Source organism: Pristiophorus japonicus, chromosome 1 (assembly GCF_044704955.1).
Source record: "Pristiophorus japonicus isolate sPriJap1 chromosome 1, sPriJap1.hap1, whole genome shotgun sequence".
NCBI classification, from domain to species: Eukaryota; Metazoa; Chordata; class Chondrichthyes; family Pristiophoridae; genus Pristiophorus; species Pristiophorus japonicus.
In genome coordinates this window covers 422723258-423876690 of record NC_091977.1, presented here as the reverse complement: position 1 = coordinate 423876690, position 1153433 = coordinate 422723258, and the positions used below count along the sequence as shown (strand labels likewise).

General features: G+C 45.1%; 1 protein-coding gene and 1 long non-coding RNA gene across 2 annotated transcripts; one reads left to right on the top strand and one right to left on the bottom strand.

The window, feature by feature from the left end:
* Window positions 1-168717: 168717 nt before the first annotated feature.
* LOC139259908 (uncharacterized) lies at window positions 168718-200259 on the top strand. The gene is made up of 3 exons (XR_011592679.1): window positions 168718-168823; window positions 175684-175842; window positions 200181-200259. It is a non-coding gene; the product is annotated as an uncharacterized lncRNA (long non-coding RNA).
* Window positions 200260-337392: 137133 nt separating this feature from the next.
* On the bottom strand, window positions 337393-1151210 carry LOC139275249 (peroxidasin homolog). The gene is made up of 23 exons (XM_070892453.1): window positions 1150709-1151210; window positions 863311-863382; window positions 675145-675216; window positions 670779-670850; window positions 653508-653579; window positions 650410-650481; window positions 638941-639110; window positions 588570-588687; window positions 554916-555085; window positions 552101-552373; window positions 484017-484133; window positions 479370-479528; window positions 462847-462959; window positions 458308-458464; window positions 457670-457778; window positions 443972-444129; window positions 436757-438260; window positions 425642-425776; window positions 388262-388470; window positions 367822-367951; window positions 364673-364796; window positions 341902-342015; window positions 337393-338210 (listed from the first exon to the last, which is right to left on the bottom strand). The coding sequence occupies exons 1-23, from the start codon at window positions 1150864-1150866 to the stop codon at window positions 338097-338099; spliced, it is 4392 nt and encodes a 1463-aa protein (XP_070748554.1). The 5' UTR covers window positions 1150867-1151210; the 3' UTR covers window positions 337393-338096.
* Between the last annotated feature and the right edge of the window lie 2223 nt (window positions 1151211-1153433).

The window sequence follows — 1153433 nt, the reverse complement described above, 5'->3', positions numbered from 1 at the left end:
ACTCCCGGGTATTACCCGGCCTGTGCCTCTTTTAATAGTTGCACAGATAGATTCTTTTCCTTACCCCAGTAACTATCACTATCATTACATAGACAAATTTTACACTACTCTAAATTACTCACTAGACATTCTTAAATTCATATTGTACTGTAAATGTACATCTGCCACCCATCGCCGGGTGGCCAGGTTAATTCCTGCCTTTCTCCTTCCATCTCTGGGCTTTGGGTGTCCAGCGGGGCTGATAGTAGATCGTCCTGTACCGCAGGACCTAGAGTGTCCTGACCGGAGGTGGGTCTGAGTCCTACACTGTTGGGGGAACGTCCACTCTGATGCTGCAGCATAGCGCTCCTTTGGGGGTGGCTGCCCGGTTCGTTTCGTCTCCTGGGGATTCTGCCTGGTCGAGGGCTGCGGGCTGGGGACTCCCACTTGGTGGATGGTCCACTGCTATCTCTTTTGGGGGTCCATCGTTGCCCGAGGCTACCGGCTGGGTGTCCCTGCTCGCGGGCTGGTCTCTGACCTTAGGTTCCCTTTCGCGGCTGGTCCTTTCCCGGGACTGGACTACTTAAATTGGGGCTCTGGTGACACCGGTGTCCTTGACCGTGGTGTGCGGGGAGTCCTTCTTAAGGCTCTGGCTACTGGGGGTGCGTCCAAGTCCCAGATGATTGGGGGAACAGATCCTCCAGTAATACAGTCCACCACCCCTCTAGGTGCAGTCTGTGAGTCTGCCACGTTCCCTGTGGAAATTCCACAATTGGGGGCTGCTGGCTGGGAGTCTCTGTCTTTAGCACGGTTCACCGTTTTTGGCTGTCCTTTAGGTTTAGCTGCTGACCTTGCATTGAAAAGTTTGCACTGATTTATGTGAAACCACTTTTTACGGCGGGACAATTTTATGGCATAGACCATGGGGCTTGCCTTGTCGACAATGTGGTAAGGTCGCATGTACAGTGCCTCAAAGACCCCTATTCTAGCATAGTTCCTCACCATGACCTGGTCATCTATCTCCCATTCGTGGTGTTTGCGGGGTTCTAGCAGCAGTTGGTTGCTCCGATGCTGTTTTCCCATGTTGTTCACAGCCTGCCAGTGAATCTGTTTAAGATGTTCACACAGATTCCTGACAAAGCTGTCCCGGTTTGCTTCCCTAAGTTGACCTTCCGTGAGTACCGGGGCTAACACAGGTGGGGGTTCACATGGCTCTGAGCTCGTACGGGGAGTACCCCGTGCTCTTTGACTGGCTGGCCCAGATCCCCATGAGGACCAGTGGTAGGACCTCTACCTACCTCCTGGGTGTGTCCCCTGTCTCTTTGCGTTGTACGGATCCCAGAGCTTGCCCGTGTGGGCACCTTGCTTGGCCAAAACGTCAGCCTGCTGGTTTCCCTCGCTACGGAGTTCAGTGGTGCAATGTGCCTTCACCTTATGTATATAGATATTCCCTTCCTCCCCTATGGCTTTCATGATCTTTTCCAGTAGGGGCTTAACTGCCAGTGGTCTCCCGTCTGCGGATGTGTACCCGCGACGGGACCAGATAGCCAGGTACTCTGTACACGAATTGCATGTGAACATATTGTCTGAGCAATTCGTGTATGGGGTAAGAAATTCTTCGGGGTGTGTGACTATGTACACCACCACAGACAGTTCAGCGTGCTGGGCGCTCATTGTACTGGGGAGTTTAATCGCCAGGGCAATGCCTGCCTCGGGGTCATAAACTCCGCAGCCTATGAGTCGTTAACCCGCAGATACCGTGTTTGAACCGTCCACGTAAATCTCTCAGCCTGTGTGGTGTAACCCAGCCCGAAAGCCTATGTTAATCTCCCATACCCCTTCTACGGAACGCAGTGGGCTGACCCTGGATAGATCATGTTGGCTGCGAGTCTTGGATCGCAGAGACCCTTTACCCTTAGGTCCATTTGAGAGAGGAGCAGGGTCCAGCGAGCAATGCAGGCACTGCTCACTGTCCCATCCTTGATTCTCCTATCCAGGAGCATTTGGGTGGGCGTATAGTGGGTAAGGAGTGCGGTAGGGGACCCCCCTGTGAAGATCAGTGATCTTTTCACAGCCCAGTGAGTGGCTTGGAGGTGCCACTCACAGTTGGAGTACTCCTTCTCCACGTTCATGAGTATCCTGGAGGAGTAGACCACTGGCCTCAGCCGACCATGTCGCTCTTGGAGCAGTACTGCACTCAGGCTGTCCCCACTGGCTGCTACCTCCAGGAAAAACTCTTTACCCCCATCGATGGCCCCTAAAGCTGGCGCGGCCTGCAGGTCTTTCTTGAGTTGGATAAATGCTGCCTCACAAAATTTGTCCCATTCCCACTTCACTCCCTTGTGTAGGAGTCGGAGCAGAGGGTCTGCGGTGGCTGCATAATCCTCAATGAAATCTCTGCAGTACCTGGTTAGCCCTAGAAAGGATCTTACTCCTGTTACTGTGTTGGGGACTGGTAACTTCTACACTGCTTCCCTTCTAGCTTTGTCAATGGTCCTTTCCCCAGCGCGCACAGCCAGTCCCAGGAATTTTACTTCCTTCAAGCCGATCTGTGCCTTCTTGGGGTTTACTTTAAATCCTTCTTCTTTCAGCAGCTCCAGTAGCTCAGTCAGCAGTGGGCCATGCTCCTCCCCCTCATCGGTGAACAGGAGCAGGTCATCCACATAATGTACTAGCCGCTGGGGTCTGCTGAAGCTCTTTAAATAGTTGGCCATACACTGGTGGAAAATACTGGGGCTGTTGTGGAAGCCCTGAGGGAGACAATTCCAAGTGTATTGCTGTCCCTTCTAGGTAAACGCAAACTTGTACTGATCTTCCCTTCTCAAAGGTATAGACCAGAACACGTTGGAACTATCCAGCACTGTGAAGGTGGTCGCGGAGGCTGGGATACTTCCAATGAGGTCGGCGACAGCAGCAACGGTGGGTGCACAGGTGGGGATGTTACGGTTGAGTACTCGATAGCCCACCGTGGCTCTCCAGGAGTTGTCTGGTTTCTTAATTGGCCACAATGGAGAGTTCACATGGGTAGCTATTGGTCTCAATACCCCCGGTTTAACCAGAGAACCCAAGGCTACTTCCATGTCTGCCTCCGCCTCCCTGGGGAAGTTGCACTGTTTCTGTGGTCGGGTCATGGGGTCCCCATCTATGTTAACCTCGACCCTGTTTATTCCGTCGTGTTTGTGAATGGTAAAAGCTGCAAGGTTTTTCCTCACATATTCTTGGTATTCTATCAAATTGTTACCGACCAATGATTCAAGGTCTTAACCCTCCTTTGGCTTCATGGTGCACACCGTCCCTTTTCTCCGTTTTCCTGGGATAACCATCACCTCACTCTCCTGTCCCGTACAGACTGACCCCCAAAGACAGTGGTTTCTTAAATCCACTAGGATCCCGTGGCCTAGGGTGAACTCAGCCCCCAGGATCCCTCTCCCTTCCTGTTCCCACTTCATCAGGACACAAGTCCACTTAGTGTGGAGTGTACCTAAATGAATGGAGAGCGGAACGGAGAATGAGCCAATCTGTTCAGTGCCTGTGAAACCCACGGGGACCCCGTTAGACAGAGGTGAGGCGGCGGGGTTAGCTGCATAGACAAGGGTTCTTGAGGCACCGGTATCCAGCAGGTAACTCCCTTTAACCTTTTCCACTTCCATCTGAACGGTCGGTCTCCCCCACGCATCATACTCGAGGGCACACAGGTGGACAGGCTGCGCCTGTCCTACTCACAGTTTTGGTTGGGATGGGGCTGATGGGATTTTGGTACCGGTGGCAGTGGCTACCCTCCCAGGGCTATCTAACATGGTTCGGAGTGCGGTTAGGAAGGTATCGAACGAGTGGGTAGGGACTGGCTTATCGGTCTTGGCCCTTTTGGCCGGGGCTGGAGAACTCCTTCCTGCGCTACTCTTCCAAGGATTTCTACAATCCTTTCTCCAGTGCCACTTTTTCCGCACCTGAAGCAGGTACGTTTTGTATCAGAGGGGTTGCCCCCTCGTTGCGCCATTCCCTCTTATCCTGGCTAGGTCGGATTACGTGGACCCTCCCATTTTGTAGGTGCTGTTCCGTCCCTCTGCTGTTCCGGTAAGCTAGGGTCAGTTGCCTAAGCACTCCCTGTTTGGTGGCTTGGTGATCTCTTGGGTCGAACCAGGCCTCAGCCTTGGTTCTTATTCTAGGTAGACTGTTAGCTACTAGGCTTTGGAGCCAGTGGGCTAACTCGTCCGGGCTTAAGTGATTTCAGTTGAGGTCCCCTGCACAGGCGCTCTGGTATACAAGCCACAGTCAGTCTGCGAAAGCCTGTGGGGAAAGCTGGTGAGCTGCACCGTTTTCTCTATTCTGGAGAAGGGACTTCCATCATTGCAGCCCATGGCTTCTAAAATGTCTTCCTGGATGGCGGCAAATGTTCTCCGTCTCCTTTTGCTCTCAGTAGAGAAGGACTGTTACAGCTTGCTGTCCAGGGATAGGAGGAGCATCTTTGCTATTTCTGCATCATCGCACCCATTAATATCCCCTGCCTGTTCCACCTCCATAAAGTGAACCAAGGTGTCTCCCTTTGGAGTTAGCTTTCCCAGGTGGCTTATCATAGCTCTAAGCTGTTGGGGAGCGTGGAGGACCACAAACTGACTTTTCAGGGGCCCTGGATCCCCGGCACTGGTGGGCGGACCAAACTTCTGTTGCCAGACCGGGCACATTGGCCCTGGTTCTGGCTCTCCTTGTTCTTGCTCACCTATCCCTACTCCCTGTTGCCAGACCGAGCTGAAACTCAGCGCCACAGAGGGTGGTGGTTTGCTATCCCTGTCTGCCTCGCAACTCGTTCGCCCCTCCTGCTGCTGCACCAGTGTAGTCACCGGTGCCACAGGTGGTGGTCGAACAGTTTCTTCCTTCTCTTCCAGGTTTTCCTGGGGCATACCCAGGCTTATTAGGCATACCATGCCTTTTGCCTTGGACAGAGCAAGGTTTAAACTTTTGATTTGTTGCTGGCAGGGACCGTGGTCTCCCGTTTCAAACCCATTAGTGTTAGCTACTTTATTTGCTGCCTGCACATAGAAACATAGAAACATAGAAAATAGGTGCAGGATTAGGCCATTCGGCCCTTCGAGCCTGCACCGCCATTCAATGAGTTCATGGCTGAACATGCAACTTGTTCCTTACCTCCACCCAAACTGTTTCAACACCCTAATCATTTGAGCCAATATCATTTCTTATTATTGCAGTGATTCCATCCTTTATCAATAGAGCTACCCCACCTCCTTTTCCTTTCTGTCTGTCCTTCCGGATTGTCATTTAATTTAATCTTTTAATTTTTACTGGAGCTCTTTTACTTGTAGGGTGAGGCGAGTGCTTTCCTCCCACAGTAACTTTTCATTATTTTTGGGCTCGGTAACCTGACATTGAAAATAGTCCTGACTGTTTTTAAACCTTTCCATTAGCTGGGTCTTTCCCTGTTTTAGCTTACGGAGTTCTCCCCATAACCTCTCTTCTGCCATAGCCCTTTCTTGGTGGGCCTCTGCGCATTCCCATAGTTCTGCTTGTAGTGACTCAATGGTTTTGTCTAGGAGTTGGACCTGTCGCTGTCGACAGACCAACCAAATTGACTTCTCGACTGCTTCTTTGTGATCTTTGCTTGCTGTCCACTGGGCTGCAGCATCCGCTGGACACTCAGCGCGCAATAGACCAAGGACGCATTCCTTAGTGACATTCAATTTCTTGTACATATAGGAGGAAATCTTCTTTTCCATCTTGGTTCTTTCTCCCAAACCAGCACTCTCCGCATCATACCCCTTGTTCCAGAGTCCTGCCGCGGTCACCACTTTGTAAGGGGATTTGAGTATAGGAGCAGGGAGGTCTTACTGCAGTTGTACAGGGCCTTGGTGAGGCCTCACCTGGAATAGTGTTCAGTTTTCTTCTCCTAATCAGAGGAAGGACATTCTTGCTATTGAGGGAGTGCAGCAAAGGTTCACCAGACTGATTCCCGGGATGGCGGGACTGACATATAAGGAGAGACTGGATCAACTGAGCCTTTATACACTGGAGCTTAGAAGTATGAGAGGGGATCTCATAGAAACATATAAGATTCAGACGGGACTGGACAGCTTAGATGCGGGAAGAATGGTCGTGATGATGGGGAAGTCCAGAACCAGGGGACACAGTCTTACGATAAGGGGTCGGTCATTTAGGACTGAGATGAGGAGAAACTTATTCACTCAGAGAGTTGTTAACCTGTGGAATTCCCTACCACAGAGAGTTGATGATGCCAGTTCATTGGATATATTCAAGAGGGAGTTAGATATGGCCCTTACAGCTAAAGTGATCAAGGGGTATGCAGATAAAGCAGGAAAGGGGTACTGAGAGAATGATCAGCCATGATCTTATTGAATGGTGGTGCAGGGTCGAAGGGCCGAATGGCCTACTCCTGCACCTATTTTCTGTGTTTCTGTGGGTGGTGCCGGGGGTCAGGTTCACCTCTGACCTACTTGAGCGGTTTGAATCGCTCTCACTCCCTTGGGTTCTAGACTCTGGATTTATTTGAGGGGGGTGATCAAGTGCAAAGGACAACTGGTTTGATGCAAAAGAACTTTGATTTTATTACAGACAAGAAAGTACACTGTCAAACTTATAATTACTCGAATAAAGAGCAATACATTACACATTCAAAGGGGGTTACAGTAAAAATTACACCTCCCACCTCCCAATACCTAATCCTAGCTAGGTTAGACTCCAGGGCAGGCAGGGACTATACTTACCAATCCTTTCTGGTCAGTTAGCGGTAGTTCGCGATTTCGGGGTTCGTTGAATTCTGTAGGTTCTGCTTGCCATACCCCGAATGTCGGAGGAAACTTCTTACTGCGCAATCTTCAGTTGGGTTGAGTTCGCTGATGCGATAAGGCGCGTTTTGGATTTGTGGGGTAAGTACCCGTTTTCTTTCATTAGACGTGGGTTTTTACAGTTCTTTAGGTAATGTTTTACCCGTTGGTAGCTCAGGAACAGCTTGTAGAGTGGAAACTTTCGATTCTTTGGTTTCTTTCTGTTGGAGTTTTGTTTCGAGTTTGGTTGATCGCGATGGTTTTGGTGGTGCCATGTTGGCTGTGGTCGGGTGCTGCCACGATGGTGACATTCTTCCTTCCTTTTGGACTTCAGGACTTCGAGGCTGGAGAAGTTGGTTTTCAACTGTCGCGTTGGTTCCTCTCCCTTCTTGATTGCATAGTCACAGTATGGCATACCCTTTGTTAAAACAGGGGGCCAGTTATACTGTTTGAGTTGTGCTAATCTTCGCACCAAATCAGTCCAGAATTATTTGATAAAAATTGGCGGGCTTGACATTTCCTTGTAATATTTTGGTGGGCTCGTTAAAAGTTAATATGTCTTGGGTGGATTGCTCTTCTAAATCTGTTTCCTGATGGAAATATTAGGTTGGTAATCGCAATGTCCTTTTATGCTTGTTTTTTGCATATAGGTTGTAATGGGCCCTTTGTTCTTATTCATGCTGAAGATGGCTTTTCTCGGTTCAGTTTGATGGCTTGCCATCTCTGAATTATTGTTGTAATGTTAATGTCTCTTGTGGAGAAGGGTTTTCCAATATCCATTTCTCCAGACAATTTACTTTAGTCCCAACACCCAGACAGTTCAAATAATCAAGTTGGCTCCTTAAGTTCCACGGACTTGAATTTGTATTGTAAAAGTCCAAAATTCAATTAAAGTTCGTAGTTTCTTCCATACGCAGTTTAGGATTTCAAACTTTCTGGTAGATAGTCCCAAATTAAATTTCCTTTACAATGAGCCCAAACACTGTTCGGGGGTGGGGGCGGTTCCCGTGAATTTTTACCTTTCATAATATAGATCATAAATAGTTGGGGTCCCAGCACTGATCCCTGCGGCACCCCACTAGTTACTGATGGCTAAGCAGAGAATGAACCCTTTATACCGACCCATCCAGGTGATCAAAACTAATCCAGAAGATCACTCTGGCCGTATTCGATTCCTTGAAGTACTTACCATCGTATCGGTGCCAGCCAACAAGAGGTTATCCAGTCTAGTCCCACTTCGCAGCTCTAGGTCCATAATCCTGCAGGTTATGACACTTCAAGTGCCCATCAAATACCTTTTAAATGTGGTGAAGATTTCTGCCTCTACAACCCTTCCAGGCTGTGAGTTACAGACTCCCACAACCCTTTGCATGAAGAAGCCTCTCCAAATCCCATCTGAACCTTCCACTAACCACTTTAAAACTATGACCCCTCCTAATTGAACCCTCCACCAAGGGAAATAGGCCCTTGCTATACACTATATAAAGGCCCCTCAAAATTTTGAACATCTCAATGAGGTCTCCTCTCAACCTCCACTGTTCTAAAGAGAATAAACCCAGCCTATCCAATCTGTTCTCATAGCTAAGATTCTCCATTCTAGGCAGCATCCTAGTAAATCTCCTCTGCACTCTCTAATGCAATTAAATACTTCCTATAATACAGCGACCAGAACTGCACGCAGTACTCCATCTGTGGCCCAACCAGAGTATTAGACAATTTAAGAATAACCTCCCTGCTCTTGTATTCTATGCCTTAGCCAATAAAGGCAAGCATTCCGTATGCCTTCTTAACCACCTTATCCACCTGGCCTACTACTTTCAATAATCTGTGGACAAGCACTCCAAGATCCTTTTTTTCATCTACCTTTCTAAGTGGCCTACCATTTAATGGGTATACCCTTTCCTTATTAGCCCTCCCCAAATGCATTACCTCACACTTCTCTGAATTAAATTCCATTTGCCACTGCTCTTCCCACCTGACCAGTGGACTGATAGCCTCCTGCAGTCTATGACTTTCCTCTCATTATCACCCACACGGCTAATTTTAGTGTCATCTGCAAACTTCTTAATCATACCCCCTGTATTCAAATCTAGATCATTGATGTATACCACAAAAAGCTAGGGACCCAGTACTGAGCTCTGCGGAATCCCTCTAGAAACATCCTTCCAGTCATAAAACACCCATCAATCATTACCCTTTGCTTCCTACCTCTAAGACAATTTTGGGTGCAACTTGCCACTTTGCCCTGGATCTCATGGGCTTTTACTAGAGGAACAAGGGTCTACAGAGAAGGAGGAACTAAAGGAAATCCTTATTAGTCAGCAAATTGTGTTCGGGAAATTGATGGGATTGAAGGTTGATAAATCCCCAGAACCTGATAGTCTGCATCCCAAAGTACTTAAGGAAGTGGCCCTAGAAATAGTGGATGCATTGGTGGTCATTTTCCAACATTCTATAGACTCTGGATTAGTTCCTATAGACTGGAGGGTAGCTAATGTAACCCCACTTTATAAAAAAGGAGGGAGAGAGAAAACAGGGAATTATAGACCAGTCAGCCTGACATCGGTGGTGGGAAAAAAGTTGGACTCAATTAATAAAGATGTAATAGCAGCACATTTGGAAAGCAGTGACAGGATCGGTCCAAGTCAGCATGGATTTATGAAAGGGAAATCATGTTTGACAAATCTTCTAGAATTTTTTGAGGACAAACCTAGTAGAATGGACAAGGGGGAGCCATTGGATGTGGTGTATTTGGACTTTCAAAAGGCTTTTGACAAGGTCCCACACAAGAGAGTAGTGTGCAAAATTAAAGCACATGGTATTGGGTGTAATGTATTGACGTGGATAGAGAACTGTTGGCAGACAGGAAGCAGAGAGTAGGAATAACCGGGTCCTTTTCAGAATGGCAGGTAGTGACTAATGGGGTACCGCAAGGTTCAGTGCTGGACCCTCAACTATTTACAATAGACATTAATAATTTAGACAAAGGAATTGAATATAATATCTCCAAGTTTGCAGATGGCACTAAGCTGGGTGGCAGTGTGAGCTATGAGGAGGATGCTAAGAGGCTGCAGGGTGACTTGGACAGGTTAGGTGAGTGGGCAAATACAAGGCAGATGTGGTATAATGTGGATAAATGTGAGGTTATCCACTTTGGTGGTAAAAACAGGAAGGCTGATTATTATCTGAATGGTGACAGATTGGTAAATGGGGAGGTGCAACAAGTCCTGGGTGTCATGGTACATCAGTCATTGAAGGTTGGCATACAGTTGCAGCAGGCTGTGAAGAAGGCAAATGGCATGTTGGCCTTCATAGCGAGAGGATTTGGACTATAGGAGCAGGGAGGTCTTACTACAGTTGTACAGGGCCTTGGTAAGGCCACACCTTGAATATTGTGTACAGTTTTGGTCTCCTAATCTGAGGAAGGACATTCTTTTTATTGAGGGAGTGCAGTGAAGGTTAACCAAACTGATTCCCGGGATGACAGGACTGATATATGAAGAAAGACTGGATCGACTCGGCTTGTATTCAATGGAATTTAGAAGAATGAGAGGGGATCTCATAGAAACATATAAAATTCTGATGGGATTGGACAGATTAGATGCAGGAAGAATGTTCCCGATATTGGGGAAGTCCAGAACCAGGGGTCACAGTCTAAGAAATAGGGGATAATCCATTTAGGCCCGAGATGAGGAGTAACTTCTTCACTCAGAGAGTTGTGTGCATGTGGAATTCTCTACCGCAGAAAGTTGTTGGGGCCAGTTCATTAGATATATTCAAGAGGGAGTTAGATGTGGCCCTCATGGCTAAAGCGATCAAGGGTTATGGAGAGAAAGCAGGAATGGGGTATTGAAATGCATGATCAGCCATGATCATATTGATTGGTGGTGCAGGCTCGAAGGGCCGAATGGTCTACTTCTGCATCTATTTTCTATCTTTCTATGTTTTACCTTCTTGACCAGTCTGCCATGTGGGAACTTATCAAAAGCTTTGTTAAAGTCTATATACACCATGTCATATGCACAACTCTCATCGACCCTCCTGGTTACCTCCTCGAAAAATTCAATCAGGTTAGTCAAACACGATCTTCCCTTAACAAATCTATGCTGACTGTCCATGATTAATCCTTGCCTTTCTAAATGTAGATTTATCCTGTCCTTCAGGAATTTTTCCTATAATTTTCGCACCACTGACGTTAGGCTGACAGGCCTGTAATTACTCGGTCTATCCCTTTCTCCCTTCTTATACAAGGGTCATCATCATCATCATAGGTAGTCCCTCGGAATCGAGGAAGACTTGCTTCCACTCCTAAAGTGAGTTCTTTGGTGGCTGAACAGACCAATACGAGAGCCACAGACTCTGTCACAGGTGGGACAGATAGTCATTGAGGGAAGGGGTGGGCGAGACTGGTTTGCCGCACACTCTTTCCGCTGTCTGTGCTTGATTTCTGTATGCTCTCGGTGTTGAGACTCGAGGTGCTCAGCGCCCTCTCAGATGCACTTCCTCTACTTAGGACGGTCTTGGACCAGGGACTCCCAGGTGTCAGTGGGGATGTTGCACTTTATCAGGGAGGCTTTGAGGGTGACCTTGTAGCATTTCCACTGCCCACCTTTGGCTCGTTTGCCATGAAGGAGCTCCGAGCAGAGCACTTGCTTTGGGAATCTCGTGTCTGGCATGTGGATTATGTGGCCTGCCCAGCGGAGCTGATCGAATGTGGTCAGTGTTTCAATGCTGGGGAATGTTACACCTCAAGTTGCTGGAGAAATATCACCAACGATGTCTCTGCAAGATCCTACAAATCCTCTGGGAGGACAGGCGCACCAACATCAGCATCCTCACTTAGGCTATACAAGGGTACCACATTAGCAGTCCTCTAGTCCTCAGGCACAATGCCTGTTTCCAAAGAGCACTGGAAGATGATGGACAAGGCCTCTGCTATTTTCTCTTTTGCTTCACTCAACAGCCTGGGATGCATTTCATCCGGGCCTGGGGACTTATCCACTTTCAAAGCCATTAAACCCTTTAATACCTCCTCTCTCGCTATGTTTATTTTATCCAGAATATCACACTCCTCCTCAATAGCAGTATCTGCATTGCCCCTTTCCTTTATGAAAACAGACGCAAAGTATTCATTAAGAACCATACCAACATCTTCCGCCTCCACACACAGATTACCCTCATGGTCTCTAATAGGCTCTACCCTTTTTTTAGTTATCCTCTTGCTCTTAATATATTTATAGAACATCTTTGGGTTTTCCTTGATTTTACTTGCCAAGTTTTTGTCACACTCTCTCTTAGTATTCCTAATATCCTTTTTCATTTTGCCTCTGAACTTTCTATATTCCTCCAGAGATTCTACAATATTTAGCCATCGGTATATGACATAAGCTTCCCTTTTTATCTTTATCCTCCTCTGTAAGTCCCGAGACATCCAGGCAGCTCTAGAATTGCTATCCCCACCCATTTTATTTACGGGGACATATTTGGCCTAAGTCCTCCGGATCTCCTCCTTGAATGCCTCGCACTGTTCCGACACTGATTTACCTTCAAGTAGCTGTTTCCAGCCCAGTGTGGCCAAATCAGTATTCAACTTAGCAAAGTTATTTTTTCCACAATTTGGGACTTTTATTCCTGGTCTAGCCTTGTCGTTATCCATAACAACCTTGAATTTGACTGAATTATGGTCACTGGCACCCAAGTGCTCTCCCACTAATACCCCTTCCACCTACCCAGCTTCATTCCCCAAAACTAAATCCAGAACTGCCCCCTCCCATGTTGGGCTTGTTACATACTGACTAAAAAAGTTCACTTGAATGCATTTTAGGAATTCCGCACCCTCTATATGCTTCACACTATATTTGTCCCAATCAATATTAGGGTAGCTGAAATCCCCTACAATTATTGCCCTATGGTTTTTGGACTTCAAAGAAATTTGCCTGCATATTTGCTCTTCCATTCCTCCCGCTGTTTGGCGATCTATAATACATGCCCTGCAGTGTGAACGCTCCTTTTTTATTCAGTTTGACCCATATGGCCTCATTTGATGATCCCTCTAACATATCAACCCTCCTTACAGCTGTAATAATTTCTTTAATCAATACTGCGACCCCACCCACCCATTTTAACCCCCCCTTTCTGTCCTGTCTAAATATTCTGTAACCAGGGATATTGAGCTGCCAAACCTGCCCCTCTTTATGCCATGTCTCTGTAATGGCTATAATGTCATACTCCTCTAAGTGTCTACCTGTGCACTGAGCTCATCCACCTTATTCACTATACTTGCATTGAAGTATATACCATTTAGCACAGGAAGACCTCCTTAATTATTACTTACTAACCCTTGTTTCCTCTGTCTTACAGATTCACTTTTGACATTCTTGCTTTCCTATTTCAGCTTTACTTCCTTTCCTATTGAATTTGTTCTCGGTTCCCATTTATGTTAGCCTGTATCAAACAGAATAAATTCTCACAATAGATATTGGTATTGACTTATGTATTGTTAAACTATTTTTTTTCATTTCATAATTCTGCTGATTCACTCCTGATGTACTCTGCAGTTTCTACACTTTCTCCTTTAATAAAGCCCTCTAATCTAATGATCCCATGGTGCCCTTTATCTATGTCAAGCTGTTAAGCTATTATATTATACACTATTCTGCAGGTTTGGGTAGAGGAGTGAAAGATGATAGCCACACACTGCAGTGGATCTAGACTCAGAAGAAGCAGCCATACTACTGCAACATTGGTGTGACATAAGTACAGTAAATCCATAAAATGTAGAGGAGAAATGAAGGGGAGTACAGACGGAAAATGAGTAGTGGAGAAGAGTGGGAATGGGGAAGCGAGGGAGGAGGGAAAAGAGAGGGAGGAGATAGAAGACAGAAGAGGGAGATGCGGCATATGATGAAAGGGAAGACAAGGGAAGGGAGGAGGGTGAGGAAAGGGTGAAGGGGTGGGAGAAGAGAGAAAGGGAAGGGAAGAGCAAAAAAAATGAAAAAAGACAGAAAAGGGAGGAGAAAGGAGTAGGAGGATAAGATGGAAAGGAAAGAAAAGTGTAGGAGGGAGACAGTGGGATTCGAGGGGAAAAGGGCAGTCAACATGATGGACAGGGACTTGGCATGGGGAGAAGATAAAAGGGGAAGAGGGGATGGAGAGGAATTAATTTTGAAAAGAATAAAATAACTGCATCTCCCAGATTGCCGAAAAATGCTGTGATCATTAGGCAGCAATTCCGAGCCCGATGTGTGGGCCTGAGAGTGGCTCCCACGGAGGCACAGTGGGATGACCCAATAACTGAGAAACATTATACAGCCCAGAGGGCTGAAAAGTTACAATTTAATTTCACAACAAACCAAATCAGTGGTAGCATGATGACAGGTCAGTGATGAGGCTGAAAATGAAACGTTTGATGAAAATAAAATGTTTATAATGAATCTTCCCAAGGCAAGCAGGCACAAAAATTGTAAACGTATTTATGTTTCCGTGTTCCCAATAAGCAGCTGTAGAATGGTGAAAGGCTTGCAAGCAGGACAGTAATGCGGGAGGCAGAGGCACTGTATAATTACATTTTGAAATAACAATTCTACAACACAAACCCAAATAGGAAATTTTGAGGAAAGGGAGAAAGATAGCCCAAGGGACAAACAATCAATTTTTAAAATGTCATATCTTACAATAGAAACTTAAAAGAGAGGCCATGGGGAGGGGAGTAGAATAGTGTGAGGACTTCAAAACTAGCTAACCAGTTAATTTAAAATTAAGCAAATTCTAGTTAGAAAATTAATATATATATACATATATAATGTTGTACGTGTATGTGCACGGAGTTTATGTCTGCACAACTTGATCTGTTGCTAATATGGACACAAGCATTCTCTAAAAGTTTTCGACTGACATTTTTTCTCTGAAAGTTAATTTTCTATTATCCAAAATAAGGGGTAAAACAAAATAAAAAGTGTTGAAAAAATTACATATTATACAATACCTTCATTAAATTTATCCACTGGATTGTCTTTTCTATATTTTAATGCCTTGATTCAAATTTTAACTTGAAGGACTCAACTTGGATTGGGCTTGATATTTCTGCCTGTGAATTTGTGAGCAGAATTTTGACTGCAGTCTCAGCATGTGCAGTATGCCTATTTTCTCAGCTGCATCACTGCTGATCAATCAGCCACACTGTTGGTATATTTTTCTTTCATTTCTATCAGTTTTGATTCGAAATACTTTCAATATTATTTGAATAAAAACTATAGAACAAATTTCTAGATGTCCAGATTTATTGTTAAGTGAGTGTGATAGAGAGTGTAGATGCAATTTATGACATAATGATCGATATGGGCAAACTGCCTCTGATGCCATTTGATCTCCGTGTCATGCCTCTGACCCTTTTTTTCTGCAGCATGAAAGCCTTCAATAGATTACTTCAAAGAGAAACACAATATTTATAGAAAAATTACCATTTAAGAAATGGCAATGAGCCTTTACGAATTTCCACCTAAATCTTCAGAAAATGAATGGCTGCATAGCAATTCTCCCATTTACATGGATTATGAGTTCTAAATGCTTCCAAACATTGCCAATGGGAGGAAATGTTCATGTTACCAGTGAAGATTTGGATACTTAATAAGTCATAATTTTTCAGTCACCATTCTTGTGGAACCATTTATGCCAAGTGGAACTTCTACCCTTAAAAAATGTGCAATATTGTGAGGATATATATAACCAAAATGATCTGCATATTAAACCTGGATAACTATGCTAATACTGCTTACCATCATTTTGTAAAGTCATTCCAAGCAACTTATTACAAGCCTAGAGCTAAATATCACTTGGTACTGGAAATAAAGGGTACTATTAATCTTCAAAACTGAATTGCCAATGTGAAGATGAGAAAAAGCAGAATATTAAGTGACTGGACATATAATACAAACACCAGAAGGCAATGAAAGCCAACTTTTAATGTCATTTAAAACAAAGTGTTCTGATAAATATAATTCAGCTTCAGGGAGTTAAGTTTATTTTGATGCAATGCATATATTGTTCTTTCACACAAACACATACACATCAGTAAACAGTCAACATTTTTCATTGCAATTGGGACACCATAACCTGTTAATATCAGAAATCTGGTTAGTTCCATTTCCCATTTTATTTTCTGTACTGGGTTCTTTCAAGTGTAGCATATGGCGACCGATAAAACTGATTCTCCAGCTAGCTTTAACACTACACCAAGAAATATGGCTAAAGGTCAGAGCTTCAGAATCCAAATCCTTTAATAAATGCAGCATGAAACTGTTGATAAAGAATAAAACCAGATCTACAATTCTTGTAATACAAAGGTGACAATCGAATAAAAACAGCAATAAAGATAAGTTACTTACCTCTTACTGTACATCAAAGATAAAATACAATCCTTCCAGAATGATTGGATGATTGCATAAGGAGAAGTTAGTTATATAACTGTACTTCAAGAAAAGTTTGCTACTACAGAAGATACGTTTCTGATTAACAAAAGTTACAGATAGTTCTAGCTCAAATGGAGGCAGACCATGCTTTCTCTCTCTCTCTCTCTCTCACTGTCTTTCTGCCTGTCTGTGTCCAGTCAGAAAATGCCACCCAGTGGCAGGAAACCATCATGACAATTATGGTGGCCACAATCAGTCAAGAAGCTCCAAACATTATACTTTCTAACAACAGCAGGACATTGAAATACTGCTCCATTACTGGGTATGATTGACAAAATTAAATTATTTTGATAGCAGCTGGTGGCTCAGGTGTACCAAATGTGATCTCTGGAGGTCTGGAACGACTCTTACACATATATTTTCATATTATAGAAAATAATGCACTTCATGAATGTACAATATTTACAAGTTGGCAAAAGTACCATTTCAATACAGATAAGTGAAAAATGTAACACAAAAAAGGGGACAGGGATACTTACTTAATAAATGATGTTGAGCTAGCTAGAGTACAGGTTGAAAAAGATTTAAATGTAACGAAGGCCCAACACTGATAATGTCCAGTTATTATGGAGTAGCAATCAATAAAATAAATGGCATGCTGAGATATGTCGCCATCACTAGAATTGAAGTCTGTCCGGGGGCGCTAACAGGACGCAAATGCCTTACTGCCCGGGCATGACGCTGGCAACGACCCCGCCATATTGGGCAGGAGTTTAGTGGCGGTGCTATGGCTTTGCGCCTTGATCTCCTGCACCCAGAAATCATGATGTCATCACCACACGCATCATCCCATTAGCGCCGCAGCCCCAAAATTCACTTTTGCCCCCTGCAGCAGCGCCGGATGAAAACACTGACAGCTTCAGGAAGCGCAGCTTGGGCCGCTACTGGGGCAAAAATAAAGAAGAGTTGGCCGATGGAAATTAGAAACAAATGTACCTTGGTTTTCCCGCTGGTGCTTTGTTTTCTTCGCCGGGTCATAAGAACATAAGAACATAAGAATTAGGAACAGGAGTAGTCCATCTAGCCCCTCGAGCCTGCTCCGCCATTCAACAAGATCATGGCTGATCTGGCCGTGGACTCAGCTCCACTTACCCGCCCTCTCCCCTAAACCCTTAATTCCCTTATTGGTTAAAAATCTATCTATCTGTGACTTGAATACATTCAATGAGCTAGCCTCAACTTCTTCCTTGGGCAGAGAATTCCACAGATTCACAACCCTCTGGGAGAAGAAATTCCTTCTCAACTCGGTTTTAAATTGGCTCCCCCGTATTTTGAGGCTGTGCCCCCTAGTTCTAGTCTCCCCTACCAGTGGAAATAACCTCTCTGCCTCTATCTTGTCTATCCCTTTCAATATTTTAAATGTTTCTATAAGATCACCCCTCATCCTTCTGAACTCCAACGAGTAAAGACCCAGTCTACTCAATCTATCATCATAAGGTAACCCCCTCATCTCCGGAATCAGCCTAGTGAATCGTCTCCGTATCCCCTCCAAAGCCAGTATATCCTTCCTTAAGTAAGGTGACCAAAACTGCACTCGGTACTCCAGGTGCGGCCTTACCAATACCTTATACAGTTGCAGCAGGACCTCCCTGCTTTTGTACTCCATCCCTCTCACAATGAAGGCCAACATTCCATTCGCCTTCCTGATTACCTGCAAACTAACTTTTTGGAATTCATGCACAAGGACCCCCAGGTCCCTCTGCACCTCAGCATGTTGTAATTTCTCCTCATTCAAATACTATTCCCTTTTACTGTTTTTTTTCCCATGGTGGATGATCTCACACTTTCAGACATTGTATTCCATCTGCCAAACCTTAGCCCATTCGCTTAACATATCCAAATCTTTTTGCAGCCTCTCTGTGTCCTCGACACAACCTGCTTTCCCACTAATCTTAGTGTCATCTGCAAATTTTGTTACACTACACTCTGTCCCCTCTTCCATGTCATCTATGTATATTGTAAACAGTTGTGGTCCCAGCACCGATCCCTGTGGCACACCACTAACCACCGATTTCCAACCCGAAAAGGAGCCATTTATCCAGACTCTCTGCTTTCTGTTCACCAGCCAATTCTCGATCCATGCTAATACATTTCCTCTGATTCCGCATACCTCTATCTTCTGCAGTAACCTTTTGTGTGGCACCTTATCGAATGCCTTTTGGAAATCTAAATACACCACATCCATCGGTACACCTCTATCCACCATGCTCATTATATCCTCAAAGAATTCTAGTAAATTAGTTAAACATGATTTCCCCTTCATGAATCCATGCTGCGTCTGCCTGATTGCACTATTCCTATCTAGATGCCCCGCTATTTCTTCCTTAATGATAGTTTCAAGCATTTTCCCCACTACAGATGTTAAACTAACTGGCCTATAGTTACCTGCCTTTTGTCTGCCCCTTTTTTTAAACAGAGGCGTTACATTAGCTGCTTTCCAATCCGCTGGTACCTCCCCAGAGTACAGAGACTTTTGGTCGATTATAACGATTGCATCTGCTATAACTTCCGCCATCTCTTTTAATACCCTGGGATGCATTTCATCAGGACCAGGGGACTTGTCTACCTTGAGTCCCATTAGCCTGTCCAGCACTACCCCCCTAGTGATAGTGATTGTCTCAAGGTCCTCCCTTCCCACATTCCTGTGACCAGCAATTTTTGGCATGGTTTTTGTGTCTTCCACTGTGAAGACCGAAGCAAAATAATGGTTTAAGGTCTCAGCCATTTCCAAATTTACCATTATTAAATCCCCCTTCTCATCTTCTAAGGGACCAACATTTCCTTTAGTCACTCTTTTCCGTTTTATGTATCTATAAAAGCTTTTACTATCTGTTTTTATGTTTTGCGCAAGTTTACCTTTGAAATTTATCTTTCCTTTCTTTATTGCTTTTTTAGTCATTCTTTGCTGTTGTTTAAAATTTTCCCAATCCTCCAGCTTCCCACTAACCTTGGCCACCTTATACGCATTGGTCTTTGATTTGATACTCTCCTTTATTTCCTTGGTTATCCACGGCTGGTTATCCCTTCTCTTACCGCCTTTCTTTTTCACTGGAATATATTTTTGTTGCGCACTATGAAAGAGCTCCTTAAAAGTCCTCCACTGTTCCTCAATTGTGCCACCGTTTAGTCTGTGTTTCCAGTCTACTTTAGTCAACTCTGCCCTCATCCCACTGTAGTCCCCTTTGTTTAAGCACAGTACGCTAGTTTCTGACACAACTTCCTCACCCTCAATCTGTATTACAAATTCAACCATACTGTGATCACTCATTCCGAGAGGATCTTTTACTTGGAGATCGTTTATTTTTCCTGTCTCATTACACAGGACCAGATCTAAGATAGCTTGCTCCCATGTAGGTTCTGTTACATACTGTTCTAAGAAACAATCCCGTATGCATTCTATGAATTCCTCCTCCAGGCTACCCCATGCGATTTGAGTTGACCAATCGATATGTAGGTTAAAATCCCCCATGACTACTGCCATTCCTTTTTCACATGCCTCCATTATTCCCTTGGATATTGCCTGCCCTACATGAAGTTATTATTTGGGGGCCTATAAACTACGCCCACCAGTGACTTTTTCCCCTTACTATCTCTAATCTCCACCCACAATGATTCAACATTTTATTCATTAGAGCCAATATTGTCTCTCACAACTGCCCTGATATTATCCTTTATTAACAGAGCTACCCCAGCTCCTTTCCCTTCTTGTCTATCTTTTCGAATTGTCAGATACCCCTGTATGTTTAATTCCCAGTCTTGGCCACCCTGCAACCATGTTTCTGTAATGGCCACCAAATCATACCCATTTGTAATGATTTGTGCTGTCAACTCATTTACTTTATTTTGAATGCTGCATGCATTTAGGTAGTGTTTTAATCCTAGTTTTTAAACCATGATTTTTAATTTTGACCCCTCCTGCAGCCCCTTTATATTCAGTGGACCTTTTTGTTTTTTGCCTTGGGTTTCTCTGCCCTCCACTTTTACTCATCTCCTTTCTGTCATTTGCTTTTGTCTCCTTTTTGTTTCCCTCTGTCTCCCTGCATTGGTTCCCATCCCCCTGCCATATTAGTTTAACTCCTCCCCAACAGCACTAGCAAACACTCCCCCTAGGACATTGGTTCCGGTCCTGCCCAGCTGCAGACCGTCCGGTTTGTACTGGTCCCACCTCCCCTAGAACCTGTTCCAATGCCCCAGGAATTTGAATCCCTCCCTGCTGCACCACTGCTCAAGCCACGTATTCATCTGCGCTATCCTGTGATTCCTACTCTGACTAGCATGTGGCACTGGTAGCAATCCCGAGATTACTACTTTTGAGGTCCTACTTTTTAAATTAGCTCCTAGCTCCTTAAATTCGTCTCGTAGGACCTCATCCCTTTTTTTTACCTATGTCGTTGGTACCAATGTGCACCACGACAACTGGCTGTTCTCCCTCCCTTTTTAGAATGTCCTGCACCCGCTCCGAGACATCCTTGACCCTTGCATCAGGGAGGCAACATACCATCCTGGAGTCTCGGTTGCGGCCGCAGATATGCCTATCTATTCCCCTTACAATTGAATCTCCTATCACTATCGCTTTCCCACTCTTTTTCCTGCCCTCCTGTGCAACAGAGCCAGCCACGGTGCCATGCACTTGGCTGCTGCTGCCCTCCCCTGATGAGTCATCCCCCTCAACAGTACTCAAAGTAGTGTATCTATTTTGCAGGGGGATGACCGCAGGGGACCCCTGCACTACCTTCCTTGCACTGCTCTTCCATTGCCTAGCTGGCTGTGGACCCTTCACCTGCGGTAAGATCAACTCGCTACACGTGCTACTCACGTCATTCTCAGCATCATGGATGCTCCAGAGTGAATCCACCCTCAGCTCCAATTCCGTAACGCGGTCCGTCAGGAGCTGGAGGCGGATACACTTTCCGCACACTTAGTCGTCAGGGACACTGGAAGTGTCCCTGAGTTCCCACATGGTACAGGAGGGGCATATCACATGACCGAGCTCCACTGCCATGACTTAACCCTTAGATACCCTTAAATTGGCAACAATAATGTTAAACGGTTACTTACTGATATAAAAAAGAAAAAGAAAAGCTACTCACCAATCACCAGCCAATCACTTACCCCCTTGGCTGTGACGTCACCTTTTGATTTCTTTCTACTTCTTTTTTGCCTTCTCTCCCCGCTGCAGCTGCACAAATACGCCTCTCAGACTGCCACCGCCTCTCGCTGCCGCTGGGCCTTTTATAGGCCTCACCAACCACGCACTCCCGCCTCTCGGACTGCCGCTGCCTCTCGCTGCCACTGGGCCTTTTATAGGCCTCACCAACCACGCACTCCCGCCTCTCGGACTGCCGCTGCCTCTCGCTGCCACTGGGCCTTTTATAGGCCTCACCAACCATGCACTCCCGCACTCTGCTTAAGTGCCGGGCAGATCGCACGGCACCCTCGCTCCATGGTGGTCCAGGTAGGCCCATTTTAGATTCGCAGAATATGCAGCATGAGCCCTTCCCTTTAAGTGACGGAAGAGCCCCTCGGACGCGGCAGTGCTGCACAGCCCAGTGTGCAACGCTGCTGAGGAGTCCGCCCCGTTAGCGCTCCAAGAAGGAAGTGGAGCGCTTGACTTAGCGTCTGGCACCAAGTCTCATGTCTCTCGTCTGTTACCGCCCCCAAAGAGGACAATAATGAGTTTCACCCCATAGTTGTTCTAATCAGGCTGTACCTTGAATAATGTGTTCAGTATTGCTCACTGAGGCACAATGGAAGCACCTGAGCCTTGGAGTCAGTGCAGAGAAAGGCAGCATTGTTAAGCATTTGGTGGTGAAATTGGGCACCTGTGCGTTGCTGTTAGCGTCTCCATGGGGCGCAAATGTATTTTTGGCGGGGGGGGCGGAGGCGGGTGTTTAGGCCCAACGGCTCCTGTGAAATTGCGCGGGAGTTAGCGGAGGTGCAATATCGGCAGTGCCCCGCTCCCACTGGTAGCGCCCCGGCTGCTGATGATGATGTCATCGCCATGCGCAGTGATCCCTTTTCGTCCTGCAGCCCCTTTTCGCCCTATGGCAGAAATTAGGCAGCGCCCAGTGAGGCTGCCAGGGCCGATGTCAGCACCAGCCTCGCGGGTTGTGGACCAGGCCGCACTCCGCTTGTGGGTTGAAAATGAAAAGGGAGGTGTGCAGTGCCATTTTTATCTTCCAGCGACTTAACCAGTCCGGCCTTTCCTGCTGTATTTCGCGGGGTCAGTGCCGAGATGGTGCAGCCCACCACTCCACTGCTGTGCCGGGATGCGGCCATGGCACCCCTCATTCCCGGTGGCATAGTGGAGGCCCCTCACCCCACTGCAGAGCACGCAGCATGCCCTCCCCTTTAATAGAACAGGAGTGCCCTGTGTTTGTGCCAGCACTATGTGGAGAGGCCGGGTAGCACTGCAATATTTGTGCGCATACCATCGAGGTCCTGCCCCCAAGAGGAAGTGAAGCTCCAGTCATTATGCCCCAATTCCTCTCGGGGGCAGTAACCCCAATTTCGCGGCCAGGGCAGGAAGTCCCGCCTCACCTCGGTTACCGCCCCCAAACGGAATTTTGACCCAATTGTGTCAGAAAATTGAGTTATGAGGAAATGTTAGAAACCCACACCATAAAAAAGAAAATGAGAGGCAACCTTAAATTGATGCATAAGATACTAAGTGTAATAGAAAAGGATAATCGTGAGCATTATTCAAATCAAGCCACAAATACTGGGCAATGAAATGTTAAGTAGTTCAGGACTGATGTCGCTCGGCACTTCCTCACAAAAAGAATGATTAATACTTTTGTTGGTATTCAGGCTAGGGTTATACACACCTTGAATTTCCTCAGGGCTTCTCCTGTTTAGCTGCTGTAATTTCAGTGAAAATGCCCTGATACACCAGGTAAACAGGGTTTGTATCTGATCCTTCACCAAAGTAACAGCAGCTAGCTGCTCGGGAGAACCGCTGAGGAAATTCCCGGTAGTAGTTATTCAAGAGGAGTTCGGCACATTATAAATAGGAGGGTGTTGCCATGAGGTCTTGTACTTGTCTCTCTGATGGAACAAGGTGTTGGTTATGACAAGGCCATGCTCTAAGCATTTCGTCAGGAGGTGGGTACCGTTGGAGTTGGTTTTTCCTACCCCCTCTCTGACCATTTTCCATACCTCGGGAGCCTCATCATCATAGGCAGTCCCTCAAAATCGAGAAAGACTTGCTTCCACTCCAAGAGTGAGTTCTCACATGACTGAACAATCCAAGTCGGGAATTACGGTCTCTGTGTCGCAGGTGGGACAGACAGTCATTGGAGGAAAGGATGGGTGGGGAGTTGGGTTTGCTGCACGCTCCTTCCGCTGCCTGCGCTTGTTTTCTGCATGCTCTTGGTGATGAGACTCGAGGTGGAGCCTACTGTCAACAAGGGAAGACGTTGATGACAAAGTTCAACACCGCCTTCAGTGTGCCAGTGCAGCCTTCGGTCATCTGAGGAAGAAAGTGTTGTAAGGGGTGGTTTTCAGGGGGTCAGCTTTCCCTTCTAACCTTATATGAGCGGTTTCAAATTGCTCCCACACCCTTGATTCTAGACACTGGAATTATGAAGGGACTGTGACAGACTTGGACAGACAATCAGTTTCAAGGTAGGAAGCAGGTATGGCTTTATTGTGTTTAAAAAGAAGTAAAAGGCACACCTTTAATAACACACACAGAATAGTGATACCAATACACACTGAGGGATACAACACATTGAATAAAATGTCAAAATACAGCCTGTGGGGAAAAGAATACAGCTTAAACTCTAAATGTGGTAAAGAGGAGAATGCAGATACATTTACACAACTTATCCCAGCCTCCCCCTCCCAATTCCCCTAACGAACTAAGTTATAGCTCTGGGGGTTCAGGGGCTATGCTCACCAATCCCTTTTGACAGTTGTCGGTGAATCGGGTTTCGGGGTTCACTGTACTTTGCTTTCTAGACGAGCCATACTCCAGACGTAGGAAAGGACTTCGGACTGCATAGTCTTCAGTTGGGGTGAGTCCGCTGATGCAGTAAGTCGCGTTTTGGATGTATGGGGTAAGTACCCACTTTCTTTGGTTAGGAGTAGTTTTAGTTCATCCTTTTAGGTAATTTCTCCCCCATTGGTCATTCAGAAATAGATTGTAGAGTGGAAATAAATGTCGATTCTTCGGTTTTTGCTGAGTTGGTTTCGGTTGGTCGTTTCACTGGTTGTGGTGGCCCGGGATGTCAATTTGGTTTCTGACAACCTTCCGTTTCGTGGGCCTCTTGCTGTCTACGTGCTCAGTCGGTCCTTGATGGTTTCTTGTAGTTTTTTCCACTACTCCATTTCTTCACTCCCCACCTCCGGCTGCTTGAGTTCTTTTCCTTGTAAAACTGGGAATAGATATACCCCAAAAAGGCTTCCTTATCCCCCTCAAATCTGGCCCAGCTCTTTGTTTCAAGGGAGCTGCTCATTAGTTTTGAGCTCTCTTCTTTGTCAGAATTTGTCGGGCTCGTTCAGCAGTAATTTGATTATGATGTGCAAATGTGGAAAATCACCAGTTGGCATTATTGAAGCAGTGTTTAAACTCTTGGGCCGCTTGGCTGGGCCCATGATTTCTATAGGTCTATTTGCACATGCATACCAATAATGATCTCCGGTGATTAGCCTGATAGCTCTTGATGCATTTATGTCCTAGGGAGCCAATTTTTATGCCTCACAGTTCTTGTTAGTTATCGATTGACTCATTCTCCCAGAAAAATTGAATTAGCTCCAATACCCAATTCCTGAGTGAAGTCCCACCCTCTGTTCTGGCAGTTTCTTCCAACATGCTCCTTTAGAGATCTTAAACTTGTAAAGCTCTTAGGTATCTTCCTCAGAGTTTTTCCTAGGATACCAAAATGTTCATCGCGTTCCAAATTAAATTCCCTTTCCTATGAGTCCAAACACTGGGGGGGGGGGGTCTGCATGAATGCATCCCCTTTTATCCCCTGCAGGTCTCGTTTGCCCTTTAAACTCATTTTAAAAGTCCAAAAAGGGATTCTTCTCCTCTGCAGGGGAAAGGTACAAGGAATCTTTGCAAAATATTGGTAAATCCTACAGTGTTTGAAGACAAGGATCTCAAACCCGGCACCAAGCTCATGGTCTACAGAGCAGTAGTGATATCCGCCCTCCTATATGCTTCAGAGACATGAACCATGTACAGCAGGTACCTCAAAGCACTGGAGGAGTACTACCAACGCTGCCTCCGCAAATCCAATGGCAGGATAGGCCCACCAATGTCAGTGTTCTCACTCAGGCCAACATCCCCAGCATCAAAGCATTGACCACGCTCGATCAGTTCCGATGAATGGGCCACATCATCCTCATGCCCAGTACTACACTCCAAAGCAAGCGCTCTACTTGGAGCTCCAACATGGCAAGCGAGTCCCAGATGGGCAGAGGAAACACTTCAAGGACAGCCTCAAAGCCTCCTTGGAAAAAGTGCAACATCCCCACCGACACCTGGGAATCCCTGGCCCAAGACCGCTCAAAGTGGAGGAGAAGCATCTGGGAAGGCGTCGAACACCTCGAGTCTCTTCACCGGGAGCATGCAGAAGCCAAACGCAAATAGTGGAAGGAGCACACGACAACCCAAGCACCCCACCCACCCGTCCCTTTAACCAATGTCTGCCCCACCTGTGACAGAGAAGATAGGTCCCGCTTTGGACTCATCAGTCACCTGAGAACTCATATTAGTGTGGAAGCAAGTCATCCTCGACTCCGAGGGAACGCCCAAGAAGAGAAGACATAGGAGGAAATTAAACGTTTTTATGGAAGAATAACCTAGGTTAAGCAAACAAACAAAATTATTCCAAGAAATCCTGATGAGTGTTTATAGTGTCAGTGATTTTTTTCTGAATAAGTAATTTTTCAATTAACTGTTTAGTGTTCAGGATTAGAGTATGTTTTAATGACATTAGGGTAGGTTTTCTGCAATGACACTAGCAGACATTAAATATGGCCACTTTCACCAGAATATTAACTACTCTGAATTATATTACCTTTATTTTAGCGAAAATGGAAGATTTTCTAAATATAAAGTTATTTTCATGCCTAGGAAAGCAGGCTTCCTCAACAGTTGCAGCAGTAGAGACATAATTGCCAGCGCAGGCTCGACGGGCCAAATAGCCTCCTTCTGTCCTGTAGCCATTCTATGATTCTATGATTCTATAATCAGCCTGAGCAGCCCTGGTTTATGGAGGGGAAAGTCAGCCATTATTCCCATTCCTACTTGTTAACCAGCAATTCTTCCCATTAGTACACGTGTGTTCATATTGGGTGAGGAGAGAATTGGATTCTGCTATGATGTTTCTTGCCACTGTATAGCTTGCCAACATCCCTTCCTAGGCTCACACATGGACACTTGGGGAAGGTACCAGAAAACGTCCAGCACCTGTGGAACTTTACTGCAGCAGCCAACCTCAGGAAAAGAGGAGGGAAGGGATCAGTGCAAAATGTGTTATTAATTAATTAATTAATTTTAACCATGGTACAATTCTTTAATAGGCTCACTGTATACCACAATTTAATATGGCTTCATCACTTGATAGATTTCGACTTTGTGCAATAATGTTCAACAGGTGATAATGAATTGGCAGCCTGTTTTACAGCTTTCCCAATTTTTATACCTGTTGACTTCTATTCTACTTTAAAAAGCTTTCTTGGTCTTTAGGTTTGTATTGACATTATTCACGACAGATTCTCAAATTTGGATCTTAGGTTTCTGCATCATTTATGAATATATTCATACTTTTTTCATATAGTAATGTTCTCCTTTAAATAAGAAAATTAAGAAAACAATCAATGTAGCAGAAGCTTCGAGGTAATATTATCTGTATTGAAAATGGGTACTGAGGTGAATGATCAGCCATGATCTTATTGAATGGTGGTGCAGGCTCGAAGGGCCGAATGGCCTACTCTTGCACCTATTTTCTATGTTTCTATGTTTCTATGTTGATAACCTGAAAGTAAAGCATAACATTAATAACATTTTTATGCAATTGCAAACAAGAATATACAACCTTTCATCATATTTGTCTCTTTTATGTTACAGTACAGTCTTGCTATCCAACTAAACAGAATACAAAACCAAAATCACTTTAAAACTAACAATGATAATGAAGACAAAAGCAAAATACTGCGGATGCTGGAATCTGGAATAAAAACAGAAAATGCTGCAAATCTCAATGGTTAAGACAGCATCTGTGGAGAGAAAGCAGAGTTAATGTTTCAGATCGATGACCCTTCGTCAGAACAGGAAAGTGTATGGAACGAACACATTCTTAACAAGCACTGAAAGGGGGAGGGGAAGAAAGAACAAAAGGGAAGGTCTGTGGTAGGGTGGAAGGCAGGAGAGATTAGAGAGACAAAAGGGATGATGGGCCGAATGGAAATGAATGGAAAAGGGATGATGGGCCAAAATAAAACATGTAATGAGAATGAAGAAGTATGCTTGACTTGCCTGGAGATGAAGTAGCCAGGACCTGCAATGGTTTCACTCCCTCTGCTATCCAATTCAGATAAGCTTGTTCCAGAATGACACCTGTTACTCTTGGTCTTTGTCATAGCTGATATGTCAAAATATCTAAAGCACTTTGAAATAACTGTTCTTCAAAGGATATTGCTGGTTTATCACCTAGGTGGCAAATAAAACATTTTAAAGCAAGATATACATATAAGCAGAAAATGCTGGAAATCTCAGCAGGTCAGGCAGCATCTGAGGAGAGAAACAGCGTTAACGTTTCAGGTCGATGACCCTTTGTCAGAACTCTGATGAAGGGTCATCGACCTGAAACGTTAACTTTGTTTCCCTCCACAGATGCTGCCTGACCCGCTGAGATTTCCAGCATTTTCTGTTTTTATTTCAGATTACAGCATCTGCAGTATTTTGCTTTTATATATACATGCAGGTTGAGCATCCAAAATCCGGAGTTCTGGAATTCGGAATGTTCCAGAATCTGGACACCGGGCCGATCCATGGCGGGGTTGTCTAGAATCTGGAAAACATTCCGAAATCTGGACCTGCCGCTGCCCCCCCCCCTGCTCCACCGCCGGACCTCTTTCGCTCGGCGGGCCCGACTGACTCCCGCTCGGCCGCCGGAACCCCCCTTACCTCGCACCCCCCCCCCCCTCTTTACCTTAGCCCAGACGTTTCCAGATTCGGGATGTCGAAAAGATGTTCTGAAATCTGGAAATACCCGAAATCCGGAACGGTCTCAGTACCGAGGTTTCTGGATTTCGGACGCTCTACCTGTATAAGCATTGTGGTAAATTTTCCAATTTAAATCACGAAATATAAGCCTAGAAATTGCTTTTGGACATAGAGAGCTTTATTGGTATGATTCCTAAAGAATATGTCATTAAATTCTTTTGAATTGGCAGTGTGCTATGGCACATGAATTTTGCATTAGGCTATATGAAAATTCAACAATATGAAATGGGTATTGGAGCTCAGGCAGACTTTCATCCTCCAGGAATCAGGAGGCAACACAGGAGATCAATCAGCTGGATCAATCAATTTGTCCAATCAGAATGTTCACAGCAATGGGGATTCCAGTGCGTACTCCCCGTCTCTAGATCTAGTGGAGCAGGATGAGCACGAGCAGATGAGGGCAGCTGGAGATGCCAGGTACCACCAGAAGCAAACTGTCTGTGCCTGTCTGTGCCAGACTACTGCGGGAGTCATCGGCCATGCTCGCCAATTTGTTACAACATCAAGGACAGCTGCAATATCATAGGATATAATTCTATAAAATTGCTAGATTTCTAAGAGTCCATTGGGTTATCATCTGTATCCATGTTGCCTCTTGGACCCTAACACAATGCTATGCCCTATGTGACCTGAAAGAGATTTTTTTTGATTTAAGGTCCAACCAATCTTTTAGTCATTAAAATTAATAACTGGAAATTGGAAGATCTGTGAATCAGGGACACTGAATTCCATACCTGATTTCTTGATTTGTCCAACCATCAAGCAAGTTTCCATGCTAAGCGTACTAACTTGTAAAATTTTCCTGGTGTACACCCACCAGCATGGAATCAAGGAGAGCAATGTCTCCTTTCTTGAAGCTTTCATGATGACTTTATTTTAAGACAGTTATATATGCCACCCTTACATGAAGGGGAATGAAGAGTGGAAGAAGGACAAGAGGGAAGAAAAGGCTATGCTATGGACCCATGGCTTATTACACCCATGTGCTAACCACAAAATGAACCATAGCTCAGGTTCAACAAAGCTCATATTGCAACCAGAAATATCACAGAATCATAGAAAGTTACAGCACAGAAGGAGGCATTTGGTCCATCATGTTCGTGCCGGCCGACAAAGAGCTATCCAGCCTAATCCCACTTTCCAGCTCTTGGTCCGTAGCCTTGCATATCCAAGTACTTTTTAAATGCTATGAGAGTCTCTGCATTTACCACCCTTTCAGGCAGTGAGTTACAGACCTCCACCACTCTCTGGGCGGAAACAATTCTCCTCAAATCCCCTCTAAACCTCCTATCACTTAATTTAAATCTATGCCCCCTGGTTATTGACCCCTCTGCTAAGGGGAATAGATACTTCCAATCCACTCTATCTCGGCCCCTCATAATTTTATACACCTCAATTAGGTCTCCCCTCAGCCTCCTCTGTTCCAAAGAAAACAACCCCAGCCTAACGAATCTTTAATATCAAACATATTAATGTTATCTTTAAGTAGCGTTTCAAATATCTAAACAAGTCAAGACAGCTTTACAGTAAAAACCTCACCCTGCCCCACTTTCCAGGTTTTCCAGAATATTTATTGTCTGTTCCATGCTTCAAAACATCAACCTGAACATGTTTCAGCATGTAGGAAAAGAAAAAACAGCATTACCAATACTCACAATTTTGAAATCTATTGATTGATTTTGTACTATTGGTTTTGCGTGCAAGATGTATTGGGATGAGAGCAAGAGAGAAGGATAATTTCTCTCTGCTGTAAGCCAGTGAATCACATGTATTAAACAATAATGCAAAACCAATAAATAATAAAAATTAGTGCTTCCAATGATCACAAGATTGCACAAAGGATGCCTGAAAGACTGATTTTTTATAATATATGTTTGAAGTTGATTGGGGGAGGGAGGTGTGAGATTGTTATCCATTTATTTATCAACTTTTTTCCCTCCAATAGTCATTCTGTACTATACACCTTCTCTATCAAATAGATCATGCTAGAAACTTGACTCCAAAGACCTTGGGCTGGATTTGGGGCTTTTTGGATTTTGGGGTGCTAATCGTGGTGGGGAATTAAAATTAGCGCCTGAAAATAGTTTGTGCCTCCGACTGCAAGTTTTGTTGAAAATGTAAGTTGGCGGAGCATTGGCGTTAAGACAGGCATTACACAATGGACTTTGTTCGCCCAAGTCGAAACTTGCAGCGGTAAAGAAGTTTCATTGTTGTTTAGTGCCCTGCAACATAACGTTGTATACTGTATGGTTTTATTTTAGTGGGGGTGTTTTTGTGACTTTGTTGCAGTAAAAATTATGACTCATCATTTGCTATTGGGGTCTTGTGCATCATTCCAATGTTCACCGGAGAAGTTCCTTTATGGGTCACGTAGCATGTCCAGTATTAGCTCCATCTCTCAGTTTCCTCCATTTAGGAGAGCCAGTCCATTATGAGCTGGCGGCATGCGAATGTTGGTCTGACAACATCATCATGCTGCCTCCCCCGTGGATGGGTGGCTATCCAATGGGGGCCTCGCTAGGCTCCTCTTCATCGTCCTGCTCCTGAGATGGACCTGCAATCCCCACTAGCAATGCCTCGTCCCTCATGATGGCCAAGCTGTGCAACATGCAGCACACCACAATGAATTCGGAAACCTGTTGAGGGGAGTATTAAAGGCTATCTCCAGAGCAGTGCAGGCATGGATCTGCCTGTAGGAGTTGGCATATCTCTGTCAGCACTTCCTTTCGAAAGTGCAACCTTCTCACACACTGCTCCTCAGAGAGCTGGCGGTCTGAGCATTGGTGCCTGTAAACCCGGGGTTAGCCTTCCTCCCCGGATGTCTTCAGCCTCTCATCATCCATGGGCCAACATGACCAAAAGTCCTTCCTCCAGCTTGATACTGTCTAGCAATAGCATGGAGCATGATACGCTGGTGAACTAGTAATGCCCCTATTAAATTCTCTCACTGAAGTTGTAAGGGCACTCTAATGGCAGATAAAAGTGAAGTTTGCAAGTTGGAGCTTCACACAGTATTATGTGTGCAACCGTTGTAGTCAATATGACCTGCGATGTAGGATCCTCATCCCTCCACTTAAATATGCTTCCAATACCGTCTGCCGGACCGTGGGACTACCTGGGTTTTTCAGGTGTTTCCTGGGGTGGGCGTTAAATGAGGCATTAAGGCTGAATGTTCCATCCGGAGCAGCATTGCACGACAATTGTCGTCACCATCACACTAAAAACGGAGGGCGGGCAGTAAGTTTTTGCGCTGACACAAATTAATTGCCGAATCTTCCGCCCGGGTGGTAAATCCTGGACGCCCGGCATAATGCCCAAAAACAGCATTTAACACCCCGCCGGGTACTAACCAAGGCGCAAATGAGCCAAAAATCCAGCCCTTTATCTTAGCTACTGCCTTTGGCCTTCCAGCAACAAGTGGCTCCATAGGTTTCCATGTCACATAGTCACTTTTTTGGTCCATGATCTGAATAAGGAGCCATTAAAGATTGTAAACTTTGGTACAGAGCTAATACGGAATATTCCAGACTAGATGCTTTGAACAGGGATTGGACACAAGAGTGATAAGCATGCGGTGTTGAAATTTGTGAAGCCAATTTCTACGAGGAGCTCATAGCTGAGGTACAGCTCTATGGAGGAAGGGTTTTGACCATCTCCTTCGCAATTTTTGAACTCTATGTTGAGTCCAGACAGCTGTAAAGTGCCTAAACTAAAGATGAGGTGCTGTTCCTCGAGCTTGTGTTGAGCTTCGTTGGAACAGTGTAGGAGACCGAGGACAGAGAGGTCTGCTTTGCGGAGCACCTCTGTTCAGTCTGCAAGTGTGACCCTGAGCTTCCAGTCGACTGTCTCTTTAATTTTCCACTGCATTCCCACTCTGACCTTGCTGTCCTCGGTCATCGCATTCCCACCCTGACCTGCTGAGATTTCCAGCATTTTCTGTTTTTATTCCAGATTCCAGCATCTGCAGCATTTTTCTTTTGCAAAAAATATCACCATCATTATCAATGCTTTTTGGCAATGGAAAACGGCCTCTAGTCTGTTTTTTACATTAATTTCAACATTCACGTTTAAACCACAAACTGCTATAAAATACTTATCTGGCATATTTTTACTTATGGATTGAAAGCAATAAAAGCCATACATCTTCCATTGGAATAAAACTCAAAACTAAAAGCACATCGACTGAGATTGGTCTAATCACCATGCAGGGAAAAGACCATCGACAGCAATGCTTTTCAATCAAAGTGAATATCCTTAACATTATACAAGCAGATTTCTTCCTGCACTGAGACATCAATAAAACTCTCTGGAGACAGAACACGCATTTCTTACAAGAACAAACATCATAAAATAATTATGCTATGCTGCAGCTATCGCTCATTGTTCTCAACAACTGAGCTCTATAATCTGGGTCAGCAAGAGTAAAATAACTTTATTATCATTGCTACATCAACAACTGATTTATCAAGGTGACAGACAGCATAAATTATAGAAACTTTTTCATTTTGTCTGTAATATATGTATCGGTTTATAATTTTTTTCTATGACTCCATATTATGTTGAGGTTATCAGTCAATTTGTTACATATTAAACACCAAGGCAACCACAGAAAACAAAGTCTATATCAAATAAAAACCCTTTAAAAAATTAAAACCCAATTAAATCACCGATGCTTGTGAAAATCTCAGTTGACTACAGTGGGGCCGAAATTCAGGGTCTGGATAAGGGCCATTACCACCGTTTTGCGGCAGACATGCGGCGGAATCGAGTGGCCGCCGCATTGCCGTCCATTGGCTGCCACGACCCATCTTCAGCGTGGGAGCTTTTGTGGCGCTGTCCACTTTCGCTTCTGTGCTGTGGTATGAGGCTTGCGGCCGTAATGACATCATTAAAGTGCGCACCACGCCACCTATTTTAACTATAAATAACTTTTTTTCTGACCGCGCCCCCGCCAGCACTTTGCCGGGCTGCTCGAGAGTGCCAGAGGAGGAGAATGGTGTGATCGGGTTTATTTTATGCAATCTTTTTCGGATTTCTCTGTAGGGATTTGCTAAACCTGCAGCGGACTTTGGATAACTTTTTGAGCGTTGAGAACACTTTTTCACTCTCACTGATTAGTTGTGGCCTGTGGGCCTGATTCTCTGCTCCACAGAGGCCTGCTTGTGAGGGTCGAGCCTGTAGACAGAATGGGCTCAGTGTTAGCAGGGCAACGCTTTGTGCACATTGCGAGAGGCAGGGTGGCATGCAGGAGAAGGTGGCTCCGTCAGCAATGGGGACAGAGACAATGGGCAAGGGAGCCAGCAGCCATAGCTGGGCAACATGGAGAAGGGCCTGCAGAATGCCACAGACCTCCATGTAGAAAGGGTGGCCAGAAGGGAGATGGTATGACGAGGAGGGTCAGGTATGCTGACCCACCGCACCACATACTGGACCAGGAGCCTTGTCAGCAGCAGCCTACAAAGACTGAGAAACATTAGCAGGAACAGGGAGAAGATGATCAGGCAGCTGACATCGGAAGGGCCCAGCACAGACCTGGGGGAAGGAGGCCCTACCGTCAAAGGGTGTACCAAGGTCAGTTTTCATTCCTGGAGCTCAGTGACAAGCAATGTCTGCAAAGGCTCAGATTTAGAAAGGACATCCTGAGGAAGCAGGCAAATCTGCAGCCTCAGACAAGACTGAGGACAGCTCTCACCACTGAGACCAAGGTCACCATAGCTCTCAACGTTTACACGATGGGCTCGTTCCTGTCTGCCACTGCAGACATATCCAACATATCCCAATTCTCTGCCCATCGTGCTATCCAGCTCTGTATAAGAGAAGAGTCCAATATATCTCCTTCCCGATGACCAGGGAGAAGTAGGTGGAGCAGCAGGCTGGATTTGTCCAGATTGCAGGGGTCCTCACCCTTCTCTCATAAGCCGCAACATTGATGGGCTCGTCTGATTCCTCTTCAGCAGAACTCTGGTGCGGATTTGATGCCCGGAGAGATGGCACCTGAGGTTGCCTAGCTTCACCACCATGTTGCAGCCCTCTACGTCCCAGTGCAACACCCAGTGCAGACCCCTCTACTATCTGCATGAGATCAGACTGCCCAGTATATGGACTGGTGCGTATGGCATGACGCGGTGTCCTCCTCTTCCTCTTGCTCATCACTGAGGTCCCCAAAAGGTGATGTGCGCTCCAGGGTATCAACAAGGCTGGAGCCCTCAATATCTTTAATGCTGTCATTAGGCATTTTGTTACTGCTGTCCTCAAGGGTCTCATCGAGGCCTGGCACTGGTCTGGCAGGTGGTGCCTCTCTGTCTCCTGCGCTGCCACTCAGTTCCAGGGTTGTCTCCAGGCCTTGCGCTGCTCTCACAGGTGGTGCTTTTCTGTGTCCTGTGCTGCCACTTGGCCTCTCATCTGCAAGCATAAATGGGAGAAAGGCTGCCGTGAGGTGAAGGTAGGGGATTGAAGCATGGAGGCTGCAATGAGCACACTTTTAGAAGGAAAAGCACATTAGGTGCTGGCGCATTCAAGGAGAGAGAGCATTAAAGAAGGGATTCACTACCAATGCTACCCAAATTGGCATCGCCAGGTACCGGAGGCCACAGGGGGCATCTCATCTGCAAGCATAAATAGGAGAAAGGCTGCCATGAGGGGGAGGTAAGCCTTCACTTACCCACATCGGCATCGGCAGTATATGGTGGTCACAAGGAAGGCACCATGTCTGCCGACGAGTGCCTCGACCCTCTCCTCCAAGGGTGTGAGGATTTGGAACTCGGCCTCGCCACCTTCAGTCCTCCTTTGCTCAACCTGTTCAACCTGCTGTGTGCAATTTTGGTCTGCCACACATAGAATGGTTAGTGAGTACCACTGTGATGACACATCAGAAATGAGTGCAGAAATGTGTCCCTGGCATGCAGCTGTGAGATGAGAGGGAGCCTCCATTGCACAAACCCACACACACACACACACATATATATATAGAGAGAGAGAGAGAGTGAGAGAGAGGCCTCAACAATGAAATGCTGCTTCAGTGACTATACAGTGAAGGTTGCAAATAAGAGTAGGATGAAGGAAAAGCTCCCAGATGCAAGGTCAGGAGTTGGTGGAACAGGTACTCACTTTCATCAGACGGACGATATCGTTTAGCCATTTTCTGCACTGCGTGGCAGTGCGGTTATGAATGTAAGTTCCAGAGGCCTGCACAGCAATCTCCCTCCAGGCATTGGTAAACATCTCGCGAGTGGGTCTCCCGGTGTCTGGGTAAAAGACTCGCCACCTTCCCTCGACACCCTGCATCAGGTACTCCAGCTCGGCGTCGGAAAATCGCATTGCCCTTCTTGGTCCAGCAGTACCAGCCGTCCTTGAGCACAACTCCTTCCCTCTTCAGGGCCTAGCTGCAAACCCCGGCCTTTAAGAAGGCCAGGGAGCAGCTGGCTCATTAGCTTCAAATGACCCTAAGGGTGAATTTCCCCATGGTTATGCCACCACAATCAACTCACTCACACTGCTGCAAACTCCCAATTCCCGCCGGTCATTACCACCAGATGCCATTTTTAATAAAAATCGCTGAAAATCGATCGACTGCCTGCCACAAAAATAGCGGCGGTAATCATGCAAAATAGACGGTAGGTGCGCCAGGTTTGTGGCGGGCCTGAAATTCGGCTCCAGTACCTCTTAAGCGTCCAGCTAGAATGCTTGAAATTCTCGACTAAAAATGGCAAATTATATCGCAACTAATGGAAGAGTAATATTCATTGGCTTGCAGTACCAAATAGGACTAGAGCACTAATTGAGAACTAATAACAACAACTGGCATTTATATAGCACGCTTAACATAGAAAAATGTCACAAAGCATAGAGGTGTAATCAAATATGAAGCCCGAGCCATTTCATGGGGGCAATTAAAATAACTGTCTCTTAGCCCCTCTGATCCCGCTGCCTTCCCACCATGTCTCAAACTTAACCTGCTGTTTTGAGCAGGCGAGTGGAAGGAAGTGGGGTCCTTTTTTAAGTATGTCGTTCAGGACGAATGATGCCATCAGGACGCAATCTGCAATTGGAGACGTGAACGGCGAGTGACAGCTTCCCCGTCAGGCCAACCTGTCTGGAGCTGGGTCGTGGGCCAGAAGAGGCCCAGCAGGTAAATTTGACAAATTTAATTTTAAGTTTCTTTGTGTGCCAAGAGGAGCAGGAAGTGTTCTCCCCGCAGCAATCCCCCCCCCCACCCCCGCCTCCGCCTCCGCCGTTCTTTGATCGCAGCCAGAGCCTCACCTGAATTATCAGTATTGAACAATAAAGGTGTTCCACAAGGCAACATGTTAAGGGGCCGAAATTGCGTCTTTCTTTAAGAGCCATTTACGGGTCGGTAAGTGCACTCCGCCTAGTCGGCGCGGAGTCCAGCAACATTTAATAAATTGCCCTACCTGATTTCCCAGTGTTGATCCTCACCACGCCGCCCGTGTTCCTGCCCTCATCAACCGGCAACGACCCCCTTTCCACCCCTACACCCCTTGCGGGAAATTGCCCCGTGGGAAATTGCCCCGCGGGAGCGGTGTGTCCGCCGGTCGGTGCCACTGACAGCTTTCCCCTGTGGGAAGCTGTGTGTGCCTGGGCGGCACGTCCATCCTCAAAGGGGAGGGCGTGCTAGCGGCACCTCCATTTTATTTTATTTATCGGCTGACACCAAGGCCGACCTGACAATGGTGGCCACGGGTTCAGCCGAGCAGCCAACAGGCAGCCCAGTACGCCCTCTTGGGTGCCAGGTCGTTGGCCCATCCCAAAAAATCCCTGGTGGCCCAGTGGGCCTAGCTACATGCAGAACTCGCAGTGACCCCCCTCCCCCCCACCTTTAACTGATGCGTCAGTGCAACATGGCACTGATGACTCGAAGCAACATCCGCTCTGCTGCAACGGCACTTCCGTACCACACCCACCACAAACATCGCACCGACCAGAACAAAAAGACCTGAAAATTCGTCGCCTATCCGCCCCATGGATTGGGACAGAAAAAAAAGAAAAAATACAATAGTTGCGTCACTTTTTAGTCAGGGGACAATTTCAGCCCCTAAGATTTTGCTACATGTTTGCACACTTACCTTGGCAACCTTGTGCAGCTCTGTAAATCTCTTCCTCACCTGCTCCTATTTATATATTGTCACCTAGAATCCTGCTGCTCTTCCACTGCTCTTTAATTTAGAGTGGTCCTTGCCTCTAAATAAAACCTCTGTCCCCAAAGGACCTTTAAAGGACTATTGCCATATTTATCCATTTACATATTACTTCCAGCAGAGCAGCTTCAAGTGTGGCCGCAGTGCCTTTAGGAGCTGTTGGTGCTGAAAATCCCATCTGACCGACAGATGTGCCTAGCTTGTCTTGCACTGGGAATGTCGAAAACATTCAAAAAAGCTGAACTCATTTCTTGTCCCACACGTGCACGCAGCATTGAATTAACAGAACTGTGACCACAGTAACGGTCCCATAATGCAAGCGTATGAAATTCCTTCATCCATTATTTTAACTGTGTCTGGTGTGGCTCAATGGGTAGCACACTGGCCTTTGTGATCAGCAAGTTCAAGCCCCACTCCAGGCACCTAAGCACATAAATCTAGGTTGATGTTCCAGTGGAGTGCTGCACAGTTGAAGGTGCTGTCTTTCAGATGTGATGTTAAACCATGCCACTGTCTGTTCTCTTAGGTAGATGTAAAAGATCCCATGGCACTATTTTGAAGAGAGCAGGGAGTTATCGCTGGTGTCTTGGCTATTATTTATCCCTCAATCAACATAACAAAAATAGATTATCTGGTCATTTTCACATGACTGTTTGTGGGAGCTTGCTGTGCACAAATTGGCTGCCGCGTTTCTCAAATTACAACAGTGACTACACTCCAAAAGTACTTCATTGGCTGTAAAGTGCTTTGAGATGTCCCATGGTTGTGAAAGGCGCTATATAAATGCAAATCTTTCATTCTTTAACAAAAGTGCTTAGCAATTCATTTAATTTTAATGTCTTATTGCTTTTCATGAAATAATGGGCCTGAAATTTCGATCGAGGTCTTCGACTGAAAAAGTTAAAAAAGATGCGCACCTACTTGTTTCTGCCGCGCCCGCTTCATCTTCCGATCCTGAGGCCTTCACTCGCTACACATCGGAGCGCGTGCATGTTGGGACGTCTGTATGCTGAAGCTGGAGTCACATGGCTCTGGGCAGCCAATCAAGCTACAGTATTTTCTCATTCACAATAATGGGAACTCCGTAAGTTGGAGTTCCCATTATTATGAATGTGAAACCCCCACCAAACACACAAAACATTAATAAAAAATAGAAAAATACACTACATATTTAAGATTCATTTAAATAAAAGTTATTTTAATTATGCCTTAAAATAAACTTACCATTGTGGGGAGGGTTTTTAACAATAAAATGCATTTTTATAACATTATTTTAAAAATGTTTTTGTGTATTTTTAAACACTTGTGCCTGAAAAAGTAGGCTATATGCCTGCTTTTTTAGGCGCAAGAGTTTTGAGGACATTTGTTGGGCAAGATATGCGTAAATATCGGAAGTCATGCCCTGCAAGTGTCCTCGCTCCCGTTATGCGCGAGATCTGTCAAGCCAGAAACTTGACAGATCGGAAAAGCTGGTTTTCAGAGCATGCGCATTTGCGCGCTGAAAACCGGCTTTTCCGATGCCTTCCCGGGTCCGTACGAAGTTTCTATGGACCCGGGAAATTGGAATTTCGGCACCATTGTATAGAAGAATGTCAAAGAATTGTGAGTGGGACTAGCTGAAGTGCTCTTTCAGAGAGCCGGAACGGGCTCGACGGGCCGAATGGCCTCCTAGTGTGCTGTAGCCATTCTATGATTCTATTCTATGAGTACAGGCAAATGCCACCCATGAGTCAGGTGCAGTAAAAAATAGCTCCATAACTTGCTATCGAATGCTAGCTCAAAATAGATTCTAAGACATAAAAAAACTGAACGAGACATGGGCCAAAAAAATTACATGTTGCCCTGATGACTGGTCCCATTACTGCAGGTGCAGTTTGGGGACATGGCTGGATCACAAACAGCATCACAAAAACCCCCCAAAAAGATACAAAATGAGAATAGATTTATCGGAATTAAAAAAAAAGGAAAACAGATGCAATCTTTTAATCAGCAATTTCCAGAACCATTTATTTGATATTTTAAGAATGAGTCTGTGACCTCCCAAAAATTGAGTACTTTGAAATGGAACGGCACTAGAGTCCCTCCTGAGAACAGCAGATGCAAGCTGATAGTACAGATTCCTGAAAGATTCCATTAGATTGCAAGAAATGTTTTTTGGGGCTCTGAAATCATAGAATTATACAGCACAGAAGGCACCCATTCGGCCCATCAAGCATGTGCCAGCTCTTTGGTAGAGCTAATCAATTTATCCCACTTCCCTGCTCTTTCCCCACAGCCCTGTCATTTTTTTCCCTTCCAGTATTTATCCATTTCCCTTATAAATTTTACTGTTGAATCTGCTTCCACCACCCTTTCAGGCAGTGTATTCCAGATCACAACAGCTCACCGTGTCAAAAAATATTTCCTCATGTTGCCTCTGGTTATTTAGCCAATCACCTTAAATCTGTGTCCTCTTGTTGCTGACCCTTCTACCACTGGAAAGAGTTTCTCCTTATTTACTCTATCAAAACCATTTATGATTTTGAACAACTCTATCAAATATCTTCTTAACCCTCTTTGCTCTAAGAAAAACAAACCCAGCTTATCCAGTCTATCCACATAACTGAATTACCTCGTCCCTGGTATCATTCTAGTACATCTCTTCTGTACCCTCTCTAAGGCCTTGATGTCCTTCCTCAAGTGAAGTGCCCAGAATTGAACATAATGCACCAACTGAGGACTGACCAGTGTTTTAAAAGGGTTTAGCATAACTTCCTTGCTTTTGTACTCTATTCCTCTATCAATAAAACCAAGGATCTCATATGCTTTTTTAACAGCCTTCGCAACTTGCGTTACCACCTTCAAAGATTTACGTACATACACCACCAGGTCTCTCTGTTCCTGCACCCCTTTAAAATTTTAGCATTTAGAACACATTACCTCACCTCATTCTTCCCACCAAAATATATTACTTCACACTTCTCTGCATTAAATTTCATTTGCTATGTGTCTGCTCATTTCGTCAATCTGTCTATGTCCTGCTGAAGTCTGTTATTATCCTCCATATTGTTTACTACATTTTTGAGTTTTGTCTCATTTGCACACTTTGAAATTACTTCATCAAAGAACTCGATCAAGTTAGTCAAACATGATTTGCCTTTAAGAAATCCATGCTGATTTTCATTTATTAGCCCATACTATTGTGTTCCTAACACAGATGAGGCTGCACACAGGGAGGTTAAAGTAACAGTGACCTCAGTTTTTAATAAGACACTCCAGAGTGAAGAACAGGCCTTAGGGGCCGGTTTATATACAGTGCTCCCAAGGGATGCTGGGATCCCTTGGGACTTCAGGGGAAGGGCTCCCTGGTGGCAGAACATGGGAGTGCATGCTTTACAGATACAGAACATCACTCCCCCGCCCCGCCCCCCCCCAAAGTCAAAGTGAAAACTATTTACAAGGTGAGGCGGTCGGGAGCCTTTCTTTCCCTGGTGGACTGCCTTGGTACAAATGTCTGTTCTGGTGTGTTGGCTGTGCCCTCGCTGGGCTGGCGTGTTGTTGGCCCTGCAGGGCTGCTGGGTGAGCCTGGCCTTGCTGGGCTGTTGAGCGTGATGGGTTCAATTTCCTGGTCTGGAGCGGTGTCGTTGATCCTTTGGGTGTGTGTTGTGGGCTCGAAAAAGGTGGTGTCTGCTGTGGGTTGTGCAGGGCAGTCTGTGAACCGCAGCCTCGTTTGGTCCAGGTGCTTTCTGCAAATTTGTCCATTGTCTAGTTTGACTACAAACGCCCTACTCCCTTCTTTAGCTATCACCGTGCCCGCGATCCACTTGGGACCAAGTCCATAGTTTAGCACATACACAGGGTCATTCAGATCAATTTCCCGTGACACAGTGGCGCGACCATCGTTTACATTTTGTTGCTGCCGCCTGCTATTTCCCTGATCATGCAGGTTGGGGTGAACCAGCGAGAGTCTGGTTTTAAGTGTCCTTTTCATGAGTAGCTCAGCCGGGGGCACCCCTGTGAGCGAGTGAGGTCGCATGTGGTAGCTGAGCAGTACTCGGGACAGGCGGGTTTGGAGTGAGCCTTCTGTGACTCGTTTAAGGCTCTGTTTGATGGTTTGTACTGCCCGCTCTGCCTGCCCATTGGAGGCTGATTTAAACGGGGCTGAAGTGACATGTTTGCTCCCATTGCAGGTCATGAATTCGGCACTGGTGAAACATGGCCCGTTGTCACTGGCCAGTATGTCAGGCAGGCCATGGGTGGCAAACATGGCCCTCAGGCTTTCAATAGTGGCAGTGGCAGTGCTTCCCGACATTATTTCACATTCAATCCATTTTGAAAAAGCATCCACCACCACCAGGAACATTTTACCGAGAAACGGGCCCGCATAGTCGACATGGATCCTCGACCATGGTCTGGATGGCCAGGACCACAAACTTAGTGGTGCCTCTCTGGGCGCGTTGATCAACTGAGCACACATGCTACATTGCCGTACACAGGACTCTAAGTCAGAGTCGATACCGGGCCACCACACATGGGATCTGGCTATCGCTTTCATCATTACTATACCTGGGTGTGTGCTATGGAGATCCGAGATGAACGTCTCCCTGCCCTTTTTTGGTAGCACTACGCGGTTACCCCACAACAGGCAGTTTGCCTGAATGGACAGCTCGTCCTTTCGCCGCTGGAACAGCTTGATTGGCTCTTGCATTTCAACGGGAATGCTGGCCCAGCTCCCATGCAGTAAACAGTTTTTTACTAGGGACAGCAGAGGATCTTGGCTGGTCCAAGTTCTAATCTGACGGGCCGTGACAGGTGATTTATCATTTTCAAAGGCTTCCATGACCATCAACAAGTCTGCGGGCTGCGCCATTTCCATCCCCATGGTGGGCAACTGAGAGCATCTGCACAGTTCTCAGTGCCTGGCCTTGGCGGATGGTATAGTTATACGCTGATAGCGCAAGTGCCCACCTTTGTATGCGGGCTGAGCCATTAGTATTTATCCCCTTGTTTTCAGCGAACAGGGATATGAGGGGCTTGTGATCGGTTTCCAGCTCAAATTTGGGGCCAAACAGGTACTGATGCATTTTCTTTACCTCGAACACACACGCTAATGCCTCTTTCTCAATCATGCTCTAGGCCCTCTCGGCCTCAGACAAGCTCCTGGAAGCATAGGCGACAGGTTGCAACTTCCCCGCAATGTTAGTTTGTTGTAATACACACCCGACTCCGTACGATGACGCGTCACATGCTAGCACAAGTCTTTTACACAGGTTATACAATACAAGCAGCTTGTTGGAGCATAAAATGTTTCTGGCTTTCTCAAAAGCATTTACTTGGTTTTTTTCCCCATAACCAGTTCTCACCTTTGCGCAATAACACATATAGGAGCTCGAAAAGGGTGCTTAATGCCGATAGGAAGTTACCAAAATAGTTGAGGAGTCCCAGTAACGACCGCAGCTCTGTGACGTTCTGTGGCCTGGGCGCATTCCTGATAGCCTCTGTCTTGGCGTCTGTAGGCCGAGTGCCATCCGCCATGAGCTTTCTCCCTAAAAACTCCACTTCTGTAGCCATGAAGACGCATTTTGACCTCTTCAGCCGCAGCCCTACGCGATCCAGTCGCTGGAGGACCTCCTCCAGGTTTTGTAGGTACTCGGTGGTGTCCCGACCCATGACCAATATGTTGTCCTGAACGACCACCGTGTGTTGTACTGACTTGAGTAGGCTCTCCATGTTTCTCTTGAAGATCACTGCAGCCGACCGAATTCCAAACGGGCATCTGTTGTAGATGAACAGTCCCTTATGCGTGTTGATGCAGGTGAGGCCCTTCGAAGACTCCTCCAGCTCCTGCGTCATTTACGCCGAAGTCAGGGCGAGCTTGGTGAACATCTTGCCTCCTGCCAGCGTTGCAAATAGGTCATCTGCCTTAGGTAGCGGGTATTGGTCCTGTAGCAAGAAACGATTACAGTTACTTTATAATCGCCGCAAATCCTGACCGTGCCATCACTTTTGAATACTGGAACAATCGGGCTGGCCCACTCGCTGAATTCCACTGGGGAGATGATGCCCTCACGTTGCAGCCTGTCCAGCTTGATTTCCGTCATCATGTGAGGTACCGCTCGCGCCTTCTGGTGAATGGGTCGTGCCTCTGGGACCAAGTGGATCCGCACTTTCACCCCGGAAAAGTTTCCAATGCCTGGCTCAAAAAGGAAGGACATTTGTTAAGAACCTGGGTACATGAGGCCTCATCGACATATGATAGCGCTCGGATGTTATCCAAGTTCCAGCAGATTTTGCCCAGCCAGCTCCTTCCAAGCAGTGTGGGGCCATCGCCTGGGACAATCCAGAGTGGCAGTTCGTGCACTGTGCCCTCATAGGTGACCTTGACCATGGCGCTGCCCAGGACAGTGATAAGCTCTTTGGTGTAATTTCTCAGTTTCGTGTGGATGGGGCTCAGGGCTGGTCTGAATGCCTTGTTGCACCACAATCTCTCAAACATCATTTTACTCATGATGGATTGGCTAGCGCCAGTGTACAATTCTATGGCTATGGGTAAGCCATTCAATTTTACGTTTATCATTATAGGTGGACATTTCATCAAAAATATGTGCACCCCGTGTACTTCAGCATCTGCCTCCTCTCTCTGAGGCTCGAAATTGCTTTGATCCATCATGGACCGATCTTCCTCTGCCACGTGGTGGTTAGCAGGATTTGTCGAGCTTGCAGCTCATTTGCAAGCTCGTTGGAGGTGCCCCATTGTTCCACAGCTCTTGCAAACATACCCTTTGAAGCGGCATGAATAGGCTGAATGGAAGCCTCCACAAAGCCAACAAGGTGTGAATTGCCTTGCATTCATCCTTTGTTGCAGACACTGAGTCCTCTGGGTCACTTGAGGCCTGCTGGCAGTTACAGACTCGTGGGTTCTGCCCTGTACATTTACATAGAAAATAGGTGCAGGAGTAGGCCATTCGGCCCTTCTAGCCTGCACCGCCATTCAATGAGTTCATGGCTGAACATTCAACTTCAGTACCCCATTCCTGCTTTCTCGCCATACCCCTTGATCCCCCTAGTAGTAAGGACCTCATCTAACTCCTTTTTGAATATATTTAGTGAATTGGCCTCAACAACTTTCTGTGGTAGAGAATTCCACAGGTTCACCACTCTCTGGGTGAAGAAGTTCCTCCGCATCTCGGTCCTAAATGGCTTACCCCTTATCCTTAGACTGTGACCTCTGGTTCTGGACTTCCCCAACATTGGGAACATTCTTCCTGCATCTAACCTGTCTAACCCCGTCAGAATTTTAAATGTTTCTATGAGGTCCCCTCTCATTCTTCTGAACTCCAGTGAATACAAGCCCAGTTGATCCAGTCTTTCTTGATAGGTCAGTCCCGCCATCCCGGGAATCAGTCTGGTGAACCTTCGCTGCACTCCCTCAATAGCAAGAATGTCCTTCCTCAGGTTAGGAGACCAAAACTGTACACAATACTCCAGGTGTGGCCTCACCAATGTCCTGTACAACTGTAGCAACACCTCCCTGCCCCTGTACTCAAATCCCCTTGCTATGAAGGCCAACATGCCATTTGCTTTCTTAACCGCCTGCTGCACCTGCATGCCAACCTTCAATGACTGATGTACCATGACACCCAGGTCTCTTTGCACCTCCCCTTTTCCTAATCTGTCACCATTCAGGTAATAGTCTGTCTCTCTGTTTTTACCACCAAAGTGGATAACCTCACATTTATCCACATTATACTTCATCTGCCATGCATTTGCCCACTCACCTAACCTATCCAAGTCGCTCTGCAGCCTCACAGCATCCTCCTCGCAGCTCACACTGCCACCCAACTTAGTGTCATCCGCAAATTTGGAGATACTACATTTAATCCCCTCATCTAAATCATTAATGTACAGTGTAAACAGCTGGGGCCTCAGCACAGAACCTTGCGGTACCCCACTAGTCACTGCCTGCCATTCTGAAAAGTCCCCATTTACTCCTACTCTTTGCTTCCTGTCTGACAACCAGTTCTCAATCCATGTCAGCACACTACCCCTAATCCCATGTGCTCTAACTTTGCACATCAATCTCTTGTGTGGGACCTTGTCGAACGCCTTCTGAAAGTCTAAATATACCACATCAACTGGTTCTCCCTTGTCCACTCTACTGGAAACATCCTCAAAAAATTCCAGAAGATTTGTCAAGCATGATCTGCTCGCAAACACAGTTCCAGTTAATTTATGAACATTGCTAGCACTTGTGTGCTGAGAGATTTGTTTGGTGTTATCACTGGTGGATATAAACGCCTGTGCTATCGCAATGGCCTTATTGAGGGTCAGTGTCTCTACAGTCAAAAGTTTTCGTAGGATGGTCTCGTGGCCAATGCCCAGTACAAAAACGTCTCTGAGCATTTGCTCCAGGTAGCCATCAAACTCACATTGTCCTGCAAGTCGCCTTAACTCAGCGACGTAGCTCGCCACTTCCTGACCTTCAGATCGCTGGCACGTGTAGAACCGATACCTCATACCTCGCCATCAGCACGCTCTCCCTCGGGTTAAGATGCTCCCGAACCAGTGTACACAGCTCCTCATACGACTTATCTGTGGGTTTCACCGGAGCCAGAAGGTTCTTCATGAGGTTGTCGGTCGGTGCCCCGCAGCCTGTAAGGAGGACCGCTCTCCTTTTTGCAGCGCTTCCTTCTCCGTCCAGCTCTTTGGCTACAAAGTACTGGTCTAGCCATTCGACATAGGCTTCCCAGTCCTCACCCTCCGAGAACTTCTCCAGGATGCCCACAGTTTGCTGCATCTTTGATTTGGATTCGTATTCTCACAGCCTCACTCTTTAATAAGACACTCCAGAGTGAGGAACAGGCCTTAGGGGCTGGCTTATCTACAGTGCTCCCAAGGGATGCTGGGATCCCTTGGGACTTCAGGGGAAGAGCTCCCTGGTGGCGGAACATGGGAGTGCATGCTTTACAGATACACAGCACATACTTTTCCAAATGCCAATTAATTTTGTCCCAAATTATTGTCTCTAACAGTTTCCCCACCATTGACATTGGGCTGACTGGCTTGTAGTTGCCGGATTTATCCCTCTCACCTTTTTTAAACAGGGGTGTAACAATTGCAATCCTACAATCCTCTGGCACCACCTCTATATCCAAGGAGAATTGGAAGATTGTAGCCAGAGCCTCTGCAATTTCCACCCTTACTTCCCTTAGTAACCTAGGATGCATCCCATCTGGATTGGGTGATGTTTCTGCACATAATCATGCAAGCTTCAAATTCATGCTCCCATTTCAGATTACCAGTGCTGTGATTTCAAATATTTCATTGCAATTAACAGAAATTTAACTAAAACACTTACAAGGCTTTACTGAATCAATTATGTACATGCACATTCTGGCAATGTCCTTACCAAGGAATTCCTTGTAAATGACACCATTCCAGAACAATGTGAAGGAGTGTCTCTGGCTATGTACTAATTTAAAGGGCAAATTGACAATTGAGATTAGCTACTTTACCAATTTCACATTAATATTATGCAATGTGATGGAGCAGGTACATACTTTCTTCCAACTACCTCTGGATTAGTGATGGTGTTTTAAAGTGCTTGTATTGTCGTATTTGGTTGATATATGCCTTGGCTCAGTGTTAACACTCTTGCCTCTGAATCTGTAAAGCTGTGGGTTCAAGTCCCACTCCGAAGATGTGAGTATGAAATCTGGGTTGACACTCCAGTGCAGCACTGCGGGACTGCTGCACTGTTGGAGGTGTTATCTTTCAGATGTCATTAAATTGAGGCCCCATCTACCTTTTTGGGTAAATGTAAAAGATCCCCTGGCACTATTTCCAAGAAGAGCAATGGAATTCTCCACAGTATCCTGGCCAACATTTATCCATCAACCAACACCTAAAACAGATTATCACTTTCCTGTTTGTGGGACCTTGCTATGAGTAAATTGTCTGCCAGGTTTCTTACATTACAACAGTGACTAAAAGTACTTCATGTAAAGCAATTTTGCAATGTCCTGAGGTCGAGAAAGGTATTTCTCAGTCTTTTCTCTAGAAACTATAATAATGTTAATTCTTGCCTGACTAAATCAACCACGTTTGGATTTATTTGATTTCTGGTCGAATTCTGTGCTTCGAACAATTAGTCAATGCATTTAATCATTTTAGTCAGAATTGATGAGAACCTACCAAGAATAACCTTCAGGGATGGATGAAGCCTTCTCCATGAGTTTCCAAACATGGTAGTTGCAATTGGCTTTCCCAACCACTCAGAAAACAAAACGTGGTGGTAAACAAATGGTGAGAGTGCTGCTTCTTCAGTCAGTAGGACAATTACTTTCTTCACTGTTGCAATCTTAGGATGAGTGATAGGCAGGAATTCTTTCTTGGATTCACGTAGTTGCTCATTAAATAAAACCTGGAAAGTAAAACATATTGGTAAATTAGGAATGCTGTGTTTGGATGGTGAGGATATACAAACATGTGACACTATCATACCGAGATAGATTCTACAACATAGATCAATGTTTAAATATTTGGAGGTCGAAATTGCCCCCCTCCTTAAGAGTGGATAGACCTTACCGACGTGGGACAGATGGATGGGCCGAATCTTCCTATATTGCCCCCGGACGGGAGCGGTGGGAATAGGTTTCCACGCCGCCCGTGCTGCTGCCCATCGGGCACCGCCGACCTTACACCGACCAGCAGTGACCCCCTTTCTGCCCCGCGTGGGAAATTGCCCCGCAGGAGCAGAACGGCCGCCGGTCAGTGCCACTGACAGGTTTCCCCTGCAGGAAGTTGTGTGTGCCTGGGCGGTGCATCAGCCCTTAAAGGGGAGGGTGCGCTGCCGGTGCCTCCATTTTATTTTAATTGTCGGCTGTTTCCGAGGTCACCCAACAATGATAGCCGCAGGTTAGGCCGTGCCGCCAACAGACAGCCTGGCACCCACTCTTGTGTGCCAGGCCGCTGGACTGGCCAAAACAATCCCTGGTGGCCCAGTGGGCCTAACTAAACACCATGCAGAGATCGCAGCGGCCCTCTCCTTTAACTGAAGGGGAGGGACGTTGTGACGTGGCAACGCGATGTGGCATGTCCACGTCGCGCTGGCGTCATCAGCATAGCACTGATGACTCGGAGCGATGGCCGACCCACTCCACCAGCACATCCACCCCGCTGATGACCTGACATCTGCCCCGACTGGAAAAAAATACCAAGGGCCGAATATCGGTCGATCCTCCGCCCCATGAATTCGGGCGGAGAAAAATCTTCAAGAACGGTAGGCGCACCTACTCTTAGTCGGTATGAAATTCCGGCCCCTTGGAGTGTTTGATTTTGCCAGCTTGAAAATGTGGCCATTCATTAAGCTAAACCAAACCTGTTTCAATCACTTGGGGGGAGATTTTGGGGGGATCGGTCAGCGGGCATGTTTGGTGGCAGGTCCGATGGGGAAAAAATGTTTTTGACAATGGGTCGGGAACCCGCTGTCAACCTGCCACCACGTACCTTTCCCAGATATCAGGTCTGTCAGTGTTGAACAGTCCCAACACACAGTGGTAGGGGAGGCAATTCAGGTCATTATGACATTGTTAACAGCCCATTAAGAAGTATTTTGAGCTCCTTTACATTTACATTTTATGAGGTCACCCATGGGGTCCATGCTGCTCAGGGATCACGTCAGGTAAGGAGGTCGGGAGTTGATTGACCATGGAATCATCTCATTACTTGACAGCTGCAAATGTGCTATAAAAGCTCCTTTCTTGCAACTATTCACTTTCCAAGCTCAGAAGCTGTTGCTTGCTGCATTTGGAAGACAGATTGAGCTTTATGCAGGTTGCAAGTGTTTGGAGTAAACTCTCTATCCAGTGTCACCTCTTTGAAACAACCTCTCTCACCATTGACAGATTGCTTCTGTCATCTCAAGTTCACCTGCCATTTATTACATCAGCATCATTGCCCTTGAAACTATCTCACCTTGGTCCTCAGATTCACTCCACGATCAGCCCCAACACCAGCAATACCAGGCACACCAGCAGCTCCAACAACAACACCAACCTTCTCCGCCATCACCTGATGCTGCACAGGACACAGGGCATCAGCACCCGACCATATTGCTGCCCGTGAAATACAACAATGACCAATGGGCAGATACAGCAGGATCATCGAGGCCGGGGCGAAGGAGCGGCAAGAGTTCGTAGAGGGATGTGATCAGGGCCCAGGAGAGGCGCGAGTTCGGGGCCCAGAAGAGGCGAGGGCCCAGGGACAGCATGGGCCAGCTCACACTGCGATATGTGTGTGCGCTAGGTCCGTGCAGCAGAGCAGGTCTCCAGTCGTCTTGATCAATCCTTGCCACTGGACCAAGACCTAGCTCTGTCAAGCCCATGTGGTGGCTGGTGTGCAACGGCCAACACACGTTAAAAAAAATCCACGCACAGGCATCTTCCACCCTTCATGATGTAGTTCGGCACCTGGAATTTTAGGTCTTTCATTGAAACACCTGTGAACTTCTTGACGTGGAAGCAAGTCACCCTCGACTCGAGGGACTGCCTATGATGATGATGATGACATTGCTGCCTGGGATGCCAGGGATGGCCTCACCAAGGCCAGATTTATTTCACTTGACTCTGTACACCCTGGCTGCCACATGATGCGCTAGGTTGGCACTACCCCACACCAACACCATAAAGTATCCCTACAATGACCAAGCCATTCCTTTCACATTCATCACCATTATGTCTCACCATTCACTGCAACTCACTAAGCCACTTCCAAAGGTGCACACAGATTTGTCCAAGTGTTGAAAATAAAGGTTTCAATGTTTGACACCACATTAACTGAAACTTTACATAAACATTGCATAAAACACCCAAGTCCCTCCTCTTGTGTATTGTTAGTTGGTATGATTGAATTAGGATGAGGGTGAGTGTGAGGTGTGGCTAGTGAAATGGGGAAGTGATAATATAGATAGAATGTCAGCCAGTAGCTCAGTGAGTAGCACACTTGCTTTTGATGTAAGAAGGTTGTGGGTTCAAGTCCCACTCCAGGAACCTAAACACATAAATCTAACTGACACTTGAGGGAGTGCTACACTGTTAGTGGTGCTGTCTTTTGGATGAGAGGTCTGCTCTCTCAGCTGGAGATAAAAAATCCCATTGCATTATTTTGAAGAATTGCAGGGGAGTTATCCCTGATGTCCTGGCCCATATTTTTCCCACAATCAACATCACTAAAACCGATTACTTTTTCATTTTATCACATTGCTGTTTGTGGGAGCTTGCTGTACGCACATTGGCTGCCCAGTTTCCCACATTACAACAGTGACTACACTCCAAATAATATTTCACTGGCTGTAAAGTGCTTTGAGACATCCGGTGGTCATGAAAGGCACTATATAAATACAAGTCTTTCAAGTCTTTCATTCTTTATAGAGAGGGATGGATGGAGGTGCAAGATAAGTTGGTGTGAGTACAGATGTGCCAGAGTAGGGTAGGGAAGGCAGAGTGATGGGGATGTGAAAAATGGCATAGCAGGATGAGGTTGAGGGTGGCTTTGCAGTAACGTTTCGTGATCTACTGAGATCATTGAAAGGTTTGCACTACTGCAGCCTGATCCTCCTGACTACATCCCTCCTCTGCAATATGCAACCAGGCTGCGTTGGTCTCCTGGGGAGGTCTCTTCCTCCCATTGGAAGGGAAGAGAACCTCCCTGCGTGCTGTGACTTGGTGCAGCCATGCACCTCTGTGCAGTGCTTATCAGTGTTTGCAGCACCTAAATGCTGTAGAACACTAACAGCACAACTGTTAAACTAAATTTGCATATGGTCCCTTTAAGGAAACCGGCTGATGATACGTCGTCAAATTACATCATCAGACACGCTTCCTTTAAGTGGCTGGCAAATGCACTGGGTGGGTTTAACAAGTCCAATCAATGTAAAATCATTCTACACAGTGGGCTGGAGCCGGCAGCAGGGTTGGGACATGTTACCGATGTCGCTCGTTACTTTTATTTTTAATGTTCTCCACCAGGTTTAACATCTATAGGTGGTAGTAAAAAAAAACAGCTGAGTAATTGGCCCCAAGTCAAAGCTCAAGGTCATTGCATATTACGATAAGGATACACAGTGCTGGAGAAAGGTTAAAATAACATATGCTCTTGGATCAATCTACTGTGAACAAATTTACTGTGAACAGACACAAGTACATGATGCATTCTGACATTCTCAAATACAAGATCCCTCTGAAAATGGCTGTTTGGAATAATACATCACATGTACAGTACTGTGATATTTGTGATGTGGTCATTTTGGCCTTAAGGCATGCTGCAACCCCAGCAGATTTATCAGGAGAGAAGCTCAATCAAACTCCATACAAAGAGCTGCCCTGCAATACAATCAACAAAGAGTGAATGCGACAGAGTGCACTACAAACAATTTAGTGCAGACACCATAGCCTGGAAATTACTGTCGGCAATGCAGGTGGATGAATCTTTAACTCATCTGTATGACATTCCTCCATCGGTTATTTTAATGCCTCCATTATAATAGCAAAGGAATGTTGTAGAGACATATTAAGCATTCCTATGCTAAATCAACTGCAGTAATGCCTAAACTCAGGCTTTAACTTTGCAGCCTTGAGACTATAATATAAAATTAGACTCCGGAAATATTTACAGTCCTGAACAATTGAAAAATCAATAAAAGTACCAGCAATGTAAAAAAGGAAACCCTACATAGATTACACCAAAACTAGGCGTAACATTCGTAGAGATCATAGAATGGAACCGAGAGATTGATTGGTCCATCTGTTTATGAATCATTAGCACTGCAGTTAATTATTAAAGTTAATACATCAATAGAGACGACTTTGCCATATTAACAAAGTGATTAATTTGAATGTTTTCTGCTTTAGAAACACTCCCAACAATAGAAAAAAATGGAACAATGCAGCCACCTGCTGCACTGAAAGAAGTACAATTGTCTTTGCCTTCTTTATTTAATTTCCCTTTTAATTAATTGATTTTTTCCAAGTTTCTACTTCACTTTTTTTAACTATCATTGTATTCTTTGTAATATGTTTGTTCCCTTTAGTATTGCTTTTGTTTAAATATTTTGACCAGAGTAGTAATATTAATTTTGCCTAGCTCTTGATTCTATGGAATAAATACAGTTAGATTGAAGAGCAGATGCGTTGTGAAGGTCATGACCTACAGGCTGCAACAAAATTCACGGAGCTAGTGGAAACTAAAAGGGAGTGTTTAAATAAATCCTTTCTGTGGATTTTTATCTGCTATCTGTCTGGTGTTATTTTAAAAAGACAGTTTTTAATAGAATTTGGGAGTTCACAAGATATTCTTGGGGAAGCAATTTTAATATGGCATCCAGATAAATCAAGGAAGCTGATCTACCTGTTAGAGATTTTAGGATTATGGGCTAGAAATTGCATTGGCTTACCGACCAGTTTCTGGGTGGTATTGGCCATTGTGGGTGATAACCAGGTGGGTGAGAAATTGTCCAACTGAGTTACGCCGGCAGTTTCGAGGTACCACTGGGGAGCGGGCCACCGGCGTGCATCGTCCTCAAATCGCCATGGCGCGATATTTGGCTCAGCAGTGACCCGTAGGTAAGTATAAAAAAAACGCCCACGAGAATCAGCGGAGCTGGGCGGTAGGTGAGTAGCTCTGCAAGAGAAAGGTTAGTTTCTTACTCATTATTTTAAAATTCTGTTGTGGTGATTTAGGTTAAAAGGTTCTTGAGAATATTTTTATAATTTTTTATGTTCTGTTTTTAGTGTTTTTCTCCTCCTAGACCCAACCCATAGCCTCGAGGTAAATTTTTAGCAATCTTTTAATTTATCATCCATTTTCTTTCGGAACTGCCAATCGACCCTAAATTCTACATTTTTGCCAAGAATCGTGGTGCAATGCCCACTTTTTTCGTTGGGCAGATTTTTTCCTGTTTTTTGGGGATGTTTTCGCTGATGATAATCTTGGGAATCTTAGCGGTCTTTTGGGCGGCAATCGGGTCCTGGCAGGTTGTTAGGAAATTCTAGCCCATTGTGTCTGTGTGAGGAATAACCTTCCATATGATGGTAGGTATGTAGGTGGGGCAGGGCCCCAACTTTGATTGGAAGGGAGGTAAAAGGAATCTACATGGTCTACGTCTCTGAGCCATATAGGAGGGCGGGTATCACTACTGCTCTGTAGACCGTAAGCTTGGTGCCAGATTTGAGGTCCTGGTCTTCAAACACTCTCTTCCTCATGCGACTGAGGCTGCACTGGAGACGGTGTTAGACCTCGTCATTATTGTCTGCCCTTGCTGATAGTAGGCTCCCGAGGTATGGAAAATGGACCACGTTGTCCAAGGCCCGCTGTGGATTTTGATAACCAGGGGGCAGTGGTGTGTGTGGCGGGGTCAAAGAAGGCCATGTACAAGGGTTGGTGCTGTTCCCTGCATTTCTCTTGTAGATCATGTGAAGATCATGTCCGCTGTATCTCTTCGTGGATGGAATCCACATTGTGACTCTGGGAGGAGCTGTTCAGCCACAGGAAGAAGATGGTTGAGAAGGATTCTAGCGATGATTTTCCCAGTGGCCAACAGCAGGGAGAGTCCCCTGTAGTTGCCGCAGTCGGACTTGTCCCCTTTTTTAAAGATGATCATGATTACGGAATTTCTGAGATCTCCTGTCATGCTCTCCTCCTTCCAGATAAGAGAGATGAGGTCATGCATTCGTGCCAATATTGCTTCTCTGCCATACTTTAGTGCCTCAGCAGGGGGATTCTATCTGCTTCTATGTCTTGTTCTTGAGCTAATGAATGGCCTTTTCAACCTCGTGCAGGGCTGAGATTTTGCTGTGATGGTAGCGGTTAGCACTCTGCGGGATGGAGTGGAGAACATTCGTGTCAAAGGCAGAGTGTCGATTAAGGAGATCTTCGAAGTGCTCCTTCCAGCAGGCCCTCCTGACTGCCTCGGTGTCTTTGATGAGTGTCTTCCCATTTTTGGCCAGTAGTGGGGTGGTGCCTTGGGTGCTTGAGCCATAGGTGGACTTAACTGCGGTGAAGAATCCTCGCACATCATGGCTGTCGGCCAGCTGCTGGATCTGCTGAGCTGGGAGTGTTTGCCAGTGCTGTTGGGGAGGAGTTAAACTAACATGGCAGAGGGATGGGAACCGATGCAGGGAGACAGAGGGAAATAAAATGGAGGCAGAAGCAAAAGATGGAAAGGAGAAGAGTAAAAGTGGAGGGCAGAGAAACCCAAGGCAAAAAACAAAAAGGGCCACATTACAGCAAAATTCTAAAGGGGCAAAATATGTGAAAAAGACAAGCTTGAAGGCTCTGTGCCTCAATGCGAGGAGTATTCGGAATAAGGTGGACGAATTAACTGCGCAGATAGCAGTTAACGGATATGATGTAATTGGCATCACGGAGACATGGCTCCAGGGTGACCAAAGTTGGGAACTCAACATCCAGGGGTATTCAACATTTAGGAAGGATAGACAGAGGAAAAGGAGGCGGGGTGGCGTTGCTGGTTAAAGAGGAAATTAATGCAATAGTAAGGAGGGACATTAGCCTGGATGATCTGGAATCGGTATGGGTGGAGTTACGGAATGCCAAAGGGCAGAAAACGCGAGTGGGAGTTGTGTACAGACCACCAAACAGTAGTAGTGAGGTTGGGGACAGCATCAAACAAGAAATAAGGGATGTGTGCAATAAAGGTACAGCAGTTATCATGGGCGACTTTAATCTACATATTGATTGGGCTAACCAAACTGGTATCAATGCGGTGGAGGAGGATTTCCTGGAGTGTATTAGGGATGGTTTTCTAGACCAATATTTCGAGGCACCAACGAGAGAGCTGGCCATCCTAGATTGGGTGATGTGTAATGAGAAGGGACTAATTAGCAATCTTGATGTGCGAGGCCTCTTGGGGAAGAGTGACCATAATATGGTAGAATTCTTTATTAAGATGGAGAGTGACACAGTTAATTCGGAAACTAGGGCCCTGAACTTAAGGAAAGGTAACTTCGACGGTATGAGGCGTGAATTGGCTAGAATAGACTGGCAAAGGATACTTAAAGGTTGACGGTGGATAAGCAATGGCAAACATTTAAAGATCACATGGATGAACTTCAGCAATTGTACATTCCTGTCTGGAGTAAAAATAAAACGGAGACGGTGGCTCAACCGTGGCTAACAAGGGAAATTAAGGATAGTGTTAAAACCAAAGAAGAGGCCTATAAATTGGCTAGAAAAAGCAACAAACCTGAGGACTGGGAGAAATTTAGACTTCAACAGAGGAGGACTAAGGGTTTAATTAAGAGGGGGGAAATAGAATACGAGAGGAAGCTTGCAGGGAACATAAAAACTGACTGCAAAAGCTTCTATAAATATGTGAAGAGAAAAAGATTAGTGAAGAGAAAAAGATTAGTGAAGACAACCGTTCGGTCCCTTGCAGTCGGATTCAGGTGAATTTATGATGGGGAACAAAGAAATGGCAGACCAATTGAACAAATACTTCGGTTCTGTCTTCACAAAGGAAGACACAAATAACCTTCCGAATGTACTAGGGGACAGTGGGTCTAGTGAGACGGAGGAGCTAAAGGAAATCCTTATTAGGTGGGAAATTGTGTTGGGGAAATTGATGGGATTGAAGGCTGATACATCCCTGGGGCCTGATAGTCTGCATCCCAGAGTACTTAAGGAAGTGGCCCTAGAAATATAGTGGATGCATTGGTGATCATTCTCCAACAGTCTATCGACTCTGGATCAGTTCCTATGGACTGGAGGGTAGCTAATGTAACCCCACTTTTTAAAAAAGGAGGCAGAGAGAAAGAGTAATTATAGACCGGTTAGCCTGACATCAGCAGTGGGGAAAATGTTGGAATCAATCATTAAGGATGAAATAGCAGCGCATTTGGAAAGCAATGACAGGATCGGTCCAAGTCAGCATGGATTTATGACAGGGAATCATGCTTGACAAATCTTCTGGTATTTTTTGAGGATGTAACTAGTAGAGTGGACAAGGGAGGACCAGTGGATGTGGTGTATTTGGACTTTCAAAAGACTTTTGACAAGGTCCCGCACAAGAGATTGGTGTGCAAAATCAAAGCACGTGGTATTGGGGGTAACGTACTGACGTGGATAGAGAACTGATTGGCAGACAGGAAGCAGAGAGTCGGGATAAATGGGTCCTTTTCAGAATGGCAGGCAGTGACTAATGGAGTGCTGCAGGGCTAAGTTGCTGGGACCCCAGCTCTTTACAATATACATCAATGATTTAGATGAAGGAATTGAGTGTAATATCTCCAAGTTTGCAGATGACACTAAACTGGGTGGCGGTGTGAGCTGTGAAGAGGACACTAAGAGGCTGTAGGGTGATTTGGACAGGTTAGGTGAGTGGGCAAATGCATGGCAGATGCAGTATAATGTGGATAAATGTGAGGTTATCCATTTTGGGGGCAAAAACACGAAGGCAGAATATTATCTGAATGGTGGCAGATTCGGAAAAGGGGAGGTGCAACGAGACTTGGGTGTCATGATTCATCAGTCATTGAAAGTTGGCATGCAGGTACAACAGGCGGTGAAGAAGACAAATGGTATGTTGGCCTTCATAGCTAGGGGATTTGAGTATAGGAGCAGGGAGGTCTTACTGCAGTTGTACAGGGCTTTGGTGAGGCCTCACCTGGAATATTGTGTTCAGTTTAGGTCTCCTAATCTGAGGAAGGATGTTCTTGCTATTGAGGGAGTGCAACGAAGGTTCACCAGACTGATTCCAGGGATGGCTGGACTGGCTTCTGAGAAGAGACTGGATCAACTGGGCCTATAGTCACTGGAGTTTAGAAGGATGAGAGGGGATCCCATAGAAACGTATAAGATTCTGATGGGACTGGGCAGGTTAGATGCGGGAAGAATGTTCCCGATGTTGGGGAAGTCCAGAACCAGGGGACAGAGTCTTAGGATAAGGGGTAGGCCATTTAGGACTGAGATGAGGAGAAACTTCTTCACTCAGAGAGTTGTTAACCTGTGGAATTCCCTGCTGCAGAGAGTTGTTGATGCCAGTTCATTGGATATATTCAAGAGGGAGTTAGATATGGCCCTTACGGCTAAGGGAATCAAGGGGTATGGAGAAAAAACAGGAAAGGGGTACTGAGGGAATGATCAGCCATGATCTTATTGAATGGCGGTGCAGGCTCGAAGGGCCGAATGGCCTACTCCTGCATCTATTTTCTATGTTTCTATGTTTTTAATCCTGAGGAATTTGTTCATCTCGCTCATGTAATTCTCGGTAAAATAATTCTATCAATGGAGGAGAAAGGTCTTTTTCAAGAAAAAGGCCTGATAAAGTAATTGGATGTCCAGAGAAAGGTTTTGCATTTCATCAAGTCCTCTCTTCTTGTTCAGATAGCACCACCACAGAATGATAAGGAGACAGCTGGATTAATGAGAATATTTATGAATATGTTTTCTGTATTTGCTTCTGAGACCATTAATATCCTAATTCCTCGGTTTTACTGATGCTAACATTCCTCCATATAAAATCCCAAAATATTTTGCTGAAGGTAATTTTTGGCATTAATGTTAACATTGGAGATCTGGCCAATCCTGAGTTTGGACACAATCGGATGTTTTTCTACATTGAAGACATTATATAAAATGCAAGTTAAGTCAACTGTAGAGAGCGCAATTCTAACACTACAATGTCTTAGCCACACAAGAATAGTTCGCCTCACAGACAGGTCTCTGTCTGAATTTGTAGATGATGCCCTGACAAGGAGAGAAGTTTTTTTTTGGTTCAGTGGGAGTTAACAGCTCCAGAACAAGGTGCCAGTGCTTGGCAGGAGGTTGGACACTGTGTCCCTGAACCCCTGGTCCAGGGATGAGGTCAGAAGAAATTGAACAAAATTCACAAAAGTACAAAGGTAAGTCGACACTGCATTAATGTCCTTTAATTTGATTTCACGACTTCAATGCAAATATGATACGGCACTGGAATTAATGTGCAAGTGTGCTACAAATCGTACAGATGCCGACATTTGGGGAAAGTTGAACTTGACTGTTGTAAACTCGTATTTGTAAGGAAAGCATGGGCTATCCAATAAAGGCAGACGACTTGCAGGAAATGGTGTAAGGCATTAAATAAACAAAGAATATGGACATCCTTTGTCATTTGTGTTTTGTGTTGGAAATGCTATGAGTAAATTGGTGTACCTATGCATGATTTGATACAGCAGGGCATGAATGTCAAATGCTTTCAGATTCAAAAATGCTACACAAGTCACCTATGTAGATAAAACAGCTTTAAGAACAGTATTTGGTAAAATAGTGTATTTTTGCTTTTTCTAAACCAATGCAATATTAGCTTATAAGGGACAGTTTTATGGGGCCGAAATTCACCATCCCCGAAGGAACGGCTTCTGTGGAGTTTGGGCGGTCGACTGAAAAAATCAATCAGCCGCCACGGATGGGTACTTTTCCCTCCTTGATCCATATTCAGCTCGGGGTAAATTTCAGCGGTGTTCACTTCCGCTGGAAATGGTGCGTGAAGTCGCAATAAAGGAGAGTTTCTAGCGGTGAGCTCTGCAGCATGCAGACCACTGGAAAGGGACTAGCATAACAAAATTCACCGAGGAAAAGGTAGGACTTTTCCCGACAGTGCCCCCGCGACACCACTGGGCCCTTTGGTAGGTAAAAATATTATTAATTATTATTGTTTTTACTTCATTTTTCAGCATGCATCCACTGTATTTATCTTTTGATATAGTCTTATTAATTATTAGTGTTTTTGTTTCGTTTTCCATGGTCTGCAGTGTTTATCTCTTGATATAGTTTTATTCATTGTTTTGGCTCCATTAAACTTGCTGAGCACTACTCAGAGGTTTGCGCATACCCCTGTACTTTTGTACAACTTTCAGGTCTGACTCTTTAGTGGGCTGCAGAGACCTGCTTGGCAGAGTTCATACTGAGGATGGGAGGAGTGTTGAGAGGGTGACACCTGGTACACCTGGTCAGAAGCAGGGCGGCACGCAGGAGAAGGCGTCGCCATCAGCACCGTGCAGACAGGCAGAGGGCAAGGGAGGCAGCAGCCATGATTCGTTCATTCTGTGCCAGACTAGTGTGCCTGTCGTCTTCACTGGCCCGAATCAGGATTGCAGTTGACTGCTTCCGGGCAAGGGATATCCCCTGTGGCTGCATACACCTCTGGGGAACCCCAGGACAACGCCAGAGCATATGGTGCACAATGACGCTCATTGTGCCACCAGGTGCATCATCGAGCAGTGCATAGACATCCTTAAGCAGAGATTCCAGTGCCTGGACCACTCTGGTGGCACCTTACAGTAATTTTCTCAATGGGTCTCCATCATCGTCATGGTCTGTTGCCTGCTGCACAACCTGACCATCATGAGGGGACAGCCACTGAAAGTCAAGCCAGTAGTATCACCTGAGTAGGAGGAGGAAGCGCAGGAAGAGGAGGAGGATCCCTGCTGTTCCAGAGCTAGGAGACGTCGATCTCTTTCCATCCTGGAAGGGCCAGGTGCAGACTGGCCAGCACCCTCTTGTGAGGGTGCATCCTCACATATATGGAGGTGCTTGACACCTCCCCTGCAATATCCCTCCATGCATTATGTACTGCCTGTCTGCCAGGTCTCCCCACGTCAGGAAACAGTATTCTTCTTCTGTCCTCCACACCGTCCATCAGTGTCTACAGCTCTATATCAGTGAAACTGTTGGCTCTCCTTGCACCTCTTACACCAGCCATCCTTCCAAACTCCTTCCCCCATCAAGGCCTTGCTGCAAACCCTGGCCACAAGCTGGCTCATTAGAAACTGCATGATGAATTTCTCATGATGATAATGCTCAAATTAAGACAGCCACCCCACTGAAGAATCCACTTTGGAGGGGTCCGTTAATGCTGGAACCCATTTGTTCACTTTTGGAGCTGAATATAGGGTGTTCCAGCCATGAAAACATTTCAGCGCTAATGGCCATAAAAAAGTGGGGGGAGCACCAGCTTTCCAGCAGTACTGAATTTCAGGCCCTATTATGAGTCTACACTGCTCGCAGGGACATATAATATCACCCCATAGATAGCAGAGCCAGAAGTGGCATTTGGAGAGAGAACAGTTCAGCATAAAGACTTCTCTTGTCCTTGGAAATCCACACATTGGAGTTTATTGACCACATCTTATTTCTAGGACTGTATTCCCCTGAGGTGGGGATGCGCATAGCCATTTAGAGGCCATGTGCTGAGCATAGAATATCTTTGAGAAGTATCATAGTACACAAGCCGTAAAGAAAAACATTCCCACAGCATTAACTACTGTGACTACTGAGTACTGTTAATAACACTTTCCATTAACCCATATGCTGTCATTACAGGTGAGGGTTAATAAGCAATTGATAACACCTCCCATGAGCAAGAGGAGGAGCAGCAGAGAAGTGTTTCCCTTCCGTACTTTTTAGCAGCACCACAGCCATCTAATTCACAGGAGAGAGAGGTACTGCATAGTTAATCTAGTGAAGGTAATACACAACTGGTGAGGGGCTACCACCAGAGGAGTCCTTGGAAAGGCCCAGAGGTGCTGAGTGGATATCTAGCCACTCAATCTCTCAACAAGTCCCTTTAAGCAGAGAATACCATCCATAAGCACAGTGTTAGCACTTCACACGGATCATCACACTGCAACTATGAGGGGCTTGGGTAACAAAATGCAGGAAGCTGTGAGACTCAGCATTGAACTTATTAAGAGCAACAAAGCAGTCCACCTTGCTAGAGGGATGGCAGCAGCACGTATGGGTACGTCATCCTGTTCTCCAGCAGACTAGTGCCCCTTGTGAGGATGTGTCACTCAGTTTCATTTTGTTGCACTTCGTTACACCTTTTCACACATGACAGTTCTGTAAATACTCTCTATTAAAGACTCATAGACACAAGGCACACATAGAGACCTGCACAGTAACGCACATTACAAATAAATATTGCAACTAATTAAAACTTCTGCCTGTTCTGTAAACATGTGCACATGTTGATCAAATACTGGCAGGATCGAAGGCAACAGGGGCCAGGCATTAGCAGCCAAGTAAATAAGTCCGACATAATTTCAACCAACACTAGATAAAATGTCCCAGTGCAGTGGCTTAAGGAAAAAGCTGTTCATCAATTACTGTCACTGATCTCTACCAATGGTTTTTCTTCTTCCTAAGACAGATGATGTTGCCCCCTTCTGGCCTGCTGACTGCTCATCCATGCTTATGCTTCTTTCAATGGCAATGTATTTGTAGCATCCCACACTATTTTTGCCATCTTATCAGGGCATGCAAGAGACAGCCTTCAGAGCAATGACATTGCATTAATGCATGGCATGGAAATTATGGGTTCTCGTGGAGAAGCAGGCATTAACTCACAAAATAACACCCATTCTAATTTATGAATGCCCGATACAGCTGGATTGAGCCCAAGTAGCAAATAGATATTAACCTCTGCATCCTATGAAACCACAAGATTGGTAGAAGGCCTGCTATATTTAGGATTGGAAGTGTTAAAGCCAACAGTATCTCTGTACACCAAATAGTGGCTCACTTCTATAATCTCCCTTTGTGGGTCCTGGAAGCTACCTGTGACACAAACATTGATAGTTGCTATTAATTTGACTGTCAGAGAAAGGGCAGTGCTGAATGAAAAGTGTTCCTACAGCTAATCATTCAGGAGGCGGTACAAGTTGATAAGCATATCCCTGGACAGACTCAGTCATGTACCGTTCATCCACTAGGGTCACATAACTGCTTCTTGATCTATATACATAGTCCTGAGAATAATTGATGCAGATGGCTTGGAGTTTGCTCCCATTTTCTATGTCTTCTGCGGCAATGCAGGTCAATAAATAATACAGGTGTAGGGCGAAAAATTCAACAGCCCCCCCTAAAAGCCCACGCAAACTTCGTGCTGCCTGCTAATTTAAATGATAGTGGTGTGGAACCCAGCACTAAACGTGTTGCTGAGTGGCTGCATGCTTAGCACATGGCCCAAGTTCACACAAAGCTAGCACCAATTAAAGCTAGCTTGCACTTCTTAAAGTCAGTCTGCACCTCAAAGGAGAGTTTGATGAGAATAGGTACTGGAAGTTGTAGAGAAGTGTTTGACCTACAGGAAGAGTGAAGATAGCGCAACATTGTAGAGAGAGGGCTCTCAGATTTTCTGATGCGGCCCTGGTGCAGGAGGTGGACTGGAGGAGAGGTGTCCTCTATAGTCAGGGGGCCAGGAGGCCCTTCTGAAAGATGCTTGTAGGGAATGGGAGCACACAGCCGTTGCTGTCAATGCAGGAATTGTAGCCCTGAGGAGCTGGGTGCAGTGCAGGAAGAAGTCGAATGACCTCACATGAATGGTCAAGGTCAGAGAACTCATCTCCAAATGCCATATCCCTCAAACTTCACCACAAGCCTCACACACTGCTCAATTCACTACACCCCCATTACTCACCTACCAACAGTCTCTATCAATCTTGACGCATGCCTTACATTCATATGCTCCATTTCACCCTCACACTCTTACCACTGCTGCAAGCCTCACACCCACATCTCACTGCTGGCACACACTGCCAGCTATTCGACCATGACAGCCACATCAGTAAACACAGTGAACTACACTGACTGACACATTTCCCTCTCTTTTGCAGGACTAGGTAGCACACAACCGTAGGCAGTGACAGCTAACCGGAGGTAGACAGGCATGCGTCCATATCCTGACCCTGCTCAAGGAAACTGCTCACTATAATTAGAATGGCTGTGACTGAGGCTGTTGTCAGTGGTGGCGCTGAAACCATTGAACATGAGGTATGCTCATATCTGATCCTCCTTCTCACATCCCACATACCTCTCTTTTGAAATACAAGCTGCGCATGGTGTAAACTTGTATTCCAAGCTTACACCATGTGCTTCCCAAAATTCCATGCCTTCCATCATCACAACCCTACTGTTGAGCCTTTGTCATTTCACTGACCCAAGAAATCGAACCTGGCCAGGCAATGGTGCAAGAGGAAGAGGAATAGGAGAGTGGTGATGAAGAAGCAACACTGGGGTCGAAATTCACTGTCCCCGAAGGGATGGTTACCGCAGAGTTTGGGCGGTCAATCGAAAAAATCGATCGGCCGCCGCAATCGGATACTTTTCCCTCCCGGAGACATATTCAAAAGGTAACTTTCCAGTGGTAAGCTCGGCAGCGTGCGGGCCACTGAAAAGCAGCAAAGACAGGGATTCTCAGCTATAAAAAGCAGTGCCCCCATACAAACATAGACATAGAAACATAGAAAATAGATGCAGGAGTAGGCCATTCGGCCCCTCGAGCCTGCACCACCATTCAATAAGATCATGGCTGATCCCTCCCTCAGTACCCCTTTCCTGCTTTCTCTCCATACCCCTTGATCCCTTTAGCCATAAGGGCCATATCTAACTCCCTCTTGAATATATCCAATGAACTGGCATCAACAACTCTCTGCGGCAGGGAATTCCACAGGTTAACAACTCTCTGAGTGAAGAAGTTTCTCCTCATCTCAGTCCTAAATGGCTTGCTCCTTATCCTAAGATTGTGTCCCCTGGTTCTGGACTTCCCCAACAGCGGGAACATTCTTCCCGCATCTAACCTGTCCAGTCCCGTCAGAATCTTATATGTTTCTATGAGATCCCCTCTCATCCTTCTAAACTCCAATGTATAAAGGCCCAGTTGATCCAGTCTCTTCTCATATGTCAGTCCAGCCATCCCTGGAATCAGTCTGGTGAACCTTCGCTGCACTCCCTCAATAGCAAGAACATCCTTCCTCAGATTAGGAGACCAAAACTGAACACAATATTCCAGGTGAGGCCTCACCAAGGCCATGTACAACTGCAGTAAGACTTCCCTGCTCCTATACTCAAATCCCCTAGCTATGAAGGGCAACAAACCATTTGCCTTCTTCACCACCTGCTGTACCTGCATGCCAACTTTCAATGACTGATGAACCATGACACCCAAGTCTCGTTGCACCTCCCCTTTTCCTAATCTGCTGCCATTCAGATAATATTCTGCCTTCATGTTTTTGCCCCCAAAGTGGATAACCTCAGATTTATCCACATTATACTGCATCTGCCGTGTATTTGCCCACTCACCTAACCTGTCCAAGTCACCCTGCAGCCTCTTAGCATCCTCCTCACAGCTCACACCGCCACCCAGCTTAGTGTCATCTGCAAACTTGGAGATATTACTTTAAATTATTTTGTCTACATCATTAATGTATGTTGTAAATAGGTGGGGTCCCAGCACTGAACCTTGCGGTACCCCTCTAATCACTGCCTGCCATTCTGAAAAGGATCCGTTTATCCCGACTCTCTGCTTTCTGTCTGCCAACCAGTTCTCTATCCACATCAGTACATTACCCGCTTTGATTTTGCACACCAATCTCTTGTGTGGGACATTGTCAAAAACCTTTTGAAAGTCCAAATACACCACATTCACTGGTTCTCCCTTGTCCACTCTATGAGTTACATCCTCAAAAAATTCCAGAAGATTTGTCAAGCATGATTTCCCTTTCATTAATCCATGCTGACTTGGAGCAATCCTGTCACTGCTTTCCAAATGCGCTGTTATTTCATCCTTAATGATTGATTCCAACATTTTCCCCACCATTGATGTCAGGCTAACTGGTCTATAATTACCCGTTTTCTCCCTCCCTCCTTTTTTAAAAAATGGTGTTATATTAGCAACTCTCCAGTCCATAGGAACTGATCCAGAGTTGATAGACTGTAGGAAAATGATCACCAATGCATCCACTAATTCTAGGGCCACTTCCTTGAGTACTCTGGGATGTCAACTATCAGGCCCTGGGGATTATCGGCCTTCAATCCCATCAATTTCCCTAACATAATTTCCCGCCTAATAAGGATATCTTTCAGTTCCTCCTTCTCACTAGACCCTCAGTCCCCAATACATCTGGAAGGTTACTTGTGTCTTCCATCGTGAACCAAAGTATTTGTTCAATTGGTCTGCCATTTCTTTGTTCCCCATTATAAGTTCACCCGAATCCGACTGCAAGGGACCTAGGTTTGTCTTCACCAATCCTTTTCTCTTCACATAGCTATCGAAGCTTTTGCAGTCAGTTTTTATGTTCCCGGCAAGCTTCCTCTCGTACTCTATTTTCCCCCTCTTAATAAAACTCTTTGTCCTCCTCTGCTGAATTCTAAATTTCTCCCAGTCCTCGGGTTTGCTGCTTTTTCTGGCTAATTTATATGCCCCTTCCTTGGATTTAACACTATCCTTAATTTCCCTTGTCAGCCACAGTGGAGCCACCTTCCCGTTTCCTTTTATTCCAGACAGGGATGTACGATTGTTGAAGTTCATCCATATGATCTTTAAAGGTTTGCCATTGTCTATCCACTGTCAACCCTTTAAGCATCATTTGCCAGTCTAATCTAGCCAATTCGCGCCTCATACCGTCAAAGTTACCTTTCCTTAAGTTCAGGTCCCGAGATTCTGAATTAACTGTGTCACTCTCCATCTTAATAAAGAATTCTATCATATTATGGTCACTCTTCCCCAAGGGGCCTCGCACAATAAGATTGCTAATTAGTCCCTTCTCATTACATATCATCCAGTCTAGAATGGCCAGCTCTCTGGTTGGTTCCTCGACATATTGGTCTAGAAAACCATCCCTAATACACTCCAGGAAATCCTCCTCCACCGCATTGCTACCAGTTAGGTTAGCACAATCAATATGTACATTAATGTCGCCCATGATTACTGCTGTACCTTTATTGCACACATCCCTTATTTCTTGTTTGATGCTGTCCCCAACCTCACTGCTACTATTTGGTGACCTGTACACAACTCCCACTAGCGTTTTCTGCCCTTTGGTATTCCGTAGCTCCACCCATACCGATTCTAGATCATCCAAGCTAATGTCCTTCCTTACAATTGCATTAATTTCCTCTTTAACCAGCAACATCACCCCGCCTCCTTTTCCTTTCTGTCTGTCCTTCCTAAATGCTGAATACCCTTGGATGTTGAGTTCCTAGCCTTGGTCACCCTGGATTCATGTCTCTGTGATGCCAATCACATCGTATCCGTTAACTGCTATCTGCGCAGTTAATTCGTCCACCTTGTTACGAATACTCCTCACATTGAGGCACAGATTCTTCAGGCTTGTCTTAACACAGTTTGCCCCTTTAGAATTTTGCTGTAATGTGGCCCTTTTTGTTTTTTGCCTTGGGTTTCTCTGCCCTCCACTTTTACTATTCTCCTTTCTATCTTTTGCTTCTGACTCCATTTTATTTCCCTCTGTCTCCCTGCATAGGTTCCCATCCCCCTCCCATATTAGTTTAACTCCTCCCCAACAGCACTAGCAAACACTGCCCCGAGGACATTGGTTCCGGTCCTGCCCAGGTGCAGACCGTCCGGTTTGTACTGGTCTGAGCCTCCCCAGAATCGGTTCCAATGCCCCAGGAATTTGAATCCCTCCCTTCTGCACCACTGATCAAGCCACGTATTCATCTGAGCTATCCTGCGATTCCTACTCTGACTAGCACGTGGCACTGGTAGCAATCCTGAGATGACTACTTTTGAGGTCCTACTTTTTAATTTAACTCCTAGCTCCCTAAATTCATCTCGTAGGACCTCATCCCGTTTTTTACCTATGTCGTTGGTACCTATATGCACCATGACAACCGGCTGTTCACCTTCCCTTTTTAGAATGTCCTGCACCTGCTCCGAGACATCCTTGACCCTTGCACCAGGGAGGCAACGTACCATCCTGGAGTCTCGGTTGCAGCCGCAGAAACGCCTATCTATTCCCCTTACAATCGAATCTGCTTTCACTATAGCTCTCCCACTCTTTTTCCTGCCCTCCTGTGCAGCAGAGCTGCCCATGGTGCCATGAGCTTGGCTGCTGCTGCCCTCCCCTGATGAGTCACCCCCCTCAACAGTACCCAAAGCGGTGTATCTGTTTTGCAGAGGGATGACTGCAGGGGACCCCTGCACTATCTTCCTTGCACTGCTCTTCCTGTTGGTCTTTCATTCCCTATCTGGCTGTGTAACCTTCACCTGCGATAAGACCAACTTGCTATATGTGCTATTCACGTCATTCTCAGCCTTGTGGATGCTCCAGAGTGAATCCATCCGCAGCTCCTGTGCCACAATGTGGTCCGTCAGGAGCTGGAGACAGATTCATTTACCACACACGTAGTCGTCAGGGACACCGGAAGCGTCCCTGAGTTCCCACATAGTACAGGAGGAGCATAACACGTGTCTGACCTTTCCTGCCATGACTTATCCCTTAGGTAAACTTAAATTGGCAACAACAATGCTAAAGTTTACTTACTGATATAGAAAAGAAAAAAGAAAACAGAAAAACTGCTCACCAATCACCAGCCAATCACCTACCCCCTTGGCTGTGACATCACCTTTCGATTTCTTTCTACTTCTTTTTTGCCTTCTCTCCCAGCTGCACCAGTAGGCCTCTCCGACGACCCCAGACGCGCGCTGCTCTGAGCTCCCGCCTCCTCGACTGACTGCTCGAACTGCTTGACTCCCGCTGGCCTTTATAGGCCTCTCCGACGACCCGGGACTCGCACTGCTCCGAGCTCCCGCCTCCTCTACTGACTGCTCGAACTGCTTGACTCTCACTGGGCTTTATAGGCCTCTCCGACGAACCCGGACTCGCGCTGCTCCAAGCTCCCGCCTCCTCGGCTGACTGCCATGAGGTATTTGATGCGGTGCTCAAATGGGACACTGCTGGAGTATTGCCGCGATCGGGGCCCTTTGGTAGGGAAATAGGTTTATTAATTTTAATGTTTTTATTTCAGATTCCAGCATCCACTGTATTTATCTTTTCATAGTTTTATTAATTATTAGTGTTTTTATTTCAGATTACATCAACCACTGTATTTATCCTTTCATAGTTTTATTAATTATTAGTGTTTTAATTTCAGATTCCAGCATCCACTGTATTTATCTTTTCATGTAGTTTTATTAATTGTTTTGGCTCCATTCAACTTGCTGAGTGCTGCTCAGAGGTTTTCACATACTTTTGTACAACTTTCAGGTCTGTCTCTTTAGTGGAGTCCTGTGGGCTGCAGAGACTTGCTTGGCAGGGTTCACCCTGAGGAGTGTTGGGAGGGCGACTCCTGATACACCCACTCAGAAGCAAGGCAGCATGCAGGAGAAGGCATTGCCATCAGCACCGTGCGGAGAGGCAGCAGGTAAGGGAGGCAGCAGCCTCTGCACCAGCATTCTGCACCAGACCAGTGTGCCCGCCATCTTGACCGGCCCGAATCAGGATTGCGGTTGGCTGCTTGAAGACAAGGGATCTCCCTTGTCCACTTGGCTGCTCACTCCACTGCAAAACCCCAGGACAGTGCCAGAGCATGCATTCAATGACGCTCATTGTGCCACCAGGTGCATCATCGAGCAGTGCATAGGATTCATTAAGCAGTGGTTCCGGTGCCTGGACCACTCTGGTGACACCGTACAGTACTCTCTTCAGTGGGTCTCCATCATCATCATGGTCTGCTGCTTGCTGCACAACCTGGCCATCATGAGGAGACAGCCGCTGGAGATCAAGCCAGCAGCACCACCTGAGGAGGAAGAGGTGCAGGAGGAGGAGAATCCCCGTCACCCCAGAGCTAGGAGGCATCGACCCATCGCCACCCTGGAAGGGTCGGGTGCAGACTGGCCAGCACCTTTCTGGGAGGGTGCGTCCTCACATATATGGAGGTGCCTGACACCTCCCCTGCAATCTCCCTCCATGCATTATATACTAGTGGTCTGCCAGGTCTCCCCACGTCAGGAACCAGTATTCTTCTTCTGTCTCCCACACCATCCATCAGTATCTCCAGCCCCATATCACTGAACCTGTTGGCTCTCCTTGCACCTCTTACACCAGCCATTCTTCCAAACTCCTTCCCCCCTCAGGGCCTTGCTGCAAACCCTGGTCTTTAAAAAGGCCAGGGAGCAGCTGGCTCACGAGAAACCCTTACCTGCATGCTGAATTTCTCAGTGGTGATAATGCTCAAATTAAGACAGCCACACCGCTGAAAAATCCAATTTGGAGGGGTTCATTAGCGCTGGAACCCATTTGTTCACTTTTGGAGCTGAATATGGGGTGGCCCAGCCACGAAAAAATTTCAGCGCTAATGGTCACAAAAAGGTGGGGGGCACACCAGCTTTCCAGCGGTACTGAATTTCAGGCTCACTGTCACTCGATCTGAGTGTTGCAGTCACCAGCTCAGATACTGGCACTGTGTGGATTTTAGAGGGTAGCTTAGAGGCGGGGCCGGCACGTGGTGAGTCACCAGATATGAGTGGGCTGCTGCCAGTGCAGATGGAAAGGCTAGCATAGGTGCCAACTTGCTGGAGGGCAAGGTCGCACACGAGTTCTGCTTGCTGCATTGTCAGGCAGGCCTGCCAGAAAACTGGAATCCAATGTCAAGGAACATGGAGGAGTCCAGCTCCAATCTTGCACTGGGCTTTGCACAGAGCTTGGGGCCCATCCCCTTATCCCCTTCAGTGTGGAACAGGAGGGCAGATCCATTAGCGCACTTGTGGACCCAACCATCATGCAGCATCTGATGACCGATGTCTCAGATACTATTGCAGAATAAGCAGAAGCCATCCAATGTCTGATTGCTGCAATGGAAGCTCTGACTGAAGTAATGTAAACTCAGCTTGCTGCCTTGCAAGCATAGACTGCTGCAAACATGGCTGGGTGTCGCAGCAGTCCAGCAATCTGTCTTCCAGCTGATTACTAGGATTGCTGAGGCACTGCCCCAGTGGAGTGGCAGTGGCTCCATGGAAGACGAACCTGCTGTCCTCTCAAGATGACAGCATTTGTTCTCCCACCACTGGCATTCCGCCAGTGCCCTTGCTGTTGCTTTTCAGCCAGCCAGCACAGATGGCTGATGCCCATCTTGAGGTGGTGCAGTGCGAAGCCTGGCCTACTAAGCTCAGAGCTACTCAAGATCTTCCTGCAAAGCCATCTGCAGTCTCTCCCATGGAAAGTCAACAGTCTTCCACCAACTATGCTGCAGGGATAGCACTGTTTCGGAGCACAAGGACAGAGAAAGAAAACAGGTACTAAGCGAATGCACAAGGGGGATTAGTTGACTTTTGAATTAAATATTGTAATGGTTTGATTCATAAAATTGGTTTGGAATGTTTGCTTTATGGTGTGGCCAAAAGGATACTGTGCTGCTCAGTAACAGAGGAAAGGTAAAGTGTGGAACTATTGTTGAATGTGGAATTGGTGTTGCATTACAGCAGTCGGATGAGTCAATCACGGACAGCCGGGCAGAACGGGGCTGTCTGGTTTACATCCTCCCTTCCACTTCCCCCTCTTTCACTTCCTCCTCCTCCTCCTCTTTCTCCTTCTCTTCTACCTTCTCTTTCACTTCCACCTGCTCATCCTCTTCCCTCTCCTCATCCTCTTCCTCCTCATGAGCTGGTCGCCATATGCCTGGTGGGACGGGCTATGCCCTCATGATAGCGAGGGTGTGGAGCATGCAGAAGAGCACAACAAACCTTGAGACGCACTCTGGTGAGTACTACAGGGCACCTCCAAGTGGGCCAGGCAGTGGAAGCATTGTCTACAGAGAGCAATGGCCTGGTCTGTCAGATTACTTGTGGCAACATGGCTTTCGATATATTCATGCTGCTCATGGGCGCGCGGTTTGTGCAACGGAGTCATAAGCCGGATAGTCCTTTTAATCCTGTACCCACCCTTTGGGTTGTCATGGTGGCTCAAAGACTGATAGTACAGCAGACTGCCACAGAATGAAGGCATCATGACTGCAGTCAATGACACGCTCTGCTATGGGGAAGTCTACTCTCCTGGCGAAGTGGTGTGCTCGCACCACCTGCTTCGCACTGGCAAAAGCGAATGAAATGTGTTCAACTCTTTACATTCAGAGCCTCATTCACCGTCCTTATACAGGAGTGGATGGTGAACTGGGAGATGTTACAGATATCGCCTGCTCAAGCCTAGCACCCCTAATGTTAAATAATTCAAATTTGGTCTGTGGTCAGGGACAGGAGGGTGTGACTACGAGCGAGGCAGGTATGGGGACCCAGAATGTAATGATGGAAGAGCCTCAGCCCTTGCCCTTGTCCAACAGGTATGAGGTTCTTGCTCCCTGTGTGGACAAGGGCAGGGACTGCAGGGAGGATGAGCAAACTGACCACAGCACCATGGTACAGGGGGCCATTCAAGTTGGGGGAGTAAAGCGAAATGTGGTAGTGGTAGGGGACAGTTTAGTTAGGGGGATAGATACTATTCTCTGCAACCGAGAGTGTGAGTCTAGAAGACTGACAGGGTTAAAGACATCTCCTCTGGGCTGGAGAGGAACTTGGAGTGGGAGGGTGAAGATCCAGTAGCCTTGGTCTACGTGAGTACCAATGACAAAGGTAGGACAAAGAAAGAGGTTCTGCTGAGGAAATATGAGCTGTTAGGGGCTAAATTAAAAAGCAGAATCACATAGGTAATAATCTCTGGATTACTACCTGAGCCACGAGCAAATTTGCATATGGTGAATAAGATCAGAGAGATGAACGCGTGACTCACAGATTGATGTGGGAGAAATAGGTTTTGATTCATGGGCCACTGGCACCAGTAAAGAGATAAGAGGAAGTTGTTCCGTCGGGATGGGCTTTACTTGAACCAGGCTGGGGCCAGTGTCCTGGCGAATCGAATAACTAGGGCTGTACATCGGGCTTCAAATTAAATAGTGCGGGAAGGGAAGGGTTTAGGTGAGCGGAAATTTAAAAAGTCAAAGAGAAATGAGAGGCAATAGTGAAGGGTAGTGATAGGGGTAATGATAACCAGAGTGTGACAAGAAGGGACAAAAATAAGACTGCATCAGAAAGTGGGGTCAGAGCAGGGAAAATTTGTAAAGAGACAAATTTAAAAGCTCTTTATCTGAATGCATACATTATTTGCAACAAGATAGATGAGTTGATGGCACAAATAGAAACAAATGAGGATGGGTGCGAACAGTGGGAGTCCAGGGATGTCGGAGCGGCCTATAAAGGCCCAGCAGCGTCGGAGAGGCGGGAGTGCGAGCAGCGGGAGTCTGGGGACATCGAAGTGGCCTATAAAAGGCAGCGTCAGAGAGGTGAGAATGTGAGCAGTGGGAGTCCGGGGATGTCGGAGCGGCCTATAAAAGGCCCAGCAGTGTCGGAGAGGCCCGACTGCGAGCAGCGGGAGTTCGGGGACGTCGGAGCGGCCTATAAAGGCCCAGCCGGTGCAGCTGCAGCAGGGAGAGAAGGCAAAAAAGAAGTAGAAAGAAATCAAAAGGTGACGTCACAGCCAAGGGGATAAGGGATTGGCTGGTGATTGGTGAGTAGTTTTTCTTTTCCTTTATCAGTAAGTAACCTTTAGCATTGTTTTTGCCAAATTAAGTTAATCTAAGGGTTAAGTCATGGCAGGAAAGCTTGGACACGTGTTATGCTCCTCCTGTACTATGTGGGAAGTCACGGACCGCATTGCGGCACTGGAGCTGTGGCTGGATTTACTCTGGAGCATCCACGTGATATCGTGAATAGCACGTTTAGTGAGTTGGTCAGAATGCAGGTAGAGTTTACACAGGCAGAAAGGGGATGGGTGACCAACAGGAAGAGTAGTGGAAGGAGGGGAGTGCAGGGGTCCCCTGCGGTCATTCTCCTGCAAAACAGATACACTGCTTTGGGTACTGTTGAGAGGGATGACTCATGAGGGGAGAGCAGCAGCAGGAAGGCAGGAAAAAGAGTGGGAGAGCTATCGTGATAGGGGATTCTATTGTAAGGCGAATAGATAGACGTTTATGTGGCCGCAATCGAGACTCCAGGATGGTATGTTGCCTCCCTGTTCCAAGGGTCAAGGATGTCTCAGAGCGGGTGCAGGACATATTGAAATGGTGAACAGCCAGTTGTCGTGGTGCACATAGGTACCAACGATATAGGTAAAAAATGGGATGAGGTCCTACAAGACGTATTTAGGGAGCTAGGAGCTAAATTAAGAAGTAGGACCTCAAAAGTAGTAATCTCAGGATTGCTACCAGTGCCATGTGTTAGTCAGAGTAGGAATCGCAGGACAGCTCAGATGAATACGTGGCTTGAGGAGTGATGCAGAAGGGAGGGATTCAAATTCCTGGGAGATTAGAACTGGTTCTGGGGGAGGTGGGACCAGTACAAACCGGATGGTCTGCACCTGGGCAGGACCAGAACCAATGTCCTCAGGGGAGTGTTTGCTAGTGCTGTTGGGGAGGGTTTAAACTAATATGGCAGGGGGATGGGAACCTATGCAGGGAGACAGAGGGAAGTAGAATGGGGCAGAAGCAAAAGATAGAAAGAAGAAAATAAAAGTGGAGGCAGAGAACCCCAAGGCAAAAAGCAAAAAGGGCCATATTACAGCAAAATTCTAAAGGGGCAAAGTGTGTTAAAAAGACAAGCCTGAAGGCTCTGTGCCTCAATGTGAGGAGTATTCGTAATAAGGTGGACGAATTAACTGCGCAGATAGCAGTTAACGGATATGAGGTAATTGGCATCACGGAGACATGGCTCCAGGGTAACCAAAGCTGGGAACTCTACATCCAGGGGTATTCAACTTTTAGGAAGGATAGACAGAAAAGAAAAGGAGGTGGGGTGGTGTTGCTGGTTAAAGAAGAAATTAATGCAATAGTAAGGAAGGACATTAGCTTGGATGATGTAGAATTGGTATGGGTGGAGCTACAGAATACCAAAGGGCAGAAAACGCTGGTGTGAGTTGTGTACAGTCCACCAAACAGTAGTAGTGAGGTTGGGGACAGCATCAAACAAGAAATTAGGGATGCGTGCAATAAAGGTACAGCAGTTATCATGGGCGACTTTAATCTACAATTGATTGGGCAAACCAAACTGGTAGCAATGCAGTGGAGGATGATTTCCTGGAGTGTATTAGGGATGGTTTTCTGGACCAATATGTTGAGGAACCAACTAGAGAGCTGGCCATCCTAGATTGGGTGATGTGTAATGAGAAAGGACTAATTAGCAATCCTGTTGTGCGAGGCCCCTGGGGAGAGTAACCATAATATGGTAGAATTCCTTATTAAGATGGAGAGTGAAATAGATAATTCAGAGACATGGGTCCTGAACTTAAGGAAAGGTAACTTCGATGGTATGAGGCGTGGATTGGCTAGAATAGATTGGCGAGTGATACTTAAAGGGTTGACGGTGGATAGGCAATGGCAAACATTCAAAGATTACATGAATGAACTTTAACAATTGTACATCCCTGTCTGGGGTAAAAATAAAATGGGGAAGGTGGCTCAACCGTGGCTAACAAGGGAAATTAAGGATAGTGTTAAATCCAAAGAAGAGGCATATAAATTAGTCAGTAAAAGCAGCAAACCTGATATGTGAAGAGAAAAGGATTAGTGAAAACAAATGTAGATCCCTTACAGTCAGATTCAGGTGAATTTATAATGGGGAACAAAGAAATGCAGGCCAGTTAAACAAATACTTTGGTTCTGTCTTGACGAAGCAAGACCACAAATAACCTTCCAGACATACTAGGGGACTGAGGGTCTAGTGAGAAGGAGGAACTGAAGGAAATCCTTATTAGATGGGAAATTGTGTCAGGGAAATTGATGGGATTGATGGCCAATAAATCCCGATGCCTGATAGTCTGTATCCCAGAGTACTTAAGGAAGTAGCCCTAGAAATAGTGGATGCATTGGTGATCATTTTCCAACAGTCTATCGATGCTGGATCAGTTCCTATGGACTGGAGGGTAGCTGATGTAACACCACTTTTTAAGAAAGGAGGGAGAGAGAAAAAGGGTAATGGTTAGCCTGACATCAGTAGTGGGGAAATTGTTGGAATCAATTATTAAAGATGAAATAGCAGCGCATTTGGAAAGCAGTTACGGGATCGGTCCAAGTCAACATGGATTTATGAAAGGGAAATTTTTGAGGATGTAACTGGTAGAATGGACAAGGGAGAATCAGTGGATGTGGTGTTTTTGGACTTTCAAAAGGCTTTTGTCAAGGTCCCACACAAGAGGTTGGTGTGCAAAATTAAAGTACATGGTATTGGGGGTAATGTGCTGAAGTGGATAGAGAACTGGTTAGCAGACAGGAAGCAGAGAGTCGGGATCAACGGGTCCTTTTCAGAATGGCAGAGAGTGACTAGTGGAGTGCCGCAGGGCTCAGTGCTGGGACCCCAGCTATTTACAATATACATTAATGATTTAGATGAAGGAATTGAGTGTAATATCTCCAAGTTTGCAGATGACACCAAGCTGGGTGGCGGTGTGAGTTGTGAGGAGAACGCTAAGAGGTTGCAGGGTGACTTGAGCAGATTAGGTGAGTGGACAAATGCATCGCAGATTCTGTATAATGTGGATAAATGTGAGGTTTCCACTTTGGTGGCAAAAACACGAAGGCAGAAAATTATCTGAATGGCGGCAGATTAGGAAAAGGGGAGGTGCAACGAGACCTGGGTGTCATGGTTCATCAGTCATTGAAAGTTGGCATGCAGGTACAGCAGGCGGTGGAGAAGGCAAATGGTATGTTGGCCGTCATAGCTAGAGGATTTGAGTATAGGAGCAGGGAGATATTACTGCAGTTATACAGGGCCTTAGTGAGGCCTCACCTGGAATATTGTGTTCAGTTTTGGTCTCCTAACCTTAGGGAGGATGTTCTTGCTATTGAGGGAGTGCAGCGAAGGTTCAGCAGACTGATTCCCGGGATGGCAGGACTGACATATGAGGAGAGACTGGATCGACTGGGCCTGTATTCATTGGAGTTTAGAAGGGTGAGAGGGGATCTCATAGAAAGATATAAAATTCTCACGGGACTGGACAGGTTAGATGCAGGAAGAATGTTCCCCATGTTGGGGAAGTCTCGAACCAGGGGACATAGTCTAAGGATAAGGAGTAAGTCATTTAGAACTGAAATGAGAAGAAACTTCTTCACTCAGAGAGTTGTTAACCTGTGGGATTCCCTACCACAGAGAGTTGTTGATGCCAGTTCATTGAATATATTCAAGAGAGAGTTAGATATGGCCCTTACGACTAAAGGAATCATGGGGTATGGATAGAAAGCAGGAAAGGGGTACTGAGGTGAATGATCAGCCATGATCTTATTGAATGGTGGTGCAGGCTCGAAGGGCCGAATGGCCTACTCCTACGCCTATTTTCTATGTTTCTATGTTTCTATCTGATAGCCATTACAGAGACGTGGTTGCAAGGTGACCAAGGCTGGGAACTGAATATTCAGGGGTATTTGACATTTCGGAAGAAGAGGCAGAAAGGAAAAGGAGGTGGCGTAGGTCTGTTAATAAAGGGTGAAATTAATGCAGTGGTGAGAAATGATATTGGCTTAGAAGATCAAGATGTATAATTCATTTCGGTGGAGATAAGAAATAAAAAGGGGAAGAAGTCACTGATGGGAGTAGTCTATCGGCCCCTTAACTGTAGCTACACTGTAGGACAGAGTATACATCAAGAAATTGTGGAGACTTGGAAGAAAGGCATGGCAATAATCATGTGCGATTTTAATCTTCATATTTATTGGACGAATCAAATTGGCAAAGAAAAAAAGTTCATAGAGAGTATTCGGGATGGTTTCTTAGAACAATATGTTGTGGAACCAACTAGGAAGCTGACTATTTTTGTTCTGTATGTAAACATTGTAACAGAGTAAGACTTGCCAAGAGAGGGCGCAACTGTTGGAGGCCCAAGTGTCACATGCACATCTCGTGCAAGGGAGTATAAAAGGTTGTCTGCCATGCTGCTTAGGCACTCTGGAGTTGTATTAAAGAGACTAAGGTCAAATCAGTTTTAACTCACAGTACTCAGTCTTGTGGAGTTCTTCCATACGTAACAATTGATGACGAGTAACAGATTATGAACTTTCAAGTGGTCATGGCTGCCGTTGGTATTTTAGAGAGATTTGTAGTGGATGATGATTGGGAAGCCTTCCATGAGTGTCTCGACCAGTACTTCATGGCCAATGAGCTGGATGTGGACGATACAGCGATCAAGCGTAGGGCGATTCGCCTCACCGTGTGTGAGTCCACAATATATGGCTGCATCAAGAATCTGCTAGCACCAGAGAAATCAACGGGGAAGACCTATACAGAGTTGTGTACACTGGTTCGGGAACACCTCAAGCCGAAGGAGAGCGTCTTAATGGCCAGATATTGATTCTGCACGCACCACCGCTCTCCGAGGGCCAGGATGTGACGAGTTATGTCGCCGACCTGAGACGCCTTGCGGGAACTTGCAAATTTGCTGGATTTTGGGGGGAAATGCTGCGGGACTTTTTTGTGCTTGGCATCGGCCACGAGGTCATTCTTTTCAAGCTGCTGTCCGCTGAATCCCTAGACCTGAGCAAGGCCATCACGATAGCCCAGGTATTCACATTCACAAGCGATAATATCAGACAGATATCTTCCCAGCAACGAAGCTCACCGGCAAGTACTGTGCATAAAATAACATCGCTAGCAGGCAGAACTGCATATGGCAGGGCCTACACGTCTGCAGCTGCAAGACCAAGGACGATTCAGAGTCCGTCATTGGGCGTGAATGCAAATCCATTAGCACCATGTTGGCGCTGCAAGGGTAATCATCGAGCCCATCAATGTTGATTCAAGCACTACGTGTACAAAGGCTGTGAAACAATGGGACACCTTCAGCGAATGTGCAAGAGTGCTGCAACTCACCACGTGGCAGAGTCGGCAGAGGATGATCGATCCGGCGCAGAACAGAACAAACAAGAGAGACAATTCAACCCAAGGAAGAAGTGTATGGGGTACACATCTTCACCACCAAGAGCCCTTCTATTATGCTGAACGTCAAATTGAACAGTATTCTGGTATCAATGGAAATGGACACGGGGGCGAGTCAGTCAATTATGAGCCAGAAGGCTTTTGAGAAACTGTGGGGCAACAAGGCACAAAGGCTCAAACTGAGCCCGATTCAGACAAAGCTGCGCATCTACACCAAAGAGCTCATACCAGTCATTGGCAGTGCGGCAGTTAAGGTATCGTACGATGGAGCTATGCATGATTTATCACTGTGGAATGTACCAGGCGATGGCCCAATGCTATTCGGCAAAAGCTGGCTAGGAAAGATTCGATGGAACTGGGACGATCTCAAGGCACTATCTTCAGTGGATGATGTCTCGTGCGCCCAAGTATTGAGCAAGTTTCCATTGCTATTTGAACCAGGCATCGGCAACTTCACAGGCGCCAAAGGTGCAGATCCATCTACTCCCCGATGCAGGGCCCATTCATCACAAGGCTCGAGCGATTCCATATATGATGAGGGAGAAATTTGAGATCGAACTGGACAGACTTCAATGAAAGGGAATCATATCACCAGTCGAGTTCAACGAGTGGGCCAGTCCGATTGTTCCGGTGTTGAAAAGCGATGACACGGTCAGAATCTGTGGAGACTACAACGTAACGATTAACTGAGTCTCACTACAGGACCAGTACCCGCTACCCAAGGAAGATGACCTGTTCGCAACGTTAGTAGCGGGGAAGTTGTTCACCAAGTTGGACCTAACCTTTGCCTACATGACACAGGAGCTGGCTGAAGCTTCGAAAAGATTGATGTGCATTGACTGTTTATATACCACAGGTGCCCTTTTGGGATTCGCTCGGCTGCTGCCATCTTCCAGAGGAACATGGAGAGTCTGCTGAAATCGGTTCCGCTCACTGTTTGTTTCAAGACGACGTCCTGATCACCGGTCGTGACACCACCAAACACCTGCACAACCTGGAAGAGGTTCTAAGTCGACTAGGCAGTGGGACTCACGCTGAAACGCTATCAGAGGGTCATGAATCTTTGGAATTCTCTGCCCCAGAGAGCTGTGGAGGCTGGATCATTGAATATATTTAAGATGGAGATAGACAGATTTTTGAATGATAAGGGAGCCAAGGGTTATGAGGAGTGGGCAGGGAAGTGGAGTTGAGGCGACGATCAGATCAGCCATGATCTTATTGAATGGCAGAATAGGCTCAATGAGCCAAATGGCCTACTCGCCTCCTTAGTCATTGTGGAGACAAAGTCCTGTCTTCACACTGAAAACACCCTCCATTGTGTTGTGTGGCTTTACCACTGTGCTAAATGGGATAGATTCAGAACAGAACAGAACAGAACAAAACTGGGCATCCATGAGGTGCTGTAGGCCTTCAGCAGCAGCAGAACTGTATTCCACCACAATCTGTAACCTCATGGCCCGGCATATCCCTCACTCTACCATTAGCATCAAGCTAGGGGACCAACCCTGGTTCAATGAAGAGTGCAGAAGAGCATGCCAGCAACAGCACCAGGCATACAAAAAAATCAGGAACCAACTTGGGGAAGCTGCATCACAGGACTACATGCATGCTAAACAGCAGAAGCAGCATGCTATAAACAGAGTTAAGCAATCCCACAATCAACTGATCAGATCAAGGCTCTGCATTCCTGCCACTTCCAGTCATGAATGATAATGGACAATTAAACTAATGGGGAAGGAGGCTCCATGAATAATCCACATCCTTAATGATGGCAGAGTCCAGCACATGAGTGCAAAAGAAAAGGCTGAAATGTTTGCAACCATCTTCAGCTAGCAGTCCCGAGTGGATGATCCATATCGGCCTCCTCCTGAGGTCCCCACCATCACAGAAGCCAGTCTTCAGCCAATTCGATCATTCCATGTGAAATCAAGAAGTGGCTGAGTGCATTGGATACAGCAAAGACTATGGGCCCCGACAACATCCCGGCTGTCGTGCTGAAGACTTGTGCTCCAGAACTAGCCATACCTCTAGCCAAGCTGTTCTAGTATAACTACAACACTGGCATCTACCCAACAATGTGGAAAACTGCCCAGGTATGTCCTGTCCACAAAAAGCAGGACAATTCCAATCGGGCCAATTACTGCCCCATCAGTCTGCTCTCAATCATCAGCAAAGTGATGGAAGGTGTCGTCAACAGTGCTATCAAGCAGCATTTGCTTACCAATAGCCTGCTCACCGATGGGCAGTTTGAGTTCCGTCAGGTCCACTCGGCTCCATACCTCATTACAGGCTTGGTCTAAACATGGACAAAACAGCTGAATTCCAGAGGTGAGGTGAGAATCAAGGCAACATTAACATCAAGGCAGCATTTGACCGATTGTGGCATCAAGGAGCCCTAGTAAAGCTAAAATCAATGGGAATCAGGGGGCAAACACTCCACTGACTGGAGTCATACCTAACAGAAAGGAGGATGGTTGTGGTTGTTGGAGGCCAATCATCTCATGCCCAGGACATCGTTGCAGGAGTTCCTCAGGGCAGTGTCTTAGGCCCAACCATCGTTAGCTGCTTCATTCATCATAAGGTCAGAAGTGCGAATGTTCACTGATGATTGCACAGTGTTGCACAGACCAGAACAGCGGCGGCAATGAATAGGGAGAGGATAAATTGAGTTTGAAGCCCAGAAAGAGCACAGACCGGAGCAGCGGAAGCAGTGAGCAGGCAGCGGTAAATTGAATGGGAGGCCCAGAGAGAGCGCAGATCGGATCAACAGCAGCAGCAACTAGGCAGAGAGCCGAGAGCAACTCAACGCAGGAGTGATGTTGGAAACCAAAAGTGACATTGGCACAAGGGAAGATGATTGGTGATTAGTTGGTGAGTGTTTTTATTTGTTTTAAGTTTATTTCTGCTGGGTTAGTTCTTAGTCTATGAAATAGAGGGAAAGACCTGATTGGTGTGTAGCTGGTGAGTGTTTTTTGTTAAGTTTGAAGTTTATTTCTGCTGGGTTAGTCTATTAAATAAGGGCATGGCAGGACAGCTCAGTCCTGTGCCATGTGGGAAGTCCTGAATGCTTTGCGTAGCCTGGTCGACCACATCTGCAGGAAGTGCTCTCAGCTACAGCAACTCGCGCTCCGGGTTTCAGAGCTTGAGCGGTGGCTGGAGTCACTGCGGTGCATCCGTGAGGCAGAGAACTTTGTGGATAGCACATTTCTAGAGGTGGTCACCCCGCAGGTTAAAAGTGCGCAGGCAGAGACGAAGTGGGTGACTGCCAGGCAGAAGAGGAGGACCAGGCAGGTAGTGCAGGAGTCTTCTGAGTGCATCTCGCTCTCCAACTGATAGAGTATTCAAACAGGCTCATTTAGACAGACTGTGAAAATTCACAGACCCCCAAGTCAAGGCTGCTACATGCAGTTCGGCATGTTGCATTAACTCATCAATCAACTTGACATTTTCGGACCTTGGGTAGTGAGCCAATAAGGTCAAAGAAGGCGAGTTCTTTTCTGTAAATTGAACCCGGTATAAAATACAGCCATTTTGACAAAGAAACTGGCAATCAGCCAGCAGCTTGTTACTCTCTGCCAAGATTAAAAAGTTAAAACTACCATCGGAGTTCGTATTTCATTGGAAATTAAGAGATCTAACAATTTTGGCGCTGCGAGCAGGGTCGCTGAGGAAAGAAACTGAATTTTGGACATCGGACCTACATATTGAGGTAAGGACTCCTCTTTTTAAAAAAAGTCCTCGGTCAAAAGTCTAAATTCGCCTCTCCTTCTACGCGATTCCGAAAGCCTCCGGTTTGTGAACCCTCCGGTTGGTAGTCGGCTCGAGGTCCCATAGATGTCTAAACTTCAGTGGTGTGTTAGTTAATTAATCACCGACCTATTGATTGGCTAGCAAGCCTACGACTCGAGACCCCAGTCAAGAACTCAGTATAATGGCAGCAGGAGATAAGAACAAAGAATTGCCTACAACTGTTAAAAGTGGGCAGGCACCACCTGAAGTTTCGCTAGATTTAATTCTCGAACAGTTGAAAGAATACATAGAGCAACAATTCAACTTATCTAAAACCTGTATTAAAATCGAACAAAAGTACGGAACCTCCAAAGGACAATGGTCCTTGGACGAGATTAAAAGGGTCTGGGGAAAAACGACCCGTATGAAAAATAAAGAGCGAACTAGATGGTCCCTAGTGGTTATGGGCCAGATTCAAAACCGGAATGAAATTATAATACGTTCCCAACATGATCGAGAACTGACCAGTACAAAGGATCAATTACAAGCTGTTTGTGCACAGCTGCGACAGAAAAAGCTTGAACTTGAAAAGCTGGAAGCAGAAGTTAAAGATCTTAAAGGTGAAATTAAAAAATCATTAGGTCAAGAGACAGTAATAGGAAAAGGAAAATGTATTGATCAATTCCCAGGGTACCCATGTTTGGATAAATTAAAAGCATAAACCCGAAGACACGACCGAGGAATAGATACGGTTTCTGAATCCTCCGACAATACAGTGTCGGAGGATGATGAAGAATTAGGGGTGCGCTTTGCCCCGTTCAAAAAAAGACGAGTTGTAATCAAATCAGAAGAAACTGCGAATGAGGGCGGAACCATAAAAACAAAGAGAAGGGTGTATGCAGAATACTTAGTTCATGATCCGGCAGACCCAGAGAAAATTGATAAATGGTCCAAGGAATTGCCCAATCCAAAGAAAGGGGGAGTAAAAACGTGGGACCAATTGGACTGCTTAAGAAATATATATCAACTTCATCCCTGGGATGGAGTGCAAATTTTGACCATAATGGTGCCAAAAACACAGGGAAGAAAATTGCACGACAAGGTAGATGAAGCTTTGGGGCAGAATGAGCAAGAATTAGACGCAGGATGGGAGGCGATTAAACACTGGCTGCAAGCCTTCAGTCCAGCTAAGACAGACTGGGGAAAAATTGCAGCCTGCCAACAGAAAGGAACAGAGGAGGTCCTGGAGTATGACGAGCGGTTTAGATGCATGTGGCTAGAACATTCGGGTATGAATAATACGGATGAGGAAATGGATGAACAAGCATTTGGACCCCTGAAAGCAGCTTTCGTGGCAGGTCTAAAGCCAGAACTGTCCAAAATGCTTAAGGTAGTGTTACCGGACTGGGAAGGTAGAGGAACTACCTTTGCAGCATTGGTGGATCGATGTAACCAATTAGATCGGGATATGGGAGCTAAAGTCCGAGCTGTACAGGCTATGGGATGGAAATCCCAGGATTCCGATAAACAGTCATTAGGAAAATTACCTGGAAAATGTCATTATTGTGGGAAAGAAGGTCACTGGGCCAAGACGTGCAGGGCAAAACAGCAAGGTCATGGCTGGGGAAGAGGACGCAGCCAGGGATACAACTCAGCCATCAAGCCAGGCTTGTCATAAGATAACGACCTCATAGAAGCATTTAAGCGACTGACAATACAATAACAGAAGGAGTTACTTGGGATAGCAAAAAACGATCAGAGCCCACCCTGGCCCCCCTCCTCGCACTAATACAACAGAGGGGAGATGGGCTATATATAACTGTGAGGGTGGGCGATAAGGATGTGGACTGTCTTTTAGACCCAGGGGCGGAATTAACATGCTTATCCCTACAATATGGAGACTTTTTGCCATTCGATGGTAGGGCACGTACAGCCTATGGAGTTGGGGGCCATAAAATGGAAATTAAAAGGACAACACCGGTACTTATAGGGCTGGGTCCACATGAACTAACCACGCCGGTCTGGATAGGCCCAGTAGATCAACCCCTTTTGGGAATGGACGTTCTAATCCAAATAGATTCATCGTTGCATTTCGAGGATGGTCGGGTGACATGGTCAATTAGAACTTTGAAGAAAGAAGAATTGAAGGAACACCCGATATGGGCTAAAGATAAGAACGATTGTGGCCAACTCCAGATGGAGCCTGCATCATTTACAGGGACCAAGCCTCCATGCACTAAACAGTATCCCATCAGTCCAACTGCCATCGCGGGAATCTTACCGGTTATTCAGCAATTGGAGAAACAAGGGGTGCTTATTAAAACGCATATCTCCTCCAATAGCCCCGTGTGGCCGGTACAGAAATCTAATGAGACTTGGCGTTTGACTGTCGATTATAGGAAAGCTAACCAGTGTATTGATCAAAAAGCTCCTTTGGTCGCAGATCCCTCCACCATTTTTAATGCCCTCAAACCGGAACATAAATATTTCTCGGTTATAGATATGGCCAACGGATTTTGGTCGGTGCCTCTGGCACCGGAGGTTCAACAGTGGTTTGATTTCACGGTCCAAGGACAACAGTATACTTGGACCCATTTACCGCAGGGTTTCCACAACAGCCCTACGGTATTCCACATGGCTTTACAAAGCCATTTGCGAGAATTATCTCCCCTGTCATCCATAGTCATCCAATATGTAGACGATAGCCTGCTAGCTTCAAACACGGAAGAACAGCATGAACAAGATTTACGAGCTTTGCTGGACCACCTTCGGCTGAAAGGACATAAAGCCAGCATCGACAAAGCACAAATATCCCAAGAAGAGGTTGTATACCTGGGATAAAAGATTTCACAAGGAAAGAGAGAACTTTCCCAGGATAGAACTGCAGCCATTCGGGCTGCTAAAAAACCCACCACTATTCAGGAACTAAGGTCTCTTTTGGGATTGTGTAACTTTAACAGAAATTGGATTGACTCCTTCACACAGCTTGCTCAGCCACTGAATGATATTTTAAAGGGGAAACGTGCCTCTAAAGAAGCCATCACCCTCACTAAAGAACAGCAAGAGGCCTTCCTGAGTTTGAAAAAGGCTTTGTGTTCAGCACCGGCTCTGGGAATCCCCGACAGTGGTAAGCCATTTACCCTGTTTGTTCATGAGAAAGAAGGATATATGACAGCTATACTGACACAAGAACATGGGGATCAGCAAAGACCTATTGGCTATTATTCGGCAAAACTGGATGCGGTAGCCCTCGGATGGGGAAGTTGCCTAAGGGCCATGGAAGCTACATGTCGAGCGGTAATGATCACTGCGGGTCTAGTCCTCGACCAAAAGCTGATTGTCAAGTGTCCCCACACCATACACGCTTTACTGTCTATGAATAGAATGTCTCAGGTGACAGCAGCAAGATGGGCCCGCTGGACAGCAGTTTTGGAAGCTCCTAATCTCCATATCGTCCGGGCCAGCCCGGTTAATCCCGCAACTATGCTCCCGATGTCAGAATCAAGGGAGCAAGAGGGGGGAGAATGTGAAGAGCATGACTGCGTGGAGATTTTCAAAGAAACAGAAGAAGCAGCCTTAGCAGCAGAGGAGCCTCTGCACAACCCAGACCTCATCCTTCTAACAGATGGTTCCTCCTTTGTTGAAAATGGTACCAGAAAAGCAGGATGGGCAGTTACAACCTTATATGAGGTAATGGCAAAAGGATGTTTACCCTCAGGAACGTCAGCACAACAGGCCGAGTTATGGGCCCTGTCAGAAGCATGTCGAATAGCAGAAGGACAGACAGCTAATGTCTACACAGATTTGCGTTATGCTTTTGGAGTCGCTCACGACTTTGGTATGTTATGGCGGAAAAGAGGATTCTTCACTGCTGCTGGTACACCTATCCAAAATGGAAAAGAAGTCCGAGACTTACTGGAGGCCATACAATTACCTCAGGAAGTGTCCATCCTGAAGTGTAAGGCCCATACCAAGGAAAATACCTCAGAAGCACAGGGAAATGCTCGAGCCGACCAGGCAGCTAAAGATGCCGCCTCACAGGGCGTTCCTCCAGAAGAACCAACACAGATGTGCAGATTGAAAGCACTCAGGACTCTGACACGAGACCTTCAAACAATGCAAGGCGAGTGCTCCCGAGAGGAAAAATGGACATGGATTGAGGCAGGAATTAAGCTATGCGAAGATGGTGTCTGGAGACAAAGAGTTACCGACAAGCCAGTCGCGCCACAAGCGCTTATGCCTTTTTTAGCCCAACAGATCCACTCGTGGGGACACTTGGCCTCACAACAGATGACGGCACGGTTCCAGAAAAGCTGGTGGGGTCGGGGATTTAAAAAACATGCTCAGCTGGTAACAGACCGCTGTGTGATCTGCCAGAAAAATAATTCTGGACCCATCACGGTAATGCCCCAACTGAGGCCCCCTGCCCTTGTCGGACCATTCCAGCATCTGCAGGTTGATTATATATCTCTTCCTTCATGCCAAGGATACTCTAACATTCTTGTCATGGTTGACAGATTCTCTAGATGGGTAGAAGCTGTCCCAACTAAAAGAGCCACAGCCAATCACACTGCAAAGGTCTTGTGTAAGGATTACATTCCCTGATGGGGAGTCCCGAGTAGCATTGACTCAGATCAGGGAACAAACTTCACAGGTGCTGTCTGCCAAGAAGTCTGTAGGTTACTGAACATTACGTGGGATTTACACTGTCCTTATCATCCACAATCATCAGGACAAGTAGAACGAATGAATCGAACTTTGAAACAACGACTTGCCAAATATCACCAAGAAGGAACACCATGGCCCCAGGCACTACCAATAGTGCTATGTAGCATTAGGGCAACCCCGAACCGAACTACAGGTCTAAGCCCATTTGAAATTATAACAGGAAGACCCATGTCGCTGCCAGGAACTATCGATTTACGGAAAGCTGATGTTCACTTAATGAGTGACACTTTGTTATCATACTGTCAGAACTTAACCAATGCTATTAGTTCTGTTTCCCGACAGGTATCTGCAGCTTGGGGTAATCCACCCGAAGGAGGACACGACATCATCCCGGGAGTCTGGGTGTATGTGAAAAAGTTGCATAAAGAACCTTTGGGTGCCAAGTGGGAGGGACCTTATCAAGTGTTATTGACCACCCAGGCAGCTGTAAAAGTCCAAGGAAAGAAAGCCTAGATCCACACTTCACACGTTAAACGAGCACCCATAACTGAAGCTGAAATCTAATAAGGACAATTACTTTTTGCGAAAATGTATAAATTTACTGTAGTATTGATTGTAGGTATTCTAGGCATAGGCCTACTTCTTACTAGCCGACCCTCTGCACCAAAGGGAAATAGTAGGGTAGCAAGGGAATTACATGTAAATACCTTTTACTTTTATATTGTTTGTTTATGTTGATTAAATGTTGTTGCGACCAGGCGGCTGTAGCTGCTGTCCCGCAGGTGAGACACCTTGCAGGTCCCAGCAGACCGTCTGTACGTGGCACAGGGGTATGTTACACTTAAGGAAAGGTTGTTTACTGGTTGAATTAAGATATTGATTTGGATTAAATTGGAATAAGGTTCATTAACCTACTAAAACCAGACTTCCATTGTGGCCACGATGGAACTCGGGTTAGTGTAAATTTGTGTGGAAGCTACTAGTCCGGACATATGGCGAAACACATCAACAAATTTTAGAAGGAAACTCTATTAACATGTATGAAATTATTTTGTAGAATGTTTAACCAGTGATACGTGAAGTTTTATGATTCAGTTTGTGAAAGAATCAAAGGGGGGATTGATAGAGTATTCAAACAGACTCATTTAGACAGACTGTGAAAATTCACAGACCCCCAAGTCAAGGCTGCTACATGCAGTTCAGCATGTTGCATTAACTCATCAATCAACTTGACATTTTCGGACCTTAGGTAGTGAGCCAATAAGGTCAAAGAAGGCGAGTTCTTTTCTGTAAATTGAACCCGGTATAAAATACAGCCATTTTGACCATGTGTCTCAGTAAGACAAAGAAACTGGCAATCAGCCAGCAGCTTGTTGCTCTCTGCCAAGATTAAAAAGTTAAAACTACCATCGGAGTTCGTATTTCATTGGAAATTAAGAGATCTAACACCAACCAATATTTTGTTCTGAGTACTGATGTTCCTCTGGGGAGTGCACCAGAGCCAATCCACAGTACCATGGGTGGCTCAGTTGCATAGGGGGGAGGAAGAAGAGTGGAAGAGCTATAGTGGTATTGGATTCAATAGGTTGGGGAGCAGACAGGTGTTTCTATAGCCGCAGAGGTGACTCGAGGATGGTATGTTGCCTCCCTGGTGCCAGGGTCAAAGGTGTCACTGAGTGGCTGCAGGGCATTCTGGGGGGAGAGGGTGAGCAGCCAGAGGTCGTGGTCCATATGACATAGGTAGAAAGAGGGATGAGTTCATGCAAGTAGATGTTAGGGAGCTAGGAGAGAGATTAAAAAGCAGAACTTCAAAGGTAGTAATTTCTGGATTACTCCTGGTGTCATGTGCTAGTGAGTACAGAAATAGAAGGATAGGACTGATGACTGCATGGCCGGAGGATGGTGCAGGAGAGAGGGCTTTAGATTCCTGAGGCATTAGGACTGCTACTGTAGGAGATGGGACCTGTACAAGCCGGATGGGTTGCATCTCAACAGAGCCGGGACCAATATCCTCATTGATAGGTCCTTACTGTACAGTATAAATGCACACGAGGCCCATGCTTGAGAGAAGGTCAGACTGTGACCTGTCCTTTATTCCTTCACACTCTAAGTGATGAAGGTGAGTGGAGCGTCCTCTTTTGTACCTAAAGGTCCAGGTTAGGAGTGTCTCCCACCTAGTGGTCATTGTTCTCACAGTGTACAACTTAGGTCAGATTATACATGGGTTACAATGCTGGTTGAATACATGACATCACCTCCCCCCGAAAGTCTTATTGGGATCACAGGTTGAGTCACTCTGGTGGTTTACGCTCTCGTGTAGAGCGCCTGAGTTGGGGCTCCGGTTGTTGGACGCTGGCCTGAGTGTCTGCTGTTTGCGGTGCCTCAGGCCTATCCAGACTGCCCACAGTGATTGGGCTCTCCTCCACTTGGTTCCGGTGTTCGGTCACCTGTGGTGGAGTGAACTCTATATCGTGTTCTTCCTCTGCTTCTTCTATGGGGTTGCCTCCATTTTGTTTGATCCACGTGTTTGCGGCAGATTTGTCCATTGGTAAGTTTAACTACCAGAATCCTATTTCCCTCTTTGGCAATCACAGTGCCTGCGAGCCATTTGGGCCCTGCAGTGTAATTATGGACAAAAACAGGGTCATTTACATCAATAAATCGCGCCCTCACATTCCTGTCATGGTAGTCATAATGTGGCTTGCGCCTGCTCTCGACAATTTCTTTCATGGTGGGGTGTATAAGGGATAACCGGGTTTTGAGCATCCTTTTCATTAGCAGCTCTGCGGGAGGAACCCTTGTGAGCGAGTGTGGTCGGGATCTATAGGCCAACAGGAGGCGTGATAAGCGTCTTTGTAGGGAACCCCCTTGGATTCTGAGCATCCCCTGTTTGATTATCTGCACTGCTCGTTCTGACTGGCCGTTTGAGGCCGGCTTGAACGGTGCCGTTCTGACATGGTTAATTCCATTGCCTGCCATGAAGTCTTGGAATTCAGTGCTTGTGAAGCACGGGCCATTGTCGCTGACCAAGATGTCCGGTAGACCATGGGCGGCGAACATTGCCTGTCGACTTTCTACCGTGGCAGAGGATGTGCTTGAATTTAAAATGTCACACTCGATCCATTTGGAGTAGGCGTCTACTACAACCAAAAACATTTTTCCCATGAAAGGACCTGCATAGCCCACATGGATGCGTGACCAAGGCTTGGTGGGCCATGGCCAGGGGCTAAGGGGGGCTTCCCTGGGCACATTGCCCAGCAGGGCACACGTGTTGCACCTGCAAACACAAAGTTCCAGATCTGCGTCTATCCCTGGCCACCAAACGTATGACCTGGCAATTGCCTTCATCATGACAATGCCCGGGTGCTCATTGTGGAGTTCTCTGATGAACACCTCTCTGCCCATCTGGGGCATGACTACGCGGTTTCCCCACAGTAGGCAATCAGCCTGAATCGAAAGTTCATCCCTGCGCCTGTGAAATGGTTTAAATTCCTCAGGGCATGCCCTGTACGTGGCTGCCCTGTCCCCATTCAGGACACATTTCTTGACTAAAGACAATAGCGGGTCTCTATTTGTCCAGACTTTAATCTGACAGGCTGTCACAGGTGAGCCTTCGCATCTGAAAGCTTCAACAGCCATGACCATCTTGGCAGCATGCTCGGTAGCCCCTTCAGTGGTGGCTAGTGGGAGCCTGCTGAGTGCATCGGCGCAGTTTTTGGTGCCCGGTCTGTGCCGAATTGTATATTCATAGGCGGCTAACATGAGTGCCCACCTCTGTATGCGGGCCGAAGCGTTTGCATTTATGGCCTTGTTGTCGGCCAAAAGGGACGTTAGGGGTTTGTGATCTGTCTCCAGCTCAAATTTCCTGCCAAACAGGTACTGGTGCATTTTCTTTACAGCATATACACTTGCAAGCGCCTCCTTTTCTACCATCCTGTAACCCCTTTCTGCCTGGGACAGACTCCTGGAGGCATAAGCTACTGGCTGTAACTGACCCTTGACATTGACATGCTGCAACACACACCCGACACCATAGGATGACGTATCGCACGTTAACACAAGTTTCTTACATGGGTCGTATAGTGTTAACAGAGTGTTGGAACATAACAAATTGCGTGCTTTATTAAAAGCCCTTTCCTGGCTGTCCCCACAGACCCATTCGCGACCTTTGGGTAGGAGCACGTGCAGTGGCTCTAGCAGCATGCTCAATTTGGGAAGAAAGTTACCAAAATAGTTCAGGAGCCCCAGGAACGAACGCAGCTCCGTCGTGTTACGGGGTCTGGGTGCTCTCTGGATCGCTTCCATCTTGGATGCAGTAGGCCTGATCCCATCTGCTGCTACCCTCATCTCCAGGAATTCTACCTCTGGAGCTAGGAAGACGCACTTCGCCTTTTTCAATCGCAGCCCTACCCGGTCTAGTCTGCGTAGCACCTCCTCCAGATTGTGGATTTGTTCTTCAGTATCGTAACCCGTGATGAGGATGTCGTTCTGAAAAACCACCGTCCCTGGAATCGACTTGAGGAGGCTTTCCATATTTCGTTGGAAGATCGCGGCGGTCGAGCGAATCCCGAACGGACATCTGTTGTATTCAAACAACCTCTTGTGCGTCGTGATGGTGGTCAGCTTCTTCGACTCACTCGCCAGCTCCTGGGTCATGTAAGCTGAGGTCACGTCCAATTTTGAAAAAGGTTTGCCACCGGATAGCGTCGCAAAGAGGTCCTCCGCTCTCGGTAGCGGGTACTGGTCTTGGAGTGACACCCGATTGATGGTGGCCTTGTAATCACCACATATCCTGACCGACCCATCCGCCTTGAGCACCAGCACAATCGGGCTCGCCCAGTCACTGAATTCGACTGACGAGATTATGCCTTCCCTCAGCAGGCGGTCCAATTCGCCTTCTACCTTTTCCCGCATCATGTACGGCACCGCTCTGGACTTGTGGTGTACTGGCCTGGCGTCCGGGTTTATGTGAATCACTACCTTGGCCCCCATGGAAGTGCCGATGCCGGGTGGAAATAGTGAGTTAAATTTGTCCAGGATCTGTGAGCATGATACTCGCTCCACAGTGGAAATTGCATTGACATCGCCCCATTTTCAGTTCATGACAGCAAGCCAACTCCTCCCCAGTAGTGCAGGACCATCCCCTGGGACAATCCAGAGTGGCAACCTGTTCTCCGAATCTTTGTGGGTCACGACTACTGTGGCGCTGCCTAGCACCGGAATGATCTGCTTTGTGTAAACCCGTAGCTTTGCGTCAATCGGCGCTAATTTTGGCCTCCTGGCCTTGGACGCCCACAACTTTACAAACTGTTTGATACCCATCAGAGACTGGCTGGCCCCCGTGTCTAGATCCATTGATACTGGGATGCCATTGAGGAGCACTTTCATCATTATCGGTGGCGTCCTGGTGTATGAACTATATACGTGCTCCACATGAACTCGCTGAACTTCAGCTTCCAGCGATTTCCCCCAGCATTCATTTCTGCAATTTCTGCAGGTATTTTGCTCATCTCTGCAAACTCCGGCTGAGTGTGTGCCTCCACACCTCCAACATGAGCTGTTGTTGGAAACAAAAGGTCCCTTGCCAGTCGATCGTCCCTGACTGCCCCTGTTATTGTCCTTGAGTGCGCCATTAACAGGTGTTGATGGCCCCATTACTGCCCGCATTGTCCCTTGCAATGGCGTGAATCGCCGTTCAGCTAGCCATTGTCTCTGTCGAACTCCCCCTCTGGGTTCGACTACATGTTGGGGCATGCCCGATTGACCTTGTCTGCCTGGAGAACTGTGTGCTGCTTTAACAATGTTGAATCTCTGTCCCAACCATTCCTTAACACAGTACCTCTCGTCTGTTCTGCTCGTGGCCATGCTCGCATGGTTTAAATCCCAGTTTCTCGTCGCCATTGATAGGTCCTTACTATACAGTATAAATGCACACGAGGCCCATGCTTGAGAGAAGGTCAGTCTGTGACCTGTCCTTTATTCCTTCGCACTCCAAGTGATGAAGGTGGGTGGAGCTTCCCCTTTTGTACCTGAAGGCCCAGGTTAGGAGCGTCTCCCACCTAGTGGTCATTGTTCTCACAGTGTACAACTTAGGTCAGATTATACATGGGTTACAATGCTAGTTGAATGCATGACACTCATGAGGGGTGGTTTGCTAATGCTGTTGGGGAGGGTTTAACCTAGCTTGGCAGGCGGATGGGAACCTGAGAATAGATTCAGTCGAGAGAGAAGCAAAGCTGGAATTGGAAAGTCAAAAAGTAGAAAGTGAATTTGGAAGACAGAGGAAACAAGGGCTAGAAAATTGCCAATAAGGAAGTTTGGAAATGCTGAATGTTATATACTTCAATGCAAGGAGTATAGGGAATACAGATGAGCTGAGAGCACAGAAAGACAGTTGGCATTATGATATTATAGCTATTACTGAGACATGGCTGAAAGAAGGGCTGGTATGGCAGCTCAAAATTCCTGGTTACAGGGTTTTCAAATTGGATAGAGAATGGAATAGAGCAGAGCAGGTCTCCAGTCCTCCTGGGTAACCCTTGCCACTGGATAAAGGCCCAGCTCTGTCAAGCCCGTGTGGTGACTGATGTGCAACGGCTACCACACGTTAAAAAATCCATGCATAGGCATCTTCCACCCCTTCAATTGGAGTTCAGGACTGGAATTTCGGTCCTTCTTTGAAACATCTGTGAACTCATCCCTTTTGGTGTGGAAGCAAGTCATCCTCGTTCGAGGGACCGCCTATGATGATGATGGAGAGAGGTGATAAAAAAGGAGGGAGAGGATCACAGTATTGGTTAAAGAAACAATTACAGTTGTGAGGAGGGATGATATAAAAAAGAAAGACTTTGATTTATATAGCGCCTTTCATGACCACTGTATGTCTCAAAGCACTTTACAGCCAATGAAGTGAGTGTAGTCACTGTTTGCACATGTTGGAAGGATGAGCCATATGGGTCGAATTGAAGAACAAAAAAGGGGTGATCACACTCCTGAGAGTGTACTATAGACCCCCAAATAGATCAGAGGGAGATAGAAGAGCAAATATGTTGGCAAATTTATAAGAAGTGCAAAAATTACAGGGCAATAATAGCAGGGTATTTCAACTACCCTAATATTAACTGGCATAAAATTAGTGTGTAAGGTACAGAGGGTGCGGAATTCCAAAATTGATGCATTCAGGGTAACTTTTTTAGCCAGTATGTCACAAGCCCAACAAAGGAGGGGGCAGTTCTGGACTTGGTTCCCGGGAATGAAGCTGGGCAGGTGAAAGGGATATCAGTGGGAGAGCATTTTGATACTAGTGATCATAATTCAGTTAGATTTAGGGTAGTTATGGAAAAGGACAAAGATGGACCAGGAATCAAAGTTTTCAATTGGGGAAAAGCCAATTTTGCTAAGCTGAGAGGTGATTTAGCCATAGCAGACTAGAAACAGCTACTTGAAGGTAAATCAGTATCAGAGCAGTGGGAGCTATTCAAGGAGGAGATTGTGAGGGTTCCGAGCAAGTATGTTCCATTAAAGAAAAAGGGTAGGACTTGCAAATCTAGAGCCCCCTGGATGTCTAGGGACATACACGGTAGGATAAAGAAAAAAAGGAAGCGTTATGACAGATACAGAGGGTTAAATACCGCAGAAACCCTAGAGGAGTACAAAAAGTGCAGGGGTGACATTGAAAAAAAAAATTAGGAAAGCAAAGAAAGAGCACAAAAACATTTTGGCAAGTAAAATCACAAAAAAACCAAAGATGTTTTATCAATACATTAAGAGCAAGAGGATAACTAAAGAAAGATTAGGGCCTATTAGAGACCATAAAGGTAATCTGTGTTTGCAGGCTGGAAGATATGGATATGGTTCTTAATGAATATTGTGCGTCTTTGTTCACAAAAGTGAAGGGTGATGCAGACATTGCAATCAAAGAGGAGTGTGATATATTAGATGAAATAAATATAGTGAGAGAGAAAGTATGAAAGGGTTTAGCTGCTTTGAAAGTGGATAAATCCCCAGGCCCAGATTAAACGTATCCCAGGCTGTTAAGAGAATCAAAGGAGAGAACAGCAGAGGCTCCGACCATTATTTTCCAATCCTCTCTTGTTGCAGATGTAGTGCTGGAGGACTGGAGGTCTGCTAATGTGGTACCTTTGTTTAAAAAGTGAGTAATTACAGGCTAGTCAACCTAACTTCGGTGGTGGGAAAATTATTGGAAAAAATTCTGAGGCACAGGATAAATCTTCAGCGTGGATTTGTCAAGGGAAATTCGTGTCTGACTAACTTGAGTGAATTTTTCGAGGAGGTAACACGGAGGGTCGATGAGGGTAGTGCATTTGATGTAATATATATGGATTTTAGCAAGGCTTTTGGTATAGTCCCACATGGTAGACTGGTCACAAAATTAAAATCCCATGGGATACAGGGCAAAGTGGCAAGTTGGATCCAAATTGGCTCAGAGGCAGGAAGCAAAGGGTAATGTTTGATGGGTGATTTTGTGACTGGAAGGCTGTTTCCACTGGGGTTCTGTGGGGCTCAGTACTAGATCCCTTGCTTTTTGTGGTATATAAATCAACAATTTAGACTTGAATGTAGGGGGTATGAATAAGAAGTTTGCAGATGATACTAAAATCGGCTGTGTGGTTGATAATGAAGAAGAAAGCTATAGACTGCAGGAAGTTATCAATGAACTGGTCAGGTGGGCAGAACAGTGGCAAATGGAATTCAATCCGGAGAAGTGTGAGGTAATGCATTTGGGGAGGTCTAACAAGGCAAGGAAATACACATTAAATGGTAAGACACTGAAAAGTGTAGAGGAACAAAGGGGGCCTTGGAGTGCATGTCCACAGATCCGTGAAGGTAGCAGGCCAGGTAGATAAGGTGGTCAGGAAGGCATACAGAATATTTGCCTTTATTAGCCGAGGCATTGAATACAAGGGCAGGGAGGTTATGCTTGAAATATATGAAACACTAGGGTCAAGACTTTCTGAGAGCCCTTCAACGCCTGATTGCTGCCTAGAAAAACTGCTAACATTCTGCAACTAATGCTGGCGAAAATTTCCATAACTAAGATAAAAAATATCACCCGGCGAGAAAATGAATCTTGCTCCAATATTCTCGGTGGTTTCTTGGCAGATAAAGGCGAAACTTGGTGAAACGCGTGTTCTTTAAAAATTTACTCCATGGCTGCCGTTGGGCCGAGAGAAGGGGGAACATTTTTATTTTTAATTTCAATTAAAAAAAGTTAAAAAAACATTCCCAAGATCGTTTTACAGTTAATCGCCATTTTACAATATAAAAAAATAAAGAAACTTTAACTTACCTTTCTTTGCAGAGTACTCACCAACCGCCCTGTTTCAGGCTGTTTCCCGTGGGCAGTTTCCTCGACGATGTGGACGGGCTTCCGTTGAGGCCAAACTTACGCCCTGGCGATTCTCTCGGTGGTGCACGTCGGCAGTTTTTTCCTGGCGGTCGTTTCGAGATGTGGGCGGTTTCATTTAAAAAGTAAGGGGGAAACTTTCGCCGGGCGGTTTCTCTCACAAAAACAACTGTACCGCTGAGAAAACTGCCGAAAATGAAGGCGAATGTCTCCCCCGAGTTTGGCACAGTTGGAGTACTGCGTGCAGTTGTGGTCACTGCATTACAGGAAAGATATGATTGCACTAGAGGGAGTGCATAGGAGATTTACGAGGATGTTGCCTGGATTGGAGAACATTAGCTATGAGGAAAGATTAGATAGGTTGTGTTTTGTTTTCATTGGAACAGAGGAGGCTGAGGGGTGTATAAAATTATGATGGTCCTAGATAGAGTGGATAGGAAGAACCTATTTCCCTTAGCAGAGGGATCAACAACCAGGGGGCATAGATTTAATGTAATTGTTAGAAGGTTTTCAGGGGATTTGAGGGGACATTTCTTCATCCAGAGGATGGTGGGGGTCTGGAACTCACTGCCTGAAAGGGTGGTAGAGGCAGAAACCCTCACAACATTAAAAAAGTACTTGGATGTGCACTTGAAGTCCCGTAACCTACAGGGCTACGGACCAAGAGCTGGAAAGTGGGATTAGGCTGGATTGCTTTTTGTTGGCTGGCACGGACACGATGGATCGAAATGGCCTCCTTCCGTGCAGTAAATTTCGATGATTTCACAGTGTTCAGTTCCATTCACAAATCCTCAGGAAATGAAGCAGTTCATGTCCACATACAACAAGATTTGGACAATATTCAGGCTTGGGCTGATAAGTGGCAAGTAACATTCTTGCCACACAAGTGCCAGGCAATGGCCATCTACAACAAACGAGAGTCTAACCACCTCCCCTTGATAATCAATGGTGTTATATATGTATACTTGTATTTACTCTGTACAGCCACCAGAGGGCTCATCCCCTGGAGTCCCAAGAGATCCCATAATTCCTTGGGAGCACAGGTATTTAAGGAGGCTTCACAGGTTGGAGAGGCACTCTGGAGACCTGCAATAAAACACTAAGGTCACGCTTTACTTCGAGCTCACAGTGTTCAGTTTGACTCTTTCTCCATACAGTACAACTAGCGAACCCAAAGATGCAGAGACCAGTGGGCATCCTGGAAAAATTCTCAGAGGGAGATGATTGGGAAACTTTTGTGGAGCGACTTGACCAATACTTCGTGGCCAACGAGCTAGATGGGGAAGAGAGCGCTGCCAAACGAAGGGCGATCCTCCTCACTGTCTGTGGGGCACCAACGTATGGCCTCATGAAGAATCTGCTCACTCCAGTGAAACCCATGGAGAAATCGTACAATGATTTGTGCACACTGGTCCGAGAGCATTTGAACCCGAAGGAAAGTGTTCTGATGGCGAGCTATCGGTTCTACACCTACAAAAGGTCTGAAGGCCAGGAAGTGGTGAGTTATGTCGCTGAGCTAAGATGCCTTGCAGGACATTGCGAATTTGAAGGACATTTTGAGCACATGCTCAGAGACTTTTTCATACTTGGCATTGGCCAAGAAACCATACTTCGCAAACTTTTGACTGTAGAGACCCCAACCTTGAGTAAGGCCATAGCGATAGCACAGGCGTTCATTGCCACCAATAACAATACGAAGCAAAGCTCTCTGCACACAACTGCTGCTACAAGTACTGTGACCAAAGTGATGTTGTTTTTGAATCATAACGTACAGGGCAGGTCACACATACGTGCAGCTGCACGTCCACAGATGTCTCAGAGTCCACCATCAAGGGTGATGAATGCCACGCCATTAACACCTTGTTGGCGCTGCGGGGGTGATCATCGTTTCCATTCATACCGATTCAAAGAGTACGGTTGCAAGGGCTGTGGAACAATGGAAAACCTCCAACGAGTGTGCAGGCAAGCTGCAAAGTCTGGTGAACCTGCAAATCATCATGTTGCAGAGGAGGAAGGATCCACAGAGGATCACGACGAACCAGAGCCTCAGACTGAGGAGGCAGAGGTACATGGGGTGCACACATTCACCACAAATTGTCCCCCGATAATGCTGAATGTTGAACTAAATGGACTCCCGGTGTCAATGGAGCTGGACACAGGCGCGAGCCAGTCGATCATGGGCAAAAAGACTTTCGAAAGTTTGTGTTGCAACAAGGCCTCAAGGCCAGTCTTAACTCCACTTTTTGGTCTCCTAACCTGAGGAAGGACATTCTTGCTATTGAGGGAGTGCAGCGAAGGTTCACCAGACTGATTCCCGGGATGGCGGGACTGACCTATCAAGAAAGACTGAATCAACTGGGCTTGTATTCACTGGAGTTCAGAAGAATGAGAGGGGACCTCATAGAAACGTTTAAAATTCTGACGGGGTTAGACAAGTTAGATGCAGGAAGAATGTTCCCAATGTTGGGGAAGTCCAGAACCAGGGGACACAGCCTAAGGATAAGGGGGAAGCCATTTAGGACCGAGATGAGGAGGAATTTCTTCACCCAGAGAGTGGTGAACCTGTGGAATTCTCTACCACAGAAAGTTATTGAGGCCAATTCACTAAATATATTCAAAAAGGAGTTAGATGAAGTCCTTACTACTAGGGGAATCAAGGGGTATGGTGAGAAAGCAGGAATGGGGTACTGAAGTTGCATGTTCAGCCATGAACTCATTGAATGGCGGTGCAGGCTAGAAGGGCCGAATGGCCTACTCCTGCACCTATTTTCTATGTTTCTATGTTTCTATGTTTCCACTTCGCACGAAACTAAGAACTTACACGAAAGAACTGATTCCTGTAATCGGCAGTGCTACCATAAGGGTCTCCTACAATGGAGCGCTGCACAAGCTACCACTCTGGGTGGTACCGGGCGATGGTCCCACGGTGCTCGGCAGGAGTTGGCTGGGAAAGATACGCTGGAACTGGGACGACGTCCGAGCGCTATTGCCCGCTGACTTCGTGTGCCCAGGTCTTAAACAAATTTCTTTCACTGTTCGAACCAGGCATCGGGAAATTCCAATGAGCAAAAGTGCAGATCCACCTAATTCCGGGGGCGCGACCCATCCATCACAAGGTGAGAGCAGTACTGTATATGATGAGAGAAAGGGTAAAGATCGAGCTAGACCGGCTGCAAAGAGAGGGCATAATTTCCCCGATCGAGTTCAATGAGTGGGCCAGCCCTATCGTCCCAGTCCTCAAGGCAGCCGGCACCGTCAGAATCTGCGGCGATTACAAAGTAACTATCAATTGTTTCTTCCTGCAGAACCAATACCCACGACCAAAGGCCGATGACTTCTTTGCAACGCTGGCGGGAGCAAAGATGTTCATGAAGCTGGATCTGACTTCAGCCTACATGAAGCAGGAACTGGAGAAATCATCGAAGGCCCTCACCTGCATCAACACACACAAGGGTCTGTTAGTTTATAACAAATGCCTGTTTGGAATCTGATCGGCAGCGGCGATATTCCAGAGAAACATGGAAAGCTTACTGAAGTCGGTCCCGCACACCGTGGACTTCCAGGATGACATCTTGGTCACAGGTCGGACAACAGTCGAGCATCTGCAGAACCTGGAGGAGGTTCTTAGTTGGCTCAATCATGTGGGGCTCAGGCTAAAACGCTCGAAGTGCATTTTCCTGGCTCCTGAAGTGGAGTTCCTGGGAAGGAGGATTGCGGCGGACGGCATCAGGCCCACCAACGCGATGACGGAGGCAATCGACAATGCACCGAGGCCACAGAATGTGATGGAGCGGTGGTCATTTCTGGGACTCTTGGACTACTTTGGTAACTTCTTACCGGGTCTCAGCACACTGTTAGAACCACTGCATGTCTTACTACAAAAAGGGGATGAATGCGTTTGGGGCAAAAGCCAAGAAAATACCTTTCTAAAAGCGAGAAAATTGTTATTCTCAAACAAATTGCTTGTGTTGTATGATCCATGTAAGCGTTTGGGACTAGCATGTGATGTGTCGTCATATGGCGTCGGGTGTGTATTGTAACAAGCTAATGATTTCAGGAAACTGCAACCGGTTGCTTATGCATCCAGGATTCTGTCTAAGGCTGAGAGAGCCTACAGCATGATTGAGAAAGAGGCATTAGCGTGTGTCTATGGGGTAAAGAAAATACATCAATACGTGTTTGGGCTAAAATTCGAATTGGAAACTGACCATAAGACATTTATATCCCTGTTCTCCGAGAGTAAAGGGATAAATACCAATAAATAAACATCGGCCCACATCCAGAGATGGGCGCTCACTTTGTCCGTATACAACTACGCCATCCGCCACAGGCCAGGCACAAAGAACTGCACCAATGCTCTCAATAGGCTGCCATTATCCACCACGGGGATGGAAATGGTGCAGTCTGCAGATCCAGCCGTGGTTATGGAAGTATTTGAGAGTGAACAATCACCCGTCACTGCCCGGTAGATCAAAACCTGGACAAGCCAGGGCCCCTTATTATCTCTAGTCAAAAGTTGTGTGCTTCACGGGAGCTGGTCCAGTGTCCCAGTGGAAATGCAGGAAGAGATAAAGCCATTCCAGTGGTGCAAAGATGAAATGTCTATACAGGCAGACTGCCTTCTTTGGGACAATCGAGTAGTGATCCCCAAGAAGGGCAGAGGCACCTTCATCAATGACCACCACAGTACCCACCCAGGCATCGTAATGATGAAAGCGATAGCCAGATCCCACGAGTGGTGGCCCGGTATCGATGCGGACTTTGAGTCTTGCGTTCACAGATGTAATACATGCTCGCAGTTAAGCAATGTACCCAGGGAGGCGCCGCTAAGTTTATGTTCTTGGCCCTCCAAACCGTGGTCTGGGGTATATGTCGACTATGCAGGCCCGTTCTTGGGTAAAATGTTCCTTGTCGTTGTCGACGCGTACTCCAAGTGGATTGAATGTGAGATAATGTCGGCTAGCACGTCTACTGCCACTACTGAAAGCCTGCGGGCCATGTTTGCCACACACGGCCTACCCGATGTCCAAGTGAGCGACAACAGGCCATGTTTTACCAGTGCTGATATCAAAGAATTCATGACCTGTAACGGGATCAAATGTCACATCTGCCCCATTTCAACCAGCGTCCAATGGTCAGGCAGAGAGAGCAGTGCAAACCATCAAGCAAGGCTTGAAGAGGGTAACTGAAGGCTCACTGCAGACTCGCCTATCCCGAGTCCTGCTTAGTTACCACACGAGACACCACTCACTCACTGGGATCCCACCTGCTGAACTGCTCATGAAAAGAGTACTTAAGACAAGGCTCTCGTTAGTTCATCCTGATCTGCATGAACAGGTAGAGAGCCGACGGCTTCAACAAAGTGCATACCATGATAGCGCAAATGTGTCACGTGAGATTGAAGTCAATGATCCTGTATTTGTTTTAAATTATGAACAAGGTCCCAAGTGGCTTCCCGGCACTGTCGTAGCCAAAGAGGGGAGCAGGGTGTTTCGGGTCAAACTTTCAAATGGACTCATTCACCAGAAACACTTGTTCCAAATCAAACTCAGATTCACGGACTATCCTGAGCAACCCACCTTGGATCCTACCTTTTTTGATCTCCCAACATACACATCAGTGGCAACCAGCACCACGGTTGACCACGAAGCAGAACCCATTATCCACAGCAGTCCAGCAGGGCCCAACACACCAGGCAGCCCAGCAAGGCCAGCTGAACAGCAGCCTAGCGAGGGCCCAACAAATGATTCAACGACGCCAGTTTTCACACCGAAACGATTAACCAGGGCAAGAAGGGCCCCAGATCGACTCACATTGTAAATAGTTACACTATTGACTTTGTGGGGGAGTGTTGTTATATGTGTATACTTGTATTTACTCTGTACAGCTACCAAAGGGCTCATCCCCTGGAGTCCCAAGGGATCCCGTAATCCCTTGGGAGCACAAGTATTTAAGGAGGCTTCACAGGTTGGAGAGGCACTCTGGAGACCTGCAATAAAAGACTAAGGTCACACTTTACTTTGAGCTCACAGTGTTCAGTCTGACTCTTTCTCCATACACTACAAATGGCAATACCATCGCCATAACCCCTACTGTCAACATCCTGGGGGTCACCATTGACCAGAAATTCAACTAGGCCAGCCACATAAATACTGTGGCAACAAGAGCGGGTCAGAGGCGGGTATTCTGCATCGAGTATCTGATCTCCTGATTCCCCAAAACCTTCCCACCATCTACAAGGCACAAGTGGTGGAATACTCTCCACTTGCCTGGATGAGTGCAGCTCCAACAACACTCAAGAATCTCAAAACATCCAGGACAAAGCAGCCCGCTTGATTGGCACCCCATCCTCCACCTTCAGCATTCACTCCCTCCACCATTGGCGCACTGTGGCTGCAATGTGTATCATCTACAAGAAGCACTACAGCAACATGCCACGGCTTCTTCGGCAGCACCTCCCAAACCCGTGACCTCTACCACCTAGAAGGACAAGGGCAGCAGGCACATGGGAACACCATCACCTGCATGCTCCCCTCCAACTTACACACCATCCTGACTTAGAAATATATCACCGTTCCTTCATTGTCACTGGGTCAAAATCCTGGAACTCCCTCCCTATCAGCACTGTGGGAGTACCTTCACCACAAGGATTGCAGCATTTCAAGAAGGTGGCTTGCCACCACTTTCCCAGGGGAAATTAGGGATGGGCACTTAGGTGATGCCAGCAATGCTCACATCCCAGAACAAATACAAAAAAATGCTGCAGGCCACGGGGAATACAAACTGCTGCACCCATGCCTGGGAGCAACTGATCTGAGCAGACTCCTTGCAAGTGAGTACCAAGTCTTTGAGCATGCGCCACACCAGTCCTTGTAGAGTTTAAGACACTTTAAAGAAGTCTAGAAAGCACCAAACACTTCTACTAAATCAGCAATAGCTGGTAGAAATCAATCAGCAACTAACCTACAAGAAGGTGATGATGCTTTTAAATAACACTGGTGGCCCGTTGTCGCCCGTGGTGGTCCTTCCTGCTGCTGAACGCATGTTCAGGTGTGGGAAGCTGAAATGTCAGTGTTGGCATCAAATCAGTGTTATATGCTGAATGACGTCATGATCTGCGTACTCTGCATACTTACAGTGCATGCTCCCGGTGCCGATGCGATCGCCCACACCAAATGGCGTCTGGCGCGGCCCGCATCAGAAATATACACGCACTGCTCAGAGGCTATTTTCAAGCCAAATCGCACCCGCAGTGCCCAAAAAATTTGTAGCTCGTAATTTTCACCTATCCAGGAAACATTGTGACCCAGATTTTCCGGGGCCTGAGCGCCAGTAAGGGCCCCACAAGTTCCGGGTTTTCACACATGCAAGAAAACCCGGAACTTGTGATCTGTCAAGAATCTTCTTGACAGATCTTCCGCATCCCTAGGAAAAGGGCATTCGTGGGCGGAGATTTGGGCTACTTGCCTATAATGCCTGCTTTTACCAGCGTAATAGTTTAAATTAACATTAAAAATGTTTTTAACTTATTTGAACATAAAAAAACCTGTAAAATAAGTTCAGGTTATTTTTAGCCCCTTTAAAACGTTCACATTTATTTTTCAGAAACTAAATATTTGTTTTAAATATTTAATTAAATTGTACTTTCATTTATTTTAAATATGTATTTTTTTTAAGTAATTTGGTCTGTAAATGTGTTTTTTATGTGATCTCATTAATGCTTATGGGCATTCCATTTGAAAATGGGATTGCCATAAGCATGAATGCGGATCCCCTTCTTTTATTGGTTGGGCTGGCCCATGTGGTCCCAGGGGTGTTTGTGAACTGCGCCCCTGACATATGTGGGCCTGTATGCATGTCTATGCATAGAGGCCCAGGAGTGCGAGTCTCCGTCGATCTCGATGCAGAAGGTAAACACAGACTTTATTTGTGGATCGGAGGCATTTCCCCGCCGCAAGCCTCCAACAGCAAATTCAGATCTTTAGGGCCCAACATTGTCCAACCCCTTTTTTCGGCGCACTGACCTGAAGCGCGTCGACTTTGCGCACTGGAACGGGCGCCAGAAAAAAGGGGCCCCCTCCTGGCCGCTCTTCGGCGTCCCCGGAGTCGTGGCGTGGCGCAGAGGCTGAAGGGGGGTGCGGAGCAACAGGCCAGCACACAAAGCACTGCCGGCACCTGCGCGCATGCTCAGTGAGAGCTGCGCGCATGCTCCTGCCCTCCTAGCGCGTCTTGTGGGCTGTGAGAAGGACCCGATGCTCGCAGCCCCTATCCCAGGCCAAAGGGACGCCCGATCTCGCTGCAACCTATCCCCGGCCGAATGGACTCCCGCACCGGCCGGCCGGCCCGCTGAGTTCCCGGGCAGTTAAGGACTTTGCTTTTATTTTTTTATTTAGTGGCTGTGCTTGTGTGGCTGTACTTGAAACTTTTGATTGGGGGGGTGGAGGAGGAGAGTTTTGAGGGGGGGAGGAGGAGAGTTTTGGGTGGGGAGAAGGAGAGTTTTTTTGGGGGGAGAAGGAGAGTTTTTTGGGGGGGGAGGAGGAGGGTTTTGTGGGGGGGGTGGGAGGAGGAGAGTTTTGAGAAGGGAGAGGAGGAGAGTTTTGTGAAGGGAGGAGAGATGCGACTTCCAAACCCATGAGCTGTGATTCCTCTGGTCACTCGGCAGCCCCCCGTGAGATGCCCCGGCCGAGCAGCTGTGACTTCTCCGGTGCACATCTTCCCTTCCCTATCCCAGGCCGAATGGCCTCACGCACAGGCCGGCCCACTGCCTTTCCCGGGCAGACTTTAAAGATAAGGTAGGATTTACTTCTTTTTTTATTGTATTTTAATGGTTTGAGCTTTTCCTTAATGTTTGCTGCTTGGTTGTTGAGGTCCTCTCCAGTTCCCTTCCCTCCCCTATCCCTGCCCTAATGTCTGCCGAATGTGCGCTGCTTTTTCTTAACTGCCCGCAAGGTTTTTCAGAACTGGCCACATACGCTGACCTAAGTGGATTAGGAGTAAGTTTTTGCTGGCCAAAGTGGCATAAATGGCCAAAACTGTTGTAAGTGTCTGGGAACGCCCCTTTTTGAAAAAAAAAACTGACCTAAAAAAAATCGTACTTAACTGACTTACTCTGGAGCAAATTTTGGGGGGAAAATGGCATTTTCTAACTTAAGCCAGAAAAAACAACTTACTCCAAAAAAATTGATGCAAGTCATGGCTAATGTTGGGCCCAATAATTCCAACTTAGATCTGGAGCAATGGGGAACAGTGAACAGTTTATTGTACGAAATGAAAAAGGCACTAATCGCATTAATGGCCATTAATAACTGTGCTCTCTGTGTACAGATGTATTGCAGCACTTTACATGGTGACAGACAGTGACTGGATGCTGAGCAGGTGCGAGAAAGGATTAGGCTAGGGCAGTTCAAGAGAAGGGTCTTTATGAAGCATGGAGAGAAATCATCAGCAGCAAGTGCGTGAATTTCCAAAATGAGCTACTAGTTGGCAATACTCATCGTTGGAAGTACAAGCTTGGAACATTATCCTTATCATCTGCATTATTCTTTGTAAAAAATTTGAGCTCTATGTACAAACTGGATGATATATTCTCTGGAGACTACATATTCGCGGCGTAGGTGCGGTGGTGTGATGTTTGCAAGCACTGGCAGCCAAAGTGTTGTTGTCGATAAAAGCGACTGGTGATCATTTTCATTGTAGAATTCAGCTGGACATCAGTGGATTTGACATGTGGACTTGATAGCCATGCCAGAGATCAGTACTCCACTGTAGAGTACACCAGGGCAAGTGCTGCCACCCGTAGGAAGGGTTTGAGTGAATGCTCTCCATGTTGATCGGCGAGCTTCTGGATCAAGTTGACCCTACCCTTTAGTTTCTTCACAAGGTTCTGGAAATGTCTATATGACAGGATGCAATCAAGCGTGACTGCTAAATCGGAGCGTTTTTTGGCGTGGTTTACCTCTGCGCCGCAAAAGGAGACTTTAAACCTTGGTTTGCTTGATGGGTGTTGAGGTGGAATGTCGAGGTGACAGTCTTTTGGGGGTTTGGCCAGCGTTGCCATTGGTGGAAGTAGGCCTCCATCCTCTGTAAATCACTGGTCAGAATCTCTTTGGTGATGGAGAGATTCATGTTTTACCCACTTGCAGGACTCTGTTTCAGGCAAATCACTGGTGTAAACTTTGAATAACATGGGTGCCAAGACAGAACACTGTGTGTGTCAATGTCCTCTGGGGAACAGGCAGGAAAGTGGAGATGGGGCCAAGATCAGATCAGCCATGATCTTATTGAATGGCGGAGCAGGCTCGAGGGCCAAATGCCCTGCTCCTGCTTCTATTTCTTATGTACTTATGTTATATCTACTCTTCTGAGTGCCAGAGTACACACGGAAGCATTGGTTGTTAAGCATGGAGTTGAGAAGATGAATCGTTGTTCTGCAGGGTAAAATGGTGGAGTGCTTGAAAAGCATTCAATGCTTCTATACTGTGTCATACATCGCTGACAGGTCCATGAGTGTTATGGCAATCTTGAGCTGGCGCCAGAAACCTGCTTTGATGTGCATTGTTAAAGATACCACTTGGCCCCAGCTGTTACAGCCACTCCGGAAGCCTGCTGTTACCTTACGAATGGTTGGCTCGATGATGGTGGCTAATCTGTGGAGTAATAGTCACTCCAGCACGTTATAACAGTGCAAAGTAAGGAGATTGGGCAACAGCAATCTTCCCCTCCTTCAAGAGGACAATTATTTTAGTTTCCCTCTAAATTAGAATTTTACCAGTTGTCAGCACCTCAGAGAAGATGAAGGTCAACCATCTCTTCGCTTTGGGTCCCAGTGAATTTAAGAATCCTTGGTAAACGCTATCTGGGCCAGCAGCTTTTCCAGATTTGGTTGTCGACAGGGTTGCATTTAGTTTATCCAAGGTGAATGGATCAGACATCATTGACGATTTTGGTGTTGCCATCAAGTTTGTCGAAAGGTGCCGCTTCATCTGCCGTCGAAATTCTTTGTCCACCTGAGCCTTTGATGTTTGTATCAAGTGGGATGCAATGGCATCAGTCTGATGGTTGTCCTCTGTTTATAGGAGGGGTTTGCCCCGCCAAGTTGAAGGAGCAGGGCCCATGCTTTACTGCTGGAGTGAGTGAAGTTAGACTTCTCCATAAGGCTCCTCCACCTTTCAGGTCTCGCCGAGTTCAAAGACTCCAGCATTGTTCAGCGAGTACTCCTGGTTAAGAGCGTGGTTTTCTTCTGTCCAACAAGGAATATATGTCTTTTGAACGCCCGAGGTATACTGCGTTTTGCGGCAGCATTATTAATTCCTATAATTCTGTTGAAGGCATTGGTGGTTGGTGGAATCCACCTGATGTTTATGTCAACTGACCAGTTGGAAGGTTTCCCTGTTACACTCATAATAAATGGTCAGACTGAGTACTGTGTGTAATGAGAAAGTTGTGATCTTAGCTCCTTTATTAAGGTTCCAGAGCGCAGGTACCTCGTGGGTGACCTGCTTATATACTGTGCTCCCAAGGGATGCTGGGATCCCTTGGGACTCCAACAGGTAGGCTTTCTAGTGGACAGTTGTGATGCAGGTTACAAGGGGTTAAATACATAACATCACTCACCCGTGAAGTCAACAGTGCACTTATTTACAAGGTGAGACAATCTGGGGCTTTGCGATCCCTTGTCGATCGTCTTGGTACAAATCCTGGTGTGGATGGGTTGATCAGTTCTTCACTGGGCTGTTGGCAGCCGGCCTTGCCGGGCTGCTGGGGATGATGCGTTCAGTTTCGTGGTCAACTATGATGGTCAGTTGCCACTTGTGTGTGTGTGTTGGAAGGTCAGAATTGGTGGTGTCCTCTTCAGGTTGTTCATAGCTGTTGGTGAACCGCAATTTGATTTGGTCCCAGTGTTTTCTGTGCGTTTGTCCATTGGTCAGTTTGACCTGAAATACCATACACCCCTCTTTGGCTGTGACCATGTCAGCGAGCCATTTGGGACCATGTCCATAATTGAGCACAAACACAGGATTATTGATCTCAATATTGCGTGACAAATTTGCGCGGTCATGATACACATTTTGTTGATGCCGCTTGTCCTCCACATGATCATGTAGATCAGGGTGGACAAGAAAGAGCCTTGTTTTAAACGCCCTTTTCATGGGCAGCTCAGCTGGGAGAATCCCGGTATGTGTGTGGGGTCTGATGCGGTAGCTGAGCAGTACGCGGGACAACCGGGTCTGCAGGGAACCTTCCGACACGCATTTCAAGCTATGGTTGATGGTCTGAACTGCCCGTTCTGCCTGGCTGTTGGATGCAGGCTTGAACGGAGCAGATATGACATGTTTGACCCCGTTGCGGGTCATGAATTCTTTGAATTCAGCACTGGTGAAGCACGGCCCATTGTCGCTGACTAGGACATCAGGCAAGCCGTGCGTGGCAAACATGGCTTGTAGGCTTTCAATGGTGGCCGTGGATGTGCTTACAGACATTATTGCACATTCAATCTATTTTGAATAAGCATCCACGACAAACAAAAACATTTTGCCTAGGAATGGGCCCACATAGTCCACATGGATCCTCGACCATAGTTTGGATGGCCATGACCACAAACTTAGCGGTGCCTCTCTGGATGTATTGCTCAACTGAAAGCAAATGTTGCACTGGCGCATGCATGACTCTAAATCTGAGTCGATTCCAGGCCACCACATGTGGGATCTGACTGTGGCTTTCATCATTACGATGCCTTGGTGGGTGTTGTGCAGTTCGCAAATAAATGTGTCTCTGTCTTTCTTGGGCAAGACTTCGCGATTGCACCATAAAAGACAGTCCAGCTGCAGGGACAGCTCATCTTTGCGTCGGTGGAACGGCGTAATCACTTCCTGCATCTCCACTATGATACGGGACCAGCTCCTATGGAGGACACAGTGTTTTACCAAGGACAGTAAAGGATCCTGGCTGGTCCAGGTCCTGAACTGGCGGGCCGTAACGGGGGATTTCTCTTTCTCAAATTCTCCATGACCATGAGCAAGTCCGCTGGCTGTGCCATTTCCACCCCGGTGGTGGGCAATGGCAGCTGACTGAGAGCATCTGCGCAGTTCGCTGTGGCCGGTCTGTGGCAGATTACATAGTTGTACGCCGACAGTGTGAGCACCCAACTTTGGATCTGGGCAGAGGCATTGATATTAATCCCTTTGCTCTCTGAGAACAGCGATATGAGCGGCTTGTGGTCAGTTTCAAGCTCGAACTTAAGACCAAATAAGTACTGGTGCATTTTTTTTACCCCGTAAACGCACGCCAGAGGCAATTTTTCAACCATGCTGTAGGCCCTTTCGGCCTCGAACAAACTCCTGGATGCATACGCAACTGGTTGCAAAATTCCCGATTCATTAGCCTGTTGTAACACACAGCCGACCCCGCATGACGATACATTGCAAGCTAACATCAATCGTTTACATGGGTTATACAGGACAAGCAGTTTGTTAGAACACAATACGTTTCTGGCTTTCTGAAAGGCAGCCTCTTGTGAATTTCCCCATACCCAGTCGTCTTCCTTGTGCAGTAGCGCATGTAGGGATTCTAGCAGGGTGCTTAACCCAGGTTGGAAATTACCGAAGTAGTTAAGGAGTCCCAGAAATGACCGCAGCTCTGTCACGTTCTGTGGTCGTGGCGCTTTCTTGATAGCCTCTGTCTTGGCGTCGGTGGGTCTGATGCCGTCTGCTGCAATTCTCCTTCCAAAGAATTAGACGTCCTGTGCCAGGAAAACACACTTCGAGCGTTTCAACTTGAGCCCCACATGATCCAACCGACTAAGAACCTCCTCCAGATTCTTCAAGTGCTCCCAGGTCACCCGACCTGTAACCAATAATTAGTCCTGGAAGACCACTGTGCAAGGAACCGACTTTAGCAGGCTCTCCATGTTCCACTGGAAGATCGCTGCGGCCGACCGAATCCCGAACGGGCACTGGTTGTAGATAAACAGACCTTTATGCGTGTTGATGCAGGTGAGGCCTTTCGAAGATTCCTCCAGCTCCTGTGTCATGTAGGCTGAGGTCAGGTCCAGCTTGGTGAATGTCTTCCGTCCAGCCAGGGTCGCAAATAGGTCATCTGCCTTGAGTAGCGGGTACTGGTCCTGCAGCGAAAAACGGTTAATCGTTACTTTATATTCCCCGCAAATTCTAACCGTACCATCCTCCTTGAGTACCGGAATAATTGGACTGGCCCAGTCGTTGAATTCCACTGGCACGATGATGCCTTCATGTTGCAGCCTGTCCAGCTCGATTTCCACTTTTTCACGCATCATGTACGGTACCGCCCGAGCCTCGTGGTGGATGGGTCACGTACCGGGAACCAAATGGATCTGCACTTTCGCCCCCGAAAAACTTCCAATGCCTGGCTTGAATAACTAAGTGAACTTGCTTAGAACCTGGGTACATGTGGTGTCGTCGACAGATGAAAGCGCTCGGATGTCATCGCAGTTCCAGCAGATTTTCCTCAGCCAGATTCTGCCAAATAACATGAGGCCATCTCCTGGCACAATCCACAGTGGGAGTTGGTGTACTGCTCCATCATAGGAGACTTTGACTTGAGCACTGCCAATTACAGGGATTAGTTCCTTGGTGTAAATTCTTAGTTTGGTGTGAATGGGGCTGAGCTTGGGCCTGTGTGCCTTTTTCCCCCACAGCCTGTTGAAGGCCGTTTTACTCATTATGGACAGACTTGCCCCTGTGTCCAGCTCCATAGACACTGGAATACCGTTCAGTTCAACTTTCAACATTATTGGTGGGCATTTCGTCATGAACGTGTGTACCCCGTACACCTCTGCCTCCACAGTACGAGTTTCCAACTGAGTCTGATCCACTGTGGATCGATCTTCCTCTGCAACATGGTGATTTGCAGGGTTTGCAACTCGTCTGCACATTCGTTGGAGGTGTCCCATTGTTCGGCAGCCATTACACACATAGTGCTTAAAGTGGCATTAATGGGGCCGATGATCACCCCTGCAGCGCCAACAGGGTGGTAACTGCCTCGCGTTAACAGATAATGGCGGACTCTGGGTCAATTAAGGTTGGGCCACAGCAGCCAGCGTGTACGTTCTGCCGTGTACATTTCTGCTCAAAACCGACGTTACTTTATGCACAGCACTGGCCGAAACTTATTTGTTCAGCAAAATCTGCTTGGTGTTTTCGCTGGTGGACATAAATGCCTGGAATATCGTTATGGCTTTACTCAGATTCGGAGTTTCTCGAGTCAATAGTTTGCGAAGGATTTTCACATGTCTGATGCCCAGTACAAAAAAGTCTCTGAGCATTTGTTCTAGGAATCCCTCAAACTCACAATATCCTTCAAGGCGCCTTAGTTCAGCGACGCAGCTCGTCACTTCCTGGCCCTCACATCATTGATACGTGTAGAGCCGATATCTCGCCATCAAAATGCTTTCCTTCGAATTTAGGTGCTCCCAGACCAGCGTACACAGTTCTTCGTAGGATTTCTCTGTTGGTTTAGCCGGGGCCAGGGGATTCTTCATGAGGCCATAGGTTGTTGTCCCACAGACAGTTAGGAGGATCTCCCTTCGTTTGGTCACGTTCTCATCCCCTTCCAGCTCATTGGCCACGAAGTATTGGTCGAGTCTCTCCACGAAGGCCTCCCAACCGTCCCCCACTTCTCCAGGATGCCGACTGTTCTTTGCATTTTAGCGTGGTTGTTCATTACCTCATCGCCAATTTTTACGCTCGTAATAAATGGTCAGTCTGAATACTGTGTGTAATGAGCACGTGTGACCTTAGCTCCTTTATTAAGATGCCAGAGTGCAGGTGCCTCGTGGGTGGCCTGCTTATATACTGTGCTCCCAAGGGGTGTGCTGGGATCCATTGGGACTCCAACAGGTATTCCCTCTGGTGGACAGGTGTGATGCAGGTTACAAAGGGTTAAATACATAAAATTCCCCATCTGCATTTTTTTACAACCGCTACATCAGCAAAGACATGTCAATCCAGGCCGAATTGAACAACCTAGCACCAACCCGTCTCAAATCTAGAAGGCCATTTTGGACTGTCGCCAAAGCCCTGCAGTGATCTCTCCTCAGACTTGATGACCGATGGCAAAATGCTTAAAGGAACTGCGACATATGGAATAAATTCCTTGTAGACGACCACACAGTACAACCTGAAGAACCAAATCTTCCTTGCAAACCAATAAGGGAATTAAGGGTTATGGGGAGCGGGCGGGTAAGTGGAGCTGAGTCCATGGCCAGATCAGCCATGATCTTGTTGAATGGCGGAGCAGGCTCGAGGGGCTAGATGGCCGACTCCTGTTCCTAATTCTTATGTTCTTATGTTCTTATAAACAGTGTACAATCATCAACCGCCTCAGAACTGGTCATGGTAGATGCTGCCACCTTCTCCATCGGTGGAAGATTAATGCAACCCCATCAGGCAACTGTGGAGCTCCGAATCAGACCCTGGAGCACATCATTGAGCACTGCCCTCAGTGGAAATTTGCAGTTGGCCTACAAGATATCCACGCTGTTACACCGGAAGCTTTCGTCTGGATATCCAACTTAGATATTGATATTTGATTTGCTTTGATACGACCATACGAACTGGATGTTGTGTTCACACATGAGGGAAAACGGAGAGAAAAAATATTCTTTCTCATGAAACCATTCTGCCACAAATCTTCCTCCATTCTGTAATATGTAAATATGGCTTTGCTCGGAACCACATACCTAGTTCTTTGACTAGAGGAGGCAAGAATGAAACTTTAAGAATAAAAGTAAGTGGAAAGTAATTTGCAGCATTACACAAACCCACAGAATCAAATAGTTCTGGCTTACGCTGCTCACTGAATGCCGGAAATTTTGAACCCCTCTCAAATGCTGATTCATTAACTGGAGGCACTTTTGGTTGTTGTGTTATATCTTGCCGTGAGACAAGATAGATGGAATCTTGAAGAGGTAAGTCAATCCTGAGAGACAGGAGTCTCCGGGCGAGACATTTGCATAGTTGGGGGGCACTAATGGGTCCCAAACGATTTTTTGCCTGGGAGTGGGGGAGAGGGGCGGTGAGGTGCTACTGCTTAACTTGAATTTGCGTGGGAATTAGCAGAGGTGCAAACTAGCAGCGCCTCGCTCTTGCCGGTAGCACTCCAGGTGGAGTGCCCGACATTGCGCTCCACTTCCTCTCGGGGGTGGTAACCCCAATTTTGCGGCCGCCCCAAATGGAGCGTTACTGAATTTCGGCCGCGCGGTTTCCACAGACAGTAGGGGGTTAAAAGAATATTCATTGTTTTTCCTGACCACGTGGAATAATAGACTTTGCATTCCAGATCCATAGACATTTGACGACAAATGCTCTGCTCCTCTCGATTCTGCATCAAAATCTTCGGAACCTGTTCTCTGAAAGATCACATGAGGTTTCCACAGTCAAAGAGTTAAGCATTCTGAGTGCTGTCAAGAAGCACTGAACCAAATACAAAATACAAAGGCTGTTCAAGCATTGACTAATGCCAAAGAAGCTTTTGTGAGTCACAGGAACATTGCATCTTTTCCTACCAAGTGCAAAATGGCATTGAGTGTTGTTTGGAAACTTTCATGAGCATTCCTCAGTATACATACCTCAGAACATAAAAAAATAGAAGCAGGAATAGGCCATTTGCCCCTTGAGCCTGCTCCACCATTTAATAAGATCACGGCTGATCTGATCTTGGGCTCAGTTCTACTTCCCTAACTGCACCCCATAACCCTTCACTCCCTTATCGTTCAAAAATCTGTCCATCTCCGCCTTAACTCTATTCAATGACACAGCCTCTACAGCTCTCTGGGCAGAGAATTCCAAAGATTTACGACCCTCACAGAGAAGAAATTCCTCCTTATCTCAGTTCTAAATGGGCGACCACTTATTCTGAAACTATGCCCCCTAGTTCTAGATTTCCCCATCCTCTCTGCATCTATCTTGTCGAATCCCCTCAGAATATTATACATTTAATAAGATCACCTCTTATTCTGCTAAACTCCAATGAGTATAGGCCTAACCTGCCAACATTTCTTCATAAAACAACTTCTTCATTGCAGGAATCAACCGAGTGAACCTTCTCTGAACTGCCTCCAGTGCAAGTATATCCCTCCTACATTTCTTGTTGCTCCCCCCATTTGAATGGCCCCCTGTACCACAGTGCTGTGGTCAGTTTGCTCACCCTCCCTGCAGTCCCTGTCCTCGTCCAAACAGGGAGTAAGAGCCTCGATCCTGTTAGACAAGAGCAAGGGCTGAGGCTCTTCCATCGCTACCTCCTGGATACCCATACCTACTTCACTCATAGTCACACCTTCCTGTTCCTGACTACAGAACAAATTGGAATTAGAAACATAGAAACATAGAAAATACGTGCAGGAGTAGGTCATTCGGCCCTTAAAAGCCTGCACCACCATTCAATATGATCATGGCTGATCATGCAACTTCAGTATCCCATTCCTACTTTCTCTCCATACGCCTTGATCCCTTTAGCTGTAAGGGCCACATCTAACTCCCTTTTGAATATATCCAACGAACTGGCTTCAACAACTTTCTGTGGTAGAGAATTCCACAGGTTCACAATTCTCTGAGTGAAGAAGTTTCTCCTCATCTCAGTCCTAAATGGCTTACCACTTATCCTTAGACTGTGACTCCTGGTTCTGGACTTCCCCAACATCGGGAACATTCTTCCTGCATCTAACCTGTCCAATCTAACCTGGTGCAGGCTCGAAGGGCTAAATGGCCAACTCCTGCACCTATTTTCTATGTTTTCTATGTTTCTATGTTTCAATCACGTCAGAATTTTTTATGTTTCTATGAGATCCCCTCTCATTCTTCTAAATTCCAGTGAATATAAACCTAGTCGATCCAGTCTTTCTTCATATGTCAGTCCTGCCATCCCAGGAATCAGTCAATTGAACCTTTGCTGTACTCCCTCAATAGCAAGAAAAACCTTCCTCGGATTACGAGACCAAAACTGTACACAATATTCAAGGTGTGGCCTCACCAAGGCCCTGTACAACTGCAGTAAGACCTCCCTGCTCCTGTACTCAAATCCTCTCGCTATGAAAGCCAACATGCCATTTGCCTTCTTCACTGCCTGCTGTACCTCCATGCCAACTTTCAGCTGATGTACCATGACACCCAGGTCTCGTTGCACCTCCCCTTTTACTAATCTGTCACCATTCAGATAATATTCTGCCTTCCTGTTTTTGCCACCAAAATGGATAACCTCACATTTATCTACATTAATCTGCATCTGCCATGCATTTGCCCACTCAACTAACCTGTCCAAGTCACCCTGAAGCCTCTTAGCATTCTCCTCACAGCTCACACTGCCACCCAGCTTATTGTCATCTGCAAACTTGGAGCTATTACATTCAATTCCTTCGTCTAAATCATTAATGTATATTGTAAATAGCTGGGGTCCCAGCACTGAACCTTGCGGTACCCCACTAGTCACTGCCTGCTATTCTGAAAAGGACCAGTGTATTCCTACTCTTTGCTTCCTGTCTGCGAACCAGTTCTATATCCACGTCAATACATTACCCTCTATACCATGTGATTTAATTTTGCACACGAATCTCTTATGTGGGACCTTGTCAAAAGCCTTTTGAAAGTCTAAATACACCACATCCACTGGTTCTCCCTTGTCCATTCTACTAGTTACATCTTCAAAGAATTCTAGAAGATTTGTCAAGCATGATTTCCCTTTCATAAATCCATGCTGACTTGGACCGATTCTGTCACTTCTTTCCAAATGCGCTGCTATTACATCTTTAATAATTGATTCCAACATTTTCCCCATTACCAATGTCAGGCTAACCGGTCTATAATTCCCTGTTTACTCTCTCCCTCCTTTTTTAAAAAGTGGGGTAATTAATCTAACGGATGTGACTGCCTCCTGGAACACAGCATCCAGGTAACACTCCCCCTCCCTGATGTGTCGCAGTGTCTGAAACATAGAAACATAGAAACATAGAAAAGAGGTGCAGGAGTAGGCCATTCGGCCCTTCGAACCTGCACCGCCATTCAATAAGATCATGGCTGATCATTCCCTCAGTACCCCTCTCCTGCTTTCTCTCCATTCTCCTTGATCCCTTTAACCGTAAGGGCCATATCTAACTCCCTCTTGAATATATCCAATGAACTGGCATCAACAACTCTCTGTGGCACGGAATTCCATAGGTTAACAACTCTCTGAGTGAAGAAGTTTCTCCTCATCTCAATCCTAAATGGCCTACCACTTATCCTATGACTATGTCCCCTGGTTCTGGACTTCCCCAACATCGGGTACATTCTTCCCGCATCTCACCTGTCCAGTCTCGTCAGAATCTTATACGTTTCTGGGAGATCCCCTCTCATCCTTCTAAACTCCAGTGAATAAAGGCCCAGTTGATCCAGTCTCTCCTCATATGACAGTCCAGCCATCCCTGGAATCAGTCTGGTGAAGCTTCGCTGCACTCCCTCAATAGCAAGAACGTCCTTCCTCAGATTAGGAGACCAAAACTGTACACAATATTCCAGGTGAGGCCTCACCAAGGCCCTGTACAACTGCAGTAAGACCTCCCTGCTCCTATACTCAAATCCCCATGCTGTGAAGGGCAACATACCATTTTCCTTCTTCACCACCTGCTGTATCTGCATGCCAACTTTCAATGACTGATGAACCATGACACCCAGGCCTTGTTGCACCTCCCCTTTCCCTAATCTGCCGTCATCCAGATAATATTCTGCCTTTGTTTTTTTGCCCCCAAAATGGATAACCTCACATTTATCCACATTATACTGCATCTGCCATGCATTTGCCCACTCACTTAACCTGTCCAAGTCACCCTGCAGCCTCTTAGCGTCCTCCTCACAGCTTACACCGCCACCCAGTTTAGTGTCATCCACAAACTTGGAGATATTACACTAAATCGTTAATGTATTTTGTAAAGAGCTGAAGTTCCTCGAGCTATCGACACTTCCTGCAGATGTGATCACCGTGGTCCTCAATGGGGTCAATCAGGTCCCATATACAGCAGCAGTACCACATCGCCTGCCCTGCCATCTCTAATGTATTTAATTAATTACATTTAGAAGTTTTCAATATTTAGTTTTTAATCGCAGCTCTTAATTTAAACCAATGCCCAAGAAACGAGAGAAAAACTGACCAACCAAACACTGCCCTGCTTTCCTGTGACGTCGCACTTTGAATCTTTTGACTTCTTATCCTCCCAGGTCAGTCGGACTGGTTCTTTTAAGTTGTGCCGCACCTCCCAATCTCATGATCTTTTAAGCTGTGCCGATCCTCCCGATCTTGCGCTCTTTTAGTACTTCTAGCTTATTTTACTTCCTCGTCTGGCATGGAATTAGAAATGTGCTGGAAGTATCCTTTTTGGCAGAACCTGAACCTGAGATTTTTCCATGTTACAAAATGTAGCATGGACATCTAGTAGGTTGCATAACCGTCCAGTAAACCACGTGGTCATGTTGAGCCTGTTTACTGAATTTGGAGCCGGTCTCACATCCTATTAGTCAAGCAATGTCAAGAAACTGCAAGAGCAAGTAGCACAGGGATTAAATATTGGAAAAGATCCATGACACTCAACAAATTTTAAAGCTGGGAGTAGCATCAATGTAAGGGCAAGGTTGACATAGGCTTTAGTGGACCAGTCGTGTGACATGAGTTTTGGGCAAGAAAAGGGTGTTATTCACTAAGTGCAAATAAATCTTCCAGAATCTTTTGAAATATTGTTTGGAAAAAGACAGTTACAGAACTATTTACTACTAAAATAGATTGAGCTCCAGTGCAAAAAACATGACAAAGGCAGGAAAGCACTATTTTTTCTAGTGTGTTGACAGTATGATTAGAAACATAGTAACATAGAAAATAGGTGCAGGAGTAGGGCATTCAGCCCTTCGAGCCTGCACCACCATTCAATAAGATCATGCCTAATCATTCATCTCAGTACCCCTTTCCTGCTTTCTCTGCATACCCTTTGATCCCTTTAGCCATAAGGGCCATATCTAACTCCCTCGTCAATATATCTAATGAACTGGCATCAACAACTCTCTGCGGTAGAGAATTCCACAGGTTCACAACTCTCTGAGTGAATAAGTTTCTCCTCATCTCGGTCCTAAATGGCTTACCCCTTATCCTTAGACTGTGACCCCTGGTTCTGGACTTCCCCAACATCGGGAACATTCTTCCTGCATCTAACCTGTCCAGTGCCGTCAGAATTTTACATGTTTCTATGACATCCCCGCTCATTCTTCCACATTCCAGTGAATACAGGCCCAGTCGATCCAGTTTCTCCTTATATGTCAGTCCTGCCATCCCGGGAATCAGTCTGGTGAACCTTCACTGCACTCCCTCAATAGCAAGAATGTCCTTCCTCAGATTAGGAGACCAAAACTGATCACAAAATTCCAGGTCAGGCCTCACTAAGGCCCTGTACAACTGCAGTAATACCTCCCTGCTCCTAAACACAAACCCTCTAGCTATGAAGGCCAACATGCCATTTGCCTTCTTCACCGCCTGCTGTACCTGCATGTCAACTTTCAATGACTGATGTACCATGACACCCAGGTCTCGTTGCACCTCCCCTTTTCCTAATCTGCCACCATTCAGATAATATTCTGCCTTCAAGTTTTTGCCACCAAAGAGGATAACCTCACATTTATCGCAATATACTGCATCACCCTGCAGCCTCTTAGCATCCTCCTCACAGCTCACACCGCCACCCAATTTAGTGTCATCTGCAAACTTGGAGATATTACCCTCAATTCCTTCATCTAAATTGTTGATGTATGTTGTAAATAGCTGGGGTCCCAGCACTGAGCCCTGTGGCACTCCACTAGTCACAGCTTGCCACTCTGAAAAGGACCCGTTTATCCCGCCTCTCTGCAGCGAAGGTTCACCAGACTGATTCCAGGGATGGCTAGACTGACATATAAGGAGAGACTTGATTAACTGGGCCTTTATACACCGGAATTTAGAAGGATGAGAGGGGATCTCATAGAAACGTGTAAGATTTTGATGGGACTGGACAGCTTAGATGCGGGAAGAATGTTCCCGATGTTGGGGAAGTCCAGAAGCAGGGGACACAGTCTTAGGATAAGGGGCAGGCCATTTAGGACTGAGATGAGGAGAAACTTCTTCACTCAGAGAGTTGTTAACCTGTGGAATTCCCTGCCGCAGAGAGTTGTTGATGCCAGTTCATTGGATATATTCAAGAGGGAGTTAGATATGGCCCTTACGGCTAAAGGGATCAAGGGGTATGGAGAAAAAGCAGGAAAGGGTTACTGAGGGAATGATCAGCCATGATCTTATTTAATGGTTTTGCAAGCTCGAAGGGCCGAATGGCCTACTCCTGCACCTATTTTCTATGTTTCAATGTTTTTCTGTATGCCAACCAGTTCTCTATCCATGTCAATACATTACCCCCAATACCATGTGCTTTAATTTTGCACACACCATCTCTTGTGTGCGACCTTGTCAAATGCTTTTTGAAAGTCCAAATACACTACATCCCTTGTCTATGGTACCAGTTACATCCTCAAAAAATTCCAGAAGCTTTGTCAAGTATGATTTCCCTTTCATACATCCACGCTGACTTGGACCAATCCTGTCACTGCTTTCCAAATGCGCTGCTATTTCACCTTTAATAATTGATTCTAACATTTTCCCCACTACCGATGTCAGGCTAACCGGTCTATAATTCCCCGTTTTCTCTCTCCCTCCTTTTTTAAAAAGTGGTGTTACATTAGCTACCCTCCAGTCCATAGGAACTGAATCAGAGTCGATAGACTGTTGGAAATTGATCACTAATGCATCCACTATTTCTAGGGCCACTTTCTTAAGTACTCTGGGATGCAGACTATCAGGCCTTGGGGATTCAATCCCATCAATTTCCCTAACACAATTTCCTGACTAATAAGGATTTCCTTCAGTTCCTCCCATGAAGGCAGAAAGACGGTATTGCTAACAGTCAATGTTTGTCAGCTTGCCGTATGCAAATTTGCTGCTGCATCTCCTACATTATAACAGTGAATACAATTCAAATGCTATAATTGCTAGAAAACACTTTGAGATGTCGTGAGGTTCTGAAAGTCATTTTATAAATGCATATATTTCTTTCTTGGTTAGTTTTATACAGCACAGGTTGGGGAAAACCAACTGTCAAAAAATCCTTGCTAAGAAATGAATTACTTAAGTGAGAGTGTCCCCGTGTAATTTCTTCCCCTATAGAATGTTGGCAACATTCTATTTTTGTATGAAGGCTGAATCAATATCCAAAAGACTTTGATATATCCCAGTGTACACAATTCAGTCAAAATGAATTATGTCCCAAAGACTTTTCATTTATATAAGCCTATATTTTCCGCTCTTCGCAACTTCAGTAAAAACAATTTGCATGTAAAGCTGAGAGCATCATTTTATTCTCACATCAATTTTTCTTGCTAAAAATAGCAAATGTTGGAAAATATACTCTATGGTTTTTTTGCAGGGCGAGTGTGGTCAGATTTTTATAGCAGCATATAATTGTATTGGTTGTACACAAACATGCTTAAAGAGATTAGATTGACTGAGGTCTGGGCAATTTATTTTAAACTTAAATTAAGAATAAATGTATAGATTAATTAAAATAGGATGTACTTATTAGAAAGAAAAATGAAAGTAAAGTTAAAAAATGAAAATAGGAGAAAAGGTAGAAACATTGTTTTTAAAAGTTTATTGTTGTAATATTAGAAGAATGCTGCAGCAGCATTGCTACTCTTGACATCTCAGAAGCTTTATTACTATATTAAAATTTGTTCTCGCTTCAGTGAGTAAATGCTATTTTTAAGAATGGCCAAAACAAAGAGATTAAAATTTCCCAGATCTGTCAGCAGTTTTGGGTTCCCAGATTCATGGAGATATACTTGGATCTTGTCATTAATGTATAAAGACTCTAAAGTCTGAACACATCTTGAAGAGATTATTAATATAGAAATCAAATAGTAATAACCATACGAAAGAACTCTGATGGACACAATCAGGGATTTGAAGCAAAGATCTGTTGATATTGAATTATTAGGTAACATTACTAGTGTTGTTCAAATGCCAACTCGACAGGTAATCACCATGGCCGTGAAATTAGTTAAGGCAGATTTGTTGAAAAAATCGTGGTCGTCTCGCCCCTGCCCGCTGCCAGTGTAGAACATTGAGGCTGAAATTTTGGAGAGGTCGTTCGCGATGCCATTGCCTGTGCTCGCCTCTCCATGTAAATATGCAGATTGTGATGTCAATTGGCGTGCAATGCTGGAATTGACGCATAACTGCAATTTTGGACGCCACCGCTCTCTATACCGCCCTCTGCTAACTACGCATGGAACAACGTGCGTGCAACAGTTCTACAGAGACGCTGTCGGCGTTTCTTAAAGGGCTAAAGAGATACACCCATCTTTCAGGTAAGTTTCGATTTCAGCTTTTGGAGTGTTTTTTTTAATTATATTGGAGTAGCGACTTTGTGCAATACATTTAAAAAGTTGTTAAAGTGTGCAGGCAGTGCAGGGATTCTTGCAATTGGATACTTGCAAGGCTTTGGATGTTAAAAGCAGGCCTCTGAGAATAACACTTGCTCACCGTCCTGGGCACTCAACTTGCAGCCCTTCTTGGGCTACAGCATTGCATGGAGATGAAGCAGAGATAGCAAAGTGGACAAGCTGTTCAAAGAGGGAAGAGGAGGAAGCAGAAGAGAAAGCAGAAGAGGAGGAAGCAATCCAGACAGCCCCTTTCTGGCAGGGTTATCTGGAATCGAATCGTCCCCTTTCAATATTTGTCACACACCTTACCTTCCCCCTATTACTGACTTTAAAAAGGGAGAAAGGGATAGACTGAGTAATTACAGGCCAGTCAGCCGAACCTCGATGGTGGGCAAATTACTGGGAAAAATCCTGAGGGATAGGATAAATCTTCATTTGGAAAGACATGGATTAATCAAGGACAGTCAGCATGCATTTGTTAAGGGAAGGTCATGTCTGACTAACTTGATTGCATTTTTAGAGGAGGTAACCAGGAGGGCCGATGAGGGCAGTGCATATGATGTAATGTATATGGATTTTAGCAAAGCTTTTGATAAGGTTCCACATGGCAGACTGGTCACGAAAGTAATAGCCCATGGGATCCAGGGCAAAGTGGCAAGTTGGATCCAAAATTGTTCAGAGCAGGAAGCAAAGGGTAATGGATGATGGGTGTTTCTGTGACTGGAAGGCTACATCCAGTGGGGTTCTGCAGGACTCAGTGCTGGGTCCCTTGCTTTTTGTGGTATATATCAATGACTTGGACAAATGTTGGGGGTATGATTAAGATGTTTTCAGATGACACTAAAATAGGCTGTGTGATTGATAATGAAGAAGAAAGCCATGGACTACAGGAAGATATCAGTGTACTGGTCAGGTGGGCAGAACAGTGGCAATGGAATTCAATCCAAATAAGTATGAGGTAATGCATCTGGGGAGGTCTAACAAGGCAAGGAAATGCACATTAAATGGTACCACACTGAAAAGTATAGAGGAACAATGGGACCTTGGAGTGCAGGTCCACAGATTCTTGAAGGTAGCAGGCCAGGTAGATAAGGTGGTTAAGAAGGCATATGGAATACTTGCCTTTATTAGTCGTGCAATGGCATACAAGAGCAAGGACGTTATGTTTGAACTGTATAAAACACTAGTTAGGCCGCAGTTGGAGAAGTGTGTGCAGTTCTGGTCACCACATTATAGGAAAGATGTGATTGCACTGGAAAGGGTGCAGAGGAGATTTACAATAATGTTGCCTAGACTGGAGAATTTTGGCTATGAGGAAAGATTGGAGGTGCTGGGTCTTTTTTCTTTGGAACAGAGGAGGCTAAGGGGAGACCTTATTAACGTGTATAAATTTACGAGGGGCCTGGATAGAGTGGATAGGAAGGACCTGTTACCCTTGGCAGAGGGGTCAACAACCAAGGGGCATAGATTTAAAGTAATTGGGGGGAGGTTTCTTCACCAGAGGGTGGTGGGGGTCTGGAACTCACTGCCTGAAAAGGTGATAGAGGCAGAAACCCTCACCATATTTAACAAATACTTGGATGTGCACTTAAAGTGCCGTAATTTACAGGGCTGCGGACCAAGAGCTGGAAAGTGGGATTAGGCTGGATAGCTCTTGGTTGGCCGGCGCAGAGACGATGGGCCAAAATATCCTCCTTCCGTGCTGTAAATTTCTATGATTCTATAATCACAGCATCCACTTGGCCACAATGCTGAAATAAAAACTACCACAAAGCAAACTATCCAATCTAATTTTATCCATAAAGCATCCAATATTACATCAAAGAATCAACTAATCGTCCTTGTGCATTCCCTTAGTGATTGCCTTTTGTGTGCCTTTGCCTATCCTAGTGATGTTACACAATGATACCCCAGTGGCTGCAACATGGCTGGTGGAAGGCTGTTGACTTTCAATGGGGGACTCTGCGGATGGCCTTGCAGGAAGACATTGAGGAGCTGGTGGCTGGGAGTATGAAATTGAGTGATGGTGTTTCTTCTTCTTTTTCTTCACTCTCCTTTCAATCTTCTTCGTTAACCACTGGCTAGGCAGGCTGCATTTCTTGGATGTCTGAGATGAGCAAGACACAAGGGTAGGGTTGTGGTGAGGGGAGGGATGTAAAGCAAGAGCTGCATGCTTACACCATGTGCAGCTTGTACATCAGAAGAGATTGTGGGATGTGAGAAGGAGATTAACATATGAGGATACTAACATCTTGTATTCTTTCAGCCCCGCTGCTGGCCACAGGCTCAGACATGCCCTTGCCCAGAATGACCAGCATCAGCTCCTCCAAGGTGGTGAGGTGAAACTAGGAATGTGAGCTGTGCCTCATGTTTGATACAGATTGTTGGTGGTGAGTGATGGGAAGAATGTTGTACAGTGAGCAGTATGTGAGGCTAGTGGTGCAGTTGGTAGGAGATGGCTTTTGAGAATGTATTAACTGACCTTGACCATTCATCTGAGGTCATGAAACTTCTTGGGGGACTGAAACCAGGTCCTGAAGTGACACTGCTGGCAGTGATGGCCTCGCCAATCTGGTCCCACATCTTTTTTTCTGGAGGGCCCCCTTGCAATAAAGGACCTCTCTTCCAGTGTAGGCCTTTTGCACAAATCTGACATTCTACGTCTGAGACCCTGAGTGCCCTTGCCCTGGCCTATTGAGCCATTTGTGTTAGTGCTGAAACACTTTTACCATTTTTTACATGCAGAAAGCAGTTCAGCTTTAAGAGCTACAGACTCCTAGTTTGGAAAGATGTTTACATTTTTTTCAGAAGGCAGTTCAGCTGTAAGGGCTGAAGACTGCTTTCAAAACTGACAGCCTTGCTTTAAGAAAATGCAGGACACGAGATTGGGCCTCCTGCTGTGCGCACAGCCTGAAGCAACACGAGTCGCTGGGATGTGTGCCAAAATCATTGAAATTAGCAGGCAGCAACAAATTAACATGCCGCCTGCACTTACTAAACGGGTGCAAGCAAATCTCGTCCCACGGTGCCCCTGCCTATTTTCGGGCCTTATCGAATTTCACCCCCCATGTGTGTTACTTTGTAGTGGGGCTAGATTTATTGCCAAATCAGTCACTGGGCAAAATCTAGCTATACTTTAAATAGGATTTCTGCTCCAGAATTTATCCTTAATATTTTATATTGATAACTGCAGCGGTTGAAGAAAACGGATCACCACCACCTTCTCAAGGGGACACTCGAGATGGGTAATAATTGCTGGCCTTGCCAGAGATGCTCAAATTCCTAGAATGAATAACAAAAAAAGCTGTATGATTGAGAAAGGCTCCAAAAATGTAACTTTCATCCAGGCTCTGTTTCTACAGAAGTCTGCCTGGACAATATATTAACTCTGTTAAGTATTGAATAACTCCACAAGGCTAAGTATGGTGAGTTAGTTCAGGCATGTCCTTACTCCAGTTTATTTATTCTCAAAGTGAGGATTCAACATGGCTGCCAACATTATATACACGGCTTGCACGTGTCTGCCAGCGATCATTAGGACTCTGACAGTCGCACCGGTGGCAGGTAAAACCCAGTTAACTTACATAATATCATTCCCCCCGCAAAGTCCTTGGTACAGGTTGTATTTACAAGTTGAGACAGTCCGGGGTTTTCCGCTCTCTGGTTGATCTTTTCAGTTCGAACTCAAGCTTGGGTGAGTTAGTAGGACTATTGCTGTATTGCAGAGCAGTCGGTCTGACAGGGCTGTTGGGGATGGTAGGTTCATCTTCGTGAATGACACAAGGGTCAACTGATGGCTGGATATGTGTTGGTTGGTCGATGATGAGGTCACCTTCAATTTGTTCTGGGTTGTCTGTGAATCACAGTTTGGTTTGGTCGATGTGCCCTTTGCACATTTGGCCATTTAACAGTTTGACTACAAACACCCTGTACCCTCCTTGGCCAAAACCGTGCCAGCAACCCACTTTGGACCATGACCACAATTCAGGACAAACACAGGGTCATGAACAGCAATGTCATGTGATACGGCCGCGCGATCGTGGTACCATTGCTTCCGTTGCCTTCTGGTTTCGACATGATCATTGAGATCCAGGTGTACAAGGGAGAGTCTGGTTTTGAGGCCTCTCTTCATTAACAGCTCAGCAGGAGGCACCCTGGTGAGTGAGGTGGGTTCTCATCTGATAACTGAGCAGAATGCGGGACAAGCGGGTCTGTAGGGAGCCGTGAGTCACGCGTTTTAGGCTCTGCTTAATGGTTTGGACAGCCCACTCCGCTTGACCGTTAGACGTGGGTTTGAAAGGGACAGACCTGACATACTTGATGCCATTACGGGTCATAAACTCGTGGAACTCCGAACTGGTGAAACACAGTCCGTTGTCGCTGACAAGGACGTCGGGCAGGCCATGGGTGGTGAACATGGCCTGGAGACTTTCAATAGTGGCTGTGGACGTGCTGGATGACATGATTACGCATTCAATCCATTTGGAGTAAACGTCCACGACCACTAAAAACATTTTGCCGAGAAAGCGGCCGGCAAAGTCTATGTGGATCCTTGACCACGGTTTGGATGGCCATGATCACAGAATCAGCGGAGCCTCAACAGGTGCGTTACTCAGTTGCATGCAAGTGTTGCACTGATGCACGCATGACTCCAAGTCTGAATCAATGCCAGGCCACCAAACATGAGACCTGACAATAGCCTTCATCATGACAATGCCTGGGTGGATACTGTGAAAATCTCGCACAAAAGTTTCCCTGCCTTTTTTTGGCATAACAACATGTTTATCCCATAACAGACAATCAGACTGAATAGACAATTCATCTTTGTGGCGGATATAAGACTTAATTTCATCCTGTATTTCCCTGGGAATGGCAGACCAATTTCCATTCAAGACACAGCTTTTTGCGCTTGACAGTACAGGATCCTGGCTGGTCCAGGTCCTAATTTGGCGAGCCGTAACCGGTGACTCCTCGCTCTCGAAGGCATCCATGATGAGCAGCAAGTCTGCGGGCTGCGGCATTTCCATCCCGGTTGTGGGCAATGGTGGCTGGCTAAGCGCATCAGCACAGTTTTCAGTGCCTGGTCTGTGGCGGATGACATAATCATAAGCGAATAATGTCAGTGCCCATCTTTGGATGTGGGACGAGGCATTGGTGTTTATACCTTTGCTCTCAGAAAACAATGAAATGAGCGGCTTGTGGTCTGTTTCAAACTCAAACCGAAGCCCAAACAGGTATTGGTGCATTTTCCTAACCCCATATATGCATGCTAAAGCTTCTTTCTCGACCATACTATAGGCTCTTTCAGCTTTAGACAGACTTCTGGATGCGTATGAAACTGGTTGGAGTTTGCCTGATACATTGGCTTGCTGGAGCACACAACCGACCCCATACAGAAATATAGAACATAGAAAATAGGTGCAGGAGTAGGCCACTCAGCCCTTCGAGCCTGCACTGTCATTCAATGAGTTCATGGCTGAACATGTAACTTCAGTACCCCATTCCTGCTTTCTCGCCATACCCCTTGATCCCCCTCGTAGTAAGGACTACATCTAACTCCTTTTTGAATATATTTAATGAATTGGCCTCAACAACTTTCTGTGGTAGAGAATTCCACAGGTTCACCACTCTCTGGGTGAAGAAGTTTCTCCTCATCTCGGTCCTAAATGGCTTAGCCCTTATCCTTAGATTGTGACCCCTGGTTCTGGACTTCCCCAACATTGGGAACATTCTTCCTGCATCTAACCTGTCTAAACCCATCAGAATTTTAAACATTTCAAGGAGATCCCCTCTCATTCTTCTGAACTCCAGTGAATACAAGCCCAGTTGATCCAGTCTTTCTTGATATGTCAGTCCCGCCATCCCGGGAATCAGTCTGGTGAACCTTTGCTGCACTCCCTCAATAGCAAGAATGTCCTTCCTCAAGTTAGGAGACCAAAACTGTACACAATATTCCAGGTGCGGCCTCACCAAGGCCCTGTACAACTGTAGTCACACCTCCCTGCCCCTGTACTCAAATCCACTCGCTATGAAGGCCAACATGCCATTTGCTTTCTTAACCGCCTGCTGTACCTGCATGCCAACCTTCAATGACTGATGTACCATGACACCCAGGTATCGTTGCACCTCCAATTTTCCTAATCTGTCATCATTTAGATAATAGTCTGTCTCTGTTTTTACCACCAAAGTGGATAACCTCACATTTATCCACATTATATTTCATCTGCCATGCATTTGCCCACTCACCTAATCTATCCAAGTCACTCTGCAGCCTCATAACATCCTCCTCGCAGCTCACACTGCCATCCAACTTAGTGTCATCCGCAAATTTGGAGATACTACATTTAATCCCCTCGTCTAAATCATTAATGTACAATGTAAACAGCTGGGGCCCCAGCACAGAACCTTGCAGTACCCCACGAGTCACTGCCTGCCATTCTGAAAAGTACCCATTTACTCCTACTCTTTGCTTCCTGTCTGACAACCAGTTCTCAATCCACGTCAGCACACTACTCCCAATCCCATGTGCTTTAACTTTGCACCTTAATCTCTTGTGTGGGACCTTGTCGAAAGCCTTCTGAAAGTCCAAATACAGCACATCAACTGGTTCTCCCTTGTCCACTCTACTGGAAACATCTTCAAAAAATTCCAGAAGATTTGTCAAGCATGATTTCCCTTTCACAAATCCACGCTGACTTGGACCAATCATGTCACCTCTTTCCAAATGTGCTGCTATGACATCCTTAATAATTGATTCCATCATTTTACCCACTACCGATGTCAGGCTGACCAGTCTATAATTCACTGTTTTCTCTCTCCCTCCTTTTTTAAAAGTGGGGTGACATTGGCTACCCTCCACTCCATAGGAACTGATCCACAAGGTGATAGGAAGGGACAATATGTATGAATATAAAGGGGCTGCAGGAGGGGTCAAAACTAAAAATCATGGTTTAAAAACTAGTATTAAAACACTTTACCTCAACGCATGCAGCATTCGAAACAAAGTAAATGAGTTGACGGCACAAATCATTACAAATGGGTATGATTTGGTGGCCATTACAGAAACGTGGTTGCAGGGTGGCCAAGACTGGGAATTAAACATACAGGAATATCTGACAATTTGGAAAGACAGACAAGAAGGGAAAGGAGGTGGGGTAGCTCTGTTAATAAAGGATGATATCAGGGCAGTTGTGAGAGACGATATTGGCTTTAATGAACAAAATGTTGAAGCTTTGTGGGTGGAGATTAGAGATAGTAAGGGGGAAAAGTCACTGGTGGGCGTAGTTTATAGGCCCCCAAATAATAACTTCACGGTGGGGGCGGACAAAAATCAAGGGAATAATGGAAGCATGTGAAAAAGGAACGACAGTAATCATGGGGGATTTTAACCTACATATCGATTGGTCAAATTAAATCACACGGGGTAGCCTTGAGGAGGAATTCATAGAATGCATACGGGATTGTTTCTTAGAACAGTATGTTACAGAACCTACATTGGAGCAAGCTATCTTAGATCTGGTCCTGTGTAATGAGACAGGAATAATAAATGATCTCCTAGTAAAAGATCCTTTCGGAATGAGTGATCACAGTATGGTTGAATTTGTAATACAGATTGAGGGTGAGGAAGTAGTGTCTCAAACGAGCGTACTGTGCTTAAACAAAGGGGACTACAGTGGGATGAGGGCAAAGTTGGCTAAAGTAGACTGGGAACACAGACTAAACAGTGGCACAATTGAGGAACAGTGGAGGACTTTTAAGGAGCTCTTTCATAGTGCGCAACAAAAATATATTCCAGTGAAAAAGAAGGGTGGTAAGAGAAGGGATAACCAGCCGTGGATAACCAAGGAAATAAAGGAGAGTATCAAATTAAAAACCAAATCGTATAAGGTGGCCAAGGTTAGTGGGAAACTAGAAGATTAGGAATATTTTAAATGACAACAAAGAATGACAAAGAAAGCAATAAAGAAAGGAAAGATATATTACGAAAGTAAACTTGCGCAAAACATAAAAACAGATAGTAAAAGCTTTTACCGATATATAAAACGGAAGAGTGACTAAAGGAAATGTTGGTCCCTTAGAAGATGAGAAGGGGGATTTAATAATGGGAAATGTGGAAATGGCTGAGACCTTAAACAATTATTTTGCTTTGGTCTTCACAGTGGAAGACACAAAAACCATGCCAAAAATTGCTGGTCACGGGAATGTGGGAAGGGAGGACCTTGAGACAATCACTATCACTAGGGAGATAGTGCTGGACAGGCTAATGGGACTCAAGGTAGACAAGTCCCCTGGTCCTGATGAAATGCATCATAGAAACATAGAAACATAGAAAATAGGTGCAGGAGTAGGCCATTCGGCCCTTCTAGCCTGCACCGCCATTCAATGAGTTCATGGCTGAACATTCAACTTCAGTACCCCATTCCTGCTTTCTCGCCATACCCCTTGATCCCCCTAGTAGTAAGGACCTCATCTAACTCCTTTTTGAATATATTTAGTGAATTGGCCTCAACAACTTTCTGTGGTAGAGAATTCCACAGGTTCACCACTCTCTGGGTGAAGAAGTTCCTCCGCATCTCGGTCCTAAATGGCTTACCCCTTATCCTTAGACTGTGACCTCTGGTTCTGGACTTCCCCAACATTGGGAACATTCTTCCTGCATCTAACCTGTCTAACCAGCGTATTAAAAGAGATGGCAGAAGTTATAGCAGATGCATTCGTTATAATCTACCAAAATTCTCTGGACTCTGGGGAGGTACCATCGGATTGGAAAGTAGCTAATGTAACGCCTCTATTTAAAAAAGGGGGCAGACAAAAGGCAGGTAACTGTAGGCTGGTTAGTTTAACATCTGTAGTGGGGAAAATGCTTGAAGCTATCATTAAGGAAGAAATAACGGGACATCGAGATAGGAATAGTGCAATCAAGCAGACGCAACATGGATTCATGAAGGGGAAATCATGTTCAACTAAATTACTGGAATTTTTTGAGGATATAACGAGCATGGTGGATAGAGGTGTACCGATGGATGTGGTGTATTTAGATTTCCAAAAGGCATTCGATAAGGTGCCACACAAAAGGTTACTACAGAAGATAAAGGTACGCGGAGTAAGAGGAAATGTATTAGCATGGATAGAGAATTGGCGAACTAACAGAAAGCAGAGAGTCGAGATAAATGGGTCCTTTTCAGGTTGGAAATCGGTGGTTAGTGGTGTGCCACAGGGATCGGTGCTGGGACCACAACTGTTTACAATATACATAGATGACCTGGAAGAGGGGACAGAGTGTAGTGTAACAAAATTTGCAGATGAGACAAAGATTAGTGGGAAAGCGGGTTGTGTAGAGGACACAGCGAGGCTGCAAAGAGATTTAGATAGATTAAGCGAATGGGCTACGGTTTGGCAGATGGAATACAATGTCGGAAAATGTGAGGTCATCCACCTTGGGAAAAAAAACAGTAAAAGGGAATATTATTTGAATGGGGAGAAATTACAACATGCTGAGGTGCAGAGGGACCTGGGGGTCCTTGTGCATGCATCCCAAAAAGTTAGTTTGCAGGTGCAGCAGGTAATCAGGAAGGCGAATGGAATGTTGGCCTTCATTGCGAGAGGGATGGAGTACAAAAGCCGGGAGGTCCTGTTGCAACTGTACAGGGTATTGGTGAGGCCGCACCTGGAGTACTGCGTGCAGTTTTGGTCACCTTACTTAAGGAAGGATATACTAGCTTTGGAGACGATTCACTAGGCTGATTCCGGAGATGAGGGGGTGAGCTTATGATGATAGATTGAGTAGACTGGGTCTTTACTCGTTGGAGTTCAGAAGGATGAGGGGTGATCTTATAGAACATTGAAAGGGATAGACAAGATAGAGGCAGAGAGGTTGTTTCCACTGGTCGGGGAGACTAGAACTAGGGGGCACAGCCTCAAAATACGGGGGAGCCAATTTAATACCGAGTTGAGAAGGAATTTCTTCTCCCAGAGGGTTGTGAATCTGTGGAATTCTCTGCCCAAGGAAGCAGTTGGGGGTAGCTCATTGAATGTATTCAAGTCACAGATAGATAGATTTTTAACCAATAAGGGAATTAAGGGTTATGGGGAGCGGGCGGGTAAGTGGAGCTGAGTCCACGGCGAGATCAGCCATGATCTTGTTGAATGGCGGAGCAGGCTCGAGGGGCTAGATGGCCTACTCCTGTTTCTAATTCTTATGTTCTTATGTTCTTATGTTCTATGGAATATTGGAAAATGACTGTCAATGCATCCGCTATTTCCAAGGCCACCTCCTTAATTACTCTGGGATGCAGACCATCAGGCCCTGGGGATTTATCGGCCTTCAATCCCATCAATTTCCCCAACACAATTTCCCGACTAATAAGGATTTCCCTCAGTTCCTCCTTCTTTCTAGACCCTCTGACCCCTTTTATATCTGGAAGTGTGTTTGTGTCCTTCTTAGTGAATACCGAGCCAAAGTACTTGTTCAATTGGTCTGCCATTTCTTTGTTCCCCGTTATGACTTCCCCTGATTCTGACTGCAGGGGACCTATGTTTGACTTTACTCACCTTTTTCTCTTTACATATCTATAGAAGCTTTTGCAATCCATCTTAATGTTCGCTGCAAGCTTCCTCTCGTACTCTATTTTCCCTGTCCTCATCAAACCCTTTGTCCTCCTCTGCTGAGTTCTAAATTTCTCCCAGTCCCCGGGTTCGCTGCTATTTCTGGCCAATTTGTATGCTACTTCCTTGGCTTTAATACTTTCCCTGACTTCCCTTGATAGCCACGGTTGAGCAACCTTCCTTTTTTTATTTTTATGCCAGACAGGGATGTACAATTGTTTTAGTTCATCCATGCGGTCTCTAAATGTCTGCAATTGCTCATTCACTGTCAACTCCTTTAGTATCATTCGCCAATCTATCCTAGCCAATTCACGCCTCATACCTTCAAAGTTACCCTTCTTTAAGTTCTGGACCATGGTCTCTGAATTAACTGTTTCCTTCTCCATCCTAATGCAGAATTCCACCATATTATGGTCACTCTTCCCCAAGGGGCCTCGCACAATGAGATTGCTAATTAATCCTCTCTCATTACACAACACCCAGTCTAAGATGGCCTCCCCTCGTTGGTTCCTCGACATATTGGTCTAGAAAACCATCCCTTATGTACTCCAGGAAATCCTCCTCCACCATATTGCTTCCAATTTGGTTAGCCCAATCTACATGCATATTAAAGTCACCCATGATAACTGCTGCACCTTTATTTCATGCACCCCTAATTTCCTGTTTGATGCCCTCCCCAATATCACCATACTGTTTGGAGGTCTGTACACAACTCCCACTAACGTTTTTTGCCCTTTGGTTTTCTGCAGCTCTACCCATATAGATTCCACATCATCCAAGCTAATGTCCTTCCTAACTATTGCCTTAATCTCCTCTTTAACCAGCAATGCTACCTCACCTCCTTTTCCTTTTATTCTATCCTTCCTAAATGTTGAATACCCTTGGATGTTGAGTTCCCAGCCCTGATCATCCTGGAGCCACGTCTCTGTAATAACATCATATCTGTTAACTTCTATTTGCTGGATTTCTTTGAGGATGTAACGAGCAGAGTGGATAAGGGGGAACCAGCGGATGTGGTGTATTTGGATTTCCAGAGGCATTCGATATAGTGCCACATAAAAGGATACAGCACTAGATAAAAGTTCATGCGATTGGGGGTAATATATTAGCAAGGATGGAGGATTGGCTAATTAACAGAAAACAGAGAGTCGGGATAAATGGGTAATTTTCCGATTGGCAAACAGTAACTAGTGGGGTGCCACAGGAATTGGAGCTGGGGCCTCAACTATTTACAATCTATATTAATTGATGAAGGAACCGAGTGTAATGTAGCCACGTTTGCTGATGATACAAAGATGGGTGGGAAAGCAAGTTGTGAGGAGGACACAAAGAATCTGCAAAAGGATATAAATAGGCTGAGTGAGTGGACAAAAATTTGTCAGATGGAGTATAATGTAGCAAAATGTGAGGTTATCCACTTTGGCAGGAAAAAAAAGCAAATTATTATTTAAATGGAGAAAAATTACAAAATGCTGCAGTACAGAGGGACCTGGGGGCCTTTGTGCATGAAACACAAAAAGTTAGTGTTATATATGTGGACTTGTATTTACTCATACAGCCACCAGAGGGCTCATCCTCTGGAGTCCCAGGGGATCCCATAATCCCTTGGAAGCACAGGTATTTAAGGAGGCTTCACAGGTTGGAGAGGCACTCTAGAGACCTGCAATAAAAGACGGAGCTCACATTTTACTTTGAGCTCACAGTGTTCAGTCTGACTGTTTTTCCATACACAACAACTGGCGACGAGATACAGATAGCAAACTCAAAGATGCAGAGAACAGTGGGAATCCTGGAGAAATTTTCAGAGGGAGATGATTGGGAAACTTTTGTGGAGCGACTCATCCAATACTTTGTGGCCAATGAGCTAGATGGAGAAGAGAGTGCTGCCAAACGAAGGCCGTTCCTCCTCACTGTCTGTTGGAACCAACGTATGGCCTCATGAAGAATCTGCTCATTCCAGCGAAACCCACAGAGAAATCGTATGACGATTTGTGCACACTGGTCTGAGAGCATTTGAACCTGAAGGAAAGCGTTCTGATGGTGAGGTAGTGGTTCTACGCCTACAAAAGGTCTGAAGGCCAGGAAGTGGAGAGTTATGTCACCGAGCTAAGACGCCTTGCAGGACATTGCGAATTTGAAGGACATTTGGAGCACATGCTCAGAGACTTTTTCGTATTTGGCATTGGCTACGAAACCATACTTCACAAACTTTTGACTGTAGAGACCCCAAACTTGAGTAAGGCCATAGCGATAGCACAGGCGTTCATTGCCACCAGTGACAATACGAAGCAAATCTCTCAGCACACAAGTGCTGTTACAAATACTCTGAACAAAGTGATGTTGTTTTCAAATCATAACGTACAGGGCAGCTCACACATACGGCAGCTGCACGTCCGCAGATGTCTCAGAGTCCACCATCAAGGGTGATGAATGCAAGGCCACTAACACCTTGTTGGTGCTGCGGGGGTGATCATCATTTCCATTCATGCCGATTCAAAGCGTACATTTGCATGGGCTGTGGCACAATGGGACACCTCCAATGAGTGTGCAGGCGAGCGGCTATGCCTGTTAAACCTGAAAACCATCACATTGCAGAGGAGGTCAAATCCATGGAGGATCATGACGAATGAGAGCCTCAGATAGAGGAGGCAGAGGTACATGGGGTGCACACATTCACCACGAATTGTCCCCCGATAATGCTGAATGTTGAACTAAATGGACTCCCGGCATTAACGGAGCTGGGCACGAGCACGAGCCAGTCCATCATTGGCAAAAAGACTTTCGGAAGGATGTGGTGCAACAAGGCCTCAAGGCCAGTCTTAACTCCAGTTCGCACAAAATTAAGAACTTGCACGAAAGAACTGATTCCTGTAATTGGCAGTGCGACCGTAAAGGTCTCCTACGATGGAGCAGTGCACAAGCTATCACTCTGGGTGGTACCGGGTGATGGTCCCATACTGCTCGGCAGGAGCTGGCTGGGAAAGATACCCTGGAACTGGAACAACGTCCGAGCGCTATCGCCCACTGATGACACGTGTGTGCCCAGGTCTTAAACAAATTTCCTTTGCTGTTTGAACCAGGCATCAGGAAATTCCAATGAGCAAAAGCGCAGATCCGGGGGCGCATCCCATCCATCACAAGGCGAGAGCAGTACCGTACATGATGAGAGAAAGGGTAGAGATCGAGCTAGACTGGCTGCAACGAGAGGGCATCATTTCACCAATCGAGTTCAATGAATGGGCCAGTCCTATTGTCCCAGTCATCAAGGGAGACGACACTGTCAAAATCTGTGGCGATTACAAAGTAACTATCAATTATTTCTCCCTGCAGGACCAATACCCACTACCAAAGGCTGATGACATCTTTGCAACGCTGGCGGGAGGAAAGACATACACGAAGCTGGATCTGACTTCAGCCTACATGACGCAGGAACTGGAGGAATCATCGAAGGCCCTCACCTGCATCAACACGAACAAGGGTCTTTTTTGTTTATAACAGATGCCCGTTTAGAATCCGATCAGCGGCGGCGATATTCCAGAGAAACATGGAAAGTTTACTGAAGTCGGTCCCGCACACCGTGGACTTGCAGGACGACATCTTGGTCATAGGTCGGAACACAGTCGAGCACCTGCAGAACCTGGAGGAGGTTCTTAGTCGACTCAACCGCGTGGGGCTCAGGTTAAAATGCTCGAAGTGCGTTTTCCTGGCGCCTGAAGTAGAGTTCTTGGGAAGGAGGATTGCGGCAGACGGCGGTTGACCAACACGAAGATAGAGGCAATCAAGAGTGCACCGAGGCCACGGAATGTGATGGAGCTGCGGTCGTTTCTGGGACACTTGAACTACTTTGGTAACTTCTTACCGGGAATCAGCACATTGTTAGAACCACTGCATGTCTTACTACGAAAAGGGGGCAAATTGGTTTGGGCCAAAAGCCAAGAAAATGCCTTTGTAAAAGCGAGAAAATTGTTATGCTCAAACAAATTGATTGTGTTGTATGGTCCATGTAAGCGTTTGGTACTAGCATGTGATGCGTTGTCATATGGCGTCGGGTGTGTATTGCAACGTGCTAATGATTTTGGGAAATTGCAACTGGTTGCTTATGCATCCAGGAGTCTGTCTAAGGCTGAGAGAGCCTACAGCATGATTGAAAAATAAGCGTTAGCGTGTGTCTATGGGGTAAAGAAAATGCATCAATACCTGTTTGGGCTAAATTTCGAATTGGAAACTGACCATAAGCCAGTTATATCCCTGTTTTCCGAGAGTAAAGGGATAAATACCAACACATCGGCCCGCATCCAGAGATGGGCGCTCACATTGTCCGCATACAACTACGCCGTCCGCCACAGGCCAGGCAAAGAAAACTGCGCTGATGCTCTCAGTAGGCTGCCATTGCCCACCATGGGGGTGGAAATGGCACAGCCCACAGATCTAGCCATGGTTATGGAAGCATTTGAGAGTGAGGAATCACCCGTCACTGCCCGGCAGATCAAAATCTGGACAAGCCAGGACCCCTTATTATCTCCAGTCAAAAGCTGTGTGCTTCACGGGAGCTGGTCCAGTGTCCCAGGGAAATGCAGGACGAGATAAAGCCGTTCCAATTGCGCAAAGATGAAATGTCTATACAGGCAGACTGCCTTCTGTGGGGCAATCAATTTGTGGTCCCCAAGAAGGGCAGAGACACCTTCCTCAATGACCTCCACAGTACCCATGCAGGCATTGTAATGATGAAAGCAATAGACAGATCCCACGTGTGGTGGCCCGGTGTTGATGCAGACTTAGAGTCCTGCATTCACAGATGTAATACATGCTCGCAGTTAAGCAATGTACCCAGGGAGGTGCCGCTAAGTTTATGGTCTTGGCCCTCCAAACCATAGTCTAGGGTACACATTGACTATGCAGGCCCGTTCTTGGGCAAAAGATTCCTTGTGGTTGTAGACGCGTTCTCCAAGTGGATTGAATGTGAGATAATGTCGGCTAGCACGTCCGCTGCCACTACTGAAAGCCTGCGGGCCATTTTTGCCACACACGGCTTACCCGATGTCCTGTTGAGCGACAATGGGCCATGTTTTACCAGTGCTGAGTTCAAAGAATTCATGACCCGTAACGGGATCAAACATGTCACATCTGCCCCTTTTAAACCAGCGTCCAATAGTCAGGCAGAGAGAGCAGTGCAAACCATCAAGCAAGGCTTGAAGAGGGTAACTGAAGGCTCACTGCAGACTCGCCTATCCCGAGTCCAGCTTAGCTACTGCACGAGACCCCACTCACTCACTGGGATCCCACCTGCTAAACTACTCATAAGAGCACTTAAGACAAGGCTCTCGTTAGTTCACCCTGATCTACATGAACAGATAGAGAGCAGGCAGCTTCAACAAAGTGCATACCATGATAGTGCAAATGTGTCACGTGAAATTGAAACCAATGATGCTGTATTTGTTTTAAATTATGGACAAGGTCCCAAGTGGCTTCCCGGCACTGTCGTGGCCAAAGAGGGAAGCAGGGTGTTTCGGGTCAAACTTTCAAATGGACTCATTCACCGGAAGCATTTGGACCAAATCAAACTCAGATTCACAGACTATCCTGAGCAACCCACCTTGTACCCTAACTTTTTTGATCCCCCAACATACACACCAGTGGCAACTGGCACCATGGTTGACCACAAAGCAGAACCTATCATCCACAGCAGCCCTGCAGGACCCAACACACCAGGCAGTCCAGCAAGGGTCCAACAAATGAATCAACAATACCAGCTTTCACACTGAGACGATCAACCAGGGCAAGAAGGGCCCCAGATCGACTCACATTGTAAATAGTTACACTATTGACTTTGGGGGGAGTGTTGTTATTTGTGTAGACTTGTATTTATTCTGTACAGCCACCAGAGGGCTCATCCTCTGTAGTCCCAAGGGATCCCATAATCCCTTGGGAGCACAGGTACTTAAGGAGACTTCACAGGTTGGAGAGGCACTCTGGAGACCTGCAATAAAAGACTGAGGTCACACTTTACTTTGAGCTCGCAGTGTTCAGTCTGACTCTTTCTCCATACACAACAGATACATCAAGTAATCAGGAAGGCAAATGGAATGTTGACCTTTATTGCAAGGAGGGTAGACTATAAAAGCAGAGAAGTCCTGCTAGAACTGAACAGGGTATTGGTGAGGCCACACTTAGAGTACTGCTTTGATCTCCTTATTTAAGGACGGATATACTTGCATTGGATGCAGTTCTAAGGTTCACTAGCTTGATTCCTGAGATGAAGGGGTTGACTTATGAAGAAAGTTTGAGTAGGTTGGGCCTAGACTCATTGGAGTTCAGAAGAATGTGAGGTGATTTTATTGAAACATGTAACATAATGAGGGGGCTCGACAAGGTAGATGCAGAGGGGATGTTTCCACTCATGGGGGAATCTAGAACTAGGGGTCATTGTTTCAGAATGAGGGGCCGCCCATTTAAAACTGAGATGAGGAGGAATTTCTTCTCTCAGAGGGTTGTAAATCTGTGGAATTCTCTGCCCCATAGAGCTGTGGAGGCTGGGTCATTGAATAGATTTAAGGTGGAGATAGACAGATTTTTGAGCGATAAGTGCGTAAAGGGTTATGGGGAGTGGGCGGGGAAGTGGAGCTGAGCCCCTGATCAGCCATGATCTTATTGAATGGCGGAGCAGGCTCGACGGGCCAAATGGCCTACTTCTGTTCCTATTTCTTATGTTCCTATATTCTTATGTTCTTACCGGCTTGGTGGTTCTGCGTTCGCCACTCAGATTTGTCATTTCGAGTTATGGGGGATACTTTTCGATGGTTCATTCAGGTGCTAAAGAGCTTTTGATGTGGCAAAGGTGTGGTCTTGAGCTGAAATGCTGGTTTAGCCCATGTTTAGCACAAGATACCATCTTGGTAAAGGAGTTGAAGCGTGCACTGGGAATGGCCACCTGGTGCGTTGTTAAGCAGCTGATTGCCACTTAAATTTCCTGCTAGCACTCATGAGGGAGGTTGCACGGCATTTTGGTGGCTGGGGCTTGCCGTCATGCCCTCTCCTAATGGTGACCAACTGAATGGGAGTAAACTAGTTACTGCAGAGGAGTTTGAGCGCTATTTAAATGTATAACATCTTTTACAGTTCACTTGCAGCTAGAGATTTGAAGAGGACTTTTGAAACACATTGGGAGACTTTGTGGGCACTTAGTCAAGTTTTCACCAACATTCTAGCAACATTTATTCTGAAAATTCTCTGAGGACTTCACCTAAAAAGAGAGAGTGCTGTGCTATTTTACCTTATTGGATATCTTATAGGAGTCATTAGGAGAAAGGATGAATTTAAATATGAGCCAAATTATTATATTTTAAAATGTCTCTCAGATGTGACAGTGCTACCCATGATTCAAATTGAGATCATCATGAGGAAGACCACAAACTAGATGGCACCATCGAAATGCTGGAACTGCAGAGTGATATAGAAGTGGAAGAAGGGAGCGAGAGAAGATAAGACCAGAGTAAATTAAGAGCTGCTTGTAAGATCTCATTCTAGCTTCCAATAACGAGATGCTAAGTCAAGTATTCATAATAGCTTTGCATTTATTCCCCTTTACTAGGTCCTAGTAAACTACACATTCTTAATGTCTAATCGTGTTTCTCTACAGTTTGTTTCTTCCATCTCATGGTCTTGAAGGGTTTCAGTAACAGCAGCTCAACTCAGCAATCAATTTATTTAAGCATGATACAGATGTGCAATTCCTCCAGTAAATTTCCATCCTCCAGTCTCTCCCTGAGCGATGCACAAGCTTGAGCCCGGAGGAAAAGTGGTTTAACTGCTGCCAGCCTTCCATAATGGCATTCCGAGACAGCTATCAGTCGATGCATGACACTTCCCTGGGCACAACTCATCCTCTGACTTTCTTTACCCTGTGAAGAAGTGCTGGCCTTCTGTTAAGTACCTTGTTATGGTAGGACAACTAAGGTTAGGAACTCAATCACACAGGAGACTGAACCAGCATTTTTCATTCCAATAGTACTGTGTGCTGATGCTACTTTGCACTGTGCCATTACGGCACCCATAGCACAGCTATTTATTAAAAATAAAAACAAGTTACTACAGGGCCCAAGTTTCCCCAGGAGTTGCTCCTATTTTTTTGGAGCAACTAGACTTTTTTGGATGATCTTAAAAATCACAATTCTCCCCATTTAATTTGCTCCAGTTTAAGTGAGTTAGTTCAGTTTTTTTTAGTTCCGTTTTTTTTTTCAAAAGGGGGTGTTACCAGCCACTTATGCCTGTTTTGGCCATTTAAGCAAGTTTGGCCAGCGAAAAGTTACTCCAAACTAACTTAGGCCAGCATATGTGGCCACTTTTGTATGCTCAGAAACACCTTGTGGCGACTTAAGAAATCAGCGCAGGTAGCCAGAGATGGCGGCCGGGGGGGGGGACGGGTGGGGGGACGGTGGTGGAGAAGGGAAGTGAGAGGATTTGGCAAAGCACTAAACACCTTCACAACAACATTAAAGAAGCATAAAAACCATCATCAATAATAAATTAAAAATAAATCAATTAATAAAAAATAAAAAGTCCTACCTCACTGACTGCAGCATGCAGCGGCAAGCCCGTCGGCCAGAGCTACGGGCGGGATCCACACAAGAAGCACCAGGACATGCAGCAGTGGCAAACTGTTCGGCAAGGGCTAGGGGCGGCGGAAGGGTACCTTTAAAAATGGCTGATTGCCAATGTTAGTGAGCCATTGCGCATTCACGCACTCTCCAACGTCCATGAGCAACGCTGCCGGCACTCAGAAACACACTTGGCCCTAGCTCCGCTCCCCTGCCGGCTGTGTTGACCCAGCATGGCCCTAGCTCCACCCCCCCACTGGTTCAGCTGCACTACGCCAAGGGCTGCATCGTTCCAAATGTGGGGAGAATACCACGGTAACTTTTAGGCGCAATTTTTGTTCTAAAAAGTCGGCGCACCGCACCTCTAAGCTTGGGAGCAAACTTGGGCCCAATATATGCATCATAAAAAATGAATTGGAAGAAATTTACAATGGTGGATGTGGTCTCTCAATGACTTAGGCCTGGTGTGCCAACGTTTGTGGTGTGCATTGCTGTCCAAAGAGCAATAGTCATTATGTGGCCTATGCACAGTGCAAATTTGGCCAGTCATGTGAAATTACTGTTATATTCAGCTGCACATCCTCAAGGTAAATTTAAAGAAGAACACAAGTGCTATCAGAATGGTTCTGTGTAATTGAAAATTTCACAATTCCTACCTATAGGCCTTTCTTTTGTAGTTCTTTTCTTAGCATGTGCACCAGATGTATATCAACAGGGTCATAAATCAAGTATACAGTGTCTGACTGAAAGTGAACTGTCCGTGCTCAAATATGCCAGCTCTCCTAGAGATGGATAATTGATTTTAAACAAAATGTATTTTAAAGTGCTATCACATAGTCATACACAGAATAATGTTCACAAGTGAAATGACAGTGGACTTACCATAAAATAGAGATAAAAAGAAAAAGAATGCAAATGCCAAAAACAAGAACTGAGGTATAATAATACATAACAGGTCTGTCTGCATCAGAAAAGACAATAGCATTTTTGGTAAAGACTCTTTTGGAGCTTTATTCTAAAAGATCAAGGAATGCTACACAAAAGATTACTTCAATCTTTTCGCTCCACAGAATTCAAATACCACTATTCATTACACTGTCACCATCAATTCCTTTATTATTAGAAAAGATAGGGAAGGGAAAAAGTGCAGGGGATGTGACAGTATTAATGAAATAAACTATTATAGCACTAGAGAGGGATGATATATGTGAAGTGCCAAAGGCTGGAGCTATTACACTACTAGGAGTATACTATAGGCCACCAAATAGTGGAAAGGAGCTAGCGAAGCAAATTTGCAGGCATATTACAGCAAGTTGCAAGAACTACAGAGTAGTAATAATGGGGGACTACAATTATTCTAATATAAACTGGGATAGTACGTGTAAAGGGCACAGAGGTGGATAAATTCCTGAAATGTGTACGAGAACTTTCTTGGTCAGTGCATTTTCAGCCGAATGAGGAAGGAAGCAGTTTTGATCTAGTTTTGGGGAATGATGTAGGGAAAGTGGAGCATGTTTCAGTGGAGAAGCATTTGGAGAATAGTTATGGAAAAGGACAGGGACAATCAAGCGTAAAAATACTTAACTGGAGAAGGACTAACATCAGTGAGTTAAAACGGTGCATTGGAATCAAAAATTGGTACGCTAAACAGTAATTCATCAATGGGAGGCCTTCAAAGAGGAGATGGCTCAGGTAAAGAATGGATACATTCCCGCAAGGGGAAAAGGAAGGGTATCAAAATCTAGAGCACCCTGGATGACAAAAGATATCGGCCGGAATTTTCTGTATCTGGGTGGATCTGGTGCGGGTGGCTGCCGTGGCAGGTCACACCCATTGCTGGCTCCACTGAATGATTTACCGATAATGGGGCCTATTAAGCCCGGCCTCACATTACCCGGCCCAATTATATGGTGCGGGTCTGGTGATGTAATCGATGACCCGTTTTCAGCCGGGATATTTAAAAGCGCCATGGCCACATTGCATTGCATCTAGGTGTGTGCAGGCAGCATCCTGGAGGATTTCATTGCTCCAAGCAGTTGAACAAGTGGCTGTACAGAGCCAGAGTGCTGCACCCAGGTTCTCCCATGACTCCCTCTAGATGCTTATGGCGGGAATAAGAGCACATAGGGAGGTCCTCTTCCCTGTTGATGGGAGGAAGAGACCTCCTCAGCAGACAAAAGGAACCTGGCTACAAATAGCAGAGGAGATGAATAGCAGGGATGTCATCAGGAGGACCTAGGCGCAGTGCCGCAAATGCTTCAACAATCTCATTAGATCAGGAACAGTGAGTATAAAGACACACTTACCTTCATCCTGTTTTGCTCTCATCACATTCCCATCACTCTGCCTTCCCTACTCTATTCTTGCACATCCTTACTCACACTAACATACCTACCCATCCCTTTCTCTCTATCTACATTATCACATCCCCACCTTACTAGCCAACCCTCACACTTACCCTCATCCTAATGCAATCATGCCAACTAACAACACACAAGGCAGCCACTTGGAATTGCTACATCATAGTCACCCTCTACAGATGTAACCCATCCAATCCTTATACTGATTACATCACTCTCACTCAACCTTCTCTTCTTTCCCTCCTTGCAGGAAAAGATAGCCCATAATAAGTGGGAGAGGGAGAGAATTGGCAGTGGATCCCCATGAATGGGCACCCTGACTACAGCAGAGGAGGCTGCGTTAGAGCTAGCGGGAGTCGCTGAGTACCTGGAGGTGGGAGATGGGGAGAGGGGGACATCGCAGCAACCTGGAGACAGAATTACAAATCATACAGATACATGGCATACAGCAGTTACTCATATGGGGGCTGACGTCAGCAGCCATTGAATGGTCATTATGTGCATAATGGTTTCTGTAACCAATCTACATATGACATATCTAACTCATCTCTTTACTCTCCCACAAGTCCATCAAGAGTCCCCACCACTGTCCAGGTACAAGAGGAAGATGACTCCACAGCAGAGCCTCCAGCCTCTGAGGGCGCACTGTCACCAGACAGAAGCGCACCCAGCACCAACGCAGATACTCACACCTCAGTGGGTCCTTCACGAGATAGAGTAGTGTTGTCACCTGGTGTGTCACAAACCACAAGCAAGCAACAGCAGATGGTGGAGCTAGTGACAGCAGTGAAGACTCCTCGTCAGTGGGCACAGGACTCTCCGAGCTTTGCTCAGCTGCATGCAGAGGCTGAGCCTTGGGGGACATCCAGAAAGAGGGCAATCCTGGAGCGTCAGGAAAAAGTGCAGGAGGCTTTGACTGGTTTTGCAAGTATCATGATTGTCAGCGTTCAAAGAATGGAGGAGTCCATCTCCAACTTGAGCACCACCGTGGCGCAGGCAATAGTGACTGTAGGCTCTTCTATGGATAGGATGGCCACCTGTAGGGAGCAGCTAATGTGCCACTCAGAGGAGCACATGCAGAATAGATGACTGTCGATGGAAGATAGATGGCTATTTATGGAGAATGGAGCCTCATAGAGGTCCTCTCCAGGAGGGATGCCAGTGTAGATGTGGGTCCTCATGGCCCCACTGATGTGCAGCAAGGTGCTCTCCAGCTCCTTGTAGCAGGAAAGTGCAGTTGGCCATGAGAGGGATGCTGGTGAGAGGGGACATGGAAGTGGGGGCTTTTCTCAAAGCACTCACACTTCTCCCCCGTTGCCACCAGTCAGAGCCCTAGATGCCTCTCTGGACAGCGATGGCTGAGTCTTCCTCTGCACGGTTGCAGGAGGAGTAGACTTTGGCAGGGCCATCACAAGTTCCAAAATCCAGAGGACGATCAGCAAAAGTGTCTAAGCAGTCACAGCAGGGAAGTGAAGAGGCTACCTCGACCTCTGCTGAAGTCATAGGGAGCACCAAATAGAAGCACGCATAAGAGAAAGATGCCACACAAGTAGATTCATCAGGGTAGCTACTTGGATGTTTCATTCAATGTTGATGTGATGTTTCAGTTTATTTAACGTGAACCATAAATGTATTTATTTACAAAACTTTCTGATCTTGGACAAATTTGTGTGCACCATTAGAAGTAGCTTCGTTAGTGAGTGAAGGGTCAGACATAACTTTACCTGCAGCAATGGTGGTGATTGTGAAAGGAATGGATTGGTCATTGTAGGGATGCTTAATGGTGTGGCTGTGGGGTGTTTCCAACCTGGCGAAGCATGTGGCAGCCATATGGGTGGACTATGTAAAGTTAAGTAAATCTGGTCATGTTGAGGCCTTCCCTGGTCTCCCAGGCAGCAATGTACTTGAGTGTTGGTGTCATCTGCACCGCAAATTCCTCCAGCTCCTGTTCCTCCTCTGAAGAGGCTGTGAACTCAGTGGCTTGCTCCTCATGCAGTGCTAATCCTCACTGCTGTGCTATGTTGTGCAGGGCACAGCAGATCACACTGATTTTGGTGACCCTGGCTGGTACGCACTGAAGTTTCCTTCAGGTTTGTCAGGGCATCTGAATCGCATTTTCAGCATGCCTATTGTCTGCTCTATGACACATGTGGTGGAGATGTGGCTTTCATTATATCTCTCCTCGGCCTCAGTACTTGGCCTCCTCAAGGGTGCCATAAGCCACACCTTCAGTGGATAGCCCTTGTCGCCAAGGAGCCAACTGGAAGGTATGTCTGGAGGTGCGAAAGCTGAGGGAGGGCGGACTGGCGCAGGACAAAAGAGTCATGGTAGCTGCCAGGGAATTTGGCATACACATGCATGATGCTCTTTCTACCATTGCAGATGAGCTGCACATTGAGGGAGTGGAAGCTCTTGGGGTCGACCAAGACTCCTGGGTGATGATACAGTGCCCTGATGGTCACATGTGTGCAGTCGATGATGCTCTGCACCCGCCAGCCAGAGTAGCAAAACCGAGTGCCCGCTCAGTAACACAGGCTTCATCAGTGGCAAAGTTGATATAATTGGCTGACTTGTCAAAGAGGGCATTGGCGACCTGTGTGATGCACCAGTGGGTGGCCGACTGCGAGATGCCGTAAATGTCTACTGCAGATCCCTTGAAGGAGACTGAGGCAAAAAAGTTAAGGGTGCTGGTGACTTTGACAGCCACTGGTAAGGCATGTCCACTACTGCAGCAATCTGCAAATGTCTGCAATGATCTGATGTGATAACCTGAACTTCCTTTGGCATTGCTGCTCAGTCATATTGAGGAAGCTCATCCACTGCCTGTGTTGGGGGTAACGCCACCGGCACAGTGCAGCCCTGCACTGCTGCTCTCTGTCCTGTGGAGCATCAGGGTGTTGAGGAGAAGGTTGGTGGTGGTGTTGTTGGTGCTACTTGTCTTGGGGCTCAGCGTGGTCAGATTCTGAGGACCAAAGTGAGACAGTATAAATGGCACCCATGCTGATGGAAGAGATGGTTTACAAAAGCAATCTGTCAATGGTGAGAGAAGTTCTTCCAATGAGGTGAGACTGGATGGAGACTTTGCTGGAAAGACTTGCATCCTGCAAAAAGCTCAATCTGTGCTGGGAATGTCGTCAGCAACAGCTTCTGCCTGTGGAATGTGACCACCTGACAGATGGGAACTTTTACTGAACATTTGATGCTGTCAACTAATCAGCTGGAGCAATGGCCACGCAAGCCCCCGCCTCAGATTTAGAGACGTGGTTCCCGAGCTGTGTGAACCCCGTGGTCATGCAGGGAAGTTTAAAGTGAAGAGGGAAAGAGTCTCAGAAGTACCTACAAACTACCTGATAATTATTTCAATTAGGTCGCCCACCTCTGCTACACCTGTGGGCCTGTGGGGAAGGTGCATGGGGGTGGGACGACGACGGGTTCCCAACCCACTTCCAATTTCCCACCTGACCCACCTCAATTCCCACCCGCTACCACCCTGGAGAATTCTGGCCATAGAGATTAAGATGAGACAGTAAAAAGGAATGAGGAGCAAAGAGAGAGTATGAGAGTAGATTGGTGGCTAACATAAAAGGGACTCCAAAAATCTTTTCTAAACATACAAATAGTAAAAGGATAGTCAAAGGAAAGGTGGAGCTGATTAAGGACTAAAGAGGAGATATTCTTGTGGAAGCAGAGGACATGGCTGAGGTATTAAATTGTAACTTTGCAGTCGTCTTCACTAGAGAAGAGAATGCTGCCAATGTAGCAATAAAAGAGGAGGTTGTATTGGCATGCTCCAGCTCTTTATACACCCGACCTGCAGCGGTGTTCTCTTGCAGGTTGGAGTGGCTCATGATGTTGCAAGGGCCCATGCTGCAGCTCTTTATACACCCGACCTGTGTTGTTATGGATGCCGTTTGGAGCATGGACAGGAACTTCAGCGGGGCCCAGGTACAGCAGAGAAACGGGAAGATTGGGGCAGATATGTAGTGTCTCTGCACCTTGTTACAAATTCACATGAGGCATGGATATATCAGACAGGGTCACTCTGTGACCTTCACTTTATATCCAGAGCTGAAGAGTGCTGATCCTGGGTGTGACCTTCCCCTTTATACCTGGAAGCCCAGGTGAAGAGCTCACTCCCTGTGGTCAGGGTGTGCATTACAAGGGTACAGGTACAGTAGGCATGAGTTACAGTTACCTACTTATAGTCATTGCAAGATGGTGAAATACATGACATCACCTCCCCCCTTAGGTCTTTTAGTTTCAGAGGTTAAATCTATCGGGTGGTCAGCGCTCTCTAATGGAGCGCCGCAGTTGTGGCTCTGGTGGCTGAGCCTCAGCACGCGTCTCGATCACTTGAGGTGATTCCGGCCTGTCCGGGCTGGCCGCAGGGACTATGCATGCTGAGGGCTGTCTTTGTTGCTCGTGCGCTGGCAGTGGTGTTGGTGCTATCTCATCATGCTCTTCTTCAGTTCCTTCGTGTCTGCACTAAACCTTGTCTTTACTTGGTCCAAGTGTTTACGGCATATTTGCCCATTGTTTAGTCTGACCACCATGATTCTGTTTCCTTCTTTGCCAATTACGGTGCCCTCAAGCCATTTGGGTCCCAAAGCATGGTTAAGAACAAATACCGGGTCATCTATTTCTATACATCTCCCCCTTGAGCCTCGATCATGAAGCTCGGTTTGGGACTGGCGCTTGCATTCAACAATATCTGCCAGGTCTGGGTGAATGAGGGACAGCCGCGTCTTGAGCGTGCGTTTCATGAGGAGTTCCGCTGGCAGTGCGGCCGGGACCTGTAGGCCAGCAGGAGGCATGATAGGCGGTACTGAAGGGAGGGTCCTTGGATGCATAGCATGCCTTGCTTTATGACTTGGACCGCCCGTTCCGCCTGGCCATTGGAGACCGGCTTGAACGTCGCTGTCCGGACGTGCTTGATCCCATTGCCCGACATAAAATCCTGGAATTCATGGCTGGTAAAACACAGGCCATTATCGCTGACCAGGATATCCGGCAAGCCGTGTGTTGCAAAAACCGTACGCAGACTCTCCACAGTGATGGATGTCACGCACGAGTTCAATATGATGCACTCGATCCACTTCGCGTATGCATCAACAATGATCAGGAACATTTTTCCCATGAACGGGCCCTCATAGTCCACGTGAATACGTGACCATAGCCTGGTCGGCCAGGGCCACGGGCTGAATGGGGTCTCCCTGGGGCATTGCCCAGCTGGGCACACGTAGTGCACCTGCGAACCCAGTGTTCCAGATCTGAATCAATCCCCGGCCATCACACGTATGACCGAGCAATGGCCTTCATTAACACGATGCCAGGGTGCTCGCTGTGGAGTTCCCTGATGAACGCTTCCCTTCCTTTCTGGGGCATGACTACCCGGCTGCCCCATAACAGGCAGTCGGCTTGGACGGAGAGTTCATCCATCCGTCTCTGAAACGGCCTGACTTCCCCGGGGCACGCCCTGTGTGCGGGCACCCAGTCCCCAGTCAGGACACATTTCTTTATCATGGATAGGAGGGGGTCCCTGTTGATCCAGAGTTTGATCTGGCGGGCTGTGATGGGGGAGCCCGCAGTGTCAAAAGCCTCAACGGCCATGACCATCTCGGTGTTCTGCTCCGAAGCCCGCTCAGTGGTGACCAGTGGGACCCTGCTGAGCGCGTCAGCGCAATTTTTGTTGTCTGGCCGGTGCCGTATAGTGTAGTCATACGCAGCCAGCGTGAGGGCCCATCACTGTATGCGAGCTGACGCATTAGCATTGACAGCCTTGCTGTCGAACAACAGGGATGTTAACGGCTTGTGGTCCATCTCTAGCTCGAACCGTCTACCGAAAAGGTACTGGTGCATCTTTTTCACACCGTACACACACACATGAGTGCCTCCTTCTCGACCATGCCGTATCCACGCTCTGCCTGGGAGAGCGACCTGGAGGCGTAAGCCACCGGTTGGAGTCGGCCGTCATCGTTACCCTGCGGCAAAACACACCCAACCCCGTAGGATGACGCATCGCATGTTAAAACTAGTTTTTACAGGGGTCATACAAAGTCAACAGTTTGTTGGAACACAGCAGGTTCCTCGCCTTATTGAAAGCCCGTTCTTGACAATCCCCCCAAGGCCATTCACAACCTTTATGGAGGAGCATGTGTAACGGCTCCAACAATGTGCTTAAGTTCGGCAGGAAGTTCCCAAAATAGTTCAAGAGTCCCAGGAATGATCGCAACTCCGTCGTGTTGCCGGGCCTGGGCGCCCGGCGAATCGCCTCAGTTTTTGATTCAGTGGGCCGGATCCTGTCTGCGGCAACCCTCCTGCCCAGGAACTTGGCCTTTTTCAGCCGCAGGCCTACCCGTTCCAATCGGCGTTGCAACTCCTCCAGGTTGCGGAGGTGTTCCTCAGTGTCTTGACCCGTTATAAGGAAGTCGTCTTGGAACACAATCATTCTAGGGATGGACTTGAGCAAGCTTTCCATGTTTCACTGAAAGATAGCCGCTGCCGAATGAATGGCGAACGGGCACCTATTGTAAACAAATAATCCTTTATGTGTCGTGATGGTGGTCAGAAACTTGGATTCTTCAGCCAGTTCCTGAGTCACGTAGGTTGAAGTGAGGTCCATCCTTGTGAACAGCTTACCACCTGCCAGCGTGGCAAAAAGATCCTCCACTCTTGGGAGCAGGTATTGGTCTTGCAGCGACACTCGGTTGATAGTGGGTTTGTAGTCGCCACAAATCCTAACCGAGCCATCTGCTTTGAGGACGGGAACAATGGGACTTGCCCAGGCGCTGAATTCAACAGGAAAAATTATGCCCTCTCTGAGCAGCCTGTCCAGTTCACTTTCAATTTTTTCACGCATCACATACGGCACCACTCTGGCTTTGTGGTGCACTGGTCTGGCGTCCGGAGTGATGTGTATCACTACTCTGGTGCCCTTGAACGTTCCGACACTGGGTTGAAGGAGTGACTCAAATTTTTGCAATACCTGCGAGCATGAACTTCGCTCCACGGATGAAATGGCGTGCACATCCCCCCATTTCCAATTCATCTTAGCTCGCCAACTCCTCCCCAAGAGCGCCGGGCCATTTCCCGGAACAATCCAGAGTGGCAGCCGGTTCTGTGATCCATTATGCGTTACCACCAAGTTTGCACTGCCCAACACTGGGATGATCTCTTTGGTGTACATATGTAGCTGCGTCTCAATGCGTTCCAATTTGGGCCTGCTAGCTCTGTGTGGCCATAGTCTCTCAAATTGTTGGGCGCTCATGAGGGACTGGCTAGCTCCGGTATCCAGCTCCATGTGCACCGGGATGCCATTCGGTAAGACTTTCATCATCATGGGTGGCGTTTTGGCGTATGAGCTGTGGACGTCGGCCACATGAACTCTCTGAACTTCAGCATCCATGGTTGTTCCTCAGGCCTCATCCTGCATTTCAGACCCCTCGTCTGATTCGTCTATCTCGCAGACTAGACTCGCTACTGCCTTTTTGCACATCCTGACCAGGTGTCCCTTGGCATTACAAATCCTACAGGTGTAAAGTTGGAACCTGCAGATTTTTGCAGTATGTCTGCCCCCACATCTCCAACATGAGCTGAGATTGCTGTTAACAAAAGGACTATTCCCAGGCATTCCTCTCTGATGGCTCATTTGGCTGTTTCTAATCACTCCTTGTCCAATCACAGGATGCATTGTTCCTCGTGATGGCATGAATTGCTGATCCCTTTTCCATTGTCCCCGTTGCAGGCCCACCCTGGAGCTAGTTGCTGCCTGGGCAGGGTCGAATTGCCCTTGCCTGCCATCCTGGACGGTGTCGAATTGCCCTTGCCTGCCTGTGGGGTTCTGTGTCCTTTTTACATTAACTCCTTAGTTCATCGCAACATTGAAACCAGGGCTGTGTGCGTAAATTAGCTTGGTCTCCTCTTCCCCTGCCATGAAGGTCTGAGCTATCAACGCTGCCCCTTCTAAAGTCAAATCCTTAGTCTTTATAAGCTTCCTAAAAATGCCGACATGATTAATACCCTCGATGAAAAAGTCCCTTAACATCTCCCTCCTGCAGGCATCAGAGAACTTACAGAGACTGGCCAAACGCCGCAGTTCCGCCACGAAGTCTGAGATGTTTTGACCCTCTCGACGCCGGTGAGAGTAGAACCGGTGCCGGGCCATGTGTATGCTACTTGTCGGCTTGAGATGCTCACTGAACAGCTGGCTGAGCTCTTCGAAGGACTTGTCCGCTGGCTTTTAGGATGAGAGCAGGTCTTTCAGCAGTGCATACGTCTGTGGACCACAGCTGGTCAGCAGATGCGCCCTCTGCTTGTCAGCCACTGCCTCTTCCAGCCAGTCCTTTGTGACAAAGCTCTGCTGGAGTCTTTCCACAAAGTTGTCCCAGTCCTCACCCACACAGTAGCATTCCTCTGTGCTACCGGTGGCCATCCTTGTGGTCCGGTGATTCCCGATTCTCGTTGCCAGATGTAGTGTCTCTGCACCTTGTTACAAACTCACATGAGGCATAGATTGGATATATCAGACATGGTCACTCTGTGACCTTCACTTTATTTCCAGGACTGAAAAGTGCTGATCCTGGGTGGGACCTCCCCTTTTATACCTGGAAGCCCAGGTGAGGAGCTCACTCCCTGTGGTCAGGGTGTGCATTACAAGGATACAGGTACAGTATGCATGAGTTACAGTTACATACTTATAGTCATTGCAAGATGGTGAAATACATGACAAGATGAATGGCGAGAGACCGTGGTGGAGGTGTGACGAATGATTGAGGCGGAGAAGTGGCAAGAGATTGAGGCAGAAATGCAGCAGATGATCGGGGCAGAGGAGCGGTGAAGGATCATGGCTGAGATTCGGCGAGTGATCGCAGCGGAGGTGCGGCAAATGTTTGATGCGGAGGTGCGGTGAGAGATTATGGCAGAGGTGCAGCGAATGTTTTGTGGTGGTGGAGCAGTGAGAAATCGTGGCGGAGGAGCGATGAGAGATTGGGTGGAGGTGCGGCGAATATTTGTGGTGGAGAAGTGGCGAGAGATCGTGGTGGAGGTGCGGCAAATGGGATACGGGGCCCAGAAGAGCCGAGGACCCAGGGGCAGCACGGGCCAGCCCACACTGCGATATGTGTGCATACTAGGTCCGTGCAGAAGAGCAGATCTTCAGTCGTCCTGGTTAACCCTTGCCACTGGATAAAGGCCCAGCTTTGTGAAGCACGTGTAGTGGCGGATGTGCAATGGTCACCACACGTTAAAAAAAATCCATGCACAGGCATCTTCCACCCCTCGGCTAACCAAACTGGAACCAATACGATGGAGGAGGATTTCCTGGAGTGCATAAGGGATGGTTTTCTGGACCAAATGGTGGGAGGCCATCTTAGACTGGGTGTTGTGCAATGAGAGAGGATTAATTAGCAATCTCGTTGTGCGAGGCCCCTTGGGGAAGAGTGACCATAATATGGTGGAATTCTGCATTAGATGGGGAATGAAACAGTTAATTCCGAGACCATGGTCCAGAACTTAAAGAAGGGTAACTTTGAAGGTATGAGGCGTGAATTGGCAAGGATAGATTGGCGAATGATACTTAAGGGGTTGACAGTGGATGGGCAATGGCAGACATTTAGAGACCGCATGGATGTACAATTGTACATCCCTGTCTGGCGTAAAAATTAAAAAGGGAAGGTGGCTCAACTGTGGCTATCAAGGGAAATCAGGGGTAATATTAAAGCCAAGGAAGTGGCATACAAATTGGCCAGAAATAGCAGTGAACCCAGGGACTGGGAGAAATTTAGAACTCAGCAGGGGAGAGTTTGATTAGGGCAGGCAAAATAGAGTACAAGAGGAAGCTTGCAGGGAACATTAAAACGGACTGCAAAAGCTTCAATAGATATGTAAAGAGAAAAAGGTTAGTAAAGTCAAATGTAGGTCCCCTGCAGTCAGAATCAGGGGAAGTCATAATGGGGAACAAAGATTTGGCACACCATTTGAACAAGTACTTTGGTTCGGTATTCATTAAGGAGGACACAAACAACCTTCCGGATATAAAAGGGGTCAGAGGGTCTAGTAAGAAGGAGGAACTGAGGGAAATCCTTATTAGTCGGGAAATTGTGTTGGGGAAATTGATGGGATTGAAGGCCGATAAATCCCCAGGGCCTGAAGGTCTGCATCCCAGAGTACTTAAGGAGGTGGCCTTGGAAATAGCGGATGCATTGACAGTCATTTTCCAACATTCCATTGACTCTGGATCAGTTCCTATGGAGTGGAGGGTAGCCAATGTAACCCCACTTTTTAAAAAAGGAGGGAGAGAGAAAACAGGGAATTATAGACCGGTCAGCTTGACATCGGTAGTGGGTAAAATGATGGAATCAATTATTAAGGATGTCATAGCAGTGCATTTGGAAAGAGGTGACATGATAGGTCCAAGTCAGCATGGATATGTGAAAGGGAAATCATGCTTGACAAATCTTCTGGAATTTTCTGAGGATGTTTCCAGTAGAGTGGACAAGGGAGAACCAGTTGATATTGTGTATTTAGACTTTCAGAAGGCTTTCGACAAGGTCCCACTCAAGAGATTAATGTGCAAAGTTAAAGCACATGGGATTGGGGGTAGTGTGCTGATGTGGATTGAGAACTGGTTGGCAGACAGGAAGCAAAGAGTAGGAGTAAATGGATACTTTTCAGAATGGCAGGGAGTGACTAGTGTGGTACCGAAAGGTTCTGTGCTGGGGCCCCAGCTGTTTACATTATACATTAATGATTTAGACGAGGGGATTAAATGTAGTATCTCCAAATTTGCGGATGACACTAAGTTGGGTGGCAGTGTGAGCTGCGAGGAGGATGCTATGAGGCTGCAGAGTGACTTGGATAGGTTAAGTGAGTGGGCAAATGCATGGCAGATGAAGTATAATGTGGATAAATGTGAGGTTATCCACTTTGGTGGTAAAAACAGAGATACAGACTATTATCTGAATGGTGACAGATTAGGAAAAGGGGAGGTGCAAAGAGACCTGGGTGTCATGGTACATCAGTCATTGTAGGTTGGCATGCAGGTACAGCAGGCAGTTAAGAAAGCAAATGGCATGTTGGCCTTCATAGCAAGGGGATTTGAGTACAGGGGCAGAGAGGTGTTGCTACAGTTGTACAGGGCCTTGGTGATGCCACACCTGGAGTATTGTGTACAGTTTTGGTCTCCTAACATGAGGAATGACATTCTTGCTATTGAGGGAGTGCAGCGAAGGTTTACCAGACTGATTCCTTGGATAGCGGGACTGACATATCTTGAAAGATTGGATCAACTGGGCTTGTATTCACTGGAGTTCAGAAGAATGAGAGGGGATATCATAGAAACGTTTAAAATTCTAACGGGTTTAGACAGGCTAGATGCAGGAAGAATGTTGGGGAAGTCCAGCACCAGGGGACACAGTCTAAGGATAAGGGGTAAGCCATTTAGGACCGAGATGAGGAGAAACTTCTTCACCCAGAGAGTGGTGAACCTGTGGAATTCTCTACCACAGAAAGTTGTTGCGGCCAATTCACTAAATATATTCAAAAAGGAGTTAGATGTAGTCTTTACTACTAGGGGGATCAAGGGGTATGGCAAGAAAGCAGGAATGGGGTACTGAACTTGCATGTTCAGCCATGAACTCATTGAATAGCGGTGAAGGCTCGAAGGGCCGAATGGCCTACTCCTGCACCTATTTTCTATGTATCTATGTTTCTATGTAGATGTACCCTCAGAGTTAAGGGATGGCAATACTCAGGATAAATTGGGTTCTCCATTATTGCCCAGTGGCAACATCTAATCCCAGGTGAGATGTAGCACAGGTCCAATAGAATGCAAACATTTACTTAGCAATGTGCCTAAATTTCAACCTTAGAAAAGGCAGCTACGGTGCTTAGTGTAATAATATCATTTTTTAGACTTCATATACATGTGGTTTCCTGTCACCAAATTAAAAACTGCTGTGCAAAATAGTAAGGCAGTTTTTTTTTGCTGTGGTTCACAATTTACTGAAAACTGCATTGAAATGGCAAAATGTCTTTTCCAAGGAAAATAAAACTTAAACAGTAGATTTGCATCAATTTAGGTAAATTACCCAAGGGCATGTGTTTTTGTTTTGTTTTCATTTCTTTACTAAGTTTCAAGTAACCATCCAGTGCTCATCATCAATGGAGAGAAAGCAGGGGTTCTGAAGGAATGATCAGCCATGATCTTATTGAATGGCGGTGCAGGCTCGAAGGGCCGAATGGCCTACTCCTGCATCTATTTTCTATGTTTCTATGTTTCTATGCATCAGACATTGTACAAAAGCTAAAATTTTGGGGCCCATTTTCATCCGCCCGCCCAAGTGCCGCCCAAAGTGCCGCCGATGGCCACCAAAGTACTGGACAGTACTTCGGGCAGGATATTCATCGCCAAGGTCCCTCGAAGGTTGATGGGCGGCAAATGGTTGACGTATGCCACCAATCTGGGCAGCAGCGGGCAGGAGGTCTCATTCTTGGCGGCAGAGGCACTTGCCGCCCAAGTGCCGCCGAGGATGGAGTCAGGCCCACGAAGGGTCGAAGACCTGAAAAAAAAAACATCAAGAAAAAATGTTAAAACTATCGGAGGACCTTCAGGGGACCCCATCCAGGTAAGTCGCTGTGGAAAATTTAAAAGCAAATGTTTACTAACCTTTTTTTCAGGTTTTTCATACTTACCGTCGGAGACAGACCAGCCTCCTCACAGCGGTCCACCCCTGTTCTGTCGCCAAGTCCCACCCGCATCAATGTGGGAGTTCGGCGGGCGGGAGGTCTGTTGCGCCACTCGGCCGCCCGTTGATATCAGCGGGCGGTTCCCGGCGGCTCTCCCCTCCTGCCCGCCCCAGGCCACGTCGAAAGTGGCACTGGGCGGATCTGCAAGAGCAATGTCGGCGGCAGTGGGCGGCGAGTTGTTGAATTTCGGCCCTTATATGTGGCTTCATAATCCCAAATGTTGCTTTTTTTGATGTGTGGCCATAAATGAAATGAACAAGAGGCAAAGAAAAGAGAAGTACAAAAAGATACAGGAATACAGGAGAAGAGTTAACACAAATTTATTGGCCAAGAATTTGCTGCAATGGCAATATTGGCAACAAATGCCTTGAGTTAGGGTGTTGTGCTCCCGGATCCTTCAGTGGCAAATTTACACCACAAATTTCTGTGTAACTAATTAGAATATGCTGCCGCAAGCATACTGCCAATTCATTTTAATTTATTTTAAGTGTACATGTATTTTTGAGGGTATTCCCATTCATACTTATGGGGGTTCTGTATATAAGTATGAATGGAGGTCTCCTTTCATTGGTTGGGCGTACTGCACATACAGAGGCTGAACTCCAGGACATAGTCAACGTATTTACTGAGTCGTACGAAAGCATGGGCCTTACGCTAAACATCCATGAGACAAAGATCCTCCACCAGCCTGTCCTCACCGCACAGCACTGCCCCCCCAGTCATCCAGCTCCTCAGCGCGGCCCTGGACACTGTGGACAAGTTCCCATATCTCAGGAGCCTCCTATCAACAAGAGCAGGCATCGACAACGAGATCCAACACTGCCTCGAGTGCACCAGTACAGCCTTCGGCCACCTGAGGAAAAGAGTGTTTGAAGACCAAGCCCTCCAAACTGTCACCAAGCTCATGGTCTACAGGGCTGTAGTAATACCCTCCTGTATGGCTCAGAGACATGGACCATGTACAGTAGATGCCTCAAGGCGCTGGAGAAATATCACCAACGATGTCTCTGCAAGATCCTACAAATCCCCTGGGAGGAGAGGTGCACCAATATCAGCATTCTCGTCCAGGCTAACATCCCCAGCATTGAAACACTGACCACACTCGATCAGCTCCACTGGGCAGGTCACATAGTTCGCATGCCAGACACGAGACTCTCAAAGCAAGTGTTCTACTCGGAGCTCCTTCACGGCAAACGAACCAAAGGTGGCAGCAGAAACGTTACAAGGACACCCTCAAAGTCTCCCTGATAAAGTGCGACATCCCCACTGACACCTGGGAGTCCCTGGCCCAAGACCGCTCTAAGTGGAGGAAGTGCATCCGAGAGGACGCTGAGCACCTCGAGTCTCAACGCCGAGAGAATGCAAAAGTCAAGTGCAGACAGCGGAAAGAGCGTGCGGCAATCCAGTCCCACCCATCCCTTCCCTCAACGAATATCTATCCCACCTGTGACAGAGTCTGTGGCTCTCGTATTGGACTGTTCAGCAACCAAAGAACTCACTTCAGGAGTGGAAGCAAGTCTTCCTCGATTCCGAGGGACTGCCTATGATGATGAGAGTTGGGCAAACTGCATGCTCCCCTGGGATACCTGGGCCTCTACACAGGCCTACACATTGAGGCCCAGGAGCGCAAGTGTCTGAACCTCCGGGACTATCAGGTAGGTTCATAGATTTTTTTTAGGTGGGAAGATACTGCTCGCGGGCAAAATCAGGCCCATTCTGTTTTTCTATTCTTCTTGCCAAAGTGAATAATCTCACATTTCCCCACATTATAATCCATCTGCCACCTCATTGCCCATTCACTTAACCTGTCTATATCCTTTTGCAGATTCTTTGTATCCTCTTCACAGCTTATTTTCCCACCTAGCTTTGTAGTGTCAGCAAACTTCGATACATTGCACTCGGTCCCTTCATCTAAGACATTAATATAGATTGTAAATAGCTAAGGCCCAAGTACTGATTTTTGCAGCACTCCACTAGTTACAGCCTGCCAACCGGAAAATGACCCGTATATCCCTACTCTCTTTTTTCAGTCCGTTAACCAATCCTCTAGCAATGCTAATATATTACCCCAATCCCATGAGCCCTTATTTTGCATAGCAACCTTTTATGTGACACCTTATCGAATGCCTTTTGGAAATCCAAATATACTACATCCACTGATTCCCCTTTATTTACCCAGCTAATTATATCCTCAAAAAACTCTAATATATTTGTTGCACAAGATTTCTCTTTCATAAAACCATGTTGACTCTGTCAAATCATATTGGCCCTCATATTCCGGTCGCAAGCTTCCCGCGGGCAATTGCCTCCGACCGGAGAATTTTTACGAATCTACCTCGTGGTCTCAGAGGCGCCCTGGATTCCACTGCGGAGGCCTTTTCTTCCCATGCTACGAAGCGCGCTTCCATCCCGAGGGTTCCCACGCAGAAGGTGCAGTCACGTATTCCACAGCTTTCTCATTAATAGCAATGAAAGCTCTGTATGTACGAGTTCTCATTGTTATTAATGGTGAAAAAAACACACACTAATAAAAAATAAAAATCAGACCTCACATAATTAAAATTAATTGAAATTAAAGTTAATAAATGTCTTAGAAAAAAACAATATTTTTCCAATTTTTTTTTAAGTTTTGTAATTCGGGTTAAAAATAAACTTACATTAATGGGCAGAGTTTTTAACAATAAAATGTGCTTATTTAATTTAATTTTATTATGTTTATGTATGTTTTTAAACACTTGCGCCTGTAAAAGTAGGCTATGCGCCTGCTTTTCCAGGTGCAAGATTTTTGAGGACATTTGCTGGACAAGATATGGGTAAATCCCGCAATCTTGCCCAAGCAAATGTCCTCGCTCCCGAGATGCAGATCATCTGTTAAGCTCCAGCTTGACAGATCGGAAAAGCCAGTTTTCAGCGCATGCACATTGTGTGCTAAAAAACGGCTTTTTCGATGTCTTTCCGGGTCAGTAGAAACTTAGTACGGACCCGGGGAGGCCGGGATTTCCAGGCCATTATGATTTTCTAAGTGCCCTGTTACCACTTCCTTAACAATGGATTCCAGCATTTTCCAGATGACTGATGTCAGGCTAACTGGCCTGTATTTGCCTGTTTTCTCTCTTCCTCCTTTCCTGAATAGTGGGGTTACATTTCCTAACTTTCAATCTGCTGGCATTGTTCTAGAATACAGAACAGTTTGGAAGATCACAACCAATGCATCCACTTTCTGTTCAGCCACCTCTAATAGAACCCAAGGATGTAGTCTGTCGAGTACAGGGTATTTGTCAGAAATATAGAAACACAGAAAATAGGTGCAGGAGTAGGCCATTCGGCCCTTCGAGCCTGCACCGCCATTCAATATGATCATGGCTGATCATGCAACTTTAGTACCCCATTCCTGCTTTCTCTCCATGCCCCTTGATACCTTTAGCTGTAAGGGCCACATCTAACTCCCTTTTGATTATATCTAAGGAACTTTCTGTGGTAGAAAATTCCACAAGTTCACAATTCTCTGAGTGAAGAAGTTTCTCCTCATCTCGGTCCTAAATGGCTTACCCCTCCCTGATCTGGACTTCCCCAGCATCGGGAACATTCTTCCTGCATCTAACCTCCAATCCCGTCAGAATTTTATATGTTTCTATGAGATCCCCTCTTATTCTTCTAAATTCCAGTGAATATAAGCCTAGTCGATCCAGTCTTTCTTCATATGTCATTGCTGCCATCCCGGGAATCAGTCTGGTGAACCTTCGCTGCACTCCCTCAATAGCAAGAATGTCCTTCCTCAGATTTGGAGACCAAAACTGTACACAATATTCAAGGTGTAGCCTCACCAAGGCCCTGCACAACTGCAGAAAGACCTCCCTGCTCTTATACTCAAATCCTCTCACTATGAAGGCCAACATGCCATTTGCCTTCTTCACCGCCTGCATGCCTACTTTCAATGACTGATGTACCATGATATCCAGATCTCTTTGCACCTCCTCTTTTCCTAATCTGTCACCATTCAGATAATATTCTGCCTTCCTGTTTTTGCCACCAAAGCGTTTAGTCCCATTGGTGGCACATGTACTTTTTCTCTATTGATATTAATTACTTTAAGTTCTTCACGCTCATTAGCTCCTTGGTTCCCCACTATTTTTGGTATGTTTTTTGTGCCTTCTGCTGTGAAGACAGATAAAAATATGTGTTTAAATTCTCTGCCGTTTCCTTATTCCCCATTATCATTTCTCCTGTCTCAGCTTCTAAAGGACCAAGGCTTACTTTTGTGACTCTCTTCTTTTTTACTTATTTGTAGAAGCTTTGACAATCTGTTTTTATATTTCTTGCTAGTTTATTCGCCTATTCTAATTTCTCCTTTATAATCAATTTTTTTGGTCATCCTTTGCTGGTTTTTAAACCTCGTCCAATCCTCAGACTTACTATTGTTTTTCACAACATTATAAGCCTTTTCTTTTAAACTAACATTATCCATAACTTCTTTATTTAGCCACGGATGGCGTGGAGTTTTTATTTCTCAATGGATTGTATATTCGTTGAGAATTTGGGGATATTTCATGAAATGTTTGCCACTATTTATCTACCATCATCCCTTTTAATCTAATTTCCCAATCTACCTTAGCCAACTCGTCACTCATACCTATGTAAGTGGCTTTATTTAAGTCTAATGCTTAATGCCCACTTAACGTCCATTTTACCTCTGAGATGACGTATAACACCCAGATATCGCCCATTTAGCCACAAAATGGAAACTGAAGACCATTTTTCGGACACTTATCGCCGAGGGTTACTTTCCCCATATGCATAACGCCGGGAAAAATAATACCGCTCGCCCACTTTTTTGGGGCGGAATCATCAAAATGGGAGAAATCAACTCCCATAATATCGCCCAGCGTTAGTTTGCACATGTAATTAATCCCGAGATTCAATAATACCGCCCGCCCACTTTTTTTTGTCGTAAAGATGACATTTGCTGAAACTAATGCCCAGGACATCGCCCAGCGTCACTTTTACCACCTCGCACATATCTCCCCCACAATATTGCTCGCCCAAAACACCGCTCAGAAAAAATGGAACTGTTCCGAATGAATCACAGTGGTGTGGGTGTCATTTTTAAAATCGCAAGTTGCTTCATTCAAAAGGCTGCTTCAACTTCTGGGGAGATTGGATTGACTCTGGAGTTCTTCACAGCTGAAGTGACCATCTCAACAGACATATTTTTAGACTCTGGACTATTTGGGGTTTACTGTAGGTGTATTTTAATGAGCAAATTATTGCTTCTGATCAATCGCTATTTTAATTTCATTGCAATGGGGCCAGCCATTTCTCAGCCTGCATCAATTAATACGCAGATGCCGCAGAGTGCAAATGGTTCAATGTGTAATGCACATCATTATGCGCCCAATTTAAGATGTGCAAGAATGCGGAGGGCCAGAGCATACACACCCTGCACTTAGAGGGAAAAGAGGTCTTACCTCGATGTGTCCAAGCACACCTGCCTTTGGAGACTGCGCTTCCACAAGGTGGTGATCAATGCTATATGTGAGCTCATCAGGCCACATATGCAGCCTGTCATCAGGACATCAGTGTCGGTTGAGGTCAAAGTCCGGTTCCTTTTGGGCCTCCGCGGTCGAGATTTCCCCTCTGTCTCACCATGCCACCCATCACTGCATTAGACAGGTCACGGAGGCCCTGCACGCGTGAAGGATGGACTTTATCAGCTTCCCCATGACCAGGGAGGCTCAGACTAACAAGGCTGGACCATTCTACCCCATTGCTAAGTTCCCCAGGGTGCAGGGAGCAATACAGTGCACTCACATTGCCATGCGGGCACCTTCTCAGGTCCCAGAGCTTTTTCGTAACAGAAAAGGATTTCACTCCTTGAAGGTCCAACTAGTTGTCGACCACAACCAGATCATAATGGCAGTGAATGCCAAATGTCTGGGTAGCTTCAATGAGGCTCACATTCTGTGTGAGATCGCTGTCTCTGACATGTTTAAGAGTTAGCCACAAGGACAATGCTGGATGCTTGGTGATAACCGATATGGCCTAGCCACCTGGCTGATGACCCCCCTGCATGACACCCACACCGAGGCCGAGAAGCGATACAACCAGAGCGACAGAGACACACGCAATGTGGTCCAGAAAACAACAACTATACTTAAGCAGCGCTTCAGATGCCTGGACCACTCAGGAGGGGAGCTACAATACAACCCTGAGAAAATAGCTAAATTTATGGTCGTGTGCTCCATGCTGCACAACCTGGCTATCAGGAGGGGACAAGCATTGCCAGAAGGGACTGATGCTCCATCTCAGGAGAGAGAGGAAGATGAGGATGAGAGGCTGGATGCTGACCTAGGGCCAGACAATCAGGCTGGCTATGCAACCATGCCCACGACCCTCTCCAGACCTCAGGAAAGGGCCCATGGTGGCTACATAGCTGCAAGACTCTTACATGAGGTGCTGATATCTGAACAATTTGCCTGAAAGAATATTGCTGTGAGTGACAACGTTGACACACTGCTGTGTGTGTCAGCACAGACATCAATGGTGGCCATCAGTTGGTGCCGGTTAAAGTTTACTTTGAATGAAGCTAAGTTTTATCTAACCCTTTCAAGTTAAGGAATCACCAGTGTGTAATGGTCGAGCTATCTGCGCAACAAGCATATGTTCAATAAAAAATGTTTTATACCAACAGTGATCTGAAATCATAAGTATCATGGACAAAAATACCCTATCACCGCCACACCTCACTTTTTCCACCATTGGCATCAATCAAATGGTCAACATGTCCAGCAACACAGAATACAAATGCAAAGCAGGAGGGTGGTCCTCTCCCCCCATACATTACAACGAATTGCATATACCCAGATGGAGACATAACACAGCCATCACCTACAGACATGCACCTAACTTTCCTTCCCCCCTCCCCTTCTTCTCCCCACCTCTACCCCTTCCACTCCTCGCTCTATGCTGCCTGGTCGAAGAGCTCCTGAGGTGGTGCTTCATTGCGGGGGATGAAGGCAGATGCGGTAGTTGGACGGGTACAGGAGCAGGGGGTGCTGAGGGGGGAACATTCTCTGATCCAGAAGCAGGATCTTGGTCCTACCCCTCATCTGTCATTCGCAGTGGTTGTGCGGAACCTAGGGGTGGAGTGCCATGCTCCGGGACCACTGGGAGGTCTGTGCCAGCACTGTTCCTGGCGATCACCTCCAGGGCCTCCACCACCCGTGGAACGTATTCAGTCATGGTGGCCAGCTATTGGGATATGCCCCCCAATGCATCGAGGAGCTGGTCACCAATGTCTACAGTCCTCCTAGACAACAGTACCATCTCTCCGCCCTTATGTCGTGGACCAGACCTGCTGCATTCATGAGACCTCCGTGGGGTCGGCACTGTCCTGGGGACAAATGCAGTGCCCTGTGGCGAGGTGCTTGGGGCCGGTACCTCAAGAGTGGAGGCGGGAATGACCGGAGGAGATCCAGATGGCCTTGGGGTGGAATGGCTTCTGGAGCGTGGCGATGCCGGTTCCTTGAAGTCCACACTCTCATCCATAGAGAATAGACCCAGCGGATTGACGGGCGAGAATCGGACCCTCTCAGCAGATGTAAGATCGTCCGGTGAGTCCAGCCCCGCACACCCACCTTCTGGCCTCTGTGGTCTTGCCTGGGGCCGTGCTGCTGGCTGAGCTGCAAAACAAAAATGTGGTTATTAGAGGAGAAGGGGGTGCTAGGATCACAAGGTGATCCCAGCGCTACACACAGCATATGCACGACAAAAGCACCACCGTTCTCAAAATCATCACAGACATCACATTTCATAACCATCAACACATTGTGCATTGCAATGATTTTCATTAGGCCAGCATTATTTCGAGGAAAATTTTAGAAATCATCTATCATATATGATTGTTCGGATATGAGTGGGTGTGGCATCTATTGAGTTTACATCACGCAGTGGTGTAAAGTTTACTCACATTGCATCACTTCAGAGTCTGCAGATGCTTGCGTGGCTGTCCGGGTGTGCTTTCCCATGAGTGTGAGCACCCGCTCCTCCATCTCAGTGATGTCACTGGGGACTGGTGGTCCCCCCACCATTCGCCTTTGCACAGACCTCATTGTTGATAGCTTCTTCTGTAAAAGGTAACAGGATGACATGGCATGAGATCATTCCATGATATCTTTGCTAGGTACTGTCAAAGAGACTGATATAACACATAAACGACAGAAGTAATCATGATTATTATGATAATTATCATTCTTTACCTAAAGACGTGCACCGTGACCGCAGGATTTGAGTACAACATTCCCGGTAAAAGTTAAAGACCTCACATCTGCTGATAGTCATTCATGACTGTTAGAAATCAAATTATATAAATACATAAATACATGCAAATAAATGTAATACTTACTCTTGCGGATCTCACAAGGTCGTTCCATCGTTTGCGGCATTGGTTGCCCTCATGCACCTCGTTGGTCGCCAACGAGAACACCTCGACTAACTCGGCCCATATCTTCTGGTAGGCCTTTGGGGTGGGCTTCCCACACCCTCCCTGGGACAAATCACCACAGCGTGATTCGAACTCCTGCAGGAGGAAGGCATTTGCCTCGTCCGAGTCCCTCTTCACTCTTATGCACCCTCCAATGTGCTCCCCTCCCAGCTCACTGCTCTCTCCAGCATCAGTCTCCACAGCATCTTGTGATGTCTCCTCCTCTCCCTCCATTATAGGCCAAATTCGGGCAAATATCTGGCTGGTAACAGCTAATTTTTGTTTCCCTATTTGTTCAAAAGCTCTAAACTCTCCCTCCTTCCTCCCAAAGCAGCCACACCACACCCACAAATGCATTCAGTCCCTCTCAGCACTTTCTTTCTCTGACTCCTCTTCTGCGCATGTCATGATGACCCTTGACCTCCTGAATCGCATGAATCGAGCATTGCCATGCCATTGCTAAGGACAGCGACACTTTATGGCAGAAGGTCAAAGAGATTTAATGCTAATGCCCATTTCATATCGCTCGAGGTAACGCTCAATTTCAAAAATGGAGACTAGGGGCTTTGAGAATGGGCTTCAAGCCAGCAATCTGAAAACCAATTTTTACCGCCCACGCCAGAAATAACGTCCATTTTTGGGCGATCTACACAAAAGTGCAAAATCTAGCCCCAAGACTCTTGTTTCAGAGCCAATGTGAAATAGAAACATAGAAATTAGGTACAGGAGTAGGCCATTCGGCCCTTTGAGCCTGCATCACCGTTCAATAAGATCATGGCTGATCATTCAACCTCAGTACCCCTTTCCTGCTTATCTCTCCATACCCCTTGATCCATTTAGCCGCAAGGGCCATATTTAACTCCATTTTGAATATATCTAACAAACTGGCCTCAACAACTTTCTGCGGTAAAGAATTCCACAGGTTAACAACTCTCTGAGTCAAGAAGTTTCTCCTCATCTCGGTCCCAAATGGCTTACCCCTTATCCTTAGACTATGACCCCTGGTTCTGGACTTCCCCAGCATCGGGAACATTCTTCCTGCCTCCAACCTGTCCAATCCCGTCAAAATTTGATATGTTTCTATGAGATCCCCTCTAATTCTTCCAAACTCCAGTGAATACAAGCCCAGATGATCCAGTCTCTCCTCATATGTCAGTCCTGCCATCCCGGGAATCAGTCTGGTGAACCTTCGCTGCACTCCCTCAACAGCAAGAATGTCCTTCCTCAGATTAGGAGACCAAAACTGAACACAGTATTCCAGGTGTGCCCTCACCAAGGCCCTGTACAATTGCAGTAAGACCTCACTGCTCATTTATTCAAATCCTCCAGCTATGAAGGCCAACATGCCATTTGCCTTCTTCACCGCCTGCTGTACCTGCTTGCCAACTTTCAATGACTGATGTACCATGACACCCAGGTCTTGTTGCACCTCCCCTTTCACTAATCTGTCACCATTCAGATAATATTCTGCCTTTGTGCTTTTGCCACCAAAGTGGATAACCTCACATTTATCCACATTATACTGCATCTGCCATGCATGTGCCCACTCACCTAACCTGTCAAATCACCCTGCAGCCTCTTAGCATCCTCCTCACAGCTCACACTGCCACCCAGCTTAGTATCATCTGCAAACTTGGAGATATTACACTCAATTCCTTCATCTAAATCATTGATGTATATTGTAAATAGCTGGATTCCCAGCACTGAACCCTGCGGCACCCCACTGGTCACTGGCTGCCATTCTGAAAAGGACCCATTTATTCTGACTCTCAAAAGCCTTCTGAAAGTCCAAATACACCACATCCACTGATTCTCCCTTGTCCACTCTACTAGTTATATCCTCAAAAAATTCTAGAAGATTTGTCAAGCATGAATTCCCTTTCATAAATCCATGGACCGATCCTGTCACTGCTTTCCAAATGCGCTGCTATTTCATCTTTAATGATTGATTCCAACATTTTCCCCACTATTGATGTCAGGCTACCCGGTCCATAATTCCCTGTTTCCTCTCTCCCTCCTTTTTTAAAAAGTGGTGTTACATTAGCTACCCTCCAGTCCATAGGAACTGATCCAGAGTCGATAGACTGTTGGAAAATGATCACCAATGCATCCACTATTTCTAGGGCCACTTCCTTAAGTACTCTGGTGTGCAGACTATCAGGCCCTGGGGATTTATCGGCCTTCAAATCCTTTAAGTATCATTTGCCAGTCTCTCCTAGCCAATTCACATCTCATACCATCAAAGTTACCTTTCCTTAAGTTCAGGACCCTAGTCTCTGAATTAACTGTGTCACTCTCCATCTTAATAAAGAATTCTATCATATTATGGTCACTCTTCCCCAAGGGGCCCGCACAACAAGATTGCTAATTAATCCTCTCTCATTACACAACACTCAGTCTAGGATGGCCAGCTCTCTAGTTGCTTCCTCAACATATTAGTCTAGAAAACCATCCCTAGTACACTCCAGGAAATCCTCCTTCACTGTATTGCTACCAGTTTGGTTAGCACAATCTATGTTGATTAATGTCGCCCATGAAAACTACTGTACCTTTATTGCACGCATCCTTAATTTCTTGTTTGATGCCATCCCCAACCTCACTATTACTGTTTGGTAATCTGTACGCAACTCCCACTAACATTTTCTGCTCTTTGGTTTTCCGCAGCTCTACCCATACAGATTCCATATCATCCAAGCTAATGTCCTTCCTTACTACTGCGTTATTATCCTCTTTAACCAGCAACGTTACCCCACCTCCTTTTCCTTTCTGTTTATCCTTCCTGAATGTTGAATACCCTTGGATGTTGAGTTCCCAGCCTTGGTCACCCTGGAGCCATGTCTCCGTAATGCCAATTATATCATATTCGTTAATAGTTGCCTGCGCAGTTAATTCGTCCACCTTAGTATGAATACTCCTTGCATTTAGATACAGAGCCTTCAGGCTTGACTTTGTAACATTCTTATTCACACTCTTTGTCCCTTTAGAATTATGCTGTAAAGTGGCCCTTTTTGATTTTTGCCTTGGATTTTTCTGCCCTCCACTTTTACTTTTCTCCTTTCCTTCTTTTGCTTCTGCCCCCATTTTACTTCCCTCTGTCTCCCTGCATAGATCCCCATCCCCCTGCCATATTAGTTTAACCCCTCCCAACAGCACTAGCAAACACTCCCCCAAGGACATTTGTTCCGGTCCTGCCCAGGTGTAGACCCTCCGGTTTGTACTCGTCCCACTTCCCCAGAACTGGTTCCAATGTCCCAGAATTTGAATCCCTCTCTCTTGCACCATTCCTCAAGCCACATATTCTTCTTAACTATCCTGCTATTTTTACTCTGACTAGCACGTGGCACTGGTAGCAATCCTAAGATTACTACCTTTGAGGTCCTACTTTTTAATTTGACTCCTAGCTCCCTAAATTCAGTTTGTAGGACCTCATCCCATTTTTTACCTATGTTGTTGGTACCTATATGCACCACGACAACTGGCTGTTTGCCCTCCCCCTCCAGAATGCCCTGCAGCCGCCATGAGACATCCTTGATCCTTGCACCAGGGAGGCAACATACCATCCTGGAGTCTCGGTTGCGACTGCAGAAACGCCTATCTATTCCCCTTAAATTAGAATCCCCTAACACTATAGCTCTCCAACTCTTTTTCCTGCCCTCCTGTGCAGCAGAGCCACCCACAGTGCCATGAGCTTGGCTTCTGCTGCCTTCCCCTGATGAGCCATCTCCCCCAACAGTATCCAAAGCGGTATATCTATCATATTATAATACTATCACATTATGATCACTCTTCCGCAGAGGATCCTGTACGATGAGATTACTAATTAACATGTCTCCGTGCACAATACAAGATCTACAACTATACGAGCTCAGTGTTCAGCTCGAATAAAATAGCCAATTAAAATACTCGGTTGCATTAGCAGAGGGTAAGTGTAAAATAAAGCAAGGTTCTGTCAGCAAGCAAGCATTCCTCAGCCGAATGTAAACAACTGTGCAACTAAATATGACCATCATTGCATATACCAGCAAGTATTGTGAAACCTATATTATAGCATGTACTTTGTAACAATCCATGTCCTGACAAAGTGTGTAGACGTCTGTACAGAACAAAATTATAAACAAAATATAAAGGGAAAGAAGTTGCATTACAGTTATATAAACAGCCCAACTGGCAATTTCTCTTTTGTGGCCCTGGACAGTAAGTCCAGAATTTTTACCTGGAGACCCGCTGGAAGCGGGGGACACCTAGTAGCATGTGGGAAACCCATAAGTCCGGGTTTCCCTGCACGCTGTGGATTTTTAACTCCACAGTGTGCGTGTGATAGTCCCAGCCCAGAACTCAGCCTGATTGATAGATTGGCTTCCAGTCGGGCGGGGAATGCTGGACAAGTGGTCTTAACCCCAGGTAGGTGCAATCCTGGGGGCGTCCGATCCCTAACCCCGGGGGGCCTGATCTCGGTGGGGGCGGGGGGGGCACAGGGGGCATCTAATCTCTGACTTCGGGGATGATCCGATCCCGGGGGAATACGATCCCCGATCCCGGAAGGGGGTTCCGATCCCGGGGAACGAGATCTGTATAGGGGGGTCTGACTGTGGGGGAGCTTGCGGGGCCAGGAGGAAGCACTCCTGCTTCTCCTGACCCACAAGGATTTCTCCCCAAAGCTGTCCTCGCCTCGCTGCAGCTGCTGACATTCCCAAGGCCCAGGACCTCGAGCCGGCCACAGTTACACCAAAGTAGGTCTTATCTGAGACTTTCAGACTCATTATCATATTTAAAGTGCCAAACTGCTTCCTGGGACTGAGATAACTGCCCACCCCCCATTCCACCTCCACTAAAACAGGAAGTGGGCGGATTAAGGGCCGGATTCAGATTTTTAACACTTTAACCTCTCATCAGACCCCACCCATCTGTTTTTGAGATAAGGAGCCCCCCCCACCCCTCCACCCTAAGTGACACCAAGCTATTCAAAATTGCATGTTTCTTACACTGTATTCTAGCAGATCACCCATGACATTGTTATAGTTGTCAGAGGAGTTGTAAGAAGAGCTGTAATGTCAAGTGATATTATTAGGAATATTTACTTACCAGCATTGGCAACATCTGAAAGCATTAAAATGAGGGTTTTAAGTCTCACCATTTTCAGATGGGGTCTCATGGTCTAGCAATATTTTGAGAAGCCTGTCCCGGGGTTTCACGAACACTGGAGAAGGTGGTTCTGGGAACGATGGAACAAGTTCTGAGATTGAGGATCACTCAGAGAAAGGCTATGGGATCTGGAAGCATTAGGGAAGAATATCTGGGAGCATTGAGTGTGATTCTAGAACTGGGGAATGCTGAGAATGTAGTCTAGGGATTGTAAGCCCTGAGAAGGAGTCCCAGCATCTAAGCTTTGTGAGTTCCCACAGAAAACCTCCGCAAGGAAGAGCTTCCACTCCTTAAACATACAGATTGTGTGTGATAGCAGGCAAAGGAGCCTACACATCAACGCAAGATATATTGAACTTTGTCTCAAAGCATTCATCCTTCGAGATTCAAACTTCCTGAGCTCTTCAGGGAAGAAAATCATGTCAACAGATTGTGTGTAACTGCAGTCAAACATCAAACTGTTTTCCAGAAAGTAATTGCAATGTTTTGCATAATTTCACGGACCTCAGTGTGTCTCTGTGGGAGGTTAAGTTTAGGAAAAATGTAGAATCAATCGGGCAACATTTAAAAATCTGAGATAAATAATAAAATTCATGCAAATCTACAAGCCAGTTACAGATTCGTATTTACTTGTTGTAAGATTTTTAACCTCAGTCATCTCACACTCCTGCAGGATCTAATCTCAATCATAAATCTTCATAGAGGTCAACTCATCCAATCTAATTTAAATCTCAATACATTTAGATTTTGAAAATAATTCATTAAAGTCATAAAGCTGTATTTTATTCAGATACCATTATTGCTCAGTGAGTAAACTCTGAAGCTACAATAATGAAATAAACCACACTTGAAACACTCTCTCATATCTGCAAAGATTGCATTTCTATTTAATTTCTGTGGACTGATTTTTGGCTCCATTATGCCCCCAAAATATGCATATTTGCATTGAAACAAAGGGATAAATTAGGTGGGAACCATTTTTTAAAATTGGTCTTAGGATGTAGGCAACACTGTCAAGGCAATATTTATTGTCCATCCCAGGTTGCCCTGATGACATTGAGTCAACCATATACTTCAGGACTGAAGCCACAGTGACAAATAAGGCCTGTTTTAAGTCACAGAGATTTCTACTCATGCATCACACTTAGCAAGCCTTTTAGAACTCAATGAGAAGAAGCTTATTTGATACTGCAAATGATCATTCAGAATCCTATAGATTGTGAGAAACTTTTATGAAAAGAATAGAAAATCTTGTGACTTCATAATCAAATGAGCATAAATTAATGTTTAAACTGAGTAATAACTGCAAGGTTTATTCACTGGAACTGACATTCACAGTGTACTAATGGTTCCAAGCACTCAAAATATTAAATGAGTTAATAATGTTAAATAATAGAAGCTTGACTATCTAAACTAATCATGCAGAGGTTCTTAAGAACATAAGAACATAAGAAATAGGAGCAGGAGTAGGCTGCTCCACCATTTAATAAGATCATGGCTGATCTGATCATGGAATCAGCTCCACTTCCCCACCCGCTCCCCATAACCCCTTATCCCTTTATCGTTTAAGAAATTGTCTATTTCTGTCTTAAATTTAATCAATGTCACAGCTTCCACAGCTCTCTGAGGCCGCGAATTTCACAGATTAACAACCCTCTGAGAGAAGAAATTTCTCCTCATCTCTATTTTAAATGGGCGGCCCCTTATTCTATCATGCTCTCTAGTTCTAGTCTCCCCCATCAGTGGAAACATCCTCTCTGCACCCACCTTGTCAAGCCCCCTCATAATCTTAGACTTTGCGATAAGATCACCTCTCATTCTCTGAATTCCAATGAGTAGAGGCCCAACCTACTCAACCTTTCCTCATAAGTCAATCTCCTCATCCCCAGAATCAACCTAGTGAACCTTCTCTGAACTGCCTCCAAAGCAAGTATAATTTTTCAGAAATATGCACGCAGTATTCCACATGTGGCCTCACCAATACCTTGTATAGCTCTAGCAAGATTCCTTGCTTTTATACTCCATCCCCTTTGCAATAAAGGCCAAGATACCATTGGCCTTCCTGATCACTTGCTGTACCTGCATACTATCATTTTGTGTTTCATGCACAAGTACCCCCAGGGCCCACTTTACTGCAGCACTTTGCAATCTTTCTCCATTTAAATAATAACTTGCTCTTTGATTTTTTTCTGCCAAAGTTCATGACCTCACACTTTCCAACATTATACTCCATCTGCCAATTTTTTTCCCCACGCAATTAGCCTGTCTATGTCCTTTTGCAGATTTTTTGTGTCCTCCTCACACATTGCTTTTCCTCCCATTTTTGTATCATCAGCAAACTTGGCTATGTTATACTCAGTCCCTTCTTCCAAGTCATTTATATGGATTGTAAATAGTTGGGGTCCTAGCACTGATCCCTGCGGCACCCCATTAGTTACTGGTTGCCAACCAGAGAATGGACCAATTATCCCAACTCTCTGTTTTCTGTTAGTTGGCAATCCTCTATCCATGTTAATATATTACCCCCAACCCCGTGAACTTTTATCTTGTGCAGTAACCTTTTATGTGGCACCTTGTCAAATGCCTTCTGGATGTCCAAAAACACTACATCCACTGGTTCCCCTTTATCTACCCTGTCCGTTACATCTTCAAAGAACTCCAGCAAATTTGTCAAACATGACTTCCCCTTCATAAATCCATGCTGACTCTGACTGACCGAATTTTGCTTTTCCAAATGTCCTGCTACTGCTTCTTTAATAATGGACACCAACATTTTCTCAACCACAGATGTTAGGCTAACTGGTCTATAGGTTCCTGCTTTTTGTCAGCCTCCTTTTTTTAAATAGGGGCATTACATTTGCAGTTTTCCAATCTGCTGGGACCTCCCCAGAATCCAGGGAATTTTGGTAAATTACAACCAATGCATCCACAGTCCTTGCTGGTACTTCTCTTAAGACCCTAGGATGCAAGCCATCAGTTCCAGGGGATTTATCTGCCTTATCTTATTGTGATAGAGCCCACAGGATAAAAATAAGGACACTTCACTGACGGAGATTCTAACCAAGTTAAATCAGCACTACAGTCCTCAACCCCTGCAAATTACAAATTACATTACAAATCAGTGAGTACATTTAGCTTTAAAAAAGCTATCCATTCACTGTAAGTTCGGAAACTTTCAAGACCGAGCATTGCATAACCACTTTGTTTGTGGGAAGAAAAATGAAGAAATCAGAAGAAAGTTGTTGACAACCCTAACTTGACTTTTGATTTAGATTGTCAGACAGCTATGTCGATGGATATGGCCAACCAATATTTTCGAGAATTTCGCACCATTTCCATTCATCAGACAACCGAGGTGAATCGCCTGCAATTTAGAAGTAAAAGGCAGTTGGGCTCCAAGGCCTCAGCAACTGGACAAGGTAACAATGCATTGAGATCATGCTATCAGTGCCTGGGACAACACATTGCTCAAAGCTGTCCATATGTGAAGTGCAGAGTGTTTCTTCTGCAAGAAAACTGGGCATCTTGCGAAGACATGCCGAGTGAAGAGTGAACCGATGTTCAAATGCTATAAGTAGAAATCAGCAGAGACTGCATAGCATTGATGCGAAGCAACATGTCGAGGAGGTACACATCATCAGGACCACGAAGGTATCTAATAACAATTAGCGGTGTATCATCATCCAAATAGACATTGAAGGAACCAGGATACCCATGCAAATTGACATTGGTGCATCTGTGAACATGGTACGGAATTGCTATATCTCGACAAGTTGAGTGATTTTTCCTGTGGTAGGACATATCACTGTACTGGTGAAATACAAAGATCAGTTTCAGAGCTTGCCTCTCTTAGTAGTGGCAGGAGCCAAGCCTGCCTCAACAGGTAGAAGGTGGTTGGGATCACTGAAGCTAGATTGGAATGAGATTATTTGTGTTGAAACGAGATTTGCATTGAAGGATGATGTCATCAAGCAGTATCCAAAGGTGATCTGTGAAACAGACAGTCCAATCCAAGGCTGCAAGGCGAATGTCAGAGTACAGAGGCTTACTGCAAGCCACGTCCTGTACCATACGGACTCAAGGAGAAAGTTGAGCAAGAACTCAAAAGACTAGTGACTGAGAACATTATCTCTAAGGTAGATCTAAGTAATTGGGCTACACCCATTGTTGTTGTACCTAAGTCAGATGGTAATGCTGATGCTATCTCCAGGTTGCCATCCCCATCACAAGTTACAAGCAATAGGGAAGAAGTGTTCTATTTTACATACATTAAGTCACAGCTGAAGAGATTGGTAGAGCAACCAAACATGACCCACTTATGTCAACGGTGTATGATTATATAGCAAATGACTGGCCAAACCAAGTATCAGAAGAAGATATTCATCCATACTTCCTTTGTAGGAATGAATTGTCAGTAGATAAAGATTGTATCATTTGGGGTGCAAGAGTAGTTGTTCCAAATAAGTTAGGTCCAAATTGTTAGGAGATCTTCATCACCAGCACCTGGGAATGTGCTTGACCAAGAGTTTTACATGCAGATACTTAAGGTAGCCAGCACTAGATAAAGATATAGAGTACTTTGTTAGTCAATGTACAACATGTTAATCAGTAAACAAGAAACCACCACCAGTACCATTACAGCCATAGAAATGGCCTCCCAGGGTGTGGCAAAGGTTACATGTAAATTTTGCTGAACTAGAAGGACAGCAATTGTTAATTGTGATTGATAGCCATTCGAAGTGGGTAGAGGTGTTTCCAATGCAGAAAATAACAACAAATAAATCACTAGACAATTTACGAAGATTGCTTTCTTCATATGGCCACCCAGAAGAAATTGTTCTGATAATGGACCGCATTTTTGTTCAGATGAATTTGCATAGTTCATGAGCAGAAATGGTGTGCAACACACCAAAGTTCCACCATATCACCCAGCATCAAATGGTGCAGCAGAGCGCACAGTGCACATTGTAATATATGCCCTCATCAAACAAATGTTGGATCCAAATCCAAAGAAACGATAGTTGTTGTTGGACCACAATTGCCAAATTTTCTAATTACTTATTCTAATACTCCTCATACAACGACTGGTAGAACACCAGCAGAGTTGTTTCTCAAATGACAGCCACGAGCCAGGTTCTCATTGTTAAAGCCAAACTTGGCACAGTCAGTAGAAGAGAAACAATTAAGACAGAAATAGAATCATGATAGAGGCAGAGTAAGAGAAAGAAGTGTGAAATTGAATCAGAAGGTTAGAGTGAAGAACCATCACTATAAATGGTTACCAGGAAGATATGTGGTCCTCGCACATATTTGGTCAAGATGTTTGATCAAGGAAAGGTTAGGTTCGTTCCCATTGATCATATTTTACCGACAGATGTGGAAGGAGTTGGAAGTTGGAATAATTAGATTATTTCTGATGAGTCAGATAGTCTTGTTACAAGAAGAGTACCAGTAGCAAATCCTACATCAGATCTGTTAGAAACCAGTGCAAGAGAAAGTCAGAATCGAAGTCTGAGTCCGATTCAGACAGACAACAGTCTGAAGTTCTAGAGATTGAAAATGTAGATCAGGGGCACCCTTGGAGAAAAACTCTCCTCAGGCTCAGACTAATTTCGACACCATGTTTGGAAAGTTCTGTTCAAGAGCAAATATATCCTCTTCGAAACAGAAAACAAGTGGTTAAGTTTGATTTGTAAATATGGAAAAATAAATCTGTATCTTTTGTTGTGTATAACCTTGCAAGTTATGTATAATGATTACTTCTTCATTGAGGAGGGAGAAGTATAAGATAGAGCTCCACCTAGTGGACTACTGTGGTAATGCAACTACTGCTGTAAATACAATAAAAGGATACTGTAACAAGACACATGATGACAAGTTCCTGTTGGAGACATCTTATAGTCTGTGTGTTTGCAATGTCGTAAAGAATATATCACATACGCCACCAGATTGGGAAGCAACTCAGCGAGCAGGTCGGAAGGGGGCAAACACCGACAGTTAGCACGAACGCCGGCAGTAGCATGTAGAGGCCTTTTTAAACTGTTTTAATGAAGCATTTAAAACCTGCTTTTCTGCAGCATGTTGCATTGCAGAATAAATGGTTATTGTTTAATTTTCAGTGAGCTTTTGCACAATCATCAGAACTATGTTTCAGCAGCAGAGAGCAAGTAAAGGAACTTAACATTCAAATTCCCTCCCTGGCCCCTAATGACAAATGAGGAGAAGAAAGAAAGATCTTCAACAATAGGAAGATCATATGGAACCTTTGCTCAAGGATGGTGAGTAACTGCTACCCATGACTGATGATTACTGAGTTATAACAGTAAGTGAAAAATAAAATTACATTGACCATGTAGTGACATCAGTACATAAACTTAAACAGGTGTAATTGTCAGTACCAGCAAAAGCATGTCTACAGAGTTAAAAGTTAAAAAAAATGTGGCTGCAGCGTTTGCTGCTGCTTTCATGTCAGTGTTCAGTCTTTGTTCCTCCACAGCACTGCATGACATAAAAACCTGCACCATTGCAAGTGAATAGAAACATAGAAAATAGGTGCAGGAGTAGGCCATTCGGCCCTTTGAGCCTGCACCGCCATTCAATAAGATCATGGCTGATCATTCCCTCAGTACTCCTTTCCTGTTTTCTCTCCATACCCCTTGACCCCCTTAGCCGTAAGGGCTATATCTAACTCCCTCTTGAATATATCCAATGAACTGGCATCAACAACTCTCTGTGGCAGGGAATTCCATAGGTTAGCAACTCTCAGAGTGAAGATGTTTCTCCTAATCTCAGTCCTAAATGGCCTACCCCTTATCCTAAGACTATGTCCCCTGGATCTGGACTTCCCCAACATCGGGAACATTCTTTCTGCATCTAACCTGTCCAGTCCCGTAAGAATCTTATATGTTTCTATGAGATCCCCTCTCATCCTTCTAAACTCCAGTGAATAAAGGCCCAGTTGATCCAGTCTCTCCTCATATGACAGCCCAGCCATCCCTGGAATCAGCCTGGTGAACCTTCGCTGCACTCCCTCAATAGCAAGAACGTCCTTCCTCAGATTAGGAGACCAAAACTGAACACAATATTCCAGGTGAAGCCTCACCAAGGCCCTGTACAACTGCAGTAAGATCTCCCTGCTCCTATACTCAAATCCCCTAGCTATAAAGGCCAACATACCATTTGCCGCCTTCACCGCCTGCTGTACCTGCATGCTCACTTTCAGTGACTGATGAACCATGACACCCAGGTCTCGTTGCACCTCCCCTTTTCCTAATCTGCCGCCATCCAGATAATATTCTGCCTTCGTGTTTTTGCCCCCAAAATGGATAACCTCTCATTTATCCACATTATACTGTATCTGCCATGAATTTGCCCACGCACCTAACCTGTCCAAGTCACCCTGCAGCCTCTTAGCCTCCTCCTCACAGCTCACACCTCCACCTAGTTTAGTGTCAACCGCAAACTTGGAGATATTAAACTCAATTCCTTCATCTAAATCATTAATGTATATTGTAAAGAGCTGAGGCCCCAGCACTGAGCCCTGCGGCACTCCACTAGTCACTGCCTGTCATTCTCATAAGGACCCGCTTATCCCGACTCTCTGCTTCCTGTCTGCCAACCTGTTTTCTATCCACATCAGTACATTACCCCCAATACCATGTGCTTTGATTTTGCATACCAATCTCTTGTGCGGGACCTTGTCAAAAGCCTTTTGAAAGTCCAAATACACCACATCCACTGGTTCTCCCTTGCCCACTCTGCTAGTTATATTCTCAAAAAATTCCAGAATATTCGTCAAGCATGATTTGCCTTTCATAAATCCATGCTGACTTGGTCCAATCCTGTCACTGCTTTCCAAATGCGCTGCTATTTCATCCTTAATGATTGATTCCAACATTTTCCCCACTACGGATGTCAGGCTAATTACCCGTTTTCTCTCTCCCTCCTTTTTTAAAAAGTGGTGTTACATTAGCTACCCTCCAGTCCATAGGAACTGATCCAGAGTCAATAGACTGTTGGAAAATGATCACCAATGCATCCACTATTTCTGGGGCCACTTCCTTGAGCACTCTGGGATGCAGACTATCAGGCCCTGGGGATTTATCGGCCTTCAATCCCATCAAATTCCCCAAGGGGCCTCGCACAACTAGATTGCTAATTAGTCCCTTCTCATTACACATCACCCAGTCTAGGATGGCCAGCTCTCTAGTTGGTTCCTCAACATATTGGTTGAGAAAACCATCCCTAATACACTCCAGGAAATCCTCCTCCACCTCATTGCTACCAGTTTGGTTAGCCCAATCAATATGTAGATTAAAGTTGCCCATGATATCTGCTGCACTTTTATTGCACACATCCCTTATTTCTTGTTTGATGCTGTCCCCAACCTCACTACTACTGTTTGGTGGTCTGTACACAACTCCCACTAGCGTTTTCTGCCCTTTGGAATTCCGCAGCTCCACCCATACCGATTCCACATCATCCAGGCTAATGTCCCTCCTTACTATTGCATTAATTTCCTCTTTAACCAGCAATGCCACCCCACCTCCTTTCCCTTTCTGTCTATCCTTCCTAAATGCTGAATATCCTTGGATGTTGAGTTCCCAGCCTTGGTCACCCTGGAGCCATGTCTCCGTGATACCAATTACATCATACCCGTTAACTGCTATCTGCGCAGTTAATTCGTCCACCTTATTCCGAATACTCCTCGCATTAAGGCACAGAGCCTTCAGGCTTGTCTTTTTAACACACTTTGCTCCTTTAGAATTTTGCTGTAATGTGGTCCTTTTTGTTTTTTGCCTTAGGATTCTCTGCCCTCCACTTTTACTCTTCTCCTTTCTATCTTTTGCTTCTGACTCCATTTTATTTCCCTCTGTCTCTCTGCATAGGTTCCCATCCCCCTGCCACATTAGTTTAACTCCTCCCCAACAGCACTAGCAAACACTGCCCCGAGGACATTGGTTCCGGTCCTGCCCAGGTGCAGACCGTCCGGTTTGTACTAGTCCCACCTCCCCCAGAACCGCTTCCAATGTCCCAGGAATTTGAATCCTTCCCTTCTGCACCACTGCTCAAGCCACGTATTCATCTGAGCTATCCTGTGATTCCTACTCTGACTAGTACGTGGCACTGGTAGCAATCCTGAGATTACTACTTTTGAGGTCCTACTTTTTAATTTAACTCCTAGCTCTCTAAATTCGTCTCGTAGGACCTCATCCCGTTTTTTACCTATATCGTTGGTACCTATATGCACTACGACAACTGGCTGTACACCCTCCCTTTTCAGAATGTCCTGCACCTGCTCCAAGACATCCTTGACCCTTGCACCAGGGAGGCAACATACCATCCTGGAGTCTCGGTTGCAGCCGCAAAAATGCCTATCTATTCCCCTTACAATCGAATCACCTATCACTATCACTCTCCCACTCTTTTTCCTGTCCTCCTGTGCAGCAGAGCCAGCCATGGTGCCATGAACTTGGCTGCTGCTGCTCCCCTCTGATGAGTCATCCCCCCCAACAGTACTCAAAGCGGTGTATCTGTTTTGCAGGGGGATGACCGCTGGGGACCCCTGCACTACCTTCCTTGCACTATTCTTCCTGTTGGTCTTCCATTCCCTATCTGGCTGTGGACCCTTTACCTGCGGTAAAACCAACTCACTAAATGTGCTATTCACGTCATTCTCAGCATCCTGCATGCTCCAGAGTGAATCCATCCGCAGCTCCAGTTCCGCAACACGGTCCATCAGGTAAGCATTCCATCACAATCCTGGCTTGAGCCTTGTAGATGGTGAAGAGGATTTCAGGGATCAGGATGTAAGCCATTCATTGCAGAATAGTTAGTTGCGTTTCTGCTCTTGTAGCCATGCTATTGATAGGCCACAATTACAGTACTGTGTGCAGTTTTCTGTGCCCCATTATCGAAAGAGTATTAAAGCCTATGTAAGAAAAACTGGTATTCGAGATTCTTATATATATGCAATCTATAGTCATTGACCAAACTAAACTTACCCAGGATTCTCTGTGGACATGGGAATGTACACAAAAAGCAGTTTTGACTCGGCTCAGATAACAAGCAGCCACAGGCTGCTGGTGAAGTTCAAATTGTTAAATAACATGCAAAGTAGAATCATAGAATCATAGAAATTAGAGTTCATTTACAAAATTAATTAAAATATATTTAAACTATAGCTAGTATAAAGAAGCATAAAGTAAGGCAAGTCATTGGAGTTAAGGTACCCATCTGATGGAGTAAAGTGAGATTGTTTGGGCACTATCCAAGACTCGAGAGACAGTTTGAAATGAGCCCTCGTTACCAGACCGGGTACTGCTTGTTAAGAGTAAAAGAGATAAGGTGAATTCCAGTGAGATAAAAGATTGTATAACATGGACAAAGTAAGGTTAATGGAAAATTACTGGAGGCAGGAGTGGCCAAGATATGACCTTGGGTCTGAGTGACAGTGGTATTTTGACCACTAGAACCAATTAAAAAAGGTGATTTTGTTAAAGACCATGGGGCCGAAATTGGTGAAGGGCAAGGGCCGCCCAAGTGCTGCCCAAAGGACCGCCGATGGCCGCCAAGATACCTGACGGTATTCTGGGCGGGGTTTTCAGCAAAAAGATCCTTGAAAGGGCTGCCAGCGGCAAAAAAGGGACTTACACCGTCAATCTGGGCGGCAGCGGGCGGGATCTCATTCTCAGCGGCAAAGGCACTTGTCGCCCAAGTGTCACCGAAGATGGAGTCGAGCCTATGGAGGGTCGAAGAGCTGCAAATAAAAAGCATTTAAAAATAAATATCGGAAGACCTTTAGGGGACCCCATCAAGGTAAGTCGCTGTAAAGAAAATTTTAAAAAATTGTTTAATAACCTTTTTTTTCAGCTCTTCATACTCATCGTTGGGGACTGACCAGCCACCTCTCAGCGGTCCACCCCTGTTCTGGCGCTGACTTCCACCGACTCCCATTCGCACCAATCTGGCATCTCGGTGGGCGGGAGGGCAGTTGTGCCACTCGGCCGCCCGCTGACGTCAGCGGGCGGTTCCCAGCGGTTCTCCCCTCCTGCCCGCTCCACACCAAATTGAAACTTGCACTGGGCGCAACTCGAGGAGGAACATCGGCGGCAGTGGGCGGTAAGGCCCCCATATATGGCCAAACGAACCTTTGATAAGAAATTGGTTAAAAGATCGACACTTAAAGAATGCCTTCACACTGAAACTGCTGAGATAGCAACGAACAGATTGAAGACAGCATCACCTGTGTGCGGAAGTTTCCAGAGAACGAAGGCTGCGAGCTTTCGTTCAATTATCGCCTTTTGTTAAGTATACTACTGCTTTAAACTGAATAAATTTTGATCTATTGCACAAAACATACTGACTGCTACCTATTAGTGTCTTGTCCAAGAACTCTTGAAAAGTTCTATACCTAAGAGAATTTATGGGCTGAAAATGGGATAGTCCCTGAAAATGGGTACCAGAATCACGGTGCACGATTAACCCGCACCTGTTCAAAGTAATACAGGCATCATACAAACTGCATTCTGCCTGATATTTATAATGATAGTGGCATGCAGCCCAGCGCTAAATGCATTGCTGAGTGGTTTCATGCTCAGCAGGGGCCCAAGGTCATGTGAGGCAAGTGCCAATTAAGCTAGCATGTAGTTCTTAAAGAAAGCTTCTTTCAGGGGAGGTGCATTCTGGCTGCAGAAGGTACTGAAAGTTGTTGTAGAGGAGTGTGTGACCTACAGGAATAATGAAGATGGTGCAACATGGCAGAGAAGTGATCCCAGATTTTCCAATCTAGCACTTGAGGCCCTTGTAGAGGAGATGGACAGTAGGTGAGATTTCTTGTATCCACAGGAGGCCCTCTAGACAGACACTGAGAAGCGAATGGGAGCAGATAGCCATCTCTGTCAATGCAAGAAGGGTAGCCCTGAGGACCTGGATGCAGTGCAAGAAGAAAGTTAATGACCTCACATGAGTGGTAAAGGTCAGTGAATTCATCTTCAAATGCCTTATCTCTCAAACTGCACCACTAGCCTCACACACTGTTCAATTCACCTCATCCCCATTACTCATCTATCAACAATCTCTATCAATCATGACTCATACCTCATATTCATATGCTCCATCTCACCCTCACACACTTACAATGCTGCAAACCTCACACACACATCTCACAGCTTGCATACACTGCCAGCTATTCAACCATGACAGCCACAACAGACAAACATAGTGAACCACACTCACTGACACACTTCCCTCTCTCTTGCACGACAAGTTGGCGCACAACCGTTGGGAGGGGCAGCTAACTGGAGAGGGAGAGGCATGCTTCTGTATCCTTATCCTGCTCAAGGAGACGGTGCTCGGCATAATTGGAGTGCTTGTGACTGTGGCCGTGGCCAGCGGTGGAGCTGAAACAATTGACTATGATACTATGCTGATAGCTAATCCACCATCTCACATCCCACTTCCCCCTCATCCCACAATTTCTTCCGAATTACAAGCTGTAAATGGTGTAAGCATGTACCTCTGGCTTTCCCCACCCTAAGGCCCCCTTACCACAACACTACCCTAGAACCTTTCTCATATCAGAGATCCAACCTGGCCAAGCATTGGTGCAAGAGGAAAAGAAAGAGGAGAGTAATGATGAAGACGAAGCACCGTCACTCGATTTCACATTCCCAGCTAGCAGCTCAGATACTGGCACTCCACGTGCTTTAGAGGATAGGTTAGAGGCAGGATCTGCATGAGGTGAATCACCGGTCATGAGTGGGCAGCAGCCAGGGCAAGACGAATGGGTAGTGGAGATGCCAACACCCCAGAGCATGAGATCGCATACGAGTTCTGCTCTATAGGACTCAGATGAGGGCTTCAATGGGGCGGCCTACAGAACAAAGCTGATGGTTATGCACAATGAAATGCTTGGTATGTTGGCTGGCCTGCCAGAAAGCCTGAATCCAATGTAAAGGAGTATGGAGGAGTCCAGCTCCAATCTTGCACTGGGCTTTGCACAGAGGTTGGAGCCCATCATGTCCAGGGTAGAAGAGGTGGGCAGATCCATTAGCATACATGTGGACCCAACCATCTGATGGCCAATGTTTCAGATTCCATTGCAGCACAAGCAGAAGCCACCCAACGTCTAAGTGCTGCAATGGAAGCGCAGACTGAAGTCATAAGTCATACAAGCTCAGACTGCTACCATCATGGTTAGGTTTACCAATGTTGAAAGGGGCTTGCAGGTTGTCACAGCTCCAGCAAGCTATCCTCCAGCAGTTTACTAGGATTGCTGAGGCACCACCCGGGAAAGTGGCAGTGGCTCCATGGAGAACGAACCAGCTGCCCTCTCTCAGGATGACAGCATGCATCCTCCCACCAGTGCCACTCTGCCAGTGACCTTGCCTGTCTGTGAGCCAGCCCAGACTGCGGCAGCCCTTCCTGAGGTGGTGCATTTGAACCAGGCCTACTAGGCCCAGAGCTGCTTGAAATCGTCCTCCAAGGCCATCTACAGTTTCCCCCACTGACAGTCAGTAGCATAGGAGCACTAATATAGGAAAAGGCACATTGAAGACAGACATTAAGGGAATGCATAAGGGTGATTAGCCCATCCTGAATTGCCCTTGAGAAGGTGGTGGTGAGCTGTGTTTTTTGAACCACTGCAGTCCGTGTGGTGAAGGTACTCTCACAGTGCAGTTTGGTAGGGAGTCCCATGATTTTGACCCAGCGACAATGATGGAACGACGATATATTTAGTATGGTGGTGTGACTTGAAGGGGAACTTGGATTTGGTGGTGTTCCCATGTGCCTGCCGCCTTTGTCCTTCTAGGTGGTAGACGTCACGGATTTGGATCTGCTGCAGATGAAGCCTTGGCAAGTTGCTGCAGTGAATCTTGTAGATGGTATACACTGCAGTTATGGTGCACCGGTAGTGCAGGGTAATAATGTTTAAGGTGGTGGATGGGTGCCAATCAAGCGAGTTGCTTCATCCTGGTGTTGAGCTTCTTGAGTGCCGTTGGAGCTGCACTTATAAAAGCAACTGGAGAGTATTCTACCACACTCCTGACTTGTGCCTTGTACATGGTAAGCAGGCTTTAGGGAATCAAGTAGTGAGTCACTCGTTGCAGAATACCCAGCCTCTGCCACTGCCCTGAGGAACTCCTGCAGCGATGTCCAACAACCACAAACATCTTTTGTGCTATATATGACTACAACCAGTGGAGTGCTTTCATCCTGATTCCTACTGACTTCAGAGATAGGAGAAATTATAATGTGGAATAAGGAAATGGCAGAGATGTTAAACAAATATTTGGCTGGAAATTGCCCTCTGCCTTGTTTGGGGTGTATAATTTGAATTAACTGGAGAAGTGCCATCAGGATAGATGGGGCAGAGAATGGAGCGAAACTCGGCACTTTTGTGTAATTAAATGAACGGGGCGGTGTTGGGGGCAGAAATGGCCTTCGCAGAGTGCTGTAGGGACGGCATCAATGACTGAGGACCCAAGTTCACCTGACTCTCATTCATTCATAATGAGGCCTTCTTAAAGGGCAGGTCTTTCAGGTAGGCACTGCTCATTCTCATCAGTTGCACCGTTGCATTTGTTGTGTGTTATGTGTTGTGTGTTGTGTGCAAAAATGGCAAGTCCGAGAGGCAGCATGAGGGCAACCAGATTCAGCGATGTCCAAATTGAGAAGCTGCTGAAAACTGTGGCGGGCAGCAGGTGCCTCCTATTTCCAGAGTCTGGCAGGCCCTCTTGGTAGGTCTTCCACAATGCTTGGGCAGAGGTGGCTGTAGAGGTGTCGGACACCTCACCATCATAGGCGGTCCCTCGAAATGAGGATGACTTGCTTCCACGCCAAAAAAAGGACGAGTTCACAGGTGTTTCAATGAAGGACCCGAACTACATCCTGAAGGGTGGAAGATGCCTGTGCATGCATTTTTTTAACGTGGGGTGGCCGTTGTACACCAGCCACCACACGGGCTTGACAGAGCTAGGTCTTGGTCCAGTGTCAAGGATTACCCAAGACAACTGGAGACCAGCTCTGCTGCACGGACCTAGTGCACACACATAGCACAGTGTGGGCTGGCCTGTGCTGCCCCTGAGCCCCTGGCCCCGAACTTGCACCTCCCCTGGGCCCCAATCACGTCCCTCCACAGTCTCTTGTCGCTCCTTCGCCCCGACCTCACTGCTCCTGCTGTATCTGCCCACGCTCCAATCACCGACCTGGACCTTGATGACGTCACTCTTCGCTGTCTTCGCCCTCCTGCACCAGTTCGCCGCTCCTTTTATGACCTCCACCTGCCGCTGATGTTTCCTCGCAGATCGGGGCCTCCACACATCAATAGTGGACCGAAGGCAACACAGTGCCAAAAGAGGTAAAACGACATCACTCAAGTGATGAAAGTGAGTACATCCTACCCCTACTACTGACCTTTGGCCTCTGAGCCTCACCTTCCCCAACTCTTACTTACCTATATCTGTTTTGTAGTCAGAAAGCCACCGTTTCACTGATGAGTCAACCATATGTCGTGTGTCATTACTCACAGTTGATGGCCCCTTTCATTTGTTGCTCAGAGTTGCAGCACATGAAAATGTACATGCATTAGTTCCACATGCCTAACTGAACTGCTGCTCACCAACCTTTATTTGCTTTGTAGGCCAAGATTGCACATAACTGTCGGGAGCAACAGAGAACGGGAGGTGGAGAGTGTCATGTATGTACTTTGGGTACACTAGCCACTAGATGGCGTCACTGTTGGAGACCATTGGGCTGCATGCACGTGTGTGCAGCCCAAGTATAAAAGGCCAGCCATTTTGTATATTAGGCACTTTGGGCCTTAATAAAGCAGAGCCAAGATCATACCTCTTGGAGTTAAACAGTACTCAGTCTAACAGTTATTGCATACACAACATTTGGCGACGAGGCAACAAGAACCTTTACATGCAAAAATGAGCACAATTGGATTGTTGGAGCGATTTATGGAAAGAGAAGATTGGGCAGACTTTGTGAGCCATTTGAGCCAGTTCTTCGTGGCCAACAAAATGGAGGAGGTCGGCGACACAGATCAGCGGCGGGCGGTGCTCCTGACGGTTTGTGGTCCAAAAATTTATGGCCTGATAAAGAATCTACTCCTGCCTGTGAGTCCAACAGAGAAGACATATGAAGAATTGTGTACATTGGTACAGGACCACCTTAAGCCTGACGAAAGCATCATCATCTCGAGATACAAATTTTACATGCATATTCGCTCAGAGGGCCAGTATGCGGTGGAATTCGTTGCCGACCTGAGACGTCTAGCGGGACTGTGTACGTTCGGGGCTGTGTTGACAGACATGCTGCAGGACTTCTTTGTAATCGGCATCAACCACGAGGTGATCCTGCATAAACTACTGGTGATGGAGACGTTGGACTTGAACAGGGCCAGCAAGATCGCTCAGACGATGGATAGAAGTCTATAGCAGATATCAGTGAAACTCGGCAAGTACTGTAAATACGATTGATTCGGCGTTCAGCAGAGCGGCACATGGCAGGGCCTACTCGACTGCGTAAGCGAAACCTGTGGCTGCCCAAAGTCCGCCAGCGGAAATGCATCCAATTTCTCCGTGTTGGCGTTGTGGGGGATATCACCGGCACCAGCAGTGCCGATTTAAGCAATATAGTTGCAAAGGCTGTCTGAGCGCAAGTGTCCGCAGATGAGCAAGCATGTTGCGACACACCATGTGGAGGATGATGGTCAGACTAGCATGGATCAGTGTACGCAATCCGAGATACCAGAGAAGGAAGCACTTGTTCCTAACTAAGAGCAAACCGATAATGATCAACGTGAAATTTAATGGGGTGCCGGTATCGATGGAACTGGACACGGGGGCGAGTCAATCGTTAATAAGCCAAGGGCATTCGACAAGCTGTGATATACTAAGGCAGTGAGGCCCAGGCTGAGTCCAGTCCATGCCAAGTTGTGCATGTACACCAAAGTACTCATAACGGTGATTGGCAGAGCCACAATTAAAGTGTCGTATGATGGTGCGGTTCACGAGTTACCACCATGGATTGTCCCAGGCAATGACCCAACGTTGTTCGGCAGGTACTGGTTTGAAAAAATCAGATGCGATTGGAACGACATCAAAGCGTTGTCATCAGAGAAAGATACATGTGCCCAAGTACTGAGCAAGTTCCCCTCGCTGTTAGAACCAGGCATCGGCAACTTCACGGGAGCCAAATTACAGATCCACGTGGATTCAGATGCAAGACCCGTCCATCATAAAGCTCGGGCAGTTCTGTATATGATGAAGGAAAAGGTCAAAATCGAACTGGACAGACTCCAACTTGAAGGGATAATATCACTGGTTGAATTTGATGAATAGGCCAGCCCCATTGTTCCTGTGCTGAAAAGTGATGGCACAGTCAGAATCTGTGGCGACTACAAGGCTACGATCAACAGGGTTTCGAAACAGGATCAGAACCCATTACCGAAGGCTGATGACTTGTTTGCAACACTAGCCGGGGGGATGTCATTCACCAACCTGGACTTGACGTCGGCCTATATGACACAGGAGCTGGTCGAGATGTTGAAGAGACTTACGTGCATTAACAAGGACTGTTTACTTATCACAGACGCCCTTTGGAATTCGCTTGGCTGCAGCAATATTTCAGAGGAACATGGAGAGTCTACTGAAGTCCGTTCCCAGAACCGTCGTGTTCCAAGATGATATCCTGATCACAGGTCGTGACTCCGAAGAACATGTGAACAACCTGGAAGAGGTTCTACATCGTCTGGACAAAGTGGAACTCAGACTGAAACGTTCGAAGTGCGTCTTCATGGCACCAGAGGTCAAATTCCTGGGGAGGAAAATTGCTGCTGACGGCATCAGGCCCACAGACGTGAAAACCAAGGCCATCAAGAATGCACCCAAGCCACAGAATGTGATGGAACTGCATTCGTTCCTGGGACTACTCAACTACTTCACTAACTTCCTACCTAAATTGAACACCTTATTAGAACCACTGCACATGCTGCTAAGAAAAGGCGACAACTGGATGTGGGATGCATCTCAAGATAGAGCTTTTGAGAAAGCCACTAATCTGCTTTGCTCTAACAAGCTTCTGGTACATTATGACCCATGTAAACGTTTAGTATTGGCCTGTGATGCTTTGTCATATGGAATTGGTTGCATACTCCAACAAGCTAATGAGTCGGGTAAACTTCAACCAGTCGCGTATGCTTCAAAAAGTTTGTCTAAAGTGGAAAGAGCCCACAGCATGGTCGAGAAAGAAGCACTAGCCTGTGTGTATGGAGTTAAAAAGATGCATCAGTACCTGTTTGGTCTTCGGTTTGAACTGGAGACAGATCACAAGCTGCTCATCTCACTGTTCTCTGAAAACAAAGGTATCAATACCAATGCTTCATCCCGCATCCAGAGGTAGGCGCTGATATTATCCGCTTATGATTATGTCATTCCCCATAGACTTGGAGCCAATGCTTTGAGCTGTCTGCCGTTGCCCATACCGGAGGTGGAAACGCCACAACCGGCGGACCTATTCTTAGTTATGGATGCTTTTGAGAGTGAAGGAACCCCTGTCATGGCTCAACAATTCAAGACCTGGACCAGCCAGGGCCCCATTTTTTACGGTGGTGAAGAGTTGCATCCTCAAAGGTGATTGGTCTGCCATACCCAAGCAAATGTGTGAGGAGACCAAACCTTACATTTGTCGCAAAGACGTACTGTCGATTCAGTCAGATTGCATACTGTGGGGCAATCGTGTTGTTATGCCCAAGAAAGGGAGAGAGAAATTTGTACATGAGCTACATAGCACACATCCCAGCATTGTAATGATGAAAGCCATCGCCAGGTCTCATGTATGGTGGCCGGGAATTGACTCTGAGCTGGAATCATGTGTGCATCAGTGCAACACTTGCATGCAGTTCAGCAAAGCACCAGTGGAATCGTCGCTGAGGAAGATGATTTTAGTTGAGGTGGATGCATATTCGAAGTGGATAGAGTGTATAATCTTGTCATCCAGCACATCCACAGCTACCATTGAAAATCTCAAGGTCATGTTCGTGACACATGGTCTGCCTGACATCGTTGTTAGCGACAACGGATCGAGCTTCACCAGTCAGGAGTTTCAAGAGTTCATGAAACTCAATGGTATCAAACATGTAAGGTCAGCACCGTTCAAACCTGCATCAAATGGGCAAGAGGAACGTGCTGTCCAAATCATAACGCAGAGTATGAAGTGAGTAACGCAAGGGTCACTGCAGACCCGCCTGTCATGCATACTGCTGAGTTACAGGACAAGACCACACATGCTTACTGGGGTCTCGCCTGCTGAACTAATGACGAAGAGAGGTCTTAAGACCAAGCTATCGCTTGTATATCCTGACTTAAAAAATTATGTTGAATATAGAAGACAAAGTCAGTAAGGGTATCACAATCACGCAGCTGTGGCACGCAATATTTTTGTAAATGATCCTGTATATGTTCTGTATTATGGTCAGGGTCACAAGTGGATCGCTGGTACTGTCATGGCCAAGGAGGGCAACAGAATATTTATTGTCAAGCTCAAAAATGGGCAAACATGCAGGAAACATATGAATCAGACAAAGCTGCGGCACACAGACGAACCGGAACAGTCGGAGGAAGAGATAATCTACGACCAACCAACCTACCCCCAGTCATCAGAGGACTCAGTGATCATCAGTGAATCAGGACTTTCAATCACTGACACGTTCAATGAAAATGGACTTTCAATCCCTGACATGGCCATTGCCACTTCCACCAGGTCAGCCACCCAGCCACCAGTCACAACAGACTCTGAACACTCACCCAAGGCTGGAGTTGAACTGAGACGGTCAACCCGGGAGCGTAAAACACCAGACCGTCTCAATTTGTAAAAGACTGTGTTAAAATCTCAGAGGGGATATTGTCATGTATGTACTTTTGGGATCACTAGCCACTAGATGGCGTCACTTTTAGAGGCCATTGGGCTGCACGCACATGTGCGCAGCCCAAGTATGAAAGGCCAGCCATTTTGTATATTAGTCATTTTGGCTCTTAATAAAGCAGAGCCAAATCATACCTCTTGGAGTTAAACAGTACTCAGTCTAGCAGTTACTGCATAGACAACAGAGAGGCACAACTGCGGCAGCTCAGCGATGTGGAGGAAAGCATTCTGTGGCTAATGGGGCCACAGGTTGCCTGCCGAGTGGTCGTTGGCACCGTCGATCCTGCTGGGGGCAGTGAAAGTGAAAGCCTTCCTTTGATGCCATCTGGGCGGCATTCGACAAACGCCTATCAGTAACGTGGTCAGCAATGTGTGCACCTTGGTTGCTGCATGGTGGACCCACCTCCCCCATCTTTATGCCACTTTTGTGCCAATTATGTTTGCAGATGATGCCCCGGAGGCGGTGCAACCTATGCCAGAGCACCCAGAGCCAAGTGAGGCGAGCAAGCAAATGTGGGAGGAGGAGGATGCCGAGGAAGAGACAGATCCAAGCACCAGGTCTCTGCTTCTCAACCTCGCACACACCAGCTCAGATACTGGGAGTATGCATTCTAAGCAGCTTAGCTGAGGAAAGGGGTCTGCACTGGGTGATGCACCGGGGCCTAGCGGGCTGCAGCATGTTCAAGGTCTAAGGGAATCTTGGTAGCCCGTTTCCCGGAGGGCGAGTTCTGCTGAACAGGACACAGATGAGTACCTCGATGTGGAGGCCTTCGCACAAAGGGTGCTGGCCATGCACTCGGACATGCTAGGGACAATGGCAAGGGTGCATGAGAGCCTGTCACAAGTGCAGCATGGAGGAGTTCGCCTCCCGCATTGCAGACAGCTCTGTGCACAGCATGGAGCCCATCATTACCAGTATGCATACGATAGTGGACTCCCAGAGAGACCGTGCGGATCCAGTCTTCATGATGTGTGTCATGTGCGATGTGACAGCTGCCATTACAGGACATTCAGAACATAAGAAATAAGAGCAGGAGTAGGCCATACGGCCCCTCGAGCCTGCTCCGCCATTTAATACGATCAGGTCCACCCTGCCTGCTCCCCATAACCCCTTATTCCCTTATCGTTTAAGAAACTGTCTATCTCTGTCTTAAATTTATTTAATGTCCCAGCTTCCACAGCTCTCTGAGGCAGCGAATTCCACAGATTTACAACCCTCAGAGAGAAGAAATTCCTCCTCATCTCAGTTTTAAATGGGCGGCCCCTCATTCTAAGATTATGCCCCCTAGTTCTAATGTCCCCTATCATTGGAAACATCCTCTCTTGCATCCATCTAGTCAAGTGCTCTCATAATCTTATACGTTTTGCTAAGATCACCTCTCATTCTTCTGAATTCCAATGAGTAGAGGCCCAACGTCTCAGTGCTGCAATGGCGAGGATGGCTGGTGTCTAGGAAGCTCAGAATGCTCTCACACAGTCTCAGCAAGATGCCACGGAGCGTCTTACTGCTGTCATCCACTCAGTGGCTGTTGGCATCGAGCCTGTGACTGCTCTCATGCCGTCTCAGTTGGATGCCACACGAGTTCTGATGCTGCCATTGCCACTGGGTCCACCACAGTTCACGGGGGATCTCACGGTGTCGCAGCAGCTCACCCAATTGTGCTGCAGCAGATTGGTGGGGATGCTGAGGTTCTGCCCAGGGAGCTGGTGGTGCCGGGTCATTGGAGCAGGAATCTGCTGTGCTCTCTCAGGATGACAGCATTCCTGATTCCAGCCGTGCCACTCCGTCATTGCAACCAGCCATAGCTTGCACCCAGCCAATCCAGATTGCTGGCGGCGAGGCTCAGGCGGTCCAGTCTGCAGCCGGCCCTTCCAGAGTCAGAGCTGGTCGAGGGCGACCTACAAGGCCATCTGTAACATCTGCAGGTGAAAGAGAGCAGCCTTCCCACAGCCATGCTGCAGCCACAGGGAAGACACTGCAGCTTTGTTCTAGAGTAGATCAGCGTAAAAGGGGCTATAAGGAAAGGCACAAATGTGAAGGAAAACATTTATGTTGTTGATGCATGTTGTTATTCTATAAATGTTGATTGGAAACTTTATTAGCTGTTGCTGTATCTCATTTCAGTGTGCGGAAGGATGTGTGGAAGAGCTCATTGGTGTGGGCATGAGGATGTTCAGAGGAAGCTGGAAGTGGTGACCAACTTAATGGAAACAAGCAGCAATAAAACGGTCCAGGACATCCCTTGCAGAATCAGGATGGCGAGGCCGCCTCCTGCGTGGCGCGGTACCTCCTCCGGCTCCTCCTCTTCTTCCTCCTGCACCTCCTCCTGCTCTGCTTCCTGCGCCTCCTCCTCCTCCTGCTCCTCCTCCTCCTGCACCTCCTCCTCCTCACATGCTACAGTGACGTCATCGGAAATGGCTGTGCCCTCATGATTGTCAGGTTCTGAATCATGTAGCAGATGACGACGAATAGGGACACCTGGTCAGGCGAGTACTGTCGCGCTCCTCCTGAGCGATGAAGGCAGCGGAACCGTCGTTTCATGATTCCAATGGTCTGCTCAATGATGCTCCGAGTCATGGCATGGCTCTCATTGTACGAGTGCTGGGCAGGAGTCGAGGGGTTGCCGAGGGGAGTCATGAGCCAGGTGGATAGCAGATAGCCCTTGTCTCCGAGCAGCCAGCTGCAGCCTTCATTTGTGGACTGAAACAGACCTGGCACACCAGTCTGCCGCAGGATGAAGGCATCGTAGCTGCTGCCAGGATAGCGGGCATTAACAGCCATGATTTGCCATTTGTGCTCGCACACTAACTGCACATTGAGAGAGTGGTATCCCTTCTGTTTTTGGAAGATCTCCGGATTGTTCAGCGGCGCCCTCAATGAGATGTGGGTGCCGTCTATGGCGCTGTTAACCCTAGGGAACCCCCCTACCATGAAGAAGCCAGTTTACCACTCCAACTGCTTCTCTCTGATCATTGGAAATGAGATGTAGTCCCTCCTCCTCTTGTACAGAGCGTCTGTGACCCAACGGATGGAGCAATGCGCAGCAAACTGGGATATGTTGGAGATGTCTGCTATGGCTCCTTGGAAAGATCCACTGGCGTAGAAATTCAGTGTGATGGTGACCTCGGATGCCATTGATAGAGCCGTCCTCACCCTTGTTTGAGGCTCCAGGTCTGGCTGCAGGAGATGGCACAGCTCCGTCATCATGCCTTTCCTGAATCATAGTCTCCGCCAACACTGGTCATCACAGTGGACTGTTGTCGGAAGTCCCATTGCAGCATAGGGCCTTCTGCTACCACATCTGTGTCTGCGTCTTGCTCAGCCACCTTCCTCATCCTCTTCTGCCTCCTGGTCATGCTGATCCTTACCCCCTGCATCTTGTTGCTGCTGCTGTTACCTTCTCCTCTCCATGTCCCTCTTCCTCTGCCTCTGCATCTGTATTTACTGGCGCTGCTTTTTTCTGCGAACCATTCTGCTGAACACAATATGGAGGAGGCGGTCCACTGCCAGGACTGTGCCCATTACTCGCAGGCAGTGGGCTACTCTGCTAATGCTATCAATTGGAGCAAGGTTAAGTATTGCAGGCTTCGCAAACTGAGACCCAGTAATCACTGAAGGCAGAATCAGATGCAATAAGTAGAAGGCCTCATCCCAGAAGTAAATTTCGGCCAACTACAACGGTGGCAGCCACTTGTCGCTGGCACCAACAAGTGGTCGGTAGATGATTCCGGGGCAATGTCTCTTCTGGGGCGATGACCAGGCGATCCATATGGTACATAAGAAGGTAAGAACATAAGAAATAGGAGCAGGAATAGGCCATATGGCCCCTCGAGTCTGCTCCGCCATTTAATAAGATCATGGCTGATCTGATCATGCACTCAGCTCCACTTCCCTGCCCGCTCCCCATAATCCCTTATCCCTTTATCGTTTACGAAACTGTCTATTTCTGTCTTAAATTTATTCAATGTCCCAGCTTCCACAGCTCTCTGAGGCAGTGAATTCCACAGATTTATAACCCTCTGAAAGAAGAAATTTCTCTTCATCAGTTTTAGATGGGCGGCCCCTTATTCTAAGATCATGCCCTCTAGTTCGAGCCTCCCCCATCAGCAAAAACATCCTCTCTGCATCCACCTTGTCAAGCCCCCTCATAATCTTATACATTTCGATAAGATCACCTCTCATTCTTCTAAATTTCAATGAGTAGAGGCCCAACCTACTCAACCTTTCCTCATATATCAACCCCCTTATCTCCGGAATCAACCTAGAGAACCTTCTCTGAATTTCCTCCAAAGCAAGTGTATCCTTTCATAAATATGGAAATCAAAACTGCATGCAGTATTCCAGGTGTGACCTCACCAATTCCCTGTATAGCTGTAGCAAGACTTCCATTGACCTTCCTGATCACTTGCTGTACCTGCATACTAACCTTTTGTGTTTCAAGCACAAGTACCCCCAAGTCCCGCTATACTGCAGCACTTTGCAATTTTTCTCCATTTCAATAATAACTTGCTCTTTGATTTTTTTCTGCCAAATTGCATGATCTCACATGGTGATGACGTCTTTATCGGCATGCACAGACGAGCGGGGTTGATGAGTGGGATGGTAATCTTTCGTGCCTGCAGAAATTAGAAGGGCAATGTCTCAATCGTTGTTGAGGCCGTCCCGACCGGATGAAAAGGCCTGACTGCCCCGTTCCTGCCTCTTCGATGTGGTAACAGCCCTTAAAAAAGGGGGCAATTTTAGTCTCATTGTGTCTGTCTCACAGTAGAAGACACAAATTGGGCTCGAAAGTGTGTAGCACCCTATTTGGGGCGATACCTTTTGTGGAAGTGTAAAAGTATTGGCGCTACCGAATTCCAACGGACATGAACTACTGGTTTAGTACTCCAGAACGGAAGTGGAGCAGTAAATCCAGCGCTGCCACTTCCCTTGGAGCGCTAAACAAGGCAAGAAGGGCATTAGCGGAAAACAACTGCACAATGTCCCATTGCCAGAATCACAGGCTCCAATCCTCCCTTAAAGGGAAGGGCCGTTGCTGAGGGCATTGCAAGGTAATAAGAACATAAGAAATAGGAGCCGGAGTAGGCCATAAGGCCCCTCAAGCCTGCTCCGTCATTCAATAAGATCATGGCTGATCTGATCATGGGCTCAGCTCCACTTCCCCGTCCGCTCCCCATAACCCATTATCCCCTTATCGTTTAAGAAACTGTCTATTTCTGTCTTAAATTTATTTAATGTCCCAGCTTCTGCAGCTCTCTGAGGCAGCGAATTCCACAGATTCACAACCCTCTGAGAGAAGAAATTTCTGCTCATCTCAGTTTTAAATGGACGGCCCCTTATCCTAAGATCATGCCCTCGAGTTCTCGTCTCCCCCACCAGTGGAAACACCCTCTCTGGATCCACCCTGACAAGCCCCCTCATAATCTTATACATTTCTATAAGATCATCTCTCATTCTTCTGAATTCCAATGAGTAGAGGCCCAACCTACTCAACCTTTTTTCATAAGTCAACCCCCTCATCCCCAGGATCAACCTAGTGAACCTTCTCTGAACTGCCTCCACAGCAAGTACATCCTTTCGTAAATATAGAAAGCAAAACTGCACGCAGTGTTCCAGGTATGGCCTCACCAATACCCTGTACAGCTGTAACAAGATTTCCCCGCTTTTATACTCCATCCCCTTTGCAATAAAGGCCAAGATTCCATTGGCCTTCCTGATCACTTGCTCTACCTGCATACTATCCTTTTGTGTTTCATGCACAAGTACCCCCAGGTCCCGCTGTACTGCAGCACTTTGCAATCTTTCTCCATTTAAATAATAACTTGCTCTTTGATTTTTCTGCCAAAGTGCATGACCTCACATTTTCCAACATTATACTCCATCTGCCAAATTCTTGCCCACTCACTTAGCCTGTCTATGTCCTCCTGCAGCCTCTTTACGTCCTCCTCACACATTACTCTTCCTCCCATCTGTGTATCGTCAGCAAACTTGGCTACGTTACACTCAGTCCCCTCTTCCAAGACATTAATATAGATTGTAAATAGTTGGGGTCCCAGTACTGAAACCTGCGGCACCCCACTCGTTACTGATTGTGAACCAGAGAATGAACCATTTATCCCGACTCTCTGTTTTCTGTTTGACAGCCAATCTTCTATCCATGCTAATATATTACCCCCAACCCCGTGAACTTTTATCTTGTGCAGTAACTTTTTGTGTGGCACCTTGTCAAATGCCTTCTGAAAGTCCAAATACACCACATCCACTGGTTCCCCTTTATCCACCCTGTTCGTTACATCCTCAAAGAATTCCAGCAAATTTGTCAAACATGACTTCCCCTTCATAAATCCATGCTGACTTTGCCTGACCAAATTTTGCTTTTCCAAATGTCCTGTTACTGCTTCCTTAATAATGGACTCCAACATTTTCCCAACCACAGCTGTTAGGCTAATGATTCAACTGGTAGGAGATGGCATCAACGATCTGCGATGATCAGCCCTAAGCACTCTAAGAGAGTGCAGGGCTGAACAATTGCCGTATTGGAAACAGTCAAAAACAATCAAAGAGGGGTGAAATTTTTTTTTTCTGTACCTGACCACCAATGCCTTTAATTACCGCTCCCCAAGTGGCCAGCTGACTTCACAACACCTCCTCCAGCTGCCCTTGTTGACACCTTGTGATGCTGCAGGGGGCCGAAGCAATATTCGGATCTGGGGCGGTCACGGGGTGCTGCGCACCAGATGACATCACAATCTCCGGGCGCAGGAGATAGTGGCATTAAGGTTTACCGCCAGCGCTAACCTGTAAGGGAAGTTCACAGGTATTGGTACTTTCACTGCGCCCGGTCAGAAAGCCATTAGCACCCTGTTATTGCCCCCCCGGAGGCGCTAACGGGAGGTGGAAAGGAGGACAATATCTCCCCCAAAGATCATCTCGGAATGTGCAGGAAAGGGTCTAATGAGAGTAAGGAACTTAAAGTAATTAATACTACTGAAGAATAAGTACTGGAGAAATTAATGGGACTAAAAGCTGACAAATCACCTGGACCTGAAGGCTTACATCCTCGGCTTTTAAAAGATGTGGCTGCAGAGATAGATTTGGCTTCCAGAATTTCTAAAATTCTATGGTCCCTATGGATTTCAAGGTGGCTATTCAAGAAAGGAGAGAGAGAGAAAACAAGGACCTTTGGACCAGTTAGCCTGACATTTGTAGTAGGGAAAATGCGATAATCTATTATTATGGACGTGGTAACGGCAAGTGGAAAATAATAATATGATTAGGCAGAGACAACACAGTGTTATTAAAGAAAAATTGTGTTTGACAAATTTATTAAGAGTGTTTTGAGAGTGTGACTATCAGGGTTGATAAGGGAGAATCAGTGGATGTAGTATTTCTGGATTTTTAGAAAGCATTCAATAAGGTGCCACACAATAGGTTGTTACGCATGATTAGGGCTCATGGGATTGAGCGTAATATATTAGCATGGATTGAGGATTGGTTATCGGACAGAAACCAAGGAGTAAACGGGTCATTTTCAGGACGGCAGGGTGAAACTAGTAGAGCGCCACAAAGGATCAATATTTGGGCCTCAGCTATTTACAATCTATATCAATGATTTAGATGAAGGGACCAAGTGTAATATATCCATGCTTGCTGATGAAACAAAGCTAGGTGGGAACGTAAGCTGTGAGGAGGACGTAGGCAGAGGCTACAAAGGGTTATAGACTGGTTAAGTGAGTGGGCAAGAAGGTGGCAGATGGAGTATAATGTGGGCAAGTGTGAAATTATCCACTTTGGTAGGAAGAATAGAAATGCAGAATATATTTTAAAAGGTGAGAGACTAGTAAATGTTGGGATTCAGAGGGATTTAGTGTCCTTGTACACAAATCACAGAAAATTAACTTGCTGGTGCAACAAGTAATTAGGAAAACAAATGCGATGTTAGTCTTTAGTGCAAGGGGGTTAGAGTAAGGAACTCTTGTTGCACTTATACAGGGTTTTGGTGAGACCAAACTTGGAGTAGACTGTACAGTTTTTGTATCCTTCCCTAAGGAAGGATACATTTGTGTGTTATGTGCATTGAAGGTTCACTAGATTGATTCCTGGGATGAGAGTGCTTTCCTGTGAGGAGTAGAATGGGCCTATACTCTCTGGAGTTTAGAAAAATGAGAGGTGATGTCATCGAAATGTATAAAATTCTAAGAGGGCTTGACAGGGTAGATGCAGAGAGGCTATTTCCCCTGGCTGGAGGGTCTAGAACTAGGAGGGTCATCGTCACAGGATAAGGGGTGGCCATTTAGGAATGAGATGAGGAGAAATTCCTTCAGTCAGAGGGTTATGAATCTTTCGAATTCTCTTTCCCAGAGGGCTGTGCATGCTCAGTTATTGAGTATATTCAAGACTGAGATCGATAGATTTTAGGATATTAAGGTACTCAAGGGATATGGGGTTAGGATGGGAAAGTGGAGTTGCTGTAAAAGTTCAACCATGATCTTATTGAATGGTGAAGCAGGCTCGAGGGGCCGTATCACCCGCTCCTGCTCCTATTTCTTATGTTCTAAGAGAGGTGAGGAGAGAGGTGAAGAGACATCTCTTTTTATAGATTGTTGATGGATCATGGAATTGTTTGCCATAGGGCGCAGTTGAGGTATAGAAAATTGGATTATAATTTGAAGCAGAAAAAGGTGCAGAGATTTGGGGAGAGAGCAGGGCTATAAGGTTCGTTTTAGACTGCACTAGCATAGAGCTGGCACACTCATGATGGGCTGAATGGCATCCTTCTGTTTCATAAACATCTATGGTTCTATGGCCTAGAAATTGGACATTGACATTGAGTGAAGGCATCCAACATGAAATTCCCGTCCAGGAGCAGCATTGCAGCTTCTTACAGCCTCTGGGAGCAAGGCTGTGGAGTTCGCAAGGAATTGTGGCCAATTAAAATGGCTATGAATTAAAGGGGCAATACATTCAGAAAAATTAAAATTAAAATGCAATTTTCAGCCCTTATTGCCTTTCAACAAAAAATTACCATTAAAAAGAAATTCAAAATGGAAGTTTTCAGCACTTAAAGCTGAATTCCCTTTCAAACCTCAAAAAATGGGAAAAGTGCTTCAGCACTAACACAAATGGTTCAACAAGCCAGGGAAGGGTCTGCAAGGGTCTCACGTGCAACACTCCAGCTTTGTGCAGGAGGTCAACACTGCAAGAGAAGTCCTCTACCTACAGTGAGCAGGAGGCCTCCAAAAAGAAGGATGTGGGACCACATCACCGAGGCCGTCACTACCAGCAGTGTCGCCCTACCATCTGGCTCCAGTGCCCAAAGAAGCTTCATGACCTCAGACCACAGGTCAAAGTCAGTGAATGCATCTTCAAAAGCCATCTGCTACCAACTGCATCATTAGCCTCACACATTGCTCAGTGCATGACTCCCTCGCCCCCAATCACTTACCTACAAATAATCTGCGCTAATCAGGAGTCAAATCTCAGGGGCATGGCGGAGCTCTTGACCAGTGGCGTGGCTGAAAAGTTACAAGAGTATCCTCATATGTAATCCTCCTTCTGGTATGCACCTCTTGCTTTCCCACCCTCCTCTCACCAAAAATTCACCCTTGTGCATTCCTCATTTCACACACCCAAGAAATGCAGCCTGCCCAGCAAGTAGTTGGCCAAGAAAAGGGAGAAGAGAGTGAATAAGATGAAGAAACACCGTCATTCGATTTGACACTCCCAGCCACCACTTCCTCAAGGTCGAGCATCAAGGCCATTTGCAGTGTCCCCCACTGAAAGTCAGCAGCCTTTCACCAGTCACGCTACAGCCACTGGGGTACCACTGCGAGGATAGACAAAGGCACACACAAGACACTTACTAAGAGAATGCATAAGGGTGATGAGTTGATTTCTTGATGTCATATTGAATGGATAGATGTATAACATTAGATTGGAAAGTTTTCTTTGTGGTGGCTTTCATTTCAGCATTATGGCCAAGAGGACAATGTAGTGGTCTGTAACAGAGGGAAGGTAAGGTGTGGGACAAATGTTTAAAGGGGGAATTGGGGTTGTAGTCACTGGCACCGCAGGAGGATGATTCCATCCCTGATATTCTGGCCAGAAAGGGGCTGTCTGGGTTGAATCCTTCCTTCTGCTTCCTCCTCTTCTGCTGACTCCTCTGTGACTTTTTCCTCTTCTGTCTCTTCCTATTCTGTGTCTTCCTCTTCCCTCTGCTAGTGGATGCTGTAAATCTGAAATGACAGCATACAATGGTGGAATACTGTGCAGATCAGGCAGCATCTTGACCGGAGATGTGAAATCTGTTTCTCTCTCCATGGAGATTACCTGACCGGCTGAGTATTTACAGCATTTTCTGTCTTCTCAGCAGCCTTCCTTTACCACCCGAGGCCTTGCAAGTGTCCAGCAGCACATCCTTTATACTTAAAAATTGTTTAACATCTATTGTAGCAAGCCACTACTTCAATAAAATCAAAAACACCCAGTCCAAAAGTTTAAATGCATAACTGAAAGACATGTGTGTCCCTTTAAGAGGTGCTGACAGCGCTTCTGTCAATCTGCTTGCATGCTGGGTTTACTTGGCATGCTTAGGACCCAGTGCTGAACTCAGCGCTGGGGTCAAAGTTCGACGTGGTGATGTTAAGTCAGCGTGCACGTAACCACTTCTCTTTTTTTTTGCAGGCGGAGCTAACGAGACTTTGAAAATGAAAGATGCCGCGGGACCCTCCACCACCTGGCAGAAGAGTGGCCGTCGCCTCTTTCTTGACATTATGCCGTGTTAGGTCATTTCTCCTCCATTATGCCTGGTCCAGTTAAGCTTCTGGTTAATGGTAATCCTAAGATGTTTCTGGTGGGGGAATTGACAATGCTTGTGGCATTGAGGGTCAGTAGGAGATACGTTAGGCTTTTGGAGATGATGACTACCTGGCACTTACATGGCATGAATATCATGTGCCACTCTTAAGCTCAAGCCTGGATGTTGTTCAAGTCCTGTTGTCGGCCATAATAGGCTGCTTAATTTCAGAGGCGCTGTGAATTTTTTGTTTTTTAATATGGTGTTAGACTGTGATTTTTACACAATCTATAAATAGTGCTAAACTGTAATAGTTTAAATGGTATGATATTCAGAGCAAGGTTTCTACAGTCTTTGCCTGCTGTGGAAATCAATCCATTAAGGATAATTTTTTGCTTCTGTTACAGCAAATACATGGGTGGAAACCAGGCATAATGGAGCAAAAAAATGGGCAGTTCCATTTTGAGACTATTTCTGGCTAGAAAGTATTAAGGGCAGGGAATGCCCACTTAACCGGAAGCTTCATTTTAATGTTGACATATGGTTGGGGATGTCCTGCACACAATTTCACGACTTTTGTGCATGCAGGATACTCAGTGGCCAAAATTGCCCCTTCAAAAAGGTCCATTATCGCCTCTAAGAGGCAGGAATGGAGCGGAGAGGCCTTACCGACCAGGGGCAGATGGATGGGCTCACATGTCCGAAATTGCCCCTAGGCCAGAAGCTGCAGGAACGGGTTTCCACATCACCCATTTTCCCGCCCCGTCGGGCACACGCTGACCCCACACCGACTGGCAGTGACCCCCTTTCCGACCTCCATGGCAAATTGCCCCAGCGGGAAGCTGTGTGTGGCTGGATGGCACGTCCGCCCTTAAAGGGGAGGGTGCGTTGCCAGCACCTCCATTTTATGCCAGCTTCCAGGTCGCCCCGATAATGCTGTCTACGGCTTCAGACAGGCCACCAACAGGTGGCACAATGGACGAAACTAAAATATCAGCAGAGTTTGCAGCGGCCCTCGCCTTTAACTGAAGGGGAGGGACGTTGTGACTCATTGGGGCGACCGACCCAAGCGAACGGCATTTCTGCCACTGTCCCGCTCCAAAACAAATTCAATTTGCTGAAAATCGATCAAGTCTCTACCCTTTTTAAAGTGCCTATGCAGTGCATGCATATCCTTTTCCTTCATTTTGATTTGTCACTTGTCCTCTCCCCTTCACCCTTAGCAACGACTGACAATTGATTGCGATGCCATTCCAAGGGCTGTAAGAATTATTGTCCCCTATTCTGCCAGTTTCCTTTAATTGTTTGCTTCTTTTAAATTTCACAATAATCCTCTTCCACCATGAGTGCACCACCTGCAAATGTCCAAATCTGCCACTTGTGCAATGAATAATTATGCAAATAGGATGATCCACAAAAATTAAATGCCATTAACAAATTACCGATATGGCAGGATATGCACCTTTCAGAAGTGAATTACATCAGGATATGAAAATATTTTTTAAGGTAGCTGCATTATGCGGATTCTATTTGAATGCACTGTAAATTGTAGCTTCATTTACAGATAAATGTTCAATCTGGTTTTATATTTCATTAAATCAAAAACCTTTTAGAACAGAAATTAATGGCTGAATAAGACAGGTGACTATATAAGCACAATAGACTCCAGTGAATCCGGTAATGTACTGCAACTATTTTTATTAGGTCAGTACAGTCATTTAAATGCATAGCACAGTATTATATTAATAAAAAATACTTGATTTAGTTTCTCTTTCAAAAGTTAAAATGCTAATGTCTCAGTGTTGCTGAATAAAAGCAATGTTACAAATACATGTACATTATTTTGAAGTATTTTTTCCACAGAAATGGAACTCTGGCTTCTGAGTGCTCTTAATTCTAGCAATATCTTTGTGAATAAAAATGTATACACACAGAGTTTCTTTTTGTTCTACTTACAGGTAGTTGCCGCTCTTTTTCTAGAACAACCAGGACTTAACGCAAGATCTTCCTCCTCACTGTCTGATTGTCAATACCTATAAGATACAGCAAATTAGTATTTTAAATAAACTGCATTGAACTATATAGACCCAAAATTATAAAATTCCACTCCCAATGTGGCATCTCTCTTGATGGGAGCACAGACCAGAGATGTAGAGGCTTGAGACCAGCTTGCCAGACTCATGGCATCCCCAATTTTCTAGCCGTTAAAATCAACGAACGGAAAATTGAAAGCACCACAAATCGAATGTGTAGATCTCTGTAATATATTTTCTATGACATCACAACACAGTGATCCTTTATTGTATTTACAGCAGCAGTTAAATTACCACTGTAGTTCTATAGGTGGAGCAGTAGTCCATAAATGGAGCACTAAATTACACTTCTCCCTCCTTAATGAAGAAGTAATCAAAACAAAATAATCATCATACATGACGTGCATGGTTATACATAACAAAAGATGTGGATTATTTTGCCATTTGTACAAATCAAACTTAACCACTGATTTTCTGTCTTAAAGAGGATACCTTTGCACTCGAACAGAACATTCCAAATTTGGTGTCAAAAGTAGACTCATTCTAGGCTGAGCCTAAGGAGAGTTTTTCTCCAAGGGCAACCCCTACTTTACATTTGGACTCTCTACAACTTCAGACTGTTTGTCTTCCTGACTCAGACTCAGACTTAAATTCTGACTTTCTCTTGGACTTGCTTCTAGTACATCTGATGTAGGATTTGCTGCTGGTGCTCTACTAATAACAAGATTATCTGATTCATCAGAAATAATTGAATCATTCCAACTTCCAACTCCTTCCACATCTGTAGGTAAAATATGATCAATGTGAACGAACCTAACCTTTCCTTGATCAAACATCTTGACCAAATATGTGCGAGGACCACATATCTTCCTGGTAACCATTTATAGTAATGGTTCATCACTCTAACCTTCTGATTCAATTTCACACTTCTCTCTTACTCTACCTCTATCATAATTCTCTTTCTGTCTTAATTATTTCTCTTCAACTGACTGTGCAAAGTTTGGCTTTAACAATGAGAACCTGGTTTATGGCTGCCATTTGAGAAACAACTCTGCTGGTGTTCTACAAGTAGTTGTATGAGGAGTATTACGATAAATAATTAGAAAAGTTGCCAAAATTGTGCTCCAACGACAACTGCCATTTCTTTGGATTTGGATCCAACATTGCTTGATGAGGGCACATTTTACAATTTGTACTATGCCCTCTGCTGCACCATGGGAAGCAGGGTGGTACAGTGGAATTTTGGTATGTTTTACACCATTTCTGCTCATGAATTCTTCAGAACAAAATTGCAGCCCATTATCAGACACAATTTCTTCTGTGAGACCATATGAAGAAAACAATCTTCGCAATTTGTCTAGTATTTTACTTGTTGTTATTTTCAGCATCGGAAACACCTCTACCCACTTCAACTGACTATCAATCACAATGAACTGTTGTTAGCCTAGCTCGGCAAAATCTATGTGTAACCTTTTCCACACCATGGAAGGCCATTTCTATGGCTGTAATGGTACTGATGGTGGTTTCTTGCTTACCGGTTGACATGTTGTACACTAATGATGTTCTCTAAACCATGGCCACCATAAGTAACTATGTGTAAAACTCTTGGTCAAGCACATTCCCAGGTGCTGGTCATGAAGATCTCCGAATAATTTGGACCTGAACTTATTTGGGATAACTACTCTTGCATCCCACATGATACAATCTTTATCCACTGATAATTCCTATGAATGAATTATGAATGAATATCTTTCTTTGATACTTGGTAAGGTCACCCATTTGCTTTGTAATCATATAGCTTTGATATAATTGGGTCGAATTTCGTTGCTCTACCAATCTCTTCAGTTGTAACTGGCAGTTCATAAATCTATGAAAAAAGAACATTTCTTCCTTATTGGGTGTAACTTGTGATGAGGATGGCAACCTGGATATAGCATCAGCATTACCATCTGACTTAGGTACAACAACAATGGGTGTAGCCCAGTTACTTAGATCTACCTTTGAGATAATGGCCTTGAAATCCCGTCCTGAGTATGTATGGATCCGGGAAGGCACTGCAACGTGTATGCGTTGAAAATGGGTTTTTCCGATCTCTGCTTGACAGATTCTCCACACCGCGGCAGCCAGGACATTCCCACAGCAGAGAATGTGGTATTTGCCCTGCGACTGTCCTTAAAACTCATGCATGTGGTAAAAGCAGGCGCATAGTCTTCTTTTACCAGTGTAAGAGTTTTAAAACATACAAAAACATATAAAAATGACATTTTAAAACACATTTTAATGTTAAAAACCCTGCCCACTGAGGTAAATTTATTTTAAACCATAATTAAAACATTTTTTTCAAAATCGCAAATAATTTTTATTTTCAAAAACATTTATATCAACTAATTTCTATAATGTATTTATGTGAGGTGTTTTTTTCTAATGTTTTATGTGGTGTTTGGGTCTTTGGAGGTGTTTTTCATTCATAGTAATAGGAGCTTCAGACTTACAAAACTTCTATTACTATGAATGAGAAAATACTTTACCGTGATTGGGTGTCCAGGCCCACGTGACTCCTATGGATGTCCCAACATGAAAACGCTCCATTGCACAAGAAGAGGAGGCCTCAGGACCAGGATCTCTGGTGGGCGCAGCAGGAAAAGGTAGGAGTGGATCTTTTAGCCATTTTCTGGCGAGCGCCTGCAGGAAGCAGAGGACTGGGATTTCAGGGCCTGATGGTCTGCATCCCAGAGTACTTAAGGAAGTGGCCCTAGAAATAGTGGAAGCATTGGTGATCATGCTCCAGCAGTCTATCGACTCTGGATCAGTTCCTATGGACTGGAGGGTAGCTAATGTAACAGCACTTTTTAAAAAAAGAGGGAGAAAGAAAACAGGAAATTATAGACCGGTTAGCCTGACATCAGCAGTGGGGAAAATGTTGGAATCAATTATTAAAGATGAAATAGCGACGCATTTGGAAAGCAGTGACAGGATCGGTTCAAGTCAGCATGGATTTATGAAAGGGAAATCATGCTTGACAAATCTTCTAGAATTTTTTGAGGATGTAACTAGTAGAGTGGACAAGGAAGAACCAGTGGATGTGGTGTATTTGGACTTTCAAAAGGCTTTTGACAAGGTCCCACACAAGAGATTGGTGTGCAAAATTAAAGCAAATGGTATTGGGGCTAATGTATTGACATGGATAGAGAACTGGTTGGCAGACAGGAAGCAGAGAGTCAGGATAAATGGGTCCTTTTCAGAATGGCAGGTAGTGACTAGTAGAGTGCCGCAGGGCTCAGTGCTGGGACCCCAGCTATTTACAATATACATCAATGATTTAGATGAAGGAATTGAGTGTAAATCTCCAAGTTTGCAGATGACACTAAGCTGGGTGGCAGTGTGAGCTGTGAGGAGGATGCTTAGAGGCTGCAGGGTGACTTGGACAGGTTAGGTGAGTGGGCAAATGCATGAAAGATGCAGTATAATGTGGATAAATGTGAGGTTATCCACTTTGGTGGCAAAAACATGAAGGCAGAATATTATTTGAATGGTGGCAGATTAGGAAAAGGGGAGGTGCAATGGGACCTGGGTGTCATGGTACATCAGTCATTGAAAGTTAGCATGCAGGTACAGCAGGTGTGAAGAAGGCAAATGGCATGTTGGCCTTCATAGCTAGGGGATTTAAGTTTAGGAGCAGGAAGGTCCTACTGCAGTTGTACAGGGCCTTGGTGAGGCCTCACCTGGAATATTGTGTTCAGTTTTGGTCATCTAATCTGAGGAAGGACGTTCTTGCTATTGAAGGAGTGCAGCAAAGGTTCACCAGACTGATTCCTGGGATGGCAGGACTGACATATGAGGAGAGACTGGATTGACTGGGCCTGTATTCACTGGAGTTTAGAAGGATGAGTGGGGATCTCACAGAAACATATAAAATTCTGACGGGACTGGACAGGTTGGATGCAGGTAAAATGTTCCCGTTGTTGGGGAAGTCCAGAACCAGGGGACACAGTCTAAGGATAAGGGGTAAGCCATTTAGGACCGAGATCAGGAGAAACTTCTTCACTGAAAGAGTTGTTAACCTGTGGAATTCTCTACCGCAGAGAGTTGTTGATGCCAGTTCATTGGATATATTCAAGAGGGTTAGATATGGCCCTTACGGCTAAAAGGATCAAGGGATATGGAGAGAAAGCAGGAAAGGAGTACTGAGATGAATGATCAGCCATGATCTTATTGAATAGTGGTGCAGGCTCGAAGGGTCAAATGGCCTACTCCTGCACCGATTTTCCATGTTTCTATGTTTCTCAGTTTCTACTAGTCTTTTGAGTTCTTGCTCAACTTTCTCCTTGAGTGCATATAGTACGGGTCGTGGCTTGCAGTAAACTGGTCTAGCGTCCTTCCATATCCTGACACTTACCTTGAAGCCTTGGATCGGACTGCTTGTTTCACGGAACACCTTCGGATACTGCTTGATGACATAACCCTTCAATGCAAATCTCTTTTCAACACGAAAAATCTCATTTCAATCCACCTTTAGTGCCCCGAACCAATTTTTACCTACTAAGGCAGGCTTGTCTCCTGCCACTAGTAAGAGAGGCAAGTAGTGAAACTGATCTTTGTATTTCACCGATGTGATGATACGTCCTACTACAGGAATTTACTCACCTGGGTAGCCTTGCAGCTCTATCTTCCACTTCTCCAGTGGAAAATCACTAAACTTGTTGAGACATAGCGATTCTGGTACTATGCTCATGGATGCACCAGTGTCAATTTCCATGGTTACCCTGGTTCTTGCAACGTCTACTTGGATGATGATATATCGCGAATCGCTGTTAGATACCCTTGTGCTCCTGATGACGTGTATCTCCAGAACCCCCTCGTCCTGTTGCTTCCCTTCAATGCTATGTAGTCTCTGGTAATTTCTACTTATAGCATTGAACATCGATTTACTCTTCAGTCGGCATGCCTTTGCAAAGTGCCCTGTTTTCTTACAGAAGAAACGCTCTGCCTTCACTATTGGACAACTTTAAGCAATGAGTTGACCCAGATACCAATAGCACGACTTCAATGCTCTGTTACCTTGGTGAGTTGCTGAGGCCTTGGGGCCCAACTGCCCTTTACTTTTAAGCTGCAGGAGATTAACTTCAGTTGTGTGACGACTGGAAATGGTGCGAAATTCTCAAGAGTGTTGGTCAGCCATATCCATCGACATAGCTGTCTGACAAGCTAAATCAAAAGTCAAGTAAAGGGTTGGCAACAATTTTCTTCTGATTTCTTTATTTTTCATCCCACAAAGTGATCATGCAATGCTCGGTCCTGAAATTTTCCAAAATTACACTGAATTGATAGCTTTTTTAAAGCTACAATGTACTCACTGATACTCTCATCATGTAATTGATCTCGTATTCCAAAATAATAACTTTCAACAATTTTCAGGGGCTCACGACTGTAGTGCTGTCTCCTTCAGTGGCATGTCCTTTGGCTTGACATATACAACCAATTTTTTCAGGGTTTCATACACCTCGGGGCCTGCTTCAGTCAAGAATATAGTCTGTCATGCATACAATTGTAACCCTCATGTAACCACTACATACTGTACATACTTACTAGAGATGCACACCTTGACCACAGGGGGTGTACTTGTGGGAGACACTGCTTACCTGGAGATTCAGGTATATAAGGGGAGGTCCCTCGCAGGGCCAGCACTCCTTGGTCCCGGTAATAAAGGTGAAGGTCACGGAGTGACTGTGTCTGCAGTATATGCCTCATGTGATTATGTTTAAGAGTTAAGGACTCAACACCTGGCGACAGGAAACGGGAATTACTGAACCCAGAGGATGACCACCGGTAGCTCAGAGGAACGTTACTGTGTGGATGAAGACTGGGATGATTTTGTGGAGAGACTCCAGCAGACCTTTGTCACGAAGGACTAGCTGGGAGAGGATGTGGCTGACAAGCGGAGGGCGCATCTACTAACAAGCTGCGGGACAAAAACATACGCGCTGATGAAGGACCTGCTCGCACCCCACAAACCAGCCGACAAGTCTTTTGAAGAGCTCAGCCAGCTGATCAGCGAACAGTTAAAACCAGTGAGCAGCATACACATGGCCCGGCTCCGGTTCTACACACACCAACGGCGGGAAGGGCAAAATATCTCAGACTTCGTTGCAGACCTGCGGTGCTTGGCCAGCCTCTGTAAGTTCTCAGACGCCTGCAGGGGGGAGATGTTAAGGGATTTTTTCATTGAGGGCATTAGCCATGTCGGGATCTTCAGGAAGCTCATAGAGACCAAGGACTTAACTCTAGAAGGGGCAGCATTGAGAGCTCAAACTTTCATAGCGGGGGAAGAAGAGACCAAGCTAATTTACGCGAGTAGTCCTGGGTCCAACGTGGCGACAGACCAAGGAATTAATGTGATAAACACGGCTCAAGATCTCACAGTCAGGCAAAGGCATTTTGAAACTGCAGCAGTCAGAAAAGGCATTTTGTAACTGCCCAAGCTGAAACCGACTCTAAGGTGGGCCCCCGACAGGGACAATGGAGAGGGGAGCGGCAATTCACACCATCAAGGGAACCATTAACACCCACCATCAGAGTGTTTAGAATGAACCAAGGGAACAATCAGAGAGGAATGCCTGCTCACAGTCCTTTTGTGAACAACGATCTCAGCCAATGCTGAAGATGCGGGGGCATACATTATGCGAAAAGCTGCAAATTACAGCAGTTCGTCTGTAGGAATTGTAATGCCAGAGGACATTTGGCTAGGGTTTGCAAACAGCCAGTAGCGAGGCTAATCTATGAAACAGAGGAATCATGTGAGGGGCTTGCAGTGCATGACAATACCTGGGATAAAGCCATGGATGCTGAAGTTCAGCGGGTTCATGTGGCTGACGTCCACAGCTCATACACCAAAACGCCACTCATGATGATGCAAGTTTTATTGAATGGCATTCTGGTGCGCATGGAGCTGGACACGGGAGCTAGCCAGTCCCTCATGAGTGCACAACAATTTGAGAAACTATGGCCACACAGAGCTAGCAGGCCCAAACTGGAATGAATTAATACACAGCTACGGACGTACACCCAAGAGATCATTCCAGTGCTAGGCAGTGCAAACGTGGTGGTAACACACAATGGGTCACAGAACCAGCTGCCACTCTGGATTATTCCGGGAAATGGCCCCGCGCTTTTGGGAAGGAGCTAGCTAGCTGAGATGAACTGGAAATGGGGGGATGTGCACGCCATTTCATCTGTGGAGCGAAGCTCATGCTCACAGGTACTACAAAAATTCGGGTCACTGTTTCAACCCAGTATCAGAATGTTCAAGGGCACAAAAGTAGTTATACGCATCACCCCAGAAGCAAGACCAGTGCATCACAAAGCCAGAGCGGTGCCATACGTGATGTGTGAGAAAATAGAGAGTGAACTGGACAGGCTGTTCAGAGAGGGCATAATTTCACCCGTTGAATTCAGTTGAATTCAGACTGGGCAAGTCTCATTGTTCCTGTCCTTAAAGCGGACGGCTCGGTTAGGATCTGCGATGACTACAAAGCCACCATCAACCGGGTGTCCCTGCAGGACCAATACCCGCTCCTGAGGGTGGAGGACCTTTTTGCCACGTTAGCAGGTGGCAAGCTGTTCACCAAATTGGACCTCACTTCGGCCTACATGACTCAGGAACTGGCTGAAGAATCCAAGCTTCTGACCACCATCACGGCGCACAAGGGTTTATTCATCTACAACAGGTGTCCTTTTGGCATCCGTTCGGCAGCCGCTATCTTTCAGAGAAACATGGAAAGCTTGCTGAAATCCATTCCCGGCACAATCGTATTCCAGGACGACATCCTAATAACGGGTCGAGACACCAAGGAACACCTCCACAACCTGGAGGAGGTGCTACGCCGACTGGACTAGGTAGGCCTGCGGCTGAAGAAGGCCAAGTATGTGTTTTTGGCCCCAGAGATCGAGTTTTTGGGCAACAGGGTTGCCACTGACGGGATCCGGCCTACCGAATCCAAAACAGAGGCGATCCGTCATGCGCCCCAGCCCGGCAACACATCGGAATTGCGATCGTTCCTGGGGCTTTTGAACTATTTCGGGAACTTCCTGCCGAACTTAAGCATATTGTTGGAGCCGTTACACGTGCTCCTGCATAAGGGTTGTGAATGGTTTTGGGGGGACTTTCAAGAACGGGCTTTCAACCTGCTTTGTTCGAACAAACTTTTAACGTTGTATGACCCCTGTAAAAAACTAGTTTTAACATGTGATGCATCATCATACGGGGTTGGGTGTGTATTGCAGCAGGGTAATGGAGACGGACAACTCCAACCGGTGGCTTATGCCTCCAGGTCACTCTCCCAGGCAGAGCGTGGGTATGGCATGGTCGAAAAGGAAGCACTCGTTTGCGTTTATGGTGTGAAAATAATGCACCAATACCTTTTCGGCAGACCTTTCGAGTTAGAAACAGACTACAAGCCGTTAACTTCTCTGTTGTCCGACAGCAAGGCAGTCCATGCAAATGCGTCAGCTCGCATACAGCGATGGGCTCTCATGCTGGCTGCATATGACTAGACCATACGGCACCGGCCAAGAACCGAAAACTGCGCTGATGCGCTCAGCAGGCTTTCCCTGGCCACCACCGAGGGGGCGGTGGAGCAAAGCGCTGACATGGTCATGGCCGTTGAGGCTTTTGACACCGCAAGCTCCCCCATCACAGCCCGCCAGATCAAACTCTGGACCAACAGGGACCCCCTCCTATCCATGATAAAGAAATGTGTCCTGACGGGGGATTGAGCGCCCATGCACGGGGCGTGCCCCGAAGAGGTCAGACCGTTTCAGAGAAGGATGGATGAGTTCTCCATCCAAGCCGACTGCCTGCTATGGGGCAGCCGAGTGGTCATGCCCCAGAAGTGCTTTGCTCCACCGCCCCCTCGGTGGTGGCCAGGGGAAGCCTGCTGAGCGCATCAGCGCCGTTTTCAGTTCCTGGCCGATGCCGTATGGTCTAGTCATACACAGCCAGCGTGAGAGCCCATCGCTGTATGCGAGCTGACGCATTTGCATTGACCGCCTTGCTGTCGGACAACAGAGAAGTTAACAGCTTGTGGTCTGTTTCTAACTCGAAAGGTCTGCCGAAAAGATATTTTCAGCAAGCATTCATCAGGGAACTCCACAGCGAGCACCCTGGCATCATGTTACTGAAGGCCATTGCCCGGTCACATGTATGGTAGCTGGGGATCGACTCAGACCTGGAACACTGGGTTCGCAGGAGCACGATGTATGCCCAGCTGGGCAATGTCCCCAGGGAGGCCCCGCTCAGCCCGTGGCCCTGGCCCACCAAGTTATGGTCACGCATTCACGTGGACTATGCGGGCCCGTTCATGGGAAAAATGTGCTTGATAATTGTCGATGCATGCTCGAAATGGATCGAGTGCATCATATTAAACTCGTGCACGACATCCATCACCATCGAGAGCCTGCGCACGGTTTTCGTGACCCACGGCTTACCAGACATTCTGGTCAGCGACAATAGCTCGTGTTTCACCAGCCATGAATTCCAGGAATTTATGTCGGGTAATGGCATCAAACATGTCCGGACGGCGCCGTTCAAGCCGGCATCTAATGGCCAGGCAGAACGTGCGGTCCAAGTCATAAAGCAAGGCATGCTCCACATCCGAGGACCCTCTCTGCAGTACTACCTATCGCGCCTCCTGCTGGCCTATAGGTCCCGGCCGCACTCGCTCACGGGAGCGGAACTCCTCATGAAACGTATGCTCAAAAAGCAGCTGTCCCTCATCCACCCAATCTTGGCAGACATTGTTGAGGGCAAGCGCCAGTCCCAAACCGAGTGCCACGATCGTAACTCAAGGGAGGGAGAGGTGTATAGAAATGGATGTTCCGGTATTTGTACTTAACCATGCATTGGGACTCAAGTGGCTGGAGGGTACCGTAATTGGTAAAGAGGGAAACAGGGTCACAGTGGTCAGACTCAATAATGGGCAGATATGCCGCAAACACTTGGACCAAGTAAAGAAAAGGTTCAGCATAGACACCGATGAACATGAAGAAGAGCATGAGATGTCAACCACACCACTGCCAGTGGACGAGCAACAAGGACAATCATCAGCATGCACAGTCCCTGCGGCCAGCCCGGACAGGCCGGAATCACCTCAGGTGACAGAAATGCATGCCAAGGCTCAGTCACCAGAGCCTCAACTGCGGCGCTCCAAGAAAGAGTGTCGACCACCTGATAGACTTAACCTTTGAGTCAAAAAGACGTGAGGGGGGAGGTGATGTCATGTATGTAACCAGCATACTACTGTAACCCTTATACAATTGTAACCCTCATATAACCACTACATACTGTACATACTTACTAGAAATGCACACCTTGACCACAGGGGCTGTACTTGTGGGAGACACTCCTTACCTGGAGATTCAGGTATATAAGGGGAGGTCCCTCGCAGGGCCAGCACTCCTTTGTCCCGGTAATAAAGGTGAAGGTCACAGAGTGACTATGTCTGCAGTACATGCCTCGTGTGATTATGTTTAAGAGTTAAGGACTCAACATAGTCCGGTTTCTTTCTAACACCACCCGGTTATGGTTTTCCTCATCGTGGTCTTCGACGATACTATTTGCAGTAAAAAAATACATTTCTAGCTGTTCCACATATGCTCCGAAAGTTCCTCGGTTGCGATGAAACTCACCCAAGCACTCTATTATTCACATATCTGGACTCTTCAGTTCAGCCAAGTGTGCTTGTAATTTACCTTGGATATTTAGCTGTTCTGTAAACAAAGAACCTCTCAAAGTCTCTCTGTTGGTTGGCTGAATCATCCACCAACAAAACTTTCAGCTAGGGAATCCAATTATCCTATCCTACGTCGCCAATGTAATATATTCTCTACGACATCACAACACACTCAAACTACAAGGTGGCTCCAACACATCATGTGATCTTTTATTGTATTTATAGCAGCAGTTGCATTACTATGGTAGTCCACTAGGTGGAGCAGTAGTTCAACAATTTCAACACTGAGAAGAGTGCTTCAGGATTATCTGATTTGTTCTGTTATATCAGCTTTGTGAAGGAAAGAAATTTGCAGGTCTATGGGAAAAGGGCGGGGATTGGAACTTGCTGAAGTGCTCTTGCAGAGAGCCGGCACAGGCTCAACAGGCCAAATGGCCTCCTTTTGTGTTGTAACCATTCTATGATTTGATTTATTATTGTACAGCTCTATGCTGGGTGATGCTATATTACAACATGATACATGAGTTAATAAACTTAACAAAAGCGAGCATTACTCTTTTTAGCCTCTGGAACCAAGTGTTTCCTTCCCATTAGCCAACTTGTTTGTCACAATTTTTTTATTACTTTGTTTCTTTTTAGTGGAAGAAGCAGACAGAGGGTCTGAAAACAGGCAATGCCATCGCAGGGCGAGATTTACTTGCAAATGTAAAAAAAAAATTGCATGCAGCATGTTACTTTGGTGCTGCCTGCTAATTTGAATGACTTTAGTGTCTTGAGCTCTTAAAGAGGACCTGCCTTCTGAAAAAAAAATCACTCAAAAATATGCAATCTCTAGCCCTTAGAGCTCAACTACTTTCTGCAAAAAAAAGCATTAAAAATCATTCCAAACTAGGCAGTTTGCAGCTCTTAAAGCTGAATTGCCTTCTGCACGTAAGAAATACAGCACTATCACAAATGGCTCAACAGACAGGGAAAGGGCACCCAGGGTCTCTCACAGAAATCCTGGATATAATTTTATCAATAGGCAACTCCATAGAGGAGGGGGGTCAGTTATATTTGTGGATTACGATCCAGGGCCAGCTTGTGCTGAACGATTGTTTCTGACTTCAGGAACTGGTGTAGAGGCATAAAAACAAGGTCATCATGTTTTCTGAATCTTTGGCAATTAGGGTGCCGTTTTACTCATTCACATGGTTTTACTTTATTTTACTTACTTTTTCTAGCGTGCAGCACTGAGAGAGTGCAGTATTGTTAAAGACAACATCTTTCAGACAAGACAGTGAATCAAGTTCTCGTCAGTGAAGTGGGCACAGAATGATCCCATGGTCATATTTGAAGAAGAGCAGCAAGTTTTTCCAATGTCCTGGCCGATATTCATCCTCAACCAACTTCACCGAAAACAGACCAGCTGCTCTTTCATCTTATTTGCTGTTTGTGGAACATTTCCATACATAACATGGTTGGTGTGTTTGGGTCCCTGTCAACAGTGTATATATTTCAAAAATAGCCCATTTGTTGTGGAGTAGTTTTGGATGTCCTGAGTATATAATAAAGTGCTACATTAATTCAAGTTAATTCAATGATTCTTAATTTTCAACATTTTTGCTCCTTTTTATTTTCGATAAACTACAAATAATGATTGTCCATATAGTGGCTTTAAGAAACATCTATATTGAAGTACCTGTGAAAGAATGGCGTAATCCCGATTGCTCAATGGTTGAGCATGGAAATTAAAGGCTAACTCCCGAAAACAGATTTGGGGATCGCAGTACGTGAGTAACCCACGTTCGTTCATTGCGATGCAGACAGCACCTTAAATTTATGCTGCCTGCTGTTCAAATGATTGCTACTTGAAGCCAGCATTCTCCGCACTGTTCATTGGCTGCTGAATCAGCAGGGGGCCCAATATCACCAGTGAGAACAGTAAAGAACTGGAGGAGGACAAACATGCCTGCATGTTTTAACCCCCATGGAGGAGACAGTGTAGGCCATCATGGGAAGGAGCATCACTGAGGCTGTGGTCACTGGCAGGGCTGGAGGAATCGATGATTAGGGTATCTGCAGACCTAATCTTTCTGCTGCAAAAGCTTCTATAAATATGTGAAGAGAAAAAGATTAGTAAAGACAAATGTAGGTCCCTTACAGTTGGATTCGGGTAAAATTATAATGGGGAACAAAGAAATGGCAGATCAATTGAACCAATACTTCGGTCCTGTCTTCAAGAAGGTACCTTCCGAAGGTACTAAGGGGCAGTGGGTCTAGTGAGAAGGAGGAATTGAAGGATATCCTTATTAGGCGGGAAATTGTGTTGGGGAAATTGATGGGATTGAAGGCCGATAAATCCCCGGGGCTTGATAGTCTGCATCCCAGAGTGCTCAAGGAAGTGGCCCTAGAAATAGTGGATGCATTGGTGATCATTTTCCAACAGTCTATCGACTCTGGATCAGTTCCAATGGACTGGAGGGTAGCTAATGTAACACCACTTTTAAAAAAGGAGGGAGAGAGAAAATGGGTAATTATAGACCAGTTAGCTTGACATCGGTGGTGGGGAAGGTGTTGGAATCGATCATGAAGGACGAAATAGCAGTGCATTTGGAAAGCAGTGACAGGATCAGATCAAGTCAGCATGGATTTATGAAAGGGAAATCATGCTTGATGAATCTTCTGGCATTTTTTGAGGATGTAACGAGCAGAGTGGACAAGGGAGAACCAGTGGATGTGGTGTATTTGGACTTTCAGAAGGCTTTTGACAAGGTGCCGTACAAGAGATTGTTGTGCAAAGTCAAAGCACATGGTATTGGGGGTAATGTACTGACGTGGATAGGGAACTGGTTGGCAGACAGGAAGCAGAGAGTCGGGATAAACGGGTTCTTTTCAGAATGGCAGGCAGTGACCAGTGGAGTGCCACAGGGCTCAGTGCTGGGACCCCAGCTCTTTACAATATATATTAACGATTTGGATGAAGGAATAGAGTGTAATATCTCCAAATTTGCAGATGACACTAAACTGGGTGGCAGTGTGAGCTGTGAGGAGGACGCTAAGAGGCTGCAGGGTGACTTGGACAGGTTAGGTGAGTGGGCAAATGCATGGCAGATGCAGTATAATGTGGATAAATGTGAGGTTATCCATTTTGGTAGCAAAAACACGAAGGCAGAATATTATCAGAATGGCGGCAGACTAGGAAAAGGAGAGATGCAATGAGACCTGGGTGTCATGGTTCATCAGTCACTGAGAGTGGGCATACAGTTGAAGAAGGCAAATGGTATGTTGGCCTTCATAGCTAGGGGATTTGAATATAGAAGCAGAGTGATCTTACTGCAGTTGTATAGGGCCTTAGTGAGGCCTCACCTGGAATATTGTGTTCAGTTTTGGTTTCCTAGTCTGAGGAAGGACATTCTTGCTATTGAGGGAGTGCAGCGAAGGTTTACCAGACTGATTCCAGGGATGGCTGGGCTGTCATATGAGGAGAGACTGGATCAACTGGGCCTTTATTCACTGGTTTTTAGAAGGATGAGAGGGGATCTCATGGAAACATATAAGATTCTGACGGGACTGGACAGGTTAGATGCGGGAAGAATGTTCCCGATGTTGGGGAAGTCCAAAACCAGGGGACATAGTCTTAGGATAAGGGGTAGACCATTTAGGACTGAGATGAAGAGAAACTTCTTCACTCAGAGAGTTGTGAACCTGTGTAATTCCCTGCCGCAGAGAGTTGTTGATGCCAGTTCACTGGATATATTCAAGAGGGAGGCTCCTACGGTGAAGGGGATCAAGGGATTTGGAGAGAAAGCAGGAAAGGGATACTGAAGGAATGATCAGCCATGATCTTATTCAATGGCGGTGCAGGCTCGAAGGGCCGAATGGCCTACTCCTGCACCTATTTTTCTATGTTTCTATGTTTCTTCTTTCTTCCCACTGCTCCCTCATCCCACAATTTCACCTGAATCACAAGCTGCAGATGGTGTAAGCATGCACCTCTTACTTTTTCCTCTCCCCTCACCACAACCCAACTCTTGACCCTTTGTCATTTCAGATACCCAAGAAGTGGAATCTTTCCAATTACTGGAGGAAGAGGAAGAAGACAGTGGAGATGAAGAGACACCATTACTCGGATCTTAAACTCGCAGCCACTAGCTCAGAAATGACACTGCGCATATTTTCGAGGCTAGGATAGAGGAGGGATCTGCATGCGATGAGACACCAGGCACAAGTTTGCAGAAGCTAGGGAGGGGGAGTATAGCACAGGTGCCAACTCACCAGATGAAGACGTCTACTGCAGAGAACTCAAATGAGGACTTCAGTGGGCCAGCCTACAGGAGAAGGCTGATGAGTGTACATAAGCAAATGCTTGATGCACTGGAAAGCCTGCCAGAAATCATGTGCTCAATGTCAAGGAACAGGAAGGAATGCAGCACCAACTTGGCACAGGGTTCTGCGCAGAGCTTGGAACTGGTGGTCACCTCCATCATCTGCTGTCCTCCCTCAGGAATACTGCATTCGTGCTCCTACACATGCAACTCTGCCTGTGCCCTTGCTGTTGCCCAGAATGCTGCAGCCCAGTCTGAGTAGCTGCAGTCTAAGGCTGGGCCTTCTAGGCCCAGAGCTCCTCGAGGCCACTCTCCAAGGCCATCTGCAGTCACCTCAATTGCAGGTCAGTAGCCTTCCACCACCCATGCAGCAGTCACTGGGGAAGTACCTCACAGGAGCACTGAATAGGCAAAGGCACACAGAAGACAGACACTAAGGGAATGTACAAGGGTAATTAGTTTATTTTTGTATATATTATTTCATGTCTGAATTTATGAAGTTGGATTAGAATGTGCATTTTCCAGTTGTTTTTATTTTCATGTTGGAAAGAAGATGGTGTGACTGTCAGTGATAGAGGAAAGGTAAGGAGTGTGGGACTGTTGGTGAATGGAGAGATGCGGTTGTGGTCTTGCTCATGAATTATTTGATCACGTACAGCCTGGGCAGAAAGTGGCTGTCTCTGCTATTAGCTCTGCGTTTTTGTTTATTTGTTCATGGGATGTGAGCATCGCTGGCAAGGCCAGCATTTATTGCCCATCCCTAACTACCTTTGAGAAGGTGGTGGTGAGCCGCCTTCTTGAACCGCTGCAGTCCTTGTGGTGAAGGTACTCCCACAGTGTTGTGACGGAGGGAGTTCCAGGATTTTGGATTTTGACCCAGCGACGATGCAGGACCAGCGATATATTTCAGGATGGTGTGTAACTTGGAGGCGAACTTGCAGGTGATGATGTTCCTTGCGCCTGCTGCCCTTGTCCTTCTCGGTGGTAGAGGTCGCGGATTTGGGAGGTGCTGCCGAAGAAGCCTTGGTGAGTTGCTGCAGTGCATCTTGTAGATGGTACACACTGCAGCCACGGTGTGCTGGTGGTGGAAGGAGTGAATGTTTAAGATGGTGGATGGGGTGCTTTGTCCTGGATGGTGTCGAGCTTCTTGATTCTCGAGAATGTTCCTTGTGGCAGCATGGTTCTCATTGTAGACTTGCTTGTACGTGAGCATCACCTTTGTCACCCAATAGCCAAGCTATGTCTTGCCATGTTGGGTCAAATACAGCTGGCAAGAGGACTGCCACAGAATGAAGGAATCATGACTGCTGCCAGGATAACGGGCATTGGCCTGCATGATATGCTGTCTGTGATCGCACACCAACTGCACATTGAGTGGAATCTCTTTCGGTTCAGGAAAACGGCAGAGTTCACATGAGGCACATGCAAGGCAATGTGCGTGCAGTCAATGGCACTCTGACCATGTGGAAACCTTTAATCCCTGGAGACCCTCATTCCTGCTTGTTCTACCTGTTTATCTCTGTGTACAAAGCCTCAGTAGCCTCCCTTATGTAGCAGTGTATGCAAACTGCAAAATGTTGCTTATATCTCCAGCAGCAGCCTTTAAGGCACCAGATGCTTAAAAGTTAAGAGCCACGGTCACCTTCACAATCACAGGCAATGCGGTCCTTGCCCTGCTCTGAGGTTACAGTTGTGGCTGCAGCAGTTGGCAGATTTCAGTCACAACCTCTTTTGATCAGTGAAGATATCTCATGCATTGATCCTTGCTGAAGTTGAGGTAAGATAATTCCTCCCTAAAGAACTTTGGTGGATAGAGCCTCCTGCTGAGAGTCTTTCTTCCCCTTCCTCCTCCCTGTTCTAGCAGCTTGTCCTGCCCTGCGTGGACTATTTTCAGTCTCCCAGGCATGCTCTATTCCCAGAGGAGGCCTTACCAAGCCATCCATGTCTGGAAGCAACTTGTTTCAGCACAAGCTTTTAAATCAACAAAAAAGTACTTTAGCGACCATCAGACCACTTCCTGCAGACTATTCAAACTTTAGCCAAGTATTGGAGAGCTCCAAAAACATGTACAATTGCACCAGCAGACAGAAGAAATAATCCAGCAACTAAACTTAAATAGTTAATGATCCCTTTAAATAGCGCAGGTGGGTCCTTCATTTAGTTTAACACGTTTTCAGCTGTGTAAGGTTAAGATTTAAGGGCGTAGGTTGGAGCATGGCGGGGGGAAATGGCAGCGCTGGCATCAAATCAGCTTTGCACACTGACATCATAATCGTTCTGCTCTGCATGCTACTCATGGATGTTAGATGCGCAGATTATAACATTTCCGAAAATTTCTGATTTGGTTACATCATGCATATAAAACACTGCTTTGGCCACCTATTTCCGAGGAGCTTCTCCAACGGTGTTACTGCACCAGAAGTGTGGTGGAAATCCCATTTGCACACATAGATCGGTGTCCACCACACTTCTGCCAAAGTGGGAGCAGCTCTGAGGAATATCAGGTCTTTGTTTCTGCATATTGCTATCAGGTGATATTTCAATGCAAATGTTCGTTACAGTGCCACCTGGTGGCAAGTACAATGTACTACAGCAATTTTATTAAAGTTATTGCCAGACTGATTTTCAAAAGCAGGATTTTATGCTGGTTCTAATCAAAACGTCCAGGAAGTCTGAGCAGCCATGTTTTGTTAGACAAGTCACCACATGAGAGATAAGTTAAAAATGAGGAAATTAGAAACAAGTGAATTCAAACTGAACATTTTTAAAGGAAATAGAAGTGTACAATAAGTTACCAAAAGGTCCATAAGACAAAGATCCTCCACCAGCCTGTCCTCGCCGCACAGCACTGTCTCCCAGTCATCAAGATGCACGACGCGGCCTTGGACAACGTGGACCATTTCCCATACCTCGGGAGCTTCTTATCAACAAGGGCAGACATTGACGACGAGATTCAACACCGCCTCCAGTGCGCCAGTGCAGCCTTCGGCCGCCTGAGGAAAAGAGTGTTCGAAGACCAGGCCCTCAAATTTGCCACCAAGCTCCTGATCTACAGGGCTGTAGTAATACCCACCCTTGTGTATGGCTCAGAGACGTGGATCATGTACAGTAGACACCTCAAGTCGCTGGAGAAATACCACCAACAATGTCTCCACAAAATTCTACAAATCCCCTGGGAGGACAGATGCACCAACATTAGTGTCCTCAACCAGGCCAACATCCCCAGCATTGAAGCACTGACCACACTTGATCAGCTCTGCTGGGCAGGCCACATAGTCCACATGCCAGACACGAGACTCCCAAAACAAGCGCTCTACTCGGAACTCCTTCACGGCAAACGAGCCAAAGATGGGCAGCGGAAATTAAACAAGGACACCCTCAAAGCCTCCCTGATAAAGTGCAACATCCCCACTGACACCTGGGAGTCCCTGGCCAAAGACCGCCTTAAGTGGAGGAAGTGCATCCGGGAGGGCGCTGAGCACCTCAAGTCTCATTACAGAGAGCGTGCAGAAATCAAGCGCAGGCAGCAGAAAGAGCGTGCGGCAAACCAGTCCCACCCACCCTTACCCTCAACAACTATCTGTCCCACCTGTGACTGTGGTTCTCGTATTGGACTGTTCAGCCACCTAAGAGCTCATTTTAAGAGTGGAAGCAAGTCTTCCTCGATTCCGAGCGACTGCCTATGATGATGATCAGAAAAGCTGGTATTCTGTGTTTTACAGGAAAGAAGCAATGGTGAAAAGGTAGGTGAGTGATGTTGATCACAAAAATAAGACAGCCTTATCTGTCTTAAAATTCAATGCTGCCACGGCATTTCTCAAGGGTGCACAAATATTCAATAAGGTGGACAGGATCACTCACTACACGTTGGTTTGTGCTGCCTGCCATATTGTTAAAAGCAGAAAAGAGGGGTTAAGCCTGAAACAGACATTAGGAACTTTGCATATGCAAATAGGGGCATAATGCATGCAAAATTGGGCTGCCCTGCATGATGCCTGATCAGCTGCATTCAGGAAAGCTTGGTCTGCATGCGGCCTAACAAGGGGTATTTAAAGACACTGCTGGAGACCGCCACCAACAAAATAAGTTAAACAAATCATACTTACCTGAATGTGGAGCCAGCAGGAGCAGGAGTGCTCCTCTGGGGTCCACTGCACTGCCGAAGACCACTTTCAGATCCCGATTGGCCCCCTCCCAATCACCAGTCTTCTTGCCCAAGTGCTTACCCCCTTTCCTGATTGACCCCGCTCCTGTTCGCTTTGTGCCCTGACCTAGCTGAGGCTGAAACTGAAGTCCTCTTCACTGGCTTGGGGGCACCCAGCAGGCATCTGCTGCTTGCCAGTCTCATTTAAATGAGGTCTGAGGTCTAATGCTGGGTGGATCTCAGGCCTACCCATTCCAGCACAAGGAGCATTCACTACACCCAGTTCATGGCATTTTCTAGGATATTATCTTAGCTGTTTAAAGATTCCATTTCTTTTTAGATTGCAATGGATAGCATTTGCATAATAGAACCGGTAAAATATCTGTCAATATACCAGTTCCATTAAACAATTTTTAAATTTTGGTAGTAGATAGTGCTTTAAAACTAAGGAGGGGGGGATGTGGGTGTTGGGAGAATTCAGGAAAGGGTAAATTCAAAAGCAGCAAGAGAAATGTCAAGGTTTTAGAGCAGAGCAGAGATTTGGGTAAAAATAAGCAGAGTGATTCAGGAAGGGACAGAGAGCTTAAGAGAAGTAATAGGGCATCAGTGACTAAGGTGACATCAGGGAAAAATAGAAAAAAGTTAAAGCTAATGGCACTATATTTGAATGTGCGAAGCATTCACAACAGCATCGAAGAACTAATAGAAATAAATGGGTTTGATGTAATAACCATTGCAGAGACATGGTTGCAGAATGACCAAGGTTGGAAACAAAGTATTCCAAGATACTTGACTTTTAGAAGAGGGAGGCAGAATGGAAAAAGGGGAGGGGAAAGGGGGTAGGCTGGATAAAAAAGGATGGGATAAAGACAGCAGAGTGAAAGGATCTTGGCTCAGAACAACAAGATGTAGAATCACTTTTGGTGGAGCTAAGGAACCAAAAGAGGCAGGAAACAGTGGTGTTTATAGGCCCCCTAACAGTAGTTGTAGTGTTGGGCATAATATAAATCAGGAAATTAGAGGGTATATAACAAGGGTAACACAGTAATCACGGGGGACTTTAATTTTCATATAGACTGGGCAAACTAATTGACAAATGCATCTCAGAAAACATCCACAATGAGATTTTTCATTTTTGTTCCTTTTTCTTGGCAATTTTCTCTCCTTCCCTCCTTGCTGAGATATGGTTCCATATATTGCAGGCACCCTCTGGTACCTCACCCAAGAGGCTATTGTTTACATGTGAGGTTTGACAATGAAGATCATTAGTCTATGCGATTCTATGTGGAATGAGAACAACCTGACGCTATCCTTGGCTGGCAACCCATGCACGCTTCCAGCAGATGTCACTGGATTGCAATCAGATGCAAGAACCGGCTAATTTTTCCCTCTCTAACCCAGCAGTGCTAAGGCTACATGACGGTGCCAGCTAATGTCAGCTAGCTCAGCACAGAGCAGGAATTGTTGCTGAGACCACCTTGGTTTATATAGTTATGTTACTCACTGCCTTAACCAGCTGAGCCATAGTAGAAGCCATTAAAGACTAAAGACAGAACGGTTATTCATCGTGATTTTTCTTTTAAAAGAGGAGTAAGTGAATTCCAGGACTTACTTGGAATATTTTTCAAAGTATTATATAATCAATGACTCACCATTTAATTGCTCAGCATTCAGTCTGTTGGCCAATCTCTCTCACAAAGTGAACAATATTAAATGACTTACTATATATAATTATTTTTCATTTTCAGGTTTCTCATGACATAGGAAACTAAATAGACATCTCCCCTGAACATGTTTGGACAGCCACGACAATACCATAAAGAAACCAGTTACTATAGCAATGAAAAATAATCCTTAGCAAGCAAGCATCAGTTGTTCACTTCTATGGAAGCTAATGCTTACTGACAAAGGTATTTAATCCCCTGATTTTTGAACATATCTAGAAACAGAATAACCTTACAAGAATTATTTCTGTAATATAACTACACCAATGAAAAGTGGTAGAGAAGAAAATAGAACAGTGTTCCAACAGATGAGTTCTTAATTATCATAACTTTCAATTGTAATTTCAGCTTTTACTGAATTCCAACAGAAAAAAAATGTATTTTAGCAACAATTCCTAATGATTAAGAAGTTGAAGGAATAGTTTAAATAAAACTGCCTGAAGTATATTGCTTAATTGTATAGAAATATTCTACTAAATATTTCATATACCATGAGTATTGGATTGAAATTATACCATTTTGCAATTTACCGTATCAGTACTATTTGAAATTACTTTTTGCAATGAGGTACTTATTTGACCTCAAATATCTTTTCAGCATTTTTTTCAATTCAATGAAAATCCTCTCCTTTAATCATTGAGGAAAGAGCAACATTTTGATCAAACAGCACATGACCAGCTTTGAAATGAAATTATTATCTGACCTTTTATTCCTGGCTCAATTAATAGATCATCATGATAGAGAGGGATAGATGATCAAAAGCTGGGTGGAAATATTGTCAAGGAGATGATAATTACCATGTGAGCAGAAAAATATTGTTATCCTAGTTATGTGGAAAACACTAATAATCAAGAAAATAAATTTACAGAAAAGTAAAATTTAAGGTGCTGAACAAAAATGATCTTTAAAAAATCTAAGTTATTTACGTGGCATTTCCAGATAGAGTCATCTGCTTTAAAATACTGTGGGCTAGATTTTACACTTTTCTGCAGATCGCCCAAAAATTCCCGAGATTCAAGAGGTCAAGGGTCATCATGACATGCGCAGAAGAGAAGACAGCTAGAGAGGGAGCTGAGAGGGAGTGAAGGTGTGTGTGGGTGTGGTGTAGCTGCTTTGGGAGGAAGGAGGGAGAGTTTAGAGATTTAGAGCAAATAGGGAAACAAAAATTAGCTGTTACCAGCCAGATATTTGCCCGAATTTGGTACCTATAATGGAGGGAGAGGAGGAGGCGACACAGCACGCTGTGGAGACTGACGCTGGCGAGAGCAGTGAACTGGGAGAGGAGCACATAGGAGGGCACAAAAGAGTGAGGAGGTTCTCGGATGAGGCAAATGCCTTCCTCCTGCAGGAGATCGAGTTACGCTGGGGTGATTTGACACAGGGAGGGCGTGGTAAGCCCACCCTAAAGGCCGACCAGAAGATATGGGCCGAGATAGCAGAGGTGGTCTCGTCGGCGACTAACGAGGTGCATGAGGGCAACCAATGTCGCAAATGATAGAACAACCGTGTCAGATCCGTAAGAGTAAGTATTACATTTATTTACATGTACTTATGTATTTACATAATTTGATTTGTAAGAGTCATGAGTGACTATCATCAGGTGTGAGGTCTTTCACTTTTACCAGGAATGTTGTACTCAAAGCCTGCGGTCACAGTGTATGTCTTTAGGTAAAGAATGATCATTATCATAATAATCATGATTACATCTGTCGATTATGTGTTGTATCAGTCTCTGTGACAGTATCTAGCAATGATATCACGCAATATCTCATGCCAAGTCGTCTTGTTACCTTTTACAGAACAAGCTATCGACGATGAGGTCCGTGCAGAAGCAAACGGGTGGGGGGCCACCAGTCCCCAGCGACATCACTGAGATGGAGGAGCGGGTGCTCACACTCGTGGGGAAGCACCCTCGGACGGCCACACAAGCATCTGCAGACCCTGAAGCGATGCGACGTGAGTAAAGATTACACCATTGCGTGATGTAAAGTCAATAGATGCCACATCCACTAATATCCGAACAATCAAATATGATAGATGATTTCTAAAATTGTCCTATAATTAATGCTGGCCTAATGAAAATCATTGCAATGCAGAATGTGTTGATGGTCATTAAAAGTGATGTCTGTGATGATTTTGATCGCGGTGGTGCTTTTGTCGTGCATATGTTGTGTGTAGCGCTGGAATCACCTTGTGACCCTAGCAGCCCCTTCTCCTCTAATAACCTCATTTGTGTTTTGCAGCTCAGCCAGCAGTATGGCCCCAGGCAAGGCTACAGAGGCCAGAAAGTGAGGGCTTGGGGCCGGACTCGCCAGACGATCCTACATCTGATGCTGAGGAGCTCCGATTCTCGCCCGTCAATCCGCTGGGTCTGTTCTTTACGGATGAGAGTGCGGACTTCGAGGAACCTGCATCGCAGGCTCCAGAAGCCATTCCATCCCAAGGCCATCTAGTGCTCCTCTGGCCATTCCCGCCTCCACTCTGGAGGTACAGGGCCCAAGCACCTCACCACAGGGCACCCCATTTGTTCCCAGGACGGCACTGACCCCGCGGATATTTCGTGGACGCGGCAGGTCTGTTCCACGAGTGCCACATGAGAGTGGAGAGATGGTACAGTTGCCTAGGAGTACTTTAGACATTGGTGACCAGATCCTTGATGCATTGGGGGGCATATCCCGACAGCTGGCCACCATGACCCACCATGTTCCACGGGTAGCGGAGGCCCTGGAGGCAATAGCCAGGAACACTGCTGGCACAGGCCTCCCAGTGATCCTGGAGCGTGGCACTCCACCCCTAGGTTCCGCACCACCACTGCCAATGACAGATGAGAGGCAGGACCAAGATCCTGCATCAGGATCAGAGAATGTTCCCACCTCGGCAACCCCCGCTCCCGTATCCGTCAAACCATCTACCCACCACCTCTGCCTTCAACCCCCCCCAATGAGGCACCACCAGAGGAGCTCTTCGGCCAGGCAGCGTGGAGCGAGGAGTGGAAGGGGTAGAGGTGGGGAGAAGAAGGGGAGGTGCATGTCCGCAGGTGATGGCTGTGTTATATCTCCATCTGGGTGTATGTAATTTGTTGTAATGTATGGGGGGAGGGGGCCACCCTCCTGCTTTGCATTTGTGTTTTGTTTGCTGGACATGTTGACCATTTGATTAATGTCAATGCTCGAAAAAGTGGGGTGGGGGTGAGGTGTTTTTGCCCGTGATACTTATGATCTCAGACCAATGGTTGTATAAAATGTTTTCTTTTCAACATAACCTTGTTGCGCATTGTCTCAGATAGCTGGACCATTATACACTGTGATTCCTTAACATGAATAGGGTTAAATAAAACTTAACTTGAATCACCTTAAACTTTAACTGGCACCAAGGTTATGCCCATCATTGATGTCTGAGCTGGACACACACAGCAGTGTGTCAACATTGTCAATCACAGCAATGTTCTTTCAGGAAAATCGTTCAGTTATGAGCTCCTGATGTAAGAGTTTTGCAGCTATGTAGCCACCACGGGCCTTATCCTGTGGTCTGGAGGGGGGGGTGGGCATAGTTGCATAGTCAGCATCCAGCCCCTCTTCCTCTCTCTCCTGAGGTGGACCATCAGTCCCTTCTGGCAATTCTTGTCCCCTCCTGATAGGCAGGTTGTGCAGCATGGAGCAGACGATCACAAATTGATCTACTTGCTCAGGGTTGTATTGTAGCTCCCCTCCTGAGTGCTCCAGGCATCTAAAGCGCTGCTTAAGCACAGTTATTGTTTTCTGGACCACATTGCATGTGTCTCTGTGGCTCTGATTATATCGCTTCTCAGCCTCGGTGTGGATGTCACGCTGTGGGGTCATCAGCCAGGTGGCTAGGCCATATCAGTTGTCACCATACATCCAGCATTGTCCTTGTGGCTGAAACGTAAACATGTCAGAGACAGCGCTCCCACGCAGGATGTGAGCCTCATCAAAGCTTACCGGACATTTGGCATTCACTACCATTATGATCTGGTTGTGGTCGACAACTAGTTGGACCTTCAAGGAGTGAAATCCTTTTCTGTTACAAAAAAGCTCTGGGTCCTGAGAAGGTGCCCGCATGGCGATGTGAGTGCAGTTTATTGCTCCCTGCACCCTGGGGAACTTAGCAATGCAGTAGAATGTTCCAGCCCTGTCAGTCTGAGCCTCCGTGGTCATGGGGAAGCTGATAAAGTCCATCCTATGCACGTACAGGGCCTCCGTGACCTGTCTAATGCAGCGATGTGTGGCATGGTGAGACAGAGGGCAAATCTCGACCGCGGAGGCCCGAAAGGAACCGGACGCATAGAAACACAGTGCCGTGGTGACCGTGATCTCGACCGACACTGATGTCCTGATGGCAGGCTGCATACCTGACTTGATGAGCTCGCATATTTCAGTGATCACCACCTTGTGGAAGCGCAGTATCCGAAGGCAGGTATACTTGGACACGTCGAGGTAAGACCTCGTCTCCCTGAAAGTGCGGGATGTGTATGGTCTGGACCTCCTCCTCATTCTGGCACGTCTTAAATTGGGCACATAATGATGTGCACCAGACATTGAGCCATTTGCACTCTGCAGCATCTGCGTATTAATTGATGCAGGCTGAGAAATGGCTGGCATCATTGCAATGAAAGTATAATAGCGATTGTTCAGAACCAATAATTTCCACACTAAAATACACCTACATTAAACCCCAATTGTCTAGAGTTTGAAAAAATGTCTGTTGAGATGGTCATATCACCTGAGAAGAATTCCAGAGTCAATCCAAACTCCCCCAAAGTTGAAGCAGTCTTTTGAATGAAGCGACCTGCGATTTTAAAAATTACGCCCACACCGCTGTGATTCATTCAGAACAGTTCCACTTTTTCTGAGCGGTGTTTTGGGCGAGCAATATTGTGGGCGAGATGTGTGAAAAGTGGTGAAAGTGACACTGGGCGATCTCCTGGGCGTTAGTTTCGGTAAATGTGATCTTTATAACAAAATAAAGTGGGCGGTCAGTATTATTAAATCTCGGCGTTAATTACGTGCGGAAAGTAACACTGGGCGATATTACAGGCGTTGGTTTCACCCATTCTGATGATTAAGCCCAAAAAAAGTGGGCGCGTGGTATTATTTTTTCCCAGCATTACGTACATGTGGAAAGTAACGCTCGCCGATAAGTGTCCGAAAAATGAGTGTCAATTTCCATTATGTGGCTAAATGGGTGATATATGGGCGTTATACCTCATTTCAGCAGTAAAATGGACATTAAGTGGGCATTATGCATGCAAAAAAAGTGTAAATTCTAGCCCTGTATAACTAAAAAGGACCCTGCAAAGCAGTTGGTCCATTTTATTTCTATGTACAATGGAAGTCAATTCTACATAGTAATCTGTATTTTTTTTTAACATTTTTAACAAAATTACTATTTTTGATGTTCTGTTTATATGCAACATTTTATACTATTACAACTATGACTTATAGCATACAGGGAATAACAAGATTGCAACATACTTGAGAGCTTCAGGTGATATCATGAACCATTACAGTAAAGACATGAGGCAGGCTTTTCCTCCTTTCGTGCTTCAGCGGGGCTGTAAATGGTGATTCTGGGCATCAAATGGGGCGTGCAGGATTTGGCTCCCGGCCGGAAGTTTTGGTAATGGTTTTGCGACAGTGTAATAACTTACCGCCCCGCCCTCCGTTTTGACCGTCATGATGACGTCAATCGTTGTGCAATGCTACGGTAGCGTCCCAGGTGGAACTTTCGGCCCCAACGCCTGATTTAGCAACCACCCCAGGACCTGACCGAAAAAAACAGGCGATCCCAGGGTGCAGCATATTTAAAGGGAGGCTGGAGGATCTAATATCGCAGTTGTCAGTGTCTGCCATGGTTGCGCGGAGAACGCTGTGTGAGTCTACAGTTTAAAGCGGCACTTTTAAGTGATTTAACCCTTTGTTTTCAAGGTCAGTAAGAGAGTTCAATGGGGGCAATGCTTGTTCACCAGAAAATCATCCTGGTTGCTATTGGCAGGCGGCTTCAAGCTGGAAAAAAGCTTCTTGTCCATGGTGGGCAACGGAATTGAAGAGGTCGCAGACGTTTGGGGAGGAGGTTTACAGGGAACATCGCTCATACCTTCACATTTCTGATGCGCCTGGCAATTCAATGCGATACTGAGGGAAAGCTGCATTCTCAGAGATTTAGGGGTAGAAATTGAACCACCCGTTTTACGTGTGTAAAATGGTGCAACGAAACCCAATTTTGGGGACTAAAGTCTTGTGCCACAATGATGCCTGGAAAACATCCAAGCCAAAATTGGACCAGGTCATTTTTTTAGGGCTCTGGGAATGACCACCTAAAACAAGCATTAGGACCCTTTCATATAATAAAAAGCGACTTAAATCCTTGAATAACTTTGAGATGCTTAGTCACCTCCATCCATGTTGCTTTGGTGTCCCTCACCTCTGAATAAGGTTACACCTTGGTGAGGAATCTCCTGCAGCACGATCTCCAATGTTTGATTGCTGAATTGGGCCAATCTGCCCCCAGCCATTTTTTGTCCCAAGCACAACCGCTATCTTAAGAACAACCAGCGGCCCATGTAAAAGTTGTTGGCATAAGAAATCCTGCCCCTGCCTAGCCTTGGTATGTTATTAAACTATGTAAATGAACTGGCCATGCATTGTTGTCTGAAATCAGCCCGTTGATCCATCCATCCCTATAAAGCTTATATACAATTGAGATTTGTATCCACGTGCAAATATGTTTGCATATAAGTTGGCTCGACTGTAAGTTATACTTAGCAATTTCACCCGACATGCTCTACATTATATATTCTATTTGAGAAAGCGCATGAAATAAGATGAACATCACTCATGCAATTTTGCATGCATATCTAGAATGAAATGAAGCAAGTTAATGCTAAGCATAACAAGTCAGCTTGAGGAGCTGCAGAAATTATTCTACACATCTTTACTTGCTTATGAATATTTTTGCATTCATCTACACAAGATAGAAAGAAATGATTCATTTATTGTACTTGTTATGTACTTAATCTTTTTTAACTTGCATTACACGTGACCACCAGAGGGCCCACCTGTTGGAGTCCCAAGGGATCCCCGCATCCCTTGGGAGCATGGTATATAAGCAGGCCACCCATGAGGTACGTGCACTCTGAAACCTTAATAAAGGAGCTAAGGTCACACTTGCTCATTACACAGAGTACTCAGTCTCAAAATTTATTGTGAGTGCAACAATTGGCGATGAGGTAACGGACAAGCATGCAAAAATGCAAAGAACAGTCGGCATCCTGGAGAAGTTCTCAGAAGGGGACGATTGGGAGGCCTTCGTGGAGAGACTCGACCAATACTTTGTGGCCAATGAGCTGGAAGGGAATGAGAACGCCACCAAACGAAGGGCGATCCTCCTAACTGTCTGTGGGGCAACAATCTATGGCCTCATGAAGAATCTCCTGGCCCCGGCAAAACCAACAGAGAAATTCTATGAAGAATTGTGTACGTTGGTCCGGGAGCATCTAAATCCTAAGGAAAGCATTTTGATGGCAAGATATCGGTTCGACATGTGTCAACGATTTGAGGGCCAGGAAGTGGCGAGCTACGTCGCCGAACTAAGGCGCCTCGCAGGACATTGTGAGTTTGAGGGATTCCTAGAACAAATGCTCAGAGACTTTTTTGTACTGGGCATCGGACATGAGACAATCCTTCGCAAACTGTTGACTGTAGAAACTCTGAATCTGAGTAAAGCCATAACGATAGCCCAGGCATTTATGTCCACCAGCGACAACACCAAGCAGATTTTGCAGAACAAAGCAGTTTTGGCCAGTATTGTGCATTAAGTAACGTCGGTTTTGAGCAGAAATGTACATGGCAGAACGTACACGCCGGCAGCTGTAGCCCAACCTCAATTGACCCAGAGTCCGCCATCATCTGTTAATGCGAGGCAGTTAACACCCTGTTGGCGCTGCGGAGGTGAACATCGGCCCCATCAATGCCGCTTAAAGCACTATGCGTGCAATGGTTGCAGAACAATGGGACACCTCCAACGATTGTGCAGGTGAGCTACAAACCCTGCAAACCCTGCAAACCACCATGTTGCAGAGGAAGATCGATCCACAGTGGATCAGACTGAGTTGGAAACTCGTAAGGAGGAGGCAGAAGTGTACGGGATACACACGTTCACGACGAAATGCCCACCAATAATGTTGAAAGTTGAACTGAACGGCATTCCAGTATCTATGGAGCTAGACACGGGGGCAAGTCAGTCCATTATCAGTAAAAAGGCCTTCGACAGGCTGTGGGGAAAGAAGGCACACAGGACCAAGCTCAGCTCCATTCACACTTAACTAAGGACTTACACCAAGGAACTAATTCCTGTAATTGGCAGTGCAGAAGTCAAAGTCTCCTATGATGGAGCACTACATGAATTCCCGCTGTGGATTGTGCTAGAGGATGGCCCCACATTGTTTGGCAGAAGCTGGCTGTGGAAAATCCGCTGGAACTGGGATGACATCTGAGCGCTTTCGTCCGTCGACGATGCCTCATGTGCCCAGGTTCTAAGCAAGTTCCCATTGCTATTCGAGCCAGGCATTGAAAGTTTCTCGGGGCGAAAGTGCAGATCGATTTGATTCCCGGTACGTGACCCATCCACCACAAGGCTCGGGCGGAACCATACATGATGCGTGAAAAGTGAAAATTGAGCTGGACAGGCTGCAACATGAAGGCATCATCGCGCCAGTGGAATTCAACGACTGGGCCAGTCCGATTGTCCCAGTATTCAAGGAGGACGGTACGGTTAGAATTTGCGGGGACTATAAAGTAACGATTAACCGTTTTTCACTTCAGGACCAGTACCCGCTAACCAAGGCAGACGACCCATTTGCGACCCTGGCTGGAGGGAAGACGTTCACTAAGCTGGACTTGACCTCGGCCTACATGACGCAGGAGCTGGAGGAGTCTTCGAAAGGCCTCACCTGCATCAACACGCACAAAGGTCTACTTATTTACAACCGGTGCCCGTTTGGGATTCGGTCGGCCGCGGAGATCTTCCAGCGGAACATGGAGAGCTTGCTAAAGTCGGTTCGTGCACAGTGGTCTTCCAGGACAAAATATTGGTTACAGGTCAGGATACCATGGAGCACTTGAAGAATCTGGAGGACGTTCTTAGTCGGTTGGATCGCGTGGGGCTCAGGTTGAAATGCTCGAAGTGTGTTTTCCTGGTACAGGACGTCGAATTCTTCGGAAGGAGAATCGTAGCAGACAGCATCAGACTCACTAATGGCAAGATGGAGGCTATCAAGAATGCGCAGCGATCACAAAATGTGATGGAGCTGCAGTCGTTCCTGAGACTCCTTAACTATTTTGGTAATTTCCTACCTGGGTTAAGCACCTTGCTAGAACCCCTACATGCGCTACTGCGCAAGGGAGATGACTGGGCATGGTGGAATTCACAAGAGGCTGTCTTTAAGAGAGCCAGAAATTTATTGTGTTCCAACAAACTGCTTGTCCTGTATAATCCATGTAAACAATTAGTGTTAGCTTGTTATGTGTCGTCATACGGGGTCAGGTGTGTGTTACTACAGGCTAATGATTCGGGGATTTTGCAACCGGTTGCGTATGCATCCAGGAGTTTGTCCAAGGCCGAAAGTGCCAACAGCATGTATTGTATTCCTAACACAGATGAGACTGCACACAGGGAGGTTAAAGTAACAGTGACCTCAGTCTTTATTAAGACACTCCAGAGTGAGGAACAGGCCTTAGGGGCCGGCTTATATACAGGGATGCTGGGATCCCTTGGGACTTCAGGGGATGCGCTCCCTGGTGGCGGAACATGGGAGTGCATGCTTTACAGATACACAACATCACTCCCCCGCCAAAGTCAAAGTGAAAACTATTTACAAGGTGAGGCGGTCGGGAGCCTTTCTTTCCCTGGTGGACCGCCTCGGTACAAATGTCTGTTCTGGTGTGTTGGCTGTGCCCTCGCTGGGCTGGCATGTTGTTGGCCCTGCAGGGCTGCTGGGTGAGCCTGGTCTTGCTGGGCTGTTGGGCATGATGGGTTCAATTTCCTGGTCCGGCGTGGTGTCGTTGATCCTTTGGGTGTGTGTTGTGGGCTCGGAAAAGGTGGTGCCTGCTGTGGGTTGTTCAGGGCAGTCTGTGAACCGCAGCCTCGTTTGGTCCAGGTGCTTTCTGCAAATTTGTCCATAGTCTAGTTTGACTACAAATGCCCTACTCCTTTCTTTAGCTATCACCGTGCCCGCGATCCACTTGGGACCATGTCCATAGTTTAGCACGTACACAGGGTCATTCAGATTAATTTCCCGTGACACAGTGGCGCGACCATCGTTTACATTTTGTTGCTGCCGCCTGCTCTCTACCTGATCATGCAGGTTGGGGTGAACCAGCAAGACTCTGGTTTTAAGTGTCCTTTTCATGAGTAGCTCAGCCGGGGGCACCCCTGTGAGCGAGTGGGGTCTCGTGCGGTAGCTGAGCAGTACTCGGGACAGGCGGGTTTGGAGTGAGCCTTCTGTGACTCTTTTGAGGCTCTATTTGATTGTTTGTACTGCCCACTCTGCCTGCCCATTGGAGGTTGATTTAAACGGGGCCGAGGTGACATGTTTGATCCCATTGCGGGTCATGAATTCTTTCAATTCGGCACTGGTGAAACATGGCCCGTTGTCACTGATCAGTATGTCAGGCAGGCCATGGGTGGCAAACATGGCCCTCAAGCTTTCAAGGGTGGCAGTGGTGGTGCTTCCCGACATTATTTCACGTTCAATCCATTTTGAAAAAGCATCCACCACCACCAGGAACATTTTACCGAGAAACGGGCCCGCATAGTCGACATGGATCCTCGACCATGGTCTGGACCACAAACTTAATGGTGTCTCTCTGGGCGCGTTGCTCAACTGAGCACACACGCTGCATTGCCGTACACAGGACTCTAAGTCAGAGTCGATACCGAGCCACCACATGTGGGATATGGCTATCGCTTTCATCATTACAGTACCCAGGTGTGTGCTGTGGAGATCCGAGATGAACGTCTCCCTGCCCTTTTTTGGTAGCACTATGTGGTTACTCCACAACAGGCAGTCTGCCTGAAAGGACAGCTCGTCCTTTCGCCACTGGAACAGCTTGATTAGCTCTTCCATTTTAACAGGGATGCTGGCCCAGTTCCCATGCAGTACACACTTTTTTACTAGGGACAGCAGAGGATCTTGGCTGGTCCAAGTCCTGATCTGGCGGACCGTGACAGGTGATTTATCATTTCCAAACGCTTCCATGACCATCAACAAGTCTGCGGGCTGTGCGACCATCAACAAGTTTGCAGGCTGCGCCATTTCCACCCCCGTGGTGGGCAATGGTAGCCGACTGAGAGCATCCGCACAATTCTCGGTGCCTGGCCTGTGGTGGATGGTATAGTTATACACTGATAACGCGAGTGCCCACCTTTGTATGCAAGCTGAGGCATTAGTATTTATCCCCTTGTTTTGAGCGAACAGGGATATGAGGGGCTTGTGATCGGTTTCCAGCTCAAATTTGAGGCCAAACAGGTACTGATGCATTTTCTTTACCCCTCTTTCTCAATCATGCTGTAGGCCCTCTCGGCCTTAGACAAGCTCCTGGAGGCATAGGCGACAGGTTGCAACTTCCCCGCAATGTTAGCTTGTTGTAATACATACCCGACTCTGTACGACGACGCATCACATGCTAGCACAAGTCTTTTACATGGGTTATACAATACAAGCAGCTTGTTGGAGCATAAAATGTTTCTGGCTTTCTCAAAAGCAATTACTTGTTTTTTTCCCCATACCCAGTTCTCACCAGTGAAAAGCTTCAGTTGTGTGATTTTGGTTTAAAGTGCTGATCTATTTTACTGCTTTAGCTTAGATTCTCAGTGAAACTGAGGGCTCAATTTTGCCCAAGCCCGTTTTCTGGCATATTGCCAGAGTTACGCCCGTTTTTCTAGGCCAGAAATGTGCTCGAAATATTTTGTCAAAGTTTCCCCAATGTAAAATTGAAATTTGGCGCCGCACAGCGGGTGTCCGCAGCAAAAAAACGGTGCTGCAGCTTCTGCGTAGGCGCGACAAAAAAAGTGATGTTTTTGATGTTATTTCAAGGAACGCCATGCGCAGTACAGCTCCGGGTTGGCAATCGACCATTTTTAAAGAGCCAGTTGTGTGAGAAGGAGTGCTGTGTGAGAGCATTGGAAAAATCGGATCTGCAGCAATGCAAGATGCAACGCAGTGCAAGGACCAAGAATTTCTTACAGGATGAAATGGAGGCACTAGTTATTGTGATTGAGATCAGATGGCAGGAGCTGGACACCAGCAGAGGTCATATAAAAGTTCCACCCAAAGAAATGAAGAAACGCTGGAACCAAGTTGCAGAAGATTACTGCGCAGTGGTGACCAGCACGAGATCTGGAGGCCAGTGTAAAAATAAGTGACAGGAGCCTGGTGAAGTAGTTAGTGTAAGTAATATTTTCATTTATTCAATGGAATTGCAATTGTAAATGTGACCAGCTGTTTATGTCCCACCCGGCAGAAAGACACCCTCTCTAAAAAGTTGCATTTTCATCTTTGCAGAGAAAAGTGGCACATAATAAAAGGGAAAGAATTCAAACAGGAATGGGCCCGGCAAATTTGCACCCACTGATACCATTGGAAGAGAGGGTCGCTGCTTTAATGGGCCCTGTCTGGAGAAAAGCAATCACCACTGCACAAGCTGGGCCCACACTCGAGGGAGAGGGTAAGTCCTGCAAATTCCACAGGCTAGTTTTGCTAAGTGTTAAGTACTGCGCGGGCTAGCCATGCTTTGGTTCCTGGGCATGTCTCCATCAGCTACGCTTTGGCTGATGCAATGTGCTATCATTCATCGTTGCCCTTCAAATCAGCCTGCTGCCTGCGCTGTGTGAGTCTACTCATGCCATCCACCCTGCCCCCTCCTCTGCTACTAACCATTTGTCTCTGTTCTGTTATATGTGGCAGGACATGAGGCTGACCCTGATGATGCAGAAGAAGATTCAGAATAGGGTGAGCCTGAAGAGGAGAACATCTTCCAATCCCACCCTCCAGACCAAGAGCATGGGGGTGAGTGGGAGGGTGAGGAGATGGAGATGGATGAAGCCCCCACTGTTTTATTGACTTTGGTGAAGGTGCAGGTGCCACCCATAGAGGTGCCAGCCCCTTCCGTGGCTAGTGGTTTGAGTGTTGGTGGGACATTCCATGGTTTCCTAATGTCCGGGCTGTGGGTCCCAGTGGTGGGGTGCGAGCCACACCCGTGGGGAGGAGGGGAAGGAGAGCTCGACCACACTCTCCTGAGGTGCAGGATCTATCAGATGTGGTTCAGATGATGGCAATGAGTGGGGAGAACATTGACCTTACGTGATCACACCTGGACACCATCAGTGTCATGGGTGATGATGTATCGGGACTGTCGGGAGAAGTAACAGCAATCTCACGAGAAATGGGAACAATGTCCAGGACCATGAGTGAGGGAATATCTCTGTCAGCTGAAACCATGTCAGTGACCATGAGGGAGGGAATGTCACAGGTAGCTGATGCACTGTCAGTGAACATCAGGGAGGGAATGTCAAAGATGGTGCAAACACTATCATTGAACATGACGGAGGGAATGTTACAAGTAGTTGAGACGGTTTTGCTCAACATGAGGGAGGAATGTTACAGGTCGTTGAGACACTGTCAGGGCGCATGAGGGAAGGCATGTTGGAGTTAGCTGCTGCAATAAGGGAACACGCCCAGACCCCGCACCCATTGACAGAATCAATTGCCACTCCCACTCCAATCCCCACACCAGCCTCTGAAGAGCCCCAAGCCGGGCCCTCCACATTGCCGCCTGGGCCCTCCACATAGCCGCCTGCCCCTATCTCCCACCTACACCAGCCCCACCCATCCCCCGACAACAGGTGCACACTACCCAAGATATTAGAAAGAATAAACTTGGTACCAACCCCAGAAATACTATGCCATCGCCTGCCAGCAGGAGTGGTGGAGTCACGAAGAACAAATGCGGCGGTGGTCTTAGAATAAGGTGGAGGAGAGATGGCTGTAGCCTTTCTTTGCTGCTGCTGTTGTTGTTGTTGTTGTTGCTGTTGTAACTGTTCTCAAATTAAAAGATTTTTATAAGTTATGTAAATTTACAAATTTAAAAGTTAGTAAGTGATCTTAAAGTTTTTATGTGATCTTAAAGTTTTTACATGATCTTAACTGAAAACTTTAAAGTTTGATACAGAATAATTTTATTAAAGTTAAGTTAAGTAGAAAGAACTGTTTGTTAAACTTCTAAATAAAATATATTTTACATTACATCTGAATCATTTTCATTACTTGTTCGATTATTAACACAACTTTTGAAATAAACAAGAATAATTTCCATCATTTGTTCCATTAACACAACACAACACTACAGAACAGCTCCAAACAGTAAACATGGTCCATGTGGAATAGTTGTTGCTGAGCCCTCAGGCAGCAAAGTGATGAGCTGCTGGCGCAAGGCTCGAGCAATCGTTAAAGGGGCACGATGGCCCGCCCTCCTCCGCCGTCGTACTTCGGGTTCAGGTACTTGCATGGCTTCCTCGTCCCCGTCGTCGTCCTCCTGTTCGTCATCTGCATCTTCCTCATCATTATCATCAACCACTCTCACTGCAGATGGGTGTTCTCCTACCAGCTGGTGCTGCCTCATGATGGCTAAGTTATGCAGCATGCACAGTGAACTGACCGACAATCTCAGGGGAGCATAGCAAGTAGCCTCCGGAATGGTCCCGGCATCAGAAACGCTATTTCAAGATACCAATGGTCCGCACTATGATGCTGCGCGTCTCAATGTGCGACATGTTATATTCCCGGTCAGCTTACGTCTGGGTTATGCGTAGAGGCATCATGAGCCAGGTGACGAGGCCGTACCCTTTGCCTCCCAATAGCTAGCTCTGCCCTTCTGGCTGCTGCTGAAACATGGCAGTTATAATGCTCTAGTGTAGGATGAATGCATCATGGGTGCTCCCAGAGTATCTTGCATTGACTATCATGATGCGATGCATCTCATCACTCATGAGCTGTACATTAATGGAACGGAAGCTTTTTCTGTTCCTGTACATATCGGAATCCTCCAAAGGTGCTCGCAAGGCGATGTGGGTACAATCAATGCAGCCCTGTACATTTGGGAAGCCAACAATCCTGGAGAAGCCCATAGCCCTGTCACACATTGCCTGGGCAGTCATGGGGAACTTTATGCAGTCATTCCTCCGTGCATATACTGCAGCTGTCACCTGCCAAATGCAGACATGTGTTGCATGTTGAGAGATGGTGCACACAGCCCCAGTTGTAGCTTGAAATGATCCGGAGGAATAGAATGAACATGTAGCTGTAACCTTCACTTCAACTGACAAAGCAGTCCTCCTGACGCTTCGAGATTGCAGGTCTGCTTTCACCAACTCACAGATCTCAGTTACAACTTTTTTGTGGAAATGCAGCCTTCTGACACAGTCTGCATCACTCAGAAACATAGAAACATAGAAACATAGAAAATAGGTGCAGGAGCAGGTCATTCAGCCCTTCTAGCCTGCACCGCCATTCAATGAGTTCATGGCTGAACATGAAACTTCAGTACCCCCTTCCTGCTTTCTCGCCATAACCCTTGATCCCCCAAGTAGTAAGGACTTCATCTAACTCCCTTTTGAATATATTTAGTGAATTGGCCTCAACTACTTTCTGTGGTAGAGAATTCCACAGGTTCACCACTCTCTGGGTGAAGAAGTTTCTCCTCATCTCGGTCCTAAATGGCTTACCCCTTATCTTCAGACTGTGACCCCTGGTTCTGGACTTCCCCAACATTGGGAACATTCTTTCTGCATCAAACCTGTCTAAACCCGTCAGAATTTTAAACGTTTCTATGAGGTCCCCTCTCATTCTTCTGAACTCCAGTGAATACAAGCCCAGTTGATCCAATCTTTCTTGATAGGTCAGTCCCGCCATCCCGGGAATCAGTCTGGTGAACCTTCGCTGCACTCCCTCAATAGCAAGAATGTCCTTCCTCAAGTTAGGAGACCAAAACTGTACACAATACTCCAGGTGTGGCCTCACCAAGGCCCTGTACAACTGTAGCAACACCTCCCTGCCCCTGTATTCAAATCCCCTTGCTATGAAGGCCAACATGCCATTTGCTTTCTTAACCGCCTGCTGTACCTGCATGCCAACCTTCAATGACTGATGTACCATGACACCCAGGTCTCGTTGCACCTTCCCTTTTCCTAATCTGTCACCATTCAGATAATAGTCTGTCTCTCTGTTTTTACCACCAAAGTGGATAACCTCACATTTATCCACATTATACTTCATCTGCCATGCATTTGCCCACTCACCTAACCTATCCAAGTCACTCTGCAGCCTAATAGCATCCTCCTCGCAGCTCACACTGCCACCCAACTTAGTATCATCCGCAAATTTGGAGATACTGCATTTAATCCCCTCGTCTAAATCATTAATGTACAATGTAAACAGCTGGGGCCCCAGCACAGAACCTTGCGGCACTCCACTAGTCACTGCCTGCCATTCTGAAAAGTACCCGTTTACTCCTACTCTTTGCTTCCTGTCTGACAACCAGTTCTCAATCCACGTCAGCACACTACCCCCAATCCCATGTGCTTTAACTTTGCACATTAATCTCTTGTGTGGGACCTTGTCGAAAGCCTTCTGAAAGTCCAAATATACCACATCAACTGGTTCTCCTTTGTCCACTTTACTGGAAACATCCTCAAAAAATTCCAGAAGATTTGTCAAGCATGATTTCCCTTTCACAAATCCATGCTGACTTGGACCTATCATGTCACCATTTTCCAGATGCACTGCTATGACATCCTTAATAATTGATTCCATCATTTTACCCACTACTGAGGTCAGGCTGACCGGTCTATAATTCCCTGTTTTCTCTCTCCCTCCTTTTTTAAAAAGTGGGGTTACATTGGCTACCCTCCACTCCATAGGAACTGATCCAGAGTCAATGGAATGTTGGAAAATGACTGTCAATGCATCCGCTATTTCCAAGGCCACCTCCTTAAGTACTCTAGGATGCAGTCCATCAGGCCCTGGGGATTTATCGGCCTTCAATCCCATCAATTTCCCCAACACAATTTCCCGACTAATAAAGATTTCCCTCAGTTCCCCTTCCTTACTAGACCCTCTGACCCCTTTTATATCCGGAAGGTTGTTTGTATCCTCCTTAGTGAATACCGAACCAAAGTACTTGTTCAATTGGTCCGCCATTTCTTTGTTCCCCGTTATGACTTCCCCTGATTCTGACTGCAGGGGACCTACGTTTGTCTTCATCAACCTTTTTCTCTTTACATACCTATAGAAACTTTTGCAATCCGCCTTAATGTTCCCTGCAAGCTTCTTCTCGTGCTCCATTTTCCCTGTCCTAATCAAACCCTTTGTCCTCCTCTGCTGAGTTCTAAATTTCTCCCAGTCCCCAGGTTCGCTGCTATTTCTGGCCAATTTGTATGCCACTTCCTTGGCTTTAATACTATCCCTGATTTCCCTAGATAGCCACGGTTGAGCCACCTTCCCCTTTTTATTTTTACGCCAGACAGGAATGTACAATTGTTGTACTTCATCCATGCGGTCTCTAAATGTCTGCCATTGCCCATCCACAGTCAACCCCCTAAGTATCATTCGCCAATCTATCCTAGCCAATTCACGCCTCATACCTTCAAAGTTACCCTTCTTTAAGTTCTGGACCATGGTCTCTGAAATTACTGTTTCATTCTCCATCCTAATGCAGAATTCCACCATATTATGGTCACTCTTCCCCAAGGGGCCTCGCACAATGAGATTGCTAATTAATCCTCTCTCATTACACAACACCCAGTCTAAGATGGCCTCCCCCCTAGTTGGTTCCTCAACATATTGGTCTAGAAAACCATCCCTTATGCACTCCAGGAAATCCTCCTCCACCGTATTGCTTCCAGTTTGGCTAGCCCAATCTATGTGCATATTAAAGTCAGGTGCAGGTACGAATGCCTGTCTCGATATATCTGAGGTGGGTAAGGACTCTTGCCCATCATCCTATGAGCTCTGATGTTCCTCATGCGATGATGTCGAATCAATTGTCTCCTACGCAGCACCATCATGCAGAAGGCTCACACATGGTATGGCTTTGTCAGTATAGAACATAAGAACATAAGAATTAGGAACAGGAGTAGGCCATCTAGCCCCCCCGAGCCTGCTCCGCCACTCAACAAGATCATGGCTGATCTGGCCGTGGACTCACTCCACTTACCCGCCCGCTCCCCATAACCCTTAATTCAATTCCCTTATTGGTTAAAAATCTATCTATCTGTGATTTGAATACATTCAATGTGCTAGCCTCAACTGCTACCCTGGGCAGAGAATTCCACAGATTCACAACCCTCTGGGAGAAGAAATTCCTTCTCAACTCGGTTTTAAATTGGCTCCCCCCGTATTTTGAGGCTGTGCCCCCTAGTTCTAGTCTCCCCGACCAGTGGAAACAACCTCTCTGCCTCTATCTTGTCTATCCCTTTCATTATTTTAAATGTTTCGATAAGATCACCCCTCATCCTTCTGATCTCCAATGAGTAAAGACCCAGTCTTATTACCTTATCATCATAAGGTAATCCCCTCATCTCCGGAATCAGCCTAGTGAATCATCTCATTTGTAAGCGTGTTTTATATGCGAGCTTTACATACATAAACGAGTTTTACGGCTTTACATAAATCTGTCAATAGGCGATATATTACAATCCTTATCATGAGGTGGAGGAACTCCCGACTTCTCACAACCTCCTAATACTGATAAGCCCTTTAATCTGGACCATTTTATGTGTCAGGTCAATTCACTACCTTCAGTATCCACTTTAGTGACAATCTGTCTGTCTACTTTCACTTTGGTAACAATACTTTATCCCCTTAAAATACTCTACCCCCTTACAAGCAATTACGCAGGCCAGCGCAGATTCCAAGGGGAAACTTTGAATTAAATAATTATGCCAGAAAAAATGGCATGCGCCAAAATACAGCGCAAATGATCTAGGAAAATTGAGCCCAATATGAGAAAGCTCCTAAAATAATTTATTACATATAATTTATCTGAAGAAAAAACTGTAGTTATATATATTTTAACCTGCAGGATTTGACCTTTTATTTTTGTAGCACTTACTTAAAGGCAAGTTGTTGGGTGATTTTGTTGTTCTTGATTTGCAAATCAAAATTTCTTGCAATTGCACAGGATGCAGTTTAGTAAACGCAGGAATTTGCAAAATTTTAACTTCTGAGATGGGGAGTTCTCCCTGCTATCCTGGCCAATATTTAGTACTCAATCAATATTACTAAAACAGATTATCTGGTCATTATCACATTGCTGTTTGTGGAACATTGCTGTGTGCAAATTGACTGCTGCATTTGCTACATTACAACAATGACTATACTTCAAAAGTATTTCCTTGGCTGTAAGGTGCTTTGGGACATCCTGACATTGTGCAAGACACTTTGTGAATGCAAGAACTTTCTAACATCTTTCTAATCTTGTCAGTTTAATATTTAGTTATGTGATATATTGAAATGCTGTACTCAACTAAAACAAAATTAAAATTAAATAAAGTGATTTTAATTCCCTCCCACACTCTTCACACCATCAAAATATGGGTATTAAAAAGAATTGAAGAGGGGGAAATTGCCCTGTTCTTTAAGGCCCATTACCACCTCGAAGAGGCAGTAACAGGGCGTTAAGGCCTTCCTGACTGGGGCAGGCAGCAATTGTCCCTAGGCCGGGGGCGGCAGGAACAGAATTCCGCTGCGCCTATTGTTTCCGCCCCGCCCGGCGCATCAACCCCTTATTGCTCGTCGGTGAATCATTTTACGCCCCCATGGGGGAAATTGCCTCGTGGGGGCGCAGGCGCCATCGGTCGATGCTCAAGGCAACTTCACGAGGCTGGAAGCTGCCAATGGCTAGGCGGTGCGGCCGCCCTTAAAGTGGAGGGCCAGTGGACTCCACGTAGGCCTCGCGGTGTCCCTCCCCTTTAAGTGAAGGGGAGGGACGTTGCGACGCATCAGCGCAATGGTCCGTGTTGCGCTGACATCATCAATGCTGCGCTGACATGGTCAGCGTGGCGGTAATGGACACCCGCCCCGCTCACAACGCAAACCCGCCCCTACATTGCCTCAAACAGTGCCGCAAAACGCTGGGAGGCGGTGACAAAGTTAAAGAGCAAAAATTATCACCCCCTCCCTCTGACTCCTGCTGGTCGATAATTCAAAGTGCCCTCCCCAATTTCCCGCTGAGGGCAATTTTAGCCCCGAAGCATAAGGAAAACAGATTTGATAGAGGTATTCTGACAGAATATATAAGGAGAAACTGCTTCCACTGGGAGAGGTCCGGTAACCAGAGGACACAGATTTAAGGTAATAGGCAAAAGAACCAAAGGCGACACAAGGAAAACAGATTATGCACTCACTTGTTGTGATTTGCAATACATTGCCTGAAATGGTGGTGAAAGCAAATTCAATAATAACTTTCAAAAGGGAATTGGATAAATACTTGAAGCGGGAAAGTTGCAGGGTTATGGGGAAAGGTCAGAGGAGTGGGACTAACTCGATAGCTCTTTTAAAGAATCAGCACAGCACGATGGGCTGAATAGCTTCCTTCTGTGCTGTGTTATTCTATTAATCTAGAATGCCTGATAGATTAGAACTTTTAAAAAACTTCTGAAACAAATAAATTTGCCAAAAGATAATTTTCTGAGAGGAAGGAGACATGGGGTAATGTTATCTCTGCTGCAGTGTAGATATTATACATGTATCTTGCGATAAGTATCCAATAACCTTCCTTGGCAGTTTTTTCTTATCTAGAAAATTCTGAGGAAATGTATATTTGTTTAATCCCTTATGGTTTAGTTGGGAACATCTAATCCTCGACAAATTGAGTTTGGGTATGTATCTTTTTAAGCCCTTCACCTATACTTCCAATAATACTTCCGGAACAATACTTCCAACATCAACCTGCTCATCAGGGTCTTTGCTGTTGTCAAACAAACAAACAAACACAGTACAACAGACAGTCTAGCCCATCTAAACAGGCCCCGAACGTGAAGTACGCACATCTAAAACACCCCTGCTCAGATTCAAAATTACACCACTGGATCTGTCCAACAGAATGTGCTTATGCTTATGATCCTTGCCAAAAATCTCCCCACTAAAATCCCTAAGGCTTGGTTGGGACACCTGATGCCCTTTCATACTATGCGGTGGTCTTAAAGATGCGTGGACTAGGATAAATGCTCACCCATTACCTCTCTGGCTTACTCGCTGCTTCTCCCGACGAGGCTTCTCTTCTGGGTCTTCAAGTCCAGTCTCAAGGTCAGCTTCCCAGTTGGGAACATCTAATTCTTGACAAATTGAGTTTGGGTATGTATCTTTTTTAGCCCTTCACCTATACTTCCAATAATAATTCCGGAACAATACTTCCTGCTCATCAGGATCTTTGCTGTTGTCCCCACCAGGTAACCCATGGTTTTTCAGCCGTCATTCCCCCTGATATAATGAGCAGCTCCGTGACTTCAGATCCAAGGGTGGCAGGCGGGAATGTACATGTTGCTTGATTGGTTTGATCATCCACTGTTGTGTCTGGATCTAGGATCAACTTGGAGACAAAGACAACTCCAAATTGTTCCTGAGCTGAGCTTCCAACTTTACACCAAGACTCCCTACATCTGCCTCTATAATATTGCCTGCCTTCAACCCTGCCTCATCTCCACCACTGCCAAAATCCTCATCCATGTCTTCATCCTTTGTGGACTTAGTTTCCCTATTGCTTTCCTGTTGACCACTCTAGCTCCACGCTATAAAAATTCTAACTCATGTAAGACTCTGCTGTCCACATCGTATTTCATACCAAGACCCACTGACCCATTACCTCTGTCCTTGCTGCAATGTCTAGTTATAGAACAGACAACAACTTTTATGGAGCCTTTAACTCAGTAAAATCTCCCAACGTGCTGACATGGTATTGTTCCAAGGACTCATCACATTTAAAAAGTACTTGGATATGCACCTGAATTGCTGTAACCTACAAGGCTATGGACCAAGAGCATTGAAATTAAGTTGTGTAAATATTAGTGTAAAATGTTTACTGCATTCTCCTGAAATTCCTCTGTCCTTTATTCCTTCAATACAACTGATTGTGACAGAAAGAAGGAAAAGTGAATGCACAGAAGTATTATGGTTAACTATACTTTGAATTTCCAAGAAAGCTGAGCATTGATGATATACTTTATCATTTCTCTTTAGGAGCATTGTTTTGTCATATTTCAGCCTGTAACTCTGAGGATTATGGGAAGTGTGATCATTCTGCAAAAGAGAATTGTGATTTGTCTTGTTGTCAGTGATCTTTAATAGACCAGGGCTGTGATTCTGATATGTAGTTAATCTGGCATTAAGATGACCTAATTATCATTAATCATTAATGCTTAGGTGGTGTGGTGAAGTAGAATATTAATGCACCAATACGCTGTGTCACAGAATAGTACATGTTGATTTTGTCAGTGATTCGTAGTTCAGCACATGAGATTTTTAAAAATCTCAGTATTGCTACTGAGTTGCCGAGTGGATCCGAAAGCTTTGATTTTTACGGGGGATGGGAGGAGGGTGGTGGGGGTGGGAAGGGAGCATGCAAGCATGTGGCGCACCAGGACAGGTTGGGGATGTTGAGGCCCATTTGAATAAATCTTCCCAGACTCCCGCCCGACACCCAGCCAGAATCACTATTCGGCCGGGAGTGGGAATTGAGCTGCAGGAGGCTGCAGCCGAGGACCCTGCAGCAAGGCTGGGATGCAAGAGCTCCTCAATTAGAGCTGCTTCCTCAACCATTCTATTTCTATTTCCTTGCTCCTGCGCATTAGTGCTGGATGCCTTTCCCAGTGCAGACCCTTTAAGCCTACTCTCTGAACGACATGGGATGCCAGTCTCTGAGCTGGAGCTTGCAAGGATAAGTTTGAGTGCTGCTTCATCATCTAGTGTCCTGCCCTCCTTTTCCTTTCTCCCTCAGGTCCCTGTCAATGGAAGAGAGGGACTAGGGTTTGCATTTAGTGGCAAGTGTAAGCAGAAACAGATGATTGACTAATGGAGTACCACAAGGATCAGTGCTTGCGCCTCAGCCATTTACAATCTATAGCAATGACTTAGATTAGGGTATTGAGTGTAACGTATCCAAGTTTGTAGACAATACAAAGCTAGGTAGGAAAGTAAGTTGTGAGGAGGATGCAAAAAGGCTGCAAAGAGATATAGACAGGTTAAGTGAGTGGGCAAAAATGTGGCAGATGAAATAGATATGGAGAAATGTGAAGTTATCCACTTTGGTAGGAAAAATAGAAAAGCAGAATATTTTTTAAATGGTGAGAGATTGGGAAATGTTGCTATTCAGCAGAACATAAGAACATAAGAAATAGAAACTGGAGTAGGTCATTCGGCCCCTCGAGCCTGCTCCGCCATTCAATAAGATCATTGCTGATCTTCGACCTCAACTCCACTTTCCTGCACTCTCCCCATATCCCTTGATTCCCTTAACATCCCAAAATCTATCAATCTCTGTCTTGAATATACTCAACAACTGTGCCTCCACAGCCCTCTGCGGTAGAGAATGCCAAAGATTCACCAACCTCTGAGTGAAGAAATGTTTCCTCATCTCATTGCTAAATAGCCAACGCCTTATTCTGAGACTATGACCCCTGGTTCTAGACTCCCCAGCCAGGGGAAACATCCTTTCTGCGTCTACCCTGTCAAACCCTGTGAGAATTTTGTATGTTTCAATGAGATACTATTGAGGACAATAGCATGTGTCAAGAGTGTTGCAGTATCAGCAAAAGGAAGTTGAGGGATGACTGCTGTAGTGGTTGGAGGAGAATAATGGGGAGCTGGGGTGCGAAGGGTTCTGAGTGTTGGTACTACAGGTAGTGCAGGGCTAAGCAGAGAGTAATGAGAGGGATAAGTTAAGTGTCTTACCTTAGCAGTGCTTGTCAGATCATTGAATTTCTTTCTGCATTGGAGCCATGCTAATTGTGTTTACCCACTCTGTCACCTAGACTGCTTGCTGAAAAACTTGGCTGGAGAGTCTTCTGCCACTGGTAGGAAATAGAATGTCACTGATCTAGCTAACCTTTTCCACAGCATCTCGAACACTGCATTAAAAAATAGAAGACCTTCTAAGTTCTCCTCCGCCTGCTACTTTAATCAGTACTTGCAGCCAAAGTGCACGTCACCATTAACAGGTGCAGGCTGCCTTTAAATGGCCTCAGAGATGCACTACATAACCGCCCTCATTCGGTAAACTGGCAATCAACAGTGCAAGCAGTGCTGGCATTCCGTTGTAAGTGGTTTTGCCCCTGGTGATTTCGAATCACCCCTCTTACAATAGTTCTATACACCTGAATTATAGTTGCGAACAGTAATATGCAGTTATAGACGGAACTTTTTGGTCTCCAGCATCACAATGCTTTTAGTCAAGTTAAAATACACCTGCCCTCAGTAAAAACACACCCTGGTAGTGTAATACAAAAAAACACAGTACAACAGACAGTCTAGCCCATCTAAACAGGCCCCTAACGTGAAGTACGCACATCTAAAACACCCCTGCTCAGATTCAAAATTGCACTACTGGATCTGTCCAACAGAATGTGCTTATGCTTATGATCCTTGCCAAAAACCTCCCCACTAAAACCCCTAAGGCTTGGTTGGGACACCTGATGCCCTTTCATACTATGCGGTGATCTTAAAGATGCGTGGGCTAGGATAAATGCTCACCCATTACCTCTCTGGCTTACTCGCTGCTTCTCCCGACGAGGCTTCTCTTCTGGGTCTTCGAGTCCAGTCTCAAGGTCAGCTTCCCACTCGAAGTAGCAGAGCTCTCTGGTGTTTCTTCTCTCCATCCCAGACAGAGTGCTCAGTCCTTGTGCATTGCAAGCTGGCGTAGACGAGGAGAGAAAGAGAGAGATGGCAGTCAAAACTGCCTCTCTTATACTTGCAAAAATGTGTCTTCTTCACGCCAAAAATCCAAGCGTCCTTTCCCTGAGGCTTTCCAACTGAAAAGCAAACTCAAGTCTGTGCCTGTTCCTTTGTCAACTGGGCTGTATCTCGATGCGTAGCTCCGATGAGTCAAAATACCTTTCCTTTGTCTTTCGCTGGCCTGAAAACCTGGCCACTTTACTTGTCTCACTGATGGGTTCCCATTCCATGACAAAAGGTGCCCATCAATCATGATGTTCCTGCTTTTAGCAATTCTCATTCCCGCCCAGCTGATGTGTATTCAAGATAAACATGTTTGACCTGCCCAGATCAGTGCTGTCTGCTCTCTGCAGTAACAGAAAATATGTCCAAAAGTTTAAGTTTTTTCTGTCGAGTTTTCACCGAATCTTACAGTTGCTCTTAGGATATTTTAAGAATCCTTCTGGAATATCAAACGTCCATTGGTGAAAACATGCCGTGGTCCAACCAACCCTATATACTTTACTTTTAACACCCCAAATACATCCCTTAAAATACAACACGAAACACATTTGTACAACATATTTACAGAGAAAAACATTCAGGTTCAACCTTTAACCAAGGCCTCCCACCGACTTCGGAATGTCTTGCTTCGCCTTTGACAAGACAACCACAACAAATATATTACAATGAGAAACTGTACGATTACAAGAAGAGTGTACAAGCAAATGCGGATCCATGGAGGAACTTCTACATTTAAAGCAAGGTCCCACCAGAGCGGGGAATTTATCCCTTTAATTTCCTCCCCTGTTTTCCAGTTTGTCTGTTCCAATATAAAATAATGTTTCTGTGAGAGCTCAACAGGTGTTCGGGCAGAAAAGGAATCTGATATCCAAATTGTGTGATGCACTGCTGCAGATTATGGATAGTGTCGTTCACCGTGATGTGAACCGTGGATGGCTCTGGGATTGGAAGGATACACTCTTGGGCCACTTGAACTTGGTGTGGGGTTTGAAGCAAAAAGTCGTGTCGGTGACTGGACACCAAAAGCACTCGGTATTGGCCATGCTCATCGTGACGCAGTATGTCCAATTGCCCGCATATGCTATCTGAGGTGGAACGTGGTTCTGAGCCATCACATCCATGGTGCAATTAATAGGCTCTGCACTCTCTGATTCAAACCCGCACTCTGGCCAATTGAACGTGTTCAAGTGCTGGGGACATAATATGACGTGTGTGCCCCTGCTCTGGCGCTCCTTGTGGTCAGTGCCAGTCATGGCATGCTCCCACTTTATTACAAACGGTGAGGCCCCATGGTACCGCATGTGCACCCCCTCCCGTAAGACGCCAATGTTCTCCACTCTGTATACCGGCGCTGGCTGTGGTGTCCCACCCATCACCGGCATATGCAACACAATCCCCATAACCGAGTCGTTGGACCGACCGCAATCCACTGGGACTGGGTAGGCTTCGGAAGCTAAATGGAGTTGACACAGACGCATCGAATTATGAAACGGGCTGAGCGCTGCGAGGTGCCAGTTGCTGACCCAGGATGGCACGCGACCTTGCCGGAGGTCCTCCAAATAGCTGTGTCCCTCGCCTAGCATCCAGGCACCATACAACTAACACACTTCATTCATGGCTGCCTGTGCCGAGGCATTCCTATGAATTCATTAACTGTTTTAGCATGTGTCTCCAACTCCGCGATGACCTCTTTTCAGTGAATAGTCATCGCCTGGTCCTCCTTTAGCTCTGACCCTACCACTTCGTTCCCTTCCCCCAGGATCTTCCGCAGCTGGTCCTTTAAACCGCTAACCTGCATCTGCAGCTGCCCATCGTCCATACTATTGACGAGATGTACCCGCGCAAACTGCGGTAGCGACATCATGGAGCACCCCTCGCCTCTGCCTCCCCGGACCGGCGTTATTGTACACTCCCATGTCGTACAACTTTTGCCGACTCACATTCCCGTAACTGAGTTCAAAGAACTGGCGGAACATTTTTTTAGTGAGCGGCTCATAAAGCTGCTCAGTTTCTTTTGGACACCACTCGGGCAGATGTACCCCGGTTAAGTTTAAAATGACCGACGTGACCGCGTTGGCAATCAGTAACTAGTGGGGTGCCGCAGAGATCAGTGCTGGGACCCCAACTATTTACAATCTATAGTAACGACTTGGAAGAAGGGACCGAGTTTAACGCAGCTAAGTTTGCTGACGACACAAAGATGGGAGGAAAAGCAACGTGTGAGGAGGACACAAAAAATCTGCAAAACATAGAAACATAGAAGCATAGAAAATAGGTGCCTTCGAGCATGCACCGCCATTCAATAAGATCATGGCTGATCATTCACCTCAGTACCCCTTTCCTACTTTCTCTCCATACCCCTTGATCCCTTTAGCCATAAGGGCCATATCTAACTCCCTCTTGAATATATCCAATGAACTAGCATCAACAACTCTCTGCGGTAGGGAATTCCACAGGTTAACAACTTTCTGAGTGAAGAAGTTTCTCCTCATCTTAGTCCAAAATGGCTTACCCCTTATCCTTAGACTATGTCCCCTGGTTCTGGACTTCCCCAACATCGGGAACATTTTTCCTGAACCTAACCTGTCTAGTCCCATCAGAATTTTACATGTTTCTATGAGATCCCCTCTCATCCTTCTAAACTCCAGTGAATACAGGCCCAGTCGATCTAGTCTCTCCTCATAAGTCGGTCCTGCCATCCCGGGAATCAGCCTGGTGAACCTTCGCTGCACTCCCTCAATAGCAAGAACGTCCTTCCTCAGATTAGGAGAACAAAACTGAACACAATATTCCAGGTGAGGCCTCACCAAGGCCCTGTACAACTGCAGTAAGACTTCCCTGCTCCTATACTCAAAGCCCCTAGCTATGAAGGCCAACATACAATTTGCCTTCTTCACTGCTTGCTGTACCTGCATGCCAACTTTCAATGACTGATGTACCATGACACCCAGATCTCATTTCACCTCCCCTTTTCCTAATCTGCTACCATTCAGATAATATTCTGCCTTTGGTTTTTTGCCACCAAAGTGGATAACCTTACATTTATCCACGTTGTACTGCATCTGCCACGCGTTTGCCCACTCACCTAACCTGTCCAATTTACCCTGCAGCCTTTTAGCGTCCTCCTCACAGCTCACACCGCCACCCAGCTTAGTGTCATCTGCAAAGTTGGAGATATTACACTCAATTCCCTCATCCAAATCATAGAGAACATACGCGGCAAGTGACCGCTGACGTCGCAGTTTCTGCAGGTATATTGCTGATACCTGCAAGCTCTGGCTGAGTGTTTGCCTCCATTCAATTTATTAGGAGACCTCCATGACCAGCACCTGAGAATGTGCTTGACCAAGAGTTTTGCACGCAGTTATTTATGGTGGCCAGGTCTTGATAAAGATATAGAGTACCTTGTGAGTCAGTGTACAACATGTCAATTGGTAAGCAAGCAACCACCACCAGTAACATTACAGCCATGGAAATGGCCTCCCAGGGTGCGGCAAAGGCTACATATTTATTTTGCTGAGTTAGAAGGACAACAATTGTTCATTGTGATTGATAGCCATTCGAAGTAGGTTGAGGTGTTTCCAATGTGGAAAATAGCAACAAGTAAAACATTGGACATTTTACGAAAATTATTTTCTGCATTTGGCCTCCCTGAAGAAATTGTTTCGGATAATGGACCACAATTTCGTTCAGAAGAATTTGCACAATTCGCAAGCAAAAATGGTGTGAAACATACCAAGGTTCCACCATACCATCCTGCTTTGAATGGTGCAGCAGAGCGCAACGTACAAATTGTAAAACGTGCCCTCATAAAACAAATATTAGATCCAAATCCAAGGAAACGACAGTTGTCATTGGATTATGAATTGGCTAATTTTTTGATTATATATCGAAATACTCCTCATACAACTACTGGTAGAACACCAACAGTGCCGTTTCTCAAACGACAGCCACGAACCAGATTCTCGTTGTTAAAACCAAATTTGGCACAGTCCAAAGAAGGACACAATTAAGACAGAAAGAGAATCATGATAGAGGTAGAGTAAAAGAGAGGAGTGTGAAATTAAACCAGAAGGTGAAAGTGAAGAACCTTCACCATAAATGGTTAAAGGAAGAGTGATGAAGATATGTGGTCCTCACACATATTTGGTAAAGATGTTTGATAAAGGACAGGTTAGGTTTGTTCATGTTGATCATATTTTACCTACAGACATGGAAGGAGTTGAAGGTGGGAATGATTCAATTATTTCTGACTCATCAGATAGTTTTGATATACCAGTGGCAATTCCTAAATCCAATGTACTGGAAACAAATCTAGGAGAGAATCAGAATGAAAGTCTGAGTCTGAGTCAGGAAAACAAAGAGCCTGAAGTTAGAGTGAGTTCAAATGAAAATCAAGGAAATTCCGTGGAGCAAAATGTTCCTCAGGATGAGCCTCGAATGAATTTAGATTCAACACCATGTTTGGAAGGTTCTGTTCGAGAGTGAAGGTATCCTCTTCGAAACAGAAAACAAGTGTAAAGTTAAATTTGTAAATATGGAAAAAAAAAGTTATATCCTGTGTTATGTATAAACATGAAAGTTATGTATGATGTTTGTTATAATAACTTCTTCATTAAAGAGGGAGAAGTGTAATGTCTGTAAGCTTGTAATGTTTGTAGCTCCACACTGTGGATGTGGACGTATCGTGTACTGCAAGTGCAGGATTAATAAAAAACAGAACCAGGCAGATTTCCGGAGACTTCCGAGAGAGCTGCCTACCATGTTAGGAAGCTGTGTGTGCTGTGTTCTGTGAATATATCACAGGAAGCTTGCTGGACCAGGGTGAATCGGTCGGGTTACTCGCATGGATCACCGTGCTCGAAGCCCTGATGTCCACCAAATACTTCCCCTCTACCTTCTCTACCCCCATCCTCACACATGGTCTACTCCACTCATCGTACGTGAGCGAACACAGGTACTCAGGCTGGGTACATGCTAGTCAGGGTTGTGGGATTACCGGAGGGGTTGGGGTTTCCCTGTTAACAGCAGCATCTACTCTTTTCTGCTCTGGCACAAAAGCTGTCCAAAGGGCGGCCACCAGAACATCAAATTGTTCTGTGGTTGGTCTCTTTGCCTCGACAGGTTTTGTCTTAGGCACTGGAGGATCCCCTTTGCCTTGCCCCCTCCTCAGGGCCAGGCAGTCTCTTCTCCAGTGTCATGTCTTCCCACACCTGCAACACGTCATAGCCTTCCCTGCGCTAACCCCTTCCTGATGCCATTGCTTTTTACTCACCTCACTGGCCTTTATTTCATGTACCTTGCCCTTAATGGTTTGACCTCCTCCTCTGAGCCGGTTTTAAAAGCCAGGCTCATGTGACGGAGCACTCCGGCCTCTTTTTTCGCGAGGTCCTCGGAGTCAAACCAGGCCTCCGCTTTTACCCTTATTCGTGGCAAACTGTTTGCCACGAGGGTCCTGAGCCAATGGTTTCCCAGCACCCCCTGCAACTGTGCTCTGTCGAGCACCCCACCTGTGACCATTTCGTACACGGGCCAGAGCATGTCTGCGAATGCCTGAGGTGCTTCCCTTACCAGTTGTGAGGTTATCCACTTTGGTGGTAAAAACAGAGTGACAGACTATTATCTGAATAGTGACAGATTAGGTAAAAGGGGAGGTGCAACGAGAACTGGGTGTCATGGTACATCAGTCATTGAAGGTTGGCATGCAGGTACAGCAGGCGATTAAGAAAGCAAATGACATGTTGACCTTCATAGCGAGGGGATTTGAGTACAGGGGCAGGGAGATGTTACTACAGTTGTACAGGGCCTTGGTGAGGCTGCACCTGGAGTATTGTGTACAGTTTTGGTCTCCTAACTTGAGGAAGGACATTCTTGCTACTGAGGGAGTGCAGCGAAGGTTCACCAGACTGATTCCTGGGATGGCGGGACTGACATATTAAGAAAGACTGGATCAACTGGGCTTGTATTCACTGGAGTTCAGAAGAATGAGAGGGGATCTCATAGAAACGTTTAAAATTCTGACGGGTTTAGACAGGTTAGATGCAGGAAGAATGTTCCCAATGTTGGGGAAGTCCAGAACCAGGGGTCACAGTCTAAGGATAAAGGGTAAGCCATTTAGGACCGAGATGAAGAGAAACTTCTTCACACAGAGAGTGGTGAACCTGTGGAATTCTCTACCACAGAAAGTTGTTGAGGCCAATTCACTAAATATATTCAAAAAGGAGTTAGATGTAGTCCTTACTACTAGGGGGATCAAGGGGTATGGCGAGAAAGCAGGAATGGGGTACTGAAGTTGCATGTTCAGCCATGAACTCATTGAATGGCGGTGCAGGCTCTAAGGGCTGAATGGCCTACTCCTGCATCTATTTTCTATGTTTCTATGTTTCTATGTCCTCTCTACCCGAGAGAACGGACTAACCTGAGTGTGACCCATTGCTCTCAGGATTTCCTCCTCTTAGCCGGCCGCGGTCCCATTGATCTCGACGGACAAGGCCTGATACAGTTTCCCATCCAGGAAAAGAGCAACAGCTTGTGAGCCTCAGCCTCACTACACCCATTAATCCCCTCAACCTGGTCCACTCCGATGAAGTGAACTGAGGGGTCCCCTTCTTTCTTTAACTTGGGCACCCCGAGATCATATTCTGCAGCTGCGGGGTGGTGAACGGAACCACAAAATCGCTTTGCAGCGCGCCCTGACCCACGCCGTCCATGGGCGGGCCGAACTTCTGCTGTCGTATAGGCCACATCGATCCTTTTGGTGCTTCAAGCGGTGGTTGGACGTCCCTACCCTGCCTCCAATCCTCGCTATCTTCTCCTTCCTCTTCCTAGTCCACCCGAGCTTCCCCCGGGGCCATCAAGCAAACCATGCCTTTGGCTTTGGCTAAAGCTTGAGTCAAGCTTTGGATTTTTTCATGGCAGGGCCCGTGATTCCCACTCTCAAACCCCCTACTGTTAGCTACCCTGTAAGCTGTCTTAATATCTCTCAGTTGCCCCTCCAGCCTGTCAACTTTACCCGTTTTCCTCCCGTACAGCTTGCTCATTGAGCTTGGCCTCGGTGACTTGGCATTGCAGGTACTCTCCGGTGTTACGGGAGGCTTCCTCCTGAGTACGCCTTTCCTGCCTCTCCTCGCATAACTCATGCACTAATCTGTTTCCCACTGTGGCCCTTGTGACTGACTGCTCCTCTGACACTTGGAGCTCTGCCTTAAGCTTACCGACCTGCTCCCTGAGCAGCCGAACTTGCTTCTGCAAATACAGGAGCCAAATGGCCTTTACTTTTGCCTTTCTGTGCTCCTTACCCCCTGTCCACTCTGCAGCTTTGTCCTCGGGACTCTCAGCTCGCAACAGGTCTAACACCCAGTGCTGTGTTACATTAACATTACCGAATACATACAAGGAAATCCTATCCCCCATTGCTGGTCTCTTGACCTTGAGATCTTCCATGACTGCCTGTTCACTCATACCAGTGTCCTGCCCACGGTCACTAAATTCTGTAAGTGGTTTTGCCCTGGTGGTTTCAAATCACCCCTCTTACAATAGTTCTAGACACCGGAATTATCGTCATGAACAGTAATATACAGTCAAAGACAGATCTTTTCGATCTCAACCGTCACAATGCTTTTATTCAAGTTAAAACACACCTGCACCCAGTAAAAACACACCCTGGTAGTGTAATACAAGCAAACACAGTACAGCATACAGTGTGGCCTGTCTCATAAAGCCCTTAACGTGAAGTACCCATGTCTAAAACACCCCTGCTCGGATTCAAAATTGCACCACTGGATCTGTCCAACAAAATGTGCGTATGCTTATGATCCTTGCCAAAACCTCCCCACTAAAACCCCTAAGGCTTGGTTGGGACACACGACACCCTTTCACACTATGCAGTGGTCTTAAAGATGCGTGGGCTGGGATAAATGCTCACCCATTACCCCTCTGGCTTAGTCACTGCTTCTCCCGATGAGACACCTCTTCTGGGTCTTCAAGTCCAGTCTCAAGGTCAGCTTCCCAGTCGAAGTAACAAAGCTCTCTGGTGTTTCTTCTCTCCATTCCAGATGGATTGCTCAGTCCTTGTGCGTTGCAAGCAGGCGTAGAAGAGGGGAGAGAGAGAGAGCGATGGCAGCCAAAACTGCCTCTCTTATACTTGCAAAAATGTGTCTATTTTGCACCAAAAATCCCAACTGTTCTTCTCCTGAGGCTGTCCAACTGAAAAGCAAATTCAAGTCTGTGCCTGTTCCTTTGTCAACTGGGCTGTACCTCGATGTGTGGCTCCAACGAGTCTGTGGTCAAAATACCTTTCCTTTGTCTTTCGCTGGCCTGAAACCCCGGCCACTTTACTTGTCTCACTGATGGGTTCCCATTCCATGACAAAAGACGCCCATCAACCATGATGTTCCTGCTTTCAGCCATTCTCATTCCCGCCCAGCTGATGTGTATTCAAGTTTAACATGTTTGGACCTGCCCCAGATCAGTGCTGTCTGCTCTCTGCAGTAACAGGAAATGTGTCAAAAAGTTTAAGTTTTTGCTGTCGAGTTTTCGCCAAATCTTGTACCGTCTACGCTCGGCAAAGGAGGAAGGTCGGGCGCATGTCGCCTATTCCGTACCTGAAAATGGGCTTACATTTCTCCTCTATTCAGTGGGAAATGTCTTTTTTCTTCTTGGTATTCTGATTTGTGTCCTGCCTGAGGACATTTATACAATCTGTCAAGCTGCATGTTGTAGTTAGTGGAGCTGGTGATGAATCTTTCTGGAGATAGTGCAATAAAAATGTAAAAGTTTAGTTTCAGCAGTACTCCTGGGAGCTGTTTATGAGGAAGATATTTGGAGTCCCAGCACTGAATCCTGCGGCACCCCACTAGTCACTGCCTGCCATTCTGAAAAGGACCCATTTATTCCGATTCTCTGCTTCCTGCCTGCCAACCAGTTCTCTATCCATGTCAATACATTACCCCCAATACCATGTGCTTTAATTTTGCACACTAATTTCTTGTGTGGGACCTTCTCAAAAGCCTTTTGAAAGTCCAAATACACCACATCCACTGGTTCTCCCATGTCCACTCTTCTAGTTACATCCTCAGAAAATCGTAGAAGATTTGTCAAGCATGATTTACCTTTCATAAATCCAGGCTGACTTGGACCGATTCTGTCACTGCTTTCCAAATGCACTGCTATTACATCTTTAATAATTCATTCCAGCATTTTTCCCACTACCAAAGTCAGGCTAACCGGTCTATAATTCCCTGTTTTCTCCCCTTTTTTAAAAAGTGGGATTACATTAGCTACCCTCCAATCCATAGTAACTGATCCAGCGCCCATGGAATGTTGGAAAATGACCACCAATGCATCAACTATTTCGAGGGCCACTTCCTTAAGTACTCTGGGATGCAGACTGGGGATTTATTGGCCTTCAATCCCATCAATTTCCCTAACACCATTACCTGACTAATAAGGATTTTCCTTAGTTCCCTCAGTTCCTCCTTCTCGCTAGCCCCTCTGTCCCCTAGTATTTTCGGGTTGTTAGTCCTATCTTCCTTAGTGAAGACAGAACCAAAGTATTTGTTCAATTGGTCTGCCATTTCCTTGTTCCCCATTATGAATTCACCTGATTCTGACTGCAAGGCACCTACATTAGTCTTCACTAATCTTTTTTTCTTCACATATCTATAGAAGCTTTTGCAGTCAGTTTTTATGTTCCCTGCAAGCTTCCTCTCATACTCTATTTTCCCCCTCCTAATTAAACCCTTAGTCCTCCTCTGCTGAATTCTAAATTTCTCCCAGCCCTCAGGTTTGCTGCTTTTTCTGGCCAATTTATATGCCTCTTCCTTGGATTTAACACTATCCCTAACGTTCCCTTGTCAGCCATGGTTGATCCACCTTTCCCGTTTTATTTTTACGCCAGACAAGGATGTACAATTGTTGTAGTTCATCCATGTGATCTTTAAATGTTTGCTTTTGCCTTTCTACCATCAACCCTTTAAGTATCATTCGCCAGTCTATCCTAGCCAATTCACGTCTCATACCATCGAAGTTATAAGAATTAGTAACAGGAGTAGGCCATCTAGCCCCTCGAGCCTGTTCCACCATTCAAAAAGATCATGGCTGATCTGCCTTCCTTTAAGTTCAGGACCTTAGCCTGTAACAGATGGGATAATCATCCATGGCTAACTAAGGAAAAAGGGATGGTATCAAATTGAAAACAAGGGCGTATAATGTGGCCAATACTAGTGGGAGGGCAGAGGATTAGGAAACTTTTAAAACTTTTAAAACCCAGCAAAGAACAACTAAAAAAATGATAAAGAGAGGAAAGATAGATTATGAAAGTTATTGTGTCTATAAGCACTCTAGTAATGACTCCACGAGATGAGGTATTGCACTTGAACTGTTGTGACCTTAGTCCATTTATTGCAGCTCCTGAATGAGGGTACAGTAAGGTGAGCTCCGTTTTATACTTGGTTACCTGCAGTGTGCAGGTGACCCCTAGGTCTCCACCAGTTGCACCCTCTGGTGGTACAGGCATAGTGTATACAGTGTGAAGATACATTCAGTGGGCTTATGTAACTCTACATTAAGTTTACAGGGTATATACATATATTATATGTACACAACATCAATCCCCCCTAAGTCTTGTGCCACTGGCATTTGCACTGTATGCTCTGGTGAGTGCCCAAAGCCCTTGCTCTTTGTCTATGCTTGGGAATGGCTCTCTCCTTGTAGACACCCAAGTCCTTATTGCCACGACATTGGGAAATGGTCAGCAGTGGACGTTTGAGTGGGTTCTGTGTGTGATCCATGTGTGCCCATGGCTAATTACATCCATTCCCCCGTGCCCCCCCCCCGCGCCCATACATGGACCATGCGTGTGCCTCGACATCTGCATTTGCATACATGTACAGAGGATAAAAAATAGGATTAGTTACATCACTGTTTGGGTTTAACAGTAGTGGAACAAGTACATATTACGGGTAAGGTGCATACATGGTATTACAGTCTTACCCCTGGGGTGTAGGTGCAGGTGGGTGAGTACGTAGTTCCAGAGTGACCAGACTGTGTTCAGGTTGTCTGATGGCAGCGCTGCACCCCCTGCCAGCTGAGGGCTCGGATCGCTCCACTGGCTGAGTCTCAGGGTCTTTGCCATTGCCTAGTGGTGGGCAGAGCCACAGGAATGTGCAGCCTCCCTGTCCTCCTTTGAGGGCTGCAGCGTCTCCCAGCTGCCCTTCAGCAGTAGTGGGAGCCTGGTCATCCCAGGTCCCGTCAGGAGGGCTTGAGAGTGCTAGCCTCTTTCTCTCGTGGTGGCCAGAGAGATAGGGCCGATCTGGGGCAGGGTGCCAGTGGAGGTGCCTGTGCCGTTCGCTGATCGCTGGCCCTGCAGCTGGTATGGTCCCTCTGTGTGTGGCCACACTCCTTGAGGCATCACATTGGTCCCGGAGGCACAGGCTACATGATCGGGTAGCCCGCTGGAACTGGGTGCTACCCACAGGTGATTGCCCTTGGTTTTGTCGGTGTACTTCTAGAACCCAACATCACACATTATTTCATCATTTACATTCATGATGCATTGGCTCCAAGTGCAATCACCCGACTCGACATTGTTAGTTGTCTTTACAAATTCGTATTTGTCAATTACATCTTCGCATTTGTCAATTACATCTTTTCCTTGTATACTACCGGCATCGCTGTACAAGATTACATTTAGATACTTGCATTTGTCAATTACATCTTTTCCATATATCCTACTGGCATCGCTGTTCAAAGGTACAGTTAGATACTTGCATTTGTTAATTACATCTTTTGTATTAGTAACACTGGCATCACTGTACAAAGAGTGGAACAGTCCCTTTAATTGTGCTGGGTTGCCGGTCTCCTTTAAGGGGACCTTGCAATCTTTACTCCAATCTGGTTCGCTGCTCAGCATCACATGTTGCTCCCTCTCGTGGTCTAGTCACAGCCATCTGGATTTCAGGCACTTCACCTCGTGGTACGGGCGCCATCTTCTCTCTCTCCACGAGGTAGGCTGCGGTGATTCTTTTCTCCCCAGGTTCTGCCATGGAAGCCGGAATTTACCTTCTGCGCCAATCCTCTTCCTTTGAAGTCCTGCCACTGGAACCTGGAAGGTGAGGTCTGGTCATTTGGGTTGGATCACATCGCTGTTGGGTAGTGCTGTCTGTGTCATCGCCACGCAGTCGAGTTGGACGGTAGGATCTTCAGATGCCGCATAGGATGTCGATCACCGGGTCTGGAGGCTTTCCCAGCTCCAACAGATTTAGATTTGTTTCATCCATCTTCTTCCTAGCAACGTTGGACCATCAGCAGCAATGATCCACAAAGGTAGCTTGTGCATCGTGCCGCCGTAGGTCACCTGGACATCCACGCTGCCAACGACTGAAATTTGTGTAAGTGAGCAGCTTCACTTGGATCGGGAGCATTTTACGTCGATCGGAGGGATTGTCCCAGAGTTTCTCGAAGGCTGCCTGATTCATCAACGATTGGTTCGCCCCTGTGTCGACCACCATCGAGACTGGAAAACCATTGATTTCGATTTCCATTTTCAGCGGAGAACTCTCAGCGGAGCAGGTAAACACTCCATATACCTCTTCCTGGAGCTGAGCTGCCTCATGGACTCTCTCTTCGTCTTCATCAGCGCTGGAGCCCAGGTGATCGGCCAACGCTTCAGCGACTCGGTGAGTAAAATTTATTTTACACATTTGCTGGAAATGACCTTTTGTGTTACAGCCTTTTCAAGTATAGTCTCTGTATCAGCACTGGTGGGCCCTGTGATTTCCTCCACAGCGCCAGCATGGGGCTGGCCGGTTGGCCCATGTGGCGGACTCAGGGGTGCGGGATTCGGGGCAGCAGGCTAGCCTCAAAAAGCCGCCAGTCGGTTCATGGTACTTGCCGTGTTAGAGTCCTGGGGGTGAGTCATCATCCTCTTGGAATCGCAGGTCGAGGCCATGAATGCCTGGCTGACGTTGATTGCCTTCTGTAGGGTAATGGTGGTGTCCGCAGAGAGCAGCCTGTGGAGGAGGCCCTCGTGGCCGATTCCAATAACAAAGATGTCCCTCAGTGCTTCGGTGAGGTGGTCATCACAATCACACGGTGCAGCCAATCGTCCCAGGTCTGCAGCATATTTTGCAATTTCTTGTCCTTCGGGCCGCCAGTGTGTGTAGAACCGGTGTCTGGCTGTGAGGATGCTCTCTTTAGGCTTGAGTGTTCCTAAATCATTGTTACGAGCTCCGCATATGTTTTGGTTGTCGTCTTCTCTGGGGCGAGCAGGTCACTGACAAGGCCATAGATGGTGGGCCCAGAATTGCTGAGCAGGATAGCTCTGCGCTTATCAGCCAGCGAGGTCGGTGTGTCTCCAGTCAGGTCGCTCGCGATGAATTAGTGTTCGAGCCTTTCCACAAAGGCATCCCAATCTTCCCCATCAGCGAAATGTTGAAAGTTGCCAAGGTTAGCCATTTTTCACATGGAAATTCGTAATCTCGTTGCCAGTTATTGTGTCTATAAATACTTTAGTAATGACTCCACGAGGTAAGTTATTGCACTTGAACTGTTGTGACCTTAGTCCATTTATTGCATCTCCTGAATGAGGGTACAGTAAGGTGAGCTCCCTTTTATACTTGGTTACCTGTAGTGTGCAGGTGACCCCTAGGCCTCCACCAGTTGTACCCTCTGGTGGTACAGGCATAGTGTATACAGTGTGAAGATACATTCAGTGGTCTTATGTAACTGTACATTGAGTGTACAGGGTATAAACATATATTATACATACACAACAAAAGTAAACTAGCACAAAATATAAAAACAGATAGTAAGAGTTTCTACAGGTATATAAAAAAGAAAAAGAGTAGCTAAAGTAAATGTTGGTCCCCGAGGGGAATTAATAATGGAGAACAGGGAAACGGCAGAGACATTAAACAAATATTTTGTATTGGTCTTCTGGTTGGAAGACACTAAAAACATCCCAATAGTGGATAATCAAGGGGCTATAGGGAGGGAGGAACTTAATACAATCACTGTCACTAATGAAGTAGTACTCGGTAAAATAATGGGTCTAAAGGTGGACAAGTGCCCTGGACCTGATGGCCTACATCCTGAGGTCTTAAAAGAAGTGGCTGCAGAGATAGTGGCTGCATTGTTTGTAATCTACCAAAATTCCCTGGATTTTGGAGCAATCCCAGTGGATTGGAAAACCGCAAAACTAACGCCACTATTTAAAAAAGGAGGCAGATAAAAAAGCAGGGAACTATAGACCAGTTAGCCTAACATCTGTCATTGGGAAAATGCTGGAGTCCATTATTAAGGAAGCAGTAGCGGGACATTTGGAAAAGCATAATTCAATCAAGCAGAGTCAGCATGGTTTTATGAAAGGGAAATCATTTTGACAAATTTTCTGCAGTTCTTTGAGGATGTAACGAGAAGGGTGGATAAGGGAGAACCAGTGGATGTGGTGTATTTGATTTCCAGAAGGTATTCGATAAGGTGCCACATAAAAGGTTACTGCACAAGATAAAAGTTCATGGGGTTGGGAGTAATATATTAGCATGGTCAAACAGGGCTGTGTCATCGCTCCAACCTTCTTCTCAATCTTCCTCACTGCCATGCTCCACCTCACAGTCAACAAGCTCCCCGCTGGCGTGGAACTAAACTACAGAACCAGTGAGAAGCTGTTTAACCTTCGCCGCCTCCAGGCCAGGTCCAAGATCACCCAAACATCTATCGTTGAGCTACAGTACGCAGACGACGCCTGCGTCGGCGCACATTCTGAGACTGAACTCCAGGATATAGTTGACGTATTTACTGAGGCATATGAAAGCATGGGCCTTACGCTAAATATCCATAAGACAAAGGTCCTCCACCAGCCTGTCCTCACCGCACAGCACTGCCCCTGAGTCACCAAGATCCATGGCGCGGCCCTCAACAACGTGGACCATTTCCCATATCTTGGGAGCCTCTTATCAACAAAAGCAGACATTGATGAGGAGATTCAACACCACCTCCAGTGCACCAGTGCAGTCTTCGACCGCCTGAGGAAAAGAGTGTTTGAAGACCAGGCCCTTAAATCTACCACCAAGCTCATGGTCTACAGGGCTGTAGTAATACCCGCCCTCCTATATGGCTCAGAGACATGGACCATGTAAAGTAGACACCTCAAGTCACTGGAGATATATCACCAACGATATCTCCACAAGATCCTACAAATCCCCTGGGAGGATAGATGCACCAACATCAGTGTCCTCATCCAGGCTAACATCCCCAGCATTGAAGCACTGACCACACTCGATCAGCTTCGCTGGGCAGGCCACATAGTTCGCATGCCAGACACGAGACTCCCAAAGTAAGTGCTTTATGCGGAGCTCCTTCACTGCAAATGAGCCTAAGGTGGGCAGCAGAAACGTTACAAGGGCACCCTCAAAGTCTCCCTGAAAAAATGTGACATCCCCACTGACATCTGGGAGTCCCTGGCCAAAGACTGCCCTAAGTGGAGAAAGTGCATCCGGGAGGGCGCTGAGCATTTTGCATCTCAACGCCGAGAGCGTGCAGAAATCAAGTGCAGGCAACGGTAAGAGCTTGCGGCAAACCAGTCCCACCCACCCCTTCCCTCAACGACTATCTGTCCCACCTGCGACAGAGTCTGTGGCTCTCGTATTGGACTGTTCAGCCACCAAAGAACTCATTTCAGGAGTGGAAGCAAGTCTTTCTCGATTCTGAGGGACTGCCTATGATGATGATGATGATGAATATATTTGCATGGATAGAGGATTGGCTAACTAACAGAAAACAGAGAGTCGGGATAAATGGATCATTTTCCGGTTGGCAAGCAGTGACTAGTGGGATGCCGCAGTGATCGGTGCTGGATCCTCAACTATTTACAATCGATATTAATAACTCGGATGAAGGGACTGAGTGTAATGTAACCAAGTTTGCTGATGATACAAAGATGAGTGGGAAAGTAAATTGTGAGGAGGACATAAAAAATTTGCAAAGGGATATAGACGGGCAAAAATTTGGCAGATGGAGTATAATGTGGCAAATTGTGAGGTTATCCACTTTGGCAGAAAACATAGAAAAGCAAATTATATTTTAAATGGAGAAAAATTGCAAAGTGCTGTAGTACAGAGGGAACTGGGGGTCCTTGTGCATGAAGCACAAAAAGTTAGCATGCAGGTACAGCAAGTAATCAGGAAGGCAAATGGAATGGTGGCCTGTATTGCAAGGGGAATAGAGTATAAAAGTAGAGACGTCCTGCTACAACTGTACAGGGTATTGGTGAGGCCACACCTAGAGTTCTGCATACAGTTTTGGTCTCCGTATTTAAGGAAAGATATTGTTATGTATGCAATAAAGGTACAAACTGAGTACTGTTTAACTGAACAAGGTACAACCTTGTTTCTGCTTTATTACGGCCCAAAGTACCTGACTCACAAAATGGCTGGCCTTTTATACCAGAGCAGCACCATGTGCGTGCGACTCAGTGGCCTCCAACAATGATACCATCTGGTGGCTACAAGCAGCATGTACATACATGACAGATATGCTTGCATTGGAGGTTGTTCAGAGAAGGTTCACTAGGTTGATTCCGGAGACGAGGGGGTTGACTTATGAAGATAGGTTGAGTCGGTTGGGCCTATACTTATTGGAGTTCAGAAGAGTGAGAGGTGATCTTATCAAAAAGTATAAGATAATGAGGGGGCTCGACAAGGTGGATGCAGGGAGGATATTTCCACTCACAGGGGAATTAAAACTAGGGGACATAGTCTCAGAATAAGGGATCGCCCATTTAAAACTGAGATGAGGAGGAATTTCTTCTCTCAGTGGGTTGCAAATCTATGGAATTCTCTGCCCGTGGAGGCTGGGTCATTGAATATATTTAAGGCGGAGATAGACAGATTTTTGAGCAATAAGGGAATAAAAGTGTCATGTATCTAACCATCTTGCAATGACATAGTCTTTTAACTGTAACTCAAGTATACTGTACCTGTACCCTGGAAATGCACACCCTGACCACAGGAGGTGAACTTGCGGGAGACACTCCTCACCTGGGTTTCCAGGTATAAAAGGGGAGATCCCACCCAGGGTCAGCACTCTTTGGTCCTGGGAATAAAGGTGAAGGTCACAGAGTGACCGTGTCTGATATATCTATGCCTCGTGTGAGTTTGCAGTAACTACAAAAGGGTTATGGGGAGCGAGCAGGGAAGTGGAGCTGAGTTCATGATCAGATCAGCCATGAATTGGCGGAGCAGGCTCGGGGGCCAGGTGGCCTACTCCTGCTCATATTTCTTATGTTCTTATGTTTAGTGCCTAAAGTATCTGGGGAAAATCGACCCAAAGCCTTCAGAAAAGGAAGAAAGGAGGGAAGTAATAAAACAGACAACATGTACTATAATACAAGATATCTTTCAGTCAAGATGGAAATCAAATTTGTAAATAACTGCCTGTCTCTTACAGTCTCCACAACAAAAGAGCGTTTATATTGATGGCAGTACCGCTTCTTTGTATTAAGTTACAAAAAATATATAATTCCAAAGCATTAATATATCTCAAACAACTTAAACCCAATTGAAATTTATTGTTAAATTATTCAGTACTGTTACACTCATAATAAATGGTGAGACTGAGTACTGTGTGTAATGGGCAGGTGTGACCTTAGCTCCTTTATTAAGGTTCCAGAGTGCAGGTACCTCGTGGGTGGCCTGCTTATATACTGTGCTCCCAAGAGATGCTGGGATCCCTTGGGACTCCAACAGGTGGACCCTCTGGTGGTCAGGTGTAATGCAAGTTACAAATAGTTAAATACATAAAATCACTCCTCCGTGAAGTCAACAGTACACTAATTTACAAGGCAAGACGATCTGGGACTTTGCGCTCCCTTGTCGATCGTCTCGGTACAAATGCTGGTATGGGTGGGTTGGTCAGTTCTTCACTGGGCTGTTGGGCAGCCGGGCTGCTGGGGATGAGGAGTTCGGTTTCATGGTCAACTGTGATGTCAGTTGCCACTTGTGTGTGTGTTGGAAGGTCAAAGTTGGTGGTGTCCTCTTCGGGTTGTTCGTAACTGTTGGTGAACCGCAATTTGACTTGGTCCAAAAGTTTTCTGTGCGTTTATCCATTTGACTTGAAACACCCTACTCCCCTCTTTGGCTGTGACCGTGCCAGCGAGCCATTTGGGACCATGTCCATAACTGAGCACAAACATGGGATCATTGATCTCAATATCGCGACAAATTTGCGCGGTCATGGTACATACTTTGTTGATGCCTTTGCCCTCCACGTGATCATGGAGATCAGGGTGGACAAGAGAGAGCCTTGTTTTAAGCACCCTTTTCATGAGCAGCTCAGCTGGGGGAATCCCCGTGAGTGAGTGAGTTCTGGTGCGGTGGCAGAGCAGCAGTTGGCACAACCGGGTCTGCAGAGACCTTCCGACACACATTTCAAGCTTTGCTTGACGGTCTGAACTGCCCGTTCTGCTTGGCCGTTGGATGCGGGCTTGAACGGGGCAGATGTGACATGTTTCATCCCGTTGAGGGTCATGAATTCCTTGAATTCAGCACTGATGAAGCACGGCCCATTGTTGCTGACTAGGACATTAGACAAGCCATGCGTGGCAAACATGGCTTGTAGGCTTTCAACGGTGGCAGTGGATGTGCTTACAGACATTATTGTACATTCAATCCATTTTGAGTAGGTATCCACGACAACCAAAAACATTTTGCCTGGTAATAGGCCCACATAGTCTACATGGAACCTCGACCACGGTTTGGATGGCCACTCTGGGTGCGTTGCTCAACTGAGAGCACGTATTGCACTGGCGCATGCATGACTCTAAATCTGAGTGGATTCCAGTCCACTGCATGTGAGATCTGGCTATGGCTTTCATCATTATGTTGCTTGGGTGGGTGTTGTGCAGTTCACAAATAAATGTGTCTCTGTCTTTCTTGGCAACACCATGCGATTGCCACACAAAAGAACAGCCTGCCTCCAGGGACAACTCGTCTGCGGAACGGCTTAATCGCTTCCTGCATCTCCACTGGGACACTGGACCAGCTCCCATGGAGGACACAGTTTTTTTACCAAGGACAGTAAAGGATCCTGGCTGATCCAGGTCCTGATCTGCCGGGCCGTAACGGGGGACTTCTCATTTTCAAATGTCTCCATGACCATGAGCAAGTCCGCTGGCTGTGCCATTTCCACCCCGGTGGTGGGCAATGGTAGCCTACTGAAAGCATCTGTGCAGTTCTCTGTGCCCGGTCAGTGGCGCATTACATAGTTGTATGCCAACAATATGAGCGCCCATCTTTGGATGCTGGCAGAGGCATTAGAATTAATCCATTTGCTCTCAGAGAACAGCAATATGAACGGCTTGTGGTCAGTTTCAAGTTTGAAGTTGAGGCCAAATAAGTACTGGTACATGTTTTTAATGCCGTAAACGCATGCCAGAGCCTCTTTTTCAACCATGCTCTTGTGTATCTGTAAAGCATGCACTCCCATGTTCCGCCATCAGGGAGCGCTTCCCCTGAAGTCCCAAGGGATCCCAGCATCCCTTTGGAGCACTGTATTTCAGCTGGCCCCTAAAGCCTGTTCCTCGCCCTGGAGTGCCTTAATAAAGACTGAGGTCACTGTTACTTTAACCTCCCTGTGTGCAGTCTCATCTGTGTTAGGAACACAATAACTGGCGACGAGTATACAAATCCAACGCAAAGATGCAGCAAACTGTGGTCATCCTGGAGAAGTTCTCGGAGGGTGAGGACTGGGAAGCCTATGTCGAACGGCTAGACCAGTACTTTGTAGCCAACGAGCTGGATGGAGAAGAAAGCGCTGCAAAAAGGAGAGCGGTCCTCCTCATGGTCTGTGGGGCACCGACCTACAGCCTCATGAAGAATCTTCTGGCTCTGGTGAAACCCACAGATAAGTCATATGAGGAGCTGTGTACACTGGTTTGGGAGCATTTTAACCCGAGGGAGAGCGTGCTGATGGCGAGGTATCGGTTCTACATGTGCCAGCGATCTGAAGGTCAGGAAGTGGCGAGTTACGTCGCTGAGCTAAGGCGACTTGCAGGACAATGTGAGTTTGATGGCTACCTGGGGCAAATGCTCAGAGACTTTTTTGTACTGGGCATTGGCCACGAGACCATCCTACAAAAACTTTTGTCTGTAGAAACATCGACCCTCAGCAAGGCCATTGCGATAGCACAGACGTTTATGTTCACCAGTGATAACACCAAACAAATCTCTCAGCATACAAGTGCTCGCAATGTTCATAAATTAATTGGAACTGTGTTTGCGAGCAGGAATGTGCAGGGCAGAAACCACGAGTCTGCAACTGCCAGCAGGCCTCAGGTGACCCAGATGACTCAGAGTCTGCAACAAAGGATGAATGAAAGGCAATTCGCACCTTATTGGCGTTGTGGAGGCTTCCATTCAGCCTATTCATGCCACTTCAAAGGGTATATTTGCAAGAGCTGTGGAAAAATGGACAACCACCTGCAAGCTCTGCAAAATCTGCTCATCACCACGTGGCAGAGGAAGATCGGTCCATGGTGGATCAAAGCAATTTCGAGCCTCAGAGAGAGGAGGCAGATGCTGAAGTACACGGGGTGCACACATTTTCAACGAAATATCCACCTATAATGCTAAATGTAAAAATGAATGGCTGACCTGTAGCCATGGAACTGGACACTGGTGCTAGCCAATCCATCATGAGTAAAAAGATGTTTGAGAGACTGTGGTGAAACAAGGCACTCAGACCAGCCCTGAGCCCCATCCACACGAAACTGAGAATGTACACCAAAGAGCTTATCACTGTCCTGGGCAGCGCCATGGTCAAGATCACCTACGAGGGCACGGTGCACGAAATACCACTCTGGATTGTCCCGGGCGATGGCCCCACACTGCTTGGAAGGAGCTGGCTGGGCAAAATCCGCTGGGATGACATCCGAGTGCTATCACATGTTGATGAGGCTTCATGTACCCAGGTTCTTAACAAATTTCCTTCCCTCTTTGAGCCAGGCATTGGAAACTTTTCCAGGGTGAAGGAGCGGATCCACTTGGTCCCAGAGGCATGACCCGTCCACCACAAGGCGCGAGCGACACCTCACATGATGAGGGAGAGAGTGGAAATCGAGCTGGACAGGCTGCAACACGAGGGCATCATCTCCCTAGTAGAATTTAGCGAGTGGGCCAGCCCGATTGTTCCAGTACTCAAAAGTGATGGCACAGTCAGGATTTGCAGCGATTATAAAGTAACTATTAATCGTTTCACACTACAGGACCAATGCCCGCTCCCTAAGGCAGACGACCTAGTTGCGACGCTGGCAGGACTCAAGACGTTCATCAAGCTCGACCTGACTTCGGCCGACATGAGACAGGAGCTGGAGGAGTCTTCAAAGGGCCTCACCTGCATCAACACATACAGGGACTGTTCATCTACAACAGATGCCCGTTTGGAATTCGGTCAGCTGCAGCGATCTTCCAGAGAAACATGGAGAGCCTACTCAAGTCGGTATCATGCACGGTGGTTTTTCAAGACGACATATTGGTCACCAGTCGGGGCACTGTTGAGCACTTACAAAACCTGGAGGGGATCCTCCAGCGACTGGATCACATAGGACTGCGGCTGAAGAGGTCGAAATGCGTCATCATGGCTACAGAAGTGGAGTTTTTGGGGAGAAAGATCGCGGCGGACAGCATTCAGCCCACAGACGCCAAGACAGAGGCTATCAGGAACGCACCCAGGCCGCAGAACATCACGGAGCTGCGGTCGTTCCTGGGACTCCTCAACTATTTTGGTAACTTCCTACCGGGGTTAAGTACTCTCAGAGCCCCTACATATCATGTTACCTTTTATAAGGGAGTGTTATTTGTATCATCAGTTACATGCCCACAAAAAAAATCAAAGGTTTCCACAGATGAAGATATTCTGTGTTTCAATAGCTTTGTTTTCAAAAGCAAAGGAAAATTCCTGACACATTTAAGGAGTTAGAGCATGGATTTGATGAAAACTAAGAAATCTGTCAAAAAATTAGTCGTATTAGGGGAATGGTGGTTCTTGGGAATTGGTCGTGTTGGGGGAATGTGCATTAGGACATGTGAACGTAAGGGTGGAATAATGAAATATTGGGAAGAGGGTGGACAGACAAAAAGCAAAATACAGTGGATGAAGGAAACCTGAAATAAAAACAGCAAATACTGGAAATACTCAGCAGGTTAGGTAGCATTTGTGGAGAGAGAAACAGAGTTCATGTTTCAGGTCAATTACTTTTTGTCAGAACTGGAAAAGATTCAAGATATAGCAGGTTTTAGGCAACAGCAGAGGCAGGGAAAGGGGAGATGGGAGGAAAGAATAAAAGGGAAGGTCTGTGATAGGGTGAAGGCAGGAGTGATTAAATGACAAGGTCTGATTGTACAAAGCAAAAGGGAGTACTCGGAGTTCAGAATACTCAGAAACCTATGCGATTCAGGGTTGTTTGTGGATCTGTGGGAAAGTTGCTGGAGCTAATTTTGTTGGTAATTGAAATTGGGAAGAAGGTCTGGCTAATATAATTGGTGAATAACAAAAAGTCGAAATTTTCACAAAGGCTTGTGCATTTAATCAATTAAGAAAACTGACACCTCAGTGATTACAATGTAGACTATAAAAGTGACACACAAGAAATATTATAAAGATTTTATTTATGTAAAATTGTGCTTATAAATATGTGCTGGAATGATAATCATTAAAGTAAAAAGTTCTGCTTAATTAAAGTTAAGCCCTTTTATTTTATGATTAAAAAGGGTGTCTTAATACATTCTTAATTATTAAAGTATTGGGTTAAACACTAAGTAAAAACATTTACTGTGTGTGTATGCATTGCTGAACACCTCACTAATAGCAGCGAGAGGAATTTGCTACGAGTATGTCAAACATGCAGACAATAACAATGCCAATCGTAATTTCTACCCTCGCCAGTTGAAGCACTTTAGATGTTCATGATGCTTTTGTACCATGTTAGTAAAGCATTTAGAACTGTTAATCTCCATTCTAGTGGTTCATTAAATGATACAAATATTTAGTACAATCTTACTGCTAGTTAATTAACATTTACGCAGTGCTAAATATTTAGGGTTAGCAATTCGACGACTTTGCGACCGAGTTTTCCTCGCGATTTGATCCTTTGCGGCGAAAACCCAGTCAACGGGCTTCCACATATCGCCGGGGAGAAAAGCACCGACATGCAACACTGGTGTTATGTATGTAAACATTGTAACTATGTAAGACTTGCCACCAGAGGGCGCAACTGTTGGAAGCCCAAGGGTCACCTGCACACCTCGTGCAAGGGAGAATAAAAGGTTGTCTGCGATGCTGATTAGGCACTCTGGAGTTGTATTAAAGAGACTGTGTTACATCAGTTTTAGCTCACATTACTCAGTCTTGTGGACATCTTCCATACTTAACAGATTACGAACTTTCATGTGGTCATGGCTGCCGTTGGTATTTTAGAGAGATTTGTAGAGGGTGATGATTGGGAAGCCTTCATTCAGCGTCTCGACCAGTACTTCTTGGCCAATGAGCTGGATGGGGACGATACAATGATCAAGCGCAGGGCAATTCTCCTCACCGTGTGTGGGTCCACAATATACGGCCTCATCAAGAATCTGCTAGCACCGGAGAAACCAGTGGAGAAGACATATACAAAGTTGTGTACATTGGTTTGGAACCACCTCAAGCTGAAGGAGAGCGTCTTAATGGCCAGGTATCGCTTCTACATGCACCACCGCACCAAGGTCCAGGAAATGGTGAGTTATGTCGTTGACCCGAGACACCTTGTGGGAACTTGCGAATTTGCTGGATTTTTGGGGGACATGCTGCCGGACTTTTTTGTGCTTGACATCGGTCATGAGGTCATTCTTCGCAAGCTGCTGTCTGCCGAATCCCTAGAACTGAGCAAGGCTATCACGATAGCCCAGGCATTCATATCCACGAGCGATAATACCAGACAGATATCTTCCCAGCATCGAAGCTCACCGGCAAGTAATGTGCATAAAATAACGTCGCTAGCAGGCAGAACTACATATGTCAGGGCCTACACATCTGCAGCTGCAAGACCTAGGATGACTCAGAGTCTGCCATCGGACGTGAATGCAAATCCATTCGCACCATGTTGGTGCTGCGGGGGTAACCATCGAGCCCATCAATGTCGATTCAAGCACTACGTGTGCAAAGGCTGCAAAACAATGGGGCACCTCCAGCAAATGTGCAAGAGTGCTACAACTCACCACATGGCAGAGTCGGCAGAGGATGATCGATCTGGTATGGATCACGCAAAACAAACAAGAGAGGGAACTCAACCTGAGGAAGAAGTGTATGGGGTACAGACCTTCACCATCAAGAGTCCTCCTATCATGCTGAAAGTCAAACTGAACAGTATTCTGGTATCAATGGAGTTGGACACGGGGCGAGTCAGTCAATTATGAGCCAGAAGGCTTTTGAGAAACTGTGGAGCAACAAAGCACAAAGGCCCAAACTGAGCCCAATTCAGACAAAGCTGTGCACCTACACCAAAGAGCTCATACCAGTCATTGGCAGTGCCGCAGTTAAGGTATCATATGATGGAGCTGTGCATGAGTTATCACTGCGGATTCTACCAGATGATAGCCCAACGCTATTCGGCAGAAGTTGGCTGGGAAAGATTTGATGGAACTGAGACGACATCAAAGCACTAACTTCAGTGGATGATGCCTCGTGTGCCCAAGTGCTGAGCAAGTTTCCATCGCTATTTGAACCAGGTATCGGCAACTTCAGAGGCGCCAAGGTGCAGATCCATCTAGTCCCCGATGCAAGGCTCGTTCATCACAAGGCTCGAGCGGTTCCATATATGATGAGGGAGAAATTCGAGATCGAACTGGACAGACTTCAACGAGACGGAATCATATCACCAGTTGAATAAAACGAGTGGGCCAGTCCGATTGTTCCGGTGTTGAAAAGCGATGGCATGGTCAGAATCTGCGGAGACTACAAGGTAACGATCAACCGAGTCTCGTTACAAGACCAGTCCCTGCTACCCAAGGCAGATGACCTATTCACAACGTTAGCGGGCGGGAAGTCGTTCACCAAGTTGGACCTAACCCCCGTCTAAATGACACAGGAGCTGGCTGAATCTTCGAAAAGATTGATGTGCACGCACAAAGGACTGTTTAAAAACTACAGGTGCCCTTTTGGGATTCGCTCAGCTGCTGCCATCTTTCAGAGGAACATGGAGAGTCTGCTGAAATCGGTTCCACGCACCGTTGTGTTTCAAGACGACATCCTGATCACCACTGAACACCTGCACAACCTGAAAGAGGTTCTAGGTTGACTAGACATAGTGGGACTCAGGCTGAAACGCTCCAAGTATGTTTTCCTGGCGCCAGAAGTCGAATTTTTGGGGAGAAAGATTGTGGCAGACGACATCAGACCCACGGACTCAAAGACGGAGGCCATCAAGAATGTACCCAGAACACAGAATGTGCTGGAGCTGCATTCGTTCCTGGGACTCCTCAACTATTTTGGTAACTTTCTACCCAGGTTAAGCACTTTGCTGGAACCGTTGCACATGTTGCTACTTAAGGGTGATGACTGGATTTGGGGTAAATCTCAAGAGAAAGCCTTTGAGAAGTTCAGAAACCTACTTTGTTCTAATAAGTTCCTTGTACTGTATGACCCATGTAAATGATTAGTGCTAGCTTTTGATGCATCTTCGTACAGGATCAGCTGTGTGTTACAGCAAACCAATGTATCGGGCAAACTTCAACTGGTTGCATACGCGTCTAGAAGTCTGTCTAAGGCTGAAAGAACCGACAGTATGTTCGAGAAAGAGACGTCAGCATGTATATATGGGGTTAAGAAAATACACCAATACCATTTGGACTTCGGTTTGAGCTTGAAACTGACCACAAACTGTTCATTTTGCTGTTTACAGAAAGCAAAGGTATAAACACCAATGCTTCATCCCGCATCCAAAGATAGGCACGAACATTGTCTGCCTATGACTATGTTATCTGCCACAGACCAGGCACGGAGAACTGTGCTGATGCCCTCAGTGGGATACCATTGCCCACTACCGGGGTGGAAATGGCGCAGCCCACAGACTTGCTTCTGATCATGGATGCTTTTGAGAGCGAGGGGTCACCCATCACTGCTCGCCAGATCAGGACCTGGACCAGACTGGCTCCTGTGCTATCACTTGTAAAAAGTTGCGTCCTCAATGGGAGCTGGTCGGCCATTCCCGGGGAAATGCAAGATGAAATTAAGCTGTTTCACCGACGCAAAGATGAAATGTCCATAAAGTCAGATTGTCTCTTATGGGGTAATCGCATGGTTTTGCTAAAAAATAGGCAGGGAAATGTTTATAAGTGTAATGGGTGGTTTTCAGGGGGTCAGCTTTCCCTTCTGACCTTATATGAGTGGTTTCGAATCGCTCCCACACCCTTGGTTCTAGACACTGGAATTATGAAGGGATTGTGACAGACTTGGTCAGACAATCGGTTTCAAGTTAGGAAGCAGGTATGGCTTTATTGTGTTTAAAAAGAAGTAAAAGGCACACCTTTAATAACACACACAGAGTAGGAATACCATTATACACTGAAGGGTACAACACATTGAATAAAATGTCAAATTACAGCCTGTGGGGAAAAGAATACAGCTTAAACTCTAAACAGGGTAAAGAAGAGAATGCAGATACATTTACATAAGTTACCCCAGCCTCCCCCTCCCAATTCCCCTAACTAACTAAGTTATAGCTCTGGGGGTTCAGGGGCTATGCTCACCAATCCCTTTAGACAGTTGCCGGTGAATCGCAGTTTCGGAGTTCACTGCACTTGGCCTTCTAGGCGAGCCGTACCCCGGACAGGGGAGAGGACTTCGGACTGCGGAGTCTTCAGTTGGGGTGCGTCCGTTGATGTGGTAAGTTGCGTTTTGGATGTATGGGGTAAGTACCCACTTTCTTTGGTTAGGAATAGTTTTAGTTAGTCCTTTTTGGTAATTTCTCACCCGTTGGTCGTTCAGAAGTAGATTGTAGAGTGGAAATGAATATCGATTCTTCGGTTTTTGCTGAGTTGGTTTCGGTTGGTCGTTTCGCTGGTTGTTGTGGCCTGGTTTGTCAATTTGGTTGCTGACAACCTTACGTTTCGTGGGCCTTGTGCTCGGTCGGTCCTTGATGATTTCTAGTAGTTTCCTTCACTACTCAATTTCTTCACTCCCCAGCTCCGACTGCTTGTGTCTGCACACCTTTCCTTGTAAAACTGGGAATAGATATACCCCAAAAAGGCTTCCTTATCTCCCACTAAATCTGGCCCAGCTCTTTGTTTCAGTTTTGCAGCCCAGCTAACTGAAACTTGATTAAGTAGTTTTAATCTGGCGTTGATAGGCTTTTAGCTCTCGTCCATTGTGATAGTCTGACCTGAGCCAGATATTTCTATGCCTGTTGAAAAGGTTTTGGAATATGTATGTGACATTTAGGTCCTCTGGGTGGGGTGGATAATGTTTCTTCCGTGGTCGATTGTTAAAATGTAAATGTCTTCCAGGGACAGGTTTCAAGGGTAAACAGTTCCCAGACAATTTGATTAGCTCCAATGTCCAAATTGGCCCATGAGAGATTGACCCCACCCCTTTTCTTGCAGACCCAACATTCACCTTTAAAAAATCCCAAATTCGATTAAAGTTTGTAGTTTCTTCCATGTGCACTTTCGGACTTCAAGCTTTCTGGTAGATAGTTCCAAATTAAATTCCCTTTCCCATGAGTCCAAACACTGGGGGGGGGCGGTCTCCATGAATGCATCCCCTATTATCCCCTGCAGGCCTCGTCTGCCCCTTTAAACTCATATGTGTCCCGAAGTTTTTCCTTCCATTTTAAAAGTTCAGAAAGGGATTCTTCTCCTCTGCAGGGGAAAGGTACAAGGAATCTTTGTGAAATATTGGTAAATTCTACACTCCCCCCTGTGATACCATACCACTTATGGTATTATCTTCCAGGTGAGCAAAGTTCCTGACTCCCAAGAGATAACCTTCCCCGTAAATTAACTAAACTAATATCCAAAATATGCATTACACTTATGCAACATCACCATAGATACACACTTTTCCCTTTACAGGTACAAACTTTTTACATTTACATCCTTCCAGCTTGGAGGGGGTTCCATCACAGTTACATTTCATTTCAATTACATTATATTCACCAGCATGTAGGCAACGTACAACCACATTATAGAAGGAAGAACATAGATTAAAATTAAACAACATCAATTGGTCTCCTGAGGTTTGTCCATCACCCGGTAATGTCTGGATCCTGCCCTTGAGAACTGCTCTTAGGCTGGCTGACACACAAGACAAACTCAAAACAATCACCTAGATATTACTGCAGCAATCCCCTCAATTCTAAACTAAACCTTAAAATGTAAAATGGTGCAGTCAGCTGCCTTAAACTAATAATTAGAGCTATGTACAACTGCCACCCGTCTCCGGGTGGCCTGGTTAATCCCTGTCAGGCCCATGCCTTGTGCGGCCTGATAACCGCCTGGATGCTAGGGTTTCCCACAGCCGGTGAGCTGGAGACCCTTGTCTCTGGGACAGCTCGTTGCTACTGCTCCTGTGAGACCCTCACCGCTGGAGGCGGCTGGCTGGGGGTCCCTACTCTGAGCGGCCTCTGTACTTCTGACCTTTGGTCTTCCCTGTCGGGCAGCCCTTCTCCTAGGATAGAATCGTTGAGGCTCAGATGCCGGTGACCATGATATCTTTGGCCGTGGTGTACGGAGGGTCCTTCTCAGGGCTTGGATTACTGGGGGTGCATCCGAATCCCAAATGATGGGTGGGACAGCCCCTCCAGTAGTGCAATTCACCGCCCCTGTAGGCACGGTTTCTGAGCCTGCCACATTCCCTGTGGGCCCTCCACCGTCGGAGGTGGCCAACGGAGGGTCCCCGTCGTGAGGACGGTTCACCCTTCCCGACTGCCCTCTGTGCTTGGCTGACCCTGGGTTGTACAGCTTGCATTGGTTGATGTGGAACCATTTAGTACTGCGGGCCAGCTGGGGGAGATGCATCCCCTTTTATCCCCTGCAGGCCTCGTCTGTCCTTTTAAACTCATTTGTGCCCCGAAGTTTTTCCTTCCATTTTAAAAGTTCAGAAAGGGATTCTTCTCCTCTGCAGGGGAAAGGTACAAGGAATCTTTGCAAAATATTGGTAAATTCTACATAAGCGACTGACACAATACCCACCCAGCCATAGTCATGATGAAGGCTATAGCCAGGTCACATGTTTGGTGGCCCGGCATTGACTTGGACGCAGAGTCATGCGCACACCAGTACAACACGTGCTCACAATTGAGCAATGCACCAAGGGAGGCTCCATTGAGTCTGTGGTCATGGCCCTCCAAACCGTGGTCCAGGATCCACGTAGATTTTGCTGGCCCCTTTCTCGGAAAGCTGTTTTTAGTTGTAGTGGACGCTTACTCTAAATGGATTGAATGTGTAATCATGTCATCCAGCACATCTACTGCAACCATTGAAAGCCTCCGAGCTGTGTTCGTCACCCATGGCTTGCCCGACGTCCTTGTCAGTGACAATGGACCATGTTTCACCAGCTCAGAATTCAACGAGTTTATGACCCGCAATGGCATCAAGCATGTCACGTCTGCCCCGTTTAAGCCCGCATCCAACGGTCAAGTGGAACAGGCAGTCCAAACTATCAAGCAGAGCTTGAAACGCGTGATGGAATGCTCCTTGCAAACCCGCTTATCTCGGATTCTGCTCAGCTACCGGACGCGACCCCACTTGCTCACTGGGGTTCTCCTGCAGAATTGTTAATGAAGAGAGCACTCAAAATCAGGCTCTCCCTAGTCCACCCGGATTTCAATGATCATGTGGAAACCTGACGTCACCGGCAAAACATGTACCACGATCGCGTGGCTGCATCGTATGACATTAATGTTAACGACGCTGTGTTTTTCCTTAATTACGGTCATGGTCCTAAATGGGTCGTTGGCACTGTCTTGGCCAAGTAAGGGAATCGAGTGTTTATAGTCAAACTATTGAATGGACAAATGTGCAGAAATTTGGATCAGATCAAATTGCGGTTCACCGACAACCAGGAACATCCTGAAGAACATCACCATCATCGACACATCAACACACACCCAACCAGCATTTGACCTCGCAGTCAATCAAGATGATGAACCCACCATTCCCAACAGTCCTGTCAGAGCAGCCGCACCGCAGTGTAGCAATGGTCCGACCAACTCACCCATGCCAGAGTTTGAGCCCCAGATCGTCTCAACTTGTAAATAATTTATATCAAAGATTTTGGGAGGGAGTGATGTTATGTATGTAAACATTGAAACTGTGTAAAACTTGCCACCAGAGGGTGCAGCTGATGGAGAACCCAAGGGTCACCTGTACATCTCGTGCAAGGGAGTATAAAAGGTTGTCTGCCATGCTGCTTAGGCACTCTGGAGTTGTATTAAAGAGACTAAGTTCACATCAGTTTTAGCTCACAGTACTCAGTCTTGTGGACTTCCTTCATACTTAACAACTGGAAATAGCAATTGCGATCGATTTTTGGCTCTCTCGGAACCTGTATTTTGTGCCCAGAACACCTGAGTAAAACCTACATGGCAGCCCTGCCAGCAGCAGTATGACCTGCAAAAATGGTAAGTGAAAGTTTTTATTTTTTAATTCTTTACCAACGATTTAGTAGGTAAGGGTTTTGTGAATATTTTGTAAATGTTTTTTTTTGATTTTTGCAATTTTATTTTGTTGTTTTCCCCCCTCCCAAAGGCCTCTCTCACAGTGCTATTGGCCCCGGACTAAAGTTGCCAAAATTCGCGGTTTGCATCGCGAATCCTCATGCAATGACGATTTTTACTGCTGCGCAAATTAAAGACTGAAAAGCATGCTTTAAAATGGTAGCGAAGCGTAAACAGTAATTTTGCCATAAAACTACCATTTTCACCGAAATTCTAACCCTATATCTCTCCTGCCTCCACCGTATCACAGACCTTTTTTGTTCTTTCCTCCCATCTCCCATTTCCCTACCTCTGTTGTTGCCTAAAACCTGTTGTATCTCTAATCTTTGCCAGTTCTGACAAAAGGTCATTGACCTGAAACATGTACTCTGTTTTTCTCTCTCTCCACAAATGCTGAGTATTTCCACTATTTGCTGTTTTTATTTCATATTTCCAAGAGGATGCTGTGATGGTCAGTAACAGAGGGACGGTAAGATGTGGGACAAACGTTGAAAGAGGAATTTAGGTTGTGGTCACTGGTACCGCAGGCAGATGAGTCCATCCCGGATGTTCCGGCCAGAAAGGGGCTGTCTGGGTTGCATTCTTCCTTCTGCTTCCTGCTGTTCTGCTTCTTCTTCTGTGTCTTCCTCTTCCCTCTGCGAGCGGATGCTGGTAAGCTGAAATAAAGGCAAAAATGCTGGCAATACTCAGCAGGTTAGGCAGCATCTCGACCTGAGACATGAACTTTGTTTCTCTCTCCACAGCTGGTGCCTGACCTGCTGAGTATTTCCAGCATTTTCTATCTTCTCAGAGGCCTTCCTTTACTATCTGAGGCCAACTTTAACATTTTTTAACATCTGTTGCCCCAAGCCACTACTTCAATAAAATATTTTATAATCCATTCCAAAAGATAAAATGCAAATTTACCTGAAAGATGTGTGTGTCCCTTTAAGAAGTGCTGACAGCATCTCTGTCAGTCTGCCGCATGCTCGCTTTTCGAGCAAGCTTAGGACCCAGCAATAAACTCTGCGCAAAGGTCCAGGTCCACAGAGCGTGGTGTTAAGTCGCGTTGCAAGTCGCGTTGACATCACCCTCTCCAGATTTGTATGTCCACGGCCACAATGCCTCTCACCAAAATGCTGGCCGCCGAGTGCCGCACCAGAGGCGGGTGTTAGAGCGGTGGCCACCATTGTTTTTTTTGGGTTTTTTTAACAATTTTATTTTTTTTTTTAATTCGTAGCCAATCTTTCCAATTCTTTGTCAAATCACAAACGCCAGAGGTCACCTTGCACACATCAAGGATCACTCTGTGCCAATGCTCTTAGCCAAAAGGCCTAGAGCCACTGCACCGTTCCTGGAAGTACTGCAATACCAGGTTCGTGCTATGGAGGTGGATGGGTCAGGCCCCCCACACACCTCCGTGGAGGTGGATGGGTCAAGCCACCCCACCCACCTCCTATGCCACCATTGTTTTTCAGGAATCTACTGCTAACGGGTGGCGGTAAGTAGCCCGATTTCTAGGCCTATATATGTATACTTAAATTACTATTGTAGAGAAAAGTACACACCCATAGGCTGCACTGAGAAACATACAAGGAAAAAAAAATCTCAGATTATAAAAGCTTCACCCTTACCAAGGCTGTCATTGGTCAACATGTCAACCATTCAGAACAGATTTGTCAAGGTTGAGGCTTGTCCTTTGGAGGAACTGAATCTGGACCAAATTGTTGGAAAGCCGGGGATTTCCACGGGGCTCCTCTCACTCCACCTCGATAAGAGCCACACTTCCGGCAAAGTTACGGTGGCAGTACTGGAGCAGCTCCGAGTAAATTGTCCAAGTAAATTATTGGAAAAACTACAGTTGTGTATCTCTTTCTATGTAGAAATTTAAACTGCAGTTCTGTTTGTTGTAAGATATTTCGTCAGCGTCTAGAAACCTGGTAACGGAGTAATCTCATGCACCTCAACCGATCACTTGGAGCAGCTGTCAACAGCATTGCCCAGTTTACAACAATTTGAAACAAATGTGGCATCTGGAGGTTTGTGTTGAATGCAAAGTCTCGATATACATGATCAGAAATGTGTTTAATTGGGCCCCGCATATAAAGATATTTGACAAATATTGAGATCGTTTATAATATAGATCATGTGTAAACACGTTGCACTGGTTTTCCTACAATGCCAATGAGGAAAATCATAAACTAACTTAAGAGCGACTTTATGATTTCCTTACACAGCACACGGTGTAAATGTTCCTCTATTGCTGCCAACTTGATTTTTAATCTGTTCCCTCTTTAAATAAAAAGCCCATTTTTAATTGAAGATAGTTAGCCTTTAATTAAGCAGATATTATCTAGATATTGGGAAAGATCTTCAAGTGTAAAGGACAGCAGAAGAAAGCCGTCAACCATGTACTCCACAAGTATCAGTCTATAGCACTCCCTGATGCCCAGATGGAGCAGCCATACCTGGACATCATTGACTGTCCAACTGCATAATTTCTTAATCTTAAACTCCTTGCTGAATTCTAAAAGTGGCGTTGTTCTGGATTGGAAAGATACTTTTATCAGAGAGTATTCTTCTATCTTTTCACTCAGATTACCAATCACTAGTGAACTCTTCTCGGCCAAGCTGTTGCTGGCTACCCTCGCTCCCGTCAGATCAATGACTCCGTCCAATAACTGCACCAGGTCTTTGGGAACCGCTTTCGTGTTATAGAGGACGGGGAAGATCTTCACACTTCTCTCCGATGATCTGTCTCTCTAATAATATTTTACTCTCCGTCAGCGAGACGGTGCATTTTAAATAACTTTGTGACAAGAAAATGATGGCTGCCTTACACTTCTCAATGGCTTCAAGCCGCTGTGACAGCCACAGAGGGGAAGCTATGTGGCTTCATCTTTGTCGAACCAGCCCTTAAATTGTTTTCCTTTAGTTGTTTCACGGTTTCACAGACAAACTTTCGCTCCAGAAAGCTCGCGTATGGGTGAATAATAAATGTAAATGGACTTTGGAGCCTTTCTGGTGCTGAGTGGTGCGTGAGTGCCCTCCCTGGGTGATAGCTTCTCCCCACTTGCTCCTTCCTCAGTTGGCCCGGGAGGACCTTCTGGAGTTGGAGAAAGCGCCAGGACACGAAGATCATCCTTGGGCTGAACCTCCTTCACAGACAGAGCGGGGTTGTTGCCAGCAATGACACGGCCTGTGTTTTCGTCCGTTTCTGTAGCCTTTAAAAACTTTTGTGTTGGTGTTTTGATTGCTGCTCTAATTTCAATATGAATGGGACACATTAGAAGATGAAGCGCGGGTTCCTCCCAATATCTGATGCTGCACTCCCAATATCTGAAACTTCATCCTCCTCAACCACCACCCCAGGATCAGGTTTCATTTCTTCACATAAATTAGATTCTTAGTCAGCTGCAGAGTTTCACAACAACTGTACCACTGAAACCAAATATTATAGTCAACACTGAAAAGGTAAAACTGGCTTTATATATATTCCTTTTCTATTCGGTCTTGATGAAAGTTGTAATCTTTTATCATGCAATTGTATACATCTCCCGGTCTGTCACGGTTGTGCTGTGTTAATGTGTTCCTAAGCATTGAATAGTAACATGATGCTTAGTAACTAAGTCAAGTGGTGGAGTAAATAAAGTGAAATCTGAACAGCTTCCTCAAAGGCTATATAGAGCACGTGAATATACACTGTGCTAATATCATATGTTATGTGATCAGATTGGCATTCATCCTTGATTGCCACATTAGGTAGACTTGTTTTTAATGCTGTATGGCTTTTAGTGCTTTGTTGCGTTCATACACTGCCATTTATCATTTATGGCACCAAACCATGCTCATTTGTTATAAACTCACAGTAGATTGGTGGTAGTAGCATTTTTTGCCAATGATTGCTTGCATACTTTTCATTGTAATATGTTGCGTTCATACTCTATTTATTTGTTACAGCTCACTGGACAGGCTTTCGGTCCCTGCGGGAGCTATTCACCGTTTCTGTATTCATTCTGGTTCATGCCGGTTTGAGACGCTATTTTGGGTTGTATAAAAGCACAGTTAAGTTACGTTACTTTTCTCCTGGCTCAGTTTGTTAGTTATTTAAGCATACACAACAAAATTTGGCGACAAGGATGAACCAAATTAACCTCACTATGTCCCACCACCGCCTTTCCTCTCCACACCCGGGGACCCTCCATTTCCATGGCCAAGATGGATAAAAAGTTTTTCTACATATATCACGGTGAGTGGGTTAGACAGCGACAACGTAACACCAGCTTGCCACTGTGCAATACTTATCCACTGCCTCGGCATCAAAGGCCAACGCATCTTTGGCCAAATCGAAGACACGGAGTCCTATGACAAAGCGATAAATACCCGAGAGAACTATTTTGGGCTACATAAAAGTATCGTGATGCAGAGATACCAATTTTGTAAAAGGGGGCAAGGGAACGGTGAATCAATCAAACAGTACATAATTTCATTAACTGAACTGGCTGCTACGTGTAACTTTGGAGCACTCACAGAGGAAATGATCAAGGATTAAATGATTGAGAAAACAACGATCCCCCGCATTCGGGAATGCTTGCTAATGGAGGATGATAAATTGACATTAGACAAAGCAACTAATTTGGACAATCAAATCGAATCAGCGCTTTCCACTTCAAAAGTGATCAGATCCCCTGCTCCCCCTGTGCAGCAGACTTTAGCTGCAGCCCATGTCCAAAGCAGAAATCACAGCAGAGACCCAGGGCTAGTAATAAGCCACCAACTACGGATTGTAGGCTTAACTTCCACTGCTTTAACTGTGGGGACAAATCATACTCAGCAAAGTGTCCCAACTGCCCTGCACATGGGAAGAAATGCTCTGCATGTGGTCAAATAAATCATTTTGCTAGTGTCTGACTCTCATTGCAGCATATTCGACATGTGAACAACCCCGATAGTGATGAACCCAGTATGGTTTACACCGTTAGGGACATTTCGCACATCAGTTTGGGAAAATTCAAGGACTGTGAGGTAAACATTGATGGCACGTCCTGCTGCCTCCGCATTGACCTTGGAGCCAAAGTCTCCATATCGAGCGAGGCTGTGTACGAAACCCATTTCACGCACTGACAACTGCAGCCCACAACTTCAATTCTACATGCGTACTCCAACTCCAAAATTGAGGTACTTGGGGTCATATCTGTCCCGATATACGACAAGGACATAACATTGGAGAACTTTTCCTTTTATGTCGCGAAGGGACAAAGCCTCATGGGTGTTGACCTTTTTGACAAGCTTGGGTTCAAAGTTTTATGACCCAACCGACACGCCTGTGTACATGGTGGACTTTGACAAACAATATCTCTCAATCTTCACAGGGTTTGGAGTGACAACAAAATTCAGCCATAATCTCCGCGTTGACCCTTCCATCAAACCGGTTGCGCAGCGACTTCGCCGTTCGCGACCAAGTATCCGCAGAATTAACGCGACTCACATCTCAGGGAATCATTGAGAGCATCGACTCCTCACCATGGATCTTGAACTTAGTTATTGCTTGATGTAAAAATGGGAAGATCCGCCTATGCATCGATCTGAAAGAGGTCAACAAGGCCATCATTCCGGACAAGTACCCTCTTCTTACCATCGATGAACTGTCTTCAGAATTCCACGGCTCAACAGTTTTTATGAAACTCGATGTGCGCCGCAGTTACCTGCAAATACCCCCAGCGGAGGACAGAAAACCGCTCATGACATTCACGACACATGATGGTCTGTATCAGTATCGACGCATGCCCTACGGACTATCTTCTGCACTAAGTGCATTTCAGAAGATTGTCACTACTATGCTAGAAGGCATAGAGGGAGCCCTCAATCTGCTTGACGATATTGTCGTTCATGGATGGACAATGGAAGAACATGACCAATGACTCCACTCAGTTATGGCTAGACTTGCTACACATAACATTACATTTAATGCCGATAAGTGTACATTCGCTGCTGGAGAAATAAACTTTCAGTGCTACAGAGTCACATGCATTGAATGCAGCAGGCTACCAACGTCAAAGAACTTTCATCATTCCTCGGCACTTCCAACTTCTATCTGAAGTTCGTCCCGCACTAAGCGTACATTGCCGAACCATTTCACAAGTTGCTGTGCAAGGATATCCCTGGGAATGGACAGATTCCCAGGCTCAGGCAATCACCACGCTTAAGGAGAAAATCACATCCCCTCCTCTCCTCGCACAATTTGATCCGAATGCCACTGCGTATGTCACCACGGATGCATCAGACAGCGCCATGGGTGTTGTGCTCTCGCAATGGATTGACCGCCTGGAATGCCCAGTCGCCTTCGCCTCTCGCATGCTCTCGTCTGCAGAACGTAAAAACTCGACAGGGGAACACGAAGCACTCACTTGCATCTACATATGTAAATGCTGGCACATCTACCTCTATGGCAGGAAATTTACCTTCCATAATGGATCACCAAACGTTAACTACACTACTCGCTACAACTGGATCTGGGCACAGACAACTACGAATCAGCCAATGGTAAGATCGCCTTCATCACTATAACTTTGATGTACAATACATCGGTGGCAGTCACAACCACGTAGCTGACATGCTCAGTCGCTCGACACCTGTTGCCGACTCTGGTGCTGACTTATTCACAGATGACTTCACATATGTCACGTCGATCATCACTAAGAAACCTTGTCTCCTGCGACAAACTCAAAACCGAATCACAGCGTGATGCTACGCTCCAGCACATGTGCCACTCCCTCCAGACTGAGTGGCCTAAGCAAATTCCGGAAGAGCTGAAAAATTCCACAGACATTGCGATGAATTTTCCGTTTGGAACAATGGCTGCCTAGCTCCTGGTGATAGAGCAGTAATTTCCAAGTCACTTCAACAGCGCGTTCTCTCATTGGCACACATTGGACACCCCGACATGGTCCGCATGAAGCAGAGATGTCGCGATTCAGTATAGTGGCCTGGGATTGACACTCGCATCAAGGAGTTCGTCTCACACTGTGAAGCATGCAGTCTGAGCGAAAAGGTCACAAACATCCGACCAGCGCCAATGAAGCCCATTCCATGGCCACAAAAACCATGGCAAAACTTTAGTTGGATATCTTCGGTCCAGTTGATGCAGCGCCACAGCACCAGCATTTCCTTGTTGTAATACATTACCTGCATTCCAAATGGCCCGAAATCTCCATAACAAGTTCAGTGACCTCATCAATGATTGTCACTATTCTGCAGCATATGTTCATGAAGTGGGGCCTCCCAGATGTCATAATCACTGAAAATGGACCACAGTTTCTCTCCGACCAGTTCGCAGATTTCCTCATTCATCATGCTATCAAGCCTTACTGCTCGGTACAATCTTCAAAGCAACGGAGGTGTTGAGCATTTTAACCGCATCATCAAAGAGGGTTTGAAGGTCAAACATTTGACGAAGCAGTTCAGACCATTCTCCGCACATACCATTCGACAAAGCACTCGCTAATGGGGAAGACACCCGCTGAGCTTATGATTGGGCGGAATCTTCGCTGGCTACTGGACATTCTCAAACCCCCAACCAAAACCTAGAGCAAACACCGCAAGCTACACGCCCGGCTTGGCTATCTCAAGGACTTTGTCTATACATAGACTGTGGTTTTAAAAAGGGGGGAAATATGTTGTGTTCATACTCTATTTATTTGTTACAGCTCACTGGACGGGCATTAGGACCCTGCGGGAGCTATTCATAGTTACTGTATTCAGTCTGGTTCATGTCGGTTTGAGACACCATTTTGGGTTGTATAAAAGCACAGTTAAGTTAAGTTACTTTTCTCCCAGCTCAGTTTGTCAGTTATTTACACGTACACAACGCAATACGTTTTTATATTGGTAACATTTTACTTTGCCAGCTTTTGGTAGATTGAAGTAGTAATGGCAGAGACACTCTGCATGTAGCTATAGTCAAGTCAAGGTATAAGTCAAGTTATATCCACGGTGTGTCTCTGCTATTATTACTTCAATCTACCAAAAGCTGGTAAAGTAAAATGTTACCAATATAAAAATGTATTACAATTAAAATTATGCAAGCAATCGTCTGTGTCAGAGCAATGGGAAGCGTTCAAGGAGGAGTTAGTGAGGGCTCAGAGCAAATATGTTCCCACAAAAAAAAAGGATGGGACTCCAAAATCTAGAGTCCTCTGGATGTCAAGGGGCATACAGGGTAAGATAAGGCAAAAAGGGGAAGCTTATGTCAGATGCTGAGAGCTAAATACTGCAGAAAGCTAAGCAGAGTATAGAAAGTGCAGGGGTGAAATTAAAAAGAAAATTTGGAAAATAAAGAGAGGGCATGAGAAAATATTGGCAAGTAAAATCAAGGAAAACCCAAAGATGTTTCATAAATACATAAAAAGCAAGAGGATAACTAAGGAAAGAGTAGAAGTTATTAGATCCCATAAAGGTAACCTGTGTGTGGAGAAGGAAGACGTGGGTATGGTTCTTAATGAATACTTTGTGTCTGTCTTCAAAAAGAGAGGGACATGCAGACAATGTAGTTAAATGGAAGAGTATGAGATATTAGATGGGATAAACATAGTAAAAGAGGATGTATTAAGGGTTGTAGCATCTTTGAAAGTAGATAAATTGCCCGGATGAAATGTATCCCTGGCTGTAAACAGAAGCAAGCAAAGAAATAGCAGAGGCTCTGACCATCATTTACCAATCCTCTCTGGCTACAGGCATGGTACCAGAGGATTGGAGGATTGGTAGCATTTTACCTTTGTTTGAAATGAGAGACAGGGATAGACTGAGTAATTACAGGCCAGTCAGCTTGGCCTCGGTGGTGAGCAAATTATTGGAAAATATTCTGAGGGACAGTATAAATTGTCATTTAGAAAAGCAATGATTAATCAAGGACAATCAGCATGGATTTGTTAAGGGAGGATCATGTCTGATTAATTTGATTGAATTTTTTGTGGAGATAATGAGGAGGGTCGATGAGGGTAGTGCATTTGATGTAGTCTACATGGATTTTAGCAAGGCTTTTGACAAGGTGCTACATGGCAGGCTGGTCAGAAAGGTAAAAACCCATGGGATCCAAGGGAAAGTGGCAAGTTGGATCCAAAATTGGCTCAGAGGCAGGAAGCAAAGGGTAATGGTCAAAGGTTGTTTCCAGTAGAGCTCTGTAGGGCTCAGTACTAGGGTCCTTGCTTTTTGTGGTATATATCAATGATTTAAATTTTATGTAGTGGGCATGATTAAGAAGTTTGAAGGTGTTGCAAAAATGGGCCGTGTGGTTGATAGTGAAGAAGAAGGCTGTAGACTGCAAGAAAATATCAATGGACTGGTCAAGTGGGCAGAAAAATGGCAAACGAAATTCAATCTAGAGAAGTGTGAGGCAATACATTTGGGAAGGACTAGCAAGGCAAGTGAATACACAATAAATGGTAGGTTACTAAGAAGTGTAGAGGAACAGGGGGACCTTGGAGTACATGTCCATAGATCCCTGAAGGTAGCTGGACAGGTAGATAAGGTGGTTAAGAAGGCATATGGGATGCTTGCCTTTATTAGCAGAGGCATAGAATATAAGAGCTGGGAGGTTGTGCTCGAACTGTATAAAACACAAGTTAGGTCACAGCTTGAGTACTGCATGCAGTTCTGGTCACCACATTACAGGAAAGATGTGATTGCAAAGGGTTTACAAAGATGTTGCCAGAACTGGAGAATTTTAGCTATGAGGAAAGATTGGATAGGCTGGGGTTGTTTTCTTTGGAACAGAGGAGGTTGAGGGGAGACTTGATTGAAGTGCATAAAATTTTGAGGGGCCTAGATAGAGCGGATAGGAAGGACCTATTTTCCCTAACAGAAAGGTCAATAACCAGGGGCATAGATTTAAAGTAATTAGTAGAAGGGTTAGAAGGGAGTTGAGGAGAAATGCTTTCACCCAGAGGGTGGTAGGGGTCTGAAACGCATCACCTGAAAGAATGGTAGAGGCAGAAAACCTCATTGCATTTAAAAAGTACTGGGATAGGCACTTGAAGTGCCATAACCTGCAAGGCTATGGACCAAGAGCTGAAAAATGGGATTAGGTTGGATAGCTCTTTTTCGGCCAGCATAGACACTATGGGCCAAATATTTCTATAATTCTATGACTTCCAACATTACATGTACTGTATCAATACGCATACTGAATATAAAAATATAAGCTTTCAAAGGGATTCAGATCAATTAAGTGGATGCATTAAGAAATGGCAAATGGAGTTAACTGTAGATAAATATAAGAGTTTGAAATTTGCTGTGGGTAATGTTGTTTATGTATATACCCTGTACACTCAATGTACAGTTACATAAGATCATTGAATGTATCTTCACACTGTATACAATATGCCTGTACCACCAGAGGGTGCAACTGGTGGAGACCTAGAGGTCACCTGCACACCGCAGGTAACCAGGTATAAAAGGGAGCTCACCTTACTGTAACCTCGTTCAGGAGTTGCAATAAATTGACTAAGATCAGAACAGTTCAAGTGGAATATGTTACATCGTGGAGTCATTACTAGAGTGCTTACAGACACAATAGGTAATAACAGTAAACTCTCAGCATTTGCTGTTATTATTCCTTTGAAACTGACTGCAACTTCAGGATGTAGCACATGCATATCTAAACATGGAAATCCTGAAGATGCGGTCAGTCATTCACTGCTCATACACTGGCTGCCCTGTGCACCACCCCCCCCCCCCTCCCGCCTCTCTCCCCACCCACATAGCAGTAATCAGTGAAATCAGTGAAACTGACAAAAACCTTTAGACTTTTCCATGGTAATATTGCTGTTAAATACCCCATTAAAATTGAAGCCTTGTTGGAGTAGGTGGAAGTGTGGTTTTAACAACGCAGTGGAAAGAACGTGCAGCAAACCAGTTCCACCCATCCCTTCCCTCAACAACTATCTGTCCCATCTGTGACAAAGACTGTGGTTCTCATATTGGACTGTTCAGCCACCTAAGAACTCATTTTAAGAGTGGAGGCAAGACGTCCTCATTTACGAGGGACTGCCTATGATGATGATGATGATGACTGCTAAACAAACATTATGACCCTGAAAAACAAATTTTAATTTTGTGGAATGTTAAATTTCTTCACTATAATGAAATTACAATTTTTAAGATATTTAAAAAAAAATTATTTTTAAAGTTTGTATATGATTTTTTAGGTTCTACCTTATCCCCATGTGAGAGCTCAGCTCTTCGTTTTGCAATCTGCAACATTTTTTAAAAGTTGGGATAAAAACAGTTTCTCATGTCCTGCTTGCAAATTTTGTGAGAATTCTGCATTGTGATTGGCTGCTTAGGCAACTTGTTGTCATCACAACAGATAACATTATGGATTCCCCACAATACAGCACAGCAATCTTTTATGGGTCAAAAAAGGCAACATCTTACCACAGAGATGACAAGATCTCAATAGATAGATTTCTTTGGGGCCAGCGGCAAACATTTTTGCTTCACTGCTGACAGTAAATTCCGGGCAATATTTTGCTTATATATGGAAAGCCATAAAAATTATTACGTTAAATCAGGGAAAATCCAAAGATGTTTTATAAATACATTAAGAGCAAGAGGATAACTAGAGAAAGAGTGTGGCCTATTAGAGACCATAAAGGAAATCTATGTGTGGAGACAGAAGACGTGGGCATGATTCTTAATGAATACTTTGCATCTTTTTTCACAAAAGAGGGGTGATGCAGAATTTTCAAATGAGGGAGGAGGAGTGTGAAATATTCGAAGAAATAAACATAGTGAGAGAGGAAGTATTAAGGGGCTTAGCAGTTTTGAAAGTGGAGAAATCCCCAGGCCCAGATGAAATGTATCCCAGACTGTTAAGAGAAACAAAAGAGGAAATAGCTGAAGCTCTGACCATCATTTTCCAGTCCTCTCTGGCTACAGGTGTGGTGCCAGAAGACTGGAAGACTGCTAATGTTGTACCTTTATTTAAAAAGGGAGAAAGGGATAGGGCGAGTAATTACAGGCCAGTCAGCTTAACCTCAGTGGTGGGAAAATTATTGGAAAAAGTCCGGAGGGAGAGGATAAATCTTCATTTGAAAAGACATGGATTAATCAAGGGCAATCAGCATGGTTTTGTTATGGGAAGGTCGTGTCTGAATAACTTGATTGCATTTTGTGAGGAGGTAACCAAGAGGGTTGATGAGGGCAGTGCGTATGATGTAATGTATATGGATTTTAGCAAAGCTTTTGATAAATTCCCACATGGCTGACTGGTCATGAAAGTAAAAGCCCATGGAATCCAAGGCAAAGTGGCAAGTTGGATCCAAAATTGGCTCAGAGGCAGGAAGCAAAGAATAATGGTTGATAGGTGTTTTTGTCACTGGAAGGCTGTATCCAGTGGGGTTCTGCGGGACTCACTGCTGGGTCCCTTGCTTTATGTGGTATATATTAATTACTTGGACTTAAATGTTGGGGGTATGAATAAGAAGTTTGCAGCTGACACTAAAATAGGCTGTGTGGTCGATAATGAAGAAGAAAGCTGCGGACTGCAGGAAGATATCAATGTACTCGTCAAGTAGGCCGAACATTGGCAAATGGAATTAAATCTGGATAAGTGTGAAGTAATGCATCTGGGTACGTCTAACAAGGCAAGGGAATACGCATTAAATGGTACCAGACTGAAAAATATAGAGGAACAAAGGGATCTTGGAGTGCAGGTCCACAGATCCCTGAAGGTAGCAGGCCCGGTAGATAAGAAGGCATGTGGAATACTTGCCTTTATTAGTCGAGCCATGGCATACAAGAGCATGGGCGTTATGCTTGAACTGTATAAAACACTGGTTAGGCCGCAACTGGAGTACCGTGTGCAGTTCTGGTCACCACATTACAGGAAAGATGTTATTGCACTGGAAAGGGTGCAGAGGAGATTTACAAGAATGTTGCCTAGACTGGAGAATTTTGGCTATGAGGAAAGATTGGAGATGCTGGGTCTTTATTGTTTGGAACAGAGGAGGCTGAGGGGAGACCTTATTGATGTGTATAAAATTATGAGGGCCTGGATAGAGTGGATAGGAAGGACCTTTTCCCCTTGGCAGAGGGGTCAACAACCAGGGGGCATTGATTTAAAGTAATTGGGGGGGAGGTCTAGAGGAAATTTGATGGGAAATTTCCTCAATCAGAGGGTGATGGGGGTCTAGAACTCACTGGCTGAAAGGGGGGTAGAGGCAGAAAGCCTCATCACATTTAAAAAATACTTGGATGTGCATTTGAAGTGCCGTAACCAACAGGGCTACGGACCAAGAGCTGGAAAGTGGGATTAGGCTGGATAGCTCTTGGTCGGCCGGCATGGATATGATGGGTCAAAATGGCCTCCTTCCATGCCTTTAGTTTCCTGAGGCATTGGGGCCGCTTCTGTGGGAGGTGTGACCGTACAAGCCGGACGGGTTGCACCTCAACAGAGCCGGGACCAATATCCTCACCGGGGTGGGGGGGGTTGCTAGTGCTGCTGGGGAGGGTTTAAACTAGCTTGGCAGGGGGTGGGAACTGGAAAATAGATTCAGCAGGAAGTGGAGTAAAGCTGGAATTAGAAAGCAAAAAATAAAGAAAGCAAGTTTGAGGGAGAGAGGTAACAAGTAGGAAAAAAGGGTAAAAAAACAAATTTAAAGGCCCTTTGCCTAAATGCACGTAGTATTTGTAACAAAATAGATGAGTTGACGGCATAAATAGAGACAAATGGATATGATCTGATAGCCATCACAGAGACGTGGTTGCAAGGTGACCAGAACTGGGAATTAAATATTCAGGGGTATTTGACAATCCTGCAGGACAGACAGAAAGGAAAAGGAGGTGGGGTAGCTCTATTGATAAAGGATGGAATCACTGCAACAGTGAGAAATGATATTGGCTCAAATGATCAGGATGTTGAAAGAGTTTGGGTGGAGATAAGGAATAATAAGGGGAAAAAGTCACTGGTGGGCGTAGTCTATAGGCCCCCTAACAGTAGCAACTCTGGTCGGAGCATAAACCAGGAAATATTCGGGGCTTGTAAAAAGGGAACAGCAATAATATGGGTGATTTTACCCTCCATATTGATTGGACAAATCAAATTAGTCAGGGTAGCCTTGAGGAAGAGTTCATCGAGTGCATAAGGGACAGATTTCTTGAGCAGGAACCAACCGGGGGCAGGCTATTTTGGATCTGGTCCTGTGTAATGAGACAGGATTAATAAACAGTGTCCTATTTAAGGATCCCCTCGGAATGAGTGTTCATAGCATGATTGAATTTCAAATTCAGATGGAGAGTTAGAAAGTTGGATCTCTAACCAGCATACTAAGCTTAAACAAAGGAGACTATGAAGGTATGAGGGCAGAGTTGGCTAAAGCAGAATGGGAAAATAGATTAAAGGGTAGGATGGTTGATGAACAGTGGTGTACATTTAAGGAGATATTTCACAACTCTCAAGAAAAATATATTCTAGTGAGGAGGAAAGGGTGTAAGACAAAAGATAGCCACCCATGGCTAACTAAAGAAATAAAGGACAGTATCCAATTAAAAACAAGGGCATACAATGTGACCAAAACTAGTGCGAGGACAGAAGATTGGGATGCTTTTAAAAGCCAGCAAAGAATGACTAAAAAAATTATTAAGAAAGGGAAGATAGACTATGAAAGTAAACTAGCACAAAATATAAAAACAGATAGCAAGAGTTTCTATAGGTATATAAAAAGGAAAAGAGGGCTAAAGTAAATGTTGATCCCTTAGAGGACGAGACCAGGGAATTGGTAATGGGGAATATGGAGATGGCAGAAACTCTGGATAAATATTTTGTATCAGTCTTTACAGTAGAGGACACTAACAATATCCCAACAGTGGAAAGTCAAGGGGCTATAGGGGGAGGGCGGGGGCTGGGGGGATGCGAGGAACTTAACACAATCATAATCACTAAGGAGATGGTACTCAGTAAGATAAGGGAATTAAAGACCGATAAATTCGCCGGACGTGATGGCTTGCATCCGAGGGTCTTAAGAGAAGTAGCGGCAGGGATTGTGGATGCATTGGTTGTAATTTACCAAAACTTCATGGATTCTGGGGAGGTCCCAGCAGATTAGAAAACTGCAAATGTAATGCCCCTATTTAAAAAAGGAGGCAGACAAAAAGTAGGAAACTATAGACCAGTTAGCCTAACATCTGTGGTTGACAAAATGTTGGAGTCCATTATTAAAGAAGCAGTAGCAGGATATTTGGAAAAGCAAAATTTGGTCAGGCAGAGTCAGCATGGATTTATGAAGGGAAGTCATGTTTGACAAATTTGCTGAAATTCTTTGAGGATGTAACAAACAGGGTGGATAAAGGGGAACCAGTTGATGGGTGTATTTGGACTTCCAGAAGGCATTTGACAAGGTGCCACATAAAAGGTTACTGCACAAGATAAAAGTTCACGGGGTTGGGGGTAATATATTAGCATGGATAGAGGATTGACTAATTAACAGAAAACAGAGAGTTGAGATAAATGGTTCATTCTCGGGTTGGCAATCAGTAACTAGTGGTATGCCGCAGGGATCAGTGCTGGGACCCCAACTATTTACAATCTATATTAACGATTTGGAAAAAGGGACCGAGTGTAAAGTAGCCAAGTTTGATGACGATACAAAGATGGGAGGAAAAGCAATGTGTTAGGAGGACACAGAAAATCTGCAAAATGACATAGACAGGCTAAGTGAGTGGGCAAAAATTTGGCAGATGGAGTATAATGTTAGAAGGTGTGAGGTCATGCACTTTGGCAGAAAAAAAAATAAAGAGCAAGTTATTATTTAAATGGAGAAAGATTGCAACGTGCTGCAGTACAGCGGGACCTGGGGGTACTTGTGCATGAAACACAAAAGGTTAGTATGCAGGAAGAGCAAGTGATCAGGAAGGCCAATGGAATCTTGGCCTTTATTGCGAAGGGGATGGAGTATAAAAGCAGGGAAGTCTTGCTACAGTTATACAGGTTATTGGTGAGACCACACCTGGAATACTGTGTGCAGTTTTGTTTTCCATATTTACGAAAGGATATACTTGCTGTGGAGGCAGTTCAGAGAAGGTTCATTAGGTTGATTCCAGAGATGAGGGGGTTGCCCTATGAGGAAAGGTTGAGTAGGTTGGGCCTCTGCTCATTGGAATTCTGAAGATTGAGAGGTGATCTTATCGAAACGTACAAGATTATGAGGGGGCTTGACAAGGTGAATGCAGAGAAAATGTTTCCACTGTTGGGGGAGACTAGAACTAAGAGGCATAATCTTAGAATAAGGGGCCACCCATTTAAAACTGAGACGAGGAGAAATTTATTTTCTCAGAGGGTTGTAAATCTGTGGAATTCGATGCCTCAGAGAGCTGTGGTAGCTGGGACATTGAATACATTTAAGGCAGAGGTAGACAGTTCCTTAACCGATAAAGGAATAAGGGGTTATGGGGAGCGGGCAGGGAAGTGGACCCGAGTCCATGATCGGTCAGCCAAGATCGTATAAAATGGCGGAGCAGGCTCGAGGCGCCGTATAGCCTATTCCTGTTCCTATTTCTTACGTTCATATAAATTTCTATGATTCTATGATTCTATGAAATAAGCTTGCTACTAAAAATCCTGAACAGAACACAGATTAATATAGCTGTTAAGATACTTTAAAAACAAGCCAGCTATCAAATTTTCCCAAGCACAGAAACCATGGACTAAATGGACTCAATTACATGAAACTTAACAGGCTCAGTCTGATTGATAATTTAAACATTTTCTCAACCAATTTTCATGGAATAACAGCTTTCTCAACTAGTTTTTGCCAATCCTAATTATAGGCTATCCGACTTAGAAAGCTGGAAACTCCAATAAAGAAAGAAAGACTCGCATTTATATTGCACCTTTCATGACCACTGGACATCTCAAATTGCTTTACAGCCAATGAAGCACTTTTGAATTGTAGTCACTGTTGTAATATAGGAAACATGGCAGCCAATTTGCACAAGCAAGTTTCCACAAACAGCAATGTGATAATGACCAGATAATCTGTTATGTTGATTGAGGGATAAATATTGGCCAGGACACTGGGGATAACTCCCCTGCTTTTCTTCGAAATAGTGCCATGGGATCTGTAAGGAGGAGATGGAAGGCTTCCACTCCTGCGAGCGGGCCCACTGATATAGAGGGTCAACGCTTGCCCCAGCCCACGTAGCAATTCTCGAAGTTAGCAGACAGAGACGGATGGCAAAGTATAACGATCTTTATTACGAACGTCCGGGAACACCTCTTATCACAGTAGCCTGTGAGTGAAGATGCTCTCCGAACAGCACAATCATACAACTCTTATACATTTCAAAACCCCTCTGTTCCCGGACAAGACCTCCCTAGATTTCTAATTGAACTACCTTATCAGTGCTTCTTCTCTAATTGGACTACCTTATTAGTGCTACTTTGGATTGACAGGCCAAGACCCTCGTGACCGCTTTAGGCCGTGACTAGAATGACTTCATTAGGTCGGAATTTGTTATACATTTCCTTGGTGCCTGTGAGTCACCTCGAGCTTCTTCGCAAGGTCTTATCAATGTCTGTTTAGGTTCTCACATCGTATCCTGTCGGAACATTATTGAATTGATAACTTCTGGAGCCTTGGTACAAGGCCAACGAGGGGCCTTTTACCTCCTTATGGGCCATTGCAGGAACCAGCACTTTAACCCTTGTCCCGCTGGTACCCCTAATGCCAAATTTCTCTTACAGGATCTTTTACATCCACTTGAGACAGCAGACAGGGCCTTGGTTTAGCATCTCATCCAAAAGACGGCACCTCCCTCACCATTGCACTAGCGTGTCAGCCTACATTTTCTGTGCTCAAGTCCCTGGGATGGGACCTGAACCCACAACCTTCTGACTCAGAGGCGAAAGTGCTGCCCACTGAGCCACAATAACTGAGAAACAATAATATAAATTTGTAGAAAACTTGTCAAAAGTGTCAACACAAGTTGCTGATTTTCACTGCCAAATCAAAATGACAAGCTTAAAAAATTACAATTTTAAGCAACTTTAAAAAAAAATGATATGCACTCCTGGCCAGCCTCCCACATTCTACCCTACATAAACATGAGGTCATCCAAAACTTGGCAGCCCGTGTCCTAACTCACACCAAGTCCCAATCACCATCACCCCTGTACTCGCTGACCTACATTGGCTTCCTGGTTAAGCAACGCCTCAATTTCAAAGTTCTCATCCTTGTTTAAAAATCCCTCCATGGCTTCGCCCTTCCCTATCTCTGTATTCTCTTTCAGCCTCACAACCCCCCGAGATGTCTGTGCTCCTCAAATTCTGCCCTCTTAAGCATCCCTAATTATAACTGCTCAATCATCAGCCTGCAGCTGCCTGGGCCCTAAGCTCTGGAACACCCTCCCTAAACCTCTCCGCCTCTCTACCTCTCTTTCCTCCTTTAAGATGCCCTGTAAAACCTGCCACTTTAACTGCCATAACTTTATCTTATGTGGCTCGATGTCAAATTTATCTGTTTTGTCTTATAACACTGCTCTGAAGCGCCCTGGGACGATTTACTATGTTAAATGCGATATATTGCAAGATTCCAAAATTCGTGGAAACCCCCCAGTGTTTGGACACATTGAAAAGAAAATTCGATTTGAGACTATTAAACAGAAAGTTTGGGATCCTAAAATGTTATGGAAGATATCTATGAGTTTTAACCAAGTTTGGGATTTTTAAAAGGTGAATATTGGGTCTGTGAGAAAAGGGCTGCAAGAAAAGGGGTGGATTCAACCTCTAAAAGGCCAGTTTTGATATTGGAGCTAATCAAGCTGTCTGGGGACATTTGAGTTCATCAAATTGTCTGGGAACTGTTTGCTTTTGAAACCTGCCTCTAGAAGACATTTACATTTTAACAATCGATCCAAGGAAGTACAGTTTCAATCCAAGCACAAAAAACCATCCAACACATGCATAATGCTAATCACCTTTCTGCCTGCATAGAAAGCTGGGACCCAGGCAGGCAGCTCGACACCAGAAACTAACTTTAACAATTGCGACTCGAAACCCACAAATAATTCCAGCAATTAACACATTTTCAATCCAGTTACCAGTAACGAGCCCACCAAAACTCAACAAGCCCGCTAAAGCTTAAACAAAGGACCAAGGTTGATTTGGCAGGCAGATAAGGAAGCCTCTACGGGTATAATTGAGGCCTGTTTTTACAGTCAGGACTGCACTTTGCTTCTACACCAGCTTTGTATGCTTCAGACCTGGCAGACTTCAAGATCAGCACACCAGCTTCGTTAACCTGGTTCTTCAGAACATCAACCAAGAGAGTATCACCAGCGACCAGGACACCAAGCACACTGCAGCAGCAAGAGGCTCATGAAACAACCACCGAGATATTACCAGCAACCAAATTGGGAATATTGAGCCACCACCACCAACGATTTCAAAACTGAAGTCAACTCGACGAAAACCCGAAGATTCGCAAGCTGTTTCCACTCTACAAGCTATCCCTGAGCTACCAACGGGTAAAACATTACCTAAAAGAACTTTAAAGCCTACTGCTGAAGGAAGAAAGTGGGTACTTACCCCCTAAATTCAATACGCGCCCTACCGCATCAGCGGACACCACCCAACTGAGGAACACGCAACAAGAAGTCCTCTCCTACATTTGGGGTACGGCTAGCAGAATCGACTAAATTCAATGAACCCCGAAACCGCGACCCATTACCGACTGTCAGGAAAGAATTGGTGAGCATAGTCCCTGAAGCCCCAGAGCCTAACCTAGTTAGATAGGGGAATTGGGAGGTGGGAGGTGTTGTACTGCTGTGTATTCTCTTGTGTTTGAGTAAAGGATTCCCCATTAAAGTGATATGTTTTCTCTCATTTAAAGTGATAAGTTTTCTCAGTTTTTAATAAAAGGTGTATTCATTCTTTTTGAATAAAATCCATATCTTCTTTGTACGAAACAGTTCTCTGCTGCACTTTATCACACCCTGATTAATAAATCCAGGCTCGAGAACCAGGGAGTGGGAGCGACTCGCAACTGCTCTGGATCAGGAAGGCAAGCTGACAGACCCACCACCCCCTCACAATATAAATAAAAGTTGTTGTTGTTGTGGTTGATATGGCGCCCATTCAGTCACAGATGATGCAAAAGCAAACTATAGCAGATGCTGTAAATCGGAAGTAAAAATAAAAAATGCTGGAAATACTCAGCAGGTCAGGCAGCATCTGTGGAGAGAGAAACAAAGTTAACTTCTCAAGTTGATGACCTTTCGTCTGAACTGGATAAAATTAGAGATGTAATGGGTTGGATTTTAGGCTTTTCTCTTTTTGGGGGCGAAAGCGGAGGCGGGGCAGGAAAGTTACCGGTCGGGAATAGTTTGCGCTTTAGTCTGTAAGTTTGAGCATCTGGGCCCTGCGTCAGGGGGTGCAGCACTAAGAGAAGCATTGTACATTTTTCGTGGCGCAAAGATAGGAAACTCGTGAACTAAAGTGCTGGGACATGTGCGCTCCGAGAGCATCCTGGTGGAAGGGGGGTTGGGGAGTGGGGGTCAGAAAAACACCTTAAAGAAAACCACAAAAACATTCCCCAAAAATTGCCCATGCCATCACAACACAAATGGTTAAAAAATGTAAAGAACAAACACTCGCATTTGCTATTATAGTACTTTACCTTCTTCTGCACCGCCAGCTGTGCTGGACCACTTGGATTTCCCAGGCAGTCTTGCGGGCGCACTTCTGGGCGGATGGATCGGGCAAGAGTCAAAACTACTGCCGGTGTCGCAACCAGAGGTATTGCACAGCCGGTACAGCTCTTCCTGGCGGTGCTGCTCAACACTGCCGCAAAACCCGACCGGAGGATCGTGATGGAGCGCTGGAGACTTCACCGCTGCCTTTCACACAACTCCGGGACAAAACTCAGAGCACAAAGGACCGGAAATTCCAGCCCAATAGGTTTTAAATAAACACAGAGGCGGGGAAAGGGGGAGGGGAGGAAATAATAAAAGGGAAGGTCTGTGATGGGGTGGAAGTCAGGAGAGATTAAATGACAAAAGGGATGATGGTGCAAGGCAAAAGGGGATGATAATGGTACAGGTAAAGAAACAAAAGATCTGTCCGGTGGAGGTGTAAATGGCACTAGCAGGATCATTACCAAGGGCTCAATTTTCCACAGTGATTTGTGCCGTTTTTTTGGAGCAGGCTGCTTTTTTTGGCCTATGTTAAAAATCCACAGTTTCCTCAATCAATTTGCACCAGCATAACTCAGTTAATTACGATTTTTTTAGGGAAATTGTTTTTTCAGCCAAAGGAGGCGCCAATTCTGGCCATTTAAGCAAGTTTGGCCAGCTGAGAGTTACTCCAGTTCTGCATAGGTCAGCTTATGTGACCTCTGCAGAAAAACCTTCCGGAGAGTTAAAGAAATCGGCGCAGGTAAGGAAATCAGAGGAAGCCATCCGGCCTGGGCTAGGGGCGGGGTGCGGACCGGGAGTGCACTTGGGGCCAGGGTTGGGCGGGGGAGCGGAGGGAGAGATAGCTGATCAGAGGCTTGGTGCCCACGGAGGGGAGGGAGAGAGAGGTCACTTCCATAATGTTGTGTTTTGTTAATGGAACATGATTCAGTTTTAATATAAAATATATTTTATTCAAAAGTTTACAATGTACTTAACTTAACTTTAAAATTATTCTTGTATCAAACTTTACTTTAATATCACTCTTTAAGATCACTTAAAAACTTTAAGATCACTTATAAACTTGTAAATTTACATAACTTACAAAAAACTTTTAATTTGAGAACAGTTACAATAGTAACAGTAATAATAACAACAATAACATATTTTTTTATTTCAAAATATACTTTATTCATATAAAAATTTGTACAGTACATTCAAAAGCTGTTCAGTACATTTAGCTGCGGTCAGTAATCCCATACACTACATTTGGGTGCTGACGGCAGTTCCGTTCAATACATTTCCTTGCTTTTCAGTTCAAGTACAATTCGGTACAATACGAGATGCATTGTAGTACATTCAACAAATTACATTACATGTGTCACTATACAGTACACGGAATGGGTGACGGTACATTTACATTTTTCTTTTCAACGTGCATTACGAAATAGACCTTGCATTGTACATGGCACTACATAGGTGTTTACAGATCATAGTGCTCCATGAACACAAAAAAGAAGTTACAAGTACAGCCCGAGGGGAGTTTTGTACTGATTCCTGCCCCCGGGTTTACAGTGGCAGAAGGGCTTTAAATTGTGGCACTTCCCCACCGTGCCTTTGCGGCAACTGCACCAATTTTAAGTGCGTCCCTCAGCACGTAATTCTGGATCTTGGATTGCGCCAGTCTGCAACACGCAGACATGGACATCTCCTTGCTCTGGAAGACCAGCAAGTTTCGGCAAGACCAAAGAGCGTCTTTGACTGAGTTGATGGCCCTCCAGCAGCAGGTGATGTCTGTCTCGGTGTGTGTCCCTGGGAACAATCCGCAGAGCACAGGGTCCTGTGTTACGGAGCTGCTCGGGATGAACCTCGACAGCAACCACTGCATCTCTTTCCAAACCTGCCTTGCGAAGGCGCAATCCTGAAAGAGATGGTCTCGTCCGCCCCGCAGCCGACTCGGGGGCACCGTGCCGTGCTGCTGAGACGTCGGCTGTGCATGATCGCTCTGACAGGTAAGGCCCTCCTCACCGCCAACCAAGCTATGTCTTGGTGCTTGTGTGAAAGCTCTGGCGATGAGACGTTCTGCCAAACGAGTTCGACAGTCTGCTCAGGGAACCACCCGACAGGGTCCACCCTCTCCTTTTGTAGGGTGTCCAGGGCGTTACGTGCTGACCACTGTTTTATGGCCTTGTGGTCAAAGGGGTTTTTTGTGAAAATCTTTTCCACGAAGGACAGGTGGGCAGGCATGGTCCAGCTGTTGGGGGCTTTTTGCGGCAGCATGGCCAGGCCCATCCTTCGCAGTATCGGGCACAGGTAGAACCTCAGCACGTAGTGACACTTGGTGTTTGCATACTAGGGGTCTGTGCACAGCTTGATGCAGCTGCACGCAAAGGTGGCCTTCAGGATGAGGGCCACGTTCGGAACATCCTTTCCTCCACTGTCCAGAGATTTGTACATTGTGTCTCTGTGGACACGTTCCATTTTGGACCTCCAGACAAAGTGGAAGACGGCCCGGGTGACTGCCGCGGCACAGGAGCGAGAGATGGGCCAGACCTGTGCCACGTGCAGCAAACCCGAGAGCACCTCACTCCTGATGACCAGGTTCTTTCCTGCCATGGAGAGGAAGCGCAGCTTCCACCATCCCAGTTTTTGCTTCACTTTGGCGATACGCTCTTCCCAGTTTTTGCTGCACGCCCCGTCCGCTCCGAACCATATTCCCAACACCTTCAGGTAATCTGGCTTAATGGTGAAGGGAATAAAGGATCGGTCGGTCCAGTTGCCAAAGAGCATGGCCTCGCTTTTGCTGCGATTGACCTTCGCTCCCGAGGCCAGTTCAAACTGGTCGCAGATTATGAGCAATCTGCAGACCGACTGCGGATCCGAGTAAAAGATGGCCACGTCATTCACGTACAGGGAGGTCTTGACCTGAGCGCCTCCACTGCCAGGGATCATCACCCCTCTAATGCCCGCATCCTTCCTGATGGACCCGGCAAAGGGCTCGATACAACACACAAACAAGACAGACGAGAGAGGACAGCCTTGCCTGACTCCAGATCTGATCAGAAAGCTTTCAGTTTCCCACCCATTGATTAATAACAACAATAACAACAGCAGCAAAGAAAGGCTGCACCTATCTCTCATCCCCCTTAGTCTAAGTCCGCCCGCTGCGCTTGGTCTTCGACTCTCCAGCACCCCTGCCCGCAAACGCTAGCGCAGTGTTTCTGGGGTTAGTACCAAGCTTAGTCCTTCTAACATCTCGGGTATTGTGCACCTGTTGAGGGGGGGGTCGGGGGGGTTTTGGCATCAGGCGGAAAGTTGGAGGGCCCAGGTGGCAAGTTGGAGGGCCCAGCTTGGGACTCTTCAGAGGCTGGTGTTGGGATTGGAGTGGGAGTGGCAGTTGATTCTGTCAATGGGCGCGGGGTCTGGCCGTGTTCCCTTATTGCAGCAGCTAATACGCCCTGACAGTGTCTCAACAAACTGTAACATACCCTCACTCATGGTCAGTGACATGGTTTGCACTACCTCTGACATTCCCTCCCTCATGGCCAGTGACGTGGTTTGCACTACCTCTGACACTCCCTCCCTCATGACCAGTGACGTGGTTTGCACTACCTCTGACATTCCCTCTCTCATGGACACTATTCCCTCACTGACGGTCCCGGCGAGTATTGTTACTTCTCCCAACAGTCCCGCTACCTCATCACTCACCCCACTGATGGCGTCCAGGAATGATTGGGTAAGGTCAATGCTCTCCGCACTCAATGACATAATATCAACCACATCTGTTACATCCTGCACCTCAGGAGAGCGTGGTCGAGCTCTCCTTCCCCTCCTCCCCATGGGTGTGGCTCGCACGGCAACGCTGGAACACGCAGCCTGTGACAGTGGGGCCCTGGGTGTGCCTCGTTGCACCCCACCACTGGGACCCGCAGCCTGGGATAGTGGGGCCCTGGGTGTGCCTCGTTGCACCCCAACAATGGAACCCGCAGCCTGGGACAGTGGGGCCCTTGATGTGCCTCGTTGCACCCCACCACTGGGACCCGCAACCTCGAAAGATGTGAAACCATGGAAAGTCCCACCAACACAAAAACCACTTGTCACAGAAGGGGCTGTCACCTCCATGAGCGGCACCTCCTCCATATTCAGCATAACAGTGGGAGCTTCATCCAGCTCCATCCCCCACTCCCTCATCCCCATGTTTTTGGTCTGGAGAGTGGGATTGGAAGATGTTCTCCTCTTCAGGCTCAACCTTGTCTGAATCTTCTTCTGCATTGTCAGGCTTGACCTCAAGTTCTGCAATATAGAACAGAACAGTCAAATGGTTAACAGCAGAGAAGTGGGCAGGATAGATGGCATGAGTAGGCTCATACGTCGCAGGCCAGGCAGCAGGTTGATTTGAAGGACCACGATGAATTTGCAGGACTTACCTTCTCCCTCGAGTGTGCGACCAGCTTGTATAGTACTAATTGTTTTTCTCCTGGCAGGACCCATCAAAGCAGCGATCCTCTCTTGCAAGGGTGTCAGTTGGTGCAGGTTTGGAGGGCCTCCTCCTGTTCGAATTCTTGCCCTTTTGTTGTGTGCCACTTTCTTCTGCAAAGATGAAAATGCAACTTTTTAGATAAACATAGAAACATAGAAAGTAGGTGCAGGAGTAGGCCATTCGGCCCGTCGAGCCTGCACCACCATTCAATAAGATCATGGCTGATCATGCAACTTCAGTACCCCATTCCTGCTTTCTCTCCATACCCCTTAATCCCTTTAGCCGTAAGGGCCACATCTAACTCCCTTTTGAATATATCTAATGAACTGGCCTCAACAACTTTCTGTCATAGAGAATTCCACAGGTTCACAATTCTCTGAGTGAAGAAGTTTCTTCTCATCTCAGTCCTAAATGGCTTACCCCTTATCCTTAGACTGTGACCCCTGGTTCTGGACTTCCCCAACATCGGGAACATTTTTCCTGCATCTAACTTGTCCAATTCCGTCAGAATTTTATATGTTTCTTTGAGATCCCCTCTCATTCTTCTAAATTCCAGTGAATATAAGCCGAGTCAATCCAGTCTTTCTTCATATGTCAGTCCTGCCATCCTGGGAATCAGTCTGGTGAACCTTCGCTGCACTCCCTCAATAGCAAGAATGTCGTTTCTCAGATTAGGAGACCAAAACTGCACACAATACTCAAGGTGTGGTCTCACCAAGACCCTGTACAACTGCAGTAAGACCTCCCTGCTCCTATACTCAAATCCCCTCGCTATGAAGGCCAGCATGCCATTTGCCTTCTTTACTGCCTGCTGTACCTGCATGCCTACCTTCAATGACTGATGTACCATGACACCCAGGTCTCGTTGCACCTCCCCTTTTACTAATCTGTCACCATTCAGATGATAATCTGCCTTCCTGTTTTTGCCACCAAAGTGGATAACCTCACATTTATCCACATTATACTGCATCTGCCATGCATTTGCCCATTCACCTAACCTGTCCAAGTCTCCCTGCAGCCTCCTAGCATCCTCCTCGCAGCTTGCACTGCCACCCAGCTTAGTGCCAGCTGCAAACTTGGAGATATTAAATTTAATTCCTTCGTCTACATCATGAATGTATATGGTAAATAGCCAGGGTCCCAGCTAGATAGGATGTCTTTCTGCTGGGTGGGATATATACAGATGGTCACATTTACAATTGCATTGAATAAATGAAAATATTATTTGCACTAACTACTTGAGCAAGGTCCTGCCACTTCTTTTTACACTGGCTTCCAGATCTCGTGGTGGTCACCATTGCACAGTAATCTTCTGCAACTTGGTTCCAGCGATTCTTCATTTCTTTTGGTGGAACATTTATGTGACCTCTGCTGGTATCCAGCTCCTGCCATTTGTTCTCAATCACAGTAACTAGTGCCTCCACTTCTTCCAGCAAGAAATTCTTGGTCTTTGGTCCGCGCTGCATCTTGTACTGCTGCAGCTGCGAGTTTCCCAATTCTCTCACAGAGCACTCCTTCTCACACACAACTGGCTCTTTAAAAATGGCCGATTGCCAAATCCGAGCTGTACTGAGCATGCGCGTTCATTGGAGCGACGTCAAAAACAAAGTTTTTTTCCTGCGCATGCGCAGAAGGCGCATCTTCGTTTTTCGACGCAGACAGCAGGCTCCATTCCCCAAAGTGACTGGACAAGCTGCGCGGTTCCGAATTCGATTTATAGAATGGGGAAAGTTTGGAAAAATATTTATGGCGCATTTCTGGCCTAGAAAACCCGGTGTAACTCTGGGAAAAACGCCAGAAAATGGGTTTGGGGAAAATTGAGCCCCAAGAGCTGCTGTCCAAAAAAATGGGAGTGGTGGTTATGATCTGAAATTGTTGTATTTAGTCTAAAAGGCTGTAAAGTGTCTAATTGAAAGATGAAGTGCTGTTCCTTTAACTTCTGTTTAGCTTCATAAGAACAATGTAGGAGGCCAAGGACAGAAAGGTCAGAGTGGGAGTGGGGCGAAGAATTAAAATGACAGGCACACAGAAACTTAGGGTTACTCTTGCGGACTGAATGGAGGTGTTTTGCAAAGCGATCACCCAATCTGCGTTTGGTCTCCCCAATGTAAAGGAGACCATATCGTGAGCAGCAAATACAGTATATTAAATTGAAAGAAGTGCAAGTAAATTGCTGTTTCACCTGGAAGGAGTGTTTGGAGCAATGGACAGTGGGAAGGGGGAGGTAAAAGGGCAGATGTTGCATCTCTGAATTTGCACGGGAAGGTGCCGTGGGAAGGGGAGGGAGTGTTGGGGTGATTGAGGAGTGGACCAAGCTGTCACACTCACTGAAAAATTCCCCTTCTCTTGCGGGCCAAGGTGGTGCACAACCGGAGAGAGCACCAACAGATGGGCGGAGGCCAAGCAAGAATTGACAACCTCACTGACCTGGAGTAAGCAATGCTGAACATCACTGGAAGGGGACTGACACTCGCAGACACCAGCTTTAGAGGGTAGTACAGAGGTGGGATCTGCAAGTGGTGAGTCACCGGACACAAATGGGCTGCAGCTACGCCAGGGGGAAAGGCTAGCTCGGGTGCCAGATCCCCAGAGGTTGAGTTCATGCATGAGTTCTGCTCTACAGGAGTCAGGTGATGATCTCAATGGAGCGGCTTTCAGAAGAAGGGTGATGGTCATTCGCACAGAAGTACTTGGTGCAATGGCAAGCCTGCTAGAGTGCCTCTTGTCAATGCATGGAGGAGTCCGGCTCCAACATAGGATGGGCCTTTATGCAGAGCCTGATTTCCAGGATGGAAATTATTGGCAAATCCATGAGAGATCTTGTGGACCCAAACATGATGCTGGGTGTGATGGGTGATCTTGCAGATCCATTGAAGCACAGGCTGAAGCGACCCAACATCTCTGTGCTGCAGTGGAAACGCACACTGCTCTCCTGCAGTCTTAGCTTACTGCCACACAAGTTCAGACTGCTGCCATTGTGACTCGGTTTACAAGTGTCGAAAGAGGCTTACAAGATGTCACAGCATTACAGCAATCTGAGCTCCAACAGATGGCTAGGAATGCTGAGATGCTGCCTTGAGGGATGGTAGCGTTCCTACGCCCACCACTGCCACTCTGTCAGTACCCTTGCTGCTGTCTGTCATCCAGCCAGCCCATACTGCTGCCACACATGCCAAGGTGGTGCAGTCCACACCCAGGCCTTCTAGGTCCAGAGTTGGTCGAGGTTGCCCTGCAAGGCCATCTGAGGTCTCCCCCACTGAACGTCAACAGCCTTCCACCAGCCATGCTGCAGCCATTGGGTAAGCATTTCGTAGGAGCAGTAGAGTAGGATAACGCATGCAAAAGACAGATACTAAGGGAATTCACAAGCGTGATTAGTTGACTTTGTTCTTTTGATTTAAACTTCAGCGTCTGTGGGCGGTTCCCGGCAGTTCTCCCTTCCTGCTCGCTCCAGCCCATATCGAAAGTGGCACTGGGCAGATCTTCCAGAGGAATGTCGGTGGCAGTGGGCAGCAGACGGTGGCACTGGGCGGTGAGTCTGGTGGAAGAACAAAGTAGGTCGACATCAAGGTGCAAATCAAACAGATGATATAAACACTGTACTATGGCTCATCAAAGCAGCTGGACATTAAAACAGCTCTTATCCCTAATTGAATGAAATATGCTGCATCATTAACATAGAACCATAGAAACATAGAAATGTACAGTCATTTCGGCCCATCGTGTCTGCACCGGCCAACAAAGAGCCACATGGCCCTCGGTCAGCAGCCCTGAAGGTTACATATAAACCTATGAACAATAGCAGAAAGGTAAAGAGCACCCATCCCAACCAGTTCACCCCACACAACTGCAACACCCCCTGCACCGCAACATTCTACACTCCACCCCAACTGGAGCCATTCATCAAAAAGCAGAAATTTGCAAGCACAGTTTTCGAATGGACGGGACCCCCAACCATGGGGCCCAAATTTGGCCAGTACAGATTTCTGCCGCACTCACCAGAGATGCGCCGCTTTTGTAGAACTCCAAGGGCGCCAAAAATCTTCCGGCCGAGTTTTGCCACTCCCCAGCCTGTCCTCGATGGTGGCGTAGCGTGGCAATTGGATTCGGGGGCAGAGCCAGGTCCAGGTGCTGAAAACAGTGTCGGGACCTCTGCACCTGCGCGCTAGTGTGCGCAGTAGCTCCTCGCCCCCAGAATCTGTGAGTATGCTCTGCAGGCTGTGTGGGAGGGGCCGAAGTGTGTTGCCCCTATCCCTGGCCAAATGGGCTTCCTCATCGGCGGCCCGCTGCCTTCCCAGGCCGTGTTTTGGTCGGACTTCTATTTTTTATTTGCTATTGATTGATTGATTGCTTATTACTTTGATCTTGGTGCTTTAGGTGCAGGGTTCCTTCTATTTTTATTTGTTAATTAATTGCTTATTACTTTTTGTGTTTTTAGTGCTTTGTAAGTCTTGGTGCTAGGTGCAGGTCCTCTCTGCTTCCTTGTATTTTTTATTTGTTGTTGAATGCTTATTAATGTGCTTTATTTAGTGCTTGGTGCTTTAGAATGTACTTACCTGCGCTGATTTCTTAACTCTCCGCAAGGGTTTTCTGTGCGGCTACAAATGGCCACATACACTGGCCTAAGTTAGTTTGCAGCAACTATTAGCTGTCCAAACTGGCTTAAATGGCCAAAACAGGTATAAGTGGCTGGTAATGCCCCCTTTTGAAAAAAAAACTAAACTAAAAAAAATCCTAACTAACTCACTTACATTGGTGCAAATTACATGTGCAGAATGGGGATTTTTAAGATACTCTAGAAAAATCAAGTTGCTGCAAAAAAAACAGAGCAACTCCTGGCCAAATTTGGGCCGCTCGAAACAACTTGTTTGCCTTCCCTATCCCCGAAAATGGAGGAACACTCATCTACATTGTCAGCACCTACTGCCAACGAGAAAATAGGAGCTGCAGTTAAAGTTTGAAGTTGTTAAAGTCAATAATTCAGGCCAAAGGGTTGCAAAGTGCCCGTCCTCTGGCTAGAACAATGCAGAAGGCCAAAGACAGAGGTCAGAGTGGGAGTGGGACGGGCAACTGAAGTGGTAACGACAGGGAGTTTGAGAATAGATATTTTGAAAAATTATGCCAAACTACAAGAGGAGTTCAAAATCAGATCCTAATAAGTACAGACAAGTGTTCCAATGAATCATATGAAAGTTCAGAGAAGTCATAGCGATTGAGATTCTATTACAACATTCCAATGACAACTTGCAATCTTGATTCTATGCTCACATGCGCTCACTCTAGTAGGGATAAAGGACGTGACCTTGGCTAATGTTTTTCCACTGAGGTGTTGAAAACAATTATATCAGCACTACTGACAAGCAAGGTGAAATGAATCAACTCAGCACAGACCAGAGATTAAATTTGCAATCTTCCTGATCCATATGGTTATATTCCACACTGGACAGTGCACTTACCATCTAAGCCAATGGGTTAACTTTTTCAGCTGCAGTTAAGAGTGAATTAGAGGGTAACAAGTGAATTGGGAAAAAACTAAGGGGGTAAAATTCTGTTGCACCCCAATTGGGGGCTGTAACATCTAGGCGGTCGGACATTCTGCGGCAGGTGTGGAAGTCCCGCCCTGCTCAAAAAATTCGGGTTATCACCCCCGAAAGGAAGTGGAATGCAAAATAAGGTGCTCCACTTCCTTTCTGGAGCAGTAGTGCGGCAGACAGGTCGGGGGCAAGACGCAATGCTACACACTGGGCTGCGTAACACGTAGGAGGGGCTCTTCCCTTCATTAAAGGGGAGGGCCCAAGCTGCAAACTCTGCAGGTATGAAATGGGCCACCATGAACCACTGGGGAGCAGGGGTGCCGAGCCAACAGCCTAGCACTCAAGCAGAGTGCTGGGTTGAACGATTGCGGCACAGAACCTGCAATCAAGGTGCCAATGGGGCACCGACGAAAAACGGTACATTTTTTAGTACATGGCCACCACCTCCCCTTCAAGTAGTGCCCGGCGCAGCTTCAGGGCACGCTCCTCAATTTTTGTTCCAGGGCGAAAACGGGGCGCTACGCATGGTGGTAACGTCAGCATCGCCGGCACAGCGGAGTGGGGTGCTACGGGTTACTGCCGCTGCTAAATTCCCGTCAAATTTAGCGGGAGTCGTTAGTGGCGCTAACGGGAGGCGCAAGCAACCCGAATTTCTCGGCCTAAATCGTTTCCTTATTTCAGAATAAATTCATTCGTACCTTTGCCTAGAGTTTAGAAAGTTCTTAGTAATGTATGTTATGTTCAATCTGGGGATATGAGCCTTGTTAACAAGGTTAGCGTTTATTGCCCATCTCTTGTTGCCCTTGAAAAGATGCTGGTAAGCTGCCTTCTTGAACACAGCAGTCCATTTGGTAAAGGTACTCAAAGTGCTGTTAAGTAGGGCGTTCTAGAATGTTGACCCAGTGACCATTAAGAAACTGCGGTATATGTCCAAATCGGGATGATGTATGATTTGGAGGGGAACTCGGAGGTGATGATTTTCCGATTCTGAGCATCCCAGAACAAAAATATAATTTAAGTAAAGTCCTATGTATGATCAAATATGTAACTGGAAATAATTTCCCCCAAATTCCTCAGAGCTGCTTCTGCTGCGCTGCTGTTTACCTTGCTGGAAGGGCAGCAGAAACCCCTTTTGTGTGTGTAAACAGGCCATCTGATGCACTTCCAGTGAAGTAATGCCGGCGGAGCGGAAGCAACATTGAGGATTTCCCAGCCATTATGTACCATCATTCCTAGACGGTGAAAGGTTGTTTACACCAAAAAGTACAAAAAAAACCTATTGTTGTGGAAGTGTCACATGCTTGGGAGGCTGGACCAGGCCTTCTAATTGTTATGTATATATGTACCTGTGGTGATATGTGGATGGAACTTGCAGTCTTTAAACCTCCATCGCTGTGTACGTATGCATGTTTTCCCACTAATTCTTTCTGCTACAGATTACACTTGTAGATTTTATATAAGCCACTTCAATTCACAGTAGAAGTATCCAGTTCATGTTAGCAAATTGCCAATTGAATTTCTACCAGCTGTATAAACAGGGTAAGTGAGTCAGTTTTTGGATGCTTGGTTGTGGGAGAGTTCTCCCTGTAGTTGCAGAACGCCATGCTGCCTTGTTAGCAGGCATTTAATCATGCTGTAAAAATGTCAGCATTTCTTTGGATAAAAAATAGATATTTTAGTTAGAGAAAATCAAGATTTGTATTCAGATTGTGGCTCTCCTAGCAAAGTGTCACGGGATTGTTTCACTCAAAATCCAAGCATCTGAGGTTAATGAATAAGATTTGTTTTACCTGAATAAATATGTGGTTTATCTTCAGCAAATTAAAGAATGAGCATGGGATATAATTTTGATGGTTTACTACAGCTGTAATGCTGACTTTTGAGTAACTTTAATTAACAAGATATCACAAATTTAATTTAGGTAACATAAGCAACTAATATTTTTCAACTTTTTAAAATAAAAATGGTTATCTTATACCCAGTAAATCATTTTAAAATATTCTGACTACAGTAGTGCACAACACTTTGTTTCTGCTAAGGTGCACTCCTTGCAGGGTTCATGAGCTATGATATAATAATAATTCTTAACAAGGCCAATGTAATCAGTTTAAGTGATTCTGATTTACTTCTGTAATGGCATAGTCTATACTTTTAATTCAATTTTTATGAGCTCACCTCCCTCTGTTTTATAATACTTCCCAAAGGATTAATTAAATTTCACTGCAATACCAGCATTGTGTCAATAAAACATAAAAGAGTGACATTGGCCTAATGGCAAACTGCGTTGGTGTTTAACACACAGTGCTGTGATATGGTAGAATGTACATTATCACAGGGGAAATAGAGAGTTCTGAAAAGGAAGAAAATAAATAATTTGCATTGGCATCAAAATGAAAAGGTGCCAGTCAACTGTTGTACATCTGCTAGTAGTTAACTCTCGAACAACCAGGCGTGGCATAAAGTTACCTGCTCTCAGTCAGGTAATATGGAGAAATATCACCAATGATGTCTCCGCAAGATCCTGCATATCCCCTTGGAGGACAAACGCACCAATGTAAGTGTCTTCGATCAGGCCAACATCCCCAGCATCGAAGCACTGACCACACTCGACCAGCTCCGTTGGGTAGGCCATATTGTTCGCATGCCCGACACAAGACTCCCAAAGCAAGCGCTCTACTCGTAATTCCTACACGGCAAGCAAGCCCAAGGTGGGCAGAGGAAACGTTTCAAGGACACCCTCAAAGCCTCCTTGATAAAATGCAACATCCCCACCGAAACCTGGGAGTCCCTGACCAAAGGCCGCCCTAAGTAGAGGAAGTGCATCTGGGTGGGCGCTGAACAGCTCGAGTCTCATCGCCGAGAGCATGCACAAAATAAGCGCAGGCAGCGGAAGCAGCATGCGGTAAACCAGTCCCACCCACCCATTCCTTCAACTACTGTCTGTCCCACCTGTGACAGAGACTGTAATTCCGTATTGGACTGTTCAGCCACCTAAAAACTCACGTTTAGAGTGGAAGCAAGTCTTCTGCGATTTCAAGGGACTGCCTATGATGATGATGAATATGGTGTACTGCATGGGACATGGAAAGGAGAAAGATGAAAAACAACTTGAAGTACCATGATGAATAATCAAAATGTAATTAAGAATCAGAAAATAAAGCTTTGATATGGAGAAAAAGAGGTTAGATCAATAGAATTCATCCATTAATGCCATTTAGTTTCCATACCACAAATAACACATCATCACAACAGTACACTGCAATTCTGTGAATTATCAAGTGAGAGGGTAATGCATTGAATGGAGAATTGACACCTGGAGGTGACTGTAATTGTTATTATTATGACTGTTACATAATTTTTAATGAATGCAGTATATTTTTATTGTAATATTAAATATAAGCCTTAATGATATGTGGAAGTGTAACAGTATGGAGGAGGCTGCCAGGTGAGATGAAGTGGCAGAAGAAGATCTTAAAAACTTAAATAAAAGGATAGCGTGATAGGTTTCTGTTACCATATTTTATGGCAATAGCACATCGATCTTTTCAAGATGAGAATAGCTAACGAACACTGTGACATCACCCCTTTTACTCAGATTCATCTTTTATCAGAAATCGAGGCCATCGTTCATATTTTTATATCATGATTGATCCAGAGTGTAACTAACCATCAAAATTCTAATTTATTGATCTTATCTTGAGCAAGAAATTTGGCTCTATAGTGCCTAGTTTTTCGACACTATAGGTGCCGTCTTGTGTCTGAGCAGCGCATGCATACTTCTGTTGCGGGCAACGCACAATATGTCATTTTGGTGAGGACATTAGTGTCAGCACTGGGAGCGAGCACTGTTAGTAATCAGAGTAGGCAGATCGTGACGCCAATCAGTGTGTAATGCTGACTTGATGCCAACGCTGTGATTTTCGACCTCAATGCCCTCTCTTAACCTCGCACAGCTGAATATGCATTCAGCAGCAGGAAGGCCCCGCCCCCACCACCGGTGCTATTTAAAGGGATCATCACCTACTTACAGGTTAATTGCTGATTTATTTCTACTAGCTGTTGCTAAGTTTTGTACAAATGTTTGGTGCTTTCTAGACTTCTTTAAAGTTGTCTAATGTCTACAAGGAGTGGTGTGGATTGTGCTCAAGGATTGGTACTGATTTGCAAGGGGTCTGCTCAGATCAGTTGCTCCCAGACATGTGTGTTGTAGTTTGTATTCCCCTTGGCCTGCAGCATAACAGGGAGAATAAGCAGGGGGTGACATAGAGGAGGACAAGCTGCTAGAAGAGGCAGGAGGAGATGGGCTCCCAACAGATGGCCATATTCACCCGGGGTTTTCAGGGAGCAATTCTCCGACCTCAACCTCAGTGAGAAATAGTGCAGCAACATCTCCGCTTTACTAAGGAGGTGCTCACAGAAATCTGCCACTTGCTGCAGGCAGATCTGCAGCCTCAGTCCAGGTCGAGGACGGCATTGCCAGTGGCTGTAAAGGTGACCGTGGCCATGAACTTATTCCAGGCTGGAGCAGGCGACATCTGTAAAATCTCCCATTTCGCCATTTACTCCTATATAAGGAAGGTGAGTGAAGCTCTGTATGCAAAGAGAACTGAATACATTTCATTCTCTCTTGCCAAAGAGAAGCAGGTGGAGCAAGCATGCTGCTTTGCCAGGATAGCAGGCTTCCCTATGGTGCAGGGTGCCACACGTCGCTTTGCGGGCACCGCATATGAATTCGGAGATGTACCGCAACCAGAAGGGATTCCAGTCCCTCAAATGTACAGCTGATGTACGACCATACTCAGCACATCATACAAGTCACTGCTCAGCATCCTGGCAGCAGACATGATACCTTCATTCTGCGGCAGTCCACTGTACCATTAGCATTTGAGCCATCACGACAAACCAAACGGTGGCTACTGGGCAACAAGAGCTATCCGCTGACCTCCAGGCATATGACTCCACTGTGTTATCCAACCACATGAGGGCAGCATGCATATAACAAAAGCCATGCTCACACGGAATTCAATAGAGCAGACCATTGGCATCGTTAAACAATGCTGCCGCTGCCTGGACTGCTCTAGAGGAGCCCTTAGGTAATCGCCAGAGTGCGTCTTGTGATATATTCACAGAGCACAGCACACACAGCTTTCTACAATGGCAGACAGCATCTCAGAAGTTCCGGAAACTTCTGGTCAGCTGACTCATTTATTCGCCTTTAGTTGCAGTAACACAATACGTCCACATCCACAGTGTGGCGCTACAAACATTACAAGCTTACAGACATGACACTTCTCCCACCTTAATGAAGAAGTTATTATAACAAACATCATACATAACTTGCATGTTTATACTTAACAAAGAATATGGACTTATTTTGCCATATTTACAAATTTAACTTAACCACTTGTTTTCTGTTTCGAAGAGGATACCTTCGCTCTCAAACAGAACCTTCCAAACATGGTGTCGAATCTAAACTCATTCGAGGCTCATCCTGAGGAACATCTTCCTCGACGGGATTTCCTTGATTTTCATTCTAACTTCAGACTCTATGGGCTAGACTTTCCATTAGGAGGCCATCGCCCAAAAAAGTGGCCGATGTTCCAACGATGTGGGATGTCTCGGCCTTGCTGATTGCCAGCACATCGCCCATTTTTTTTGGCGATTTTCCACTCAGCCTTACCCCGGCGATGTCAAATGGGTGATATGATTTTTCGGCGATGTCACGATCGCCCACCTAATAAGGAAGTGGAACAAAAAAGCTTCCCTAGCAACGCTATTGTGCACATGTGTGGGATTTTCATTTGTGGTTGATTTTCTTTGCTGCGTTTTGAAAGGTCAGGGGTCATCATACATGCTCAGAAGCACAGGGAGGGTCAGAGAGAGAGAGCGAGAGAGAGAGAGGAAAGAAGGGTTTGATTTGCTGTTTGAGTGTCCATGTTTAGAATAACAGTCTTTTTATTAATTATCCAAGATTTTTCTGTTTGAAATAATGATATTGCACTAATAGGTATGCATACTATACAATGTAAAGCATAATATATTGTATAATATAATTATAAATATATTTAACCAAATAATTGAATGGAGGCTGAATTGGAATGTAAAAGGGCTAAGCCCTTTAGCAAGGAGGCCAACGAGGCTTTGGTTAGTATTGTGAGTGGCAGGTGGGCGGATTTAACACGGATTGGGCAGGGGAAACCTCCATCCCGTGCATACAGGAGTGTCCCATTACGGCTATGGGTGCCGCCATTTTGTCTCTGCAGTGCAGACAGTGTGCTCGTTTTTTTTGCCTTGGATTTTGTAGCTATTTCCAAAGACAGAGAAGCTTCCAAAGTCTCTCTGTCAGCTGGCTGAATCCTTCACCAACAAAATTTCAGCTTTATATCATCCAAAAAATCCCATCTCGTCGCCAAATGTGATATATTGACAGAGCACAGCACACACAGTTTTCTATAATGGCAGACTGCATCTCAGAATTTCCGGAAACTTCTGGTCAGCTGACTCATTTGTTCACCTTTAATTGCAGTAACACAACACGTCCACATCCACAGTGTGGCGCTACAACATTACAAGCTTACAGACATTACACGTCTCAAGGTTCATCATGGTCTGGTGCATGCTCCACAAACTCGCCATCATGAAGGTACAGCCTTTGTCACCAGTCATATGGTGACCAGCTGAGGAGGAGGAGGAGAAAGAGGAGGAAGTGAAAGAGGAGGAAGAAGTCGAATGGAGAAGTCAACCCAGACAGCACCTTTCTGCCTTCTGTCTGTAATCGAATCATCCGCCTGTGGTACGAGTGAACACGAAAGTAAACGCCCAAGGGATCCAGGGCAAAGTGGCAAGTTGGATCCAAAATTGTCTCAGAGGCAGAAAGCAAAGGGTAATGGTTTATGGGTGTTTTTATGACTGGAAGGCTGTATCCAGTGGGGTTTATGGGTGTTTTTATGACTGGAAGGCTGTATCCAGTGGGGTTATGCAGAGCTCAGTGCTGGGTCTCTTGCTTTTTGTGGTATATATCAATAACTTGAACTTAAATGTTGGGGGTATGATTAAGAAGTTTGCAGAAGACACTAAAATAGGCTGTGTGGTTGATAATGAAGAAGAAAGCTGCGGATTTAAGGATGATATCAATGTACTGGTCAGGTGGGCGGAACAGTGGCAAACGGAATTCAGTCTGGATAAGTGTGAGGTAATGCATTTTGGGCAGTCTAACAAGGCAAGGGAATACACATTAAACTGTATGACATTGAATAGTGTGGAGGAACAAAGGGACCTTGGTGTGCAAGTCCACAGATCCCTGAAGGTAGCAGGCCAGGTGGATAAGGTGGTTAAGAAGAGTTAGGGGTTAATATTTCCACAGAAACCAATAGTCACAGAAGCCATCTCAGTTAATTGCTTCTGTCCTGTAAATCACAGATACCAGTTTCTGGGATTGCTTCTTTCCTGTAAAACACAGAATACCAGCTTTCCTAATCATCATCATAGGCAGTCCCTCTGAGTCAAGGAAGACTTGCTTCAACTCTAAAAATGAGTCCTTACTTGACTGAACAGTCCAATACAAGAACCACAATCCCTGTCACAGGTGGGAAAGGGTGGGTGGGATTGGTTTGCCACACACTTTTTCCGCTGCCTGCGCTTGATTTCTGCGTGCTCTCAGCGATGAGACTCAAGGTGCTCAGCGCCCTCCCGGATGCACTTCCTCCACTTAGGGCGGTCTTTGGCCAGGGACTCCCAGGTGTCAGTGGGGATATTGCACTTTATCAGGGAGGCTTTTAGGGTGTCCTTGTCATGTTTCCTCTGCCCACCTTTGGCTCGTTTACCGTGAAGGAGTTCCAAGTAGAGCGCTCCTTTGGGAGTCTCGTGTCTGGCATGCGAACAATGTGGCCTGCCCAGCGGAGCTGATCAAGTGTGGTCAGTGCTTCAATACTGGGGATGTTGGCCTGGTCGAGGCCGCTAACATTGGTGTCTCTGTCCTCCCAGGGGATTTGTAGGATCTTGCAGAGACATTGTTGGTGGTATTTCTCCAGTGACTTGAAGTGTCTACTGTACATGGTCCATGCCTCAGAGCTATACAGGAGGGTGGGTATTACTATAGCCCTGTAGACCATGAGCTTGGTGGCAGATTTGAGGGCCTGGTCTTCGAACACTCTTTTCCTCACTGGCGCACTGGAGGCGGTGTTGAATCTCGTCGTCAATGTCTGCTCTCGTTGATAAGAGGCTCCCGAGGTATGGGAAATGGCCCAAGTTGTATATTGAGAGAATATAAGAATGGTAACTTCCAAACTCCTTGTCACACGGAGGAGGCGATTTCAAAGAAGGAAGAGAGAGTGTCCAGCAAAGCATCCCACATCAACGCACTCCGTGTCCTTAGTTGTATGGGAGGCAGAAACCCTCACCACATTTAAAAAATATTTGGATGTGCATTTAGAGTGCTGTAACTTAAAGGGTTATGGACCAAGAGCTGGCAAGTGGGATTAGGTTGGATAGCTCTTGGTCGGCCGGCGCGGACATGATGGGCCAAAGTGGCCTCCTTCCGTGCTGTAAATTTTGATGATTCTATGAATGCAATCCTAAATCTCCATTCAACATTAGTCCCCCATCTTACCTTCCCTCTATGACTGACCATCATGGCACCTTCTTGGTCACAATGTTACATTAAAAACCATTACAAAACAAACAATCCAAACCAATTTTATGATTCACACCATTACAATATTTCAATCAAAAGTCAATTAAACACCCTTGTGCATTCCCTTATTGCCTGTTTTCAGTGTGCCTTTGCCTGTCCTCATGTTCCTACGCAGTGCTGGCCAAGTAGCTGCAGCATGGCTATTGGAAGACTGCTGACTTTCAGTGGGGGACTGCAGATGGCCTTGCAAGATGACCTCGAGTAGGTCTGGCCCTAGTAGTCCACGTTTCGGACTGTACCACCTCGGCATGGATAGCAACAGTCTCGCTGGCTGACGGGCAACAGCAAGGGCACTGAGGGAGTGGCAGCAGTTGGAGGATGAATGCTGTCATCCTGCAAAAGGACAGCAAGTTCATCCTCCACGAAGTCACTGCCACTCTGCTGGGGTGGTGCCGCAGCAATTCTAGTAATCTGCTGGACACACTGTAAGCCCCTTTCAACACTGGTAAACCCAGCCATGCTGGCAGCAGTCTGTGCTTGCATGGCAGCACTCAGATGTTGAGTGGATGCTGCTTGTGCTTGAATAGAAGCTGCGACATCGGCCATCAGACGCTGCATGATGGTTGGTAATGGATCTGTCCACCCCTTCCATGCTGGAAACGATGGGCTCCACAAAGCCCTGTGCAAGGTTGGTGCTGGACTCTACCACGCTCCTTGACATTGCACTCAGGCTTTCTGACAGGCCTGCCAATGCACCAAGCATTTCATTGTGCATACCCTTCAGCATTCTTTGTTAGGCCAGCCCTTCGAAGTGCTCATCTGTGTCCTGTGCAGCAGAACATGTGTGTGACCTCGCCCTCCAGGGAGCTGGCACCTGCACTACCCTTTCCCCCAGCCCAGGCTGCAGACCACTTATGCCCAATGACTCACCACGTGCAGATCCTGCCTCTAAGCTAACCAGTAAAGTTTGCGCAGTGCCTGTATCTGAGCTGGTGGCTGTGAGTGTCAGATCGATTGGCAGTGTTTCTTCTTCATCATCACTCTCCTCTTCCTCTTGCACCACTGGTTGGCCAGGTTGGATTACTTGGCTTTCTGAAATGAGGGTAGTGTTGTGGTGAGGGTAGGGGAAAGCAATAGCTGCATGCTTGCACCATCTGCAGCTTGTAAGTCAGAAGAGATTATGGGATAAGGGGGAAGTGGGATGTGAGAAGAAGGATTAGGTATGAGCATATCTTCAATGTTTTCAGTGCCACTGCTGGCCATGGCCTCAGTCACACCCTCTCCAATTATGATGAGCACCATCTCCTCAAATGGAGTCAGGATATGGAAGCACTCCTGTCCCTCTCCAGTTAGCTGCAGCTGCGTACAATTGTGCGCTACCTTGTCCGGCAAGAGAGGGGGAAGTGTATCAGTGAGTCTGGTGCACTGTGTTTGAAAGATGCGGCTGTCATGGTTGAATAGCTCACAGTCTGTGGCAGCTGAGAGATATGGGTGTGAGGCTTGCAGCAGTGGTAAGCGTGTAAAGGTAAGATGGAGCATATGAAAGTGAGGTTTGAGTTGTGATTGATAAAGATTGTTTGTAGCTGAGTAACAGTGGTGAATTGGGCAGTGTCTCTTTGAAAAAGTGCAACATCCCCATCGACACCTGGGAATCCCTGACCCAAGACCGCTCAAAGTGGAGGAAAAGCATCCGGGAAGGTGCCGAACACCTCGAGTCCCTTCGCTAGGAGCAAGCTGAAGCCAAGCGTGAACAGCGGAAAGAGTGCATGGCAACCCAAGCACCCCACCCACCCATTTCTTCAACCACCGTCTGCCCCATCTGTGACAAAGACTGTAAGTCCCGCATTGGACTCATCAGCAACCTGAGAACTAATTTTTAGTGTGGAAGCAAGTTATCCTTGACTCTGTGGGACTGCCTCAGAAGAAGAAGAGGAGGCTAGTGGTGCAGTTTGTGCGATATAGCATTTGAAGATGAATTCACTGACCTTGAGCACTCGTATGAGGTCATTAAACTTCTTGTGGCACGGCACCCAGGTCCTCGGGGTTGCACTGCTCTCATTGACCATGATGGCTGTCTAGTCCCAATGCCTTCTCACAGTTTGTCTGTCAAGCCTCGTGGCCTCCTGTGCACCTCCTGTGCCTTCTGTGATGCTTCTGAAAATCTGGGAGCTTTCTCTCTCTCGCTCTCACTCTCTCTGCCATGATGCGCCATCACTCAATTTTTTTCCAACTCAGTTTGTTTTCCAGCCACTTCCACCACCTGCTGAAGTCAGACTGCACCTCCTCTTTAACAGGTGCAGGCTAGCTTTAATTGGTGCTAGCCTCGAACTTGGGACCCCCGCTGATGTGCTAAGCCACTGAACAGTGCAGTTTGTGCCTCCTTACCACTGCAATCATTTTAATTAGCAGAAAGAACGAAGTTTGCGTGCAACCCGCATCGGACTCAACGGGGCATGCTATTCGCACATCGTGATACACGCACCTGTTTTCGGGCCTTATCCAATTTCTAGGCCATTTAATTTTGCTCTAGTTAATCCCAGTTACATATTTACTAGAATTAAAAATAGAAAATACTGGAAATACTCAGCAGGTCAGGCAGCATTCTGTGGAGTGAGAAACAGAGTTAACATTTCAAGTCGATGACCCTTTGTCAGAACTCAGAACGGTTCTCAGCAAAGGTCATCAACCGGAAACGTTAACTCTGTTTCTCTCTCCGCAGATGCTGCCTGACCTGCTGAGTATTTCCAGCATTTTTTTTTGTGTCAGGTTTCCAGCATCCACAGTATTTAGCTTTTGTACATATTTACTAGACTTGCTTTTTGTAAATCAGATCTATCTACATCAACTTATAGTAGTTTTGCATCTAGCACAAGTCCATCATAGTTCATGTCACATTCAGCATCTGATAAAAGACTAATTACAATTTTGGGTAGGCACACTTCTTTAGAGTATTAAAATACAAAGAATGGAACTGTGGCTTTAAGGATCAGTTCTCACTTTATTAATTGTTGAAATTCTATTCTTGATTAATTAGCCTCATTAAGGATAGTGGGCTCAATTTTCCCCAGGAGCTGCTCCATTTTTTTTGGAGTAGGCTGCTTTTTCTGTCCTAACTTAAAAATCCCCCATTTCCCCAATCAATTTGCACCAGCATAACTCACTTAGTTATGTTTTTTTTAGGTTCATTTTTTTTCTCAAAATTTACCAGCCACCTACGCCAGTTCTGGCCATTTAGGTAACTTTGGTTAGCTAATAGTTACTCCATTTCTATTTAGGCCAGTGTATGCGGCCAATTGAGGAAACCCTTGCGAACAGTTAAAGAAATTGACGCAGGTATGTATAATCGGAGGCCATTCGGCCTGGGATAGGGGCGGAAAGCAGAGAGTACCTGGACCTGAACCAGCCAAGCCTTCGGGAACAAACTTGCAAAACCATCCTTCCTTCGCACAATTAAAATAATGAGATAAAAAATTTAAGTCCTACCTTCAGCATCAAATTGCAATTCACGTTTCTGCACTCGGCCCGGGAAGGCAGTGGGCCGGTGCGGGAGGCCACACGGCCTGGGCTAGGAGCGGGAGAATGCACCGGGAGGCCACTCAGCCTGGGCTAGGGGCAGGAGGGAGCAATTCAATGGAGAGGTTGGTTTGGGAGAAGAGGAACTCTGTGGTCTGCATCCTGTGTGTGGCGATCACACCTTCCCTGCACACTCAGCTCCAGTATAGGCAGCAGAGCTATCAGGACATGCAGCAACAGATTGATCACAATTAAAAGTAACTCCGATTAAGAATCTTCATAATAAAATACTTACTGTTAGTTGCTTTTGAAGTCTGGTTTCCTTGCACATCTGCAGCAGTGTAGTGCCCAGTACCGAGAGAATGCCCTCAGCTCAGACGCAGGCTGGATAAGACTCAGGTGCATAGCTGAGGTTTCTTCAGTGCAGCCCTGGTCAGTATGACCGTCCTGGCTTATCGCACTGTAAACAGAAGCCCGTGGAACTGGCCCTGAAGACTGCACTTCATGCAAGGGCTCCTCATATCTGCAGCATGTTAGGCACGCAGACTCGGAGCGGTACTGCACATGTGCGGCCATCACTATTCTCCACTGCGCATGTGCAGACGTCCCGGCACATTTTCCAGTGCAGAACGCAGGCTACACCCCCCGAGGTGACTGACCATGCTGCACAGCAGCAGAGAAGAGGCCAGACAGCAGCCAAAGTTGGAACATTTTTTTTCTGGAGCTCCTCCGGACGTACTTAAGCAGCGCAACTCGAGTAAGTATGCTAAAACATGGGCTCAGCCAAAATTGAGCCCAATGCTCTAAACTTTAGGATTGATTTTGTTTGTTGTGCTGAGATTTGGTTCATTTTGGTTAAAGCAACTGATTAGCTGCCTCGTCAATTAATGAATAAAATGCGTTATCTTCCTTTAAATTAAGTGGAATTCTGGCCATTGCTGTAAAATAACTACGGAATCATTTGAATTTACATGTGCAACACATATGGATGGCAATTTCTTTTGTATTGCACATCAATCAACAAAGCAAATCATGGAGCTGAAAATCTGAGGCGCACTACTGCTATAAGTCTTCCAGGAGTTTAAAGGTGAGGCCAGAAATTGGGATAGGACCCATCTTATCCAGGTCCTGGCTCTGCTTCAAGTTTCTGGGGGTGGCAGTGGGTCGTGGATAGGCGGGGGTGTAGTTGCTGTTGAGGCAGAGTCTCCATCTGTCCAAAATATGGTCCTTGATATTAAAGAGGATAGGGTTAAAGGGAGTGAATTTCCATGCTGAGAATTGCCTCATCCTCAGTCTGGGTTATACTGATCAGCCGGTATGCTGGACTCAACCAGGAATACATTGCATTGGTATAACTGGGGTTCAAATGGGAGTCCAGGCCTGAGTCTAGTGGCTATCTAGATAAAAACTAATGGCTATCCAGCACTGTTTTATTTGCCACCCTTCTGCTGAAGGTTCAAGTTGTGCCCATGTTGGTGCAGTTGCCACAGTTTGCAAAGATAGTGACTGCCCACTGAATCCAAATGCTTTTGCATCAAGAGTGAGGTCAGCAGCAGGCATCCCCCGCAGTTGTATATTCCCACAGATTTTCAGGGCCATAATATTAAATTATGCAATGAAAACAGTAGAATACAAGTCTGAGCTCAATTACCTACTCAAAAATTATCCTACTTTTCTTTCTAAGCTACTCATTGTTGTCACTTATGACTCCATTTTGCCTTTCCATCAGAACAGTAAAATGGCATCATGGCGGATTTCTCTGCAGGTTTGAAAAATGCTGCTTTGTATCTGCTGACATAAGATGCATTTCTGTCCCTGTCATTTCTTTTTGAAGTGAACTACCTCTTGTGTAATGTTCCATCCAATAGATCCAACCCAACCAGAAAAAACAAAATCTTACTTTGTGAAGGCACGTCAACTAAACTATCAGTTGTGGCCTTTGAGTTTGGATTTGTAATGCACTGCTCAATTGCAAAACCCTTAAGTTAACATACTGGGTTGACTTCTCTTTAGGGTGGAGTTTTGGTAGAGTCACACTTCCGCTCACCCCTCCGTGTCTACCCAAGCATGGACGCCACTGTAGCACCAGAAGATCTGATGAGCGGTTAAAGGGCCACAAGCACCCTGAAGATTTGAATGAGGCCTCACGCCTTCAGTGGGGGACTGCAGATGGCCTTGCAAGATGACCTCGAGCAGCTCTGGACCGAGTAGGCCAGGTTTCGGACTGCACCTCCTCGGCATGGATGGCAGCAGTCTCGCTGGCTGATGGGCAACAGCAAGGGCACTGGGGATGTGGCAGCGGTTGGAGGAGCACGACAACCCAAGCACCCCACCCACCTGTTCCTTCAACCACTGTCTGCCCCACCTGTGACAGAGACTGTCGGTCGAACATTGGACTCATCAGCCACCTGAGAATTCATTTTTAATGTGGAAGCAAGTCATCCTCAACTCATCCTCAATTATTAAGGTATTTAAAAAACTTTAAAAACAAAGCGGCTATTAAATTTGACCAACTACAAAAACCAGGGACTAAATGGATTCGGGTACATGAAGCTCAATAGGGTCAGTTTGATCATTTAGAAAGTTGTTTTATTCAACCAATTTTCATGGAATAACTGTTTTCTCAACTGGTTTTCAGCAATCCTAATTATAGGCTATCCAGCTTAGAAAGCTTCTAATAACTTCCAAGAAACAAAAACTTGTCAACAGTGTCAACACAATTTGGGGTTTTTCAATGAAAAATCAAAATGACATGCTTACAATTAGTTTTGTTGATTGTATAAACAATTCTTCAATCTTAATGATTAAATGGCAAGATATTTTTTAGCACCATTTGCATTATAATGTGTACTAGGCATTAAAATAAAGAAATGGTCACAAACATGGCACTACACATGTAGATATATGGAAAAAGCAGGGATATGGAACTATATTGGATAGCTCTTTCAAAGAGACAGAACAGGCACGACTTCTGTGCTGTAAGATTATATAATTCTATTCTATGATTCTATACAATCTCATACAAATACAAACATTGGGGGAAGTGTTTTTATATTAGGACTATTTCTGCTTTGGTCAGAGGAAGTGAAAATGCATCATAACTTATTGAGATAAAGGTATTTGTAATATATTTTGGTCTCCTAATCTGAGGAAGGATGTTCTTGCTATTGAAGGAGTGCAATGAAGGTTCACCAAACTGATTCCTGGGATGGCAGGACTGACATATGAGGAGAGACTAGATCAACTGGGCCTTTATACATTGGAGTTTAGAAGGATGAGAGGGGATCTCATAGAAACATATAAGATTCTGACGGGACGGGACAGGTTAGATGCGGGTAGAATGTTCCCGATGTTGGGGAAGTCCAGAACCAGGGGACACAGTCTTAGGATAAGGGGTAGGCGATTTAGCACTGAGATGAGGAGAAAATTCTTCACTCAGAGAGTTGTTAACTTGTGAAATTCCCTGCCGCAGAGAGTTATTGATGTCAGTTCATTGGATATATTCAAAAGGGAGTTAGACATGGCCCTTACGGCTAAGGGGATCAAGGGGTATGGAGAGAAAGCAGGAAAGGGGTACTGAGGGAATGATCAGCCATGATTTTATTGAATGGTGTTGCATGTTCGAAGGGCTGAATGGCCTACTCCTGCACCTATTTTCTATGTTTCTATGTTTCTATATAGAGCTCCACCTCATGTACTACTGTGGTAATGCAACTGCTGATGTATATATTAAAAGGATCATGCGAAAAGGTCACATGACAAGTTCCAGTCGAGCCAACTTGTAGTCTGTGTGTTTGTGATGTTGTAAAGAAGATATCACATTGACAATGAGGATTGGATAATCGGATTCCCTAGCTGAAATTTGTGTTGGTGAATGATTTCAGCCAAACAACAGAGAGACTTTGAGAGGTTTTTGGTTTTCAGCACAGCTGAAAATCCAAGGTAAGTTTCAAGCACACTGTTGATATTGCCAGAGTCCAGATGGCTGTGGCTATGGGAATAATAGGGTGCTTGGGTGGGTTCCAACGTGACTGAGAGATGTTCGGAGCCAATGTGGTGCGACTAGAAATATTTTTTACCGCAAATAGTATTGTCTAAGTCCCCGATGATGAAAGCCATAACCAGTTGGTTTTAGAAAGAAAATGAGCTATTTTCTTGACTTAAGCAGGCCCCGATGTGTATAGAAACATAGAAACATAGAAATCTACAGCGCAGAAGGAGGCCATTTCGGCCCATTGTGTCCGCGCCGGCCGACAAAGAGCCACACGGCCCTCGGTCAGCAGCCCTGAAGGTTACATATAAAACTATGAACAATGGCGGAAAGGTAAAGAGCACCCAGCCGAACCAGTCCACCCCCCACAACTGCGACACCCCTTGCACTGAAACATTTTACACTCCACCCCAACCGGAGCCATGTGATCTCCTGGGAGAGGCAAAAAAAAGGTAAAAACCAAGGCCAATTGGGGAAAAAAATCTTGGAAAATTGCTCTCTGACCCATTCAGGCAATTGAAACTAGTTCAGAACTATATTCGATTCCCTGAAGTACTAACCAAGAAGTTATCCAGTCTAATCCCACTTACCAGCTCTAGGTCCGTAACCCTGCAAGTTACGACACTTCAGGTGCCCATCCAAGCACCTTTTAAATATGGTGAAGATTTCTGCCTCTACCACCCTTCTAGGCAGTGAGTTCAAGACCCCGACAACCCTCTGCGTGAAGGAGCTTCCCCTTAAATCACCTCTAAACCTTCCACCAACCATTTAAAACTATGCCCCCGTGGAATTGACCCCTCCACCAATGGAAATAGGCCCTTCCTATCCACTATATCCAGGCCCCTCAAAATTTTATACACCTCAATGAGGTCTCCTCTCAACCTCCTCTGTTTTAAAGAGAACAAACCCAGCCTATGCAATCTCTCCTCATAGCTAAGATTCTCCATTCCAGGCAGGATCCTCGTAAATCTCCTGTGCACCCTCTCCAGCGCAATCACATCCTTCCTATAATACGGCGACCAGAACTACACGCAGTATTCTAGCTGGGGCCTAACCAGAGTATTATACAATTTAAGCATAATCTCCCTGCTCTTGTATTCTATGCCTCGGCCAATAAAGTCAAGCATTCCGTATGCCTTCTTAACCACCTTATCTACCTGGCCTGCTACTTTCAGGGATCTGTGGACAAGCACTCCAAGGTCCCTTTGTTCATCTACACTTCTAAATGGCCTACCATTTAATGTGTACACCCTTTCCTTATAAGCCCTCCCCAAGTGCATTACCTCACACTTCTCTGAATTAAATTCCATTTGCCACTGTACCTGCCCACCTTACCTGTGAACTTTCTGTATTGCTCCAGAGATTCTACAGTATTTAGCCATTGGTATATGACATAAGCTTCCCTTTTTTTCTTTATCCTCCCCCTGAGGTCCCTAGATATCCAGGGGGCTCGAGAATTGTTACTCCCATCCTTTTTTTTAAGGGCACATGTTTGGCCTGAGCCTTCCGAATCTCCTCCTGGAATGCCTCCCACTGTTCTGATACTTATTTACCCACAAGTAGCTGTTTCCAGTCCACTATGGCCAAATCACTTCTCAACTTAGCAAAGTTAGTTTTTTCCCCATTTGGGACTTTTATCCCTGGTCTATCCTTGTCCTTATCCATAACTACCTTGAATCTGACTGAATTAAGGTCACTGGCACCCAAGTGCTCTCCCACTGCTACCCCTTCTACTTGCCCAATTTCATTCCCCAAAACTAAATCCCCCCGCCCATGTTGGGCTTGTTACATGCGGACTAAAAAAGTTCTCTTGAATGCATTTTAATAATTCCGCATGCTCTATACCCTTCACACTATATTTGTCCCAATCAATATTAGGATAGGTGAAATCCCCTACTATTACTGCCCTATGATTTTTGGACTTCACAGAAATTTGCCTATATATTTGCTCTTCTATCTCCCTCCCACAGTTTGGGGATGTATAATACACGCCCAGCAGTGTGATCGCCCCTTTTTTATTTTTTAGTTCGATCCATAAGGCCTCATTTGATGATCCCTCTAACATATCATCCCTCCTCACAGCTGTAATAGTTTATTTAATCAATACCGTGATCCCTTTTGATCCCCCCCTCTGTCTTCTCTAAAAATCCTGTAACCAGGAATATTTAGCTACCAAACATGCCCCTCTTTCAGCCATGTCTCTGTAATGGCTATAATGTCATACTGCCAAGTGTCTACCTGTGCTCTCAGCTCATCCACCTTATTCGCTATACTCCTTGCATTGAAGTATATAACATTTAACACAGGAAGACCTCCTTGATTATTACTTAATAACCCTTATTTCCTCTGTCTTACTGTTCAATTTCTACATTCTTGCTTTCCAATTTCAGCTTTACTTCCTTCCATTTTGAATTAGTTCTCAGGTTTCCATCCCCTGCCAAGCTAGTTTAAATTCTCCCCAACAGCACAAGCAAATCACCCACGAGGATATTGGTCTCGGCACAGGTCCCATCTCCCACAGAAGCAGTCCCAATTTAAAGCCCTCCCTCCTACAGCAACTCTCCAGCTATACGTTCATCTCTCTATCCTTCTATTCTTGTACTCATTAGCACGTGGCACTGGGAGCAACCCGGAGATTGCTACCTTTGCGGTCTTACCCTTTAATTTTTCTCCTAGCTCCCTAAATTTTACCTGCAGGACCTCTTTCTACATAAGAACATAAGCATATAAGAAATAGGAGCAGGAGTAGGCCATGCAGCCCCTAGAGCCTGCTCCACCATTTAATACGATATTGTCAGATGTGATCATGGACTCAGGTCCAGTTCTCGGCCTGCTCCCCATGACCCCTTATTCCCTTATCGGTTAAGAAACTGTCTTTCTCTGGCTTAAATTTATTCAATGACCCAGCTTCCACAGCTCTCTGAGGCAGCAAATTCCACAGATTTACAACACTGTGAGATAGAAACATAGAAACATAGAAAATAGGTGCAGGAGTAGGCCATTCGGCCCTTCTAGCCTGCACCGCCATTCAATGAGTTCATGGCTGAACATTCAACTTCAGTACCCCATTCCTGCTTTCTCGCCATACCCCTTGATCCCCCTAGCAGTAAGGACCTCATCTAACTCCTTTTTGAATATATTTAGTGAATTGGCCTCAATAACTTTCTGTGGTAGAGAATTCCACAGGTTCACCACTCTCTGGGTGAAGAAGTTCCTCCGCATCTCGGTCCTAAATGGCTTACCCCTTATCCTTAGACTGTGACCCCTGGTTCTGGACTTCCCCAACATTGGGAACATTCTTCCTGCATCTAACCTGTCTAACCCCGTCAGAATTTTATATGTTTCTATGAGGTCCCCTCTCATTCTTCTGAACTCCAGTGAATACAAGCCCAGTTGATCCAGTCTTTCTTGATAGGTCAGTCCCGCCATCCCGGGAATCAGTCTGGTGAACCTTCGCTGCACTCCCTCAATAGCAAGAATGTCCTTCCTCAGGTTAGGAGACCAAAACTGTACACAATACTCCAGGTGTGGCCTCACCAATGCCCTGTACAACTGTAGCAACACCTCCCTGCCCCTGTACTCAAATCCCCTTGCTATGAAGGCCAACATGCCATTTGCTTTCTTAACCGCCTGCTGCACCTGCATGCCAACCTTCAATGACTGATGTACCATGACACCCAGGTCTCTTTGCACCTCCCCTTTTCCTAATCTGTCACCATTCAGATAATAGTCTGTCTCTCTGTTTTTACCACCAAAGTGGATAACCTCACATTTATCCACATTATACTTCATCTGCCATGCATTTGCCCACTCACCTAACCTATCCAAGTCGCTCTGCAGCCTCACAGCATCCTCCTCGCAGCTCACACTGCCACCCAACTTAGTGTCATCCGCAAATTTGGAGATACTACATTTAATCCCCTCATCTAAATCATTAATGTACAGTGTAAACAGCTGGGGCCCCAGCACAGAACCTTGCGGTACCCCACTAGTCACTGCCTGCCATTCTGAAAAGTACCCATTTACTCCTACTCTTTGCTTCCTGTCTGACAACCAGTTCTCAATCCATGTCAGTACACTACCCCCAATCCCATGTGCTCTAACTTTGCACATCAATCTCTTGTGTGGGACCTTGTCGAACGCCTTCTGAAAGTCCAAATATACCACATCAACTGGTTCTCCCTTATCCACTCTACTGGAAACATCCTCAAAAAATTCCAGAAGATTTGTCAAGCATGATTTCCCTTTCATAAATCCATGCTGACTTGGACCTATCATGTCACCTCTTTCCAAATGCACTGCTATGACATCCTTAATAATTGATTCCATCATTTTACCCACGACCGATGTCAGGCTGACCGGTCTATAATTCCCTGTTTTCTCTCTCCCTCCTTTTTTAAAAAGTGGGGTTACATTGGCTACCCTCCACTCCATAGGAACTGATCCAGAGTCAATGGAATGTTGGAAAATGACTGTCAACGCATCCACTATTCCCAAGGCCACCTCCTTAAGTACTCTGGGATGCAGTCCATCAGGCCCTGGGGATTTATCGGCCTTCAATCCCATCAATTTCCCCAACACAATTTCCCGGCTAATAAGGATTTCCCTCAGTTCCTCCTCCTTACTAGACCCCCCGACCCCTTTTATAACCGGAAGGTTGTTCGTGTCCTCCTTCGTGAATACCGAACCAAAGTACTTGTTCAATTGGTCCGCCATTTCTTTGTTCCCCGTTATGACTTCCCCTGATTCTGACTGCAGGGGACCTACATTTGTCTTTACTAACCTTTTTCTCTTTACATATCTATAGAAACTTTTGCAATCCGTCTTAATGTTCCCTGCAAGCTTCTTCTCATACTCCATTTTCCCTGCCCTAATCAAACCCTTTGTCCTCCTCTGCTGAGTTCTAAATTTCTCCCAGTCCCCAGGTTCGCTGCTATTTCTGGCCAATTTGTATGCCACTTCCTTGGCTTTAATACTATCCCTGATTTCCCTTGATAGCCACGGTTGAGCCACCTTCCCTTTTTTATTTCTATGCCAGACAGGAATGTACAATTGTTGTAGTTCATCCATGCGGTCTCTAAATGTCTGCCATTGCCCATCCACAGTCAACCCCTTAAGTATCATTCGCCAATCCATCTCAGCCAATTCACGCCTCATACCTTCAAAGTTACCCTTCTTTAAGTTCTGGACCATGGTCTCTGAATTAACTGTTTCATTCTCCATCCTAATGCAGAATTCCACCATATTATGGTCACTCTTCCCCAAGGGGCCTCGCACAACGAGATTGCTAATTAATCCTTTCTCATTACATAACACCCAGTCTAAGATGGCCTCCCCCCTAGTTGGTTCCTCGACATATTGGTCTAAAAAACCATCCCTTATGCACTCCAGAAAATCCTCCTCCACCGTATTGCTTCCAGTTTGGTTAGCCCAATCTATGTGCATATTAAAGTCACCCATTATAACTGCTGCACCTTTATTGCACGCACCCCTAATTTCCTGTTTGATGCCCTCCCCAACATCACTACTACTGTTTGGAGGTCTGTACACAACTCCCACTAACGTTTTTTGCCCTTTGGTGTTCTGCAGCTCTACCCATATAGATTCCACATCATCCAAGCTAATGTCCTTCCTAACTATTGCCTTAATCTCCTCCTTAACCAGCAATGCTACCCCACCTCCTTTTCCTTTTATTCTATCCTTCCTGAATGTTGAATACCCCTGGATGTTGAGTTCCCAGCCCTGCTCATCCTGGAGCCACGTCTCCGTAATCCCAATCACATCATATTTGTTAACATCTATTTGCACAGTTAATTCATCCACCTTATTGCGGATACTCCTTGCATTAAGACACAAAGCCTCCTCATCATTTCCTCCTCCTACGTCATTGGACCCGATATGGAGCACGACCTCTAGCTGTTTACCCTCTCCCCCAGAATGCCCTGCATTCGCTTTGTGACATCCTTGGCACCAGGGAGGCACCATATAATCCTGGCATCAGTGCCCGATTGCCCGCCCAGAAAAACTGCTAACGTTTGGTAAGTAAAGCTGGTGAAAATTTCCACTTTTAAGTTAAAACGAATTAAAACAATTGCCCGGCAAGAAAATGGGTCTTCCACCATTATTCTTGGCTGTTTTCCCGGCAGTTAAGGGAAAACTAAGTGAAACGGATGGCTTTTAAAAATTTTCTCCGAGGCTGCGGTTGGGCCTAGGTAGGGGAGAAAACTTTTTTTTTTAAGTTTTAATAATAAATAAAGAACCTTTCTTTGCAGAGTACTCTCCTAACGCCCTGTTTAAGCTGCTTTTACAGGGCAGTTCCCTCAGCAATTTGGATGGGCTTCCGTTGAGAAAAAACTTACGCCCTGCCGATTTTCTCGACGGTGCATGTCGGCGGTTTGGCCCCGGTGGGCATTCTCAGATTTGGGCAATAACATTGAAAAACAAAAGCGGAAACTTTCACCGGGCAGAAAAACAGCTGTACCGCCGAGAAAATCGCCGAGAACCAGCCAAAAATGAAAGGAAAGTTTAGCCCCATATCTTTTGTTGTGTATAACCATGCAAGTTATGTATGATTATTATTTTGTTATGATTACTTCATTAAGGAGGGAAAAGTGTAATATGGAGCGCCACCAAGTGGACTACTGCTCTACCTAGTGGACCACTGTGGTAATGCAACTGCTGACGTATATAATAAAAGGATCATGTGAGACGGTCACATGACAAGTTCCTGTAGAGCCATCTTATAGTCCGTATGTTTGTGATGTCATAAAGAGTATATCACAATATTCATCTTTACTTAAGAACATAAGAACATAAGAATTAGGAACAGGAGTAGGCCATCTAACCCCTCGAGCCTGCTCCGCCATTCAACAAGATCATGGCTGATCTGGCCGTGGACTCAGCTCCACTTACCCGCCCACTCCCCATCACCCTTAATTCCCTTATTGATTAAAAATCTATCTATCTGTGATTTGAATACATTCAATAAGCTAGCCTCAACTGCTTCCTTGGGCAGAGAATTCCACAGATTCACAACTCTCTGGGAGAAGAAATTCCTTCTCAACTCGGTTTTAAATTGGCTCCCCTGTATTTTGAGGCTGTGCCCCCTAGTTCTAGTCTCCCCGACCAGTGGAAACAACCTCTCTGCCTCTATCTTATCTATCTCTTTCATTATTTTAAATGTTTCTATAAGATCACCCCTCATCCTTCTGAACTCCAACGAGTAAAGACCCACTCTACTCAATCTATCATCATAAGGTAACCCCCTCATCTCCGGAATCAGCCTAGTGAATCGTCTCTTTACCCCCTCCAAGGATGTATTTCCTCCCTTAAGTAAGGTGACCAAAACTGCACGCAGTACTCCAGGTGCGGGCTTACCAATACCCTGTACAGTTGCAGCAGGACCCCCCTGATTTTGTACTCCATCCCTCTCGCAATGGAGGCCAACATTCCATTCGCCTTCCTGATTACCTGCTGCACCTGCAAACTAACTTTTTGCTGCTGCACCGCAGCATGTTGTAATTTCTAACCATTCAAATAATATTCCCTTTTACTGTTTTTTTTTCCAAGGTGAATGACCTCACATTTTCCGACATTGTATTCCATCTGCCAAACCTTAGCCCATTCGCTGAACCTATCTAAATCTCTTTGTAGCCTCTCTGTGTCCTCTACACAACCCGCTTTCCCACTAATCTTTGTGTCATCTGCAAATTTTGTTGCACTACACTCTGTCCCCTCTTCCAGGTCATCTATCTATATTGTAAACAGTTGTGGTCCCAGCACCGATCCCTGTGGCACACCACTAACCACCGATTTCCAACACGAAAAGGACCCATTTATCCAGACTCTCTGCTTTCTGTTCGCCAGCCAATTTTCTATCCATGCTAATACATTTCCTCTGACGCCACATACCTTTATCTTCTGCAGTAACCTTTTGTGTGGCACCTCATCGAATGCCTTTTGGAAATCTAAATACACCACATCCATCGGTACACATCTATCCACCATGCTCGTTATATCCTCAAAGAATTCCAGTAAATTAGTTACACATGATTTCCCCTTCATGAATCCATGCTGCGTCTGCTTGATTGCACTATTCCTATCTAGATGTCCCACTATTTCTTCCTTAATTGGAGCTTCAAGCATTTTCCCTACTACAGATGTTAAACTAACCGGCCTATAGTTACCTGCCTTTTGTCTGACCCCTTTTTTAAACAGAGGCGTTACATTAGCTGCTTTCCAATCCGATGGTACCTCACCAGAGTCCAGAGAATTTTGGTAGATTATAACGAATGCATCTGCTATAACTTCCGCCATCTCTTTTAATACCCTGGGATGCATTTCATCAGGACCAGGGGACTTGTCTACCTTGAGTCCCATTAGCCTGTCCAGCACTACCCCCCTAGTGATAGTGATTGTCTCAAGGTCCTCCCTTTCCAAATTCTCGTGACCAGCAATTTTTGGCATGGTTTTTGTGTCTTCCACTGTGAAGACCAAAGCAAAATAATTGTTTAAGGTCTCAGCCATTTCCACATTTCCCATTATTAAATTCCCCTTCTCATCTTCTAAGGGACCAACATTTGCTTTAGTCACTCTTTTCCGTTTTATATATCGGTAAAAGCTTTTACTATCTGTTTTTATGTTTTGCGCAAGTTTACTTTCGTAATCTAGCTTTCCTTTCTTTATTGCTTTTTTAGTCATTCTTTGCTGTCGTTTAAAATTTTCCCAATCTTCTAGTTTCCCACTAACCTTGGCTACCTTATATGCATTGGTTTTTAATTTGATACTCTCCTTTATTTCCTTGGTTATCCACGGCTGGTTATCCCTTCTCTTACCGCCCTTCTTTTTCACTGGAATATATTTTTGTTGAGCACTATGAAAGAGCTCCTTAAAAGTCCTCCACAGTTCCTCAATTGTGCCACCGTTTAGTCTGTTCCCAGTCTACTTTAGCCAATTCTGCCCTCATCCCACTGTAGCCCCCTTTGTTTAAGCAGAGCATGCTCGTTTGAGACACTACTTCCTCACCCTCAATCTGTATTACAAATTCAACCATACTGCGATTACTCATTCCAAGAGGATCTTTTACTAGAAGATCATTTATTATTCCTGTCTCATTACACAGGACCAGATCTATGATTGCTTGCTCCCTTGTAGATTCTGTAAAATACTGTTCTAAGAAACAATCCCGTATGCATTCTATGAATTCCTCCTCAAGGCTACCCCGTGCAATTTGATTTGACCAATCAATTTGTAGGTTAAAATCCCCCATGATTACTGCCGTTCCTTTTTCACATGCCTCCCTTATTCCCTTGATTATTGTCCGCCCCACCGTGAAGTTATTATTTGGGGGCCTATAAACTACGCCCACCAGTGACTTTTCCCCCTTACTATCTCTAATCTCCACCCACAATGATTCAACATTTTCTTCATTCGAGCCAATATCATCTCTCACAACTGCCCTGATATCATCCTTTGTTAACAGAGCTACCCCACCTCCTTTCCCTTCTTGTCTATCTTTCCAAATTGTCAGATACCCCTGTATGTTTAATTCCCAGTCTTGGCCACCCTGCAACCATGTTTCAGTAATGGCCACCAAATCATACCCATTTGTAATGATTTGTGCCATCAAATCATTTACTTTGTTTCGAATGCTGCGTGTGTTTAGGTAAAGAGTTTTAATACTAGTTTTTAAACCATGATTTTTAGTTTTGACCCCTCCTGCAGCCCCTTTATATTCATACATATTGTCCCTTCCTATCACCTTGTGGTTTACACTTACCCCAGTGCTACTCTGCTCTGTTGCCTCCTGTCTTTTGCATTCTTTCTTGAGGGTACCGTCCATCTGAGCTCTCATCCACTCTAACCAGCTCAGAGCCCTCTCCCCTGGGTTCCCATCCCACTGCCAAGCTAGTTTAAAGCCCTCCCAACCATACTGTCAAAACCACCCGCGAGAACATTAGTCCTGTCTCGGTTGAGCTGTAACCTGTCCGACTTGTACAGGTCCCACCTATCCCAGAAGCGGTCCCAATTGTTCAGGCAACTAAAGCCCTCCCTCCTACACCAATGGGAGAGTGGCGAGCAACAGTTCCAATTTTTGTAGGATGAGAGATTGGAGAGCACCAGTTCCAACTGTCACAGGACGAGAGAGTGAAGAGCACCAGTTCCAACTGTCACAGGACGAGTAATGTACTACATTTGAACGTGATGCTCCAAAAATAGTGGCTCGATCAAGAGATTGCTCGTGTTTAAAACTTTCGAAAGAAAACACTACAGTTGCTTCACATTAAAATTGTTTAATAGTCTGCATTTTGCTGACACTACAGACAAAATGCAATCACTGAAATATACTCAGACCAAGCATAATTTTCAGAGACAACATCAATGTCATAGTACCATTGTATCTTTATAAAAAGTCGTGGAAAACCTACAGTACATTTTGTTGTACACTACAGCTGTAGCTGGTGTGCAGAGGGCCAATATGTTACATAAAAATAAAAATGTACATGATGTCATTACATAGAATTAACAGCACAGAAACGGGCTATTCGACCCAAATGGTCTATGCTGGTGTTTGCTTCACACGAGCCTCCTCCTACCCTACTTCACCTAACCGGATCAGCATAACCTTCTATTCCTTTCTCCCTCATGTGTTTATCTAGCTTCCTATTAAATGCATCAATGAGGAGAGATTTGAGACACTGATATTATTTCAATAAAGCAGAGAAGGCTGAGGAGAATTAATAAAAGGTGTCAGCTGTGGCTTAGTGGTAGCACTCCCGCCTCGGAGTCAGAAGGTTGTGGATTCAAGTTCCCACTACAGAGACTTGAGCACAAAAAACAGGTGAACATAAAAGACCCCATGGCACTATTTCGAAGAAGAGCAGGGGAGTTCTTCCCAGTGTCCTCGCTACTATTTATCCCTCAACCAACATCAAATATTGAAGCAGAAAACTTTTTGTATTCAGTAATATTCATGTATATGAATAATACTGCCATTAATTTAAAAGAAGCAATGCCGCATTTGCAAATATGAACATTATGAATTCTAAGGGGTGACATCAATTCCTAATGAGGCTTTTTCAAATCTAGATTTTTATTTGGTTGTGTGCATTAAAAGTTAAAATTACTATTTAAAGTAAAGTACAATCACTTATGAATATATAAAGATGAATAACATATTGCATCTACAATGAATGCACAAAAAGAATCAAATCTGGTGTATAAATGGCTTTCACTGCTGATATCAAAAATCAACAAATACTGACATTCTTAAAGCACCGAGGTCTCTGATACCAATCTGCCCATAAACTTGGAACTTAAAAAAAAAATAATATCAATTATTCTTCAAGAAAGAACAGTACTGTTTTGTAACTGTAAGTTTCACTTGTGTGCAGCACCGTAGGTCAAAGCATTTATTGTCACATAAAACAAGTTAGTGCTTATGAAATATAGGTATATTCATGTATTTTAGTGATGTTTAAAATATTCACTGTACAATGTTTAAAATTATAATATAAAGATTGCTATTTAATTACTTTAATAACAGGCTTTATATCTGAGCATCTCAAATGTTACATCAAATCAGTGATATATTTGGTACTATGGTTGACTTGTTACCAAACTTTATATAAAATTAGAAAATAAAAATATAATCCGACAATAATTAATTTGAGGCATAATGATCAGCACCATATTTGTGCACAATACATCCCTGGCTTTGTGCAGCTGTGAGGTACATTTGGTAGAATGAAAACAATCACCATTATGGCCTTTGAAGCTTCCTCATAAACAATAATCTATCCACACTGTTGGAAAATGCCAAATGGTTAATCTTTGGTCAGTGTATGTGAAGACAGCATAATCACTTCTCAGTGAACTTTACCTTAATATTTATCACTGCTTCAAATAATAAATTAATTAAAAAATGCAAATCATAACTGCGGTATCTATGCAATGAGTTTTTAAATGATAAGATATCTTGACACAATGATAAATAGTGATGTTTTCAAACAAATTACTACAGTCTTGTAGAGTGAGCAGTTTAGTATTAGAACTGCAAGTAGTTTTGATCCGTAATTCATTGCTGAGGGCCACCTTAGTACTTTGATTAAACTGACTCGTTCTGTCAAATGAGACATTGCTTAAAGTGAGAAAAGGGACTAGTGCAGAGTGCCAGCAGTGGCCAAAATGTGTTCTTTTTTTTCCCTGTCTTTGTTTGTTATCCAGACATCAGTAGACGATGCAAGAGGTTGAGAAACGGTTTGTTCTTTTTTCCAAAGTACAGTTCCCAACCCCCCAACTACACAGAGGATCATTTTCTGTTTTGTGACTTCATGCAGACAGGACAACATCTCCCTTTCTTTTTGGTAGATTTGGTGCACTTGAGAAGGGGGCATTTCTCCACATAGCAGGTCACCTGGCCATTCTAGAAAAAATAATCAGCAGAATTAGCATTAAGAGTTTCCTACAGTTGTATTGATTGTCAACATATATTGCACATTCCTGTGGGAAAACTGCATTTCAGTCGGATATCTTAGTTGTAGATTCTCATTCTTCAAAACGTTCATAGTGGGAATTTATTCATGGTTACTTTTCACCTTATATCTACATCGAGACTTAGTAATTAGTTGGATTAATTCTTCATTGATTTATTTTAAAGGGAATATGTTCCCCTGTGTCTGGAGATTATATGAGTGTACTAGCTGTCTAGAACAAACTACACTGTTAACCATAATGAGAATAATGGGGGTGGGGGATTTTGAATTGTTGGCTGCCTGCTTCTTACCTGAAGAATTGGCAGCCAGCAGTTGAAAATTGCCGGTTGGGTGGAGGGAGAGGAGTGTGGTTCAGCTTGCTAGCCCCTTGGAGGCCCAAGGCAAGTGTAATGCAATTTTCAGGCAGGCCTATAAATGGACGAACAGCTGTTCAAATATACAAATTGAGATCTTATGCCATTGTAAGACCCCAACTGCAATTTTGAAGTACAAAGTACAAATGAGGTGTCTATTTGTAGCAAACATATCAGCAGTTCATAAAAGAACTGCTAGTGGCTGTTCCACAAAAGGGCCCCAAACTGCCGGCCAGCTCAGTGTGGAAGCTGGACGATTTCACACCCTTTCACACTAGTGAAGTGTAGTTGTGTTCCCGCAGCTCCCCGAAGGCATTCAAGTGAGGCCCATGCCTGAAAATGGAAACAAATGGCAGTTTATGCTGTTTTTCAGGGGATTCTATTGCTATTCCACCAATTTTACAGCAGTCGATCGGAAGAACCCTAGGGAATTTCAGGATGAATATGTTTGTGCATAAGTGAGACTATAGTCTTGCCCACTGTGCAGAGTCCAAGAAATGGAAAAAGGAACTGCAACCTCAAAAGAACAATGAATTGAAGGTGGGTACTAATGGTAAGTCTCACGGCAACCTCCAGGCAGTCGATCATGCCACACCCAGTCTTGGCGAGCAGCCTCAGTGTTGGGCAAATTTCCGCTCCTTCCCGCCAATTTTCCTTATAGAACAGGTGGGAAGTCGGCCAGTGGCATTTGTATGAGACCCAGGAATTAAAATACCCCTGGCCCTCTATTTTGCTGCAGCGGGCAAGTTTTGAACTCAGACCAGTTGGGGGATGGGGGGTTGGGGGGGTGGTAATGTGAAGCCTGGCAGATTGATCGCCCGTTTTACTTTCCATTGATTTCAGTGGAAAATAAAATCAGGTGGCGTGTAAAGTGGATGGTTGATCAGATCGTGCCAGTTTCCCACCAAGCGAATTAGGTTGAAATAACTCGCCCAAAAGTGACCCAATGAAAACTGGCCCCAAATTAAAATCAGGGATTTTGAGTCTCTAGATCTCTTGCATTGACGATCATATGTAGAACAGACATTTCAATGAAATTATAAGAATTTATTCATGGAAAAAAAACACAATGCTTCAGCTGCTTCCAGCTTCCAAATTCAGGAAATACAAAAGAAGAGGACTTCCTGCACAAAGCTGGAGCAGTGCCTGCGAGACCCTTGGTGCTCCTTCCCTGGCTTGCTGAGCCATTTGTGTTTTTCGGAGCAGAAGCAAATTCAGCGTTAAGAGCTGAAGACTCCCATTTGGGAATTCTTTTTAATGTTATTTTTTTTTTCAGAAGGACTGATAACTGCATATTTTTACATCATTTTTATTTTTTATCATTTCAGAAGGCATTGCCCTTTTAAGGAAATGACAATGCATTGCCCTTTTAAGACCCCACAATGCTTTGCGAAATTACAGCCTTGGTTTCAGAGGCTGTGCGAAACTACAATGCCACTTGGGCATGCCACATTGGGGCATGATGCCGGGACCAACACCACCAGGAGGGTGTTACATGGTGAGTTTAGCGCTGGACTTGTAATCATTAGTCCCCAGTGCCAATTTTTCAGTCCTACCAGCACCACCATTTTCAGTGGCCATGAACCCATGGCGGCACTGACAACTTTCATGGTGACTCGAATTTTAGCATAATATTTCTATTAATTTAGCTGAAGGACATGGGGCCCGAAATTCCGGGATGCCTACTCTGTCACTGCCTGCTGAAGAGAATGTTGTACCCATCCTAAACCTACTGCTTCATTAGGGGAAAGACAGAGGCCCTTAGCAAGCCAAAGGTGAATCCAGGGCAGGAGCATTCCAAAGGTAAAAGGAAGGCCCACAGTGGAAGGATCTTAGGAAGCATGGCTTCCACTGGGCCTAATGAAAGCACGCTGGGCGGGACTCCCAAGTTAGCTTCGGAACTCCCAGGTTAGCTTTGGAACATTATTGGGAGAGAAACCAGATGGACAAGGCTTCCACCACAGTGTCCTTACCTCAATTTCCTGACCTGGTTGTGCTCTCTTACACCCCAGGAATTATGGCCCCAGCAAATTGAACTGTTTTTAAATTGCTTGGGGGCAAAATTCAGAATCATCCCGTTTGGGGGCAGTAACCAAGGCGAGGCGAGACTTCCTGCACCAAGCGCGGAAATCCCGCCCCAGCTGCAAAATTGGGCTTACCACCCACTTCCTCTTGGAGGTGGTACCGGGGCGGTAAGCGTGCAAATTTTCCAGCGCTATGTGGCCTCTCCGCGTTGTGCTGGCATGAGCACAGGACCCTTCCATTAAAGGGGAGAGCACGCTGCGAGCTCAGCAGTGGGGCAAGGGGCCTCCACTATACCACCGGGGCTTGGTGTGCCATGGCTGCAGCCCAGCACAGAAGCGGAGTGCCAGGCTGCACCATCGTGGCACAGACCCTGCGAAATAGACAACAGTAAGTGGGCAAGGAAAAAAAATAGCTGCGCCCTACCCCATTACTTTTCGCCCAGCGAGCAGAGTGCGGCCTGGTTTGCAACCTGCGAAGCTGGCGTTGACATCAGCCACGTCAAGGCGAAAATGGGTTGCTTCGCACAGCGATGACGTCATCATTGCTGTTGCAGTGGCCCGGGGTGCTAACTCTGGATTCAAAGGCCCTTGATGGGTTTCAGCACAAAATAAAAGCAAATGGTAGCACACACTTGGTGTTCTCAAGTCCACGCCCGATTGCTATGTAGGTGTGATTATGGTGGATGTTCCTAGAGAGCTGCCTCTGCTAACTCCCATGCATTTCGCAGGAGGCGGTAGCGCCCAACCCCCTCCCCCCAGGGCGAAAAATCATTTGCACCCCATTAGGGCCCTAATGGGAGGTGCAAATGATGCAAATTTCTCCCCTTTTATTTTGAATACTGGATTTAAAAGGACAGCCACTCAGCCAAAGACAAAAATGCTTTCACAGAATGGTCAAATTGGAGATATTGGAAGGAAATATTGATAGGGTGAGATGAAGTAAGGTGGAAGAAGGCACCTGTGAAGCACAAAGGCCTTCATAGACCTGTTGGGCCGACTTACCTGTTTCTGTGCTGTAAATACTATGCAATACTATGTAAAATAAAAGACATTGTGAAAATATACAGCCTGGATTAAACTCATCAGCATTATTTTTTCTCTGCCGTTGAAGGTTTTATCCGAATGTTAAAGCCGACTGTGAAGTAATGCTGGTTGAAACATCGAGGTTTACTCGTTTGTGAATTGAAATTGCTTTAAATGCCCTGCATTGGGCAATTGAAAATTACCTGTAGCCTTACACATACCTTACAGTGACAGGTAGTGCAGTCTTCCTTTTTCCAATGAACATTTTCATTCATATGATTTCCATTTTCATCTGTGCAGCCGTTCTGTTTCAGACGTGACTCTAGTTGGTTGATCTTTAAGGAAAGTTGTGATACATAAACATTATATAGATGAATTGGACATGAATTTTCACTGGTCATCAGGGTTCTTTTTCAACAATAGTTTCTGTCATAAGAACTCTTGAGACTTGTAATCCTCTCACAAATCAGCCTATGACTACATCAGTTTTTTTTAAAACAGCAGCCTTGCTGCAAGGATATAATTTCTGCAACTGTGGAAATTGAGTAGTTTCATTAGTTCTTCAGTTTTTGTTTCAAATTAATAAAGCACTCTCTATTTTCTTTTGTCTATTACTGCCTGTGGAATCTGCCCTGCAAAACGAATAGGAACATTTTCCAACACTGGAGCCTCAGCAAATTACAGAACAACTTTTTCTTGACACTGTTCTACAATATACAGAGAGCAACAATCTACCAACAATCTCTACCAAACACAAGGTACACCTCACATTCCTAGCTTCACCTCATGCCCTTGGAGGAGATGGTGCTGGCCATTCTTGACATGGCCATGGCTGAGGCCTTGGCCAGCGGCAGAGCTGAATGAGTAAAAGATTCTGGTACCCTCATACGTTATCCTCCTTCTCACATTCCACTTCCCGCTCATCCCACAATCTCTTCTGATATGCAAGCTGCACATGGTGTAAGCATGCACCTCTTGCTTTACATCCCTCCCCTCACCACAACTCTACCCTTGTCAATTCAGACACCCAGGAAATCCAACCTGCCCAGCCAGTGGTTGACCAAGATGAGGGAGAGGAGAGTGAAGAAGAAACACCATCACTTGATTTGACACTCCCAGCCATCAGCTCCTCGACAGCATCCAGCAAGGCCATCTGCAATGTCCCCCATTGAAAGTCAGCAACCTTCCATCAGCCATGGTGCCATCACTGGGGCAGCATTGTGTAACAGCATTAGGATAGGCTAAGGCACACTCATGACACTCACTAAGGGAATGCACAAGGGTGATTAGTTGAATTTTTAATGTAACATTGGATGCATATATGGATAAAGTTGGATTGGAAAGTTTGCTTTGTGGTGACTTTAATCTCAGCTTTGTGACCAAGAGGATGCTATGATGGTCAGTCACACAGGAAAGGTAAGGTGTATGACAAATGTTGACAGGAGAATTGGGGCTATGTTCACTGGTACTGCAGGCGGTTGATTTAATCCCGGATATCCCAGCCAGAGGAGAGCTGTCTGGGTTCCCTCCTTCCTTCCACTTCCTCCTCTTTTGCTTTTTCCTCTTCTGCTTCCTCCTCTTCCCTCTGTGAGCCGCTTGTCCCTTGTGCTGCCTCTGCTCCTCTCTATGTGATGCTGCAGCCCAAGGGTGACTGCAACTAGAGCTCCCAGGACTGGGAGCAAGTGGTCTTCTCAGAGGCCTTTCGTTAACAGCCAAAGCCTTATAAACATCCAGCTGCACCCCATGCACACGTTAACAACATTTTAAATGTATTGCACCAAGCCACTACTTCAATAAAATGTAAAGAAACCAGTCCAAAACCAAAAATCCAAACTTATCTGAAAGTTGTGTGTGTCCCATTAAGAAGCGCTGCAGTGACAATGTTCTGCTGCACGGAATTTTGTGTGTGTGGTTTGGTGAGGGCGTTATTAACACCAGCGATATCCAAAATCCCAGAAAGTGCGTTCAATCAGGCGTTGCATGCTGATTGACATCACAATCTGGATCATTTAAATATGGAAAGAGAGCACAGACAATGGCAGCACTGCCGATCTGCCCAAAATGGCGGCTACTGTATTCCGCGCTGGAAGCAAGGGGCCCACCACTTTCTCTTCCAAGCTGGCTTTAATAGCCAGCACGAAGAGTTCCAATTTTCCGGCCTCAGGCTTTTAAAAAAAATAGAAGTCTTCTGAGAGATGATCATATAGAGGCACATAAGATAGTAAATGGAAGAGAAAAGGTTAATCCTAATACTACTTTAAATTATACAGTGGGAGTAGAACAAGAAGGCACAAGCTCAAACTCGCAAAAGATAATTGTAGGACTGAAATTAGGAAGCCTTTCTTCATGCGAAGAGTGATGAACAGTTGGAATGGACTTAAGGGCAGAGTGGTGGTGGCAAACCCTGTAATTTAATAATCAAGCAGATGCAGAAATGGGGAAAGTGTTCCTTTGTGTACTATTGTTTTGGATGGATGAATTAAGATGAGCCAAATGGTCTTCCTCATCTGTAAGTATCTTGTGATCAAGCATGCTCAAATGTCAGTTTGGTTCATTTGTTGCCAATTTTGCTTCTGAACCTGAAATTTTAGGGCTTAATCAAAATCTAAACTGATTTCCAATGTAGTACTAAATGAGTGTTGGTGCTGCAATCCTTCAAATCAGGTCAAACTGAGGCTCCATCTGTCTGTTCTGGTGACTCAGTCAAAATCAAAGTTCCCACGACAGGCTGGACGGGTTGCACCTCAACAAATCCGGTACCAACATCCTCGCAGGAAGGGTTGCTAGTGCTGTTGCAGAGGGTCTAAATTAATTTGGCAAGGGGGTGAGCACCAGGATATAGCATTAGAAAGGAGAAACAAAGGGCACAAAGGATTGGGAGAAACGGATAGCAATAAAGCAAGAAATAGTAATGTATTAGGTGGACTCAGAATAAGAAGAACACAAGCTGGTCTAAGATAGATTTAGAGTGTATGTATGTGAAAGCACAAAGCATAGTAAACTAGGTTGGTGAGCTGCAGGCGTAAATAGCCACATGGGAATATGATATTGTGGCAATAATGGAGACCTGGCTCAAAAAAGGACAGCATTGGGTATTAAATATTCATAGATATAAAGTGTTCAAGAAAGATGGGGAAGGAAAGATAGGAGGTGGTGTGGCAGTATTGGTTAAGGAGAAGGTTGCATGCCGGAGATGGAGGATGTCCTGGAGGGGTGAAGGACAGAATTTATTTTGTGTAGAGTTAAGAAACATTAGAGGTGCCATTACACTACTAGGTGTATTCTATAGGCCGCCAACTAGTGGAAAAATATAGAGGAGCAAATTTGCAGAGAAATTAGAGAGCGGCAAGAACTATAGGGTAGTGATAATGGGACACTTCAACTATCCTAATATTGGGCCCAAATTTCCCCAAGAGTTGCCCCGTTTTTTTGGAGTAAATAGCTTTTTTTGGAGTAATTTAAAAATTGCAAATTTCCCCATTTAACTTGCTCCAATGTAAGTCAGTTAGTTAGGTTTTTTTCTAGTTTTGTTTGTTCTCTCCAAAAGGTGGTGTGACAAGCCACTTACACCTCATCTGGCCATAGAAGCAAATTTGGCCAGCTGAAAGTTACTCCAAACTAACTTAGGCCAGTGTATGTGGCCACTTTTGTAGGCACAGAAAACCTACAGGTAGCCAGAGATAGAGGTGAGTTAGAGGATTCCAAAGCACTAAAGACCTTCACAACATCAGCACAACATTACAACATTTTCAGTACAACAACTGCACATCATCACAAATAAATAAAAGATAAATCAGCTACTGAAAATAGAGCAGTCCTGCCTTGCCAACTGCAGAACGCACCGGCTATCTGTCCCGCCAGGGCTAGGGGCAGCAGGCACACATGTCTGTAGGGGTAAGGGATTTTTACTTTTTACAGTTGACCCTAAATGTTGCGTGGTCTTAATGGAGGATGATTCAGTTTTGATACAAATATCTTTTATTGTCAATTTTAGATTGCACTTCAATGACACCAACAACAACAGGAAAGAAAGTCTGCACCCATCCCTCACCCACCTCTCGGGGTAAGTGAACTTCCTCATAGGGTCGGTGATGGTGGTGGGGGGGGGGGGTGGTGTAGGCTTGGGTCTGACCGGTGACTGGTGTGTGGAGTGAAGTGGGAGTGGCATTTGAGTCTCCGGCCTTTGTGCCCTTATTGCAGAAGCCAGTTCCCTCATGGCATCTGCCATCGTCTGCACACCCTCTGAAATGCCCGTCCTCACTTCCCATCTTAGTGCAGAGATTTCACCCGACAGTGTCGCGACCTCATCACGCACCCCACCGACGGCTGCCATGAGTGATCTTGTGAGGGCATTGGTCTCCTCACCCAGTGAAACAACCTGAGTAACCTCTGCTGAGGGCTGCCTCTCAGGAGAGACTGGTCGGATTCTCCTTCCCCTTGCCGTGGGTCTGCCTAGTGGCACCCCTCCAGTGCGAGGCACAGGCTGTGACGGTGGAGGACTGGGTGTCCCAAGATGCATTTCCCGACCGCCACTTGGACCCGCGACCTCAGAAGGTGTGAATGTTGCCGAGGAGCTCATGGAGGGTTCTGGCAGTATGATGCCCTGTACTATTGCCTGATCCATATCACGGTCATCATTCTCCCGTGCACACATTTCCATGGACCACTTCCTCCCCCCACCCACCTAGGTCTGGAGTGCATGCATCTGGATCTTCAGGATCTTGAGGAGTGTCGTCTTCTTCTGCAAAAGACAACAGAAGTCAAATGGTTAGCAGCACAGGAGGGGACAGGATAGGTGGCATGAGTAGTCTCATGCGTAACAGGCCAGTCAGCAGGTTGATTTGAAGGGCAACTATGCATTTTAATGATTCACCCTCACATGTGGGTCCAGCTTGTGCAGAGCTGATTCTTTTTCTGCCGGTGCGAGTCAGTAAGGCAGCAACCCTTTGTTCCAGGGGTGTCAGTTGGTGCAGATTTGGTGGATCTCCTCCTGTTCTAGTTCTCTCCTTCTTGGTGTGGGCCAATTTCTTCTGCAAAGATGAAAATATTAATTGTCAGATATGGTGCGCTTCCGATGGGTGGGACAAATACAGATGCTCACATTTTCCACTGCAATTCAATTTAAAGATGAAGATATTACTTGCACTCACTACTTGACCAACGTCCTGCCATTTCTTCTTGCACTGGCTTCCAGATCTTGCGGTGGTGACCCCAGCGGAGAATTCTTCTGCAACGAGGTTCCATCTTTTTCTCATTTCCTTGGGTGAGACTTTTGACGGACCACTCTTGCTGATATCCAGCTCTAGCCATTTCTCCTCAAATACCGTCACTAGTTTCTCCACTTCCTCATGGAGGAAATTCTTGGTTCATCTTGCACGCTCTTGCGCCATTCATCTATTGGACTCAAACGCAGGTAATGTTCAAAGATCACGCTTACACCTCTCTTACACCAATCCAGCACTCCTTTCCATTCCCTCAGTCACACAAAAATCAATATTCAGACCTCACCTTTATATATGCTCCATAACCAAGGATTCTGAGGATGCTCTCTTTCATTGGCCGATTGCCAAGCTACCTGTTGCACTGCGCATGCGCACAAACTGAACCGTCCATTGCGTATGCACGCATGCTCAAACGGTCATGCGTGCCCCTACCGGCACAACACAAAACGCTGGATCAAGCCCCGCTCCCCTGCCGGCCGCGCTGAGCAAGTGCGGCTGAAGTTCTGCCCCCTCCCCCAGGCTCTACAGCACCACGCCGATGGATCCAGTTGACGAGGGAGCAGCCAAATTCAAAGGTAAATTTTTGCCGCTTTTTTTCTCCCAGGAAGTCGGCGCACCACATCTAACTACGCCGCTCTAAGCGGCTGGGGAAATTTGGGGCCATAGACTGGGATAGTAGTGTAATGGGCAGAGGGGAGGAAGAATTTCTGTTAAGGAGATGGTTCTTGACAAGTATGTTTCCTGCCCAACAAGGAAAGAGGCATTGCTGGATCTGGTTTTGTGGAATGAGGTAGGTCAAGTGGAGCAAGTGTCAGGTGAACATTTAGGTCACAGTGATCATAGCATCATAAGGTTTAGATGAGCTATGGAAAAGGACAGGGAGAAATCTAGAGTATAAATACTTAATTAGAGGAAGGCAAATTTCAGTGAGATGAGAACGGATCTGGCCCAGGTAAATTGGAATCAAAGATGGCAGGAAAAACTGTAGTGGAACAATGGGTGCCTTTAAAAAGGAAATAGTTTAAATACAGTCAAGGTACATTCCCACTCGGGAAACTAAAGTCAGAGCTCCTTGGATGATGACAGAGATAGAGAGTAAGATGAAGCAGAAAAAGAGTGCATATGACAGATGTCAGGTTGAGAATACATCTGAGAATCAGGCTAAATATAGAACGCTCAGAGGGGAAGTGAAAAAGAAAATAAGAGGAGCAAAGAGAGGGTATGAGAATAGAATGGCAGCTAACATAAAAGGTAATCCAAAGTCTTCTATGTGCATTTAAGTAGTAAACAGATAGTAAGAGGAGGGGTGGGGCCAATTAGGGACCAAAAAGGAGCCCTACACATGGAGACAGAAGATATGGCTGAGGTACTAAATGAGTACTTTGCATCTGTCCTCACCAAGGAAAAAGATGCTGCCATAGGCATAGTAAAGGAGAAGGTAGAGGAGATACTGGATAGAGGAGAATTGTTGAAGATGACATATTAGAAAGCCTGGCTGTACTTAAACTAGATAAGTCACCAGGACCAGATGGGATGCATCCTTAGATGCTGAGGGAAGTGAAGGAAGAAATCATGACGGTACTGCACGTAATTTTCCAATCCGCCTTAGAAATGGGAGTGGTGCCAGAGGACTGGAGAATTGCAAATATTACATCCTTGTTCAAAAAGGGTGTAAAGATAAACCAGTAACTATGGGCCGATCAGTTTAATCTCAGTAGTGAGGAAGCTTTTAAAAACAATAATCAGGGACAATATTAACAGTCACTTGGACAAGTGTCGATTAATTAAAGAAAGTCAGCATAGATTTGTTAAAGGCAAATTGTGTTTAACCAACTTGATCGAGTTTTTTGATGAGGTGACAGAGAGGGTTGATGAGGGCAATGCGGTTGACACGGTGTACATGGATTTGCAAAAGGCGTTTGACAAAGTGCCACATAATAGGCTTGCCAGCAAAATTGAAGCCCATGGAATAAAAGAGATAGTGGCAGCATGGATACGAAATTGGCTAAGTGATAGGAAACAGAGAGTTGTGGTGAACAGTTCTTTTTCGGACTCGAGGAAGGTATACTGTGGTGTTCCCCAGGGGCTGGTACTGGGACCACTGCTTTTCTTGATATATATTAATGACTTGGATATGGGTGTACAGGACACAATTTCAAAATTTGCAGATGACACATAAATGGAAGTAAAGTGAACAGTGAGGAGGATAACGATAAACTTCAAGAGGACATAGACAGGCTGGTGGAATGGGCGCACACATGGCAGATGAAATTTAATGCAGAAAAGTGTGAAGTGATACGTTTTGGTAAAAAGAATGAGGAGAGGAAATGTAAACTAAAGGGTACAATCCTAAAGGAGATGCACAAACAGAGAGACCTAGGGATATGTTTGCACAAATCATTGAAGGTGGCAGGGCAGGATAAGAAAGCAGTTAAAAAAGCTTACAGGATCCTGGACTTCAAGAATAGAAGTATAGAATACAAAAGCGTGGAAATTACGATGAGCCTTTATAAAACACTGGTTCGGCCCCAACTGGAGTACTGTATCCAATTCTGGGCACTGCACTTTAGGAAGGATGTGAAGGCCTTAGAGAGGTTGCAGAAAAAATTTATGAGAATGATTCCAGGGATGAGGGACTTCAGCTATGTGGATAGACTGGACAAGCTGGGATTGTTCTCCTTAGAGCAGAGAAGATTGAGAGGAGATTTGATAAAGGTGTTCAAAATCATGAGGGGTCTGGACAGAGTAGATGGAGAGAAACTGTTCCCATTAGCAGAAGGGTCGAAAACCAGAGGACTCAGATTTAAGGTGATTGGCAAAAGAACCAGAGACGACATAAGAAAAATGTTTTACACTGCGAGTGGTTAGGATCTGGAATGCACGGCCTGAAAGGGTGGTGGAGGCAGACTCGATCGTGGCTTTCAAAAGGGAGTTTGATAAGTATCTGAAAGAAAAAAATTTGCAGAGCTACTGGGAAAGGGTGGGGGAGGGGGTTGGTGGGACTAGCTGAGGTGTTCTTGCAGGCTCGACAGGCCGAATGGCTTTCTTCCGTGCTGTAACCTATGAGTGTATTTACTGAGGCGTACGAAAGCATGGGCCTTACGCTAAATATCAGTACGACAAAGGTTCTCCACCAGCCTGTCCTTGCCACACAGCACTGCCCCCCCAGTCATCAAGATCCACGGAGCAGCCCTGGACAACGTGGACCACTTCCCTTATCTCGGGAGCCTCCTATCAACAAGTGCAGGCATTGGCGACGAGATCCAACACCGCCTCCAGTGCGCCAGTACAGCCTTCGGCCGCCGAAGGAAAAATGTGTTTGAAGACCAGGCCCTCAAAGCTGTCACCAAGCTCATGGTCTACAGGGCTGTAATAATACCTGTCCTCCTGTATGGCTCAGAGACATGGACGATGTACAGTAGACACCTCAAGTCGCTGGAGAAATACCACCAACGATGTCTCCGCAAGATCCTACAAATCCCCTGGGAGGACAGACACACCAACGTTAGCGTCCTCGTCCAGGCCAACATCCCCAGCATTGTAGCACTGACCACACTTGATCAGCTCCGCTGAGCAGGCCACATTGTTCGCATGCCAGACACGAGACTCCCAAAGCAAACGCTCTACTCGGAACTCATCCACGGCCAACAAGCCAAAGGTGGGCAGTGGAAATGTTACAACGACGCCCTCAAAGCCTCCCTGATAAAGTGCGACGTCCCAACTGATACCTGGGAGTCCCTGGCTAAAGACTGCCCTTAGTGGAGGAAGTGCATCCGGGAGGGCGCTGAGCTCCTCGAGGCTCATCACCGAGAGCATGCAGAAATCAAGCGCAGGCAGCGGAAGGAGCCTGCGGCAAACCAGACTCGCCGCCCACCCTTCAACCACTGTCTGTCCCACCTGTGACAGAGACTGTAGTTCTTGTATTGGACTGTATAGCCACCTAAGAACCCATGCTAAGAGTGGAAGCAAGTCTTTCTTGATTCCGAGGGACTGCCTATGATGATGGTGATGAACCATTCTATGAATCTATGATACTATTTGAAAAAGAGAAGGGACTTCTTCCCGTGTCCGAGCTTCCCCTCCCTAAATCACCACCACCAAAAACAGATTAACTGCGTCTTCATTTCTTTGGGTTTTGTTGGATTGTGCTGTATTTGCTTGTATAAAAGTTACTTTACTTCAAAGCAATGCATTGTATAAGTGAAGCGCTTTGAGACATGATACAGCACTGTATAAATGGAAGTCTTATAAACATAAAATCAACTGCATAAGTAGTTATATACGTGGACTTGTATTTACTCTGTACAACCACCAGAGGGCTCATCCCCTGGAGTCCAAAGGGATCCCAAAATCCCTTGGGAGCACAGGTATTTAAGGAGGCTTCACAGGTTGGAGAGGCACTCTGGAGACCTGCAATAAAAGACTAAGGTCACACTTTACTTTGAACTCACAGTGTTCAGTCTGACTCTTTTTCCATACACAACAACTGGCGACGAGATACAGATAGCGAACCCAAAGATGCAGAGAACAGTGGGCATTCTGGAGAAATTCTCAGAGGGGGATGATTGGGAAACTTTTGTAAAGCAACTCGACCAATACTTCGTGGCCAACGAGCTAGATTGGGAAGAGAGCGCGACCAAACAAAGGGCCATCCTCCTCACCATCTGTGTGGCACCAATGTATGGCCTCATGAAGAATCTGCTCACTCCAGCGAAACCCACAGAGAAATCATACGACGATTTGTGCACACTGGTCCGAGAGCATTTGAACCCGAAGGAAAGCGTTCTGATGGCGAGGTACCGGTTCTACACCTACAAAAGGTCTGAAGGCCATGAAGTGGCAATTTATGTCGCCGAGCTAAGACACCTTGCAAGACATTGCAAATTTGAAGGACATTTGGAGCACATGCTCAGGTACATTTTTGTACTTGGCATTGGCCATGCAACCATACTTCGCAAACTTTCGACTGTAGAGACCCCAACCTTGAGTAAGGCCATAGCGAAAGCCTAGGCGTTCATTGCCACCAGTGACAATACGAAACAAATATCTCAGCACACAAGTCCTGCTCCAAGTACTGTGAACAAAGTGATGTTGTTTTCGAATCGTAACATACAGGGCAGGTCACATACACCTGCAGCTGCACGTCCGCAGATGACTCAGAGTCCCCCTTCAATGGTGATGAATGCAAGGCCATTAACACCTTGTTGGCACTGCGGGGATGATCATCGTTTCCATTCATGTCAATTGAAAGAGTACGTTTGCAAGGGCTGTGAAACAGTGGGACATCTCCAACGAGTGTGCAGGTGAGCTGCAAAGCCTGTTAAACCTGCAAACCACCATGTTGCAGAGGAGGACAGATCCATGGAGGATCACGACGAACCAGAGCCTCAGATAGAGAAAGCAGAGGTACATGGGGTGCACACATTCACCACAAATTGTTCCCCGATAATGCTGAATGTTGAACTAAATGGACTCCCGGTGTCAATGGAGCTGGACACGGGCACGAGCCAGTCCATCATGGGCAAAAAGACTTTCGAAAGGTTGTGGTGCAACAAGGCCTCAAGGCCAGTCTTAACTCCAGTTCGCAAGAAACTAAGAACTTACACAAAGATTCCTGTAATCGGCAGTGCTAATGTAAAGGTCTCCTATGATGGAGCGGTGCACAAGCTACCACTCTGGGTGGTACCAGGCGATGGTCCCACACTGCTCGGCAGGAGCTGGCTGGGAAAGATACTCTGAAACTGGGACGACTTCCGAGCGCTATCGCCCGCTGACAACACTTCGTATGCCCAGGTCTTAAACAAATTTCCTTCGTTGTTCAAATCAAGCATCGGGAAATTCCAAGGAGCAAAAGTGCAGATCCACCTAATCGGCTAATCCACCGAAGAGATCGAGCTAGGCCGGTTGCAAAGAGAGGGCATCATCTCATCGATCGAGTTCAGTGAGTGGGCCAGTCCGATTGTCCCAGTCCTCAAGGGAGACGGCACCGTCAGAATCTGTGGCGATTACAAAGTAACTATCAATTATTTCTCCCTGCAGGACCAATACCCACTACCAAAGGCCGATGACCTCTTTGCAACGCTGCTGGAAGAAAGACATTCACGAAGCTGGATCTGACTTCAGCCTACATGACGCAGGAACTGGAGGAATCATTGAAGGCCCTCACCTACATCAACACGCACAAAGATCTTTTTGTTTATAACAGATGCCTGTTTGGAATCCGATCAGCGGCGGCGATATTCCAAAGAAACATGGAAAGTTTACTGAAGTCGGTCCCACACACCGTGGTCTTCCAGGACGATATCTTGGTCACAGGTCGGAACACAGTCAAGCACCTGCAGAACATGGAGGAGGTTCTTAGTCGACAACCATGTGGGCTCAGGTTAAAATGCTCGAAGTGCATTTTCCTGGCGCCTGAAGTGGAGTTCCTGGGAAGGAGGATTGTGGCGGATGGCATCAGACCCCTAACGCGAAGACAGAGGCAATCGAGACGCACTGAGGCCACAGAACGTGACAGAGCTGCGATCGTTTCTTAGACTCTTGAACTACTTTGGTAACTTCTTACTGGGTCTCAGCACACTGCTAGAACCACTACATGTCTTACTATGAAAAGGGGGCGAATGGATTTGGGGCAAAAGCCAAGAAAATGCCTTTGTAAAAGTGAGAAAATTGTTATGCTCAAACAAATTGCTTGTGTTGTATGATCCATGTAAGCGTTTGGTACTAACATGTGATGCGTCAGCATATGGCGTTGGGTGTGTATTGCAACAAGCTAATGATTTCGGGAAACTGCAACTGGTTGCTTATGCATCCAGGAGTCTGTCTAAGGCTGAGAGAGCCTACAGCATGATTGAAAAAGAAGCTTTAGCGTGTGTCTATGGGGTAAAGAAAATGCATCAATACCCGTTTGGGCTAAAATTCGAATTGGAAACTGACCATAAGCCACTTATATCCCTGTTTTCCGAGAATAAAGGGATAAATACCAACGCATCGGCCCGCATCCAGAGATGGGTGCTCACGTTGTCCGCATACAACTACGCCATCCGCCACATGCCAGGCACAGAAAACTGTGCCGATGCTCTCAGTAGGCTGCTATTGCCCACCATAGGGATGGAAATGGCGCAGCCCACAGATTTAGCCATGGTTATGGAAGCATTTGAGAGTGAGCAATCACCTATCACTGCCCGGCAGATGAAAACCTGGACAAGCCAGGACCGCTTATTATCTCTAGTCAAAAGCTGTGTGCTTCATGAGAGCTGGACCAGTGTCCCAGTGGAAATGCAGAAAGGTGCAAAGATGAAATGTCTATACAGGCAGACTGCCTTCTGTGGGGCAATCGAGTAGTGGTCCCCAAGAAGGGCAGAGACACCTTCATCAATTACCTCCACAGTACCCACCCAGGCATCATAATGATGAAAGTGATAGCCAGATCCCACGTGTGGTGGCCCGGTATCGATGCGGACTTAGAGTCCTGCAGTCACAGATGTAATACATGCTCGCAGTTAAGCAATGCACCCAGGGAGGCGCCGCTAAGTTTATGGTCTTGGCCATCCAAACCGTGGTCTAGGGTACACGTTGACTATCCAGGCCCGTTCTTGGGTAAAATGTTCCTTGTGGTTGTAGACGCGTACTCCAAGTGGATTGAATGTGAGATAATGTTGGCTAGCACATCCACTGAAAGCCTGCGGGCCATGTTTGCCACTCATGGCTTACCCAATGTCCTGGTGAGTGACAATGGGCCATGTTTTACCAGTGCTGAGTTTAAAGAATTCATGACCCGTAACGGGATCAAACATGTCACATCTGCCCTGTTTAAACCAGCGTCCAATAGTCAGGCAAAGAGAGCAGCGCAAACCATCAAGCAAGGCTTGAAGAGGGTAACTGAAGGCTCACTGCAGACTTGCCTATCCCGAGTCCTGCTCAGCTACCACACAAGACCCCACTCACTCACTGGGATCCCACCTGCTGAACTGCTCATGAAAAGAGTACATAAGACAAGGCTCTCGTTAGTTTACCCTGATCTGCATGAACAGGTAGAGAGCAGGCAGCTTCAACAAAGTGCATACCATGATAGCGCAAATGTGTCACGCGAAATTGAAATCAATGATCCTGTATTTGTATTAAATTATGGACAATGTCCCAAGTGGCTTCCCGGCACTGTCATGGCCAAAGAGGGGAGCAGGGTGTTTCGGGTAAAACTTTCAAATGGACTCATTCACCGGAAACACTTGGACCAAATCAAACTCAGATTCACGGACTATCCTGAGCAACCCACCTTGGACCCTACCTCTTTTGATCCTCCAACATGCACACGGTTGACCACGAAGCAGAACCCATCATCCACAGCAGCCCTGCAGGGCCCAACACACCAGGAAGTCTAGCAAAGCCAGCTGCACAGCAGCCCAGTGAGGGCCCAACAAATGATTCAACAACACCAGCTTTCACACCGAGATGATCAACCAGGGCAAGAAAGGCCCCAGATCGACTCATATTGTAAATAGTTACACTATTGACTTTGGCGGGGGGGGGGGGAGTGTTGTTATATATGTGGACTTGTATTTACTCTGTACAGCCATCAGAGGGCTCATCCCTTGGAGTCCCAGAGGATCCCATAATCCCTTGGGAGCACAGGTATTTAAGGAGGCTTCACAGTTTGGAGAGGCACTCTGGAGACCTGCAATAAAAGACTAAGATCACAGTTTACTTTGAGCTCACAGTGTTCGGTCTGACTCTTTCTCCATACACTACATAACTAAATGTTGTTAAAGGCTACTCCTGGGGTTTCACTTACAACATGGAGACACATAGCAGAGATAACATTTAATTCCTGCTATATTAATGCCCTTTCAACATTTAATGATGATGACAGTAGCCTGGATAGCTAAATTGTGATAATTACAACAAATACATTTTTCATTGTATTGCAGTTTGGCCACCACTTTAATTGGAGCGAGACGCCACTAAACCAAGACATTAGCTGTGAAGAAGCAGACATCAGTGTATATTTATTGTAAACACTGCATTTTAACAAAAAATGCAGGTTAGAATAGGATGAGGGAGAAAAAAGGGTTATAATTTAACGTGCAAGACAACATTTTTGTTATGATTACTCTGCTGAATTAATTCAACCAAAAGGAAATGCTTTATCTTGCTACAGATCCCTGAGATAGATCAGCATTCTTTATGGCATCTGACACATTCTGTCTAGACAATGTGGTGAGGCAATTAAAAAGCTAATAAAATGCAGAGAAGTAGCCAGAACAGTGGAATACAAGTTTACCAAGGTTATGCTTAAAGCTGTACAATGCAATGATCAGACTACATTTGGGGTATTGCGTACAGTTCGGGTTGCCATGCTATAAAATGGATACTGGAGCATTGGAGGAGGTGCTAAGAAGTGAAACAAGCAGATAGAAGCAAAAATAATGATTCCAAATGTAAATGGGGATGAGTGATGAGGAAAGGTTAGAAAGCTCAACACAGCATAGAAAGAAGATGCGGGGAGAGGAGAGGAATCTCTTTGTGGTATATAAAATACCAAATGCTTTAGATAAGTTAAATCCAGAATATTACTTTAAAGTTAGGCAGGCTTATTGAACCAGATATCATAATTATAAACTAGTGAAAAATAAATTTATGTCCTTAAGCAAAGAGTGATGAATGTTTAGCATAATCTGTCAAGCAAGGTAGATGAGGTCCAGACTTTTGGAATATTCAACAAGCAGTCAGAAGCCAGGCTTGGAGTGTTAGGTACTGGATGGACCAGCTTCAGTGAGCCAAATTACTTTTTCTCTTCCTTTACATTTCTAATGTTCTGATGACACCAGAGGTTGAAAATCCTCATGCCAAAAATGTTAATGTGGTACAAAACCCCTCAGGTAACTGTAATAGAAATTTCCTATTGACATAATTTTTTATGGGGAGTAGAAACCTTACTCTGAGCTAAGATAATTAACTTTGGAACAACCCGCCATGAATAACTGAACTGTGGTTCAAGATCTTTAATGAACCTATATAGGGTTATTTAATTAAGTTGCATGTCTAGAGCAAATTAAATATTTTAAAATTAACACAATTCAATGTCAGTGATGAGAATGAGCTAACTTAAAATGCTGTATATACCAGGAACAGAAAGTCCTTAATATGATCCAAATAATAAATGGGTTAAATGCACAAAATGAAATAAAAACGGTTTCATTTTCTCTCCCTCTCCAGTTTAATACAAAGGCTGATATACCCATGTGAGCTTTCCTATAGATATTCTGACCGAGATTCTCAGTTAGCTTATAGTTTGATATATTTCTAGTTCAATGCTATTAAAAAATTAATTGGTTGAGTTTTTGTAAAGCTATGAAATATACAAAAAGCTGAACTGATGTTTAATAATTTGGATATTGCTAGTTTTTAATGAAATTCAAATCATCGAGCAAATTAATGACCATGAATTGATTTCATAAATCGTCATGTGACCTAATCACCGAAAATAAAAGCAGAGACATTTAGCAATAGTATAAACTGATGCCATAATAAGGGGTGACTTTACAATTCGTCACTTGCAAGGAGTGTATCTTGAGAAATACGCAGCCCATGAATTCCCTTTTCTAAGTTGTGCATCGCCAATTATCCAAGGTATGCTCTCGGTGAATACAGCTGGAATTGCAGAATCAGCCTATGCACTTAAGGATTTAACTCACTCTGTGCACTAATGGTTGATGGGTGTTTTTGTGACTCGAAGGCTGATTCCAGTGGGGATCCGCAGGGCTCAGTCGTAAGTCCCTTGTTTTTTATGGCATACATCAATGATTTAGACTTCAATGTAGGGGGCATGTTTAAGAAGTTTGCAAATGATACAAAAATTGGCCGTGTAGTTGATAGTGAGGAAGAAAGTTGTAAACTGCAGGAAGACATCAATGGAATGGTCAGGTGGGCAGAAAAGTGGCAAATGAAATTCAATCCGGAGAAGCATGAGGTAATGCATTTAGGGAGGGTTGACAAGGCAAGGGATGCTGAGAAATGCGTAGGTACAGAGGGACTTTGGAATGCATGTGTACAGATCCCTGAAGATAGCAGGACAAGTAGATAAGGTAATTAAGAAGGCATACAGGATGCTTTTCTTTATTAGCCGATGCATAGAGAACAAGAGCAGTGAGGTTATGCTTGAACTGTACAAACCACTAGTTAGGCCATAGCTAGAGTACAATGTATAGTTCTGGTCACCACATTACAGGAAATATGTGATTGCACTAGAGAGAGTACAGAGGAGATATACGAGGATATTGCCAGGACAGGATAATTTTAGCTATGAGGAAAGATTGGATAGGCTGGGGTTGTTTTTGTTGGAACAAAGGAGGCCGAGGGGAGACTTGATTGAGGTGTATAAAATTATGAAGGGACTAGATAGATGGAAACAAAGGACCTATTTCCCTTAGCAGAGAGGTCAATAACCAGGGGTCATAGATTTAAAGTATTTGGTAGAAGGATTAGAGGGGAGTTCAGGAGAACCTTCTTCACCCAGAGGGTGGTGGGGGTCTGGAACTCACTGCCTGAAAGGGTGGCAGAGGTAGAAATGTTTATCACATTTAAAAAGTGCCTGGATATGCTCTTGAAGTGCCGTAACCTACAAGGCTACAGACCAAGAAAGTGGGATTAGGCTGAATAGCTCTTTACTGGCCGGCACAGACACGATGGGTCGAATGGCTGTGCTGTAAATTTCTATGATTTTGACTGCACTGGCAAATTCATTTGTGTTAAATTTCTTTTTGTGGGATTGCTGCAAACATAGTGCTCAGTGAGCCAGTAGTGATCAAAGCTGACCTTGCATCATTTCAAGAGATCAGCTCATTTGAATAATAGCATGCTACTCCCTACACAGATCATATAATGCTCAGGAAACTTGCTGGGGTGAATGAACATGAGCAGTTGTTAAAAGACTCCTGTTACTCTATTAAAGCCAGGCTGTTCATTGTGAAGATTTTTTTCCAGATTGCAATTGACAATTGCTACACGGAAGGAGAGGTGCAGCATGGTTCCTTTTGTGGAAGCAGTTTTGGTGGTCTTGCTCCATGAGATCCTTCAAAGAAGGATGGTCCTCTTAGGAGCAGAGCGGCAACTTCTGGTAATGACAAATGTCCAATGCACAGCGTGTTTCCCACATATAAGCCATGATGAAGAAACTTTCAGGATTCAGGAAAGTTGCCGCTAAAAGTGTGCTTGCACTTTAAGCAATTTTAGTGTACAACCTTACGGTGAATGCCAACTACAGTTCACTTTCACCTTGGTGCAACATCACAGAAGCAAAATACACAGTATTTAAATTAATCACTGCTTATTTTGCTACAGGCCATACTTTATTGCTGTCATAGAACTATACTTCTAATGTTACACATAAATCTTGAAAAATAGGAGCACTAAGCACACTATCAGCCAAGATAGCACTCTCACCTGAGTCAGAAAGTTGTTGGTTCAAATCTCACTCCAGAGATTTGAGCACATTATCTAGACTGACAATTCAGTGCTGTCCTGAAGAAGGCTGCACTTTCAGAGGTGCTGCCTTTGGGATGAGACCTTAAACCGAGGCCCCGTCTGCCCTCTCAGATGGATGTAAAAGATTCCATGACATTATTTTGAATTAGAGCAAAGGGAGTTCACCCTGATGTCCTGGACAATATTTATCCATCAACCAACATGACTAAAACAGATGATTTCATCATTATCAGTGTCAGCTGTGGTTCAGTAGGTAGCACCCTTGCTCCATGTCAGAAGGTTGTGGGTTGAAGTCTCACCACAGAGAATTGAGCACAAAAATTAAGGCTGACACTCCAGTGTGGTACTGAGGGAGTGCCGTACTGTTGGAGGTGCCATCTTTCAGATGAGATGTTAAACTGAGGCCTCGTCTGCACTCTCAGGAGAATGTAAAAGATCCTGCGGCATTATTTTGAAAAAGAGTAGAGGAGTTATCCCCAGTATCCTGGCCAATTTTTATCCCTCAATCAACATCACTAAAAAACAGATCGGGCTCTATTTTCCTCTTTGCTGATTTTTGGTGCCCAGGAGGATGTATGGACAATTGTTTTTGTGCCCATTTGCGCCGGAAAAAAAAGTCAAGACATTTGCCAAAGAATTATTTGAATTTGTCGCAGCGCTCTCCGAAGTTCGTCTGGGGGGGCGGTGCTTCAAGTCTGCGCCAAAAACTCTCTGGGCATGCGCGAACAGCTGAAGTTGCCTGGGCAGAGACGCTGAAGCAAGCTGAAGCCCACTCCTGTCTTTGATTCATATTATCATTCACACTGAGGGATTAGTGATCATAAGACAACTTTACCAAAACATAGACATCATTAGCAGTTGATCACTGCTGTATTCTGTACCCCAAAATGATTAACCTGCTCATTTCTATACCACACAATCCAGCATTTAAAAAGTGAAATCCGCTGGACCAGCTGCAATCCCGGGCCCCCGAAGGACCTCTCCCCCCCGCTCCCCCCATGCTGGACCTGCTGTAATCCCTGGCAGAATGGCCCTCCCGCTCCCGAACTTGAACTCGCAGAGGGGGCGGGACCAAGTGGTGGGGGGGGGAGGGGGGGGGCATTCGGCCCGGGATTGCAGTGTATCCAGCTGGGAGGGAGCTGTCTTTTCGGCCCGGGATTGCAGCGGGGGGAGCAGTCCTTTTGGTCCGGAAATCTTCTTCCATTGCTCCAAAAAGAGTTCGCTGTGAAAAAAAAGTTATTTTGTGTATTCAATTGCCTCGCTCCCGTCCTCTTGTGCACCACGGTGATTCCTTAAGTTTACATACGTTTTTTTTGCGAGGCTTTTGTGCAGTGTTCACCGCGCTGAAAAAAATTGTGGATAGCCAAAATTGATTCAGTCCACAAAATCGGAGCCCAATCCCGTTTTGACTCGTGTCTGCACCAAAAATTTTTCAACTGCCGCAAATGGTCGGCGCCAGTGTCCAAACGTTGGCAAAAGTTGGAAAGTGAGTATTTCACTCCAAAAAACATTTGGACACCAAAAAATGGCGCACAATCTTGATGAAAATAGAGCCCATTATCTGGTCATTGCTGTTTGTGTCCTCGTTGTTCATGTATGGAACACAAAGTGTGTAGAAGGTAAGTAAGATTTTATGAAGCCATGAAAGACACCAAAGGCTTTTGGAAATCATACCATTCAAAAAATAAACTAAGGCGCTATCCTGTTGTTCTCTGTTTCTCATGGCAGAAGTGATAGCTTCTTGCTCTGGCAAACAATACATAAGTCACCTGTTTTATGCAGTGATGCAATGCAGACTGACTGATGTTAATAATGTCTCCAGTGGCTCCCTGGAAAGAATGTCTTAGAAACCACAACACAAAAACAGGCTGTTCAGCCGAACTAGTCTGGAATTATCTCAAAGCAAATATTTTTAAGGCTGCTGTTAACTTCACTAGCATCAGCAGCTCCGTACATTGCCTAGAATTCAGTGGAGGGTCTTCCTGCAGCATGTTACACAACTCAGTCATTGGCTCCTTGTGGAATTGGAGCCTCCAAAGGCACTGCTCCTCTATCAGGACCAGATAATTCATTTGTGGACAGTTTCTTCTGTTGCCAGGGTGATAGCGAGTAGAAGCTTCTCTTCTGCAGTGTTGTAGCACTTTGCTAACATTATGGCCCAGAAATTCCGGCCTCCCGGGTCCGTACGGAGTGTGTACGGACCCGGGAAGGCATTGCAAAAGCCGGTTTTCAGTGCACAATGCGCATGTGCTGAAAACAGGCTTTTCCGATCTGTCAAGCTGGAGCTTGACAGATCCTCCGCATCTTGGGAGCGAGGACATTTGCATGAGCAAGAATACGGTATATACCCATATCTTGCCCTGCAAATTTGCTGAAAACTCTCACGCCTAAAAAAAGCAGGCACATAACTTACTTTAAAAGGCGTAAGAGTTATAAAATACACAAAAACATTTTAAAATAAAATTATAAAACACATTTTATTGTTAAAAATCCTCCCCACTACGGTAAGTTTATTTTAAACATAAAAACATAGAAAATAGGTGCAGGAGTAGACCATTCGGCCCTTTGAGCCTGCACCACCATTCAACAAGATCATGGCTGATCATTCACCGCAGTACTCCTTTCCTGCTTTCTCTCCATACCCCTTGATCTCCTTAGCCATAAGGGCCATATCTAACTTCCTCTTGAATATATCCAATGAACTGGCATCAACAACTCTCTGCAGTAGAGAATTCCATAGGTTAACAACGCTCTGAGTGAAGAAGTTTCTCCTCATCTCAGTCCTAAATGGCTTATCCCTTATCCTTCGACTGTGTCCCCTGGTTATGGACTTCTCCAACATTGGGAACATTCTTCCTGCATCTAACCTGGAACTCCCTCAATAGCAAGAATGTCCATCCTCAGATCAGGAGATCACAACTGAACACAATATTCCAGGTAAGGCCTCACTAAGGCCCTGTACAACTGCAGTAAGACCTCCCTGCTCCTATACTCAAATCCCCTAGCTATGAAGGCCAACATACCATTTGCTTTCTTCACCGCCTGCTGTACCTGCATGCCAACGTTCAATGATTGATGTACCATAGCACTCAGATCTCGTTGCACTTCCCCTTTTCTAATCTGTACCGCCATCCAGATAATATTCTGCCTTTGTGTTTTTGCCACCAAAGTGGATAACCTCACATTTATCCACATTATACTGCATCTGCCATGCATTTGCCCACTCACTTAACCTGTCCAAGTCACCCTGCAGCATCTTAGTGTCCTCCTCACAGCTCACACTGCTACCCAGTTGAGTGTCATCTGCAAACTTGGAGATATTACACTCAATTCCTTCATCCAAATCATTAATGTATATTGTAAATAGCTGGGGTCCCAGCACTGAGCTCTGCGGCACTCCACTAGTCACTGCCTGCCATTCTGAAAAGGACCCATCTAACCCGACTCTCTGCTTCCTGTCTGACAACCAGTTCTCTATCCACGTCAGTACAGTACCCCCAATACCATGTGCTTTAATTTTGCATACCAATCTCTTGTGTGGGACCTTGTCAAAAGCCTTTTGAAAGTCCAAATACACCACATCCACTGGTTCTCCCTTGTCCACTCTACTAGTTACATCTTCAAAAAATTCGAGAAGATTTGTCAAACATGATTTCCCTTTCATAAATCCATGCTGACTTGGATTGATCCTGTCACGGCTTTCCAAATGCACTGTTATTTTATCCTTAATAATTGATTCTGACATTTTCTCCACTACTGATGTCAGGCTAACTGGTCTATAATTAGCCGATTACTCTCTCCCTCCTTTTTTAAAAAGTGGTGTTACATTAGCTATCCTCCAGTCCATAGAAACTGATCCAGAGTCGATAGACTGTTGGAAAATGATCACCAATGCATCCACTATTTCTAGGACTTCCCTAAGTACTTTGGGTTGCAGACTATCAGGCCCCAGGGATTTATTAGCCTTCAATCCCATCAATTTCCCTAAAACAATTTCCTGCCTAATAAGGATACCCTTCAGTTCCTCCTTCTCACTGGATCCTCGGTCCCTAGTACTTCCAGAAGGTTATTTGTGTCTTTCTTCGTGAAGACAGAACCAAAGTATTTGTTCAATTGGTCTGCCATTTCTTTGTTCCCCATTATAAAATCACCTGAATCTGACTGCAACGGACTTACGTTCGTCTTCACTAATCTTTTTCTCATCACATATCTATAAAAGCTTTTGCAGTCAGTTTTTATGTTCCCGGCAAGCTTCCTCTCATACTCTATTTTCCCCCTCATAATTAAACCCTTTGTCCTTCTCTGCTGAATTCTAAATTTCTCCTAGTCCTCAGGTTTTAAACCATAATTTAAAAAACTTCTTAAAAAATCGGAAAAATATATATTTTTTCATAATATATAAATAACTTTAATTTAAATTAATAAAAATACGTGATGTTTTTTTTCTACTTATTAGTATTTTGGGTGTTTGGGGGGTTTCTCATTCATAATGATGGGAACGCCGTAAGTTGGAGTTCCCATTATTATGAATGAGAACACACTTTACCTTGATTGGCTGCCCAGAGCCATGTGACTGCAGCTCCAGCTCTACGGATGTCCTGATGTGCTCGCGCTGCAACGCGCAGTGAGTGGAGGCCTCAGGACCAGGAACTCGTGTGGGCACAACAGCTTCAGGTAAGTGCGCATCTTTTTAAACTTTTTCCCTCAATCGCCGGAAGCAGCCGACTGGGATTTCTGGGCCTATAAAGTTCTTATTTTAAGATTTATTTGCTCGAATCCTTTTAAGGTTCTTTTGCCACCACTATTTTTAGCTTCTTGGGCTCTACTAATACCATATTTGAACTGACTACCAGAATGTATGCGGTGGCTATCATTGAGAATACATTTTTAATTTCTTAAATGAAAAAGCTGGATTTTAATGCTGAAAGTATTATTTATCAAATCATTTGCATTAGCAACTTTGAATTTAGAGAAGACTGTAGTTTGATATAAAATGTTATTGTATATGATAGCTGTTAAATGAGATTCAAATACACATTTGTGAGGGGTGGGGGTCATTTTAACCTAACCCGGAAACTGAAAGGCATCAGATTAGCTGCCTTTTGTACACATGGACTATTTTACTTTCCATTGACTTCAATGAATAGTTAGGTTAAAATTACCCACTTGCTTTTTCAGCAAAATATATATCTCCCACCATTAGATATGTGCATATGCCTATAAATCTGTCATTATCCTAATCTAAATGTACTGGCATAACAATTGTGCTTTAGATTATTATCCAAACCTGGTTTCGAAGGGAGCTGATAGTCTTTTGTACTTCAGCCACAAAGGTGTTGAAATCCTGAGGAGCGTCATGATTACTGTGAAAAATTGTTGAGTTCACAAATTCACTGAAGTCTTGCTTGTACCTAGCATTCATAAAAATAGTTCATCTTTTAGATACAAAGAACCAGTTTTAGTAATAAACAGATGAAAGGGGTATATTATAATCAGTAAATTCTTAAAATGATATCTAGGTTTTTTTAAAGTCAAGTTCTCAAATGAATTAACAAAATAAAAAGAGTAATGCTATACTTCCCCTGATAAACTTAAGATATACACACACACTTTGTTTTGAAATAGACAAAATACTTGATTTTTGAGTGGAGGCTTTTCAGACTGACTATACAACTAACTTTTCTCCTACATTCCTTCGTACCACCTCTTTTCTGCTGAAGGTGGTGACTTATTTTGTGCTGTAATAGCCATGTCAGCTGTCCTATAGTACCATACCTGTGTGTGGATCTCAACAGTGATGGTCAGCTGTCTGAGGCATCTAAATTTAGCTTGGTTTTGTCCTCACCTGATGTCCCTAAATATAATCTTCCAGCAAGCTGGCTTTCTGCCTCTCTAGCCCAAAGATGCTGAGGGCAATTTGTAACATCCCTAATACCATAGCTGAAAATAACTAACTCAGTGCAGATCAGGGCTCAAACCTTTGGTCCCTCTTGATCTATATGTCAGTATCACACAAATGTAAGCCATGTCTCCATTTATTCAGTTTTGTGATGAGCCTACATTCAATGCAAATACAGAGCAAACAATCTCGTAGAACATACTGAAAATTCTGCTGCTGCTTTCTTTCAGTGATGGGAGTTTTTAAACAAGATTCACAACAAGGTGGTAAGTTATTGTTGACACTGCCCATTTTATCAGTCCGAGGAATGCTCAGCTGATTCTTTACAGTTCCACTATTGTTCGGGAGGTCAGGAGATTAAACTCTCTAAAATAATTGAAACTTTTTCAATTTAATGTTAAACATGGCTAAGAGAAGCATGCCAATCCTGAGTGTAATATATATATTCTAATCATTTCCTGATTAATAAGTAACTGGTCAAGAATCTGTGCTTTAGGTCTGCCTACAATCTTTTATTGTTCATTCCCAAGATCACATGATAAATATGGACATGGAAGCCACTCAGCCCATCTTAATTCATCAATCTAGAAACATCCTGGAATCTCCCCATTTCAGCATCCAATTGTTTCTTCAGGGATTCCATGATTGCTGCCTCCACTACTCTATCTAAAGTCTATTCCATACAAAGTGTGAAGAAGAATTTCCTGACATCAATCCTAAACTTACCTTTTACCAGTATGAATCTGTGTCTACTTGTCCTGGACTCACACTTTAGTTTAAAATAATATTCCAGACTAACCTTTTCCATTCCCTTAAACTATTTCATTTGGCTTTATAAGAACATAAGAATATAATAAATAGGAGCAGGAGCAGACTGCTCCGTCATCTAATAAGATCATGGCTGATCTGATCTTGGGCTCAGCTCCACTTCCCAGCCTGCTCCTCATAACCCTTCACTCCCTTATTGGGTTCAAAAATCTGTCAATAAGAACATAAGAACATAATTATACAATCACTTCTCATGCCTCTCCTTTTCAGGCTGAAAAGACATGGGGGTGGGTGTTAAATATATATTTTTAGCACTGGGCAAAAAACAGGTAATAGTCAATTAACCAGCTGCTTTACACTGTACCCGATTATAATTTCCAGTGAAATCAACGGATAGAAAAATTGGATGGGTGTAAAACAGGCTGATGATTCGCTATTGCCCATCTTTCGCCTAGTGATAAAAATTAAAATTACCCCCATGCATTTTCAGCCTTTGCTCACAGCTCAGCCCTTTGACTCAATGTGCTTGACTCTTAACTGCCCTCTAAAGTGGCCTATTTAGTTCAGGGTAACTCAAGATCGGCAATAAATGCCAGTCTTTCTAGCGCTGTCCACATCCCAAGAATGCATGAATTAACATATATATAGTTTTATATATATATATATATATAATATACATATTCATTCTTGGAATGTGGATGTTGACTTTCTCTGCACTACTTCAAGCACTTGCATGTCATCCTTCTGTCTTGGTGACCAGAACTGGACACAATACCTAACGTGCGGTCTGACCAGAACACAATACTTTTTGATTGTAACTCCCCAAACTTTTAGTAGCTATGTTGTTCAACATTCTATTGACTTTGTTGATTGCTGCTCTACATTGTTTGAACACATTGGGTGTCAAGTCTGCTAAGACCCCTAGTCCCCTTTCAACTCTGTTCATGCTTTTTTATTGCCATTCATAATGTACATATATCAATAATTTTTCTTCTTATGTGTAATACTTTATACCTATCGGCATTAAGAGTGATCTGCCATTGTTCTGCCCACTTACATATTTTATCCCACTCATTCTGTAATTTCTGAGCTGACGTCTCCAAACCACCTTAGTTTTGGTATCCTTTGCAAATGTAGCCATTTTTGCATTAATTTTCTGCAAATGTCAATTAGGAACAATAGTAGACGCCACATCAAAGCCCAAGGGCACCTCACTCAATATTTCCCAACACGCTGAAATAAATTTTCAATGAGGAGTCGTTGTTTTATACCCTCCAGCCAATCTCTTACAGGCATTTGCCTTGATTTCCTAATAGCCTACCACGTGGAATCTATTTACCTCATATTCAGTTTACCCTTCACTCCAATACCATGTACCAACATGGTCTTCAGCCCTATTATGATTTAATATAGCTAACAAAAATATTTTGTTGCAGTTCATCACAAAACTAGGTCATCTCATCAGTGTGAGTACACTACAAAACCTCAGTGCGTAGGGTTCCCAATTTACAACTGGCACAGGTACAAGTGAGTTATGGTGGTCTTTCACATGAGTAACATGCTGATGATGTAACTGTATTTTATCCCATTCGGGATTTTTTTTGGTTCAAAACAGTGGTGCGGAATCAGACCATTGATACTTCACACGTGTGAATCACTGTTTAATTTGATTACAGGAAATTATCACATTGCCGAGAATTAATATATTGTAATGCAGTAAATTAATTGCTCTAATTTGAGCCTCCCCTCAAATGCCGTAAGCTACATACCTCCCTTGTTGCTTATCAGATGTGGATGCGGCATCCCTTGTACGCTTATCTTCTGGATAACTGAACTCCGTTGAGCGTTTGCTGCGAAACTGGCGTGAAAGTGCATTAAACTGTCCTCGTGTTCTACAATCTGCACAAACAAACAGAGGTCATTTTGAAGCACTGCAAGACATCAGTCATCACCAGCCACATGTTTATCTCTCCATAACAGAGATTTCTACTAAACGCACAATTCTACGTTCTGTGCTATATAGTCAAAGGCCAGCGGAGGGTGCAGATAATAACACTCTAGCCTTGAAGAGAAGTACAGAACTTTTAAAATAAAAAAATTGAAAGGGTTAGCAAGTGTAATTATTTGCTGCATGCAAAGAATTGTTTCTACCAGTGTCTTGAGGTTCAAAGGGCCCCAAATCCTACTGTTCATAGATTAAACAAAAATATAAAACAGATGTTACGACAGCAGAATTCCTAATGTCTGAGGTTACGCAACTGCTGTTTTGCCTTGAAATTAATTTTCCGGATGAATAATAACATAAAAATCACAAACAAGGCTTCCTGCTTTGACATCACCACCCCTGACCCTGGTGACATTTTCTGTGGTCAGTCTCGTTATTCTGATTTTGATGGGTTTCCTGTTGTGGGTGAGTGGGTGAGGTGGGGGGAGCGGGAGTTGTGCCAACTGCCTCTGGGTTGCTGCAAAGGAGGACTAGATTATTAAAAAATTTGAAAAATCATGAGGTGCAGGAATTCAATTGATGACCCTGAGATTGACTGCATTCATCTTGGGGGCCTTTTAAAGGTTCTGGGCTAGATTTTACACTTTTGTGCAGATCGCCCAAAAATCGGTGGTATTTCTGGCATGGGTGATAAAAATGGGTTTTCAGATCGCCGGCTTCTCGCCCATTCTCAAAGACCCTAGTCTCCATTTTAAAAATTGGGCATTTTTAAAATTGGGCATTATCGCGAGCGATATGAAATGGGTGTTAGCGTTAAATGTCTCTGACATTCTGCCGTAAAGTGTTACCGTCCTTCGCAACGACATGGCAATGCTCGATTCCCGTGATTCAGGAGGTCAATGGTCATCATAACATGCACAGAATAGGAGACAGAGAGAGAGCTGAGAGGGACTGAAAGCGTATGTGGCTGTGGTGTGTGCTTGTTTGGCTACTGTGGGAGGCACGAGGGAGATTCACCAGCAGCAAAAAGCCTACTAAGCATAAAGAACATAGTTGGCATTGAACTTTGTCCAACAAATAATATATAACATGGAAGGGATGGAGGAGGCACTGGAGCTGGTAGCCAGGAACACTGGTGGCAGAGGGCTTCCAGTGGTCCCAGAGCGCGGCACTGCAACTCAAGGTGCCACACCCCCATTGCCAACTACACTGAGAGCCAGGAGCAACATCTTGCTTCTGGCTTGGAGCACGTCCCACCTTGGGACCATCCTCTCCTGTATCTGTCCAAGCAGCGGTTCGGCCGTCATCCACCCCCTCACCCCAATGAAGCATCGCATGAGGAGCTCCTAGACCAGGCGGCTTGGACTCAGGAGATGAAGGGGAAGGGATAGAGGTGGGGAGGCGAAGCTGTTGAGGGGGGGAGGTGGAAGGGTTGTTTTTTACAGAAATACTTATGATTTGTGACAAATGTTCGGTTTAAATGTTTTTTATTTAACAAAACCTTGTTGCGCATTGGCTCAGATAGCTGCACCATTACAAGCTGGTGATTCCTTAACATCAAAGGGTATAAGTACACTTAACTTCAATCAAAATCTTTAACTGTCACCAAGATGATGCACACCATTGATGTATGAGCTGCATACCCAGCAGTGTGTCAGCCTTGTAAATACCACCAACGTTCTTTCAGGTAAAGCGCTCATTTATGAGCTCCTGACGCAAGAGTCTTGCAGCTATCATGCCGCCACGGGCCCTTTCATGTGGTCTACAGGGGGGCAGGGGCATGGCTTCAGCGTTAGCCTGATTGTCTGGGCCAATGTCAGCATCCACCTCCTCATCCTCCTCTTCCTATCTCTGCTGAGGTGGACTGTCAGACTCAACAGACAATTCTTGTCCCCACCTGATAGCCAAGTTGTGCAGCATGGAGCACAACACCACAAATTGAGCTATCTGCTCAGGGTAGTATTGGAGCTCGCTTCCTGAATGGTCCAGGCATCTAAAGCGCTGCTTAAGCACTCCAATGGTTTTCTCCATGATATTGCGAGTGGCTCTGTGGCTCTCGTTGTATCACTTATCGGCTTTGATGTGGGTGTCACACAGGGGGGGAGTCATCAGCCAGGTGATGAGGTCATATCCTTTGTCACCAAGCATCCAGCATTGACCTTGTGGCTGATTGTTAAACAAGTCAGATACAGTGCTCTCACGCAGGATGTGAGCATCGCGGATGCTGCCCGGAAATTTAGCATTCACTGCCATAATAATTTACTGGTGGTCGACACGGGTTGCACATTCAGGGAGTGAAATCCCTTGTGGTTCCTGAAAACCTCTGCATCCTGAAAAGGTGCCTCCATCGCGATGTGCGTACAGTCTATTGCTCCCTGCACCTTGGGGAAGTTAGCAATTCTGGAGAATCCTAAAGCCCTCTCAATCTAAGCCTCCCTGATCATAGGTGTTATGCTCATAATAAAGGATACAACTGAGTACTGTATGCAATGAGCAAGTGTGACCTTAGCTCCTTTGACTAAACTTCAGAGTGCTGGTACAGCGCGGGAGGCCTGCTTATATATAGTGCTCCCAAGGAATGCTGGGATCCTTTGGGACTCCAACAAGTAGACCCTCTGGTGGTGGTGTGATACAGGTAGCCAAGGGTTACATACATAACATCACTCCCTCCCAAAGTCAATAGTACACTTGACTATTGACTATCTGGGGCTTTTTGTTCCCTTGTCAATCGTCTCAGTATAAATGCAGGTGTGGGTGAGTTGATTGGTTCTTCGCTGGGCTGCTGGGCAGCTGGCCTTGCCGGGCTGCTGGAGATGTTGAGTTCGGCTTTGTGGTCAACCGTGATGTCGGTTGCCACTTGTGTGTGTGTTGGAGAGTCGAAGTTGGTGGTGTCCTCTTCTGGTTGCTCATGGCTGTTTGTGAACCACAATTTGGTTTGGTCCAAATGCTTTCTGCACATTAGTCCGTTGGCCAATTTGACCTGAAACACCCTACTCCCTTCTTTGGCTATGACCATGCCAGCAAGCCATTTGGGACCATAAGCATAGTTGAGTACAAATACAGGGTCATTGACTTTAACATCGCGTGACAAGTTCGCGCGATCATGGTACATGCTTTGTTGATGCCGCCTGCCGTCGACGTGATCATGGAGATCAGGGTGGACAAGGGAGAGCCTTGTTTTGAGCGCCTTTTTCATGAGCAGCTCGGCTGGGGGAACCCCGGTGAGCGAGTGGGGTCTGGTGCGATAGCTGAGCAGGAGTCGGGACAGCTAGGTCTGCAGGGAGCCTTCCACACACGTTTCAAGCTTTGCTTGATGGTTTGAACTGCCCATTCTGCCTGGCCGTTGGATGCAGGCTTGAACGGAGCAGATGTGACATGCTTGATCCCATTGCGGGTCATGAATTCCTTGAATTCAGCACTAGTGAAACACAGCTTATTGTCGCTGACAAGAACATCCGGCAGGCCGTGTGTGGCAAACATGGCTCGTAGGCTTTCGATGGGGGCGGTGGACGTGCTTACAGACATTATTACACATTCAATCCATTTTGAATAAGCATCCACAACAACCAAGAACATTTTACCTAGAAATGGGTCCACAAAGTCAACATGGATCCTAGTCCATGGTTTGGAGGGCCATGACCACAAACTTAGCGGTGCCTCTCTGGGTGCATTGCTCAGTTGAGAGCAAGTGTTGCATTGGTGCACTCATGACTAAGTCTGAGTCGATGTCGGGCCACCACACATGTGATCTGGCTATGGCTTTCATCATTACTATGCCTGGGTGGGTACTGTGTAGGTCGCGTATGAATTGCCTTTCTTAGGCAAAACCACGTGATTACCCCACAAAAGACAGTCTGCCTGTAAGGACATTTCGTCTTTGCACCTCTGGAATGGCTTGATCTCTTCCTGCATCTCCGCTGGGACGCTGGACCAGCTCCCATGGAGGACACAGTTTTTTTTACCAGGGACAGCAAAGGATCCTGGCTGCTCCAGGTCCTGATCTGGCGGGCCGTAAAGGGTGACTTTTCGTTTTCGAATGCATCCATCACCAAGAGCAAGTCTGCAGGCTGTGCCATTTCCACCCCAGTGGTGGGCAATGGTAGCCAACTGAGAGCATCAGCGCAGTTTTCTGTGCCTGATCTGTGGCGGATTATATAGTTGTATGCCACAGCATGAGCACCCATCTTTGGATGCGGGCATTGGTGCTAATCCTTTTGTTCTCCGAGAATAGCGATATGAGTGGCTTATGGTCAGTTTCTAGCTCAATCTTGAGACTAAACAGATACTGGTGCATTTTCTTCACTCCGTAAACGCACGCCAGAGCTTCTTTTTCAATCATGCTGTAAGCCCTTTCGGCCTTGGACAAACTCCTGGAAGCATAGGTAACCGGTTGCAATGTTCCCGATTCGTTAGCCTGTTGTAACAACACCTGACCCCATATGACGACACATTTCAAGCTAGCATTAATCATTTACATGAGTTATACAGAACAAGCAGTTTGTTGGAACATAACAGATTTCTGGTTTTCTCATAAGTAGCCTCTTGTGATTACCCCCATGCCCAGTCGTCTCCCTTGCACAGTAGCACATGTAGAGGTTCTAGCAAGGTGCTTAACCCAGTTAGGAAATTACCAAAATAGTTGAGGAGTCCCAGGAACGACTGCAGCTCTGTCACGTTCTGTGCTCTCGGCGCGTTCTTGATGGCCTCTGTCTTGGCGCGGTGGGTCTGATGCTGTCTGACGCGCTTCTTCTTCCTAAGAACTCAACCGCTGGCGCCAGGAAAACATATTTTGAGCATTTCAACCTGAGCCCCACGCGATCTAGCCAACTTAGAACCTCTTCCAGATTCTTCAAGTGTTCGATGGTGTCCCGACCTGTGACCAGTATTTCATTCTGGAAAACCACGGTGTGTGGAACTGACTTTAGCAGGCTCTCCATGTTCCGTTGGAATATGGCCGAACGAATCCCAAACAGGCATCTGTTACAGATGAACAGACCTTTGTGCGTGTTGATGCAGGTGAGGCCTTTCGAAGATTCCCCCAGCTCCTGTGTCATGTAGGCCGAGGTCAGGTCCAACTTGGTGAACATCTTTCCTCCAGCCAGGGACACAAATAGGTCGTCTGCCTTGGGTAGCGGGTACTGGGCCTGTAGCGAAAAAAGGTTAATCGTTACTTTATAGTCCCCATAAATTCTGACCGTGCCGTTGGCTTTGAGAACCGGAACAATCAGACTGGCCCACTCGTTGAACTCCACCGGCGCGATGATGTCTTCTCGCTGCAGCCTGTCCAGCTCAATTTCCACTTTCTCTCGCATCATATATGGTACCGCCCATGCCTTTTGGTGGATGGGTCATGTACCGGGAACCAAGTGGATCTGCACCTTCACCCCCGTGAAACTTCCAATGCCTGGCTCAAACAACGATGGGAATCTGCTCAGAACCTGGACACATGAGGCGTCGTCGACGGACGAGAATGCTCGGATGTCGTCCCAGTTCCAGCGGATTTTTCCCAGCCAGCTTCTGCCAAACAGTGTGGGGCCATCTCCTGGTACTATCCATAGTGGGAGTTCCTGCACTGCTCCATCCTAAGAGACTTTTACTTCTGTGCTGTCAATAACAGGGATCAGCTCTTTGGTGTAAGTTCTTAGCTTGGTATGAATGGGGCTAAGCTTGGGCCTGTGTGCTTGTTGCTCCACAGCCTGTCGAAGGCCTTTTTGCTCATTATAGACTGACTCGCATCCGTGTCCAGTTCCATGGACACTGGAATTCCATTCAGTTCAACTTTTAACATGATCAGTGGATATTTTGTGATGAAGGTGTGTACCCCGTATACTTCTGCCTCCTCAGTTCGAGTCTCTAGTTCAGCCTGATCCACCATGGATCGATCTTCCTCTGCACCGTGGTGGTTTGCAGGGTTTGCAGCTCGTCTGCACATTCGCTGGAGGTGTCCCATTGCTCTACGGCCTTTGTACGTATAGTGTTTGAAGCGGCATTGATGGGTCCGATGATCACTTCCACAGTGCTAACAAGATGTTAACTGCCTCGCATTAATGATTGATGGCGGACTCTGGGTCAACAGATCGTGCAGCTGCTGGCGTGTACGTTCTGCCATGCAAGCCGTGGTCACAGTTGATAAGCTCCCCGCTGGAGTGAAACTAAACTACAGAACCAGAGGGAAGCTGTTCAACCTTCACCGTCGACAGGCCAGATCCAAGACCACTCCAACCTCTGTCATCGAGCTACAGTACGTGGACGACGCCTGCGTCTGTGCACACACAGAGGCTGAACTCCAGGAAACACTCGACGTATTTACCGAGGCGTATGAAAGCATGGGCATTAAGCTAAACATTAGTAAGACAAAGATCCTCCACCAGCCTGCCGCACAGCACGGCCCCCCAGTCATCAAGATCCACGGCGTGGCCCTGGACAACGTGGACCACTTCCCCTATCTCGAGAGCCTCCTATCAACAAGAGCAGGCATTGACGACGAGACCCAACACAGACTCCAGTGCGCCAGTGCAGCCTTCGGCCGCCTAAGGAAAAGAGTGTTTGAAGATCAGTCCCTCAAAACTGTCACCAAGCTCATGGTCTACAGGGCCGTAGTAATACCCACCCTCCTGTATGGCTCAGAGACGTGGGCCATGTACAGTAGACACCTCAAGTCGCTGGAGAAATACCACCAACGATGTCTCTGCAAGATCCTGCAAATCCCCTAGGCGGACAGATGCACCAACATTAGCGTCCTCGTCCAGGCCAGCATCCCCAGCATTGAAGCACTGACCACACTTGATCAGCTCCGCTGGGCAGGCCACATAGTTCGCATGCCAGACACGAGACTCCCAAAGCATGCGCTCTACTCGGAACTCGTCCATGGCAAACGAGCCAAAGGTGGGCAGAGGAAATGTTACAAGGGCACCCTCAAAGCCTCCCTGATAAAGTGCGACATTCCCACTGACACCTGGGAGTCCCTGGCCATAGACCGCCCTAAGTGGAGGAAGTGCATTTGGGAGTGCGCTGAGCTCCTCGAGTATCGTCACCGAGAGCATGCAGAAGTCAAGCGCAGGCAACGGAAGGAGCGTGCGGCAAACCAGGCTCCCTGCCCATCCTTTCCCTCAAGGACTATCAGTCCCATCTGTGACAGAGACTGTGGTTCTCGTATTGGACTGTACAGCACCTAACAACTCATGCTAAGAGTGAAAACAAGTCTTCCTCGATTCCGAGGGACTGCCTATGATCATGATATGCATTCCTTCTGGAAAATGACGTTACTTTGTGTACAGTACTGGCCGAAACCTCTTTATGTTGCGAAATTTGTTTGGTGTTATCACTGATGGACATAAATGCCTGGGCTATCGTTATGGCTTTGCTCAGATTCGGTGTTTCAACAGTCAATAGTTTGCAAAGGATAACATCACGGCCAATGCCAAGCACAAAAAAGTCTCTTAGCATTTGTTCAAGGAATCCATCGAATTCGCAATGACCTGCAAGGCACCTTAGTTCGGCGATGTAGCTCGCCACTTCCTGGCCTTCCGACCGTTGACAGATGTAGAACTGATGTCTCGCCATCAAGACGCTTCCCTTCGTATTTAGGTGCTCCCGGACCAGCGTACACAGTTTGTCATAGGATTTGGTTGTTGGTTTCACCGGAGCTAGAAGATTCTTCATGAGGCCATAGGTTGTTGCCCCACAGACGGTAAGGAGGATTGCCCTTCATTTGGCAGTGTTCTCGTCCCCTTCCAGCTCATTGGCCATGAAGTATTGGTCGAGTCGCTCCACGAAGGCCTCCCAATCATCCCCTTCTGTGAATTTCTCCAGGATACCAACAGTTCTTTGCATTTTCACGTGGTTGTTCATTACCTCGTCGCCAATTGTTGTGCTCATAATAAAGGATACAACTGAATACTGTATGCAATGAGTAAGTTTGACCTTAGCTCCTTTAATTAAACTCCAGAGTGCTGGTACAGCATGGGAGGCCTGCTTATATACAGTGCTCCCAAGGGATGCTGGAATCCCTTGGGACGCCAACAGGTCGGCCCTCTGGTGGTGGTGTGATAGAGGTTGCTAAGGGTTACATATATAACAATAGGGAAGCTGATAAAATCCATCCTGCATGCGTACAGGGCTTCAGTGACCTGTCTAATGCAGCAACGTGTGGCATGCTGAGACAGACCGCAAATGTCGCCAGCTGAGGCCTAAGAAGAACCCGATGCGCAGAATGACAGTGCCACGGTGACTTTGACCTCGATGGACAGTGCAGTACTGATGATGCTGGCAGGCTGCAGATCTCCCCTTATGAACTGGCATACCTCAGTGATAACCTCTTTGTGGAAGTGCAATATCCGAAGGCAGGTGGTGTTGGGCAAGTTGAGGTAAGATCCTTCTCCCTGTACTTGCAGGGCGTGTAATGTCTGGTCCTCCTCATCAGTCTGGCACATTTTACATTGGTCACATAATGCTGTTCTGCGATCTCGAGTCTGCAGCATGTAATTGGTCATCAAGAGAGGGTGAGAAAGGACAGGCCGCATTCCAATAGCTATCTGTTTTCCACCGATTGGTCACAAAGAATGAATGTCCCGACACAGACACCTGTTAAATTCCAATCATTCACAGTATGACAAAGATGTTTGTTCAGATGTTCGCATCACCTCCAAAGACCTCCAGGATACATCCGAACTCCCCCGAGGTTGAAGCAGAGCAACCTTTTAAATGATGCGACATGTGATTTAGAACATGGCATCCATACTGCTGTGAGTAGTTCCGGTTAGTTTGACTTTTTCCTGGCGTTTTTTTGGGTGAACAATATTGTGGGCGAGATGTGTGCAAGGTGGTGAAAGTGATGCTGGGAAATCTCCTGGGCGCTAGTTTCGGTAAATGTGATCTTTACGACAAAATAAAGTGGGCGGTCGGTATTATTGAATCTTGGCATTAATTACATGCGGAAAGTAACACTGGGCGATATTATGAGCGTTGGTTACGCCCATTCTGATGATTCCGCCCCAAAAAAGTGGGCAGGCGGTATTTTTTCCTGGCGTTACACACAAGGGGAAAGTAACGCTCGGCAATAAGTGTCCAAAAAATGGGCGTCAGTTTCCATTTTGTGGCTAAATGGGCGATATCTGGGTGTTATACATCATTTCAGCGTTAAAATGGATGTTAAGTGGGCGTTATGCATGCAAAAAAAGTGGAAAATCTATCCCCATGTTTCTTCCTGCCCAGCAAAGCAATGCTAACTCCTGTACCATGCTGGCATTACTCCATCTAGTAACTTGAGCCTGAGGAGGAGAGTGTTTGAAGACCAGGACCTCAAACCCAGCACCAAGCTCATGGTCTACAAAGCTGTAATGATACCCGCCCTCCTATATAGACCAATGTACAGTAGGCACCTCAAAGCACTGGAGAGGTACCACCTGCAAATACATTGGCAGGATAGGCGCACCAACGTCAGTGTTCTCGCTCAGGCCAGCTTCCCCAGCAGCGAAGCACTGACCATGCTCGATCAGCTCCAATGGACGAGCCACATCGTCCGCATGTCCGATATGAGACTCCCAAAACAAGCGCTCTACTCGGAGTTCCGACATGGCAAGAGAGCCCCAGGTGGGCTGAGGAAACACTTCAAAGACACCTCAAAGCCTCCTTGAAAAAGTGCAACATCCCCACCGATACCTGGGAATCCCTGGCCGAAGACTGCTCAAAGTGGAGGAGAAGCATCCGGGAAGGCACCGAACACCTCGAGTCTCTTCGCCGGGAGTAAGCAGAAGCCAAACGCAAACAGCGGAAGGAACGCGCGACAACCCAAGCACCCCACCCACTCGTCCCTTCAACTACCATCTGCCCCACCTGTGACAGAGACTGGAGGTCCCGCATTGGACTCATCAGTCACCTGAGGACTCATTTTTAATGTGGAAGCAAGTCATCACCGATTCCGAGGGACTGCCTAAGAAGAAGAGAAGATGCCATCTAGTGTTGCTATAGCAGTAATGATGGAAAGGTTGCTGTGTGATGTCACTCTATTATTACTACACAGTGTAAATATACCAGCCCGGATGTAGCCAACGGTCACTGTCACTTTCAGAGGAAAATACCAGAGTTGATGGAAATTAGCAGGGAGCTAGCAGAATGGTTCCCGAGACAAATTCCAACCCAGCCTGCCCACCCTAGATTTGCCTGATTTTGGCTTGACTTTGCATGAGACCCATGCTAATGCTGCCGGTTTGTTGAAATGTGGCTCTTGTGTAGCCAGCTGTAAGCCAAACATACACATGACGGGATTCACAACATTGGTGGCCTGGAAGACCTGATGGCCGAATCAGGGTGCTTTTAACTTTGACTTGCAACTAAATGCGTAAGACCTGCACTTGGGGAACCCAGTGACATGCGTATGGGTCTCACAAAATACTAAAATATCCATAAGCGAATCTTTTGTGGTAAGTAGTCGTACGCAGCTGAAAGTGCCCCACAAGTTCTGGGTTTCTGCTTGTGATGTACATGCGCGAAAACCTGGAACTTGTGATCTGTCAAGTTTCAGCTTGACAGATCCAACACATCCCGGGAAATGGATATTCGCTGGCAGAGAATTGGGCTATTTGCCCAGATAATGCCCAGCAAATTCCCGTGAAACTCTTATGTCTGGTAAAAGCATGCGTAAGGCCTTCTTTTTACAGCGCAAAAGTTTAAATAAATATTAATATACATTTAAGAATATAAGAACATAAGAAATAGGAGCTGGAGTCGGCCATTATGTCCCCCGAGCCTGCTCGGCCATTCAATAAGATCATGGCTCATCTGCTCATGGGCTCAGCTCCACTTCCCTGCCCGCTCCCCATAACCCTTTACTCCCTTATCGCTCAAAAATCTGCCTATCTCCGCCTTAAATATATTCATTGACCCAGCCTCCACAGCTCTCTGGGACAGAGAATTCCATAAATTTACAACTTTCTGAGAGAAGAAATTTCTCCTCATTTCAGTTTTAAATGGGTGGCCCCTGATTCTAAGACGATGTCCCCTAGTTTTAGTTTCCCATATGAGTGGAATATCCTCTGCGTTCATTTTTTTATTATTTAAACATAAAACTCCTTTAAAATTAGTTTAGGTTAATTTATTTTTCAAAACATTACATTTTTGTTTTAAATATTTAATTAAATTGTATTTTAATTAATTTTGAACATGTAATTATTTATTTTTATTTAATTGGTGTGAAATTGTGTTTTTTTAGGGGCTTCCTATTCATGCTTATGAGGATTCCATATGTAAATGGAAGCATTATAAACATAATGGAGATCCCCCTTTTGATTGGTTGGGCTGGCCCACGTGATACCAAGGGCGCTTGCGAACCACGTGCGCCCCGGGATACGTGGGCCTTTACGCAGGAGTTAATGTAGAGAGCCAGAAGCGCACGTGTTCGGACCTCTGGGACAATTAGGTAGGTGCGGAGTTTAATTGTGGTTCGGAGGCATGGGATTCTTTGCACTCGACTCCTGGCACTCTACAACCAGTGCTCTGGCACAAGATGTTCAAATTGTAGCCAATGAGCTTCTTTGACTCAGCCTACAGTTCCTTTCTTTGCAAATTTATCCACAATGCCAGTTTTCAGCTTTAGCTGTTTAAACTTCTGCCTCCTCCCCCCAGAGAATTAGAAAAAGTTACTCCCTGATTGGTCGATAATGACCAATGTAGGAGCAACCTTTTGTAACATTCAAGAAGCAACTTGTACCATCTTCCAGGCCCTAAATGTTTAAAGGATTAAGCTGCAACTTCCAAGTTAGCAGTGGATGTGTAGGCAATCATGGCGACGGCAATGGCAACCTGAAAGAAAGGCAATGAGTAACATTCAGCATGGTGGCTGGTAGGAGGTCAGGCCAGGCCATGTCTTTGACCATGCTCACCCCATTTCCTGGGCTTTTCACACACATTTGCCCAAATCATCTTCTATCATTTCTGGAACCTACAACATGACCCAACTGCCAAACACATCTTCCCCGCCCCTTCCTGTTTTCTGAAGTAACATTCCCCACGAAATATCCATGCTTGTTCTTCCACCATCTAGAATTCCAGCTGCCCTTTCCCTGGTGTTCCCCAGGCAACCATAGCAGATGTAACAACTATTGATTTATCTCCTCACGCATCATTGTCCAGGGCCCCAAACACTGATTCATTCCGTCATTCTGTTCTGATGAAGCCATCTTCCACATCGGGACATCTGAGATGTGCTCCTTTTTCCTCAGCTGAGGATTCCCCTCCACCATAGGACCCCATTACTGAGACCACCATATCTTATATGCTTCTGCCCTCATACCTTCTCCCCCCCTCTCAGAGCCATGATAGATTCCCCCTGGTCATCACCTTCCACCCCACCAAACTTTGGATTCAACCGAACATCTTTTTCCAAAGGGACTGAGACAATTGGGGGACATTCCAGCCCGTAATTTGTGGTCAGCGGCGAAGCAAAGGCATTTGCCACTGGCCCTGAAGTAAGCTCCCCTCAAAGACCGACTCACCACCCAACGCTAACCCCTTTGCGCCCCACAGGTTAATTTGCCACATGGGATGTGAGCCTGGCATGGTTAAAGGGCCACCCCGGGCCGTCATTTTTTTTGTCAGCCAACTTTTCCGTCGGCCTGACAATGGCGGCCCGGTTGAGATTGTCCCTGGTAGGCCAGAAGTAGCCACCGATGGGCCATGCCGAGTCGGCAACGGATGTTCCCTTTAAATGAAGGGGAAGGGCATTGTGGTGCGTCAGCGCTATGCGGAGCAGCAGCGTAGTGCTGACCTCAGTGCTGTGTTGACACCTCGGAAGCACACCTCCAACGGGTGTTAACTGACCTGGGCCCGGAAGGTTACTGCCCTTGGACGGAATGTGAGGCAGTTTGATTTATATTAAAAAGGATAAATTTGACATTCCACGAAAATAAAATTTGTTTTTCAGGGCCCTAGCGTTTGCTTAGCAGTCAATACGCAGTTGAAATCTCAGTTATACCTAATCCTAAAGCGTCTAACTTTTTATGGGGTATGTAACAACGATATTACTGTGGAAAAGCTAAAGCTTTCGTCAGTTTCCCTGAATTCCCTGATTATTCTGTTTGCCGGCTATGGGGATGAGGGTTGCAAAGCGCAGTCAGTGTCAGAGCAGTGAGTGACGGACCGAAACTTCAGGATTTCCACGTTAGATTGCGGTCAGTTTCAAAGGGGTAATAACTGTGAACCCTGTTTGTTTGCTGCTATTAACCACGACAAATTCTGGGCCTTAGCCTCCATCTGCCTGGTGGATCTGGCAGTAGCCGAGTTAAAATGAGAGGTAGTGGACATAGAGAAACATAGAAAATAGGTGCAGGAGCAGGCTATTCGCCCCTTTGAGCCTGCAGCACCATTCAATATGATCATGGCTGATCATGCAACTTCAGTATCCCACTCCTGCCTTCTCGCCATACCCCCTGATCCCTTTAGCCGTAAGGGCCACATCTAACTCCCTTTTGAGTACATCCAACGAACTGGACTCAACAACTTTCTGTGGTAGAGAATTCCACAGGTTCACAATTCTCTGGGTGAAAAAGTTTCTCCTCATCTCGGTTCTAGATGGCTTACCCCTTCTTCTTAGACTGTGACCCCTGGTTCTAGACTTCCCCAACATCGGGAACATTCTTCCTGCATCTAACCTGTCCAATCCCGTCAGAATTTTATATGTTTCTATGAGATCCCCTCTCATTCTTCTAAATTCTAGTGAATATAAGCCTAGTCGATCCAGTCTTTCTTCATATGTCAGTTGTGCCATCCCAGGAATCAGTCTGGTGAACCTTCGCTGCATTCCCTTAATAGCAAGAACGTCCTTCCTCAGATTAGGAGACCAAAACTGCACACAATACTCAAGATGTGATCTCACCAAGACCCTGTACAACTGCAGCAAGACCTCCCTGCTCCTATGCTCAAATCCTCTCACTATGAAGGCCAACATGCCATTTGCTTTCTTAACTGCCTGCTGTACTTGCATGCCTACTTTCAATGACTGATGTAGCATGACACCCAGGTCTCGTTACACCTCCCCTTTTACCATTCAGATAATAATCTGCCTTCTTGTTTTTGCCCCCAAAGTGGATAACCTCACATTTATCTATGTTATACTGTATCTGCCATGCATTTGCCCACTCACCTAACCTGTCCAAGTCACCCTGCAGCCTCTTAGCATCCTCCTTGCAGTTTACACTGCCACCCAGCTTAGTGTGAACTGCAAACTTGGAGATATTACATTCAATTCCTTTGTCTAAATCATTAATGTATATTGCAAATAGTTGGGGTCCCAGCACTGAACCTTGTGGTACCCCACTAATCACTGCCTGTCTTTCTATTACTTGGTTCCTGCTGTGCCGCTATTTCTCCCAGGGCCATCCGCTGCTTGGCTGAGGCACGCACTTGAATTAGGCAGCAGTTTCATTATTCTATGTAAATCAGAGTCCTGTGATGTACTTTGGATTCTAATGCAATTTTAACTGCCTACTGGACAGAGCATTCGTTGTGGACACTCTGCTCAATAAAACTTGGAAGAAGAGAATGAAAGGTAATTACTAAAATGAATTAGATTTAATGAGTTTAATAGGATTATTTTTTTCATTATTAATGGCAACATAAGAATCATTACCAGCACCTGCTGACCAAAAAATAGATCATAACCTCTGCTAGTTGTGGAGCTGGTACCCTCACAACTTAGAAACATAGAAACATAGAAAAATAGGTGCAGGAGTAGGCCATTCGGCCCTTCGAGCCTGCAACACCATTCAATAAGATCATGTCTGATCATTCCTTCAGTACCCCTTTCCTGTTTTCTCTCCATAACCCTTGATCCCCTTCACCATAAGAGCCATAACCTCTGCTCCAATTTTTTTTTCCTGTGGCCATTTACCCCACCTCTAGACCCATCTTTTGTTTCTTTACTTACCCCATTACCAACCCTTTTTGCCGTGCACCATTAAGCTCTTTTTAGTTTAATCTCTCCTACCATCCACCTATCACAGACCTTCCCTGTTGTTCTTTCTTCCCTTCCTCCTTTCCCTGCCTCTGTACTTGCAAGGTCATCAACCTGAAACATTGAGTGGGGCGGGGGTGGGGTTTGGAGGAGTGGGGGCAGGGAGCAGTTTTAATGTTTTGATGGACTGTGAGCGGGTGGGCATTAGGGGAAGTCTGAGTTTCCCCGCACGCTATGCTGATTTAACTTCACAGCATACATGTGATGTCACTGACAGGTCCCCTGCCTGGGGGAGTGGTCCGATCCCAGATCCCAGGGAATGGTCCGATCCCGGAGCCCAGGGGAATGGTCCGATCTCGGAGCCCGGGGGAATGGTCCGATCCCAGAGACCGGGGGAGTGGTCCGATCTCGGAGCCCAGGGGAATGGTCCAATCCTGGAGCCCAGGGGAGTGGTCCAATCCCGGTGCCCAGGGGAGTGGTCCGATCCCCGATCCCGGGAGGGGTCGTCCGATTACAGACCCTGGGGGGGTTCCGATCCCCGAGGGAGTGGGATCTGATGGTAGGGGAGCGTGAGCAGCCAGAGGGAAGCATTCCTGCTCCTCCTGGCCAATGCTGCAGCTGGCAGAATTCCAGGGCCCAGGAACATGGGCCAGCCACAGCTAAACCCACAGAGTAGGTTAAATTTGAGGCTTCCAACCTCAGTATCACATTTAAAGTGCCAACCCATCTCCTGGGAGCGGGTTGGCTGCCTTTGTTGCTATATATCTATGCTGTAAGCAAAAGGAACATAATAAGCATTCTGATCAGTTTATAGCTCAAAATATATATATTTTTAAACAGAAACAAGCTCTGTGTTACTTTTTAGCCTACTCTAGATTTCTAAAAGATTGCTCAAAATTAACTCTTTCCCAGCAAGAGCATTCAGAAATTTCTATTACTTTCAGCAGAAACTGACAGGCAGTTTTTTCTCAGTTTAAGAGGATCGAAGATGCAATTCCAAAATAATTACATAAGCCTGAAAGAAATATATTTCAATATGTTCTATGTTGAAGTAGATCTTTGATTTCCATATCAAAGATGTCTGACGTGGAACTTAAATGCTTCCGGATAGTACTGCTTTTAAATATTTGCATTTGTTCCCATTGATAAAATGCATGAACATTGAAATATATTTTTTCAATCATGTTTTTCAAAAGACTCGCCTCGAACAACAGGTTTTGATACTGTCTCCTCGAGATAAGTCACCAGCCTAGACAGTCTTATGAGCTGCTGACGTATATGGTAAAAGGTCTCCCGCAAACCTGGAAGTGCAAATGAGTCAAGTGAACTGCACAGCTTTACTGTACACATTTAGCAATTATTTCATTGAAGGAAAGGTTTTCATTGCTACAATAGGCTTGAATATACAGAGCATAGTCTATGAATTTCATTGCACTTGTTCTTTATGCATTCTTGAATTGCACATCTTTAAAATATTAATACTCACTTAAAGTATTGAAATTAAATACTTAGCATTGAATTACAAGGCATTCATTCCACCAAGGTGTAGGGTTAGATGATAGAAACCGCAGGAGTTTAACTAGAATAGTTTCCAGATGTAATTTGAAGCCTGAGGTAGAATTATTACCTTGTACAATATATAAAGTGACAGTTACCTTATAATATATTGGGGTAAAATTTCAATGGGAGTTCTTCTGATCTCCCGTCATGATTTCAGTGGAAATGCTGCAGAAACGGCACAAACGCAGGGAAATTGGGCGAACCCCTTGCAGAAATTCCAGGTAGCTGAGTTTAATTTTTATACAGCGTCATGAGCTAAGTTTTGCTGATTATAAGTGAAACAGTTACCTTGCCTAATATATTTACCAGAAATAGTTAAAATCTCTTGACATATGTGGCATTTCTAGAAATGCTATTCGCAGTTTAGTGAAAATTTGTGTCATGAAGTTGAGCCTTGTATTTTGTTCCTTATCCATTTTTAGGTTATGGGAATCATCAGCATTTACTACCCATCTCTAGTTGCTCTGAGATGGTAATAGTGATCCTGCTTGAACCACTGCAATTTACTTTGTAGCAGTTTGATACAACTGAGTGGGTTGGTATCCCACTTCAGAGGGCAATTATGAGTCAACCACGTTGATGTGAGACTGGAGTAACATATAGCCAGACCAGGTAAGGACAGCAGGTTATCTTCACTAAATAAATTGTGTAGACACAATTGGGTAAAGTAAGTTTCAATGAAATTTACCTAATGAATAACATGAACAATAATGCAGAGTGACCACGATGAAAGGATAATTTTCACCATGACAGCTTGAGTGGTAAACTGGCAGAGTGGAGATCAATGGAAATGAAAAGAGGAGTAATCTGTTCTACCAGTTCACAGCACAAACCATGAAGGTTGTCACAGAAAAATACCTCAGATCTCAAAATATTTGAATTTTAAGGTGTTTTGTTGTATACCTTTGGTACTTTATTGTGTTATTCTTAACTTAACCAAGCACCATAATACTGTCCACTCCATAAACTTTATACTAGTTGGAAATTTTACAGAGAAGTAAAACTGCAACCAACTCGCCTCTCTTCTTGTAATTACGAACACGGTGGTAGATATGATTGTAGCGCTGGATGAGTAGTGAGACGCGATTATGGACATCATGAACATTAGATAGAAGACCTGAAAGCAGAGCTTGCAACAAATAAATAAGGTAACAGAAATACACACTTCAGGAGAAACAGACAGAAAACATGGAATTCTTGTCACAACAGTCAAAGAGACAAAACAAAAGAGGTACATACAATAGACATGAATATGACACTTAAAGCATGCACAGAAACCGATATAGGACATTAATGGTCACACAAATGCAGGATAGCACATGACAGTATTTTAAGTAGAGTGATTGTATACCTTTATGAAAAAGCATTTTTTTTTTTTTTAAAAACTTGACAAAACTCGATTTAGGGAGGAAAATCAACTGGAAGAATTTTTCGTCATTTTTGATATGTTATAATGAAGACTGTTTTTTAACTGTAACCCAAAGTTACAGTCGTTTAAGTGCAGCTCAATAATTCTCAGTTTTCCTAAAGAATTAAATCCTTTAGAAATAGGTTTAGTTGTCATTTCTAATTCCTCCAGCATATGTGCACTGAAGAAGTCACATATTTGCTGTTACAGAAGTTTGCATTCTTAATTTTACTTTAGAATGTTATAATTAATAACAGAAATGATCTCAAATAGGACGGATTTCCAGTTTCTCCTGCAATATTGGTTTCTTGCTCTCTCAGGCAGTGTACAACTCCATGCTTTTGTCACTTCCAGACTTAACTATTAAAATGTTTTCCTGGCTGCCATCCATAAACTTAAGCTCATCTATAATTCGACGTCATGTATTCTAACTCACACCAAGTCCCATTCGCCCATCACCCTGTGCTTGCTGACCTACACTGGCTCCTGGTCCAGCAATGCCATGATTTAAAAATTCTCATCCTTGTGTTCAAATCTCTTCATAGCCTTACCCTTCCTCATCACTACAACCTACTCCAGCACTACAACCCTCCGCGAACTTTGTGTTCCTCCAATTCTGGGCTCTTCTGCATCCCAAATTCATTTGCCACACCATTGCTGGCCATGCCTTTAGCCATCCCTAAACCTCGCCACCTTTCCACCTCTCTCACCTCCTTTAAGACAGTCCTTAAAACCTACCACTTTGATCAAGCGTGTGGTCATCTGTACTAATGTTTTCTTCTTTGGCTTGGTGGGTGTCTCACCTCCTGACACCCCCAAAGCCTACCCACCATCTACAAGGCACAAGTCAGGAGTGTGATGGAATACTCTCCAATTGCCTGGATGAGTACAGCTGCAACAACACTCAAGAAGCTCGACACCATCCAGGATAAAGCAGCCTACTTGATTGGCACCCCATACACCACATTCAACATTCACTCCCTCCACCACCAGCGCACCGTGGCTGCTCTATAAGACGCACTGCAGCAACTCACCACAGCTTCTTCGGTAGCACCTTCCAAACCCGCGATCTCTACCACCTAGAAGGACAATGGCTGCAGGCGCATGGCAACACCATCACCTGCAAGTTCCCCTCCAAATCACACACTATCCAGACTTAGAAATATATCGCCGTTCCTTCATCGTTGCTGGGTCAAAATCCTGGAACTCACTCCCCCTAACAGCAGTGTGGGAGTTCCTTCACCACATGGACTGCAGCGGTGCAAGAAGGTGGCTTATCACCACCTTCTCAAAGGCAATTAAGAATGGGCAATAAATGGTGGCCTTGCCAGCGATGCCCATATACCGAAACAAATAAAAAAAATACATAGCTTTTAAAAATTTCACAAACCCCCTAGCAAAGCCAATTGGATTTATGTTTTTAAAAAAATGTTTGATCCCATAAAAAAGAGTCTAGATCAATCTTTAATTTATTTGAAGGACATAATAACCTAAGGGGGCAAAATTGTCCCTTGCATCAATTGGGGACGGTAATCTTCCGGGGCAGGGACTTTTATCGCCCGGCCCAGAAGTCCCGCCCCTGACGTGGAATTGGGCCGTGTGCCCCTCTAAGGATGTGAAGAGCTGTCTCTGGCTCTCCGCTTCCTTGGAAGGGCACTCCCTGGGCCACCAGGGACGCGATCGACCAGGCCAGAGCATGGCACCCAAAACAGAGTGATGTTGATGGCCCGGTCAACGTGAGGGCTGCCATTGTCCAGCAGACGAAAGAGTTGTCTGATAAAATAAAATGGCGGCCCAGTGCACTCAAGGCCTCCCCTTTAAGGGGCACCATGGCGGCGGATGTCCGACAACTTCGCAACCCATGAAGCTGGCAGTTCACATCTGCCCATGCCAGCCTCGGGGCCCGGGGGCAATTTCCCCCACGGAGCGCAAAAGGGCCGACACCGGGATGGTTAGGTGTTGGCGCACACGGCGATGATGTCATCATCCGTTTTGCGCCGGCCCGGGGCACTAACCGTGCGTCATAGCACTACTGACACAGCGCCCCCCAAACCTCTGAGGTAATTTCCCCGGAGGCACTAACATCCCCCTCTCCCGGGCATTGCGCCCTGTTAGCAGCTCCCGGAGACGCTAACGGTGCTATAAAAAGGGGCAATTTCGGCCCCCTAGTTGCTGAGGGGAAAGCCAGGATATATGAGTGGATCTCATAAAAGCCTAAGACATTGCTTGTGAAAGTAAATCGTGCTTTTTTTCCTGTTCTGCACAACAAAAATGATCCAACATTAATTGAAAGGAATCAAATGTTAGTTTCAGTACAAATCATTTTAATTTATATTGGATTGAACTGACCTTCACAACAATCTTGCCACATTCGCAAATCAATTTTTGGGATTTGATCACAGCTTACATATCCTTGAGGGTACTCTGCTTTTAAAAAGACATCTGGCTGAACTTGCTGAATGTCGTCACCATTGTCGCACAGCACACTCGCTAGAGAACTTTGCTTCAGCTGTGTTACTTGAGCAGGCGTAAACACTCCTGCATTCTCATACCAGAACCTAGGATAACACATAAAAAGGTACATGTGACCTTCTGTGTTATTTTATTTTCAAATTGAGTACAACATTTATTCAAATTAAACATTTAAATCAAATATCTGCAGTATAACTATTTTAAAAGCTGCAGCTTAACAGGGGTTTGTTTGAGAGTCTTGCTTTACTCAAAATCATTGTTTGCCATTTCGATGACTGTGGGCTTGGATCCACATTCATTTGGTGATTCTGTGTAACAAAAGGGCTTTTGGGCCTACTTTTTCTATTTAAATTTGACTCATGCAAAATATTAGCATTAGAATAAAACACAAAGAAAAAACTATCAAAAAGTATAGAGATGTGGCTTGGATATTAACAGGGGTGGGTTATGTACCCAGAATTCCAGGTTTTCCTCCATGCTGTGATTTTGTGCTTGACAGGTTCCCCGCCCAGAAGTCAGCCTGATTGACAGGCTTGGCTTCCAGTCGGGTGGGGAGGACTCTAGTGGTAGGCCACAGGACCAGGTAGGTCCGACCCTGGGGTGGGGGTTTCCGATCGTCGACCCCAGGGCCCTTTGTATGGGTAGGGAGAGCCCACTGCTTGTAGGTGCCAGCCTCAATAAAATATTTAAGTTGCCAACCCACTTCCTGGGATTGGATTGGGTGCCCGTCCCCTGTTCTGCCTCTATTAACCCAGAATTGGGCAGGTTCAAGACAGGATGGGTTTGTGATTTAAGAAATGTTTTAACCTCTGACCCAACCCTAATCTACCCATTTTTGCGTGTTGAAATCCAGCCTAGTTTCCATACTCAAGTCTTTCTGCCAAACTTCTAATTTGCTTAGCAGGCGATGAGGACTACAATGAATGCCATCTACAGTACCTGGAAAATAATGCAGGAGAGGCAGCATACTTTAAGAAACCAGGAAAGCTAAGGTTAACTCACAGTACCTTGGACTTGGTAAATGGCACAGGTGTTGCCTGTTAGCCTGTCCCACCTTTACTCTCAACCATGCCAACCTGTCACACAAACCTACGATTGTTTCATTACATTTCATACATACCCATAACTCAGCAGGATGCATAGTCAAAATGCAACATTTTATTAGTTTTGCGACATTTATATCTTTCAAGGGCTTCAGGTCGGATGCACGGCAACAGTCAATAACACTGCACTTTGGGAAATACACCAATGTGGCGATATTGGCCATGGATGTGGGAAAGGAGATAAAAAGGCTGGCCATGCTGACCAACAGCGTTTTGGTACATACATAGGCTGTATATGACCTGATATTGCAGTACTAGACAGGAATGAACCATAGGCATAACAATTGAGGATACTGCTGATCTTGCCAACCACTGGTCTTGTTCCAATGTTGGAAGTTTGCTGCAGGTGTCCTTGCACTGTTCTGCTAATTTGTAACAAGTTGAGAATTGTACTTGGTGTTCATTTAAATGTTTTTACATTAAAGCTGACATTTTAATGAGACTCATGTAGGAAATAGCACGAGCACTTCAGCCTAGTAATAACAAAAGAGCAGGGAATTGCAGCCGAGAAAAACTTTGACTCAAGGGCTTCATTCTTCTGCTTCAGTTGTACTACTGCTCTTCCAAGACAGGGCTGTAGCTTCTACCATGCAGTTGCTACCTGTGGGAACATTTTCAGAATACAAAGAATGGCACAGGATAGGTAGGCTGTATCTGAATCAAATAGGAACAGAGACTTAGGAGGAATATTGATGGAGCAATTCAAATTATTTGAATTAGGTAGGTGGGGAGGGGGAAGGAGACATGGGGATGTGAGTGTTTGCGAAGAACAGAAGGGATAGAAAAGGAGATGGTGAAAGTAGCAGCATCCCTGAGAATGATCACATTTAATATGATCTGAATTGAATCATACCAAAGTCCAGGACCCAGGTTTCAAACTTAAAAGGCCTTAATTTGAAGAAATGTATTGGAGCAGAGTGCTTCAGTAGAAGACAAATGGAACACCTTTAAAAGAATAATGCTGGACATGCAGGACAAGTACAGAACTAAGGTCAGCACTCTCAAACTAAACAAACATGGTCATAAATGGATTAATAAACACATTAAAAAGGAACTAGAGGGAAAAAGACACAAACAAATCTTGCAAGGAAACATGCACAGGGGTTTACTGAGACAAATACAAGATCATGCAGAAACACGTCAAAAGGTTGGTCAAAGTGACCAAGGTAAAAGAAAAGTTGCACAGCCAGAAATGTAACAGGAGGAATATATTTTAATGCTACAATAACAAAATAACTGTCCGAGAAGAGGTGAGAACCTTAATTAATGCAAATTTGCGTGAAACTGAAGATGAAAACAAAATCGTAAATCTTCTGAATGATTAGCCTTTCAAAGTATTCATAAGAAAATACATGAGTTACACGTCATTCCCAAAAAAGAGTACCAAAGCAAAATTTAAGACGTCAACATAAATGAGAAGGAAGTCCAGGATCAGCTGAAAGGGCTTCAAACAAATGAATAGCCACAGTTAGCTGGTTAAGCAAGGAGATTTGTGAGGCACTGACAATCATTAAGAGGTGTCAGTAGATCCTGGGGAGGTGCCAATAGATTAGAAATAGGCTAATGTGATATCCATATTGAAAAAACAGACACAGCCATCAAGAAAAAAGTACTGCAGATGCTAGAAATCCAAAATATAAACAGAAAGTGCTGGAAACTGTCTGAAAGTCAGGTAGCATCTGCAAAGAAATTTTTAAAAATTAATGTTTCAGGTATAGCCCTACATCTGAAGTTTCCAACGGCTCCTGATTAAATAATGCCTTGATTTTAAAATTCTCATTCTTCTTTTCAAATTCCTCCATGGTCTTGCTCCTCCCTATCTCTGTAATCTTCTCCAGCACTACAATCCTCTGAGATATCTGTGCTCCTCTAAAATTCTGGCCTTCTGAGCATCCCTGATTTTAATCGCTCCAGTATTGTTGGCCATGCCTTCAGCTGCCTGGGCCCTAAGCTTTGGAATTCCCTCCCTAAACTTCTCCACCTCTCTTTACTCCTTTAAAACCTACCTCGTTGACCAAGTTTTTGGTTATTTGCCCTAATAATTCCTTATGTGGCTTGTGTCAAATTTTGTTTTTTAATGCTCCTGTGAAGCGCCTTGGGGTGTTTTACTACATTAAAGGCGCTATATAAATAGAAGTCATTGTTGTTTTGTTTCAGGCAACTACAGTCCCGTTAGTCCTACTTATAATGGTAACAATTATCAGGAGTAAATTTGAGGATTATCTGTGCAACAACAACCAAGTAAACAGCAGTCAACATAGCTTTAGAAGGGAAAGATCCTTCTGACTAACCTCATTTATTTCTATGAGTAAGTGTACACCAAAGTCAATGGTAGTAAACCCAATGATGTTGTGTACCAGGGGGGCACATTTCCACTTGTCTGCCATACCTTTGGTGGAAGAGCTGTGGAAACCATAGTGTTACGTATGCAATAAATGTTCAAACTGAGTACTGTTTAACTAAGCAAGGTAAAACATTGCTTCTGCTTTATTTAGGCCCAAAGTGCCTGACTCACAAAATGGCTGGTCTTTTTTTATACCAGAGCAGCACCATCTGCGTGCTGCTCAGTGGCCTCCAACAATGACACCATCTGGTGGCTACAAACAGCATGTACATACATGACAATACCCTCCTCTGAGATCTTATCACAGTCTTTCACAGGTTGAGATGGTCCGGTGCTTTACACTCCCGGGTTGACCGTCTCAGTTCGATTCCGGCCTTGGGTGAATGTGCGGAGTCTGTTGTGGCTGGTGGCTGGATGGCTGACTTGTTGGGGGTGGCAGTGGCCATGTCAGGAATTGCAAGTCCATTTTTATTGAACAAGCCCGTGATGGGAATTCCGGTTTCACTGATGACCCTTGAGTCCACTGAACGCTGCTGGTAGGTTGGTTGGTCGTTGACGGTTTCTTCGTCTGACTGCTCTGGCTCGTCTGTGTGCCTCAGCTTTGTTTGATCCATGTGTTTCCTGCAAGTTTGCCCATTCTTGAACTTACTAACAAATACTCTGTTGCCCTCCTTGTCCATGACCGTACCAGCAATCCATTTGGGATCTGACCATAATTCAACACATATACAGGATCATTAACAGAAATCTTGCATGACACAGTTGCGCGATCGTGATACCCTTGTTGACTCTGTCTTCTGTATTCAACTTAATTATTTAAACAAGAGATAACTTGGTCTGAAGACCTCTTTTCATCATGAGTTCAGCAGGTGAGACCCCTGTGAGTGTGTGGGGTCTTGTCCTGTAACTCAGCAGTATGCAAGACAAGCGGGTCTGCAGTGACCCTTAGTTACTCTCCTCATGCTCATGCTTTGCTTGATAATTTGTACTGCACGTTCTGCTTGCCTGTTGGATACAGACTTGAACGGTGCTGACCTTACATGTTTTATGCCGTTAAGTTTTACAAACCCCTGAAGCTCCTGACTGGTGAAGCACGACCCATTGTCGCTCACCACTATGTCAGGCAGACCATGTGTCGCGAACATGACATTGAGATTCTCTATGGTTGCCGTGGACGTACTGGATGACATGATTATGCAATCTATCCACTTTGAATAAGCATCCACCACCACTAAAAACATTTTGCCCAGGAAGGGACCTGCAAAATCTACATGGATCCTGGACCAAGGTTTGGATGGCCATGACACAGACTCAGCGGCGATTCCGCTGGTGCTTTGCTGAGCTGCATGCAGGTGTTGCACTGGTGCACACATGCTTCCAGCTCAGAATCAATTTCTGGCCACCATACATGGGACCTGGTGATGGCCTTCAGCATCACCATATCAGGATGTGTGCTGTGTAACTCTTGCACAAACTTCTCTCTCCCTTTCTTAGGCATTACAACTTGATTGCCCCACAATATGCAATCTACTTGAATAGATAGTTCGTCCTTGCGACGAATGTACGGTTTGGCTTTCTCGCACATTTGATTAGGTATAGCAGACCAATCCCCTTTGAGGATGCAACTCTTTACCACCGATAGAATCGGGTCCTGGCTGGTCCAGATCTTAACTTGTTGAGCCGTGACAGGGGTACTTTCACTCTCAAAATCATCCATGATTAACATTAAATCTGCCGGTTGTGGCGTTTCCACCTCTGATATGGGCAACAGCAACCAGCTCAAAGCATCGGCACAATTCTCTGTGCCAGGTCTGTGGCGAATGACACAATCATAGGCAGATAATGTAAGCGTCCACCTTTGGATGCGGGATGAAGCATTGGTATTGATACCTTTGCTCTCGGAAAACAACAAAATGAACGTCTTGTGATCGGTGTCTAATTCAAACCTCAGACTGAACAGGTATTGATGCATCTTTTTTACACTGTACACACACACTAAAGCTTCTTTTTCCACCATACTCTAGGCTCTTTCTGCTTTAGACAAACTTTTGGATGCATACGCGACAGGTTGAAGTTTCCCCGACTCATTGGCTTGTTGTAACACGCAACCAATTCCATATGACGATGTGTCACAGGCCAAAACTAATTATTTACATGGGTCATAATGTACCAGCAGCTTGTTCAAGCAAAGCAGATTGTGGCTTTCTCGAAAGCTGCCTCTTGCAATGTGCCCCACACCCAGTTGTTGCCTTTTCTCAATAGCATGTGCAGTGGTTCAAGTAAGGTGCTCAATTTAGGCAGGAAGTTACCAAAGTAGTTGAGTAGAACCAGGAACGAATGCAGCTCCGTCATGTTCTGCGGCTTGCGTGCATTCTTGATGGCTTTGGTTTTCACATCTGTAGGTCTGATGCCATCAGCGGCGATTTTCCTCCCGAGGAGGAATAGTAAGAAAGGACATTAGCTTGGATGGTGTGAAATCGGTATGGGTGGAGCTACGGAAAATCAAGGGGCAGAAAACGCAAGTGGGAATTATGTACAGACCACCAAACAGTAGTAGTAAGGTTGGGAACAGCATCAAATAAGAAATTAGGGATGCATGCAATAAAAGGTACAGCAGTTTTCATGGGTGACTTTAATCTACATATTAATTAGGCTAATCAAACTGGTAGCAATGCGGTGGAGGAGGATTTCTTGGCGTGGAAGAAGGATGGTTTTCTATACCAATATGTCAAGGAACCAACTAGGGAGCTGGCCATCCTAGACTGAGTGATGTGTAATAAGAAGGGAGTAATTAGCAATCTTGTTGTGCCCTTGGGGAAGAGTGACCATAACATGGTAGAATTCTTTATTAAGATAGAGAGTGACCCACAGTTAATTCAGAAACTAGGGTCTTGAACTTAAGGTTTGAGGCGTGAATTGGCTAGAAGAGACTGGCAAATGATACTTAAAAGGTTGACGGTGGATAGGCAATGGCAAACATTTAAAGATCACATGGATGAACTTCAGCAATTGTACATCCCTGTCTGGAGTAAAAATAAAACGGGGAAGGTGACTCAACCGTGGCTAACAAGGGAAATTAAGGATAGTGTTAAATCCAAGAAAGAGGCATATAAATTGGCCAGAAAAAGCAACAAACCTGAGGACTGGGAGAAATTTAGAATTCAGCAGAGGAGGACAAAGGGTTTAATTAAGAGGGGGAAAATAGAGTATGAGATGAAGCTGGCCGGGAAAATAAAAACTGACTGCAAAAGCTTCCATAGATATGTGAAAAGTAAAAGATTAGTGAAGACAAACGTAGGTCCCTTGCAGTCGGATTCAGGTGACTTTATAATGGGGAACAAAGAAATGGCAGACCAATTGAACAAATACTGTAGTTCTGTCTTCACGAAGGAAGACACAAATAACCTTCTGGAAGTGCTAGGAGACTGAGGGTCGAGTGAGAAGGAGGAACTGAAGGATATCCTTATTAGGCGGGAAATTGTGTTAGGGAAATTGATGGGATTGAAGGCCGATAAATCCCCAGGGCCTAAAAGGCTGCATCCCAGCGTACTTAAGGAAGTGGCCCTAGAAATAGTGGATGCATTGGTGATCATTTTCTGGATCAGTTCCTATAGACTAGAGGGTAGCTAATGTAACACCACTTTTTAAAAAGGGAGGGAGAGAGAAAGCGGATAATTATAGACTGGTTAGCCTGACATCAGTAGTGGGGAAAATGTTGGAATCAATTATTAAGCATGAAATAGCAGCGCATTTGGAAAGCAGTGATGGGATTGGTCCAAGTCAGCATGGATTTATGAAGGGGAAATCATGCTTGACAAATCTTCTGGAAGTTTTTGAGGATGTAAATAGTAGAGCGGACAAGGGAGAACCAGTGGATGTAGTGTATTTGGACTTTCAAAAGGCTTTTGACAAGGTCCCACACAAGAGATTGGTGTGCAAAATTAAAGCACATGGTATTGGGGGTAATGTATTGACGCGGATAGAGAACTGGTTGGCAGACAGGAAGCAGAGAATCGGGATAAACGGGTTCTTTTCAGAATGGCAGGCAGTGACTAGTGGATTGCCGCAGGACTCAGTGCTGGGACCTCAGTTCTTTACAATATACATCAATGATTTGGATGAAGGAATTGAGTGTAATATCTCCAAGTTTGCAGATGGCACTAAACTGGGTGGCGGTGTGAGCTGTGAGGGGGACGCTAAGAGGCTGCAGGGTGACTTGGACAGGTTAGATGAGTGGGCAAATGCATGGCAGATGCAGTATAATGTGGATAAATGTGAGGTTATCCACTTTGGGGGCAAATACGCGAAGACATAATATTATCTGAATGGTGGCAGATTAGAAAAAAGGGAGATGCAACGAGACCTGGGTGTCATGGTTCATCAGTCATTGAAAGTTGGCATACAGGTACAGCAGGCGGTGAAGAAGGCAAATGGTATGTTGGCCTTCATATCCAGCGGATTTGAGTATAGGAGCAGAGAGGTTGTACAGTTGTACAGGGCCTTGGTGAGGCCTCACCTGGAATATTGTGTTCAGTTTTGGTCTCCTAATCTGAGGAAGGATGTTCTTGCTATTGAGGGAGTGCAGCGAAGGTTCACCAGACTGATTCCCGGGATGGCAGGACCGACATATGAGGAGAGACTAGATCAACTGGGCCTTTATACATTGGAGTTTACAAGGATGAGAGGGGATCTCATAGAAACATATAAGATTCTAACGGGACGGGAAGGTTAGATGCGGGTAGAATGTTCCCAATGTTGGGGAAGTCCAGAACCAGACGACACAGTCTTAGGATAAGGAGTAGGCCATTTAGGACTGAGATGAGGAGAAACTTCTTCACTCAGAGAGTTGTTAACCTGTGGAATTCCCTGCCGCAGAGAGTTGTTGATGTCAGTTCATTGGATATATTCAAGAGGGAGTTCGATATGGCCCTTACGGCTAAAGGGATCAAGGGGTATGGAGAGAAAGCAGGAAAAGGTACTGAGGGAATGATCAGCCATGATCTTATTGAATGGTGGTGCAGGCTCGAAGGGCCGAATGACCTACTCCTGCACCTATTTTCTATGTTTTCTATGATCTCCGGTGCCATGAAGGTGCACTTCGAGCATTTAAGTCTGAGTCCTACTGTGTCCAAATGCAATAGAACCTCTTTCAAATTGTTCAGATGTTCCTTGGAGTCACGACCGGTGATCAGGATGCCATCTTCGAACACGATGGTTCTGGGAACAGAATTCAGTCGACTTTCCATATGCCTCTGGAATATTGCTGCAGCCGAGCGAATTCCAAACGGGCACCTGTGGTAAATAAACCTGTGGTTAATGCACATAAGTCTCTTCGATGTCTCAACCAATTCCTGCGTCATATAGGCTGACGTCAATCCAGTATTGTGAACGACATCCCTCCAGCTAGCGTCGCAAACAAGTCATCAGCCTTCGGTAACGGGTACTGATCTTGTTTCGAAACCCCGTTAATTGTAGCCTTGTAGTCTCCACAGATTCTGTGCCATCACTTTTCAGCACAGGAACAATGGGAATGGCCCATTCATTAAATTCGACCGGTGATATGATCCCTTCATGCTGGAATCTGTCCAGTTCAATTCTAATCTTTTCCCTCATCATATACGGCACTGTCCGAGCTTTATGATGGACGGCTCTTGCATCCGAGTCCACATAGATCTGCACCTTGGCTCCCGTGAAGTTGCCGAAAACTGGTTCGAACGGCGAGGGGAACTTGCTCAATACTTGGATACATGCATCTTCCTCCAACGACAATGCCTTTATGTCGTTCCAGTCGCATCTGATTTTCTCCAACCAGCTCCTGCCGAGCAGCATTGGGCCATTGCCTGGAACAATCCACAGTGGTAACTTATGAACTGCACCGTTATATGACACATTAATTTGTGCACTGCCAATCACCTTAATCAGTTCTTTGGTGTACGTGCGCAGCTTGGTGTTAACAGGGTTCAGCCTGGGCCTCACAGTCTTTGTATCCCACAGCTTAGTAAATGCCCTCTCGTTCATGATCGATTGATTCGCCCCCGTGTCCAGTTCCATTGATACCAGTATCCCGTTAAACTTCACATTAATCAAAATTGGTTTACTCTTGGTTATGAAAGAGTACAGACCATACACTTTCTCCTTTGGCATCTCAGATTGTGTATCCGGATCAGCGCTAGTCTGACTCTCATCCTCCACGTGGTGTGTCGCAGCTCGCTTGCTCATCTGTGGACACTTGCGCTGGAGATGCCCCACACTCAGACAGCCTTTGCAACTATATTGCTTAAATAGATGCTGCTGGTGCAGATGATATCTCCCACAACGGCAACACGGAGAAGTCGGATACATTCCCGCTGGCTGACTTTGGACAGCCACAGGTTTCGCGAACGTAGCCGGATAGGCCTTGCCATGTGCCGTTCTGCCGAACGCCGAGTCAATCGCATTTACAGTATTTGCGAGGTTCGGTTCTTTACCGCTATTTGCTTTAGACTCCTGTCCGTCGTCATACATGATTGAGCGATCTGGGTGGCCCTTTTTAAATCCAATTTCTCCACCGCCAGAAGTTTGCACAGGATCACCTCGTGGTTGATACCAATAACAAAGAAGTCCCGCAGCATGTCTGCCAACACCGTCCCGAACTTGCACGGTCCTGCTAGACGTCTCAGGTCAGCATCGAATTCCGCCGCGCTCTGGCCCTCCGATCGACTTTGTGTATAAAACCTGTATCTCAAGATGATGATACCGTCGTCTGGCTGAGGTGCTCCCGTACCAATGTACACAACTCCTCATAAGTTTTCTCTGATGGATCACTAGGCATGAGTAGATTCTTTATCAGACCGTAGTGAGGAAACCGGCCCGGCGCCGATATGCATCGCTGACCCCCTTCATTTTGTTGGCCTGGTTCAAATGGCTCACAAAGTCTGCCTAATCTTCTCCCTCCACGAATCGCTCTAAAAATCCAATCGTGCTCATTTTGCAAACAAAGGTTCTTGTATTCTCGTCGCCAAATGTTATGTATGCAATAAAGGTACAAACTGAGTACTGTTTAACTGAACAAGGTATAACTTTGGCTCTGCTTTATTATGGCCCACAGTGCCTAACTCACAAAATGGCTGGCCTTTTATACCAGAGCAGCACCATGTGCGTGCTGCTTTGTGGCCTCCAACAATTACACCATCTAGTGGCTACAAACAGCATGTACATACATGACAATTTTCTACAATAACAGATGTTACTATTACATAACAACTTCAGGAAATAATATTGAAATATACATACAGCATTTTGCCAAATACATTTTTTTGAATTGATTATCACAGAGATTACAATGTTTTTCTTCACCCAGATACAGTGACAGTCACTTGTCTAGTCATCTGTTGGAGCTCTGGATTCCAGTTTTTTGGCCCAGAAATTCTGGCCTCCCGGGTCTGTACGGAGCGTGTACAGAACTGGGAAGGCATCGCAGAAACCGGTTTTCAGCGCACAATGCGCATGTGCTGAAAACCAGCTTTTCCGATCTGTCAAGCTGAAGTTTGACAGAACCTCCTCATCTCGGGAGCCAAGACATTTGCAAGGGCAAGATTGCAGTATTTACCCATATCTTGCCCAGCAAATGCCCTGCAAACTCTTGCGCCTGATAAAGCAGGCGCATAGCCTACTTTTACACGCGTAAGGGTTTTAAAATACACAAAAACATTATAAAATAAAATTTTACATTTTATTGTTAAACCCCCCCCCACTATAATAAGTTTATTTTAAACCATACTTAAAAATCTTTTTTAAAAATCAGAGAAATATATATTTTTTATAATACATAAATAACTTTAATTTAAATTAATAAAAATATGTTGTGTATTTTTTCTATTTTTTTAATTAGAGTTTTGTGTGTTTTGTGGGGGGGTGTTTCTCATTCATAACAATGGGAACTCCAACTTACGGAGTTCCCATTATTATGAATGAGAACATACTTTACCTTGATTGGCTGTCCAGAGCCCTGTGACTGCAGCTCCAGCCCTGCGCACATCCTGACGTGCACGCGCTGCGATGCGCAGTCAGTGGTGGCCTCAGGACCGGGAACTCGCGTGGGTGCAGCAGGAACAGATAGGTGCGCCTCTTTTTTAACTTTTTTACCCAGTCACCCGCGGGAAGCAGACGACCGGGATTTCTGGGCCATTATAACAAGTTGCTTGTAGTTCTGGAATGTATTGAAGGTCCACACTAATAAGCCCAGGGTATATAACTTTCAAAAGACTTCAAACATAAGACTGTAAGTTTGCATCCACTAGATTTCAAAAGGGATGCCATTGCTTAAAGTTTAGCTTTGTTACTTTTCAAGTAATGGTTGCATTCCTATTTGATTTTAAATTGGGTGAATTTGTGATGATGTGAGGTATTGAGGTATTCAATGACCGGCTGTAAATAGTACCGGCTTTATGAAGCACGACTTCTTTTAAATTTTCCCTAAATTCGATGTGACATTGTCAATCGTTACGGCTTCTGTAAGGTGGATTGCCCAATTGGTGGTGAGTTTTGAATGCTTGGTGTTGGGGAACCATCTCCATTCAGATTACAGTTGAGATTGACCAAAGAATCTTTATTTAGGATCTGTGGCAAACACCAGACAGAAAAGGCTGACTGAACCTAATGCAGCAATCAGAAGGAGGAGTTTGCAGAGCGTGTTGCAATCATTAGAGCGAGGAGTTGGCTGAAGCTGATTCAAGCCTGTGTTCCCGAGGTGAAAGGACAGTGTTCTAACTCACAGAACTGAACAGAATTGTCCAAGGGTTCTTTTATGTGCTGTATTTCTTTTTCTGGGTTAGCCTTTAGCTATTCAGCTTTATAAAATATTTTGAGACAGAATGCAACTTCTTAGATGTGCACTTGTTATTAGCTTTATCTTCCCAGTTACTGGGCTCAATTTTCCCCAGTGATTTGCGCCGTTTTTTTGGCACAGGCCGCTTTTTTTGGCCTGAGTTAAAAAATACAAGTTTCCCAATTAATTTGCACCAGTGTAACTCAGTTAGTTATGATTTTTTTAGGTTAGTTTTTTTTTGTCAAAGGGGGCATAACCTGCCACCTGCGCCAATTCTGGCCAGTTAGGCAAGTTTGGAAAGCTCAGAGTTACTCTAGTTCTTCTTAGGCCGACGTATATAGCCTCTGTAGAAAAACCTTCTGGTGAGTTAAGGAAATTGGCGCAGGTAAGTAAATCAGTGCTGGAGGTGCCCGGACAGCAGCAGCAGGAGAGGTAAGAGAGAGTGGGAGAGAGCAAGGGAAGCCTTTCGGGTATAGTTAAGTGCAGGGACCGGGAGGGAGGAGGCCATTCGGGCTGGGATAGGTGCGGGGACCGGGAGGCCATTCGGCCAGGGAGGTGTGGGGACTGGCATCGGGAGGCCATTCGACCTGGGATAAGTGTGGGGATCAGGACCAGGAGGCCATTCGCCAGGGATAGGTGTGGGGATCGGGACCGGGAGGCCATTCACCAGGGATAGGTGTGGGGATCAGGACCAGGAGGCCATTCGCCAGGGATAGGTGTGGGGATCGGGACCAGGAGGCCATTCGGCCTGGGATAGGTGTGGGGATCGGGACCGGGAGGCTATTCGGCCAGGGATAGCAGGGATAGGTGCAGGGATCGGGACTGGTACCAGGAGGCCCTTCAGTCTGGCATAGGACCAGGGACTGGCACCGGCATCGGGACGGGGGTGGGGGGGAAACTTTAATAATTTAATGGAGGTAAGTTGCTGCAATGTTTAATATGCTTAGTAAGTTGTTGCAGTGTATTTTAATGTGCTTGTGCAGGTTATAAGCTGGCTGTCTGTTTCACTTTCCAGCCTCAGCTCGCATTGTGTCCCTGGTTATCATAGCAACCTGATCTTTTTGGTACAGATCAAGGCTCCACCCGCAAAACTAAAGGACAGGCTAGGCAGTGCCAAAATGGAGAAATCAAACAGGGAAATTTGAAAGATTTTTTTTGGTGTACTTGGACCCCAGAAAAACGGGCGTAACTGTTCAAGTATACCAAAAAACAGCTCTGGGGAAAATTGAGCCCATATAGGATGTAACCATTATCTAATACTTGGAATCAATGGATTACAAACAGCAACAAGGGTTTCTGTTCTTTTTAACTCTGAATAATGAAAATTCCACCCTTAGTGACTATGGCTAGAAACATACTAAAAGTAGTTTAGAATATTTAGTTTCATTATTGAACAATCCTGATTTTGATGAATTTAAAATATTTAAAATGGTACCAAGAATTGTGACAAAGGGTCAGCTTGTATAATCCAGGTCCTTGAGCGTTGAAAATATATTTTCGATCGTTACATTTCATTTGACAGACTTTGAAGCACAAGTTCAACCAAGTCTTGTTTAGAGCCAAGGTTAAATTATGTTTCATGTCTGACACATCTATGAACCTACAAATAAAATTATTTGAGGTGCTGGTAATGGGTTCAGGTGTTTTGTAGCTGAAACAGCTGAGGAAGTGGAGTTAAATTGTTTCACATGTACATTAGAATTAAGTGGAAGATTTGGGCAGAAGAAGCTTAAATAACCCATATACTCAGGAGAGTTTCAGGAACTTTGATTATTTTCAATGGAAATTGCTGGCCCTTTGTGGCATAATTTGTCCATAAATACTTTCGGCCAGAAAGAACTTACTGTCCCACTGCCGCCGACTGCCACCCACTGTCGCCGACATTCCTCTGGTCGAACTGCCCAGTGCCACTTTCAACATGGGCTGGAGCGGGCGAGAGGAGAAAGCTGCCCGCCAAGCGGCGATATTCATGCGGGCAGCAGAACTGGGGTGGACCGTTGGCTGGAGGCTGGTCTATCCCTGACGGTAGGTAGGAAGACGGTGAAAAAAAGGTTAGTACACTTTTTGTAATATTTTTCTTTACCTGGATGGGGTCCCCTGAAGGTCTTCAGATGGGTTTAAATTTTATTTTTAATGCTTTTGCTTTTCAGCTCTTCGACCCTCTGTGGCCCCGACTTGATCCTCTGCCGAACGCAAAATCAATCGCATTTACAGTACTTGCTGAGGTTCGGTTCTTCACCAATATTTGCTTTAAACTCCTGTCCATTGTAATACATGATTGAACGATCTGGATGACCCTTTTTAAATCCAACTCCTCCACCACCAGAAATTTGCACAGGATCACCTCGTGGTTGATTCCGACAACAAAGAAGTCCTGCAGCATGTCTGCCAACACCGTCCCGAGCTTGCACAGCCCCGCTCGATATCTCAGGTCGGCAACAAATTCTGCTGCATTCTGGCCCTTCAATCGAACGTGTGTTTAAAACCTGTATCTCGAGATGATGATACCATCGTCTAGCTTGAGATGCTCCTGTACCAATGTACACAACTCCTCGTAAGTTTTCTCTGTTGGATCACTAGGCATGAGTAGATTCTTTATCAGACCGTAGATCTTTGAACAGCACACAGTGAGAAACATGGCCCAGTGCCGATATGCATCATCGACCCCCTTCATTTTGTTGGCCACGAAGTACTGGTTCAAACGGCTCACAAAGTCTGCCCAATCTCTCCCTCCATGAATCGCTCTAAAAATCCAATTGTGCTCATTTTGCAAACAAAGGTTCTTGTGTTCTCGTCGCCAAATGTTATGTATGCAATAAAGGTTCAAACTGAGTACTGTTTAACTAAGCAAGGTACAACCTTGCTTCTGCTTTATTATGGCCCAAAGTGCCTGACTCACAAAATGGCTGGCCTTTTATACCAGAGCAGCACCATCTGCGTGTTGCTCAGTGGCCTCCAACAATGACACCATCTGGTGGTTACAAACAGCATGTACATACTTGACACATAGAATAATACTAAACTTCAAAAAGGCACTTGATAAAGTTCCACACAAACGGTTACTAGTTAGTCTAAGCACTGTGTGGATTCAGGGAAAAACTTTGGGATGGATAAGAAATTGGCTGAAGGGTAGAAGCAGCAGGTACTAGTTAGAGGATCAATGTCAGGATGGAGGATGAGTATTAAGTGGAGTGCCCCAGTGCTCAGTGTTAGGACCATAACTGTTTCTAATTTACATCAGTGGCTTGAGGGGGAATTTTAACTTCCTCTGCCTGGTGGAAATCAGGTCGAACAGGAGTTACAGAATGACAACTTGCATTTATATAACACCGTTAACATAGTAAAATGTTCCAAGTCACTTAAGATGGAAGAGTTAAGAGGGAAGCGGTATACTTAGCATTTGATTCCGGCCCTTGGTCATTTTAACACTGCTGATTTTTTTGAGTGGCAGAGGCACCCACGTGAGTCAAGCCGAGCTTCCCAATTGTATGCAAATTGGGGTCCTATCACTTAGATTGGACGCTGATAGAATTTTAAGCTCCCACTGAGTGGGGCGTTCACCATGGGCGCCACACTCAGTAAAACTTGGTGAGTAGGAAGCGAAGTTCCTGCCAGCTAAAGTTTTCTTTGTGGGCCTGGAGGAACAGTAGGGCAGAGTCGTTACCATTCCCTCTGATAGGGGAATCCTGCATAAGGGGGCACAATCTTAAAATTAGAGCTAAGCCAGATAGAGGCAAAATCAGGAAGAATTTTTACAAAAAGGGTAGTGCAAATCTAGCATTCTCGCCCCTAAAAGGCCGTAGACGCTATGTCAATTAAAATTTTCAAGGCATGTGTATCAAGGGGTATGGAGCAAAGTCAGGTAAATGGGGTTGAGGTACAAATCAGCCATGATCTGACTGAATGATGAACAGGCTCGAGAGTTGAATGAACTACTCCTGTTACTATGGTCCTATATTCCATTCACACAACCTGAGAGCGAAGGGAGTAGAATCCAGGGCAAGTGTCCACTGGGACAGAAGTGAGTAAAACTGTGTAAACTGGAGCCTAGGACTGAAGTCAATGGAAGTCAAGTTTTTAAAATGTTGCCCATGAGTAATATCTCAGAAGATGAACTTCTATAGTACAGGTTGAACCTCCCTTATCTGGGACTCCCTTATCCGGCACCACCCCTCGGCTGGTACCATTCCCGGCCGCCGGGTGGCGCATGCACAGAACTCCGACATGAACAAATTGAAATCCTTCCTCGCTGCTGACTCCTGCAATCACTGGTTGACCCCGCGATCCACCGCCGCTCTCCGCCCCCCCGCCCCCCCCCGCCTACGATCTCACTGCCACACTCCAAGCCCAAGTCGGCCAGCTCCAATATCCCCTTGCTCAGTACCTGTACCATCCAATTTAATGTGACCTGCCTTCATCCAACAAAATCCCTTATCCGGCACAGGCCAGGTCCCGAGGGTGCCAGATAAGAGCGTTTCAACTTGTATAGGCTATTTACTAGTGGTGTCGAAAATGTGTTCAACTTGAAAACATTTAAAACTCAAACTGAGCTGTACATTTTGTAACAGGAGTGAGCAAATTTGAGACACTATTTTATGGTGAATAAGGGGGCCCATTAAGTAATTGAGTTTGTTTCCAAGCAACAAGACTACTGCTACAATAAATATTTTGAAAAGATTTGTTTCAAATATTTATTCACAAATGTATTCAATAAAAATTAACATGGATCGAGGCCAAACTACAAAGCTGATTTGAATTTAGCTGACTGAACCAAGCCTGGCTAGGCTAAGCCGTGGCTAACAAGAGAAGTTAAAGATAGAATTAGATCAAAGGAAGAGGCTTATAATGTTGCCAAAAAGAGCAGTAAGCCTGAGTATTGGGAGCATATTAGAATTCAGCAAAGGAGGACCAAGAAATTGATAAAGAAAGGGTAGGTAGAATATGAGAGTAAACTAATGAGAGACATAAAAACAGACTGTAAAAGCTTCGATAGATATGTAAAAAGGAAAAGATTAACAAAAGTAAATGTAAGTCCCCGACAGGCTGGGACAAGACATATTACAATGGGAAATAAGGAAACTGCAGAGAAATTAAACAAATATTTTGGGACCGAAATTGTCCCCCGCCCAAACTGGAGCGCTCCCACCCCATTTTGTATGTTTTCACCGCTGTGGTGGTTGAGGTTGCCTCTTGAGTGAAATTCCTCCCTGTTTTTTTTAACTTGAATCTGGAAGTCGCTCTTAATGGAGGCAGTGTGTACACGAGAGGGGTGGTGGCAACAACCGAGGGGTGGAAGTTGGGTTGGGTGCAGAGTGACTGCTGCGATGACATCATCACGGCGCCGCGTCACCACGGCTCTCCCCTTTGCAATTTTAAAACTTCAGTTCACTGGGCCACCAGGGAGGGTTTCGGCTGAGCCAGCAGCCTGGCACCCAAGAGGGCGTGCCAGGCTGCCTGTTGGTGGCCCGGCCAAACCTGGGGGCATAATTGTTGGGCCAACATGGTAGTTGCCTGACAAAAGAAAACATGGCGGCAGTGGCAGTGCATCCTCCCCTTTAAGGGAAGCCACGCCGTCATTGCAGAAGGCCTCAGCCTCATTGGACCACCGGTGAAGAGCTTGTTTTGGTACCGCCGGGCAGGCCAAAGATTTTCAGAGCGGAACTTCGCCACTGGGGTGGGGGGTAAATAGATAGATTTTTGATATTAAGCGAATAAAGGGATATGGGGATAGTGCAGGAAAGTGGAGTTGAGGAAGATGATCAGCCATAATCTCAGTTAATGGTGGAGTAGGCTTGAGGGGCTGAATGTCCTACTCCTGCTCCTAATTTTTATGTTCTTATGTAAAACATAAAAAGCTGGATTTTCGGCTAATTTGCGCCCCAGTTAGTGCTCGGGCGGAACTTTCGGCAATGGTTTGTGGTGGCACTAAAACTTAGCACCGCCCGCTGTTTTCACCGTTTGGATGACATAAATTGTCGTGCATTGCTGCACTAGTGCCCCGGGCGGAACTTTCGAGCATAACAACCGATTTAGCGTCCTCCCGGGAACCCGCCAGTAAAAAGCAGTCGCACATCGGGCACTACCGGTGCGATCTTGGATACAGAGGAGAAAGCGTTGGGAGAAGAACATTGCATTACTGCATACTTTTCATTGTGAAGTTTATGTGAGTTTATAGTTTGATTTAAAGGACATTTAAGGACATTTTAAAAGATGGGGACTACTATGTCAGCCATTATTCCTGGCTACTATATTTATACAGCGTCAAGCTGCAAGAAGGCTTATTAATTATCATTTTCAACGTAATCGAAGAGGTTGTAGACATATGGGAGGAGGCCTTACTCCCCATGAGGTTACAGGGAACATCGCTCATACCTGCAGCTCTCTGAGGCACAGTTCGTTACAAGGTTGAGCTTCTGAAAAGAAATGCTGACAGAGATATGCCAGCTCATACAGGCAGACCTTTATCCTACCAGCGGCACCAGGACTGCACTGCTTGTCGAGGTGATGATGACTGCGGCACTTACCTTCTATGCCTCCGGCTCCTTTTAGGCATCAGCGGGTACATATGTTCCATCTCGCAGATGCTGCACATTGCTGCATTCACCAGGTGACTACTGCAATGTACACACAGAGGATGGACTTCATAAACTTCCCAATGACCAAGGAGGCCCAAAATGAGAGGGCTGTAGGCTTTGGACGATTGGCTGGGTTTCCCAAGGTTCAGGGTGCCATTGACTTTACGCACATCACCCTGCGAGCACCTTTACAGAATCCAGAGTTTTACTGAAACCGAAAGGGATTCCACTCCATGAACGTAGAGATCATCTGTGACCATACTCAGCGCATCATGGCAGTCAATGCCCAATATCTAGGGAGCATCCATAATGCTTTCCTCTTGCGTGAGAGCACGGTCTCAGCCTTGTTTGAGCGTCAACCACAAGGCCAGAGCTGTACGTGTGGGGACAAAGGTTACGGCCTCACCACCTGGCTCATGGTGCCCTTCTAGAACCCTCTGACAGAAGCCAAGCATTGCTATAATGAGAGCCATGCAGCCACACGCAACATTTTCAAACAGACAATTGGCATGCTCAAGCAGCGCTTCCGATGCCTGGACCACTCTGGAGACTGCCTGCAATACCCCCCTCAGCAGGTCTCTGAGCTCATTGTGGTGTGTTGCATGCTACACAACTTAGCCATCATGAGGGGACAGGATTTGCCACTGGGGACTGCAGGACCACCTCAGGAGTGAGGGGGGTGGGGAGGAGGAGGAGGAAGACTGGGAAGAGGAGCCTGGCGAGGAACCCATGCCACCACCACCCCCACCACAACCACAGGGGAGGCATCATGGAAATTTCACCACAGGAAGAGGCTTACTTCAACAGCTCATAATTGAACGCTTTGTTTGAAGAGTGAACGGCATGTTTGACCGTTGCCTGGCCACTCTATCCCACCATGTTGACTATTCCCCCTCTTTTTCTGCAAATCAGACACTACACAGGAATGGTTATGGTGAACAAAAGAATTTATGAAACATTGTAAACTTTTATAACTTTGTTAACATAATATGCAAACTTTGAAACTTTAATAAAATAACATAAATTGTGATTAAAGTGTGATTAAACAACAACAACAACATTATAATCAACACACCTGCCCCACTGTCTTTTATCACCGGCTTTTCCCCCCCTTAACCTTATCCCTCTCCCTTGCCTGCTCCTCATACCCAAAGTGGCACCATGATAGCGTGCAGCAACATTGTCAGAGCACTGCTGTGTTGGGGGTAGAGACATTGGTGACGCCTCCTGGGGAGACACTGGATCAGCTCGTGGCATGGAAGGCCCAGCTCCCAGCTTTTGACTGGTGAGCCTCTTCATCGGCGTTGCCAGTCACAGGTGGTGTGGGAGTGGGTCTGGGTGTCACCCGAGGGAACTCAGAAAGGCTGCTCGTCACACGCTCCGGGACTCCAGTGTGACACTCCATTATGGTCGCAGTGAGACTCTCGATGGTCGTGGGAATCCTACACGGACTCCAAGGAGCTGACGGGTGAGCTGGATGCTCTCCCTGGACAGTCCCACCATGTCCAGTTCCACGTCTGCCTGACTGTCAGCAGACCGCCTTTGCCGACTCACCCTCCGGAGAGATGACAGACAGGACTCGACCCCAGAACTGCGTTGCTGCATGCCACTAGTCCCAGGAGCCTCAGAGATCTCAAAGCCCAGGAATGTTAGGTCATCCTCGGACGAGGTGTTTGCCAGTGGAAAAAGAAGTGTAGAGTGCATCTGCCTCCCCGTGGTCAGCTGCTCTGTCAACTCCTCTGCTTCTTCCTCCTCCTCCTCCACATGATGGCCTGACATGGAGGGTTGATCCGAGGGATGCGGCGCCTATGACTGGTCACCTGGAAGTAGAAAGCAACAGACGAGTGGTTAGCAGCAGGGGTGGGTGCAGGGTGACATGAGGAAGGTTGCAAGGCTCACTTGAAGGACCTCCGCTACTCCATTATATCAAGTCCACAGACACTGCATCACATTGCCCCAACCTTAGTCCACATACATTGCCTCAACCTAGCCCAGGCAGTGTGCAGGACATACCCTTAGTATGCAAGCAGGGGTCAGCACCAACTTGAGATACCGTTGAGGCCTGCCACTCACTCCTCCAGGTCCGTAACTGGCAGAGTCTGAGGCGGACCGCCGCCTGTCCGCAACTGTTTGCGCCGGTTATGGGACTTCTTTTCTTGTAAAGATGAAAATGGGAATGGTTACCAGAGGGTCCATCTTCTCTTGTGGCACGCACAGATAGCCACCAAAGCACTTATACCATACTGTCTGAATGTGCTAGTGTCCTCTGTTTAATGGTCCTGGAAGTTGCTCGTGGTTCATCAGGAGGACATTAAAATGGGGAGCCATTTTATGAGATCTCAGAAAGCAATCTTAATAATGTGTAAAGATCATTCATAGAAAATAGGGTTGTCACACTAAGCCTACCTATGTGTCATGCATTTTAGGAGGTAACCCACAGAGTGCTGAGAGACAGCAACAGCATGAGAACAAATAGTATGTCAGATTTATAATTTAAGTAATAAAGGAATGTATCAATAAAAATTGTACTCACACTAATGACCCTACAAAGATCATTAAACTTTTTCCGGCACTGCTTCCCACTCTTGGCCACTGTGTCTTCTGAGGCAGAGACCTCTTCAGCAATCTCCATCCAGATTCTGTTAAAAATGGCTGGCAGGGGTTTAGATCCACCCCTTCCTGTGTAGTTCCTGCCATCTCCTCTCCACAGCCCCCCCAAGAGCTTTATTTGCCTCTTGTGAAAATTGTCTGGCACGCTGTCTGCTGTGCTTCTTCTCCATCATCAACATCGAATAATAAAATGGCTGATTCAGCCCCGGGTGTACGGCACATGCACATGGCCGCGCCCTGCATTAGCGTTTGTGATCGGACAGCAGACCAGAAGCGCAGGAAGAAAAAAAAAGAAAAAATTTGCGCATGCATAGATCGGCTGATTTTTTTTAGGGTCAGAACTTTTGGCTCTGGCACACAAATTCTGTGGTGCAATGCCTGAGTTAGTGCTAACGTCCGCCGTGAACTTTCAATCGGTGAAAGTTGCCCGCTCTGGCGCGAACGCTAACCCGGCGCTAAAATTTTGATTTTGCCACGATTTGCGCCCGTAAACAGGCGAAATCACAAAAAGCCGAAAATCCAGCCTTTTAAAAGGCTACATTTTATGAGAGTTCACTATTTTATTATAAAAGTAACAAGTTATCCAGGTGGGGAGGAGGAGAATGCAATAGACAGAAGCTGGCATAGGAGAGGATATGAACAGGGACAGATCCTGCAAGAAGTTGCAGATAAAGGAAACAATGAGGCTATGGAGATATGTGTCGACAAGAATGCTGATTTTGACTTTGAAGTGCAGAGTGACAGGCAGCAAGTGAAGGTTTGCAATCACAGGGGTACTGGGTGAGTGGGACTTTTGTGTGGGAGTTTACAAAGGAGACCAACAAGGAAAGCATTGGAAAAGTCGAGTCTGGGAAAACATAAATGAGGGTTTCAACAATGGAGATAAGGTAGGAATGGAGACAGCTGATATTTCAGAGGAGAAACAGGCATGTTGGTGATGGACTGGATATTGGATTAAGTAAGTTAGTTAGGATAAGTTAGTTAGGATATTTTTTTGTTTAGCTTTTTTTTCCAAAAGGGGCGTTACCAGCCACCTACACCTGTTTTGGCCACTTAAGCCAGTTTGGAAAGCTAATAGTTGCTCCAAACTAACTTAAGAGAGTGTATGTGGCCACTTGTGGCCACACAGAAAACCCTTGTGGATAGTTAAGAAATCAGCGCAGGGAGCCAGAAATAAAGGGGGGTGGGGGGTGGAAGGGAAGCACAGAGGACCTTGCAAAGCACTAAACACCTTCACAACAACATTCAAGAACCATAAAAAACATCAATAATAAATAAAAAATAAATTATTAAAAAATAAAAAATAAAACTTAAGTCCTACCTTCATATCAAAACTCTCCTCCTCCCGCTCCCCCAGCCCCGCACCCCTACCCGATCAAAATAAAGCATAACCATCAATAACTAAAAAATAAAACTTAAGTTCTACCTTCATATCATAACTCTCCTCCTCCCGCCGCCCAACAACCCGCCCCGCCCCCCCCAATCAAAACGAAGCATAACCATCAATAAATAAAAAATAAAATTCATCCTACCTTGGCCCGGGAAGTCAGTGGGCCGGGCCGGCCGGTGCAGGAGGCCACTCGGCTGGGGATAGGGGCAGGAGAACTCACCAGCAGGAGAACGCACCGGCAGGCAGGAGAACTCAAGAGAACGCACCGGCAGGAGAACGCACCAGCAAGCCCTTTGGCTAGGGCTAGGGGCGGGAGAATGCACCGACTTGAGAACGCACCAGCAGGACCTTCGACCAGGGCTAGGGGCGGGAGAACGCAGCGATTTCACTGCACTTCTCCGTGGGACTTCACTGCACTTCTCCGAGGGACTTCACTTCATTTCTCCGAGGGACTTCTCCGAAGACTGGACTTCTCCGAGGACTTCTCCAAGGGACTCTCCGGCTGGGGGCAGGAGCTACTGCACATGCGCAAAACCTCCAGTGCACATGCGTTGAGCTGGCGGCACTGTTTTTCTCGCAGGGCCCTAGCTCCGCCCCCTAATGGACAGACCTCGCTGCGCTAAGCCATGGGAGAGGCCACAGAGCGGGGCGAATACGGCGATATATTTTCGGCGGCGATATATTTTCGGCGCCGTTTTAAGAGCAGAAAGCTGGCGCACCTCAGGTAAGTGCGCTGAAAAAACCGGAGGACCACATTTGGGCCTATTGTCAGCAGCACACCAACAGTCACAGAATAAAGAGTGATTGTGAAGAGATAAAGCTGAGTATAAAAGAGAAAAGAAAGACATGTCTCTCATGACTTCAGGACATCCTAAAGCTCTTTACAATCAATGAAGAACTTCTGACGTGTAGTCACTGTTATAATGTAGGAAACGCGGCAGCCAATTTACGCTCAGCAATCTCCCACAAACAGCAATGAGATAATGACTAAATAATATTTTAGTGATGTTAGTTGAGGCATAGATATTGGCCCGGAGAACTCCCTGAATCATAGAAATTTACATCACAGAAGTAGGCCATTTGCCCCATCATGTCCATGCCAGCCGACAATCAGCTATCCAGCGTAATCACACTTTCCAGCTCTTGGTCCGTAGCCGTGTAGGTTACGGCACTTCAATTGCACATCCAAGTACTTTTTAAATGCTATAAGGATTTCTGCCACTACCATCCTTTCAGGCAGTGAGTTATTGACTCCCACCACACTCTGGGTGAAAACATTTCTCTTCAAATCCCCTCTAAACCTCCTACCACTTACTTTACATCTATGCCCCTTGGTTATTGACCCCTCTGCTAAGGGAAATAAGTCTGTCCTATCCACTTTATCTAGGACCCTCATAATGTTATACACCTCAATTAGGTCTCCCCTCAGCCTCCTCAGTTCCAAAGGAAACAATCCCAGCCTATCCAATCTTTCCTTATAGCTAAAATTCTCCAGTCCAGGCAACATGCTCGTAAATCTCCTCTACTCTCTCTAGTGCATTCACATCTTTTCTGTAATGCGGTGACCAGAACTGCACGCAATAATCTAGCTGTGGCCTAACTAGTGTTTTATACAGTTCAAGCAGAACTTCCCTGCTCTTGTATTCTATGCCTCAGTTAATAAAAGCAAGTATCCCGTGTGCCTTCTTAACCACCTTATCTACCTGTTCTGCTACCTTCAGGGAGTTGTGGACATGCACTCCAAGATCCCTCTGTTCCTCTGCACTTCTCAGTGTCCTATCATTTATTATGTATTCCCTTTCCTTGTTAGCCCTCCCCAAATGCATTACCTCATACTTCTCCGGATTGAATTCCATTTTCCACTGTTCTGTCCACCTGACCAGTCCATTGATATCTTCCTGCAGTCTACAGCTTTCTTCTTCATTATCAACCACACAGTCAATCTTTGTATCATCTGCAAACTTCTTAATCATACCCCCTACATTCAAGGTTAAATCATTGATATAAACCACAAAAGGCAAGGGACCTCGTACTGAGCCCTGCAGAACCCCACTAGAAACAGCCTTGCAATCTCAAAACACCTATTAACCATTACTTTTTGCTTCCTGCCTCTGGGCCAATTTTGGATCCAACTTGCTGCTTTACTTTGGATCCCATGGGCTTTTACTTTCGTGACCAGTCTGCCATGTGGGACCTTATCAAATGCCTTGCTAAAATCTATATGCACTACATCAAATGCACTATCCTCATCAACCCTCCTTGTTACTGTTGTATATGTAAACCTGTATATATCTTGTATACCAGAGGGCTCATCCCCTGGAGTCCCAAGCGATCCCACAATCTCTTGGGAGCAGAGGTACTTAAGGAGTCCTCACAGGCTGGAGAGACACTCTGAAGACCTGCAATAAAAGATGAAGGTCACACTTTACTTTGAGCTCACAGAATCCAGTCAGACTCTTCATTCATACATAACAACTTGCGACGAGATACAGATGACGAACCCAACGATGCAGAGAACAGTGGGCAACCTGGAGAAATTCTCGGAGGGAGATGATTGGAAACCTTCATGGAGCGACTCGACCAATACTTCGTGGCCAACGAGCTGGAAGGAGAAGCGAACGCTGCCAAACAAAGGGTGATTCTCCTCACCGTCTGCGGGGCACTAATGTATGGCCTCATGAAAAATCTGTTTGCTCCAGTGAAACCCACGGAGAAATCATACAATGATTTGTGTACACTGGTCCAGGAGCATCTGAACCCAAAGGAAAGCATTCTGATGGCAAGATACCGGTTCTACACCTACAAAAGTTCTGAAGGCCAGGAAGTGGCGAGCTATGTCGCTGAGCTAAGATGCCTTGCAGGACATTGCGGATTTGAAGAACATTTGGAGCACATGCTCAGAGACTTTTTTGTACTTGGCATTGGCCACGAAACCGTACTTTGCAAACTTCTGACTGTAGAGACTCCAACCTTGAGTAAGGCCATAGCAATAGCCCGGGCGTTCATTGCCACCAGTGACAATATTAAGCAAATCACTAAGCACACGAGTGCTGCTACAAGTACTGTGATCAAAGTGATGTTGTTTTCAAAAGGCAACGTACAGGGCAGGCCCCACATGCTTGCAGCTGCACGTCCACAGATGTCTCAGAGTCCACCGTCAAGGGTGATGAATGCAAGGCCATTAACACCTTGTTGGTGCTGCAGGGGTGATCATTGTTTCCATTCATACCGCTTCAAAGGGTACGTTTGCTAGGGCTGTGGAACAATGGGACACCTCCAACGTATGTGCAGGCGAGCTGCAAACCCTGTTAATCCTGCAAACCACCATGTTGCAGAGGAGGACACATCTACAGCGGATCACGATGAACCAGAGTCTCAGACCAAGGAGGCAGAGGTATATGGGGTGCACACATTTACCAAAAAGTGTCCCCCGATAATGCTGAAGGTTGAATTAAATAGACTCCCGGTGTCAATGGAGCTAGACACGGGTGCGAGCCAGTCCATTATGAGCAAAAAGACTTTCGAAAAATTGTGGTGCAGCAAGGCCTCAAGGGCAGTCTTGACTCCCATTCGCATGAAACTGAGAATTTATACAAAGGAACTGATTCCCATAATCGGCAGTGCTACTCTAAAGGTCTCCTACAATGGAGCGGTGCACAAGCTACCACTGTGGGTGGCAATGAGCGATGGTCCCATGCTGCTCGGCAGGAGCTAGCTGGGAAAGATATGCTGGAACTGGGACAACGTCTGAGCGCCCTCGTCTGCTGACGACACTTCGTGTGCCCAGGTTTTAATCACGTTCCCTTCGCTGTTTGAAACAGCATCGGGAAGTTCCAAGGAGCAAAAGTGCAGATGCACCTAATTCCGGGGGCGAGACCCATCCATCACAAGGCGAGAGCAGTACCGTACATGCTGAGAGAAAGGGTAGAGATCGAGCTAGACCGGCTGCAACGAGAGGGCATCATTTCGCCGATCGAATTCAATGACTGTGCCAGTCCGATTATTCCAGTTCTCAAAGGAGACGGCACCGTCAGAATCTGTGGTGATTACAAAGTAACTTGCAATCAGCCATGATCTTGTTGAATGGCGGAGCAGGCTCGAGGGGCTAGATGGCCTACTCCTGTTCCTAATTCTTAAGTTCTTATTTCTCCCTGCAGGATCAATACCCATTACCAAAGGCAGATGACATATTTGCAACGCTGGCGGGAGGAAAGACGTTCACAAAGCTAGACTTGACCTCGGCATACATGACGCAGGAGCTGGAGGAATCATCGAAGGGCCTCACCTGCATCAACACACACAAAGGTCTCTTCATTCCATTGGCCTTCCTGATCACTTGCTGTACCTGCATACTATACTTTTGTGTTTCATGCACAAGTACCCCCAGGTCCCGCAGTACTGCAGCACTTTGCCATCTTTCTCCATTTAAATAATAACTTACTCTTTGATTTTTTCTGCCAAAGTGCATGACCTCACACTTTCCAACATTATACTCCATCTGCCAAATTTTTGTCCACTCACAGCCTGTCTATGTCCTTTTTCAGATTTTTTGTGTCGTCCTCACACATTGCTTTTCCTCCCATCTTTGTATCATCAGCAAACTAGGCTATGTTACACTCAGTTCCTTCTTCCAAGTCGTTAATATGGACTGACTATTATTTTTGCATACTTTAAAAAAAAAGAAAACTTCTAACGGCAAAACTTGGGGGCCTAAATTGCCCCTTTCCTTAATGCATCTTAACACCGAAAAGTGGCGGCCACGCTGCGGAGTGCAATAGCTACCGACCTTTCATATAATGGCCGCCATTATCAAAATTCCGCTCACAAGTTTTCTCGGCGGTGCCCAGCTCCCCCCTTCCACTCCACTGCTGCCAATCCATGCTAAGTGCATCATCATGGTGTGAACCGCCAACGTATCACCCCTCCACCCACCCCCCGACCCGATAGCAAAATTCCACCCTGAAAATCTTCGGTCCGCCTTGCAGTGCCAAAACAAGCTTTTTCGCAGCGGTCCAGTGAGGCTGAGACCTTCTATAATGGTGGCCGGCTCCCCTTAAAGGAGAGGACACACTGCCGCTGCTGTCATGTTTTTTTTTTGTCAGCTAACTGCCATGTCGGCCCGACAATTATGGATTCGGCCGGGCCACCGACAGCCAGCCTGGCACCCCTTCTTGTTTAAAGATCGCGCAGGCTCTCCCCTTTAAGTGAAGGGGAGAGCCATGGTGATGCAACTTCCGCCCCTCTAGTGGTCTCACCACTGCATATCCGCCCCCCTTAAGAGCGACTTTCAGATCCGAGTGAAAAAAAACAAAGAACGGAATTTCGCTCAAGAGATCGCTTCAACCACCGCGGCGGTAAAAACCATAGAAACGGGATGTGTGCACCCTGTTTCGGGTGGGGGACAATTTCGGCCCCCTGATCTCTTGTAATATTAGCTTCCAGCTTCAGTCCCCAGGCCTGAACGTGCAGTCCTTTGTTTAAAATCTAATTGCCCATGCATCAATGGAAATTACAATTGGCTGACTCTTACAACTGAAGGCCGAACCCTAACCCCACTTTTACGCTCGAGAGGCAAGTCGGAAATCTACCCCGATATTTATTTAGTTCTTTCTGAAAGAGTTCATTAATATAGTTGGGATTCTGGTTATATACACGGTCAGAAACCAGGCACATCTCCATCCTAATCGCTCGGCAGTTGAGAATACTTCCTTCCTCATCGCAAGAGATCAAGAAAAAAAGTCTCTGCTTAATAAAGCAATAAAGGGCAAACTGACTAATGATTGTTTTTTTTATATGCAAACTTCTACCTTTTAATATAATTCCTAATCAGACAGTTACACATCCAGTATATTGGAGGTGAAAATGCATTTGATACAGCAGAAAATACTAACCTATATACGAATGTACACACTATTAAGTGTTTTCAAAGAGACAGACATTTTAAGCTTTCAAACTAGTCTGTATTTTGATTCTGGTTATTCTTATGATGTATTCTGAGTCATTAAAGAGAAATAAATTTCAGATTGTTGAGGTATCTGGTACCTATTAACTGTCACATTTATCTTTTCAGTTACACATGGTGACATGGATGGTATGAAAATGAGCATCCCTCCAGTATTATTTCTGGATGTGCCGTGTTATTATATGTGGGAATTTTAACTGAAAAAGCCGGTGGGTGGGTGCATGTGGTAAGGTTAAGTGTTAAAAATCAGAATCCTGACCAGAACCCATCTGCAACCTGCCCACTAATGGATTTTACAGTGGCAGGCAGCCAACCTGCTGCCAGGAGGTGAGTCTCAAATTTAAATATTACAATAAGGCTGTCATGCCTCAGATTTAACCTCCATTTTAAATTTAACTCTACCTGATCGGGTTTTGCAGGGCTCATGAAGTATTGTGTGCAGTTTTGTTCACCTTAACTAAGAAAGGATATACTTGCCATTGAGGGAGTGCAGCGAAGGTTCACCAGACTGATTCCTGGGATGACAGGACTGTCGTATGAAGAGAGCTTGGGTTGATTGGGCCTGTATTCATTAGATTTTAGAAGAATGAGAGGGGATCTCATTGAAACTAATAAAATTCTGACTGGGTTGGATAGTGTTATGTATTTATGCTTGGGGTCACCAGACACCAGGGGGCGTCACTGTTGGAGGTCATCGGGCTGTACGCACGTGTACGCGGTCACTGGTATATAATCGTGGGTACCATGTCACGCGGATTACTTTGGACACAAATAAAGTTGGATCAGGTTTACACCTGAGGCAGTTTACAGTAACAAGTCTTGTGAGTCATTACATTCATTACATTTGGCGACAAGGTAACTTAAGAACCTTCGCATGTACAATGGGCACTATTGGAATTCTGGAGCGATTCACGGATGGCGAGGATTGAGCGGATTTTATCGACTGCCTGGATCAGTATTTTGTGGCTAACAAAATGGAGGGAGATGCTGACGCAGTTCGGCGCAGGGCAATTTTCCTCACCGTTTGTGGTCCAAAAATTTATGGCCTCATGAAGAATCTCATCTTCTCTCGCCTTAACGTCCAATGGACAAAGAATATGGGGATTATGTGCTTTGTTGCATGACCATTTTAAGCCAAAAGAAGGGATAATCATCTCACGCTATCGTTTTTACACGCATGTTCGTGCTGAGGGCCAGGATGTGTCGGGATTCGTCGCCGATCTGCGACGTCTTGCTGAGTCATGTAAGTTTGGGAATGTGTTGGAAGACATGCTGCGAGATTTCTTCGTGATAGTCATCAACCATGATGCAATTCTTCAGAAGTTATTGGCCGAAGAGAAGCTGGATTTGAGCAACGCCATCGCGACTGCCCAGGCATGCATGACAATTGATAATAATTTGAGGCACATATCAGCGAAGAGTCAGCGCTCCACGGCAAGTACTGTAAGCAAGATTGTGTTGTCGTCTGGCAGAGCTGCTTATTGCAGGGCCTACTCGATTGCTTATGTGAAACCTGTAGCTGCTCAAAGTCCGCCAACTGATACAAATCTGATTTCACCCTGTTGGCATTGTGGGGGCAATCATCGGCCTCATCAGTGTCGGTTTAAACAGTGCTCTTATAATGGCTGTTCAAAAGTGGGGCATCTTTAGAGAATGTGCCCACAACTGAGCAAGCGTGCTGCCGCTCATCACATTGCTGATGATGACCAGTCCAGTGCCGGCCCGGATACACAACCCGAGGAGGAAGTGTATGGTCTGTATTCATTCTTGGGAAAGAGCCAGCCGATAATCATTAATGTGAAGCTGAAGGCATGCCAGTATCAATGGGTGCGAGTCAGTCGATAATGAGCCAAAGGACAGTCGACAAGCTGTGGGACACTGAGGCGGTGAAGCCTAAGCTGAGTCTAGTCAATGCCAAGTTGCGTACTTACACTAAGGAATTCACCGGTGATTGGTAGTTCAGTAGTCAAGGTGTCACATGATGGTATGGTTCATGATCTACCATTATCTACCCAGGTAATGGTCCAATGCTGTTCGGCAGGAATTGGCTCGAGAAAATCAAGTGGAATTGGAATGATATCAAAGCGTTGTCATCGGTGGATGACACTTCGTGTGCTCAAGTGTTGAAGAAGTTTTCTTCTTTGTTTGAACCCGGGCATTGGTAACTTTACTGGAGCCAAGGTGCAGATTCACCTGGATTCAGATGCAAGGCCTGTCTATCATAAGGCTCGTCTGTTACCTATATGATGAGGGAGAAGGTTGAAATTGAGCTCGACAGACTCCAACGCGAAGGGGTCATATCACCGGTTGAGTTTAACGAGTGGGCCAATCCTATTGTTCCTGTGTTGAAGAGTGATGGCACTGTCAGGATTTGTGGAGACTACAAGGTTATGATTAACCGATTTTCGAAACAGGATCAGTACCTGTTACCGAAAGCTGATGACCTGTTCACCATGCTAGCTGGTGGAAAGTTGTTCTCTAAACTGGATCTGACGTCAGCCTATATGACACAGGAGCTTGTCAACACTTCGAAGAAACTCACCTGCATCAACACCCTGTTTGTCTACAACAGGTGTCCTTTTGGAATTCGTTCGGCTGCAGCCATATTTCAGAGGAATATGGAGAGTCTACTGAAGTCCGTTCCTGGAACTGTGGTGTTTCAAAGTGACATTCTGGTCACAGGTCGCGGCACTACTGAACATCTGAACAATCTTGAAGAAGTCCGACATCGTCTGGACAAAGTGAGGCTGAAACGTTCGAAGTGTGTCTTCATGGCACATGAAGTTGAATTCCTGGGGAGGAAGATTGCTGCTGATGGCATCAGGCCTACTGATTCAAAAACCAAGGCCATCAAAAATGCACCCAGGCCTCAGAATGTGACAGAGCTGCGTTCATTCCTTGGGCTACTCAACTACTTTGGTAATTTCTTACCCAGATTGAGCACTTTTTTAGAGCCACTGCATGTGCTACTCAGAAAAGGCGACAACTGGGTCTGGGGTGTGTCTCAAGATAGAGCCTTTGAGAAAGCTAAGAATCTGCACTGTTCAAACAAGTTGCTTGATCATTATGATCCATGTAAGCGTCTTCTATTGTCCTGTGATGCTTCATCATATGGGGTTGGCTGTGTACTCCAACAAGCAAATGAGTCGGGTACACTACAACCTGTTGCATATGCTTCGAGATGTTTGTCAAAGGCAGAAAGAGCTTACTGCATGGTAGAAAAAGAAGCTTTGGCCTGTGTGTAGGGGGTCAAAAAGATGCATCAGTACCTGTTTTGTCTTCGTTTTGAACTCAAAATGGATCACAAGCCACTCATTTCATTGTTTTAGGAAAGCAAAGAGATTAATACCAATGCATCGTCCCATGTCCAGAGGTGGGCCTTGACATTGTCTGCCTATGATTATGTTATTCGTCATAGACTTGGCACTGAGAATTGTGCCGATGTACTGAGTCATCTGCCGTTGCCAACACCTGAGGTGGAAATGCCTCAACCTGCAGATCTACTGTTAGTAATGGATGCTTTTGAGAGTGAAGGAACTCCTGTCGCTACTCAACAAGTTAGGATCTGGACCAGCCATGACTCTATTTTGTCAGTTGTGAAACATTGTGTCCTCAGTAGTGATTGGTCTGCAATACCTATGGTAATGTATGATGAGACCAAACCTTACAACCGTCGCAAAGATGAACTGTCCATTCAGTCAGATTGTTTACTGTGGGACAATCGTGCTGTCATGCCTAAGAAGCGTAGAGAGAAATTTGTACGTGAACTACATAGCACTCATCCTGGTATTGTCATGGTGAAAGCCATTGATTGCTAGGGCTCATGTATGATGGCCTGGAATTGACTCGGCTCTGGAATCATGTGTTCATCAATGCAATACTTGCATGCAGCTAAGTACCAGCAGACTCTCCGCTGAGTCTTTGGTCGTGGCCATCTAAACCATGGTCGAGGATCCACATCGATTTTGCGGGCCCTTTCCTGGGAAAGATGTTTTTTGTTATGGTGGATGCATATTCAAAGTGGATAGATATTATCATGTCATCCAGTAAGTCTACAGCTACGATTGTCATGTTTGCTACTCATGGTTTGCCTGACATTGTTGTGAGCGATAACGGATCTTGCTTCACAAGTCTGGAGTTTCAAGAGTTCATGAAACTCAATGGTATGAAACATGTGAGGTCAGCCCCATTCAAACCTGCTTCTAATGGTCAAGCAGAGCGTGCTGTTCAAACGATCAAGCAGAGTATGAAACGTGTAACTCAGGGTTCACTGCAGACTCACTTGTCCTGTATACTGCTCAGTTACAGGACCAGACCTCATACGCTTACTGGGGTCTCCCCTGCTGAACTACTGATGAAGAGAAGTCTCAAGATCAAGCTTCCTCTTGTTCATCCCAAGTTAATGATCATGTTGTAAACAGACGGCAAAGTCAGCAAAGGTATCATAATCATGCTGTTGTGTCACTTGACATCTCTGTCAACGATCTGGTTTATGTACTGAATTATGGTCACGGTCAAAAGTGGATCACCGGTACTGTTACAGCCAAGGAAGGTAACAGAGTGTTTATTGTCATGCTCAAGAATGGGCAAACACGCAGGAAACATGTTGATCAGATAAAACTGCGGCACACGGATGAACTGGAACCGCTTGAGGAAGATGCAGTCAGTGACCAACCAACCAATGTTCATTCATCAGAGGACTTTGCTGTCATTATTGAAACTGGACCTTCAGTCTCTGATGTAGTCATTACCACTCCCATCAGATCGGTTACTCAGCCTTCAGTCACAACTGACTCAGAACGCTCACCTAGAGCTGAAGTTGAACTGAGACGATCAACTCATGAGCAGAAAGTCCCAGAGCATCTGAATTTGTAAAAAGACTGATATTAAGATCTTGAAAGGGGATGTTGTTATGTATTTATGCTTGGGGTCACCAGACACCGGGGAGGGGGGGCGCCATTGTCAGAGGTCATCGGGCTGTACGCGCACGTGCGCAGCCATTGGTATATAAGCACGGGTACCATGTCAGACAGGTTACTTTGAGCGTGAATAAAGTTGGATCAGTTTTACACCTGAAGCAGTAAGAAGTCTTGTGAGTCATTACATTCATTACCCTCGCTGGGTTGTCTAGAACAAGGGACCACAGTCTCAGGATACGGGGTAGGAAATTTAAGACCGAGATGAGGAGAATTTTTTTCATTCAGAGGGTGGTGAACCTGTGGAATTCTCTACCACAGAAGGCTTTGGAGGCCAAGTCACTGAATATATTTAAAGGGGAGAGAGATAGATTTCTAGAAACAAATGGCATCATGGAGTATGGGAAAAAAGCGGGAATATGGTGTTGAGATTGAGGATCAGTCTTGATCATATTGAATGGTGGTGCAGACTCAGAGGGCCGAATGGCCTACTACTGCTCCTATTTTCTATGAAACCTGCCAGCTAAAGTAAGGTGAGGACTGTTGGATGCAGGAGGTAAGTACCTTTCTACTTTGCTGCCTAACCCACCCCCGCAATCAGAGATCCCCCACCAGGCCTTGGATCCCTCCTCCGAGGCCTCAAATTCACCCACGAGGCCTCTTAACCCCCTTTAGGCCTCCCTGGCACCATGCTCCTCCAGTCTTCCCATGTCATCTACCTCCGCGCCCCCCTCTGCCCCTCCCCGTTCCTCCTGGCCCTCCGATGATGCTCTGAGCCCTCACCACCACTCCTCCACGGCCCTCCCCCCCGCTCCTTCTGACCCTCCTCCTGCTCCTTTGATTGGTTCTGACCGCCCCCTGCCTCTTCTCCTCCGGCCTTTCCCATGTTCCTCACGCTCCCCCGACCAACCCCTGGCCCCCACGTGATCCCTCCCACCCTCATCTCTACGGATTAGTGCCACGGCTTACCCGCCTGCAGCCAGCCAACCTCTCAAACTGGCGGGCTGCGGATGCAAAACAGGTTTTCAATGCAAATCAGGCCCTGCTGTTAAATTCTCCCAGGTTTCCCAACCCCTTCCGAGACCCCCGCTCCAAACCCATCAAACTATTAAAATTCAGGCCACAGTTTTACTCACCTTGGCTAAACTGCTGAGGTAATTTAAACATTTATGGCATTGTACTGCCTTCTGTGGGGTGGTTGATATCATACTGACTTCCCGTGCGCTGCATGGTCACCTTCCTCCATATTTCCTGCAACACCATTTTTTGGGGCGTCCTTCAGAGAAGCTTACAAGAGTTTTGTGACCCTGACCACTGCAGATATCCCTGATGCTGGTCCACCTTCTGCATTTCACCTCTCAACCCACTCTGCCTCCTTAACAATTAACTTGTCTTCTGGCCCTTTGAGCTGCAGAAGCCTGTTTAACTGCTGCAGCCAAACTATATTTCCATCCATCCCAGCAGTGAGATTCCCAACTTAAACCTGCCCTGCTCTCCCAATAAAATAAATTTGAGTGCCGGCAACATCACATGGGTGGATAGTAGTCCTACCTTGCCATGTTTCTAACTGGCCAAGGAAAATCCAGCCCGAACTGTCCCTTCTCTTAATATACACTTACTGCCATTTTCTGCTTCAACCAATAGTTTACATATTCAAATCTGTAGCTGAACCTGTGCACATGAGGTAAATAGGGTATGCAATTTCATTTGAGTCTTTTAGTAATATGTGTTTAAACTATTCCCAAAATTTAAAATCTGAAATGACTGTTTTAATGGTCCTCACAAAAGTCACCAATATGCAAAAATACTTCAACGGGTTGAAAGTATTCAGTGCAATATTAGTAAAGAATGTGTTATTAAACACTAAGGGACCGAAATTACCAACTACCCAAAAAGAGTCACACCTACCAGTTTCCAAGTGTTTCATCCGCCCCAATGCATGGGACGGACAATGTGGAGAAATTCAGGTATTTGTGTGTTTTTTTTGTAGCGGGACGGAAGTGGTGTCATCATCGGGGCAGAAGTGCGGTCGGGTCGGAGTAGCCGCCACTAGTGGGGTGGAAGTGATGGAGGGTCGGAGTGGTCGCCACTAGCGGGGTGGAAGTGGCGGAGGGTTGGAATGGCCGCCACTAGTGGGGTGGAAGTGATGGAGGGTTGGAGTGGTCGCCACTAGCGGGGTGGAAGTGGCGGAGGGTTGGAATGGCCGCCACTAGTGGGGTGGAAGTGATGGAGGGTTGGAGTGGCCGCCACTAGTGGGGTGGAAGTGGCGGAGGGTTGGAGTGGCCGCCACTAGTGGGGTGGAAGTGATGGAGGGTCGGAGTAGCCGCCACTAGTGGGGTGGAAGTGGCGGAGGGTTGGAGTGGCCGCCACTAGTGGGGTGGAAGTGGCGGAGGGTTGGAGTGGCCGCCACTAGTGGGGTGGAAGTGGCGGAGGGTTGGAGTGGCCGCCACTAGCGGGGTGGAAGTGGCGGAGGGTTGGAGTGGCCGCCACTAGCGGGGTGGAAGTGGCGGAGGGTTGGAGTGGCCGCCACTAGTGGGGTGGAAGTGATGGAGGGTCGGAGTGGCTGCCACTAGTGGGGTGGAAGTGGCGGAGGGTTGGAGTGGTCGCCACTAGTGGGGTGGAAGTGGCGGAGGGTCGGAGTGGCTGCCACTAGCGGGGTGGAAGTGGCGGAGGGTCGGAGTGGCTGCCACTAGCGGGGTGGAAGTGGCGGAGGGTTGGAGTGGCTGCCACTAGCGGGGTGGAAGTGGCGGAGGGTTGGAGTGGCTGCCACTAGCGGGGTGGAAGTGGCGGAGGGTCGGAGTGGCCGACATCGTGCTGGCGCGTCACAACGTACCCCCCATCAGTTAAAGGGGAGGGCCGCTGCGAACTCTGCAGCCACTGAAGTGGAAAACACTGGGCCACCAGGGAAGGTTTCGGCCAGGCCAGTGGCCTGACACTCAGTGGCCCCGCGAAACCCACGGGCATAATTATTGGCCACACCTGGCAATCGGCCAACCAAAAAAAAATGGAGTCGCCGGCAGCACCACCTCCCTGTTAAGGACGGCCACGCCACCCAGCCACAGAAAGGGTACCGACAGCAAAAGCTGTCAGTGGCACCGACTGGCGGCTGTGCCGCTCCCGCGGGGCAATTTTCAAAAGGGGCAATTTTCCACGGGGCAATTTCGGGAAGGGTTGGCGCCGGTCGATAAGGGGTCGGCACGAGCATGACGCAACGAGAAAACGGGCAGAGTGGTCTCCTTCAACGCCGGCGGCCACGGGCCTTATAGTAAGGGTCAATTTCGGCCCCTAAAAGTATTTCATATAAATGCACTAATAAATTTTAAAGGAACATTGTCATTCCTTCAGCAATATTGCTTAGTGCGATTTCTGCAAAAGAAAAAGCAATAAACAAAAATAAAAAACAAACTAACATGGCATCAGCAGAGCATGAGAAATACTTCACCTCTGTGGTCAATCTCTAAAATGTCTGTAATTTTATTACATTTATTACATTTATTGTTATCTACCACGGCCACATCACATATCCTCTATTCATTTTAAAAGTGTCTTACCTGTCACCATCCCTCAGCCTTTTGAACTGAGTTATAAACAGACACATGAGGGTGGGTCCCACTCTTGTACCAGGAATGATATCTTCGACCATCAGTGCAGGCCACAGGTCAATATTCTGTGGTGTACTATACAACCTGAAATAATGTTTTTAAAAGTTTGACATCAAACAGTATAATGTATAACTGGATGAATGTTTCATACAATATATTATATGATTAAATGTATTGCAACTATTGCATGCCAGTTGTATCATACCTTTTCAAAGGCATCACACCTCAGTTCAAGATGTCACATATTCATTGAGCAAAAATGATCAATTAACAGCAAAAATTAATGATTGGCTGAATTAAGGATTTATCTGTTCAGTTATCAATTAAATATCTTAATGAATAGACCTGAACAAATCAAAAATCAATTTGACTGCTGATTGTACAGCCTGTGAAATCAATCACCCTGAATAACCATTCTTTCTCTATTTGAACAACTACTGATTCAATTTTAACAAATAACTTGCAGAATATTGCCTAATATGCTGAAACTTGGGCAATCATTTTTTTTCAAAGCTATCAATCCTGAACTGATAGCTTGCAAAAACTAATCGCTCAATCGATCAAATCATTTTCTGACATTGATGTGAGCTGCCATCTTGAATTTTTCAGCTAGCTAAAAATGTACCCATATAAGTAATATATATATCATTATAATACAAGAATTCCATACAAATTCAACAAATTAGCTTATTATTACTCGGCATTATCAGTCTATTATGTTGGGAGCATGGAGCTCAAATTAAAATACTTACTGTACACACATCCTCATCATAAGAACATAAGAAATAGGAGTTGTAGGCCATTTGGCCCTTCGAGTCTGCTCTTCCATTTAATAAGACCATGACTGATCTGATCATGGACTCAGCTAAACTTCCCTGCCCACTCCCCTGAACCCTTCACTCCTTTATCGTTCAAAAATCTGTACCTCCACCTTAAATATATTCAATGACCCAACCTCCACAGCTCTTTGGGGAAGAGAATTCCACAGATTTTCAACCCTCTGAGAGAAGAAATTCTTCCTCATCTCAGTTCTAAATGGGCGACCCCTTATTCTGAAACTATGCCCCCAGTTCTAGATTCCCCCATGAGTGGAAACATCCTCTCTGCATCTACCTTGTCGAGCTCCCTCAGTATCTTATATGTTTCAATATGATCACCTCTCATTCTTTTAAACTCCAATGTGTATAAGCCCAAACTGCTCAACATTTCTTCATAAGTCAATCACTTCATCTCAGAAATCAACCTAGCAAACCTTCTCTGAACTGCCTCCAATGCAGGTATATCCCTCCTTAAATAAGGAGACCAAGGAGCCGAAATTCAGGCCCACCAGAAACCTGGTGCAAATACCTTTTTTTTTAAGTGTTTTCACCACCGGGTAGAATGAGGTCGACTCTTGATCGATATTCAGCTCTTTGTCCATTTTTTTGCAGCGGACCAGAAGTCGGTCATAATGGGGGCGGTAATGCGGTGGTGAGCACTCTGGAAGGGCAGAAGTGGAGGCGGGAGGGAGTCTCCACCACTGTCAACAGCGGAACGGAGATGACGTCATGACGCTTATGCGTCACCAAGCTTTCCCCTTTACTTAAAGGGGAGAGTGTTCGGCACTTTGAAACTTCAGTCCACTGGGCCACCAGGGAGGGTTTCGGCCAGGCCAGTGGCATGGCATCCAAGAGAGAGGGTACCAGACTGCCTGTTGGCGGCCAGGCTGAAGCCGGGGGCATAATTGTCAGCCCGACCAGGCAGTTGGCTGACAAAAAAAACATGGGGGCTCCGGCAGTGCGCCCTCGCCTTGAAGGGCCACGCTGCCATGGCTCACAGAGTGAAAACAAGGTGCACCGACAGAAAAAGCTGTCGGGCGCACCGCGCGGCGGATCGTGGATTTTTGCAGCTACATTTTGAGGGAGGTGCGATGGAGGTGCAGGAAATCGGTGGTGCGCGCTTTGATTACACGCTTAAGACGGTCGGCAGTAGCAGGGTGGAAGCGGGGATCGCCAGAAAAATCGCCACGCTGAATTTCGATCGTGGCAGCCATTGGACCCGAAGTCGACGGCCATTTGACTCTGCCGCCAAGCCGCCGCTTTCTGGTGGTCAGAGCTCTTTTTGGGAGGCTGAATTTCAGCACCCAAAACTCCAGGTGTGGTCTCACCAATATCCTGTACAGTTGTAGCAGGACTTCCCTACTTTCATACTCCATCCCCCTTGCAATAAAGGCCAACATTCCATTTGTCTTCATGATTACTTGCTGTACCTACACACTAACAGTTTGCATTTCATGTACAAGAACCCCCAGGTCCCTCTGTACTGCAGCATTTTAAGAACATAAGAGCATAAGAAATAGGAGCAGAATTAGGCCATTTGGCCCCTCGAGTCTGCTCCGCCATTAAATAAGCTCATGGCTGATCTGATCCTGGCCTCAACTCCACTTCCACGCCCGTTCCACTAAACCTTGACTCCCTTATCATTCAAAAATCTGTCCATCTCCACCTTAAATCTATTCAAAGACCTAGCCTCCACAGCTCTCTGGGGAAGAGAATTCCAAAGATTCATGAGCTCTGAGAGAAGAAATTCCTCCTCATTTCTGTTTTAAATGGTCGACCCCTAATTCTGAAACTATGCCTCTAGTTTAGATTCCCTCATGAGGGGAAACATCCTCTCTGCATCTACCCTGTCAAGCTTCTTCAGAATCTTATATGTTTCAATAAGATCACCTCTCATTCTTGTAAACTCCAAAGCCCAACCTGCTCAACTATTTTTCATATGACAACCTCTTCATCTCAGGAATCAACCTCATGAACCTTCTCTGAACAATGCAAATAAGGAGACCAAAACTGTACGCAGTACTCCAGGTGTGGTCTTACCAATACCCTGTACAGTTGGAGCAGGACTTTCCTACTTTTATACTCCATCTTCTTTACAATAAAGGTCAACATTCCATTGGCCTTCCTGATTACTTGCTGTACCTGCATGCTAACCTTTTGCATGTCATGCACAAGCACCCCCGGATCCCTCTGTACTACAGCATTTTGTAATCGCTCCCTATTTAAATAATGATTTGCTTTTTTTTATTTTTCCTACCAAAGTGGATAACCTCAGATTTTCCCACATTATATACCATCTGCTGAATGTTTGCTCACTCACTTAGCCTATCTATATCTCTTTGTAGATTCTTTGCATCATCCTCACAACTTGCTTTCCCACCTATCTTTGTATCAACTGCAAATTTGGCTATGTTACACTCGGTCCCTTCTTCCAAGTCATTAATATAAATTATAAATAGTTGAGGCTCCAGCACTCATCCTTTTCCATTTAAATAATAATTTGCTTTTTTATTTTTCCTGCCAAAGCGGAACCTCACACTTTCCCACATTATACTCCATCTGCCAAATTTTTGCCCACTCACTTAGCCTGTCTATATCCCTTTGCAGATTCTTTGTGTCCTCCTCACAACTTGCTTTCCCACCCATCTTTGTATCATCAGCAAACCTGGCTACATTACACTCGGTCCCTTCATCCAAGTCATTAATATAGATTGTAAATACTTGAGGCCCTGTGGCACCCCACTAGTCACTGTTTGCCAAATGGAAAATGACCCATTTATCCCGACTCTTCATTTTCTGTTAGTTAGCCAATCCTCTATCCATGCCAATATATTACCCTTAACCTCATAAGCTCTTATCTTCTGCAGGAATCTTTTATGTGGCAACTTATCGAATACCTTCTAGAAATCCAAATACACTACATCCACTGGTTCCCCCTTATCCACCCTGCTTGTTACATCCTCAAATAACTGCAGCAAATTTGTCAAACATGATTTCGCTTTCAGAAAACCATGCTGACTCTGCTTGACTGCATTATGATTTTCCAAATATCCTGCTACTGCTTCCTTAATAATGGACTCCAGCATTTTCCCAACGACAGATGTTAGGCTAACTGGTCCATAGTTTCCTGCTTTCTGTCTCCCTCCTTTTTTAAATAGGGGCGTTATATTTGCAGTTTTCCAATCCACTAGGACCTCTCCAGACTCCAGGGAATTTTGGTAGATTGCAACCAATGCATCCGCTATCTCTGCAGCCACTTCTTTTAAGACCCAAGGATGCAGGCCATCAGGTCCAGGGGACTTTAGTCCCATTATTTTACCAAGTACTTTTTCTAGCAATAGTGATTCTTTGAAATTCCCCTCTCCCTAATGCCACTTGATTTTCTATTATTGGGATATTTTTAATGTCTTCTGCCGTGAAGACTGATACAAAATATTTGGTCAAAGTCTATACCATTTACCTGTTCCCCATTATTAATTCCCCAGTCTCATCCTCTAAGGGACCTACGTTTACTTTAGCTACCCTCTTCCTTTTTATATACCTGTAGAAACACTATCTGTTTTTATATTTCTTGCTAATTTATTCTCATAATTCATCTTCTCTCTCTTTATTATTTTTTTAGTCATTCGTTGCTGGTTTTTAAAAACTTCCCAATCCTCTGGTCTCCATTAAACTCTGCTAACTCCCGTGCAATTTTGCCGGAGCCGGTAGCACCCCGCACCAGGCATTAAATCATTTGCACCCTGTTAGCGCCCTCCGGTGGCGTTAACAGCAATTGCAAACCATGCAAATTTCTCCCCCATTTAATAGCTCTGCCAATTGCTTATACCACATTATGAATTCTCCTGTCTCTGCCTATAAGGGATCCATGTTTACTTTTGCTAATCTCTTCCTTTTTACATACTTATAGAAACATCTACTGTCTGTTTTTATGTCTCTTGCTAATTTACTTTTTTATTCTATTTTCTCTCTCTTTATCCATTTCTTGGTCATCACTTGGCCACATTTAAAATCTTCCCAATCCTCAGGTTTACTGCTCTTTTTGGCAATATTATTAAGCCTCTTCCTTTAATTTAATACTATTTAAACATCTTTTCTTAGCCATGGTTGGACCACTTTTCCTGTGTATTTTTTTATTCCTTAAGGCAATGCATATTGCTTGCAAATTATGAATTATATCTTTAAATCTACTGTCGTATCTTTTTATCTAGTTTCCCAATCTACCTTCGCCTACTTGCCCTCATACCAATGTAGTTTAATTTGTTAACATTTAGGACCCTAGTTTCAGATTTAACTAAATCACTCTCAAACTCAATATAAAATTAGATCATAATATGATCACTCTTCCCCAGAGGTTCCTTTACTATAAGGTTATTAATTAACCCTGTCTCAATAATTTATCTAAAATAGAGTTCCTCGGCATACTGATTTAGAAACCTATCTTTAATGCACTTACTCTCTCGTTACTCACTAACCATGTCAGAAAAAGTTAGGGCATTTGCATTCAGGTGTAAGTTGTATTTTTAATGGTGTAATAAGTCATAATTACTGCAACTTACTGCCAAAACAACATCTCTAGTACTTAAAGTTAAATTTTCCAAGTGTGGAGTCTTATTCCTTCAGAATTTAATTAGTGTTGGAGATTTTTTTTTAATTCGTTACTTTTTCTATTTGTCCCTTTTATTTCATTCTCATCTTTCTTTCCCAATCTTTATTTCACTTCTGTACATTATTGGAATCAAATTTATACTTCCTGGTTTAGACGCTGCGTGTCTCAGTGAGGATTCTTCGATCTGATTGGATGCAGAGCCTCGCTGTTTCTTGACCTGCTCATAGACACCACAGATGCCCATGGAAGGTGTGGCACTGGATCAGATGCCGGATGACATCACATTACAGGAAGGATGTGATTGCACTAGAGAGGGTACAGAGATTTACGAGGATGTAAAGATCGGATAGGCTGTTTTTTTTTACTTTGGAACAGAGGAGGCGGAGGGGAGACTTGATTGAGATGTATACAATTATGAGGGGCCAAATAGAGTGAATAGGAAGGAATTATTTGCCTTAGCAGAGAAGTCAATAAACAGGGGGCATAGATTTAAAGTAATTAATAGAAGGATTGGAGGGAAGTTGAGGAGAACATTTTTCATCCAGAGGGTGGTGAAGGTCTGGAATTCACTGTCTAAAAGGGTTGTAAAGGCCTAATCGCATTTTCAAAGTACTTCGGTACTCACTTGAAGCTCTGCAACTTATAAGGCTATGGACCACGAGCTGGAAAGTGGGATTACAATGGATAACTTTTTCAGCTGGCTCTGACACGATGGGCTGAATGGCCTTCTCTGTGCCGTAAATTTCTATGATGCTATGACAGCAAGTCTCTGCTCAAAAACTTGGAAATACTTTGTGGACAGCTGTCAGCATAATGAATGGCGAGTGACATAATCCTGCCCCATTTCAGCTGGTATTGTGTAGAGAAATGTAGCTCTTTGTGTGTGATTTGATCCTAAAATGCTAGTCCAGCTTCCCATCATAAACAGTTAGCAAGTCTGCAGCTCTCACATTCCCAGAGGGTTTTCCACATCTGTGTCATATAAAGTATTGCCCAACACGTGATGTGAAGTCAACAGACTGGAATTTGACACTTCATATGGCAGTCTTTTATCATAAATGTCTCAAACTAATTGAAAGAGGAAGATACAGATTAGGTTGTTCATCACAAGACATTCTACAAAGGTTAGGTCATGAGACAAGCACTTCACCCAATCAGCGCAGCAGTGGCCCAGATTTTGCGGTCAATGGTGAAGGAACTAGGATAAAGCAGGCAAAAAGGTTATATTGGTTTTGGAGGGGGTGCAGCAGAATGATACCAGAGCTAAAAGGGTTATATTCTGAGAACAGATTGCATAAACTTGGTTTGTACTCCCTTGAGTATTGAAGATTGAGGGGTGATCTGACCTAGGTAATTAAAATGTTAAAATGATTTAATAAGGTAAATGTAGAGAAACTATGGGGGTGAAATTGCCCCGTGTTGGGCTTGGGGCGCATAGTTTGAATTAGATTTTTTTATCACCGGCATCAGCAGCACCCAGGAGCTTCGGAATTGGGCACTTGAAGTTTCAAAAATGATGCTGACGCTTTTGGGCGCGGGAGGGAGGCGGGAGCACGGCGCTGTGAGTCAGCGCCACATTGACGCGTCGCAATGTCCTCTCCCTCTCTTAAAGGGGAGGAAAGCTGCGAACCTAGGGCCGGCTCCATAGCGCCCACTGGGGCATCAGTGAGGGTTTTGGCTGGGCCAGTGGATGCCATTGTCGGGCCGACTCCAGAGTCAGACAACAATTAAATTAAGATGGTGGCCGCGGCACTAGGCCCTCCCCTTTAAGGGAGGCTGCATGCCCCAGCCACTGACAGCTTCACGCCTCGCAAAGAGGTCAGTGCAGGGCGATAAGGGTTGGCGCACAATGACATCATCATCATGTGCACCGCTGCCCGGAGCTCCAACTATGGGGCACAGCGCAAAGTCGTTTTCGCCTGCGGCATCCCGTGGGTAATTCAGGCCGGGTTGCTTCTGTTGCCTTCTCCCATGCGCAAACGACTTATTATCCCATTAGCAGCAGCCGGAGGCCAGGCCTTGCACATAGGGGCCTCTATATCTTCTGGTGGGGAAATCAAGAATGAGGGGACATCATCTTTAATTTAGAGCTGAGCCATTTTCAAGGAACCTAACGCCAGTTTAGGCAGCTGCCAGTGATGCCTCTACAGTGACCGAATTAATATGGCGTAGTACATGTTTCCAATGCTGCTCGGGTACGGGAGATTGGCCTTCTAAATTAGACATCTTTGCAGCCAATTTTCACCTGGAAAACAGGCGTAACATGGTCCAATGTCACCCTCTGAGTATTTTGATTAGACTGTTCCAAGAAATTATACTGCCCAAAAAATTCCTTCAAACCACAATGATGGCCCATTAAAGGTAAAATTAATCTTCTCGTTAAGTCAGTATCTTTATTATATTGCTAATTTTTCTCTCCATTTAGTTTATAACATTTGTCAGCTGTCTCCTATTATTCTTGTCAGAACAGTCTGTGATGATTTATTTAGGTTTCTTAGGTGTCATATCCTTTTTCCCTGTTGTCCCTGACATCATTATCAGTTAAATGATGAAAAACTGCCAATGTAACTATTTGTACTGCACTTTTTTTGACAGACAGGCAACAAGCCCCACCCCCTGGCAAGCTCCGCCCCCCCCCCCACCTGGCTGAATCATTCCATGAATGTGGTGCTGAGAAGCAGGAGCTGAGGCTTCGACTCTCCACACCCCCCCCGCCCTCACCGGCTGGCATGGCACGATGGTAGCGCGGGGGGGGGGTGGTATGGGCACGATGGTGGCACGGGGAGTGGGGTGACTGTTCCGATGGCAGCGGGCCTGGGCCCGATGGCCGGGAGAGGGGGGTGGCCAAGAGTGACTGGCGTGGGCCCGATAGCGAGAGAGAGGCTGGGGTGGGGGAAGAGGGGCTTGTGGGTGAGAGAGAGAGGCTGGTGTGGGAGAGAGAGAGAGAGGCTGGGGAGGGAGGGAGAGAGAGAGAAGCTGAGGAGGAGGGGGAGAGGGAGAGAGACTGGGGGGTGAGAGAGGGTGGGGGGGGGAGAGAGAGAGAGGCTGGGGGGGGAGAGGGAGAGAGGCTGGGGAGTGAGAGAGAGAGGCTGGGGGCGGAGGGAGGAGAGAGAGAGAGAGGCTGGGGGGAGAGAGATGGGGAAGGGAAGAGAGAGAGGCTGGAGGAGGAGAGAGGCTGGGGCGTGAGAGAGAGAGAGAGAAGCTGAGGCGGGGGGAGAGGGAGAGAGGCTGGGGGGGGGGGGGGAGAGGGAGAGAGGCTAGGGGGGAGAGAGAGAGAGAGGCCGGGAGGGGGGAAGAGAGAGGCTGGGGGAGGCGGGGGAAGAGAGAGGCTGGGGGGGGGGGAGAAAGAGACACACGGGGGGCAGGGAAGAGAGTCATGGGTAGGGGTAAGACGGATCATGTTCTTCTAACCCCTGTTGGATTGGATGATATCCAGAAGTCACGACACTGTCACTATTCACTTAATACCCAATAAACCTGTCAACAGACCGTACACAATGCCTGCCCCATTTATGGTGGGGGGGGGGGAGGGGAGGCAGCGGGGGGGCGGGGTGCAGGGGGGAAGATGCACTTGCGCTGGGGTAAGGCAATTTGGTTGGGGAAGAGATGCACTTGGACTGGGGTAAGGCATTTCGGCTGGCCCTTGCTGTCTTCTGGGGAGCTCTGTCCTCTTGTGTTTCAGGAAGTCAAAGTGAATCGAGTTACAATTTGCAAAGTCTGAGAGACCTTGGGATGGGCGGTTCCAGTTACACATTCCTGTGAAACATCAGGGTGTGGCTTATCCTCCAAGTGGACCAATCAGAAACAAAGGGTGGAGCATGTTGGCCATTTTTGCCATACAAACAAACGCATCCAAAAACTGGAGGAGTGATTTATATAGGAACTGTGCATCAATGGTGGCATCATTTACCCATAATTCAACATACAATAATGGCAATCCTCATGGCCAAAATAAGTAAATACATATGGAATTATATGATCCAAATGAATAAGAAACAGCTGAGAAAGATACAGCATAATTAAATAAAGTAAAAAATGTTTGAAAGGAATTATTTCACCATTGTGGGTTTAGTTCCCTTTAACATGAAACATAACATTTTCCACATCCGTTTCTAAGTTTGTTACATTTTGGAACACAGAGCTTTAAAGTTGCTACACATTAGAGTTTTATCAGCAATGACTTTCGTGCGACTAAAACTATGGGTCAGATTTTCTTTGTTATATTTGGATCAAGACCCCCACAATTCTTTGTTTTTGTTTCACTTAGATTTCTGTGCTATCTCAAGCCACGAGGATTGGCGAGGGACACAAAGGCTCTCACAACACTTAGGCTTTTAGATCCAAAATTAATATGTAATGTTTGTAATCCTTTTCTCTCCACAAATTGATTTTGACAGAAACTCAACTTCAGATTTCGGTATTGAGAAAGATTTGCATAACCTTCGGATTGAGGCAAATGTTTGAGGACTTGTAGCTTACAAGCCTGAAACTGTCATTGCCATTCTGGGAGACAACTGGACTTAGCATGCACTATGTGCACTCCATCCTGTTTTACCTAGTGGTACAACAACAACAACTTGCATTTATCCAGCGCCTTTAACATAATAAAACGTTCCAAGGTGCTTCACCGGAGCATTATCAAACAAAATTTGACACTGAACCACATGGGAGATATTAGGGCAGATGACCAAAAGCTTGGTGTAAGAGGTAGGTCTTAATGAGCATCTTAATGAAGGAGAGAGATTTAGAAAGGGAATTCCAGAGCTTAGGTCCTAGGCAGCAGAAAGCATGGTCGGCAATTACATAGGATTACATATGATATATGGCATAGAAACAGGCCATTCAGCCCAACCAGTCTATGCGAGAGCAATTGAAATAGGGGATGCACAAAAGGCCAGAATTGGAAGAGGTTATAGAGATAGGGAGGGGCTGAAGCCATGGACTGATTTGAAAACAAGGATGAGAATTTTAAAATTGTGGCGTTGCCGAAAAAGAGAGCCAATATAGGTCAGCGAGCACAGTGGTGATGGGTGAATTAAAATATGGCAGCAGAGTTTTGGATGAACTCAAGTTTAAGAGGAGAGTTTTGGATTGGTTCAGTCTAGAGGTACAAAGGCATGGATGAGGGTTTCAGCAGCCGATGAGCTAAGGCGGGATGGGGCGGAGTCAGGCGACGTTATGGAGGTGGAAGTAGGAGGTCGTGGTGATGGAGCAGATCTGTGACCAGAAGCTCATCTCGGGGTCAAAAACAACACCAAGGTTGCGAACAGTCTGCTTTAGCCACGGAAGGTTGGTAGGGAAAGGGATGGAGTCGATGGCTAGGAAACAGAGTTTGTTGCGGGGACCGAAGATGACAGAAAATGGTACATTTTAAATTATTTTTGTGGGGCCAGGGTAAGCAATAGTGCTGCTCCAGGATCAACAATAATAATGTGAGCTGCTGCCGCCTTGGTCTACCTTTACGATATTGTGTTGGACCAGAGGCGGCTAGCTACAGGGAGCATCCATGATAGCGTTACAAACTTATTTACATTGCGTAAAATAAAAGGAATCTCCTTGCATGTTTGAACATTTCAGTAAAGGATACATTCCTTCCTGTCCCCTACTAATGTATTTTCACAATAGGATGACACTCACCTTTTAAGTTTGTCTCTAATTTTTGGATTCTTGATCTCATTTTGTAAGTCCTCAAAGTTCTGGACAGTACTCATATTACAAAAAACTCTGTAGTCGGGGTATGAAGGGATGCCATGATCACGGCCTCTCTGGATATTCATTGCTGCCAAATCCAAAGCTACAGCATGAGCCATTGAAAAGAGCCTCTCCGTCAGTTCCAAATTAAGAAGCTCTGAGGGGACTCGCATTTTCCCCGCAGAAGCAAAAAGGCCACGGAGAAGTGGATCAATGCCCCCTTCTTGGATAAGTCTGAAGGGAGAGAAGAAAGCCTTGTGAAGAGGAAGGTGACCTTCTGGAATTGGTTGAAAAGAATTGTTCAGTCGATGGAGAATAGGATTGATCATTGTGTGCCCAAACCGAAAGGCTGCTGTGGCAAAAGCATTCAAAATTGCACCATTCACATTTGGATTGTAATGGTTATATGGTCCCATCATTTTCATCCCCACATCCCCCAGGATTTTGGGGAGCCAGTGGTCATATGTGATGTGCTGCATCTGTGCGCCAACAATTTTCCGTGCTTCATGATAGATAGTGTCCCCATCCCAGTGAGGATTCAATCTCAGTAGTTCAGTGGCAATACGATTATGTTCACGGTACCACAAGGTATGCATGGCTGTCAGTGCAACCTGCTCATTGGCCCTATGATCCCCTGCAAGGAAGCAGGGGATTGGGCTTTCATTCTCATCCCTCAAGCATTCTATAGATTGGCCTGTGGCAAAAGGCAACATGTGTTTTCCAGATCTTGGCACCACTCCGCCTTTTTTTAACAGGCCACGCTGATTTGTAATGTCTCTAATTTCCATGGATTCATGGTCTGTACTGCCATATACATTAGAAGCATCTATATATGATGTTAGATGATTAATCTGCTCTCTGGCATACACTGACTTCATCAGTAAGGAAGTCATACCACTACCACAAACTGGACTGGAGCGAACAAAAAACATGCATCTAGCATTTCTTACTCGAGGATCATTTTCCGGAATCATAATTGGGAAGCAAGGGGGATCATTATTACATGCGGAGCTACAAGACTGTCCATCAGAAAAGCGTGACATACTGAGTGCTGGCACAGTTAGGTCCAAATCATGGTCCAAGAACTGGCCCCACTGCATCAGAATGTGTGTAAATCTGTCATCAGGAGTTATTGTCTCTGTCCCAATCATTGTTGTTGAAACAAGGCGAGGGAGAGGTAAGGGATGACCACTGTATAAATGGTTGGATTCAGTACCTCTCGGGAGGCTAAAACCATTTTCATAAACTGGTTTTAGAATTCTCTCAAATGCTGTGAGTGATGCCCCCCACATTGGATGCTGGAAATTGTTACATGTGCCATCGTGGCTTCGATACTTTTGGTGGAAACATATGTCTGAACAGTTCGGGAACCGCCTGTGAGCAGTACAGCCAGAGAGATTGGCTATTAAGTCCAGATAATGTGGAGAAACAAGATCATTGTAGCGGAAGTCTGAAAGAAAAAAAGAACAAATACATTTAGAGTAAGCTACTGAAGCATCGAGATCAATTTCTCTCAATGATTTTGACATTTTCCCTTTCTTGACCAAGTGCTTTCCTTCCATTTATAATATAAAACCTGTGCATGTAAGAAAGTGTGGAGGATAAAAATAAATGCATTTTCTTACAGGTAGAAAGCAGTGCTAACTCCAACTGGGTTTACCATCAACAGTGACCATAAACACCCATGATTCCTGATATTTTCAATAGAAATGACTAACACATTTGCAGCTCAATTTCAAATAGTGAACATTTTCCCTTTGGAATTAAGCTGTCCAAGCAAACAAATCTGGTAACAATAAGCTGCTGATGTCATCATTTCTTAGCCCAGCACATGGTCTGGGGTAGAAAAGAATCAGAGAACACTACAAGAAGCGAAGGCAGGCACTATAGCACAGGTTACCTATCAACTATGCTGGCAATTCTAACCTGGCTAAAGCAGTTCAAGCCTAAGAACTGGATCACTAGTTAGTAGGAATGCAAACTATTTCAAATTATTGAAGATATTTTTTTTCTTGAGAAGTTCATATAAGTGAATATTCAAAATAAAAATTGTATTTTCCACATCTCTTAACAATTTACTCACACTGCGTCAAACTACACTGGAACTAAACCACAAAACAACATTAAAACCATTTTTCAAATTCTTTAACTAATTTATTTAGCTCAACCGAAGTGCATGATGGAACTCATAGGATATGGTTATGGCACTGGCTCACTGGTGACAGATCAGTCCAATTCTGCGACATAGATCACATCCTAAAAATCATTACAACCTACTTTTATCAAGTGCCAAGTAAAACACCATAACATAATTATATTTGTAATAACTAATAATTTATTAGTCATCCGCTAATATTCTCCCAGAGTTTTCCCAGATGTTTCTGATAAGGAATGTCTTTTGAAATGTAATTTTAAAACAGCACTGAGAGCACTAAAGCAGTAATACCTAATTGTTAACTTATGAAAGACTAATTGATATCTTGCCCTCTATTTGCTATGTTCAGCAGAAAAAATTGTCGTTCGGTACAAAACAGATTCCCTGCTTTATACTCCTGCTGACTTTTTTGCTAACTTTAATAAATAGATGAACTTACAGCCCAATATGCAATGCAATTTATATTCGACATGAGGAACTTTGCTGTGAATATGAACAAGCTCTCTCACAATTTTCTAAAAAATTATTTTCCCTTCGTGTCAAGCTAGGATAAATATCTGGAATAACACAAAAACAACATTAGTATTTCTAATAGGTTGTCATCATTGAACGTGAGAGTTAAATTAAGTACCAATGTGGTGCATTTCTGAAGAACATTTCACCTACAAAGATCAACAGAATGGCATGCTGCAATAAATCATTGTGTTGATTTACATGCCATGAAAATTCTCTGGCCAAGTCATGAAGCCATAGAAAACAATTGCTAATTACGGGTAAAGTAAACCTTAGCAGTAACTGTTGTTTAATACAAACAGTATTATGGTACCCGTTAGTTACTGCCATTAACTATTTCTCTCCCTACATCATTATTGGGTATTGGGGGTAATGTACTGACGTGGATAGAGAACTGGTTGGCAGACAGGAAGCAAGGAGTGGGAATAAACGGGTCCTTTTCAGAATGGTAGGCAGTGACTAGTGGGGTATTGCAAGGTTCAACCCTGGGACCCCAGCTATTTACAATATATATTAATGATTTAGATGAAGATATTGAATGTAATATCTCCAAGTTTGCAGATGACACTAAGCAGGGTGGTGGTGTGAGCTGTAAGGAGGATGCTAAGAGGCTGCAGGGTGACTTGGACAGGTTAGATGAGTGGGCAAATGCATGGCAGATGCAGTATAATGTGGATAAATGTGAGGTTATCCACTTTGGTGGCAAAAACAAGAAGGCAGATTATTAGCTGAATGGTGACAGATTAGTAAAAGGCGAGGTGCAACGAGACCTGGGTGTCATGGTACATCAGTCATTGAAAGTAGGCATGCAGGTAGAGCAGGCAGTAAAGAAAGCAAATGGCATGTTGGCCTTCATTGCGTGAGGATTTGAGTATAGGAGCAGGGAGGTCTTACTGCAGTTGTACAGGACTTTGGCAAGACCACATCTTGAGTATTGTGTGCAGTTTTGGTCTCATAATCTGAGGAAGGACATTCTTGCTATTGAGGGAGTGCAGCGAAGGTTCACCAGACTGATTCTCGGGATGGCAGGACTGACATATGAAGAAGGCTAGATTGACTGGAATTTAGAAAAATGAGAGAGGATCTCTTAGAAAAATATAAAATTCTGACAGGATTGGACAGGTTAGATGCAGGAAGAATGTTCCCGATGTTGGGGAAATCCAGAACCAGGTGTCACATTCTAAGGATAAGGGTTAAGCCATCTAGGAACGAGATGAGGAGAAACTTTTTCACCCAGAGAATTGTGAACTTATGGAATTCTCTACCGCAGAAAGTTGTTGAGTCCAGTTCGTTGGATATATTCAAAAGGGAGTTAGATGTGGCCCTTACGGCTAAAGGGATCAGTGGGTATGGAGAGAAAGCAAGAATGGGGTACTGAAATTGCATGATCAGCCATGATCATATTGAATGGTGGTGCAGGCTCGAAGGGCCGAATGGCCTACTCCTGCACCTATTTTCTATGTTTCTATGATTCTATGTTACCCAAAAATGCAAATCACAATTGAACTTTTCACTCACCAGAATTATGCCAGGATGCTAGCATCAACTGTCAGCAGAGCCATGAGCCACGGCTCTGTGACATCTCATTGCTGGCTTTCATGAAATGTATTAAAGGTCTAAGCACCTGGAAAAGAAGAGCAAAGTGAATGGCTGAATATTTTAGCCTAGAAATTACGCAATAAAAATTGCATAAGTTGAAAGTAATTCTGGTGCGGGATGGGAGAAGTTGAAAAAGTGGCTAAAACCTGGACTGACCAGAATTTTACCCCACCCCACCCCCCAAAAAAAAGTTGCACATATGGGGAAGGGGGTGGGGGAGGAAGTGCAATGGTGCTTCTTCTGCCCACCCTCACTAACATTGTGGGAGCAGTTTGAGGGTATTTCTGGATGTATTCCCGAGCTACCCCGAGAATTCTGCCAAATATGTCCTTGGTAGGCACAGTGGCACTTGCATCTGCTGAGAGGAGTCATACATTTGATTGTGCTTGAAGTGGAAAAGACCAACAGAAATCAATTCAATGAGGATCAATTGCTGGTACTATAGATGCTATAGGGAGCTGAAGTGTAAATTACAAAAATCTTGGCTTTTTTTCTTCAGCCTCTTCCAGGACTCTGGATTCCCCTCAGACTGGTAGGGTGCCACTCAGAGTCCTAGTGCCTCCTTGGGGCAGGCACTCATATTGTGCTGCTGCAGGCATGGGTATCCACTCCCAATATCAAAATGACTCCGTTACTAGAATATGGGATGTGGTCAGGATGTGGTCAGCAGCCTTATCCATTTGTTCTCAAAAGATGTTTAAAAATGAAAAGAGAAAAAGTGATAACTTTAAAGCTGAAATAAGTTGTAAGAAGCTGTGAGAGAAAAATAACCATAAGATAAAAGTAGTGGAACCTGAAGTACAGATCAAAACAAACACCAATTATTTAATTACACTTTAATACTCAGGTATGAGACTTATGAGAATCCACCAGTAGACCAAATGAGCATAAAATAAACCACTAGAGCCATACTGGAAGTAGCAATCCACATAAATAGATCCTCATAAGGTATGTACCTGAGCATAAAGGTATAATGATTTACAAGTGTTCTATTGGATCTCTGCTACAGTTACCCTGGGTGATTTGACAGATAGTTCTCTCAGTAAATTCTTACTGGTCATTTCAAATTTAAACTAATCCCTTCTGCCCATTCCATTTTTAACTAAACCTCCTAAATAAAAAGCAGAAAAATTCAGCCATTTATTTTTTCTTCTTTTTCAGTTGATACTTAGCTTTCCTCCTGGGAGCCAGCAATGATATACCATCAAGCTATTGCCTTCTTAGATCTGCTAACATTTGAAAGGAGAATCCAGACAAAACTTTCATATTGCATTCAGGTTATGTGTTAAATAATATCAGTGAGTCTTTCTTAAACCTGAAGTTTAGTCATACAAATCACAAAAGAGAGTAAACTGACTATTTTATTGACCGAAAAGGCATTCCTCTTTCTGATTTGATTTCAAAATTTGTACCTACTAATATGATAAACAACCGGCTATTGAATCAGCAGACACTGCGGAACGAACCAGACCTCCATTTGCCATTCTCTTCAACTGAATAGTTAAATTTGGGAACTCACATGGTTCAGAGTTGCAGGCCTTCAAAACGGTGTCCTTCCATTTAGTGGCATAACATATTGGAACAGTAATATGCTACACTACTGAATTTTAATATTTCATTGGATTATCTAATGATGATACAAGATTATAAATCCATTAAAAGAAAATAGACTTGCATTTATATAGTGCCTTATCATGTCTCAAAGCACTTCACACAACTTACTTTTGAAATGCTGTTGTATATCAAATGCAGCTGCCAATATTTGCACAGCAAGATTCCACAACAGCAATGAGATGCATGACCAATTAATTTGTTTTTGCGCTGTTGGTTAACAGAGGAATATTGTCATTTTTAGACTGGAAGTAAGTCTTCCTCGATTCCGAGGTACTGGCTATGATGATGATTGGCCAGGACATCACTAAATCTCCCTGCTCTTTTTTGAATAATGGCATGGGATTTTTTTAGTTCCACCTGAACTATCAACTGAGCCAAGCTAACAAGTTATGGGTAACGTAAAAAATTGCCATGAAGGTGAGTGCTGAGTAAGTGTAAATTAAGGAGAAGCCAGCGATGACTGGAAGGGACTGATTATAGGAAGAATACACCGAACTGAGAATACAGATGGAAACTGTAAGAGAAGCACTTGGGGATAAAGTAAATATCCCAACTTTAAGTCTACCCCAGTACAAAAATTAATGATAATTATTGATTATAGGGAACATACACACACATACAGAAAAATCTGTGATGTAATACCACGTTATAGAGATAAAGAAGAGATAAAGAAGATAAGATATGGATAGTAAAGGTAAATGCAAAACATAACAGTATGATAAGGTGGAACAGCTTCAAACTAATGAAAGGCAAATTTAGGACTAATGTTAGAACGTTCTTCACACAGAAGAGGTGATTTTAACTTTTATCGCTGCAAAAAGAGAATTGGGTGTGGTGTACAACAGCTGAGTCGCCATCACCCATTTTCACCTGGCAGTAAAATTAAAATAATCCCTAATGAGTGATAAACAGTGGAAATGGAATTTTGAGGAGGTTAGTTGGATCATTTAAGAAATAGTTGATCAGGGATTGCAGGCTTTTCTGGATGGATGAGTGAGGAGTGGGTTCCTCATCTATCTATCTGGTAATCATTAAATATTTTAGTTTTCATTTTGTTTGTCAGTATGTTTGCTATTTTCAGTATATAAATTGCATTTTAACATAATTTCAGAGGAAATCATAACTGGTGCAAACATTATGAATAACAAAAGCAAAATGTTGTCTTAATAATTGTAAATGTAAAAGAATCCTCATTGGTATTATATTTTACCTTTTTGGACGTTTCAGATATGTTTGGTAACCTCTGGTTATTTTGTTTCTCTTTTGACTTGGGACCATACCTATGTCATTGAAGTCCACAGCTAAGCCTTGCTTGACATGGTTCTGTATCAACTGCAAGGTCCGCTCAAAGATCTCTCCTGCTCTTGCTGTCTCCACAGTGAAGGGATCCCGTGGATAACGGAACAAAGCCAGCAGGTCATTTGGACTGAGTGGGCGTCTAGAAAGAAAATGTACAAGAAAAGGCAAACAGAGTCTCAATGCAACACATGTAGAACTCTCTAATTGTTCATAACATTTGGACAATGTAATTCCTTTAGAAATGCATTTTTACACATTTTAAATATAGTAAAAGGCATTTTTGATCCATTTACCTCAAATAAACTGTAGTCCAGCAACAATGTGATGGCAGGATTAACTTCAGAATTCTGACATCACAGCTATAGCTATAGCCGTCATGAGTGACTCTCAAATTTGGGCTTTTCTCAGCTAGGATGTGTACTTTTTCTAACCATTTCTCTTTGCATTGTAACTATAGCTATTTTGAAAGCCCAACAAAGCAGACTTTTTAAACTTAGAATGTTATAATTAATGGTGTGCCAATAATTATGAACCAAAATTAGGGGTCTGATTTTAACCCCATCTGCTCAGGTAGGAGAGCTGTTAAAATTGCAAAAAATTGATTTGTTGACCATGGAAACAGGCAGATGCCTAATAAATATATGCAAATCATGGTCCCATGATGTAATTTTTGTTACATAAGTATATCAAGCGATATGGATTAATTGTGTATAAATGAAGTTGAGGTACAGAGCAGCTATGATCTGACTAAATGGTGGAACAGGTTCAAGTGGCTGAAAAACCTGCTCCTGCTCATATGTTCCACTTTAATTAATTTAACTGGGCGGGATTATCGGCCAACACGCTCAGTAAAACTTCGAAGGATTGGTCTCAGAAACTGACTGACAAGAACTGGTGAAGAATTTAAAGGGGAACTTATCTGAAGGCAGAAGATTACAGAAATGCTTGTGCTGCAAAGCTTATTGAATATCCAAACACTGGTAAACTACCACATAAATTTTTACCTACTTTTTGGCTTCACTCATCCTGATTAAAAACTCTGCTTGTCACGAATTGCTTCTGTACTCTGGCTGAAGTGACAACTGGATGAAGAGAAACAGCAGCCTCAGCAACCAGACTGAGCAGCATCTGGGTCTGTTAGAGCACAACACATGAGGAGGCAGGCAGAGAGGCCAACGATCAGTTAATAGAGAAACTCTGTTCTTAACCTTCTGAAACCACTAGCCTGAATTGTGACAAAAAGGACCCTTTCCCCAATAGTAATTGTTTCGCCTTTCCCCACTCCCTTCATTGTCCATTAATGAACAGACATCCTTCAGCCAACTTCTACAATGAGTGAAATGCAGACTAATTAACTTCAATGATGAGACCAGACAACAAACTCCTAAATATGAAAGTGATGAATTTATTTACAAACAGAAGATTGAACTAAAATCTTTTGAAACCCTAGTGCACAACCCATAGTGCTTTTCTTAATACAGGCATAGAAGGTATCCTCACTCTACAGTAGAGCTGGTGGGAGGCTGCTGTTGCTTATGTGGGGACCCTTGAGATGACCGTGGACTCTTGGGTGCTTGAGCCTGATGGTCTGGCCACAGAATGCTGCACAATTAGCTTCTCCCGGAGTAGACTGGCCCAGTTGTTTTTCTGGCACCATACTGGATATTGAGAGAGAATGTTAAGGAAATAAATGTGCTGACATCCCAAGAGAGAGCAAGACATGCCACTTCCACTGCACCACTTCCAACTCCCATGAGGCTGGGGCTCGTCACTTCCTCTGATCTGCAAGAGCACAGATTGTAGAATATGACTGACTCCTTGAAAGTGCCTATCCACTTGCTCTACCAATCTCTCCAAAGTCAATGTCTGTCTATCCAAGGCAGAGTTCAGGTTTGAGCCCAGAGTCTGCATGGCAGCCGTTTGAACTTGCACCAAATGTGCCCTTGCATACCTTGCCCTTTGCGAGCTGTCTCCTGTGCACCTTCCTGCCATTGCCATCTACTCCTGCACATAAATGCTAGGAGCATCACAATGTGCAGACCCCTTTACCTCCCTCTCTAACACAGTCGAGATGCCAATCTCTGTGCTGGTGCTTGGGAGTGATGGAGTACATGACAATGCCTCATCAGAAATATTCTCCTCCTCTGAGGTATCTACTTCTGGGGGCTCTAGCTGTTGAAAAGGATCTAGAGAAAAGGGACAGTAGTCAGGATGGCACTAGGAGACTGCGCAGCTGCAGAAGACATGCATTTCAATACACATTCAAATAATTTGATGTAGTCACGCTGGCTGTGTATTTTTCCAGTGTTTAATGAAGGGGTAAAAATAATTGTTAGAGACCCTGTTCACTGTTAACCCAGCCTCAAAATGCCTGATGTGTCCAGTTCTGGCAGGCCGACAAATATCCATGGTTTGCTGCTCGAGCTCTTTCTGGGTCATGAGATTAACTGGTCATCCCCAGTCTTAATCCTCCAACTATTATTATATGTCATTTTGTCTTGCACAAAGAGAGAAGAGCAGTCAGTAACTGGATAATAAAAGGAGAGTAGATGTGTGGGGCTTGTGATGGTGGGACATATATTGGGAGGGAGAAGAAGCAAGATGCAAGCAGGATGAGGAGGCTTTGAATGGAGTGTGGTGCAGAAGGAGTCCTGAGAGAAGGTACTGATTCTGCAAAAGCTACCAGGTGAAAGGAGAATGCTGTTCATAGAAACATAGGAACAGGAGTAGGCCATTTAGCCCCTCGAGCCTGTTCCGCCATTCAATAAGATCATGGCTGATCTGCGATCTAACTCTATGGGCTCAATTTTCCCCCGTGATTTGCGCCGTTTTTTTGGAGCAGGCTGTTCTTTTTGGCCTTAGTTGAAAAATTACAGTTTCCCCAATCAATTTGCACCAGTGTAACTCAGGTAGTTACGATTTTTTTAAGTCAGTTTTTTTTCAGCCATCAGCCCCCGATGCCATTTCTGGCCATTTAAGGAAGTTTGGCCAGCTGAAAGTTACTCCAGTTGTGATTAGGCCAGCATATGTGGCCTCTCTAGAAAAACCTTCCCTAGAGTTAAAGAAATCAGCGCAGGTAAGAAAAGCGGTGCAGTAGATGCCTGGATACAGTGAAAGAATTGAAAAACACATAGCAGCAACTTACCTCCAACCCCGTCCGAAGGCTGTCCAGTCCGATCCCATTCTCAGTTCCCGGTTCACACACACAGTCTGGTCCCATTCTCGGTCCCTGGTTCACACACACAGTCCAGTCCGAGAGAGAGCGAGAGAGAGACCGGACTGGGAGATTGAGGACCAAGAATGGGACCGGACCGTCAAGCCCTTCAAGCCCTTGGAGGTAAGTTGCTGCTATGTGTTTTTCAATTCTTTTAATGTGTTGGGAGCTGGCTGTATGCTTCACTTTGCAGCCTCAGCTCGCATTGTGTCCCTGGTTACCATGGCAGCCTGATCTTTTTGGCACACATCAAGGCTCCATCCCCAAAACTAAAGATCGGGTTAGGCCACGCCAAAATGAAGCGATCCAACGGGGAAACTTAGAACATTTTTTTTTGCATACTTGGGCCCCAAAAAATCAGGCGTAATTCTTCAAGTATGCCAAAAAAATGCTTTGGGGAAAATTGAGCCCTATATACCTGCCTTTGGTCTATGTCCATTAATATCTTTAGTTCACAAAATGCTATCAATCTCTGATTTAAAATTAACAACCGATCTAGCATCAATTGCCATTTGCGGAAAAGAGTTCCAAACTTCTACCACGCTTTGTGTGTAGAAGTGTTTTCTCATTTCACTCCTGAAAGTTGTGGCTCTAATTTTTAGTGTATGCCCCCTAGTCGTAGAACCCCCAGCCAGCGGAAATGGTTTCTCACTATCTGTTCCCCTTAATATCCTGAAAACATCGATCAGATCAACCCTTAACCTTCTAAATTCTAGGGACTACAACCCTAATTTGTGTAATCTCTCTCATAACTTAATCCTTGAAGTCCGGGTATCATTCTGGTAAACCTTCACTGCACTCCCTCCAAGGCCAATATATCCTTCTTAAGATGTGGTGCCCAGAACTGCTCACAGTTCTCCAGGTGTGGTCTAACCAGGGTTTTGTACAGCTGCTGCATAACTTCTACACCTTGTATTTTAGTCCTCTAGTTATAAAGGCCAGCATTCCATAAAACTTTTAAATTATTTTCTGTACCTGTTCATGACATTTCAATGATCTACGTACCTGGACTCCCTAGTCTCTTTGGATCTCCACTGTTTTTAGCTTTTCTGTGATTGCTTTTACCCTGTTCTATCCTTTTTAGGTTCAAAATGGATGACCTCATGTTTGCTTACATTGGAAACCATTTGCCACAATTTTACCCATTCACTTAATCTATCAATATCCCTTTGTAATTTTATGTTTTCATCTACACTACCTACAATGCCGCCTATCTTTGTGTCATCGACAAATTTGGATATATGACTTTCTATGCCATCATCCAATTTGTTAATGAATATTGTGAATAGTTGAGGCTCCAACACAGATCCCTGTGGGACACCACTAATCACATCCTGCCCATTATCTCTACTCTCTGTCTTCTGCCTCTCAGCCAATTTTCTAACCAGGTCAATAATTTGCCCTCTATTCCATGGGCTTCTACCTTAGTTAACAGTCTCTTGTGTGGGACTTTACCAAATGACTTCTGGAAGAGCATACAAATAACATCCATAGACATTCCCCTATCCACTACTTTATTCACATCTTCAAAAAATTCAATCAGGTTTGTCAGGCACGACATACCTTTCACAAATCCATGCTGACTCTCTGTGATCAACTGAAAATGTTGAAGGTGTTCAGGCACCCTATCCTTAATTATAGACTCTAAGGGCTGGATTATTGGCTTGTTGCCACCTTTGTTTTTGCCCCGGAGAGGCAGCAATGGCGGCAATGGCTCTTTTGGGTGGCCATCTTCCAGTGCCCCGCCGGGATTTTTGGGGTCGGTTTCGGCAGAGGGTGGGGGAAAGCATTACCACCCGGAAGAGGCGAGCCGATGTGTACCATCCCTGGTTGTGACACCGGCTCGATTTTTGGCTCCCGCCTGATCCGTAGCACTCTGTAGAGTGCCATGCTTGAACCATCTGTAAAAGCGGGCGGCCTGAACTGTAACGGCTTCAGTGAGGTAAATAATGTCGACCTCAGGTAAGTGTGATTGTTTTTATTTTGCGCTTTATGTTGTGGTGGCGTGAGTTATTTATTGGGAATGTTGTTGGTGGGTTGTTTTCAATTTTTTTTCTCACCCCAGGCTTCTCTTAGAGCGGTCCGAGACCGACTGTTTAGCTTGGGATTTTTACATTCTTAGCCAACCTAACACCCTATGAAGGGTGTGCAACACCTTCCTTAGTGCTCTGCTCCACACTCAGGACCAGGCTGCCAAATTTTGCTGACTGAGGCACAAACTGTTCCTGGGCGCAAACTTTACCGCCCTGCCACCATTACCGCCCCAAAATGAGCACAGCCGAAAATCCAGCCCTCGCAATTTCCCGACAACAGATGCCAGATTGGTCTATAATTCCACGGTTTCCCTCTCCCGTCATTCTTAAAAAGCGGAATGATTTGCGCAATTTTCTGATCGATAAGGACATTTCCTGAATCTAGAGAACTTTGGAAGATTATAGTTAGGGCATCTGCAACATGCTCACCTACTTCCTTTACATCCCTGGGATGGAAACCATCTGCTCCTGGAGATTTGTCACTCTTTAGTGCCATTATTTTCTTCATTATTGTTATTTTACTGACATTAATTTTATTGAATTGCTGTCCCCAGTTCAATAATAGTTTCCTTGGGATTTCCAACATGCCATCCTCCTCTTCTACTGTAAATACTGACACAAAGTAATTATTCAACATGTCCGCATTGTGTTATCATTGACAATACCACACCTTTCAGTTTTTAAGGGGCTAACATTGCTCCTGACTACCCTTTTTATCCTAATGTAATTGAAAAAAATCTGAGTATTGATTGTCGTGGCTGGTGTGAAGGGAGGAAGTGAATGTGAGTTTGAAGTTAGAATTAGAGGTAGTCTCTTGTGTCCTTGTATTAGGTGGTGAAGGAAGTTACAGCAGGAAAGGAATTGTTCCCAGTGCTGGGGAGGGGAGTGAAGGACTTCTGCCATGTGTTGTAGAAAGAGGAGGATAAATGAAGAGTAGTACTGACCCGTACTACTCTAGTGAAGCCATTGAAGCAATGTATCCAGGTCCTGGGGATGACACTCCCTGGAGCCGATAATCTCTGAAATCTGTATCCATGCCTGGTGGAAACTATGTTTGTTAACCTGCTTGGCACTGCTGGGGGACAGGTCTTCCCTTCTTGCCCTCACCTCATCCAGAATCAGCTACAGGGAGGCTTCTGAAAACCGTGATGCCTGCCCCTTACTCAATTCTGTGAAGATTTTTCTTCCACTACCTTGCAAACAAAACAAGCCACAAGAGAATGGATACTCGCTTCAAGAGGTGCATTCCTGCCTTAAATAGGCCTCTTGCTGACCTGCCGGAAATTTCACCCTGGAGATGGGCGGGTTTCCAGTTGGGTCAACCAATTCAGAGTAAAACCCACTGATGAGATTATAATGAGGCCCAGGAGTTAAAATGCCCTGAGCCTGTTTTTGGCTACAGCAGGTGAGTTTTCAAATGAAACCAAAATTCACCAGCTGAAAACTGACCCGGAGTAAAAATCAGGGCCTAGATTTAGAAAACCTGAATGGTGGCACCTTCATTACCTGCTGGATTGGAGCCCCCCAGTAGATAACAGAAATAGGCAGTTAAACAAGCTTCCACTGGAACTGAGCAGCTGTAGTAAACAGCAAGAGAAAGGAATGCAGGGATCAGCTGATTAGAGGGTCTGAAGGGTTCGTGTGGCTTGCTCTGCTTATAAATCTTATTAGTGCAAAAATAACTCAATAAAATGTGTGAAAAAACATAATGTAAGGAGTGTGATGTGTAAAAGGCTCCCTTGCTCCCACAGAAAAGCTGATTACTGTGATCCCCTCTCTCATTGCTTTTTACTGTGCAATCCACTGGTTTCCTGACTCCCCAGAAAATTCTCAAAGATAAACAAGAATATATTTAGTGAAAGTGCAGATAATTAGGATTGTACTGTTCCTCTTTACCATTTGAGATCGCAGCTATAGTTGTATCAGATGGGCATCAAATGTAATGGAAAGCAGTCATGAAAAGTGCACACATGATTAAGGAGGCTAATCTCTGAGCCACAGTTGAGTTTTGTCAGCTTGGCCACTGGGCAGATTGCCTCATGATAGTCAAACATTTAACATTCATCTCACTTCATTATAAGCAGGTCTCCAGCTGATTGTTTAAAGATTCAGGCCTGGAATTTTATGCATGGCACAACCCAGAAGTTGGACTTGAAATTATGCTCATTCCCGTGTCCATTTTGCCGATGTCAAGTTATGCTTAAATTTTCTGCAATTTCATACAACCGAAATGTAAAATAATCGCAACTAAACGTAATTGACCAGTGTGGTTTGAACGTAATCAGAACCAATGGGGTCTCAAGATGTTAGGTTGAAGAGCAGCAAAAATGGGAGATTTTTTTTCCCTTCAGAGTAAAAGCTGGAGAGTGCAAGGTGAACAGCACACAACTCTCTGTTATAAATTTTTTTTAAATAATTCATTTAAATTGCTCTGTAAAGAGACTCCATTTCTTCTCACAAATTAGTGATTCACAAGAGAAGGCTGACAAAAAGAGGGCCTTCAACTTTGCGGACGATGAATTGCAGTCCCTCCTAGATAAGACGTGCGGTCAGGAGGCGGGTGAGGATGGAGGTGGCAGTGGCACATCCAGTGCCCAGTACAGTGGAGCAATGCTGCAAAACATTCAATGACCTGACCATAGCCGGGTTAGGTAAGACACTCATCATGCTTATCCTTTATTCCTCACAGGAACTGTTGGCATGACACTCATGTCTTTGAGGAAGAACTCAGTGACTTTCCAGCAAACCCCCCTGGAAAGATGGAGACCAGTAGCACCTTCCATTATTTCAGATATTCAAATGACTGTAAGCTTACTTTTCCTCTAGGCACAGAGGGATCATTACAGATACACTGTTTTGAGTACTGTTGAGGGGGATGACTCATCAAGGGAGGGCAGCAGCAGCCAAGTTTATGGCACTGTGGCTGGCTCTGCTGCACAGGAGGGCAGGAAAAAGAGTGGGAGAGCGATAGTGATAGGGGATTCGATTGTAAGGGGAATAGATAGGCGTTTCTGCGGCCACAACCGCGACTCCAGAATGGTATATTGCCTCCCTGGTGCAAGGGTCAAGGATGTCTCGGAGCTGGTGCAGGACATTCTGAAAAGGGAGGGTGAACAGCCAGTTGTCGTGGTGCACATTGGCACCAACGATATAGGTAAAAAAAGGATGAGGTCGTAAGAGACAAATTTAAGGAGCTAGGAGCTAAATTAAAATATAGGACTGCAAAAGTAGTAATCTCGGGATTGCTACCAGTGCCACGTACTAGTCAGAGTAGGAATCGCAGGATAGCTCAGATGAATACATGGCTTGAGCAGGGTGCAACAGGGAGGGATTCAAATTCCTGGGGCATTGGAATCGGTTCTGGGGGAGGTGGGACCAGTACAAACTGGACGGTCTGCACCTGGCAGGACCGGAACCAATGTCCTTGGGGGAGTGTTTGCTAGTGCTGTTGGGGAGGAGTTAAACTAATATGGCAGAGGGATGGCAACCAATGCAGGGAGACAGAGGGAAACAAAAAGGAGACAAAAGCAAAAGACAGAAAGGAGATGAGTAAAAGTGGAGGACAGAGAAACCCAAGGCAAAAAACAAAAAGGGCCACTGAATATAAAGGGGCTGCAGGAGGGGTCAAAACTAAAACTCATGGTTTAAAAACTAGGATTAAAACACTCGACCTAAACGCACGCAACATTTGAAATAAAGTAAATGAGTTGACGGCACAAATCATTACAAATGGGTATGATTTGGTGGCCATTACAGAAACATGGTTGCAGGGTGGCCAAGACTGGGAATTAAACATACAGGGATATCTGACAATTCGGAAAGATAGACAAGAAGGGAAAGGAGGTGGGGTAGCTCTGTTAATAAAGGATGATATCAGGGCAGTTGTGAGAGACGATATTGGCTCTAATGAACAAAATGTTGAATCATTGTGGGTGGAGATTAGAGATAGTGAGGGGAAAAAGTCACTGGTGGGCGTAGTTTATAGGCCACCAAATAATAACTTCATGGTGGGGTGGGCAATAATCAAGGGAATAATGGAGGCATGTGAAAAAGGAACGGAAGTAGTCATGGGGGATTTTAACCTACATATCGATTGGTCAAATCAAATTGCACGGGGTAGCCTGGAGAAGGAATTCATAGAATGCATACAAGATTGTTTCTTAGAACATTATGTTACAGAACCTACAAGGGAGCAAGCTATCTTAGATCTGCTCCTGTGTAATGAGACAGGAAAAATAAATGATCTCCTTGTAAAAGATCCTCTCGGAATGAGTGAGCACAGTATGGTTGAATTTGTAATACAGATTGAGGGTGAGGAAGTTGTGTCAGAAACGAGCGTACTATGCTTAAAGAAAGGGGACTACAGTGGGATGAGGGCAGAGTTGGCTAAAGTAGACTGGAAACACAGACTAAATGGTGGCACAATTGAGGAACAGTGGAGGACTTTTAAGGAGCTCTTTCATAGTGCGCAACAAAAATATATTCCAGTGAAAAAGAAGGGCGGTAAGAGAAGGGATAACCAGCTGTGGATAACCAAGGAAATAAAGGAGAGTATCAAATTAAAGACCAATGCGTATAAAGTGGCCAAGGTTAGTGGGAAACTAGAAGATTGGGAAAATTTTAAACAGCAGCAAAGAATGACTAAAAAAGCAATAAAGAAAGGAAAGATAGATTACGAAGGTAAACTTGCGCAAAACATAAAAACAGATAGTAAAAGCTTTTACAGATATATAAAACGGAAAAGAGTGACTAAAGTAAATGTTGGTCCCTTAGAAGATGAGAAGGGGGATTTAATAATGGGAAATGTGGAAATGGCTGAGACCTTAAACAATTATTTTGCTTCAGTCTTCACAGTGGAAGACAAAAAAACCACGCCAAAAATTGCTAGTCACAGGAATGTGGGAAGGGAGGACCTTGAGACAATCACTATCACTAGGGGGGTAGTGCTGGACAGGCTAATGGGACTCAAGGTAGATAAGTCCCCTGGTCCTGATGAAATGCATCCCAGGGTATTAAAAGAGATGGCGGAAGTTATAGCAGATACATTCGTTATAATCTACCAAAATTCTCTGGACTCTGGGGAGGTACCATCGGATTGGAAAGCAGCTAATGTAACGCCTCTGTTTAAAAAAGGGGGCAGACAAAAAGCAGGTAACTATAGGCCGGTTAGTTTAACATCTGTAGTGGGGAAAATGCTTGAAACTATCATTAAGGAAGAAATAGCGGGACATCAAGATAGGAATAGTGCAATCAAGCAGTTGCAACATGGATTCATGAAGGGGAAATCATGTTTAACTAATTTACTGGAATTCTTTGAGGATATAACGAGCATGGTGGATAGAGGTGTACCGATGGATGTGGTGTATTTAGATTTCCAAAAGGCATTCGATAAGTTGCCACACAAAAGGTTACTGCAGAAGATAAAGGTATGCGGAGTCAGAGGAAATGTATTAGCATGGATCGAGAATTGGCTGGCTAACAAAAGCAGAGATTCGGGATAAATGGGTCATTTTTGGGTTGGAAATCGGTGGTTAGTGGTGTGCCACAGGGATCGGTGCTGGGACCACAACTGTTTACAATATGCATAGATGACCTGGAAGAGGGGACAGAGTGTAATGTAACAACATTTGCAGATGACACAAAGATTAGTGGGAAAGCGGGTTGTGTAGAGGACACAGAGAGGCTGCAAAGAGATTTGGATAGGTTAAGCGAATGGGCTAAGGTTTGGCAGATGGAATACAATGTCGGAAAATGTGAGGTCATCCACCTTGGAAAAAAAAACAGTAAAAGGGAATATTATTTGAATGAGGAGAAATTACAACATGCTGCGGTGCAGAGGGACCTGGGGGTCCTTGTGCATGAATCCCAAAAGTTAGTTTGCAGGTGCAGCAGGTAATCAGGAAGGCAAATGGAATGTTGGCCTTTATTGCGAGAGGGATGGAGTACAAAAGCAGGGAGGTCCTGCTGCAACTGTATAGGGTATTGGTGAGGCCACACCTGGAGTACTGTGTGCAGTTTTGGTCACCTTACTTGAGGAAGGAGATACTGGCTTTGGAGGGGGTACAGAGACGATTAACTAGACTGATTCCGGAGATGAGGGATGATACCTTATGATGATAGATTGAGTAGACTGGGTCTTTACTCATTGGAGTTCAGAAGGATGAGCGGTGATCTTATAGAAACATTTAAAATAATGAAAGGGATAGACAAGATTGAGGCAGAGAGGTTGTTTCCACTGGTCGGGGAGACTAGAACTAGGGGACACAGCCTCAAAATACGGGGGAGCCAATTTAAAACTGAGTTGAGAAGGAATTTCTTCTCCCAGAGGGTTGTGAATCTGTGGAATTCTCTGCCCAAGGAAGCAGTTGAGGCTAGCTCATTGAATGTATTCAAGTCACAGATAGATAGATTTTTAACCAATAAGGGAATTAATGGATACGGGGAGCGGGCGGGTAAGTGGAGCTGAGTCCACAGCCAGATCAGCCATGATCGTGTTGAATGGCGGAGCAGGCTCGAGGGGCCAAATGGCCTACTCCTGTTCCTAATTCTTATGTTCCTATTATCCATGTTTTGTCACCCACAACCCAACCAGTTACTTGACTTATTTCCCTTGAAGATCTAAGGGAAGGAAGAATTCCTGAGGTTGAAGGCATCAAGTCAACTTCCAGGAAATGTGACATTCACATGGAAAATTATTTGCAACTGGTCGCACACAGTTTGGACATTCAACAAGTGGCACCCTTTTATATTAAAAAAGTTGAAGGGGTTCATTGTCAGAGCTTGCAATGTAACGAACGTATCATCAATTGCACCCTGCCATTTGGGTAGCGCAGCAATGTGATAAAATTGGATGAGCTTATCACACTGCTGCCTTGCTGCCATCCCAATCTGTGTGAATTCCTCAAGTCTCCTAAAAGATGTGTCACTGATCTGATGCATCCATGTTGGAATGGCATTTGGATGCTATGATATAGATCTCTGTGGCTGCTTGAAATGAGAAAATTGCATGAAGGTTGAGTACCATGGCCACATTTACTTAAACAGGCCAACTTGTCTGGGCAAACAATCTTGGATGCAAGTCTTCATGTAGAAGCTAGTGGAATTCTCTTATTGTTTTTCTGATAAAGTGCATTCTTCTCATGCAGAGCTCTTCACTGAGATCTTCATAAGTTCTGTATGGCTTGTAATTTTTTGGGGGAAAGGATAATACCTTGTAGTGCACTTACTCCTCAAAAAGTTGCCTCATTCTCCTTTCCTCCATCTTATTCTGCTTCACCTCCTCCATTCAAATCGAGAACAAATGAATGCCCATTTGGAATCCAATAGCTGTTACTCAGAACCTCTCACTGTGTGTACAGGGGAACAATAACCCAGTGTTCTCACAGTCCCTCAAGCTGCCAGAGGCAAGATCAGCCCAGTCTAGCTGCAACTCCAAAAAAATTAGCTCAAAAATACCTCCTGCAACTCAAGTAGTCACTCTTGAAAGCTTCTCCAGGCTGCAGGTTCCAAAGTAAATCACATCTGCCAGTATCAGCTGATACACTGTAATTTCATTCTAGGTCATCTTTGGTGCCTTGGTGCACAAGACACCAAAGCTGGTCTTTATTTATTAAAATGAGCACCAGGCAGCATTAGTACATGCATTATTGTGGGTTCCAGATCCAGTTGGAAACAGCAGTGCAGCCATTAGGGGTGGAAGCCTACATTAAGGGGTCCACCCTCATTTCCAGATCTCAAAATGTTAAAGCTCAATTCCAGTACCAATGAAAAGCTGGAAATGGCACATATAATCGAGCGCATTAATCTCTGAGTTATACCGACAACGACCCATCCAGAATCTCTCTATATATCAAAATAATTTCACCAGTGAAGTAGTGATTAGTAAAGCTGTCAAACAGTAATAAAATGCAATTTACTTACATCGTAAAATAAGCTTATCATGGAACCAATTTACGTCAAAAAGTACAGTTTATAACAGAGTATTATTTTCCCAAATTGTTTTGAAATTTCTTGCATCGACCTTTATCAACTTACTTAGTTTTATTCATCCAGTGATTAGCTTAGCTATGCAGAACATCAAGGTTTGATTTCTGGTCTGTGCTGAGTTAGTTGATCTCAGCCAAGGCACCAGTAAGGATGCTGCATTTGGCCTCAATGCCTTGGATTAAGAAAGGTAAAAATAGCCATGGTTCTAATTTCTAATAGCTATCCAGTGACTGCTGCTGGAAGGTTATATGTGTGTCAGTCTGGTGAGAATAGGATCAGGCACACCTGTGATACCCACCACAGTTAAATAGCTTGTCAATACTAACCGTCATTGCATAGTGGGCATCCACCATCCATGGAATCATATCCAACAAGAAGTCAACACCTTCAAGGAAGTAAGGAGGAGAGGGAGTGGGAAAAAAATTGGCAAAAGAAAAATATCTTACTTGTTAAATAATTTCTTGCGTGTGGAGTTAATTGCACTGTCAACGCTATTAATAGCTTCACGAATGGAAGATTCAACAAAGTTGTCACCAGTCCGACCCCTCTCTGGAACTGAGGAAGAAAAAACAAGTAGAAAAGAAATGAAGCACACATTCATAAAAAAGGAACTAAACACTTTGCTCCTCAATAGAAATTTCACACTTAGCATACTCATAAGAGGTCAGATATTTCATTCGGGAACAACTCCCAAGACTCAAAAAAAAAGGGATTTCAGTCACACTAACCTGATACTCTAGCTTCTACTAGCAATAGATAAAACCAGATAGAAGTTCCTCTTATCTCCACTATTATCAAAAGAACAGTCTGCTCAGGCTAATATAGCTACAGGACTCCAACCATATTTGGGGTAAAAAAAAAGACAACCAAAAATAAACTTTCAAAAGATCTGTATCCCATGCAGAAACTAAAAACTTCATTGCATAGATAAATAATCATCAGTCCATAGTTAATACTCACATATATCTGCAGATATTCTCAACAGACTCATATGGCACAATTATAATCAACAACATTAAAACAATAAAGAAAATGAATTGATCTATGAGATCAAATAGATGTACAATTGAAAAAGAGGACTTACCAGTCACTTGTAGCAGCATATTTGTGGTTGCTTGGCCGATCATGTTCCGTGCGGCACATTCATATCTTCCTTCATCTGCTTGCCCAATGTCCCTGATCGCAAGTGTCCCCTCTGCATTAACATGGAACTTTCCACTTTCTGTAATTTGAACTCTATCCTGGTCAACAAAAATATTCATTTCTAAGGTACTGGTAAGCCCTACTTCGAAAACAAATCTTATATTTTCATTGAACTCTTTTTCTCAATAGACCACCGAATTAAGTTTCTCCCACAGAATTAAGTTTCATAAAAGAAGGAAAAAATTATTCTGCTACCAAGGACAGCTGTTGGCAACAAGTTCATGTGAAAACAAACAAGGAACAGAACAAATATAGCCATTTATTTCTGAAGGAACAAAAAATAGACCTTCTTAGGAACCCATTTCAAGGGAAACCATGGATAAGTGCTTGCCCATGGAGTTCCTGCTTGGTGATAAATATTGGGCTGGATTTTCCTCTATTCTATCACCCAAAGTTGTGTAGTATAGCAGAGGTAATCAGACTGACAGGCCTACTGGCACAATCCCAACCTTATATTCACTGACATGAAGTTCCTTCCCTCCCACGCTGCAGGTAGTAGGCTGCCTGAGCCCAGACTGCCTCATTTCATGTAAATGACATTGGTGGAGGCAGGACTTGGATATCCAATTTCCTCTCTACCGCCACTGCAAATTGCCAAAAGTAGTCTGGAGGAATGCATTTGAGACAGTTTCCTAGAACAATACGCCATGGAAACAACCAGTGAACAAGCTACTTTAGATCTTGTATTGTGTAATGAGACAGGGTTAATTAGTAATCTCATAGTAAAGTATCCTCTGGGGAAGAGTGATCATAATATGTATTAAAATTCACATTGAGTTTGAGTGAAATACTTCAGTCGGAAACGAGAGTTTTAAAGTTAAATAAAGCCAATTACATAGGTATGAGGGGTGAGTTAGCTAAGGTAGATTGGGAAATTAGATTAAAAGGTATGATGGTAAATAAGCAGTGGCAAATATTAAAGAAATATTCCAAAATTCTTAACAAATATACATTCCACAGGAAAAGTGATCCATCTGTGGCTAACTAAAGAACTTAAAGATAGTATTAGATTAATGTTGTGAAGAATAATAGTAAGCCTGAGGATTGGGAGAGCTTTAGAAACCAGCAAAGGATGACCAAAAATTAATAAAAAGGGAGAAAATAGAATGTGAGAGTAAACTAGCAAGAAGTATAAAAACAGATTATAAGAGCATTTACAAGTATGTAAAAAAGGAAGAGAGTAGCAAAAGTAAGCATTGGTCCCTTAGAGCCTGAGACAGGTGAAATTTTCATGGGGAATAAAGAAATGGCAGAGACTTTATACAAATATTTTGTATCTGTCTTCCGAGTAGAAGACACAACACGCACACCAAAAATAGTGGGGAACCAATAATCTAATAAGAGTGAGGAACATAATTAATATCAGTAGAGAAAAAGTACTTGAGAAATTAATGGGACTAAAAGCCGATAAATCCCCTGGACTTAATGGCCTACATCCTGGGGGTTCTAAAAGAGGTGGTTGCAGAGATAGTGGGCGCATTGGTTGTGATCTTCCAAAATTCCGTAGATTCTAGAATGGTCCCAACGGATTAGAAGGTAGAAAATGTAAGCCCGTTGTTCAAGAAATGAGAAAACCACGAACTATAGGCCAGTTAGTCTGACATCAGTCACCGGGAATATGCTGGAATCCATTATTAAAGAAATGATAACAGGGTACTTAGAAAATCAAAATGTGATTAGGGAGAGTCAACATGGTTTTAAGAAAGGGAAATTGTGTTTGACAAATTTATTCGAGTTTTTTGAGGATGTAACTACGGTAGATAAAGGGGAACCAGTGGATGTAATATATTTATTTGGATTTCCCAAAGGCATTCGATAAGGTGCTACATAAAAGGTTGTTCGGCAAGATAAGGGCTAATGGGATTGGGGGTAAGGTGTTAGCATGGACAAAGGATTGGTTAACAGACAGAATACAGAAAGTAGGGATAAACAAGTCATTTTCAAATTGGCAGGCTGTTAGTCGTGGGGAGCCACAAGGATCAGTGCTTGGGCCTCAGCTATTTACAATCTATATTAATGACTTCGATGAAGGGACTGAGTGCAATATATCCAAGTTTACTGATGATACAAAGCTAGGTGGAAAAGTAAGATGTGAGGAGGACGCAAAGAGCCTACAAAGGGATATAGACAGGTTAAGTGAATAGGAGATGAGATGAAATGTGGGGAAATGTGAGGTTATTCAGTTTGGTAGGAAGAATGAATAAACAGAATATCTTTAAATGGTGAAAAGCTAGTAAATGTTGGTGTTCAGAAATATTTAGGTGCCCTTATACAGGGAACTCAGAAAGTTAGCAAACAATTAGAAAGGGAAATGGCATGTTGGCCTTTATTGCAAGGGTTTGGATTCCAAGAGTAAGAAAGTCTTACTACAATTGTACAGAGCTTTAGTGAGACTACATCTGGAGTACTTATCTGAGAAAGGACATACATGCCTTAGAGGCAGTGCAGCGAAGGTTCACTAGATTAATCTCTCGGATGAGAGGGTTGTCCTATGAGGAGAGATTGAGTAGGTTGAGCCTATACTATCTGGAGTTTAGAAGAAAGGGTGGTGATCTCATTGAAACATATAAGATTCTGAGGAGATTGACAGGGTAGATGCTGAGAGGTTGCATCCCCTGGCTGGAAAGTCTAGAACTAGGGGGTATAGTCTCAGGATAAGGGTTCGGCCATTTAAGATTGAGAAGGACTTTCTTCACTCAGAGGGTTGTGAATATTTGGAATTCTCTACCCCAAAGGGCTGTGGATGCTGAGTTGTTGAGTACATTCAAGGCTGAGATAGATAGATTTTTGGACTCTAGGGGAATCAAGGGATATGGAGATCGGGCAGGAAAGTGGACTTGGGGTCAAAGATCAGCCATGATCTTATTTGATTGGCAGAGCAGGTTCGAAGGGCCGTCTGGCCTACTCCTAATTCTTATGTTCTTCAGTTCTGCCATCACCAACTCCAGGGTCCGCCAGCAGAGTTGTGGCAGTGCACTCTGCTGTAGCAGCAGCAGCAGCTAGCCCTCGCTGGAGAATGTTGCAGAGAAACAGCCTGAGAATGAGCTCCACTGCTTCCCTGGAGGCTCTGTAACTTTTCGTTGTTGGCTCTCGGCTCATGGAAAACCTTTTTTGAAATTTTAGAAATATATCTTCAAGGATCTTCTGTTCCATTAATTGTGGCTCACTCCTCTTCTGGTGCCAGGGTGGATGTCCCACTACAGCACTGCAGAATTTTGCATCCTGGCAGCAACAAGCTCCCTCTTGGTGATGAAGATACCACCTTGCATAATCATCCCAGATCCAGGAAAATGGCTTCAGATCATGGCAGGATTGCACTGGCAGTTGGAAGTCCCAGCCTGACTCTTGTCTGGCAGGGAAACTGCCAAAAGGAATATCTAGACCATTTCGCCAAGATTTTTTTCAAGTACTAGCAGATCTCCCATGGTATTGTTCATGAGTGATCTAAGTCTGCAGCATGGTTGTAATTAGCTATTAAACTGGCCTATCCTTTTAAAGCCACTACTCAGGTACTCCCTGTGGAGAAGCATCTAAATAGAACCTGAAGTCAATCCGAGTTGAATGTACTTTTGTGGAGGGAAGTTTGCAAATTGCCAGGCCCTTGTAAATTTCTGGGTTCAGGGCAGAACAAAACAGCATGCTTTTCTCCTTATGAATACTTTTGACACTTTGAATTGTGAAATTTGCAGTGTGATAGAGACGCACTAGATGTAAGATCACATGGGGCTGATTTTCCCGTGGAATGCAACTGGAGAATGCTTATTCTCAGGCATGCTACTGAAAGCTTACTTAAATATTAAGGCTAGTGAAGATACTTTTAAAGTCATTGGGAGTTGGGAATCACCTATGAGAGTGACCAAAATTCAAAAGTCATAAAATCTGAAGCAGGGTAGATAAAAACCTTTAAAATGTAAAACAGTCCTGAAAGAAATTTTAAGTTGACTGTTTGAAGAATTAAAGATAATGGAAGATATGTGAGTCCTTCAAAGTGTTCACCAAAAAGTACTTAATTTAAATGTTTGCAAATATGTGGCCTTCAACTTGCATAGTGAAGAAGCATTTTGGTGATCTAAAGTAAAATGGTTGGTAAACATGTTTCTGCTTATGATTCCGAATGTGATAATGTGGCAAGTTTACAGTTTAATCCATGTCATTCAAGAAAATCTTGAACTGAGACCAGGTGCATGCCTACAAGGACAGAATTGAAAATGAGAGAAGTCAACTTGAGTCAGTTGCTTATATTTTCCAGTGATTAGTTCAAAAATATTATTCAGAGGCTTAGAAAGGATTTCTAATCCGACATCACCCGTTTTACACTTCGGCCGAAGTTGAAGATTATGGTGTTTTATATTCTGGGTCAGAAAAAATTCCATTATTCCTATAGTCAGAATGTAAATATTTCCCTTTATTTATCCCTTACCTTAGTCCAGGTGATTGTGGGATGTGGTTCTCCCTGAGCACTGCAAGGTATCTCTACATCCTGACCAACCTCTGCGGTGATATCCCGTGGCACATCAGTAAACACTGGTATCACTGATTATAATTGATAATACATTGTTAGAACTTCAGACAAGATATAGAAATGGTCTTGAGTTTTGTGCTGTTGTTATAGATAGAGCACTAATCTAGCTGTCCTTAAATTTCACAGTTCACCCTGGGTGGTTGATTTCCACAAATTACAATTTCTTGATTCCAGCAAGATAGGAACCATCGGGGCTGAAATTCAGGGTCCGGATAACGCCCGTTACCACTGTTTTGTGGCAGCCATGTGGCAGAATCGAGTGACTGCTGTATTGCAGTCGATTGGCCGCCACGATCCAAATTCACTTTGGGGATTTTTCGGGCGGTCCCCACTTCTGCCCCGCTGCTGCCGACCGCCCCAAGCACGTCATCAAAGCGTGCACCGCTGATCTCTCACACCTCCATTCCACTCCATGTAAAATTTACCTGAAAAAGTCCACGATCCGCCGCGTGATGCCCCCGTCAGCTTTTTCTGTCGGTGCACCTTGTTTTCTGTGCGTGAGTCACAGCATCGCGGCGACCCTTCAAGGGAAGAGCGCATTGCTGTGACCGCCATGTTTTTTTTGCCGGTCGACTTCCCGATCGTCCAGACAATTATGGCCCTCTTGGGTGCTAGGCTAATGGCCCGGCTGAAACCCTTCCTGGTGGCCCAGTGGACGAACCTAAAAAATCGCTGCTTCTCTCCCCTTTAAATGCGGAGAGAGACGTGGTGACGCACACGCACATTGACATCACCACCGCTCTGCCGCTGAGTGACAGCAGCGGAGACTCAGTCCCGCCCCCACTTCCGCCCCTCACCAGCACTTACTGCCGCACTTCCGCCCCCATTATGACCGACTTCCGGTCCGCTCCAAAAGAATTGCCAAAGAGGTGAAAATGGATCAAGATTCCGTCTTGTCGGACCCGATGGTAAAAACATCTAGAAAAAGGCAGGTGCGCCAGCTTTCTAGTGGGCCTGAATTTTGGTCCCATCATGTTTGATGGACTATTTGTTTATCTCTCCACAATTATCCCTATAACCATCAATGTAATTTTCAAATAGATTCTGATTTATCCAGTTCTTTTTGCCTTCTTTTTTGATATGCCTCTTCTGAAGGCAATGATTCATGGTGTGGTATGATTCCACTGGCAGTGACTACCCTTCAGCACCTTGTTCAAGTGTCAGCATGGACAAATATTAAAGAATATGGAATGTCACAGCTAAGCCTGATCCAGTCATCATTTGATATCCAGAAATGTGCACTTATCAGCAAGTGTCACTGAATAACAATCAGGGGTGGGAACCCCAATTATTTTTCCCTTCCGTTACTTGCTCAGGTCAACTGCAATACCAATTCTATTTCCCCACTGAGATTGTCTAACTATACAGATGAATGAAGAATTTGGAACCTTCTTAATTTCATCACATGGTTCAAAAGCTGATTTAACTACTGCATAAAAAGGTCACTTGCTTCTGCATATATTTTAAATGTAAGAAAACCAATTGCCCACCTCAGCACCGCTGCCTCCAATATAAACCCAAATTTAAAAGGACACTAACTTCATGAAAAAACCTTGTTTGCCAAACCTTTTTCCATTCGCTGACAAACACACAATGCATTAATTCAAATCAATAATGAAGTGTATCATTGCATCTCTTTCTAATTATGTCTCAAAACAAAAATGAGGCACAGCTATTCTTGCTTTTATCGTTAAACATGAACAAGTTTGGCAAGCAGTTTTTCCATGAAGACAGTACCCCCTTAAAAGGCCAACTGCGTCATAAGTAATTAAAAAAAACATGTATTTTGTCAGTGTTTGTATTAGTTAGGCAATTCCTTGAAATATACGTCCCTGTCTCGTTCCTGTTTCTTTATACACATTTATTATATTGCAGCAATTCTTGCAATCATAATTGTAAATGAAACACATGGGGCCATATGGACTTGTTTCAAATTTGTATTTTGGCGAAAGACAATAAAATTAATGATTCAATTCAAAATCAAGGCCAAGCATTCAACCAACAGGACAGTTGGGATTTGGCTGTATACCAGCATTTTGCATAAGTAACCTGCAATCACAGTGTTCATATGCAGGGAATAACTAATTTTATTTTTAATTGATTTCTATCATGAGATTGTCAAAGTTGTCATCAATTGAAACTTTAGGGAACTTGGAATCTTAATAGACTGAAATAGAAAGATCAGAATAACCTGCAATATACACAAGAACGTTCAATACTCTAAAGCACAGGGATAATTAAATAGTGAGTGCACTTTTTTATTCCGCTGTTAAGCAGAGGGTATTATATACACGTTTACATGTAAGTTGCAGCCTGATACAAGACAGAGGTGGAAAAAACACTGAGACCCAGTGTTTGTCAACATTATTTTCACTCTCAAGTTATAATATATCCTTGACACACTAGTATTTTTTATTGTATGTACGAGCAACAAGTTCCCACCAATAAATCACATGATCTGAAGTTGTATTGTACCATATAAATGTTACAGTGAAATGTCACATCTAACACACATTATCATATATTTTGATATATTTAACTACAATATAAGTGTTGAAGTTTCAGCCTGGTTTCTAGAATAATATTGTATAGAATTTATCTTTAATGACATCAAATCATGACATCAAAATAAATCCTCAATATACAAAAGTAATTTTGTAACTCCACTTACCAATCTTACATAAATACTCTAACTGCTCTCCACTGTCACCAGGATTCTGCATTTACCTACATTTACCTACACTGTATGTAAAACAGACCTGACTTCTCAGCTATAACTGCTGGGGTATTCCACTTCCACTTAGGGTGGTCTTTGGCCAGGGACTCCCAGGTATCAGTGGGGATGTTGCATTTTATCAAGGAGGCTTTGAGGGTATCCTTGAAATGTTCCCTCTGCTCACCTTGGGCTCACTTGCCGTGTAGGAGTGTAGGATAAAATGCAACATCCCTACCGACACCTAGGAGTCCCTGGCCAAAGACCGCCCTAAGTAGAGGAAGTGCATCCGGGAGGGCGCTGAGCACCTCGAGTCTCATTGCCGAGAGCATGCAGAAACCAACGCAGGCAGCAGAAGGAGCATGCAGCAAACCAGTCCCATCCACCCTTTCCTTCAACGACTGTCTGTCCTACCTGTGACAGAGACTGTAATTCCCGTATTGGCCTGTATAGTCATTTAAGAACTCACTTTTAGAGTGGAAGCAAGTCTTCCTCGATTTCGAGGGCCTGCCTATGATGATGATTCAACTTGCATTGTCTCTAGTGCTAGACTGCCATTCCCTCTCTAATTTCTGAGTTCTGGACAAATGAGCAGATGACACGTGAGACCTGATCTTTACGTCACTGAGTCTGTGACATTGGGCTGAATTTTTACTTTGCCGTCGAAATGGGTGCAGTAGGAATGTGGATCACCCGGATGTTGAAGCGACGCATCTTGCAGTGGCTTTTTAACAAAACCACTGCAATTGAATCAGACTTCCGGGTTGCCGGACCAATTAACTGGAGCAGGTCCGATGACATCATAAATGACTTAACTTCAGCTGAACTATTTAAAGGAGCAATGCACAGATGACAGCTGAAGGTTGGTAGAGGTGCAAGAGAGGTTGTAGGGGAAGAGAGTGGATTGTGTAAATAAAGGGGCGCAAAATCCCGGCCTTGCCGGGTCTGCAAGGACATTCGCGCGGGTGAGATTGAGCTATTTGCCCATCTCTTGCCCAGCGAATGTCCTTGAAACTTTTGCGCCTGGTAAAAGCAGGCGCATAGCCTACTTTTACCAGGTGTAAGAGTTTTGCAAAACATAAAAATTAAATTTAAATACACATTTTTAGAGTAAAAACCCTGTCCATTAAGGTAAGTTTATTTTAAACCTGATTAAAACATATAGTTTTAAAAATCCAAAAAATATATATTTTTTCTACAACATTTAATTAATTTTAATTTCAATTAATTTTATTTTTGATGTTGTGGTTGGGTGTTTTAGGGGGTTATTCTCATTGATAGTAATAGGAACTTGCAAAAACAGAGTTCCCATTACTATCAATGAGAATTATGCATTGTGATTGGTTGTCCATGCCCACGTGACTCCAGCTGCTCTGTGCGTACCTCGAAACGGGCTCTGTGATGCGTGTGAAAAGAAAGCCTCCGACCGGAATTGAAGGCTCTTCCGGGACCACCAGGTACGTTCGCAAAAAACATTTGTGTCGGAGGTGTTCGTCCAAAGGAAGCCTCCGACTGAAATTTCAGGGCCAGTACATTACTTGTTGGCAAATAAATTTATAATGCTGGATAATCAAAAATGCAGGCTCAGCACCAATAAGCTGCCCCGAGATTCAGTGATGCCTCCCTGGGAATCCTGCCCCAAGAAGTCAGGGCCCGCAGGGACATCCTGTTCCCTGGTGATGGGAGCAAGAGGCCAGCTGCCGAGACCAAAAAGGCATGGCTGGAGATCTCGGAAGAAGTGAATAGTAGCAGTCTGGCACTCAGGGTGTGGATCCAGTGCAGGAAGCACCTTAATATGCTCATGAGGGCAGGAAATGTGCGTACAATGCCACATTGCCCTACATCCTGATGTGCCTGTCACCCCAAACCACTCACTCTGCCTTCCCAAGCCTACTCCTGCATATCACTCTTTACACCAACCTACCCTGCAGGTGCACCTATCCCTCTCTGTCTATGCACCAACTCACATTCCCACCTAACTATCTACCACTGATACTCACCCGCATCTTAATGCAGTTTTAGAATCATAGAAATTAATGCCACAAAAGGCCATTCGGCCCAATGTCACACCTCTTCCTCATAGTCACCCTCAGCAGAATTTGCCCATCCATCCCTTACACTCATTCCAAGACTCTCCCTTAAAGGTCTCTTGTTTCTCTCCTTGCAGGAGAGGAGAGCACAGAACACAAGGGAGAGGCAGAGAACTGGAGGCGACCATCCAATAATGACACCGCTGACTGCAGCAGAGGAAGAAGCGCTGGAGATCAGCCTCATCATCATCATAGGCACTCCCTCGAAGCGAGGATGACTTGCTTCCACGCCAAAAAGGGATGAGTTCACAGATGTTTCAATGAAGGACCTAATATTGCAGATCCCGAACTACATCGTGAAGGGTGGAAGATGCCTGCACTTGAATTTTTTTAATGTGTGGTGGCCGTTGCACACCAGCCACCACATGGGGCTTGACAGAGCTAGGTCTTGATCCAGTGGCAAGGATTACCCAAGACTAACTGGAGATCAGCTCTGCTGCACAGACCGAGCGTGCACACATGTCGCAGTGGGGGCTGGCCCGTGCTGCCCCTGGGCCCTCGCCTCCTCTGGGCCCAAGATTCATGCCTCTCCTGGGCCCCGGTCACTTCCCTCTAAAGACTCTTGCCGCTCCTTCGCCCCTCCTGCTGTGCCTGCCCGCACTGCAATCAGTGATCTGGCTTCATAGTCATCGCCCTCCTGCAACAGCACATGCTGCTCCCTGCAGTGGTATACCGCCACACACTGTTCCCTCCAATGGCCCCAGCCTGCTGATGGTCTTGCAGGCCGGGACCGTGCCGATTTCTGGGCCGGGAGATCAGCCAAGGAGCTGCTGAAGATGAGAGATAGAAAGAGGGGTATCTCCCAGCTACCTGAATTAAATATCATACAGCCACATGGCATACAACAGTCACTTGAAGTTAAATATGGTGACTTGAAGTCAGCAGCCAGTGAAATATGATCATGTGCATAATAGTAACTTAAAACGTTCTTAACATAACAGTTCTAATTCATGTCTTTACGTTCTCACAGGCCCATCAAGTAGACCCCACCGGCTACCATCTGTCCAGCCAGAGGAGGAAGATGACTTCATGCAGGAGGCTGTGATCTCTGAGGGTGCACTGTCACCAAATTCATGCACACCCAGCACAAGCGCAGATATGCACAAGTCAGTGGGTCCAGTAAGATAGAGTAGTGTTGTCACCTGATGTCTCATAGATCATGTGAGCAAGAGCAAATGGTGGAGACAAGGACAGCAGTGAAGAGTCCTTATCAGAGGGCGCAGGATGCTCCAAGCAGTGCTCAGCTGGACACAGAGGCTGAACTTCATGCACCTTGTGTTTCATGCACAAATACCCCAGGTCCCGCTGTACTGCGGCACTTTGCAATTTTTCTCCATTTAAATAATAACTTGCTCTTTGATCTTTTTCTGCCAAAGTGCATGACCTCACACTTTCCAACATTATACACTATCTGCCAAATTTTTGCCCACTCACTGTCTACGTCCTTTTGCAGATTTTTTGTGTCCTCCTCACACATTGCTTTTCCTCCCATCTGCGAATCATCAGCAAACTTGGCTACGTTACACTCGGTCCCTTCTTCCAAGTCGTTAATATAGATTGTATATTATAGGAAGGACGTGATTGCACTGGAGAGGGTGCAGGGGAGATTTACGAGGATGCTGCCTGGAATGGTGAATCTTAGCTATGTGGAGAGATTGGATAGGCTGGTTTTGTTCTCCTTGGAGCATAGAAGAATGAAAGGAAACCTCATTGAGATGTATAACATTTTGAGTGGCCTGGATACAGTGGAAAGCAAGGGCCTATTTCCTTTGGTGGAGGGGTCAATTATGAGGGAGCATAGGTTTAAGATGGTTTGTGGTAGGTTTAAAGGGGATTTGCGGGCGGCTTTTTCACACAGAGGGTTGAGGGGTTCTGGAGCTCACTGCCTGGAAGGATGGTAGAAGCAGAAACCCTCACCACATTTAAAAGGTGCTTCGATGGGCACTTGAAGTGCTATAACCTGCAAGGTTACGGACACAGAGCTGGTAAGTGGGATTAGATTGGATAACCTCTTGTTGGCTGGCGCAGATATTATGGCAAGTACCTCAGGGAAGCTAATTCGGCCAGAATTATCTCCTGGACTAGCGATCGCCTGGATGGGTCGAAGAGGAAATTTCCCAGATTTTTTTCCCCAATTGGCCTGGGTTTTTATCTGTTTTTTTGCCTCTCCCAGGAGAACGCATGGCTCCGGGTGGGGTGGAGTGTAAAATGTTGCGATACATGGGGTATCGCAACATTTGTGTGGGCGGACTAGTTGGGCCAGATGCTCTTTACTTGTCCGCCATTGTTCATTGTTCATAGGTTTATATGTAACCTTCAGGGCTGCTGACCGAGGGCCATGTGGCTCTTTTTCGGCCGGTTCAGTCGAAATGGCCTCCTTCTGTGCTGTAAATTTCTATGAGCTCAATTTTCCCCAGTGATGTCTGTCTTTTTTTGGAGCAGGCTGCTTTTTTTGGCCGAATTTTTAAAAACACAGTTTGCCGAATCAATTTGCACCAATGTAACTCAGTTAGTTACAATTTTTTTAGGTATGTTTTTTTTCAGCCAAAGAGAGCTAAATGAAAACGTAGGACCCCAAAATTAGTAATCTCGGGATTGCTACCAGTGCCACGTGCTAGTCAGAGTAGAAATCGCAGGATAACTCAGACGAATACTTGGCTTGAGCAGTGGTGCAGCAGGGAGGGATTCAAATTCCTGGGCCATTGGAACCAGTTCTGGGGGAGGTGGAACCAGTACAAACCGAACGGTCTGCACCTAGGCAGGACCGGAACCAATGTCCTAGAGGGAGTGTTTGCTAGTGCTGTTGGGGAGGAGTTAAACTAATTTGGCAGGGGGATGGGAACAAATGCAGGGAGACAGAGAGAAACAAAAAGGAGACAAAAGCAAAAGACAGAAAGGAGATGAGTAAAAGTGGAGGGCAGAGAAACCCAAGGCGAAAAACAAAAAGGGCCACTGTACAGCAAAATTCTAAAGGGTCAAAGTGTAATAAAAAGGCAAGCATGAAAGCTCGGTGCCTCAATGCAAGGAGTATTCGGAACACAGGAGAGGGCTCTGAGCTAGTTAGAATGGGTGAGAGCTCAGATGAACAGGATCCCAAGAAAGAATGCAAAAGGCAGGAGGCAACAGAGCAGAGTAGACCACAAGGTGATAAGAAGGGACAATATGTATGAATATAAAGGGGCTGCAGGAGGGGTCAAAACTAAAAATCATGGTTTAAAAACTAGTATTAAAACACTCTACCTAAACGCATGCAGCATTCGAAATAAAGTAAATGAATTGACGGCACAAATCATTACAAATGGGTATGATTTGGTGGCCATTACAGAAACGTGGTTGCAGGGTGGCCAAGGCTGGGAATTAAACATAAAGGGGTATCTGACAATTTGGAAAGATAGATAAGAAGGGAAAGGAGGTGGGGTAGCTCTGTTAATAAAGGAAGATATCAGGACAGGTGTGAGAGACGATATTGGCTCTAATGAAAAAAATGTTGAATCATTTTGGTGGAGATTAGAGATAGTAAGGGGAAAAAGTCACTGGTGGGTGTAGTTTATAGGCCCCCAAATAATAACTTCACGGTGGGGCGGGAAATAATCAAGGGAATAATGGAGGCATGTGAAAAACGAACGGCAGTAATCATGGGGGATTTTAACCTACATATCGATTGGTCAAATCAAATCACACGGGGTAGCCTTGAGGAGGAATTCATAGAATGCATACGGCATTGTTTCTGAGAGCAGTATGTTACAGAACCTACAAGGGAGCAAGCGATCTTAGATCTGGTCCTGTGTAATGAAACAGGAAAAATAAACGATCTCCGAGTAAAAGATCCTCTCGGAATGAGTGATCACAGTATGGTTGAACTTGTAATACAGATTGAGGGTGAGGAAGTAGTGTCTCAAACGAGCATACTATGCTTAAACAAAGGGGACTACAGTGGGATGAGGGCAGAGTTGGCTCAAGAAGACTGGAAACACAGACTAAACGGTGGCACAATTGAGGAACAGTGGAGGACTTTTAAGGAGCTCTTTCATAGTGCTCAACAAAAATATATTCCAGTGAAAAAGAAGGGCGGTAAGAGAAGGGATAACCAGCCGTGGATGACCAAGGAAATAAAGGAGAGTACAAATTAAAAACCAATGCGTATAAGGTGGCCAAGGTTAGTGGGAAACTAGAAGATTGGGAAAATTTTAAATGACAGCAAAGAATGACTAAGAAAGCAATAAAGAAAGGAAAGATAGATTACGAAAGTAAACGCGCAAAACATAAAAACAGATAGTAAAAGCTTTTACAGATATATAAAACAGAAGAGAGTGACTAAAGTAAATGTTGGTCCCTTAGAAGATGAGAAGGGGAATTTAATAATGGGAAATGTGGAAATGGCTGAGACCTTAAACAATTATTTTGCTTCGGCCAAAAATTGCTGGTCATAGGAATGTGGGAAGGGAGGACCTTGAGACAATCACTATCACTAGGGGGGTAGTGCTGGACAGGCTAATGGGACTCAAGGTAGACAAGTCCCCTGGTCCTGATGAAATGCATCCCAGGGTATTAAAAGAGATCGCAGAAGTTATAGCAGATGCATTCGTTATAATCTACCAAAATTCTCTGGACTCTGGGGAGGTACCAGCGGATTGGAAAGCAGCTAATGTAATGCCTCTGTTTAAAAAAGGGGACAGACAAAAGGCAGGTAACTATAGGCCGGTTAGTTTAACATCTGGAGTTGGGAAAATGCTTGAAGCTATCATTAAGGAAGAAATAGCGGGGCATCTAGATAGGAATAGTGCAATGAAGCAGACGCAACATGGATTCATGAAGGGGAAATCATGTTTAACTAATTTACTGGAATTCTTTGAGGATATAACGAGCATGGTGGATAGAGGTGTACCGATGGATGTGGTGCATTTAGATTTCCAAAAGGCATTCGATAAGGTGCCACATAAAAGGTTATTGCAGAAGATAAAGGTACGCTGAGTCAGAGGAAATGTATTAGCATGGATCGAGAATTGGCTGGCTGACAGAAAGCAGAGAGTCGGGATAAATGGGTCCTTTTCGGGTTGGAAATCGGTGGTTAGTGGTGTGCCATAGTGATCGGTGCTGGGACCACAACTGTTTACAATAAACATAGATGACCTGGAAGAGGGGACAGAGTGTAGTGGAACAAAATTTGCAGATGACACAAAGATTAGTGGGAAAGCGGGTTGTGTAGAGGACACAGAGAGGCTGCAAAGAGATTCAGATAGGTTAAGCGAATGGGCTAAGGTTTGGCAGATGGAATACAATGTCAGAAAATGTGAGGTCATCCACCTTGGGAAAAAAAAACAGTAAAAGGGAATATTATTTGAATGGGGAGAAATTACAACATGCTGCGGTGCAGAGGGACCTGGGGGTCCTTGTACATGAATCCCAAAAAGTTAGTTTGCAGGTGCAGCAGGTAATCAGGAAGGCGAAAGGAATGTTGGCCTTCATTGCGAGAGGGATGGAGTACAAAAGCAGGGAGGTCCTGCTGCAACTGTATAGGGTATTGGTGAGGCCGCACCTGGAGTACTGCGTGCTGTTTTGGTCACCTTACTTCAGGAAGGATATACTAACCTTGGAGGGGGTACAGAGACGATTCACTTGGCTGATTCCGGAGATGAGAGGGTTACCTTATGATGACAGATTGAGTAGACTGGGTCTTTACTCGTTGGAGTTCAGAAGGATGAGGGGTGATCTTATAGAAAGATTTAAAATAATGAAAGGGATAGACAAGATAGAGGCAGAGAGGTTGTTTCCACTGGTCGGGGAGACTAGAACTAGGGGGCACAGCCTCAAAATACGGGGGAGCCAATTTAAAACCGAGTTGAGAAGGAATTTCTTCTCCCAGAGGGTTGTGAATCTGTGGAATTCTCTGCCCAAGGAAGCAGTTGAGGCTAGCTCATTGAATGTATTCAAATCACAGATAGATAGATTTTTAACCAATAAGGGAATTAAGGGTTACGGGGAGTGGGCAGGTAAGTGGAGTTGAGTTCATGGCCAGATCAGCCATGATCTTGTTGAATGGCGGAGCAGGCTCGAGGGGCGAGATGGCCTACTCCTGTTCCTAATTCTTATGTTCTTATGTTCTTATGTTCTTATGTAATCTGCCACCCACGCCAATTCTGGCCATTTAGGCAAGTTTGGCCAGCTGTGAGTTACTCTAGTTCTTTTTAGGCCAGCGTATGTGGCCTCTGCAAAAAAGCCTTCTGGAGAGTTAAACAAATTGGCGCAGGTAAGGAAATCGATGCAGGTAAGTGCAGCACATGCCCAGATAGCAGCAGCTGGAGAGGTAAGAGAGAGGGGGAGAGGAGAGAGGTTGGGGGATGGAGGGGAGAGAGGCGGGGAGGGTTGGGGAAAGCCTTTCGGCTGTAGTTACGTGCTGGGATCGGGAGGGAGTAGGCTATTTGGCCTAGGATAGGGGCAGGGGTGCAGACCGGGAGGCCACTCAGCCTGGGATCGGCACGGGGAAGTGGGACTGGCAAGACACTCGGGGCTAGGATCGGTTGGGGAAATGGTCCGGCAAGCCCTTCGGCCAGGGTTAAGGGCGGGGTATTGGGACCGGGACCAGCAAGGCACTCGGGACCAGGGTCGATTGGGAGAACGGACCAGCAAGCCCTTAGGCCAAGGCTAGGGATGGGGGAGCATGATCGGGACCGGCAAGGCACTTTGGGCTGGTGGGTGAGCAGGCCCGGCAAGGCACTTGGGGCCAGGGTCAGGTGGGGGAACGGACTGGAAAGCCCTTCGGCCAGGGTTAGGGGCGGGGGAGTGGGGCCGGGACCAGCAAGGCACTCGGAGCCAGGGTCAGGCGGGAGAATGGAGCGGCAAGGTACTCGGGGCTGGGGAGGGGCGGGGTACAGGACCAGCAAGGCAAACGGGGCTGGGGGGCGGGGGGAGCTGGAGCTGGACCGGCACCGGCATGGGACACGGGACGGGCTAGGGAAGCAGATCAGCAAGCCCTTTGGCCAGGGCTAGGGGCGGGGGCAGCACCGGCTTTAATAATTGGAGGTCGGTTGCTGCGATATATTTTAATGTGTTTTTACGTTGATGCAATGTCTTTTAATGTGTTTTAAAGTTGATGCAATGTATTTTAATGTGTTTTTAAGTTGATGCAATATATTTTAATGTGTTTTTAAGTTGATGCAATGTGTTTTAATGTGTTGGGAGCTGGCTGTATGTTTCACTTTGTAGCCTCAGCTTGCAATTGTGTCCCTGGTTACCGTGGCAACCCAATCCTTTTGGCGCCGATCAAGGTTCCACCCCTAAAACTAAAGGAGAGGTTCGTCTGTGTCAAACTGAAGAAATCCAATGGGAAAACTTAGAACTTTTTTTGGGGGGTACTTGGGCCCCCCAAAAACGGACGTAACACTTCAAGTACGGCAAAAAAAGTTTGGGGAAAATTGAGCCCAATGTATCTATGTTTCTATGTTCAACTCCCACAATGACTGCTCTGCTCTCGCATTGCTTTTATTGGCGACATTCAACAAGCCCGTGAATCCTGTGGACAGTCAGTAAAAGATCCAACATCAGGTTAAAAAGGCTGTTAATTGCCTCTTAATGAGCTAACTATAATTAGCTCACCTGCCTCTTCCGAAGGTGTCTCTGGTGCACTGACTAATGCATCCGAGTTAAAGGCGGAAGCCAGTGGGTTGAAGTTGGATTCCTGACGTGCTATCCATTTCAACGCTTTTAACTTCCCACCCACTTGCAAACTTGTACAATCTTCAAAGTTAAAATTCTGGATATTCAAACAGGTAAATCCAGTGGCATTGACAAAATTACTGCTGACAATCCAACTCCTGGACTCACGTTGACCGTTCTGTGAGGTGGACAGCAAAGCAGCACTGGAGAGTAATGCAGAGTTACCATAGAATTTATTGTGGGAGAATTAGGCCAGTTTTAAACAAGGTGCAGTTATTTGTAGCATTCTATGGGCCCAAGTTTCCACATGATTCGCGCCTGATTTTTAGGAGCAACTGGTGGACTACGGACTATTTTAGAAATCGCAATTCTCCACATTTTTTTTTCTGCAGTTCTAGTCAGGTAGAACAGTTCTAGTTTAGAACAGAATTTTTTCTTCAAAAGGGGGCATGTCCGGCCACTGACGCCTGATTTGAAAGTTTCCACAGTGAAAATGTACTCCAAACTAAAGTAGAATGGAGCCAGTGAAGATTTTTGTACACATTAAAAAATCAGGTGCAATTTACAAATTAGGCGTCCAGAACGAGGTGGTGGGGGGGAAGGGAAGTCATTAAATTTGACAATAAATCCTTATTTATACTTCTACAAATATTATACAAATAAATCCAACCTGAATAAACATTTATAAGCCAAGAAAAGATTAAATAAACCATCTTCCTACCTGTGTGAAAGTGCTTCAGCCAGGGAGAATTCTGCAGCTGTTCGTGCCGCTGAGCGGGAGGGGAAGAGAGAGAGAGAGAGGGAGGGGGGGAGGGAGAGAGAGAGAGGGGGGGGGAGGGAGAGAGAGTGGGGGGGAGAGGGAGAGAGAGAGAGGGCGGGGAGAGAGAGAGAGGGGGGGAAGAGGGGGGGGAAGGAGAGAGAGAGAGGGGGGAGGGAGGGAGGGAGGGAGAGAGAGAGGGGGGAGGGAGGGAGTGAGGGAGGGAGAGAGGGAGAGAGAGGGGGGGAAGGGAGGGAGGGAGAGAGAGAGAGAGAGAGCGGGGGCGGGGGGGGGTCGGGTCAGTCGGCGGGCGGGGGGAGCGGGTCTCGGATCGGGTCGGGTCGGGGCGGGGGGTGTCGGGTCTCGGGTCGGGGCGGGGGGGGGAGGGAGCGGGTGTTGGGTCGGGGCGGGGGGGGGAGCGGGTGTCGGGTCGGGACGGGGGGGGGAGCGGGTGTCGGGTCGGGGGGGGGAGCGGGTGTCGGGTCGGGGCGGGGGGGGAGAGGGTGTTGGGTCGGGGCGGGGGGGGAGAGGGGTGGCGGGTCGGGTCGGGGGGGGAGCGGGTGTCGGGTCGGGTCGGGGGAGCGAGTGGGTGTCGGGTCTCGGGTCGGGGGGGGGAGCGGGTGTCGGGTCTGGTCGGGCGGGGAGCAGGAGCTGGCCGTGGGAGGAGCCTCATTCACGCAGCCCCAGTGAGGCCATTGGGCCAGGGCTAGGGGCTGCGTGCTTCGGGCCCCTCCCACACAGTTCGGCGCCTGGAGCTACTGCACTTGCGTGCCGACTGTAGCGCGCATGTGCAGAGGTCCCGGCACTGTTTTCAGCGCCGGGACCTGGCTCCGCCCCCCCCCACAGCTCGTGCTGGCTGCGCCGAGGGCCACAGGACCTGTAAGTAGGTGGAGAATACCGAGGATTTTTTAAGGCGCCGTTTTAGGCGCGAAAAACGGGCGCCCAGCTCGGAGGGGCGCCCGTTTTTTTTCTTGTGGAAACTTGGGCCCCATGAAAGGAGAAGACCAGGTGCAAGGAACTGGGCCCAGAGCAAAAATCTTGATATTGATCCTGAACATGAAGGCTACTTGCAAAATTCTTGTCATTCCTTTGGACATTATGATATCAAGGCCTACAAATTGGGTCAGGCTGTGCCTGTTTTATAGGTGTAAATTGGCACCCAAGGGTCCAATACGGTAGGCAGTGTGCATGCGCTCATTCCACGTTTAAGGTTCCTTTGTATATCCAGGGCACATGCCTGAAACAGGTATTTGGCCCTTTGCCAAATTTGATTATGCAGCATGGTTTCCTCAGGCACTTAGCTGTCAAATGAGTGGTCCTTAAAGGGACTGCTGGAAGCTGTCAGCGGAAAATTTAGTTGCAACATTTTTAATTACCTTACTGTGGAACTGAGATCCAACTGTGAACTGATCTACAAGTTTAATACCAAGACGTATATGGAATCCCAATTACATTTTAACCAGCTTGTTTTTGAAAGCCAACAAGACCCAGTAAGATACGTTAAACTTTTCCTAGTTTTTTTTACTAACAATGAAAGTCCAGGCCTCTGTTCTCACCACCAACCCCCGCAACAAACCCCTGCAAACATCTCCCTCCCAGACTTATCTTGCTGCCGCAGGGCTTCTTCCACTGCTAATGGGTGCTTTCGGGCTGACTGGTTTTCAGCCAGCTGTTGTTTTCTGCCGGAATCGCCTGAATGGCAAACTGGCACAATTCCAAATGAAGCTCATCAGTTAAAACATGCTGGACCTCGACTCACCATCCTACGCTGTGTGCTCCTACTGGCCTCAAGTCAACATCGAACAAGGGGTAGCTTTCCCCATTGACATACTGCTCTATGCCATCAAAACAAAGGAGGATTTGCAACTGTGGTCTATCCAGGCCAGGAGAATCAAACAGCATGGCAGAAGACAGCAGCCCACCAAGTACAGCCCATCTCACCAGCCCCCGCCAATGTGTGTGCAGGCCCCACCAGTCCTATGAGAACCTGTCGGAGGAGTTGTGGAAGTCAGTACACCCATTTTGTAAATACACTTAGGGGGCAAAATTGCCCTCCGCCCCAAACGAGGCAGATAATTCGAATTAAATGATTATTCTCCACCCAAATCCTTGGGGCAGAGAATAGAGCAATTTTGACCTTTTAAACTTTTTCAAATAGTCCAGCGGTGTTTCGGGTGGCTGCAGGGCAGAAGTATGTCAGGAGTGGGGTGGAAGGTGGTCAGCGTCTTCAGTGCGTGCTGACTCCTGTAGCAACGACCCTCCCCTTCAGTTAAAGAGGAGGGCTGCTGAGAGCTCTGCAGCCACTTTAGTGGTGCCCACTCGGCCACCAGGGAGAGCTTTGGTCGGGCCAACGGTCCGGCACCCAAGAGGGTGTGCCTGGCTGCCCGGCCGAACCCGTGGTCACCATTGTCAGGCCCTCCTCAGAGTCGGCTGACAATTAAAATAAAATGACGGCCGTGGCGGAACGCCTTTCCTGTTTAAGGGTGGACGTGCTGCCCAGCCACTGGCAGCTTCCCGCTGGGAACAGCTGTCGGGGGAATCGAGTGGCGGTGGCTCCACTCCTGCTGGGCAATTTCCCTCGCAGGGAGGAAAGGGGTCGCCGCCGGGCGGTAAGAGGTTAGCGCGTGCATGATGGGGCGGGCAAGGGGGCGGGGTGATAATCCGTTTCTGCCACCCATCCGCCTGCCCCCGGTTGCAAAGACATTACCACCCCATTACCGCCTCTTAAAGTCAGTAATGGACTTTAAAGAGGGGGGCAATTTCGGCCCCTTAATTTTCCTGCTATTGAAATTAAGGATAGAAAATTGTGAGCACAACAAATTTGGTGTGTTGCCCTTTGCATACAATTTCCTGATCTACACTCCTGTTGAGCGAGACTGTCTCGCTCTCAGGGCTTTAATATAATACACTTTATGCTCATATCCTCCAATGTGGAATTTCAAGGAAAATTTTGCACCTAAAGTAATGGAAAATACTGATATCGACAGTAACTCTCCAATAAGAAAGCTCTGAAAAGGTATATATTATATTAAACAAATGACAAGGACTTTCTTTTAAGAAAATAACACACAGAAATTTGAGATAATAGTTTATGTTGCCACACCACTTGAATGTGACGTCCTAACACACATGCAGCCATCAGTTATGCTTTGTATAGTAATCACAACATCAAATGTTAATATAACAAATCATGTGTAAAGAAATGTACCTTTGGATTGCACTTTTAACTGCACTGGAACTCGTTTAACTTGCACGACACTGATAGCTTGGCATTCATATTGGCCCTGATCATGGGGGGCTACTTCCACAATTCTCAGTGTTCCTGTGGGCAACACTACATGTCTTCTGTCACTGGGGAGCTGACCTCCTGTAAACCAGAGAGCAGTGAAGCAATTTTTTAATCAGTGCAAGAAAACTATTCATAGAATCATACAACTTTTCAGTATGTAAAGAAGGAGACCATTCAACCCATTGTGTTTGTGTCAGCCGAAAAAAAGCTATCCATCCTAATCCCACATTCCAGCTCTTGGTCCATAGCCTTGTAGGTTATGGCACATCAAGTGCATATCCAAGTACTTTTTAAATGTGATGAACCACTCTGTCTCTACCACCCTTTCAGGCAGTGCATTCCAGACCTCACCACCTTCTGGGAGAAATAAGTTCTCCTCAACTTCTCTCCAATCTTTCCACCAATTACTTTAAATCTATGACCCTGGTTATTGAGCCTTCTGCAAGGGGAAATAGCTCCTTCCTATCCACTCTATCTAGGCCCCTCATAATTTTATACTCTTCAATTAAGTCTCCCCTCAAAGAAAACAACACCAGCCTAACCAATCTTTCCTCATAGCTAAAATTCTCCAATCGTTGTAACATCCCTGTAAATCTCCTCTGTACCTTCTCCAGTGCAATCACATCTGTCCTGTAATGTGATGAACAGAACTGTACACAGTGTTGTAGCTGTGGCCTAACTAGTGTTTCATACAGTTCAAGCATAGCATCCCTACTCTTATATTCTATGCCTTAGCTAATAAATATCCCGCAGGCATTCTTAACCACCGTATCTACTTGTCCTGTTACCTTCAGTGATCTGTGAACATGTACTCCAAGGTCCCTTTGTTCCTCTACACTTCTCAGTTTCCTACCATTTATTGTGTATTCCCTTGCCTTGTTAGCCCTCCCCAAAAGCATTACCTCACACTTCTCCAATTGAATTCCATTTGCCCCTTTTCTGCCCACCTGACCAGTTCATTGATATCTTCCTGCAGTCGACAGCTTTCTTCCTCACTATCAACCGCACAGCCAATTTTTGTATCTTCTGCAAACTTCTTAATCGTGTTCTCTACATTGAAGTTTAAATTATTGACGTAGACCACAAAAAGCAAGAGACCTATGCTGAGCCCCACGGAACCCCACTGGAAACAGACTTCCAGTCACAAAAATATCTGTCAACTATTACCTTCTGCTTCCTGCCACTGAGTCAATTTTGGATCCAACTTACCACTTTCCCTTGTGTCCTATGGGCTTTTACTTTTCTGACCAGTCTACTATTGTTATGCTTATATATAATTAAAATAACAGTAAATGTAAAATTGTTTTCCATTGATCCTATGGACCAGGCTGGTTTATTGCTCCATAGTACTTATTGTTGAAAGCATTTTTATTATCACAATGATTACAAAAAGGAGCATAACTTTTAAAAAATTGTGACTGATTTGGCAACGTGTGTAGGACAATATGAGTGGCATCGCACACTTGTTCGACACTAATATAGTGACAGTTTTTCCTATTTATAAAATTGAGGCAGTTGTTATATGGAAATTTGAGTGTCAAGTGCTCTTTGCACCTGTGAAAATCCTGCCAGTCTGTAGTTCCCCTTCTTTGTTTGCATATATTTGTAAGGATATTAATTGTGCAGCCCTCCACTATAGGAACATATGAGGCCTTTCAACCTCTCGAGCCTGTTCTGCCATTAAATTAGATCATGGCTGCTGTATAACTCCATTTATCCATCTTTGATCTATATCCCTTGATATACTTAACTAATAAAAATCTATTGACCTCGGTCTTGAAAATTTCAACTGACCCAGCATCCATAGCCTTTTGAGGGAGAGAATTTCAGAATTGTACTACAATTTTTATGAAAAAGTGCTTTCTGATTTTACCACTGAATAGCCTAGCTCTAATTTTAAAATTGTTTCCCCTTGTTCTGAATTCCCCTTGCAGAGCAAATCGATTCTCTGTATCTATCTTATCGAATTCCTTTATCATTTTAAACATCTCAGTTATATTATCCTTCAAGCTTCTATACTCAAGGGAATAAAAGCTAAGCTTATGCAACCTGTCATAATTTAACCCTTTAAGACCTGGAATCTATTATGTATGAATAAAGAGTCTGATTAGATACTGTGAGCTCAAAGTAAAGTGTGACCTCAGTTTTGTATTGCAGGTCTCCAGAGTGCCACTCCAGCCTGTGAGGCTTCCTTAAGTACAGGTGCTCCCAAGGGATTGTGGGATCCCTTGGGACTCCAGCGGATGTGCCCTCTGGTGGCTACACAAGGTATTTACAGGTTTACACATATAACAGTATAATTCTGGTTAATCTTCACTGTACCATTTCCAAAGCCAATATATTCTTCCTGAAGTGCCGTGCCCAAAACTTAACGCAGTACTCCAGATGGGGTCTCTTCAACTGAAGCATAACACTGAGATAAAGGCCATCATTCCATTAGCCTTTTTGATTACTTTTTGTACCTGTGCACTAGACTTCAGTATTGCATGTACCTGGACACCCAAATCCCTTTGCTCTTCTACAGATCTTAGTTTCTCGTCATCAAGAAAATATTCTCATTTACCTTTCTTGAAATCAATGTGCATGACCTCACACTTCCCCATATTGGACTACATCTGCCACAGTTGTGCCCACTTTATCTGTCTATGTCCTTTTGCAACTTCCTTCTTGCATCTATATAAATTACTGTGCATCCTAACTTTGTGTCATCTGCAAACTACGAGGTACTACAATCTATTCCTTCATCCAAATCATTGATATACATGGTGAAAAGCTGAGGCCCAGTACAGATCCCTGGGAAACACCACACCGTGCCAATCAGAGCACATTCCCTTTATCTTTACTCTCTGTCTCCTACCTCATAATTAATTACTGGCCCATGTCACAAGGTTACCGCCAATTCTGTGTGCTTTTTTTTGATAATGATCTCTTGTGTGTTACCTTAACAAATGCGTTCTGGAAGGCCATATAAACAATATCCATACACAATCCGCTGCCCACCACGTTAGTGACCTCCTCAAGAAATTGAACAATAGAGCATCAGCGACCTTCTTGATGTAGTGGTGAGCAACTCCCTGTCTAATGCAGCATAGATCACCTGATGTTGCCTGGAAAAATCCAGCCCAAAGAAATTCAAGGTAGTGGTAGTGATGACTTTGACTGATACAGACAGTGCTGTTCTCCTGGTGGAAGTGAGCTGCAGGTTTTCAGCCTGCAGTTGATATATTTTCCTTCTGAGGCACTGATGATCAGAAAAATCTAAGCAAAATATTCTAAGGGCTGCAAATCTAGTCTCTTCCATATCCTCCTTCTCCTCCTCTTAGCATAAGCATACATGTATTCCTGTTGGAAAATCCATATCCCCAGGATAAAGCAGTAATTTGAGCAGAGATAAGTGAAATTAGCAATTGAAAGTCCAAAATACAAAAGTGATCAATATGCAGGCAAAGTGACAACACACAAAATGGCCTCCCCAATGTGATACTCGCCTCAGGGATACCTTTCTGCAGCTCCTACCACCATTTATATAGTGACATTAATTATTTAGGGCGAGTTTAGGGCATAATTCGGCAGAAATAGGTCAACGGGGTGAGCTATACCCTTTCGACCCCATTTACATGAAACAGATCAGGCTCTTGGCAGGTCTTAAAGGGGACTGTTTATTTTTAGAATGGTAATTAAGGTGCAGTTTTTAAGAGGAGGACTTGAGGCAATAACTTCTAAGAACCCATTTTACCGTACTAAAATGGGCAGTAATTCAAAGGCAAATCCAGGTCCCTGTCTCATCTTATAAGTTTCTTCGCAGCTATACTGTCAACATTTTTACACACCTGACATTCTCTTTAATGACATTTTGTTCAAGTATCAAGAAATGCATCTGAAAGGATCTCCAACCTAACTGTAATAAGTATATACAGTATTTCTGTTTCTGAGCATTTCATTTCTTTCAAAATATTATCTTATCCGTTACCAGCACTGGTGACAATAAAACCTTTTTGCTATTTGTTATTCAATTCACTATGGGTCCAACCATCACTGGAACCAATTTATCTTAATCCTTGCATCCCTAAGACTACCTCTGTATCTGCACTTATGGCTGTCTTGAAATAATCAAGGACAGTGTTCCAGATCTCTTGCAATGGTTTCTTCCCATCCAATTATGTCCAGGCCCTCATTTAAGCCCTTAGCTTATGCCCAAATTTCAATCATGGCCCTTCACTCCATTGTGCTCAGTTCAGTTTTTAGCAAGGTTCTCACATTGCTTGTGTCGAACCTAAATAGAATAGTTTACATCTGTTTACAAGACTTTGAGTTAATAGAATCTGTGAAAGATAATCAAAAGCTTAAGGGAAGGAACTTTTGAAAGGTTGGATATTAAAAGTTACAAAAGGTAGCAGTTATCTGTGCAGCAAGTACTTGATTTGAAATATATGATCCTTGAACACACTTTCAGGTAGTTTTTATTAAGTTGCAACAATAGTCTAAAATACAAGTGTAAGATATTATTATAATACAACACAAAATGTAATACCCAGTAATTGTGAAGGTTCACTTCGTCTAAAATACCTGCTTTGGTCCAAGCGATGACTGGAGTTGGATTACCTTCAGCTGCACAGTCAAAGTCTACAGTATGTCCCTCAATGACTACCTGGTCCTTGGGAGTGACTGTGAATCTAGGGGGAGCTGGATATAATAAAATGTAGTGATTAGCATTGAATATTATCAGCAGATAAATGTGGCAAAAATGTATTAAATAAAGATAAACTCCCATATTGCAGCATTTCTTTAGGTTTATATAAACTTAATGAAGCATTGCAGCTATAAATAAAACATGACATTCCATCCATCTGTGCAGTGTATCTGATCACAGATAAATTAATGCACACCTGAAGACTGATCAGACATCACTTAATTATTACAGAGTTGACAGCAATACAAGTTATTAGAATTGGCTATAAATAATATTGCAGTTGCACAGTCATTTCACACAGTGCTCTAATTAATGTACTAACACTTACTCGTATTAATCTGTCCAACATCATCAATGTTATTTGGCAACTCATATATTTAAATGCATTTGGTGTTAGAGTAAGGCCTAGATTTATTCTGGACCCATCAAAGAAATGGTAGGTTAGGATTTCTGCCTGCCCACATGATCCCACCACTCCATTTTCCTTATGAGGGATGGGGGGCTAACATCGTATGCAGGCTAGGTTTAAAGTGAGAATCTTGCTCCCGAATGGTTCTCTTCACTAGGAGGAAGGAAAATTGGATTTAACTACAGCAGTACACTTCTGCAGCTTAAAGAGCCAGGAGCACAACATTTCCATTACTATGGCAGAAGGTGGATCAACATCGAAAGGGCCTGCAATTGACAAAACCTCAATTTTCTGAAGCTCTGTTGAAGGTCATATTGGTAGAAATAAGGGCAAGAAGAGAAAGGCCTTTTGAAACACTGGAAAGGAGATCCTAGTAAAAGGAGGTTCAGGAAGTTTGGAGGAAGGTGGCTAAGGTAGTCAGTGCCACCTCAACCATCCCACACACAGTTATTCAGTGCCATAAATGTTTCAATGACCTCATCAGGTTGGCCAAGGTAAGTGAATGCATAAGTATCCTTTCAGATGGAACCATGACTCAATTTTGCACCACTGCAGTGTAAAATAAGTGATAAATGAAACTGTTATCAAGCACAATGTACCACTCTCCAAAACACCACTACTTCGACCCATTTGTGGCCACGCATCCCTCTCCGATCATTCCACTGACCCATATCAAATTTCTTGCAGTGTTTGAGTGAAAAGTGAAGAAATTGCTACATTGCCAGCCCCTGAAAGAATTATTACAATGGAATGTCTGCCTACACTTGGGTGAAATTAATATTGTGAATTAGTCAGCTGCCTGTCTACATCTTTATGTTCTTTGCACAGAATGAAAGGCAAAGAAGTGGAGGAACGGAAACCAACAAGACCCTGAGTAGATATGAGGAGGAAGCTTTACAACTCCAGGGTTTACACACTAAGGAGGCGGTGGGAGATGGAGAACAACTGACAGGATAAGGTTTGTAATGGGAATTGATCACTTACAGTACTGAGAGATTCAGATTACTTGAAAGGCCTCCTTTCATTGCTCAGTCATATTTATTAAAGAAAGAAAGAACGAACGATCGAAAGAACAAAAGAAAGAAAGGACTTGCATTTATATAGCGCCTTTCATGACTTCAAAACGTCCCAAAGAACTTTACAGCCAATGAAGTATTTTTTGAAGTGTAGTCACTATTGTAATGTAGGAAACGCGGCAGCCAATTTGCACACAGCAAGTTCCCACAAACAACAATTTGATATTGACCAGATGTTGATTGAGGGATAACTATTGGCTAGGACTTCAGGGATAATTCTCCTGTTCTTCTTCAAAATAGTGCCGTGGGATTTTTACATCCACCTAAGAGAGCAGACGGGGCCTCAGTTTAATGTCTCATCTGAAATACAAAACCTCCAACAGTGCAGCACTCGTTCAGCACTGCACTGGAGTGTCAGCCTAGATTTTATCCTCACATTTGTGGAGTGTGACTTGAGCCCACAACTTTACAAATGATACAAAATGGGAGGAAAAGCAATGTGTGAGGAGAACACAAAAAATCTGCAAAAGGACATAGACAGGCTAAGTGAGTGGGCAAAGATTTGGCAGATAGAGTATAATGTTGGAAAGTTTGAGGTCATGAATTTTGGCAGAAAAAAAATCAAAGAGCAAATTATTATTTAAATGGAGAAAGATTGCAAAGTGCTGTAGTACAGTGGGACCTGGGGGTAATTGTGCATGAAATACAATAGGTTAGTATGCAGATACAGCAAGTGATCAGGTAGGTCAATAAAATCTTGGCCTTTATTGCAAAGGGAATGGAGTATAAAAGCAGGGAAGTCTTGTTACAGTTGCACAGGGTATTGGTGAGACCACACCTGGAATACTGCGTGCAGTTTTGCTTTCCATATTTACGAAAGGATATACTCGCTTTGGAGGCATTGAAAGTTGGCATGTAGGTACAGCAGGCGGTGAAGAAGACAAATAGCATGTTGGCCTTCATAGCTAGGGGATTTGAGTGTAGGAGCAGGGGAGTCTTACATCAGTTGTACAGCGCCTTGATGAGGCCTCACCTGGAATATTGTGTTCAGTTTTGGTATCCTAATCTGAGGAAGGACATTCTTGCTATTGAGGGAGTGCAGCAAAGGTTCAACAGACTGATTCCCGGCGTGGCAGGACTGACATATGAGGAGAGACTGGATCGACTGGGCCTGTATTCACTGGAGTTTAGAAACATAGATACATCGAAAATAGGTACAGGAGTAGGTCATTCGGCCCTTCGAGCCTGCACCGCCATTCAATGAGTTCATGGCTTAACATGCAACTTCAGTACCCCATTCCTGCTTTCTCGCCATACCCCTTGATCCCCCTAGTAGTAAGGACTACATCTAACTCCTTTTTGAATATATTTAGTGAATTGGCCTCAACAACTTTCTGTGGTAGAGAATTCCACAGGTTCACTACTCTCTGGGTGAAGAAGTTTCTCCTCATCTCGGTCCTAAATGCCTTACCCCTTATCCTTAGACTGTGACCCCTGGTTCTGGACTTCCCCAACATTGGGAACATTCTTCCTGCATCTAACCTGTCCAAACCCGTCAGAATCTTTAACGTTTCTATCAGATCCCCTCTCATTCTTCTGAACTCCAGTGAATACAAGCCCAGTTGATCCAGTCTTTCTTGATATGTCAGTCCCGCCATCCCGGGAATCAGTCTGGTGAACCTTCGCTGCACTTGCGCAATAGCAAGAATGTCCTTCCTCAAGTTAGGAGACCAAAACTGTACACAATACTCCAGGTGTGGCCTCACCAAGGCCCTGTACAACTGTAGTAACACCTCCCTGCCCCTGTACTCAAATCCCCTCGCTATGAAGGCCAACATGCCATTTGCTTTCTTAACCGCCTGCTGTACCTGCATGCTAACCTTCAATGACTGATGTAGCATGACACCCAGGTCTCTTTGCACCTCCCCTTTTCCTAATCTGTCACCATTCAGATAATAGTCTGTCTCTCTGTTTTTACCACCAAAGTGGATAACCTCACATTTATCCACATTATACTTCATCTGCCATGCATTTGCCCACTCACCTAACCTATCCAAGTCACTCTGCAGCCTCATAGCATCCTCCTCGCAGCTCACACTGCCACCCAACTTAGTGTCATCCGCAAATTTGGAGATACTACATTTAATCCCCTCGTCTAAATCATTAATGTACAATGTAAACAGCTGGGGCCCCAGCACAGAACCTTGCGGTACCCCACTAGTCACTGCCTGCCATTCCGAAAAGTACCCATTTACTCCTACTCTTTGCTCCCTGTCTGCCAACCAGTTCTCAATCCACGTCAGCACACTAGCCCCAATCCCATGTGCTTTAACTTGCACATTAATCTCTTGTGTGGGACCTTGTCGAAAGCCTTCTGAAAGTCCAAATACATCACATCAACTGGTCCTCCCTTGTCCACTCTACTGGAAACATCCTCAAAAAATTCCAGAAGATTTGTCAAGCATGATTTCCCTTTCACAAATCCACGCTGACTTGAATCTGTCATGTCACCTCTTTCCAAATGCGCTGCTATGACATCCTTAATAATTGATTCCATCATTTTACCCACCACCAATGTCAAGCTGACCGGTCTATAATTCCCTGTTTTCTCTCTCCCTCCTGTTTTAAAAGGTGGGGTTACATTGGCTCCCCTCCATTCCGTAAGAACTGATCCAGAGTCTATGGAATGTTGGAAAATGACTGTCAATGCATCCGCTATTTCCAAGCCACCTCCTTAAGTACTCTGGGATGCAGTCCATCAGGCCCTGGGGATTTATCGGCCTTCAATCCCATCAACTTCCCCAACACAATTTCCCGACTAATAAGGATTTCCCTCAGTTCCTCCTTCTTACTAGACCCTCTGACCCCTTTTATATCCGGAAGGTTGTTTGTGTCCTCCTTACTGAATACCGAACCAAAGTACTTGTTCAATTGGTCTGCCATTTCTTTGTTCCCCATTATGACTTCCCCTGATTCTGACTGCAGGGGACCTACATTTGTCTTTACTAAACTTTTTCTCTTTACATATCTATAGAAGCTTTTGCAGTCCATCTTAATGTTCCCTGCAAGCTTCTTCTCGTACTCTATTTTCCCTGCCCTAATCAAACCCTTTGTCCTCTGCTGAGTTCTAAATTTCTCCCAGTCCTCGGGTTCGCTGCTATTTCTGGCCAATTTGTATGCCACTTCCTTGGCTTTAATACTATCCCTGATTTCCCTTGATAGCCACGGTTGAGCCACCTTCCCTTTTTAATTTTTATGCCAGACAGGGATGTACAATTGTTGTAGTTCATCCATGCGGTCTCTAAATCTAAATATCTGCCATTGCCCATCAACAGTCAACCCCTTAAGTATCATTCGCCAATCTATCCTAGCCAATTCACGCCTCATACCTTCAAAGTTACCCTTCTTTAAGTTCTGGACCATGGTCTCTGAATTAACTGTTTTATTCTCCATCCTAATGTAGAATTCCACCATATTATGGGTCACTCTTCCCCAATGGGCCTCGCACAACAAGATTGCTAATTAATCCTCTCTCATTACACAACACCCAGTCTAAGATGGCCTCCCCCCTAGTTGGTTCCTCGACATATTGGTCTAGACAACCATCCCTTATGCACTCCAGGAAATGCTCCTCCACCGTATTGCTTCCAGTTTGGTTCACCCAATGTATATGCATATTAAAGTCACCTTTGATAACTGCTGTACCTTTCTTGCATGCACCACTAATTTCCTGTTTGATGCCCTCCCCAACATCACTACTACTGTTTGGAGGTCTGTACACAACTCCCACTAATGTTTTTTGCCCTTTGGTGTTCTGCAGCTCTACCCATATAGATTCCACATCATCCAAGCTAATGTCCTTCCTAACTATTGCATTAATCTCCTCTTTAACCAGCAATGCTACCCCACCTCCTTTTCCTTTTATTCTATCCTTCCTGAATGTTGAAAACCTTTGGATGTTGAGTTCCCAGCCCTGATCATCCTGGAGCCACGTCTCTGTAATCCCAATCACATCATATCTGTTAACATCTATTTGCACAGTTAATTCATCCACCTTATTACGGATACTCCTTGCATTAAGACACAAAGCCTTCAGGCTTGTTTTTTTAACACACTTTGTCCTTTTAGAATTATGATGTAGTGCGACCCTTTTTGTTTCTTGCCTTTGTTTACTCGGCCTTCCACTATTGCTTTTTGCCTTTCTACCATCTGTTTCTGACTCCATATTACTTTGCCCTGTCTCGCTGCATAGGTTCCCATCCCCCTGCCATATTAGTTTAAACATTCCCGAACTGCATTAGCAAATGTTACCCCTAGGACTTCAGTTCCAGTCCTGCCCAAGTGCAGACCATCCCTTTTGTACAGGTCCCACTTCCCCCAGAACTAGTTCCAATGTCCCAGGAATTTGAATCCCTCCCTCTTGCACCACTGCTCAAGCCACGTATTTATTCTAACTCTCCTGCTCCCTCTACTCTGATTGGCACATGGCACTGGTAGCAATCCAGAGATTATGACCTTTGAGGTCCTACTTTTTAATTTAACTCCTAGCTCCCTAAATTCAGTTAAGCGTGAAGTGTAAAGCGTGGCAGTTTCTAGCATATCTGCCATTGAAATGTCGGATCCTGTGCATGTTGTCATACACAATCTGTACATTGTGGAACTAGAAGCCCTGGTACTATCTAATGGGCTGCATTCTCTATAATGTTGCCTGGCTGTCCTTTGCTCCATCCATTGCTGCTCCTGCTCATCATCCATGATATTGGCATACGAGTGTATGCCCATCTGGAATGCGATACTTGCTCCTGAGAAGCTCTCACTGTTGGCTAGTGTGTGGTGATGGTTAAATATTCTTGGTGGTCTGAACTTCCAGCAGACACAGAGCTGCTGGGCAATGGTAGGATAGATTTATCACAGCAGCCGATTACTGTGTATATGATTTCTGATTAAAACACCAAGTGGTGCTCACTGAAGTTATTAATGGCAGACACAAAAGCAGTGAGCAACTGACCTGTTCCTCATGGATGCTCCCTATTGACTTCAGAATTACGTGGGACAGGTAACTGCAGTACAGTTACAAATGAGACCATCTCACAGGTTCATGCAAAAGACACCATGGGACTATTTTTTTCTGTGCGCAAATTGGCTGCTGTGTTTTCCAACGTTACAACAGTTATTACACTTCTATGAAGTACTTCATTCGATGTAAAGTGCTTGGGGACATCCTGAGGTCGTGAAAGGCGCTACTGAAATGCAAATTATTTCTCTCTTAATGGCTTCATCTACCTTCACTCGCATGTTCATTTAGAAAATCATAATACAGTCAAGCAGAATCAGCATGGTTTTATGAAAGGGAAATCATGTTTGACAAATTTGCTGGAGTTTTTTGAGGATGCAACGAGCAGGGTAGATAAAGGGGAACCAGTAGGTGTCATGTATTTAGATTTCCAGAAGGCTTTCGATAAGGTGCCACATAAAAGGTAACTGCACAAGATAAGAGCTCATGGGGTTGGGGGTAATATATTAGCATGGATAGAGGATTGGCTAACTAACAGAAAACAGAATGTCGGGATAAATGGATTGTTTTCGGGTTGGCAAACTGTAACTGGTGGGGTGCCACAGGGATCAGTGCTTGGGCCTCAACTATTTACAATCTACATTAATAACTTGCAGAAGGGACCGAGTGTAATGTAACAACATTTTCTGATGACAAAAAGATAGGTGGGAAAGCAAGTTGTGAGGAGGATGCAAAGAATCTGAAAAGAGATATAGACAGGCTAAGTGAGTGGGCAAACATTTAGCAGATGGAATATAATGTGGGAAAATGTGAGGTTATCCACTTTGGTAGGAAAAATAAAAAAGCAAATTAATATTTAAATTGGGAGAGATTACAAAATTATGCAGTACAGAGGGACCTGGGAGTCTTTGTACATGAAACACAAAATGTTAGCATGCAGGTACAGCAAGTAATTAGGAAGGCAAATGGAATATTGGCTTTTATTGCAAAGGGGATGAAGTATAAAAGTAGGCAAGTCCTGCTAAAACTGTAAAGGGCATTGGTGAGACCACACCTGGAGTATTGCGAACAATTTTGATCTGCTTGTTTAAGGAGGGATATATTTGCATTGCAGGCAGTTCAGAGAAGGTTCACGAGGTTGATCCCTGAGATGAAGGGGTTGTCTTATGAAGAAAGGTTGAACAGTTTGGACCTATGGGGCCCAAATTTGGTGGACCGCCCAATTCTCGGCAGTCTCGTGGTGGCTGGTCAATCTTCACTGCTCGGTACCGCTGGGGCGGAGTGCTGGCAAAATTGGTCCAACGGTCCCGAGCAGAGCGTCAGCGGAGTGCGATGGACTGTCTGCTCCGGCGATGCAAGGTACGTTGTCTGGGACTCGGGACTCTTTGGGTCCCGAGTTCTGCGCACGCGCGCTCTTCCATCGACCTCCATCCCCACACCCCCCCATCCCCCGAGAGGAGCAGTCCGGAGGCCAGAGACTGCCGACGTTGGATCGCAGGTAAGTGTCTCCAGGTACGTTTAGATTTGTAATTGTTTTGTGCCGTGTTTTCGATTTATTTATAATACTTATATTGTTATATATTTATTTATTTTCATGTTTTTCGGGGGGAGTGGAATAGATCTCTGGGGGCAGATTAGATCTCTGGGGGGGAGGACTAGATCTCTGGGGGTGGGATTAGATCTCTGGGGGGATTAGATCTCTCTGGGAGATTAGATCTCTGGGGGGGACTAAATCACTGGGGGAATTAGATCTCTGGGGGGAGGATTGATCGCTGGGGGGGACTAGATCCCTGGGGGTGAGATTAGATCTCTGGGGGGATTAGATCTCTCTGGGGGGATTAGATCTCTCTGTGGGGATTAGATCTCTCTGGGGGATTAGATCTCTGGGGGGGCAGGACTAGATCGCTGGGGGGGGAGGACGAGGCCGTGAGAGAAATAGATCGCTGGAGGGAGGAATAGATCGCTGCTGGGGCGGGGCGGGGCGGGGGAGGGGGAGGAACATTGTAGTTTACATACCGCCGTCATACCATCGGCATAAAACCACCTTTTTTCAGACGGTGTGCAGCTCTGGTGGTATGTCGGGGCTATGCTACCAATGTTGGACTTTTGGCCGGTCTGTAGGGTGCTCCATGTGGGCGGATGGTATGCATACTGCCCGGCGAAATGTCACTGATTAATTTCCCGCTGGGCGGTATTTGGGCGGTATGTAGGTATTATTTGATCAATTTCGCGATTTTGGGTGGTATGTTGGTGGTCCGTGGGCGGTATGCGGCGGTATGTCCACCAATTTTGGCCCCATTATTATTATCTGAATGGTGACAGATTAGTAAAAGGGGAGATGCAACGAGACCTGGGTGTCATGTTACATGAGTCATTGAAAGTTGGCATGCAGGTACAGCAGGCAGTAAAGAAAGCAAGTGGCATGTTGGCCTTCATAGTGAGAGGATTTGAGTATAGGAGCAGGGAAGTCTTGCTGCAGTTGTACAGGGCCTTGGTGAGACCACACGTTGAGTATTGTCTGCAGTTTTGGTGTCCTAATCTGAGGAAGGACTTTCTTGCTATTGAGGGAGTGCAGCGAAGGTTCACCAGACTGATTCCCAGGATGGCAGGACTGACATATGAAGAAAGACTGGATCGACTAGGCTTATATTCACTGGAATTTAGAAGAATGAGAGGGGATCTCATGGAAGCATATAAAATTCTGACCGGATTGGACAGGTTAGATGCAGGAAGAATGTTCCCGATGTTGGGGAAGTCCAGAACCAGGGGTCACAATCTAAGGATAAGGGGTAAGCTATCTAGGACCGAGATGAGGAGAAACGTTTTCACCCAGAGAATTGTGAACCTATGGAATTCTCTACCACAGAAAGTTGTTGAGTCCAGTTCATTGCATATATTCAAAAGGGACTTAAGTGTGGCCCTTACAGCTAAAGGGATCAGGGGGTATGGAAAGAAGGCAGGAGTGGGGTACTGAAGTTGCGTGATCAGCCATGATCATATTGAATGCTGGTGCAGGCTCGAAGGGCCGAATGGCCTGCTCCTGCACCTATTTTCTATGTTTCTATACTCATTGGAGTTTAGAAGAATGTGAGGTGATCATACTGAAATGTATAAGATTCTGAGGGGGCTTGACAGGGTAGATGCAGAGAGGATGCTTCCCCTGGTGGGGTATCTAGAACTAGGGGGCATAGTTTCAGAATAAGGGGTCGCCCATTTAAAATGTAAATGAGGAGGAATTTCTTCTCTCAAAGGGGCGTGAATCTTTGGAATTTTCTATGCCAGAGAGCTGTGGCGGCTAGGTCAACGAATATATTTACGGTGAAGATAGACAGCTTTTTGAATGATATGGGAGTCAAGAGTTATGGGGAGCGGGCAGGGAAGTGGAGTTGAGGCCAAGATCAGATCAGCCATGATCTTATTGAATGGCGGAGAAGGCTCGAGGGGCGAAATGGCCTACTCCTGCTCCTATTTCTTATATTCTTATGTTCACAGAATGACACATTTATAGCACAGGAGGCCGCTTTGGAGAGATCCTTAGAAAGGTCGATGGGAGGAACAAAGACTGGTTGTGTGATGAGGAAATGACATTGTGGATGATTGCAAACTATCACATGAGAAAAGGCCCAGGTCCTAAAGTTCTAAAGGTTTGGAAAATAAAGGTTTGAAAAGCAGTGCTGGTAGTTCTTCCTACTCAAATATGAACCCTTGAAATGGAATCTTTATTGTGCAGATAACTACTAAATTAATAAATGGCCAAACAAACGGAGAGCTGATTGTCAAAAAAGTTTCAGTGAGGTGCTTGGTCATTACCCGACAGGGTACCAGTACAGTGCCAGGTATTAGAATGGTGCAACTCCTAAAGAATAAATGCCAAGTGGACATAAAGTAAATATCAACTGAGTCCCAAGGTATGGTACAAATTCAAGAGAATGCAGGTAAAACACTAGGTGAGTCAAAAGTGAAGGAGGAAACTATTATTCCAAAGGGGAAAAAAAGATTATTCAGTGCAGAGTTCCTTTATGGGACAAATAATCACAACTGATTTAGCTCTGCCTCAGAATGTTAATGCAGACCAGAGATCAGGCTCAATGCCTTTACCCAGTAAATCATCTGTAACACAACATAGACCAAGTATTAATGCATTTACTCAGTAAAAAATGGGGTAATCAGGACAGAGCAGGGATTGGTGCCGTAACCCGTAGGATATGCGGCACATTCTTTGTTCTAGTCCTATTCAGGTACCCTCCATCACCTCTTTTTCCAGTGCATTGATGACTGCATCAGTGGCATTTCCTGCTCTCGCCCCGAACTGGAAAATTTCATCAACTTTGTTTCCAATTTCCACCCTTCCCTCGCCCTTACATGGTCCATCTCTGACTCTTCCCTTCTCTTCCTCGACTTCTCTATCTTCATTTCTGGGGTTAGACTATTGACCAATGTCCACTATAAGCCCACTGATGCCCACAGCTACCTTGACTGCACTTTCGCCCACCTGACTTGCTGTAAGGTCTGTATTCGCTGCTCATGATACGGTCTCCTTTACAGTGCGGAGACCAAACGCAAATTGGGTGATCGCTTTGCGGAACACCTCCCTCCGTTCAGGCCGCAGGTATGACCCTGAGGTTCCAGTCACTTATCATTTTAATCCTCCGCCTTACTCCCACTCTGACCTCTTTGTCTTCGGCCTCCTTCACTGTTCTAATGGAGCTCAACATAAGCTCAAGGAACAGCATCTCATCTTTCGATTAAGCACTTTACAGACTTCTGCACTCAACATCAAGTTCAATAATTTCAGATTATAACCTCTGCCATAACCCAATTTCTTCAGAGAGCAGCTGTTGTTAATGATTCTACTATTTCCATTGACAGCTCTTTTTGATCCATCTTTTGTTTCTTTACTGGTCCCATTTCCTTTTGCCTCGCTCCATCATCTCTTTTGTCATTTAATCTCTCCTGCCTTCCAGCCGACACAGATCTTCCCTTTTGTTCTTTCGTCCCCTGCCCCTTCGCCTGCCTCTGTACTTGTTTAAACCGTGTTACAGCTCTAACATTTTTCAGTTCTGACGAAAGGTTATCAACCTTGAAACATTAACTCTGTTTCTCTCTGATGCTGCCTGACCTGCTGAGTATTTTCTGTTTTTATTTCAGTTTTCCAGCATCTGCAGTATTTTGATTTTGTAAAATAGAAATGGAACTGCCTAAAATATTTAAGAGAATAAATAAAACATCGAAAGTGATAGTAAATCATCAGGAATCTTGATTGTTACCACATTATTTATTTTCAATTAGTTCTGAACGTCAGTAGTTTAATGGTCATGAAAGCTCCTTCCCATGGTTGCCAGCCTGCTTTGTATGTGAAAATTTCTTGCCAATAAAATAAATTACATTGATTAAAAATTATTTCCTGAATGAAGGTGTGAGGATCGATGGAAGAATATTTATTTGTGTTTTGATAGGTGATGGACTGTCTGGTTGCTGAATTGGAAATAATATTTTGTGTATCTTTGCAGGTTTGCAAGGAAGATTTAACAATCCTTATTTTCAGAACTCTATTATTGTCCACAGTAGGTTATTGTGTTCTTATTGCTCAAATACATTTGTCTACAGGGGAAGCAGTATACAGTATCTGTTATATGTAGCGATTTATTTCAAGCACAGAAATACTCTTCCGTTTTCTTTTGTGAAAAATATATTTTAGCATTTATATTTTCTAGACAATAGAACTGTTATTCAGATTTCTACCCATTGAGTCAGGCATTTTTAAGTGAGAAAGTGAGTCTAAAGTATGATACAATTCTTTTGATGGCTTATAGAGTACATGAAACAAATTGCCGTAGACTGATGAGCCAAATCCCAATCTGACTTGATTGAAACAAGCTGTTCAGACCACAAGTGGTGAGAGATGTGTTCAACTTCAAATAATAAAAGATTTATTGGTGTTAGATTTAATAGCTTTCTTCTTTTTAACGGTATAAGTTTGCACAACTTAATGGAGTGTTTGAGCCTGGTACAATCCTTTCTGTCACGCATTACAACTTTGCAACTCACACACATTAGATTTCAGAATTATCACCGATCTTACTTGTCTTGTATATGGTTCGCCAATAATGTAAACCATGTATAAGGCAATGCCCCTATTTTCCAGCTGATAAAAATCTATCACCGATGTATAAGACGTACCTTCAGTCACCGCATGGAATTTGAATTTAGTACACAATGATTGCTCATCGTGATCCACCACTGTACTGATATAAAGCCAGAGACCAGGAGCCCAAGAAAGGGCAACAGCAGAGTGGGAGTCCGAGAGCAGGAGTGCTCCTCCTGACTCCACATTGACCCTGTAGGCTGCTACCAGCCACCAATTGCCACCCTTCCTGAACACACTGTGGTCATGGTGTTGATGACCCATCTGGCTAACTTTCGTCGACTTTAAGTCTAGCATATTGCCTCGAGGCATGATAGGTACCCCCAGCACACCGGGGCACATCCTGATAATGCACGATGACCAATTCTGTGTGGTTCTTTTGCACATCTGTTTCTGCACGACAGTTGTTGCCATTCTGGGATTGTGCCCGAATTTGGGTGCGAACCAATAACTTTGCTTTTTATTTATAACTGACTGTTTTTTTCTTTGTCCTGCATTATTCATTACATTTCTATAAATCATTTGGAATGACAGGCCAAGCAGTTTAGTTGTGGTGATTCCACAAACAACTGCTAGAAATGCACTGACATAAAGAAGACAGATATAGTCAATTCTAACTAGATTTGGAAATGCATTTTAATCTCACATTTTTGTTATTTATAAAAAAATCTATAGCAAGATGGTAATGGGTTTCTGGCCAGATGTTCCTGCAATGACGAGATTGGCAAATCACACATTCAGAGCCAATCTAAGTGCCGAAGTGATGGCATATTCATCAATCGGAGCCGCAGGACACAAGAACATAAGAAATAGGAGGAGGAGAAGGCCCCAAGGCCCCTCGAGCCTGCTCTGCTCCGCCATTCAATCAGATCATGGCCAATCATCGACCTCAACTCCACTTTCCCGGCCAATCTCCATATCCCTTTATTCCCCTAGACTCCAAAATTCTATCTATTTCAACCTTGAATATATTCAGAGACTCAGCATCCACAGCCCACTGGGGCAGAGAATTTCAAAGATTCACAACTCTCTGAGTGAATAAATTCCTCCTCATCTCTGTCTTAAATGGCCTACCCCTTATCCTGAGACTGTGTCCCCTAGTTCTAGACACTCCAGCCAGAGGAAACAACCTCTCAGTATCTACCCTGTCAATCCCCTTCAGAATATTGTATGTTTCAATGAGATCACCTCTCATTTTTCTAAACTCCAGAGAGTATAGGCCCATACTATACAATCTCTCAGCATAAGACAGCCTGCTCATCCCAGGAATCAATCTTATGAACCTCCGTTGTACTGCCTACAAGGCAAGTATATCCTTTCTTAGATAAGGAGACCAAAACTGTGCACAGTACTCGACATGTGGTCTCACCAAGGCCCTGTACAATTGTAGCAAGACTTACTTACTCATATAGTCCCAACCCCCTTGCAATAAAGGACAGCATGCCATTTGCCTTCTTTATTGCTTGCTGTACCAGCATGCTAGGTTTCTGTGTTTTTTTGCACAATGACACCCGAATCTCTCTCAACATCAACATTTAAAAGTTTCTCACCATTTAAAATTATTCTTCCTACCAAAGTGAATAACCTCAGATTTCCCCACATTATACTCCAGCTACCACCTTACTGCCACTCACTTAGTCTATCTATATTCCTTTGCAGACAATTTGTTTTCACCTCAGAGCTTACTGTCCCACCTCATCCATCATAGGCAGTACCTCGAAATCGAGGAAGACTTGCTTCCACTCTAAAAGTGAGTTCTCAGGTGACTGTATAGTCCAATATGGGAATTACAGTCTCTGTCACAGGTGGGACAGACAGTGGTTGAAGGAAAGGGTGGGTGGGTTGTCTGGTTTTCCGCTCGCTCCTTCCGCTGTCCTCATTTGCTTTCAGCATGTTCTCGACGACGAGACTCGAGGTGCTCAGTGCCCTCCCAGATGCTCTTCCTCCACTTAGGGCGGGCTTGGGCCAGGGATTCCCAGGTGCCAGTGGGGATGTTGCACTTTATCAAAGAGGCTTTGAGGGTGTCCTTGAAACATTTCCTCTGCCCACCTGGGCTCGCTTGCTGTGTAGGAGTTCCGAGTAGAGCGCTTGCTTTGGGAGTCTGTGTCGGGCATGCAGACGTTGTGGTTTGCCCAATGGAGCTGGTCGAGTGTGGTCAGTGCTTCGATTCTGGGGATGTTGGCCTGATCGAGAACACTGATGTTGGTGCGTCTATCCTCCCAGTTGAGGCAGCGCTGGTGGTACTTCTCCAGCATTTTGAGGTGTCTACTGTATATGGTCCACGTCTCTGAGCCATACAGGAGGGCGGGTATCACTACTGCACTGTAGACCATAAGCCAGATTTGAGGTCCTGGTCTGCAAACACTTTATTCCTCAGGCAACCGAAGGCTGCGCTGACACACTGGAGGCGGCGTTGGACCTCGTCATTGATGTCTGCCCTTGTTGATAGTAGGCTACCGAGGTATGGAAAGTGGCCCACGTTGTCCAAGGCTGCGCCATGGATTTTGATGACTGGGGGGCAGTGCTGTGAGGCGGAGTCAGGTTGGTGGAGGACCTTTGTCTTACGGATGTTTAGTGTAAGGCCCATGCTTTCGTATGCCTCGGTGAAGATGTTGATGATGGTTTGGAGTTCGGCGTCTGAATGTGCGCAGACACAAGCATCGTCCGCGTACTGTAGTTCGATGACAGAGGATGGGAAAGACCTTGGATCTAGCCTGGAGGCGACGAAGGTTGAACAGCTTCCCATTGGTTCTATAGTTTAGTTCCATTCCAGCGGGGAGTTTGTTGAGAATGAGATGGAACATTGCAGTGAGGAAGTTCAAAAAGGACGTTGGCATGATGATGCAGTCCTGTTTGACCCAGGTCCAGACGTGGATTGGGTCTGTGGTGGATCTGCTGGTCAGGATCATGGCTTGCACGTCATCGGGATGAGGCAGAGGATGGTGACAAACTTTTGGGGTTGCCGAAACGTAGGAGGATGCTCCATAGTCCCTCATGGTTGACAGTGTCAAAGGCCTTTGTGAGGTCAAAGAAGGCCATGCACTAGGGTTGGTGCTCTTCCCTGCACGTCTCCTGTAGTTGTCCCACCTAGCTTTGTATCATCAGCAAACTTGGATATTTTACACTCGGTCCCTTCATCTCGATCATTATCGTCATCATCATAGGCGATCCCTCAAACGGGATGCCTTGCTTCCACGAGAGTTCACAGAAGTTTCAATGAAGGACCCGATGTTCCAGTCCTGAACTCCAGTTGAGGGGGTGGAAGATGCCTGTGCGTGGATTTTTTTAACATGTGGTGACTGTTGCACATCAGCCACCACATGGGCTTGACAGAGCTAGGCCTTTATCCAGTGGCAAGGATTAACCAGGACGACTGGAGACCTGCTATGCTGCACGGACCTAGTGTGCACACATATCGCAGTGTGGACAGGTCGGTGGTGCCTCTGGGCCCTCGGCTCTTCTGGGCCCCGTACCCTCATTCGCCGCACCTCCGCCATGATCATTAATATAGATTGTAAATAGCTGAGGTCCCAGCACTGATCCTTGCGGCACCCCACGAGTTACAGCATGCCAACCTGAAAAAGACCCGTTTATCCTTACTCTCTGTTTTCTGTCCATTAACGAATCCTCTATCCATGCTAATACATTACCTCCAATCCCATGAGCCCTTATCTTGTGCAATGTCATCATCATCATAGGCAGTCCATCGGGGTCGAGGATGACTTGCTTCCACATTAAAAATGAGTACTCAGGTGACTGATGAACTCATTTTAAATGGTGGAAGATGCCTGTGAGTGAATTATTTTAAGGTGGGGTGACCGTTGTACACCAGCCACAACATGAGCTTGACATAGAAATATAGAAACATAGAAATTAGTTGCAGGAGCAGGCCATTCGACCCCTCGATGCTGCACCACCATTCAATAAGATCATGGCTGATCATTCAACCTCGGTATCCTTTTCCTGCTCTCTCTCCATACCCCTTGATCCCTTTGTCTGTAAGGGCCATATCTAACTCCCTTTTAAATATATCTAATGGCCGTAACAACTTTCTGCGGTAGAGAAAACCACAGGTTAACCACTCTCTGAGTGAAGAAGTTTCTCCTCATCTCGGTCCTAAATGGCTTACCCCTTATTCTTAGACTGTGACCCCTGGTTCTGGACTCCCCCAACATCGGGAACATTCTTCCTGCATCTAACCTGTCCAATCCCGTCAGAATTTTATATGTTTCTATGCGATCCCCTCTCATTCTTCTAAACTCCAGTGGATACAAGCTCAGTTGATCCAGTCTCTCCTCATATGTCAGTCCTACCATCCCGGGAATCAATCTGGTGAACCTTCGCTGTACTCCCTCAATAGCAAGAACGTCCTTCCTCAGATTAGGAGACAAAACTGTACACAATATTCCAGGTGTGGCCTCATCAAGGCTCTGTACAACTGCAGTAAGACCTCCCTGCTCCTATATTCAAATCCTCTAGTTGTGAAGACAACATGCCATTTGCCTTCTTCACCGCCTGCTGTACCTGCATGCCAAACTTCAATGACTGACGTACCATGACACCCAGGTCCCGTTGCACCTCCCCTTTTCCTAATCTGTCACCATTCAGATAATATTCTGACTTCCTGTTTTTGCCACCAAAGTGGATAACCTCACATTTATCCACATTATAGTGCATCTGTCATGCATTTGCCCACTCACCTAACTTGTCCAAATCACCTTGCAGCCTCTCAGCATCCTCCTAACAACTCACACTGCCAACTAGCTTAGTGTCATGTGCAAACTTGGAGATATTAATCTCAATTACTTCATCTAAATCATTGATGTATATTGTAAATAGCTGGGGTCCCAGCACTGAGCCCTGCGGCACCCCACTGGTCACTGCCTGCCATTCTGAAAAGGAGAGTTATTCTGACTCTCTGCTTGTCTGCCAACCAGTTCTCTATCCACGTCAATACATTACCCCCAAAACCATGTGCATTAATTTTGCACACTAATCTCTTGTGTTGGACCTTGTCAAAAGCCTTTTGAAAGTCCAAATACACCACATCCACTGATTCCCCCTTGTCCACTCTACTAGTTACATCCTCAAAAAATTCTAGAAGGTTTGTCAAGCATGATTTCCCTTTCATAAATCCATGCTGACTTGGACTGATCCTTTCGCTGCTTTCCAAATGCGCTGCTATTATATCTTTAATAATTGATTCAACATTTTCCCCACTACTGATGTCAGGCTAACGGGTCCATAATTCCCTGTGTTCTCTCTCCCTCCTTTTTTAAAAAGTGTTGTTACATTAACTACCCTCCAGTCCATAGGAACTGATCCAAAACCAATAGAATGTTGGAAAATGATCACCAATGCATCCATTATTTCCGGGGCCATTTCCTTAAGTACTCTGGGATGCAGCCTATCAGGCCCTGGGGATTTATCGGCCTTCAATCCCATCAATTTCCCTAACACAATTTCCTGACTAATAAGGATTTCCTTCAGTTCCTCCTTTTCGCTAGACCTTCGACCCCTAGTATTTCCGGAAGGTTATTTGTGTCTTCCTTACTGAAGACAGATCCAAAGTATTTGTTGAATTGGTCTGCCAGTTCATTGTTTCCCATTATAAATTCACCTGATTCTGACTGCAAAGGACCTACTTCACTAATCTTTTTCGCTTCACATATCTATAGAAGCTTTTGCAGTCAGTTTTTATATTCCCTGCAAGCTTCCTCTCATACTCTATTTTCCCCCTCCTAATTAGACCCTTTGTTCTCCTCTGCTGAATTCTAAATTTCTCCCAGTCCTCAGGTTTGCTGCTTTTTCCGGTCAATTTATATGCCTCTTCCTTGGATTTAAAACTATCCCTAATTTCCCTTGTTAGCCACGATTGAGCTACCTTCCCCATTTTATTTTTACTCCAGACAGGGATGTACAATTGTTGAAGTTCATCCATGTAATCTATAAATGTCTGCCATTGCCTATCCACTTTCAACTCTTTAAGTATCATTTGCCAGTCTATCCTAGCCAATTCACATCTCATACCATTGAAGTTACCTTTCCTTAATTTCAGGACCCTAGTCACTGAATTAAGACTGTCACTCTCCATCTTAATGAAGAATTCTACATATTATTGTCACTCTTCCCCAGGGATCCTCGCACAACAAGATTGCTAATTAGCCTTTCTCATTACACAACACCCAGTCTAGGATGGCCAACTCTCTAGTTGGTTCCTCGACATATTGGTCAAGAAAGCCATCCCTAATACACTCCAGGAAATCCTCCTCTACCGCATTGCTACCAGCTTGGTTAGCCCAATCTGTATGTAGATTAAAATCGCCCATGATAACTGCTGCACCTTTATTGCACGCATCCATAATTTCTTGTTTGATGTCATCCCCAACCTCACTATTACTGTTCGGTGGTCTGTACACAACTCCCACAAGAGTTTTCTGCCCTTTGGTATTCCGCAGCTCTACCCATACAGATTCCACATCATCCAAGCTAATGTCCTTTCTTACTATTGTGTTAATTTCCTCTTTAACCAGCAACACGACACCACCTCCTTTTCCTTTCTGTCTATCCTTCCTGAATGTTGAATACCCCTGGATGTTGAGTTCCCAGCCTTGGTCACCCTGGAGCCATGTCTCTGTAATTCCAATTAGATCATAATCGGAGCAACGTCTTAGTCCAGTGACAAGGAGATCCAAGATGACTGGAGTCCAGGCTGCTCCGCATGTGCCAATACATACACACAAACTCAAACATACTCCCATTGTCCTTCTTCCCACAGGAACTCCCTGTACGTGGAATTCATTGTACGCAATCTGAGCCTCACGACCTCACAGCCTCGCTATTGGCCCATGCTGCGCCTTCCCTTGGTTTTGATCCACCTCTGGGCTCCAATCTCTCCGCTCCTCCGTGCCTCGCCCATCCTCTCCTCTTCGCTTCCGATCACCGGACCTCGTCGGTCCCAACGTCCGGACCTCACCCGTGCCGACCTCCGGACCTCGCCGGTCCCGACCTCCACTCCTTGTCAGTTCCGTCCTCTGCTCCTCACCGCTTCCGACCCCCACTGTACGCCGCTTCCAACCTCCACTGCACCCCGATTCCGACCTCTGCTCCACGCCACTTATGACCTCCACTCCTCATCACATCCAACCTCCGCTCCACACCGCTTCCGACTTCCGCTCCTCACCGCTTCCGACCTCCGCTCCACACTGATTCCGACTTCCGCTCCACACCGCTTCCGACCTCCGCTCCACACCGCTTCCGACTTCCGCTCCACACTGATTCCGACTTCCGCTCCTCACTGATGCAGACCTCTGCTCCAAGCCGCCTCCGATCTCCGTTCCTCGCCGCTTCCGACCTCCATTGTTCACCTCTTCCAACCTCCGCTCCATACAGATTCCGATCTCCACTCCATGCAGATTCCAACCTCCGCTCCTCATCACTTCCATCCCCTGCTTCTCCCGCTCCTGGGTTCTGGCCCCTGCACTAGTTTCCACCATGCTCCAAGAGATGCCACCAATCATCTACCTGCATTCTGATGTCATCTAATTTTGTCATCCACTTTGGTTTTGTCACCCTTTCGAGACCGTTGTTGATTCTGCTGCTGCGATGGCTAGCTTTTTTTGATTTGCCCACAGCTCCAACCTCGCGCTCCAAGTTGCTCCTCTGTTCCTGCATTAAGATGGCTGTAGCTCATGCTCAGAACCCTGCAGCCGGACAATGTTGTGTCAGAGCAAGTTAAGCCCCTCTCACTCCTCCTCCCCACAGCGGGTGGACGGCCCCATCCTGCCCAAAGATGGCGGCCGAACTCTTCCCCCAACCCCCGCCTGTACCTAAGGCCTGCCTATGGCCTGTCTTTTATATGGCACCTTACCGAATGCCTTTTGGAAATCCAAGTATACTACATCCACTGGTTCCCCTTTATCTACTCTGCTAGTTACATCCTCAAAAAACTGTAATAGATTTGTCAAACACGATTTCCCTTTCATAAAGCCATGTTGACTCTGCCTAATCATGTCTCAGTGCCCTGATACCACTTCCTTAGCAATGGATTCCAGCATTTTCCTGACGACTGATGTCAAGCTAACTGGCCTGTAATTCCCTGTTTTCTCTTTCCCTCCATTCTTGAATAGCGGTGTTACATTTGCTACCTTCCAATGCTGGGAACATTCTAGAATCTAGGGAATTTTGAAAGATCAAAACCAATGCATCCACGATCTCTGCAGCCACCTCTTTTAGAACCCTGGGTATGTAGACCGTCAGGTCCAGGGGATTTGTCGACTTTTAGTCCCATTAGTTTCTCAAGTACTTTTTCTCTACTTATATTGATTACATTAAGTTCCTCACCCTCATTAGACCCTTAGTTCTCCAGCATTCTAGGTATGCTTTTTGCATCTTCTGAACTGTATAAAACACTGGTTAGACCACAGCTAGAGTACTGTGTGCCTTTCTGGTCATCACATTATAGGAAAGATGTGATTGCACGAGAAAGGGTGCAGAGGAGATTTACAAGAATATTGCCTGGTCTGGAGAATTTTGGCTGTGAGGAAAGATTGTAGATGCTAGCTTTGTTTTCTTTGGCACAGAGGAGGCCGATAGGAGATCTGATTGAGGTGTATAAAATTATGAGGGGCCTGGATAGAATGGATAGGAAGGACCTGTTTCTCTTGGCAAAGGGGTCAACAACCAAGGGACATAGATTTAAAGTAATTGGGGAGAGGTTTAGAGGAGATATGAGGAGAGATTTCTTCATCCAGAGGGTGGTAGGGGTCTGGAGCTCACTGCCTGAAAGGATGGTAGAAGCAAAAACCCTCACCACATTTAAAAAATACTTGGATGTGCACTTAAAGTGCTGTAACCTCAAGAGCTGGAAAGTGGGATTAGGCTGGATCAGCCGGTGTGGACACGAGGAGCCGAAATGGCCTCCTTCCACGCTGTAAATTTCTATGATTCATTGATTCTTTGATTCTACTGTGAAGACAGATACAAAATATTTGTTTAATGCTTCTGCCATTTCCTTATTCTCCATAAGAATTTATCCTGCCTCAGTCTCTAAGGGACCAATGTTTACTTTTGCTACTCTCTTCCTTTTTACATACTTGTAGAAGCTCTTAGAATCTGTTTTTATATTTCTTGCTACTTTTCTCTCATAGTCTATTTTTTCCCCTTTTATCAATTTTTTGGTCATCCTTTGCTGGTTTCTGAAACTCCCCCAATCCTCAGACTTACTGCTATTCTTCAGAATATTATAAGCTTCTTCTTTCAATCTAATGCTATCCTTAATTTCTTTAGTTAGCCACGGATGGATCACTTTTCCTGTGGAGCTTTTCTTTCTCAATGGAATGTGTTTTTGTTGAGAATTATGAAATATTTGTTTAAATGCAAGCCACTGCTTATCTATTGCTATACCTTTTAATCTATTTTTCCAATCTACTTAAGCCAACTTGCCTTCATATGAATGTAATTGGTTTTATTTAAGTTTAAGACTCTAGGGCTCAAGTTTCGGCCTGAGTTGCTCCTATTTTTTTGGAGCAACTAGTTTAGAATGGAGCATCTTAGAAATTGCAATTCTCGGCATTTAGTTTGCTCCAGTTCTAGTGAGTTAGAATAGTTCCATTTTAGAACAGATTTTTTTGTTCAAAAGGGGGCGTGTCCAGCCACTTACGCCTGTTTTGCAAGTTTAGGCAGTGAAAACTTACTCCAAACTAACTTAGAATGGAGTAAGTGTAGATTTTTGTACGCTCAGAAAAACCTTGCCTACACTTATAAATCAGGTGTAGGGAACGAGAGATGGGGGGGAGGGAAGTTTGCAAACATGAAACACGTCACTTTTACAAATAAAGAGCCATCATCAATAATAAATAATAAATAAATCATTAAATCAACCAATAAATCAATCAAAAAAATAAGCCCACCCCCCCAACCCCCCCAGTGTCAGTCTCTGTCAGTGTCTCTCTCTCCGTCAGTCTCTCTCTGTGTATCAGTGTCTCTCTCTCTGTCTGTCAGTGTCTCTCTGTGTTTCTGACAGTGAGGGGTGGGGAGGGAGGAGGGAGGGAGAGGAAGGGGAGGGGGTGGAAGAGGAGGGGGGAGGGGGGAGGAAAAGGAGGGGGAAGGGAGGGAAGAGGAAGGAAGAGGGGGAGGGATGGAAGCGGAGGGGGGAGGGAAGGGGAGGGAAGAGAAGAGAGGAGGGGGTGAGAGGAGAGGAGGGAGGGAGCGGAGGAGAGGAGAGGGGAGGAGAGGAGGGAGGGGAGGAGAGGTAGGAGGGAGGGGAGGGAGGGAGGGGAGAGGGGGGGCTAAGAGGAGAGGAGAGAGGGAGGGAGGGGAGGAGAGGTGGGAGGGAAGGGAGGGGAGAGGAGGGGCTAAGAGGAGAGGAGAGAGGGAGGGAGGGGAGGAGAGGAGAGGTGGGAAGAGGAGGGAGAGGGGGAGGAGAGGAGGGAGGGGGGGAGGCTGAACGGGCTCGGCCGACGAGAGGAAGCCGGGCCGAAAACTTCGGGCGGGGCCCGCCCCCAGCAAGACGCCAGGCGGGCGGGCCCCGCTGAGGACATGGAGGTAAGGGGAACGGCTGAACGGGGGCGGGGGGGGGGATGGGGTGGTGGTGCGGGAGCGGAACTGAATGGGGGGGGGTCGAGGGGGAGCCGGAGCGGGATCTGAAGATGAAGAGGAGGGAGGCCCGAGTCCGATCTTCGCCGCCCCAGTGTGCGCATTTGGCCAGGGCTAGGGACGGCGTGCTTCGGGCTCCGCCCTCCACAGCTTGTGCTGCTCTGCGCCAAGGGCCTGCAATGTTCCAGCAGCAGGGAGAATACCGAGATAAATTTTAGGCGCGGTTTTTCTTCTACAAAGTCGACGTACCTCGTTCTAAGTGGAGGGAGGGGGGGTGGGGGGCAAACTTGGGCCCCTTGTTTCCGATATAGGCAAGTCACTCTCAAACGTAATGTGAATTTCTTCATATTATGATCACTCTGCACCAGAGTATACTTTACTATGAGTATCAGTAAATGGAAGTGTAACTTCTCAAATAAATTTTAATCTACAATTAAGCTTTGAATCAAACACTGACCTCCTGCTAAAATACTCACATGGCCATGACAGAAAAATCAAAGAAAATATTTGACTTGGTTAAATTAACAAAATAAACAAATGTGCAATAACAGCATTGGTTCCTTTGTGATTTGAGCCAGATGAGACTTTCCCAGGATAGTCATCATTACAAAATTATGGGAACAAACTTTCATGTAAGGCGTGAATAACAATGTAGAATACAATTTGATACCACAACTAGCTGTGCCTCTAGCCGAGCTGTTCCAGTGCAGATACAACACTAGCATCTGCCCAATGTGGAAAACTGCCCTGGCATGTCCTGTCTACAAAATGCAGGACAAATCCGCTCCGGACAATTACCGCCCATTGGACTCAATTTTCTCCAGTGATTTGTGCATTTTTTTATTTGGAGCAGGCTGCTTTTTTTGGCCTAAGTTAAAAAACCACAGTTTCCCCAATTAATTTGCACTAGCATAACTCAGTTAGTTACGATTTTTTAGGTTAGTTTTTTTTTTCAGCCACCTGCGCCAATTCTGGCCATTTAGGCAAGTTTGGCCAGCTGAGAGTTACTCCAGTTCTGCTTCGGCCAGCATATGTGGCCTCTGCAGAAAAACCTTCTGGAGAGTTAAAGAAATTGGCGCTGGTAAAGAAATCGGCACAGGTAAGTGCAGCAGATGCCCAGACAGCAGGAAAGGCGAGAAAGAGAGAGAGTGAGTGTGTGAACGAGAGCGAGAGAGAGAAAGTGCTATCAAGTGACACTTACTCACCAATAACCTGCTCACCGATGCTCAGTTTGGGTTCCACCAGGCAGGACCATTCGCCTCCAGAACTCATTACAGATTTCGTCTAAACAGGGACAAAAGAGCTAAATTCCAGAGGTGAGGCAACAGTGTCTGCCCTTGACAACAAAGCAGCATTTGACCGAGTGTGGCATCAAGGAGCCCGAGTAAAACTGAAGTCAATGGGAATCAGGAGGAAAACTCTCCACTAACTGGAGCCATACCTAGCACAAAGGAAGATGGTTGTAGTGGCTGGAGGGCAATCATCTCAACCCCAGGACATTGCTGCAGGAGTTCCTCAGAGCAGTGTCCTAGGCCCAACCATCTTCAGTTGCTTCATCAATGACCTTCCCTCCATCATAAGATCAGAAGTGGGGATATTCACTGATGACTGCACAATGTTCAGTTCCATTTGCAACTCCTCAGTCCATGCCCGAATGCAGCAAGACCTGGATGATATTGAGGCTTGGGCTGATAATTGGCAAGTAACATTCGCACTACACAAGTGCCAGGCAATGACTATCTCCAACAAGCGAGAGTCCAACCACCGTCCATGATATTCAACGGCATTACCATCGCTGAATCCTCTACCATCAACATCCTGAGGGTCAACATTGATCAGAAACTTAACTGAACCAGCCACATAAATACTGTGACAACAAGAGCAGGTCAATGGTTGGGAATTCTGCAGCGACTATCTCACCTCCTAACTCCCCAAAGCCTTTACACCCGCTACAAGGCACAAGTCAAGAGTGTGATGGAATACTCTCCACTTAGCTGAATGTGTGCAGCTCCAATAACACTCAAAAAGCCATCCAGGACAAAGCAGCCACTTGAATGGCAACTCAACCACCACCTTAAATATTCACTCTCTTCGCCACCAGTGCACCGTGGCTGCAGTGTGTACCATCTACAACATGCACTGCAGCAACTTGCCAAGGCTTCTTCGACTGCACCTCCCAAACCCAAGACCTCTACCACCTGGAAGGACAAGGGCAGCATTTGCATGGGAAAACCATCACCTTACAGTTTCCCTCCAAGTTACGCACCATCCTGACTTGGAAATATATAATTGTTCCTTCATCGTCGCTGGGTCAAAATCCTGGAACTCCCTCTCAAACAGCACTGTGGGAGTACCTTCACCACACTGCAGCGGCTTAAGAAAGCGGTTCACCACCACCTTCTCAAGGGCAATTAGGGATGGGCAATAAGTGCTGGCCTTGCCAGTGACGCCCACAATCCAGGAGCAAATTTTTAAAAAATGATTTGGGCTCTCCATTTCCCCAGCCAAGCTTGGAGCAATAAATCATGCCACTGTCAGGCTACCAGCGCAATTATTTTTAAGTCTTAAGTGGCAGCGGAATGAAAACTGGCAAAAATGCATGAAAATAGCAATAGGCATTTATTGAACTGGGTGCAGGGCTATGATAATTCTGATTGTTTTTGGTGAGAGTAATGGCAGAGCAGCAGAAAAGTCACGGGAAAATATGGATAGACATAATTAATGGTGTAAGTCACTTACTTCATACTTTTCTCTTTCTTCTGCACAGTTCCAGGGTCCCTATGACATAGATGTTCCGTTACAAAGGCAAAAGTCCGTAGGAAAATCTGTGCCATTGCGTCATAATTTGCTGTGGCAGGGCATTTAACGGCGTCTACTGTTAGACTTGACTTTGCATGTTTAGCGTTTTATAATTTTTGTGTCGCAAATTGCTGAAAATGTGAGCTGATAATGTCGCAGCGAGGAAAACAGGGCATCTGGGACCCGAGTGAACAGAGCAAGCAACTGTGTGTGTGTGTATCTCCTTAACCAATCAGATTGAAGGATTGTGAAATTAACTGTGCAAGGACTGAGAAGGAGGTGTAAATTTGAGTGGGTGAATTCAATGTTAAACCAGGTACAGAAAGAGAAATAAAGAGAGGGAAATAAAGATTGGATTAAGTGAGAAAGATAAAAGAAACAAAGGAAGATGGAATTAAGAGAGAAAGATAAAAGAGACAAAGGAAAAGTACAAAGACATTTTTAATTTAAAATTTGACATTTTATACACTTATACTGAAATGGACGAGACTTGATTTTCTGTGACAAGTTTAGTTCGGAACTGTGCAAATACTACGAGATGCCATTTTCAAGAAGCAACAGCAGAGCAGTGCAACTCAGACAGCAACTTTTGGATATCTGAATTCAACTGCGCATCTGTTGTTGCAGTACCATTTATGCATAAATAATGGGGTGTGCCATTCGTCTCAACGTTATTTTGACAGCAAATTATGGCCCATTATCTCTGACAGTAGCCAGACATCAGTTACCCAGCAAACAGAATTGCTTGTTATTAGACATAGCAGTCAGCAATAAGGGGCATATTTTGTAGGTATAGACACTGTTCTCGTAACTGTATTCCACAGAGTGAAAAAGTGTTCAAAACCTCCGAGCAAATGCTAAAAATCAAATTTTAAATGATTCTGTCATATTCCACGTTCGCATGTTGAAATTCAAAAGGTGCATCAGAAAGAAAATTGTCAATGCATGATTGACAAAAATACAGTAAGGGCTAGAAATTAAATTTTTGGTCATAGCGGTGTTTTTTTGCCAAAAAGACCGCTACATAGCCTAAAATTCGGAATAAAATGCGCCCAGTGGTAAAAATCGGTGTTGCATGAGGATTTGTGGTGCAAACCACAAATTTTCTGCAACTTTTCTCCGAGGCTGATATCGCTGTGAGTTGGGCCTGGGTGGGTGGGGAAACACCCCCCAAAAATTGCAAAATAATAAAAATAAAAAAATAAATCACAAGACATTCACAAGACACTTAACTATCGAACTGCCACAAAAGAATTAAAAAATAAAAACTTTAACTTATCTTTTTTGCAGGTCTTCATACCTACCACTGTTTTAAGGTCTGCAATGCAGGTGTTTCCTGGGTGTTTTTTTTTCAACTTTCTACGGGTGCGCTGTGAACCAAATTTTTGGCGAAAGCACTATTTCGAGTCTCGCATGCTGGCGGTCCGCTCCCCAGCGGTACTTAAAAACCACCAGCGCAACACGTCTCCGAATTTCCTGGTTCGCCGTTTTCTGCCAAAAACGCCGAACAAAAATCAAAGGCCACAAAACTTTATTTTTAGAATTTTTGAAACTCTAATAATTACTAAGGCTGCTTTATGCAATGGAGTATTGTGTAGTATTGGTTTACAGTTAACATGCGACCTTAAAGTAAGCAATTTTACTCAGATACGCAAGGTTTGTGTTTTATATGCCAATTTTACAAAAGAGGAAGAAAAACCTAAAGAAGTACTTTTTGTTCAAAGTACAATCTTACGAAAACAAAGGATGGGAAAGGACCAGCTGGTCCATCAAGCATGTCCTATATTGTCATGGTGGAACACCTGCACAGCTTGACACCCATCCACCTCACCTTCCAGTCACCATCCATACAATCTCATAGCGAGACAATCAAATAAAGATAGAAACTTATGGGAAATTCCCCTCTGACCCACAAAGGCAATCAAACAAACCCATGGTCACTGGGAGACATGTTACCCAATGCCAGCCTACCTAAATTTATTTATGAGGGCCACACTCAGGAACTTGTCCAGTTCCCTTTTGAATACTTACAGTGAATCACACTCACTGCATAGGCTGGAAACTTGTTGCATATAGATTGATGACTCTCAGTGATAAGAAGTATCTCCTGACATCTAACCTAGCTCTATGCTTACATAAGTTATACCCTTGTGCCCTGTTCCTCGTTAGTCTATCCAGCTCAAATGGCGTATCCACAAAGACCAAATCTAATCTCTCATTATTTTAAAGACCTCAATCAAATCTCCTCAAAGTCTATGCTTTTCTAGAGTAAAACATCCCAGTTCTCCAAGCCGATTGTGGTAACAAGGGGCTTTTAAACTAGATATCAAATTAGGAGCCTTCCTCTGAATCATTCCAGAGCCCCAATATTACTCACCATGTGAGGGGATCGAAACTGGCCACTATTCTAAATCAGGCTTAACCAAGGCCTTGAACAAAGATAGTATAGAATGTAAAGGATTTCCCACATTTTATAGAAGAAAATAATATTCTTACAATAAATTTCTTCAATGTGTTTTTTAAACGCTGTCTTCAGTGCAGACATGAAGACCCTCAAGTAGATTGATCCAGTGAAAGGCATGGTTAATGGCTCAGGATAATATAACAGAACAGCTCCATTGCAAACAGTGGGCCCATGACTTCAGTCTAGCTTGATAACAACCCTTGTTACTGATGTGAGTGCAAATTTCTAAGCCAGTTGCTTGATGCCTGAGGTAAGGTAAGTTTTGAGCATTTGTTAGTTCAAACTCATGCCTTTCCCTGTTTGTAATGGAACTGCTCTGGGATGCATGGGAACACTTTCCATAATTAATAATACGAGAGCAGTTTAGCAGGGAGGGAAAGCATACTCTAGGATCTCAAGGTCAGCAATTAAATTGACATTTAAACAAAAACACAGATTTAAGGTAGGGTTGTTGTTTTTTTGTATTCAAACCCTCAGTCAATTTATTTATTTCTATTATACTCCTTTGAATGGTATGGGTCTTCCTTACGATGGTCTCATGGCCAGATAACTTAATGTTATCAGTAACTGTATAATCAGAAGTAACCTAATCCACATTCAGTATATTAATAGTGTAAGCAGAAGATGTTCCCATTAAAATTCTTATCACCTTCTATGTTTAATTGCAAAGCCAGTTTTCAATTCAGTTACCTAATTTGCCACTAATTTCATAAGCCATAATCGTCTTTAAAAAGTAGCAGATATGGATTTTTATCAAATAACTTCTTAAAATTCAAGTATATTATATCCAATGGAACTGATGCATTATCATTGCCATTAAATCCCAGATGACAAATACAAACCTTCGACTAAACCTGTTCGAGACAGCCTCTCCCCCGCCTCCCTCCCGTTCAGCCTCTCCCCCCACTCGCGTTCAGCCTTCCCTCCTCCCTCCCCCTCCCCCCTTTTCCCCCCTCTTCTCCCCTTCTTCCACACTTCTTCCTCCCCTCTTCTCCCCCGCCTCTCTTCTGTCCCCCTCCCCTCCCTCTTCTTCCCCCCATCGTCGTGGGGCCTGCCCGTTCAGCCTCTCCCTCTCTCCCCCCCCTCCCTCCCTCCTTCACCCTCCTTCCCTCCCCCTCGTCTCCCACCCTCCTCCCGCTCCCTCCCCTCCTCCCCACTCCTCCCCTTCTCCCCTTCACTCCCCCTCCCTCCCCCCCGCCACCTCATAAGAACATAAGAACATAAGAATTAGGAATTAGGAACAGGAGTAGGCCATCTAGCCCCTCAAGCCTGCTCCGCTATTCAACAAGGTCATGGCTGATCTGGCCGTGGACTCAGCTCCACTTACCCGCCCGCTCCCCGTAACCCTTAATTCCCTTATTGGTTAAAAATCTATCTATCTGTGATTTGAATACATTCAATGAGCTAGCCTCAACTGCTTTCTTGGGCAGAGAATTCCACAGATTCACAACCCTCTGGAAGAAGAAATTCCATCTCAACTTGGTTTTAAATTGGATCCCCCGTATTTTGAGGCTGTGCCCCCTAGTTCTAGTCTCCCCGACCAGTGAAAACAACCTATCTGCCTCTATCTTGTCTATCCCTTTCATTATTTTAAATGTTTCTATAAGATCACCCCTCATCCTTCTGAACTCCAACGAGTAAAGACTCAGTCTACTCAATCTATCATCATAAGGTAACCCCCACATCTCCGGAATCAGCCTCGTGAATCATCTCTGTACCCCCTCCAAAGTTAGTATATCCTTCCTTAAGTAAGGTGACCAAAACTGCACGCAGTACTCCAGATACCCTATTCAGTTGCAGAAGGACCTCCCTGCTTTTGTACTCCATCCCTCTCGCAATGAAGGCCAACATTTCATTCGCCTTCCTGATGACCTGATGCATCTGCAAACTAACCTTTTGGGATTCATGCACAAGGACCCCCAGGTCCCTCTGCACCGCAGCATGTTGTAATTTCTCCCCATTCAAATAATATTCCCTTTTACTGTTTTTTTTCCCAATGTGGATGACCTCACACTTTCCGACATTGTATTCCATCTGCCAAACCTTAACCCATTCACTTAACCTATCTAAATCTCTTTGCAGCCTTTCTGTGTCCTCTACACAACCCGCTTTCCCACTAATCTTTGTGTCATCTGCAAATTTTGTTACTCTACACTCTGCCCCCTCTTCCAGGTCATCTATGTATATTGTAAACAGTTGTGGTCCCAGCACCGATCCCTGTGGCACACCACTAACCACCGATTTCCAACCCGAAAAGGACCCATTTATCCCAACTCTCTGCTTTCTGTTCGCCAGCCAATTCTCTATCCATGCTAATACATTTCCTCTGACTCCGCGTACCTTTATCTTCTGCAGTAACCTTTTGTGTGGCACCTTATCGAATGCCTTTTGAAAATCTAAACACACCACATCCATCGGTACACCTCTATCCACCATGCTCGTTATATCCTCAAAGAATTCCAGTAAATTTGTTAAACATGATTTCCCCTTCATGAATCCATGTTGCGTCTGCTTGATTGCACTATTCCTATCTAGATGTCCCGCTATTTCTTTCTTAATGATAGTTTCAAGCATTTTCCCCACTCCAGATGTTAAACTAACCGGCCTATAGTTACCTGCCTTTTGTCTGCCCCCTTTTTTAAACAGAGGCGTTACATTAGCTGCTTTCAAATCCGCTGGTACCTCCCCAGAGTCCAGAGAATTTTGGTAGATTATAACGAATGCATCTGCTATAACTTCCGCCATCTCTTTCATCAGGACCAGGGGACTTGTCTACCTTGAGTCCCATTAGCCTGTCCAGCACTACCCCGCTAGTGATAGTGATTGTCTCAAGGTCCTCCCTTCCCACATTTCCGTGACCAGCAATTTTTGGCATGGTTTTTGTGTCTTCCACTGTGAAGACCGAAGCAAAATAATTGTTTAAGGTCTCAGCCATTTCCACATTTCCCATGATTAAATTCCCCTTCTCATCTTCTAAGGGACCAACATTTACTTTAGTCACTCTTTTCCGTTTTACATATCTGTAAAAGCTTTTACTATCCGTTTTTATGTATTGCGCAAGTTTACCTTCGTAATCTATCTTTCCTTTCTTTATTGCTTTCTTTGTCATTCTTTGCTGTCGTTTAAAATTTTCCCAATCTTCTAGTTTCCCACTAACCTTGGCCACCTTATACGCATTGGTTTTTAATTTGATATTCTCCTTTATTTCCTTGGTTATCCACGGCTGGTTATCCCTTCTCTTACCACCCTTCTTTTTCACTGGAATATATTTTTGTTGAGCACTATGACAGAGCTCCTTAAAAGTCCTCCACTGTTCCTCAAGTTTGCCACCGTTTAGTTTGTGTTTCCAGTCTACTTGAGCCAACTCTGCCCTCATCCCACTGTAGTCCCCTTTGTTTAAGCATAGTACGCTCGTTTGAGACACTACTTCCTCATCCTCAATCTATATTACAAATTCAACCATACTGTGATCACTCATTCCGAGAGTATCTTTTATTAGGAGATCGTTTATTATTCCTGTCTCATTACACAGGACCAGATCTAAGATAGCTTGCTCCCTTGTAGGTTCTGTAACATACTGTTCTAAGAAACAATCCTGTATGCATTCTACGAATTCCTCCTCCATGCTACCCCGTGCAATTTGATTTGACCAATCGATATGTAAGTTAAAATCCCCCATGATTTCTGCCATTCCTTTTTCACATGCCTCCATTATTCCCTTGATTATTGCCCTCCCCACCGTGAAGTTATTATTTGGGGGACTATAAACTACACCCACCAGTGACTTCTTCCCCTTACCATCTCTAATCTCCACCCACAATGATTCAACATTTTGTTCATTAGAGCCAATATCGTCTCTCACAACTGCCCTGATATCATCCTTTATTAACAGAGCTACCCCACCTCCTTTCCCTTCTTGTCTATCTTTCCAAATCGTCAGATACCCCTGTATGTTTAATTCCCAATCTTGGCCACCCTGCAACCACGTTTCTGTAATGGCCACCAAATCATACCCATTTGTAATGATTTGTGCCGTCAACTCATTTACTTTATTTCGAATGCTGCGTGCGTTTAGGTAGAGTGTTTTAATACTAGTTTTTAAACCATGATTTTTAGTTTTGACCCCTCCTGCAGCCCCTTTATATTCAGTGACCCTTTTTGTTTTTTGCCTTGGGTTTCTCTGCCCTCCACTTTTACTCATCTCCTTTCTGTCTTTTGCTTTTGTCTCCTTTTTGTTTCCCTCTGTCTCCCTGCATTGGATCCCATCCCCCTGCCATATTAGTTTAACTCCTCCCCAACAGCACTAGCAAACACTCCCCCGAGGACATTGGTTCCGGTCCTGCCCAGGTGCAGACCGTCCGGCTTGTACTGGTCCCACCTCCCCCAGAACCGGTTCCAATGCCCCAGGAATTTGAATCCCTCCCTGCTGCGCCACTGCTCAAGCCACGTATTCATCTGAGCTATCCTGCGATTCCTACTCTGACGAGCATGTGGCACTGGTCGCAATCCTGAGATTACTACTTTGAGGTCCTACGTTTTAATTTAGCTCCTAGTTCCTTAAATTCGTCTCGTAGGACCTCATCCCTTTTTTTACCTATATCGTTGGTACCAATGTGCGCCACGACAACTGGCTGTTCACCCTCCCTTTTCAGAATGTCCTGCACCCGCTCCAAGACATCCTTGACCCTTGCACCAGGGAGGCAACATATGATTCTGGAGTCTCGGTTGCGGCCGCAAAACGCCTATCTATTCCCCTTACAATCGAATCCCCTATCACTATCGCTCTCCCACTCTTTTTCCTGCCTTCCTGTGCAGCAGAGCCAGCCACGGTGCCATGAACTTGGCTGCTGCTGCCCTCCCCTGATGAGTCATCCCCCTCAACAGTACTCAAAACGGTGTATCTGTTTTGCGGGGGATGACCGCAGGGGACCCCTGCACTACCTTCCTTGCACTGCTCTTCCTGCTGGTCTTCCATTCCCTAGCTGGCTGTGGACCCTTCACCTGTGGTAAGACCAACTCGCTACACATGCTACTCACGTCATTCTCAGCATCATGGATGCTCCAGAGTGAATCCACCCTCAGCTCCAATTCCGCAACGCGGACCGTCAGGAGCTGGAGGCGGATACACTTCCCGCACACGTAGATGTCAGGGACACCGGAAGTGTCCCTGAGTTCCCACATGGTACAGGAGGAGCATATCACGTGACCGAGCTCTCCTGCCATGACTTAACCCTTAGATACACTTAAATTGGCAACAACAATGTTAAAGTTTACTCACTGTTATCGAAGAGAAAAAAGAAAAACTACTCACCAATCCAGCCAATCACTTACCCCCTTGGCTGTGATGTCACCTTTCTGTTTCTTTCTACTTCTTTTTTGCCTTCTCCCTGTAGCTGCACAAGTACGCCACACCAACAACCTCCCGACGCCTCTCCAACGCACCTCTCGCCGACGCTGGGCCCCGGATTCCCTGCTGTGCCTTTTATAGGCCTTTCCAATGAAGTCCCGACTGCCTCTCCGATGCACCTCTCACCGACGCTCACTCCCCCCTCCTCCCCTCCTCTCACCCCTCCTCTCCCTCTCTCCTCTCCCTCCCTCTCCCCTCCTCTCCCTCCCTCCACCCACCCCTCGCTGTCAGAAACACTGAGACACTGACAGATACAGAGAGAAAGAGAGACACTGACAGAGACAGAGAGAGTGAGATTCTGGGGGGTCCCATCCCAGCATACTGTTGGAGGGCTCCCGGTGCTGCAGTTGGTGAGTAGAAACTTAATTTTTTATTGATTGATTGATTTTTTAAATTTTTAATTTTTTTGATTGATTTATTGGTTGATTTATTGATTTATTTATCATTTATTATTGATGATGGCTCTTTATTTGTAAAAGTGAAGTGTTTAATGTTTTTAAACCCTCCCGATCCCCGCCATCTCTCGTTCCCTACGCCTGATTTATAAGTGCAGGCAAGGTTTTTCTGAGTGTACAAAAATCTACACTTCTAAATTAGTTTGGAGTAAGTTTTCACTGCTTAAACTTTCAAAACAGGACATGCCCCTTTTTGAAAAAAAAAATCTGTTCTAAAATGAAACTATTCTAACTCACTAGAACTGGAGCAAACTAAATGCCGAGAATTGCAATTTCTAAGATGCTCCTTTCTAAACTAGTTGCTCCAAAAAAATAGGAGCAACTCAAGCGGAAGCTTGAGCCCAATATTGGGGCAAATATTTCTTATTGGCCAAAAGAGATTCAGATGCTCAATCACATTTTTCTCTTCACTGCAAGAGCAGTAATCTGGCAGAACAGATTGGCATCCATTAAAGAACCCATCCAATATTTATTCCAAAACAGTTATAAGAGCATAAGAACATAAGATTTAGGAACAGGAGTAGGCCATCTTGCCCCTCGAGCCTGCTCCGCCATTCAAAAAGATCATGGCTGATCTGGCCGTGGACTCAGCTCCACTTACCCGCCCGCTCCCCGTAACCCTTAATTCCCTTATTGGTTAAAAATCTATCTATCTGTGACTTGAATACATTCAATGAGCTAGCCTCAACTGCTTTCTTGGGCAGAGAATTCCACAGATTCACAACCCTCTGGGAAAAGAAATTCTTTCTCAACTCGGTTTTAAATTGGCTCCCCGTATTCTGAGGCTGTGCCCTCTAGTTCTAGTCTCCCTAACCAGTGGAAACAACCCCTCTGCCTCTATCTTGTCTATCCCTTTCATTATTTTAAATGTTTCTATAAGATCACCCCTCATCCTTCTGAACTCCAACGAGTAAAGACCCAGTCTACTCAATCTATCATCATAAGGTAACCCCCACATCTCCGGAATCAACGTAGTGAATCGTCTCTGTACCCCCTCCAAGGCTAGTATATCCTTCCTTAAGTAAGGTGACCAAAACTGCACGCAGTACTCCAGGTGCAGCCTCACCAATACCCTGTACAGTTGCAGCAGGACCTCCCTGCTTTTGTACTGCATCCCTCTCGCAATGAAGGCCAACATTCCATTCGCCTCCTGATTATCTGCTGCACCTGCAAACTAACTTTTTGGGATTCATGCACAAGGACCCCCAGGTCCCTCTGCACCGCAGCATGTTGTAATTTCTCCCCATTCAAATAATATTACCTTTTACTGTTTTTTTTTCCAAGGTGGATCACCTCACATTTTCCGACATTATATTCCATCTGCCAAACCTTAGCCCATTCACTTAACCTATCTAAATCTCTTTGCAGCCTCTCTGTGTCCTCTACACAACCCGCATCCCCACTAATCTTTGTGTCATCTGCAAATTTTGTTACACTACACTCTGTCCCCTCTTCCAGGTCATCTATGTATGGGTGGTCTGTTCGGCCAGATAACTACCCATGCGATTACGATAAAAAATTACCTCTTTGTCGTAATGTATTTGAGACTAAAAGAACCAACATCACATGGGGATTTTAGCCTAAATAAAAGGTATGTTTTGGTCAGGTGGAAAGTTGAAGTGTTAAACATCTCAATCCCAACCAGGACCCACCTCCAACCAGCCCACTTTCGGTTTTAACCGAGGTGGGACGGGAGGGGGGTGGCGGGGGCAGGGGGCAGTAGGGAGCCAACCTACTCCCAGGAGGTGGGTCATCCACTTAAATATTATAATAAGGCTGGAAGCCTCTGATTTAATCTCCATTTTGAACTTAACTTGAGCTGGTTAAGTTTTGCTGGTTTCATGAAACCTGCCAGCTAAAGGTGAGGACTGCTGAACGAACCCAGGAGTTAAACTCCTGGATCCAGCGTAACTGCTTAACCCACACCCCCGTGATTGGAGACTCCCCCATGAGGCCACCGATCTCCCCGTATGAGGTTTCCACCCCATGCTTCTCCGTCCCTGCTGCCCCCGCTCCTTCTTGTGGTCCGCCATATTCCTCCGGCCCCCGATAATTGCTGACACACCCTGCTCCTCCGCCCTCCTCCCCTCGCTCCTCAGGCTGCCGATCCCTCATTAAAGTCCCACTCCTCTGGTCGCTGATCATTCCAAACCCTCTCACCGTGTTACTCCTGGCCTCTAATGTTTTCCGACTTCTCCCCATGCTGCCCCTGGTCCCCGATTGTTACCAAACCCAGCTCCCTGTGCTGCTCCTCCTATGCTCCCCATGTTCCTCCAGCCGCCCACTGGTCCCCATGCAATCCCTCTCTCCCTCCTCTCTGTGGCCTAGTGCCAGAGGCCTATCTGCCCGTAGCCTTTGAATCTCAATTCCCATGCAAAGTCAGGCCACGCCGTTAATTTCACCAGGGTCTGCAGGAAACCCGTTCTTCTGAGTTTCCCAACTGCATCGGAGCTCCCCTGCTCCCAACCTGCATCCACATTAAAATTCAGGCCCATGAATGCATTTACACCTATTTTTGGTTATCAAATATCTCATTAGCTGATTTTATGACCATCTGGTACATTTCTTTAATAATTTCCAGAAACCCTGTTCTGTAAATTGTCAATGTAATGTTGAATATATTGTGCCCAGCTGCATCAAAGTCTTTTTCCTGGAATTTTTGAAGGGCTCTCCTCATTGTCCACCAGAACATCGATGGAAAATCAACAGAAACCTTGGATAAAATCACAACTGACCATTTACGGAATTTCTTCAGGGTTTACGTCTATCTTTCGAATAAGTTACAGTGGACGATCGAAAGAATCCCCATAGAAATTTTGCCCTGATGTGTTCAAATATAAGCAGTTTGAAATTTATAAGTTTTTAGGAAAATATATTTCAACCTTGTTTATCATAAATTTGGAGTTTATTGACAAATGAACACAGGATCATTTGGATCAAAGCAATACTCCTTGTAACACATGAGGATAAACCATGGTGAAAATGAGAGAAAGTTGCTAAATCCTGCCATCCTATTGCATCTTTAAAACTTTTACTTGGTTGTGGTATCATTAATTGCTCCAGAAATCTGCTGACAAGAATAGTTTCATGTCATAAAAGGAAAATCACCTCAGTAAGGTCACTCATAAAATCTTTGAATTCTAACATAACTAAGTATTTCAACTGCACAGAGAACAAAACCAGGCAAGCATTTGATCCTCTTGAGTAGTACTTTACAAGTTGGCAGATCATCAGTGCACATTTAAATCTTTAAGATCCCGTGTCTGAAACACATTTACAGTCATTTATAGAGTATTTGCTACTCTGAACAAAAATATAATTTCGGTAACACAATACCTACACTGCCTGATAAATGAACTAAGAGGCAGTCTGCACTGAGACTTGCAATTGCCCAGGGCAATTCGCTTGCCTTCCGTACAGATTAACTGAAATACGGAGGGAAAACATAAGCAAATAGGGGAGTTGCAATTTCTGGACATATTGCACTGGATACTCTCTCGGTTTCAACATTGCTGGCTACACTCCTAAGCAGACCTTGTGTTTTCTACAATCCGGAAGGCACCTTTTCTGCCCAATAACTAGTTCAATGGAAGAATGGAAGAGAACCGTCATGACATGTGCTGCCATGTGAATTCTCTTTTTATGGAAGGTGAACTCAGATGGGATAAATCTTCAGACCATCAATTGGTTTATTTACATAAAATGCAAGCATGAACAAAATGCAGTTTTCACATTGAGTAAATTAAATTTTCCTACACCCCTCTATTATGGACACCTAGATCTCCACACACAGGCTTAGTTCTGCAGCTAAGCCTTTCAAACCTAAGCAGGCTCAGACTTTTAAAACGCAAAACGGTTCTTACTGCCGCTTTGAGAACATAGAATCCCTATATTACAACAGTGACTACACTTCAAAAGCATTTCACTGGCTTTGAGCACTTTGGGATATCCTGAGGTTGCGAAAGATGCTATATGAATGCAAGTTTTCTTTCTTGAGATCACCCTCGATGTCTGAGAGAAAAAGCCTCTAAGGATAAGGGGTAAGCCATTTAGGACCGAGATGAGGAGAAACTTCTTCACCCAGAAAGTTGTTGAGGCCAATTCACTAAATATATTCAAAAAGGAGTTAGATGTAGCCCTTACTGCTAGGGGGATCAAGGGGTATGGCGAGAAAGCAGGAATGGGGTACTGAAGTTGCATGTTCAGCCATGAACATACTGAATGGCGGTGCAGGCTCGAAGGGCCGAATGGCCTACTCCTGCACCAATTTTCTATGTTTCTATGTTTCTATGTTTCTATTAAATCTGTGTAATAGAGGGCTCCGCTTACTGAGCTGTCAATTAAAGCTACTACCTGTGGGGAATGCGAGCCCTTTGATATGATAGTTGGGGGCTCCCACATGTAGACCTAAGCTAAACACCCATTCCACTGTAAAAATGAAAATGTAATGACAGCAAAACCCTCAGATGTCACAAGGAGTGATCGACACACAACAGCAAACTACACCCAATGATCCTTCCAGAAACAGAGGACACAGGTGATTGGCAGAAGAACCAAAGGCGACACGAGGAAAAACTTTTTTAAGCAGCAAATGCTTAGGATCTGGAATGCAATGCCTGAAAGGATGTTAGAGGCAGACTCAGTCATAGCTTTCAAAAGGGAATTGGATAAGTACCCGAAGGAAAAAAAATTGCAGGGCTATGGGGTAAGGACGGGGGAGTGGGACTTGCTGAAGTGCTCTTGCAGAGAGCCGGCACGGGCTCGACAGGCCAAATGGTCTCCTTCTGTGCTGTAACCATTCTATGATTATTATTAGTTAATAGCTGAACTCTATTATGCTGACATAAATTCCAGATTGTTGGCTTACTGTTGAAGAAACATACTGAATACACATGGCAGAAATATGATAAGTTAAAATATCCAGCTCAAGAAATCAAATTTGCCACAAGGAGTTTACTGCTCAAGTGTGCCCTCATAGAAAGAAATGAATGATATTATAGAATTGATGGCAGGGTTTCCCCAATCCATTCTCCTATCAACAAAGGTTTGTATAGTTATTGGGGGGCAGGTGAAGAGGAAGGGGCTAAGTACTAACAAAACACTGTTAAAAGTGAAGTGTGGCTTCAATTAGCTATTAACAAAAGTTAGGGGGCGGGGGGGAGATTTTCAATTGCGCCCAGAAACAGATGCAAAGACGGCAGAGAGGCCTTTCCGCCTGCCCATGCATGCCGACGTGAGGTGCTAGCAATCTTGAGGCTCGGGACTCATTAACACGCTACCGGCCACCTGCAGCGCCAAGCTCGCTGGTTCTGGAATGGCAGGAAACCTGATGTCTCCCACTGCTGAGCTGGTCGATAGGTCAGGCGGGGATGATGCGAGTTGATCCCAAGGAAGGGGGACCTCAAATGAGCCAGCTGTGAACCAGAGTTTTTTGGGGTCCCAGGAGAGCTACCTCTGCACCCACAAAGATAAAAATGAAAGCCCCCTTGTCAGTTTTTTGAGCAGCCTCCTACGGTCCCTTTAGGGTCCGCTGGTTAAGCCGTTCAATGCCTGGTACAACTGGACAGAGCGCTTAACAATTTTTCTTGTTTTAATACAGTACATATAACATTTCTCAGGCACAGCAACACTCCATAAAACAATGTGGAGAGAGAGAAGAAGAAAAACAAATGACAAGCCTTCAATGCAAATAGCCAACTCTGGTTAAGCATTTCCCTCTGCTAATAAACTGCGAAAAGGAAACACGTACATTGCACCAACTTCAAAAAATAATGGTTTGACATGGCCTTCCTGTGTACCTTTAAAACTGTAAGTCAGGGGTTCTGAAATCAAGCAATTTGTAAAGTAACTGCTAGACCTTACCCAGCAATACTTGCAGGAAGTTGTTTGAGCTGAGTCTGCCCACCTGGAGCTCTATAACAAGAAAGACTGCTGTGGGAATCCTAACTATGCACTGAGGACCGGTTAAGTTTTTATTACTCTATGGCACATTTGCTGTCATTACTTTTCTCTTCGGCTTTGTTTGTCAATTTCAGTTCATCCAAGTTCCTATATGTCTCACATAAGGAAACATTTACTGGCAATTATTGAAACAGCATACCGACACTGTTTTTAAAGCTTTAATTTAAACATTATGGAGGAGCGGAAAAAGTAGCAGCACTATTGCATGCTTTGTTCACAAATCATTGAGTTGTTTATTAAATAGTAAGACTCAAATAAATAATGACTAAATAAAATACTTGAAATAGGATGATGTGTCTTAGGTTATGGGTCCCAATTTTACTTGTTTTTTTCAGTGAGTTTGGGCGTAGTACAGCATACCAGCATTTTGGGGGGTGCATTTTGGGGCAGCACTCATATCTGCCAGGTGTCCACTCGACGGGCCCAAATTTGTCCCTCCGGTTTTTTCAGTGCACTTACGTGAGGTGCGCCGACTGTCTACGCTCAAAACGGCGCCGAAAAGGTATCGTCATATTCTCCATGCTCTGTTGACTGTCCTTGTGTTTGGCGCGGCATGGCAATTACAGTGGGAGGCGGAGCTAGGGCCCTGCGCTAAAAAGAGTGCCGGCAGCTCAAAGCATGTGCACTGGAGGTGTCGCGCATGCGCGGTAGCTCCTCTGCAGCGTGGGACCTGATGCCGGGCAGTCATTGTTGCTGGATGAAAGGGACCGGCAATTCGAGTGCATTACTTCGGAAGCCAGCTTGGCCGACCAGTTAAAAGTGGAGTAGCAAGCAGCCAGCCAGCCTGCCAGCGGGTGGAGAACTTCGATCGGCCATTTCTCGCTGTCTGGTGCGGCCGCGGCTGGAATGGGCTTGCCGGTGCATTCTTCTGCCGGTGCGTTCTTCCGCCCTTGGCCCTGGCCGAAGGGCCTGCCGGTGCGTTCTACTGCCAGTGCATTCTCTGAGTTCTCCTGCCTGCCGGTGCGTTCTCCTGCCAGTGAGTTCTCCTGCCTCTATCCCTGGCTGAGTAACTTCCCGGGCCAAGTTATGAGATAGGACTTAAGTTTTATTTTTTATGATTTATTTATTTGTTATTGATGGTTTTTATGCTTCTTGAATGTTGTTGTGAAGGTGCTTAGTGTTTTGCAAGGTCCTCTCCACTTCCCTCCTCCCTCCACCACCACCCCATCTCTGACTACCTGTGCTGATTTCCTAACTCTCCACAAGGGTTTTCTGTGCGGCCACAAGTGGCCACATACGCTGGCCTATGTTAGTTTGGAGCAACTATTAGCTTTCCAAACTGGCTTAACTGGCCAAGACAGGCATAGGTGGCTGGTAACGCCCCCTTTTGAAGAAAAAACTAAACTAAAAAAAATCCTAACTAACTCACTTACACTGGCGCAAATTAAATGTGCAGAATGGGGATTTTTAAGATACTCCAGAAAAATCAAGTTGCTCCACAAAAATAGCGGAGCAATTCCTGGGCAAATTCGGGCCCAATAATAGCTGCAATTATATTTCTGTTCAGGTCAGGGCCTTCCCCATGTGTGTATGTGTTTGTGTCTGTGTATACACGTGCATGTGCGTGTACCGATGCAAATGAGGGTGACTGGCATATGAGTGACCAAAACTCGTAACTTACACCCCCAATGCACCATGGGTAACTTAACGCGTATCTCATACTGGCAGAGTGCTTTACTTTGGAGCTTATAGTTTGGAGAAGCTTTAGAGAGGTTCCTTGAGTATCAGAAGATTTTGGGGAATGCTATTCTTTTTGTAATTGCACCTGGGCAGAGCTGACCTTGTCTCTGACGTCCTTGGATACTTTTACCCCCACCTCAACCAGAAGCTCTGAGTAATAGTTATGTGATTCTCAGTTGGTATTCACTTAATTCTCAATTCTAATGGAGGAAGAGCAGTACATGATGGAGAAAAGAATTGTAGGATAGTGTGTAACGAGAATGCGCCAATAAGATCTCAGTGCGGAGCTCGCCATGAGAATAGTTCACTTCACCAAAGGGGCTGTATCAGCATCTGGATGAAGACCTGTAACTAAGATCAATGCCTGGCCAGCTCTGTCTGTGGCTGTAAAAGTTATCACCACATTCAATCCCAATGCTATCATCTCCTTTTAAGCAGCCAGAGGGGACCTGTGTAATATCAGCCAAGCTACCATCTGAGCAGATATTCATCAGGTAACTGACACAACTTTTAGGAGAGTTGAGGAATTCATCCAACAGAAAATGACAACAAGTCAGCAGCACAATAGAACCATACAGTTTTATTACATTGCTGGGGCCACCTATCTAGAAATGTCTTTGTTCAGGTCTTTTTAGAGTGCATAGTTGAGAAGGGCACAGCAAGTTACCACTATATGCTGTGCATGATTGGAAGCACATTGCAGATTCCCTCCTGATCTATCATGCAGTGAAACCAAGTCTTTAAGAGTCTTGACAACTCTAGTTTCACTGCTCAGCTGCTTTTCTTGCTACTCGAGGAGAGGTCATCATTCATGATACTGGACGAGCAGAAATCTCCTCCAACTAAATATTGAGAAGATCAAAGCCATTATCTTCGGTCCCAGCCACCAACTCCATCACTCTACCTGGTAACTGTCTGAGGCTGAATCAAACCATTCACAACTTTGGTGTCATATTTGACCCTGAGATGAGCTTCTGATCACGTATCCACTCCATCACCAAGACTGCCTACCTCCACCTCCTTAACATTGCCCGACTCTGACCCTGCCTCAGCTCATCTGTTGCTGAAACCCTCATCCATGCCTTTGTTATCTCTAGAGTTGACTATTCCAACACTCTCCTGGCCGGCCTTTCATTTTCCACCCACCATAAATGTAAGGTCATCCAAGACTCTGCTGCCCATCTCCGAACTCACACCAAATCCTGTTCACTCATCACCGTTGTGCTCGCTGACCTACATTGACTCCCAGTTCGGCAATGCTTCAATTTAAAATTCTTATCCTTGTTTTCAAATTTGCATCGTAATGACCATGGGATACATCTTAATAAAAAAACATAAGAAATAGGAGCAGGAGGAGACCATATGGCTCTTCAAACCTGCTCCATCATACAATAAGATCATGGCTTTACTTCTATCTCAACTCCACTTTCCCACCCTTTCCTCATGCCCCCATAATGCGTCTTTGTCAGTCAGGACCTAACTATTTCTTTTCAGAAGGAAATTGCAATAACTTATTTAAAACTAGAATTAAGGGGCTGATAATATGGTACCAGCACTGTGACAATGGGAATGCTGCTCTTTAGGCATGGTGTGCACTTGAAGTGCTGTGACCTGATCTGATGCTAATATGGAAACTCAGCTCCTTGCACAATATGGCAGTGCTCTCAGTGCACAGGTATGAAGCAAAGGGGCACAAAATCTTTTACAGTAGCCCTGAAAGGCTGCTGGTCACCCAAAAGCTATACTGCTATGAAAGCATAGAAATGGCAGAACAGTAGAAAGAACAGGGTAACAAATAACACCATTCCTGGATGCAGCTTTGAAGGTCTTTCTGGAAGAGGTGCTGGAGAGAAGGGTTCTCCTTTTTGCAGTGTTGGGGCATCCCCATCCAAACTGTAGCATGAAAGCAGCCTGAATGGAGTTGCTAAAAAAAAATATTTTCCGGATTTTTAAAAACGTTTTTTAAATTATGCCTTAAAATAAACTTACCGTAGTGGGGAGGTTTTTAACAATAAAATATATTTTCATACCTTTATTTTAATATGTTTTTGTGTCCTTTAAAACACTTGCACAAGATTTTTGAGGACATTTGAACATAAGAGCATAAGAATTATGAACAGGAGTAGGCCATCTAGCCCCTCGAGCCTGCTCTGCCATTCAACAAGATCATGGCTGATCTGGCCGTGGACTCAGCTCCACTTACCCGCCCACACCCCATAACCCTTAATTCCCTTATTGGTTAAAAATCTATCTATCTGTGACTTGAATACATTCAATGAGCTAGCCTCAACTGCTTCCTTGGGCAGAGAATTCCACAGATTCACAACCCTCTGGGAGAAGAAATTCCTTCTCAACTCGGTTTTAAATTGGCTCCCCCGTATTTTGAGGCTGTGCCCCCTAGTTCTAGTCTCCCCGACCAGTGGGAACAACCTCTCTGCCTCTAATTCGTCTATCCCTTTCATTATTTTAAATGTTTCTATAAGATCACCCCTCATCCTTCTGAACTCCGTGTAAAGACCCAGTCTACTCAATCTATCATCATAAAGTAACCCCCTAATCTCCGGAATCAACCTAGTGAATCGTCTATGTATCCCCTCCAAAGCTAGTATATCCTTCCTTAAGTAAGGTGACCAAAATTGCACACAGTACTCCAGGTGCAGCCTCACCAATACCCTATACAGTTGCAGCAGGACCTCCCTGCTTTTGTACTCCATCCCTCTCGCAATGAAGGCCAACATCCCATTCGCCTCCTGATTACCTGCTGCACCTGCAAACTAACTTTTTGGGATTCATGCACAAGGACCCCCAGGTCCCTCTGTACCGCAGCATGTTGTAATTTCTCCTTATTCAAATAATATTCCCTTTTACTGTTTTTTTTTCCAAGGTGGATGACCTCACATTTTCCGACATTGTATTCCATCTGCCAAACCTTAGCCCATTCGCTTAACCTATCTAAATCTCTTTGCAGCCTCTCTGTGTCCTCTACACAACCCGTTTTCCCACTAATCTTTGTGTCATCTGCAAATTTTGTTACATTACACTCTGTCCCCTCTTCCAGGTCATCTATGCATATTGCAAACAGTTGTGGTACCAGCACCGATCCCTGTGGCACACCACTAACCACCGATTTCCAACCCAAAAAGGACCCATTTATCCCGACTCTCTGCTTTCTGTTAGCCAGCCAATTCTCGATCCATGCTAATACATTTCCTCTGACTCCGCGTACCTTTATCTTTTGCAGTAACCTTTTGTGTGGCAACTTATCGAATGCCTTTTGGAAATCTAAATACACCACATCCATCGGTACACCTCTATCCACCATGCTCGTTATATCCTCAAAGAATTCCAGTAAATTAGTTAAACATGATTTCCCCTTCATGAATCTATGTTGCAACTGCTTGATTGCACTATTCCTATCTAGGTGTCCCGCTATTTCTTCCTTAATGATAGCTTCAAGCATTTTCCCCACTACAGATGTTAAACTAACTGGCCTTTAGTTACCTGCCTTTTGTCTGCCCCGTTTTTTAAACAGAGGCGTTACATTAGCTGCTTTCTAATCCGCTGGTACCTCCCCAGAGTCCAGAGAATTTTGGTAGATTATAACGAATGCATCTGCTATAACTTCCGCCATCTCTTTCATCAGGACCAGGGGACTTGTCTACCTTGAGTCCCATTAGCCTGTCCAGCACTACCCCCCCTAGTGATAGTGATTGTCTCAAGGTCCTCCCTTCCCAGATTCCCTGACCAGCAATCTTTGGCATGGTTTTTGTGTCTTCCACTGTGAAGACCGAAGCAAAATAATTGTTTAAGGTCTCAGCCATTTCCACAATTCCCATTATTAAATCCCCCTTCTCATCTTCTACGGGACCAACATTTAATTTAGTCACTCTTTTCTGTTTTATATATCGGTAAAAGTTTTTACTATCTGTTTTTATGTTTTGCACAAGTTTACTTTTGTAATCTATATTTCCTTTCTTTATTGCTTTCTTAGTCATTCTTTGCTGGCGTTTAAAATTTTCCCAACCTTCTAGTTTCCCACTAACCTTGGCCACCTTATATGCATTTGCTGGGCAAGATATGGGTAAATCCCGCAATCTTGTCCGTACAACTGTCCTTGCTCCCGATCTGGCTACGATCTATCAAGCTCCATCATGTCAGATCGGAAAAGCCGGTTTTCAGAGCATGCGCATTGCGCGCTGAAAACCGCTTTTCCGATGCCTTCCCGGGTCAGTCGAAACTTCGTACAGGGATGTCGGAATTTCTACCCCAAACTCTTTTAGTGAAGTGGTTGAGGGATTAATATTGGCCAGGACACTGGGAGAACTCTCATGCTCTTCTTCAAATAGTGCCATGGAATATTTTACATCCACCTAAGAGGACAAATGGTATCTTGTTTATTCTGAAAGATGATACCTCCGACAGTGCTGCACTTTCTTAGCACTGCACTCGTTTATTAGCTTAGTCTATGTGCTCAAATCTTTTGAATGGGTTTTGAACCCAGAACATTCTGACTTCAAGCTGAGAGTGCTACTTCTGAGCCAAGGCTGACAGCATGGCTGACAGAATTGTGTTTGCTCCATGCTCCATGAAATATCACAAGGAACAAACACCAAAAATGCAGCCAAAACAGGGTAGTCACAACAGGTGTCCCATTCTGCCATTGGTTGAGGCAAGCATTCTTCTTCTCTATCTGTTCCTTAGCTATTCTCCTTACTGGGGTAAGGTTGTGTACAATACATTAGGTTAAAGGCTGGCCTGTAAGAAACATAAGAAACATAAGAAATAGGAGCAGGAGTAGGTCATTTGGCCCCTCAAGTCTGCTCCATCATTCAATAAGATCGTGGCTGATCTGATCATGGACTCTGCTCCACTTCACTGCCCGCTCCCCATAACCCTTTACTCACATCGCTCAAAAATCTCTCTATCCTACCTTAAATATATTCAATGACCCAGCCTCCACAGCTCTCTGGGACAGAGAATTCCATAGATTTACAGAGAAGAAATGTCTCCTCATCTCAGTTTTAAATAGGTGGCCCCTTATTCTAAGACTATGTCCACTAGTTTTAGTTTCCCCTATATCCTCTCTGCATCCACCTTATCTTATGTTTCAATAAAATCACCTCTCATTCTTCTGAACTCCAATGTGTATAGGCCCAATCTACTCAATCTAGCCTCAAAAGTCAACTCCCTCATCTCTGGAATCAACCTAGTGAACCTTCTTTGAACAGCCTCCAATGCAAGTAATATCCTTCCTTAAATACGGAGACCAAAACTGTATGCGGTACTCCAGGTGTGGCCTCACCAATAACCTGTACAGTTGTAGCAGGACATCTCTGCTTTTATACTCTATCCCCCTTGCAATAAAGGCCAACATTCCATTTGCCTTCCTGATTACTTGCTGTAGCTGCATACTAACTTTTTGTGTTTCATGCACAAGGACCCCCAGGTCTCTTTCTACTGCAGCACTTTGCAATTTTTCTCCATTTAAATTATAATTTGCTTTTCTATTATTTCTGCCAAAGTGGATAACCTCACATTTTCCCACATGATACTCCATCTGCCAATTTTTTGCCCACTCACTTAGCTTGTCTATATCCCTTTGCAGATTTTTTGTGTCCTCCTCACAATTTGCTTTCCCACCCATCTTTGTATCATCAGCAAACTTGGATACATTACACTCGGTCCCTTCATCCAAGTCATTAATATAGATTGTAAATAGTTGAGGCCCTGACACCGATCCCTGCGGCACTCCACTAGTCACTGTTTGCCAACAGCAAAATTACCCATTTATCCCAACTCTCTGTTTTCTGTTAGTTAACCAATCTTCTATCCATGCTAATATATTACCCCCAACCCCTGTATCTGCCCTCCTCTTATCCTCTCCTTTCCTTCTCTAGAAGTAGCAGATAGAGATGGTTGGCCAGCAGTATATCCATCTATCATTTTTAAACAAAGCTCAATTATGGTTCCCTCAGCTAACATTCACATATGGCAGATTGGATGCAACCTTAAGAAAAAGTGACTACCTGTGACAATGAAACCCAGAGACACCATGGAATTAACAATAAAATTACTGTAGCAACATTCGGTTACATGATGCAGTGTACAGGAAGACCGATTCAACACAAGTTGTACGTGAATGCTGAGTTTTCGCAGTGCTGTTCAGGCATTTAAACTGTATTTTTGGGCAAGCAGGTAAAATTTATTTTGAGGCCTCAATGAGCTTAGCACATGCCTTGTGTTCAAATCTTAAACACGACAGGCAATTACCGACCACATTATCCCATGGTCTGCTAAATGTCTGCACAGCAGGCCTCAGGTCACCTGGGCCCAATGGACAGCAGCACTATGTGCAATGAGCATCACATTATTGGCTACACATTTAAATAATTTTCTTCTACTTTAAATTTGACTCTTTATTTGCAAATATCCAGTAAATTGCAAGACCTCACATGAGAAAACTATTAAATGTAATTAAAATGTTTTTATAGAGGTTACATTTAAAACAATTTTCGCAAAACTCCTCCCTTTGGAGATGATTTCCACATTGCTAATTTTCCAGTTCTCTGTGAATAGTGTCTTTGTAAAGAACGATATAGCTGCCAATCTCCAAATTTGCAACAGTACCTCATTGCATGTTTGCCTCAATTTGAAGGTCATCTGATATGTTTTATGTAATGTGTTTATCTGATGTGTTTTATTCATTTTAACACATTCCATCCTGTGCTAACTGCTTTAGTCCAAACCCATGAGGATATATACTGTAAACAACTTGTTCACCTGTTCACAATATTCGTTCTGCAAGCATCATGCAATTATATGTATGGCTTAATGCAATGCAAATGTAAAGGTACACTTGCATAAAATATATGAGTGAATATACACCTAAATGTGAAATAGTTCCATAAAATATACATATGAATATACTTTCCTGAGAAACCAAAGAAACAAAAAGGAAAAATATGAAGGTTGTCATCGCAAGAAAGGAGATCAATAATGAATGAAAAAACATACAGCAAGAAATGTAATCATTAAGAAAGGAATAGAAAGGAACACTTTGTTTTTACAAGTGAATAAAAGAATGAATGAACAAAAAAGAATCATTAAAAAGCTGGAATAATGTTGGTAAACTAGAGGAAACAGACAATTTTCTACTTCTGCTTCCATCTTTGTATCTTTTATGCTCTGGAGCTAATTTGCACGGACTCTATGAGATGGGATTGAGATGGTAGCACTCCAAACATCGTAGGACTGAACTTAGCGCCCATTCTTGTTCCCCTTCTGTCCACCACTATTTTTATTGAGGCCTTCAAATGGAAAGTGCAGGCACCCACCTATTTCAGGCGGGAACCTACTTTTAAGATGCATATCGGGGTCCTATGTCATGCACTGAACCTCAACACAATTTTGTGGCACTAATGGGAAAAATGTGCAATGTGCACACTTCCTCCTTTGGTACTGGGCAGAGAGCAGCCTCACCAGTGGTCCTCACAAAACCCGTGTTAGTTTCTGTTTTTTTACTAATTCTTATCAGGCCAGGAGGAGCACAAAAATCCTCCAACATGCTACCAGCCCATTCATGCCCCACCCCCATGATTTTTAACCCCCCCACCCCACCCTCTTCACACCCAACTTTCGGTTCAGCTCCGCAGGGGAGCCACCGGATTTGTCACAGACCCCGCCCCAATTGGTGACTTACCTATGGTTCTGCGCTCACAGCACACTGATGAAATATAAAAGAGGCCCGGTCGTCAAAATGAAGCGAGCCTCTCGCTGAAAACATGGGACAGGTGATATGATCGCACCACCCGCTCAAAGTGAAAAGACCTTGCATTTAATGTGCACTGCTTCGCTTATCCATTTATATTGAACTTACTTGATTACTATGTTTGTTTTAATTTTTTCCATCTCTACCTTTTCATTTAAATGTCTCTATTACTTCCCCTTGGTATTACCCTGTCTTTTTATGTGTTTTCCTTGTGTTTCCCCAAGAGTATATATTATATTGTACAGCTATTGATTTATGTTCCCTATTAATCTGTGTTTGGTGCACAGCTGAAAACTGACATTATTCTATGGCAAACACATTTTTTTTAAACCCCAGTGAACAGCATGCAACAAGCAGGTTCAAATTAATTGTGCTTTATTCGAGGGGACAGGCAGGGGTATAGATTTTCTTTTGAGAATGATGAAGTCAAACTGGTAATAAGAACTCCAAAGGGAAGAGTGCAGCTGTTCTATGATATAAAATACTTTTAGCACTACCATAGAGTTACTGGGTGATGGCACAAAGAAACCAACGTCTTGTTCAATTTCACTGCACACATCTCTTTACAAACATAAGATCTAATCAGCCATAAGCTTTACAGCAGGGATCCTAGGCACGATTAATGTGGTGCATGAGCCCTCACTATAATCAGATATGACATCCTCAACTAAGAAAACTCAAAAAAAGCTTTTAATACAAAGCTATGTTAAATCAACATTAAAATGGGCCTTGATGGAACTCATATTTACTCCCATAGCAAAATATTCTGTTAACTTACAAGTAGTATCAACATCATCCCTGTTTGTTCCATTCTAAGCATGCCACATTTAAAGTAGCTATTTTGTTTTTGTGTTACGAGCACTGCAATCTTCTACAGTCATTTAAAATAAACATTAACAAACAAAATATGTACTGGTAGCAGTTATTTCCAATGTAGAATATTATAATTCTATCAATCTCTGATGCAAAAAAACTAGAGCGTAGAAGTTATATATTGTTTTATATATTAGTGTACAAAGTCGATGCATTTGCATGACAGTCCTTTGTCCACTGCATTAACAACAGTATTAACCCATTTATAACAAACTGATTAGCTACTCCATTTAGAATAGCAAACAGAAGAATGTCATTAACCATTTGGACACTAATTCGGGACAATCATTTCTAGATTAGTAATTTGCAGAAGCCACTATGCAGCCCTGCAAAGAAATATGCTTCTATTTTCAGATGACCTACAATAGCTCCAATGTGCGCACAACAAGCATGAATTTACCTCTGATGGACAAATTCTCAATATTTCTCATTTCAGGAGCTTAGCAGCCTGAGATTGGAGAAAGGGGGTAGTGGGGTGGAGCAGGGAAAGATAATGGTCCCGATTCTGCGGTGCATAATAACAGCAAACAAACAGCTTTGAAACTGACTGCAACTTCAGGATTTAGTGCATGCACATCCTGACCTGGAAATCCTGAAGTTGCAGTCATTCACTGCTCTGACACTGGCCATGCTGACAGCTTGTGAGAATTTTGCATTGTGATTAGCTGTTGAGACAGCTTGTTGACATCACAATAGCTCATATTAGGGATTCCCCATTAATTTCGTCACTGATCGCAAATGATGGGCCATGTTATTGGGGAAGAGGAAAGGTGAAGAAGGGAGCTCTTATTAGAAGAGGAATTGCCAGAGACGCAGTTGAGAAGAGCAAAGTGAGATCAAAAGGCAAAGGCTGGAATTTTATCACTGCCATGCGGGATTAGGACTGGGTCAGGAGTAAAAGTCGCAAAAAATAGAAGCGTGTCTGGAACCCACCGTCATCCTGCCTCCTCGCACCTTTAACTCGGGCTCGTTTGCCAGTGCTGCACGGACCTGAGCGGCAAAAGTGGACGACCTAATTTAGCTCATTAATACCTTGTTGTCAGAATCTTAACAGTGTTTTTCGCCGAACCTTTAGAATTTCACTGCATGACCACAGGAATCATGCAGCTTGGAAACCACGTCTGTCAAGCTGAGACGGAGCTTCAGTGGCTATTGATCGAGGTCATTACTGCAGAGCATGGAAAGCACAATAAATACTGTCACATGGCACCTGCTTACTTGCCTCAGGGAAAGGCTCTTGCTGAGTGCATTTGGAGCACAGATTTAGGTGTCTACAGTATGCAAGTCTTTTCTGCAACTTCAGTAGCCACTCTCACCTCATTGCTACTAACTATCACACCATTGACAGATTGCTTCTCTGATCTCTACTTGACCTGCCATCTATTACATCAGCATGGGTGCCAGAATCAGACCAGAATGAGCCCCAACACCAGCAGCAGCAGGCACACCAGCAGCAGCAGCAATAATACCATCAACCTTCTCCTCAACGACCTGATGCTCCACAGGACAGAGGGTACTAGCACAGGACTACACTGCGTCAGAGGCGATACCCCCAACACAGAGCTTCCTCACATAATTGCAGTGCCAAAGGAGGCTCAGGCTATTGTGCCAGGTCATCACAGAGATTTGCAGCTTGCTGGATCAAGAGCTGCAGCCCAGAGGACCTGGTGGACATGCCTTACCAGTGACTGTCAAAGTCACCAGCGCCCTCAACCTCTTCGCTTCTGGCTTCTTCCAAGAATCTGCAGCAGATATTTGCGGCATCTCACAGTCAGCCGGCCACAGATGCATCACACAGGTCACCGATGCTATGTTTGACATGCCAGTCAATTATATCAACTTTGCCACTGATGAAGCCAGTGTTACTGAGCGTGCGCTGGGTTTTGCCACTCTGGCTGGCTTCCCACGGGTCAGGGCGTCATCGACTGCACACATGTGGCCCTCAGGGAAACATAGCATCGGTGACCTGTGTGATGCATCTGTGGCCGGCTGACTGTGAGATGCCACAAATATCTGCTGCAGATTCTTGGAAGAAGCTTGACGCGAAGAGGTTGAGGGTGCTGGTGATTTTGACAGTCACTGGTAAGGCATGTCCACCAGGTCCTCTGGGCTGCAGCTCTTGCTCCAGCAAGCTGCAAATCTTTGCGATGACCTGGCACAATAGCCTGAGCCTCCTTTGGCATTGCAATCATGTGAGGAAGCTCATCCTCTGCTTGATTATTTGTGACCTGCAAGGGCTTCCATTCCCTCAATGTGCAGCTGGTCTGCAACCATGGGAAGATCATCATGCAGGTGCGTGCCAAATTCCCTGGCAGCTGCTGTGACTCTTTAGTCCTGCACCAGCCAATCGTCCCTCAGCTCTTCGCACCACCAGACAGACTCGCCGACTAGCTGCTTGGAGACAAGGGCTATCCGCTGAAGATGTGGCTCATGACACCCTTGAGGAGGCCAACTAATGAGGCCAAGGAGGGATATAATGAAAGCCACATGTCCACCAGATGTGCCATAGAGCAAAGAATAGGCATGCTGAAAATGTGTGGCAGATGCCTTGACAGATCTGGAGGAGTTTTCTGTAGCCACCAGCCAGGGTCTCCAGAATCATCGTCATCTGCTGCACCCTGCACAACGGAGTGCAACAACGAGGATTAGCGCTGCATGAGGAGCAAGTCTCTGAGCTTACAGCCTCATCGGAGGAGGAGGAGCATCAGCTGGAAAACGAGGAGGAGCAGGAGGAACCTGGGGTCCAGATGCCACCAGCACTGGAGCACATTGCTGCCCGGGAGGTCAGGGATGGCCTCAGCATGGGCAGATTTACTTAACTTCCTGCAGTACACCGATATCGCTGCCACAGGCTTCGCCAGGTCCCACCCCCACATTCCCCAACACCATAAAGAATCCCTACAATGACCAAGCTATTCACACTGACCCCTGTTGCTGGAGGTAACGTTATGTCTGACCATTCACGCCAACTCACTAAGCCACGTCTAAAGTAGCATACCAAAATGGGCATGAAAAGTGGTGAAAATAAATAGTTTTATGTGACATAACAGTAACGGAACCGTAACAAAAATATTTCTTTAAAAACCCATGTGCTTACCCTTGCGCATCTACTTCTGTGTCAATTTTTGTTTATGTGTGCTTCTATGAGGCATAACCCCTGTGGCTTCAGCAGAGGTAGAGGCAGCCTGCTCATTTCCCTGCTGCGACTGCACAGACACTGTTGATGGATGTCCTCTAGGTTTTGCAGCCTGTGATGGCTCTGTTAAAGTTTGCTGTTCCTGCGACTGTGCAGGCGCAGACTCGGCCATCACAATCCAAGGAGGCATCTGGGACTCTGACTGAGGGGAGGTAATGGGGGAGAAGTTTGCACTTTGAGAGGAGCCCCCACTTCCATTTCCCCTCTCTCCATCATCCCTCTCATGGGCCACCTGCACTTTCCTACTAGCAAGAATCCGGAGAGCACCTTTTTGTACAGCAGTGGGGCCATGAGGACCCAGGTCTACGTTGACATCCCTCCTAGAGAGGAGGTCGATGAGCATCTGCCATCTATTCTCCATTGATTGCTATCTATGCTCCATAGAGATCATGTGCTCCTGTGAGTGGTGCATTAGCTGCCCCATGCAGGTGGCATCCTATCCATGGAAGAGCTTACAGTCGCCATCGTCTGCGACACAGTGGTGCTCATGTTGGAGATTGACTCCTACATTCTCTGCATATTTGCAGACATCATGGCTGCAAAACCTATCAGCGTCTCCTGCACCTCCAGGATCGGCCTCTTTCTGGATGGCCTCTGAGGCTCAATGTGTGCTTGCAGCTGAGCAGAGCTGGGAGCGTCCTGCATCCTCTGGTCAGGAGTCTCCACTGCTGACCCTGTTTCCACCATCAATGCTTGCTCATTTGTGACTTGTGAGACACCAGGTGACAAGACTACTCTATGTTGCGTAGGACCTACCGAGATGTGCGTATATGCGCTGGTGCTGGGTGAGCATACATCTGATGACAATGCACCCTCAGAGGCTGGAGGCTCTTCTGAGGATTCATCTTCCTCTTCCAGCTGGAGAATGGGGTTGGGGGGAGGGGCTCTTGATGGAACTGTGGGAGAGTAAAGCGATTATTTGGAAATGTTATATTAAGAATGGGTAACGATACCATTATGCACATGATGAACATTCACTGGCTGCTGACATCACCATATGAATGCTGTGTGCCATGTGGTTGCAAGAGATGTAATTCTGTCACCAGGTTGCTGATAGGTCCCCCTCTCTCTGTCTCGCACCGTCAGCTGCTCCACAACTTCTTATGCCTCCAGGACTACCGCCTCTGCTGCTGTCAAAATGGTGAAGGATGGAGGGCCACCTCCAGCAGTCTTCCTTTCCCTTTGCCAATGCCAAAGTGCCAATGCCAATGGCCTCCTTGTGTGGTGTTACTTGCTATGATTGCATTAGGATGAGGGCGAGTATAAGGGGTGGCTAGTCAGATGGGGATGTGATAATGTAGATAGAGAGAGAGGGATGGGTGGATTGGGTGGATGTGCAAGGGGTGTGTTGGTGTGAGTATTGTAGGCTTGGGAAGGCAGAGTGAAGGGGATGTGATGACAGGCACAGCAAGATGAAGGTGAGTGTGGCTTTGCACTCACCTTTCCTGACCTCATGAGATCATTGAAGTGCTTCTGGCACTAAAGCAGGTCCTCCTCACCACATCTCTGCTGTTGACCTCCTCTGCAATTTTGAGCCAAGCTCTTTTTGTTTCCTGGGGAGGTCTCTTGCGCCCATTAGCAGGAAAGAGGACCTCCCTGCATGCTCTGACTCTCTACACAAGAATATTTAGGGAATCATCTGAAAACCTGGGTGCAGCCCTCTGTTTTAGTTAAACTCAGCAATAACCAAATGGTGATATATCCTCCCTGTACACTCCTAGATGAACCTTTAAATGCAATGTGGCCAAGGCTGCTTTAAATATCCCCACTGGAAATGAGTCATCGAATACATGCTCAGACCCGTGCCATTTAATAGGGTCAGGAAATGTGCAGGCTTGCCTTAATAGGCGGCATTAATGGAAAGTTACTCTGAGGAGCGGGATGAAATGAAGAACACGATTCTGACCTGACATGCCGACCGCCCGTACAAGACCCACCCAGGTAATGAAAATTCCAGCCAAAGGGAGAGATTGAGAGTGCCTTAGTAACCCAGTTGAAGGTGGGGCAAAAGGAAAGATGCTGAGGTTGATCTTGACTGTGTATGTTAATGTAAAATGGGTGATAGCAAGTCTGTAGCCCATTTTATTTCCATTGACTGCACTATTGAAAAAAATCAATATTTACCCCTATGCTTTTGTGGGATCAGAAGAGCTAGCGAGAAAGACCCTTTTGAGGTGAGAAAAAGAGAAGTAAGAAATCTAGTTGAGCATGCACAAAATGAAACAGTGAGAGTTACCTTGTTGGAGTAGAGAAAATATGTTCTGCTGGAGGGAGGAGGGAAAGAGGGAGGGTGAAAAACCTTGATGCAATTGAGCATCTGACTCTGCTGGGAGCAGGGAGGAAAATTGATATTAAAGGCTAAAAGCATCAACAGCATGAACAACTCCACATGAAATCTATTAGTAGTAATAATTTGTTTAATTCTCCTTGGGGAAAAAAATGGAAATTAACGTCACAGTGACTCTGTCTACTGTTTATTTCAATGTTCTTTCACATTTTGTTTGTTCACTATAATTATTTGTCTCAGCCAGAAAAAGCCTTGCCAGTACTCTGCAATTCCTTACATAATAAAATACAGCTTTTAAATAAACCTTTTGAGAGTGTCTGTCACACTCGAGACATTACACTTTGGGAATCATTTCCCAGCCATGCAATCCCAGTGGGGAGCTCCACATGCTGGCAGCAAATATTGGAAATTCACTATGCACTATTTCTGACGTGTGTATGAAGTCGTAAATTTACTCCTTTTGTGAAATACAAAAACGATTTTGAAAACAAGCACACAAACAGAGAAAATGAGTTAATTCCTGCTGTTATTTCTGACGTTCAGATAACAAGGAAAGATTGTTAAGGCAATGAGAGGAGCCAAGCAGTTGCCAACATATGGAAACTTTCAAAAATAATTAGCTTCAAATTGACATCAGGACCTATTTCTGTCACCAGGTGACATTGTAAACTATTCTGTCTCCTCAGGCATTCTTCCCCTCTCTCACAAGTACCGCCAACACTTTTCTCCTCAAAATACCTGCTGTCAGCCCCTCTGTCCTCATTAACAATTGTCCCATCTCTAGCCTCCTTTATCTTTTCAAGGTCCTTGAACATGCTGTGCCTGCCATATCCTTGCCCTCTCTCTCTGACAACTCTCTGTTTGAATCTTTCCAATCAGGTTTTCACCTTTCCCACAACACTGAATGGCTCTAACCCAATGATAAATATTCCCTAAATGGCAACCATGCTGCATTAAAACTCTGTGCTCCTCAACTCTCTGTAACTGTCGACATGGTCAATCACAGCGCACCTCACTACTAATTCACTCGCTTGGTTCCACTCTTAGATATCCAATTGTAGTCAATGCACCTTTAGGATGGCCTTCCTTTTTGTCCCTTGTATTGTCACCTTGGACCATTCCTTTTCCTCATCCAAATGTTGCCCATTAGCGACATCATCCATGGATATGGAGTTAGCCTCCACATGCACATTAATGACATGAGGCTCTACCTTGCCATTACCTTTCTCAACCCCTTCATTGCTCCCTTGGGATGTTTTGCTACTTTAAAGGTGCATTTAGATCACTTTCCCCAAAGGGAATACCTGAGCACTAGTCATTAAAGTGACAGACAAGGTTAGCTACTAAATTTTACAACTTTACTCCAGATCCTAGAATAACCTTCACCCTAGCAGCACAATGCCTCTGACGCTCAGCTAGCAACAATGCAAGAAAAATAGGTTATTCGCTTTGGGTGATGCAGGTCTCATGTAAGATGGTGGAATGTTAATTTGGCACCAAGTTTTGTCACCTGGGTTTTTGGCTGGTTTGTTACTGAGCTTAAGGCCAAGTATTATAAGCTAGTTTTGGCACTCAATTGCAAACTGCAGAAAGAAATGACTTCAGTGCTTAGTTTGCCAACTAGCTCAGTTATTTTTAAGGACTATAATACCAAGTCCCTGATGAATTGACGTCCCTTGTAATTCTCTGTACTTCATGTGGGCTGACAGATTTGTGTTACAAGACTAGTTTTTGCTCTGTGTTTGTTGAGTTGTGTAACTAAAACAGTTTTTTGCACATCTGGGCCTCATAAAGACAAGAAATTCAATAATAAACTAAAACATGTTATCACTTACAATATCAAATGTGACCATTTTCCCCCCCAGTAATTTTTTTTTTTGTGTATGTGTGTGTGTGTTCAATAATACAGAGTAGTGGGTAGGCCACAGAGCTAAAAGGGAGGGCACAGTGAAGAAACAGGCTTGCTAAACATTGACTTTACTATCCTTCATTCAGTACTTTTAGTTGGCTTCCGGGATATATTGTTAAATCGAATCAGTTTCACATCCACTATTACCCATATATGCCAAGCGTTTCCTTTTTACACGGACAACAGCAGTCGGAACCCTTGTATATGTTTTCCGTGCTTGGGGCCCAAAATTTCTGGTGGACAAGCATCTTACCCCTCCCCCCATCCCACTCCTTCAGCATCCAGTGGCTAATGTACCGGGATAAGGTGCCCTCCTCGCATGCTTCCATCACTACAGTCCCTGATTGTCGAATCTTTACGAATACAGTAGGAAGGGAATCTGGTGAGAATGAGAGTCCATTCGATTTTGGTTTTCAGGCTGCTTTACGGTTGTAATTTATTTTTCTGTTCTCAGCTTTTTTAGAGCTGTGTAAATTTTTTTGATACAAAAGCAAAATACTGCAAAGATATGCAGCAGATCAGGCAACATCGGTGGAGAGACCTGAAATGTTAACCCTACCTTTCTCTCTCCATTGATGCTGCCTGATCTGCTGAATCTTTCCAGCATTTTCTATTTTTATTCAGCATTTTTGTAGCTGTTTGTAGGCTTTTCTGAGTTTTGTAGGTTGGCATGCATAGTTACCAACATAGAAGAATAAATATGTTATTGGTACTGAATCACATTGACTTTCAGTCTGGTATATTGGCCTTGAATTTGTGGTTGGAGGCTTCCTGCGGGGAAATGCCTCCGATCCGTAAATAAAATGCCCGTGAACCTGGTGGTCCAGGAGGTATGGAGATTTGCAATCCTGGGGCTATCCGGGTACGCGTGGGCAAAGGCCTACATATCCCAGGGGCGCATGTGGTTCGCAAGAGAATTCTTGACAGATCGCAAGTTCCGGGCTTTCGCGCATGTGCAGCGCATTCCTAAACCTAGAACATATGCGGCTCCTACAAGCATGTGCAAGGATTGGAAGGGAGAAAGGGAGGAAAGGAAGTATAATGCATTTCATGACCACAGGATGTCCCAAAGTGTTTTACAGCTAATTAAGTACTTTTGAAGTGTAGTCACTGTGATAATATAGGAAACACAACAACCAATTTGCACACAGTACGGTCCCACAAACATCAATTTGATAATGATTGATGGATAAATATTAGTCAGGACTTCTCTTCTCCTCCTTGAAATTGTGCCATGGCATCTTTTATGTGTACCTGAGAGACGAGACAGTGCCTGAATTTAACACTTCATCCAAAAGACAGTGCAGCACTCCTTCAGTACTGCTCTGGAATGTCAGCTGAGATTTTGTGCTCAAATCTCTGGAGTGGGACTTGAACCCACAATCTTCTGACTGAGAGACAAGAAACTACCATTGAGTCACAACTAACACATTAACTTCAACAGTCTTCAAAAATTCATCAATAAATGTTCTGCTTTTTAATAACATGTAGAAACCCATTTAACTCATATTAGGATAGAAGCAAAAACACTCTCCATCCTTCATGCACACCTTCAGCTCTATACTCACACATACTTTACACATTCTCACAAAAACAATTAAGTAATCAATGCTCACACCATCTGCTTTTCAGTATTGGCATGGTTGTAGATCGTACAGGATACTTCTCAGCACATATTGTTTGAAATGTTAATACACCACTTTAATCATCACTCTTAGCCAATCGAGCTGATAGAATGAATCATATGTGTATGTGTAGTGACAAATGATGACAGATTGGCCTCAATGAGTCCCAGTTTTCATGTAAATGCATCAAGAAAAATACATTTATGACCAGAGCAACTTTTCCCCTCAATTTGATGTGGATGATCTCCTACATGCATTTTACACATGGATCCAGTAATATTAAAATGAGTATTGGAATTCCATTACAGCACTTGAGGTCTTAGCATGTACATTTTTCTATTATGGCACTTTTGGAAAATAAGAGATCAAAGTGACAACAATATCAGTGACATGCTGATCACTGCATTGACAATGATATGTCACTCAAAATATTGGGGCCTAAATTGACCTTTCCCTTAAGGCCTGTTACCACTGGAAGTCAGTGGCCACGATGCAGAATGAAATGGCCGCCGATTTTTCGTGTAATGGCCACCATTTTGAAAATTCCAATTCTGCGGTATCCCGGCGGTGGCCCGCTTCCTCCCACTACTGCTCCGCGGCTGCCGATCCATCTTAAGTACGTCATCAGAGTGCGTACCGCTGATGTTCACCCCGATGGCAAAATTTTGCCAAAAGAAATCTTGCTCCCTATGTGCAGTGCCAAAAGCTGCTTTTTTCTGCCAGTGCAGTGAGGTTGTAGTCCTTCTAAAGTGGCGGTGCGGCTCCCATTAAAGGGTAGGACCTACTGCCAATGCCGGCATGTTTTCTTTTGTCAGCCGACTGCCATATCAGGCCGGCAATTATGCCCCTGTGTTCAGCTGGGCCGCCAACAGGCAGCCTGGCACCCCTCATGGGTGCCAGGCCGCTGGTCTGGCCCAAACCCTCTCTGGTGGCCCAGTGGACCGAACTTAAAGAATCGTGCAGGCTCTCCCCTTTAAATGAAGGGGAGAGCTGTAGTGACGTGGCGCCGTGATGACGTTATCAGCGGACAATCCACCCGCCCCCAACTTCTGCCCATCTAGACTGTGAACTTCCGCTCACCACCCCACATCCGCCCCCATTATGACTGACTTCCGGTCCACTGGAAAAAAAAGCCAAAGAGCGGAATTTTGCTCAAGAGGCAACCGCATCAACCGCGCCGGTAAAATCAACAGAAACAGGATAGGTGCGCTCCGTTTCCAGCGGTGGCCAATTTCGGCCCCATTATCTTTATTCTTATCTTTAATAAAAGCAAATCTAAAATTACAATTCTACTCTGTGACAATTTAAGCTGCATTAATTTTTAAGGATAAACTTTCTGGTCCCAGTGCAGAGGAGCCAGGACCAATCACAACGAGTAAAGTACTCACTGAAAGATGCGAAGTCCAAACTCACACTACTTAAAAACAAGGGGATAGAAAGTCGCCAAAACTAGTGGGAGGACAGAAGACTGTGAAGCTTTTAAAAGCCAGCAAAGAATGACTAAAAAAATGATTAGGAAAGGGAAGATCGACTATGAAAGTAAACTAGCACAAAATATAAAAACAGATATCAAGAGCTTCAGTACGTATATAAAATGGAAACGAGTGGCTAAAGTAAATGTTGGTCCCTTAGAGGACAAGACCGGGGAATTAGTAATGGGGAACATGGAGATGGCAGAATCTCTGAACAAATATTTTGTATCAGTCTTTACGGTAGAGGTTACGAACAATATTCCAAGAGTGGATAGTCAAGGGGCTATACGGGGAGAGGAACTTAACACAATCACAATCACTGAGGAGGTGATACTCAGTAAGATAATGGGACTAAAGGTAGATAAATCTCCTGGGCTTGAATCCTAGGGTTTTACGAGAAGTAGCGGCAGGGATTGTGGATGCATTGGTTGTAATTGACCAAAATTCCCTGGATTCTGGGGAGGTCCCAGCTGATTGGGAAACTGCAAATGTGACGCCCCTATTTAAAAAAGGAGGCAGACAAAAAGCAGGAAACTATAGACTGCTTAGCCTAACATCTGTGGTTGGGAAAATGTTGGAGTCCATTATTAAAGGAGCAGTAGCAGGACATTTGGAAGAGTAAAATTCGGTCAGGCAGAGTCAGCATGGATTTATGAAGGGGAAGTGATGTTTGACAAATTTGCTGGAATTCTTTGAGGATGTAGCGAACAGGATGGATAAAGGGGAACCAGTGGATGTGGTGTATTTGGACTTCCAGAAAGCATTTGACAAGGTGCCACATAAAAGGTTACTGCACAAGATAAAAGTTCACGGGGTTGGGGGTAATATATTAGTACCACTTTTTAAAAAAGAAGGGAGAGAGAAAACGCGTAATTATCGACCGGTTAGCCTGACATCAGTAGTGGGGAAAATGTTGGAATCAATGTAACTAGTAGAGTGGACAAGGGAGAAACCGTGGATGTGATGTATTTGGACTTTGAAAAGGATTTTGACAAGGTCCCACACAAGAGATTAGTGTGCAAAATTAAAGCACATGGTATTGCAGGTGATGTACTGACGTGGATAAAGAACTGGTTGGCAGACAGGAAGCAGAGAGTCGGGATAAACGGGTCCTTTTCAGAATAGCAGGCAGTGACTAGTGGGGTGCCACAGGGCTCAGTGCTGGGACCCCAGCTATTTACAATATACATTAATGATTTGGATGAAGGAATTGAGTGTAATATCTTCAAGTTTGCAGATGACACTAAATTGGGTGGCGGTGTGAGCTGTGAGGAAGACGCTAAAGTGCTGCAGGGTGACTTGGACAGGTTAGGTGAGTGGGCAAATGCATGGCAGATGCAGTATAATGTGGATAAATGTGAGGTTATCCACTTTGGGGGCAAAAACACAAAGGCATGGTACATCAGTCATTGAAAGTTGGCATGCAGGTACAGCAGGCGGTGAAGAAGGCAAATAGTATGTTGGCCTTCATAGCCAGGGGATTTGAGCATAGGAGCAGGGAGGTCTTACTGCAGGTGTACAGGACCTTAATGAGGCCTCACCTGGAATATTGTGTTCAGTTTTGGTCTCCAAATCTGAGGAAGGACATTCTTGCTATTGAGGGAGTGCAGCGAAGGATCACCAGACTGATTCCAGGGATGGCTGGGCTGTCATATGAGGAGAGACTGGATCAACTGGGCCTTTATTCACTGGAGTTTAAAAGGATGAGAGGGGATCTCATAGAAACGTATAAGATTCTGACGAGACTGGACAGGTTAGATGCGGGAAGAATGTACCCGATGTTGGGGAAGTCCAGAACCAGGGGACATAGTCTTCGGATAAGTGGTAGGCCATTTAGGACTGAGATGAGGAGAAACTTCTTCACTCAAAGAGTTGTTAACCTATGGAATTCCCTGCCTCAGAGAGTTGTTGATGCCAGTTCATTGGATATATTCAAGAGGGATTTAGATATGGCCCTTACGGCTAAGGGGATCAAGGGGTATGGAGAGAAAGCAGGAAAGGGGTACCGAGGGAATGATCAGCCATGATCTTATTGAATGGTGGTGCAGGCTCAAACGGCTGAATGGCCGACTCCTGCATCTATTTTCTATGTTTCTTGATAAAGCAGGATGCTCAATATTTTGGAGCAGAAGACAAAATCCATATGTCACAATGTGTGAGTGGGCCATGAATAATTTAAAAAATCTTGGGTCTGCTCCACCGCCCTAGTTTCACACAATGTTCTGTGCAAGCTTCTCCAAAACTGCTCTCTGAAGTTATTGTTTCTTCTCTTGTTGGCTGTAGTGTTTTGAACTTGCAATATTTCAAGAAATATTTCAAAATTCTCAACGAATATACATTCCATTGAGAAATAAAAACTCCATGGGAGATAGTGAATGCATTGGTTCTGATCTTCCAAATTTCCCTAGATTCGGAAAGATCCCAATGGATTGGAAGGTAGCAAATGTAACCCCGCTATTCAAGAAAGGAGGCAGAGAGAAAACAGGGAACTATATGAGGAGAGACTGGATCGACTGGGCCTGTATTCACTGGAGTTTAGAAGGATGAGAGGGGATCTCAAGGAAACGTATAAGATTCTGACGGGACTGGACAGGTTAGACGCGGGAAGAATGTTCCCGATGTTGGGGAAGTCCAGAACCAGGGGACATAGTCTTAGGATAAGGGGTAGGTAATTTAGGACTGAGATGAGGAGAAACTTCTTCACTCAGAGAGTTGTTAACCTGTGGAATTCCCTACCGCAGAGAGTTATTGATGCCAGTTTGTTGGATATATTCAAGAGGGATTTAGATATGGCCCGTACGGCTAAAGGGATCAAGGGGTATGGAGAGAAAGCAGGAAAGGGGTACTGAGGTGAATGATCAGCCATGATCTTATTGAATGGTGGTGCAGGCTCAAAGGGCCGAATGGCCTACTCCTGCACCTATTTTCTATGTTTCTATGTCACAGGCCAGTTAGCTTGATGTCAGTTGTCGGGAAAATGCTGGAATCCATCATTAAGGATATGGTAACAGAGTACTTAGAAAATCAGAGGTACAGAGGAGATTACTGAGGATCTGGCCGGGAGTAGAGAATCTTAGTTATGAGGACAGATTGGATAGACTGGGTTTGTTTTCCTTGGAACAGAGGAGGCTGAGGGGAGACGTCATTGAGGTGTTTAAAATTATGAGGGGCCTAGATAGGAAGGACCTATTTCCCTTGGCAGATTGGTCAACAACCAGGGGGCATAAATTTAAAGTAATTGGTAGAAGATTTAGAGGGGATTTGAGGGGAACTTTCTTCACGCAGAGGGTTGTGGGGTTCTGGAACTCACTGCCTGAAAGGGTAGTAGAGGCAGAAACCCTCACCACATTTAAAAATACTTGGATGTGCACTTGACGTATCGTAACCTGTAGGGTTACGGACCTGGAGCTGGAAAGTGGGATTAGGCTGGATAGTCTCTTGTTGGCTGGCATGGATACGATGGGCCAAAATGGCATCCTTCCGTGCTGTAAACTTTTATGATTCTATGAAAATCATAATATGATTAGGCAGAGTCATCATGGCTTTATGAAAGGAAAATGCCAAATTTAGTAGACTTTTTCGAGGATGTAACTAGTAGGGTAGAGAAAGGGGAACCAGTGGATGTAGTATATTTGGATTTCCAAAAGGCATTCGATCAGGTGCCACATTTTTAGGTTGTTCAGCAAAATAAGGGCTAATGGGGATGGGGGTAAGGTATTAGCAAGGATAAGGGATTGATTGACAGACACAAAACAGAGAGTAGGGATAAATGGGTCAATTTCAGATTGGCAGGCTGTAACAGCCACAAGGATCAGTGCTTGGGCCTAAGCTATTTACAATCTATATTAATGAATCAGATGAAGAGACCAAGTGTAATGTATCCAAGTTTGCTGACAGTACAAAGCTAGATGGAAAAGTAAGATGTGAGGAGGACAGAAAGAGCCTGCAAAGGGATATAGACAGGTTAAATGAGTAGGAAATAAGGTGGCAAATGGAGTAAAGTGTAGGAAAATGTGAGGTTATTCACTTTGGTAAGAAGAGTACAAAAAGAGAATATTTCTTAAATGGCGAGAAACTATTAAATGTTGGTGTTCAGAGAGATTTGGATGTCCTAGTACAAGAATCACAGAGAGTTAGCATGCAGGTACAGCAACCAATTAGGAAGGCAAATGGCATGTTGGTCTTTATTGCTCGAGGGTAGGAATGCAAGAGTAAGGAAGTCTTGCTACAACTGTACAGGGCTCTGGTGAGACCATGCCAGAAGTACTGTGCACAGTTTTTTTCTCCTTCTTTAAGGAAGGATATATTTGCCTTAGAGGCTGTGCAACAGAAGTTCACTAGATTAATCCCTTGGGATCAAAGAGTTGTCCTATGAGGAGAGGCTGAGTAGATTCGGCATATACTCTCTGGAGTTTAGAAGAATGAGAGATGATCTCATTGAAACATATAAGATTCCGAGGGGGATTAACATGGGAGGCTGAGAGATTGTTTCCCCTGGCTGGAGAGTCTAGAACTAGGGGATTATACTTTCAGGATGTCTGGCTTTTAAGACTGAGATGAGGAGGAATTCCTTCACTCAGAGGGTTGTGAATCTTTGGACTTCTCTGCCCCAAAGTGCTGTGGATGCTGAGTCATTCAGTATATTCAAGGCTGAGATAGATAGACTTTTGGACTCCAGAGGAATTAAGGGATATGGAGATCAGGCAGGAAAGTGGAATTGAGGTTGAAGGCTTGAGGGGCCATGTGGCCTATTCCTGCTCCTAATTCTTATGTTCTTAACTTCAGGAGCCGAGAGGATTGATAAAGGCTGCCCCCTTATTGGTGTAACAAGGCTACCATCTCATTGATCTAAATCCACCAATAAGGAAAGGGACTCCTAATCCTTCAGCCTGATAAACATTGAAGCCAGTGAGAGAAGAAAATTACAAACTAATGCATCAATTTCAACAAAAGCTTTATAGACCAGATATTAGGACACGAGCTGAAGCTGATTTGCAGCCATGTATTCAACAATCCTGCTATAGTGCACAAATAATTAATTTACAATAAATTCAACTAGAATTACCGCTTAATGAGCCAATTGTTTGCTCAGTTTCTTATGGCACAGCATCTTGTCATAATATAAAAGCTACCTGATGATGTAATCCAATGCACCAAACATTTATTGATACTGCTGCAAAGCTGCTCAGCCCTGAAAGGTCCTAGGGGTAGAAATTGCCACCTGCCCAAAACGGGGCATATGCACCCATGTGAATGGTTTTTACAGTAGCTGCAGTTCAGGTCACCTCTTGAGCGACATTCGGCTCTTTATTGTTTTTTTTCTTGGATCTGGAAGTCGCGCTTAATGGGGATGGTGACAACACTTGAGGGGCGGAAGTTCGGGGCGGTGCGGAGTGACTGCCGTGATGATGATGTCATCACGGCGTTGCGTCACCATGACTCTCCCATTCACTTAAAGGGGAGAGCCGCCGTAATCTTAAAGCCCACCAGGCAGGGCTTTGGCTGGGCCAGTGGCCTGGCACCCAAGAGGGGGTGCCAGGCTGGCTGTTGGCAGCCCGGCTGAACCCGGGGGCATAATTGTTGGGCTGACATGGCAGTTGGAGGACTAAATAAAAACATGGCGGCAGCGACAGTGCATCCTCCCCTTTAAGGGAAGCCGCACTGCTGTTGCAGAAGGCCACGACCTCACTGGACCACTGGGAAATGCCAGGTTTTGGCACCGCTGGACGGGCCGAAAATTTCCAGAGGGGAATGTCGCTTTCGGGGGGAGTGGGGGGTAGATCGGCGGTGCGTACTCTGATGACGCAGTTAACATGGATCGGCAGCAGCAGAGCGGTGGGGGGGCATCGGGGCACTGCCGGGAAAACTCGGGAGGGCAATTGGGCTATCAGCGCCCATTCCTCCAAAATTGACGGCCACTCCACTCTGCATCATGGCCGCTGATTTGCGGTGGTAAGATGCCTTAAGGAGAGGGGCAAATTCAGCCCCCTAGTTTTAATACTGTTAATTTTTTGAAGATTGAGCTATTAGCCAATCATCATCAAAGGAAGTATGGCACAATCTTAAATCATAATATTGTGAAAGCCATCCCACGGAATGTTAATAAAGAAGTAAACACACCTTGTCTGAGGTCTGAGCAGTCTTTACACACATTAGTCAGAAAATATTAAGATGAAACAACAATGAAACACATTTATTGTCAGACATCAACTAACTAACCGGCATCATGTGAACTGATCTCCAAGTACATAAGTATACTAGTTGATAGACAATGCAAGATTCACACTGCTGTGAACAGTTTGTTACATTTAAAATAGCATTAACTGGTCATATTAGTTGTGATGAAGCAATAGAAACCTTTTGAAACATAAACCACCAAGCCTGCAATCCCAAAACAAAATCTTTAATGCCATAGTGGGCTGCGTATCACTCATTCCACCTGAGAATGGTCACCCACTGCCTTAAACCTGCCATGATTTTGACCCGCCTTGGTTCGGGGCTCATTACTCACATATGGCGGGCTCCTGGCAGAAGCTCCAAAAAGAGCACTGGGAGCCTTTCATCCCTGCTCCAGGGATGGCTGCCACTCCTGTCCTTCCAGAAATGGAAGGCAGTAAAATCAGCCGAGTTGTCAGGACCTCTGCCATCATTTGCATGGGGCAGTGAATAGGTGGTCGGCAGCCTTTCCTGCAGTCTCAGGGAAATTGAAAAACAGGTTGGAATGGGAAGGAATGATGGGCCTTGATTTTCTGCACACCACTGTCCAAGTTCGCAAAATCTATCTTTGTAAGTACATTTTTCATACTTTAAAAATAAATCAGTACAAATTTCCCAATTTGTAAAATTCCTTTTTGAGCCCAGAATCATTGTGAAGTCACACTTACCTTGTACAATGATGGACGCTGAGGATTGGATGGAATCCTGATTGTTACTGGCATGACAGATGAACTGGCCATGGTCCTGGAGGGTGACATTCTGAATAAATAGGCCACCTGAGGAAGTGGTGGTGTACCTGGAGTGCGTAAGGAGCAGCTCTCCATTCCCTTTAGTCCATGTAACCCGAGGCTGGGGTTGCCCAATGGCACTGCACTCCAGAGTGATACTTGATCCGACTAGAACCTCAGTGTTCTGTGGCTGAATCACAAAACTGGGCTTGGCTAGAGCAGAAAATTGTGGTACGTTAAAACACTCATTTTAAATATTCTATACTATGGTTGATTAACATTCCTTAACTGCCAAACTAGGTTGACTAGGTGTACAGTATTTTAGGGTTAACCTGTTAGGGCTGGATTCTGATCTTCACAGCAGGGTCCTACTGCTATATACTTGTCTTAACGCCTTTATGTTGGGGTCATTTGGAATAGAAAATTCTGCAAGTGATTCAGCGGGACCATTGCTACAACACCAGATGAGATGGCTGACCAATTAAATGGGCCTTCTAAGAAAGCTCCGAAAAGGACAACAGCACATTTTTTTAAGCCTCAGCCAAGGCTAATGGCTAAAAGGGCCATTATGAAGGAGGCCACTATGCAACCACCTCTTGAATCGAATTTGGGGACTTACTCTCATTGCCACAGGGACTGTCTCCACTTTTCTTCTGGAGTTGATACATGCAATGGCGAAAAGGAGAGAAATCGGATTGAAACCCAGGACCCACGTCACCCGCTGATATTTACATTACGGGAAGATCGCAGCTATCCAGTAGAAACAGGGGAAGGGAAATTGATGTCCAGGCATGGTGGGTTTTGTTTGATGCTTCCCCACTTCCATCCTGCCAATTTTGGGTGGGACAGCAGTGGAATACCCAGCTCTTGAGAGTCCCTATCGCACATTCATTTTAGACCGCACCAGGCCAGTTAAAATGATCAGATGCAATCTCTGTGGTTTTGTGATGATTATCAATATCATCCTTTTAAAATAGCACTGTTTTTATGAAAGCATTCTTGCTAATCATCTCCCTTTTGTTTTTACAAACACAATATCATAAATCACATTGGAACATGACCTTGCATTACTTATGTGATGAAAAAGATACTTGAAACTGCTTGGTATTTTCCAACCCCAGACAGAAAAAAGTTTGAAGAATTTTTCTTGACAAAAGTGATAGTTTAAAGAGAATGTGATCAGTCAGCAATTACTTTCTATTCATTATTCCTTTAAATACGGGCCTATTGAAGATCCAAGAAATTCAATGTCATCAAATTTGAAAACATTGCCACACCTTAACTTCCCAAGCCTGATCCATCTTTTTAAAGTTATGCAAATTGTATTACTTTGATATGAAAACACTGATATTCAAAAATGGCATCATCATTTATATTCCACAAAAATCAGATGTGTAAACAGGTGAAATCGAACTTGAAAGAGAGGAAGGCAGGATCTGGCATGACTGCAAGACTGCACATGGATGAATAGTCCATCGCAATTCACTTAAACCTTCCTCCATCTTCAATTAAAATGTGCTCCACTTATACTTTAATTAAACAGGAAAGAAAGAGTAAACAAAGTACTTTTCGTTCTAAGTTCAGCAAGCTTCACAAGTTGAACGGCATCACAAGCAACCCCAATTGAGCTACTCACATGAACTACTTGAGAGCTGCCATATAAAACAATGACAATATTGCATATTAAGTTTGTTCCTCATTTTTTTGTTTGAATTCAAATATTAGTGACAATATGTGAACAATTTTTCTTTAACAACCTCAATCATGTCAATTTTATACTGACATTCAGACATGTACTACACTTGTGTTTTATGCTCTATCTGAACAAACAAACATTTTAAGAGCATAATGTAAACTGACAGTAAACTGTGGGCTGTGTGATAGCATGCAGTTATAATGCATTTTAATGTGTTGCAAGTTTCAGGTCTGTGGACACTCTTGGAATTAGGAGTAATCCCATACTGGCAAATATCTAATTATACAATAGTGTAACAACAGGAGCCCTTGTAATCTAACCTGGACATCTTTACCATTAATTTCTATGATGTTCTCTTGATTGTCTGCCATACCTCCAGTAGAAGATCCATGGAATCCACAGAGAAATGGTGTCAAATCCAGTTAAGCCATTTCTCAGGGGTTTCCTCAGATCTTCCACCAAAGTTATGCCAGGCAAATTCATCCCACTTGTCTTTTACACATGCCCTCACATATGTTCTTCCTGTTTACCTAAAGACAGAATAAAACAATTTGGTGAGTTGAGGCTAGAAGTGAATCATGAATTGCTTTATTTTATTAACAACATGTGAACATACAAAGCAACTAATAGATGTAATCAAATATCATTTTGATTCAACTACTGTTATTCTCCCAAAATAAATAAGGGCATCCAGCCTTAATAGACCTGGGTGAGATGATTGACTCACATTGTGTCAGTTACAATAGACAGTGAGCTGTGATGTTATGAAAAGTAGCTCATCTGGCTTTAATGCACATCTTCAATGCCTGCAGCCTATGGTTTTATTTTAAAATCAGTGCAAAAGTCACTTTATTTTAAAACAGAACACTAATTTAATCTCAAATACTTTCCATAAATAAAGAAAAAAATAATTGATCCCAAACCGTGATACAAAGCTATTCACAGCTTTTTCACAATTCAATTTAAAACAGCTGTGAAAATAGGACAGAAAGCAAGAAAACATTGAACAAATAAAACAGGAATGAAATAAAGAACATGCTAATGTGGATGATTTCTTACTTGGAGCACCAAAGTATCGGAGTAAAACGCCTTGGGTTGTGGCCTCTCCCACTACATTTTTGGCCATGCACTGGTATGTCCCCTGGTCAGATTCCTGTGTATTCTGGATCATCAAAGTACCATCATCTAGTAAATTCAGACGAATGTCATTCTTCATGTGTAATTCATTGCTAAAATAAAATAGAGATGTAAACAGTCAAAATGGTCTCAGACTAATTGAAGGAATGGCTGTATTACATCTTTGTGAACTCTGCTGCTTAACTTTGGGTAAAATACAAATATCAGGGGAAAGAATGTCTCTGGTTGCTGTGTGTAGAAAAAAGTTCTAAATATATTGAACCAATAATCTGTGGCTGTTTTGGTACAGTCACAGTGTAACTTCAGTGCAAATAGATTGAAAAGGTGAGAAAGTGAGCCAGAATCAAGATACACCTTGCATAAATATTTGGGGGGGCTCAGGGTGGAATCCATACACCTGAATGGTGAGGCGCCCCTGATATTGGAACTCAGGCATTAGCCAGCAAAGTTTAAACAAAGATTAGGCCATTGCTGGCATTGCAGCTGCCCTCCGGCAACGGAGGGCCTGGGAGGAAGAAATGGAGCCAGGGAGGGGGGTGGGGGAAATCTGAAGCTGAGAGGAGGGGTCATCAGAGGCTGTGTCAGGTTGGGAGATCAGAGGCCGGGCACGGGAACTGGAGACTGGGGAGGAGGATCAGAAGCTGTGCCTGGAGGGAAATTGGAAGCCAGGTCAGGAGCAGTGGCAGTGATGGGGGGTGGGTGTGCGGTGGCCTGTGGTCTTTAAACGTGGGGTTGGGAGGAGTACTCCTGCTCCTCCCACCTCCACATTCAAGTAAAGTATATTTCAAAAACTTACCTTTTTGGTAGCAGGGGAAATGTATTCTTCTGAATTACCACATAGATTTATAGAAATTTATGGCACAGAAGGAGGTCAATCAACGCATCATGTCTGTGCTGGCTGAATCCCAGTTTCTAGCTCTTATTCTATAGCCTTCTAGGTTACGTCACTTCAAGTGCATAGCCAAGTATTTTTTAAATGTAATGAGCGGTTCTGCCTCTACCACCCTTTCAGGCATATTTTTAATTTAATTTAATTCTAAATGTTCTAAAGGGGATACCTGAACTTCTAGTGGTATTTCTCAGTTGTCTTTTATTATATTACTTTATATTTTAGAACTGATGGCTAGAAAGCAGAAATGCTACATAGAATTCTACCCTCACATGATAACGTGATATTTCCCTACATTGACAAAAAATGATAAAAGGGAATTGGAGAAATATTTGAAAAGGAAAGATGCTCAGTGTTATGGAGAAAGAGTAGCAGAGTGGGACTAATTGCATAGCTCTTTCAAAGAGCCGGTACAGGCATGAGGGGCTGAATGGCCTCCTTCTGTGCTGTAAGATTCTTTGACGTCATGAATTAGAACAATAGAACACTGTGCTTCCTGTTCATGATGTCATTAGAACTGAATTTTATGAAGTCATTTAAGCAAGAGTTCTATCTGACATTTAATTCCAAACTCTTTCTAATGAGCAGATCAACATTGTAACAGTATAAATATAGATGGCAATGTCACCTATAATTTCTGCGGGGGTTCTCCTGATCTTCTGCCTTAATTTTGCTAGAAGATCGGTGGAAACCCCAGAAAAATGGCATAAACAGTGAATATACTACCCTCTTATATCATTGAACAGTGTAAAGATATCTTCACAGGATTAAAAGGACAAGGCTTCCATTATAGCATTGCTGGAAGAATCCTTGGGACATGACATAAATGCCAGTTGTGCTCAGAGCCTTGATATCCCTTCCTTTCTAATGTGGCTATGTAGCAGAAAAGAAAGAGGAATGCTGTAGAGAACATACTAAAACTGTCTCATCCACCACAGAGTTATGGCCAATGGGCTGCAAAAACATGCTACTGGTTAAATTGCACAAACTGCAATCAAAAAGATCAGCTTGTCCATAACTTCTCTAATGCGGGTTGACATTCTTGCACTGTCACTGATGAATTAATTAAACTTAATCACTGTATCTGAGCGCTGTTTAATTATATTGGTATTATGCATTAAGTAAGAAAATCTAGCCTATTTTTTAAAAAACAAAACATGCTGACAAATAAAATGACTAAATGAGGCTTTCTATGACTTATTATCCTAAAAACAGTGGAACAAACATACATTAGTCTGTTTACCAGACTAGACCATGAAAAGAATTGACTGGAGAAATTTGACTCTTCGGAAATGAAATACATGCACAGTGGCTACAAAGAACCCTCGTGAGGTTAAATTATATATTCAAAAAGGAGTTAGATGTAGTCCTTACTACTAGGGGGATCAAGGGGTATGGCGAGAAAGCAGAAATGGGGTACTGAAGTTGCATGTTCAGCCATGAACTCATTGAATGGCGGTGCAGGCTCGAAGGGCCGAATGGCCTACTACTGCACCTATTTTCTATGTTTCTATGTTTCTAAATGGGAACAAAATGATAAATGGAGTGACTCTCTCTGGACATTTCATAATCAAATAACATGCTGTACATTACAGGAGAAAAATGAATCGGCTTATGTGGTCCCGCTTCCTTTAGTTTATCAGAATGATGGCTTTATTACCACATTGACATTATATAGGTTTTTGTCAGTTTGTTTAGGAAATATGAAGTTGTGAGTTTAATTTAAAAGACCAGTCACTCATTATGAATTCAGAATGATGCATTCGATCCATTTTGAGTACGCATCTACTACAATAAGGAACATCTTACCCATGAACGGGCCCGCGTAGTCGACATGAACGCGTGACCATGGCCTGGTGGGCCAGGGCCACGGGCTGAGCGGGGCCTCCCTGGGGGCATTACCCAGCTGGGCACACGTCGTGCACCTGCGAACACAGTGTTCCAGGTCTGAATCAATTCCAGGCCACCAAACATATGACCGGGCAATGGCCTTCATCAGCACAATGCCTGAATGCTCGCTGTGGAGTTCCCTGATGAATGCCTCCCTGCCCTTCTGGGGCATAACTACCCGGCTGCCCCATAGTAGGCAGTCGGATTGTATGGAGAGCTCATCCATCCATCTGTGGAACAGTCTGACCTCCTCAGGGCATGCTCCGTGTGCGGGCGCCCAATCCCCAGTCAGGACACATTTCTTAATCAGAGATAGGAGTGGATCTCTGTTGGTCCAGATTTTGATCTGGCGGGCTGTGATGGGTAAGCCTGCGCTGTCAAAGGCATCGACAGCCATGACCATCTCGGCGCTTTGCTCCGCTGCCCCCTCATTGGTGGCCAGTGGAAGCCTGCTGAGCGCGTCAGCGCAATTTTCAGTGCCAGGCCGGTGCCGGATGGAGTAGTCATAAACAGCCAGCGTGAGAGCCCATCGCTGTATGCGAGCTGATGCGTTGGCATTGACAGCCTTTCTGTCTGACAACAGGGATGTTAATGGCTTGTGGTCCGTCTCTAATTCAAACTTCCTACCAAATAGGTACTGATGCATTATTTTTTACACTGTAGACACATGCAAGCACTTTCTTCTCGACCATCCCATATCCCCGTTCTGCTTCAGAGAGTGACCTGGAGGCATAAGCCGCAGGTTGTAGTTGACCCTCAGCATTGCCCTGCTGCAACACGCACCCAACCCCATAGCACGATGCATCACATGTCAGAACCAACTTTTTACAGGGGTCGTACAGGGTCAACAACTTGTTTGAACAAAGTAGGTTTCGCACCCGATCAAAAGCCCGTTTCTGACAGTCCCCCCAAAACCAATCGCAACCCTTACGCTGGAGCATATGTAGCAGCTCCAACAACGTGCTCAATTTCGGCAGAAAGTTCCCGAAATAGTTCAACAGTCCCAGGAATGAACACAACTCCGGTGTGTTGCAGGGCCTGGGTGCTCGTCGAATCGCCTCTGTTTTGGATTCGGTGAGCCGAATCCCATCTGCAGCCACCCTCTTCTACAAAAACTCAACCTCAGGAGCTAAGAACAAACATTCAGACTTTTTGAGTCGCAGGCCTATCCGGTTCAGTCGGCATAGGACCTCCTCCAGGTTGTGGAGGTGTTCCTCGGTGTCTCGACCCGTGATGAGGATGTCGTCCTGGAATACGATCATTCTAGGAATGGATTTAAGCAGGCTTTCCATGTTTCATTGAAAAATCGCGGCCGCTGATCGAATGCCAAACGGGCACCTGTTATAAACGAACAGTCCCTTGTGCGTGGTGATTGTTATGTATCTTACATTATTATATATAACTATATCCTAACATGCTATACATGACTGTAATAAGATATGACCTGTAACCACCAGCATACTTTACCACCAGGGGTGCACTTGCAAGAGACAGGTATATAAGGACAGGTCTCAAGCAAGTGCAGCATTCCAGAGCTGTGAAATAAAGGTGCAGGTCCAGAGTGACCGTGACTTCACAACATGCCTCGTGTGAATCTGTACTGAGGGGACAGGACTTTACAGTGGCGACGAGTTACGGGATTACAGAATCCACAGAATGGCGAACAACGGATCAGATGAAAAGTACAATGCTGCAGACAATTGGGAGGACTTTATAGAAAAGCTCCAGCAAAGCTTTGTAACCAAAAACTGGTTAGGAGATGACAAAACAGACAAGAGAAGAGCCCATCTCTTGACCAGCTGTGGCTCAAAAACATACGCTTTAATGAAGGATCTGCTGGCACCCGAGAAACCAGCAAGCAAGTCGTTTGAAGAATTGAGCACACTAGTAAGAGACCACCTGAAGCCAGTGAGCAGCCTACACATGGCCAGACACAGGTTCTACAACTACAGACGCTGTGTGGGCCAGAGCATACCTGACTTTGTAGCGGAACTTCGGAGGTTGGCTAGTTTATGTGAGTTCTCCGATGAACTGAGGAGAGAAATGCTGAGAGACTTTTTCATTGAAGGAATAGGCCATGCAGGCATATTCCAAAAGCTCATAGAGACCAAGAACCTGAACTTAGAGGCAGCAGCACTGGTTTCACAGACATTCTTAGTGGGAGAAGAAGAAACGAGGTTGATTTACAATCAGGTACGACAACTAACGAAATAATGGAACAAGGAGTTCACAGCATTAGACAAGCTGCTACCCCCACACACAGACAAAACCGGGAGAACAGGCTCTCGACAGCAGGCAGTGGCGCCAGAAGCCATCAAGGACCACAGGAACGGCCGTTCACACCTCATCAACCCACAATGCGAGCAATCAACTACAAACTGAGAGAAGCTCAAGAGAGATCAGCCAGACGCAGCTCATTCTTTGGGAACAATAAAAGCAGTCTGTGCTGGAGGTGTGGGGTTGGGCACTCGTCAAGGGGATGTCGATTTCAGTAGGCTGTTTGCAGGAACTGTGAATATACAGGGCATTTGGCCCGCATGTGCAAAAAAAACGGTAGCTTGGCTAGTATATGAATCAGATGGATCGGAAAGCGGACCAGAAGACGGTGGGGACAGTACCCGGGACACCGATGTACAGCGGGTCAACACGATCAATGGCCGCTGCTCCTACAACAGGACGCCTCCTATAATGATGAGGGTCCTACTCAACGGGATATCTGTCAACATGGAGCTGGATACGGGAGTGAGTCAATCTCTCATGGGCGCTCAACAATTTGAACAACTGTGGCCGCATAAAAGAGACAGACCAAAACTCACAAAGGTCGACACCAAACTAAGGACCTATACCAAAGAAATCGTACCAGTTCTCGGCAGTGCCATGCTCTCTGTCACACACAAAGGGACAGTGAACCGACTTCCCCTGTGGATTGTCCCCGGAGACCCCCCAGCACTGCTGGGGAGAAGCTGGCTGGCAAAACTAAACTGGAAATGGGATGATGTCCATGCCATGAAACCTGATGGATCCGTACGAATCTGTGGGGACTGCAGATCTACCATAAACAGAGTCTCCCGACAGGACCAGTACCTGCTGCCCAGAGTGGAGGACTTATTTGCCACATTGGCTGGAGGTAAACTTTTCTCAAAACGAGACCGCACATCTGCGTATATGACACAAGAATTGACCGAGGAATCCAAGCTACTCACCACCATCAACACACTTCGAGGCCTTTTCATGTACAATCGATGCCCATTCGGCATCAGGTCGGCAGCTGCCATATTCCAGCGCAACATGGAGAGTCTGCTCAAGTCCATCCCGGGGACGGTTGTATTTCAAGACGACATACTTTTCACAGGCAGGGACACCGACTCCCATCTCCGTAATTTGGAGGAAGTACTAAAGCGGTTGGATCGGGTAGGCCTACAAGTCAAGAAATCCAAGTGCCTGTTTCTCGCACCCGAGGTTGAATTTTTGGGCAGAAGGATTGCCGCTGATGGAATCCGCCCAACAGAATCCAAAACAGAAGCAATTCGCCTGGCACCCAGGCCCCGGAATGTCTCAGAACTGCGCGCCTTTCTCGGGCTACTCAATTACTTTGGGAACTTTATACAGAACTTAAACACGCTGCTGGAGCCTCTCCACGTGCTACTCAGGAAGGGGTGCGATTGGTTTTGGGGGGACGCCCAGGAACGCGCCTTCAATAAGGCACGCAAACTTCTGTGTTCCAACAGTGTTTTGACTTTCTTTGATCCAGGTAAAAAGCTAGTTCTCACATGCGATGCATCAGCGTATGGGGTCGGGTGCGTTTTGCAACATGTCAATAGTGCGGGCAAATTACAACCTATAGCTTATGCCTCCAGGTCACTTTCGCGGGCGGAGCGCGGGTACGGAATGGTAGAGAAGGAGGCACTCGCCTGCGTGTACGGTGTCAAAAAGATGCACCAATACCTTTTCGGGGCCAAGTTCGTGCTAGAAACCGACCACAAGCCCCTCACTTCCCTCCTATCCGAGACCAAGGCAATAAACGCCAACGCCTCGGCGCGAATTCAACGGTGGGCACTCATGTTGGCGTCTTACGACTATACCATAAGGCACAGACCAGGCACAGACAACTGTGCCGACGCACTCAGCAGGCTAACCCTGGCGACCACGGAAGGGTCTGACAGAATTTGGAGGGGGAGATGGAATGAGATAGGGGACAAAGTGTTTGTACTAAACTATGGCAGGGGTCCCAAATGGCTTGCAGGGACAGTAACGGGCAAGGAAGGAAACAGGCTACTGGTAGTACAAATGGACAATGGCAAAACCTGCCGGAGGCATGTAGACCAAGTCAAAAGCAGATTTACCAACAACACTGCGGAACCAGAGGCAGACTACAATGTGGAACTCGCACCACACTGGTGGACAGACAGAGGTATGTAACCACCAGCATACCTTACCACCAGGGGTGCACTTACAAGAGACAGGTATACAAGGACAGGTCTCAGGCAAGTGCAGCATTCCAGAGATGTGAAATAAAGGTGCAGGTCCAGAGTGACCTTGACTTCACGACATGCCTCATGTGAATCTGTACTGAGGGGACAGGACTTTACAGTGATGGTGGTCAGTAATTTAGATTCGATGGCCAGTTCCTGGGTCATATAGGCTGAAGTGAGGTCCAACTTTGTGAACAGCTTGCCGCCTGCCAGCGTGGCGAAAAGGTCCTCCGCTCTCGGGAGCAGGTATTGATCTTTTCGGGACACCCGATTGATGGTGGCCTTGTAGTCGCCACAGATCCTGACAGAGCCATCTGCTTTTAGTACGGGAACGATGGGGCTTGCCCAGTCACTGAATTTGACAGGCGAGATGATGCCCTCCCTCAACAGCCGGTCCAGTTCATTCTCGATCTTTTCCCGCATCACATACGGCACCGCTCTGGCTTTGTGGTGCACTGGCCAAGCGTCCGGGTTGATGTGTATCACTACTTTAGTGCCTTTGAAAGTCCCGACAGCAGGTTGGAATAGTGAATCGAATTGTTGTAGGACTTGTGAGCACCAACTTCACTCCACAGATGACATTGCGTGAACATCCCCCCATTTCCAGTTCATCTTGGCTAACCAGCTTCTCCCCAACAGTGCAGGACCATTGCCCAGGACAATCCAAAGCGGTAGCCGATGCACTAGCCCATTGTGTGTGACAGCCAACATTGCACTGCCTAGCACCGGAATGATTTCTTTCGTGTAAGTCCGTAATTGTGTGTCAACACGTGCTCATTTGGGTCTACTGGTTTTAAGTGGCCATAGCTTCTCAAATTGCTGAACGCCCATGAGTGACTGGCTTGCCCCAGTATCCGGCTCCATGCGTACAGGGATACCGTTTAATTAAACCCTCATCTTCATTGGTGGCATTTTGGTGTATGAACTGTGAATATTCGCCACATGGACCCGCTGAACCTCAGCGTCTATCGATTTGTCCCAAAGGTCATCCTACCTCAAAGAACCCTCTTCTGGTCCATCCACCTCATATATTAGTCTTGTTGCAGGCTTCTTGCACATTCGAGCTAAATGGCCACTGAGATTTCAGTTCCTGCAGACAAACTGTTGAAATCTGCAAGATCTAGCTGAGTGTTTTCCCCCACACCTCCAGCATGAGTTAAAGTTTCCATTGTTGGGAACAAAAGGGCTATGGCCAGGCAGTCCCTTTGACTGCTTTTAAGTACCCTATTTGTGAGTGTCAATGGCCCCCATCCCGGGCCGCATTGTCCACTGTGATGGCGTGAATGCCCGTTCAGCCTGCCATTGTCTCTGTTGAAGTCCTGCTCTGGGGCCTTTTGCTTCGGACTGTCCCTGCCTGCCTGCAGGGCTCTGAGTCGCATTGATGATGTTAACTCCCTGATTAATCGCCGCGTTAGAGGCAGAATTGCGTGCGTATATTATTTTCATCTCTTCCTCCCCCGCCATGAAAGTCTGAGCCATCAACGCCGCCGCTTCCAAGGTCAAATCCTTGGTCTCAATTAATTTGTGGAAAATTCCCACGTGACCGATGCCCTCGATAAAGAAGTCCCTTAGCATCTCCCCCCTGCAGGCGTCTATGAACTTACAGAGGCTGGTCAAACGCCAGAGGTCTGCTACAAAGTCCGGTATGCTCTGTCCTTCATGACGTCGGTGGGTGTAGAATCTGTGTCAGGCCATGTGTATGCTACTCACCGGTTTGAGGTGCTCACCGATCAATTTGCTCAGTTCTTCAAAAGTTTTTTCCGCCGGCTTTTCAGGTGCTAGTAAGTCCTTCATGAGCGCGTAAGTCTTTGGTCCGCAGCTGGTCAAGGGATGAGCCCTTCGCTTGTCGGCCGCTGCATCCCCCAGCCATTCTTTCATAATGAAGCTTTGCTAAAGCCCCTCGACAAAATCGTCCCAGTCTTCCCCAACACAGTACCATTCCTCTGTGCTACCAGTGGCCATTCTCGTGGGTACTGAATTCCCGTTTCTCGTAGCCAAGGGAAAGTCCTTACTCTACAGTATGGAATCACACGAGGCACATTCTGGGGATAAGGTCACTCTGTGACCTGAACTCTTTATTCACAGGACTCCAAAAGAGTGACCCTGCGTGGGACCTCCCTTTTTATACCTGAGTGATCAGGTAAGGTGAGTCTCCCACAAGTTCACCCCTTGTGATCAAGGTGTGCATCTAGGTTGAGTGTATACAGTAATACAGTGGTGTTACATTGTGGTTACATACATGACAGTGACAGCCAACAAATAGCTATCCACCCTATCCCACTTTCCAGCTCTTGCTCCGTAGCCCTGCAGGTTACGGCACTTTACGTGCATATCCAGGTACTTTTTAAATGTGATGAGGTTTTCTGCCTCTACCACCCTTTCAGGCAGTGAATTCCAGACCCCACGACCCTCTGGGTGAAACAAATTCCCATCTAATCACCTCTAAACCTTCTACCAATTACTTTAAATCTATGCCCCTGGTTGTTGTCCCCTCTGCTCGGGGAAAAGCTCCTTCCTATCCATTCTATCCAGGCCCCTCGTAATTTTATACACCTCAATAAGATCTCCACACAGCCTCCTCTGTTCTAAAGAAAACAAACACTGCCTATCCAATCTTTCCTCATAGCTAAAATTCTCCAGTCTAGGCAACATCCTCGGAAATTTCCTCTGCACCCTCTCTGGTGCAATTGGGAAATTGCCCCGTGGGAAATTGCCCCGCGGGAGCGGCTCAGCTGCCGTTCGGTGCCGACAGCTTTCCCCTGCGGGAAACTTCCTGTGGCTGAGTGGCACGTCCGTCCTTAAAGAGGAGGGCACACTGCCACAGCCACCATTTTATTTTAATTGTCGACCGACTGCCAGGTCGGCCTGACAATGATGGTCATGTGCTCCGGCACCCTCTCTTGGGTACTGGGCCACTGGCCCAGCTGAAACCCTCCCTGGTGGCCCAGTTTTTGCCACGAAAGTGGCTGCAGAGTTTATAGCGGCCCTCCCCTTTAACTGAAGGGGAGGGATGTTGTGACGCGTCGCGCTGACATCATCAGCGTAGCGCTGATGACTCGGAGCGATGGCTGTTCCGACCCGCCCGCACTTCCGCTCTGCTCCAAAAAAAACCCCAAAGAGCTGAATTGGGGTGGCCGGAACACTTAACGATTGGTAGGTGAGCCCCCTTTTGGGCAGAGGGCAATTTCGGTCCCTGAGACTGGAAAAATAAATTAAGAGAGGTAACCAAAAGTTTGGTCGAAGAGATGGATTTTGAGGAGGGTTTTTAAAGGAGGAGAGAGAATAGGAGAACTGAGGTTTAGTGAGACAGTTTCCAAAGAATAAGACCCAGGTGTCTGAAAGTGGAGCAGAGAGGCAGAACTTCACAATCGACCAAAGTTAGAAGAATAGAGAGTACGAGGAGGAGGGGTGGATATATAGGTGAAGGAGATTGCAAAGAAAGGATGGGATGAGCTCATGGAGAAATTTAAATATGAGGATGAGCATTTAAACCTGAGGCATTGAGGGATGAGGAGTGAACACCAACAAGGACAGGGGTGATTGGCGGGCAGGTCTTAGTGCTGGACAGGGTAAGTGCAGCATCATCTTGGATAAGTCGGAGATCGACATAAATACTCGCTTTATTTACATGTTACATGCAATATCTCACTTGATTATTTTGGGGGATTATGGAGTATTTATGTTGAACTTTCCCTAAAGAGATTAAATGGGTAGGATAGAGTTCACAATTGAGTTGATCAGACATGATTGGAGATTGCAGATTTGATGGGTTCTCATTTCAAGCATTGTAATGTTGATAGTGTAATATATATATAGCTCCACCCAATGGACTGCAGCCATTGCTGTTTACAACAATAAAGAGGGAACAGGTCAGCTGACAGGTTCCTAATGTTATCAGCCATCTTAGAGCCTGTGTGTTTGTGAGGTCGTACAGAAGATATCACCGATAGGTTAGGTCTATTAATGCAGTCTGCAGTAATGGTCATAGTTTATCAATGAAAGTTATGGATTTGATGACTGAAGCATAAGAAAGTCAAATGTACCTTGACTATTGCAGAGGTTCATGTAGCTGCACATGCCTGTTTATGTGTACATTATTAGCAGATTGGGCACACTGATTTGTTCTCTCTGTCTAATATGGACATGTGGATAAATAGGACATTTTTCTTACTATAAGAATGTTTTCTCTAAGAAGCTTCTAATGTATTACAAAATGTTAGATTTTTTTCATCATTTGATGTGAATTGTCCGAGCTTTTAAAATTCAGTGAGAAACATATTGATTTGATCTGTGACCATATGGAAATAATATCATTTTAGCTTTTATTGAACAAAACCTGTTATTTTGGTCTCTGGATTTGCTTTATGTGGATTATTGTTTGCCCTTTTAACAGTTACTCCAGTTACCATTTGTTTCACGAAAAAGAACTAATAAATTAAAGGTACAAATGTTATTGCATGAATAAGATTAACTGCAGAATTTACAAAGGCTCCTCAAAAGTGGGATAAAAAGAGTATTCTCCAATAATGCATTGAATATGATATTTAAAAACACTTCATTGCTGTATTACTTTTCAAAATTTAATGCAGTATTTTGGGAAGGTTTCATTCAAAAGTGACAAGAATAATGCACGATTTAGGGTACAAAACAATAAGGTAAGATGCGCAGAGCTGAGAATGTTTTTGATTGATGAAGAAAAAGTCCCAGATCTTTAAAATACTGCGAGGTAAACTCTGACTGAGGTGGTGATTGCAAAACACGATCATTCAGGCTCAAACAAGTCTCAAGCATGAATCGAGTTTAAAAGATTCTGGCCTATAAGTTGGCCTCCTTAGTGCCTCCAGTTATCGCCTCCGGGGGACGATAACGGGGCGCTAATGATTTACCGACTGGGCGCGGTGAAATGCATGACTCCCGCTAACTTGGCCGAGAGGTTTGCAGCAGCGGTGACGCATTGCGCCTTGACCTCCTATACCCGGAGACCGTGTCATTATCACCGTGCGTATTGCCCGGGTAGCGCCCCAGACTCGAACTTCGGTTCTGCCCCATGCAGCATCATCGAGCAACAACACCGACAGCTGCAGGAGGTGTTGCTCGGGAGGCCAGGCGCTTCGGGGGCAAAAGTTAAAGGGGATGTTAGCAAGGTAGGTAGGAAAATTGTTAAACTTTCAGTCCGGCACTTTGCTGCAGTGCATGTGGCTGATCGGGCCAGATCACGGCTGCCGTCAGGGACCAGCTAACTGCTCCCAATGCAAAACCTGCAGCAATGGCCCTTCCCTTTAAGGGAGGAAAGCAGTCTCGGAATGCAGCAGCGATGCATGGGCCATTGTGCAGCACTGCACCAACACCGCCCCACCTGTATCCTGTGGAACTCCAGGAAGAAAGTGGAGCACTTGAATGTACAGAAACCCGAGAATCATGAGCGCTTGGCGCTAACTTTTTCAGCTTTCGGGTTTGGGAATCAGGAGGGAGGTCGGCAATCGACAGGGCGGGTGGATTCAGGAATCAGTGGGAGAGGGATCGGCAATCAGGAGAGGGAGAGGGAATCAGCAGTGGCGGGGGAGGGGGGGTTGCAGGATCGGCATGGGATCGTGGTTGCGGGGGGAGGCCTGGGAAAGTGATCGGATTTCTCATTGTGGTGTATGTAGCACACAAATCACTGACTCCACATGGTCTGTTGTTAATCGAACTGCTGTGACCTTCGTCCTTTATTGAACAGCCTCAGAGTGCCTCTCAGGTGTGGTGGTCAGCCTTTTCTATTGCCTGTTGCAGGTACTTCCAGGTTTCCCACCACAGCGCCCTCTGTGGTGTACCATTGTGCTTACATTACATTTAAGGTACCAGGACGATACACACATCAACACATAACATCACACTTGTCCAACGGAAGGCAGGTAGGCATAGACAATGCGTTAGTGTGGTACATGTTATCTGGTACATTAACTAGTTATTGACTGGTAACGGATCCCTGATTTCCTTGTTAGCTCTTATCATTAATTATACTTCATATCCCTTACTTTTCACAAATACAGTGGCCATTCAGCATTAAAATATTAATTCTTATTATAAATTCGCCATCTCACATTAACATAGCTCATTTTAGACTCGCTCTGCCTTACAGAAGTCCTTTGTGGGGACCACCACATGGTAAGGCCCTTTTAAGACTCCCGGGTACATTTCCTTTTAAAGGCGCCATCTTTGATGCAGGAGGATTCCATGAAGCTTCTCCTGGGGTGCTGCCATCTTTGATGATCTGCTGCTCTGGACACAAGGCCACCGCCATCTTGATCTCCGCCGCTCCGGATGCCCTCCGCCACCGCAGCCTCCGCTCCCCTCCGCTGCCACCTGACTTGCCGCCACTCCTGCGGCCGTCGTGGCCTCTCCAGCAGCCGCACTTGCCGCCTCCCCCGCGGCCTCCGACCTCCAGCTGCTGCCGACGCCCGACTCTCCCTCTGCGTGGGCCCCTCCGATCCGCCGGCCATCCTGGATCCCTCGCACCCCGCCCGCAGCACCCCATCGGCTCACCCCCCCACCCCCCACTAGGCCCGCCTCTGCAGGGCAGCTTGCCTGTGGGGGCTGAGGCTGCAGGATCTCTGTGTGAGGTCCGGGCCTGGGGCTTGCTCTGCTTGCCAGTGGGTGGATTGAGGCTGCAGCTCCAGCTCGGTCGGCGCTGCTCTCTGGGAACCCGGGGCACGGCAGCACCCCGGGGAGCAGCAGCCTGTGGAGTGGTGAAGTCTTCCCAGCTCCCACGGACCGTCCCCATCCACCTCTGGCCAAGGATTGTCGGCCCATCGCCTGCAATGACCCACAAAGGTAAACCGTGCGTCTCGTCCCCGTGGGATACCTGCACCATCGCTCTGCCAAGAACAGGTATCAGTTCCCTGGTGTCGGTACGCAGCTTTGCCGTGACCGGGACCAGCTTGGGTCGTGCAGCTGGGTTAATCCACAGTTTATCAAAAGTTCTCCGACTCATCAACGACGGACCCGAGCCCGTGTCCACTTCCATACTCACAGGGACTCCGTTGATTTTTACTTCCTTTATCAATGGAGGCGAATCGTCGGTACACGTGTACAGTCCCAACACCTCATCATCTTCTGCCTGCTCCTCGCTGGATGGTGGATCATCTCCCATCTCCTCAGCCACATGGCGAGTCCGAGTTCTTTTACACATACTCTGAAGGTGGCCTTTCGTGTGGCAGGTATTGCATGTATACTCCGCAAACCTGTACCGGTGAGCCCCATGGCTTCCTCCACAGCGCCAGCATGGTGCTGCTTGATTGACCCCCCTCAGCGGACTCTGAGTTCCAGGACCCCAAGGTCCGTGCTCTCTGCCCCGGGCAGAGCCACGTTCTGCAGTTTTGTCCGTGGTGGGCGCTATACTGTGGACAGTGCCTGCCGGGTTCGAGACTGTGTGGATCATTTGCTTGGTGCTGCAAGTCGAGGTCATATACGTCCGGCTGATGGTGATGGCCTTTGTCAGAGTGACTGTGGGTTCCGTGGCTAGCAGCTTGTAAAGGAGACCCCCGTGGCTGATCCCCATAATGAAAACATCCCGTAACGCCTCGTCAAGGTGTGCGCCAAAATCACACGGCGCCGCGAGTCTCCTGAGGTCCGCAGCATATTTGGTGACATCCTGGCCCTCAGGTCTGCAGTGATGCTAAAATTTGTATCTGACCGTGAGGATGCTCTCCTTCAGTTTCAACTGGTCACGAATGAGTTCAGTCAGCTCCTTGTATGACTTGTCCCTGGCGCTCCCGGGTGCCAGCAAATCCCTGACGAGACAGTAAACCTCATCTCCACAACTGGAGAGCAATATCGCCTTACGCTTCTCTCTCATTGCGTCCGTGTCCTCCGTCAGGTCATTTGCTGTGAAGTAGTACTCGAACCTTTCCGTAAAGGCCTCCCAATCATTGCCCAAGGTAAAATCCTTTAGTGAGCCCAGAGTAGCCATGGTTGCGTGGAGTTCGTCCGCTTCCTTGTCGCCAATGTGGTATAGGTAGCACACAAATCACTGACTCCACACGGTCTGGTGTTAATCGAACTGCTGTGACCTTCGTCCTTTATTGAACAGCCTCAGAGTGCCTCTCAGGTGTGGTGGTCAGCCTTTTCTATTGCCTGTTGCAGGTACTTCCAGGTTTCCCACCACAGCGCCCTCTGTGGTGTACCATTGTGCTTACATTACATTTAAGGTACCAGGACGATACACACATCAAAACATAATATTCATGGTGGGGCCTTCGATCACGGTGGGGGGGGAGATGGGTGGGTTAGTCAGGGACCCTGGATCCAGGAGGTAAGTATAAAGCCACTTACCTCCTGGATGCAGCAGTCCCCAGCTCAGTTTAAATGCCGGGTTTCACGAACTGCATGAAACCTGTCCACAGGCTGTTAAATTCAAAATGTATGTGCAAAAAGAGACTTCCAGCCTCATTGCAATATTTAAATTACGGTAACGTCCCGTCAGAGCGGGTTGGTCACCCACCCCTCCCGTCACGCCTCCGGCAAAACCGGAAGTGGGCACGTTGGGGGGGGAGGGATCAGGTTGGAAACTCCATTATTATCAATTTAACTGCCCTGCTTTTTCATGGGCAAATTCCGGCCTTTGGCTCTGAATTTCCAGGGCTGCAATTCCAGCCCACTTACACCAGGATTGCTTATCAGATTAATTGTACAAGCCCTATAATTAACCGCCATTATATTCCTATCAGCCTCCTCCCAATCGACAGCAAAGTGATGGAAGGAGTCATCAATAGTGCCATCAAGTAGCACCTACTCACTGTTGCTCATTTCGGGTTCCACCAGAACCATTTGGCTCCAGATCTCATCAAAGCCTTGATCCAGATGTGGATACAAGATAGAGAAGAGGAGTGAATAGCTGCCCTCAACAACCAGGCATCATTTGACTGAGCATGACATCAAGGAGCCCTAACAGAACTGAGGTCAATGTGGGAGGGGCAGGGTGGAGATGTCAAGGAGTAAAACACTCCAGTGGCTAGAGTCATAACTGACACATAGGAAGATGGTTGTGATTGTCAGAAACCAATCAGCACAGCCCCAGGACACTGCTACAGAATCACACAGGATTTACCACACAGAAACAGGTGATTTGGCCCAACAGGTTCGTGGCACTGTTTATTCTCCACACAAGCCTCCCTGCACCCTTCTTCATCTAACTCCTTCAACATATCCTTCTATTCCTTTCTCCCTTATGTGTTTATCTAGCTTCCTTTTAAATTAATCTATGTAGTCATCTCAACTGCTCCTTGTGGGAGTGTGTTCCACATTCTAACCATTCTCTGAGTAAAGAAGTTTCTCTTGAATTCCCTGTTGAATTATTAGTGACTAACTTATATTTGTGGCCCCTTGTTCTGGCCTCCCCTGCAAGTGGAAACATCTTGTTTATGTCTACCCTATTAAACCCTTCAGGTTACTCCTCAGCCTTTTCTTCTCTGGAGAATAGAAACCAGCCTGATCAATCTTTCCTGGTAAGTATAACATCTCAGTTCTGGTATCATTTGAGTAAATCTTTTTTGCACCTTCCCCAGTGCCTCTATATACTTTTTATAATATAGAGACCAGAACTGTTCACAATACTCCAAGTGTGGTCTAACCAAGGTTCTATACAAGTGTAACATGCTTTTCAATTCTATCCCTTGTAGAAATGAACACCAGCACCATGTTTGCTTTTTGATAGCCTTATTAACCTGCATTGCTACTTTTAGTGATTTATGTATCTATACCTCCAGATCCCTCCGTTCCTCTGCCCCATTTAGACACTTATTTTTCAAGGAGTGTGTGGTCTCCTTATTCTTCCTACCAAAATATACCACCTCATACTTATCTGTATTGAAGTTCATTTCCCAATTACATACCCATTCTCCAAGTGTATTAATGCCTTTCTGTATTTTGTCACAGTCTTCTGTATTAACTACACCCCCCAATTCAGTGTTATCTGCAATTTTTTTAATTGTGCTTCCAATTCCCAAGTCCAAATCGTTTAGGTAAATGGTGAACAACAGTGGTCCCAGCACCAATCTTTGTGAAACACCACTTCTCATCTCAGGCCACTGTTCTTGGCCCAACTATCTTCAGCTGCTTCATCCATAACCTTCACTTCATCACATGGTCAGGAGTGGGGCTGAAGACTTATGAGTCCCCAATGTTCAGCTTCATTCACAACTCCTTCGATAGGCCAGCCTGCAGCAGGACTCGGACAATATCCAGGCTTGGGAAGTGGCAGTTAAAATTTACACCACAAAACTGCCAAGTAATGATCAACTCAATCAAGAACAAGCCAAATCACATCTCGCTGACCTTCAATGGCATCTCCATTGCTATGTCTCTCACCATTAAGGGTCTTCACTAACTTGAAGCTTAACTCAACCAGCAAGATCAATACCAGGGCTACAAGGGCTGGGCAGAGACTGGATACTCTGGTAAATAGCTCCTTTTCTGTCACCGGAATGCCTCTTCCCCATCTATAAGGGTCAAGGCAGCAGTGTGATGGAAAATTCACCATTCACCTGGATAGCTGCAGCTGCAATACTCAATTCAAGAAGCTCTACACCAGGACAGAAGAGTTCACGTGATCGGCATGCCATACCACCAGACAAGTTTCTACCCTCTCCACCACCAGAATATTGTAGCTACAGTATATATTCTTGCACTGCAGAAAATCACCATAATGACTTCAACAACATCTCCCAGCCCTCAACCACTACCACTGAGAGAAGCACAAGAGCAAGATAGTCATGGAAACACAGTCATATCAAACTGACACACCATCCTGACTTGAACATGTAGTGGGATTCTGCTTTTCATGGTGAGTTTCCAATCGGGCGGGACTACAGCCAGCCCCTCCAGATCCACCCAAACCCCTAACCATTATCCTGGCTCACGGTTTATTCTGAATGCACAGTGGACTCCCAGCAGGATGAAGAAGCAGAAAAGGACCTCCACTGAAGATTTCAGCCAAGACTGAGGCTTTGGGACAACTTGAGGGAAAGAAGGATGGTACAAGGCCCTTTCTTTCCATTAGGGTACTCAAATACTTTACTGCTGCTTCCAGGGGCCTAATGCCACCTTATATATGTTTTGGGCCATCCTGAGGATGGTAAAAGTTGCTGTTTAAATGCAAATTCCTTTTCTCCAATCGCTTTTGCGATGGAAGTAACATTAAAGATATAACTGGAATAATTATATTCTGTGATTGCTCCTAGTTTTTTTTATGAATCATCAGTGAATCCAGTTTCTTACACAATGTTTTTAAGTTTACAAGGACATTTTTTTTTCATAGATGATTCTGCAATAATACATTGAAATACTGATCATTTAAAGTGAAAATTATTATAAGTTTTGAAGAGTATATACTTTTCTATTGACATTTTTGACTATAAATCAGTGGTGAATTGTTTCAATTTACTGTGGATAGCAGGTTTATATATAAATATGCAAATGTAGTCGTGGTCCAAAAATAAATGCTTTCTCTCTACTTGTAACAAATACAGATGTAGCAATGACTTAATGCAGTTTCTAAATAGCTCTACAGATGGCTATTGGCCCAGAAATCCCGGTTTCTCCTTCCCGCAGGCATTCGAATGGATTTTAGAAAAACAATTGCCACCTACCTGAAGCTCTGCAGCCACACGAGATCCCAGTCCTGAGGCCTCTCCTGACTGCACGTCGCAGTGCGTGCACGTCAGGACGTGCGCAGGCCTGGAGTTGGAGTCACATGGCTCTGGGCAGCCAATCAGGTGTAGTATATTCTCATTCATAATAATGGGAACTCCGTAAGTTTCCATTATTATGAACGAGAAATCCCCCCAGAATACTAATAACAATAATAAAAGATAGAATAAATTGCACAACATATTTTTATTAATTTAAATTAAAGTTATTTATGTATTTAAAAAATATATATTTTGCAATTTTTAAAAAAAGTTTTTTTAATTATTGTTTAAAATAAACTTACCTGGGGAGGGTTTTTAATAATAACAAGTGTTTTTAAAATTTTATTTAAATATGTTGTTGTGTGTTTTAAAACTCTTACACCTGTAAAAGTAGGCTATGCGCCTGTTTTTATCAGGCGCAAGAGTTTTGAGGACATTTGCTGGGCAAGATATGCGTAAATCCCGCAATCTTGCCCTTACAAATGTCCTCACTCGCAATATGTGGATGATCTGTCAAGCCAGAAATGAACAGATTGGAAAAGTCGGTTTTCAGCGCATGCACATTGTGTACTGAAAACCGGCTTTTCCGATGCCTTCCCGGGTCCGTTGACACTCCGGGAGGCCAGGATTTCCAGGCCATTATCTTCCTGGACTGGCTGGGTGCGAGGCTCCATGAATTGCAGCACCAACGCCTCAGGTCACTGTGCATGATGTTATTTTAAGTTGATAACAACATTACCTCATTAAAGCAATCAGATCAAACCCTGCCCCCTCCCCTGCTGCTAACCTCTCATCTGTTGCTTTCTACTTCCAGATGACCAGCCAGAGGCGCTGCATCCCTCAAGGGAACCCTCTATGTCAAGCCATGGTTTAGAGGACAACGACATGGATGAGACAGCTCCGGCAGGGCACTCCAGGTCACCTGATGTCCCATCGGGACTGAGTTCATCTGGGGATGAGGCTGCATTCCTGGGATTTGAGGACTCAGAGACTCCTGGGCCCAGCGACACAGTGCTGTGGTGGAATCCCGCAGGCCAGCTTTCTGGAGGGTGAGTCAGCAAAGTTGCACTGCTAACAGACAGGCAGACCTAGAATTGGACCTGATCACAATGTCCAGGGCAAACACAGAGATGAACCATGAGATTATTGATGCACTGAGATGGATCCCCACAGGCATCGACAAGCTCACTGTGACAGTGACGGCGGGAGAGTCACAGATTGTCACTGCAAGTCCAGCGAGGCCATCATTGCCCACACACAGAGGCTGGTGGCCTCGAGCAGTGATAATGGAGTTCCAGAGAATGTGGCGCATACCCTTGATCATGTAGCAGCTTGGGCAAGTGAGGCAGTCCATGCCTGCCTACATACTTTCTGCATTTCCTACTGTCCCAAGGGGATGTGACGGTGCCAAAGCAGGCCAGCAAGGTGCCCCTTTACATCGTGCTTTGGTTGCTAAGGCCCAGCCCCATCGGCAACAGAGTGGCTCCAGGGAGATGGGAGGTGCTGGCATTCCTCAGCGTTATGTATGTAAATTTGTATATACCTTGAACAGTCACCAGAGGGCTCATCCCCTGGCATCCCAAGGGATCCCGCAATCCCTTGTGAGCACAGGTATTTAAGGAGGCCTCACATGCTGGAGAGGCACTCTGGAGACCTGCAATAAAAGACTATGGTCACACTTTAATTTGAGCTCACAGTATCCAGTCAGACTCTTTATTCATATATAAAAACTGGCGACGAGATACAGATAACGAACCCAACGCTGCAGAGAACAGTGCGCATCCTGGAGAAATTCTCGGAGGGAGATGATTGGGAAACCTTCATGGAACAACTCGACCAATACTTCATGGCCAATGAGCTGGAAGGAGAAGCGAACGCTGCCTAACGAAGGGTGATTCTCCTCACTGTATGCGGGGCACCAACGTATGGCCTCATGAAAAATCTACTCACTCCAGCAAAACCCACAGAGAAATCATACGATGATTTGTGTACACTGGTCCGGGAGCATCTGAACCCGAAGGAAAGCGTTCTGATGGCGAGGTACCGGTTCTACACCTACAAAAGGTCTGAAGGCCAGGAAGTGGCGAACAACGTCGCCAAGCTAAGATGCCTTGCAGGACATTGCAGATTTGAAGGACATTTGGAGCAGATGCTCAGAGACTTTTTCGTACTTGGCATTGGCCATGAAGTGATACTTCGCAAACTTTTGACTGTAGAGACCCCAGCCTTGAGTAATGCCATAGTGATAGCCCAGGCGTTTATTGCCACCAGTGACAATACTAAGCAAATCTCTCAGCACACGAGTGCTGCTACAAGTACTGTGAACAAAGTGATGTTGTTTTCAAGTTGCAACGTACAGGGCAGGTCACACATGCCTGCAGCTGCACGTCCGCAGATGTCTCAGAGTCCACCATCAAGGGTGATGAATGCAAGGACATTAACACCTTGTTAGCACTACAAGGATGATCAACGTTTCCATTTCAAGCTGTTTCAAAGAGTACGTTTGCAAGGACTGTGGAACAATGGGACACCTCCAACGTATGTGCAGGCGAGCTGCAAACCCTGTTAATCCTGCAAACCACCATGTTGCAGAGGAGGACAGATCCACGGCGGATCACAACGAGCCAATCATTGAGTTGTACTTGTGAAATCCACGAGAGGAATCTGAATACAAAAAATATAAGAACTGACACAATACCTAGTTTTATGCTGCAGTCGGCCAAGGTAAGATTTCAACAGACTTCAAGAGATTGTTGGTTTGGCCACTGAGTACTTGAACACTCTAGGACAGGTTAAAATGGGTTCTTGTTCAATCCGTGTGTTAATGGTTAAATAAAAGATCTCTGTAATAATTGTGTATCTGTATGGTTTTCTGTTCAGTTGGATTCAGGTCTATGAACCCTACTCTAACAGCTAACGTGAGAGGTGTGAAAGTCATAAATAATCCTACACAAGAGCATTATAGACCAGTCAGTTTAACATCGGTACTAGGAAAAATAATGTAATTCCTACTAAAGGAGAAAAGAGAAAAACATCTAGAAACCAAAAATATAATAATACATAGTCAACATGGATTTCAAAATGGAAGTCTCGCTTGACCAACTTCATTGAATTATTTGAAGCGGTAACAGAAAGAGGTAGACAAGGGCAATGTAGTAATGTAGTAATGTAGAATTTAGTAATGAAGTAGATGTAATATATCTAGATTTTCAAAAGGCCTTTGATAAGCTACCACATAATAGACTAATGGATAATGTCAGAGAATGCGGAGTCAGGGGACAAGTAGCAGAATGGACAGCTAGCGAGCTGCAAGACAGTAAGCAGAGAGTGAGTTAAAGGGTAGCTATTCAGAGTGGCAGCATATGGAAAATGGGGTCCCACAAGGAACAGTGCTGAGACCATTATTGTTCACAATTTTTATTAACAATTTAGACTTTGGACTCAAAAACAAAATTTCTAAATTTGCTGATGACACCAGATTGTGGAGGATAGTGAATACTGAGGGGGACTGCAACAAATTACAAGAAGACATTAATAAACTTGCAGAATGGGCATATAATTAGCAAATGAATTTCAATATGGATAAATGTGAGATATTACATTTTAGTAAGAAATATAAGGAAGTAACATATTACTTTGAAAGTAAGAATCTAAATGGGGTAGAGGAGAAAAGGAATCTCGGAGTATAAAGAGACAAATCATTACAAGTTGCAACGCAGTCGATAAGCCAATATCAGAAGCAAACCAAGCAAAGGGTTTATTTCTAGAGTGATACAATTGAAAAGTTGAGAAGTTCCACTAAACTTGTATTAAATCTTGGTTAGGCCACTCTGTGTACTGTGTACAGTTTTGGTCGCCATATTATAAAAATGATTAGTGAAAACAAACGTAGGTCCCTTGCAGTCAGATTCAGGTGAATTTATAATGGGGGCAGTTAAACAAATACTTTGGTTCTGTTTTCATGAAGGAAGACACAAATAGCCTTCCGAAAATACTAGGGGACCGAGGGTCGAGTGAGAAGGAGGAACTGAAGGATATCCTTATAAAGCGGGAAATTGTGTTAGGGAAATTGATGGGATTGAAGGCCGATAAATCCCTGGGGCCTGATAGTCTGCATCCCAGAGTACTTAAGGAAGTGGCCCGAGAAATAGTGGATGCATTGGTGATCAATTTCCAACAGTCTATCGACTCTGGATCTGATATGTCCTTACTATACAGTATAAATGCACATGAGGCCCATACTAGAGAGAAGGTCACTCTGTGACCAGTTACATTTATTACCAAGATCTCAAGTGATGAAAGTGGGTGGAGCTTCCCCTTTTATACCTGCAAGTCCAGGTTAGGAGTGTCTCCCACAAGTTCGCCCCTTGTGGTCAATGTTCTCAAGGTGTACAACTTAGGTCAGCTTATACATGGGTTACAATGATAGTTGAATACATGACATCACCTCCCCACTAAAGTCTTATTGGGATCACAGAATAAGTCTCTCTGGTGGTTTATGCTCCCTTGTAGAGCGCCTGAGTTGGGGCTCCAGTTGTTGGGCGCTGGCTTGAGTGTCTGCTGTTTGTGGTGCCTCAGGCCTGTCTGGACTGCCCACAGTGACTGGGCTCTCCTCCACTTGGTTCCGGTGTTCGGTCACCTGTGGTGGAATAAACTCTACGTCGTGTTCTTCCTCTGCTTCTTCTATGGGGTTGCTGAACCTCCTTTTAGTTTGATCCACGTGTTTGCGGCAGATTTGTCCATTGGCAAGTTTAACTAACAAAACCCTATTCCCCTCTTTGACAATCACAGTGCCTGCAAGCCATTTGGGTCCTGTAGCGTAATTAAGGACATAAACAGGGTCATTGACATCAATACATCGCGCCCTCGCATTCCTGTCATGGTATTCACATTGTGACTGACGCCTGCTCTCAACAATTTCTTTCATAGTAGGGTGTATAAGGGATAACCTGGTTTTGAGTGTCCATTTCATTAGCAGCTCTGCAAGTGGAACCCCTGTGAGCGAGTGTGGTCGGGATCTATTGGCCAACAGGAGGCATGATAAGCGGCTTTGTAGGGAACCCCCTTGGATTCTGAGCATCCCCTGTTTGATTATCTGCACTGCTTATTCCGCCTGGCCATTTGAGGCCGGCTTGAATGGTGCCGTTCTGACATGGTTGATTTCATTGCCTGCCATGAAGCTCTGGAATTCAGTGCTTGTGAAGCATGGGCCATTGTCGCTGACCAAGACATCCGGTAGACCATGGACGGCGAACATTACCCATAGACTTTCTACCGTAGCAGAGGATGGGTTTGAATTTAAAATGGCACACTCAATCCATTTGGAGTAGGCATCGACTACAACCAAAAACATTTTTCCCATGAAAGGACCTGCATAGTCCACATGGATGCGTGACCATGGCTTGGCGGGCCAGGACGAGGGGCTAAGGGGGGCTTCCCTGGGTGCGTTGCCCAGCTGAGCACAAGTGTTGCACCTGCGAACACAAAGTTCCAGGTCTGCATCTATCCCTGGCCACCAAATGTGTGACCTGGCAATTGCCTTCATCATGACAATGCCCAGGTGCTCATTGTGAAGTTCTCTGATTAATACCTCTCTGCCCATCTGGGGCATGACTATGCGGTTTCCCCACAGTAGGCAATCAGCCTGAATCGAGAATTCATCCTTGCGCCTATGAAACGGTTTAAATTCCTCAGGGCATGCCACGTACATGGCTGCCCAGTCCCCCTTCAGGACACATTTCTTAACTAAAGACAGTAGCGGGTCTTTATTTGTCTAGACTTTAATCTGACGGGCTGTCACAGGTGAGCCTTCGCTTTCGAAAGCTTCAACAGCCATGACCATCTCAGCATCATGCTCAGTTGCCCCCTCAGTGGTGGCTAGTAGGAGCATGCTGAGTGCATCGGCGCAGTTTTCAGTGCCCGGTCTGTGCCGAATTGTGTAGTCATAGGCGGCTAACGTGAGTGCCCACCTCTGAATGCTGGCCGATGCATTCGCATTTATGGCCTTGTTATCAGCCAAAAGGGACGTTAGGGGTTTGTGATCTGTCTCCAGCACAAATTTCCTGCCAAACAGGTACTGGTGCATTTTTTTTACTGCATATACACATGCTAGCGCTTCCTTTTCTCTCATCCTGTAGCCCCTTTCTACCTGGGACAGACTTCTGGAGGCATAAGCTACCGGATGTAACTGACCATTGGCATTCACATGCTGCAACACACACCCGACCCCATAGGACGACGTATCGCACGTTAAAACAAGTTTCTTACATGGGTCATACAACGTTAACAGTTTGTTGGAGCATAACAAATTGCGTGCCCTATCAAAAGCCCTTTCCTGGCTGTCCCCCCAGACCCAATCGCGACCTTTGCGTAGGAGCATATGTAGCGGCTCTAACAGCATGCTCAATTTGGGAAGAAAGTTACCAAAATAGTTCAGGAGCCCCAGGAACGAATGCAGCTCCGTCGTGTTACGGGGTCTGGGCGCTCTCTGGATCGCTTCCATTTTGCACGCAGTGGGTCTGATCCCGTCTGCTGCTACCCTCCTCCCCAGGAATTCTACCTCTGGAGCTAAGAAGACGCACTTCGCCTTTTTCAGTCGCAGCCCTACCCGGTCCAGTCTGCGTAGCACCTCCTCCAGGTTGTGGAGGTGTTCTTCAGTATCGCGACCCGTGATGAGGATGTCGTCTTGAAAAACCACTGTCCTTGGAATCGACTTGAGGAGGCTTTCCATATTTCGCTGAAAGATCACGGCGGCCGAACGAATCCCAAATGGACATCTGTTATACTCAAACAACCCCTTGTGTGTCGTGATGGTGTTCAGCTTCTTCGACTCACTTGCCAGCTCCTGGGTCATGTAAGCTGAGGTCAGGTCCAATTTTTTTAAAGTTTGCCACCGAATAGTGTCGCAAAGAGGTCCTCCGCTCTCGGTAGGTGGTACTGGTCTTGGAGTGACACCCGATTGATGGTGGCCTTGTAATCACCACATATCCTGACTGACCCATCCGCCTTGAGCACCGGCACGATCGGGCTCGCCCAGTCACTGGCAGGATGATGCCTTCCCTCAGCAGGCTGTCCAATTCGCATTCTATCTTTTCCCGCATCACGTACGGCACCGTTCTGGCCTTGTGGTGTACTGGCCTGGTGTCCGGGTTTATGTGAATCACTACCTTCACCCCCATGAAAGTGCCAATGCCGGGTTGAAATAATGAGTCAAATTTGTCCAGGACCTGTGAGCCTGATACTCGCTCCACAGAAGAAATTGCATTGACATCGCCCCATTTCCAGTTCATGACAGCAAGCCAACTCCTCCCCAGTAGTGCGGGACCATCCCCCAGGACTATCCAGAGTGGCAACCTGTTCTCCAAATCTTTGTGGGTCACGACTACCGTGGCGCTGCCTAGTACCGGAATGATCTCCTTTGTATATGTCCGTAGCTGTGCGTCAATCGGCAATAATTTTGGCCTTCTGGCCTTGGGACACCCACAACCTTTCTAACTGTTTGATACTCATCAGGGACTGGCTGGCCCCCGTGTCTAGTTCCATTAATACTGGGATGCCATTGAGGAGCACTTTCATTATTATCGGTGGCGTCTTGGTATATGAACTGAATATGTGATCCACATGAACTCGCTGATCTTCAGCTTCCAACAATTTCCCCCAGTATTCATTTGGCCTTGTAAGGATTACATCGGGCCAATTCTCCTCATACATCAATCTGGCTGCAGGCTTCCTGCACATACACGCCAAGTGAACGCTGATGTTGCAGTTTCTGCAGGTATATTGCTGATACCAGCAAACTCTGGCTGGGTGTTTGCTTCCCTGTTATTGGAAACAAAAGGTCCATTACCAGTCGATCATCTCTGACTGTCCCTGTAACTGTCCTTAAGTGCAACATTAACAGGTGTTGATGGCCCCATTACTGGCTGCATTGTCCATTGCGATGGCATGAATTGCCGTTCAGCTAACCATTGTCTCTGATGAATTCGCCCTTTCGGTTTGACTACATGCTGGGGCATGTCCGATTGCCCTTGTCTGCTTCAAGAACTGTGTGCCGCGTTAACAATGTTGACTCCCTGGTCGTTTGCCGCATTTGAGCCCAGAATTTTGTCATACATCATTCTGGTCTCTTCCTCCCTTGAGATAAATGTCTGGGCTATCAGGGTCGCCGCTTCCAAGGTCAAGTCTTTGGTCTCAAGCAGTTTCCTGAAAACCCCAGCATGTCCGATGCCCTCAATAAAAAAGTCTCGCAGCATCTCCACTCTGCATGCATCTGTGAACTTACATACGCTCGCCATTCACCAGAGATCTGCCACAAAGTTAGGAACGCTTTGCCCTTCTCGTCGCCGGTGCGTGTAAAACTGGTGTCTCGCCATGTGCATGCTGCTCGTGGGTTTAAGGTGTTCCCCGATCAATTTACTGAGCTCTGCAAACATCTTGTCCGCCGGCTTCTCTGGCGCTAGAAGCTCCTTCATCAGGGAGTACGTTCTGGATCCACAAACCGTTAAGAGATGAGCCCTGCGTTTGTCAGCCAAATCCTGTCCCAACCATTCCTTAGTGACAAAACTTTGCTGTAGTCTCTCAATAAAATCATCACAATCATCAGCAACACAGTACCTCTCTTCTGTGCTGCTAGTGGCCATGCCCGCATGGTTTACATCCCAGTTTCTCGTCGCCAATGATATGTCCTTACTATATAGTATAAATGCACACGAGGCCCATACTTGAGAGAAGGTCACTCTGTGATCAGTTACCTTTATTACCAAGACCTCAAGTGATGAAGGTGGGTGGAGCTTCCCCTTTTATACCTGAAAGTTCAGGATAGGAGTGTCTCCCACAAGTACGCCCCTTGTGATTAATGTTCTCAAGGTGTACAACTTAGGTCAGCTTATACATGTGTTACAATGATAGTTGAATACATGACAGGATCAGTTCCTATGGACTGGACGGTAGCTAATGTAACACCACTGTTTAAAAAAGGAGGGAGCGAGAAAACGGGTAATTATAGACCGGTTAGCCTGACATCAGTAGTGGGGAAAATGTTGTAATCAATCATTAAGGATGAAATAGCAGCGCGTGTGGAAAGCAGTGACAGGATCGGTCCAAGTCAGCATGGATTTATGAAAGGGAAATCATGTTTGACAAATCTTCTGGAATTTTTTGAGGATGTAACTAGTAGAGTGGACAAGGGAGAACCAGTGGATGTGGTGTATTTGGACTTTCAAAATGCTTTTGACAAGGTCCCACACAAGAGATTGGTGTACAAAATCAAAACACATGGTATTGGGAGTAATGTACTGACATGGATAGAGAACTGGTTGACAGACAGGAAGCAGAGAGTCGGGATAAACGGGTCCTTTTCAGAATGGCAGGCAGTGACTAGTGGAGTGCCGCAGGGCTCAGTGCCTGGAGCCCAGCTCTTTACAATATACATTAATGATTTAGATGAAGGAAGTGAGTGTAATATCTCCAAGTTTGCAGATGACACTAAACTGGGTGGCGGTGTGAGCTCTGTTGAGGATGCTAAAAGGCTGCAGGGTGATTGGACAGGTTAGATGGGTGGCAAATGCATGGCAGATGCAGTATAATGTGGATAAATGTGAGGTTATCCACTTTGGGGGCAAAAACAGGAAGGCAGAATATTATGTGAATGGCGGCAGATTCGGAAAGGGGGAGGTGCAATGAGACCTCGGTGTCATGGTTCATTAGTCATTGAAAGTTGGCATGCAGGTACAGCAGGCAATGACAAAGGCAAATGGTATGTTGGCCTTCATAGCTAGGGGATTTGTGTATAGGAGCAGGGAGGTCTTACTGCAGTTGTACAGGACCTTGGTGAGGCCTCACCTGGAATATTGTGTTCAGTTTTGGTCTCCTAATCTGAAGAAGAATGTTCTTGCTATTGAGGGAGTGCAGCAAAGGTTCACCAGACTGATTCCCGGGATGGCGGGACTGACATAAGAGGAGAGACTGGATCAACTGGGCCTTTATACACTGGAGTTTAGAAGGATGAGAGGGGATCTCCTAGAAACTTATAAGATTCTGGCAGGACTGGACAGGTTAGATGCGGGAAGAATGTTCCTGCTGATGGGGAAGTCCAGAATCAGGGGACACAGTCTTAGGATAAGCGGTAGACCATTTAGGACTGAGATGATGAGAAACTTCTTCACTCAGAGAGTTGTTAACCTGTGGAATTCCCTGCCGCAGAGAGTTGTTGATGCCAGTTCATTGGATATATTCAAGAGGGAATTAGATATGGCCCTTACAGCTAAAGGGATTAAGGGGTATTGGGAGAACGCAGGAAAGGGGTACTGAGGTAATGATCAGCCATGATCTTATTGAATGGTGGTGCAGGCTCGAAGTGCCAAATGGCCGACTCCTGCACCTATTTTCTATGTTTCAATGTTTCAATATAGGGCTAGAAACTCCACTTTTTTGCTTATCGCCCAAAAATGTGCATTATTTCCGGTATGGGTGGTAAAAAAGGGTTTTCAGATCGCCGGCTTCTCGCCCATTCTCAATGAACCTAGTCTCCATTTTAGAAAATAGGCGTTACCACGAGCGATATGCGCGGTAAAATGTAGCCGTCCTTAGCAATGGCACGGCAGTGCTCGATTCCCGTGATTCAGGTCAAGGGTCATCATGACATGTGCAGAAGAGGAGACAGAGAGAGAGGGAGCTCAGAGGGTCTGAAGGGTGGCTGGATGTGGTGTGGCTGCTTAGGAGGAAGGAGGGAGACTTTAGCGCTTCACAGCAAGCAGGCAAACAAAAATTAGCTGTTTCCAGCCACATATGTGCCAGGATTTGGTCTATAATGGAGAGAGAGGAGGAGGCATCATAGCATGCTGTGAAGACTGACGCTGGAGAGAGCAACGAGGTGGGAGATGAGCACATTGGAGGGCGCAAAAGAGCCAGGAGGTTCTTGGCCGAGGCAAATGCCTCCCTCCTGTAGGAGATCGAGTCACGCTGGGGTGATGTGACACAGGGAGGGCGTGGGAAGCCCACCCCAAAGGCTTACCAGAAGATATGGGCTGAGACAGCAGAGGTGGTCTCGTTGGCGACCAATGAGATTCGTGAGGGCAATCAATGCCGCAAACGATGGAATGACCTTGTGAGATCCGCAAGAGTAAGTATTACATTGATTTACATGTACTTTTGTATTTATATAATTTGATTTGTAACAGCCATGAGTGACTATCAGCAGATGTGCTGTCTTTCACTTTTACCAGGAATGTTTTATTCAAAGCCTGCGGTCACGGTGTACATCTTTAGGTAAAGAATTATAATTTTCATAATAATCATGATTACTTCTGTCGGTTATGCATTGTATCAGTCTCTGTGACAGTACCTAGCAATGATATTCTGCAATGATCTCATGCTATGTTGTCCTGTCACCTTTTACAGAAGAAGCTATCGACGATGAGGTCCATGCAGAGGCGAACGGGTGGGGGGCCATCAGTCCCCAGCGACATCACTGACATGGAGGAGCGGGTGCTCGCTCTAGTGGGGAAGCACCCCCGGACAGCCACGGACGCATCCGCAGACCCTGAAGTTATGCCACGTGAATAAAGTTAACACCATTGCGTGATGTGAAGTCAATTGATGCCACACCCACTCATATCTGAGCAATCATATATGACAGATGATTTCTAAAATTGTCATAGAAATAATGCTGGCCTAATGAAAATCATTGCAATGCAAATGTGTTGATGGTCATGAAATGTGATGTCTGTGATGATTTTGAGAGCGGTGGTGCTTTTGTCCTGCATATGCTATGTAGCACTGGACTCACCTTGTGACCCTAGCAGCCCCTTCTCCTCTAATAACCTCATTTGTGTTTTGCAGCTCAGCCAGCAGCGCAGCCCCAGGCAAGACCACAGAGGCCAGAAGGTGGGGGCGCAGGGCCAGACTCGGCGGACGATCCTACATCTGATGCTGAGGAGCTCCGACGGGTCTGTTCTCTACGGATGAGAGCGCGGACTTCGAGGAACCTGCATCGCCACGCTCCAGAAGCCATTCCACCTCAAGGCCATCTAGTGGTCTTCCGTTGATTCCCGCCTCCACTGTGGAGGCACCGCCCCCAAGCACCTCCACAGGATGGTGCCGACCCCGCGGAGGTCTTGTTGACGCGGCAGGTCTGTTCCACGTGCGCCACATGACAGCAGACAGATGGTACAGTCGTCCAGGAGGATTGTAGACATTAGTAACCAGCTCATCTAAGCATTGGGGGGCATATTCAGACAGCTGGCCACCATGACCAAGTACATTCCTCGGATGGCGGAGACCCTGGATGCGAAAGCCAGGAACACTGCTGCCACAGGCCTCCCAGTGGTCCCCGAGCGCAGCACTCCACCCTGAATTTCCACATCACCACTACGAACGACAGATGAGAGCAAGGACCAAGATCCAGCTCCTGCATCAGAGAATGTTGCCCCCTCGGTACCCCCCCACTCCCGTACCCGTGCAACCACCGCCTCTGCCTTCATCCCCCCCAATGAGGCACTGCTTGAGGAGCTCCTCGGCCAGACGCCATGAAGTGAGGAGGGGAAGGGGTAGAGGTGGGGAGAAGAAGGGGAGGGGGGAAGGAAAGTGAGGTGCATGTCCACAGGTGATGGCTGTGTTATATTTCCATCTGGGTGTATGCAATTTGTTGTACTGTATGGGGGCTGGGGACCACGTTCCTGCTTTGCCTTTGTATTCTGTGTTGCTGGACATGTTGAACATTTGATTGATGTCAATGGTGGAAAAAGTGGGGTGTGGGCGGGGTTGGGTGTTATTGCCTGTGATACTTATGATTTCGGACCAATGTTGGTATAAAATATTTGTTATTGAACATAACCTTGTTGCGCATTGTCTCAGATAGCTGGACCGTTACACACTGGTGATTCCTTAACATGAAAGGGTTAAATACAACTTAACATTAATCAACATAAACTTTAACTGGCACAAAGGTGATGCCCATCATTGATGTCTGAGTTGCACACACACAGCAGTGTGTCAGCGTTGTCACTCACATCAACGCTCTTTCCGGCAAATCGTTCAGATATCAGCTCCTCACATAAGAGTCTTGCAACTATGTAGCCACCACGGGCCCTTTCCTGCAGTCTGGAGGGGATCGTGGGCATGGTTGCATAGCCAGCCTGATTGTCTGACCCTAGGTCAGCGTCCTGCCCCTTATCATCCTCTTCCTCTCTCTTCTGAGGTGGAGGATCAGTGCCTTCTGGCAATTCTTGGCCCCTCCTGATAGCCAGGTTGTGCAGCATGGAGTTCACGACCACGAATTTACCTACTTGCTCAGGTTTGTATTGTAGCTCCCCTCCTGAGTGGTCAAGACATCGGAAGCGCTGCTTAAGCACAGTTATTGTTTGTTGGCCCCATTGCATTGAAAGTATAATAGCGATTGATCAGAAGCAATGATTTCCTCACTAAAATACACCTGGAGTAAAGCCCCAATAGTCCAGAATCTGAAAATATGTCTGTTGAGATGTTCACTTCACCTGAGAAGAACTCCAGAGTCAATGCAAACTTCCCCGAAGTTGAGGCAGCCTTTTGAATGAAATGACCTGCGATTTAAAAATGCCAGCCACTCTGCGAGCTTTACTTCAGAACAGTTCCACTTTTTCTGGGCGTTTTTTTGGGTGAGCGATATTGTGGGCGATACTTATACGAGGTGGTGAAAGTGACAGAGGGTAATCTCCTGGGCTTTAGTTTTGCCAAATGTGCTCTTTACGAAAAAAAAAGTGGGCGGGCGGTATTATTGAATCTCCACGTTAATTCCGTGCGAAAAGTAACGCTGGGTGATATTATGGGTGTTGATTTCGCCCAGTCTGATGATTCCGCCCCAAAAGGTTGGGCAGGTGGTAATATTTTTTCCAGGCATTAAGCACATGGGGAAAGTAACGCTCAGCAATGTTTCCTAAAAATGCCCGTCAGTTTCAATTTTGTGCCAAAATGGGCAATATATGGGCATTATACGTCATTTCAGCAGTAAAATGGGCATTAAGTGGGCGTTAAGAATGCAAAAAAAGTGGAGGTTCTCGCCCATAGAGGCACTGGAGAGGGTGCAAAAAGGATTTACACGGATGATATCAGAACTGCGAGGTTATACCTATCAGGAAAGGATGATCAAGCTGTGTCTCTTCTCTTAAAAATAATGCTGGGGGGTGACCTAATTGAGGTCTTTAAAATTATGAAATGTTTTGAGAGAGTAGACAGAGAGAGTATTTCCACTTGTAGGAAAAAGTAAAACTGGAGGTCATCAATATAAAATAGACACCAAGAAATCATACAGGGAATTCAGAAGACACTTCTTTGCATTGAGTGGTGAAATGTGGAACTCACTACCACAGGGAGTAGTTGAGGCAAATAGTATAGATGCATTTAAGTGGAGTCTAAATAAGCATATGAGGGAGAAGGGAATAGAGGGTAATGCTGATAAAGCTGGATGAGGAAGAATGGGAGGAGGCTCAAGTGGAGCATAAATGCTGGCATGGGCTGATGTAATGGCTTGTTTCTGTGCTGTATATTCTATGTAATTCTGTTATTTTAAGACAGGTCTTAAAGGAGCAGAGAGAGGTCAAGAGGTGGAAAGGTTTAGGGAGGGAATTCCAGAGCTTTCAGCGCATCAAAACTAGTAACTCAAAAGTTTTCCTGTCATACTCACTTATTGTGCAGCCAGACAATTTTAGGCTTGGGGTTCCCCTCAGCTCTACAGGTAAAGTAGACCGTATTTCCTAAGGTTACATCTGCATCCTGGGGCTCTGAAGTAATGCGGGGTCTCTCTAGGGGAAAAAAACAAGTTGCATTACACACATATTTAAACAGTGTACTTATTGAGAACAAAACTATTTCATTTCAGCACATTCACAGTTTTACTCTTGAAGATGAGATTTTTGTCATGTAATTAACTGCTAGTAATGGAAAGTGGAGTACCAGTCTCGATAGTACTATTTGTGATTCTGCTTGTAAAGAAAGACTTGCCTTTCATGACCTCAGGATTTCCCAAAGTGCTTTACAGCCAAATAAGTACTTTTGAAGTGTAGTCACTGTTGTAATGTAGGAAATGCAGCAGGCAATTGCGCACAGCAAGCTCCCACAAACAGCAACATGATAATGACCAGATAATCTGTTTTAGTGATGTTGATTGAGGGATAAATATTGGCTATGGAATCTTTTACGTCCACCTGAGAGAGCAGACGGAGCCTCAGTTTAACGTCTCATCCGAAAGACGGCACCTCCAACAATGCAGCACTCCCTCAGTACTGTACTGGGAGAGTCAGCTGAGAATTTTGTGCTCAAGTCTATTCAAAGAGATTTAGGTATCCTCGAACAGGAAACACAGAGCGTTTGCATGCAAGTACAGCAAGCAATTAGGAAAGCAAATGCTATGTTGATCTTTATTGCAAAGGGGTTGGAGTATAACAGTAAGGAAGTCTTGCTACAATTGTACAGGGCTTTGGTGAGACCACACCTAGAGTATTCTGCAAGTTGTGGTCTCCTTATCTGAGGAAGGATATATTAACAAGAGCTTGTGCACAGAACTTGGCGACAGAGCTGAGTATATCGTAATCAGAGTGGATCACAAACAGAGTGGAAGAATTTGGTGACAGTCATAATTCAGTAGAGGAGGTAGGCAGTTTCTTATGTCTAACTCAAAAAGGAGGAGTGGAGTCACAGAACTCAAGGACTTTGTTAAGTGTCTAGATATCTAATATTTGGGTTATTTGTGTTTAGTATCGCAGTAAATCTCCTTAAACTTGAGTAAATATTTTTGTCTTTTTTCTCTCTACGTTAGGACAGTGGGTTAAACTAAGAAGTTTAGTTCATCGTTTAATAAATAGAGACATGACACGGCACCTCAGACCCATTGAATGCACACCCTGTGTCATGTAAGAATTCCAGGTGGTTTCTCGTGCCCTGGACAAACACATGTGCAGGAAGTGTCGTCAGCTGGAGGAGCTCGAGCTCCAGGTTTTTGAGTTTGAGCAACAGCTGGCGTCATTACAGAGCATCCATGCATAGCATGTTTCAGGAGGTGGTCACCCGCAGTTTAAGAGTTTGCAGGCAGAGAGGAAATGGGTGACCACTAGACAGACAAGGAGGACCAGGCAGGTAGTACAGGAGTCTGCTGAATGCATCTCACTCCCTAATCAGTGTTCAATACTGGTGAAGGTGATGGTTCTTCTGGGGAGCACAGCCAAGTCCCATGGCACCATGGATGGCGCAGCTGTGCAGAGGATGGGGGGGTGGGGGTAGAGGAGGAGGAAGATCAGAAAAGCAATAGTAATAGGGGATTCAATAATTATGGGAATAGACAGGCATTTCTGTAACCAAAGACATGACTCCAGAATGGTATGTTGCCTCCCTGGTGCCACAGTTTAAGAAGTCACTGAGCAGCTATAGGACATTCTGAGGGGGGCGGGTGAACAGCCAGAGCTCGTGATCCAATGGCAGAGGTGGAAAGAGGGATGAGGTCCTGCAGTCGGATTTTAGGGAGCTAGAAAATAGATTAATAAGCAGGACCTCAAAGGTAGTAATGTGCAGAATATCCCTGGTGCCACGCACTAGTGATTACAGAAATAAAAAGATAGAGCAGATGAATGCGTGGCTGGAGAGATGGTGCAGGACAGAGGCCTTTAGATTCCTGAGGCATTGGGATCACTTCTAGGGGAGGTGGGACATGTACAAGCTGAACCGGTTGCACCTTAACAGGGCCAGGACCAATATCCTCGTTTTCTAGTGCTGTTGGGGAGGGTACAAATTAGCTTGGCAGTGGGGTGGGAACCTGAGCATAGGTTCAGAAGGGAGAGAAGCAAAGCTGGGAATGTAAATATAAATTAGGATGTGAATTTGTAAGGCAGAGGAAAAAATGGCTAGAAAATAGAGAACAAAGGGGTTTGGAAGTGCATAATGGTATATACTTCAATGCATGGAGTCTGGCGAATAAGGCAGATGAGCTGAGGGGACAGATAGACATGTGGAAGTATGATATCATAGCTATTACTGAAATATAGATGAAAGAAGGGCAGAAATTCCAACAATATTACTGGTTACAGGGTTTTCAGACGAAATAGAGAGGGAGATAAAAATTGATGGGGGTGTCGTAATATTGGTTAAAGAAACAATTACAGCTGTGAGGATGGTTGATATGTTAGAAGGATCATCAAATGAGACCATATGGGTTGAATTGAATAACAAAAAAGGGGTGATCACACTGGTGGAAGTGTACTACAGACCACCAAAGAGTCAGAGGGTGATAGAGGAAATTTCTGAGACGTGCAAAAACAATAGGGCAGTATTAGTAGAGGATTTCAACTAACCTAATATTAACTGGGAAAACATTAGTGTAAGAAGTATAAAGGGTGCAGAATTGTTAAAATGCATTCATGAGAACTATTTTAGCCAGTACATAGCAATCCCAACAAGAGATGATTAAGAAAGGAAAGATAAATTATGAAAGTAGACCAGCACAAAATATAAAAAGAGATAGCAAGAGTTTCTACAGATATATAAAAAGGAAAAGAGTGGCTAAAGTAAATGTTGGTCCCTTAAAGGACAAGACCGGGGAATTAGTGATGGGGAACATGGAGATGGCAAAAACTCTGAACAAATATTTTGTATCAGTCTTTACGGTAGAGGACACTAACAATATCCCAACAGTGGATAGTCAAGGGGCTATGGGCGGGGGGGGACGGGGGGGGGGGGGCGGGGGAGGAACTCAACTCAATCACAATCACTCAGTAAGATAATGGGACTAAAGGCAGATAAATCCCCTGGAACTGATGGCTTGCATCCTAGGATCTTAAGAGAAGTAATGGCAGGGACTGTGAATGCATTGGTTGTAATTTACCAAAATTCCCTGGATTCTGGGGAGGTCCCAGCAGATTGGAAAACTGCAAATGTAACACCCCTATTTAAAAAGGGAGGCAGTCAAAAAGCAGGAAACTATAGAGCAGTTATCCTAACATTTGTGGTTGGGAAAATGTTGGAGTCCATTATTAAAGAAGCAGTAGCAGGACATTTGGAAAAGCATCATTCGGTCAGGCAGAGTCAGCATGGATTTATGAAGGAGAAGTCATGTTTGACAAATTTGCTGGAATTCTTTGAGGATGTAACAAACAGGCTGGATAAAGGGGAAAGGAGATCAGTGGATGTGGTGTATTTGGACTTTTAGAAGGCATTTGACAAGGTGCTACATAAAAGGTTACTGCACAAGATATAAATTCACGGGGTTGTGTGTAATATATTAGCATGGATAGAGGATTGGCTAACTAACAGAAAACAGAGAGTCGGAATAAATGGTTCATTCTCGGGTTGGGCAATCAGTAACTAGTGGGGTGCCGCAGGGATCAGTGCTGGGACCCCAACTATTTACAATCTATATTAACGACTTGGATGAAGGGATCGAGTGAAACGTAGCCAAGTTTGCTGATGATACAAAGGGGAGGTATAGCAATGTGTGAGGAGGACACAAAAAACCTGCAAAAGGACATAGACAGGCTAAGTGAGTGGGCAAAAAATTGGCGGATGGAGTATAATGTTGGAAAGTGCGAGGTTATACACTTTGGCAGAAAAAAATCGAAGAGCGAGTTATTATTTAAATGGAGAAAAATTGCAAAGTGCTGCAGTACAGTGGGAACTGGGGGTCCTGGTGCTTGTAACACAAAAGGTTAGTATGCAGGTTCAGCAAGTGATCAGGAAGGCCAATGGAATCTTGGTCTTTATTGCAAAAGGGATGTATAAAAGCAGGGAAGTCTTGCTACAGATATACAGGGTATTGGTGAGGCCACACCGGTGTACAGTTTTGGTTTTCATATTTAAGAAAGGATATAATTGTTTTGGAAGCAGTTCAGAGAAGGTTCACTCGGTTGATTTCGGAGATGAGGGGATTGACATGAGGAAAGGTTGAGTAGGTTAGGCCTCTACTCATTGGAATTCAGAAGAATGAGAGGTGATCTTATCCCAGGGTATTAAAATAGATGGCGGAAGTTATAGCAGATGCATTCGTTATAATCTACCAAAATTCTCTGGACTCTGGGGAGGTACCAGCGGATTGGAAAGCAGCTAATGTGACGCCTCTGTTTAAAAAACGGGGCAGACAAAAGGCAGGTAACTATAGGCCGGTTAGTTTAACATCTGTAGTGGGGAAAATGCTTGAAGCTATCATTAAGGAAGAAATGGCGGGACATCGAGATAGGAATAGTGCAATCAAGCAGACACAACATGGATTCATGAAGGGGAAATCATGTTTAACTAATTTACTGGAATTCTTTGAGGATATAACGAGCATGGTGGATAGAGGTGTACCGATGGATGTGGTGTATTTAGATTTCCAAAAGGCATTCGATAAGGTGCCACACAAAAGGTTACTGCAGAAGATAAAGGTACGCAGAGTCAGAGGAAATGTATTAGCATGGATCGAAAATTGGCTGGCAAACAGAAAGCAGAGAGTCGGGATAAATGGGTCCTTTTCGGGTTGGAAATCGGTGGTTAGTGGTGTGCCACAGGGATCGGTACTGGGACCACAGCTGTTTACAATATACATAGATGACCTGGAAGAGGGGACAGAGTGTAGTGTAACAAAATTTGCAGATGACACAAAGATTAATGGGAAAGCAGGTTGTGTAGAGGACACAAAGAGGCTACAAAGAGATTTAGATAGGTTAAGCGAATTGGCTAAGGTTTGGCAGATGGAATACAATGTCGGAAAATGTGAGGTCATCCACCTTGCGGGAAAAAAAACAGTAAAAGGGAATATTATTTGAATGGGAAGAAATTACAACATGCTGCGGTGCAGAGGGACCTGGGGGTCCTTGTGCATGAATCCCAAAAAGTTAGTTTGCAGGTGCAGCAGGTAATCAGGAAGGCGAATGGAATGTTGGCCTTCATTGCAAGAGGGATGGAGTACAAAAGCAGGGAGGTCCTGCTGCAACTGTACAGGGTATTGGTGAGGCTGCACCTGGAGTACTGCGTGCAGTTTTGGTCACCTTACTTAAGGAAGGATATACTAGCTTTGGAGGGGGTACAGAGATGATTCACTAGGCTGATTCCGAAGATGAGGGGGTTACCTTATGATGATAGATTGAGTAGACTGGGTCTTTACTCGTTGGAGTTCAGAAGGATGAGGGGTGATCTTATAGAAGCATTTAAAATAATGAAAGGGATAGACAAGATAGAGGCAGAGAGGTTGTTTCCACTGGTCGGAGAGACTAGAACTAGGGGGTACAGCCTCAAAATACGGGGGAGCCAATTTAAAACCGAGTTGAGAAGGAATTTCTTGTCCCAGAGGGTTGTGAATCTGTGGAATTCTCTGCCCAAGGAAGCAGTTGAGGCTAGCTCATTGAATGTATTCAAATCACAGATAGATAGATTTTTAACCAATAAGGGAATTAAGAGTTATGGGGAGCGGGCGGGTAAGTGGAGCTGAGTCCACGGCCAGATCAGCCATGATCTTGTTGAATGGCGGAGCAGGCTCGAGGGGCTAGATGGCCGACTCCTGTTCCTAATTCTTATGTTCTTATGTTCTTATGAAACATATAAGATTATGAGGGTGCTTGACAAGGTGGATGCAGAGAGGATGCTTTCACTGATAGGGAAGACTAGAACTAGGGGGCATAATCTTAGAATCGGGGGCTGCCCATTTAAAACTGTGATGAGGAGGAATTTCTTCTCAGAGGGTTGCAAATCTGTGGAATTCGCTGCCTCAGAGAGCAGTGGAAGCTGGCTCATTGAATAAATTTAAGACAGAGATAAACAGTTTCTTAACCAATAAGGGAATAAGGGATTATGTGAAGCGGGCAGGGAAGTGGACCTGAGTCCAAGATCGGATCAGCCATGATCGTATTAAATGGCGGAGCAGGCTCGAGGGGTCATATGACCTACTCCTGCTCCTATTTCTTAAGTTCTTATGTTATATAGAAACATAGAAAATAGGTGCAGGAGTAGGCCATTCAGCCCTTGGAGCCTGTACCACCATTCAATATGATCATGGCTGATCATGCACTTCAGTACCCCATTCCTGCTTTCTCTCCATACCCCTTGATCCTTTTAGTCATAAGGGCCACATCTAACACCCTTTTGAATATATCTAACAAACTGGCCTCAACAACTTTCTGTGGTAGAAAATTCCACATGCTCACAACTCTCTGAGTGAAAAAGTTTCTCCTCATCGCAGTCCTAAATGGCTTACCCCTTATCCTTAGACTGTGACCCCTGGTTCTGGACTTCCCCAACATCGGGAACATTCTGTCTGCATCGAATCTATCAAATCCCATCAGAATTTTATATGTTTCTATGAGATCCCCTCTCATTCTTCTAAATTCCATTGAATATAAGCCTAGTCGATCCAGTCTTTCTTCATATGTCAGTCCTGTCATCCCGGAAATCAGCCTGGTGAACCTTCGCTGCACTCCCTCAATAGCAAGAATGTCCTTCCTCAGAGTAGGAGGCCAAAACTGTACACAATATTCAAGGTGTGGCCTCACCAAGGCTCTGTACAACTGTAGTAAGATCTCCCTGCTCCTATACTCAAATCGTCTCGTTATGAAGGCCAACGTGCCATTTGCCTTCCTCACTGCCTGCTGTACCTGTATGTCAACTTTCAATGACTGATGTACCATGACACCCAGGTCTCGCACCTCCCCTTTTACTAATCTGTCACCATTCAGATAATAATCTGCCTTCCTGTTTTTATCACCAAAGTGGATAACCTCACATTTATCTACATTATACCGCATCTGCCATGTATTTGCCCACTCACCTAACCTGTCCAAGTCACCCTGCAGCCTCTTAGCATCCTCCTCATAGCTCACACTGCCACCCAGCTTAGTGTCATCTGCAAACTTGGAGATATTACATTCAATTCCTTCATCTAAATCATGAATGGATATTGTAAATAGCTGGGGTCCCAGCCACTGAACCTTGCAGTACCCCACTAGTCACTGCCTGCCATACTGAAAAGGACCCGTTTATTCCTACTCTTTGCTTCCTGTCTGCCAACCAGTTCTCTATCCATGTCAGTACATTACCCCCAATACCATGTGCTTTAATTTTGAACAGTAATCTCTTATGTGGGACCTTGTCAAAAGCCTTTTGAAAGTCTAAATACACCACATCTACTGGCTCCCCCTTGTCCACTCTACTAGTTACAGCCTCAAAAAATTCTAGAAGATTTTTCAAGCATGATTTCCCTTTCATAAATCCTGTAAGAGAGTGGACAGTTCTAGAATTGGTTTTAGGAAATTAAGCTGGGTGGTGGAAGGGGCATTAATGGGAGATCATTTTGGTGGTAGTGATCGTAATTCATGGAATACGGTAGTATAGTGGTTATGTTACTGAACTAATGTTGGAAATACTCTGCAGGTCATGCAGCATCTGTGGAGAGAGAAATAGATTTAACGTTTCAGGTCAACACCCTTTCATCAAAACTGTAAAAATGCAGTGATATAACAGATTTTAAGCAGGTGCAGGGCAGGAAAAGGGGAAAGGGCAGGAAAGAACAAAAGGGAAGGTCTGTAATAGGTGTAATATAGAGCTCAACCTAGTGGACTATTGCTGCACATAGTGGACTACTGTGGTAATGCAAAAGCTGCTGAAAATACAATAAAAGTCACATTATGTATTGGAGCCATCTTGTAAAGTGTGTATTATTAGAGATGTCATAACGTATATATCACATTGGCAAATGAGGATGGGATTTTTGGATTCCCTAGCTGAAACTTTTGTTGCTGGATGGCAACCAACAGAGCGACTTTGAGAGGTTCTTTGTTTTGCAGCAGAGATAAAAATCCAAGGTAAATTATGAGCAAACTTGACTGAACTGAAGAGTCCAGATGGCCATGCCTCTGGAAATAATAGGGTGCTTGGGTGAGTTTCATCCCACCCAGGAGACTTTTAGAGTGTATGTGAAGCAGCTAGAAATGTTTTTCACTGCAAATAGCATTGTCAAAGTCCCCACTGATGAAAACCATAACCGTGTGGTGTTAGAAAGAAAACGGGCTATTTTCCTGACTAAAGCAGGCCCCGAGGTGTATAAAACCCTGAAAAATGGGCTTGTTCCCATCAAGCCAAAGGACACACCACTGATGGAGATTCTAACCAGCAGCATAGTCCTGAACGCCTGGAAATTGCTGAAAGTTATCGTTTTGGAATACAGAATCAATTCAGTGATGAGAGTATCAGTGAGTACATTGTAGCATTAAAAAAGTTATCCATTCACTGTCATTTCGGAAAGTTTCAGGATCGAGCTTTGCATGACCGCTTTGCTTGTGGGATGAAAAATTAAGAAATCAGAAGAAAGTTGTTGACAACCCCTAACTTGACTTTTGATTTAGCTTGTCAGACAGCTGTGTCAATGGATATGGCTTACCAATACACCCAAGAATTTTGCACCAATGACAGTCGTCAGACAACCGAGGTGAATTGCCTGCAGGTTAAAAATAAAAGGAAGTTGGGTCCCAAGGCCTCAGCAACTGGCCAAGATAACAGAGCATTGATGTCATGCTATCGGTGTCTCAGACAACACATTGCTCAAAGCTGTCCATATGTGAAGGCAGAGTGTTTCTGCTGCAAAAAAACTGGATATTTTGCAAAGACATGCCGACTGAAGAGTAAACCAATTTTCAATGTTATAAGTAGAAATCGCCAGAGACCACATGGCATTGAAGAGAAGCAACAGGACGAGGAGATTCTGGAGACAGATGTCATCAGGAACACAGGGGTACCTAACAACAATTCGCAAAATATCGTCATCCAAGTAGACATTACAGAAACCAGGATACCCATGGAAATGGACACTTGTGCATCCATGAACGTGGAACTGGAATCGCTATGTCTCGACAAATTGTGTGATTTTCCACTGGAGAAATCCAAGATTGATCTGCGAGACTACTCAGGAGAACAAATTCCTGTTGCACGACGTACCACCATACCAGTGAAATACAAGGATCAGTGTCAGAGTTTGGTTCTCTAGTAGTGTCAGCAGACAAGCTGGCGTCTTGATAGACAGAAATTGGTTGGGATCACTGAAGCTGGATTGGAATGAGATCTTTCGTGTTGAAATAAAATTTGCATTGAAAGTTGACGTCATCAAGCAGTATCCAAAGTTGTTCCGTGAAACAGGCAGTCCGATCCAAAGCTCAGGTGAGTATCCGAGTACGGAAGGATGGTAGGCCAGTTTACTGCAAGCCATGTCCCGTACCTTATGCAAGGAGAAAGTTGAGCAAAACTCAAAAGACTAGACTCTGAGAACATTATCTCTAAGCTAGATCTAAGTAATGCTAATAAATTGTTGCTGAACCTAAGTCAGGTGGTAATGCTGATGCTATGTCCAGGTTGCCATCCCCATCACAAGTTGCACTCAAAAGGGAAGAAGTGTTCTATTTTTCATACATTGATGAGCTGCCAGTGACAACTGAAGAGATTGGTAGAGAAACTAAGCATGACCCAGTTTTGTCAAAGGTGTATGATTACATAGCAATTGGCTTACCAAACCATGTATCAGAGGAAGATATTCATCCATACTTTGTTCGTAGGAATTAATTATCAGTGGCTAAAGATTGTATCATGTGGGGTGCAAGAGTAGTTATTCCAAACAAATTCAGGTCCAACTTATTGAAAATCTTCATGACAAACACCTGGGAATATGCTTGAAGAAGAGTTTTGCATGCAGTTACTTATGTTGGCCAGGTTTAGATAAAGATATAGGGTATATCATTATTCAGTCTACCGCATGTCAATCGGTAAACAAGAAACCACCATCAGTACCATTACAGCCATGGAAATGGCCTCCCAGGGTGTAACAATGTTATGTGTAGATTTTGCTGAGCTGGAAGGACAACAATTGTTCATTGTAATTGATCGCCATTCGATGTGGGTAAAGGTGTTTTAAAAACAAGAATCTAGTTTGGCTTTAACAACAAGAATCTAGTTTGTGGCTGTCGTTTGAGAAACAACTCTGCTGGTGTTCTACCAGTAATTGTATGAGGAGTATTATGATAATTAATCAGAAAGTTTGCCAGTTTGTGGTCCAACGACAACTGCATTTTTTTGGATTTTGGATCCAACATGTGCTTGATGAGGGCACATTTTACAGTTGGTATTGTGTGCCCTGCTGCACCATGTGAAGCAGGGTGGTATGGTGGAACTTTGGTATATTTCACATCTTTTCTGCTCATGAACTGTGCAAATTTTGCTGAACAAAATTGTGGCCCATTATCAGACACAATTTCTTCTGGGATGCCAGATGAAGAAAACAATCTTCACAAATTTTACTTGATGTTATTTCCTGCATCAGAAACACCTCTACTCATTTTGAATGGCTATCTATCACTATGAAGAATGATACAATCATTATCCATTGACAATTCATTCCTACAAACAAAGTCACTGGTTTGGCCAGCCATTCGCTATGTAATTGTATACCTTTGACATAACTGGGTCACATTTGGTTGCTCTTCCAATCTCTTCAGCTGTTACTGGCAGCTCATCAATGTATGAAAAATAACTTGTAATGGGGATGGCAACCTGGACATGGCATCAATATTATTTAGAGCTATCTCAGAGTTAATGTTCTCAAATTCTAGTCTTTTAGTTCTTGCTCAACTTTCTCCTTGAGTGTGTATGGTACAGGACGTGGCTTGCAGAAAACTCGTCTTGCGTCCTTCTGCACTTTGACCCTCACCTTGACGGCTTGGATCGGACTGCCTGTTTTGTGGAACACCTTCAGATACTGTTTGATGACATCATCTTTCGATGCAAATTTCATTTTCACACACAAAATCTCATTCCAATCCAGCTTCAGTTGACCCCACCCAATTTCTACCTATCAAAGCTGGCTTGTCTCCTGCAGCTACTATGAGGCAAGCTCTGAAACTGATTGTTGTCTTTCACTGATATGATGATGCTTCCTACAGCAGGTATTTGCTCTCCTGAGTAGCCTCGCAGCTCTATCTCTGATTTTGCCAGTTGAAAATCATGCAACTTGTCGATATATAGTGATTCCGGTACTACACTCATGGATGCATCAGTGTCGATTTCCATGGGTATCCTGGCTCCTGCAATGTCCACTTGGATGACGATACCTTATGAATCACTGTTCGATACCCTTGTACTCCTGTCAAAATGTATTTCCAGAGTCTCCTCGCCCAGTTGCTTCTCTTCAATGCTATGTAATGTCTGCCGATTTCTACTTCTCGATTTGAAAATCGGTTTACTCTTCAGCTGGCATGTCTTCACAAGATTCCCAGTTTTCTTGCAACAAAAACACTCTGCCTTCACATATGGACAGCTTTGAGTGAGGTGTTGTCCCAGACACTGATAGCATAACATCAATGCCCTGTTACCTTGACCAGCTGCTGAGGCCCTGGGGCCCAACTGCCTTTCACTTTTAACCTGCAGGCAATTCACCTCGGCTGTCTGATGACTGGAAATGGCAAGAAATTCTCAGTGGTATTGGCCGTCAAAATAGTTGCCTGACAAGCTAAATCAAAATTCAAGTTAGGGGTTGTCAACAATTTCCTCTGATTCCTTCATTTTGCAACCCACAAACAAAATGGTCATGCAATGCTCGGTCCTGAAATTTTCCGAAATGACAGTGAATTAATAGCTTTTTTAAAGCTACAATATACTCACTGATACCCTCGGCAATTAATTGATTTTAGGTTCCAAAACGATAACTTTCAGCAATTTCTGTGATATCATAATAGAGACCACTAATGGCACACATTACAAGAAGTCTCCTTAACAGAAAATATCATAGCGTGACCTTGCCACATGACCTTTTGTTGTTACATCACTAGTTGCATTACATCAGTAGTCCACTAGGTCGAGCTCTATTACAGGTAGGATATTGCAAAGTATAGAGGAACAGAGAGACTTTGGTGTGCATGTCCACAGGTCTCTGGAGGTAGCAGGAGAAATAGATAAGAAGGCATACAGGATGCTTTCCTTTATTAGCAGCGGCAATAGAATATAAGAGCTTATGCTTGAACTGTATAAAACATTAGTTAGTTCAATGCTAGAGTACTGCATACAGTTATGGTCACCACATTACAGGAAATATGTGATTACACTCGAAAGGATAGAAAGGAGATTTAAGAAGATGTTGCCAGGACTGGATATTATGGGGGAAAATTGAGTAGGCTGGGATTGTTTTCATTGGAACAGAGACTTGATTGAGATGTATGAAATCATGAGGGGCCTAGATAGAGTGGATAGGAAGGACCTGTTTCCCCTAGCAGAGGGGTCAATAACCAGGATCATAGATTTGATGTAATTGGTAGGAGATTTAGAGGAGATTTGAGGGGAAGGATCTATTTCCCTTAGCAGAGAGGTCAATAACCAGGTGATATAGATTTAAAGTAATTGAGGGGAGTTGAGGATAACTTTTTTAATGCAGAGGTTGGTGGGGGTCCGGAACTCATTGAAAGTGTGGTAGAGGCAGAAACTGTCATCACATTTAAGAAGTACTTGGATAAACACTTGAAGTGCTGTAAACTTCAAGGATACGGACAAAGAGCTGGAAAGTGGGATTAGGCTGGATAACTCTTTTTCGGCCGGCACAGAAATAATGGGCCAAATGTCCTTCAGTGCTATAAATTTCTATAATTCTATGAATCTAAACTTAGAGGCGGTGCAATGAAGGTTCACTAGAGTGATTCCTGGAACGAGTGGGTTGTCCTATGAGGAGAGATTGAGTAGATTGGGCCTATACTCTCTGGAGTTTAGAAGAATGACAGGTTTCTCTCCCCACATATGCTGCCTGACCTGCTGAGTATTTCCAAAATGTTCTGTTTTTATATCAGTCAAATGCTGCCTTGGTGTCAAAAGCAGCTGCTCTCACCTCTCCTCTGGCATTGACCTCATGTGCTCAGGTCTGGATTAAAACTACAATGGGGTCTGAAATGCTTCTGTCAAAACCAGAACTGAGCATCAGTGAGCAAGTTATGATGAGTTGGTGCTACTTAATTACAAAATTGATTACTCCATCACTTTGCTGATGGTTGGAAGGAGGATGGTTGGACATTGATTGATCTGGTTAGAGTTATCCTGTTTTTTTGTGGATTGGACATAGCTGGGCAGTTTTTCACATTGTCAATTAGATGCCAGTATCATAAGCTCCACTGGAACAGCTTGGATAGGGGGACATCTAGTTCAGAAGCGCAGGTCTTCACTTCTTCTTCTTATTTTGTATGGTAGTAGCAAAGCAAATCACATGTCAATATATAAGTTGGATATCCAGGCCAAAGCTTCCGGTGTAACAGCGTGGATATCTTGTAGGCTACCTGCAAATTTGCTCTGAGGACAGTGCTCAATGTGCTCCAGGGTCTGATTAGGAGCTCCACATTCACATGATGGGGATGCTTTAATCTTCCACCTATGGAGAAGATGGCAGCATTTACCATGACCAGTTCTGAGGCAGTTGATGGTTGTCAATTGTTTGCGAGGAAAGCTTGATCCTTCAGATTGTACTGTGGAGTCCTCTATAAGGAATCCATTTCGTATGTCGCAGTTCTTCCAAGCATTTTGCCATTGGTCATCAAGGCTGAGGGGAGCTCACTGATGGTCCAAAATTACCTCGATTTGAGACGGGTTGGTGGTAGGTTCAAGTCGGCCTCGATCGGCATGTCTTTGCTGGTCTAGCGGATATATTCTCTGGAGACTGCATATTAGTGGCGTAGGTGTGGTGTGTGATGTGTGCAAGCATGGGCAGCCAAGGTATTGGTGTCAATAAAAATGTACCAGTGATAATTCTCATTGTAGAATTCAGATGGACATTAGCGGATTTGACATGCGGACTTGATAGCCTTGCCGGAGAACAGTACTCCGCTGTAGAGTACACCAAGCCGAGTGCTGCTGTACAGAGGGTTTGAGTTTCTGCTCCATATGTGGATCCAGAGAGTTTCTGGATCAAGTTGACTCAACTCTTTAGTTTCTCCCCAAGGTTCTGGAGATATTGTCTATATGATAAGGAGTCACGCTTGGTCACACCCTAACAGGAGGGTTTTTTGCCATGATATATATCTGTGCTTAGTTTTCTTGATGGTTGTTGTGGTGAAATGTCGAGGTGACAGTCTTTTGTGGGTTTGGCCGGAGTCACCAACAGCAGAAGTAGGCCTCCATGCTTTGCAAATCACTGCTCTGGGTCTCCTTGGTGATGGACAGATTTGTGTTTTGCGTGCCCAAGGCAATGTCATCAGTGTATACGAACTTGTGGGACTCGGTTTCAGGCAGATCACTCGTGTAAACATTGAATAACTTGGGTGCCAGGACAGAACACTATGGGAGTCCATTGTTCAATGTTCTATATCTGATCTTCTAGGTGCCAGAGTACACACGGCAGCGTCGGTTGCTAAGCATGGAGTTGAGAAGATGGATCATTGTTCTGCAGGGTAAATGGTGGAGAGCTTGAAAAGCAGTCCATGCTTCCATACTGTGTCGAATGCCGCTGACAGGTCCACGCATGCTACGGCGGTCATGAGCTGCTGCTGGAAGCCTGCTTCGATGTGCGTTGTTAAAGCTACCACTTGGTCGCAGCAGTTACGGCCACTCCGGAAGCCCACTTGCTCCTTTGAAATGGTTGGCTCGATGATGGGGGCTAGTCTGTGGAGCAGTAGCCTTCACTACAGTGGGTCTTCACTACAGCTGGGCTATTGTCAGGGACCATAGCATTTGCTGTGCCCAGTGCTGTCAGCCACTTCATGCAGCCTTTGATCAACAGTTTAAAGCACAATAAACAGAGGAATTATAGACAATTGAGAGACACTGGCAAGTATACTGGTGCCTTCTTTCATAATATATAGAATTGTTTATGGACATGATCTGTATTACCATTGGCATAGATTTCTCTTGTGCCAAGGTCTAGAAAATATGAAATACATATTTCCCACTTTCTCTTCAATAGGGTTATTCATTACAATGGGAAACTGTTATACCTTCTGGTTCTTTTGCTCCATGTTTTTTATTCAGCAGCCGAAGTTGTCCACACCCTGTATGATCTAAAATCTTCATTTCCTTCTCTTCTGTAGCATGGACCCAAGGACTAACTATCATCTAACTGTGTACTAGTGTAGCTTTCTGTTATGCTCCCACACTGGATAGCTGAAAATATTCCCCACAGAGCATCAGTTGACAGGTTAAAGCACAAAACCATAAAAATCCATTCTCAAAGGGAGCACGTTAGAATTATGACTTTAGCACCAGTTAGAATTAACACTGTAGCACCAGTTCCCTTCAAGCACTGAAGTTACCCTTTAAACCACTGTTAAAAAGGTTAAATTTCACAGTCTGATAGTATCTATACCAGGACCTACCTTTTCTCCCACATATTTCTCCACCCCTTTACTCATCCCTACTTTGTTTCCCTCATTCAGGCACACAGTACACAGATGCACAAATAGTTCAATTCATGTAGGAAATTCTGTCACAGACAAGCTAGGGAACATTCCACTCTCTTCTTTTAAGAGCTTTAGTTTGAACTATAGGGCTGGCCACATGGCCCGAAATGATATTTTCTGGTCCTATCCTAAACTGGGTGGCGGTGTGAGCTGTGAGGAGGATGCTAAGAGGCTGCAGGGTGATTTGGACAGGATAGGCGAGTGGGAAAATACATGGCAGATGCAGTATAATGTGGATAAATATGAGGTTATCCACTTTGGGGGCAAAAACACGAAGGCAGAATATTATCTGAATGGCGGCAGATTAGGAAAAGGGGAGGTGCAGCGAGACCTGGGTGTCATGATTCATCAGTCATTGAAGGTTGGCATGCAGGTACAGCAGGCGGTGAAGAAGGCAAATGGTATGTTGGCCTTCATAGCAAGGGGGTTTGAGTATAGGAGCAGGGAAGTCTTACTGCAGTTATACAGGGCCTTGGTGAGGCCCCACCTGGAATATTGTGTTCAGTTTTGGTCTCCTAATCTGAGGAAAGACGTTCTTGCTATTGAGGAAGTGCAGCGAAGGTTCACCAGACTGATTCCTGGGATGGCAGGACTGACATATGAGGAGAGACTGGATCGACTGGGCCTGTATTCACTGGAGTTTAGAAGGATAAGAGGGGATCTCATAGAAACATATAAAATTCTGACGGGACAGGACAGGTTAGATGCAGGAAGAATGTTCTCGATGTTGGGACATAGTCATAGGATAAGGGGTAAGCCATTTAGGACTGAGATGAGGAGGAATTTCTTCACTCAGAGAGTTGTTAACCTATGGAATTCCCTACCGCAGAGAGTTGTTGATGCCAGTTCATTGGATATATTCAAGAGGGAGTTAGATATGGCCCTTGCGTCTAAAGGGATAAAGGGGTATGGAGAGAAAGCAGGAATGGGGTACTGAAGGAATGATCAACCATGATCTTATTGAATGGTGGTGCAGGCTCAAAGGGCCAGATGGCCTACTCCTGCACCTATTTTCTATGTTTCTATGTTTCTATATTCCTAAGCAACAGCATCAGCTGTGAGCCTTCATCTACCAAGATAACAGCCCAATACAGCTGGGGGCCATTATTAACACAACCCCTTTCACCAGTAGCTTGCAGGAGACTTCCTGCTCCATATGTTTCTGTATCTCCATTCGTGGTCTGGCTGGGTATGAGCTAAAATGGGACTTAGTGCTGATCCCTCTGTTTTTGTTGCTCACCATCTCAAAAGATAAGGGAATGCTGATAAGGGAATGCTACTGAAACTGGGACCTATTCTAGGGTAAATGAAAAAGGCTCTATTAAGTGGACTACTGGTGGAACAGTTTTATCTTTTGCTTCTCTTCCTGTTTTGGAAGTACCTGCCTTCACTTCACAACTGCTCACAGCAGCATGGCTAATTAGAGTTCACAATGTGAGGAACTACATATCCATTCACAACATGGTACAGTCTGATGTAGCCTTCCAGAATATGACCCTCAAGCGATGTCCGGACTGTGGCCCTTGACAAATAGGCAGTGAACACCAGTGGTCCAGATGGTGTTCCAAGTCACAGAGGCTGTGCATGCCACAAACTGATCGTAAATGACTGAAGTGATCATTTTAACATATTTTTTCTTTCTCAAGAGGAAAAGCACCCTCTAATCAAAATATAGGCAACTCTCGATTATCCGTACACGATCCAACGGAAAATCATTGTAACGGGATTTAAAATTCTGTTGCTAATAAGTGAAAAGACAACCCCAATTTGGAAAAATTTCCTTCCAAACACTGTGCTCAATTGTATTTGCTCATTCTCTCTCACACACACACATTCTCTCTCTCACACACTCTCTCTCTCACTCACCGTAAAAATCACCCTCCTCTGCCCTTGTTTTGCTGGTGTGTGTGTAGTGTGTGTGTGTGTACTGCTGCAGCCGCTGTCTCTCGCGGCCGCCGCTGATGTTGGGAACGGGTGCAGTGCCGGCACCGGGTTCCAGGCACAGAACCTGTCTTGGCATGCTGGTAATGTCCATCCTTTGTTACTATTTGTAGCTGATTGTATTGATTCATTAAAGCTTTAACTTATAAATGTAAACTCGCCCTAATGATTGTATTTATTTATTAAAGTTTTAACTTTAAAATGTAGACTCACCCTAACGGAAAAATAATTTACCTGGAATAGCCCAATCCCGAGGGACACGGATAATCGAGAGTTGCCTGTAGTACTATGGTGATTATGTTAATAACCAACTAATCTAGAGGACTCAACTAATAATACAAAGAATGCGATTTCAAATCCTACCATGCAGTTTTGAGAATTTGAATTCAGTTTAGAAATATCTGGAAATAGAAAACTTAAGTCAGTAAAGGTAACCATGAAGCTGTCAGATTTGCATTAGAGTCTTGTTGCTTCACTAATGTCCTGTAGGAAAGGAAACCACTGATCTCTGACTGCCCTCTGAAGTGGCCAAGCAACCCACTCAGTTGTATCAACATGCACCAACAGATTAAGAAGACGTCTCACCACAATCGTCCCAGGGCAACTAGGGACGGGCAATAAATGTTAGCCTTGCCAGCAACACCCACATCCCAAGAATGAATAAAAATATATCATACAATTTATTAATGGCAAAAACCATAGATAGGGTGGAACTGCAATATATATTTAATATATTTAGCCTTACAAATGAATAGTGACAGAATTCACAAAATGCAACATCCATCTATAGCTAAATCCTGTAAGTAGGGTAAAAGTAAAAGTGTAAAGGGAATGTGCAAGGAATGACATCAACCCACAGGTTCAATCTCCAGAGTACAAATTTGTTCTACCCTCGTTTCCTGAAGGTGATGACTTTCAATGTGACACAATTCAACAAGTGCTCACAGATTCTTCCCCTCCTTAGAACTGTGGCGCCCCTGGCTCAGCCCTGGCTAAGATCAGCCCTAATGCAGCTCAGACATGAGGTTGAACCTGCGGCCTTGCTGATCACTTTTGCTCAGTTCCTTACTGGGTAGGCAATTTACCAATTGGGCCAAGAAAGGCACCTTCCTAATGCGCCCCTCAGAAAACTTGAGCAATTACATTTCTGACAGTATTCAATGTGAAAATGACTGCATAATTTGCCCTCCTTATTTTCTGAAGCTGTCCAAAGCAATTTCCATCAGATCTTCACATTCTTATTTGTATCAAAAATTCTTTGCAGGCTATTTTAAAAGGGTAATATTTTTATAAACAAAATTGTCCGTCCCCACAATTAAAAGAATTACTCAACATATTTTCCTGAAGCCAGTGCCCCTTCAATAAAAGTGACTGAAACCAAAATAATCTTGAAGCTGTCCCAATGTCTGTTTTGTTCATTAACAGACACATGTGTTATCTGATGAACCTTGTCAAACTTGAATTCGCTCAGGTTTCTGATCTGTTTTTTCTCTCGTCCTGACAAAGCACATCAGTCTCACAGAGCAGGAGATGTGACTTACATTCCAGTGTGATTTACAGGCAGCAATAACCTTTAAGCTAGCGCAAAAAAATCATCTTGTAAGTAAATGACATTTTAATTGAAAACAAATGCATTAAGAAAACAGACAGCTCAACTTACAATCAGGTATCATGTTTTCCATAAATTTTAGAGGCACAAAAAGCGATTGGCAGTTTCATTTGTATAACATATCAAATAGAAGTTACCATAAGATGAAATGGGTGTGGGTTTAATTAAATAAAAAGAATAAGGAAAAAGGAAACCTGTTTTCATTCACATGAGTTGAGTTTTGCTTTCACTAAGTAATAACAAAAAATATTAAATTAAAACCAAATAATAAAATCAATTAGTATTATATGTCACAATGTGCCTTAGATTTCAGGCGAAAAGTTTGCAATTTATTGAAGGGATGGACTGACACCTGTTAAATGCCAGATCATCCCAGGAGCCTTGTTTAATTGTGGCTGTGCTTCAGCTCCAAATGGTCTAACAATCTGCCAGTTAATGCAGCATTCACGTTTTAATAGTGTAAATTGCCTTGTTCGGTTGAAAGCTTCCTGTTAAGCACTAACAGCTGTTCTGTGCACTTTTTCATCACTCGTGTTTGAAAACAGACTGCGTTACTTTTCCCATATTACAAATAAAGAACCCCATTGCCTAAATATCTTGAAGATAATTACCGCAATCATCTCTAGAAAGCAACTCTGTTTTAATATGTACCATACTAAAAAAGGCAACCAGCGTATATAAGCATAAATTCCGTATCACCATGAGAATTCAGACTAAAACACTTTGCTCTGAAAATTCCACGGTCTCAGCTTCAATGCCACAACTCTGCAAGATGTTGACTCTGTCCCAAATCTCAGGAATGAGTTATTTAAATAGTATGGAGAGATGGCACATGCCTGTAGAGGTATTGCAGAGGCACCCACCATGTTAGCTTACAGTAGTCAAAGCAGCATCCTCAGGGTCAAGAGGAACAAACATAATGGTCCAAAAATTGCGGTCAGAAGTGTATCTCTGGATTAAGCCTCTGACCCGTGAAAGGAATACAAACCTACCTGATGGCAGCGAGGCTGCGAAAACTCACAGTCTGACGCTGCGAGTGGGAGGGCAGGGTAACGGCCCACGGTTCCCAGGAACACAGGTGGCACGGAAGCATTCCTGTCCTCTAATCATAAAAAACAGAATTTGATTTTAATCATTTCCGAAGTAAATCCCGCAATCAGTTGTAATGGAATCCCAAAATCAGATTTAATTACAATTTACAGAATTGCTCCGGCCTCAGGCACTTGCATGATTTCCTCATCCTCGTCATTATCCTCCTCCTCCTCCTCGTCACCTGCATCTTCCACAGCATTATCATCAGCCACTCTCACTGCAGGTGGGTCTTCCACTACCAGCTGCTGCTGCCTCATGATGGCTAAGTTATGCAGCATGCAGCACACAACAGTGAACAGACCAACAATCTCAGGGGAGTATTGCAAATAGCCTCCGGAATGGTCCAGGCATCGGAAACGCTGTTTCAAGATGCCAATGGTCCTCTCTATGGTGTTGCGCATCGCAATGTGTGACATGTTGTATTTGCGGTCAGCTTCCGTCTGGGTTACGTGTAGGGGAGTCATGAGCCAGGTGGCGAGGCCGTACCCTTTGTCTCCCAGTAGTCAGCTCTGCCCTTCTGACTGCTGCTGAAACATGGCAGATATAATGCTGTCGCATAGGATGAATGCATCATGGGTGCTGCCAGGGTACCTCGCATCGGCTGATATGATGCGATGCATGCCGTCACACACGAGCTGCACATTAATGGATTGGAAGCCTTTACTATTCCTGAACATCTCGGAATCCTCCAAAGTGCTCGCAAGGTGATGTGGGTACAATCAATGCAGCCCTGTACCTTTGGGAAGCCAGCAATCCTTGCGAAACCCACAGCCCTGTCATGGATTGCTTGGGCGGTCATTGGGAACTTGATGAAATCATTCCTCTGCGCATACAGTGCAGCTGTCACCTGGCGAATGGAGACATGTATTGTATGTTGAGAGATGGCACACACATCTCCAGTTGTAGCTTGAAACGATCCGGAGGGATAGAATGAAAGTGTAGCTGCAACCTTCACTTCAACTGACAAAGCAGTCCACCTGACCATTCTCGGCTGCAGGTCTGGTCTCAGCAACTAACAGATCTCACAGACAACTTCTCTGCAGAAACGCAGCCTTCTGACACAGTCTGCATCACTCAAGTGCAGGTACGAACGCCTGTCTCGATATTGCCAAGGTGGGTAAGGCCTCCTGCCCAGCACCCTACGGGCACTGATGTTCCTGATGTGATGAGCTCTAATCAATTGTCTCCTACGTAGCACAATAATGCAGAACGCTCGCACAAGGTATGGCATTGTCAGTATTACCCCCATAATTAAAGTTAAACTTTCAAAGAAGCGCAAAACAGCAGAAAAGCAGGCAGCACAGGTTCACATCTCTCTCTCTCTCCCCAAGGTCTGTTTGGATGGACCACACCCAAAGGTCTTTTGTCCACTCCTCTCTCCCTCCCTGCCCACTCCCCACCTCCCCCCCCCACCTTGTGACCTCTCTCTTCCTCTCCCCGCCTTCCCCTTGAGTCTTGTGTCCTCTCTTCCTCCCCCGTCCCCGGTCCCCGAGTGAGGTGCCTACCTGTTGCACTGTGGTGAGTACCTTCCCCCCCCATCAAGACTCTCCAGTGCCATTCTGCTGCTCCCTGTGTGGTCCCTGCCCGATGCGGGCCAGTTCACTCGCTCCCTCCACCCACCCCCCCACCGAGCCTCTCCGGTCCTGAGTACGTGCCGGTCCAGGTCCTCTCTCCTTCCCTCCCCTATCCCAGGCCGAATGGCCTCCGATGTACTTACCTGCGACGATTTCTTTAACTCTCTGCAAGGGTTTTCTCAAGTGCCACATACGCTGGCCTAATTAGAAATGAAGTAATATTTGCTGCCCAAAGTTGCCTAAGTGGCCAGAACTGGCGTAGGTGGCTGGTAATGCCCCCTTTTGAACAAACAAAAAGTACCTAAAAAAAAAACGTAACTAAGTCAGTTATGCTGGTGCAAATTGATTGGGGAAACTGGAGATTTTTAAGTTAGGCCAGAAAACGTAGCCTACTCCAAAAAAAACAGCAAATACTGGGGAAAATTGAGCCCTTATTATGGGCTCAATTTTGCCCAACCTGTTTTCTGGCATATTGCAATAGTTACGCTCATTTCTCAAGGCCAGAAATGTGGCGGAAATAATTTACCAAAGTTTCCCCGATCTATAATTCAAATTTGGCACCGCACAGCATGTCCAGTCGCCTCAGGAGGAGTGAAGCCCACTGTCTGCACCGAAAAATGATGCTACACCTTCCGCGCATGCACGGGAAAAAAGTGTTACATTTCTGACGTCATTGTAATGGACGCGCTTGCTCAGTACTGCTCCGAGTTGGCAATCCGCCATTTTTAAAGAGCCAGTTGTGTGTGTGAGAAGGAGTACTGTATGAGAGCATTGGAAAAATCACAGCTGCAGCAGGACAAGATGCAACGCGATGCAAGGACAAAGAATTTCTTACAGGAAGAAGTGGAGGCACTAGTTACTGTGATTGAGAACAGATGACAGGAGCTGGACACCAGCAGAGGTCACATAAAAGTTCCACCCAAAGAAATGAAGAAATGCTGGAACCAAGTTGCAGAAGATTACTGCGCAATGGTGACCACCACGAGATCTGGAGGCCTGTGTAAAAATAAGTGACAGGACCTTGGTCAAGTAGTTCGTGTAAGTAATATTTTAATTTATTCACTGGAATTGCAATTGTAAATGTGACCATCTGTATATGTCCCTCTTTAAAAAGTTAGGTATTCATCTTTGAAGAGGACGTTGGCACATAATTAAAGGGAAAGAACTCGAACAGGAGGAGGCCCAGCAAATCTGCACCCACTGACACCCTTGGAAGAGAAGGTCGATGCTTTGATGGGTCCTGCCTGGAGAAAAGCAATCAGTACTGCACAAGCTGGGCCCACACTCAAGGTAAGTCCTGCAAATTCATCATGGCCCTTCAAATCAGCCTGCTGCCTGGCTTGCGATGTGTGAGCCTACTCATGCCACCCACCCTTCCTCCTCCTCTGCTGCTAACCATTTGACTGTTCTGTTATATTTTGCAGAACTTGAGGTCAACCCTGATGAGGCAGAAGAAGATTCAGATGCGGACTAACCTGGTGAGGAGAACATCTTCCAATCCAACCCTCCTGATCAAGAACATGGGGATGAGAAGGAGGGGATGGAATGAAGCTCCCACTGTTGTACTGATTTTGAGGAGGTGCTGCTCATTCTGAGGTTGCCAGTCCCAGAGATGTGGTGCAGCAAGGCACACCCAGGGCCCCACCGTCCCAGGCTGCGGGTCCCAGTGGTGGGGTGCAGCGAGGCACACCCATGGGGAGGAGAGGAAGGAGAGCTCAACCGCGCTCTCCTGAGGTGCAGGATCTAACAGATGTGGTTCAGATGATGTCATTGAGTGTGGAGAGTATTGACCTTACCCGATCACTCCTGGACGTCATCAGCGGGGTGAGTGATGAGGTAGCGGGACTGTCGGGAGAAGTAATAGCAATGACACAAGAAATGGGAACGACGTCCAGGACCATCAGTGAGTGAATAGTGGCCATGAGGAAGGGAATGTCAGAGGTCGTGCAAACACTGTCACTCACCATGAGGGAGGGAATGTTGCAGGTCATTGAGACACTGTCAGGGCGCATGAGGGAGGGCATGTTCGAGTTAGCTGCTGCAATAAGGGAACACGCCCAGACCCCGCGTCCATTGACAGAATCAACTGTCACTCCCACTCCAATCCCCACACCAGCCTCTGAAGAGCCCAAAACCGGGCCCGCCAACTTGACGCCTGGGCCCTTCAACTTTCCACCTGGGCCCTCCAACTTGCCACCTGCCGCTGATGCCCGCCGCCCCCCCCCCCCCCCCACCCGAACAGGTGCGCAGTACCCGAGATCTTAGAAAGAATAAGCTTGGTACCAAGTTCAGAAACACTGTGTCACTACCTGCGGTACGAACGCCTGTCTCGATATACCCGAGGTGGGTAAGGCCTACAGACTCTGATGTTCTTGATGCGATGACGTCAAATCAACTGTCTCTTACATAGCACTATGAAGCAGAACGCTCGCACAAGGTATGGCATTGTCAGTATTGCGCCCATACTTAAAGTTAACCTTTGAAAGAAGCTCAAAACGACAGAAAAGCAGGTAGGACAGGTTCGCAGTTCTCTCTCTCCCCAAGGTCTGTATGGATGTACCAGACCCAAGGTCTTGTGGCTTCTCCTCTCTCCAACCCCCCCTTAACTAATTGCAGTCTTGTGACTTCTCCCCTTGTCTCCCCACCCCCATCCCCACCCCCCTCCCCTCCCCCCACTCATTGCAGTCTTCAGATGCCTTCCAATTGGTACCTCGCTCCCCAGCCTCAGTGCAGAAGGCTTCCGATCGGCTTCTCGCTCCTTGGGTTCAAAGCCTTCTGATCGGCACCTCACTCTCACTCTCTCCTCCCCGCCCCTTCCCTGCCCCCCAAGGCTGGTTTTCTAGCCGAGCCCGAGCCCGTGTCTGGGCATGGGGCCGATTCTGCCAGCCAAAGCTACGACCCTCCAGCCCTGCTTCAAGACGTTCGGTGGTGGCGTGTGAGTGAGTAAAAAAATTAGAACACTTCTGAAATCCAACAAATTTACATTTACTATGTTGAGAGGTAAAAAATGTTGAACTTTATTATTTATTTTTGCAGGGTTCTTGACTCCCTCCAAAATCTTCAATTTAAAAACAATGGAGTCTTTCAGCGCCAATTTCTCAATGTGTCCTGGTTTTCTTAAGTGCCCAGAAGGTTTTTCAGGAGTGGCCAGATATGCCGACCTAGGAGGAAAAAATGTTGACCAAACTGCGAAAAATGATAAAAACTGGCGCAGACATGAGGGAACTATGATGTAAAAAAAAACCTGGCCTAAAAAAATTAGAACTCAGTCAGTTACGCTGGGCAGTTCGCAGGGGGAAACTTGGAAAAAAATAAATACGCCAAAAATCGGCGCGCCAAAAAAACGGCATAAATGACCGGGGAAAATTGAGCCCTATATCCCTTAATTCATTTAGTTCCCAAACATTTATCGACCTCTGTCTTGAATATACTCAATAGCCCTGAAATTCTGACCTCCCCGGGTCTGTACGGAGTGTGTACAGGCCCGGGAAGGCATCGGAAAAGCCGTTTGTCGACGCGCAATGCGCATGCGCCGAAAACCACTTTTCCAATCTGTCAAGTTTCTGGCTTGACAGATCCAACGCTATTTTCCCATCTCTTGCTCTGCAAATGTCTTTAAAACTCTTGCGCCTGCTAAGAGTTTAAAAACATATCATAATATTAGTAAATAAAATTTTAAAAGACATATTTATGTTAAAAACCCTGCCCATTCAGGTAACTTTATTTTAAACTATAATTACAACTTTTCAAAAACATTGCTATCAACTTTAATTTCTATAATGTGTTTATGTGAGTTTTTTTTTCTGTTTTATGTAGTGTTTGGGAGTTTGGGGGTGTTTCTCATTCATAGTAATAGGAGTTTCGAACTTACGAAACTCCTAATAATATGAATGAGAAAATACTTTACCGTGATTGGGTGTCCAGGCCCACGTGACTCCTACGGCATCCCGATGTGAACGAGCTCCATTGCGCAAGAAGAGGAAGCCTCGAGTCCGGGATCTCTGCCGAGCATTCGACCAAAAGATAAGTGCTCATCTTTTCTCCTATTTTTAGTTGAACGCCCACGGGAAGAAGAAACCGGGATTTCAGGGCCATTGACTGAGCATCCACTGCTCCTTGGGGTAGAAAATTCCAAAGAATGGTCAACCCCTTATTCTGAGACTGTGACTCCGCGTTCTAGATTCACCAGCCAGCGGAAATATTTTCTCAGCATTAACTCTGTCAAGCTCCTTAAGAATTTTATATGTTTCAATGAGATCGCCTCTCATTCTTCTAAACTCTAGGGAATATCGGCCTCGTCCACTCAATCTCTCCTCATAAGGCAATCCCTCCTTCCTAGGAACCAGTCTAGTGAACCTCTGCTGCACTCCCTCTAAAGCAAGTAAGTTTTTCCTTAGGTAAGGAGACCAGAACTGTACACAATACTCCAGGTGTGACTTCACCAATGCACTGTATAATTGTAGTAAGGCTTCTTTAATAATTGATAATAGGTTGGCATGTGGGAAATATAGAGTAGGGATGAAGGCAACGTTCTCTAATTGGCAGGATATGAAAAGTGATGTTCCCTGGGGTCTGCACTGCACCCTCAACTTTTAACCATATATATATTAATTACTTGGATGAAGGAATAAACAGTGCTTTTCCAAGTTTGGAGGTGAGTTCGGAGGCACAATAAGTTCTATGAAATGGACAGACTGTGGGCTAGATTTTTGGTTTTCGGCGAAAACGGTAGTTTTACACCAAAATTACTGTTTTCGCTTCGCTCCCATTTTTAGACGGAACTTTTGGCCTTTACGTCTGCGCCGGGGGTAAAGGAGGCATTGCATGATGATCCGTGGCACAAACCGCGAGTTGCGGCAACTTCAGTCCAGGGTCGGGAACGCTGCGAGAGAGGCCTTGGGAGAGGGGAAAAAATAAAAAATAAAAATCCAAAAAACATTCACAAAACCCTTAGGGCTAGAAATTTACCTCAGGTCGCTGGCATTGGATCCTTAGCAGTATTCCGGCAGTTGCTTCTTTTGAATGGCCAGAATACTTATGAAAGGCAAGCAGAACCATTGTACAATGGTTCTCTAGAAAAGCTACTCTGCGCATGCATGGCCATTCTATTGCGATTTTGGGGTCAAGGATGACCCTGCACATGCGCAGAGAAGACTGAGACAGCACTGGACAGCATCAAACTGCAGAAGTGGATTAAGGATTGTGCTATTGCTTCAGTGTTGTCCGATAACCCACTTTTGCTCCAATTCCTGCATAATGTCAGCGGTGGAGCTCGTTAGGAGTATTCCTCGCCTATCCTTTATTTTTTTTATATATTATCGGCAAATATGTCGGCAAAGCTCTTTGATTGTGTGGACTGGTGGGAACGACCTGCTCTGGGAGTGTCGCCCAAAACCGTCTGCTGTTCAGTAATGCTCTCTGCCTGTTGTAATTTAATATTTGATGGTTCTTGCCAGCCTCGCTGTGTCACATGAGGATTTGATATTGTTTGTAACTGTGCTGGTAGCTCTTTGCAATAGCCCCCAAGGTAATTCTCACGGAAGTAATCAGGATGTTTAGTGTATCTGGCATTTTAAGCATGTAAGCGGAATCGCTGGAAAGCTATTATGCTGCTCTCCATGACGGCACTGTGCAAGGGCCATGACATTATTGCATTAGAGGCTGGAGCTTTTGTCTTCAGCGTGGAACTGAGCCAAGGCAACTCGGGAGACGGCAGGTGAACTGACCTGCAAGTGCCAATAGCAGATTGCAGTAAAACACAAAAGTATCTGAAGTTTCCCTGCTGGAGCTGTGCTTTGTTTGAGCTGCGCTCTTGCAGGTCATGGTGTTGGTGACCATTTATGGTCAGATTAGTGTCTAGTTGACTCCTCTTTTAAAGTTTCTGGCTTTGTGATGTAAAATAAATTGGAGAAGACGGAACAGCTGGAGTGATCAAGCAGCCTGTTATGATGGTGAAAAGTTTCTAATAATCTTCACTCTGAATGAAGTTTGTATCCCAGCTGGCAATACTTAATCGTGCATAATGCTGGGCCCAAGTGAGGTAGATACTTTAAAAAGGGACAGTTTTGATTGGAACGATAACAGGCAGTAGCGGGCCTTAAAAAATACTTTTTTGTGGAAATTAGCGCTGGGGAGGAATTTGGGGCAATTTCTGGACGGCAAATGTGGGCAGACGATTTGCATCAATGCCAGTGGTAATCGCAGGCCAAAATTACCACCGGTGATAATCGGGAGGTGAAACGGGCAGTACAGGGAGGTAATTTACATTTTTGTCTAAAACGGGCGGTAACTGAGCATTAACTGGGTGATCCCAGGGGAAACTGTCGCTACTAAATCGCTGTAAAATAATTTAAAAATAAAAACCTTAACTTATCTTTTTTGCAGGTTTTCATACTTACCGCTGCTGGCAGGGCTGCACAGACTGGTTTGACCTGTCGGTAATCTGGGCGTGGTGTATGGGTCAGGATAGTGCCAAAAGTACGACGCAAACACAATCTGTGTTGTTGCGTGTCGGTGCAACTCTCCCCAGTGGTACTTGGAAGCGCCGCCGCAAAAAGGTAACCGAGTATCCTGCCGACCAGGTTTTCACCGCGGAGGGTCAAATTGCGATGAAAACCCGGTCACAAAACTGACAAATATCCGGACCTGTATATGTGAGTAAATCTATGGCAAATGGAGTTCAATGTGGGGAAGGGCGTCATTCACTTTGGATCTGAGAAAAGCAAATTAGAATATTTCTTTAATGGTGAGAGACTAAGAGCTGCGCAGGAACAAAGAGATTTAGGTGTCCATGTACACAAATCATTAAAAGCTAGTGGACAGGTACAAAAAGTGATCAAAAAGCTCATGGAATGTTGGCCTTTATCTCAATGGGGTAGGAATTCAAAAGTGAGGAAGTGATGCTTGAGTTGTACAGAGCCTGTTTCAAAGGTGGCCGAATTAACTGTGCAGATAGCAGTTAACGGATACATTGTGGTTGGCATCACAGAGACATGGCTCCAGGGTGACCAAGGCTTGGAACTCAACATCCAAGGGTATTCAACATTTAGGAATGATAGACAGAAAGGAAAAGGAGGCCGGGTGACGTTGCTGGTTAAAGAGGAAATTAAGGCAATTGTAAGGAAAGACATTAGCTTGGATGATGTGGAATCGGTATGGGTGGAGCTACGGAATACCAAGGGGCAGAAAACGCTAGTGAGAGTTGTGTACAGACCTCCAAACAGAAGTAGTGATGTTGGGGAGGGCATCAAACAGGAAATTAGGCGTGCATGCAATAAAGGTGCAGCAGTTATCATGGGTGACTTTAATATGCATATAGATTGGGCTAACCAAACTGGAAACAATACGGTGGAGGAGGATTTCCTGGAGTGCATAATGGATGGTTTTCTAGACCAATATGTCGAGGAACCAACGAGGAGGGAGGCCATCTTAGACTGGGTGTTGTGTAATGAGAGAGGATTAATTAGCAATCTTGTTGTGCGAGGCCCCTTGGGGAAGAGTGACCATAATATGGTGGAATTCTACATGAGGATGGAGAATGAAACAGTTAATTCAGAGACCATGGTCCAGAACTTAAAGAAGGGTAACTTTGAAGGTATGAGGCGTGAATTGGCTTGGATAGATTGGCGAATGAATCTTAAGAGGTTGACAGTGGATGGGCAATGGCAGACATTTAGAGACCGCATGGATGAACTACAACAATTGTACATCCCTGTCAGGTGTAAAAATAAAAAAGGGAAGGTGGCTCAACCGTGGCTATCAAGGGAAATCAGGGATAGTATTAAAGCCAAGGAAGTGGCATACAAATTGGCCAGAAATAGCAGCGAACCAGGGGACTGGGAGAAATTTAGAACTCAGCAGAGGAGGACAAAGGGTTTGATTAGGGCAGGGAAAATAGAGTACGAGAGGAAGCTTGCAGGGGACATTAAAATGGACTGCAAAAGCTTCTATAGATACGTAAAGAGAAAAAGGTTAGTAAAGACAAACATAGGTCCTCTGCAGTCAGAATCAGGGGAAGTCATAACTGGGAACAAGGAAGTGGCAGACCAATTGAACAAGTACTTTGATTCGGTATTCACTAAGAAGGACACAAACAACCTTCCGGATATACAAGGGGTCAGAGGGTCTAGTAAGAAGGAGGAACTGAGGAAAATCCTTATTGTTGGGAAATTGTGTTGGGGAAATTGATGGGATTGAAGACTGATAAATCCTCAGGGCCTGATGGTCTGCATCCCAGAGTACTGAAGGAGATGGCCTTGGAAATAGCGGATGCATTGACAGTCATTTTCCAACATTCCATAGACTTTGGATCAGTTCCTGTGGAGTGGAGGGTAGCCAATGTAACCCCACTTTTTAAAAAAGGAGGGAGAGAGAAAGCAGGGAATTATAGACCGGTCATAGACGGTCAGCCTGACATCGGTAGTGGGTAAAATGATGGAATCAATTATTAAGGATGTCATAACAGCGCATTTGGGAAGAGGTGACATGATAGGTCCAAGTCAGCATGGATTTGTGAAAGGGAAATCATGCTTGATAAATCTTCTGGAATTTTTTGAGGATGTTTCCAGTAGAGTGGACAAGGGAGAACCAGTTGATGTGGTGTATTTAGACTTTCAGAAGGCTTTTGACAAGGTCCCACACAAGAGATTAATGTGCAAAGTTAAAGCACATGGGATTGGGGGTAGTGTGCTGACATGGATTGAGAACTGGTTGTCAGACAGGAAGCAAAGAGTAGGAGTAAATGGGGACTTTTCAGAATGGCAGGCAGTGACTAGTGGGGTACCGCAAGGTTCTGTGCTGGGGCCCCAGCTGTTTACATTGTACATTAATGATTTAGACGAGGGGATTAAATGTAGTATCTCCAAATTTGCGGATGACACTAAGTTGGGTGGCAGTGTGAGCTGCGAGGAGGATGCTATGAGGTTGCAGAGTGACTTGGATAGGTTAAGTGAGTGGGAAAATGCATGGCAGATGAAGTATAATGTGGATAAATGTGAGGTTATCCACTTTGGTGGTAAAAACAGAGAGACAGACTATTATCTGAATGGCGACAGATTAGGAAAAGGGGAGATGCAACGAGACCTGGGTGTCATGGTACATCAGTCATTGAAGGTTGACATGCAGGTACAACAGGCGGTTAAGAAAGCAAATGGCATGTTGGCCTTCATAGCGAGAGGATTTGAGTACAAGGGCAGGGAGGTGTTACTACAGTTGTACAGGGCCTTGGTGAGGCCACACCTGGATTATTGTGTACAGTTTTGGTCTCCTAACTTGAGGAAGGACATTCTTGCTATTGAGGGATTGCAGCGAAGGTTCACCAGACTGATTCCCGGGATGGCGGGACTGACATATCAAGAAAGACTGGATCAACTGAGCTTGTATTCACTGGAGTTCAGAAGAATGAGAGGGGATCTCATAGAAACGTTTAAAATTCTGACGGGTTAGATGCAGGAAGAATGTTCCCAATGTTGGGAAAGTCCAGAACCAGGGGACACAGTCTTAGAATAAGCGGTAGGTAATTTAGGACTGAGATGAGGAGAAACTTCTTCACCCAGAGTGGTGAACCTGTGGAATTCTCTACCACAGAAAGTTGTTGAGGCCAATTCACTAAATATATTCAAAAAGGAGTTAGATATAGTCCTTACTACTAGGGGGATCAAGGGGTATGGCGAGAAAGCAGGAATGGGGTACGGAAGTTGCATGTTCAGCCATGAACTCATTGAATGGCGGTGCAGGCTCGAATGGCCTACTCCCGCACCTATTTTCTATGTTTCTAAACCCTATCTGGAGAACTGAGCTCAGCTTTGAGCATCAAACCTCAGGAAAGATATATTAACCTTGGAGGGCATATAGCTCAGATTCACCAGAATGATACCAGGGCTTAAATGGTTAAATTGTCAGGTTGCATAAACTTAGCTTGTATTCCCTTGAGTTTAGATGGTTGATACATGATCTAATCGATGTGTTTAAAATTGTAAGCTAGGCTAGGTCATTTAAGAGTGCAATCAGGAACCACATTTTCACACAAAAGGTAGTAGAAATCTGGAACTCTCCCCCAAAAAGCTGTGAATGCTAGTATAATTAAAATGTTCAAGACTGAGATTGATAGTTCTATCAAGGGATATGGAACAAAGGCAGGTAATGAGGTACAGATCAGCCGTGATCTAATTGAATGCAGAACAGGCTTGAGGGGCTGAATGGCCTACTGCTGTTCCTATGTTCCAACCTAGCCTAACCTCCTGGGGAAGGTGATTAACTACCTTCCAGGAAGCTATAGCTCTGTGATATGTCATCCTAATCTAATGAAATACCAGTGCTTTCAATACAGCTTCAAATCATGAAAGGATTAATTGTACCCGAAGAACTGAAAACATTAATCCTAGAGTATGTTCTGGGCTTGGCATACTCTGGAGCATTGTTCCTCACTGCTGAACTGGCCTCTTTAAATTTCAAATGCTTCTTTGATTCCTTTGCCATTTAATCTACATTTAAAGTGAGTCCACATTCTTTTTCAGCTGCACACCATGGGTGTTGCTGATTCATTACTAAATTGTTTGTGTACTTGGCCTCTGGTTAATACACCTTAGAACTTATTGTAAATGATAGCTTCAGTTGATAAGAAGATCTATAAATCAGCCATTACGCATTCGAGGTGTATTCATCTACTTCCTGTTGATGATGAAATGACCATAGAATCAACAAACTCAGAAAAAAAGTGATGAACAGCTTCAATAAAAGCTGGCACTGGCCCGAAAAAAAAACATATAATTGAAAAACAGCCCTGAATAAAGACCTATTACCAAGGCCACTATTTTAAGCCACCTTAACCTCTCTGCCTCTCTCTCCTCCTTGAAGATGCTCCTTAAAACCTTCCTCTTTGACTCAGTTTTTGGTCATCTGTCCTAATAACTCCCTGGGCTGGATTTTCCGGTCCTTTGTGCTCTGGGTTTCGCGCCGGGACAGCGTGCAAGGCAGCGTTTAGGTCTCCTACGCCCTTTCGCAATCTTCCGGTCCGTTTTTGTGGCGGCGCTCATCAGCACCGCCGGGAAGAGCTGCGTCGGGTGTGCAATGCCTCTCGTTGCGAAAGCGTCCGAGTTTTTACTCGAACCTGACCTGCACACCTGGAATTGCACCTCGCAATGACCGCTTGGGAAATCAGTGCAGTCCAGCCATGCAGGCGGCAGTGAAGAAGGTAAAGTGCTGTACAAATAAGTGCGAGTATTTGTTCTTTAATTTTTTTTTAGCAATTTGTGTTGTGATGGTGTGGGAAATATTTTAGGAATGTTATTGTGTTTTTATGTTTATGTTTTTTATTGCGGCCACCGCCCCACCCCGCCGCTACCCCAAGGCCTCTCTCACAGCGCACACGGGCCGCCACTTTAGTTCACGAATTTCCCATTTTTGCACTTCAAAGTGTACAACACCTCCCTTAGCGCTGCGCAATCTGGCACAGGGCCCAAATGGCAAAAATTCCTTATCAAAGCGCAGACTATTCCCGGCCGGTAACTTTCCCACCCTGCCTCCGTCTTCACCCAGAAAACAGAAAAGCCTAAAATCCAGCCCCTTATGTGGCTTGGTGTAAATTGTGTCTGATAACAATCCTGTGAAGCGCCTTGGGACATTTTACTACAATACAGATGCTATATAAATGCAAGTTCTTGTTGTTAATGAGTTAAATTCCATTTTATTATCTTGGACAGCAGGATTTTTATTAGTGCTTTGGGCTCACATGTGAGCATTATTTGCCAGTGATGAAAATGTTGATCATTCCGATACTATTTCAGCTTTTATCACAGTTGTGGCTTGCCAAAGACAATGGTTAAAAATTTGTGTGCACCAACCGAAGCGCGAACATTGAAAAATTGGCTCTGGAGGTTGGTGATGTGGAGCAAAGCACAAACTTATCGTGCTCTCCTGGTGGTGTTAATGGAGGCCTCTGACCCAAACAGTCGGCATTGTTGCTTTTACAGTCACTGGGAGCAAGGCTGTGGAGTTCGCAAAACATGTTGTGCAATTATAGGGGCTATGAATTAAAGGGGCAAAGCATTCATAGGATTACATAGAATATACAGCACAGAAACAGGCCATTTGGCCCAACCAGTCCATGTCGGCATTTATGCTTCACTCGAGCCTCCTCCCGTCTTTCCTCATCTAACACGATCAGCATAATCCTCTACTCCCTTCTCTCTCCCCTTATCTAGCCTCCCCTTAAATGCTACGCTATTCGGTTCAACTACTCCCAGTGGTAGCGAGTTCCACATTCTCACCACTTTCTGGGTAAAGAAGTTCTTTCTAAATTCGCTATTTGATTTCTTGGTGACTATCTTATATTGATGGTCTTTAGTTTTGCTCTTTCCCATGAATGGAAACACTCTGTCTGGGATGGATTTTCCTTTGTAATCGCCCCTAGCCGATCCTGAGCGGTGTTCCGGCGGTTGCGTGCTCCCGCAGTTTTCGGATGGTCCATGTCAGCAGTGGCGAAGCGGTGCAGGAGCGAAGTGCAGCGGGCGTCCAAAGCGGGACCAAAGTCGGCGATCAGCTTTCCTGAATAAGGGAAAGCTGAACCACTGTCCTGAAAGGGCTTGAAATGGCTGTCTGCGCATGTGCGGCCATTCTTCCGCGTTTTCGGGGTCAAGGGTGACCCCGCACATGCGCAGACACCAGAAGAACAGCCTGGTGCATCATTTAAAAAACAACACTGAAAATACACCCTCAATCTCGGCTACGGACTGTGATGCACCCCCTTGGCGCCTATTAAGCCCGACAACACTTATTCTCACCAACCGCAGCCGCAAGTTGAAGTGGCCGGGGAAAGCGGCCTGTGCTGCCGTAGCATTAGCCAGTCAGTTTATGACTTGCTGCATATGAACTTGGTGAATACAGCAATCGGGTAATGAATTGCTATGATTAAACTAATGAATGAGTTACTACGACAGACATTAGTTAATGAGTTGCCACTTCAACTTGTGGCTGCGGTTGGTTACAATAGTGTTGTTGAGCTTAATAGGCACCAAGGGGTGCATAGAAACATAGAAACATAGAAAATAGGTGCAGGAGTAGGCCATTCGGCCCTTCGAGCCTGCACCACTATTCAATAAGATCATGGTTGATCATTCCCTCAGTGCCCCTTTCCTGCTTTCTCTCCATACCCCTTGATCCCTTTAGCCGTAAGGGCTATATCTAACTCCCTCTTGAATATATCCAATGAACGGGCATCAACAACACTCTGCAGCAGGGAATTCTCTGAGTGAAGAAGTTTCTCATCATCTCAGTCCTAAATTACCTATCGCTTATTCTAAGACTGTGTCCCCTGGTTCTGGACTTCCCCAACATCGGGAACATTCTTCCCGCATCTAACCTGTCCAGTCCCGTCAGAATCTTATACGTTTCTATGAGATCCCCTCTCATCCTTCTAAACTCCAGTGAATAAAGGCCCAGTCTCTCCTCATATGTCAGTCCAGCCATCCATGGAATCAGTCTGGTGAACTTTCGCTGCACTCCCTCAATAGCAAGAACGTCCTTCCTCAGATTAGGAGACCAAAATTGAACACAATATTCCAGGTGAGGTCTCACCAAGGCCCTGTACAACTGCAGTAAGACCTCCCTGCTGCTATACTCAAATCCCCTAGCTATGAAGGCCAACATACCATTTGCCTTCTTCATCGCCTGCTGTACCTGCATGCCAACTTTCAATGACTGATGAACCATGATACCCAGGTGTCGTTGCACCTCCCCTTTTCCTAATCTGCCGCCATTCAGATAATATTCTGCCTTCGTGTTTTTGCCACCAAAGTGGATAACCTCACATTTATTCACATTATACTGCATCTGCCATGCATTTGCCTATTCACCTAACCTGTCCAATCACCCTGCAGCCTCTGAGCGTCCTACTCACAGCTCACACTGCCACCCAGTTTAGTGTCATCTGCAAACTTGGAGAGATTACACTCAATTCCTTCATCTAAATCTTTAATGTATATTGTAAATAGCTGGGGTCCCAGCACTGAGCCCTGCGGCACATCCACTAGTCACTGCCTGCCATTCTGAAAAGGACCCGTTTATCTCAACTCTCTGCTTCCTATCTGCCAACCAGTTCTCTATCCACGTCAGTACATTACCCCCAATACCATGTGCTTTGATTTTGCACACCAATCTCTTGTTTGGGACCTTGTCAAAAGCCTTTTGAAAGTCCAAATACACCACATCCACTGGTTCTCCCTTGTCCACTCTGCTAGTTACATCCGCAAAAAATTCTAGAAGATTCGTCAAGCATGATTTCCCTTTCATAAATCCATGCTGACTTGGACAGATCCTGTCACTGCTTTCCAAATGCGCTGCTATTTCATCCTTAATGATTGATTCCAACATTTTGCTCACTACTGATGTCAGGCTAACCAGTCTATAATTACCCGTTTTCTCTCCCTCCTTTTTTAAAATGTGGTGTTACATTAGCTATCCTCCAGTCCATAGGAGCTGATCCAGAGTCGATAGACTGTTGGAAAATGATCACCAATGCATCCACTATTTCTAGGACCACTTCCTTAAGTACTCTGGGATGCAGACTATCAGGCCCTGGGGATTTATCGGCCTTCAATCCCATCAATTTCCCTAACACAATTTCCTACCTCATAAGTATATCCTTCAGTTCCTCCTTCTCACTAGACCCTCGGTCCCCCAGTACATCCGGAAGGTTATTTGTGTCTTCCTTTGTGAAGGCAGAACCAAAGTATTTGTTCAATTGGTCTGCCATTTCTTTGTTCCCCATTGTAAATTCACCTGAATCCGACTGCAAGGGACCTACGTTTGTCTTCACTAATCTTTTTCTCTTCACATATCTATAGAAGCTTTTGCAGTCAGTTTTTATGCTCCTGGCAAGCTTCGTCTCATACTCTATTTTCCCCCTCTTAATTAAACCCTGAATCCTCCTCTGCTGAATTCAAAATTTCTCCCAGGTTTGCGGCTTTTTCTGGCAAATTTATATGCCCCTTCCTTGGATTTAACACTATCCTTAATTTCCCTTGTTAGCTCCGGTTGAGCCACCTTCCCCGTTTTATTTTTACTGCAGACAGGGATGTACAATTGCTGAAGTTCATCCATGTGATCTTTAAATGTTTGCCATTGCCTATCCACTGTCAACCCTCTAAGTATCATTTGCCAGTCTATTCTAGCCAATTCACGTCTCATACCATCGAAGTTACCTTTCCTTAAGTTCAGGATCCTAGTTTCTGAATTAACTGTATCACTCTCCATCTTAATAAAGAATTCTACCATATTATGCTCACTCTTCCCCAAGGGGCCTCGCAACAAAATTGCTAATTAGTCCCTTCTCATTACACATCACCCAGTCTATGATGGCCAGCTCTCTAGTTGGTTCCTCGACATATTGGTCTAGAAAACCATCCCTAATACAATCCAGGAAATCTCCCTCCACCGCATTGCTACCAGTTTGGTTAGTCCAATCAATATGTAGATTAAAGTTGCCCATGATAACTGCTGTACCTTTATTGCACACATCCCTTATTTCTTGTTTGATGCTGTCCCCAACCTCACTACTACTGTTTGGGGGTCTGTACACAACTCCCACTTGCGTTTTCTGCCCTTTGGTATTCCGCAGCTCCACCTATACCGATTCCACCTCATCCAGGCTAATGTCCCTCCTTATTATTGCATTGATTTCCTCTTTAACCAGCAACGCCGCCCCACTTCCTTTTCCTTTCTGTCTATCCTTCCTAAATGCTGAATACCCCTGGATGTTGAGTTCCCAGCCTTGGTCCCCCTGGAGCCATGTCTCCGTGATGCCAATTACATCATATCTGTTAACTGCTATCTGTGCAGTTAATTCGTCCACCTTATTCCGAATACTCCTCGCATTGAGGCACATAGCCTTCAGACTTGTCTTTTCAACACACTTTGCCCCTTTAGAATTTTTCTGTAATGTGGCCCTTTTTGTTTTTAGCCTTTGGTTTCTCTGCCCTCCACTTTTACTATTCTCCTTTCCATCACAGTCCATAGCTGGCATTGAGGGTGTGTTTTCAGTGTTGTTTTTAAAATTATGTTGATAGGGCAGAGGGATTCGAGTGAGCTGAGTTTGTTGCGCAGGGGTCAGAGGTTTTGTTGTGATGGTGCAGTGCAGGGGCAGCCGGGGACTTGATTTGTGCGGTTATATTAAGCCTGCCAATGCCGTAGCCAGGAAAGAGGGTGTATTTTTGTTGTTGTTTTTAAACTTATGTCGATAGGGCTGAGGTTAAGGTGTGATTTGATGCTGGGCAGGGATCAGAGGTTTTATTGTGATAGTATGAAACTCTTTTGAGTTTACCTGCAAAACATAAAAACATTAAACGGTGCCACCCGACCTGGGTGACACTCCAGACATTTACAAGGCCCTTTTTTTCCCGCCTTTTTTTTTGTGTTTTTTTTTTGTGTTTTTCTTTTTTTGTTTGTTTTTTTTTGGGCACTAAAATGACAATTTTTCCCCAGTGCCCCCTATAAAAGGGAAGGGGACACTAAAAGCACCGGCAATTAAAACAAATTAACTTTAAAACGTAAAATCAAATTAAAATTTGGTTGCCGGGCGTGATGATGCACTCCAGTCCCTCCGGTGCCCACCTCTCGCGGAAGGCCGCGAGCGTACCGGTGGACACCGCGTGCTCCATCTCCAAGGACACCCTGGACCGGATGTAAGAGCGGAAGAGAGGCAGGCAGTCAGGTTGAACGACCCCTGTGATAGTATGAAACTCTTTTGAGTTAAACTGCAAAAACATAAAACATGTATCCGTGCCACCCGACCTGGATGACACACACAAGACATTTACAAGGCCCCTTTTTTATTTATTTTTTTTTTGTGGTTTTTTTTTTTTGGGGCACTAAAATCAAATTTTTCCTTTTTCCAGTGCCCCCTATAAAAGGAGAGGGGGACACTAAAAGCACCGGCAATTAAAACAAATTAAACTTTAAAACGTAAAATCAAATTAAAATTTGGTTGCCGGGCGTGATGATGCACTCCAGTCCCTCCGGTGCCCACCTCTCGCGGAAGGCCGCGAGCGTACCGGTGGACACCGCGTGCTCCATCTCCAAGGACACCCTGGACCGGATGTAAGAGCGGAAGAGAGGCAGGCAGTCAGGTTGAACGACCCCTGTGATAGTATGAAGCTGGTTCAGTGCAAGGGCAGCAGGGCGGTGATTTGTGGTCGTGCTGGAGGGAGTTAGGCAAGTGGGTTGCAGGTTGTGAGCACAGGGTTTTAGCCGAGAGGCTGATGCTTTATTGGGCGTGGGGGGAAGGTTTAAACTTGTGTCGGGCAATCATTATTGCTGGATGGAAGGGGGCCGGCAAGCCGAGCATTTTCGGCAGAAGCTGGCTTGGCCGGCCGTTTAAAATGTATCAGAAGTGAGTGCTGCAGTGGAAAACTTCGATCGGCCATTTCTCGTTGGCTGGTGCGGCCACAGCCGGAAGGGGGATTTTGTCCGCCATCCCGTGTCGGATTTCTTTCGGGCGTGCCTTGTTGGAAAGCCCCGGCACCGGCGCCTGCTACGGCGGTAGTCCACTCCCGATCGAACAAGGGACGGCATTGAAAGGACGCTTCATCCACCGGGCAGCCGGTATCCAGTGTAGTAATTTGGGTATAACTTCGGGAGGCAACATTGGAACTGGCCCAGGTAAATGACATCTACACAGGCCAGAGGAGTAGAACAGAGTGCTACTGATGGTGAGCAGCTGCCACTTTGCCCGGCGGAGGTACAGCCATTGGCTGGAGACTGCTTTCTGATGGCGATCCCCGCGGGCCGGCCACCAGCCCTTCTTGGGTGTGCGACGCTGGGAAGAGGAAGGCAAGAGACATCGAACGGTACCTGAATTGAATGGGCCGGCTGCCGGAAAGTGGGCTGGGAGTCCCTGAAACCTATGCAGACAGACCGGTTTAAATCACAGGGAATAAGGCTGCCTTCCGTCAGTAACAAAATACCTACCTTGCCCAATGGTTAACCAAAGTTGTAAAAATTATTCCAGAGGCTAAGCCCGAAAGTGGTAAATTATTAACTGAAAATTGTGGCAAATGGATAACCAAATGGCTGATGCTTTATTGGGGGCGGGGGTTTAAACTTGTGTCGAGCAGTCATTATTGCTGGATGGAAGGGGGCCAGCAAGCTGCAAGAAAAATGGAGGGAGCCATAAGGCTGGGCCCAAGTCAGGTAAGTACTCCAGAAATGGGCGGTATTCAGCGCAGTGTTAACGGGTGGTAGCAGGCCTTTAAAAAACAGCTTTTAATGGAATTTAGGGCTAGGAGGGAATTTTCTGACTTTTTTGGATCTCCAAAGTGGGCGGGCGCTTTGCAGCTACACCGGCGGTAATGGTTGGCCCAAATTACCGCCGGCGCTAATCGGAGTGGTCATGGGTGGTAATTTCCATGTTTTTATGAAAACGGGCGGTAACTGGGCGGTAAATGGAAGATTTGATAGGAAACTCTACCCTATCAAAACCTTCCATAACTTTAAAGACCTCTATTAGTCCACCTCTCAGCTTAAAAGATACCAACCTGTTCATCCTTTCCTATTAGGTATACCCTTGCATTTCTGGTATCATCCTTGTAAATCATTTTTGAACCCTCTCCAGTGCCTTTTGTATCCTTTTTATAACATGGTGACCAGAATTGTATGCAGTACTCCAAGTGTGGTCTAACCAAGGTTCGACACAAGCTTAGCATAACTTCACTACTTTGCAATTCAGTGCCCCCGAGAAGTAAACCCTAATGTTTGGTTTGCCTTTGTTAAGCCCTGGTTAACCTGTCTTGCTACTTTCAGTGATTTGTGTATTTGTACTCTGAGATCCCTTTGTTTTTCTACCCCACATAGAATTATATGACCCCCCTATTTTTCTTACCAAAATGTAATACTTCACATTTAGCTATGTTGAATTTCATTTGCCAATTATATGCACATTCTGCAAGTTTATTAATGTCTTCTTCAAAACTAATAAAAATTAAACTCATTTGAACAAATGCATTTTCAACCCTTACTGCCTTTCAAATTAAACATAACCATTAAATATAATTCCCAAATGACAATCTTCAGCTCTTAAAGCTGAATTGTCTTCTACACCTAAAAAAATGATAAAAGTGCTTCAGCACTAACAGAAATGGCTCAGCAAGCTCAGGGAAGGGGCACCCAGGGTCTCACATGCAGCACTCCAGCTTTGTGCAAGGGATCAATGTAAAGTCCTTACTCTGCAGCATGAAACCACACGAGGCACATTCCAGGGACAAGGCCACTCTGTGACCTTAACTCTTTATTCAGGACTCCAGAAGTGATGACCCTGCATCAGACCTCCCTTTATGTACTTGTGTGATCAGGTAAGGGGTGTCTCCCACAAGTTCACCCCCTGTGGTCAAGGTGTGCATCTAAGTTGAGTGTACACAGTAATACAGTGGTGTTACATTGTAATTACAAACATGACATCACCTTCCCCCCCCCAAAGTCTTACTGGGATCATAGGTTTAGTCTTTCAGGTGGTCTACGCTCCCTCGTGGAGCGCCGCATTTGGGGCTCTGGTTGTTGGACACTGACGTGAGTGTCTGTCACCTGTGGTGATTCCGGCCTGTCCGGGCTGACTGCAGGGACTGTGCATTCTTCTGATTGCTCTTGTTGCACGTTCACTGGCGGTAGTGTGAGCTCCATCTCATGGTCTTCTTCAGGTTCCTCCGTGCCCATGCTGAACCTTTTCTTTACTTGGTCCAGATGCTTGCGGCATATCTGACCATTGTTGAGTTTTACCACGATGACCCTATTCCCCTCTTTGCCAATTACAGTACCCTCAAGCCATTTGGGCCCCATGGCGTGATTGAGGACAAATACAGGATCATTTATTTCTATATTTCTCCCCCTTGAATTACGGTCATGGTACTCGTTTTGTGACTTGCGTTTGCCCTCAACTATGTCGGTCAGGACTGGGTGGATGAGAGACAACCGAGTTTTGAGTGTCCGTTTCATGAGTAGCTCTGTGGGCGGGACCCCCGTGAGCGAGTGCGGGTGGGATCTATAGGCCAGTAGAAGGCGCAATAGGTGGCATTGTAGGGAGGGTCCTTGAATCCTGAGCATTGCTTAATGATTTGGACTGCCCGTTCCGTCTGGCCATTGGAGGCCGGCTTGAACGGCGCAATCCTGACATGGTTGATGCCATTGCCCGACATAAACTCCCGGAATTCAGAGCTCGTGAAACACGGGCCATTATCACTAACCATGATATCCGGCAAGCCATGGGTTGCAAAGATCGCACGTAGGCTTTCCAAGGTGGTGGATGACGTGCATGAATTCAGGATGATGCACTCGATCCATTTCGAGTACGCATCTACTACAATGAGGAACATCTTCCCCATGAACGGGCCTGCATAGTCAATGTGAATGCGTGACCATGGCTTGGTGGGCCAGGGCCACGGGCTGAGCGGGGTCTCCCTGGGGGCATTACCCAGCTGGGCACAGGTCGTGCACCTGCGAACACAGTGTTCCAGGTCTGAATCAATTCCAGGCCACCAAACGTGTGACCGGGCAATGGCCTTCATCAGCACAATGCCTGGGTGCTCGCTGTCAAGTTCCCTGATGAATGCCTCCCTGCCCTTCTGGGGCATGACTACCCGGCTGCCCCATAGTAGGCATTCGGCTTGGAAGGAGAGCTCATCCATCCGCCTGTGGAACGGTCTGACCTCCTCAGGGCATGCTCCATGTGCGGGCGCCCAATCCCCTGTCAGGACACATTTCTTAGTCAAGGATAGGTGGGGATATCTGTTTGTCCAGATTTTGATCTGGCGGGCTGTGAAGGGGGAGCGCTTTGCTCCGCTGCCTCCTCAGTGGTGGCCAGTGGGAGCCTGCTGAGCGCGTCAGCGCAGTTTTCAGTGCCGGGCCGGTGCCGGATGGAGTAGTCATAAGCAGCTAGCGTGAGAGCCCACCGCTGTATGCGAGCTGATGCGTTAGCATTGACAGCCTTGCTGTCTGACAACAGGGATGTGAGTGGCTTGTGGTCCGTCTCTAATTCAAACTTCCTACCGAAGAGGTACTGATGCATTTTTTTTACACCACAGACACATGCAAGCGCTTCCTTCTCGACCATGCCATATCCCCGTTCTGCTTGAGAGAGCGACCTGGAGGCATAAGCCACAGGTTGCAGCTGACCCTCAGCATTACCCTGCTGCAACACACACCCAACCCCATAGGACGATGCATCACAAGTCAGAACTAAACATTTACAGGGGTCGTACAGGGTCAACAGCTTGTTTGAACAAAGTAGGTTTCGCGCCCGATTAAAAGCCCGTTCCTGACATACCCCCAAAAACCAATCATAACCCTTACGCAGGAGCACGTGTAGCGGCTCCAACAACGTGCTCGAGTTCGGCAGAAAGTTCCCGAAATAGTTCAAAGTCCCAGGAATGAACGTAGCTCCAATGTGTTGCAGGGTCTGGGTGCTCGTCGAATCGCCTCTGTTTTGGATTCGGTGCGCTGAATACCATCTGCAGCCACCCTCCTGCCCAGGAACTCAACCTCAGGAGCTAAGAACATGCATTTAGACTTTTTGAGTCGCAGGCCTACCCGGTCCAGTCGGTGTAGCACCTCCATCAGGTTGTGGAGGTGTTCCTCGGTGTCTCGACCCGTGATAAGGATGTCGTCCTGGAATACGATCGTTCCAGGAATGGATTTAAGCAGGCTTTCCATGTTACGTTGAAAAATCGCAGCCGCTGATCGAATGTCAAATGGGCACTTGTTATACGCAAACAGTCCCTTGTGCGTGGTGATGGTGGTCAGTAGTTTGGATTCATTGGCCAGCTCCTGGGTCATATAGGCTGAAGTGAGGTCCAACTTGGTGAACAGTTTGCCGCCTGCCAGCGCGGCAAAGAGGTCCTACGCTCTTGGGAGCGGGTATTAATCTTGTAGGGACACCCGATTGATGGTGGCCTTGTAGTCGCCACAGATCCTGACAGAGCCATCCGCTTTTAGAACGAGAACGATGGGGCTCGCCCAGTCGCTGAATTCAACAGGCGAGATGATGCCCTCTCTCAACAGCTGGTCCAATTCACTCTCGATTTTTTTCCTGCATCACATAGGGCACCACTCTGGCTTTGTGGTGCACTGCCCTGGCATCCGGGGTGATGTGTATCACTACTTTAGTGCCTTTGAAAGTTCGAACGCCCGGTTGAAATAGTGACTTGAATTGTTGTAGGACTTGTGAGCACGAACTTCTCTCCGCCGACGACATTGCGTGAACATCCCCCCATTTCCAGTTCATCTCGGCTAACCAGCTCCTCCCCAACAGTGCAGGACCATTGCCCGGGACAATCCAGAGTGGCAGCCGGTTCACTAACGCATTGTGTGTGACAACCATCATTGCACTGCCTAGCACCGGAATGATTTCTTTGGTGTAAGTCCATAATTGTGTCTCAATACGTTCTAATTTGAGTCTACTGGCTTTGCGTGGCCATAGCTTCTTGAATTGCTGAACGCCCATGAATGACTGGCTAGCCCCAGTGTCCAGCTCCATGCATACTCGGACACCGTTCAACAAAACCCTCATCATCATTGGTGGTGTTTTGGTGTATGAACTGTGAATATTCGGCACATGGACCTGCTGAACCTCAGCGTCCATCGATTTGCCCCAAAAGTCATCCTACATCACAGAACCCTCTTCTGGTCCATCTGCCTCATAAATCAGTCTGGTTGCAGGTTTTCTGCACATTCGAGCTAAATGGCCACTGAGATTGCAGTTTCTGCAGACAAACTGTTGGAATCTGCAAGATCTGGCTGAGTGTTGCCCCCCACACCTCCAGAATGAGTTAAAGTTTCCATTGTTGGGGACAAAGGGACTATGGCCAGGAATTCCACACTGACTGTCTCTTTGACTGTTCTTAAGTACCCTATTAATAGGTGTCAGTGGCCCCATCCTGGGCCGCATTGTCCACTGTGATGGCGTGAATGTCCGTTCAGCCTGCCATTGTCTCTGTTGAGGTCCTGCTCTGGGGTCTATTGCTGCCTGGTAAATGTCGGACTGCCCCTGCCTGCCTGCTTGGCTCTGAGTAGCCTTGATGATGTTGACTCCCTGATCCATCGCCGCGATAGAGGCAGAATTGCGCGCGTAAATCATTTTCATCTCTTCCTCCCCCGCCATGAAAGTTTGAGCTAACAACGCTGCCACTTCCAATGTCAAGTCCTTGGTCTCAATTAACTTGCAAAAAATTCCCGCATGACCGATACCCTCAATAAAGAAGTCCCTTAGCATCTCTCCCCTGCAGGTGTCTGTGAACTTACAGAGGCTGGCCAAACGCCGGAGGTCCGCTACAAAGTCCGGTATGCTCTGTCCTTCACGACGTCGGTGGGTGTAGAATTTGCGTCAAGCCATGTGTATGCTGCTCGCCGGTTTGAGGTGCTCCCCGATTAAACTGACGGCTTTTCGGGTGCCAGTAAGTCCTTCATGAGCGCATAAGTCATTGGCCCGCAGCTGGTCAGGAGATGAGCCCGTCGCTTGTCGGCCGCTGCATCCTTCAGCCAGTCTTTAGTAACGAAGCTTTGCTGAAGCCTCTCGACAAAATCGGCCCAGTCTTCCCCGACACAGTACAGTTCCTCTGTGCTGCCGGTGGCCATTCTCGTGGGTCGTGAATTCCCGTTTCTCGTTGCTAATGTAAAGTCGTTACTCTACAGCATGAAACCACACAAGGCACATTCCAGGGACAAGGCCACTCTGTGACCTTAACTCTTTATTCAGAACTCCAGAAGTGATGACCCTGCGTGGGACCTCCCTTTATATATCTGTGTGATCAGGTAAGGAGTGTCTCCCACAAGTTCACCCCCTGTGGTCAAGATGTGCATCTAAGTTGAGTGTATACAGTAATACAGTGGTGTTACATTGTAGTTACAAACATGACTGTCAACACTGCAAGAGAGCTCCTCTACCCACAGAGGCCAGGAGAAAGATGTAGGACCATCACTGCCAGCAGTGTCATGCCCACCACTTGGCTACAGTGCCCAAAGAAGCTTCATGACCTCCCATCACTCACCTACCAAAAATCTGTATCAATTACAAGCCACATCTCTCATTCCTAGCCTCACTTCACCTCCTTGGAGGAGACGGTGGAGGCTATTCTTGGCAGGGACTTGGATGAGCCCTTGGCCAGCAGCAAGGCTGATAGGATACAAGATACTGGTATTGTCAAACGTTATCCTCCTTCTCACAAGCACTTCTTGCTTTCCCGCCCTCCCCTCACCACATGTAACAGAGGGAAGGTAAGGTGTGGGACAAATGTTGAAAGGGGAATTGGGGTTGTGGTCACTGGTACTGCAGGCAGATGATTCCATACAGGATATCCAGCCACATAGAGGTGGCTAGGTTGCATGCTTACACCTGCTTCCTACTCTTGGGCTTCCTCCTCTTCAGCTTTCTCTTCCCTCTGTGAGCGAATGCTGTAAATGTGAAATGACAGCATAAAATGCTGGAAATACTCAGCTGGTCAGGCAGTACCTCGACCTGAGATATGAACCCTGTTTCTCTCTACATGGATTTTGCCTGACCTGTTGAGTATTTGCAGCATTTTCTATCTTCTCAGAGGCCTTCCTTTACCATTGGAGGGATTGCAAGCGCCCAGCAGTACTCCCAACACATTTAAAAAACTTTTAACATCTATTACAATAAGTTACTAATTCAATAAAATCAAAAAAAAAGTCCAAAAGCTTAAATCCAAACCTACCTGAATGATGTGCATGTCCCTTTAAGAGGTGCTGATATCGCCACTGTCAGCCTGCTTGCATACTAGGTTTACTTAGCGTGCTTAGGATCCAGCGCTGAATTCAGCACGAGGGTTGAGGTTTGCATTGGTGATGTTACATTGCACGGCAATTGTCGTTACCACGCCACCATGTTTTTCTCCAGGCTGCTGCAAGTTACGGGCAGCACAAAGGGAGGGACATAAATGGCGGCAGCTGGCGAAAGATCAGTGGCCGTCATTTTAGCGCCATTTCATGGCACTACAGAGTGCTGCTGAGGAGACAAATTTCTAGCCCAGTGAGTACAAGAATTTAAATTGCAGTCCCTGTTTAAATTAATTTGTTTCTGCCTCGTTACAACAGGATGAATAATTTTCATAATACATATCAATTATGGTGCAGATTCTATTTTGTACTCAGTTTGATCATTATATTGAAATACAAAACGTTGAATATATGCTTTCAATTCTCCAAGGTCAATTTAAATGAAATCAACCATCTTCAGCCAGAAGTGCCGAGTGGATGATCCATATCGGACTAATCCTGAGGTCCCCACCATCACAGAAGCCAGTCTTCAGGCAATTCGATTCACTCCATGTGATATCAAGAAACGGCTGAACACATTGGATACAGCAAAGGCTTTGGACCACGACAATATCCCGGCTGTCGTGCTGAAGACTTATGCTCCAAAATTAGCCGCGCCACTAGCCAAGCTCTTCTAGAACAGCTACAACACTGACATCTATCCGACGATGTGGAAAACTGCCCAGATATGTTCTGTCCACAAAAAGCAGGACAAATCCAATCCAGCCAAATTCTGCCCCATCAGTCTACTGTCAATCATCAGCAAAGTGATGAACGATGTCGTCAACAGTGCTATCAAGCAGCATTTACTCACCAACAGCCTTCTCACTGATGCTCAGTTTGGGTTGCGCTAGGACCACTTGGCTCCAGACCTCATTACAGCCTTGGTCCAAACATGGACAAAAGAGCTGAATTCCAAAGCTAAGGTGAGAGTGACTGCCCTTGACATCAAGGCAGCATTTGACCTGAATGTAGCATCAAGGAGCCCTAGTAAAATTGAAGTCAATGGGAATAAAGGGAAAAACTCTCCACTGGCTGGAGTCATACCTAGCACAAAGGAAGATGGTTGTGGTTGTTGGAGGCCAATCATCTCAGCCCCAGGACATCGTGACAGGATTTCTTCGGGGCAATGTCCTAGGTCCAATGATCTTCAGCTTCTCCATCAGTAACTTTCCCTCCATCATAAGGTCAGAAGTGGGGATGTTCGGTGATGATTGCACAGTGTTCCATTCCATTCACAACTCCTCAGATAATGAAGCAGTCCATGCCCACATGCAGCAAGACCTGGACGACATTCAGGCTTGGGCTGATAAGTGGCAAGTAACATTCGCACCACAAAAGGTGCCAGGCAATGACTATCTCCAACAAGCAAGAGTCTAACCACTGCTCCCTGACATTCAATGACATGACCATTGCTGAATCCTCCACCATCAATGTCCTGGGTGTAACAATTGACTAGAAACTTAACTTGACCAGCCATATAAATACTGTGGCAATAAGACCAGGTCAGAGTCTGCGTATTCTGCGGCGAGTGTCACAACCTTACTCCCCAAAGCCTTTCCACCATCTACAAGGCACAAGTCAGGAGTTTAGTGGAATACTCGCCACTTGCCTGGATGAGTGCAGCTCCAACAACACTCAAGAAACTCGACACCATTTGGGACAAAGCAGCCCGCTTGATTGGCACCCTATCCACCTTAAACTTTCACTCCCATCACCACCGGCGCACTGTGGCTGCAGTGTGTACCATCTACAAGATGCACTGCAGCAACTCGCCAAGGCTTCTTCAGCAGCACCTCCCAAACCTGCGACCTCTACCAGCTAGAAGGATAATGGCAGCAGGACATGGGAGACCATCACCTGCAAGTTCCCCTCCAGTTTACGCACCATCCTAACAGAAATATATCGCCGTTCCTTCATCGTCACTTGGTCAAAGTCCTGGAAGCCCTCCTAGCAGCACTGTGGGAGTACCTTCAGCACACCGACTGCAGCAGCCCAAGAAGGTGGCTCACCTTCTCAGGGGCACTTAGGGAAGGGCAATAAATGCTGGCCTAGGCAACAACCCGCATGAACAAATGGAAAAAAAAGTATGGAGATAACTGGTGCAACATCACTGAACAATGTTCCAATGATATTATAGTCAATCAGTAAGTTTGCAATGCAAAGCTTAATCAAAGGGAAAACTATTGGAAATTCAAAATTCTGCATTTTTGGTTATTTATGCATTTATGCATAAAGCTAATTATTAATTAAATAGAATTATCTTCCACAAACTATAAACTCCGGTTTATCTGAAATATAGCTGCTAGAATCCTGTCCGTGACTGAATTAAGTTTTAAACCCTCAGCTATAAATCCCTCCAGCTAACTTTTGCAATGTCTTCCAGACTTATGTTCCATCACGCACCTTTCCGTCTTCTGACTCTGGTCTCCTGTGCATCGTCCCTCCCTTTGTCCTACCATCTGTAGCCTAGCTTTCAGTCACTTAGTTCCTGCTCTCTGGAATTCCCTTCCTAAACCCCTCCCACCTCCTCACTTCTCTCTCCACTTTTAGCAATCTTCACAAAACCTACCTTTCCTACAAGCTTTCTAGTCAACCCTCCTAAACTCTCTCCCCAGCTCAGTATTCAGGTCCTCCTTCTGCAAGGCGCTAAGAAATGCCTTGGGATATTTTTACATTAAAAGCCCCATATAAATGAGTATAAAGTTGCTGTTGCTGCTGTGAAGCAGAAACATCCGTCAACACTCAGAAATACACAAAAAAAAATCCAATCCATTACAATTTAGTAAGGTACACAATGTATTGATTCAATTGCCATCGATTTGGATTTATCACTCTTTGCTTTCTTGGCATCGCTCTGAAAATGTAGCATAGTAAATCCATTCAGTAAACAAAAATAGCCCTCAATTAACTCTAGGAAAATCACATCCAGCTGGCATGTTACTTGATGCCTATTTAAATCTACAGAAAAAATAGGATTATTATAACTTTGACAAAAGGAAAATATCCTGTGTCTTAAAAGAGCAACTCTATTTAAATTGTCTATTTAAATTACAGCTATTCCATTAAAGCATATAAGCAAACAAAAACTGTTCCTTTTAAATGAATATCTAAAATTATAGTAATTAACTAATGTGTTTGGTCCTTCCAAGTACTTAGTCTTATGGAAACTCAAGCACAAGATTTCTTCCCTATCAATAGGATGAATTACACTATGTAACAAGGATAGGATATTAGCTTACATTCAATCACCAGACCTTTGGTCACTATTTTAATATTGGCATTGACGTATTAAAATAGTGGACAAAGGTACGCCATACAAACACAAGTGTTCCTGCACTAATATCAGAAAAAAAGTGTTGTGTAGGATATTGTTTAATTGAGATGAAGAGTTCACATTTCAAAATATTGAAGTTCAAAAAATCTAAGAAATTTCCTAAGAATTATAAACTAACACCATTTCCATTCAAAGTAATTACATCATTAATACTTGAATGAGTTTAGTTTTATTTCTTATTAATTCACTTTCTTCTAATGTGCAGTTTTGTGGCCAATCAAAGGTGCAATTTACACTGATGTGTAATGGAGATGACCTATAATGCTAATAAAACTTACCACAGTTAAATTCCTCCGTTGTTACTGAGGCAACTGATCTACCTTGTAATTTCCTGGGATACTCGCATGTTGCAGCAGCCTGTGTGTTGCTGCTTTGGGCATAGTACTTCAGCAATTCTCCCAGCCACATTAGCTGACAATCACACACCAGGCCATTGGAGTCCAAACGGCTGCAACCATGTAAAAACAAGGACAGAATTAGAATACTTCTGTTTATCTTGCAGAACATTCTGTAACAAAATCATTGCTTCCATTCTGCAATTAGCACTGAATTTAATGGCCCTGAATTTGCGACCTCTGCGGGTTAGTACAAGGAGTGCACGCGGCTGTAGGGACCCACAAATTCCAGGTTTAGGTATGCGAAGCACATGCGCCTAAACCCGGAACTTGTGATCTGTCAAGAATCCGCTTGACAGATCCACTGCATCCGAAAGTAAAGGGCCTCCGCGGGCGGAAAGTTGGGCTATTTGTGAATGTCCTTCAAATTCTTATGACTGATAAAAGCAAGCCTGCTTTTATCAGCGTAAGACTTTTAAAGTACAGAAAAATACATTTATGAAAATAATTTAAACATTTAAAATTCTGTTAAATAAGGTAATTTTATCTTTAGGCCCTTTAAAGGATGTAAATTTATTTTTCAAAAACTTACATTTTTGTTTTAAATAATTTATTGAATTCAATTTTTATTAATTTGAAATATGTTATTTTTTTTTAAGTTACTTTCAGTGTTTCTGTGATTTTTTGGGAGTATTCACATTCATACTTATGTTGATTCTGTATATCTGAACTCATCATTAAGTATGAATGGGAATAACCCTACTCTGATGGTTTGGACCGGCCCACCTGATCCCACTGATGCACACGAAACCCATAGTGCTAGATTTTACACTTTTGTGCATATCGCCCAAAAATGGACGTTATTTCCGGCATGGGCGGTAAAAATGGGTTTTCAGATTGCCGACTTCTTGCCCATTCTCAAAGCACCTAGTCTCCATTTTTGAAATTAGGAGTTACCGCGAGCGATATGAAATGGGTGGCAGCGTTAAATCTCTCTGACCTTCTGCCGTAAAGTGTCGCTGGCCTTAGCAACGTCATGGCATTGCTCGATTCCCGCGATTCTGGAGGTCAAGGGTCATCATGACATGCGCAGAAGAGGAGACAGAGAGAGAGGGAGCTGAGAGGGACTGAAAGTGTGTGTGGCTTTGGTGTGTGCTTGTTTGGATGTTGTGCGAGGCACGAGAGAGATTCACCAGTAACAAAAAGCCTACTAAGCACCAAGAACATCGTTGGCACCGAGTTTTTGTCCGACAAATAAGATATAACATGGAGGCTCTGGAGCTGGTAGCCAGGAACACTGGTGGCAGAGGGTTCCCAGTGGTCCCGGAGTGCAGCACGGCACACCAAGGTGCCGCACCCCCATTGCCAAAGACACAAGAGCCAGGAGCAACATCTTGCTTCTGGCTCGGAGCACGTTCCCACCTCAGGACCGTCCTCTCCCGTATCCGTCCAGCGGTTCAGCTGTCATCCTCCGCACAAACCCCCCCCCCCCCGCCTCCCCCCAATGAAGCATCGCGTGAGGAGATCCTCGGCCAGGTGCCTTGGAGTTAGGAGGGGAAGGGGAAGTGGTAGGGGTATGGAGGAGAAGCTAGGGGTGGGGTGGGGAGGGGAGCGAAGGGTTGGTTTGTACAGAAATACTGATGATTTCAGACAAATGTTCAGTTTAAATGTTTTTAATTTAACAAAACCTTGTTGCGCATTGGTTCAGATTTCAGATAGCTGCACCGTTACACGCTGGTGATTCCTTAACACCAAAGGGTATAATTACACTTAACTTCAATCAACTTAAACTTTAATTGTCATCAAGGTGATGCACACCATTGACGTATGACTTGCACATCCAGCAGTGTGTCAGCCTTGTAAATACCACCAACGTTCTTTCAGGCAAAGCGCTCATTTATGAAATCCTGACGTAAGAGTCTTGCAGCTATCATGCCACCATGGGCCCTTTCCTGCGGTCTACAGGGGGGCAGGGGCGTGGCTTCAGCATCAGCCTGATTGTCTGGGCCGATGTCAGCATCCGCCTCCTTGTCCTCCTCTTCCTCTCTGTGGTGAGGTGGACTGTCAGACTATTCAGGCAATTCTTGTCCCCTCCTGATAGCCAAGTTGTGCAGCATGGAGCACATCACCACGAATTGAGATACCTGCTCAGGGTGGTATTGGAGGTCACCTCCTGAGTGGTCCAGGCATCTAAAGCGCTGCTGAAGCACTCCAATGGTTTTCTCCACGATATTGCAAATGGCTCTGTGGTTCTCGTTATATCGCCTCTCGGCTTCGGTGTAGGTGTCACGCAGGGGGTGGGGGGGTCATCAGCCTGGCGGCAAGGCCATATCCTTTGTCACCAAGCATCCAGGATTGACCTTGTGGCTGATTGTTAAACAAGTCAGATATAGTGCTCTCACACAGGATGTGAGCATCATGGATGCTGCCAGGAAATTTAGCATTCGTTGCCATTATAATTTGCTGGTGGTCGACAATGAGTTGGACATTCAGGGAGTGGAATCCCTTGCGGTTCCTGAAAACCTCTGTATTCTGAAAAGGTGCCCGCACCGCAATGTGCGTACAGCCTATTGTTCCCTGCAACTTGGGGAAGTCTGCAATTCTGGAGAATCCTAGAGCCCTCTTAGTCTGTGCCTCCCTGGTCATAGGGAAGCTGATCAAGTCCCTCCTGCATGCATACAGGGCTTCAGTGACCTGTCTAATGCAGCAATGTGTGGCATGCTGAGAAAGTCTGCAAATGTCGCCAGCTGAGGCCTGAAAAGAACCTGGCGCATAGAACGACAGTACCGTGGTGACTTTGACCTCGATGAACAGTGCAGTACTGATGGTGCTGGCAGGCTGCAGATCTCCCCTTATGATAACCTCTTTGTGGAAGCGCAGACTCCGAAGGCAGGTGGTGTCGGGCAAGTCGAGGTAAGATTGCTTGTCCCTGTACTTGCGGAGGTTGTAACGTCTAGTCCTCCTCATCAGTCTGGCACGTCTTATATTGGGCATATCATGCTGTGGAGCGTATCTTCAGCCATCTCGAGTCTGTATCATGTATTTGGTCATCAAGAGAGGGTGAGAAAGGACAGGCCCCATTGCAATAGCTCTCTGTTTTCCACCGATTGGCCACAAAGAATGAATATCCCAATGAAGACACCTATTAAATTCCAATCAGTCGCAATATGGTCACGATGTTTGTACAGATGTTCACATCACCTCAAAAGACCAGCAGAGTACATCCAACCTCCACCGAAGTTAAAGCACAGCAGCCTTTTAAAGGATGCGACATGTGATCTAGAACATAGCATCCATAATGCTGTGATTAGTTCCGGTTAGTTCCATTTTTTCCGGGCGGTTTTTTGGGTGAGCGATATTGTGGGTGATTTGTGTGCGAGGTGGTGAAAGTGATGCTGGGCGATCTCATGGCCGCTAGTTTCGGCAAATGTGATCTTTACGACAAAAAAAAGTGGGCGGTCGGTATTATTGATTCTCGGCGTTAATTCCATGCGGAAACTAACGCTGGCCGATATTATGGGCATTGATTTCGCCCATTCTGATGATTCCGCCCAAAAATAGTGGGCGGGCAGTATTATTTTTTCCCAGTGTTATGCACATGGGGAAAGTAATGCTCGGCGACAAGTTTCTGAAAAATGCCCGTCAGTTTCCATTTTGTGGTTAAATGGGCGATATATGGGCATTATAAGAACATAAAAACATAAGAACATAAGAAATAGGAGCAGGAGTAAGGCCATACGACCCCTCAAGCCTGCTCCACCATTCAATAAGATCATGGCTGATCTGATCTTGGTCTCAACTCCATTTTCATGCACAAGTACTCCCTGTGGTAAAATGGACGTTACGTGGGTGTTAAGCATGCAAAGAAAGTGGAAAATCTAGCCATACACTCCTGGGATATAAGTGCCTCTATCCAGGTCTTCATGTAGAGGCCCAAGACTGCAAGTCTCCAAACCTCCCGGGCCACCAAGTACTTTAGTAGAAATTTCTGAGGTCGGAGGCATCCGCCCGCGGGAAGCCTCCAATCACAATTTCTGGGCCATACACTTTTTCATTTTTCTAACAATATTGTCCCTTTTCTTCCTCCTCTCCAAAAGATCCATGGGAATCAGTAATTATATAGTACCTCACCAAAGTGGCCATTCTTGTGTGAGTATAGACAGTAAGTAGCTTCAGGCTATTTATCTTAGTGTTATCACAACCAAACCCAATCCTGGCCTCACCTGATAACATAAGAACATAAGAAATAGGAGCAGGAATACACCACTTGACCCCTCGAGCCTGCACCATCATTCAATAAGATCATGGCTGATCTGATCTTGGCCTTAACTCCACTTCCTTGCCTGCTCCCCATAACTCTCTTATCATTCAAGAATCTGTCTATCTCCACCTTAAATATATTCAATGACCCAGCCTCCACAGCTCACTGGGGTAGAGAAGAAATTCCTCCTCATTTCCATTTTAAATGGGCGACCTCTTATTCTGAAACTATGCCCCCTAATTCTAGATTCCCCCACGAGGGGAAACATCCTCTCTGCATCTACCTTGTCAAGCCCCTTCATTATCTTATACATTTCAATAACGTCACCTCTCATTCTTCTAAACTCCAATGAGTATAGGTCCAACCTGCTCAACCTTTCTTTATAAGACAATCCTCTTATCTCAGAAACCAACTTTGTAAACCTTCTCTGAACTGCCTCCAATGCAAGTATATCCCTCTTTAAATAAGCAGACCAAAACTGTATGCAGTACTCTAGGTGTGATTTCACCAACGCCCTATACAGTTGTAGCAGGACTCTGCTTTTATACACCATCTCCCTTGAAATAAAGGCCAACATTCTATTTGCCTTCCTGATTACTTGCTGCACCTGCATACTAACTTTTTGTGTTTCATGTACAAGGGCCCCCAGATTCCTCTGTGCCTCAGCATTTTGTAATCTCTCCCAATTTAAATAATAATTTGCTTTTTTATTTTTCCTACCAAAGTGGATAACCTCACACTTTCCCACATTATACTCCATCTGGCAAATGTTTGCCCACTCGCTTGGCCTGTCTATATCCCGTTGCAGATTCTTTGTGTCCTCCTCACAACTTGCTTTCCCACCTATCTTTGTATCATCAGCAAATTTGGGTACATTACACTTGGTCCCTTCATCCAAGTCATTAATATAGATTGTAAAAAGTTGGGGTCCCAGCATTGATCCCTGCGGCACCCCACTAGTTACTGTTTGCCAACCTGAAAATTACCCATTTATCCCAACTCTCTGTTTCCTATTAGTTAGGCAATCCTCTATCCATGATAATATATTACCCCCAACCCCGTGAACTTTTATCTTGTGCAGTAACCTTTTATGTGGCACCTTATCGAATGCCTTCTGGAAATCCAAATACACAATATCTACTGGTTCCTGTTTATCCACCCTGCTCGTTACATCCTCAAAGAACTCAAGCAAAGTTGTCAAACATGATTCCCCTTTCATAAAACTTACATTCATAAAATATGCACTCAAACAGAGGTCACTGTATAAGGATTAGGAGTGGTAACTCTGGACAACTTTCTGCTCCCCTAACCCTGGGGCATTGAGGTCAATTTGAGGTCCCCTACCACTGCCTCATTGAGGTTAGCTAACTCAGCACAGTGCATGGATCACACCTAGGACCTTTCTGGTCAGCACATTCAGCAACTTGTTAACGTGTTAAACCATCAGCAAAGAGCTGAATCCCATCTTATCACAAATACAAAAAACTATCCTTACATGATGTTTCCAAAGCTTTACCTATAGGGTAAGGAAACGAAGAAAAACAAAAAGAGCAAAAGAAATTAAGTTAAATTCACTACGTATAGCAGATTTACTCTTTCAAAGAACTGTATTCTTTGAAAGAAGACAGATCTTGGCATGTAAATGATTAACATGTTGAGAGAACCAATTGCAGCTAGTGGAATAGCAAGTCTGGGAGGAGGCTTGTGTGGAGTATAAACACCAGCATAGACCTGTTGGGTTGAAAGGTCTGTTTCTGTGTCACAAGGCTCAAGTTTCAGCCTAAGTTGCTCCTATTTTTTTGGAGCAACTAGTTTAGAATGGAGCATCTTAGAAATTGCAATTCTCGGCATTTAGTTTGCTCCAGTTCTAGTGACTTAGAATAGTTTCATTGAAGAACAGATTTTTTTTTTCAAAAGGGAGCGTGTCCAGCCACTTACGCCTGTTTTGCAAGTTTAGGCAGCGAAAACTTACTCCAAACTAACTTAGAATGGAGTAAGTGTAGATTTTTGTACGCTCAGAAAAACCTTGCCTACACTCTATAAATTAGACGTAGGGAACGAGAGATAGCCGGTGGGGAGGGGCGCGGAAGGGAAGTAATTGAATTTTACAAGCATGTAACAGTTTCACTTCTACAGATAAAGAGCCATCCTGAATAATAAATGATAAATAAAACAAATAAAAAATACATTTAATTTTCCTACCTGTCTGAAGCAGCAGCAGCAGCAGCAGCTGCGAAGATTCAGACAGGCCGTTCGACCAGGGGACAGGGGCGGGAGGCGTCAGGCCACCCACAGCGACGGCGGCAGCAGCCTTCCGAGCTGCGAAGATTCAGACAGGCCGTTCGGCCAGGGGACAAGGGAGGCGTCCAAAGCAGTGGGAGGGAGAGCCAGCAAGCCAGCCAGCCAGCCAGCAAGTTTAACAGTTTAATTTGTACTTCAAGTATGGGTGCTGCATTATCAACACCACGGATTATGCAATAGTTCTCCATCAATTCACTGCATAGGAGAGAATTGATTAGAGCTCACCACACTAGGAACGTCATAGCCCGTAGGCTGATGGGCAGGAGACCTTACCCACGTCGGCAACATTGAGCCAGGCGTTCGTACCTATACATGAGTGAGACTGATTGTGTCAAAAGGCTGCATTTCCGCAGAGAAGATGCCGTTGAGATCTGTGATATGCTGAGAGTAGATTTGCAGCCCAGAAGCAGAACGCCGAATGCCTTGTCTGTTGAAGTGAAGGTAACAACAGCTGCACTTTCCTTCTATGCCTCGGGATCGTTTCAAGCTACAACTTGAGATGTGTGCACCATCTCTCAACGTGCAATACATGCCTGTGTTTACCAGGTCACAGCTGCACTATATGCGTGGAGGAATGACTTCATCAAGTTCCCAAAGACCGGCCAAGCAATGCATGACAGGGCTGTGGGCTTCTCCAGGATTGCTGGCTTCTCAAAGGTACAGGGCTGCATTGATTGTACCCACATCGCCTTGCGAGCACCTGTGGAGGATTACAGGAATAGAAAAGGTTTCCACTCCATTAATGTGCAGCTCGTGTGTGACAAAAAGAAGCCCATCATGTCAGTCGATGCGAGATATACTGGCAGCACCCATAATGCGTTCATCCTACGCGACAGCGTTATATCTGTCATGTTTGAGCAGCAGCCAGAAGGGCAGAGCCGACTACTGGGAGACAAAGGGTATGACCTGGCCACCTGGCTCATGACGCCCCTATGCGTAACACGGATGGAAGCTGACCATCAATACAACATGGCGCACATTGTGACATGCAACATCATAGAGAGGACCATTGGAATCTTAAAACAGCATTTCCGATGCCCGGACCATTCCAGAGGCCACTTGCAATACTCCTAAGATTGTCGGTCAGTTCACTGTTGTGTGCTGCATGCTGCATAACTTAGCCATCATGAGGCAGCAGGAGCTGGTAGTGGAATCAGAAGACCCACATGAGGGGCAAGTGCCTACTGATAGTAATTTGGAAGAGCAGGATGAGGATAATGACGACGATCAGGAAAGCATGCAAGAGCCTGATGCCGGAGCACGAGGTCGGAGGAGGGCCATTCATCGTGCTCCTTTAACGATTGCTCAAGCCCTGCGCCAGCAGCTCATCTGTGAACGCTTCACTTACTGATACCTGTGGGCTCTGCGACAACTGTTGCACATGGACATGTTTATTCTTTGGAGTTGTTCCTTTGTTGTGTTGTGTTAATGGACCATGATTCAGTTTTAATGAAAAAATATTTTATTGAAAAGTTAATGTTAGTGTAATAAAATATTTGTTGCATCAAACTTTACTTTTTAATATGACTCTTTAAGATCACTTAAAAACTTTGAGATCACTTATAAAGTTGTAAAGTTACAAAAGTTACAAAACAATTTCAATGTGAAAAATCTTACACTCCTAAGATTACTTTGACTTCAAGATCACTTTTTAGGTGCAAAATTAAATAAGTTACAAAATGTGAGAGAATTTACACTATAAGATCACTTAAAAACCCTAAGATCACTTATAAGTTGTAAAGTTACAAAACTTACAAAACAATTTCAATTTGAAAAATGTTACTACAGTTACATCAAGAACAAGAACAAAAGCAGCAAAGAAAGGCTGCAACCATCTCTCATCCATATCTTGGTGAATGTTCACTTCTTCATGGGGATGCAATTTGATTGGCCGGGATGTGTGCCCTTATTGCAGCATTTCCCTCACCCAGGCCCTTTCTGATGGCCTGTGCTGTCACTTGCACTCCCTTGGACATTCCCTCCCTCATTTCTCGTGTCATTACTGCTATTTCTCCCATCAGTACCGTTATCTCTTCACCTATTGCACTGACGCTGCCCACGAGTGATCGGGTAAGATCATTGGTCTCCACACCCAATGCCACAACCTGAGCCGCATCTGTTGCACACTGCATCTCAGGAGAGCGTGTTTCCAATCTCCTTCTCCTCTGCCTGGGTCTGCCTCGTGGCACCACTCCACTGGGAGGCGCAGGCTGGGATGGTACGGCCCTGGGTCTTGCATCCCGCACCACTCGAGTGGGAGCCGTGGGCTGGGATGGTGGGGCAGTGGGTGTAAACTGCTGCATTACATCAGCAGCACCACTGGGACCCGCAAGTCAGAATCAAAACCATGGAAGGTGGAACCAGAACCTATGCAAGTGGGAGGCTCAGGCTGGGACAGTGGGGCAGTGGCTGTAAACTGCTGCATTACACCAGCAGCACCACTGGGACCCGCAACATCGGAACCAAAACCATGGAAGGTGGAACCAGAACCTATGCAAGGGATTGAAACTCTGATGTCCGCTAATGTGGGCTTATACATATTAAGTTGGAAGGTCTCCCCTGAAGACAGTTCAGTCATCACCTGCAGCCAACCTTGGTCTGGATCGTCCGCATCTGGTTCTTCTGGATCTTCAGGATCTTCAGGATTGGCATCATCATCTTCTGCAAGATATATCAGAACAATCAAATGTTTAGCAGCAGAGGAGAGGGCAGGATGGGTGGCATGAGTACTCTCACACATAGCAGGCCAGGCAGCAGGTTGATTTGAAGGGCCACGATGCATTTTCAGGACTTACCCTCTCCCTCGCGTGTGGGCCCAGCTTTTGGTGTACTGATTGCTTTTCTCCATGTACGACTCATCATAGCAGTTACCCTCTGTTCCAAGGGTGTCAGTGGGTGCAGATTGGTGGGCCTCCTCCTGTTCGAGTTGTTTCCCTTTTGTTGTGGGTCAATTTCTTCTGCAAAAATTAAAATATAATTTTTTACAAAATGTGTCTTTCGTCTGGGTGGGACATATACAGATAATCACATTTACAATTATGATTCCATTGTAAAGTGAAAATATTACTTACACTAGCTACTTGACCAAGGTCGTGCCATTTCTATTTACACTGGCTTCCAGATCTCATGGTCTGCACCACTGCGCAGTAATCTTCTGCAACTTGGTTCCAGCGTTTCTTCATTTCTTTAGGTGACACTTTTATGCGACCTCTGTTGCTGGTATCCAGCTCCTGCCATCTCTGCTCAATGACGTTAACTAATGTCTCCACTTCCTTATGCAAGAAATTATTTGTTCTTGGTGGACGTTGTCCCATTGCTGCATTCAATTGACACTCTGATTTTTCAAAACACACAGTCCTTATTTTTCATGCATCTATGCAGCACTTGTTCTGGAAGTTTAGCAGCAAAAAGCAACACTCACTGATTTCAGCAGGTGATTTCTTCAACCGTGCTGCTAAAAGCACTCCTTCAGCCACAAAAAATCAGCAAAATTCACTCACAAGCCTTTCCACAGCTCCACAAAACAAAACAGCACTTTTCCTGATTTACTTTTAAAAATGGCCAAGTGCCAATGTTTGTATTATACTGCGCATGCGCGCATGCTCCAGTGCGCATGCGCAGGGCTGCCGGCACGACATCGGCTTCTGTGAGCTGGCCCCGCCCCCCTGCTGGCAGAGAATCGTTGCCACGCTTTGGCCCCGCCCCCCACAGATACTTTCACGCCGCGCCGACCTGGAACGGGTCCGATTCGGAGCGGAGAATCCCACCGCAAGTATTAGGCGCCCTTTTTATCCCACAAAACAGGCGTGCCTCTCGGAGGTGCGCCGTTCTGAACGCGGCCTGAAATTTACCCCCATAGATTCTACATAATCCTATTTGTTCAACATAATATCTTAAAAGGCTGCTGATATACTATGGTTGTCTTACTTGAAATGTAATGGTCCAGAATTTGCTGTCAAAATAACAGTGAGACTAATGGCACTCATCCTTACTAATGTGTAAATGGTGCAGCAACTTCAGGCAAGGAGCAGGTGTGCAGGTAAATGTGAATATTCAAAGTTGCGCCACTCCACTGTTAGTTTTCGAAAAAGGCCTTTTGCTGTTTGGCTCACCATTGACATACATTAGAAGTTGCTGTATTTGCAAGGTAGATATGAACTAAACCTGCCGCAAATATTTAGGGCTAGTAATTAATAGCTTAACAATATGGTAAGTGTTAATTATTTCCAATCAACCTCTCCGGCACTGAAAATTAACTATTACTAGTGTGGTGTCTCATTCCTTCAGGTTTGTAATTTTTCGCGGAAGCTCTAAAAAAAAATTTTAAATTTAAAATTTAACATTTTTTTCTTACTTTTCCTTTCTGTCTTTTTTTTCTCTTAATCCAAACTGTCTTTCTACCTCTTTCTGTATCTGATTTGACATTGAATTCAGCTCCTTTAATTCAGTCCTTCCTGTCTTTGTTTCCCAGATTGGTTAAGGAGATACCTTGTTGGTTGTCCAGTTCACTTGGGTCTCAGATGCCCTGTTTCACTTGCTGCAAAATTATCAGCTCACATTTTGAGCAACTTTGTGGGTTAACATTTTTTTTAGCTGAAGGATGCAGGGACAAGTTTAGCTAACAGCAGACACTGTTAGACACCCTGCTACAGCAAAATCTGATCCATTTTAATATAATGTAAGCATACTGCTGGTAAATCCAGTAAACCAGTGGTTTCCTATATAATGATAATAACATCTTAAAGCACGTCACAGGATATGTGGCTCAAATAATAGGTACATTACGAAAATAGCGCACTAAGCCAGGTCAAATAATGTTGTAAAAAATAGCTATCGTTCTGAGCACTTACAGTCTTTTTAGTGAACTCAGATGAGAGAAAGTTCCGGCAGGAATTCTTGATACTTTATTATTGTGTAAGAATCTGAGAAATGAACAAGACAAGTTAATAACAAAAGGAATCAATTTTTTTAATTTTCCTTGTGCAATATGCTTGATAATTATATTTCTGTATAATATCTGCATGACTTACTATTTATACTTAGTTTTCTTTAAACTCATAAAAATACGCTGTCTAATTGGAATTGTCTGTCTGAAAAGAGGCTTGTTAGTTTCATCTTATCTTTTAGCTGTCTGGGGATTTAGTGGCAACATTGATTCCTGTGGGCCTTGATTACACAGTCTAATCTGACAATCTTGATGCATCAAGTATTTCCAACACTGTAGTGTGCGCCTTCTGATATATCAATCCAGTGTGTGCTGTCTAATCTACCGTTCTCTGATCAAGTGTCAGCTTTATTCAGTTGTTAACACCCTTGCCTCAAAAATTGTGGGTTCAAGTTCCACTCCAGGACTTGAGCACATGATCTCGGTAGCATTTTAGTGTGGAATATTCAGGGCGTGCCTCACTGTCTGAGTTGTTATACTTTGAATGAGATGTTAACCAAGTTCCTATTTACCTGTTCTGATGAATATTAAAAATCCTATGGCCTATTCAAAGAAAAGCAGAAATTCCCCTAGTGTCCTTGGCAACACAAACAAAAATGGAACGGATTGTTATATGTGGGCATCACTCTGCATAAAATGGCTGACCCATTTACTTCCATAACAGCAGTGACTGCACTTCAAATTAATTCATTATTTGTAAAACAATTTGGAATATTTCTGAGACATGTGATAAGGTACTAAATAAGCTGGTTAGTGGCCAGTAATTGAGCTGCTGTGTTTTATGAGTCTCTGACTGGTTATTTGGATATCGTTGAGGGTGTGAGAGTTATAGCTTGGGGTTTCAGAGATGTTTATTAAAGGTGCAATACAGCAATGGCAAAGTATCTCAAATCTTTCACTATAATTATGTGTGGAAGAGACTGAGGTTGCAATGATGCATTTGATGCATTTACAACATTGACTGTATTTAGTCCTTTTGATTATTTTTGCTTATATTACTTTGCTAAAACTAAGCTTACAAATACAAAATAACAATTGTTGAAGTACTGCAGTATGATTAGCTTTTTGATTATTCAACTAACAAGCTGACTATGTGATGTTTTCAGAGCAAATAATCTTTATTTTTCCAATAATACAGCTTGCCAGGGCAACATGAATCTATTACTTTAGAATTTAGAATTTTGTTCCTTAAATATCAGGAGAAGACTTGGTCACATAAATTAAAAAATGGTTGAGGTGTAGCCTTCATGTCACCTTTAGCACCTTCTATTTTAACACTAATGTTTGGATGCATTTCATTATGGACATATCTACAGTGTAAATTGTGCAATAAATGCACAAACTGCTCAATTTTGCATTCAAGTTATCCATGTGGTCTTTGTACTTTAGGGAACATAATTTTATTGTGTTTTCTCATTATATTTTTGTACTTAAACACAAACAATACCATACCCGTGCCCCCTGTGTAAGTGAGGAGCAACTAGGTTTCAACAAATAACCAGATATCACCATCTGAGATGTAACTGTCCATTATTCTACTGAGCATATGTAGAAGTTGAATGTTAGACCATTTTATAGAAAATCATTTGTGAAGAATCAAACAGATTGCTGGTTCATGCAACTGTGTCAAGCAAGTCAAGCAGCAGTGAAATTACATTTTATTTCCTATATAAGTCCATTATGGGAGTTCATTCTCAAGCAAGAAAGTCTCACAGATCGCCTTAATGCATGATGGAGAATCTCTGTAATGTACCATCGGTAGTATGTTTTATTTGTTACATAGTCCTCTGAGGTGCATCCTCGGTTGTGACCAGCAATCCAGATACTCATACAAGTTACAAATAGCTCTGGTTAGATACCCTGGTTTATCTTTAATGCATTTAGTTATGTTTACAATCAATGAAGGCACTTTTTAATGTTCTGCAAAATATTTGTGCTAAAATTTCAGAAAAAATGTTACTGAAAGGAAACATGAACTTGTGTGAAATTGATAAATTGAACTTGAAGGCAAAATGTCATGTCCTTCAAACTTAATCTGCAATTACAGTCCATTTACTCCCCCATGGCCATTGATGCTGAAAACCCCAGTGAGGAATTTTGCATGATTAATTAAACTATACCTAGTGCCTGATTTCTAACTTTGAAAAAATGTATTACTGTTAAATATTATTTCAGTTGTATGTAAATATTATTCCAAACACAAACTGTCCTTTTTTGAAGTTATGAATAATTCTAATCTCAATTATTTTTGTCTGAAAAGGTTAATTGTGTTCAGGTAGATTTCAGATTATTTTCTTTTATTACTGTTTCTCGAGCACTTTTCAAGACACAAGCAGGTATTCTGTAACCTTAACTGGAAAGTTTTAAACATTAGAAACAGAAATAAAATAAATCAGATTTTGACAAAAGAAATCTCTAAAAACAGAACATTTTGAGATGAAATTAGATGCCAACTTTTGTACTTTTACATCAATAGGGTAACATTCACAGTGGTTCTCTTGCCACTAACATCACTCCCTGCAATCTCGATGGCATTAGAGACATACATTTTCATGGGCCCATGGCATCTCCATCTTAGAAAGGAAGGAGTCATCTCTGATGCATGCATTCACATGCATAACAATACATGTACGTATCCAAGTTTGCACATACACAATTGCAAAAGTCATGGGCATCCTCAAAGAATTGGCCTCCTTTTTAAAATTAGACCAGTGGGTCTACTGTTTGAGGGGCAATATGACTTTTAACTAAACAGGGGAGAGTGATGCACAAAGTTCACAGGTTTCCATTTGAGCACTGCCCTCCTGGGGTTTGTAATATGAAAATGCCTATTGATTAACACTGTTAAAACTGGTTAAAGGCCTGGTTGAAATCTAATTGTTTAAGGAATATGTGGACTATATTAGTTATCAATCCAGTGCAAAAAGCAATTAGTCTGGTCAATTAGTTCAATGACAAAAGCACACAGATAGCAGATTAAACAGCAGACCATGCAGCACTTACAATCTCTCTAGTTTGGGAAGATCGCTAAAAGTTTCTGGCTCTAGTATCTCTATGTGGTTGAAGTGAATGTATCTGTTGAAAGAATTCACGTTAAGAGTTAGTATTCGCAATTGCTGCCTGGGATGTGGTTTGTTTTCAGAAACCAACCCAAACTACTGTAAATTGGAGATTTCTCTTACTATTGGGTTTCCTGTCCAACTAACATTGTTACATTAGATACTTGATGCAAGTACCAATGCGTTATGCAGTAATTCTATCATATTGGGCTTTCTGCTGTATCCGCACATCTTTTAAGCTGTTTTACACAGAGCACAAACTCAACAATCCAAACAGCTGGGGCTCTTTCTAGATCCTCTAGAGCGATGACAGAATTCCACAAACGACTATTAATAGTTAAATGTCAGTCCTTCTGCTCTGTATTAGCATTGACAAGCTGACTTCATACATGTGAAATCGAATTTGTAATTTCCCGATACCTAAAGCAATTGGAAGCTGTCTGCACATTGAATGTCACTGGCCTCTCTTTAGTTGCCACCATTGCTGTCCCTCACTATGAATGCATCCCAGTTGCTCACAGTGCAGCCAAACCTCTTACACGTTATTAAAAAAAATCTGAAAACTTCAAAGTAGATAAAGGATTCCATTCCAGGAATTGCCAGATACTGTTTTTTATCCAAGATTTAAAGATTACATAACCATTTGCTCAGTGTTGCTTATGAGTTCTGATTTTCTGTTCCAATTTCAGATACTTGTAATACCCAAAACTACATTCCTGGTGTGGGATCCTGTCAGATGGAAATTAGTGAGTGGAATTCTGTCATAACAGAAAAATGAAGCAACTCTTGCAATTAATGATTTCAGTTGTTACATCTGGTATTCTTTTCAGTTTCAGAGTCAGGATCAAACATGTGCCCAAATCACCGATACATCATTCCATGACTGACCTCTAATGTGCTTCCATGGTTAGTTAACCTGCTAACCAGAACACAAAATATTATGAACTAGAAGAAAACCTCCCAATTTACAGTATTAGTAAACAGAAGAGGGAATAAAGCACATAGCAAAAGAAAATCTAATGAAGCTTTGGTTAATTTAACTTTGTCGCAATAATTAATTCTAGAATAACATGCTTGATCATCTTAAGTTGTTCAAGGAAGCATGTTCTGTGCTTTCCCTCTCCTGTCCAATCAGTATTAAATAACGTGTGACTGCCATAAAATTCAATCATAGCCAGTCTACATAGCACATGCCAATTAATGGACACCCTGCCAATAGGAATTTGCTTAAGATGGCCAATTTTGCATTAGACACTCTAATTTGTTTGTTTATAAGAATAATTGGAATAGGGAATATAGTTTGCTTGCCACTAAGGTGTTCCCATTAAGATGCTTTATTGTACTCATATACTCACCTGATAATATTCATAAATATTACGTATACTTCATAACATAGATATACACTTTAACATGTAAAATTACAGAATTTATCGATATGACATGTAAGAAAACTATGAAACTGATAATCTTTCAGAGAGAGTAGTGGTAAACGGTTGTTTGCCAGACAGTGGTGTTCCCCTGGGTCAGTCCTAGGACCACTGCTTTTCTTGATATATATTTATGATTTGGATGTGGGTGTACACCGCACAATTTCAAAATTTGCAGATGACACAAAACTTGGAAGTATAGTTAACAATGAGGAGGATAGTAATAGACTTCAAGAGGACATAGACAGGCTGGTGGAATGGGCAGACACGTGGCAGCTAAAATGTTATGCAGTAAAGTGTGAAGTGATACATTTTGATAGAAAAAATGAGGAGAGGAAACATAAACTGGTTTCCCAGGTCTCACGAAGGTCCATATGGAACAAGTAAGTGCCTTTACAGTACTGCCTGTGGGCCAGGAGGAGCAGGAGAGTTCCCCTGGCCCAAAAGCAAATCTGTAAACTGGCCCGCACGCCCCCAAGTGTCCGACTCCCCCTTGCCTGCGATCTCATCGAGATCTGAGCTCCACCCCCCAATCCGATCACTCATCCCCTTGCCAATGACAGATCTCTGGCTGCAGCTTGGAACCGCATGCCTATCCGTCCGACCTCCAGACAGCCTTCGACCTGGCTGGGTGCAGCCGAGAAACAAAACATTTTTTAAAAAACAGAATCAGCCATTAAATTTGGCAGGACCTCCGGGAAAAGCGTACTTCTGAGCTTCCCGGCCAGCAAAATGCCTACAGGTACAATGCCTGCAGGGGCCGAGTCTATGACAGTTTTTGGGTTTTTCCGGATTTCAGACAAGAAAATCAATAGTCTGAAATCCGGAATACTGGGGACCGAATCCGTGCCGGATTTCGGGTTTTGCCGGATTTTGGACCTTGCTGGGGACCGAATCCGTGCCGGATTTTGGGTTTTGTTGGATTTCGAACCTCGCTGCCCACCCGCCGATCCTCCGCTTCTCGCTGCTCGCCGAAATGTCTGGTTTTCAGAAGTCTGTACTGTACCTCCCCCACCCGAACCCCTCCCACCTCTGTGTTCTTATCGGGGCTCAGTTCACATAGGCATCAATATGAATGGATTTCTTACATGCTCAAACATTGCAAAAAGATGAACAGGACATTACTGACCATATTTTAATACTTAAGTGAATCTCTTTGCCCATTTCAAGCAGAGTCTTGCTTCTCCCAATATAGTACACCAGAAATAGAAAAGACACATGAAGTGGGTGAAGATCCACCATTTCTATCAGGATATAAATTGGGCAGACCTGATTGGAAAATTCAGGATAATGGGCTCAATTTTCCCCAATGCCATTTTTTTGCATATTACAAGAGTTATTCCTGTTTTTTTGTCCCCGACTACTGCAAACAAAAACTTGTAAGTTTCCCCAATCCACTTTTTAAAATTGGTGCCGCGTAGCCTATCCTTTAGCTTCGGGGCTGGAGCCTAATGTCTGGGCTGAAAAAAACGATGCCCCATCTTCTGCACATGCATGAAAAAAAAAAAGACTTTTTTTTACGTGACTGCTATGGGTGTGCATGCCCAGTACAGCTCCTGGTCTGCATTCGGCCATTTTTAAAGAGCCAGTTGTGTGTGACGACTTTAATTCTCATTGGAAAAATCAGAGCTGCAATATGCAACGTGGCTCAAGGACCAAGAGTTTCTCACAGGACAAAGTGGAGGCACTAGTTACTGTAATTGAGGCCAGATGGCACGAGCTGGACACCAGCAGAGGTCACATAAAAGTTTCACCAAAAGAAATGAAGAAACACTGGAACCAACCTGCAGAAGATTACTGTGAAATGGTGACCATCCCGAGGTCTGCAGGCCAGTGCAAAAAGAAGTGGAGGACCTTAGTCAAGTAGTTAGTGCAAGTAATATTTTCATTTATTCACTGGAATTACAATTGTAAATGTGACCATCTGTATATGTCCCACCCAGCAGAAAGACACCCTCTCTAAAAACTTAGATTTTAATCTTTGCAGAGGAAGGTGGCACACAACAAAAGGGAAAGAACTCGAACAGGAGGAGGCCCGGTAAATCTGCACCCACTGACACCCTTGGAAAACAGGGTCGCTGCTTTGATGGGTCCTGCCTGGAGAAAAACAATCTGTACTGCACAAGCTGGGCCCACACTTGAGGGAGAGAGTAGGTCCTGCAAATTCCAGGCTGGCTTTCCTAAAAGTCAAGGACTGCGCGGGCTAACCATGCTTCGGTTCACGGGAATATCTCTGTCAGCTGTGCTTCGGTTGATACAATGTGCTATAATTTATCGTGGTCCTTCAAATGAGCCTGCTGCCTGCACCGTGTGAACCTACTCATGCCACCCTGCCCCCTCCTCTGCTGCTAACCATTTGTCTGTTCTGTTATATTTTGCAGAACTTGAGGCCAACCTTGACGAGGCTGAAGCCGATGCAGAAGAAGATTCAGACACGGACGAGCCTGATGAGAACATCGTCCAATCCTGATACGTCCTTACTATAGAGTATAAATACACACGAGGCCCATGCTTGAGAGAAGGTCAGTCTGTGACCTGTCCTTTATTCCTTTGCACTCAAGTGATGAAAGTGAGTGGAGCTTCCCCTTTTATACCTGAAGGTCCAGGTTAGGAGTGTCTCCCACACAAATTCACCACCTCGTGGTCATTGTTCTCACGGTGTACAACTTAGATCAGATTATACATGGGTTACAATGCTAGTTGAATACATGACATCACCTCCCCCCCCAAAGTCTTATTGGGATCACAGATTGAGTCTCTCTGGTGGTTTACATTCTCTTGTAGAGCGCCTGAGTTGAGGCTCCGATTGTTGGGCGCTGGCCTGAATGTCTGCTGTTTGCGGTGCCTCAGGCCTGTCCGGACTGCCCACAATGACTGGGCTCTCTTCCCTTTGGTTCCGGTGTTCGGTCACCTGTGGTGGAGTGAACTCTATATCGTGTTCTTCCTCTGCTTCTTCTATGGGATTGCTGAACCTCCTTTTTGTTTGATCCATGTGTTTGCGGTAGATTTGTCCATTGGTAAGTTTAACGACCAGATTCCTATTTCCCTCTTTGGCAATCACAGTGCCTGCGAGCCATTTTGGCCCTGCAGCGTAGTTGAGGACAAAAACAGGGTCATTTACATCAATACATCGCGCCCTCACATTCCTGTCATGGTAGTGATATTGTGACTGGCGCCTGCTGTCGACAATTTCTTTCATGGTGCGGTGTATAAGGGATAACCGGGTTTTGAGCGTCCTTTTCATTAGCAGCTCTGCGGGTGGAACCACTGTGAGCGAGTGTGGTCGGGATCTGTAGGCCAACAGGAAGCGTGCTAAGCGGCTTTGTAGGGAAACCCCTTGAATTCTGAGCATCCCCTGTTTGATTATCTGCACTGCTCGTTCTGCCTGGCCGTTTGAGGCCGGCTTGAACGGTGCCGTTCTGACATGGTTAATTCCATTGCCTGCCATGAAGTCCTGGAATTCAGTACTTGTGAAGCACAGGCCATTGTCGCTGACCAAGATGTCCAGTAGACCATGGGCGGCGAACATTGCCCGTAGACTTTCTACCGTGGCCGAGGATGTGCTTGAATTTAAAATGTCACACTCGATCCATTTGGAGTAGGTGTCTACGACAACCAAAAAACATTTTTCCCATGAAAGGACCTGCGTAGTCCACATGGATGCGTGACCAAGGCTTGGCGGGTCATGGCCAGGGGCTAAGGGGGGCTTCGCTGGGCGCATTGCCCAGCTGGGCACACGTGTTGCACCTGCGAACACAAAGTTCCAGATCTGCGTCTATCCCTGGCCACCAAACGTGTGACCTGGCAATTGCCTTCATTATGACAATGCCCGGGTGCTCATTGTGGAGTTCTCTGATGAACACCTCTCTGCCCATCTGGGGCATGACTATGCGGTTTCCCCACAGTAGGCAATCGGCCTGAATCGAGAGTTCATCCCTGCGCCTGTGAAATGGTTTAAATTCCTCAGGGCATGCCCTGTACGTGGCTGCCTCGTCCCCATTCAGGACACATTTCTTGACTAGAGACAATAGCGGGTCACTATTTATCCAGACTTTAATCTGACGGGCTGTCACGGGTGAGCCTTCGCTTCCGAAAGCTTCAACAGCCATGACCATCTCAGCAGCATGCTTGGTAGTCCCCTCAGTGGTGGCTAGTGGGAGCCTGCTAAGTGCATCGGCGCAGTTTTCGGTGCCCGGTCTGTGCCGAATTGTATAGTCATAGGTGGCTAACGTGAGTGCCCACCTCTGTATGCAGGCCGATGCGTTTGCATTTATGGCCTTGTTGTCGGCCAAAAGGGATGTTAGGGGTTTGTGATCTGTCTCCAGCTCAAATTTCCTGCCAAACAGGAACTGGTGCATTTTCTTTACCGCACATACACATGCGAGCACCTCCTTTTCTACCATCCCGTAGCCCCTTTCTGCCTGGGACAGACTTTTGGAAGCATAAGCTACCGGCTGTAACTGACCCTTGGCATTGACATGCTGCAACACACACCCGACACCATAGGACGACGCATCGCACGTTAACACAAGTTTCTTACATGGGTCATATAGCGTTAACAGATTGTTGGAACATAAAAAATTGCATGCTCTATTAACAGCCCTTTCCTGGCTGTCCCCCCAGACCCATTCACGACCTTTGTGTAGCAGCACATGTACCGGCTCTAGCAGCGTGCTCAATTTGGGAAGAAAGTTATCAAAATAGTTCAGGAGCCCCTGGAACGAACGCAGCTCCATCGTGTTACGGGGTCTGGGTGCTCTCTGGATCACTTCCGTCTTGGACGCAGTAGGGCTGATCCCATCTGCTGTTACCCTCATCCCCAGGAATTCTATCTCTGGAGCTAGGAAGACGCACTTCGCCTTTTTCAGTCGCAGCCCTACCCGGTCCAGTCTGCGTAGCATCTCCTCCAGGTTGTGGAGGTGTTCTTCAGTATCGTAACCCATGATGAGGATGTCGTCCTGAAAAACCACCGTCCCTGGAATCGACTTGAGGAGGCTTTCCATATTTCGTTGGAAGATCACGGCGGCCGAGCGAATCCCGAACGGACATCTGTTGTACTCAAACAACCCCTTGTGTGTCGTGATGGTGGTCAGCTTCTTCGACTCACTCGCCAGCTCCTGAGTCAGGTAAGCTGAGGTCAGGTCCAATTTTGAAAAAAGTTTGCCACCGGATAGCGTCGCAAAGAGGTCCTCCGCTCTTGGTAGCGGGTACTGGTCTTGGAGTGACACCCGATTGATGGTGGCCTTGTAATCACCACATATCCTGACCGACCCATTCCCCATGAGCACCAGCACAATCGGGCTCGCCCAGTCACTGAATTCGACTGGCGAGATGATGCCTTCCCTCAGCAGGCGGTCCAATTCGCCCTCTATCTTTTGCCGCATCACCTACGGCACCGCTCTGGCCTTGTGGTGTTCTGGCCTGGCGTCCGGGTTTATGTGAATCACTACTTTGGCCCCCATGAAAGTGCCAATGCCGGGTTGAAATAATGAGCCAAATTTGTCCAGGATCTGTGAGCATGATACTCGCTCCACAGAGGAAATTGCATTGACATTGCCCCATTTCCAGTTCATGACAGCAAGCCAACTCCTCCCCAGTCGTGCGGGACTGTCCCCCGGGACAATCTAGAGTGGCAACCTGTTCTCCGAATCTTTGTGGGTCACGACTACCGTGGCGCTGCCTAGCACCGGAATGATCTCCTTTGTGTATGTCCATAGCTGTGCGTCAATCGGCGATAATTTTGGCCTCCTGGCCTTGGACGCCCACAACTTTTCGAACTGTTTGATACCCATCAGGGACTGGCTGGCCCCCGTGTCTAGCTCCATTGATACTGGGATACCATTGAGGAGCACTTTCATCATTATCGGTGGCGTCCTGGTATATGAACTGTATACGTGCTCCACATGAACTCGCTGAACTTCAGCTTCCAGTGATTTCCCCCAGCGTTCATTTCTGCAATTTCTGCAGGTATTTTGCTCATCTCTGCAAAGTCCAGCTGAGTGTGTGTCTCCAAGCCTCCAACATGAGTTGTTGTTTGAAACAAAAGGCCCCTTGCCAGTCAATCGTCCCTGACTGCCCCTGTGACTGTCCTTGAGTGTGCTATTAACAGGTGTTGATGGCCCCATTACTGGACGCATTGTCCCTTGTAATGGCGTGAATCGCTGTTCAGCTTGCCATTGTCTCTGTCGAACTCCCCCTCTGGGTTCGACTACATGTTGGGGCATGCCCGATTGCCCTTGTCTGCCTGGAGAACTGTGTGCTGCTTTAACAATGTTGAATCTCTGTCCCAACCATTCCTTAACACAATACCTCTCGTCTGTTCTGCTAGTGGCCATGCTCGCGTGGTTTAAACCCCAGTTTCTCGTCACCATTTATACGTCCTTACTATACAGTATAAATGCACACATGGCCCATGCTTGAGAGAAGGTCAGTCTGTGACCTGTCCTTTATCCCTTAGCACTCAAGTGATGAAAGTGGGTGGAGCTTCCCCTTTTATACCTGAAGGTCCAGGTTAGGAGTGTCTCCCACAAGTTCACCACCTAGTGGTCAGTATTCTCACAGTGTACAACTTAGGTCAGATTATACATGGGTTACAATGCTGGTTGAATACATGACAAATCCCACCTTCCAGATCAAGAGCATGGGGGTTGTTGTGTATTGCTCTGGTACATTAAATGTATGATAAGTACAATGGTGCACCACAGAGGGCGCTGTGGTGGGAGACCTGAAAGTACCAGCATGAAACAGTATAAAAGGCTGCCCACCATACCTGTGGAGCACTCTGGAGCTGTTCAATAAAGGATTAAGGTGACAGCAGTTAGATCAACACCAGACCGTGTGGAGTCAGTGATTTGTATGTTACATACACGACAGTGGCGACGAGGAAGCGGGCGAACTCCACGCAACCATGACTACTCTGGGCTCGTTAAAGGATTTTACCGTGGGAAATGATTGGGAGGCCTTTACGGAAAGGCTTGAGTATTACTTCACAGCAAACGACCTGACAGGGAGCACGGACGAAATGAGAGGTAAGCGTAAGGCGATATTGCTTTCCAGTTGTGGCGAGGAGGTTTACTGTCTCGTCAGGGATTTGCTGGCACCTGCGAGCGCCAGAGACAAGTCATATGAGGAGCTAGTCGCACTCATTCATGACCAGTTGAAACTGAAGGAGAGCATCCTCACGGCCAGATACAAATTTTACCATCACTGCAGACCTGAGGGCCAGGATGTCACCAAATATGCCGCGGACCTCAGGAGACTCGCGGCACCGTGTGATTTTGGCGCACACCTTGACGAGGCGTTGCGGGACATTTTCGTCATGGGGATTGGCCACGAGGGCCTCCTTCACAAGCTGCTAGCCACGGAACCCACAGTCACCCTGACAAAGGCCATCGCCATCAGCCGGGCATATATGACCTCGACTTGCAGCACCAAGCAAATGATCCACACAGTCTCGAACCCGGCAGGCACTGTCCACAGCATAGCGCCCACCATGGACAAAACTGCAGAACGTGGCTCTGCCCGGGGCAGAGAGCACAGACCTCGGGGTCCTGGAACTCAGAGTCCGCTGAGGGGGGCCAATCAAGCAGCACCATGCTGGTGCTGCGGAGGAAGCCATGGGGCTCACCGATGCAGGTTTGCGGAGTATACGTGCAATACCTGCCACCTGAAAGGCCACCTTTAGCATATGTGTAAAAGAAATCGGACTCACCATGTGGCTGAAGAGATGGGGGGTGATGCACTGTTCAGCGAGGAGTAGGCAGAAGAAGATGAGGGGTTGGGACTGGTTATGTGCACCGACAATTCGCCCCAAGTGATAATGGAAGTAAAAATTGACGGAGTCCCAGTGAGTATGGCAGTGGATACGGGATCGGGTCCATCATTGATGAGTCAGAGAACTTTAGAGAAACTGTGGGGTAACCCGGCTGCATGACCCAAGCTGGTCCTGGTCACGGCGAAGCTGCGTACCTACACCAAGGAACTGATACATGTTCTCGGCAGAGCGGATGTGCAAGTATCTCACGGAGGCGAGACGCACGGTTTACCCTTATGAGTCATTGCAGGTGATGGGCCAACGCTCCTCGGCAGAAAATGGAAGGGAAAGGTCCATGGGAGCTGTGAAGACTTCTCTCCTCCACAGACTGCTGCTCCCCGGCTTCCCAAAGAGCAGCGCCAACCGAGCTGGAGCTGCAGCCTAAATCCACACACAGGCGACAGCAGCCCAGAACTCCTGACCCCAAGCAATCCTGCAGCCTCAGCCTCCACAGACGAGCAGACTCTGGAAGAACAGGTTTGCAGGTCAGCCTCCACTCAAAGTTACAGGTGCGGGCCTATTGCTGCGGTGCGGGCCGGCGGGGCGCTGCGGGCGAGAAGCGGGAGGCCCATCGATGGCCGGCAGATCCGGGGGGCCCACGCAGCGGAACAGTCGGGCGCGATGGTGGCGGCCATGAAGGCCGCAGGAGGGGCGCCAATGGCGGCCGCAGGAGGGGCGGCCACGGCGGGAGCGGAGGCCGCGGCGGTGGCGACGGCGGGCACAACTCGGAGGGACGTGAGGCAGAGCGGCAGATGCGGCAGCAAGCACGGAGCGACTTACTGTGACTGATCGAGTCCAGGGAGCCATCGCTGCAAGAGGGATTGATGTGGGTCGTTTTGCTTTTTCCCTTTCCCTCCTTCCTTGTTTCTTCTTCTTTCTAGGTCAGCAGAACACCTAAGATGGCGACGCCCAAAGGAAGACTCGTGGGAGCCACAAGATGGCGTCTTAAAAGGGAAATGCTCCCGGGAGTCTTAAAAGAGCCTCACACCACTGCGGTCCCCACATAAAGACTTTTGGACTTTTGTAAGACTAGAGCAAGTCTAAGTGTGCTATGTGAATGTAGGATGATGGATTTATGACAAGAAGTAATATTTTAGTGCTGGGTGGTCACTGTGTTTAAAATAATGGACATTAATTGCGAATTACGACAAGAGTTAATATTTCAATGCTGAATAGTCACTGTGTTTAAATTCAGGGACGTCGATCCATGATCAACATTACCAATGGGCTAATGCGTTTTTCGATTTATGGGATTCAAGCAATGGCATTTTGAACTGGCGGGGGCAGTAATGTCGTGCCTTGCTCTGGTACATTAAATGTATGATAAGTACAATGGTGCACCAAAGAGGGTGCTGTGGTGGGAGACATGAAAGTACCTGCACAGGGCAGTATAAAAGGCTGCCTACCACACCTGTGGAGCACTCTGGAGCTGTTCAATAAAGGACTAAGGTCACAGCAAGTTAGATCAACACCAGACCGTGTGGAGTCAGTGATTTGTATGTTACATACATGACAGGGGTGAGGGGGAGGGGCATGGGAGGTTGAAGCCCCAACTCGTACTCACTCTGGAGGATGTGCAGGTGCTGCCCAGTGTCTTAAGGAAGACACGAATAACCTCCCGAAAATGCTAGAGGACCGAGGGTCTAGCGGGAAGGAGGAACTGAGCGAAATCCTTATTAGTCAGGAAATGGTGTTTGGGAAACTGATGGGACTGAAGGCCGATAAATCCCCAGGGCCTGATAGTCTGCATCCCAGAGAACTTAAGGAAGTGGCCCTAGAAATAGTAGATGTATTGGTGCTCATTTTCCAAAATTCCATGGACTCTGGATCAGTACCTATGGATTGGAGGGTAGCTAATGTAACCCCACTTTTTAAAAAAGGAGGGAGAGCGGAAACACGGAATTATAGACCGGTTAGCCTGACATCGGTGGTGGGGAAAATTCTGGAATCAGTCATTAAAGATGTAATAGCTGTACATTTGGAAAGCAGCGACAGGATCAGTCCAAGTCAGCATGGATTTATGAAAGGGAAATCATGCTTGACAAATCTTCTCGAGATTTTTGAGCAAGTAACTAGTAGAGTGGACAAGGGAGAACCAGTGGATGTGGTGTATTTGGACTTTCAAAAGGCTTTTGACAAGGTCCTACACAAGAGATTAGTATACAAACTTAAGGCACATGGTATTGGGGGTAATGTATTGACGTGGATAGAGAACTGGTTGGCAGAAAGGAAGCAAAGAGTGGGAATAAACAGGTCCTTTTCAGAATGGCAGGCAGTGACTAGTGGGGTACCGCAAGGTTCAGTGCTGGGACACCAGCTATTTACAATATACATTAATGATTTAGACGAAGGAATTGAATGTAATATCTCTAAGTTTGCAGATGACACTAAGCTGGATGGCAGTGTGAGCTGTGAGGAGGATGCTAAGAGGCTGCAGGGGGACTTGGACAGGTTAGGTGAATGGGCAAATGCATGGCAGATGCAGTATCATGTGGATAAATGTGAGGTTATCCACTTTGGTGGCAAAAGCAGGAAGGCAGATTATTATCTGAATGGTGATAGATAAGTAAAAGGGGAGGTGCAACGAGACCTGGATGTCATGGTACATCAGTAACTGAAGGTAGGCATGCAGGTACAGCAGGCAGTAAAGAAAGCAAATGGCATGCTGGCCTTCATAGCGAGAGGATTTCAGCATAGAAGCAGGGAGGTCTTACTGCAGTTGTACAGGGCCTTGGTGAGACCACACACTGAGTATTGTGTGCAGTTTTGGTCTCCTAATCTGAGGAAGGTCATTCATGCTATTGAGGGAGTGCAGCGAAGGTTCACCAGACTAATTCCCGGGATGGCAGGACTGACATATGAAGAAAGACTGGATTGGCTAGGCTTATACTCACTGGAATTTAGAAGAATGAGAGGGGATCTCATAGAAACATATAAAATTATGAGGGGACTGAACAGGTTAGATGCAGGAAGAACGTTCCTGATGTTGGGGAAGTCCAGAACCAGGGGACACAGTCTAAGCATAAGGGGTAAGCCATATAGGACCGCGATGAGGAGAAACTTTTTCACCCAGAGAGTGGTGAACCTGTGGAATTCTCTACCACAGAAAGTTGTTGAGTCCAGTTCGTGGATATATTAAAGAGGGAGTTAGATGTGGCCCTTACGGCTAAGCAGATTTGGGGGTATGAAGAGAAGGCAGGAGTGGGGTACTGAAGTTGCATAATCAGCCATGATCATATTGAATGGCGGTGCAGGCTCAAAGGTCCGAATGGCCTGCTCCTGCACTCATTTTCTATGTTTTCATGTTTCTATTGAGGTGCCAGCCCCCTTCCTGAGTGGTATTAGTGTTGGGACATCCCATGGTTTCGCACAGTCCGAGGCTGTGGTCCCAGTGGGGTGCAGAAAGGCACACCGAGGGCCCCATCGCCCGAGGCTGCGAGACCCAGTGGGATGCAGCGAGCCACACTCAGGGCATCATCATCCAAGACTGTGGGTCCCAATGGGATGCAGCAAGCCACACCCAGGGCCCCACCATCCGAGGCTGCAGGTCCCAGTGAGATGCAATGAGCCATACCCCAGGGTGAGGAGGGGAAGGAGAACTTGACAGTGCTCTCCTAAGGTGCAGGATCTAACAGATGTGGTTCAGATGATGGCAAGGAGTGCAGAGAGCATTGACCTTACACGATCACTCCTGTACACCAACAGTGGGGTGGGTGATGAGATATCTGGAATGTTAGCAGAAGTAACAACACTCTCACGAGAAATGGGAACACTGTCCGGGCACATGAGGGAGGGAACGTCGCAGGTAGCTGCTACACTGTTGGTGAACATGAGGGAGGGAATTTCGCAGGCACCTGATACACTGTCAGTGAATATGAGGGACGAAATGTCGCAGGTAGCTGATACACTGTCGGCGAACATGAGGGATGGAATGTTGCAGGTAGGTGAGACACTGTTAGGGTGCATGAGGGAGGGATTGTTGGAGTTAGTTGCTGCAATAAGGGAACACATCCAGACCCCGTGGCCATTGACAGAATCAACTGCCACTCCCACTCCAATCCCCAGACCAGCCTCTGAAGAGGCCCAAGCCGGGCTTTCCACATTACCACCTGCGCACAGCCGCCATCAAGAAGTGCGCATTACCCGAGATGCTCGAAAGAATAAGTTTGGTACCAACCCGAGAAACGCTGTGCCACCGCCGGCAAGCAGAGTTGGAGTCACCAAGACCAAGCGCAGCGAGCGGTCTTAGAATAAGGTGGAGGAGAGATGCATGTAGCCTTTTTTTTACTGCTGTTGTTGTTGTTATTATTGTTGTTACTGTTGTAACTATTCTTAAAAGTTTTTTGCAAGTGATGTAAATTTACAAGTTTAAAAGTTTGTAAGTGATCTTAAAGTTTTTAAGTGATGTTAAAGTTTGTAAGTGATCTTAAAGTTTGTAATTGATCTTAATCGAAAACTTTAAAGGTTGATACAAGAATATTTTTATTAAAGTTAAGTTAAGTACAAACAAGTGTTTGTTAAACTTTTGAATAAAATATATATTTTCAGTTATAACTGAATCATTTCCATTAATTGTTCCATTATTAACACAACCTTTTGAACTAAAGAAGAAACATTTCCATTATTTGTTCCATTAACACAATACAACATTATGGAACATGGTCCATTTGGAATAGTTGCTGCTGAGCCTTCAGGCAGCAAAGTGTTCACAAATGAGCTGCTGGCACAAGGCTCGAGCAATCGTTAAAGGGGCACGACGGCCCACCCTACTCCGCCATCGTGCTCCAGGTACAGGTAGTTGCATGACTTCCTCTTCTGCCTCCTCCTCCTCCTTGTCATCTGCATGTTCCTCCTCATCATCAGCCATTCTCACCTCAGGTGGGTCTTCTACTATCATCTGCTGCTGCCTTATGATGGCTAAGTTATGCAGCATGTAGCACACAACAATGAACTGACCGACAATCTCAGGGGAGTATTGCAAGTAGCCTCTGGAATGGTCCAGGCATCAGAAATGCTGCTTGAAGATGCCAATAGTCCTCTCTATTATGCTGCATGTTGCAATGTGTGACATGTTGTATTCCCACTCAGCTTCTGTCCGGTTTATGCATAGCGGTGTTATGAGCCAGATGGCAAGGCCGTGCCCCTTGTCTCCCAGCAACCAGCTCTGCCCTTTTGGCTGCGGTGAAACATGGCAGATATAGCGTTCACGTGTAGGATGAACACATCATGGATGCTCTCAGGGTATCTCGCATCAACTGACATGATGAGATGCAGACGAGCCGCCCATTCACAGAGTGGAAGCCTTTTCTGTTCCTGTACATCTCGGAATCCTTCAAAGGTGCTCACAAGGCAATGTGGGTACAATCAATGCAGCCTTGTACCTTTGGGAAGCCAGCAATCCTGGAGAAGCCCATAGCCCTGTCACACATTGCTTGGGCGGTCATGGGGAACTTTATGTATTCATTCCTCTGGGCATATAGTGCAGCAGTCACCTGGCAAATGCAGATATATGTTGCATGTTGAGAAATGGCGCACACATCCCCAGTTGTGGCTTAGAATGATCCAGATACATGAAATGGAAGTGCAGTGTAACCTTTACTTCAACTGACAAAGCAGTCCTGATGCTTCTAGGGTGCAGGTCTACTTTTACTAATTCACAGCTCTCGGTTACACCTTCTTTGTGGAAACGCAGCCTTCTCACACAGTCTGCATCACTCAGGTGCAGGTATGAACGCCTGTCTCGATATACCCGATGTGGTTAAGGTCTCCTGCCCATCATCCTACATGCTCTGAGGTTCCTCATGCGATGATGTCTAATCAATCATCTCCTCCACAGCACAATCATGCAAAGGTTTGCACATAGTTTGGCATTGTCAATATTGCGCCATAATTAAATTGTAGCTTTGCAAGAAGCTCAAAACAGCAGGACAAAGAACTTAAACCTTCTTTCCTCTCTCTCTCTCTCCCCAAAGTCGATGCCCGAGTATGAACCACACCCTGGTCTGCGCATGCGTAATAGGCTTGCTTAGAATGGGAAGCTAGGCATTCAATGATGACATTTGGGGCAACAAAGTCTAATGCAATTCTTTAATGTTTGATTTTTTTCAAAGCAACACCCCACCATCGACTGAACATCTCCTCACCGGGCTCGAGCGCCAGCCAGCAGAATCGCACCCTCGCCCGGACACACGGGCCCGGCATTCACCACACTCCCTAGACTTCTTTTGAAGTTGCTGTATGTATAAGGGTTCTCATCCCTTCAGTTCGGCTTACACGCCCCAGGCTTCTTTTGAAGCCGAGCCCCGAGCCCCTGTGTCCGGGCGAGGGAGCGATTCTGCCAGCCGACGCTCCGACACTTGAGCCCAGTATTTTGAAAGAAAACAAAAATTAAAGAATTGCATTAGACTTCCATTTTCTCCCATTTGACTTTGAAAAAATTTAAGCTTCAATGATGCATATTCTTTGTCTTCTTGACCCCCTCCAAAACTTCTGGCGTCTTTCTGCACCGATTTTTTAATGTGCATTGGTTTTTCTTAAGTGCCCAGAAGGTTTTTTGGGAGTGGTCACATACGCCGTCCCAGGAAATAGGTAAATTGGCCAAACTTGCCTAAATCTGAAAAACTGGTGCAGACATCAGGTTACGCCCACATGATGCAAAAAAGTACTAACCTAAAATATTCGTAACTAACTGAGTTACGCTGGCGCAAAAACTTTGGGGAAACTGGGATATTTTAATTTACGCCAAAAAAGCTGCACACACCAAAGAAACGGTGCAGATAACTGGGGAAAATTGAGCCCAAAGTGTTTGCGGAATGTATCAATATAGAAAGGAATAGGGTGAAAAAGTAATGCATAATAAAGAGATCTGTCAATTTGCTCTCCGGTGTTTAATTAGTGTTTTATGGAAGGTAATGTGTACACTCAATTATCTTAAATCATTATTACCAATTATGCTGGAGATTCGGACAGAATCTGGGCCACTCATACTGAAAGACAGGAACCACAAACCAGTAACCGAAAACTTGAGGCCTTAATTCTGACGACGGCAAATTGCCCTTTCCAGCTTCAATATTGAGGGTAACATTGAGGGAAAGTTGCATCTTCAGAGTGAGGGAATTGGTGAGTCAGTGAGTGGAACTTGGAGAGTCTTCAGAGTGAGGAAAAGAAATAGGATTGCGTGCAACCGATTATGGAGCATCATCTCTCCTGTGACTGGAACAATTGCCTTCTCAACCTATGTATGGTATGTACTTAAAATGGAGAGGAGGCATGAATTAAAAGTGGAGTAAAACCAAAGGACCTGAAATTACTGGTGCTGCAGATCTTGGAAAGCCTGATTTCTGCTCATGGTGGCCAGGAATTTGGGGTGGAAGCTGGCTTCACCATAATTCTGCCCAATTTACTGCAGCCCTTTAAATTCCTGTGGAATAGGGGCATGGTGGATCTACATCAAGAAGGCATATCTTAGGGCCCAGGCTTTCTTGGGAAATTTCATCCAGGACGCCTCCTGATATGCCTGTTGGGAGCAAGCAATTGTACCATTATAGGCCTAGAAAGGCCCCAAACCTTTCCTAGAGTAAGGTAATCAATCTCAGAACAGATTAATTGAGCTAGCCCTGAAAGCACAATAGCTCTGCTCGAAGTGAAGATTCTTTCTTCATATATTTTCTGTGGCATGGGAGGACCTGAGGGTACCCCAAGCAGGATAAATGTGGACATATTGAGGCAAACATTGCTGAAATTCCCTTACATGTGCCTTTCACTTGCTCTGATTATGCAAATAGCCTCATCTTCAGGATTGTAACTGGGTCTCTGGCTTTGGACGAGAGCGGTCGGGCCGTCACACTTGCACTGATGGAATGGACTCCCAAGAATTTCAGGGCCAAATACTTTAAAAGGTACAGAAATGTATTGTTAATATAACAAAGATTCCTAAAATATTTAAATTCATTTAGAAAATATGACATTTACTTACAGCTGCTCCAGTGACACGAGTCCTTTAAATGCTTGCCTGTCAATTACACGAATGTTATTCTTGTACAGGTAGCTGAAAATAAATCAGAAATTTAACCATAGAAACATTGGTACAGAAGAACCCATTTAGTCAACGTCAGTGCCAACTCACCTGCCATTATCTGCTGAAATTCCATTTCTCTGCCCTTTCCACATTTCCTATAATATTTTTCTCCACAAGTCTCTATTTAATTCCCTCTAATTCTCAGCATCTTTATTCTGACCCTCAGAAGCCCCCTTCCACCCAAAGCTCCATATTTATTCCACATTGCACAGTATTTTAGGAAGTCCTCAGACCTAGTCAGGCATTTGTATCTCTGCTTTACCATTCTTAAGATGTGTTTTATGATAGTTTTTTTGCTGCATCGACCTCATTATACCTGTCTTCAGCAGGTTTATGTGAACGCCACAAGGTACTGTAAGCCAGGTAGTGGGTGGCCTTGGTCTCCAAGGAGCTAATGTTGCACTTTTGTTTTCCAGGATCAAAAAGAAGGACAATGGATTATTGTAAAATAAAGGTGTCATGACTGCTGACAGGAAAATGTGTATTAACCAGCACAATCCATGCAAATAGACACAAACTAGCTACGCATTGTTAAATGGGAAGCTCTGTGATGTCACTATTGTGGGTAGAACATGCAAGGCTATGTCTATGTAATTAATGATACCATGGACTTTGGGAAATATTGTAATCTGGGCAAAATCCAAGGCTTTCTTCTGCTGTTTCTAGTTGTTCATTCGGAAAGTGATGGAGTTGTTTGTTCTGGCAAGCAATGCAACAATCACCTGCTTTATACTTGAATGGACTGCAGATTGGCTGGTGTTGCTAATATGCTCTGTGGCAGCCTGGAGGGAGCCTGAGACAATCATTTTCAGGACTGCAGTGGCCTTTACAGCAACTGGCTGTTGGCTTCAGGACATGCTGGCACATATCAGGCATTTGGTCTTCCCCCTTAGAGCACCATACAAGCTCCAGAGATGCAACTAACAGTACCTATCAGTCACCAAGTTGCCATGAGAGTAAGGCCAATTCAGTTCCACAACTCTTATAGCACAGAAGCACCCAGCCACCTCTCATGAAAATGACCCTTAAGTTGCACCTAGGAGGAGCACCAGACATAGAATAGGAGAAAGAAAGACATGTTTAGACACCCAGGGTTAGCACAGTATAAGGAGAGAGTGGCTCATGTTCACTTTTAACTTCCTTGTCGTAATGGCATGTGTTTATTTGATGCTCTTTAAAGTTGGAAAAATATTCCAAGATGCTTCAAAGAGGCATAATTTAAAAATGGACACTAAGGCAAAGAAAGAGACATTGGGAAGGTGACCAAAAGCTTAGTCAAACAGATGGAGGAGGTGGGGGTTGTAGGGCTGGAGGCTATAGAGATAATGATGGCAGGGCCCAGTAAAAGATTTAAACATGAGTATAATAATTTTAAATGTGAGACATTGGAGGGCATATAGATCAGGGAAGACAGAGGTGATAGAAGTTTACAGATGGTGGAGAATGGGAGACCAGTCAGGAGAGCATTGAATAGTTGAGTCTGGAGATAACAAAAACATAAACAAGGATTTCATCAGCAGGTGGGCTGAGGTAGTGTCAGAGGCAGGCAATGCTATGGAAATGAATGTAGGCAGTCTTTGTGATGGAGAATATGTACGGTTGGAAACTCAGTTCGTGGTCAAATAGGGCAAGCTTGTGTAAAGTCTGGTTTGGCCTGAGACAGTGGTTGAGGAAGGGGATGGAGTTGGAGGCATGACTACAGAGTTTGTGGCGGGGCCAAAGATGATGGCTTCAGTCGTCCAAATGTTAGGCTGAAGGAAATTGCGGCTCATCCAAGACTGAATGCCAGACAAGCAATCTGCCAGCACAGCAGTTGTGAAGAGATAGGGCTGGGTGTCATCAGTGCACATGTGGAAGCTGACCCAATATTTGTGGATGGTATTGCCAAGGAGCTGCATGCAAATGAGAAAGAAGGGGGTCAGCGATGGATGCCATTACTGAAGATACTCTGGCTACGATTGAATAGGTAAGAGTGGAACCAAGCAAGGAAAGTCTACCAAGTTGAGAATGGAGGAAAAGCACATGATGATGTGGTTGATCATGTCAAATGATGCAGAGAGGCCAAGGAGTACAAGGAGGAATGTCGATCATGACTTTGGTTAGTGCAATTTCAGGTTTGTGGGAGTGGTGGAAACCTGATTAAAGAAATTGAAATGGAGTTGCTAGAGAAATGAGCATGAATTTAGGAGATGACAACACATTCAAGGGCTTTGGAGAGGAAAGAGAGGTTGGAGATAGGATGGTTAATTTGCAAAGACAGAGGCTTCAGTATGCCCTGAAACACCATGAAATTTATATTGGGTAACTTCTCTTGAGGAACCCTGATCTATACAGACCTTGTCAGAAATTCCTGGCACTGCAAACGCATAATTGACAACTTACAACCTCCTCCAAATCAGAAATGTTGACGCTAATGATTCTGGTGCTGATAGGGTCAGGGAATTATCTGCAGAAGGCAATAGACTGGGTTTGAATAGTTAAATTGTGGAAATTAAATTATTCCGGTGTCTGGCCTGATAGTCTTTGTGTTCAGGATGAGATACAACTTAAATATGCAAAATCATATATGGTTTCTGGAAGAAGCAGTCTTGTTGGATAAATGTCTTGTCTTGTTCCCTGCTTTATTTCTAATGTTAAAGTGATCAAAGGCAACATAATTGCTTTAATGAACCTCTGAACCATTGAGAATGTTGGAATGGCCAAGTGTGAGGGAAGCACATGCTTCCCATAGCATCAACCAGAAAACTTAATTGATTCATTACAAATTAAACAAAATAGCAAGGTCCCATTATGAATCATACCACAGGAACTGGCTTCAGTGAAAAATGAAACAAAGGAACATTAAGAAAGTGAGACTATGAGCAGAACATAAAATATATGGTGAGATCATCATACCGAACAAAGTACAAGCTTACATAATGATGGAACAAAGATTATACTGGCAGTATGGCTCTAATCAAACATTCAAAATAGTTTTCATTGGTCCACTTATTCTTGCATTTTAGAATACATTGCCAAAGTGGCTGGCTATGTTTTAAATGCATGCACTAGAAATCATTAAAGAAATTTGTATACCAATAAATCAAAGTGAGCTGGAGGGAGGTAATCAGAGCTGGATGCAGCCTGTCAGTGGCCTGGCCAGGGAAAGAGTTGGCCACAGAAAGGGAATAGCAGAAAAGAAACATGGAACTTTAGAGCAATAAAATAAACCACAAGGAGGAATAAGTGGTCTGGTCTCAAATTGCCCTGATTTTAACCTAACCCACCCAGCGGGAAAGGGGCAGCTTGAATGCCCTTTTTCCACCCCGTCCAATTTTATGCCCCATTGAAGTCAGTGGAGTGTAAAATCAGTTGGGGTGCATTCATATGACCCAAACCGAACAGGCAGGTTAGGTTAAAATCTGCTTTATGTGTAGCGACATTGTAAACACATTTGCTTGGAATTTCCGTGAGCGTTCTCTTACAGCTGATTGGAGGAATCCCCAGAGAAACACCGCAAAAGGCTAAAAGGTACAGCAGGAGATAGGGAGAACCCAGTGGAAACTCAGATCAATTAGTTTTGAATGCATGTATGATGTCTTCACCCAGAGGACAAGCAGAATCAGAAAAAGAAAACAGCAGGGGATAAGCAAAGATACGACAAAGAGGAAAGACAGAAGCAACTTGAGAGAAAACAATATTATGATATAATTTCAGATCTAAAAAGATTGGTATGCAAACTTGCACAACAATTAAAATACTATGGAATTAGTTTTGCTGTTTCTGCGCTTTCTACCTTGTTTCATTTACAGTCATTTATATGAATCCGATACAATTGTAACAGCCCAGTAGACAGAGCGTGCTCAGTCAAACCTGTTGGGCAAGAGGAAGTGGCCCAAAAAGGGAGTGTTAAAAATGTGTTTTCGCGTCCAGGAGGAGCAAAAGTGATTCTCCAGGTTCCACATCAATAATGTGAGCCGTTGTCACCCCAGGCTTTTCCCCATCCATAATTGCACCCTGCACAAATCCACTTTACTGCCAGCCCGGGTTGCCTGATCTGGAGCTGGCAAGCTAGAGAGTGGTGGCACCAGCTTACCAGCAGCATGATAATGAGGCCCAGCTCTCAAAATAGACCGGACCTCTTGCCAGCATAATCGGGCAGCCAGTTATCGCACTCCACTGGTCAATAGTTAAAATCAACTCAATTATCAAAATATGGAGCACTGAAATAGGTGGATGGGAACCAACAAGTATAACTGCATTGAATTTTAAATTCAGCACTTACAGGTATTTCAGGTTGTCCAAGTCCTCAAATGCTTTCCTTGGTATTCTTTTGATTTGGTTATTGTTCAATAATCTGTATATATATAAAAAAAATCTTGATTTTCACAGCATATATTGCACCAACCTTTATAAAGAATATGTTTATGTTTCACATAGTATATGGAAGAAATCTTCCCCTTATTCAATAAATCAGCAGAAACAGGGTACATTTTCTGAATCCATGCCTGCAGTGTGTACCTCATCCACTGCTACTGCATATTGGAAAATTGCAGGAGGCCAAGGTACTCACTGCTGTTGTGAACTCCGAAATTTAATCTTAAGAATTAACTCGGTGATTAGATTATTTTTGTACATAACACCACAGACACTGATGACGTTACATCCAGTGCCAATAACTCTCAATGAATGTCTGTTGACACCTGAATTGTCTCCCACCAATACAAATCTATATTTTAATACCAGACACAAACAATACTTGGCTATGAAGGACAGACTGGAGTAGATTTTCAATTTGCCGGCCCATTACAGAAACCAGCTGAATTTCATTTCAAGTTTAACGCCCAGGAGGCAAGTTGAAAATCTACTCTGCTATGTCTTGTAATATCATACTACAGGGTAGTAGGAAAGCAAGCAACAAGCACTCTTAAAAAGCCCTACGGTGAGAGACATTCTCCAATATTTGAGCTATCAGTTTGCTGTGTTCCCAATGCCTTTTTCATTCAAATTTTTAAAATTAATCAAAATGGAATTTAATGAATTATTTAAAACAAAAATATATTTTTTGAAAAATAAATGTACATATTTTAAAGGGACTAAAAATAAACTTACCTTATTTCACAGGTTTTTAAATGTTTAAATTATTGAAAAAATGTTTTTTTCTGTCTTTTATAAGTCTTACGCTGATAAAAGCAGGCCTTACGTCTTACCCCTTATTTGTGAAAGGGAAATCATGCTTGACAAATCTTCTGGAATTTTTTGAGGATGTTTCCAGTAGAGTGGACAAGGGAGAACCAGTTGATGTGGTATATTTGGACTTTCAGAAGGCGTTCGACAAGGTCCCACACAAGAGATTGATGTGCAAAGTTAGAGCACATGGGATTGGGGGTAGTGCGCTGACGTGGATTGAGAACTGGTTGTCAGACAGGAAGCAAAGAGTAGGAGTAAATGGGTACTTTTCAGAATGGCAGGCAGTGACTAGTAGGGTACCGCAAGGTTCTGTGCTGGGGCCCCAGCTGTTTACACTGTACATTAATGATTTAGATGAGGGGATTAAATGTAGTATCTCCAAATTTGCGGATGACACTAAGTTGGGTGGCAGTGTGAGCTGCGAGGAGGATGCTGTGAGGCTGCAGAGCGACTTGGATAGGTTAGGTGAGTGGGCAAATGCATGGCAGATGAAGTATAATGTGGATAAATGTGAGGTTATCCACTTTGGTGGTAAAAACAGAGAGACAGACTATTATCTGAATGGTGACAGATTAGGAAAAGGGGAGGTGCAAAGAGACCTGGGTGTCGTGGTACATCAGTCATTGAAGGTTGGCATGCAGGTGCAGCAGGCGGTTAAGAAAGCAAATGGCATGTTGGCCTTCATAGCAAGGGGATTTGAGTACAGGGGCAGGGAGGTGTTGCTACAGTTGTACAGGGCATTGGTGAGGCCACACCTGGAGTATTGTGTACAGTTTTGGTCTCCTAACCTGAGGAAGGACATTCTTGCTATTGAGGGAGTGCAGCGAAGTTTCACCAGACTGATTCCCGGGATGGCGGGACTGACCTATCAAGAAAGACTGGATCAACTGGGCTTGTATTCACTGGAGTTCAGAAGAATGAGAGGGGACCTCATAGAAACATTTAAAATTCTGACGGGGTTAGACAGGTTAGATGCAGGAAGAATGTTCCCAATTTTGGGGAAGTCCAGAACCAGAGGTCACAGTCTAAGGATAAAGGGTAAGCCATTTAGGACCGAGATGCGGAGGAACTTCTTTACCCAGAGAGTGGTGAACCTGTGGAATTCTCTACCACAGAAAGTTGTTGAGGCCAATTCACTAAATATATTCAAAAAGGAGTTAGATGAGGTCCTTACTACTAGGGGGATCAAGGGGTATGGCGAGAAAGCAGGAATGGGGTACTGAAGTTGAATGTTCAGCCATGAACTCATTGAATGGCGGTGCAGGCTAGAAGGGCCGAATGGCCTACTCCTGCACCTATTTTCTATGTTTCTATGTTTCTATAATAATTTCACGGGCATTCGCTGGGCAGAAGTTGGGCTAATAGCCCAACTCTCCACCCTCAGAAGCTCTTTTCGTCCGAATGCATGTGATCTGTGAAGAGGATTCTTGACAGATCGCAAGTTTTGGGTTTAGGCGCATGAGCAACGCATGCCTAAACTTGGAACTTGTGGGGCCTCTACGGGCCCGTGCGCACCTCGTCGCGCCCGTAGGGGCCGCAAATTTAGCCCAATAGTATATCGAGTCATGAGAAAACAGGTCGTGTTGCATTTAGCATTGGTATGAGCAATTTATGTCATTGTGGTAGGAATCACACTCAATAACAATTTATGCCAACGCTTAATATGGGAACAGGATGCTATTACAGAGCAGAATATTGTCCTCATTTAAAATGTAATTTATCCTGGACAACATTCCTTCCTCCATCAGCACCATCAGACACAGATGAACTGGTCATTTATTTCATTTGATATTTGTCGGACCTTAGTGTGCGCAAACTGTAGCATTTGCTGACATAACGACAGTGACGATACTTCAAAAGGTATTTCATTGGCTGTGAAGTATTTTAAGATACCCTGAGGACATGATGAGGCACTATGCGAATGCAAGTTCAAGTTCTTTATTTCTTAATTTGCTAAACTGGAGAGATGGGGGATGAAATTCATCTTCGGTAGGAGTTCAAAATGGGCAGTAGCAGATTGGCTGCCCATTTTCCTTTCTGTCCATTACCATCCATTTTATGCCACAGCCAACATTGAAAGTTTGACCCAATGTTAGCCAACTTTTGCTCCCCATCTTCTCCTCCCATCACTTGACATAATTAGATGAAAGAAGCTATATTAATTTCTTAAAGTGGGACCTGGCCCTGGAAAATATAACTCTGTGGATAATTTATGCTCATTATTGTAATGTCTGTAAGCTTGTAATGTTTGTAGCTCCACACTTTGGATGTGGACGTATTGTATACTGCAACTACAGAGTTAATAATTAAACAGTAGGTTCCGGAGGCTTCCGAGAGAGCGGCCTGCCATGTTAGCTGTGTGTGCTGTGCTCTGTGAATATATCACATTTGGCGGCGAGATGGGATTTTTTGGATTATTTAAAGCTGAAATTTTGTTGGTGAAGGATTCAGTCAGCCGACAGAGAGACTTTGGGAGCTTCTCTGTCTTTGGAAAAAGCTACAAAATCCGAGGTAAAATACAGCACACTGTGTGAACAGCTAGAAATTAAAATGGCGGCACCCGTGCCAGTAATGGGACATTTGGGTGATGATAAACGCGACCAGGAAAGGTTTAAAGCGTATGTGGACCGGCTAGAAATGTATTTCACTGCAAATAACATAATCGAAGTTCCAGACAATGTAGTCTAGAATCAGGAGATATTGGAACGGAAGAGAGTGATCTTCTAATCGGAAGCTGGTCCGGAATTATATGAAACACTGATAAATCTGCTTGTGCCTGCCGAGCCAAAGAACACAACGCTTAAAGAGATTTTAATGAAGCTGGAGCAGCACTATATCGCTAAACCATTAGAAATTGCTGAAAGATATCGTTTTGATATACGAAATCAAAAGGCCGATGAAAGTATCAGTGATTACATTGCAGCATTAAAAAAGCTATCCATTCACTGTAATTTCGGAAACTTTCAAAATCAAGCATTGCGGGATTGCTTTATTTGTGGGATGAAAAATGATGCGATCTGAAGAAAGTTATTGACGATGGATGACTTGACTTTTGAGATTGCTTGTCAGACAGTGAGGTCGATGGGCATGTCCGACCAATATTCTTGAGAATTTCACAATAATTACGATCGTCAGTTAACCGAGGTGAATTGCCTGCAGATTCAAAGTAAAAGGCAGTGGGGACCCAAAGTCTTAGAAACTGAAAATTCTAACAGAGCGTCGAAGTCGTGCTATAGGTGCCTGGGACAACACATTGCTCAAAGTTGTCTATATGTGAAGGCAGAGTGTTTCTTCTGCAGAAAGACTGGGCATCTTGCGAAGACATGCCAACTGAAGGGTAAATCAGCTTTTAAAGCAATGAGTCCAGTTTTCAAAGCTATGAGTAGAAAACCCCAGAGACTACATAGCATGGAAGAAAAACAACAGGACGTGCATATGTTAGAGTTACACGTCATTAGGAGCACGAGGTTAACGGACAGCGATTCGGAAAGTATCAAAATCCACGTAGATGTTGTGGGATTCAAGATACCAATGGAAATCAACACTGGTGCATCCGTGAGTGTAGTATCGGAGTCACTATACCTTGACAAATTGCGTGATTTCCTATTGGAGAAACCCAAGATGGAGCTGCGAGGCTACTCGGGAGAGAAAATTCCTGTGGTAGGTCGTATCACCGTACCGATGAAATACAAGGATCAATTTCAGAACTTGCCTCGAATAGTCATGAAAGGAGACAAGCCTTCCTTACTAGAAAAATATTGGTTGAGATCACTGAAGCTGGATTGGAGTGAGATTTTCCGTGTGGAAGTGAGATTTGCATCAACAGATGATGTTATCAAAAAGTATCCGAAGGTGTTCTGCGAAACGGGCAGTCCGATCCAAGGCTTCAAGGCGAGTGTCAGGGTATATAAAAAGGGTCGGAGGGTCTAGTAAGGAGGAGGAACTGAGGGAAATCCTTATTAGTCGGGAAATTGTGTTGGGGAAATTGATGGGATTGAAGGCCGATAAATCCCCAGGGCCTGATGGACTGCATCCCAGAGTACTTAAGGAGGTGGCCTTGGAAATAGTGGATGCATTGACAGTCATTTTCCAACATTCCATTGACTCTGGATCAGTTCCTATGGAGTGGAGGGTAGCCAATGTAACCCCACTTTTTAAAAAAGGAGGAAGAGAGATAACAGGGAATTATCGGTAGTGGGTAAAATGATGGAATCAATTATTAAGGATGTCATAGCAGTGCATTTGGAAAGAGGTGACATGATAGGTCCAAGTCAGCATGGATTTGTGAAAGGGAAATCATGCTTGACAAATCTTCTGGAATTTTTTGAGGATGTTTCCAGTAGAGTGGACAAGGGAGAACCAGTTGATGTAGTATATTGGGACTTTCAGAAGGCTTTCGACAAGGTCCCACACAAGAGATTAATGTGCAAAGTTAAAGCACATGGGATTGGGGGTAGTGTGCTGACATGGATTGAGAACTGGTTGTCAGACAGGAAACAAAGAGTAGGAGTAAATGGGGACTCTTCAGAATGGCAGGCAGTGACTAGTGGGGTACCGCAAGGTTCTGTGCTGGGGCCCCAGCTGTTTACATTGTACATTAATGATTTAGACGAGGGGATTAAATGTAGTATCTCCAAATTTGCGGATGACACTAAGTTGGGTGGCAGTGTGAGCTGCGAGGAGGATGCTATGAGGCTGCAGAGTGACTTGGGTAGGCTAGGTGAGTGGGCAAATGCATGGCAGATGAAGTATAATGTGGATAAATGTGAGGTTATCCACTTTGGTGGTAAAAACAGAGAGACAGACTATTATCTGAATGGTGACAGATTAGGAAAAGGGAAGGTGCAACGAGATCTGCGTGTCATGGTACATCAGTCATTGAAGGTTGGCATGCAGGTACAGCAGGCGATTAAGAAAGCAAATGGCATGTTGGCCTTCATAGCGAGGGGATTTGAGTACAGGGGCAGGGAGGTGTTGCTACAGTTGTACAGGGACTTGGTGAGGCCACACCTGGAGTATTGTGTACAGTTTTGGTCTCCTAACTTGAGGAAGGACATTCTTGCTATTGAGGGAGTGCAGCGAAGGTTCACCAGACTGATTCCCGGGATGGCGGGACTGACCTATCAAGAAAGACTGGATCAACTGGGCTTGTATTCACTGGAATTCAGAAGAATGAGAGGGGACCTCATAGAAACGTTTAAAATTCTGACGGGGTTAGACAGGTTAGATGCAGGAAGAATGTTCCCAATGTTGGGGAAGTCCAGAACCAGGGGACACAGTCTAAGGATAAGGGGTAAGCCATTTAGGACCGAGATGAGGAGGAATTTCTTCACCCAGGGAGTGGTGAACCTGTGGAATTTTCTACCACAGAAAGTTGTTGAGGCCAATTCACTAAATATATTCAAAAAGGAGTTCGATGAAGTCCTTACTACTAGGGGGATCAAGGGGTATGCTGAGAAAGCAGGAATGGGGTATTGAAGTTGCATGTTCAGCCATGAACTCATTGAATGGCAGTGCAGGCTAGAAGGGCCGAATGGCCTACTCCTGCACCTATTTTCTATGTTTCTATGTTACAGAAGGACGCTAGATCGGTTTACTACAAGCCACATTCCATACCATATGCACTCAAGGAGAAAGTTGAGCAAGAACTCAAAAGACTAGAGACTGAGAACATTATTTGTAAGATGTAATTGGGCTACACCATTGTTGTTGTACCTAAGTCTGATGGTAAGGTAAGATTGTGTGGTGATTATAAAGTCACCGTAAACTAGGTTCTAGAAGGTAATGTCCCCAATACATTGCCGAATGTAGAAGATTTGTTCACAACACTGACATGTGGTCAGATCTTCTCAAAACTGGATCTTACGAATGCCTACTTACAGCTTGAACTAGATGAGGAGTCCAAGTCATGCTTGACTATAAATACTCATTTAGGCCTATATCAAATTAATAGGCTACCATTTGGAGTGTCTTAAGCCCCTGCCATATTCCAAGGGGTAATGAACCAGATTTTGCAAGGTATTGAAGGGGTAGTATGTTATTTGGATGACATACTAATTTCAGCACCAAATAGACAAATTCATAATAACATATTGAATGAAGTCTTCAAACGGCTAGAGAAGCACAGAGTACGAGTGTCTGCTCGTAAGTGTGAGTTATTTCAAAACTCAGTAGAGTACTTAGGATACAGAGTAGACAAAGAGGGTTTATTTCCAACTATGGGAAAGCTGGAAGCAATCAGAAATGCACCCACTCCCAGGAATGTCACTGAACTTCGTTCATTCTTGGGCCTTTTGAACTATTATGGGAAGTTCCTACCAAATTTGGCTGCAGTATTACATCCACTGAATGAACTATTGAGAAAACAGGTCCTTTGGAAGTGGTCAAAAGAATGCGATACAGCATTCAAGGAGTGTAAAAGCAAATTGGTAGAGAGCACCATTAGTTCACTATCACATATCTAAGGAGACTAAGCTAGCATGTTATGCCTCTCCGTATGGAGTTGGGGCAGTAATTTCTCATGTATGACGTAGTGGGGAGGAGAGACCAATTGCTTTTGCTTCACGCACTCTCAGTGCCAGTGAGAGTAATTATGCGCAAATTGAAGGGAAGCTTTGGCATTAATTTTTGGGGTCAAGAAGTTCCACAAATACTTGTATGATCGTAAGTTTACTATCGTTACGGACCATAAGCCCCTAACAGCAATCCTCCATCCAAAGTCCCCAGTTCCAACATTAGCTGCAGCCCGAATGCAGAGATGGGCTTTGATTTTGTCAGCATATACATATGATATTGAATACGGACGATCAGCTGATCACAGTAATGCTGATGCTATGTCTAGATTGCCATCCCCATCACAGTTACACCGGATTGGGAAGAAGTGTTTTATTTTTCATACATTGATGAACTGCCAGTCAGAGCAACAGGTAGAGCAACCAAACGTGACCCAGTGATGTCAAAGATGTATGATTATATTGGAAATGGATGGCGAAACCAGGTAACAGACAAAGATTTTCATCCATTCTTCATTCGAAGGAATGAATTATCAGTTGATAAAGATTGTATCATGTGGGGTGCAAGAGTAGTTATACCAAATAAATTCAGGTCCAAATTATTAGGAGACCTCCATGACCAGCACCTGGGAATGTGCTTGACCAAGAATGTTGCACGTAGTTATTTATGGTGGCCAGGTCTTGATAAAGATATAGAGTACATCATGAGTCAATGTATGACATGTCAATCGGTAAGCAAACAACCACCATCAGTACCATTACAGCCATTGAAATGGCCTCCCAGGGTGTGGCAAAGGCTACATATTAATTTTGCTGAGTTAGAAGGACAACAATTGTTCATTGTGATTGAAAGCCAATCGAAGCAGGTTGAGGTGTTTCCAAAGCGGAAAATAACAACAAGTAAAACATTGGACATTTTGCGAAGTTTATTTTCTTCATTTGGTCTCCCAGAAGAAATTGTTTCGGATAATGGACCACAGTTTCGTACAGAGGACTTTGCACAGTTCACGAGCAGAAATGATGTGAAACATACCAAGGTTCCACTGTACCACTCTGCCTCGAATGGTGCAGCAGAGCGCACTGTACAAATTGTAAAACATGCCCTCATAAAACAAATGTTGGACCCAAATCCAAAGAAACGACAGTTGTCATTGGATTACAAATTGGCTAACTTTTTGATTATGTATCGTGATACTCCTCATACAACTACTGGTAGAACACCAGCAGAGTTGTTTCTAAAACGACAGCCACGAACCAGATTCTCGTTGTTAAAACCAAACTTGGCACAGTCCATAGAAGAGACACAATTAAGACAGAAAGAGAATCATGATAGAGATAGAGTAAAAGAGAGATGTGTGAAATTAAACCAGAAGGTGAGAGTGAAGAACCATCACTATAAATGGTTAAAGTGGTTACTTGGAAGAGTGATGAAGATATGTGGTCCTCGCACATATTTGGTCAAGATGTTTGATAATGGATAGGTTACGTTTGTTCATGTTGATTATATTTTATCTTCAGACATGGAAGGAGTTGAAGGTGGGAATGATTCAATTATTTCTGACTCATCAGATAGTTTTGATATACCAGTAGCAATTACTACATCTAGTGTACTGGAAACAAATCCAAGAGAGGATCAGAATGTAAGTCTGAGTCCGAGTCAGGCAAACAAACAGCCTGAAGTTATAGTGAGTTCAAATGAAAATCAATGAAATTCCATGGAGGAAAACGTTCCTTAGGATGAACCTCGATTGAGTTTAGATTCGACACCATGTTTGGAAGGTTCTGTTCGAGAGCAAAGATATCCTCTTCGAAACAGAAAACAAGTGTCTAAGTTAAATTTGTAAATATGGAAAAAAATAAGTCTATACCCTGTGTTATATATAAACATGCAAATTATGTATGAATTTATTATAATAACTTATTCATTAAGGAGGGAGAAGTGTAATGTCTGTAAGCTTGTAATGTTTGTAGCTACACACTGTGGATGTGTATGTATTGTGTACTGCAACTACAGAGTTAATAATTAAACAGAAGCAGCAGGTTTCAGAGGCTTCCGAGAGAGCTGCCTGCCATGTTAGAAAGCTGTGTGTGCTGTGCTCTGTGAATATATCACAATTATCTATTTCCTTAATATTATGATCAGATGTCATTGTTACTTTCTCAGGAACAAATATATCTGCATTAAATTCTTTTCACATTATTCCCATTAAAAAAGGATACAAGTTTTGAGTCCTCTGCAGACATGCATCTCCAAACTCCGGCATTGCAAACAATGACATTTTATGTGAAAAAAGTAGTAAAACTGCAAATTCACTGAAGTGAATGTCTACATGGATGATTTGGTTTTGAAGAGAACAGACAGTAAAAGGGATTAACTCAGGAGTGAAACTATCAAACATCTGTTCTGCCATGTAGATGTGTAACTGGAAGAGAATGTTATAGCTGCTCTCTGACAGGATTTTCTGCAGGGTTAAAATCTGAGAAAAATGACAAAGAAGGCTGTCCCACATCCTTGCAGGCTGGCTTTCAGAGGATTGAGAGATTTGACTTTAAACAGTTACATCCTAGAGCTGGAAATAAAATGTTTGCTGGTTTCTCATTAGTGTGCTGGACAGATAAGCAACAAAGCCAATGTGGTCAACAAACTTTAATCAGCCAAACTCTATAATGTTGTGCAGTATTGTCATGTCACTGGGCTGGATTTTGGACTTTTAGGATTTTGGGGTGTTAATCGCAGCGGGGCGTTAAAGTTAGCGCCTGAAAATAGTTTGCGCCTTCGACTGCAAGTTTCGGCGAAAATGTAAGTTGGAGGAGTGTTGGCATTAAGTCAGGTGTTACACAATGGACTTTGTGCACCCAAACCGAAACTTGCGGCGGTAAAGAAGTTTCATTGTTGTTTCGTGCCCTGCAACATAACGTTGTATATTGTATGGTTTTATTTGAGTGTTTTTGTGACTTTGTTGCAGTAACATTTATGACTCATCATTTGCCATTGGTGTCTTATGCATCATTCCAACGTTCACTGGAGATGTGCCTTCATGGGGGCACATAGCGTATCCAGTATTAGTTCCATCCCTCAGTTTCCTCCATTTAGGAGAGCCGGTTCATTATGAGCTGGCGACCTGCGACTCTTTGTCCAGCGGCATCTCCACGCTGCCTCCCCCGTGGATGGGGTGCCTAACAAATGGGGCCTCGCCAGGCTCCTCTTCATTGTCCTCCTCCTCTTGAGGTGGGCATGCAATCCCCACTGGCAATGCCTAGCCCCTCATGATGGCCAAGCTGTGCAACATGCAGCACACCACAATGAATTCGGATACCTGTTGAGGGGAGTATTGAAGGCTGCCTCCAGAGTGGCGCAGGCATCAATCTGCCTGTAGGAGATGGCATACCTCAGTCAGCACTTCCTTTCAGAAGCACAGCCTGTTCACACACTGCTCCTCAGAGAGCTCGAGATCTGAGCGTTGGTGCCTGTAAAGCCATCGGGGGTAAGCTCTCTTCTCCGGACGTCTTCTGCCCCTCATCATCCGTGGGCTGACGTTGCCAAGATTCCTTCCCGTAGCTTGACACCGCCTGGCAATAGCATGGAGCATGATACACTAGTGAACTAGTTTTCTCACTGTAATGGCAGATAAAAGTAAAGTTTACAAGTTGGAGCTTCACACAGCATTATGTGCGTAACCGTTGTAGTCAATATGACCTGTGATGTAGGATCCTCATTCCTCCTTTTAAAAATGCTGCCAATACTGCATGGAGCACCCTGGGACCACCTGTTTTTTTCAGGCGTTTCCTGGGGCAGGCATTAAATGAGGTGTTAAAGCCAGAAGTTCCATCCGGGGTGCTAGCGCAGTGTTGCGCGACGATTGACGTCAACATCACGCTAAAAATGGAGGACGGGATGGTAAGTTTTTGCGGCGGCGCAAACCAATAGCCGAATATTCCAGCCAGGCGGTAAATCCTGGATGCCCAGCATAATGCCCAAAAACAGCATTTAATGTCCCACCGGGGCACTAACCGAGGTGCAAATAAGCCAAAAATCCAGGTCAATGTGTCTCTGGGTAAAACCAACACACATTTGACCATACTGAGATGTAAATAAGAGCCAAAAAAGTTAATCTTTACAAACTTAATTTCTGAGTGCCGAAATAAAATAAAACTTCGAAAGAATGACATTTCTATTCTTATTAATTCTGAGGTTCAGAGAATGATAAAAATAAATATATTATTTTACAAAGTATAAAAAGCATGACGTATGAATTAAATATATAGAACTAGAAAAGGACATTCAGTCTATTTCACCTGAGCTAACCAGAGACCACCAACTACACCCAATTTAGGGAGGCAACTAATCCAAGAATGCAAGGCCCTGCAAAGATTTCTCCAGCTTTTCACCAGTGGTGGAGATGCACATTCTACATCACTGGATAGTAGTCAGGAGTGGAAGCAGGAGTTTTTATTCTGGGACCATCTGACTCATAGGGTTTATCAATTCACCACACAGAGCATCCATTCACTATACCATCAGGGAATTAATTCCTAATGTTTTGCTTACTAGGATACAAGGAGTGCCAAAAGAAAAAAACCTTAGGAATACAAATTAAAAGGGTGTTGCAATCCAAATGCTTCTGACAAATGAAATTAAATTACGCCTGAGGCACTATTGATGTATTCTTCCATCTATTATCTGCCTGACAATGTGTTCATGTGAGAAAAGATAGTTGAAGAGAAATGTTAAAGAGTCAAACTGCTTGGTGCAATGGGAAAAAAGCACAGATGTATTTCACAGGTGAAATTTGGAAGATTAGAGCAGTCAAGGAAGGAGATCTCCTTTATTACTTATAGTGAACTAAGCATGCTTATGATGAACATATTTATGATTTTGTTACAAACAAACAGGAAATCTTTATTTGTGTCATGTTTAATGATGCAGTGTAATGCATTAAGAGTGCAGTGTGTCAGGAGCGTAGCACATGGAGAATGCAGTGTATGGAGAATGCAGTTATGAAGAATAGAAACATAGAAACATAGAAAATAGGTGCAGGAGTAGGCCATTAGGCCCTTCGAGCCTGCACCATCATTCAATATGATCATGGCTGATCATGCAACTTTCGTACCCCATTCCTGCTTTCTCTCCAAACCCCTTGATCCCTTTAGTCATAAGGGCCACATCTAACTCCCTTTTGAATATAACTAACGAACTAGCCTCAACAACTTTCTGTGGTAGAGAATTACACAGGTTCACAATTCTCTGAGTGAAGAAGTTTCTCCTCATCTCGGTCCTAAATGGTTGAGCCCTTATCCTTAGACTGTGACCCCTGGTTCTGGACTTCCGCAACATTGGGAACATTCTTCCTGCATCTAACCTGTCCAATCCCGTCAGAATGTTATATGTTTCTATTAGATCCCCTCTCATTCTTCTAAATTCCAGTGAATATAAGCCTAGTCGATCCAGTCTTTCTTCATATGTCAGTCCTATCATCCCAGGAATCAGTCTGGTGAACATTCGCTGCACTCCCACAATAGCAAGAATGTCCTTCCTCAGATTAGGAGACCAAAACTGTACACAATATTCAAGGTGTGGTCTCACCAAGGCCCTGTACAACTGCAGTAAGACCTCCATGCTCCTATACTCAAATCCTCTCGCTATGAAGGCCAACATGCCATTTGCCTTCTTCACCGCCTGCTGCACCTGCATGCCAACTTTCAATGACTGATGGACCATGACACCCAGGTCTCGTTGCATCTCCCTTTTTTTTAATCTGTTACCATTCAGATAATATTCTGCCTTCCTGTTTTTGCCACCAAAGTGGATAACCTCACATTTATCTACATTATACTGCATCTGCCAAGCATTTGCCCACTCACCTAATCTGTCCAAGTCACCCTGCAGCCTCTTAGCATCCTCCTCACAGCTCACTGCCACCCAGCTTAGTGTCATCTGCAAACTTGGAGATATTACATTCAATTCCTTCATCTAAATCATTAATGCAGTGTATGGAGAGTAGAATGTGTGCCAAACATAACACACAGAAATGCAGTGTGTTTAGATTGTAATTCATGAAGAGTGTAACAGATGAAAGTGCAATGTGTAGACAATGCATTGCATGGATAGTGTAATATAGAGTTTGCAGAGTATTGTGATTGCAGTACATGGAGGGGGTAATTGGTGCAGTCCATGTAATGTGTAAAGAGTGTAGTGCTTTGACAGTATAGTGCATAAATGGAATTATGAGACTCTTTTTCCCTTTGTAAAATGTTATTGATTATATCCACAAATAACAGTAAGGGAAGCTGAATATATTATACATGATTAAAGATACTTGGGGCAAAATTTGGTTGTGCACCTCCCATTAGCACCTCTGGGGGGCACTAACAGGGCACAAAAGTGTTTTTGCCTGAGGCGACGATACCGGCTCCCGCGAAATTACATGGGAGTTAGCGGGGGTGCGAATCCAGTAGCGCCACATCCCCATTGGTAGCGCCCCAGGCCGCTGCGCCTCTGGCAATGACGGCATCTTCGTGTATGGCAACACCTATTCGCCCCACAGTGGTCCATTTTCGCCCCCTGGCTGAAATTGGGCAGCGCCCCGTGAAGCCCACGATGTCAGCGCCAGCCTTGCACATCGCAAACTGGGCCGCACACCACTCGTGGGGCAAAATTTAAAGGGGAGGTGCGGACCTGTCGTGATTTTCTCTGCTGATTTTTCAAGGTCAGCGATCGTGCAGCCCGGCACTCCGTTTCGGTGCTGGTCTGCGACCACGGCTCCCTGCATCCCCAGTTGCCTAGTGGAGGCCCATCAAAAGCCGTGCAGAGCTAGCAGCATCCCTCCCCTTTAACGGAAGGGGAGGGCCTGTGGAATGCATCAGCGTTACATGGAATGGCCACATAGTGCTTTGAGTTGATCGCGCTTAGTGCTGCTGAGCTCGTCCTGAAAGGCAGTGGAGCACTGGACATTGTGCTCCACTTCCTCTTGGGCGACGACCTCAATTTAGGTCGTGGGACGGGACTTCTGCGCGGGCACAGGAAGTCCCGCCTCATGAGGGTTACTGCCCCTAAACAGGGCTCTCCCCAATTTTGCCCCCATAGAAAATTTAGCGCCCAGCCAAGAGCCTTGTCAAAGTGCGTGAAATTGGGGCAGTAAATGAGGCGCTAATGGTCTCAGCTCGACACTGCAAGAGAGTTATTCACAGAAAGTTACCAATTTCAGCTGACTTGTATTCAGCAATCAGCCTTTAATCCTGACTCCAGCTCGATCTAATTCTTAAAGGGGAGGTCATTTCCACCTGTTGTTGCTCACTTTCAGCATTGCTGCACTTGAGTCAGTCATCTCTACATCTCAGCAACTGAGAGACCTTTTGTGAAATGGCTGCTGTGAATCCCGCTTCAAGGGAGAGGGCCACACAGTTAAATGATGTGGCGCTGGAGACATTGGTGGCGTAGTGGGGAGAAGAAGGTTGTCGCTGCTCCCTCCATCTGGAAGGAGGCCATCTTACAGGTTTTCAGGGCCATGTGGTGAGAGGTGGCCCAGGAGATGACACCCAGCACAGTGGTGGACAGAACCCTCACACAGTACAGAAAGAAATCCAACGACCTCAGTTGGATGGTGAAGGTGAGTATGTGCTCCTACATACCAGTCTCTGAAGCTCTGCCTGTGCATATTGTGCAAAGCAGAGCTTCCCCACCACTCAACCATCAAGCATCTGCAGCTACTCACATTCTCATCTCATGCCTTGTCTATATTCACAGATATTCAGCCACAGCAGGCATATCCTCCACATATATAGCTGGACTCTCACTCACACAAGTTCCTTTCTTTTGCAGGCCAAGATGGCACATAACAGAAGGGAGCAGCTGCGGACTGGAGGAGGAGAGCCTGAACTGCGCAAGCTGAATGACCTCGAGGAGCCAGTGCTGTGGCTCATTGGCTCACAGGTGGTGGGTGCCGGCAGAGATGTCCGTCCTCTGGGGGCAACAACAGTATCTTTATCCCCTCTCCTTTTCTCATACCACTTCCCCCTCACACCAAATGGCTTTCTCACTTTCCATCTCCTGATACTATCTGCATTCCTTGCTCCATTCCTGCCCCACTGCCCTTGCCTTAATGTGAGTCTTGTGCCGGTTATGCTTTCAGATAACCAGCCAGCAGCTGTAGAATCTGTACCTGAGTCCCCCACAACAGAGTCAGGAGGAAGAGGAAGAGGAAGAGGAGGAAGAGCAGTCGGAGGCAGAGCCGAGCATTGTTTCATTGTTTCTGTTACCTGTAGGCACCAGCTCAGATATGGCATTATGCATTCCTTAGAGGTTAGACTAGTAGAGGGGTCTGCACTGGGTGATGTACAGGGCCTAGCGGGCTGCAGCATGGTCAAGAGGAAAGGGAACTTTGGGAGCCATCTTCTTGGAGGGCGAGTTCTGCTGCACAGGACTCAGATGAGGACCTCAATGGGGAGTCATTCACACAAAGGGTGATGGCCATGCACTCGGACAACATAGGTGCAATGGCAAGGGTGCCCGAGAGACTCTCGGCATTGGTAAGGAGCATGGAGGAATCTGCCTCTAGCATTGAAGAGAGCTCTGCGCACACCATGGAGCCCATCATTTCCAGTCTGCAGACAATGGTGGACTCCCAGAGAGACGGTATGGATCCAGGCCTCATGGCGTGTGTCTTGGGTGATGTGGTAGCTTATATTGCAGCACAGGCAGATGCAACACAACGTCTTGGTGCTGCAATAGAAGCTGCCACATCGCCCATGACACACATCATGAGGCCTGGATGCCATCCAGTCTCAGACAGCTCTCACGCAGTCTCAGCTGGATGCCATGCATGCTCTCACTGCTGCCATCACTGCTGGGTCCACCGGAGTCCACGTAGATCTCACGGTGTCAGAGCAGCCCATCAAACTGTGCTCCAACAAATTGGTGGAGATGCTGAGGAGCTGCCCCAGGGGAGTGGCACTGTGTCTCAAGCAGGAACCTGTTGTCCTCTCTCACGATGACAGCATTCCTGATCCCACCCCTGCCATTCCACCATTGCACTTCTTGCTGCCTGTCACCCAGCCAGCCCAGACTGCTGCTGCCCAGCCTGAGGTAGTGCAGTCTACAGCCGGACCTTCCAGGCCCAGAGCTGGCCGAGGGCGTCTTGCAAGACTATCTGTAGTCTCTGGACCTTACACACAGCAGCCTTCCACCAGCCATGCTGCAGCCACAGTGCACACTGCGGAGGAGCACGAGAATAGTTGAAGCAAAGAGTGGATATAAGGAAATGCACAAGGGTGATTATTAAAAACATTATGAAATCGTTTATTGTTGTTATATAAATTTTGATTGCAATGTTTTATCTTTGCTGTTGTCTCTCATTTCAGTTTTGGGGCTTTGGTAGTGAGGGAAAAATTGAGGTGGTGATGGGGATGTGCAGAAGAACTCAGAAGTGGGATGGATCCTGTCTGCTCTCTCAAGTGGACTTAAAAGATCCCGTGGCACTATTTCGAAGAAGAGCAGGGGAGAATATCCCTGGTGTCCTGGAAAATATTTATCCCTCAAGCAACATAACAAAAAAACAGGTTATCTGGTCATTATCACATTGCTGTTTGTGGAGCTTGCTTGTGTGCAAATTGGTTGCCACGTTTCCCACATTACAACAATGACTACACTCCAAAATTACTTCTTTGGCTGTAAAGCGCATTAAGACGTCCGGTGGTCATGAAAGGCGCTATATAACTCCAAGTATTTCTTTTTTTCTGCCTTGCTCTCTGTGCTGCTCCCTGTCCTTTTCTCTGCATTTGTCTCTGCCTAACGCCTTTGTCTCCGTCTAAGTAGCCTCCAGTGGTATCGGTGCAGGAGGTCACACAGTGCCAAGACAGCCCCATGAAACGAGATAAATGTTGTGATTTCAAATCTGCCCTCACTGGAATGAGAGCATAGTTAAGGGGCAGAACAGTCCTTGAAGTCAAATTCGCTGCAATCTGTCCATTCTGTGACTATGTGCTCACATGTTGTACAGAGTAATGGCTGACAAAAATTGTTAGTGAAGATGGTGCCTTTAAATAGCACTCATCCAGCTGACTACCAACTGCAACTTAACAGCTGAAGCTGTTGTTGTCAGCGCAGGCAGTAAGTGAGGGAGTGCAGCAGAATTTCTCTTCTGGGGCGGTAACAGGGCGCTGTGCATGGTGATGACATCATCATCGTTGGACGCAGCTGAGCGGGATGCTGCCGGCAGGAGTGAGCCGCTGCCTCTTAGCCTCTCCGCAAAACCCCTGCAAAATTCCACAGGGGTCGCTGTTCTCGCCGTGCCCCAAAAAAACATTTGCGCTCCATCGGCAGGTGCACAGCAGGCCAATTTCGGCCCCTCTATCTTGTGCTTTGTAAATAGATCACAAGAACATTAGAAAATATGAAATGAGAAAAGGCTATTCTATCTGTTAAGCCTACACCTTCCAACAGCACATGTGCACCTTTCACTGTCTTGAAATCATCTCAACCTATTTAAGGGACGGTGCCTCCATGAAAAAAAATGTTTGCCAAACATTTCCTTGTTTGGAGAAGGAAGAATCACAGGCAGTTTTGTTGAGATAATACTTCTTTAATCTTTTAAGAAAAGCAAATAATCATAGGTAAAATAATCTGTGTAATTTATAGGCCTAGAAATCCCAGTCGGTTGCGCGCGGGCATTTGGCTAAAAAAGGGAAAAATGATGCGCACTTACCAGAACCTGCTGAATCCATGAGTGATGCCGGTCCTGAGGCCTCCACTCACTGAGCGTCGGAGCACATGCACATCAGGACATCCGCAGAGCTGGAGCTGCAGTCACATAGCTCTGGGCAGCCTAGCCCTAACCCTAACCATAATAATGGGAACCCCGTAAGTTGGAGTTCCCATTATTATGATTGGGAAACCCCCCCCAACCCCCCAAAACATCAATACAAAATACACCAAATGTTTAACATTAACTTAAATTAAAGTTATTTATGTCTTATGAAAAAATATATATTTCCCGTTTTTTAAAAGTTTTTAAAATTATGGTTTAAAATAAACTTACCGTAGTGGGGAGGGATTTTAACAATAAAATGCATTTTTTAATTTAATTTTATTATGTTTTGTGTGTTTTAAAACTCTTATGCCTGTAAAAGTAGGTTATGAGCCTGTTTTTATCAGGCGCAAGAGTTTTCAGGACATTTGTTGGGCAAGATATCACAATCTTACCCATGCAAATATCCTCACTTCCAAGATGTTGTCGGATCTGTCAAGCCAGAAACTTGACAGATTGAAAAAGCCGATTTCCAGCGCATGCGCATTGTGCGCTGAAAACCGGCTTTTGCAATGCCTTCCCGGGTCCGTACACATTCAGTACGGACCCGGGGAGTCCGGGATTTCTGGGCCAGTATCTTCTTATGTTCCTGACCCTACTAAAGCAATTAATTGAATGATTCCAGGTTAGCAGTCTTACATTATCGAGACTTGGCTGGTTGTATTCCATAGATGGCATTTACTTAGTCTCAGTAGCACTGGAGCAATAATTATACAAAGCATATTTGTCATCATCGGAATGGAGGAAGACTTGCTTCCACTCTAAAAATGAGTCCTTAGGTGGCTGAACAATCCAGTGGAACCTGATCAACCTTCGTCGTCTCCAGGCTAGGTCCAAGACCACTCTAACCTCTGTCGTCGAGCTACAGTACGCGGACGACGCCTGCGGCTGTGCACATGCAGAGGCTGAACTCCAAGTCATAATCAACATATTTACCGAGGCGTATGAAAGCATGGGCCTTACACTAAACATCCGTAATACAAAGGTCCTCCAACAACCTGTCCCCGCCGCACAGCACTGCCCTCCAGTCATCAAGATCCACGGCGCAACCCTAGACAACGTGGACCATTTCCCATACCTTGGGGGCCTCTTATCAACAAGAGCAGACATTGACGACGAGATTCAACACTGCCTCCAGTGTGCCAGTGCAGCCTTCAGCCACCTGAGGAAAAGAGTGTTTGAAGACCAGGCCTTCGAATCTGCCACCAAGCTCATGGCCTACAGGGCTGTAGTAATACCCACCCTCATATAGGGCTGAGAGACATGGACCATGCACAGTAAAGCATATTTGAATATAATGCTGTATCACATCTGGTCTAGGTCTTGTCAGAATATACGAAAATGTTGTCACTCAATTCTGAATCCTCACCAATGCATCAATGATCTTTTGTTAGGATGGCCAAAATAGTACGGTATTAGTAATGTGGTCTTATAAATTACTTATAAAGGGTTAAAATAGTTTGTTTTGATTGATAATCTTAGTGCTTGATCAGCCTTCTTGATGACAGCCTTACGTTGAATGGATATTTACACGGTTTACATTTAATATTTCAGCCAGCTCAGATATTCAAACTGTGCAGTCCATTTTATGTGGTTACAAAGTAATGAAAGACAGCCCTGCTGATGTGTTTATACAGTAACATAGGAGGCAGTCATATCTATCCATTTCCTAACATCATTGCTAGAATTTGGCTATCTGATAGTCAGACTATCAGAGGACTAAGTTTACGAGGAGACTCAATGTGATCCACAGTCTTTACTGGGATTCATACTCAGATTTCATTTAGTGAGTGAATTTCATCAATATCAGTTGGGTCAGCTGAGACAGAGCTGTTTTTTTTCTCCCCTACCAACTTTCCCTCTCCCTTTCCTACAGATGCTTGCCAGTCACCCAACAGGATCTTATCAAGAAGCTATTCTTCATGTGTGACTTTGACAACGAATGTTGGCATTCAACACAGCCTAACTGTGTCCTTACCCAGCATCCATACATTGTGCACTTGCCAGCATAGGTCACTGGTTAGTAATTAAAAATGGGTAACAAGGATGTTTCTTTTCTTGATAGCCCTGGGTATTGAGGTCACATGTAGCAGTTGGCTGAGGTCAACACAGACAGGAGATTGAACCTGGGGCTTTTCCAGGTAGACAATATAACCAACACATGTGCATGGTATTGAAGTAACTAAGGATAAAGCTGAAAAATACTTAAGAGTCTGAGTAGACTTGATGCTCAATATGTCCAACCAATGCAAAGCAGCAATCAACAAAGTCAATAGGATTTTGAACTGCTTAGCCAAAACAGTAGAATACAAGTCAGGGAAAGTTGTGACCAAACTGTACAGTGCTCTGATCAGACCATACCTTGGTTGTTAGGACACAAGGGTGACATTCAAGTATTGGAGAGCCATAAGGCTGATCTCTAGTATTAATAATCTGAGTTATGAGGCAGGACTGGAGTAACTTTGGATAGCAGGCTTCTGAACAGTGACCTTATGATAGTTAAACATAGAAACATAGAAAATAGAAACAGTAGTAGGCCATTTGGCCCTTCGAGTCTGCACTGGCATTCAATATGATCATGGCTGATCCTCTATCTTAACACCATATTCCCGCTTTTTCCCCATACCCCTTGATGCCTTTTGTTTCTAGAAATCTATCTATCTCGCTCTTAAATATATTCAGTGACTTGGCCTCCTTAGCCTTCTGTGATCGAGAATTCCACAGGTTCACCACTCTCTGAGTGAAAAAATTTCTCCTCATCTCGGTCCTAAATTTCCTACCCCGTATCATGAAACGGTGCAACGAGACCTGGGTGTCATGGTACATCATGACAGTTGGCATGCAGGTACAGCAAGCAGTGAAGAAGGCAAATGGCATGTTGGCCTTCATAGCTAGGGGATTTGAGTATAGAAGCAGGAAGGTCTTACTGCAGATGTACAGGGCCTTGGTGAGGCATCACCTGGAATATTGTGTTCAGTTTTTGTCTCCTAATCTGAGGAAGGACGTTCTTGCTATTGAGGGAGTGCAGCGAAGGTTCACCAGACTGATTCCCGGGATGGCAGGACAGACACTTGAGGAGCGACTGGATCGACTGGGCCTGGAGTTTAGAAGGATGAGAGGGGATCTCATAGAAACATATAACATTCTGACGGGACTAGACAGGTTAGATGCAGGAAGAATGTTCCCGATGTTGGGAAAGTCCAGAACCAGGGGACACAGTCTAAGGATAAGGGGTAAGCCATTTAGGACTAAGATGAGGAGAAGCTTCTTCACTCAGAGAGTTGTTAACCTGTGGAATTCCCTAAGGCAGAGAGGTGTTGATGCCAGTTCATTGGATATATTCAAGAGGGAGTTAGATATGGCCCTTATGGCTAAAGGGATTAAGGGGTATTGGGAGAACGCAGGAAAGGGGTACTGAGGTAATGATCAGCCATGATCTTATTGAATGGTGGTGCAGGCTCAAAGTGCCAAATGGCCTACTCCTGCACCTATTTTCTATGTTTCTATGTTTCTATGTGACCCCTTGTTCTTGACTTCCCAGCCAGGGGAAACATCCTCCCCGCATCCAGTCTATCCAACCCAGTCAGAATTTTATACGTTTTAATGAGATCCCCTATCGTTCTTCTAAACTCTAGTGAATACAGGCCTAGTGGACCCAATCTCTCCTCATATGACAGTCCTGCCATCCCAGGAATCAGTCTGGTGAACCTTTGCTGCACTCCCTCTATGGCAAGTATATCCTTTCTTAGGTAAGGAGACCAAAATTGCACACAATACTCCAAGTGCGGTCTCACCAAGGCCCTGTATAACTGTAGTAAGACATCCTTGCTCCTGTACTCAAATCCTCCTGCAATGAAGGCCAACACAACATTTGCCTTCCTAACTGCACCTGCATGTTTGCTTTCAATGACTGGTGTACAAGGACACCCAAGTCCCTCTGTACATCGACACTTCCTAAGCCATCACCATTTAAATAATACTTTTTCCTTATGTTTTTCATCCCAAAGTGGATAACTTCACATTTATCCATGTTATGCTGCATCTGCCATGTGTTTTCCTACTCACTCAACCTATCTAAATCGCTTTGTAGCGTCTTTGCATCCTCCTCACTCACAATCCCACTTAGTTTTGTGTCATCAGCAAACTTGGAAATATTACATTTGGTTCCCTCATCCAAATCATTTATAAATATTGTGAATAGCTGGGGCCCAAGCACTGATCCCTGTGGTACCCCACTAGTCACTGCCCGCCACCCCGAAAAATACCCGTTTATTCCTACTCTCTGTTTTCTGTCAGTTGACCAATTTTCAATCCATATCAGTACATTACCCCCAATCCCATGTGCTTTAATTTTTCACATTAACCTCTTATGTGGGACTTTATCAAAGGCCTTCTGAAAAGCCAAATACACTACATCCACTGGTTCTCCCTTATCTATTCTATCAGTTACATCCGCAAAAAATTCCAGTAGGTTTGTTAAACATGATTTTCCTTTCATAAATCCATGTTGACTTTGTTTAATCCCGTTGATATTATCTAAGTGTACCATTATCACATCCTTTATAATAGACTCTAGCATTTTCCCTACTGATGTCAGGCTAACTGGTCTGTCGTTCCCCGTTTTCTCTCTCCCTCCTTTTTTAAATAGTGGGGTTACATTTGCCACCCTCCAATCTGCAGGAACTGTTCCATAATCTATAGAATTTTGGAAGATGACAACCAATGCATCTACTATTTCCATGGCTACCTCTTTTAGTTCTCTGGGATGCAGATCATTAGGCCTTGGGGATTTATCGGCCTTCAGTCCCATTAGTTTCTCCAACACTATTTTCTTACGAATAATCATTTCCTTTAATTCCTCTTGCTCACTAGACCCTTGGTTCCTTAACATTTCTAGGACATTATTTGTGTCTTCTTCCGTGAAGACAGAACCAAAGTATTTATTTAATTGTTCTGTCATTTCCTTGTTCCACATTACAAATTCTCCCGTTTCTGTCTGTAAAGACCTACATTTATCTTCACTAATCATTTTCTTTTTATGTACTTGTAGAAACTTTTGCACTTGGTTTTTATGTTCCTTGCAAGTTTACTCTCATACTCTATTTTTCCCCTCTTAATCAATCTTTTGGTCCTGTTTTGTTGAATTCTAAACTGCTCCCAATCCTCAGGCTTGCTACTTTTTCTGGCAACTTTGTTTAACTCCTCTTTGGATCTAATATTATCCTTAATTTCTTTTGTTAGCCGTGGTTAGACCACTTTTCCTTTTGTGTTTTTACGCCAGAAAAGAATGTATAACTGTTGCAATTCATGCATTCATTCCTTAAATGTTAGCCGTTGCCTATCCATCGTCATGTCTTTTAATGAATCCTCCCAATCTATCATAGACAATTCATTCCTCATACCTTCATTGTTTTCTTTGTTTAGATTTAGAACCCTAGTTTCGGATTGGACTACTTCACTTTCCATCTTAATAAAGAATTCAATCATGTTATGGTCACTCTTCACTAAAGGACCTCGCATAACAAGACTGTTAATTAACCCCTCCTCATTGCACAATACCTAATCTGGATAGCCTGTTCCCGAGTAGGCTCCTCAACATACTGGTCTAGAAAACCATCTCGTACACACTCCAGGAAATCATCTTCCACAGTATTATTACTAATTTGGTTTGGCCAGTCATGCATCTCTAATTTCCTGTTTGATGCCGTTCCCTACACTACCACTGCTGTTTGGAGGCCTATAGACAACTCCCACCAATGTTTTCTGCCCCTTGGTGCTCTTTAGCTCCACCCAGACTGATTCTACATCTTGATTTTCTAAGCCATATCCTTTCTCACTATTGCTCTAATTTCATTCTTTACTAACAATGCCACACCCCTCTTCCTTTATGTGTGTCCTTCCTAAATAAGGGAATGGAAAAGATAAATCTAGAATATTAATTTAATTAAATTGCAATAGTAATACAAGGGGACACAGGTTCAAGCTAGTAAAAGGTGAATTTAGGACTAATGTTGAAGTGAAGTCCTGATATGCTATTCTCAGACTAAGTTTGCAGATTTTTAAATCAGTTTATATGGTACTGCTCCCTGTAGCTGTCTCCGAGTTCATCAATGCTACATATGCTGGGTAAATGATGAATAACAGATGGAATGCATCAGTGCTCAAGGTTGTTTCCATTATACATGCATTCAATTCCAGCCAGTACTAGGCAATGCACGTATCATCATAGAATGGTTATAGCATGGAAGAAGGCCATTCAGCCCATCGAGCTTGTGCCGGCTCTCTGCAAGAGCACTTCAGCTATCCCACTCCCTGCCCTTTCCCAATAGCCCTGCAAGTGTTTTCTCTTCAGGTACTTATCCAACTCCATGTTGACAGTACATTCCAGATCATAACCACTCGCTGTGTAAAAAAGCTTTTTCTTATGTTGCCTTTTGCCAATCACCTTAAATCTGTGTCCTTTGGTTCTCGACTCTTCTGCCAAAGGGAACAGTTTCTCTGTCTACTCTGTCCAGATCCTCATGGTTTTGAACACCTCTATCAAATCTCCTGTCCATCTTCTCTGCTCTAAGGAGAACAACCCCAGCTTTTCCAGTCTAGCCACGTAACCCTCATCCCTGGAATCATTCTCGTAAATCTTTTCTGCACCCTCTCTAAGGCCTTCACATCCTTCCTAAAGTGCAATGCCCAGAATTGGACAGTTGAGGCCGAACCAATGTTTTGTATAGGTTCATCATAATTTCCACGCTTTTGTACTCCATACCTCTTTTCATGAAATCAAGGATCCCATAAGCTTTTTTTTACTGCTTTCTCAACCTGCCTTTTAACAATTTGTGCACATATACTCCTAGGTCTCTCTGTTCATGCACTCCCTTTAGGATTGTGCCCTTTAGTTTATATTTCCTCTCTTCATTCATTCTGCCAAAATGTATCACTTTGCACTTTTCTGCGTTAAATTTCATCTGCCTCGTGTCCACCCATTCCATCAGCCTATCTATGTCCACTTGAAGTTCATCATTATCCTCCTCACTACTCATTATACTTCCAAGTTTTGTGTAAACACTTCAGTAGAAAAAAATACCTATTATCAACATGAGGCTTCAGTTGGCTTCAATGGATTTGCAGATAGCAATACAAATCTGCAAACGTCATGAAAATGGGAACACCTGTTGGGATTTAGAGCTGATTGGCAACGATAAGTAGCTGCTGGAGATACAATTGACAAATACCTTGCTAAACTTCACCCGATTAGCCTGCTTGTGAGAGACAAATGCTGTGTTGCAAAATTCAGCGTAAATACTGCTAAGAAAATATCAAAATTGGCTGAAATATTTATTAGTACAGTCAAAGATTTATAAGCTGACTCATGGAGTGCTTAAAATTACTCATAATCGGCTGTAATCAGTTCCAATCCCTTTATTGAAGAGACATTTATTACCATGTTAAAAAAAAGCAGTTTATCTTTTAGCTCCTAAAGAACTTGACATGATGCGAAACCATAACTTCCAAGGTCAAAATATAATTACAGACGAAGGAGGCTATTTGGCCCATCTCAGCTCATCCCTACAGAAACACCATGAAACTCCTTCATTCCAGAAATCTTAAACGATTCCAGAGTTTTTGCAGTTTTGTCTGGGAGTCTATTCCATGTATTAATCACTCTGTGTGATGAGCTTCTTCATAACAGCCCTAATTTGACCTCCGAGTTTGGTATTTTCTGCAAGTTTAACCAATTTGTATTGGGTTTCTGAGTACAAATCATTGCTGTAAATTAGAATCAGTAATGCTCCAAACACTGAAACCTGGCAAATCCCAACTCAGCGCTCCCGCGACCCACACCCCCCGCCCCCAACCAATCTTGACGTAACTCATCTAACAAGTATCCATTAACTTCTATCCTTCAGCTAAATTTTTATCCATACCCAAGATTTAGCCTAAATTCCCCCTATCTTTGAGCTTAACTAATAGCCTATTGTGCAGAACTTCATCAAATATCTTCTGGAAGTCTAAATACAATGGTCCTGAATTTGCACGTACCTGCAGGGGCTGCACAAGTTCTGGGTTTAGGTATGTGAAGCGCATGCGCCTAAAACCAGAACTTGCGATCTGTCAAGAATCCTCTGCCACGACCTTCCTCTTGGCAGATCAACGCATCCGGAGGAAAAGGGCCTCTATGGGCGGAGAGCTGGGCTATTTGCCTAACTTCTGCCCAGCGAACGCCCTTGAAATTCTTACGCCTGGAAAAGCAGACGTAAGGCCTGCTTTTACCAGCGTAAGAGTTTAAAAAAAAAATAGAAAAATAAAATGTTATCACATCATTTATAGATTAACAACCCTGTCCATTATGGTGTTTATTTTTAATCCATTTAAAACTTTTTGGGCCAAAAATTGCAGCCTCTCTGGGTGTGTACGATCTGCGCATGCACCCGAAGAGGCCTCGTAAATGCCGGTTCTCAGCATGCAATCCGCATGCGCCGAAAACCGGCTTTTGCGATCTGTCAAAATTTCTTTCGACAGATCACACAGATCCACGGGAGAAGGACATTCGTAGGCAGAGGTTTGGGCTATTTGCCCAGCGAATGTCCTTCAAACTCTTATACCTGGCAAAAGCAGGCATATAGTCTACTTTTAACAGCGTAAGTGTTTTGAAACATAGCGAAATTAAATGCTACTACTTATTTTTATGTTAAAAATCTGTCTATGAAGTTAAGTTTATTTTTAACACTATTAAAAATTCTTTTTTAATTCCCAAAAATAAATTGTTCTCTAAAACATTTAATTTAATACAATTTCTATTCATTTTAAAAAAATGAAGTGTTTTTTAATTAATGTTTGTATTTTATTTGATTTTAGGGGTATTCTCATTGATAGTAATGGGAGCTCAGAGCTCCCATTATTATCAATGAGAATACTACATTGTGATTGATGGTCCAGGCCCACCTAATCCCAGGATATGCATACGATGCTGGAAGACATGTTTCCGTACGCTGGACTGCAAAATTAGGCCTCGGATTACAATCCTACATTCCTCCAGGACCACCAGGTATTTTTGGTAAAAGGATTTCGGTCGGAGGCATTCGCCCGCAGGAAGCCTCCGACTGCAATTTTCCATCCAATAAATGTTTAAAAAAAAATTAATCTTTGTATAAAATATTTAATTAAATTGCATTTTAATTAATGTTAACTATTTTATTTAATATGTTTGTGTGTTTTTGGCAGTATTTCCATTCATACTTCTGGCAGCTCTGTCGAGACTGAACTCACCATAAGTATGAATGGGAATACTTCCATTTTGATAGGTTGGGCCGGCCCACGTGATCCCAGTGATGCGTGCAAAATGCATACACTCTTGGAATATGTGGGCCTCTATGCAAGCCTTCGCATAGAGGCCCAAAACCACAAATCTCCAAAGCTCTGGGACCACCAGGTACTTTCGTAGAAATTTTTGCGGTCGGAGGCATCTGCCCGCCGGAAGCCTCCGATTGCAAATTCTGGGCCAATGTGTTACAGGGTCCACTGGGGAAGTTACTTCCACAATGTAGTCAGGATCGCGACCTTCTGAATCCACATTGACTGCTGTTATCATCATAGGCAGTCCCTCGAAATGAGGATGACTTGCTTCCACACCAAAAAAGGATGAGTTCACAGGTGTTTCAATGAAGAACCTAATATTCCAGGTCCTGAACTGCATCCTGAAGGGTGGAAAATGCCTGTGCATGGATTTTTTTAACGTGTGGTGGCCGTTGCACACCAGCCACCACACGGGCTTGACAGAGTTTGGTCTTGGTCCAGTGAAAAGGGCCAAGACGACTGGAGACATGCTCTGCTGCACAGACCTAGTGCACACACAGGCCCGTACTGCCCCTGGGCCCCTGGCCCCGAACTCACACCTCTCCTGAGCCCCTCACATCCCTCCACATTCTCTCGCCGCTCCTGCTGTATCTGCCCACGCTCCAATCACTGACCTGGAGGTTGATGACGTCACTCATCACTGCCGGCGCCCTCCTGCACCAGCTTGTGCTGCTTCCTAAAGTGGCATACCTCCACGCTGCTCCCGGGCCACTGCAACTCCGCTCCTTTTATGGTCCTGATATGCCGCTGCTGTTAACTAAATTACTAATGTACAGATAATCTTCACATTTACACATCAATTCCATTGCTTTATAAGGTGTTGAAATGGCCCTGTAGTTGTCTGAATCTAATTTGTCACACTTTTTGAATATGGGCAACACAATTTCCAATCCCTTCTCAGTGTCCAGACACCTTTATAATCATTCTCAATGCCTCACAGATTTCAACTTTAGCCATCTGGAATAAATACCCTATGGGCTAGATTTTCCACTTTTGTGCACATCGCCCAAAATTGGGTGTTATTTCCGGCGTGGGAGGTAAAAATGGGTTTTCAGATCGCCGGCTTCTCGCTCATTCTCAAAGCACCTAGTCTCCAGTTTTTAAAATGGGCATTAACGCGAGCTATATGAAATGGGTGGTAGCATTAAATCTCACTGACTTTCTGCCGTAAAGTGTCGCCATCCTTAGCAACGGCATGGCAACGCTCGATTCCCACGATTTAGGAGGTCAAGGGTCATCATGACATGCGCAGAAGAGGAGACAGAGAGAGAGGGAGCTCAGAGGGACTGAAGGCATGTCTGGGTGTGGTGTGGCTTCTTTGGGAGGAAGGAGGGAGACTTTAGAGCTTCGCTGCAACTAGGGAAACAAAAATTAGCTGTTACCAGCCACATATTTGCCTGAATTTGGCCTATAATGGAGGGAGAGGAGGAGGCATCACAGCACGCTGTGGAGACTAACGCTGGAGAGAGCAGTGAGGTGGGAGAGGAGCACATTGGAGGGTGCAAAAGAGCGAGGAGGTTCTCGGACGAGGCAAATGCCTCCCTCCTGCAGGAGGTCGAGTTACGCTGTGGTGATTTGACACAGGGAGGGCATGGGAAGCCCACTCCAAAGGCCTACCAGAAGATATGGACTGAGATAGCAGAGGTGGTCTCGTCGGTGACCAACGAGGTGCATGAGGGCAACCAATGTCGCAAACGATGGAACGACCTTGTGGGATCTGCAAGAGTAAGTATTACATTGATTTACATGCATTTATGTATTTATATAATTTGATTTGTAACAGTCATGAGTGACTATCAGCAGATGTGAGGTCTTCCACTTTTACCGGGAATGTTTTACTCAAAGCCTGCGGTCACGCTGCACGTCTTCAGGTAACGAAGGATAATAATCATAATAATCATGATTATATCTGTCGGTTATGTGTTGTATCAGTCTCTGTGACAGTACCTAGCAATGATATCACGCAATGATCTCATACCATGTCGTCCTGTCACCTTTTACAGAAGAAGCTATCGACGATGAGGTCCGTGCAGAGGCGAACGGGTGGGGGGCCACCAGTCCCCAGCGACATCACTGAGATGGAGGAGCAGGTGCTCGCACTTGTGGGGAAGCACCCCCGGACAGCCACGGGTGCATCTGCAGACCCTGAAGTGATGCCACGTGAGTAAAGCTTACACCATTGCGTGATTTAAGGTCAATAGATGCCACACCCACTCATATCCAAACAATCATATATGACAGATGATTTCTAAAATTGTCCTAGAAATAATGCTGGCCTAATGAAAATCATTGCAATGCAAATGAGTTGACGGTCATGAAAAGTGATGTCTGTGATGATTTTGAGAGCGGTGGTGTTTTTGTTGTGCATATGCTGTGTGTAGCGCTGGAATCACCTTGTCACCCTAGCACCCGCTTCTCCTCTAATAACCTCATTTGTGTTTTGAAGCTCAGCCAGCAGCGCGGCCCCAGGCAAGACCACAGAGGCCAGAAGGTGGGGGCGTGGGGCCTGACTTTCCAGATGATCCTACATCTGGTGCTGAGGAGGTCCGATTCTCACCCGTCAATCCGCTGGGTCTGTTCTCTACGGATGAGCGCGCAGACTTTAAGGAACCTGCATCGCCACGCTCCAGAAGCCATTCCACCCCAAGGCCACCTAGTGGTCCTCCGGTCATTCCTGCCTCCACTCTGGAGATACCGACCCGAAGCACCTTGCCACAGGGCACCCCATTTGTCCCCAGGATGGCGCCGACCCCGCGGAGGCCTCGTGGACGTGGCGGGTCTGTTCCACGAGCGCCACATGAAAGCGGAGAGATGGTACAATTGTCCAGGAAGTCTGTAGACATTGGTGACCAGCTCATTGAAGCATTGGGGGGCACATTCCGACAGCTGGCCACCATGATGAGTACGTTCCGCGGATGGCGGAGGCCCTGGATGCGATAGCCAGGAACACTGCTGCCACAGGCCTCCCAGTGGTCTAAGAGTGCGGCACTCCGCCCCTAGGTTCCACACCACCACTGCAAACGACAGATGAGAGCAAGGACCAAGATCCTGCTTCTGCATCAGAGAATGTTGCCCGCTTGGAAACCCCTGTTCCCGTACCCGTCCAACCACCACCTCTGCCTTCATCCCCCCAATGAGGCAGCGCCTGAGGAGCTCCTCAGCTAGGCACCATGGAATGAGGAGGGGAAGGGGTAGAGGTGGGGAGAAGAAGGGGAGGGGGGAAGGAAAGTGAGGTGCATGTCCGCAGGTTGATGGCTGTGTTATATCTCCATCTGGCTGTATGCAATTTGTTGTAATGTATGGAGGGAGGGGACCACCCTCCTGCTTTGCCTTTGTATTCTGTGTTGCTGGACATTTTGAACATTTGGTTGATGTCAATGGTGGAAAAAGTGGGGTGTGGGTGGGGGTTGGGTGTTATTGCCTGTGATACTTATGATTTCAGGCCAATGTTGGTGTAAAAATGTTTTTAGTAAACATCACCTTGTTGCGCATTGTCTCAGATAGCTGGACCGTTACACACTGGTGATTCCTTAACATGAAAGGGTTAAATAAAACTTAACTTCAATCAACGTAAACTTTAACTGGCACCAAGGTGATGCCTGAGCTGCACACACACAGCAGTGTGTCAGCGCTGTCACTCACATCAATGTTCTTTCAGGCAAATCGATCAGATATCAGCTCCTCACGTAAGAGTCTTGCAGCTATGAAGCCACCATGGGCTCTTTCCTGTAGTCTGGAGGGTGGCGTGGACATGGTTGCATAGTCAGCCTGATTGTCTGGCCCTAGGTCAGCGTCCAGCCCTCGTCCTCATCTTCCTCTCTCTCCTGAGGTGGAGCATCAGTCTCTTCTCGCAATTCTTGTCCCCTCCTGATAGCCAGGTTGTGCAGCATGGAGCACACGACCACGAATTTACTTACTTGTTCAGGGTTGTATTGTAGCTCCCCTCCTGAGTGGTCCAAACATCTGAAGCGCTGCTTAAGCACAGTTATTGTTTTCTGGACCACATTGTATGTGGCTCTGTGGCTCTGTTTGTATCGTTTCTCAGCCTCGGTGTGGATGTCACGCAGGGCGGTTATCAGCCAGGTGGCGAGGCCATATCGTTGATCATCAAGCATCCAGCATTGTCCTTGTGGCTGACTCTTAAAGATGTCAGAGACAGCGATCTCACACAGGATGTGAGCCTCTTCGAAGGTGCCCAGACATTTGGCATTCACTGCCAGTATGATCTGGTTGTGGTCGATAACTAGTTGGACCTTCATAGAGTGAAATGCTTTTCTGTTATGAAAATGCTCTGGGTCCTGAGAAGGTGGCCACATGTCGATGTGAGTCCACTACACCCTGGGGAACTTAGCAATGTGATAGAATGCTCCAGCCCTGTCAGTCTGAGCCTCCGTGGTCATGGGGAAGCTGATAAAGTCCATCCTTCTCGCATACAGGGATTCCGTGACCTGTCTATTGCAGCAATGGGTTGCATGGTGAGACAGAGGGCAAATCTCGACTGCGGAGGCCCGAAAGGAACCGGACACGTAAAAAGACAGTGCCGTGGTGACCATGACCTCAACTGACACTGATGTCCTGATGGCAGGCTGCATATATGTCCTGATGAGCTCACATATTTCATTCATCACCACCTTGTGGAAGCGCAGTCTCCGAAGGCAGGTGTGGTCGGAGACGTCGAAGTAAGACTTCTTTTCCCTGTACATACGGGGTGTGTATGGTCTGGACCTCCTCCTCATTCTTGCACGTCTTAAATTGGGGACATAATGATGTGCATCACACATTGAACCATCTGCACTCTGCAGGATTTGTGTATTAATCGATGCAGGCTGAGAAATGGCTGGCCCCATTGCAATGAAAGTATAATAGCGATTGATCAGAAGCAATAATTTCCTCACTAAAATACACCTAGAGTAAACCCCTAATAGTCCAGAGTCTGAAAATATGTCTGTTAAGATGGTCACATCACCTGAGAAGAACTCCAGAATCAATGCAAACTCCGCCAAAGTTGAAGCAATCTTTTGAATGAAGCGACCTGCGATTTTACAAATGGCTTTAGTTCAGAACAGTTCCACTTTTTCTGCCGTTTTTTTGGGTGAGCGATATTGTGGGCGATATGTGTGCGAGGTGGTGAAAGTGATGGTGGGCGATCTCCTGGGCGTTAGTTTCACCAAATATGGTCTTTACGACAAAAAAAAGGGCGGGCGGTATTATTTAATCTCGGCGTTAATTCCATGCAGAAAATAATGCTGGGCAATATTATGGGTGTTGATTTTGCCCATTTTGATGATTCCACCCCAAAAAAGTGTGCGGGCGGTAATATTTTTACGGGTGTTAAGCACATGGGGAAAATAACGCTCGGCGATAAGTTTCCTAAAAATGCCCGTCAGTTTCCATTATGTCAAAATGGGCGATATATGGGTGTTATACGTCATTTTAGCGGTAAAATCGGCGTTAAGTGGGCATTAAGCATGCAAAAAATGTGGAGGTTCTAGCCTATATCCCTGAGGATTTATTATTTTTGAGTCCTTTTAGCCTGTCTGGGATTCCATCTCAATAACATCAAGTTATTTTGCCTGGGATAATCCTGTTTGAGGATATCATGTTACTCTTGTCTACAATGATCTTGTTCATCAGATTATAATTCTACTTCGTAATTACGACAGAATTAAAATTTTAATTGCATTTTCAATTTTGAATCATTTTCTTGGTATGCTTTCCGAGTGTGATTTATGAATTTTGAAAAGAAAAAGTAAAGAAAGACTTGAATTTATATCGTGCCTTTCACAACTTCAAGACATACCAAGGGCTTTACAATCAATGAATTACTCTTGGAATGTAGTCACTATTGTAGTGTAGGAAATGCAGCAGCCAATTTGCAGCAGTGTCCCACAAGCAGTCAGATAAGTGGGTAAAGTTTCCACTTTGGGCTCAGTCGCTAATCTGGGTGCACATTGCGCTGGTTTTCCAAAGTGAAGTTATGGTTCAAGTTGCCACTCAAACTCATTTACATAATCACAAATGTAAAATCTTCGATAAATCAACAGTGTTTTAGAACATAATTGTTTCTTTTTACCCCTCACCTTAAAAAATATTCCTTGCATGGTAACGTGGGGCAGTTTTATTAATACAGCTGAAAATGTGTGTTTCACAAAAAATAAGCATTGTTAATAAAAGTGTCTAAAAAAAACTATACAGAACCATTTACGAGTTTCATTGGTGTCCAGTAGTCAGTTTCGTAGTAAATGAAATATTTTTTATTATTTAAAAACTTTTAAAAGAGCCTTTTTGAAGTGCTGCAATGGACGCAATTAGTAGAAACCCGCCATGGTGATTAATTCGATTTGGGGGCGTAGCCAATTTTGTGGGCAGGGCCGGCTTCTAGTGCAATATTTTTAAAACTTTTGCAAAAGATTGTGGAGACTCAATTTGTGCTGGACATAATTTGTGCTTGAAATTCTTCGATCTTTTACGCTGGTTTGGCTGATTTCAAGCGAGTTCTATCCCAATCTGTTTTAGTTATGTTGGTTGAGGGATAAATATTGGCCAGGACACTGAGAAATCTTCCCAACACTTCTTCGAAATAACGCCATGGGATCTTTAACGTCCACTTGAGAGGGCAGATGGTGTCTCAGTTTAACCTCTCGTACAAAAGACAGGATCTCCAAAAGTGCAACATTCCCTCAGTATGTGAGATTATGTGCTCAAGTGCCTGGAGTGGGATGCACCCAAGACCATCTGACTCATAGGGAAGAGTGTTACCAGAGCCAAGGCTAACACCTTTTTAGGGCTCTGTCACACTATAGAAAGCAAACTGAAAGTAAATTACTCAAGTTCATTACGGTTCTGGACAGCCAATATACACTTTCTTGGAAAACCTGATGCAACTCTCTATCCCAGCTTTAATCAAGAAACATAGGAAATGCTGAAGTATTTTCCCGTACTTTGCTTAGTAGTGAGGGAACTCAGAGGTATATGGGTGAAATTTAACATCCAAAAATGGGTGGGTTGGGGTCAGATCAGATGTTAAAACTTTTAAAATCTGAAACCCGATCCCAACTTGCCTCCAACCCATCCACTTTTGGGTTTAATGGAGGCGAGATGGGGGCGGGCAGCCAATCCACTCCCAACCCACTTGCAGCCTCTGATTTAACCAGCTTTGCAGGTTTAACAGCGACGGCCGGGTTTACCAGGCTTCAGGAAACATGGCAGTGGAGGGAGGTGAAAACAGTGTCGGGGAGAAGGTAAGTGTCTTTATAGCACTGCTTGTGGGCCAGCAGGAGAACTTCCGCCCCCACCCCCCACCCCCCCAGCCCCACAAACCCTCCCCCCCTATCAGACTGCCACCAACCGCACCCCCCCACCGCCCCCCCCCTCCCCATACAAAAACCTCCAAGGTCAGAGATCTGCTCCGAAGTCCTCCTGTCCAACTGGAAGCCGAGCCTGTTAATCAGACTGACTTCTGGATGGGGAACCTGTCAAGTACAAAAGACACATGCTGTGGAGTTAAAACTTCACAGCAGGTGGGGAATTTTCTGTTCAGAACTCTGCCATCCTGCCTACATAACCTCTCCCTGTTAATTTCCAGGCCATAGAATCCCAATGAAAAAGTAAATTTACTAAGCAGTGCGTTATCGGAGTTATAAACAACTATAATATAAACAGAAAATGCTGGAAATATTCAGCAGGTCAGGCAGCATCCGTGGAGAGAGAAAAAGAATTAACATTTCAGGTCAATGACCTTTCATCAAAACTGGAAAAAGTTAGAGATGTAACAAATTTTAAGCAAGTACAGGGGCAGGGAAAGGGGGGAGAGGCGGAAAGAACAAAAGGGAAGGTCTGTGATAGGGTTAAAGGCAGGAGAGATTAAATGACAAAAGGGATGATGGTGCAAGGCAAAAGGAGATGGTGATGGGACAAGAAAAGAAACAAAAGATGGGTCTAGAAGAGGTATAAATAGAAATAGCAGAATCATCAACGGCTGCTGTCAGAAAAAATGGGGGCAGAGGTTATGATCTGAAATTGTTGAACTCAATGTTGAGTCCAGAAGGCGGCAAAGTGTCTAATCAAAAGATGAGGTGCTGTTCGTCGAGCTTACTTTGAGCTTCATTGGACTAACGTAGGAGGCCAAAGACAGAGAAGTCAGAGTGGAAGTGGAGCAGAGAATTAAAGTGACAGTCAACCAGAAGCGCAGGGCTACGCTTGTGGAAGAACAGAAGTGTCCCGCAAAGCGGTCACCCAATCTGCGTTTGGTTTTGCCAATGTAGAAGAGACCGTATCATGAGCAGCGAATACAGTATACTAAATTGAAAGAAGTACAAATAAATCACTGTTTCACCTGGAAGAAGTGTTTGGGGAGTGGGACAGGAGGACGTAAAAGGCAGGTGTTGCATCTCCTACGCTTGCAAGGGAAGGTGCCGTGGGATGGGGAATGTGTGTTGGGGGGTGATTGAGGAGTGGACGGGTGTCGGGGAGGGAGCGGTCCCTTTGGAATGCTGAAAGGGGTAGGGAGGGAAAGATGTGTTTGGTGGTGGGATCACATTGGAGGTGGCGGAAATGCTCCCCAGGGTAGATTGGTGGAGATAATGGTTATTGTGTAATGGTATGTGGTTATGCAGAAAGTAATTCTTGTTTGATTTTCATGTTTGATTTTGTTGAATTAATCCACCATAATTATAATCCACATTTAAATTTATTTTGTGCAATCAGTAATTATTGTTTAAACTGGTAGTGAAGATACTGATTTCATGACACTTTTTATATAGCACCTTTAACATAGTAAAAAGTCACAAGACGCTTCACAGGAATATTATAAAATAAAAAAATTGTCTTTACCAAAACCACTACATTAGGTGGTTGGTGATGAGGAACACAGCAGTGGACTTGGAAGTATAGAGCATCTAAGTGGCTGGCACAATGTAAGATGCCCTGGGTATGTCCATCATATGACTAATGGAGGTCTGACACTTGGACTGCTGCAGAAAGACATTACCTGGTGGCAAGATATGAAAACATGTATGTATCTATGCATATATGAGGATTACACGGCTGCCCGAGTCCTAATTCACACCAAATCCCATTTACCCATCAACCCTGCGTTCAGTAATCCACCTTGGCTCCTAGTTAAGCAACATCCTGATTTTAAAATTCTCATCCTTGTTTTCAAATCTCTCCATGGTCTCGGCCCTCCTTATCTCTGTAATCTCCTGCAGCGGTACAACCCTCTGAGATATCTGCACTCCTCCAATTCTGGCATCTTGAGCATCTCTGATTTTAATCGCTCCACCATTGGCAGCCGTGCCTTCAGCTGCCAAAGCCCTAAGCTCTGGAAATACCTCCCTACACCACTCCACCTCTCTAACTTTCTCTCTTCCTTTCAGATGCTCCTTAAAACCTACCTCTTTGAACATCTGCCCTAATATATCCTTTTGTGGTTTGGTGTCAAATTTTGTTTGAAAATGCTCCTGTGAAACGCCTTGGGACATTTTACTACTTTAAAGGTGCTATATAATACAAGATATTGTTGTCCATCCAGCGAGAGCTCAAACCCATGCTTGTCACTTGTCTAATGGGAGGGGTTAAACTAATATGGCAGGGGGATGGGAACCTATGCAGGGAGACAGAGGGAAGTAAAATGGGAGCAGAAGCAAAAGATAGAAAGAAGAAAAGTAAAAGTGGAGGGCAGAGAAACCCAAGGCAAAAATCAAAAAGGGCCACATTATAACAAAATTCTAAAGGGACAAAGTGTGTTAAAAAGACAAGCCTGAAGGCTCTGTGCCTCAATGTGAGGAGTATTCGTAATAAGGTGAACTGCGCAGGCAGCAATTAACGAATATGATATAATTGGGATTACTGAAACATGGCTCCAGGGTGACCAAGGCTGGGAACTCAACATCCAGGGGTATTCAACATTCAGGAAGGATAGACAGAAAGGACAAGGAGGTGGAGTAGCATTGCTGGTTAAAGAGGAAATTAACGCAATAGTAAGGAAGGACATTAGGTTGGATGATGTGGAATCTGTATGGGTAGAATTGTGAACCTGTGGAATTCTCTACCACAGAAAGTTGATGATGCCATTTCGTTAGATATATTCAAAAGGGAGTTAGATGTGGCCCGTACCGCTAAAGGGATCAAGGGGTATGGAGAGAAAGCAGGAATGGGATACTGAAATTGCATGATCAACAATGATCGTATTGAATGGTGGTGCAGACTCGAAGGGCCTAATGGCCTACTCCTGCACCTATTTTCTATGTTTCTATGTTTCTAATTTGCCTAGACAGAGTGGGACTCAGGCTGAAATGCTCCAAGTGTGTTTTCCTGGCGCTAGAAGTCAAATTTTTTGGGTGAAAGATTGCAGCAGACAGCATCAGGCCCATGGATTCATCAAGAATGCACCCAGACCACAGAATGTGACGGAGCTGCGTTCATTCCTGTGACTCCTGAACAATTTCTGTAACTTTCTACCCGGGTTGAGCACATTGTTAGAGCCTTTGCACATGTTGCTATGTAAGGGTGAGACTGGGTTTGGGGCAAATCTCAAGACACAGTCTTTGAGAAGGCCAGGAACCTGCTATGTTCAAATAAGTTACTTGTACACTATGACCCATTAAACGTTTAGTGCTAACTTGTAACGCCTCATCGTACGGGGTCGGCTGTGTGTTACAGCAAGCCAATGTATCAGGCAACCTCCAACTTGATGCATACTCATCTAGAAGTCTGTCTAAGGTTGAGAGAGTCTATAGTATGGTCGAGAAAGAGGCGTTAGCATGTGTATATGGGGTTAAGAAAATGCACCCATACCTATTTGGACTTCGGTTTGAGCTTGAAACTGACCACAAGCTGCTCATTTCGCTGTTTTCAGAGAGCAAAGGTATAAACACCAATGCTTCATCTCACATCCAAAGATGGGCACTAACATTATCCGCTTATGACTATGTTATCTGCCACAGATCAGGCACTGAAAACTGTGCCGATGCTCTCAGCCGGCTACCATTACCCACCACCGGGGTTGAAATGGCGCAGCTCGTAGACTTGCTGCTGGTCATGGATGCTTTTGAGAGCGAGGGGTCACCCATCACGGCTCACCAGATCAGGACCTGGACCAGCCAAGATCCTGTGCTATCATTAGTAAGGAGTTGCATCCTAAATGGGAACTGGTCGGCCGTTCCCAGAGAAATACAAGATGAAATTAAGCCATTTCACCGACGCAAAGGTGAAATGTCCATCCAGTCGGATTGTCTCTTATGGGGTTTTGCCAAAAAAAGGCAGGGAAACGTTTATATGCGACCTACACAGTACCCACCCAGGCATTGTCATGATGAAGACAATTGCCAGGTCGCATGTTTGGTGGCCGGCATTGACTCGGACTTGGAGTCATGTGTGCATCAGTGTTACACTTGCTCGCAACAGAGCAATGCACCAAGGGAGGCTCCAGTGAGTCTAGTGGCGCTCCAAACCGTGGTTCAGGATCCATGTAGATTTTGCTGGCCCCTTTCTAAGAAATATGTTTTTAGTAGCAGTGGACGCTTACTCCAAATGGATTGAATGCGTAATCATATCATCCAGCATGTCCATAGTCACCATTGAAAGCCTCCGGGCCATGTTCGCCATCCATGGCTTGCCCGACGTGCTTGTCAGTGACAATGGACCATGTTTCACCAGCTCAGAATTCAACGAGTTTTTGACCCACAATGGCATCAAGCATGTCAGGTCTGCTCCATTTAAGCCCACGTCTAACGGTCAAGCGGAGCGGGCAGTCCAAACAATCAAGCAGAGCATGAAACCCGTGATAGACGGCTCCCTGCATACCCGCTTGTCTCGCATTGTGCTCAGTTACCAGAATCGACCCCACTCGCTCACCAGGGTTCCCCCGGCAGAATTGTTCATGAAGAGAGCCCTCAAAACCAGGCTCTCCCTAGTCCACCTGGACCTTAATGATCATGTGGAAACCCGACGACACCGGCAGAACATGTACCACGATCGCGCGACTGTTTCACGTGACATTGATGTTAACGACCCTGTGTTTGTCCTGAATTATGGTCATGGTCCCAAGTGGGTTGCTGGCACTGTTTTGGCCAAGGAAGGGAATAATCAAACTGTTAAATGGCCAAACATGCAGAAAGCATTTAGATCAGACCAAATTGCGATTTACTGACAACGAGGAGCGACTTGAAGAGGACCTCACCATCAACGATCCATCAACATACACCCAACCAGCAATCGACCTCGCTATCAATCACGAGGATGAAACCACTGTTCCTGACAGTCTGGTTAGATCAGCCGCGGTGCAGTGCAGCAATGGTCCGACCAACTTACACAAGCCAGGGTTTGAACTTAGGTGATCAACCAGGGAGCGAATGGCTCAGGATTGCCTCAACTTGTAAATAACTTGTACTGAAGACTTTGGGGGAGAGTGATGTTATGTATGCAACTATGTAATACTTGCCACCAGACTGTTGGAGTCCTAATTGTCACCTGCACACACGTGTAGGCCCAGTATAAAAGGTTGGCTGCCATGTTGTTTAGGCACTCTGGAGTTGTAATAAAGAAGACTAAGGTCACACTAAGTTTAGTTCACAGTACTCAGCCTCGTGGAGTTCTTCTATACACAATAGATATGATCTGGAATGCACTGCCTGATAGGGTGGTGGAAGCAGATTCAATAATCACTTTCAAAAGGGAATTGGATAAATACTTAAAGGGCAATATCCTCAGAGCTGCTCCTGTTTCATTGCCATAATTTCACTCTAAGTGTGATGAAAACCCCACTTACAACTACAATTTATATAGCACCTTGAGCATAGTAAAATATACCAAGGCACTGCACAGGAACATTGCCAAGCCACACAAAGAGATGGCTAAAAGCTTGGCCAAATAGATAGGTTTTAAGTAGCATCTTAAAGGAGGAGTGAGAGGTAGAGAGGCAGAGAGGCAGAGAGGTTTAGCGAGGGAATTTCAGATCTTAGAGCCTAGGCAGCTGAAGGCATGGTCGCCAATGGTGGAGCGATTAAAATCTGGGATGCGCACAAGGCCAAAATTGGAAGAGCGCAGATATCACAGAGGGTGGTAGGACTGGAGGCGGTAACAGCAATAGGGAGGGGCAAGGCCATTGTGGAATTTGAAAACAAGATGAGAATTTTTAAATTGAGGCATTGCTGGACAGGGAGCCATTGTAGGTCAACAAAAACAAGGGTGATGGATGAATGGGACTTGATGCAAGTTAGATACAGGCAGCAGAATTTTGGATGAGTTCAAGTTTATGGAGGGTGGAAGATGGGAGGCCGTCCAGGAGATGGTTGGAATAGTCAAGTCTAAAGGTGACATAGATAGGCATAGATGAGGGTTTCAGCACATATAAAAAGAGTTTCAGCTGCACTTCTGGTGAAGTTACAGTAACAGAGCAGAAGTAGCTCCCAGGAAATTTATGGTAGGCTTGTGATCATCTATACAAATGAAAGCAAGTAATATTTGATTATCAGTGCAACTGAAAATGAATTACATTTTAGGGGATTCCAATCTCATTGTTTAATCATTTTAATAATATCTACAAATTCTAGTCAATGTATTAATAATTAAATGTTGAATGGTGTTAGCGTGGAATGAGCCAAAAGATCAACTATGACACATATGGAAAGCACAGTGCATAGTATTCAAATAGCCACTCGATTCAAATTAAGGTAAAACTGATATGTAGAATTTTAAAAAGCCAAATGGATGAGAGAGAAAAAGGAAAGATGAAAAGAGTAAATGATAGAAGAGATATGAAGCAACAAGAACATTTTTTTCAAATGGTTTTGTGACTTTATCAACATTACTTTATCTTTATGTTTGACAACGAAGATAATTGCAATTAACCATTTTGTCCGAAGGAAAAGAAGTTCCATAAACCAGATTTCTGAGCAGGCAATAATTAGGATTGTGTAGCCAACATTTCTGGTACAGGTGCAATGTCCCCAATCCAGAACTTCGAAAACTGTAATTATCAGAAAACCGGACATTTTGCACATAGCTGATGGAGTCGTCCCAAATCCAGAATTATTGCCTGAAAACCAGACATTTTTGAGGCAAATCTCATAATCCGGCTCAGATTTGGTTGAGGATTCCGGATTTCAGGCTTGATTGTCTTGCATGAAATCCAGAATCCTCGACCAAATCCATGCCAGATTTTGGGTTTCACCGGATTTCGGACCATGCCGCTCAAAACCCGGCTATTGATTTTCTTGTCTGAAATCTGGACAAACAAAAAAACGGAGCAGAATCAATCCCGAGGATTCCTATTTTGGACGTTGTACCTGTAACTGTCTTGATTCAAACTGCATTCCTATGCTTTCATTTCTTAGGGCTTCACCAAAGGTTTCACTAATTTTCTATTGAATGCAAACTCAACCCCAAGCAAAACAAGGCAGTTATCTCAGACTTGGGATGCTTTGCATCCTTATCTTAATAGTGGGAGTGATTTTCTCCCTCCACTTCCCTCACATTTGCACTCATGATGCTTCACACTATTAATGGCACAGGATGATTGTTTGAAACAAGGAAATATTGGGCCAAATCATGCTGGAAATTAATGGGATGTTAACAATGCACACGTTATTAATGTACAAATCAACCAGCAAGTTCAGGGCATTAAGAGATACGCCATGAGTTGCGAATCACCAGACTTGGTTGATTTACGCAACTCCACCGTTTGTTTCACACAAACTGGATTTGCACATAAGTTGCTCATTAAACTCACTGCAAAAAGTTAGGGCTGTCAATTTAGAGCACAAGTACCCTTTTAACGATGTGATAATTGTTAATACAATGCCAATCAACCCCATTGGTCCAGAAACAAAACAATTTAAACTATTCAGTCTCATTCCTGCATAGAGCAAATTCTTAGAGATGTAAAAAAAAAATTACATTAGTTTCTTCCTTTTCCTTTCTGGCTCTTTTTTTCTCTCTCTCTCTCAATCCAATATTCTTTTCACCCTCTTTATTTCTCTTTCTGCACCTGATTTGATTCTACTTCACCCACTCTAATTCACCCTCCTTCTCCATCGTTTCTTTATTTTGTTCTATCCTTAAATCTCATTCGTTAAGGAGATACATTATTGGTCGAGACCAAGATGGCCCGTTGCCCTCACAGCGTCGTTATCAGAAAGTTCTGGCACAAGATATTTTTGAGTAGAAGGATGCAGGAAAAATCTAACTTACTCACATGCCATGAGATGCACTGCTCCAGCAAAATTTGGAACAATTTAATATAACCAGAACGAGTTATAAGCTATTAATCTTAGGCACTGATTTTGATTCGCCACTATAGTCTCATCTTAACATTCAAAATATAATAATACTAGCTGTTATGGAAACTTTATGGAGCTGGTTTGAAACTTGTATCTCTGCTGGTGCAATCATCATAGCCCTGGGCCTCTGATTAAATATTTTATTTATTTTCCTTTTCTCCTTTGTATTCCTTGGTCATATACATCTTGCTGCCAAGAAATTGAGCAACCTAATTTGCCAACCTAATCCAATCCTAATCCCATCCTTCTTCAATGGTGCCTTAACAAGAGATAAGTATACTTATGATATTTCTCTTGCATCAAACGTAAAAACGTCAAGGGTCAAAAAAAGTTGATTTGGCTGACTGAAGTTCATCTTTCAAATAGCGTAACTCTCCCATTATATTATCTAGTTGCATTTTGAACATTTCTGATGCTTTTGCCTGGACTTGCTTAAAGAATGTTTATCTTTCTTCAAAAATCTATTGCAAGACAGTTCTTTACTTTTCATGGACACAATTTTACGGACAAAATGCTGTGGGTCATATGGAAATGCTTCTATTTCCAGTCTCATATAGCTTTTAAAATTAAACATAAATACCAATATAAATGCCAAATTTGCTGATGATGCAAAGATAGGTGGGAAAGCAAATTGTGAGGAAAAACATAGAAAATAGGTGCAGGAGTAGGCCATTTGGCCCTTTGAGCCTGCACCACCCTTCAATGAGTTCATGGCTGAACATGCAACTTCAGTACCCCGTTCCTGCTTTCTCGCCATACCCCTTGATCCCACTAGTAGTAAGGACCTCATCTAACTCCTTTTTGAATATATTTAGTGAATTGGCCTCAACAACTTTCTGTGGTAGAGAATTCCACAGGTTCACCATTCTCTGGGTGAAGAAGTTTCTCCTCATCTCGGTCCTAAATGGCTTACCCCTTATCCTTAGACTGTGCCCCCTGGTTCTGGACTTTCCCAACATTGGGAACATTCTTCCTGCATCCAACCTGTCTAAACCCGTCAGAATTTTAAACGTTTCTATGAGGTCCCCTCTCATTCTTCTGAACTCCAGTGAATACAAGCCCAGTTGATCCAGTCTTTCTTCATATGTCAGTCCCGCCATCCCGGGAATCAGTCTGGTGAACCTTCACTGCACTCCCTCAATAGCAAGAATGTCCTTCCTCAAGTTAGGAGACAAAAACTACACAATACTCCAGGTGTGACCTCACCAAGGCCCTGTACAACTGTAGTAACACCTCCCTGCCCCTGTACTCAAATCCCCTCGCTGTGAAGGCCAACATGCCATTTGCTTTCTTAACCGCCTGCTGTACCTGCATGCCAACCTTCAATGACTGATGTACCATGACACCCAGGTCTCGTTGCACCTCCCCTTTTCCGATTCACCATTCAGATAATAGTCTGTCTCTCTGTTTTTACCACCAAAGTGGATAACCTCACATTTATCCACATTATACTTCATCTGCCATGCATTTGCCCACTCACCTAACCTATCCAAGTCACTCTGCAGCCTCATAGCACCCTCCTTGCAGCTCACACTGCCACCCAACTTAGTGTCATCCGCAAATTTGGAGATACTACATTTAATCCCCTCATCTAAATCATTAATGTACAATGTAAACAGCTGCGCCCCAGCACAGAACCTTGCGGTACCTCACTAGTCACTGCCTGCAATTCTGAAAAGTCCCCATTTACTCCTACTCTTTGCTTCCTGCCTGCCAACCAGTTCTCAATCCACATCAGCACACTACCCCCAATCCCATGTGCTTTAACTTTGCATATTAATCTCTTTTGTGGGACCTTGTCGAAAGCCTTCTGAAAGTCCAAATACACCACATCAACTGGTTCTTCCTTGTCCACTCTACTGAAAACATCCTCAAAAAATTCCAGAAAATTTGTCAAGCATGATTTCCCTTTCACAAATCCATGCTGACTTGGACCTATCATGTTACCTCTTTCCAAATGCGCTGTTATGATATCCTTAATAATTGATTCCATCATTTTACCCACTACCGATGTCAGGCTGACCGGTCTATAATTCCCTGCTTTCTCTCTCCCTCCTTTTTTTAAAAGTGGGGTTACATTAGCTCCCCTCCACTCCATAGGGACTAATCCAGAATCTATGGAATGTTGGAAAATGATTGTCAATGCATCCGCTATTTCCAAGGCCACCTCCTTAAGTACTCTGGGATGCAGACCATCAGGGCCCTGGGGATTTATCGGTCTTCAATCCCATCAATTGCCCAACACAATTTCCCGACTAATAAGGATTTCCCTCAGTTCCTCCTTCTTACTAGACCCTCTGACCCCTTTTATATCCGGAAGGTTGTTTGTGTCCTCCTTAGTGAATACCGAACCAAAGTACTTGATCAATTGGTCCGCCATTTCTTTGTTCCCCGTTATGACTTCCCCTGATTCTGAATGCAGGGGACCTACGTTTGTCTTTACTAACCTTTTTATCTTTACATATCTATAGAAGCTTTTGCAGTCTGTCTTAATGTTCACTGCAAGCTTCCTCTCGTACCCGGGTTCGCTGCTATTTCTGGCCAATTTGTATGCCACTTCCTTGGCTTTAATACTATCCCTGATTTCCCTTGATAGCCACGGTTGAGCCACCTTCCCTTTTTTATTTTTAAGGAAGATGCAAATAATTTACAAAAGGATATATATAGGCTCAGTGAGTGGGCATAAATTTGGCAAATGGAGTATAATGTGGGAAAATGTGAGGTTATCCACTTTGGTTGGAAAAATAAAAAAGCAAATTATTATTTAAATGTGGAGAGATTACAAACTGCTGCAGTACAGAGGAATCTGTGGGTTCTTGTACATGAAACACAAAAAATTAGCATGCAGGTACAGCAAGTATTCAGGAAGGCAAATTAAATGTTGGCCTTTATTGCAAAGCAGGGAAGTCCTGCTCCAACTGTACAGGACATTGGTAAGACCACTTCTGGAGTACTGCATACAGTTTTGGTCATCTTATTTAAGGAAAGGTATACTTGCATTGGAGACAGTTCAGAGAAGGTTCACGAGGTTGATTCCTGAGATGATGGAGTTGTCATATGAAGGCAGGTTGGGCCTATACTCATTGGAGTTTAGAAGAATGAGAGGTGATTTTAGTGAAACATATAAGATTCTGAGGGGGCTTGACAAAGTATATGCAGAGAGATTGTTTCTCCTCATGGGGGAATCTAGAACTAGGGGCAGAGTTTCAGAATAAGGGGTCACCCATTTAAGACAGAAATGAGGAGGAATTTCTTCTCTCAGAGGGTTGTGAATTTTGGAACTCTCTGCCCCAGGGAGCTGTGGAGGCTGGGTCATTGAATATATTTAAGGTGGAGATAGGCAGGCTTTTGAAAGATAAGGAAGTCAAGGGTTATGGCAGGCAGGGAAGTGGAGCTGAGTCCATGATCACATCAGCCATGATCTTATTGAATGGCAGAGCAGGCTCAAGAGGCCAAATGGCCTACTCCTGCTCTTATTTCTTATGTTCTTATCTTCTTAAATACTTGAATTTGTCAGGAAGTATACCCTTATGCTGTGCAAACGGGCCCTGCGCCTGTTTGCCTCAGCTGTAACATTTAAAATATAATTGCTGGGCATTTGGTGGGCATTTCGCCCTATTCTGTGCCAGCAACTGGGATTTCAATGTCAGTGCGGATCATCTGTCAAGTCAGAACTTGACAGATCACAAGTGCGGAAATCCCTAACTTGTTGTCCATTTCAAAGGTGGTACTCTGCGTACTTCAACCACAAATTCTGGCCTATTAAGTATAGTACTTGCACATTGGGCAAATAGTACAAATCATGCAAATCTACCATAAAAGCAAAGCAATTGATAATTTATAGGTTGAGTAAAAGATTTTAAAGAAGTAAGAATAAAGTTGCTTGCATCTTAAACAAGCTTTATAATGTGATAAATAAATAATATTACAAATATTGTCCCTACCGCTTAAGGCAGCCATGTTGGTGTCAAAACAATCCACCTGGTATATGCATTGGATGCTTTATACTTCAAAGTGTTCTGTTTAAAGCTCGTTAATCTCCCCATCACCACCATAATTACAGTTCAATTTGCTGCAACATTTTTCAATTTGCAGAAAAAAAATTAGTTTTGTAACACAATATTTGATCAGTGTACTAGCAAGGTCCATTGTTAATATGTAAATCAAAGAGGATTATGTTGCAAAAATAATTATAAGTTGAATTTGATCTTTAGTCGGCAAATGGATCCATAGGTACTAAGTAAGTACTTACGTTCGATCAGAATTAATTATGTACCAATTTTAGAGCCAAATAGGTTCATTATTTAGTTCCAAGCTTTTCCTTTGGGTCATTTGGCCTTTCAATGGCATGAGCAGAACTAAAACAGTGATTGATGCTTCAGCCATAAACATAACTAGTTAGCTGCAATGTTAATCATAATGTTTTAAGCGCTGTGCATGTCACTAAAACAATGAAAACACTTATATCAGTACAAGAAGTATCATTATCAGATGTAACAGCTGGGGTCCAAGGACTGTGTATTGCAGCTAGTCCAGTCATTTTCTATTTTTCTCCTGAGCTGACTCAATTAGTATAAAGTGCCTCATAAATGGATAAATTCCACGCCTCATGCCATCCACAATATTAAGGTTAAACTTCCTGCAAACTTAACAGTGCAGTCTGATCCTTCACCTCTGGGATCTGCTTTTGACTCCAGTACAGCCTCATTACATAGGGCATAAGTGTAATGAGTTTAAACAGTGCCAATGAAACCCTAATCCACAGCCAAATCTGGTCAGAATTTGACATTTATAGACATTAAATTGGCACTCTCACTTGAGGCCATAAGAAACGTTGGTGTCAGTTATGGGCTGATGCAGTTGGAGGTTGTGAGGAATACTGCAGTTGAAATATAGTTTTGGAAATATAAAGGGAACATTATGCTGCATGCAACCATTCATTACTTAATCTAATGGTTGTTCACTGGATTTAAAAAGTAGGAAAAACTGCACCAATCTCTGGAGCTAACATCTTTCAGTAGCGAAGCAAAAATCCAGCCTTTCCACCAAAAAGTTTGAAAAACTAGATAATCGGGATATAATTGTAAGATTATTCAATGCGACATGAAATATGATATGCTTGTCCAAGAATGAGCAATTCTTCATTAGTAGCATATTTGGCTTGTATTTCATTGTTGTAACACTCCCAGCAAATATTATCAATTTGCCTAGATTTTGAGTTATGTAAACGCAGACTGTAGAATTGAATATTGACCTTAACAATAAGTCAGTTCACACTATACTGTTTCTCAGGGTGCTCACTGTACACAAAGGTAACCTACAGAATGATTTCATTGTACGTATTTGAAGGATGAGGAACTTTCTGCCAATGACTGCTCCATGGTAGCAATGCGGTGGAGGAGGATTTCCTGGAGTGTATTTGGGATGGATTTCTAGACCAATATGTCTAGGAACCAACCAGAGAGCTGGCCATCCTAGACTGGGTGATGTGTAATGAGAAGGGACTAATTAGCAATCTTGTTGTGCGAGGCCCCTTGGGGAAGAGTGACCATAATATGGTAGAATTCGTTATTAAGATGGAGAGTGACAAGGTTAATTCAGAAACTAGGGTCCTGAACTTAAGGAAAGGTAACTTTGATGGTATGAGGCACGAATTGGCTAGATTAGACTGGCAAATGATAAGGGTTGACGGTGGATAGGCAATGGCAAACCTTTAAAGATCATATGGACGAACTTCAACAATTGTACATCCCTGTCTGGAGTAAAAATAAAACGGGGAAGGTGGCTCAACCGTGGCTAACAAGGGAAATTAAGGATAGTGTTAAATCCAAGGAAGAGGCAGAAAAATTTGCCAGAAAAAGTAGCAAACCGGAGGACTGGGAGAAATTTAGAATACAGCAGAGGAGGACAGAGGGTTAATTAAGAGGGGGAAAATAGAGTACGAGAGGAAGCTTGCCGGAAACATAAAAAATGACTGCAAAAGCTTCTATAGGTATGTGAAGAGAAAAAGATTAGTGAAGACAAGCGTTGATCCCTTGCAGTCGGATTCGAAGTTATAATGGGGAACAAAGAAATGGCAGACCAATTGAACAAGTACTTTGGTTCTGTCTTCACAAAGGAAGACACAAATAACCTTCCTGATGTACTAGGGGTCCGAAGGACTAGTGAGAAGGAGGAACTGATGGATATCCTTATTATGCGGTAAATTGTGTTCGGGAAATTGACGGGGTTGAAGGCCGATAAATCTCCAGGGCCTGATAGTCTACATTCCAGAGTACTTAAGGAAGTGGCCCTAGAAATAGTGCATTCATTTGTGATAATTTATCGACTCTGGATCAGTTCCTATGAACTGGAGGGTTGCTAATGTAACAACACTTTTTAAAAAAGGAGGGAGAGAGAAAACGGGTAATTATAGACAAGTTAGCCTGACATCGGTGGTGGGGAAAGTATTGGAATCAATCATTAAGGATGAAATAGCAGCGCATTTGGAGAGCAGTGATAGGATTGGTCCAAGTCAGCATGGATTTATGAAAGGGAAATCATGCTTGGCAAATCTTCTGGAATTTTTTGAGGATGTAACTAGTAGGGTGGACAAGGGAGAACCAGTGGATGTGGTGCATTTGGACTTTCAAAAGGCTTTTGACAAGGTCCCACACAAGGGATTGATGTGCAAAATCAAAGCTAATGGTATTGGGGGTAATGTACTGACGTGGATAGAGAACTGGTTGGCAAACAGGAAGCAGAGAGTTGGGATTAACGGGTCCTTTTCAGAATGGCAGGCAGTGACTAGTGGAGTGCCGCAGGGCTCAGTGCTGGGACCCCAGCTCTTTACAATATATATTAATGATTTAGATGATGGAATTGAGTGTAATATCTCCAAGTTTGCAGATGACACTAAACTTGGTGGCAGTGTGATCTGTGAGGAAGGACACTAAGAGGCTGCAGGGTGACTTGGACAGGTTAGGCGAGTGGGCAAATACATCGCCGATGCAGTATAATGTGGATAAATGTGAGGTTATCCACCTTGGGGCAAAAACACGAAGGCAGAATATTATCTGAATGGCGGAAGATTAGGAAAAGGGGAGATGCAGTGAGACCTGGGTGCCATGGTTCATCAGTCATTGAAAGTTGGCATGCAGGTACAGCAGGCGGTGAAGAAGGCAAATGGTATGTTGGCCTTCATAGCTAGGGGATTTGAGTATAGGAGCAGGGAAGTCTTACTGCAGTTGTACAAGGCCTTGGTGAAGCCCCACCTGGAATATTGTGTTCAGTTTTGGTCTCTTAATCTGAGGAAGGACGTTCTGGCTATTGGGGGAGTGCAGCGAAGGTTCACCAGACTGATTCCAGGGATGGCTGGAATGACATACGAGAAGAGACTGGATCAACTGGGCCTTTATTCACTGGAGTTGAGAAGGATGAGAGGGGATCTCATAGAAACATATAAGATTCTGACTGGACTAGACAGGCTAGATGCGGGAAGAATGTTCCCAATGTTGGGGAAGTCCAGAACCAGGGGATACAGTCTTAGGATAAGGGGCAGGCCGTTTAGGACTGAGATGAGGAGAAACTTCTTCACTCAGAGAGCTGTTAACCTGCGGAATTCCCGGCCGCAGAGAGTTGTTGATGCCAGTTTATTGGATATATTCAAGAGGGAGTTAGATATGGCACTTACGGCTAAGGGGATCAAGGGGTATGGAGAGAAAGCAGGAAAGGGGTACTGAAGGAATGATCAGCCATGATCTTATCGAATGGCGGTGCAGGCTCGAAGGGCCGAATGGCCTACTCCTGCACCTATTTTCTATGTTTCTATGTTTCTATGGCAGATAGGATCATATTCAGCATAAGCAAATGTTGAGTTTTGCACTCAGTTAAATTGTCAAGAACCTTCAGTGAAAAATTAGGCATTATACTCGATGCACTACCTGTGGATTTTGTTTATTCCACAAGTCCTTGTTAACGTATGAACTTTGCTTGACTCCAAAGCGGCATAAGTTAGAAGGGATGTACTGTAAATCTTAAATGTTAAGAAAAGATTTTGACAATTTAAGAGCTATTTTAAATTTCACCATTAGAATAGATATCAAGTACAGGATGGACCTCTTTGGTCTGGCACCCTTGGAACCTGACCAGTGCTGGACCAGAGAATTTTCCGAACCACGGGAAGTAAACCAACTGGTGACAACGCTGCTGATAACATCCCTGACGCGTTCTGCGCAACCTACTGCGCAGCATTTAGTCATCCAGAATCACGCCGTTTGTTTTTCATCCTCAGGCCCAGCTTCGTCACCTCAGTCAGCACCTGCCCTGCCCTTCCCTTTCCTTGCCCGGCCCACTTACCTCAATGAAAACCAACAACTCAAAAAACCACACACATACACACAAAAACTACTAGAGATCAGAAATAAAGTGGAAGATAAAGGCAAGGAGAGATGCTAACCCTTACCTAAGATCCTACGCCCGGCGCCAGTCAGTGGGTAAGCCGCAAGCAGAGCCTGACTGGTGGAAGCGGCAGCTTCCTTGCACCGAGACACACACACAACAACCCCCTGAGACCGCAGCATCCCACACACATACACACACACACACACACACACACATACACACACACACACACACACATACACACACACACACACACACACAACAGTTCTTGCAGCGTGGAGTGAGCGATGGATCCTGAGATGGAGGATCAGAACCTGGCTCCCTCACCGAACCCCCAGCCCACCCTTGGGCAGGTCAGAGTACAAACAGTAACTAATGGGGTGCCGCAGCGATTGGTGCTGGATCCTCAACTATTTACAATCTATAATAATGACTTGGATGAAAGGACCGAATGTAATGTAGCCAAGTTTGCTGATGATACAAAGATGGGTGAGAAAGCAAATTGTGAGGAGGATACAAAACATTTTCAAAGGGATATAGACAGGCTAGGTGAGTGGGCAACAATTTGGCAGATGGAGTATAATGTGGGAAAATGTGAGGTTATCCACTTTGGCAGAAATAATAGAAAAGCAATTTATAATTTTAATGGAGAAAAATTGCAAAGTGCTGCAGTACGGAGAGACCTGGGGGTCCTTGTGCATGAAGCACAAAAAGTTAGTATGCAGGTACAGCAAGTAATGAGGAAGGCAAATGGAATGTTGGCCTTTATTGCAAGGGGGATAGAGTATGAAAGCAGGGAAGTCCTGCTCCAACTGTACAGGATATTGGTGAGGCCACACCTGGAGTACTGTGTACAGTATTGTTCTCCGTATTTAAGGAAGGATATACTTGCCTTGGAGGCTGTTCAGAGAAGCTTCGCTCGGATGATTCCGGAGATGAGGGAGTTGACTTATGAGGATAGGTACAGTAGGTTGGGCCTATACACATTGGAGTTCAGAAGAATAATAGGTGATCTTATTAAAACTTATAAAATAATGAGGGCGTTCGACAAGGTGGATGCAGAGAGGATATTTCCACTCATAGGGGCAACTAAAACTAGGGGACATATGGGCCAGACTTTCGGCTTCATTGTCGGCGATTTTCTCGGCATTGCAGCTGGTTTTCCGCCCACCGGGAGTTTCCATGTAAGTTTTTGCCTTCGTATCGCCCACATCTGAAGTCGCCCGCCGGGACCAAACCACCCACGTGCAACGCCGAGAACAACTGCCAGGACGTAAGTCTGGCCTCAACCGCCGACGTCCAGATCGCCGAGAGAACCGCCCTGTAAAAGCTGATTTTGCAGGGCAGTAAGGGGGGACCCTGCAAAGAAAGGTAAGTTAAAGGTTCTTTAAATATATTTTAAAAATTTTAACATGGCTATTCGGGTTAAAAATGTCTTGGGAATGCTTTGTACATTTTTATTTAATGAAAATTTGTTTTTAAAGTTTTCCCCCCTTCCTAGGCCCAACCGCAGCCTCGGACTAAATTTTACTACTTAACATCCATTCCGGTAACGACCGCCCATGTTGCTAACTTTCCACTTACCCGCCGAGTAAACCGTCGATCATAGAAACATAGAAACATAGAAAAATAGGTGCAGGAGTAGGCCATTCGGCCCTTCTAGCCTGCACCGCCATTCAATGAGTTCATGGCTGAACATGCAACTTCAGTACCCCATTCCTGCTTTCTCAGCATACCCCTTGATCCCCCGAGTAGTAAGGACTTCATCTAACTCCCTTTTGAATATATTTAGTGAATTGGCCTCAACAACTTTCTGTGGTAGAAAATTCCACAGGTTCACCACTCTCTGGGTGAAGAAGTTTCTCCTCATTTCGGTCCTAAATGGCTTACCCCTTATCCTAAGACTGTGACCCCTGGTTCTGGACTTCCCCAACATTGGGAACATTCTTCCTGCATCTAACCTGTCTAAACCCGTCAGAATTTTAAACGTTTCTATGAGGTCCCCTCTCATTCTTCTGAACTCCAGTGAATACAAGCCTAGTTGATCCAGTCTTTCTTGATAGGTCAGTCCCACCATCCCGGGAATCAGTCTGGTGAACCTTCGCTGCACTCCCTCAATAGCAAGAATGTCCTTCCTCAAGTTAGGAGACCAAAACTGTACACAATACTCCAGGTGTGGCCTCACCAAGGCCCTGTACAACTGTAGCAACACCTCCCTGCCCCTGTACTCAAATCCCCTCGCTATGAAGGCCAACATGCCATTTGCTTTCTTAACCTGCATGCCAACCTTCAATGACTGATGTACCATGACACCCAGGTCTCGTTGCACCTCTCCTTTTCCTAATCTGTCACCATTCAGATAATAGTTGTCTCTCTGTTTTTACCACCAAAGTGGATAACTCACATTTATCCACATTATACTTCATCTGCCATGCATTTGCCTAACCTATCCAAGTCACTCTGCAGCCTCATAGCATCCTCCTCGCAGCTCACACTGCCACCCAACTTAGTGTCATCCGCAAATTTGGAGATACTACATTTAATCCCCTCGTCTAAATCATTAATGTACAGTGTAAACAGCTGGGGCCCCAGCACAGAACCTTGCGGTACCCCACTAGTCACTGCCTGCCATTCTGAAAAGTACCCATTTACTCCTACTCTTTGCTTCCTGTCTAACAACCAGTTCTCAATCCACGTCAGCACACTACCCCCAATCCCATGTGCTTTAACTTTGCACATTAATCATGAGTCTGCAACACCCATTTTCTCGCCAGGCGATTAGTTTTACTTACTTTAACCTTGAAAATGGAAATTCTCGCCAGCTTTCTTTGCCGAACGTTAGTGGTGCTTCTCAGCGGGCAATCAGGCATTGAGGGCCTTTAGAGAAAGTCTAGCCCATAGTCTTAGAATAAGAGGCCGTCCATTTAAAACTGAGATGAGGAGAAATTTCTTCTCTCAGACGGTTGTAAATCTGTGGAATTTTCTGCCCCAGAGAGCTCTGCAGGCTCGGTCATTGAATATATTTAAGGCGGAGATAGACAGATTTTTGAGCGATAAGGGATTAAAGGGTTATGGGGAGCAGGCAGGGAAATGGAGCTGAGTCCATGATGTGATCAGCCATGATCTTATTGAATGGCGGAGCAGGCTCGAGGGGCCAAATGGCCTACTCCTGCTGCTATTTCTTATGTTCTTATGACAGCCACTCCAGCCAATCGCCGCACACACTCACTGACTGGAGTCATGCGTGCACCAATGCAACACTTGCTCACAGTTGAACAACGCACCCAGGGAGGCCCCACTGCGCCTGTGGTCATGGTCCTCCAAACCGTGGTCCATGGTCCAAGTAGATTTTGCTGGCCCTTTTCTAGGAAAGACATTTCTAGTAGCAGTGGACGCTTACTCGAAATGGATTGAATGTATAATAATGTCATCATGTACATCCACTACCACTATTGAAAGCCTCAGGGCCATGTTTGCCACCCATGGTTTGCCCGACATCCTTGTTAATGACAATGGACCATGTTTCACCAGCTCGGAATTCAACGAGTTCAATAGCATTAAGCATGTCAGGTCTGCCCCATTTAAGCCCGCATCCAATGGTCAAGCGGAACGGGCAGTCCAAACCATCAAGCAGAGCCCGAAATGCGTAACAGACGGCTCCTTGCAGACCTGGTTATCTCAGATCCTGTTCAGTTACCGAACGCGTCCCCACTCACTCACCAGGGTTTCCCCAGCAAAACTGTTAATGAAGAGAGCAGTCAAAACCAGGCTCTCCTTCATCCACCCGGATCTCAATGATCACGTAGAAACCTGGCGGCACCGGCATAACGTGTACCACGATCGCGCAGCTGTATCGCGTGACATTGAGGTTAATGATCCTGTCTTTGTTCTCAATTACAGTCCTGGTCCCAAATGGATTGCTGGCACTGTTTTAGCCAAGGAGGGGAATAGCGTGTTTGTTGTTAAACTGTTGAATGGGCAACCATGCAGAAAGCAATTGTATCAGACCAAACTGCAATTCACTGACAATCAGGAACAGTTTGAAGAAGACTTCACCATCTATGATCCACCAACACACACCCAACCAGCAATCGACCTCGCTGTTAACCACGAGGATGAACCCACCATGCCCGACAGTCCGATCAGACCACCGCGCTGCCGTGCAGCAATGATCCGACCAACTCACCCATGCCAGGACTTCAACTCAGGCGATTGACCCGGGAACGCAGAGCGCCAGATCGCCTCAACCTGTAAATAACCTATACATAAGGCTTTGGGGGGGAGTGATGTTATGTATGCAAACCTCACCAATGTGTAAGACTTGCCATCAGGGGGCACACCTATGGGAGACCTAAGGGTAACCTGTGCACCCTGGACAAGCAGATATAAAAGGCAATCCACCATGCTGCTTCCTCACTTTGGAGTTATATTAAAGAGACCAAGGTCACAATGGTTTGAGCTTACAACACAGACTTGTGGAGTTATTCTGAACATAACACACCCCACTGTTGCCGATCATCCTAAGTGCGCCATCAAAGGTCGCACCACCAATCTCCCACACCTCCATTATACCTACCACGAAATTTAGGTCCAAAAATCTATAAGCCGCCGCACAGTGCTCCCGACAGCTTTTTCTGTCGCTGCGCCTTGCTTTCACTCTGTGAGCTACGGCAGCGCGGCAGCCCTTCAAGGGGAGGGCACTCTTCTGCGGCCGGCATTTTTTTTTTTGTCTGCCGACTGCCAAATTGGGCTGACAATTATGCCCCGGGTTGTGTCAAGCCGCCAATAGGCAGCCTGGCACCCTCTCTTGGGTGCCAGGCCGCTAGCCCGGCCAAAACCCTCCCTGGTGGCCCAGTGGACCGAAGTTTCTAAATGCCAAAGGCTCTCCCCTTTAAGTGAAGGGGAGAGCATGGTGATGCACACGTGTCATGATGTCATTTCTGCTCCTTTGCTGACTGACAGCGGCAGAGACTCCATCCTGCCTTCACTTCTGCCCCTCTACAGTATATACCTCCCCACTTCTGACCCCATTATGACCGACTTCCGGTGCGCCGGAAAAAAGAACGACAAAGAGCTGAATTTACCTAAAGAGTCAACCTCATCCTACCCGGCGGAAAAAACACTTCTGGAGCGGAAGGTGCGACCCGTTTTGGGCGAAGGTAAATTTCGGCCCCAGAAGCTCGTCAAGCAGTTTACAAATAGGACAATTACAGAGCTGGAAATCTGAAAGATATAGATCGTACGAGTTAAGTTGAAGGAAGACATCTTGAAAGTGCCTCTTAGTAAAAGTGATTACCAACCACAGCACTGACTAAAGTATCATAGCACTAATTCAAGTATAACTGCAAATACCTTTGTGTTCTCCCTCTCCTTACCTTTATTGGATGCAGGCTCATAAACATTCCCTACTGGCTTTGACACAAATAGTAGTTTCACTACTCCTAGTGCTCCTAAAATCTCATCTCAAAGAACACCAACATTTTTGTTTAATGGATTAAATTATGATTTTTTTCTTAAATGTTTGATGTTTTGCCCAACCCCCACATTTCACAGTTGTTGCCTGCAAATTGGCTGTCACAGTACACTCTGGATAATGTAGTTTAATGGGATAAAAGTGAAACCGTACCACCCATAATTCATTTGTCTTTCTCACACACACACAATTTCTCTATAACTGTAGCTCGCCAGTTTAGTTCTATTGGGTTGTCACTTGATGCAACTTGTTGTGCTGCACTCTTTGTATTTTACTTCCACTGGAGGAGGGAAAACTAAAATTTCATAATGTCAATTTCAAATACCAATGGAGGCCTATGTAAACGAAACTTCTAATAGGCATTTCTAAAATTATTCAGCTAATTTCAAGGGTAATTTTATTGACTTTTAAATTTGAGTCATTTTTAAATTTCATTATATTAAACTGTTTCTATTTCTAGCTGTATATGTTGACCTGAGTGAAAAAGTGTTGGGTGAGAACGTTGAAGAATCATTTTGAGGAATTCTGTTTTGTGGCTCATAAATTGTAGCTTGGAAAAAAAATTGATGGATTTATTTGTTTTCCATTGGTTACTCATTCTACATTGGCAATTTTTGATGTACCCTGTATTAGGACATGTCACTAGTAATTTAACAGGTTAGCGGTTGTTTGACGTATGATGCTTTCAGCTGTGAAGTTTCTGAGATCATATTTGCAGGTATGATGCTTTTGAAAGGTGTGACATTACAAGTGTGCTAGACAAGACTTTTAATTATATCATTATACATTTATATTTTAAATTGTCAAGATTGGTGCTAAAGGCTTTTTGCATCAACTATTGGAAAGCCAAGTAGTTAATGTTATAATTATTACTAGATAAGGAAAACAACTCCTAACTCTGAAGAATGAAAAATTTGATATTCAAAGAAAGCCAGTTTCAAGCAACAGTGCAGAACATTGAGTATGAATAACAATACAGCATCCATTTTCTAACCATCTCTCTATCTGCATTTCAAACAGGCTGGAAAATCTGGCATAAAATTAAGAAATTAATGTAGAAAAGTGTGACAAGGAATTAAACTGGGAGAGTTGCATGCCCATTGCAGGAGATGAAAATAATGTAATATGGGTATATTGTCTCTCATTCCCAAATTTTCTCTCTTCCAAGCATCAGTCTTATTAGGAACGAGCGCAACTCAAATTATATTGGCTGTTATATTTTTGATAAGATTTTAAGCTTCATGAGTAACAATGCACAGAAATTTGTGTTAATTATAGAATTACAGTATAATAATAATGTATCATTTTTTTACTATAAAACTGTTCATGCTGAATTGAGGTTACTTACTTTACTTCACTTAACTACAGAATACAAGCCTTTGATGCTTCCTATTACAAAATGTTCGACTTAAATATTCAACCAGCAAACTAAAACTGTGTTACACTAGGTGCTTATGTGAGGAAATAGTTTCCTGGAAACCCATCCAAATTTAATTGAAGTAAACATTCTCCACATTACTATCTGGCGACAGCTGCAATGACTGGAGCTCAAAAGCAGACTTTTCCTGACTTGTGCTCTTAGTGGTTGCAATGCTTAATTAGTCCTGGACCTCAGAGTTACACCAGAGAAGCAGAAGATAAAGGCACAGGGCAATGTCCTAGATTTGACATTTAGGATCTCTTTTCTGCAGAACTGCTTCCGTTCACTAACTACGAAAATCTTACTCAAAATATTAACCTATTAATCATAGAATGATGCAGTGCAGAAGGAGGCCTTTTGGTCCATCGTGCCAGTGCAAGTACAATATTTTCTCTCCTGTAAGGATGAGGAACAGTGACTATGCAGGACCAGTGCAATCCACAGGAGAAGAATGACTCCATCACTGTGTGCAGGGGTATCATGGTTGAGAAATTGGTTTTGTATTGGAAAACGACGCTAAGTAAATAGGATGCCTCGAATTACCGCCAAAGCTGAGGCGAGAGGCTTGCTCCAAATGTTGCCTCAGGCTTCATTTCCATAAATCCAGTGAGCTGTTGGCTGTCCCGATGCAGCGCACCGGTCGGGACCTTCGCTTAATCGACTGCCTCAGTCGCTAAGCTGGCCCAGAGGTACGGCAGGGGGAGGGCTGCAGGTGAAAGGGAGGAGGGCAATCCTGGGCCAACCATATTGTTGTGGAGGCAGCTTTAGCACTCCCTGCTCTTCCTGACTCCACATTAAGGCAAATAAACCAGCAGCCCCTTTGAGCACCATTGGTCAGGCCTCAGTCGATCCAGAAAAACTAGACATGCTCTGCCTAACTTTTGTCGAATTTGGATGTGGGGTCCTAAAACAGGCTGTAGGTCAGGTGGGCAACCTTGACACTGGGAAGTTGCCAGCTACCAATTTGGCAGCTGATGCACTTTTGCAGTGATTCCAACATTCATGCCCAAAGCAAACATTTAGTGCTCAGAAACCGGGTGTGACGCGGGCTTTTTCAATGCTCCCCGCATGTTTTTAAGTATCAGGCAAAGGAACTCTGCACAAATTTATTTATATCATGGCTACACATTATGGCAAGAAGAATTCTGACACTCCCCCTCCTTTAACTGGTGCTCAAAGAAAAAATCCTCATTTATAATTTTAAAGCTGATGCAAAATGATTTTGTGCCAATGTTTCATGTAATGATAATGTGTTCCCGATAATGTGCCAGAAAATGTCAACTTCAGGAACAGGAGACTTAAAAATATAAATGGCATTTTTGTTCAGAATGTGAAAGTGCAAATTTGAAAAGAAAAATACAGGGAAAGTGACCTTCAATTTAAAAGCTGCAAACCCAAAGCATCCTGCGCCATGCAGAGAACAAAATGGGAGTCGCAGCATCTGTGTGAGTTGAAAGCTGCATTCTGGTAATCTCATTGCCTGCCATGTTTGCATCCCCAAAACTGTGCAAAATCATCTCTGGTGTATGGCAGAACAAGCAGGAATATTAAGTGTGCCCTTATATTTCGATGAACTAATAAAAATAAACTTTGAATCAAATAAAAAGGAAAGAATGTGAATGCTGGAAATCTGAAATATAGGCAGAAAGTGCTGGAGAGGCACAGCAGGTCTGTCAACATCTGACAGAGAAACTAGGTTCATATATTGAGTGCGGCCCTTAATCAGAAATGTTGATCTCCAGTTCTCTTTCAGAAGCTGACTGACCTTCAGCATTTCCTACATTTATAAAGTAGAAAGTCTAAAGCATTATTTTTACAACATATATAAGTGCACAACAAAGGTGGTGAGATTTTCAGTTAGTGAAAGCAAACAGTTCTTCAGAAATCAGATCTTAAATTTTACACAGGCGGATTTTAACTTTTGGCTGGCAGAGAGCATGGACCGGCTGCCCAATCCCTCCGGTGGGGCCTCATTAACAGACCACCAGCAAGTTGCACACTCCAGGCTGGCACAGTATCAGATGGCCCACAGTCCAATGCCACCAACTGGAAGGTAGATCCGGAAGGGCCTAGATCATCGGGTGGAGGTGGGGGGGGGACATGGGGGTGAAAGTCTGGAGTGATAGCGGCCCACATTATTCTTGCGCTTCTCAGAGGAGCACTCTTACTCCTCCCGACCCCATAAAATAGCCTTTGACTTACCTTTTCGGGGCCTCTTCCTCTTGACTGCATGTCAGCACACGCCCCACCCAGTAGGTACTCAAAACTGAATCCTATGTACATCATTGTATTCCGATAGGCATAGGTTAGTTTGGCTCCTGCCTGAATAAGTTGGGTGCCTGGGCAAACCTGCAGAAGGCCCAGGAAATACAATGGCAGGGTGGGAAAGGTGGCAAATCGACCACCTCGATTGCAACACTGCTGCCGCCCAGTTTCCGCTGGACAGAGAGAGTTAAAGTCTTCCCTATAGTGTCAAAGTGCATTTACAACTTAATGTTATTCTTATTTTATATGCCTCTCATGACTTAATTGATAAATATACTGTATGGTGATATTAAGTCTTATAAAGCAGGAAAGTCCCATAGTCATTTCAAGGCCAATGATAAGTAAAATCATCTCACCACGGTCTGGCAATGGATGTCAGTAATTGAGCTGAGGCAGTAGAGGGAATAATTGGTCAGAGTGCCCACTTCTAATCAATATTCAGAGAATCTTGCTGGAGCTACACGAGAACCAAATAGCCTACCAACACTCACACTGCCCAGGAGCTCACTTAAAGAATTGCCACTTATTATAAAGAATTTTTAACGAAGAGCCACTATTTGCCTCTGGAACATCACCTTAGCATGAATCAAAGCAATAAATAAATATGTTGAAAAATCAAAATATTTTGCAGAGGTTGTGATATGTATCATCAAATGTTTGTTAGTCATGTTTCCTTGCCTTTGGCAGAGCATTACAAGCTGTTTTATGTACTCTCAATTGTTTTGAGTTCACAAAGTATCTACCAAGCTGATTTTTTCATCCTCAACCCACAATCAATGATAGAGAACTCAAGATTAGGAAAGAGAATAGACAAAACACACAGTTGTTCGTGATGGTCTGTCAACAGCTTGCTCTACCACACCAGCAGGGATCATCATCATAGGAATAAGTACAGCTAAAAGCTGGATATACCATTCACTAATTATTCTATCAGCACACAGAAAATTATGGGAACAGGAAGCAGCCATTTGATCCCGACATATTTTTGTTGTTCTTACTCCTACCTTCTCAAATTCTTACCATACCTCTCAATCCCCTCTTGTACCAGAAACATCTACTTGTCCCTTCAACCCATTTATACTAACTGCTTCAATGGCCTTCCCAATCTATTCCATATGGAATTTATTCCAATATGTATACCACTCATTTTATTTAATTATGCTATCTAAATTTCCAATTTACTCCTAATTTCCTATATTTTTAAAATTATGTTCTCTAGTTTTTGAGCCTTCACACAAAATTCATAAGATATCTTATAGACTAGCTGCTCTCCCACAGCAATGCTTATGATAGTTTGGGTCTGGAGTGTGTGTGGTTGTTATGTTTAGTAAGGGCGTTATTCTGACTCACTGTTAACCGCGAGGGACTATGGAGCGTCCTCCTTCATTTCGGCTGCCCCTAAAAGTTTGTCAGCATCCTCCGCCTGCTCCACAATGACATGCAAGCCATGATCCTGACCAACGGATCCACCACAGACCCAATCTATGTCCGGACCGGGGTCAAGCAGGGCTGCGTCACTGCGCCAACCCTCTTCTCGATCTTCCTTGCTGCAATGCTCCATCTCACGCTCAACAAGCTCCCCACTGGAGTGGAACTAAACTATAAAACCAGTGGGAACCTGTTCAACCTTCGTTGCCTCCAGGCTAGATCTAAGACCGTCCCAACCTCTGTTGTCGAACTAAAGTACCCGGACGACGCCTGCGTCTGCGCACATTCAGAGGCTGAACTCCAGGCCATCGTCAACATCTTCACTGAGGTGTACGAAGGCATGGGCCTTCCACTAAACATCCGTAAGACAAAGGTCTTCTACCAACCTGCCCCCATCACACAGCACTGCCCCCCGGTCATCAAAATCTGCTTTCCATACCTCAGGAGCCTACTATCAGCAAGGGCAGACATCAACTACGAGGTCGAACACTGCCACCAGTGCGCCAGCGCAGCCTTGGGTCCCCTGAGGAAGACAGTGTTCGAAGACCACGCCCTCAAATCTGGCACCAAGCTTATGGTCTACAAGGTTGTAATGATACTTGCCCTCCTGTAAGGCTCAGAGATGGGGACCATGTACAATAGACACCTCAAATCGCTGGAGAAATACCACCAACAATGTCTCCACAAGATCCTGCAAATCCCCTGGGAAGATCGACGCACCAACGTCAGTGTTCTCGACCAGGCCAACATCCCCAACAGTGAAGCACTGACCACACTCAACCAGCTCCGTTGGGCGGGCCACATTGTCCGCATGCCCAACACAAGACTCCTAAAGCAAGCACTCTACTCGGAACTCCTACATGGCAAGCAAGCCACAGGTGGGCAGAGGAAATGTTTCAGGGACAACCTCAAACCGCCTTGATAAAGTGCAACATCTCCACCGACACCTGGGAATCCCTGGCCAAAGACCGCCCTAAGTGGAGGAAGGGCATCTGGGAGAGCGCTGAGCACCTCGAGTCTCGTCACCGAGAGCATGCAGAAAACAAGCGCAGGCAGCGGAAGGAGCGTGCGGCAAACCAGATTCCCCACCTGTTATGTATGTAAACCAATAACTACCTTGTCTAACCACCAGAGGGCTTATCCCCTGGAGTCCCAAGGATCCCACAATCCCTTGGGAGCACCTGTCTTTCAGGAGGCCTCACAGGCTGGAGAGGCACTCTGAGATCTGTAATAAAGGACTACGGTCACACCTTACTTTGAGCGTGCAGTATCTAGTCTGACTCTTTATTCAAGACATAATAACTGGCGATGAGATACAAATGACGAACCCCACCGCAACAATGCAGAGAACCGTGCACATCCTGGCAAAATTTTCAGAGGGAGATGATTGGGAAACCTTTGTCGAGCGACTCGACCAATACTTCGTGGCCAACAAGCTGGAAGGAGAAGCGAACGCTGCCAAATGAAGGGTGATCCTCCTCACCGTTTGCAAGGCACCAACGCATGACCTCATGAAAAATCTGCTCGCTCCAGCGAAACCCACAGACAAGTCGTTCGATGAGTTGCGCACACTGGTCCGGCAGTATCTAAACCCGAAGGAAAGCATTCTGATGGCGAGGTACCGGTTCTACACGTACAAGAGGTCTGACGCCAGGAAGTGGCGAGCTGCGTCGCCGAGCTAAAGCGCCTTGCAGGACATTGCGAATTTGAAGGACACTTGGAACACATGCTCAGGGACTTCTTTTTATTTGGCATTGGCCATGAAGTAATACTTTGCAAACTTTTGAATGTAGAGACCCCATCCTTGAGTAAAGCCATAGCGATAGCCCAGGCATTTATCGCCACAAGTGACAATACCAAACAAATTTCACAGCACACGAGTACTGCTGCAAGTACTGTAAACAAAGTAATGTTATTTTCGAATCGAAATGTACAGGGCAGGACTTACACATCTGCAGCTGCACATCCGCCGATGACACAGAGTCCACCATCAAGGGTGGTGAATACAAGGCCATTAACATCTTCTTGGTGCTGCGGGGGTGATCATTGTTTCCATTCATGCCACTTCAAAGGATACGTTTGCAAGGGCTGTGAAACAATGGGACTCCTTCACCGCATGTGCAGGCGAGCTGCAAACCCTGCTAATCCTACAAACCACCATGTTGCGGAGGAGGACAGATCCACGGTGGATCACGACGAACCAGAGCTTCAGATCGAGGAGGCAGAGGTATATGGGGTGCATACATTTAACACAAAGTGTCCCCCGATAATGCTGAAGCTTGAATTATATGGACTCCCGGTGTCCATGGAGCTGGACACAGGTGCAAGTCAGTCCAATATGAGCAAAAAGATTTTCAATAAATTGTGGTGCAGCAAGGCCGCAAGGCCAGTCCTGACTCCCATTCATACTAAACTGAGAAGGTATACAAAGGAACTGATTCCCGTAATCGGCAGTGCTACCGTAAAGGTCTCCTACGATGGAGCGGTGCATGAGTTAACACTCTGGGTGGTATCGGGTGATTGTCCCACGCTGTTCGGCAGGACCTGGCTGGAAAAGATACGCTGGAACTAGGACAATGTCCAAGCGCTTTCGTCCCGCGACGACACCTCGTGCCCAGGTCCTAAACAAGTTCCCCTCGCTGTTCGAACCAGGCATCAGGAAGTTCCAAGGAGCAAAAGTGCAGATCCATTTGATTCCGGGGGCACGACCCATCCATCACAAGGTGAGAGCAGTACCTTACATGATGACAGAGAGGGTGGCGATCGAGCTGGACAGGTTGCAACGAGAGGGCATCATTTCACCAATTGAACTTAATGAGTGGGCCAGCCCAATTGTTCCAGTCCTCAAGGGAGACAGCGCCGTCAGAATCTGTGGTGATTACAAAATAACTATCAATCGTTTCTCACTGCAGGATCAATACCCGCTACCGAAGGCAGACGACCTATTTGCGATGCTGGCGGGAGGGAAAACATTCATGAAGCTGGACTTGACCTCGGCCTACATGACGCAGGAGCTGGAGGAATCATCGAAAGGCCTCACCTGCATCAACACGCACAAAGGTCTCTTCATTTACAACAGATGCCCGTTTGGGATTCGATCGGCCGCAGCGATATTCCAGAGGAACATGGAAAGCTTGCTGAAGTCAGTCCCGCGCACCGTGGTCTTCCAGGACGACATCTTGGTTACAGATCAGGATACCATCGAGCATCTGCAGAACCTGGAGGAAGTTCTTAGTTGGCTTAATCGTGTGGGGCTCAGGCTAAAATGCTCGAAGTGCATTTTCCTGGCGCCTGAAGTGAATATCCTGGGGAGAAGAATCGTGATGGACGGCATCAGGCCCACCTATTCGAAGACGGGGGCAATCAAGAACGCACCAAGACCATAGAACGTGACATAGCTGCGGTCGTTTCTAGGGCTCCTGAACTATTTTGGTAACTTCTTACCGGGTCTTAGCACATTGTTAGAATCCCTGCACTCTTTACTGTGTAAAGGAGATGAATGGGTATGGGGTAAAAGCCAAGAAAATACTTTTGAGAAAGCTAGGAAGCTGTTATGTTCAAACAAATTGCTTATGTTGTATGATCCATGTAAGCGTTTGGTACCAGCATGTGATATGTCGTTGAACAGGGTCGGTTATGTATTGCAACAAGCTAATGAATTTGGGAAATTGCAACTGGTTGCTTATGCATCCAGAAGTCTGTCTAAGGCTGAGAGGGCCTACAGTATGATCGAAAAAGAAGCGTTAGCGTGAGTTTACGGGGTAAAGAAAATTAATCAATATCTGTTCGGGCTCAAATTTGAATTGGAAACCGACCATAAGTCACTTATATCCCTCTTTTCTGAAAGCAAGGGGATAAATACGAATGCATCGGCCCGTATCCAGAGATGGGCACTCACGCCGTCCGCATACAACTACGCCATCTGCTACAGGCCAGGCACAGAAAACTGTGCCGATGCTCTCAGCAAGCTGCCATTGCCCACCACAGGGGTGGAGATTTAGTTAAAGTAATGGAAGCATTCGAGAGTGAGCAATCACCTGTTACCACCCGACAGATTCGAACCTGGATGAGCCAGGACCCCTTACTGTCTTTGTAAAAAACTGTGTGCTCCACGGGAGTTGGTCTAGTGTCCCGTTTGAGGAAGAAATAAAGCTCTACCAGCGGCACAAAGATGAAATGTCTCAATGTCCATACAGGCAGACTGCCTCCGATGGGGTAATCAGGTAGTGGTGCCAAAAAAGGGCAGGGACACTTTCATTAGTGATCTCCACAGTACCCACCCAGGTATGATGATGTAATAATGAAAGCGATAGCCGGATCCCACATGTGGTGGCCCGGTATCGATGCAGACTTAGAGTCCTGCCTGCACAAATGTAGTACATGTTCACAGATAAGCAATGCACCCAGGGAGGCGCCTCTAAGTTTATGGTCCTGGCCCTCCAAACCGTGGTCCAGGGGCCATGTTGACTATGCAGGCCCATTCTTGGGATAAATGTTCTTAGTGGTTGTAGATGCGTACTCCAAATGGATTGAATGTGTGATAATGTCGGCAAGCACATCCACTGGCACCATTGAGAGCCTACGGGCCATGTTTGCCATGCACAGCCTGCCTGATGTCCTTGTAAGTGACAATGGCCTGTGCTTTACCAGTGTTGAGTTCAAGGAGTTCATGACCCTCAATGGGATTAAACATGTCACATCTGCCCCGTTTAAACCAGCGTCCAATGGTCAAGCAGAACGAGCGGTTCAAACAATCAAGCAGAGCTTGAAAAGGGTAACTGAAGGTCACTGCAGACTCAATTATCCCGAGCCCTGCTTAGTTATCGCACAAGACCCCACTCGCTCACTGGGGTCCCTCCCGCTGAACTGCTCATGAAAAGGGCACTTAAAACAAGGCTCTTGTTAGTACACCCTGATCTACACGAACAGGTAGCGAGCAGGCTGCTTCAACAGAATTCATATCATGATCGCGCAAATGTGTCACGCGAAATTGAGATAAATGATCCTGTTTTTGTGTTGATCTATGGACAAGGTCCCAAGTGGCTTCCTGGCACTGTTTTGGCCAAAGAGGGGAGTAGGGTGTTTGTGGTCAAACTCTCAAATGGACTCACCTGCAGAAAACACTTGGACCAAACCAAACTCAGATTTCCGGACTATCCAGAACAACCCACAATTGGCTCCACCTTTATCGGCCCTCAGTGGTTGACCACGAAGCAGAACCCATCACCCGCAGCAGCCCAGCAGGACTCACCACCCCCAGCAGCCAGCTGCGCAGCAGCCCAGCGAAGGCCCAACAAACGACTCACCAACATCAGCATTTGCACTGAGACGATCAACCAGGGAAAGGAAGGTCCCAAACCTACTCACATTGTAAATAGTTACACTATTGACTCTGGGGAGGAGTGTTGTTATGTATGCAGACCTGTAAATACCATATCTAACCACCAGATGGCTTATCCCCTGGAGTCCCAAGGGATCCCACAATCCCTTGAGATCATCTGTTTATAAGGAGGCCTCACAGGCTGGAGAGGCACTCTGAGATCTGTAATAAAGGACTACGGTCACACGTTACTTTGAGCTTGTAGTATCTAGTCTAACTCTTTATTCAAGACATAACACCATCCACCTTTCCTTCAATGACTGTCTGCCCCACCTGTGACAGAGACTGTAATTTCTGTATTGGACTGTTCAGTCACCTGAGAACTCACTTTTAGAGTGGAAGCAAGTCTTCCTCGATTTCGAGGGACTGCCTATGATATTCTGACTCAGGAATTTGGTACAGCAGGTGAGGCCATGTGTAGCATTTTAAAACTAAAACCTTAAGAGAAATGTGGGCTTGTTCTGGTTTTCTTTCAGTTATCTATTAACTTTAAAACAAACTTGGATAACTACCCCAACAGTGAAAGTCTTAGCTTATTTAATGCAGCTTCACATATAGCTCCACACAATCTGCATTCTGATTACCATCTAGATTGCTCCACAGATCCTCAAAGCAGAGATGTGCCCTTAAAGCATCATATCATTGACAGCAATCTGGCAATTCACAGAGCATGCCTGTTTGTAAATTCCTTGTACTCCGATTTGAACAGAAGATGGCAGCCTGAAGCTGAATTCTGGGATATGTATTCCATCAGAGTGACCCTTGTGCAGCCTGGAAATTGCTGTCTATCAGAGTGACAGCATTTTGGGAGCTGTACTACATAGAATGACAGGAACAGAATGGCATAGGTACATGCTGGGAGTTGTACTGAGGTACCTGATTGATTCTGCACTGATGTTGGTGACATAATATAGGAAAAACCTGTAACAAATCTAACTGGGTTCCTTATTTCTGACTTGGAGCCAGAAATCTACACTCAGTGACAGTCGACCACCGATTGACCTCGGAGTTATAAGTAGCAGTAAATACTTGGATTTGCCTATTTAGACGACTTGCACACAGAAAGTAGTTCAGAGTGACCTTAAGTGACAGGCCAGATTAGCAATCTGACCTCACAACCCTGCTGCAGACCCTAGACTATCAGTGAGCAATGCCATAGAAAATCTGATAGTATTTCATAAAAGCCAATTAACAGAAAAACTTTAGTTGAAATTTTCCTGTAACAGATACACTGTTCTCACTGCATCATATATTTTTGCAAATTGGTAATATTTACTTTAATATTTGACTTGGTGTTCCATTGGCCTCTGGTCCTTTCATTAAGCTGTGTTCAATCTATTGATTATAACCCTTCCACATTACTCTTAAAAGTCACTTTTGTTGTCAAATTCCATTTATGTAATCTATCTACTTTAAGTCTGGATTGTCTTAAAGGTGTGCCATAAATATCAATAAGTCAAATTTTGGGAACAATCTAATGTAGGATTATTTTAACGTCATTTTCAGAGAAACAAAATCTGCAGCCTCACTAAATTGTTGTAAAGTGCCTTGGGAACTGATTCCAATGTATCCTCTAACAATGCATCTAGCATGTCTCACTGTCATAGATGTAAATATGAGCTCCACTTCTTCAACTTGTCATTAACGGGTCAGTGAAAATAATGGACCGAAGTGCACACAGACCGCCGAGGCCTCGCAAAAGCCGATTTTTGGCGTGTAATGCGCATGCGCTGAAAACTGGCTTTTCCGATATGTCAAGGATTCTCCGTACAGATCCTTCGCATCCCCGGGAGAAAGACATTCGCGTGGGAGAGATTGGGCTATTTGCCCAATTCATGCCCAGCGAATGTCCTTCAAACTTTTACGCCTGGTAAAAGCAGGTGCATAGCTTACTTTTACCAGCGTAAGAGTTTTAAAACATATAAAAATTAAATTTAAACACTCATTTTATATTACCAGCCCTGACCTAAGTTTATTTTTTAACACTATTAAAACACATTAAAAAAAATGTTTATATTTTTTTCTAAAACATTTGATTAAATTTAATTTCAATTAATTTTAAATATGTGAGATGTTTTATTTATTATGCTGTGTTTTAGGGGGTTTTCTCATCGATACTAATGGGAGCTCATACAAACAGCTCCCATTTTTATCAATGAGAATATTGCAAAGTGATTGGTGGTCCAGGCTCACGTGACTCCAGCTTGTACGTACATACCTAACAGAAAACAGAGAATCGGGATAAATGGTTCATTCTCAGGTTGGCAATCAGTAACTAGTGGGGTGCTGGGACCCCAACTACTTACAATCTATATTAACGACTAGGATGAAGGGACCAAGTGTAACGTAGCCAAGTTGATTGGTGGTCCAGGCCCACGTGACTCCAGCATGTACATACACGTATCTTGAAGACATCTTCCCTTGCACTACACAGTGAATCTGGGCCTCCGACCAGGATTCTACATTCCTCGGGGACCACCAGGTACTTTTGTAAAAAATTTCTGGTCGGAGGCGTTTGTATGAAGGAAGCCTCCAACCGCAACTTTCCCCTCAAAGTCGCTTTGTTTTCTAATTATTAAGCAGGGATCTTCTGGTAGAGGCAGCATGAACGATATTAAAAGTATCTCAAAATATTTTTAAAATATAACAATATAATCGAGTTAGGAATTTGTGACAAGAATTATAGCAGATTCAAACTTCAAGCAGCCCACAAAACAGAAACGACTGAAGAGATAGAAGGGGTTTCTTGAATTTGTGTATCGAAATGAATTACATGTTTGAACGTCGGACATTTCTTGTTTATGTATTTTACAGTGTACAACTATATATATCCAGGAACAACAACAACTTCCATTTATATAGTGACTTTAAAACAGTAAAACGTCCCAAGGCATTACGGGATAAAAACATACAGGAGCCTGGGCTTCATAAATATAGGCATAGGTGCCAAAATTGCCCTAGCGTTTTTGCCCAAGGGAGGGAGCGCTAGTGCCTCTGGGGAAATTGCCCCGGAGATTTGGGGGGGATGCGATGTCCTGGCAGCGCTGTGCCCACGATTAGCGCCTCGGGTTGGCGCGCTATATCATCGCTAATGCACCGACCCCTCACCGCCCCGCGTCGACCACTTTGCGCCCACGGGGGAAATTGCCACGCAGGCCACGATGCTCGTGCGGGCGGATGTGTGCAGTGGCCCTCCCCTTTAATTGAGGGGGAGGGGCATTGTAGCGCATCAGCGCGATATGGAGCATCCGCGTAGTGCTGGCCAACTGAGTTGTCCGCCAAATCGTCCCTTGGACTTAAGGGAGTGAAATTGAGGGCCGTACCAAGGGTAACAACCAGGCTGAGAGATAGTAATGGTTTTAATAGAGACTAGGGCATCAAAGGTGGTGGTGAGGTTATGTTGAGCAGATTGGTAGCTGCATATATGTCGTGGTGAATGCAGGGCCAAGGCTGGACAGTTGGGATTTCATAAGTGCAATTGTAAGAGAGTTGGGAGAGAGTTTTTTCCAGGGACTGACACCGAAGGAAATAAAATTCGGGGAAGGTGGAGGGGGAGGGGGGCTGCCAGGAAGGGAGATGTGGGTGGAGTGTGATATAAGGAGGTGGACAGGGATTGCTTTACCTGTGATTGACACGATGGGAGTAGCAAGGCCACGTGAGATGGCAAGGTCGAGGCGTTAGCCGTGAATATGAGTTAGGGAGCTTACATGGAGGGAGATATTAAGGAAGGATAGAAGGCTAGTGAATTCAGAGGAGAGAGAGCATGATGAATTGAGATGGGAGGTTGAAATCACCGAGTATGATAAATTGTTCAGTGCAGAGGCTGAGGAAGGATGGCAGTGAAGATATCTCAGTCATCTCATTTTTATGGCACTTGGAAGGGCGGTCGATAATAAGAATGTTAAATGAGCGGTGAAAGGGTGGCACAAGTTGAGGTGCTCAAAATGTCAGAGTAGTAGGGGAACAGACCAAGGTGTGATTTGGTGATGAGAGCCATACCGCCACCATGGCGGTCTGGACGGGGCAAGTGGTGGAAGGTATAGCCAGGTGGGGAGGCTTCATTGTGTCACCACCCCTCAGCCAAGTTTCGACAGGGCCATGATGTCGATTCAATCATCCACGATAAGCTCATGGATGGCAAGGGCCTTGTTCACACATGAGCAGACATTCTGGAGGAAGATGCAGAGTGGGTCGGTGATGGATGATCCGCTGCCAGAGGCTCAGCTCTGGGAGGGCGGGTTGGACAGGGAGGAGATTGGCAAGATTAGTCCCCAAAAGGTCGATGAGAGAGTAGGATGGGACAGTTGAGGTTGCTGCTCGTGAGGTGGCAGTGATGAGTGCCACGGTGGGCACTTCAGAGGATGCCAAGAGAGGAACAGAAGGAAGCCAGAGGCTTTTCTAAGAGGGAGTCAAGCCTGGGACATCGGTAGGAGAGTAAGAAGGTCAAAAAGTAACAAAGAGTTGGGGTAGGGATTGGGAGGGCAGAGTATTTGAGAGAGGAGAGATGAAAGGAGGCATGATGACAGGAGAGAGTGGTCAAGGAGGTATAGAAGGAAATGGAAAAGGGAGAGAATAAAGTGGAACTGGAAGTGAACATGTCGGGACTGGAGCGACAGCCAAAATGCGCATGCTAATGGACACAGAGAAAAACTCAAGTTACATAGGCCTGGTTATGTAGCAATTATTAGGATACATATTTCCTGGTAGTAGTTAAAACATTTTAGCAGCAGAATCAGAGACACAGCAGATAGTCTTACAGTGTACAGAGCTTAGGGCCTAAGCAGCTGAAAGCACAGCCGCCAATGGTGGAGCAATTAAAATTGGGGACATGACAGTGACCAGAAACATTAATTATGCATTATACATTAGTATAATTGAGATATTACACTGAGCAGTTTACCCCATTATTAGAAACAGGGACATTTGTGTGTTTAAATAGAAAGTACATATATATATATATATATATATATAAAATGCTTTACTTCATTACTAGGTATGACATTTAAAAATATAGCTAAAACAACACTAATGTGTTCCAGGATTGTACATTTTCCAATGTTGCCATGAAAGGTCATGGAATTTGGCAATAATGGGCGGTTGTGTAGGAGTACAGTTAATTGTAATTGAGTACAGATAGCTTGATGAAAATACAAGACCATATGGGGCTCAATTTTCCCGTTATCTGCGCCGTTTTTTTGGCGTGCGGCGTTTTTTTTGGAGTAAATAAAATCTCCAAGTTTCCCCAAAGTTTCTGCGCCAGCGTAACTCAGTTATTTACGATTTTTTTCGGTTAGGATTTTTTTTGCGTCATAACCTGATGCCTGCATCAGTTTTTCAAATTTAAGCAAACTTGGCCAACTTATATTTTTCCCAGGACGGCGTCTGTGACCACTTCAAAAAACCTTCTGGGCACTTAAGAAAAACCAGCGCACATTAAAAAATTGGCGCAAGAAGGCAAAGAATACGCATCATGAAGCTTTATTTTTTCAAAGTCAAAAGGGAGAAAATGGAAGTCTAATTCTTTAATTTTTGATTTTTTTCAAAGTACCACACCACCACCAAACGTTGCCTCACCGGGCTCAAGTGTCGGAGCGTCGGCCGGCAGAATCTCTCTCTCACCCAGACACGGGGGCTCGGGGCTCGGTTTCAAAAGAAGCCTGGGGGGTGGTGGGGTGTGATGGAAGCCGAACGGAAGGGATGAGAACTCTTAGGCTATCCAGCAGCTTTAAAACAAGCCCGGGGGGGAGGGGAGGGTGGGGGGGTACTGCTGGAAGCCGAGCCCCTGTGTCCGGGTGAGGGTGCGATTCTGTCAGTCGACCCTTGAGTCCGGTGAGGGGACCTTTGGTGGTGGGGTGGTACTTTGAAAAAAATCAAACATTAAAGAATTGCATTAGACTTTGTTTCTTTTTGAATGCCAAGCTTCTCATTCTAAGCAAACCTATTGCGCATGCACACAACAGGGTGTGGTCCATACTAAGGCATCGACCTTGGGGAGAGAGAGAGGAAAGAAGGTGTGAGTGCTTTCTTTTCTCCTGTTGTTTTGAGCTTCTTGCAAAGCTACAATTTAATTATGGGGACAATATTGACAATGCCATAACTCGTGCAAGGCTTCTGCATGATTGTGCTGTGGAGGAGAAGATTGATTAGACGTCATCACATGAGGAACCTCAGAGCACGTAGGATGATGGGCAGGAGACCTTACCCACATCGGCTATAGCGAGACAGGCTTTCATACCTGCACCTGAGTGATGCAGACTGTGTGAGAAGTCTGCGTTTCCGCAAAGAAGTTGTAACCAAGATCTATGAGTTAATAAAAGCAGACCTGCACCCTAGAAGCATCAGGAGGACTGCTTTGTCAGTTGAAGTAAAGGTTACACTGCATTTTCATTTTATGCATCTGGATCATTCCAGGCCACAACTGGGGATGTGTGCGCTATTTCTCCACATGCAACATATATCTGCATTCGGTAGGTGACTGCTGCACTATATGCCCAGAGGAATGACTACATAAAGTTACCCATGACCACCCAGGGGAATGCTGATCAGGGCTGTGGGCTTCTCCAGGATTGCTGGCTTCCCAAAGGTACAGGGCTGTATTAATTGTACCCACATCGCCTTGCGAGCACCTTTGGAGGATTCCGAGATGTACAGGAACAGAAAAGGCTTTGTGAACATGTAGCTCGTCTGTAACGATGTGCATCGCATGATGGCAGTTGATGTGAGATACCCTGGTAGCGTCCATGATGCGTTCATCCTACGCGAGAGCGCTATATCTGCCAGGTTTCAGCAGCAGCCAGAAGGGCAGAGCTGGCGACTGGGAGACAAAGTGTACGGCCTCGCCACTTGGCTCATGACAACCCTATGCGTAAGCCGGACAGAAGCTGACCGGGCATACAATATGTCGCACATTGCGACGTGCAGCATAATAGAGAGGACCATTGGCATCTTGAAGTAACGTTTCCGATGCCTGTACCATTCCGAAGGCTACTTGCAATATTCCCCTGTGATTATCGGTCAGTTCACTGTTGTGTGCTGCATGCTGCAGAACTTAGCTATCATAGAAATATAGAAACATAGAAAATAGGTGCAGTAGCAGGCCATTCGGCCCTTCGAGCCTGCACCACCATTCAATATGATCATGGCTGATCATGCAACTTCAGTACCCCACTCCCGCCAACTCTCCATACCCCCGATCCCCTTAGCCGTAAGGGCCACATCTAACTCCCTCTTGAATATATCCAACGAACTGGACTCAACAACTTTCTGTGGTAGAGAATTCCATAGGTTCACCACTTTCTGGGTGAAAAATTTTCTCCTCATCTTGGTCCTAAATGGCTTACCTCTTATCCTTAGACTGTGACCCCTGGTTCTGGACTTCCCCAACATCGGGAACATTGTTCCTGCATCTAACCTGTTCAGTCCCGTAATAATTTTATATGTTTCTATGAGATCCCCTCTCATTTTTCTAAATTCCAATGAGTATAAGCCTAGCCGTTCCAGTCTTTCTTCATATGTCAGTCCTGCCATCCCAGCAATCAGTCTGGTGAACCTTCGCTGCATTCCCTCAGTAGCAAGCATGTCCCTCCTCAGATTAGGAGACCAAAACTGCACACAATACTCAAAGTGTGTTCTCACCAAGGTCCTGTACAACTGCAGTAAGACCTCCCTGCTCCGATACTCATATCCTCTCACTATGAAGGCCAGCATGCCATTTGCTTTCTTTACTGCCTGCTGTACCTGCATGCCTACCTTCAGTGACTGATGTACCATGACACCCAGGTCTCATTGCACCTCCCCTTTTACTAATCTATCACCATTCAGATAATAATCTGCCTTTCTGTTTTTGCCACCAAAGTGGAAAAACTCACATTTATCCACATTATACTGCATCTGCCATGCATTTGCCCATTCACCTAATCTGTCCAATTCAACCTGCAGCCTCTTGGAATCCTCCTCACAGCTCACACTGCCACCCAGCTTAGTGTCATCTGCAAACTTGGAGATATTACATTCAATTCCTTCGTCTAAATCATTCATGTATATTGTAAATAGCTGGGGTCCCAGCACTGAATCTTGCGGCACCCCACTAGTCACTGCCTGCCATTCGGAAAAGGACCTGTTTATTCCCATTCTTTGCTTCCTGTCTGCCAACCAGTTCTCTGTCCACATCAATACATTATCCCCAATACCAAGTACCTTAATTTTGCACACTAATCATGAGGCAGTAGCAGCTGGTAGTGGAAGACCCACCTGAGGTGAGAGTGGCTGATGATGAGGAAGAAGATGCAGATGATGAGGAGGAGGAGGACGAGGAGGACAAGGATAAGGAAGCCATGCAACTACCTGAACCCGGAGCACGACGGCGGAGGAGGGCGGGCCATCGTGCCCCTTTAATGATTGCTCAAGCCTTGCACCAGCAGCTCATCCATGAACACTTTGCTGCCTGAAGGCTCAGCGACAACTATTCCAAATGGACCAGGTTTACTGTTTGGACCAGTTCCGTAATGTTGTGATGTGTTAATGCAAAAAATAATCAAAATTATTCTTCTTTAGTTCAAAAAGTTATGTTAATAATGGAACAAATAATGGAAATGATTCAGTTATAATTTAAAATATATTTTATTCCAAAGTTTAACACTTGTTTGTACTTAACTTTAATAAAAATATTCTTGTATCAAACGTTAAAGTTTTCAGTTAACAACACTTACAAACTTGAAGATCACTTACAAACTTTTAAACTTGTAAATTTACAACACTTACAAAAAATTTTTAATTTGAGAACAGTTCAAACAGTAACAACAATAATAACAACAACAACAGCAGCAGCAGCAGCAGCAAACAAAGGCTGCACCACCTCTCCTCCACCTTATTCTAAGATTGTCCGCTGCGCTTGTCCTTGGTGACTCCACCCCTGCCCGCAGGCGGTGGTGCAGCATTTCCCGGGTTGGTACCAAGCTTATTCTGTCAAGCATCTTGGGTAATGCGCACTTCTTGATGGGGGCATCGGCAGACGGTAATGTGGAAGGCTCGACTTGGGCCTCTTCAGAAGCTGGTCTGGGGATTAGAGTGGGAGTGGCACTTGATTCCATTAATGGTCGTGGGGCCTGGGTGTGTTCCCTTATTGCAGCAGCTAACTACAGCATTACCTCCCTCATGTGCCCCGACAGTGTCTCAACTACCTACAACATTCCCTCCCTCATGTTCACTGACAGTGTATCAGCTACTTGCAAAATTCCCTCCCTCATGTGCCCGGACAGTGTTCCCATTTCTCATGAGAGTGTTGTTAATTTTCTCGACAGTCCCGATACCTCATCACCCACTCCACTGATGGTGTCATCTGAACTACATCTGTTACACCCTGAACCTCAGGAGAGTGCTGACGAGCTCTCCTTCCCTTCCTCACACTGGGTGTGACTCGCTGCACCCCACTGGGACCCGCAGCCTTGGACTGCATGAAACCGTGGAATGTCCCAACTCTCGTACCACTTAGGAAAGGGGCTGGCACCTCAATGGGCGGCACCAGCATCTCCTCCAGAGTAAGCACAACAGTGGGGGCTTCATCCATCCCCTTCCGCTGCCCCTCCCCCTCCCCATCACCCCCATTGTCTTGGTCTGGAAGGTGGGATTGGAAGATGTTCTCCTCTTCAGGCTCGTCCGCGTTTGAATTTGCACCAATCAATTTGACCAAGAATCTTTGGTGGTGAAATTCATTATCGCCCCATTTGGGGGCAGTAACCTCCAGAAGGCAAGAGACTTAATGCCAAGTGGGGGCGCTAACACGACGCACGAAAGCAACAAATTTCTAGCCTTTGGTTTTAAAATACATGGGGGATACGGGATACCTCTCGGTGAATTACTATCTTAAGTTCAGTAAGAGGTACCAAGAGTCATTTATATAGGCACATGATTCTTGTAAAATGAATTTTCTTGGTGATCATATTTTAAAGTTTCAATACAACTGGTGGGTCATGTAAACTTTGGACCTTAAGGAATGCCAGTTTGGCTTTGTGAGGCTTTTACTAATAATGGGTTGTTTTTCATATTAAATTGCACATAATTCATTACATTGTCTGCCAAGGGGCCATGAGAAGGTCATCTGTGGAATGTAACTCTTCAAGGTTGAATAATGAAGATTGTAATGTTACACTAATATTCTGGAGTTTTTACTTGATCAATTCTGGGGTTCAGGGACAAATTTCAGCTTTCTTTACTTTGAAGTCTGCTGTATGATTATGCATCTGTCTCAGGAAAATAAATATGTTAGGAAAAATCCACGACAGTGCAAGTTGTACATAATCCATTTGCTGTAGCAAGTTCAGTGGGCTAAATTATTTCTTAATTTCCTATTTAAGGGGTCAATTTTCCCCAAAGCATTTTTTTGGCATTCTTGAAGAGTTACGCCTGATTTTTTGGGATCCCAGTACGTCAAAAAAAGTGTTGTAACTTTTCCCATTGGATCTCTTCATTTTGACATGACCTAACCCGAGGGAGGTGGAGCCTTGATCTGCACCAAAAAGATCGGACTGCCATGGTAACCAAGGACACAATGCGAGCTGAGGCTGCAAAGTGAAGCATACAGCCACCTCACAACACATTAAAAGAATTGAAAAATACATAGACCAACTTACCTCCAACCCCGCCTGAAGGCTGTCCAGTCCGGTCCCATTCTCGGTCGCCAGTTCTGGTCTCTCTCTCTCTCTCTTTCTCTCTCTCTTGTGTGTGAACCAAGGACTCGGAACCAGAATGGAACCGGACAGCCTTCGTGCGGGTTTGGAGGTAAGTTGCTGCTATGTGTTTTTCAATTCTTTCAGTGTGTCCGGCCATCTGCTGCACCGCTTTCCTTGCCTGCGCCAATTTCCTTAACTCGAGGGAAGGTTTTTCAGGATAGGCCACATAGCTGGCCTAATCAGAACTGGAGTAAATCTCAGCTGGCTAAACTTCTCTAAATAGCCAGAAATTGACTTGGGTGGCTGGTTATACCCGCTTTGGCTGAAAAAAAAACGCACTTAAAAAATTTGTAACTGAGTTACGCTGGTGCAACTTGATTGGGGAAACTGGGGATTTTTAAGTTATGCCAGAAAAAGTAGCCTGCTCCAAAAAAAACGGTGCAAATACTGGGGAAAATTGAGCCCAAAGCATATCTGTTCTGAATTATGTTTTTTTTAGGGATTTGCTTTATTTCCAATTCAAAGAGATACAACTGTTTGAGAACCTGGCTAAAAATCTGATAACAGTAATTTATTATTTCGGAACGCAACAGCCCCATTCTCACCCAGCGGAGGTCCCGAAAATCACCCCCAATGTCTTATTCATTGTTCAACATTGTGATCAATACCTGTTACATCAGAGACACAAAATGTAAGGTTTAAGTTCCAGTAGAAGTACCGAAGGTGTTGCTGAGCACAGCATAATGACCATGTCCAAATTTTATTTCATATATATATATCGTGATATATTAAGAGTCCCGATAATTTTAAATATGTTTTACAATACATTTATGACGTGCAAATTTTAACAAAGGCTTAAGGACCTTGGTCTATTTACTTCAGTGTAGACTTTGATGTGACCTGATAGATGTCTATAAAACAATTAAATGCTGGATAGCGAGCCTATTGTGAGATTATACCAGTTTAACAGATTGGGGAGCACCAAGGGACATAATTTTAAACTGTGAAAGAGTATGGATTTTAGGCGATTTCTCTTTTCCTAAAGAGTAGTGAGCCTCTGGAATCTGTTGCCGGTTGGTGCGGTGGTTGTTGCCTCTCTGCAGGCCTTCAAGAGGGAGCTGAACCGGTCCTTGACTGGGGCAGAGATTGCATCATACAGAAGGTAAGTGTCTTTATCGATAAATCTTGGTCCATGTTGATCTCTTGGGCAGGTTTCGATCATCTGAGGGGGTCGGAGATGAATTTTCCAGAGTATCATTTCCCTTATTGGTCCTGTTGTTTTCCTGTGTTTTTTTTTGCCTCTCCCAGGAGATGACATGGCTGCGAGACGACGGGTGGCAGGGTACTGGGGGGTGGGTGGGGGTGGGTGAGAGTGGTGCGGAAGTGTCTGGTCAGGATGCTCCAGCCATTGTGAGGTGTGGAGCAGGCCTGATGGACATGGTAGTCTTTTCTTGCCCATTAATTTTGTACATACATATATGGTCAAAGCTTTAGTTATTGAAACTAAACAAATTCACTAGCAAGGAGAAACACCACCATTATCTGTCCACATAAAGCTAATTGATATCCAGATGTCTGCAATAATTTACAGCCTATTGCATAACTAATTATCACAGTGCTGTAATTTGAAATTACTTAAAAGGCCACAATCGATAAACAGATGGTTTCTGACTAATTTAAGTATGGTCACCACATTGCACATGCTTTGTACCTTCCAGACACAGAAATATGTGATATCTAAGTTGGCCCCAATTTTAATTCTAGGTGGAGTCCACATTCAGGCCTGAGCTGAAATTACAGTCGGGTCTCAATGATGTCATAGAGCCTCAACATGCACATGTAAAGAAGGACCCTGTCGGCTCTGGGCATGTGTCCTTACTGCCTGTTCAGGAGAGCAGACTAAAATTGCAGATTTTGTGATCATGGTGGCTTTCGGACAGGTAAGAGCCAGAGCGATTTTAACTGCCCACCCGACAGATTTCTGCTGAGCTGGTAGGGTTAAAATCACCCCCAAAGTTGCTAAATATCACTTGAAATTGGTTTGAACATATTATTCTGATGAAGCCATAAAAATGTGTACAGGGAAATAGGAAGTGAGGACTCAAAGAAAAAATCCAATTTTTCCTCCTCCATTCTCGAAGTTGTTGAGTTTTACAAAGGTACAGTTGCATGGATGTGGCAATTTTCTGGTACCTCATCCAAATGTCCATTCTTCATGTGTAAGCCAAGATAGTTAGTATCGGCTAGCTATTCATCTATGGTCAACATCACTGCTGAACCCAATCCTATCTTAACCTAACATCAATATCTGCAGTCTTCCCAATAAAAGTGCTGGATAGCAATCAGGAAAATTAACCCTATCTTATTTTTCCACTCCTGAACCCAAGTTTCTTTTGACCACTTGTAACATCTGAACTGCCACCCTACTGAAATCATCTAGCTCAGCACAAACCAAAGGTCAAACTTTGGACCTTCCAATTTGTATGGCTCAGTAGCAACCAAGTGCTCCATTTACCCATTTAAACCATCAAGGATAAATCCAGCTCTGCACATGTCATCGGGTTTGCAATCCATCTTACTGTCATAATCCATACAACTATGTTCATTTCAAATGAGATTCCAATTGATCACTCTTCTATACCCATCTTCATCAATTTAAATGGTTTTGTAATTAATATGTCTCATTATACTAAATGTAACTATGAGCATTCCAGTGAGTTTATAATCTGTAATAAATACAACTCCCTGTATTTCAATAGATTTGTAATCTCTCATTAAAACTCTGTACTCATTTCAAGGAGCTTGCAATCTGCCTCCCTGTAATAACCCAATCTCCTGTCATTCCAGTTAACTTGCAATCGGTGCTTTTTCTTGCAAGTCCTTGATAATGTCTTGACAATGGCAACATTTTAAAGCTTCGCTTGACGTGTAAAATGCTGTTTACTTGACTTCAACTATTCACACCATGTGTGTTACTCGGACCACTCCATTTTATTTTAATCGTTAACTCAGATTCCATGTATGTAAGAAATTACAATGATCCACTGGAGGTTCAAGCTCTCTTTTAAAATTCTGGTAATTTGAATAGATTCCAGATCCATTTCATTTAGTCTTAATTGTAGTACATTCATACATTCAGCAAGCAATTGTCTTCATCAGTATTGAAATAATGATGAAAATTACAATGTTGAGTAAAAACAGGACTAATTTGATAAACTGTCAAACTGTTGCATTTTGCACAGATCTTTCCCAATTAAATACATCAAATTAAATGACAACACTGCATGTACATGTATCTAAGTAGTTATTTTGGTTGAACAAAAAATAGAAATTGAATTTTGAACAAAAATCTGTTCAATTTTATAACAGTCTCAATTGTTCAGATTTTTTGTAAGAGATCTCTTTCCCATTCTTAAAATATTTTTTGTTGACAGGGCTCAGTTTCATCATTCCAGAGACTAGAGAAAGAGGCAGAATCATTGGGGCAGATTTTGCAGTCAGCGGCATACCTTTGGAGTACGCCGCCATTATCCAAATAAAATACGAAATTATCGTCTGTGCACATACAGAGGCTGCACTCCAGGACATTTACTGAGGTGTACAAAAGCATGGGCCTTACACTAAACATCCATAAGACAAATTCCTCCACCGGCCTGTCCTCACTGTACAGCACTGCCCCCCAGTCATCAATATCCACGGCGCGGCCCTCGACACCGTGGACCACTTCCCATATCTCTGGAGCCTTCTATCAATAAGAGCAGGCATCGACGATGAGATCCAACGCCGCCTCCAGTGCGCCAGTGCAGCCTTCGGCCGCTTGAGGAAAAGAGTGTTTGAAAACCAGGCCCTTAAAACTGCGCCAAGCTCATGGTGTAGTAATACCTTCCCTCCTGTTTGGCTCAGAGGCATGGACATGGACCATGTACAGTAGACACCTCAAATTGCTGGAGAAATATCACCAACGATGTCTCCGCAAGATCCTACAAATCCCCTGGGAGGACAGGTGCACCAACATCAGCGTCCTCATTCAGGCTAACATCCCCAGCATTGAAGCACTGACCAGACTCGATCAGCTCCGCTGGGCAGGCCACATAGAGACACGAGACTCACAAAGCAAGTGCTCTACTCGGAGCTCCCTCACAGCAAACGAGCCAAAGGTGGGCTACAAGGATAATCTCAAAGCCTCCCTGATAAAGTGCGACATCTCCACTGACACCTGGGAGCCCTGGCCGAAGACAGCCCTAAGTGGAGGAAGTACATCCGAGAGGGCGCTGAGCACCTCGAGTCTCAACGCCGAGAGCATGCAGAAATCAAGACAGCAGAGAGAGCATGTGGCAAACCAGTCCCACCCACCCCTTCCCTCAACGGCTATCTGTCCCACCTGTGACAGAGTCTGTGGCTCTCGTACTGGACTGTTCAGCCACGAAAGAACTCACTTCAGCAGTGGAAGCAAGTCTTCCTCGATTCCGAGGGACTGCCTATGATGATGATGATGATGATGAGAATACGAAATTATCTGATGGGGACCCTCCTTTGTGATCTTGCTCTCTGACGCTGTGTACTTGATGGCAGCACAATGGCCCATGGATCCCGGGACGCAGCATGTGCAGAAGCGTACCTGGGATCATGTGGGCCTGGGGCTCCAATCAGTATACAGAAGGGAACGTGTCTACCTCCAATACTAGTAACGTTCTTACTTCATTATATTGCATTTCACCCAATGTTATATATTTTACAGAATTATCTGCAACTGGATGTATTTTCAGAATATTATAAGGACTGAGAATAAATAGAGTCCTCCTCTCTCTCTCTCTCTCTCTCTCTCACACACACACACACACACACAGACCAACCTAAAAATAAATTTTGGTTATTAATTCTTAAATCTAATTTAGGAATTAGAGTTCTGATAAATCGTTCAAGCTCTGAAATTTCATATAAAATATATCTATAAGAAGCAGAAATATCTGACAGTATTAATGTGGACAGATGATACAAATATAAATACAACAGAGTCCATAAAGATCTGAAAAAAAATGTACATTAATCATTGGAGATGTTTCACGACAGTTTTACAATATAACATCACATTCTGGAGCTAATAGAATGCATAAGTGTCTCTATCTAATCCCCTTACACTGATGCAACAGGCCCTGAGCCTCTTTGCACCAGCCATAACATTTTTGTATGTAATTGGCAGTTGGTGGGCAATTTGTCCATATCTGCACCAGCAATTAGGATTTCCAAGAGCAGATGATCTGTCAAGTCATAACTTGACAGATCGCAAATTCAAGATTTAACGCATGCGCTTGGAAATCCCGAGCATACGGTCCATTTCAAAGGTGGTATGATGGCTAACTCTCAGAGTACGCCATCATACCCACCGCAAAATTTTGCACAATATAAATAATACATCAATTTAATGACAAACAACACAGCCTGCCAATTATAATGGCATAGATAGAATGTTCAAATGTCATATTACTCACATTTCTCCAGTGGGTATCAAGTTTGACTTAAAGAAAGAAAAAGAACAAATTTGCATTGATATAGTGCCTTACTACATTCTCATGAGATTCCAAAGTGCTTCACAACCAATGAATTACTTTTGAAGTGCAGTCTCCACTGAAGTGCTGAGGGAGTTCTGCACTGTCGGAGGTGCTGTCTTTCGGGTGATACATTAAATCCAGTTGGATTAAAAATCCATGGCACTTTTTCGAAGAAGAGCAGGAAAGTTATCCCTGGTGTCCAGCCCAATATTTATCCCTCATAACAAAAACAGATTATCTGGTCATTATCATATTGCTGTTTGTGGGAGCTTGCTGTGCACAATTGGTTGCTGTGTTTCCTACATCACAACAGTGACTACACTTTAAAAAGTACTTCATTGGTTGTAAAGTGCTTTGGGACATCCTGAGGTCATGAAAGGCGCTATGTAAATGCAAGATTTCTTTCTTTCATTGCAATTATGTGGACAAGCTAGCCCATTCCATGCCATTTTCAATTGCCCATATAGCAATAGTAATTGCACTTCAAAATAATTAATTGTATGTGAAGTTATTTGCAGCTTCCTGAGAGACAGGATAAGGGCTATAAATTTAAATATTTTTCCTACCGGGTATCCTAAAGGATTATTGGACCGTGACACAATAATCATCAATGGTTCTGGTAAAGTAAGGTGTACGAAGTCCAGACAGAAACTCGTTCTCCAAGATGGCCTAGTATTATGCCAATATTTTTCAACTTTATGGATAAGTTACTTATAGGCTTCCTTGGAAGAGTTTGATTGGAAGACTGAATATTTTCAGAAAAAAAATCAAGATAAATTGTTAACTTTTTATTAATCACTATGCCTATTATTCCTTTTCCTTCAACCAGCAAAGTCACAAGTTTCACTGTTTATTTTCTGCTGCTCTTTGCAGGGAACAAGGGATCTAATCACCTGTCCATTGACTTAGAGCAAAGGCAGATGATGATTCAAGTTTGTTTCATATATATTTTTGGAATGTTATTGCAAAATTATAAGGTATGAGTTTGTCTCAAAACATAATTCTAAACATGTATTTTTTATAAGATAAAAATTAGATAATGTGGTCTATATTGTGATATAGGGCATTTATTTAACTATTTACTTTCTGAGCTCATTTAATTATATAGGATATGTGACACAATGGGCTGAATTTGTACCTGTGAGTGGGTTCGGGTGGTGCGGGGGATGGGGGGGGCGGGGAGAGGTTGTTGGCGGGGCCGTGTAGTGAGTCACCATCACAAACATTTCAGCAGCACACTCTGCACTGCGTGTTTAACTTAGCTAGATCAATTAACTGAGTCATGCGGATTTCCTGGCCAAATAACTGGAATGGGTCTGATGGTGCCTTCAGCTTGCCTATTTAAAGGAGCCTTGCGCACATGAGAGTTGAAGTTTGTTGTAGGAGGGTCTGAGGTGGTTGTAAGAGGTGCCTGTTGCTGTTACATCCGATACTTTGACTGTGAGGGTGCAAGCATTTGTAGGCAACGATGCAGTCTCAGTGCCAGAAGGCTGCACCAGGTTTTCTGATTCCTCCCTGGACATCCTGCTCCAGGGAGTCAGAGCACGGAAGGAGTTCCTCTTCCCAGGTGAGGTAGGAAGAGGCCAGCCGGTGAAACAAAGAGGGCATGGCTGGAGATCGCCCAAGAAGTGAGCAGCAGTGGTGTTGTCAGCTGCTCCTGGATTCAATGCAGGAAGAGAAAGGTGAGTGCAATGCCACACTCAACTACATCCTGATGTGCGTGTCACTCCAACCTCAACACTTTGCCTTCCCAAACCTACTGCTGAACGTCACTCCTCACACCAACCCACCTTGCAGGAGCACCCATCCCTCATTGTATAAGCACCTTTTCACATCCCCATCTGACTATCCACCACTGACATTCACCCTAATGCAATTTTGGAAAGTAATGTCACAGAAGGAGGCCATTTGGCAATGTCACATCTCTCCCTCATAGTCACCCTCTACAGATGTAGCCCGTACAATAATTACACACATTCCATCTCTCTTCTTGACCTCCTTGCAGGAGAAGAGAGCCCAGAACAACTGGGAGAGACTGAGTACCGGAGGTGGCCTTCCAATGTACACTACATTAACACCATCAGAGGAGGAGGTGCTGGAATTAAGCGGAGTGACAGAGCTGTTGGGAATGGAAGATAGAAAGAGGGGGACCTCCCAGCAACTTGGTGACAGAATTAGATATCATACAGCCACAGGGCATACAACAGTCAGACATGATGACTGATGTCAGCAGCCAGTGAAATATCATGATGTGTAAAATAGTAACATTAAACATTTTTGTCATAAGAGTTCTGATTCATGTCTTTACTCTCCCACAGGTCCATCAAGTGCCTCCCTCTCACACAATGCCCAGCTGGAGGAGGAAAATTACTTCCCAGAGGAAGCTCTACTCTCTGAGGGTGCACCGTCACCAGACCCATGCGCACGAACACCAGCGCAGATACGAGCACGTTGGTGGGTCCAGCGAGACATAGAGTAGTGTTGTTACCTGGTGTCTCACACATCACAAGTGAGCAAGAGCAGATGGTGGAGATAGAGACAGCAGTGGAGACTCCTCGCTGGAGGGCGCAGAACGCTCCAAGCTCTACTCAGCTGGATGCAAATGCCGAACCTTTGGAACCGCCGACAGATAGGTTGATTTTGGAGGAGCAGCAACAAATGTGTGAGGCTCTGGCAGCTTTTCGAGCCGCAATGTGCATGATTGTAGAGAGAATGGAGGAGGCCATCTTCAACATGAGCAGTACCATATCGCAGGCGATGGCGACAATGCGCACTTCCACGGAAAGGATGGCCACCTGCATAGAACAGCTGAAGCACCAGTCAATGGAGTCCATGCTTGCTGTGAACAACAGCTTGCCGACTCTGATTCCAGTCATCTCTCGGAGGGATAGCAACGTAGACTTGGGCCTTCAGCACCCCACTGATGTGCAGCAAAGTGTTCTCCAGCTCCTCGCTAGCAGGAAAGTGCAGATGGCCCATGAGAGAGATGCTGGTGAGAGGGCACATGGAAGTGGAGGCTCTGCTCAAAGCGACTTACCATCCGGGGGCGGCGAGATGAACGGCTCCCGTTAACTTTGGCAAGAGGTTTGCGGCAGCGGTAAGATGTTGTGCCCTGATCTCCTTCGGCTGGTGATCTGATGTCATTGGCGTTCGCATCGCCCCGGTAGCACACCAAACCCGAACCTTGGTTACGCCCCTTGCAGCATCACCGGGCAAAAGCACCGACAGCTGCAGGGGGCATTGTTCGGGAGGTTGTGCGCTTCGGGGTCGAAAGTTAAAGGCTCCGCCTGCATCCTTTAGCATTCCAGGAATGAAGTAGAGCACTTGATTTTGCGCTCCACTTCCTTCCTGGAGCCGAGGTAAGTAGCAACATTTCTAAAATGGTTTCTCTCAATTTTTTTTTTAATTCTCCTTGGCCGCGATTGATCAGCCCAGCACTCTGCTGGAGTGCATGGGGCTGATCAGGCTGGATCGTGGCTGCCGTTGTGGACCTGCAGTGATGGCCCTTCCCTTTAAAGGAGGGAAGGAGCCTCGGAATGTGGCAGTGCTGTACGACCCATTGTGCAGGGCTGCATTACTACCGCCCTTCCACGTCCTTTAGTGCTCCAGGAACTAAGGAGAGTGCTTGATTTAGCGCTGCACTTCCTTCCTGGAGTGCAAACACCGAATCTTTTAAAAGCTGAAAATCATTAGTGTCTGGTGCTAATGTTTTCAACTTACGTAAGTTAGCACCCCAAACGGGCGCTCCCGAATTTCTCCCCCTTAATGTTAAGTTTCAGTTCTATATATGACCCACATAAATGTATTTCTTTGCACCACTTTCCCATCCTGTCCATCTTTGCCTGCTACCTGGTAAGTGGCCTTGTCTGTTGGAGTGAATTGGAGTGAATTCCTGTCACACACACACCCATTGCTCGGTTAATTAGCCGAGCAATGGGTGTGTGTGCGACAGGAATAGTTTGGCCATTTAGGCCAGCTTTGTGGTGTTGGTGGGGGGGTGGGAGGATGGAAGCATCTGGGAGCCAGATGTGTGCACTGGTGTAACTTAACTAAGTCGGACCATTGTGAGGCCATCCTGGGCCTCCTAGGCAGCAATGTGCGCCGCTGCTGGTGCCATGTCCGCCTCAGGCTCCTCCTCCTCCTCAAGTTCCTCTTGATTACACCTCCTCCTTCTCTGAAGAAGCTCCATGCTCTGCACCTTAATCCTTCTGCTGCTCCAATCCTCGCTGCTGCTCTATGTTGTACAGCATATAACGATGATTCTGGAAGCCTTGGCTGGTGCGTACTGAAGATACGCCCTCAGATTTGTCAAGGCATCTAAAGCGCATCTTCAACATGCCGATTGCCTGCTCTACTACATATGTGGTCGTCATGAGGCTCTCATTATATCTCTCCTTGGCCTCATTACTTGGCCTCCTCGAGGGTGTCATCAGCCACGTCTTCAGTGGATAGCCGTTGTCTCGAAGCAGCCAGGTAAGTCTGTTTGGAGGTGTAAAGAGCTGAGGGAGGATGGGCTGGCGCAGAATTAAATAGTCATGACAGCTCCCTGGGAATTTGTCACACACACGCATGATGATCTTTTTGTGGTTGCAGATGAGCTGCACATTGAGAAAGTGGAAACGCCCGGCTCACATACACTCCTGGGTGATCTGGGGGCGCCTTGATTGCCACATGTGTGCAGCTGATGACACCCTGCACCTGTGGGAAGTCAGCTAGAGTCGCAAAGCCCATTGAGTCACACTAGCTTCATCAGTGGCAAAGTTCACATAAGTGCCTGGCTTGTGAAACATGGCATTGGTCACCTGGGTGATGCATTTGTGGACGGCCGACTCCGAGATCCTGCAAATGTCTGCTGCAGATCACTGGAAGTAGCCTGAGGCGAAGAAGTTGAAGGCTTCTTGTGCCAGAAAGTCATGTGCCAGGAATGTATCCGCCCCAACCTCCCACCCCCCCCAATAAATGGGTATTCCTACATTTCTACGCCATTTATTGTCAAAATGCCAGTCTGAAAATACATTTATAATCAAATGACATGAAGCTATGATTGAAACATAGAAACATAGAAACATAGAAAATAGGTGCAGGAGTAGGCTATTCGGCCCTTCTAGCCTGCACCGCCATTCAATGAGTTCATGGCTGAACATTCAACTTCAGTACCCCATTCCTGCTTTCTCGCCATACCCCTTGATCCCCCTAGTAGTAAGGACCTCATCTAACTCCTTTTTGAATATATTTAGTGAATTGGCCTCAACAACTTTCTGTGGTAGAGAATTCCACAGGTTCACCACTCTCTGGGTGAAGAAGTTCCTCCGCATCTCGGTCCTAAATGGCTTACCCCTTATCCTTAGACTGTGACCTCTGGTTCTGGACTTCCCCAACATTGGGAACATTCTTCCTGCATCTAACCTGTCTAACCCCGTCAGAATTTTAAATGTTTCTATGAGGTCCCCTCTCATTCTTCTGAACTCCAGTGAATACAAGCCCAGTTGATCCAGTCTTTCTTGATAGGTCAGTCCCACCATCCCGGGAATCAGTCTGGTGAACCTTCGCTGCACTCCCTCAATAGCAAGAATGTCCTTCCTCAGGTTAGGAGACCAAAACTGTACACAATACTCCAGGTGTGGCCTCACCAATGCCCTGTACAACTGTAGCAACACCTCTCTGCCCCTGTACTCAAATCCCCTTGCTATGAAGGCCAACATGCCATTTGCTTTCTTAACCGCCTGCTGCACCTGCATGCCAACCTTCAATGACTGATGTACCATGACACCCAGGTCTCTTTGCACCTCCCCTTTTCCTAATCTGTCACCATTCAGATAATAGTCTGTCTCTCTGTTTTTACCACCAAAGTGGATAACCTCACATTTATCCACATTATACTTCATCTGCCATGCATTTGCCCACTCACCTAACCTATCCAAGTCGCTCTGCAGCTTCACAGCATCCTCCTCGCAGCTCACACTGCCACCCAACTTAGTGTCATCTGCAAATTTGGAGATACTACATTTAATCCCCTCATCTAAATCATTAATGTACAGTGTAAACAGCTGGGGCCCCAGCACAGAACCTTGCGGTACCCCACTAGTCACTGCCTGCCATTCTGAAAAGTACCCATTTACTCCTACTCTTTGCTTCCTGTCTGACAACCAGTTCTCAATCCATGTCAGTACACTACCCCCAATCCCATGTGCTCTAACTTTGCACATCAATCTCTTGTGTGGGACCTTGTCGAACGCCTTCTGAAAGTCCAAATATACCACATCAACTGGTTCTCCCTTATCCACTCTACTGGAAACATCCTCAAAAAATTCCAGAAGATTTGTCAAGCATGATTTCCCTTTCACAAATCCATGCTGACTTGGACCTATCATGTCACCTCTTTCCAAATGCACTGCTATGACATCCTTAATAATTGATTCCATCATTTTACCCACTACCGATGTCAGGCTGACCGGTCTATAATTCCCTGTTTTCTCTCTCCCTCCTTTTTTAAAAAGTGGGGTTACATTGGCTACCCTCCACTCCATAGGAACTGATCCAGAGTCAATGGAATGTTGGAAAATGACTGTCAACGCATCCACTATTTCCAAGGCCACCTCCTTAAGTACTCTGGGATGCAGTCCATCAGGCCCTGGGGATTTATCGGCCTTCAATCCCATCAATTTCCCCAACACAATTTCCCGGCTAATAAGGATTTCCCTCAGTTCCTCCTCCTTACTAGACATCATCAGCAAAGAAATTGTTTAATATGTTGTTTATTTCACAGGTGTGGGTTAGATGGTCTTCTTCACTGCTGGAATAAAATCATATTCAACAACTTTTTTGCTTTATTCTGTGTGTGTGTATGAGAGAGTGAGAGAGGTTTCCTGCACCACCAGCAGGCTCTCATTATTTCTGATGCGGAAGCTTCGATGAATTATATTTTAACACGTACAAGATTCTTTTTGTTCATTTTTCTTCAATGTTTGCTTAATATTTGAATGTTCATTTTAAATCCGTAATACTACACACACAGCGCACCACACCATTAGAAAAGACTGTGATTGAAGACGGAGAAGAGGAGGAAATTCTTCTCTCAGAGGGTTGTAAATCTATGGAATTCTCTACCCTAGAGAGCTGTGGAGGCTGGGTCATTGAATATACTCAAGGTGGAGATAGACAGTTTTGAACAACAGGGGAGTCAAGGGTTATGGGGAACAGGCAGGAAAGTGGAGTTGAGGCCAAGATCAAATCAGCCATGACCTTATTGAATGGCGGAGCAGGCTTGAGGGGGCGATTGGCCTACTCCTGCTCCTATTTCTTATGTTCTTATGTTCTGATTTTCTTATAATAAACAGTGTGGGGGATTAGCCCAAATTGCATTCATTTTACCCTTGTCATTCTTCACAAATTCCAGTTGGGGAGTATGAAAATGAAAGCAAATGGACTTTACAATCAGACCAGCTGTTGCAGTTTGGACTGGTGACAATTTCAGACTTAATCATAGAGTCATACAGCAAAGGTCATACAGTCTTTGAAATATTTACATAATAGAATGTCTTTCAAAAGGCAGCTTGCTGCTTTAACTCCTAAATATAATTTCATTGCATAATTAGTGGAAATAAGGAAAAATGCAAGATACAGGACTTTCTAAGGCCTAGAAATTGGCCTCCTTAGTGCCTCCTGTTATCACCTCCGGGGGCGATAACGGGGCATTAACCGGGTTACAACAGGGCTCGGCACTAACACTGACTCCCGCCATATTCGATGGGAGGTTTGCGGTATGGTGTTGCGCCTTGATCTCCTTTTTCTGCAGATTATCATATAATTGCGGTGCGCATCACCTCGGTCATGCCCCGGACCTGAACTTGGATTCTGCCCACTACAACATCGCTGGGCGAAAACACCGACAGCTGCAGAAAGCGTCCATTGGGCGGCCGGGCGCTTCGATGGCAAAACTTAAAGGCAAGGTGGTCGAGGTAAGTACAAAAAGAATGTAGCTTCTCACTTTCAGGTTTTCAGCCAGTCTTCTTTGCCCATGATCGATCAGTCTGGCTCTCTGCTTCAGTGCATCGGGTTGATTGGGCAGGATCATGGCTGTCGTCAGAGAAAAGGTAAATTTTTGTTGTGGAGCCTGCAGCGATGACCCTTCCCTTTAAGGAAAAACGGAATATTTCAATGTGGCAGCGTTGCATGGCCCATTGCGCAGCACTGCTCCACTTACTGCCCCGCTTGCTGCCAATCGCACGCCAGGAAGGAAGTGCAGTGCCTGATTTACCGTTCCACTTCCTTCCTGGAGCGCTACCCCCGAAATTTTTTTAAGTAGAAAAAGATTAGTGCCTGTTGCTAATTGTTTCTAGTTTTAAAAGTTAACGCCCCAAACGGGGCGCTTTAGACTTTGTTCCCCTAAATGTTTTCTTTAATAGTTAGCAGGGAAATTTAGAAAACCCTTCCTGAGTGCTTTTAATTACGGCAAAAGTAAGGATGGGTAACAATAATATTGCTGTGTTTAGAAGGACTAGCTTAGAAATTGGATTGAACCAGAAGTCGGGCATGAACCGGGTGCAGCGCAGGCTGCACGCAGCTAAAGGTATCGACAGCAGGACCACGGCAAATGTGTGCACTGGCCTAATTTGTATGTTATCGGCAAGCTGCAAACACCAGTCATGGCGCTGTACACAGCTTATTGCGGGTAGTGCGGGGTAGGGTGAGGAGCAAAATCAGCCGATCGAAGGCTTACAGTGAGTTCGGTAGGGAGTGGAGGAAATTGGGAGGGTGCAAAGCAGTGGCAGCAACAGGCTGGAAGTTTTAAGAAGCCAAGTGGCAGCCTCCAAGGTCCCTTTCAGCACCGCTGTTTTGGCTGCTATGCATCTGAGAAAACTGATGTCCTTTCTACTCAATAGTAAGTTGGAATATTGAGCTTTGGTTTCAGCTTTGATCTTATGCCTCATTCTGACACCCACATGCACTAGAACGTGTCAGACATGTTGGTATCCTTTATTGATCATATTGAACAGAGATTTTAGCTGCCTCCTCTTGTGGACATTATAGAGATGATTTTTCAAGTCTGCATTGCCTATGGGGAGCCTCATCCACCAGCAGTACATGGCAGGAAATCACAAGCAGTCGCCCATAATTTTTCATTAATTTTAATGGGAGTAAAATTGTGGACAGTGATTTTTATGGTGGCAGGCTTGGCTTCCCACCACAGACTCAGAAAACTACCCCCTATTCCTTTCATTGTGAACATTAAATGAGCTCTAACTGCCCTGATGACTAGGATTCTTTCACTTCTGGGATCTGGGTTCAAACCTAATTTAAAATAATAATATCAAACTTTTCCCTGTATGCTGCTTGTGAGGAAATGAATTGGGACAGTCTCAATACAGCTGTTACTGGGCGAACAAAGTGGCAAGTGTCCAGTTCCAAAGCATTAACATCCCTTACAGATGAACATATATTTTAAAAGCATGTTTCAGTTTTAAACAATATGCTGTGGAATCATTTTAATAAAATTGTGCAATTTAAAACAGATCATGGATTCCTCGGTCATTTGCGATAAACAGAAGGCATGTGGTGTTCCAGATTTTTCTCACTGGTTGATCCAATCTTGATAAACAGTAAGCAATAGTACTGGCTTACTTGTCAAGCAAATTCTGGAAGTGTGCATTTTTCATGCCTACATTTCCTTTTAGTCAGCTGGGTGTCTAATTCATGAGGAAATCCATCACAATGTTTGAGTGTCCAAACCAAACAACTGAAAAATTCATATCAGCAGAGTTTCCATTTGCCGCATATAATCTTGTAAGAACAGACCCCACTTATCTAAGCCTGGATAATCTTGGCACAAATAGATAATAGCCAAGTCATAGGGAGCCACAAGTATGTGTTGGGGTATTGCTGGAGTTTAGCTGGCTAAAATAATGTGGCTATCCACCCGGAGCACTTGTAAGCTTCATGTTGCTTGTCCAATTAGAACCACCTATTAGGGCTTGAAGGATTAACTGGAGAGGAATAGGAAGCATTCCAGCCCTTGAGTCGTATCCTTCTTTCCAGGTTGAACCAGGCTGCTTGGTCACTGTCCTATCAGTGACCTACACTGCTGAGGACTTGTCTTGCTGGATGAAAGAGTCTATCACAAAAAATTGACACGGTTCCAATTTCCCATTGCCAGGAGTGTCAGTTTGAAATCTACTCAACTCCATAGAGACCCCCTTGTAATGTCTGTAAGCTTGTAATGTTTGTAGCTCCACACTGTGGATGTGGATGTATTGTGCACTGCAACTACAGAGTTAATAATGAAACAGAAGCAGCAGGTTCCAGAGACTTCCGAGAGTTGCCTGCCATGTTAGAAAGCTGTGTGTGCTTGTGCTCTGTGAATATATCACATTTGGCGGCGAGATGGGATTTTTCGGATGATTTAAAGCTTAAATTTTGTTAGTGAAAGATTCAGCCAATGGACAGAGAGACTTTGGAAGCTTCTCTATCTTTGGAAAAAGCTACATAATCCGAGGTAAAATAAAGCACACTGTATGAGCAGCTAGAAATTAAAATGGCAGCATCCGTAGCAGTAATGGAACATTTGGGTGAATATAGACATGACTGGGAACGTTTTAAAGCGTATGTGGACCGGCTAGAAATGTATTTCACTGCAAATAACATAATCGCAGTTCCAGGGAATGCAGTCCAGAATCAGGTGATATTGGAATGTAAGAAAGCGATTTTATTATCTGCAGCTGGAATTGAATTGTATGAAACGCTGGTAAATCTGCTTGTGCCTGACGAGCCAAAGGACACTACGCTTAAAGAGATTTTAACGAAGCTGGAGCAGCACTATAACCCCAAACCATTAGAAATTGCTGAAAGCTATCGTTTTGGTATATGAAATCAAAAGGCTGATGAAAGTATCAGTGATTACATTGTAGCATTAAAAAAGCGATCCATTCACTGTAATTTTGGAAACTTTCAAAACCAAGTATTGCAGGATTGTTTTGTTTGTGGGGTGAAAAATGTTGCGATCAGAAGAAAGTTATTGACGACTGATGACTTGACTTTTGAGCTTGCTTGTAAGACAGCGAGGTCGATGGGCATGGCCGATCAACATTCCTGAGAATTTCGTAATAATTACGGTTGTCAGTCAACCGAGGTGAATCGCCTGCCGATTCAAAGTAAAAGGCGGTGGGGACCCAAAGTCTTAGAAACTGGAAATTCTAGCAGAGCGTCGAAGTCGTGCTATAGGTGCCTGGGACAACACATTGCTCAAAGTTGTCCATATGTGAAGGCAGAGTGTTTCTTCTGCAGGAAGACTGGGCATCTTGTGAAGGCATGCCGACTGAAGGGTAAACCAGCTTTTAAAGCTATGTGTAGAAATCCCCAGAGACTACATAGCACGGAAGTACAACAACAGGATGAGGAAATGTTAGAGTTACACGTCATCAGGAGCACGAGCTATAAGGATCAGCGATTCGGAAATTATCAAAATCCACATAAATGTTGCGGGATTCAAGATACCAATGGAAATCGACACGGGTGCATCCGTGAGTGTAGTACCGGAGTCACTATACCTCGACAAATTGCGTGATTTCCAACTGGAGAAATCCAAGATGGAGCTGCGAAGCTACTTGGGAGAGAAAATTACTGTGGTAGGTCGTATTACCGTACCGATGAAATACAAGGATCAATTCCAGAACTTGCCTCTAATAGTAATGAAAGGAGACAAGTCTGCCTTAATAGGAAGAAATTGGTCGCGATCACTGAAGCTGGATTGGAATGAGATTTTCCGTGTTGAAACGAGATTTGTATCAACGGATGAGGTTATCAAGAAGTATCCGAAGGTGTTCTGCGAAACGGGCAGCCCGATCCAAGGCTTCAAAGCGAGTGTCAGGGTACAGAAGGACGCTAGATCGGTTTACTACAAGCCACGATCCGTACCATATGAACTCAAGGAAAATGTTGATCAAAAACTCAAAAGACTAGAGACTGAGAACATTATTTGTAAGATAGATCGATGTAATTGGGCTACACCCATTGTTGTTGTACCTATGTCTGATGGTAAGGTAAGATTATGTGGTGATTATAAAGTCACCATAAACCAGGTTCGAGAGGGTAATACATTGCCGAATATAGAAGATTTGTTCACAACACTGACAAGTGGTCAGATCTTCTCAAAACTGGATCTTACGAATGCCTACTTAGAGCTTGAAGTAGATGAGGAGTCCAAGTCATGCTTGGCTATAAATACTCATCTAGGCCTATATCGATTTAATAGGCTACCGTTTGGAGTGTCTTCTGCTCCTGCCATATTCCAAGGGGTGATGAACAAGATTTTGTAAGGTGTTGAAGGGGTAGTATGTTATCTGGATGACATACTAATTTCAGCACCGAATAGGCAAATTCATAATAACATATTGAATGAAGTCCTCAAACGGCTAGAGAAGCACGGAGTACGAGTGTCTGCTTGTAAGTGTGAGTTATTTCAAAACTCAGTGGAGTACTTAGGGTACAGAGTAGACAAAGATGGTTTACAACCAAACATGGGAAAAATTGATGCAATCAGAAATGCACCCAATCCCAGGAATGTCACTGAACTTTGTTCATTCTTGGATCTTTTGAACTATTATGGGAAGTTCCTACCAAATTTGGCGACAGTATTACATCCACTGAATGAAAAACAGGTCCATTGAAAGTGGTCAAAAGAATGCAATACAGCATTCAAGGAGTATAAAAGCAAATTGGTAGAGAGCACCATGTTAGTTCACTATGACATATCTAAGGAGATTAAGCTAGCATGTGATGCCGCTCCATATGGAGTTGGGGCAGTGATCTCTCATGTATCATGTAGTGGGGAGGAGAGGCCAATTGCTTTTGTTTCACGCACTCTCAGTGCCAGTGAGAGTAATTATGCGCAAATTGAAAGGGAAGCTTTGGCATTAATTTTTGAGGTCAAGAAGTTTCACAAATACTTGTATGGTCATAAGTTTACCATCGTTACGGACCATAAGCCCCTAACAGCAATCTTCTATCCAAAGTCCCCAGTTCCAACATTAGCTGCAGCCCTAATGCAGAGATGGGCTTTGATTTTGTCAGCATATACATATGATATAGAATACAGACAATCAACTGAGCACAGTAATGCTGATGCTATGTCTAGATTGCCTTCCCCATCACAAGTTACACCCTATAGGGAAGAAGTGTTTTATTTTTCATACATTGATGAACTGCCAGTCACAGCTGAAGAGATTGGTAGAGCAACCAAATGTGACCCAGTGATGTCAAAGGTGTATGATTATATTGTAAATGGATGGCCAAACCAGGTAACAGACAAAGATATTCATCTATTCTCCATTCGAGGAATGAATTATCAGTCGATAAAGATTGTATCATATGGTTATAGCAAATAAATTTAAGTCCAAATTATTAGGAGACCTCCATGACCAGTACCTGGGAATGTGTTTGACCAAGAGTTTTGCACGCAGTTAGTTATGGTGGCCATGTCTTGAAAAAGATATAGAGTACATCGTGAGTCAGTGTACGACATGTCAATCGGTAAGCAAGAAACCACCATCAGTACCATTACAGCCATGGAAATGGCCTCCCAAGATGTGGCAAAGGCTACATATTGATTTTGCTGAGTAAGAAGGACAACAATTGTTCATTGTGATTGATAGCCATTCGAAGTGGGTCGAGGTGTTTCCAATGTGGAAAATAACAACAAGTAAAAACATTAGACATTTTGCAAACTTTATTTTCTTCATTTGGCCTCCCAGAAGAATTTGTTTCGGATAATGGACCATAATTTCGTTCAGAAGAATTTACACAATTCACGAGCAAAAATGGTGTGAAACATACCAAGGTCCCACCATACCATCCTGCTTCAAATGGTGCAGCAGTGCGCACTGTACAAATTGTAAAACATGCCCTCATAAAACAAATGTTAGATCCAAATCCAAAGAAACGACAGTTGTCATTGGATTACAAATTGGCTAATTTTTTGATTACATATCGAAATACTCCTCGTACAACTACTGGTAGAACATCAGCAGAGTTGTTTCTCAAACGACAGCCAAGAACCAGATTCATAAGAACATAAGAACATAAGAACATAAGAATTAGGAACAGGAGTAGGCCATCTAGCCACTCGAGCCTGCTCCGCCATTCAACAAGATCATGGCTGATCTGGCCGTGGACTCAGCTCCACTTACCCGCCCGCTCCCCATAACCCTTAATTCCCTTATTGGTTAAATATCTATCTATCTGTGATTTGAATACATTCAATGAGCTAGCCTCAACTGCTTCCTTGGGCAGAGAATTCCACAACCCTCTGGGAGAAGAAATTCCTTCTCAACTCGGTTTTAAATTGGCTCCCCCGTATTTTGAGGCTGTGCCCCCTAGTTCTAGTCTCCCCGACCAGTGGAAACAATCTCTCTGACTCTATCTTGTCTATCCCTTTCATTATTTTAAATGTTTCTATAAGATCACCCCTCATCCTTCTGAACTCCAAATAGTAAAAACCCAGTCTACTCAATCTATCATCATAAGGTAACCCCCTCATCTCCGGAATCAGCCTAGTGAATCATCTCTGTACCCCCTCCAAGGCTAGTATATCCTTCCTTAAGTAAGGTGACCAAAACTGCACGCAGTACTCCAAGTGCGGCCTCACCAATACCGTGTACAGTTGCAGAAGGACCTCCCTGCTTTTGTACTCCATCCCTCTCGCAATGAAGGCCAACATTTTATTTGCCTTCCTGATTACCTGCTGCACCTGCAAACTAACTTTTTGGAATTCATGCACAAGGACCCCCAGGTCCCTCTGCGCCACAGCATGTTGTAATTTCTCCCCATTCAAATAATATTCCCTTTTACTGTATTTTTTTCCAAGGTGAATGACCTCACATTTTCCGACATTGTATTCCATCTACCAAACCTTAGCCCATTTGCTTAACCTATCTAAATCTCTTTGCAGCCTCTCTGTGTCCTCTACACAACCCGCTTTCCCACTAATCTTTGTGTCATCTGCAAACTTTGTTACACTACACTCCGTCCCCTCTTCCAGTTCATCTATGTATATTGTAAACAGTTGTGGTCCCAGCACCGATCCCTGTGGCATACCACTAACCACCGATTTCCAACCCGAAAAGGACCCATTTATCCCGACTGTCTGCTTTCTGTTCGCCAGCCAATTCTTGATCCATGCTAATACATTTCCTCTGACTCCGCGTACCTTTATCTTCTGCAGTAACCTTTTGTGTGGCACCTTATCGAATGCCTTTTGGAAATCTAAATACACCACATCCATCGGTATACCTCTATCCACCATGCTCGTTATATCCTCAAAAATATTCCAGTAAATTAGTTAAACATGATTTCCCCTTCATGAATCCATGTTGCGTCTGCTTGATTGCACTATTCCTATCTAGATGATCCGCTATTTCTTCCTTAATGATAGCTTCAAGCATTTACCCTACTACAGATGTTAAACTAACCGGCCTATAGTTACCTGCCTTTTGTCTGCCCCCTTTTTTAAACAGAGGCGTTACATTAGCTGCTTTCCAATCTGATGGTACCTCCCCAGAGTCCAGAGAATTTTGGTAGATTATAACGAATGCATCTGCTATAACTTCCGTCATCTCTTTTCATACCCTGGGATGCATTTCATCAGAACCAGGGGACTTGTCTACCTTGAGTCTCATTAGCCTATCCAGCACTACCCCCCTAGTGATAGTGATTATCTCAAGGTCCTCCCTTCCCACATTCCCGTGACCAGCAATTTTTGGCATGGTTTTTGTGTCTTCCACTGTGAAGACCGAAGTAAAATAATTGTTTAAGGTCTCAGCCATTTCCACACTTCCCATTATTAAATCTCCCTTCTCATCTTCTAAGGGACCAACATTTACTTTAGTCACTCTTTTCCATTTTATATATCGGTAAAAGCTTTTACTATCTGTTTTTATGTTTTGCGCAAGTTTACTTTCGTAATCTATCTTTCCTTTCTTTATTGCTTTCTTAGTCATTCTTTGCTGGCGTTTAAAATTTTCCCAATCTTCTAGTTTCCCACTAACCTTGGCCACCTTATACGCATTGGTTTTTAATTTGATACTCTCCTTTATTTCCTTGGTTATCCATGGCTGGTTATCCCTTCTCTTACTGCCCTTCTTTTTCACTGGAATATATTTTTGTTGAGCACTATGAAAGAGCTCCTTAAAAGTCCTGCACTGTTCCTCAATTGTACCATCATTTAGTCTGTGTTCCCAGTCTGCTTTAGCCAACTCTGCCCTCATCCCACTGTAGTCCCCTTTGTTTAAGCATAGTACGCTCGTTTGAGACACTACTTCCTCACCCTCAATCTGTATTACAAATTCAACCATACTGTGATCACTCATTCCTAGAGGATCTTTTACTAGGAGATCGTTTATTATTCCTGTCTCATTACACAGGACCAGATCTAAGATAGCTTGCTCCCTTGTAGGTTGTGTAACATACTGTTCTAAGAAACAATCCCGTATGCATTCTATGAATTCCTCCTGAAGGCTACCCCGTGCGATTTGATTTGACCAATCGATATGTAGGTTAAAATCTCCCATGATTACTGCCGTTCCTTTTTCACATGCCTCCATTATTCCCTTGATTATTGTCCGCCCCACCATTATTTGTGGGCCTATAAACTATACCCACCAGTGATTTTTTCCCCTTACTATCTCTAATCTCCACCCACAATGATTCAACATTTTGTTCATTAGAGCCAATATCGTCTCTCACAACTGCCCTGATATCATCCTTTGTTAACAGAGCTACCCCACCTCCTTTCCCTTCTTGTCTATCTTTCCGAATTGTCAGATACCCCTGTATGTTTAATTCCCAGTCTTGGCCACCCTGCAACCACGTTTCTGTAATGGCCACTAAATCATACCCATTTGTAATGATTTGTGCCGTCAATTAATTTACTTTATTTCAAATGCTGCGTGCGTTTAGGTAGAGTGTTTTAATATTAGTTTTTAAACCATGATTTTTAGTTTTGACCCCTCCTGCAGCCCCTTTATATTCATACATATTGTCCCATCCTATCACCTTGTGGTTTACCTCATTGTTAAAACCAAATTTGGCACAGACCATAGAAGAGACACAGTTAAGACAGAAAGAGAATCATGATCGAGGTAGATAAAAGAGAGAAGTGTGAAATTAAACCAGAAGGTGAGAGTGAAGAACCATCATTATAAATGGTTAAAGTGGTTACTAGGAAGAGTAGTGAAGATATGTGGTCCTCGCACATATTTGGTCAAGGTGTTTGATAATGGACAGGTTGGGTTTGATCATCTTGATCATATTTTACCTACAGACATGGGAGGAGTTGAAGGTGGGAATGATTCAATTATTTCTGACTCATCAGAAAGTTTTGATACACCAGTAACAAATCCTATATCGAATGTACTGGAAACAAATCCAAGAGAAAATCAGAATTTAAGTCTGAGTCCGAGTCAGGAAAACAAACAGCCTGATGTTGTAGAGAGTTCAAATGAAAATCAAAGAAATTCCATGGAGGAAAACGTTCCTCAGGAGACACCTCGAATGAGTTTAAATTTGACACCATGTTTGGAAGGTTCTGTTCGAGAGCGAAGGTATCCTCTTTGAAACGGAAAACAAGTGGTTAAGTTAAATTTGTAAATATGGAAAAAATAAGTCTATATCCTGTGTTATGTATAAACATGCAAGTTATGTATGATGTTGTTATAATAACTTCTTCATTAAGGAGGGAGAAGTGTAATGTCTATAAGCTTGTAATGTTTGTAACTCCACACTGTGGATGTGGACGTATTGTGTACTGCAACTACAGAGTTAATAATTAAACAGCAGGTTCCGGAGACTTCCGAGAGTTACCTGCCATGTTAGAAAGCTGTGTGTGCTTGTGCTCTGTGAATATATCTCACCCCTCATGTTTCTCAGAGGGAAAGATGAATCATTCTTTCGGGTTGTTCTGATTTGGAGAATACTCAGAAAGAAATAAAATAATTTAAAAAAGGATGCTGTGCAGTACATGGGTCCACAGATTCATCTGAGAATCTAAGCCTAGAAATTCTTAGCAGATAAACACTTATGCCCTGACATTTCTTTGTCTGTTACTTCAGTGGAGGCATTAATGCCTGTGTGAAAATAGCAGTCAAAGGATTATCAAACCCAATGAAATCCCTTTTCAGTAATTTCTAGATTTTAGCTTTTCTAAATGCAAATTCTCAGTTTATTAAATTGTACAGTTAATAGGTTTAAGAAAATACTAAAACACTTAATTCATCCAGTTATCTCCCATTGAATACCGTCATGTGACTGAAATGTTTAGTTTCTTCAATCATTTTTCAGACTTCTTCGACTTCCTTAGTTAATCGTGTCTGTTTGATAGCTACTGTTAATATATTTTTCTTTTTATTCACTTGTTAGCGTGTAATTAGAAATGTTTACTGTGCCACTTCACATTGTTTCGTAAAATAATTATCCACTGGGAGATTTAATGAGAAAGTTTGTCCTTGTATCCTGGAAAGTCATCCTTTCACATGTTAATGAGTTAATACAGATGAAATCAAGTTCTGGTTTCCTAGTCTATGCCTACTCTAAAAAATGGATTAAAAACATCTCATATTTGGCAAACATTGGAATAAAAATAGTAAGAATAAAATTAACTCACTCTGGTAATAAGAGATCTTATGAAAAAGCTGTATTTTCCCACATTTTATCTCGACAATGGCTCCGATATTTACGGGGAGACGGGAGGGTGCAGACAAGGGCAATAAGATGATCAAAGAACCCGGCAAGGACGAGGATGTGGAGGTCCAGCCAAACTTAACGGCAGGATCTCATTATCATTCTTCCGTTTCTTTCCCAGAGTGTATATCAGAAATATAGGCTTGGGTTTTATATATTTTTTTGTCAATGAGACACAGGTAAATGTGTTGAAAGCTTCCATTATAGCATTAAGGATTATGTAATATTTTAGTGGGAAAAGTGGTCCAATCTGTAGCCAGTGTAAACTGATTAACTACAGTACACTACAGTTTGCCCAAATGCAAATCTGAAATTATAATATATAGTATAGGTAACCTATGAAATGTTTGGAATTTACCAGGGAAATTATACAATTCCATTTAGCCATCAACAACAAAGTTTGAGGGCAAAAATCTATGTGTGTGTGGTTGGTGGTGGGGCGAGGAAGAGCACATCCCAGTGTAAATGCTAGGGTGCAAACTGATGACCTTTAACACTGACCTCACTGCAGTCCCTCGATGACATCATCACGACCACTGCTCTGATTCCTCCAACAAAATATTGGAAAGACTGAAGCCATTGTCTCGGTCCGCGCCGCAAATTCTGTTCCCTAGTCACCATCCCTTTCCCTGGGAATTGTCTGAGACTGAACTAGACCGTTCGCAACCCTGGTGTCGTATTTGACTCCAAGATGTGCTTCCGACCACATAGCCGTTCCATCACCAAGGGTGGCTCCTTCTACCTCTGCAACATCACCCAACTCTGCCCCTTCCTCAACTCATCTGCTGTTGAACCCCTCATCCATGCCTTTTTTACCTCTAGAATTGACTAATCTAATACTCTCACAACACAAAAGTAAAATACTGCCAATGCTGGCAATCTGAAAGAAATTGCTGGAAATACTCAGTAAGTCAGGTAGCATCTGAGAGAGAAACAGAGTTAACATTTCAAGTCGATGGCCCTTCATCAGAACTGGAAAATGTTACAGATGTAACAGGTTTTAAGCAAGTACAGAGGTGGGAAAAAGGGGGAGAGGAAAGAACATAAGGGAAGCTCCGTGATAAGGTGGAAGGCAGGAGAGATTAAATGACAAAAGGGATAATGGTACAAGGCAAAGGGAGTAGTAATGAGACAAGTAAAGAAACAAAAGATGGGTCCAGAGGAGGTGTAAATGGCAATAACAGAATCATTACCAGCACCTGCTGTCTGAAAAAATGGGAGCAAAGGTTATGATCAGATCATCCCCTTTGCTTTTGTCACCTAATGAGTATAGGATAATTATTATAATAACTTGTGTTGCATAAAGTTGAGTAGGCAATAGCATACTATTTTGTCCTTAACATCTACATGTCTGTCCATCTAATTGTATTTATTGAAATCCATAGCGACAAAATATGTTTTACCTTTAGATTATCAAAATATCTTTTACCTTTTGATCATGGAGTCTGGCACTTCGGCAGTTAAATCTGTTTACAATAGACTTAGAGACTCAGCAAATTCAGTCTCTGTGGATTTTAATAGGTTGCTTTAGGTGGACAGACATAGAGATATGAGGGAAGAAGAATCTAAAGCAGCTTAAATTTAGAAGTAGGTAGTTATGCATTCTGTGGCATGAGAAAGATAAGGAGAAATGAACGCTGAAATGCCAATTTTTTGCTTTCTAAATGAAAAAATTAATGAGTGGAAAGTGAAGCGGAGGAAAAATAATGGAAATTAAAGGGAGGAAAATACAAGAGGATGGAAATGATTTGTGTAGGACATTCAATTAATCAGTAAAACATTTAAGAAAACCTAACTAAATGGATGAGGAATGTGATTTGGTAAAGATTAGAGAATCTGCCAATGTAGAATGATGATCTTTCCAATAGTTATTCCAGGGTCATGAGATTGTAATTACACACAATTACTTTGCAATTTAAATCTGTAATTTACCTGAGGGGAAGAGTGCTTTTATGCTCACATGTATTATCAAGGATAGGCAAGTTGCATGAGAAAGCTTCAAGGGAAAGCAAGCTTAAAATATGAAAACAAGATATAATTTTTCTACATGTCCGGCTCTATGTCTTATGAAAAAGTGTTTTGACAAACCTTTTTGTTTGTTTTTTTGAGGGGGGAAATAAACTTGGAAATCTTTGCATCTGTAATAAAACTCCACCTGGTGGACTATTGCTCCACCTAGTGGACTACCTGGTTACAATTTTCATCATTGGGGCGAGGGTCCAGGGGCAGCACGGGCCAGCCCACACTGCAATTTGTGTGCGCATTAAGTCCGTGCAACAGAGCTGGTCTCCAGTCGTCTTGGTTAATCCTTGCCACTGGATCAAGACCTAGCTCTGTCAAGCCCGTGTGGTGGCTGTGTGCAACGGACACACACGTTAAAAAATCTACGCACAGGCATCTTCCATCCTTCAAGGTGTAGTTTGGGACCTGGAATATTAGGTCCTTCATTGAAACACCGGTGTATTCATCCCTTTTTGGCGTGGAAGCAAGTCATCCTCGATACGAGGGACTGCCTATGATGATGATGAACTACTGTGATAATGTAACTGCTGATGTAAATACAATAAAAGCATCACGTGACAAGGTCACATGACAGGTTCCTGTAGAGTTATCTTGTGTATGTGTGTGTTTGTGATGTCATAAAGAATATATCACATTGGCAATGTAGGAGAAGAAGTTGTTGACAACCCCTAACTTGACTTTTGATTTAGCTTGTCAGACAGCTATCTCGATGGATATGATCAACCAATACTCCCGAGAATTTCGTGCCATTTCCAGTCATCAGACAACCGAGGTGAAACACCTGCAGGTTAAAAGTAAAAGGTAGTTGGCCCCAAGACCTCAGCAACTGACCAAGGTAACAGTGAATTGAAGTCGTGCTATCGGTGCCTGGGACAACATGTTGCTCAAAGCTGTCCATATGTGAAGGCAGAGTGTTTCTTCTGCAAGAAAACTAGATATCTTATTAAGGCATGCCGACTGAAGAGTAAACCAACTTTCCATGCTATAAATAGAAATCACCAGAGACTATAAAGCTTTGAAGAGAAGCAACAGGACAAGGAGGTTCTGGAGCACAGGTATACCTAACAACGATTCGCGAAGTAGACGTTGCAGGAACCAGGAAACCCATGGAAATTGACACTCGTACATCCGTGAGCGTAGTACCAGAATCGCTATGTCTCGACATATTGAATGATTTTCTACTGGAGAAGTTGGAGATAGAGCTGCGAGGCTACTCAGGAGAGCAAATCCCTTTTGTAGGACGTATCACCGTATCGGTGAAATACAAGGATTAATTTCAGAGCTTGCCTCTCTTAGTAGTATCAAATGATAAGCCTGCCTTGATAGGTAGGAATTGGTTGGCATCATTGAAGCTGGATTAGAATTAGATTTTTCGTGTGGAACCAAAATTTGCATCTAAAGATGATATCATCAAGCAATATCCGAAGGTGTTCCACAAATCAGGCAGTCCAATCCAAGACTTCAAAGCACAGTACAGAGTACAGAAGGACGCAAGACCAGTTTACTGCAAGCCACATTCCATACCATACGCACTCAAGGAAAAGATTGAGCAAGAACTCAAAAGACAAGAAACGGGGAACATTATCTCCAAGGTAGAAGAAGTGCTATATTTTTCATATATTGATGAGCCACCAATAACAGCTGAAGAGATTGGTAGAGCAAACAAGCATGAGCCAGTTATGTCAAAGGTGTATGATTACATGGCAAGTGGCTGGCCAAACCAGGTATCAGAGAAAGATATACATCCATACTTCGTTCGTAGGAATGAATTGTCTGTAGATAAAGATTGTATCATGTGGGGTGCAAGAGTAATTATTCCAAATAAGTTCAGGTCCAAATTGTTAGGAGATCTTCATGATCAGCAACTGGGAATGTGCTTGACCAAGAGTTTTGCATGCAGTTACTTATGGTTGCAAGGTTTAGATAAAGATATAGGGCCAAAATTTCCCCAACCCCTTTTTCGGGCACACTCTCCCGAGATGCGCTGACTTTGTGCATTCAAAATGACACCAAAAAACCTGCTAACGATTCTGACCGCTCTGCTGTATGTCCCGGGTCCAGGCGCGCCATTTCTCATGGAGTGGGGGGGCAGAGCTACAGCCCTGTGCCGAAAATAGCACTGGCAGCTGCACGCATGCGCAGTAGTTCCTTGCCCTCCCAGCGAGTCCTGCAGGCTGTGAGCCGGACCCGATGCTCACCTCCCCTATCCCTGGCCAAAGGGATGACCCGATGTTCGCTACCCCTATCCCTGGCCGAAGGGACGACCCGATAATCTTCCACAACACCTCCCAATAAAATATGGGCCAGCAGGCAGCAGTGTGGAGAAAACATTGCATTTTGGGTGGGCACATGTCAAATCGTTATGACCCAACACTGATTACGTTTTCCCTGGAGAGAAGTCCAGTCCCTCGGAGAGAAGTCCAGTCCCTCGGAAAGAAGTCCAGTCCCTCGGAGAGAAGTCCAGTCCCTCGGAGAAAAGTCCAGTCCCTCAGAGAGAAGTCCATTCCCTCGGAGAGAAATCCAGTCCCTCGGAGAGAAGTCCAGTCCCTCGGAGAGAAATCCAGTCCCTCGGAGAGAAGTCAAGTCCCTCGGAGAGAAGTCCAGTCCCTCGGAGAGAAGTCAAGTCCCTCAGAGAAGTCAAGTCCCTCGGAGAGAAGTCAAGTCCCTCAGGGGGCCGAGTTAGGAAGGTAGGAATTAAGTTTTATTTTTTTTTTTTTTTAATTTATTATTGATGGTTTTTATGCTTCTTTAATGGTGTTGTGAAGATGTTTACTGCTTTGCAAGATCCTCTGTGCTTCCCTTCACCCCCACCCCATCTCTGGCTACCTGTGCTGCTTTCTTAACTCTCTGCAAGGGTTTTCTGTGCGGACATCAGTGGCCACATACGCTGGCCTCAGTTACTTTGGAGCAACTATTAGCTGTCCAAACTGGCTTAACTGGCCAAAACAGGCATAGGTGGCTGGTAATACCCCCTTTTGAAAAAAAAACAAAACTAAAAAAAATCCTCACTAACTCACTTACACTGGCGCAAATTACATGTGCAGAATGGGGATTTTTAAGATACTCCAGAAAAATCAAGTTGCTCCAAAAATAACAGAGCAACTCCTGGCCTGTAGAACTATCTTATGTATGTACGTGTTTGTGATGGCATAAAAAAATTACAGCATCCTCATACTGTTATGTGAAAATATCACACCAACACCTTTCAATGTGACTTACATCAATGCATCCTTTGTTTCCAAACACATGAAGAAAGTGGTGCCAAATATATTCTGCTGAAACTGTGCCCCCTTATGTTTAGGTGAGTTTTCTGGTATATATTTAGCCATTCCTTCTCGAGTATCAGTTTGAAAACTGGATACAGAGTGAAACAAATTTTATTTTACTTAAAATAAGTTATATATCAACAATCAAACTGTCACATTTTGTTTTATGTTGTCCTGATGTTTTCAACAGACTAGCAGAAGTACCACCATGCACACAGCTACAGTTATAGCTACATTAAAGTCATTCACTGCACATTGCTCTTAAACTCATTTGTTGTAGCCCATATCCACTCTGTATAGCTGAAACAATGATATTATCTAGCATCTCCTCGAGATCAAGGATTCAGGCGAGGTTGAACATAAGAACATAAGAAATAGGAGCAGGAGTATGCCCCTTGAGCTTGCTCCGCCATTTAATAAGATCATGGCTGATCTGATCATTGATTCAGCTCCACTTCCCTGCCCGCTCCCCATAACCCTTTATTCCCTTATCGCTCAAAAATCTGTCTATCTCCGCCTTAAATATATTCAATGACCCAGCCTCCACAACTCTCTGAGGCAGAGAATTCCATAGAGTTACAACCCTCTGAGAGAAGAAATTCCTCCTCATCTCAGTTTTAAATGGGCGGTCTCTTATTCTGAAACAATGAGGACAAACTTGGCGGACTCACTGCCCGCTGCTGCCGATTGCCGCCGAGTTTTCTGGGCGGTCTCCCCTCCAAGCGAGATTGGTGGAGGCCTCCCGCTGGCGGGGAGGGAAGACCACTGGCAACCACCAGCTGACATCCGCTGGCGCGCAACTCATGTAACTGTCCTTCCGCCCGCTGAGCTGCCAGTTTCGTCCGGGTGGGAGAAAGATTGCCACGTGGAGGCAGATCTAACTTCAATGGTAAGTAGGAAAACCTGCAAAAAAAGGTTAGTAAAGTTTTTCTCTTTTTTTTCCCTAGCCGTTCAGGTGGATGGAGTCCCTTGAAGGTATTCCAGTGTTTTTTTAAAACATTTTTTGTAAATGTTTATTTTTAGCTGTTCCTCCCCACCCTGGGCTCGACTCAATCCATGGCGGTACTTTGCCGAGGATTGCATTTGGCGCCGATATTGCGAGGTCCCGTCCGTTGCCACCCAGCAGTATTCCAGTACCATTCCGAGAAGCTGTTCGGGCCGGCCGACCCCATCGCGGAGGAGGTGTTCGGTGGGCTGGTGAGGAGGCCCCGAGGTCGGGGCAGTGGTGGTGAGCAGAGCTAAGCGAGTGGCAGCAAGGTAAGGGCAGTGGAGGCGAGGCGATCGGCGGCGAGGCGAGGCCCGAGGTGGGCAACGGCGGGGTTGACAGGTCCAGATTCCGGAAGATTTTATGGATTCCAGACGACCCTGCCACTGATCATCCCGGAGTCCGGATTCCGGGACATTCTGGATTCCGGAAGTCTGAATTTTCAATGCTGTACCTGTCGTAACAAACTATCTAGCACTCTCCACCCAGTAACATATTGAATTATGCCATACTTAAACAGAGGTACTTAACTTGGCAGAGTAGACTAGGATATAGCAACACAATGGCTAGAATAATTGCTGATCAAAGTTTGTGGGAATCCAAGAATGGAAACAATTTCAATGATCTCCTGATTTCATGTTATTCATAGACACAGATGACATCTCTCTCCAATTCTTGGTAGATGTGCAAGTAAAAGATTTCAATAGCCTCATTGGTAACTGCATGTGGAATGAACAATCAAGCCAGGCAGATGATGGGCTCAGTTGCTGGGCTGTGAAAATTTAACTGAAATTGGGACACTTGTTGAGCACTACAATTGGCCTCAGTTCCCCTGGTGTTGAGAGGGTTGCTGCTCCAGACCATTATCCAGTAACTCTTGCTGGAAAGCCTGTATATGTGAACGTTAGTCAAGGATGGAATTAAACAAAGCTATGATGCTTGCCAACACTCATTGTTTGAGTTTAAACATGAAAAATAATTACTTTGGCAAGATACAGCTGGTGCTTGTGAACCAATACCCCAGCATTGTCCGCATGCCTGACACGAGACTCCCAAAACAAGCGCTCTACTCGGAGCTTCGACATGGCAAGCAAGCCCCAGGTGAGCAGAAGAAATGTTTCAAGGACACCCTCAAAGCCTCCTTGAAAAAGTGCAACATCCCACTGACACCTGGGTATCCCTGGCCCAAAACCGCTCAAAGTGGAGGAAAAGCATCCTGAAAGGCGCTGAACACCTCGAGTCTCTTCGCCGGGAGCAAGCTGAAGCTAAGCATAGACAGCGGAAGGAGCACATAGCAACCCAGGCACCCTACCCAGCCGTTCTTTCAACCACAGTCTGTTCCAGCTGTGACAGAGACTGTAGGTCCTGCATTGGGCTCATCAGTCACCTGAGAACTCATTTTTAGTGTGGAAGCAAGTCATCCTCAACTCCAAGGGACTGCCTAAGAAGAAGAGGATTAATCGAAGCTTTCATGAAAGGAAGGGAGAGAATTGGAGTGTAGAAAAAAATTCAAAAATCAATAAGAATGCATATAACTCAAACACGCTATCAACAAGAGTTCAGTTTTGAACTGGAGAAATGAGAAATTAGTTTGACCATGTCTGAAAGAAAACATGAACTCTTTGTTTCCACAGGTCAGTCTCTTCTACTTTTACAAGGCTCAGTGACTCAATAACCATTTGGCTGAGAGCAATATTCAGTCAGACCTTTTTTAGGCTATCCAGCGAGCAAAGTAGCATGTTGTCAAATGCTGTTTATGAGCAGAATGCAAAATCAGCAGTGTACCCTCACTAAAACAGCATGAAGGATACAATTAGGTTTTTGGAACAAAGACTTTAAAATCCTGCATTACAAATTGGAAAGCTGCAGAGATTATTGTTTAGTATTACAGAATCTAATAAATTTAATCTCACAGGAGGAACTGCATATTCTGTGGGAATCTGTAGGTATGTGTGAACATACCAATATTATTAATAGTAATTTTAGATCTTATATTATTTATTATAACAAACCATTTTATTGGCAGTTATTTTTTAATCAGTTAGAATCATTTTTTAAGGAACTTATTATTTCCCCCCCCCCCCCCACTGCAGTCTTCATACCACACACCATTCCTGTCTAAAAGAACACGCTGAAGATTTTCTTCCAGTTCGACCACATTATCATTTTTAACTGGCTAAGTAGATTTGGGACAATGCCATCGTAAGAACATAAGAAATAGGAACAGGAGTAGGCCATACGGCCCCTCAAGCCTACTCCGCCATTCAATATGATCATGGCTGATCTGATCATGGACTCAGCTCCACTTCCCCACCCGCTCCCCATAACCCCGTATCCCCTTATTGTTTAAAACTGTCTATTTCTGTCTTAAATGTATTCAATGTCCCAGCTTCCACAGCCCTCTGAGGCAGCAAATTCCACAGATTTACAACCCTCTGAGAGAAGAAATTTCTCCTCATCTCAGTTTTAAATGGGCGGCCCCTTATTCTAAGATCCTCTAGTTCTAGTCTCCCCCATCAGTGGAATCATCCTCTCTGCATCCACCTTGTCAAGCCCCCTTATAATCTTATACGTTTCGATAAGATCACCTCTCATTCTTCTGAATTCCAATGAGTAGAGGCCCAACCTACTCAACCTTTCCTCATAAGTCAACTGCCTCATCTCCGGAATCATCTCTGAACTGCCTCCAAAGCAAGTATATCCTTTCGTAAATATAGAAACCAAAACTGCACACAGTTTTCCAGGTGTGGCCTCACCAATACCTGTATAGCTGTAGCAAGACTTCCCTGCTTCCTGGATGAATGACCTTCAATCTTCTGTCCTTTCCTACCACCAATACTCTCACGCCTGTGTATCATCCATGAACCTGTTGTTTGCTTGGTATTGGAAGAGCTAGAGTTTCCAATCGGACATAAGCTGAGCTGGAAGGGGACAGTGCAGGTAGAGCACTAACCCTGAGTATATTTCCGGTGTCAACCTCAATATTATCACATGAACAAATTCACATCAATCGGGGTCTAAAATGAGCACCCCAGGTGATCATGGGTGATAAAGGTAAAATTTATGATAACCAGAAGTGGGTAAAGGGTCAGGAACAAGACATGCGAGTACACCCACGAGAAACATAAACCACTTGGGAACATCCCACCAAAGGGTATCAATCTGGAATCAATCCATAATCTAATGAAAGTCAGGAAATAATAGTTAAGAATAATTAAATTATAGCTTTCTCTGGGAGATGGTTGTGTCCTTGCCTATACTGAACAATGAGAAGAATGTATTTTATAACCTGGCCACTATATCAAACATTGGGACCATGCAGGGGGAGATTCTAATCAAAGACCTCAAGCCATACTTCCTTGATCTTTTGATAAGATAGCTTGAAATCATACGAATGGCTTGCATTTGATATCATGGTATTGGAATACTGCTGTGTGTGCAGATTTGATATTATGCACGAGGCAACCAGTCTGCAGAATTCATAATGAAGATGAACTGAAGAATGGCTCTCAGACATGCTCAGTCATGTCGACAATACCACGACAAGAAATTATTAATGTGACTCAGGAGAGTGAGAACATATACTGTACCACTACTGACATTAACTTTTTTATTCAAGGCCGTGACACATCCTTCATAGAGAAACTAACATTTCTCAATCCAATTAGAGTTAAACACACTGATACCTATCAGAGAGATTAAAAGTAAATTAGAGAGCGACCAAGGGGGAGAAATTCATATTCTCCCTGTTTGGGATGCTAATTTTCAAAAGTTTGAAAAATTAGTGCCAGGCGCTAACGATTTCAAACTTTTAAAAAATGTGATGTTTGCGCTCCAAGAAGGAAGTGGAGTGAAGCGCTCCATTTCCTTCTTGGAGCACAAATCGCAGCAGGCAGTGCAGCACTGCTGTGTTCAAAAGCTCCTTCCCTCCCTTAAAGGGAAGGGCCATCGCTTCAGGCTCTGCAAAATAAAAGTACCGACCTGGATCAGCACGGCAGCCGCGATCCTGCACAATCAGCCCAGCACTCAGTGTCAGGCTGATCGCGCAGGATTGCGGCTGCTGTGGTGGTCCAGGTAGATACTTTTTAATCAGATTGGAGCAGAGTAGTGCAGAGTGCCAGGCTAATCAATTGTGGGCAGGAACGGGAAAAAAAGTAGAGATTTTCTTTTTACCTATGTCGGCCACCTCACATTTAAGCATCGCCCCCGAAATGGCCGCCTGATGCCGCCTCCTGCAGCTGTTGATATTTTCACCCGCCGCTGTTTCAGGGGACAGTAGTCAATTTCGGTTCCGGGGCGATGTGCACGGTGAAGATGTCATGATTTCCTGGTGAAGGAGATCGGGACGCAACGTTGTAGCGCCTCCACAAAACTTCCGCTGAACATGCCGGGAGTAGATGTCATCGCCGCGCCCAGTCACAAATCCATTTGCGTCTGGTTAGCGCCACCAAGGGCGCTAACGGGAGGCGCAAAGGCACCAAATTTCATTCTCTAAGAGTTTGCTGATCTTGACAGGTCCGTGGCCGCCGGTGGTGGGTCCAAACCCCGCTGCTTGCTCTATCCCGCTCTGTAGAATGAATTTTCTTTCAAGGGGCTTGATAAGCCCGCCCAGCACATTTCTCGGCCAATTAGAGGAACCAGGTCTAGTGACATCATTTGATGATGCATCAACTGGTTTTCTTAAAGGGACCATGAGCAACTTTATTTTGACATTTATGCTGTCGGTGTTCTACAGCATTGAGGTGCTGCAAACACAGACAAGCACTGCACAGAGTTGCATGGCTACACCAAGGCTCCAATGCAGCATGCAGCCATGGGCAGAAGACAGGTCCCCAGTAGATCAACATAGCCTGGTTGCACATTGCAGAGGAGGGCACAATCAGCGATGTGATCAGAAGAACCTGGCTGCAGTGCTGCAAACATTTCAATGATCTCAGTAGATCACGAAACATTAGTACAACGCAACACTCAACCTCACCCTGCTGTGCCACTCATCACATCCCCATTACTCTGCCTTCCCTACACTACTCCTGCACAACTTTACTCACACCAACTTACCTTGGACCTCCACCCATCCCTCTCTATCTATATTATCACATCCCCATCTCATTAGCCATCCCTCACATTCACCTTCATCCGAGTGCAATCATACCAACTAACAACACATAAAGGTAGGCACTTGCGTGTTTTATCCAATGTTCATGTAAAGTTTCTGTTAATGTGGTGTCATAGAAACATAGAAACATAGAAAATAGGAGCAGTAGTAGGCCATTCGGGTCTTCGAGTCTGCACCGCCATTCAATATGATCATGGCTGATCCTCTATCTTAACAGCATATTCCTGCTTTTTCCCCATACCCCTTGATGCCTTTTGTTTCTAGAAATCTATCTATCTCCCTCTTAAATACATTCAGTGATTTGGCCTCCACAGCCTTCTGCGTTAGAGAATTCCACAGGTTCACCACCCTCTGAGTGAAAATATTTCTCCTCATCTCGGTCCTAAATTTCCTACCACCTATCCTGAGACTGTGACCCCGTGTTCTAGACTTCCCAGAAGGGGAAGCATCCTCCCGCATCTAGTCTATCCAACCCAGTCAGAATTTTATATGTTTCAATGAGATCCCCTCTCATTCTTCTAAACTCTAGTGAATACAAGCCGAGTCGACCCAATCTCTCTTCAATCGACAATCCTGCCATCCCAGGAATCAGTCTGGTGAACCTTCGCTGCACGTCCTCTATGGCAAGTATAGCCTTTCTTAGGTAAGGAGATAAAAACTGCACACAATACTCCAGGTGTGGTCTCACCAAGGCCCTGTATAACTGTAGTAAGACATCCTTGCTCCTGTACTCAAATCCTCTTGCAATGAAGGCCAACATATCATTTGCCTTCCTAACTGCTTGCTGCACATGTATATTTGCTTTCAATGACTGGTGTACAAGGACACCCAGGACCCTCTGTACATCAGCATATCATTTAAATAATATTTTGTCCTTATGTTTTTCTACCAAAGTGGATAATTTCACATTTATCCACGTTATACTGCATCTGCCATGTGTTTGCCCACTCACTCAACCTATCTAAATCGCCTTGCAGGGTCTTTGCATCCTCCTCACAACTCACAATCCCGTTTTGTGCCGTCAGCAGACTTGAAAATATTATATTTGGTTCCCTCATCCAAATCATTTATATATATTGTGAATAGCTGGGGCCCACACACTGATCCCTGTGATACCCCACTAATCACTGCCCACCAGCCTGAAAAAGACCCATTTATTTCTACTCTCTGTATTCTGTCAGTTAACCAATTTTCAATCAATGCTAATACATTACCCCCAATTCTATGTGCTTTAATTTTGCACATTAACCTCTTACGTGCGACTTTATCAAAGGCCTTCTGAAAATCCAAATACACTACATCCACTGGTTCTCCCTTACCTAGTCTATCAGTTACATCCTCAAAAAACTCCAGTAGGTTTGTCAAACATGATTTTCCTTTCATAAATCCATGTTGACTTTGTTTAATCCCATTGATATTATCTAAGTGTGCCATTATCACATCCTTTATAACATACATTGAAACCTTTAGTTTCAACATGGACAGATTTGTGTGCAAGTGGCTTCGTGAGTTGCACTGAATGCTGAGACATAATGGTACCCTCCACAATGGTGATTAGTGTGAAAGGAATGGCTTGGGATGCTCTATGGTGTTGGTGTGGGGTGGTGACAATCTGGCGCATCATGTAGCAGCCAGGATGTACAGTGTCAAGTGACATAAATGCGTCCATAATGAGGCCATCGTTGGCCTTCTGGGTAACAATGTGGTCTGGTGGCGATGCCTTCTGTCCAGTGCAGCATCAGTTGATTGCGGAGAAGATTGATGTTGTTGTTGGGGCTGAACGTAATGAGATTCTGAGGACCAAGATGAGAGAGTAAAATGGTACCCATGCTGATGGAATAAAAGGCAGATAAGGTTGAAATGACAGAAGCAATTTGTCAGCGGTGAGAGAGGTTGTTCCAATGTGGTGACACTGGATAGCGAGTTTGCTCCAAACACTTGTAACCTGCATAAAGCTCAATCTGTCTTCCAAATGCAGTAAGCAACAGCTTCTGAGCTTGGAAAGGGAACAGATATGAGGTGGGAGCTTTTATTGCACATTTCAAGCTGTTAATTAATCAGCTGATTCAATGGCCATTCATCTCCCACCTCAGCTTAACCCCGAGCGGTGGGGACCCAATGGGCGAGCACGTAAAATCAAAAGGTAAGCTCAAATGTATTCTTAATTATTTCTAAACAAGGTCATAATCCTTGAATTGGGTTCCCTGCTGCTGCGTGTCAGCTTTGCTCAGTCTGACAGTCCTAACATTGGGAACGGTGCAATGTGGCGAGTTCACAGCGGGAACCCGACCCACTAGGGAAGAAAAACACTTTCCCACCCGACCCGCCCCCGATCGCGCTCACTGACTCCCCGGAAAATTTGCAATTTATAAATTCACGGTTGGGTTTCCCTTGAGTTAATACAGACATTGGAACAATTGAGGGCAGGGGAGAAATAATACTTATTTAGAATTATGTATGGTAAAAGGAGTGCTGGGGGATCTTCGAAATCAGGAGGATTATTTCTGATAATATGGCAGTACTTGGGGATACTTAGTTTTCACTGTGATGGTTTGTACAATGTATTATGATTTCCTTTGTCTGTAACACGATGTGTAAAATTAACCAAATGAAACTTATAATAGAAGAGTAAATGGCTTCAGATAGGTATGTGATGCAAATAAGGGGCTCAATTTTCCCCAAGCCTGTTTTCTGGTGTATTGCCAGAGTTATGCCTGTTTTTCGAGGCCAGAAATGCGCCGGAAATAATTTGCCAGTTTCCCCGATGTATAATTCGAATTTGGCACCGTGCAGCGTGTCCAGTCGTCTCGGGAGGTGGAGCCTGTTGTCTGCACTGAAAAACGATGCCACACCTTCTGTGCATGTGTGGGAAAAAAAGTTACATTTTTGAAGTCATCGCAATGGCCGTACATGCACAGTACAGCTCCGAGTTGGCAATCGGTCATTTTTAAAGAGCCAGTTGTATGTGAGAACATTGAGTGCTGTGTGAGAGCATTGGAAAAATCGCAGCTGCTGCAGTACAAGATGCAACGTGGACCAAGGACCAAGAATTTCTTGCTGGAAGAAGTGGAGGCACCAGTTACTGTGATTGAGAACAGATGACAGGAGCTGGACACCAGCAGAGGTCACATAAAGGTTCCACCAAAAGAAATGAAGAAATACTGAAACCAAGTTGCAGAAGATTACTATGCAATGATGATCACCATGAGATCTGGAGGCCAGTTGTAAAAAGAAGTAGTTAGTGTAAGTAATATTTTCATTCATTCAATGGAATTGCTGTTGTAAATGTGACCATCTGTATGGCCCACCCAGCAGAAAGACAGCCTCCTTAAAAAGTTAGGTTTTCATCCTTGCAGAGGAAGGTGGCACGTAATAAAAGGGAAAGAACTCGAACAGGAAGAGGCCCGGCAAATCTGCACCCACTGACACCCTTGGAAGAGAGGGTGACTGCTTTGATGGGTCTTGCCTGGAGAAAAGCAATCAGTACTGCTCAAGCTGGGCCCACGCTCGAGGGAGAGGGTAAGTCCTGCAAATTCATCGTGGTTCTTCAAATCAGTCTGCCACCTAGCCTGCAATGTGTGAGTCTACTCATTCCACCCAACCTGCCCCCTCCTCTGCTGCTAACCATTTGACTGTTCTGTTATATTTTGAGAACTTGGCCAACCTTGATGATGCAAAAGAAGATTCAGACGTGGACGAGCCTGAAAAGGAGAACATCCTCCAATTCAACCCTTCCGACCAAGAACACGAGGCTGATGGGGAGGGAATGGAGCTGGATGAAGCTTCCACTGTTATACTGACTTTAGAGGAGGTGCCGCTCATGGAGGTGACAACCCCTTCCATGACTAGTGGTTTGAGTGGTGGTGGGACATTCCATGGCTTCACACCTTCCGAGGTTGCAGGACCCAGTGGTGGGATGCAGCAAGGCACACTCAGGGTCCTACCTTCCGAGGTTGCGGGACCCAGTGGTGAGGTGCAGCGAGTCACACCCTTGGGGAGGAGGAGAAAAAGCGCTCGACCACGTTCCCCTGAGGTGCAGGATGCAACAAATGTGGTTCAGGTGATGCCATTGAGTTCGGAGAGCATTGACCTTACCTGATCACTCCTGGACGCTGTCAGTGGGGTGAGTGATGTGTTAGCAGGACTGTTGGGAGAAGTAACAGCAATTACATGAGAAATGGGAATGATATCCGGGACCATCAGTTAGGGAATAGTGTCCATGAGGGAGGGAATGTCAGAGGTAGGCAAACCACGTCACTCACCATGAGGGAGGGAATGTTGCAGGTCGTTGAGACACTGTCAGGGTGCATGAGAGACAGCATGTCGGAGTTAACTGCTGCAATAAGGGAACAAGCCCAGGGCCCGCGCCCATTGACAGAATCAACTGTCACTCCCACTGCAATCTACACACCAGCCTCTGAAGAGCCCAAAACCGGGGCCCGCCATCTTACTGCCTGGGCCCTCCAACTTGTCGCCTGACACCGACGCCCCCCCACCCTCAAGAGGCGTGCAGTACCCGAGATGTTAGAAAGAATAAGCTTGGTACCAAGCCCAGAAACACTGCGCTACTGCCTTTCTTTGCTGCTGTTGTTGTTGTTATTATTATTGTTGTTACTGTTGTAACTGTTGTCAAATTAAAAGTTTTTTGTAAGTTATGTAAATTTACAAGTTTAAAGTTTGTAAGTGATCTTAAAGATTGATCTTAAAGTAAAGTTGGATACAAGAATAATTTTATTAAAGTTAAGTTAGGTACAAAATAACTTTTTATTAAACTTTTAAATAAAATATATTTTACATTAAAACTGAATCATGTTCCATTACCACAACACAACATTACGGAACAGCTCCAAATAGTAAACATAGTCCATGTGGAATAGTTGTCGCTGAGCCCTCAGGCATCAGTAAAGCATTCACGGATGAACTGCTGGTGCAAGGCTCGAGCAATCGTTAAAGGGGCACGATGGCCACCCTCCTCCGCCGTTGTGCTGCGGCCTCAGGCACTTGCATGGTTTCCTCATCCTCGTTGTACTCCTCCTGCTCATCATCTATATCTTCCACATCATTATCATCAGCCACTCTCACTGCAGGTGGGCCTTCCACTACCAGGTGCTGCTGCCTTGTGATGGTTAAGTTATGCAGCATGCAGCACACAACAGTAAACTGACAGACAATCTCAGGTGAGTACAGCAAGTAGATTCTGGAATGGTCCAGGCATCGAAAACGCTGTTTCAAAATGCCAATGGTACTCTCTATGATGCTGCGCGTCGTAATGTGCGAGATGTTGCATTCACGGTCAGCTTCCATCTGGGTTACGCTTAGGGGCATCATGAGCCAGGTGGCAAGGCTGTATCCTCTGTCTCCCAGTAGCCAGCTCTGCCTTTCTAGCTGCTGCTGCTGAAACATGGCAGATATAGCGCTCCCATGTAGGATGAACGCATCATGGTTGCTCCCAGGGTATAGAAACATAGAAACATGGAAACATAGAAAATAGGTGCAGGAGTAGGCCATTCGACCCTTCGAGCCTGCACCGCCATTCAATGAGTTCATGGCTGAACATGCAACTTCAATACCCCATTCCTGCTTTCTCGCCATACCCCTTGATCCCCCTAGTAGTAAGGACTACATCTAACTCCTTTTTGAATATATTTAGTGAATTGGCCTCAACAACTTTCCGTGGTGGAGAATTCCACAGGTTCACCACTCTCTGGGTGAAGAAGTTTCTCCTCATCTCGGTCCAAAATGGCTTACCCCTTATCCTCCAAAGGTTCTCACAAGGCGATGTGGGTACAATCAATGCTGCCCTGTACCTTTGGGAAGCCAGAAATCCTGGAGAAATCCACAGCCCTGTCATGGATTGCTTGGGTGGTCATGGGGAACTTTATGAAGTCATTCTTCTGTGCATACATGCAGCCATCACCTGGTGAATGCAGACATGTGTTGCATGTTGAGAGATGGCACATATATCCCAAGTTGTAGCTTGAAACGAGCCGGAGGTGCAGCTGTAACCTTCACTTCAACTGACAAAGCAGTCCTCCTGATGCTTCTAGGTTGCAGGTCATAAGAACATGAGAACATAAGAACATAAGAAATAGGAACAGGAGTAGGCCTTCCGGCCCCTCGAGCCTACTCCGCCATTCAATAAGATCATGGCTGTTCTGATCATGGACTCAGCTCCACTTTCCTGTCCGCTCCCCATAACCCCTTATCCCCTTATCGTTTAAGAAACTGTCTATTTCTGTCTTAAATTTATTCAATGTCCTAGCTTCCACAGCTCTCTGAGGCAGCGAACTCTACAGATTTACAACCCTCTGAGAAGATATTTTTCCTCATCTCTATTTTAAATGGGCAGCCCCTTATTCTAAGATCATGCCCTCTAGTTCTAGTCTCCCCCATGAGTGGAAACATCCTCTCTGCATCCACCCTGTCAAGCCCCCTCATAATCTTATACGTTTCGATAAGATCACCTCCTTAATTCCAATGAGTAGAGGCCTAACCTACTCAACCTTTTCTCATAAGTCCCATCTCCGGAATCAACCTCATGAACCTTCTCTGAACTACCTCCAAAGCAAGTATATCCTTTCGTAAATATGGAAAGCAAAACTGCACCCAGTACTCCAGGTATGGCCTCACCAATACCCTGTATAGCTGTAGTAAGACTTCCCTGCTTTTATACTCCATCCCCTTTGCAATAAAGGCCAAGATTCCATTGGTCTTCCTGATCACTTGTTGTACCTGCATACTATCCTTTTGTGTTTCATGCACAAGTACCCCCAGTTCCCGCTGTACTGCAGCACTTTGCAATCTTTCTCCATTTAAATAATAACTTGCTCTTTGATTTTTTTCTGCCAAAGTGCATGACCTCACACTTTCCAACATTATACTCCATCTGCAAATTTTTGCCCACTCACTTAGCCTGTATATGTCCTTTTGCAGATTTTTTGTGTCCTCCTCACACATTGCTTTTCCTCCCAACTTTGTATCGTTAGCAATCTTGGCTACGTTACACTCAGTCCCTTTTTCCAAGTCGTTAATATAGATTGTAAATAGTTGGGTTCCCAACACTGATCCCTGCGGCACCCCACTAGTTACTGGTTGTCAACCAGAGAATGAACCATTTATCCAGACTCTCTGTTTTCTGTTAGTTAGCCAATACTCTATCCATGCTAATACTTTACCCCCAACCCCGTGAACTTTTACCTTGTGCAGTAACCTTTTATGTGGCACCTTGTCAAATGCCTTCTTGAAGTCCAAATACACCACATCCATCCACTGGTTCCCCTTTATCCACCCTGTTCGTTACATCCTCAAAGAATTCCAGCAAATTTGTCAAATATGACTTCCCGTTCATAAATCCATGCTGACTCTGCCTGACCGAATTTTGTTTTTCCAAATGTCCTGCTACTGCTTCTTTAATAATGGACTCCAACATTTTCCCAACCACAGATGTTAGGCTAACTGGTCTGTAGTTTCCTGTTTTTTGTCTGCTTTGACCAACTCACAGATCTCAGTTACAACCCATTTGTGGAAACGCAACATTCTGACACAGTCTGTATCACTCAGGTGGAGGTACAAATGCCTGTCTCGATATACCCGAGGTGGGTAAGGCCTCCTGCCCAGCACCGTACGGGCTCTGATGTTCCTGATGACGTCAAATGAATTATCTCCTACGTAGCACCATGATGCAGAAAGCTTGCACAGGGTATGGCATTGTCAGCATTGCCCCCATTCTTAAATGTAACCTTTGAAAGAAGCTCAAAACGTTAGGAAGGCAGGCAGGCAGGACAGGTTCGCAGTTCTCTCTCTCCCCAAGATCTGTATGGATGGACCACACCCAAGATCTTGTCACTTCTCCTCTCTTCCCCCCTTAACTAATTGCAGTCTTGTGATTTCTCCCCTTCTCTCTCCCCCCCCACCCCTGCACACATTGCAGTCTTCAGAAGCCTTCCGATCGACATCTCGCTCCCCGTCCTTAATGCAGAAGGCTTCCGATTGGCACCTCGCTCTCCCTCTCTCCTCCCGCACCCCCCCCCCGCCATGGCTTGTTTTCTAGCCGAGCCCCGAGCACCCGTATCTGGGCATGGGGCCGATTCTGCCGGCCAAAGCTACGACCCTCCAGCCCTGCTTCAAGACGTTCGGTGGTGGTGTGTGAGTGAGTAAAAAAATGAGAAAACTTCTGCAATCCAACAAATTTACATTTACTATGTTGACAGGTAAAAAAAGTTGAACTTTATTATTGATTTTGACAGTGTTCTTGATTCCTTCAAAACCTTCGATTTAAAAACAATGGCATCTTTCAGCGGCGATTTGTCAATGTGCGCTGGTTTTCTTAAGTGTCCAGATGGTTTTTCGGGAGTGGCCAGGTACGTCGACCTAGGAGGAAAAAATGTTGGCCAAACTGCGGAAAAATGTTTTTAAACGGCGTAGACATGAGGGAATGTCCCCCGTGACGTAAAAAAAAAACGGCCTAGAAAAATCGTAACTAAGTCAATTACATCGCCGCAGTTCGCAGGGGGAAACTTGTAAAAAAATAAGTATGCCCAAAAAAACATCGCCCGCCATACAAATGGCGCAAATGACCGGAGAAAATTGAGCCCAGGATGAGGTGTAGATCCTGCGAAATGCAGCCCCCACATCCACAAAAAGCAACGTGAGAATGACCAGATAATCGGTTTTTTTTTGTGATGTTGATTGAGAGATAAATATTGGCCAGGACACTGGGAATAACTTCCCTGTTCTTCTTTGAAATAGTGACATGGGATCTTTTACATCTATCTGAGAGAGCAGACGGTTCAACATCTCATCCAAAAGACGGCACCTCCAGCAGTGCAGCACTGCTTCAGTCAATCCCCAGATTTTTGTGCTCAAGTCTCTGGAGTGGGACTCACAACCTTCTGACTCAGAGGCGAGGGTGCTACCACTGAGCCTCAGCTGTGTCCGCGGGGCTGGCTAGAGCCTTGGGCAAGTCGCAAGGCCAAATTGCTAAAAATTCTGCTGGCTGCAGAGATAAGAAACAAAACTCAAGGAACTTATAAGAAAGTTGTTGAACTGTTGGAACTGAAAGCAAGCCCAGTATTATGGTCAGAGCAAGCCTGAAAAGAAAACTATGAAAAACATCTCAGTCTGTAAGGATTTTCAGGAGAACCACATGCAACATTTGAACAAGATGGCATAGGAGATAACTTTGTCATCTCCCAATACAAAGTACCTGATCACTTCTTCGATCTTGATTTGCGCTCGTTAGGATAAGCTTGTCAGAGAAGTTGCTACTTTCTTTCTGGTAAAACTTGTGTCTGAATGTAAAAATTAATTCTTTCGGAAATAACTACAGTGTCTTGCTTGAGCCATGATCTTTCGTACCTCGAACAGAGATAATCTTACTTGCCCATGTTGAGAAATATTGTATTATGTGATGACATTTTTACATAGTGACTAAATAACATTCAATCAGATCGATTGAAATACAATATAATGGAATAAATGATTTGTTTCCAGCAATGCAGCTGGCTAGATTAATAATTTCAGAAGATAAACTATCCATCCTGAGCAGCATTCACGGGTTAAAAATAAAGTACTGCATTTCAGATGCAAACATTTACATATCCAATTACAAATTGGTTATTTTTTATTCAAGCCATCAGCAGTAGAAAAACATTCTCATTCCAGTTTTGCAGAGGCAGATTTTCCCCCCGTCTTGTAGTAAGTGGCAGATAATGTAAAAACAAATCCACATTCTGGGGTGGAATTTCAGTCTGTTGCTGCCTCTGTGCACCGGAGGGACGGTAAATGGCGACGGAAATCATTTCCGGGCAGGCGGCCTGTTTCCAACGCCCCACCGGGACATTTGATGCCCGTTTTGCTGGAGGTGGAGTAGTACGACCTGGGAAAGGAGAGGCGGTGTGCAACGCCCCTGATTGCGACACCATTTCGAAATTTGTTCTCTGGGGGACCCGTAGCGCCTTGTTGCGTGCTCTAGTGGGACCGCCTGGGAAAGCGGGCAGTCCGAGCTGTACTGGCAGCAGTGAGGGAAGGAATGTCTACCCGAGGTAAGTGTGATTGTTTTTTTTTACTTTTGCTATTTATGTTTATGTGGCGTCAGTAAGGTATTGGGAATGTTTTTGGTGGGTGTTTTGCCAATTATTCATTTTCCATGGAAGCTCCGAGATCAGTTCTTTCGTGCGAGATTTTCAGTTGCTCAGCTGGCCTAGCACCCGAAGCAAGATGTGGAACGCCTCCCTTCGTGCCTCACTCCACATACAGAGCCCATCTGCTAAATGTTGTGGCTGCAGACGCAAACAATTTCCCGGCGTGAAATTTACCGTCCCGCCACCATTAGTGCCTCAGAATGGACGGTACCGAATTTCCAACCCTTTATGTTGCACCAGGAAGGAAAGATGAACATTGGAAACCTTAATTACACATGTAGGCAGGCTCCAAATTATCCTGAGTAATTATCAATTATTTTATCAGCACTAATTTTATCAGGCAGGAAGTATATTAAAATCTGAATGTTGTTATCCCTTTATTAGTGTCATAACTATGATTTAAGTTGTAAGAAAGAGAGGGAGTTTTATCTCTTATGCTTTGCACATCAATGGTTTAATTCTTTCATGACCCTCTTCACAGAAATTATCATTACTGAAAAGAAAGGAGTTTGTTTAGTACATTACATTGGTTTTGCAATTAAAATGATGTATATACTTTCATTTAAGGACACAAGTGCAAATGCAGTTGCAGGTGGAAAGAGCAAAATGAAGTTCAGAAATGGATAGAACATCATATGATTGATATTGCCACTTAAATAGAATTGCTTTGGAGAAAAGCTTCTATCTCCTCTATAACACTGGTCAATGCTTTACGCTCTTGGCATAATTCTTTGACCTATATGTTTGAGAAGCTGTGAAGTGACTTATATAATTTGAAGGTAAGCATTCTCCATATGTCTCGAGTCTCATGTAAATTGCCGCTGAAGCACATTATATGGTGAATAATCACAGTTAACTGATTTTTTATTTTAACTGGAGTTATTTATCACAATCATACCAACTGATCACAAACCTGAATAACGCTACCAGACCTCACATTGACACCATATAAACTGTTCTCTTCTATTCCAGTGAGGTATCCAGTATATAGATAATTCTGTGATACTCCAGCAACTTTACCAATACACACGCCATTCTCCTGTCTTCCTCAAGAAACTGTTTTAAATCATCTTCCTGCACTCCACATGAGTTAACTAATATTGGAAACATTCTGTAATACTACAGTAACTTATCCAGAATACAAGCCGGCTGCTAGACCCTCAGTGTTATCTTAAACTATGAGTAATTCTGCAATAATCCTCAGTATTTCTCTATACTATTCAGGATTCCCATAAAACTATTTAACTAAGCAATCGCCCTCCAGCATTCTCCAGTTGGAAAACCTATAATAAAAATTCACCTCCAACACTTTTCGGTGAATTATGCAGATCATTGTCCACCATTTTTTAGAGAGTTATCCAACATATGGACCACAAACGCATTGTCCTCAGTGATGCAGAGAAGAAGAAATTTGCAGAGATAGGATGGTATGAGACTATGAAACGATTTAGAGATTTTAATTTTAAGGCTTTGGGATGGGGTCCAATGTAGATCAGTAAAGATAGGGGGGTGATGGGTGAGAATAACTTGGTGCAAAACAAGATTTATATAGGAGAGTTTTGGAAATGTTACAGTTTATGGAAGGTAGAGAATGGTTGGCCAACAAAGGGAGCATTGGAGCAGACACGTTTGGAAGTGATGAAGGCATATATAAAGGTTTGAGTGGCAGGGGGACCATGGTGGAGGTGCAGAATGTTATGGAGGTAGAAGTAATTGATCTTTGTCATGGAGAGGATAACTCAGTTCAGGGTCAAACAAGAGGTAGTGACTGTGGCAGAGGAAGAGGATAGAATTAGTGGCAAGGGAGTGGAGTGGTTGTGGCAGACCTTTTAGACATTCTATGCAGCAGAGTTTTGTGAACACTAACAGAAAGGCTTCTCAGAATGGTTGCATCTGTAAGCTGCTGTATGTTTAGGCAAGATCCCAATCAGAGGCCTTTCTAATACCCAAAACTCACCTCGATTATAAAACTATAGCTTGCTCAGCACTTATACTCTCAAGTACATGAAAGTCCTGCCCCACCACACAGTCAGGAGGGATTGTGTTAATATTCTTTAAAATGGAAATTCCTCCCTCAAAATTTGAAAATGTCACTTGTCTAAACAAAATCCTCTGACAACTGTTCTGCACTCCATGCCATTGTGTCATGAAAATATGCAGCTCACAACAATGCATTACTTCCCACCCTAGAACATAAGAACAGAAGAAGTAGGAGCAGGAATAGGCTATTCGGCCCTTTGAATCTGCTCTGCTATTCAATAAGATCATGGCTGATATTCTGACATCAGTAGTAGGGAAAATGATAGAATCTATTATTAAGGATGTGGTAACAGGCCACTTAGAAAATAATATAAGGATTGGGCAGAGTTAAGATGGATTAATGAAAGGGAAATCATGTTTGACAAGTTTTGAGATTGTAACTAGCAAATAGAAAAGGGGGGACCAGTCGATGTGGCGTATTTGGATTTTCAGAAGGCATTCGATAAGGTGCAACACAAGAGGTTATTAAACAAAATTAGGGCTCATGGGGTTGGGGGTAATATACTAGCATGGATTGAGGATTGTTTAATGGACAGAAAATAGAGAGTAGAAATAAACGGGTCATTTTCGGGTTGGCAGATTGTAACTAGTGGGGTGCCACAAGGGTCAATGCTTGGGCCTCAGCTATTCACAATCTATATCAATGATTTGGATGAGTGGACCAAATGTAATATATCCAAGTTTGCTGATGATACAAAGCTAGGTGGGAATGTAAGTTGTACAGAGGATGCAAAGAGGCTTAAAGGATGTAATGTATGCACCTGTGAGCATGATCAAAAGTTTGTGGAGTTGTTGCCCATGCCTTTCAGTTTGCGTGGAGGGGATTACTGTACGGGCTGCTCTTGCACACTCTCCACTTTGCCATCCTCGTCTGCCATCCAGACACGTCATGGCACACCATCTTGCCATCCAGAGGAGGCATGGGAACCCAATGGAGTGCTTTCTAAGTGGGAGTCCTCCCTTTATTTATTGGGGACTTGGTCTGGAAAGTGTTGCATGGGCAGTCCCGTGCGATCAGTTTTTAAGTCGGTTCACGGATTCCCAGGGCACCTGAAATTTCTGCGGTCTGAAAGAGACGGTGTTCCATGCCCCCTATTCCAATATTTGAAAGGGCTGCTCCTCAAATTCTGATTGCACTTCAGTCCCATGCTCCTGATCTTTGGGCACCCTGTGCGGAGGGGAGCGGGCAGGTCGGAAGGCCTCCTCATAGGACTGTTCCTGGGCATGGCCAAGGTGGCCATTAACTGGTCCAGGCAGCCAGCGGTCGAGGCAGTCGTTCAGCCCGACTGCCTGCCTCTCTTCTGCGGCTATGTTCAAGCCAAGATGTCCCTGGAGATGGAGCACGCAGTGTCCACCGTTACACTCGTGGCCTTCCGCGAGAGGTGGGCACCAGACGGACCGGAGTGCATCATCACCGCCGGCACCCAAATTTTAATTTGATTCATTTAATGTTAAAAGTTTAATTTTGTTTAATTTGTTGGTTTTAGTGCCCATTTAATAAGGGGGCACTTGATTTATAGTTTTCAACAAAATAGTTGTGGAGCTGTTGCATTGTGAGTGGCTGAGCCAGTCATGAGATGTTCACAAGACTCAAGAAAATCCCAGCTTATTGAATTCAGCTTTTCCACGATGAGGCATGTATCTGAACCTGGTGGATGAACTGGCAGGGTTCAGTTTGATGGTTAAACCTTTGCTAATAAACCAGCTAGTTCTTTACAGCAAATGTGTAGCTGTGAATTCTTAAACAAAGAACCCATGAAGCAAATACACTACAAAAATGGTAACGAGGATGGAATTTTCTTCATAAAGACATTTTGGTGAAATTTTCTTTTATGAGAAGGTAACTGCAAGTGGAACACGGTGAGGAGATACACCGGCAGTGTGGTTCCCGAATAAAAGTCTGGCAGAACCATTTTTTTTGTGAGTATTGACAGTGTTGAACTGATAGAAAAGGCTTGTCAAAAGCCAGTTAGAGTTGTTGGAAAGCAATTCAAAATTATTGGGAGTGATTAATGGCTATTAAACTAAGAAGGCAACATAGATGTGACAACAAGTTCTGTCAGTAATTTGAGAGCTTTTGACGAGAAATAGGAATTTTTAGATCCTACAGTGAAAGATTGCAAATGTTTTTTTAAAGTTAATGTTGTCAATGAATTCCCAGCAGGTGTGACAGATTTGCAATTAAGGAATCAAGCAGTTCAGGAGAAGAAAATAATAATATCTTAATGAATCTCTTAACCCCAAGAAAGGTTAAGGATGTTTCATTCTCAGACATACTTCAGATATTGGTGAATCATTTTGATCTACAGCCTTTAGAAATAGTGAAGAGCTATAAGTTTGCAATGAGAAACGAAAGGTCTGATGAAACCATCAGTGAATACATTGTTACCGTAAGAAAATTATCTCTACACTGCAATTTTGGAACATTCCTAGACAGGGCTCTTTGAGATAAATTATATGTGGATTAACTGCTGTGTACATCCAGTCAAAATTGTTAGGTATGGATGATCTCTCTTTTAAGATAGCTTGCATGATAGGCACCTGTATGGAGATGGCAGAAAAAAATATTAAGGAATTTCACCCATTAGCAGTTCACAGTCACAGGGCTGTAGAAACGCGGAGAGTATGAACCCTGGTCAGAGGGAGAGTTATGAACCTAAGAAGAATAGATGTCATGGTGTAATGGTAACCATACCACACAACAGTGTTGATTCAAGTGGGCAAGATGCTACCGGTGCCAAGTAAAGGGACATATTGCAGCTGCATGTAAATCCAAGGTCAGGCCCAATGATAATCAAAGACTTCACTGGGTGGAAACCAATCAGAACAGTATAGATTTTGGTGTATATGCAGTGAAGGGCAAGGCAATACATTCATTACATCAGGATTTCAGAACGTTAGTACTGATTAATAATCGATGGATTAATATGACAATAGACACAGCGGTTGATCGCTCAATAATGAGTAAGGATGTGTATTACAAGAATTTTAGGGGCATACCATTAAAGGCGAGCCCAGTAAAGCTGAAATGATATTCAGGGGAAAAACTGCAGACATTTGGACAAATAGATTTGTCCAGGGGCAACAAGCAAGATTACCTGTTATTATAGGGGAATATATCAATCGGCCAACACTCATGGGCAAAGATTGGCTAAGAGTGCTTCATTTGGATTGGTACAGCATCTGTAGTACAGAAATGTTTAAGTCTTGGCTAGATACTCTACTGGACAAATATGTTGGAATGATTCAGGACTCATACGAGGGCATCATGAGATACAATGCACATATTCAGATTAAGTCAGATGTTAAATCTATCTTTTGTAGGCCAAGGCTGGTACCATATGTATTAAAATCGCAGGTTGAACAGGAGCTTGATAAATTGGAGAAATACTGAGTGACTGGGCCACCCTGTTAGTTGTAGTTCCGATGGCTCTATGGGGACTATAAAATTATCCTGAATCGAGCAGCTGATGATGAACAGTTCTCTTTACTGACATCACAGGACCTGTATGCAGAACTGGCAGGAGCTAAAGTCTTCACAAAATTGGATCTCTCCCACCCCTACACTTAACTCAACGTTGACAAGGATAGTCAGCGGTATCTGACAGTCAACACACACAAAGGTTTATATTCATATACCAAGTTACCCAATGGTATCAAATCCTCACCAAAGATATTCAGGCTACCATGGATGAATCACTGTTGTTCAATCAAGATGATGTGTTGATAGCCACCGGCACAGAGAAGGAAAACCTGGAAATCTTAAGTATTCAGACGGTTCAATGACCATAATCTGAAGCTGAAGCGGAGTAAGTGTGCAATTATACAGCGTGAGGTGGGTTAACTAGGATTGTGGGTCGATAAAAATGGTCTCCAACCAGTTAAGGAGAAAGTGCAAGCCATTATGATGGCTCCGGAAACGAAAAATGTTACTGAATTACGATCTATTTTAGGCATGGTCCAATATATGCTTGTTTCCTTCCTGACTGACGACGGTGCTCGCACTACTCCATAATTTATCAAAGAAAGGTGTGTGTTGGATATGGGACAAAGAGCAACAGAACGTAAACAACACATGCAAGCAATGCTTGAGCAGTAGTGCTCTTCTCGTCCATTATAATCTGACTCGTGAACTAAGTCTAGCATGTGATGCCTCTGGGGATGGTGTGGGAGCAGTGATCATCCATGTTATGAATGATGCGCAGGAAAGGCCGATTGCCTTTGCATCGCGTATGCTCAACAAAAGCGAACAAAATTATGCCCAGATTGAGAAAAAGGCTTTGGCAATTATATTTGGTATTAAAAAGTTTAACCTATTTCTTTTATAGAAAGCAAAGAAAGACTTGGATTTATATAGCGCCTTTCATGACCACCGGATGTGTCAGCCAATGAATTACTTTGGAGTGTAGTTACTGCTGTAATGACTTGACAAGTCTTGACAAAGTAGACACCTCAAACCGCTGGAGAAATATCACCAACGATGTCTCCGCAAGATCCTGCAAATCTCCTAGGAGGACAGACACACCAACGTTGGCGTCCTCGATCAGGCCAACATCCCCAGCATCGAAGCACTGACCACACTCGACCAGCTCCGTTGGGTGGGCCACATTGTTTGCATGCCTGACGCAAGACTCCCAAAGCAGGCATTCTGTTCAGAGCTCCGACACGGCAAGCGAGCCCAAGATGGGCAGAGGAAATGTTTCAAGGACACCCTCAAAGCATCCTTGATAAAATGCAACATCCCCACCGACACCTGAGAGTCCCTGACCAAAGACTGCCCTAAGTGAAGGAAGTGCATTCGGGAGGGCGCTGAGCACCTCGAGTCTCGTCGCAGGCAGCGGAAAGAGCATGTGGCAAACCAGTCCCATCCACCCTGTCTGTCCCACCTGTGTCAGAGACTGTAATTCCCATATTGGACTGTTCAGTCACCTAAGAACTCACGTTTAGAGTGGAAGCAAGTCTTCTTCGATTTCGAGGGACTGTCTATGATGATGATGAACACAGGAAATCTTGGGACGCCATTCACGCTAGTAACCGATCACAAACCATTACGAGCTATCTTGGACCCAAAGGCGGCAATTCCATCTATGGCGGCTCCAGGATGCAAAAATGGGCTATTTTATTGTCTCAGTACGAGTACAGAGTTGAGTATCATATGTCGAAGCAGAATGCAGTGGCAGATGCCCTTTCAAGGTTGCCTCATGAAGATTCTGAAATTGGCCACGAAAAGTCAATCTTCACTCTAGCTGTCATTGATGAGGACTTTCTGGTTACCACCTCTGTTATTGCAGAACACATACAGAAAGATGCCACATTACAGTGAGTTGATGAGCACACCCTGTGAAGGTGATCTGAAGATCAGAAGCATTTAGACGAGGAGATAAAGCCTTTTTATCATTGTCGGCATGAATTATCATATAAGCAGGGATGTCTAAAATGGGGCCTGAGTGTAGTCATTCCCAGTACACTACGGGCCAAAGTCTTGACGGAACTTCATGGTGAGCATACTGGCATCATGGGCATGAAAGCGGTGACCCGAAGTTTTGTTTATTGACCTGGGTTGGATAAAGACTTAGAATTATTAGTAAGTAATATCTTTCAAGACTGCAGGGCCAAGCCAGCTAAACGCCATTGCAAACATGGATTTGGCCAACGAAACCATTCCAAAGAATACATATTGATTTTTACGAGAGGGGCAATGATAATTTTCTGGTTCTAATCGATAGCCTATCGAATTGGCTGGAAGTACGGCATATGGGTTCATCTATGTCTCATCATCATAGGCAGTCCCTCGGAATCGAGAAAGACTTGCTTCCACTCTTAGCATGAGTTCTTAGGTGGCTGTACAGTCCAATACAAGAACCACAGTCTCTGTCACAGGTGGGACAAACAGTCGTTGAGGGAAGGGGTGGGTGAGACTGGTTTGCCGCACGCTCTTCCCTCTGCCTGCGCTTGATTTCTGCATGCTCTCGACGACAAGATTCGAGGTGCTCAGCGCCCTCCTGAATGCACTTTCTTAACTTAGGGCGGTCTTTGGCCAGGGACTCCCAGGTGTCAGTGGGGATGTTGCACTTTATCAGGGAGGCTTTGAGGGTATCCTTGTAACGTTTCCGCTGCCCTCCTTTGGCTCATTTGCCGTGAAGGAGTTCCGAGTAGAGCTCTTGCTTTGGGAGTCTTGTGTCTGACATGTGAACTATGTGGCCTGCCCAGCGAAGCTGATCAAGTGTGGTCAGTGCTTCAATGTTGGGGATGTTGACCTCGATGAGGACACTAATATTGGTGCATCTGTCCTCCCAGGGAATATGTAAGATCTTGCGGAGACATCGTTGGTGGTATTTCTCCAGCAACTTGAGGTGACTAATGTACATGGTCCATGTTTCTGAGCCATACAGGAGGGCAGGTATTACTACAGCCTTGTAGGCCATGAGCTTGGTGGCAGTTTTGAGGGCCTGGTCTTCAAACACTCTTTTCCTCAGGCGGCCGGCCAAAGGCTGCACTGGAGGCGGTGTTGGATCTCGTCGTCAATGCCTGCTCTTGTTGATAGGATGCTCCTGAGATAAGGGAAGTGGCCCACGTTGTCCAGGGCAGTGCCGTGGATCTTGATGACTGGGGGGCAGTGCTGTGCGGTGCGAACAGGCTGGTGGAGGGCCTTTGTTTTATTGATGTTTAGCGTAAGGCCCATGCTTTCGTGTGCCTCAGTAAATACGTCAACTATCCTGGAGTTCACAGACACAGATGTTGTCCGCGTACTGTAGCTCGACGACAGAGGTTGGGGTGGCCTTGGACCTGGCCTGGAGATGGCGCAGGTTGAACAGGTTCCCACTGCTTCTGTAGTTTAGTTCCACTCCAGCAGGGAGCTTGTCGACTGTGAGGTGGAGCATGCAGCGAGGAAGATTTAGAAGAGGGTTGGGACGATGTTGCAGCCCTGCTTGACCCTGGTCCGGATGTGGATTGGGTCTGTGATGGATCCGTTGGTAAGGATCACGGCCTGCATGTCGTCGTGGAGCAGGCGGAGGATGGTGACGAACGTTTGGGGACATCCGAAACGGAGGAGGACGCTCCATAGACCCTCGTGGTTGACAGTGTCAAAGGCCTTTGTAAGGTCGAAGAAGGCCATGACTACAGAGCATACATTGGATGAATTGTGAGATATTTTGGGTCCGCAATTTCGGTCCATGCAGTTCCAGACACAACGGTATCAAACATACATTGGTAGCACTAATATCACCCTGCTTCGAATGGTGCAGCTGAAAGGTCAGTCACGATTGTCAAGGAGGCTTTACGGAAACAAGTTCTACAGATTGGATCATCGGTGAGCATGAAGTATAGGTTAACAAATTTTCTATACAAATATAGAACTAAACCCCATTCTACAACAGGGTACACACCTGCTGAATTATTAGTGAAGCGTAGGCTGAAGACGTGTCTCAGTTTATTGCAACCGAACTTGTCTGATAAGGTAGAGAAGATATAATCGGTGCAGAAAAATTATTTTCATTCTGGTATTCCACTATTTGAAGGGGCTGCTCCTTGATTTCAGGTTGCACTTCAGTCCCACGCTCCTAATCTTTGGGCACCTGGTGTGGAAGGGAGCGGACAGGTCGGAGGGCCTCCTCGTGGGACTGCTCCTGGGCTTGCCCAAGCTGGCCATTAACAGGTCCAGGCAGAGATCGGTTGAGGGGGTCTTTCAGCCCGACTGCCTGCCTCTCTTCCATGGCTACGTTCGCATCAGGGTGTCCCCAGAGATGGAGCATACAGTGTCTATCAGTACGCTCATGGCCTTCCGCGAGAGGTGGGCACCAGAGGGACTGGAGTGCATCATCACCGCCGGCAACCAAATTTTAATTTGCTCGTTTATGGTTCACTTAAAGTTTTATTATTATGTGGGTTCTAATGTCCCTTTAAAAAGGGGGGCACTCGGCTTTATCTGTTACCAAAAATAGTTATGGAGCTGCTGCACTAGGAGTGGCTTAGCCATTCATTCATGTGATGTTCACAAGACTCAAGAATACCCCAGTTAATTGAGTTCAGGTTCTCCACGATGAGGCATGAATGTGAAGCTGGTGGATGAACTGGTAGGGTTCAGTTTGATGGTTAAACCTTTGCTAATAAACCAGCTAGTTCTTTACAGCAAATGAGTAGCTGTGAATTCTTAAGCAAAGAATCCATGAAGCAAATATACTAGAAAGGGGATATAGACAGGCTAAGTGAGTGGGCAAGAACATGGCAAATGGAATATAATGTGGAGAAATGTGAAGTTATCCACTTTGGCAGGAAAAATATAAAAGCAGAGTCATTTTTAAATGGTGAGAGATTGGGAAATGTTGTATTCAGTGGGACATCTGTGTCCTTGTACACGAATCATTAAAAGTTAACATGCAGGTACAGCAAGCAACTAAGAAAGCAAATTGTATGTTGGCCTTTATTAGTAGAGGATTTGAGTATGAGTAAATCTGTCTTCATTTAAATAGGGCCCTGGTGAGACCACACCTGGAATATTGTGTACAGTTTTGGTCTCTTTACCGAAGGAAGGATATACTTGCCTTTGAGGGAGTGGAACAAAGGTTCACCAGACTGATTCCTGGGATGGGGGGATTGTCCTATGAGGAGATATTGAGTAGACTCGGCCTATGTTCTCGAGTGTTTAGAAGAATGAGAGTTGATCTCATTGAAACATACAAAATTCTTACACGGCTTGACAGGGTAGATGCAGGGAGGATGTTTCCCCTGGCTGGAGAGTCTAGAACCAGGGGTCACAGTAGCAGAATAAGGGGTCAGCCATTTAGTGCTGAGATGAGGAGAAATGTCTTCACTCAGAAGGTGGTGAATCTTTGGAATTCTCCACCCCAGAGGGTTGTGGAGGCTCAGTCGTTAAGTATATTGAAGACAGAGATTGATAGATTTTTGGATGGTATGGGAATCATGGGATATGGGGATAGTGCAAGAAAGTGGAATTGAGGTAGAAGATCAGCCATGATTGGCGGAGCAGGCTTGAGGAGCCGAATGGCCTACGCCTACTCCTATTTCTTATGTTATGCTTAAGCATCCAAAGCATTCTGTGGGAGAAAATCCCAAAGATTCACAACTCTTTTGTCATGTATGTACATGCTGTTTGTAGCCTCCAGATGGTGTCATTGTTGGAGGCCACTGAGCAGCACGCACATGGTGCTGCTCTGGTATAAAAGACTAACCATTTTGTGAGTCAGGCACTTTGGGCCATAATAAAGCAGAAGCAAGTTAAACAGTACTCAGTTTGAACCTTTATTGCATACATAATATTTGGCGACGAGAATACAAGAACCTTTGTTTGCAAAATGAACACGATTGGATTATTAGAGCAATTCGTGGAGGGAGAGATTGGGCAGACTTTGTGAGCCGTTTGAACCAGTCCTTCGTGGCCAACAAAATGAAGGGGGTCGATGATGCTGATCGGCGCCGGGCCGTGTTCTTCACTGTGTGCGTTTCAAAGATCTAGAGTCTGGTAAAGAATCATGCCTAGTGATACAACAGAGAAAATGTACAAGAGTTGTGTACATTGGTACAGGAGCACCTCAAGCCAGACGACAGCATCATCACCTCGAGATACAGGTTTTATACACATGTTCGATCGGAGGGCCAGAGCACAGCGGAATTCGTTGCTGACCTGAGACTTCTAGCGGGACGGTGTTGGCAGACATGCTGCGGGACTTCTTTGTTATCGGTATCAACCACGAGGTGATCCTGCGCAAACTTCTGGCGATGGAGGAGTTGGATTTAAAAAGGGCCATCCAGATCGCTCAATCATGTATGACGATGGACAGGAGTCTAAAGTAAATAGCAGTGAAGAACTGAACCTTGGCAAGTACTGTAAATGCGATTGATTCGGCATTCATCAGAGCAGCACATGGTAGGGCCTATCCGACTACGTTCGCGAAACCTGTGGCTGCCCAAAATCTGCCAGCGGGAATGTATCCGACTTCTCCGTGTTAGCGTTATGGGGGAAATCATCGGCACCAGCAGTGCCAATTTAAGCAATATAGTTGCAAAGGCTGTCTGAGAGTGGGGCATCTCCAGGGCAAGTGTCCGCAGATGAGCAAGTGAGCTGCAACACACCACGTGGAGGATGAGAGTCAGACTAGCGCGGATCCGGATACGCAATCCGAGATGCCAGAGGAGGAAGTGTATGGACTGTACTCTTTCATAACCAAGAGTATACTAATTTTGATTAACGTGAAGTTTAACGGGATACTGGTATCGATGGAACTGGACACGGGGGTGAGTCAATCGATCATGAACGAGAGGGCATTTAATAAGCTGTGGGATAGTAAGACTGTGAGGCCCAGACTGAGCCCTGTTAACGCCAAGCTGCACACGAACACCAAAGAACTAATAAAGGTGATTGGCAGTGCACAAATGAATGTGTCGTATAATGGTGCAGTTCATGAGTTACCACTGTGGATTGTTCCAGCCAAAGGCCCAATGCTGCTCTGCAGGAGCTGGTTGGAGAAAATCAGATGCAACTGGAACGACATAAAAGTGTTGTCATTGGAGGAAGATACATGTGCCCAAGTATTGAGCAAATTCCTCTCGCTGTTCGAACCAGGTATCGGCAACTTCACGGGAGACAAGGTGCAGATCCACGTGGACTCAGATGCAAGACCCGTCCATCATAAAGCTCGGGCAGTGCCGTAGATGATGAGGAAGAAGGTCGAAATTGAACTGGACAGACTCCAGCGTGAAGGGATCATATCACCGGTCGAATTTAATGAATGGGCCAGCCCCATTGTTCCTGTGCTGAAAAGTGATGGCACAGTCAGAATCTGTGGAGACTACAAGGCTACGATTAACAGGGTTTTGAAACAAGATCAGTACCCGTTACTGAAGGCTGATGATTTGTTTGCGACGCTAGCCAGAGGGAAGTCGTTCACAAAACTGGACTTGACGTCAGCCTATATGACACAGGAATTGGTCGAGACGTCGAAGAGCCTTACATGCATTAACACACACAAAGGACTGTTTATTTGCCACAGGTGCCCGTTTGGAATTCGCTTGGCTGCAGCAATATTCCAGAGGAATATGGAAAGTCTACTGAAGTCTATTCCCAGAACCATCATATTCCAAGATAACACCGGTCGTGACTCCAAGGAACATCTGAACAACCTGGAAGGGGTTCTACTGCATTTCGACAGAGTGGGGCTCAGACTTAAATGCTCGAAGTGCGTCTTCATGGCAACAGAGGTCGAATTCCTCGGGAGGAAAATCGCCGCTGATGGCATCAGACCTACTGACGTGAAAACCAAAGCCATCAAGAAAGCACCTAAGCCACAGAACGTGACTACTCCTGGGTCTACTCAACCACTTTGGTAACTTCCTACCTAAATTGAGCACCTTACTTGAACCACATGCTATTGAGAAAAGGCAACAACTGGGTGTGGGGCGCATTGCAAATCAGAGCTTTCGAGAAAACCACCAATCTGCTTTGGATATATTATGACCCATGTAAACGCATCGTCATATGGAATTGGTTGCGTGTTACAACAAGCCAATGTGTCGTGGAAACTTCAACCTGTCACGTATGCATCCAAAAGTTTGTCTAAAGCAGGAAGAGACTACGGCATGATAGAAAAAGCTTTAGCGTGTGTGTACGGTGTTAAAAAGATGCATCAATACCTGTTCGGTCTGAGGTTTGAATTAGACACCGATCACAAGCCGCTCATTTTGTTGTTTTCCGAGAGCAAAGATATCAATACCAACGCTTCATCCCATATCCAAAGGTGGGCGCTGACATTATTTGCCTATGATTATGTCATTCGCCACAGACTTGGCACAGAGAATTGTGCCGATGCTTTGAGCCGGTTGCCGTTGCCCACACCGGAAGTGGAAATGCCACAATCGGCAGATTTAATGTTAATCATGGATGCTTTTGAGATTGAAGGTACCCTGTCATGGCTCAACAAGTTAAGACCTGGACCAGCCAGGACCCGATACTATCGGTGGTAAAGGGTTGCATCCTCAAAGGGGATTGGTCTGCCATACCTAAGCAAATGTGCGAGGAGGCCAAACCATACATTCGTCGCAAGGACGAACTGTCTATTCAAGCAGATTGCATATTGTGGGGCAATCGTGTTGTAATGCATAAGAAAGGGAGAGAGAAGTTTGTGCGTGAGTTACACAGCACACATCCTGGCATAGAGATGACGAAGGCCATCGCCAGGTCCCACGTATGGTGGCCAGGAATTGATTGAGCTGGAAGCATGTATGCATCATTGCAACATCTGCATGCAACTCAGCAAAGCACCAACGGAATCGCCGCTGAGTCTGTGGTCATGGCCATTCAAACCTTCGTCCAGGATCCATGTAGATTTTGCAGGTCCCTTCCTGGGCAAGATATTTTTCGTGGTGGTGGATGCTTATTCGAAGTGGATAGAATGCATAATCATGTCATCCAATACATCCACAGCAACCATAGAGAATCTCAATGTCATGTTCACGACACATGGTCTGCCTGACATAGCAGTGAGTGACAATGGGTCGTGCTTTGCCAGTCAGAAGTTTCAGGAGTTTGTAAAACTTAACGGCATAAAACATGTAAGGTCAGCACCGTTCAAACCTGCATCCAACGGGCAAGCAGAACGTGCAGTACAAATTATCAAAGAAAGCATGAGGAGAGTAACCCAAGGGTCACTGCAGACCCGCTTGTCTTGCATACTACTGAGTTACAGGACACGACCCCACACACTCACAGGGGTCTCGCCTGCTGAACTCATGATGAAAAGAAGTCTTAAGACCAAGTTATCTCTTGTACATCTGGATTTAAGTAATCATGTTGAATACAGAAGTCAGAGTCACCAAGGTTTCCACGATCGCGCAACTGTGTCACGCGAGATTTCTGTTAATGATCCTGTATATGTGTTGAATTATGGTCAGGGCCCCAAATGGATCGCTGGTACGGTCATGGCCAAGGAGGGCAACAGAGTATTTGTTATTAAGCTCAAGAATGGGCAAACTTGCAGGAAACACTTGGATCAAACAAAGCTGAGGCACACAGACAAGCCAGAGCAGTCAGACGAAGAAACCGTCGACGACCAACCAACCTACCAGCAGCCTTCAGTGGACTCAAGGGTCATCAGTGAAACCGGAATTTCCATCACAGACTTGTTCAATAACAATGGACTTGCAATTCCTGACATGGCCACTGCCACCCCCAACACGTCAGCCATCCAGCTATCAGCCACAACAGACTCCGCACATTCACCCAAGGCTGAAATCGAAGCGTAAAGCACTGGACTGTCTCAACCTGTGAAAGACTGTGATAAGATCTCGGAGGAGGGTATTGTCATGTATGTACATGCTGTTTGTAGCCACCAGATGGTGTCATTCTTGGAGGCCATTGAGCAGCACGCTGATGGTGCTGCTCTGGTATAAAAGGCCAGTCATTTTGTGAGTCAAGTACTTTGGGCCTAAGTAAAGCAGAAGCAAGGTTGTATCTTGCTTAGTTAAACAGTACTCAGTTTGAACCGTTATTGCACCTTTGATTAAAGAAATTTCTTCTCTTCTCAGTCCGAATTCTGAGATGGTAACCCTAGTTCTAGACTACTCAGCCAGGGGAAACATACTCCCAGCATCTATCCTGTCAAGCCCTGTAAGAATTTTACTTGTCTCAATGAGATCACCTCTCATTCCTTTAAATTCTCCGGAATTAGTAAGGCAGTATTGTTCTCTGCCTTTCTGATAGTTTGGCAACAGCACTAGAGCAACTGGATGTGGAAAATGGGTCAGAAAACTGCTCCACCAGATACCCGACCATTTTTGCCTGATGTATATTCCAGTACTACTACTTCTGGAAGCACTTGCTCAAATATAGGTGGGCATATTTAAATAAGGCAGTGATAACAGATTGATGCTATTTTCATCCCAGTATTGCTGGATGCTACTTCTGCAGGCGGTCCATTATTACTAAATGATGGCATAAGGGGGAGAAAGGTTAAATGATTGCAACATGAATTTTTCTTGAGAGGGGCATTTCAGCAATGCCTCTTTAAAACTCTCATCCCTCCCCATCTCTAATCTCCTCTCGCCCTAAAACCTTGTGCAGAATTTTCCATTCCTCTGACTCTGACCTCTTGTGTATCCCTCTCACTTGGTCATACAATCATAGAAATTCACAGCACAGAAGGAAGCCATTCAGCCCATCGTGTCCGTGCCGGCTGACAAAGAGGTAGCCAGCCTAATCCTACTTCCAGCTCTTGGTGTGTAGCCTTGGAGGTTACGGCACTTTAAGTGCACATCCAGGTACTTTTTAAATATGATGAGGGTTTCTGCCTCTACCACCCTTTCAGGCAGTGAGTTCCAGACCTGCACCAGCCTCTGGGTGAAAAAAGTTCCCCTCTAAACTTCCTACCACTTACTTTAAATCTATGCCCCCTGGTTATTGACCCAAACACAAAAGCAAAATATGCTGGAATCTGAAATAAAAACCAGAATGCTGGAAATCTCAGCAGGTCAGGGAGCATCTGTGGAGGGAAAAACAAAGTTAACATTTCAGGTCGCCGACGCTTCGTCAGAACTGCTGAATGTTCGAAAAAATGACCAGCTGATATTATAGACAAAGAGAGAAAAAAAGGGGAGAGAAGAAAGAAGAAAAAAAAATAAGATGGCAGAGAGGGTGGGGAGGGGGGAGTGAGGTAAAGGGAGCCAAAGATAGCCAGAGGTTCTGCTCTGAAATTGTTGAATTCGATGTTGAGTCCAGAAGGCTGTAAAGTGCCTAAACGAAAGATGAGGTGCTGTTCTTCGAGCTTGCATTGAGCTTTATTGGAACAGTAGAGGAGACCGTCGACGGAGAGGTCAGAGTGGGAGTGGAGTGGAGAATTAAAGTGACAGACGACCAGAAGCTCAGGGTCACACTTACTGACTGAATGGAGGTGTTCAGCAAAACGGTCACCCAAACTACTCTTGGTCTTTCCAATGTAGACCCCTCTGCTAAGTGGAATAGGTCTTTCCTATCCACTCTATACAGGCCCCTAATAATTTTATATACCTCAGCAAGGTCTCCCCTCAGCCTCCTCTGTTCCAAATAAAACAAACAGAGCCTATCCAATATTTCCTCATAGCTAAAATTCTTCAGTCCAGGCAACACGCTTGTGAATCTCCTCTGTACCCTTGCTAATGCAATCACATCTTTCCTGTAATGTGGTGACCAGAACTGCACGCAGTACTCTAGCTGTGGCCTAACTAGTGTTTTATACAGTTCAAGCATAACCACCCTGCTCTTATGTGCTATGCCTCGGCTAATAAAGGCAAGTATCCCGTATGCTTTCTTAACCACCTTATCTAACTGTCCTGCTACCTTCAGGGATCTGCATGCCAAGGTCCCTTTGTTCCTCTACACTTCTACATTTATTGTGTATTTCCTTGCCTTGTTAACCCTCCCCAAATGCATTACCTCACACTTCTCCGGATTGAATTCCATATGTAGCTCTATCCTCAACCATTTTGGCACCACACTCTGGAATTTCCTCCCTAAACCCCGTCACAACGCCTCCTCACGTTGTTCCATTAAGACCTTCCTTAAAACTCACTTCTTCCACCAATCGGCCCTTGGATGTCTGAAATGGGAAATGGGAAACCACTCATATCCCTCACCTAATAATCATAGGATCGCCACAAATGTTGTGTTTTTAAATTCCCAATGCTGTTTTTATTATGATATTACTGCATGCCTTGAAGATCAAATAAAAATTATTTATATACCATTTTATCACATTTATTTTTGAGTGATTATCCCCTCCCTAATCAGGTGGAACTGAGCCCAATTGTTGCCCTCCTCCTGCAACCCCAACTGTGATCATCTTGAATGAGAATTGAACCTGGGACTTTTCTGGTATTTACTTACTTAGCTATTGGACTGAATAAACTCAGTGAGCCATCAAGGCAGCCTTTAATAACTATCTAACAAATTTGAAACATGAATTAACATGATCACATTTTTCAAACAATTTTGACATTTTTTTGTCTGGTAAAGCCTGACTTTTAAGAAGGTCATTTAAAGGACTAACATTCCATCAACATTTGGGTTTGGATCAACATGAACATTTGGATTTGGAAAAAACTGCTTTCTTCTGAGATTAGTTTTCTACTAATTAGATAAGGAGCTTTGAAATCTACACATGAGATTTGACCTTTCCCGTTCACTGCTTCCTTTATGAATGGAATGTGAACATAGAGTACACGCTGTGTTCTGGGATGACTTACTTTACAGCATTGTGGACAATCAAGAATCATGAGTAATGCAATTATCAGTGTAGTGTTTAGGTCATTTACAATAGTACCTTGAATCTGAACATGATAATTCCACATTGTTTTAGTTTTTAATTGAGTATGGTTGGCATTAATGTGGTCACATGAGAAATTCAGTCAGGATGCTGGCTAATATTTTCCTTTCTAACTTTATCTTCTTCCATTTCCTAGCCACTGCAGCCACTGGTCTAAGAACCCCTGAAACATTCCCAGTATCTGTGTTCATTTTCTGCTGTATTTAAGTGTTCAGCAATTTTATGTGCCGTGATCATGGCCGTACAAATATTGGTTCTGAAATGTATGTTAACAGAACAATTGCAGGCAGTTTCTTTAAAACTCCTATGTCATCAATAATAATCCAGCTAAGAGTCTGTTAGTGAGTCTTGTCAATGAGGCTTCTGGTCAGTTGGTCTCTGAAAGAGAACTACCATCTATTGTTTTCTGATCTTCGCTTATTGTCTCTACTCCAGATTTCTCTTCGGAAGAACATAGATCCAAATAGTGAATGCAAACTGGTCAAAATTGGATCTATTTAGACTTATTTAGGGAAATAGAGGTTGGAATTCAGTGTACCTTTTCTACCAGGAAAAAAAGCCAGCAATACCATGTACCCATAAAGTGACTGAACATGTCTTGTGCATCTGTCTTTTGGATGAGACATTAAACTGAGGTCCTGTCTGCTTTCTCAAATGGATGCAAAAGATACCATGGCACTATTTTGAAGAAGAGCAGGAGAGTTAGCCCCGATGTCCTGGCCAATATTTATCCGTCGATCAACATAACAAAATCAAATTATCTGCTTATAATCACATTGCTGTTTGTGGGAGCTTGCTGTGCGCAAATTGACTGCTTCATTTCCTACATTACAACATTGAGTACACCCAAAGTACTTCATTGGCTGTAGAGCACTTGGAGACATCTGATGGTCATGAAAGGCGCTATATAAATCCAAGTTTTTCTTTCTTTCTTTTTTCTTTTCTTTATTTCTTGATTGATGTTTGCCTCTACTATGAGACAATTGCATGACATAGGGGTTTTAAAGAAACTGCCTGCAATTGTATGAGCAGCTTTGGGTATTGGTTAAGAAAAGTACTTGTTTTTCTTTCTAGTTGTATTTCCTCAAAAGCGGTTCAATGGATATGCATCCATTTTTTGCAGTACTCCAAATACTGTCAGTCTAAAGGCAGGCAGGTATCTGATCATATTGGCCCTGTGGTGTTGCACTTTTGGAAAGGGCAGTAGTAGATCAGACTCCCATTATTTTCCCTTCCATTGACTTCTGAAAAGGAAATTTGGCCAGGGTGTATAATGGGCAGCTGATCCGTTACCACCAATTTCTGCCACTTTCAAAAATTTAAATCAGCCCTACAGTATTGAAATGGTGACCTAAAAAATATAATTTTCCTTGTTTTTGCATTATCTGGTAGTCACGGTTTATCCAGCAGGGCAAGGATTAACATATTCTGCGACAGAAACAAATAGTCTTTTTAAGTCAGATAGTTATTTGATTAGAAATAGAACACTCTTAGACATGTTGATAATCTGGAGATGGCTTTGAACAACACTGGGGAAGAAATTAGAATACAAAGGGAGCACATGCCTAAAACGAGAGGCCCAAGGATTTGAATAATTGGAACCAATATTTGAGTGCTGGTCCACAGGCAGCTCACCCAACAGGGAAAAACAATTTTGGGCTCTCTGATAAGTCCCAGGAGAGGGGGTTGCAGCTGGCTGCAGGACGGGGGGTTGCAGGTGATTGTGACACTTGTGGAGTTGGGGGAGCATTCGTGCTCCTCCTGGCACAGGAAGGTTTTTATTTTTTTTTAATCTTGTTTTAAATTTATGAAGTTAATAAATGGACCTCCAGAAATTTAGCTGTAGGACCAACTGTAGTATATGAAATGATACAATGAACTCCGTACTGTGAGCCAGTGACTAGGTGTAACCTGGTCAGTCTTTAATGGCTCCCAGAAGTGAAGATACAAAGGTGAAGTTCAGGCTATATACCGGGCCCAGCATGAGTGTACCTATGACCCTAGGACCTCCGATGGTAGTGCCCCCTGGTGGTGGGCAGACCTTATGTACATACATTACATAATTCCTCCCCAAGTTCTTGGCACAAGTCCATATTACAAGTTCAGACGGTCCGGAGCCCTTCGCTCCCTGGTTGACCGTCTCAGTACAATCCCAGTGCTTTCCGAGTCTCTCACGATTTAGGGCTGGGCGTTGACCACAGTGGACTTCTGATGGTTGGGCGTGAGTCGGTTGGTTGTCTAAGCTTGCGATGTCTTCTGCCAACTGTTCTGGTTCGTGAGTGTGGCTTAGCTTAATTTGATCAATGTGTTTCCTGCACATCTGCCCATTCTTGAGCTTAACATATACACCTGGTTACCCTCCTTATCCGTAACATTGCCCGGGAGCTACTTAGGCCCTTGACCATGGTTAAGTACATACACTGGGTTATTTACAGATCTGTCGCGTGACACTGTGGTACGGCCGTGATACCACTGCTGGCATTGATGTCGGGTTTCGACATGATCGTTAAGGTCAGAATGGACTAGAGAGAGCCTGGTTTTGAGGCCTCTCTTCATCAATAGTTCCGCAGGCAGGACCCCGGTAAGCGTGTGTGGCCTTCTCCTGTAACTGAGCAGTATGCGCGACAGGCGTGTCTGCAACGAACCGTGAGTTACGCGTTTCAGGCTCTGCTTGGTGGTTTGAATTGCCCACTCCGCTTGACCATTGGACGCGGGTTTGAACGGGGCTGAACTCATGTGCTTTATGGCATTGCGTTTCATGAACTCTTGAAACGCCAGGCTCATGAAACAGGGTCCGTTGTTGCTGACAACGATGTCTGGCAGACCATGTGTGGCAAACATGGCTCTCAGGTTCTCAATGGTGGCAGTGGAAGTGATCACACATTCTATCTATTTGGAGTATGTATCCACCACCACAAAAAACATTTTACAGAGGAAGGGGCCTGCAAAGTTGATGTGCATTCTAGACCACGGTTTGGATGGCCATGACCACAGACTGAGCGGAGCTTCATTTGGGGCATTGCTTAATTGCATGCAAGTGCTGTACTGATGCACGCATGACTCCAAGTCCGAGACAATGCCAGGCCACCAAACATGGGACCTGGCAATGGCCTTCATCATGACAATACCGGGATGCGTACTATGTAACTCTGTAAAAAAATCTCGCCCTGCCTTTCTTGAGCATTACAACTCGATTACCCCACAGTAAACAGTCAGACTGGATGGAAAGCTCACCTTTGCGATGGCTGTATGGTTTGGTTTCATCAACCATTTCTTCGGGATGGTTGACCAGTCCCCGTTAAGAAGACAATGTTTTACAATCGATAGGGTCGGATTCTGGTTGGTTCAGGTCTTAACTTGTTGAGCAGTGACAGGCGACCCTTCACTCACAAAGGCATCCATGACCATGCGTAGCTCTGCGGGCATTGATGTTTCCACTTCTGGTGTGGGCAACAGTAAGCGATTCAATGCATCAGCACAATTGTCGGTGCCTGGTCTATGGCGAATGACATAATCATGGACAGATAATGACAGCGCCCACCTCTGGATGAGGGAAGACGCGTTGGTATTGATACTCTTATGTTCCGAGAACAACGATATAAGCGGCTTGTGATCGGTTTCCAGCTTGAAATGAAGCCCAAACAGGTACTGGTGCATTTTATTTACGCCATAAACACATGCTAAAGCCTCTTTCTCTACCATGCCATAGGATCATTCCGCCTTGGACAGGCTACGAGAAGCGTATGCAACTGGTTATAGTTTGCCTGACTCATTGGCTTACTGGAGTACGCAGCCGACCCCATAGGATGACGCATCACAGGTCAAAACTAGACGCTTGCATCGGTCATACAGTACCAGTAGCTTGTGGGAACACAACAGATTTCTAGCCTTCTCAAAGGCTCTATCTTGAAGTTCACCCCACACCCAGTCGCCTCCTTTCCTGAGCAGCTTGTGCAAAGGTTCTAATACTGTGCTCAATTTGGGTAAGAAGTTACCGAAGTAGTTGAGAAGACCCAGGAATGAACGCAGCTTGGTCACATTCTGGGGCTTAGGCGCATTTTTGATGGCCTCTGTTTTCGCATCTGTAGGCCTGATTCCATCTTCAGTAATCTTTCGTCCAAGGCGCTTCGAATGTTACAGCCTGAGTCCCACTTTATCCAGACGACACAGAACCTCTTCCAGATTGTGCAGGTGCTTGGCAGTGTCACGACTTGTGCCTAGGATGTCATCTTGGAATACCACGGTCCTGGGGATGGATTTCAATAGGCTCTCCATGTGTCTCTGAAATATGGCTGCCGCCGAACGAATGCCAAAAGGGCACCTGTTGTAAATAAACAGTCCTTTGTGCGTGTTGATGCATGTAAGTTTCTTTGATGATTCAACCAGTTCCTGTGTCATGTAGGCCAATGTTTGATCCAATTTGGTGAACAATTTTCCCCTGGCTAGCATTGCAAACAGGTCATCAGCTTTCGGTGGTGGGTACTGATCTTGTTTCTAAACTTGGTTGATCGTGACCTTGTAGTCTCCACAAATCCTGACCGTGCCGTCGCTCTTCAACCGGAACAATGGAACTGGCCCATTCATTAAATTTGACTGGTGAGATGACCCCCTCACGTTGTAGCCTGTTCAATTCGAGCTCGACCTTTTCTCTCATCATGTGCGGGACTGCCCTGGCTTTGTGATGGATGGGCCTTGCATCTGGGCCAAGGTGAATCTGCACCTTGGCTCCCTTGAAGCTGCCAATTCCTGGTTCAAACAGTGAGGGAAGTTTGCTCAGCACTTGAGCACACAAATTATCATCCACTGATGACAAAGTCTTGGTATCGTACCATTTCCATTTTATTTTCGCGAGCCAACTCCTGCCGAATAACGATGAGCCATTGCCCGGGATAATCCATAACGGTAGATCATGAACTGCTCCCTCATACGACACACTGCTGCACTACCGATCACTGGTATGAGCTCTTTGGTGCAGGTACGCAACTTTGCATTTATCAGACTCAGCTTGGGTCTCTCTGCCTTAGTCTCCCACAGCTTTTCGAAAGTCCTCTGGCTCAATATCGATTGACTCGCACCCATGTCTAATTCCACGAATACCGGCACGCTGTTTAATTTTACCTCCATTATTATCGGTTGGCTCTTTGTTAGGAATGCACATACGCTATACACGTCCTCCTCGGAGCTCTCCAATGTCTCGGGCTGCATCGCCAGATCTACATTGAACTGATCATCATCCACATGTTGTGTCGCAGCTCGCTTGCTCCGCTGCGGACACGTCTGCTGAAGATGCTCCGTCTTCGCACACCCTCTGCATACATACTGCCTGAAGCAGCACTAATGGGGTCAGTGATTGCCCCCACAACGCCAACATGTTGAGCTGAGATTTGCGCCCGATGGCGGGCTTTGAGCGGCTCCTGTTCTCGCATACGCAGTCGAGGAGGCCCTCGATGGTGAATTTTGAGTGGCTCCCGTTCTTGGATACGCAGTCGGGTAGGCCCTCAATGGCAAACTTTAAGTGGCTCCCGGTTTTGAAGATGCAGTCAAGTAGGCCCTGCCATCTGCAGCTCTGCTGGCCGTCGATACAATTTTGTACGCAGTACTTATCGTGGAGTTGCTGTTTAGTCACGATATCTGCTTCGTGCTTTTCTGCGTGGACATGCAAGCCTGGGCGATGGTGATGACCTTGCTGAAGTCTAGCATTTCCGCAGCCAGCAGCTTACTTAAGATCGCCTCGTGGTTGACCCCGATCACGAAAAAGTCACGCAGCATGTCTTCCAACACAGGCCCAAATTTGCAAGGCCCTGCAAGGCGTCTCAGGTCGGCAACAAATGTCGCTATGTCCTGGCCTTCTGGACGAATATGCATGTAGAAGTGATATCTGGATCTGAGGATTCCTTCTGTGGGTTTAAGGTGTACCCGAACTAAAGCACACAGTTCTTTCCAGGCTGGGCCGCCGCACGCTGCTCCCTCCAATGGCCTCGACCTGCTGATGGTTTTGCAGTCTGGGACCACGCCAATTTCCGGGCCGCCACATACTGCTCCCTCTCTTGGCCCCAGCCTGCTGATGGTCTAGCATCGGCGCAGTCCCGGCCTGCAAGATCATCACCAGGCCGGGGCCATTGGAGGGAACAGCGTGGGGCAGCATACCAATGCAGGGAGCAGCATGTGCTGCTGCAGGAGGGCAACGGCTGCGAAGCCAGGTCAGTGATTGCAGTGCGGGCAGGCACAGCAGGAGGGGCGAAGGAGCGGCAAGAATTTGTGGAGGGAAGTGATCGGGGCCCAGGAGAGGCACAAATCTGTGGGCTAGAAGAGGCGAGGGCCCAGGGGCAGCATGGGCCAACCCACACTGTGATATATGTGCCTAGCTGGTCTCCAGTTAGTCTTGGGTAATCCTTGCTACTGGAACAAGAACTAGCTCTGTCAAGCCGGTGTGGTGGCTGGTGTGCAACGGCCACCACACATTAAAAAAAAATCCAAGCACAGGCTTCTTCCACCCTTCATGATGTAGTTCGAGATCTGGAATATTAGGTCCTTCATTGAAACACCTGTGAACTTTTGGTGTGGAAGCAAGTCATCCTCGCTTTGAGGGACTGCCTATGATGATGATGACAGTTCATTGTAATCCTTTTCTGTAGGAAGAGTGGGTGAGAGCAGATTCTTGATGAGTGCATAGATCGTGGGGCCACAGATGGTGAGAAGAACTGCCCTGCGCTTCTCTGCATCCTCGTCTTTGTTTATGTCATTTGCCACGAAATACTGGTCAAGACGATGAGTGAAATCTCCCCAATTCTCATCCTCATTGAATCTCTCAATTCTAACAGTACTCGATCATGCTGTGCTCGCCATACTTTTGCATGGGTTCGTATTTTCCTCGTTGCCAGTTGTAGTGTATGAAATGATACAATGAACTCCGTACTGTGAGCCAGTGACTAGGTGTAACTCTTTAATGGCTTCCAGAAGTGAAGATACAAAGGTGAAGTTCAGATTATGTACCAGACGCAGCACGAGTGTACCTATGACCCTAGGACCTCCAACGGTAGCACCCCTGGTGGTGGGCAGACCTTACATACATACATTATACCAACGTCTGCACAGCTTGGACACAGGCTGGCCCACTGCTAAATTGGCATGCTTTGTGGCCATTTTACCCCCAAAAAACTGGTGCAATGCATTCCAATTTTTCCCAGTTGTATGAAAGTCAATTGAGACCTGAAGAATAATGAAATGGCTCAAAAGAGTGTTTCAAGGATGTCAAATTTTGCAGAGAAGCTCCTTGAAGAATGGTCCTCTTTCATTTTAAAATGGGTGTAATCTGATCACTTTATAATAATAGGTAGGAGATTTGTGAGCATTGTAGGATCGTTAAGGAAATAACAGACCAAAAATTGTGGCCTCTTCAGGTGCGTACAATGTGCATGCATCGAGAACCAGCTTTTGCGATCTGTCAAAATTTGACAGATCGCACGCATCCCTGGGAGAAGGACATACGCAAGGCAGAGATTGGGCGATTTGGCCAGCGAATGTCCTTCAAACTCTTACGCCTGGTAAAAGCATAGAAACATAGAAAATGTAATTGAATTACTAATTTTATATTAAAACCCTGTCCATTAAGGTAAGTTTATTTTTAACCCTATTAAAATACATTAAAAATAAAATTCTAAAAAATATTTTTTTTTCCTAAAACATTTAATTACATTCAATTTCAATTAATTTTAAATATGTGAGGTGTTTTTTTTAATTTATTCTGCTGTGTTTCTTGTTTTTTAGGAGTATTCTCATTGATAGTAATGGGAGGTCATACAAACAGAGCTCTCCTTATTATTGAGAATACTAGATGTTCATTTGTGGTCCAGGCCCATGTGATCCCAGAACATGAATTCATACCTGGAAGACATGTTCCCGTATGCTGGACTGCAAAACAAGGCCCCAGACCGCAATCCTACGTTTCTCCGGGACCAGCAGGTATTTTCGTTAAAAAATTTCCAGTGGGAGGCGTTCGCCCAAAGGAAGCCTCCGACCGCAATTATACTCAATTCCAAACAAGCTAAAATTTTTGTACTGACACTTCCTTAAGATGTATTCTAGATTATTGAATAATAAATGCAATGCCTGCTTTCTGAAGAATTTCTATCTAAATGTTTTTTGAGGGCCAATTACTATATTTCCTAAAAGAGCCCTGTTGTATATGAATAAAGAGTCTGACTGGATAGTGTGAGCTCAAAGTAAAGCGTGACCTTAGTCTTTAATTGCAGGTCTCCAGAGTGCCTCTTCAGCTTGTGAGGCCTCCTTAAGTACCTGTGCTCCCAAGCGATTGTGGGATCCCTTGGGACTCCAGGGAATGAGCCCTCTGGTGGCTGTACAAGGTATATACAAGTTTACTTACATAACAACACCCCCCCATCCCCCACCTCTTGCCCAAAGCCAACAGTGTAACTATTTACAAGGTGAGTCGATCTGGGGCCTTTCTTTCCCTGGTTGATCATATCGGTGCAAATGCTGGTTTTGGTGAATTGTTTGTTGGGCCCTCGCTGGGCTGCTGTGCAGCTGGCCTTGCTGAGCTGCCTGGTGTGGTGAGTCCTGCTGGGCTGCTGTGGATGATGGGTTCTGCTTCGTGGTCAACCATGGTGTCGGTTGCCACTGGTGTGTATGTTGGGGGGTCAAAGAAGGTAGGATCTAAAGTTGGTTGCTCAGGATAGTCCATGAATCTGAGTTTGATTTGATCCAAGTTTTTCCGGTGAATGAGTCCATTTGAAAGTTTGACCCGAAACACCCTGCTTCCCTCTTTGGCCACAATAGAGCTGGGAAGCCACTTGGGACCTTGTCCATAATTCAATACAAATACAGGATCATAGATTTCAATTTCATGTGACACATTTGCACTATCATGATATGTACTTTGTACTTTGTTGAAGCCGCCTGCTCTCTACCTGTTCATGTAGATCAAGATGAACTGATGAGAGCCTTGTCTTAAGTGCTCTTTTCATAAGCAGTTCAGCAGGTGGAATCCCAGTGAGCAAGTGGGGTCTCGTGCGGTAGCTGAGCAGAACTCGGGATAGGCGAGTCTGCAGTGAGCCTTCAGTTACCCTCTTCAAGCCCTGCTTGATAGTTTGCACTGCTCTCTCTGCCTGACCATTGGATGCTGGTTTGAATGGGGCAGATGTAACATGTTTGATCCTGTTACGGGTCATGAACTCTTTGAACTCGGCACTGGTAAAACATGGCCTATTGTTGCTCACAAGGACATCAGGTAGTCTGTGCGTTGCAAACATGGCCCGCAGGCTTTGAGTGATGGCAGCGGACGTGAGACATTATCTCACATTCAATCCATTTAGAGTACGCATCTACAACTACAAGGAACATTTTACCCAAAAACGGGCTTGCATAGACGACATGGACCCAGGACCACGGTTTGGAGGGCCAAGACTATAAATTTAATGGCGCCTCCCTGGGTGCATTGCTTAACTGCGAGCATGTATTACATTTGTGCATGCAGGATTCTAAGTCCGCATCGATACCGGGCCGTGGGATCTGGCTATCGCTTTCATAATTACGATGCCTGGGTGGGTACTGTAGAGGTCGCTGATGAAAGTGTCTCTGCCCTTCTTGGGGACCACTACCCGATTGCCTCACAGAAGGCAGACTGCCTGTATAGACATTTCATCTTTGCGCCGCTAGTACGGCTTTATCTCTTTTTGCATTTTCACTCGGACACTGGACCAGCTCCCGTGAAGCACACAATTTTTTACTAGGAACAGTAAGGGGTCCTGGCTCATCCAGGTTCTAATCTGTCGGGCTGTAACGGGTGATTGCTCACTCTCGAATGCTTCCATAGCCATGACTAAATCTGCAGGCTATGCCATTTCCACCCCCGTGGTGGGCAATGGAAGCCTACTGAGAGCTTCGGCACAGTTTTCTGTGTCTGGCCTGTGGCGGATGGTGAAGTTGTATGTGGACAACATGAGCACCTATCTCTGGATGCAGGCCAATGCATTCGTATTTATCCCCTTACTCTCAGAAAGCAGGGATATTAGTGGCTTATGGTCTGTTTCCAATTCAAATTTTAACTCAAACAGATATTGATGCATTTTCTTTACCCCATAGACACACGCTAATGCTTCTTTTTCAATCATGCTGTAGGCCCACTCAGCCTTAGACAGACTTCTGAATGTATAAGCAACTGGTTGCAATTTCCAAGATTCATTAGCTTGTTGCAATACACACCCAACGCCATACAACGACGCATCACTTGCTAGTACCAAACGCTTACATGGATCATAACACAAGCAATTTGTTTGAGCATAACATTTTTACAAAGGCATTTTCTTGGCTTTCATCCCATACCCATTCATCTCCTTTACACAGTAAGACATGCAGTGGTTCTAACAGTGTGCTGAGACCCGGTAAGAGGTTCCCAAAGTAGATCAGGAGTCCTAGGAACAACCGCAACTCCGTCACGTTGTGTGGCCTCGGTGCATTCTCGATTGTCTCCGTCTTCGAATCGGTGGGCCTGATGCCATCCGCCGTGATTCTTCTCCCCAGGACGACAGGAAAACGCACATCGAGCGTTTTAACCTGAGCCCAACGCTGTTGAGTCGACTAAGAACCTCCTCCAGGTTCTGCAGATGCTCGACTGTGTCCCGAACTGTAACCAAGATGTCGTCCTGAAAGACCACCGGACGCCGGACTGACTTCATGGGCATCTGTTATAGATGAAGAGACCTTTGTGCGTGTTGATGCAGGTGAGGCCCTTAGATGATTCCTACAGCTCCTGCGTCATGTAGGCCGAGGTCAAGTCCAGCTTCGTGAACGTCTCTCCTCCCGCCAGCGTAGCATAAAAGGTCGTGGGTATTGATCCTGCAGGGAGAAACGATTGATAGTTACTTTGTAATCACCACAGATTCTGATGGTGCTATCTCCCTTGAGGACTGGAACAATCGGACTGGCCCATTTGTCGAATTCGATCAGAGAAATTATGCAACCGGTCCAGCTCGATCTCTACCCTTTCTCTCAACATGTACAGTACTGCTCTCGCCTTGCGATGGATGGGTTGCGTCCCCGGAATTAGGTGGATCTGCACTTTTGCTCCTTGGAACTTCCTGATGCCTGGTTCGAACAGGGAAGGGAACTTGTTTAAGAACTGGGCACACGAAGTGTCGCCAGCGGATGAGAGTGGTCGGATGTCGTCCCAGTTCCAGCGTATCTTTCCCAGCCAGCTCCTGCCGAGCAGCGTAGGACCATCACCCAGTACCACCCAGAGTGGTAGCTTGTGCACCGCTCCATCGTAGGAGACCTTTACAGTAGCACTGCCGATTACGGGAATCAGTTCCTTTGTGTAAGTTCTCAGTTTCATGCGAATGGGAGTCAAGACTGGCCTTGAGGCCTTGCTGCACCGCAATTTTTCAAAAGTCTTTTTGCTCATAATGGACTGATTCGCACCCGTGTCCAGCTCCATTGACACCGGGAGTCCATTTAATTCAACATTCAGCATTATCGGGGGACACTTTGTGGTAAATGTGTGCACCCCATATACCTCTGCCTCCTCGGTCTGAGGCTCTGGTTCATCGTGATCCGCCGTGGATCTGTCCTCCTCTGCAACGTGGTGATTTGCAGGATTAACAGGGTTTGCAGCTCACCTGCACATACATTGGAGGTTTCCCATTGTTTCATAGCCCTTGTAAACGTACCCTTTGAAGCGGCATGTATGGAAATGATGATCACCCCCGCAGCGCCAACAAGATGTTAATGGTCTTGCATTCATCACCCTTGATGGTGGACTCTGAGACATCTGCGGATGTGCAGCTGCAGGCAAATCGGGCCTCCCCTGTACATTGCGATTTGAAAACAACATCACCTTGTTCACAGCACTTGTAACAGCACTCATGTGCTGAGAGATTTGCTTCGTATTGTAACTGGTGGCAATGAACACCTGGGCTATCACTATGGCCTTACTCAAGGTTGGGGTCTCTACAGTCAAAAGTTTGTGAAGTATCACTTCATGGCCAATGCCAAGTACGGAAAAGTCTCTGAGCATGTGCTCCAAATGTCCTTCAAATTCGCAATGTCCTGCAAGGCGTCTTAGCTCGGCGACATAACTCGCCACTTCCTGACCTTCAGGCCTTTTGTAGGTGTAGAACCGGTATTCGCCATCAGAACGCTTTCGTTCGGGTTCAGATGTTCCCGGACCAGTGTACACAAATCATCTTATGATTTCTCTGTGGGTTTCGCTGGAGCAAGCAGATTTTTCTTGAGGCCATAGGTTGGTGCTCTGCAGACGGTGAGGAGAATCACCCTTCGTTTGGCAGCGTTCACTTCTCCTTCCAGCTCATTGGCCAAGAAGTATTGGTCGAGTCACTCCACGAAGGTTTCCCAATCATCTCCCTCTAAGAATTTCTCCAGGATGCCCACTGTTCTCTGCATCATTGGGTTTCATCATCTGTATCTCATCGGCAGTTGTCGTATATGAATAAAGAGTATGACTGGATACTGTGAGCTCAAAGTAAAGTGTGACCTTAGTCTTTTATTGCAGGTCTCCAGAGTGCCTCTCCAGCCTGTGAGGCCTCCTTAAGGGATTGTGGGATCGTGGGGATGAGCACTCTGGTGGCTGTACAAGGTTAAGTTTACATACATAACAAGCCCGACCTGAAAAACTCAATTGCTGTAGTAAGTTTGTGCTATATCTGTTAGAATACTTGCATTTTCTTCATATTCCTTTTTCTGTTTTTTTTATAATGACATACAATGACTGGCTGACGTTATGGATACGCATGCACATCCTCCTTTCACCTCTGGGACCCGAGTTCATCCCATGCAGCTGATGAGTTGAAAGATTATTTTTCCCACAGCTGTAAGGTCCACATGTGAAATATGTTTATCTTGGGCGTACAGAAGCTCACAATCTGGCATAAATTTGTATGAAGTAGACAATGTTAGTCAGAAAAGTCACAAGGATGGATGGTGAGTAAAAGGGAACGGTCACATTGGTGTGTTTATTTCCTTGAAATTACCAGTGCAGTTATGCTGTTTGTTAGACTAGAGATGGAATTTCTCGATTATCTGTAATATATATAAGAAAGAAAAATCTACCCTCGTTGATAGTCTATAACCCTTTACTGGATAGCGCAGAGTGGAAAAGGCAATGAAAGGGATACTCTAATGCAGAGGAATTGTTAATGAGTAGGGTATTCTAATACAGTGGAATAGGCAATCAGTCGGGCAATCGAATACAAAAACAGAAAATGCTGTAAATACACAGCAGGTCAGGCAGCATCTGTGGAGAGAGAAACAGAGTTAACGTTTCAGATCGATGACCTTTTGTAATCCAATACAGTTGAATTGGCAATGAGGAATTCAACAGTTTACACAGTCACAAAGGCCATTAGACAGTACTTAAGATTAAGGACTCAATTTTACCCAAGCCCGTTTTCTGGCGTATTGCCAGAGGTACGTCCATTTTTCTAGGCCAGAAATGCGCCGGAAATATTTTGGCTATAATTCAAATTTGGCGGCGGGCAGCGTGTCCAGTCATCTCAGGGGGTGGCACCTGCTGTCTGTGCCGAAAAAAAGACAAAAAAAGTGATGCTTCTGACATTGTTGTAATGGACGCAAATGCGCAGTACAGCTCTGAGTTGGCAATCGGTCATTTTTAAAGAGCCAGTTGTGTGTGTGAGAACGAGTGCTGTGTGAGAGCATTGGAAAAATCGCAGCTGCAGCAATACAAGATGCAATGCGGTGCAAGGACCAAAAATTTCATGCAGGATGAAGTAGAGGCACTAGTTACTGTGATTGAGAACAGATGGCAGGAGCTGGACACCAGCAGAGGTTCCATAAAAATTACACTCAAAAAGAAATGATGAGACACTGGAACCAAGTTGCAGAAGATTACTGCGCAATAGTGATCCACGAGATCTGGAGGCCAGTGTAAAAAGAAGTGGCAGGACCTTGGTCAAATAGTTAGTGTAAGTAATATTTTCATTTATTCAGTGCAATTGCAGTGACCAGTTGTATATGTCCCACCCAGCAGAAAGACACCCTCTCTCAAAAGTTACGTTTTCATCTTTGCAGAGGAAAGTGGCACACAACAAACGAGAAAGAACCCGATCAGGAGGACGTCCGTCAAATTTTCACCCACTGACACCCTTGGAAGGGAGGGTCGCTGCTTTGATGGGTCCTGCCTGGAGAAAAGCAACCACCACTGCACAAGCTGGGCCCACACTCGAGGGAGAGAGTAAGTCCTGCAAATTCCACAGTCTGGCTTTGCTAAATGTTAAGTATGGGGGGTTAACCATGCTTCGGTTCCTGGGGATGTCTCTGTCAGCTACGCTTCGGTTGATGCAATGTGCTATCATTCATCGTGGTCCTTAAAATCAGCCTGCTGCCTGCACTGTGTGAGCCTACTCATGCCACCCACCCTGCCCCCTCCTCTGCTGCCAACCATTTGTCTGTGTTCTGTTATATTTTTCAGAACTTGAGGCCGACCCTGATGATGAAGAAAATTCAAATGAGGACCAGCCTGAACAGGATAACCTCTTCCAATCCTGCCTTCCAGACCAAAAACATAGAGGGAAGGGGGAGAGGATGCAGCTGGATGAAGCCCCCATTGTTTTACTGACTTTGGAGACGGTGCCGCTCATTGCGGCGACAGTTCCTTCTGTGACTAGTGGTTTGAGTGGTGGTGGGACATTCCATGGTTTCCGAATGTCCGAGGCTGCGGGTCCCAGTGGTGGGGGGGGGGGGGGGCGGGGGGGGCGGGGGCTGGGGTGCAGCGAGGCACATTTAGGGCGCCATTGTCCCAGGCTGCGGGTCCCAGTGGTGGTGTGTGAGCCCCACCCGTGGGGAGGAGGGGAAGGAGAGCTGGACCATGCTCTCCTGAGGTGCAGGATCTAACAGATGTGTTTCAGATGATGGTAATGAGTGGGGAGAGCATTGACCTCACGCGATCACATCATTAGTGGGCTGGGTGACGAGGTAGCGGGACTGTCGGGAGAAGTAACAGCAATCTTACGAGAAATGAGAACAATGTCAGTGACCATGAGGGAGGGAATGTCACAGATAGGTGATACGCTGTCAGTGAACATCAGGGAGGAAATTCCGAGATTGTGCAAACACTATCACTGAACATGAGGGAGGGAATGTCACAGGCAATCGAGGCACTGTGGCATGAGGGACGGCATGTTGGAGTTAGCTGCTGCAATAAGAGAACACACCCAGAACCTGTGCCCATTGACAGAATCAACTGCCACTCCCCACACCAGCCTCTGAAGAGCCCCAAGCCGGACCCTCCACATTGCCGCCTGGGCCCTCCATATTGCTGCCTACCGCCCGCCCCCACCCCTCCCCCCGCCCCCACCCCTCCCCCCGCCCACCCACAACAGGTGCACACTATCCGAGATCTTAGAAAGAATGAGCTTGGTACCAACCCCAGAAACACTGCGCCACCGCCTGCGGGCAGGGATGGTGGAGTCACCAAAAAAAAGTGCAGCGGGCGGTCTTCGACTAAGGTGGAGGAGAGATGGGTGCAGCTTTTCTTTGCTGCTGCTGCTGTTGTTGTTATTATTGTTACTGTTGTTACTGTTCTCAAAATAAAAGTTTTTTGTAAGTTATGTAAATTGATATATTTATTTGTAAGTGATCTTAACATTTGTAAATGATCTTAAAGTTTGTAAGTGATTGTAACTGAAAGCTTTAAAAATTGATGCAATAATAATTTTATTTAAGTTAAGTACAAACTGTTTGTTAAATTTTTGAATAAAAATATTTTACATTAAAACTGAATCGTTTCCATTATTTGTTTGATTATTAAAGCTTCTCCTCTCTCCCCACCCCCCCAACTAATTGCAGTTTTGTGACTTCTACCCTTCTTCCCTCAACCACCCCCCCCCCCCTCCTCCTGCCCCCAAATCATTGCAGTCTTCAGAAGCGTTCCGATCGGCACCTCCCTCCCCAAGCTCAGTGTGCATAAGCCTTCCGATCGGCACTTCCCTCTCTTTCCTCCCCATCCCCCCACCTCCCCCAAACTCATTGCAGTCTTCAGAAGCCTTGCGATCCACACCTCGCTCCCTGGGCTCAGTGCATAAGCTTTCCGATCGGTCGGCACCTCCCTCTCTTTCCCCCCCCCCGACCGCCCCCAGGCTTGATTTCCCGTCGAGCCCAAGCCCCTGTGTCCAGTTGCGGGGCTGATTCTGCCAGCCAAAGCTAAGACCCTTCAGTCCTGCTTGAAGACGTTCGGTGGTGGCGAAAAAAATGAAAACTTCTGAAATCCAAAAAACTTCCATTTACTACGTTGAACTTTATTATTGATTTTTTAGAGTGTTCTTGACTCCTTCCAAAATCTTTGATTAAAAACAATGGCATCTTTCAGTGCCAATTTGTCAATGTGCGCTGCTTTCTGCTAACTCACCTGAAGGTTTTTCGGGAGTGGCCAGATAAGCCGATCTAGGAGGAAAAATTTGGGGCCAAACTGCGAAAAATTATGAAAGCCGGCGCAGACTATTACGTCAAAAAAAACGCACCTAGAAAAATCATAACTAACTCAGTTACACTGGCACAGATCGTGGGGGGAAGCTTTGAAGAAATAAAGTCGCCAGAAAAAACGGCGCACGCCAAAAAAACGCCGCAACTGACCCGGGAAAATTGAGCCCTAAGTACTTAGCTAAAACTATTTTTCATTTTATTGCAACTCTTGTTGTCCATGCTATAAGTGGATACATCTGTCTCTATGCAAGCCAAAGTGTATATAACTCTGCCTTTTTATGATCCATAGCAAAATCTTAAAACTTATTTTGTCTTAATCTGAGGCTCCAAGCAAGACTGAATTTTATGCTTGCATGCACCGCTAAGAGTGGAAATATATTTTTCAACAATCTGACAGGATTCTTCTGTTGAAGCAACTATTGTGCAGCCTGGATTAGTCATTAATAAGACATAGATGTCCCTCTGAGCACAAATTTGGATTAGTTCATCAACAATAACCATTCAGCTGTGTCTGAACATGAGATTTACCACTATTATATGAGGATGTTATTCAGCTGGTTTCTAAAAATTTCCCAATCCTCTGGCCTTCCACTATTCTTTGCAACATTGTATGCCTTTCTTTTCAATTTGATACCATCCTTTACTTCCCTAGTTAGCCACAGATGGTTCATCCTTCTCTTCGAGTCTTTCTTTCTCACTGGAATATATCTTTGCTGAGTGTTATGAAATAACTCCTTATATGTCGGCAACTTCTTATCCACCATTTTACCATTTAATGTATTTTCCCAGTCCACTTTAGCCAACTTTGCCCTCATACCTTTATAATTGCATTTATTTAATTCAGGACACTAGTTTGAGACCTACTTTTCTCACCCTCAAACTGAATTTCAAATTTCATCATGATCACTCTTCCCAAGAGGATCCTTTACAATGAGATCATTAATTAATCCAGTCTCATTAAACATTACCACGTCAAAAATAGTCTGCTCCCTGGTTGGTTCCACAATGTATTGTTCCAAGAAACCATCCCAAATACACTCTATGAACTTTTCCTCAAGGCTAACTTGGCCAATTTGATTTGTCCAATCAATACGAAGATTAAAATCACCCATGATTATTGTCATACCTTTCTTACAAGCCTCCATTATTTCTTGATTTATATTCTGTCCTACAGTGTAGCTTATAAACTATTCCCACCAGTGACTTCTTTCCCTTATTATTTCTTATCTCCACCCAAACTGATTCTACATCTTATAAAAGCAAAATAGTATGGATGCTGGAATCTGGAATAAAAATAGAAAATGTTGGAAATTTCAGCGGGTCAGGCAGCATCTGTGGTTTTCTAATGTTTTCTAATGTTTTTGTAACTCCTGGCATTACCATTTCAATTCGACCTATCATCCTTTTTGTCTCTCTAATCTCTCCGCCCGATCACAGACCTTCCCTTTTGTTCTTTCTTCCCTTCCCCCTTTCAGTGCTTGTTAAGAATGTGTTCTTTCCGAACACACTCCAGTTCTGATGAAGGGTCGTTGACCTGAAACGTTAACTCTGCTTTCTCTCCACAAATGCTGCCTGACCCGGTGAGATTTTCAGCATTTTCTGTTTTGATTCTACATCTTGATCTTCTGAGCCAGTATCATTTCTAACTACGGCACTGATCTCATCCTTTATTAACAGAGCTGCCCCACCTCCTTTTCCTTTCTGCCTTTCCTTCTGAAATGGTAAATACTCTTGAATATGCTGTTCCCAGCCTTGGACATCTTGCAACCACGCCTCTGTAATGGCAATCAGATCATACCCATTTATTTCTATTTTGTTACAAATCCTGAGTGCATTGAAATAAAGAGCCTTTGATTTTGACTTTTTAACATTTCTCCCAACTCTAACTCTACTTTCTGATGCACTCTTGTGTTTATATGCTCTGTCCCTTCCTGTCACACTCTGGTTGTCATTACCCCTATCGTTACCCTGCACTATTGACTTTTTAAATTTTCATTCACCTGATCCCCCCCCCCCCACCCCTACACACTATTTAGTTTAAAGCCCTTCTGACTCAGAGGCGAGTGTTCTACCCACTGAGCTACAGCTGACACTTTATAAGTCAGCAGAGTGGGAAAGTGTTCCGAGCAATACAGTACTTTGACTTTTTTTATAAAAGGTAGAAGAAATTGCCAGGGTCAATAATTGCATGCAACAAGCTGATTCTTAATGAGACATTTCTCAGCTGTAAAATTACACTTGTTTTGTTGCTTTTCATAAATTCCTGGCAGAGAAAAAACATTGTGCTAAAGGCCAAGCTGAATTAATTCATCAATTGTGAAGATGTATATACAAAATATGGCAATGCTGTAAGTATTGCATTGTGTATTTTCTATTGAAAATCTCGGGTTAATTATAGCTAAGGCTAGGGGTTAGACATGGAACATGAAGCTGAAAATTCTGGACAACTGCAAGTAAAATTGAGAAAATCACACTTCCAGTTCCTCACAATCCAATCTGATCTGACCGACAGTTGCTGGCACTGACAGGTTCACAGATGTTTTGCAAGTGTTGAAGTATTGAGGTGCTACCATTAAGACTGCAATTTTCTTGACCACAGATCTGTGTGGGGATAAACCTTTGGCCAGCACTAAAGAGTTTGAAGCCTGCCATCCAGGTGCTCTCAAGCTGAATTCTTAAACTATGGAGACCAAAATTAAGAGATTCTTTTAAATTGGAACAAAAAGTCGCAACAACAACAAATTTCTTCTCTCCAGAAGCTTTATTGCAGGAACATCCCAAAGTGCTTTAAAATGATCTTCTCCTTCTTCTTAGGCAGTCCCTCGGAGTCGCGGATGACTTGCTTCCACACTAAAAATGAATTCTCAGGTGACTGAAGAGTCCAATGCGGGATGTCCAGTCTCTTTAACAGGTGAGGCAGATGGGTGGGTGGAATGCCTGGGTTGCCATGTGCTCCTTCCACTTTCAACATTTGGCTGCAGCTTGCTCCCGGCGAAGAGACTCGAGGTGTTCAGTGCCTTCCCGAATGCTTTTCCTCTACTTTAAGCGGTCTTGGGTCAGGGATTCCCAGGTGTCAGTGGGAATAAATGATACAATGAACTCCATACTGTGAACCAGTGACTACGTGTAACCTGGTCAGTCTTTAATGGCTTCCAGAAGTGAAGATACAAAGGCAAAGTTCAGGTTATATACCGGGCCCAGCACGAGTGTACCTATGACCCCAGGACCTCCGACAGTAGTGGGCAGATCTTATGTACATACATTACATCATTCCCTCCCCCCAGTACTTGGCACAAGTCCATATTACAAGTTCAGACAGTCTGGCGCCCTTCGCTCCCTGGTTGACTGTCTCAGTACAATCCCAGTGGTTTCTGAGTCTCTCATGACTTGGGGCTGGGCGTTGATCACAATGGGTTCTTCTGATGGCTGGACGTGAGTTGGTTGGTCGTCTAAGCTCACGGTGCCTTCTTCCAACTGTTCTGGTTCGTGAGTGTGTCTTAGCTTGATTTGATCAATGTGTTTCCTGCACATCTGCCCATTCTTGAGCTTAACCATATACACCTGATTACCCTCCTTATCCATAACATTGCCCGGGAGCCACTTGGGCCCTTGACCATGGTTAAGTACATACACTGGGTCATTTACAGATATCACGTGACACTGCAGATCAATCGTGATACACTGCTGGCGTTCATGTTGGATTACAACATGATCATTAAGGTCAGGATGGACTAGAGAGAGCCTAGTTTTGAGGCCTCTCTTCATGTAACTGAACAGTATGCGTGACAGGTGTGTCTGCAAGGAACTGTGAGTTACGCGTTTCAGGTTCTGCTTCATGGTTTGAACTGCCCGCTCCACTTGACCATTGGACGTGGGTTTGAATGAGGCTGACCTCACGTGTTTTATGCCATTGCAGTTCATGAACTCTTGAAACTCCAGGCTCGTGAAATACGGTCCGTTATTGCTGACAACGATGTCTGGCAGACCATGTGTGACAAACATGGCTCTCGGTTTCTCAATGGTGGCAGTGGAAGTACTGGATGATATGATCACACATTCTATCCATTTGGAGTATGCATCCACCACCTCAAAAAACATTTTACTGAGGAAGGGGCCTGCAAAGTCGATGTGGATTCTAGACCACTGTTTGGAAGGCCATGACCACAGACTGAGCGGAGATTCATTTGGGGCATTGCTTAACTGCATGTAAGTGCTGCACTGATGCACACATGACTCCATATCCGAGTCAATGCCAGACCACCAAACATGGGACTTGGCGATGGCCTTCACCATGACAATACCAGGATGTGTACTAAGTAACTCCCGTACAAATCTCGCCTTGCCTTTCTTGGGCATTACAACACGATTACCCCACAGTCAACAATCGGACTGGATGGAAAGCTCATCTTTGCGACGGCTGTACGGTCTGGTTTCATCAACCATTTCCTTGGGGATGGTCGACCAGTCCCCTTTAAGAACACAACGTTTTACAACCGATAGGGTTGGATCCTGGTTGGTCCAGGTCTTAACTTGTTGAGCAGTGACAGGCAACCCTTCACTCTCAAAGGCATCTATGACCATGAGTAGCTCTGCGGGCATTGGTGTTTCCACCTCCAGTGTGGGTAACGGTAACTGGCTCAATGCATCAGCGCAGTTGTCGGTGCCTGGTTTATGGCGAATGACATAATCATAGGCAGATAATATCAGCGCCAACCTCTGGATGCGGGACGACGCATTGGTATTGATACCTTTATGTTCCGAGAACAACGATATAAGCTGCTTGTGATCAGTTTCCAGCTCGAAGCAAAGCCCAAACAGGTACTGATACATTTTTTTTTACCCTATAAACACATGCTAAAGCCTCTTTCTCTACCATGCCGTAGGCTCTTTCCACCTTGGACAGGCTTCGAGACGAGTATGCAATTGGTTGTAGTTTGCCTGACTCATTGGCTTGCTGGAGTATGCAGCTGACACCATAGGACGATGTATCACAGGTCAAAACTAGACACTTGCATGGGTCATACAGCACCAGTACAGTACCAACAGATTTCTCGCCTTCTCAAAGGCTCTGTCTTGAAGTTCACCCCACATCCAGTCATCTCCTTTCCAGAGCAGCTTGTGCAAAGGCTCTAATACTGTGCTCAATTTGGGTAAGAAGTTACCGAAGTAGTTGAGAAGACCCAGGAACGAACGCAACTCCGTCACATTCTGGGGCCTCGGTACATTTTTGATGGCCTCTGTTTTCACATCTGTAGGCCTGATGCCGTCTGCAGCAATCTTTCGTCCAAGGAATTCGCACTTCAAACGTTTCAGCCTCAGTCCTACTTTGTCCAGACGACTCAGAACCTCTTCCAGATTGTGCAGGTGCTCGGCGGTGTCACGACCTGTGACTAGGATGGTGTCTTGGAATACCACGGTCCTGGGGATAGATTTCAATAGGCTCTCCATGTTTCTCTGAAATATGACTGCCAGCGAACGAATGCCAAAAGGGCACCTGTTGTAAATAAACAGTCCTTTGTGCGTGTTGATGCACGTAAATTTCTTTGATGATTCACCAGTTCCTGTATCATGTAGGCCGACGTTAAATCCAATTTGGTGAATGATTTTCCTCCAGCTAGTGTTGCAAACAGGTCATCAGCTTTTGGTAATGGGTACTGATCTTGGGCCCAATTTTCCCCAACACCTTTTTTCAGCGCGCTTACCTTAAATGCGCCGACTTTTCACGCTGGAAACGGCGCCGAAAAAAAGGGGCCTCATCCTGTCCACTCTTCCGAGTCTCCAGTGTACCAGCTAGTGAAGTGGGGGGCAGAGCAACAGGCCAGCGCAGAAAGCACTGCCGGCAGCTGCACGCATGCGCAGTGAAGTCTGCGCGCATGCGCCTTCCCTCCCAGCGTGTCCTGTGGGCTGTGCGCAGGACCTGATGCTCGCAGCCCCTATTCCTGGCCGAAGGGACACCCCAATTTTCGTCGCATCCTATCCCTGGCCAAGTGGGCTCCCGCACCGGCCAGCCGGCTCGCTGCTTTCCCGGGCCCGCGGTAGGACTTCAGTTTTATTTTTTATTTATTGATGGTTGTGCTTGAGAGTTTTGAGTGGAGGGTGAAGAGGAGGAGAAGATTTTTGGGGTGGGGGGGGGCGGGAGAAAGAGTGTTTTGATGGGGTGGGGGAACTTTAAAAACAAAACTTGATTCTGGCATAAAGGTAGGACTTGTATTTTTTATTTGTAATTGATTGATTGCTTATTACTTTTTGTGGTTTGCTTAGTGCTTTGTAAGTGTTGATGCAGATCCTCTCAGCTTCCTTGTATCTTTTATTTGTTATTGAATGCTTATTTTTGTGCTTTGTTTAGTGCTTTGTAAGTCTTGGTGCTTTAAATGTAGTAACCTGCGCCGAATTCTTAATGGCCGCAATGTTTTTCAGAGCCGGCCACATACGCTGACCTAAGGCGAGTTGGAGTAAGTTTTAGCTGGCCATAGTGGCATAAATGGCCAAAACTGGCTTAAGTGTCTGGGAACGCCAACCTTTTGAAAAAAAAACTGAACTAAAAAAAATCGTCGGACCTAACTGACTTACTCTGGAGCAAATTTTGGGGGGGAAATGGCATTTTTTAACTTACACCAGAAAAAACAACTTACTCCAAAAAAATTCATGCAAGTCATGGCCAAAATTGGGCCCAATGTTTCGAAACTTGGTTGATCGTGACCTTGTAACCTCCACAAATCCTGACCGCGCCGTCGCTCTTTAACACTGGAACAATGGGACTGGCCCATTCATTAAATTCGACCGGTGAGATGACCCCCTCGCGTTGTAGCCTATCCAATTTGAGCTGGACCTTTTCTCTCATCATGTGCGGGACCGCCCTGGCTTTGTGATGGATGAGCCTTGCGTCTGGGCCTAGATGAATCTGCACCTTGGCTCCCTTGAAGCTGCCAATCCCCGGTTCAAACAGTGAGGGAAATTTGCTCATTACTTGAGCATACAAATCATCATCCGCTGATGACAAAGCTTTGATATCGTACCGTTTCCATTTTATTTTCTCGAGCCAACTCCTAACGAATAATAGTGGGCCGTTGCCCGAGATAATCCATAACGATAGATCATGAACCGCTCCCTCGTACGACACTCTTCCTGCTGCACTACCAATCACGGGTATGAGCTCTTTGGTGTAGGTACGCAACTTTGCATTTATCGGACTCAGCTTGGGTCTCTCTGCCTTGGTCTCTGACAGCTTTTCGAAAGTCCTCTGGCTCATTATCGATTGACTCGCAACCGTGTCTAATTCCATGGATACCGGCACGCTGTTTAATTTTACCTCCATCATTATCGGTTGGCTCTTTGTTAGGAACACACGTACGCTATACATTTCCTCCTTGGAGCTTTCAAATGTCTCAGGCTGCATCGCCAGATCCACACTGAATTGATCATCATCCACGTGTGTATCGCAGCTCGCTTGCTCTGCCCCGTCTTCGCACACCCTCTGCATACATACTGCCTGAAGCGGCACTGATGGGGTCGGTGATTGCCCCCGCAACGCCAACATGTTGAGCTCAAATTTGCGCCCGATGGCGGCTTTGAGCGGCTTCCGTTCTCGCATATGCAGTAGAGTAGGCCCTGCCATGTGCAGCTCTGCCGGCCGTCGATACAATTTTGTACACAGTACTTGCCGTGGAGTTCCTGTTTTGTCGCAATATCTGCTTCGTGCTTTTCTGTGTGGACATGCAAGCCTGGGCGATGGTGATGACCTTGCTGAAATCCGGCGTCTCCGCAGCCAGCAGCTTACTCAAGATTGCCTCGTGGTTGACCCCAATGATGAAAAAGTCACACAGCATGTCTTCCAATGCAGACCCAAATTTGCAAGGTCCTGCAAGACATCTCAGGTCAGCAACAAATGCCGCTATGTCCTGGCCTTCTGGATGAACATGTGTATGGAAGTGATAGCTGGATATGAGGATTCCTTCTGTGGGTTTAAGATGTTCCCGAACTAGAGCACACAGTTCTTTGTAATCCTTTTCTGTAAGAAGAGTGGGTGAGAGCAGATTTTTGATGAGTGCATAGATCGTGGGGCCACAGATGGTGAGAAGAACTGCCCTGCGCTTCTCTGCATCCTCGTCTTTGTTTAGGTCATTTGCGACACAGTATTGGTCAAGACGATCTGTGAAATCTTCCCAATCCTCTCCCTCATTGAATCTCTTGAGAATTCCCAACAGTACTCAATTGTGCGGTGCTCGTCATACTTTTGCGTGGGTTCGTATTTTCCTCGTCGCCATTTGTGGTGTCTGAAATGATATAATGAACTCCGTAATATGAGCCAGTGACTAGGTGTAACCTTGTCAGTCTTTAACGGCTTCCAGAAGTGACGATACAAAGGTGAAGTTCAGGTTATATGCCGGGCCCAGTGTACCTATGACTCTAAGACCTCCGACGATATTGCCCCCCTGGTGGTGGGCAGAACTTATGTACATACATTACAGCTTCCACACTAAAAATAAATTCTCAGGGACCTCTAGTCTCTTTAACAGGTGGGGCAGATGGGTGGGTGAGGTGCCTGGGTTGCCGTGTCCTCCTTCTGCTGTCAACGCTTGGATTCTGCTTGCTCCTGGCGAAGAGACTCGAGGTGTTCAGCGCCTTCCCGAATGCTTTTCCTCCACTTTGAGTGGTCTTGGGTCAGGGATACCCAGGTGTTGGTGGAGATATTGCAATTTTTCAGGGAGGCTTTGAAGATGTCCTTGAAATGTTTCCTCTGCCCACCTGGGGCTCACTTGCAGTGTCGAAGCTCCGAGTAGAGCGTTTGTTTTGAGAATCTCGTGTCAGGCATGCAGACGATGTGGCCCATCCAACGGAGCTGGTCGAGCATGGTCAATGCTTCAATGCTGGGGATGTTGGCCTCAGCGAGAACACTGACGTTGGTGCGTCTATCCTGCCAATGGTTTTGATAAAATTATGATAGGAAAATGGGGCTGTGCCAAGAATGAGAGATTATAATGAGTGACCAAAAGCTAGGTCAAAGAGGTATGATTTAAGAGAGACCCAAAGACAGAAAGGGATATCGAAAGGCAGTGAGGTTTAGAAAGGGAATTCCAGATTGTGGGAGCTAAGCGGTTGAAAGCACAGCCACTAATGATGAGGTGAGGGGAGAGGCAATACACAAGAAGCTCGAGCCAGTAGACTGGCGAGCATGGGGGGTTTATAGGCTAGGAGAAGTTACAGAGATAGCAGGGGTGGAGGGTAAGATGGACTAAATTAAAAGATAAGGGTGTGGAAATTTGGTCGTTGCTTCCTCTGTTCGCACCCTGAAGGGGCAGTAATGATGGTGGAAAACATTTCCAGGCGGGCGGACAGCTTCCAGCGCCCCGCAGGGTCTTTCAGTGTCAGTTTTGCGGTGGCACGGAGCAGTACCGCCGGAGAGGCGAGCCGGTTTGTACTGCCCCTGGTTGCGACATCGTTCTTAAATTTGTTTCCTGGGGGACCCATAGCACTTATTGCGTGCCCTAGAGGAACCGCCTGGAAAAGCGTGTAGTCCGAGCTGTACCGGCAGTAGTGAGGGAAGGAATGTCTACCTGACGTAAGTGTGATTGTTTTTTATTTTTTTATTTTTGCAATTAATGTTTATGTGGCGCTTGGGAATGTTTTTGGTGGATTTTTTTGCCGATTTTTTTTTTATTCCCAGGGAAGCCTCTCTTAGGGCGCTCTGAGGCAGGCTCTTTAGCTCGGGATTTTCAGTTGCTCAGTCGGCCTAGTGCCGTAAAAGAGGTGTGGAACATCTCCCTTAGCACTCCGCTCCACACTCAGGGCCCAGCTAATGAATTTTGTGGTTGTAAATGCAAACCATTTCCCGAAGCAAAATTTACCGTCCCACCGCTATTAGTGTCTTAATTAGCCCCCAACCGAATTTCCACCCTAAGAATTTTAAATTTGAAGCTTTGGGACAATGAGGTTGGGTGTGATGGACAATTTGGTTTTGATGTGTGACAGGATTCAAGCAGTAGTGTTTTGGATGAGCTGAGGTTAATGGAGGATGAAGAATGGGAGGCCATCGAAGAAAGAATTGGAGTAATTGAGTCTAGAGGCAACAAAGGCATGTATGAGTGTTTCAGCAGCAGGTGGGCTGACATAGGGTCAGAGGCAGGTGATGTTATGGGTTTAGAAGTAGGCAGTCTTTGTGATAGGGGGGATATGGGTTGGTAGCACAGCTCAGGTCGAAAAGGATGCCAAGGCTACAAAAAGTCTGTTTCAGCCTTATACAATGGCCAGGAATAGACCTGGAGCTGAGGGTATGCAGTTTGTGGTAGAAGCCAAAGACATAGGGCCCGAAATTGGTCGATGCATAAGGTCCTCCCATTTCTTGGCGGTATGGCGGCAATGCGTTGTTTCAAACCGCTGGCATACCGCTGAGACTGAAGGGGACAAAATTGGTCAAAATTTATGTCGGTAGTAGGCCAGAGGTCCGCAGCGAGCGGTATGTAAACTAGTAGTCGATCCAGATCGACTTTCTCTTCGATGGAGGATGTGGCACTGAATTGCGCATGTGCAATTTTTCCCCCCTATTTTTTTCACAAAAGCATTTTACCCGTGATTTTGGGGGTCAGGGGTCACCTGCGCATGCGAAGAGGGAGAGAGCATGATGAGGTGTGTGCATGTAGCATACTGAGAAATAGAGCATATGTCTCCAGCTGATGCCTGAAAAGCGCCACATGCATAAAAGGAAAGTGCCGCATTCACCTTCATCTCGACAGAGAGTGCAGTAATGTTGCTGGTACTGGGCTGCAGGTCTGCCTTAATGAGCTGGCAAATCTCAGTGATCACCTCTTTTCGGAAGCACAGCCATTGAACGCACTGTCAAATGGTCAGGTCCAAGTATGAGCGTTTCTCCCTGAAATTCCTTTGTGGGTAAGGCCTCCTCCTCATCATCATCAGTCTGCAACCTCCTCCATTACCCTTATAAATCTGCTCGACAAACCTTCTCACATCTGGTTCCTTCATTAGACAGGTAGTCAGTAGTACAGGCTAAGATAGTACAGGCCCCACTCTTTTTAAATCTCCACAATAACTTAATAAGTTACTCAGTAACAATGGGCCCAAGTTTCGGCCTCAGTTGCTCCTGATTTTTTGGAGCAACTGGTGTAGAACGGAGTATCTTCGAAATTCAAATTCTTGGCATTTAGTTTGCTCCAGTTCTAGTCAGTTAGAACAGTTTCACTTTGGAACAGAATTTTTTTTCAAAAGGAGGCGTGTCCGGCCACTTACGCCTGTTTTCAAAGTTTCGGCAGTGAAAACTTACTCCAAACTAACTTAGAATGGAGTAAGTGAAGATTTTTGTACGCTCGAAAAAACCTTGTCGACACTTTAGAAAATCAGGCATAGGTTACAAATCAGGCGTAGGGAATTGGGGGGGGGGTGGTGGTTTAAAGGGAAGTTTACAGACATTAAATGCTTCAGTTTTACAAATAAAGAGCCATCATCAATAATAAATGATAAAAACATCAATAAATCAACCAATAAATCAATCAAAAAAAATTAATAAGAAATAATTTTTTTTTTAAATCAATAAATAAAACATTTTCTACTTACCGACTGCAGCACCGGGAGCCCTCCAACAGCGTGCTGGGATGCCCCCGCCCCCAGTGTGTTTCTGTCAGTGTCTCTATCTCTCTGTCTGTCTGTGTGTGTCTCTCACTCTCTGTCTGTCAGTGTCTGTGTTTCTGACAGTGAGGGGAGGGGGAGGAGGGGAGTAGAGGGAGAGAGGGGGGGGCAGGGGGAGGGGAGGGAGGGAGGCAGAGGGGGAGGGAGGGAAGGGGGAGGGACGGGGAGAAGGGGGAGGGGAGGGGGGAGAAGGGGGAGGGTGGGGAGAGAAGGGGGGGAGTAGGAGGAGAAGGGGAAGGGGAGGAGGAGAAGGGGAGGGGGGAGGAGGAGAAGTGGAGGGGGGAGAGGAGAAGGGGAAAGGGGGAGAGGAGGAGGAGAAGGGGAAGGGGGAAAGGAGAAGGGGAGGGGGGAGAGGAGAAGGGGAGAGAGGGGAAGGGGGGGAGAGGAGAAGGGGGGAAAGGAGAAGGGGGAAAGGAGAGGGGGGGAGGGTGGGAAGGAGAAGGAGGGGGGGAAGGAGAAGGGACGGGGGGAAGCTGAACGGGCCGGGCCCGGCTGGGCCCAAGACTTCAGGCAGGGCCCGTCCCCAGCACCAGATTTACAGGTAGGTAGCGTTGGGTTGGGTCGGGTCCGGGGGTCCGGGGTCGGGGGCGCGGGTCGGGTCGGGGGGAGCGCGGGTCGGGGTTGGGAGCGCGGGTCAGGTCGGGTCGGGCCGGTTCCGGGGGGAGTGGGGGTGGTGGCAGTCGGGAGCACAGGTCGGGTCAGGGGGGCAGGATGGAGGTCGGGTTGGTTCGGGTGGGGGGGGGGCGGAGAGGGAGGAAGCGCGGGTCGGTTCATGTCGGAAGCGGGGGGAGGGAGGTCAGGTTGGGTCGGGTCCGGTCCGGGTCGGTGGGGGGGGGGGGCGTTCGGGAGCTCGGGTCGGGTCGGGGGGGGGTGGTGGGAGGGATGTCGGTTCAGTCCGGGGGCGGGAGGGGGGGGGGGAGCGGGAGTCGGGTCGGTGTCGGGGTCTGGGGGGGAAAAGCGGGAGTCGAGTCGGGTCAGGAGGAAGCAGGAGCTGGGCGTGGGAGGCAGCCTTATGCACGCCCAGGGCTAGGGACTGCGTGCTTCGGGCCCCTCCCACACAATTTTGGGCGCCTGGAGCTACTGCACATGCGTGCCCACTGTAGCGCGCATATGCAGAGGTCCCGGCACTGTTTTCAGCGCAGGGACCTGGCTCCGCCCCCCACAGCTCGTGCTGCGCCGCGCCAAGGGCCAGAGGACCAGCAGGGAGCCGGAGAATCTGGAAGTTTTTTTTCGCCGCACTTTGTGGCACGAAAAATGGCCGTCCAGGTCGGGGCTGCATCGTTCTAGGCGTGGCCCGAAACTTGGGCCCATTAAAAATACCTTTTCCACTCTAAATTGCACTTTAAAATCACTGTTCACCTCAGAAATACAGAGGTGTTGCTTTAGCTGACAGCTTCCGAATTCCAAAATGGCGGATCCGTGCACTCTGCCCATTCCCATCCACTTAACACCGCGTAAAGCTACCTTTTCCAGGACGGTATGCAGCTCCAGTGGTATGTCGGCGGTATGTAAGGAAAATCGGACTTTTTGGGTGGTATGAGGGTGGCCCTGCATGGTGGACGGTGTGCATACCGCTCGGCGGTATGTCACTGATGAATATTCCGCCGAGCGGTATATCGGCGGTGTGTAGGTGTTTTTTCACCAAAATCTCATTTTTGGGTGGTACATGGGCGGTAGGGGACGGTATGTTGACCAATTTCGCGCCGATTGGGTAAAACTTTGAACTTTGGCAAGGTGCAAAATGGGCGGCAACGAATTGGCTGCCCATTACACGCCATGTTTCAATTTATTTTCCATTAAGCATAATATGGTGGTTATCATTTGACATTGGTGCCAAATTTGAAAACTTTTAATTAAAATTTGCAGCCTCAGTGAGAAAGAAAATCTATTGTAATTAGTTTTACCTCCTCTAAATAGGCAATCTGTATCAGAAGCAAGAAAAGAAGAATAAAATATGTACTCCTTATTTCTTTCAAAGGTACGATTGAGAGTGTGGAACTATCTAGACCAGAAATTGAAGCTGATATGTGGTTGGTTTCATTGGACAGCACAATTAGCTTTTCTCATTTCAGAGAGCAATTATAGCACATTTAATCAGGGTTTGGTTTAATGTGAATGGCTCAGATCAAATGGAACCAAATCAAATATTTAAACAAAACATAAAGGGTGAAAATGCTGGAAATCTCAGCGGGTCAGGCAGCATTTTTGCAGAGAAACAGAGTCAATGTTGCGGGTCTGTGACCCTTCGTCAGAACTGGAAAAGTTTGAAATTCGTTGAGATTTCCAGCATTTTCTGTTTTTATTTTTGATTCCAGCATCCGCAGTATTTTGCTTTTGCATAAACGTTGAGAGTTTCCATTCTCCAGACCCTGTCTGCCCTTACAGGTGGATGTAAAAGATCCCATGGCATTATTTGAAGAAGAGATGGGGAATTCTGTTGCTTTCTTTGCCAACATTTATCCCTCAACCAACATCACCAAAAAAAGAATTATATGGTTATTTATCTCATTGCTGATTGTGGGACCTTGTGGTGTACAAAGTGGCTGCTACATTCGCCTACAGACTTGGGTCCCAATTTTAACTCCGGGAGGGTTTCGGGTGGATGAATAGCAAGGTGACTTTAAAACTCATCCCAGCTGCTAAGAACAGGCCCGGGGTGTGTTTATCTACGAGGCCTCACTAAATCTGACTGAGAGGTTTCCCACTGAACTGGCTGATCTGACAGGGAACCTGGTCATTTCTGGGCTGCAATTACCAGTAGATCTGCCAGGGGTCTTAAAACAGTGTTGCATTTCCCTATGACTTATTTCATTGCCAAAATGATTGCAGAAAAATCTTTTGAAAAAAAAGTAGATGGCAAGTAACCACGGTTCTCAGAAGAATCTCTGGAGGTTGTTTTTGGAAGAAATGAGCTCAAGGAGCGAACTCCTTTTCCACAGCAGTAGCAGGATACTTGCCAAATATTTTGTCCGCCAGATAAGGAGAGATTTCAGAGGTCATCAGCTCTGGGAGTATCACTGCTAGGGTCTGGATACAGTACAGGGAGTGATTCAATGACCTGACTCGAGTAGCAAGGGTGAGTACTTCTTTTATCCCCATCTCTATAGAACATAGAAACATAGAAAATAGATGCAGGAATAGGCCATTCGGCCCTTCGAGCTTGCACCACCATTCAATATGATCATGGCTGATCATACAACTTCAGTACCCCATTCCTGCTTTCTCTCCATACCCCTTGATCCCTTTAGCCATAAGGACCACATCTAACTCCCTTTTGAATATATCTAACGAACTGGCCTCAACAACTTTCTGTGGTAGAGAATTCCACAGGTTCACAATTCTCTGAGTGAAGAAGTTTCCCCTCATCTCGGTCCTAAATGGCTTACCCCTTATCCTTAGACTGTGACCCCTGGTTCTAGACTTCCCCAACATCGGGAACATTCTTCCTGCATGTAACCTGTCCAATCTCGTCAGAATTTTATATGTTTCTTTGAGATCCCCTCTCATTTGTCTAAATTCCAGTGAATATAAGCCTAGTCGATCCAGTTTTTCTTCATATGTCAGTCCTGCCATCCCGGGAATCAGTTTGGTGAACCTTCGCTGCACTCCTTCAATAGCAAGAATGTCCTTCCTCAGATTAGGAGACTAAAACTGCACACAATATTCAAGTTGTGGTCTCACCAAGGCCCTGTATAACTGCAGTAAGACCTCCCTGCTCCCATACTCAAATCTGCTCGCTATGAAGGCCAGCATGCCATTTGCTTTCTTTACTGCCCGCTGTACCTGCATGCCTCACTTCAATGACTGATGTACCATGACACCCAGGTCTCGTTGCACCTCCCCTTTTACCAATCTGTCACCATTCAGATAATAATCTGCCTTCCTGTTTTTGCCACCAAAGTGGATAACCTCACGGTTATCCACATTATATTGCATCTGCCATGCATTTGCCCATTCACTTAACCTGCCCAAGTCCCCTGCAACCTCCTAGCATCCTCCTCACAGCTCGCACTGCCACCTAGTGTCATCTACAAACTTGGAGATATTACATTTAATTCCTTTGTCTAAATCGTTAATGTATATTGTACATAGCTGGGGTACCAGCACTGAATCCTGTAGCACCCCACTAGTCACTGCCTGCCATTCTGAAAAGGACTCGTTTATTCCCACTCTTTGCTTCCTGTCTGCCAACCAGTTCTCTATCCATGTCAATACATTACCCCCAATACCATGTGCCTTAATTTTGCACACTAATCTCCTGTGTGGGACCTTGTCAAAAGCCATTTGAAATTCCAAATACACCACATCCACTGGTTCGCCCTTATCCACTGCACTAGTTACATCCTCAAAAAACTCTAGAAGATTTGTCAAGCATGATTTCCCTTTCATAAATCCATGCTGACTTGGACTGATCCTGTCACTGCTTTCCAAATGCGCTGCTATTACATATTTAATAATTGATTCCAGCATTTCCCCCACTACCGATGTCAGGCTAACCGGTCTATAATTCCCTGTTTTCTCACTCCCTCCTTTTTAAAAAAGTGGGGTTACATTAGTTACCCTCCAATCCATAGGAACTGATCCAGAGTTGATAGACTGTTGGAAAATGATCACCAATGCATCTACTATTTCTAGGGCCACTGCCTTAAGTACTCTGGGATGCAGACTATCAGGCCCTGGGGATTTATCGATCTTCAGTCTCTTCAATTTCCCTAACACCATATCCCGATTAATAAGGATTTCCTTCAGTTCCTCCTTCTCGCTAGACCCTCGGTCCCCTAGTATTTCTGGAAGGTTATGTCTTCCTTAGTGAAGACAGAACCAAAGTATTAGTTCAATTGTTCTGCCATTTCTTTGTTCCCCATTATAAATTCACCTGAATCTGACTGCAAGGGACCTACATTTGTCTTCACTAATTTTTTTCTCTTCACATATCTATAGAAACTTTTGCAGTCAGTTTTTATGTTCCCTGCAAGCTTACTCTCTAATTCTATTTTCCCCCTCCTAATTAAACCCTTTGTCCTCCTCTGCTGAATCATAAATTTCTCCCAGTCCTCAGGTTTGCTGCTTTTTCTGGCTAATTTATATGCCTCTTCCTTGAAATTAACACTTTCCCTAATTTCCCCTGTTAGCCACGATTGAGCCACCTTTCCTTTTTTATTCTTACGCCTCACAGGGATGTACAATTGTTGTAGTTCATCCATGTGATCTTTAAATGTCTGTCATTGCCTATCTACTGTCAACCCTTTAAATATCATTCTTCATTCTATCCGAGCCATTAACGTCTCATACTGTCGACGTTTCCTTTCTTTAAGTTCAGGAGCCTAGTCTCTGAATTAATTGTGTCACTCTCCATCTTAATGAAGAATTCTACCATATTATGGTCACTCCTCCCCAAGGGGCCCCGCTAGACCAGATTGCTAATTAATCCTCTCTCGTTACACAAGACCCAGTCTAGGATGGCCTGCTCTCTAGTCGGTTCCTCGACCTATTGGTCGAGAAAATCATCCCTTGCACACTCCAGGAAATCCTCCTCCACAGTATTGCTACCAGTTTGGTTAGCCCAATCAATATGTAGATTAAAGTCACCCATGATAACTGCTGTACCCTTATTGCATGCGTCCCTATTTTCCTGTTTGATGCCATCACCAACCTCCCGACTACTGTTTGGTGGTCTGTACACAACCCCCACTAACGTTTTCGGCCCTTTGGTGTTTTGCAGCTCTACCCATATAGATTCCACATCATCCATGCTAATGTCCTTCCTTACTATTGCATTAATCTCCTCTTTAACCAGTAATGCTATCCCATCTCCTTTTCCTTCCTGTCTGTCCTTCCAGGATATTGAATACCCCTGGATGTTGAGTTCCCAGTCTTGGTCACCTTGGAGCCATGTCTCCATAATCCCAATTACATCATATCCGTTAACAGCTATCTGCGCAGTCAATGTATCCACCTTATTACAAATGCTCCTCACATTGAGACTCAGAGCCTTCAGCCTTGTTTTTTTAACATTCTTTGTCCTTTTAGAATTATGTTGTAATATGGCCCTTTTTGATTTTTGCCCTTAAATTCTCTGCCCTCCAGTCTTAGAAACATAGAAACATAGAAAATAGGTGCAGGAGTAGGCCATTCGGCCCTTCGAACCTGCACCACCATTCAATAAGATCATGGCTGATCATTCACCTCAGTATCCCTTTCCTGCTTTCTCTCCATACCCCTTGATCCCTTTAGCCATCAGGGCCATATCTAACTCCCTCTTAATATATCTAATGAACTGGAATCAACAACTCACTGCGGTTGAGAATTCCACAGGTTAACAACTCTCTGAGTGAAGAAGTTTCTCCTCATCTCGGTCCTAAATGGCTTACCCCTTATCCTTAGTCTGTGACCCCTGGTTCTGGATTTCGGGAACATTCTTCCTGCATCTAACCTGTCCATTCCTGTCAGTATTTTATATGTTTCTATGAGATCACCTCTCATTCTTCTAAACTCCAGCGAATACAAGCCCAGTCGATCCAGTCTCTCCTCATATGTCAGTCCTGCCATCCCGGAATCAGTCTGGTGAACCTTCACTGCACTCCCTCAATAGCAAGAATGTCCTTCCTCAGATTAGGAGACCAAAAGTGAATACAATATTCCAGGTGAGGCCTCACCAAGGCCCTGTACAATTGCAGTAAGACCTCCCTACTCCAAAACTCAAATCCCGTAGCTATGAAGGCCAACATGCCATTTGCCTTCTTCACCGACTGCTGTACCTGCTTGCCAACTTTCAATGACTGATGTACCATGACACCCAGGCCTCGTTGCACCTCCCCTTTTCCTAATCAGCCGCCATTCAGATAATATTCTGCCTTCATGTTTTTGCCACCAAAGTGAATAATCTCACATTTATCCACATTATACTGCATCTGCCATCCATTTGCCCACTCACCTAACCTGTCCAAGTCACCCTGCAGCCTTTTAGCATCCTCCTCATAGCTCACACCGCCACCCAGCTTAGTGTCATTTGCAAACTTGGAGATATTACACTCCTTCATCTAAATCATTGATTGTATATTGTAAATAGCTGGGATCCCACTGAGCCTTGCGGCACCCCACTAGTCACTGCCTACCATTCTGAGAAGGACCTGTTTATCCCTACTCTCTGCTTCCTGTCTGCCAACCAGTTCTCTATCCACGTTAATACATTACTCCCAATACCATGTGCTTTAATTTTGCACACCAATCTCTTGTGTGAGACCTTGTCAAAAGCCTTTTGAAAGTCCAAGTACACCAATCCACTGGTTCTCCCTTGTCCACTCTACTAGTTACACCATCAAAAAATTCTAGAAGATTTGTCAAGCATGATTTCCCTTTCATAAATCCATGCTGACTTGGACCGATCCTGTCACTGCTTTCCAAATGCGCTGCTATTTCATCTTTTGTAATTGATTCCAATATTTTCCTCACTACCGATGTCAGGCTAACTGGTCTATAAATCCCCGTTTTCTCCCTCCCTCCTTCTTTAAAAAGTGGTGCTTTATTAGCTACCCTCCAGTCCATAGGAACTGATCCAGAGTTGATAGACTGTTGGAAAATGATCACCAATGCACCCACTATTTCTAGGACCACTTCCTTAAGTACTCTGGGATGCAGACTATCAGGCCCTGGGGATTTATCGGCCTTCAATCACTTCAATTTCCCTAACACAATTTCCTGACTAATAAGGATTTCCTTCAGTTCCTCCTCCTCTCTTTCCTATCTTTTGCTTCTGTCCCCTTTTTACTTCCCTCTGCCTCCCTGCATAGATTCCCATCCCCCTGCCATTTTAGTTTAAACCCTCCCCAACAGCAGTAGCAAACACTTCGCCTGGGACATCAGTTCCGGTCCTGCCCAGGTGTAGACCCGTCCGGTTTGTACTGGTCCCACCTCCCCCAGAACCGGTTCCAATATCCCAGGAATTTGAATCTCTCCCCCTTGCACCATTCCTCAAGCCACGTATTCATCTGAGCTATCCTGCAATTTTTACTCTGACAAGCACGTGGCACATAAGTTATTCAACCTTTCCCAGGACTCTCAACAATTCCCTTCTCAGCATTTCCTTCAACACCAGCACAAGGTCACAAGAGACCACCTCTCAGTCTTATACCAAACACATGCTCACTTCCTTGCTCCCTTCACACCGGTCACGAGTAGCACTCTCACTTGATAACCATTACACAATCAGCGACTTCTCTTTGGTTGCCTTCTCACTTCACTCTCCAGACACTAGCTTCCCATTCAACACCTACTCATCCTGTTTACATCTTGCTTCTTCTCTCTCTTATCTGCACTATCAACAGAAGCCCCACACATCTGTACTCTCCTTTCATTAGCCATTCACCAAGGTCTTGCTCTTTCTTTCAGCAAGACAAATTGGCATACAGTAATCAGCAGAGAAGCAAGACTAGGGAGAACCAGCTAACCTAGTGATGTTGCATGAGCTGGAGCAGCATGTCGTAAATATGTGTGGACCTGCCAGAGCTTTGCGCATCAGGTGTTTTGAGGCTAGGGATACCACTGAACAGGAGCTCTGACATTTATTACCCATTCAATAAACACTGGAAAATACACATTCAACTAATTTGACTACATGAAATTATATTGTGCTGAATGTCTTCTGCAATTATACAGCCTTCCAATGCTATACTTTTCTCTTTCCTCTATGTCCTTTACAGCAGTCACAGGGATGATGACTTCAGAGGCTCAAACAATGAGAAGAAAACTGATTGCCTCACACAAGCAGTTGTACAAGGTGTTGGCAGGCTTGCCAAGGCATTTTAGCACCAGGGCTGAGATGGGGAGGTTTATATTTCCCTTCGGGAGCCCAGAGGAGCTCTCTTGCTCCTCCTGACCCCACAAATCAATGTTTTAAACTTACCTTACAAAGCCTCTTCATTGCTCCAACTAGGTTGTTGCTGTCAGGCTCTCCAATTCCTTTTGGGTTAACATGTCATTGGGATCCTATTGGTGTAATAGGATCTCAATGTGCATGAATACATGAGGCTCCCACATAACTCAGGTGGGTGCCTCATGCCTATAGAATCAGGTAGGTTAAAAATCCAAGCTGAGCTGGAGCGGTGTATTTCACCCACTCCATTTTAAAATTCACTCTGATATGTATTGGCAAGCATGCCTAGCTTAGCTTGGCTACCTTTCTGAGGCCACTGAATCTCTTCCAGCACTGTATGGCAGTTCTTGTTATGGTGGAGGAAGTACTGACTGCCTTTGCCATCCCCCTTCATACACACTGCATCACCCTTTTATGCGGCTTCCTGCCCTCAGTGTCCAACAATCTACTGCCCCTAACTTTTGACAAAAGAACCTCCAGGGAAGCGTTCAAGAATCTTGATGCCCTTCTAACTACTAAATCCCTCAAACCATTCCTGCAGAAGAGTGATACTACCCTTTAACCAACTACAGCCTTTTAAATGCTGCACCAGAACCGTATTCCCCTCCTTCCCTCCCAGTGGTATTACAATTCCAAACTCGCCTTTCATAGCAAATGAAGGACTCAGATGGAAATTGCAGGAGGGAAGTGGTAGATTCACATTGGCAGATGGAATTCCCACTCTGCCACTGACCTGCCAATGGGGGAAGAATTCCAAACTGCTATATCAAAACACTGCTGCTTTGCAGTATTTCTGAAATGAAACTTTATGTAGTGCTTTCTATAAGAAACTTGTTAGTAACATTCTGGAACAAGTCTGTGATTCATTTTCAGTTTTTTTTGCAATGAAATAAATATTGCTGTTTCCTGCAATCACTCCACTGGCACATCCTCGAAAAATTGAGCTGCTCCAATATCAAATGTAGAAATAACCTTGTGCAACTCCACATCTGTTCCTTTCTTACTTTCACTAACCCGCAGGGTATAAATCTTTTTCCTGCTTTGTTAGTTGATTATAACAGCAGTAGATTGTTGTATATTAACTCTAATAATCTAATTTTTGGTGCACTCTGTTCTTTTCAGTAAACTATTATTTCATTGCAAAAATTTTAAAGGGTACTGCCTTTAGGCATTTCTAGTACGTAACAAATCAATCACTTATCAATATCTAACATAGGAACAAACTGCAACTGTGTAATGATATATACAACAATATCATTTTTTGAAGTTATAGCAAGGCTATCTTCACGAATGATGATATATGAAAATCACTGTAAAATATTCAATAGTCTTTTTGGAAAGCTTACAGCAGATGTTCAGTCCCACTTCACATTGAGTACTGCTGTTGCTATTGGTAACAGTTCAGGCTGTTTTGATATGTTATCATAATCAGTTACCTCCCTGCAGATAAAAATTAGCTCTTCAAATTAGGAACATTGGAGGTGGATCTCTTAACATCTCACTGGGGCAATGCAAATATTAAAAATCAACAGAGTTATAACCGAGATATGATACAGTAAATACTTTTTATCCTTTGCAGTCTTTGAATTTCATTGTTGAGACCAATAAGCAGTTGTGTGTTTCTGTGTCGTAGTAGGCAAGAACTTAAACATTTTTCTGATTAGGAGAACAAAAAATGTAGTTTTCCAATTCATTACCTTGAACTTTCCATTTGTACCTGCATGCTGTCTGCTCTCTTTGTATATTTCTACCACATTTCAGATCAAATGACCTAATCTTGTACAAATCTGGCTGTGTGGGAAATAGGGCAATACAAGCTGAATGTCATGGAAACTGGTCTAACTATATTGTATTTGATATTGAAAATCTCCAAATAAGTGCCACAAACTGAGATACTGTGTATAGCTAATCAAATTATGAAAGAAATATCTCTCTTGCTGCTGTAATTAAGAATTGAGCCTTTGTATGGTTGCAGTTAAGAATTAAACACTTGCATAGGTGATTAACAATTATACATTCACATAGGAACAGGAGTAGACCATTCAGCCCCTTAAGCCTATTTTGCCATTCAATGAGATCATGGTTGATCTGATTTATAACAGTATAATTTTTGCATAATAGACATTGTGCACAATGTAAATTATTTATGTAAAGTATCTAAAATGACAGTGAAATGTTCAAAAGCATGGTACGAGGAAATGGTTTGTGATTTACTGATACTTTATTGACATTCACCTAGTCATTGTATGAATGAAAATTCAAAATAATTTGAACTTTTAATTTGAATTCAGATTCCCTGAAATCCAGGGTTTTAAACAGAATTTTTTCAAGGAAAATAAAAGCCTTCTTCGGCCACCATTAAACTGACATACGCAGGACCAGCAGGGAACTCAGGTGCATAGCCTATTGGACTGCTGGAAAGAAAACGCAGACACCATTATAATCACCTGTTAATTTGGACATACATCAATGTGCGCTGCAGGACAGCACAGATACATACCCATTAGGCATCAGGAGAACTTGGCCACATACACAACAAGCCATCAAAGAGATGGAGATGTACTGACTAGACATTAAAGAACATGGCTATTTGCCCACTAAAGTTCAGAGAAGATGGACATATACCGAATAAAGCTCATAAGAACTGGAACATGAAAACATACCTGCTAGAACCTGAACTGGGACACATATCCAACCAGACCTCGAGAGAATGCATAAAATAATTTATAAGCCAATCTAAATAATTCCATAGCTGTGATTAATGCTATTGAATAATTAATGCTAGTGCTAAAACATACGATTCAAGTCTTCAGATCAATTTCACTTTTATGATCATTCTGATTCACACTGAAAGAGTTTTCTGACCTCTTCATTTTGAATCCAACAAAACAGCAGCAACTTGCATTGACATATTTCCTTTAATAAATAATAAAACAAGGCATTTCAAAAATGGATGCAGTGTCAGGAAGAAAGAGATCAGATAGGGTGACAGGAGTTTTTTTTTAAATAAAGGGAATGGTCAGGAAGGAGAGGTTCAGGGAAGGAGTTGTAGGCCCAAGGCTTCTGATGGCTCTACTACCAAAGGTGGAGCAAAGGGAGGGGGATGCATAGAAGGCCAGAATCGAGGGGAAAAAAATGTTCAGGAAGAGGTTACAAAGATAAAACTGGAGGAGGTTGAAAAGATAAGGTGGGCTCAAGCAATGGAAAGATTTCTAGATGAGCATAAGGATTTTCAATTGAATACACTGGGAAATGAGAAGCCAATGTAGATCACTGAAGGTGGCATTGATAGGAACTGGGATTTAGTGCAGTTGTAATTTATGGAGGGTTGAGGAATGGGAGGCTATAAAGAAGAGTTATAGACTAATCAGACATGTTTTCCTTCTTCAATCCAATCTCAAATCAGGTGGGATAATAACACAAAATCATACAAAATTGGGTGGCAAGGCCTACCACGTTTCTGCTCTGACCTAAGCTTTCCTCCACCCACCTCTGCTGGGACCCTATTCCCCAACAATTGCATGTAAATGCTGATGAAGGGGTGAAGCCTGGATTCCTGGTGGATTTTCCTGCTATCCGCCCTTCTTACTGTTGTTTTCCAGGACTGTCTGGAGAAAGGAGGCCAAAGGTAACACTAGTAATGATCCCAAGTTCTGTAAATGGAGGGGTAAGGCTCAGTAGAGATGTCCTCTCCCTTCAATTTGGCAACCGCCATTTACTTTTGTAGGCCTCAGTCTTAACCAAGGCCAACAAAACTGGTAGGTATTTTCATCTTCAGGACTTGTTTGCCCTTTTATAGAATCATACTGAACAGAATGAGGCCATGCAGCCCATCGCGCCTGTGGCAGCTCTTTGAAAGAGCTAGGGGTCGAAATTCCATTTCTAATGCCACCCGTTAGCACTGGAGCGGGACGGCTAACCGGGAGCTAAGTGCTTACCGTCGGCGCGGATCGGCTTCCTCGGCTGACGGCAAATTTAGTTGGCAGTGGAGGCAGCGCCAAGAGGTACCACTGCGTGCTCTGCCGCCACGCACGTGGTGACAACATCGAGCGCGCAACGCCCCCTTGGTGGCGGTGGCTGTGAACTTAGGTAAGTACGGTGGTCTTACCGGCAAGTGTTCGTACAACCTGGAAAAGCTGTCGGTATATCAGGGATCCCGGGGCGGTATGGTCCAGAGATCAAGATAAGTGGTTATGTTTATTTTTTATAGCATTTATGTATTAATGGGACCAGTGGGGAAGTGTGGTGAGGGAAATTGTCAGAATTTTTTTTTCCATCTTTTTCATCTCGCATGCCGGCAGCCTACCGTCGGGAAATTCAATTGGGCTCCTGAGATACTGCTCCACTGGCGCCCTTGGATGAGTGTGTAATGCCACTTCTAGTGCTGCTCTCTCAGCTTTGGGTGGAAAAACTGAATTTTGCAGTTTGAGGCGGCACCTACAACCTGCCGTTAAAATCAGCACTCAGCCGGTGTCACCACCTCAAAAACGGCAGTACTTGAATTTCGACCCCTTATTCTATTAGTCTCACTCTGCTGCTTTTTTCCCGATAGCCCTGCAAATTTTTCCTTTTCAAGTGTATATATACAATTCCCTTTTGAAAGTTACTATTAAAACTGCTTCCAGCACCCTTTCAGGCAGCGTTTTCCAGATCAGAATTTACTGCATAAAAAAATTTATCCTTATCGTGTGAGGTTATCCACTTTGGGGGCAAAAACGTGAAGACAGAATATTATCTAATTGGTGGCAGATTAGGAAAAGGGGAGGTGCAACGGGACCTGGGTGTCATGGTTCATCGGTCATTGAAAGTTGGCATACAGGTGCAGCAGGCGGTAAAGAAGGAAAATGGTATGTTGATCTTCATAGCTAGGGGATTTGAGTTTAGGAGCAGGGAGGTCTTACTGCAGTTGTACAGGGCCTTGGTGAGGCCTCACCTGGAATATTGTGTTCAATTTTTGTCTCCTAATCTGAGGAAGGACGTTCTTGCTATTGAGGGAGTGCAGCGAAGGTTCACCACATTGATTCCCGGAATGGCCGGACTGACATATGAGGAGAGACTGGATCAACTGGGCCTTTATACATTGGAGTTTAGAAGGCTGAGAGGGGATCCCATAGAAACATACCAGATTCTGACGGGACGGGACAGGTTAGATGCAGGTAGATTGTTCTCGATGTTGGGGAAATCCAGAACCAGGGGACACAGTCTTAGGATAAGGAGTAGGCCATTTAGGACTGAGATGAGGAGAAACTTCATCACTCAGAGACTTGTTAACCTGTGGAATTCCCTACCACAGAGAGTTGTTGATGCCAGTTCATTGGATATATTCAAGAGGGAGTTAGATATGGCCCTTTTGGCTAAAGAGATCAAGGGGTATGGAGAGAAAGCAGGACCAATGATCAGCCATGATCTTATTGAATGGTTGTGCAGGCTCGAGGGGCCAAATGGCCTACTCCTGCGCCTATTTTCTATGTTTCTATGTTTCTTTCCCCTCTAGTTCTTTTGCCAATTATCTTAAATCTGCATCCCCTGCTTACTGATCCTCCGACCAATAGAAACAGTTCCTTCTTATTTACTCTATCAAAACCCCTCACTACTTTTTGCAGTGCTGCCGCAGTGACCCCACTGCAGCTTTAGCCCTGGCTGGCTAACATTTGGCAATGGAAATATAATCTAAAGCTCGCCTTGCATGGTCAGTGATTTCCTGATTCAGGAAAATGGGTCAGGATTGTGGCAAGGTTAGAGAGCTGGACGAAGATCCCATCCTCTCATTAGCCCAATTGTAGAGGAATATCTAACCCGTCTGAATTTGACAAGGGTATGGTTAAAAGTTTCAGTGCCAGAGAGGCTGAGGCAGTAGTGCAGGGGGGGAGATGCTGCATAGGTGGAAGTACGTGGTCTTGGTGATTAATAGGATGTGGAATTTAAAGCTCAACTCGGAGCTGGACAGGACGTCAAGAATGTGAACAGTCTGGTTCAGTCTGAGACATCAACTAGGGAGGTGAATGGAGTCACTGGCAAGCGCGCAGAGTTTGTCATGGGAGCCAAACATGTTTTTCCCAGTGTTGAGCTGGAGTAAGTTGTGACTTGCCCAAGACTTGATATCTGACAACACTGAGGCAGTCATGGGACAGAGAGAAGTAGTGGTAAAGTAGAGCTGGGTATTATCAGTGCATATGTGAAAGCTGATCTTGAGTCTGTGCAAGATGTCACCAAGAAGCAGCATATAATTATGAAGAGATGAGAGTCGAGGATAGATCTTTGGAAAATGCCAGAGAAGTTGTTGCTGGAGATGCACTGATTCATTTGGATAGGCAGGAAAGGAACCATGCAAAGGCAGCCGGATGGAGCTGGAAAACAAGGGAGGAGTGAAAGGAGCTTGATGAACGGTGTGGAAAAGTTGAGGATAAGGAGGAGGGATAATGCATTATGGTTACAGTCATAGAGCATGTTGTTTGGGACTCTGGCTAGGGTTGTTTTGAAGCAGTGTGAACTGGGTGATTTGAACTGGGTGTTTTGGGAGAGATGGGTACTGAACTGGGAGGTGACAACAAATGTAAGGAGCTCAGGGAGGAAAGTAAGAGAAAAACAAGCCAAAATATGACTTTGGTGTTATATCCTTTAATTTACCATGCTGTGGTACCAAATACATCTTTTTAGATGTATTAATGTAGACTTAGGGATTTATATATAGAAACATAGAAACATAGAAAATAGGTGCAGGAGCAGGCCATTCAGCCCTTCTAGCCTGCACCGCCATTCAATGAGTTCATGGCTGAACATGAAACTTCAGTACCCTCTTCCTGCTTTCTCGCCATACCCCTTGATCCCCCGAGTAGTAAGGACTTCATCCAACTCTCTTTTGAATATATTTAGTGAATTGGCCTCAACTACTTTCTGTGGTAGAGAATTCCACAGGTTCACCACTCTCTGGGTGAAGAAGTTTCTCCTCATCTCGGTCCTAAATGGCTTACCTCTTATCCTTAGACTGTGACCCCTGGTTCTGGACTTCCCCAACATTGGGAATATTCTTCCTGCATCCAACCTGTCCAAACCTGTCAGAATTTTAAACGTTTCTATGAGGTCCCCTCTCATTCTTCTGAACTCCAGTGAATACAAGCCCAGTTGATCCAGTCTTTCTTGATAGGTCAGTCCCACCATCCCGGGAATCAGTCTGGTGAATCTTCGCTGCACTCCCTCAATAGCAAGAATGTCCTTCCTCAAGTTAGGAGACCAAAACTGTACACAATACTCCAGGTGTGGCCTCACCAAGGCCCTGTACAACTGTAGCAACACCTCCCTGCCCCTGTACTCAAATCCCCTCGCTATGAAGGCCAACATGCCATTTGCTTTCTTAACCGCCTGCTGTACCTGCCTGCCAACCTTCAATGACTGATGTACCATGACACCCAGGTCTCGTTGCACCTCCCCTTTTCCTAATCTGTCACCATTCAGATAATAGTCTGTCTCTCTGTTTTTACCACCAAAGTGGATAACCTCACATTTATCCACATTATACTTCATCTGCCATGCATTTTCCCACTCACCTAACCTATCCAAGTCACTCTGCAGCTTCATAGCATCCTCCTCGCAGCTCACACTGCCACCCAACTTAGTGTCATCCGCAAATTTGGAGATACTACATTCAATCCCTTTGTCTAAATCATTAATGTACAATGTAAACAGCTGGGGCCCCAGCACAGAACCTTGCGGTACCCCACTAGTCACTGCCTGCCATTCTGAAAAGTACCCATTTACTCCTACTCTTTGCTTCCTGTCTGACAACCAGTTCTCAATCCACGTCAGCACACTACCCCCAATCCCATGTGCTTTAACTTTGCACATTAATCTCTTGTGTGGGACTTGTCGAAAGCCTTCTGAAAGTCCAAATATATGACATCAACTGGTTCTCCTTTGTCCACTTTACTGGAAACATCCTCAAAAAATTCCAGAAGATTTGTCAAGCATGATTTCCCTTTCACAAATCCATGCTGACTTGGACCTATCATGTCACCATTTTCCAAATGCGCTGCTATGGCATCCTTAATAATATGGGACACAGAACTCAATTTTGCAATCAGTTCCTTCACAACTGCTAAAAATTTACCAATAGCAAATTTAATTGATTGTGAACATGTTAAGAATATTTGTGACACCAATAATAGTACAATATTATATTTATTATAGGGGTGCTTTATTAATGACTTCTGAATAGTGGTCCAGTGACACAGCCTGTTAGTGCTCCAACATTCAACCAGGGACTGTATCATTGCCACTACCCATCATTCTCAAAGGGAGCACTAGCGCAGTATCCAACCAAAAATTTTGAGGTCGTGCAACGTGGAACCAAAGGAGCAATCCACATTCTTTGGCATTACTTCACGATCCTTGCTTAGATACTCCATCTACTGCCTTTGAAAAATGCATTTGTTGTCAATGCTGGGAGCAATAGGCTGCAGCTTTACATCTACAACTTATCGCACAGCAACCTCCTGTTGACAGAATGAGACACTGAACAGAAATCAGGTGAACGCTGTCATGAGGTCACCTCTGTGTTACCCTTGGCCATTTTCTAATGGCCATATCAAGTGCAGCATTGGCAGAGGTTTGGGCACAGGTCATCCAGCCACCATCTTAGCCAGTGAGTATGTGGCATGGGGAAATCTAAAGACATTTAAAGCAAAATATCTTTGGGGGAGGTGGGGGGGGGAGGGAACAATTATTTGGAATATGTCACATGACGTAGGCCATAGATGTTAATTAACTGCAATTAAATACACATTTGATCCTCATTACAGTTAATTATTAAATTGTTGGTCACCAAAGATATTGCTGGAATCAGTTACATGTATTTCATATGACATACACATATTAAAAACACTATTATAATACCTATCTGCAAACCCAATACATGTTATCATATTTTCAGGATTCTTGTGGTTTTGAAGGATAGTATAGCATTTTTAAGTAGCACTGCCAAATAGAAAATTGTTCAAATAATATAGCGATAGAAAGTGTATATTCCTTCTGACTGTGTCTCATAGAAAGTGTATATTCCTTCTGACTGTGTCTCTGCTGCACAGAATTCTTGAGTACAATTGCAGCTCTCCTGGTTTCTAGTGTCGTGTATAAAATGAGGTATAGAAGTCATGCTGAGTAATCACTCACAGTGTGTTCAGGTTCTTCTGCTTCTTAAAGGCTCCTGGTGGGATTTCTCTGATCCTGTTGAATCTCAGGTCTCTGCAAGATAATTGGTAAGATTCAGATATTGATCATCGACAGTGCTATTTTTCTGGAACCACATCATGAAGCAAATTGATTTTAAACTGCTAGGTACAGCTGCAACACAATGCACATAGTTTCTCTCATTGGAATTCCTATTAACACCTGGTCGTGGACATTCTGATTGGGAAAAATACCTGGTTTCTATTCATCCATCATCATCATAGTCAGTCCCTCGAAACAAGGATGACTTGCTTCCATACCAGAAAGGGATGAGTTCACAGGTGTTTCAATGATATTCCAGGTCCTGAACTACATCATGAAGGGTGGAAGATGCCTGTGCGTGGATTTTTTTTAAACGTGTGGTGACCGTTGCACCCCAGCCATCACACGGGCTTGACAGAGCTAGGTCTTGGTCCAATGGCAAGGATTAACCAACACGAGTGGAGACCTGCTCTTCTGTACGGATCCAGTCCACACACATATCGCAATGTGGAGTGACCCATGCTGCCCCTGGGTCCTCGCCTCTTCTGGGCCCCGAATTCTTGCCTCTCCTGGGTCCTGATCACATCCCTCTCACATTCCTACTATCTTAGTGCACAATACACACTTCCAGTGTGATGGTTGGCGGGCGGTGGGGGGGGGGGGGGGGGGGTGCGGGGGAGGGTGGGGGGGCGGGGGGAGGTGAGGGGGTGGTGCAGCCATGGTGCTGTTCTGAGATGTCCCACATCTTCTTTCTCCTTTTATGTCATTTTTATGGCAAAAAAATTAATGCTCGTGTAACTGAACATCCAGGCTTGCCAAGTGAGTAAAACTATAGAGCCACAAAGAAACTTCCTTTTCCTATATTAAGGCCTTTCTGGACTATTTCCCTTGTAGGATTTTTAACTGTATCGCTTTACAAAAGAACATAAGAATTAGGAGCAGGAGTAGGCCATTCGGCCCCTCGAATCTGCTCCGCCATGCAAAAAGATCATGGCTGATCTTCTACCTCAACTCCACATTCCTGCTCTGTCGCCATATCCCTTGATTCCTTTAATATCAAAAAATCTGTCGATCTCTGTCTTGAATATACAGGTTGTACCTCTCCATTCCGGGACTCTTTAGTCTGGAAACATCCCTGGTCCGGCATCAGTCCCGGCGTGGGTGGCATCCAGCGCTATTCATTGAGGTAAGCAGGCCGGGCATAGGAAGGAAAGGGCAGGCAGCTGACTGAGGCACCGAAGCTGGGCCTGGCCCCAGGCTCTCCCACTGCCGCAGCTCAGCGGGAGGCTCGGGGTCCAGCCGGAGGCTCGGGGCTTGGTGGCTTGCGGCTCAGCTCTCTCTCTCTCTCCCTGCCCCGCCGCTTCTCTCCCTGCCCCATTGCGCCAATTCTCTCTCCAGCGCATGCACAGAACACGTCCGGCTCGTTGTTAGCAGCGTTGTCAGCAGTTGACCTCCCGTGATTTGTAAATTTCTCTGGTCTGGCACCGGTCAGGTCCCAAGGGTGCCGGACTGGAGAGGTACAGCCGGTACTCAAAAACTGAGGGGCCAAAATTCACTGTCCCCAAAGGGATGGCTACCACGGGGTTTGGGTGGCCAATTGAACAAATCGATTGGCCGCCACAGTCTGGTACTGGGGCGGGGCCGCTGGAAACGGCGGAGTGAAGCCACTGTAATGGTAAGTTTCCAGCCTTGAGGGATTTTCACCTCCAAAAAGGTAGGAGTTCTTGGCAGTGCCTCTGCGAGTTATTCGAGTCAGTGCTCGAAAGCAACAGTGCTGGAGTGTTGCGCGATCAGGGCCCTTTGGTAGGGAAATAGTTTTATTAATTTTAGTGTTTTTATTTCAGATTGCATTATCTGCAGTATTTATGTTTTCATACAGTTTTATTAATTGTTTTTGGCTCCATTAAACCTGCTGAGTGCTGCTTGGAAGTTTTCACATAGAAACATAGAAACATAGAAAATAGGTGCAAGAGTAGGCCATTCGGCCCTTCGAGCCTGCACCGCCATTCAATGGCTGAACATGCAACTTTAGTACCCCATTCCTGCTTTCTCGCCACACCCCTTGATCCCCCTAATAGTAAGGACTACATCTAACTCTTTTTTGAATATATTTAGTAACTCCTTTTTGAATATACTTTTGTACAACTTTCAGGTCTGACTCTTTAGTGGAGTTCTGTGGGCTGAGAGACTTGCTTGGCAGGGTTCACCTTGAGGATGGGAGGAGTGTTGAGAGTGCAATACCTGGTATATCTGCTCAGAAGCAGGGTGGCACACAGGAGAAGGTATCGCCGTCAGAACTGTGCAGACAGGCAGTGGGCAAGGGAGGCAACAGCCATGATTCGTTCATTCTGCGCCAGACCAGTGTGCCCATTGTCTTCACCGGCCTGAATCAGGATTACTCCACTGCGGAACCCCAGGACAGCGCCAGAGCATCCATACAATGATGCTCATTGTGCCACCAAGTGCATCATCGAGCAGTGCATAGGCATCCTTAAGTAGAGGTTCCGGTGCCTGCACCGCTCAGGTGGAACCTTGCAGTACTCTCCTCAACGGGTTGCCATAATTGTCATGGTCTGCTGCTTGCTGCACAACCTGGCCATCATGAGGGGACAGCCGCTGGAGGTCGAGCCAGCAGTACCGCCTGAGGAGGAGGAGGCGCAGGAGGAGGAGGAGGAAGAGGAGGAGAATCTCCGTTGCCCCATATCTAGGAGGCGTCGACCCATCGCCACCCTGGAAGGGCCGGATGCAGACTGGCCAGCACACTCCTGAGAGGGTGCGTCCTCACATATATGGAGGTGCCTGACACCTCCCCTGCAATCTCCCTCCATGCATTATGTACTGGCGGTCTGCCAGATCTCCCCACATCAGGAAACAGTATTCTTCTTCTGTCCTCCACACCGTCCATCAGTGTCTTTAGCTCCATTTCAGTGAACCTGTTGGCTCTCCTTGCACCTCTTACTCCAGCCATCCTTCCAAACTCCTTCCCCCCTCAGGACCTTGCTGCAAACCCTGGTCTTTAAAAAGGCCAGGGAGCAGCTGGCTCATTAGAAACCCTTACCTGCATGCTGAATTTCTCAGTGGTGATAACGCTCAAATTAAGACAGCCACACCGCTGAAACATCCACTTTGGAAGGGTTCATTCGTGCTGGAACCCATTTGTTCAATTTTGGAGGTGAATATGGGATGGGCCAGCCACAAAAAATGTCAACGCTAATGGCCACAAAAAGGTGAGGGGAGCACCAGCTATACAGTGGTATTGAATTTCGGGCCCTGAGCCTCCACAGCACTCTGGGGTAGAAAGTTCCAAAGATTCACCACCGTCTGAGTGAAGAGGTTTCTCCTCAACTCAGTCCTAAATGGCCGACCCTTATTCTGAGACTGTGATCGTAGGTTCTAGACTCCTCAGCCACAAGAAACATCCTTCCTGTCAAGCCCTATTTTGTATGTTTCAATGAGATCAACTCTCATTCTTCTAAACTCTGGAGAATATAGGCCTAGTCTACTCAATCTCTCCCAGAAACATAGAAACATAGGACAATCCTCATAGGACAATCCCCTATCTCAGGAATCAGTCTGGTGAACCTTTGTTGCACTCCCTCTATGGCAAGTATATCCTTCCTTAGATAAAGAGACCAAAACTGTACACAATACTCCAGGTGCAGTTTCACCAGGGTCCTATATAATTGCAGTAAGATGTTGTGTCGTTACTCTTATACTAAAATCCTCTTGAAATAAAGACCAACATAACATTTGCTTTCTTAATTGCTTGCTGTACCTGCATGTTAACTTTCATTGATTAGTGTACAAGAACACTCAGGTTCCTCTGAACACCAATGCTTCCCAATCTCTCACCATTTAAAAATACTCTGCTTTTCTATTTTTCCAATCAAAGTTAATAACTTCATATTTCTCCACATTATATTCCATTTGCCATGTTATTGCTCACATACTTAGCCTGTCTATAGCCCCTTGAAGTCTCTTTGTATCCTCCTCACAACTTACATTCGCACCTAGCTTTGTATCATCAGCAAACTTGGATATATTACATTTGATCCCCTCATCTAAATCATTGATCTAGATTGTGAATAGCTGGGGCCCAAGCACCGATCCTTGCGGCACCCCACTGGTTACAGCCTGCCAACCCGAAAATTACCCGTTTATTCCTACTCTCTGTTTTCTGTCCGTTAACCAATCCTTAATTTTGTTCAATAACCTCTTGTGTGGCCCCTTTTCGAATGCCTCCTGAAAATCCAAATACACCACATCCACTGGTTCCCCTCCCCCCTCCCACTTATCTATTCTGCTAGTTACAACCTCCAAAAACTCCCTAACAGATTTGTCAAACATGATTTCCCTCTCATAAATCCAAGCTGACTCTGTCCAATTCTATTATTATTTTCTAAATGCCCTGTTACCACATCCTTAATAATAGATTCTAGGGGGGGGGAGAAATTGCCCCCCCACCCAAGACCAGGAGCAAGCAACCCGTTTTGAGTGTTTTTACCACCGCGATGTTGAGGTCGCCTCTTGAGCAAAATTCTGCTCTTTGTTGGGTTTTTTATTCGGATAAGGAAGTTGCTTTTAATGGGGGTGGTTATGCAGCGGTAGCAACACTAGAGGGGCGGAAGTTGGGGGTGGTACAGAGTGGCCACCGTGATGACGTCATCACGGCGCCATGTCACCACGGCTCTCCCCTTCACTAAATGGGAAGAGCATCTGCGATCTTTAAACTTCGGTCCACTGGGCCACCAGGGAGGGTTTCGGCAGGGCAAGCGGCCTGACACCCAAGAATGGGTGCCAGGCTGCCTGTTGGCGACCCAGCCGAACCGGTAGGCATAATTGTCGGGCCGACATGGCAGTCGGCCAACAAAAAAAACATGGCAGCAGCGGCAGTGCATCCTCCCCTTTAAAGGAAACTGCACCGCCATTACAGAAAGCCTCAGCCTCACTGAACCACCGCGAAAAAGCAGGTTTTGGCACCGCCGGGCGGGCCAAAGATTTTCACAGCAGAATTTCGTCGTCGGGTGGGTAGATCGATGGTGCACACTGTAATGACGCACTTAACACAGATTTGCAGCAGCGGAGCGGTGGGGGGGGGGGGGGAGCGGGGAGTGGGTCACCGCCGGGATAACATGGGAGCAGAATTTTGATAATGGTGGCCATTACACAAAAAGTCAGTGGCCATTGCATTCCGCAGCATGGCCGCCGCTTTCTGGTGTTACGAGGCCTTAAGGAAAGGGGCAATTTTGGCCCATAGCAATTTCCCTACTACTGATGTCAGGCTAAGTGGTCTGTAGTTCCCTGTTTTCTCTCTCGCTCCTTTCTTAAATAGCGGAGTTACATTAGCTACCTCCCAATCTGCGGGAACCGTTCTAGAATGTTTGGAATTTTGGAGGATGACAACCAATGCATCTACTATCTCTATCGCTACCTCTTTCAAAAGCTAGGATGTAGGCCATCAGGTCCAGGGGATTTATCAGCTTTCAGTCTCATTAATTTCTCCAGTACTTTTTTTTAACTATACTAATTTCATTCAGTTCCTCATTCTCACTAGACCCCTGATACTCCACTATTTCCAGAAGGTTTATTGTGTCTTCTTCCGTGAAGACAGACACAAAGTATGTGTTTAATTTCGCTGCCATTTCCTTATTCCTCAATATAATTTCTCCTGTCTCAGTCTGTAAGGGACCCACATTTACTTTTGCTAATCTTTTCCTTTTTACATACCTATAGAAGCTTTTGCAGTGTGTTTTTAAGACTCTCGCTAGTTTACTCATATTCTATTTTCCCTTTCCTTATCAATTTTTTGGTCCTCCTTTGCTGAATTCTAAAATTCTCCTAATCCTCAGGCTTACTGTTCTCTTTGGCAACATTATAAGCCTCTTCCTTTGGTCTAATATTATCTTTAACTTCTCTTGTTAGCCACGGTTGGATCATTTTTCTTGTGGGGTTTTTGTGCCTTAAAGGAATGTATGTTTGTTGTAAATTATGTATTAAATCTTTAAATGCTAACCATTGCTTGTCTACCATCATACCTTTTAATGTAGTTTCCCAATCTACCTTAGCCAACTCACCCTTCATACCTACGTAGTTTCCTTTCTTTAGATTTAATATCCTAGTTTCAGATTTAACTAAATCACTTTCAAACTTAGTGTAAAATTCTTTCATATTATAGTCACTCTTTCCTAAAGGACCATTTACTACAAGGTTATTAATTAACCCTTTCTCATTGCACAATACTAGATCTGGAATAGCCTGTTCTCTAGTTGGTTCCTCAACATCCTGGTCTAGAAAACCATCTTGTATACATTCCATGAATTCGTCTTCCACACTATTACTGAAAATTTGCTTTGCCCAGTCTATATGTAGATTCAAGTACCCTATGATTATTGTTACATTCACCTCTAATTTCTTGATTTATACAGTGCCCAACATTACCCCTACTGTTTGGAGGCCTTCAAACAACTCTCACCAATTTTTTCTCTTTGTAACCATTTGTCCGTAATGTCTATTAGACCAAACCTATTAATTTTTATCTCCGCTATTAATTAATCTATTATGTTGCGAATGCTTTTCGCATTCAGGTATAGTGCCTTTAGCTTTGGCTTTTTTCTATTTTTCCCTGATGTCAGCTTATTCAGTAATGCCTATCACCTTTGTTACTCTCTCGATCTCTTCCTGATCCTCTCTGCTTATTTTTACCCAAAACTCTGCTATGCTCTAGAGCCTTGACATTTCTCTTGCTGCTTTTAAATTTACTCTTTCCTGAATCCTCCCAACACCCCCCCCCCCCCCACCCCCCGCCCCCTCCGCCCTTCATTAGTTTAAAGCCTTGTCTACTGCCCTAGTTATTCGATTCACCAGAGCATTTGACAGATATTTTCATGGGGCTGGGATCCCGGCCCTCTCCTTCCCAGACAGCCAGCGCACCACCTCAACTTGGCAGGCAGGTCCTCTAGATGTGCCCCTAGTACCATAAGTGTTGCCATTCCCATTCAAATTAAAGGAACTCCCCTTGGGAGGAATCAATGGCAAATGCATCCCTGCACTTACAATGGGACGCACTTCTCCATGGAGTTGCAGCCTTGTCGTCTACTGTTTAAGTAAAGCTGTGTGTCCTTTTAAGGATATGCCCAGGTCAGTTATGGGTGTGGCTACAGATAGGAAACCCTAATTATATTTGTAGAAAAGTCATTTAAAAATCTGGAGACATTCTGGCTCTGGTATTAAGTGTGATACAGAAATCTGCATTAGACAGTCTGAGTCATCTGGAGTGTAACCTTAGATGAATACAGGTGCATTTTATAAATTTGTGCTCCCAGCACAGAGCTTCACCCACTGGAAGTTATTAGGTTAGTGAGCCCCACAGGATGTTGCACCTGTTAAGATTAATTGATGGAAAATCCACCCAAACTTGCTGACCTTGTTTCTGAGCTCCCAATATGTGCTCCTGGCAGGCAAATTTGTATGCTGGGATAGTGAGTTCATAAAATGTACCTTATGGTATCACAAGTAAAGTCAGATATCAATATTGTGAATGGAAAGCTAATTTATGAACAAAGCCACAAAATAAAAAGATTAGTTACTACACAGAATTCATTCAATAACGAAACCGCATGAATTATAAATTATATTTCAGTGTACTTATAGCCAACTAGATTAAGCATTTTTCACCAGAAGCTAAGCTATGTAATGGGATTTTAGAGGAGAAAATAACTATGACAAAGTACCATTAATGCTAGGTCTGTACTCATTGTTAATTCCCATGAACCTAAATTTTGTTGAAAAATGTATTAATATTTACAGTGCATCCCCAAGGAATCCTCTATGTCCTGAATTTTATTTTGTGAAGAGTGACACAGCCATACTGATGAAATGTTACCCAAGAGAATGTCCTATGACAATAATTACAATATGATTCATACTTAGAGACTGGTTACAGAATAACTTTGACTGTTTGATCCTAGAAATTACGCTGCTTTGAAATAAACAGGTTCACACCTCCATTAAAATAGTTGTCAGCGGAATTTGATACAAATATGTTATTTCCAGGTTGGGTCTCTTCTGAGTACTTGCTGTGCTTTAGTTCCTTGGCTTAGGTCACTTCATGCACCCATTCCACAATTTGCCAAATGAATTGCAGCATATACAGGGCTTTGCACAGGAACTCAGTAAGCACAGACATTTGTAACTGCAGCAGTTTTTTTAAGATAAAAATGCACAGACAAGTCCTTGTCATAATTAATATGTACCAATACAGATTTCCCCTCCGTGCAGTTTTCGGGCGGCCAATTTCTTTCGCCTGGTTGACGTGGAAACCAAACGGAACAGGAGTTACAATACAGCTTGATTCCTGTCCAACAGTCTTTTTAACACCACTGTTTTTTCAGAGAGCTAGGCATCTGCCTGACTCAGCCAGGAGCCCCATAAAGTTATGCAAACCGGGGTCCCATCACTTAGATTTGAAATACCTACTGACCAGGACATCCGCTGCTGGATCCCTGCTCAGTAAAATCTGGTGGACAAAAATTAGACCAAGTAAGGCCCCGAAAAGAAAGTTTGAGTCACTGTCACCTCAAGTCCTCTTTAGAAGGACATGGACACTTATGCTCACCTTATGGTGTGACCTCTCTGTGATCCCCTTGGATTTTCCACAGTGGGATCTAATTAAATGTTTAGGATTATTTGTATGTACTAGAAGCCTGCCTCCGAGGGTGTGGGGGGAGCAGAGTCTGGTGGAGTCTGGTGGCTCCTCCATCGACGTTCAGGGTGTACCTGAAACTGCCACAAGGACCATTGCATAAGCAAATCGTAGGCCTAACGTGTGTTCAAGGTGCCTTTGTGAAACTGTTCTGAGAATGGCCACTGCATGCACTATGCATGTCTTAGTCAATTTCTTTAAGCGCTCATTAACCAAAGCAGCATTGCATAGAGCGGCCACTGGAGGTTGTCAGTTTAATGTTTCTTACCATATTGTAGGGCCAGGCTCCAAAATAAGGTAAGTAGGAATCTATAAATGTGTATTTCAGATCGCATGATGTGGTGTATTTTGATGTGGCTCCAAGCAGCACGACTGTCATAACCCGGAGAGAGGATTATGTTGGTCTTTGTTGTCCTGGCCAATATTTATCCCTCTATCAACATAACTAAAAATAAACAGATTATCTGGTCATTATCACATTGCTGCTTGTGGGAGCTTGCTTGTGTGCAAATTGGCTGCTGCGTTTCCTAAATTTCAACAGTGATTACACTCCAAAAATACTTAATTGGTTGTAAAGCGCTGCAATGGGAGTCCAGTGGGACATGGTTGGTGGGTGGGACTGGGAACTTGCAGCAGGAGGCCGAGCCAGGGCCCGGCAGTTGGGGGATTTGCCGCATCTGGCTACTATGATGGGGAGGAGGAGTAGCCCAGTACAAGGGAGGCCGAAGGCTCCTTCTCACTTACCTTCTGGGCCTCTTCTAGCAGAGGATCTGGCTCACGGCAGGTTTTCCCTGATGGAAGAGTTGACTCAGCTGGAAATTGCAGATCAGGTCCTGATGACATCAGCGGACCCAATCTGTATATTCAGAATAGGACTCCGCTTCCTTCCTGTGGGTGTCCTGCTCAAAAGAGCAAGTTAATATTGGAACATGGTGGGAAGGAAGTGGAATCGATGGGGTAACTGACTCGTGTTATTTCAACTGCCCCCCCCCTCTCTGCCCATTTTCTGCCAGGTGGGGGCAGTTCAAGTTGGGTCCATGCAATTTGTACACATGTGCTGTCTGTATTGCTTCTTGGAGTGCTCTGAATGTACATCTGTGATCTGTAGTATGTTAGATGGACATATGCAAGTTGTATTTTTAGTTCCAAAGCAGCTGTTGGAGAACTGCAACTCAGAATTTAGTGGAAAATCGAGTCGGATGCCTCATGGCTTGCACTCCTCCTCACCCCATTTTCCTGTATTCACTGTACAAAGGCAAACCAATAGTCCAAGATTCAGGAACAGGAATGTCTATCCCTGTATATCTTAAATAACATTACTTGTAAGTAATTGGTAGATTGATTGTTTAATTTTTGACAATGTTACGTGGAAAATTTCAACTTAAAGTGGCCAAAATTGCTGCTTTGTGCTGGGCTAGTTAATGTCGAGGATAAAATCGACGATAAAGGTGCGCTAATGAGTAGGCACGCGGGCACAGCGGCCATATCGACCCGTACTGATTTTATCCCGTGACTCAGCCGGCAAAAAGTGGTTGGCGCCATGCCCTGCAATTAACACACCGGCGTAGCGCAAGCACAGCAATGACATCATCGCCATTCGTGCCAACCCTTTATAGACCCGCGCCGACTCCTTTGCGCCCCATGGAGGAAATTGGCCCATGTGACGTGAAGTCGCTGTGCGGCGATGCCACTGACAGCTTCTTGGAGCAAAAAGCTATGGTGGCTGTGGCGCCCCAGCCGCCCTTAAAGGAGAGGTGGAACGCGACAGCCGCCATATTTTTTCTGTTGGCCGATTTCTCAGTCGGCCCGACAATGGCATCTGCTGGTGTGGCCGGGCCACCAAAATGCAGCCCGGCACCCCCTCTTGTGTGCCAGATCACTGGCCCATCTGACATCCTCCCTGGTAGCTCAGCGGGCGTCACTGAAGAGGCTGCAATGTTCGCAGCGGCCCTCCCTTAGCGGAACAACAATTGTTTTTGGTCAAAGAACCCAAATCCACGCTAGTGCCAGCGCTTCCTGATCCGCGTTTAAAAAAACACCTAATTCAACTTATGCCCTCCAAATCCAGCGTGGGTCAAATTTGTCCCCAAAATATTTAGAAAGCACACAGCAAGGAAAACCAGAATTTCAGCCTTGCTCTTTTCAGGCATTGACACACTTCAGTGCTCCCTTATGGTGTGCTAGTATAGATTTCAACATCTGAATGATATAGCTTTTTAAATAATCGCATTTATGTGCTCACAACCTGCAACACCAAATGGCTGCGGTCTATAGAATATCCACTTTCAGATCAAAAGAATGTGTTATGAACATAAGAACATAGAAATAAGAGCAGGAGTAAGCCATTTGGCACCTCGAGCCTGCTCCACCAGCGATTGTAGCGATTACCGCTGCAAAACTCAGATAGGGCAATTTACAAAATGGTCGTTACTCCATACCGACTAGGCGGAAAGTCATTACCGACCTGTGGCCGCCTCTTTGAGGGCGCACTGCCGCGGACGCCATTTTATTTTATTTGTCGGCCAACTGCCCGACAATGGTGCCCACTGGTTCGGTTGGGCCGCCAACAGGCAGCCCGGCTCCCCTTCGTGGGTGCCAGGCCGCTGGCCCCACCGAAACCCTCTTTGAGGTGGCCACAATTCTTAAAGAAAGGGGCAATTTTGGCCGCCTAGTACCATGTATCATGTACATACTTAAATAGAAGAGTTAAAATCTATAAAAGGCCCCACTGAGCAAATATTTTCTTTTGATTCAATCTTTTTTTTGTACATGACCAAAACAAGTATGATGTGCATCTGCACTGTGGGGTTCTTCACTCCTGAATGCATATTTCCCATCATAACAATCTTTCCACTTTTCTACAGATTACAATCTCAGTGCGTCACTGAACAATGGGCCAAAATTTTCTGTGGCAGGGCAATGAACAACACCCGCTTAGTTAGACTTGACCGTGCCCATTTAATGCTGCAAGTTGCTGAGAGTGCAAGATGGAAATGGTGTGGCACCCTCTACAGGGCATCTGAGATCTGAGTGAACAGGACAAGCAACTGTCCAGCTCCTTAATCAATCAGATTGTGGAATTAACAGCACATAGGGCCGTAAATTGCGGCCTCTCCGGGTGCGTACAATGTGACTGCGCATACGCCTAACACTGGCACTTGCGATCTGTTTAAAATTTCTTTTGACAAATTGTACAAATGCGAATGTAAATGGCCTCCGCAGGCAGAGAGTTGGGCTATTGCCAACTCCTGCCCAGCTAATGTCCTTAAAACTCGTTACATGTAAGAGTTTTAAAAGATAGAAAAAATAAATGTTATAACTAATTTTTATGTTAAAAACCCTGTCCATTAAGATATGTTTATTTTTAACACTATTAAAATATTTTTAAAAAATCAAAAAAATACATTATTTTCGAAAACATTTAATTTAATTCAATTTCTATTAATTTTAAAAAAGTGAGGTGTTTTTTTTTATTTGTGTTAAGTGATTTCTTTGTTTTTGGAGGTATTCCTATTCATAGTAATGGCAGCTCTGTACAACAAGACTGTGGAGTTAAAATTGGGGACATGGCCTATTCAAATTAACTTTTTTGGCAGGTCTTGTGGCCGGTACTATTTTCCGAACAAAGCCACAGGCTTTGCTTGCGCAGCATTCCTGGGCGACATGACGTTGTGTGCTGCCCAGGGCTCTGCCGGTTTAAAATGAAATTCTCCGTGTGGGTACACATCGTACTTCAGGTGGGTGCACATCGTAGTCGATAGTCGGAGGCTTGCATCCGTGGGAAGCCTTCGACCGCAATGTTTGGCCCAATAACTGAGAATAGTGAATTCAATGTCAAATCAGGTACAGAAGGAGAAATAAAAAGAGGGAAAGAAAGCTTGAATTATAAGAAAAAGAGAGACAGAAAGAACAAGTTTTGAAAAAAATTCTTGAGAAGTTGACTGGCAGTAATTAACAATTCGTGCATCATTACATAGACTTGAAAGGACTTGACTTAATTTTCTGCGGTGAGATTATTTGAGTCCATCGTCATAGTAACTTCACGCCTCTCAATGCATTTGAATGGGGAGCCAGGCAGCGAAACGCTGTTTGAGAAGCAAACAGCGAAGCAGCGTATCTCCAACAGCAACTTTTAGATTTCCAAGTTTCATCGCACATCTACTCTCGCCTGAAGTTTCTGAGGCATCTGTGCACAAATAATGGCGAGTGCTGTTAGCCTCATCATTATTTTGACAGAAAATTTTGGGTCAATGTATTTAATGACTTACACTAAAGAGGTGCAATGTATTATCACTGTAAATTTGTCATGGTGGTACTGAGTGTCATATACCTGGTGATGGTGATCCTTCAACAATTCTTGATGATTTTCTTTTTGCAGGCCCTACAACATGGCTTCTTTACCAGTCTCTTCCACGGTACAAATTTATCAGCCTGTCAATATATTAAAATTCTAGGCCAGTTTCTTGTTACATTGCAGACGGAGGTGCCAAAATTGCCCCCCTGCCTGAAATGGGGTGCACGCATCCCGTTTCTATGGTTTTTACCGCCACAGTGGTTGAGGTGGCCTCTTGAGCGAAATTCTGCTCTTTGTTTTTTTCACTCAGATCCGGGAGTCGCTCTTAATGGGGGCGGATATGCAGCAGTGACACCAATAGAGGGGCGGAAGTTAGGGGGGGGGGAAGGTGCGGCGTGGCCGTCGTGATGACGTCACCACGGCTCTCCCATTCGCCTGTGCGATCTTTGAACATCGATCCACTGAGCCACCGAGAAGAGTTTCGGCCAGGCTAGCGCCCTGCTGTTGGCGAACCCGGGGGCCTAATTGTTGGGTCGGCATGGTAGTTGGCCGACAAAATAAAACATGGCGGCAACGGCAATAGGCCCTCCCCTTTAAGGGGAGCCGCACCACCATTATAGAAGGCCTTAGCCTCACTGGACCACCGCAAAAAAGCTTGTTTTGGCAATGCCGGGCAGGCTGAAGATTTTCACGGCGTAATTTCGCTATCGGGGAAGGGGGTGATTGTTCGGCAGTGCACACTGATGACGCACTTAACATGGATCAGCAGCAGCGGAGCGGTAGTTGGGGAGTGGATCACTGCCGGGATAATACGAGAGCAGAATTTTGATAATGGCGGCTATTAAACGAAAGTTGGCGGACATTACACTCCGCAGTGTAGCCGCCACTTTCTGGTGTTAAGAGGCCTTAAGGAAAGGGGCAAATTCTACCCCAGGGAGTTAAGACTAAGGGCAATTTTCAGATCAATAAGGGTTAAAGGGCAGGGAGATAAGTAGACAAGGCAAGGGACAGGGGAGGAGGTGGAGAAGCGGGAAGGACAAAGGGATAGAATGGGATTGCTGGTACTTAATTTGACCTCAATGAGTGGAAGATGAAGACCACATGGGGGAGGAGGTGGGGCGGGGTGGGGGTTGCTCAGCGATCTGCAGCTTGCCGAGCAAATATAAATGAAGCCGGAGCCTCAAAATCACGGTGGACACTTCGCTACTAGAATGTACGACAGACCAAACGCCAAAATAGATCTCAAATTCTGCACAACTTAATAGCAGATTTCTATAGGCAGAGCTACACAATAAATCATTTAAGCACGTGATTTTCTTTCTAAAAGACACGGCTGATCTCTACGACCTTGAGATTATTCTATGTGAATATTAGTATTTAAAGTAGGTTAATGCTTTTGTTAAAAGTTCGATAAAGTAAATTCACACAAACCCATTGAGCATTTGTATGTTAATATTCACAGATCATAATCAGATGGTCTATGAGATTACGTTTTTTGTTGCCAAAACATAAAATATTCTCTCACAATGGGGAGACATTGTCAAATATGAAAAGTAAATTCCTCCCTTCAAGGGTAGTGGGAAGGAATGCTTTTGATTAAAAGTAATTGCTCTGGACTATTTTGCTAATTTATACATGTAACACTTCCAATCACACCTGATACTTACTATTTTTGTTTCAGGCTCTCTCATCTGCCAAGGACACCTGGAAGCTATTTTTTCATTGACAAGTACTTTGAATATTATTCTAGCAGAAATTGAATTATGTCTCATAATTTTTATCTGCCTGCCCCATAATTATTCTAATCCTATGCTACATATCTGAATTGCGTAGCAGAGAGAGCATGAAGAAATCCGATTTGTGTGTGTGTGTGTGTAAGTAGGGGGTGATATTTATCTGGCTCCCGTCACATTTAAGGGCATAAACAGGGTGGTTGTGGGATGAAAATAACAAAATTAAAGCTTCTGATCTGACATTGGCGATCCACCCTGCCACTTTCAGGCTGACCTCGATTTAGGGATCCCTAACCACTAGAAACAGATGCTGGCCTAATTAAAATATTCAAATGGGGTCAACTGATTGTCAGGACCCCCAATGCCACTTTCATGTCCTTCAGCACTGCAACCGCTCCATCCTTAACCTGATAACAAACCTTGGTACTTGAGAACAAAATCTAGGCTGACACTCCAGTGCAGAACTGAGGGAGTGCTGCACTGCCAGATGAGATGTTAAAACATGCCCCTCCCCCCAATCACTCAGGAGGACATAAAAAAATCCCATGGCACTATTTCGAAGAAGAGCAGGGGAGTTCTCTGCAGGGTCCTAGCCAATATTTATCCCTCAACAAACACCTAAAAACAGATTATCTGCTCACATTGCTGTTTGTGGGAGCTTGCTATGCAAATTTGTCTGCCGTGTATCCTACATTACAAAAGTGACTACACTTTAAAAATACTTAATAGGCTGTAAAGCATTTTGAGACGTCCTGAGAAAGGCGCTGTATAAATGCAAGTCTTTCTTTTTTCCTCTTTAAGGAGCTGCTGCAGGCCCATGGTGAGCATCCATATCATTGCATTTCCTGGGTTTCCAAATGGTGCGCTGTCTATAAGCAGCACCACTAGTTCTGGCAGCTCACTTAATCAATGCAAATGAGACCCAAGCATGAAAACTGATCAGGCTTCCTGCCAATTTCATTGGGTAGACAGAACAGTTGCTCTACCCATTCGCCTGCCTGATATGCACTCCACAGCAAAATCCACCCCAGTATCTGTGTTTATTATCAATACAGATAAATTTGCGATCAGAGGCAAAGCACAGGTGTTCTCTCTGGCGAGAAGTTTGCCTTTTACAAGGCGTAAGTGATTTCAGTGCAATATAGTACGGGTTTCCGAATGCGATCTGCTGTGACGTCAACAAGCTGTCTAAGCAGCCAATCACATTGCAGAATTTTCACAGACAGGGAAACAGGAAATGATAATCTGCTTTTATCCCGACTTTTTAAAAATGTTAGAGAGCAAAGCAAAGATTGGGGCTCACACATGTGGAGATGGTTGAACCTGAAATATCATGAAAAATCTTAAAAAATATATATTTTTTTCAAGTTTCTTAAAAATTGTAAAAGCTATCATATTGGAGAAATTTGACATCCACAAAATTAAAATGAGTTTGTCAGGGCCATAACCATTGTTTAGCCATCAATATGTTGTTAAAATCCCAGTTACACCTAATCAGACATTTAATTCGGTATTTTACAGCGATATTACCGTGAAAAGCCCAAGTTTTCATCAGTTTCACTGATTGCACTGATTGCCAGGTGGGGCCACAGCTTAGCCAGTGTTAGAGCATTGAATGAATGACAGCAACTGCAGTATTTTCATGTTTAGATGCATGTGCACTGCATCCTGAAGTTGCTGGCAGTTTCAAAGGGGTAATAACGGTGAACACTGTTAGTTCTGGCCCATAGTTTAAGTGAGAAGGCTTTATTGTTACTTCATCTAATTTGGTAATATTTGTGAAAGGTCACAAAGGGGCACTTAAGTGACTAACGGCAATCATGATTTTCACACTTTAAAATTTGAATTGAAAGAACCAATTAGTTGACATTAAGCAATAGCTCTACCAATGGATCAATGAATTTACCAGTGCATAGCTAAGCCAAACAGACCAGAAAGGTTCCAGTCTCAATCACTGGTCTGTGCTGAATTGACTGTTCTCATGGGGTGGCAGTACAAATGCTATTAGCTTTTGCTTCCTCAAGTTAGACTGGAGCAAATGAACTTGGGTTCCCATTTCTAATCACGGTGAATGGACGTGTGCATGTGTATGAACATTGAGTGAGGAAACCCTTGAGTTTGGCGGTGATGCTGAGGCCAAATAGTCCATAAACACTCACTTGATGAACTGGGAGGTAGGCACCAGTCCCATTGAAAAGTACCTCAGCAGTGAGTCAGCATATTTAGGACATTCGGTGAGGGGAATAATTGGCATGGGTAGAGGGAAAACAGACACTAAGGGGGGAATTTTTCAGGGGGGGTCAGTGGGCGTCTTCAGTGGTGAGTCGGGTGGGAAAACTTTTTTTCTGACAGTGGGTCTGGACTCCACTGTCATCCCATTGCCACATTACTTTCCCGGATGACAAGTCTGTCAAGGTTGAACAGACATGACAAGCAATGGCGGGGGAGGCCAGTTAGGTCATTGAGACCTTTTTATCAGCCCATTAAATAGTATTTTGAGCTCACCTTATCATTTTATGAGGTTTTCCATGGGGTCCACACTGGTAAGGAGGTCGTGAATTATGTCACCACAAAATAATTTCTTTACTTGACAGCTGTAAATGTGTTATAAAAGCCCCCATCTCATAGCTGTTCACTTTCTAAGTTCAGAAGCTGTTACTTACTGAATTGGGAAGACAGATTGAGCTTTATGCAGGTTGCAAGTGTTTGGAGTAACCTTTTGATCCAGTGTCACCTCATCGGAACAACCTCTCTCACCATTGACAGATCGCTTCTGTCATCTCAGGTTCATCTGCCATCTATTACATCAGCATCGGTGCCCTTGAAACTATCTCACCTTGGTCCTCAGAATTCCACCACGATCAGCTCCAACATCAGCAGTACCAGGCACACCAGCAGCACCAACAACAACAACAACCTTCTCCGCAATTAATTGATGCTGCACAGGGCAACAGCACCTAACCACTTTGCTGCCTGGGGGGCCAGGGAAGGCCTCATCATGGACAGATTTACTTCACTTGATGCGGCACACCCTGGCTGCCACAAGATGTGGCAGGTTGGCACCACCCCACACCAACACCATAAAGCATTACTATAATGCCCAAGACATTCCTTTCACACTCATCACTATTGCGAGGGGTACCGTTATGTCTCAACAGTCATTGTAACTCAGGAAGACACTTTCAGAGATGTGCACAAATCTGTCCAAGAATACAAAGTGTTGAAAATAAAGATTTAAATGATTGACAGCATATTAACGGAAACTTCACATAAATATTGCATAAAACACACAAGTGCCTACCCTTGTGTGTTGTTAGTTGGTATGATTGGACTAGAATGAGGGTGACTGTGAGGGGTGGCTAGTGAGATAGGGAAGTGATAATGCAGATAGAGAGAGAGATGGGTGGAGGTGCAAGGTAAGTTGGTGTGAGTATGGATGTGCAGGAGTAGGCTAGGGAAGGCAGAGTGATGGGGATGTGATGAGTGGCACAGCAGCCACTCTATTGAGACCATTGAAAGGTTTGCACCACTGCAGCCTGGTCCTCCTGACAAAACAACAGTTTGTGTCCCCCTGTGCAATGTGCAACCAGGCTGCATTGGTTTCCTGGGGAGGTCCCTTCTGCCCATGGGAAGGGAAGATGCTGTGACTCCCTCTATAAGCATATGGAGGAAGTCATGTGGGAGCCTGCGTGCAAATGTGCACCTTTATGCTTGGCAGTTTGCGCAGCACCTCAACGCTGTAGAACAATGACAACACAACTGTAAAACTAAATTTGTGCAGGGTCCTTTTAAGGAAAATGACTGATGACATGTCAGCGAATGACGCCATCAGACCCACTTCCTTTAATTGGTCGGGAAATGCATTGGGCGGACTTAACAAGCCCAATCAACATAAGATCACTCTGCACAGCAGGCTGAAGCCAGCAGCAAGTTGGGACCCGACACCGACCCGCCGAGGTAGGGGAATTCACAGCCCAAATAATGGAATGTCTGTATTCATTAAACACTATAAAAGACTCAATAGTCATGGTGAAAAAGCAGCAATGTTAGCAGAAGGTGGAAAATGTATATTCAAAGTCGTAGTTGTTTATTTTATTGTTTTGCTCTTTTATGTTGTTTCCCTTCCTTCCAAAAAAGAAATCTTAGGCCTGTGCTCACTAGTTTAGATTGGAATGGAATAGGTGGAGCATCTTACCCGAGATGTAATGTTGAATCTATACAAAACCTTTGCAACACTTGTTGGAGCACCATGTGCAGTTTTGGGCTCTATACCAGAGCATTAGAGAGAGTAGATTGCAAATTCACTAAGATGCTGCCTGATATGAGGAAATACAAATACAAAGTAAGATTTGAAAAATTTGGGCTGTTTCTGCTGCAACAGAAGTGATTGCTAAGTGATCCGATAGAAATACTTAAAATTATAAAGAGATGGACAGAGTACATAGAAATGGACTGTTTCCAGTTATTGAGGGGTCATAGATGTATGATTAAATGTAAAAGAATTATATCAGAGCAAAAAAAGAATATTTACATAGAGGGATGAGAGGTTGTGGAATTCACTACTGGAGTCAGTGATTGAAACAGAGACTATGCCAACATTTAAGAATAAGTTAGAACAGCAGTGGGAAACATTTAAAACGGTGTTCAACAGATTCCAGGAAAAATATATTCTGCTAAAAAACAAGAACAAGCTAAACACTAATGAGACATTATGGATGAATAAAGACATAAGGGAAAAACTGAGGGTAACGAAAGAGGCATACACTAAGTACATGGACAGCAGGGGAGAGCATGCCAAGGGAGAATATGAAGAGATTAGGAGAGAAGTCAAAAAAACAATTAGGAAGGCAAAGAGGAACAATGAAAATAAATAATCAAGGAACATAAAAGAAAATAGTAAAATATTTTACAGGCACATAAATTAAAAAAATCAAAGTTGGGATGGGAATAGGGCCACTAAGTGATGAACAGGATAATATCACAGGCAGCGATAAAGACATGGCGGAAATATTAAATAATTACTTGGCTTCAGTATTTACCAGGGAAACAGAACCAGTGGAGATGACATCGGATGATAAGATTACAAATGAGATAACGGCATTTAAAATAAAAAGAAGAGAATATCAAATATACTAATCAAACTTAAAGATTATAAAAACCCCTGGTCTGGACAGATTACATCTGCGCCTTTTAAAAGAATCTATGGAAGAGAAAGCAGAGGCATTACTACACATATAATTCATTAGAAAAAGGTGTAGTAGCAGAGGACTGGTGGATAGCTAACATAATACCTATATTTAAGAAAGAAGATAGAACATGTCTAGGGAACTATAGATCACTTAGTTTAACATCAGTGGGAGGAAAATAATGGAATCCCTTCTAAAGGAGAAAATAGAAGAACATCTAGATACCAAACATATAATAATGAATAGTCAACATGGACATCAAAAGGGAAAATCTTGCTTGACCAACCTCATTGAATTTTTTGAAGAGGTAACAGAGAGAGTAGACAAGGGTAATGTAGTAGATGTAAGTTATCTAGATTTTTTAAAGGCATTCGATAAGGTACCACACAATAGACTAAGAAATAAGATCAGAGAATGTAGAGTCAAGGGACAAGTAGCAGAATGCATAACTAGCTGGCTTCAAGGCAGAAAGCAGGGAGTAGAGGTAAAGGATAGCTACTTAGAGTGGCAGAAGGTGGGTAGTGGTGTGCCACAAGGATCAGTGTTGGGACCAATGTTGTTCACAATTTATATTAATGATTTAAACTTTGTAATCAAAAACACAATTCTAAATTTGAGGATTACATCAAATCGCCGGGGTGGGGGGATGGAGGATAGTTATTACTGAGAGGGACTGCAATAATTACAAGAAGACATTAATAAACTTGTAGAATGGGCATATAATTGGCAAATGGATTTCAACACAGACAAATGTGAGGTATTACATTTTGGTAAAAAAAATAATGAGGACACATATTACTTGGAAAATACAAATCTAAATGGGATAGAAAAGCAAAGGGATCTCAGAGTGCAAATACAAAAATCAGCTACAGTTGCGACACAGGTTAACAAGGCCTAAAAAAGCAAACCAAGCAAGCACTAGGGTTTATTTCCAGAGGGATAGAATTGAAAAGTAGAGAAGTTATACTAAACTTGTATCAAACCTTGGTTAGACCATACTTGGAGTACTGTGTACAATTCTGCTCACCATGTTATAAAAAGGATATAGAGGCACTGGAAAGCGTGCAGAGAAGATTTACAAAGATGAAACTTGAAATAGGAGGGTATATATCTCAGGAAAGAATGAACAGGCTGAGTCTCCTTTCCCTTGAAAAGAGAATGCTGATGGGTGCTAATAGAGGTCTTTAAAATTATGAAAGCCTTTTGATAGAGTAGATACAGAGAGAGAGTTTCCACTTGTGGGGAATTGCAAAACTAAAGGTCATCAATATAAGATAGTCACCGAGAAATCAAATATTCTTTACCCAGAGAGTGGTGAGAATGTGGCACTCACTACCGCAGGGAGTGGTTGAAGCAAATAGTATAGATGCATTTAAGGGGAGACCAGATAAGCATAAGAGGGTGAAGGGAATAGAGGGTTATGCTGATAGAGTTAGATGAGGAAAGACGGGAGGCTTGAGTGGAGCATTAACGCCGGAATGGACTGGTTGGGCCAAATGGCCTGTTTCTGCGCTGTATATCCTATGTAATCCTATGTAATAAGCGATTGAAAGAAAGGGAGATAAAGACATGGGATTAGCACTACTGCTTATGTGAAGGATAACACCAATATGCTCTGTTTCAGTTCTAATTTCTAGTCTACTCCACTAAATATAGTACTAGAACATATAATACTGATACAGGGAGCTAACAAAATTGAAATATGATTGGTTTCCCTACTACCAACATGCTTTATCTTAATGTGCACCAAAAATAATCTCCCAACTGTTTTAAAAAATGAACAAAAATATATTTTGAATAGTTTCAAAGCTGTAATCCTTGATGCAGCATGTAGGCATGTATCTTTTAAACTGTTCAGAAACATGAGCTGCACATCATCATAATCTTATATTGCCATAAACTGCCAATGTTTATCTTTCTCCTCTTCTCTAATTTTGTTCCCCAAATCACTGGAGTTTGGTTCCACTGTTGCTGGCAACCCATCAGTAACTTAACAAAGTGTCCATTCTTCATATGTGTGCACAGTGTCAACCGACTGTGGTGATATATTTTAGAGATGTATTTTTATATATAACATTTTTGCTTAGTACCATCAATTTACTGTATTGCATCACCAGGGAGCTTTACCTTAGCTTTTATGAGTGCTAGTTTTGTTTCTTAGTTTTCTCCCCTCCTCAGGAAGGCAATATTTCATACAAAGGAACAATTTCACAGATGTCATCATTCCTGTGGTGTCTTGGCAAAGTATCCATTGTAGGCCATTCTACCAATCCTGCCAAAACCCAATGTTTACCTATGTCCACTTTCCAGCAGGAGTCAACAGATAGTGAATTTTCACTCCCCAGCCCAAAGACAAAGGGCTCAATTTTCCCCAGTATTTGCTCCGTTTTTTTTTGGAATAGGCTGCTTTTTCTGGCCTAACTTAAAGATCCCCAGTTTCCCCAATCAATTTGCACCAGCGCAACTAACTTAGTTACGTTTCTTTCAGGTACTTTTTTTTTGCTCAAAGATGGGTGTTACCAGCCACCTACGCCAGTTCTGACCATTTCGGCAATTTTGGCCAGCTAATAGTTACTCCATTTCTACTTAGGCCAGCATGTGTGGCCACTCGAGAAAATCCTTGCGGAGAGATAAAGAAATCGTCGCAGGTAAGGACATCGGAGGCCATTCGGCCTAGGATAGGGGCGGGAAGCGGAGAGGACCTGGACCGGCACATAATCGGGACCGGAGAGGCTGGGGGGGGGGGGGGTGGAGGGAGGGATGGAGCAAATTGGCCGGCATCAGGCGGGACCACACAGCTGTATTAAGAAGCAAACCTTTCTTGAAAGGAATAATACTGATTGAACGGTCTTTGGCTTTCCACGAATGCATTCATGCCAACAATAGCATGTTAAATCTACACTGCTCTGCATCTTATTCATTTCAATAGGAACTTAAATTGATTTAAACTATTTTTATAGGCCGGTGTGATTGACAACCACGTTAAAAAAAATCATCCACATTTCCCAATGAGGGTAACTTTGAAGATATGAGGCGTGAATTGGCTAGGATAGATTGGCGAATGATACTTAAGGGGTTGACAGTGGATGGGCAATGGCAGACATTTAGAGACCGCATGGATGAACTACAACAATTGTACATCCCTGTCTGGCGTAAAAATAAAAAAGGGAAGCTGGCTCAACTGTGGCTATCAAGGGAAATCAGGGATAGTATTAAAGCCAAGGAAATGGCATAAAAATTGGCCAGAAATAGCAGTGAACCTGGGGACTGGAAGAAATTTAGAACCCAGCAGAGGAGGACAAAGGGTTTGATTAGGGCAGGGAAAATAGAGTACGAGAGGAAGCTTGCAGGGAACATTTAGACGGACTGCAAAAGTTTCCATAGATGTGTAAAGAGAAAAAGGTTAGTAAAGACAAACGTAGGTCCCCTGCAGTCAGAATCAGGGGAAGTCATAATGGGGAACAAAGAAATGGCAGACCAATTGAACAAGTACTTTGGTTCGGTATTCACTAAGGAGGACACAAACAACCTTCCGATATAAAAGGGGTCAGAGGGTCTAGTAAGGAGGAGGAACTGAGGGAAATCCTTATTAGTCGGGAAATTGTGTTGGGGAAATTGATGGGATTGAAGGCCGATAAATCCCCAGGGCCTGATGGACTGCATCCAAGAGTACTTAAGGAGGTGGCTTTGGAAATAGCGGATGCATTGACAGTCATTTTCCAACATTCCATAGACTCTGGATCAGTTCCTATCGAGTGGAGGGTAGCCAATGTAACCCCACTTTTTAAAAAAGGAGGGAGAGAGAAAACAGGGAATTATAGACCGGTCAGCCTGACATCAGTAGTGGGTAAAATGATGGAATCAATTATTAAGGATGTCATAGCACCGCATTTGGAAAGAGGTGACATGATAGGTCCAAGTCAGCATAGATTTGTGAAAGGGAAATCATACTTGACAAATCTTCTGGAATTTTTTGAGGATGTTTCCAGTGGAGTGGACAAGGGAGAACCAGTTGATGTGGTATATTTGGACTTTCAGAAGGCTTTCGACAAGGTCCCACACAAGAGATTAATGTGCAAAGTTAAAGCGCATGGGATTGGGGGTAGTGTGCTGACATGGATTGAGAACTGGTTGTCAGACAGGAAGCAAAGAGTAGGAATAAATGGGGACTTTTCAGAATGGCAGGCAGTGACTAGCGGGGTACCTCAAGGTTCTGTGCTGGGACCCCAGCTGTTTACATTGTACATTAATGATTTAGACGAGGGGATTAAATGTAGTATCCCCAAATTTGCGGATGACACTAAGTTGGGTGGCAGTGTGAGCTGCGAGGAGGATGCTATGAGGCTGCAGAGTGACTTGGATAGGTTAGGTGAGTGGGCAAATGCATGGCAGATGAAGTATAATGTGGATAAATGTGAGGTTATCCACTTTGGTGGTAAAAACAGAGAGACAGACTATTATCTGAATGGTGACAGATTAGGAAAAGGGGAGGTGCAACGAGACCTGGGTGTCATGGTACATCAGTCATTGAAGGTTGGCATGCAGGTACAGCAGGCGGTTAAGAAAGCAAATGGCATGTTGGCCTTCATAGCGAGGGGATTTGAGTACAGGGGCAGGGAGGTGTTGCTACAGTTGTACAGGGCCTTGGTGAGGCCACACCTGGAATATTGTGTACAGTTTTGGTCTCCTAACTTGAGGAAGGACATTCTTGCTATTGAGGGAGTGCAGCGAAGGTTCACCAGGGATGGCGGTACTGACGTATCAAGAAACACTGGATCAACTGGGCTTGTATTCACTGGAGTTCAGAAGAATGAGAGTGGATCTCATAGAAACGTTTAAAATTCTGACGGGTTTAGACAGGTTAGATGCAGGAAGAATGTTCCCAATGTTGGGGAAGTCCAGACCAGGGGTCACAGTCTAAGGATAAGGGGTAAGCCATTTAGGACTGAGATGAGAAACTTCTTCACCCAGAGAGTGGTGAACCTGTGGAATTCTCTACCACAGAAAGTTGTTGAGGCCAATTCACTAAATATATTCAAAAAGGAGTTAGATATAGTCCTTACTACTAGGGGGATCAAGAGGTATGGCGAGAAAGCAGGAATGGGGTACTGAGGTTGCATGTTCAGCCATGAACTCATTGAATGGCGGTGCAGGCTCGAAGGGCCGAATGGCCTACTCCTGCACCTATTTTCTATGTTTCTATGTCTAATAGGAACTAGACTTTTTGTAAAGTGCAAAATATTGGCATTACCAGCGTGCTGCCTTTTTTATGGTGATTCAGCTAGTATAATAAAAATCTCATTTGCTACCTCTTTTAAAAAATGGATTAAAAAAAATTTAATTTGTTTTCGGGATGTGATTGGCAAGGCTTCATTTATTGCTCAGTCCTAATTGCCATGAAAAGATAACAGTGAGCTTTCTCCTTGGCAGCTTCAGTCCTTATGGTGCACCAAATAGAAAACTGGGAGTAAGAGAGGATTTTTAATGATAGGGAGCAACTCGGTTTACTTGGGTAACTTGGTTTAATTTTCTCTGGTTTAAAATTATGCTGTGAGATATGTCATGGTGCACATAGGTACCAACGATATAGGTAAAAAAACGGGATGAGGTCCTACATGCTAAATTTAGGGAGCTATGAATTAAATTAAAAAGTAGGGCCTCAAAGGTAGTAATCTCAAGATTGCTATCATTGCCACGTTCTAGTCAGAGTAGGAATTGCAGGATAGCTAAGATGAATACGTGGCTTGAGAAATGGTGCAAGAGGGAGGGATTCAAATTCCTGGGACATTGGAACCAGTTCTGGGGGAGGTGGGACCAGTACAAACCGGACAGTCTGCACCTGGGCAGGACCGGAACAAATGTCCTTGGGGAAATGTTTGCTAGTGCTGTTGGGGAGGGGTTGAACTAATACGGCAAGGGGTAGGGAACCTATGCAGGGAGACAGAGGGAATAGAATGGGGGCAGAAGCAAAAGACAGAAAGGAGAAAAGTAAAATTGGAGACCAGAGAAACCCAAGGCAAAAATCGAAAAGGGCCACATTACAGCCAAATTCTAAAGGGGCAAAGTGTATTAAAAAGACAAGCCTGAAGGCCCTGTGCCTCAATGCAAGGAGTATTCGTAATAAGGTGGACAAGTTAACTGTGCAGGCAGTTATTACCAAATATAATTGCCATTACGGAGACATGGCTCCAGGGTGACCAAGGCTGGGAACTCAACATCCAGGGGTATTCAACATTCAAGAAGGATAGACAGAAAGGAAAAGGAGGTGGAGTAGCATTGTTAGTTAGACAAGAAATTAACGCAATAGTAAAGAAGGACATTAGCTTGGATGATGTGGAATCTGTATGGGTAGAGCTGCGGAATATCAAAGGGCAGAAAACGCTAGTGGGAGTTGTATACAGATCACTAAACAGTAGTAGTGAGGTTGGGGAAAGTATCAAACAAGAAATTAGGGATGCATGCAATAAGGGTACAGCAGTTATCATGGGCGACTTTAATCTATATATAGATTGGGCTAACCAAATTGGTAGCAATACGGTGGAGGAGGATATCCTGGAGTGTATTAGGGATGGTTTTCTCGACCAATATGTCGAGGAACCAACAAGAGGGCTGGCCATCCTAGACTGGGTGATGTGTAATGAGAAAGGACTAATTAGCAAGCTTGTTGTGTGAGGACCCTTGGACAAGAGTGACCATAACATGGTAGAATTCTTTATTAAGATGGAGAGTGGCACAGTTAATTCAGAGACTAGGGTCCTGAACTTAGGGAAAGGTAACGTCAATGGTATGAGACGTGAATTGGCTAGAATAGACTGGTGAATAATACTTAAAGGGTTGATGGTGGATAGGCAATGGCAAACATTTAAAGATCACATGGATGAACTTCAACAATTGTACATCCTGGTCTGGAGTAAAAATAAAACAGGGAAGGTGGCTCAACCGTGGCTAGCAAGGGAAATTAAGGAGTGTTAAATCCAAGGAAGAGGCATATAAATTGGCCTGAAAAAGCAGCAAACTTGAGGACTGGGAGAAATTTAGAATTCAGCAGAGGATGGCAAAGGGTTTAAATAGGAGGGGGAAAAATAGCATATGAGAGGAAGCTCGCAGGGAACATAAAAACTGACTGCAAAAGCTTCTATAGATATGTGAAGAGAAAAAGATTAGGGAAGATAAACATAGGTCCCTTGCAGACAGAATCAGGTGAATTTATAATGGTGAACAAAGAAATGGCAGACCAATTGAACAAATATTTTGGATCTGTCTTCACGAGGGAAGACACAAATAACCGGAAATACTAGGGGACTGAGAGTCTAGTGAGAAGGAGGAACTGAAGGAAATCCTTATTAGTCAGGAAATTGTGTTCGGGAAATTGATGGAATTGATGGCCGATAAATCCCCAGGGCCTGATAGTCTGCATCCCGGAGTACTTAAGGAAGTGGCCCTAGAAATAGTGGATGCATTGGTGATCATTTTCCAGCAGTCTATCGACTCTGGATCAGTTCCTATGGACTGGAGGGTAGCTAATGTAACACAACTTTTTTAAGAAAGGAGGGAGAGAGAAAATGGGGCATTATAGACTGGTTAGCCTGACATCAGTAATGGGGAAAATGTTGGGATCAATTACTAAAGATGAAATAGCAGCGCATTTGGAAAGCAGTGACAGGATCGGTCCAAGTCAGCATGGATTTCCGAAAGGGAAATCATGCTTGACAAAGCTTCTAGAATTTTTTGAGGATGTAACTAGTAGAGTGGACAAGGGAGGACCAGTGGATGTGGTGTATTTGGACTTTCAAAAGACTTTTGACAAGGTCCCGCACAAGAGATTGGTGTGCAAAATCAAAGCACGTGGTACTGGGGGTAACGTACTGACGTGGATAGAGAACTGATTGGCAGACAGGAAGCAGAGAGTCGAGATAAGTGTCTTGTAAATGTTTTTTGAATGTTTTTTGGAATTTTTTATCCCCCCCTCCCAAAGACTCTCTTGCAGCGCTCCCGGCCCTGGATTAAATTTGGTAAAACTCGCGTTTTGTGCCGCAAATCCTCCTGCAATGCTGCCCTTACCGAGACGTAAAACCCAAAAGTTCAGCCTAAAAACGGTAGCACAGCGAAAATGGTATCGCGACTGTTTTCGGTGAAAAAACCCAAAAGCTGAAAATCCGGCCCTTAATGTTTTAACTCTCCAATTTTTTGAAAACTTGCTGTATTCACATTCATACCACTCAATCCTGACTCCAATATTTTGGAGCATTGATCTTTGTGTATCAGCTGTGGCTCAATGGGTAGCATGTTCACTTCTGGGTCAGAAAGTTGTGGGTTCAAGTCCCACTCTAGGGACTTGAGCACATAAATCTAGGCTGACACTTCAGTGCAGTGCTGAGGGATTGCTACACTGTCAGAGGTGCTGTTTTTCATGTGGATGTAAAAGATCCCATGACAATATTTCAAAGAGTAGCAGGTGAGTTATCTTTGGTGTCCTGGCCAATACTTAATCAACATCACTAAAACAAATTATCTGCTCATTATCACATTGCTGTTTCTGGGAGCTTGCTGTGCACAAATTGGCTGCTGCATTTCCTACATTACAACAATGACACTCCAAAAGTATTGGCTTTGAGATGTTCGGTGGTCATGAAAGGTGCCATTTAAATGCAAGTCTTTCTTCCTTTATTATTTTTCCTGCATTACTCAGTTAATTCTTTTGATCCCACTATCTTTTCTAGCAGACTATTTATATCTCTCACTACCTCCTAGCATCTTTCATTCCCTTTCTCCTCAGATAAAATTTCTCACTATTTATTTCAACTCAGCCCTTTCTCATAGGGGATCTCATAGAAACATAAAATTCTGACAGTACTGGACAGGTTAGATGCAGGAAGAATGTTCCCGATGTTGGGGAAGGACAGTACCTGGGGACATAGTCTAAAAATAAGGGGTAAGCCATTTAGGACTGAGATGGGGAGAAAATTCTTCACTCAGAGAGTTGTTAACCTGTGAAATTCCCTACTGCAGAGAGTTGTCGATGCCAGGTCATTGGATATATTCAAGAGAGAGTTAGATATGGCCCTTACGGCTAAGGGAATCAAGGGGTATGGCGAGAAAGGAGCAAAGGGGTACTGAGGGAATGATCAGCCATGATCTTATTGAATGGTGGTGCAGGCTCGAAGGGCCGAATGGCCTACTCCTGCACCTATTTTCTATGTTTCTATGCTTCTTTATTAATCCTTCTCTCCCTTTCTAATCTCAAACTGAGGCTTTCCCTACCCCAAAGACATTTGTTTAAATCCTTCCCCATTGCTCTATTTACCATCTCTGCAAAGACATTGTTGTCACTTCATTTATTTCGGGATTGACTTCCCTTGTTTCAGAATTTGCTTCAATGCTCCAAAGAATTTACCACCCTCAAGGACTTGTTTTACAATCTTGTGCCTAACTCCTTATACTACCTCTGAAAAACTTCAAACATACTTCGATCTATGTTATTAGTTTCAGTGGACCACGGATTTTGCATCTCTCTCACTTCCCAGAAATTTTTCCATCCAGTTCTTGATAGTCTTCGCCTTGGCATCAGAAAGCAGCATACAATTCAGGTTCCTGGTGATGACTGCACAAAAGGCTGTCTAAACCCCTGAATATAGAATCGTCTACTATTAACACTCTCCTCATCACTGAAAAGCATGCAGAAATCAAGTGCAGGCAGTGGAAATAGCATGCGGCAAACCTGTCCCACCCACCCCTTCCCTCAACGACTATCTGTCCCACCTGTAACAGAGTCTGTGGCTTTCGTATTGGACTGTTCAGCCACCTAAGAACTCATTTTAAGAGTGGAAGCATGTCTTCCACGATTCCGAGGGACAGCCTATGATGATGATGATGATTCTTATATCTTATCTTCCTCTCACTCTTCCCCCTTTGGCTCCACAGTGCTAACTTATCCTACTTATCACTTGGACAGTTCCAATAATTCAGGGGTTCCCGTCTCCTTTTACTCCCCAGAGGACGGTCACCCACTTGTCTCATTCTGCATTATTGCATCCTAAACTGCCTAACACTGCCTCTTGGTAACCACATTCCAGAGAGGACAATCTGGAAACCCCTTATCCCCTGATGCTACTGAATGTGGCTAATTGCTGCTTAAGCATAAAGATTCTCTGCTCAAGAGACTCAATTTTCTGGCACTGATGCTGATGTTAAACTGTACACGCTTCTGGCCTTTCACACTCCAGTGGCCTTTTATAGTTCAAAAGGGTGTAAACTAAATCCATGTTGGAAAATCAGCTCTTGTGTCTCTGGGCATCCATTCATGGCTTGACCAGCAATGAAATATTGACTGAACAGGAATTCTGCACTGGTCCCTCTCATTTTATTGCTGTCCACCAAGAAAATGCATATTATTTGGAGAAACAGATCTTCCAACTTCAATACAGCAAGTGAAAGAACCTTCTTAATGTGGAGCTATTTAACAGAATGATTAATCTATGTTTTTTTTTCTTTCACTTCCTGGAGCGGAAATGCCTGACCTCGATTTGGCAACTGCCCACAGTGGCATGACTGAAATCTAGAACTCTGTGTGGGAAATCACAAATACAGACCTGTGTTCTGTTGCTCCATGTTAATCAGGAAGGCAAATGGAATGTTGGCCTTCATTGCGAGAGGGATGGAGTACAAAAGCAGGGAGGTCCTTCTGCAACTGTAAAGGGTATTGGTGAGGCCGCACCTGGAGTACTGCGTGCAGTTTTGGTCACCTTACTTAAGGAAGGATATACTAGCTTTGGAGAGGGTACAGAGACAATTCACTAGGCTGATTCCGGAGATGAGGGGGTTACCTTATGATGATAGATTGAATAGACTGGGTCTTTACTTGTTGGAGTTCAGAAGGATGAGGGGTGATCTTACAGAAACATTTAAAATAATGAAAGGGATAGACAAGATAGAGGCAGAGAGGTTGTTTCCACTGGTCGGGGAGACTAGAACTAGGGGGCACAGCCTCAAAATACGGGGAAGCCAATTTAAAACCGAGTTGAGAAGGAATTTCTTCTCCCAGAGGGTTGTGAATCTGTGGAATTCTCTGCCCAAGGAAGCAGTTGATACTAGCTCATTGAATGTATTCAAGTCACAGATAGATAGATTTTTAACCAATAAGGGAATTAAGGGTTATGGGGAGCGGGCGGGTAAGTGGAGCTGAGTCCACGGCCAGATCAGCCATGATCTTGTCGAATGGCGGAGCAGGCTCGAGGGGCTAGATGGCCTACTCCTGTTCCTAATTCTTATGTTCTTATGTTACAGCCTGTTGCAGAATTCCTAAGAGTAGCCATTGAACAAGACATTGATTGGAATTATGGCCCTTGACAAAAAGTTATTCAGTAACATCCACAAGGTATGTAATTATTTTCTGGTGATATTAGTTTAGGTTGTACACAATTAAACAGAAATTAAAATCAATTTCATACAGGTTAACTGCATATTATATATTTTATATTATATATTGGCCATTTTATATTGGTCATTAAAAACTCAAACATGATTGTTCTGTAAATACTGAATGGATTTTATTGTAGCAATTGAAAATTCTCATTTTCTAAAACTATCATATCAAACACACGATCACTGATACGTACCCTTAGGTTACACTGCAGAATATTGGTAAATTCAAGGCAAATGCATACAAATCTCATGTTATTTATTATTCGTAGGAGAACTGCTAAAAATCACATTTTTGCAGCCAATATGATTTTTCAGTAATATTAGGGAATACTTAATTAGAGAACAGGTGAAGAATAAAATGTTATACTTCAGAAAATGTCAATCATTCATTAAGCTGTGTTATACTTACACAAATAGGAGTCACTTTATAGGCATTGGGGGAGAAGTTGGATAAGACCTGAAAACATGCGTGATTAACCCACGCCTGTTCATTGGCAGGAATTTTTCCATTGCAGAGAGTGCAGGTATATGAGCAGGTCAGCGCTGAAATTGACAGCATGTCGGGAACCCGCCTTCACCCTGCCGACTTCCACATTTAACTCGCGTACTTTTCCCAGCGCGTTACGAACCTGCTCGGGAGAGGGGGGCAACCTCACTGAAGTAGTTAACAGCTCATTGAGAAATGGTTAGGATAGTTTTTAACATCTGGTTTCAGCTTTCACTGCTTGTGCACGGGATTCACAGAATTTCTGAAGCTCGCCTGTGAAGCAGCAATAACACCAGCAGCCTTCTCCTCAGCAACCTGATGCACTACAGGAGAGAGGGGGTTAGCACAGGGGTGCACCTCGCTGGAGGCAGAGGATGAGCTTCCTGAACATGACTGAACAGCAGTATTTCAGGAGGCTCAGGCTATCGTGCCAGGTCGTGGCAGACATTTGTAGCTTGCTGGAACAAGACTTGCTGCCGAGTGGACCTGGTGGACATGCTTTACCAGTGGTTATCAAAGTCACCACTGCCCTCAATTTCTTCGCTCAGGCTCCTTTCAGGGATCTGCAGCAGACATTTGGGGGATCTCGCAGTTGACCGCCCACAGATGCATCACCGAGGTCACCGATGCCATGTTTCACAAGTCAGCCAATTATATAAACTTTGCCACTGATGAAGCCAGTGTTACTGAGCGGGTGCTCAGTTTTGCGGCTCTGGCTGGCTTCCACAAGAGCAGGACATCATCGACTGCACACATGTGGCCATCAAGGCACCCCCCCCAGATTACCCAGGAGTGTTTGTGATCTGGAAGGGCTTCCACTGCTTCAATGTGCAGCTCATCTACAACCACAAAAAGATCATCATGCATATGTGTGTCTGATTCCCAGGGCATTGTCATGACACTCTCGTCCTGCACTAGTCCACCCTCTTTCAGCTCTTCACGCTTCCAAACAGAATTATCGGCTGGCTGCTTGGAGACAAGGTTTATCCACTGAAAACATGGCTGATAACACCCTTGAGGAGGCCAAGCAATGAGGCCAAGGAGCACTATAATGAAAGCTACATGACGACCATATGTGTCAAAGAGCAATTGATTTGCTGAAGATGCACTTCAGATGCCTTGACAGATCTGGAGGAGCCCTTCAGTAGGCACCAGCCAGGGTATCCAGATTGATTGTCGTATGCTGCCTGATGCACAACATAGCACAGCAGTGAGGAGCGAGGATTAGAGCTGCAGGAGGAGCAAGGCACAGCGCGCACAGCCTCTTCGGAAGAAGATAAGGAGGAGAAAAAGGTGGAACACGAGAGGGAGGAAGAAGCAGTTGTGGACATGTCACCAGCAGTGGTGCATATTGCTGCGCAGGAGGCCTGGCACGATTTAGTTAAGATGCACCAGTGCACCCATCTGGCTCCCAGATGCTGTACCAACTTCCCACCCCAGCCCCACCAATGCCACAAAGCAGTTCTAAAATGAGCAAACCATTCCTGTCACACACTCATCTATTGCTCGTGGTTAAGTAATGTCTTACCATTCACTCCAACTGACAAGGCCACTTCCCAGATAGCAGGCAGAAATGGACAAGATGGGAAAATGTTGCAAAGAAATAAATTTATGTGCATCATAAATAGAACTGAAACTTAACACTAACATTTTGGCAAACACCCTTGTGCATCTACGATTGTGTTCTTTTTTCTTTTCTGAGTGCTTCTGTGAAATGCAACCCTTGTGGCTTCAGCAGAGGTAGAGGCAGGAGGACTCTGTCAAAGACTGCTCCTTCTGCAACTGTGCAGGGGCAGACTTGGGCATTGGGATCCGAGGCAGCATGTGGCGCTCTGACTGAGGGGCAGGCAACAGGGGAGAAGTGGAAGTGCTTTGAGCAGAGCCCCCACTTCCTTGTCTCCTCTCACCATCATCCCTCTCATGGGCCATCCGCATTTCCCCGCCAGCAAGGAGCTGGAGAACACTTAGGCTGCACACCAGTGGGGCAATGAACGCCCGAGTTTACATTGATATCCCTTCTAGACATGAGTTCAATAAGAGTCTGGAAGCTGCTGTTCACAGCAAGCATATTCTCCATGTTTCCGCAAGATCCTGCAAATCCCCTGGGAGGACAGGCGCACCAACATCAGTGTCTTCGCCCAGGCTAACATTCCCAGCATTGAAGCACTGACCACACTTGATCAACTTCGCTGGGCAGGCCACATAGTTCACATGCCAGACATGAGACTCCCTAAGCAATTGCTCTATGTGGAGCTCCTTCACGGCAAACGAGTCAAAGGTGGGCAGCGGAAATGTTACAAAGACACCCTCGAAGTCTCCCTGGTAAAGTGCGACATCACCACTGACACCTGGGAGTCCCTGGCCAAAGACTGCCCTAGGTGGAAAAAGTGCATCCGGGAGGGCGTTGAGCTCTTCAAGTCTCAATGCCACAAGCATGAAGAGGTCAGGCGCAGGCAGCGGAAGGAGCGTGCAGCAAACCAGTCCCACCCCTCCGCCGCCCTTCCCCTTACAAATGTCTGTCCCACCTGTGACAGGGTCTGTGGCTCTCATATTGGACTGTTCAGCCATCAAAGGATTCAATTCCGAGGGACTGCCTATGATGATGATGATTCTCGATTGGCTGGCACATTTGCTGCTCCATGCAGATGGCCATCCTTTCCATGGAAGAGCACATTCTCGCCATCGCCTGCGATATGATGCTGCTCATGTTGGAGATTTTCTCTACAATTGTGCACATCACGGCTGGAAAAGCTGCCAGAGCCTCACACAATTGTTGCTGCCCCTCCAAGGTCAACCTCTTTGTCGATGGTCCCCATGGTTCAGCATCTGCGTCCAGCCCAGCAGAGCTTGGAGCGTCCTGTACTCTCCACTACTGTCCCTGTCTCCACATCTGCTCTTGCTCACTTGTGATGTGTGAGGCACCAGGTGACTTTACTATTACGCACATCACAATATTTCACAGGCTGCTAACATCAGTCACCATGAGTGACTGTCGTATGCTCTGTGGCTGTATGATATTTAATTCTGTCACTGGGTTGCTGTGAGGTCCCCCTCTCTCTATGTCCCACCGCCAGCAGCTCTGACACTCTGCTGAATTCCAGCACCTCCTCCTCTGCTGGCATCAATGTACGGTAAATGGCAGGGCCACCTCGATTCTTGTTCTGGGCTCTCTTCTCCTGCAAGGTAGTAAAGAAGAGAACTTTGAGTGAGAGTGCTCGAATGAGTGCAGGGGATGATTGGGTTACATCTGTCGAGGGTGACCACGAGGTAGTGGCATGACATTGCCAAATGGCCTCCTTCTGTGGTGCTACTATCTATGATTGCATTAGGCTGAGGGTGAGTGTCAGTGGTGGATAGTCAGATGGGGATGTGAGTAGGTGTATAGTCAGTGAGGGATTGGTGCACCTGCAAGGTAGGTTTGTATGAGGAGTGACGGGCAGGAATAGGTTTGGGAAGACAGAGTGATGGGGTTGGGGTGACAGCACTTCAGGATGTAGTTGAATCTCGCATTGTACTCACCTTTCTTGACCTTATCAGATTATTAAATATAAGAACATAAGAATTGGGAACAGGAGTAGGCCATCTAGCCCCTCGAGCCTGCTCCGCCATTCAACAAGATCATGGCTGATCTGGCCGTGGACTCAGCTCCACTTACCCGCCCCCTCCCCGTAACCCTTAAATCTCTTCCTGTATTGAATCCAGGAGTAGCTGCAGTGCCCCTGTTGCTCAATTCTTGGGCGAACCCCAGCCATGCACTCTTTGTTTCATTGGCTGGCCTCTTCGTGCCGTCACCAGCAAAGAGGGCCTCCTTCCGTGCTCTCATTCTCTGGAGCAGAATTTCCAGGGAGGAATCTGAAAACCTGGGCGCAGTCTCTGGCCTGAGACTGCATCGTTGGCTCTAATTTTTTTTAATGTTTTCATGGGATGTGGGTGTCGCTGCCCATCTCTAATTGTCCTTGAGAAGGTGGTGGTGAGTCGCCTTCTTGAACCGCTGCAGTCCTTGTGGTGAAGGTACTCCACAGTGCTGTTAGGGAGGGAGTTCCAGGATTTTAACCCAATGACGATGAAGGAACGCCGATATATTTCCAAGTCAGGATGGTGTGTAACTTGGAGGGGAACTTGTCGGTGATAGTGTTCCCATACGCCTGCTGCCCTTTTTCTTCTAGGTGGTAAAGGTCATCACTTTGGGAGGTGCTATCGAAGAAGCCGTGGTGAGTTGCTACTGTACATCTTGTAGATGGCGCACACTGCAACCACGGTGCAGCAGTGCTGGAGGGAGTGAATGTTGAAGGTGGTAGATGGAGTGCCAATCAAGTGGGCTGTTTTATCCTGGAGAGTGGAAATGTTTTGGGGAGTCAGGAGGTGAGACACTCACCACACAGTACCCAGTCTCTGACCCGCTCTTGTTGCCACGGTATTTATGTGGCCGGTCCAGTTAAGTTTCTGCTCAATGGTGACCCCCAGAATGTTGATGGTGGGGGATTCAGCGATGGTAATGCTGTTGAATATCAAGGGGAGGCGATTAAACTCTCGCTTGTGGGAGATGGTCACTGCCTGGCACTTGTGTGGCATGAATGTTACTTGCCACTTATTAGCCCAAGCCTGAATGTCATCCGGGTCTTGCTGCATGAGGGCATTGGCTGCTTCATTTTCTGAGAAGTTCCGAATGGAACCGAACACTGTGTAGTCATCAACAAACATCCCCACTTCTGACCTTATGATGGAGGAAAGGTCATTGATGAAGCAGCTGAAGATGGGTTGGACCTAGGACACTGGTCTGAGGAACTCCTACAGCGATGTCCTGGGCCTGGTATGATTGACCTCCAACAATCACAACCATTTTCCTTGTGCTAAGTATGATTCCAACCATTGGAGAGTTTTCCCCCTGATTCTCATTGACTTTAGTTTTGCTAGGGCTCCTTGATGCTGCACTCGGTCAAATGCTGCATTGATGTCCAGGGTAGTCACTCTCACCTCCTCTCTGGAATTCAGTTCTTTTGTTCCTGTTTAGATCAAGGCTGTAATGAGGTCTGGAGCTGAGTGGTCCTGGCAGAATCCAAACTGAGCATCAGTGAGCAGGTTATTGGTCGCACCCCTGGCACTCCGCAAGTGCCCTTGCTGTTACTTGTCAGCCAGCCAGCCAGATTGCTGCAGGTCAAGTTGAGGTGATGTAGTCTGAAGCCGAGCCTTCTTGACCTAGAGTTGCTCGAGGTCGCCCTCTAAGGCCAGTCACAGTCTCCTCAGTTGAAGGTCAGCAGTCTTCCACCACCCATACTGCAGCCACTGGGGAAGTACCTTGTAGGAGCTCTGGGAGAGGCAAAGGCACTAAGAGAATGCACAAGGGTGATTATTTTGGTTTTGTATGCATTATGTCTCCATTGAATTGATACATTTGGATTGGAATGTGCTTTATCTGGTGGCTTTTATTTTTGTGTAATCGGAAATAAGATGTGATGGCCAGTGCTGGGACTGCTGTTGAATGGAGAGTTGTGGTTGTGCATGTGTGTGTGTGTGCGCGCACTAGGCCCATGCGACAGAGCCTGGTCTCCAATTGTCTTGGATCTCCTTACTATTGGACCAAGACCTTGCTCTCTCAAGCCCGTGTGGTACCTGGTGTGCAACAGCCACCCCACGTTAAAAAAAATTCACGCACGGGCATCTTCCACCCTTTAAAATGAAGTTCGGGACCTGGAATGTCAGGACCCTCATTGATAACCCTAACAGCAACTAAGCAGAAGGCCGTACTGTTATCGTTGCCCGAGAACTCAGATGATTTAACATAGACATCGTTGCCCTAAGTGAGACTCGGCGGGCAGGGGAAAGCCAGTTCAAGGAACAAGGTGGTGGTTACACCTTCTTCTGGAAAGGCAAACCAGAAGAAGAATGCCACCTCCGTGGCGTAGGCTTTGCCATAAAGAATGAGCTCATTGGATATCTCGGAGACTCCCCTTGTAGGATAAACAAACGCATCATGACCCTTCAGCTCACCCTAGCCTGGAACCAGTGCGCTACGGTCATCAGTGCATATGCCCCAACACTGGAAGATACAGACGAGGAATTCTACTCCAGCCACGAACAATCCCTCTCCTGAGTCCCAAGTGATCCTCCTCGGCCACTTTAATGCCAGAGTTGGAAAGGACACAGACCTCTGGGGAGGTGTGATCGGCAGAGAGGGGGTAGGGAAAGCCAACTCCAATGGTACACAGAAGCCAAGTGGAAGGAGTGCACGATAACCCAAGCAACGTCTCTTCAACCACCACCTGCCTCACCTGTGACAGAGTCTGTAGATCCTGCATTGGTCTCATCAGTCACCTGAGAGCTCATATTAGTGTGGACGCAAGTCATCCTCGACTCCGAGGAACTGCCTAAGAAGAAGAATCACTCATTAATTATTTGATCACATAGAGCCTGGACAGAAATGGGCTGTCTCCATTGCAGCCTCCCTTCTTCTTCCAGTTCTTCCACTTGCTTCTCCTCATCTTCCCATCTTGCTGCTGCTCTGCTGCTTCTTGCCTAATAGGTGGTAGCAAGTGCTGTTCCCTCATAATGGCGAGGTTGTGTAGCATGCAGCAAACTACCACAAATCTGGATACCCTCTTAGCTGAGTACTGCAGGGCTCCTCCTGTAAAATCTAGGCAGAGGAAGCGGTGCTTGAAGAAGCCAATGGCATGCTCTATAATGTTCCTTTTGGCAGCATAGCTCTCATTGTATGCCTGCTGTGCACGTGTGGATGGATTTCAGACCAGAGTCATGAGCCACACCATGTGTGAATAACTCTTGATGCCCAGCAGCCAGCCTATGACTTGCCACGGTGGGTCAAAATGCAGCTGGCAAGAAGACTGCCGCGGAATGAAGGAACCATGACTACTGGCAGGATCATGTGCATGCACCTGCATGATGCACTGCCGGTGGTCACACACCAGCTGCACATTGAGCGAGTGGAATCCCTTTCGATTCAGGAAAATGGCAGATTTCACATGAGGCGCACGCAGGGTAATGTGTGTGCAATCAATGGCACCCTGCGCCATTGGGAAGCCTGCAATTCAAGTAAACCCTCGTGCAAAGGAGGAGAGGTGATCACGAAAACTGTGGAATGCTCTTGCTCCTCATAGCTCCACAGGAAAGTTTAAAAAGTATATACTTTTTAAAAACTGACCTTTAGTTGGCGACCATAGCAACTGCTGTAAAATCTTGAGTGGGGCAAACTGCCTTGCTCATCGCTGCCCAACTTCTGTGAGGGGGCCCTCATTTTCAAATGTAAGGGACCTAACGCCTGTTTTAGGCAGCTGCCAGGGACACCTGAAAAATGGCCCATCCCAATTGAGGTTAGATGTTTTTCAGACATCCTTGTGCCGCAGCATGTTGGTCTCCGAAATTGGGCCTCATTGAAGTTGCTTTATGCCTGTAAAGCGGGTGCAATGAGATCCAATTTCTATCCCAACATTTCAATATTAAAATATTTTCAGAGTGGAGTACTTGGTGGTACAATGGGTCAGCAACTGGCCTGTTACTTCCAGTTTTAAATCCAGTCCAGATTGTTGGGACAAAATTCTGTTTTATCTGTTGGCTGCCTTTGTATAATAGGAAATAGTTTACTATGTCAAAAATCAGCTACATAAAATTCACTATGAAATGAATTGATAGATGACCTATTAATAGCTTGGGGAAATATTCATTACATATGTATACAGATGATAGCTCACACAGAGTTTGTTCATTCTCAATCCAGTTATGATTGACGTGCATATACAAGACATAACTGCACCAATTGCCACTGAAGAAGAGATTTTCTGCTTCAGTGCGCATGCCAGGAATGCATAATGAGAGCTTTGCACCACCTGTGACAGATTACCAGTAAGGACAGAAAACCAAGGGCTGGGAATGAGCAATTTCATAATATTCTTAATCGCATACCTCGAAGGGTATAAGGGTATGACGGGAGCACTAATGTGGAAAGTTTCCCTGCAAATTGGCAATTTGACTCAGAGAGGCTCATTGCCATAGGAAATAGAAACATGTTACATTGGTACAATAAGATGCTTTTCTGAGATTAGGTTTGAGGCACATTTTTGGGGCAGAGTAGAGGCATTACTTTAAATCTAATCATGCTATATCTGACCTGGGATTGCATAATGCTAATATTGGGTGCCCAAAATGGAAAATGTTTCATTTTCCAGCATAAAGTGCATGCACAAAAATAATGGGGTACAAATTGGACATTGTTCTGCCTGCTTTATGGACATAAAATGGGCATAATGAGGGCCAAGTTTGGGGACCAATGTCCTGCCCCAAAGACATCTGCCCCAATACTGGGTTGGAATATTTTTCTGAAGTCGGGGTCACCATTTAAAGCAGCTGTTAGCTCCTTGGATATGCTAATGAGGGGCCTAACTTCTGTTGGAGGACCTTGCAGAGAAATTGGGTTGCCCTCGGTCTTCAAGGCGTGGAGGTAGTCTGGCAAGTGGCCGCCATCAAAAAGATATTCTTTTCTTTAGAAATTTGATGTAGAGCCAGAATGCTCCTTCCAGCTTCACAGCACTCCTGAAGGCCACCTGCAATTGGCTGACCTCCTATTCTCCTTCCACTCTGGGGATTATCTTTGGGCTGCTGCCAGCAAGGCAAGTGGCCTGACATTCATCCTTCTTAAATAATGTTAATGAGGCCTGAGGCCCAATTTTGGACCAGCCTCGTGTCTCCTAGTTAGGGCAAGTGCTCCGTGCACGGCCTCTATGTCATACCTGAAAACAGAACTAAAAGAATTTCTGCCCATTTATTTTTTCAGATGTCAACAGCAATCTTTGGTTGTAAAATAACATTTGATTTAATAGACATAGTTTATTTTAAAATAAAAAAATCCTTAATATGTAAATGTTTAATTTTTCCATAAAATATTTTTTTCTACTAATATGATAATACTACTCTCTGGATATGTAACACATGCCTTGATACAAAATATGTTTCCCTGCATCAGTAACAAGGGTGATTCCACATTCTAGCACCCCAAGTGGGAATTAATGTTAGCAGTAATCACAACTGGGGAAATCACAGGAACACAGCCATAATTTTCCAAAAATGCCAACCCCACCGTCTCATAAATCATGAGACAAACTCCTAAAAATCATGAGATTTGGTAAGAAATCATAAGTTCCTAATTTTTGGTTTATAAACCACATTAGCGGCTTTATTTCATCTCTAACGGGTCACAGCACTGTACAAAATCTATACACTGCATCTAAAAATGCTTGACTAAAAACTTCTTTAAAATCCTACCGTTAGCATCATCCTTTGGGAGTTCGGGTAAACTTTCATTAAAAATCGTGTGTCTCGCGATAAATTTGCGAGGGCTGAATATTCTATGTAATAAATAGCTGCAATTACTTGGATTTGACCTTTCAGAACAGCCACAGGTCACGTTTGCAGCTAAATAACATAAATATACTTCAGATCTGGCACTAAGTGCAAGCAAAAACCACGAGAGGTGTTCCCCCTGTTGGTTTAAAAGTGTGAACCATTTACATAATTCTCATGGATAAAACACCTCCCATTTGTTCAAATTGGTGTGTAATCTTTCACTTCCTATTGATTAAAAATCTCACTCTTAATATTTCCTGATGGTGACAGCAATGTAATATTTACATGGAAAAATAAAATGTAACAAACCTACCAAAATCCTGTACACGTCTAGAACTGCCTGAACTCTTTTTGTGATTCAGAAGCATCCACTATTATTGAATAAGATTGAGGCCATGTTTTTGTGGGTGTGCAGACAACTAATACCACATTATGCAATGCAACAAAGTATTCACAAGAGCAACAAAGCTGGGATTCGTAAACAACGTATAATAACAGAGGAAGCTCCAAAGTCTTAGAAACATAGAAACATAGAAAATAGGTGTAGCCATTCGGCCCTTCGAGCCAGCATAAGAATATAAGAACATAAGAATTAGGAACAGGAGTAGGCCATCTAGCCCCTTGAGCCTGCTCCACCATTCAACAAGATCATGACTGATCTGGCCGTGGACTCAGCTCCACTTACCCGCCCGCTCCCCGTTACCCTTAATTCCCTTATTGGTTAAAAATCTATCTATCTGTGACTTGAATACATTCAATGAGCTAGCCTCAACTGCTTCCTTGGGCAGAGAATTCCACAGATTCACAACCCTCTGGGAGAAGAAATTCCTTCTCAACTTGGTTTTAAATTGGCTCCCCCGTATTTTGAGGCTGTGCCCCCTAGTTCTAGTCTCCCCTGCCAGTGGAAACAACCTCTCTGCCTCTATCTTGTCTATCCATTTCATTATTTTAAATGTTTCTAAAAGATCACCCCTCTGAACTCCTTCTGAACTCCAATGAGTAAAGACCTAGTTTACTCAATCTATCATCATAAGGTAACCCTTCATCTCCGGAATCAGCCTAGTGAATCGTCTCTGTACCCCCTCCAAAGCCAGTATATCCTTCCTTAAGTAAGGTGACCAAAACTGCACGCAGTAATCCAGGTGCGGCCTCACCAATACCCTATACAGTTGCAGCAGGACCTCCCTGCTTTTGTACTCCATCCCTCTCGCAATGAAGGCCAACATTCCATTTGCCTTCCTGATTACCTGCTGCACCTGCAAACTAACTTTTTGGGATTCATGCACAAGGACTCCCAGGTCCCTCTGCACCGCAGCATGTTGTAATTTCTTCCCATTCAAATAATATTCCCTTTTACTGTTTTTTTTCCCCAAGGTGGATGACCTCACACTTTCCGACATTGTATTCCATCTGCCAAACCTTAGCCCATTCGCTTAACCTATCCAAATCTCTTTGCAGCCTCTCTGTGTCCTCTACACAACCCGCTTTCCCACTAATCTTTGTGTCATCTGCAAATTTTGTTACACTACACTCTGTCCCCTCTTCCAGGTCATCTATGTATATTGTAAACAGTTGTGGTCCCAGCACCGATCCCTGTGGCACACCACTAACCACCGATTTCCAACCCGAAAAGGATCCATTTATCCCGACTCTCTGCTTTCTGTTCGCCAGCCAATTCTCTATCCATGCTAATATATTTCCTCTGACTCCGCGTACCTCTATCTTCTGCAGTAACCTTTTGTGTGGCACCTTATCGAATGCCTTTTGGAAATCTAAATACACCACATCCATCGGTACAGCTCTATCCACCATGCTCGTTCATCATTCAATATGACCATGGCTGATCATGCAACTTCAGTACCCCATTCCTGCTTTCTCTCCATACCCCTTGGTCCCTTTAGCCGTAAGGGCCATATCTAACTCCCTTTTGAATATATCTAATGAACTGGCCTCAACAACTTTCTGTGGTAGAGAATTCCACAGGTTCACAACTCTCTGAGTGAAGAAGTTTCTCCTCATCTCGGTCCTACATGGCTTACCCCTTATCCTTAGACTGTGACCCCTGGTTCTGGACTTCCCCAACATTGGGAACATTCTTCCTGCATCTAACCTGCCCAATCCCGTCAGAATGTTATAAGTTTCTATGAGATCCCCTCTCATTTTTCTAAATTCCAGTGAATATAAGTCGATCCAGTCTTTCTTCATATGTCAGTCCTGCCATCCCGGGAATCAGTCTGGTGAACCTTCGCTGCACTCCCTCAATAGCAAGAATGTCCTTCCTCAGATTAGGAGACCACAACTGTACTCAATATTCAAGGTGTGGCCTCACCAAGGCCCTGTACAACTGCAGCAAGACCTCCCTGCTCCTATACTCAAATCCTCTCGCTATGAAGGCCAAATGCCATTTGCCTTCTTCACTGCCTGCTGTACCTGCATGCCAACTTTCAATGACTGATGTACCATGACGCCCAGGTCTCGTTGCATCTCCCCTTTTCCTAATCTGTCACCATTCAGATAATATTCTGCCTCCCTGTTTTTGCCACCAAAGTGGATAACCTCACATTTATCCACATTATACTGCATCTGCCATGCATTTGCCTACTCACCTAACCTGTCCAAGTCCCCTGCAGCCTCTTAGCATTCTCCTCTCAGCTCACAGTCACCCAGCTTAGTGTCATCTGCAAACTTGGAGATATTACATTCAATTACTTCGTCCAAATCATTAACATATATATTGTAAATAGCTGGGGGCCCAGCACGGAACCTTGCGGTAGACCACTAGTCACTGCCTGTCATTCTCCACTGTCTGTCTTCACACAGCGTCATTGGGCATTGAAAGGGGGATCATACTTCTTGCGTTTCATGCCTCTAAATTAATTTTAAAATTGTTTTAGGATGTTGCAGCGCAGGAGGAGGGCATTCTGCCAATCGTACCTGCGCCGGCTCTTTGAAAGCTAACCAATTAGTCCCACTCCCCCTGCTCTTTCACCACAGCCCTGTAATGTATTTTCCTTGAAGGATAGATCCAATTCCCTTTTGAAAGGTAAAAGAGAATTTCTGCACATTTTATGTTTTTTGCTCCCAGGCTCTGCCTCCCAGACCCCTCTTTACTGGCATATTTGTAAAGGGTGCTGGAAACCTTTTCTGCCACCTGAGCTGTGAGTCTGGAGCCTTTTGGTTTCTTTGATAAAATAAATGTTAAAAAAGTAACGCACTTGAGAGGGGAGAGAGAGAGGTGTGTGTGTGTGTGTGGGGGGGGGGGGGGGGGGGTGGTTCCAGCATACATATTGGTGACACATTCTAAGAACCAGTAATCTATGTCTTCAAGCTAACTTTATGGGGAGAGAGAGGAAAAACAAACGGCGTTGTACTTGTGGCTTCTTGTGATTTAAGTCCGGAGAGGGCAGGACAGGCTGCTTGTGCAGAGAGAGAGAGAGAGAGAGAGAGAATGAGGGACAGAGAGTGAGCTGGGTCAGCATATTCTCTCATTACTCCAGTGCCACTTTCAGGACTGTGGTCAGTCTGCTAAAGGGGAGGCTTCACGGGTACAGTTAGAAGTGCTGCGTTCCGTTCCAATTGGACGATGGGTATGTGAAAAAAATCCTTTTCAAACCATCAACCAAAGCACAGCAGTGTCACGTGACCACAGAGACCTGGTCCGTGTCTGGAAGTCTATTTTTGCTTGATTTTTTGCTCCTTCCTCATATTGGCCCGCAGGAACTATTGGGTTCAATGCTCATGGGAGATTGGTTGGATTCAAATCTGAAGCTGCTTCCAGTGCTCAAAATCTTTGCTTTGCTCCAGCTTCCTGATTTAACCAATGGTGAGGAAAAGGAAAATCATGACTTTTCACAGTTCAATTGCAAGATCATGAGTTGGAGTAAAGTTTTATTAAAAATCACACGACTCGCAATTAATTTGCGAAAATTAGCATTACTGATTTTCTGTCCATTAATTGTGGATGGAAAATCATGGCCAAAGATTGGAATCGTGCCAGGAATCCAGCTCCAACCTGCCGACTTCCATGTTTTACCCGAGGCAGGACAAAGGACAGGCCAGCCAAATCACTGCCAGGAGGCAGGTTGGTATTTTAAATATGTTAAGTAGGCTAGAAGCCTATTTTTTTACTGTGGCCGGCCGCGTTTCCTGAATCTCGGAAACGGCATTTGAACGTTTTCTCCACACGTTTCATAAGGTGCAAGAATGGATGCTTAACACTCATCATCCACAGGAAAGTGTAGGAACAATCTTAGAATCTGTTACTAATGACAAATTAAACATGGATCTAATGTGCTTAGTATCATCATTCACTGGATATTAATATAGCAAAGCCAGACTTCACTATCCAGCTGTCTGATTAATGTTGCGGTCACACAATATCAAATAATCCTTCATTATTATTGCTTCATGAGCTCATTATTCTGTAAGTATGAAACAAAGTAGCAAGTCTTAACCATTGCAGCCTGACCCACATGTTGAACAGAGGCTAACTCAATAACCTGCCAAACCTTGCATCTGCATAGCTAAGCTTCTAATTGTAATGTTCTACATTGTGAAACTAAGTTCTCATTGTTAATCTTATTTTCTGTGAATGAAGTTGTTGCAAAGGGCATTAACGTACAGGGGAAAAATATCACAGGAGCTGAATATGGTTTTCACAGTCTCATCGAACTTTAAAAAGCTAACTGGCTAGAAATTGCATAGCGCCCTATTTGGGGCGATAACTTTTCAGGAACTGCAAAAGTATCACCAGGCGAAGAAGATTTGCTGCTGCCGGGAACTTCCGCTTTAACACTCCAAGAGGGAAGTGGAGCACTAACTCAAGCACTACCACTTCCATTAGAGTGCCAAAATAAATGAGTGGGGCAGTATCGACAGAGCGCTGAGCAATGTTCAGTGCAGCGTGGCCTGTACGGGCTCCTTCCCTCCCTTAAAGGGAGGGGCCAATGCTGGGGTGAATGATTTTTCATGCTGTCTGTGTTGGGCCACCGCACCTGTGCTACGTGTATAACAGCCCCAAGCATTCTAAGGAAGTGCACGGCTGACGAATCACGGGTCCAAAAAAAAAGCAAAAGACACCAGATTGGGGAGATTAATACATTTGCCCTACCATTGCTCAGCACTCTTATTTCTCATCTATATGCTGCCCCTTGGCGATATCATCCAAAAACACGGAGTCAGTTTCCACATGTACGCAGACGACACCCAGCTCTATCACTCCACCATTTCTGTCGACCCCTGCTTAGTATCTAAATTGTCAGATTGCTTATCCGACATCCAGTACCGGATGAGCAGAAATTTTCTACAATTAAATATTGGGAAGACCAAAGCCATTATCTTTGGTCCCCGCCACAAACTGCGTTCCCTAACCATTGACTTCATCCCTCTCCCTGGCAACACTCTGAGAGTAAACAAGACTGTTCACAACCTAGGTGCCATATTTGACCCTGAAATGAGATTCCAGCCACATATCCGTGGTGTTATGTATGTTAACTGGGTTTTACCTGCCACCAGAGGGCGTGACTGTTGGAGTCCTAATGGTCACTGCTAAACACGTGTAAGCCGTGTATATAATGTTGGCAGCCATGTTGAATCCTCACTTTTGAGAATAAATAAACTGGAGTAAGGTCATCCTGAACTAGCTCACCATACTTAGCCTCGTGGAGTTATTCGATACTTAACAATTGGCGACGAGTTAAAAATACGAACTTTCACACAACCGTGTCTGTTGGAATTTTGGAGAGATTCGAGGAAGGGGAAGGCTGGGAGGATTTCACTGATCGCCTCGACCAGTACTTCATAGCCAACAGACTGGAAGGAACCAATAATGCAATTAAGCGCAGGGCGGCTCTCCTCACCGTTTGTGGGTCAAAAATTTATGGCCTTATCAAGAATCTACTCTCACCGACTCGACCAATGGTTAAGACTTACGATGAATTGTGTACGCTGGTTCGGAACCACTTTAAACCGAAGGAAAGCATCATCATGGTGAGGTATCATTTCTATATGCACAATCGCTCTGAGGGCCAGGACATGGCAGAATTTGTCGCCAAGCTGAGACATCTCGCTGCACCGTGCAATTTCGGAGCTGCATTGGAGGAAATGCTGCGGCACTTTTTCGTGCTTGGCATTGACCACGATGTCATCCTTCGAAAGCTGCAGGCTGCTGAATCTCTGGACCTGAGCAGGGCCATCACGATTACCCAGGCATGTATGTCCACGGACGAAAACCCAAAACAGGTATCTTCCCAGCATTGAAACTCACCGGCAATCACTGTGCTTAAAATAATATCATCGGTAGGCAGAACTGCACATGGCAGAGCCCACTCATCCGCATTCGTATGACCTGCAACTGCTGAAAGTCCGCCATCGGGGGTGAATCAAATCTCGCCTTGTTGGCGTTGTGGGAGCTATCATCGGGCCCATCAATGCCGATTGAAGCAATACGTGTGCAAAGGCTGTGCAACAATGAGGCACCTTCAGCGAATGTGTCCGCAACCGAGCAAGCGAGCTGTAACACAACGTGGCTGAGGATGATCGATCCAGCGTGGATCAAGCAGCACAGGCAACTCAACCCGAGGTGCAGGATGAATAATTGTGTGGGGTACATTCTTTTACCAAAAGTCCTCCGATAATGCTGGAAGTTAAATTAAATGGGGTTCCAGTATCCATGGAATTGGACACGGGTGCGAGTCAGTCAATAATAAGCCAGAGGGCTTTCAAAAAGCTGTGGGACACTAAGGCAAAAAGACGCAAACTGAGTCCAATAAATACGAAGCTGCGTACCAAAGAGCTTATATCATTCATTGGCAGCACGGCAGTAAAGGTATTGTACGATGGAGCTGTGCATGATTTATCGTTGTGGATCGTTTCAGGCAATGGCCCAATGCTGTTTGGCAGGAGTTGGTTTGAGAAAATTATATGGAACTGGAACAATATTAAAGCCTTATCATCAGTAGATGACGCTTCATGTGCTCAAGTGCTGAGCAAATTTCCCTCGTTGTTCGAACCAGGCATCGGCAACTGCACATGAGCCAAGGTGCAGATCCACCTCGGCCCGGATGCAAGAGACATCCATCACAAGGCTCGGGCGGTTCCGTACATGATGAGGGAGAAGATCGAGATCAAACTGGACAGACTTTAACGAGAAGGAATTATATCATCAGTCGAGTTCAGCAAATGGGCCAGTCCAATTGTCCTAGTGTTGAAAAGTGATGGCACGGTCAGGATCTGAGGTGACTACAAGGTAACGATCAACCGAGTATTGATACAGGATGAGTACCCGTTACCCAAGGCTAATGACCTGCTTACAACACTAGCAGTGGGGGGGGAAGTCATTCACCAAATTGGACCTGACACAGGAGCTGGTTGAATCTTCGAAAAAACTGACATGCATCAACACTCACAAAGGACTGTTGAAATACTACAGATGCTCTTTTGGAATTCGCTCGGCGGCAGCCATATTTCAGAGAAACATGGAGAGTTGCTGAAGTCCATCCTGAGGGCCGTCATGTTCCAAGGTGACATCCTGATCACCGGTCGCGACGCAACCGAACACCTGCACAACCTGGAAGAGGTTCTACATCATCTGAACAGAGTGGGACTCAGGCTAAAACACTCCGAGTGCATTTTCATGGCACCAGAAGTCAAATTTCTGCGGAGAAAGATTGCAGCAGACAACATCAGGCCTACAGACTCGAAGACAGAGGCCATCAAGAATTCACCCAGACCCCAGTGTGTGACGGAGCTGCGTTCGTCCCTGGGTCTTCTCAAGTACTTTGGTAACTTTCTACCTAGTTTGAGCACATTGCAAGAGCCCTTGCACATGTTGCTGAGAAAGAGCAATGACTGGGTTTGGGGCAAATCTCAAGACAGAGCCTTTGAGAAGGCAGGAACCTGTTATGTTCCAATAAATTACTGGTACACTATGACCCATGTAAGCGGTTAGTGCTGGCCTGCGACGCCTCATCATATGGGGTCAGTTGTGTGCTCCAGCAAGCCAATGTATGAGACAAACTCCAACCAGTTGCATACATGTCCAGAAGTCTGTCTAAGATTGAAAGAGCCTATAGAATGGTAGAGAAAGAGATTTAGCATGCATATATGGGGTTAGGAAAATGCACCAATACCTGTTTGGGCTTTGGTTTGAGCTTGAAACTGACCACAAGCCGCTCATTTCATTGTGTAATGAGAAAGGACTAATTAGAAAATTTGTTGTGTGAGACCCCTTGGAGAAGAGTGACCATAACATGGTAGAATTCTTTATTAGGATGGAGAGTGACAGTTAATTCAGAAACTAGGGTCCTGAACTTAAGGAAAGGTAACTTCAATGGTTTGAGGCGTGAATTGGCTAGAATAGACTGGCAAATGATATTTAAAGGGTTGATGGTGGATAGGCAATAGCAAACATTTAAAGATCACATGGATGAACTTCAGCAATTGTACATCTCTGGAGTAAAAATAAAATGGGGAAGGTGGCTCAACCGTGGCTAACAAGGGAAATTAAGGATAGTGTTAAATCCAAGGAAGAGGCATATAAATTGGCCAGAAAAAGCAGCAAACCTGAGGACTGGGAGAAATTTAGAATTCAGCAGAGGAGGACAAAGGGTTTAATTAAGAGGGGAAAAATAGAGTATGAGAAGAAGCTTGCCGGGAACATAAAAACTGATTGCAAAAGCTTCTATAGATGTGTGAAGAGAAAAAGATTAGTGAAGACAAACATAGGTCCCTTGCAGTTGGATTCAGGTCAATTTATAATGGGGAACAAAGAAATGGCAGACCAATTGAACAAATACTTTAGTTCTGTCTTCACGAAGGAAGACACAAATAACCTTCCGGAAGTATTAGGGGACCGAGGGTCTAGTAAGAAGGAGGAACTGAAGGATATCCTTATTAGGCGGGAAATTGTGTTAGGGAAATTGATGGGATTGAAGGCCGATAAATCCCCGGGGCCTGATAGTCTGCATCCCAGAGTACTTAAGGAAGTGGCCCTAGAAATAGTGGATGCATTGGTGATCATTTTCCAACAGTCTATCGACTCGGGATCAGTTCCTATAGACTGGAGGGTAGCTAATGTAACACTACTTTTTAAAAAAGGAGGGAGAGAGAAAGAGGGTAATTATAGACCGGTTAGCCTGACATCAGTGGTGGGTAAAATGTTGGAATCAATTATTAAGGATGAAATAGCAGCGTATTTGGAAAGCAGTCACAGGATCAGTCCAAGTCAGCATGGATTTATGAAGGGGAAATCATGCTTGACAAATTTTCTGGAATTTTTTGAGGATGTAACTAGTAGATTGGACAGGGGAGAACCAGTGGATGTGGTTAATTTGGACTTTCAAAAGGCTTTTGACAAGGTCCCACACAAGAGATTGGTATGCAAAATCAAAGCACATGGTATATGGTAATATACTGACGTGGATAGAAAACTGGTTGGCAGACAGGAAGCAGAGAGTCAGGATAAACGGGTCCTTTTCAGAATGGCAGGCAGTGACTAGTGGAGTGCCGCAGGGCTCAGTGCTGGACCCCAGCTCTTTACAATATTCATCAATGATTTGGATGAAGGAATTGAGTGTAATATCTCCAAGTTTGCAGATGACACTAAACTGGGTGGCGGTGTGAGCTGTGAGGGGGACGCTAAGAGGCTGCAGGGTGACTTAGACAGGTTAGGTGAGTGGGCAAATGCATGGCAAATGCAGTATAATGTGGATAAATGTGAGGTTATCCACTTTGGGGGCAAAAACGCGAAGACAGAGTATTATCTGAATGCTGACAGATTAGGAAAAGGGGAGATGCAATGAGAACTAGGTGTCATGGTTCATCAGTCATTGAAAGTTGGCATGCAGGTACAGCAGGCGGTAAAGAAGGCATATGTTATGTTGGCCTTCATAGCTAGGGGATTTGAGTATAGGAGAAGGGAGGTCTTACTGCAGTTGTACAAGGCCGTGGTGAGGCCTCAGCTGGAATATTATGTTCAGTTTTGGTCTCCTAATCTGAGGAAGTACTTTCTTGCTATTGAGGGAGTGCAGCAAATGTTATCCAGACTGATTCCAGGGATGGCTGGACTGACATATGAGGAGAGACTGGATCAACTGGGCCTTTATACATTGGAGTTTAGAAGGATGAGAGGGGATCTCCTTGAAACATACAAGATTCTGATGGGACGGGATAGGTTAGATGCGGGTCGATTGTTCCTGATGTTGGGGAAGTGCAGAACCGGGGACACAGTATTAGGATAAGGGGTAGACCATTTAGGACTGAGATGAGGAGAAACTTCTTCACTCAGAGAGTTGTTAACCTGTGGAATTCCCTGCCGCAGAGAGTTGTTAATGCCAGTTCATTGGATATATTCAAGAGGGAGTTAGATATGGCCCTTACGGCTAAGGGGATCAAGGGATATGGAGAGAAAGCAGGAAAGGGGTACTGAAGGAATGTTCAGCCATGAACTCATTGAATGGCAGTGCAGGCTCAAAGGGCCGAATGGCCTACTCCTGCACCTATTTTCTATATTTCTATGTTTCTAATCCTTATAGCTGCCGCAAAGATGAATTGTTTATTCAGTCTGATTGTCTGTTATGGGGTAATCATGTTGTTATGCTAACAAAAGGCAAGGAAACTTTTGTGCGAGATTTACACAATACCCACCCAGGCATTGTCATGATGAAGGCCGTTACCAGGTCTCATGTTTGGTGGCCCGGCATTGACTCGGACATGGATTCATGCGTGCACCAGTGCAACACTTGCATGCAACTGAGTAACACATCTGTGGAGAATCCGCTGAGTCTGTGGTCATAGCCATCCAAACCGTGGTCAAGGATCCACATTGACTTTGCCGGCCCTTCTTGACAAAATGTTTTTAGTGGTAGTGGACGCTTACTCCAAATGGATTGAATGCGTAATCATGTCATCCAGCACGTCCACAGCCACTATTGAAAGCCTCCAGGCCATCTCCGTCAGTGTCTCTATCTCTCTGTCTGTCTGTCTGTGTGTGTCTCTCATTCTCTGTCTGTCAGTGTCTGTGTTTTTGACAGCAAGGGGAGGGGGAGGAGGGGGGTAGAGGGAGAGAGGGGGGGCAGGGGGAGGGAAGGGGGAGGGATGGGGGAGAAATGGGGGGAAAGGGGGAGGGATGGGGGAGAAGGGGGAGGGATGGGGAGAAGGGGAGGGGGGAGAAGGGGGAGGGGGGGGGAGGGGGGGAGAAGAGGGGAGGGGGAGAGGGGTGGAGGGGGAAGGGGGAGGGAGGGAGAGGGAGGAGGAGAAGGGGGGGAGGAGAAGGGCGGGGAGGGGGGGGGAAGGAGATGGGGGGGAGGGAAGGAGATGGCTGGGGGGGGGAGGGAAGGAGATGGCGGGGGGGGGGGAAAGGAGAAGGGGGAGGGAGGCTGAACAGGTCGGGCCCGGTAAGGCCCGAGACTTCGGGCAGAGCCCAAGACTTCGGGCAGAGCCCGTCCCCAGCACCAGATTTACAGTTAGGTGGCGTTGGGTCGGGTCGGGGGGAGCGCGGGTCGGGGGGGTGGTGGGAGGGAGGTCTGTTCGGTTCGGGTTGGGGGGAGGGAGGGAGAGGGAGGTCAGGTTGGGTCCAGTCGGGGGAGGGGGAAGCGGGAGTCGGGTCGGGTCCAGTCCGGGGGGTCGGGTCGGGTCGGGTCTGGGAGTGGGGGGGGGGGGGAAGCGGGAGTCTGGTCGGGGACGGGTCCGGTCCAGGGGCGGGAGGCAGGAGGCGGGAGTCGAGTCGGGTCGGGAGGAAGCAGGAGCTGGCCATGGGAGGAGACTTATTCACGCAGCCCCAGTGAGGCCATTGGGCCAGGGCTAGGGGCTGCGTGCTTTGGACCCCTCCCACACAGTTTCGGGCGCATGGAGCTACTGCACTTGCGTGCCCACTGTAGCGCGCATGTGCAGAGGTCCCGGCACTGTTTTCAACGCAGGGACCTGGCTCCGCCCCCCACAGCTCGTGCTGCGCTGCGCCGAGGGCCAGAGGCCCTGCAGGGATGTGGAGAATCTGGAGGGTTTTTTTAGGCGCACTTTGTGGCGCGAAAAACGGGCGTCCAGGTTGGGACTGCGCCGTTCTAGGCGCAGCTCGAAACTTGGGCCCATTATTCCTTATCTCTATCCAAACTGATTCAACATCTTGATTTTCTGAGCCAATATCGTTTCTGACTAACATACTGATCTCATCCTTTATTTACAGAGCTACCCACTTCCTTTTCCTTTCTGTCTGTCCTTCCAAATTGTCAAATACCCCTGAATATTTAGTTTCCAGCCTTGGTCACCTTGCAACCACGTCTCTGTAATTGCTATCAGATCATACCCATTTGTATCTATTTGTGCCATCAAATCATCTATTTTTTACGAATGCTTCGTGCTTTCAGATAAAGAGCTTTTAAATTTGTTTTTTTACCATTTTTTCCTGCTTTGACCCCACTTTCTGTTACACTTTTATGTTTATACATTCTGTCCCTTCCTGTCATGCTCTGGTTCACACTCCTGACTTGTGCACTGTAAATAGTGGAAATCACGAAGGGACTCAGGAGGTGAGTCACTCTAGGCAGAATACCCAGCCTCTGACCTGCTTTTGTAGCCAAAGTATTTATGTGGCTGGTCCAGTTAAGTTTCTGGCCAATGGTAACCCCTAGGATGTTGATGGTGGGCGATTCAGCGATGGTAATCCCGCTCAATGCCTCTTGTTGGAAATAGTCATTGCCTGGCACTTGTATGACAAGAATGTTGCTTGCCACTTATCAGTTTAAGCCTTTATGTCATCCAGGCCTTGCTGCATGCATGCATGGACTGCTTCGTTATGAGGATTTGCAAATAGAACTGAGCACTGTGCACTCATCAGTTATCATCCCCACTTCTGACCTTATGATGAAGGGGAGGTTATTGATGAAACAGCTGAAGATGGTTGGGCCTAGGACACTGCAGCAATGTCCTGGGGCTGAGATGATTAACATCCAACAACCACAACCATCTTCCTTTGTGCTAGGTATGACTCCAGCCAGTGGAGAGTATTCCCCCTGATTCCCATTGACTTTAATTTTACAAGGGCTGCTTGATGCCACACTCGGTCAAATGCTGCCTTGATGTCACTTCAGCATGTTGGAACCAAGACTGTCATGAGGTCTGGAGCCGAGTGGTCCTGGCAGAACCCAAACTAAGCATCGGTGAGCAGGTTATTTGTGAGTAAGTGTCACTTAATAGCACTGTCAATGACACCTTCCATCACTTTGCCAATGATTGAGAGTAGACTGCTGGTGCAGTAATTGGCTAGCTTGGATGTGTCCTGCTTTTTGTGGACAGGACATACCTGGGCAGTTTTCCACATTGTCGGGTTGATGCCAGTGTTGTCGCTGTACTGGAACAGGTTGGCTAGAGGCGCGGCTAGTTCTGGAGCTCAGAGACTATTATTGCTAAAGCAAGCTGAGCCAGCAGACCTGATTGCACAATTAAGATATATGAATTCCTGACCAATTATAATGTTGGCTATTTCCTCTGAAGCATGTCATTCTTTCATTGGCACTGCATGAAAGAAGGCATGCCAAGGTGATCAAAAAACTGTAACCTGATCAGCTAAACTTACCAAATTTCCATCATCTGCGTGGCAATTATCATCTGAGGGGAACTGTTTTCACAGGGTCCATGCCATCAGAAAGCCAGGTGCAAAGCTGTGCCATCAGCTGCAAAGGCACCTGTAGCTACCTTGCAACATGCAGTGACAGTAACTGTCAACTATGGCCTGAAAGCTGGCTTCACTTCCTTGTGGAGATGCTGCAATGCTGTTCCATGGGGTTGGTGCTATGGAGTGCCACAGAGAGCAAATCTATTCACAGATGTTTCATACAGTCCCACCTTTACTTCAGTAGCCACCAATCGGGAGCTGAATTGCTCCATCACTTAGCTACAGACTCATGCCTTCTGCTGGAGTCTGGATTTTCCATATTGGTGGAATTCTGGTGTATCTTCAGCAGTGAGGAACTTCTAAACCTTTGGATGTAAACTGCTCCTATACAGGAAAGTCTAAGCTGACATATTTACAGTTCAAAAGGTTTGAGCAGTAAAGAAAGGAAATTATTCAGTAAGTAGTTCTGCCTGATTTATATACCTGTACGTCACTTGTTGATCTGGTCCCCTGGAAGTAAAAGAATGTCTGTATTGCACTTTCTTTTGTTTGCCATTTCGATATAAGAATGGAGGTTATCAAGTGTAAAAGCCAAACATACTGAACTTGCAATGATCCCATTAGCAGTGCAGTGTTTTGCGCTACAGAAGCATTGCTCTACTATATTCTGTACACTTAATCAGTGAACCAATATTCTAATCTTTGCAAAATATTCGACATGTCTATATTGAGGTCATTATAAAGTCACGCATCTGTTATAAGATATATAGAACTACTCTATATAGAAGAATTAGAGCGAACAAAACGTCTGCAATTTACTCCAGGGGTCAGATGATATCATAAGGCACACGATCAAAACTCAAGTAGGTTACAATGTCAATTGAACACAGCTTAAATTATTCTTGTGTCCACTCTCTGCCAAGGGCAATTTTTAGTAATATACTAAGGGCACAATTCCAGTAAAAATGGCATAATGCAGGAGGTTCCACTGACTTTTCTTACAGCTAGCACTGAGCACTTACAGCTCAGTTAGAAGACAAGCCAGATGTAGCATTAAATCCCTCTCTTTTGCTTAATTCTGTCCTAAAGCAGTACCTCTTACTGAGCCAATGTTATTTTTCCACTTCCATGCCAGTCATCCTCTGTGAATTTGCATGCAAGCAGCAGCTTTGTGTTGTGCCCCCCTCCCCCCACCCTCACTTTATGTAGGGCAATTACTGACAGCAGAGAGAAGAAACCATCAGAACGGGACAGGATTCAAACCAAGATGGTACTTAATAGCCACCAGTGTATTACTTGTGCCTTATTGATACAGCAGTTTTGCTTCCGTATTTAAAAGAAAGTATATTATAGTACTAGAAGTAACAACAAAGTACAGTATGGATACCGACTGATTGACCTGCCCTGTGGAGAGAACCCTATTGTTTAAACTAATGGTATTACTAGATTACCAAATTATAGACTGCTTTCCACTCATCGGCAATGTAACAGACTCGTAATATATTACAATTGTCCTATTAAAGAGTAACATTTTTGTGGTTCTTCACATTATTTGCATAGTTTTGAGCGGAGCATTCTAGGAATTTTCATCAACTATTTTACAGTGTGAAACTTTTCTGCACAACAACAACAACATCTGGATAGCTATAAATTCCTCAAAAAGGACAATTTAGTGTGTACAATTACACTTTTGGTATGCAGTTGTCATCAGGCATCTGTTTTTATTTGCATACAGATATCTTCTTTTCAGTGTTGCCACCTGTTGTGTATGTGTAAATAACTGACAAACTGAGCCAGGAGTAAAGTAACTTAACTTAACTATGCTTTTATATAATCCATAATGGAGTCGCCAAACCGGCATGAACCAGCATGAGTACAGCAACTAAGAATATCTCCCGCAGGGTCCTAATGCCCATCCTGTGCGTTGTAACAATCAGAATATGAACACAACATATTTCCCCCCCTTTTAAAACCACAGTCTATGTACAGACAAAGTTCTTGAGATAGCCAGGTCGTGGTCTGATACGCTGAGACCGGCGTGTAGCTTGCAGTGTTTGATCGAGGTTATCGGTTGGGAAACAGAACAGTGCCTCTGTTCCATCCTGCTGGTCTGTTGGCTTGTGAGTTGGGATCAGTCTACGAGCGTTCCATCTAGTTCCATCATTGAGCTCGTAGGTGTGAGGGCTGAACTTTCGCCTGATCTGTTTTGGAGGCGAAAGTGAAGTTGCAAGCTTATGACTAAGGTTTGGGCGCTTAACTCTGACCCAATCTATGTTCTTCAGCTGGGGCTTTTGAGTACGTCATTTTGTGTCAGTGTACGACTTCGCTTTTTGTTGGCCGTCCGAAATCTGGGATGTGAGTGTTGCTCTCTTCACGTTAGATTTGGCTGGGAGTTTGAGAATGTCCAGTAGCCAGCGCAGATTCCGCCCAATCATGAGTTCAGCGGATGTTTTCCCCGTTAGCGAGTGCTTTGTTGAACGGTATGTGTGGAGAATGGTTTGAACTGCTTCATCGAATGTTTAGCCTGCTGCGAGGTTGGCTTTCAAACCCTCTTTGATGACACGGTTAAAATGCTCAACACCTCTGTTGCTTTGAGGATTGTACTGAGCAGTAAGGCGATGTTCGATAGCATGATGAGTGAGGAAATCCGCAAACTGGTCGGTCACAAACTGTGGTCCATTGTCAGTGATTATGATCTCTGGGAGGCCCCACTTCGTGAATATACGCTGCAGAATAGCGATGATCGTTGATGAGGCCACTGAACTTGTTATAGAGATTTCAGGCCATTTGGAATGCAGGTCATGTACTACAACAAGGAAACGCTGGTGCTGTGGAGCTACTTCAACTGGACCGAAGATATCCAACTGAAGTTATTGCCATGATCTTTGTGGCCATGGAATGGGCTTCATTGGCACTGGTCGGAGGTTTGTGGCCTTTTCGTTCAGACTGCATGCTTCACAGTGTGAGACGAACTCCTCGATGCCCGTGTCAATCCCAGGCCACCATACTGAGTTGCGACATCGCTGCTTCATGCAGACAATGCCAGGGTGTCCATCGTGTGCCAATGAGAGAATGCGCTGTTGAAGTGAATTGGCAATTACTGCACTATCAAAACGAGCTAGGCAGCCATCGTTCCAAACGTAAATTTCATCGCGAAGTCTGTGGAATGTTTTCAGCTCTTCCAGAATTTGCTTAGGCCACTCAGTCTGGAGGAAGTGGCACATGTGCTGGAGCGTAGCATCACTCTGTGATTTGGTTTTGAGTTCGTCGCAGGAGACAAGGTTTCTGATGGACTGAGTGATGATCGACGTGACATATGTGTTGTCATCTGTGAACAAGTCAGCACCAGAGTCCGAAACAGGTGTCGAGCGGCTGAGCATGTCAACTACGTGGTTGAGACTGCCAGCGATGTATTGTACATCAAAGTTATACTGATGAAGACGATCTGACCATCGGCTGATTTGTAGTGGTCTGTGCCCAGATCCAGTTGTAGCGAATAGCCTAGTTAGCGCTTGCCAATCCGTACGGAGGGTGAATTTACTGCCATAGAGGTAGATGTGCTAGCATTTACATATGCAGATGCAAGTGAGTGCTTCGTGTTCCCCTGTAGAGGTTTTATGTTCTGCAGATGAGAGCATGCGAGAGGCGAAGGCTACTGGGCGTTCCAGGCCGTCAATCCATTGCAAGAGCACAGCACCCATGGCGGTGCCTGATGCATCCGTGGTGATATACGTAGTGGCATTTGGATCAAAGTACGCGAGGATAGGAGGGGATGTGATTTTCTCCTTAAGCGTGGTAAATGCCTGAACCTGGGAATCTGTCCATTCCCAAGGGACGTCCTTGCACAGCAACTTGCAAAGTGGTTCGGCAATGTGCGCGTAGTGCGGGAAAACTTCAGATAGAAGTTGCAAGTACCGAGGAATTATGAAAGTTCTTTGATGTTAGTAGCCTCCTGCTTTCGCTGAATTGCATCAATGTTGTCAAGCAACGGCTTGACAGCTTGTGCTGTGTCTCTGTAGCCCAGAAAGTTTATTTCTCCAGCAGCGAATGTACACTTATCGGCATTAAGTGTGATGTTATGTGTAGCCAGTCTAGCCATAACTGCTTGAGGTCGCTGGTCATGTTCTTCCATTTTCCGTCCATGGATGACGATATCATCAAGCAGATTGAAGGCTCCCTCTATGCCTGCTAGCATAATAGTGACAATCTTCTGAAATGCACTTGGTGCAGAAGATAGTCCGTAGGGCATGCGTCGATACTGATATAGACCATCATGCATTGTGAATGCCATGAGTGGTTTGCTGTCCTCCACTAGGGATATTTGCAGGTAACTGCGGCGCATGTCGAGTTTCGTAAAGACTATTGAGCCATGGAATTCTGAAGACAGTTTGTCAATGGTAGGAAGAGGGTACTTGTCGGGAATGATGGCCTTGTTGACCTCTTTCAGATGCATAGACGGATCTCCCCATTTTTTTGCTAAGTAATGACTAAGTTCAAAATCCAGGGTGAGGAGTCGATGCTCTCACTGATTCCCTGAGATTTGAGTAGTATTAATTCTGCAGATATTTGGTCGCAAACCGCGAATAGGAGACGGCAAAGTCGCTGCATAACCGATTTGATGGAAGGGTCAACGCGGCGACGATGGCAGAATTTTGCTGGTCACTCCAAACCTTGTGAAAATTGAGAGATACTGCTTGTCAAAGTCCACCATGTACACAGATGTGTCGGTTGGGTCATAAAACTTTGAACCCAAGCTTGTCAAAAAGGTCAACACCTATGAGGCTTTGTCCCTACGCCACATAAAAGGAAAAGTTCTCCAATGTTATGTCCTTGTAGTATATCGGGACAGATATGACCCCTAATACCTCAATTTTGGAGTCGGAGTATGCATGTAGAATGGAAGTTGCAGGCTGAAGTTGACAGTGCGTGAAGTGGGTTTTGTACAAAGCCTCGCTCAAATGGGGACTTTGGCTGCAAGGCCAATGAGGAGGCAGCAGGACCTGCTGTCAATGTTTACCTCGCAGTCCTTGAATTTGCTCAAACTGATGTGCGAAACGTCACTAACGATGTAAACCATACTGGGTTCATCACTATCGGGGTTGTCCACATGTCAACTATACTGCGATGATTGACAGACACTAGCAAAATCGTTCATTTTACCACATGCGGAGCATTTCTTTCCATGTGTAGGGCAGTTAGGACACTTTGCTGAGTGTGATTTGTCCCCACAGTTAAAGCAGTAGAAGTTAAACCGTGATCCGTAGCGGATGGCTCATTACTAGCCCTGGATCTCTGCTGTGATTTCCGCTTTGGACGAACGCCTTGTACATGGGCTGTAGCTGCAGTCTGCTGCACAGGGGGAGCAGGGAATCTGATCGCTTTTGAATCGGAAAGCGCTGATTCGATTTAGATGGCCAAATTAGTTGCTGTGTCTAATGTCAATTTGTCATCCTCCATTAGCAAGCATTCCCGAATGCGGGGGATCGTTGTTTTCTCAATCATTTGATCCCTGATCATTTCCTCGGTGAGTGCTCCAAAGTTACACGAAGCCAGTTCAGGTAATAAAATGATGTACTGTTTGATTGGTTCACTGTTCCCTTGCCCCTTTTTACAAAATTGGTATCTCTCCATCACGATACTTTGGCCTAAAATAGTTCTCTAGGGCGCTTAGCATTTTGGCGTAGAACTCCGTGTCTTCGATTTGGCCAAAGATGTGTTGGCCTTTGGTGCCGAGGCAGTGCATAAGTATTGCACGGCGGCAAGCTAGTGTTACGTTGTTGCCATCTAACCCATTCGCCGTGATGTGTGTAGCAAAACTTTTTATGCATCTCGGCCATGGAATTGGAGGGTCCCCGGGTGTGGAGAGGAAGTGGGGGGCGGGGGCAGGGAGGTTAATTTGAGTCATCCTCATCGGCAAACTATGTTGTGTACGCGTAAATAACCGACAAACTGAGCCAGTAGTAAAGTAACTTAACTTAACTGTGCTTTTATACAACCCAAAATGGAGTCCCCAAACCGGCATGAACCAGCATGAGTACAGCAACTGTGAATAGCTTCCTCAGGGTCCTAATGCCTGTCCAGTGAGCAGTAACAAACAAATAGAGTATGAACACAACATCACCCATGCAGCTTAACAATTTGAGGGAAGTTAAATTTTTCTTTAGAAAACCATCGGCATGAAAGAGATGTGTTGCAGCTGTATAAAACAGAATGGGCCGGAAATTAGTCAGGGCCTGTCCTCGGGCCTCATTTGAATAATTGGGGTGAGCTGCCACACTGGTCGCACCTCTACAGACAGCTGGCCCAATGGGAGACTTCAATTTTGGGCCGCCTGCCTCACTGGCAGTGGCCCTCGTTTAAATCCCAGGAGAGGGGGGATTGGAGAGGGCTACGGAAGGGGAACGGGGGGGCTGATTGCGACTCCTGTGGAATCAGAGGAGCATTTAGGCTTCTCCTGGCTCCACAGGAAGGTGGACTGCCTATGATGATGGTTTCTTAAAAAAATAGATTTTAAGTTCTTACTTTTAGTTGGTGGCTGCAGGGACCACTGAAGAAACCTGAGCCTGATAGGCTTGATGCCAGCTCATTGGTGACTAATTTCTGAAAGGTGTCATTTAACAGGTTTTAGGATCCTAATTTACACATTTAAGGGGCCTTACACCCGTTTTTGGCAACGGCCTAAATTGGGCCAATGCAAATTGAGTGCAAGTCATCCCACTGCTAAATTGGAATGTTTTATGCCAGTTTTGCGCACGAAAAACAAATACAATGCTTATTAATTTCTACCCCGATGGCTTTTGAAAACCAAATTAAATTAATTTAGTATAGGAGAAAGCAACTAATTTATTGCAAGACTGCAGGCTGCTGTGGCCTGCGCAAGCCCCCTCTTATGCTCCTTGCATACTCTCTGAATTTAGCTGAGGACCGTAAGGCTGCCAGCCCAAATTGAACCCATAGCAATCCGCCTCTGGAGGCGCAACAGCGACCTACAGCTTGCCATGATTATTACGATGAGGTCCAATTTCCGGCAAAGTTCACAACTCCGGTTCTGGCACAGGCTGGGAGCACGCCAACCATTTCAGGCTTGAAGACAGGCTGTAAAAAATTTCTAGGCTAAAATTTGAACTCGTATAATTAAACATCTTACGGAATTGGAATAAAGTGCACAATATACCTTTAGTTCTACTCTTGTATAATTATCCTGCTGAAAATAGATGAGAGAAAATTTTTTTCAAATTCCCAGCTCAGCTTCACAAAGTTTTTATTCCTTATCACGCTGAAATCTCGTAATAAAACGATAATCTCTGAAATGTATCCTCTCTGAGTATTCCGATCAGGACTAATACCCAACCTAATGCACGGAGAAACGATTTACAACAAAATATGGCAACTCTAAAGAGCTAGGAGAAATAAATAAATGATTTCAAACTTGTTTAAATAAGCATTAAAGAACCGATGGATTAAACCCAGCATGTGTAAGCCTACAATATTCGGATCCACAATCATATGTGTTATTTCTATTTCCGTTCTATTTCCCGCACCTCTGCTCTCACCCATTCCCCTCCCTTTCAGAACCATGATAGCCTTCCACTTGTCCTCACCTTTCATCCCACCAGCCTCCATGTTCAACGGATCATCTTCTGCCATTTCCACCACCTCTAGTGTGATCCCACCACCAACCACATCTTCCCCTCCCCTCCCCTCTCCGAAGGGACCGTTCCCTCCGCGACAACCTGGTCCATTCCGCAGGCACCCCAAGCAGCCCCTCCCCTTTCCACGGCACCTTTCCGTGCAAGCGCAGGAGATGCAACACCTGCCCTTTTACCTCCTCGCCTACCATTATCCAGAGCCCCAAACACTTCTTTCAGGTGAAACAGCGATTTATTTGTACTTCTTTCAATTTAGTATACTGTATTCGCTGCTCTACATTAGGGAGACCCAGCGTAGATTGGGTGACCGCTTTGCAGAGCACCTCCGTTCAGTCCGCAAGTGTGACCCTGAGCTTCCGGTCGTCTGTCACTTTAATTCTCCACTCCACTTCCACTCTGACCTCTCCGTCCTCGGTCTTCTACACTGTTCCAACGAAGCTCAATGCAAGCTCGAGGAACAGCACCTCATCTTTCATTTAGGCACTTTACAGCCTTCTGGACCCAACATCGAGTTCAACAATTTCAGAGCGTAACCGCCGCCAATCTTTGGCTCCCTTTTCCCCCGCCGCCCCCCCACCCCCCCACCCCCCACTGCCCCAAAGCCTGTTTCTTTTTTTGCTCCTTGTCCCCAATGGCAGTTGGTCATTATTCTGACATTCACACCCTCTCTTGACTAATGTTTTTCTAACTCCTGGCATTACCATTTCAATTCGGCCCATCATCCCTTTTGTCTCTCTAATCTCTCCTGCCTTCCACCCTATCACAGACCTTCCCTTTTGTTCTTTCTTCCCTTCCCCCGTTCAGTGCTTGTTAAGAATGTGTTCTTTCCGAACACTCTCGAGTTCTGACGAACGGTCATCGACCCGAAATATTAACTCTGCTTTCTCTCCACAGATGCTGCCTGACCCTCTGAGATTTCCAGCATTTTCTGTTTTTATTCCATATTCCAGCATCTGCAGTATTTTGTCTGTCCAGTTACCTGGTCCGCTGGCATATCCTACAGTGCTGCTTTGTTATCAATCATTCCATTGCTTTTCACTGCCAATCTTCTATAATAAATCATGCACTTGGACACAAATAAAAGTATACAAATAGTACATTGTGTGCTTTTAATAGGATGACTGTTATGGTCACCCCAAGGTTACTGGTTCAATCTAGCTTGAGAAAAAGTCAAAATAAATATGAATTATTTCGCAAACGCTGGTCTTTTCTATGCTCGTGCATCTTAAGACTTCTTCTGCTGTCCTGCATTTCAGAGTTTGACAGTTTTAAATAATGTCATCATCATTATAGATAGTCCCTCGGAATCGAGGAAGACTTGCTTCCACTCTTAATATGAGTTCTAAGGTGGTTGTACAGGCCAATATGAGAACCACAGTCTCTGTCACAGGTGGGGCAGATAGTCGTAGATGGAAGGGGTGGGTGGGACTGGTTTGCCACACGCTCTTTCCACTGCCTGCGCTTGATTTCCGCACGCTTTCGCCGATGAGACTCGAGGTGTTCAGCGCCTTCCCGGATGCACCTCTTCCACTTAGGGCGGTCTTTGGCCAGGGTCTCCCAGGTGTCAGTGGGGATGATGCACTTTATCAGGGAGGCTTTGAGGGTATCTTTGTAACATTTCCGCTGCCCACTTTTAGCTCGTTTGCCATGAAGGAGTTCCAAGTGGAGCACTTGCTTGGGAGTCTCGTGTCTGGCGTGCAAACTATGTGGCCTGCTCAGTGGAGCTTATCAAGTGTGGTCAGTGCTTCGATGCTGGGGACGTTGGCCTGGTCCAACGCCGTCTCCAGTGCGCCAGTGCAATCTTCGGCTGCCTGAGGAAAAGAGTGTTTGAAGACCAGACCCTTAAAACTCCCACCAAGCTCATGGTCTACAGAGCTAATGTTGGTGCGCCTGTCCTCGCAGGGGATTTGTAGGATCTTGCGGAGACATCGTTGGTGGTATTTCTCCAGCGACTTGAGGTGTCTACTGTACATGGTCCATTTTCTGAGCCATACAGGACGGAGGGTATTACTACAGCTCTGTAGATTATGAGCTTGGTGGGAGTTTTAAGGGTCTGGTCTTCAAACACTCTTTTACTCAGGCAGCCGAAGACTGCACTGGTGCACTGGAGGCGGCGTTGGATCTCGTCGTCAATACCTGCTCATCTTGATAGGAGGCTCCCGAGGTATGGGAAGTGGTCCACGCTGTCGGACCGCGCCGCCTTGATGCTGTATTAGCTTTCTCACCTCTGAGTCAGAAGGTTCATGCCCCACTCTAGCATTTAAGCATATAATTTAGATTGACACATCAGTGCAGTATTGAAGAAGTATTGCTGGAAACGTAAAAACTGACTGCAAAAGCTTCTATAGATTTGTAAAGAGTAAAAGATTAGTGAAGACAAATGTAGGTCCCTTGCAGTCAGATATAGGTGAATTTATAATGGGGAATAAAGAAATAGCGGACCAGTTGAACAAATACTTTGGTTCTATCTTCACAAAGAAAGACACAAATAACCTTCCGGAAATACTAGGGGACCGAGGGTCCAGTGAGAATGATGAACTGAAGGAAATGCTTATTCGACGGGAAGTTGTGTTTGGGAAATTGATGGGATTGAAGGCCGATAAATCCCCGGGGCCTGATAGTCTGCATCCAGGAGTACTTAAGGAAGTGGCCCGAGAAATATTGGTGATCATTTTCCAACAGTCTATCGACTCTGGATCAGTTCCTATGGACTGGAGGGTAGCTAATGTAACACCACTTTTTAAGAAAGGAGGGAGAGAGAAAACAGGTAATTATAGACCGGTTAGCCTGACACCAGTAGTGGGGAAAATGTTGGAATCAATTATTAAGATGAAATAGCAGCGCATTTGGTAAGCAGTGACAGGATCGGTCCAAGTCAGCATGGATTTCCGAAAGGGAAATCATGCTTGACAAATCTTCTAGAATTCTTTGAGGATGTAACTAGTAGAGTGGACAAGGGAGAACCAGTGGATGTGGTGTATTTGGACTTTCAAAAGGCTTTTGACAAGAGATTGGTGTGCAAAATTAAGGCACATGGTATTGGGGGTAATGTACTGATGTGGATAGAGAACTGGTTGGCCGACCGGAAACAGAGTCGGGATAAACGGGTCCTTTTCAGAATGGCAGGCAGTGACTAGTAGGGTGCCGCGGGGCTCAGTGCTAGGACCCCATCTATTTACAATATACATTAACGATTTGGATGAAGGAATTGAGTGTAATATCTCCAAATTTGCAGACGACACTAAGCTGGGTGGTGGTGTGAGCTGTGAGGAGGACGCTAAGAGGCTGCAGGGTGATTTGAACAGGTTAGACAAGTGGGCAAACGCATGGCAGATGCAGTATAATGTGGATAAATGTGAGGTTATCCACTTTGGTGGCAAAAACACGAAGGCAGAATATTATCTGAATGGCGGCAGATTAGAAAAAGGGGAGGTGCAACGAGACCTGGGTGTCATGGTTCATCAGTCATTGAAAGTTGGCATCCAGGTACAGCAGGCGGTGAAGAAGTCAAATGGTATGTTAGCCTTCATAGCTAGGGGATTTGAGTATAGGAGCAGGGATGTCTTACTGCAGTAGTACAGGGCCTTAGTGAGGCCTCACCTGGAATACTGTGTTCAGTTTTGGTCTCCTAATCTGAGTAAGGACATTCTTGCTATTGACGGAGTGCAGTGAAGGTTCACCAGACTGATTCCCGGGATGGCAGGACTGACATATGAGGAGAGACTGGATCGACTGGACCTATATTCACTGGAGTTTAGAAGGGTGAGAGGGGATCTCATAGAAACAAAAAATTCTGATGGGACTGGACAGGTTAGATGCAGGAATAATGTTCCCGATGTTGGGGAAGTCCAGAACCAGGGGACATAGTCCAAGGATAAGGGGCCACCCGTTTAGGACTGAGATGAGGAGAAACTTCTTCACTCAGAGAGTTGTTAACCTGTGGAATTCTCTACCGCAGAGATTTGTTGATGTCAGTTCATTGGATATATTCATCAGGGAGTTAGATATGGCCCTTATGGCTAAAGGGATCAAGGGGTATAGAGAGAAAGCAGGAAAGGGGTACTGAGGTGAATGATTAGCCATGATCTTATTGAATGGTGGTGCAGGCTCGAAGGGCCGAATGGCCTACTCCTGCACCTATTTTCTATGTTTCTATGTTTCTATGTTATTACACTGGTGGACGTGTCATCTTCTGGATGAGATGTTAAGCCTGTCCTCTCAGGTGGATGGAAAAGATCCCGCACAATGCAAAGAGAGGAGGGGAGCTCTCCTGGTTCCCTGGCCAGTATTTACCCATCAAATAACTTCACTAAAACAGATCATGTGGTTATTTATTTCATTGCTGTTTATGGGACCTTGTTGTGCGTCATTGGCTGCTACATTTCTATATATTACAATGGTGATTACACTTCAAAAATATCTGTGAAGCACTTTGGGATATTCATTTAAAGCCTGTTGCTTGGGAGAACCAAACCGAAAGGGGCCAACTCATTTTAATATGCAACAGATGACATAATGCTTGGTTCTAAATTGCGTGCACTCAGCCATGCCTCAGTAGTTATAGTAAGTGGATGCAATTCAATGCGCTAAGAACATGCATCAGTTTTACTTCCAAAGTCAATATCGCATGTACATAAACAGAATGGATGAGCTAATCATAGTCACATTGAGAACTTGGAGTCAAAACGCCTCAGTTGTTCATTAGTTTTCACATAAATGAAGATATAGGGTTTAACTTGGACTTCGGCAGCTCCTAACCATTCAGCAGCCCGCTTTATACAACCAACGCTCGATTAGTATCAGTTTGTGTACATTTCTATCATATCAAATGTCACATATCCACACTAGAACTGAGGTTTAGGTGCAGTAGCAGGACAGCCTTCATACCCTCAACAGGATAGGCACTTCAGATGAAGGTGAAGATGAAGAATTTTTAATGACTAGTTTTTAACTTTGTGATTGACTGTAGAAAATTGAAATCATACAATAGAATAGACTGAAGCTATTTATGCGTGTTCTTTAGTCTTCATGAAATATCACAAAATATCAATGCAAAGAGAAATTAAACTCTTGTCTAGTTGAAATAGTCACTAAAACATAAAATCACACTTTCCTTTCACTCTTCCCCCTCAGTATTTTATATGAAGTAATTGCCATTCAGTCTACAAATGTTAGAGATAATATGTAACATGGGCTGCTCATTTTTATTCAAATTATCTTTTTCTGGTGGAATGAGAAGAACCCAGGTGCCTACTCTTTAGCCTGTTACGAACTGACTCCTGTTGAAAAAGAGCGTGTATGGACTTCGGGTGAGGACATGCTAAGCGAGGATGTCTCCTATCATTCACCAGACTGCTGACACTCCAGTCCAATCACCAGTTTCCCCCCTGGCACCTACATTTGTGTAACTATAGCCTGGTGAGACTTACAGCTACCCCATGCCTGGACCACTTATCCTGAGCTCAGAGTAATCGGAATAGATTGGGCAAGCTCCTGCCAGGATTCTCACCTGCCTCAGGGAAGGAGGAAAATTGCTGCTGCAGGCCGCGGGAGCCAGCAACAATGCCCCACGCACAGTCACAGCCCGCAGCTGCTGAAATTGTATTTTTTTTTTATTTCAACAAATTAGCATGTTAGGATTGTAATCAATTGAGTACATCCCCTTGGGCCTTTAAGATTGAAATTACCTATCCCATAATAACAGTGTTCACTAGGAACACAAGGCCGAGAAATTCACTATAGCCAAGAAATGGCAGAGTTTAGACTAAATAAGGTTAACTTGCACCACTTCAAAATGGTTCACGCAAAATTCGTGCTCACTCCTCATTAACATGATTGTAGTCATGATTTTCGTCTTGAAACTCAAGTTCACTGGCATTACACTGACCAGCTGGAACAATATCGGGGTCAGTCTAATTGCAACTCATGATTGCCACAGGCTTTTTTCACTACTTAAAGGGGAGGTTCATTGATGTTGCAGCATCTCATTGTCAGGCATGTTGGGTCTGCAGCTGCCCCAACAGCAAAGCAAACATTATTAAGAAGAGATCAATTGCAGTGATGGCAGACCCAAGATGGAGGGAGAGAACCTGTAGGTTCTCAGATGAAGCTCCTGAGGCATTGACATTCGTGACGGAGCAGAAGCAGGCAGTCTTATACCCACAAACTGGCATGAGGCCCTCACCACAAATATCCCAGACTACGTCATGGGCAGCACTGTGGGCCCCAGGTCCCATACCCAATGCAGGAATAAGTTTAACAACCTGCTGGGGCACCACATCCCCAGCACTCACCTACCAACAATCTCTAATTATCAACACTCACACCCACATCTCACACCTTGTACACAATGACAGCTATTCAATTATGGCAAGCACATCACCCAAACACATTCCACTGAACTCATTCAAAACTTCTCTTCCTCTTGCAGACCAAACTGGCACAGAATCGCTGGGAGCAGGAGTGGACAGGCGTGCATTAAAGAGCTGAGCAAGCTGGAGAATCGAGTGCTGGATGTAATTGGGTGCCACGTCATCGATGCCTTGGCCACCGTCAGCTTTGACCCCCTTGGGAACAGCAATGGAGGGTCATTCCTAATCCTTCTTCTCACATCCCACTTCACCCCCAGCCCATAATCTTTTCTCAGCTATTTGTGCTGTATGCATGCATTTCTCTCTTCCCCCACCCTCATCATAACCCGACTCTTCCTGCTTTCATGTAATCAGCATGCACCCAGGCAACCTGTCCCCAAGGGCACTGCAGAAAGTGAGGGGAGAGAAGAGGAGGAAGAAGAAGACACCGCGTTATTGCATCTCTTACTCGCAGATACCAATGCAGACAGTGGCACTACGCATACTTTAGAGGCTTGTCGTAGCAGGATCTGCACAGGGTGCGGCATCGGGCATAAGTGGGCTACAGCAAGGCCAGGGTGGAAGGGTAGCTTGGGAGCCAGCTCCCCGGAGGGTGAGTTCTGCTGCACAGGACTCAGACAAGGACCTCAATCGGGTCTTCAGAGTAAGGGTGATGGGCATGTACACGCAAATGATAGGTGCAATGGCAAGCCTGCAAAAGAGCCTCTCGGCAATGCCAAGGAGCATGGAGGAGTCCACCTCCAACATTGCACGGAGCTCTGCGCAGAGCAAGGAGCCCAGGATTTCCAGTCTGGAAATGATGGTATACTCCTAGAGAGACCATATCGACCCAGAGGTGATGGCACACATGATGAGCGATATCACAGCTTCCATTGCAGCACAGGTGGAAGCGCGAAGCCTCCCAAGCTCAGACTGCTGCCATCGTAGCTGGCTTTATCACTGTTGACCAGGGCTTTCAGGGTGTTGCAGTAGCCCAGCGATCTGTGCTCCAACAGATTGCTAGAAATGCTGAGGCGCCACCCCGGGGGATTGGCAGTGGGTCAGTGGAGCAGGACCCTGCTGTCCTCTCTCAGGATGACAGCATTCTTGTTCCCACCACTGCCACTCCGCCATTGCCCTTGCTGCTGCCTGTCATCCAATCAGCCCAGACAGCTACCCCATGCTGGGCAGTGCAGTATACAGCCGGGCCTTCTAGGCCCACAGCTGCTCAAGGTCATCCTGCAAGGCCATCTGAAATCTCCTGCAAGGAAACCCAGCAGCGTTCCACCAGCCATGCTGCAGCCACTGGGGGAGCACTGTGCAGGAGAACTAGATCAGGAAAGGGCACATGAAAAACAGACACGAAGGAATTGCACAAGGGTGATTAGTTGATAGTATTAATGTAAATTTGTGTCAAATAATTATAGATAAATCTTTTGTGCTGTCTCTCATTTCAGCTTTGCACCCAGGCGGATGCTGTGATAAACTGTGAGACGGGAATGGTATGATGTGGTGAGCTATGGGGATGTGCTGTTTCAATCAAGTGAATCGCATTCTGATGAGCCAGTCACGGACAGCCCATCCAGAAGGCCGATTGTCCGCCAGCCTCCTCCCTACCTCCTATTCCTTCTCCTCCTTATTCTCATCCTCCTCCTCCTGAGGTGGTCCTGCAATCCTTGCTGGCAAGGATTGCGCCCTCTTGATGGCTAAGTTGTGGAGGATGCAGCAGACCACTACAAAATGGAACATCCGCTCAGCCGAGTACTTGAGGGCTCCTCGCGAGCGGTCAAGGCAGCGGAACCATTGCTTCAGTAGGCCGATGGTCTGCTCAATGATGTTCCTGGTAACATTGTGGTTACAGAGGAGATTCATGATCTAGGTGGAGAACGGATAGCCCTTGTCTCCACCAGCCACCCTCGCACATGACATGGTGGCTGGAAGAGTGCTGGCACAGGATGAAGGCATCATGGCTGCTGCCAGGATAGTGAGTATTGGCATTGAGGATTCGATTGAGGATTCGCTGTGCGTGGTCGCACACCAACTGCATATTAAGTGAGTGGTAGCCTTTGCAGTTATGCAAGATGTCAGGATTGTCATGCGATGTTCACAAAGCCACATGGGTGCAGTAAATGGCACCCTGCACCATGGGGAAGCCCGCTATCCTGACAATGCCACATCCATGCTCATCCTGCTTCTCTCTGGTGAAAGGGAAGCCAACGTAGTCCCTTGTCTTGGTATAGAGAGTCTCAGTGACCTCCCGGATGCAGCGATGGATGGTGAACACTGAGATGTTAGATATGTCTCCTGCTGCAGACTTGAAGGCTCCAGTGGCGAAGAAATTGAGGGCCATGGTGACCTTGAATGCCACTGGGAGAGCTGTAGTCAGTCGCCTTGGTCAGAAGCTGGAGATCTGGTTGCAGGAGGTGGCAGAGTTCTGTGACCACCACCTTGGTGAAGCATAGCCTCCTAATACACTGCTCCTCACTTAACTGGAGATAGGAGAAGTGCTGTCAGAAGACCCTCGATCTGTGTTGAAAGCCCTGATGGCCTTCCTTTTCCTTCTGCGCATATGTTTCCATCTTTCGCGCTGCCTCCACTCCCTCCATTGTAGATCCTGGAGGACGAAGTCGACTGCCAGTACAACCCCCATGACTTTTAGCAAGTATTGTAGTTTTAAGCATTTCAAAAATAATGAGGGAGTTTTGTACTTGGCAGAACACTCCTTCATACCAAATAACCTTGAAATAACTAAAGAATATTCGTGTAGTTTCAGAACATAGCATACAGCCACTCAACTGCAAAACCCTGTCCGGTGCAAGTGATTGGTGATGATCCCTTTAAATATTATTGCTGGAGCTGGCTTCCTGCTGCTGCACGCCAGCTCTACCTGTCATTGCTTTCTCCACTGGTAACTGCAATGGCCAAAACCAAATTAGGAGATCAGGCGTCAAGTGATCATTGCTCACTCATTGACGTCATGACCTCCCATGATTTAAATATCCCCGCCAATCAAGTTGATACTGACAACCCAAAATTGGCACCCGCCACTGGCGTTAGACTGCTGGCCAGCATTTAACGCCACCTCGTGGCGCTAAAGACACAAATTTTTAGCCCTTGATGTTCTTAGCATCCAGTGTTATTACGGATGTAAAGAGTGGAAATATGTCATATGATGATTCTAATATGCCAATTCAGTGCAGGGATAATGGACACCCACTCTGACTTCCAGTGGGAAATCCCAGAACTGGTGATAAGTTAGCATAACATTGCAGAATATCTGGCCATTCAAAGGGCCGAATGGCCTACTCCTGCACCTATTCACTGCCTAAGCTCCCATTTTATAAATGGACACTTGTGTGATATACCATAGGGCTGTCATTGCCCATGCAACATTATTCCAGGATGAGCTATCGTCTACAGGAGAGGAGCATTGAGGGATGAAATAGAAAAAAGGAGATAATCATAAATCCCTCTGCATAAGCAGCAGCTTCAAAGACAGTAACAGAAATATTTTGGCTTATATTTTAAGAATAAAACTATTAATGGACAGTTGCTGAGGTTCACAATTCAAATATATTGGCAGGTAAATGTTCCTTTACTAGATGTGATAAGCTTTTACTTTAATTAAACTCAGCAGGTCAGAACTGGAATGCCTTAAGCCTGATAGCAGTGTATTAAATCAGACAGAAAAAAATAAAAAACACTTCACGGTGTGACCTCAAAGCATCTTCTCTAGTCCTTTTCCACTCAGCTATCATTTAAACCTCATAAAGTGAAAAGAATACCAGTTGGAATTAAACACAAAATCGAAGAATTAAACACCATAAAGCTCTAATATTCTTTATTGAACTCATTTAAGCTGTAATTTAAAAGCAGCAAAAATTAAATCTGATTTGTCTTTTTTGGCTTCTCAAAGGGGTTTTGCCACCCCATGGAGAAATTTTCAATTAAGCTCAATTCATGTAACAGTCCAACTTGAAAACTCTGCTGCAATGATAATTGTCTTGTTAATCGCCAGGGAAGGCTTGTGGTGCTGTAAATACTAGATCTGATTCAATATGAACATGAAAAATTTGAAATTAGAATTACATTTTTTTGTCAACTGTTAGCCATAAAGAGATAATGGTCCGGTATTTGCAGTGAGTAATTCCGGCGAATCTTTTTGAAACAGACCACAACATTAGGATGTAGAGTATGTGCACCCTCATGCGGAAATCCTGCAGATATTCATTTACTGCTCCAACACTGGCTGCACTGTGCCACCACCACCCACGATGCTCCTCCTCCCCTCAATCAGTATAATCTGTGAAATCAGGGAAACTGATGAAAACTTTGACTCTTCTGCAGAAATACCCCATTAAAAGTTAGACCCTTTTGGATTAGATGCAACTGGAATTTTCACAGCATATTGACTGTTAAACAAATGTTATGGCCCTGAAAAACTAATTTTAATTTTGTGAGATTGTCAAAGTTATCCATTGTAGTAAAACTTACAATATTTAAGAAACTTTAAAATCATTTTTAAAATTTTTATTAAAAGTATGTTCATCTTTATTTCAGGTTTATCTTTTACCCATGTGAGAGCACCAATCTTTGTTTTGCTCTCTATAACATTTTTAAAACGTTAGAATCAAAGAAGATTACTCACTTTCTGGTTCTCGGTCTGTGAAAATTCTGCATTGTGATTGGCTGCTTAGACAGCTTGCTGCCGTCACAGCAGTTCACATTTGGGATTCTCCATTAACTCACACTGATTTCAATTGCACGTCAAAAAAGCCGAACTTCTCAACATAGAGGTCGTGAGATCTTTGTGGGAGGCTTCTGGGCCAGAGGCGAAAGTCTTTGCTTCACTGCTGGTCGCAAATTACGGGCAATATATTCTGGTTCCAACCCTGCCAAGACTGAGAAGACATGTCTTCTGTGAAATGCAGTCAACATGGTTGAATAACATAGATTGTAATGTTGGATTAATAAACTTGAGTTATCCATGATTAGTTTTGGGGATCACATAGAAGTTCCAGTTTCTTTTTATAAATATACCTGTAATTATTCACCACCTCCAGAAGATCAAATAAATTGAGTAGAATTCATGTTTGAACAAACTACACTTGGTCTATTAAAAGTGGTGGACTCAAGGGGCTGAAAGAATTCTCCTACTCCTATACTTTATGATCTTGTATCAAAGAAAACAGAGAGTCGGGATAAATGGGTAATTTTCCGGTTGGCTTTAACTGTAACATAGAAACATAGAAAATAGGTGCAGGAGCAGGCCATTCGGCCCTTCGAGCCTGCACCACCATTCAATATGATCATGGCTGATCATGCAACTTCAGTACCCCACTCCTGCCTTCTCTCCATACCCGCTGATCCCTTTACCCATAAGGGCCATATCTAACTTCCTTTTGAATATATCCAACGAACTGGACTCAACAATTTTTTGTGGTAGAGAATTCCATAGGTTCAAAATTCTCTGGGAGAAAAAGTTTCTCCTCATCTCGGTCCCATATGGCTTACCCCTTATCCTTAGACTGTGACCCTTGGTTCTGGACTTCCCCAGTATTGGAAACATTCTTCCTGTGTCTAACCTGTCCAATCCCGTCAGAATTTTATATGCTTTCATGAGACTATTGGATAACTAGTGGCGTGCTGCAGGGATCGGTGCTAGGGCCTCAACTATTTACAATCTATATTAATGACTTGGATGAATAGACCGAGTGCAACGTAGCCAAGTTTGCTAATGATACAAAGATAGGTGGGAAAGCAAATTGTGAGGAGGACAGAAAAATCTGCAAAGGGATACAGACAGGCTAAGTGAGTGATCAAATATTTGGCAGATGGAATATAATGTGGGAAAATGTGAGGTTATCCACTTTGGCAGAAAAAATATAAAAGCAAATTACAATGTAAATGGAGAAAAAACTGCAAACTGCTGCAGTGCAGAGAGACCTGGGAGTCCTTGTGCATGAAACACAAAAAGTGAGTATGCAGGTACAGCAAGTAATCAGGAAGGCAAATGGAATGATGGCCTTTATTGCAAGGGGTATAGAGTATAAAAGCAGAGAAGTCATGCGACAAAGGTATAAGGTATTGGTGAGGCCACACCTGGTGTACTGCATGCAGTTTTTGTTGTGTATCTGTAAAGCATGCATTCCCATGTTCTGCCACCAGGGAGTGTATCCCCTGAAGTCCCAAGGGATCCCAGCATCCCTTGGGAGCACTGTATATTAGCCGGCCCCCAAGGCCTGTTCCTCATTCTGGAGTGTCTTAATAAAGACTGAGGTCACTGTTACTTTAACCTCCCTATGTGCAGTCTCATCTGTGTTAGGAACACAATAACTGGCGACGAGTATATGAATCCAAGGCAAAGATGCAGCAAACTGTGGGCATCCTGGAGAAGTTTTTGGAGGTGAGGACTGCGAAGCCTTTGTCGAATGGCTAGACCAGTACTTTGTAGCCAGCGAGCTGGATGGAGAAGGAAGCGCTGCAAAAAGGAGAGCGGTCCTCCTCACAGTCTGCGGGGCAGCGACCTACAGCCTCATGAAGAATCTTCTGGCTCCGGTGAAACCCACAGATAAGTCGTATGAGGATCTGTGTACACTGGTTCAGGAGCATCTTAACCTGAGGGAGAGCATGCTGATGGCGAGGTATCGGTTCTACACGTGCCTGCGATCTGAAGGTCAGGAAGTGGTAAGCTACATCGCCGAGCTAAGGCGACTTGCAGGACAATGTGAGTTTGATGGCTACCTGGAGCAAATGCTCAGAGACTTTTTTGTACTGAGCATTGGCCACGAGACCATCCTACAAAAACATTTGACTATAGAGACACCGACCCTCAGTAAGGCCATTGCGATAGCACAGGCGTTTATGTCCACCAGTGATAACACCAAACAAATCTCTCAGAACACAAGTGCTAGCAATGTTCATAAATTAACTGGAACTGTGTTTGCAAACAGAAATGTACAGGGCAGAAACCAGGAGTCGGCAACTGCCAGCAGGCCTCAGGTGACCCAGATGACTCAGAGTCCGCAACAAAAGATGAATGCAATGCAATTAACACCTTGTTGGCGTTGTGGAGGCTTCCATTCAGCCTATTCATGCCACTTCCAAGGGTATGTTTGCAAGAGCTGTGGAACAATGGGGCACCTCCATCGAGCTTGCAGACGAGCTGAAAGCTCTGTAAAACCTGCTAACCATTACGTGGCAGAGGAAGATCGGTCCATGGTGGATCAAAGCAATTTCGAGCCTCAGAGAGAGGAGGCAGATGCTGAAGTACACGAGGTGCACACATTTTCGACGAAATGTCCACCTATAATGCTAAATGTAAAATTGAATGGCTTACCCGTAGCCATGGAACTGGACAATGATACTAGCCAATCCATCATGAGTAAAAAGATGTTTGAGAGACTGTGGTGCAACAAGGCACTCAGACCAGCCCTGAGCCCCATCCACACAAAACTGAGAACGTACACCAAAGAGCTTATCACTGTCCTGGGCAGCGCCATGGTCAAGGTCACCTACGAGGGCACGGTGCATGAACTGCCACTCTGGATTGTCCCAGGCAATGGCCCCAAACTGCTTGGAAGGAGCTGGCTGGGCAAAATCCGCTGGAACTAGGATGGCATCCGAGCACTATCACATATCGATGAGGCCTCATGTACCCAAGTTCTTAACAAATTTCCTTCCCTTTTTGAGCCAGTCATTGGGAACTTTTCTGGGGCGAAGGTGCGGATCCACTTGGTCCCAGAGGCACGACCCATTCACCACAAGGCACAAGCGGTATCTCACATGAGGGAGAGAGTGGAAATCGAGCTGGACAGGCTGCAACGTGAGGGCACCATCTCCCCAGTGGAATTCAGCGAGTGGGTCAGCCCGATTGTTCCAGTACTCAAAAGTGATGGCACGGTCAGGATTTGCGGCAATTATAAACTATGAATCGTTTCTCCCTACAGGACCAATACCTGCTACCAAAAGCAGACGACCTATTTGCGACGCTGGCATGAGGCAAGACGTTCACCCAGCTCGACCTGACTTCGGCCTGCATGACGCAAGAGCTGGAGAAGTCTTCAAAGGGCCTCACCTGCATCAACACGCACAAGGGATTGTTCATCTGCAACAGATACCTGTTTGGAATGCGGTCGGCTGCAGCGATCTTCCAGAGAAACATGGAGAACCTACTCAAGTCGATACCACGCACGGTGGTTTTTCAGGACGACATATTGGTCACGGGCCGGGACACCGTCGAGCACCTACAAAACCTGGAGGAGGTCCTCCAGCGACCGAATTATGTAGGGCTGCAGCTGAAGAGTTCGAAATGCATCTTCATGGCAATAAAAGTGGAGTTTTTGGGGAGAAAGATCGCGGCGGACGGCATTCGGCCCACAGACGCCATAACAGAGGCTATAAGGAACGCGCCCAGGCCACAGAACGTCACGGAGCTGTTGGGACTCCTCAACTATTTTGGTATATTCCTACCGGGTTTAAGCACCCTCTTAGAGCCCCAACATGTGTTATTGGGTAAAGGTGAGAACGGGATATGGGGGAAAAAAAAACAAGTAATTGCTTTTGAGAAAACCAGAAACATTTTATGCTCCAACAAGATGCTTGTATTGTATAACCCATGTAAAAGACTTGTGCGTCGCCGTACAGAGTCGGGTGTGCATTGCAACAGGCTAACGTTGCGGGAAGTTGCAACCTGTCACCTATGCTTCCAGGAGCTTGTCGAAGGCCGAGAGGGCCTACAGCATGATTGAGAAAGAAGCATTAACATGTGTGTTCGGGATAAAGAAAATGAATCAGTACCTGTTTGGCCTCAAATTTGATCTGGAAACCAATCACAAGCCCCTTATATCCCTGTTGGCTGAAAACAAGGGGATAAATACTAATGCCTCAGCCCGCATACTCGCGCTATCAGCGTATAACTATACCATCCTCTACAGGCCAGGCACCGAGAACTGTGCGGATGCTCTCAGTCGGCTACCATTGCCCACCACGGGGGTGGAAATGGCGCAGCCTGCAAACTTGTTGATGGTGCCGCAGCCCGCAGACTTGTTGATGGTCATGGAATCGTTTGAAAATGATAAATCACTTGTCACGGCCTGCCAGATTAGGACTTGGACCAGCTAAGATCCTCTGCTGTCCCAAGTAAAAAACTGTGTACTGCATGGGAGCTGGGCCAGCATCCCCGTTAAAATGCAAGAGCTAATCAAGCCGTTCCAGCAGCGAAAGGACGAGCTGTCCATTCAGGCAGACTGCCTGTTGTGGGGTAACCGCGTAGTGTTACCAAAAAAGGGCAGGGAGACATTCATCTCGGATCTCCACAGCACACACCCAGGTATAGTAATGATGAAAGCAATAGCCAGATCCTACGTGTGGTGGCCTGGTATCGACTCTGACTTAGAGTCCTGTGTACAGCAATGCAGCGTGTGTGCTCAGTTGAGCAACGTGCCCAGAGAGGCACCACTAAGTTTGTGGTCCTGGCCCTCCAGATCATGGTCGAGGATCCATGTCGACTATGCGGGCCCGTTTCTCGGTAAAATGTTCCTGGTGGTGGTGGATGCTTTTTCAAAATGGATTGAATGTGAAATAATGTCGGGAACCACCGCCACCGCCACCATTGAAAGCCTGAGGGCCATGTTTGCCACCCACGGCCTGCCTGACATACTGGACAGTGACAACGAGCCATGTTTCACCAGTGCCGAATTTAAAGAATTCATGACCCGCAATGGGATCAAACATATCACCTCGGCCCCGTTTAAACCAGCCTCCAATGGGCAGGCAGAGCGGGCAGTACAAACAATCAAACAGAGCCTTAAACAAGTCACAGAAGGCTCACTCCAAACCCGCCTGTCACAAGTACTGCTCAGCTACCACACAAGACCCCACTCGCGCACAGGGGTGCCCCCGGCTGAGCTACTCATGAAAAGGACACTTAAAACCAGACTCTCGCTGGTTCACCCTAACCTGCATGATCAGGTAGAGAGCAGACGGCAGCAACAAAATGCAAATGATGGTCGCGCCACTGTGTCACGGGAAATTAATCTGAATGACCCTGTATATGTGCTAAACTATGGACATGGTCCCAAGTGGATCGTGGGCACGGTGATAGCTAAAGAAGGGAGTAGGGTGTTTGTAGTCAAACTAGACAATGGACAAATTTGCCAGAAGCAGCTGGGCCAAACGAGGCTGCAGTTCACAGACTGCCCTGAACAACCCACAGCAGACACCACCTTTTTCGAGCCCACAACACACACCCAAAGGATCAACGACACCTCCCCGGACCAGGAAATCGAACCCATCACGCCCAACAGCTCACCAAGGCCAGGCTCACCCAGCAGTCCTGCAGTGCCAACAACATGCCAGCCCAGTGAGGGCACAGCCAACACACCAGAACAGACATTTGTACCGAGGCGGCCCGACCGCCTCACCTTGTAAATAGTTTTCACTTTGATTTTGGGGGGGAGTGATGTTGTGTATCTGTAAAGCATGCACTCCCATGTTCCGCCACCAGGGAGTGCATCCCCTGAAGTCCCAAAGGATCCCAGCAAGAGTAAGTATTACATTTATTTACATGTACTAAATTGATTTGTAAGTGTCATGATTGACTATCATCATATGTGAGGTCTTTCACTTTTACCGGGAATGTTGTACTCAAAGCCTGCGGTCATGGTGTAAGTCTTTCGGTAAAGAATGATAATTATCATAATAATCATTATAGTTGTCTGTTGTACCAGTCTCTGTGACAGTATCTAGCAATGATATCATGCAATGATCTCATGCCATGTCATCCTGTTACCTTTTGCAGAAGAAAGTATCGACGGTGAGACCCGTGCAGAGGTAAATGGGTGGGGGGCCACCAGTTCCCAGTGACATCACTGAGATGGAGGAGCGGGTGCTCACACTCGTGGGGTAGCACACCCGGATAGCCACGCAAGCATCTGCAGACCCTGAAGTGATGTCACGTGAGTAAAGTTTACACCATTGCGTGATGTAAAGTCAATAGATGCCACATCCACTGAAATCCGAACATTCATATATGATAGATGATTTCTAAAATTGTCCTATAAATAATGCTGGCTTAATGAAAATCATTGCAATGCAGAATGTGCTGATGATCATGAAATGTGATGTCTGTGATGATTTTGATAGCGGTGGTGCTTTTGTTGTGCATATGCTGTGTGTAGCGCTGGACTCTCCTTGTGATCCTAGCACCCCCTTCTCCTCTAATAACCTCATTTGTATTGTGCAGCTCAGCCAGCAGCGCGACCCCAGGCAAGACCACCAAGGCCAGAAGATGGGGGCGTGGGGCAGGAGTCGGCGGATGATCCTACTACATCTGGTGCTGAGGAGCTCCGATTCTCGCCCGTCAATTCGCTGGGTCTGTTCTCTACAGATGAGAGCGCGGACTTCGAGGAACCTGCATTGCCACGCTCCAGAAGCCATTCCACCCCACCACGACAGGTCTGGTCCACGTGCGCCACATGAGAGCAGAGAGATGGTACCATTGTCCAGGAGGACTGTAGACATTGGTGACCAGATCCTCGATGCATTGGGGGGCATATCCCAACAGCTGGCTGAGTACATTCCGTGGATAGCGGAGGCCCTGGAGGCGATAGCCAGGTACACTGCTGGCACAGTCCTCCCAGTGGTCCCGGAGCGCGGCATTCCACCCCTAGGTTCTGCATCACACTGCGAACGACAGATGACAGGCAGGACCAAGATCCTGCTTCTGCATCAGAGAATGCTGCCCCCTCGGCAGCCCCCCAGCTCCCGTCCAACGACCGCATCTGCCTTCATCCTCCCCAACTGAGGAGCTCCTCGGCCAGGTGCCATGGAACGAGGAAGGGAAGGGGTAGAGGTGGGGAGAAGAAGGGGAGGGGGGAAGGAAAGTGAGGTGCATGTCCGCAGGTGATGGCTGTGTTATATCTCCATCTGGGTGTATGCAATTTGTTGTAATGTATGGAAGGAGGGAGCCACCCTCCTGCTTTGCCTTTGTATTCTGTGTTGTTGGACATGTTGACAATTTGATTGATGTCAATGGTCGAAAAAGTCGGGTGGGGGCGGGGGCGGGGATGGGGTGTTTTTGCCCATGATACTTATGATTTTAGACCAATGTTCGTATTAAAAAAATGTATTCAACATAACCTCGTTGCGCATTGTCTCAGATAGCTGGACCGTAACACACTGGTGATTCCTTAACATGAAAGGGTTAAATAAAACTTAACTTCAATCAACTTAAACTTTAACTGGCACCAAGGTGATTGCCACCATTGATGTCTGAGCTGCACACATACATCAGTGTGTCAGCGTTGTCAATCACAACAACGTTCTTTCAGGCAAATCGTTCAGATATCAGCTCCTGACGTAAGACTCTTGCAGCTATGTAGCCACCATGTGCCCTTTCCTGCGGTCTGGAGGGTGATGTGGGCATGGTTGCATAGCCAGCCTGATTGTCTGGCCCTAGGTCAGTGTCCAGCCCCTCATCCTCATCTTCCTCTCTCTCCTGAGGTGGACCATCAGTCCCTTCTGGCAATTCTGGTCCTTTCCTGATAGCCAGGTTGTGCAGCATGGAGCACACACCCATGAATTTAGCTACTTGCTCAGGGTTGTATTGAAAGCTCCTCTTCTGAATGGTCCAGGAATCTAAAGCGCTGCTTAAGCACAGTTATTATTTTCTGGACCACATTGCGTGCGTCTCTGTGGCTCTGGTTGTATCGCTTCTCGGCCTCGGTGTGGGTGTCACGCAGGGTGTCATCAGCCAGGTGGCTAGGCCATATCAGTTGTCACCAAGCATCCAGCATTGTCCTTGTGGCTGACTCTTAAAGATGTCAGAGACAGCGCTCTCATGCAGGATGTGAGCCTCATCGAAGCTGCCCGGACATTAGGTAATCACTGCCATTATGATCTGCTTGTGGTCGACAACTAGTTGGCCCTTCAGGGAGTGGAAATCTTTTCTGTTACAAAAAAGCTCTGGGTCCTGAGAAGTTGCCCGCATGGCAACGTGAGTGCACTATATTGCTCTCTGCACCCTGGGGAACTTAGCAATGTGGTAGAATGCTCCAGCCCTGTCAGTCTGAGACTCCATGGTCATGGGGAAGCTGATAAAGTCCATCCTATTCGCATACAGGGCCTCCGTGACAGAGGGGAAATCTCGACCACGGAGGCCCGAAAGGAACTGGACGCGTAGAAAGGCAGTGCTGCGGTGATCTTGACCTCGACCGATACTGATGGTCTGATGGCAAGCTGCATATCTGACTTGATGAGCTTGCATATTTCATTGATCACCACCTTGTGGAAGCGCAGTCTCCAAAGGCAGGTGTGCTCGGACACGTTAAGATAAGACCTCGTCTCCCTGAAAGTGCAGGGTGTGTATGGTCTGGACCTCCTCCTCATTCTGGCACATCTTAAATTGGACACATAATGATGTGCATTAGACATTGAGCCATTTGCATTCTGCAGCATCTGTGTATTAATCGATGCAGGCTGAAAAATGGCTGGACCCATTGCAACAAAAGCATAATAACAATTGATCAGAAGCAATAATTTCCACACTAAAATATACCTACAGTAAACCCCCCAAAATTCCAGAATCTGAAAATATGTCTGTTGAGATGGTCGCTTCATCTGAGAATAACTCCACAGTCAATCCAAACTCCCCCAAAGTTGAAGCAGCCTTTCGAATGAAGCTACCTGCGATTTGAAGAATGGCGCCCACACCGCTGTGATTCATTCAGAACAGTTCCACTTTTTCTGAGCGGTGTTTTAGGCGAGCAATATTTTGGGCGAGATGTGTGCAAGGTGGTGAAAGTGACGCTGGGCGATCTCCTGGGCGTTAGTTTCGGCAAATGTGATTTTTACAAGAAAAATAAGTGGGCGGCTGGTATTATTGAATCTCGGCGTTAATTTTGTGCGGAAAGTAACGCTGGGCGACATTATGGGCGTTGGTTTCGCCCATTCTGATGATTCCGCCCAAAAAAAGTGGGCGGGCGGTATTATTTTTTTCCCGGCGTTACGCACATGGGAAAAGTAATGCTTGACGATAAATGTCCGCAAAATGGGTATCAGTTTCCATTTTCTGGCTAAATGAGCGATATCTGGGCGTCATACGTCATTTCAGCGGTAAAATAGATGTTAATTGGGCATTATGCATGCAAAAAAAGTGTAAAATCTAGCCCATAATCTCAGAATAAGGGGCCACCCATTTAAAACTGAAATGAGGAGGAATTTCTTCTCTCAGTGGGTTGTAAATCTAGTAAATTCTCTGCCCCAGAGAGCTGTGGATGCTGGGTCATTAAATATATTTAAGGCGGAGATAGACAGATTTTTGAGCGATAACGGAATAAAAGCATGATGGGGAGCGGGCAGGCAATTGGAGTTGAGTCCATTATCAGATCAGTCATGATCTTATTAAATGGTGGAGCAGGCTCGAGGGGCCAGGTGGCCTACTCCTGCTCCTATTTCTTATGTTCTCATGTTCTTATCAGCATTGCTCTGTTCAAAGCCAAATAAATTGTAATGTGATTCATCGGTGTTACTTCAGCACCTTTTGAATCCTTTTGAAATAAATGAGTTAATTCCTGCATTAAAATAAGTCTAATTGCAAGAGCTAGGCAAGTGTCCTTTTAAACAGTTCAATTTGGGCTTCACTTTAAATATTTCTTTGAAGACCTGTAAACATGGATGGTACCCTGTAAATGTACAAAAAGCTGTAACCTTCTACTGAATCAATGTGAAATAGTTTGATCCACATGAGAAGATTGAGGGAAGCAGTTTTATGTTTAAGTTTGCCTTATAATACTGGGCCAAAATGATTAGGGTTTGTGTTAGTGCTGTACCGCCGAGGGAAGGATTGAACACTTTTATAACATGATACCAATTCCGATATTAACACGATTGCAGGGTACTTCCAAATCAAATATTAGCACTAATTTTATCTCCCAGTGGGTGCTGGTAGGGAAAGAATATTTGTGTTTATTTCGCACTGTGTCTCTGAAATATGCAACCATGAACTTTTGTGCTATACATAAAGAGATGAAGGCCTAGAAATTCAACTCGGGCAGCGGCGTATAACGGGCGGTATCAGATCAGGCTCCCGTTACACACAGCCACTGATCTAAAGTTCTAATGCAGGCAATGGAGCTGAATATCAGGCGCTGCGTATAACGGGCGCCTGATCCGATATCATCTGTTTTGCATTACTGTCTGAGACGAATTTCCAGGCCAAATACTTTGAATTAACACAATTTGTATACTAAAACTCAAACGTGCTGGTGTTATTTACATTTATACAGCACATCTAAATATATATATATATATGTGATGGTGTAAACATTCCATTTTGAATAAACCCAATATTTTATAATGTTTTAAAGCTTTAATCCATTGTAGCAATCCAACAGTGGGCCTAGACGTGGAAGGAGAGTATGTACTGCCTTGGTGGGTCTGGCTGGTGCTACACCAAAAATTTAATACAATTATGGTGATATCACCTCGTGTGATTAATATTATCTCTGCCCCTTCCTTCAGCAAATGCTAACAATTAAATATGAATCAGTTATTGGGTGAGGGAAGAATAGTTTAAACCTGGATTTGCATCAGTTGCTTGAAAATAGCAAATTTGCTTGGCACTGTGAAAATATTAGTTGCAAAATGATTTCAGACTTTTATCTTAGTTCTTATTTGCGGAGTCTGGCATGATTGGTAACACAATATCATCAAATCATTGTCGCTCTCATCATTGCGCCTTAGTCTGCATGCAGCTCCCTGACACATCATCTAGTGACTACTAACATTTTGTCCACTAACTTTTGCCCCTTTTCTCCTGAAACTATTGATTGTCTCTGGTGTACGATTCCATGGCTGGCTGGTACCTTGCCCAAATGGTTATTCTTCAGGTATAACCTTAGACCAGTGGTTCTCAACCGGTGTTCCATGTGCTGTGAACCCTTCACAGGTGTGCCACCAAATTGTGTAAAAGTATGGTGGACTTTAGCTGATTTCAAAATCAAACACAAACCATTTAACTCTGAAACAGAAGGGGAGGGGGAAGAGAGACAGACAGACAGACACATATGTCATCTACCGATATGTATGACGCCATTGCTGTAGTAAACATTGCCAATTTTGACAAATAACTATTTATCTCTACTATTATCAAGAAAACTATGTTCTAGAGTTGTACAGGTAATAATGACAAGAGACAACACACACAAACAATTTAAATGTCCATACTTAGAACAAAATCCTTTGGCAAAATTTGTTTCCCTTGAGTACTCGACACCCACCTCCCTCCCCCACCCACCGCCTCTCCCATTCCCTTACTCCCTCCCACTACTGATAGAGAAGTGCGAGTGCCTACCATCGAATGAGACTCTGTGTGTGTGTATAAGTGTGTGTATGTATACTTACGTTTGTGTGTGTATGTGCATCTGTACCAAGGACATAGCCAGGAGGTCACTTGGGCAATGGTCACCCCCAATCCAAACTAATAGTGTGAAATTGTTCATGTGAAAAGCTTAAAATTTGATTATTAATTTGGATGAAATCCAAATTAATAATCAAAGCCTACAAGTGGCGCTAGTAGACCTACAACCAACGCCAGTACAAGCGGTGCCGAACCAAATCCTAAAAGAATCCAAAATTCATCGTCAATATGGAGGATTATTTGAGGTTCGGTTTTTCATGGACAGGAGAAGAAGAATGCCCCATTCCACTGTGTGTTGTGTGCAGTGAAAAACTGTCGAACAGTGCAATGGTTCCATAGTCAAAATCAAAACTTCCTGTTCAACTCTAGGTTCGTTTCTGTATGGACTCTCTGGAGTTTGGAAATTGGAAAACTCAGTTCATGTCTGTCTGGAGTTTGGATCACTCAGACGAACAAAGTTTGTCCACCCAATGGACAAATTCATCATAAGAAAACATAAAAATGAGCAAGGAGATACCAATGACAGTGCCACTACAAGTAGGCCTACAACCAACACCAGTACAAGCGTTGCTGGACCAAATCCTAAAAAATCCAAAATTCATCGTCAATATATGGAGGATTATTTGAGGTTCAGTTTTTCATGGACAGGAGAAGAAGAATGCCCCATTCCACTGTGTGTTGTATGCGGCGAAAAACTGTCGAACAGTGCAATGGTTCCCAGTAAATTGAAACGTCATTTTACTACAAAACATGCACATCTTGCAACAAAAGATCAGAGTTATATTAGGAGATTGATGGCAACGCAATCAAAACAAGTGAAATATTTTGAAAAACTGTTAAGGTGTCAGATAATGTTCAAATTGCTTGTTATGAAGTTGCTGAATTAATAGCGCAGAAAATGAAGCCTCATACTATCGCTGAGTCATTTATTTTGCCTGCATGTCGTAACTTTGTCAAAATAATGTTTGGTGATGAAGCGGAACAAGAAATTGCAAAGATTCCACTGTCTGACGATACAATTCGGAGAAGATAAATGATATGTCATCTAACATTGAAGAAAATGTAGCCGAGAAACTTACAAACTCGAATTTTGCTTTGCAAATCAACGAGTCCACTGACATTAGTGGTAAAGCACAATTATTAGCATTTGTTCGCTTCATTCATGAAAATGAGATATTGAACCAATTTCTGTGCTGTAGAGAACTTCCAGAAAATACTAGAGGTCAAGACATATTTGATTCTGTGAATTCATATTTAGAAGACTTGAAAATTTCATGGGACTCATGTGTTGGAATCTGCACGGACCGTGCTCCATCTATGGTGGGATGTGTCAAAGGATTCATTACGCTCGCAAAAAAACATAATTCAAATATATTATTCACCCATTGCTTTTTGCATAGAGAAGCACTTGTTGCAAAGACATTACCGCTAGAATTAAAATCTGTGTTAGATCAAGTTGTTAATATTGTAAATTATATAAAATCAAGATCTTTAAAAACTCGCTTGTTTAAACAGCTCTACAAAGCTATGGATGCACAGCACAAATGTTTGCTTTTGCATACAGAGGTAAGATGGCTTTCAAGTGGAAAAGTCTTATATCGTGTATTTGAAGTTAAAGAAGAATTGTCAGTATTTTTTGAAAGAGAAGGAAACAATACCTTTTGCAAATACCTTAAGAGTGAAATTTGGTGTGCTAAGTTAGCATATTTGGCAGGTATATTTAATTGTCTTAACAGCATTAATACCAGTATGCAAGGGCGAAATGAAAACATTCTCACCTCTACAGACAAGCTATTAGCTTTTCAGAAAAAAATTTCTATCTGGAAAAAGAGAGCAACAGAAAAAAATCTTGAAATGTTCCCTTTGATACCAAATCACAGTACTAAAAAGGTTGCTCCTATCGTGATAGAGCATTTGGCATCACTGGAAGACAACATCAAAAAATATTTTCCATCTTTGGATGTCGAGAAGTATGATTGGGTAAGAAATCCATTTTCAGATTTTGAATTACATTGCAAGAAGAAGAATTGACTTCTATTTCTACAGACCGCGGTCTTAAAATGAAACATTCAGATATGTCTCTTGATGCTTTCTGGATTTCTATTAAAGAAGAATATTCTGCAATATCAAAAAAAGCCTTGATAATTCTGATGCAGTTTTCAACATCATATCTCTGCGAATTAGAATTCTCAACTCTTACGAACATCAAATGCAAAAAACGAGAAAAACTTAGCGAACTTGAACACGAAATGAGAGTCGCCTTATCGGTTATTCGCTCTAATATTAGTGACATAACTAAAAAATGTCAGGCTCAAGTATCACATTAAAATACTAATTAATCTATAATTAATGTGAGAAATTATTATTATAGTTTATAAATGTTATTGTTACTTTCAGAATAAAAAATAATTAATAGCATACATATGTACAATGTTGTATATCTTCATATATTGTGATCAATGAAATGTTTTTAAAATTTTCTGAAACTTGCTTTTTTTTTAACCTGTGTTCACCTTTTAATCCTTTCAAGTGTGCCGCCAAAAATTCTAGTATTCGAAAGTGTGCCGCGAACACAAAAAGGTTGAGAACCACTGCCTTAGACGATAAAGGCCATGGAAGGCATTACAGGTGAGACCGATCCTGTCCTCGCCTGTTACTCACATATACACATTAATGAATCAAGAATCCTGGCTGGTTTTGTGTCTCCTTCCATAGCCCAATAGCACTGAGGCCAACTGTACTGCTTCAACTGCTACCCTGACATAACTTCAATGTCACCTCATTGTTGGAGCTGATATTATTATTCCAGTTTGTTGAAATTGAAGTCATATTTGACTAAACCTAACCTGTTGCCTCTGCTCACCCAAATGGAAAGTGTCTGGATTCCAGACTGACCAAGTCTGAAACATAAGGAAGGTTTCCATTTTCCGAGCCAAAACCATGAATGTGATGAGCATACATTTTGTTATGCACAAACACTGCCTTTTCTCACTGACATTTATTTTACTGCAGTTAATTCATGAGGAAATGAATTTGACACCAAGCAAATGTTTTTTCTCAGTCTGTTTAGTTCTTCTAACTGAAGATCAAAGTGAGAAGAAAAATCACTAAGATGTGTACACAAAGGCTTTCTCGTGGCACTGACATTCTCTGTTATCTACTCAGTCATGTCAGTCGCTGTGGAACTGAACAGGTCAAATCATCAATTCAGTTCACTGATTTAAAAACAAAAGCAGAGTCAACATGTGGGAAAGCTTTTCATCTGCTTGTATATCTGCATTTCATATGGCGGCTCAGTCAGAAAACAGCGGACTGCTCTTAATGTTGGTAATTAATAAAAGAAAACATACAAATTAACAAAACCAATTTCCACACTTTGGTTTATATCACAATTAATGGTCTGTGTGCAACTAGAGTTTTAACTTAAATTAGCTGCATGGGCAAATCATTGTATGTGGTACATTAAGCTCCTTGTCTCAATGGCCTGTGGTAACTCATAAGAATAAATAAACTGCACCATAAATCATTCTTTCCAAATGTAGCATGACCTAAGAGCAAAAGAAGCATAAATGTACTGGATAATTAAATTAAATAAAGTTTCATTTTCTCAAGGTTTCTAGTAAAAGTGACAAAATATATAATTCCTTGGCTACCTTTTCTTCGTTCCTCACCCTGCTTCTCCCCTTCTCTCATTAAGGAACTGATACGTTACTGGGGTACAGTTCCGCAGTGCCAGGTACCCTCTAGTATTTAATCTTCGGGAGTCAGTGACCATGCTGTAAGACTCTCATTGACAAGATGGATACCACCAGGGCTGACAAAGGAAATCCAGCACAAAAGGTGGTGATCAGCTTTAACGGTGCAGAAGAGCCCTGAAGGTGAAAGGGGCTGGAGTTTTGGAGGCCTTGGTAGAAATAAAGGCCTACAGATTTAAAGGCTGGAGGGAAAGAGGCTTCGAGTAAATCCTTTCCCTCCATTTGTGGACATTGAGGTCTGAATGTACCATCACCTTCTACCAGGAAGGCTCAGGGAGCAGCAGTAATGGTACCGGAGGGAAATGGGAAGGTAGCTGGGCCCTGTTAACTCCAGTTTCATTTACATGCAGTGGCCAAGGAAGGGGCAGCCAGCAATGGCCCCAGTGATGAGACAGAAATTGAGATTGAGGTGGACAGTCATTTTCCCCATTCTTGCTGCTACTAGCCTGCTCAATTTTAGGCAAGGTAACAGAGAAAAATAACAGCTAGTATATTTAGACTTCCAAAAGGCATTTGACAAAGACTAAAATGAAAGATTTATATGAATGAGCAACACTCTCATCCATTTGCAAGGCCACACTCAAAGTTGTGGGGATTCAGGGCAAACCTTGTAGATGGATAAGGAACTGGCTGAAAGGCAGGACACAACAAGTAATCATTAGAAGAGTTGCGTTATGATGCAGTGGGGCTCCCCAGGGCTTGGTGTTGGGACTAAAACTGTTTCTCATTTATATGGGCGTATTTATATGGAGTATAATGTTGGAAAATGTGAGGTTAACCACTTTGTCAGAAATAATAGCAAAGCAAATTATAATTTAAATGGAGAAAAATTGCAAAGTGCTGCAGTACAGAGAGACCTGGGGGTCCTTGTGCATGAAACACAAAAAGTGAGTATGCAGGTACAGCAAGTAATCAGGAAGGCAAATGGAATGTTGCCTTTATTGCAAGGGGGATGGAGTATAAAAGCAGAGAAGTCCTGCTACAACTGTACAGGGTATCGGTGAGGCCACACCAGGAGTACTGCGTACAATTTTGGTCTCCGTATTTAAGGAAGGATATACTTTCATTGGAGGCTGTTCAGAGAAGGTTCACTAGGTTGATTCCAGAGATGAGGGGGTTGACTTATGAGGATATGTTGAGTAGGTTGGGCTTATACACATTGGAGTTCAGAAGAATGAGAGGTGATCTTATTGAAACTTATAAGATAATGAGGGGGCTCGACAAGGTGGATGCAGAAAGGATATTTTCACTCATAGGGGAATGTAAAAGTAGGGGACATGGGGCCACAACCTCCAATTTTGTGGTTATCGCCCAAATTTCAGGTGTGGCGGTAAAAAAGGGTTTTCAGATCGCCGGCTTCTCATCCATTCTCAAACCACCTAGTCTCCACTTTTGAAACTGGGCATTACCGCGAGCAATATAAAATGGGCAGTAGCGTTAAATTTTTCTGACCTTCGACCGTAAAGTGTGACTGTGCTTAGCAACGGTATCACAACGCTCGATTCCCGCGATTCTGGAGGTCAAGGGTCACCATGACTTACGCAGAAGAGGAGACAGAGAGAGAGGGAGCTCAGAGGGACTGAAGGCGTGTCTGGGTGTAGTTTGGCTGCTTTGGGAGGAAGGAGGGAGACTTTAGAGCTTCACAGCAAGTAGGCAAACAAAAATTAGTTACCAGCCACATATTTGACAGAATTTGGCCTATAATGGAGAGAGAGGAGACTGACGCTGGAGAGAACAGTGAGCTTGGAGAGGTGCACATTGGAGGGCGCAAAAGAGCCAGGAGGGTCGCGGATGAGGCAAATGCCTCCCTCCTGCAGGAGGTCGAGTTACGCTGGGTGATTTGACACAGGGTGGGCGTGGGAAGCCCACCCCAAAGGCCTACCAGAAGATATGGACTGAGATAGCAGAGGTGGTCTTGTCGGTGACCAACGAGGTGCATGAGGGCAACCAATGCCACCAACGATGGAACAACCTTGTCGGATCCACAAGAGTAAGTATTACATTGATTTACATGTACTTATGTATTTATATAATTTGATTTGTAACAGCAAATGTGAGGTCTTGCATTTTTACCGGGAATGTTTTACTCAAAGCCTGCGGTCACGGTGTACATCTTTAGGTAAAGAATGATAATTATCACAATATTCATGATTGCATCTGTCTCTGTGACAGTACCTAACAATGATATCAAGCAATGATCTCATGCCATGTCGTCCTGTCACCTTTTACAGAAAAAGCTATTGACGATGAGGTCCGTGCAGAGGCGAACGGGTGGGGGGCTACCAGTCACCAGCGACAACACTGACATGGAGGAGCGGGTGCTTGCACTTGTGGGGAAGCACCCCCGGACAGGCACGGACGCATCTGCAGACCCTGATGTGATGCCACGTGAGTAAAGCTTACACCATTGCGTCATGTGAAATCTATAGATGCCACACCCACGGATATCTGAACAATCATATATGATCGATGATTTCTAAAATTGTCCTATAAATAATGCTGGCCTAATAAAAATCATTGCAATGCAGAATGTGTTGATGGTCATGAAATGTAATGTTTGTGATGATTTTGATAGCGGTGGTGCTTTTGTTGTGCATATGCTGTGTGTAGCGCTGGAATCACCTTGTGACCTTAGCACCCCCTTTTCCTCTAATAACCTCATTTGTGTTTTGCAGCTCAGCCAGCAGCACGGCCCCAGGCAAGACCACAGAGGCCAGAAGGTGGGGGTGCGGGGCAGGAGTCGGTGTACGATCCTACATCTGGTGCTGAGGAGCTCTGATTCTCGCCCGTCAATTTGCTGGGTCTGTTCTCCATGGATGAGAGCGCGGACTTCGAAGAACCTGCAACACCACTCTCCAGAAGCCATTCCACCCCAAGGCCATCTAGTGGTCATCCGGTCATACCCGCCTCCACTTTGGAGGTACCAGCCCCAAGCACCTCACCACAGGGCCCCAAGATGGCACCGACCCCGCGGAGGCCTCGTGGATGTGGCAGGTCTGTTCCACGAGTGCAACATGAGAGCGGAGAGATGGTACAGTTGTCCAGGAGGACAATTGGTGATCAGCTCATCGAAGCATTGGGTCGGCATATGTTGATAGCTGGCCACCATGACCGAGTACATTCCGCGCATGGCGGAGGCCCTGGATGCGATAGCCAAGAACTGCTGCCACAGGCCTCCCAGTGACCCCAAGCACGGCATTCCATCCTTAGGTTCCGCACCACCACTGCGAACGACAGATGATGGCAAGGACCAAGATCCTGCTTCTGAATCACAGAATGTTGCCCCCTCGGCACCCCCCTGCTCCCGTACCCGTCCAACAACCGCATCTGCCTTCATCCCCCCAATAAGGCACCGCCTGAGGAGCGCCTTGGCCAGGCGGCGTGGAGCGAGGAGGGGAAGGGGTAGAGGTGGAGAGAATAAGGGGAGGGGGGAAGGAAAGTGAGATGCATGTGCGCAGGTGATGGCTGTGTTATATCTCCATCTGGGTGTATGCAATTTGTTGCAATCTATGGGGGCTGGGGACCACACTCCTGCTTTGCCTTTGTATTCTGTGTTGCTGGACATGTTGAACACGTGATTGATGTCAATAGTGGGAAAAGTGGGGTGTGGGCGGGGGTTGGCTGTTATTGGCTGTGACAATTATGACTTCAGGCCAATGTTGGTATTACATTTTTGTTTGTGAGCATATAACCTTGTTGCACATTGTCTCAGATAGCTGGACCATTACACACTGGTGATTCCTTACCATAAAAGGGTTAAATACAACTTAACATCAATCAACGTACACTTTAACTGGCACCAAGGTGATGGGCACCATTGATGTCTGAGCTGCACACACACAGCCGTGTGTCAGCGTTGTCACTCACATCAGTGCTCTTTCAGGCAAATCTTTCAGATATCAGCTCCTCATCTAAGAGTAGGATTTAACAAATGCCAGCCACACCGCTGGCTTTCGTTCCGGTTAGTTCCACTTTTTGTGGGCGGTTTTTTGGGCGAGCAATATTGTGGGCGATATGTGTGCGATGTGGTGAAATTGATGATAGGCCATCTCTGTGGCCGCTAGTTTGGTTAAATATGCTCTTTATGACAAAAAAAGTGGGCGGGCAGGAATATTTTTTCCCGGCGTTAAGCACATGGGGAAAGTAATGCTTGCCGATAAGTTTCCTAAAAATGCCCGTCAGTTTCTATTTTGTGCCAAAATGGGAGATATATGGGTGTTATATGTCATTTCAGCGGTAAAATGGGCATTAAGTGGCCGTTAAGCATGCAAAAAAAGTGGAGGTTCTAGCCCATAGCCTTAGAATAAGGGGCCGCCCATTTAAAACTGAACAGAGAAATTTCTTCTCTCAGAGGGTTGTAAATCTGTGGAATTCTCTGCCCCCAAAGAGCTGTGGAGGCTGGGTCATTAAATATATTTAAGGCGGAGATAGACAGATTTTTGATAAGTGAGTAAAGGGTTATGGGGAGTGGGTAGGGAAGTGGAGCTGAGTCCATGATCTTATTGAATGGCGGAGCAGGCTCGAGGGGCCAAATGGCCTACTCCTGCTCCTATTTCTTATATTCTTATATAAATGACTTGATTTCAGAAGCTCATAGAATCATAGAAATTTACAGCATGGAAGGAGGCCATTCAGCTTGTTGTGTCCATGTCAGCCGACAAAGAGCTATTCAGCCTAATCCCACTATCCAGCTCTTGATCTGTAGCCTTGTAGGTTACGGCATTTCAAGTGCCTATCAAAGTACTTTTTAAATGTGGTGAGGGTTTCTGTTTCTACCACACTTTCAGGAAGTCAGTTCCAGACCTTCACCAAATCCCCTCCAAACCTCCCACCAATTACTTTAAATCTATGCCCCCTGGTTGTTGACCCCTCTGCTAAAGAACATAAGAATGTAAGAAATAGGAGCAGGAGTAGGCCATACGGTCCCTCAAGCCTGCTCCGCCATTTAATACGATCATGGCTGATCCAATCATGGACTCAGGTCCAGTTCCCTGTCTGCTTCCCATAACCCCTTATTCCCTTCTCGGTTAAGAAACTGTCTAACTCTGTCTTAAATGTATTCAATGTCCCAGCTTCTGCAGATCTCTGAGGCAGCGAATTCCACAGATTTACAACACTCTGGGCTCAAGTTTCGGACTCCCGCTAGAATGGCGCACATCGGAGAGGCCCGCCTAATTTGTAGAACAAAAATTGCGCCGAATACTTACCTCGCGATTCTCCGATAGCTGTAGGCCCGTTTCCAGCTCAGCGCGGTGCAGCAGGAGCTGCTGGGGACAGAGCTACAGCCCTGCGTTAAAAACAGTACCGGCAGCTGCACACGTGTGCAGTGGTGGCTGTGCGTGTGCGCAGTAGCTCCCGGCCTTCCCAGCGCGTCTTGTCTCCGGGCGACGACCCTATCCCTGGCCGAAGGGACGTCGCCCCTATCCCTGGCCAAGTGGCCTGACACCGCTTACCTCGTCGTTGGCGGGGCCCGCCCGCCCGGCCTCTCACTGGGGGCGGGCGGGCCCCGCCAACGATGGCAGCAGCCCGACATCTGCTGCGTGCGGGCCCTGCCCGAAGCCCTCGGTGGGGCCCGTTCACCTTCTTCTCCCCGCTGTTCATCTCATCCCCCCCCCCGTTCATCTTCTTCTCTCCTCCCCCCGTTCATCTTCTCCCCCTCCACCGTTCATCATCTCCCCCCCGTTCATCTTCTTCTCTCCCCCCCCCCCCACCATTCATCTTCTCCCACCCCCTGTTCATCTTCTCCCCTCCCCCCTCTCTTCTCTCCCCCCCTCCTCCCCTCTTCTCTTCCCCCCACTCTTCTCTTCTCCCCCTTCTCTTCTCTTTCCCCCCTCTTCTCCCCCCCCTCTCTTTTCCCCCTCCCCTCTCCTCACCCCTCCCCTCTCTTTTTCCTGGTGCTGCAGTAGGTGAGTAGAAATAATGTTTTATTTATTGAGTGATTTTTAAAAAAATGTTTTTAATTTATTGGTTGATTTATTGATTTATATTCCATTTATTATTGATGATGGCTCTTTATTTGTAAACGTGAAGTGTTTAATGTTTGTAAACGCCCCTCCCCCCATCTCTCGATCCCTACGCCTGATTTCTAAGTGTAGGCAAAGTTTTTCTGAGCGTACAAAAATCTACACTTACTCAATTCTAAGTTAGTTTGGAGTAAGTTTTTGCTGCCTAAACTTGCAAAACAGGCGTAAGTGGCTGTGTATGCATGTTTTTTTCATTTTTGCAGATATTTAATATATAGATCTATAATGTACAGGACAGCATCTATAGGGTTACATCTATAAGATTCCATTGGCCTTCCTGATTATTTGCTGTCCCTGCATACAAACCTTTTGTGTTTCGTGCAACAGTACCCCCAGGTCCTACTGTACTGCAGCATTTTGCAATTTTTCTCCATAAATAATAACTTGCTCTTTGATTTTTTTCTGCCAAAGTGCATGAGCTCACACTTTCCAACATTATACTCCATCTGCCAAATTTTTGCCCACTCACTTAGCCTCTCTACATCCTTTTGCAGAATTTTTGTCTCCTCCTCACACATTGCTTTTCCTCCCATCTTTGTATCGTCAGCAAACTTGGCTACGTTACACTCGGTCCTTTCTTCCAAGTCATTAATATAGATTATAAATAGTTGGGGTCCCAGCACTGATCCCTGCGGCACCCGACTAGTTACTGATTGCAAACTAGAGAATAAACCATTTATCCCGACTCTCTGTTTTCTGTTAGTTAGCCAACCCTCTATCCATGCTAATATATTACACACAACCTCTTGAACTTTTATCTTATGCAGTAACCTTTTATGTGGCATCTTGGCAAATGCCTTCTGGAAGTCCAAATACACCACATCCACTGGTTCCCCTTTATCCACCCTGTTTGTTACATCCTCAAAGAACTCCAGCAAATTTGTCAAACATGACTTCCCCTTCATAAATCCATGCTGACTCTGCCTGACCGAATTTTGCTTTTCCAAATGTCCTGCTACTGCTTCTTTAATAATGGACTCCAACATTTTCCCAACCACAAATATTAGACTAACTGACCTATATTTTCCCGCTTTTTGTCTGCCTCCTCTTTTAAATAGGGGTGTTAAATTTGCAGTTTTCCAATCTGAATCCAGAATCCAGGGAATTTTGGTAAATTATAACCAATGCATCCACTATCCCTGCCGCTACTTCTCTTAAGATCCTAGCATGCAAGCCATCAGGTTCAGGGGATTATCCACCTTTGGTCCCATTATCTTACTAAGTACCATCTCTTTAGTGATTGTGATTGTGTTAAGTTCCTCCCTCCTATAGGAAATAGGTCCTTCCTAGCCACTCTATCTGGGCCCCTTATAATTTTATACACCTCAATAAGTTCTCCCCTCAGCCTCCTCTTTTCCAAATAAAACAAACCCAGCCTATCCACTCTTTCCTCATAGCTAAAACTCTCCAGTCCAGGTAACATCCTCGTAAATCTCCTCTGTACCCTCTCTAGTGCAATCACATGTTTCCTGTAATGTGGTGACCAGAACTGCATGCAGTACTCTAGCTGTGGCCTCACTAGTGTTTTATAATGTTCAAGCATAACCTCCCTGCCCTTGTATTCTATGCCTTAGCTAATAAAGGCAAGTATTCCATATGCCATCTTAATCACTTTATCTACCTGTCCTGCTACCTTCAGGGATCTGTGGACATGCACTCCAAGATCCCTCTGTTCCTCTACACTTTTCAATGTCCTATAATTTATTGTGTATTCCCTTACCTTGTTAGCCCTCCCCAAATGCATTACCTCACATTTCACCAGATTGAATTCCATTTGCCACTGTTCTGCCCACCTGCCCATTGATATCTTCCTGCAGTCGACAGCTTTCTTCTTCATTACCAACCACATGGCCAATTTTTGTATCATCTGCAAACGGCTTAATCATACCCCCTACATTCAAATCTAAATCATTGATATATACCATAAAAAGCAACGGACTGAGTACAGAGCCCTGCAGAACCCCACTGGAAACAGCCTTCCCATCACAAAAACACCCATCAACAGTCACCCTTTGCTCCTGCCTCTTGAGCCAATTTTGGATCCAACTTGCCACTTTGCATTGGATCCCATGTGCTTTTACTTTTGTGACCATTCTGCCATGTGGGACCTTATCAAAAGCCTTGCTATAATCCATATACACTACATCAAACGCACTGCCCTCATCGACCCTCCTGGTTACCTCCACAAAAAAATCATCAAGTTAGTCAGACACGACCTTCCCTTAACAAATCCATGCTGACCGTCCTTGATTAATGAAGATGTATCCAATCCCTCAGAATTGTTTCGAATAATTTTCCCACCACCAAGGTTAGGCTGACTGGCCTGTAATTACTCGGTCTATCCCTTTCTCCCTTTTTAAATAACGGTACAACGTTAGCAGTCCTCCATTTCTCTGGAACCACACCTGTAGCCAGAGAGGATTGGAAAGCTCAATGCAAACTGCTGATGATACCAAACTAGGAGAGGCAGTGGACTCAGAGGAAGTAGCTCAAAATTACAGAGTGAGTTGGACAAAATAAGTATGTGGGCAGATCAATGGAAGATGACATTTAATCATGATAAGTGCAAAGTGCTTAACATAGGACAGAAAATTAAGCAACACATGTACTCCCTGAATTGTGCTGAATTAGCTAAGGATGATGTGGAAGGAGACCTCAAAGTACTATATATTAGAATATGAAATATATACCAGAATATGCACTGGTATATTAGAACATACACTGATGTAATAACTTACTCTTTAACATAGTAAATCCTCCCAAGACACTTCGCAGGAGCGTTGGCAAAGAACTTTTGACAGGCCTCAGGAAAGCCGGCAGTTGAAGTGAGATGCAGACAGCTTTGGGGAGAAGGTATATGCCCTCACAGCACTGCTTTTGAGCCAGGAGGAGCAGAAGTGCTTTCCCCCGGTCCACCAAGCACCCTACAACAGTCCCCCCCCCCCGCCATACAACACCCCAGGGTTGTGGATTGGATCTATTTTGTCCCTGTGGCCTGCTCCAGAGAGCTCCCTGCCTGACTGGAAGCCAAGCCTATCAATCAGGCTGACTTCCAGGCGTGGAACCTGTCAGGCCAAAAGACGCTCGCTGTGCAGTTAAAATTCCATAGCATGCGGGAAAACCCGGACTTGCTATCTGAAACTCCTAATGTCCCCCCACCCCCACTCCGCCTACGTAAACTGCCCCTGTTAATATCCAGGCCAGAATCTCAGCTCAGGGTCAAATAGGACACCAAGGTTGCAAACGGGTTCAGCCTCAGACACTGACTAGAGAGAGGGCTGGAATCACTGGCTAGGCAACGGAGTTTGTGATATATAAAAATATGTAGTGATGTATTAGATTATGTACTGATAAATTTGCTGGCCTCTTCTAATAACTGCTTTCCACTGTCCTGATTGTCGCTGGTTAATTACTAATAACTTTGCTTCTGGCGCTTTTTAATCTGTTGCTCCCTGAATGGGTTGCTCGGTCATTGCACTACATCCATCAATCAGGGAACAGCCTTTGCTAATCTTCAAGACCTGGGAAGTTTAACGAGCTGACTGAGCAAAAGTGGAGTAATAATTGTGCACAAATGTGGAAAGAAGGAAACGTAGGCTGGGTAAATGGAACCTGTTGGCCTGTGGGCTGCACCTTGGACATCCTCACTCTTGAGATAGAACAGTTAGTCTGGTCATGTAGACTACAGTGCATACACAATTTACAGACCATGGAAGAAAAAAACTAATATTGGCATTCCTGCTGCCCTCCAGGATCGTATTATTCATTATCAGTGAAATGTTTGTGGATATTTTGTTAATAATGTTAAATTTCTAATGAGCATGGACGACATGCAGTCAGGTCACTCTAGTAACACCTAACCTTAGGAATTCACACTACAGACAGAAATTGTCATATCCAGAGTACTAATTGGCAGCCCAGAGAGTAAACTCATTCATGGTGCACAAAGGTTTAAATGGATTGGAAATATATGACTAGAAATGTTGTTATCACAGACCTCTTGTGATGACCAATGTTTCCTGTTATCCGAGTTGAATTTTCAGATTTAAACAATTGAATCTTAATCAAATAAAGTAAGGATGGTGCACTACTGTCAGCCAAGTTAATGACAATTTAATAGGAGGGACCTTGTTGATGGATGTACTATATAGTAATATGTCAAATCCCAAATAAAATTTAATACATCATGCCTACCAGTGCATACTAATTGAAATATTCCTTTTAACTGCTATCCAGGTTGACAGAAGGGAGTGATAGTTATTGTCCTGCATTGGGTAAGGAGAATTGCGTAGATTCAAAAAAAAAGTAACCTTCCATATAAGTTTGAATGAAAAAATGGAGATAAGAACTTGATGAAGGGGAGCAGGATATTGCATTGGAGAGTTTAGAGCACAGCATTGCCTTAAATAGTTAACATAGCATTTCACAACTCTTTTTGGGGGGGGAGACAAATTAAACATGAGATCGAGTGCCCCCCGATCTGGGGGACACTCCAGACACTTTTAACTGCCCTCTTTTTTTTTTGTGTGTTTTTTTTTGGGCATTAAAATCATATAATTTACAAGTGCCCCCTATAAAAAGGGAGGGGGACACTAAAACCCGGCAATTAAAACAAATTGAACTTTAAAACATAAAATCAAATTAAAATTTGGTTGCCGGGGGTGATGATGCACTCCAGTCCCTCCGGCGCCCACCTATCGAGCGTACCGGTGGACACCGTGTGCTCCATCTCCAGGGACCATAGCATTTCACATGAATACATTTGCTTTTCAATGTGCTCCTGATTAGGTTACATAGTGTAGACTGTGAAGTGCTAGCTTAATTGCATAATTATCTTTCTTTTCACTGCGGTAACTATTACTTTCCTGGGCTATGGTCTTGACCACAACAATTACAACATAGAAATAAATATCTTTCAAACAACCTCTTGTGTTTGAATTCATTCCAATATTCGATCATCATTGGGATATGGCCAATGTGTCATCAGTTGGATCAATTATAGTGACAGCATGAAAGAATCTTTTAACTAGTCAGTTTTCAGCTGTTCCCTTGGGAATAACTCAATGTGATGTCTTAATGTCCTGTTATTTCCATAATTGGGATTGAACATTCAATTAATTTAGAATTAATATTTAGATTTAAATCGTGCATAATTTTGTCTGACACTGAAATATGAATGAATAAGGTCAGTATGCAAGTAGAGGAGCATCCACTTAATTACTAAAGAATTAGAAAGATATTTTAAATATGCTAAGCACATGCTAGCATCCCATTTTGCTTCTCCTGGTCATCAATGACATGATGGATCTCATTAAAGCAACTCAATTCTCTTTTCTGATCATCCTTTATAAAATGGTTAACTTCCCTTCCAGAAGAAAAGTGGTGCCTCACTGCAGATAGACATAGATGAAAGAAAATAAGAAAGACTTGCATTTATATAGTTTCACAACCACCAAACATCCCAAAGCACTTTACAACCAATGAAGTACTTTTTGATGTGCAGTCACTGTTGCAATGTAGGAAACGTGGCAGCTAATTTACGCACAGCAAGCTCCTACAAACAGCAATGTGATAATGACCAGATAATCTGTTTTAGTGATGTTGATTGAGGGATAAATATTGGCTCAGATACCAGGGATAACTCCCCTGCTCATCTTCGAAATAGTACCATAGGATCTTTTACGTCCACCTGAGAAGGCAGACGGGGCCTCGGATTAACATCTCATCTGAAAGACAGCACCTCTGATAGTGCAGCACTCCCTCAGTACAGTATTGGCGTGTCAGACTAAATTCTGTGCTCGAGTCTCTGGGGTGGGTCTTGAACCCACAACATTCTGACTCAGAGGTGAGGGTGCTACCAACTGAAACTGAGTAATGTTACTTTTCGGCAGTCTTCTTAGGCAGTTTCCCAGATTTGAGGGTGACTTGCTTCCACACAAAAACAAGTTCTAAGGTGACTGATGAGACTAATATGTGATCTGCAGTCTCGTTCACAGGTGGGGCAGATGGTGGTTGGAGGGACAGGTGGGTGGGGTGCTTGATTTGTTGTACGCTCCTTCCACTGTTTGTACTTGGCTTCCGCATGCTCCCGACAAAGAGACTCGATGTGTTCGGTGACTTCTCGGATGCTTTTCCTCCACTTTGAACAGTCTTGGGCCAGGGATACCTAAGTGTCGATGGGGATGTTACTTTTTATCAAGGAGGTTTTGAGGGTGCCCTTGAAGTGTTTCTCTGCCCTCCTAGGGCTCACCTGCCGTGATGTAGTTCGGAGTAAAGTGCTTGTTTCGGGAGTTTAGTATCGGGCATGCGGACAATGTGGCCCATCTATCGAAGCTGATCAGACATGGTCAATGCCTCGATGCTGGGGATGTTGGCTTGAGAGAGAACGTTGATGTTAGTACGCCTATCCTACCAATAAATTTGCAGGATTTTGCAAAGGCAGCATTAGTGGTACTTCTCCAGTGCATGGAGGTGCTACTGTACATAGTCCATGTTTCTGAGGGCGTGTATCATTATTGCTTTGAGGACCATGAATTTGGTGCTGGTTTTGAGATCCTGGTCTTGGTGCACTTTTTTGCTCAGGCAGCCGAAGGCTGCACTGGCACACTGAAGGCAGTGTTGGACTTTGTCATCGATGTTCGCCCTTGCTGATAGTAAGCTCCTAAGGTATGGGATGTGGTCCAAGGTCTCGTCATGGATCTTGATAATAGGGGAGCAGTGCTGTATGGCGGGAGCAGATTGGTAGAGAACCTTTGTCTTACTGATGTTTAATGTAAGGCCCAGACTCTTGTACACTTCAGTGAAGGTGTCAACGGTGGTTTGGAGTTCGGATTCTGAGTCTGCACAAAAGCAAGCATCATCTGCATATTGTATTTCAATGACAGAGGTTGGAATAACCTTGGATCTGGACAGGAGGCGTCAGAGGTTGAACAATTTCCCACTTCTCCTGTGGATTAACTCCTCTCCAGCGGGGAGCTTGTTAAAGGTGAGATGAAGCATTGCAGCGAGGAAGATTAGGGAAAATGCTAGAGTCTATTATAAAAGATGTGATAATGGCACACTTAGATAATATCAACAGGATTAGACAAAGTCAACATGGATTTATGAAAGCAAAACCATGTTTGACAAACCTACTGGAGTTTTTTGAGGATGTAACTGATAGAATAGATAAGAGACGCAGCCCTGTTTGACCCCGATCCGGACGTGGATTGGGTCGCCGCAACCCTCTTCTCAATCTTCCTCACTGCCATGCTCCACCTCACAGTCGACAAGCTCCCTGCTGGAGTGGAACTAAACTACAGAACCAGTGGGAAGCTGTTCAACCTTCGCCGTCTCCAGGCCAGGTCCAAGACCACCCCAACCTCTGTCATTGAGCTACAGCATGCGGACGATGCCTGCGTTGGCGCACATACAGAAGCTGAACTCCAGGACGTAGTCGACATATTTACTGAGGCATACGAAAGCATGGGCCTTACGCTAAACATCAGCAAGATAAAGATCCTCCGCCCGCCTGTCCTTACTGCACAGTACTGTTCCCAGTCATCAAGATGCACGGTGTGGCCCTGGACAATGTGGACCACTTCCCATATCTCAGGAGCCTCCTATCAACAAGTGCAGGCATTGACGACGAGATCCAACACCGCCTCCAGCCTTCGGCCCCCTGAGGAAAAGATCAGGCCCTCAAAACTGCCACCAAGCTCATGGTCTACAGGGCTATAGTAATACCCGCCCTCCTGTATGGCTCAGAAACATGGACTATGTACAGTAGACAACTCAAATCGCTGGAGAAATACCACCACTATGTCTCCGCAAGATCCTGCAAATCCCCTGGGAGGACAGATGCACCAATGTTAGCGTCTTCGACCAGGCCAACATCCTCAGCATCGAAACACTGACCTTACTTGATCAGCTCCACTGGGCAGGCCACATACTTTGCATGCCAAACACAAGACTCTCAAAGCAAGTGTTCTACTCGGAACTCCTTCACGGCAAACGAGCCAAAGATGGGCAGTGGAAACTTTACAAGGACATCCTCAAAGCCTCCCTGATAAAGTGCAACATTCCCACTGACACCTGGGAGAGCCTGGCCAAAGACCACCCTAAGTGGAGGAAGCGCATCTGGGAGGGTTCTGAGCACCTCGAGTCTCGTCGCCGAGAGCGTGCAGAAATCAAGAGCAAGCAGCGGAAAGAGCATGCGGCAAACCAGTCCCACCCACCCTTTCCTCAACCACTATCTGCCCCACCTGTGTCAAAGAATGTGGTTCTCTTATTGGACTGCACAGACACCTAAGAACTCCGAGGGACTGCCTATGATGATGATGATGAGATAAGGGAGAACCAGTGGATGTAGTGTATTGGTTTTTCAGAAGGCCTTTGATACATAAGAGGTTATTGTGCAAAATTAAAGCACATAGGATTGGTGGTAATGTACTGGCATGGATTCAAAATTGGTTAACTGACAGGAAACAGAGAATAGGACTAAACGGGTTTTTTTCAGGGTGGTGGGCAATGACTAGTGCGGTATCACAGGGATCAGTGCTTGGGTCCCAGCTCTTCACAATATCAATAAATGATTTGGATGAGGGAACCAAATGTAATATTTCCAAGTTTGCTGACGACACAAAAGTAGGTAGGATTGTGAGTTGTGACGAGGATGCAAAGACGCTGAAAGGTGATTTAGATAGGTTAAGTGAGTGGATAAATGGGATGTTATCCACTTTGGTAGGAAAAACATAAGGACAAAGTATTATTTAAGTCGTGATGGCTTGGGAAGTGTTGATGTACAGAGGGACCTGGGTGTCTTTGTACACTAGTCATTGAAAGCAAACATGCAGGTGCAGCAAGCAGTTAGGAAGGCAAATGGTATGTTGGTTTTCATTGCAAGAGGATTTGAGTACAGGAGCAAGGATGTCTTGCTACAGTTATATAGGGCCTTGGTGAGACCACACCTGGAGTATTGTGTGCAGTTTTGGTCTCCTTACCTAAGAAAGGATATACTTGCCATAGAGGGAGTGTAGCGAAGGTTCACCAGACTGATTCCTGGGATGGCAGGACTGTTGTATGAGGAGAGATTGGGTCGACTAGGCCTGAATTCACTAGAATTTAGAAGAATGAGAGGGGATCTCATTGAAATGTATGAAATTCTGACTGGGTTGGATAGACTGGATGGGAGGATGTTTCCCCTGGTTGGGAAGTCTAGAACAAGGGGGCACAGTCTGAGGATACAGGGTCGGAAATTTAGGACCGAGATGAGAAGAAATATTTTCACTCAGAGGGTGTGCACCTGTAAAATTCTCTATCACAGTAGTCTGTGGAGGCCAAGTCACTGAATATATTTAAGAGGGAGATAGATAGATTTCTAGGCACAAAAGACATCAAGGGGTATGGGGAAAAAGCAGGAATATGGTGTTGAGATAGAAGATCAGCCATGATCATATTGAATGGCGGTGCAGACTCGAAGGGCCAAATGGCCTACTACTGCTCCTATTTTCTATGTTTCTATGTTGCTCAGAGCATTGGTGCGATGAGACAGCCTTGATTGACCTCGGTCTGCACTTTTATTGGGCCTGTGGTGGATCCGTTGGTAAGAGTCACGGCTTGCATGTCATTGTGAAGCAGGCGGAGGATGGTGACAAGTTTTTGATGACAGCTGAATTTGAGAAGGATGCTCCATAATCCCTTACAGTTGACAGAGTCGAAGGCCTTTGTGAGGTCAAAGAAAGCCATGTAAAGAGGTTAATGTTGCTCTCTATATTTTTCTTGGATTTGTTGCGTGGTGAAGATCATGTCCGTTGTGCCCCTTAGAGAGCGGAATCCGCATTGCGACTCTGGGAGGAGCTTTCAGCCACTGGGAGGTGATGATTGAGGAGGATTTTTGTGATGATTTTCCCTGCGGCAGACAGCAGGGAATCTCCTCTGTAATTACCGCAGTCGGATTTGTCAACTTTCTTGAAGATGGTCCTGATTACGGCATCTCTGCGATCCCCTAGCATGCTCTCCTCCTTCCAGATAAGAGAGATGAGGTCGTGGATTCGCGCCAAATAAACTTCTCCGCCCATGCTTTAGTACTTTGGCGGGGATTCCATCTGCTCCTGAGGCCTTGTTTTTTTAATTGTCAGATAGCCTTTTCAACCTAATGCTGGGCTGGGATTGTGCCGAAATGGTGACGGGTATCATGCTGTGGGATGGAGTCAAGAACACTCACGCCAAAGACAGAGTCTTGGTTGAGGAGATCCTTGAAGTGCTCCTTCCAGCGGGCACTGACTGTCTATCTGTCCTTGATGAGCATTTCTCTGCTCTTAGCTGTCAGTGGAATAGGACCTTGAAAGCTTGGGTCGTAGGTGGTCTTGACTGCGCTAAAGAATCCACGCATGTTGTGATTGTCGGCAAGTTGCTGAATCTCCTGGGCTTTTTCCACCCACCATCAGTTCTTTAGGTCCCATGTTTTTTTGGACCTCAGCCTTCGTTTGTCTGTAGATCTGCTTTCTTTCGCTCGAGTTGTGGTTTGTTTCCAGTTCAAAAATGCCTTGTGTTTGTGGTTTATTAGCTCCTGGATCTCCTGGTCACTCTTATTGAACCAGTCTTGGTGTTTTCTGGTAGAGTAACCAATTCGCAGGTGCTAATTATGGTGGATTTGAAGGTAGACCAGACGCTATGGACACTCTGGTGCTCCAGTTCATTGGTAGACGTCAAGTTGGCTGTGAGGCGTTGGCTGAACAGGCTTTCTTTGCAGGGTCTTTGAGTGCTTCAGCATTTGATTTTTTGCGGCAGCATTTCTGTTGCCTCGCTATTTTGTGGCTACGTTGATGGAGATAAAAGAGTGGATCTTTTAGTACTAAAAGATCAATGCCTCAATAAACATTCCACAGGCACTCAGAAGGTTCACAGGCAGAAGTAAAAGTTGTGATTCATGATATTCAAACAATTGCATGTGTGGAATGTAAATGAGGGGGATTCCACAGCACCATCAGCCCCTTGAAGTTGTTCACAATATAAAGTGAGCATGAAACCCATTTAAACTTATGTGCAGTTTTGTTTAATAGAGTGTGTTGCATGTCAAAAGAGGTTAGATTTCTAAACTAAAATGGGTAATTTAATGAGCAGCACCTAGCAGCCCTACTTATTTTGTAAAAGCTTGGGAGTATCTTGAATCATGTATACCTAATTCTCTGAGCTCCACTCCTGTTGAACAAGGAGCCATGTTGGGAGCCTTGCCTCGCATACAGTGCCCGATTATTTTAGATTAAATCTAACAAAACTTATGGGGGGGAGAAATGCTCACGGGGTGAAAATTAAATGGCCTTGCATTGTGGAATTCGCAGAATCCATATTGTGTGGGCTGCTGCCACGACACCCCGCTCCCCGGTGGAGAATTGGTGGCCCCTCACCCCATTGCAGAGCTCGCAGCGTGCCCTCCCCTTTAATGGAAGGGGAGGGCCCTGTGCTTCCACCAGCGCTATGCGACGCTCCCGTGGAAAATTCCCGTGCTTAGCGCCCCAGTTCCGCCCCCAAGAGCTCCACTTCCTTTCGGGGGCGGTCACCCCAATTTCGCAGCTGGTGAGGGATTTCCGCGCCGGGCGCAGAAAGTCTCGCCTCGCCTCGGTTACCGCACCCAAACACCCAAATTCCGGCCCCATAGTGTTATCCTTACACATACATCTTGTTTTTACACAACTATTTTTACATAAACCTAAAAGGGATAAACTTAAAAAGGAACATCTGGTGTAATAAAAAATAATTGCTTTGAATAATGCTACTCTTTCTTTAATAAAGTAGTTATGGACAACTTGAGGAAGTTGAAATATTGGCATATGTATTAGTTAGACTATTGTAACTAATGAATAATAAGGTGCCAAACTTTTCAATTACCATACCAGTTTAAATATTTGCATTTGAACAGGGTGAGAATTCAGATCATGAATTTACTACTTAGAAGTGCAGGCAGATACATAGGCCTAGAAATACACATAAAATGCGTGCAATGAGGAGCAATTTCGAGGACTAATGACTCACGGCCAAAGGACGCCTGAAAGATGTCCAATCAATATTAGGTTGGGCCATTTTTCAGGCATCTCTAGTGGCCATCTAAAATAGATGTTGGAATCTGTTACACTCATAATAAATGGTCAGACCGAGTATTGTGTGTAATGAACAAGTGTGACCTTAGCTCCTTTATTGTAGTTCCAGAGTGCAGGTACCTCGTGGGTGGCCTGCTTATATACCGTACTCCCAAGGGATGCTGGGATCCCTTGGGACTCCAAAAGGTAGGCCCTCTGGTGGACAGGTGTGATGCAGATTACAAGGGATTAAATACATAACAGGATCCTTGCATGAAAATTATGTAAATGAGGGGTTAAGCGTGTTTTAGGCCCTATTTGGAAAATTGATCATGACAGAGCAGCAGCCAGGCCTGCTTCACTCCCGATTCTTCAATGCCCACTGCGCTTAAGTGCCGGCTTTCACCCAAAGGTAAGTTTTTTAAAACCAATTTTTAAGAAAAACATTTTTGAGGGGCAGGACTGCTCCCTTGTGTCTATGGTATCTGTCCTCCTTCCCTATTACTGTTACAACCTCAGGACTTACCTTTCGGATGCTAAATGCAAGGCAAGCGGCTGGAAATTCCTCTTAAAATGGATGAGCTGACTGTGAAGGCTTGATAGGCACTGGCAGTTCACCTAGATAATGTTAATGAGGCCAAAGGCCTATTTTCAGGCTAGCCTCAAGCCTTCCCATTGAGACACATGCTCTCTGCATGCCATTGGTTCTGCACCCAAAAAGAACCATAACCAATTTCTCGGCCTGAATTTTACACACAGAAAGAATCCATTCACTTCATCGTGCCTTTGCTAGCTCTCTGAAAGGGTTCGCCATTTGGTGTTGTTCTATTGTCATTTCCTTTGCCCTTTTAAGTTTTTCTTTTTCAAATTTGTATCCATTTTCTTTTTCAAAATTACAAATTCTGCTTCACTGTTTCTAGAAGGCCATGTCCTTACAACCCTCGATGTTAATAGGGTTTCTTCTGCTGTTCTCTTGGTGATTATCTATTTCTGACCAGTAGAAGTAGTTTTCACTAATTAACTTATCAAAACCCCATATTATTTTCAACACCTCTATCAGTTCTCCTCTTAATCTTTTTTTCTAATGAAAAGAGCCCAAGTCTTTCTAGTTTAATCTCTCCTCAAAACTAAAGTCTCCAATCCCTAGTGTCATCTCTGATCACTGGTATCATTGAAGTAAATTTCTTCTATTCCCTCTCCATGTTCTTGACATCCTTCCTAAATTAAGGTGTCCAAACTGGAAACAATGTTCTAACTGCAGCCTAATCAATGATTTGGATAGATTGATTATAACCTCTTTGCTTTTGAACTATAGGTCCCTATTTATAAAATCTAGGATCCCATATGCTTTTCTATTAAAAGTATTTAGCTTGGGTATCCACATCTATTCTTTTAACAATAAAGGCTTCCATCAAAATAAATAAGGTTCTGTTTATAATCAACAATATATGATTCATTGGGGAGATAATTGCAAGGATCTTTCCGTTCTGATGAAGGATCCACACCCGAAATGTTAACGTGCCTGATCGCCCCACAGATTCTCCCTAACTTGCTGAGTGTTTCCAGTATTTTTGTTTTTTTTATTTCAGATTTCCAGCATTTGCAGTATTTTGCTTTTAATTCCTGCTTGCCCAGCTCAGTAACATAACCTAAGGTCACACAATTGTCAGCCAAAGATGAGATTCTTCCCATTCAGCTCTAGATAACTCTGCAAACAAATTTTCTAATAGATAGGATGTCCTGGCTGGATAAGCAGCAGGGAATTTCCCTGTACTGGTAACCTGCATAGTTAATCTAATCACATCACAACAATACCATTTGCTGATAGTTTGGGGTCCCTAAATCTTGGCTCTGCCAAACTTGTCTAAACCCACTGGATTTAGGTAAGTGAGCCGTGCCCCAATAAGCCCACTGGGTCTGTCTCCCAAGAAGGTGGGTGATGACATCGCCAAGGCTACAGGTGACTGGAAAGGCCTGCGTATCACGATCAAGCTGACTATTCAGAACCGACAGGCGCAGGTATTGGGGGGGTGGGGGGGAGCGCGGGGGGCTTGTGTCTGGACTGACTTTTTTCCAACTGTAATAAAAAGGCTACATTTTTGAACCATCGTGTACACTTACAGACTGCCTGAACAGTATTACAACAGTTTACCCGAGGATCCCAGGTATTAGAGAAATGTACAGCAGGGCAGTGTTGTGCTGTGGCTACGAGTGAAATGTTTCCTAAGTTGATGCATACCCAACCTTGATCGTTCAGGTATGCAGGGTAAGACTATCTCTGGGTCTCTGCTCCTATTAAGCCAGTCTGATGGGTAGTGAGTGACAGCTGTACAGAGACTGTGCAGATAAAACCACAGCTGGCCTCTTTCCACATCAGTGTCTGCCTTTTTGCATTCTGTGGCTTTTTAAACCACTGGAGCCAAAATGTAGCTGGACTTGCCCCTGAAGTGGTATGCTCCTTTTACCACTTAAGGGAGCAGCGCGAGCAAGTGCAGTAGAGCGATGCCTTGGATGGAGGGCGACTGGATTGGATGTCACCATAACCCAGGTCGCTGATTGGAGTGTGGGCAGGAGCGGCGAGGTCAGGGTGAAGGAGCGGTGAGAGATTGCAGAGTGACGTGATCAGGGCCCAGGAGAGGCGTGAGTTCGGGGCCCAGCTGAGGTGAGGGCCCAGGGGCAGCATGGGCCAGGCCACACTCCGATATGTGTGCGCACTAGGTCCGTGCAGCAGAGCTGGTCTCCAGTCGTCTTGGTTAATCCTTGCCACTGGACCAAGACCTAGTTCTGTCAAGTCCGTGTGGTGGTTGGTGTGCAACAGCCACCACACATTAAAAAAAACCCACACACAGGCACCTTCCACCCTTCAATATGTAGTTCGGGATCTGGAATATCAGGTCCTATATTGAAACACCTATGAAATCATCCCTTTTTGGTGCGGAAGTAAGTCATCCTCGATACTAGGGACCGCCTCAGAAGAATAGGGAATAAATGTGTACTCCATATTGGGTAAACAGAACTTGTGTGGATTTCTCCCTCGTTGGGCTTGGAGATTTGTAATCATGGTTACAGGTTTCCACACAGGTCAGACAACTGACTGATCAAAAAATAACTTTGTTTATTATAGTGTGTCCACTTCTAAGTTAAGACAGAAATGTTAGAAACAGAGTAAGTCAGTCAGTATCTGTAAAGAAAAATGACAGATTACTATTTTGGGTACAGAACTTTTGTCAAAACACCTGAAAAGTGAACTTTTCTTTATCCTTTTCAAATGTTATTGGGCCTACTCTATAGAATTTTCTGTTTTTATTTCAGATTTCCAGGATTTATACCTTTTCCTTTTTACCTCCGGAGAACACAGAACTTTATACGTGTTCATAATCACAAAGTATTAAGTATAGAAATGTTACTGATGATTACTGATGACTAATGAGGTTTAGTAGGCTGTGAACAGATTTTGACCTCTACCAGTCATTGGGGGCGATTTTAATCCCACTCACTCAGCAGAAACATGGCAGGAGGGCAGTTAAAATCGCCCTGGCTTTTACCTATCCGAAAACCACCATGATCTGCAATTTTAGCTTGCTCCTCTGAGCAGGCAGCAAGGACATGCATCCAGAGCTAACAGGGTCTTTCTTTACATATGCATGTTGTGACTTGATAACATAATTGAGACACAACTGTAATTTTAATTCAGACCTTGGCGGGGAAACCACCTGGAGTTAAAATCGGGGCCATCTCTGTTTCAGTAACTTCCGACTTCCTATATCCATTCAATGTAGGAGGACTGATTGTTGGGGTAGAGGTGTTTAAAATCATAAAAGGATTCGATCGAGTAGATAAAGAGAAGTTATTTCCTCTGGTGGGTAATTTCAGAAAAAATCTTAAAATTAGAGCTAGACCATTCAGGAGTGAAATCAGGAAGGTAATGGAAACCTGGAACTCTCTTCCCGAAAGGCTGTGCATGATGGGACAATTAGAAGTTCTAAATCTAAACTATCAATTTTTGATAGTTAAGACTGTAATATATTTGCTTCATATGTTCTTTGCTTAAGCATTCAAAGCAACACATTGCTATTAAGAACTAGTTGGTTTATTAACAAAGATTTAACAATCACACTACACATTACCAGTTCATCCACGAAGACTATCAAGGGAAATGGAACAACGTCAGTTTGAGATGCAGATCAGGCGTGATCTAATTAAATTGCGGAACAGGCTTGAAAGACTGAATGGCTGACTCCTGTTCCAATGTGGCCACATGTTGCACTAGTTAGCGGAATTATTTATTGTGTGCTGTGGGAAGATTGTCAATAACCTATATATATGCAAGTTCTTTCTTATCAGCGTATTCACAAACTATAAATGGTAATAATTGAGGGATGCATTTAAACTACAACTTTTGCTTCACGTTAAAGCCGTTCTGACCCCGACGCAGAATGCCCACAGTGCATGGTTTGCCCACCAGGCCTCCATAACCAGTGCCTGCGAAGAGACGCTCAGTCACTCAACCAGGAAACAGCAGAACTGGTTTGATGAGAATGATCAGGAGATCCAAGAGCTAATAGATCGCAAGCGCAGAACGTTTCTGAGCCTTAAACAACAACCCAACTCGGGAGCAGCAAAGCAGCATTACAGACGGCTTAAGGCTGAGGTCCAGCAAAAAACCCGGGACCTAAAGAGCAGGTGGTGGATGGAGAAAGCACAGGAGATACAGCAGCTAGCCAACATCTATGATGTGCGAAGATTCTTCATCGCAGTCAAGGCCACCTACGGTCCAAACACCCAAGGCCCCACCCCACTGCTGGCCAAGAACAGGGAAACACTCATCAAGGACACCGAGGCAGTCTGGGCTCGCTGGAAGGAGCACTTCGAAGATCTCCTCAATCGAGACTCTGCCTTTGACTCAAGTGTTCTCGACTCTATCCCACAGCATGTTACCCACCACCACCTCAGTAAGACCCGCAACACTGCATGAGGTAGAAAAAGCCATAAGACAACTTAAAAACAACAAGGCTATGGGTGCGGATGGAATCCCTGCTGAGGCACTGAAGTATAGCGGAGAGACACTGTTGGCGCGAATACATGACCTCATCTCTCTCATTTGGATGGAGGAGATCATGCTGGGAGACCACAGAGACGCAGTGATTGTGACCATCTCTAAAAAAGGTGACAAGTCCCTGTGTGGCAACTACAGAGGAATCTCCCTGCTATCAGCGATTGGGAAAGTCATCGCTAGAGTCCTCCTCAACCATCTTCTCCCTGTGGTCGAGGAGCTCCTCCCGGAGTCGCAGTGCAGATTTCGTCCCCTAAGGGGACATGATTTTTGCAGCGCGACAGCTGCAGAAAAAATGCAGGGAACAGCGCCAGCCCTTATACATGGCCGCCTTCGACCTTACAAAAGCCTTTGACACTATCAAGTGCGAGGGTCTATGGAGCGTCCTCCTCCGTTTCCGATGCCCCCAAAAGTACGTCACCATCCTCCGGCTGTTCCACAACAACATGCAGGCTGTGATCCTTACCAACGGATCCATCACAGACCCAATCCACATCCGGACCGGGGTCAAGCAGGGCTGCGTCATCACCCCAATCCTCTTTTCAATCTTCCTCGCTGCCATGCTCCACCTCACAAGCTCCCTGCTGGAGTGGAACTAAACTAAACTACAGAACCAGTCGGAACCTGTTCAACCTTTGCCGTCTCCAGGCCAGGTCCAAGACCACTCCAATCTCTGTCGTCGAGCTACAGTATGCGGATGGTGCTTGCCTCTGTGCACATACAGAGGCTGAACTCCAGGACATAGTCGACGTATTAACTGAGGCATATAAAAGCATGGGCCTTACGCTAAACATCCATAAGACAAAGGTCCTCCACCAGCCTATCCTCGCCTCCAGTCATCAAGATCCACGGTGCGGCCCTGGACAACGTGGACCACTCCCTATATTTCAGAAGCCTTCTATCAACAAGAGCAGACATTGACGATGAGATCGAACACCGCCTCCAGTTCATCAGTACAGCCTTCGACCACCTGAGGAAAAGTGTGTTTGAAGACCAGGCCCTCAAAACTGCCACCAAGCTCATGGTCTACAAGGTTGTAGTAATACTCGCCCTCCTGTATGGCTCAGAGACATGGACCATGTCCAGTAGATACCTCAAGTCGCTGGAGAAATACCACCAACGATGTCTTTGCAAGATCCTACAAATCCCCTGGGAGGACAGACGCAGGAACATTAGCATCCTCGACCAGGCCCAGCATTGAAGCACTGACCACACTTCTCCGCTGGGCAGGCCACATAGACTCCCAAAGCAAGCGCTCTACTCGGAACTCCTTCACGGCAAATGAGCCAAAGTTGGGCAGAGGAAACATTACAAGGACACCCTCAAAGCCTCCCTGATAAAGTGCAATATCCCCACTGACACCTGGGAATCCCTGGCCAAAACCCGCCTTAAGTCGAGAAGTGCATCTGGGAGGGTGCTGAGCACCTCGAGTCTCGTCGCCGAGAGCATGCAGAAATCAAGCGCAGGCAGTGGAAAGAGCCTGCAGCAAACCAGTCCCACCCTCCCCTTCCCTCAACAACTATCTGTTCCACCTGTGACAGAGACTGTGGTTCTCGTATTGGACTGTATAGGCACCTAAGAATTCCTGTTAAGAGTGGAAGCAAGTCTTCCTCGATTCCAAGAGACTGCCTATGGTGATGATGATCTTCTTTGCACCTATGCCAAAGTTGCAGTATAAAGCCAGAGTCAGACAGGGCCTGAGTTTATTCTGAAGAGAAATGCTGTGAGGCTGTGGAAATGGTAGTCACACACCACTTGGGTTTGACAGCTCAGAGTGTTATCTAGCGTGTTGTCAAACTGGGTTTAAAAAAAATATCCAGATCATTTCAATCTCCTTAGCCCTTTTAAAGCCAACCTAGAGTTAATCTAAATGCTTAGATAATGCAGACACTGCCTCCTTTCCTCTCTAAACATTTAACAGCTGAGATGGGCATTCTCTTCTGAGCAGGAGAATTGGGGTTTCAGCTAGGTGGGAGGCAGGGAGTGTAAACAGGGAAGTGCCTGACTGTAATCATACTGCAACTACTGGTCTAGGAAAGGCAGCTACAGTATCAGCATCCTGTATATTTGATTTTAAGTTCATTTTTTTTGTGTTTCTCTCAATTGTTTATGTACTAAATGCACCGCATGGTTTTCCTTTGAGTCTTCACCTAAAGCACAACAAATCTAGGCTGACACTCCAATGCAGTGCTGAGGGAGCGCTGCACTGTCAGAGGTGCCATCTTTCGGATGAGACGTTAAATCTGCTCTCTCAAGTGGACGTAAAAGATCCCATGGCACTATTTCAAAGAGGAGCAAGGGAGTTATCCCCGGTGTCCAGGCCAATATTTATCCCTCAATCAACATAACTAAAAGCAAAACAGATTATTTGGTCCTTATCACATTGCTGTTGTGGGAGCTTGCTTGTGTGCAAATTGGCTGCCGCGTTTCCCACATTACAACAGTGACTACACTCCAAAAGTACTTCATTGGCTGTAAAGCGCTTTGAGATGTCTGGTGGTCATGAAAGGTGCTGTATAAATCCAAGTCTTTCTTTCTTTTAAATACACAACATAAAATCTGATGTAAAAGTTTGACCTTCATGGACTATATCCTCTGAATATAGTAGAGCAAGTTTTTTTAAAATCATAATGGTAATTATAAAGAAGGGATGTCATGGATAAATTCATCCATCCAGTGTGCTCAATGAGGAGCTGTGCTCCAAGAAAACACAGGTTGAAGAATCTGTGCTACAGTATTGTAGCCCTATCTCTGACCCGTGCTCCCCTCGATCACGGCTCCCTGCTGGGAGTACGAGATCTGTGAAGTTAGCCTATATGATAGTGTGAATTATATACTGTTATATATGTAAACATGTAAATACAATGTTTAGCCACCAGAGGGCTCATCCCCTAGAGTCCCAAGGGATGCCACAATCCCTTGGTAGCACAGGTACATAAGGAGGCCTCACAGGCTGGAGAGGCACTCTGGAGACCTGTAATAAAGGACTACGGTCACACATTACTTTGAGCTTACAGTATCTGGTTAGACTCTTTTTTCAATACATAACATATACTGCTTTTATAATTATATCTGAACCTTGAGTCAGGTTAAGATGTGACAAGGCTGTGATCACAGAGCCATGAGAAATGTTGTTTCACATAATAGCACAGCATACAATATCAGTTTGTTTATTTATGTTTAAGTTTGTCTGCAAGTCAAAACTTATGCTTTCTCAGCTGTGAGAAGCAGTTCGCAAAAAGGGTTTGGTAGCACTTAGGTGGCAGTTATTAATTAAAAAGTGCTTAAGTTTCGATTTTGGAATGTTTTACAGGAAGTACATTTTTAGCTTCCCTTCCCCCAGCCACCCCGCCCAGCTGAAACTTTAACTATCCTGATAAGGAAAGAGTTATTTTTATAGGCCTGGTTGCTTGCATGATTAGAGCTGTCTTACATTTAACTGGTTACAGAATAGAGAGAAGTGAGTCATCAAAACATCAAATTAAAGTTCATGGAGTCCAATGGATTTACACTCATTTTGCTTCGCTCCAGAGTCAGGTTTTTCCAGTTTGCAATGCCAGTTCAATGTTGGTATAAATCTGAAATTACTTCACACTGACGTAAAACTTGCAGAATAAATGCACCTTTATTTATATTACAAGCAATTACCTGACATTTGGTTCCACAAACACATAGGCCAGAATGTTCTGGAGAAAGGCAAGTTCGGTTTGAGGAGGTGGGGTGTCCGATGAGGTCGGGAAATTTAGGAGGCCGGTTTCCTGTAGGCCCAGCCGACTGTAACGGCAGGGCCTAATTTGCATGCACTGCCTCGGTTTCCCGCCCGCAGCGAGCCAGATTGAGAGGCTGGCTGGCTGCAGGTGGATAGGCTTGTGGCCGTATGAAGCAGAAAGGGTGGGTTTGCGTGAGGGCCAGGCAGGCAATGAATTTGTGGGGTGGGGGTGGGGGGTGGAATAGAGGAGAGAGAGGAACCGGGGCAGGGAAATGGATTGGGGGGGAGGTCGGGCAGAGATGTTAGGGCGAGTGCGGGGGAGAGAGGATCGAGACAGGCAATGGATCGTGGGAGAGAGAGGACCGGTGATCGGGCCAGGTAGATGATCGGGGTGAGGGGGAGAGAGGACCAGGGATTGGGGCAGGGAATAGGGTCAGGTTGGGGGCAGCATTCAGGGAGAGGTCCAACAGAGATGGTGGAGGGGAGAGAGGGAGAATGAGGGCCGGCCTCAACATCATAATTGTGGGGGGGTGGAAGGTGTGCTGCAGGGTGGGGCAAGGACTGGGGAGGAGAGCGGAGGCCTCATAAGGGGATCTATGACTGTGCGGGGTGGGTTAGGCGGGGAACCTGGATCAAGGAGGTAGGTATAAAGGCACCTACCTTCTGGATGCAGTAGTCCTCTTCTTGCTTTAACTACCGGGTTTCACGAATTGTGTGAAACCCGTCCACGTGCATTTCAAAACAAAACGCAGGTTAAAAATGAGTCTTCCAGCCTCATTATATGATTTAAATTGACGATTCGCCCCCTGGGTGTGGCTTAGCCGCCCGCTCCTCCCCACCGTTGTGCTCCCATCCTGCCTCCATTAAAACCGGAAGTTGCGGGTTGGAGGCGGAATCAGGTTGCGAATCCCAGTTTTAAAACTTTAACTGCCCCCACACTCCAAACCCGCCCATTTTTTAGGTTAGAATTCCCCCCATACACACAGTTTTTTCAGAGACAAATTAAATCAGGCCCCACTCATACAATTTTTAAAAAAAACAACATTCTGATTTGTGGAAAGTTGCTATTTGTGTAAAGTGCCAAAATACAAACTCATTGAAAGAGTTAGTGAGAAATGGACAGTATGACCATGCTGTCTAATTGTCCAGAAGAAATTGGGAGTTCTAATGTTTGAAAGTAAGTCCACTGTGATAATGGATAAATTGTCAACTAACCGCACTGGTGGAAAGCTGGTGTTCTTGTGGTTCGGCACCCTGTTGTATAGGCCGTCCGATGTCCATTGCCATTGACTTCAATAGAACAGGAGACTGAGCGGTTTCGATAACAGGCAGCCAATCCAAACACCCGTTTCACAACCGGACAGTAGGTTGAAAATCTACTCCAATATTTTCCAAATGAAAAACATAAATGGCAATGATGATCATCAGATCATCATCATAGGCAATCCCTCGAAATCGAGGAAGATTTGCTTCCACTCTAAAAGTGAGTTCTCGGGTGGCTGTACAGTCCAATACGGGAATTATAGTCTCTGTCACAGCTGGGACAAACAGTCGATGAAGGAAAGGGTAGGTGGGGAGTCTGGTTTGCCGCACTCTCTTTCCGCTGCCTGCGCTTGTTTTCTGCATGCTCTCGGCGATGAGACTCGAGGTGCTCAGCGCCTTCCCAGACGCACTTCCTCCACTTCGGGCAGTCTTTGGCCAGGGACTCCCAGGTGTCGGTGGGGATATTGTACTTTATCAAGGAGGCTTTGAGGGTGTCCTTGAAATGTTTCCTCTGCCCACCTGGGGCTCGCTTGTTGTATAGGAGTTCCGAGTAGAGCGCTTGCTTTGGGAGTCTCGTATCAGGCATGCGAACAATGTGGCCTGCCCAGTGGAGCTGATCGAGTGTGGTCAGTGCTTCGATGCTTGGGTTGTTGGCCTGATCAAGAACACTGATGTGGTGCATCTGTCCTCCCAGAGGATTTGCAGGATCTCATGAAGACATTGTTGGTGGCATTTCTCCAGCGATTTGAGATGTCTACTGTATATGATTCATGTCTCTGAGCCATACAGGAGGGCGGGTATCACTACAGCCCTGTAGACCATAAGCTTGATGCCAGAGTTGAGGGCCGATCTTCGAACACTCTCTTCCTCAGGCTGGAGCACTGGAGGCGGTGTTGAACTTCGATGTCTGCCCTTGCTATTATAGACTCCTGAGGTATGGAAAGTGGCCCACATTGCCCAGGGCCGCGCTGTGGATCTTAATGACTGGGGGGGCAGTGCTGTGTGGCGGGGTCAATGAGGGTTACTTTTGAATAGCATCAAAAGATTAGCCTGGCACAAACCTACGTGGATTGTGGGAATTCATACATGCTCATGTGTGAAACCTGGATTTTTTTCAATTTTAACCGCCTCCTTCACCAAAATGTTTCAAAGGAAATGTGTGATCTGAAAGCTACTGTCTGATAGAGATTTTGGACTAAAAATTAAGGGGGCCGAAACTGCCCTCCACCCGAAATGGGGCGCACCTACCAATTTTTAAGTGCTCCATCCACCACAATGCATGGGGTGGACAATCCAGGGAAATTCAGCTCTTTGTTTTTTTTGGAGTGGGGCACATGTGGTGTCATCAGTGGGGCGGAACAGCCGTCACTCCAAGGCATCAGCTGATGATGTCAGCACGTTGCTGATGACATCAGCGTGACGCACTAAAGTGTCACAATGTCCCTCCCCTTCAGCTAAAGGGGATGGCCGCTGCAAACTCTGCAGCAATTTTAGTGGCAAAAACTGGGCCACCAGGAAGGGTTTCTGCTGGGCAGCGGCCCGGTAGTCAAGAGTGGGTGCCGGGCTGTCTGTTGGCGATCCAGCCGAACCTGTGGCCACCATTGTCGGGCCGAGCTGGCAGTCGACCGACAATTAAAATAAAATGGCCACCGCGACAGTGGCCTTTGAGGGTAGACGTGTCACCCAGTCACAAGAAGCTTCTTGCCGGGAAAAGCTGTTGGGGGCACCAAGCAGCGGCCGATCCCGCGGTGCAATTTCCCACGCATGGCAGAAAGGGGGTCGCCGCCGGTCGGTAAGGGGTCGACGGGGTGGAAGGATTCTCCGCCGAGAATATCCACGAGGGCAATTTGTAAAATGGTGGCCCCTGCGTGCCGACCGAGAGATGAGTTTACCGACCCATAATCGCCTCATTGAGGCGGTCACAGCTTTTATAGAAAGGGACAATTTCGGCCCCCAGGTGTTTTACGTCACCATTGCCAACAAAATATTGCAAAGGCTGTGCGAAGCTGCAACATAGCTTATGGATGCCACATTGGGGCCTGATACTGGAATGAATGACACCAGAAGGGCGTTATACGGTTAGTTTAGCGCTGAGCTAATAATCTTTTTCACTGCTACCGGTGCTACCATTTTCAGCGGCCGTTAACCCGCGGCCACGATGGCACACTGGCAGCTTTCGTGCGCACTTGAATTTTTAGGCCTTTAAATCTATAACTCTGTAATCAGTGTGAAGAAATCAAATGCAATATTTTACTTATTTTGCACCCTGTTACAGTATCAACTCCTCGGTAAGAAGTAACATGAATTAGATGCAGTGCACCCTAACACTGTGACCTAAAATATACTCCAATCCAAACTTCAACTGTACCAATCAGATGTTTCAATTTGACAAGCTAATCATCCTTGTTTCAAAAACTTTTACTCTGTTCACGGGCATATTTCTCTTCTGACAGAAAAATCCACCTTCGACGGAAGATAAAGCACAGACAAGGGGAAGGACACAGCAGGTCAAACCCCTCAACCCCTTCAAATATGCCATCATGGAGCTCATCAGCTGTGAAATTGTATACAGATGAGTGCCCCATAATCTGGAGGAGGAATTACAGTTCAGATTTGTATAATTCTGATTGCATACTTCCAATATTCTTGAGAGGCAGACTCCCGACCAGACAACCATGAATGAAGGATTTAAGAAACTCGTAGTTCTGCGCTGATGTAAAGACTTGGCTTCCATCAGGGGTATGCAAGAAGTAAACTAGAAACAGAGGGATAAATGGCTGGCTCACAAGCTGTCATCAGTTGTTTGCCTGAATGTATCTCTGAACAATTAACAGAAGAAATCTCTTAAAGCAAGCAAGACCATGCAGCTAGAACAGGACAGGCTATTCCAGGCACAGGGGCACACAGGAGACATAAAGTGGCTGAATTTGCCCAGGACCAGTTAGCGCTGCCGGCTGACAATAACGGAGCGCTTATGAGTTAGCTGCCTCAGCTCTTCTGCTTCTGAAACCCTCATTCATGCCTTTATTACCTTTAGACTTGACTACTCCAACTCACTCCTGGCAGGCCTCCTACATTCTACCCTACGTAAACTTGAGATCATTCAAAATTCAGCAGCCCGTGTACTAACTCGCACCAAGTCACGACCACCCATCACCGCTGTGCTCGCTGACCTACATTGGCTCCTGGTTAAACAACGCCTTGATTTAAAAATTCTCATCCTTGGTTTACAAATCCCTCCATGGCCTCGCCCCTCCCTATCTCTGTAATCTTTTTCAGCCTCACGACTCCACAAGATGTCTGCGCTCCTCAAATTCTGGCCTCTTGAACATCCATCATTATAACTGCTCAACCATCGGTGGCCGTACCTTCAGCTGTTTGGGCCCTGCGCTCTGGAACTCCCTCCCTAAACCTCTCCGCCTCTCTAGCTCTCTTTCCTCCTTTAAGACGCTCCTTAAAACAAGTTTTTGATCATCTGCCTTAATTTCTTCTTTTGTGGCTCGGTGTCAAATTTATGTTTTGTCTTCTAACACTGTTGTGAAGCACCTTGGAACGTTTTACTACGTTAAAGGTGCTATATAAATAAAAGTTACTATTATTATAATTATTAGTGCACGTGTGCAGCGGCCACATCGACCCACGCAGAATTGCCCCCCGAGGCTCCGCCGGCGAAAAGTGGTTTGCGCCGTGCCCCACAATTAGCGCACCGGCGCAGTGCACATATGACGATGACATCATCGCCGTGTGTGCTGACCCCTTCTCACCCCACCTTGACCCCTTTGCGCCCCTCGGGGGAAATTGCGAGGTCAGCGAACGCCGATGCCACCGACAGCTTTTTGGTGGGTGAAGCTGTGCTGGCTGTGCCGCACTGGCCACCCTTAAAGGGGAGATGGTAGTGCGGCGGCTGCCATCTTTTTTCTGTCAGCCGACTTTTCAGTCGGCCCAACATGCAGCTTGGCACCCCCTCTTAGATGCCAGGATGCTGGACCGGCCGACACCCTCCCTGGTGGGTCAGTGGGCGCCACTAAAGAGGGTGCAGAGTTCACAGCGGCCTTCCCCTTTAAAAGGGGAGGAACACAAGAACATAAGAACATAAAAAATATGTTCATTCAATAAGATCATGGTTGATCCCATGGCTGATCTGATTATGGACTCAACTCCACTTCCCCGTCCGCTCCCCATAATCCCTTATCCCCTTATCATTTAAGAAACTGTCTATTTCTGTCTTAAATTTATTCAATGTTCCACAGCTCTCTGAGGCAGCGAATTCCACAGATTTACAACCCTCCGAGAGAAGAAATTTCTCCTCATCTATTTTAAATGGGCGGCCCCGTATTCTAAGATTGTGCCTTCGAGTTCTAGTCTCTCCCATCAATAAAAACATCCTCTCTGCATCCACCTTGACAAGCCCCCTCGTAATCTTATACGTTTCGATAAGATCACCTCTCATTCTTCTGAATTCTAATGAGTAGAGGCCCAACCTACTCAACCTTTCCTCATAAGTCAACCCCCTCATCCCCGGAATCAACTTAGTGAACCTTCTCTGAACTGCCTCCAAAGCAAGTATATCCTTTCATAAATATGGAAACCAAAACTGCACGCAGTATTCCAGGTGTGGCTTCACCAATATCCTGTAAAGCTGGCGTAAGACTTCCCTGCTTTTATACTCCATCCCCTTTGCAATAAAGGCCAAGATACCATTGGCCTTCCTGATCACTTGCTGTACCTGCATACTATCCTTTTGTGTTTCATGCACAAGTACTCCCAGGTCCCGCTGTACTGCAGCACTTTGCAATCTTTCTCCATTTAAAATAATAACTTGCTCTTTGATTCTTTTCTGCCAAAGTGCATGATCTCACACTTTCCAACATTATACTCCATCTGCCAAATTTTTGCCCACTCACGTAGCCTGTCTATGTCCTTTTGCAGATTTTGTGTGTCCTCCTCACACATTGCTTTTTCTCCCATCTTTGTATCGTCAGCAAACTTGGCTACGTTACACTCAGTCCCTTCTTCCAAGTCGTTTATATAGATTGTAAATAGTTGGGACCCCAACACTGATCCTTGTGGCACCCCACTAGTTACTGGTTGCCAACCAGAGAATGAACCATTTATCCCTGTTCTCTGTTAGTTAACCAATCCTCTATCCATACTAAAATATAACCCCAACCCCGTGAACTTTTATCTTGTGCAGTAACCTTTTATGTGGCACCTTGTCAAATGCCTTCTGAAAGTCCAAATACACCACATCCACTGGTTCCCCTTTATCCACCCTGTTCATTACATCCTCAAAGAATTCCAGCAAATTTGTGAAACATGACTTCCCCTTCATAAATCCATGCTGACTCTCCCTGACCGAATTTTGTTTTTCCAAAAGTTCTGCTACTGCTTCTTTAATAATGGACTCTAACATCTTCCCAACCACAGATGTTAGGCTAACTGGTTGATAGTTTCCTGCTTTTTGTCTGCCTCCTTTTTTAAATAGGGGTGGTACATTTGCAGTTTTCCAATCTGCTGGGACCTCCCCAGAATCCAGGGAATTTTGGTAAATTACAACCAATGCATCCACAATCCCTGCCACTACTTCTATTAAGACCCTAGGATGCAAGCCATCAGGTCGAAGGGATTTATCTGCCTTTAGTCCCATTATCTTACTGAGTACCACCTCCTTAGTAATTGTGATTGTGTTAAGTTCCTCCCCCCCTTTCGCCCCTAGACTATCCAATGTCGGAATATTGTTAGTGTCCTCTACCGTTAAGACTGATACAAAATATTTATTCGGAGTTTCTGCCATCTCCATGTTCCCCATTACTAATTCCCAGGTCTCGTCCTCTAAGGAACCAACATTTACTTTAGCCGCTCTTTTCCTTTTTATATACCTACAGAAACTCTTGCTATCTGTTGTGAGGCGTCAGTGTAACGCAGCACATTCGCACCGCGATGACATCATCAGTGCCACGCGAACACTGGGAGAATGCTCCTTTACTGCAGGCAACATTTTTTTAATCAAAAAGACTAAGTGGCCGGTGCTTCATGCGTTGGCGCAAAAAAAATCACTTTTAGCAAAATGACTGTCCCAAACCCAGCGGGGGGAAACTTCACCCCCAAAGTGTCCACACATATTCCTTCAACAGTACATCATATAGGAGGAGCACAGCAGAAACATGACAATGTACTAGTACACATATCACAAGGAACAGCACATCACACTGCACCTTCATTATTATTTTCAATAAAAATGAAATTTTACAGATATTATTCATTTTTAAAATTAACGGTTCCTACATAAACAGCAGTACTGAGGAATCGTGTTTCTATTTACAAAACAACCTGATAAACATAAGGGCAGACCTCAGGGAAATAACTGCCTGTTTCCGTGCTGGAATTTCTATGTAATTCTGTGCAATTTCTTTCATTGGCAGGAAAAAGTGGGACAAGTGCCATTAGTTAATCATACAACATATGGCCATTGCAATTCACGCTCAGATAGGGGTGGGACCACATCAGCAAGTAACAATATTGGAGATGCAAAAGCAGGGGAATGAAGGATTAATGTAAATAAAACAAAGATAAAAAAAGAACAGCTGCCTGTCCTTCACATTTATAAGCTATAGTTTAGTTGTGATTGTATTAACAAATTGTAAAATAACCCAGATATTGAAGATAAAACATATTCTTTGTTGAATAACAAATTGTGGAACATTCATTGAATAAATGAACAGAAATAACTTCAGTACATGTGTTAATAATAAAGCAATGTTACTTTTTTAAAACTATTTGTTAGCTGCAATTCAGCAACCTCTCTTATCCCAAGTAATAACTCAGGATATTTGTCTAACAAATAGTTTCTTGTCTCTCAGATTAAAGATGAAAGATAAATTCCTCCATAAGAAGCACAGAATCAGTGTAACCATCTGTAGCCCTGACAGAAAGATAAATCTCTGTGCAAAATATACATTGCAGTAAAAAAGGCGTAGGCTTCAAATTATATATTCAACATAATATCTCTACATATGACATGATATATAGATCTTTGAAAATAGTTTGGGTAAATGGTTGATGATGAAAGATTAACTTCCATGGCTTGTAAGAGTCTCTGAATGTACTTGAGTAATTTTTGAACTAAATGATCAAAGGCGTTGACTATGTCTTTTACCAGACATCTTTATTATTTTCAAAGAAATTATCTAATTTTATTTAACTACTTCTTTCCTGAATGAACACAGTTTCTCCTCAGAGATTTTAGAAAAGTCAAGCTTTGGTCAGCAGCCAAGGCAGATGTGGCAGTTGAGTTTACTGAAGTAACATACACACAGGAAACGTTATGGTTCCTCCTGTAATTGGAGAGAGGTTTATCCCAGGATTTACAGACTTTCTGACTTCAGCTGAAACGCATAATGAAGAAGGCCTCCTATGGCCCAAAGAAGTAATTCTCAAGTCCGTGGGATAACATTTCACATCTGATATTAAAGTTGGGGGGAAATTTTAACTCATGAAAGCAGCCTAACCTCATGACCAAGCCACTGGCCAACTGCATAAACTGAACGGCTGGAAATCAATGGCAAGCAGGGGCCTGGAGGCTGCTCGCCGGCCCAAGGTAAGTGCAGGGGATGGGGGTTCCAGGGCGGTCGGCAGTTCAGGAAAGAGGAGGGGAGTCCAGGCAGGGGAAGCTTAGATTTTCCTTCTGGGGCCCTCCTACTCCTCCTGGCACAAAAGGGAAGTTTTAATCTTACTTTACAGGGCCTCTTCGCTGCTCCAACCAGATTGTTGCTGTTGGGGCGACCATTGCGCACCTGCTTTCATCCACGTTAACATGTCATCGGGGCTTTATTGACGTTATTGGCATGAGTTGCATGAACATAGGAGGCTGACTCAGGCAAGCACCTCATCTGCCTGAAAAATTAGCTAGGTAAAAATCCAGCCAAGCAGTAGTGGGTATTTCTCCCTCTTCATGGTTAATTGCTCTGCCCGGTTTCTGCCAGGCAAGGGGTGATAAAATTCACCCGTCATTGTCTCAACACACTTGTAAAATTCTAAGTACTTTCAAAGCTTTAATATGTTTTGATTTATATTATGATAAATGATATAAAATTGTAAGAAATTTGTTCTGATGGTGATGGCAACAGTACTCATAATCAAGAATATAATTCAGAAAAGCTATATTTGCTAGGCAATACATTTGAATGTCATATCCAAAGGAATATATGATATATAACATAGAAAATAGATGCAGGAGTAGGCCATTCGGCCCTTCTAGCCTGCACCGCCATTCAATGAGTTCATGGCTGAACATTCAACTTCAGTACCCCATTCCTGCTTTCTCGCCATACCCCTTGATCCCCCTAGTAGTAAGGACCTCATCTAACTCCTTTTTGAATATATTTAGTGAATTGGCCTCAACAACTTTCTGTGGTAGAGAATTCCACAGGTTCACCACTCTCTGGGTGAAGAAGTTCCTCCGCATCTCGGTCCAAAATGGCTTACCCCTTATCCTTAGACTGTGACCTCTGGTTCTGGACTTCCCCAACATTGGGAACATTCTTCCTGCATCTAACCTGTCTAACCCCGTCAGAATTTTAAATGTTTCTATGAGGTCCCCTCTCATTCTTCTGAACTCCAGTGAATACAAGCCCAGTTGATCCAGTCTTTCTTGATAGGTCAGTCCCACCATCCCGGGAATCAGTCTGGTGAACCTTCGCTGCACTCCCTCAATAGCAAGAATGTCCTTCCTCAAGTTAGGAGACCAAAACTGTACACAATACTCCAGGTGTGGCCTCACCAATGCCCTGTACAACTGTAGCAACACCTCCCTGCCCCTGTTCTCAAATCCCCTTGCTATGAAGGCCAACATGCCATTTGCTTTCTTAACCGCCTGCTGTACCTGCATGCCAACCTTCAATGACTGATGTACCACGACACCCAGGTCTCTTTGCACCTCCCCTTTTCCTAATCTGTCACCATTCAGATAATAGTCTGTCTCTCTGTTTTTACCACCAAAGTGGATAACCTCACATTTATCCACATTATACTTCATCTGTCATGCATTTGCCCACTCACCTAACCTATCCAAGTCGCTCTGCAGCCTCACAGCATCCTCCTCGCAGCTCACACTGCCACCCAACTTAGTGTCATCCGCAAATTTGGAGATATTACATTTAATCCCCTCATCTAAATCATTAATGTACAGTGTAAACAGCTGGGGCCCCAGCACGGAACCTTGCGGTACCCCACTAGTCACTGCCTGCCATTCTTACCATTCTTACTAAATTGTGGCAAATATTATAAAATCATAGAATGTTAAGGCATCGAAATAGGCCATTTGACCAGTGTTTTTCTCCACGTAAACCACTTAAACGAATCCCATTCTCGAGCTCAATTCCTGTACCCTTTATTCTTCTTTTTCAAGTAACTATCTAAATACTTTTAAAATAATAAATTACATTTTCTTCCAAAATAGTTTGTGCCAGGGAATTTTATATTTTAACCATCGTCTGTGGAAATAAATTTTTCTAAGATCCACCCCTTAATACATTTGTGATCATTTTAAATTTAAGCTTTCTTGCTGCCATGTTGCTGACCAGTAGAAACAACCTACTACTTTTCCCTTTATTAATACCCGTCATAATCTTAAAGACATCTATCAAATCACTTCTTACCTTTTGTGTAGTATATAAGAATCTTAATATAAGGATGTAGGATCATGTGCTAGGCCAGCTGCCCTTGCTCCAAAAGGATTCAAATGAAATAACACTTTTATTTTAATTTATTATTCAAAACAACACCATTTTGGAAAAGAACTGCTTCATTTTTCTTTCCTATTACAGCAGATTCTTCTGCTCCAAAGTAATACTCCAGCACTTACTGATTATCACTCAGTAGTCATTTTTTGTTCTCAAAATAAAGTCTGTAAATTATTTTTCCAAGTGCTTATTTCTGTCAACCGCCTCACCTGAGAGTGATGGAGTAGTTACACACAAGCTACTCGATGAGACCTGCAGTGTTTGGTCTATTAAAATATCTGTATTAGCTCAGACCCACTGAGCTGTAAAGAAAGTAATTCAAGCAGTTCCAGTTTGGAATTTTCTACGCAATGGAAATAATGCTGCAGACTTGATTGAGTCATGCAAAGGCATGGACTAAAACAAATGAATGAATGCTTCAATCCTTGCCTTGAAGGTATAACACAAATCATTTCACAGCTTTCCAAAGAAAACGGGAAAGTAAAGGTTAAAGTGACACTTCCGTTTGTACAGTAAGCCTTACCCAGACTGTAATTGAAACCCGCAACCCTGAGGCTGTCCACGTGCCTTTGGAAAGACTTGATTAAAACCTATTTTCTCAAGCTCGATTTATTCCAAAAAGTTAATCAGAATTGTTTTGCTTTGTGTGGGATATATGCAGCATCCCTCCCACCCATTCTTGAGGATTCATTTGCCTAAACATTTTACATCTATTTAGCATAAGGTCAAATGCTTTCAACTGGTGTTTTCGATAACGGAATTTTGAAGATCATGGGTTCAAGTCCAACACCAGAGACTTAAACATGTAAGCTAGGCTGACACTATGTTGCAGCACAGAGCAGCACTGTTGGCTTTTCTCCGATGGGCAGGAAGATCCCAAGGCACTATTTAAAGAAGAGCAGGGGAGCTCGCCCAGTGATTTTACATGGTTTTACAGCACAGAAACAGGCCATCTGCCCACCAAATCCATGCAGGTATTTATGCTCCACAAAAGCCTTCTCCCACCAACTTAATCTAATCCCATCAACATATCCTTCTATTCCTAGTTCGTCAATATTTATCCCTCAACGTACATCACGAATAAACAGATTATCTGGTTATTTATTTCATTGGTATTTGTGGGACCTTGCGCTGTGCGAATTATTACGTTTTCCTACATTACAACTGTGACCAAAATGAGATGTTTCTCCCACTCTTTTCAAATAGAAACATAGAAAATAGGTGCAGGAGTAGGCCATTCGGCCCTTCTAGCCTGCACCGCCATTCAATGAGTTCATGGCTGAACATTCAACTTCAGTACCCCATTCCTGCTTTCTCGCCATACCCCTTGATCCCCCTAGTAGTAAGGACCTCATCTAATTCCTTTTTGAATATATTTAGTGAATTGGCCTCAACAACTTTCTGTGGTAGAGAATTCCACAGGTTCACCACTCTCTGGGTGAAGAAGTTCCTCCGCATCTCGGTCCTAAATGGCTTACCCCTTATCCTTAGACTGTGACCTCTGGTTCTGGACTTCCCCAACATGGTGCCATAGGATCTTTTACATCCACCCAAGTGGGACATCACCTCAGTTTAATATCTAATTCAAAAGATGGCACCTCTGACAATGCAGCAATTCCTCAGGAGTGTATTGAAGTGACAGCCTAGATTGTAGGAGGTGGGAGATATCTTTGGAAGTTCTCCCCCTCGTACACCATTATCTCAGAGGATGAGCCTCAGAAAACCAGGAAATTCAGCCTCCATGCGATAAAATCCTTGGGGCTTAAACTCACAACTATCTGGCTCAGAGGCAAAAATTCTAATAATGAGCCAATATGACACTACTCTTGGAATTTTTCATTTATTTTAATTGCAATGAATAGAAATACTATTTCAGTTCCCTGCTCGGTGAATTAAGACAAAAAAAGAATTTTGTTAGCAGCGACAAAATCAGGGTTCACCTACAGAGATGCTTATTTTCTGCTTCTCAACTAGTTAAACAGACAATTAACTAGTCAAGAAGTGAGCTGGAATATAATCCAACCCTGGAGAGTGGGAACTATTTACTATTATGTGTAGTTAACCTCTGAGGTTTAGGAATCAGAAGTAAAGGATAAACTACAATTTAAGTATTGAAATTTGTGTGTGTAACCTTTAAGTCGTTTGTATTAAAAGTTATATTTATAGATTAACATCTTGGTTAGTTTTAACCTTCTTTGTACTTGTAATGATGTACTTAGGCAACCAAACCTTGAGATTTACAATTTTCCACAAAGGCGAATTAGAAATGTAGCTACACAACACATATGGGCTTTTAAGCAGTTTGCAGCACAGCTGTTTAAAGTGCCACCGACAGCCCGGAGTATACTTTTACTGTTCTCTTTTCTTCTTCACCACCACATTAGATTTTCACCTCACCTGCCCGTCGGGAAATTGATGGGATCGGGTATAATTCTGGTTTTACTGCCCGCCTAACTTTACTCTCCATTGAAGTCAATGGAGGGCAATGTTGGGCAGGGTGTAAAATGAGCATTCCACCCAATCCCATGGGGGTTCCCCCCTCCCCCCGGCAGTTTAGGGTAAAATTACCCCAATTATCTATTGATCTAGAATTCTGTTCCCTCAAGTCTTCGACTCAATACTTTCTCATGCAAGTCAGTTTCTCGGGATTCTTTTTGATTTTCTGATTAGAGTCAACCTTGGTTTAATAATTTTGGCAAGCTTCAGGCATTGGAAACATCTTCTCATTAGGAGCTCACCCATTGGAAAGAGGTGTGAATTAGTATGTTCCTACAAGATTTAGCAGCTTAAAGAGCCAGCTACTATGTGAGTAGTTTATGTTGCACAAGAGAAAGTTCTACCAATGCAGGTAGATGGAATAAAATACAGATCAGTCATGATCTAATTAAATGACGGACCAGGCTCATGGGGCTGAATGGCCTCCTCCTGTTCCTATATTCCTATATGTATTGATGTGTGTATCGTCCTGGAACCTGAAATGTAATGTAAGCACAATGGTACACCACAGAGGGCGCTGTGGTGGGAAACCTGGAAGTACCTGCAACAGGCACTATAAAAGGCTGACGACCACACCTGAGAGGCACTCTGGAGCTGAACAATAAAGGACGAAGGTCACAGCAGTTAGATTAACACCAGACCGTGTGGAGTCAGTGATTTGTGTGCTACATACACCACATTGGCGACGAGGAAGCGGACGAACTCCACGCAACCATGGCTACCCTGGGCTCACTAAAGGATTTTACTGTGGGCAATGATTGGGAGGCCTTTACGGAAAGGCTCGAGTAATACTTCACAGCAAACGACCTGACAGAGGACACGGACACAATGAGAGATAAGCGTAAGGCAATATTGCTCTCCAGTTGTGGAGATGAGGTTTACTGTCTCGTCAGGGATTTGCTGGCACTCGGGAGCGCCAGGGACAAGTCATACGAGGAGCTAACTAAACTCATTCGTGACCAGTTGAAACCGAAGGAGAGCATTCTCACGGCCAGATACAAATTGTACCATCACTGCAGACCTGACGGCCAGGATATCACCAAATATGCTGCGGACCTCAGGAGACTCGCGGCGCCGTGTGATTTTGGTGCACACCTTGATGAGGCGTTACGGGACGTTTTCGTTATGGGAATTGGCCACGAGGGCCTCCTTCACAAGCTGCTAGCCACGGAACCCACAGTCACCCTGACAAAGGCCATCACCATCAGCCGGGCACATATGACCTTAATTTGCAACACCAAGCAAATAATCCACACAGTCTCGAACCCGGCAGGCACTGTCCACAGGATAGCACCCACCACGGACAAAACTGCAGAACGTGGCTCTGCCCGGGGCAGAGAGCACGGACCTTGGGGTCCTGGAACTCAGAGTCCGCTGAGGGGGGCCAATCAAGCAGCACCATGCTGGCGCTGTGGAGGAAGCCATGGGGCTCACTGGTGCAGGTTTGCGGAGTACACGTGCAATACCTGCCACACGAAAGGCCACCTTCAGCGTATGTGTAAAAGAAATCGGACTCACCGTGTGGCTGAGGAAATGGGGGATGATCTACTGTTCAGCGAGGAGCAGGCAGAAGATGATGAGGTGTTGGGACTGTACACGTGCACCGACGATTCGCCCCCAGTCATAATGGAAGTAAAAATCAACGGAGTCCCTGTGAGTATGGAAGTGGACACGGGCTCGGGTCCGTCGTTGATAAGTCAGAGAACTTTTGATAAACTGTGGATTAACCCAGCTGCACGACCCAAGCTGGTCTCGGTCATGGCGAAGCTGCATACCTACACCAGGAACTAATACCTGTTCTTGGCAGAGCGATGGTGCAGGTATCCCATGGGGACGAGACGCACGGTTTACCTCTGTGGGTCGTTGCAGGCGATGGGCCGACACTCCTTGGCCGGAGGTGGATGGGGACGGTCCGTGAGAGCTGGGAAGACTTCACCACTCCACAGGCTGCTGCTCCCCGGGGTGCTGCCGTGCCCTGGGTTCCCAGAGAGCAGCGCCGACCGAGCTGGAGCTGCAGCCTCAATCCACCCACTGGCAAGCAGAGCAATCCCAGGCCCGGACCTCACACAGAGATCCTGCAGTCTCAGCCCCCACAGGCAAGCTGCCCTGCAGAGGCGGGCCTAGTGGGGGGTGGGGGGGGTGAGCCGATGGGGCGCTGCGGGCGGGGTGCGAGGGATCCAGGATGGCCGGTGGATCGGAGGGGCCCACGCAGAGGGCGAGTTGGGCGGCGGCAGCAGCTGGAGGTCGGAGGCCGCGGGGGAGGCGGCAAGTGCGGCCGCTGGAGAGGCCACGACGGCCGCAGGAGAGGCGGCAAGTCAGGTGGCAGTGGAGGGGAGCGGAGGCTGCGGCGGCGGAGGCCATCCGGAGCGGCGGAGAGCAAGATGACGGCGACCTCGGTCCAGAGCAGCAGAGCATCAAAGATGGCGGCGCCCAAGGAGAAGCCTCGTGGAATCCTCCTGCATCAAAGATGGCGCCTTAAAAAGGAAATGTACCCGGGAGTCTTAAAAGGGCCTTACCATGTGGTGGTCCCCACAAAGGACTTCTGTAAGGCAGAGCGAGTATAAAATGAGCTATGTTAATGTGAGATGGCGAATTTATAATAAGAATTAATATTTTAATGCTGAATGGCCACTATTTTTGTGTAAAATAATGGATATGAAGTACAATTAATGATTAGAGCTAACAAGGAATTCAGGGATCCATTACCAGTCAATAACCAGTTAATATACCAGATAACATGTACCATACTAATGCACTGTCTATGCCTACCTGCCTTCCGCTGGACAAGTGTGATGTTATCTGTTGATGTGTGTATCGTCCAGGTACCTTAAATGTAATGTAAGCACAATGGTACACCACAGAGGGCGCTGTGATGGGAAACCTGGAAGTACATGCAACAGGCAATATAAAAGGCTGATCACCACACCTGAGAGGCACTCTGAGGCTGTTCAATAAAGGACGAAGTTCACAGCAGTTAGATTTACATCAGACCGTGTGGAGTCAGTGATTTGTGTGCTACATACACCACATTTCCTATGTTCTTACCCTACAGAATGTCTGAAGGGCCTGCTGCACGGCTTATATTATGGATTCTGCTGTGGAAGTGTGGCTGCTGCAGGAGGTTAGGCAGAGGAGGGAGCCATCTTTGAATCACAGAATCACAGGGGCCCCAAAGAAATCTGTTTGGACCAGTGGAAGGATGTGGCTGGGGCAGTCAGTGCCAACTCCAACACCCCATGCATAGCCACTCATTGCTGGAAAAAGTCTAAATGATCTGATCAAATCATGGAAGGTAAGAGGAATAAATCACGCCTTCCAAGAATCTTACAATAAACCCCCCCTCCCCTCGGTGTGTTAAGTGTTTACCGTCAATACATAGGCAGCAGCACAGTGCCCCTTACACCCACTAGCTTTCATCTAGAAGTTGTTCTTTCACTTATATTCTTACACGCAATGACCCCACAAACACCTTGAAAGGAACATATGGGGGCTATGGCATCGCAGGAAGCACTCGTTGAGAAATTGCCGTTCCACAGTACCAGATTTTCTGTCCATTATTTTAAATGAACAGAAAATTAATTATGGGATTCCAAATATAAAGGGTCCCTTTTGAGGTTCCTCTATTGGGCAGTGGGTAAATGAAGTGCCCTGTGTGATATGGAGCAACTTAGGCCAGATATATGCTGCACTAGTCAATCTCAGCTAGTGAAGAAGTCAGTATGCTACAACTGGCCTCAGTGTCCCAGGGCTAGGCTGGAGAAAAATAACAGCTAGAATTTCCAATTCAGCAAACAAGGTGCCAGAAGGCTGCCAATATTCATGGTACTGTATCTCAGTATGAGTCCGAACCTTCAAGAGGGGAGAAAACTGAGCAACAGTTTCTTAAAAGACCCCCTCTTATACTGAAAGCACTATTTGAATAAAATTTTATCAGTGGAGGAGTGCCTTGGCAGTTATATTGTTGTGACTGTAGGCACAAAATGGCACAGTTTATTTAGACACCATGGGACACTAACCTTTATTTGACACTGTAAAGACATATATTATTATGCTACATATATTATTATGCTATAAATGATTTAACACCAAAGGAACATCTGCTGTGTGTTTTGGCAGAACACCATAAGTTGTGTACATAAAGTAAATGCAGGATCAACCAACGAGATTGCCCTGCTGTTGTTCTTTATGAGCATAAAAAAGAGAACATTTATATACCAAGATTTTCTCCCCACTATATATATCTATATATCATAGAAACTAGAAATGACAGTGCATGAAGCGGTAATCTGTGCCAGCACAGGCTCCTCAACTGAAGGCACCTAATCCTATATTTTTTCCCCTTACCCTTTTGTATTCATCCATTTCAAATACTTGCCCATTTCCTTTTTAAATGGCACAATAGCTTTTGCCCAATAACCACTTGTGGTAAAGCACTACAAATTCACATTGCCCTCTATGGAGAAAAACAAATCTTCGGACTTCACTCTTCATTTTTCCAGCAATGATCCTGAGTTTATGCTCTCTTATTATCAATTCTCCAACCACTGGAAACAATCTTTCACTATTTTCCCCTCAACAACATTCCTGTTTGAAAATCTCAATTAAATCCACCCTCGATCCCTCTGCCCTTACTAACTGCTGCGGCATCTCCAATCTTCCTTTCCTCTCCAACATCCTTGAACATGTTGTTGCTACACAGGCCTCTGTCCATCTCTCCTACAACTCTTTGTTTTAATCACTCCAATCAGGTTTCCATCCTCCCACAGCCCTCACTGAAGTCACAAATAACATTCACTTGTGACTATGAACACGGTGCATTGTCGATCTTTCTGCCTTGGTCGACACTCTGTACCTTCACCACCAACACCATTCCCAGTCACTATCTCAGGTTGAATGGACCTGTTTGCAACTCTGAGCTAAGTTTCTGATGACATATTCTCCCTATCACAAAGACGACTACTTCCACCTCGATAGCTTACACACCTCCATCCCTACCTCAGCTCATCTGCTGCTGAAACTCTCATCCATACCTTTGTCACCTCCAACTATCCCAATGCTCTCCTGGCCGGCCTGCCATCCTCCATCCTCCATAAATTTCAGACACTCTGCTGCCCATGTACCAGCTATACCAGGCATGATTGGCTCATCACCTCTGTCCTGGCTGACATACAATGGGTCCTGATCCCCCAGTATCTCAAATTTAACATTAGGAACATAGGAATTGCTAGAGAGAAAAAGACCAAGGGGTAGAAATTGCCCACTGCCCCGTTTCGATGGTTTTTACCACAGCTGTAGTTCAGGTCATCTCTTGTGCGACATTTGGCTCTTTGTTTTTTTTTCCATGCATCCTGAACTCGATCATAGTGGGGGCGGTGACAACACCTGAGGGGCGGATACGCGGTGATGACAGCACTAAGAGGCAGAAGTTGGGTGCGGAGCGAAGTCACCCATGTGATGATGTCATCACGGCGCCACATCACCACGGCTCTCCCCTTCACTTAAAGGGGAGTGCCCTCCAATGTGGACTCTCCACTGCTGTCCTTGCCACCAGTGTCTGCTCTTGCACACTTGTGAAATGAGAGTCACCAGGTGAAAACTATCTGTCTAACCGGTCCCACTGAAATGTGAGTATCTGAGCTGGTGTCCTTAGGTGCATCCTCAGAATGAATCACCTCATCTCTAAATTCATCATCTGCGAGGTTCATGGATTCCTGCTGCATGAAGGTCTCGCAGAGAGAAAAGATATGAACTAGTACTGACAAGGTAAGAATGTTACAACTTATCATTATGCAGATGGTCATATTTAACTCGCTGTTGAAATCAAGTCAACATGAGTGCCATATGACACGTGGGTTGCTGATATTTAATTGTGTCACCAAGTAGCTGGGAGCTCCCCGTCTCCGACAGTCAGGTGCTCCAAAATGGCACTGATCTCCAGCGCTGACTCCACTGCAGTTGTTAGCTGGGAAATTTGTGGAGGACCACCTTCGGGTCTATTCCTCTTGCTTGTATTCTGTGCTCGCTTCTCCTACACCAGGGAAAGAACAGACCCATCAGTGACTGTAATGGCATGTGTTCACCTGATGGATGCAGTGCATTTGGTGAGGGTGACTATCAGGGAGAGGCACAAAATTGATTAAGGATGAGGGTGAGTGGGCTTAGTTGGTAGATAGATGGAGATGTAAGAAAGTGCATAAAAAGAGAAGGATTGGTTCACATGCAAGGTAAGTGGGTGTGAGGAGTGATGTGGAGCAGTAGGCTTAACGAGGCATAGTGAGCGGGTGGGTGATACACACTGCAGGATGTAGGTGAATGTGCAACTGTACTCACCTTTCATGACTTGGTTAGGTCATTAAAACACTTCCTCCACTGAATCCAGGAGCATGGCACAATGTCCCTGCTGTTGATCTCCTGGACCACCTCCAGCCATACATCTTTGTGTCGCCAGCAGATTTCTTCGTCCCATTTTTGAGGAACAGTATCCCTTTCCGACTCCTCACTGAGCCCAGCAGTATATCAAGCGATGCATCGTTGATGCAGCCATTGACGGTCTTGAATCCATCATGAAACTTCCTCATCTCTTTGTGCAAACACTTAACTCCAAATTCCATCGGATTGGCCCTTTAAATACTGGAGTTGAGATCGTGCAATGCAAGTCCACACCACGCCCGCTGCCGTACCATCGACATCAAACCCAGACGTAAAATGATAACGAAGTGGCTGCATTAATTTTTCACGCAGAAGTTCCTTCCAGGTTCCAGATGCAATATGCCACCCCACCCCCCGCCCCCCTCCCCCCACCACTCACAATGCACCTCTGAGTAAATATCGGGGCCTGCGCGCCTCAGTAAGGATTCTAAATCTGTTTGGTTGAGGAGACACACCATTGCTTGCCTTATTCACACAGGTACTAGATCCCCTGTAGAGGGTGCCACACAGTTTTGTCTCTCTAATTACTGCAAGTCAAAGTGCATAAGCCCACAGAAAGTCTGTGGGCAAGTGCAAGTGCAAAGAATGGCAAGCGCCATTTGATCGCTGCTGACTACAAAATCCAGGCCATTATCCAAGGCGCAGCTGAGGAGGAAAAATCAGATAGGGAAGAAGAGGAAGTGGGGGAAAGAGATCATGATCAGGAGGATGAGATCATGGAGAGGGAGGGGGAAGAGTGCGGAAATCTTGGGAGTCAGAGATCACCGGGGTCTACGTGGGTGGGGGGAAATAAAAATCGTAGAGTATGAAGGGGTTGGGCGATCGTGCGGAGGGAAGCACAAAAGTTTGATGGGCCTGGAGGAAACAGTCTTGTTCTTCCTGGCCCACAGGCAGTGCTGTAAATGCACTTACTTTATGAATCAGGCCTTTCTCGGCTCCTTTTACCCACCAGATTTTACAAGGCCCAGGAAACCCAGCTGAAATGGGTTAAAAAATTTAAAAACACATTAAAATGGAGGCAAACAGACTCCTTAAAAGCTTTTACTGACCAACTTGCCTCCTGAGTGCAGACTGGTTAGCCGGCACCCATCCTGCCTCTGTTAATACTGGAAGTGGGCAGATTGGGGTAGGATTTCACAATTTAACTTCTCACCTGATCCACACCCACCTGTTCTTGGGGATTAAATTACCCCCAATGTTTCCGTTGATTAATTTTGAATTTAACTCCCTTTAAGTGCAGCCAGATCCTCTATTTCTACTGTTCGGAGAAAAATTAAACAGCTAGTCATGGTCAATATTATCTAGTCCATTTAGAATTTTAAAGACAACAATCATATCACTCCTCAAGCTTCTCTTCTCCAGTGAGAACATGCATAATCATTCCTCAAAATTCAATCCCTTCTTCCTCAATCATTCTCTATCCTTACAACGTTCTTTATGTACTGCGGAGACCAAAACTGTGCACGATATTCAGAGTGCTGTTGCACCGATCATTTATAAAGTGGCAGGATTTCTTCAGTATTATGACTCAATAACTTTGATCATATCCCAACATTTTATTTGACTTATTACCACTGAGCACTATTACAATAGTGAAATGCTTGCGCCTAAATGCGGAACTTGCGCTCTGTCAAGAAATCTCTTGATAGATCCACCACATCTGAAGGAAAAGGGCCTCCGCAGGCGGAGATTTGGGCTATTTGCCCAACTTCTGCCCAGCAAATGTCCTTCAAATTCTTACACCTGGTAAAAGCAGGCCTTGTAAGAGCAGGCATAAGGCCCGCTTTTACCAATGTAAGAGTTTTAAAAAATAGAAAAATAAAATGTTAGCACTGATTTATATATTAAAAATCCTGTCCATTAAGGTAAGTTTATTTTTAGCCCTGTAAAAACATATTTTAAAAAAATGCAAAACTTTTTTTGTATAAATTATTTAATTAAATTGCATTTTAATTCATTTTAAATATGTAATGTGTTTTTTTTTTAATGTATTTAATGTGTTTGCGTGTTTTTTGGGGTATTCCCATTCATACTTATGGCAGTTCCATAGAAACGAAACTCACCAAAAGTATGAATGGGAATACCCCCATTTTGATAGATTGGGCCGGCCCACGTGATCCCAGCAACGCGTACGAACTGCTCAAGTCCCTGGAATACGTGGGCCCCTATCCAGGTCTACACATAGAGGTCCAGGACCAGAAGTCTCCAAATCTCCGGGATTACCAGGTACTTTCGTAGAATTTTTTGCGGTCGGAGGCAGCCTCTGACCGCAATTTCTGGGCCATTATTCTCGTTCCATTTAAATAAAAATCCCTTCTTCAATTTTTTGTGCAGGTGAAGCACTTTGCATATTACATTTAATCTGCCATTTACCTGCCTAATTCCTAAGTATATTTAAATCCTCTTGCAGTTTAACCTGTTCGATTTGCCATCTACCACCTTCATTAGCTTTGTATCATGTGCAAATTTAGCCACTGCTCTTGTGACTTCGAGCTCCAGATCATTTAGGAAGATGTTAAACAAAACAGGTCACTGCGGAACCCCATTATTAACATTTCCCCAGCCTGATGACAATCCCTGGATCACTACTCTCTAGGGTCTACTGGTCTATATGCTGCTGCAAGGTATTTCCACTGATTTCTGCTTTCTTTATTTTATTACCAACCTCTCCAGAGGAGCTATATCAAAGCACTTACTGAAATCCAAACATCCACTGACTTGCCCTTATTAAGCTCCTTTGTCACACCCACAAAGAAAATCATTAGATTTGATTGACTAGACTTTACCCTTCATGAACTCATTTCTTATCATTTTATTTCTGTCCAGATGCCCCATGACCTTTTTAAAAAAAAATAATATAGGGCTTTCCCTAACTTTACTCGCAAACTCAATGGTCACTTTTGCTACCATTGCTCTAAAAAAATAGGAGTAACAAATGTCTTTCTCCAGTCCATAGACTCCTCTCCAATATTCTGTGATTTCTGACCGATGTGTGCCAGAGTTCCTGCAATTTCCTCCCTTAGTTCCGTAAGGATCCTCGGATGCATCTTATCCGACCTCTGAGATTTATTTACTTTAATTTGCACAGCTGTTCAGCAATCATGTTGGTAGTAATATGAATTGTGCCATAACTTAACTCTACAACATTCTCAAGTTCCATTTCCAGATCAGATAAGTTACTTGCCTTCTCCTTAGTAAAAACTGAAGCGAAAACGACTTCTGTGGCCTGTGTAGTATCATTCGTCTTGTACTCACTGGATCTCATTCAGAGCCCCCACTCTATTGCTCATTTTTCATTTTCTCTTAATATAACTAAAAATATTATTATTATTATCCTTCACTTCAATTGCCATTTTCAATTCTAAATTTTTCTTTGCCACTCTATTGACAGTTTTATAAACCTGGCAAGGCTTTTGTTATGGAATCCATCTTAATTCTGTGCCATATTCCTTTATGCTGTATTCCTAAATGTCGTTTTCCTCTTAATGAATTGCTAAGTTGTCCTGTCCAACCAATCTTGGTACCTTTGCTTTGAAAGTGCACACATTGGTCCATTGCCTTCAGAATAACCTAACTGAAGGAACTTCATTGTTCCTCCAATCTCATCCTTGTGTTTAAAACCTTCCTTGGCATCAGCCCAACTTTCTCTTTAACCTCTTCCATCTTTACTACATCTCCACAAGCTCTGCTCCTCTGTCTCTGGCCTTGTGTATCCCTTGTCCCTTCTGCCATAACTCCAGTGGGAATAATGCGGAAGGCTTCAGAAATGGGCAGGAAACCAGATAAACCAGGTCCCAGACATTGCTGTGAGATTCCGGAGGTACATTTTCTGGGGAAGGACCTCTGTCTGCCCAGAACATGATCTCTCACTTTAATTCTTCATTAAGATGGAGAGTGACACAGTTAATTTAGAGACTAGGGTCCTGAACTTAAAGAAGTGTAACTTTGATGGTATGTGATGTGAATTGGCTAGGATAGACTGGCGAATGATACTTAAAGGATTGATGGTGGCTAGGCAGTGGCAGACATTTAAAGATCACATGGATGAACTTCAACAATTGTACATCCCTATCTGGCGTAAAAATAAAATGGTGGCTCAACCGTGGCTAACAAGGGAAATTAGGGATGGTGTTAAATCCAAGGAAGAGGCATATAAATTAGCCAGAAAAAGCAGCAAACCTGAGGATTGGGAGAAATTTAGAATTCAGCAGAGGAGGACAAAGGGTTTAATTAGGAGGGGAAAAATAGAGTATGAGAGTAAGCTTGCAGGGAACATAAAAACCAACTGCAAAAGCTTCTATAGATATGTGAAGGGAAAAAGATAAGTGAAGACAAATGTAGCTCCCTTGCAGTCAGAATCAGGTGAATTTATAATGGGGAACAAAGAAATGGCAGACCAATTGAACAAATACATTGGTTCCGTCTTCACTAAGGAAGACACAAAAACCTTCCGGAAATACTAGGGGACCGAGGGTCTAGCGAGAAGGAGGAACTGAAGGAAATCCTTATCAGTCAGGAAATTGTGTTAGGGAAATTGATGGGATTGAAGGCCGATAAATCCCCAGGGCCTGATAGTCTGCATCCCAGAGTACTTAAGGAAGTGGTCCTAGAAATAGTGGATGCATTGGTGGTCATTTTCCAACATTCGACAGACTCTGGATCAGTTCCTATGAATTGGAAGGTAGCTAATGTAACCCCACTTTTTAAAAAAGGAGGGAGAGATAAACAGGGAATTACAGACCGGTTAGCCTGACATCAATAGTGGGAAAAATGTTGGAATCAATTATTAAAGATGTAATATCAATGCATTTGCAAAGCAGTGACAGGATCGGTCCAAGTCAGCATGGATTTATGAAAGGGAAATCACGCTTGACATATCTCCTTGAATTTTTTGAGGATGTAACTAGTAGAGTGGACAAGGGAGAACCAGTGGATGTGGTGTATTTGGACTTTCAAAAGGCTTTTGACAAGATCCCACAGAAGTGATTAGTGTGCAAAATTAAAGCACACGATATTGGGGGTAATGGATAGAGAACTGGTTGGCAGACAGGAAGCAGAGAGTCGGAATAAACGGGTCATTTTCAGAATGGCAGGCAGTGACTAGTGGGGTACCGCAAGATTCAGTGCTGGAACCCCAGCTATTTAGAATATACATTAATGATTTAGACAAAGGAATTGAATGTAATATCTCCAAGTTGGCAGATGACACTAAGCTGGGTGGCAGTTTGAGCTGCGAGGAGGATGTTAAGAGGCTGCAGGGTGAATTGGACAGGTTAGGTGAGTGGGCAAATGCATGGCAGATGCAGTATAATGTAGACAAATGTGAGATTATCCACTTTGGTGGCAAAAACACAAAGGCAGAATATTACCTGAACGGTGACAGATTAGGAAAAGGGGAGGTGCAACGAGACCTGGGCGTCATGGTAAATCAGCCATTGAAAGTTGGCATGCAGGTAAAGCAGGCCGTGAAGAAGGCAAATGGCATGTTGGTATTCATAGCTAGAGGATTTGAGTAAAGGAGCAAGGAGGTCTAAATGCAAGGTCTTGGTGAGGCCACACCTTGAATATTGTGTACAGTTTTGGTCTAATCTGAGGATGGACATTCTTGTTATTGAAGGAGTGCAGCGAAGGTTCACCAGACTGATTCCCGGGATGGCAGGACTGACATATGAAGAAAGACTGGATCGACGAGGCTTATATTCACTGGAATTTAGAAGAATGAGAAGGGATCTCATAGAAACATATAAAATTCTGATGGGATTGGACAGGTTAGATGCAGGAAGAATATTCCCGATGTTGGGGAAGTCCAGAACCAGGGGTCACAGTCTAAGGATAAGGGGTAAGCCATTTAGGACCGAGATGAGGAGAAACTTCTTTACTCAGAGAATTGTGAACCTGTGGAATTCTCTACCATGGAAAGTTGTTGAAGCCAGTTCGTTAGATATATTCAAAAGGGAGTTAGATGCGGCCCTTTCGGCTAAAGAGATCAAGGGGTATGGAGAGAAACATAGAAACATAGAAAATAGGTGCAGGAGTAGACCATTCGGCCCTTCGAGCCTGCACCACCATTCGATAAGATCATGGCTGATCATTCCCTCAGTACTTCTTTCCTGCTTTCTCTCCCTATCCCTTGATCCCTTTAGCCGTAAGGGCCATATCTAACTCCCTCTTGAATATATCCAATGAACTGGCATCAACAACTCTCTGCGGCAGGGAATTCCACAGGTTAACAATTCTCTGAGTGAAGAAGTTTCTCCTCATCTCAGTCCTAAATGGCCTACCCCTTATCCTAAGACTGTGTCCCCTGGTTCTGGACTTCCACAACATCGGGAACAATCTACCCACATCTAACCTGTCCCGTCCCGTCAGAATCTTGTATGTTTCTATGAGATCCCCTCTCATCCATCTAAACTCCAACGTATAAAGGCCCAGTTGATTCAGTCTCCCCTTATATGTCAGTCGGGCCATCCCGGGAATCAGTCTGGTGAACCTTGGCTGCACTCCCTCAATAGCAAGAATGTCCTTCCTCAGATTGCGAGACCAAAACTGAACACAATATTCCAGGTGAGGTCTCACCAAGGCCCTGTACAACTGCAGTAAGACCTCCCTGCTCCTACACTCAAATCCCCTAGCTATGAAGGCCAACATCCCACTCACCTAATCTGTCCAAGTCACCCTGCAGCCTCTTAGTATCCTCCTCACAGCTCACACTACCACCCAGCTTAATGTCATCTGCAATTTTGGAGATATTACATTCAATTCCTTTGTCTAAATCATTAATGTCTATTGTAAATAGCTGGGGTCCCAGCACTGGACCTTGTGGTACCCCACTAGTCACTGCTTACCATTCTGAAAAGGACCCGTTTATCCCGACTCTCTGCTTCCTGTCTGCCAACCAGTTCTCTAATCACGTCAATCCATTACCCCCAATACCAAGTGCTTTAATTTTGCACACTAATCTCTTGTGTGGGACCTTGTCAAAAGCCTTTTGAAAGTCCAAATACACCACATCCACTGGTTCTCCCTTATCCACTCTACTAGTTACATCCTCAAAAAATTCTAGGAGATTTGTCAAGCATGATTTCCATTTCATAAATCCATGCTGACTTGGACCGATTCTGTCACTGCTTTCCAAATACGCTGCTATTACATATTTAATAATTGATTCCAACATTTTCCCCACTACCGATGTCAGGCTAACCGGTCTATAATTACACGTTTTCTCTCTCCCTCTTTTTTTAAAAAGTGAGGTTACATTAGCTACCATCCAGTCCATTGGAACTGATCCAGAGTCCATCAAATGTTGTAAAATGACCACCAATGCAAGGGCATAAGTAAGCCAGAGAGGCAGCTAAGATCCCTGAAGAACAGGTAGATTAAAACATATGTATTATCGCCCCCTCTGCAAAGGAAGCAAAGGGACACAGAAAGTGTTTTTCTGGGGAGGAAGGGAGGGAAACTGGACACCAGGAAGTTTTATGCAGACATGATATTTCTTCATAACATCATAAAAATAATTTGCCCAACTCAAACTACTTAAATAACACCTAATGGAACATAAAGGTGTCACATCTCCCCATTTGTGTGAAAAACTCTTGAGAAATATACGACAAATAGAGAGAAAGGCAATAAAACTGTAGACACAGATTGCTAGGGTGAGCTCATGCTCCAGTGACTCAATGGCCTGGAATTTACAGTCAGTAGCAAAATGAAGGTGTTCATTGCTGGCCCCAAATTACGCTCCGCGCAAGGATCTCGCAATCCCTGTGTCGAGAACTTCGGGTTTTCGGACCTTCAATTCAACATCAACGGAGATTAGTGGGGAATCCCCTTGTGTAAACTACTGTGATGTCAACAGGCTGTCTAAGCAGCCAAACAAAAGGCAGAATTCTCACAGTCAGCAAGCAAGGAAGTGAGTAAGTTCTTAAAATGTTAACTTTTTAAATATGTTAGAAAGAGAGCAAAACAAAGATTGGAGCTTTCACATGGGGAAAAGGCAAACCTGAAATAAAGATGGACGAATTTAAAAAAAAATAGTTTTTTGAGAAATTTCTTTAAAATTTTAATTTTTATTAAAATAGACAAATTTCACACTGCATGAAATTAAAATTAGTTTTCCAGGCCCTTAACATTTGTTTAGTAGTAATAATACTCAAAATCCCAGTTACACCTAATCCATTTGGGTCTAACTTTTAGTGGGGAATTTAACAACTTACTGCGAAGAGCCAAAGTTTTCATCAGTTTCCCTGATTTTAATGATTACGTTGATTGCCAAATCTGGGAAGGTGTGAGTGGGGGGGGGGGGGGGGAGGGGGGCTGGCACGTGGCGGGGGGGGGGTGTGGGGTGGGGGTGGTGCACAGCACAGCCAGTGGAGGAGCTGTCAATGACAGAATGCCACTTCAGGATTTCCGCATGCTCCTGTGCATGACCAAATCCCAAAGTTGCGGTCAGTTTCAAAGGCGGAATGACAGTGAACGCTGCCAGTTGTCCATCATCCTGACCGCAAATTCCGGCCTAATGACTCCACAGTTGTCATGTTTGATTGGCAGAAAGGGAGGAGGGGTATGACCTTGTGGCACAGGTGTCACTGTGATTGGTTAAGTGAATGTGGGAAAATTATCCTTTGAAAGTAAGCGAGTGTTTAGCAGACTGACAGAGATGTTCTCAGCCCCTCTTAAAGGGACACACACAGTTTTCAGGTAAGCTTGCATTGAAGCTTTTGGATTGGATTTTTAAAATTTTATTGAAATAATGTCTTGGTGCAATACATGTTAAAAGTTTTTTAAGTGTGCCGGGAGTGTTGCTGGATACTTTCAAGCCTCAGATGGTGAAGGAATTCCTCTGAGAAGACCGAAAATGCTGGAAATATTCAGCAGGTTTGGCAACATCCATGGAGAGAGAAACAATGTTCACATCTCAGGGCAAGATGCTTCCTGACCTGCTGAGTATTTCCAACATTTTATGCTTTTATTTCAGATTTACAGCACCCACTCGCAGAGGGAAGAGGAAGATTCAGAAGAGGAAAATGCTGAAGAGGAGGAAGCAGAAGGAAGGATGCAACCAAGACAGCCCTTTTCTGGGATAGAATAATCCACCTGCGGTGCCAGTGACCAAAACCCCAATTCCTCTTTCAACATTTGTCCCACACCTTACCTTCCCTCTGTTACTGACCATCACAGAGTCCTCTTGGCCACAATGCTGAAATAAAAGCCACCACAAAGCAAACTTTTCAATCCAACTTTATCCACCTATCCATCCAATAGGACATGAAAAAATCAACTCATCACCCTTATGCATTCCCTTAGTGATTGCCTTGTGTGTGCCTTTGCCTATCCTAGTGATTTCACCAAGTGCAATCCCAGTGGCTGCAGCATGGCTGGTGGAAGGCGGCTGAATTTTAATGGGGGACACTGCAAATGAACTAGCTGGTCGACGTTGAGGAGCTGGTGGCTGGGAGTGTTGGCTGTATTTCTTAGGTTTGTGAAATGAAGAAGGCATAAAGGTGGAGTTGAGGTGAGGGGAGAGCGGGAAAGCAAGAGATGCATGCAAGAAGGAGGATAACATATGAGGAATTCAGCATCTTATGTCGTGGGAGCGACACTGCTGGCAGTGATGACCTCGGTGATGTGGTCCCACATTGTTCTTTCAGGAGGCCCTCCTGTTCCCTGTGGATAGAGGACCTCTCTTGCAGCGTTGATCCCCTGCACAAAGCTGGAGTGCTGCGTACGAGACACTGGGTGCCCCTTCCCTGGTTTGCTGAACCATTTGTGTTAGTGCTGAAGCGCTTTTCCCATTTTTTGAGGTGCGGATGGGAATTCAGCTTTAGGAGCTGAAGACTACCATTTGGGAATTATTTTTATGTTAATTTTTCTTTCAAAAGACAGTTGAGCTGTATGGGCTAAAAACTGTCTATTTTTACATGATTTTTTTTTTTCATTTCAGAAGGCTGTTCCCCTTCTTACCCGACACTGCTTTCTGAAATGGCAACATCACTTTCGGAGCAGGCTGTCCTAGCTGCATTGACACTATGGAACATTATTTTGGGGCCTCCTGCTGGGATGAATGGCACCAGGGTGGTATTGCACAGTGAGATTAGAGCTGGGCTAATTTTAATTAGTCCCCAGCGGCAATTATTTGGTCCTGTCAGCGCCACCATTTTCGGCGGCCATTAACATGTGTGCCGGCGGTGGCATGGCATGTCCTTGTGGACTCCTGGAATTATAGTTTCCTTCGTTATTTAGGAGCAACTTTTAACTAGTAGATTTAAAAAGGGCACTTTTACAAGTGCATTGAGGACAGAAAGCGAGTTAATAAAAGTGAAATTAGGCAGCTATACCAGCCAGTTACAGACAAATATAAAATGGTCGCTTAGCTGCAAGCAGTCTGACATAGAAACATAGAAAATAGGTGCAGGAGTAGGCCATTCGGCCCTTCTAGCCTGCACCGCCATTCAATGAGTTCTTGGCTGAACATGTAACTTCAGTACCCCATTCCTGCTTTCTCGCCATACCCCTTGATCCCCCTGGTAGTAAGGACTACATCTAACTCCTTTTTGAATATATTTAGTGAATTGGCCTCAACAACTTTCTGTGGTAGAGAATTCCACAGGTTCACCACTCTCTGAGTGAAGAAGTTTCTCCTCATCTCGGTCCTAAATGGCTTACCCTTTATCCTTAGACTATGACCCCTGGTTCTGGACTTCCCCAACATTGGAAACATTCTTTCTGCATCTAACCTGTCTAAACCCATCAGAATTTTAAATGTTTCTATGAGGTCCCCTCTCATTCTTCTGAACTCCAGTGAATACAAGCCCAGTTGATCCAGTCTTTCTTGATAGGTCAGTCCCGCCATCCCGGAAATCAGTCTGGTGAACCTTCGCTGCACTCCCTCAATAGCAAGAATGTCCTTCCTCAGGTTAGGAGACCAAAACTGTACACAATACTCCAGGTGTGGCCTCTCCAAGGCCCTTTACAACTGTAGCAACATCTCCCTGTCCCTGTACTCAAAGCCCCTCGCTATGAAGGCCAACATGCCATTTGCTTTCTTAACCGCCTGCGGTACCTGCATGCCAACCTTCAATGACTGATGTACCATGACACCCAGGTCTCGTTGCACCTCCCCTTTTCCTAATCTGTCACCATTCAGATAATAGTCTGTCTCTCTGTTTTTACCACCAAAGTGGATAACCTCACATTTATCCACATTATACTTCATCTGCCATGCATTTGCCCACTCACCTAACCTATCCAAGTCGCTCTGCAGCCTCATAGCATCCTCCTCACAGCTCACACTGCCACACAACTTAGTATCATCTGCAAATTTGGAGATACTACATTTAATCCTCTCTTCCAAATCATTAATGTAAAGTGTAAATAGCTGGGGCCCCAACACAGAACCTTGCGGTACCCCACTAGTCACCGCCTGCCATTCTGAAAAGTCCCCATTTACTCCTACTCTTTGCTTCCTGTCTGACAACCAGTTCTCAATCCATGTCAGCACACTACCCCCAATCCCATGTGCTTTAACTTTGCACATTAATCTCTTGTGTGGGACCTTGTCGAAAGCCTTCTGAAAGTCCAAATATACCACATCAACTGGTTCTCCCTTGTCCACTCTACTGGAAACATCCTCAAAAAATTCCAGAAGATTTGTCAAGCATGATTTCCCTTTCACAAATCCATGCTGACTTGGTCCTATCATGTCACCTCTTTCCAAATGCGCTGCTATGACATCCTTAATAATTGATTCCATCATTTTACCCACTACCGATGTCAGGCTGACCGGTCTATAATTCCCTGTTTTCTCTCTTCCCTCCACTCGATAGGAACTGATCCAGAGTCAATGGAATGTTGGCAAATGACTGTCAATGCATCCGCTATTTCCAAGGCCACCTCCTTAAGTATTCTGGGATGCAGTCCATCAGGCCCTGGGGATTTATCGGCCTTCAATACCATCAATTTCCCCAACACAATTTCCCGACTAATAAGGATTTCCCTCAGTTCCTCCTCCTTACGAGACCCTCTGACCCCTTTTATATCCGGAAGGTTGTTAGTGTCCACCTTAGTGAATACTGAACCAAAGTACTTGTTCAATTGGTCCGCCATTTCTTTGTTCCCCATTATGACTTCCCCTGATTCTGACTGCAGGGGACCTACATTTGTCTTTACTAACCTTTTTCTCTTTACATATCTATAGAAACTTTTGCAATCCGTCTTAATGTTCCCTGCAAGCTTCTTCTCGTACTCCATTTTCCCTGCCCTAATCAAACCCTTTGTCCTCCTCTGCTGAGTTCTAAATTTCTCCCAGTCTCCGGGTTCGCTGCTATTTCTGGCCAATTTGTATGCCACTTCCTTGGCTTTAATACTATCCCTGATTTCCCTTGATTACCACGGTTGAGCCACCTTCCCTTTTTTATTTTTATGCCAGACAGGAATGTACAATTGTTGTAGTTCATCCATGCGGTCTCTAAATGTCTGCCATTGCCCATCCACAGTCAACCCCTTAAGTATCATTCGCCAATCTATCCTAGCCAATTCACGCCTCATACCTTCAAAGTTACCCTTCTTTAAGTTCTGGACCATGGTCTCTGAATGAACTGTTTCATTCTCCATCCTAATGCAGAATTCCACCATATTATGGTCACTCTTCCCCAAGTGGCCTCGCACAACGAGATTGCTAATTAATCCTCTCTCATTACACAACACCCAGTCTAAGGTGGCCTCCCCCCTAGTTGGTTCCTCGACATATTGGTCTAAAAAACCATCCCTTATGCATTCCAGGAAATCCTCCTCCACCGTATTGCTTCCAGTTTGGTTAGCCCAATCTATGTGCATATTAAAGTCACCCATTATAACTGCTGCACCCTTATTGCATGCACCCCTAATTTCCTGTTTGATGCCCTCCCCAACATCACTACTACTGTTTGGAGGTCTGTACACAACTCCCACTAACGTTTTTTGCCCTTTGGTGTTCTGCAGCTCTACCCATATAGATTCCACATCATCCAAGCTAATGTCCTTCCTAACTATTGCATTAATCTCCTCTTTAACCAGCAATGCTACCCCACCTCCTTTTCCTTTTATTCTATCCTTCCTGAATGTTGAGTACTCCTGGATGTTGAGTTCCCAGCCCTGATCATCCTGGAGCCACGTCTCCGTAATCCCGATCACATCATATTTGTTAACATCTATTTGCACAGTTAATTCATCCACCTTATTATGGATACTCCTTGCATTAAGACACGAAGCCTTCAGGCTTGTTTTTTTAACACCCTTTGTCCTTTTAGAATTTTGCTGTACAGTGGCCCTTTTTATTCTTTGACTTGGGTTTCTCTGCCCTCCACTTTTCCTCATCTCCTTTCTGTCTTTTGCTTTTGTCTCCTTTTTGTTTCCCTCTGTCTCCCTGCATTGGTTCCCATCCCCCTGCCATATTAGTTTAACTCCTCCCCAACAGCACTAGAAAACACTCCGCCTAGGACATTGGTTCCGGTCCTGCCCAGGTGCAGACCGTCCGGTTTGTACTGGTCCCACCTCCCCCAGAACCGGTTCCAATGCCCCAGGAATTTGAATCCCTCCCTGCTGCACCAGTGCTGAAGCCACGTATTCATCTGTGCTATCCTGCGATTCCTACTCTGACTAGCACGTGGCACTGGTAGCAATCCCGAGATTGAGAAATGTGAGTGTGAAGCTAGATCGGATATCGTCACTGATGCGTAAACTGGATTCAACTGGAACCGAAGATCCAAGTGGAATAGATAACCCCATTACTAAAAGAGGCTTGTCGATTCGAAGCCCCATAAGTTAACACCTACATTCCAGAAAAGGAAGGAAATTAACTCAACCACAGCACTCATAAGGAAGACATTCTGTGAGCGCCGATATGGGGTTAGCTACCAATAGCTAGATAATAATCTCTCCAACAGGCTGGCTATTCAAACTTGACAGCTATCTCGGGAATTAATACTCAACTAACCTCACCAATTGTAATAATTTCAAATTCTGGTCACTGTGATAATTAGTATTCATGTCCATTACACTGTGATACACCGAATTGCCTGTGTAATTTCGGCTACTCATTTTATTAAGTAACTCTGGCTATCAATGGTTTGCTATTCAACTGCTAGACAACACTGACTATCCATTAACTGTTTGTGTACCTAATTTTAACTTCAAGTTGTGACTTTATAACCAATAAATAGTCTTCCAGTGCATGACCAGTTGTCTGACTTCTTCCTTGATGATTTGATAAGAAAGGGTTAAGTCATATACTCAGTAGCTTGTCGGTATCTTAATCGAGGTTTGGAAACAAATATTTAAATGTAATCCGAACTGGTTAGTGTAAGAACTGTTGAGAAAGCTGACTCAGGCATCCCTCACTCCTTAAAATCTACCTCGTTAAACAAGCTTTTGGTCAACTGCCTTAATTTCTTCTTTTGTGGCTCGATGTCAAATTTATCTGATTTGTCTTAGAACACTGACAAATGCGACATTTTACTACATTAAAGGCGCTATATATATATATAAAAGTTATAAGGGATTTTAAGGTCCCCTCTGCCTCTTACATAAGAACATAAGAAATCGGAGCAGGAGTAGGCCATTTGGCCCCTCGAGCCTGCTCCGCCATTTAATAAGATCATGGCTGATCTGCTCATGGACTCAGCTCCATTTCCCTGCCCACTCCCATAATCCTTTAACTCCCTTATCGTTCAAAAATCTGTCTGTCTCCACCTTAATGACCCAGCCTCCATAGATCTCTGGGGCAGAGAATTTGCATAGATTTACAACTCTCTGAGAGAAGAAATTCCTCCTCATCTCAGTTTTAAATGGACAGCCAGTAATTCTGAGACTATGGGCCCAAGTTTCCACACGCGCCTAGAACGGCGCAGTCCCGACCTGGACGCCCATTTTTCGCGCCACAAAGTGCGCCTAAAAAAATCCTCGGTATTCTCCACCTACTTGCAGGTCCTCTGGCCCTCGGCGCAGCCAGCACGAGCTGTGGGGGGGCGGAGCCAGGTCCCTGCGCTGAAAACAGTCGGCACGCAAGTGCAGTAGCTCCAGGCGCCGAACTGTGTGGGAGGGGCCCGAAGCACGCAGCCCCTAGCCCTGGCTGAATGGCCTCACTGGGGCTGCGTGAATAAGGCTCCTCCCACGGCCAGCTCCTGCTCCCCCCCCCGACCAGACCCGACACCCGCTCCCCTCCCCCCTGCCTCCGGACCAGACCCGACACCCGCTCCCCTCCCCCCTGCCTCCGGACCAGACCCGACACCCGCTCCCCTCCCCCTGCCTCCGGACCAGACCCGACACCCGCTCCCCTCCCCCCTGCCTCCGGACCAGACCCGACACCCGCTCCCCACCCCCCCCCCGACTGACCCGACCCGACTCGCGCTCCTGTTCCCGCTCCCCGCCCCCCCCGACTGGACCCAACCTGACCCGCGCTCCCGCCCCCCGACCACTGGACCCGACCCGACTCCCGCTCCCGGACTGGACCCACCTGACCTCCCCCCCCTCCCTCTCTCCCCCCCCTCCCTCTCTCTCCCCTCTCCCCCTCTCTCTCCCCTCTCCCCCTCTCTCTCCCCTCTCCCCCTCTCTCTCCCCTCTCCCCCTCCCTCTCTCTCCCCTCCCCCCGACCCGACCCGACCCAACCCAACCCAACGCCACCTACCTGTAAATCTGGTGCTGGGGACGGGCCGGCAGCCTTCGGTCCCGAAAGGCCTGCCTGAAGCACTTTCACACAGGTAGGAAGATGGTTTATTTAATCTTTTCTTTGCTTATAAATGTTTATTCAGGTTGGATTTATTTGTATAATATTTGTATAAGTATAAATAAGGATTTATTGTCGAATTTAATGACTTCCCCTCCCCTCCCCCCCACCTCGTTCTGGACACCTAATTTGTAACCTGCGCCTGATTTTTTAATGTGTATAACAGGTTTTTTCAGTTCTACAAAAATCTTCACTTGCTCCATTCTACTTTAGTTTGGAGTACGTTTTCACTGTGGAAACTTTCAAATCAGGCGTCAGTGGCCGGACACGCCCCCTTTTGAAGAAAAAATTATGTTCCAAAGTAGAACTGTTCTACCTGACTAGAACTGCAGAAAAAAAAATGTGGAGAATTGCGATTTCTAAGATAGTCCCGTTCTCCACCAGTTGCTCCTAAAAATCAGGCGCAAATCATGTGGAAACTTGGGCCCTATGTGCCCTTGCTTTAGTTTCCCCTATGAGTGGAAATATTCTCTCTGTATCCACCTTGTCAAGCACCCTCATTATCTTATATGTTTCGATAAGATCGCCTCTCATTCTACTGAACTCCAATGAGTATAGGCCCAACCTACTCAACATATCTTCATAAGTCAACCCCCTCATCTCTGGAATCAACCTAGTGAACCTTCTCTGGACAGCCTCCAATACAAGTATATCCTTCCTTAAATACGGAGACCAAAACTGTGCGCAGTATTCTCGGTGGGGCCTCACCAATACCCTGTACAGTTGTAGCAGGACTTCTCTGCTTTTATACTCTATCCCCCTTGCAATAAAGGCCAACATTCCATTTGCCTTCCTGATTACTTGTTATACCTGCATACTAACTTTTTGTGTTTCATGCACAAAGACCCCCAGGTCCCTCTGAACTGCAGCATTTTGCAATTTTTCTCCATTTAAAATATAATTTGCTTTTCTATTTTTTCTGCCAAAGTGGATAACCTCACATTTTCCCACATTATACTCCATCTGCCAAATCTATGATCACTCACTTAGCCTGTCTAAATCCCTTTGCAGATTTATTGTGTCCTCCTCACAATTTGCTCTCCCACCCATCTTTGTATCATCAGCAAACCTGATTACATGACACTTGGTCCCTTCATCCAAGTCATTAATATAGATTGTAAATATTTGAGGCCCCAGCACCAATCCCTGTGTCACCCCACTAGTCACTGTTTGCCAACTGGAAAATGACCTATTTATCCCGACTTTGTTTTCAGTTAGTTAGCCAATCCTCTCTCCATGCTAATATATTACACCCAGCCCAGTGAACTTTTATTTTGTGCAGTAACCTTTTATGTGGCACCTTATCGAATGCGTTCTGGAATCCAAATACACCACATCCACGGGTTCCCCCTTATCCACCCTGCTTGTTACATCCTCAAAGAACTCCAGCAAATTTGTCAAACATGATTTCCCTTTCATAAAACCATGCTGACTCTGCTTGATTGAATTATGCTTTTCCAAATGTCCTGCAACTGCTTCCTTTGTAATGAACTCCAGCAATTCCCAACGACAGATGTTAGGCTAACTGATTTATAGTTTCTTGCTTTTTTCTGCCTCCTTTTTTAAATAGGGACATTACATTTGCGGTTTTCCAATTTGCTGGGACCTCCCCAGAATCCAGGGAATTTTGGTAGATTACAACCAATGCATCCACTATCTCTGCAGCCACTTCTTTTAAGACCCTAGGATGTAAGCCATCAGGTCCAGGGGACTTGTCCGCCTTTAGTCCTATTATTTTACTGAGTGCTACTTGTTTAGTGTTAGTGATTTTATTAAGTTCCTCCCTCCTTATAACCCCTTCATTATCCACTGTCGGGATATTTTTAGTGTCGTCTACCATGAAGACTGATACAAAATATTTGTTCAACGTCTCTGCCATTTCCCTGTTCCCCATTATTAATTCCCATATCTCATCCTCTAGGGGGCCAACATTTACTTTAGCCACTCTTTTCCTTTTTATGTACCTGCAGAAACTCTTACTATCTGTTTTTATATTTTGTGCTCGTTTGCTTTCGTAATAAGAACATAAGAACAGAAGAAATAGGAACAGGAGTAGGCCATACAGTCCCTCGACCCTGCTCCGCCATTCAATAAGATCATGGCTGATCTGATCATGGACTCAGTTCCACCTCCCTACCTGTTCCCCATAACCCCTCATCCCTTTATCGTTAAAGAAAATGTCTATTTCTGTCTTAAATTTATTCAATGTCCCAGCTTCCACAGCTCTCTGAGGCAGCGAACTCCATAGATTTACAACCCTCTGAGAGAAGAAATTTCTCCTCATCTCAGTTTTAAATGGGCGGCCCCGTATTCTAAGATCATGCCCTCTAATTCTACTCTCCCCCATCAGTGGAAACATCTTCACTGCATCCATCTTGTCAAGCCCCCTCATAATCTTAAACATTTTGATAAGATCACCTTTTGAATTCCAATGAGTAGAGGCCCAACCTACTCAACCTTTCCTTGTAAGTCAACCCCCTCATCTCCAGAAGCAACCTTGTGAACCTTTTCTGAACTGCCTCCAAAGTAAGTATATTCTTTCGTAAGTATGGAAACCAAAACTGCACGCAGTATTCCAGGTATGGCCTCACCAATACCCTGTATAGCTGTAGCAAGATTTCTTTGCTTTTATACTCCATCCCCTTTGAAATAAAAGCCAAGATTCCATTGGCCTTCCTGATCACTTGCTGTACCTGCATACTATCCTTTTGTGTTTAATGCACAAGTATCCCCAGGTCCCGCTGTACTGCAGCACTTTGCAATCTTTCTTCATTTAAATAATAACTTGCTCTTTGATTTTTTTCTTCCAAAGTTCATGACCTCTGTCATGTATCTTACGTTATTATATATAACTGTATCCTAACATGCTATACATGACTGTAATAAGATATGACCTGTAACCACCAGCATACCTTACCAGCAGGGGTGCACATGCAAGAGACAGGTATATAAAGACAGGTCTCAGGCAAGTGCAGCATTCCAGAGCTGTGAAATAAAGGTGCAGGCCCAGAGTGACCTTGACTTCACTACATGCCTCGTGTGAATCTGTACTGAGGGGACAGGACTTTACAGTGGCGGCGAGTTACGGGATTACAGAATCCACAGAATGGCGAACAACGGATCAGATGAAAAGTACAATGCTGGAGACAATTGGGAGGACTTTATAGAAAGGCTCCAGCAAAGCTTTGTAACCAAAGACTGGTTAGGAGATGACAAAGCAGACAAGAGAAGAGCCCATCGCTTGACTAGCTGTGGCTCGAAAATATACGCTTTAATGAAGGATCTGCTGGCATCCGAGAAACCAGCAAGCAAGTCATTTGAAGAATTGAGCACACTGGTAAGAGACCACCTGAAGCCAGCGAGCAGCCTACACATGGCCAGACACAGGTTCTACAACTACAGACGCTGTGTGGGCCAGAGCATACCCGACTTCGTGGCAGAACTTCGGAGGTTGGCTAGTTTATGTGAGTTCTCCGATGAACTGAGGAGAGAAATGCTGAGAGACTTTTTCATTGAAGGAATAGGCCACGCAGGCATATTCCGAAAGCTCATAGAGACCAAGAACCTGACCTCAGAGGCAGCAGCACTGGTTGCACAGACATTCTTGGTAGGGGAAGAAGAAACGAGGTTGATTTACAATGCAGGTACGACAACTAACGAAATATCGGAACAAGAAGTTCACAGCATTAAACAAGCTGCTACCCCCACACACAGACAAAACCGGGAGAACAGGCTCTCGACAGCAAGCAGTGGTGCCAGAAGCCATCAAGGGCCACAGGAACGGCCGTTCACACCTCATCAACCCACAATGTTCCTCGTAGTTGTAGATGCATTTTCAAAGTGGATCGAATGCACCATTTTAAACTCGAGCACAACCTCCACCACTGTGGAGAGCCTCGCAACCATGTTTGCAACGCACGGAATCCCTGACATATTGGTCAGTCACAATGGTCCGTGCTTCACCAGCCCAGAATTCCAAGATTTTATAATTGACCACGGCATAAATCATGTCAAGACGGCACTGTTCAAGCCGGCCTCCAATGGCCAGGTGGAGAGGGCAGTGCAAATCATTCAACAAGGCATGCTTAAAATCCAAGGTCCCACACTGCAGGGTCGCCTGTCGTGACTGCTGCTGGCATACAGATCTCATCCGCACTCATTGACTGGGATCCCCCCCGCGCAACAGTTGATGAAAAGGACTTTAAAGACAAGGCTCTCATTAATCCTCCCAGACATGCACAAAATTGTTGAGGCAAAGCGCCGTAAGCTGATTGAGTACCATGACAGAAATTCGAGGGGAGATAGAATGAGATAGGGGACAAAGTGTTTGTACTAAACTATGGCAGGGGTCCCAAATGGCTTGCAGGGACAGTAACGGGCAAGGAAGGAAACAGGCTATTGGTAGTACAAATGGACAATGGCAAAACCTGCCGGAGGCATGAAGACCAAGTAAAAAGCAGATTTACCAACAACACTGCGGAACCAGAGGCAGACTACAATGCGGAACTTGCACCACACCTGGTGGACAGACAGAGGGAACAACCTGAGGAAAGGGCAATCCCAACAGACAGCCCAGGTGAGTCAACAACAATCACACCAATCAAAACAGACAGCCCAGGTGAGATACCAGCAACCACACCCAAAGAAAAACAGACACCAAGGCAAACAACTGAACCACAACTCAGACGCTCTACGCGAGAGCGTAGACCACCTGAGAGACTGAACCTATAAAGACAATGACCTTGGGGGAGGGTGATGTCATGTATATTACATTATTATATTTCACTGTATCCTAACATGCTATACATGACTGTAATAAGATATGACCTGTAACCACCAGCATACCTTACCACCAGGGGTGCACTTGCAAGAGACAGGTATATAAGGATAGGTCTCAGGCAAGTGCAGCATTCCAGAGCTGTGAAATAAAGGTGCAGGTCCAAGTGACTTTGACTTCACTACATGCCTCGTGTGAATCTGTACTGAGGGGACAGGACTTTACAACCTCAAATTTTCCACCATTATACTCCATTTGCCAAATGTTTGCCCACTCACTTAGCTTGTGTATGTCCTTTTTCAGATTTTCTTGTGTCCTCCTCACACATTGCTTTTCCTCTCATCTTTGTATCATCAGTAAACTTGCCTACATTTTGATAAGATCGGTCCCTTCTTCCAAGTCATTAATATATATTGTAAATAGTTGGGGTCCCAGCACTGATTCCTGCAGCACCCCACTAGTTACTGGTTGCCAACCAGAGAATGAACCATTTATCCCATAATCTATCTTCCCTCACTTTATTATTTTTTTTGTCATTCTTTGCTGGCTTTTAAAAGTTTCCCTATCCTCTGGCCTCCCACTAGTCTCAGCCACATTGTATTTCCTTGTTTTCAATTTGATACCATCCCTTATTTCCTTCTCTTACAGTCTTTCTGTCTCATTGGGCTTTATTTTTGTTGTGAGTTGTGAAATATCTTCTTAAATGTGTGCCACTGTTCATCAACCATTCCATACTTTAATCTATTTTCCCAGTCCACTTTAGTCAACTCTGCCTTCATACCTTTGTAGTCTCCTTTATTTAAGCTTAGGACACTGGTTTGAGATCCAACTTTCTCACTCTACAATTGAATTTGAAATTTAACCATATTATGGTCACTCATTCCTAGAGGATCCTTTACTAGGAAATTGTTTATTAATCCAGTCTCATTACACAGTACCAGATCTAAGATAGCCTGCTCCCTGGTTGGTTCCACAAAGTACTGTTCAAGGAAACTATCCCGGATACACTCTATGAACTCTTCCTCAAGTCTACACTGGCTAATTTGCTTTGTCCAATCAATTTGAAGGTTCAAATCACTCATGATTCTTGCCGTTCCTTTTTTACAAGCCTCCATGATTTATATTCTTCTGGTGCTGCAGCAGGGTTTCTGCTAGAGAACTACTGGTATTTTCCATCTTTGCACTGACAAGCTCGCTCTTGATGGTAGTAATCCTGCCAAGAGATGAGTGGAATTCCCTCCCATCGCACCCTGCCCTTTGAAGTACACCCTGAAGAAGAGAAACCAAGCCCTTAAGTTTTACAATGTATGCTACCCCTGTCCTTATAAAACAGCACCTTCTCTGACCTACAGTTGAATAATGCCTTAGAAGATTCACCAATACTTGAAACAATCAAAGAAAACATGGGGGGGTCAAATTGCCTCTTTTTGCGACGTCCGTTAGCGCCTCCAGAGGACACAAATGGTGCACAAAACACTTTTCTGCTGGCGGGGGTGGGGGGGTGGGGCGCAACCAGCTCCCGCAAAATTGTGCGGGAGTTAGCAGAGGCATTGCCATGGTAGCGCCGCTCCGCAACTGCCGATGACATCATCGACGTACACGGCAACCCCTTAGCGTTGCGCCCAGACTCCTTTCTGCCCCATGGCGGATATTGCCATGAGTGTGTCAGCAGTAGCCTTGCGGGTCGTGAACCAGGCTGACATCGACTCGTGGGGTGGAAGTTTAAGGGGAGGTCGGGAGCGCCTTGAGCCGCCATCTTGCCGATTTTGTCGACTCACCGTTTGGCCCGACTTCTTCTGTCCTTGTTTGGTCCAGGCCACCATAGTGCAGCCCAGCACCTCTTTATTGGTGCTGGGCTGCAGCCTCGGCACCACACTGCCCTGGTGGCCTAGTGGTGGTCATCAGATGCCCAGCAGAGTGCACTGCGGCCCTCCAAGGGGGAGGGGTGTTGAACTGCATTAGCGCTCTGTGGAGCATCTGCGTAATGCTGCCGATTGCGTCCCAGCATCGCCCCGGAACCCACCCCAAGAGGAATTGGAGTGCGCGAGATTGTGCTCCATTTCCTCTGAGGGGCGTAATCATACTTCCGCGGCCGGGTCGTGACTTCAGTGCTGGGCGCAGGAAGTCCCGCCCTGAACAGGTCACTGCCACCAATTGGGGCACTGGGACATTTCTCTGCTGGTGTATCATTAAAACAAACTGAAATTCAGAGGACAAAATCCTGGATTTTTTTTTCTGACAGAGTGGTGGTGGAGCGAGACGTGGAATCCCACAGCACCAGTTTAATGAAAGGAATGCACATCCTTGCAGCCAATCCCGCAGCTTCATTGAGAGCAGCGATGATGTATCCCCAAAGGTCTTTATAATTAGTCAGGAAAAGGTTTGAAACCATGGCAGTGGCTACAGTGGGAGACCTAATGGGGAGAATGTGATGATCATAACATAAGTATAAAGGAACCAATTAGTGGAAGTACCCACAATTTCTTCAAGATTAACAGAATGACAGAGTTTACTGTATAATTGGAAACTTAAAAAACAAAGATCCTTATAAAGCAATTCTCAATGTTCATTTGGGTCGATATTGTAGTGAAAGAACCAATTCATTCCATTTGACCCTATTTGGTTAACCTGTCAAGATCAAATATGGGCAAAGATACAACATTCATCACTGCTTATTGAATAGTATGCATTGCCAGAGTTTGAAAAACAGTTCCATTCCTTGTACAGTTTGTACAAGCACTGCATTCATACTCTTGCTATGAAAATGTGTAGGAAACAGAGATGAGACAAATGGATTCAGAGTATCATTTGAATATTTGACCCAAAAGCATTAGATTAAATAGATGATTTTTCAAGTGTGCATCTGATGAAATAGAAATTAAAAGTATATTTCTTTAAGAAAGAGGAATGCTCATAAATGTCCCCAAGAATGAAAGGGCGCTCTGCTCTATAAGCTTTCTCACAATGTTACCATTCCATTGAAAGAACATAATTGTGGATAAAGGTTCTGAACTGGCTGTAAGTTTCAAATCAGTATGGTAACTCCTCAATCCACCGATTGTTGTTAATTCTTGCTATCAGAGGGTAATCCTATGAGAGGGTTGGTGATACAGTATTATTATTCTAACAGGTCAGAGCAGTACTTCTCAGGTTTAAGGGTTGTGTTCTTTGAAGATCACACTGTCATAACCCCCTGAAAATATTTTTAACGTGAAATATAGAAACATAGAAAATAGGTGCAGGAGTAGGCCATTCGGCCCTTCGAGCCTCCAATGCATTTGCATTTGTCACCGTTTTTCTACCTTTACAAGACAGGGGACTTCTCACTTCTAGACAAAAAATATTTTCGAATATTGAAGCTTTAATGTTCGAATTGTGGTATTTATTTTGCAACTGTGAGGAGTTCATGATTTTCCACGGGGTAACAGATAAGTGGTGAGTTGTATGAAAGTTCATTTCTGGTTGTAAAATCTTTCTGTAATAGAAGCTATACAACACATTCTGTTGAATTAAAGTGATTTGTTTCAACAAGAACACAAGATCATACAAAAGGAGAAAGATGACGCAGTCCATCCTAACTCATCCTTCTGAAAAAATAATCTCAGCTCCCTCATTACTGAATACAACTGCTTCCTAAATGATTCCAGGAGTTTTCTTCTGCTACTCTTTCTGTAAGTCCATTTCATTTCTTTAAAAAGTAACTTATTATGCGACTTCCTGTGAGTATTGTCACAGGAGGTCTAGTTGACTATATTAAAAACTTGGATTACCGTGTACACTCCTTACCCATCAAGTCACAGTTATTGTATCACACCTTGGTATGATTCTTCAGGCTCCATACTCAATTATAAAAAAAATCACATACAAATTTCTTCTGCACTTGCTGTTCTTTGATGATATGTAAATTTATTCCAGCTCCATGGAAATTTCTTCAAGCTGACTAGTTTATATACAAATTTCTTAACTGATTTTCTCCTGCAAATCTCTTAAATTTAAGGTTCGGTCTTACAGGAAAGCTATTTACAACTGTTTTTTTTTTAACTCAGAGGAAAAGACTGTGGAGAGAGACAGAGGGATTGATAAGTTACATGCTTTATTTTGTTTATACCTGTACTGGAAAATGGACTAAATATATTTACATATACATTTGCTTTTCTTAGTTAAAAGTGAAGCTGGTAGATGAATTTTAGAACTTATCCGAGGCAAATTTTCACAGGAACACTACTTCAAGGAGGGAGGGGTAATATTGCAAATGAAAATAGGAAATGGCAGAATTGTTGAACAATTACCTTGTGTCAATCTTCACAGTACAGGAAGAGGACAATATACTTGACATTCCAGGGAAATTAATAATGAATCAAATTCAAAAACCTTAAAGTTAACATAAGCAAGGAAACAGTATTAGAAAAAATATTGGCACAAAAGACTGACAAATCTCCAGGACCTGATGGTTTCCTCCCCAGTGTTCTGAAGGCAGTAGGTGAGGAAATTGCAAATGCTTTAGTCATAATCTTCCAAAGCTCTCGCAATTCAAGAATTATTCCTTTAGATTGGAAAATTGCAAATATAACTCCATTATCTAAGAAAGGTGTGAGAGAATCAACAGAAAGTGAGACCGGTTTGCCTCACATCTGTTGTGAGGATGTTATTGGAATCTATAATTAAGGACCGAGTGACTGAGCACTTAGAGAAATCTGAACTCATTAGAGAGAGCCAACATGGATTTGTAAAGGGTATATCATGTCTAACGAACCAAATTTAATTTTTTGAGGAAGTAACTAAAGTAGTGGACAGGCGAATGTCTATGGATGTAGTTTATAGGGACTTGCAGAAAACATTCGATAAGGTTTCACATAAGAGACTGTAAGCTAAAATTAAAGCTTACAGAATTGAAGGCAAATTATTGATCTGGTTAGCAGATTGGTTGGATGGTAGAAAACAGAGAGTAGGGATAATGGGTATGTATTCGAATTGGAAGGAAGTGGCAAGTGGTGTCCCACAAAGATCTGTGCTGGGACCTCAACTATTCACTGTATTTATTAATGACTTAGGTAACACAATAGAGAGCCATGTATCCAAGTTTCATGATAACACCAAGATTAGTGGTATAGTAAGTATTGTAGACGGGAGCTGAGGGTGAGATGGGACAAACGGGAATCTGTTCAACCTCCACCGGCTCCAGGCCAGATCCAAGGTCATCCCAGCCTCCGTCATCGAACCACAGTAAGCAGACAACGCCTGCGTCTGCGCACACTCGGAGCCATCGTCAACTCCTTCACTGATGTGTATGATAGCATGGATCAACTGGGCTTGTATTCACTGGAGTTCAGAAGAATGAGAGGGGATCTCATAGAAACGTTTAAAATTCTGACGGGTTTAGACAGGTTAGATGCAGGAAGAATGTTCCCAATGTTGGGGAAGTCCAGAACCAGGGGTCACAGTCTAAGGATAAGGGGTAAGCCATTTAGGACCGAGATGAGGAGAAACTTCTTCACCCAGAGAGTGGTGAACCTGTGGAATTCTCTACCACAGAAAGTAGTTGAGGCCAATTCACTAAATATATTCAAAAGGGAGTTAGATGAAGTCCTTACTACTCGGGGGATCAAGGGGTATGGCGAGAAAGCAGGAAGGGGGTACTGAAGTTGCATGTTCAGCCATGAACTCATTGAATGGCGGTGCAGGCTAGAAGGGCTGAATGGCCTACTCCTGCACCTATTTTCTATGTTTCTATGTTTCTATGTTTCTATGGGCCTTACACTAAACATCCGTAAGGCAAAGGTCCTCTACCAACCTGCCCCCGCCACATAGCACAGCCCCCGGTTATCAAAATATATGATGAGGCCTTGGACAACGTGAACTGTCTTCCATACCTTGGGAACCTACTGTTAACAACGGCAGACATTGACGACGCGGTTCAACAGTGCCTTCAGTGTACCAGTTCAGCCTTCGGTCGCCTGCGGACGAGAGTGTTTCAAGACCAGGGCCTCAAATCCGGCACCAAGCTCATGGTCTACAGAGCGGTCGTGATACCCGCCCTCCTATATGGCTCAGGGGACATGTCGATTTTGTACAGTAGGCACCTCAAAACACTGGAGAAGTACCACCAACACTGCCTCTGCAAGATCCTGCAAATCCACTGGCAGGATAGGTGCACCAGCATCAGTGTCCTCACTCAGGCCAATATCCCCAGCATCGAAGCACTGACCACGCTCGATCAGTTCCGCTGGACAGGCCACATCATCCGCATGCCTGACACGAGACTCCCAAAACAAGCGCTCTACTCAAAGCTCCGACATGGCAAGCAAGCCCCACGAGAGCAAAGAAAACGTTTCAAGGACACCCTCAAAGCCTCCTTGAAAAAAATGTAACATCCCCACCAACACCTAGGAATCCCTGGCCCAAGACCATCCAAAGTGGAGGAAAACCATCCGGGAAGGCACTGAACACCTCGATTCTCTTCGCCGAGAGAAAGCTGAAACCAAGCGTCAACAGCGGAACGAGCATGTGGCAACCCAGCAACCTCACCCGCCTGTTCCTTCAACCAACGTTTGCCCCACCTTTGACAGAGACTGTAGGTCCCGCATTGGACTCTTCAGTCAACTGAGAACTCATTTCTAGTGTGGAAGCAAGTCATTCTCGACTCCGAGGGACAGCCTATGAGACCACAGCATAAAATTACAGAGACAGAGACATGGGCAAAACTGTGGCAGATAGATTTCCGCCAAGGTAAGTGTGAGGTCATCCATTTTGGATCAAAAAAGAATAGATCCGAGTATTGTTTAAATGATGAAAAGCTAAGAACAGTGGAGATGACTTGATTGAGGTTTTTAGGATTTTGAAAGGAATTGATAGGGTAGAGAGAGAAACTTTTTCCACTGGTAGAGGAGTCTAGGACTAGGGGACATAACCATAAAATCAGTGCTAGGCCATTTAGGTGCAAAGTTGGAAAACACTTTTTCACACAAAGCGTGGTAAAAAAGTTGAACTCTTCCCCCACAAAAAGCCGTAGATACTAGCTCAATTAATAATTTTAAATCTGCGATGGATAGATTTTTGCTGGACAAGGGTTTACATAGAAACATAGAAAATAGGTGCAGGAGTAGGCCTTCGAGCCTGCACCACCATTCAATATGATCATGGCTGATCATGCAACTTTAGTACCCCATTCCTTCTTTCTCTCCATACCCTTTGATCCCTTTAGCTGTAAGGGCCACATCCAACTCCCTTTTGAATATATCTAATGAACTGGCCTCAACAACTTTCTGTAGTAGAGAATTCCACAGGTTCACAATTCTCTGAGTGAAGACATTTCTCCTTAGCTCGGTCCTAAATGGCTTACCCTTTATCCTTAGACTGTGAGCCCTGGTTCGGAACTTCCCCAACATCAGGAACATTCTTCCTGCATCTAACCTGTCCAATCCCATCAGAATTTTACATGTTTCTATGAGATCCCTCTCATTCTTCTAAATTCCAATGAATATACGCCTAGTCGATCCAGTCTTTCTTCATATGTCAGTCTTGCCTTCCCGGGAATCAGTCTGGTGAACCGTCGCTGCACTCCCTCAATAGCAAGAATGTCCTTCCCCAGATTAGGAGACCAAAGCTGTACACAATATTCAAGGTGTGGCCACAACAAGGCCCTGTACAACTGCAGAAAGACCTCCCTGCTCCTATACTCAAATCCTCTTGCTATGAAGGGCAACATGCCATTTGTCTTTTTCACCGCCTGCTGTACCTGTATGCCAACTTTCAATGACTGATGTACCATGATGCCCAGGTCTCGTTGCACATTCCCTTTTCCTAATCTGTCGCCCTTCAGATAATATTCTGCCTCCAGCTTTTGCCACCAAAGTGGATAGCCTCACATTTATCTACATGAAACTGCATCTGCCATGCATTTGCCCATTCATCTAACCTGTCCAAGTCACCCTGAAGCCTCTTAGCATCCTCCTCACAGCTCACACTGCCACCCAGCTTAGAGACATCTGCAAACTTGGAGATATTACATTCAATTCCTTCGTCCAAATCATTAATGTATATTGTAAAGAGCTGGGGTCCCAGCACTGAACCTTGCGATACCCCACTAGTCACTGCCTGCCATTCTGAAAAGGACCCATTTATTCCTACTCTTTGCTTCCTGTCTGCCAACCAGTTCTCTATCCATATCAATACATTACCCCCAATACCATGTGCTTTAATTTTGCACGCTAATTTCTTGTGTGGGACCTTGTCAAAAGCCTTTTGAAAGTCCAAATACACCACATCCACTGGTTCTCCCTTGTCTACTCTACTCGTTACATCCTCAAAAAATTCTAGAAGATTTGTCAAGCATGATTTCCCTTTCATAAATCCATGCTGACTTGGACCGATTCTGTCACTACTTTCCAAATGCGCTGCTATTACTTCCTTAATAATTGATTCCAACATTTTCCCCACTACCAATGTCAGGCTATCCGGTCTATAATTCCCTGTTTTCTCTCTCCCTCCTTTTTTAGAAAGTGAGGTTACATTAGCTACCCTCCAATCCATAGGAACTGATCCAGAATCTATAGAATGTTGGAAAATGACAACCAATGCATCCACTATTTCTAGGGCCACTTCCTTAAGTATTCTGGAATGCAGACTAGCAGGCCCTGGGGGTTTATCAGCCTTCAATCCCATCAATTTCCCTATTCAATTTCCTGACTAATAAGGATTTCCTTCAGTTCCTCCTTCTCGCTAAACCATCAGTCCCCTAGTATTTCCGGAAGATTATTTGTGCCTTCCTTAGTGAAGAGAGAACCAAAGTATTTGTTCAATTGGTCTGCCATTTCTTTGTTCCCCATTATAAATTCACCTGATTCTGACTGCAAGGGACCTACATTTGTCTTCACTAATCGTTTTCTCTTCACATACCTATAGAAGCTTTTGCAGTCAGTTTTTATGTTCCCTGCAAGCTTACTCTCATGCTCTGTTTTCCCCCTCCTAATTAAACCCTTTGTCCTCCTCTGCTGAATTCTAAATTTCTCTCAGTCATCAGGTTTGTTGCTTTTTCTGGCCAATTTATACACCTCTTCCTTGGGTTTAACACTATCCCTAATTTCCCTTGTTAGTCACGGTTGACCCACCTTCCCCATTTCATTTTTACGCCAGACAGGGATGTGCAATTGTTGAAGTTCAGCCATGTGATCTTTAAATGTCTGCCATTGCCTATCCACCGTCAATCCTTTTAGTGTCATTTGCCAGTCTATCACGTCTCATACGATTGAAGTTACCTTTCTTTGTGTTCCGGATCCTAGTCTCTGAATTAACCGTGTCACTCTCCATCTTAATGAAGAATTCTACCATATTATGGTCACTCTTACCCAAGGGGTCTCGCACAATAAGATTGTCAATTAATCCTCTCTCATTACACAAGACCCAGTCTAGGATTGCCTGCTCTCTAGTTGGTTCCTCGACATATTGGTCTAGAAAACCATCCCTTATACATTCCAGGAAATCATCCTCCACTGTATTGCTATCAGTTTTGTTAGCCCAATCTATATGAAGATTAAAGTCACCCATGATAACTGTTGTACCTTTATTGCCCGCATCCCTAATTTCCTGTTTGATGCCATCGCCAACCTCACTACCACTGTTTGGTGGTCTGTACACAACTTCCACTAGCATTTTCTGCCCTTTGGTATTCCGCAGCTCTACCCATACAGATTCCACATCATCCAAGCTAATGTCCTTCCTTACTATTGCTTTAATCTCCTCTTTAACCAGCAATGCTACCCCATCTCCTTTTCCTTTCTGTCTATCCTTCCTGAATATTGAATACCCCTAGATGTTGAGTTCCCAGCCTTGGTCACCCTGGAGCCATGTCTCCGTAATCCCAATTACATATATCCGTTAACAGCTATCTGTGCAGTTGAGTCATCCACCTTACTACGAATACTCCTCGCATTGAGGCACAGAGCCTTCTGGCTTGTTTTTTTAACACTATTTGTCCTTTTAGAATTATGTTGTAATGTGGCCCTTTTTAATTTTTGCTTTTGATTTCTCTGTTCTCCATCTATCCTTATCTCCTTTTGCTTCTGCTCCCATTTTACTTCCATCTGCCTCCCTGCACAGATTCCCATCCCCCTGCCATATTAGTTTAAACCCTCCCCAACAGGACTAGCAAACACTCCCCCCAGGACATTGGTACCGATCCTGCCCAGGTGCAGACCGTCCGGTTTGTAATACTCCCACCATCCCCAGAACCGGTTCCAATGTCCCAGGAATTTGAATCCCTCCCTCTTGCACCATTCCTCAAGCCACGTATTCATCTTTACTATCCTGCTATTTCTGCTCTGACTAGCACGTGGCTATAAGGATATGCACCCAGGGCGAATTAATGGAGTTAAGATACAGATCATCCATATGTTCGTAACCCCCTCTAGAACACCCTGATCCTCTGATTCTGGCCTTTCGTGCACGCCCCTTCATCCTACAAATATGTCTGTGCCTTCAGCGGTCTAGGCCACAAACTGTGGAATTCCCTTTCACCACTCCAACTCCCTCCCTTCTTTTAAACCCTGCCTTAAAATCCATCTCACCCTCCTAATATCTTCTTCTTTGATTTGGTGTCCATTTTTGTCCGATTACGCCTCTGTGAAGCATCATGGGATATTCTTTTCAATGTTAAACGTTCTATATAAATGCAAATTGTTGTTCCTGGTATTAGAAGGGCAGAAACACTGGCTACCACATCTCAGTGCACTATAATCCAATTCTAGAATCTTAACTGCAATCCACACTCTTCTACCGCTCTGCATTCTCACTGTGTTCAAGTGAAGCCTCAGCACACTTTCTCATTATTCCTTTATTTCCCTTGTCGGGATGGTATGATATTTGATTTCCCGGCATTCAAGGGGATGTGTTTTACCGGTTTTGGTTTTGTTCAAATTCTGTGTTTTTTTTGTGATTTAGTATTTTTAATTGAAAGTTAAAATGTGCATACACTCATGTTTAAATAAAATTAAATGAGTGTGATGAATGTCTTGGTCATGAGTTTCCTAGTACCAAGATGCAGTCAGGATCTTTATACCAGAGGGACTTCTGCACAACAGCTGGTAAGAATATTATAGTACTATGGTTTTCAGTATCTTCAACACTGATGTCAACTTCCAAAATTGGAGATCTGGGACCTTTAGGCATGTTTCTGAAGCATTTAAACAGGGATCTCTGGGTGTAATGTGTTTGTATAGCATGTATATAGCGATTCCCAATATATTGGGCCAAAAACTGTGGCCTCGCCAGGTCCATACAAAGTGTGCACGGGCACGGCGAGGCCTCACAAGTGCCGGTTCTCGGGGCACGGCGAGGCCTCACAAGTGCCGGTTCTCGGGGCGCGATGCGCATGCGCCGAAAACCGGCTTTTCCGATCTGTCAAGATTTCTCTGCACAGATCCTTCGCATCCCCGGGAGAAGGACATCTGCGCGGCAGAGATTGGGCCATTTGCCCAATTCATGCCCAGCGAATGACCTTCAAACTTTTACACCTGGTAAAAGCAGGCGTGTAGCTTATTTTCACTAGTGTAACACTTTTAAAACATATAAAAATTAAATTTAAACACTTAGTTTTACATTAAAAACCCTGTCAATTAAGATAAGTTTATTTTAACCTGATTAAAACACATTAAAAAAAAATCCAAAAAATATATATTTTTTGTAAAACATTTAATTTCAATTAATTTAAAATATATAAGGTGTTTTATTTATTTATTATGCTGTGTTTCGGTGTTTTATGGGGTTTTCTCATTGATAGCAATGGAACTCGTAAAATGGAGTTCCTATTTTTATCAATGAGAATACTGCATCGTGATTGGTGGTCCAGTCCACGTGACTCCAGCATGTACGTACATACCTGAAAGACATCTCCCCATGTGCTGCACAGCGAATCTAGGCCTCCGATCAGAATCCTATGATCCTCCAGGACCACCAGGTAATTTCGTAGATTTTTTTCGGGTCGGAGGCGTTCGTACGAAGGAAGCGTCCGACCGCAATTTTCCCCCCATTACGTTTGTACAGTTTACAAACTGGGACCTGTGGATTTTAAATCTGAGATCGATAGATTTTTGCTAGACAAGGGTATAATAGGATATAGAGCCAAGGCAGGTAAATAGAGTTATGATACAGATCAGCCATGATCTCATTGAATGGCGGGACAGACTCAAGGGGCTGAATGGCCTACTCCTGTTCCTATGTTCCTATACTCAGAAACAAAAACAGAAACAGACAAAGGGGGTTGATTCCAGATGGGTCCCACATTTTATAACTGTAGTAACCTGTATCCAGGGTTCATCCTAGCATTCAGTTTACTTAGTGCTCAAGAGACTGAGGCCGAGGAAATTACTTGTGTTGGATTTTCCTCTGCTGACACTGCCCTTTCCAATGTCATGGGCCATATTTGGGGCAGAAGAAGGATCTGGTCCCAGTGAAAGTTTGAGACTTGGGCTGGAACCCAGCATATCCAAGTCTCGGATGAATTTTCAATCCTCCACTGCACTCCCAAGGTTCCTGATTAAATAGAACCTTAGTTAGACCACACTTACAGTACCGTGTACAATTCTGGTCTCCATATTACAAAAAGAATATAGAGGCACCAAAGATGCTGAAAAAAAGATTTACAAGGAGGATACGAGAATTGTGAGGTTATAACTATCAGGAAAGACTGAACCGGCTGGGGCTCTTTTTTCTAAAAAAGAGAAGGCAGCGGGATGACCAAATAGAGGTCTTTAAAATACTGTGGCATCCGACCAAAGGACCTCGAGACTACAGCAGCTAATAAAATCCAGTGGCGTACCCTCATGAGGACTGCTTGTCAGACCTTCGAAGAAAGCCGATGTCAACGCCTGCGGGACACTAGAGATAGACGACATCAGGTGGCAGCACTGTCAGCATCAGGCACACTCAACTTCCCTTGTCCGGTGTGCAAGAGACTATGTGCATCCAAAATTGGCCTATACAGCCACTTGAAGACACATGCCATTGATGATTAGCACAACAACGTCTTTGTTGGATACGACAGACTACCAAAAGAAGAAAAAAGAAAATTATGATGGAGTTTGATATGGTAGACGTAGAGAAGATGTTTTAACTTGTGGGAGAATCCAAAACTAGAGGTCATAAATATAAGATAACCACTAATAAATCCAATAAAGAATTCAGAAGAAACTTATTTTTCCATAGAGTGGTTAGGACGTGGAAGCTGCTCCCATATGGAGCAGTTGAGACGATTAGCATAGATGCCTTAAGGGAAAGCTAGATAAGTAAAAGAGAGAGAAAGGATATGCAGAAAGCGTTAGATGAAGTAGGGTGGGAGTAAGCTTGTGTAGAGCATAAACATCAACACAGATTAGTTGGGCTGAACGGCCTGTTTCTGTGCTGCAAATTCTATATAACAACAATCAGAAATCACTTGCTTCCCTGTCTCAGCAGATCTTTTATAAACTTATTTCTAAATTCTGTCAGTAGTGATGTGCACCCACTGCTGAGCACCACCTCGTGAAACAGCATAATCACCGACTCATTATAAATAATGCCACAGGAAATCTGCTAATAATGAAATTAAAGTCTTAAGTGCACATACATGAAACATCAAAGGACTAAAATTCAGATGCACCAGAAAGCTGGTGCACCTATGAGTTTTGTAGTGGTAATTATTGCGGGAACTCCTGGTACGGTAAGTAGATCCATTTTCAGGACTTTAAAAGTTTTTCGAAGTCCTACAGGAATGGATCATAATGGTGCGGGTGTTAGATTCAAAGCCAGGCTGACTGACTGAAAATAGGTTGCTTAGGGCCGTCACCACTGTCAATCAGCGGTGGAGTCGTGGTAACATCATAGCATGTGTGCCTCACCACGCTCTCTCCCCTCCATTAAAGGGGAGAGATTCTATCATTTTTGAACTTTGGCCACTGGGCCACCAGGGAGGGTTTCAGCCGGGCCAGCAACCTGGCACCCAAGAGGGGGTGCCAGGCTGCTCGTTGGCGGCCCGGCCGAACCCAGGGGCAGTATTTTGCCGGCCGATCAGCAAGTCAGAAAAACCTGCCAAGGGCACCGCACATCAGGGGATCAACGGATGGAGCTGAAAGTGGCTGGTAAGTATTTTTTTATTCCTTTAAATTGGCGGTGCAACTACTTCAGTGGACTGTGGCCCAGGCCGAAAAATCCCCGACCTGAATTTAGGTCGGGTCGGCCTGTTGACCCCAAAGCGGCAGCCATTCGATTTTTAGGAATGGCCGCCACAAACGGGCATTAACAGATCTATTTGAGACCCTGAATTTCGGCCCCCACATGTCACACACCAGACAACAAACATCCTTTTGTTACACATGCAAAGCAATCTTGTGCCTTTGATTTATAAGCAGTTTACAAGTAACTACAATTACCTGGCTTTGCTTATTTAGAACAATAGTCTTAAACACAGAGGCCAAATTAGCAGTTAATCACCACAAGCCATGGTCCATATCCAAGATTGTCAAGGGCGGTCCACCAGTGCTTGGAATGTTCTCAAGTTTTTTCATCCCTTTGGTGTCAATCTTGAATATGAATTTTGTACTGATAGAAAATACCAATACTTCTGCCAACAGCAAACCCATCCCATCAGAAGATATAATAAATGTTCCAGTTATACTTACAGCTAGGCCTCTTAGTTGCCATTGAGACAGGTCTGTGTCAATGACAGATCTGAGCAGTGCTGTACAGCAGTGTAATAAAACTTGATCATAACAGTAAATGACCTTTCAACTCCAAAAAACAGATTCTTCCTTAGTTCTTCAAGCTCAAATATCTGCTGCATTCCTCAGAGTAAATGGAATCTAAAAACACCTCAGTGGCTGTCAGTTGACTAGAAAACGTGTTCTTTGTTCTGTTAAATAATATATAAAGTGTTTATTGATATAACTGAGAACTCAGTGAGATCTTAGCTGTGACCATGGTTACCAACATTGACATGATACTTTAACATGATTCCAACAATAACTTGCATTTATATAGCACATTTAATATGTAAAAAAGTCCCAAGGTATTTCACAGAGGTGCAATCAGAAAATAATGGATGCTGAGCCAAAGGAGGAAATATTAAGAGGGATGAACAAAAGCTTGGTCAAAGTGATGAGTTTTTAGGAGGGTCTTAAAAAAGGAGACGGAGGTGGAGAGGCAGTGGGGCTTGGAGGAGAGCTTGTGGATTATAAGGCAGCAGCATTTTATTTGTAAATATGACTGAAAGCAGTTCAGCAAGGCAAAGACCATCCCATTTCTCTAATGGGGTGATTGAAATTCTGAAGGAGGAAGTGAGCTACAGTGGTGAGGGGGTCTCTCTGTGGAATTGTGTACCATAGGGCCTCTAGGCAAGCTGCACAGTAAGAGTAGCAGGATGTGGTAGCCAGAAACAATGCCATGAGCAATTAACTGGAGGCAATGTAGGAAGACTTTTGATGACCGTAGGTCAATCAATTTAAAGGAACACATTATTACATTCCATTAATTCAGTGCACAAAAGCACATACGACAATTAATTACCTACCCCTCACACTGTTTAAAGTTACTTTCTATGCTTGCCATAAATGCCAAATGTCAAATTTAGGCATCACTTAGCACCACCAACCATCCCCTGGAAGTATTCCCTCACTCAACATCTTCTCATGTATTCAGGCCAAAGTAATGCACCCATCTAATGTAATTACATGCTAGTACATGCCATCACTGTTTGATACATACGGGCACTTGGCTTTCCCTTCATAACAAGGCAACTGGAATCTCTCACTTCTACTTTGCAGGAGTAGATGGCCCACAACAAAATAAAGAGAATATGCATAGGATGAGGACTCTCGAACCCGGCATATAAAGGAAGCCTTGAAAATCCTTAGAAGAGAGGCCATAGAAACTGCTTGATATGGGGAAGGAGGGTTACTGGTCTCAGCTCGGGATTCATGCTGAACCATTTTCTCTTGCTCTTTCATCGTACCGTATTCACTCACTCACTCACTGGCAGGAGTGACATTATGCATGCAAAATCTCTGCCCAAATATGGATAAGCATATTGCAGTAACATCCAAATAGCAGGAATACATAATTTGACATAATTCCCATCATTTGCGCATTAGCAATATGAACACCTGTGTTTTCCACCCTCTTTAGGTTTATCTTTCTGACAGAGGCAAAAATCCACCAAAATAATCAAGAAAGCTAAAGCCAAATGTACCTCCCCAGTTGCTGCTCCAACCAATCTTATTGTTAAATTTAAATGTTATTAACCATAAAAGCATACAAATAAATTGTGCCACAACACAATACTAATCACTATATAAAAAATAAATTAAAAAATGTAAACTGCTGGCCTTATCCTGACCACGACTGTACCACAGTAAACTAATTAGGCAAAACATAGTAATGTGACCTATAGCTGATATTGAATGTACCACAACTAATATGAAAAATAATGCGATATAGGAAAAATCAAACAAATTAGATTTCTTATAGCATGCTTGAACCTGATAATACCTGACAAGTTATTCTTGTTTTGCAATGTTGCAGTCATTCATCATTCATTTGGAAAACAGATGTCTTTTTAATTCTTAGTCTTTTTCTATGAACCAGGACCAAACCATCTAATTAACACCATCTGGAAATGTGGAAAATTGCTTAACTTCACTGGAGTAATTAGATCACACTTAAATGTTTTTTTTAGGATATATATTTGTATTGCTCTCCAGAGTATAACTGCCCAACTATAAAATCTCCAGTAACAGTCCCACAGATTTTGAAAGCACCAACTATTTATGGAAATCCAGGTGCTCATTTTTTTTCTATTGACATTTCTTTCCACAATTTTAATCCTGATAACCCCACCCAGACTTTAGGATCCAACTCAATGCAAGGACACAAAATAGTGCAGTGATGTTGAACGCCACTATACAGACATCTCCTGTTCTTTAAATGTGAGGTTATCCACTTTGGTGGTAAAAACAGAGAGACAGACTATTATCTGAATGGTGACAGATTAGGAAAAGGAGAGGTGCAACGAGACCTGGGTGTCATGGTACATCAGTCATTGAAGGTTGGCATGCAGGTACAGCAGGCGGTTAAGAAAGCAAATGGCATGTTGGCCTTCATAGCGAGGGGATTTGAGTACAAGGGCAGGGAGGTGTTGCTACAATTGTACAGGGCCTTGGTGAGGCCACACCTGGAGTATTGTGTACAGTTTTGGTCTCCTAACCTGAGGAAGGACATTCTTGCTATTGAGGGAGTGCAGCGAAGGTTCACCAGACTGATTCCCGGGATGGCGGGACTGACCTATCAAGAAAGACTGGATCAACTGGGCTTGTATTCACTGGAGTTCAGAAGAATGAGAGGGGACCTCATAGAAACGTTTAAAATTCTGACGGGGTTAGACAGGTTAGATGCAGGAAGAATGTTCCCAATGTTGGGGAAGTCCAGAACCAGGGGACACAGTCTAAGGATAAGGGGGAAGCCATTTAGGACTGAGATGAGGAGGAATTTCTTCACCCAGAGAGTGGTGAACCTGTGGAATTCTCTACCACAGAAAGTTGTTGAGGCCAATTCACTAAATATATTCAAAAAGGAGTTAGATGAAGTCCTTACTACTAGGGGAATCAAGGGGTATGGTGAGAAAGCAGGAATGGGGTACTGAAGTTGCATGTTCAGCCATGAACTCATTGAATGGCGGTGCAGGCTAGAAGGGCCGAATGGCCTACTCCTGCACCTATTTTCTATGTTTCTATGTTTCTATGTTTAGAAACAAAAGAACAGAAATCACCACCAAATTCTGTTGTCACTACAGAGCCAAGTTTACACTGCACTGACAGTGGGTTCAGACTGGAATAGAATGAGATAGGCTAATGTTACAAATTGCCAGGGTTTGGGCTAGATATTCTCTCAAGTTCAGCATCACCGGTCACTCCCCTAACTTGACCTCCTACCTCCTACAATCCCAAATACATCCTTAATTGCCAACGATCTAGTTCAATCATAGAATGGCCCAGAGACTGTAACACAGAATCCTGTTGTAAAAAACAGCTATTGCAATTTTGCATGTGCTGTCACATGCGTTTATCTTGTCTTCACAGAAGGCAGACTAAAAAGCATTTTAGGAATATGTGAATGAAAAGAATTTAGTTTTCATAGTAAGATTTAGCAATTTCTTACCACTCCTTATTCCATAAAAATATAAATGAATCTAAGTTTAGATGCATTTAAGGAGAGGCTAGACAAGCATATGAGAGAGAAGGGAATAGGGAGGAGGTTACGCTGATAGACTTAGATGAGGAAAGACGAGAGGAGGCTTGAGTGGAGCATAAACGGTTGGTTGGGCCGAATGGCCTGTTTCTGTGTCATATATATCCTTTGTAATCCTATGTAAATGTTAACTGACCAAATATTTCTCTGACAGGCTGCACAAATCTAGACTTGTGTATCTCTAAGTGATAGTTTTTTCTGTGTCCTGTATTGTACTTGCATACAATATGACTTTTTTGATTTAATTAAATTACAATGGATATTCCAGCAATACTGACTGAAAACAAAGGAGACTATCCTTATTGATGGTTGAAGATGCTTCTCAGTGATATGACCAATTTAGCTAACTGACCTCTAAGGTTTTTCCCAGGACTTAAAACTACATAACTTGCATTAAAAAATGAACTTTATGGCTGACCTGTCTGGTGTCCCCATTCGATCACCATGGCATGAAATGTTAAGAATTGTACTAAACAACTCCCATTGTTTCCTAACAGACATTCCAAATTACTGTGGCAACAGTCTGGTTTCCATGTCTTCTAGCTTTGCAAATTAACCTCTCATATGCCAAATCTAATCATAAAGCAATATCGTAACATAAATAAAGACAAAATGCCATTCGGGCCCAAATAGGTAAAACTATAAATGGCTACAGCTAGCTTTGAACCAGTTGGGAACTGATATGAAGGGACTAAATTAATCACTTTCATTCTGGATTGAATCCATACCAGATTTACCCACAACAAAATTGCTGGTATAAACAGGATTATATTGAATATAGAAGCTACCAGTTAAGACACATACATTTTCAGCCTTGCACTTTAGCTTCGCCATGAGTTTAAAATCACCCAAATTTTAGGTGCATTTAATTTACAGTACAGCCCTAGAGCAATTTACAGTACAGCCCTAGAGCAAAAGATTTAGACACGAAATAAACACACTGATCAATTGTTTCATTCACAGGGGAAGCAATTAAGCACTGTGACATTTTAAAGATTACATATGTATGTTATCTTTTACAAATGTTCATTTATACAGTTACAGTGACCAGACATAAATGATTGATTGGGAATTACCTAGGGAAATGCATGTTTATTAACAAATCTTGCATTTTAAATGGAACAAAACCAAAAAAGAAGTTTTGTTTAAATGCTTTTTAACCCTCTGGCTCATCCGGTTATTTTTCTTCTCTATTTCTTAAAGCCAATGTATTAGTGGTTCAGAGAGCAAATCTATCATATGGTGTGACTCAGTTTGTGCCGAGATGATTAATCTTAGATTGAAAGTAAATAAATCAGTCCTGGCTCTTGCTTCTCATTGCAATCAAGTGTCACTTGCTGGAATGTGAATGCATAGGTGGATATCAAGTGAGAAGGGGACTGGGCTTGTCCGTAAACCTGCTCCCACCGCCCCAGGTTAAACAGGCGGTTAATATTCACCATCATAGTTCATGTATGAAGAATAGTCACTTGGGCAAGGTACCAGTGGGCTGCTGGTGCCTTTGGGACTATATCCCAGCATAAATCAATATTTTCAGGAAAGGAGGAATTAAAAACAAAAGCCCCATTCCTTTCCAAAATAACAATTAATGATGAAGAGAATGAGTTAAAAGGGCAGATGTGCTTAGAAGCAGATGCTTTAAGACATAACTTTCAAGCTATTCCCTCATGTTTCAGTAAACCACCCATGTTGCTGTAGCCTCAGGCCACTCTACTTGCTCTTTGAAAAAAGATACATGATGTTTTAATAGAGAGAAATGCTGTAAAGTAAAGTGAGCACAAGAGTGGATCAGGCGCAAAGGAATTCCAGCTAAGTCTTTAAGGCAAAGGTATTAACCAGTTGCATGGGATTTACTGTGGTAAACAAAATGATGAAATATGAAAAATAGATTGAAGTTAGAACTTTATCATCTAGAGCTGTTTAAGATTTCAAGCATAGTTAAATGCTAGGCAGTTTAACAGTACAGAATTATTGAAAATGGCTGCGCCGAAAATTGGTGAAGGCAGTGCCGCCCAAAGGACTGCCGATGGCCGTCGAGGCGGGATATTCATCAACAAGGTCCCTTGAAGGTCAGCGGGTGTCAAATAAAGGACTTATGCCGCCAATCTGGGCGGCGACCGGTGGGAGCTCCCAATCTCGGCAGCAAAGGCGCTTGCCACCTAAGTGCCGCCAAAGATGGAGACGGGCCCACGGGGCGTTGATGACCTGCAAAGAAAAATCATCAGGAAAAAAAAATGATCGGAAAACCTTCAGGGAACCCCATTGAGGTAAGTTGCTGTGGAAAAAAACATGTTTACTAAGCTTTTTTTCACGATCTTCATACTTACCATCGGGGACAGACCCGCCTCCATCCAGTGGTCCACCCTGACTCCTGCCGACTCCCAACTGCACGAATATGGGAGCTCGGTAGGCAGGAGCTCAGTTGCGTCACTCGGCCGTCTGCTGATGTCAATGGGCGCTTCGCGGCAGCTCTCCCCTAGCGCCCGCCCCAGCCACCTCAAATGTGGCACTGGGCAGATTTTCCAGAGGAATGTGGGCAGCAGTGGGTGGTGAGTTCATCAATTTCAGGCCCTAATTTCATAGTGGGGGGGCAGAATATAAGCTTGTAAGTTTCTTATGGGGAATATCCAGTCATAGGAAATATCATTTGAAGTAGTCATTTTTTGTCCGCCCAAATTGAAAACTTTGAACCAATCATCAGTGTTTGCTTCAGAACATTTGAAGTAGTTATCCATTCTGAACTCCAAAAAGGAACAGCAAAATTGCTCTCTGCCTGGCCTCATGTGCTGTCCTACCTCCTGAGCTCTAGCATTACCTCAGTGATATAGCAGCCTGACTTTGCAGAACTTGGTTCCAAAGGGAGCACTGCTCATTAAAGGTGCTGCTCAATAACTGGATTGAATGACGGAGAATGATTTTAGCCTAAACTCCCGAGGTATGGGAAGTGGTCCTCGACAACATGGATCACTTCCCTTACCTCGGGAGCCTTTTATCAACAAAGGCAGACATTGATGCGGAGATTCAACATCACCTCTAGTGCGCCAGTGCAGCCTTTGGCCGCCTGAGGAAAAGAGTATTTGAAGACCAGGCCCTCAAGTCTACCACCTAGCTCATGGTCTACAGGGCTGTAGTAATACCCGCCCTCCGACATTGATCTGAGGCATGGACGATGTACAGAAGACACCTCAAGTCGCTGGAGATATGTCACCAATGATGTCTCCGCAAGATCCTGCAAATCCCCCGGGAGGACAGGCGCACCAACATCAGTGTCCTTGCCCAGGCTAACAACCCCAGCATTGAAGCACTGACCACACTCGATCAGCTTCACTGAGCAGGCCACATAGTTCGCATGCCAGACACGAGGCTCCCTAAGCAATTGCTCTTTGTGGAGCTCCTTCACGGCATACGAGCCAAAGCTGGGCAGCGGAAACGTTACAAGGACACTGTCAAAGCCTCCCTGGTAAAGTGCGACAGCACTACTGACACCTGGGAGTCCCTGGCCGAAGACCACCCTAGGTGGAGCAAGTGCATCTTGGAGGGCGTTGAGCTCTTCGAATCTCAATGCCACGAGCGTGAAGAAGTCAGGAATGGGCAGCAGAAGGAGCGTGCGGCAAATCAATCCCACCCACCCCATTCCCCCGACGAATATCTGTCCCACCTGTGATAGGATCTGTGGCTCTCGCATTGGACTGTTCAGCCACCAAAGGACTCACTTTAGGAGTGGAAGCAAGTCTTCCTCGATTCCGATGGACTGCGTATGATGATGATGGTTGAGCTAAAGTCAAAAGTTTTGCATCACTAATTATCAATGCAGTTAACAGCCTGATCTTAATAATGGGCCATCAATCTAACCTACCACTTTACCAGTCTCAGATAAAACATGTACATCAGGAGCCTATTTTGGCCATATACTACACACTGGTCATCTGTATGTGAAAGGTAACCATGACTGTTCCACCAACAATCCTCACTTGATCTACAGGTCTATCAGAGATTCTTGCCTGGATCAGTTCCTATGGACTGGAGAGTAGCTAAGGTAACCCCACTTTTTAAAAAAGGAGGGAAAGAGAAAAAAGGAATTATAGACCGGTTAGCCTGACATCGGTGGTGGGGTAAATGTTGGAATCAATTATTAAAGATGAAATAGCAGTGCATTTGGAAAGCAGTGACAGGATCGGTCCAAGTCAGCATGGATTTATGATAGGGAAATCATGCTCGACAAATCTTCGGGAATTTTTTGAGGATGTAACTAGTAGAGTGGATAAGGGAGGACCAGTGGATATGGTGTATTTGGACTTTCAAAAGGCTGTTGACAAGGTCCCACACAAGAAATTAGAGTGCAAAATTAAAGCACATGGTATTGGGGGTAATGTACTGACGTGGTTAGAGAACTGGTTGGCAGACAGGAAGCAAAGAGTAGGAATAAACGGGTCCCTTTCAGAATGGCAGGCAGTGACTAGTAGTGTACCGCAGGGTTCAATGCTGGGCCCCCAGCTATTTACAATATACATTAATGATTTGGACGAAGGAATTAACGTAATATCCCCAAGTTTGCAGATGACACTAAGCTGGATGGCAGTGTGAGCTGTGAGGAGGATGCTAAGAGGCTGCAGGATGACTTGGACAGGTTAGGTGAGTGGGCAAATGCATGGCAGATGCAGTATAATGTTATCCACTTTGGTGGCAAAAACAGGGAGGCAGAATATTATCTGAAGGGTGACAGATTAGGAAAAGGGGAGGTGCAACGAAACCTGGGTGTTATGGTACATCAGTCATTGAAAGTTGACATGCAGGTACAGCAGGCAGTGAAGAAGGCAAATGGCATGTTGGCCTTCATAGGGAAAGGATTTGAGTATAGGAGGTCTTGCTGCAGTTGTACAGGGCCTTGGTGAGGCCATGCTTTGAATATTGTGTACAGTTTTGGTATCCTTAGCTGAGGAAGGACACTCTTGCTATTGAGGGAATGCAGCAAAGGTTCACCAAACTGATTCCCGGGATGGCAGGACTGACATATGAAGATCATCATCATAGGCAGTCCCTCGGAATCGAGGAAGACTTGCTTCCACTCCCAAAGTGAGTTCTTTGATGGCTGATACGAGAGCCACAGACTCTGTTACAGGTGGGACAGACATTCGTCGAGGGAAGGGGTGGGTGGGGCTGGTTTGCCGCGTGCTCCTTCCGCTGCCTGCGCTTGGCCTCTTCACGTTCTTTGCGTTGAGACTCGAAGAGCTCAACTTCTTCCCGGATGCACTTTCTCCACCTCGGACAGTCTTCGGCCAGGGTCTCCCAGGTTTCAGTGGTGATGTCGCACTTTACCAGGGAAGCTTTTAGGATGCCCTCCTTTGGCTTGCTTACCACGAAGGAGCTCCGCATAAAGCATTTGCTTCGGGACTCTCGTATCTGGCATGCGAACGATGTGGCCTGCCCAGTGAAGCTGATTGAGTGTGGTCAGTGCTACAATACTGGGGATGTTAGCCTGGTCGAGGACAATGATGTTGATGCGCCTGGGGATTTGCAGGATCTTGCGGAGACATCATTGGTGATACATTCTATATAAGCCAGCCCCTAAGGCGTGTTCCTCACTCTGGAGTGTCTTAATAAAGACTGAGGTCACTATTACTTTAACCTCCCTGTGTGCAGTTTCATCTGTGTTAGGAACACAATAACTGGCGACGAGTATATGAATCCAACACAAAGCTGCAGCAACTTTGGGCATCCTGGAGAAGTTCTCGGAGGGTGAGGACTGGGAAGCCTATGTCGAACAGCTCGACAAGTACTTTGTAGCCAATGCACTGCACGGAGAAGGAAGCGCTGCAAAAAGGAGAGCGGTCCCCCTCATGGTCTGCGGGACACCGACCTACAGCCTCATGAAGAATCTTCTGGCTCCGGTGAAACCCACAGATGAGGAGCTGTGTACACTGGTTCGGGAGCATCTTAACCCAAGGGAGAGCATGCTGATGGCGAGGTATCGGTTCTACACATGCCAGCGATCTGAAGGTCAGGAAGTGGCGACCTATGTCGCCGAGCTAAGGCGACTTGCAGGACAATGTGAGTTTGATGGCTACCTGAAGCAAATGCTCAGAGACTTTTTTGTACTGGGCATTGGCCATGAGACCATCAAACGAAAACTTTTGATTGTAGAGACACCGACACTCAGTAAGGCCATTGCGATAGCACAGGCATTTATGTCCACCAGTGATAACACCAAACAAATCTCTCAGCACACAACAAGTGCCAGCAATGTTCATAAATTAACTGGAACTGTGTTTGTGAGCAGAAATATACAGGGCATAAACCACGAGTCTGCAACTGCCAGCAGGCTCAGGTGACCCAGATGACTCAGAGTCCCCAACAAAGGATGAATGCAATGCAATTAACACCTTGTTGGCGTTGTGGAGGCTTCCATTCAACCTATTCATGCCACTTCAAAGGGTATGTTTGCAAGAGCTGTGGAACAATGGGGCACCTCCAACAAGCTTGCAGACGAGCTGCAAGCTCTTCAAAACCTGTTAACCACCACGTGGCAGAGAAGGATCGGTCCATGGTGGATCAAAGCAGTTTCGAGGCTCAGAGAGTGGAGGCAGATGCTGAACTACATGGGTTGCACACATTTTCAATGAAATGTCCACCTATAATGCTAAATGTAATATTGAATGGCTTACCCATAGCCATGGAACTGGACACTGGTGCTAGCCAATCCATCATGAGTAAAAAGATGTTTGAGAGACTGTGGTGCAACAAGGCACTCAGACTAGCCCTGAGCCCCATCCACACGAAACTGAGAACGTACGCCAAAGAACTTATCACTGTCCTGGGCAGCGCCATGGTCATGTTCACCTACAAGGGCATGGTGCACGAACTGCCACTCTGGATTGTCCCAGGCAATGGCCCCATGCTGCTTGGAAGGAGCTGGCTGGGCAAAATCCGCTGGAACTGAGATGACATCCGAGTGCTATCACATGTCGATGAGACCTCATGTACCCAGGTTCTTACAAATTTCCTTCCCTTTTTGAGCCAGGCATTGGAAACTTTTCTGGGGCGAAGGTGCTGATCCACTTGGTCCCAGAGACACGACCCATTCACCACATGATGAGGGAGAGAGTGGAAATCGAACTGGACAGGCTGCAACGCGAGGGCATCATCTCCCCAGTGGAATTCAGCGAGTGAGCCAGCTCGATTGTTCCAGTACTCAAAAGTGATGGCACAGTCAGGATTTGCGGCGATTATAAAGTAACTATTAATCATTTCTCGTGACAGGACTAAGGCAGATGACCTGTTTACGACACTGGCAGGAGGCAAGACGTTCACCAAGCTCGACCTGACTTCGGCTTACATAACGCAGGAACCGGAGGAGTCTTCGAAGGGCCTCACCTGCATCAACACGCACAAGGGACTGTTCATCTACAACAGATGCCTGTTTGGAATTCGGTCGGCTGCAGCGATCTTCCAGAGAAACATGGAGAGCCTACTCAAGTCGGTGGTTTTTCAGGACGACATATTGGTCACAGGTCAGGACACCGTCGAGCACCTACAAAACCTGGAGGAGGTCCTCCAGCGACTGGATCGCATAAGGCTGTGGCTGAAGAGGTCGAAATGCGTCTTCATGGCAACAGAAGTGGAGTTTTTGGGGAGAAAGATCGCGGCGGATGGCATTCAGTCCACAGACGCCAAGACAGAGGCTATCAGGAACGCGCCTAGATGACAGAATGTCACGGAGCTGCGGTCGTTTTGGGATTCCTCAACTATTTTGGTAACTTCCTACCGGGGTTAAGCACCCTCTTAGAGCCCCTACATGTGTTATTGCGTAAAGGTGAGAACTGGGTATGGGGAAAAAAACAAGTAATTGCTTTTGAGAAAGCCAGAAACATTTTATACTCCAACAAGCTGCTTGTATTGTATAACCCATGTAAAAGTCTTGTGCTAGCATGTGATGCATCGTAGTACGGAGTCGGGTGTGTATTACAACAAGCTAACGTTACGGGGAAGTTGCAACCTGTCGTCTTTGCCTCCAGGAGCTTGCCTAAGGCCGAGAGGGCCTACAGCATGATTGAGAAAGAGGCATTAGCGTGTGTGTTTGGGGCAAAGAAAATGTATGTTCGGAACACAATACCTTCTATACATCATCCATGCCTCGGATCCATAAAGGAGGGCGTATGGATCCATATGAAGAAAGGCTGGATCAACTAGGCTTATATTCACTGGAATTTAGAAGAATGAGAGGGGATCTCATAGAAACATATATAATTCTGACGGGATTGGACAGGTTAGATGCAGGAAGAATGTTCCCGATGTTGGGGAAGTCCAGAACCAGAGGTCACAGTCTAAGGATAAAGGGTAAGCCATTTAGGACCGAGATGAGGAGAAACTTGTTCACTCAGAGAATTGTGAACCTGTGGAATTCTCTACCACAGAAAGCTGTTGAGGCTTGTTCGTTAGATATATTCAAAAGCGAGTTAGATGTGGCCCTTATGGCTGAAGGGATCAAGGGGTATGGAGAGTAAGTAGGAATGGGGTACTAAAGTTGCATGATCAGCCATGATCATATTGAATGGTGATGCAGGCTCGAAGGGCCGAATGGCCTACTCCTGCACCTATTTTCTGTGTTTCTATGTTTCTATTAGAAGGGATAAGGTTGAGGCTGGGTTTCGGGACTCAGAATGCTGAGAGTTCCTGTTTCCCTGATCTTAGTAGGACCTGACATAATGTTGGGGAGGAAAGTAAGTCAAATGAGATGAGCATTATCAGCCTGCAGAAACATAGAAACATAGAAAATAGGTAGAGGAGTAGGCCATTCGGCCCTTCGAGCCTGCACCACTGTTCAATATGATCATGGCTCAATTGCTGGCTATTTGCTGTTTCTGAGGAAGGTTTAGGTGTAGACTGACAACTGTTTGTAAATCTCCTACTCTTGCCTTCGGATCGAGGCCATACTATAAAAATAAAAAGAAACAGGTAGGAAATGACTGATTCATTGTTTTAATTATTTTTTTAAACAAGTTACTGCTTCCTGATTGGGTAATCAACCCTTGAGAACCAACCAATCAGGCACCTGCAGTGAGGAATGGCATTCCCAGAGAGCATTGATCAGTAAATTTTATTCCCATAGCTCTGGGTTTTCCATTTAGATATCATAATCTTAAGGCCAATTACTTCCCAATGAATGCTCCCTGTGAGCACAGCTTCTTGCAAAAGTAGCTGACTAAGAAATCAACCCTGTCACCTCTTCAGTTTTGATTATTTGAATATGACAGTGCAACATAAAATTTATATGTGCCATTTATGCTGTGGTGTTGTCATGGCAAGTCATAGAAAGTTATATTACAAGTCTTTTAAAGTTAAAATAAAAGCATATTTTGGAACAGCAATGTATTTCAACTATTTAAATGATGGATGCAGGTATTTGCACTGTGTAAATGCTCTGATTTGCTCTGATTGGCTCTCCATTATCACATGACCTAATTGCTGATTGGTCCCCTTGGAGGATAAGCCACACCCAGATGTTTCTCTGGAATGTGTAAGCCCAAGTTCTGAGTGATTTGCAAAATGTAATTTGAGCCATTCTGACTTCAGAATCCGGAGGGGATACAGCTTCACCAACCCAGAAAAAAATTCCCAAGCTCCTGACCCCATCCCAGCCCAAGTGCATGCCTCCCCCAGTCGACATTCCTGACATCCCCAGCCCTCATTCATCCCATCCCCCAGTCCAAGTTCGTGCCTCCACCAGCCCAAGTTCATGATCCGAGCCCAAGTTCATGACGTTACCCGCCCTCCCCTCTCCCCTGTCACAGATGGGGCATTGTGTGTGAGTTACAAATTGTTAGCAGGGTATGAAGTGAATAGTGATAGTTTCGTGACTTCCGGATTTCATCCACTCCAACTATGTCTCTGGTAACACACGCACCGAGCTTTCCGAGCAATTGGGCGTGGGTGTAAAGTGGGTTGGAAGAACATGATACATATTCCCCGAGTTCCCTCTCTCCCCTCCGATCTCCCTCCCGCTTCCCCTCTCTCACACCCCGTGTCTCTCTGTTCTCCCCATGTCTCTCTCTCCCCCCCACCCCAGGTCTCTCCCTCCCTCCCCCTCCCAGAGCTCTCTCTCTCACCCCTCCCCCCCCAACCGTGTCACTCCCCCTCATCTCCCCACCATGTCTTTCCCCCTCATTCCCCCACTGTGTCTCTCCACCTCACCGTCCCCCACCATGTCTCTCCCCCCCCACCCTACTGTGACTCTCCCCCTCACCCCTCCGTGTGTCTCCCCCCACCCCCCGTCTCACTCTCTCTCTCTCCCCCTCCCCCGTGTCTCTCTTTCTCTGCCCCTGTGTCTCTATCTCTCTCTCCCCCCCGTATCTCTCTCTCCCACCCTCATCTCTCTCTCTCTCTCTCTCTGCCCCCATGTCTCTCTCTCCCCCATCTTTCTCTCTCTCTCCCCCCATCTCTCTCCCTCTCTCCCCCTCCCCCGGTGTCTCTCTCTCTCTCTCTCTTCGCTCCCCATCCTCTCTCTCTCTCTCCCCCCCCCGCATCTCTCTCTCTCTCTGCCCCCATGTCCCCCTCTCCCCCCCCCCCCGTGTCTCTCTCTCCCCCATCTTTTTCTCTCTCTCCCCCCATCTCTCTCGCCACTCCATCTCTCTCTCTCTCTCCCCCTCCCCCGGTGTCTCTCTCTCTCTCTCTTCGCCCCCCCCATGTCTCTCTCTCTCTCTCTCGCTCGCTCTCTTCCCCCCCCTCCCACTGCCATCTCTCTCTCGCTCTCCCACTATCTTCGATGTTTTCTCTCCCACAGAAGGCCGCGAATATGTTCCAAATAGTGCAAAGGCTGGAAGCAAATCCAACTCCAGGCTTCAGTGGCAGTAATTGTTTCAGCAACGGACTCCATGCGGACTCGTCGGGTCCGAGGAATCTGCGCATGTGCAAGAGATGTCGGGGGCGGAGTCCAGAAGACGCAGACACAGAAAAAACACAGTGCAAATAGTCATAGTATTAAATGACAGGAAAAAAAGGTCACAGGTATGACCTTAGGCAATGTGGTTTCCAAATTAATGGCTCTTTCCATTAGTGGCTTTTACAAATAGTGCTTTTAACAAAACACATGACTTAGGATGTTGAGGTGTCACTGATCTCTCCTTTATTTATTAACTAGTAAACAATACTCTTTGATATGGAATGTGGAGGGTTGTAATTTGCAGATGTCGAATAAATGTTGGTGCTTAATACCAGAGTAAGTAACTTGTTTACCCCGGATTCTCCTCAACAGCAGATTTTACCCAAAATTGCCAACTTTATGCCAAATTATAATTTTCTTAATCCTTAAGGACTTTTTGCCTCAGTTAGATATTACATTTTGGCAGAGCATTTTTCATCTGTGTCATTAGTATCTCTATACTTGATATGGAGAGCTGAATGTGTGATCCTCAATGCACATGCTTTGTGTATGAATCACTTGCAAGCTGTCCACATTTCCACACTCAGTAATTTGTTCGGGCTCTGCTGTGATTACAGCTAGTCTTAGAGTCTTTAATATGAAGTCACTGTGAAATATATGGGACAGAGTTTACCAGTATTCATTGCCACATTCTTCACAATTAGAAAGTCGAGCTTACAGCTGGAGATTAGCAATAATATTAACCGCCCTTTATCTGAGTTTCTCTGTCATCGAAACATGGCCCAAAGCCAAAGACATATCACCACAAACAGCAATTCTAACGAGACCTACATGTAAAATTTCCCTCCATTGACATAATCTACATTTGTTCCCACAAGTTCAGACGAGATATTTTCCAAACTACAGCCAAAAGCTATATGGGATCATTGGGGGTGCAATTGCTCTTCAGCAACAATGCAAAACAGGCAGCCCTTTTTACACCCCACTCAATTTTATTTTTTATTGAAGTTTTTACTGAAGAAAAAGGAAATCAGGTGGTGGTGGGGGGTTGGGGGGACTGAGAAACTGGCTGCCGATTTTGTTCTATTGTTGAAAACCAATTTCACCACCAATGGGGTTAATCTTTGGTTCTGTCTTCACGAAGGAAGATACAAATAACCTTCCAGAAATACTAGGGGACTGAGGGTCTAGTGAGAAGGAGGAACTGAAGGATATCCTTATTAGGTGGGAAATTGTGTTCGGGAAATTGATGGGATTGAAGGCCGATAAATCCCTGGGGCCTGATAGTCTGCATCCCACAGTACTTAAGGAAGTGGCCCTAGAAATAGTGGACGCATTGGTGATCATTTTCCAACAGTCTATCAACTCTGGATCAGTTCCTATCAGACTGGAGGGTAGCTAATGTAACCCCACTTTTTAAAAAAGGAGGGAGAGAGAAAACGGGTAATTATAGACCGATTAACCTGACATCAGTGGTGGGGAAAATGTTGGAATCAATTATTAAAGATGAAATAGCAGCGCATTTGGAAAGCAGTGACAGGATGAATTCAAGTCAGCATGGATTTTTGAAAGGGAAATCATGCTTGACAAGTCTTCTGGAATATTTTGAGGATGTAACTAGTAGAGTGGACAAAGGAGAACCAGTGGATGTGGTGTATTTGGACTTTCAAAAGGCCTTTGACAAGGTCCCACACAAGAGATTGGTGTGCAAAATTAAAGCACATGATATTGGGGGTAATGTACTGATGTGGATAGAGAACTGGTTGGCAGACAGGAAGCAGAGAGTCGGAATAAACGGGTCCTTTTCAGAATGACAGGCAGTGACTAGTGGGGTGCCGCAGGGCTCAATGCTGGTACCCCATTTATTAACAATATACATTAATGATTTAGATGAAGGAATTGAGTGTAATATCTCCAAGTTTGCAGATGACACTAATGGTCGGCGTTGTGAGCTGTGAGGAGGACGCTAGGAGGCTGCAGGGTGATTTGGACAGGTTAGGTGAATGGGCAAATGCATGGCAGATGCAGTATAATGTGGATAAATGTGAGGTTATCCACTTTGGGGGCAAAAACATGAAGGCAGAATATTATCTGAATGGCGCCAGATTAGAAAAAGTGAGGTGCAACGAGACCTGCGTGACATGGTACATCATTCATTGAAAGTTGGCATGCAGGTACAGCAGGCGGTGAAGAAGGCAAATGGTATGTTGGCCTTCATAGCTAGGGGATTTGAGTATCGGAGCAGGGAGGTCTTACTGCAGTTGTATAGGGCCTTGGTGAGACCTCAGATGGAATATTGTGTTTAGTTTTGGTCTCCTAATCTGAGGAAGGACGTTCTTGCTATTGAGGGAGTGCAGCGAAGGTTCACCAGACTGATTCCCGGGATGGCAGGACTGACATATGAGAAGAGACTGGATCGATTGGGCCTGTATTCACTGGAGTTTAGAAGGATGAGAGGGGATCTCACAGAAACATATAAAATTCTGACGAGACTGGACAGTTTAGATGCAGGAAGAATGTTCCCAATGTTGGTGAAGTCCAGAACCAGGGGACACAGTCTAAGGATAAGGGGTACTGAGATGAGGAGAAACTTCTTCACTCAAAGAGTTGTTAACCTGTGGAATTGCCTCCTGCAGAGAATTGTTGATGCCAATTCATTGGATCTATTCAAAAGGGAGTTAGATATGGCCCTTACGGCTAAAGGGGTCAAGGGGTATGGAGAGAAAGCAAGAAAGGGGTACTGAAGTGAATGATCAGCCATGATCTTATTGAATGGTGGTGCAGGCTCAAAGGGCCGAATGGCCTATTTCTGCACCTATTTTCTATGTTTCTATGTTTCACTGGGCAGTAAACGGCCACTGGTTGATTGATCGGCCATTTTACACCCGCCCATTGAAGTGGGTAATAAAAACGGGCTCCCAATATGTTGCCACCTGTTTCACGCTCAGTAATAAAAGGGAAACTTCAACCCATTGAGTCCAATACATACCTTTCACCGAGCTCCACCTCACTTACAGAGTGATAATTTAGGTCACTTAAAAGAACTACAGCACATTTTACAAAGTGTAAACATGTGATTTTGTGTAAAAAGTTATAAGCCTGTAATTTTGACCTCAAATCGCAATAACTATCACTTTGCAGGGCCCTGTCTTGGCTTGGAATAAGAAGTACATTGTTTGCACTTTAAATTATGATAATTATGTCATCAAATTTGCAGATTCTTGCTACACAGGTAAGTACTGTATAGTTGGTTGCAGAAAAGAGCATTTTGGTTTTATGTCTCTTTCAGTATTATGTTATCTGTTCTGGATGAGAATGCTTAGGTCATCATTAAAGATGAAACAATACAGGGTGCTAGGAGATGGGAATGTTTTTCTACTTGTACTGATGAATCTTTTGGTTTAAATATATCAATAGCTTTCATAGGAAGTGTTTTTATTATCTTCATTTTCATAAGAATAACTGCCCTCAAAAAAGAAAATGATCTTATGAGCAATGCAAGTACAAAGAAAATATTTGATTGGGGTACCTTAAAAAAACATGCTCTGTGTGGATATTCACAGACATTCACAAAATAGTTTAAAGTCAATCGATTGCCCATGTTTTCTTTTTAAAAGTAAACTACATGCCAAATCACTGATTACCATCTGAGGTTTTTCCAATGATGACAGATAGGATTTACCCTTCAGCTTGGAAATAAGAGAAGAACTGGGCATCCCTTAAACGTACTAAAATAACAAGAGAATTCTGTATGAAAATCAGATAATTAGCCCCTCAGCAACCCCAGGCTAATCAATTGGTGAGCACAAAGAGCTGTTGTATTATATGATTTGTCTATTCCATCAACACAAATATTCATGGATGAATTTTCCCCTTTACAATGTTTGACATTACATTGAAATTATTTATTTCCCCTGAGAGACCATGAGTTAGAAGAATGCTCATGCTTCTAACAGGGTTTATATTCAATATTTTGGACTCTCAAAGGATCTATTTCGGGTCCTAAAATCTTGATTCTACGATGGTTAAAAAAATTACGTTTGTTGTGAATTGCCAGTTCTAATATACAAATACTGGAAAGTTATTTATTCTTTAATTTGACGTAAAAGCACATTTCTCTGGGAAGCAGACTTTAGTTTTGCTGCAAAGATGACGATTCACATCAGGAAGATGCAGATGTCGAAAGCATTTCTCCTGTCGCATCTTGTGGCAAGTAAACACTTGACAGTCATGCTGTGAACTGCTAATTTAGCATCACCAGAGGATAAACTAATTGAAGGCACAGATGAGAATAAACACTCGGAGACTACATGCAGTCTGAAGTGAATTGATTGAAAACTTAATTTTAAATGTAGCATCTATGAAATTAATTTGGGCAGACTCAGTCCATTATAAACCTACCTGCCAGTTTACCAGAAAGTATGCATCCACCGCATAACAACCTTCCCAACTACCATTAGTAATTCTCAAATTGCAGAAGAGGAGTGGAACATAGAATTAAAAGTCAAAACATCTTTGTTTCTCCTTGCAACTGATTACGCAAAGATAATTGCATCTTTCAAAGCATGTGTATCTTTTTTTGTATGGAACATCTGTCAAAATGATTTTGATGCCAAATATTATGACACAAATATACTTAAGTAAGCAAACATTACATAAGTCTCCATGTTAATAGAATAAAACAAACACATCGTAATCGTATGATTATTTTTTGGAGGAGAATTTTACTGCAATTTTCTAAAAGGTAAATTCATCAATCCTGTACATCCGGTGATGAGTTGCACTCAAATAGAGCATGGTTGGAGGGTTAGTGTTACAATGTTGAGCTGGGAATTTACCTGTAAGCGTTGTCTTAGGCTGGAGATATTATTCGCATTGCCCCGGAGGGGGAGGGCATTAATGGGGTTGCAAACGATTTTTTGCCCTCGGGCACTATCACTCCCGTGAACTTGCACGGCAGTTAGCAGAGGCACAAAACCTGCAGCGCCCTGCTCCCGCCAGTATCGTCACAGGCCACTGCGCTGGCGATAATGATGTAATCACCGTGCGCAATGACCCGTTTTCGCCCTGCAGCGTATATTTGGGTAGCGCCATAAGGCCGCCGTGGGCTATGTCAGCGCCAGCCTCGTGGGTTGTGAATCGGGCCACGTTCCACTCGTGGGTCGAGAAGTAAAGGGAAGGTGCGCGCCGTCATTTGTTTTTTTCCCAGCTGACTTTCGTAGTTTATTTCACGGGGTCCATGCCATGATGGTGCAGCGCGGCACTCCGCTTCTGTGCCAGGCTGTGACCACGGCACCCCGCATCCTCAGTGGCGTAGTGGAGGACCCTTGCCCCACTGCAGAGCTCACAGCGTGCCATCTCCTTTAATGGAAGGGGAGGGTCCTGTGCTCATAGCGCTGGAAAATTTGCAAACTTACTGCCCTGGTCCCGCCCCCAAGAGGAGTTGGTTCATCTGACATTGCGCTCCACTTCCTCTCGGGGGCAGTACCTGTAATTTCGCAGGCGGGGCAGGTCTTCCGTGCCAGGACACCCAGGTTCCTCTGAACATCAACATTTTCCAATCTCTCACCGTTTAAAAAATACTCTGTTTTTCTATTTTTCCTACCAAAGTGGATAACTTAACATTTCTCCACATTATATTCCAGTTACCATGATCTTGCCCACTCCCTTAGCCTGTCTATATCCCCTTGATGTCTCTTTGCATTCTCCTCACAACTTACATTCCCACTTAACTTCCTACAGCACATCCTCGAACTCTCTACACTTCAAATAGCTTCTGGACTTAATTCGTCTGCTTTGGATAACGGTTCGTCAATGCTCCGTGCTGGCCCGTCCTGTTCATGTCAACTTGGAGCTTCGACGGGACTTCTGACTTTGACCCTGGTCTCCCTACTAATGTATTCCATTAACAACAACAACAACTTGTATTTTATATAGCACCTTTAATGTAGTGAAGCCTCCCAAGGCACTTCACAGCAGTATTAGGAGATAAAAATTTTAACACCGAGCCACATAAGTAGAAAATAACTATTACATTTAAACAGGCCTATGTAACCTGAACCCTGTCCATTCGTGTGCGCACTTTGGCTGCCGCTCCGGACCCGAGCCATTCAATACTTTTCCACTATTCCCCCTTTTTCCTTTTCTGTTTATCCCTCCCTGACCGTTCTCTCCTGTCATCATGCCTCCTTTCATCTCTCCTCTCTCAGATACGCTGCCCTCCCAAATCCCTACCCCAATCCTACATTACTCTTTGACCTTCCTACTCTCCTGCCCTGTCCCAGGCTTGATTTCTTCCTAAATATGCCTATGGCTTCCCTCTGTGTCTCTCTTGGCATCTGACAAAGGGCCCATCGAGGCACTCGTCGTTGCTTCCTTACGAGCAGCAATACCAACTGTCCCATCTTATTCTCTTGCCGACCTTCCCGCCCAGTGTGCCCACTGGGGCTAATCTTGCCAATCTCCTCCCCATCCAACTCACCCCTCCCCAGCAATGACCATGTGGATGCAGGCAGTGGGGCAGCCATCACCGATCCTCTCCAAATCTCCCTCCAGCATATCCATTCGCTTGCGAACATGGCCTTTCCCATCCATGAGCTTATTGTGGGTGATGGCATCGACATCATGGCCCTGACGGAAACCTGGTTGAGGGGCGATGACACCTGACCATTAAATGAAGCCTCCCCACCTGGCTATACCTTCCTCCACTTGCCCCGCTCAGATCGCCGTGGTGGCGGCGTGGCTCTCATCAACAAATCACACCTTGGTCTGTCCCCCTACTCCTCTTGCACTTTCTCCTCCTTTGTGCATCTCACCCTATTCCACCCCTCTCGTTCTCTACCCCCCACTCAAGTACCATAAAAATGTTATTACCAATATTTCTTCACTACTCCCTCTGCCTCTGCACCGAACGAATTCTCATCCTCGGTGATTTCAACCTCCATCTCAATTCATCATGCTCTCTCTCCTCTGAATTCACTAGCCTCCTATCCTCACTTGATCTCTCCCTCCATGTAAACTATCCAACCCATATTCACATCCAAGCCCCCCCGACCTTGCCGTGTCTTGTGCCCTCGCTATCCCCATCATGTCAATCACAGATAAGGCCATCTCTGACCACTTCCTCGTATCGCTCTCCAGCCACATCCCCCTTCCACGTCCCTGCCCCACCCCCAATCGCCCACCCCCCCAGCCCTTCTGTGTCTGCCCCTGGAAAAACCTCTCTCCCGACTCTCTTATAACTGCACTTATTAACTCCCAACTGTCTAGCCTTCGGCTCTGAATTCACCATGACATTTCTGCAGCTACCGATCTGCTCAATCATATCCTCACCACCAACTTTGATGCCCTGGTCCCTGTTAAATCAATTATTACTCTCTCTCACCCTGGCCGTTCCCCCTGGTATAGCCCTGATATTCAGTCCCTTAAGTCCAAGGGACAGAGACTTGAACCATATGGCTGACAATTGGTTTAGCCATTCACCACCAGATCATACTGGACCATATAAAGCATTATCAGGTCCTGCTCTCGTCTGTCAAAATCGCTCACTATTCCAGAATCATTCTGGAATAGAAAGATAAACCCAGGTTTCTATTCTTCACTGCAAACCTTTGGAAACCCTTGTACCCAGTCTCCAGCCTCACCTCCGACAATAAGTGTGAGGAGCTCATGGACTTTTTTCTCACTGATTGAGACCATCCATTCGGCCGCCTCGGCCTCTTCCCTTCATTCCCCTAGTCCACCGGGCCAAACTTACTCTAATGATCCCCCCGCCCTAGCCCTCACCTCACATTTTTCTCCAGATTCTCTCCGATCTTCCCTCATGAACTTTCCAAGCTCATTCCTCAAATTTTCCATCATTGCCCCGCTCCTCAAAAAAACAACCCTCGACCCCTCTGTCCTTGCAAACAACGGCCCCATCTCTAATCTCCCTTTCCTCTCCAAATTCCTTGAACGCGTTGTCGCCTCCTGAATCCGTGCCCATCTTTCTTGCAATTCCATGTTTGAATCCCTCCAATCCAGTTTCTGTGCCTGCCACAGTACCGAAAGGGCTTTCATCAAAATCACAAATGACATCCTTTGTGACTGTGGCAAAGGCGAACTATCTCTCCTCGTCCATCTTGACTTATCTGCAGCCTTTGACACGGTTGACCACTCTGTTCTTCTCTAACGCCTCTCCACCATCATCCAGCTGGGTGGGACTGCACTTGCCTGGTTCCATTCTTATCTATCTAATCGTAGCCAGAGAATCACCTGCAACGGCTTCTCTTCCCGCATCGTTACCTCTGGTGTCCCCCAAGGATCTATCCTTGGCCCCCTCCTATTTTTCATCTACATGTTGCTCCTTGGCGACATCATCCTGAAACACAGCATCAGTTTCCACATATACGCTGGTGGCACCCAGCTCTACTAGACTACTACTTCTCTCGACCCCTCAGCGGTCTCTAAATTGTCAGACTGCTTGTCCAACATTCAGTTATGGATGAGCAGAAATTTTCTCCAATTGAATATTGGGAAGACCGAAGCCATTGTTTTCGGTCACCACCACAAACTCCGTTCCCTGGACACTAACTCCATCCCTCTCCCCAATGCCTGTCCGAGATTGAACCAGACTCTTCGCAACCTTGATATCATATCGATCTTGAAATGAGCTTTCGACCACATATCCGCAGCATGCCTAACACCACCTATTTCCACCACTGTAACATCGCCCGTCTCTGCCCTTGCCTCAACTCATCCGCTGCTGAAGCCTTCATCCATGATTTTGTTACCTCTAGCCTTGACCAGTCGAACGCACTCTTGGCTGACCTCCCACATTTTATCCTACATAAACTAGAAGTGAACCAAAGGTCGGCTGCCCATGTCCTAACTCGCACCAAGTCCAGTTCACCCATCACCCCTGTGCTCGCTGACCTAGAATGGCTTCCGGTTCCGTAGCGCCTCGATTTCAAAATTCTCATCCTTATTTTCAAATCACTTCATGGCCTTGCCCCTCCTTGTCTCAGTAATCTTCTCTAGCCCCACAATCCCCCGAGATGTCTGTGCTCCTCTGATTCTGCCCTCTTGAGCATCACGCAACCATTGGTGGCCATGCCTTCTGTTGCCTATATCCCAAGCTCTGGAATTCCCTGCCTAAATCTATCCACCTCTCTACCTCGCTTTCCTCCTTCAAGACACTCCTTAAAACCTACCTCTTTGAACAAGCTTTTGGTCACCTCTGCTAATTTCTAGTTACAGAAACATAGAAACATAGAAAATAGGTGCAGGAGTAGGCCATTCGGCCCTTCGAGCCTGCACCACCATTCAATAAGATCATGGCTGATCATTCCCTCATTACCCATTTCCTGCTTTCTCTCCGTACCCCTTGATCCCTTTAGCCATAAGGGCCATATCGAACTCCCTCTTGAATATATCCAATGAACTGGCATCAACAACTCTCTGCGGCAGAGAATTCCACAGGTTAACAACTCTCTGAATGAAGAGGTTTCTCCTCATCTCAGTCCTAAATGGCCTACCCCTTATCCTAAGACTGTGACCCCTAGTTATAGATTTCCCCAACATCGGGAACATTCTTCCCGCATCTAACATGTCCAGTCCCGTCAGAATCTTATACGTTTCTATGAGATCCCCTCTCATCCTTCTAAACTCTAGTGTATAAAGGCCCAGTTGATCCAGTCTCTCCTCATATATCAGTTCAGCCATCCCTGGAATCAGTCTGGTGAACCTTTGCTGCACGCCCTCAATAGCAAGAACGTCCTTCCTCAGATTAGGAGACCAAAACTGAACACAATATTCCATCTGAGGTCTCACCAAAGCTCTGTACAACTGTAGTAAGACCTCCCTGCTCCTATACTCAAATCCTCTAGCTATGAAGGCCAACATGCCATTTGCCTTCTACACCGCCTGCTGTACCTGCATGCCAACTTTCAATGACACACAGATCTCGTTGCACCTCCCCTTTTCCTAATCTGCTGCCATTCAGATAATATTCTGCCTTCGTGTTTTTGCCACAAAAGTGGATAACCTCACATTTATCCACATTATACTGCATCTGCCATGCATTTGCCCACTCACCTAACCTGTCCAAGTCACCCTGCAGCCTCTTACCGTCCTCCTCACAGCTCACACTGCCACCCAGTTTCATGTCATCTGCAAACTTGGAGATATTACACTCAATTCCTTCATCCAAATCATTAATGTATATTGTAAAGAGCTGGGGTCCCAGCACTGAGCCCTGCGGCACTCCACTAGTCACTGCCTCCAGTTCCGAAAAGGACCCGTTTATCCTGACTCTCTGCTTACTGTCTGCCAACCAATTCTCTATCCACGTCAGTACATTACGCCCAGTACCATGTGCTTTGATTTTGCACACCAATCTCTTATGTGGGACCTTGTCAAAGGCCTTTTGAAAGTCCAAATGTACCACATCCACTGGTTCTCCCTTGTCCACTCTACTAGTTACATCCTCAAAAAATTCCAGAAGATTTGTCAAGCATGATTTCCCTTTCATAAATCCATGCTGACTTGGACTGATCCTGTCACTGCTTTCCAAATGTGCTGCTATTTCATCCTTAATGATTGATTCCAACATTTTCCCCACTACTGATGTCAGGCTAACCCATTTTCTCGCTCCCTCCTTTTTTAAAAAGTGGTGTTACATTAGCTACCCTCCAGTCCATAGGAACTGATCCAGAGTTGAAAGACTGTTGGAAAATGATCACCAATGCATCCACTATTTCTAGGGCCACTTCCTTAAGTACTCTGGGATGCAGACAATCAGGCCCCAGGGATTTATCCCATCAATGGGATAATCCCATCAATGTCCCCAACACAATTTCCCGCCTAATAAGGATATTCTTCAGTTCCTCCTTCTACCTAAACCCTCGGTCTCCTAGTACATCCGAAAGGTTATTTGTGTCTTCCTTCGTGAAGACAGAACCAAAGTATTTGTTCAATTGGTCTCTCATTTCTTTGTTCCCCATTATAAATTCACCTGAGACCGACTGCAAGGGACCTACGTTTGTCTTCACTAATCTTTTTCTCTGCATATCTATAGAAACTTTTGCAGTCAGTTTTTATGTTCTCGGCAAGCTTCCTCTCGTACTCTATTTTCCCCCTCCTAATTAAACCCTTTGTCCTCCTCTGCTGAATTCTAAATTTCTCTCAGTCCTCAGGTTTGCTGCTTTTTCTGGCCAATTACACTATCCTTAATTCCCCTTGTTAGCAACTGTTGAACCACCTTCCCTATTTTATTTTTACTCCAGAATGTACAGGGATGTACATTTGCTGAAGTTCATCCATGTAATCTATAAATGTCTGCCATTGCCTATCCACCGTCAACCCTTTAAGTATCATTTGCCAGTCAATTCTAGCCAATTCACACCTCATACCATCGAAGTTAGCTTTCCTTAAGTTCAATACCCTAGTCTCTGAATTAACACTGTCACTCTCCATCCTAATAAAGAATTCTACCATATTATGGTCACTCTTCCCCAAGGGGCCTCGCACAACAAAATTGCTAATTAGTCCCTTCTCATTACACATTACCCAGTCTAGGATGGTGCGATCTCCAGTTGGTTCCTCGACATATTGGTCAAGAAAACCATCCCTAATACACTCCAGGAAATCCTTCTCCACTGCATTGTTACCAGTTTGGTCAGCCCAATCTATATGTAAATTAAAGTCACCCATGATAACTGCTGTACCTTTATTGCACACATCTCTTATTTCTTGTTTGATGCTGTCCCCAACCTCACTATTACTGTTTGGTGGCCTGTACACAACTTCCACCAGCCTTTTCTGTCCTTTGGTATTCGGTAGCTCCACCCATACCGATTCCACAATATCCAAGCCAATGTCCTTCCTTACTATTGCATTAATTTCCTCTTTAACCAGCAACGCCACCCCGCCTCCTTTTCCTTTCTGTCTATCCTTCCTAAATGTTGAATACCCCTGGATGTTGAGTTCCCAGCTTTGGTCACCCTGGAGCCATGTCTCCGTGATTACATCATATCCGTTAACTGCTATCTGCGCAGTTAATTCGTCCACCTTATTCCAAATACTCCTCGCATTGAGGCACAGAGCCTTCAGGCTTATCTTTTTAACACACTTTGCCCCTTTAGAATTTTGCTGTAATGTGACCCTTTTTGTTTTTTGCCTTGGGTTTCTCTGCCCTCCACTTTTACTATTCTCCTTTCTATCTTTTGCCTCTGTCTCTCTTTTATTTCCCTCTGTTTCCCTGCATAGGTTCCCATCCCCCTGCCATAATAGTTTAACTTCTCCCCAACAGTACGAGCAAACACTCCCCCTAGGACATTGGTGCCGGTCCTGCCCAGGTGCAGACTGTCCGATTTGTACTGGTCCCACCTCCCCCAGAACCGGTTCCAATGTCCTCGGTGTCAAATATTTTATCTCATAATACTCCTGTGAAACGCCTCAGGACATTTCACTACGTTAAATGCGCTATATAAATACAAGTTGTTCTTGTTTATCATCAGCAAACTTGGATATATTACATTTGGTCCCATTCAGCCAAATCATTGAAATAGATTGTGAATAGCTGAGGCCCAAGGACTGATCCTTGCAGTATTTCCAGTCCCACTAGTTACATTCTCCCAACCCAAAAATGACCCATTTCTTCCTACTCTCTGTTCTCTGTTCGTTAACCAATCCGCAATCTATGTCAGTATATTACCCCCAATTCGATGATCCCTAATTTTGTTTAATAACCACTTGTGTGGCACCTAGTGTAATGTAACCAAGTTTGCTGATGATACAAAGATGGGTGGGAAAGGAAATTGTGAGGAGGACACAAATAATCTGCAAAGGGATATAGACAGGCTAAGTGAGTGCGCAAAAATTTGGCAGATGGAGTATACTGTGGGAAAATGTGAGGTTATCCACTTTGGCAGAAATAATAGAAAAGCAAATTATAATTTAAATGGAGAAAAATTGCAAAGTGCTGCAGTACAGAGGGACCTGGGAGTCTTTGTGCATGAAACATAAAAAGTTAGTATGCAGGTACAGCAAATAATCAGGAAGGTAAATCGAATGTTGGCCTTTATTGCAAGGGGGATCGAGTATAAAACCAGAGAAGTCCTGCTACAACTGTACAGGGCTATACCTGGAGTACTGCGTACAGTTTTAATCTCCGTATTTAAGAAAGGATATACTTGTATTGGAGGCTGTTCAGAGAAAGTTCACTAGGTTGATTCCAGAGATGAGGGAGTTAACTTATGAAGATAGGTTGAGTAGGTTCGGCTTATACATATTGGAGTTCAGAAGAATGAGAGGTGATCTTATTGAAACATATACGATAATGAGGGGGCTCGACAAGTTGGATGCAGAGAGGTTATTTCTACTCATAGGGGAAACTAAAACTAGGGAACATAGAATAACGGGCAACCCATTTAAAACTGAGATGAGGAGAAATTTCTTCTCTCAGAGGGTTGTAAATCTATGGAATTTCTGCCCCAGGTAGCTGTGGAGGCTGGGTCATTGAATATATTTAAGGCAGAGATAGACAGATTTTTGAGCAATAAGGGTTATGGGGAGCGAGCAGGGAAGTGGAGCTGAGTCCATGATCAGATCAGCCATGATCTTATAGATTGGCGGAGCAGGCTTGAGGGGCCAAATGGCCTACTCCTGCTCCTATTTCTTATGTTCTTATGTTTATGTTCACCTTACCATCTGAAAATCCAAATACACCACATCCTCTGATTTCCCCTTATCTATTCTGCGAGTTACAACCTCAAAAAACTCTAACGGATTTGGCAAACATGATTTCACTTTCATAAATCCGTGTTAACTCTGCCCTGTTACCACATCCTTAATAACAGATTCTAGCATTTTTCCTACTACTGATGTCATGCTAACTGGCATGTAGTTGCTGTCTTCTCTTGCACTCCTTTCTTAAATAGCGGGGTTACATTTGCTACCTTTAAATCTGCAGAACATTTCTAGAAACTATGGAATTTTGGAAGGTGACAACTAATGCATCCACTATCTCTAACGCCACTGCTTTCAAAACCTTCGGATGTAGGCCATCAGGTCCAAGGGATGTATCAGCTTTCAGTCCCATTAATTACTCCAGTACTATTTTTTTTACTAATACTAATTTCTTTCAGTTTCTCATTCTCGCTCGACCCTTGGTTCACCACTATTTCCGGGAGGTTTTTTGCGTCTTCTTCCGTGAAGTCAGTCACAAAATATTTGTTTAATTATTCTGCCATTTATTTATTCCCCATTATAATTTCTCCTGTCTCAGCCTGTAAGGGACCCACATTTGCTTTTGCTAATCTTTTCCTTTTTACTTACCTATAGAAGCTTTTACAGTCTGTTTTTATGTCTCTCATTCTGTTTTCCATTTCTTTATCAATTTCTTGGTCCTCCTTTGCCAAATTCTAAAATCCTCCCAATCCTCAGACTTACTGCTCTTTTTGGCAACATTCTTAGCCTCTTCCTTTGATCTAATACTATATTTAACTTCTCTTATTAGCCACAGTTGGACTAATATTCCTGTGGAGTGTTTGTGCCTTAAAAAATGTATATTTGTATGTATTCATTCTTTAAATGCTAGCCATTGCTTGTCTACCATCATACCTTTTAATGTAGTTTCCCAATCTATCTTAGCCAAATCACCCCTCATACATAAGTAGTTTCCTTTGTTTAGATTTAAGACCCAAGTTTCGGATTGAGCTAAATCACTTTCAAACTTAATGTAAAATTCTATCATAAAATGGTCACTCTTCCCTAAAGGCCCCTTTACTACAAGGTTATTAATTAAACCTTTCTCTTGCACAATACTAGAGCTAAAATAGTCTGTTCTCTAGTTGGTTCCTCAGCATACTGATCTCGAAAACTATCTTGTATATATTCCATGGATTTGTCCTCCACATTATTACTTCAAATTTGGTTTGCCCAGTCTATATATAGATTAAAGTCCCCCATGATTACCATATTATCCTTGCTACATGTGTCTGTGATGTCCTGATTTATACTCTGCCACTACTGTTTGGGGGCCTATAGACAACTCCCACCAATGTTTTCTGCTCCTTGCTGTTTCTTAGCTCCACCTAAACTGATTCTACTACTTGATTTTCAGAACTAAGATTCTTCCTCTCTATCGTCTTTATTCTATCCTTTATTATCAAGGCTACCCCTCCTCCTTTTCCAATTTGCCTATCTCTTCTAAAAGTTAAGTAATCTGGATAATTTAGTTCCCAACTTTGGTTACTTTACAAACACAGCTCTGTAATGGCTATTGGATCAAACCTATTAATTTCTATCTGCACTATTAATTATTCCGTTTTGTTGAAAATGCTTTGCACATTCAGACATCCCAAGAACACATTTTTAAAAATCCAAAGTAACAATGCATCCCATGAATCTGGTTCCAAATGGTTCATCTTAAAATAGGGGACACGCACTTTGGAAACTACAAATCAACCTTGTGCAAAGCACTGGTGCCTATCTCAAGTATTCTTTTGGATAATCGTGTGCTCCTCTGAGGTGATACAACAATGGCTACAACATGGAGGCTATTAATCATCCACTGAGGGCAATTCAGATGGCTGTGGTGGACAACTTCAAGATGCTCTGGTCTGAAAAGGCCATCTTGATTACGACCGGGGTAGTATTCTGCACTAATTGAAGGGGTAACAGGGAGCGAGTACAGCATGTGCCATACCCCTGGTGCCACTGCCATTCACATGGGGCTGTGCCACAGGAGCCCCACTGCACTGTAGGAGAGCAGTCCGTAGAAGTAAGGTGACAGTTTAGAAGTCCGTATCCTTGCTTTCTTCATGCCTTGCAAACTGGAGGAGCTGTTGTAACCCACAGCCAGAATGGCAGCAGTCTGATATTTTACTAAAGTGATCAGAGCTTTTACTGAAGCCTCTATAACTAAGGGCCCAGCTGCAGTGTGCATAGAGGTGACCACATGCTCTATGGCGACTGCATTGTTTCCTCTCTCTGGGTGATAGCGAAGACCTTCAGTGAGACATTGCCTCAAACCTTCAGGATATTTCTGTCCCTGCTGCGCTCAGAAAGCTCTAAAAGTCGGAGCTCTTTGCATTACAAAGAGCTCCGACCCAAAGAAATAAGTCTAGCTTGGGGCAAATTCAGAAGGATGATTAAAACTACTGGCCCACTAGCACTGAAGAGGAGAATACAGATCCTTAGCTTTGGAGAGAATACAGCAATGATGCCTGGCATTAAATACTTGAGCTATAAGCAGAGATTATGGAAATTGAGAATGTGTTTTTGACTTATTCAAGATCTTAAGGTGTATAGACAAACTGAACCCTAAAAATATACTTAATTTTTCCATCAAACACCACAGTGAAGGGTAATACACTCAAGCTCAGTGGAGAAAAGGTGAACAGTTAGATTTAGTTACTTTACAAAGAAACTGGTGAATATATGGAATAGACTGCCTTAGATGAAATCAGTAAATTGAAAAAGTAGGTGGATGGATGAGGAAAATAGTTGCCAGATATAAGAGATACAGTGGTATATGAAATTCTACATACTTTGATGATGGCCTGATGGATTGCAATGGTCTTTTCCACCCTGTATATTACTGTGTTCCAATGTAGGAACACAGGAGCATAGCCATAGTTGTTGCTGTGATTGGCCTTTGTCATAAACACAGTGTGTTGATATTTGATGTCTCCAAGATGAGAGGAGACTAATTGATGCCCTGTTACTGACTGCTCAGGGCAGAGGAACGGTGAGAGATCCGGGCCCAGGAGAGGCGAGGGTCCGGGAGCCCAGGAGAGACGAGGGTCCGGGGCAGCACGGGCCAGCCCACACTGTGATCTATGGACAGTAGGAGTATGTGTGCGCACTAGGTCTGTACAGCAGAGCTTGGTCTCCAGTCGTCTTGGTTAAACCTTGCCACTGGATCAAGTACCTAGCTCTGTCAAGCCCGTGTGGTGACTGGTGTGCAACGGCCACCCCACATTAAAAGAATCCACGCACAGGCATCTTCCATCCTTCAATATGTAGTTCGGGACCAAGAATGTCAAATCCCTCATTGAAACACCTGTGAACTCATCCCTTTTTGGTGTGGAAGCAGGTCATCCTCGATACGAGGGAGTGCCTAATACTGATACTAATAGATACAATGTAATATTATGAATGGCTTCTTCTGCAATGAATGCAAAATGTCTTTGGCTATCTCTTCTTGATTTTCCATCGTGTTTTTAAGTTTATTGAGTATTACATAATGTTGATTTGTTTGTCTGAAGTTTGTTAATCCATCATCTTCTAATAGTTCTGCTCAACTTCACACTATATTTCTGTCATATAGTCTGCATAAATGTTAATGGTTTATTCAGTAGTCATATTCATTCAATAGAACTTTTCTTTAGAAAATAAGGTCAGATTATCCCGTTCCTGTGGGATATGACTAGTAAAACCACAGGGACACCTGTTCTTTAAATAAATACATTGTGAAACCATTCAGTACATCTTATTTTCATTTCTGAGGTCTGTCTGGCATGAGGTTTTAAAAAAAGTCATTTACAAATTATGTAGTCTATGGGGAAAAAATCAATGTTTTTGTCGGTCAAAAACAGCAGCACACAGAATTGTACCAGAAGCATGAGTGGTTCAAATAAAATGTCTGATAGATAATAATTTCTTCCGAAAAGGCCAATAATAAGTGAATAATATTTGTGAGAATATATAGTATATTCAGAATTAACTCAAATGCTTTGGAGTTTTGCTTTTCACTAAATGGGAAGTGCCATGCCACTAGTACTTTCCTCTAGATCGTTGTTATTCCTGCTTCATGATGGAAGAGCACCAAAGTTTAGTGCCGATATGTCGAGAAGTATTTATTACTTGTGTGACAAATAAATCGAAAGTTCTAACATTTCAAAAGACAATGTACAATGACTACAATTGAATTTCTGAACTCCCAAATATAAAATATGAATTTAAAAAACTTTTCTTAACTAGATTCACACTCAGGGTGCCAATAAGAGATGAGTTTGACAGTTTGGGAATAAGCTGGGATGAAATGATGAATAACTGACTAGAAAGGACCTTTCTGTTGAATTTAATTGCAGCCCTCAGATAGTTAACCAAGTAGTAACCATAGTGTTCACAGCCAAGCCCTCCTAACGTAAAATGATGTGATTTGAAGAACTGACCAAAGGGAAAGTGACAAAATAAAGATGGGGCATTAAAAGCAAACAATGACCAACAAAATTGGAGGATAGACTGAAATGTCTCCATCATTTGCCATTTGAGAGACATTGGGCTAGATTTTACACTTTTGTGCAGATTGCCCAAAAATGGGCGTTATTTCCGGTGTGGGCGGTAAAAAATGGGTTTTCAGATCGCCGGCTTGTCGCCCATTCTCAAAGCCCCTAGTCTCCATTTTTGAAATTGGGCATTACCGCGAGCGATATGAAATGGGCGGTAGCGTTAAATCTCTTTGACCTTTTGCCGTAAAGTGTCGCCGTTCTTAGCAATGGCATGGCAACGCTCGATTCCTGCAATTCAGGAGGTCAAGGGTCATCATGACATGCGCAGAAGAGGAGACAGATAGAGAGCGAGCTGAGAGGGAGTGAAGGCGTGTGTGGGTGCGGTGTGGCTGCTTTGAGAGGAAGGAGGGAGAATTTCGAGTTTTAAGCAAATTGGGAAAAAAAATTAGCTGTTACGAGCCAGATATTGGTGTCTATAAGGGACGGATAGGAGGAGGCGACACAGCACACTGTGGAGACTGATGCTGGCGAGAGCAGTGAGCTGGGAAAGAAGCACATTGGAGGGCGCAAAAGAGCGAGGAGTTTCTCGGACGAGGCAAATGCCTACCTCCTGCAGGAGGTCGAGTTACGCTGGGGTGATTTGACATAGAGGAGGGCGTGGGAAGCCCACCCCAAAGGCCTACCAGAAGATGTGGGTCGAGATAGCAGAGGTGGTCTCATCGGTGACCAATGAGGTGCGTGAGAGCAACCAATGCCGCAAACGATGGAATGATCTTATCGGATCTGCAAGGCTAAGTATTACATTTATTTACGTATTTATATAATTTGATTTGTAAGAGTCATGCGTGACTATCATCAGATGCGAGGTCTTTCACTTTTACCGGGCATGTTGTACTCAAAGCCTGCGGTCACGGTGTATGTCTTTAGGTAAAGAGTGATAATTATCATAATAATCATGATTACATCTGTCAGTTATGTGTTGTATCAGTCTCTGTGACAGTACCTAGCAATGATATCATACAATGATTTCATGCCATGTTGTCCTGTTATCTTTTACAGAAGAAGCTATCAACGATGAGGTCCGTGCAGAGGCGAACGGGTGGGGAGCCACCAGTCACCAGCGACATCACTGAGGTGGAGGAGCGGGTGCTCACACTCGTGGGGAAGCACCCTTGGACGGCCACACAAGCATCTGCAGACCCTGAAGTGATGCGATGTGAGTAAAGTTTACATCATTGCATGATGTAAAGTCAATAAATGCCACACCCACTCATAATTGAACAATAATATATGATAGATGATATCTAAAATTGCCCTATAATAATGCTGGCCTAATGAAAATCATTGCAATGCAGAATGTGTTGATGGTCATGAAATGTGATGCCTGTGATGATTTTGATAGCAGTGGTGCTTTTGTCGTGCATATGCTGTGTGTAGCACTGGAATCACTTTGTGATCCTAGCACCCCCTTCTCCTCTAATAACCTCATTTGTGTTTTGCAGCTCAGCCAGCAGCGTGGCCCCAGGCAAGACCACAGAGGCCAGAAGGTGGGGGCATGGGGCTGGACTCGCCAGATGATCCTACATCTGGTGCTGAGGAGCTCCGATTCTCGCCCGTCAATCCGCTGGGTCTGTTCTCTACGGATGAGAGCGCGGACTTCGAGGAACCTGCATCGCCACGCTCCTGAAGCCATTCCACCCCAAGGCCATCTAATGCTCCTCTGGCCATTCCCGCCTCCACTCTGGAGGTACCGGGCCCAAGCACCTCGCCACAGGGCACCCCATTTGTCCCCAAGATGACGCCGAACCTGCGGAGGTTTCGTGGACACAGCAGGTCTGTTCCTCGAGGGCCACATGAGAGCGGAGAGATGGTACAGTTGTCCAGGAGGACTGTAGACATTGGTGACCAGATCCTCGAGGCATTAGGGAGATATCCCGACATCTGGCCACCATGACTGAGTACGTTCCACGAATAGCTGAGGCCCTGGAGGCGATAGCCAGGAACACTGCTGCCACAGGCCTCCCAGTGGACCCGGAGCGCGGCACTTCACCCCTAGGTTCCGCACCACCAGTGCCAACGACAAATGAGAGGCAGGACCAAGATCCTGCTTCTGGATCCGAGAATGTTCCCACCTCGGCACCTCCCGTACCCATCCAACCACCACCTCTGCCTTCATCCCCCCCCCCCCAATGAGGTACCGCCTGAGGAGCTCTTCAGCCAGGCGGCATGGAGCGAGGAGGGGAAGGGGTAGAGGTGGGGAGAAGAAAGGGAGGAGGGAAGGAAAGTGAGGTGCATGTCTACAGGTGATGGCTGTGTTATGTCTCCATCTGGGTGTATGCAATTTGTTGTGATGTATGGGGGGTGGGGGCCACCCTCCTGCTTTGCATTTGTATTCTGTGTTGCTGGACATGTTGACAATTTGATTGATGTCAATGGTGGAAAAAGTGAGGTGGGGGTGGGGGTTGGGTGTTATTGCCTGTGATACTTATGATTTCAGACCAATGTTCTTATAAAAAAAATGTTTTATTCAATATAACCTTATTGCACATTGTCTCAGGTAGCTAGACCGTTACACACTGGTGATTCCTTAACATGAAAGGGTTAAATAAAACTTAACTTGAATCAACTTAAACTATAACTGGCACCAAGGTGATGCCCACCATTGATGTCTGAGCTGCACACACACAGCAGTATCCCAGCGTTGTCAATCACAGCAACGTTCTTTCAGGCAAATCGTTCAGTTATGAGCTCCTGACGTAAGAGTCTTGCAGTAGCCACCACGGGCCCTTTCCTGTGGTCTGGAGGAGGGCGTGGGCATGGTTGCATTGTCAGCCTGATTGATTGTCCAGCCCCTCGTCCTCCTCTTCCTCTCTCTCCTGAGGTGGACCATCAGTCCCTTCTGGCAATTCTTGTCTCCTCCCAAGAGCCAGGTTGTGCAGCATGGAGCATACGACTACGAATTTAGCTACTTGCTCAGGGTTGTATTGTAGCTCCCCGCCTAAGTGCTCCAGGCATCTAAAGTGCTGCTTAAGCACAGTTATTGTTTTCTGGACCACATTGCATGTGTCTCTGTGGCTCTGGTTGTATCGCTTCTCGGCCTCGGTGTGGGTGTCACGCAGGGGGATCAACAGCCAAGTGGCCAGGCCACAAGAATCCAGCATTGTCCTTGTAGCTGACTCTTAAACATGTCAGCGACAGAACTCTCATGCAGGATGTGAGCCTCATCGAAGCTGCCCGGACATTTGGCATTCACTGCCATTATTATCTGGTTGTGGTCGACAACTCGTTGGACCTTCAGGGAGTGAAATCCTTTTCTGTTACGAAAAAATTCCGAGTCCTGAGAAAGTGCCCGCATGGCGATGTGAGTGCACCGTACTGCTCTCTGCACCCTGGGGAACTTAGCATTGTGGTAGAATGCTCCAGCCCTGTTAGTCTGAGCCTCCGTGGTCATGGGGAAGCTGATAAATTCCATCCTACGTGCGTACAGGATCTCCGTGACCTGTCTAATGCAGTGTTGTGTGGCATGGTGAGACAGACGGGAAATCTCGACTGCGGAGACCCGAAAGGAACCGGACACATCGAAAGACAGTGCCACGGTGACCTTGACCTCGACCGACACTGATGTCTGAGCTGGCATATTTCATTGATCACCACCTTGTGGAAGCGCAGTCTTCGAAGGCAGGTGTGCTCGGACACATCGAGGTAAGACCTCTTCTCCCTGTAAGTGCGGGATGTATATGGTCTGGACCACCTCCTCATTCTGGCGCATCTTAAGTTGGGCACACAATGGTGTGCATTAGACATTGAACCATTTGCACTCTGCAGCATCTGCGTATTAATCGATGCAGGCTGAGAAATGGCTGGCCCCATTGCAATGAAAGTATAATAGCGATTGATCAGAAGCAATAATTTCCACACTAAAATACACCTACAGTGAACCCCAATCATCCAGAGTCTGAAAAGATGTCTGTTAAGATGGTCACTTCACCTGAGAATAACTCCAGAGTCAATCCAAACTCCCCCGAAGTTGAAGCAGCCTTTTGAATGAAGCGACCTGCAATTTGAAAAATGGCGCCCACACCGCTGTGATTCGTTCAGAACAATTCCACTTTTTCTGAGCGGTGTTTTGGGCAAGCGATATTGTGGGCGAGATGTGTGTGAGGTGGTGAAAGTGACACTGGGCGATCTCCTGGGTGTTAATTTCAGCAAATTTGATCTTTACGACAAAATAAAATGGGCGGTCGGTATTATTGAATCTTGGCGTTAATTACGTGCGGAAAGTAACGCTGGGCTATATTATGGGCGTTGGTTTCACCCATTCTGACGATTCCGCCCAAAAAAAGTGGGCGGATGTTATTATTTTTTCCTGGCGTTATGTACATAGGGAAAGTAACGCTCGGCGATAAGTGTCCGAAAAATGGGCGTCAGTTTCCATTTTGTGGCTAAATGGGCGATATCTGGGCATTATACCTCATTTCAGTGGTAAAATGGACATTAAGTGGGCATTATGCATGCAAAAATAATGGAAAATCTAGCCCATTGTATGTAATTAATTCAAGGAGTTTTACTCATCCCCAAGTTCAGCTTGACTAATTCAACATTATCATCGGTAGATGATAGTTTAATAGCTTAAGTAATTATTTGACAACTACAACATCCCAGAATTGATTTAAAGTCAATACTATAGGCTCAATAGATACAGGTCCATAGTTGCAATTTCAAATGTTTCAGCCCAGTGGATAAAAGTCCACAGGGAGTTACAGGTTCAATGACTACTTATTACTGAAACTTTGCCATCCAATGGGGACATTTTGAACCAGTTTCTGAGGTATTTTCCCCACTAACATTGCTCAAAGAGATAAAATTCTCTGAAAATCAACAAGGAAAATATAATTCTCTCAGAGAGAGGAACCCAAAAATCAATTAACAAAAGCTGAAATTATTGTTTAAAAACAAAGCCAAAGGAAGGAACTTGCAACATGACTCCTGTGTTTTTCTTATGTTAACAGGACATGGCGGTGAAAGTAAAATTTCAGTGCTAACTGTTTATTAAATAACAATTAAAAATGCCACTTTACATTGGAGTTGAAAATGACTTTGCTTTTCTAGCACAAATTGTATTGCATTATATCGTGCTACATTCCATTTTCATCATAGACCAGATTTTCAGGGAAACGTTTTATATAAAGTTTCAACAAATGATCCAGCATTGTCAGAATATTCAAAGATTACATTTGGCTTGGAGTCATGATTAATATATAGGTGACAGTGAGGATGTATTGGACACTGACTGTGTTAGTTATTATTTATTATTTGTAATTGTTGCCCAATTTTAGTGAGTACAAGGAAAATGGTGTAGCAGCAAAATATGTTTCTTAAAGTTTATCACTTGTGACATACTATATGGACTACGTCCTTTTAAAATATGTTTTTGATAACTGAATTTCTGAAACTGCATAGTGCAAAAAATGCATCCTCAAAGTAATGTTGTTTGTCATGTCTCCTCTCTTACTTGTACCAGAGCTTTCTACTGAAATGAAGTATTAAAATGCTTTCTAGAAGAATTCAACAAAATTTCACACAAAGCAATTTGAGATACCTGTACTAGCTCCAATTTAAGAGGATATGACTGTCAAAAGTGCAAGAAGCCTCAAAATGTCTAATGTGCTATGGTTATGAATCTGCTGAGGACAAGTTACTGAGGTTAGTCTGGACTTCGTACTGTTGCCATTACCAAACCCTGCAAAATGGTCTAAAGTTAATTTCCAGAAGGATGAGTTACTCCCAGTGCAAATTGTCCATATGTCGGAAATGTGTGATACTTGTACTCCAACAATAAAACAAACTGAGTAGATTTCAAGTTTGCAAAATCGGGATAACATATTTTGAAAAGCAGCTGGAAGATGGGTTACTTCTATTGCAAAGTCAATTGGGGGAGGAGTGACAGACTGCTTCTGTTCATGTACAGAGACTAATATCAACGTCAAATTACATTCCAGGTGCAAGAGCAAGATTAATTATCAAAGATGTTATCTGGCTATTATGTAGGCCCTGAGCTGGCTAAACAGAAGGTATGCTTAAAACTGCATGAACACATAGAGCCATAAGATGACCACTCATTGAAGGTATGCTTAAAACTGTACGTACACAAGATGACCACTCGTTGACCTCGGTCTCAAGGGAGCAATATCAGGTGAGTGACACTTGGAAGGAGGGAACAAATGGATATTTGATCATGCATTGGTAGAACCAATCACGTCACTGTTCACTGTTAAGGTCTTTCCATGTGCTGAATCTTGTATAATTAAGGTGCAATTTGAACAGCTCGTTGGAGATCCTTTCTCAGGGGCTGAGAAGTGAGATGCTCTCCCTCACATGTAAGAATAAAGTCATTAAAACTTATCCAAGGTGTCCGCCTGTTGAATCTGGGCTTGTTAAGAGAGAAGAAGGGCAATTCTCCCCATCACCAGGGTAGATTTGTCTCTATTCACTAATTTTAGCAAATAAAATGGCCTGTAAGAGGAGTTCCCAGTTTATACTCCTGAATAATTTACTAAAATTTGTGAACAGAGGAAAATAATTGCCTACAATATGTTTTTTTTAATATAGTGAGATGTATGGACAAAACTACGCCAAGAGACACAGCTACAAATCAAGGTGGTCTCAGTGAAGAAGCAGGACATTTAATCAGCTAATTATAAGTTTTGTTCACAATCTGTGACATGTAAAGGTTTCAGGATGGCATTGGGCTGAATCTTTACCTTTCAGTGGGGTTGAGTGCGGCAGGCCGTGTAGCAGGTCACTGTCCCAGACATTCTCTCAGCGGACTCTGCAGTGTCTTTGTAACTAAACTACTCCAATTGAATTAGTCATATGGCTTTCCCAGCCAATTAACTGGAACGAGTCTGATGACATGTCAAATGACTTGACTTCATCTCACCTATTTAAAAGGAGTATTGCACAGAAGACAGTTGAATGTTGGTGGAGGTACTGCAGAGGTTGATGAGGCAGACAGTGGTTGGTGTGAGAGTAAGAAAGTTGTTTGATTTTAAAGTTTTAAAGATTTGTGAGCAAAAATGGAGGCTCAGTGCCAAAAGGCTGCGCCCAAATTCAGTGACATCTCCCTGGAAATCCTGCTTCAGGGAGTGAGAACCCGCAGGGAGATTCTCTTCCCTGGTGACGGGAGGAAGAGGTCGATGGAAGAGATAAAAAGGGCATGGTTTTGTAGCAATGTTCACCGCAGCTAGTGCCATCTCCACCTCAGGTTCCTCCTCCTCCTCCTCCTCCTCCTCCTCCTCCTCCTCCTCCTCCTCCTGCTCATCTTCCACCTGCACCTCTTCCCCCTCCTCCTCCAAAGAAGCTCTGTGCTTTGGACCGCTCCAATCCCCACTGCTGCGCTCTGTTATGCAGAGCACATCATACGATGATCATTTTGGAGACCCTGGCTGCTGAGTACTGAAGAAGACCTCCAGTTGTGTCCAGGCATCTGAAGTGCATCGTCAGCATCCCGATTGCTTGCTCTATGACACATCTGGATGCCACGTGGCTTTGATTATAACACTCTTCGGCTTTTTTGCTTGGCCTCCGCAAGGATGTCATTAGCCACAGTTTCAGTCCTTGCCTCTAAGCAGCCAGTCGTTAAGTCTGTTTGGAGGTGCAAAGATCTGAGGGAGGGAGGACTGACGCAGGATGAAAGAGTCATGACAGCTCGCTGGGAATATGTCACATACATGCATGATGATCTTTTTGTGGTTGCAGACGAGCTGCACACTGAAAGAGTTGAAGCCCTTCTGGTTCATGAATATGCCTGATCTGGGGGTGACGTGGGTACATGTGTGCAGTCAGTGACACCCTGCACCTGTGGGACTTGATCAGCTCCGCTGGGCAAGCCACATAGTTTGCATGCCAGACACGAGATTCCCAAAGCAAGCATAGAACCATAGAAACATTGAAAATAGGTGCGGGAGTAGGCCATTCGGCCCTTCGAGCCTGCACCATCATTCAATAAGATCATGGCTGATCAGTCACCTCAGTACCGCTTTCCTGCTTTCTCTCCATACTCCTTGACCCTTTAGCCGTAGAGGGCCATATCTAACTTCCTCTTGAATATATCTAACGAACTGGCATCAACAATTCTCTGCGGTAGAGAATTCCACAGGTTAACAACTCTCTGAGTGAAGAACTTTCTCCTCATCTCCATCCTAAATGGCTTACCCCTTATCATTAGACTGTGACCCCTGGTTCTGGACATCCCCAACATCAGGAACATTCTTCCTGCATCTAACCTGTCCAGTCCCATCAGAATGTTATATATTTCTATGAGATCCCCTCTCATTCTTCTAAACTCCAGTGAATACAGGCCCAGTCAATCCAATCTCTCCTCATGTGTCAGTCCAGCCATCCCGGGAATCAGTCTGGTGAACCTTCGCTGCACTCTCTCAATAGCAAGAACGTCCTTCCTCAGATTAGGAGACCAAAACTGAACACAATATTCCAGGTGAGGTCTCACCAAGACCTTGTACAACTGCAGAAAGACCTCCCTGCTCCTATACTCAAATCCTCTCGCTATGAAGGCCAACATGCCATTTGTCTTCTTCACTGCCTACTGTACCTGCATGCCAATTTTCAATGACTGACGTACCATGACACCCAGGTCTCGTTGCACCTCCACTTTTCCTAATCTGCCGCCATTCAGATAATATTCTGCGTCCATTTTTTTGCCACCAAAGTAGATAACCTCACATTTATCCACATTATACTGCATCGGCCATGCATTTGCCCACTTACTTAACCTGTCCAAGTCACCCTGCAGCCTCTTGGCGTCCTCCTCACAGTGAACACTGCCACACTGCTTAGTGTCATCTGCAAACTTGGGGACATTACACTTAATTCCATTATATAAATCATTGATGTATATTGTAAATAGCTGGGGTCCCAGCACTGAGCCCTGCGGCACCCCACTAGTCACTGCCTGCTATTCTGAAAAGCACCTGTTTATCCTGAGTGTCTGCTTCCTGTCTGCCAACCAGTTCTCTATCCACGTCAATTCATTAACCCCAATACCATATGCTTTGATTTTACACACCAATCTCTTGTGTGGGACCTTGTCAAAAGCCTTTTGAAAGTCCAAATACACCACATTCACTGGTTCTCTCTTGTCCACTCTACTAGTTACATCCTCAAAAAATTCTAGAAGATTTGTCAAGCATGATTTCCCTTTCATAAATCCATGCTGACTTGGACTGATTCTGTCACTGCTTTTCAAATGCGCTGCTATTTCATCTTTAATAATTGATTCCAACATTTTGCCCACTACCGATGTCAGGCTAACCGGTCTATAATTCCTTGTTTTCTCTCTCCCTCCTTTTTTACATTAGCTACCCCTCCAGTCCATAGGAACGGATCCAGAGTCTATAGACTGTTGGAAAATGATCACCAATGCATCCACTATTTCTAAGGCCACTTCCTTATGTACTCTGGGATGTAGACTATCAGGCCCTGGGGATTTATCAGCCTTCAATCCCATCAATTTCCCTAACACAATTTCCTGACTAATAAGGATTTGCTTCAGTTCCTCCTTCTCACTAGACCCTCGGTCCCCTAGTATTTCCAGAAGGTTATTTGTGTCTTCCTTCGTGAAGACAGAACCAAAGTATTTATTCAATTGGTCTGCCATTTCTTTGTTCCCCATTATAAATTCACCTGATTCTGACTGCAAGGGACTTGCATTTGTCTTCACTAATCTTTTTCTCTTCACATATCTATAGAAGCTTTTGCAGTCAGTTTTTATGTTCCTTGCAAGCTTCTTCTCATACTCCATTTTCCTCCTCCTAATTAAACCCTTTGTCCTCCTCTTCTGAATTTTTAATTTCTCCCAGTCCTCAGGTTTGCTGCTTTTTCTGGCCAATTTATATGCGTCTTTCTTGGATTCAACACTATCCCTAATTTCCCTTGTTAGCCGCAGTTGAGCCACCTTCCCCGTTTTATTTTTACTCCAGACAGTGATGTACAATTATTGAAGTTCATCCATGTGATCTTTAAATGTTTGCCATTGCCTATCCACCATCAACCGTTTAGGTATCATCCGCCAGTCTATTCTAGCCAATTCACGTCTCATACCATCTAAATTACCTTTCCTTAAGCTCAGGACCCTAGTCTCTGAATTAATTGTGTCACTCTCCATCTTAATAAAGAATTCTACCATATTATGGTCATTCTTCCCCAAGGGGCCTCGCACAACAAGATTGCTAATTAGTCCTTTCTCATTACACATCACCCAATCTAGGATGGCCAGCCCTCTAGTTGGTCCTTTGGCATATTGATCCAGAAAACCATCCCAGTACAGTCCAGGAAATCATCCTCCACCATATTGCTACCAGTTTGGTTAGCCCATGACAACTGCTGTACCTTTATTGCACGCATCCCTAATTTCTTGTTTGATGCTGTCCCCAACCTCACTACTACTGTTTGGTGGTCTGCACACAACTCCCACAAACATTTTCTGCCCTTTGGTATTCCGCAGCTCTATCCATACAGATTCCACATCATCCAAGCTAATGTCCTTCCTTACTATTGCGTTAATTTCCTCTTTAACCAGCAATGCTCTACTCGGAACTCCTTCATGACAAACGAGCCAAAGGAGTGCAGCAGAAATATAACAAGGACACCCTAAAAGCTTCCCTGATAAAGTGCAACATCCCCACTGACACCTGGGAGTCCCTGGCCAAAGACTGCCCTAAATGGAGGAAGTGCATCCGAGAGGGCGCTGAGCACCTCAAGTCTCGGCGTCAAGAGCATGCAGAAATCAAGCGCAGGCAGCGGAAAGAGCATGCGGCAAACCTGTCCCACCCATTCCTTCCCTTGACGACTGTTCGTCCCACCTGTGACAGAGACTGTGGTTCTCATATTGGACTGTACAGCCACATGAGAACTCATACTAAGAGTGGAAGCAAGTCTTCCTCGATTCCAAGGGACTGCCTATGATGATGATGATGCACCTGTGGGAAGCCAACCAGAGCCGCCAAGCCCAGCACCCGCTGAGTAACACTGGCTTTATCAGTGGCAAAGTGTATGACCTGTGAAATCTGGCATTAATCACCTGGATGATGCATCTGTGTGTGTCCGACTGTGAAATGTCTGCTGCAGACCCCTAGAAGGAGCCTGAGGTGAAGAGGTTGAGGGTGGTGGTGACTTTGACAGTCACTGGCAGGGCCTGTCCACCAGGTCCACTCGACAGCAGGTCTTCTTCCTGCAAGATACAAATGACCTGAAGCAATAGCTTGAGCCTCTTGAGACACTAGTGTTCAGTCATATCCTGGAAGCTCATCATCTGCCTTTATCTGCCTGTCTGGCGTAAAAATAAGAAAGGGAAGGTGGCTCAACCATGGCTATCAAGGGAAATCAGGGATAGTATTAAAGCTAAGGAAGTGGCATACAAATTGGCCAGAAATAGCAGCGAACCCGGGGACTGGGAGAAATTTAGAACTCAGCAGAGGAGGACAAAGGTTTTGATTAGGGCAGGGAAAATAGAGTACGAGAAGAAGCTTGCAGGGAACATTAAGATGGATTGCAAAAGTTTCTATAGATATGTAAAGAGAAAAAGGTTAGTAAAGACAAACGTAGGTCCCCTGCAGTCAGAATCTTGGGAAGTCATAACGGGGAACAAAGAAATGGCAGACCAATTGAACAAGTACTTTGGTTCAGTATTCACTAAGGAGGACACAAACAACCTTCCGGATATAAAAGGGGTCAGAGGGTCTAGTAAGGAGGAGGAACGGAGGGAAATCCTTATTAGTCGGGAAATTGTGTTGGGGAAATTGATGGGATTGAAGGCCGATAAATCCCCAGGGCCTGATGGACTGCATCCCAGAGTAGTTAAGGAGGTGGCCTTGGAAATAGTGGATGCATTGACAGTCATTTTCCAACATTCCATTGACTCTGGATCAGTTCCTATGGAGTGGAGGGTAGCCAATGTAACCCCACTTTTTAAAAAAGGAGAGAGATAACAGGGAATTATAGACCGGTCAGCCTGACATCGGTAGTGGGTAAAATGATGGAATCAATTATTAAGGATGTCATAGCAGTGCATTTGGAAAGAGGTGATATGATAGGTCCAAGTCAGCATGGATTTGTGAAAGGGAAATCATGCTTGACAAATCTTCTGGAATTTTTTGAGGATGTTTCCAGTAGAGTGGACAAGGGAGAACCAGTTGATGTGGTATATTTGGACTTTCAGAAGGCTTTCGACAAGGTCCCACACAAGAGATTAATGTGCAAAGTTAAAGCACATGAGATTAGGGGTAGTGTGCTGACATGGATTGAGAACTGGTTGGCAGACAGGAAGCAAAGAGTAGGAGTAAATGGGGACTTTTCAGAATGGCAGGCAGTGACTAGTGGGGTACCGCAAGGTTCTGTGCTGGGGCCCCAGCTGTTTACACTGTACATTAATGATTTAGACGAGGGGATTAAATGTAGTATCTCCAAATTTGCGGATGACACTAAGTTGGGTGGCAGTGTGAGCTGCGAGGAGGATGCTATGAGGCTGCAGAGTGACTTGGATAAGTTCGGTGAGTGGGCAAATGCATGGCAGATGAAGTATAATGTGGATAAATGTGAGGTTATCCACTTTGGTGGTAAAAACAGAGAGACAGACTATTATCTGAATGGTGACAGATTAGGAAAAGGAGAGGTGCAAAGAGACCTGGGTGTCATGGTACATCAGTCATTGAAGGTTGGCATGCAGGTACAGCAGGCGGTTAAGAAAGGAAATGGCATGTTGGCCTTCATAGCGAGGGGATTTGAGTACAGGGGCAGGGAGGTGTTGCTACAGTTGTACAGGGCCTTGGTGAGGCCACACCTGGAGTATTGTGTACAGTTTTGGTCTCCTAACCTGAGGAAGGACATTCTTGCTATTGAGGGAGTGCAGCGAAGGTTCACCAGACTGATTCCTGGGATGGCGGGACTGACCTATCAAGAAAGACTGGATCAACTGGGCTTGTATTCACTGGAGTTCAGAAGAATGAGAGGGGACCTCATAGAAACGTTTAAAATTCTGACGGGGTTAGACAGGTTCGATGCAGGAAGAATGTTCCCAATGTTGGGGAAGTCCAGAACCAGGGGACACAGTCTAAGGATAAGAGGTAAGCCATTTAGGACCGAGATGAGGAGGAATTTCTTCACCCAGAGAGTGGTGAACCTGTGGAATTCTCTACCACAGAAAGTTGTTGAGGCCAATTCACTAAATATATTCAAAAAGGAGTTAGATGAAGTCCTTACTACTAAGGGGATCAAGTGGTATGGTGAGAAAGCAGGAATGGGGTACTGAAGTTGCATGTTCAGCCATGAACTCATTGAATGGCGGTGCAGGCTAGAAGGGCCGAATGGCCTACTCCTGCACCTATTTTCTATGTTTCTATATACCATGTTGGGAGTATCACCTCTGGCGAGGTGCACTCGTGTGTTCATCCCCTCGCTCCTGTGAAGCGGCAGGTTGGTGAGAAGGCTGTTGCTGCGGATGGTGTTGGTGTTGCAGCTGCTGGGGTTCATCTTGGTCCAAAACTGATGTCCATGGTGAAACAGTATAAGCTCCATCCATACAGATCTGATACATGCCAGATAAAATGGAGATCAGAGGCCGATCTTCAAATGTAGTGAGAGTGACTTCCGAGGTTGTAGAAATCACCTGCAATGTCATAAAAGCAAATTATGCACAAATGTTGTCACCAAGAGCCTTTCCCTTCGGCAAGGAAGCAGGTGTGAGTATTCATGTCATTTTTTCAACTGTCAATTGTTCAACTCACACATTGACCGCTCAACTCTTGCCTTGCTTTCACAGGCGAGGTTCAGAAATCCCATGAATCCTTGTGCATCCAATATAATCTGCAACATCAGGTTTAAAAGCCTATTACAGCACTAGCCTGCTAGCGAGCTCTTAAATACTTGAAATAGGCCGCCCGGCTCTCCCAAGCGGGTCTGTGGTGCGTTGAGAAAAGCGCGGAGTTAAAGGCGGAAGTCAGCGGGGTGAAGATGGCTTCCTGATGGGCTGTAAATTCCAATGCTTTTAACTGTCTCTCTGCTCACAACCCGCACTCATTTCAAAGAGAAAATTACAACCATTGTTTCTGAAAAAAAAATAATTTTAGGAATGCTGATCAATCTTATCTTATATTAAAAATTATATTTGTTGTGACTAGCATGAGGAGACAGCAGGAATCAATCTCAACATCTCATTGTGAAGATTTTGCTGCTTTCATTTTTTGTGATGATCAAACGTGAAACAATCTTTTTCTAACCAAAATCTAAAAGCGGCTTCAGTACCAACAGCATTTAATTCCTGTCCAAAATCACAACTAAACAGCACTGTCTACAGAAGTTCAACAGTTCTACAATCCTGATCAGCTTTTTCCCTTATGGAAAGCTCCATACAAATCCTAAACATCTTCTATTAGCCCTGGACAATCAGAACACACATTGACACTCAGCTGAAATCCCAGGGCTGATTTTAATTTGACCCACTGGCTGGTAGTGAAATGAAAATAGCTGTGATAAACTTCCCACCGCTATATTTACTAGGGCCTACCACTGAGCGGCTCAAGGGCCTACCTGAAACAAGTGGGAGCTTCAAAACTGTACAAAAATCGGGGATTCCATAACGTATATAGGATCCTGATGCAATTTCAAGGCAGAGCATGAACCGTGCATGTTTCACCCAGTGAAGAGGTAGAGGTTCCAAAAAGCTAAATGAAAAATTATTTTTGTGGGGCCAGGAGGAGCTTCTGGGCTCCACAACAATAATGTGGGAAATTTCCATTTCAGGCTTCCTCTCCTCCTTGATCGGTTCCCCTCACGGACCTACCTTTCCTAACAGACGGGTCAACCTCAGAGCCATAGGTACAGAAGTAGGCCATTCAGTTCCACCATTCAATCATACCTCAACTCCATTTACCCACTATTGATCCATATCCCTCAATTCACTTACCTAACAAAAATCTATCGATCTCAGTCTTGAAAATTTCAATTGACCCAGCATCCATAAACTTTGGAGATAGAATTTGTAGACAGAATTTTACTATGGTTTAGTGTTGCTTTAAGGGCACCTTTTCAAGGGTACATCAAACCCATCATTTACCACTGCTGTTAGGGAGGGTGAGAACAGAACAAAATGTTTGTGTTATGGCAGATGCTGTTCTTTGGCACTGCAAATGCTGTAGAGTTCTGCTCAGTGTTTCTCCTCAAGCCAGATTGTAATGATGACTAGTGCTATTGGCATTTATATACTGGGTTTCTGTATTTTTGCTCTGCTAAAGGATGTTTTCCACAAAATCTAATGTTTACTGTTCCTGTTTCATATTGAAAATAGAATCTGTTTACTGCAAGGTAACATGTTTTGTTGATTCATTTCCCCCCAAAATTATTTCCAGTATGCAAAATATTCTAATCCATGGCCGCGATCTGTATTTGAGGTTTCATCAGTTCAGTTTATATGAAAGCCACATTTTTGTGTGTTTGATTTTTATTAAGTTATTAAATATAATTTGGGTTTCCTAAGTATCTAAGATTCTAGATTACAACCAAACCTGTCAAAAGCAGACTAAATTGAAGGACAGCAGGATCTGTTACATAACCTGTTACATCTGTTACAGTGTGAATGTGCATAAGCATCAGAGAATGTGTGAGTATATCAAAGAATGTGTAAATGTAAGCATGAGAGCACATTTGTGTACATTTGAGGATGTTATAATATGTGTAACAGGTCTCCTTGGCTCCCAAGAATACAAATATTTCTATTACCTTTCTGGGGCCATCACAGCCCTTCATTTAAACATCAGTAGGATCATTGTAGATAAAAAATCAACTCCCCATCCTGAGCCTACTGATCATTAGGACCTGTTCCTAGTCATCAGCACCACATTTACCATTCTCGCTGACAACTGTTCCTTGGTGTGCTAACTTTCCCACTGTAGTGAAAGAATGCCACAAATGAAAATGTCAAGATACAATTGTCTGAAGTCATGACCTAAATCTTTCCATATTTCTGGGTTCAGATCGTTTAAAAAGGCCCAATCCCTGATAGGACCTTTTGCTTAGAAGGGGAACAAGAAGTGATCCAACATTGCAGGCCTGAGAAGCAGTAATAATGCCTGTTGGCTGCAAGGCCACTTGGCCTTGTCCAAAAATATTGAAGAAGTACTGAAGAAGAACTCCCTGGCTCCAAGGTTGACATCAGATCGTTTGATCTAAAAGGGCTGAATGCAAGGCCTGAGACCGACTTCCTGAAAATGGTTGTTGCCTGGTACTAAGAGAGGAAATTGAGATGGAAAGTGCTTTTATGAACCACCCTGCCCAGCACATTATTGTCTTGAGATTCCCATGCCTGCACCTGCTGTAGGTGCATCTGCTGTGCCCTCCATTCTCCCTCGGAATCTCCAGGAATCTCAGTGGCTGCAAAATTGGTGGAGACCCAGCATAACAAGTTTCCACCCCTTTTTGCTCTGCTGTGTGCCTAGGAACTGAGAATTCCTTAGGCACAAACCAGAGGTAAATTGACCCCATAGTCTTTCTTCTCAGTCCAACTGAGCAATTTATAAAATCACTGTTTTGTGATTTTGGTTGTTAATTATGTATTCTAGAGAGATTGAAAAAGCCATATTTGGAAGATTTCTGACGTGCATTTCACTTTGCCATGCTGCTCCACTGCCTGTGAATTATCATTGTCAAATTTTGACAGACGGTCTAGAACTCTCCTGTACACAGTCTACTTTGTATAATTTGAAAAAATCTTAAACTTATATAATATTGGTCAGATAGCCATTATATTCCAAAGAGCTTCTCCCAAAGTGAAGCCAATAAAACTCCAGTTATGCCAGGTAACCAATTCGGATTGCTCTTTATAAAATCATCTCTTCTTTTTCGATTGATGACTGAACGTTATAGCCAGTTGAATCCTGAGAACTACATTAAAGTTTGCCAGTGAGTAGAATAATTGGATAAGGAGAATACTTGGATCAAGATTTGTATAGACTTCAGTAAAAAATGAAAATGGCTGATTCATAATATTTGTACATCAGCTCTTAGCTACTTGTCGGGCTGCAATTGAATCTAGATTAAAACAATTAATTATTCCAAAGCATGAGGTTGTGCTTATATAAAATGTACGATATGTGCTTGACTGAGGAATGAAAACACTAATCACTGAGGAACATTTTATACTTGGATCTGGATTATATACTGAGATGTTTGGCTGCCTCAGGAATTCCACATAATGGGAGTTAATGCAAAGTCATTCGGTCCACTGAAATTCTATACGTGCTTGGACCACAATTATGCTTGGATCAGCTATATGTTTCTCAGGCTTTAATTGCAGTCCCCTTTAATCTTCCGACAAATAATACCTAACTTTGCAACGTTTTCATTTGTTTTCTTACAAGTTGATGATTTTCTTTTGTGTCAGTCAAGAAAATACTACAGCAGCACAGTTTTTTGAGAAAATGGCTAGGATACTCTCAGTTCAGATATAGATGAATGCGGCTGACCACCATCTTCTCAAGGGCAATGAGGGATGGGCAATAAATGCTGGCCTTGCAAGCGATGCCCACATCCGATGTCCTAGGGGGAATATTTGCGAGTGCTGTTGGGGAGGGTTTAAACTAATATGGCAGGGGGATGGGAATCTATGCAGAGAGACATAGAAACAGAGAAACACAGAAAATAGGTGCAGGAGTAGGCCATTCAGCCCTTCGAGCCAGCACCGCCATTCAATAAGATCATGGCTCATCATTCCCTTTCCTGCTTTCTCTCCATACCCTTTGATCCCTTTAACTGTAAGGGCCATATCTAACTCTCTCTTGAATATATCCAATTAACTGGCATCAACAACTCTCTGCGGTAGGGAATTCCACAGGTTAACAACTGGCATCAACAACTCTGAGTGAAGAAGTTTCTCCTCATCTCAGTCCTAAATGGCCTACCCCTTATTCTTAGCCTGTGACCCCTGGTTCTGGACTTCCCCAACATCGGGAACATTCTTCCCGCATCTAACCTGTCCAGTCCCATCAGAATCTTATATGTTTCTATGAGATCCCCTCTCATCCTTCTAAACCCCAGTGTATAAAGGCCCAGTCGATCCAGTCTCTCCTCATATGTCAGTCCAGCCATCCCGGGAATCAGTCTGATGAACCTTCGCTGCACTCCCTCAATAGCAAAAACGTCCTTCCTCAGATTAGGAGACCAAAACTGAACACAATATTCCAGGTGAGGTCTCACCAAGCCCCTGTACAGCTGCAGTAAGACCTCCCTGCTCCGATACTCAAATCCCCTAGCTATGAAGGCCAACATACCATTTGCCTTCTTCAGCACCTACTGTACCTGCATGCCAACTTTCAATTACTGATGAACCATGACACCCAGGTCTATTTGCACTTCTCCTTTTCCTAATCTGCCACCATTCAGATAATATTCTGCCTTCATGTTTTTGCCACCAAAGAGGATAACCTCACATTTATCTACATTATACTGCATCTGTATTTGCCCACTCACCTAACCTGTCCAAGTCACCCTGCAGTCTCTTAACGTCCTCCTCACAGCTCAAACCACCACCCAGTTTAGTGTCATCTGCAAACTTGGAGATATTACACTCAATTTCTTCATCTAAATCATTAATGTATATTGTAAAGAGCTGGGGTCCCAGCACTGAGCCCTGTGGCACCCCACTAGTCACTGCCTGCCATTCTGAAAAGGACCCGTTTATCCCGACTCTCTGCTTACTGTCTGCCAACCAGTTCTCTTTCCACGTCAGTACATTACCCCCAATAACATGTGCTTTGATTTTGCACAACAATCTCTTGTGTGGGACTTTGTCAAAAGGCTTTTGAAAGTCCAAATATACCACATCCATTGGTTCTCTCTTGTCCACTCTACTAGTTACATCCTCAAAAGATTCCATAAGATTTGTCAAGCATGATTTCCCTTTCATAAATCCATGCTGACTTGGACCGATCCTGTCACTGCTTTCCAAATGCGCTGCTATTTTATCTTTAGTAATTGATTCCAACATTTTCCCCACTACTGATGTCAGGCGAACCAGTCTATAATTACCCATTTTTTATCGCATTCCTTTTTTAAAAAGTGGTGTTACATTCGGAAAGATGGACAAGAAGGGAAAGGAGGTGGGGTAGCTCTGTTAATAAAGGATGATATCAGGGCAGTTGTGAGAGATGATATTGGCTCTATTGAACAAAATGTTGAATCATTGTGGGTGGAGATTAGAGATAGTAAGGGGAAAAAGTCACTGGTGGGTGTAGTTTATAGGCCCCCAAATAATAACTTCACGGTTGGGTGGGCAATAATCACGGGAATAATGGAGGCATGTGAAAAAGGAACGGCAGTAATTATGGGGGATTTTAACCTACATATCGATTGGTCAAATCAATTCGCACGGGGTAGCCTGGAGGAGGAATTCATAGAATGCATACGGGATTGTTTCTTCGAACAGTATGTTACAGAACCTACAAGGGAGCAAGCTATCTTAGATCTGGTCCTGTGTATGAGACAGGAATAATAAACGATCTCCTAGGAAAAGATCCTCTCGGAATGAGAGATCACAGTATGGTTGAAGTTGTAATACAGATTGAGGGTGAGGAAGTAGTGTCTCAAACGAGCGTACTATGCTTAAACAAAGGGGACTATAGTGGGATGAGGGCAGAGTTGGCTAAAGTAGACTGGAAACACAGACTAAATGGTGGCACAATTGAGGAACAGTGGAGGACTTTTAAGGAGCTCTTTCATAGTGCTCAACAAAAATATATTCCAGTGAAAAAGAAGGGCGGTAAGAGAAGGGATAACCAGCCGTGGATAACCAAGGAAATAAAGGAGAGTATCAAATTAAAAACCAATGCTTATAACATGGCCAAGGTTAGTGGGAAACTAGCAGATTGAGAAAATTTTAAATGACAGCAAAGAATGACTAAGAAAGCAATAAAGAAAGGAAAGATAGATTACGAAGGTAAAGTTGCGCAAAACATAAAAACGTATAGTAGAAGCTTTTACAGATATATAAAACGGAAAAGAGTGACTAAAGTAAATGTTGGTCCCTTAGAAGATGAGAAGGGGGATTCAATCATAAGGGGAATAGATAGGCGTTTCTGCGGCCGCAATCGAGACTCCAGGATGGTATGTTGCCTCCCTGGTGCAAGGGTCAAGGATGTCTCCGAGCGAGTGCAGGACATTCTGAAAAGGGAGGGAGAACAGCCAGTTGTCGTGGTGCACATTGGTACCAACGACATAGGTAAAAAAAGGGATAAGGTCCTAAGAGACGAATTTAAGGAGCTAGGAGTTAAATTAAAAAGTAAGACCTCAAAAGTAGTAATCTCGGGATTGCTACCAGTGCCACGTGCTAGTCAGAGTAAGAATCACAGGATAGCACAGATGAATACGTGGCTTGAGCAGTGGTGCAGCAGGGAGAGATTCAAATTCCTGGGGCATTGGAACAGGTTCTGGGGGAGGTGGGACCAGTACAAACCGAACGGTCTGCACTTGGGCAGGAACGGAACCAATGTCCTAGGGGGAGTGTTTGCTAGTGCTGTTGGTGAGGAGTTAAACTAATATGGCAGGGGGATGGGAACCAATACAAGGAGACAGAGGGAAACAAAAAGGAGACAAAAACAAAAGACAGAAAAGAGATGAGTAAAAGTGGAGGGCAGAGAAACCAAAGGCAAGAAACAAAAAGGGCCACTGAATATAAAAGAGCTGCAGGAGGGGTAAAAACTAAAAATCATGGTTTAAAAACTAGGATGAAAACACTCTACCTAAATGCACGCAGCATTAGAAATAAAGTAAATGAGTTGACGGCACAAATCATTACAAATGGGTATGATTTGGTGGCCATTACAGAGACATGGTTGCAAGGTGGCCAGGACTGGGAATTAAACATACAGGGGTATCTGACGATTCGGAAAGATAGGCAGGAAGGGAAGGGAGCTGGGGTAGCTCTGTTAATAGGGATGATATCAGGGCAGTTGTGAGGGATGATATTGGCTCCAATGAACAAAATGTTGAATCATTGTGGGTGGAGATTAGAGATAGTAAGGGGAAAAAGTCACTGGTCGGTGTAGTTTATAGGCCCCCAAATAATAACTTCATGGTGGGGCGGGCAATAATCAAGGGAATAATGGAGGCATGTGAAAAAGGAACGGCAGTAGTTATGGTGGATTTTAACCTACATATCGATTGGTCAAATCAAATCGCAGGGGGTAGCCTGGAGGAGGAATTCATAGAATGCATACGGGATTGTTTCTTAGAACAGCATGTAACAGAGCCTACGAGGGAACAAGCCATTTTGGATCTGGTCCTGTGTAACGAGACAGGAAAAATAAACGATCTCCTCGTAAAAGATCCTCTCGGAATGAGTGATCACAATATGGTTGAATGTGTAATACAGATTGAGGATGAGGAAGTTGTGTCAGAAACAAGCGTACTATGCTTAAACAAAGGTGACTACAGTGGGATGAGGGCAGAATTGGCTAAAGTAGACTGGAAACAAGGACTAAACGGTGGCACAATTGAGGAACAGTGGAGGACTTTTAAGGAGCTCTTTCATAATGCGCAACAATAATATATTCCAGTGAAAAAGAAGGGCGGCAAGAGAAGAGATAACCAGCCGTGGATAACCAAGGAAATAAAGGAAAGTATCAAATCAAAGACCAATGCGTATAAGGTGGCCAAGGTTAGTGGGAAACTAGAAGATTGGGAAGATTTTAAGCAACAGCAAAGAATGACTAACAAAGCAATAAAGAAAGGGAAGATAGATTACGAAGGTAAACTTGCGCAAAACATAAAAACAGATAGTAAAAGCTTTTACAGATATATAAAACGGAAAAGAGTGACGAAAGTAAATGTTGGTCCCTTAGAAGATGAAAAGGGGGATTTAATAATGGGAAATGTGGAAATGGCTGAGACCGTAAACAATTATTTTGCTTCCGTCTTCACAGTGGAAGACATAAAAACCATGCCAAAAATTGCTGGTCATAGGAATGTGGGAAGGGAGGACCTTGAGATGATCACTATCACTAGGGAGATAGTGCTGGACAGGCTAATGGGACTGAAGGTAGACAAGTCCCCTGGTCCTGATGAAATGCATCCCAGGGTATTAAAAGAGATGGCGGAAGTTATAGCAGATGCATTTGTTATAATCTACCAAAATTCTCTGGACTCTGGGGAGGTACCAGTGGATTGGAGAGCAGCTAATGTAACGCCTCTGTTTAAAAAAGGGGGCAGGCAAAAGGCAGGTAACTATATGGCGGTTAGTTTAACATCTGTAGTGGGGAAAATACTTGAAACTATCATTAAGGAAGAAATAGCGGGACATCTGGATAACATCTGTAGTGGGGAAAATACTTGAAACTATCATTAAGGAAGAAATAGCGGGACATCTGGATAGGAATAGTGCAATCAAGCAGACGCAGCATGGATTCATGAAGGGGAAATCATGTTTAACTAACTTACTGGAATTCTTTGAGGATATAACGAGCATGGTGGATAGAGGTGTACCGATGGATGTGGTGTATTTAGATTTCCAAAAGGCATTCGATAAGGTGCCACACAAAAGGTTACTGCAGAAGATAAAGGTACGCGGAGTCAGAGGATATGTATTCGCATGGATAGAGAATTGGCTGGCGAACAGAAAGCAGAGAGTCGGGATAAATGAGTCCTTTTCCGGTTGGAAATCAGTGGTTAGTGGTGTGCCACAGGGATCAGTGCTGGGACTACAACTGTTTACAATATACATCGATGACCTAGAGGAGGGGACAGAGTGTAGTGCAACAAAATTTGCAGATGACACTAAGATTAGTGGGAAAGCGGGTTGTGTAGAGGATTCAGAGAGGCTGCAAGGAGATTTGGATAGGTTAAGCGAATGGGCTAAGGTTTGGCAGATGGAATACAATGTCGGAAAGTGTGAGGTCATCCACCTTAGGAAAAAAAAAACAGTAAAAGGGAATATTATTTGAATGGGGAGAAATTACAACATGCTGTGGTGCAGAGGGACCTGGGGGTCCTTGTGCATGAAACTCTTTTTGGAGTTCACCTGCAAAACATAAAACATTAAACGGTGCCACCCGACCTGGGTGACACTCCAGACATTTACAAGGCCCTTTTTTTTTTTCCCCCTTTTTTTTGTTTTTTTTTGTGTTTTTCTTTTTTTGGTTTTTTTTTTTGGGCACTAAAATCACAATTTTCCCCAGTGCCCCCTATAAAAGGGAAGGGGGACACTAAAAGCACCGGCAATTAAAACAAATTAAACTTAAAAACGTAAAATCAAATTAAAATTTGGTTGCCGGGCGTGATGATGCACTCCAGTCCCTCCGGTGCCCACCTCTCGCGGAAGGCCGCGAGCGTACCGGTGGACACCGCGTGCTCCATCTCCAAGGACACCCTGGACCGGATGTAAGAGCGGAAGAGAGGCAGGCAGTCAAGTTGAACGACCCCCTCGACCACCCGCTGCCTGGACCGGCTGATGGCACCCTTGGCCGTGCCCAGGAGCAGTCCTACGAGGAGGCCTTCGGACCTACCCGCTCCCCTCCGCACAGGGTGCCCAAAGATCAGGAGAGTGGGACTGAAGTGCAGCCAGAATTTCAGGAGCAGCCCCTTCAAATAATGGAACAGGGGCTGCAACCTCGTGCACTCAATAAAAACATGGAACACGGACTCCTCCAGACCGCAGAAATTGCAGGCGGCCTGGGAGTCCGTGAACCGGCTTAAAAATTTGTTGCACGGCACTGCTCCGTGCACCACCCTCCAGGCCAAGTCCCCGATGAATAGTGGGAGGACCCCTGCGTAGAGTGCCCTCCATCGGGGAGCCCTGCCTCCTCCGGACGGCAAGATGGTACGCCATGGCGTGTCCGGACGGCCGGCGAGGATGGCAAAGTTGAGGGTGTGCAGGAGCAGCCCGTACAGGAAACCCCTCCGCGCGGAACTGAAAGGCACGGAGGGGATTTCCCCGAGGCGGCTCAAGTTGTGAGGCGCCGGCCCCCGAGGGAGGTTCCGGGGTTTGGCGCCGATGAGGAATTCCGTCCGGATGGGGGTCAGTTCGGACGGGATCTCCCCACGTGCTTGAGCCTCCTCGATGCACCTAACGGAGTCAGGGCCCAGAGCTGTTTTTAGCGACTCGATGGCATCGGCCGCGTGGCGGACGTTGGCAGAGTTTAGGCGCCGCGCCAGCGTGTCTAGCGCCATCCAGCCCGCTCCTCCGCCATCGAGCAGGTCCCTGACCCTGGTCACCTCACCAGCCACAGCCCTCTCTTCCGATCGCCACATGAAACCTCGGCCGTGGAGGTATGGATTCCCGAGCAGCGGCTCCTGCAGGACGGCCGCCACTCCAGCCGGCGGAGAGCTGCGCTTGGTGGAGACTTTGTTCCAGACCCTGATGAGTTCCCTGTAAAAGACAGGCAGCTCCCTGAGGGCGGTCCTGGCACCCCCCAAGTTCACAAACAGGAGCTTCGTGTCATAATTGAGGTCGCGCTGCTGGCGGAAGAAATACCTCGCCAGAGCACACCACCTAGGAGGGGGCTCGACGTAAAGGTATCTCTGCAGGGTCTGAAGACGGAAAGTCGCGAGCTGGGCGCTGACGCACACCAACGACTGACCGCCCTCCTCAAGCGGGAGACTCAAGACCGCGGCAGAGACCCAGTGCTTCCTGTTGTTCCAGAAGAAGTCCACCAGCTTCTTCTGTATCTTGGCGACAAACGCAGGGGGAGGGGTCAAAGTGACCAGCCGGTACCACAACATTGCGGCCACCAGCTGGTTTATGACTAGCGCTCGACCCCTGTAGGACAGCACTCGGAGCAGTCCTGTCCAGCGCCCTAGGCGAGCGGCGACCTTGGCCTCCAGCTCCTGCCAGTTCGCCGGCCAGGCTCCCTCGTCGGGGCTAAGGTAGACTCCCAGATAGAGGAGATGGGTCGTGCTCCAGGCAAAAGGCCTGAGCTCCTCCGGCAGGGAGTCCACCCGCCACTGACCCACCAGGAGTCCGGAACATTTCTCCCAGTTGATCCTGGCGGAGGACGCGGCCGAGTAAATCTCTTGGCACTCACGCATCCTCCGCAGGTCAGCGGGATCCTCTACCGCGAGGAGCACGTCATCGGCGTAAGCCGAGAGGACGACCTCCACGCCCGGCCCTTGCAGAGCCAGTCCCGTCAACCTCGTCCGCAAGAGGCGCAGGAAAGGCTCCACGCAAACGGCGTATAACTGGCCGGACATGGGGCATCCCTGGCGCACCCCTCTCCTAAAGCGAAGGGGCGCCGTCAAGGACCCGTTAACCTTAATCAGACACTCCGCGGCGGCGTACAAAAGTCGGATCCGGGTGACGAAATGCGTCCCGAACCCGAAAGCGCGCAGAGTTCCGAGCAGATAGTCGTGATCCACCCTGTCGAACGCCTTCTCTTGGTCGAGGGATAGGAAGGTGACCGACAGACCAGCCTCCTGGGAACAATGGATGAGGTCCCGGACCAGATGGATGTTATCATGGATTGTCCGGCCCGGGACCGTGTAGGACTGGTCGGGGTGGATCATGTGGTCCAGCACGGCACCAAGGCGAGCAGACATCGCCCTGGCGAAGATTTTGTAGTCCGTGCTGAGGAGGGAGACCGGGCGCCAGTTCTTTAGGAGATCCTTGTGCATGAAACTCTTTTGAGTTTACCTGCAAAACATAAAACATTAAGACCATGCCACCCGACCTGGGTGACACAGCAGACATTTTCAAGGCCCCTTTTTTTTTAAATTATTTTTTGGGTTTTTTTTTTGGGGCGCTAAAATCAAATTTTCCCAGTGACCCCTATAAAAGTGGAGGGGGACACTAAAAGCACCGGCAATTAAAACAAATTAAACTTTAAAACGTAAAATCAAATTAAAATTTGGTTGCCGGGCGTGATGATGCACTCCAGTCCCTCCGGTGCCCACCTCTCGCGGAAGGCCGCGAGCGTACCGGTGGACACCGCGTGCTCCATCTCCAAGGACACCCTGGACCGGATGTAAGAGCGGAAGAGAGGCAGGCAGTCAGGTTGAACGACCCCCTCGACCGCCCGCTGCCTGGACCGGCTGATGGCACCCTTGGCCGTGCCCAGGAGCAGTCCTACGAGGAGGCCTTCGGACCTACCCGCTCCCCTCCGCACAGGGTGCCCAAAGATCAGGAGAGTGGGACTGAAGTGCAGCCAGAATTTCAGGAGCAGCCCCTTCAAATAGTGGAACAGGGGCTGCAACCTTGTGCACTCCATAAAAACATGGAACACGGACTCCTCCAGACCGCAGAAATTGCAGGCGGCCTGGGAGTCCGTGAACCGGCTTAAAAATTTGTTGCACGGCACTGCTCCGTGCACCACCCTCCAGGCCAAGTCCCCGATGAATAGTGGGAGGACCCCTGCGTAGAGTGCCCTCCATCGGGGACCCCTGCCTCCTCCGGACGGCAAGATGGTACGCCATGGCGTGTCCGGACGGCCGGCGAGGATGGCAAAGTTGAGGGTGTGCAGGAGCAGCCCGTACAGGAAACCCCTCCGCGCGGAACTGAAAGGCACGGAGGGGATTTCCCCGAGGCGGCTCAAGTTGTGAGGCGCCGGCCCCCGAGGGAGGTTCCGGGGTTTGGCGCCGATGAGGAATTCCGTCCGGACGGGGGTCAGTTCGGACGGGATCTCCCCACGTGCTTGAGCCTCCTCGATGCACCTAACGGAGTCAGGGCCCAGAGCTGTTTTTAGCGACTCGATGGCATCGGCCGCGTGGCGGACGTTGGCAGAATTTAGGCGCCGCGCCAGCGTGTCTGGCGCCATCCAGCCCGCTCCTCCGCCATCCAGCCCGCTCCTCCGCCATAAGGTATTGGTAAGGCCACACCTGGAGTACTGCGTGCAGTTTTGGTCACCTTACTTAAGGAAGGATATACTCGCTTTGGAAGGGGTACAGAGACGATTCACTAGGCTGATTCGAGAAATGAGGGGGTTACCTTATGATGATAGATTGAGTAGACTGGGTCTTTACTCCTTGGAGTTCAGAAGGATGAGGGGTGATCTTTTAGAAACATTTAAAATCATGTAAGGGATAGACAAGATAGAGGCAGAGAGGTTATTTCCATTGGTGGGGAAGACTAGAACTAGGGGGCACAGCCTCAAAATAAGGAGGAGCCAATTTAAAACCGAGTTGAGAAAGAATTTCTTCTCGCAGAGGGTTATGAATCTGTGGAATTCTCTGCCCAAGGAAGCAGTTGAGGCTGGCTCATTGAATGTTTTCAAGTCAAAGATAGATAGATTTTTAAGCAATAAGGGAATTAAGGGTTACGGGGAGAGGGCGAGTAAGTGGAGCTGAGTCCACGACCAGATCAGCCATGATCTTATTGAATGGCGGAGCAGGCTCGAGGGGCGAGATGGCCTACTCCTGTTCCTAATTCTTAGTTCTTATGTTCTTATTAATAATGGGAAATCTGGAAATGGCTGAGACCTTAAACAATTATCTTGCTTTGGTCTTCACAGTGGAAGACACAAAAACCATGCCAAAAATTGCTGGTCACAGGAATGTGGGAAGGGAGGACCTGGAGACAATCACTATCACTAGGGGGGTAGTGCTGGACAGGCTAATGGGACTCAAGGTAGACAAGTCCCCTGGTCCTGATGAAATGCATCCCAGGGTATTAAAAGAGATGGCGGAAGTTATAGCAGATGCATTTGTTATAATCTACCAAAATTCTCTGGACTCTGGGGAGGTACCAGCGGATTGGAAAGCAGCTAATGTAATGACTCTGTTTAAAAAAGGGGGCAGACAAAAGGCAGGTAACTATAGGCCGGTTAGTTTAACATCTGTAGTGGGGAAAATGCTTGAAACTATCATTTAAGGAAGAAATAGCGGGACATCTAGATAGGAATAGTGCAATCAAGCAGACGCAGCATGAATTCATGAAGGGGAAATCATGTTTAACTAATTTATTGGAATTCTTTGAGGATATAACGAGCATGGTGGATAGAGGTGTATCGATGAATGTGGTGTATTTAGATTTTAAAAGGCATTTGATAAGGTGCCACACAAAAGGTTACTGCAGAAGAAAAAGGTACATGGAGCCAGAGGAATTGTATTAGCATGGATAGAGAATTGGCTGGCTAACAGAAAGCAGAGAGTCGGGATAAATGGATCCTTTTCGAGTTGGAAATCGGTGATTAGTGGTGTGCCACAGGGATCAATGCTGGGACCACAACTGTTTACAATATACATAGATGACCTGGAAGAGGGGACAGAGTGTAGTGTAACAAAATTTGCAGATGACACAAAGATTAGTGGGAAAGCGGGTTGTGTAGAGGACACAAAGAGGCTACAAAGAGATTTAGATAGGTTAAGCGAATGGGCTACGGTTTGGCAGATGGAATACAATGTCGGAAAGTGTGAGGTCATCCACCTTGGGAAAAAAAATAGTAAAAGGGAATATTATTTGAATGGGGAGAAATTACTACATGCTGCAGTGCAGAGGGACCTGGGGGTCCTTGTGCATAAATTCCAAAAAGTTAGTTTGTAGGTGCAGCAGGTAATCAGGAAGGCGAATGGAATGTTGGCCTTCATTGCGAGAGCGATGGAGTACAAAAGCAGGGAGGTCCTTCTGCAACTGTATAGGGTATTGGTGAGGCCGCACCTGGAGTACTGCGTGCAGTTTTGGTCACCTTACTTAAGGAAGGATATACTAGCTTTGGAGGGGGTACAGAGATGATTCACTAGGCTGATTCCGGAGATGAGGGGGTTACCTTATGATGATAGATTGAGTAGACTGGGTCCTTACTCGTTGGAGTTCAGAAGGATGATGGGTGACCTTATAGAAACATTTAAAATAATGAAAGGAATAGACAAGATAGAGGCAGAGAGGTTGTTTCCACTGGTCGGGGAGACTAGAACTCGGGGGCACAGCCTCAAAATACGGGGGAGATAATTTAAAACCGAGTTGAGAAGGAATTTCTTCTCCCAGAGGGTTGTAAATCTGTGGAATTCTCTGCCCAAGGAAGCAGTTGAGGCTAGCTCATTGAATGTATTCAAGTCACAGATAGATAGATTTTTAACCAATAAGGGAATTAAGGGTTACGGGGAGCGGGCGGGTAAGTGGAGCTGAGTCCACTGCCAGATCAGCCATGATCTTGTTGAATGGCAGAGCAGACTCGAGGGGCTAGATGGCCTACTCCTGTTCCTAATTCTTATGTTCTTATTAGCTACCCTCCAGTCCAGAGGAACTGATCCAGATTCGATAGACTGTTGGCAAATGATCACGAATGCATTCACTATTTCTATGGCCACTTCCTTAAGCACTCTGGGATGCAGACTACCAGGCACCGTGGATTTATCGGCCTTCAATCCCATCAATTTCCCGAACACAATTTCCCGCCTAATAAGGATATCCTTCAATTCCTCCTTCAGACAGAGGGAAGTAAAATGTGGACAGAAGCCAAAGGTAGAAAGGAGATAAAGATAAGTGGAGGGCAGAGAAATCAAAGGCAAAAATCAAAAAGGGCCACATTACAACATAATTCTAAAAGGTGTTTAAAAAACAAGCTTGAAGGCTCTGTGTCTCAGTGCGAGGAGCATTTGTAATAAGTTGGATGAATTAACTGCGCAGACAGCTGTTAACGGATATGATGTAATTGGGATTATGGAGACATGGCTTCAGAGTGACCAAGGCTGGGAACTCAACATTCAGGGGTATTCAATATTCAGGAAGGATAGACAGAAAGGAAAAGGAAGTGGGGTAGCATTGCTGGTTAAAGAGGAGATTAATGCAATAGTAAGGAAGGACATTAGCTTGGATGATGTGGAATCTGTATGGGTAGAGCTGCGGAACACCAAAGGGCATAAAACGCTAGTGGGAGTTCTGTACAGACCATCAAACAGTAGTAATGAGGTTGGGAATGGCATCAAACAGGAAATTAGGGATGCGTGCAATAAAGGTACAGCAATTATGATGGGTGACTTTAATCTACATATAGATTGGCCTAACCAAACTGGTAGCAATATGGTGGAGGAGGATTTCCTGGAGTGTATAAGCGATGGTTTTCTAGACCAGCATGGCGAGGAACCAACTAGAGAGCAGGCCATCCTAGACTGGGTGATGTGTAATGAGAGAGGATTAATTACCAATCTTGTTGTGCGAGGCCCCTTGGGGAAGAGTGACCATAATATGGTAGAATTCTTTATTGAGATGGAGAGTGACACAGTTAATTCAGAGACTAGGGTCCTGAATTTAAAGAAAGGTAACCTCGATGGTCGGAGATGTGAATTGGCTAGGATAGTCTGGCGAATTATACGTAAAGGGCTGACAGTGCATAGGCAATGACAAACATTTAAAGATCACACGGATGAACTTCAACAATTGTACATCCCTGTCTGGTGTAAAAATAAAATGGGGAAGGTGGCTCAATGGTGGCTAACATGGGAAATTAGGGATAGTGTTAAATCCAAGGAAGAGGCATATAAATTGGCCAGAAAAAGCAGCAAATCTGAGGACTGGGAGAAATTTAGAATTCAGCAGTGGAGGACAAAGGGTTTAATTAGGAGGGGGAAAATAGAGTATGGAAGTAAGCTTGCAGGGAACATGAAAACTGACTGCAAGAGCTTCTATAGATATGTGAAGAGAAAAAGATTAGTGAAAACAAATGTAGGTCACTTGCAGTCAGATTCAGGTGCATTTATAATGGGGAACAAAGAAATGGCAGACCAATTGAACAAATACTTTGGTTCTGTCTTCACTAAGGAAGACACAAATAACCTTCCGGAAATATTAGGGGACCGAGGGTCTAGCGAGAAGGAGGAACTGAAATAAATCCTTATTAGTCAGGAAATTGTGTTAGGGATATTGATGGGATTGAAGGCCGATAAATCCCCAGGTTCTGATAGTCTGCATCCCAAAGTACTTAAGGAAGTGGCCCTAGAAATAGTGGATGCATTGGTGGTCATTTTCCAACATTCTATAGACTCTGGATCAGTTCCTATGGATTTGGGGGTAGCTAATGTAACCCCACTTTTTAAAAAGGAGAGAGAAAACAGGAAATTATAGACCGGTTAGCTTGACATCAGTAGTGGGGAAAATGTTGGAATCAATTATTAAAAATGTTATAGCAGCGCATTTGGAAAGCAGTGACATGATCGGTCCAAGTCAGCATGAATTGATGAAAGGGAAATCATGCTTGACAAGTCTTCTTGAATTTTTTGAGAATGTAACTAGTAAAGTGGACAAGAGAGAACCAGTGGATGTGGTGTATTTGGACTTTCAAAAGGCTTTTGACAAGATCCACACAAGAGATTAGTGGGAAAAATTAAAGCAAATGGCATTGGGGATAATGTATTGACGTAGATAGAGAACTGGTTGGCAGACAGGAAGCAAAGAGCAGGAATAAACGGGTTCTTTTCAGAATGGCAGGCAGTGATTAGTGGGGTACCGCAAGGTTCAGTGCTGGGACCCCAGCTCTTTACAATATACATTAATGATTTGGATGAAGGAATTAAATGTAATATCTCCAAGTTTGCAGATGACACTAAGCTGGGTGGCAGTGTGAGCTGCGAGGAGGCTGCAGGTTGACTTGGGCAGGTTAGGTGAGTGGGCAAATGCATGGCAGATGCAGTATAATGTGGATAAATGTGAGTCTATCCACTTTGGTGGCAAAAGCAGGAAGGCAGAATATTATCTGAAGGGTGACAGATTAGGAAAAAGGAAGGTGCAATGGGTGTCATGGTACATCAGTCATTGAAAGTTGGCATGCAGGTACAGCAGGCGGTGAAGAAGGCAAATAGCATGTTGGCCTTCATAGCGAGAGGATTTGAGTATAGGAACAGGGAGGTCTTGCTGCAGTTGTACAGGGCCTTGGTGAGGCTACACCTTGAATATTGTGTTCAGTTTTGGTCTCCTAATCTGAGGAAGGATATTCTTTCTATTGAGTGAGTGCAGCGAAGGTTCACCAGACTGATTCCCGGGATGGCAGGACTGACATATGAAGAAAGACTGGATTGACTAGGCTTATATTCACTGGAATTTCGAAGAATGAGAGGGGACCTCATAGAAATATATAAAATTCTTTCGGGATTGGACAGGTTAGATGCAGGAAGAATGTTCCCGATGTTGGGGAAGTCCACAACCGGGGGTCACAGTCGAAAGATAAGGGGTAAGCCATTTAGGACCGAGATGAGGAGAAACTTCTTCACTCCGAGAATTGTGAACCTGTGAAATTCTCTACCACAGAAAGTTGTTGAGGCCAGTTCATTTGATATATTCAAAAGGGAGTTAGATGTGGCCCTTATGGCTAAAGGGATCAAGGGGTATGGAGAGAAAGCAGGAATGGGCTACTAAAGTTGCATGATCAGCCATTGTTGAATGGTGGTGTAGGCTCGAAGAGCCGAATGGCCTACTCCTGCACCTATTTTCTATGTTTCTATATATATGTTTGTAAAGTTTACACACTTTCACAAAAAGGCACAGGAAGAGGCCACAAACTTAAAAATCGTTAAAAACAAACTTTTGGGACTGACTGGACGGGGGAGAAAAAGGTGCCAGCCTGAGGCAGGTGGTGACTCATCACCAATTAAAAACAACCTCTGCGGTCAGGAGCTCGACCTGATTATGCATCAAAACAAAGGGATTGATATAATCTAACCAGGAGCCCCTGGATTGATTGGCCGGGTGTGGGGGAAAAACAGTTCCCTAGGAGACGACAAGGCGTGCATTTTTGGATAATGGGGCACAAAAGATAAGGAATTATCTTTTGCCCTGTCAACTCCGTGTGCAAATTGTGGACATCCAGACCGATCATTGCAGCCAGTCAAACAGATCACCACAAACAGTGAAACCGATCCAGACGCATTAACGGAAAACCCAGCCCAGCAAGATATTTATTCATAAAATGGATATATATGTGCGAGCTGGAAGCAACTCAGGAAAAGGAAAAGGAGGAGAAGGAGCAGGAGAAGAAAGAAGGGAATGGAAGGAAGAAAACGAGCAGAAAGAGGGAACATCGGAGAGGAACAACCGGTTACGGAACCAAAGACCACGAGCCTACAATCGACGATAACAGCAACTAACTGGATGGGTGATTGGAATCTTCAGTCAATTCTCTCAGAAGTCTTGTCTGTAATTTTTAGTTGTTTTTTGCGTAATAAAACTAACAGTTGTGTTAAGTCTAAACTTTGCGTTACGTGTAGTCAGTCCTTTCCTGTAATTCCCGAGGTCTACGAATCAAGGTAGAGTGTAAAACGAACACCTTACATGTTGCACACCTGATGAATTACCTTTTGAAGCTTAGTTGTTGTTGTAATGCAGATAACATGCACACAGCCAGGTCCCACAAACACCCGAGAGATGAATGACCAGTTCATCTGTTTTACTGCTTTTGGTTAAGGATGAATGTCATCCAAGACACTGGGAGAACTCTTGGCTCTAATTTAAATATCGTGTTGCATCCATCTAAACAGACAGATGGGCCTCAGTTAAATATCTCATCTGAAAGACATCGGAGGAGAAATTGGCTAACCCCCGAAAAAGGGCATGGGTTTCATGGTACGTGATTAACCCGCATCCATTTATTGCAATGCAAGCAACGCATTAAGTTCGTGCTGCCTGCTCTTTTAAATGATTGCTGCATGCAGCCAGTGCTCCTCATGCTGTTAATTGCCTGCACGCATCAGCAGGGGGCCCGATATCCTGAGTGGCTGGTGCTATTTAAAGGCAGCCTGTACCTCTTAAAGGGGAGGTGTATTGTGGCTGCAAGAAGTGGTGGTATTTTTGCAAAATGCAATCTGGACTGTGATACTTTGAGCAATGGTTGAACATGTGAGAGAACAAGCACCAAGGTTTTCAGACACTGCAATGGAGGTCTTGATGGAAGAGGTAGAAAGAAGGAATGACATCCTGTTTCTGCAGATTGGCTGGAGGCCCTCCAGACATATGCTCAGGAGGCAGTGGGAACAAGTAGGTCAGAGGATGTAATTGCTAAGAATATTGATCCAAGAACATGGATGCAGTGCAGGAAGAAGTTTAACAATCTCACACGAGTTGTCAAGGTGAGTGAGTTCATCTTCAAAGGGCATATCCTACCAACTGCACACTAGCCTCATCCACTGCTTAATTCGCTTTACCCCCATCACCCACCTGCCAACAATCTCCATCAATCAGTACTCAATTCTGCAATTCATATGCTTTACCTCACACTTACACACTTAGCACTGTTGTAAGCCTCACACATACAACTCACAGCTTGCACACACTGGCAGCTATTCACCATGAAACCACATCACACAAATATATTGCAGGACACTCACTCATACACTTCCTTCTTTCTTGCAGGAGAAGGTTGCACATAACAGCAGGCAGCAGGAATTAACTGGAAGGGAGAGGCGCACCTGCATGCTTTAACTCCATGGAGGAGACACTGCTGGCCATCATGGGAAGGGACATCACTGAGGCCATGGCTACTAGCAGACCTGGAGGGATTGATGACCTCTTCTGACTTAGAAGCTGCAGATGGTATAAACGCACACTTCTTACTTTCTCCTCTCCTTTCACAACAACCCAATTCTTTTCCTTTTTCATTTTAGATACCCAGGAAAAGGAACCTTCCCAGTCAGTGGAGAAAGAGGAAGATGAGGAGACATCATCACTTGACCTTACCCTTGCAGCCACCAGTTCAGAGACTGATACTGTGTATATTTCAAAGGCTAGGATGCAAGAGGGGTCTGCATATGATGAGACACCAGAGACAAGTGCACAGGAGTCATGGCGGGGTGAAAGGATAGCACATGTGGCAGCTTGCCAGAGGCCGAGGTCACTCACTACTTCTGCTGTAGAGGACTTTCATGGGCCAGGCTACTGAAGAAAGCTGATGGGTGTACATAACCAAATGCTTGGTGCGCTGGAAAGCCTGCTAGAAAGCCTGAGTACATGAAAGCATTCCATTCTGCCAGTGCCCTTGCTGTTGCCTGTCATACAGCCAGCCCAGACTGCTGCAGCTCAGTCAGAGATGCTGATGTCTGAAGCCGGGCCCTCTAGGCCCAGAGCTGCTTGAGGTCGCCTTCCAATGCCATCTGCAGTCTCCTGAATTTGAGGTTAGCAGCCTTCCACCATCCATGCTGCAGCCACTGGGATAGCAGTTCATAGGAGCACTGAGACAGGCAAAGGCACACAGAAGAAGCACGAAGGGAATGCGCAAAGGCGATAAGATTATTTTTGTATACAATATATTATAATTGAATTTATAAAATTGGATTAGAATATGCATGGAGTAGAATATTACGGTGGTTTTTATTTTTCTGTTGTCAGAAAGGGCGATGAAATGGTTAGTGATAGAGTAAAGACAAGGAGTGTGGGACTGTTGGTGAATGGGGATTTGTGGTTGAGGTTACTGGTCTCACTCATGAATTATTTGATCACGTAGAGCCCAGGCAGAAACCTCTATTCCTCTTCTGGTTCCTCCACTTCCTGTTGCATTTCCTCCTCCTCCACTTCCTTGTGCTCCTGCTCCTCAGCTTCTCACCTGATTTGTGGTGGCAAGGGCCGTTCCCTCCTAATAGCCATGTTGTGCAGCATGCATACAACCTGCTCAGCTGAGTACAGCAGGGCTCCTCCAGAGCGGTCCAGGCAGCAGAAGCAAAAGCTTGTCACCAGTCTGTCCCTGCCGCACAGCACTGTCCTCCAATCATCAAGATTCATGGCATGGCCCTCAACAACGTGGACCATTTCTCATATCTCGGGAGCCTCTTATCAACAAAGGCAGACATTGATGCGGAGATTCAACATCACCTCCAGTGCGCCAGTGCAGCCTTCGGCTGTCTGAGGGAAAAGAGTGTTTGAAGATCAGGCCCTCAAATCTACCACCAAGCTCAAGGTCTACAGGGCTGTAGTAATACCCGCCCTCCTGTATGGATCTGAGGCATGGACGATGTATAAGAAGGCACCTCAAGTCACTGGAGATATATCACCAGCGATGTCTCCGCAAGATCCTGCAAATCTCCTGGGAGGACAGGCGCATCAACATCAGTGTCCTCGTCCAGGCTAACATCCCCAGCATTGAAGCACTGACCACATCAGGCCACATAGTTCGCATGCCAGACACGAGACTCCCTAAGCAAATGCTGTATGCGGAGCTCCTTCATAGTAAACGAGCCAAGGGTGGGCAGCGGAAATATTATAAGGACACCTTCAAAGCCTCCCTGGTAAAGTGCGACATCACCACTGACACGTGGGAAACCCTGGCCGAAGACCGCCCGAGGTGGAGAAAGTGTACCCGGGAGGGCATTGAGCTCTTCGAGTCTCAATGCAAAGAGTGTGAAGAGGTCAAGTGTAGACAGTGGAAGGAGCGGGCGGCAAACCAGCCCCACCCACCCCTTCCCTCAACGAATGTCTGTCCCACCTGTAACAGGGTCTGTGGCTCTTGTATCAGACTGTTCAGCCGTCAAAGAACTCACTTTGGGAGAGGAAGCAAGTCTTCCTCGATTCCGAGGGACTGCCTATGATGATGATGATGGTTAAGGAAGCCGAAGGGGTGCTCTATAATATTCCTTGTGGCAGCATGGCTCTCATTGTAGGGCTGCTCTGCACGGGTTCGGACCGGAATCATGAGTCAGACCATGAGTGAATACCCGTCATTGCCCAATAGCCAGCCTTTGACTTGCCATGATGGGCCAAATACAAGTGGTGCAGAGGACTGCTGCAGAATGAAGGAATCATGCCAGGATAACGGACATTCACCTGCACGATGCACTGCCTGTGGTCGCACACCAGCTGCACATTGAGGGAGTGGAATCCCTTTCACTTCATGAAAATGGCCGAGTTCACATGAGACGCACGCAAGGCAGTGCGAGCGAACAGTCAATGGCACTCTGCACCATGGGGAAGCCTGCAATCCATGTAAACCCTCGTTCTTATTCCGCCTGCTTGTCTCTAGCTAGAGGGAATGAGATGAAGCTGTCTCTCTTTGTATAAAGAGCCTCCAGGAGGCTCCCTCACACCAATTCAATTTCCCACTGGTTGCAGTATATTTCCAAGTCGAGTACAAAACCATATTTTAAAAGTACCCAAGCAGTCCTTTGGATGACCCAAGAACCTTTACACTTTTTTGGATTCTTTTTAATGTTCAGACCAAGCAGCTGACTGTAATCTGACATTAAGATTAACTGCTATAGGAGTAGAGATCTGCATAAGCCACAAAGCATGCATGCAAAGAGTGTCATTGTCAGTGGTCGCACTGTTGGCCAGACTGTGTTAAGTCTGCAATATAACAGAGTCTGCCAGCTGCACAAAGTGCTCAGTTGATACAGGTTTCAGATCAGTGGCTCCAGAAGAACTATGATTCTGGTGAAGTATCAAGAAGAATTCCCTATTGACCATGCTAAAACTAAAACAGTTCCTCCTTTAGGATATACTTCAATAGAAATTGTTATTCAAACGCAACATATATATTTTTATTTGTGCAATATCATCCATTTCCTAATTATTATACATTCATGTTTACATGCTGTGGGAGACAGAGAAATAATAAAGCTGTTCTGCATGATGATGATTGAGATCATGTGAACTACAGCCTAGTTTTGTTTTATGAGAGTCTGACTCGGAATAACAAAACAGTCTTTAATGACCCAATGTGGTACGAAGCATATATTAAATTATCTTAACGTGGGTTGAGGAATAAGATAAACACTAGAAATAAAAGAAAGCCATAATAATAATGAGGGTGTCTCAAACTTCTGAATAATCTGTTTGAATTGAGGCCTTTAGGCAGTCACTTATGAACCTAATCTGTCAGACAGAGAAATATCACCAATTCTATATATCCAAAGCATCATCATTATGAATATTAGGAGTAGAATAAGCAAATGGATTGTCTTTGAAAAGTGTGGTAAGAATAAGAAAACTTATGCCTGAATCTTGAAATTAACATGATTAAATGTTTTAAATCTGTCAGTTCATCGATGCAGTGCAAAGAGTACTGTAACTTCTTGCGTTGTCTGTTTGTGTCTTGTGTTACGGTACATGGAATGCAGGCCAGTTTAATATTATGCTTCTTGTGGAAAAATGTGCAGGACTACGGGGAAAGAGCAGGGAAGTGGGATAATTGGATAGCACATTCAAATAGCCAGCACAGGCATGATGAGCCAAATGGCTTCCTTCTGTGTTACATGACTCGATGATTAAATACATTTATTTAGTTTTTGTGTGATGCTAGATCGTATTTCAGATACAGGAAATAAAATTAAATAAAAATGTTAACACTCAGTTCTATATTAGGCTGAGCAATGAAACCATTATAGGACATGCTATCATGTAGCTTGTAATATACATTATTTATTTAAGAAAATAATAATGCCACAAAATAAAATAAAATATAGTTGTAATGAATCGGAGATAAACTTCACTCCACAATCCTGAAAATAAATATAGTCACATGATGTATTTCACAGATGACAATTGGTCATTGGTGTACAGTTACAGCTTGAATCTCCCTTATCCAGAACTCCCTTATCCGGAACCACCCCTCGTCCAAAACCATTCCCGGCCACCGAGTGGCGCATGCGCAGAACTCTGACATGAACAAATTGAACAAATTGAAGTCCTTCCTCGCTGCCGATTCCCACAATCGCTGGCCTGGCCCCGCGATCCACTGCCCCCCCATGATCTCTCTGCCGCACTCCCAGCGCAAAGCCAGCCAGCCCCGATATCCCCTTGCTCAGTACCTGTACCATCCAATTTAACGTGACAACCTCTCATCTGGAAAAATCCCTTATCCAGAAGAAGCCAGGTCCCGATGGTTCCGAATAAGGGAGGTTCAACTTGTAGCAGACTTTATCGTAAGAGTTGGTAACAGTAAATAATAGCTTAACCAATTTTTCATGGGACCATTAAAATAATAGTGGAGTAAATGGGTTGAATTTTTAAAAAAACTACAAAGACATTCATGTGACAGCTCACAACCATTAAAAGCCATAACATTGCATAAATAGAATTCTGACAGCGCTGAATCACAATCCAATGAACTGAATGAAAGAATCTTTAAAGCAGTGAAATGAGAAACACATGCTAGTCAATTAAGGTCAATATCTAATGATCAGACTGCAACAATACACTTCAGGTGGCATTCATCATACAATCATTCAAACTGTTTAAGCTGCCTAAGAAGGGCGATCTCCGCCTCCTTAAGAACTGGCGCCCGGTCTCCCTCCTCAGCACGGACTACAAAATCTTCGCCAGGGCGATGTCTGCTCGCCTTGGTGCCGTGCTGGACCACATGATCCACCCCGACCAGTCATACACGGTCCCGGGCCGGACAATCCACGACAACATCCATCTGGTCCGGGACCTCATCCATTGCTCCCAGGAGGCTGGTCTGTCGGTCGCCTTCCTATCCCTCGACCAAGAGAAGGCGTTCGACAGGGTGGATCACGACTATCTGCTCGGAACTCTGCGCGCTTTCGGGTTCGGGACGCATTTCGTCGCCCGGATCCGACTTTTGTACGCCGCCGCGGAGTGTCTGATTAAGGTTAACGGGTCCTTGACGGCGCCCCTTCGCTTTAGGAGAGGGGTGCGCCAGGGATGCCCCATGTCCGGCCAGTTATACGCCGTTTGCGTGGAGCCTTTCCTGCGCCTCTTGCGGACGAGGTTGACGGGACTGGCTCTGCAAGGGCCGGGCGTGGAGGTCGTCCTCTCGGCTTACGCCGATGACGTGCTCCTCGCGGTAGAGGATCCCGCTGACCTGCGGAGGATGCGTGAGTGCCAGGAGATTTACTCGGCCGCGTCCTCCGCCAGGATCAACTGGGAGAAATGTTCCGGACTCCTGGTGGGTCAGTGGCGGGTGGACTCCCTGCCGGAGGAGCTCAGGCCTTTTGCCTGGAGCACGACCCATCTCCTCTATCTGGGAGTCTACCTTAGCCCCGACGAGGAAGCCTGGCCGGCGAACTGGCAGGAGCTGGAGGCCAAGATCGCCGCTCGCCTAGGGCGCTGGACAGGACTGCTCCGAGTGCTGTCCTACAGGGGTCGAGCGCTAGTCATAAACCAGCTGGTGGCCGCAATGCTGTGGTACCGGCTGGTCACTTTGACCCCTCCCCCTGCGTTTGTCGCCAAGATACAGAAGAAGCTGGTGGACTTCTTCTGGAACAACAGGAAGCACTGGGTCTCTGTCGCGGTCTTGAGTCTCCCGCTTGAGGAGGGCGGTCAGTCGTTGGTGTGCGTCAGCGCCCAGCTCGCGACTTTCCGTCTTCAGACCCTGCAGAGATACCTTTACGTCGAGCCCCCTCCTAGGTGGTGTGCTCTGGCGAGGTATTTCTTCCGCCAGCAGCTCGACCTCAATTATGACACGCAGCTCCTGTTTGTGAACTTGGGGGGTGCCAGGACCGCCCTCCGGGAGCTGCCTGTCTTTTACAGGGAACTCATCAGGGTCTGGAACAAAGTCTCCACCAAGCGCAGCTCTCCGCCGGCTGGAGTGGCGGCCGTCCTGCAGGAACCGCTGCTCGGGAATCCGTACCTCCACGGCCGAGGCTTCATGTGGCGGTCGGAAGAGAGGGCTGTGGCTGGTGAGGTGACCAGGGTCAGGGACCTGCTCGATGGCGGAGGAGCGGGCTGGATGGCGCCAGTCACGCTGGCGCGGCGCCTAAATTCTGCCAACGTCCGCCGCGCGGCCGATGCCATCGAGTCGCTAAAAACAGCTCTGGGCCCTGACTCCGTTAGGTGTATCGAGGAGGCTCAAGCACGTGGGGAGATCCCGTCCGAACTGACCCCCGTCCGGACGGAATTCCTCATCGGCGCCAAACCCCGGAACCTCCCTCGGGGGCCGGCGCCTCACAACTTGAGCCGCCTCGGGGAAATCCCCTCCGTGCCTTTCAGTTCCGCGCGGAGGGGTTTCCTGTACGGGCTGCTCCTGCACACCCTCAACTTTGCCATCCTCGCCAGCCGTCCGGACACGCCATGGCGTACCATCTTGCCGTCCGGAGGAGGCGGGGGTCCCCGATGGAGGGCACTCTACGCAGGGGTCCTCCCACTATTCATCGGGGACTTGGCCTGGAGGGTGGTGCACGGAGCAGTGCCGTGCAACAAATTTTTAAGCCGGTTCACGGACTCCCAGGCCGCCTGCAATTTCTGCGGTCTGGAGGAGTCCGTGTTCCATGTTTTTATGGAATGCACGAGGTTGCAGCCCCTGTTTTATTATTTGAAGGGGCTGCTCCTGAAATTCTGGCTGCACTTCAGTCCCACTCTCCTGATCTTTGGGCACCCTGTGCGGAGGGGAGCGGGTAGGTCCGAAGGCCTCCTCGTAGGACTGCTCCTGGGCACGGCCAAGGGTGCCATCAGCCGGTCCAGGCAGCGGGCGGTCGAGGGGGTCGTTCAACCTGACTGCCTGCCTCTCTTCCGCTCTTACATCCGGTCCAGGGTGTCCTTGGAGATGGAGCACGCGGTGTCCACCGGTACGCTCGCGGCCTTCCGCGAGAGGTGGGCACCGGAGGGACTGGAGTGCATCATCACGCCCGGCAACCAAATTTTAATTTGATTTTACGTTTTAAAGTTAATTTGTTTTAATTGCCGGTGCTTTTAGTGTCCCCTTCCCTTTTATAGGGGGCACTGGGGAAAAATTGTGATTTTAGTGCCCAAAAAAAAAAACCAAAAAAAAGAAAAACACAAAAAAAAACAAAAAAAGGGGGGGAAAAAAGGGCCTTGTAAATGTCTGGAGTGTCACCCAGGTTGGGTGGCACCGTTATTGTTTTATGTTTTCACAGGTAGACTCTAAAAGAGTTTCAAACTGTTTAAGCTGCCTAAGAAGGGCGATCTCCGCCTCCTTAAGAACTGGCGCCCGGTCTCCCTCCTCAGCACGGACTACAAAATCTTCGCCAGGGCGATGTCTGCTCGCCTTGGTGCCGTGCTGGACCACATGATCCACCCCGACCAGTCATACACGGTCCCGGGCCGGACAATCCACGACAACATCCATCTGGTCCGGGACCTCATCCATTGCTCCCAGGAGGCTGGTCTGTCGGTCGCCTTCCTATCCCTCGACCAAGAGAAGGCGTTCGACAGGGTGGATCACGACTATCTGCTCGGAACTCTGCGCGCTTTCGGGTTCGGGACGCATTTCGTCGCCCGGATCCGACTTTTGTACGCCGCCGCGGAGTGTCTGATTAAGGTTAACGGGTCCTTGACGGCGCCCCTTCGCTTTAGGAGAGGGGTGCGCCAGGGATGCCCCATGTCCGGCCAGTTATACGCCGTTTGCGTGGAGCCTTTCCTGCGCCTCTTGCGGACGAGGTTGACGGGACTGGCTCTGCAAGGGCCGGGCGTGGAGGTCGTCCTCTCGGCTTACGCCGATGACGTGCTCCTCGCGGTAGAGGATCCCGCTGACCTGCGGAGGATGCGTGAGTGCCAGGAGATTTACTCGGCCGCGTCCTCCGCCAGGATCAACTGGGAGAAATGTTCCGGACTCCTGGTGGGTCAGTGGCGGGTGGACTCCCTGCCGGAGGAGCTCAGGCCTTTTGCCTGGAGCACGACCCATCTCCTCTATCTGGGAGTCTACCTTAGCCCCGACGAGGAAGCCTGGCCGGCGAACTGGCAGGAGCTGGAGGCCAAGGTCGCCGCTCGCCTAGGGCGCTGGACAGGACTGCTCCGAGTGCTGTCCTACAGGGGTCGAGCGCTAGTCATAAACCAGCTGGTGGCCGCAATGCTGTGGTACCGGCTGGTCACTTTGACCCCTCCCCCTGCGTTTGTCGCCAAGATACAGAAGAAGCTGGTGGACTTCTTCTGGAACAACAGGAAGCACTGGGTCTCTGTCGCGGTCTTGAGTCTCCCGCTTGAGGAGGGCGGTCAGTCGTTGGTGTGCGTCAGCGCCCAGCTCGCGACTTTCCGTCTTCAGACCCTGCAGAGATACCTTTACGTCGAGCCCCCTCCTAGGTGGTGTGCTCTGGTGAGGTATTTCTTCCGCCAGCAGCTCGACCTCAATTATGACACGCAGCTCCTGTTTGTGAACTTGGGGGGTGCCAGGACCGCCCTCCGGGAGCTGCCTGTCTTTTACAGGGAACTCATCAGGGTCTGGAACAAAGTCTCCACCAAGCGCAGCTCTCCGCCGGCTGGAGTGGCGGCCGTCCTGCAGGAACCGCTGCTCGGGAATCCGTACCTCCGCGGCCGAGGCTTCATGTGGCGGTCGGAAGAGAGGGCTGTGGCTGGTGAGGTGACCAGGGTCAGGGACCTGCTCGATGGCGGAGGAGCGGGCTGGATGGCGCCAGTCACGCTGGCGCGGCGCCTAAATTCTGCCAACGTCCGCCGCGCGGCCGATGCCATCGAGTCGCTAAAAACAGCTCTGGGCCCTGACTCCGTTAGGTGTATCGAGGAGGCTCAAGCACGTGGGGAGATCCCGTCCGAACTGACCCCCGTCCGGACGGAATTCCTCATCGGCGCCAAACCCCGGAACCTCCCTCGGGGGCCGGCGCCTCACAACTTGAGCCGCCTCGGGGAAATCCCCTCCGTGCCTTTCAGTTCCGCGCGGAGGGGTTTCCTGTACGGGCTGCTCCTGCACACCCTCAACTTTGCCATCCTCGCCGGCCGTCCGGACACGCCATGGCGTACCATCTTGCCGTCCGGAGGAGGCGGGGGTCCCCGATGGAGGGCACTCTACGCAGGGGTCCTCCCACTATTCATCGGGGACTTGGCCTGGAGGGTGGTGCACGGAGCAGTGCCGTGCAACAAATTTTTAAGCCGGTTCACGGACTCCCAGGCCGCCTGCAATTTCTGCGGTCTGGAGGAGTCCGTGTTCCATGTTTTTATTGAATGCACGAGGTTGCAGCCCCTGTTCCACTATTTGAAGGGGCTGCTCCTGAAATTCTGGCTGCACTTCAGTCCCACTCTCCTGATCTTTGGGCACCCTGTGCGGAGGGGAGCGGGTAGGTCCGAAGGCCTCCTCGTAGGACTGCTCCTGGGCACGGCCAAGGGTGCCATCAGCCGGTCCAGGCAGCGGGCGGTCGAGGGGGTCGTTCAACCTGACTGCCTGCCTCTCTTCCGCTCTTACATCCGGTCCAGGGTGTCCTTGGAGATGGAGCACGCGGTGTCCACCGGTACGCTCGCGGCCTTCCGCGAGAGGTGGGCACCGGAGGGACTGGAGTGCATCATCACGCCCGGCAACCAAATTTTAATTTGATTTTACGTTTTTTAAGTTTAATTTGTTTTAATTGCCGGTGCTTTTAGTGCCCCCCTTCTATTTTATAGGGGGCACTGGGGAAAATTGTGAATTTAGTGCCCAAAAAAAAAAACCAAAAAAGAAAAACACAAAAAAAAACAAAAAAAAGGGGGGGAAAAAAAGGGCCTTGTAAATGTCTGGAGTGTCACCCAGGTCGGGTGGCACCGTTTAATGTTTTTATGTTTTGCAGGTAAACTCAAAAGAGTTTCAAACTGTTTAAAAAAACACACAAAAAAAAAAACCAAAAAAAGGAAAAAAGGGCCTTGTAAATGTCTGGTGTGTCACCCAGGTCGGGTGGCACAGTTTAATGTTTATGTTTTGCAGGTAGACTCTAAAAGAGTTTCAAACTGTTTTACACTCTGATTTATGTTAAATCACAGCAGGAGATTAACTGAAAGGGATTTATATTCAATTCAAACATTGCACCGCAACAGGCTTTAAAAATAATAACTGATGGAAGTATTTTTACAAACTGCATACTAAACCAAAACTTGAAAAGTGAACTGTCAGATTAGCACCCACATTTTCTTATTGCAGTTAAACCTGGTTCCCAGTTTCTGATAGTATTGGGCTGGCCACAGGATCAGAATAGGAAAGATTTATATACCGGAGATTTAATAATGTGCAGATTAATAGTTTCATACTCATTCATCACATACTTCCCACTAATATTTTCAAATGCTCCTTGGGCCTGAAATTGATGAAGGCCCCCGCCTGCCCAAGTGCCGCCGAGGATGGAGTTGGGCCCACGGCGGGTCGAAGAGCTGGAAAGAAAAAGCATCAACAAAAAAAAACCATCTGAAGACATCCAGGTAAGTCCCTGTAAAGAAATAAATTACAAAAAGTTCACTAACCTTTTTTTCAGCATCTTCCTACTTACCGTCAGCGACAGACCTCCAACCCGGTTCTGCTGCCAAATTCCGCCAACATGAATATTGCATCTCGGCGGGCGGGAGCTCAGTTGCGCGACTCGGCCATCCGCTGATGTCAGCAGGCGCTTCCTGGCGGCTCTCCCCTCCCGCCCACGTCGAAAGTGGCACTGGGCAGTTCAAGCAGAGGAATGTCGGCAGCAGTGGGTGGCAGACGGCGGCAGTGGGCGGTAAAGCCATCAACTTCGGACCCAAGTAACATTGAGCATATGTTGAAAGATAGGCATCCTATTTCAATGTGCCAACATTCTTATCTTCACAAGACCTCAAACATTTGTAAACTACTGTAATATGTAAAATAACTAATGCAGATACAGTGGTGGTCAATTATCATCGGTTTACTAGCCATTTGTTTGATCCTCTCTAAACTAGACTATGAAACAAATGAAAAGAAAGGTAAAATTACAATAAACTTGAACTAAATAGAAGGTATGCTGCAAGCTTCTATTTTGACATCATAGTGACACAAGTGGAAGTGATGTGTTCAGCAAGGTCCATGTGTTGTAAGATTGAGACCATCCGTTCGGCCGCCTCTGCCTCTTCCCTTCTTCCCTGCCCAAGCCCTGACCTCACATCTTTCTCCAGTTTCTCGCCGATTTCCCATTATGACCTCTTCGAGCTCATCCTGTCCATGAGACTAATTTCCTGCTCCCTTGAAACTATTCCCAGCTGGGGGGGGGGACTGCACTCGCTAGGTTGTATTCTTATCTATCTAATTGTAGCTAGAATATCACCTGCAACGGCTTCTCTTCCCACCCCCAAATTGTTACCTCTGGTGTCTTTCTATTTCTCATCTACATACTGCCCCTTGGCGACATCATCTGGAAACACAGCGTCAGTTTCCACATGTACGCTGATGACACCCAGCTCTACGTCACTACCACTTCTCTCAACTCCTGCATGGTTTCAAAATTGTCAGATTGCGAGTCCGACATCCAGTTCTGGATGAGTAGAAATGTTCTCCAATTGAATATTGGGAAGATTAAAGCCATTGTTTTCAGTCCCAATCACAAACTCGTTTCCTAGCCATTCACTCCATCTCTCTCCCCAACTTCTGTCTGAGGCTGAACCAGACTGTTCGCAACCTTGGTATCATATTTGACCCTGAAATGAGCTTTCGACCACATATCCGCAGCATTACTAAGACTGCCTATTTCCACCTCTGTAACATCGCCCATCTCCACCCTTGCCTCAGCTCATCCACTGCTGAAGCCTTTATCCATGCCTTTGTTATCTCTAGACTTGACTATTCCACCGCACTCCTAGTTGGCCTCCCAGATTCTACTCTATGTAAACTAAAAGTGATCCAAATCTCAGCTGCCTGTGTCCTAACTCACACCAAGTCCCACTCACCCATCACTCCTGTGCTCGCTGACCTACATTGGCTCCAGTTAAGCAAAGCCTCAATTTCAAAATTCTCATTGTTTTCAAATCACTTCACGGCCTCGCCCCTCCATCCTTCAGCCCCCTACCCTCCCCCGCCTCCCCGAGATATCTGCACTACTCTAATTCTACTCTCTTGAGCATCCCTGATTATAATCGCTCAACCATTGGTGGCCGTGCCTTCTGTTGTTTAGAATTTCCTGCTTAAACCTCTGCAACTCACTACGTCTCTTTCCTCCTTCAACATACTCCTTAAAACTTACTCTTTGACTAAGCTTTTGGTCACCTGTCCTAATTTCTCCTTATGTGGCTCGGTGTTGAATTTTTAGTCTCATAATACTCCTGTGAAGCGCTTTGACATGTTTCACTACGTTAAAGGCGTTATATAAAAACAAGTTGTTGTTGTTGTTGTTGCCATAACATATGAAGATAAATTATGTAAGGCTCATTTCCCAGTGTGTAGCTTCACTCGATAAGAGGGCAAGAGAATCAGAAACGGGGTTAGTGTACCTGATTAGTGGCTATCATCATTTTCCTGTGGAAAATTGAGAGCACCATGAATTGTGCACGTTGACCTCCACATTCCAGTCTCTGATCAATGCTCCTGTCGAGTGAGGCTTCAAATCAGGAGCATTACCTTTCAAAATTTACCCTAAAGCATTGTTCTACAAAATTCTGCCACTTTAGTTGTACAAAAGAAGTTTCCTCACTTTGGACTTCTTGTCCTCTTCTTGGAATACACAATGACTTTGTGCTTTGAAATTCTTTGCATAATAAGATTAAAATATAAATTATGATAATCAAGCGTTTCCTATATACATTATCGAGATTAGAAAATCTTACTTTGGATCTAGGTCTTACACGCCGAACCTTTCAAATTTGGTGGGGCCTGAAATAGATGATGGAAAAGAAAAACAGGCAGCAGATCTGACATACTCTGTTTTTTGCCTCTGCTGAAGTTGAAAGTTCTGCTGGTAAAGTCATATCATGCCACAGAATCATGGAAATCTCATCACACATGAAAGCTATTCAGCCCATCATACCTGCTGGTGCGTCACCGCGTCTCTCCACTTCAGTTGAACGGGAGGACCGCTGCGAACTCTGCAGAGTTTTCAGTTCGGTCCACTGGGAGGGTTTTGGCCGGGCCAGCGGCCTTGCACCCAAGAGGGGGTGCCAGGCTGCCTGCTGGTGACCTGGCCAAACATGGTGGCATAATTGTCGGGCCGACCTGGTAGTCGGCCGACAAAAAAAATAAGATGGCGGCCTCGGCAGTGCGCCCTCCCCTTTAATGGCAGTCGCACCACCATTTCAAAGATAGTGCACTGACAGAAAAATCTGTTGGGGGCATCGCGTGGTGGCTGGAAGATTTTCTCCGTTGAATTTTGCTTCCGGGGGGGGACATCAGCAGTGCACGCTCTGATGACACACTTAGGAGGGTTTGACAGCAGCGGGGCGGAAGTGAGGGTAGCGGGGTGGATATGGTCACCGCCGGAAAACCCGTCAGCAGAATTTAGCGAACGGCAGCCAGTCCGCCACAAGTCAGCAACCATTCGACAGCACCTCATGGCCACCACGGTCCGGCCGTCAGAGGCCTTTTTGGGAGGTTGAATTTCAGTACCCAGCTTTGGAGAAACGCAGAGTTCTCGGAGAGTTGTCGAGCTGGAGGAGGTTACAGAGATAACGAGTAGTGAGGCCATGAAGGGATTTGAACACAAGGATGAGAAATTTAAATTTGTGGACAGAGTCAGCAAGCATAGGGTGACGGGTAATCAAGACTTGGATGAGCTAAAGTTTATGGGGGTGAAATTGCCCCGTGCACCGTTTGGGGCACACAATTTGAATTAAATGAAAATTTAGTGTCCAGCAAGATGGACAGCTAAATGTTCAGAATTGGAGTCTTTGAATCCAAAAAATCTGCGGGACTGTATCGGAGGCGTAATTCGCCTCCGCGGTGTGGTAGCGGGGCGGCAGAGGGGCGCTGCAAACTTTGCAGCCACTTTCCTGGCACCCACTGGAGCACTAGGGAGGGTTTCCAAGAAGGGGAGTCAGGGTGCTGGGCTGCCTGTTGGTGGCTTGGCTGAATCAGTAGCGGCATTGTCTTGCCTTCAAAAAAATAGATAGCGGCCTGGACGCAACGCCCTCCCCTTTAAGGGTGGACGGGGCGCCCCAGTCACCACAGCTTTGCGACTCGCAAAGCTGTCGGTGGCATCGCCCTGTGCCGATCTCATCCCTGCAGGGGTGTAAAGAGGTCGGCACGGGGCGATAAGGGGTCAGCACAAAGCTGTTTTCGCTGCCACCATCCCAGGGGCATTTCTGGGTGGGTCGCTTCTGCTGCCTGCCCCGGGCGAAAAGTCCTTATTGCCCCTTTAGCGCCTCCCTGATGTTAGAAGACATTATCCAGGCCGATGGAAAGAGGTGGCCATGGCAGTTGGTGCTGCTTCCAATAACCCTCTCACTGCTATTATTGCCAGAAGGTCAGTCTTGTAAGAGTGCACTTCAATAATCATGTTTCCCAGTTGCAGCCACCTTTCCCTCATTGTATCGAACACGATCCACAATTTACCACCTGCGTGAAGGAGATACCACAATATCCTTCATACCTTCTTCAGTCTCCTATTAGTGTTCCTTTACTCACAGTTGAATGCACAGGGAAGTTGTGGAAGACTCACATGATTGATATTTCATCATCAGAGCATGGTTAAGAAAGCTTTCGGAAACCTGGGCTCCATTTCATGTGATGTTATCTAAAGTGCCGACTCTGGTTTTCTTCTTAAACTGAAAAACGGTCCATAACCAAAGGCCAATATCCCAAGGCTTCTGCTGTAATTCAACAGCCAGCTTCCTCAGAACCTTGTGCCACTGTAGGAGAAATAGAAGGCTAGAATTGAAGGGCACACAAGGGGAAGCACAGTGGTCTTCAACAGTACAATGGTTGTCAGATTTGTTTTCAGTGAGATCTTTTTGTCATTGGCAATATGTGCAGAAATATATGGAGTAAAGTGAGGCAATGTCCGCACAAAGCAATAACAGAAAGATGTCTTATTTTTTTGTTTATTCATTCTTGTGATGTGGGCATTGCTGGTAAGGGTGACATTTTATGGAGAGGCCGTGGGTTCATGACTGCTATGCAGCCTCTCCACATAGCACTGACGCATTTCAATTTTCATTACAGGGGAGAGACACTGCGAACTCTGCAGACCCTTTGAAGGCTTCCACTGGGTCACTATCGCCAAGGGGTGCCGTAGCCACAGCCCGGCACCAAGATGAGGTGCCGGGCTACACGATCATGGCCCGGACCTTGCAAAAGGCCCAACTGGTCAGGGGGAAATAAAAGATGGTGGCACACGGCACATCCACTTTAAGGTTCGCCTCATGATGGGTGACAGGCCCAGTTCATGACCTGTGAAGCTGGCGCAGGTATCGGCCACAGTGCCCTCACAGGGCGCTGGCCAATTTCCACTGTGGGGCGAAAAGGGGTTGCCGTGCAAGGTGATGATGTCATCGGCGGAGGCGCAGTGGTCCAGGGCATTACCGTCTGGAGTGCAGCGCTACCGTTTCTGCATCTCCGCTAACTCCCGTGCAATTGCGCAGGGCTGGAATCATCTCCCCGCCCCCCCTGCTGAAAATATTTTTCCACCTGCTAGCGTCCCCCCAGAGGCACTAATGGGCGTAGAACAGGGAAATTTGGCTCCCCTGAGTTTGATTCAACTGAGTGGTTTTCTAGTCCATTTTAGAGGGTAGTTTTTATATATGTGGACATGTATTTACTCTGTACAGCCACCAGAGGGCTCATTCCCCAGAGTCCCAAAGGATCCCATAATTCCTTGGGAGCACAGGTATTTAAGAAGGCTTCACAGGTTGGAGAGGCACTCTGGAGACCTGCAATAAAAGACTACGGTCACACTTTACTTTGAGCTCACAGTGTTCAGTCTGACTCTTTCTCCATACACTACAACTGACAACGAGATACAGATAGTGAACCCAAAGATGCAGAGAACAGTGGGCATCCTGGAGAAATTTTTGGAGGGAGATGATTGGGAAACTTTTGTTGACTCGACCAATATTTCGTGGCCAACGAGCTAGATGGGGAAGAGAGTGCTGCCAAACAAAGGGCGATACTCCTCACCACCTGTGGGGCACCAACGTATGGCCTCATGAAGAATCTGCTCACTCCAGCGAAACCCACGGAGAAATCATATGATGATTTGTGCACACTGGTCCGAGAGCATTTGAACCTGAAGGAAAGCATTCTGATGGCAAGGTACCGGTTCTACACCTACAAAAAGTCTGAAGGCCAGGAAGTGGTGAGTTATGTCACCGATTTAAGACGCCTTGCAGGACATTGTGAATTTGAAGGACATTTGGAGCACATGCTCAGAGATATTTTCGTACTTGGCATTGGCCACGAAACCATACTTCGCAAACTTTTGACTGTAGAGACCCCAACCTTGAGAAAGGCCATAGCGATAGCCCAGGCATTCATTGCCACCAGTGACAATACTAAGCAAATCTTTCAGCACACAAGTGATGCTACAAGTACTGTGAACAAAGTTATGTTGTTTTCAAATCGTAACGTACAGGGCAGGTCACACGTACCTGCAGCTACATGTCCGCAGATGTCTCAGAGTCCACCAACAAGGGTGATGAATGCAAGGCCATTAACACCTTGTTGGTGCTGCGGGGGTGATCATCATTTCCAATCATGCCGATTCAAAGGATACGTTTGCAAGGGCTGTGGAACAATGAGACACCTCCAACAAGTGTGCAGGCTAGCTGCTAAGCCTGTTAAACCTGCAAACCATCAGGTTGCAAAGGAGGATCACGACGAAACAGAGCCTCAGATAGAGGAGGCAGAGGTACATGGGGTACACACATTCACCACGAATTGTCCCCCAATAAAGCTGAATGTTGAACTAAATGGACTCCCAATATCAATAGAGCTGGACACGGGCGCAAGCCAGTCCATCATGGGCAAAAAGACTTTCGAAAGGTTGTGGTGCAACAAGGTCTCAAGGCCAGTCTTAACTCCAATTCGCACAAAACTAAGAACTTACACAAAAGAATTAATTCCTATAATCGGCAGTGCTACTGTAAAGGTCTCCTATGATGGAGCAGTGCACAAGCTACCACTCTAAGTGGTACCGGGCGATGGTCCCATGCTGCTTGGCAGGAGCTGGCTGGGAAAGATTCGCTGGAACTGGGATGACGTCCGAGCACTATCGCCCGCTGACGACACTGAGTGTGCCCAGGTCTTAAACAAATTTCCTTCACTGTTCGAACCAGGCATCGGGAAATTCCAAGGAGCAAAAGTGCAGATCCACCTAATTCCGGGGGCGTGACCCATCCATCACAAGGCGAGAGCAGTACCGTACATGATGAGAGAAAGGGTAGAGATTGAGCTAGACTGGCTACAAAGAGAGGGCATCATCTCACCAATCGAGTTCAGCGAGTAGGCCAGTCCTATTGTCCCAGTCCTCAAGGTGGATGGCACCCTCAGAATCTGTGGCGATTACAAAGTAACTATCAATCATTTCTCCCTGCAGGACCAGTACCCACTACCAAAGGCCCACTACCTCTTTGCAATGCTGGCGGGAGGAAAGACGTTCACAAAGCTGGATCTGACTTCAGCCCACATGGCGCAGGAACTAGAGGAATCATCGAAGACCCTCACCTGCATCAACACGCACAAAGGTCTTTTTGTTTATAACAGATGCCCGTTTGGAATCCGATCAGCGGCGACGATATTCCAGAGAAACATGGAAAGTTTACTGAAGTCGGTCCCGTACACCGTGGTCTTCCAGGACGACATCTAGATCACAGGTCGGAACAGAGTCGAGCACCTGCAGGACCTGGAGGAGGTTCTTAGTCGACTCAACCGCGTGGGGCTCAGGTTAAAACGCTCAAAGTGCGTTTTCCTGGCACCTGAAGTGGAGTTCCTGGGAAGGAGGATTGCGGCGGACGGCATCAGGCCCACCAACGCGAAGACGGAGGCAACCGAGAACGTACCAAGGCCACAGAATGTGACGGAGCTGTGGTCGTTTCTGGGACTCTTGAACTACTTTGGTAACTTCTTACCGGGTCTCAGCACTGCTAGAACCACAACATGTCTTACTACAAAAAGGAGCGAATGGGTTTGGGGCAAAAGCCAAGAAAATGTCTTTGTAAAAGCGAGAAAATTGTTTTGCTCAAACAAATTGCTGATGTTGTATGATCCATGTAAGCGTTTGGTATTAGCATGTGATGCGTCGTCATATGGCGTCGGGTGTGTATTGCAACAAGCTAATGATTTTGGGAAACTGCAACTGGTTGCTTGTGCATCCAGGAGTCTGTCTAAGGCCGAGAGAGCCTACAGCATGATTGAAAAAGAAGCATTGGCATGTGTCTATGAGGTAAAGAAAATGCATCAATACCTGTTTGGGCTAAAATTCGAATTGGAAACTGACCAAAAGCCACTTTTTTCCCTGTTTTCCGAGAGTAAAGGGATAAATACCAACACATCAGCCCGCATCCAGAGATGGGCGCTCACGTTGTCCGCATACAACTATGCCATCCGCCACAGGCCAGGCACAGAATATTGCGCCGATGCTCAGTAAGCTGCCATTGCCCACCACGGGGGTGGAAATGGCGCAGCCCGCAGATCTCACCATGGTTATGGAAGCATTTGAGAGTGAGCAATCACCCATCACTGCCCGACAGATCAAAACCTGGACAAGCCAGGACCCCTTATTATCTCGAGTCAAAAGCTGTGTGCTTCACGAGAACTGGTCCAGTGTCCCAGTGGAAATGTAGGAAGAGATAAAGCTGTTCCAGCGGCGCAAAGATGAAATGTCTATACAGACAGATTGCCTTCTGTGGGGCAATCGAGTAGTGGTCCCCAAGAAGGGCAGAGACACCTTCATCAGTGACCTCCACAGTACCCACCCAGGCATTGTAATGATGAAAGCAATAGCCACATCCCACGTGTGGTGGCCCCGTATCGATGCGGACTGAGGAGTCCTGCATTCACAGATGTAATACATGCTCGCGGTTAAGCAATGTACACAGGGAGGCGCCACTAAGTTTATGGTCTTGGCCCTCCAAATCGTGGTCTAGGGTACACATTGACTATGCAGGCCCATTCTTGGGTAAAATTTTCCTTGTGGTTGTAGACACGTACTCCAAGTGGATTAAATGTGAGATAATGTCGGCTAGCACATCCGCTGCCATTACTGAAATCCTGCGGGCCATGTCTGCCACTCACAGCTTACCCGATGTTCTGGTGAGCGACAACAGGCCATGTTTTACCAGTGCTGAGTTCAAAGAATTTGTAACCCGCAACGGAATCAAACATCTCACATCTGCCCTGTTTAAACCAGCGTCCAATGGTCAGGCAGAGAGAGCAGTGCAAATTATCAAGCAAGGTTTGAAGAGGGTAACTGAAGGCTCACTGCAGGTTCACCTATCCCGAGTCCTGCTTAGCTACCGCACGAGACCCCACTCACTCACTTGGATCTCACCTGCTAAACTGCTCATGAAAAGAGCACTTAAGACAAGGATCTCGTTGGTTCACCCTGATCTACATGAACAGGTAGAGAGCAGGCGGCTTCAACAAAGTGCATACCATGATAGCACAAATGTGTCACACGAGATTGAAGTCAATGATCCTGTATTTGTATTAAATTATGGACAAGGTCCCAAGTGGCTTCCCGGTACTGTCGTGGCCAAAGTGGGGAGCAGGGTGTTTCGGGTCAAACTTTCAAATGGACTCATTCACCGGAAACACTTGGACCAAATCAAACTCAGATTCACGGACTACCCTGAGCAACCCACCATGGACCCGACCTTTTTTAATCCCCCAACATATACATCAGTGGTAACCGACACCATGGTTGACCACGAAGCAGAACCCATCATCCACAGCAGCCCTGTAGGGCCCAACACACCAAGCAGCCCAGCAAGGCCAGCTGCATAGGGGGAGTGTTTGCTCGTGCTGTTGGGGAGGAGTTAAACTAACACAGCAGGGGGATGGGAACCCATGCAAGGAAACAGAGGGAAATAAAATGGAGGCAGAAGCAAAAGATAGAAAGCAGAATAGTAAAATTGGAGGGCAGAGAAACCGAAGGCAAAAAACAAAAAGGGCCACATTACAGCAAAATTCTAAAGGGGCAAAGTGTGTTAAAAAGACAAGTCTGAAGGCTCTGTGCCTCAATGCGAGGAGTATTCGGAATAAGGTGGACGAATTAACTGCGCAGATAGCAGTTAACGGATATGATGTAGTTGGCATCACGGAGACATGGTTCCAGGGTGACCAAGGCTGGGAACTCAACATCCAAGGGTATTCAACATTTAGGAAGGATAGACAGAGAGGAAAAGAAGGCGGGGTGGCATTACTGGTTAAAGAGGAAATTAATGCAATAGTAAGGAGGGACATTAGCCTGGATGATGTGGAATCGGTATGGGTGGAGCTACCGAATACCAAGGGGCAGAAAACGCTAGTGGGAGTTGTGTACAGACCACCAAACAGTAGTAGTGAGGTTGGGGACAGCATCAAACAAGAAATAAAGGATGTGTGCAATAAAGGTACAGCAGTTATCATGGGTGACTGTAATCTACACATTGGTTGGACTAACCAAACTGGTATCAATGCAGTGGAGGAGGATTTCCTGGAGTGTATTGGAGATGGTTTTCTCAACCAATATGTCGAGGAACCAACTAGAGATCTGGCCATCCTCGACTGGGTGATGTGTAATGAGAAGGGACTAATTAGCAATCTTGTTGTGCGAGGCACCTTGGGGAAGAGTGACCATAATATGGTAGAATTCTTTATTAAGATGGAGAGTGACACAGTTAATTCGGAAACTAGGGCCCTGAACTTAAGGAAAGGTAACTTCGACGGTATGAGGCGTGAATTGGCTAGAATAGACTGGCAAAGGATACTTAAAGAGTTGAAGGTGGATAAGCAATGGCAAACATTTAAAGATCACATGGATGAACTTCAGCAATTGTACATCCCTGTCTGGAGTAAAAATAAAACGGGGAAGGTGGCTCAACCGTGGCTAACAAGGAAAATTAAGGATAGTGTTAAAATCAAGGTAGAGGCATATAAATTTGCTAGAAAAAGCAACAAACCTGAGGACTGGGAGAAATTTAGAATTCAACAAAGGAGGACTTGGGGTCTAATTAAGAGGGGGAAAATAGAGTATGAGAGGGAGCTTGCAGGGAATATAAAAACTGACTGCAAAAGCTTCTATAAATATGTGAAGAGAAAAAGATTAGTGAAGACAAACGTAGGTCCCTTGCAGTCGGATTAAGGTGAATTTATAATGGGGAACAAAGAAATGGCAGACCAATTGAACAAATACTTCGGTTCTGTCTTCACGAAGGAAGACACAAATAACCTTCCGGATGTACTAGGGGACAGTGGGTCTAATGAGAAGGAGGAACTGAAGGATATCCTTATTAGGCGGGAAATTGTGTTCGGGAAATTGATGGGATTGAAGGCCGAAAAATCCCCAGGGCCTGATAGTTTGCATCCCAGAGTACTTACGGAAATGGCCCTAGAAATAGTGGATGCATTGGCGATTATTTTCCAACAGTCTATCGACTCTGGATCAGTTCCTATGGACTGGAGGGTAGCTAATGTAACACCACTTTTTTAAAAAGGAGGGAGAGAGAAAACGCGTAATTATAGACCGGTTAGCCTGACATCAGTAGTGGGGAAAATGTTGGAATCAATTATTAAGGATGAAATAGCAGCGCATTTGCAAGTGACAGATTGGTCCAAGTCAGCATGGATTTGTAAAAGGGAAATCATGCTTGACGAATCTTCTGGAAATTTTTGAGGATGTAACTAGCAGAGTGGACAAGGGAGAACCAGTGGATGTGGTGTATTTGGACTTTCAATAGGATTTTGACAAGGTCCCGCACAAGAGATTGGTGTGCAAAATCAAAGCACATGGTATTGGGGGTAATGTATTGACGTGGAGAGAGAACTGGTTGGCAGACAGGAAGCAGAGAATCGGGATAAACGAGTCCTTTTCGGAATGGAATGCAGTGATAGTGGAGTGCCGCAGGGCTCAGTGTTGGGACCCCAGCTCTTTACAATATACATTAATGATTTAGATGAAGGAATTGAGTGTAATATCTCCAAGTTTTCAGATGACACTAAACTGGGTGGCAGTGTGAGCTATGAGAAGGACACTAAGAGGCTGCAGGATGACTTGGACAGGTTAGGTGAGTGGGCAAGTACATGGCAGATGCAGTATAATGTAGATAAATGTGAGGTTATCCATTTGGGGGGCAAAATCACAAAGGCAGAATATTATCTGAATGGCAGCAGATTAGGAAAAGGGGAGGTGCAATGACACCTGGGTGTCATGGTTCATCAGTCATTGAAAGTTGCCATACAGCTACAGCAGGCGGTGGAGAAGGCAGATGGTATGCTAGTCTTCATAGCTAGGGGATTTGAGTATAGGAGCAAGGAGGTCTTACTGCAGTTGTACAGGGCCTTGGTGAGGCCTCATCTGGAATATTGTGTTCAGTTTTGGTCTCCTAATCTGAGGAAGGACGTTCTTGCTATTCAGGGACTGTCGCGAAGGTTCGCCAGACTGATTCCCGCGATGGCTGGACTGACATATGAGGAGAGACTGGATCAACTGGGCTTTTATACACTGGAGTTTAGAAGGATGAGAGGGGATCTCATAGAAACATACAAGATTCCGATGGGACGGGACAGGTTAGATCTGGGTAGAATGTTCCCGCTGTTGGGGAAGTCCAGAACCAGGGGACACAGTCTTAGGATAAGGGGTAGGTCATTTAGGACTGAGATGAGGAGAAACTTCTTCACTCAGAGCATTGTTAACCTGTGGAATTCCCTGCTGCAGAGAGTTATTGATGCCAGTTCATTGGATATATTCAAGAGGGAGGTAGATATGGCCCTTATGGCTAGGGGGATCAAGGGGTATGGAGAGAAAGCAGGAAAGGGGTACTGAGGGAATGATTAGCCATGATCTTATTGAATGATGGTGCAGGCTGGAAGGGCCGAATGACCTACTCCTGCACCTATTTTCTATGTTTCTATGTTTCTATAGATTGTAAATAGTTGAGCAACCAGCACCGATCCCTGTGGCACCCCATTAGTTACTGTTTGCCAATTGGAAAATGACCCATTTATCCCAACTCTCTGTTTTCTGTTCGTTAGCCAATCCTCTATCCATGCTAATATATTACCCCTAACCCCGTGAACTTTTATCTTGTGCAGTAACCTTTTATGTGGCACCTTATCAAATGCCTTCTGGAAATCCAAATACATCACAACCACTGGTTCCCCCTTATCCACCCTGCTCGTTACACCCTCAAAGAACTCCAGCAAATTTGTCAAACATGATTTCCCTTTCATGTTGACTCTGCTTGATTGGATCATGCTTTTCCAGATGTCCCGCTACTGCTTCCTTAATAATGGACTCCAGCATTTTGCCAACGACAGATGTTAGACTAACAGGTCTATAGTTTCCTGCTTTCTGTCTGCCTCCTTTTTTAAATAGGGACATTACATTTGCGGTTTTCCAATGCGCTGGGACTTCCCCAGAATCCAGGGAATTTTGGTCGATTACAATCAGTGCATCCACTATCTCTGCAGTCACTTCTTTTAAGACCCTAGGATGCAAGCCTTCAGGTTCGGGGACTTGTCTGCATTTAGTCCATCTTTGACCACCTTCTAACTTTTGATGTGGTTAAAAAAAGCCCTTATTATCTTTTATGTTAACCATTAGTCTTTTTTCATCCATTCTCTTAACCTGATCTCCATTTTTGCTTCTTTTCTATTTTGGAGAGCCTCTAAATAGATAACATGATTTAATTCTTCCTTGTGAGCCAGAATTTGATCCTTGTAAACAGTAAAAAATTGAGCCCAGAGTTACTATCTATAGTATTATTCCTGTAATTCTGCTCTGCTATGTCATTATTCTCAAAGCTCTGCTTTTCATCAAAGTAGGACAAAAGATGGCCATGGAAATAAATACCGACAAGTTGCTGGTAGAATGGATGAATATTTGAACATCCAATATCATCATCAATTTAAAACAAAAATTGCTTGATAGGATAGTCATTCCAGTATTAAAGAAAGACATTGGCAGAACTCTGGGGTTTTTTCCCCAAGCAGTTTTCACATTATTACAGACAAAAGAATACAGATAATCAATTAATCTAATCATTAGCATTTTGAAAAACTCAAATAAAACCAAACTGTCCATCTGGAAACCCACCAATTGTCCACCGATTGCCAGGTGAAAACCTAAATTGTTTCCCAAAGTAAACAAAAGCAGAACTACATTTTGAAAGCTCAATGCTATACAATTGTATGAAAATATTTTTGAACATATTTAATTCCAGTCAAAATACATACACATCGCACCCATCTCTCAACTAAAGACGTGATTTTCACAGAGATTTCCTGATAGTAGTCCTTGTTGTAGCTGCTGGAGATGGATTTGAAAGGTTTCAATCTGTCCTTGACCTTCTTGGATAATTGATTTGATCTTCACATATTAAAAGCAGTCGTATTTTAGTGTTATCTTTCAGCACATGTTTTGCTATGCACATTAATTAATATATATTTTGATTGTTCAATAACATATGCAACACATACAATGTTGTTCAAATCGTAATAGGTATATCATGGGTTTTGATTAAATCATGGCAGACTCTGCTAGATATTTGACTGCAGACACCCTCTTTCAGTTTTGAGATATCTATCATCACAGTAACATAACTGTTGTTCCAAACAGAACATGTGGTTCTGGCACAGAATCATATTTCTCCTGTATCATAGTGGGAATGCAGACCATTTAAGAGTATGCTTTCAAAAATGATTTTAATGGAAAACAATGAACCTAGGATTGATTGCATTCCTTATATGTTATCTACATATACTTTACTCTTCATCCATCAGCTAATTGCATTGCTGCCTTTAGTATCCTATTAATCAATAATTCAAAACTGTGAAACTCCTTACCATTCTTAGTCTTCCCTTCCTCGTGCAATCTACAGATCTTAAATCTAAGTTTGGCCTAAACGTTGCTTCTTGGCTTATCCCATAGGAACAGGAGTAAGCCATTCAGCCCCTTGAGCCTGCTCCGCCATTCAATGAGATCATGGCTGATCCATACCACAACTCCATTTACCTGCCCTAGCTCCATATCCCTTGATGCCCTTGCCTAGCAAAAATCTATCGATCTCCGTCTTGAAAGCTCCAATTGTCCCAGCATCCACAGTCTTTTGGGGGAGGGATTTCCAGTTTCTACTATTCTTTCCAACCTTGATGGTGTCTTGCTTGATGAATCTTTCTCCTAGATTCCTCAATATTAAAAAAAACTGTACAAAGAAGCAATTTCATTGGTCAAGAGAACAACCATTACTGTGTAATAAGTGCCTACATTCATGGAACATGATTAAAGTGCCAAACTTCAAATTCTTAAACTCCCACTATTACTTTACATTTGCTTTTGTCCCATGTACGAATGGCTATATGACTGTTCAGGCTTATTTTAAGTTAGAATATGGGAGTTAGTGCTGAATAAAGCATGAGGCATGAAGTGTTTTATTTCCCTTGCTCCTGTATAAAGCATGCTGGAGCATTCATTACAACTTCAATAAGAGATTGTTATGCTGGAAAAGTAGAAAAGTGGCATCAGCAAGCCAGTATACTGTAAATACTTCATTAACCTTTTCTAATACCAATGGAGCTAATCTAGAAAGTGGTCTGTTGATGCGATGTGTTTATTTTTCCAATGTAACAATCTCTCATTATAATTCTAATGAATACTTCAGCATGCTTTATCTTTGTGCCTCCTCATTATAATAACCAAGAATATTAAAATAATAATACGTTCTACTGTAATGTGAACCTCGTTAATCAAATGTCCTCATCATTAAAAGGAAACACCATTAAATGTACATGTATTGATTCCAGAGTCAGTCACATATTCTGTAAGTGCAAAAGAATTAATAGTATATATATTTCTAACAGCTGAGTTGCTCAAGGTGACTGCAAAGTATAAAGCTTGCCTACTACATACTTCCAGACTGAGTTCATTGTGTGACAGAAACAGTAATCACTCAAACAACCATAGCGATAGTTGGCTGTTTCCTAATCAGCATTCATCGCACAGGTCAGAAAACATATATTGTAAGTTAAACCCTGACTGTTTCTTTTTGATAAAGTACTTCAGCTTTGGGGTCAGGGCTCAAATCCACCCCAGATTGTTGGGACAAAAGGTTATTGATGCCTGTATGGTTCCTGAATGAAATGAGTTTGGGCAGACAAAATGGGGGTAAGTTTAACCTAAAAAAATAGGTGGGGGTTGGGGGGTGGGGGGGGAGGTAGTTAAACTATTAAAAATCTGACTCCCGACCTGAACACGGCTCCAACCCGCCCACTTCCGGTTTTAATGAAGGTAGGACCAGACGAAGGGGGGCGCTTTCAGCCGATCCGCTGCCAGGAGGTGAGCCATCTATGTAAATATTATAATGAGGCTGGCAGCATCTGATTTAACCTCCATTTTGAATTTACCTTTAGCTGGCTGGGTTTTGCATGCCTTGTGAAACCTGCCAGCTAATGCAAGGTGAAGACTCCTGGATCCAGGAGGCAAGTGCACTTATGCATACCTCCTGGATCCAGGCTCCCTACCAAACCCAACCTCCACGATTGGAGTCCCCCAACTAGGCCTCTGATATCCCCCTCCCAGGCCTCCGATCCTTGGCCTCCGATCTCCGTCATGATGCCTCCCCGCTGATCTTCCTTCGTCCCCGCTCTGCCCCCCCCCCCCCCCACCCCTGCTCCGCCCTCTCTCTGCTCCTCCCGGCTTATGATCTTTGCCTCCCGCACGCCCGCACGCCCCCACCCCCCCCACCCCCCCCCCCCCCCCAGGTCAGGTCTCAGAACAAATCGGAGCATTTCCCATCATAAATCGTACTAATTACTGCTGCATGTAATGCATTATGAGATTCAAACTTTCTCAGTGGGGTTCATTTTTTTGGGAAGGGAAAATATAATTCTGAGCTCATGGATGTGAGTACCGGAAAATGAATTATTTTGCCACAACCTTTTACAACATCAGACATTCCTAGTCAGGTAAATGTCTATCAATACTGCTCCAGCAATGTGTCTTGATTTCAGTTTCAGGGAAGTATTAAAGTTATATTTTACATCCCACAGCAGAGGGCCGGATTGTGGATACTTTTTTTGTCCACTAGGAACAAGATTGGGCTGAATTTTAATGGGGAAGGCAGGTTGGGAGTAGAGTGGTCAGAGGGCTCCAGGGCAGTCGGGAAACCCAGGCAATGTACAGACAAAAATAAGCTAATGTAAGAATAAAAGTCTTTAGTAATGATAAAATTGATTCTATATATATATATATATATATAAATGTTAAAAGTGTAGATTATATGGAAAGGCTGCAGTGTTGAAAGATACAAAATGGATGACTTCCCCAAGTCCCCAAACTCCATGGCTTTGAAACTCACCAAACTAGAAAAGATGTTAATTGGAAAGCCATTAACCTAATCAAGGAATGGCACCCGGCCTCCAGATAGACACATGTATGAGGAGAAGCCAATCAGGAATGATCCTGTAACCAAGACCCAATCCTGATGCTTCCTGAGAAACAATGGCCTTAAGGGGTATAATAAGTCAAACCAAAGATTGTTAGATCTCTTCTTCTCTCTTTTCTTAAGCACTTGGCAAAAGCAGGACCTTCCTCTGCAGACAAAGAAGCAGGCCGTATGCTTTGCCAGAGAAAAGTAAAGTATACCTTCATTGTTATAACATCATTGTATCTGTTGTAACTAAGTCGATCCGTAGGATAGCTGACGACTGCTGATAGATGTGCATGTGTGTGTATGCTTGATAAACAATTCCAAACTGTTTTAAAAGAATCGGTCATGCTGTCAATTTAATGCCAGAGATTTAGAAATCTTACACAGATCATCCTGGAGCTGTGAAAACCATCCATGTCAATTGGATTGGCAATGAGTGGTTAGAATCTTTATGAAAACAATGTTTAGCACGTCTCTTTGTAGAAGGGCGTGCTTCATTTCCTGCAGAATAATATCACGTGCAAATGACATAATAATATGGTCTGACATAATGTACATAATCGTATTATATGTTTTCAACAAATGGGAAGATAGCCAAGAACTTTTTCCACAAAGCCAGTGTTCCTTCATGGCATAAACTGTTACTAATCTGGTCTGCTGGACTCAGTACTCTAAGAAAGATCTGTAATGGATTAGGAAATTCATCACTAACAGTAGTCAGAAATATGCCTTTTATTTAGAATTGATAGTCTTTACATTTTTTACGGTACTTCTTTAGCGACTCAATTTGCTTACTTAAACGTGAATATATTGTAGTCAACATAATTGGAAAACACAAGCTGGGTCTGAAATATTTGTCATAACAGCAATAACAATTTTGCCATATTGAAAGTAAAGTTGAAACCTGTGCTGTGAGTAAATCACTTAGCAGTACACGGCTTTTTAAAAATAATTCTTGGTTACAGCGGCCAGCGCAATTAATGGGAAAATTGCATTGACACCAACGTGCCTGCTGTAAGCAATGGGGACTGTACTTTGAATGTGTTTGTTACATTACATTCAAGTTTCAGATATATTGATTCCACTCTGTCTATAAATAACTTTCATCATCATTAGCTACAAAAAGGAACATTTCTTCTCACCCTTCCCCTATCATGTACAACTCTTCGCACAACAAAATATGTGTAAAGTATCCATACAACATATGCCAGTATAAACAGGTGATGCATGGTTTCTGCCTGTAACTCAAGAAGAACCAAGTGGTCCAAGGCCCCTTCCTGGAGGCCTAGGCAATGCAAGTATCTCCTTCCCACGAACAGAAATCTACCCTCCACCCCCCGACACCTGAAGGGAAAGTAGATCAGCATGGGAAGAGAAATAAATGAAATGCAGTCCACCACCCCGAGCAAGGAGTGATGAGCTAATCCTATAACACTGCCAATCCATGTAGCAGAATCCCATTACTTACTTCCTCCCCAACCATAGCCCAAATGATCCTAAGGGCCCATAACTAAACAAATAAATTAATCACTTAAAAGTACACTGCCCCAGCAAGTATATGATCCATGCCAAAAACCTTAATGTATTAATCTATTCATCCAAAATACTGAAGTAACCTTCCATATATAGTCTGTAATAATCTGTACAATGACTTTACAAATATATGTATGCCATTTTATGGATATAAATATATAGGCCCCTATTTTCCATTTGATGGATTTTTGGCACCTGCACATGTTAACATACAATTTTTTTGTGTACGTTCGCAGCAGAAAAAAATCGGGACTTTCGCCAAACAAATATTTGAATTTGGCGCCGCGTTCTGAGAAGTTATCTGGGGGGGGGCGGCGGTGCTTCAAATCCGCGCTAAAAATTGCACGAAAAAAGAAACTTCCTGGTCTGGATCAGACATTTTTAAAGAGCCCTTTGTGATCGGATTATTTTTCCTTTTGTGATCGGATTGTGCTGGCTGGATCTTTCTGCAATTTTGAGCATTAACACCTGCAAAACATGGCTGAGAGGGACGTGGAAGAGGAATTCGAAGGAGGAGAAGGAAGGGACGTTCGATTTCTCCCACACAAAGTGGTATCCCTGGTAGATATCATTGAGAGGAAATGGGATCTGCTGGCAACTCAGGCGGAAAAGCGAAAAAAAGTAAATCCTGCTGTAATGGCTCAACTTTGGGATGATATTGCTGTAGAGTGCAATGCAGTAGCCATCACCCGGAGAATCGGTAGGCATCTGAAAAAGTGGCAGGACTTAGGACAATTAGTTAAAGTAAGTATGCACTGAAATTACATTTGTAAATGTGTGTGTGTGTGTGTGTGTGTGTGTGTGTGTGTGTGTGGCCACCACACAAAAGGATCCTCTCTTTAAAAAGTTCTATTTTCATTTTTGCAGTTGAAGAATGCAAAGTTCAGGAATCATATTGGTGGAGGTCCACCAAGTAAGCTGCAACTGAGTCAGCTGGAACAGAGGATCTCTGTTTTGATTAAAGCTCACCGGAGCTGATCCACCACCAATGTGGACACTGGGCCCAGGTCAAAGAGACAGGGTAAGCCCTGCAATGTGCACTGTGGGTTGGCTAAATACTGCTTGGGCTAGTTAGGCTTTAATGGATGTTTTCGATATGTTTTGCAGCAGCTGCGGGTGAGGAAAACACAGAAGGTGAACCAGAAGGACAAGCAGATGTATCAGCAGAAGTAGCATCCGAAGGACATCCAGTAGAGTCTAGAATTCTGTCCTGATTTTGAGCAGGACAATCAGGATGAAGGCCAGCATGAAGATCCCCCCACTGATAAAATGGTCATATTGGACCTGCAGCCAGTGGAGCCCATGGATCAGGAAGTGTGTCCCAGTGTGGTTCAGCAATGCACACCTGTGAGAGGGATGCCCAATAGGGTCGAGGAGCAAGGCACAGGTGGGAAACAGTGAAGGAGGGTGGAAAGGATAGCTGAACCACAAGCGCAGGTAGACATGATACAGATCATCGGGATGAGTGAGGAGAGTATGTAGCTAACCACTTCGCTCCTGGACACCATGGGTGAAGTGAGGGTAGAAATTGCGGAACTGTCAGGAGAAGTAGCAACACTGTCTGGTGGAATAGGACCACCACTGGCGGGCAGATTAGGGAGGGAATAGTGGATGCATTTAATACAATGTCAGGACAGCTGATGGGGAAATTGTCTGACATACGTGACGGAAATTTGCAGGTAGCTGCTGCAATAAGGGATCACGCCCAGATTGTCATTCAACAACACCAATTGGTGGCATCAACTGCTGCCACTCAAATCATCCCCAGACCAACTTCAGGGACTGTGCCGCAGGGTGATCCACAGCTTGAAAAAGAAGATGAAGACGAACCCAGGCCTTCTACAGAGGTATCTACTAGGTCTGCCCCTGTCCAACTCCACCAACGAAAAACAAAAAAATCTAACCATGGGCTCACGGGGGGTGGGGCCGAGGAAGTCTGCTGCACCAACAGAAGAGGCTACGGGTAGAGGCACCAGAGCAGGCAAGAGAGGCACTACACGCTAGTGGTCATTGAATAAGGGGGAGGAGAAATATTTGTATCTTGCTGTTCCTTGTTTTGTTAATAGAAAAGTTTGATACAATAAAGTTTTGTGAATTGAAAATGTTAAAGTTTGCAAGAAGTTTAAAGTTTGATACATGTTAATGGAAAATTTTAAAGTTTGATATTTCTTTATTGAAAAGTAAAATGTTTTATTAAAGTTAAGTACAAATGTACAAATGTATAATAAACATATTCTTTTAATTTAACCAGAATCAGTGCATTATTTTGTGAATTTAACCAACATAAACCAACACAACACAAACAGGTATAAACAGTCAACATGGTGCGACACTATAATCAACTGTAGCCTTCAGGCAAAAAAATGTTCACGGATTAGCCACTGACGCAAGTCTCTAGCAATGGCCCGAGATCCCTTTGGTTATCCCACCCTCCTCCGCCGTCGTCCTGCGGCTTGAGGTGGTTGCTTCTCCTGCTGCTGGTCCTCCTCCTCCTCCTCCTCCTCCTCCTCCTCCTCCTCCTCGTCAGCCTTCTCCAAATCCTCATCCCTCTTTCTCCTCTCAGGAGGATCTTCAATGTCCAGTACCTATCCCCTCATGATGGCCAAGTTATGCAGCATGCAGCACATGACAGTGAACTGAGTGATGTGGTGTGGAGAGTATTGCAGGAAGCCTCATGAGTGGTCCAGGCATCAGAAACGCTGCTTTAAAATGTCAATTGTCCTCTCTATGATGCTCCATGTCATTTTGTGGGACGTATTGTACTGACGCTCTGCCTCAGTGCTGGGTTTGCGTGGGGGGGGCAGGGCTCATAAGCCAGGTGGCGAGCCCATAACCTTTGTCCCCAAGCAACCAGCTCTGCCCTTCTGGTAGCTCTTGAAACATCGCAGATATAATGCTCTCATGTAGGATGAAAGCATCATGGATGCTATCAGGATATTTGGCATCCACTGCCATGATCCGCTGCAGATTGTTGCACACCAGCTCCACATTTAGGAAGTGGAACCCTTTCCTGTTGCGATAAACTTTGGAATCTTCCAAGGGTGCTCTCAAGGCGATGTGGATACAGTAAATGGCACCCTGTGCCTTGGGGAAGCCAGCAATTCTGGAGGACCCCACAGCCCTGTTTCTCATTGCCTGCGTGGTCATAGGGAAAGAGAAGAACTGATCACTTTTGGCAGACAGTGCAGCAGTCGCCTCACAAATGCAGCAATGGGTGGCGTGCTGCAAAATTGAGCATACGTCCCCAGTTGAAGCTTGAAATGATCCCATAGCATAGTACGCAAGTGCCGCTGTTACCTTTATTCTATAGGTAGGGCAGTCCTCCTTCCACTTCTTGGCAGTATGTCTGCCTTGATTAGTTGGCAGATCTTAGTGATGACCTCCTTTCTAAATCGCAGCTTGCAAACGCAGTCTGCCTCACTCAGTTGCAGATATGAGCGCCTCTCCCTATAGACTCGCTGAGGGTAAGGCCTCCTCCCCACCAATCGGTCTCCCTGATATCGGCGTCAAATTATTCGCCGCCTCTGCATGCCATGAATGGCCAACGCCCTTATCACATCAGGCATGTTAAAAATTGGACCCATTATTATTGATATTATGCAGATAAATACTTAAATCACTGACACCTTTCCTCGCCGCTTTGCTCCACAAGGCTGGGTGATGCCCCAGATCGGACCACACCCTGATCTGCGCATGCGTTTGTTTGTTTGTTTGTGCAGTGATTCTCTTGGGTCACCTGTGACAAATGGTGATTTCTAGCTTGCTGCTGTGCCTGTGCACAAAACGTCCCGTTTCGGATGCTGACCGAGCTCGAGCACGGGTCGAGGGAGTGCCGGCCAGGCAGGATCGCAAGCTCGGCCGGACACAAGCACAACAACTCGATGCTCAGCTTCAAAAGCAGCCTGGGCTCTGGTGCTTGCGTCTGGCCGAGCCTGCGACCCTACCCAGCTGGCACTCCCCCGACCCGTGCCCGGAACCTGGCCAGCAACGATTATATTGGGGTGGACAGTCACGATTTGGGTGAAAAAGAACCCAGCAAAGTTATTTCCGTTCTCTTCCTCTGAAAAACTTATACATTTGTTTATTAAATTGTCTCGCACCAAAAACTCGGAAATTACTTTCGAGTTATTTTCAGAGTATCCTGTCAAAAAAAATCCATGCATTTGTACTTTATTTTGTCTTCTTTTGCCTGGTCCCAATGTCCTTTTGCGCGCTGCGCAGATTTCCTGAAATTCACTGGTGGTTTTTATTTTTCGAGGATTTTTGGCAGTGTGCGCTGTGCTGAAAAGAATCGTGGATGGCCAAAATCGCTTAACTGCACAAAAACGGCGCCCGAGCCTGTTTTCACTCATGCCTGCGGTAAAAATTTTTAAACTGGCACACATGGTCTGCGCCAGTGTACAAACGTTGTAGAAAATTGGAAAGTGAGGATTTGACACCAAAAAACGTTTGGACACTAAAAAATGGTGCATAATCGTGGTGAAATTAGGGGCCATATTAACGAAATACATAGGAGGTAAATAAGTGTTTAAGATCTTATTATAGTTAAATCTTAATGAAAAACATATTTGTCAAGAATTATTATTTTTGGATCATGGGTACAGTATTCTTGGATCTGGAATTTTGTACTGTGTGAGTTAGGAATATTGTGCATTGGAATTCGATGTTTGGCTCACATTATGCATTTGTTTGTAATTTATTGCACAACATTTTATTAGGTCTGATTAACAGATAACATTGTGGCCCTCCATAGTGAACTATAAATTGTACATTCTTATAATTAGATTTTCACTTTATAATTAGAACCCAAAATAGTAACCTTTAATTAATAGAAAGGTTCAGCGGTGGCAATGAATCTTAAAACTTTTAACACACTTTAACTATCACTATTATTGCTCACAGCTACGATTTCATGAGACTGTGCTTGAAATGTTATAATAGATTGGTAGCAGCAGCTGAATTATTAAAGAAGTATATGCTGCAGAATTATTATAATCAATGATGGACAGGAAAAGGCCCTCTGGCCAATCCAGTCTGTCCCACACACTTACATTACCTTGTTCGAGATTACAGTACCCACCCGACACAGTGAGTGTGGGCTGGAGATTACCCTACACACCCGACACAGTGAGTGAGTGTGGGCTGGAGATTACCCTACACACCCGACACAGTGAGTGAGTGTGGGCTGGAGATTACCCTACACACCCGACAGAGTGAGTGAGTGTGGGCTGGAGATTACCCGACACACCCGACACAGTGAGTGTGGGCTGGAGATTACCCTACACACCCGACACAGTGAGTGAGTGTGGGCTAGAGATTACCCTACACACCCGACACAGTGAGTGTGGGCTGGAGATTACCCTACACACCCGACACAGTGAGTTTGGGCTGGAGATTACCCTACACACCCGACACAGTGAGTGAGTGTGGGCTGGAGATTACCCTACACACCCGACACAGTGAGTGAGTGTGGGCTGGAGATTACCCTACACACCCGACAGAGTGAGTGAGTGTGGGCTGGAGATTACCCGACACACCCGACACAGTGAGTGTGGGCTGGAGATTACCCTACACACCCGACACAGTGAGTGAGTGTGGGCTGGAGATTACCCTACACACCCGACACAGTGAGTGTGGGCTGGAGATTACCCTACACACCCGACACAGTGAGTTTGGGCTGGAGATTACCCTACACACCCGACACAGTGAGTGAGTGTGGGCTGGAGATTACCCTACACACCCGACACAGTGAGTGAGTGTGGGCTGGAGATTACCCTACACACCCGACACAGTGAGTGAGTTTGTGCTGGAGATTACCCTACACACCCGACACAGTGAGTGAGTGTGGGCTGGAGATTACCCTACACACCCGACACAGTGAGTGAGTGTGGGCTGGAGATTACCCTACACACCCGACACAGTGAGTGAGTGTGGGCTGGAGATTACCCTACACACCCAACCATGCTGTGATTTCCTAAGAGAGTTGAAAAACCAGATAAAAACCTAGGCCAATTTGGGGGGAAAAAAAGCTATAAAATTCATTTCCGATCCCCCCATGGCGATTGAAACTAGTCCACTAATAGATTACACTATCTTAAATGTTATAAAGTAAGGGTATTCATACATTTGCCTTCCTGAGCCGTATAAGTGTATACCATGTGGCTTTGGAAGCAATATATACATCTGGGATTTCTGTGGAGCTTGACCCAATCTCTCACTATAACTTGAGCAGAGATTTCAGAGAAACAGTGCTAACAGCCATTTATCATTTCTCTGGGATTTCTTCCAATCTTCTTCTGTCAGATGATCAGGGGAACCCCAGTGGAAATTCTGTTCTATAAAGTTTAACTCCAAGTTGCCATTAATTTTCACATATCACGAGTTGCTGATACTATCAGATCTTGATGCGCTGAGTTAGGATTTTTCCACTACCGGGACAACGACACTATAAATAGTTCTTTCCAATCCTCGGGGGTCACAAAATTTGAACAGTACAAACTAGCAAGTAAGAATTAAGCACATCAAGGACGAAAGTGCGTTGACTTTGAGAGCCAATTGACAGAGCTCAGGGACTGCATGTAGCCATCAGTCTACAGGTTAGACACACTTGTTATACAGGGGTGGTCTCTGGCATATTTACCTCTGCAGCCAAAGGTATCTGAATAAACAGATGAATAACACTGTTAGAATGGGTGAAAAATTCTGTTTCTACTAAATCTTACTCCCATTGGAAGATAACTAAAAAGATGAAGAAAAAATTATTTGTTAAGGTCTTGTAAAATGTGAAACAATAGAAACTCCTGCTGAATTGTGCAGGAAGGGAGTTACAATGGATCACTGGACACCAATTCCGATTTGTTGAATGTCAGAGGAGAGGAAGATGTTTAAGCATCATGAGAGAACTAACACAAATGAATATTAGAGAAGTTTTGAATCAGCATCATAGGTGCAATTTCATCTGGTCCCAGCTAACGGGCCTCATCAATATAACCAGATAGCTCCTGTGTTGTTGGGAGTTAACACGTTACTGAATTTAACTGAATAGCAACATCATAAAGAAAGACTTGCATTTATATAACGTCTTTCACGACCACCGGACGTCTCAAAGCGCTTTACAGCTGTTATGCATGTAACTATGTAATACTTGCCACCAGAGGGTGCGACTGTTGGAGTCCTAAAGGTCACCTGCACACATATGCAGGGCCAGTATAAAAGGTTGGCTGCCATGTTGTTTAGGCACTCTGGAGTTGTAATGAAGAAGACTAAGGTCACACTAAGTTAACTCACAGTACTCAGCCTCGTGGAGTTCTTCTATACACAACAATTGCCGACGAGTAACAGAATACGAACCTTCACGCAACCATGGCTGCCGTTGGAATATTAGAGAGATTCGTAGAGGGTGATGATTGGGAAGCCTTCGTCGAGCATCTCGACCAGTACTTCGGGCCAACGAGCTGGAGGGAGACACTAACGCAGCCAAGCACAAGGCGGTTCTCCTCACGGTCAATGGGCCTAAAATATATGGTCTCATCAAGAAGATGCTCGCACCGACAAAACCAGCGGTGAAGGAATATACAGAGTTGTGCACACTGGTTCGAGACTACCTGAAGCCGAAGGAGAGTATCCTCATGGCCAGATATCATTGTTACACGCACCATCGCTCCAGGGGCCAGGACGTGGTGGATTATATTGCCGATCTGAGAGGCCTCGCAGGACCTTGCGATTTTGGAGCTGCGTTGGGGCAAATGCTGCGGGACTTTTTCATGCTGGGCATCAGCCACGAGGTCATTCTTCGAAAGCTGGCTGCCAAAACCCTAGACCTGAATAGGGCCATCGCGATCGCGCAGACAAGCATGGCCATGGACGATAACACCAAACAAACAGATATCTTCTCAACATCGAAGCTCACTGGCAAGTACTGTGCATAAAATAACATCGCTAGCAGGCCAAACTGCATATGGCAGGGCCTATACGTCTGCGGCTGCAAGATCTCTGAAGACTCAGAGTCCGCCATCGAGGGTGAATGTGAATCCATTAGCACCATGTTGGCGCTGCAGGTAATCAGCGGGCCCATCAATGTCGATTCAAGCACTACGTGTGCAAAGGCTGCGCAACGATGGGACACCTCCAGCGAATGTGCAAATGTGCTTCGACATACAACGTGGCAGAGGATGATCGATCTGGCGTGGATCATGCAATACAGGCAAGTCAACCCGAGGAAGAAGTGTATGGGGTACATACCTTCACCACCAAGAGCCCTCCTATAATGCTGAAAGTCAAATTAAATGGAGTTCCAGTATCCATGGAGATGGACGTGGGTGCGAGTCAGTCAATAATGAGTCAGAAGGCTTTCGAGAAACTGTGGGGCAATAAAGCACAAAGGCCCAAACTGAGCCTGATGAATGCAAAGCTGCATACCTACACCAAAGAGCTCATACCAGTCATTGGAAGTGCGGCAGTGAAGGTATCGTATAATGGAGCTGTGCATGACCTATCATTGTGGATTGTTCTAGGCAATGGCCTAACGCTGTTCGGCAGAAGCTGGCTAGAAAAGATTAGATGCAATTAGAATGACATCAAAGCACTATCTTCAGTGGATGATGCCTCATGTGCTCAAGTGCTGAGCAAGTTTCCCTCACTATTTGATCCAGGCATCGGCAACTTCACAGGCACCAAGGTACAGATCCATCTAGGCCCCAATGCACGGCCCGTCCATCACAAGGCTCGGGCGGTTCCATACATGATGAGAGAGAAAGTCGAGATCAAACTGGACAGATTCCAATGCGAAGGAATCACATCGCCAGTCGAGTTCAATGAGTGGGCCAGTCCAATTGTTCCCGTGTTGAAAAGCGATGGCACGGTCAGAATCTGCGGAGACTACAAGGTAATGATTAACCGAGTCTCACTACAGGACCAGTACCCGCTGCCCAAGGTGGTGACCCATTCGCAACTTTAGCCCAGGGGGAAGTCGCTCAACAAGTTGGACCTAACATCTGCCTACATGACACAGGAGCTGGCTGAATCTTCGAAAAGACTGACGTGCATCAACACTCACAAAGGGCTGTTTATATACCACAGGTGCCCTTTTGGAATTCGCTCGGCTGCAGCCATTTTCCAGAGAAACATGGAGAGTTTGCTGAAATCTGTTCCGCGCACCGTTGTGTTTCAAGACGACATCCTGATCACTGGTTGTGACACCATCAAACATCTACAGAATCTGGAAGAGGTTCTAAGTCACCTAGACAGAGTGGGACTCATGCTGAAACGCTCCAAGTGTGTTTTTCTGGTGTCAGAAGTCGAATTTTTGGGGAGAAAGACTGCAGCAGACGACATTAGGCCCACGGACTCAAAGACAGAGGCCAACAAGAATGCACCCAGACCACAGAATGTGATGGAGCTGCGTTCGTTCCTGGTACTCCTCAACTATTTTGGTAACTTTCTACCCGGGTTGAGCACATTGTTAGTAACTTTGCACATGTTGCTACGTAAGGGTGATGACTGGGTTTGGGGCAAATCTCAAGACACAGCCTTTGAGAAGGCCAGGAACCTGCTATGTTCAAATAAGTTACTTGTATTCTATGACCCATGTAAACATTTAGTGCTAGCTTGTGAGGCCTCATGGTACGGGGTCGGTTGTGTGTTATAGCAAGCCAATGTATCGGGCAACCTCCAGCCGATTGGATAAGCGTCTAGACGTCTGTCTAAGGCGGAGAGAGCTTCTAGTATGGTCAAGAAAGAGGCGTTAGCATGTGTATATGGAGTTAAGAAAATGCACCAATACCTATTTGGACTTCGGTTTGAGCTTGAAACTGATCACAAGCCACTCATTTTGCTGTTTTTAGAGAGCAAAGGAATAAATACCAATGCTTTGTCCCGCATTCAAAGATGGGCACTAACATTATCCGCTTATGACTATGTTATCTGCCACAGACTAGGCACTGAAAACTGTGCCGATGCTCTCAGCCGGCTGCCATTACCCACCACTGGGGTTGAAATGGCGCAGCCCGCAGACTTGCTACTGGTCATGGATGCTTTTGAGAGCAAGGGGTCACCTGTCACAGCTCGCCAGATCAGGACCTGGACCAGCCAGGATCCTGTGCTATCATTAGTAAAGAGTTGCGTCCTAAATGGGAGCTGGTCGGCCGTTCCCGGGGAAATGCAAGATGAAATTAAGCCATTTCACCGACGCAAAGATGAAATGTCCATCCAGTCGGATTGTCTCTTATGGGGTAATCGCGTGGTTTTACAAAAAAAAGGCAGGGAAACGTTTATACGCAACCTACACAGTACCCACCCAGGCATTGTCATGATGAAGGCAATTGCCAGGTCACATGTTTGGTGGCCCGGCATTGACTCGGACTTGGACTCGGACTCGCAACTGAGCAATGCACCAAGGGAGGCTCCACTGAGTCTGTGGTCATGGCCCTCCAAAGTGTGGTCCAGGATCCACCTGGATTTTGCCGGCCCCTTTCTAGGAAAGATGTTTTTAGTAGTTGTGGGCACTTACTCCAAATGGATTGAATGCATAATCATGTCATCCAGCACGTCCACAGCCACCATTGAAAGCCTCCGGGCCATGTTTGCGACCCATGGCTTGCCTGATGTCCTTGTCAGCGTCAATGGACCGTGTTTCACCAGCTCGGAATTCAACGAGTTTTTGACCCGCAATGATATCAAGCATGTCAGATCTTCTCCGTTTAAGCCCGTGTCTAACAATCATGCGGAGCGGGCAGTCCAAACAATCAAGCAGAGCATGAAATGCGTGACGGACGGCTCCCTGCAGACCCGCTTGTCTCGCATTCTGCTCAGCTACCGGACACGACCCCACTCGCTCACCGGGGTTCCCCGGCAGAATTGTTAATGAAGAGAGCCCTCAAAACCAGGCTCTCCCTAGTTCACCCGGATCTTAATGATCACGTAGAAACCCGGCGACACCGGCAGAACATATACCACGATCGCGCGGCTGTTTCACGTGTCTTTGATGTAAATGACCATGTGTTTGTCCTGAAATACGGTCATGGTCCCAAGTGGTTTGTTGGCACTGTTTTAGTGAAGGAAGGGACTAGGGTCTTTATAATCAAACTGTTAAATGGCCAAACATGCAGAAAGCTTTTAGATCAGACCAAATTGCGATTTACTGACAACCAGGAACAACTTGAAGAGGACATCACCATCGACGATCCACCAACACACACCCAACCAACAATCGACCTCGCTGTCAATCACGAGGATGAACCCACCGTTCCTGACAGTCCGGTCAGACCAGCCGTGGTGCAGTGCAGCAAAGGTCTGGCCAACTCACACTGCTGCCATGTCGCCCAAGACATGCTTCAGGAGGTCTGTGTTATATATGCAGACTATAGATATACTCTCTGTGTAGTTACTGTATAGTTGCATAAGATGGAGTTTTGTTACCTGACGTACTATCAATAAGGTTTACACTGTGTATAAACTATGCTGGCACTACGAGGGGGTGCAACTGGTGCAGGCCGGGGTTTCCTGCACCTGTGGCAGAGGCTGTCCACCAGAGGGCACTGTGATGGGAGACCTGAGGGTCACCTGCATAGGTGTGCAGGGCACAGTATAAAAGGCTGCCCACCAGGCTTGTGCCTCATTCTGGAGTTACGAATAAAGGATCAAGGTCACTACAGTTTGAGTAGAACACATTGCCTCGTGGAATCATTGATAAGTGCATTACAGACATAACATTTGTTGCCACAGTATTTATGTGGCTGGTCCAGTTAAGTTTCTGGTCAATGGTGACCCCAAGGATGTTGATGGTGGGAGTTCAGCAGTGGTAATGCCGTTGCATGTCAAGGGATGGTGGTTAGACTCTTGTTGGAGATAGCCATTGCCTGGCACTTGTGTGGCTTAAATGTTACTTGCCACTTATCAGCCCAACACCTGAATGTTGTCTAGGTTTTGCTGCATGTGGGCATGGACTGCTTCATTACCTGAGGAGTTGCGAATGGAACTGAACACTGTGCAATCATCACCGAACATCCTCACTTCTGACCTTATGTTGGAGGGAAGGTCATTGATGAAGCAGCTGAAGATGATTGGGCCGAGGGCACTGCCATGAGGAACTCCTGTAGCGATGTCCTGGGGCTGAGATGATTGACCTTCAATAACCACAACTTTCTTCCTTTGTGCGAGGCATGACTCCAGCCAGTGGAGAGTTTTCCCCCTGATTCCCATTGACTTCAGTTTTACTAGGGCTCCTTGATGCCACAGTCGGTCAAATGCTGCCTTGATATCGAGGGCAGTCACTCATACCTCACCTCTGGAATTCAGCTCGTTTGTCCATGTTTGGACCAACGCTGTAATGAGGTCTGAATCCGAGTAGTTCTGGCAGAACCCAAGCTGAGCATCGGTGAGCAGGTTATTGGTGAGTAAGTGCCACTTGATAGCTTCCATCTTCCATCACTTTGCTGATAATTGAGAGTAGACTGATGGGGCGGTAATTGCCCATATTGAATTTGTGCTGCTTTTTGTGGGCAGACATACCTGGGCAGTTTTCCACATTTTTGTCGGATAGATGCCAGTGTTGTAGCTGTACTGGAACAACGTGGCTAAAGGCGTGGCTAGTTCTGCAGCACAAGTCTTCAGCACGACAGCTGGGACGTTGTCAGGGCCCATAGCCTTTGCTGTATCCAGTGCGCTCAGCCACTTCTTGATATCACATGGAGTGAATCGAATTGGCAGAAGACTGGCTTCAGTGATGGTGGGGATGTCAGGCGGAGGCCGATATGGATCATCCACTTGGCGCTTCTGGCTGAAGTTGGTTGCAAATGCTTCAGCCTTGTCTATTGCACTCGCGTGCAGGGCTCTGCCATCATTGAAGATGGGGATATTCATGGAGCCTCCTCCTCCCAATAGTTGTTTAATTGTCCACTACCATTCATGACTGGATGTGGCAGGACTGCAAATCTTTGATCTGATCTGTTGATTGTAGGATCGCTTCGCTCTCTCTACAGCATATTGCCTCTGCTGTTTAGCATGCATGTAGTCCTGTGTTGCAGCTTCTCCAGGTTGGCAACTCATTTTTGGATACACCTGGTGTTGCTGCTGACCTGCTCTTCTGCACTCCTCATTGAACCAGGTTCGTCCCCTGGCTTGATTGTAAAGGTATGCTCGGCCATGATATTACAGATTGTGGTGGAGTACAATTCTGCTGCTGCTGCTGCTGATGGACCACAGCGCCTCCTGGATGTCTATTTTGAGTTGCTAGATCTGCTCTGAATCTATCCCATTTAGCACAGTAGTAGTGCTACACAACACGATGGAGGGTGCCCTCAGTGTGAAGATGGGACTTAGTCTCCACAATGACTGTGTAGTGATCACAATGCTGTCATGGACAGATGCATCTGCGACAGGTAGATTGGTGAGAACGAGGTCAAGTAGGTTTTTCCCTTGTTTTGGTTCTCTGAACCACCTGCCACAGGCCCAGTCTGGCAGCTCTGTCCTTCAGGACTCAGCCAGTTCAGTCAGTAGTCGTGGAGCTACCAAGCCACTCTTGGTGAAGGAAATTGAACTCTCTCGCACAGAGTAAATTCTGTGCCCTTGCTACCCTCAGTGGTCCTTCCAAGTGATATTCAACATGGAGGAGTACTGATTCATCAGCTGAGAGAGGGCGATACCTTGACCTGAGACTTCATGGGATCTGGAGTCAATGTGGAGTACTCCCAGAGCTACTCCCTCCCGACTGTATACCACTGTACCACCACCTCAGTTGGGTCTGTCCTGCCGCTGGGACAGGACTTACCCAGGGATGGTGATGGAGGAGTCTAGGACATTGGCTTGATCATCCGTCAGTTTGATGCTTGACCAGACTGTGGGACTGCTCCCCAATTTTGACATAAGTCCCCAGATGTTGCTGAGGAGGACTTTGCAGGGTCAACTGGGTTACGGTGCCGAGGTCGATGCTGGGTGGTCCGTCTGGTTTTTATTCTTATCATTGTTTTCTGTAGCGGTTTGTTACAACCAAGTGGCTTGCTAGGCCATTTCAGAGGGCAGTTAAGAGTTAACCACAGTGCTGTGGGTCTGGAGTCACATCTCGGCCAGACCAGATTTCTTTCCCTAAAGGACATTGGTGAACCAGATGGGTTTTTAACGACAATCCGCTAGGTACATGGTCACCATTACTGATACTAATCTTTGTAGTCCAGATTTATTTAATTAACTGAATTTAAATTCCGCAGCTGCTTTGGTGGGATTTGAACTCATGGATCATTAGTCCAGGCCTCTGGATTACTAGTCCAGTAACATAACGTCTATGCTATTGTTCCACTCGTGCTGATAATTACAAGATTTAACTTTCTGTGGTGAGTTTAATGGGCAATTAATGTGCAAATGCAATGACGTCATGAAATCATGGGGAGGTTAAGTGTGAGATGTTGTTTTTGCAAAGCTAATAGCAGAGGCACAAATGGGTCAGCAAGTTGTTCTGATTCACAATTCACGATGCATTTCTTCCCCGCCACAAGTTACTGGCCAGTTTGTGCATTAATAATGGCGAGAATCGTTCAAACGTAGTTATTCGTTTAGCAAAACCTGGCCCATTATATTAATCTGCCATTTTTATGCCACGAGATTGGTGAATTTCTGCATTATACTCTGCCCTCCTTCTAATTTCTCCCCGAACTGAGGGAGGCATCTTGTGAAGGGTTACTTGATGATAGAAACATAGAAACATAGAAAATAGGTGCACGAGTAGGCCATTCGGTCCTTCGAGCCTGCACCACCATTCAATATGATCATGCAACTTCAGTATCCCATTCCTGCTTTCTCTCCATACCCCTTGATCCCTTTAGCCATAAGGGCCATATCTAACTCCCTTTTGAATATATCTAACGAACTGGCCTCAACAACTTTCTGTGGTAGAGAATTCCACAAGTTCACAATTCTCTGAGTGAAGAAGTTTCTCCTCATCTCGGTCCTAAATGGCTTACCCCTTATCCTTAGACTGTTACCCCTGGTTCGGGACTTCCCCAACATCGGGAACATTCTTCCTGCATCTAACCTGTCCAATTCCGTCAGAATTTTATATGTTTCTATGAGAACCCCTCTCATTCTTCTAAAATCCAGTGAATATAAGCATAGTCGATCCAGCTTTCTTCATGTGTCAGTCCTGCCATCCCAGGAATCAGTCTGGTGAACCATTGCTGCACTCCCTCAATAGCAAGAATGTCCTTCCTCAGATTAGCAGACCAAAACTGTAAACAATATTCAAGGTGTGGCCTCACCAAGGCCCTGTACAACTGTAGTAACACCTCCCTGCTCCTATATTCAAATCCTCTTTCTATGAAGGCCAACATGCCATTTGCCTTCGTCACTGCCTGCTGTACCTGCATGCCAACTTTCAATGACTGATGTACCATGACACACAGGTCTCATTGCACCTCCCCTTTTCCTAATCTGTCACCATTCAGATAATATTCTGCCTTTCTGTTTTTGCCACCAAAGTGGATAAGCTCACATTTATGTACATTATACAGCATTTGCCATGCATTTGCCCACTCACCTAACCTGTCCAAGTCATCTTGCAGCCTCTTAGCATCCTCCTCACAGCTCACACTGCCACCTAGCTTAGTGTCATCTGCAAACTTGGAGATATTACATTCAATTCCTTTGTCTAAATCATTAATGTATATTGTAAATAGCTGGAGTCTCAGCACTGAACCTTGCGGTACCCCACAAGTCACTGCCTGCCTTTCTGAAAAGGACCCGTTTATTCCTACTCTTTGCTTCCTGTCTGCCAACCAGTTCTCTGTCCACGTCAATACATTACCCCCAATACCACATGCTTTAATTTTGCACACTAATCTCTTGTGTGGGACCTTGACAAAAGCCTTATGAAGCCTTTGAAAGCCTTTGAAAATCCAAATACATTAGTTACCCTCCAATCCATAGGAACTGATCCAGGGTCTATAGAATGTTGGAAAATGATCACCACTGCATCCTCTATTTCTAGGGCCACTTCCTTAAGTACTCTGGGATGCAGACTATCAGGTCCTAGGGATTTATCGGCCTTCAATCCCATCAATTACCTGTACACAATTTCCTGACTAATAAGGATTTCCTTCAGTTCCTCTTTCTTGCGAGACCCTCGGTCCCCTAATATTTCCGGAAGATTATTTGTGTCTTCCTTAGTGAAGACAGAAACCAAAATATTTGTTCAATTAGTCTGCCATTTCTTTGTTCCCCATTGTAAATTCACCTGATTCTGATTGCAAGGAACCTACATTTGTCTTCACTAATCTTTTTCTCTTCACATATCTATAGAAGCTTTTGCAGTCAGTTTTTATGTTCCCTGCAAGCTTACTCTCATATTCTATTTTCCCCCTCCTAATTAAATTCTTTGTCCTCCTCTACTGAATTCTAAATTTCTCCCAGTCCTCAGGTTTGCTGCTTTTTCTGGCCAATTTATATGCCTCTTCCTTGGATTTAACACTAACAGTTTCCCTTGTTAGCCATGGTTGAGCCACTTTCCCTGTTTTATTTTTACGCCAGACAGGGATGTACAATTGTTGAAGTTCATCCATGTGATCTTTAAATGTCTGCCATTGCCTATCCACCGTCAACCATTTAAGTATCATTTGCCAGTCTATCCTAGCCAATTCACGTCTCATACCATTGAAGTTACCTTTCTTTAAGTTCAGGACCCTGGTCTCTGAATTAACTGTGTCACTCTCCCTCTTAATAAAGAATTCTACCACATTATGGTCACTCTTCCCCAAGGGGCCTCGCACAATAAGATTGCTAATTAATCCTCTCTCATTACATAACACCCAGTCTAGGATGGTCAGCTCTCCAGTTGGTTCCTCGATATATTGGTCTAGAAAACCATCCCTTATACCCCCCAGGAAATCCTCCTTCACCGTATTGCTACCAGTTTGGTTAGCCCAATCAATATGTAGATTAAAGTCACCGTGATAACTGTTGTACCTTTATTGCACACATCTCTAATTTCCTGTTTGATGCCATCCCCAACCTCACTACTACTGTTTGGTGGTCTGTACAGAACTCCCACTAGCGTTTTCTGCCCTTTGGTATTCCGCAGCTCTATCCATACAGATTCCACATCGTCCAAGCTAATGTCCTTCCTTACTATTGCGTTAATCTCTTCTTTAACCAGCAACGCTACCCCACCTCCTTTTCCTTTCGGTCTATCCTTCCTGAATATTGAATACCCCTGGATGTTGAGTTTCCAGCCTTGGTCACCCTAGAGCCATGTCTCCGTAATCCCAATTACATCAAATCCGTTAACAGCTATCTGCGCAGTTAATTCATCCACCTTATTGCGATAGAGAATAGCCACTGAAGTTACCATATCTCTCAACTGCTCCTGTGCTGTTTCATATATGAAGATATGTTCTCCTGAGATCCACAGTGTGTTAAACAGTGCACTTTTATTAGGACTTGGAATCCTTCACTCGTGGTTGTCAGTGAGCATTCTCTAAATGGATCAAACCAACCCTTGGCAGCTCATCAGTTTTTTGGCGCCAAAGCCTCCATTGCGGAAATTCTCTTACTGCTGCGCTTCTGGCCTCTGTTCTGTGGTCACCACTGTAACTGCTGCTGATACTTCCTGCACAATGTCAGGACTACAGTGCTAACAACTTTTTGTCCACCGCTTGCACTGCCACGTAGATGGAGACAAGTACCAGCTCATCATGGTCTATGTATTGTAACACCTCTGTAGTAACCTAGACCTGCTAAACACTTGATCAAAGTCAGACGATGATGGGCTTTAAGTACACTTGATCTCTGCCCGGCATCTGTTGACACCTCATATGTTCAATTACATACATAGAATCTATAGCGCGGAAACAGGCCATTCAGCCCAACGGGTCTATGCCAGTGTTCATACTCCATATAAGCCTCCTTCCAGTCTCATTACCTCTTACTATCCTGCCCCCTTATCCCTCTATTGACTTCTCTTTCAGGAATCCATCAAGCCTTCCCTCAAATGATTCACAACTATATACTTCAACCACTCCATGTGGTAGCGAGTTCCACATTTTCACCACTCTCTGTGTAAAGAATTTTCTTCTAAATTCTTCATTTAATCTGTTAGTGGCTATCTTATATTTATTCCCCCTTGTTCTGGAGTCACGCCTCTTTGAGGCCTTAGTACGTGTACCTTTTGCTTCATCCTGGACCAGTTAATGGAACTTAAACTGCAAATCATCCAATATCTAAATATTATAGTTCTTTCTATGGTGTTCACCTCGTCCAACCTGAGTAGGTCCAAAGCTTTGCAAAGCCATGCTCCATATTAGCATTCTAAGTGTATTCAAAAGCAGTTAAAGGTGTCTCCCTGTGAAGGTCCACAAGCTGTGCAATTCTTACCCTCCTACTGTGTGTGAGAGTCTGGCCGTTATCAGGGTCTGGATTAAGACACAATGGGGTAGATGTCATGCGTTTAAAATGTCAAAAAGCTCATTGGTGGTCTGTGCTGGAGGTAAAATGTAAAATGGCAGCGAATTACTTTTGCTACCAGCAACACTTCCTCTCCACAGGCAGATGCAGCAAAATTGCTTCTAGTGCCGATATGTCAAACACAGACGTGCCTCTAATAACACGTGTGCTATCAGATCCAACAGTATGAGATAAATGGGATATGAGATCAGTAGCATTTACTTTACTGCAGACCAGAGATTTTCATTCCAGCAAGGATGAGTTAACAGTGATATAAGGTGCTCCAAAAGCATTCTGCTTCTTACAGGCATGCAGAGCATATCAAAGGCTCAGTCCCATGTAAGACTAGCAGCCTGTTTGCACCACACTTATACAACAACCATACCAATAGATTTAGTAGGGTGAGATTGTGTACTGGACTAATATTAATCTTAGAGGTTTACAAAACACAATTTTTGAGTGTGGTGGGGTGGAGCCTCAGTGGCCTCATTCCAGCACTAGCTTTGCTGCGTAAATTATTGCGATGAGAGGTAAGTAACAAGTTAACCATGTCAGCTCTCGTCCCAAGCCCAATATACCCTCAATTCAAAGTTCGTAGTTGTTGAGAAACATGATTTTATAAAACAACAGCTATGATTATCAATTCCAAAATATAGGAAAAGGATCATTCCAGTTCACTCTATTAAAACTCACCAAAGGGACTGATTAAAACCTCACTCAGAAAAATGTGATTCCAAACCACAGTTCCAGAAGCTTTCCAACACTTAATATATTTTTCAGAACTAGCCAATATTTCCAGAATGTAGTACTTCCAAATGTCAACATAGCCTTATAGAATAAGCAACTGATCTCTAGCATGTCCAAAGATTATTATTTAAGAGGGGTTTGTAATTTAAGCCATTAGCAAATAAAGTACAGTTTTCTCACAATTTTTAGAAAATAGTTGACAACTTCCAAACAATGACTGTGTCTTTCTGGGGTACAAATACAGTGAGGTAGAAATCTGTCTCGGATGGTGGCGCAACACAGGTGTTCTAGGATTGGCCACCCGTTATACGCAGTGCCTGGTATTTCATTCCATTGCCTGAAATGGAACTGAATATCAGGCGCTGCGTATAAGGGGCGGCCAATCCGATACCGCCCATTTTGTGCCACCGCCCGAGGTGGATTTCTAACCCAGTTTCTAAACATTTTTTTTTTCATTTACTTATTAAAATATATTTTCAGTCAGCTGAAATCAACTGGAGCTAATACTTATGCAGGATTAATTCAATCACTGTAGATTCTACTTATTCAGCCCATAGCATGAAATGATCTAGCTTCACAAAGTTCACTACAAACTAATTTTGCAGCTCTTTTCACAAACAACCATAAACTTCTCACAAAAAACCAAAAAAAATCTCAGCAGGTGCCTTTAAACTGGCATTTCATTCTTGCTGGCATCCTTGTCGTACATCCCCATTCATTTCACAGCCGTCACTTGGTGCAAAAATTACAGAAGTTACAGCAGATAGCTTTGAAAAACAGGAGTTAAAACAAAGTCTTTTCAGCAGCCCAGAACAATCTTTAAATAAATTCCCAAACTGAGATTAATTTGGCCGACTTCATAAACTTCAGACTTAATAGTTCCGTAGACTACATGATTACCATAACAAGTCAGAAGTTAACTGAACTCAGATTGTGAAACAAACTTTCAAAACAGTTGTAAAAGAAAGTTCTGTACTTACAGGATAACAGTCTGCGGTGCTACTTTGGGAATGTGATCCAGCATTAAATGCATACAGCGGACAGTAGTTCTGAAGCACAGACACCGGCTTGGGCAGGAGGAGAGTGCAGGGAAGAGGAGAAAGAAAACAGTTACGAAAAGGAAACATTTGCGTCCCATCCTGAGAGAGATCAGAGCAGTGGCAGTGCCTGGAGCTGCAGAATCTGAACTGAAAGAGTGAGTGGGGTCTGGGCAAGTTTAACTCAGCCTGAGCATCCAATCAGACCACAACCAGGATCATATTACAGCGCAGGGAGCAGAAAGAATCCAGCAACTTTATCCACAAAACATTGCCAGGATTAGGGTAGTCCTAATGCTGGGATTTAAAGACACAAAATTACCAGTACAGTTTCTACAAAACAAGGGAAGTGCCAGGGGGATTTTTGGGAGGGACAAGAGATTCACTTCTAAGTGGGATTTGTAAACCAATGTCCTTTATACATCCTACAGTTTATAAACTGTAGAGGATGGAATCTTCAACATTACAAACAAGTCTAAACATTAATTCATCTTTGTATCTAGGATTGTGGATGGAGAACATTAGCCTTTATAAGAAGTTCTTTTCTTATCCCTCTCCTTTTGGCTCTGACCTCAGATACTGTGAAAACATTTTGGAAACTAAAACTGGACAAAGTGCTCTTGATGGAATGTTAACAATGATTGAATATGGTACAAATGTGATACACTCTACCACATTATGAGGTTTTTAATTATAACACTAATCATTGGAAATTTAATTTACATTTTAATAACTTGATGCACAATAAATTAAGCTAAATATAATTACTAAAAGATTCATGACAGGATGTTTATTATTTGCTTAGATTAACAGTGTAATATCATTGTATTCTACAGGCTATTCATTTTAGAATATTAAGAGTTAACAATTCAGGGGCTTAACACCACCCATTACCGGCAAAACGTAGAGTAAAGAGGGCAGCCACCGCTCTTTCGCCAGCTGGTGGTGGGTCCCGCGCCGTCTGCCATTTTCCCAGGCCCGGCAGTGTTGCTGGAAAGATCCATCGCCCTGCAAATTAAAACGTCAGTCAGCATGCAAAGTCCACTTAACGTCACCACGGTGAACTTGGACCTTAGCGCTGAGTTCAGCGCAGGGTCCGAAGCTCGTCATGAAAACCCAATGTGCAACAGACTGACAGAAACACTGTCAGCACCTCTTAAAGGGACATCTTTCATTTTGCTTGCATTTAAGCTTTTGGATTGGATTTTTTAAAACCTTATTGAAGTAATGGCTTGCTGCAATACATGTTAAAAATGTTTTAGACATGCACAGAGAGTGCTGCTGGATTCTAACAAGGCTTTGGATGGTAAAGGAAGGACTACACGAAGACAAAAAATGCTAGAAATACTCAGCAGCTTAGGCAGCATCCATGGAGAAAAAACAGAGTTCACATCTCAGGTCGAGATGCTGCCTGATCTGCTGAGTATTTCCAGCATTTTATGCTGTCATTTCAGATTTATAGCATCCGCTCGAAGGGGAAAAGGAAGACGTAGAAGAGAAAGAAGCTTAAGAGGAGGAAGCAGAAGTAAAGATGCAACCCAGACAGCTCCTTTCTGTCTGGAATATCCAAGATGGAATCATCCGCCTGTGGTCCTAATGACCACAACCCCAATTCCACTTTCAACATTTGTCCCACACCTTACTTTCCCTCTGTCACTGCCCATCACAGCATCCTCTTGACCACAATGTTGAAATAAAAGCCACCACAAATCAAACTTTCCAATCCAACTTTATACATCTATCCATCCAATATGACATCAAGAAATGAACTCATCTCCTTTATGCATACTCTTAGTCATTATCATCATAGGCAGTCCCTCGAACGAGGATGACTTGCTTCCACAAGAGTTCACAGATGTTTCAATGAAGGACCCGATGTTCGAGTCCTGAACTCCAATTGAGGGGATGGAAGATGCCTGTGCATGGATTTTTTTAACGTATGGTGACCGTTGCACATCAGCCACCACACGGGCTTGACAGAGCTAGGCCTTTATCCAGTGGCAAGATTTGAACCAGCTCTGGAGACCTGCTCTGCTGCATGAACCTAGTGTGTACACATATCGTAGTGTGGTCAAGCCCCTGCTGCCCCTGGGCCCTCAGATCTTCTGGGCCCTGTACCCTCATTCGCTGCACCTTCACCCACAATGTTCCAGGGCCCGGCGCTCCAGCTCTATTTATAGCCCCCACCTGCAGTGGTGTTCTCACATAGGTCAGGGTGGCCCACGATGTAGACCACGATAATGATACGAGGCAATAGTCAGTCACAGTTAGAGTACCCCATTAAAGAGAGGGCTGGGCACCCCATTACAGAGAGGATAAAACTACACAGCGCTGATTCATCAGGACTCTATCATGGATGAGGAGCGACTTGAGATACTGTGACTATTTCCACTGCAGCAGAGAAGGCCAAGAGGAGATTTCATGTTTTTCTTTAATTATGAAGGGTTTTGATACAGTGACCAGGTAATCAGTGATGAGGGGGTCATCAGTTTAAAAGTCATTGAACGCGAGGAGGCTCGTTGGGAGCTGCTAGGGAGTTGATGAGGCAGAAACCATCGCATCTTTCAGGGGAAGATGGCATGAGGATGCCAAAGGCGCTATAAAGATGCAGGTTTTTCTGTCTTACATGGAGAGTAAATAAAATATTACAGTACCTCACTTGCAAAAA

Bases quoted from the DNA above. Each gene is read 5' to 3' on its own strand.
- LOC139275249 (XM_070892453.1), bottom strand. From the start codon at position 1,150,866: ATGGGACGCAAATGTTTCCTTTTCGTAACTGTTTTCTTTCTCCTCTTC. The intron at 479,529-484,016 runs GTATTTTAGACG...TCTGGTTTACAG, and splicing joins CATCGCTTGGACCAAAGCAG to GAGGTCAGCTCCCCAGTGAC. The intron at 338,211-341,901 runs GTATGTGTAAGG...TATTTTTTCTAG, and splicing joins GCACTACCTGTCACTGTAAG to AATGGCCAGGTGACCTGCTA.